General features: G+C 35.7%; 1 protein-coding gene, 1 long non-coding RNA gene and 2 pseudogenes across 4 annotated transcripts; 1 reads left to right on the forward strand and 3 right to left on the reverse strand.

Moving 5' to 3' along the window:
- The first annotated feature begins 68,557 nt into the window (after nucleotides 1–68,557).
- Nucleotides 68,558–76,322, forward strand: LOC132680312 (keratin, type II cytoskeletal 8-like; annotated as a pseudogene).
- Nucleotides 76,323–248,900: 172,578 nt separating this feature from the next.
- On the reverse strand, nucleotides 248,901–738,737 carry CDH18 (cadherin 18). 3 transcript variants are annotated; one of them, XM_060634390.3, is made up of 12 exons: nucleotides 738,461–738,737; nucleotides 584,920–585,403; nucleotides 498,295–498,589; nucleotides 475,111–475,230; nucleotides 366,575–366,742; nucleotides 339,577–339,764; nucleotides 327,942–328,195; nucleotides 311,453–311,589; nucleotides 288,597–288,718; nucleotides 278,151–278,268; nucleotides 259,532–259,783; nucleotides 248,901–251,775 (listed from the first exon to the last, which is right to left on the reverse strand). In XM_060634390.3, the coding sequence occupies exons 2-12, from the start codon at nucleotides 585,145–585,147 to the stop codon at nucleotides 251,285–251,287; spliced, it is 2,373 nt and encodes a 790-aa protein (XP_060490373.1). In that variant the 5' UTR covers nucleotides 585,148–585,403; nucleotides 738,461–738,737; the 3' UTR covers nucleotides 248,901–251,284. The 3 variants fall into 3 exon arrangements, with proteins under 3 accessions (XP_060490373.1, XP_060490377.1, XP_060490376.1); XM_060634394.3 differs by having other exon boundaries at nucleotides 251,665–251,775; nucleotides 259,532–259,674; XM_060634393.3 differs by having other exon boundaries at nucleotides 251,665–251,775; nucleotides 259,532–259,677.
- LOC132680700 (chromobox protein homolog 3-like) lies at nucleotides 464,139–464,578 on the reverse strand (annotated as a pseudogene).
- Nucleotides 738,738–749,866: 11,129 nt separating the features above from the next.
- LOC144614637 (uncharacterized) lies at nucleotides 749,867–781,367 on the reverse strand. Its single transcript, XR_013552532.2, has 3 exons — nucleotides 781,008–781,367; nucleotides 768,384–768,459; nucleotides 749,867–750,122 (listed from the first exon to the last, which is right to left on the reverse strand). It is a non-coding gene; the product is annotated as an uncharacterized LOC144614637 (long non-coding RNA).
- Nucleotides 781,368–1,153,433: the final 372,066 nt, after the last annotated feature.

Here is a 1,153,433-nt window from a genome sequence, read left to right on the forward strand (position 1 = left end):
GCCCAACGGACCCAGGCAAATAGCCTTCCCTGGCCAAGGAACCACAAGACTTGTTTGAACCAACCAAGTATAAACTGGCACATTTTCCACCTGATTCCGATGCCCAACTTCTCCACCCTGGTTAACATCTTCCTGCTCATAAAATCCTTGGCTTTTCTCCCTTCGTCATCACTCAGTGAATTCATTAATGTATGTTTCCTTGCATGACAAGCAAAGTCAGTTTCAACTTTTAATTCCTCAATGAATTTACATAATACCTTATTTGTCTTTAGCTTTAGCAGTTATTTATTTAAAGCCCACTGAACATATTTTAAAAGTAGTGCTAATAGAGGGGCACCTGGGTGACTCAGTCAGTTGAGCATCCGACTTCAGCCTAGGTCATGATCTCGCCATTGCCGAGTTTAAGCCCCGCATCAGGCTCTGTGCTGACGGTTCAGAGCCTGGAGCCTGTTTCAGATTCTCTCTCTCTCTCTCTCTCTCTGCCCTCCCCCCACTTGCACTCTGTTTCTGTCTTTCAAAAATAAACAAAAATTTTTTAGCAAGTAGTGCTAATAGAAAAAAATAAGTAATTCCAATAGGATTTCCTGATGAAATTAGATGTGGAATGAGAAAGATAGAGGGAAACAAGATTTATAGAATACCCCAAGCTACCTGAAACAAAAGCGTATTATATTGATCTTTAAAAATATCTAGGGGCGCCGGGGTGGCTCAGTCAGTTAAGCGTCCGACTTCGGCTCAGGTCATGATCTCACGGTTTGTGAGTTCGAGGCCCGAGTCAGACTCTGTGCTGCCGGCTCGGAGCCCGGAGCCTGCTAAGGATTCTGTGTCTCCTTCTCTCTCTGCCCCTCCCCCACTGGTGCTCTGTCTCTCTCTATCAAAAACAAATAAAATGTAACAAAAAATTTAAAAAATATCTATATGTTGGGGCACCTGGGTGGCTTAGTTGGTTAAATGTCAGACTCCTGATTTCGGCTCAGGTCATGATCGGTTTGTCAGGCATTGAGATGACAGTCTGCTTGGGGTTCTCTCTCGCCAGCTCTGTCTCAAAAAAACAAAAACAAAACCCAAAAACGATATGTGTCAAGAGGGCAACTAACCATAGGGGTTTAGGAATATATATTAATGAAAATTATATATAACTCTAATAAGGTAAGTAGACTTCAGATAAGTAAATATATAAATTTTTATTAAGTCCACTAATATTGCTGAAGATAACATTGTATTGCTCAGTTTATGAATATATCATTTCTTACGTATCCTTCAAAGATTTTCCATGTGGTATAATTTAGAGGCTGATATCATAGTCCCAAAAAGAGCCTTATTGCCTATGAGAGAGTGCTGGACCTGAAAAAGTCAAAAGAACGCAAACATAACCCAGATTTCTTACCAGGAGAATTAGAATAATAGTATTTATTTTCTAGGTCGTCTTCAAGATATAAACGAAGCGATACAAAAACCTCTTAACTGTTCAGCAGCTTTAATCCCTGACATTGCCAAGAAACAGCCATTGACCCACCCAGCATTGCTGACAATAAAACTAATCCAAAATATTTTAGCCCTTTTTTTTGGTTTCACAGGTAATGTATTTATTGTTACAAATTTTACTATCCATGATGCCTACAAGTTTCCCAAGGGCTTCTAGTCAAACACTGACTTCCTTGGTCCTCTGCTACATGCTGTGAGAATGACAGGTGCACTCGTACTTTATTTTCCTGGAACAGAGACCTTCCTAAGGCCTTAAGACCCTGACCTTCCATATTTAACGTCCTTTTATGCTGTGGGACTTGAAATCAGCGTGCTGCAAACCTGTGCAGCCATCAAGTCCTCCTTGCTAACGTGAAAATTGCAACTACAAGACGGATCCAAACTTGAGCCCTCTGCCCATGCCACTTCCAGAAGAGCGTGGTATCGCCTGCCTTCCATTCCTTGTGAGATGCCATGGTGCTGCTGATGGGTGCAAGTCCTCTCCTGGCCTCTTCGTTAGTCCTTTGGGATCCACGAAATGACCAGCACCACAGTCAAGCCTAGTTGAATCTACTGAAGAGCTGCTGGTTTTCATGCCTTGACCAGATCAGATGTCCCTGATAAATGATAAGAACCAATGGTGAGCACAGTTCTCCAGATTTCAGGCAGTCATCTTAGCCCCAATGCCCAGGCAAAACCCAACCCAAACCAACCAAAACAAAACAAATCCGTTTGCAAATTAATCCATTTGCAGATTTTCACATATCCCACAACCATTGCCAATGGTCTGGCTAAGTGGTCTCATGACACCAATCATTCCTTATTCAAGGTTGCCACTCGTGGGTACAAAACTCTGCAAAGTTCTCGCTTCTAGCTACTCAAAATAGGAACCCAGGTCACACAAGTCTCTATACATTCTGACACAACAGTATATGTCCTCTTCAAGATGTTACTTGTGGCTTTTAGGGTTCTAGGCATTACCGATAGCTATGAAGTCACTCATTTGATTTCTCAAATGACACAGCGCTGGGCTCTTAAATAAGGCATTTAATAGAACTTTCATCTCTCTTGCCAGCCTCAGGCTACAGGCCTCGTTGTGCACCATAATGGCTTAATTAAGCCAAGTTCAAATTCAATTAAATGAAACATGACACATTTCAGTTTTCTGTTAAATATCGGGGGTTTGTTTTAATAAATTGCCCAACTCTATTATTGATGTCTGACTATTTAAAGTTTCTAAGCCCCAAGACTCCTGCCCTCCTGCTCCACATCTGAGCAAGCAGATAAGAAAGCCTGGGTGCTTCTTTTGGTGCTGGTGGGAAGCTCCAACCACAGAAGCCATGATCCATGTAAGGGAACTCATACTCTAGTCCCACCCCCTAAAAAACATGAAACCCTAAGCCAGTCCTATCTCCCTGTTCTGTGAAGCAATTTTTGGACTGCTTGGGGACCTGCCCTGCTCTCTTCATAAAGCCTCATTATGTGAGTAATAAATCTTTCCATACCCTCTTAATGCAGCTGTGGCATCCTGAGTCTCAGTATCTGAACTAGATTTTGTGGTGATGGAGTCCCTGATTCTGCAGGGTGACCAATCCAGTCGGCTAGTGTCATGTATGAGGGAAATCTTTAAGATTATGAACCAATTTCTGTTTCTACGTTGAAATATATGGACCTTGTCAGGATGAGAATATTTGTCTGACATTATGCTCTGACAAATCCACCCAATGAGTATTGCCTTGCAGAGTAATACATAGAAAGAGAGGTGCGTTATTGAGTCTAATGGGAAAGTGCTCAGGAGGTATTTTCAGACCATTGGGGGTAGTAGCCCTGTTTTGTCCCCCCTTTATCATACCATTGATAATGAACAAAATCTATTTCTGATATTATTTATTGAAAAGAAACAGTGTCTAAAAACATCATGATGTAATTATATGCCTTATTCCTCATGATCATTGCTGCCTAGGTCATCACAAATCAAATATTTCATAATGATGATGATTCTGGAACTCTAAATACTGCTCATTATAGCCCATCCTTCCAGCCAACCAGCTTCATCTAGGAATATAATCTTAAAATAAAAACCAAAAATGGGGGAAATTTTTGGATTGTGGTTTTTTTTTAGATTTTAAATAATTTTCTTTAAGTGGAATAAATAACAGAAATTAATAGAATCTTTTATGTGCAGTGGAAACATCAAGAAAAATCAAATAACAGCAGTGACATTTTTATACTTTTATACTTTATTGTTTATAATAATAACAATAATAATGTGCAAATCTGAAACTTTTCCAACATACTGAGTTTCATTTAGAAGATGATAGAGTCACTGTGAACTTCCTACTTTTAATTTAAAAATTACCTTAATTTTAATAGAACATTAATTGAAAAACTACTTAAGTGACTTTTTAGGACATAATCAGAAAATTCAAGAAAAATAATTAAAACTATCCATCCCTAGAAGTTTCATTCTAGGTCACAAACAAGATAGTGACTAGTTTTACGATAGAATGCATGGCATTATAGTATTTTTAAAATTTGTATTTGTTGCATTTTTATCCTTCAATGAAAAATTACACTTAAAATGACTTGCTCTTTCCGTAACATTTTTGTTTAATATTTGTTCGAATCAAGAATATTTTCAGGGGCGCCCGGGTGGCTGTCAGTTAAGTGTCCGATTTCAGCTCAGGTCATGATCTCATGGTTCAGGGGTTCGAGTCCCGCATCGGGCTGTATGCTGACAGCTCAGAGACTGGAGCCTGCTTCAGATTCTGTGTCTCCCTCTCTCTTTCTGCCCCCTCCCCAGCTCATGCACTCTCTTTCTCTCAAAAATAAATAAACATTCAAAAAATTAAAAAAAAGAATATTTTTAATCATTCATATAGTAAACTACTAATATTGACCACTGCTTCATGTATATAGCTTCATATTGGGCATTGCATAAAGAGTATACTATTTGAAATAAGCTAAAACCAATAAAGAGTGTGCTAAAAAAAAAATCCCAAACTAGTCATTGGTTTTATCTCTACATAGGTTTGTTGTTTGCAATGTCCCTTTATGTACATTGGCCCAACTGGTCCTTACAACTCTCTAGGTGAGGAAGGTAGGAGATATTAATGAATAAAAAATGAGTTGCCTACATCTCACAGCTAGTATGTGGCACGTTCAGGTGTAATACCAAGTTCATATGGATCCACATACAGTACATCTTCTAGTGAACTACACTACATAGATTTACGTATCCAGAAAATTGAGATGAAATATGAGAATCTATGAGAATTTGTGTGAAGCTGTAACTATTTTTCAGCCTCTCTCACATCACAATGCCCCCAAAACATGAAGTACAAATAGAGCGGGATATCATTAAACCAATTTCAAAAACACCATAGAAAGTACAGAGATAACTTTGTTTCTATTGGAAATCAGAATTAATTCTATGATTGGAATTATGGAGACTAAAATGGTCAATAGGCAGCCATAGTGAATTTTTCCACTGTAGACATTGGAAACCATAACCGTTGATCAAAATTATGCATTTATTTATTTATTTATTTATTTATTCATTCTTGAATTTATTCATTTAATAAATATTGAATAAGAATTTCTTATATATAAGGCACTAGGAAGCTAGATAAAGATGGAAAGTATTAGAGCTTGCTCTCTAAGGAATTACAATTCATAGAAAATAAGTGAGCGAAAAAATTACCATTAAAATGTTTTACAACGTATATATTCTTCTAGAAAAATATTCATTTTAATTGTTATGAGTACTATCAATGTAGAATATATATATATATATATATATATATATATATATATATATTCCCTATTGCACATATCACAAAACCCAGGCTTTTGCAAAAGAGGTTCCAAATATAACACAGGTAACAGGAGAACTGAGAACACCAGAATAATTTTTTGACACTAGGACACTATGCCATGCAGTCTCACCTAAACAATGCTGACATCAGGATCCCAGTTGTTTGCAAAGAGATAAATTCAGCTCCTCAGTCATTAATCTACACTTTTGCAGGTTATCTATTAGACAGACAAGGCAGATTTTATAGAGAAGAAATGTTTTATAATGCTTTTACAGCTCGCGATCTTGTTTACAATTTTATATTCAATATATTAATTCCTTATTGCATTTTATTGCAATCTATAAATAAGGCCTTAAATATTTAAGTGCAACAATAGCTAGAAATGTAGTTAATATTCACCATATGGATGCCAACTCATTCCTCTTCTTGTCAGCATTGGATGAAACACAAAAGTGATCTATTATTTATAGCCTAAGGGAAAACCCCGCGCTGCTGTAACTTTTAGCAAACGTTTCTATTAACCAACGAGGTGCTCTGTGCGATGATCCTGTGTACAAACTCAGCGTTATCACATCTCCCTAAACACATTTTTTTTAAAGATAATGAGACCACATGAAAGAAAAAAAGGAAAATGTAGTTTAAGAAGCTATTTACTGTTTTTTTTTTTTCAAGAGCCTCGTGATGGCTTTCATAAATTGTGTCTGACATTAATCCAGAAAACATTTAATAAAAAGGCTTTGTGTTTCAAGGAATTTTCAGTTTTATGGTATTAATTTGCAGAAAAAAATTCCTTTTATTATTATTTATTATTTATTTTATTATTTTTATTTATTTATTATTACTTTATTATTTTTATTATTTTATTGCTTTTATTATTTTTATTACTTTTATTATTAGTAAGACTAGTAAAGACACAATTCACTTTGTTTTTTTAATTTTTTATTACTTTTGTTATTACTTCTTTATTATTATTACTTTTATTTTTACTTTTATTATTACTAAGACTAGTAAAGACGCAATTCACTTTGTTTTATTAATCTGCCCAGTTAGTACAAGAACTACAATATGATTTGGGGATAGGGAAAATCATCTCCACTAATATTCAATGGCTTTACATACTTCCAGAAATAATACAAGCATAGTAACAAAATAGGGTCTTAAAATTTGGGAGGACCAAGGCCAAGTGGAGCTTCCAGACCACCCCATGATAGTCACCCTGTGACTCTGCTCAAGAATTCTCTGAGTAGCATTGTAAACAGCTGTCAGAAGTGTTCCTAATGATTGCTGACAATGTAGCCATGCGCCAATTTGCAAAGTTCTTTCCAGGTATTTTTTTTTTTTTTCTTCCACCATTTTGTTCTTTATTCCTTACGACCGGAGATTCCCGTTTTGCCCCCATCTTTACCTTCTCTCACCCCCAGGGTTTGTTGCTGTTGTCTGCAGTCTACTTTATATAAACTGAAAATTTCACCTCTGGTACCATCCCAGATTTATTTGTATCCGTGCCACTCCTTTGATCAAAACTTGCATTTCTACAAATTTATATGTCTTATTTATGTTGTAATTGTACAGGGCTGTTTTGGGTATCTACTCCCACGTGCTAAATATTCTGCCTGTCGCCAAGGCAAAAACAGAAGTTAAAAAAATCATAGAGTCTAGGGAGCGAGAAATAGATCAGTAACTAAATAAATAGACTTGCTTATTTGCTATTTTGACGTTTCTCAGGGAGAGGTCAGGAGCTTATGAACAGAAATAAATGAATCAGGTTATTTGATTAAATTAATTCACCCAAGCTCTTTTTCTTTTTTTTTTTTTTTGTTAAACTAAGTGAATCTTTGTTTGATAGAATAGGCAATTCATTTTCCTCCCTCCTTGCCAGTGTCTGTAACATGTAGCAATTCTTGTTCAGTTATCCATTTACATATTTATCAAGTTTACCATGGGTCAGACACTGTAGTCCTGGTTACCAACACTTATTAGTGAATAAATTAGTTTTTATTATACGATAAACATGCTGCTGGTGTGAATATAGTTTTGCTCTTCTATAGGCATGTTACTTTCAAAAGATATTCATCCAAAGAGATCTATCAACATATGTATTTTGATTGTTTTGCTTTCCAACACAATCCAGACAAAAATGGAGGCAGCGGGGGAGGGGGCGGGGGGAAGCACATTTACCTCTTAGAGAAATTTTTAAAGAAATGTTAATATAATGATTAATATTTCTATTCAGCAACTATATTAAATATCTTGTCCACTGTCACTTGAACATAACTTATAATTGTTTCCTTGTCAGTATCGCATGATGACATTGAATGAAATTTCCTTCATTTGGTCTCATTTACTACATTCTATTTTTTTTTAATTTTTTAAAACATTTATTAATTTTTTGAGAGACAGAGACAGTACGAGTGGGGGAAGGACAGAAGGAGAGGGAGACACATAATCCGAAGCAGGGTCCAGGCTCTGAGCTGTCAGCACAGAGCTCAATGTGGGGCTCGAACTCACAGTGAGATCCTGACATGAGCTGAAGTCAGACGTTTAACCAACTGAGCACCCAGATGCTCCTCACATACTATTTTTTTATTTGTTTTTGAATCCACTCTATGTATAACTCTCTGCTTACAAAGCTATAACAATAATAGTAATTGAAGGTGTAAGGAAACCAGACACACTAATATAAAAGAGTTATAAGAAAATGTAAAAATGTTTTGAATTTGAAATGAATTGCAGAGGTGTTTTTGTTTTCATATGCTTTTTGGTGTTAAGATTATTTTGTGTTCTATAAACACCTTTGAATATAAAGCATTTCCTTGTGGTGGATGAAATAAAATTATTTGTTTTTCAAGTGTCTTCCAGTTAATCCTCAAGTAAATATACAATTCAGTAAATTCATTCCTGCAATGAATATATATTTGAGGACCCACTAGCATTAGAAATTGTTCTAGGCTTGGGGAATAAATATATGATTAAAACAGAAGAAAGAACTATTTGCCTGCAACATTTATTCCAAGATGGAAGAAGGACATAAAGTATTTAATTTAAATACTATCTACTATTCCATTCAGTGGTAAATGTCATAAGAACAAAATACAGGAACGGGAGACGGTAACTGGGGGAGAACTGGAAATTTTAAATCGGTTTTTCAGGGAAAGTATTATAACCAATAGGTAGGAGGTGATTGAACTAGTGGATATGGGGTGAGAATATTTCGAGGAGAGACCACCCCATGCAAAGGCACTAAAAGGAATCATTCTCTCACGTCCAAGGTAAAGCGTAGAGATCAGCCTCACTGGATTGGAGCCAGCAAATAGGAAAGTGGTAGATGAGTTTAGAGAGTTAATCCTGGGGGCACATCTTTCAAGTTTCTTGTAGGTACTTTTCAGACACTGGTTTTTACTATGAGTGATATGGAATGCTACTAGAAGGTTTGAGCAGAGGAATTACATGATGGGTTTTAGTTTTTGGTCAGAATCATTCTGGATGATATAAAGGAAGACACAGCAGGATGAAATAAATGAGTTAGAAGATTGCCACCATATTCTACCTCAGATTGGTGGTAGCCAAGGAATGGGTTGGGGGGGGGGGGTTGGTGGAGAGAGAGACAGAGAAGCCCTCAGGGTGTGTAGACAGATTGGATGGGGGGGCGGTAGGAAGGGTAGTGTGAGACAACCAGGAGACTGAGAAGTGACTCCAATCCTTTAGGTCTGACCAGTTGCAAATTTGGAATTACCATTTCGTGAAATGAGGGAATTGCAGGGGAAATAAATACGGAGCATGTGTGAGACCAGGAAATCCATGATGCACACACTGTTGAGATGCCCTAGAAATCTTAGTAGCGATTACGTTTTTCATATACTTGCAAACTCACACAAGTTCAGGCTATGATTTTTTTGCCTTAGGTTCTTTAATCCTGGGGTCAGTAGTCCAAACTGGTCAAAACTGTGGAGGAATTAACATCCTCTTGGAGGAGCCGTCAATCAGTGACTGAATGATCAGAGTGGATAAATATTCCTGTGTTTTCTTACCCCTCTGGTGGGACCACTTAGGCATATATGCTTCTCTGATTCTCATGGTTTCCCAAAGGGATTTTTAAGCTGACTTGTACCGATAACTTGCTTAATAACAAGTTTTTTTTTTGTATTTTGTTTGTTTGTTTGTTTGTTTGTTTTGCCTCCATTAGTTTCCTGACTAACTTCCTTATTTTTCTAATGTCTCCCTAACCACCAGGATTTTTTCTCAAATAAATCACTTGTACTTGAATCCTCATCTCAGGATCTCTTTTTGGGGAACCAATGCTAATAAAGGCAGAGCCCAGTGTGTGTAGAGTGTTTAACGCTGGGAGACTAGATAAAATCACTAAGCAACAAATGTAGACAACAACAACAAAAAAAGAAACAACTCAATGTCTGAATTTTGAGGACTCTGAAATTGAGTGCCTGGAAAGATGAGGAGGAACCAGCAAAAGAGAGAGAACAGTGGCCAGTGATTAAAAGAATCATGACATTGTAATACCCAAGAAGTCAAATGTAGAAAACTCTTTAAGACACATGAAATCATCAATTTAGATGAAGGCTGCTGGGTAGACAAGAAGGTTGAGACCTCCTGGTTAGGGGATTTCCCAAATGGGCATTGGTGAGCATTGTATTTGTTAGCAGAGTAGAGGCAAAATATTGCAAGTAAGAGATTTTTAGAGAAAATAGGAGAGGAGTTGGAAACAGTAAATATGAATAATTTTTTGAGGAGTCTGCATGTTAAAGGAAGCCAAAAACTGGAGTGGTGGTTGTAGAGGTAGTACAGAAAAGAGAGGCTATTTTTAAGGTAGGGCCAAAATGTCCTTTTTGGCTGATGTGAATGCGTCAGTAGAAAGGAATATACTGATAACAAAATACATCACACGTTGGCGATGCTCTTCATAAGTGCAGAGGGCATGAGATGGTGTGCAAGGAATAGGCTGGTCCTGGAGAAGAGGAGAAACAGTTTCCAGAATATCAGTAGGGAAAGTAAAATACCCAAGTATAGATGCTCAAGGATGGGTAGACATATGTTGGCCACTTGAAAAAACTATCTCTTCTGAATTTATTTATTATTTGGAGAACTCTTATTTTTTTTAGGCATAGACGATCATGTCACTTACCAATAAGTTAATTTCTGCCTTTCCAACCTGTATGTTCTTTCTTTTTTGGGGGAGAGGGTGCTTACCACCACAGGCTAAATGTTTCTAGAACTATTTTGGAAATAAATGGTGAGAGTGGACATACACGTCTTGTTTCCAATCTTAGTTGGGAGGGGCAGTATTTGGTCTTCTGACATTAAATATGATGTTAGCTACAATTTTGGCGTAGATGCTCTCCACTAATTTGAAGTAATCCCGCTCTTTTTCTAACGGGTTGAAATTTTTTTATGGTCAATGGGTGTTGAATTTTGTCCCCCAAATTTTTTTTTTTCTGCATCAACTGATATAATAGGGGATTGCATTGATTTTTCAAATGTCGAAAGGGCCTTCCACTCAAGGAATAAATCCTACTCAGTCATGGTAATGTGGCTGGAGTTAGTTAGCTATTGGTTAAGAACTTTTTATGCCTGTATCTATAAGGGGCACTAATCTCTAGGTTTCTTAATATATTTGTCTGGTTTGGGTATCAAGATAATACTGGTCACACAGAATGAGTTGGGAGATGTTTCTTCATCTTCTATATTTTGGAACAGTTTGTGAAGAATTGGTATTGATTCTTCTTTAGATACATGGCAGAATTTATCATTAAAGCTGTCTGGGCCTAGATTTTCCTCTGCGGGAAGTTTTTGGATTTTCTTTTCATCTCTAGTACTTATTGATTCATAACTACCGAATGTTATTGCTTAAACAACTTATGTTTTACGGATGTGGTTTTCCATCCTTTCTTTATACATTTCTTAAAAAATGTATTTAAATATTTATCAATAGGCTGTGGTACTTTTTAATTAAAAAAATTATCTATCAATATTGGGGCTATTTACCAAATACATTTTTTGTTAGAAGCCATATTTGAGCATGAAGATTTAATTTTTTTGTTACTTCCCATATTATGGTTGCTTGTAATAGATCCTAGTTTTAAACATTAATATAGAATTTGCATATCATAAAATTCACTCTTTTAAAGTGTTAAATTCAGTGATTTTTGTATATTTACAAGACTGTGCATTGTTTTGATATCTTAATAATACTGGTCTCATAGAATAATTTGGGAAGTCCCTCACATATATTTTTTGGAAGCAATTTGTGATGAAGTGGTATTAGTTCTTATTATGATATTTGGTAGAATTCATCATATACATTTGGGCTTTCTTTTGTAAGAATTGAAATCAATTTGTTCTCTAATGTGGAGTCTTGTTTCCATGTACCTGAACCTACTCTGAAAATAATATCTGTTAATTAAAACCAAAAAAAAATGTAGATAATACTTGATCATGTGCAGAATTCTATTTATTTCTATTTAACTATATATATATATATATATTTATATTTAAATATATATTTAAATATATATTTAACTTTGCTTTTCTATTTAATTATCTAAAACTATATATATGTGTGTGTGTGTGTGTGTGTGTGTGTGTGTGTGTATAGTCTTCAACAGACCTATCGATCTACCTCATTCTATTTAATAGTTTTCCATGAATTGATGTGGCATGACTGATTAAACCAAATTTCCTAGGAGTAACATTGATGTTTTTGGTAATTTTTGCTACTAAAATCATAAAACTTAGTATTTGGATAACCTTTGACATCAACCTTAGGTAAGACAGTTTGTTCAGTGGTTGCAGGTGTGGCCTCCAGCTGTTAGAACTTGAATCCTGCTTTTTTTTTTTCTTACCATTGAACTATGCGGTTTGATCCAGTTCCTCATTGCTTCTATGCTTCAATTTCCTTATTTTCAAGACACCACCTATCCCATAGAGAGTATACAAGGAGTCAATACCCTGGAATATAAAAAGCTTCTGGACCAATGTTAGGCGTCCATGTAGATCTGTGTATATTTTCTATTTATTTCCTTTAAAATACATGTAGACATATGACTATGTTTCCCAAAGAGTATTCATCTCTGTTTTGTTTCTGACGAATCTCAATTGATCTTAGAAGCCATCATACATGTGTGAATCTACGTGTTCTTAAAATTCTTTTTTTTCTTTCTATTTTCCTTGTTTCTTTTGTGTAATATCCTGGGGAAGAGAGGGGGAAATTGTATTTCAGTATATGTCAAACATATATACAATTCTTTTTAAGGGTAAAATATGTTGGCATCGGTGATTATTTTATCACAAATGATATAATTGTTATCTTACATAACTTAATTTAAAACACTTAAATATCTTTTGACCTATATATAGCTCATGCATATATGTGTATTCATGTATAACTCAAACAGCATTTATTAATGTGATACTCTAAGGGCTCAAAATGGAAGCTTTATCATTACCTCTCTGTTGTACAGAAAAAAGGAAAAATGTTCCTTTTTCCAACCTTTAGCATAATTTGTACAGATATATATTACTTTTTGCAAACAGAAGTTGGTAAGTAATCATAAAGTCAATAGCATTCATATTTAAATTTACTCTGAAGGCTTTTCCCATTTCCGCTTGACTGCTGCTAATACAAATAGTCTTTATTTTTCTCTTTTTCTCTCCAACTCATGCCGCTGTGGATAGTAGTAAGAAGACTACCCTTTGAAAGGAAAATACATGCCAACTCACCTCTTCACAACAGGGTACCATTTCTCAACTTAGTCTAAAATAAGCTGGCCCTTTCCTAAATGCGGGTAAGAAGCAGGAACCTAGTATTCATGTCCATGGTAGAGAAAGGTGGCAAGCTCCCAGTTTAACTATGTCCTCTCATGCTTAAAGCAAACCCTTATTTCCTTCTCAAGGTATTCAGCTGACATTGAATCTGAAAGCAAGTCCTTCAGCATGTGTATTTGTAATAGTGGCTTACATTAAATCAATTCTATTTTCTAAACCTTTTCTCCTTCTACATATATCATTGTTTCTGAGTAAAGACTGTGTTGGTTTCATAAGGAAGTGGTAGAAGATAGTCATTAAGAAGCTTAAGAACATTACAGAATCCAACATTCAAGAGGGAGGAGGTGAGTTCACTACCTTCCTACTTAACCATCTTAGACAGCCCCCTCCACTAGGTTTTTACGGAAGAAAATATACAAGACTTGTCTTAGAAATACTATAGTTTCTATTGAGTATACTATCTTCATCTGTCATCAAATTAGATAAGTTCTTGAAGCTTCTAAAGCATTCTGAAAAAAATGTCATATGACATAACCATATGATATATGGTTAATCCACATCAGCTTTTAAAAGTGATTAGAAACACATACATATTAAACATAGTTAGGAGGGAGGGGAGGGGAGGTGATGGGCATTGAAGAGGGCATCTTTTGGGATGAGCACTGGGTGTTGTATGGAAACCAATTTGACAATAAATTTCACATATTAAAAAAAAAATAAAAATAAAAAGCAATGAGCAGTAAAAAAAATAAAATAAACATACTTAGTTAATCCTTATCAATTAGGGTACTGGGATATTTAAAATGTCATATTGACTATGTTATTTCTTCAGGTATTTGAAAAATTGAATGAACATGGGTTTGCAGACAAAACATAAGCAAGTTTAATTTATCAACACTAACCTACATTAATTTAAGTTTTCACTGCATTGTGTAAAAAAAAAAGTCTTTACAACGTTTCATAGTATTTCTGCCCATGGGGCTCTTTACTGGCCCTCATTTGAATGGAACTAAGCAAAACTGAGTCAAGTAACATTAGAAACATGGGTAAATATTGCCAAATACTGATTGACACCTAAGAGGGTGTTTGACGTTCACGGACACATTTGGGAAAACAAAACAAAACAAAATAAGACAACTGTGTTTCTCCCACTCTTTCTCTCTCTTTCTCTCTCTTTACACACCCTCCCCCCACACTGCTCTAAAGTTAATTAACTGCTCTAAAGTTAAATTTCTCCTTTTGGAAAAATATTGGCAAAAAGAAGTTTATTAGCATATCACTTTTATCATTGAGGAGTTATGGAAGTGATAATTCTGATTATCATTAGAATCTAAAAAGAAAGGCAGAGAACATATGACCATATATAGTTAATGAACAACAAAATTTTGTATTTAGTTTTCTTCTGAGAAAAAAAAAAAGTATGCATTTTTTTAGACTGTATATTTATCCTAAAATGTAAGCTTTTTGAAAAGGTGAACACTGGTCTTATTCAACATTGTTTGTTCCACAAAGCCCAGCAGGATGCTTTGACAATAGTACAACTCTCTAGAAAAGAGCTGGTGAGTAAATAAAAGAACTGGTAACTATACTAAGGAAAGAAATGCAATGAGACTGAAGTTTTGCAAATATTAAGTGTTTGCATATTAATATTCTACTTAAGCCAGGTTTTCTTGAAGCTTTCCTGCCCTGTCCCTTCCCTCCACAGCCCAGAAAGAAGCTTGGACTCTTGACCTCCTTAGCAATAAAGAAGACATAATAATCAGACATTGTTGTCAAAAACAAACAAAAAAAACCCAGAATGTTTGTTTCTTCTTTTTAATGATAATTTCCGCCACCATAAGAAAAACCCCCAAAACCTGATATTTTATGCATTGTTGTATCTGAGAATTTTCTACTGGGTATGAAATAAAATCCACCATTCTTGGTGGATTATAAAGAGAAAAATAAAGAGAAAATTAAATATATCAGATGCCAAGCTCCTTGTTCCTTCTGTTCAGCGGAAGTTAGTCTTAGGATCAGAGGACACTTCAGAATCATAAGATATAAATGGTATGGAATGATTACATCATGGTTAAGGGTGTGTTTTCATGGGGTCTCTGGAAGGAGGCTGGGAAGCTTTAGCAAAACTCCCTGTGACCAGTAATAAATGATTATTATTGTAGTTTAATAGCTTTAAATAGCAGTTGGCTGTGTATTGTTATGACTGGCCTATGGTTTGAGTTCAGTGTGAAGAGAAACAAATGTTCTGATCGATGACCACAATGAGATGTTCAATTGCTGAAAGTTTCAGTGTCTAGCAAGAGGATTCAGGGTCAGAAGGAAGAGGATTTTCTGAGCAAGGACTTCAAGATAAGAGGTAAAGTGCTAAAGTCACAGAACGACAGTGATGGAAGTCTAACAAATCCAAAGATCTATGAGGAGACAATCATGATTTCCAGGCACAGCTCTAAGCCTTGAATAATTACCTATCCATCATCTGAGACCAGAATGAGCAAGAAGATACATTTGCTTCTGAAGACCCTATCTTCTGGTCACAAGATCACATAAGCTACATTCAACCTCATATGTGTACACATCATCGTGCATAGCATAATATGAATAAAGAGGAAATAAGTTAACTAAGCAAATACTTTTCAAAGCTACTATTAGTGATTTGTACTAATTCATGCTTTTTTTTTTTTTTTTATCCTGGTGGTGGTGACTATACAGGAAATTAGATCAATTATAAAGAATAGAAAACATTTTTTCCCATATCTGAATGTGGATTCAGTAAATTGTATCCAAATAATCAACTGATTATTGATTGACTAATATAAGATGTGACCTTTTTAATATAAGAATACAAGTTTACCCAAAATGCTTTGGAAATTAAAATCCTAGATAGTTGGAAAATTTTATTAATACATTATTATTCTAACCAAAGTAGTATCATATACTTACGAATAGATCTCCTGTAGGCAAATGGAAAAATTCTATTTAAGACAGTTAAGGCTAATAATTAGGGACATAAACGCACATTTGAATTTTATGATAGGATAGTTTGATCAGAGGAACAGAGAAAGAGAACCAACTAGGGTGGATTGGGCCAAAGGTCTCACTCAAAGGATAAAATTTTTCAAAGCAAAGAGAATTTTCAAAGTCCTTCTGCTTTAACCAATTTATATTTGATTTACTCCTGATTAATAGAGATTTCTTCTCCCTACATTTTGTAATTTGCAACATAAAAAGTGCTATAGTTCTAAGCTACTGGAGATATTAAAATTCAACCTCTAGGATTTATCTGATGTATGCATGATCTAGAAATTAATCTTATATATATCATTATTCTAACATAAGGAAAATACTTTAGCCAATACTTGGCTTTTAAATTATTGTTATTGCAGTTTAATGGTTTTATCTAATATATAAGGTAAGTCCACTTTGAACTATTTTTTTTACATTTATTAGGAATAGAAATTGATTTCTAGAAGTGAAATATTGGAAAAGGCTGTTTTTTTGTTTTTTTTTTCCTGTTTAAAGTCATATATGATATATATAGGGTTTGGTACAAAGCCTGGAAAAATATGTGCAGGTGATAGTTATATTTAAGGTGTCAATTTCTTTTATTAGATTTAAGTCTATGATAAGAGAGATCTGAGGTGTTTAATTCTAGAGTCACTCAGATGGCAATCATTTTAGACCAATGATTTCATTTTAGGGTCTTTTTATTGACCGGTATCTTAACTTCCTCAGGAAGCTAGGTGCTGCAATTCAGAGAGCTTGTAAAGAAAAATTGTATGATTCTGTTACTTTCACTTCACTAAACTCAGGTTGAAATCTGGGGGAAAATTGAAGAGGTAAGGTTTTGAATAGCAAATAATAACTCATTATTAAAATACCTGTCAATTATTTGAATTAAGTTTTATTTACTAGATTTTAATTTCCATATTTTATTGTCTTCTTCCAGCCTTTGAGTTAAAAAGGGAAGACTGAACACAAATACTTATTTATTCTCAGTCCCAGATAACCAACCAAAATGAAAATGAAAACAACCGCATACTTAACAAAGACGAAAAGAGAAATGAGAGGGTCCAGCGGATGGGATTTAAATAGTAATACAAATATTTATTGATTGAAAGGTACTGAAAGAGTGCATCCTCAAGATGAAGTCACAAAATAAAATATGCGGAGGGAGAGATTCACAGGATGAAAGATCAACCCTCCAGAATTCTGGAAAGAAGATCAAAACGTAACAGGTAAGGGAGAAGGTGGACTTGAGAATTTGCTATGATCACTAGATATTTAAAAGAGCCAAGATTGGGCATTGCATGGAAGTGTCGAATCACCTAATTCTACACACGAAACTACATTTACACTGTATGTTAACGAACTCGTTTTTAAATAAAACTTGGAAAGAAAATAAAAGAAAAAAATGCAGGAGCCAATACATGACACTTCCATAATATTTTATGCTGAGTTCATGTTGTTCTTGGCTTGATGTATTATTTTGAGCTCGTCTGCAGTGGGTCAAAATTGGAATTCTTCCTTGTGGAAATCTCTGTGCCTCTGCCTCTGTCTCTGTCTCTGTCACTGTGTCTGTCTCTTCCCTGGTGGGATTTTAAAGTATTTGAAAAGGTTACTTCTTTCAATACCAAGAATAAATACAGATGCCTGTATTGTTTAAATTGTTTTTAAAGAATGCTTGCCACTGCCTTTCCTCGTTATTCCATGTTAATAAAATAATTACACATGGCAAATTATATCAGAAGTAATTTCCACTGAACAAGCCTAGCATGTCATTTAGAATGAATTAACTCCTAGATTGCTTGTTTCTAGAGTACACAAAAGTTAATTGCTAGAAATCTTTCTATTTTGAAGTTATTTGCAAACGATGAAAGCTTAAAAATACAATGGATGGTTCTTACAAACACCCAGATACTTTTCTAGAAAGTAAGCTTTCTCATGCCAAAATCTTGCACATCCATAAATTGTAGAATATACAATGGCTTCAATAAATATAATTACATCCTGCGCAGCTCAAAAATTGTAAAACATATTGTTTACAATTAAAATTGTTAAAAAATGGGGGCGCCTGGGTGGCTCAGTCGGATAAGCTCAGTGAGGACAGTGCAGAACCTGCTTGGGATTGTCTCTCTGTCTCTCTGCCCCTTCCTGCTATGCTCTCTCGTCTCCGTCTCCCTCAAAATAAATAAACATTTAAAAAAAATTGTTAATAAAAGTAAAAACGTTTTAATATAATAATATGGTCTTCATAACAAGTGAATATATTTTGATGCAAATAAATGTTACCGGAAATTTTTGTTGTGGGAATTTTTCTTAGTCTATTTTTTATCGCAGCATTTTGTTTTGTTTTGCTATGTTCTATCCTCTAATATTAAATCACTTTGAAAGCAATCATTTCATCTGGCCCTAACGATAAATAAATTGCAATTTCCTTGCATAATAACATTAGCCATCCTGTATTGTGGGAGCTCAAAGAACCTGGCTGGCTACAATTTAAGTAAGGAATGTTTACAGCCTGGGAATGGGCTGGTTGAGAAACAGCAAAGCAGACCAGGCAAACCGGGTCTCCTTTGAAATGTCAAGGCTGACAAGAGCCAGACCTAGCTTGGGGATCAACACGTTTTTCCTCTCTGTAAAGGCTTAATCTAAAGTAGAGAAACAAGCCCCTTCCTATGACGTAACACTGCCCTATACACTGCCTCGGTCACTTTCCCCTGGTATGCCGCAGGTCACTACTCTGTACTGTTACCCCGGCAATTTATGAGTGTGCTTTGTTCATGCTTTACAAACTACACATTCCCTTCCATGCCTCCCTTGAAATATACCAATAAGATTATCAATAAAAACTGGAGAAGAGCTTTGCTGGGGGGCATTGCCACCAGAGTGTGTGGCCCCCTCAACCTCTCCTTTCTCTGATTCAGGAGTCTGGAGTAATCTGTCATCACCGCCCCAGGGTTTGTCCGGCACTGTATGATATAGATCCATTTGTGCCCTCTTCATAGAAAAATAAAATAAATGTTAAAATTCTCCAAAAAAAAAATCTACTCGATGTTTGCATGATATATAGAGCTAAATGAACTGGGTCAAATTTTTTAAGTTCAAACGTCTCTGCAAAGTATAGGATGCTATTCTACAGCCAATCTCTGTGTTCTTAAACCCAATTCTACACGCATTCAAACTTAATTTAGGGTTTCTGAAACCCCAAACCCTGTTGCTAGAGCATTACTGTAATATCTGCGGCAGAGCAAAATTAGGCACTTTTTCCCTCATGCATTTGTGTCAAGATATAATTGCAAGGTAAATATTTTCAGATATGCTGTGTTAAGTTTTGGTCAACTGTCTCCCTCCTTCTATGTTGTACTAAAAGGGTTATTCCTACCTATTTAAAGAAGCATCAACTGGAAAATTACGTATCTATGCCTAAAATTTCAAGAAAATTAATGAAAGATGAAATTTATATATCCCTCGCTTTTTAAATTTTTGAGAAAATCCCATTTGAAACGTCCTCATGGCGATAGTAAGGAGGATCCACAGTTTACATGTATACAATGTCATGCTACTGATTTTAACAATAATTGAATCTATTGAAATCTATTTAAGAGGCTAAAGTTTGTTCAGTAAAATATGTCTCAAGTTTTTCTCTCTCCCTCTCTTCCTCCTTCTATCCTCGCCATCTCTCTCATGTTTTAAAAATGAAAGGGGAATACTGAAAGCGATTGATATATTTACATCAATAAATGTGTATATTTTTACGACATATCTAATCACTACTTCATATTCTTGAAAAGGGTACAATTAATTAATGGTAGCATTGAGGGGAAAAAAATTGTGTGCAACTGTGAAAAAGATCATTTCATTTCCCAGTAAGTGGAATGTGCCACTTTTGGTTAATAAAACAAGTTCTATGAATTTAATTTTCCCTATTTCTATTAAAAGCACAAAAGTAGAAAAACCCAAGAGTAATTCTTAGAGTAAAAATAAATTAGCAGTTGTGCAGAGAACTTGATCCCACACCAATTAGAAGCATGAGCCTAGTTTTAAGTCACATGAATTTGAACGAGTAATGAGTAGTCATGACTGATCTATCCCCTTGCCAATGTCGCAGCTGTGAAATATGATGTCATTCTAAAGCAACTCAACTATCTTTTTTCTCGGTGTAGGATTTTTTTTTCTTTTATTATCTTCATCCATTTCTATTTTTCCTGTTTCCCATGAGTTTTGTGAAAATATTAACTGTCCTTTCCTAACTTACTGCATCCATATAGACTATATTCTCTTCTAGGAAATTTCTTTACCATAGATTCTAAAGTATACAGATTAGAGATTCAAAAACAAAAACAAAAAAAGATGTGATAATCAGAGTATGTAACCACACAGTATGAGACCTTATGTGTAATACAATAACAAACTTGGGGCGCCTGGGTGGCTCAGTTGGTTGAGCGACTGACTTCTGCTCAGGTCATGATCTCACGGTTCAAGAGTTCGAGCCCCACATCAGGCTATGTGCTGACAGCTCAGAGCCTGGAGCATGCTTCAGATTCCGTGTTCCCCTCTCTCTCTGCCCCACCCCTGCTTGTGCTCTGTCGCTCTCTGTCTTTCAAAAACGAATAAACATAAAGCAAAATTTAAAAAAATACAACAAACTTGTTCCTAGTACACTGTCTAAAAATGGGATATTATGTAAAATATAATTTACATAATAGTTCTCTTTTTTTCCTTTCCACCAATATAATTCTATATAAAGACATTTTCACAGAAGACTTAATATATTGCTTAAATTCAAGATACCAAAGAATAAGCTTCTCAACAGAAATATCTTCATACATATATATCGACACAAACATAAATTGATGGTTGTAGCAATCAGATTAATGGCAGGGAAAAAAGAAACACACCTAAAATGGTAACTTAAGACAGTTTCTAAAGGGACCACTTACAGAATTATGGGCCAGCAAGGGGGATAGTGAGATACCCTTGGATACAGACACTAGGAAACCATTAGTACAGCCAGGTCTAAAGAAACAAAGGATGCAAGAGTTTATCAGAATCTGGAAGGACCTGCAGTTCTGGAATCTCCTGCCGTGGGTGGAGATGGACAGATACAGTTACTCTGAATATAATGGCCTCATGGGAGGAGGCATGGGAGATTGATACCCTGTTTTCTCCCTTAATACCTAATACCCCATTCTCTCTCTCTCTCTCTCTCTCTCTCTCTCTCTGTTCCTCACTTTCTCTCCCTCCCTCCAACCACCTGCCATTGACTTCCTTTGGCCAAATCCAGTTGGAAGCTAGAGACAGGTATCTAGGTAATGTAGTCTTTAGAAGTCAGTCTACAGGACATTGGTCATTGATCAGAATGGACAAGAGTAGACAGAGGACATGGAAGAGGAAATAAAGATTAAATAATTATATAACACAATATTGACTCAAAATTGTACATGGAGAATACTAGCTTCTTTTTAAAGAGATTATGGGGTGCCTGGATGGCTTTGTTGGTTGAGTGTCTGACTCTTCAGCTCAGGTCATGATCTTAAGGCTCATGAATTCAAGCCCTGCACTGGACTCTCTCTGTGCTGGCAGTGTGTAGTCTGCTTGGGATTCTGTCTCCCTCTCTCTGCCTCTCCCTGACTTGTGGGCACTCTCTCTCAAAAAAAAAAAAAAATGAATAAATAAAAATTAAAAAATAAAGAGATTATGACTTCAGTCTTCCTATCAGTAACAATTGTATTACCATATATATTGGGGTTTTAAAAATGAACTACAATTTCAGAAACATTTCTGAGCATATCAGTCAAGAAATTAAACCTGATAAACAGAGTTAATTCTTATGAGATTAAAAAAAAAGTTTATTTATTTATTTTGAGAGAGAGAGGAGAGAGAGAAAAAGATAGAGAGAGAGAGAGGAGAGAGAGAGAGAGAGAGATCGATCATGCACATGCATGGGAGAAGGGCAGAGAGAGGGGGAGAGAGAGAACCCCAAGCAGGCTCTGAGCTGTCAGCACAGAATCCAATGCAAGGCTCAAACTCTCAAACCATGAGATCATGATCTGAGCCAAAATCAGGAGTCTGACACTTAACCAATAGAGCCACCCAGGTGTCCCTGTTATGATATTATTTTATGCCAAAGATATTCTGACAGAATTAGTATACCCCATGGTCCTCATAGCTATAAGGAACAAGATCAATCTGACAAGGTGAAATGTAACAGATATAAATTCTGTTGGTTGGATTGAAAACCTGTAGGCTCAAAGCACATTATGGTGCTTAGCAAGAATAAAGGTAAAACATTCTTAGGAAATTCTATCTGTGGTCAGTCAGCACCTCAGGAATCAACAGAAGATTGTGGCTGTTTGATATGGAAATCAAATCTATAGTTAGAGGTCATGACTTGGGATATAGCATTCTGCTTTATTTTGGATTCATAATGATATATTGTCAATCAATTTTCCTGGTAATTTAGCTAGTGGTAGTTTTACATGCCGACTTCTTCCAAATGTTGGTTCCATGAATCTTAAATGACATGGTGAAATAAACTTTAAAATTATAAATCACCTAATTCCATAAGGATTTATTGAACAAGTACCATAAATAAGTCACCACACTAGAGAAGAAGAATATAAAGGTAGATATTTATAACCAATGCCTCTAGGTAGAAGTGCAAAATTAATGACTAAAACACGTTGAGATTCTACTCTGAGTCAAAATGGCCTTTGGCATGTTTTGCATATTACATAACCGTTAATAAGGAAGTTGCTATGTAGGCATTCTAACATTCCCATGTCACAGATGAAGACACTGGGGTGAAGAGCAAAATGTCTTGCTTAAGATCACAGAGTTAATGGAGAGGCTAGCAATCTAGTTCCAGAACCCTTGTTCTAATCATTATGGTATACTCTCTCCACATCAGAGATATTTATATGCTAGGACAGACGGAGTCAAATTAACTTTTTGATATACGTTGGATCAGAAATGCTTCTCAGGAGGTTAAAATTCTAATATGCTTTTTGAACTAGGAGTTAGACACCTCTTTCCCTGCTTATGTCCTGAATTTTCCACAATTCCTTCCTGTACCATTTAGTCTTCTCTAAGACTCAGTCTTCCCGCTGCTTTCATTCAGTGACAGGAGGTCATTCTATATGCTCCCTGGTTGCTCTGATCCCAAATTAACCCATCAAATAGGAGTTAGAAGTCTCTTGGGGCCCCTGGGTGGCTCAGTCAGTTAAGCGGCCGACTTCAGCTCAGGTCATGATCTCGCGCTCCGTGAGTTCAAGCCCCGCGTCAGGCTCTGTGCTGACAGCTCAGAGCCTGAAGCCTGTTTCAGATTCTGTGTCTCCCTCTCCCTGACCCTCCCCTGTTCATGCTTTGTCTCTCTCTGTCTCAAAAATAAATAAACGTTAAAAAAATTAAAAAAAAAAGGAGTTAGAAGTCTCTAACCTCAACTCTGTGTTTTCTGTCCAACTTGAACGGCTGGGCTCCATAATAAGAGCCTCAGGATTCCACATTTTGATGTCCAAAAATTCTGCATTTTCTGAAATACTAGCTACTTCCTCAAACCTACTCTGAATTTATGACAACAAAAACAATTGCTAGTACCCCTACTATTAATACAACTGACACGAAGTCATACAGTAAAATTCCATTAAATCAGGATCTATGTCACGGTCATTTGTGAATTTATACAATTCAACACAGATCCTGAAATATACTCTGTACATATTCAAACATACGTACTGAATCATAAATAAAAAAATGCATGAAAGATGAAACAAAATGGATGCCCATAGTAACTGTATCTAGTGTAAACTTAATATACCTAAAATATACATTTTCACCACTCAAGTTTCCGTTTGCAAACCATAGAAATCAACTGAGTATTTTGACTCACAGCACCTGTATTTAATCCATGTTGCTTAAAATACCTAGAGTAGTTTGTGTTTTCCTTACTGGACACTGACTGGTATATTAAAAGACCAGTCAACACCTTAGGATATGTCCGGAGAAGCACTGGTACACCTCTGTCCCTGGTACCATGGTCACTTGTCCTTAAGTCCCCTCAGCTAACATTGAGATGGTTGGAGACACAGGCTGACTAACAACTACAAAATGTTGGAATTCATTAGATGTACTTAATACGTGGCTTTGTGTGTTAGCTAAAACCCAGTTCCCGATAGGCAGCTAAGGTTGCACGAATTTTTGTCTTCGGACAGTCAGTTGCTTATTATCTATCAGAGCCAAAGGGCAAACCAGAAGCAGTTTCTTATAAGAGTAGGGTGTTGTTTTTACCCAAGAAGGTATGGCTTTTCTCCAAAAACACAGGCACTTGAGCTGTGCATATTCTATCATAGCTCACCACAGACTCTCCACTGCATACCGCATGGCATTTTGCCACCTACAATTTGAGTAGAACTGGATCAAATTGGTCATAGGGGCCAAGTGAAACATTTCTTTGAATTGCACCCTAGGCCACTTAAATAAATTTATCTTGCCCTGGGTCCTATTCAAAGCCTTAAATAGGTCAGAGCTGAACAACCAAACATTGCAAACATCCCTTAAAAATCAGTGAGGCCCTCAAATAGTCGTTCTTCGTTCTTTATGGTAGGAGAGTCAGCACAAAGGGTAGAAAACGATTTTTCCATTTGGCTTGACAAAGCAGCCTCTAACTTGGTAGCAGGCCCATTTTTTTTTTTTTTTGGAAGAGAGGTATATTTCCATTTTCTATCATGCATATACCCAAGGAAGGTAGCGGGAATACCTCATTTTTTGTCTATCAGGTCCTATAAGCACAATTTCATTTATAAAGTGGATTGTGTGATGCTCTGATAAGACCATCAATATCTCTCTTTAGTAAAACATGGAGAGTGATAGCAATTGAAGTCACAGGGCAAAGGAGTACTGTGACCTATGTTTAATTGCTTCCTGTGTTCTCAAATTGCACATCAAGTATCAGGAAACTGTATTAGCTTGCTTCAGTCAAGAGATAACACCCAACAATTCTCGAAAGCAGGATTGTTGCAAGGTTTTCGGTTCTGACTTCAGTTGAGAATTGAACCACTTTGGGTTGCTATTTTTTATTTATTTATTTATTTATTTATTTATCTTAGTTGTTCATTGCTATCACACCTAGCAGTGTTTTTTATGTCCATGTGCCATATGTTCTGCATAGTGATGATTACCATTGGTTTCATATGGCTTCCCTTAATCCGAGGTTTATGTAAGGTTAACATTTTCAGTGGTCCTAGTATGAGATAGTGGCTCCAGCCAGCATAACAGCAGTAGAGAGGTAGTGAGATGGGGTTAATGCTGTTGGACTTTGAGAGATTTCTGATCATTTGCATATGAGAATCTAACTAACAGGGTACCTCTAATGGCTGACAATGCCAACAGCAAAAGTAAACTAATGATAATAAATAAAACAAATCGAAACTTTACTAAATACCTGGTATAGACACAGTGTCATGTGTATTATGCCTATGAAACATCCTCCCTAGAACTTAACAAGGTGTGTTGTTATAATTAACCAAAGAAAATCTAAGTAGATTTGCCTGAGCTCAACACAGAAGCTGGTAGATACAGAAATGGATCCTAATCTTTCAGATCCAAATAAAGCATTGTCCTGATGTGTATGTAGCTATTTGATGACATTTGTCTAAACCATTTAATCCCCAGTGTTTAATGATGACTTTCATAAACATGCAAAATAATGTTACAACTAGTATTTTTTTCCATATTCTTCCTTTTGTGGAAGACTCCAGTGAAAGGGCAAACAAAACTAATAAATGGTGTGTTGTCTTTAAATATATCGAAAAGCAACTTTTACTTTGTAGGGAGTATAATAAAATTTATAGTTTTATTATATCATTATTATACCTAAAATCAAAAAGCTAAGTGAATGAGAAATCTTTAGTATAAATATTGGGAAAGATTTCACTTTTCTGACTTTACTGAATATAATAAAATTCATCTGAAAAAAAAAGAATGATTGTGTACAACACAAAAAATCTAGATGTGTATTAGGTGCTTGGAGTGTTCTTCCCCATATACACAATGATCATACTTGGAAAACAATTATCACCTAAGTATTGGTTCTTTATAATGACATTATTAAAAATGTTTGAGTGATGAGATAAGAATCACACTTATCTCTTATATATATATATATATATATATATATATATATATCATAATATTAGTGCAACCATCATAGTAGACTGACAGAATTTTGATCCAATGTGAACACAATAATTTAGAAAATGACCAAAATCAACCAGAAATTCAAAGTGCTCTTAGAACGGTTCCCTGGAAAAGGAAATAGAGTAATAACTTAAAAATATAATGAAATGAATGACTAGTTGCTTATTTATTAAAATAAATATTTCTTGAATGCTTACTTTCTGTGAGACACTGATTTGGATGCTGGAGATAAGGTGCTAAGGTTGAGACAAAGATAGTCGTTGACCTCAGTGAGCTCACCTTCTCTAGCAAAAGATATAGAACACCCAAGTAAACAAAGAGATAAATAAGTTAACTTCACCCTGTGAGAAATTCTGGGACATAAATAAAACTGGGTTTAGGAAAGGGAGCAATGTAAGAGAGTATGTGATGAGAAGTAACCATGAGGAGACATAGGGGCAATGTGTTGCGTGCCAGAGAAATGAGGAATGTCTATGACGTGGAGGTGCAGACCTTCTTGTCCCGTTAAGTACTGAAGGATGACTAGTATGGATGGGTGTCATGAATGAGGGGGAGTGGTGGATGACAAGGCTATTGAGGAAGGAGAGACTATACCCTACGTGATTACATAGGCAGGTTATGGGAAGACATTTCAAATCCATTCTAATTTTATAGTATATGTGCTGCCGAAGCGAGCACAAATCCATTCTAATTTTAAACCTTGGCAAGCTTGGTGCAAGGAACTCCCAATTTCAGTAAGTAGATGTGGCTGCTCTGTAGAAGACTTGAAACTGGAGATGGGTAACAAGGGAGCAGTAAGGCCTGGTAGAAGGCTACTGTCATGGCCCCATTCTGACATAGTGGCTTGAGCCAACATGACAGCAATAGGGGTATTGAGATGGGGTCAGATCCTGCCAGACTTTGAGAAAAGAGATTTCTGATCATTTGTATATGAAAAGGGAGAAGGAAAGAAAAATCTGTGACTTTGACCTGAGCTAAAAAGATGGTGCTGGTATTCAAATGATGAATAATATGAGGAGAACAGGTTTTGGGGTGGAATCAAAATTTTTGGCTGAGGCTCTGATACATCCAAGTAGACATATTGTGTAGGCATTAGGACATACAAGCCAGAGAAGAGTATGTGATAGACAAAATATACATATGTATTTTTTTCTTGATTTAAGGATCGTTACCATGTATATACAGTTAAAACCATGCAACGAGATGAGAGAGATCACATTACATAATTAAAAGTTAGAAGTGTATATTATAACCTCTAATAAGCATTAGAGTAGAACACACAGTTTTGGATGAGGTAATTATAATTTAATGGTGAGTAAACAACGACACAGTGAGTTAAAAAGCATATATTGAGAATGAATATTTTTTATCTTTTTTCTCTGCAAATTCCAAGAATGCATATTTAACATATAGCTTTTAAAAATTATCCTGTATGTGTATTAATATATATGCTAATATCTATATAAAAGATTAAGCCACATTTAGATCAAGGCTAACAAATAATGCTTATAATTGTCCAGAGGAAATGCTTTGCCAATTATCACACACTGATATACTATGATTATGGATATGATAATTTAATTTTTTGAAAAAAAATATGTTATATTGAAGCATTCAGTTAAATAAACTGTGATAAATACTTATATGTGTTGTGTAAAATATAAGGCAACTAAGGTTGAAAGGGATAATTTGATATCTTGTAACATGTAAAAATCTTAATATCAACTATTTTTGGCTTATCGAATTTTGAGAAAAATTATGTCATGTTAGTTGACAAATAGTCAATGGCTGTCATACTGTGGATGTTACCTGAAAGGAAAGAACACCAATATTGGGTCAGGAGCCAGGATTCAAAGCAGAGTTTTGATTTGGGAATCAAAATTTGGGTCGGAGACCCGTCTCCACCACAGCACAGACCAGGAGCAGTGGGCACTAGCGTGAGGAGATGGCAAGGTAAAAAGAGTAAAGATGCATAAAGACTAAGTCTGCCCTGGAATTGTACAAAGAAGAGTCAAAGGGTGTAAAAATTAGACTAGGTGCACTCTGCCTGGTGTATTTCCAGTGTTCTAACTGATTTACTTTGCGTCATTCCCCTGCATTCCCCAGGGTCTTTAGTGAAATAGATCCTGTCCACAATGTCTTTTCAAGCTTCCAGATGACTCATGTAGACCTTATAGTTGTCACAGTGTCCCACTGTGAAATGGTCTGCTTACACGGCGTCATATGAAATGGTGAACCTGGGACTGGCAGACTGTTACTGAGACATTTTACTAATTTAGATTCGTAATGATGGAAAACTCCCCAAATCCTTCAAATGTCATAGTTGCCGTCACGTTTTGCTTTGCTTCGATATCACCCAAGAATCTGCAAAAGTCAATCTACTAGAGATAAATTTCAAACACTTTCGTTAACATGCAGACAAGGAATACTTAATTAACATGAAATACCAATGTATATTTCTCAGGCTTCAGTTGACATGGTCGCTGAACATGGAACGGTGCCTGAGCCTCTGAGCAAAGGCAGGTGCTCCCTGAAGTATCAGCTCTGCGGGACACCCTGCCTAGATAATGGTTCAAAACAATCCTCTATAACCAGATCAAATCCTAGATCTTTTACAAAAAGTCCTCTGTCTTCATTATGGAAAAGGGAGTATTGATTCCCACTATGGCCTCTCTGACTCACCCTTCTGTACCACATTGATGTGGGATATAAATTTCAGTCTAAGGAAATGGGGAGAGGAAAGTCGTCCGTCTCATCCACACACCATGCTACGGAATGGGTATGTTTTTTTAATTCAGAAAAGTTATTCCACTCCAAAATTACCCACCCAATAGAAAATGCATTTTTTGAGACCTTCTACATATGAACATATGAGCTCTTTCTACTTAATGTTTTAGAGCACATGATGGAAATACAAAAGCTAATTATATAAAATTGAGAATTTGATCCATTATAAACCACAGGTAATTATGAAAAGAAAAACAAAGATTTTAAAGGTCAAGGAAACGGCCATCTGCTTAACAACCTGGCCATCTGTGAAAGATAATCCAAGGCCAGTTAAAAGCTCAGAAAGCCCAAACGGCTACCCAGAAAGATGTCTCCTATGTTGTTAGCCTGTATCTGAAGTCAAAGTGTAAGGCACAGCCTGGGTGAGAATTAATATCATCCATTTTTATTTTTAAATCAATTTAAATTTGCCTTGTTAATTAGAGATAATACCCAGTGTTTCAAAATTAAATTACCGTAAAGAGGCAAAAAAAAGTGAAAAATCAAAATAAATTGCACATATATTATAATTAGAAAACAATATTCTACTGTGTCTCATATTTTTATTTTTTATTATTTTTTTTAATGTTTACTTATTTTTTAAGAGACAGAGTGTGAGTTGGGGAGGGACAGGGAGAGAGAGGGAGACAGAATCTGAAGCAGGGTCCAGGATCTGAGCTGTCAGCACAGAACCCGAAGCAGGGTTCGAACACACAGACCATGAGATCGTGACCTGAGCCGAAGTCAGAAGTTTAACCAACTGAGCCACCCCAGTGCCCCGAAAATTTTCTTAATAAGCTCCATTAATTACTATGTTTTGAAACCTGCACACTGCATTAACTATATTTAGATTTAGAAAAATTCCACAGTTTCAATTATTCTTCCTTTCAGATATACCTATATTATAGGTATATCTATACCTATAATATATATCCACATAGATATAATATATAGATATATTATAATCTATATAGACATATTTTATAGATATAATATACAATTATTATCTATTTATACATATATAGATCTACATATATCTATGATATATATATCTATTATATCTTTCAATAAAGTTTTATAATTTTATCTGACAGAAGTCTTACTGTTGGTCTTATTACCAAGTGAAATAAAATAACAAGAAACATTTAGCTCTAGAATCCACATTTTTATTATATTTTGATCAAATATTTGTTATGCTGAATTCATGGAAAGATTTGAATGTTTATATGTCACATGGGTATTTAAAGTAGGCAACTTAAATGAATTATTTTATTTGCGCCAGAAATTGCTTTTAGAAAGCCTGAGCACAAATAGAACTATGCACTGTTTTCTGGCACCTGGTTCTATATACACCAGAAAATCCAGAAATACTGATTTATAAACTCAACTGTCTTTATTTCTTTTATTATTTGTTAATTATGTAGTAATTTACTGAGAAAGGCCTGCGTATTTAACATCACCATATGCATATATGTAATACATAACAACAATAACACCTACATATTGTAATATTGGAATCTTATTTAACTTTCTTGCTCTTAAAATATATACATATTATACATCATTTAATTAAAAAAATAACTCTGGATATAATCCCATTTAAATGAATAAAAATAAGGTTAATGGTGAAATATTTGACCTCTATTTCATGGAGGACTACATAAATATATATATATATATATATATATATATACACACATACAACTATATATATATGTATGTATATATATATGACTACAATGACTATATATGAATATAAATACATACACACACATACATATGCACATACACATGTGTATACATTTAGATATACAAATATAGATATGGAGAAAATGAGGAACAAAGCAAAAACAGAGGAAAAAGTGTTAAGAAAATGAAACTGTGTTGCCAACTGAGTATGGAGAAGGAAGGATCTAGCTATTGTGGCTACTTGGGAAAAAATGAGATGCATCTGAGATGAATAGACCGGTATTTATTTATGTTTGTATTGTTACAAAAGCATTATGAGTTTGATGAACAAATATCTAGGCATATTGTAAATGATAGTCTCAGCTCTTTGGAAAAATAAGTAATCGCTGACAAAGCATGTTTGTGACCTAGAAATGACACCGCTACAGGTGATTAAGAATTACATGTTAAGACCAGCTCGTGCTTGTAATTTGAAACTTGCTTGAGCATCAGATAGATACCTTTTATGTGTGTAGAAAAGCCAGGAAAGTAATTGGTTCTACTTTTAGCAAAAGCAAGTTCAGCATTTCGAGATTTTTTTTTTTTCCCTTTCCCTAACTGGTATACATTTTCTCCCTACTCAGCGGAGACATATGAAAAAAAAGACAAAGATTTGACTCAGCATTTGTGCTTAGATTCATTAGTGTTATGAACTGAAAAGGAGGGAAATCCAAACCATTTCTCTTTTCTGCTTAAAAATTCAAATGCTATAAAATAAAAATATTTCCAAAGTATGTTAAAGTAACCAGGAATAAAAGGTAGTATTTATTAAGTTCAATCCTTCCTCGCATTAATGCAGTGGTTTATAACTAGATACCTCATGTCTCTTAAGAATTAGGCAATGTTTTGGGAAATTTTCAACCACTTAAGGAACATTTTAGAAAATGCTATTTGCAGGGCATGGACTCAGGGATCATGTTTTAATTGGTCTCTGATGAAGACTGGCATTATATTACTAAGAGAGACCAATGTATTTCTACTGCTCAGCAAAGGATGAGAACTATTATTTTAACATATCCCCCTACTGTTCTGACTTATTTGGGAAGTCATTAATTTCCTTAGGCCACTAAGACATTAGAGACAGCTGTAGATTTTCTAAACCCACATGCCTAATCTCTGATAATGAATAAGCAAAAGGTTATTTGTCTTTGGATTTTGAATTTGAGATTCATATTCAAGCAGAGACACGCTGAGGAAGCCTATATAAAAGCAATTATAGGATCAATCTAACTTCCAATCCCGATTTAACCCTACTGCCAGCCGTTTAAAACACACACTGATGACAAAGAGAGTGAGGGAGCCATAGATCTTCTGTGAAAATGTTATCAGGGATGAGCCCCATTTAGTGTACTTACTACCTGATGAGTGTTACTTTCCCTCTCATTTTGGGTAAAATGGAGCCTGGGCGGGGCGGGGGGGAGAATCACAATTTTACCTCCTAAGAAGTATAATTTCCCCTCTCTATCCTCTCTCTATTCTTCAGTTGAAGACATTTGGCCACAAAGAAAATGTCTAAAAGTCCCTTAAATTCTGGGAACTCTAGAAGTAAAAATAGTATCTACTGCATTTGCAGAGAAATGACGAAAAGAATACAATGGAAGAAAATAGATATTTTTACGTTTAAAAGATGAAAAAGGCTCAGAAAATGAAGATGAGAATATCTTCTTCTGAACATGACACAAATGATTATAGCAGCTGACACTTCTTGACTATTTCCATGCTAGTTCTTTCTGTGGGCAGGTATGATTTGTCTTCCCAGAAAGCATCCTTCATATACAAGTGCAACTCAGGGAACATGCAAGTTTGAAGGAGCTGTTTCTCCCTTGTCTCCAGTCACGTTGTTTCACCAGGGACCACTAGTCATCCTATTACAGCACAGTGGCCACAGGGGAGGGTCTAGCACCCAAACCAATGTGCTGAGAATTCTCTGGATTACCAGCGAGCAGTGAGATGCGTATGAGCGGGTATTGTCTTATTCCAGGTCTTGCCAGTTCCTAGATATGCACTCGCTTATTTTGCGAGTTTCTTGACGAGATTTAAAATCCACACCATTTGCCTGTGCCAATTTGAGCTGTTATTGTATTACTGGCTACCTGAAGTTTCCTGATCGCTCTAGTAATACAAAAGCATGGTGCCCTTTAATACTAGATTTAGGCGTGTGATACACAGTATAAGAAAAAAAAAGATCGTGGCTTTTTCACTCACTAACTGTAGGACTTTTAAGCAAGGTAATTAATTACTTGCAAGCCTGCATGTGTTCATGCCCAAAGTAGAGGCTGTATCAGCTCTTTCCTCACGGCATTATGAGAATTAGATGGGATTCCACACATAATGCTCAAGGGCTGGCACATAAAAAGATGTAAAGACTTGAGTAATTTTGCTATTCCCAGATCTTCTAGTTCAGTAACATAGTCCTGATTTCACACATGAGGAAACAAGCTCGAGAGGTTCAAGTGACTTGTCCAATGTTATAATAATGTATAAGTGGTTGGGAATTGAAAACTTACTTGGTTCCGACAAACCCCAAATCTGTACATTGAATTTGAACTACAGCATGAATGTAGACAGGCAGACATAAACACACATATAGTAACAAATCGTATGCACCGTTGTTCACACAAATAAGTACACAGTAACAATTTCCAAAGGTGGGCTAAGCGCCTTTATGTAACCTCTGTCCACATGAAGAAATAGAGCATTTGCAGTACCCCAAACAACCCTTATGGAGCCTGGCACAAATTCTTTCTTGAGATAATCACTACGCTCTATATATAATATTTGTTCAGAAATAAATAAACATTTACCAAATTAATTAATTAATCAAGTACTTAATTTGCTTATTTATGTTCATTTATTTATTTTGAGAGAGAGAGAGAGTGAGAGAGAACTTGTGTCTGGAAGGGGAAGGGGCAGAGAGAGAAAGAGAGAATCCCAAGTAGGTTCTGCACTGTCATTGAAGAGCCTGACTCAAGGTTCCATCTTCCTGAACCATGAGATCATGAGCTGAGCCAATACCAAGAGTAGGACGCTTAACCAACTGAGCCACCCAGGTGCCCCCGTACAGCAAATATTGAATAATATATATGTGTATATATATATATATATATATACACATATATATTTCTTTTTTATTTAGCTCTTATGTGTGTAAGAACTTACCAAACAAAAATGCAAACAAAGGTGCTGATTTATTCTATGTATGCACTAGTGTTGTTTAATGACAAGCATCCCCAAAGTGCAGAACTCTAATAGTTATGTAAATAGAGTGTGGATTGAGTGCATGGTTTCCCCTCAGGCATATATGAAAACATGATTCATATTCTACGAGATGCTAGCTCTAGCCTTCCTGAACGGATAATGAAGTACAGAAAACAGAAAATTATAATTTCAGTTACATTAGCAGTTAGGGAATGAGGAGAGGACTCAAATTACAGAGTTATGAGAAGAAATAAAACATTCAAATTCACTGTGCTAATTTTAGAGTAGACTAGTATTTCTCTGGTTCTAAATTCTGGTTCTAAAATTTTGGCATGATGGATTTGCACATGGTAGCCAGAATGGTCCTTCCAAATATGTAGGGCGTACTTTGCTGATGTAATTAGGTTTATGGATCTTAAAAGATAAGGGTAATTCCCCTGGATTATCCAGCTGGGCTCAGTCTAATCTCATGATCCTTAAAAGCAGAGAACTTCGACCTGCAGTGATGAGGCAGGAAAGAGTTGACTAGGACGATGAAAGAGTCCACGCACCAGGGAATGCAGATGGCTGCCAATAATTCCCGGTGGCCAGCCAGCGAAGGAACAGGACCTCAGTCTTACCTCCGCTTGGAACTCAATTCTGCCAACACCCCGCATTTTCTTGAAAGTAGACTCTTCTTCAGAGCTGCTAGATAAACTCTAGGTGAGACAATTTCTTAATTTCAATTTTGAGAGCTCCTGAGCAGAGAAACTAGTTGAGTCCACCTGGATTTGCCTGGCGTTTCTGACCATCAAGACTAAAATCATTAATTTGTGTTGTGTTAAGCCACTGAATTTGTGAGAATTGGTTACCGCAGCAGTAGAAAATGAATATAATATGCATCCAAAATCAAGTTTGATCTTTACCTAAGTAATTGTTTCAAGGCTCAAGATCTGTCTTTACATATTTCTCTCTTTCTGACTTTAATATCTTACTCTCTTGTAGTTCTTCTATTCCTTAAATCCATGAAAGCATTACGCTACCTAATTTCCATGGGTCTAAGGTGTCCAACAGGGGAGGAGATCTATTTACTGCACAAAATAATAAGAGTATAAATGAAAAGTTATACGGAGTGACTTAGAACTTATATCTCTGCCACCTCTAACTACGTCATCCAGACCAGGTTATAGTGATAGAGTACCCAGCTCTTGTCCTTAATATGAGGCACTTTTTATGGCTTTCAGGACCCAATAGGACATCTTTATACTATTCTTTAATATTTCCGGTATCTTGCTGAAATATATCAGCTTCTCACTCCTTCCTCCCCACAGTGTACTGCATAGAATCTAATACTTCTATGATATAGTATATACTTTGACCTGCTACACAGGTCTTTTATCTATTAGCTAATTCCATTATCCCATGTCCCCACTCTCCCATTAAAAAACAAAACAAAACAACAACAATAACAAAAACAACAACAAAACTCTAGCCAGAAAAATCTCCAGTGCTTGTAGAATACCCAATTGTGGAAAGAGGATAGATAGATAGACAGATAGATAGATACATAGACAGATACAGACACACAGTGTTTATATATGTACTATTTATGTACATTAACATACACAGTATAGTATTTATATATAATGTATATATAGTATGTATTTATACCATGTAGCATAACCTAGTATATTTATATTATTATGCATTCATATTATGAATTAATATTATATTATAATTTATAATAATAAATGATATGATGCAATAATAATCAATAATGTTATTTATTAATATTATATATTGATATTTATAATAATAAATAAAACAGTGCAGTGGCACAGCTTAAAATCGGTGGCATCCTAAATTTGTTGAAATCTAGTATGAGTATAAATTTGTATTTGGTAGTGAATACATGCATTAGAATATATGTATATATACACATATACATGCATATGTGTGTGTCCTTGTAAGAGAGAGTGAAGGAATATACACACATTGATAACAGATAACAAAAAGCATCTGCTCCCCAAATTTACCACCAGTGCTGGAGCACCAGTGGACTGAAATGATTAAGGTCAGGTTTCTTACGCTGCGATGGTAGTTGCATTTGCTACAGGAAGTGTTCATTGGACTTCCTCTCTCCTGAACAAGTGTTATTCATGTATGGAACATTGGAAAATATTCTGAGATGGAAGAAAAACCTAGTCTTGCAATTACTTTACAATTTTTAATCCACGGAGAGATGACTGTTTAACATTCAAGCCCAAATATAATTTCTGAGGGCAGGAGGGAATGCAGATACTAAAGAACATAAAAAAGAACTTTGAATCCTAAGGAACAGGAAGAGAAAGCCAGTCAGAAGAAGAGTTAGTTGCAAGGTTTGAAGGAGACGAAAGCTAGGTCGTTCCAGAGAATCAAAAGAAATAGGAGTTTCTAATGAGGAATGTCAATTATATGCTATATTTAACCTGACTTACCCTTAAGGTTATCTTTAATGAGAAATCCAATATCAATAATCAATATATTTAAGTTAGGCACAAGTGCGTGATCAAATCCTGGAAGTTATTCATGCAAGGAAAAAATGTACAAAATATTTAAAAAGCTATGCTTGTGGCATTGACTTCTAAACGCTGTAGATTCTGGAACTAAAATTGACAGGTTAACCAAGGAACATCAGCTCCAAGTTTCTAAAATATGTCATTTACTATGGGGAATAAAGTAACCCTAAAACACTTTAGTCAAAAATCTTTAATATAATAAAATTGTTTAAATATGTCATTTATCCATTAGACTGTCAGACAACACTTCCACACACAATGAGATGCTTGCTTTTTGACAGCTGGAGTCATGTGGGGAGAGCTCTGTACTTCAAAGGCTAAAATAAATGCCCTGAATATATTGTGCAGAAAACACTTCCAGGAGAAATAATCTGGGATTAATTTAAATAAATTCCACATCCAAAATTGTAATATATATATATATATATATATATATATATATACACTCTTAAGAAATCTGTTAGTGGAAAAGAGTAAGTCAGAATTAGATAATAATACAGTATATAATAAAGAATTGAATAAATCCATAGTATAAAATTCAAGTGAAAATAGATGAATATGTTTTGATTAATTTCCCGAAGAAGGAGTATTTGACTTAGAAACAAATACACAAGTTTTCTGATATATAGAAACACATTTTATTGATAAAATGAACGCTTTTTCTAGGAGTAATATATAATTCATTTCTGGCACAATTTTGCAAGACAGCCACGCTGAGAAACATGGTCCAGTATTAGAGAACTAATCACAGTCCCCCACCACCACTCATTCACAAGGGATATGTTCTAAGACCCCTAGTGGATGCCTGAAAATCATGCACAGTAGTGAACCCTACATATGCTATGCTTTTTCCTATACATATATGCCTATGATAAACTTTAATTCATAAAGTAGGCACAGTAAGAGAATAACAACAATAACTAATAGTAAAATGGAATAATAATAATACACTGTAATAAAATCTATGTGAACGTGATAATCCTCTTCCTCTTGCAAAATATCTTATTATTCACCTTCCTTCTATTTGTGATGACTCAAGGTGACAAAATGCTTACATAATGTGATTAAGGGAGGTGAATGACATGGACATTGTGATGCCATGTCAGGCTACTGCTGGCCTTCTGAGGATACATCAGAAACAGGATCATCTGCTTCTGGGCTACAGATGACTATGGGTAACCAAGGAAGGTGAAACTGTGGATAAGGGGGCGAAGGCTACTGTATATAAAATATTTGACCATTTCAAATTCGGCTCAAAGTAGCAGTGATAACCAAGAGCAACACCATCAGCCCCACCAGCACCACCATAAAACTACCACTTATTTAAGTTTGTAGTGGCTGGTGTCAATGATTAGCTACTTCCCATAGAAAGTTATAAATCCTGCCACAAATTTGCAAGGGTAATGGTATGACTGTCATTTAACAGATTGAAGAACTAAAACTCAAAATGTTTAAATGATCTTCCTCAGATCTCATAGTTTGAAAAAAGATGGTTATGGAGTTTTGAGACAGATACATCTCATTTCACAGTCACTTGTCTTTTTATTTAAATGTGTATATTTTTCTGTTGAATGAATTGTATGAAATAGTATAGATTTAGAGTTGAAGATTTATTTTAGGCCTGCCTATGAAATAATTTGGTGATGGTCTTAAATATTTTGCTTATTTTCTCCAAGTCTAAGCTTTTTTACCTATAAAAGTAGAGAAGTTGTTATAAATTACATCCACTTGAATATATTCTACCCTTTTCTCTAAGCTCTAAACTTGACAAAACTTCCATTTATTTAATCAATTGGTGTTTGAAATATCACGTTTTTTTTATTGTTTTTGATGCTAAGAATTCGTGGTTGAAAAGATAATCAAAAGCCCGGAGTTTTTCAGTCATTTGATTGTAAATGGTGTGAAATAAATAAATACATTACATAATAACGTTCATAATGTATAATGGTGTGTATATACACATGTGTATGATTGATTACTTTGTATGTTTATATTACATATGTGCCATAAAATAAAGTTAGGCTGTGAAGTAGACTGTGATAGATGCGGAGAATTTAAAGGTGTATTAAGATGGTTTCTCTGAGGTGATATTTAAACAGACTGTAATGAAATGCATTGATGCTCTGCAAAAGAACTAGGGAATATCTCAAATACAAGAGAACAATGAAGAAGAAAGCCCTAAGGCAAGAATGGGCTCCTTGTGTTTTAGGATCAGTATGAAAATCCAGGTGGCCAGATTGGAATAAACATCTGGAAGATGTTCTCATCTACTCTACTGAAATCACCCAAGTCTGTACTAATATTTTTTTCACTTTGATATAGAAATAACGTCCCTGAATTCTTCCTTCTTCCACTAGTGTCGGTTCTTTATGGATTAACAACAGAGGCATGTTCAAGTCAAATCATTTCTCCCATTTAAAAATTTCCAGTGGCCTATGATCATATTCAGAATAAAGTATACACTGCTTAAAATGAGCTACAGACGTCTACATGCCTACCTGTTGGAGGACTTTCTGATGAGCAAGTGATGAAGTATAAGGACAGGAAGCATCAAGGAAGGCGCCCAGATTTTGACCTAGCTAGGTAAATGATAAGGTCATTAAATGAGATGTAGAAGATCATGAGAATAAACCTTGAGGAGGGTATTAGGTATACAGAATTTTTTGTTGGACCAGTGATGTAGGAATGTCTAATTGTAATCCAAGTGTTTAGGAGAAATAAAGAGAAAAACATTAAATCAAGAGAGCAAATATTTATGAAATGAAAGAAATCCTTGGAAAGACCGTTAATTTGTGCAACAATGAGAGTATGCATATAGTCTGAAATATAGCTTTAAAGAGAGTGGGGTTTTTGAAGATGAACCATATCTAAGAAGTAGCAGTTCATTGTAAGGAATTTACCTATACCATCTCCAACCACATGGAGAAGGAAACACACATATATATATTCAGGTGCACACACACACACACACACACACACACCTAAGACTTCAAGAAAAGGGAACTGTTGTTCTTAGGACATAACTAGGTTTCAATTAAAGCACAAGTTAAAGGGGAATTTATAAAACAGATGGAGATCATTATCGGAATTGTACTCATGACAGACTCTAAGTTCCAGAAATTAGAGGGATTTGTTCGAGAAAAGAAAGGAGTGATAGGTTGGGTCAAACTGGGCTATGTAAGAGTTCTGCAGAGAAGAAAGTCTTGCATATCTGGTCAGAACTGTGGTAAATGAGCATAAATGTCCTCATAGGCTGAGAGCTCCAGGACAGAGTGGAAGGTAGACTCCTTGGAGGTTGATGTGGGGGTGGAAAGGCTGGCTCAGCAGGGGCGCTAAGAGAGGCACATGAGGCTGTAAATGCATGTCTCAACATTGTTTCTTCCAGTTGTCCCTATTTCCCTTTCGTGATAGAAAATGCAAATGTCTTCAATTATCTTTCAAGAACCAACAGTACGTGGGCTTTTAAGACAAATGAACTAGAGAATGTTAAAGATGGGAATTAATGGTGAATCCAACATGGTATTAGATTTATAAATAGAATAAATACATCTTCCAGTGTGCATTGAATGTTACATTTTGGTGCTTCTCTCTTTTACGTATTTTCTGTTACTATAGAAACTTCCTCTGTAGAGCCATATATCTATTTTAATCTCGTCAAGACTTTACTGAGTTAAAAAAAAAAAAAAAAAAACAACATTAACATTAAAAAAAAGGAAGAAAGATTCAATGGAAAAATCTTACAGAACCACAAAGGAAGATCCAACTAAGCAAGTATTCTAGCTACAGTCTTGTTTACATACCATCCTATGTATCTGAGATCTGGAAGCAACCGAACACTCCACATTTCTATGTGTGAAATGAGAATAGTGGTGTTCTTTCCTGTCTCTGAATCATTTGCAACGGGGAGTTTTCAAAAGTTCGTTTAAGCTAGTGGCTGATTTCACTTCGTGTGGGAACATACTGTATAAAGTAGGCACAGGTCTTGGAGTCAGATAACCGAGTACATTAGAATCCCACATCGTGTAGCAGTGAGGCAGAGTCTGTTAGAACCAGATCTCCAACTTACCCACCCTGGGGTCTTGCCCTGTATTTAATCTCTTTCTGACTCAATTCTAATCAGCAAAATCTAGATAGCAGGCGTAATGCCTATACCTCAGGCTTCACATGAGCATTAATAACATGAAACACTTCAAACATTGTAATAAATTATAAAAGCTCAATAACTATCTGTTATTACTGTAGATAACATCATCCTTACACAGAGTTCAGTACAATATACAACTTTAGTGATACACAGATAAATAGATAATCAGAGTTTTTATCATATGTGGTAAAAACATAAATGCATTTGGATTTCATTTTAGTCAGTTATTTACAGTTTCAGTAGGGTAAAAATCCTATATTAAAAATATAGACTAGTGCACCAAAGGCTGGAGAGAGCCAAAAAATAAATGACCTTGTGTCAGTTCTGAATGAAGAGATTAGGGGTATGCAGCAGGCCACTAATTTTTAAATGGTGAAGTGAAACTAAATGGAATATTCTTGTTAATATCCAGGAAGACACATTGTCACTATTAAGAAGGAATGTGATCAGATGAGCTTTCAGTGGCTGAATGAAATTCTGAAGCAACAACTTCAAAAATAATGCTTTTGGAAAGAAAGAAGAAAGAAAGAAAGAAAGAAAGAAAGAAAGAAAGAAAGAAAGAAAGAAAATGAGATGGAGAGAAAGCAACAACCAAGAGCTTATGCATAATAATCATATTATTGTAAACTTCAACTAGAGGCAAGGTTCTTCTTTATCCACATTTTTCAGAATTTTGCAGAATAGGTCACACATTGAATGCTAAACCGATAGCAGTTCTGTTACTTAATAAGCCTTCATGGGACTTGAACATTTTACAGTTTAGGTTTGGGGTAAAAAGATAAGAACGGGAAGGTTCTTGTGACAACAAAAAAAAAATTCTAGCAACCATGTAATTCACTGGCTGCTGTGTTGTAAGTTAGACATGTCCATATGGGAAATGTTTTCACTGAAAGGTTAGATCTTTGATTTCTTCAACTGCATCTTCTAAAACCACTTCATAAATACCAACATGCACGCAATAGCAAAACAGAAATGCTGTTTGTAATAATTTAGAAATACAAAATTAAAGGGATTTAAGAGAGGATGTGTGTTAAGTTTTAATTTTCCTATTTGAAGATGAGGATAAATAGGACGAGCTAGGCCTTCCTCTTTCGTGAAAACACAGTCTCTTAGCTCATTCTCTGTTGTCTTCTCCCTTCCCAGCACAGAAAACAATGGTGACACGTAATACAAAGTTTGGCTCAATGAAATTTTTTGAAAGAAAGGAGGAAAACGTGAAATCATAAAAAAGGTAAAAAAGAGAGACAAAAAGAAAAGGAAGGAGGCAGAAGGAGGGAGAAAATGAACAGGTCTCTCCTTTACATTAGAGCCCATCCTATTTTTCTGACTTCCCATAAAGTTTGAGCACTAGGTCTAGGGTCACAGCTTTTGAATCCAACCGGAGACCTAAGCAACATTTGCCATGCACTCCTGGACAGATTATTTAGCTTTGCTACCACCAATTTCCTCTAAAATGTATATAATATAAATACATAAATAACAATAGTTGTAGCAGACCAGTGTTTTGTGGTTTGAGATAATACCAGCAAAGAGGGAGCATACCATCAAATTGTTCGAGGAAGCGTGTTATAGAAGGTATAATTATACTAAATTCATACAGCAATTGGGGCAAAATTCCAACGATTATTAAAAAAGCTATGGGGGGGGAGGAGGGAATGATTCTTCCAGAGAACCCAGCCCAAGAGGAGTAACTGGAAATGAGCAGAGATCTTTGTGCTAGGTTCCGTGACAGTGACGGGCACGTAGATAAACAGGCTGAGTTTCCTGAGTCTCATTATCCTATAAAAGGATGCTCACCAAACCATTCAGGAAAGGCAGCATTTTCATAGAGTAATAAAGCCTGAGTGAAATTTTCATACAGGGACCTGAAACAACAAAATTGACAGTAGCTTCACAATACCGTGTCACGATGTGCATAGAGAAAATCGTCACAAGATTCTTTACGTTAAACAAAGACCATAATGCCAAAACCAGGTTCTGTGTAATTGTTATTATAGGCAGCTAGAGTATTGTCCTGATGTAACATTCCGGTAAAAAAAATTGCCAAGTGTAATGTCCCATAAATGGGTTGGGGCAGAGAGATTTTAATATTTTTCATATCAAGAACTAAAACTCCGTTGTGTTTTTACATTTTAAATTTAATAATCTTGAAAAACAGGGGTGGTACCTGTTTAATATATTTTATAATGTCTTAGGTAAAACTATAAGCTGATTATTTTTTCATTACTTTCATTGCTAGCTCATAACTTCTCTGTTTAATGATAGAGTTTGCTTTTGCAGTTGTGATAGAGAGAAGTAAAGGCATAATCAATCCAGTGTCTGTGTCATCTCCGATTTCTCATTAACATGAATATAACTGAGAGCTTTGCCTCCACAGAGATCTATATGGGAACCTGGGGACAGGAGGAGACTGGCATCCAACATTAACTAAAGGTCTGTGTCATCATGTTATTACAGCACGCTTTCTGTTTGGGGCTGACACCTGACCAAAGGTCTCCACCAGGCAGTTCAGTGGGAAGTCCGCTGAAATCTGTTGTTTGCACATAGCAAACCCCGGAAAGTTTTCATACGCAAATTTTTGTTGGTAGGCTTTGAGCCGGTGACTTTGCCTTCCTATTTGATAGGTAAAGTGGTGATAATGTGACCAATGACATACCATGTGAACAAATAACTTAATACAATTTGCAAAGGTATTTTTTTTTTTTTGCAAAGGTGTTCTTTTAATTATAAATTTCAGGTTCTTTCAGGTTCTGGTTTGCTGTGATCCTCAAGTCAATGCCACTGAGCTTATAAAATGCTATCTGTATAGTGTTTACATCTCTTAAGACACAAGTATTCATCCACCCTTTATATAGGTCCCAGAGGAAATAATGATTAAAGGAGATGTGGAATATTATGATTTGTTTTGTTTATCAAAAAGTAAATAGGATTGTGTTTGGGCAAGGCATAGGCAGATGGCAACTTTCTAAGGTTTACAGAGCTCATAGAGTACGTGAAAAAGAAAAAAAATCATTTTAATTCATAAAATAATGCCTCAATTTCCAAGTTCCCAAACAAAATATCCATATATCCCTTACAACCCCCAATATTGAGGTTTCAATGAGAAATTAATGTGAGATGGGATTAGAAGATGATTGTTTTATGGTGACAAATGACAGGTTTGTGAAAATACAGTACATTAAAACTGCATTGCTATAGTGACTTATATATCCCACCCCCCTATTATTTACTTCTGTAGAAATTTAAGTATACATATTTCTTCTTGCTAACTTCTAGGGTTTAAATATTGGGAGAAGCAAGATATTGTCACAAGAAGAAAGGACGGTAAATGATCACATAAGGTCTGGTATTTGATAGCCCAGGAGTAAAGTGATGGTTGAGTCAGCACCCATAAATCTCCCAAATCTTACTCCCAGAAGAAAAGGACATTGGCAAAATTCAAGGACTTGGCTAGCTGCGCCTACCATTATTGTTTTCTTTCTAAGCATCAGCAGCTCATTATCCGAATACATAGTGTTAATGATGCCTCCTGTCCTACCATTTTCCTCACCATTGGAATACATGCTTCCTCACGCAATACCCCAGGGTCCCTTTGTTATCAAGTAAGAGGGAGTTGTATCCTGAAAACCTAATAGAATGGTGGTGGGTAATCATACCTCCATCTGCACCTGTAATTGATGCAACAGAATTATTCTGGAGATATTCAGAACAGAGACGGTGATTGACGATACCCCCATCAGGGTTAAACATTGATTTATATACCCCATCTGTCCTGAAAGAATTCAAAGAAACTTCAAAAATTCATATACAAATTAAACAAAAAAAATATGTGCATAAAGTGGAGAGATAAGAATTGGAGCAGAAAAACAATAAGATGGAGGCAAGAAATAGAAATATGTGCAAAATGAATGAATATGTGAATGAAAAATATTCAAGAGGTAAGTCTAGAGATTACAAATGATTTCTGGCAGTGTGTGTGTGTGTGTGTGTGTGTATGTGTGTGCAGATAAACAAATTATTACTAAAATCTATAAACTTACAGTCATACATATTTATTTCTAATTAAGCCATCTGTACCTTTGCACATTTTTATACCATTTTGCCTTTTGAATAATGAGGGTTCAGACACAATAAAGCCATTGCTAAAAACGTAATCCTAATAATAAATTCATTTTTAACACATCAAGAAACAACGTCAAAGGTGTGTTTTGTTACGATGCAAAAATACAACTAGTGTGGCCTCAAAAATCCAACATGTGTGAAAAGGGTATGAGTTTTCTACTTGTTTAATTTGCAGCTCTTTTCTTGCATTTACTTTGTGAAGTATTTTGACTCCATGTTTCCTGTTTTTACAGTAACATGCTTATCTCATTGAAAGTGCTTCGTCTGAAATCAATGTTATTTTCACAATTATATAAAATAAGCCATTTGTGTATATTTCATCAAAAATAGCATTCAGCATGAGATAAGCATTTATTGATTTAAAGGAAACCACATTTGAGGGAAAATATCTAAAAATTATAGTAGAGATAGAGCTGACCATCCTGGAATATAAATCTACATTAACTTGTTTTCATTAAAAAAAAAAAAAAGGAAAAGAAAGACTATGCACTATGTATATGATGTATACTATATAATTATAGTATAATATATAATTATATAATTATATATTCTATTGTTATTTACAAAAGCTTAATTTGAAAATCTATCTAGACATTCATTCAAATAAATTATGGTCTACCTTTCTGGTAGAATTTTAGGAGTTAAGGGTGAGACATGGTTAGTGATTATGACTGAGAGTTCTCCCAAGAACTGAAATCTGGGCTTCATTACTTATTAAATACGTTAACTTGACACATTGTATATCCCCCTAAACCTCAGTCCCTTTGTCCTGAAATGATGCAGAAGAGTGAGTACTGTCACAGGTGGTAGAGGTAGTAATGGGAGTAGCAGTAGCGACGTTATAAAACATCAGGTTGTCACAGACAACCTAATGACACAAGAAAATGTTCAACACATAACGTAAAGTGAAGAAAGGAGATGATAGAACAGATTGGAACCTTGTCAAATTTCAATGACACTTCCTTTAGCTGGAATACACTTTGAATATACTCCTTTAAAGTATAATAAATGTGTGTATATAATTTAATTTAAAGCATAATAACATGATCATGATGTCAGATATCAGAAAGCAAGCCCAGCTGTAGGGTGTGTGTGTATACTATCTTTTTTTTCCCCTTTGCTGTGAAAATGTCAAGTGACATGTTGACATGATACTTTTTTGAGCCATCAGTTAATGATGGGATTTGTTCATATGTCAGGAATTCAGTGCAACAAAGCACTGCTTTTTTTATTTTTATTTTTATTTTTATTTTTTTCCCCTAACAGATTTACTAGGGACCAATAGCCACACTATTTGCTCACTAACAGGTGGCTTTGGTAAACGTGTTTTGAGACCATTTATTACCTCCGGTGAGATGTAAACAGTGAACCACAGAGCCATACAAAATCATAACTCGATTATATCACATGAAGCAAGTTCAATGGACACATCACCCTGTATTCTCCAATATAAATAGTAAATAACAAGGAAGTAGAATTTCTAGAAAAAAGCGACTTTCTACAGATATCGAATTAAACACTTCATGATATCTACTACCCTTGTTAAAATATGTGTAATCATTCCTACTGTAATTTGGATAATAGCCACAATTTTTCTTTAAAAAAAGCCGTTCTTATGCATTATAATCAATCAATCAATCATCAATCAATCAATCAACATGTGGTAAGTCTCAGGAGGCAGATCTTCAAAAAAATTTGACTGAGGCTCCACTGGGAACCTCCTAGTCTATACATGTAAACAAAGAGAAGGAAATACACTCAGGAATGTGGCATGTTTGTGAGAGATGTAAGACTGAATACTTGTCTCAGTTTGAACCTTTCATAATGCAGGGTTTATCCTAATAAAGTCAGGTTTTTCTCTATTTCAACTTAGGTGGGGGTGTCATGTGGAAACATCTAAAAATTTTTGCAACTGGTTGAGCCTGACGACCTCAAGATTAATTACATTTTAACAAAATTTTAATCTCTGGGGAATTCACATTATTTTGAATGTTTTGCCTAGAGATGTGATTGATATTTTATAATCACAAATTTACTAACGCAAATTGGCATAAGTCCATTTCTCAACCCGCACCGCATATAAACTTGACCAAAAGGGAAAACAGCAGAGTATTGACAATGATTGTATCTGGATAATAAGATTAAACATAGTTCCCATATTTTTTATATAGGTTTTTTCTTATTTGGAGGGGAGCGATATTTTCAAATTAGCTGTGTAAATTAAAACATTTTGTTAAATGTTGGCTAAATACAATATAAAACTAAATAGATTTTGAGAGTAGCCTATAGGATAACCATTATAGTATATTCCGTGAAATACATACACACACACCGAAACCAACATGTAATGAGAAATGTCAATTTGCAGTGATGAATTTTGGAAGTGTTAATCACTACATCGTTAAGATACTGAGAACCTCACTTGTCAACATTTTAATTTTTACCGCCTCTTGTCTGTTTCTGAACTATTTTTCCCTACATTACATTCCCCAACCACTGTTCAGTTTCCAAAGTAAACAAGTTATATTTAGGAATAATTTTTCTAGTGTGGATTGCAAGAGCAATTATCTGTCCTATTCTGAAAATTTCAGGACACTTGCTTTCATTATTTTCTTCGTAGTGATGGCATCTTCCTCTAGAGAGGTGTACAAATTGCTGTGTTTTTAGGTCAAAGTGTTGAAGTTGTATTTCTGCACACATACCCACCTACCCACGCAGATACACATGCTATGATGTAAAAATTCTTAGAATCTTAAGCTTTATATATTTTTTCTTGCATAAAACCAATTAGCTAATGCTGATGGTCAACACAGATTACCCTAAATGTAAGGGGACTTATGTGTGGCAACATGAGCTTTCAAGTTCTCCTCCTGTAGAGTTAGTTACTGCCCCACTTGAGGACATGTATGCAATGGGTTGCAGCTGTTTGGTTATACGAAAGGGTGAGGTTTCCTTCTGCCTCGTCCTTCTGTTAGCAGGTTACCCAGATGCGCTTCACATCCCTGCTTAACGCTTATTCAATAACGGGATTATTTTCATTCTCTTCTACCTTTGATGAGGGTTCAGGATTGGGCAGAGATTTTGTTTTGATTATATTTTTCCAACAGAAGAAAATCTTGAAGGGATTTAACTGCCATCCTTTTCTGTTGTTTATTTTACAGGGAATTCACATTCCTAAATTTTAAAAAAAAGTAATGTTTATTTTTGAGAGAGAGACAGAATGCGAGCGGGGGGTGGGGGGGGCAGAGAGAGAGAGAGGGAGACGCAGAATCTGAAGTGAGCTCCAGGTTCTGAGCTGTCAGCACAGAGCCTGAGCCCCACGGATCCAGAGATCATGACTTGAACTGAAGTGGGAGGCTTAACCCACTGAACTACTCAGCGCCCCCATGTTCCCAAACTTTAAAGTTAAGTGTGTGATGGGAGGAAGTGGATAGACTTTCAATTCCACGATCCCAGAGCTGCTTCTGTCGGGTTCAGCAATGCTCAAAAGTACAGCTCAGTGCACCATGAAAGCCCCTCTTTTCTTTCTCTCCTTTGTTTTTATCTGAGAGGGTTTTTTTTGTTTTTGTTTTTGTTTTTTACCTTTATGGTCCCTGTCCTGCTCATGTTGAACTTTATTTTCTGTCTTTTCAGCACTGAAAAGTGCACTGAGCTGACAGATTTGCTACAGTCCCCAGTTTCCTTTGCCCACATCCAGGGACTGGAGTATGCAAACACCCTCACCCTATCAGCTGCTCCTCTTAAACTGATCGCCCCCACTTGCCTGTGGGTACCCCTTAGCTTTCCTGGGGTGCATATGCGGCCTGTTTCCCAGTCACACGTGTATATGTGGCCCGATGGTGGGTCTGCTGTCTTCTTCACAGATACTGATACCACTCAGGTGTTGGCTGGTATATTCAGTCGTCTGTCAGTGAGTTAGTGTGTTAGTTATCTTCGTTCCTTTCTTTTGGGCTCACACTTCTATCATCCGTGTGGTATCCTCAAATTGCTAGTTTCATTGGGGAAACTGTTATACTTTTCTTCTGAAATTTGTAAATTTCTTCATATTTTATATCTCTCAACTTTTCTTCTACTGTCTTTTGAAGTTTTTGTTTTTTTTTTCAGTGAAAACTCAGGTCTCTGATTTTTTTTCCCCATACAAGAGATGTGATTTCTGTTTCTGAAGGCCAGAAAACTTTCTTTTTATTATTAATATTCTTTAAACATTGTTGGCCTGTTTATTTAATCCTGTTCTAAAGTTCAACAACATCTCTATTTTATAGAAATTTCTCCGCTCCAGATATCTCATTTACTCACTGTATTTAAGGTTTTTCTCCTGTTCTGCATCATTATTTTCTTAAGGTATTCTCCATGCCACTATGACTTCAGTGTTATTGATTCAATTCTGTGTACTTCTTTTTTTTTTTTATTTTATTTTTTTTATTTATTTTTGGGACAGAGAGAGACAGAGCATGAACGGGGGAGGGTCAGAGAGAGAGGGAGACACAGAATCGGAAACAGGCTCCAGGCTCCGAGCCATCAGCCCAGAGCCTGACGCGGGCCTCGAACTCACGGACCGCGAGATCGTGACCTGGGTGAAGTCGGACGCCCAACCGACTGCGCCACCCAGGTGCCCCAATTCTGTGTACTTCTAATGCAGTTTATATCACTATTGCTTTTTGATATTATTTAATTTATTCTCTATACTCTTCTAACTCATTCAGCATATCCTTCTGTGGTTTTCTCATAATAAAGATTATTTTGCAATGTCTATGTGGTCTATGATATTTGTTAAAGGTAAAGTAAAATAATTTTTATACAAGTTGGATAAATGTCAAATTTTTTATTTAACTTACTAATTAATGAAGGAACCAGGAAGATATTACAACTGGTTCAAAGGCAATTTCAACACACACACACACACACACACACACACACACACGTCATTACTGGCATTAAAATAAATTTACAAATTAATACAAAATGTGTCAGTATTCACAGGGCAATTGTCCATTGTATACCATTAGCCATGATTTGCATTTCAGACTAGAATCATTTTTATTACTATCAGTTTTCTATTCATATTTCTAAAAAAGCTTAAAGACAGTGAAAAGCAGAGATAATTCAGAAGAATGCAACAGACAGGACATTAAATAAACTTTTGCACATTTTTGAAGGATTCTACAATTTGGAAAAATGATAAAGAACTATCTGCCTTAGTATTTTTAGTTTCTCAAAACTGAAGATTTTTGTTACATTTTCTTCTTGGTGAGTATCCCCTTCCCTTTTCTTGTCTTAAATATATATAGTATGTTCCATGCAGATTGGGATAGAAAAATATTAAATCATATCATCCTCCTTCCATATTGCACATCAGTTAATTGAAATGTCTATGTTATTCTACCTGCATTTTATATTAATTTTACCTTACTAGCTGTCAGAGACACAGAGGAGGGAAAACACCATTCTACGTCTCCATATTTTAAATCAGCATTTAACTTCACAGTATAAGACAGAAGCCAATACAGGAATTTACCTTTTACCTAATATTTTTACAAAGCTCGCTTTACCAGCTCTTTAATTGTTAGCCATTGGAAAAATAATCTATTGACTATATCACTATGGCTCCTTTGTACCAGCAAATTTCTACTTTATTAGTAACAATAAAACATAAACAAAGATACTGTTAGAGTTGAGGCACTGAAACCATGCTTGATGCAGTTAATGAAGGTAAAACTACAGGAAACGTAAAGGTCATTTTTCAGACAACTGCTTCTCCCTAATGAGCTCTTGTTTCTTTTCAGGTTCCACTAACAAATATACAAGCTGTGTGTACCCCAGCCTGGACCGAAGGTCAACTGATATGGCTCTAGCCTATGAACAAGCAAGGTCCTACATTGCTTGATCCAAAGGGCCTTAGACCACAGAGTAGTCCTAGACTACCTACTGGCAGACCAAGGGCTTGCCAGCCTAAACCAGCCTAAACCAGCTTGAGCCCTGGCACCAAGCCTGCACATTTGAGTGAAGAAGTCTCTGACAGTCACCTCTGCTTCATTATGATGTGAAAGTCTCCCTCTAGGAGGAACAGAAGCTTTATTTTATGTTATTAACATAACATAGGAAGCTCCTATACGCATGTTTTCTAAATAAGTTCTACATAGCCTTATGCCCACCTTTATATGTGATGACAAAGTTCCCCTTTCCAAATACTCATCCTAAACTCTAATCAAAAGGACCTGCTCCTCCCTGCTCAGGAGCCATGGCTTTGGAAAACATTTCCCCATGATCTCCTCATTTGCTGCCAATAACGATTACTTTCTGCGATCACTCCACCTGATGTAGCCACCATAGGTAAGTCACCAAGCAGTAAACTCATGTAAGTCCCATTTGGAGTCAAAAATTGTCTTTCAGGGTTGCATTGAGAAGTAGCTTTTCATTTAAAAATAACATCGGATTCCTGAGTAGCTCAGTTGGACTCTTGATTTCAGCTCAGGTCATGATCTCACCGTTTGTATGCCCCACGTTGAGCTCTATGCTGACAGCATGGAGCTTGGTTGGGATTCTCTCTCTCTCCCTCTCTTTCTGCCCCTCCCCTACTTGTGCTCTCTCTCTCTCTCTCTCTCAAAATAAATAAAACTTTAAAATAAATAAATAAATAAAATAAATATGACAATTATCGGGGCACCTGAGTGGCTCAGTCAGTTGAGTGTTGGACTCTAGATTTTGGCTCAGGCCACGGTTCTAGGGTCATGGAATCGATCCCCATGGAATCGGTTCCATGCTGAGAATGGAGTCTGCTTGAGATTCTCTCTCTCTCTCTCTCTCTCTCCCTCTGCCCCTCTCCCCTGCTCTCTCTGTCACTCTCTCTAAAATAAAAATAAAAAAATAATAAAAATAACAATTATCTTCCTGTTTAAGTCACAGGTCTTCAGGATTGACAGCTTTGCTTACTCCTAATGAGGAAAAGTCACCCTGTGTTTTTGGAGAGGAGGGCATAATTCAATATTGAGGTAAGGCAGTACCGAATTCCTTAGCCACTGAATCAGTATTGGGAGGACAGCCTGTGGTTTTGAAGAGAACATAGAAATTAATTCAATGGACCACCCGTGTATTGTGCAAGTCTATAGAATTCTCTTCTTTTTCCCAACCCACTCCAAATTACTTTAATTTAGTTCTTGACTAGAAATGTATTTACAGGTATACACAGTCTACAGATAAAACAGATTTATTCAACTGCGATGCACATTTAGTATCTGTAGTGCCAAGGTATTTATACTCTTCCTGAGAAAAAAACACTCATAGGAGTTGTTTAAAAAGCTTTGAATCATGAAGTTGTGAAACATTTGGATTATGTGGATTAAAACAATATATAAATTCAATAAGATGAAATCCCAAAAGACATTCTCTCTACCCTAAGTAAATGTTTTCCAAGATTCATAAATAGTTTACAAGTATAATGAGGTTAATATAACTCCTCTTACTATGGCGGATCATCTGCTAAATTTTTTCAGGAAAGAAGAAAAAACTGAGGGTGATTTGAGACAATGTAGCAGCAAATGAATAACAAAATACTGCCTGTTTACAATCGAATGGGAAAATTAATTTACACACACACACATGCACACACACACACCGAAGAATGTTTGAAAAATTCCTATAAAATCCAATTTATTATTGCAGAAGATGAACAGTGAATGCAAACTTTACATGTCTTCACACCTATATTTTTCTACTGTTCTTTTATATATAAAGTGCTGGAATTCATGATCTAAAATTATGAATATGATTATTAAAATATTTCTACATTTCCATTACCTTTCACTGTGATGAGTCATCTGGACAAAATAAATCGGTGACTTTAGTAATACATCTTTGACACAGGTAAAATATTTTTTTTTTAAATTTTTTTTTTTTAACGTTTATTTATTTTTGAGACAGAGAGAGACAGAACATGAACGGGGGAGGGTCAGAGAGAGGGAGACACAGAATCTGAAACAGGCTCCAGGCTCTGAGCTCTCAGCACAGAGCCCGACGCGGGGCTCGAACTCACGGACTGCAAGATCATGACCTGAGCTGAAGTCGGACGCCCAACCGACTGAGCCACCCAGGCGCCCCGACACAGGTAAAATATTAATCATATACGAAGACACAGATATAGATCAATAAAGCACACACACACATACATGGACACACATTCACAATCACACTTATATGGTTTGCCTCCAATTCTACTGTAGGGCAGCAACACAAATTGAAAAGCGTGCCCATTATTGTAGCGAATACTTTATAGAAGCAAGCTTTTTAGAACGGCAAATGGCACTTTAATTCAAATTCACTGTAGGGTAGGAAAAGTGCTTCTCAATGGATTATGATGGAAAATAAACAGGTATTGAAGGGTGTTTAAGTACAGGAAAATACTTTTGGATAAGAAGGTATAACTAGGGGCACCTGGGTGGCGCAGTCGGTTAAGCGTCCGACTTCAGCTCAGGTCACGATCTCGCGGTCCGTGAGTTCGAGCCCCGCGTCAGGCTCTGGGCTGATGGCTCGGAGCCTGGAGCCTGTTTCCGATTCTGTGTCTCCCTCTCTCTCTGCCCCTCCCCGTTCATGCTCTCTCTCTGTCCCAAAAATAAATTAAAAAAAAAAAAAAAAAAAAGGTATAACTAAAACAAATGAGGCGCACTGAATATATTTTCCCCTTTGTGGGGGAAAATCCTAAGACAATTTTAGTTTTATCATTATACATTGAGATGCACTTCCTTCCTTTAAGTTCTGTTCTCTTACTGTCATTATTTCCATATTTTTATTTGTTTATTTATTTATTCATTTTTTTTATTTTCAGCATGCACTTCTGGTTGCTAGGGACATCGCACCTACACTCAGGAGGTGTTTATTCTGTCAGCCAATAACCAAGAGTTATGTGAATCCAATAACTTAATACATAAAACCACAGTAAGATACGGTGGTTTTGTTTTAACAATACATTTTTCTGTAATAAAAACTGCAAGTGGGGGCGCCTGGGTGGCTCAGTTGAGCCTCTGACTTCAGCTCAGGTCATGATCTCCTGGTTTGTGAGTTCGAGCCCCACGTCGGGCTCGCTGCTGTCAGCCATCAGTGTGGAGCCTGCTTTGGATCCTCTGTCCTCCTCTCTCTTCCCCTCCCCACCTTGTGCTTTCCCAAAAATCAATAAACATTTTTAAAAAGTGCAGTGAAGTTATAAGTGTATTATTTAAGTGTTCTATAATTTGATTTTTATATAGAAAATGAAGTTGGTCTCTGCCTTACCAACCTGCCAGAATTGCTATCAGCTTTACTTCAGAAAAACATCATTAAATGGATACTTTGAGTAATTATAAGTACAATACATAGGTGATGAGTTATAATAATAAATTGGCATAATGTATTCCACACCTCTCCAAATATTATCCTAAAAGTAGCCTAGGAATGCAAAATAAAGATCAATATTTTCAATCTGGTTGAGAAAAATATAATCATAATCAGTTGGGAACCAACAAAACCATATGGAAAAAGATAACTTAGGACTAAGTTTATTTATGAAATCTTTAAGTCGGCTGTATAAAAAAAAATCACCTGTTTTCCTGGTTAAAAGGTAGTTTCCTAGTCCCTACTCTAGATTTATAGAGTCAACATATCTAGCAAGATTGTTAATAGTCTTAAATACTTAGAACCACCTAGCTAAATTCTGGGATCTTCTTATTACTAATACTAATATTATTATTTATAATTGCTGGGGATTTATGACTGTTCTAATCATTAGACATCCCAAATAAAGTGTTGCACCCCTCCATAGTCCCATTTCAGAAATATATTTGAATGATTTTTTTAAATGGGTTAAAAAAAAAAAAAAAAACAACCCTCAATTCTCTGCAACCAAACTATGACTCTCTTAACTAAACTAAACTTAATCAGACTGGTTAGAATGTTATATCGTAACCTGTGATCTCACCTAGAAAAATAAGGTTAGAACATTCACTCTTCTGGTCTTCTGGTTATATATTCTCCAGGGATACATTTTTTTTCTTTTCTTTTTCTTTTTTCTTTTTTTTTTTTTTTTTTCATGATACTAGTCTTAATGGGCATCCTTGGTCAGCTGCTGAACTTTTTTCAAGTCTGTGAGAAAAGAGAGCAGTGGTTAGAATTCGGCTGATCAAGTAGGCAGTATTGAAATGTCCATCAATGCCATATTTGGTAACGTCTTCAGCTGGTTTGTCTCTTGAAGATATTTTACACAGAAGATACATATTTTCATATTAACTGCATCCGGCATTTGTGCATGTAATACTGGTTTTCAGATCGGTTGTCACTTAACTCTCTTATTGCTTGAGCTTCGGGAAGCATCAAGAAATAGTCTGTGTTTAGTTGCTGCTGACCATGGCGTTTCCAAAAATAAGGTGTCAAAGATCTATGCAGCTGTTGATTGTGGTTTTCTAACTGGCTGAGGAAGAGCTAGAGAGACACTATTATGTACAATTTAATGCAATCATCATAATTTCTGCAAACTGACCTTATCTCTATCACTGGACTTTATCCTCAGTAGTTGATGGCAAGTAGATATTTCCTCACAAAGTAGAAACTCAGCTATGTGCCAAGGCAGCCTTCCTGCCATAATCTTGGCCATGTGGAAGATACGGCAATTAAGTGAGTAATCTTTTTAAATCTAGTTTGCATTGTTTTATACATGTGATTTCGGCAAATCGAAAGAGTACCTCCTCTTTTCTCTTTTGTCCCTGGATAATACTATATTTAATTTACTGCAAAGGTTGCAACATTGTCTCATAGCAGCCATGTGGAAGATTATATATATGTGCAAATGTAATACCAGTGTCTTGATATTATTCCTTATATTTTAAAAACGTTTGCATTGAATATATTTCTAGAATATGCCAACTTGTTGTAGTCTTATAATATGCCACTTGTCTTCCGTAACGGATTCTGGAAATGTTGGTTAAACTACATACTAACGTTTTTGGAACTCTATGATTCAGTCTGTTCTAAACATTCCTGGATAAGATAAAAAAAAAAAATATTTGGATTCCATTTGATTAATGAAGGGTGTGGACAGGGGCACCTGGGTGGCTCAGTTGGGTGAGCCTCTGACTCTTGATTTCTGCTGAGGGCATGATCCCAGAGTCATGGGATCAAGCTCCACATCTGGCTCTGTGCTGAGCCTCTCTCTGCTCCTCTCCACTACTTGCACAGTCTCTCTCTAAAGAAAAATAAAAAAATAAAAAATAAGGACATAGACATTTCTTCAATGTGAAATATTTAAAGAGGTAATCACTTATGAGAAAAATACTGAAGTATTCAAAGATAAAATATCATAAATACAAGATTCAGACAATTTATGGTAATAAGGTATTTACTTATCTTTTTTTAAGTTTATTTATTTACTTTGAGAGAGAGAGAGAAAGAGAGCACATGCATGTGCGTGTGTTGGGGAGGGGCAAAGGGAGAGAGAGAGAATCCCAAGCAGGCTCTATATTGTCAGCATGGGCTCGATCCCACAAACCGTGACATCGTGACTTGAGCAGAAATCAATAGTTGGTTGCTTAACAAACTGAGCAACCCAGGCGCCCCGATAAAGTATTTGTTACCTGATTTAGAAGTAATTATTTTATTCTACAAAACTTAAAAACATAAAAAAACATTTCTAAAACAATAAAATGTTGTATAAAAATCATAAATACCTATTATTAATGTTTTTATATATTTCCAAAATGAAAGACACACAGTACATCCAGATTTTAACATAGTTTCCCCTGGAAACATATTACAGACATTTACATATGCTCCCAGATTGTGAATTTCAATTATTGTATAATATTTCATCCCTTATCTGTATCATAATTTACTTAAATTATTTAACTTGAGTCTATACATCTGTTTCTGATGTTTTCCTCCTATCATACATCAGGATGTGAGAATCACAATTATAAAATGGTTTTTATGCTCCTTAGAGTATATCCATTGGATACATTTCTGCAAGCGGAGTTATTGCAATGAAGGGTTATATGACAATTATTTTCAAAATCCTCTTCAGAGAAGAGAGCAGCATATTAGGAAATCAGAAATAGCAGAGATGCTTCCAAAATCTTAACTATATTAAAAAAAAACAGACATATTTAGACTTAGTATATTCTCTACACACTAATACTAAATAGGTATTATTTGGTAATTCAATGTATTTTATTGTATTTATTGAATTATATCTTATTTGGAGTTTCTCAGAAGGTAGAGTCTGAAGCAAACATCTTTGGTGCTGTCACCTCATGAATCATGATCTCAGAGACTATGAGAAGGAAAAAACACAGGAGGAGGGTGGCCCAATATAACAGCACTTTATCCAAATGGATGCCACTGTCAGTGAACAATCGTCCCAACCACAGGTGTGTACCACAGTAGCCCGGTAAAGTACATCTCAGGAATGCTGATCAGAAGAAAGAGAGAAGGATTCATCCATTGGGCTGTCCTTCCATTGGTAAAAGCCATATCATCTTGCCATTAACAACTCCAACCTCCCAGGTAACACATGAGTGGGTACCTAGGGGTTCCTGTAGCAGGCATCAAGAGTGAGATCTAGGAAATTAGGTGAGAATCATGCTGAACTGGCATAAGGTCAGGCGTAGTCAGGCTGTACCAGAAAGAGCTAGTTAGGTCGTAACAAGCTAATTGGGGCAGTTGGAACAAGATGGGTGAGGGAAAGGAAATGTTGAATTTGAGGAGCGCCTGGGTAGCTCAGTTGGTTAGACATCTGGCTCTTGGTTTTGGCTCATGATCTCATGGTTTGTGGGTTCGAGTTCCACACGGGGCTCCTTGCTGATAGTCCGAAGCCTGCTTGGGATTTTCTCTCTCTGTGCCTCTCCGTGACTCATGCTCTCTCTCAAAATAAATGAATAGACGTTTTAAAAATATTGTATTTGAGGGGTCTGATACAATTTAGTCCCTGTGCCACGAGAATCCACTCATTTCCTTTATTATAGTAGGCTCCCACGGTACAATATCCGGATACCATTTTAATGAGAATAAAAGGTACACGATTATTTTATAAGAGTGAAAGTAAAAGTTGAATTCACCATACTATCCTTTCCAAGGGTGGTAGCCATATGAAATAACTGAAAGACTTTAAGCAAGCTACATTCTTCATCATTACGGCTAGTGACAGGCTGTGATTCATTAATATCCCTCTTCTCCTTTCTCCTCCACCACAGGTTCTAGATTCCCCGAAATCTTGGTCAGTAATTTGCCTGGTCTGGATTACTTCCTGTTTGGGATATTTAGACCTTAATCCCTCAAAGATCACAATTCTGGGGCGCCTGGGTGGCTCAGTCGGTTAAGCGTCCGACTTCGGCTCAGGTCACGATCTCGCGGTCCGTGAGTTCGAGCCCTGCGTCGGGCTCTGGGCAGATGGCTCAGAGCCTGAAGCCTGTTTCCGATTCTGTGTCTCCCTCTCTCTCTGCCCCTCCCCCGTTCATGCTCTGTCTCTCTCTGTCTCAAAAATAAATAAACGTTAAAAAAAAAATTAAAAAAAAAAAAAGATCACAATTCTTCATTACCTTGAACTCAAATATGCTTATTTCAAATGGTCTTGATTGTTCAAGGGACACTTGGAATTTAAGAGTCTCAGGCTTGTCATCCGTAGGCCTATTTCAGGTTTGAGCCTTGTCTCTTTTCCAGTGTAGCCTGACTTTGACAAAAGAGATATGTTAAAACTTCTTTGCATGTCAACTACGCTTATATTCTGAAGCTGGGCCTGATTTTCAGCACAGACATCTCGTGGCTAGAGAAGAGGAGTATCTTTAAAAGAATAAAATCTTGCCATTTGCAACGACACGGATGGAGCTAGAGAGTATTATGCTGAGTGAAAAAAAATCAGTCAGAGAGATACAAATACTGTATGATTTTACTCATAGATGATATTTAAGAAATAAGACAAATGATCATAGGCAGAAAAAGAGAGGCAAACCAAGAAGCCGACTCTAAGCTATAGAGAACAAACTGTTGGTTACCAGAGGGGAGGTTGTGGGGGGGTCGGGATGGGTGAAATAGGTGATGGGGAGTAAGGAGTGCACTGAACACTGGGTGTTATATAGAAGGGTTGAAACACTATATTGGCAATAGTATTACACTGTCTGTTAACTAACTGGAGTTTAGTTTAGTGTTTAAAAAAAAGATCTTATGGCTCTCTCATTTAGGTGAATTTTGCTGCTTCTAGCCTATCATCTTTTTCTCCAGGACTTTCAATAAGCTAGTCAAAGCCAGCCTGCCACCCTTATATTTGTTTCTCCCATGCTGGTCAACTGCACCGTGAATGGACATCACAACGGCTCACTTTCCTCTTTGTACCATCCTAATTAAGCACAGGTAAAAGCCACACTGGCCGTGATGCCACGGAATGGCAGGGAATGCCAGAGTTTATTGCCACACACCTCCTTCACGGACACCCTCATGGACCTTCTGTTGGTTAGTAATTCAGGTACGAGCTCTCTTTCTGAGGCTTTGCTTTCCAGGGCCATTTCTGATACTGTCTTTGCATAGGTTACCCACTGACATAAAATAAATGACCTGTGTGCTATCACTTTCCTCGGATGTCTAATTCCAAGGTGTAAGGGTCAAAGACGCACTTTTCAGTGTTCACAGTGTCCCACAGTCCCAATGAAACTGCATGAAGTGCATCCCGGGACTCTCACTTGGAGAAGAGAAAGGGGAGGGATTTGTTCTCTGGGTCTCCTTTCCTATTCATCCAAGTTTCATCCCGCCTGGCAGTAAGACCTCACAGGCTCAGATTGTGCAGGTGTGGACGCGAAGCAAGTTCTCACCGCGATGCCAAAAGAAACCCTGGAACAGGATGCACGTGACGCTGAAACACAGCACAGAGTAGGGCACTTACTGCAGCGACGGCATGCAGAGCTGTGTAGGAAGAGAGGACCGGAAATGGTGCAAGTGGGGTCTCCTACAGGTGGTTTGTAAGTCGAAGAGTTCTGTATGGCACCCCCAAGAACTGAACTTGGGATATACAATGCTGAATATTATCAATGTGCACCACTTTATAAAATTCACCAATCTTGGGGCGCCTGGGTGGCTCAGTCGGTTAGGCGTCCGACTTCAGCTCAGGTCATGATCTCGTGGTCCGCGAGTTCGAGCCCCGCGTCGGGCTCTGGGCTGATGGCTCAGAGCCTGGAGTCTGCTTCCGATTCTGTGTCTCCCTCTCTCTCTGCCCCTCCCCCGTTCATGCTGTGTCTCTCTCTGTCTCAAAAATAAATAAACATTAAAAAAATAAATAAATAAATAAATAAAATTCACCAATCTCATCCTGAGGCAGTCTCTATCAGGGATGGGATGAGGTGGCCCAGTTATATCAATGTGTCATTAAAGAGCTGTCCAAGAAGTATATTACAAGTACTCGAAGTGAAGAATGATGGCTGCATTGAAGAAGTCATTTAAAAAAAAAAAGTATAGTTTCCACAAACATGAGAATGAGATCTCCTGAAGGAAGATGGGAGGTGAGAAAACAAAAGAAGGGCCATAGAAGCAAACCTTGGATAATGTTAGTAAGTTTTTAAGACTAGGGTGTATTCTCAAGCAGTGTTATGTTAAAAAAAAATAATAAATAAATAAATAAATAAATAAATAGAATTGTCCAGGGGCGCCTGGGTGGATGAGTTGGTTAAGTGTCTGACTTCAGTTCAGGTCATGATCTCACGGTTCGTGAGTTCTAGCACCGCATAGGGCTCTCTGCTGTCAGTGCACATCCTCTGTCCCACCCCCACCCCCCAGCCCTCCTCGGCTCACAATCTCTCTCTCAAAAATAAATAAACATTTAAAAAAAAGAATAGTCCATCCAAACTACTAATTACAAACCTTATTTTGTATGTGAATAATCTTAGACAAGAGTTAAATCCTCTCCAAATTCTGAAGACTAAAGACAGGAGCAGATCTTACCACTGGTGGGAGAGGACATACTTAAATTTAATCAGCATAAAGCTACAGGCAGAAGAGAAATGCCTGGGGAAGGAGCAGCCTTAGCACCTGCACCTTCCTTGATGCATTTGCTCATAAAGTAAAATAATCCACCCTGCTTTTGAGGCAAAACATTATATGATTAACTGTTAGAAGTAATCTGTTCTCTTCAAAATCCTGTTAACCATGATTTATATCTTACCATTAAAATTTCAAAAATTGTTTATTATTAAGAAGCTCTCACCAGACCTAATTTGGTCTTTTAGCACATAACTATTCTATGTAAGTCAAACAAAGGAGAGAATGTCTCTCCCTCTATCACCACTATGAGAAAAATCTGCCTCGAACTGGTTTATAATGAGGGTAGAGTGGGGACATTTATCATTCACCCCGCTTCAAACACTACATCGGTTGGAATCGGAATATTTTTCAGTGTAAGGTTTTTCTAATTAAATGTAAATTCGTGTGGTGGTATCAGAATAGTATTTTCAGTCTTTTATTCCCATTAAATACTCGTTGCTATAAAAGCAATCTAAGTATAGGCTTTTATGGCACATTGCCATGATGTTGTTTAGTCAAGTAACTTGCCCTGTCAACCTTCTAGCTAATAACCCACATACGTCTCAGCTATAATCTAAAAAACAGACTGCTTGCCACACATATGTCTGTGTGACATGTTAATACAAAGAACAAAAGCACATTCACATTAGAAGAATAAACACTTCATGTAGAGAAAGGACCGGTGAGAGTATTCATGGAGTCTCATGGAAATGGCGAGGGAAGGGAAAAAGGTGGGAAGGTAGTGCAGGTAAGAACAGAGGTAACAGTTGAAAGAGCAACCATGGCAGATTGGACAGAAAAACCTGGATCCTCTCCCCTGAGTGTTATTATCACATAGTTAAATAAAATTTGGGGGTGTGGGGGGCGCCTGGGTGGCTCAGCCTGTTGAGCATCTAACTTTGGCTCAGGTTTGATCTCACGGTTAGCGATTTTGAGCCCCGCATTGGGCACTGTGCTGACAGCTCAGAGCCTGGAACCTGATTCAGATTCTATGTCTCCCTCTCTCTCTGACCTCCCCCACTTGCACTCTTGTGTGTGTGTCTCTCTCTCTCAAACAATAAACATTAAAATATTTTTTTTTAGGGGCGCCTGGGTGGCGCAGTCGGTTAAGCGTCCGACTTCAGCCAGGTCACGATCTCGCGGTCCGCGAGTTCGAGCCCCGCGTCAGGCTCTGGGCTGACGGCTCGGAGCCTGGAGCCTGTTTCCAATTCTGTATCTCCCTCTCTCTCTGCCCCTCCCCCGTTCATGCTCTGTCTCTCTCTGTCCCAAAAATAAAATTAAAAAACGTTGAAAAAAAAAATTAAAAAAAAAAAAATATTTTTTTTTTAAAAAGTCAGATGCTTAATCGATTGAGCCACCCAAGGAGCCCCATGGCCATGTGGTGCTCCTGGATGGTTCCGGTCAGTAAAGTGTCCTGCTTCAGCTCATGTCATGATCTTGAGGTCCGTGGGTTCGAGCCCCGCATCGGGTCTGTGCTGGCAGCAAGGACACTGCTTGAGAGGTTCTTTTCTTCCCTTTTTGCCCCTCCCCCACTCATGCTGTCTTTGTCTCTCTCAAAATAAATAAACTTAAAAAAATAAAGATAAGATAAAATAAAATTTTTCCAACAACTGCAGTCCATTTCATAATTATGATGTGATTTCTTCTGTTTCTTTCTGTTTCTTCTCTCCTTCCTTCAAAGTGTTGACTGTTGGATTTCCGAACGATCTGCTCACATACAACCCATGCTTTGTCACACTGTGCATTTGAAGCCTCTTGACCACTCTTGTTCAGTCTCATTTTCCCTCTCAGGAGTGGTAGCATCGGCAGAGAAAACAGCCCACGTTTATGCCCATCTGGGCACGGCTGTGTCTGTCAGTTGGCCTCTGAGGCCCTTAACCACAGAGGACGGAGAACGCGCTTGTCATCTGGGCCAAACCTGACAATCCACACCCCCGGGTCACCCCCTCGTTTTATTGACCCTACACACAGTCCAGGCACCTTGGGAAAACGATGAGCAGCTGTCAGGGACTGCCATCCCGTGGTTTTCAAGGAGACAAGATTCCATTTCCCTTCGATGCAGATCTGAGAAGACTCTGGCTAGAAGCGTGAAAGCCGGGGGTGACGGAAATTAGGCCAGGGTCTCTTCTGTGGAGAGGGCTGGGTCTTCAGGGAAGAGAGGGCAGTTGTGAGAAAGAGAAAGTAAAGAACAGCAGAGAAGATGGTGGGGCCCCGAGCCTGTGTATTATGGGAAGGGTCCCTGCCACAGGCAGCAGGTGGCTCGATGGGTATATGCGGGGGGCTGTGTGTGACGGGTCATTCACAGGTGGCTTTAGGAAGAAAGTGTATGGCAGCCAGAGTGCAGGCCATGAGAACACAGTAAGCAGCTTAGGGACTCGCAAACTCTTTTCACACGAGGCTGTTGGGGATATGCACGCTTCCTATTTTTAATGGCTATGTCATTCCTCCCTCATTGCACGTTATTGCTGCATAAGGGATCTTGAGTTAAATATATTTCTTAGGCCTTATAGCCCATATATTAGCATAATAAGCATATATTAACATGATAAATTGTATCAGATATTTGAAAAAAGGATGTCTAAATTAAATTTAGCTTACTCCTATTAGCTATAGAAGAATTATATGGGTTAAAAATTTTTTATGAGTTGCCAGGATGATAAGTTGTTGTCGCTATAATATTTGTAATCTATTCCAGTTAACGTTTATTTTAGCCAGTGTAATCAAGTCCGAAACAATTGGCTTAAATACATCTAGTGTTCATTCAAAACCTCAAATACCTGGAAAGTAATGTGCTGCAAGGAAAACGTTATTAGGAAAACAGTGAATTTATCAAACTGTTACAACTACCTCTCTATTTTTTTTAATTGAAAGAATGATCCATATCTTAATTTTAAGTAATGTTTCACCCTTTTATGAGAAAAGTCTCTAATTGAATACATTCCTATGCTCTCCTTGAGATACATTTTGTTTCAAACTATGTGCATTAATTTTTATGTTCATAATTGTATCATAACCTATACTCCTTCTTATGCCAAAGTAGCCTTCCAAAGCATAACAGGTACACTGTTAAAAAAAAATATATTGTTAGAGGAGGTCATTGAGAGGACATGACCGCAAGTTGACTGGCTATCTGGATCTGGGAAACAGAGGCTCTTCACCCCCTCCCTGTCCTTAGAATGTGGGTTCGGCTGGCCTTCTCTGCTCCCAGAATTCCCTCCAAGGACATAGCCTTGAAATAGGGAAGTAGTGTTGAGACATATGGATGGCATATGTGCCTGAACCAGTTAAGGCCCCTCTACAAACGTTTTTAAGATTCTGGTGTGAGGGTAGTAATGTACTCATCTTTCAGCTACTCCAGACAAGCCTCCTATGTAAGTTTCCTTACTTATTCAACCTGCCACCTACCGATCTGGAGTAGCCTTTCTCTTTCTTCAGCCTCTCCCTGCCCTCTGGATACAGGGTCAGTTTCAGAGTATGCCTGGGAAGTTCCCTAGGAACTTGCAAAGCAACATGTGGCAAGCTGGCCAGGAGACCAAAGAAATGGGCTTTGGGAATGTGGCATCTGTGGGGGAGAGTCTGAGTTGGCCATTGGCCTCCTCATGGAAAGGGTGGCCCCTACATCAGATGTTTGTGGACCACGACGTGAGTATGGGAACACCCTGAAAACACCAGCTGGTCTGATGCAATTGTTGGAAGAACTACACACAGCACACTGCAGCAAAGAAGAGAAATGCATGGCTGCCACAGTGGGCTCACCTCTACAATGGGCAGGTCAACACCCACCTATGCCCAACTAGAGGCTGAAGCTTGAGTTAGAAATCTGGAAGAAAAACTGTAGTTAGAGAAGGATGTTTCCTCCATCCGTGGGGCAAATACCAAGTTGGCCATTAACTTCTATGTGGGGAGGGGTGGTCCGTATATCAGATATGTGTGGATCTCTGTGTAAGTACAAAGATGCCTGAAACACCAGCTGGTCTAATTCACTTGCTGGAAGAAGTGCACTGAGCCAGGGAATGAAAGCACATGGCCATGGGTTGGGCTGTCTTCTACAGTGGGCGGTTCGACAGGCCACCAATGCCCAAATGGAGGCTGAAGCTCATATAAGAAGTTTAAAAATGAGTTACATTTAGCAAAGAAAAAAAAAAAAAAAACAAAAACAAAAACATAAAATGTCCACAGGCCTGATGACTCTGGGGCTGAAAGACAAGGTGGGGGAGCAGGATAATAAGTTAGAGAACGTAGCATGCCATTTTGCCAAGCTAGAAGGTTCAAACTGCCACGGACTGAGACTTGGGCCCTTGTGACTAAGCCTGATTGGGATGCTAAGAAGTGGAATCCTGGGGAGAGTGATGAGAAAGAAGCAGAGGGGCTTATGGTGATTGACAGTGAAGTTGACAGAGCACCCCATGTTAACAGACCCCTGATACAAAGGAAAGCAAAAGCACAGCAAAAGCAACCCCTGCTAGCAATACATCTCCCAGTTCAGGAAACATCCAGGATGAGGGAATATACTCCCTTGAGCTTATTCACACAGCTGCCACGTCCCAGTAAAAGGCCAGGGAAATTTTAACAGTGTGATTGGTGCTGCTATGGGATATGGGAGGTGATAATATTTCTCTGACTGAGTAGGAAGCAGAGAAAATGAGCAACATCACCACACACTCTGCCCTCTGGCAGCACCTGCATGGTGCCTGGTGACTTCAAGGTCCTTATTCCTATATAGATCCGATCATTCTTTCCAGGAGGAAGCCTTGGCCCAATTAAGGGGATCACCTTGGGTAAGTTGGACCCTATAAATTCATAGAGTCAGTGTAGCAAATTCTTGGGGAGCTGGGAGTGAGAAAGACAGTCTAAGCTCCTGCCTTTGAAGGCCCTGATTGAGTCACATTCCCTGCAAGAATGAGAGCCAAGATTCTCCAGTCCACCCTCATAACCTGCTATAAGACACTGATATCCACGCTAAACTCAGTTATGGGACAAAACAACTGTGGGATGTTGGGCAATCCATTGCTGATCTGGGGGAATAGATGTGGGCTGTGGTAAAGGCTAGAGAAAAGGAGGAAGCTCAGAAATCCAAAGGACTACCCCAACTGGCTGTGAAGGGTCCAGCAAGAATAACCCAGAAGCAAATGTGGCATGATCTCATTCCTGAGGAATATTTTTGAACAGATAGTCTGAAAACCTAACACTATGTTGGTTGGCCTGTGGAAAGTCTTAATACCTGAAATATAGTCTGATCATCCTCACCTGCCCCTGTCATCCCTGAAGTCCCACCTACTCCAGCAGAAGCCCCAGGGTCATAGTCCTACTCAGATGGGTGCCTCCCACATCCAGAGTATAGAATGCAGGCCAAGATTGTCTCCAAGTGAGGGCCACTGGAGGTGATCAGAGGCCTCATGGTGAAGTCACTATTTACGGTCCTCAAGAAATAAAAAGGAATAGCAGTGGTGGAGACCGGGGCTGAATGTACTCTAATACAGAGTAACCTTCAGAAGTTTTCTGGCCCCCTCAGAGCCATCAGTGGAAAGAAGACAAAGTTATGGCTAGCAAGGTCCTTTTGACACTGAAAATTGGGCATACCTCCCTGGTAATGTGTGTGTGTGTGTTTTTTTTTAAATCTCTGCAGTAACAGAGAACACATTGGACATTGATATCCTACAAGATCAAACTCTAAAAACTTCTGTTGGTGAACTGCACCTGAGGGTTAGAGTAATGAAGCCAGTGCTGAGGGGGAGAACCAACTGGAACCCAGTAACCCTGTCAAATAATATAAAGGGCCTGGGGGACATATAAGGAGACAAGGGGAAGTGTCCAAGAACTGCAACAACCTGATCTGGATGGTTAAAAAGACCCAGGAAGCTCATGGTGGATGACAGCAGACTACCAGTAACTAAACAAGGTAATTCCACTCCCCCGCATCTATGTGGCCTCGCCTGACATTGCCACCATCTTAGCTATGTTGGTCATGGTCCCAGGAGTGAACCATGTTGTGCTGGACTCAACAAATGTCTTTTCCATTATGCACTGAGTCACAAGATCAATTTGTCTTCACATGGGAGAGCAACAGTGAGCCTTTCAGGTGTTCCCCCAAGGTTACCTGCATAGCTCCACCATATGTCACGAGGTGGCAGCCTGACACCTATCTCTGTTCTCTGTCCCCACATCAGTAAAATGTGGACCCATTACACTGACAATATAATGTTTAACATGTAAAGAGTGGCTTATGCCACAGGATACCTTTCAGGCTTTCCCGGAACATCTGAAAGGGAGAGGATGGTCAGTGAGCCCACAGAAAATTCAAGGCCCAGACACTACCAAGAACTTCTGTTTGTCCCAGAAGCTGTGACTGATAAAGTGCAAGCCAGTCCAACCCCTAAGAATGTGAAATAAGTGCAAGCCTTTGTAGGGATTTTCAAACTTGGGAGAATTGTAATGCCCACCTGGTATAGTGCCCACATCCCTATGCCACCTTGCAAAGAAAGGGCACATATAGGACGGAGGATCAGCACAGGAAACCAGCTCAGAGAAGGGAAAAATACTAATCGAATAGATTAAAGCTCTGGACACATCCTAGGCAAGGATGCCATTTGAGTTAGATGTTTCTGTGATTCCAGAAAGTATGGGTTGGGCACAGTGACAGAAACAACGAAAGGGGAGAGTGCCCCTGGGACTTTGGTCTCAGCTCCGGAAGGGAGCAGAAACCCTAGGCCCTGATAGAGCAACAGTTTCTAGCAGTGTGCACAGTACTTCTTTATGTAGAGCCTCTCATATAGCAGCCAGTGCAGCAGCCAAACGGCTGAGCTCAGAGCAGTCTGGCCGGTGATCACTCATAATGCCTGGCTGTTCACCTTATACACCGAGAGTTAGGCTGTTCTAAAAGGATTAGCCATCAGGCTTAGAAAATAGAAAGCTGAGGAGTGGATGATCATTCGTTGGGGCAAGATATGTGGAAAGACGTATGGGTCCATCTGCAAGAGACTAAGGTAGTCCTCATTGTTTTTCATGTCCCAGCTCATAAGGCACTGGACATCCCCTGTTTATTAGGAAGCTGATCCTTAGCTCAAGTATAAGCTCTGTCTACTGACCTTTAACTAGATATAGCAGATTGGACGGATAGAAAGAGTAGCCATCACAGTGCCCACATGAGATGGCATATTGCCAAAGATGTTGGATCGCCCTTGAAGTACAGTGACTTGGTTAGTGCAGTAAGAGCACGTACTGTGTATTCTAAACAATGCCCGAGGCAACTGCCAAAAAAACCTGGGGCTGTTCATCAGAGTTCCCAGCTGGTGAGGTATCGGCAAAGTGATTATATTGGTCCCTTCCCTCTGAGTGAGGTTTCTGAATAATCCTCGGCCGGTGTGGACACTACATCTGACGTACCCTGAGGTTTCCCCTGCCACTATGCAAACTACCTGCTACCATTAGGGGATTAAAGAAACTGAGTACTGTATATGGATAGCCTTCGTAAAATAAATAGTGATTAGGAATCACATTTCAAAGGTCAAGACTAGGTAAAACAGCATGACATGGAGGCGGTTCTATCTCTCGTATAACCCACAAGCAGCAGGGCCGGTAGAAAGGAAGAATGGAATATTAAAGAAGAAAATCAAATCGTTAACTGGTAAAGCCACCTTGGCCAGGTGGACAAAAGTACTGTCCTAGGCTTTACTACATTTGAATGATGAACTAGTAGGGCCTGTTTGCCCCCTGTGCCAAACTGGGGACCCTTTGAAGCACATAGCATCATAAAGGTATGGGAGACACAGGGAACAGCCACTGTCTCAATCCTCACCATGAATCCACACTGCTATGCTGCCGAGAACATCAAATCTCATCACACCTGGAAGAGGAATTGTCGACTGGCATTTGCAATGGGATGTCCCTCCTGGTTGGGTGAGTTACTCTCAACCCCTGGAGAGAGCTACTCAGTCCCCACTGGCATGTTTTTATCCTGCCGCAAGCCAGACCTGTTGAAACACACTATACTTGAAATAAAATATGCACCATCTAAAGAGAGGAGAAGGTGGGGTACTGGTCTGGCATATCCTGCCCCCAGTCCATCTCTTCATGCCTGACAGTGCTGCCTCCCGCCGGCCAACATTGTTGGTATGAACAACTGGGTCCAATTCCTAAAGCTGCAGCCAGCCACATTATCTCTAAAAATCAGGCCATGAGTGTAATTCTTATAGAAGGGGAAGAGTTTCCCATATAAGATTCAATCAAATGTGTCTTTCTGGCCTTAGACTTTGGCTGTTCCTGTGATGTCCCACCGCCTGATGGAAATACCTTTTCACAGTGGGTCCACTCATGCCCAATAAAGAGATCTATCGACCTGCTGGGTATGTGGGCAACTGTTGCTTCTCTACAGCTCCTCAGGATTGCCATGGTGGGCATCGCCTCTCTAGTTAAGGGACCGGAAGGCCCTTAAGCTGTACATTAAAGAATAAACCAGGACTAGTACTCTTAGTTCATCTGATATTACCAATAATGATCTAGAAACATAGCCTGTAGGACATAGTATTAATAATACTGGGCATGAGTGTTGTTTTTCTGCCAGACAAACTATAAAGACAGTCCACCAAACTGCTGGTCAACAAGGTGCTGGAAATACACCCTTGGAGCCGTGAGTGGCTATACTCATGTTTGGGAATGGCTGATTCCATGCCATGGATATTTGGGCACCTGGGTATTCCTATGTTGGGAACAGAAAAATCCCTCTCAACAGATTCAGCCCAATTGTACCAGAAACATGGGATGGGATACCAGGTACCACTGAAACTGTGCATCATTCTGTCACATTAAGGGAGAGCGACTGATTTGGCACTGACTGGTTACACTGCCTAGGTATTTATTAGGTAGCACTAAATGGAATCCAATTATTATGCGGCACAAAATGTGGCTTCCACCTGGGTGGCTGGTCCATCACACTCTGGTTTTTTCCTAGGCACAAAGGTGAATTTGCCCCATAGTAAGAACAGCTGCCAAACTTTCTCCTTAGAGCCAGGTAGGCACATTCTGTGTTTCACTGGTATGACATCTGGCCATCATCTTTGTTTCCTCCATTTGTTTAGAGGATGATAGAGCACAGACAGGAATCCTTACCAAATTTACTCATCAAGCCTTGAGTAATAGCCAACAAAGTCTGTCCTTGTTGAACACTGAAATGTTTCTAATGAGAAAAGCTGTCCTCCAAAACGGGATGGGCTCACAAAAAGACACCCATGCCATCATCCTAACAGAATGTTGTGTGTTTATACATGATGAGCCTGTTAATGTATAATTTTTTTAAAATCACATAAAGACACAGGTAAATGCCATGACTGATGCCACCCCCAGCCCAGGGAACTAGAATAAATCAGTGGTTCAGATGCCGGGTCTTGGTTGAAAGCGCTGTCACTACTTTTGGAAATCATTGTCTTGATCTGTGTTTTCTTTTGCGTGTGCCTGTATAACTGCTGTAGCATCTGCCTCCAATGCAGCCAGATAGCTACCTCCACACTAACGAAACCCCTTGCTGACCACTCAGGGTGCATTTTAGAAAAGGGAGCTGGTGGAATTTTAGGAGCCAGTCACAAGGGAGTGGGAAGGTGGATTGTTGAAGAAGATTAAGGGGAAATGGCAGCCATTTGACCCTGGAGCTGGCCCAGAGCAACTGGGGACCACCCACCCCTGTCCTTATCCTTGGAATGTGAGTTATGCTTGCCTTCCTTGCCCCCAGAAAAGTGCTCCACAGACATGGCCTTGAGATAGTAATGTGATAGGAAGGCCATATGGACAGCATATGTGACTGAATCCAGTTAAGACTTCTATATAAACTTTTAAGATTTGGAAGTCAGGTGCAGAAATCCACTCATCTTGCTGCCACCCAAGACAAGTCACATATGTAAGTTGCCTTGCTGGGTAAACCTGCTACCTACCCACATGTAGGAGCCTACCTCTTTCTTCAGTCTCTCCGTGCCCTCTGAATACAGTGCCTGTTTCACATTATACCTGGGAAATTTCCTAGGAGCTTTCAAACCAGCAGTGTGTTTTATGGTATTTAAAAAAAAAAAAAAAAAAAAAAAAAAAAAGAACAAACAAAAGTATGAAAACAAAGACCTCTCACTCTGATGTAGAATTATACCAATAAATTACATCAAAACGAAAATAAAATTATCCCTTCTCTTTGTAGTAGAATAGTTGCCAGGATGGGTTTGTTCAGGCTGCCCGATCATGTGCTCATCCCTGATTGATCACAGAGGAACGTGATAGCAGCCATGTTGCGGACACCTTGATTGAAAGTTTACTAGAAGAGTATCTTCCTGAATGAAGGGTAGAAGTTTTCTAACAAATCGGGAGTAATGGTATACATGCATGGATGTGAGAGGGCAACGTGTTGGACAGCCAAATGATAACGGTGGTGTTTAGACAAGTGACTTAACCTTCTTGGGTCAGAGCCAATAATCCATCTACACAGTTCTCCAAGAATGTAGACTGTCAACCACCGCCACTAATGACTGAAATAGTGGATTACCATAATGGAGAAACACTGCATTACAAATTAGGAAAAGAAACACTTCATGGAGACAAAGCACTGTTGCCTCAGATAAGCACAGTAAGTGCATATTCATGTTATGTCTATTCTCTTTAATAATAGGAAAGAACTCGAAAAGAATGCAGAGGTGGAACCAGATAGGGACAGCAGGAAGGAGCGATACCCAGAGCATGACTGGAATGGAATTAATTGTTTCAGGGAAGCTAAGATTAAGAACTCCACGACTCTATGAATGTAAATGAGTATATAGGTACATATTTTATGATAGAATAACAGCTCAATTTTAACTGTAGAAAGAATAATTTAAATAAGACAGTAAAAGCATTACATTTCCTCAGCTATTTAAAGTGCTTTCTGAGTCACCAGGCAGCACTGCACTTTGTATTTCCTGGAGGACAGAGCATATACTTGATGAAGGATCTTTCATTCACAGAGTAGTTGGCAAAGTTAATATTCTGGCTTTCAGGGAAAAAAAGAGTCCAAAGATAGTCTATCAACTAGGATAAGTAGATAGGGCCACCTACTCAATAACTCATTTGCCCCTCCTAATTATACGCATGTGTGTGTGTGAGTGTGTGTGTGTGTGTGTGTGTGTGTGTGTGTATGTACGTGAGTGTATGTATATGTACAAACATATAGTTGAGGCCGAAATATCTTCTTCCAATATCAAAAGCATATTGTGCACTAAATAATGCATTTCCATGGCTTTTAGTTTTTAAGACTGCTTTTCTTTTGTTATATTTGACTTTATATCTCATAGTCACAACATTGCCATGACTAGCAAATGGTCCTTTTTTATTGCTATAATCATTGAGGCTATACCATATGCTTTCTAACGGATGAACATGAAAAAAGTAAAACTAATCATTTAAATTAGTTTCAGGGATACTGTTCTTGGCATAGAATAGACTTCATGAATCTTTTGCAGCTATTTCAACTCATAATGTACCAGCTTCTATAGACTTAACTCTCAACCTACCCTATATTTTCTTGACCTTGAACACTTATTAACATTTTATGATTCTGGAATAGTACTTACTCTATAATGACCATACTCTTTTATGATCTATTATAATAATAGATTATACAATTATTTTACAGGATAATATATTAAAACCCTCTGAATTTTTAAAATGCTGTTGAGCAAAATGTGAATAGGTCTAACAAGGTAAAAGAAATGACCCAGTTACATTGGCTTAAACACTGGCTTAGCTCAACAAAAGGGATACCTGACTCAGCAAAATCCATCACCAAAATGGCTCTCCTCTCCAGTCCTCCTGGATAGGCTATCCTCTATCTTCAGGCTGATAAGAGAAACTCGTATCTCTATTTCTGTGAAGAAACCATTCCCTCTTATCTCTAACCTAATAATTAACACACCGCTATAACACAAACATTGAATCTGTTTTGTTTTAAATATTTCATTGCAAAACAAATACCAAAGCCTCCTAACTGTACTTAGCCATTTTATATTACATGCGGCCATGAATATTGAACTTCAGTAATCCCTATGAAATAAGCATAAATCTTAGAAATCAGATAAAAATCTTTTTGGGCTTCGTGATATGGTTTCAAGAGAGTGAAATTAAGTAGGTTTGAAGCCCTCTCTGGAGAAAACGGAGTAATAAAGCTGTTAATCATGTTTGTGGCAAGCAGAAATGCAAAACCTCTAAAATTATCAGAAGACTTACATCTAGATGAGCATAAAGATGAAATAGATAGAGGTGCATAAAATATTCCGGGGATTTTTTACTATTATGTTCATTAGAGTTCCATCTTAATGCATGCTTTATTGCCCAGAAATTCATTTCATTTGCATTTTAACTGGGTTTTAGTCAAGTTAATCCTTTTTCTTCCCTTGCTAAGAAACTATTCAGCAACTACAGCAAAATACTGAAAGAAGAGAAAGAAATTGAAACAGCCTACTTACACCAAAACTTAAATTTGTCATAGTTTACTGAAGAAAAGAGGTGTTAGGCCAAGTTCACTAGATCGCATTATTTTAACACCAAAGGGTATCTTGGGTATTATAGAGTTGGCTCTATTAGATGAGAAGCAATTATATTCATTTATGCTAAAGATTTAATATCAAGGGAAATTTGGTAAAAATCAACATCTCATTTTTACAGGAGTGAAAACGATAAAGCAATCACATATTTAGAGGCATGCAATTAATTCTCACCACAAACTCCAATATGTAATGCCATGCATCATTTAAACAGCCTTGTAAATGAAGACCAGTTTAACTTGTATTTTCAAAGGGTAAGCATTCAGCTCAGTAACAAGTTGTCCTAATAGAAAGAGAAAGCACTTTTTTTAACACACACACAAAAAAAATGTTTCCTAAATTCTAATGATTATAAGGGCCACATGGAAATAAGACAGTTTTATCCATACGACAGTATATTGAAAAACAAAATGATGAAAACCTTAGTAAAATAGACCCTTCCAGGCAACAGATATTTGGCCAATCCCAAAGAAAAAGAAGGGTAAGAATAAGGAAAGCCAATAACATGGGGACAAAGTCTTCAGACAAAAGGAAACTTTTCTCATTATTTCTTTGAAATAATTCGATAAGATAGAATACAGTATTTTGAGCAAAGCCATCTCATATATATTGAGAATCATCTCTAAATTTTCTTTTAATAACATTTTCTTTTAAGGCTTTGCTATTTCTCAAGAAAATCTCAAAATGTGTTTTCTCCCTCACTAAAATTTGAGAGCTAAAGTGCCTTGCTTGCTCTGGCTTACATATCTTGCTTACCTGCCACCATCATTTCAAGTTTGGGATGCCTTTTTGTGATGCTTATTGACAGAAGATAGTCTGTTTGGAAGGGTTGCTGCTGTTAATTACTATTTTTGAAAGGAGTTTTTTTTGAGCTGTCAATCATTTCAACTACTCAATAAATGTAGCTTGGTGGAAAACATTACATTTGTTTCAGGCTTCTCATTGCCTTAAGAAAATGGAACAAAATGATTTTGAATGATTAACTGATGCTAAACAGAAAGTCATGTTTTTCACCCTCTTTACTCCTCCTGATTTCTGCTAGTCATAAAAATAAAGAAGTTAAAAGAAAACAAAGCCAATCCCCAGAAGAGTTAAAATGATCTTCATGACCCAGTGGAATTCAAGCACATTCCTGATCATCAGGTAACACGGAGTCCTTATTCTAGCCCTAGGTCTATTCCTACTGAGAAGATGGTGGAAATATCTACTTTTACCTAAATGATAGTATCTCCAACTTAATATATGGAAAGATAAACTTCAAAGATTAATGATAGGATTTATTTAAAAATGTATTTATCTTTGCTAAAGTTTTTATGATACAGGAGTGAATTCCACATAAATGTACGTAATCATTTTAGTAAGTAAAGCTAGTTGTCAAAAAATTCTGATTTAAAGTAGCTTATAACTACATTACTCTAACTTCAAGTTTGTTACACTTAAAATTTTATTTATCTATTTATCTATCTAATCTATCATCTATTTATCTATTTACAGGATTAACAATGTATATGAGTTTTTCATCTACCTTTTATTCTCAAATTCTATTCTTTATCCCATTTTCTCACAACTTTCTACAAAATGAAAACATGTTGACTAATATTATCCTTATATATCTTTTCAACATAGGAAATTCAGGTGAATTTATAAGATAATAGTACTTTTTATGAGATAAGATACAGAGAGACAAAGAGAGAGACAGAGACAGAGAAGAACAAGTAAGTCAGAAATAAAAAAAAAAAAGAATAGAAACAAATTATGCCAGCATTTGAACATGGAGATATAACAGACACATATCTACTTAAAAAACACCTTCAGAAACACATAAAAAAGAAATTAAAAACCTGAATATGATAAGCCTATGACAATTAAAGAAATTGTAGTAGTAATCAAACACACACATACAGCTTAGATGACCTCATCACTGAGTTTTATCAATCATTTAAGGTAAAAGTAATTCCAATATTTTACAAGTCCTTCTGGATAGCTGAAAAAGAGAAATCATGCTCCTGTCATTTTATAAAGCTAGCAAAAGCGTTTATGCCGCAAACTAAAAAGACAGTTTGAAATAAGATAATTACAGTATAATAACACTCATGAACAAATATGAAAATAAACTCTAAAACTCCTGGCAACCAAATCCAACAATATATTCTAAATGCAGTACATTTTGGCGCAGGCCTATTAAATATCCATCATAACTGGTTTAATAACATCAATCTACTGTTAGAAATGGTGCAAGGTGGGGATGAACTTATTTTTTCAGCTTTGGAGAAGTTTTTTTTTTTTTTTTTCTTTCTCTTTAATATTTGCTCATTGATATTTGTGATAAATATTCTGATTCTTAAAATATTTGTATTGAAATAACCCAGCATACTGAAATATCATAAAAACAATTGCAGCTGAGGCTGAGACCATGCCCCAGGTCAAGAGTGGGGAGCTGCAGACGGTGGCTGGGACAAACGGACACGACCTTCACTGCACGAGGACAGAGATTTCCGAGATGAATGAAAATATCCGTCAACTCCAGGCTGACGTGGAAGGCCTCAAGGATCTGAGGGCTTCCCCGGAAGCAGTCATCACCGATGCGGAGCACCGTGATGGTTCAAGGATGCCAATGCCAAGCTGGCCAAATTGGAGCCCTGCATTGAGCCAAGCAGGACCTGGCCGGGCAGCCGTGCCAGTGCCAGGAGTTCATGAACATCAAGCTGGCCCTGGACATCAAGATCGTCACCTGTTGCAAGCTGCTGGCCGGTGAGGAGACCCTGCTGGAGTCTGGGAAGAACATGAGGGTTCATACTACGACCAGACTAGCGGCTACTGAGGCGGGCTGAGCTCAGCCTACCGGGGCCTCATGAGCCCTGGACTCACCTATAGACTGAGCTCCTTCCAGTCCGGCCCTGGCAGGGTCTCCAGTTCCTTCAGCTGTGTCAGCTCCTTCCAGGCTGTGGCTGTGAAGAAGATAGAGACCCACGATGGGAAGCCGGTATCCGAGTCATCTGATATTTTGTCCAGGTGAATAGTCACTGTGGTCCCTCCCATCCTCCCTGTTCCTGGACGTGCCATAGAGCTTTGGGGGGAAGGAGGTATGCAGAGGTGTGCTGGGAAAAGGAGATCCACCTGGGGCTCAGTCTCAGCCCTCAGCCTCCACTTGTGGGGAGTCTATTGCCCTGGGTACCCCCTCTTGCCAATGCCCCCAACTAAAAGCCAATTCATTCTCAAAAATAAATAAACATTTAAAAAAAATTTTTAAAAAGAAATAAAAAAAAAAGGGGCGCCTGGGTGGCTCAGTTGGTTGGACGTCCAACTTCGGCTCAGGTCACGATCTCGCAGTCCGTGAGTTCGAGCCCCACGTCGGGCTCTGTGCTGACAGCTCGGAGCCTGGAGCCTGTTTCAGATTCTGTGTCTCCCTCTCTCTCTGACCCTCCCCCATTCATGCTCTGTCTTTCTCTGTCTCAAAAATAAATAAACATTAAAAAAAATTTAAAAAAGCCAATTCAAATGTCTTTTCCCAATTAAAGTCTAAGATGCTTCTGCCAACATCAACCTCCAAATTTTCCCTCCAAGGTTACTTCCAAATGGAAGCTAGGACATGATTCAATGTGTCATAGTATGCTTTTTATAGCAAAATTTGATTATGTATCAATTTGAAAAGCAAAATTTCCTTAGATGTAGAGATATTTCTAAATCAATATTTAATGATTTTTGAAAAGTAAAGTTCTTAATCAGTTTTTAAATCATAACAATACTCTTAAACCTAAAATGTTTCATGGCGTAATTAAATAGAAAAAAAAACTCTATGTGCTTGGATTAATTACATAAATTTAACTCTAATATTATAGTCATGAAAAAGATAAGAGCAATATAAACTATAAAAATGTATATAATAGATTATTTCCCCCCCTGAAGAACCTTATGCAATGTAACCTTGAAGATTCTTTATATGGAAAACTATGAAAGTATTCAGTTTAAGAAGAATGAAAGTATATGTTTTTTGGTGATATTAAAAATGTTAAATCTCTTTCTATTTTAGGTTCAGAGAGAACTATTAGGATCGTTTCTGATCAGAAAGAATGACTGACCCGTGATGCTGATCAGGAAAGCAGAAATTTAGCTAGGAATGGAATGTAGATTTCTCAATGCAGTCCATAGTTAATTCTTGAAACTGAGAATTTCAGAATTGCTGATTTTTAGCAGGCTTTGTTTTTGTGGTAGAGGTGAGGAGAGGAAACTGTACTACAGAGAGAAATAACAGTTGCCTCAGACTGGTTTTAAATTTGGTTCATCACTGCCTCTTTATTATATACCTAATTCTGTCCCATCTCTGTGTAATATATGGGTGGGAAGTACAATGTAAAAATATGGGTTTTTTAGAAGTTAAAGAGAAGATGCCTTGACATCTAGATAGTATTTAGTATTACTGTATGTAATCTTATGATTTCTTACATAAATAACTTAATTTCTCTAAACTTTGTGACTTAGAATTTAATATATATCTCAATCAGGGAATACTTGAGTCCTTGGAAGAATTTCCTGGAGAATGTATGATAATACAAAATAAAATGTAAAATCATGATAGCCAGAATAACAATATAGAATTGATATCACATTACCAACAGGACCTCACTTAGAAAACCATCTCAGATTTCTGTTTAATAGTATCACCTATATTTCTAGCCCTCAGTTTTCTGTGCACCTGTGTGACCCACATTTCTTGGACCCTAGTAGTTAGTGAGGCACCTGCCCAGTACTTACCAATGGGCTGTAAGCAAAAGTAACCTGTGTCATTTTTAGGATGATTCACTTAAGAAAAAGTGTGAGCTCTCTAAGTTCTCTCTTAGGCTCCTGTGGTGTCCAAGAGTCCATATTTCGAGGAGGGGCAATATGACAGAAGCATCTGAATTGCGGGAGAAAAGTTACCGTAAGTTACCAAACTCAGACTATGCTTGCCAAAAGTAAAAACTACACCTCTGCTGAATTAAGCCACTGATACTTGCTTTTGCAATATTACCTGGTCTAGCTGGACTAACATATTATTTATTTCAGCCTTCCAATTTGTTTTGCGCACTCCTGGGTCCTCAAATATTTTAAGAATTAATATATCAAAGTAAGCATTAATTTTGTTACTAAGAGTATACTGTGCAAAGCATAGCTATCACAAACTCCACTCCTTATAAAGGACCATGTTTATGATGGAACACCCAGAACAAATTATTGTCATGACACAACATCGTTTTCAGGTCTGTGGCCATTCCAGTGTTTACTGCGCTATAATGTATTTAACAACCTTGAATTAAATATCCTTCTGTACTCTTATATTTATTAGGATAGTTTCTGATCATTAATTATAAAAGTTTTCCATAATAGCAGCAGACTAACATGATGATTGTAACAATCCATACTACAAAAATACCATGGAATGTTCAATACATAAACTATATAAAGGATCTGCCTGTTACAGGTTTTCTATCTATCAATCTCCTCTCCATGGTATTTGCTCTGTCTTGAAATATTGTCATCCATTACTTGTCGCACACCTGCCTTCATGGGTAAGAGTGTTTTTATTCCTAGTACTCATCGCTCAGTCTCGAAAATACAGGGTCCCTGATTTTTAGTCATTAGTGTAAAAACACACAACTCTGGCCTGACAGCAATAAGTAAGCCTCTGGCGATGCTATTTTCTCTCTGAAAAATCATTAAGTTTGGCTCAGAATTTTAAAAGTGACTAAATTGTGCAACCATTTGGTGGTGAGAGCATTTCCAAATTTCCTGTGTAATAGATACAGAGATTCTACAGAAGCAGGAGTGCCATGAACTAATGTGCATATTTTATAGAAAAGCTAAGAAGAACTTGGGCTAGATCATTGCCATTGCAGTTTTATTTTTTGAAGAAAGAGACTGATTCTCTCATTCTCTCTTTGTCCTCAAAAGTGGAAAAGAAACAAAAACAAAAAACAATGACAAATGATGATCAGGATGGGTCCTGTAACTTGATAAATTCCATGGCCCCTTAACTAGAGTTTTGAGATGAAATATCAGGCTTCCCTAAACTTGTGAATATTATTTGCCTATCTTACATGAAAACACTGTCTCTTGTTTGAAAGTAGTAATATATATGATTAGAATACATTCCATATTTGCTCATTCTCCCCATAGGGAAAAAAACAAGTTGGTGACAGTGTCATAATTCTTTGGGCTTGTGGTAACCTCAGTGGCATGGCTCAATGGGAAGGCAATGAAAATAGGCCAGGGCTGGGGCTAACAGCACTAATCTGCTTTGGGGGCAAATCTTTAAGGGCTCAATGAATATAAGACAACAACTCATTTCTGGATAGGACAAACAAAGTATTCTAAATAGGGAAACTCTTGGGATTATGCTTTGAACAAACCATCTAATGTCTGGTGGGGAGTATGGGAAACAATCTAATTTAGAGTGAATAGCCTGATGGGGTGTTTGGGTGGCTCAGTTGGTTAAGCATCCAACTTTGGCTCAGGTCATGATCTCACAGTACACGAGTTCGAGCCCTGTGTCGGGCTCTCTGCTGACAGCTCAGAGCCTAGAGCCTGCTTTGGATTCTGTGTCTCCTCTCTCTCTGCCCCTTCCCTGCTTGTATTCTGTTTGTCTCTCTTTCTCTCTCTCTCAAAAATAAACAAAACATTAAAAAAACTAAAGTAAATGGCTTGGTAAGGGTGGACAGGACACCAGGAAAGATTGGACTAAAGAGATGACTTCAATTTCCACATAAGCCGAATGAATTAGAAAATCAAGCAAAACTTTGGTAAGAAAACACATACAGAGTGCTAATATAACATTGGATATACTGATACATTTTTGAAATCATAAATTTAAATCAAAGCATGCTAAAATTATAAGCATAATCCTTTCAGTATTCCTCAGGATTTATTCAAGATTAATCCTAGTGCTGGACAAGTGAGTCTTGAGTTGTAGTGAAAATATCCTCATATGTAAAACAATCAATCAATAAATCACGATTTTTAAAATCTAGGTCATAGAAATTGATGGGTGAATTGGAAGTAGTATTTAAGTAAAACAAGTTCTAGAATGTGAAATAGCATGAAATTTCTAACTAAAACAGTAAATCAGAAGCTTGTTTATTTGTCTGTTTTTCAATAGCAAAATGGAATTCAGGTAAATTTTCTCAACTTCTAAGCTATGCCAGAAAATTAATGAGAGTTACCCACAAAGCTAGGCTTGTTTCATGACTCAATTTCATTTGTATTCATTATTTAATTATTATCTATATTTTTATATCACACTTTTAGTTAAGTCATGCCAATATATTCAAAAGTATATTTAAGGTGACTTTGAAAAGCATATCAAGATAAAATAAAATTACCTACCATAAATCTAGATGCAGAGGAAGATGAATGAACAAACAAGGATTAACACAGTTGGGGCTTAAGAGGTGATATATAAGGGTGCCTCGGTAGCTCTGTTGGGTAAGCATACAACTCTTGATTTCAGGTCATGATCTCATGGCTCCTCAGTCTGTGCCCTGCATTGAGCTCTGTGCTGACAGTTCAAAGCCTGCTTGGGATTCTCTCTCTTCCTCTCTCTCTTCCCCTCTCCCACTCACATTTTTCCTCTCTTTCTCTTTCTCAAAATAGATAGACTTAAAAAAAGTTTTTTTTAAAAAAAGAGGTGATATATAGATCTAGGTACACTCAGTAGATGAATATCTTATATCTTAGCTCTAGGCTTTCTAGCAACCATCGCATAAAATTTATAATTCATACAGTTCACCATATTCATAAGATAAAAATAAATTTATATGCCCTATAGCATTATAGTTTCTTCAACTAAGATTCAGAAGCAATTTCTCACATGAGTCTTCAAGTAGACATGAATAATGTAAGAAACAATGTGCTCAAAAAACCTGATAAAAAGTGTATTGATGAATATTACATATGAAGTGCCTTTATTCTATAGAGGACTAATATTAATCATACGGAGTGATAATATTCAGACAGAATTGGTATGACCCAAGAAGCAGAGTGCATCTGATGGGGTCCTGCCCTCCATTTTCTCCTTAGTATATGGCATTTCTCCTTAGGGATGATTAATGGGTAAAAGATGACACATTTTCCTATAACTCTTTTGAGCCCCAAATGATGGGTTTTCTCTAATTGGGATATTTTACCTTTACTGCCAGTTAAAACATAGGTAAGTGGTATATTCAAAACACAATGGCAAATTTGATGCTAAAACATTCGGTGTTGTCTAACATTATGGAATAATAAAGAATTTTGAGAGGTTCATCCAAATTTGGGGGGTTTCGGTGTCTCATAACTCTAACTAACTGACTAACTATATATATACTTTTTGTAAGTTCAAAGTATCATGATCACTCAGGACACTGGAAGGGAGGAGTTCATGAAAATGACTACTAAGTTCAAACTTCATTAGCTACAGATCTATTCCCAAGTACATTAAAAGTCCTGTTTACATTATAATCTTAAGAAATACTTTCTGCCGCCTTCTTTGTAATGAAGTTGTGGGGAATCACAGAAGAAAATGTTTTAAAAAGTTACTTTAATTTTGATGTCAAAAATTGCAGACATTAGGTAAAAAATTAAAAAAAAAAAGAAGTCCAAATAAATGATGGCCCTTAGTTAATAATAATGTATCAATATTTCTTTATTAATGGTAACAGAATTAACCATACTAACGTAAGGTATTAATAGTAGAGGAAACTGCAGGGGAAATGGGAATATATGGGAATTCTCTGTACTATATGCTCAGTTTTTCTGTAGACCTACGACTGTTCTAAAAAATAGAGCCTATTAATAAAAATATTAAAGTGTTGTGGTCAGTAACAAAAGATAAATAATCTAATTTAAAATTTCAAGTATTTTAATAGATATTTATCCAAAAATGTACAAAAGACCAGTAAGCACACGAAAAGGTACCCAACGTGAGTCGGGGGGCGCAGGGGAAACAAAACCACAGTGATATTCCTCTTCACACTCACCAGAATGGCTATAAAAATGAGACAATGTGATAGTTACTTTTATATACCTACCTCATTGAATCAGGGATACCCAGATTTTCTGGTTAAACTTTTTTTTTTTCTTGTTTGTAAAGGTGTTTCTGGGTGAGATTAGTATTTGACTCAATGGTCTCAGTAGACTGCCCCCCCCCCCCCCAGTATAAGTGGGCATAAACCAATCCATTGAAGGCTTGAATAGATTAAACAGCAGAGGAAGTTGGAATTCACCTCTTTTTTTCCTGACTCACTGTTGAGCTAAGACATCTTATCTGCCCCTGCCCTTGGACTGGGCTTGACATCATGTGCTGCCTTTGTTTCCAGATTTTGAAACTCAAGACTGAATTATACCACAGGTTACCCTGTGTCTCCAGCTTCCAGATAGCAGATCGTAGGGGGTTTCAGCTTCTATAATTGTGTAAGCAAATTCCTAATAATAAAACACCTTTTATATCCTCTTGGTTCTGTTAATGTAGAAAGCACTAACACAGACAGTAGCAAGTGTTGACATGGATGTAGAGAGATTGAAACCCACATTGATTGCAGGTGGAAAAGCAAATCCATACAGCTACTTTGGGAAACAGGTAGTTTAAAAATAGAGTTGCTATATAATACAGCAGTTCTTATCCTAAGCATATGCTCAATAGATAAGAAAACATACATCCAACACGAAAACAAGTATATAAATGCTCACAGCAGCATTATTCTTAATAGTTAAAAACTGGAAAGAGCCCAAATGTCCATTAACTGATTAACTGATAAAATGTAATATATCTACATATAGGAATATGATTATTTGGCAATAGAAAGGATGTTGCAGGCTACAGTAAGGATAAACATTATGATAAGTTAAAGAGGTTAGTCACAAAAGATGACATAGTCTGATTCTTTCTATACATGAAATATCCAAAATCTATTAGGGAAGATAGCAGACTAGTTGTTCCCTATGACTGATGAAGGCAAAGGCGTGGGGGTGTGGGGGGTGTGATGGGGAGGTGTTGCTAAATTATGATCATGGTTGCATCATTCCATAAATTTACTTAAAATCAGTGAACTGATCACCTCTGTGATCAGAGAAATCACCTCTCCAGATGAACTTTATCACATGTAAACTATATACCAGTGAAGATGCCCCCCAAAACAGTAATCGTAAATATTTCCTTTTGGATCTAAATCTGGCTGACACAAATGAATACAATATGATCAATAAATACTAACAAGCTGTTTGTTGCCTTCTCTATTTCCTCAAGAATTCATGTGGCCATAGCTTTTGCAGAAATTGGGTCTGACTTTTCTCATGCTGTTTCACAGAATTCTCTAGTATATCCGTTAACACTAGTTTAAGAGTATAAATGACTCAAGAGAGTTCAAGAAATTTACTTATTCTCCTCCTTTAGAAGGAGAGAGAAAAGGAAGAGAAGAAAGAGAAGAGAAAGAAAGAAAAATAAAATAAAAAGAAGCCCCAACAGTGACTGTTAAATATTAAGCTCAAGTAAATCATTGTCGAATCCTGTCACCCATTTTCTTTCACGTTATTGCAACAGATGGGGCATTAAAAACTTGTAAAGTTCTCTTCAGAACCCTCTGTTCAAAAACTGCCCTGTCCTTTATGTAATGTGATTGCCAGAAAACAAATGACCTGCCTTGGAAGGAGGGAATGAATCCCCTACTGGATGTCCTTACCGCTAACTGTATTTGCTCAAAGACTAAACATAAAAACATCCACTGCCTCCTACTTTAGAAAAGACATGTAGTTATGAGGAAAACATTCTGTTTCACTTTGTACACCAAGGTTGATATAGGTTCAATGGTATATAAGAGGAACCTTTTAAGAAAAACTACAAAAGTATTATGAAAGGGACTATATATTTTATATGAGGAAAGAAATCACAACACATTAAGTTTTAAGAGGATCAAAACTCAAAAGCTAGAAAAAATAGCAATTTTTTTAAAGTTTATTTATTTACATTAAAAGAGAGAAAAAAAGAGAGAGAATCCCAAGCAGGCTCTATGCTAACAGCACGGAGCCCAATGTGGAGTTCGAGGAACTGTGAGATCATGACCTGAGCAGAAATCAAGAGTCAAGTCACTCAAGTGACTGAGCCACCCAGGTGCCCCCAAAATAGCATATTTTTATTAACCAACTGCCTGACATGCCTTTATATTAGTTTTGTCTATCATATTATTGGCTACATACTATGATCATCCCTTAATATAAAAGCTTTTTATATTTTTTAAAGGAACGAGAAAAATATTTCAGCCTGTTTTTTAGTATATTTGATATATATTTTTATTATTAATATTATTGGTTATTTAGAAAAGTAGCTTTGGACCTCATAATTTTTTATAACATCATAATTTTTTTAAAGTGTTAAATTTGGGGGAATCTCTATAAACATTTTTGATTTATGAACTGTAAGATTCAAGGTATTTTAAAACTTCTTTGGTGACTAATTTTAAGTATTCACTCGTTAACTACTTTGTCTTTAGTATCTTTATGGAGATAACATTTTCTTAGTTTTATGTTACTGCCATTGGTGCTGGTATTATGTGCCAAGTGAACAATACATTTAAAATTTTGTTATATGTTCTTTTTATGTAAATGGATTAATAAAACTCATACCTTATTTATTAATAATTTTTGGAATTTATCTCTTTTTAATGAATTGCTGTACTTAATATTACCTAGTTTTGTTGGTAATTTACTTCTTAATATTGAAATATTTTCTATTTTGTCATTTATATTTATCCTTATCGCTTCACATCCCACTTGTTTTTTAACCTAAATTTTTCTCAGTTCTTCAATAAACAAATATTAATCCAACAAAAGAGATACCTTTCGTAAGTGTCCAAATCAAGCATCTGTTATTTCTCTTGTGTTTTACGAAAAGATTCCAAAATGTCTTTTAGAATGGAAGTTGAATGACATATTTGAGTTATATCAACTTTTGGAATAAACTTTAGCATCTTATTTGTGTTTGGGTCTCACTTCTTAAATTTTGAAAATATTAGAATGTTTAAAGTGGTTTTATTCCCATATTGTAAAGCCTGAACAGCTTTGTAGTGGGCAGATAATCTCATCACACTAAAAAAAAAAAATCCAAATTGGCAGCTAGATGAATTTTAAATAAAAATATATTAAAAATTGCAAGGTAGCAAGAGCCAACAAGTTTAGGTATTGTGAAAGCAGCTTTTTCTCTGATAAGATGAAGAGAATGAGTGGTATAAGCATATATTGTGCAAATCTTTGGTTTCACAACTTTATATGAGTCAGAAGTCCAGGCCATAAAAGTGTTTCTGGAAGACATTCCAACCTAAGGAAGGTTGGCAATAGCTTTAAATTATATGGAAGCTACTCTGAACATAAATACATTGGGATAAATACTAACTGTGCCCCAAATCACCTTGTGATAGCTGAATTCCCAAAATAACTACAGCTACTTCAAAATCACCTACAAGAGAGGACTGTGCAGACTAGAGGCCAAAGTTAAAGGAGACACCATTCTTAAGCAATTGTGGTTAAAATCTTTACTCTTGCATATTTTATAAAAAAACATGCTTGTGTGAATCCATTGCTAAGATCACTTAGCTTTAGAGTAAGTAAGCTTCAACAATAAAGGGTCAAAAACAATAAAACAAAGGAAAAGGGGAAAAATCTTATAAGCAGGAAACTGAAAAGAATGGTAAAATATGAATATATTTAAATAATATTTTGAGTGGAGATTAAAAGCCATTGAACTAATCCTTGAATAGCATCTGGGAGGCTACATGTTCTGAAATTCTTTCACTGCAGCATTAAAAAAATTCTGCATTGGCTCAAATCTAAAGAAGGGGATTGCACCTAACTTTAGCACCTAAGAGTATATGTATTCGAATCCTATTGCTGATCTGTATTAATTTTCTAAAGCTCCAAAACAAATTTCTAAAATTTTAGTGCCAAAAACAAAATACATTTAGTATCTCCCAGTATGTGTGGGTGAGGAATCCAGGCATAGCTTAGCTGGTCCTTGGCATACGGTCACATATGGTTGTACTTAAGTGGCCAAATGAGCTGCATTCTCATTTGGAGACTCAACTGGGAAATAATCTGTTTTCAGGTTCGCTCAGATTTGTTGGCAAAATTCATCTCCTTGTTGCTAGATATGACTGTGGCCCTCAACATCTAAAGATCAACCACAACTCCTCGCCACGGGGCCATCTTCACAAGCAGTTCACAGCCTGCTGGATTACTTCTTCCGGGTCAGCAGGAGACATTCTGTCTCTGTTCTGCTAACACTGAGTTTTACGTCGTGTAAGACTTAACCATGGGAGTAATACCCAATCACCTTGCCATATTCGACTGTTAGAAGCAGGTCACAGCTCCTGCCCACGCTCAGGAGAGGAGGATTATATAATGTGTATCATCAGGGGAGAGAGATGCAGGGAGTATTTTAGGATTCTCCCTACTATAGTAAGGAGATTACTGATTCACAGTGATTTTAGAATTTTTTTTAAATTACTTTATAATAACAAACACTGTACAGGTAGCCACTGAAGCCAGGTAGAATCTAAGTTTGAGGGGAAAAAAATCAAGTTTGTGGAACATTTGACATTCATTAGTGTAAACGGAGAATTTTTATGAGGAAAGAGTACCTGAGTAATTCACTTTGTATTTTATTTTACTTTTGACTTTAGTGTAAAACAATAGTTTATTAATTCCACTTTTATAGGACATCAGTAAGAATGCAGTGTCCTTTTTTTTAACAACTTGACCGAGACAAGTTGATATTTGAGGGGCGAAAAATTCATCAGTTCTTCCATTAAGAGAGAACCTGTGAGTAATATCAGTGCAAAGATCTGTAAATACTACACTGCTATTTTCCTTGAGGAAATCAAAATCTAATCAGAATATAGAATTGACATAAGAAATGCAAAGAATATAGTGGAAACAAAGCCAATGGAGCAAGTAATTCAACTCATATGTGGCCTGGCAGTTTTTAAAAGGAGGTTAAAATTGGGGCACCTCGGTGGCTCAGTTGGTTGGGCATCCGACTTCGGCTTTGGTCATGATCTCATGGCTTGTGAGTTCAAGCTCCACATCGGGCTCTGTGCCTGCACAGATTTGGAGCCTGCTTTGGATTCGGTGTTTCCTCTTTCTCTGTCCCTTCCCTACTCATGCTCTGTCTCTCTCTCTCTCTCTCTCTCTCAAAAAATACACATTAAAAAATTAAAAAAATATATTTAAAAAGCATAAGTGCTCAAGAAGGCTTATATAAACGGAGCTTAAAATTATTTTTTTTATTTTTTTTATTTTTTCATTTTTTTTTAAATATTCATTTATTTTTGAAAGAGAGAGAGTGAGCAGGGGAAGGGTAGAGGAAGGGAGACACAGATTCTGAAGCAGGGTCCAGGCTCTGAATTGTCAGTACAGAAGCTGATGTGGGTCTCTAACTCACAAACTAGGAGATCATGACCTGAGCCAAAGTTGTATGTTCAACCGACTGAGCCAACCAGTCGGAGGCTGGAGGTTACATTTAGACTGAACTGTCAGGGTTGGATAAGTGAAGAAAAGGGGGTGGGGTGAAAGTGAAACAGAAAAATGAATCCATTTGTGAAAGGATTGGGAGAAAATGGTTTATTTGAGGCGTATTAAAGAAGTAATCATGTTTGGTGTTTAGGAATCAATCAAGAGAAGAGTAATAGGCTTAATTGTTAAACTACATTGAGGGCAGTTCAAAGTTCAAGAAATAGCATGCATTTTGAGCTCTAGAGTAGGACTTTATACCTTAGGCAACAGGGATTTGTGGTGGCTGGGTAAATATCTATATAATAAAAAGAAAAATAATTAGCACGGGAGTGACTTTAAATGAATGGATTTGAAGACTGGGATAAAATAAAAATAAAAATAATAAAAAGTATTTATACTTTTGTCTAGAGAAAAATTATGTAAACAACAACAAAAAATTTCCATTGCCTAATGTCTAAGAACTTCCTGGATTGTATGAGAGAGGTGGTGCATAATAGTGAATAGATGAAAAGCAGACTTAAGTTATAACCAGGAAGATGGAAAAGAAAGGGGAAAAAAGGTTTCTTGTGAGAGATACCAAATCTAATCAATGTATAGTTGATCTTAGCCATGTTTAACAAATTAGGATTGGAATCTCCTTTAATTAACATTCAGAATTTTCAGGCAAGTTCATATGAATTTTTGTGTTGCATCCACATTTGGTGGCCTGAGATAATATATGATAAAGCTCAGTTCACGGACAATGAAGGATTAAATGAAAGTCCATGTGGCAGTTGGGATGATGAAGAAGAAGAAGTATAAATCATAGGTAGCAAAAAGATAATCACTTAACTCTGTGGAGTAAGAGGGAAGTATTGAACGTTAAAGAACCCTTACGTTTCTAGCTTGAGAAAATCAAGGAAGGTGATGTCATTAACAGAGATAACATACAAAAGAGGACAAGTGAATGTGGTGGGCACCTGCAGATAATAGTTTGAAAATATACATATCTAAATGATTGAAATCAAAAGAGAAAATGCTGCATTGAAGATTTGTGAAAAATGAGATGCGGTGTTACGGTTTAAAACAAATCTGTTAGAATAACAAGCTATTTTTCTTATTTATTTAACTTACCAAATTTTTTATTGCAAGGGTAAAAGCATCTTTAACCTAGAAGGTTTTAAAATTCCTATTGGGTTAGATGAGGAAAAAGTGGCAGTGATTTCATGGAAGCGGATGAGAAACTTGAGCCGGGTGTGAAAACTCAGTTTAGATAGGTGCATAGACACAATAATCCACAAGAAACATTTTAACAAGTGCATCAGTTAGAACATAAATAATCTGACGATTAGATGGTATAGTCTGTTTTGGCTAGGGATTACTGCATAGCAAACAACCTTAAAATTTAGTGGCTTAAAGCAGAGGGTGGCAAACTGTGACCCATGGGTTAACCTCTGCCTGAAGGTTCTTGATATATTACCTATAAGTAAAATTTTACATTTTTTAAAGGATGGATTGTAAAACAAACAAACAAACAAAAACAAAGATCATATGTGCCTCACATACACACCTTTCCATAAATATTTGCTAACCACTGACCTAAATTACCCACAAGCATTTGTCATGATTTTATAGTTTAGACAGGGCCCAACAGGGATGGCTCCTCACTGCTTCATTATACAAACATTCATGAAAAGATAGTCTAGAAAAAGTCAATTAGTGTCTCTGGTCACATGATATGCAGAAATGCAAGAGAACCATGAAGAATTGCCTCCCAACATACATTATGGTCCTCTTACTCTCTTAAAACATGAAACAGGTGTGTTCATGCACATAAATACAGAATACAATCATTTAATTTTCTAAAAAAAAAAAACCAAAAAACAAAAAACAGGAGGACTTGATTAATAGCAATATAGTGTAACTCATGAATCTAAAACCAACTCTAGATATCGGGCTTTTCACATTGAATTAATGCATTAGCCTCATTACCATAGAAATGTGATTTTGAAATATCTCCTTTCATCCTAGGTCACCATTATTAAAACAAACAAACAAAAATCATTCCCCTATTAGTAGAATAAAGTTAAAATTTAATGAAATTTTTGTTGTAGGTTGTGGGTTCATGAATTGGAGGTATAGTGACTCCGAATATTTGATTTGGAATCCCTTTATGGAAATTAGACTGCCAATAATAATGCAATCAATCATCATCAACCTAACTAGTCACATGACCAATTGATTTGCTGAATAATAAACAAATCGATAATTTTCTTACAGTTTGTTTCAATCTATCTATGGAATATGTGCTAGAGCAAGAGTAAAATTAATTGAGAGCTTAGAGAATGTTAACATGATTCTATGTTTTTTATAATTAGTGTGACCATATAATTTGTTATCCAAACAGGATCTTATTTAGAATATTAAAACACTCTATTAATTATTATACCCTGAAACAGACATTAATCTAGATTGTCTTAGATAGACCAGGATTGACAGCCATCTATAATTAGGTTATATCACCACCAGTAATATTTGTTTTTTCCTCTAAAGAGTCTCATTCAGACATTTACTATTAGTAAGTATTGGATTCTTATTGGCAAAGTCTGGAAGTGAAAAACATTAACTTTAAAAAAATTAATGTTTATTTAATTTTGAGATAGAGATAGAGAGAGAGAGCAAGTAGGGGAGGGGCAGAGACAGAGGGAGACACAGAATCCCAAGCAAGCTCAGGTCTCTGAGCTGTCGGCACAGAATCTGACACAGGGCTCACACTCATGAACCGTGAGATCATGACCTGACCTGAAGTTGGATGATTAACTGACTCTGAGCCACCCAGGCTCCTCTAGAAATGACAAACATTTCAAAGGAGCTGTCACTTCACCAGTATATATTAGCAGATTAGGAAGATTCAACAAGTTTACTTCAATTCTGGTTTGTCTGTTGTTTATTTATTTATTTTGAGAGAGAGAGAGAGGGAGGGAGAGAGCAAAAGAGGGAGAGAGAGAATCTTAAACAGGCTTCTCGCTGTCAGCACAGAGCCCAACATGGGGCTCGAATTCACAAACCATGAGATCATGACCTGAGCTGAAATCCAGATTTTGACCTTTAACCGACAGAGCCACCCAGGCACCGCCAGTTCTGTTTTAATATTCATAGCTTACATCATAAAGTTCTATATTTATTGTGTATTTTTCTGTTATGAGCACTCTCCTGTAAACTTCCCACTAATTACTTCATTTACTCCTCACTTTATTCTATCATAGAGGTTTCTTTAATCTCATAAAATTTTATAGGTGAAGAAACTAAGCCTAAGGAGACTAAGTGATGTATGCAAAATCACAAGGTCCATATGGGGTGGAGCCAGGACTTAGACCTATTCAGTTTGACTCCGTGTTGTTTTTTTTTTTTTTTTTTAATTTTTTTTTTTAACGTTTATTTATTTTTGAGACAGAGAGAGACAGAGCATGAACGGCGGAGGGGCAGAGAGAGAGGGAGACACAGAATCGGAAGCAGGCTCCAGGCTCTGAGCCATCAGCCCAGAGCCTGACGCGGGGCTCGAACTCACGGACCACGAGATCCTGACCTGAGCTGAAGTCGGACGCTCAACCGACTGAGCCACCCAGGCGCCCCAGACTCCGTGTTTTTAACAGCTATACTGCTTGTTATGTATATATGTTCTTAGTATCAACAGGTCAAATTTGTTACTCAACTATGGTTTTAATTTGAGATGGATAATCACCAGGGCAAAACACTAATGATTTTAGTGTACTGTCACTAGGTAGTGGGAAACTAGTTGGACATTTATATTTGTTTATTTTACAGAAAACGGGCAGAAACAAAATGACCTCAACCATGGATACTGATGAGCTAAAGTGAGCTGATTCCTTTGCTTAAACTGTACAGTTTCCCCAGATCCTGAAATATGGATCTCATTACTTAGGTTTACCAGTTGAACCATATTTTGATAGTAGACATAGAAAATTTAGCTCATGATGAATGGATCAATTCTACCCTTGGGGAAGATAAAAGTGAAACCCTCTTGAAATTACCCATCTACTTCCTACCCCCTCTATTATGCTGATTTATACCTTAATCTGCTAGATGAGACTATAAAATGAAGATGTGAACTTACAAAACTGAGTCAGCTAAAGGAGAATCTTATGTATATATCTCCCTGCTCATTAGGAAATGTCTAGAGAGTTAGTCTTTCATTCAGCCTTCAAACACTTGAGAAGAAATCACAACTATTATGTCTACAAGTCTATAATAAGAACTAATAGTCTATGATAAAAATACCAACATAGGCATCCATGGGGAAACAAAACACAAAAAGCTTTGATCTTAACGACATTCTACCAGAGAGATGAGGGGTAAAAGGAAAATTCTTCTTCTTTATAGTCTCAAATTAAGTTCTGTTCAAACTATGTCTATTAAAAACACGTTTCAGTCTTATTAAAGATACTTCTATTACTATTATCCCACAAATAAGACACACACTTTTAACATTTCCCTTAGCAGTCCATAAACCGAAGCTATCTGTACCACTCGCTTTTTCCCATGAACTTGATCAGGAATAAATATAGAACTTAAAGGTGATATAGTGTTGTCTATAATTTCAATAAAAAGCCTTATCTGAGGCAGGGATGGAGCTTGTAGATATGATGGTGATGATGACAGTCTTCATACAGAAGGATCACAGTCTTGGATGGAAAGGTCGTTCAGTAATTACAATTATGCATACTATGTGTTATTATAATGCTTTGCATTGGATTGAAGGAACAAATGTGCTAGATTTCCCATGAATCATGTTTAAGCTGAATTTTGAAGGTGGTATTGGGTTACCCAGGCAGCATTGGGGGAACTCTATCTTATGAAAAGATACTAGTCTATGTAAGATATTTATGCATGATACTAAAATGCAAAGTTTACAACCTAGGAGGGAATCTCTTATTTAATAAAGTATCTCAAGCATAGGATATTATTTGATATGAAGTAGACATCTGATTAATATTTGTTGAATGAATGACAGGATATGATGAAACTGCCTTCAGTTTGGTACTAATGCCGAAGAGATAGCTAGGGCAAGGCTGGCTCTCTGTGTTCAGGCAGCAAGGTCATCAAAGAAAGCAGGAGGTGATGGTGCATAGACAAGGCCAGGGAAGTGTCAAGGTTACCTATTACTGGTTACTCATCTCTCAACTGACAGATAATCTTAGAAGAATAAAGATAAACTGTGAAGGATAAAGATGAAAAGTTAAAGACAAAGGAAATAAGAGAAAAACTTTCTCTACTCCATGATTCCTCAGATCTGGGAACGTTTCTGGGTCCTCAGTGCCTAGGGAAGTTGTTTGAGTTCAAAAGAATCTATTAAGAACCCATGCTATATTCATAATTTTAATTCTGTTATTTATTTTGTCTGATTTATCTTTATTGGAATTACAAGGTTAAAAAATGGTGCTGTAGGGCTCTTTATTATTTAAATTTGTATTTCTTCTAATTTAAACCAAGGGTCAAATGTGTCATAGTAAGCTATGTAAACTTTATCCTTAAATAGATGGAGAGCCATAGAATGATTTTAATCAGAGGGTTGGTATCTTAAATGTTATTTTCAAGGACAGTGAATCTAACAACAGAGTAGAGGCGAAACTGAAGAGAATCACCCTAGAAGAAATCAAGAGAAGCATATTCATCCGTGTATTAGATCGTTTTTGAACAAAGGTGCATTCGGCACCAAACATATTTAGTAATTGGTGCCAGCCACAGGAATACAGGTGAGAATAAGATAAACTCAACCTCTGTCCTTGTAAGGTTTATACCCTAGAAGGGAAGAGAAATACTTAAATAGATGAAATCTGATGAATGATAAAAACAAACAGAAATAAAGAATACAATGAGAAAGAATAATCTAAAGACTGATCTAAATATATAAAATAAATAGTGAGTTATAAATTTCAGTAGAAGTTAAGTAGGTAGTGGGGAAAAAAGAGTGTCCCAAGCAAAGGGGATAGCACAAGAGAAGACCTTAAGAAAAGAATAAGTAGTAATGACTGAATTAGTAGAATATGATAGGGGAAACAGGGAGGAATGAGACTGGAGAAGGCTAGGAAGCATTTAGAATTTCTCTGAGGTCAAAGAGATACTATATAAAAAGTATATATTAAGTAATATATATATATATATATATATATATATATATAAAGATACTATATAAAAAGATGATAGATAGATGATAGATATATAGACAGATAGATAGATGTTTTAACAAACTGATTCAAGGAAATATATTCAAAAACATGATATAAAATTAAAATAAAAATAAAGTGACTAATTTCGGGGCACCTGGGTGGCTCAGTCAGTTGAGCGTCTGACTTCGGCTCAGGTCATGATCTCACAGTTCGTGGGTTCGAGCTCTGACAGCTCAGAGCCTGGAGACTGCTTTGGATTCTGTGTCTCCCTTTCTCTCTGCCCCTCCCCTACTCATGCTCTGTCTCTCTCTCTCCCTCTCAAAAATAAATAAACACTAAAAAAAATATATAAAAATAAAAATAAAGTGACTAATTAAAAAAATGGTACAAGCAAATTTTGCAGGCTGGCAAGTTTAAAATCTTCATTATGGCTAATAGGCTGGAGATTTGTGTCAGAGCTGATGTTGCAGTCTTAGTTGGAAGGCTGAAAACAGAATTTCTATGTTGCATTCTGAACATAGAATTTCTTTTTCTTTGGGAAACCTCCTTTGTTTTGGATGATGATCACCCATACTGCAGAGAGTAATCTGCTTTACTCAAAGTCAACTGGTTGTGAACTTAATTATGTCTAAAAACAAATAGACAAAAAAATCTTTACAGCAACATCTTGACTGATGTTTTACCAAAATCTTGCCTTCATAATCTAGCCAAGTTGACTCATAGAATTAACCATCACAAGAGCAAGGCATGATAGAAGAAGGAGGCAGGATATCTTGGTATATAGAGGCCAATGTGACTTTTTGGAGGACGGAGTGGCCAAAAGTGTTGAATAATCTTGAGAAGTCAAACATTCAAGTACTAAAACCATTCTTTAAATTTATTCGTGTTATTGAGCAATAATAGTAAAAGTTTAGAGAACCAAGATAGAAGTCCAATATAAGACAACAGTCATAGAAATGGATAAGTATGAAAAAGCTTATTTGGTAGTATGTATGGAAATTCAACTGACAAAGACTGGTAATGGAGGGGAAAATGTGAAGAATAGCCTTGGGTCATGGGATAATGTCATTCCTTAAGAAGCAAATGAAGGAGATAGATAGAAGTGGAAGACGGAAGTTAAATTATGTGTTCAGTTTGATATCAAACTGTACCTAACTTTGGGCCATTGAGAAGAGACCAACCAGCTTTGTGAATTAATGGGTTTTGACAGAGCTTTGTTAGAATAAAAAAAAGAGAAGAAGAAAAAAAGTATTTTCTGGGGACCACACACATTAAGGAATGGGAAAGGAAAAGATTGAGGAAGGTAGAAATGAGAAAATGATTTTTTTTCCTCTGTGCTGCCATCTTACGCTAGGATTTTTCAAGAACTTATTTTATTCAAACCCACTTTATGAGGTAGATGTAAGTCTCTATCAGTGTATAAATTGAGCCTCTGGAAAAGTAAGTTGCTTGTCCAAATTGCTTGTGAAAAGAGATTAAACGACAAATTTCTCTTTCTTAAATCTAAAGCTAGATTCTCAAGAAGTCTTAACAATTTCAAGAAATTTGTTGTGGTAGGCAAAATAATGCCCCTCTCTCAGATGTCCATACCCTAGTCCCTGGAACCTGTGAATAGGTCACTTAAAATGACAAAATTAGCTTTGCAAGTAGAATTAAGGTGACCCCCAACAACAGATGTTGGCAAGGATGTGGGGAGAGAGGATCTCGTTTGCACTGTGGGTGGGAATGCAAACTGGTGCAGCCACTCTGGATAACAATATGGAGGTTCTTCAAAAAATTAAAAATAGAACTACCCTATGACCCAGCAATTGCACTACTAGGTATTTATCCAAGGGGTACAGGTATGCTGTTTCGAAGGGGCACATGCACCCCAATGTTTATAGCAGCACTATCACCCTTAGCCAAAGTATGGGAAGAGCCCAAATGTCTATGGATGGATGAATGGATAAAGATGTGGTATATATATACAATGGAGTATTACTCGGAAATCAAAAAGAATGAAATCTTGCCATTTGCAACTACGTGGATGGAACTAGAGGGTATTATGCTAAGCAAAATTAGTCAGAGAAAGGCAAATACCACACGACTTCACTCATATGAGGACTTTAAGATACAAAACAGATGAACATAAAGGAAGGGTGGCAAAAATAATACAAAAATAGGGAAGGGGACAAAACATAAGAGACTCTTAAATATGGAGAACAAACAGGGTTACTGGAGGGGGTGTGGGAGGGGGATGGACTAAATGGGTAAGAGGCATTAAAGAATCTACTCCTGAAATCATTGTTGCACCATATACTGACTAACTTGGATGTAAATTAAACAAAATAAATAATAATAATAAAAAGAATTAAGGCGAGCTTCAGGTAGAAGGTTGTTCTGGGTTATTTGCCTAGGTTCAATGTAAGTAATCTCATGAGCTCACAGAAGTGGCAGAGAGGAACGAGTAGGTCAAAAAAATACAGAGATGGAAGTAGAGGCAGGAGAGATTTGAAGCAAGAGAAGGGTTCAACTCACTATCATGTACTTAAAGATGAAGATGGATGCCACAAGCTGAACAAGACGGTGGCTTTTAGGAGCTAAGGAGGGCCCTCATTTGACAGCCAACAAGGAAATAAGAATCTAAATACAGCCTTCCAGAAGGAATGCAGCCCTTCCATCACCAAGATTTGCGTTGCTAATCCTGTCAGAACCGTGAGGTAATAAATATACCTTGTTTTAAATAAGTTCGTGGCAATTTGTTATGGCAGCAACAGAAAACTAGTATACTTATATTTAGCTTATTTGTATGACCATGTTATGCATACATTATACTAAATGGTAGAGAGAGAAGAATATTAATTAAAATATGCATGCTGACTGAAACAAATTGGCAAACATCCTTCTTTTTTGCTTATATATGTGGGACGATGAATATCCGTGACAATAGGAAACAAGACAATCCAAATTTAACACGATTTTATAAAAGAATTGCTACTGACTAGAAGGAGCACATAATTCTGTTTGTTTTACAATTTTGAAGAACAACCAGAACTACAGTCTCGATAATCAGGATAGCACAATCGTTTATGGTGTATACTTTATCATGTCTAACAAATTCTCACTAAAATGAAATAGTACAGCCAACTCCATTTTCTAGCAGTAATAAGTTTTTGTTTTACCCCCAGGGTTCTTGGGCCACTTCACCCAAGTGTAGATTGAACTGAACTTCAGTCCCTCAGATTCTTAGACTTATGATACCAAAACCATTTCCTGTATACAATCTGTTGGCCTTTTTTCCTTTTTTTTTTCATTTTTTGTACTTTAGGTTATTTTATATCATATTTGTTCAAAATAGAGAATACTGGTTACTTTTTATTAGAGAAATAAATCATTGCTGAGAAAAAGTTGGTGTACGGATATTTAGCTCATTTTCCTCCATTTATCTGGAATTATACTGTAAAATTGAACTATGTGAAGACAGATTAGTTGAAGTCGGTCTTCACTGTAACACTAATAGGACAAGAAATGGCACCAAATGTTAATATTTAAGGCTCAGTGTGTTTCTACTGCAGGCTATGAAGTCAATATGATTTAGTTTTCACTTTATTTTTAAAACTACTGAGAACTTCACAACATTTAAAAAGAGTGTTTTCCGCTAGTTTATGGAAACAATGACCCTATTATTTCTATTCTTTACAAATTCTATTTGTAATATTTCTTTTTGATCTCATACTTTAAATGATTCATTCCTTCCAGGCAGAAAGAAAAAGCCATCAAAATAAACCCATCTTTTTTTTTTTTTCTGTTACTTTGTACAAATCAAGACATGAGAATTTAATTTACTTAAAAGGGTAAATGTGATCTGTCTCACCCACGAACACAAAGTTAAATAAAATTCTGGCTTTCCAGAACAGGCATAGAAATTTTCCTTATATTTCTGCCCATAATTTCTCAAACACTATCAAACATAATTTTATTGGATGCTTTGTTCAGAGCTCCTATACAAATAATTTAGTGAATTTTAATTGATATATTGATCTGTTTTATTTCTTGAGGTGATCATAAAGGTTGTAGGTTATGGCCTTTCCTTCAGAAATTTGCCACCAAGGTCAAATGAAAAGAGAAATACATAAAATCTTGGATAACAAATGGTCACAGACTTTAACTTCCATTTTATTAGAAAGACAATAAAATTCTCTTGTAGTTGAGAATTTATCATGGTTTTTAAAACTGGGCAAAGAAAATTAAATAAAATAGATGAAAACACCAGATTTTTTTTTTTTCAGTAAAGTTAGTGACTTGGTCAAGCTCTAAGTCAATGTTCTGATAACACCTGAGCAAACATTTACTGCAGCACATCACATAACATTAAAATGTGACTCTAGATGTGTGTCTATCCCATGTGGTTTCTGTAGATCACATTTGTATCTTTTTAAATTTTACTTTTTCTTTGGATCCCTGATATTTAACATAAAGCTAGCCTTACATTGTGTTCATGATATATATATTTTTTCAAAGCCGTATACTAACCCATGCTAGGGGTTAAGGTGGAATATGAACCACAGGTTTAACAGGATCCTGGAGGTGCTTTGTGAGCCTGGAGATCACGAGCATGTTGATGTACAATCACACACAAAGATTGGTGTATCCTTCTTGTCTGGGATCCATGGATCTCTTTAGGTCAAGTGCTCTTTGGGAATTGTGGGATTCTGATTATTTCACGAGGGATCTCTAGCCCAGTTCTACATTCACACCAAAGAAAATACACTCACCCTCTCTGTCCAAATAGTCCAATGTGGACCAATCCTTCATTTCCACCTGCTCCCAGCAGCTGCTTCACTAATTCAAGAATTCTGTGCTTGACTTATAGACAGAAGTTAGGGAGACAGGCATGAGACTGGGGAAATTATCCTTCTAGAACTGCCGCTCCCTCTTCAATGTGTCTGTTTTAATATTTTTAAAAGATATCCCACTTCTGCTTCCATCCATTTTTTTAGCAATTTGTAAATCTGACCAAATATATCTTGATCTAGAATGTATGCTACTGTTTGCCATGGACATTTCCCATCTTACATATTGTGGTGATACATTTATGAGTGATTTGACCAATGGTAACCAAAGAGGAAAGTCCAACGCCTTATATGCAAGACTCTAAGAACATCAACATTACATTCCAGATTTTCAAAGAACTTCAGAAATAAAAGAAGGAAGGGGACCATGGTCAACACCATGTTCATGCAAGAGACAATGAAGGCCTTTATGACTTCCAGAAGTGGATGCTCTCCCACCACAAATTATGAGTTCCTGAGACCCTGCATCCTACTACTAATTTTTACCTATCCCAAATCCATTTAGAAACTCTCCTTTTATCTGACCTTTTAACATAACACCAGCAGCTGCTGCGTGCCGTGTCGCCTCTGCTTTAATGTCTGTTACTAGTGAAGCTATCTTACAAGCTTCACCTGAGCCACGAGGTTGACTAGACTCATGGGTAAGAAAAGAATAAAATAAGATTAAAGAGGGCTAGCAGACAGAGAAAAATTATAAGTGGATCTTCAGGAGGTAATATTAGCTCCTGGTAAAATAGAGCCAGATAAAAAACAACAACAACAACATTAAATTTAAATTATTAGAGCTTCCTGAGAGCTTTGGAAATTCATTTCCTAAGGATTATTCTGTTTGCCCTGAACACAATTTAATTAGTGATTTTAATCAGGGGTTGGAAATGTCTCAGTAAAAATCCAAATAATAAATATTTTCACCTGAGCTGGCCATAAGGTCTGTCTCATGACTCTACAATCCTAAAGAAAAGTCTTAGGTAATACAAAAATGAATGAGCATGATTATGTTCTAATAAAACTTTATTTACACAAACAGGCAGGGAGCTAGATTTGACCTTTGTGCTGTAGATTATCAACCGCTGAACTAGATGAACAAGGAGTGAATATATCAAAGCCAGGAAATTCCTGAAGAAAAACAAAACATTAGAGTCTTAGAAACTAGAATCAGGAAACCTTAAAAAAAGTGTTCCAGAAAGTAGAACAAAGATAACTCTAATATTAGAAGACAGGTTTTCCCTCAAACATAGGCCTGCACATACAGATTGACTTTATTAATATCAATGGAAATTTGAAAACAGAACAACTTTTTTTAATTTTTTTAATGTCTATTTTTGATGTTCTATTTTTGAAAGACATAGACAAAGTACAAGGGGGGAAGGCAGAGAGACAGGGAGGCATAGAATCCGAAACAGAACATTACTTAAGATATAAGTGCTCATTGTTAAATTTCCCTAAAAAAAGTATGCCAGTTAGTTGTTTAAAAGCCTCATCTTTATATTGTTTAAGGAAATTTAAGAAACGAAATGGTAAAGAAAGAATAAAAATAAAAAAATATGACCAAGGTAGATATTAGATAACTTTAATAGGCACAATTCAAAAGAAGATATGCATAAAACTACATAGAAACCAAATGCATAAAGGGGGATAGGAGATATGCAAAATGTTAAGAGATTATAATTATAGTCAGATATTTCAAAAAACTTCTTTCAGAATTGGAACCATGGAATAATCAATACTTTCTAAAGAAAACAAAATAATCACAAAAGGCATAATTAATCAGCTACAATAAAATTGAACATGTTGCTATGCCTAAATTGAATTCCAAAGCCAAATGTACTTCTCAATAATGAAATAATCAGTATTTCTCCATTTAACTCAACTTCCCCAAAGCAAGTAGTTCCCCAAATATTAAGACTCACTCTTTAACATCAAACATATACTTAATAAAACACCATACAAAAGAAAAGATATTAAAATTCTGTAAATGGATCATGCCCATGGCACTACAGAATGACCTCTTTATGTAAAACTAGTCCTCATGAATAATTATTTTTTTTTAATTTTTTTAATGTTTTTATTTATTTTTGAAGGCGAGAGACACAGAGCATGAGCAGGGGGAGGAGCAGAGAGAGGGAGACACAGAATCTGAAGCAGGCTCCAGGCTCTAAGCCGTCAGCACAGAGCCTGATGCGGGGCTCGAACTCACAAACTGCGAGATCATGACCTGAGCCGAAGTCGGACACTTAACCTACTGAGCCACCCAGGTGCCCCATGAATAATTATTTCTATAAAAAACACGTGATGACCTCCACTAGTATTTATGATAAGCCATATACTAATACCGTATACAAGTACATAAATAAGGTATTTATGGTCTTAGGTCATTCCACTGCTATAACAGAATACTGGAGTGTGGGTGATGTATAAACAACAGAAATTTATTTTTCACATCTGAATGCTGAAAAGTCCAAGACAAGGCATTACCAGATTTGGTGCCCGGTAGGATGTCCTCACATGGAGGAAGAGGCAAGGGAGCTCGCTGAGGTCCCTTTTATAAGGCACTGATCCTTTTTATGAGGGCTCCATTCCGATGACCTAACAAGCTCTTAAAGGCCAATCTCCAAATGCCGTCACATTGGGGTTAGATTTCAACATTAGGAACACAAACATTCCATGTTTATAGATAGCAATGTAGAAACAAGTCAAGGTATGAAGCAGCATTGCTGATAGTGTCCATAAATGGTCAGAAGGACATCCACTAAGTATTAGTTTCTTAGAGCTGCTGCATAAGCTATGTCACCTCAAACAACAGAAGTTGATTCTCTCATAGTTCCAGAGGGTAGAAGTCTGAAATTAAAGTGTCTGCAGGCCCACACTCCACTGTGTCCTAAGGAAAAATCCTTCCTGGCCTCTTCCTAGCTCGTGGTGGTTGCTAGCAATCCTTGGAGTTGATTGGCTTTGTAGACCAGTCGGCTCAGTTTCTTCCTCCGTGCTCAGAGGATGCTCACCTCTGTGTCTGGAGGCCACCATAATCCCACATGACCTCATGTTGATGACATCTGCAAAGACCCTATTTCCAAATAAGGTCACCTGAGGGTGAGGACTTCAATGTATCTTTCCTGGGAATATAGTCAACTAACAACAGTTATTATAAGTGTTAATTCTGGGTCATGGTGTTTGCGGATGTTCTATATTCTTATCTGGACCTACTCACAATTTGAAAAATGTCTACAATGAATATAAATTAATGTAAGAATTAAAAAATGACTCTTTAAAAATAAATTTGAAGGGATCACATGACATGATTTAAATATGATTCTTTAATCATATATAACTGACTTGTAAAAGTTACACTGATACTTTCAATTATGAATATAGATAGAAATACACAAAAATATGCAATTAATATGAATTGTCAATTAGGTGCAGAACATCCGAGTACTCCACAAAAAAGAAAAGAAACTACAAACCCTCCTCATTTAACATGTCCTTATCTAAGTGGGGGATAATTATATGGTGTTGCTCATAAACTGATAAGCAATGGAGAGAATTTAGGGTTTATTTCCCACAGAATTTCCTTTTGTAAAAAAAAGAGAAGATATTCCCGCAAGTTGCCATTTGCTAAGGCTTCTCACATTCTTGCCAAGGGAAATCTTTTCAAACCATAAAGAATGACCAAAATTCGTAATGGTGAATTTGGAAACCAATAGTGCTGTCTTTGTGTGTACAGTGTGTGTGTGTGTGTGTGTGTGTGTGTGTGAAAATAAAGCCCATTTTTAAAGTCTCAAATACTGTTTTCCTAAAATTTAACTTTTGGGCAGGACCTGATTTTCTTGGATCGTAAGTCCGATTAGTTAGAAGCAACTGTGTAATTTCCAAGTCCAGGAGAAGCAAACTGTCTTTTTTTTTTTTTTTTATTTTTTGGTGATATGAGTTATAATTTTACTGTATTTAGAGAATTTCAGTAAAAGGGAAGTAATAAGGGGAGGTAATTTAAGGGGATTAATAATTTTCAAAATGTCAGAGGCCAAATTATAATCAAGTTTTCATACATTTAGTTAATTAACACTTTGAAACAGACTTAATTTATGTGGAATTTAGAGTACTCTTAATAGGTTAGACACATGTAATTGCTTCTAGTACCTATAATCATCTTGATGCATAATTTTCATGGATTTGGCTGAAGATAAATGATCTGGAAAAGCATTAGAATTCCAAATCTTGCTAAATGTTTATAGCAATGTTCAAGTCCCTTGAAGAGCACTCCAAACTGTTATTTCATTTTTAAGAACATTGTAACTATTTACTCATAAGATAAAGTAAACTTCTTGCTATAATAGATGCCAACATTGTATTATTTAGCAGTAACCTACTTGTTATTTTTAGAAGGCATTACATAGATAAAAATAAATCGCTTTTCAGAAAAGTTTAACAAGGTCCTATTAAGCTCAAAAAACTGTGGAAGGGATATAAAGCTCAGTCATTGCTCTTAAAAAGTATACATGTAGTTGGTAACATAAGATTTGTTCAACATAACTAAAATGTACATGAAGCCAATGAGAATGTATAGAAAACAGAGGAGCATACAGAAATGTTAAGTCTTTTATAACTTCTTGGGAGAGTTAAGTACTTTTAGTGCTTGTTCTCCTCTCTCCAGTTCTGGTATCAGAAATCTCAGCTAACATGGTAAGGTTACCCAGAGGAGATATTTTAACAGGAATTCATTCTGGAAGTTTCCATCCAAGGAAGAAACTACTCTAATATATTAAATGTAGCTTTTTCCTCACTGCAGTGAGTGAAATTCTCTTCATGTTCAGTCATGTTTCTAATTCTTCCTTCTCTTTGTCATTTTAATAAAAAACAAAAAGATTTTAAGAAATATTTATTTTTTCTATCCGTGTAAGTTTATAAATCTGGTTGGCTTTAAACACTTTTAAAAAGAATAACTTTATTTACCCTGTCTACACTTTCTAGTGGTCACCTTGAAATTGATGGAGATGTGCCTCACTTTTTGTTTCTCTTCAAAATTTATCATTTTTTCCTTTTTTTCTTTCTTCTTTTTTTTTTAAACAACTGGTCTAGAATTGAACTGATACCCATTTGGACTCTTGCTTCACTTCTCCAAATATTTGGTTGTATGATGCACTCTCTCCCTTCAACAGGAACAGAGTCTGGTGCCCCATTATGTTGTGGCAATATAAAACTCAGACTAAATGTACAGCCATGTTCTTTTTCTTTTTCTTTTTTTTCTTCCCATTTTCCCTTCCTTCCTTCCTTCTTTCCTTCCTTCCTTCCTTCACTCCTTCACTCTTTTCTTTCTTTCTTTCTTTCTTTCTTTCTTTCTTTCTTTCTTTCCTTCCTTTCCTCCCTCCTTCCTCCCTTCCTTTCTTTTTTTTTTTATTTTTATTTTCTCATATTACCTCATATCAGTAAGAAAAAAACAGAAAAACAATCAGAAAGTCCTCAGGCAGAAATCTCCACACTCTGAGCTCCTTTCTGCATAGAGAATTCTAGAAAAGATAAAGTTTGCTTTAAATGTTGAGATTGTAGTATTTATTTCTTAAGAATTTATCAGATTCTTGATATCATTTGGAGCAAGAAGAATTTCAGGAGAACATGAGGAAGGCTCCAGGCTTCTTGTCTGGCATTCTTTTTCTCCATGTTACTTCCGTTTTCTGTGGACCACTACGGCCTGTCTCTGAACCTGAACTGTAGTAAGTCCAGAAGATACTACTGTATTCTATCAGGGTCATACATTGACCCACTCTGCCTATGCTTCTCTGTTACCCTTCTTTTGCCATTAATATTTTATCTAAATTTCTGTTAAAAGAACTAATGTTCTGTTTTGTTTGTTTTTACTTGGTTAGATCAAGTTAACATAGGTACCTCGCTTTCTGTGATGGAGTCTCAGTTTGTGTCCTGTTATGATGGTCTTAACTCTGTATGATGGTCCTTATTCTGTAAGGAAGGTTTTTACAAAAAATGAAAATGGTATACAAGGAGAGCCTGAACTTGTATGGGTTCTTGAACACATGTATTTATTTCTAGTGAAAACACCTAGTCAGGAACTAAGGGCAGGTAAGAGAGGTTTCTAGGCCTCCTCTTTCCCTCCCCTCAATCACTTAAGGTCAGCTGCTATCCATGACCTCTCGGCAACAGAAATACCTCTCTGAAACTGATTACACAAAGTTTAGGTTCTTGAGGCTTTCTCAATAAAGACCAAGAATAATTAACTCAGAATGCACAGGATAGTATTTAATTATCTATTAGAAATGGGACACTTCAGTAATTGCAAATAGTAGCAGGACCATATGAAATTGTTGATTATTATAGGCCAAATAACAATAATTTCACATAATTTAAATTAATAGATCAAAAATAAAATTATTCCTTAGAGTAAGTCTAGGTGGTGAAAACTTGGGGGTTGAGGAATTGTGTTTGGAATCCCAATTTAGTAAGAAATGAATTAGATCATAAAAGAACAAAACATTATTCACAGGTCACCTAAAATATTTTGTTTACATAACTCTAAGTAGAATTATTTTTAATGTTTATTTATTTTTTTGAGAGAGAGAGCACAAGCAGGCGAGGGACAGAGAGAGGTGGGGCCAGAGGATCCAAAGCAGATTCTGAGCTGTCAGCACAGAGCCCTATGAGGGGTTCAAACTCATGAACTGTGAGGTCATGACCGGAGACAAAGTGGGATGCTTAACCTCCTGAGTCACCCAGGCATCCAAGTAGAATTTTTTTAAAGAAAACATTTTTGGATTTAATTCAAAAGCCTAAAATGGAAGCAATATTTTCAGTTTTCGCTTCCTTGACTAAAGAAGGAAAGGATTATTCTATGCATCCACATAAGACTGAATGCAAACCACAATGGGAGTCTCTAAGACCTGCAGGGAGATGTACACACAAAAAATAATCTCAGGGCTTCTGATGCCAACTGATAACCCACTTAGCAAATACTCACTATAGGATGTTTAGTGGATTTTGCTTTGTAATTGTCCTGATTTAATATTACCTTGTAGGAAGATCACTCTTCCCCATTTCTTACACGAACCCCTCTACTACCCTCACTGTCATCTCTTTCAACATGGTGGGTGGCTGCTGTCCTCTGATTCCTAGCAAACAGAAAAATCAATTATACTTTCCTTAAACCTACAGCTAATTTTCTTATCCTGAGAGTCATGCTGATGTTACAAACTGTTCCATAAACTATGAGACTCAGAAGGAGTTATAAAGTGGAAACGACAAAGACCAATTCATCCCTACTTTGTGTTAAGTACTCATTTATATTAATGCCCATACATTTAAGTGTATCTCTCTGTGATATTATATATATATATGTGTATGTATATATATATTCTTGGAAACAGTGGGAAATAATCTTAGAAAGAGCCCTTGATGGTTTGTTTGGGTCACCATGATGTTAGTTCCCTGTGTCACAAAATAGTCAACCCCACCTTCTTTTGTGCTATGAGAGAATCCCAATATAAGAGAAAAATAGTTCTCAGAAGAAAAAAATCAAACAGTTCTGAGATTTTTCTCGACCTCTGTAAACTTGTTGCCCACACTTGTTCTAAATAAAGTAGATAAAAGTATATTTATAAAAGCCAGGCATTATGACTAACTGAGTAGTTTTAGGGTTTATTTTCTTCTCACTTTACACAAGGGGCATGCAAGGAAAGGACATAGCCTTAATTTAAAATTTTACTATGTGCTATCTATTTCCACAACCAAAGCACAAGGTATAACTATGCTGTAAACTTTCATTTCTAAATTTTTATGATATAATGTTTGCTACCTAATACATTCAATTGCCGTCATTAAAGTCTCCATAAAAAAGCATATGTAAACTCAATAATTTTGCATGGTTCAGGAGGATTGTAGTACTCTGCTTTGGAATCAACTTCAAATGCTATAGAAGGCCATTTTTTCGTATTTTTATTGAGGACAAAGCTTTGCTATGAGAGTAAAATTCATTACCAAAAAGAGAGCAATTTGATATCAAATTAATTTGTTGTGTCAGGGTGATACAACTTAGCACTTAAGACACTCCCAATTTAAAAAACCTGATTTTGGGGGGTGGGGCGCCTGGGTGGCTCAGTCAGTGAAGCATGCGACTTCATCTCAGGCCCCTCCTCCACTTATGCTCTGTCTCTGTCTCTGTCTCTCTCTCTCAAAAATAAATAAATAAACGTTAAAACATGTAAATTAATAAATATAAAAAATTGGAAGAAAATAAAATAAATAAAAAACCTGGTTTTTTTTCCCCATGACTTACATACATAAATGTGGATTCTATTTTATTCTCTAACTTTATGAAACTTTATTTATGATGTCAAGGTGTTCCTGGGTTTATATATACTTTGTATGAACTTCATCCCAGGGCAGATAAAATATTGCCATTTTTCATGGACCGATATTATCCAATCCAGGTTGGGGCTGGCCATTTAATCTGTTATGTATCTCATTGCCAGTTGTGTCGTGTCTATTTGTCTCCAATTTTCATTTTGAAAATTCCTGTCAAAAGCCTCTTTCAGCTTATAATTTGATGAATTTGTATTACCGCATGTTTTCTCTTTAGTGTAGATAAAACATCATTTTCAGTATTTCATTTTGTTCTGTTAATAACTGCAAACCTAAAACACCCAAAATATCATGTCATATTGAAAATGTGTCAGCTTTTTCTGGGCTCACGGCAAGCATTCTCGTGACCTGAATGCACAGTGTCTAATTATACATGCCATTGCATCATCTATATTTTTATAATTTTTTTTTCAAGTTTTAGATTTACACAAACAGTGTAAAGACAGTAGGGAAGGTTCCCATGTACCGTGCACCCAGTTTCTTCTACTGTTAACATTTTACATTAGCATGGAACGTGTGTCACAATTAATGAATCAATATCAGCATGCTCTTATCAACTCAATACTTTGTTCATATTTTCTTACTGTTAACCTAATGTTCATTTTTTCCTACAGATCCTATCCATGACATGTCTCCTTAGACCCATTTTGGCTATGGCAGTTCTTCACTTTTTGCTTGTTTTTGATGACTTTATGTATTTTGAGACATACTAGTCAGTTTGGGTGTAGAATATCCCCCAATTGGGATTTGTCTGATTTTTTTTTCATCATTAAAATGTGGTTATGGAATTTTTTGGAGAGGAAGACCACACAGAAGAAAATGCCTTTTTTTTTTTTTTTTTGAAAGAGAGGAAAGTGTGTGAGTGAGAGAGTGAGTAGGAGAAGGGCAGAAGGAGAGAGGGATATAATTTTCAGGATGACCTGAGCCAAAATCAAGAGTCAGACACTTAACCAACTGAGCCACCCCAGGCCCCCAAAATGCCATTTTTATCACCTCATAGCAAAGGTGAATACGATCAACAGGAATTCTCATCACTGATGTTAACCATTATTGCCTTGCTGAGGTGGTGTTTGTCTGGTTTCTTCACTGTAAAGTTAGATCTTGTTCTCCCTTTCCATACTGCAATTTGGGCCACACTTCAAGAGTAGGTGGTTCTGTGTCACCTCCCTGAGGACAATGTGTCTATTTAAATTGGGAGTTTCGGCATAGGAGATTAGTGCATTCTCCCCTATTTGTTTACACATCCACTTATAACAACATAGACTTATGGATATTTATTTTATACTTTGGGTTAATCCAATATGATTTTTTATAAATTTTCATGTTCAAATTATTCCATCTTTTGCCAACTCTTTCATTTGGTACCTGTGTCTCTTTGACATGTCTCCATTAGTGTGTGTGTGTGTGTGTGTGTGTGTGCACGTGTGTGTGTTTAAGCACTTCTTTACTTATTGTCATTATAAAATATTCTTGACTTACCTTGGGCATCCTACCACCAGTCCTATAATCAGCTCTTTCTCCAAGAAACACTAGTTCCTTTTATTGAAGTATGGTATCACAAACCAAAATTTGGGCCTGCAGTGTTCTCACTGCTACATCATTTATTTTTGTAAAAGTTATTTTCATGTTTTTGAAAACAAATGAAAAATAAGTAAAATAAAATAAAATAAATCACGTGATAGTTTTAGATTAATATCATCAGATAGATATCTTATATGAAGGAAAAAGCTATTCTTCTGATTGCATATTAGGTGATGTTGTGTAATGTAACTAATTTTTAATATTTTGTTTTCCATAGTATCTAAGCAAAGAGACTTCTTTCTTTGACCCTCCATTTGTTATTTTAAAGAACAAGACATTTCCAGGATGAAAGACTGTCAATGTCTCTCCTTATCATCCCCCAATTCACTCTATGGTTATAGATATTATGTTAAAATATACATAAAACCAGAGGTATTGAAAATTCCCACAAAATAATAAAGTGATGGAGTATGTTTTCCACATTGAAATCTGGGCTATTTTGGGGACTACTAAACTCATATGTGTCATAGGGAATATTTGCTAGGGGATTACCTATCTTGTGAAATCTGGTGGCTAAAGAGACAAAATATCCAGAGGCAAGCAAGCAAACTAGAGATATGTGAACAGGAACCTTTCTTCTCATCGTGATTGGCAAGACAAAAACACTGAAGCGGCTTGTGAAGTTATTGAAAACACTCACATACATACATATATGCACATACTCTCTATCATTTTTCATTTTAAATTTCCCCACAAGTCACAATGGCCTAAAAAAATGCTATCCCTTGTTATCAAAACATTATTTTCTTCTTACAAGTATTACATATTTTTTTTAGCTGATCGTTCAGGATATTCTAGGACAGGAAGATCATCTTCAACATTCAGAAACCAATCAATGTGATACATCAATAAAAAGGATAAGAACCATATGTTCATTTCAATTGATGAAAAGAAAACATTTGACAGAGTATAACATCCATTCATGCTAAAAGCCCTCAACAAAGTAGGTTTAGAGGGAACATACCTCAACATAATAAAGGCCATATATTAAAAATCCACAGCTAATATCATCCTCAATTGGGAAGAACTGAAATATTTTCCTCTATGGTCAAAAACAACACAGGGATGTCTACTCTCACCACTATTATTTAACATAGTACAGCCCAATCCACAATAATCAGACAACACAAAGAAATAAAAAACATCCAAATCAGCAAGGAAGAAATCACTCTTTCACCAGTTGCAGATGACATGATATTCTATACAAAAAACACAAAGGACTCCATTAAAAAACTGCTAGAACTGATAATTTCAGTAAAGTCCTGAGATACAAAATCAATTACAGAAATCTGTTGCATTTCTGTACACCAATAATAAAGTAGCAGAAAGAGAAATTAAGGAACCAATCCCACTTACAATTGCACCAAAAACCATGAGATACCTAGGAATAAACCTAACCAAAGAGGTGAAAGGCCTGTTCTCTGAAAACTATACAATGCTTATGGAAGGAATTGAAGATGGCACAATGAAATGGAAAGACATTCCATGCTCATGGATTGGAGTAACAAATACTGTTAAAATGTCTATACTACCCAAAGCAATCTACATATTTAATGCAATCTGTATCAAAATTCCAACAGAAATTTTCACAGGGCTAGAACAAACAATCCTAAAATCTGTATGGAAACACACAAAAGCTCTTGAATAGCCAGACCAATCTTGAAAAAGAAAAACAAAGCTGGAAACATCACAATTCCAGACTTCAAGTTATATTACAAAGCTGTAGCAATCAAAACAATATGGTACTGGCACAAAAATAGACACATAGATCAATAGAATAGAATAGAAAACACAGAAATGAACCCACAACTATATGCTCAATTAATCTTCAACAAAGAAGGAGAGAAAATTCAATAGGAAAAAGATAGTCGTGTTGGGAAAACTGGACAGCAATATGGAGAACCACTTTCTTAAACCATACACAAGAATAAATTCAGAATGGATTAAATATTTAAATGAGAATTGACACTGGGTTTGTATGGAAGTATGGAATCACTATATAGAACACCTTAAACTAAAATCACGCTGTGTATTGACTAACTAGAATTTACATAAACATTTAAAAAAAAACAAGATATTTTTCCTCTTGTTAGCAAAAGCCATTTGTAATTAGCTCATGTCTTTTGAAAAGGTCAATTTTAACTTTAATTCAATTTTAATTTCAATATTTTCCTATACATAACCAAAGAATCATATAGCTTAATATCAGATAATCTTTCATATATGCATAGTGAAATCTATAAATTGTAAGATACTTTGAAATTCTAAGATAGGATACCTTAAAACAATTTAAAAACCCTCATAAAAGACTGAATTTTAAGAGGAAAGTGACTAGTTTTTCTGCATAAAAAATGATGCATTTTTTTCTAGCATTATCATTTTTCTAAGTTTTTAAACCACACTGTGTTTATTTCAAAATGATTTTCAGGCACTTCATACTGATGTGCAATGCTTATTAATGTCAAGATAACTAGAGTCATGTAAAAATTATAAAGAAAAAAATTTTAAGAAAAATATACAAGTTTGAGGTTTAAAATGGGCCCATCAATAAGGTGGAGACAATCATATTTCATGTGCAGATCAAATGTTTAATTATAATCTTCTAATAATCCAACCTGATGTAGAAAACACTATTAATTATATAATTAATCATGCATGCCATCTGTGTAAAGACACTATTCTTGGTAAAAAATTCAAAAAGAAATATGATCCTTGGACTTCAATATATTCTTTAAAAGATTTGACATAGTTAAGGTTATAGGACTATTCATTCACCGAGTCAAAATATTTATTAGTCATCTAGTATATGAGAGACACTGTACTGGAGGCAGATTATAACAAAGAACAAGATCGAGATCAAGAACAAGATAAGTCCTTATGCATAGAACCTGAAATCGGTTTAGCAGGCAACACTGTAAGAAAGAGTCAGTTCTAAAGACTATATTTCTTACTGAAGAAATACAGCAGACAGCACTCATGAGGGGCTCATAGATTAGCCTTGAGGAGTCAGGGAAAACTTCCCAAAGCAATCATCTCTGTATTGAAACCCAAAGCAGTCTCTATGTAAAGGAGACTTGGAGGCTTAGAGATTTTTCCTGCTTCGGGAACAGCCAGAAGCCGGAGAGGAACTGAAGTGTAGAAGAGGTGGAATTAGGTGACTGCTATCATCCCTGCAATTCCAAGACCTGCTCATGCAAATAAAATTGTTCTTGGTAGAAGAGATAATATTCTAGTAATTAAAGCAGATTGTGTTCAGAGGTGTTGTTTTCTTCTTGAGGTACCTGTTTCATGTGGAATTATCATTGTTACAGAAACAGTTGGAGTGCAGAACACCAAGGATTTGGGGGACTAGCCCAATCAGGAAACTGCATGTAGAAATAGCAGATAAGAACTGCATTTTTGAGGGGTGCCTGGGTGGCTCAGTCAGTTAAGGATCTGACTCTTGATTTCAGCTCAGGTCATGATCTCACTGTGAGTTCGAGCCCTGCATCAGGTGAGGATCCTGCTTGGGATTCTCTCTCTCTCCCTCTATCTCTGCCCCTTCCTCGAACTCACTTTCTCTCTCTCAAAATAAATAAATAAACTTAAAAGAAAGAATTGTATTTTTGAGATTGGATGTGGGAGTTGACTTGTGATAAAAATGGCAACTGTGACCCATGTTCTGGTGAAGTGAGTCTGTGTCTCTTTTCTAAGATGGTAAATGAATATTTTAAAATAAAACCGAGCTAGGTGTTATATATATATATATATATATATATATATATATATATATGGCTTCTTCCTTATCCATTCATCAGTCAATGGCACTTGGGATGTTGCCATGAATTTGTCTATTGTTGATAATACTTCTATAAACATTGCAGTACATGTATCCCTTTAAATGAGTATTTTTGTATCCTTTGGGTAAATACCTGATAGTGCAATTGCTGGATTGTAAGGTAGTTCTATTTTTAACTTGTGGGGAACCTTCATATTGTTTTCCAGAATGTCCAATTTGCATTCCCACCAACAGTGCAAAAGGGCTCCCCTTTCTCTAGGTACTCACCAACTGACCTGTTGTTTCTTGTGTTGTTAATTTTGGCCATGCTGAGAGGTATGAGATGGTATCTCAGTGTAGTTTCGATTTGCATTTTTCTTGGTGATGAGTGATGTTGAGCATCTTTTCATGTATCTATTAGCCAACTTTATGTCTTCTTTAGAGAAACTTCTATTCATGTCTTCTGACCATTTTTTAACTGTATTGTGTTTTGGGTGTTGAGGTATAAAGTTCTTTATATATTTTGGATTCTAACTCTTTATCAGATATGTAATTTGCTAGTATCTTCTCCCGTTCTGTAAGTTGCCCTTCAGTTTGAGTGTTTCCTTTGCTGTGCAGAAGCTTTTTATTTTGGTGAAGTCCCAACAGTTGATTTTTGCTTTTGTTTCCCTTGCTTTAAGAGACATATCTAGTAAAAAGTTGCTAGTGTTGGTGTTGGGAAATCTGGACAGCAACATGCAGAAGAATGAAACTGGACCACTTTCTTACACCATACACAAAAATAAATTCTAAATGGATGAAAGACCTAAATGTGAGACAGGAAACCATCAAAATCCTAGAAGAGAACACAGGCAGTAACCTCTTTGACCCTAGATGTAGCAGCCTCTTACTAGATACATCTCCTAAGGCAAGGGTAACAGAAGCAAAAATAAAGTATTGGGAGATATGTAAGTCTTTTTAAAAGCTAAATAAGCCTCTTGTCAGCTTTAGGACCCAGGAATGTCTTTGAAATGACCTGGGGGCCATTTCTTTGAAAGTCATTATCAAGGAAGGTAGTTTCCCTATTTCCCAGCTTCTGTGGGAGAGTGGGAGCCTAACTTCCGTCGGCCCTTACTCCAGATTGCAAACATATTTCCTGTCATAAAAATATGAGAAGTTTGTTTTTCCTTTGTGTAAAACCAAATAGCTAACAGTAGATCACTCCAATTAACATGTGAATTTATGATTATTTATGTGTGACAAAATTTATTTAAGGATTTAAAGATGTATTTAACGATTTACGTGCATCAAGTCCTTATAACACGTATGTAATGTGTTGTGTCTGCTTGCATAAATAATGGGTACAATTTTATTTGATCTTTGCAATCTTTTGGTAAATTGCCTCTGATACACATCATATTCCAGTATAAACATTATTCAGTAATAAAGCCATTTCTTTCTCCTATTTTCTGAGGAAGCTTTCTGGGTTTGAGAGATTTCATTTTAATTTGTATTTCCCCAATTTTATACATTTGCCCCTTGCACTGGAGAGAAGTGAGTAAATATCTTTCTCTCTGAGCCTTCATGTTTCTACTCCCCATTTAGCTTTTAACTTCAAGGCCAGAGCAAGGAACAATAGAAAGAGTGAAAAGAAAGAAAAAGCTATTGCCTGATAGGTCAGCCAGAAAGATGGCCTTAGGCTCTCTGATTTCGGCCAATAGCTCTGATTTTTTCCTTTCAACTGGAAGTTTTTAGTTACATTTGTCATGGGCCATGCCTGGGGCTATGTCTATATTCTTCTTCCAGCATTGTATCCACTTACCTTTAGCACCTACAAATTCCTCCTGGAGTTCTAGAAACAGGAAAACAACAATAAGGGAACTGACAAAACCCTGTCTTGATCAATCTAATATTTGAATTTTATAGGCTAATATGGGGTTTTAAAAGATAAACTGAGACATATTAACTTTGAGCAAAAATCCGTGTGACTAGGGTAGTACCAAACTGCAAGGGATTGGAGAGGCTCTGTTGACAGGACGTGAGGAAGACAACAGAGAAAAGATGAAAACAAAGCGAGAAAACACTTCAGTGGCCATAGCTCAAAGTCTAGTTGGTTGTTTGTGATCAGTTCCAAAGTTTTATAACCTTGATGTTCTTAGACCTACCTCAGTGTTAGAGCCTCCTTGATTGACTGATAGAATAAGGCTAAGAGAAAACAAATAATGAGAGGAGGAAAATATGTGTTAATGGGAAACATATGACAACTCCAGTTTAGGTGGTCCTATCTCCATTTCAGTCTGAGGAAGGTGGTGCTCTACTTCTTACAAGCTATAAGATTTCTTTTAATCATCCACTTTCATTTAAAGCGATTTAAATAGAATTCCAGTCTCACAGATATTTAATCACTGGAATGAAACCATATTGGTCCTATTAAGAATACTAAAGTGCATCAGAAGGGTAATACAGAAAGGAACCATATGTTTCCTCGGGTTGAGTTTCATGTTGCACTAAAGAAATTTGATTAATTAGGAAAGAAAATTAATAGATGAACATCCAGTGTTTTGCATATAGTATGAAATAATCGACATTCTGGAGGTCTTGAAAGATTATAAAGCAGGTGCCGTGTGATGGAAGTGATGGAGAAACTGAGCTGGAGGAACATAAATGTATTGTTAGAGGCTGTATATAGAAATTCGGTATTTGCCTCTCTCTTTGGCTTGCGGATGTCTGTCTTCCATCTGCATCTTCATGCAGCATGTTTTAGATTGAATTGTGTCTCTTAACCCCATTCATGTTGACAGTATGTGACAGGAATTAGAGGTAGGACCTTAATGGATATATTTGTAAGGTTAAATGAGGTCACAGGGTAGGGTTGGTGAGAAGAGGAAGGGACATGTGAGGACGCAGCACCAGGCCAGCTGACTGCAAGCCAGAAAGAGACTGAGTCTGCTGGCGCCTTGATCTGGGTCTCCCAGATTCCGGGGCAGTAACAGAACAAATTTCTGTTTTTCAAGCCATTGGTCTGTGGCATTTTGTCATGGCAATTTGAGCAGACTGAAACATGGCTCTCTCCCTTTTTGCAAGTCTGTGTTGAAATTCACTCTGCTTATCAGGATACCAGTTATATTGGATTAGGGTCCACCCTGATGATCTCATTTTAATGTTATTATTTCTTTAAGGGCCCGATCTCCATATATCATCACATTTTGAGGTACTGGGGATTAGGATTTCAACATACGAGTTTGCGGGGAAGACAATTTAACCCATAAGAAATGGTGAGGGATATTCTATTGTGCTTCACAATCATTTTTTCTCTACGTTATGCCATGTTTCCCTATAAGTAAAGTATTATTGCCAATTGACTTTAAGCACAAGACTTCACTGGCCAGCAGAATGTAGTCAGATGAAATATAAGATATTCATGCATTTACACGTTCTCTGCTATTGCCTCTTGAAAATCTGGTCTCTGCCATGTATATAACGTCTTAAATGAGGATTTCTCCTTTCAAAAAGTATTCTGGAATGAGAAGTCTGGTTAAACCACGCACTGCCAGCAGAAGCCAGCCAAGGAATATCTCATCTGCAGCAATCAGTTAATGTAAAAAATAAAAACATGTTTGTCTGTTTAAGTCCTAAAATATTAGTGTTGTTTGTTTCTAAAGCAAGAGCTGACTAAAAGAAAATGTGTACAACAGCAGCAAGCTGCCACAGCAAACACTAAAATACATGACATAAGCTTTTGTTCTAGATACCAACTCATGAGGAAAATGCTATTGAAGTTTGCAACTACATTATGCATAAGAGGAAAACTGGGTGCGACTATCACTTATAATAACTTGCAAGACAGAAAAATTGTCAAGTAGATTTGTTACTTTGGGAAATGAAGTTTTACCCAAGAGAGAATATTGGTTGCATGAATTGTTTACTATTAGCTGCATTGGATAACTACTGCAAAAAACAGATTGGCTTAGGGAAAAAAAAGACTACTTGCAATCAGAATTAAAAAAAAAAAAGAAAATGAGACAGTGTAGAATATCAGGACCCTAAGGATTTGAAGAAATGATTCCTTCTCAATCTCAGCAAAAGAATCTATAGAAGCATTTTAAAAAGTAAATTAAAGGAGCACCTGGGTGGCTATGTCAGTTAAGCATCCAACTCTTGGTTTCATCTCATGTCATAATATCAAGGTTCACAGGATCAAGCCCCACGTCAGGCTCTTCACTGTCAGCACAGAGCCTGCTTGGGATTCTCTCTCTTCCTCTCTCTCTGCCCTGTCCCCACTTGGCCTCTTTCTCAGAGAAAAAAAAAAAAAAAAAAAGAAAAGAAAAAAGAAAAAAAAACTTTAAAAATAAATTAAAAAGGATATGATGTGGTCATCATATCCTCTGTTAAAGTATATAATTAGAATAATGTACTTAGAAATTCTATTGAATTAAATGGAATGGCTCCAGGAATGACAACAAGGATACTATCCCATGGGAGCCTGAGAAACTCAAGGTATCTCCAATCAGATAGAGAGAGGAATGTATATATAAACATTTGAGTTGGCTGGAATCAATTAGTAAAATATTTTTAAAAATTGAGTGTGCTGTATGGCCTAAAATCCCATCAGCATAGACTAAGGAAATTTGTTTCTATCACATTGCTAACGTTTATGACTACATAATCACAGACAGCTTACCGGGTCCATTCAAGACCAAATCGTTTCAGTTTTAGCTGGAGACATGTTGGCATCATCTCTGGCAGGAACTGTGACATATTTTGATTCCTACGAGGTCATTTTGGTGGCCACAGCTAGCTCTAATTGTTGGTTATCTGAAGAAAGCTCAATTTCATGAACACCACTCAGCTTGTCGACTGCATTCAGTTTGGGTGCTGAGTGCACTGTGGTTTGTTGGTCTTGTGGTTTTAACCCCATAAGAGAGCTTGTCTTCCAACACGATGGTCTGTTTAACCCACTCACCCAAATTTACCTTATTTTTTTTCCCATACAACCAAATTATGTCTCCCCATCAACATTCCTCCACTGCTGGTTCCTACCCAGTCACTTTTTCTTTTTATAACAATTTATCCACTGTTCACCTTTTTGAATTTAAAATATATTTTTGTGGGCAATCATTCTTACACCAAAATTACTAATGGCTGAAATGTCTGAGACAGTGGCACATAGGACTCCCAGGTTATGATAACCAATGAACTTGGAAAAGGAAGTTTGCTCTATGAAGAATCTATGGGTTAACCTTGGTCCAGTAAAAAATGCTCCTGAACTTTCAAGAGAAATGACTGGTGAAAATTAACTTATTGTGACTAGTCTCTGGCTGAGCTGTCTACAGGTTTTCACATAGAATGAGTTACCAACTAAAAAAAAATGTGTGTGTGTGTATCTACATATATATATATATATATATATATCCCACGCACATATACACAAGCATACATACATATATATGTATATATATGTTCATATATTTATATATGATATATGTGTGTTTATATATTCATATGTATGTTTAAAGTATTTTGTCAACAATTTCTGAAATGGAGGCACAATGCCTTGAAACAGTGGCTCACTCAAGCAAGAGAGATGCATCTCTCCCTCTCTTCAGACAAAACATGTTTCACTCTAATGATGCTAATACATCAGTGGGGAGTAAAAGACTGGTCACCTTAGGGGGGCCTGGGTGGCTCAGTCGGTTAAGCGGCCGACTTCAGCTCAGGTCATGATCTCACACTCCGTTAGTTCGAGCCCCACGTCAGGCTCTGTGCTGACAGCTCAGAGCCTGGAGCCTGTTTCAGATTCTGTGTCTCCCTCTCTCTCTGACCTTCCCCCACTCATGCTCTGTCTCTATCTGTCATCTGTTTATTCTCTATCTGAATAAACGTTAAAAAAAATTAAAAGAAAAAAAAAGACTGGTCACCTTAGAGTCTGCTGTAGAGCAAAGGAGAGGTGAGTGCCTAGAAACACAGTTTAAACAGGAGCCAGTTTAGGCATAATCTTAGGTAATGGATGATCATGCATTTCAGCAAAATAATACTTTCGAATTTTCATAAAATAGTTGGAAGGTAAATTTTTCAAAGACCCCAAGATCCAGAGTCAGGAACCGGCTCTTTGAAGTGTGAGTGCTGTTCTCTGTATAAACCTAAAGGCTAATATGAACAGGGATTCATAAAGAAACCACAGAAATTCCACTCTCACCCATGAAAACTGCATGATCTGTTGTAATCTTAAATTGGGAGGCTAGCCACACCCTCACCCAACACAAGTCACAGTGAGTTTTAATAGCATTCTATTAGCCTCTTTCAAAACCCAAAGCTCTCTCTCTCACTTGCTAACTTGCTCTCACTTTCCCTCCTTTTTTTTTTCCTTTTGTTTATGGCATCCGGTTATAAAACAAAAATCAAGTACTCTTCTTGGGCAAGCTTTACAATCCCTTGGTCATTACTACTCACTTCCTTAGGTTTTGAAAACTGACTTTGTCTCCACGTGAATAACACACACTGTCTTGCATTTGTGCTTCAGTGGTTATTTGGATGATTTATCTTTTATAATCATTTCTTATTGAAGTAACAACCTCCAAACCACAGTTACAGAATCGCAATTTCTTTGTGTTTTGTTTTGTTTTGTTTCGTTTTGTTTTGTTTGCTTTGAGATTGCAGATGGGCCCTGGCTTCTCTGCAATGTTCTTTTCTCGAGAGGCCTTATGCTTGAACCCAGGCCAAGGGCTGTACACATCTGGGATATGCCATTCTCATGGTCTAGTGCAAGAACAAAATGAAACAGAACCAAATCTTACAAGTTCATTGAATGCATCTGCACAGATGTGGAAACAATTATGTCTGCCTGCATGCTATTGGTCACACAATGTGTGGTTAAGCACAAGTCAGTAAAGTGTACTCAATCTCCCAGGAAGCATGGCAAGGGTTGGGAGAGAAGAAAGAAACGAACAGTTAATACATTCTACCATAATTCTACCCCGTTGGCCAAACACATTTGCTTTCTCCTAATGAAATTAAACCTACCCTCTCTGGGAGATTCCGAGTGTTCCTCCAGTTATTCTAATCAGACTTAAAAACTGGAGGTGGTGATCTGCCTCAGGTCAGGATGCAGTTTCATTTATCCAACAACTGTGAGCTGAAAGGATAAGATACTGTGATACTGCTTCTTTACCACACACACACACACACACACACAGAATGGTGGCACAGTGATAAGACAATGACAATAAATGATCACATCTGGAAAAGAGGGAAGAGTAGACACATACAATTCACTGGTCAGCAGCAGTTCTGAAGACCAAAAGTTGTGAAGCCCCCCCCCCCCCCCCCCCCATTGAGATGTGGAATATCCCTTGAGGAAGTTCGTGTTTACCCTAGGAGGAACTCCCTGGGGCATTGTTCTCCTTGGCTCTGTTCTGTGGAAAGTTATTCCTTTCCTATCAGCTTCCTTGGATACATGTGAAAAGACGACTATTAACTTTTGGGGTCTACTTAGAATTAACCTTGTTATATATTTTTAAAAAACAGGTATTTTAACAGGAAGCTTTAAGTAAAATGTAAAGCTTTTAAACTTCTATATCTTTCAAATTAGTCATTATTTGTTTTTCTTTGTAGGGGTTGTTTTAATATTCATAAGAGAGATCCATAAAAAATATTAAACCTTGACTATTTTAGAATAAAGATGTCTAAGCAGATGACTTACTGTTATCTTTTGAAGCTAATACTAATTTTTCAATATCTTTGGTTAAAATATAAAACAATTTTACTACTCAGTACACCAAACGCCTTTAAACTTTGAAAAATATATATATTTATATATATATGTATATATATTTATTTATATATATTTATATATTTATTTATTTATTTATTTATTTATTTATATTTATATATAAACCATTGAATCCTATACTTAAAACAGGTGAAATATATTATGCAAATTACATCTCCACAGCTTTATTGAGATGTAATTTGCATAATATATTTCACCTGTTTTAAGTATAGGATTCAATGCTTTTTAGTATATTTACAGTTTTGTAGCCATTAACCCAATCTAATTTAGAAGATTTCCATTCCACCAAAAAGAAATTTCATATCTGGTGTCAGTCATTACCCTCTCCCCTCTGTAATGTCCAATCCTTAGCAACTATGTCTTTACATTTTGTTTCTATAGATTTGTCGATGTTATATAAACAAAATCTGGAAATTTCATATGAACAGAATTTTATGTCATCTTTTGTGACTGGCTCCCTTCACATAGCATAATTTTGTAGTATCATAAGTATTTCATTTCTTTTTATCGCAAATAATATTACCAGTTGATGAACATTTGAGTTGTTTCTATTTCTTGAAAGTTATGACTAATACTGCAGTGGACCATACTGTACAACTTTTATGTCGACATACATTTTTATACCTTTTAAGTAGATATCTAAGAGTGGAATTGCTGATTCATATAGTAGCTACATATGTAACATGCAAATATATTTTTATGAGCGAATTTTCTTTCCGTAAAATTATAGAAAAACAAAATCGCTCTCCAAAAAAAATCTGGAAATCATTTTTCTCCAAGAAACCTAGAGAATATTTTCAATCATCCATAGCAATCATAATTTATTTTGGAAATTAAACAAAAATTAAGGAATCACTTCAGAAACTCTGTGTTTCAACGTTTTGTTTTTTTTTTTTTTTTTTTTTTTATTTATTTTTGGGACAGAGAGAGACAGAGCATGAACGGGGGAGGGGCAGAGAGAGAGGGAGACACAGAATCGGAAACAGGCTCCAGGCTCCAGACTCCGAGCCATCAGCCCAGAGCCTGACGCGGGGCTCGAACTCACGGACCGCGAGATCATGACCTGGCTGAAGTCGGACGCTTAACCGACTGCGCCACCCAGGCGCCCCAGAAACTCTGTGTTTCAAATCTAAGATGGTGGCTTCTTCCAAAAACACATTTTTGTCAAAATAGCATTTGTACTTGCTGCAGTTTCTCTAAAAACCTAAATGGCAAAAATGATCACAAAAGGTAGTAATTTAGTAATTTTTTGGCTGAGCGGCCCTGAGTCTATTGGCATCCAACAGTGAGGAAAATTATTTATAAACAGCCACATCATACGCTAGACCAAAGTTCTGCATTGCCTCCGACTTTAAAAGTATTGCAAAAGTGTTAGTGTGGCAAAGATTTTACATTGTTGATCAATATTTACCAAACTCAGTGGAAAAGTTAACTTTTTTCCCAATAAAATCAATCTCATTATATCACATACTATTATTTTTGTACATTATTATTGGTTTATTATCTTGAAGTAGTATATAAACCAAACGAGCCTAAAGATTTGTTTTCAATATCCATTAGTTTAAAGGCATTTTAATCTTTAATCTTTTAAGATTGCCAACTTCAGGGGGCGCCTGGGTGGCTCAGTCGGTTAAGCGTCTGACTTCAGCTCAGGTCACGATCTCACGGTCCCTGAGTTCGAGCCCCGCGTCGGGCTCTGGGCTGATGGCTCAGAGCCTGGAGCCTGCTTCTGATTCTGTGTCTCCCTCTCTCTCTGCCCCTCCCCCATTCATGCTCTGTCTCTCTCTGTCTCAAAAATAAAAAATAAATGTTAAAAAAAATTAAAATAAATAAAAAAGATTGCCAACTTAAAAATTGCTTTATTTTATAAATAGTGTTTAAATGAGGAATTATAACTGCCCCTTCATCAGATTCCAAAGGAGTGACTGCGTAACCACAAGTGAAAGCAACTGGAGGGAGATACTGGTTACCTAATTCTATCCTCTCATTTTTGAGAGGTCAAATCTCCCTTTAAAGTTTTCGTTCATTTGTTTGTTTCTTTGTTTGTTTGTTTTTTAGTAGACCAAGTTTACATTAGTAATGGGAATAGAGGAAAAATAATGTTTACTTATTTTCCTTATGCACGAGGCATTATTTGTTACATTAAAATAACTTCATCCTGATTTTCAACAACCTACCATGTTCCACTCATTATTAATACAGTTTTGCAGATGAGGAAATACGTGTAAGTCGGAAGCTATCTATGTAGCAGAACTGATTCCTGATAGGGTGGAAACTTTATTCCAGTATGATCTAACACCAAAACATGGATGCTTTTTCTGCCACACCAAGATACTTCTCAATCAAATTCATTCATGTATTAAACAAATGCTTTGTCCGGTGAACGCATGGTTTTGTGCTAGGTGCTAAGGTTACACGATGGAATACTGCAGTTTCTTCTCAAGAGAAGATTAAAATCAACTAGGATAGATAGAAGGAATTATTGTGTATAATTACAATAGAAAGTTGTAAATGCTAACTGTAGGCATATATACACGGGAGAGAAGATGTGAATGACCACAATTAGGCTGTGTGGAAAGAAGGTTGAGGAGAATTCTTTTAGTTGAAAGTGATGTGTATTATGAGAGGTATGGATAGGAGACAGACAAACTCGTCTAGAGTTTGCATATGGGACAAAGAACCAGTATGATGCATACAGAATAATAATAGGAAGTCCAGAATCAGGAGGCCATGCATTGGAATGGTATGTGATGCAAAAAAAAAAAAAAAAAAAAAAATTAATCTGGAATTAATTTAAAAAAATTAATCTGGACAGCTTAAGCTACATCACAAAGTTTCTTCTAAACTCAGCTGCAAATTATTCACTTTTCCTTAAGACTAGTGAGTGGCAAGGGAGAACAGTAATCTTGTGAAAGGCTATGTATCAGAAATGGGATTTGTTTCAAGAGTTTGAAAATAAAGTAGAATTTGCCCTAATGTTCACATGTTTGTATTTAGATAAGATATATGACTTATTTTGAATTTCAAAGTTGATTGAAATAAGTCTGAGAATTATGTTTTCCAAATAGAAGAGACAAATTGAGAAGATAGAGGAGAAGGCTCAACATCCTTTCAAATTAAGAAACAAGATGAAAGGCTAAGAAGCCATTAGGAGGCAGCCAGGAAAAAAAGAAAAAAAAACCATCTAAACAGCAATAATGTGGTTTACCAGGGAGTTGGTGATGACCACCCCAAATGCAATGCAGAATCAGGCCATTATCATGGAAGCACTTTCCTACAGACGACAACAAGGGCAATGGCGAATCTTCTCATTAAATCATCAAAATACTTTTATCACAAAAAGAATGCTTATTCATCTACATCAAATATCTACAGCTTTTTGTTTTCCAATTGTAATTCAATTAAGTTGATTTGAAAATTTAAACCACACCTCAATTTTTCAGATATTGATTCTGAAAGTAATCATTATTTTTTAAAGTAAACATTTTTTATTTATTTTTAAAGAAGCAATGCCTATTGATTACTAGAGACTTTCTTCAATACTTTCTACCTTCTTTTCATTCATGGTTGATTTACCATATGTGTCTCTTGTCTCTCTTTTTAGTATTTATTTACATCACATATCTTTATTTCAACCTCCAATGTTATATTCTAACATGTCTACCCACATTTCTGATTTATCCTTAAAACTAAAGCACCAACGTTTCAATGACTTTAAATAGAAATTTTTTGCAACAATAAATGTAATGTAGTGACATTTTACAGTATATAGCAGATGCCATATATATTGGTTTTTATGAACATTTAACTTTTATGCTACACATGAATAGCTTACTATTTCCATTTTTCTCAAGATTTTTAATTAATCAAATTTCTCTACTTTTGACTTACAATCCCAATCAGAAATTTTTAATGTGTAATGCACATTAGACAATTAATGGTAATTACAGATACTGGGCTATTTTTTACTTCTCATTTTTTTTTCTTTGTCTTGTTTCCTAGCATGAACACATAAAAAAATAAATAAATAAAACCCAAACTCTAGAACAGATATTTTAACCTTAGCTACTTGAGGATGGGGGTTTGAGAATAAATGGATATCTTGAAATTATTTTCTGAATATACACTGCATTCCCTCTGGAAAAGGTTCACACCTTTCGTAATATTTCCAAAGAGGTTTGTGTCCCAGCCCTCTGAGTCTACCTTTAGAAATGTGAGCAGCCATGCTGGGTCATCTACTTATTCATTCATTTATATATTTATTTAGAAAATAATTACTCCAACTATGTTTAAATATCTTAAAATTACAAACTAGTTCACTGCAGATTTCTTTATTTTTCTTTCGGGGAAAAAAATGAAGGCTCTTACTTTAGTGAATACTAATTCTTCCAACTTGCTTTTTCTTTCTTTGCTCTCTGTTGGAATCTGGCAATTCTACTTGAACGTCATTGAGATTTCAGCAATTAGCCTTCTTTTACTGCAGAACAGATGTTCTAAGTGTTGGGTTCATTCGACATGGGTTGGGATTGAGATACAACAGCTGTTATAATTTAATTCTGGTTAGGTCAAAAGACTTCATCATTATCAGTTCAAAATACTCTTAAAGTATCATAAAATTGACATGTATTTCCAATTAAATTGATTTTCACTTAGTCATGGTACATTGTAAACTCTATAATTTCTCACCGTCATATATGGTAGCGTGGGCTCTAGTTTGACAAGTCAATATTCAATAGTCAATTTCCATGATTACAATCTGAGGGGCTTTATTTGTATATATAACAATCATTACCATGTTATTTTTATTACAATACTGAGAGGAGCTGATTGAAAACAGCAGGAAAGATATCTCTCTGCATTACTGTCTTATTTCCAGACAATAGACACTCTGAGAACCTTTCTACATAACCAAATTCTCTGAATATTTTCCTGTTAACCATAGGAAAAAAATATATAACATTTCTATAAACCTATAGTGTCTGCCTATCACTCTTGAACTTTCTAAATCAGAAAAGTCAATACTTAATTTTGAACAATACCAGATTCAATTTAAAAAGGCTGTATGATGAGCTTCCACAAATGGTTAATTTCCATTTCAAGCAAAAATCATAGCAACTGCTTTGAAATAGATCATTCCTAACCTAAATAAGTTAATGCAGTGCAATTCAGTGATTAATATTGTTAAAATAATTAAATTGACTTTGCAATTTTCTGGTTATTTCGGTCTTAACCACTGAATCAGATCTAATCTATATTGATGCAATCAATTTGTGACAGGGAGCTATTACTATAGCTAAAGGGACCAATTTGGTATCTTTTAAGAAAGGATTACTTTTACCATTCTACCCAAGTATTAGGTGCGCAGTACCAGATTAGCATACTTCTTTATATAATAGAAATATAAAATTGAAAAATGCTATGATTTTCCCCTCTAGGGGAAGATAGAAAATACAGCTGAGTCAAATATACTATTATCCCATCTGAGTGCATCATTTGAATATCGTTTATTTTGACAGTAACAATAAGGGGCGCTTTGTAAGAAAGCATTACTGCCTTCTATGAAACAGTTGACTACTAAGAATGAGATAAGCTTTCCAAGGATGAGAGGTGACGTTGTAACAAGATTATTTGGAAGCATTATAAAATGCATTGCCTCCTTTTTACCGCTCTGCTCTCCTTCCCACAGGTGATAGTTCTGTCAGGTATATTGTAACTTTGGACATTAATTGTTTTAGATGTTAAATAGCTTATAGATACCTTGTGTTCATTTTCTTTCCTAATATTACTGGGATAAGCTATGGGAGCGATTATCTCCTTCAATTTACGAAAACAAGACAAATGGTTAATTCCTGGTTCTCACCTCACTGAGAAATAAGAGGGGGCACTGGTAGGTAGATCAGTAAGTAAATGCAAAACCTTCTTCTATATATTCCCTGGAAAAGCCAGGGGTGAGCATACTTAGTTTCAGTCATAACCTGTTACTTGTACTAACTTTCACCAATATCTCCCACCTGCAACCACCATGGCCACCCACATATGTTTGGATTCATGTCTTTTGAGAGTCACTCTTCCAATATTGGGGACACCCAAAATCTTCTAGTTTCCATTGATAACATTACTTTCTCTCATTGGTTAATTTCTCAAAAAACTTTAAAGCTTTTTATACGTTCAGTCATGCTTTATCAATGTTGAAAATTAAATGTTTTTTGAAATTTTACATTTATGTCCTCTCTCACTCCCACCCCACCCCCCAACACTTTTTTTCTTTCTAATTCTGTCCTTACCATCCAGTTGTTCAATCAAGGTGTTGGTAGTTACAGGTCTGCAAGGTGATTTTGCACCCTCAGGTCAGATACCACAGAGGGTCTCTGTAATCTAAAAGCAATCTCTGCTTTTATACTTGAATTTTTCTAAGTTTCTCAAGAACTTTGCTTCTTGCTATCATCTGTATATTTACATATTTCTATATAGAGAGACATATATAGACAACAAAGTTTATCCATTTACTTGGAGGGCGGAGCATGAGTGGGGAGGGGTAAAAAGGCAAAGAGGAAATCCCAAACAGGCTCCGCTCTGTCAGAGCGGGGCTCAATCTCACCAAGCCTGAGATCGTGACCAGAGCCAGTATCAAGAGTCAGACATTTAACTGGCTGAGCCACCCAGGGACTGACTTTCTTTCTTTCTTTCTTTCTTTCTTCCTTTCTTTCTTTCCTTCCTTCTTTCTCCCTTTCTTTCTGTCTTTCTTTCTTTCTTTCTTCTTTTTTTTCATATATTAAATCAAGTTCTCCCTTCTTAATGTGTGTTGCCTGCCTCCTAGCCAAGAATATAGATTCTTCCTAGGACATTATCATTAAAATAAAAGAATAACAATAATAATTATAATTCTTCCTCTTGATTCTGAGTTGTTTTCCATCTTGCCCCTCATTTCTCTCAGCCCCTTCCTAGGCATCTTCTTGAAAGAATTGCCACCCACATTCTCTCAACTTCTGCCTTTTATTTATCTGTCCACAAATGGCTAGAGGTACTTTCTATCATATATATTTTTCAGTACTTTTTGCCAAATCAGTTGGTAGCAATTCTTCTCATCTGATCTTATCAAATGCTACCACCGTGGTTGATGTGTTCAACCACACTTTCTTCTTGCAGTAATTTCTGTTGGGTTCACTGACATGATGCTTCTCAATTTTCTGCTTACATGTGTGGTTCATCATACTTTGCCAGACCCTCTCCCCATTTCCACATCTCATCAGTTATAGCTCAGATTTTTGTTTTCCCATCTTTTTACACGCTCTCCTTGGGCAAAATAAGCATATTACTTTATTGAATATGATGTGCTGTTTTCTTTTTTTTTATTTTTTTTAACGTTCATTTATTTTTGAGACAGAGAGAGACAGAGCATGAATGGGGGAGGGTCAGAGAGAGGGAGACACAGAATCGGAAACAGGCTCCAGGCTCTGAGCTGTCAGCACAGAGCCCGACGCGGGGCTCGAACTCACGGACCGTGAGATCATGACCTGAGCCGAAGTCGGACGCTCAACCGACTGAGCCACCCAGGCACCCCTATGTGTTGTTGTCTAAGTTTACCTCTTTTTTCTAGACTTTTCCTTTGAACTTCAGTCCTATTTATCTACGGTACTATGCAGAAATCCTGACTTCTCCACCCAAGCTAGTTCCTCTTTGAACCATCATATATCAGAAAATTATGCCAGAATCCATCCAATCATTCAAGCAAGAAAAGGTAGAGCCATTTTTCACTTTTGTCTCCTGCAGCCATTATATCCAAGCCTCAGTACTTCTTAGATATCAAAAGTTTTTTTTTTTTTTTTTTTTTTATGTATAAATATGTTAACTTTTCCTTATATCCATTGTCACCATCCTGGTCATTCTTTCATACGGGTTATTGCAGTAACCTCCTAATTCATCCCCTGATGCATACTTTTACATTAGAAATCAGACAATATTATCCTCAACTTAAATGCATTCCAATGGCATTTAGAATAAAATATGAACTCTACCTTAGGCTCGTACTGTCTGCCTGATCTTGTCTCATTTATCATTTGCATCTCATCTCGACAGCACACTCTCTAATTCTATTACAACCTATCCAAACTCTCTTAAGTTACTTCTACATTCCCACGTTTTCCTCGTTATTTTACATTTTCTTCTGCCTTCCCTCTGTTTCCTCCCCACCCATTGTTTACTGTTGACCATACTCACTGGTTTTCTATATACAATCCCAGCATAATTACTGAGTCCCTCCTTTTTTCCCTCAGCAATGGCCCAGTTTGGATAAATTCTACAGTAAACATGTCTTTGCAAAGCAAACCATTCTAATTTTTCAACTCTAAAAACAAATGTCACTTTAACAGAAATGTTGCATAGCAATCTTTACGAATCATTCCTCAATTTACAGGGTTTTGTCCCTTATCCTGTTTCCTTTCAGCAGATGTATTAATTACCATGTATTTCACTATCTGACTGTAGAATTATTTTATATACTGCTAGGAAAGCAGCAACTTTTTTCAAACTTTGAAGTAATATTTTTTGTATCACTCATAATTTTCATTTTAAGTTTTCTAAAAGAATGGTTTGAAATTTATTCAATATTTATGACTCTTGTACATATAAAAAATCGTAATTATAAGCAAAATAAATTGGTGTACGTATTCCTCAGCCTTTCTTAAATTCACAGCCCAACGTTTTGGTTTCTAATTCACGGTTATTGATGGCCATGTTTTCCATAGAATGCTATTAAGAGAATTGACAAATACAAAGAAAGAAGACATCTCTTATTTTTTCCAAAAAGTACTTTATCATTGTTTGCTGGATTTCACATTAAACCACCGGGACACATTTTGCACATTTTGGTGTTGGCGATTTCTTAATTTCAGCAGAGGTGATCAATAATCAGGACTCTTACTCCTTCTTTAAATAATCCTGAATATCGGTGTATAGAAATGTCCAGAGGCATGTCTTTCAATATCCACCACCAGCAATAACAGCTAGATGTTCTCTTACATGAGCTTATTCTTTAATGGTACATACCTCTGTCTACACCAGAAAGTACTGCTTCATCATTTCCACTTCCTATGATCTCAAGCCAATTCCAGTTCTACTCTCTTCCCTGGATCCCTGCATGGATCTCTTGCCCATATTAGTAAGTTGAAGGGAAATCCCTTTTCTTTTATGTTAGTTAATTAACTTAATTACAGTAATTAATGTGAGAGGAACTGTTATGCCTGTGAATTCTTTTCCCTTAAAGACTGAGACATTTTGTCAGGCAAAACATGACTCTACTAATATAGTGACATATACACTGTCCAACCAAATGTGCCTTTAGGCAAACCATGGTAATTACTTTCTATTTCAACGACTAAAAAATGGCTTCCTGGACCATAGCAACAGAAAGGCACTATTAGACAATGGATACTAAGTTCAGAGACAAAGTTCAAAACAAAATTTTTAAAAAATGCATTTTAGGATTAGTAGAATAAAAAAGTATCTTCAGGTGACATTTTTCATTGGCTAATGAGCGTTCCTTCTGGACTGAAAGGTACATGAGGTTTTGTCTATTTTGTTCCACAACCTTGAACAGCAGCCTCCGGTAACGTCTGCTGCATATTAACTGTTACCTATACCTTTCTTGAATGAATGTGTAAATCAATTCACATAGTGGAAGACCTCTACAAATTGCTAATGTATTTTACATAGTGAGATTGTCAAAAGCTCTAAAATGAAAGCAATTCGATCTTAGGACACCTTTTTCTTAGATAAAATGTATTTTTTTTTTAGTGATAAAAATTAGCATACAAACCAAACAGTAAATGGTAAAATTATTCTCTCTTTTGTTCCATGTATTTAATTTTATAATTATATTGAATAGTCAAATATTGTCAAATAGTCAACATATTATACATGATGGTCAATTTATATATGTTGTTTTATATATATATATATATAATTATAAAATATATTTTGATCATTTAGCTATATTTGACTATAAAATGCACTTGTATAATCATACCTATATAAAATTACATACATATAATTAGATATAAAAACAGATATATAACTTTATTAAATTTCACCATATGTCATTCAGTCATAAATTTGGAAACTTAAGACCTAATCTTTGATGTTATAAAATGGTTTCACCTTACCAAACTGCCACAGAGACACCTCTAAATTTTGTTTTTTAATGTAGCTGTCTTTGCCAACCGGAGGAGTCTAGTTATATCCTACAAAGAAATAAAAAACAGTTATGAAGACAGTTTTTCTCCAGAAAAGTTTTGTGAATGTTTTGTGATTGCAGTACGTTACTTTCTATTTAAAACCCCGAGAGTTGTAGGCTTTGTTAAAAAAAATTGGAAGTTATAATTTTACAACCTATGAGAATTGGTGAATTCGCACATAAAGATGTGTCTTGTTGTGTACTTAATGATACATCTTCTCTCACCTCGCCTAAGAGAAACGGCAGGGTTTTACCCTGACAATGTCACAGCTATTTTAAATTCCCTTACTTAGACATTTCCCAGCTTTTATAGCTTCTGCAGCTGTCAGAGCAATGACTTTTTCTTTGTTAGGCGAGGAAATGTCTAAACTTATAATTAGACCTCAGTTATGAACTATGTAACTAGTTAATCATAGCTTTCATTAGGGCTTTTTGCATTCCAAAGGGATTTGAATGTAGCCAAGAATGGTGGCATATACCAAACAAAGCCAGCTTGAGCTATTTTAGAGTTTGTTTCTAATTTACATAAAAGTGTGCCTCTTTACCATCTGACCCATAATTATCATCTGAACTAATATCTGACGCATTTAAATTATCTAAAATGTTTACATCACCTATACCATCATTGTTCAAGCTTACCACCCTTTTTCAGTTAAGTCATTTTAATTACATCCTTCAGACATGTGTAAGCAAAAAAAATAGTAACAATTTTTAGCCAACTAACCATCAGAACATTGTCGTACTAATTCATTTAATTATAGTAATAAAAACAAAACTACAAAAATCATACATTTTTAATCAAAACTTAATATAATGCTTCTATTGCCTTATCAGAGATAAATCATTGTTAAATTTCAGGTTATTTTGAGTTAACGAAGCCTAGTCAATGTGTGATTTCTCAATTTTTCGCTTCTTTTCTCTAATGAAACTTCCATGAAACTTTCAACAATACAGTATGACCTCTTGCCCGTTGTATTTCACTCATTGCACAAGCTTCACTCATGAATTAAGTCTGAATAATATTTTCCCTATTAGCACTGTTATTTAAAGGTACCCATCTTAAACATGTTCTCAAAAGACACAAAAATAGTTTGGCCATATTTGGTTAAAAGACAGCTCATTAAATGATTTAAAATACATTCAAAATAAATTTTATAGTATCCTCCAAATAAAAACAAATTAAGTTAAAACACTTGTAGACAACTTGCTGGGGACTCCTAGAATTATCTGTCTGGAAGCCCCAAGCTTCTAACTTACTCACAGTGTTACCACTGTCAATTTTAAAAGTAAAATAGCCAGTTATTTTACCGGAGAAATAGGTTTACTCACGAATAGCAGAGGAATTGCAATTTAGGACATGCAAGCGATGGTAAACCATAGGTAAGCCTTGAGATCAAAGGAGTGGAACCGCTCATTTATTAAAAAAAAAAAAAAAAAACAAAAAAAAAAGAAAGACAAAAAAGGAGGAGGTTGGGCGGGGCTGCTCTGAATGAAAGTCCCTGGAGGAAAGTTAGAGTTCAGGGTCATACCTGGTTCTCACTGGCTGAGCTATGGAAATTTGTCTTGACTGGATTTCTGGCTGAGCAAGAAGAAATGCTTCCTTCTTCCTCCTGGAGTAGTGAAGGAGGATTTTTGCTGTTGGGAATGTAGTGTCTCTTCCTTTAAGGGTCTGCACTTAGTGTGGCTTGATAGGGCATGAGAGCCCCTGCTCTGGCCTCTTGGCTTCACTTTTTGGGGGGTTTCTTTGCTCCACTTTATTTTTTTTTAAGTTTACTTATTTATTTTGAGGTGTGGCAGAGAGAGAGGGAGACAGAGAATCCCAAGCAGGCTCCACCATTGTCAGTGCAGAGCCCGGTGAGGGGCTCAGTCTCATGAACTGTGAGATCATGACCTGAGCTGAAGTCAGATGTTTGACCCACTGAGCCACCCCGGAGCCCCATGGCAGGCAGAGTTTTGATCACAAATCTCAGATTGCCTTCAACACACCAAGAAATTCTATGGATAAACTCATGCTTTGAAATTACTTTTAAAAAATGTCCTCTTCTCATGGAATTACTCCTCACTAAGACAAGATCAATTGATTATTTTGTCACCTAAATTACAGATATTATAGTAACAATCAGAAAAGGCCAACCCCTTCGATCTTTATTCTACAAGTATACCAACACAGGAGCATTCTTATAGCTCAATATCTTCTACTGCTTTGTTCCTGTTACATTAAAACAATGGCTGGAAACTTTAGCCCGTGGGCCAAAAATGACCCCACTGCTTACTTTAGTAGGTAGAGCATTATTGCAGCACAGAAATGCCCAATGTTTTACCTGTTGATGTCTGCTTTCCAGATAAAAAGGAAAGCTGACTAGTTTTAACAAAGACTGTTCCTCAAAGCCTAAAATATTTAGACTTTACAAAAAAAAAAAAAAAGTTTACCAAATCTGCACTAAAAGCAAATAACAGTTCTCATCTAATGCTGAACTTGAAGATGTTACCTTTGGACTTCATCTTCTTCAGTCTTCTCAAGAACATTTTTAAATAAAAATACATTTGTTTTATTTTATATTCAGACTTTTTCTTCAGATCTTTTCCTATCCTCAAATATCCTTTTAACTCTCCTCAAATATCTCTTATTTAGAAAAGCAACAACAATCATCAAGCAACTAACCCTTACCTATATACCCCCCATACTTATCTTGATTATCTCTTCTCCTTTAAAAATTTTTTTTGATGTTTATTTATTTTTGAGAAAGAGAGAGAGAGAGAGAGAGAGAGAGCACAAGCAGGGGAGGGGGAGAGAGAGAGGGAGACACAGAATCCAAAGCAGGTTCCAGGCTCTGAGCTGTCAGCACAGAGCCCAATGAGGGACTTGAACCCATGAACCATAAGATCGTGACCTGAGCTGAAGTCAGACATTTAACTGACTGAACCACCCAGGCTCCACAATCTCCTCTCCTATTAAGCCAAAAATAGTTCAATTTTTTTTTTTTTTAAATGACAGAAAGCCATGTTATCATTACTCACTTATTCCTCTGCTCAGTTCAATTTGGGTCTGATTTCCAAATTCCATCAAAACATTTGATGTGAAGTTCATCAGTAACCTCCATCACCTATGAAATGGTTCCCAAACTTATCTAGTCATCAGAACCATGTGGAGGGCTTGGAGAAATACAGAATGCCAAATGAAGCTTACAGAAATAAATTGGTAAATGGCTGGCTGCCAAACAGAATTTTTCCATCAGGTGAGGATGTGGAACAGAGGAGTGAGGACGAGTCTTTTTACGGGGCAGAATTTATTTTGCATGTCTAGAGACAGTTATTTGCAAGTGCATCTGTTATCTAAACTTAATATAACAGCAAAGTGGCTCAAAGACAAAGAAAGCACAGAATCTTTATTGAACTAAAATCACAGTCAGACAACTCAGAGGAATGTGTTCTAAACAATGCATAGTTTATCAATGAATCACAAATGTTTCCCATTAGCTTTTATATCCAAATTTTTAAAACAGTTTTTATTTATTTTTTAATAAATATGGTATATGGTATCTTAGAATGACTATTTGATTAATGCCACTGTCTTTGATCTCCATACAATGTTAAATTTTATAAGAGCAAGAATTCGATATATTTTGCTTATCTCTCCATCCTCAGCACAGTGTTAACATAGTACCTTAACTATAATAGGTGCTCATAAATAATATTTAAATAAACAATAGCCATATTCAGAGTTAATTAAAATAGTTGAATGCAAATTCATAGATTAATAGATAACATTAATTCTATCATGCTCATGACAAACAATATAAATATAAGAATGGTAAAATAGCATTAATGTCTAAGACCATAAGTTTTAGAGTTAGACATAGGTTCAGTCTGAATCTGCCATTTATCTATACACACATACATTAAATATTTAATTATCAATTAAATGATTTTATATTTAACTATTTCAACTATATGAGCAGAAGATTAAAAAATGAAACAATATGGGGCGCCTGGGTGGCGCAGTCGGTTAAGCGGCCGACTTCAGCCAGGTCACGATCTCGCGGTCCGTGAGTTCGAGCCCCGCATCAGGCTCTGGGCTGATGGCTCGGAGCCTGGAGCCTGTTTCCGATTCTGTGTCTCCCTCTCTCTCTGCCCCTCCCCCGTTCATGCTCTGTCTCTCTCTGTCCCAAAAATAAATAAAAAATGTTGAAAAAAAAAAAAAAAATTTAAAAAAAAAAAAAAAATGAAACAATATCCTATATTCTCCAATATTTGACTTTACTGTAACGCCCAGTTTCTGGTTTCTAAATTGGAAATCTGATTTAGAGTTGCAATTTATAAACTGGAATTTCCTTTTCATGCATTTACTAATAAAACTGTCAATCAGAAAATATAACAAAATGAGTCTGAAAAAACAATAAGCTTGTATAAAATTTTAATAATTAAAACAAAATATTTGATATCAGAAATATGAAGGAAAAACAACCTCTTTGAAAACACAATAAAAATAAAACATAATTGAATCAAGATAATTAAAGAAACTATAGAAAGTTATAAGGATGAGAGTATGGTTAAAAGGACATTGGTCAGATAATAGTTTTCTGGACTTCCTCAAAATTAACTGAAATATATTCTTCTTTCTTTCTGGGCAGAGATATGCTGTGATTAGTTCTCTATGTTTCATAACAAATTACCTCAAACTTTACAGCTTCAAAGCATCCCCATTTATTTTCTCATAGTTATTATGGGTTAGAAATCCAGGCATAACTTAGCTAGGGTCTCACAAGGCTGCTCTGAATATGTTAGCCATAATGACATTTCCATTTGAAAGATCTACTGGGGAATGATTCTCTTTCCTGTTCTCATGATCGTGGGCAGCATTCAGTAGCTTGTGGTTGTAACATTTATGGCAGCTTGCTTTTTCAAAGATAGTAAGAGAAGATATAGAGAGATAGATGATAGGTAGATTAGGTAGAAGCTACCTAATCGAGGAAATTTGGTGAAAATTGGTGAAATTGTGCAAAGATATAAACTCATTTATATCTATAGCTATGTCCGAATATGTAAACTTCTTTGAAAGGGAGATTTGTTAATTTGTTCATTGTTTCTTCACTAAGCATCTGCAAACAGAACCTGAAGGGGTAATTGAGAAGAGGGGTTTTCATTAATAAACTTGCTTCCATATTTGGGAGAATCATTTGAATGTCACTGAATAAGTTTAGGACAGAGTTATGAGAAGAAAATAAGTGGCAGGGCAATGAAAGGAGACAGGGAGATGTTGAAATATTAGGCCATTACTTCAGTTAACAGTCAGTAGAAGAAAACAAAAAAAAAATATATATATATAGATATGAATATATAGAAAGGAAAAAATGAAAAGAGACATATGGCAGGAATATTGTTCAAATACTTTAAATAATAAGAGTTGTTGATGGTCAAATAACTGTTAACAAACATAATTTTCCTCTAAATGTCAACAAAGTGTTTGAGGTTTGTGCGTGTGTGTGCATGTGTGTGTGTGTGTGCGTGTGCAGAAAAAGAAAAGCAAAATTAAGCTTCAATTCTAGACCATGGCAGTGTGGGATATGGATACCACGTTTGGGATTGTTGGTGATCCATAATGGGTCAAATATATGGTCAGTACAGTGACTGTATGATTCAACTAATCTGGGATGATTTTGGTCCCAGCTAGGCTTGTTATTGCTTTTGGGTAGATTTTCTGGTAGCTGGTGGACCATGCTTATTCCTGGCTGATAACTCAACCCTTTTCTCATGTTTTGAATATCCCTCAGCTGGCTGGTCTGGACTTGCTCTCAGAGCGAAGGCATAGCAGTAGAGTAGAGAATAAAAGTGGGCAATGACCATTGAGACCTAGGCTAAGAACTGTCACAGAGTAACTTCTCCCATATTCACTTGGTCCAAGTAAGTGAATCCAAGCTGTTAAGAAATACACCCTCCTCTTCATGACAGGAACTGCAAAGTTATATTTTACTTTTTTTAATGTTTATTTATTTTTGAGAGAGGGAGAGAGAGAGAGAGACAGAACATGAGTGGGGGAGTGCCAGAAAGAGAGGGAGACACAGAATCTGAAGCAGGCTCCAGGCTCTGAGCTGTCAAAACAGAGCCCGACACAGGGCTCAAACTCATGAACCGTGAGATCATGACCCAAGCCGAAGTTGGATGCTTAACTGATTGAGCCACCCAGGCGCCCTAAAAAGTTATATTTTAAAGGGTGTGGAAATAATAGCACCACTTCAAACAACAGATACAACCTGGATTAGGTACTGCATCTGTCATTATTACCTTTACTAATAGAGAAATTTGTGTCTCCTTTTGGGTCTCCTATTGGTGGATCAACGGAGCTCACTTAGGCATTCATTGACAGAAGGTTAGTAGCTTCAAATTATTTGTGGTTAAAAGTATTAACATCAAAGAAATGTTCAAATGCTATAAATCAGGGTTTTTCTGTTTGTTTTATTTTGTTTTCTGGATATCTGATTGTTAACTATTTAACAGTAAGCTGCTGGGTCACCCCTTGCCAAACACCTAAAATACATGGAATGGTATTTGGGATATGGAAGACAAGAAAAAATGAAATTGAGTTTTGACAACTAGGAGATTCGCATTAGGAAATTAAAAAAAACGGTAACACGGAAGCATCTGAAGCCTCTGGATATTGGTGAAGTGATTTCAAAACCTGAAAATAATAGCGTGTAGTCACTATTATTGGTTATTAGATAGAGATGATTACAGGCATGAGTTGGCTAGTTTTTGTGCAAAAATTGAAGGAAATAGTTTCCAGACATGAAAGATCTTATGAGACTGGAATTAGTGCCTGTCTCGCTCCATTAAAGAGAATGAGATAAGATTGAAAAATTTTAAAGGAACAAAGATCCTGTAAAACTTTTCAATCTAAAACAGTGACTTAGCTTTGCGCCTCCTAGTTGTCATAAGAGTGAAGTCTAAGCACTTTGTCATAACGTGCAATACTTTTCGTGTTAGGTTTCTTGCTTTCTTCTCTGGGCATGTTTTTCCCTTTACCTTAACTTCAGTTATACCAGACTGCTCTGAGTGAAGTAATTATTTATCATTTCCGAAGCTTTGCACTAATAATCTTTCCCTTTAGAATGTTACCCTTCCAAGCCCCAAACTGGTAACACACAGTGATTCTGAGGTCTACGCTATCTGTCTTCTCCAAGATTATTTTCGGACCATCCATGCATGATGTTAAAAAGGAGATGACGAGCTCAAAATCAAGTCAGTTGTGCTAAGTCCCACATCAGCAAAGCGAGACTTTATGCTTAACCTAATTACAGTTTTGTCCTTTCCAGGAATCTTTAACCAGTCACCCTGGAATTACCCATTCAACACTAGGAAGTAATCCCTTGATGGATGCTTCCATTCCCCTTGGGAAAATGACCTTGCCTCGAACAATTGATTTTTTGCTAATCATTTCTTTTTCCGCTCCTTTCTGCCTTTAAAAACCTTTCCTTTCTACAGCTTTGGTACAGCTCTTTTTTATTTGCTGGGTGGAATACTGCCTGATTTATGAATCATTTAATAATGACAATTATTCTCTATAAGTAGTAGTAATTGAGTTGACACTGTGAATCTTCCACAGCTGATAACAATTCCATTGGAAATCTGATTCCATAAAGTTAAGCAATGTTGGCTATGATTTTCATATAAAATCCTTGCATTACCCAGCTGCTACTTTATTTAAATTGTATAATTTGTTTCATAATGAGGTTTTTTTTTTTTCATTTTCCACAAAATGTCAATTCTAAACTCCGTGCTCTGAGGTACCAACCACAGTGCAAATCCCATTAGCTTTCAGGCTTTTAGTTGCTACACAAAGTTCAAGTTGAAAGAAAAAGAAAAGTATGACTGCATAATAGGGTGGTGATATTCATAAAATACCTATATTTGATGTTTACTTTCTAAATGAATCTGAGGAAATTATTATCATTTGACATATTCTGGTTTAAATTAAAGCAGTTTTCAAGATAGAATATTGGTGTTATTCAGTTTATTTGGCCAAGAAATATACACCAGCCACAAAAAAAGGGAAAATAGGCGATTTGGGAATATTCCTTACAAAAGGCACTCAGAATACAAAGATTTTTTAAAGCATCTTAATCTTTACGTTTAGCACTATTTTAGCTCTCATTAAATTTATTTTTTTCTTTAATAATTTAATATGCATATCCTTCTTCTGGGATCTATTTTAAGTAATTCTAATCCGCACACACACACACACACACACACACACACACACAAACATGTACCCAGACAAACAAGTACAAGCACAGACCCACAAAGACACACAAACATACAGATACACAGATTCAAAACATGATATGAAACAAAATGGTGATGCTCTAAATGATGTGCAAATGTAAACTTTGCTTCCAAAAGTTAATGTGAATGTTAGAAATAGTACAAAAGCTACTAATTGTAGGAGAGGAGTTAAGAAGGAACGGTAGTAGAAGGACCTGATGCTCGCCTCATCCCTCAAACACAGTCAGATAATTATCAAATCACTCTGAACACCCAGGAAATTGACTGAGAACTGACAGAACAAACTGCACAACTAGAGGGAGAAAATAGGCGATGGCATGGAAGACAGGAGGTACAGTGATATGAGTCAGCAGGTGCCATTGAGCTGCCCAGTTCATTAGCATAACAGCAGAGACACCTGCTGAGGGCAGCTAACCTGGATGCTGGCTTTTTGCTACATTTTACCATAAAATCCAAGCCCCTATACAGTCCTCTGACTGCTTTTCTGGAACTAGTACTAGCCACAGCACAGTGAGACCCTCCCCCAAGGATCAGCACAAGTCCTTGCTGTCCCACACTGAGTCCTTAAATTTGGAGTTTGGAAACCCAGCCAAGTGCCTCAGATAAAACAGAGGAGCACTGTGCCACATGGTGCACAGATGGTTCAGGCACAGAGAAGTTGAAAGCAGAGATGTGACAGAAGTCTGGGACACAGGAAAGGAGATTGTTGCTCTTCTGTGAGGGCTTCCTGAACAGTGGCAGGTGAGAACTCCCTACGCCAGGGAAGAGCTCAGGCTGACACCATTTTTCACCCTTCCCATCAGCTTGGATGGGCCTCAGCAAGCAGCACAGCCCTTCTTCCAGAAGAGCGGCATGATCCTCTCCCCCACTGTATGCACCAGATCTACTGATCTTAGTGTTGCAAACTTCAGCTCTAGTGGAAATAGGACAAGATAGAGGCTTTCCTAACACACAAAAGATAGAGACCTAGACAAAATGCCAAAACAGAGGAATTCACCACAAAAGAAAGAACAGGAAGAGGTCACAGCCAGGGAACTAATAAAAATAGATATAAGTAATATTCCTGAACCAGAAGAAGGGTTACAAATCAGTCCTCAGCAAGAACAGAAAGAGTGAGCTCATATCATGCATATTTTCAGACCACAACTCTCTGAAACTTGAAGTCAACCACAAGAAAAAAATTGGAAAGACCACAAACACATGGAGGTCAAAGAACATACAACTAAAGAATGAATGGGCTAATCAGGAAATTAAATACGAAATTAAAAAAATACATGGAAGGAAATGAAAATGAAAACATGACAGTCCAGAATCTTTGGGATACAGCCAAGGCAGTCATGAGAGGAAAACGTATAGCAATACAGGCCTAACTCAAGAAGAAAGAAAAGTCTCAAATATATAACCTAACCTTACACCTAAAGGAACTACAAAAGGAACAGCAAACAAAGCCTAAAGGGAAATAATGAATATTAGAGCAGAAATTAATAATATAGAAACAAACAAACAAAAAAAAACCCAGTAAAACATATCAATGAAATTAAGCGCTGTTTCTTTGAAACAATAAATAAAATTGATAAAACTCTACCCAGACTTATCAAAAAGAAAATAAAAAGGACCCAAATAAATAAAGTCATGAATGAAAGAGGAGAGATTACAACCAACACCACTGAAATCCAAATGATTATAAGAGAATATTATGAAAAATTATATGCCAACGAAATGGGCAATCTGGAAGAAATGAATAAATTCCCAAAAACATGTAAACTATACCAAAACTGAAACAGGAAGATATAGAATATTTGAACACTCCTATAACCAGCAAAGAAAATGAATAAGTAATCAAAAATCTCCCAACAAACAAAAGTCCAAGGCCAGATGGCTTCCCAGATGATTTCTACCAAACATTTAAAGAAGAGTTGACACCTATTCTGAAACTTTTCCACAAAATAAAAAGGAAAGGACAACTTCCAAACTCATTCTCCAAGGCCAGCATTACCTTAATTCCAAAAACAGACAAAGAGCTGACTATTAAAAGGAGAATCACAGGCCAATATCCCTGATGAACATGAATGCAAAACTTCTGAACAAGATACTAGCAAATTGAATCCTACAGTACATTAAAAGAATTATTCACTACGATCAAGTGGGATTTATTCCTGGGTTGTAGGGCTGGTTCAATATTCACAAATCAATAAACATGATACACCACATTAATAAAAGAAAGGATAAAAACTATATGGTCCTCTCAATAGATGTAGAAAAAGCATTTGACAAAACGCATAATCTTTTCTTGATAAAAATTATCAAAAATGTAAGGATAGAGGGAACATACCTGTGTATCATAAAGTCCATATGTAAAAGATCCATAACTAATATCATCCTCAATGGGGGAAAATGGAGAGCTTTTCCTCTATGGTCAAGAACAAGACAGGGATGTCCACTCTCAACATTGTTATTTATCATATTATTGGAAGCCCTAGCCTCAGCAATCAGGTAACAAAAAGAAATAAAAGCCATCCAAATGGGCAAAGAAGAAGTCAAACTGTCACTATTTGCAGAAAACATGATACTCTATGTACAAAATTTAAGACTCCACCAAAAAATTGCTAGAACTGATGCACGAATTCAGAAACATTGTAAGATACAAATTCAATGTACAGAAATCTGTTGCATTTCTATACACCAATGATGAAGCAGCAGCAAAATAAATCAAGGAATCAATCCCATTTACAATTGCACCAAAACCCATAAGATATCTAGGAATAAACCTAATCAAAGAAGTAAAAGATCTGTTCTCTGAAAATTATAGAACAGTCTTGAAAGAAATTGAAGACGACACAAAGAAGTGGAAAAATATTCCATTCTCATGGATTTGAAAAACAAATATTGTTAAGATGTCTAGACTACCCAAAGCAATCTACACATTTAATGCAATCCCTATCAAAATCCCAACAGGATTTTTCACAGAACTAGAACAAAGAATCCTAAAATTTAAATGGAACCATAAATGACCCTGAATAGCCAAAGCAATCTTGGAAAAGGAAAACAAAGCTGGAGGCATCACAATTCTAGACCTCATGCTATATTACAAAGCTATAATCCTCAAGACAGTATGATACTGGCACAACAACAGGCACATAGATCAATGGAACAGAATAGAAAACCAAGAAATGGACCTACGACAATATGGTCAAGTAATCTTTGACAAAGCAGGAAACAATATCCAATGGAAAAAGTCAGTCTCTTCAACAAATGGTGTTCGGAAAACTGGACAGTGACATGCAGAAGAATGAAACCACAACACTTTCTTATACCATATACAAAAATAAATCCAAAAATGGATGAAAGACCTAAATGTGAGACAGGAAACCTGCAACATCCTAAAAGAGAACACAGGCAACAGCCTCTTTGACCTCAGCCATAGCAACTTCTTTCTAGACGAGTCTCCAGAGGCAAGGAAAACAAAAGCAAAAATGAACTATTGGGACTTAATTAAGATAAAAATCTGCACAATGAAGGAAACAATCAACAAAACTAAAAGGCAGCCTACAGAACGGGAAAGGATATTTGCAAATGAACTATATGATAAAGGATTAATATCCAAAATCTATAAAAAACTTAGCAAACTCAACACACACAAAATAAACAACCCAGTTAATAAAAGGGCTGAAGACATGAATAGACATTTCTCCAAAGAAGACATACAGGTATATAATAGTCACATGAAAAACTGCTGGATGTCACTCATCATCAGGTAAATACAAATCAGAACCGCGAGATACCACACCTGGTATCTCACACCTGTCAGATTTGCTAAAATTAACAATTCAAGAAAAAACAGATGTTGGTGAGGATGTGGAGAAAGGGGGACCCTCTTATACTGTTCGTGTAAATGCAAACTAGTGCAGTGAGACAATTTGGAGGTTCCTCGAAAGGTTAAATATAACTACTCTATGATCCAGTGATTGAATTACTAGGTATTTACCTACAGGATACAAAAATACTGATTCCAAGGGCTACATGCACCCCAGTGTTTATAGCAACAGTATCAACAAAACATACTCTGTTAAATTTGGTGTTAAATGGCCAACACCAGGGGTGCCTGGGTGGCTCAGTCGGGTGAGCGTCTGACTTTGGCTCAGGTCATGATCTCACAGCTTGTGAGTTTGAGCCCCATGTTAGGCTCTGTGTTGACAGCTCAGAGCCTGGAGCTTGCTTCGGATTCTGTGTCTCCCTCTCTCTCTGCCCCTAACCCACTTGCATTCTGTCTCTGTCTCTCTCAAAAATAAATAAATAAACATTGAAAAATAAATAAATAGCCAACAGCAAACATTAATTATAGGGAGCATGACCACCAATAACATGTTCTATGCACTTTTTTGTACATGGTCTATATCAGGGATTTTTAAAAATTATTTCTAATTCTTATTTATTTTTGAGAGACAGAGAGTAGGGTAAAGGCAGAGTGAGAGGGGAACACAGAAACCAAAGCAGAGTCCAGTCTCTGAGCTGCCAGCACGGAGCCCAACACGTGGCTAGAACTCATGAGCTGTGAGATCATCACCTGAGCCCAAGTCGGATGCTTAACTGACTGAGCTACCTGGGTGCCCCAAGATTGTTTATTTTTTAATCTTTTGCCTTTATGCTATTAGAAACACTTCATGGATATTTCTTGCAAAATATTCAAATTATTTATTAATTCATTAAGTAAATATTTGCTGAGTTGATAATATGTCTCAGGTAGAATCACACACATTGGGGTAGCAGCAATAAATAAGACAGATAAAAATCCCCGCCTCCATGAAACATACATTAATGTGTGTGTGCATGTGTGTCTATTTGTGTGTTTGTGTGTATGTGTGTGCATATGTACACAAGTGTGTGGAGATGTGCTGGAAGTGAAGATGAGAAAACAATGAAAAAAATCTTAAAAGTATGTATGTATATATACAAAATTATGTATGTATATAAAAAAGGAGTGTGTGTATGTATATATCTCTATATATAATATGTATATATACAAAGGATGTATAATTCATATATATATATATATTTCATGTATATATATGAAAAATAAGATAAAAAAGAGAGAGGGAAGCAAACCATAAGAGACTCTTAAATACAGAGAACAAACTGAGGGTTGCTAGAGGGGTACTGGGTGGGAGGATGGGTTAGATGGCTGATGGGTATTAAGGAAGGCACTTGTTGGGATGAGCACTGAGTGTTATATGTAAGTGATGCATCACTAAATTCTACTCCTGAAATCATTATTACATGATATGTTAACTAACTTGGATTTAAATTACATTTAAAAATTAAAAAAAAAAGAAGAGGTGATATACACACACACACACACACACACACACACACACACACACAATGGTATATTACTCAGCCATCCAGAAGAATGAAATCTTGCCATTTGCTATGACATGGATGAAGCTAGCAAGTGTTACACTAGGTGAAATAAGTCAGTCAGAAAAAGACAAACACCATATGATTTCATCCACATGTGGAATTGAAGAAACAACACAGATGAACGTAGGGCAAGGGATAAATAAAAGAGAGGGCAGCAAATCATAAATGACTCTTAACCACAGAGAACAAATTGGGGTTTGCTGGAGGGGAGGTGGCTGGGGGATGGGCTAGATGGGTGGTGAATATAGAGGAGGGCAGTTGTGTTGAACACTGGGTATTACATGTAAGTGATCAATCACTAAATTGCATTCCTGAAACCAACATTATACTATATGATAACTAACCAGACTGTAAAGATAAAATTTGAGAAAAAAAAGAGAGAAGAAAATAGGCTGCTAATTAAATCCTCCTTTCACTAATAGCTAATCTATTTCTTTTGTGTATGTGGCTGGTTTTTTGTTTGTTTGTTTGTTTTTTTGTTGTTTTGCTGGGTTTTTTTGTTTTGTTGTGTTGTGTTTTGAGTGAGAGTGCAAGTGGGGAGAGACAAAAAGAGAGAGAGAGAGAATCTGAAGTAGGCTTCATGCCCAGAGCAGAGCCTGACGTGGGTCATGATCTCACCGTTGTGAGATCAGGTCATGAGATCACAACTGTGAGAGCATGACCTGAGCTGGACACTTAACCAAATGAGCCATCCAGGTGCCCTAACTTCTAATATACCACCTTTAAAATATGTTAAATTTGTGAGCTACTGTCTTTATCAAACTATATTTGCTACTATGTTAAAAATAAAACTTTATTCTTTTTATTACCAAAAAAAAAAACAAAAACAAAAAAAACAAAAGTACTAATTATATGCAAAAAAAAAACATTTAGGAAAACACATTAATGTTTAAAATTCATGTCTTAAATTTTGTAGATTTGATTATAATATCGTGAAACGAATTGTGTTCTTCAAATCCCCTAAGAGCAAAAGCTATGAGCAATCACAATGTGTCTTAATCTCTAATTGTAAATGTAGCCCTTAGTTAAATTTTTATAGGTGTAAGTATAAGATATGGTTTTTGTAACACAGAGTGTGTAAAAGCATTAAAGAGACAAGTCATACTGGCCAGATTCCAATATCTGTGGGAGCTCTGATTACATAATATATGGAACTGTGGTTTTAAGTAAAATCACCATACATGTAAGATAGCCTAGCAGCCAGAGTGAAGAGGTTTCATCTGGGACAGTGTATAATGTCAGATTCCATATGACATGTTGTCCACCACAGTGCCTGAAGTAATAGGTTGTCTATTTTAATTTGAATAAAGCAATATAATATCGAGTACAGAAAATTATTTATTACATGTCAGATCAGGGTTTTAAAACATCTGATTAGGTCATGTTTAGCAACAATGGAATTGTGTGGAAATAAGTATAATGCAGGCATGGAGAGAAGATAAAAACATTCTCTATCGCAGGGGACATTGATTGTATAGAAAATTTGTGTGGGCCTAGTTAAGATTAACTACAGATGAAAATAGAAAATTCAAAACAGTAAAGAGGATGGCATTGTAGATGGTTAGTTGTTTAGAGAATACTTTTTGTCAGTCTTTTCAAATAGATTAATGAAGTGGGATTATAATAAACTTTGTACAACTTATTATATTTATGCTATGAGGATATAAAGTTGAACGATCAAGCAAACTATAAACCCACAGAGATGATTGGAAGCAATACTTTGTTATTTAATATGGAAAGGATTCAAACATAAACATATTCTATTCATCAGAACACAGTTTCAATGTTTTAGTATGATTACCTGGGATAATTCTTTATTGCGTCACATATGAATTTTAAAAATACCTTATTAGAAACCTTGGAAAATCGTGTATTAAATTAGGTTAAATTCAACTCACAATCTGGCTACATGTTGGCAAAGAAATCCTTATAGAATGTATATATAATCATAGAAGTTGTGAGTTTGATACTTTTAATACAAAATCTGCTTCTTTATTTCATCCATTTAAGAGTAGAACTTTATGGAGAGGAAACATAGCAAAAGTCTGACATGGAGGAAATTGCTCAGACTCGTACAATCTAGATTCTTAAATTATCAGTCTCCAGGAGGTTGCAGGGAACAACCAATTGAAAGCCAAAACAATCCAAACAATATGATTCTTTGACTACAGCTTCCAGAGGGACTTACGTAAATAAAGACAGGGTCTTGCTTATTAGAATCAGAACAGTTGGTACTGAAGACTGAAACCCACTACAAATGACCTGAAGTTGGGCAAAATCAATTTGATTTGGGTCATCAGAACAGCAATTTCTGCACTGGGATAATACTCCAGAAATATTATCTGAGTTTTATCTGAGTATTATCTGAGAGTATTTTATCTGAGTATTATCTGAGAGATACTTCCTCAGAAGAAACATTTTGCCTAACAAGAAAAGGAATCAGAGAAAAGAGAAATGCTTTTCTTCCCTTCTTTAATACCATCTCACAAGACCCCAGCTAAAAAGGAAGTTTGAACTGTTGGCATCATGAACTTTTTCCCCCTTTTTCTCTCTTAGAAGATTGCTTATTAATCCTTAATATCCAAAAAAATGGGTAATTATAAGAGTTACTAACTTAGCAGTGCTGTAGGTGAAAATGTTCTCTGTAAAATGAGCACAGAGACAATATCTATATTTCTTCTTTGGAGACTTAACACTAACAGTAACCATAATGGAAGTTCTCATAAAGGAATCCAATATGTAATCATTTAAGATTGTCTGTAGAAATATAGTGTATAGAATCGACTAAGGGAAGGACAGTATGAAAAACAGACTTCGTTTTCTGTAATCACTGCTTTCTAATATGCCCAATGTCTGACTCTTTCTCCAACTTGTGAATATATTTTGGGTAGATTCTGAATTTGTTTGGTCATTTATGCATTTTTAGATATAAGAATAATCGAATTTTTGTCCTGATCAATTTATCTAAAAATTCTAACCCACATCCAGTTAAAAATAATTACCATCCCTCCAAGCTTAATGGCCAGCAGAAGAATTTTGTAAATAGTGAAGAAAATTTATGGCTCTAAGTCATTATACATATATAGTTATAGTTTTATAGTTATAGTTATAGTTATAGTTATATAAGTTATCCATATATAGTTATAGTTATACTTATATATATACACATTATATGCATAGATATAAAGATGGAGACATTATACATGAATATATATATATACATACTTCATTATGACTTACCTAATGTGTCCAATATTGTTTAAACCTACTTGATAGACTTTCAAGAAAAACATTATAAGCTATTATCATTTATCGACAAAATGGTATTTAGCTAATGTGAAATTCAGTATTGTTAACCTACAGAGTAGCAACCTCTGTACTATGTTGCTATCATATGATACAGTATAAAGAACATTGATGTACATGTCTTTTGTTTTGAGCTTATTTTTTTAAGATTTTATTTTTAGGTAAATCTCTACACCCAGCATAGGGCTTGAACTGACAATCCTGAGATAAGAGTCACATGTTCTCCCTACTGAGCCAGGCAGAAACCCCTACAATTCTGAGCTTTTCTTTTACCATTTAGGAAATGGGCTAGTTGAACTTTCTTTGTAATCTTGAAAGTCCCTTAAAAATGACTGCTTTTTAAATGGCACATGTTTCCATTAAATTTTATCTTAAATAATCAGTTTTTTATCATATATATATTTTTAAAATTTTCTTATATTAATACATTTCAAAGGTTCCCCTTTATTTCACTCTGGCAGTTGGGATCACTGTGTTTAGTGTTAATGGTATCTCATTATTTTTTGCTGTTTCCTCACTTTTGAGTTAAAACGATCACTGAAACAAAATCAAATGTTTACAACCCCAAGAAGTTCTTAAAATTTCATCTACAGTTAGGAATCCTCAGGCTTCTGCCCTACTCACTGTGGTGTTGATAGAATACTCCCATGACCTGACTCCACCTCCAGGATCCTAGAAAAGGAATATTAAAGATGAAGGTTTACTTTCCTTCAAAGATGTCATTCACGATGAATGATGTCAATGTTATTGAAAATGATAATGCAGTCACTTATTTAAATGGGGAAATCAAGTGACTGACAATGATCACCCTTTAATGTTTAACATCTACTGACAAATTTGATAGGAATCAATACAGCAGGAGAACGGTTTCTTGATATAATTATCCCACTTTGCTGCAATTTTAGTGTATTTATAATCTTGCTTGTTTATATGCCATTTCTTTTGCTGTGTTTTGTTCTTAATGTCGACTTTTAAGACCTCTGCATCAACATCTGGCTCATAGTGTACAGATCTAGGAACAAGAGTTTCCGTCATATGAGAAAATATCTGAGTAGGTATAAAGTATGTACTTACAGTTACCCCCGGTAATAGATAAATTAAATAAAGCCTATTGCCAGATTCAAGTCAGCACACTATAATTTAAAACAGAAAGTGAATAATAAATGTCTATTATCAAGATGAAACTAGAGAATAAAAATCATTTTTCTTGGTTGATAGTTTTGTGCCTTTTAATTTTAATTTAATGAAATCTAAAATATGATCATACGTTTAAGAATATTTTAAATAAAAGGGGATTTGCATAACCAGTCATGACCAATGGGAAAATGACATGCATTCTTGAATATTTTTTAATTCAAACTACATAAGAATATATTGTAATTAAAAAATGCAGGATAATAGATTTTATATTATAGCTACTGCAATTAAAATAAAAGCCAAAATAAACCCAGTGGCTGCATGTCCTTAATGAACCTGCACATTAAGTCCTAATTAATAGTATGCAATAGACAAATTTTAAGTCAAAATTTGAATGCTTTCTGTGCAGTAATACAGCTAAAAGGAAGTATAAGTCTTTATCTCGTGGCTATATTAAGAGAAATTAAGTCTCATTCTTTCTTTTTATAGGATTAGAAAGAGCAGTGCCCATGATCAGACAAATTTCATTCCAAATCTCTATTCCAGCCATTCAGTTTAATTTAAATTAAAAACAATGATTAAGACAATCGAAATGGGAAGCTTGTGGCTCAGTTGCCTTTTGGCTGTCTTCTCAACCAAGGAAATTAGAATGACTTTTACTGTGAAGATAAAACTATCAAAACAAATTTAAATCTGGAATGTCAATTCACGTCTTATGTACAAGGTCTCTATTAGTGTTTCCATCAGTTTCTTTTTCCTTTGGGTTTTAATTTATTCAAATAATATTCTTCAAGTACATTTTCTTTTAAATTGGATATCTAAAGCCATATATTTTAAAATGCATTAGATTTGTAGTAATATTTTGCACTTGATAGAAACCAAAAAACTAAATATCCACAACACATGTAATTTATTTGATATACAATTATCATACTACACAAAGCATGAAGGATAATTTGCATACTTATAGTTTCAGAGTAGCAGTTCTAGAATTTTGTTTGTCAAGGTTGTTCCCCCCCTCCTCTTCTTTGGGCATATTCTTTTCTTCCTAGTATAATTTCTCACTCAGAAAACATATGTCACACCTATGCTTGTATAGTTGGGTAATTTTTCCATTTTCCTGGAGTGAGACTTGAGAAGATTTTTCCAGATTCTCTTTGCTCCCCACCACAAATCATCTTCTTCAAGATACAAGTTTGGCAGAAGAACATGAACATAAGAACTTTATTTCCCTGATTTTTTTTTTTATTTTTTTTTGAGTCATTCTTGTGTTCTAGCCCATTTGGAACAAAAATGCTGCTCTTGTGCAGAACTACTTAAATGTGATAGGCTTTAACAATGCATTTGTCTGGATATCTAGAGTCTTACTCTTTATTAGTTTTATCAATATTAAAATATTACTATGTTTTCACTGACTTGTTTCTTTTGGCCTATTTCTTAAAGTTTTTAGTTTATTCTATTGTTTCTGTCATCTGAAAATTGCCTGTCCCACGTAATTTTGTGAGTTAGTCTCTTCCACATTCGTTGCTTTGATTTGCGATGTTTAAGTTCTATAAATAATGTGTTCATTTTATAGCTAAAAGTAATTATAAACATTTTTTAGTTATTCCACTGACATAAACACATATTCTAATAGATTATAGTAATAAGATATTTTTAACAATTGGTAACTTATACGTAGTTTCTTCTGTTATAATTATTTATATAATGCTATTTTGGGATTTCTCAACTCTTTGGTTGTTCAATGTGTTTGGTTTTTAGCTTGTCCCATGTCATTTAAGTTATATTTATGTAAAATATTCCAATACATGGAAAGTCCAATCTATGTTTACTTGTATACAGTAGTATTTCCATGTGGTAAAATATTTTAACTTATTTCTCCATATAAACATAGAAATAATTGAATTCAATAATGTATTTGTTTTTCCTTATATTTTTCATCCTGCTCTTTTGTTTATTTCTTTCCTTTCTACTTTTTCTCATTTTTAAAAAATGAGATTTTAAAAAAATTGAGGTGTAAAGATACAAAGATATCTAACCCCTGCTTTAAAAAGTTGTATTTCTTTTACATTTATGTATTTATTTTGAGAGAGAGAGAGAGAGACAGAGAGAGAGAGAGAGAGAGAGAGGGAGGGAACATAAGCAGAGGAGAGGAAGAGAGAGAGGGAGAGAGAGAGAATCTCAAGCAGACTCTGCACTGTCAGCACAGAGCCGGAGACGGAGCTCAAACGCGCGAACCGTGAGATCATGACCTGAACGGAAATCAAGAGTCTGTGAGGCCACCCAGGCATCCCTTAAAAGCTTATTTTCAATTGAAAACGAAGGTCAACTGGGGTAGATTATGGAGGGTCTTGAATGCTTGAAGCTTGATTGCAGTGGAGGTCACTGAATCATTTGTGAAACGCATCAAAGCCAAGCCTATCACGTTTGAAGTCTTCGAGCATTATCAGCTTCACAGTCCACCTGAGCTGCCTCAATGACTCTTCACTTCACACGGGTACCACTCTTCAAGCCAGTTCCAGCCACCAAGTGAAACACCCTGAGGAAAACAGCCTTATCCAGAGCATAAGCAAGTGTGATCTTCGTTTGGTTTATGATCAGAACGGAAGCTATAAGAGACTATATCTAGCTGTGGTTGACCACACATCAGGCTTGCTCTGTCAGGAAACATTTTGCCTCACTAGGGCATCTAATAGAAGAGCATGGTGACCGTTATCTAGAGGAGGGTGGTGAGTCCCACAGGAAAGACATTCTAAAGATGATGGTAGGCAGGATTAGAAATCAGGCTGTTGTTGCTGAACTGCAGTTTACGCCTTTCTCTCCCTAAATATTAGCTCTGCCAAGTTGAAGTCTCTCCACAACTCTACAAGTCGGGCACTCTAAGAAGAGTGATGAGTCAGCCATGTGGGGTTTTTTTGTTCAATAATGACTTCTCTTCAGATGAAGAAACCAATTTCCTTCTCACTTCAGAAATCCCTACCTTCTCTTCTGCTCAACCTGCTCTCTGTAAATAAAGAGATAGCTAAATGGGAAAGAAAAAAACACAAAGGAAGGCATACAAGGTGTGAGACATTTAATCTTCACAATCCTATGAAGTAGGTGTAATTATCTCCCTTTAAACAATTAGACAAACTGAGGCTCCAAGATATGGAAGCTAAGAACAACTGCCTTTAGGCTCACAGCTGGTGAGGGACATAACCTGGGATGTGAACAAGACGTAAAGGGACCCAAGACTTTGCTCAAAGTCATGACATTGAAAGCCCAAACTTACTAGCTCACCAACTCCAAAATCATAGAAAGAGAAAAGAGTGCAGTAAAGATGTCATGACAATGATCAGTAGGGAGCATTCCTGAAGAAATAAGGGCTGGCCACCACCTGTCTGATTGTTGGTTGTACAAGTGTCCTGGGACTTTTCACTAAAGAGTCTGCTAAGATGTAGGGGGGTATAGGATTATAAAGTTGTTCAAGGCACTCAGAAGCACATGGCTGTGCTGTCTTCCATCCAAACCAAATTCTTTATTGTCCAACCAGTCAACAAGGGTTTGATGGGGGTTAGCACTGTAGTATGTACATTGTACTAAATGTAAATACAAAAGTATAAGACACAGTCTCTACCAGTTTTAAGTATACAGTCTAAATATTTCTCAGGAATTACTCAGTGATTAAAAGTCAAATTCAGACTTAGTAGGCAATATTGCAATGAACATTCTTTAAAGTCGATATTTTAAAGAAAAGTGTTATATCCCACATTTATCATGCTATGAAATTTCTTCTTAGTAATAACAACCTTGTTATCAATAAAAGAGTTACAATTTTGGGGTGCCTGGGTGGCTCAATCGGTTTAGTGTCTAACTCTTGGTATTCTCAGGCCATGATCTCAGGGACTCATGACTGAACCCCACATCAGATTCTGCACTGACAGTGCAGAGCCTGCTTGGGATTCTCTTGCTCCTCCCACATTTTCTCTCTCTCTATCTCTCTCTGTCTCTCTCTCAAACTAAATAAACATTAAAATATTTTTAAATGTTAAAATTTTGTTTTTAAAATTTCTATTAAAATTTTCCTTACTTTCCCCTCCTCTGTATTTTGAATAATGATTTTTTGAAAAAGGAATTTTAAAAGATTGGGAAGTGGAAGGCTTAGGCACAAATTTGGTCAACAGTTGTCTGGCCAAAAGAGCTCTAGACTGCTGAGTGAACCTAGCTACCTCCAGGCCATTTGTATTAATATTTTGAGGACAATATAAAGTACACGTCCATGTAAAACACTACTGCCATCCAGGAGAGGGAGTTAGAAACATGGAGAAGAATCTGGACTAAACATTTTCCATAGTAAAATTTAGCACCAACTCAGGCAATACCAAGGGCATAAGTGCTTCATGAGTACTCATTAAATGTGACTGGGCTCCATGGACTCACCTAATATGCCACCCTTGCTGAGCTTGCAGTGGCCCTGACTTCCATGTTCTCCTTCTGCCAAGAGGCCGTGCCTGCATTAAAAACTGACCAAAGAGAAAATTCTATCAGGAGTCAAATTTGTCTGTACCACCCAAAGCTATTGTATCTACTAAACCTGGAAATTGATAAAATGTTGGCAATGAGCATTGGTTGTTTAGCTTTTTGTGGTAAAATACTACAAAAATTATGAGTGAGCGCGCACACACACACCCACAAGAAAAAAAAAAAAAACTGGCCTATTAGCAAGAATGGATGAAAGGAAAAGTAGGGAGACCAGAAGTTACGGAATTGTAAGATTACGAAAATGAACTGATTCTTGTAATTACATGTAAAAAAATTGAAAAGTGCTATTATTTACACAGACCTGTTAAGACACAGAATAAGAACAAGACTCGGGACAAAGATGACTTCAAAAAATAAATGGTTAATATGCCCTTTGTTAAGATACTTGATTACCTTAGTGTGTCCCCCTAGTAAATATTTCAGTTGAACAAAATGGCTCAGGGCCAAAATCCCAGAGGAGGCTGATAGGCTCAATATATTTCCAACCAAGTCACTGCCCATTTGAAAGCTCATGAGTGAAAGATCAGTGTCAGTGAGACCAGCCACAGAGACTGTTAAAGCAGATACAGCTTTCTTATAGATAATTCTTACTGAGGATTTTTTTTATTTTGCTTTCATATTAGCTTGTATCTTTTTGTTTGTTTCAGTTGTAGTTCTTACCCAGATTTACAACTGTTTTATGTGTTTGACTATTTCTTATTTTAACTGTCTCAACCACTAGCCTACATGTTCAATGAAGACTGTTTGATCCTAAAGTCTAACTGTGGACCTTCTCACTGTGATCCTAAAGTCTAATGCAGTTGTGTAACAGGTACGCAAAAATATTTGTTGAACTAATACATGATTGCACAGTTCCTCTCTTACGCGGTGATATATTTCATATTTGAATATGTATTATTCATATGCACAACTCAAGCAGAAGTTAGCAGTGTATTAAAAATTCCAAGTGGATGTGTTTAAACGTTATTTCCATATATAGGGTTCAAGATCTTTAATGACAGTGACTGTGTCTCACACATCTCGTGTTATCTGTCGTCGCACACAAGTCCCAGACAACTTTTGAAAAGTTTTAAAAAAATGATTATTCTTACTCTGAAAACAAAGGTGGCTAGTCTCCCTGATACCATACGCCTGCAAATGTTTTTACAGGATTCATTTTTTTTTTTTCTGGTCATCATTCCTAGAATTTCTACGGGTATGAAAGCAACGCATGGCGGAGGAGTGATTATCAGCTGACATGAAGAAATATTACATCTATTCTCAGAAGCACTGTCTTCATTGCTTCAGTCACTTTTTAGGTCTTTATCATCCAGTGCCATTCTAAGTTGTTTGGGCTTCCAATCATTCCATTATGGAATTCTGAATACTTCTTTCACTAGGATTGCAGGCTCTGCAGAGAAACAAGCCAGTTTCTCTGCCAATAGTGGCTGATTAGTCTTTCTTATGACATCAAGCAATCATTTATGGACCACATCATATCCACATTGCAGATCAAATAAGCCTTTTTTCCCTTTTATCTATTTCAGCTAGGAGTGGAAACATATATATATATATATATACATATATATATATATATATATATATATATATATTTTTTTTTTTTCCCTGATAGGACTCAGCTAAATACTCTCAAATTTCTCAAGTTACGCTGGTCTTGTTCCTACAAGAACAGATATACATCATCTGAACAGTAAAACAGATCACCATCCCTGAAATTTTTATGTCTTTAGAGTTTCCAGCTTTGCACATATCAGTTCATGGGGTCTTTCCAACAGCTTTATTGGACAGATATGAGTAGCGCCATTTTAGAGTTAAGAAAAGCAACGGACTCCTGAATTTAAGTCAGGTTTCTAAAATCATGCCATATATATAAGCTATGACCCAAACTAGCGAATTCTATGTGAAATTCAATGGTTTTCTTATAAGTCCACTTTGTGACAGTGTTCACATTCTTTACTGTGGATAGATATTATGGAGATTATTACTACAATCTTTTCTTAATAGTGGGTAAAGAAAAAGTTTACCCTTTTAGCATTTTCTGAAATAATTTATTCAAGATAGACTATTCAGACTATTTTGTTGTAGTCAAAGCAATATGTATGTCAGTAAAATATACACCCTCTGGGCAGAAGTTTTATGAGTTAGCTCCTTGGCCACTGTGTTCTTTTACTGCTTCCTTTGAGTACTGTTTCCACTGAGTCTCATCAGCCTTGACCCTTACTGATCCAATAAGCTGAGTCTCCAGCTGACATGTGACAAGCATGTAGAAAGTGTCCTATGTACACTTTTTTTTTTAAGTCACTAAATTTGGAGATTTCTTTATTATCATAGCAAGGCTGACAGGATAGTTGTGTTTAGTTTATTAAGTTGACATAAATGTATGTAAAATTTATGACGATCAGAATAAACTCCCTAAATCTCAAATTAATGCAACTTTATAAAGCTGGGTGTGTTAAATCTGGACAAAGCCCATACTGAACAGTTCCTTTTAAGCTTGGTGTAATATGGCACAATTCTTGGCATGTACAGAATTGAAAATTAATTTGCTTTTTAATTTACTGATATTAAATATAATCAAGTGTTCTCTGTTTTAATGCCCAGTATTGTATATATTAGAACATCAAGTTTTAGGAAATGGCTATAGATTTTAAGAACTGTAAGGATAGATTAAAAATACATTGATTTATAAAAGAACCAAATCCTATCCTAAAGGTACTTCCACGTGCATGTTAAATACATTTGCATGAATGTGTTCTTTAATTTGCCGTTTATAAATTCAGGAAACATCTACATCCAAAGTTTGGTCAAATGAAAGAGTAGGAGTGCTCTCTCTCTGTAAGAATTACTCAACGAATTATAATTTGCTAAAATGCTCATATATACACAACTGTTTGACCTTTTTAAAAAAATTTTAATGTTTGTTTATTTTTGAGAGAGAGAGGGAGAGAGAGCAAGTGGGGGAGCAGCAGAGATAGAGGGAGACACAGAATCTGAAACAGGCTCTCAGCTCTGAGCTGTCAGCACAAAGCCTGATGCAGGGCTTGAACTCACAGACCACAAGATCATGACCTGAGCCAGTCAGATGCTTAACCAACTAAGGCACCCAGTCACCCCTGTGTACATATCTATTTGAAATAAAACTTATCCAAACATATAAAATGCTCTAACTTAGACTCTCAACATGTCTATTTAGATGGAAATATTATGCACTTTGGATACATAAATTAGTTTTCAAGACTTCATAATTTATTTTTAATTAAAATACATTAGTCTATTGAAAAAAACGAGAAGACTTTTCTAAGTATGACACATGCTCTATATAATATACATAGCTTCTTGAAATATATCAACATGACTTTTCCATGAAAAAAGGTAATCTTTTTTTTTTGGTAATTAATCATTTTTGTCAGGTTTTATCTTTGTAAATTTCCCCAGATGAATTTAGTCAATTGAAGAATAACGACTTATGTATTTACAGGCAACTCAATTCGGCAAAATCTGTATTGCTTTATAGTCCTCAATGAAAATAGTTGCAACAAAAATAGGAAAAGTTCTATTGCCTGTGTTGCCTCTGATCATTAACCTGTGGATGCTAGAAACAAATCAACATGATAGACATTGTCTTTTTGACAGGAGACTAGAGAATTCTAAATATACAAACATCATTATTAAATCATGCTCCAAAATGAGCATAAAAGTAAATATTAATCAGCCTTTTGTGAATAAGGAATTAATTTACTGTCAAACAGACATTACCTTCATAGGAAAAAAAAAGCAGATTTATAGCACTAAAAAGTCTACAACATAGGCAAATACTTCTAAAGTACAATTAAATTGCATTAATATTGAACACAGTAGTGTTAACTCTAGAGGGATTTTGAGCCATTGCATTAGTATTTGTGAAATAAGAAGTGTTTGCTAGTGACTGTCTTGATCTGTGTTTCTTCCAGAAAACAATGCCTAATAAGCACCGTGGACTTCTGAGTTTGCTCTTTGCTCCTTTGAGACTAATACAAACCCTTAAGTCACTCTTGCAGCATGTAATGCAGATTCTGCTTTTGTTCTTTTTTTTTTTTTCCTTTGCACCACAAAGTTTGAGTTTAATGGAAGTTTTTATAGTTTCCCCCAGATAAATGGGCATATATCTAGTCCTTTGTACAAGTACATTTAGGGGATTCCAAAAACCAATGAAATCTTTCCATGAATCATTAGAAAAATCTTGGATTTAGTGGTTTCAGCTAGATTTGAAACCTGTTTAGATACATAGTTAATCGGTGGTCTGAAGTTTGATCTCCAGACCCAGGGTGCACTGGCCATTTTGGCCTTGGGACACATTCTCAGAGGGCCACGTGAAAACCATGGTATATAAAGAAGTCTAGAATGGAGGAGTGACCTCTGAGCTGAAGTGGTCTGCACCTGCTTCAGGCGTGTCTCAATTTGATGAGAGGGGGCCAGTAGGTAGGGTAAAGTGTCTGGAAAGTAGGTTTGACGTGTTGCAGAAATCCCAATATAAGTCTTTTCCTCTGAGTCACTCTGCCTTCTTTATATTCTCTAAAGCTAACTAAACTGGTATAAGGAAGATACTCACGAAACACTAGATCATGACCTGAGTTGTAGCTAAGAGTTGGATGCTTAACCAACTGAGCCACCCAGGCACCCTGCATTTATTTTGCTGTATGTAATATTGTAATTATTTGGTTATTTGTCTATCTTTATAAATTGATGTTATGTATCTCACAGACAAGATGATCTCATTTACTTTGGTATGTGCACAGCTAATACAAGGCCTAGCAAATAGAAGATGTTTATTCAATATTTATTGAATGAATGATTTGTCTTATTTGTAAATTTACTAACACACCTTTATGTACTTTCACTTCTAGGGGATTCACTTCAAAATATAGATTTTTTTACACAAATTAAAAAAATTACATTACTATCCATAGAAAGATGTGTGTGGAGAAATCAAATGGGGAAGTAAATGCATATCAGAAAATTATTTTTATTTTCTGTCCACTAGGAAACTTTGGCAGTCATACTTAATTTCATTCTCCATAGGAGAATATATATTTTATTCTTTGTTTTTCTTCCTCCTCATAGTTCAACAAGCAATGGATTTTGTGTCAATCACTCCTTAGTTGGAGACCTTTTGAAACAGCATATAAGCAGTATTTTCATAAATAAAGTATCCTTCCAGCTTAACTACTTTCTATGTATATTTCATGTAAGAAGTCTAGAAAATGCAATCTTTTTCAGTGTGATCAGTGTTAAAAGATTTAAACTTTTCACTACCTCAAAAGTTAAAGGAAGTCAAGGAAAATAAAATCTTTTCAAGTAATGACCTAGAAACAATACCTTTTTGAAGAAGGTAGGGTTGTGTTGATTCTTACAACACCTTGTTTGTAAACATTTAGTTAAAAAGTTTATGCTCCTGGGGCACCTGGGTGGCTCAGTTGGTTGAGCATCTGACTTTGGCTCAGGTCATGATCTCTCAGTCTGTGAGTTCAAGCCCCGCATCGGGCTCTGTGCTGACAGCTCAGAGCCTGGAACCTGCTTTGATTTCTGTGTCTCCCTCTCTCTCTGCCCCTCCCCCGCTCAGGCTCTGTCTCTGTCTCTGTCTCTCTCTGTCAAAAATAAACATTAAAAAATTCATGCTCCTTTAAAATGACTAGTAATATTAATAGAAATCTAATTAGTAATACCATACTTTATTGTTATGATGACTTATGTTAATTCTATTCTATTCTATTACAGTAGCCCATCATTATTATTTCCAAGCTTAATAAACTTGATAGGACTCTGTCTCAAAAACTTAAGAAGGTTAGAACAACAAAACAAAACAAACAAGAACCACATAAACAGGTAACTAAATTGTTAAAATTCAGGACCAATCAATATTTTAAAATTAAACATAATTATATTAAAATTAGAATAGAGGGTCAAGTAGAAAGAAAATGTGTGAGAATTATCTCAGCAAGGGAGATCTGATGCCCCCATTACAAGAAAAAGTACCCTTAACTAATGTGAGGGGTGCCCAGTGGCTTTGCATTCTTAATACTTACTGTATTCTCTGTTTCTCATATTTTCTTCCCAAGAGAGAAGTCTATTTATCAGATATCATACATACATAAGTAGAGTGCTGGTAAATAATGCTGGCTTTAAGAGAGAAGCCATTATGTGTAATGTTTGCCAATTGCCCTGGTGTAAATACTCTCATTGTTAAAGGTTAAATTGTGTACTCTCCAAAAGATATGTTGAAGTCCTTACCATCAGAATGTAACCTTTTTTGGAAGTGCTTTTACCGAACTCTTTAATTACTATTAATTGGATGTTTCTCTTTTTTATGTGCTAGTAGCTTCTGGCCTTCTGTGTGATTACTTTGACTGTGGATGCCTTTCTCTGTTGACTTTTAGGGAGGGAAGGCAAATAATTCTATCTCTTCCATGTGGTGGACCCTCTTTACTTTGAAAGAAAATTCCCAATCACTTCAATTCCAGGACTCAAAATTCACAGATCCTCTTTCTTTTTTGTTTCATTTTATTTATGTGTTTTATTTATTTATTTATTTATTTATTTATTTATGTTTTAAATATTTATTTTTGAGAGAGAAAGAGAGGGGAGGGAGGCGGTAGAGGCAGAAAAAGAGGGCGACACAGAATCCAAAGCAGGCTCCAGGCTCTGAGCTGTCAGCAGAGAGCCTGACTTGAACTCACCAGCAGTGCGATCATGACCTGAGCCAAAGTCGGACGCTTCACTGACTGAGCCACCCAGGCACCCCATTTGTTTTATTTCTCTAATATCTTTTATTGTTATTATTGTTGTCCATTCGTTCAAGCTTAAGACAAACCTCAATATCTTCATGATTTTTTTTTCTGATTATGTCTCCTAGTATAAACCTCTCCTATCAAAGCATATTCAAAGTGCATGGTATCTTCTTCTATAATATACGACCTTTCATTTCTACACGTGTTTCTACTCTCAGTGTCTTACTTTCAATTTATTAAACATTCTTCCAATATTTAACATTGTATCTCAAAAGCTTCATTTTCAGTCATTTTGGTGTTGGTGGCAGTGATTTAATATGGAGGCACTACATTTTCACTTTGTCCTCTATAACATTTTGCATTACCTCCATAGGTAAACACAAAGACATTATCTCCAGCTCCATGTTGATAAAATTCCAGTTCATGGTTTACTAAATTTCTAGGGACTCTTTACAAATAATGGGAAAGCTATTTTCAATTTGGGTCAGTGCCATTCTGTGTCAAAAATTAAACTGAGGCATATTAAAAATATTACAAATTTATTTGAGCAAAAATCATTTCAACTCAGGCAGTCTCCCATCTAGCAGATAGAAAGGAGCTGTACAACGTCAAAGTCATTTATAAGCAGAAAAGGGAGTGGGGCAAAGAATTTATATTAGGCAAAAAAGCAGGTTGGTTTTTGCAAGGATATCCTCCTTTAGAGACTGACAGTGGTCTATGAGGCAGATGGCCTCAGTAGTTCAGTCTGGGTGATTCCTGACTGGTTTAATATGGTGTTTCTGGAAGAATAGAAACCATAATTAACTTGTTTTTAACTGGTGATATGGGGCTCAGCATAAGTGACTCCATTTTCAGCCTTTTGTCTTGCTTTTGACACCAGAAAACTTATATTTTTGGTGAAGGGTTGCTACAAGTAACTTTAATATCTTTTCCATCTTCTTTTTATTAAATATTTAATTCCTTACAACTATGAATTGTGAAAAATTACAAAATAAAACATAATGAACTCTAATTTTCAATGTAGAATATTTAGGAGACATTATTAAGGATAAAATGTACCTAAATATTAGGGTAACACTAAAATGGCTGGTTAAAAATGGACACCTCTTTTTTTTTTTTGCTTTTTCAATTTGTAGTTACCATGTAGTTGGACAACTAAGATTTTTTTGAAGTAGCTTTCAAAGGTATATAGATTTGCTTCTTAATCAAGATAATAGTTTCACCAATTTCACCATTTTTTAAATTTTCAACCCAATATAAAATTCTTTTAGTGTTAGCATATGTTTAATAATAATGTAAATGAGAAGTGATTGCAAAATATCTTTTAGATATTGGGAGAGACATTTTTTTTTCAGGTTAACACCCTGACTTGAAAAGTCAGAAGTGTGGGTTTAACAATGGCTTAAAACATCTTATAGTTTATATTAGTTAAAAAAATTATTTTAAAAATAATAAATAAATATAAATATTCATATTTATAAATATTTTATATTATATAAAGTACATAAATAATAAATATTTATTTAAGTAATATTAATCTCCACACCCCAAATGGGGCTCAAACCCATAACCCCGAGATCAAGAGTGACATGCTCTTCTGAATGAGCCAGTCAGGCTCCCCTGTGTTATTTATTTATTTATTTATTTATTTATTTATTTTATCTTATTGGCTTTAAATTAAGTTAAATATTAAATCAATTCACAAACAAACATGTGAACAATGTGTTGTGGGAGACCTAAACATAAAATAAACCAATCTATAGCCTACCAAAGAAACATATTAGAGAAAATTAATAATAAACACAAGTCAGGAAACTTATATCAGTTTTCCACATCATTAAGAACGTGTTAAGTGGAACAGTAGTGCTCTATCTTCCTGAGTACATGGTTGACTGACTTTCTTTTTCTTTTTTTTTAATCTCCAAGTAGATGTGTTTCTGGATTATAAATAACCTGAAGCTTTGGAAGATGTAATAACCCGACTTCCCATCAGAGTCTCACTTCATTGCACTCATTTCTTCTTGCTTGGCCTTAAGATGAGGAGCTTAGACCTAGGTAGAAAATGTTTTCATTTTCTTGTAGTTTCTCTTAGCTTTAATTTCAGGAACTGATGTAAGTTTTTCAAAGTGTCTTATATTCATCTGGTAGAGATGTTCCATTCACAACTGAAGACTTAGTTTCTCTGCCTTATAGACTTTCAACATTGTAAATCCACAGATTTCCCCACCATTATCACAGACAGAAATTCTCTTGAGTTTTATGTTTGGATTTCTTTACAGAATGTCAATTCATTCCTGAATACCTCATGAAAGGATCTCTGGTTCTATGTAATTTATTATAACTTCTCACAAATTAAAAAAGAAAAGTGTCTCTTATTATTATGGGAAGAATGGGAGAGCAACTTTGGACAAATTGAAAATGGTACCCCTTTCTTATTTAAATTTTTTTTTTTTTTTTAACGTTTATTTTTGAGACAGAGAGAGACAGAGCATGAACGGGGGAGGGTCAGAGAGAGGGAGACACAGAATCTGAAACAGGCTCCAGGCTCTGAGCTGTCAGCACAGAGCCCGACGCGGGGCTCGAACCCACGGACCGCGAGATCATGACCTGAGCCGAAGTCGGCCGCTTAACCAACTGAGCCACCCAGGCGCCCCGAAAATGGTACCCCTTTCTGACATGGCACATACAAGGGCCAAACTTAGGGTGGAATTTACCCCTAATTAATTCACCACCTTGGCCAAGCATTGAAGTGCACTGAACCACAAGAACAAGTGGTCTAATCATCTAAGTAATGATTTGGACTTAAAAAAGACAATTTTATTGTTTCAACCACTACTTAGCAGACAGCTGTTACATCTGCTAAGGTAATCATATAAAACTGCCAATCAAAATAAGACTGGCTTCTTCAGAAAATGTCTTGGAAACGTTCTTTCAACTTTGAATTATTGGTCCTTAATATATAGAATAACTGCAAAATATACTTATAATGAAATTCATTGAAAACCAATCATTTAGATCTGCCTGAGTTGTGCATTAATATCTGGTTTTTATGTGCACTATAAATAATTTCAAATTAGATATGAAATAGCAAGTGCTCAGAGGTCAACTAAAACTTTAGAATCAAAAGTCTGGCAATTAAAGTACATGTTATATCATGGATATTTGGAAGATAGCGCTTTAAAATTACATGGAAATTATAGCCAACATTCTAAATTTTATTCTAAATTCCCAAGGTACATATTGAAAATCTATTTGTCAACATCCCTCACTTTTTTTATAAATATATATTGTATTAGATTTCTAGACCCAAGCATGCAAGTAGCAAAAGTCACACTTTCTAGGGTACCTGGGTGTCTCAGTCAGTTAAGTGTTAGACTTGATTTTGGCTCAGGTCATGATCTCACAGTTGTGAGATCAAACCCTGAGTCAGGCTCTACACTGGGCATGGAGGCTGCTTACGATTCTCTCTTTCCCTCTCCCTCTGCTCCTCCCCTGCTCTCTGTCTCTCTCTCTCAAAAAAAAAAAAATAATAATAAAACAAAATAAAAAATTACACTTTCTACATTTTATAGTTTCGAGGTCTTTTTCTTTAGAAGACTCAATCTACTGAGGATGCAAATATACAAATAAGCGTTTACAATAATATCTGCACTACAATGGAGGTGAAAATCCTATGGGAACATACAATAACATTAAATGAATTAAACGTATTAAAAATAAAGTTTACAAAACAAAACTCTAATAGAGAACTCATGAACTGAAGTTCGGGTTACTTGAAATTATTGACTAATGACCTAAAATTTGCCAGATGTAATAAAAAAATGTAAATCATGCCTTACCTATAACTCGAATTAATGCAACTATAAGGTATTCCTAGATTCACACACCCAGCAAGTACTGAAAAAATTGTTTAGTAATTTACTTCTGCCTGAACAAAGTCTTAAAGGATGAACTACAATTTTGGGCAGAACAGAACAAAGATGAATCTCTATGTCATAGTGAACAACATGAGCAAAAACATAGGGGGATGGAACTATATACTGTTTTTGGAAAATTACAAGTAAAGTTAGTTTTATGAGTGCATGCATTACAAAGAGGAGAGTAATGGAAAATTAGTATCAAATGCCACCATATAGGGGATGTTCTATGTAAATTATAGCTAAATAAGTGTTACATACTTATATTACCTACGGCAAATAATTATTGGATATATTAAATCACAAAGTATGAAATATTTCCCTCTTATCTTAGTTTAGGTTTGCCCAGGAGCAGATCTTGAGACGCAGATTCAAGTGCAATTAGTTTACTTTGGAAGTCATTCTAAGAAACCTCCAAACAAAGGCAGAGGACGTGTGAAGTGGAAAGGGAGGTATATGTAGGTAGTCAATATCAATGTGGTACTAAGGCAATTACTACCATGAATATCTGGGGCTTAATCCTGCCAGAAAACCAGAATGTGTGCCTCAGAGTTTCCCTATCTAGCAGGTAAAGAAAGTAAGGATATTTTTCCACCAGTCATAGGTTGAGGCATGCTTAAATTTTTTTTTTTTTTTTCCGAGCATTTCTGACCTGTTGTATGCATTGGTAAAGCAGATTTCTGCTACCAAATAAAGCCAGCAGGCAAAGAAAGGCACATGCCAGCACTGGAAGCCAGTGCAATGACATGCTAAGGACCAATAACCAGCATCTGAGGAGTATCCCATCAGTGCTGGCCACACACACCTTTTATTGGATAAACACCCTATAACTATTTCTACACATACAACGTTTTAGAAATGGAGAAGTTAAATGCAGACAAAAAGAAAGGAGCAACACAATTAACTACATCTCCAGATTTTTGCTGTATTGGTATCTTAAAATTATCTTTAGGTGGAGTTTTTTCTTTTTTTTACAACTATTTATTTATTCCGGTAGACTTTATTAACAGTGACTAAGAAATCAAGTGTATAATGCTGAAAACATTTTGAAGTCTTTAAAATGCCATAGAGACCTTTTTATAGTATATGACAAAGTCTAGTCTTTTTTTTTATCTTTTTAATCCAAATTATTTGTCTGCTATATCTCTTTATAATAAAAGCTCCCCCCGACACTTTCTAACCTAGGTATTTTTATGTCTAATATAACTTTTTATTTGTATCATTTCCCTCTGCTTGCAGCATACTCATTCTCAAATCATTCCCATTAGTTGCTCAAACATTCAAGACAATTACATAGTTCAGTGTAAAGACTGTACAATGTAGACAGTGACAGGAAACAGAAATAATGAGTTTTAAATTAATTACTTTTTATATTCTTACGGAAATTTCCAATCATGATAGTTGAAATTTTAAAACAAATCAGTAGGTTTTTCATGTGACTGGAAGTAAAAACAAGACCAGATGATGTTTACATTTTCTATAATGAGTATGCTTTCACTCAAAATTAATTATTATTTAAATATCATTTTGTATTATTCAACATGACAGAAGAAATAGAATTTTCATATGCACTAAGTGTTCTTAATAAGTACACTGTAATTACTTAGATTGTAAGAGTTTATGAATTACAGTTTTAGTGGCAAGCAATGGAAATTTACCCTGGCTAACTTGAGTAGAAAAACAATTGTATAGAAAAATATTGGGTATTTTACAGAACCTAAGAGACTTGAGAAGCGGGATTAGCAAACGGCAACATTGGGCAGCTCAGAGTGCTATGCGTAAGAATTTACTCCACTAGGGAGCCTCCACAACTAATAAACTTCTGTTTTATTGCTTCATCATTAAATCATTTACCTCAAGATTGAAAATCCCAAGGCAATGAGTCAGATTGATCTGCTTTAACTCTCAACCCTTATTTATGTAAGGGCATTCAAACTCTACTCAAAAGGGAAAATATAATTCTCTAGCTGGGAATAAGGCAACTCTTAGAAATATGAGGAAATGGATAGATACCGGGTCATTCATTAACAGAAAACTTTCATTACATGGAAAAAGAATTTGAATCCTTTTTTGAAATTAAGAACTAAGCCAACTGAATATGTAACCCTCAACTCCTAATGTACTACTTTTCGAGAAAAGGGGCAAATTTATAAGCAGGTTCTTTTGTAGTAATTGATTGAGGTTAAAAGAGGATAATGATAAATATCCAAAACCTGTTCAAATATGAGCTGGCATGACTGAGAGACACAGTATTGATTGCATCTATAATTCTGTCATGGTACTGAGAGTTTGAATTTTAAACCTTTGACTCTTCTTTGGCTTGGAAAAATGGTCGATCCCGCATATATTATAAATTATGGGCATTGCATGGAGAAAAATGCCTAGATCCAGAAAGTCATCTACCATGAGCATAGGAAGAAGGAGTTATGGAAGCAAAGTTGGGGGAATTAACTTTTGGCTTTTGTCATCATTTCTGTGTTCATTTTTTTTCATATACCCAATGAAAAGATTAAATTTCTTTTTAAATTACCAAATTTAAAAAAATGATTCCCTTGAAACTTTTAGATCTTCATACAAATCTTATTTCTGGTTTTCAGATAAGCCATGGTCAATTCTAAAAATGGCCCCAAATTTATCATATCCTTGCAATCAAGACCTTTGTCATATAATGTTGCAGATCCTCTTTCCAAGAGTTGGAATCTAATTCCTGATCCATTGAACCTGGTCATGACTTGCTTTGGCCAATGAGATGTTAGAAAATATAAAACAAGTAGAGGGTTGAAACGAATGCACACACTGAAACGAATTCACTTTTTTTGCTGTTGGGACCTGATGCCAACATGTCAATACCTCTGGGCTACCCTGGTGGATGATAAAAGACATATAACCTAGTTGAACTTGCCACATCAGCTGACAACAAGCCAACCCTCTAGAAACAGAGCCGCTCCTTTTACCTTCAGTTGAACACAAATGCATGAAAGAACCTCGTTAATCTACCAACTGTTTCTGGACCTGATGCCAACAAATAAAATCATGGGCAAAATAAATGGTTGTTGTTTAAAGTCACTATGTTTTAGGATGTTTTGTTGTACAGCAAAACCTTACTTTACACAATCTCTAGTGGCTTTAGTTGTGTCCCATGAAATTCACATATTGAAACCCGAACTCCTAGAACCTCAGAATATTAACGTATTTGGAAATAGAACTGTTGCAGATATAATTATTCAGGTTAAGATGAAGTCATTTTGGAATAAGGTGGGTCCTCAGGCCAATGTGACTGATGTCCTTATGTGAAGGGGAAAACCCGGACACACTCATGCACACAAGGAGAGTGAAAGGTGAACATGGAACCAGCGATGAGTGATACATCTACAATGAAGGAACACAAGAGATTGCTACCAAATTCCAGAAGTTAGGGGACATTCTTGGACTGGATTCTCCTCCACAACTCTCAGAGGGAAGCAACCCTGCCAATTAGCATCCAAACCACTAAAAAACACATTTCTATTATTTAAGCCAATAATGTGTGGTGCATAACTATGGAAGTTGTAGCAAACTAACACACAAACTAAACATATTTTTCCTTAAAGCTATTTCCGTCACTATTTCCTCTACCCAGAGAAGAATTTTCTCACTTTCCCTTGCATTCAAATTCTAGCTCTGGTGTTATCTTATCAGCAATTCCTTGACCACATAATCCAAATCATCCTTCCTCCAGTTACCCTCTATCACCTCCTTTTATTTTTGCCATTGTACTGATCTCTAATGAAGCTACTTATAATCTTTGTTTACCTATTTTAAAATCCCCTTTAATAAAAAGTGAGCTCCATGGGAACAGGCTCCTTTATTGTCTTTTTATTACTGTATCCATAAGACTTAGCATATAATAGGTCATTAATAAATACTAATTACATAAAGTAATACATAGATAAGCCAGAAAGCACTTAAAACAAGTTATCTCATAATTAAAATTTTAAGTTACATAAGATCTTTTCCTTCAGATACACTCTTGAATAATTTCATCATTTGCATGGCGTCTGAATGTTTTCTGAGAAATCTGTGGAGTATTTACACATCATTTATTGGTAATACAGCTAGAAATATCAATCTTTGGGTTTTCCTGATTTCAACGTCTAATGAGAATCTTCTAACCATTGAGAGGCACAAATTTAGGGTCTGGAATAATTAAGATATTAATTATGAGGATATAAAAAGAGAGTCTATGATTGGCAAAATTGAATCTAGAGAAAGTCAAAGTCCAGAGAAGCTGGGGAAAGGGATTAGACCTTAACGATAAAGCAAGAAAGAGTAAAGGGTAAGCGAAGAATAACCCTCTTTTTGAAACTAAAGCTATACTAAGCCTTCACTAAAGCTAAATAAGAGACACCTTCACTAAGGCTAAATAGAGACACCTGCTCAGGAAAATGAAAGGTAAGGGAAATGTTGGGTCACATGGAGAAGAATGTGATGGAAGTAAGATAGCAGGTACCAGGGGATCATGTTGAAAAGAAACAGAGTCAGAACTGGCAGACTGTTATACATCATCTGAGGCTATATTCTAGTACTGGGAAATAGAAGCAACCCTCTACATCCACCTATTTTCACTTCTATGAACACCACACTCACCCACACAAACAAGCGATTCTTTTTGACATCGGCATTTCATTGCTGCCTGCTTAATTCCCATAACCTTTCAAGAAAAATCACCTTCTCTACATCTATACGGACCTCTCACAAAATATCTCTTAGAAAACACCACAGAGGAGGATTTCCCAAATGGCTCAGTCAGTTGAGCGTCCCACTCTTGATTTCGGCTCAGGTCACGATCCCAGGGTCACGGGATGGAGCCCCATGTTGGGCTCTGCGCTGACCGTGTAGAGCCCGACTGGGATTCTCTCTCTCTCCCTCCCTCTGCCCCTCCCCGCCTCTCAAGAATAAATCAATTTTTAAAAGAACAGTAATCAAATCTAACACGGCCTTTCTTATGATGAAAAACTTCTATTTGTTTCTGTCTTTAGCAAAGGCTATGAAAATTAAGGTCACACACACAACACACATGCAGAGATACAGGTATGAATATATAGATATAAATACAGATACATCATATTTTAAAAAGCATTGCTGCATATTGTGGCATTTTTGATGGACAAAACATATCAGTATCAAATGCTATAGAGGTCATAGTTTAAATCTTGAATACAGATTTATTATGGAAAATATTGTATATGACCTCCAAAATGATTTTTGTGTATCTTCCACATATAGCTTAAAAAAACTGTGACTTATCTATTGCTTAGTGGCTCACTAGGATGAACTCAACTCACAACAATTTGCAAAAACTTTCAGTCTTTTCCCATTCTTTGTAGTCCGTAACATTTATAAAATCCATCTTACCCTGTGTCCACAAGAATAACTATGTCTGTCATCCTTATAATGATAAGTAGTAGGAAAATCAGTTATGATTTATGGCCCATTCCATCCCAAACAGTTAGAGGGCCTGCCAAGACACGTTCCTGGATTGCAAGTTTATCTTGCTAATGCATGTAAACGACATGTAGATACATGAAAGCAAGTAGATATTGGAGGGAGTTATAAACAGAGGCAAAAATAGTCTATCTGTATACTATTCTAAAATTATGAAATTTAGCTAATATTTTCTCATTCAAAAAAATCCAGTGGGTCCAAATGATCTACTTTAAAATTCCAACATGAAGTGTATATATTACCTTGCCTTTGCAAATAACATCCTCACCATGACATCAGACGTGAAAGGAACTCGAATTAGATAGCGGCAATAAAGAATTAAGAAATATTTTGGTGGGGCGCCTGGGTGGCTCAGTCGGTTGAGCGTCCGACTTCGGCTCAGGTCATGATTTCATGGTCCGTGCATTTGAGCCCCGCGTCCAGCTCTGTGCTGACGGCACGGAGCCTGGAGCCTGCTTCGGATTCTGTGTCTCCCTCTCTCTCTGACCCTCCCCCCTTCATGCTCTGTCTCTTTCTGTGTCAAAAATAAATAAACATTAAAACATTTTTTTAAAAAGAAATATTTTGGTATAGAACAAGTTAAAAGATTTATGATCTTCTGTATTTAGTCACTGTTTTGCTAGATTGCAAAAGGAAAAAGAGCAGTTCGGGGAAAGTTCAAGGTTCCAGGATCTATAACTCAGGATGATAAGGCTAGGCGGCAATACACGGGTTGCACTAAGAATTGTATAATTAGGGGGAATGTGCTGCTTTCATATTTGTGCCAATGTGAGTTTGACATTTCTGTGGGACGCCTGGTTGGAAAAGAGAATCTCCATAAATAACATTAATTGACTTCTTTGTTCAGATCATTGTGTCGTGTCCTACCATGAATAATAGCATCACCACCACCACTACAGACACAGAAGCATAGGTAGAAGTGCATTTAAAAATTGAACATCTCTACAGAAAATAAATACAATGAAATTATTGAGAGATGAGCAGCGCCTTTGGGCATATCCTTTCGGCTTTTGAATACAGAAACTAATCTATCCATGTGGCCAGGGATTCAGATTCTGTCGCTAGATGTGGGCTGCAATGGAGTAACAGGACACTTACACATTAAAGCAGGCCCTGAGTGATACTCCATTCACTGAGAAGGGCCTGACCAAGGCTGAGATCCCTCCCATAGCCGCAGCTGATAAGAGCAAGGCTGCATGCTTCCTTGGGGTGGCTGGAGGTGAGCCCTTGGGAACCTAGCCAAGCAGTAGTGTGCTGGGGGGCTGAGTTTGGATGTCACTTGGGAATGGTGGGCAAGATCTCCAAACATAAAATATGGTTCAAAATGAGGTTTGTTGGAGGCAACTATAAGATAGAAAAGGAAGGACAGAAAATAAATAAAAGCAAACTGCCCATTCAAAAATGATTCCATATGACGTTTTTTAGAACAAAAGAGGAAAAGAAATATCTCCTAAAATCAACAAATAAGACAAATCCTTTGGTTGAACAAGAAGTCTAAGGTATGTTGAACAAGACTTAAGCAAGTTTATTGTAAAATATATAGAGAAATATAAAAAACGCCATCCATAAATATGAACAGGAAGTTAAGCAACACAGAGAGAGATGAATCAAGAAAAAGATATGCAAAAAATGAAAGGCTAGAAGAAATATTTTTATTGAAAAGAAATTCAACACATCGGGTACATTATCTTGCATCCAAACAAAATTCAGTTCTTTTATACATCCAATACTGATATTGAGCTACTAGAGGTTAAGTGCAATGTTCCGCATCATATAACTAGAGGGAGCTGAGCTAGGATTCTAAGTCAGGTGTCACAGAGTCCAAAACTCTCACGTTATTTCCAAAGCTTTGTTACCTTCTTGTGGCATAAAATTAGGTTGGATTTATAGGACTAGAGCTTATACATACAGTTACCCTATATTTTTGGAAAATACTGGTTAACAGAGTCTAGAAAATACATAATAATGAATCAACGAAAAGGATTATTCAGCTCTACTGTCATAGTGCCTATTCCAAACCTGGTTAAGCATGGAAAGGGAAACAGGAATCGTCCTGCATTCATTCAACCTTCAAAATGTTTTGAGCTTGTCTCTATTCCAGCCACTAGACTAAAAACCTAGAAGACAGAGTTGAACAAATGACACAGTCTTTTTAGGAGTCCACAGTCTCAGGAGGAGGGAAGATACCAATAAAAATAATTTTAAGTTGTATAGAAGATACTAATAAAACTAATTTTAAGTGTGTGGTAAGTATTGTATGAAATACAAGAGGCAACACAATGAATCAGAGCTAACTTGGATGAACGCTAGAAGGTCTTACAGTAGAAACTTGGGGCGAAAATAGTAAATTTGTGTTCATAGACTGTGTATTAGGAAGTTGAGTCAAAGTGACATTGATTGATTGTGTCCCTGGGACTTTATTAACAATGTAGGAATTTTAGGACATATCCAGCTCCCTTAGCATGATAAGTAGGGAGTATGTATACATGAAGGGCAAGAGATGATTAAACCTGTCTTGTCAGGTTAAGTTCAAAGAAGTATTGCCACTAGTTATAGCTCAAAAAGTCTATGAATAATAGACCTACTTTCTGAAACCAAGGAAAGGAATGAATGTTGAAGGAGTAAAAGTCAAGGTATTATGAAAAACATAGATGGAATTTCTTGCAAGTTAGGTCAGCATCCTGATTTTCTTAAAAGAGGTTCAAACCATAAGTTACCTGTAGGAAATAATGTTATTATCTGTGCAATGGAGTATTGCATTTATTTTAAATTGGGGCCCTATAAAAAAAGTGTTATAAGTGCAGTGGTAGTGCTTTATATTAAAACATACACACACACACACACACACACACACACACACACACAGATATATAAGCCCTTGTAATGGAAGGAGAATAGAGTAAACCCATTTGAATAGGAAAAATATGAAAGAATTCCTGTTGATTTTTTTTGAAAGAAAACACTTTTGGAAAGGAAAATTATTGGTTATAGTATGATGGCATGATAGTGTCACAGACAGGAAAGAGAAAATGCAACACAAAAGAAGGGAGCTATATAATTTCAGCACAGCCATTATCTTTAGTTAGGAATTTGCAAAGATGGCTTTTAAGTAAAAGGAAATCGGCTGTTAAAGCACAGTGTAAATGATTGCACGTCTAAACAAATCTTTCCCAAAGAAATCTCAGAGAAATTTCAAAGGAACAAATATTATCTTAAACAGAAAATTACATCGTGAAAAACTCTTTTTGTCAAATATTGTATCCTCTTTCTTCTTTGTTCTAATTTTCTCCTCTTCTTTCCCTGTATGCTGTCTCTCCCACATACCCACAAATACGCACACATATTCAAATTTCAAATGCATTGTTCTTTTTTCATAATAGTCTAAGAAAGTCTTTGTAACACTTTCTTAGTTCTACCTTTCTTTGGGCATTTTTAAAAGACTACTTCATGTTTTTTCACAAGTCACATCATGATTATAACATCTGTATTTTAAATAATATAAATACAGTGTTGGGGGGGGGGGTGCCTGGATGGCTCAGTTGGTTAATTGTCTCACTCTGGATTTCAGCTCAGGTCATGATCTCACAGCTCGTGGGATCAAGCACCACAGCAGGCTCTGCACTGACAGTGCAGAGGCACTGGGATTCTCTCTTTCTCTCTCTGCCTCTCTCTCTGTCCCTCCCCTGCTTGTGCCCACTGTCTCTCTCTGTCCGTCTCCCTCAAAAATAAATAAACATTTAAATATAGTGTTGATAAATGCATATTTTCATTAAGTGGGGTATTTGACTAATGCCTTCCAAACTAAAGTTATCGATAGACAGATAATGCCCCCTCCCCTCAAAATGCCCATGTCCTAATACACGGCACCAGTGAATATGTCAAGTTACGTGACAAATGGGAAGTAAGATGGTTGATCATCTGACTTTAAAATAGGGAGGCTGATGCTCTTGGATTTGTGGAGGCAAGGAAAGAACAGGGTGGTATAGGAGTAGAGCGTCCCTCTCTCTGCCATTTTCTCAGATTCAACAGAGTCAGAGTAGCTGGTCCCAGAATTGGCCTGGTGAGTGGAGAAACTGGAAGTGATACCCAAGATGCAGAAAAACAGCCTCAAAGGGAGTGAGGTGCCCTTCTGTAGGGTTTTGGGGAGGAGGTGAATGGTGACTATGATAACGGCCAGCACGTGCTGCTGGGGACGAAAGTATTGGCTTTGTGGTAGGACGATAGGAGCTGAGGATAGAGAGGTTGCTCATATTTTATCCGAACCCTGCACACTGAAAGAACCCCTTGTCCCAGGAGAGATAGCTGATGTGCTCCTTGTCTGGGGACTACAGAGTTCAGATGGCTCTCAAGGATGGTGAGCAGCTGGGAACTGGTTGATCTAAAGGGCTAGGGAACAAGAGCCCCAGAGTGAAAGGCAGCAGCCCAGAGCAACAGGGCTGGCAAGGGCAGGAGATTGGCTCAAGGAGGACCTCAAACAGGGGGAGAGAAAGCCTGGGCCTCTCTGGAACATGTGGAACATGGGCCTGGACTAGATGTCCTGGCTCTGCTTCTGGGTCGGAGAAAATTGCCTCACCCTGTCTGCGCTTTGGCTTTCTCTGCAGACCAGGAAGCTGGCTTTGATCCCATAGATGTTTGGATGCAACTCCTGGGTCCAAATGACCTGGATTCAACTCCTGGATCTACCTATCATTCGGTAGCCTTAACATCTTTGGGAAATTAATGAATCTCTGTCTGTGATTCTAAATGAGGGGTAATGACAATACCCACCTTATTGAGCTGTGAATTGGATAATGTATATAAAGGGGTTAGAGTGGTGTAGGCACAGTTAATGTTAGCTGTTCTTGCTCACTTCTGACCCCGTCACTCTTATGCCCCACGGCGGGCAACTCAGCCCAGGTGCAACTTGTAGGTGAGGACACCAAAGAGAAGAGAATAGGATCTGTAGGCCTTGGCTACCACAGGGAGCCAAAGCCACTCTGGACACTGCTGATGAGGAGTTCACTTTCCATTTTGTTTAGCCCACCATTTGGAAGACTCCTCCCCTGATGATGAAGGGGTTTGTCTTGAGTGCAGAGCCTTGCCAGGAATGTGCTGTCAGGCAGATATGGGGTTGGTCTGTTTCATCTGGCCAGTATATATGGTGCTATGGCCAGGGGCCAGACGTGAGACTAATATTTTCGGGGTCTTGACTGTCAGATTTTGTAGGTTTTCAGATGCAACGTCGCTTCTGCCAAAAGAGGGAGGTACATTTAGCATCTGCAATAAACTAAGGTGAGTGCTCAGCCTGTTGCAGAAAGAATATTTTACTCAATCTTTAGGATTAAATTAAGTAGCTAGAGGTGACAAGGATTAGTGGAGAAGCTGCATGAACTGTATGTTGGTGCTCACTTTTGAAAAGGACACCCCGTGAAATGGTTTAGTGCTTTGTGCCATTATGTCACATTGCCCTAATTAACTTTATTTTTGATTAAAAAATTAAATAGGGAGACTATCATGGATTATTCAGATGGGCCCAATGTAGCCACAATGGTCCTTAGTAGTGGAGAGGGAGGCAGAAAAGATGTGAAGACAGAAGCAGAAGTCACAGTGACACCATGTGAGAAGGTCTCTACCCTCCCTCATTGACTAAAGATGGAGGAAGGCCACAGGCTGGAAAAAGACCGTCTCTAACAGCTGGAACCAGTAAGGGAAAGGTTTCTTCCCTAGAACTTCTGAGAAGGAACAAAGGCCTGTTGACACTGGATTTTAGCCCAGCGAGATTTCTAACCCACAGAACTGTGAGATACCACTAAATTTGTGGTAACTTGTTAGAGCAATAATAGAAAACTAGCCATTCACCCAAAATTTACAGTCTTACAACCCTCTCTTAATCTAAAATACTCAGATATATTATGGGACACCTGGGTGGCTCAGTTTATTAAGTTTCCGACTTCAGCTCAGGTCATGATCTCAAGGTTCGTGGTTTCTAGCCCCGCATTGGACTCTGTGCTGGCAGCTCGGAGTCTGGAGCCTGCTTCAGACTCTGTGTCTCCCTCTCTCTCTCTCTGCCCCTCCCCTGCTCTCTCTTTCTCTCTCTCTCTCTCTCTCTCTCTCTCTCTCAATCTCTCTCTCTAAAAAGTAAACTTAAAAAAAAATTAAACATGCATAAATAAAAAAATACTCAGACATATTAGGAGAATCTTATATGATATCCTTCTTAGTTTTTCTATTTATTACATCCACAATTAAAAATATGGAAAAGATAGGCTAAAACACATTGAAAGGGACATATTTAGTATTCTAGACATTTATTCACAGTGGTACTTTTGTTAAAACTCATTGAGGGTAATGATCTTGTCTCCAAGTACAGCAATATTATATGACCAGTTGGGTAATCTGCCTGTAATTCTTTGCAATTATAGCAATTTTAGATAAAATTCCATGTATGTGACCTATGTGATGCTTGGACTGGAAAACTGAAAGTGCTAAAGGGTTATGGTAAAAAATAATAGTAAAACATACAAATTACCAAACTTAACATTAGCGGATGCCTGTAGCTTAGCGGTCTTATCGAAAAGTTAATCTCAGTCATTATAAGGGTTTTATTTTTATCCCAATTTTATTTAAAATGTTAGAAGTCAGGGGTGCCTGGGTGGCTCAGTCGATTAAGCATCTGACTTTGTCTCAGGTTATTATCTCATCGGAGTGAGATATTATCTGTAATAATTATCTTGTGAGTTTGAACCCCACATCTTGCTCTGTGCTGACATCTCAGAGCCTGGAGCCTGCTTCACATTCTGTCCCTTCCCTGCTCTCATTCTGTCTCTCTCTCTCAAAAATAAAACATTATTTTTTTAAAAAAATGTTAGAAGTCTGACATCGATTTTAACTGTAACAAACAACATTGTCGCTGATATGATCTTGTTCAGAGTCTCAAGGTCCACACTCTAGATCCAAGATGGATTCACATGGTCTATGGTCATGTCACTCTTTCTCCTTGTTCTTATGAGTTGGCTACACCTTTTCCATTTGTTTCATCATATATTGCATTTGACTTAATATTCCAACAAATCTTATCAAGTATATTCTTTATGCTGGAAGTACAGCACTGGGTAAACTCATCTAAATTCCTTCCCTCAACAATTTTAGTCTGTGGTCTTTCAATCAAAACTAGAAGTTACTGTCAAGCAAATTCTGCTTTGTCCTTTCACTTTTTTTTTCTGAGAATAGGGGCAGGAGGGGGTGTAGCTGGTGAGTTGCTAAAAATACCAAAATCTAAATAAATTACTGTCCCACAAGTGAAATGCTTTAAATCATATTAAGTGAATCAAATACTTTCAGTAACACAAGTATTCCTTGGCGAATATCTGATATTTGCCAAGAGTAATAGAATTCCCGCAGCCTTTGAGAGATCAGATTTGTTAAAAGACAAAGACACAATAGGAATGGTTTATGCTATAGTGTTTACTTGCCACCTATAAAACGTTGTAATCTAACAAAATTACTTAAAATATATATTTTTTTCTTTTATGATAACATCATTACAAATTTTGATCAGGTAAAGCTATAAATCACTAACTTTATTACATTTGAAAACATGTGAATAGGTCATTTATTTCAGAGATAAATTCATATCATTAAATATTTTAGAAATTGTGAAAGTCTCTACAATGACCCCCAATGGTCTCTGTAGCCTGGATCCATGTCTTTGTATAATATTCACCCCTTGAGTACAAGGAGGGATTATTTGACTAACTTTTAAATAATAGAACACCATGGAAATGATGGGTTAACATTTCTAAAATCAGGTCAAAAAAAAAAAAACAAAAAAACAAAAAGAGACTGGCTTTCATCTTGAGAACTCTCTTATTTATATGGAAAGAGAGCACACAGAATGGACAAGAGGGAATATTCAAAGACATAAATGCTGGATAACTTCCCAGATTTTAATACAGAACTGAATCTTGGGTAGGATGGGAAATATATTCATATCTAGACATATTTTAATGAAATTTAATTTAATGAATTGCAGTTTGGGGAAGATAAATAGAATGTTTAATTCTGAAAAGGAAAGTAGAACCAAAGGAAATTGGATGACTCTAAAGGAGGGAAGGAGAAAATAAACATGGGTAACAGCAAAATTAAAATATAAAATAATAGTAAACATATCCATCAACACAACACATTCAATACCTATTTGAAATGTTATACCTTAAATGTGTGTGTGTGTGTGTGTGTGTGTGTGTGTGTGTGTGTTTAATTTGCCTAATCTAGACAGAGAATCTCAGAGTGGCTTAAAGATTTACAGGAGTGCCAACTCAAAATGGTATTCTACTGAGTAATCTTCTAATACTTTAAAATCATAGTTTAGAATATTTTCAAAAAATTTCAAAATGTTTTACATACCAGCAAATCCTGATTTTAAAAGATAGCAATTAAGCAAAAAAAAAAAAGATAAATTAAAATAAAACTTTGGAATATATATTTGAAATCCTATATAAAATAGTAATCAGTTTGAAAGAACTTTCTAAAAGAATTATAACCCATATTTAAATGGCATGTTTACTGGAATGAAGCGAACATGTTTATCATACAGCTTATAAAAATTCCCCAAAATACTTATTCATGCTGAAACTTATTGAATAAAATCCAAAATCCATGTCCGGTAAACAATAAAGTGAACAAATCAATAGATTAGTAATAGATTATTAATAGAAGCTACTTCCTTAACTTCTCACAATTGCCCCAAATTCAACAACAAAGATTCCTCAGCATGGTGACCTTGCCAGCAGCATTACCTTTGAAACTGAGAATAAACCTAATTACTATCAACACTCTTAGTTGTCTTTTAAGTTCATGCAGTATAAGGATCATTACATAGAAGGAAGAAGAATGGGGAGCCTGGGTGGCTCAGCAGGTTAAGTGTCTGACTTTGGCTCAGGTCACCATCTCAAGGTTCATGGGCTCAAGCCCTGAGTTGGGATCTGTGCTGACAGCTCAGAGCCTAGAGCCTTCTTGGGGATTATGTCTCTCCCTTGCTCTCTGTCCCCCCCTGGTTTGCACTCTGTTGCTCTCTCTCAAAAATAAATAAATCTCGGGGCGCCTGGGTGGCGCAGTCGGTTAAGCGTCCGACTTCAGCCAGGTCACGATCTCGCGGTCCGTGAGTTCGAGCCCCGCGTCAGGCTCTGGGCTGATGGCTCGGAGCCTGGAGCCTGTTTCCGATTCTGTGTCTCCCTCTCTCTCTGCCCCTCCCCTGTTCATGCTCTGTCTCTCTCTGTCCCAAAAATAAATAAAAAACGTTTAAAAAAAAAATTTAAAAATAAATAAATCTCAAAAAAACTTTTAGAAGTAAGAAGGATGAACACTTACCATACAAGAAACATTAGTTTTCATGTATATCATAAAACACGCAAGACATGTTGGGTGGGAATATCCCCTTAAGAGCAGCAATTGAAAAAAAAAATCTAGATATAACCCAAATAAGAAATGTTGGGATTCTTACGAAGGCAACTACAGTTCTTCATTACAAGAGATAATTGTGTGTGTGTGTGTGTGTGTAGACTCAAAGAGAAAGCACCAACAAATGACTGAGAAAATTTAAAAAAATGTACAAAAAAGAAACATTGTGAGAGAAAGATATATAAAATGAGGGAAAATAAAAGAGAGGCAAGAGGAGAGAGATAGAGAGAGAGGGAGGGAGAGGAGAGCAAGGAGAGCAAGTGAAAGAAGGCAGGAGCTAGGGAGAGAAGGGGTAGGCAGTATTAAAGACAAACTCACGGGAAAAGTTCACGACTGGACAGACAGCAATAAGAGGAGGTTCTTCAATCGATGGGAAGACTTTTACATTTTCTTCTCATTAAGATTCTGACTTTGCCAATTTTGTGAAAAGAATGCCTCATTTTTACAATTTAAAAAATAAGTTTTAAATCAGAAAGCAAAGTTGCAAATCTTATCTAATGCATCAAAGAGTAGTTCTACAAAGTTTTAAAAAAATCTCACTAACTGCAAGACTGAGTCGTGAGATTGACAGTGCGTAAACGACAGGAAATTAGAAGACTGTAGAGAAAGCATAAGATGCGGTGTTTACTGACATAAACATTCTAGATCGCTTACAAGGTTTTACCCTCGTTACGTAGTTAACTTACCGGAGGAGGCAGAGGTGGAAATGAGTTAGCCCAGGTGGGCGTTTTCATCCAGAGCTGAAGACATTGTTAGGCAGAAGCACATGCACCCAGCTTCTCATTTGGTGCATCAGTTCGAGTTAATTTGGTTTACCGCGATGCCTGAAAGAAATGACAATCTTCAAAATAGCGATCAGATGTACTGTAAGAAGTCCTTCACGGTAATGCAATACTTTCTAGGAGGATTTGATTCCCCATTTGGCTCCTCTGCAGATTCTGTTTATCAAGATGTATGCAAGATTTTAGTAAGCAAGCAACTACCACCTCCGCGGAATGAACTTTCAAGGGGACGTTTACAGGAACATTTTGAGGTACATAAATGCTCTGACGGAGACAGCGTGGTCTCTTCTCTGTAACTTCTCAAAAACTGATCTCATGTTGATATGCATATTATTAGGGCTACTTGTCAACTTTAAGAAATAATTCTAAACTTCAAAAACTATACACATCTGAGATGCTCATTGAACAGAAGTATTCAATACTAAATTTGAGTAGGATGAATATTTATCAATTCTTACATTTCAAAACATTCAAGATACTTGATGTCCAGGAATAGCATCTGAATGAGAAACAGGAAATGAGGAAGGCCTGCCTGGGGCCATTTGGATGGGTCTGCCTCAGTCGCCTGTCTTCTTTTGTGTCCAATGTTAGGGTCTATTCAGTCTGTTCCCCACATTCTGTAAGAGTGTTAATGCTCCTGAGTAGACATAACTGTCCGCCTTGGCAAGGAACTGACGATCCTTTATGAAATACTCATAACAGCTTTTGACAAAACAAGAAAATAAAATTAGATGATACTGACCTCTGAATGAGCTTTAAAGGTAAAGGAAAGAAAGGGAAAGAGGTGAAGGAAGATGTTCAGTGGAAGTCATTTTAGAAATGTTACATTTGAAACACCCACAAGGAATCACAAGTGGAAATGTGCAAAGTCTATGGCTCAGTAGAGAAATCAGCTCAGAGCTCATGATTTAAAGCCAACACATATTTATTATTTTCCGCTTTATTTATTTGTTCCAAAATAAATTAATGCAACATGTTCTGGGGTCATTATGAGGATAATTAAGATACTTTATACTTGGTAAACCAAAGAAACTACTAATCAAAGACACTGGAAACGGACCATCGTATATTATAAAGAGATTGTTACCTTTTTAAATGCAAGACCCAAGGAAGAGGAAATTCGTGTCAAAATTCTCTACTCTGGTATTTTCTTATAATTTAGAAAAAAAAGAACCTTTCATTCCATTTAATTGGGGAGAGGCAATTAAAAAAAAAAAATTCAATTTAACTTCCTCGGATCATGTTCGGCTTCAAATCTGTGTTTTAACCTGCACCTCCGGGCTCTGAGTTCTATGGAATGCTACTCTTCTGCAAACGCCTGCACTCAAAATGAATTATCTCTTCTCTTTCATTTCAGTTCCCTTAGAGCAACTGTTAGAGGGACGAGGGAGAGAAAAAAAATCACAAGAGTACTGAATGTAAAGCCCCTTAATGAGAAGCCACCAGGGGTGTGGAGAAGGACTTAGCACTAAAACGGGGAGGGGCAGTTTGTCTGCTCCACATTGCCTCGGGCAAATCTTGCCAATTTCTCTGGTGACCAAGCAATTTGGCAATGCATTTGACACAAGGAATGCAGGTATTTTGCCATGCAACATATCTGTACCTATCTATATCTATATCTATATCTATATCTATATCTATATCTATCTATCTATCTATATCCATATCTATATCTATCTGTATCAATATCACCTATATCTATATCTATCTATATTATCTATATTATCTATATCTATATCTACATATCCCTGGTTAAAACTGATAAAGAAAAACCTGAAAACCTCTCTTTAAGAAATATTTTTTTTTGCACACATAGTCCACATGGAGACACTGAAAATAGTAAGAGTATGTGGAAACAGTAGAGTGTGTGTGAAAGTAGGCATGGGGTTGGTCTCAGGAAGGTAATAAAGCACATAATAAAATATATGATGTGATAAATACAGAGCTGACAGAAAGTGAAACTACTGAACTCTCACTTGTACCTCTATTTTTTAATCAGTAAGTTAAAAAATTATATTCTACACATAAAGGAAGAAATGCAATGTGGATGACAAAGTCCCTGGGGCAGCCTCCTGTGTGTTTTGGGGGGAGTATCTGTGTGCGGTGTGCTTCTCTCGGGATGACCGGGATAGTTGAGTGTGAGTGGTTATCAGTGAACAGGGGGCATCTGTGAATAATCTTTCTAGTTAATACGGTCATTGAACATAATCTTTGTTCACAAGTGCCCTAATCTTCCATTCGTACATCACCGTTCTAACCCCAAGGTAATTGCTATGGAAAATCCATGGACCTGAGATCTGTACTGACGATATGTGCCATAGATTCCTTTACGCCAAAGCGAGCAGAACTACTAAAGTGTGGCTATTGATAATGGTCTCCTACTCCTCTGCTCTCAGCAGGACCCTTTCTCCCTGGCATCAATAAAGGTGGAATGATTAGAATAGTGAAGAGCTAAAATAACTGTTAACTCCTAAATACTGGTTCTCAGAGCCCCGCAGGGGTTCCTCTTCAGTTCTTATTTCAAGAGGCCATTTTAGTAGTTAGTGTCAATTTACGATAGTAATGTGTCGCCATACTGTGAGGAATGATTGGTTTCACTAAGAAAGCTTGATGGCATCCTTAAAGTTAATGCTATCAAATTTTCTTCCATAAGAAAGAACTATATTTTGTGGGGCACCTGGGTGGCTCAGTCGGTTAAGCATCTGGCTCTTGATGGCTCAGGTCATGATTCACTGTTGGGGAGCTTGAGCCCGGGTAGGCTCAGAGGCCTGCTTGGGATTCTCTCTCTCCCTCACTCTTCCCCTCTCCTCTCTCTCTCTCTCTCAAAACAAATAAACATTTTTTTTTTTTTACATAGAAAAATACTATATTTTGTTTTTGCAATGAAACTATGAAATACACTTGATTCTGGTGCCTTGTATGTTGGTGAATGTCTGATTTTTGAAGGCAAGGGATTTCTTTTAGATCACAGAGTTTTCTTATTTCTAATATATTACCATACTTTCTGAGATTCAACTGAAATCCTTGCATTTTATTGTCAACTCTCTTTTTACCTCAATCATATTTTTTAAATGTTTATTTATTTTTGAGAGGGAGACAGAGAGCAAGCAGGGGAGGGGCAGAGAGAGGGGGAGACACAGAATCCAAAGCAGGTTCCAGGCTCTGAGCTGTCAGCACAGAGCCCCACGCGGGGCTCGAACTCACAAACCACGAGATTATGACCTGAGACAAAAGCAGAGCCTTAACCGACTGAGCCACCCAGGTGCCCCATAACTGGTTTTAAATAAGGTGTGCCAAGCACACTATTCCTTCCATATCTGTTCTGAGGGATCATATCTGGAGGTTTTTTGTTTTTGTTTTTGTTTATTATTTAGGAATTGACTTTTCTCAGTCTTTCATATTTATAATTTTTTTTAAAAATTATATTTTTTGCTTCTCCAAAGGATTTTGTAAATGTCCATCTTATGAACTTCAAACTGATGACACAATAGAAGTAATAACATGGTCTGAAATTCTCTTAAATTTGGGGGATTGCACCCAGTGTACCTTAAAGGGAATCAGTTATAGACTTGAAAGGTACTGCCTCTTATCTTCTTTCCTACCATCAATTTGGTCATTGTTAAAGGAAATTCAAAGATTTTCACAAAATTAAGAAAAAGTTAAGCTTTTCATCATTTGGCAAAAGACGGAAGCAATGCAGAAAAAGATCTGACTATTGTTATTGGTATGGTCGAAAGAGAACAGTAGGTTTGTGAAAAACATTGTCTGTTTTCTATTTCTTGGTGTCCTGATTTCAATTCCAATATATTCAAAGGTATCTAAGTATTGTCTGTTCCAGAAAAATAGTAGGCACTCCAAAGCCTGAGAGATATGATAGAAATTGTAAGCTGGAAGAACTAATTGATGATTTCTGAATTAACACTGAAAAAAAAAAAAAAACACACAAAATAGAGAATGGGACTCTGAGTCACAGGCATTGATGTAATGAATGACAGGAGAATAGCAAAATATTAGAATAGATTATATAATAAAAGATTTCTGAGTTCTTACAATGGATTATAATGGTGAAATTGGTTAACTTGTAATGGTTAAAAATTATATTGATCCACTCTAAGAATTGACACAAAATTAACGCAATATTTAAAGGAGAAAATGAAGGCCATAGTGTATGTGGACTTCAGTAGCCATTTAAAAATATCTTTTTTTTTTCATAGAGAAATGGAAAAAAATATTTGTTGGCTGATGGTAAAGTTGGGAGAAGCACATGCATTTTGAGTATATATCTCTTAAGTTCTTGACTCTTAAATAAAATAATTTTATGGTCTTGTGGTAAAGGATAAATGCTGAAGAATATTTTAAATTCCTGGAAAGTTAGAATGGTTAGAAAAAGAGGGTACCTGGGTGGTTCAGTCAGGTAAGAGTCCGACTCTGGATTTCGGTTCGGATTATGATCTCACCTTTTATGGGACTGAGCCCTACATTGGGTTCTGTACTTTCAGCTCAGAACCTGCCTGGGATTCTCTGTCTCCCTCTCTCTGGCCCGCCCCTGCTCACACTCTCTTTTTCAAAATAAATAAAGATTACAAAAAAGAATAGTCAGAAAAGGTTTTGTCATCAAACATTAAATCATATCTCAAAGCACTTTTAACAAAAACAATGTAATGTTTTACTAATAATAGAAAATAGTTTACAGAAACAGAATGAGGATTCCAAAATTAGATTCTAGTATGTACAGAAATTTAATATATGACAGAGTGATATATCATTTCTATGGGATATGTACTTTGCTGAAAAAATGGGCTATGCATCTGGAAACAAAATTTGTAAATTTGCCTCATACTCCAGAGAAAGATCAGTGCAAACTGCATGAAAGGTAAAATATTTAAAAATAATCAAGAGTAATGAATAAATGTTGGTAGGGTAAACGCATACACAAAGGGAGATTTAGAAATAAGAAAGCAAGAAGCAATAAAATATATAATATTGACTCTCCAAAGTTTTATACTTTTAAATTTAAAACAGTGTCATTATACAGCTTCAAAACAAAGCAATTGGCAAGTGTTTAACAGAGATAAAATTTTGATACTAACATTGTTTAAACACCTGCTACTAATTAAGAAAAAAAGATACAGAGTGATAAAAAAAAATTGGCAAAGAATTTGAATTCATGAAAGGGGATATCCAAAGAGAATCCCAAAGCTGCCAATAGACTGAAGGAAAGATACTCAATCTTAGAGGTTGTCAAAAAAATTGAATACAAATAACAATAAAAAAGATTTCTTCTCATTAGGGAAAACTGAATAAATAATAAAACCTAGCGCTTGTAGTAATATAAGAGATCCAGAATTCTCATACATTGCTGTTACAAATATGCATTAGAAAAGTAGTTTTTAAAAGCAATCTGATATAGCAATTGAAATTAAAATATACACTCTTCAGGCAGAAACTCACTTTATACAGTAAATCTATAAAGATGAAAGCATCACTATATACCATTATAGAGTTATTATTTTGGTATCTTTTATAGTAGCAGAAATCTGGGAACTTCTAGAATATCCACCAACAGGAAATGGTTAAGTAAAAAATGGTGCATTTTAATGGAGAATATTATGCAGCTCTTAAAAATGAATCACATATATGTAAATATATTTTTAATTTATATATATTAAATATATGTATAAAAATAGTGTGTATATACATGTGTATATACATATACTATATATATTTAAATTTTGTATACATGGTGTATATACACATACCAGTAGGCTTGGAGGCATTTTCATAATATTTTGTTAGGTGAGAAATATAACATGAGAGAAAATAATACAGAATGTTACCATATTTACTCCCCAATACATATATATATATATATATATATATATATATATATATATATATATACATATATATATATATACACACATATATATATATGTATATATATATATATATATATATATATATATATATATATATATATGAGAGACAGAGAGAGAAACCTTGACATCAGTTACCAAAGCTGTAATGGCTTCGGTAGAGAATATCAAAGATTAGGAAGCAAAAAGAGACCACACAATAATAGATTCCCACATCATTATGATGCTTAAATACATGTTAAACGTGCAAAAAAATTTGTGAAAACCTTGTAAATAAATAAAAATAAATGTGTGCGTGATAAAGACTAAAAATTGACATTGACAAATAAAATGGTTATCTACAAGGTGTGGATTTTCCCCAAATACTGTCAACAGCTGGATGTCTGCTCGGCGATACTCCATACCTATGAGAGAATAAATTTCTGTCCTTTTAACCCAGCAAGTTTGTGTTGACTGGTTACAGCAGCCACAAAAACCATACAGGCGATAAATTGGAAATAGCTTTGACTCAGAGATACAAACAAGCCTGAAGGAATGGGTCCCATGGAAGACAGCCAACACAAAATTATAACTAAGAGAATATCAAATTTAAGCACTGGACATAACAGTATACAAACAGGACAAATCCCATTCTGTAGCAATACTAAGATATTTTCCTGATGCTCGAATTTTGGGAAAGATGGGGACATCTTCAGTTGTGGGTGCCATTTGAAGTAACAATCTTGCCTGTGGCTAATGTTTGGGTGCAGGGACAATGGGGAAAGTGATTTGGCAAATGCTTATGAGGTACAGAATCCATTTGTCTAGACTGGAATTTAGAAGTGATTCTGCTTCCCAGGATCATAATGGTGAAAACAGAAAATCACAACATAGCCATCTTCATAAAGACATATGTATTGAGTACTGACACCAAAATTGCATGTTTTAAGGTACCAGACTGCCCAGCCAAAGAATGCCAGCTACTCATGAGTCTAAGGATATTAGTTTCTTTCCAAACTGAAGACTCCTGGACTACAACTGATAGACTTGGAGAAGGAGATGAGACTATGACACTACGATTTCTCATCTGACAAAAATCTATTAATGCAGTCAGGATACATGGGGATTTTTCAGCCCTTGTCTCACCTCGTTGAACTATCTTCAGCTGAATTTTTCACATCAACTAATATCAATCACACATCAATCACACAATGTGTGCCTCAATCACACATTGAATTTTTGATACTCCAAGGTATACAATTATATCATTACATTGATAGTCATTTTTAAAAATTAAGTCATAGCCATTTTATTGAGTAAAAAAAATGTCAAAATATAAATAGAAGAAAAAATTTAAAAAGCAGGTGATCATCAAATATTCAAGTATTTTGATTTTTTAAAGTTTATTTATTTTTGAGAGAGAGAGAGAGAGCGAGCATGAGCGGGGTAGGCGCAGAGAGAGAGGGAGACAGAATCTGAAGCAGTCTCCAGTCTCTGAGCTATCAGCACAGAGTCTGATGTGGGGCTTCAACTCACAAACCCACAAGATCATGACCTGAGGCCAAGTCAGACGCTTAACGGATTGAGCCACCAAGGTGGCCGTCAATGTATTTTAAAATGGCAGTTATTAGGTAAAACGTGAATGTGAATTTACACCCAGATTTGTAATCTTATATAATCATGAATTAAGAATTACATATTATGCCATACCTGACTTTTACCCAAAACAAATAATCAATCAAGAAATGGGCAGAAGACGTGAACAGACATTTTACCAAAGAAGACATCCAGATGGCTAACAGACACATGAAAAGATGCTCAACATCACTCATCATCAGGAAAATACCAATCAAAACCATGATGAGATATCACTTCCCACCTGTCAGAATAAAATTAACAACACAGGAAACAATAGATATTGGTAAGGATGTGGAAAAAGGGGAACACTCTTACACTGCTGGTAGGAATGCAAACTGGTGCAGCCACTGTGGAAAACAGTACAGATGTTCTTCAAAAAGTTAAAAATAGAACTACCCTATGATCCAGTAATTGCATTACTAGGTATTTACTCAAAGGATACCAATATACTGATTTTTTAAAAGTTTTTAAATGTTTATTTATCTTTGAGAGAGATGGAGAGACAGAGTGCAAACAGGGGAGAGGCAGAGAGAGACACACACACACAGAATCTCTGAGCTGTCAGCACAGAACTTGATGCAGGGCTGGAACTCACAAACCGCCAGATCATGACCTGAGCTGAAGTCTGACCCTCAACCGACTGAGCCACCCAGAAAGAAGAATATGCACCCTGATGTTGATAGCAACATGACAACAATAGCCAAATTTTGAAAACAGCCCAAATATCCATCGACATATGAATAGATAAAGAAGATGTGGTATATATATTTACATACACACACCCACACAATGGAATATTACTCAGCAATCCAAAAGAATGAAATCTTGCCATTTACGTGGATATATCTGATATTCATTTTTGCTTTTCAAATATAATTTTGGCTTTCCATCGTCCATGGGCATCATCAAATTGTACTTCACTTCGCTTTTGAAGTTTGGTGTGACCATGGGATTTGCAATGGCAAATGAAAGGTCAGCAGAGGTGACTGGCATATTTCCCAAATGGAAACTTGAGGAGCCACTGTTGAATTGCCATTAATTTAATTTTCCTGCCTAGGAAATCATGGATACATGGTGGTAGGAACCATGAGACTTGGTCCTTCGGGAAGACAGAGGTAGAGCAATGCTCCCTCCCACTCCGCAGCCCCTCCCCCAACCAGCTGCCCAATCTTATCTGATGGAAGTGTGTGAGCAAGAAAATGGGTATATGTATATATCCACTTATTTATTTTTTATTATTGAGATACAGAGAGAGACAGAGCATGAACATGGGAAGGGCAGAGAGAGGAGGAGACACACAATACAAAGCAGGCTCCAGGCTCTGAGCTGTCAGCACAGAACCCGACGCGGGGCTCGAACTCACAAACCGTGAGATCATGACCTGAGTTGAAGTCAGACACTTAACCGACTGAGCCACCCCTAGAAAATGGCACCCCTAGAAAATGGATATTTTTTAATCCAGTGAGATGCAGAGTTTATTTATCATAGTATAATAACCTCACAAATGCTTGAATAATTCAAACTTAAACATTTTCATTTGTGGTTTTAGGCTACGATTAGAGATTAATGCAAAATTTAAATTTATAATCATGTAATTATTTATTTAACATTCAGAGATAATACCGTATTTTATTCGCGCATTTGTCTGATTTCAATCACAACCTATTTAACAGTATCATGGTTTATATTGCAAAATAGGTATGCCATATGATTGTATCTTCAATATACTTTTTATAGAGTCTTCAAAAAGTAAAGGAAAAACTTTGGAAATCCCTCATGAAATCAGTAGCCTCATACATTTTAAAACAACTCATATCTATTCATTTCCTTTAATGAAAACAAAATATTAACTTCACTCCAAGTAGCTTGCTTTTAGTTGGAGACAAAGGTTTTGTAAAACTCCTTTTTACTCTATAAGTCATATCATACTAAAAGAATATCAAAGTAAATAATCTCATTTTCAAACCTTTCTCTGTCCTTCTGTCTCTGTTTTCTCTCTTCATACACACACAAAACACACACATACATAAATGGACATTCATACGTTGATACAGATCAGTTCCTATATCTGATCTCAGAATAGTGGAGTTACAGGAGAAAACCATTTCAATCTTGTTCACTATTTGAACCAATATATTGCCCAGGACCTAAAACAGGAGGGAAGGAATGTAGGAAAAGGGGGGAGGGAGAGAAAGAAGGGAAGGATGATGGGAGGCAGGAAGACCTAGTTTGAATTCAACAGGTCAGATTTCAGAAAAAAGCAGGGTCAGAAGAAGTTGGGTTCAGGGTGTTCAGGACTGCATTTAACACACACACACACACACACACACACACACACACACACACATTTTTCAAGGTATTTTACTACTTTCTTTAAGATCATTCAACTGTAGTTAGATCCGAGTTGCAAAGCCTTTTAAATGACTTTAAAGTCTCAGGACTAGCGTTTCTGGGAACGCGCTTCAGAGTGGTAAATTGGATTTTACAAACAATTTAATCCTTCTTGGTTCAGTCACATTCACACAAGTTTTGAGTGAAGTGAAATTAGCGAAAGGTCACCCTCTTGATTTTCACCCATGCATAAGTTTAAGTAATGAATGAAAAGGAAACCAAATAAAGGATGTAGGTTATATATCAAAAATCTTGCACAATTCTTGGATTCTATAATCATTTGGCTTTGTTTTTAAACTTGCTTTTTTTTAAATTTACAAATAAACTTGTTAATATTTTCTGCTTCTGGTTATAGTAGCATAAATAATATAAATAATATGCATTGGATAATTAAATAGTAACATAAGACATGTACACTAATAAATAATTACTTGAAGAAATAAGTATCTAACAATTTAATGGAATCAAATATAATTTTGCTTTAGTGCTATTTTAAAGATATTATGGAATAAATTTTCATTTTTAATACAAAAGGAAATTACGGCATAAAAACATAAATGAAATACTAACATTAAAAAAGTTACTAATGTGGAACAAAGCCTTAATGTACTAAATATACTAAACTGCCAGATGGGAACCACTGAGTAAACAATTGCTATGGTTGTACAAATAGCTAAATATTAAAGAATTTTAGCTGTTATAATAATGTATAGGGTTTTTCCAAAGAAAATGAAAAATGTTCTTTTTTTAAATACCAAAAGACAGTATTATATCTATTTGTAGAGTGAATTTCTGTTTCTCATAAAATGAAGCTCACTTCAAATTTTGTCATAGATTATATACTTAAATCATATATGTCATAGATTATGTACTTAAAATTATTTTAAGTCATGCCTAAATACAAATGAAATTATATGCATTTAAAAAAATTCTGGGTACCTGGGTGACACAGTCAGTTAAGCGGCTGACTGTTGGTTTCAGCTCAGGTCATGATCTCACAGTTTGTGAGTTCGAGCCACTGTGTTGGACTCTGTGCTGATAGCCCTGAGCCCGCTTGGGATTGTCTCTCTCCATTTCTGTCTTTGCCCCTAACCTGGCTCGTGCTCTCTCTATCTCTCTCTCTCCACAATAAGTAAATAAACATTAAAAAAATCTATTCTCATAAAAGCCAATAATCACACGTAAACCTAAATTTAATATGCTAACCTTTATGAAACAAATTTTGTATTCATCACAGAGAGCATGGTGATGAATTTACTAAATTTTACCAAAGACAGGCTGGTATTTATGCAGTTTTTCAATATGCTTTCCATGTAAACTTATATAATAGAACTGTTTCAAAAAACTTGCACAGAGGGCTTTCTTATCCTTAGAAGTTCATAGTAGTTTGTTTTTTGCATATGCTGCAAAATGTCAGTGTTACAAATCTTCTTTGGTTAGTTTATGTTTTGTGGTTATGTTTTGCATTCATCTGGCTGATATGAAAATTTTTATTCCTCCTTTTTAAAAACCTTCTTTCCAATATAATTTTATCTGTGCTTAACATATCATTGTGTATGTTTTTATTTTTTTTAATTTTCTGAATTGATTTGTTTTAGACACATCCCTTATGTAAGACACAAATTTCAGATTTGTCCTATTATTAAGTCTGAACTGAAATTTAATGGGTGAATTAAACACCTTTAAATTTATTGAGATGACAAGATGTTTCATCTTAGTTCTTTTTAAACTTTTATGCTGTCTTCTTTTTTTTAATTTTGTTTAACTTTCAGTTTGCGACATGTTTTCTAGTAATTAATTGTCTAGGTTGTCTTTATAAAATGCTTTTATTCATTAGGGTTAAGTTCTGTATATTACTCCCCTGATATGAGCGAAGAACAAATGTTTCCTCCAACTATGTATCATCATTTTTGCTTTTACAATATTTAATATTTTGAGAATTATATTACTTGATTTTCAAAAGGAGAAAATACTCTTTGATTCCAAGCTACTACAGATCCACCAATCAATGCACATTAATTTTCTACTTTCTCTCATATTTGTATTAATTGCATAGTTGATATCGATTCAATGAATACAGTGAATGTTCTATATTGCTAATTCAAGAACATAATTGTTTTAGTCTTATTTCTGAAGATAAATGTATTTAGTATTTCCACCAATATTCTTCATGAAAACAAAAATGAAAGGTATTTTGAAAAAATTATCCAATCAAATTCAATATCATATAAAATGATAATATGTCATGGGGTGCCTGGGTTGCTTAGTCGGTTAAGTGTCCGACTTCGGCTCAGGTCATGGGCTCAGGTCATGATCTCATGGCTCATGAGTTCGAGCCCCACATCTGGCTCTGGGCTGACAGCTCAGAGCCTGAAGTCTGCTTCAGAGTCTGTGTCTCCCTCTCTCTCTGCCCCTCCCCTGCTTGAGCTGTGTTTCTCTCTCTCTTATATATAAACATTAAAAAATTTTTAATGATAATATGTCATGACTGAATGCAGTTTATTATGAGAATGCAAGACTGATATAATACCTGAAAATTTAATCAGTGCAATTCACCACTTTAAACAACTTATCAAAAACCTACATGGTTACTCAATGCAAAAAGTTATTTGAGAAAAAAAAAATCCAACATTCATTCTTTATTTAAAAAAAAAATCAGGGGCACCTGGGTGGCTCAGCTGGTTAAGTATCCGACTTTGGTTCAGGTCATGATCTCATGGTCCATGAGTTTAAGCCCCAGGGTGGGCTCTATGCTGACAGCTCAGAGCCTGGAGCCTGCTTCATATTCTGTGTCTCCCTCTCTCTCTGCCCCTCCCTCACTCACGCTCTGTCTCTCTCTGTCTCTCAAAAAATGAATAAACATTAATTTTTTTTAAATCAGCAAATGAAAAATAGAAAGAGACTTCCTCAGCCTGATTACAGTTATCTAAAAAAATCTACAGATAATATCATATTTTATGGTGAAAGAGTGAAGGTTTTGTATTTTCCCCCATGCTGAGGGATAAAAGACAAGAAGGTCTTTTTTACCACTTCTAATTAACATTATACTGGATATTCTAGCCAGGGCAATAAGCCATGAAAAAGAAATAAAAGGAAACCATAATGGAAGTAAATTAGCAAAACTGTCTTTACTCACTGATAACATAAGCATTGTTTTAGGAAATCCAATAGTATTTACAAAAAAATACTGGCAGCGATAAGTAAATGTACAAGGTTGTTGGGGAAAATATCAAAGTGCAAAAATCAACTATATTATAAATACTAGCAAGAACGCATTTTAAATATTAGACAACATATTTTACAATAGGAACAACAGTTTTAAATACTTGGGAGAAATTCTGTCAAAATAAGGGGGAAAACTGTATATTGAAAATTAGACATTACTTGGCAAAGATATCAGTGATATAAAAAAAAAGGTGAAGAGATATATTGAGGAGACTTAATACTGTTAAGATGTTAATTCTCCCCTAATTAATCTTTAGATTAAACTCAATGGCATACAAAAATACCATATTTTTATCTATTTGTGTGTGTGCGTGTGTGGTGGGAGGGGGATTAAATTGACAAACTGATTCTAAAATCTGTATGGGCTATAAAGGACCTATGGTAGATGAACGATTTTGAAGGAAAAAATAAAGTTGGAGGACCAACATTCTCTGTTTTTTCAATATTTATTTATTTTTCAGAAACACACACACACACACACACACACACATACACACACACACACAGAATGTGAGTGGGTGAGGGGCCGAGAGAAAGGGAGACAACAGAATCTGAAGCAGGCTCCAGGCTTAGAGCTGTCAGCACAGAACCCCACGCAGGGCTCGAACTCACAGACTGTGAGATCTAGATCTGAGCCAAAGTTGGACGCTTAACTGACTGAGACAACCAGGTGCCCTTCTGACTCTTTAAATATTCTAGGCTTATATTTAAAATGCAGTATTGGTATAAAGATACATAGAGTAAGGAAACAGAATGGAGAACCCCAAAAGAAGTTCCCCACATATATAGACAACTGATTTTTGATAAATGTGCTAAGTCAATTCTGTGGGGAAAGGATAGTCGTTTCAACAACTAGTGATGGAACAATGATCTGTCCATATGCCATATTGAAAATTCCAATCCAGAGACTGTGCCATATAAATATTAGCTTAAAATTGGCCATAGATTTAAATGTAAAGCCTAAGATTATATATATGTACACACATATATATGAATAATATATATATGAAATATTATGTATATGGAAAAGAGTATATGTAATGTATATGGGGAAGATTATATATATAATATATAAATACATAGATAAATATATATATATAAATAAATATATTTCAATATATATATCCTTATGTGTATGTGTGTGTGGGTGTGTGTGTGTGGGTGTGTGTAGGGAAATCTTTGCAGGACTTTATCAACATTAAAAAAAAAATAAAGCCCGTAGTACCTTGGAAAAGAATACTTGTTGCCTAATGAAATGAGGGTGATGGATATGATAGTTTTCATGATGATAGTTTCAATGGTGATAATATAGCAAGTTATTGTATTTTTTTAAAAATTTTTTTTTAACGTTTATTTATTTTTGAGACAGAGAGAGATAGAGCATGAATGGGGGAGGGGCAGAGAGAGAGGGAGACACAGAATCGGAAGCAGGCTCCAGGCTCTGAGCCATCAGCCCAGAGCCCGACGCGGGGCTCGAACTCACGGACCGCGAGATCGTGACCCGGGCTGAAGTCGGATGCTCAACCGACTGAGCCACCCAGGCTCCCCGCAAGTTATTGTATTTTAAACTCTAAATATATGTATGTCAGTTATGTCTCCGTAATGGTATTTTTAAATGTGAGCATTACAGACCTCCTCAGACGAAACAAAATTTGGAAAGCCAGGATAATCCATCAGCAGGAGGCCTACTCTGAACTACAAAGAATATTATTAATAGTTCTTCAGGAAGAAGGAATATGATACCAAATGGAAATGTGAACTATGCTAAAGTTAACAGTCTTAAGAATGGTAAAAAAAGATAAACATAGAACATATATTTGCTTATCTTAAGTCTATGAAATTGACTGTCTCAGTTAAAAGAAATAATGTATTGTGGACATAAGACAGAAATAGAAATAAATATAAATAAAATTGCAAATATTAGAAAGAAGGAAATGGAAGTCTGCAATTGTAAGCTCCTTAAACTAAATAGGAGGTGTTATATTGTTTGAATTCAGCTGAGACAAATACAGGAGATCAGAATCCGCAGAAACAGGAACATTTAGAAGAAATATGACAATAGAAGAAAAAAATCAGGTGTGGTACGAAATCACCAAAGCAAAAACCATGGAGACAGAATAGTAAAAAAAAGAAGCATGTGAAATGTTGCAAAGAGTGTAATTAATATGAGAAATGCAAGTTGCATTAAGAGTAAGCAACGAAGAAGTTATTGGTGATCTAGGTTAGAATTCCTTCATGCAGCAGTGGAGATAATCTTCAGATTGGAGTGATATAAGGAAGGAACGTGGGGTGAACACCTGCTATCCTTTCAAGAAACTTGGCATTGAAGGAGAGAAGAGAAAGTGGGATCATAGTGAGATGCACTGGAATCAAGTAAAGTTTATATTGATAAGATAGAAGAAAGCCAGAATGATGGAATTCTAGGAAATAAGGGGGTGAGTCATAAGGAAATAGAGCAGATGGTGTTTCGAGAAGAAGTTGATTAGCCTAAATCCAAGATAGGACTATTTCCATAAGCCAAGAAGTAGGCAAGGCTGGATGTTGATAAAAATATAAAGTGGGGACAGGGGGTCTTGGTGATGAGAAGATCACTGTTTTTGGTAAAGTGACAGATGGAAGTAAAGGAACAGAATCCACCCCCAAGGAGAATTAAAGGTGCCAGAGTTGATAATGTGAGAATTTCATACATTCATTAGTAAGAAGTACCATGGAAGAGTGAGGGAAGTAGGTATACAGATGAGAAGAGTCATTTGAGAGCAAGGCAGATTGAATAAAACATCCTGCATAAGATGAATAAATGTATGAATCCAAAGTATTATTCAAATATAAATTATATATAATTACTTTATTCTCTCTTCAAATTATTTATCTCATTAGCCATAACCAGCCATGAGAAGCCATATAAGTAGATTTCAAGGCTGCAAATAATGTCAATTTCAATTTTAAACTCAAATTTTCCATCCTGAGCATTTTGCTTAATTTGTTACAACTAATGTTATTTTGGCATTTTGCAGTGTATAGATAAGTTCATAACTTGAAAAATGAATCATTCTCTAGGAAAAAGCAAACAAGCTAATGAACTTAAGCAATGGATACCCCACAGAATTTATACCCCACAGAACTTAAGTAACAGATACCCTTTATGGCAACAATCGCTACCTCATTTTGGTATTCTCTTATAAACTGTAAGGAAGAATTAAGGGAAGATATTGAACTCCCAGCTCTTCTAATTATTATCATTGTTATCAACAAATTATTTAAGCACTTTTCACTTTTCTAACCTATAAAATAACATCTATTTGGCAAAGCCACTGTAAAAAACTGAAAAGTGGAATAACTCATGTAGGACTCTTGGCAAAGAGTGGATCCTGAGTAAAGGTTAATCTCCATCTCATTCCTTTATAAAAATAAATTGGGTTAAATTGTTCCTTTTTTTTTCAGAAACTCTGTCTAGTTCTAATGTTTTATTAGTGAAGATAATAACATAGAAGACAGAAAGAATGGGAGGATATTAGATAATAAATGAATCCCTGATTTCCCTCTGCAATGTTTGCCCAAGTATAATTCTCTAATGCAATGTAATCAAAAAAATAAAATTAACAACTTGAAATTTTGGCAATGTTCTTTTGTACATAGAAGCTTCAGGGATAAAATCACTAAATGGAAATCGTGGTACAGATTTTTTCTTTTCTAAATAAAATAAATCAGAACCATCTCTCCGCATCCAAAAAGTTCCATTTAGGAGGTGTATATATACCATTTAAAAATACTTATTTACTGCTTACATACCACATTCTAATATCCACTTTATTGAATTGACGAGAGCGATTTCAATGGTCTACTGCTCACTAGGCCAGTGCATTTTCTTAACGTTTATCCTAGGAATCTTGCCTCGGCTTTTGCTCTTGTTCGCACTATCATAAGTGGATTTCATGCTAAGAATTCTGGCACAGAGTGTGGTAAGAAGCAGGGCTACCAACACTTGGAGAGACCCAGCATTCCAAAAATCAGCAGAATGTCTATGAATACCATGTTTCTTGCATGTGGCGGTGTAGAACATAAGAACAACTCCTACCAAAACTACTACATCCGTGTATCATTTGGGATATCCTATTTAAACCAAATGTTTTCTCAAACAAGTTTCCTCTTAGGTGTTCTTGGTTTATTCAAAGAAGAAAAAAACATTAAAAAATGACTTATTTTCTCTTACATAATTTTCCTTAATCTAACCTTATGCAATGTAGCCAACAGTACAATGTAGATATCACTTAACCCCAAGTGTCAGTTCACCTAATCATAAAATGAAAATTTGTGATGATCAATGTTGTTATAACTATTAAATATGAAAGTGTTAAATAAACCCTTATAAATTATGAGTCTATTTGTAGATATTGTCAATAGCAATGTTAAACATGAAGCAATAATGTATTTGCTAACATGAACTTCTAATAACTATGACGTCAGTTTCTAAAGCAAAATCTTGGCATTCAGTCCAGTCATGGTTGAACAATTGACAGCAAGTAATAAATCTAGTCAAAGACTTGGAATGCAAAATATATATCAAACCAAATTAGCATATACTGAACAGAGGTTAAGAGGAAGTACAAGGCATGAAGGGACAAAGTTGTTAGAACGAGGAAGCAAAGGGAGAATGTGACCAGGAACAAAACTGAAAATGTGAAGAGCTGTCCTCCTCTGATAAATGTTGAATTTCTCAATTTATCGGAAAAGGGGAGTAAAGTTAACGGTAAAAGTAGGACATAAGTGTGTTTCAGCTGTGTGAAAATAGAAAATCTGTAAAAGTAGATATTCAAAGAAATAGGTTAATATAGTGTGTTCTTAGTATTAGAAATCAATCTGTGTTTATCAAATGCTAATTTTGGTGTTCAGTTGAATAATAGGAGAGAATGACACAGGGCATCCTTATTAAGAGATGCTTGAACCTACTATTTTGGATGAACACCGGCCATGTAGTAAGGGTGTGCTCTCCTTGAGAAAGAACTCATGAACACTGATTCATCGGTTGCCAATAAAACAGAAACCACTGACAGCCGTGTATTCCTGGGTGCAGACCCTGACCACTTTGAGCAGAAATCCAGAGATTCAAAGATCAGAAGACCACGTGGCAAGCAGACACTCAAATGGCTACCAGAAACCTCCATCTCCTGATTCTCAGCTGTTCATCTTGGTTTCTCTTTCATTCTCTAACATTCTCTGTGAGATTCTCTCATTCTCTCTTCCTGGTGGAAGCCAATCGTCACGTTGCAGGATAGCCAGCCACTGTCTCGTGGAATAGCCCTGTGCAGATGTCCAGGTAACAAGAGACTAAAACTAGCCAACAGTTATGAGAGTGAGTTTAGACGCAGACAATTTCCTTCCAGTTGAGCTTTTAGATATGTCCACAGCCCCTGCCAACAGTATAACCATAAAATCCTAACAGACTTCGAGCCAGGGGGAACCCACTAAGTGCCACCTGGATTCCTGTCCCTCAGAAACCGTGGGGTAATAAATGTTTGCTGTCTTAAACCGTTAAATGGCGAGATCGCTTTTTTTTTTAATACAGCAGTAGATAACGAATGCAACCATCAACTGAAACAAATATATTTTTGATGCATCATTCCAGTGTTGGAAAGAAGAAATTCTGCTGATTTTGTTTCTTGCTGTTCTCAGTGTTTACACCCTAGCTCTCGAAAATAGCAAGTAGTGATTGTGAGGACTTGGCCAATGTAGCCTTGACCTAACATCATTATAGGACCAGGGGCTGTGCATTCAGAAAAGCAGTGAGGCAGAAATAAGCAGTCAATCAACCGCCATAGGAGAGGTGGAAGGAAGAGTTTATGCTACCAGAGGATGATGGCACAAATCACTCTCTGAAATCATACCCTGATATGCAAGAAACATTATGCACCTAGTTGCTGATCCTTACAAATATAGGCTTTAAAAAAAATTTTTTTTCAGTCCCTATTTACTTTTGAGAGAGACAGAGTGTGAGCTGGGGTGCGGGGAGGGAGAGAGAGAGAGGGAGACACAGAATCTGAAGCAGGCTCCAAGCTCTGAGCTGTTAGTATAGAGCCCAACGTGGGGCTTGAACCCACGAACCGCAAGATCATGACCTGAGCCTAAGTCAGACGCTTAACATTCGGAGCCACCCCAGTGCCCCACAAATCTAGGCTTTAAAAGTATTATTAGTCCTAAATAATATTATCCAACGAAATGTAAAACACGATGCTAAAAAATTTTACCCCCCATAAACTTAATTTTGTCTTGGTGACTTAAAAAAAAGCTGATTGCAATTTAACTATTTCTTTTAAAAAAAAAAACAAACCTCTTTTTAGTGTTTTTATTTATTTTTGAGAGACAGAGAGAGACGGAGCACGAGTGGGGGAGATGGGGGAGAGAGAGGGAGACACAGAATCCAAAACAGGCTCCAGGCTCCAAGCTGTCTTCACAGAGCCAGACACAGGGCTCCAACTCAGGAACCACGAGATCATGACTTGAGCCAAAGTCGGACGCTTAACCGACTGAGCCACCCAGCTGCCCCAGCAATGTGACTATTTAAATGTACTGTTAGTGTCATACAAGCATATCAGTCCAAGTGCAAAAAGTGAATTAAGTTAACAATCATTATTTGAACCATACTTCTGATATTAATGTCCTCTTACCATTTACCATTATCTTCAGCTTTGTTTTGAAAAATGTTGCTTTGTATTGTTCCTGTTGAAAAAATAAAAGAAAAATAGTATCAAGAAGGAAATGTTTAAAGTCTACACATCTACTGTCACAGAAATACAGAATATCAGGAAAGGAATTTCTGCAGGCCAAGAGTCATGAGATGGTGAGGAATAATTTAGCATAACGCAAATAACTCTGCTGATGGTAACTTCTCAGTAAGCAATTCATTTCATCATTATAATGCTTAGATTTCTCACCATTAGAACAATCTTTTTAATTTTTAGTTGGAAACTGCTTCTGTATAACTCCCTTATTTTTCTCAGGAGAGTCATCCACACTAAGTCTAGTCTCTTTATTCTGGGCTTCAAATACTTTAAGATAACACTTGTTTTGCATATTTTTTCTTCAAGAGAAATTGGAATCCTGGGACCTGAGAGCAATATTGTTTTCCAGATTTAGTGGCCACTGGAGCTTTATCAAAGATTATCATTTTTTTTTAATTCTCACATTATGCTCTTAATAATGATGTGTAAGTTTCAATTAGATATGCTATGTTTCTCAGTGCGTTGTTGGCTCATATTTTTCCTGTCAAGTAAATGTCCCACGTCTGTCTTATATAAATCACTACCGAGATAATTTATTGTGTTCTTGAGCAGGGCGGTTTGTTTAAAAACAAATGAACACATACCCTTAATACATAATATTTGTCACATCAAAATTAAATTATCTGAGATTATGTTAATCTGTATTCAGTTGATTCCCCATTAAATATCTTGCAAAGCTTTCAGCCACGGATACTGTCATTCACATTATGGTTTAAAATCTTGGGCCATCTATTTGTCACGGGACATTTCAGAGACTGTTAATGCAAGATGAAACCCTTTTTCTAATAATTTAAGTCTACAACTCATTCAAGTTTGGATTTGCTATCAACTTAATTTACTTTTCAATGTAGAGCCCTTGAAATTACACGAGGTCAAGCTTAGATTCGTGTCCTCAGCTGTACTCCAAAAACATATCAGAGACTCTTTCTTCAGGTAACTCTCTTTGGATCTCTTTGTTCATATGGAAACAAAACCTGAAGTCAAGCGGAATGAAAATAAATAGAGAATCACTAGATAGTGGTCTTGAAAGTGAATTTAGGAAGTTCTAACAGCATATTAAAGAAAGGAAGCCAGCTTGAGGATCAGTGGGATTACTACATAAAGAGGGTGTAAATGAAGTTCTTTTACATAAAAGGAAAATTGCAAAGAGACTAAATAGATTTCTCTCAATTGCCTTGCCTGAAGAAAATGTCAGGGAAATTCTTGCACTTGGGTAATTCCTTGAAATGGGCAATTAGCAATATTATACTGACTGGTGACAAGCCTTTGTCAGTGATTTATGTTTTAGCATGGATTAATCATTTATGTACTAAGTATGTCCAAAATGCTCTTACTAATCCGTTAACTCCTTTTTGAGAATGTGTAATTCATATTATCTGATACCAGCTATCAGATTTTACAAGCAGAAGACATTCATTTAGATTGTTTTTATTCCATCTCTGACATGAAATGCCATAGATGATGTGATCTCATTCCAAGATGAAAAGGTATTGCAGGAGAAATGGTGAATGTCATTTCATTTAGAAATTACAAATAAATGTCATCCTTTGTTATGAATCATATGATTATTCCTTGACTCTCCAGTCATGTAATTCATATCCAAGATTGTCATACTTATGAGTAAACAGAAATAAATGTCAAAATCTTATTTCCCAAAATATTCCTTATAGAATCTGTATTCATTTGTATGCTTTCTAGGAAAATTACATATAAGATTTTCAATAAGAATGATAAGTGTAATAACGGGCACCTGGGTGCCTCAGTTGGTCAAGCGTCGGACTTTCGCTCAGGTCATGATCTCGCAGTTCATGAGTTTGAGCCCCTAGTACCGCTCTATGCTGACAGCTCAGAGCCTAGAGTCTGCTTTGGATTCTGTGTCCCCCTGCCTATGTCCTTCCCCCACTTCTCTTTCTCTCTCTCTCTCTCAAAAATAAATAAACATTATTTTTTTTCTTTAAAAAAAAAGAATGATCACTGTTATTAATGAGGACAAATGTGTACTGAATACTCTTGTTGAGGGATAATTCTCAGTGGCTCTCTTGCAGTTCTAAAGATCTTGTGAAGCATCATTGACAGTCCATGTTCCAGAATATTTATTTCAAGGATGTTTGTGTAGCAAATAACTTTGGAACACAGATATATTATCTCCTTCTGGAACAAAGGGCGTATTTTTGTTTCCAGATCAGGATAATAAAAGTAATGCCTATCTCTTGGGAAATATTGGGCAGGTTTGCATATAGCCCCCTTCTAAATTGGAGTTTCCTAAACTTGGGGTTCTTTGGCCGTGACCCTGTCCCATTGTGTGGATAGCATTCAGCTAGGGTATATAACATTGCCCCAAGTGAACTGAGAGCTCAGGGAAGGGGGGGTGATCTGAACATGAAACTCATGCTTTCTGTGAGTAATCATGTTCTTTGTCCCTGACCCAGGTGTCTCTAACACTTTGAAACTGGGAAGGTAACTTGTTACCTTGCAAATAGGATAAAACCTCAAACCCTTCACAGTTTTTGACAACTGCTTCTTGTAAAGACCTGTGCTGTGTAACATTTTCTTTATGTCTCAGTTTATACTTTCTGAACCACATTGTATAATAGGAGGGTCTGGGGTTCAGTGTTCTGCTTTTCACCATGATACCAAAGCATTCAGTATTCATGACCAAACTACTGTATTTTATTAATACCTTAAGCTTTTCATTTTTCTGAAACATGTCATTTTGTTATTTTAAAACTTCATAGTACTTTATAGCTGGAGAAAAGCTTTACATAAAACATCTAATTTATTCTTTCCCCCAAACCTGAAAAATATTATCACAAAAAAGTTTTTATTTTTATTTTTTTTAACGTTTATTTATTTTTGAGACAGAGAGAGACAAAGCATGAACGGGGGAGGGTCAGAGAGAGGGAGACACAGAATCTGAAACAGGCTCCAGTCTCTGAGCTGTCAGCACAGAGCCCGACGCGGGGCTCGAACTCACGGACCGCGAGATCATGACCTGAGCCGAAGTCGGCCGCTTAACTACTGAGCCACCCAGGCGCCCCCACAAACAAGTTTTTGATAAGAAAACAATGAGACTAAAAAATGTAGAAACAACATAGGGACACAGAGTTAAAAAATGTCATTGTCTGATGCTGTATATCACTTTTTTCTTTAAGTTTATTATTGTATTTTTCCATAACACATATCAAGAAATTGGCTAATATATACCACTATAAATTGATTCATCAGCCCTCACACAACCTACAGGATATTTTGGAATTAATTAGCACTTTTATTAGAGGCACAGTGCTATTTCTGGAAATACCTGGGGAGTTATGACAGTACACAGATATTATTAAAAAATAAAGAAAATAATTTTCTTTAAACAATAAACAGAAGAAGAATATTATAGTATCATTTTGTGTATATATTTTTTTTTTACTTCTTGGCTATGGTAACTAATATGTAAATATTTTATTTTATTTATTTATTTATTTATTTTTATTTTTTTATTTTTTTATATATGAAATTTACTGTCAGATTGGTTTCCATACAACACCCAGTGCTCATCCCAAAAGGTTCCCTCCTCAATACCCATCACCCACCTTCCCCTCCCTCCCACCCCCCATCAACCCTCAGTTTGTTCTCAGTTTTTAACAGTCTCTTATGCTTTGGCTCTCTCCCACTCTAACCTCTTTTTTTTTTTTCCTTCCCCTCCCCCATGGGTTTCTGTTACCTTTCTCAGGATCCACATAAGAGTGAAACCATATGCTATCTGTCTTTCTCTGTATGGCTTATTTCACTTAGCATCACACTCTCCAGTTCCATCCATGTTGCTACAAAAGGCCATATTTCATTTTTTCTCATTGCCACGTAGTATTCCATTGTGTATATAAACCACAATTTCTTTATCCATTCATCAGTTGATGGACATTTAGGCTCTTTCCATAATTTGGCTATTGTTGAGAGTGCCGCTATAAACATTGGGGTACAGGTGCCCCTATGCATCAGTACTCCTGTATCCCTTGGATAAATTCCTAGCAGTGCTATTGCTGGGTCATAGGGTAGGTCTATTTTTAATTTTCTGAGGAACCTCCACACTGCTTTCCAGAGCGGCTGCACCAATTTGCATTCCCACCAACAGTGCAAGAGGGTTCCCGTTTCTCCACATCCTCTACAGCATCTATAGTCTCCTGATTTCTTCATTTTGGCCACTCTGACTGGCGTGAGGTGGTATCTGAGTGTGGTTTTGATTTGTATTTCCCTGATAAGGAGCGACGTTGAACATCTTTTCATGTGCCTGTTGGTCATCCGGATGTCTTCTTTAGAGACGTGTCTATTCATGTTTTCTGCCCATTTCTTCACTGGGTTATTTGTTTTTCGGGTGTGGAGTTTGATGAGCTCTTTATAGATTTTGGATACTAGCCCTTTGTCCGATGTGTCATTTGCAAATATCTTTTCCCATTCCGTTGGTTGCCTTTTAGTTTTGTTGGTTGTTTCCTTTGCTGTGCAGAAGCTTTTTATCTTCATAAGGTCCCAGTAATTCACTTTTGCTTTTAATTCCCTTGCCTTTGGGGATGTGCTGAGTAAGAGATTGCTACGGCTGAGGTCAGAGAGGTCTTTTCCTGCTTTCTCCTCTAAGGTTTTGATGGTTTCCTGTCTCACATTCAGGTCCTTTATCCATTTTGAGTTTATTTTTGTGAATGGTGTGAGAAAGTGGTCTAGTTTCAACCTTCTGCATGTTGCTGTCCAGTTCTCCCAGCACCATTTGTTAAAGAGACTGTCTGTTTTCCATTGGATGTTCTTTCCTGCTTTGTCAAAGATGAGTTGGCCATACGTTTGTGGGTCTAGTTCTGGGGTTTCTATTCTATTCCATTGGTCTATGTGTCTGTTTTTATGCCAATACCATGCTGTCTTGATGATGACAGCTTTGTAGTAGAGGCTAAAGTCTGGGATTGTGATGCCTCCTGCTTTGGTCTTCTTCTTCAAAATTACTTTGGCTATTCGGGGCCTTTTGTGGTTCCATATGAATTTTAGGATTGCTTGTTCTAGTTTCGAGAAGAATGCTGGTGCAATTTTGATTGGGATTGCATTGAATGTGTAGATAGCTTTGGGTAGTATTGACATTTTGACAATATTTATTCTTCCAATCCATGAGCAGGGAATGTCTTTCCATTTCTTTATATCTTCTTCAATTACCTGCATAAGCTTTCTATAGTTTTCAGCATACAGATCTTTTACATCTTTGGTTAGATTTATTCCTAGGTATTTTATGCTTCTTGGTGCAATTGTGAATGGGATCAGTTTCTTCATTTGTCTTTCTGTTGCTTCATTGTTAGTGTATAAGAATGCAACTGATTTCTGCACATTGATTTTGTATCCTGCAACTTTGCTGAATTCATGTATCAGTTCTAGCAGACTTTTGGTGGAGTCTATCGGATTTTCCATGTATAATATCATGTCATCTGCAAAAAGCGAAAGCTTGACTTCATCTTTGCCAATTTTGATGCCTTTGATTTCCTTTTGTTGTCTGATTGCTGATGCTAGAACTTCCAGCACTATATTAAACAACAGCTGTGAGAGTGGGCATCCCTGTCGTGTTCCTGATCTCAGGGAAAAAGCTCTCAGTTTTTCCCCGTTGAGGATGATGTTAGCTGTGGGCTTTTCATAAATGGCCTTTATGATCTTTAAGTATGTTCCTTCTATCCCGACTTTCTCAAGGGTTTTTATTAAGAAAGCATGCTGGATTTTGTCAAAGGCCTTTTCTGCATCGATTGACAAGATCATATGGTTCTTCTCTTTTTTTTTGTTAATGTGATGTATCACGTTGATCAATTTGCGAATGTTGAACCAGCCCTGCATCCCAGGAATGAATCCCAATTGATCATGGTGAAGAATTCTTTTTATATGCTGTTGAATTCGATTTGCTAGTATCTTATTGAGAATTTTTGCATCCATATTCATCAGGGATATTAGCCTGTAGTTCTCTTTTTTTAATGGGTCTCTGTCTGGTTTAGGAATCAAAGTAATACTGGCTTCATAGAATGAGTCTGGAAGTTTTCCTTCCCTTTCTATTTCTTGGAATAGCTTGAGAAGGATAGGTATTATCTCTGCTTTAAACGTCTGGTAGAACTCCCCTGGGAAGCCATCTGGTCCTGGACTCTTATTTGTTGGGAGATTTTTGATAACCGATTCAATTTCTTCGCTGGTGATGGGTCTGTTCAAGCTTTCTATTTCCTCCTGATTGAGTTTTGGAAGAGTGTGGGTGTTTAGGAATTTGTCCATTTCTTCCAGGTTGTCCAATTTGTTGGCATATAATTTTTCATAGTATCCCCTGATAATTGTTTGTATCGCTGAGGGATTGGTTGTAATCATTCCATTTTCATTCATGATTTTATCTATTTGGGCCATCTCCCTTTTCTTTTTGAGAAGCCTGGCTAGAGGTTTGTCAATTTTGTTTATTTTTTCAAAAAACCAACTCTTGGTTTCATTGATCTGCTCTACAGTTTTTTTAGATTCTATATTGTTTATTTCTGCTCTGATCTTTATTATTTCTCTTCTTCTGCTGGGTTTAGGCTGCCTTTGCTGTTCTGCTTCTATTTCCTTTAGGTGTGCTGTTAGATTTTGTATTTGGGATTTTTCTTGTTTCTTGAGATAGGCCTGGATTGCAATGTATTTTCCTCTCAGGACTGCCTTCGCTGCGTCCCAAAGCGTTTGGATTGTTGCATTTTCATTTTCGTTTGTTTCCATATATTTTTTAATTTCTTCTCTAATTGCCTGGTTGACCCACTCATTCGTTAGTAGGGTGTTCTTTAACCTCCATGCTTTTGGAGGTTTTCCAGACTTTTTCCTGTGGTTGATTTCAAGCTTCATAGCATTGTGGTCTGAAAGTATGCATGGTATAATTTCAATTCTTGTAAACTTATGAAGGGCTGTTTTGTGACCCAGTATATGATCTATCTTGGAGAATGTTCCATGTGCACTCGAGAAGAAAGTATATTCTGTTGCTTTGGGATGCAGAGTTCTAAATATATCTGTCAAGTCCATCTGATCCAATGTATCATTCAGGGCCCTTGTTTCTTTATTGACTGTGTGTCTAGATGATCTATCCATTTCTGTAAGTGGGGTGTTAAAGTCCCCTGCAATGACCACATTCTTATCAATGAGGTTGCTTATGTTTATGAGTAATTGTTTTATATATCTGGGGGCTCCGGTATTTGGCGCATAGACATTTATAATAGTTAGCTCTTCCTGATGGATAGACCCTGTGATTATTATATAATGCCCTTCTTCATCTCTTGTTACAGCCTTTAATTTAAAGTCTAGTTTGTCTGATATAAGTATGGCTACTCCAGCTTTCTTTTGGCTTCCAGTAGCATGATAAATAGTTCTCCATCCCCTCACTCTCAATCTAAAGGTGTCCTCAGATCTAAAATGAGTCTCTTGTAGACAGCAGATAGATGGGTCTTGTTTTTTTATCCATTCTGATACCCTATGTCTTTTGGTTGGCGCATTTAATCCATTTACATTCAGTGTTATTATAGAAAGATACGGGTTTAGAGGCATTGTGATGTCTGTATGTTTTATGCTTGTAGTGATGTCTCTGGTACTTTGTCTCACAGGATCCCCCTTAGGATCTCTTGTAGGGCTGGTTTCGTGGTGACAAATTCCTTCAGTTTTTGTTTGTTTGGGAAGACCTTTATCTTTCCTTCTATTCTAAATGACAGACTTGCTGGATAAAGGATTCTCGGCTGCATATTTTTTCTGTTTAGCACACTGTAGATATCGTGCCAAGCCTTTCTGGCCTGCCAAGTTTCAAAGGAGAGATCAGTCCCGAGTCTTATAGGTCTCCCTTTATATGTGAGGGCACGTTTTTCCCTTGCTGCCTTCAGAATTTTCTCTTTATCCTTGTATTTTGCCAGTTTCACTATGATATGTCGTGCAGAAGATCGATTCAAGTTACGTCTGAAGGGAGTTCTCTGTGCCTCTTGGATTTCAATGCCTTTTTCCTTCCCCAGTTCAGGGAAGTTCTCAGCTATAATTTCTTCAAGTACCCCTTCAGCACCTTTCCCTCTCTCTTCCTCCTCTGGGATACCAATTATGCGTATATTATTTCTTTTTAGTGTATCACTTAGTTCTCTAATTTTCCCCTCATACTCCTGGATTTTTTTATCTCTCTTTCTTTCAGCTTCCTCTTTCTCCATAACTTTATCTTCTAGTTCACCTATTCTCTCCTCTGCCTCTTCAATCCGAGCCGTCGTGGTTTCCATTTTGTTTTGCATTTCGTTTAAAGCGTTTTTCAGCTCCTCGTGACTGTTCCTTAGTCCCTTGATCTCTGTGGCAAGAGATTCTCTGCTGTCCTGTATACTGTTTTCAAGCCCAGCGATTAATTTTATGACTATTATTCTAAATTCACTTTCTGTTATATTATTTAAATCCTTTTTGATCAGTTCATTAGCTGTTGTTATTTCCTGGAGATTCTTCTGGGGGGAATTCTTCCGTTTGGTCATTTTGGATAGTCCCTGGAGTGGTGGGGACCTGCAGGGCACTTCCCCTGTGCTGTGGTGTATAACTGGAGTTGGTGGGCGGGGCCGCAGTCCGACCTGATGTCTGCCCCCAGCCCACCGCTGGGGCCACAGTCAGACTGGTGTGTGCCTTCTCTTCCCCTCTCCTAGGGGCGGGATTCACTGTGGGGTGGCGTGTCCCGTCTGGGCTACTTGCACACTGCCAGGCTTGTGTTGCTGGGGATCTGGCATATTAGCTGGGGTGGGTAGGCAAGGTGCACGGGGGCTGGAGGGGCAGGCTTAGCTCGCTTCTCCTTAGGTGATCCACTTCAGGAGGGGCCCTATGGCAGCGGGAGGGAGTCAGATCCGCTGCCGGAGGTTTGGCTCCGCAGAAGCACAGAGTTGGGTGTTTGCGCGGAGCGAGCAAGTTCCCTGGCAGGAACTGGTTCCCTTTGGGATTTTGGCTGGGGGATGGGCGGGGGAGATGGCGCTGGCGCCTTTGTTCCCCGCCAAGCTGAGCTCTGCCGTCCAGGGGCTCAGCAGCTCTCCCTCCCTTTGTCCTCCAGCCTTCCCGCTTTCCGAGCAGAGCTGTTCACTTATGACCTCCCAGACGCTAAGTCGCGCTTGCTGTGGGAACACAGTCAGTCCGGCCCCTCCGCTTTTGCCAGCCAGACTCGGGGGCTCTGCTTGGCCGGCGAGCCGCCCCTCCGCCCCGGCTCCCTCCCGCCAGTCCGTGGAGCGCGCACCGCCTCGCCGCCCTTCCTCCCCTCTTCCGTGGGCCTCTCGTCTGCGCTTGGCTCCGGAGACTCCGTTCTGCTAATCCTCTGGCAGTTTTCTGGGTTCTTTAGGCAGGTGTAGGTGGAATCTAAGTGATCAGCAGGATGTGCGGTGAGCCCAGAGCCCTCCTGTGCTGCCATCTTCCGGAGTTGATATCTCATTTTGTATATTTTGATATAAGTGACAGTGAAAATGCTACATCTTAAACTAGTGTGATGCAAACAAAATAGTAGATGGGAATAATTTTTCCTTAAATGTAAAATTTTAAAAGAAGAAAAGATTGAAGGTAAAAGATCCGAAAATTAAAAAAAAAAAAAATAACCCTTAGAACATAGAAAAAGTAATAAATTATTAGAGAAGAAATAAAGTAAATGGAAGAAAATAAGATAGGGAGATAAAAGAAAAAGAATAAGGAGAAGGAGGTAGAGGAAGGGAAAGAAAAAACAAGATTGACACTTTGACAGGATTAATAATATTTTTAATATCTCAAGACAAATTAAAAAATAAAGTACAGCTAAGAACGATAATTTTGAGAATATAAAATAGGCCTGCAGATTGAATAGATATTAAGTAGAAATGCCTATTGAAAATAGATAAATAGGTAATTTCCAATAATGTACACATACACAAAACTTTCTCAGTAACACATAAAACCTGAACTTCCTTATCAATACTAACCAAATTGAATCAGTAGCTTCAATAGTTGTCACTGAAAAATCCATATATTCAGTCAATTTTATGAAATGATCAAGAAAAAAGATAATTCCAAACCTACAACATTATTCTAGTGTGCAGAAAAGAGGAAAAATTTGCCAGCTCACTTTTTGATTCTGGTATGGTCCTTATCTCCTATTCTCTAGATGATTGTTAATGATTCGTAATCACGTTCAAGGTAAGAGAAAGGGGAAGAGGGAAGAACGTGAAGGGATGCCATAAATCGTGGCTATCCCCTCTGATCATAAATTCTAAGCTCTCCCTCATACTCCATAGGACACTTTACCTCAAGACACATTGTCCGGAAGAAAATCAGAATAATGCCAAAGAGCGTACCCAAGTCACTTGGGAATAGATTCTCTCCTGAAAAGATTCTCTACTTCTATTTTTCCAGGTGGAAAGCAGTGCAAGGAGTCTGGACTCACAAAATGTTGCCACAAATGGAATGTCTTAATTTATTCTCCTTCTGTATCTTAATAGGAGGAGCACAGTGGAAATTCTAAGAAGTATAGTAGAATTAGGGTTTAGTCCTTAAGTATATATTCAAATTAAAGTTCTTTCTCCCACATCCAAAATTTGGGGCCAACAATAATAGGAATGTTAGCAGGAGGATGCACACTTACTGCTGGTCATAGTGTTTTGTAAAATTAGTTTTCTTCCTGTGACTGAATACTGTATATCCATGAGTCTAATGGAAGTCAAAAAAATGAAGTACCCTTTCCTATCCACCTATAAACCATGCAATGTGCTTCTTCCTACACTTACAATTCCTGATATTCCATCCTAGAATATTTTCCATTTGCTGATTATTCCACACAGGCAACAGTGACTGAGTTTTTCTTCTTAAGCCATAACCTTCCTGTTATTTTGTTCTGAAATCTGCTGCTCTAAGGTTTCCTGTTTCTGTTTTCCACTCCCTTGGACCTTTGCAATTCTTTATATGTGTGTGTGTGTGTGTGTGTGTGTGTGTGTATACACACATATACATATGTATGTATATATACATATATATGTATATACATATATATTTGTGTATATATATATATATATATATATACTTGTATATTGGGGATTGAGTTAACACAGTACTTCTTTTAGTCTTCATATCTGATATTTTGTTTATTTTAAATATGTGTTTTCTTTAAAAGTTCAGGTTTTGCTTGACCCACTTGTATGTTGATATCACTTTTACTTTCCCACCGAATAGCTATTCTGGCTTGCTCAGATATCCAAGTGCAAGGACTTACTCCAAGCTGAAGACATACTTAGATTAGTAACTCCAACACTTTTGGGCTTAGACCGTGGTTATCAATATAATTAATTAACATAAAGAGCTCCTATTTATTAAAGAGCCACACCTTAAGACACTGAGTATTATATACAGTCCTTAATACTCTCTCTCTCACACACACACACACACACACACACACACACACACACACTGTATTAGAGCATTATTTGCCTCCCTTGTCCATAAACTGAGGCTCCAAGAAGTGAAATAATATGAACATGATAAATTACTTGTAAGTAGAGTCAATATTTGATCTCAGATCTGCTTGATTTTAAATCATATTTTTCTTATAACAATCTTCACTATTTTTTTTCTTATTTTCATCCATAAGCCATATCCAATTACACACATCTTTTATTTTTCTATTTAAAGATGACACAGTAAATTATTTTTAGATATGTTTGGGTATTTTTCAAAGTGTTTTCATATGAAAAACATCTAGTTACAGACTATTGTCCTACACAAATAGAAAATACTTTGCAAAGTATACAAAAACTCTTCTGTATGATGATTTTCATTGTCAGGAAACTACTCCTTGTTCCAAACTGTTTTGAAAGCAGTAGGAACTTTTACTCAGAATCAAGTCAAATGCATTTCTAATATCATCACTACCATACTATTTTAATTGAGGTATAGATGAGATTTAAACATGTCTATTCCACCTCAGACCACTTTATTTTTTTTTTATGACTTAATCACAGTAAAATCACATAATGTTCCTCTCATTATCTATTAATCTTCATTGATCTTGTCTCCAACAGAAATTAAGCTGTACAAATTCAGCCTAGATCCTTACGGAAGCTTCGGTAAAGAAAGCTATACATCAGGAATATCAGGAATAGTCTCAACAAATCAGAAAATTAGCTGAGAACAACTAAAACAAGGGATTTTTTTTTTCCTCCTCATTAGTCATCTTCTTATGTTGAGCAGAGTTACAGTCAAAACTTTGAGCTATCAGCACTCACCCTGATTTCAAGATCCTTTTCTGGATCATAATGGCAGATCAAATTAACTACAGATCTGCCTCAATTGAAGATGAAGTTATCCTGATAAATCCATCGTGAGTTGAAAATACCCTAAATGAAAAATGCCTTTAGTACACCTACCAAATCACATAGGTGAGCCTAGCCTAACTTAGGCATGCTCTGAATACTTACATCAGCCCACAGTTTGGCAACAATTATCTAACTCAAATCCCATTTTATATTTAAGTGTTGACTATTTCATGTAATTGACCTCATACTGTACTGAAAGTGAGAAACAGAGTGTTTTATGGGTACAGATGGTTGTAAGTGTACCAGTCACTTGCCTTCCTGATCAGGTGGCTGACTGGACGCACCACTGTCTTTTGCCGACTAGCATCACGAGAGAGGATTGGATGACAGATCACTGGCAAAAGATCCACACTCAATATTTGATGTATGATTTCTACTAAATACATTTCATTTTTGCTTCTGTACCACTGCAAAGTTGAAAAATCAATTTGTCCTACCATTGTTAAGTCAAGAACCATCTATACTCTCATTACCCCCACTATATTGCAACGGTACAATTATAAAAACTAAATGTGTGGATTTTTTTTCCTATTTTCTGCTTAGCAGTTGTGCAAAAGTCAGGTGCATTCGTACTTTTCTTTTGCAATGAGGTAACAACAGTTGATTTTACGTGTACCTCTTGAGATTTGCTAGGTTATGTATAAGTCCAATTATTTTTATAGCTTCTGGAGAGACGGACGAGTAAAAACTCTATCTAAAGGCATCTTCTAAATGATTAGACAAAGATACGTGTAGAAAATTTCCAAGCTTATGTTCCATTGTGGCTTTTATTTCTCAATATTCCTTCATACATCTGGTTTCAATGATGGATATGAAACAAATTTTGAAAACAGCATTCTGGTGTTCTCTTTAATATGGGAGTTTAGAGGCTCAGTTTAATATTTTCCCTTATGGGTCTGACGCATAACTATTTGCTGAGAAAATCTTTTGGAACTGCTGATAAGTATTCCCTTGGTCTACATCTGTGATATGGTTGAATAGCAGTCTACTTATGGAGAAGTAATGGTTAGATCCTTCAACTCTCATAAGAGGATTCAATCATTCATGCAACAAATATCTATTGAGTGTCAACCATATGCCAAACATACCATTCAGGTCTCTTGGATTATATCAACAAACAAAAAGACGAAAATACTTGCCCTAGTAAAGCATATCAGTAGGGTTGCAGAAAGATAAAACACAGGGAATTATCTTGCAACACAGAACACTCATCTCTAGGTATTTCTCAGAATTTACATCCTCAAAAACACAGCAACACGAGCTCAAAAACACAGCAACACAATATTTATCAAAAGCATGGTTGTATTATTTTCCTAGAGTTCTTGTAACAAACCACTACAAACTGGGTGACTTACACAACAGAACTGTATTGTCTCACAGCTCTGAGGGCTAGAAGGACAAGATCAAAGTGTTATCAAGATTGGTTTCTTGACTTGTAGAAACATCAACTCATCTGCCTTCATCATCACATGGTATTCTCTCTGTCTCCTCAAATTGTCTTCTCTCTATGCGTATCTGTGTCCATGTCCAAAATTCCCCTTTTCAGGATACCAGTCATATTAGATTAGGGCCCACCCACAATAATATCATTTTAACTTGACTATATCTGCAATGACCCTATTTCAAGTTCACGTTCTGAGATATTGAGTTTTAAGACTTCAACATGTGAGGTTTCAGAGACACACTGAACTCATAGTAATGTTTATAGAAGAAAAGCTAAATAAGGATGGGGTCAAACCACAGGCTGTGTACTTGAACTACACCCCATGCCAGGTTGACATCCTTCACATTCCAGCCACAAAAACATTTCCGCCATAAACACAACTTTTCCTAGAATGTGTTTTGACTCTATGGCATTATTCCTCACAGAGGGAATTTTAGACACAAATATACAAATCCTTGTCATATTTACTACAAAGAGTTTCTGGATTAGTTACTAATTACACAATGGTATCTATTGATGCAGCTCAAGACCCACCAAAGGCAAAAATTAGAGGTCTCACTGTTAAGGATATTTATGATCTTAAAATAACTGCATGATAGATTTTTTTTCTTTATTTATGGAAAATTTAATTCACATGACCAATGGTGATTTTGTACTTTATTGACTTTTGGAAAGTACAATTATATAACAGATTTGAGTCTGAGCTATTTACAGCAATATATGGGCCACTTACTAAAATTTCTCTCTGTATTTCTCTATTCTATTGATCTTTCATTGGTCTCCTTTCATTGATCCGTATTTGTCTTACTACTTTTTTGGTCTTGATCTAGTGCATGGATTTTGCATAATGCTTTCACTCTTCTGGAGAAAAAAAAAACAAGGTTTGTAAATAATATAATTATTATAAATGAAATAATTGAACCTACATTATATTAATAATAGATCATGTTTTTATTCAGTAAACATATGAACAGAAACTTATTTTCCGTTTGTAAATTAGGTCCATTTTCAAAACTTTCATAGCTCTTTGTATTCCACCATGTTTTTCTTTTCTATTTTAAGTGAGTTTTCATTCATAGCTGAAGTATTCAACTTCTGTTCCAAGATTTTTTTAAGTTTATTTACTTAGTTCAGAGAGAGAGAGAGAGGGCATGAGTGCAGGGGAGGGGCAGAGAGAAGGAGAGAACAAGAATCTCAAGCAGGTTCTGCTGCTATCAGCACAGAGCCTAACGCTGGGCTCAATCACATGAACCATGAGATGACGACCTGAGGTGAAATCAAGAGTTGGACACTTAATCAACTGAGCCACCCAGGCTCCCCTGTTTCAAGTTTTTTAATGATTTTGTTTACTATTGTTTCTGTTTAATCCAAATGGCTCTTTATTCTGGACTGTGACAGTACAATATATGTGTGCCCTTCTCAATGGAAAATATCAGAGAAGCGTTGGAAAGTACTCCAGCACAACCAAAGAATTTGTCCAACAGTTTCTACTTCATTTATATCATTTGAGACCAATGAGATTAATGCCTATATTCCTCAACGTCTTTATAGGCATCTACATGTGTAACTGACAAGTGTTTAAATATATCATAAGATTATTCCTCAAAACTAGCAAGTAACAAGAAGGGCACAATACATAAGAGTGACCTTCTACTTGTGTTGTGTATATCATTTTAAAGTATATCAAACCAAACTGAAAGGACATTGCAATTACACAATGAGCATTATCCGATCAGACCATTACCTAACAATAAATTCCAACAGTGTCACAGTCCTTAAATACCTATTATTTATTTATTTATTTATTTATTTATTTATTTATTTATTTTTGGGAGAAGGAGAAAGTGTGAGGTGTGGAGGGACAGAGAGAGAGATGGAGAGAGAATCCCAAACAGACTCCATGCTGTCAGTACGGAGCCCGACATGGGCTTGAACTCACAAACCGTGAGATCATGTCCTGAGCCAAGATCGAGAGTTGGATGCTTAACTGACTGAGCCACCCAGGTACCCCAAGATCTCTTGTTTAAATTAACTTTTTGAAATGTGAAAGTAATACACATCTGCATACTAGTTGTAGAAATAAGAATAGAGTTGTGTCTAGAGCAATAATGGTGATCCCTATCATCCGTCTTCTTCTTGTATTTCTGCAAGCAGCTTAAGATACATCAATACCACACTTTTTATTTCTTGCATTTATTTATGTATATGCCTTGGTATTTAAAAGTTGACATAAATTTATTCTGCATGAATATCTATATGTATGTATTTTTTCTATAACACCAATGGTGCAAAACTACTTATTGCCTTTTCTAGTAACAAGCTGGTGCCTGGAGATTCTTCCATTTCAAAATATTTGCCTACAGCTACCACTCTCTTTTCACCTGCTACATTGTTTCACTATCTTTCTGTTTAAGATAGATTTGTTTTATATAGCATCTAGTTTTGTTTTTTGTTGTTGTTTTTGTTTTTGAAGGTTGTGATTGTTACATAATCAAAAGCAAAACTTATTTATGGTTATGACTGGTCTATTCCCCCCAATCCCATTCCTATTTGATATTTATAGGATGTTTACTATTTACTATGCTTTCTTTATTGTTACTATTCCCTTTCCCCTATGTTACTCTTGCTCTTGCAAGCAATTTTAAAATGTCTGTGCCTTCTCCATTGCTCATATGTGGTAGTTTTATATTTTTTTTTATCAAAATGCTAAATTAAATACGAATCATGCCTGCCAAGATAAGATCTTTGGTAACTTCTACTTCCTAGTTCCCGAGTCACATTCTTTCCTGTGTTAGAATAATTAGTGGTTATATTTGTAACCTAAAACCATGTTTTTAATTTGTTTTCTTTCTTATAATTCTTAGATTTCAGCTTAAACTTCATATAATTTATTTAGGTTTAACTGCTAGTACTTCGGTTTTTGTTCACTTTTTTGGCATTCTTTCCTTCCTCTCCCTTTTAAGATCTTTCCTGATTAATTCCTGATTAATTGGTATACTGACTAGCCTCTTACTTCATCTACTCAATTACTTTCCTTCCTCAATAAGTTGTTTTCTTAGTTCTTCCATGTTTGAAGTATCTTTCTGGGTCTTTCTTATTTAAGATATAATAAAGCACCACCGACAACTTCATTATGGAAGAGCTTCTGTGCTGAATGGGCAAAATGTACAAGAGGGACTGTCTAGGGAGGGGATGAATTATGCAGGAGGAAATATGTCACCTGGGTAAGATACTAGAAGTAAAATAAACTAAGATACTATATTTAAGAAAACTGGAAAAGTCAACAAAACGTTACCCAGAAAAACATGACAGGCATAACACAACAACACAAATCCACAACAACACAAAGAGGAGTAAGAGGAGAAGAGACCTGTAGAACCACTGCTCTGTCTGTGTTTCCCACCCCTCATCCTGGGCTCCACCTGGAATTGGTGACAAGAGGCAAGAACTCAGGAGTTTTCAGGTAGCATTATCTGTGGACTCTCTACTCTTGATGACCCATCAAAGGAATATCCTCAAATGCTTACACTAATGGCAATTGACCTGTCACTCCCCTTTCCAGATGAGAAAACTGAAATTCAGAATTACTTAAAAACTATCCCTATGTCATGCGGATGAGTAGAATACCAGCTTTACGAAGCCGTGCTCACTCTTTGGAAAGGCAGCATTTGATAGAAAGATAAGCATTGACTTCCACAATGTCAGATAATATAGTTTCAAACAGTTATTAACTTTCCACTTTTCCCTGCAGAACAAAGGCAACATTTGATGGAAAATCTCTCATGGTACCCAGTGAGATCAGTAGTCTTCTGAATAGTTGGAGGTTTGGGAAAATACTGCAACTAAAGGAAAGTAGCAATGTGTGGTATAACATCAAATAAAATGTAAAAAGCTGTTTGAAACAACTCCTTGCAAAATATGAGAGGTGTGTGGAACTGTGCCTCCAGCTGGAAGAATTGCTTGAGGACAAATGCGGCAAGGAAAAAACTATGTTTTCTCCTCTTTAGTTCTCTCTTCAAGGAAGGCTCAACAAGTTCAAAACCGAAGCACAGCCTTTCTTATGAGAGGATTCAATCAGGAAACATGTCACAGGCGCTTGGATGTAGTCCCCTGTTCCCACCATTTTTTCTTCAGTAAAAGTCTTTTATGAAAGATACAGATTCAAGGCAAGGAGGCTGGGGGACACTGTATCAGAGGCTTCAAATGTCAATACACTTGCTATTAAAAATCCAAGTCTTACTAGCTACGCATACAACTTTAACAGATTGCAATAAAATCATGATCAAGAATGAATAAGTATTTTCATGTAGGCATGCGGCTATTTCTATTTATTAGTAACCATAGATACCATATATATAGATGTAAATATATATCTATATATATGCATATATAAGTATGTGTGTATGTGTATATGTATGTATATGCATATAGATATGTATGTGTGTGTATATATAAAACCATTTGGTTCACACATTACTATTTATATAATTAACTACACACACAGTTCAACCTGTAATGCAGTTTGACAAATGACTGATGTGGTTACCTATTAAAATTGTAAACTGTGTGGTATGGGATATTAGTTGGGATTTGGGGGGAGAAAGTGCTGATGTCTGAGAAGAAGCTAAGTTCTTTTCATTTTTAAATCAAGTCACATTCATCCCTGCAATGTACCTTTCTTTCCCCACCAAAGGGGGAATTAAATTATCTCACAATTCAAGTAGGCTTGAGGATACTGAAGAAAAGTAGACATTGAGGGAGAAGTTCAGGAGAAGAGAACAGAAAAAGTGATTTCCACACAAAAAAGGAATCATGCATTTTAGAGGATGTAGTTTCTTAAAGGCCAGAATGGTGTGCGTTCTAGAAAGCGTTAATAAAAATTCACTGCTTGAGCAAGTAGGAATTGAAAAATTTTGGTGGCTGAGGTCTAAAATCCTGACACTAAATTCAACTGGCCAGTCTGATGGAGATTGCTGCTGGACAAGAACATTAGACTATGCATCAGAATTTGATTAATACTGTACAAAATGACTAAAAAGGGGAATAACATACACTTTTTAAATGGTTTTTACTAACTGTACAGGGGGTTTGGCCGTTAAAAACTAAACCCACTTTATATAAAACTGGTATATAATTATATTTTCTTTCATGTAAACAACTTCTATATGATTCTGATTTTGTGCTATTATTTAAATAGTTATTCACTTGCATTACGAAGCTCTTTAATTTATCTATTATACAAATATGTATTGAATCTTTATTATCTATTCAGAAGCCAGAACTATCCTAAGTTCTGTAGCAATTATCCCCTAATTCATCATCTTTATTAAGATTCCAATATTGCTCAGAACAGGAAAAGAACCTAGCCAATGTCCTTAAGAAGGTGTTGTTTTAAAACATCTTATTTGTGTCATAGTGCATAGTATATTTATAGTATTAAGCCATTTTAAAAGGTAGTGGGAGGATTTTCTCTCAATTTAGATACTCGGGAACTTAACTAAATTCCAGAAGCATGCACATAGTAAAATCCATGAGTGACCTCTTAATACATCTTAAATTCCTAAAATAAGTGCTTGGCAAAGAATGCTGTGTAGTCATTTTAACAAGATGATTCTAATGTCTTCAACTATTTTTCGCCAGTGCTAAAATCCCAAATAGAAGCAAAACATTGCCACAAGCATATTGGGAGGAAAACACTGCCTTAACTAGCTCTGTGGTTTCAAGCTGAGGAAAAACACATTATTCTCTAACATGTAATTTGACTTATTTTCCCCACTTTGTGCAGCACTGAAAAGTAGCTGAATGCAAACATACATAGCTTTGCCTGTGCCATGCAGATCTGTTAAGAGAAAATACTACTTATTAGAAATGGAGGAGAAATTAAAAACAAGTTCTTAATGTCTAAGCCCAAATCAGTCATGCTGTGCTTAAATTAGAAAGGACACCAAATTCAGTAGAGAGAAAACCGAGGAATTATACAGTCGGAAAAGACTCCGGTAAATGGATAGAGCAGGAACAAAAGGCAAACTTACTGAAATGAAGCTCTGGGTAGTAGGGTGGTTTGGGAGTGGGGAAAGATGATAAGTAAAATGGAGAGTAGATACATTTTGTGAGAGGTGTTGGTGTAACACAGCAAATTCTTGGATCCTGTACTTTTATGGACATCCCCTTTTCTTTTTTTTTTTTTTTTTTTTTTTTTTTTTTTAATTTTTTTTTTTTTTAACGTTTTATTTATTTTTGAGACAGAGAGAGACAGAGCATGAACGGGGGAGGGGCAGAGAGAGAGGGAGACACAGAATCGGAAGCAGGCTCCAGGCTCTGAGCCATCAGGCCAGAGCCCGATGCGGGGCTCGAACTCACGGACCGCGAGATCGTGACCTGAGCTGAAGTCGGACACTCAACCGACTGAGCCACCCAGGCGCCCCGGACATCCCCTTTTCTATGTAGCTTTCTTTCTTTCTTTTTTTTTAACGTTTATTTATCTTTGAGAGAGAAAAAGAGACAGGGTGGGGGAAGGGAAGAGAGAAAGGGAGAATCTGAAGCAGGCTCCAGACTCTGAGCTGTCAGCACAGAGCCCAGCGCAGGGTTTGAACTCACGAACCTCGAGATCATGACCTGAGCCGAAGTCAGACCCTTAACCAAATGAGACACCCGGGCATCCCTATATAGTTTTTGCATATGCTCTGTAATAGGCGAAACTATGAAAGTGATTGGCCATTACTAGATATACTATCAAATGGGTCTGATAGAAGAGAAGCTATTTTACCCCAAAATAGCTTCAAACTAAAATACTTAGCAAAAATAATTTGTCATGATCCAGTCACAATCATTTATGTCTAATACACAGAAATTTGGCATGATCCTAAGTGAAAGAATACAGGTAACAAATATGTGTGAAATCTAACCTTTGATCGCCTTGGAGATACAGTTGACCCCTAACCAATGCAGGCGGTAGGGGTGCTGACCCCCTTCATAGTCAAAAATCCATGTATAACTTTTGGATCCCGCAAAACTTAATAGCCCATTTGACCAAAATCATTATTGATAACATAAACAGCTGATTAACAGATATTTGGTATGTTATATGTATTATGTACTGGATTCTTAGAATAAAGTAAGCTAGAGAAAAGGAAATACTATTAAGAAAACCACAAGAAAGGGAAAATATATTCACAGTACTGTACTGTATGCACAGAGAAAAATCCATACGTAAGTGGGCCTGCACTGTTCAAACCGATGTTGTTCAAGGCTCGGTTGTTCAATGTATTTCTTTCATTGAGGAACTACAAATCCTAATGGATTTGTTCATTTTGGAATGACAAAACCATACTGTATCTTTTGCTTTTGAATTAAGCTGCTATAATCCATGCCTGACTTGCTTTTTTATTACTTGATTAGAGAATGGAACAAATTCTGAAGCAAATGCATCCTCCAGACAGAATCTCTAGAATCCCAAATATGTCTATTGGAAAATTTAGTTAAATTCAATAGGTTGTTGGAAGAACAACTGGTTTGGAATTCAGCTTTATGAATTTGAACTATTTATATAACTGATTAAATCTTTTCACATAAAATTCATCCAGTTGAACAACATCGATTTCAAGGTATTGTAAAACTGTCTAAGCATTACTTTGAAAGTCTTGAACATGGATTCGGTTTCCTTCTAAATTTGGCTGTGCCATTTGGATGTGTTACACTTGATATTCTGTAAAATAAAATTGAAACATCTTTAACCATCTGGTAGTTTTGTGGATAATTTAGCATAAATCCACTTGTGGCAGTTTATTTCAGAGTGGTTCCCACTAAATACTGATCTTTAAGTATTGGAACTCCATTTTTAAGTACAAATGTGTTGTAATTATATATCTCCAGTTGTCCGTAGGCTTTACTATAATTGTGGTAATTACAGTCAATAAAAAGATAATTTGAGACTCTTTATCATTATGGAACTGCTGTTGCCTACATGTAGTGGGTAAAAACAATGGTTAACCAATAGATCCCCAGTTGCTGGAACCACGGGGATATCTGTGAGGAATACAAAGAGATGGTTTTTTTCAGGTTTTACTCAGTTTAAATCTGCTTTCTTACTGGAAGAAATCTTGCAGTGTTTATAAAGCCTTGTAGCCCTTTGGTAATTCTGATGGATTGTGAACTCTGAGGCTTCACCCACAGAAAGCTAGCAAGGTCATTCACAATACGTAGATAGCAAATTCATCATATGTTTACTCATATCTAGAGCAAAAACATTTAAAAGTAATGCGCAACAGAAAAACATTTGCGATAGCAACTGAGGAATTTCAAGAAACTATTGTTTTTCTTTAATATAGAGGGAAGGGTTGGAGGAAATCATTTAATTTTGAATTGCTCTAGCAGTCTAGCACATGGGAGAACAGAACATAAATACTGGACAAGAATGACTTCGAACAAGGTTGAAACAAAACACTTCAAATGACACTAGAAATGAAAGAATTCCACATTGAAACATTGAACATGGACTTGATAACACAACCACACTGCATATTACTTGTAGTACATTTCACTATTAATAAGAAGATGGAAGGCTTATTATTTTACTGTCTCCATACCTTAGACCCTGCAGGAAGCAGACGTAGCTTTCAAAAGCAGATGAATAAGAATCCAATAACCCATGTCTTTCCATTAATCTGCGTAGAATTTTGATACATATGTTTGTTTGTGGTAGTAGAGGGGGTCATGTAAATGCATAGCCATCATATTCTATCATTTCAGCCTGCATATACACAGTACTAATGCAAACAGAATAGATAGATAGATAGATAGATAGATAGATAGATGATAGATAGATGATAGATAGATATAGATAGATAGATACCTTTATAGATGCATCATACTCTATATTAAGAAATTCCATGTCGAAATTTTCTTTGCCTATGAATGGTTTGTTATTCTGAAGATTCCTTACTACCCTGGCCTGTAAAATTCTGAGTGAAAATACTTTGTATTGGATAGACAGAAAATTTATATTAAACCTGTTGTTTCTCTTTAATAGGACATTTTGAATTAAAAATAATGATGAAAATGTATTTCTTCTTTAGATACTAGTCAGCCTATGAAATTATTGCCTGATATACAATATCCTAGTTCTGAAAATAAATATTAGTAGAATAATAAAGTATTTAATGTAATAGCTATGCAAGATTATTTTTATAACAAGCTAAATATATATATATAATAATCAATATATATATATATATACATATATATATATATATATATATAATCAATATATCAGAAGCCATTTTTTATCTTGGAAATAGTAATGTGTTCAGAATTTATAAGTACAGTGATTACACTAGCACAATGGAAAATGTGTGTGTGCATGTGTCTGTTTGTGTTACAGAGGATGTAAACAGCTTAATGAGTATTACAACCTTTGTATGTTTATTCACATTAATGATGTACATCCATTAACTATGAATTTTCAAAAAAATAAAATACTACTAATATGAACTACTACTAATATGTTTTATATGAATAAAAACATAATGAGATGATCTTGTAATTGCATTAGAAATCAGACTATCTAGGATTCTTACCCCACTTGCTGATTGCCAGGAATATAAAATAAGGAGAAAAATACATATTAGATAGATAGAAAGATAGATAGATGATAGATAGATAGATAGGTATAGATAAAAATATAGATTTAGAGATTTAGAGATGAAATATATTGTTTAAAAAATCATTATCACATAAGGTAAATAACAATCATCTTCTCTTCTTCCTGTAAATTTTGTCCCATTTATAGGCTTGTTCAGATTTTGTCATGATTTCTTTTCTTGGCAAGACTCCTTCATACAACTTTGTTTCAAACAGGAGGGATATGATGGCTGGGTATATTTCTTTTGGTGAAGTTAGCAACTGTTGATGATTTATCTATTGAACTGATTCAAGGTTGCATAATTCTGACATTTTCATACCATTTTTTTTCTTCTCTTTAGGCTGAAAGATTTTGTAGAAATGTTTTTCTCATCACCTATTCTTTGGCTATTTGGTCTTTTCAGGTTGGACCTCAAGCCTAATTTATAGCTCTTTAGTAGATGTTTTACAGTTTTCTTTCCAAGAAAGGATTTCTAAGCAGCCTCATTTCCTTTTGGTGGGAAGTAGTATTTGGAGGCCACAATTTGAGTACTTGAGGCCCTCATTTGCTACTTGGTGGGTCATTTTTTGTTTCTTTTGAAAGTGAATTTTCACACAACTTATGTAAAAAGGAATTATACTGCAAGGACATCTTAAGAGATTTCAGAAGATATGAAAGTAAGTTCCCCCCCCCCACCCCCGACAACCAACTTTTTTTAACCAGGCTAAATTCAGCCAATTTGATAAGCAAGAGAAATGTCACAACTCAGACCAGCAGCCCTCTAGAAATAAGAATATCTTGGGAATGGGAAAAGCAGGGATTGGGCCAAGAGTAGGAGAGTAATTACTCATTTTATAGGAATATACCAGGCAAACCTTAACACAAAGTAAGAAATATCAGAAGAGTAAGTCACTTTTTAGGCAGGAACTTGGGTATATTATTCTTTGGGCCACACTTCAATATGCTTTAATAAAAAATCAATACAAAATAATTTTAGATGTACAGAAAAGTTGCAAAGACAATGCAGATCAGTTCTACAGACTTTTCACACATTTTTCTCTAATATCAACCATCCCCAATTTCACAACCTTTGATTTGGAACACTATTGTTTTTAAATGTTTCAATATTAAAATCTGGGATTTTTTTCCCCATAAAAATACCACTTTAAGTGATCATTGCATATGAAGATCATATCAATAGTTTAGCAGTGAAAATTGGTCATAAAGTGTCAAAAATGAACATAATTTATATGAAACCCTACTTTCATTGAATGATAATATAATGAATGTTTTATTTATTTCTATCTTAGATACCTTTCTCTGTCTCCTCTGTCTCCTTGTCTATGATGAACTTAAACACTTCATGTGGTCAGAAGTCATGTGTTGGGCAAGTCTCACATCTTTGATACATAAATTATATATAATGGTTTTATATATGTATTTATAGGTATAATATATTATTTATATTTGTATATTTATGTTTATTTTTATTTATTTTGAGAGAGAGAGTGAGTGTGGAGAGGCAGAGAAGGAGGGAGAGAGAGAATTCCAAATAGGCTCCACGCTGTCAGTGCAGAGCCCATTGTAGGGCTCAATCCCATGAACCATGCGACCTTGACCTGAGTGGAAATCCAGAGTCGGACACTTAGCTGACTGAGCCACCCTGGCACCCCAATAATTTATGTAGTTTTTAAAAACATTCACTTTCCTCCAATAATATCTGGAAAAATATACTTTTATTCCCAAAGGTCAAGTAATTATTTGGATATGATGTACTATGACATCATTGTTTCTTTATGGGCACAGCTATCGTGTCTATCATTTATTAGTTGCTACTCCCTTTATAACAGTAGGGTTCTCTGGCTTGTTTTGTAACTACAGTTGGAACAGGGCACAAAAATCTTGATTAAAGGGCCTGTAATAAAGTTTGAACAAAGGGCAAAGAACAAAGTTTCTCAAGTTAGCAGTACAAGTAGAATATCATGCTTTCAAAAGGCTGGCAGTTTTGATATATTTTCTGGAAAACCAAATAAATAAGTATAGGATAATCTTCACCAGAAAAATGACCTTTATGTACAAGTTCTTATATTTAAAATTACTGATTATTAGAGGAACAACTAAATTGTTTCCCAAGTAATTAGAGGTTAATTCATAAACACTTTGATTGTTTTTCTTTCCTTATGATGTACTTTAGCAAGCTACTGGGACATGCATGGATCTATTAATATACATACAAAGTTTGTATTTATACATAAATATTCATTTGTATATGTTTCATTATTTTAAATTTTTAACCATAAGTACATATTGCTACCTTCAAAAGGAAAATGTCACCATGGTAATGATTAGTACCTGTATGTAAGTGTAACTAAGAGAATTATGTGACCAATTGCTCCCACACTGCATACTCTGACGATTTTTTAATGACACGTTCACATTTAATTTTTAGTGCCAGTACTCTGTCTTTAGGATTTATTTTTCTTCTTCTGGATTCTATTTGATAATACTAGTACATATATTTATCCATCTTTCTGAAAACATTGAGGAACAAACGTGTACGTATTTTGCTTATGGTTAAATTTAATAATGAAGGAACATTAAAATTATCCATGTTCTAAAGGCAGGGTGCTAATTTAATAGTCAATGTGTTCAGTAATTTCCATTCCGAGGTCCATCATGGCAGTTGAAAATTTCCTCATTATAAAACATAATTACCTGCATTTTTAAAATGTCAAGTTCTGGGGATAATTTCTGTCAAATAACAGAACACATTAAAAAGTATGTGATGAAATAAATTCACTTTTCCGTTATGTTGGACAAAGGGGATATATACTAATGGTAAAAAATGTGGTCTTAATTGGGTACAGTTTTGTATTTTAATAGAATCCTAAAACCCATGCTATAATCTCTAATACACTGACTCTCATCTACATCTCATTTGAAGAAAGGTTGCCTATATTAAGAAGTATGGACTGACTTGTAGCTCATATATTGATTCCAACTTAGTAAATATTAATTGTTTGATTATTTTCTTTCTAAGAGAAATGCTAAGCATATGTAATCATAGCTTTGCAGAGTCAGAAATCCAGGTCGTAAATCTCAGTGTTTCCAAGCAAAAGCTGTAGGATTTTGGGTAAGATTTTTTACCTGTCTAAATCCCTATAAAAATATTAATACCTAACTCATCAACTCATTATGCAGATTAAGTGAAACAATCTACATCACCTAGTACTTTATGAGTTTTCAGAACACTTCATATTCCCTTCTAAGCCATATCATTTGCAACCAAATTTTGAAACCAGAGCACCCAGAGTATTGATTGTTCAGCATGAGCACTTTGCTTTATCTAAAACCCTCAAAACACATGGCTGTCTTCAGACACAAGTAGCCGATCCTAAACTCTGCCATGTCTGAAATACCATAGTTGGAATGTCATGGAGTTTGGTTCTTCATCTGGAATCAATAGACTGTGTGGCCACATTCTTAGCACGCAATGTTACCAAGTTTAAGAAATATTCCATTAATCAGGTGAGGAAAATTAATAAACTCAACACCAAAATGTTCAAGACATAAAACATACTACTTTTAGGTATAAGCCATTTAAAACCGTCACTGTCACATCTATTAGTGATATCCACCTGGAACTAAATCTAAGTGATCTAAGATACAGTCTGTAAATTTTTAAATTAAAATTTCCCCAAACTTGAGAATGAAATTCAGTTGTGGGCCACGTGTGTGAACAAAGAGCATACAATTGTGTGTCCAATAACTGACTAGCACTTAGCTACAAACTGCACAGATTTTGGTATTTATGTGAAAAACTAGAGTTTACTTCTCACAGAAAGGGACATCTGTGTGAAAAACAAGAGAAACAAACCCCAAACTGAGAAACACTAAACCCTTCGTTAGTACAACTGAGGTAAAGTCCAGGAAATATTGTGCCCAGCCTTTTTTTGGTGTTTTCCTTATTAAGATTTATGTATTCCATTTTAATAAATAGCTTTGTTTGATGTCATCATGGGAGAATTTGTCAATATTGTTAATTTTCCTCATATTCACATAGTTATTTTTTTTAGATTCTATGATTTTACTTTTAGGTACTCTCTACACCCAACAATGGGGCTTGAACTTACAACTCCAAGATCAAAGGTCATATGTTCCATCCACTGAGTCAGCTAGTCCCCCTACACACTCACTTCTTTAGGCACGTTCATTTTTGTAACATGTTCACTTGACTATCATGGAGAGTTTGTGCAAGACTTTTTGGAATTCAGTTCTGAGAAAACTGATATGTGATATTCCCACTGGTACATAAGGTTTTAGTTTCTTAATGCTCTCATAATCCATTCAAGATGCTGAATTTGAGACACTGGTAAGTATCACTTATTACTTCAAGGAATTATATGTGACATCGGATTGCACAGATGGTAATGAGTCATTAGTCATATTCTTCCTAACCTAAAAAGTAATCACAGATACTGAAGTATCACAAACCATTTATGGCAAAATGAAGCAAAAATTTCAGAATAGATTCACACATTTGAGCATACTTGCATCTGCCTATAGAGAGCAAACACTGAATTTCCAAGAACGTTTTCAGAAAAATTAAGTATCCAGATCTCTGAAAATGAGCATGTTAATGAAAGAATTAAAGTTTGTGGGTGTGCATCCTTAGGAATATCTAACCTCTTTCATGACACTGATGATTAAGTGTTTAAAATAAAATACCTTGAATTGAGTGAAGTCAGATAAGGACATTTTTAAAAAGTGTAGAATTTTTGAAACATCAACTAACGGAGATCATAAGCCTTAACTATGCTCTTTAAAGATGAGTAGACTTACACCCAGTCGTATTAACAGTGATGTTATAGCACATAGCTTGTCATCGGGGAGTTAGGACCACAGTCTTGTTCCTTGTTTACAGTGTGATATTCTTTCCATTGTATCATGACATTTTCATATCATCGTCTGATTGTTTGCCAAGATACTGTTAGCCATTAGGCATTTGGTTCTTTACATCCCATGGCTGCTATTTATATTTGAAAGCCAAGTTAAATTGAATTAACAATGAAGAGAACAGAATCCATGGTTTGAGAAAGAGAATTTTTCTCTAGTTCATCCCTGTTACATCCCTTGTGATTTTTTTTCATTCTAGATTTTCAGTTTCCTCTATAATAAAGTTTAAAAGAAAAACATTAAAAATTTTTTAAAAATGTTTTTTCTGCCTACTTTAAAAGTTATTAATCAAGGATATTTTTTATAATTTGCAAGAGGCTAGACAGATGTTATCCCTTGAGAGTAATGATTTTTGCTATAATGTTTATACGATGTTTCAGAGGACTGAATGTACTCAACCCCTTTACAAAATAATAGATAGAAGTAACTGGAGTTCAGGAAAGGCAAGTGAATCATGGAATATTGGCAACAATCTCTAATACACACACACACACACACACACACACATGCACAGGCATACATACATAAGCATCTATTTAATAAGAATTCTAATGAATTGAATTATATGAGTCCACACAGAAATTCTAAAAGACATAACATTTCTTATTGTACATTTCCACTCTCATTTACTAAAATGAAGTCCTATGTTCTTCAGAACGGCCATTTTCCAACATTTATGGATTAATTTGTTCCTCAGGGACACGTAAAATGACTTCTCTCATAAGTTTGTCTTCTTTGTGCAAAGAGCCAATTTTCTTTCTGTCGTTAAGAGCCTTGAACTCTATTCTATGAACGCTTATGCAGCATAAACTGACTATACTGGGTGACGTAGCTAAATGAAATTAGCACTGGTTGACAAGGGATTATTTTCAATCTCCTCAGCATGCTGCGGTGATTTAGTGATTTAGCGTCGTGGTTCTCTAAGTTTGGATATTAAACATTACAGGCGAGAAACTATTGATATTATTTTCCATTGGTAGTGGAGCTTCCCTTGATGTTATTCCATGCAGAATATACAATTGTTAACACTTGTAAGATTTTTACAAAACTTGTAAAACTTGTAGAAGTGTAAAATCTGACTTTCACTTCAGATCATTTTTCCGTTAACTATGCAGTTAAACGTGAGCAGACAATTTGGCATTTTGATTGTGGGAATGATTAAAAGGATTATGTATATATCAAAACTTATCAAGATGAACACTTTATTTATTTGTGGTTGTTTGTTTAGTTATTTGTTTTGAGAGAGAGAGAGTGCACATGCATGCGCACAAGTGAGGGAGGGGCAAAAGGAGAGGAAGAGAGGAAGTTAAGCAGGCTCCACGTTCAGCTCAAAGCCCAACATGGGGCTCCATCTCATGACCATGGTATCATGACCTAAGCCAAAATCAACAGTCAGATGCTTAACTGACTGAGCCACCCGGGTGCCCCCCCCCCCCCCCAAGAACGTTTTAAACGTGAACTTTATTTTATGTCAGTTATATCTCAGTAGATTTGTAAACTAATATATAGATAGATAGATATAGATCTATATCTATATCTATCTATCTATATATTAGATATCTATATATCTATCTACATCTATATCTATATCTATATCTATATCTATATCTATATCTATATACATATCTGTGGCTATTGGGAAACAAGTGAATTTAAGTTCTCATGATTGTTATTGCCCAGGGAAATTTTTTCTAAAATGTAATTTGTTTGGCTTAAATCTAGATGATTTCTCTAATTCATAGACTATTTGGAGATATAAACATAAATAAGATGAATTTGTATGACCAAAACAATATCACATGTGGCATCATATTATTTCTGCTGATTATGAAGGGAAGGAATGGGCATACACTTACCCATTTTTCCTAATTTTTTACGTTTGAAAGAGTAACCATGTCTATATCATGGGTTAAGTAGGGATTCACATAGTAGCAAGACACAAAATCTATGTATACCCCAGGTAAGGACAAATAAGTTCTGCTTTCCCAGCAAATATTTTTGTGTCCTTGAAGAGTTTCTTGGCTTATTTGTTTAGTCAACCTGTGTAAGGATACTTTGATGATACTATAGTCAAATCAATACATTTTGGGTTGGAAAGAAAATGCTTCCTTATTTTGATCTATGAAAGGTGAGATTATTTCCATAAAGATCAAAACTGGACACATTCTTTTTAATGACATTTTAAAAAGAGTAAATCCAAGTCATTTAATCATTAGTGTAATAATGATTTCAGGAATAGAATTTAGTGATTCATCACTTACATGTAACACCCAGTGCTCATCCCAACTGTGCCCTCCTTAATGTCCATCACCCATTTAGCCCATCCCCCCACCCAATACCCCTCCAGCAACCTTCAGTTTGTTCTCTGTATTGAAGAGGTTCTTATGGCTTGTCTCCCTCAATGTTTTTATCTTATTTTTGCCTTGTTTCCCCTGTGTTCATCTGTTTTATTTCTTAAATTCCACATATAAGTGAAATCATATGATTTGTGTTTCTCTGGCTGACTTATCTCCCTTAATGTAATACACTCTAGTTCCAACCATGTTGTTGCAAATGGTAAGATTTCATTCTTTTTGATCACCAAGTAATATTTCCATTGTATACATATACCGCATATCCTTTATCCATTCATCAATCGATGGGTATTTGGGGTCTTTCCATATTTCGACTATTGTTGATAGTGCTACTATAAACATTATGGTGCATGTTCCCCTTTGAAACAGCACACCTGTACCCTTTGGATAAATACCTAGTAGTGCAATTTCTGGGTCACAGCGTAGTTTTATTTTAATTTTTTGAGATACCCCCATACTGTTTTCCAGAGCGGCTGCACTAGTTTGCATTCCCACCAGCAGTGTAAGAGGGTTCCCCTATCTCTACATCCTCACCGACATCTATTGTTTCTTGTGTTGTTAATTTTATCCATTGTGACAGGTGCCAAGTGGTATCTCGTCATGGTTTTGATTTGTGTTTCCCTGATGATGAGTGATGTTGAGCATCTTTTCATGTGTCTGTTAACCACCTGGATGTCTTCTTTGCAAAAGCATCTATTCATGTCTTTTGCCCATTTATTCACCGAATAATTTGTTTTTTGGGTGTTGAGTTTGATATATTGATATATATTTGAATTGATATATATTTTTGGGTGTTGAGTTTATATATTTTGGATATTAACCCTAAATTTATCCGATATGTTATTTGCAAATATCTTCTCCAATTCTGTCAGTTGCCTTTTAGTTTTGGTGATTGTTTCCTTCCGGTGCAGAAGTTTTTTTTATCTTGACGAGGTAGGTTGCAATAGTTCATTTTTGCTTTTGTTTCCTTTGCCTCTGGGGACAGATCAAGTAAGAAGTTGCTGTGGTGGAGATCAAAGAGGTTCTCCTCTAGGATTTCGATGGCTTCCTGTCTCACATTTACGTCTTTCATCCATTTTGAGTTTATTTTTGTGTATGGTGTAAGAAAGTGGTCCAGGTTCATTCTTCTGCATGTCGCTGTCCAGTTTTCCCGGCACCACTTGCTGAAGATACTGTCCTTTTTCCATTGGATACTCTTTCCTGTTTTGTCAGCGATTAGTTGGGTACACATTTTTGGGTCCATTTCTGGATTCTCTATTCTGTTACACTGATCTATGTGTCTGTGTTTGTGCCACTACCATACTGTCTTGATAATTACAATTTTGTGATACAAAAGTCCAGACTTATGATGCCGCCAGCTTTTTCTTTTTCTCTTTTCAACATTAGTTTGGCTATTCAGAGTAAAACAAGACACAATTTAAAAGGGCATATTAATGTTTAAACGTGGAATCCACCACTAGATTATACATTTTTTGTAAAGTTTATTTTGAGAGAAAGAGAGTAGGGAGGGGCAGAGAGACAAAGAGAGAGAGAATCCCAAGCAGGCTCTGTGTTGTCGGAGTAAAGCCCAGTGAGGGGCTTGAATTCATGAATCATGAGTTGAAGTTGGACGCTTAACAGAGGAGCCACACAGGTGCCCCGTAGATGATACATTTTTTTTTCTATTGGCTGTGTTGGCCTATAGCAGTGCTATTTAATATAGGGGCCATGAGTCATGATCAAAACTATACAAATTTAAACCAATAAACTTAAATAAAATTAAAGGTTCAGTTCCTCAGTTACACAATAATTTTATATGGCTGTGGCTACCATAATGGGAAGCATAAATTACAGAAATTTCCATTATCGGTGAGTGAATATTATACTAACTAGCACTATGACAGAGTATCCAGAGATAAATTATCACAATTTTTGGTTACTCTTGATTCATTGTCAATAGAACCTCTGAGACTGCAGGGGCACCTGGCGGGCTCAGTCAGTGAAGTGTACAAGTTATGCTCAGGTCATGATCTCATGGCTTGTAGGTTCAAGCCCTGCATTGGGTTCTGTGGTGACGGCTCAGAGCCTGGAGCCTGGTTCATATTCTGTGTCTCCCTCTCTCTTTCCCCTCCCTGCTTGTGCTCTCTCAGTCTCTCAAAAGTAAATAATAAACATTTTAAAGAAAAGAACATCTGAGACTGTTGATTAGAAGGAGAAACATATTGGTTGATCCACCAAGTACAGAAGCTTAAGACACAGAATCCATCTTTCCACCAAGGCAGTGTCCAAAAATTGATAGCCAAAGCCCAATGAGAATGAGTATATTGCTAAGGGATAAAGCATTACATATATTTTGTGAAAAAACTATTTAGAAGGCACACTCAAAATTTGACAGTTGGTGATATGCTGCATTCATGCTTGCAATTTCCCCAAAGTCATCTTTCTATATATTATAATATGGAAATATCGGACCATAAACATTGAGTGCTGTAATTAGTTGCTGAAGGTGACATTTATGTAGAATCCAAATATGAATTTCAAGGGAAATGATCCAGATTTCAGGTAATAAAAACAAGCGTTGAGAATTCTTCATTTTATTTAGAATAAAAACTTCTTTCATTTGTATTGCACCTAAAAACTGTTTATTTTTATTTAAGAAGAAGTATTTATTTATCCCCCATTGACTTATGTCTAGCAATATTATTAATTTTTTAACCATTAATAAGTTGTTTCTAGGTTTTCTCAGATGTTCTACTTGGACAGTAAAATTATCTCAAATAAAGGTAGCTTTCCTCTGCAACTCTTGTCATTAAAATGATTTTCTTTTCTTTTTTCTTTCTTTCTTTCTTTCTTTCTTTCTTTCTTTCTCTCTTCTTCCTTTCTTTCTTTCCTTCTTTCTTTCTTTCAGACTTTTCATATATTGAAGAGCAGTTTTAGTGATGTGTGTCCTACTCTTTCTTCTAATAGATTTCACAACAAAATTAATCATTTCTCCTTTTATTTTCAGTAATGAGGTTTCATTAAATTTAATCTCTTCTGTTCTTGGTTTCCTAAGAGATTATCATTAAAGACTGTCAAATTTCCTCTAATTCTCTTCATATGTATATATTTTTGATATTATCATGCCTGTGTGTCTATGTGTATCTTTTCATAGCTTGGCCCCAAGGGACCTAAGATATTGGTCTTGCTTCAAAATTCCTATTGTCTCTGGCCTCACAAAAATTGAAAAGAAAGAAAGTAAATAGTTCAGCTGAGGTTTCCCTGTCCTAATCCTGTTAAAAAGCAGGAAGATGGAATTAAACTTTCTCCTTGCACTCTAGGACCCACAACTAATACAAGGAAAAAAAAAGTCAAATAGCAACACATAAAAGTGGCCAAGTACTACAATTGAATTGTCTAAAATAGTAGCCACTAGATACATATGACTATTAAGCACTTGAAATGTGACCAGCATGACGGAAGATCACACTTCATTTTAAATGATGAAACATTGATGACTGAATTGAGATGTGCTTTAGGTATAAAACATACAACCATTAAAAACATGTAACAGAAATAAAATAAAGTATCATATTAATATTTATATTGATTGCATAGTAAAATGACACTTTGATATAATTGATATCTTCTATCTATTGAGTTAAATAAAGTATGTTATCAAAATTAAATTCACCTTTGTCTTATTACTTATTTTCAATATGGAAACTAACAACATGTAAAATCATATCTTTCATGCTTAGGTAAATGTTTGGCATATTTGTATATTACTTTAACACTTTATTTCACATTATATTTCTATTAGATAGCGCTGGTATAAAGACAGATAGAGGCACTAAATATAATGTTTAAATCAAGACAGTCACTGAAGGAGAGAGACTACATTTGCATATTAATTGTGTTGGCACTATTTAAAAAGAGCCAAGAGGAATCATACAACGACCTTCTGCAGCTTCAAATCAACAGCAAAAACCTCCAAAAAACAGACAAATTGGAAGGTGGATAATCACCACCAATACCTGAATTACTGACCTCTGTTAGCAAATTGAAGAAATATCTAAACATTTAGAGTAAAAATATAAAGAGAAAAATATGAAGGAATAAGAGTTTCAATAACACATGCTAATAAAAATATTGTTATGATAAGAAACGGAGCGGACAGAAGAGAGAGATAATTAAATAATTAAAGACAATACTCACAAAATGGAGAAATGCCCAAGCCTTCAGTTTGAAAAACTAAAACAGTGGAAAAACAATGCAAATTCAAGGATTCCCAATAAACATCTTAAATTCAAGGAAATCTGACAAGTTGCCATTTAGATACAATAAATTATTTAAAAACGAAATGATTTAGTATCAGAATTCTCATATAAAATACTAAAACCTGATCTTGAACAGAACACCACGTAAGGTTGCTCATGGAAAAAGAAAAGTACTTGTTATAGTATATAACCACTGTTCTTTTTTCTTTTTTCTTTTTTGTAATTTTTTTAATGTTTATTTTTGAGAGAGAGAGAGAGAGCACAGGGGAGCATCAGAGATAGAGGGAGACACAGAATCCAAAGCAGGCTCCAGTCTCTGAGCTGTCAGCACAGAGCCCGACATGGGGCTTGAACTCAACAAACTGTGAGGTCATGACCTGAGCTGAAGTCAGATGACCAAATGACTGAGCCACCCAGGTGCCCCCAGACACTTTTCAATGTATAAAACATCACATCCATTGAACTTAAAATACATTTTGTTGTATAGCTGTGGAGTATTTAAAAGAATATTTATCAGGCCATTGGCTATAATGTTTTAAATATTCAAAAATTATGCATATATATATATTCATATATTCATGTTCTCAGATCATAATGCAATGAGTTTAGTAATATAATAATAAAAATGTAACCTAAAATATTAAATACTTAGAATTAAAAACATACATGAAAGGTAATTTTATGCATTATTTTAATGGATGATTATACTAATGAATTTATTTACGTGGTTTAGGAGGGATTTGTGATTAAAGATTGTAGGGAGTACTAATTGTGTGTGTGTGTGTGTGTGTGTGTGTGTGTGTGTGTGTATACATATATATATTCAGCACATGAAGAAACTGAGTGAATGAGTTAAGAAAGTGTTCTTCATCCTTTTTTTTGTAAAAGCATAGTTTTACATGGATTAAGGAAGGAGAATGCTCCCAAGGTAAGCATGAGCTGTGATGAGAATTTATCCTATGAAGTGACAGTAATGAAATACTATGAAAGAGAATTGCTTTATGACCCCTTCAAACCCTCACTAAAGGTTAGTTATTTGCCATATCCATCTGAAAGTTAAAAAAAAAAAAAGAAGCAAGTGACAGAAAAGAATATATTCTCAAGCTAAAAATTGTTGGATATGGTTCACCATTCCCTTTTCATTTCTTTCCTTTTAATTTGAGGTTTGATAGAATTATAACAAGCAGTTTTCTTCTGAGATACAGCTGGCATGATCAGTCACTGGCCTTTAGAGAATTGTTCTGAAATGAGGGTTTAAAAATAAGAGGGTAGAAATGCAAACTAATTCTCTTTCTAGCAACAAGGGAATATGATATCTTAAAAAAAAAAGAAAACATAAAAGCCTCTTTGTGCAAAACACTCCAAATATTTAATAAAATATGAAGACATACTTTTAAAAGGCACTGCCGAGCAGACAATTATATAAAGGAAATCCTGACAGGATCCAAACAGTGAAAAAGCTTCAATCCAGAAAGGGAAACAGCCCTCCAGCTAGAAGGGTCCCATGGGCTTCTGCCCTGCAACGATGACCTGGAAATTATATTTTAAAAGGCTACAAGGAGACGAAGAAGAAGAAGAAGAAGAAGAAGAAGAAGAAGAAGAAGAAGAAGAAGAAGAAGAAGAAGAAGAAGGAGGGGGAGGAGGAAGAGGAGGAAGAGGAGGAGGAGGAGGAGGAGGAGGAGCTTAGGTGGTCATGCAAGTTGGAAATTCAGATCTGAAACTTCCTTATAAATCTAAGACTAGGAAGAATGAAACATCAATGATCACACTGTAAAAGGGGACAGGAATGAAAATAGCCCATCCCAGCTTGGAATGTGGATCTATGATCCAGATCGACAACAACCTTCCTCTAAGAATTGAGAATTACATTAGCCATCAAACAAGGTTGGAAATGGTCCTAACATGCAAGTGTCACCAAAGATTCTTTAGTTTGAGATAGCTCTTGATTGATAGTAACTCTAGTACTATAGAGGACAAAAACAGCAAAAATCTTCTCTTAATCTACATATTCTAGTTTTTTTATTAATTCACAACAAATCACTTTAAATTTAGTGGTTCACGAAAACAATCGTTTACTTTGCTCACAAATCTGCATTTGGGTAGAATTTTGAGGAATAGCTTGTTTCTACTCCTCAGACTTCAACAGAGTCACCTCAAAGACTGGAAGACTAGGGATTCTAAAAACAAATAACAAAATAAATTAATTAAAATAGATACAATAATATATTGAAATGAGTAAAAGGGCTTATTAAATGTATAATGGAAAGTGCGTGTATTAGAAGCGACCAGTCACTTTTGGTTTCAGCTCTGGAATGTAAACATTTTGCAAGTCATTACTCCTATCCTTACAAGAAGTAAAAAAAGTCGAATAAACTAAAAATCCATAACTTTGCTTGGACCTAGCAGAGGAAGGCCTCAGGACACACTGCCACACAGGAATGTAGAGAGATATGCAAATACACAAAATGACAGCCAAGATTTGCTTGTCTGCATCAGAAACCATGTGTGCAAGTGGCTAAGGACACTCACGTGGCAATTTTGATAAATTACTAGATGTTGCTTTTAACTAGGATGAGAAACTCCTGGGGGCTTAGCCGTGGGGGTTCTACAATTTTGTGAGTTTCGCTTACAGGAACTTTATCAGGTTTTTACACCATCAGAGGGCCAATGAATCTTCCTGGCTCTGGCAAGGTGAGGGGAAAATCAACCATTGAGAAATAAGCACAGAGTATTCTTTGTAACAAAGGAAAGGGGGAAAGGAAAGGCTTATGAGAGCATTATCCCACCTAGGGGAAGAGGAGTTACCTAACTCCATTCATCTCTAGGGCTAAGGAAGGGGGTTATCGAAGAAGAATTTGTGAAAAATATCACAGCCCAAGGACACAGATGATTACAATGCATCGATTGAATCATGCGATTAGAGGACACTTCTCCTTCCCCACTTCTTACCTCCATATAAACAAGTCTACAGTTTAATAACAGTGGATTAAAACTGATAGAGCTGCAAGGCACAGGTTCTACTGAAGGAGGAGTTCAAGGGAACAGGAAAAATTATAACAAGGACACTAGAGGATTTTGAATTCTCTGCCATGTGCAGGTAGCACAAACATTCAACAGTACCCAACTCCTGGTCAGATGAATGTAAAACCTCAAAAGACCTACCTACCTGAGTTTCTGATACCCAATTAATCATATTTGGCCTTTGACCAAAAGTTACCAGACATATTGAAAGGGAAGCAAACACAATCTGAACAGACTAAGCAAGCATCAGAATCCAACCCAGATATGACAAAGGTTTGGGCATATAAGAGACTTGTGGGTAATATGTTAAGGGCACTAATGAGAAAAGTAGACAACATACGAGAAAAGAAGGGCAATATAAGCGGAGATTATCATAGGGGCATTATAAGGATAACAAAGGAATGTTATAATTAACTCTTAACAATTTGATGAAATGAAGCAATTTCTTAAAATATATAAACTGCTAAAACCAACACAAGGAGGATGATATTGTCAATAGGCACATCTATTAAAAATTTTTAATCAATAATTAATAATCTCCCAGAAAAGAAAGAACCAGAATTAATTGATTTCACTGGTGAATTCTACTGAACACGTGGGGAATCATTATAGCAATACTCAGGCATCTGTTCCAGAAAACAGAAGCAGAGGGAACACTTCAGAACTCATTTTATAAATTCTGCATTATCTAAATACCAAAACCAGATATTGCAAGAAAGGAAAACCACAGAGTAATAAATCTCATGAACATAGATGTAAAAATCTGCAACAAAGTTTTAGCAAATTGAATCCAACATGGTATATGCAATACTACAATACAACTCCTGCACTAACTGCCCAGAGTTAATCCAGACTCTACAGGTAATGGGTGCAGTCCCCAACAAGAATGCTCTCAAATTAGACACAAGCCACAAGTTCAGAGGTCCCCATTCTACTAGCACTCTGACCGAATAGCTATACGTTTTAGGATTCCCACAACTCTGTCAGGTTTTATAATTTAGTGGAACAATGTGCAGAACTTAGAAAAATATCATGTTTTCAGTTGCCATTTTATTATCAAGGATTCAGATTAGGACCAGCCAGATGAAGGGACCTACAGGAGGAATCAAGAAGGATACCAAATGAGGAGATCTCAAGTCCTTATCCCATTGAATCGGAACATATCCTCCTCCTAACTCATCAATGTGATCACCAGCCAGAATAGCTCAACTGAGTTTTGTTGTCCAGAGCTTTTACGGGGTCCTGTTATGTAGGTATGATTGAAATGCTGTCTAAGTGACTATATGTAATGTCCCATCCCCTTCCACTCCCCAGAGCTTGAGCTGATAGCACCTGGCTCAAAGATCTGATCATCTACTCATGTGATTTGTCTTATTGGTATGTCAGCTCTTATACTTTACCCATGCTGAAACTATTTGGAGGCCCATCATAGGTTACTTTATTAGTATTAACTATGGTGTGATTCTAGGGGTCCCAATGAATAACAAAGACACTCCTATCACTCATAAAATCCAAAAGCTTTAGAAGCTCTATCTTAGGAGTCCAGAACAAAGGTTACACAACATTTTTATTGTGCAACAATATACAAACATTATACACTATGACTTAGTGAAATTTATTTCTGATTGCCAAGAATTATTGTAACATTTAGAAATCAGTCAGTGGAATCCTCCATATCAACAGGCTAAAGAAAACCAAAGTCACGTACCCATATCATTTGAGGCAGGGAAAGCATTTGACAAAATCTGACACCCATCATGGTTTCTTGTGTGTATCCCTTGGAGGATGTTTCAGGTGAGATTAACATTTAAATTTGTGAACTTTGAGTAAGCAGTTTTCCCTTCATAATGTGGCAAGCCTCATCCAGTCAGCTGAAAGCCTGAATAAAATACAAAGACCAGCTCCCTCCAGCAGAGATAATTCCCCAGTGGAATGCCTTATACTTCATCTGTACCTCCTTGGTTCTCCTAAATGTCCAGCCTGCTGCCCACACTGCTGATTTTATACTAACTAGCCTCTATAATTGCTTGAGTCAATTTCTTATAATCAATCTCCTCACACACACACCCTATCAATTCTGCTTCTCTAGAGAAGGCTGAGTAATACACACATTTGTGATGATTTTTTTTAAAAAAATCCTCTCAGCAAACAAGGCATAATTGTGAACTTCCTTAATAAAGAACATTTACCAAAAAAAAAACCCTAAATCTAAACTATTTAATGGTGAGAAATTTTATATTTTCTCCCCAAAACACCATAGCAAGTTTTCAGTAAACAATGCATATAGTAAGCCTAAGAGTGCTTTCCTTACAAAGGTCTGCTTGCAATTTGACTCCTTGGATAACATCTAAGGGTTTAGACTTTGGAAGACTTCCCACTATTCCCTAACTGGTAAGCATGGTTTATAACACCTAAACTGTTTGTGAAAAAATAATATGATTTATTTTGACCGTCTCCTTTACTACCGGAAGTCTAGAATTTTGACATGTGTAGGCAGAGGATGCATACATGATCAGTCCCCAAATGAGCCATAGGCAGTGACATTTCATACCTTTTCTTGCATCTAGGTAAGTTATGGTAGCAGATCTCACCAAATAGAATATGAGTGGATCAGTCTGTCTTTTCCATGAAGGCAACTGGATACAGGACATTGGATTCCAAGTCCTAGGGGGTATCAGAAATATAAAATGGAAGGTGACTGGATGCATGGATCACAGCCTGGGGAGATCTAACTATCAATTGAGAACACAGACTTTACCAGAGCAAGATATAAACTTCTATTCTGATAAACCACCAAGATTTTCATTGTGTCTGTTATAGCAAAGAGGATTGCCCTGATAGAGATAAAACACTTGGGGAAGAGACTTGTGTCTCAGAAGACAAATATTAGAAAATAAGAAAATCTTAATTTAAATGAGTTGGGTTTTAAACTTTAAGTATCCAATAGAGATTAATTAATAAAGCCAAATAAAGCATACTAATTTAAAAAAGAATGAAGCTGAGAGCAGAAATCAGAAAATTAATATATATATATATATATATATGCTATAGATAAAATACAAAAGTTGAATATATTCAATTAAAAGTGATAAATTTGACAAAATTCTTTCAAATTAAAAAAGGGGAGAGGTTGAAAAACATTTGATGATAAAAAGGAGATAGATGTAGATGCTCTACGTATTAAAAAGATAGTAAGAGAATACAAATGCCTTCTTGCTAAAAATTTGGAACATTTTAAAAAGACAAGGGTCTACAAAAGTATTATTTTGCCCAAACTCACTAAAGAAGAATTAGAAAATCTGAATATTCCTATAAATACTAAACAATTGATCCAAGAATTAAGAATCTCACTTTTCTCCCCCCTCACCTCCCCCTGTGTGGCCCCAGATTATTGCACACATGAATTCTTCAGGGTACCTTTATTTCTTCTTCCAATTTCTGTCTGAAAATTCAACACTGGGAGCTTTCCTAAGGAGAGACCCACAGTAAGTGCTTTTTCTCATTAACAAAGATTTACTTTACACCCAGGAGCCCCCGGAAGTGTTTTTATTTAAAAATATGACTGAACAGAGTGAAATCCTTGTCTCTACGCTCCCTAATGCTGCCCACGGATGTTTAGTCGCCCCACTGGGAGATGAAAATATCTCCAGGGACAAGCACTCGAATCTCTTTCTACCTACCTCTGGCTTTAATCTTCTTGGCATGGTCCCTAGTATTTTGCAAAACAGGAAGTCTCAGGAATAAAAGGCACAGCACAAGAAATATAGTCAATGACATTGTAATAGCTAGCGTTGTGTGATGACAAATGGTGGCTAACTTGTGGTGAGCACAGCGTAACAAATAAACTTGTTGATTCACTATGTTGTACACCTGAAAGTAATGTAAACTTGTGTGTCAGCTATACTCCCAAAAGCCCCACAAAAACAAACAAAAAACCCCCACAATTCCTTGTTTACTTCCTTTGCTCTACAGTCAGGTTCTGTTCTATGGTAATAATGTCATAACTTTTATCTGGGGGGTGAAGAAATCAGTTCCCTCATTATTTAATGTGTTCTTCCAACAATTAAGCGTAACCTGGTTAGGCTGTTGGTCAGTCGTCTTTAAGAAGCCGCTGGTGAAAATCAGTGATTAAATGTGCGAGGGTGTAACCCTCTCAGAAAACCGTAGTACTTCACCAACACTTTGATTTTCCTTTTCTATGTTGCTTTAAAACAAATTCTTCAATGGTTTTCTTCGAGTAAAGGCTGAATGAAAATGTGAGAGAACAATTCTTTAACTGACAGAGAAATACGTAGCTATTGAAGGTGACTGCAGAGGGATTTTTGAAATGTCCTAGATGTCAAACTTGTTTGTTGAGACAAAATAAGATTTGGGAAAGAGAAAGAGAAACATGTGGACTTCTGTTATTTTACTTAATTAGTGACATCTACCTTTCGGTGAACAAGAAGATTAGGCCGCCATTTGACAGAGAGGGGCTGGTGTATGACTGGGATACAGAGGAAATCCAAAAGTTCCTCAAAATATGCTGTTGTTTCCAACAAGACTTGAGTTAATATTCTTAACTTGCTGTGTCCTAATGAAATGCACTGACATTAATTTCTTCAAAAGGAAGGTATCTTTTCTGAGAACAAGTGTTTCCTTTCCTACATGTAGAATATGAAGTTTTATTGTCTGACAATGAAGTAGCCTTTACAAAATCATTTTTATTTTGTTCAATGCCTCCTTAAATAGGAACATTCTTCTTTGATTGAAATTGGGGAATAGGCTCTATTCTCTACTGGAGAGACCACTATACCACAATGAATAATGCGTAACTAGCAATCAACAACCAGCTTTTCCTAGGTTGTGGATAAAATAGAGAGGAAGATAGATTTCAAAGGAGATGCAGGTTTTCCTCTATGTTAGGCATCATATCTGCTCTATTCACGAATTTGCAAGCACTGTGTGATATTGGACTATTTATTATTCTGGGTTGTTTATTAATTATTATAAAATAACATAGTGTTTTTGTACATGATAGAGTTCCTGTGATTTTTGCCAAAGACCTCCCAGAGGTCATAGAAGTGTGTTTCTTTGTTCATGCAAAATATATTCCATAGCTATGCTATGAGTTTTGTTTCCCTTGCATTTTAAGAGTTTTTTATAAACTACCAAATACCTTGGATCTAAATATTTTTATTGTTTGTACAAAAAAATCATAAAACTACCTTGCACATTTTTTAATAATTACATTACAAGAGAAACCTGTGTTTATAAAATATATTCTGAAACAGAGAAGTCAATAAATAGTATGTATGGTTCATAACGTAATTCTAATGTATTAGTCTAATCTTGTTGAGATTTTTGTGTACTAAAGGTATTGAGGGAAATCCAATACATACAGTTAAATAGAGATTATAATTTCTTTTGTCCTCTGAATGGTGAAAAGAAGGATCCAGGGGGCTAATATTGGAATGGCTCTTTTTCTTTGCCTCCTTGGATGAAGAACGTATCTCTGTGCTTAGCCTGTTTTGAGACTATGCAGAGCTTTCATTCCTGTAGTATATAACCCAAGTAATAATTTTTTGAGGCCAGGGAGGGGACCAAAAAAAAAAAATAAGAAAGAAAGAAAAAGAAAAAGAAAAAGAAAAAGAACCCATAAGATTACTCAACTTGCCAAGGAAATGTTCTCATTTCTGTGGTTTATACACAAAAAACACATCCGGTATTCCTAACAATTCTGTGAGATAAATATATTACTCTTTCCATTTGAAACTGAAGGAGAATTTAAACAATGTTTTCACTGACATTTAAACTCATGCAAGTACATACAGAGATTCCCAATATGTGTTCTGAATCCTAGATTCTTAAACCTAAGGGTTTTTTTTTCCCCCCAGTTTCAGTTTCATATTTTAACTCAAAACTTTCAAGAAAGTTGAGCTGTAAAAAAAAAAAAAAAAAAGAAAAAAAAAAAGGAAAGTTGAGCTGTGACCTGGTTATTTTCAAGACGGTTTGTCCCAATAAAGAATTTCTCTTTCCTGTATCATTGATTCTCTCAAACAGAAACTGATACAGATGAGGCAGGTGACTAATTTAAGACTGACTGAGTGAAACAAAATGGCGAATGGTAGGAGGCAGGTGAAGGAGTATATGTATTTCCAAGCCTCAGAAATCATATTCTGAGGAGAATTTAGTGAAATACAAATTAAAAGAAGATTAAGCACTGAACTATGAGGTACAATGAAAAGTACTTTTTAATGTGGTATTTTATTGATATGCTGTTTGTCGCATACTACCATTGTCAAATCATTGTGAAATGTGTGCAATCAGAAACAGAAAACATAACTTAGGTGATGGAATTTGGGAGATGTACTCTGTGTTAATTTTTCAGAAAAATAATTATCTAAGTTTTCTTTTAAATGAAGGAAAGGGTATCGACCAAATTACACTTCTGTTTTGAAAACGACAATTGTACTTTGAACATTTAAAGCATGATATTGAAAATGATTTGCAAAGAGTAAAGCTTTATTTTAATTTATAATTTCAATGGTTTAGGAAATATATTCAAAGCCTTTTGAAATATTTGAAATAAATTTCAAATGAACTAAATGACGTTCCCCTCACCCCGGGTATCTTGGAAAAAATGAAGTCAGAATGAATCCCAAGGGTCTGCAGATGCACAGGGCTGCGAGAGTGACAAAACCCAGTCCCATCATGGAATGAAACCTCAAGCTCAAAAAGTGATTTTCACAGAGTATTTTTCTGAATGCAATTTTCGTTTATTACTTTTTGGTGAGGAAGAGCATGATTAGTGACAGAGGGGGAGAAAATGCATTGAAAATCAAAACCCTGAAAATAACATGATAACTACTTTCTATTTCTGAAAAACATTTTCTTGAATTTGTTCTGAAAAATACATGAAATATAGAAATTGCTCAAACACAGCTACTCAGGGGTCGTAAAAAAAAAAAGGCAAGTAAATGTGAAGGAAGAAAAAGTGAGAAATAGAAGGTATAAAAGGTGGGCTTTCAGGCTAAGTCTACCTGTGATATTAACAAATTATTGAATCTTTCTGTTGAATGATAGCCACCTTTTAAAAATAAATCCAAATGGAAATTTTTATATTATGAAACCCTAGAGCATGTGACATCTTTTGTTAGGTATTAAAAATAATTATTAAACAATAACTGGTACTTTTAATAAGGCCTCTGCTCAGTCTTTGGTATTTGGATATTATTTTTTTTTCTTGAAATATTTTTCTACCTAAAACAATGATTATAATGATACATTTATCCAGTTAAGAACAAATTTATATGAATAAATATTGCCCTCAGAAATATTTTTTGCCCTCATTTTAATTTATTTGTATTATAATGAATAAATTGATAAGATGACTCCAACAATCAAACCTGCAATGTACATCACCTATGAATTTTTCCTAAAATAAGTAATCATCCTTTGGAAATGAGTTAAGTCGGTCTAATATTTCTTCTGCTGGTATACATAACTATAGAATCTTTCTTTAATATATCTTCACTGAATCATAGATGTTAATAAAAGACTCAGATACCTAAAAGAGAAATCTGGCCACCATCACTGTTCTGTTTGGGGGGAAAATAAACTCAATGACATTGCTTAATGGGTAGATTTCATTCAATTACCTTAAATCTAAATCCAAGTTTTCATAACATCCTGCATTATCATTATTTCCCTGAATGAATCCTCTATTCCATATAGAATAATCTACCTTTGTACATTTGCATAAGCTGTCCCCTCTATTCTACTCCCCCCTTGCCCTATATCATTTTCGTGTCCTATAGAGAGTGCTCCCAGTTTTGCACAGTACTGACACACTTTCAGAGTGATCCTGGGAACTTCCCTAGTATGGTGTTCAAGACTCTTTTACAGGGGCGCCTGGGTGGCGCAGTCGGTTAAGCGTCCGACTTCAGCCAGGTCACGATCTCGCGGTCCGTGAGTTCGAGCCCCACGTCGGGCTCTGGGCTGATGGCTCGGAGCCTGGAGCCTGTTTCCGATTCTGTGTCTCCCTCTCTCTCTGCCCCTCCCCCCCCTTCATGCTCTGTCTCTCTCTCTGTCCCAAAAAAAAAAAAAAAAAAAGACTCTTTTAGAACACTTGCCACTTTTTGCTTTATATTATATTGTCTATAGCTTTTTATATGTCAGCCTTAACTCTCAAGAGAGACTCTAATTTCATTGCTGATAAAACATACCATCAAGATATATATATATATATATATATATATATATATATATATATATATAATATACATACATATAATATACATATATATAATGTTCATGTATATTACATCTTTTTCAGTGCCTGGAATAGTATCTTACATGTACTGCATCATTAGATGAACTTACTCAATTAATAAATGTTAGATCGAGTGAATTTCTGTTTGAAACTAAGACATTTGAAAAGCACTTTGAAAATGATAGTAGATGATTTAGAGTAAGAATTTGATGCATTTGACATGTGCAAAATTGCCTTGATGAAATTATTTGGGTAACACTAACTATTATGGCCCATTTTCTTACTTCCAAAGCTAATATTGCTGAGCAATACGACTAGACCATTTGGTGAACCCACTTTAATCTATAAATGGCACATGCCTTCCTCACAGGATATAATTTTGAGAGTCCTTAAATGCCTATTTTCTCCATTCACTCTCACCTAAGACTTTAAAAATGAATCATTACTAAAATAGGTTTGCTGTCTTTGTAGTGTTGAAGGGTAAAGACCCTTCATTTTTGTAGACTCAGTAAGTAGATAAATGTAATCATGCCTTACTAGCCTAAGAGCACTTTTTTCCCCCTGTATTAATGCTTCAAAGAAGAATGTGTTGTTTCCCTCTGATCTCTTCCTTATTTAAAAAACAACAACAAAACTACATCTTTCACTGATATAAGTAAAAGTTAAGAATACATCTTTTCACATGTTAAAGAGTGCTGAATTTTCATTTAAAAATGATGTATTTGGAATCTTTGGAAAAGAGTGGCTTCTGTGGTAGTTTTATCTTCAAATGGTTGTGAGCTACTTTTGGCTCTAGGGTTTAGAAGATTTCTAAATTTACGTTGCAAAAAGATTTACCTTCTGCAGATGAGGTGGAAAATAAAAGTTGAAATGGTTTTGTTTCTTTCAGATAATATTTAATTTGCCTTTAATCCTAAAGGATAAAAGAGGGGGGGGGGAGAGAGAGAGAGAGAGAGAGAGAGAGAGAGAGAGAAACTTTGAATTTGAGTTGCATATTTCCCAAGAACTATTCTGAGATTTGTTCTGTTCTTGAAATTGAAAGCCAAGTGAGTTAATTGAATGTTATCATACCTTGAAGCTAAGTACAATTTGAGTTTGAAATATGGGACTCTTTCCTTTTTCCAGAATAATCAGCTTTAGAGTTCTAATTTCTTAAATAGCTAATCAAGCACTGTCCATACTAAAAAGCAAGGACTACTTACCCCAAAATATTGGATACATGTGTGTTCCACTATACCTATTACCCTGTTTACTTAACTGGCACTTCTTGATAGCTGTTGAAATGAATGAGTCTATCTGAATTCCAGTTTGTTTTCTCTATATATTCAACTAAGCCAAAAAGGAGACAACAAATCAAACCTACGCAGGTCTGTAAGAACAAATTTAACACTGAGTAATTGTTTTGAAGCTTTCTACACTGCTAAAAATGGTGGACTCAATATACCTTCCCCTTTCAACCCATATTTCTGACTACATGGTGGTATACAAAAGATCGCAAAGCATTTGCTAATGTGTAATGGCTGCACTGTGTCCATTAAATCATCATTTATAAAATTTTGATTTAGAACAATTTTGTCTGCTCTGTGTAAACACCCTTGTGAATCAGCCCTAATCATTGACAGAACTAAAAGGTTAGCCCAAGACTGGATACAAAATAAAGGCCAATTGTTCACATGTTGAGTACTAAAATTTTGTATACACATCACATATTTGGATCACATCAATATCCAAGTCACTACTTTGAATATTCTTTTACTCTCCAAATATTTTTCAAGAAGCCATATTGTGTGTGTGTGTGCGTGTGTGTGTGTGTGTGTGTGTGTGTGTGATTATGTGAATGCAATTTCCCTCAGAATATTTTTCTTCTTTTAACCAGGTTAAAGAAAAGTCATAAGTTAATTTTTTATAGAGCCTTATTTTAAGGGTAATTTTGTTGTCAACCTCCACCTCAAATCTGTGTTTGTACAGATTTCTTATAGAAAGAATTTCTGACACTACATCTTTAGTGATTCCTGAAAGAGCTATTAATTTTCCAGTGTTTGCACAAAGACTATCTGGAATTTAAAAATTCTCATAAAAAAACACCTTGGATAAAAAATTATTATAACTGTTTATATAATTCTCTAATTAGTAGCCACCGTTTTGTATAGGGTCTGTGTAGGAAATTATTTTATTAGAAATAAGTAAATTGATTTCAAAGCTATATTTTATTTAGATGTGTAAATAGCAACTAAGCCTTACAAAATGTGTTTTTCAAGATACGTGAGTGATTCCATAGCTGATTCTATATGGAGTCACATACGATTCATAGCTAACTGTCTGTGGCTACTAAATACTCAGAGTTCATATGCAAACTCTTTGCACACTAACGTCATTGAGAATTTTCTTCTGACACTGACAAACTGGAGTTTTTAAAGCAAGATATTGTTAAAATTAGTTAAGTCTATTTGCAGAGCATTTATATATCATTTTTTTCTTATCCCAAACTAGCAGAAAAAAAAATGAGATCTAATTCATAATGATATAATTGCCTGATTTCAGAGTTCATATAAAATATACACTTGGAATGCTTACACTAACAAAATTCTAGAATGAATCAACACAGAAATATAGTATCTCAGGGCTACAGAAGCTCTATTTTGCCTCCATATTAGATTTAATATTACATAGGAGCTCAGAAGAAATCCATTATCATTGTAATGTGCAATTAAAATTATATGGATCTGGGGCGCCTGGGTGGCTCAGTCATTTAAGCATCTGACTCTTGATTTCAGTTCATGTCATGATCTCACGTTTTGTGAGTTCAAGCCTTGCACTGGGCTCTGCACTCACAGTGCAGAGCCTGGTTGGGATTCTGTCTCTCCCTCCCTTCCTCTCTGCCCCTTCCCTGCCCATGCTCTACCTCAAAATAAATTAAAAAAAAAAAAAAAAAACAACTTTAAAAACAATGAAACAGGGGCGCCTGGGTGGCTCAGTCGGTTAAGCATCCGACTTCAGCTCAGGTCACGATCTCACGGTCCGTGAGTTCGAGCCCTGCGTCGGGCTCTGGGCTGATGGCTCAGAGCCTGGAGGCTGTTTCCGATTCTGTGTCTCCCTCTCTCTCTGCCCCTCCCCCGTTCATGCTCTGTCTCTCTCTGTCTCAAAAATAAAATAAACGTTTAAAAAAAATTAAAAAAAAAACAATGAAACAAACAAATAAATAAAATTAGATGGAACTGAGTTGCTTTTTTCCCCCCCACAAAATCTGGAAAGTATTTTAGTACCCAAAACCATGCAGAGGACCTTGGCTTTTATGTAAATGGTTAAACATACATATACATTTTCATCTTTCAAACCCCCATCTGTAAAGTTACCGGGTGAATATTGAGAAAACAAATCAAAATCAAACAAAACAAAGCAAAATAAAGGTTGTGAATACTTTATCAAAGATCTAAATCCAAAGCCTAACGTAATGCAGTTCCAAAACCTGACCTTCCAGCTTCTCTTTGCATAATGGAAAGTCCTAACACCCGAATCCATAGTAGTTCTCCAAAGGTGTACCCTACTTTCATGGTGAATGTAGTCCAATATCAGTGTAATCAGAGTATGTATCTCCAGAGCTTATTCCCCAAAGCCCCTGAGTGTTTCTTCTGATACAGTTTTATACCAGAAATCACACCATTACTATATAAAAAATGATAAAGCAGCATCTGGAAAGCTAAAATGTTGTAAAAAACTTAAATTAAATTTTATTCCTCAGGCTTAGAACACAGAATTATTCAAGTTAAACTCACTTCCCACACCTCAAAACTGAAATATGATAGCACAGGGCAGTTGCAAACAGAGGCAAAATTTAAATTTTGCACATAGGTAGAATCAGACAGAAAATGCCATGTAACGTTGAGGACGCTAGATTTTGATAAATTTCAAAGAGCAAAGGATAGATTCCTCTTTGCGATAATTCGTAATTTGTGGGTTTCAAAATTCCAATCTATCTGCAATATATAAATATGGTCATGTCTGGAGGATAGGACCATTATGCTTAGCAACAACAGCAAAATATAATCTAAACAATTTTAGAGAAAAAAAAAACCGAGAAAATTGAAGAAAATTAGTTTATTTGGGAAAATACCAAAATAATTAAACTTGCGTATTATATGTTTAGCTAGCAGTTGCTTCACTGTTGAAAGTTTTATGAAATTCTCTCACGATAATATAATATTTTATTCAAATGTATGGAACTATATATTTATAAGCTAATAGAATTAGAAAATCAGATAGCGCCTGCAAGCCTTTACACAATAGAACGCTTTGCAGTGCGCAAAGCATTTTTACAGATGCTTATTGATCCCCACACAAGCCCGGGACAGAGGCACGAAGTCTTTACCATATCTACTTTGCAGTTTGGGACCCTGAAGCTCAGAGACCTTGAGGTACGTTTCCAAGGATAGTAACTGTGAAGCTGCTATATTTTTGCCTTCAGTTTTATACATTTTGCCGTAGATCCCAAACAGGTAAGAGCTAAGCAGTCAGTGAGACAGGGACAATCTGAACGTGTGTAAGGAATAAAGGTCAGCCGATCCAAAGTCTGTAAGAATTATTCAAATTGGAGTATCATCTTTTCAGATTACATTGCTACCGTGTGAGGTGCATACAAATAAGCAAATGAAACCGACGTCTAAACCAACCAGCAAAATGTTCGACAGCTAATTTTAGGTATCGGAATGATCCAAACCGCGGAGTTCAATGTACGAAAGCAAAGGGACTGGAAAAAATAATCGAGTTTTCCAATGTTTTATGCAGGATAAGGTGTGTGACTATTTTTTTAAATTAAACCTTTCCCTGACATATCAGATTATCTGAGTATATCTTACTGAAACCATTCATTCTATCCATTAAAAACAAACAAACAAACAAACACAACAAGGGCGGGGGTTCTTTTGTGAAAATAAAGGAGGGCAGGCAGGACAGAGACAGTGGTCTCTGTCTTCAGAGCAGTGCACAAGTGGTGCACAGAAATTGCATACATTAGAGAGCAAGCAGCAAGTCCCCATGTTCCATCGATTTCGTATGGAGAAAAGAAGTGGGGAGGGCAAAGGAAAATGGTGCATACAAGTCCATGGTGGCGGGACCCGGTATACTGGATAAACCTCATGGCATTTGAACACAACACGATGCTAATAAGATCTTGCACAGTAACAGAGTGTGGGTCTCAAGAGTCCACACAGAGAAGTGGCAAACGAGGTCCCGATTACCTGCACAAGCTTCATTTCTCAGCATACCACCCCTAGTCCTAAGTGATTTGGACCCTTTGGGTTTAGTTTTGCCTTCGAAAAGAAATCACAAGATATTGAAACAAACTTCATTGTTTGGCTTCATTCAGGTATTCTTAAATTAAACAGTACCACAGACTTTATTGAGCAATTGAAAATATACACAAGGAACAATAGCTTTTTCTCTGTATGTATTTTTTTTTAATTTGACTCTTCTGATAAATTGACCCCATTTCGATCATGAAAAGGGCACTTGTTTCTACAGCTGTGGCCAGCTTGCTCAGTTCCAAGTACTGTTTCCATGTGTCTTCCTTGCCATTGCTGAGGTTATATCTCCACTTGCTCAGGAAGCAAATTCTAGAAGGTTTGCCAGAATTAGCCCCCTAAGTTGTTCTTTCAGATTCTATTTCTCCATAGAGTTCGGCTAACTTTTTAAATTCGGGTCCCCAGTCTCCAAGGTAGTGATAATCCTGGTCTGACTGTGTGGTTGCTGAATCCAGAGAGCTGATGGAACCAGCCTCCGATCTCTGACCTTCGTAGGCATAAGTCTGAAGAGAGTCATAAGGGGGGACGCTGGGGTCTAGGTCGGCTTCTGCCAGTTTTTGCTTAATAAATTCCTGAACGTCTATACTTTCTAGGGTGGACAATGTCTGGTGTCTGGGGGTGAGTTTCACTTCGGGTCGAATATCTCTCCGATACTTGAGCTCCTCGGCGGCAGAAGGATTCCTCAAGGCTGTGATGTCAAAGGCCTCGGTGTCTTCCTCCCCGCCCCCCTCGTCATCATAGGTGACCACATTCTCTCGCACGTCCTCCTCTGAAATGATCAGGGGCTCTTTTTTGCTGCGTCTCAGGGTGATAAAAAGGACTACAATTGCTGAAGAAAAATGGAAAGAGGATGAAGAGTTAGAAGAAAGGAAGGAAATTCTTGTAGACTTGACATCAGCAACGTCACCAACTACATTTCGTTTAGGCGTGCATTGTAACACAACCCTGATCTCTGCGCTCTCTGGAAAACATTTGAAGTGTTTGTTTGTTTGTTTGTTTTGTTTTTTTATCATCTCAAGGAATGTAAAAAATAAAATAAAAATATCCCTTTAAAGCATTGAGAATCACTGATCTTCTTTAGAAAAACGTAACATTCACGTTTGTTATGTATCTAGGATTCTTAGTTCACTCTGGGCTAACCATCTGGTCTTCACACTGAGGGAAACAGAGGAAGAAAGAGCAAAATGGAATTTTGGCTGGAAGAATAATGGTGTATGTTGTTCTATCTATGGATTCTTAATCCTTCTAGGTATATACACTAAAGGAAAGATTTTTCAGTTTCTGTTAAATGGGAAGAAGGAACCCCTACCTTAAACCCTTTACTTTTGATGCTTTGTAGGAAATCAAACCAGGAATATTTTACATGGTTGATCTCTCTTGTCCATCACCCTTTAGAATAATATCATCAGACATTCATAACTGCATATATCTATCAAGCTGTACAATATGTTATTTTATTTGTACCTAACTTTTATTTCACAGGAATTTTTTACATTGCCCATTTTTTTTTACATAACTTTGTAATTTAATCCTCATGGCAAACTGTGGTTTTCCTCAAGGAAACTGAGGCTCAAGAGAACGTGGATGACTAAGATCCAAGTCTAAGATCACACAAGTGACTGGTGGAAGTACCTAGACTGTAATCTGAGATTTCTCACACCAAAGGGGATGAGTTTCCATTACCATATCCCATTTTGTTTTTTAAAAAAAATACAGAACGGGGAACTGAGTGACCAGTTGGGCATATGGATTATTATCAATAATGTCACAACCATTAGATGAAATGATGTAAATGGGTCTTGGGCACTTTCCTTTGGCTGTTTCTCAGTATTTTCACATCTTTCTATTTGATGATAGGAAGCCATTACTAAATAGAAAGAATTACTTCACTTCTATTTTGTGCTATTAGGTCCAATATTCTTTACTTCAGCTCTACAGAATGTTCTTGGTCAGCTGGTATTCTATGTTTTATGATAGCAGTTACTAGGTTCATTGTTATTAACATTCTTTAAAGTATAATAATCAAAGAAGTATATTCAAATGACATGTAGGACACGTATATGTGTGTACATAATGTACATATATGTATATACATAGATAAATATATATATATATATATACACATATATATAGAAACAAAATTTGTATGTATAACATGTGACATACTTATGCTACATATTCACATACACACCGAATATATACCTACAGACATATATATATTTATTTAAAATTCATATTTATTTTTTTAGTGTTTATTTATTTATTTTGAGAGAGAGAGAGAGAGAGAGAGCACAAGCAGGAGAGGGGCAGAGAAAAAGAGAATCCCAAGCAATCTCCATGTTGTCAGCAAGATCATGACCTGAGCCAAAATCAACAGTCTGATGCTTAACTCACTAAGCCACCCAGGCACCCTGAAATTCACAATTCTATACCGTATTTTATCTGGCAGCCTTAATGATATGTATCTTGTAAAACAAACAAACACCAGGTTAGTTATCCTCTGATAAAGAACATAGCCAGTACCCCAGAAGTTGACCTTTCCCCTATACTTCTAAAAAGTTACTTCTAGTCTTACTTTATCATTACTGTTTCCTTGTTTCTCTTTATAATTTCACCCATTTTTTATGGATATCCCTAAATAATACAATAAATGAGATTTGTCTTTTTCTCAACTAGATATTGTAGTGTGCATGAGCTTTTAAGATGACAATAGAAAGAGGAAAAGAAACAGATTTTCAAGCCATAAGTGCAAAGGATAATTGTGTGAGAGAAGTTCACTATATGTGGAAAGAGATGGTTACAGTGTACTGGAGAATCTAATTTTGCAGAGAAAAGGCAAGGAATGCCTCTAGGAATGAGGGGAAAAAAAAGACAGAACGCCTATAGAAAGGGTCAGAAAATCATGTTGAGAAGTCCAGAATAAAAGGATACTGACTAAGTAATGGCAGAACACAATGGGGGGAGATTACAGCAGACATGGGGAAGTGGTGAGTGGCTGTGTTTGGAATGCAATGCTTAAAGAAAGCTGGAAATGAAAAGCTGATACTACATGTGACCCTGCTTCACAAATGTCATGCTATTTAAAAATAGTTTCCCAAATATGCTGCTTATACTTGAAAGACATTATCTAATATAGCACTTTATTTCTGGGGGAGGAAAAAAACAGACTTTTGCTGAATTCAGCGAATACGCATCTAATACTTTCCTATTTATTTTAGTGTAAATCCCGCTTAGAGATTTCTAATTCAGGGCCCCATCCTCAAGTAACTAACTTCATTCCATTCAGAGGTGTAGATTTATCATCCAATATATATATTCCGTTCATCTTTATGATTAAGTAAAGGGGGTTGTTCTAACTTAAATCATCTATTTCTACAGACTGCCTAGTTTATTATAGTAAAATGTCTTACCGTTGTTAATAAATCAAGTTACTTTTCTTTATGTTAAAATGGTTGGTTGTTGATTTCAAGGGAATTTATGTGCATGTATAACAGGGAGAATGTGATCAGCAGTCTTAGCAAATTGTGGATGTAATTCTTCACCAATATTAGTGCCATATCAGCCTAATGAAATATAGGAGATCATACTGGGTTTATTATTATACTTGGTTATATTTGCTTATTTTCCCAAATTAAAAAAATATTTGTGATACATTTTGATTCAAAATATAGATAATAATTAAGTTTGAACTTTGAGAGAGAGACAGAGAGCAGGAACAGGGCTTGGGGCAGAGAAAGAGAAGAGAACAAAGGATCCAAAGCAAGCTTTGTGCTGAGAGCAGAGAGCCTGATATTGGGCTCAAACTCATGAACTGTGAGATCATGACCTGAGCAGAAGTCAGATGCTTAACCAACTGAGCCACCCAGGTGCCTTGGAAAGGACATTATTCTAATGACTATTTTATTCTGGGCTAGTATATTTCATTTTCTTCTCTTTCAGTTTGATCAGGAATTTTAAATCCATCATATTCTTTTTATTTAAGAAAATTAAAATGAATTATTGTGTTTTACTAATTTATTTTATTTAGGGAGGAATTAAAATTTTGGGAAACATTTTTGTGTTTCCTTTCTCACATCATTCACTCATTCATTTATTCATTTATTTATATACAATCCCAAAGCACTTGGAGTTCTAAAGGGGTCTGAGTTTTCATAAGTTGAACTGTCACACAGCTTGCATTTGAATACATTCCATACTGACTCCCAACATATTCCCCCAAAATATTTTCCAGAGAAGATTTTATTACCCATAAATATCACTTCATTCTTGTTTATATGATCATATGTTGGTACTAAGTTTGGTAGAAAGGAGGTGGCCCAAGTTAGGAAGATTACTTTTATTAGTTCTTGGGCTATTAGTCATACCAGTTAGTGGCGCTTCTTTTTTTCTCTTTAAAAGTTTATTTATTTATTTTGATATAGAGAACATGTGAGGGGAAGAGAGAGAAGGAGAGAGAGAGAATCCCAAGTAGAGTTCGCAATGTCAGCGCAGAGCCCAATGTGGGGCACGAACGCATGAACGGTGAGATCATAACCTGAGCCAAAATCAAGAGCCGGAAACTCAATTGACTGAGCCAGCGAGGCGCCCCTACACTTGTCAAGGAAACTTATTTTCTTCAAACCAAGAGGAGCCCACACAGTTAAGATATCACAGGTGACAAACTGGTTGGCATTTAGCTCCTCATCACCTCCGCATTTCTCTCCTAATCCCTCACTCTCCTCACATCAAATCTACCCTGATCCTCATTTATCAGGAAATTTATATCCAAGAGTAGGAATAGTCCAGCTGCTGGACTCATCTAAGTCACTTGCTTTTATGTAATGTGTGGGCTTATAGGTTGATGCCAGAGGTCTGATTCAGAGCCTGATTGAAAGGTTTGTTGTGTCCCAAGTGTGATTGGGGTTTGCTCTACCACCTGCTCTGGCTCTGGACCCTCTCACATGTGATGGGATGAGGTTGGGAAAGAAATGTCAGATCCCTGGAAGGGAAAGAGAACTCCAGGTATCCCTTCCTGTAGAACTAAATTCTGAGTGCATCGCAAAGGCTCACTCTAAATTCTCTCCCATTCATCCTATTTAAAAATGATCTTAAACAGTAATCTTGATGGAACATAACCCAACTGAAAACTTGCACGTCTACCATTGCAAGTAGAGTTTCATTGGTTTTCAAGCACCAATTTCAGATAATTGATACACACTTAGGTGGAGTCTGACCATACTGCAAAATACTGACTCATATTTATCCTATACAAAAACATAAATTTTATAGAACTCTAAAGTTCTTTTCTAATTGATGTTTTATTATTATAGATTTGTATACAGAAACAAGAGTCTGTACAGATTACCCGAGATCATATGGTTAATCAGTGGCAAAACCAGGACTGTGTTTATACAAGTAATGTCCACAAACAGCTAATAACTAAAACATATTTCACTATTAATATATTAATTTCATCATTTGTATAGCTGTTAGTTTTTAGCATTATTTAAGAATTATAAAAAAAAAGTTCTAAAATAAAGTTTCACTACCTCCGGTATAGCTGATATTTTCCTTGAAAATTAAAAGCTCGCACATTAGCCAACATTATTTCAAAACTAAAAATGACTACATTCTAAGTCTCTTGACTAGGTATCTTCTGAATAACAATAAAAACCCTTAAAATATCATGAAAATTAAAATTACATTATAGATAATTGTTGCTTACACCAAACTTAAGAAATTATTCTGCAACCTTGGGATAAAACTGTAAAAACACTTTTGAATTTTAATAAAAAATGAAGGAGTAAACATATTAAATAACACCTTTGTTCCATTAGTCCTGAGGGAGAGCATAAAATTTAGAATGCTCTCTTATTTACCCCAGAGGAGAAACGACATTTTCATGAAGTCAATTAAAGGAAAGTATTGTTTCATGAAAAAATAAAATGTTATTCTACATAATATACCTTACATTTGCCTGTATATTAACATTTTCAATTAGCTTTTTAAGCCTTTATCTTAGCATAGAAAGATGGTTTTATGGTAATAAGTCAAAACAAAAGGCAAAGATAATGTGACTCTTCCAAATGATCTATCTTTCAAAATAAGGACTGTGGAGGAAATTATACTAAAGTTACTGGGTTCTATTCTTTGTGGTTTAGGTTAGCAACCATAGAGGAATCAATATTTGTATTTGTTTTATTTTATTTTATTTCATTTTATTTTATTTTCCATTTTGGCTTTGTGTGTTTTTGTTTCAATTATCAAATGCAAAAAAAAAAAAGCAATACATAAATGTCTTTAGAAAATAGCAGTTGTGACCAATCAATATGTAAATAAATAAAATTGAGAAAGCCTGGTTTTCCTGTTTTCCTTTTCTACCACGCATCTAGTGTAAGACTATACTGCAGTGAAACACTTCCACGGCGGTGCAATGAACCTCCATGCTCCCTGTCGCTAAGTGCGATTGGTAGACTTAGATACAAAATTTATTTAATATCTGAGCAGCTTTTGATACTGTTGGATGGTCTGTGCTTTTTGATATGTTATTTTTTCCCTTGACCTTGATGACATTATACTTTGCACTTATTCCTCCTTCTTCTCTGAACGTCCCTTCCCTCTGTACTGCTATCACATCCTTCTTGACACTGTGACCACACATGAGCTCGTCACAGCTCCGTCTAGTTTATTATCTCTCTCTCTTTATAGTCTCCTGCTGTAGTGACCTCAACAACATGCACTTCTGATCCTCAGCTCAGTGAGGCTCAGCACCCACATTCAGCAAGAGATGAAAAGTCTTCTTTGAACCTCTTCTAACTCAGACAACATCTATCTAATCTATCCAAGATCACTTTTTTGTCAGCTCTTTTATTTTTAGCCCTTGGAAACTTGTTTCAAGAAAACTACACCTGAGTGGCTCAGTCGGTTGAGCATCCGACTCTTGATTTTGGCTCAGGTCATGCTCTCACTGTGTGTGAGTTCGAGCCGCACATGGGGTTCCACAATGATGGTGGGGAGCCTGCTTGGGATATTCTCTCTCTCTCTCTTTCTCTCTCTCTCTCTCTCTGCCTCTTGCACTCTCTTTCTCAAAATAAATAAATAAACTTAAATTTAAAAAAAAATTAAAAATACACTATGTCATAAACATTAGATATTAGTTCACTGACATGAAATTCTCCATGTGGCAGTTTCGAAATGAATCTTAGGCACTTCCATTAATCATTCTGTTAAGATTTTGATAAAAAATGTTCATCCAGGGATCTGCATCATATTATCCAAGATCACTTTTGATTTCACCTAAAACATCTTGATATTATCTACTACTCTTCACCTGTGCTCTAACTATGCTAGTACAAAGGGGGCTGAGCAAGACAGCCGCACTGTTGTCCTAATTGCTTTGCCTACATGCTCTCACGCCATCATGAGACTTGTTCTCTACTTCCTTTATACTCATTGTTTCCAAATACGAATGTTATGAATGGATTCTCTTGCTTGAAACGTCTCTTGACACGCTGAGAACAAAACCCACCATCTACCATGTTCAATGGAGCCCCAAACTGTCTCACAGCTGCCTAACCATCCATTCCACTTCCCAGCCTCATTCTGCCTTGCTCTCCACTCCTTCCACACTGGTGATTTATCTTTAACCTCAAAAACAAAACAAGGAACACTCCTTGCAAAACAAAACAAAACATCTGTCTCCACAAACCATATAGTTTTGTTTTTTTAAAAATTTTGCCCCACGTGTACACAGTACTGAAAAAATGAGCAAAAGATAAAGATGCTAAGAGAAAGGAAGAAGGGAGTGGATATGCTGGGAAAATAAATATCTACCCTCTGAACAAAACAGAAGGATTCTTTATGTCTACTTCTCTTATTATAAGAATCGGATTTGTGGTCTTGTTGAAATAGCGATTCTAAAGAGGTTACAGTAATAGCTTCAAGTGTGGCTGTGATTAGACTTAGACTATTAAAATGATAATATATATATATATATATATATATATATATATATATAATTAGAGGAAGTATCTTATTTTTTATTAAAATGAAATGTAATGCAAATCTCAACTAAAAATCCTATTAAACTTAATAAAATGTAACATAGTTAACGTCAAAATGATTCAGACTTTGTACTTTAAAATTCAGCTAACATTGATGATTAAGTAATATCTTAGGCTAATAGAAGTTTCCACAAGAAATCTATTTTTATACGGCGCTTAGATTCATCTGAGAATCATGTCACTTATATTCTTTGAAATAAATTGTAAAAGCTCCTTCAATGTGGTATTTAGAATTTTTAATATCAATTATTTCCCAGATAGATCCTTTCCAAAAAGATTTCTCTCTGAACCTATCTTTCCTTCTGACATTTCAACTCTTTCACTCACATTTCAATCCAAGTCTCTCTCCATCAGCTCGGGTATTGAGAAAGTTAATTAAGAGGAAGTCTGTGCAGCTATACTTTGTGGTCCAAATTTTGGGTTCCTAATTTTTAAGTCCCGTCCAAGTGATTTTCTTTGTCTCTCCTTTCTAATGCACTGCTGGCCACCATACGGTACATTCGGAATCGCCATCATACAACATTAGGAGTTGGGTGACCTTACCTAGGAGAATGACAACACACAGCAGAATAGCGATTAAGGCTCCTGTACTCAAGCCAGCCGAGGACAGGAACGCTTCCGCATGGCAGGTCCGTACGCGCCCATCTCTCTCACATGCACAAACCCTGACGGTGAGGGTGCTGCTGCTGCTGAGAGAGGGGATTCCACCATCAGAGATCATAATGGGGAGATAATACACATCCTGAATAGTTCGACTAAATCTCCTCCGCCTTGTCAGAATGCTGGCTGTGTTATCTATGATAGACATAAGCAAAACAAAATGTACTTAGTAAAGCCGCCGGTCAAGATTCACATTTCCTTTAATGGATAAAATGGGTATGTTTTTTTTTTTTTTTTTAATTTAGTTTATGAAATGGACAAAGGAACAGGAAGGGGCGATCCTTAAAGAGTGACTAAGCTATGTTCTTAAATTGAGATACCGAGTTGGAAAATCAATTGAGCCCAAATTTAAAGAGAAGGGAAAGAGCGGAAGACAGGGGAATGAAGAAGCAATCATGTTGGACATGGACATGAAGGCAAAAAGACTTAAAAGAATACAGATTCAAGCCAATGGGTCCTAAACTTTGAAACGAGACAGTGGTCCCCACGCCAAACCCGGTGACTCAACACAGGCATTAGCAAACTATTCAGATGATGTTAATGTACAAACAAGCCCAAGGACCACTGGCATAGATAATATATTTGTGGAGAGACCAGATCAATTAATAAACTTTTTAAGATTTAGTTGTGATGTGAAGCACTCTTGTTATATAGTAGGCACACCATGGAAAGTTAATGATGAATAAAATAGTTAATTCTACTTTTTATGTGCTTTCAAAATGCTATCTATTACATTAATTGCTTGCATAGTCACTCTGGATTATAGATTATAGAGGGAAGATGTTAAGTGTCTTATATTTTAGGAAAAATCATTTTTACTGTATATAATAATCAAAAAATAGAGAAACTGAGTCCCAGAGGATAAATTGCCCAAAGTTATAGAGCTAGTAAATAATCAGGATACAACCCCAATACATTCCCAAACCACAACATCACACTGCCTTTTTACCAATTCACCTCCAATCACACTGATGTTCTCAAGTGCACATAGTATATGGTTATCTTAGTACTGTTATTCTTCAGTCCAACGAGTTTGTTGGTCTTAAGACCCTTCTGGTATACACTTAGATGTGGTGTACAGACCCCCTGCATGGAATAAGTAGCTGCCCTACTTGCACATTATCACCTGGCCCTGGGTTGCATCCTTCTGGAGCAGCATATCATCAATGACTCGTTGCTTCAAGGTTCTAAAGGTGGAGCCACTTCCATTGAATGTAGACATAGTGAAAGGCAGTTTTAGTTCCAGAGCTTTACTATTGGGCCAACTGCGAGGCATTAAATTTGCACGGAAGTTCAATTTACACGCTGCTCAACCTGCTTCCTTCCACTGACCCACAGACGCTGATCCCAACTGCGCACTGCAGTAAACAATCTGCCCTCTAAACTCCAGGTCAGAGCTTTCTTCCAGAGAATCTAACCTGCAAGTACACCTACGAGTTAATTACTAATTAATTAATTTTAGTTAATTCACTAAAAAGTAAGTGACTCATTAGACAATTACACTTAGGGATTCGTTTATCTTTTTGTTTTTTTAATTCTGGAAATTGAAATGCTATTACCTAGGAGTATGTTTAAGATAGCCATGATAAAATACCCTACAGTTATATTTTCTTGATTTTATATTGCCAAGTTAATGCAGTAGAAAGATAACACATTTTTCAAATATTCAATGTAATAAAACACATGAATTATATGGTTTTATAATCATATGCACATATGATCATTTATGTGCACACATATACATAACTGAAGGTTTGTTAAAGAGCACACATAATCCAATGACAAATTACAAAAGATTTTCTTACCCAGTGGAAAAGAAAAAAAAATTATCGATTGTCTATTTTGAAGTAAGTTGAGAATGAGAAAGAAAAAATGCAGAAATTGCATCATGTGTATTGTGTAATTACAACAGTCACAAGCCCTCGCCCAGAGACCTGAGCTTTGAAGCAGCGCGCCTCTCAGCTGTAGGACGTTGCATCATGATTAATATAAACTTGCCTACATGTGCAGCTCCCTAGTCTAAGGAAAAGGTATGAACTAAGTGTTCACAGGCACAAACATGTTTGAGAATCCCACTGCTGGCCTCCAAAGAAGAGATGGAAGGCACTGGTCCCTGATTTCAATAAACATGGTTAATAACGTGTACAATGATATAACATGCAATGGTAGTCACGGACCCCCTTTTATGGCTCTGGCCTAGTGTACACGTTAGATTCTTAATCTGGAAGCATACTCTCTTTCAGAATAATTATTGGAAATGCAGTCAGAAACACGATCGGAAACAAAGAGAAATCCAGAACATGTTTCTAGTACACCTTAAGTTCTTAAATAGAAAGCTCTCAGACACAGAGACATAAAACTATTCTTTCTTTTTTTCCAGCTGTAGGTTTGACTTTTGAAAAGAAAAGAGGATTCAGGAAGCAAAGAGCTTCCTACCTAGAAAGATTTAGCAGAGCAGAATAATGAGCTCTTCAAATGGGATATTGTGTACCTAACTGGAGCTGCAAAAAATGTACTTGGCTGAAGGCTCACTGAACTTGAACAAGAAAACTTTGAACTAAAATGAAAGAGGTAAGAAGGTATGTATGCACACACACACACACACACACACACACACACACAAATGTATTTTTATACAGATAATAAAATTTGTTTCATTGAAACTGTAAAATTAGGTTTCAAGAGCAACAACAAATCCCAAACTTGACGTATAATTAAAAAAAATAAACCAAGCAATATAGAAAATCTTCATTTCCAAGTGGATAAAAATATATGAGCTTAATAAAGATCAACCATAGCAGGATGGAACATGAAAAGTACTGATTATCAATGCTAAATAAAGGACAGTCTCTAACAATGTGTACCCAAGGTTGGTCCTTAATTCTGATTCTCAATAGTTTGAATGAAGACACAAGCTCATAGGACTCTTGGAAGCCAAGAACATATATTTGGTTAGGATTCAAGAAGATACTGGACAGCTAGCACAAAGAACTTCAACTAAAACAATGTGAATAAAGATGCATATTAGATGAGTAAAAATATCATATGAGAGATCTTGAGTAACAGCGATTATTTTGTAATATGTATCTCTGAATGCAGGAATAGGCCATAGGAAGTTCAGATAAACTAAACAGTACTGGAATCATTCAGTAAAATATGGAATATCTATGAATCTCTTTAGTGAGAAGACTGCACTGAAATACTGTGCATACTTTTGGGTTTACCACCTTAAGAGTTCTATTTTAACCCAAAGGGGGTGTATTGAGAGGACTTTGGGATGGTAAAAATTTTAGAAAAATCTGTCATATAAAGAGTCCTTGAAGCAACAGTGTGAAAATTCTACATGTTGCATATGGATTTAGGTGGTGACCAAAGGGTCTCAGAAAATGGCCAGAAAAATAGGGAGATTCTCTTAGTTATTAACGTCTTTTGGAATATATTCCTGATATTCCCAGCAAGTGTATCTACAGTGTAATTTGGAAATAGCCTTGAATGTGTTTTCAACACAGATGTCAAAGCATTCTTTATATATTATATACAAATATATGTATATATATATATATTCTATTTCTTTATTCTATAAATAATATATAATACTATAAACAATATGAAACTATATATAACTATATATAATATCTAACAAATATATATAATAAATATATAATAAAACTATAAATAATATATATTATATATATATATATATATATTTTATTTATTTATTTATTTATTTATTTATTTATTTCTTTTTTGTAAACAGCTATGGTCCATAGGAGAGGATGTAAGGAGACTGGTATACAGATATGCAATATCTGACTTCATGTAGACACTTTAAGAAAACATTGTGATGACTGGAAAAGCAATCATAGTAAGAAAAAAAATCACTTTGGAGCTACAAGAACTACAGGGATTTCATAACTGGCTGATAATTCACAATAAAATATTCACAATAAAATGTTTTGTGAATTATATGTACACTTGCAACCTCTAAGCTTCTACAGGGACAGAAGGCTACAGAGTAGGATAGTATAATGCAAGTTGCATACTGCTTCTGGAATTCAGACATAATTTTCTTGAGCTAATAGTATGTGTCCTATTATATTTTGTTCAATATTTTGAAAGACCTTGAAAGATTCTAATCTCTGTGCTACTAATATAAACTGTAATACAATTTAAGTTAAAATAAGGGATGCTTTTTAAATACTCCCTGGGGCAAAAACAGATCTTATATTAAAGTCCAAAATTGCCTTATATCTTGGTATTAAAACTATGTGTTCTTCAAAATTTAAATTATTAGACATCCATACACTCCCCACCATTTCATAGGATTCTTCGTTTGATAATACAGGTATAAAGATAGGCTTTCTCTCAAGCACAGCCAGCAGACTATTAAAATAATATTTTTAAATCCATCAGAACAGCAGATGTATTTAAGATCCCCAGATGTGGATCTCTAATTGAACTAAACTAAAAAAAAAATTTTTTTTAATGTCTGAAGAGAAAGCTAGGAACTAGAAACTTAATTTCACCAGACAGATAAATATGCATGACTTCATATTGTTTCCTTTTTTTTTTTTTTTCTGGTCTTCCGGCAGCAATAAGATATACTCATAATTTAACTGTTATCAGAGACCATGCATGAAACAATGCTCTTTTGCTTGCCTGTACAGCTCCTCTCACATAATAGGTACTTGATAAATAATGATTTGAACTACACTCAGCAGGAACTTGTCTTTTGTTACAGTTTCCTTATTATGTTGACATGTATTGAGACATTAAAAGGAAAATGAACTTACATATCCTCTAACACTTCAACAGCATTACCTCCTCAAGCTCTCTACTAAATGTTTATTGCTTCTCTCCTGCTTCCTGACTTCCCCTTCTTTTACCCTAGAATCGCCCTAATATCAATTTTCAGCCTCCTGATTATGCCTGTTCATTTAAGTTTGTAAACATCCTCCTGGCCTCCCTTGCTTTTTCTGCCAAACCACGAATGTATGATCCAATATGTCATTATGTTCTTATTTGCACCCTGGAATGTCAACCCTTTGACCATCTGCCACACTCCTTCTTGATCATCTTTAAATCCCAGATAAAGACAAGCATCCATTGTCTAAGGCTTCTGCTTTCAGAGTCGTTAAAAAAGATATATGTTGGTAAAATAGTTATAATTACCTTAATTGGCTCCACCAAGTACATAGAGAAACATAGACTATGCTCTTAAAGGAGCCTAGCCATCAATTTGTCGAAATCTATTCTTTATCAGATGCCAGGCGATAGCTATTCTGAGCTGCTTTGCCATTTTCCTTTGAGCCTTAATCTTCCATTCACAGCGGGAAAATATCTTTCCCAAAAAGAAGCTACTATCTATTATCAACATTTTAAAACCACATTTGAAACTGTTCAGTTCCTCTTTACCATCAACTTGTCCATCTCTCTATACAAGACTATGTATTAGAGACTTAAAAAATATAAATACATATGGAGAAAAAATATGAACTTTGAAGAGTATCAGCAAATCTGCTCATGAATAACACATATGAATATGCATAAGAGTGTTAATAAGAGTGGAGAAGGTGATAAAAAACAGAAACTTTTAAAATAGAAATCCAGCCCCAAATTCAAAATAATCCATAACCATACCACAATAATATAATAATTGTAGAAGGAGAGATAAGGGTTGTTTACAGAAAAAAAAGACAAGTGTATGAACTACAAGAGAAGCCCTCTACTCATTATTTATCACATACCTTTAACAAATACTATTATTTTTAGTGGGAATGGATGAATCAAAGTAGAAGATATTACATTTGGAGTCACTAAATTTGTAAACACAGAAGGAAATTGTGAGGATAAATTCTTAGCTTGAAAAAGTGAACACATAACCCTATTTATGAAGTTGTTTTAATGTTTCCCCTGCCTGAGAGCAGAGGGTAGAGGTGACTCCTGGGGCATTATGTCCTTCTGAGCCAGGAAAGAATTAAAGCAGAGAATAACCTACAGTTTCACAAAAGGAAAACAAAAAGGAAAGTGGTGTGGAATGGTAAATATTAGGTAGATTTTACTTTGTCTACTTTTATACTTGTGCTTAGAGAACAGTAGGACAGAACTGTTCTTTGCTGTCACTCTTTTGTGAATGGGAGTGAAAAAAGGTGAGAGGAGGTAGGGTCTGCCAAATACATTAGGAAAATATATATAAAAGTAAAAAAAAATCAACAGAGATTAAAATCACTAAGAAGAAAACAAAAGAATATTTTCCTATCTAGAGCAAAATGGCCATTAAAACAAATCACTGCATTTGAAGTCACGCTTTCCGATTTTAGGCTCAAGATGGCATATGAACCCTCTGCCTTCTTCCTAGTCAAGCTTTGGGTCTCTATTTTCCCTTAGAGGACATTATGATGCTAGCAGGTGTGACACCTACATGCGAGTAAGGAGGACTGAGATCTGACTGGGAGGGAAGGGGGATCCCTACTAGAACCCAAACAGCGTGTCTCAGCCTCACCAGAGACTGCAGGTAAGTGACTCAGCAGGGCCCAGCTGCTACCACATCCACTAGAGGATGTTGGAGGCATCGTCTGCAACCATATTCTCAGGACTGCGGGGTGTTGTTTTATTTAGGAATTGGGAGAAACGGCTAAATGGTCTCTCGAAGCCCTGTGGTTAAAAACGGAATTTTCAATGGTTAGACTCTGCAGAGAAATTAAGCACATTACAACACCAGCTGCGAGTTCTCATTTGAAGGACAAAAATAAACTCTGGGAATATTGACTACGAGAAACCTGATGGTGCAAAAGAAGTACAAACTATACATCAAGGCTCTTCATGGCTTCCGATGTGTTTCAAACCAATGGACTGTGAAATCCGAAAGAAAAGGCCCTAAATGACACCTCTTTAAGAGGTTTTAAACATAGTCAAATTCGATGGGCACCTGGGTGGCTCAGTGGGTTGTGTCCAACTCTTGATTTTGGCTCAGGTCATAATCTCATGGTTCGTGAGTTCAAGCTCTGTATGGGGCTCTGCACTGACAGCACAGGGCCCATGTAGGATTCTTTCACTTCCTCTCTCACTGACCCTCTGTCTCTCTCAAAATAGATAAATAAATAAATTAATTAATTAATTAAAAAAAAAACTAAAAAAAAAAAATAGTCAAATTTGAAAATGGTCCTTATCTTAAACTCAGTGTAAACTCAGATAGACTTTCACCAAACCCAAATAATCACAAGGAAAACAGTACTTTCCAGCAGTGCCTTTTAAGTATTTTGCTAAAACTCGTAAGACAAGTTACAAATGATATGACTTTCATGTTCAGAAGTATGAATTAATACTACCAAGAAACAAGTAAAGGTAATAAAAACAAGGAAAAAACAAAATCTTCAAAAGGTTGCAACAAAGAGAATAGGATAGTCTACAGAATCTTTTGTTTAATGGCATTAAAATGGTAATTTTTGGGGCAGGTCATTTATGTAAAAAAGTGGTATGGACTCATTCATTTTTAAAGAATGGGACTGTCTACCAAAGTGGAAAACGCATATCTAAAGAAGAAAACTGAGAGACAAATATGAGTAGATAGCAAATTATCAACAAAATCATGATAAGGATTTTCAAATTTGAAAGCCTTATTATATGTGATTCGGAACCCTGCAAACAGAGATACACGTATACACATAGTTATAAATTATCTCTTCCATGTGTAAAATCTGTAAGATTTACAAATGCACTTGACAATTAGAATTAAGCCTAGGAATTAGGCTGGCAAATCTCCTTGCATCAAATAAAACCTAGTCCCTCAAGAAAGCAGCATAAAGACTATGAAGCGGAACAGTCTTACCTGGTAGACTAATGATAATTTATATTGGGGGATTAGATTACACTTTTATATTACAAAATGAATAAATACAACAATCGTGTGCACAGAACCCTTGTCTAAGCTTATACTCACGGACTTGGTTACATGACCAGAGTTCATTAGCTATAGATATTTGGTTAAGAAGCTGGAATTAAACAATGTGAGTTTTTGAGCCTAAAGTGAAGTTACCTATTACAATTTCAAGAGAAGGTGATTATAGGAAAAACTACATTTTAATCAGGAAGAATTTCATGTTTTTTTTGTTCTTGTTTTAGAGTAATGTAAGTTGAAATGCTTGTGACTTAAAAATTATCTTCTGAACTCTGGTTTTTAATTTTAAATAAAATTGTATTATTAGTGCCATGTTAGTTAATGATAAATAAGGTCATTTATCAAACAAACCTATTTACAATATATATTTCGCTATATATGTTGTAAAAAGAAAAAAAATAGAAACTCTTCACTTGGTTACTTTCCAAATCAGAGTCTTCAGTATTTTAATAGGTAAGGGTCACAATTTTCCAGATAAATATTGAAGATTTTGGTTAAGTACAAAATTTTCTATTCACCACAATTTTGTACTAGGACAAATAAAGGATTAATGGCAGAATCTTTTTTTTTTTTAAGCATGGGACATAGATAGCACAGTACTTAATACTTCGTGTGTTCTGAATAGTGAATAAAATGTCTGTGTCTCTGCCTTACCACATGTCCCTGGCTAGATTCTTCTAAATGATGCTGCATTCTGTCACCATTCTGCTGTCTTGATTTCCAGTCTAATTGAAAAGTATTCTCAGATTCATTCTACCTGGTGGATCGGATTCTATCGTTTAAAGTCAAATCACGTTTCAGTACAACCTTTAGTGAACTAAGTGTCACTGCCTTCAGTTAAAAGTTACATTTCATAACATCTTCTTTTCTCCAACTAGACGGCAAGTCCCCTGAAAGCAGGAGCTTTGTGTTTTAATTCTCAACATTCTGGACAGCTTAGATCACTGCCTTATACAGCACAGACAACGCATGCCCCCTTACAGATTAGTGGTAGGAGAAAACAATGTTAATTTAAGAGCTGACTACAGATTTCTTTTAGAGAAAAAAATTCTTTGTAAGATGAGAGAGGAAGAATGGTGATGAATAGTTATACAGTGTGAGTCTCCTGTAGAATGCTGGACAGCCAGTGTAAATGTCAAGCCATGAAAAAAAGTTGTGTGTGTGTGTGTGTGTGTGTGTGTGTGTGTGTGTGTGTGTTTTCCAGGTGCTTTTCTTCAGTTTTTAATTAGATACAATGAATGAGTATATTCTTACTGAAAATACTCAAAGTCCATTTCATAAACAGTTCTTAAGCATATTTACTTTGGGGTGCCTGGATGGCTCTGTCCCTTAAGCGTCCAACTTGATTTGGTCTCAGGTCATGACTTTGTGGTTCCTGAATTCGAGCCCTGCGTTGGACTCTGCACTGACAGTGTGGAGCCTGCTTAGAATTCTCTCTCCTTTTCTCTCTGTGCTTCCCCCACACTCTCAATATCTCTCTCTCTTTCTCTCTCTCGAACACAAATACATTAACAATAAAAAAAAAGAAACATATTTTCTCGTTTGCGAGAGACAAAGAGAGAGAGGGAGAGAAAGAGCAAGAAAGAGAGAGAGTTGGGGGGCAAAGGGAAAAGGATAGAGAGAGTCTTCAGAAAGCTCCACATTCAGCATGGAGCACAATGTGACAATGTGGGGTTCGATCTCACAATCATGAGATCATGACCTGAGCTGAAATCAATAGTCAGAGGCTTAACTGACTGAGCCATCCAGGCACCCCAAGAAAGATTCTTATTTTCTACAGTATAATTATTACTCATGAATGTGATTAAACACTACACTTAGATCGCTATTTTTGTTTGATGTTTAATTATATATTGTTCATTTAATACTTTGCCTTTACCTTTTCAGACATTTATTCTTATTTTCATTTGACTGCTATAGCTCCAAATATTTTATCAATGGAACATTATTAAATTGATAGATTTTTTTAAATGTTTATTTATTTTTGAGACAGAGAGAGACAGAGAATGAGTGGGGAGGGGCAGAGAGAGAGGGAGACACAGAATCTGAAGCAGGCTCCAGGCTCTGAGCCATCAGCACAGAGCCCGACGTGGGGCTCGAACTCACAAACCACGAGATCATGACCTGAGCTGAAGTCGGACGCTTAACCGACTGAGCCACCCAGGCGCCCCTATGATTAATAGATTTTATATTTAATATTATAGTAATTATATTAAATACTGAGGCATTCAGTATTTTAAAATACATTTCCCTGATTGTCACATGAGTACTATGCTAACAGGAAGAGGATTATCTTATTGTAGTTCTTTTTTTCAAGTGTCACTAACACAAGATCCATCGACTATTAGCTCGTTATTTCGCAAATAAGTACTTCAGCACCATTTATTATTATCTTTATAATTTAATTTCATTGGAAACTGGTAAAATTATTTCCTTGTCTGTCGAGTTAGGGAATTTCTCTGAGATAGTTACATATTCTTCCCACCTAAAACTCAAATATTTCTTTACTCAGAGTAATTTATTTGGATTCTTTATATTATTTTTCCATCTATGTATTTACTTTTTAGTTACCTTCAGTGTGCCCCTTAAAACATGTAGCCCTTCGTATGTGATTTCAAATTCTTTATATTTTCATCTCTCTTAAAAATTACAAAATAGTAATGATTGTGTCCATATCTCCATTTTACAAAGGAGGAAACAGACACACCGGAAACAAGGATTTGGTGGTGGTTTCACACATAATTAGCAGAGAAATCGGGTTTCAAATAGAGCCAACCTATTTCCAGAGTCAAACCCTAAAACTTTCTTCTTTGTTTTTCCCTCTTATTTTTTTTAACAGATATTTACTTAAAGTTTCCTCTGTGTCAGTTACCGTGGTAGGAGTGAGGAATACAGCAGTTAAATAAGTCAGACAAAATTCCTTGTATGCCTGGATTTTATAGTCTAAATGGGGAGAGAGCCCACCCTGTGACAAGTGTTGTGATGAGGGAAGTACCAGTTATCATATAACCATTTGTCATTAAAAACAAAATGGATTTTTTTCTGTCTAATGACTGTTGGGTATTGGGTGTTGGGTAGCCAAAGTCCTGGCTAATTTTCTCTTAAGGACATTAAATTTTTCCAGTTATGTCTTGAGTATGGATGGAGTCAGGGTTACCAAGACTTTTGGAAAAGAGGGAAGTGACTGAAGCTTGATAGATGATAGAAATCAGGAGAGACAGCAAAATTCCATAAGACTCAAAAGAGCAGGAGGCATCCAAGGACCCTGACGTCACCTCTCAACTCCCTTGTGAGAATGAGAGGAAAGCAGTGTCCTCTTGGGCAGTGTTCCTTCTTTTTCCATCTTTCTGATTACTGATTCCGTTTTAAGCAGTGGCTATTTGAGTTTTATCACCTTACCAGAAATTTTAAATTGGCAATGTTTTCATGTGTCCACTCAAAAAGTCTTTGTCAGATATTTAAGTATGGTTTTCTCTTTCTCACATTAGGTGCATCCCAATATATGCTAACTGCCTCTCTTTCATCCTGCTTGACCCTTGCAATGTCCTGTGATCTTCTGCTGAGGGAAGTCCTTTGAGCTCCAATTCCCAGTGATTTCTCCAACACAGTAAGAAGTGGTGAGTAGATCTGGGCCAGTATTTATATATTTTCTTGTGAATCTCAATGCCTCTCTGCTTTGGAAGTGACTTTCAGGATCCATCCACAGACCAAGTTTATTTAGCTCTACATTGTTATCCTAGCAAATATTTGGAAGAATGAGCCTGAAATCTATTTTTAGTCTGCAATTTCTTTTGTCTATTATTCCTTTCAAATATCTGCTAAGCTGGGCTCCTTTTTCACCATACTCTGTTCACCCTTACTTTTGGTACTATCTTTGAGTACATGGTAATTTGGAAGAAGGGCTATAGCGGGAATGGGAGAGTAACGGAAAACAAAACTCAGAAAAACACAAAAAAGTCAGTGGAAGTGATACCTGGCACAGAATGACAATGTTACCCAGGTCAACTTACATATATATATATATATATATATATATATATATATATATATATATATATATAATTTATAATTTATCTATTTTATTCATGTGTTTGAGATGTTCTAGAGAATCTAGATAACCAGCCGGTCCCTTTCTATGTACTTTTTGTATTACCCTTTCCACAATGGTTAAAAATGCTACCTTTGCCTTCTGTCAAGGTCATATGCTTATACATAGATTTAGATATCTAATTTTATTCACTCCCCTGAATTTGTTCTCCTCCTCTCTTTATTTCTCTACTAGTACCATATTCAAAGAGTATTTCATTGTTTTATGCTAGTCTTAGCCTATCAATAACTAATATTGTGGTTGGACCAGCCTTTGTAATTCTTATTATGATTGCAAGACACTCTTCCGCAATAAGCATTAGGAAAATTTGAAAAACAAAAAAAAAACAAAAAACAAAAAATGTTTATTACTTACACATCCTGGAAATTATGTGGCATGCCTGGGGTCACACAGAGAGGTGGAGTGTAGAGAGAAAGAGAATGTGGAGGGGCCTTAAAGTTCTATTGGTATTGGGGTCAAGGGTGGGTCCTAAGGTCTGGGAGACTCACTCTTTATTGATGAATTTAAAACATAAGAGTGGGAATTTAAAGCAACGTAAGAGAGGCAGAGAGAAAAAGGCCCAAATCAACAGTTATCAAAATCAATCAAGGTCTCTAAAACAAAGAGTCTCCCGGGACAGGGGGAGGCAGCCTGGATCTTGATCTAGTCCTGTGGCTGGCATGGTGTTTGTTCCAGATAGCCCTCCTCAAAGTGGGGGCCGTGGCAATCAAAGCTTAAGTCAGGCACTTGCAAAAAAAAAAAAAAAAAAGAAAAAGAAAAAGAAAAAAAAAGAAAAGAGAAAAACCAACTGTCTGGGTTTACACTCACTGTATTCATCTTTATAATGTCTAGATATCTGTTAGGATATGTCCTCTCTTCTTCTGTTTCTGCTAATTACATACCTCCATCATCTTTTTCAATACATTTTTGCTTTTCTTAATCCTTTACTATTTATTTGCATTTTATTAACAGATGACTAATTGAGTTTATCATTAAAATTAGATTTAATTTATAGATTAATATGAAAATTTAAGTGCTCTGATTAAGTAATTTGGTAAATATATTATTTTGGGGTGTGTTTTTATATTTTCAGTAACATTGCTCTTTATATAGAATAAACTTGAAAATTATGTATTGGATTTTTTTTCCTCTAATGATTTTAGAAGGGCTTGTGCTAATTTGCTCGATTTGTTTTTGCCATTTTAAATTGTACCTGATTTACTATTTATTCATATATATTTTTTTAATTAATTAATTTATTTGAGAGAGGCAGAGACACTGTAAGAAGGGAAGGGGCAGAGAGAGGGAGAGAAAGAATCTTGGAGTAGGCTGAGTACTTCCAGAGTAGAGCTCTACGCAGGGCTCAAACGCATGAAACCTGGAGATCATGACCTGACCCGACACCAAGTGTCAATGCTTACCTGACTGAGTCACCCAGGTGCTCTTGTAGTTTTGGGTTTTTTTTTTAATATAGGAAATCGATCCATTTGGGGCATTTGCTAGTATTCAAAAATGTTGGCAAAACATCCCATTACTATGCAAGGTGTTTTTGTAGACTTTCTTACATTTTCCTATAGACAATTTCATCATCTGTTAACAAGGATAATCTTGTGTTTTGTTTCTATTTATCATGGTTACGTTTTTCTCTTTGAAGTGAGAATATTTTTATTTTTACAATGCGGATTAGTTGTAGTGACTGTAGGTGTCCTGAGACCAGAAGAGTTGCTTAGATGAACCTATCAGAAACCTACCAGAATGTGCTCTTTTGTAAACATGTGAGCTGAATAAATGTCTTATTTTAGACCCTATGGATCATGGGTTTTCTTTTTTTCAGCAATAGTTGTTTCTTTTGAAGCAATGGGTAAATATTTCCAACTTTTTATATAAAATTTCCTATCTCATTTTGAATTTGGTACACCTCGTCTAAGCAGCATATTTATATACAGCTTTGATGAAAAATGATATTTAATCCGATTATGACTACAATATATTTGAACTTATTTCTACTTTCTTCTTTCATTTTCTATGCTTTCACTTTCCATCTTTTATTCTCCTTTCTGGCCTTGTGCTTCATTGATAAAATAAGCTTTTTTATTTAACTTTCTGAAAATCCTTCCTTGCTTTGGAAATCACAGACTTTTATTCTGCTAATTTAGCATTTACTCTTCAAGCTTTAACATATGAAATAAAACATGAATTACAAGATTTTTTTCTTCTCTATTATATTCTGCAGAGATCCTGAAGGCAAAGATTAATACGATATTTGTCAAAATGTCAGTAGCGAACAGTAAAAACTTATTTTTTATACATTGGAAAAAATTCTTAACTAAGGGGTCTTCCTTGATTTTAGATAGCTTACCATTTTTAACTAAATCTAGGAAAGGTTATTGATAATAGCAAATTATTTTCCTTCAGCATTTTGAGCACGTGGTTTTTGTCAACCTCTTTCAGCTTTAAAAAAATATTAGGGGCACTTGAGTGGCTCAGTCGGCTAAGCTTCTGACTTTGACTCAAGTCATGATCTCATGGTTTATGAGTTTGAGCCCTGCATCAGGCTCTGTGCTGACAGCTCAGAGCCTGGAGCCTGCTTCCGATTCTGTGTCGCACTCTCTCTTCGCCCCTGCCCCGTTCACACTGGTCTCTCTCTTTCAAAAATAAATAAACATTAAAGAAAATTTAAAAAAAAATTAACACAGGAATCTACTTTAAATCTAATTCTCATTGTTTTTAATTATTCTGCATTTTGTCTTTGATACTGTAAAGATTTTTCTCTTTATCTTTGAGGTTTAACAGGGGTTTTTTAAATTTTTTTTTTAAATTTATTTTTGAGAAAGAGAGACAGAGAGTCTCTCTGTGGGAGGGGAGGGGCAGAGAGAGGGAGACACAGAATCAGAAGCAGGTTTGAGCTGTCAGCACAGAGCCCAAAGTGGAGCTCGAACTCGTGTACCTCAACATCGTGACCTGAGCCAAAGTAGGACACTTGACTGAACCACCAACGCACCCCTGAGATTTACCAGTTTTAAACTGTCATATCCAAGCGAAGATTTGATTTTGTGCTTGGCTTTGCTGTTTATGTTCATTGTAAGGACACATCTATTTTCAATATGAGAAACTGTCAAGTAATTTTACCTATCTATATTGTTGATTGCTATAATTTCTTCTTAATTCTTCTAGGCACGTTATACTCCATATCTGCTAAGTGTTCTTATGAATTTTTAAAGTTTTGATCTACCTGAGCTTTTTTGCTTGAATTAATGAATTTTACCTTTGACTTGTTAAACATTCTTTGTGTCCTGTCTAGAGATAATGCTGCCTAGTAATTTGCGTTGTTCTCTCTTTATATCTGTGTCTATGTGTATGTGTATACATATATGTATATTATATATGTTTATATACAGGTATATGTCTTTGTAATTACAGTATAAACTTAAGAATATAAACATATATATGTAGTTTTATACATACCTAAATATCTATAAATTTCTATATGTAGTTCTGTATACTTTTCTATATAGTCAATAACTATAGTTTTATATATTTATATATAATTACATGTATAAAACTGAATTACTGTATGTTTCTTATATGGTTCTATATACTTTTTTATATATGCAAAAACTATAGTTTTATTTTGATAAGGATTTAATTAATTCATTGATTTCATAGGGATTTTTAAATTGTTTTCATACAGACTTGTTTTCTTTCATTGTCTCATTTGACTTAATTGCTTCTTGGTCTTTTTGTAAACATGTTATTTTTTTTTTTTTAATTTTGAGAATCCTAAATATACTTTTATTAAAATATTTTCTGATCACTTATGTGTTTTGTATTATTCAGAGTAAATTCACCTTCTGACTTATTTTTTTATTTCATTGTCTACCTTTTAATGTGTTGATCTGCGGGCTTAGAGTAAACAATAATATATACACTTCTCTCTTATTTTGGAAATCTCTTTTTCTCTCTATTCAGTCTTTACCATTTAGGAGTTTGGGAGATGCTACTCAACCAAAGGCTTCCTGATCACCCATCCTGGCTCGGAGGCTAGGTCTGCCTTCCACCCTGAAGGTGTACTTTTGTGTAAGCCATGAGTGCCTGTGCACGCGCACGTGCGTGCTCGCTCACACACACACACACACACACACACACACACACACACATTTTCATTGTCTTTGTTTCTTTTAGATATATTTTGTATGTTCTGGGGGCATATAAATGCTAAGCTACCAGGATTCAGCAGGCTTAGATTGTTAATATTTATATTTACTCCTTTTATTTTTGTGCTGGTTGTTGTCCAGAGAATTATTTATGCACTTGTGAACATATATATGTATGAGTGCGTTCATTTTGGTATGGCTATTCTGTTTTTAATTTCATCTTTACATATTATTATCCATAACTGTCTTGTGTTTATAGAAAAGGCCATCTTTACATATGGTATCACTAACTCTCCCAAAGTTCCAGAGTGGGTATTTTAAAGCATAATTTAGGGATGTAAAAGCTGAGGCTCGGAAAGTTTAGGTGGCTTATCTAGCATAATCAAATCGGCTTGCCATAAGTTCATGCTTTCCGCTATGCACCTGATTTTTTTTTCTAAAAACTGCTGTTTTACCTATCCAAAAGAAAGTTTCCTGTGTTATTTATAATTTTATCAATTCCCAACATTAAAAAAATAATCTTACAAATATATTAAAACATCTTTATCCCTACACAACTGTCCATAGGCCTCACATGTTTGACAAAGCATTCGTATGTATGTTTAAAACAAACGTTAAAAAGCTTACATTTAAAATTGTTTGTATGTATGTTTAAAAATGTTAAAAAAATTACATTTAAAACAAATGTAAAAATATGTACATCAGCACCATAAATCCTTTCAAGAGTGTATATATTTGAGGGAAATGAGTTCCTACCACTGGTGAGTCAAATGATTGAATTAAGCCCTTTTGAATGTAGCCATTCATTAAATTCACAAATTCCAGATATAATATATTTGTATGCGGATTTTTAATCACAGAGTGGGTCTCAACAATATTAAAATTCTCCTGTTTTTAAAAATATTTTTGGACTTATACTTACATGGGTTAAATAACTTGAATGCCCATCTTTAAATCCAAGTCAAATTTTCATTATATCATCAAATGAAAATTACTTAAAAATGTAAAATAAAATCCTTATTGGAATGTAAAAACAAACAACTGAAATATATAGATAGATATAGATATAGATATCTAGATATGATTTTAATCTACTAAGGCAGAAAGTTGAATGCTCTCCAAATTTTGCAAGTATTTGAAATATGGGAAATAGTAATAGAGTTGTTTACATATTTAACATACTTACATTAAATATATTTGGGATTGTAGAATGGAATATTCAAATGCGAATAAATGTACAATAATCAACTAATACAATATGTCAGATACAAACATGCACAAATATTTATTCTCGTACATAGAGCTGACTATAGGGTAGTTAAAATGAGAGACAATCAAGCTTTGTATTTTCATATGAATCTTGCTATGGCCACATGTACAATTTGGTCTTCTTGTTATGATAATATAAAGAAGGAATTAGGAATGATGGAAATAATGTTTTAGTGAGTTGACATTAAGTAACAGCATTTTTTTTTTTTTTTTGGTGTTTGAAAATCCTTTTCCCTGAAGTGTATAGAGAGGAAATTAAATGTTTACTCTTAAGTGGATGCACTGTTGTTTCTTTGAAAGGATTCTGAGGCAAGTGTTAAATTCCAAAAGTAGCATATTCAGATAGACATGATCAAAAATAGTTTGGGGTAAGAAGAAAGTTGATACAAATCAGAACACTGCACATAGAGAATGACTTAGTGTTTCCTTTACATACAGAAGATTGATTTTTACAGGACCTGGAGAAATCTACCAAACAGGGAATCTAAATCATGGTGAATCTTCTCTAGGTACTAGATTATGGTGTTCTTTCTTTCCCCACATAATACAGAAGTTTAAGCAGAAGTAATTCAAAATTTACAAAATATTCTGCAATTATGCATATTTTCTACCCATAGTTTGAAAAATATTCATAATAACAAGAGGAAATATAATTTGTACACCACATTATGATAGCCTTGCTAATGCAAGATGAATTCAAACATTGCATTTCCTTTACTAACTGTCCCTAGGACATATTTTTCATTTTTCCTAATTTAAAATTTTTCTACCTCCTAGCAATTGCAAGCAGCTCTCATAAACATGTTTGTCAGCTAAGATTTCTCTTAAAATTTGCCCAAGAGCATATTACATGTACATTTCTTGTTTAAAGGAATGCTTCTGAATAAACTCAATGAAAGTTATTTGTACATATGGCTCAATTTTAAATACAAGCTATTCACAGATCATAACACATTAACATCAAACTGACTTTGAATGCGGATTTGCAAGCTGTTCATGGGTATGTAAAAATAAAACAAAACTGCTCAGGCCTATTCCATATTAAGTCAAAGCAGATCTCACATAGATTAAAAAGTATATGTAATTCGTGTTCACCTTCATTGTCCTTCAGAGTGAAGTTTGGGTTTATAGACAGGCGTTCATCAAGAAAGAAGTTAAACCTTGGTCCATTTGCAAAATCATCTTTATCAGTAGCACTGATGGTATGAATAACCTAAAGAGAGAAAGCAAATACTAAATAGTAAACTTAATTTTGCTTATTCCCTTGATTTTAATTATAACATATTTAATTGTCATCACAAAAGGATTTTAAAAGGCCCCCTTGATCCACCTTGCCTGCTTTCAAATTTAACTAATAAACGTACCAGCTAATTGGCTCTGTCTTATATGAGATTTTAGGAAACACATTACAGTACAGTACAATTTATAATCATTCACACTTTATTTTCTAGCATAGCACAGACATTTATTTATTATTATTTTTTTTTCTTTATCACCTACAGTACCTTGGGCCAATTAGTCGCAAGATTTTGTATGGATACCTGTTTGGGGAAACATGAGTATCATGTGTACAAATATAAATATCCTAGTGTTTATGTACAACAGATTTGTGGTGTTCCTGGTTCTCAGTACATGCAAACACAGTGGAGTCATACTGTTTTTATTGTTTCGGGGAACTTTTGAGAGCATGATCTAGCCCCTCTATTTTACAGATAAGGATCGGAGACCCTAAAGGATTGTGATGGGACTCCTAACTGTTAAAATAGTAGCAAAGGCAAAACCAGACCACTCAGAGTTTTATGGAATACTTCTCATATACGATGGTTGGGAGAAAGCAGTCTAAAATTTGGAGCCTGTGCATTATATAGCAGACAATGTTTGAATACATAAATAAAACATTCCAGGTGACCGAAGAACAGAACACAAATTCCAATAGCTGTAGACGTTACACTCTTAAGGAGAAAATGGCCAAACCAATAAGCAGAACAATATTCTCCTCTTTTAAAACGTTGTATCCTAATACTTAGGTATCTTTCATCTATCCCTTCCTTAGATAAATTAAGAACAAAGAGAGCAACAAGAAGCTTGTGAAAAGAGTGTGTCTTATATGGGAAATATAGTGTGTTCATTTCAAAAATTGTTACCATTTCTAAAAACATCTTACTCAATTTCATCCCATTTCCATCTTTTCTGAGTGAAAGAATACACCAGTATGTGCAACAGTTAAAACGTAAATTCCTGTCCAAGTATTGAGCCCATTAGTTGGTCTGGCAGATGAGGACGAATATAAAAGTACTAAAAAGGAATCATCAGTGGCAGTGAGACCAGAAAAGCATGTGTCCACACGCATTTCATTGCCAAAAGTGCTTCAGGCAATAGAAGTGATCCATTTCGTCCGTATATGCATGCGGCTCTCACCCTGGCATCCTTGTTCAAGATGTACTTTCTCAGAAAGAAATCCTAGGTAAAGCCTCCTCCTTCTAGCCCACATATTCCAAGAAGTCTCTATCATTCATCACTTCTTTCCTTCCCTTCACGCTATTACTTAATGAACTGAAAAATGTACGTATCTCCTTGATGTTTGCCTTCTTTTCCATCTAAAGTACAGCTGCTCTCTGGATAGATCGTTCTTCCCTTGCTATTGGCTTTTGACTTGATAGGAGAACAAACTGATGGGTAATCAGAAACAATCTGACAACTTTTCTCAAGTGCATGAAAAGCTCCATGGAGGTCAGAGAATGTGTAGTGTAATCTGAAGAACAGACCTACATTCTGTACGTATCAGGTACTTAATATAAAACTGAAATAAAACTACCAAATTTTCAAGATTGTTTTCAGGGTAACATAATGTAAATGTACATTTTTTTTTCTTTTGGAAAAGAAATGTCCTATCTCCCCCTACACTTTGTTCACTGTCATTCTCTAATTCTGAGTCCTATTATGCTGATGATACCTCAAAACCTACGGACACATATTCAAGTGCATTATTTTATGTTTCCCCTTATTACTTGTTTGGGACAATTATTTTTTTTCTCATTTGGAATTAATTTATACATTATTTTAAATTTCCTTAATGTGTTTATACTTAAGTTTATTCTATTTGTTGAGCACTGATATAATCTATATTTTATCTTTACTGTCTTACTGTTATCTTTAGCAAAATGTACTTTCCATTTTTATACCAGTAATTTCAAATCTGCATTTGCCAGGAAGCTCAGTGTAGCAAATTTATCTTCCTCAAAGATTTCTCGATCTCATGTCCGTAGCAAATGATGAGCTGATTACCACTTTTTGTTTAAGAGGGAACCATGCATCTTGAATTCCTACAGAATTGTTGCTGACGCATCTACACTTAAATATTTTTCCAAACTTCTGAAAAATGCCTCCAAAACCAAAGACTGTTGCTCTACTTTCGTCTAGAACTCTGAGATATTCTGTTGATGCGAGAAGGTATATTCAATTTTTCTGTTTACTGATTACCTTTTTTTCTTTCAGTAGTAAATAGATTTCCATTTATTGTTTCCTTGGACTTTTATTAGTAAACCCAGCTCAGAAGGTAACATGTTTGGGGCTCCTGGGTGGCTCAGTCTGTTAAGCGTCTGACTTTTGATTTCAGCTCGGGTCATGATCTCAGGGTTAGTGAGACTGAGTCCAGACTCAGGCTCTGCACTGACAGTGCGGAGCCTGCTGGGGATATTCTCTCTCTCTCTCTCTCTCTCTCTCTCTCTCTCTCCTTCCCTCTCTCTCTCTTCCTCTGTTCTTCCCCTGCTTGTGTTCATGCTCCCTCTCGCTCTCAAAATATAAATAAACTTAAAAAAAAAGAAGCCAACATATTTGTGATTTTTAAAAGATTTAAGTGTCTAGATATCTAGATAAGTGCCATGTATCTGTCATTAATATTTTCTATTCTTTTGTCAGTAATGATTTATCTACACTCTGCTACCTGTGACGTTTGCTCAATTTGTTGGTGATGTACAATCCATTAACAATTTGCTTTCTCTCACTCCTTTTAACTGAAATTACATGGTTCCTATCATATGCATATTATGTAATTAGTGCATAAATTCTTTGATTATTTTGAAAGATCTGAGAGAAGCAGTTACAGATTTATTCTACTAAAGGGAGGGGGAGTCCAAGTTGATAGTTGGTGTTTACTAAATAAATATATTCCTCTGTTTAAATGTGTTTTCCATAGTCTATTACTTCTTGAGTACTTTATTAGGGGGAAAAAAATCAAACGAGTCAGTGTCACGGATTTATACAAATAATGTAGTCTTCTTTTAGGTAAATGAGGTAATCCTAACTAAACATTTAAAGTAAAAGAATGTTCTGTGGAACACACTGTATCTTCTTTAAAGTAATCAATGAATTTGCTTTATAATATAATCTCACATGGGAGCATATATTTATTTAATAACAATACCAACCTTTGTTAGTTCAACGAGGTTGATCTTTGTCAAATCTAAGTGTAAGATGTCTGCTGATCTAGGTACATTTTTCATACAAAGTTATATTGTTAATAATTGACAGGGTGGAGGGAGGCCGGTATCAGACAATACATTTTTTTTAACAGATGTTATATTTCCTAAGTTTGCTGCTAATGAAATACACATACAAACACGGGAAAATTTGGTATAAATAAGCTAGAAATCGTCCTCATCATTTACGTTTCGGTTTTTATGCATAGGCCCATCTCATTTATTTTGAATGCACTTTACTTTGGGAACTGACTTCAAATTTCATGCATGCATGATTTTCTTCTTAGTATTTTTTTTCATGCAAGGTACTTAAAAGATTTTTTTTCAGAACAGGGAACTATATTAACTCAGAGAAATATATTGCTGTATTTCAGGTGTATTGATACCTGAATCAACCTGAACTCTGCTGTTATATGTGGTTTAAACCTCTGCTTCACAAAAGATTAATCTCTTTGCCATGGCCACATGCTGTTTTATGTAGATGCACAGCATCCATAATAAAAATGTCTGTAATTCTAAAAGCGATTGTTATAGAAAGAGGAGCCTTGTACAGCTGGGCAATACAAATGTGCTTTGGAAAACTTATTTCACAAATTATTATTTAAATAGAGTTCCCGATTCCTACTCTGCATCAAAACACACAAAGTTTCTCTAGAAAGTCTATAAACATAAGGTTAAATGAACCAAAGACTGCAAAATTAAACAATAGGAAGATTCAGACCATTTCTCTTGTAATAGGTTAATCATACAAATTGACCATACAGTTTGGCAATGTTGTTTTTTTTTTTTTTTTTAAATAAGGGTGCAATAAACAATATTTTCTTTTTTTAATTTTTTAATGTTTATTTATTTTAGACAGAGAGAGACAAAGTGTGAGCGGGGAAGGAATAGAGAGAGAAAAAGACACAGAATCTGAAGCAGGCTCCAGGCTCTGAGCTGTCAGCATAGAACACGACACAGGGTTCGAACTCACGGACTGCAAGATCGTGACCTGAGCCGACGTCAGGCACTCAACCGACTGAGCCACCCAGGTGCCCCAAAAATATTGTCAAGTGACTTTATCCCCTTAGTAAAATATTTTAATTCATTTTTGTGAAGCAAATGTTTGGAGAAAGAAATGCTCAAGCAATATAAAGAACCCAGCTATTTTAAAGTGACTTCTAAAATTATGTAATATTAAAGACAACAATGATGCTAGATCTGAAAATAGTCTTTAAAGGATAATAAATAGAATCACTTAATGAAATCACATTAGAACTTAGGGGTGCTAAGTCTAGTGATTGATTGTTCTCTGAAAATAGTAATAGTTGTATGAAGAAAAGGACAATACTATATATAGGGTTTAGACACCCAGAAAAAAGATACACTTTGTTGTAAATTTAGCCTTTTCTAAAAAATGCATCAAATAGCTTTTCATGCCAGGAGAATAAGGTAATCCACATTTAAAGGAATCTGAGAGTCATCTAGTCATAAAATCTTAGGGTTCTGACATTGTGACACTTTTCTTCATTTTAGAGATGAAGAAAGCATTTATCAATGGCACCCAAATCATTTCTTAGAAAAGCCATAGAGCTTCGGTAGTCAGTGTCAAGGGTAAAACAGAGGAGCCAGACTAGCAAAATGGCACTGACAGGAGAGCATGAACTGGAGAAAACGCCTGAATAAGCTTTCACTTCAACAAAAGGTGGGACATATGGGAAGTCAATGGAAAAAGTCAAGGTCACTGGCCAATATGAAGAGAGTTCAATCCAGGAAACTGATACTAGTGTTTCAGTTTTGGGAGTGAATGTTCACATTCTCAGGAGCTCAATCAGCTCATCCAAGAGCAAGGACTCAGTGCTATTTGCCCACGTTTTTCAATGCTTTCACCTGCAAAGGTGACTATGGACTACCAGGTATGAGTTTCTCCTACTACAACATCTCACTGTATCCTATAAATTTTGAAATTGCCTTGAAGGAAAAAAAAAAAAAAGAAATATATTACCTAAGGGAAAAAAAAATCTAAAAATGGCTCATGCCATCATTACTTTATATTTGGACTTTTAAATGTTTATGTCACAATTCAAATGATCCAATTTTGAATTCTCTGAATAACCTACAAACCAAAGAAACAAAGATTCAAGGAAGGAAATAACCTAAGTTTACTCAAGGTTGTTATTTATCGATTAGGCAATAGATACCTAAAAAAGGTAACATTTATTTCTGGGCATTTTATTTTTTAACGACATATTAAATGGCATAGTGTTTAAATTTTATTTTCTAATTGTTGGTGACATAAAGAAAAACAAGAAATACATTTATATTGACCTTATATTTAGGAAAAGTATTAATTTTATCTACAAACTGTACTAATGCATAGTAGTATCATTGTTGTTATTATTTTTATTATTAATTGGATGTTGAACTTTATCAAAAGCTTCGATTTGCAGTAATGAAATGAATTTTAATATTTTTCCTTTTCATTTGAAAACATTATTTTTTCTGGATTCTCTGAAAACATTTCTTTTATGATATTTCTATGTTCAAGAGAGAGAATATCTGTAATTCAAAATATATCCTTGTCAGATTTTAATATTAAAATTATGCAGAAATTAGATTCCCCCTTTTGGTCTTTTTTAATACAATGTTTTTTCACTATCATTCCAATTATATGTTTTTAATTTTTATTTCTTAAGTGTTTCTTAGCTTATTCAGAGATGCCCTTATTTCCAATGGATTATTTTACTAAGGAAACTTTTGAATTTGCATCTTAGGATCTAGCTTTGTTTTTTTTGTCATGCAGAAAATAATGAGGCCAATCCTTGGCAAATTATTACAACTTGCTTTGTGGCCCTGCATACAATAAATTTTTGGTCAATGTTTTCTGTAACTTTCAAAAGAATGCATGATCTGAAGTTGTTCAGTGCATTATTCTATATTTGTCATTTAATTATGTTATTAATTATGGTCTTCAATCTTCAGCATCCTTACCAAAATCTTATATAATTACTCTATCGGTTTCTTGTAAAAGCATAGTAAAGTCTCAATACAATAATGGGCTAATCTAGTTTTAAATATTTCTATCATTTTTTTCTTTGTTCATTTTGAGGCAACATTGATAAGTGTATATAAATTTAAAATTGTTATTTCTGCCTGGTGCATAAATTGTTTTCATCCCAATGAATGTACCTCTTTATATCTACCAATGTTGTTTGATGAAATGTGTGTGTGTGTGAGTGTGTGTGTAGTTGCATGAATATGTCTACAGCAAGTATGCATATTCAAGTACTTATTCGTTATGTTTTTCTATATGTTTTCTATCAAATTATTTTCCTCTATCACATTGATTTTACACCTCCTTAAACAATATTTAAATGATTTTTTCTTATCTATTTTGACAATATGCATCTTTTGAGTATTTATGTGATTTTATTTCAACATAAATACTAATGTATACTTTCAATTTACATCATTTTAATTTTCTTTCTATTTTATCCATTATTCTATATTTTTTTCTCTTATTTCTTGATTTTTTAAAATTGCAAGACCTCTACCTAGCTACTAGAATTTTGTGCACTACAACTTGTATCTTATTTTGCCTGTTTTGTGTTAAGAGACCATCTATGTATCAGCAGCAAATATGAGAACTTGTCATTCCAATTTTGAGTTTTACAAACTTCACAGGAATTTCTGGATTATGTTGGAATTACTATTGGTTACAAACATCACATTTTATTAGGATTATATTTTAGTTTTAAAATAGTCTTTCTAGGGGCACCTGTGCGGCTCAGTCAGTTCAGCATCTGACTCTTGGTTTTAGCTCAGGTAATGACGTCACACTTTGTGAGTTTGGTCCACTAGGACAGAGGAGGATGCTGCTTGGGATTCTCTGTCTCCCTCTGTCTCTACCCCTTGCTGTCACCCACTCTCAACTGTGTGCTTCTCTCTCTCAAAAATAAATAAACATGAAAAAAATAAATAGACTTCTAGAATCCTTGAAAATAGCTCCTATATGAAAATTTTATTTTCCCTATATTTTTGTACTGTAAAATATAATCCAGCAGGATAAAATCACCTGCAACAATTTGGCAAGTATACGAACTATTTGAAAGTGAACAAATATTTTCATGAACACAGTTAAGATCAAGAAATAGAAATGTAAACATTGCTGTCTTTAGTATTAAGTATCTTTATTACAATTGCCATTAGCTTGTTGGTTACATGTTCTTTTACTATTTTTATTAGTTAATCTAGAGGTTAGAGCATGCACTGTGGACATACAAAATCTGTTATAAAATCGTAGTTTATCAATTTCTCAAATTTTAAGGATCCCAAATTTAAGGAGTTTAGAATATTTTAACTTTATGTGTCTTTCTCACTTATGATCCCTTGTTGCCATGTGTATGATGCATATTTTAAACTCCAGAAAATGTTCTTTTGATTTCTTTCATTCATTGATAACTGATTTTTTATGAATATATGTACTGATTGATTTTGTCTTGGAGGTTCCTTGTGACTTAAACTTACCAATATAGTTATTTTCCTGTTTCTAGCCAATATAATTCTGAGACTGTGTCTTACAGGATGGGATTTTCACATTTTGTTGTCCTAACTATGAGTTTTTCTTGTCTTTATTTCTGAGGGATATTTTTGGTAGAAAAAAGAATTCATGCCTGTCAGTTATTATTTTGCCACTGTTGGGAATTATCTTTCCATTGTTTTCTGGGTTTTATCTTTCTTGTGGAAAAATTAGCTTTTGATATTATTCTTTTAAAGTTATCTTTTAGGGGTGCCTGGGTGGCTCAGTCAGTGTCCAACTTCGGCTCAGGACATGATCTCATGGTCCATGAGTTCAAGCCCCGCATCAGGCTCTATCCTGACAGCTTAGAGCCTGGAGCCTGCTTCATTCTGTCTTCCTCTTTCTCTCTACCCTTCTCCCACTCACACTCTGTCTCTCAAAAGTGAATACAGGTTAAAAAAATTTAAAAATATATATATCTTTTAAAATATTTTTACTTTAAATTAAATTTTCTATTTTTTTTTTGGTAGTCACATATTCATATACAGTTCTAAGAAACACAGAGAGATGCTATGTACCCAGTTTTCCCAACTAGGAACATCTTACAAAACTAGAGTACAGTATTGGGAATACAGATTCTTATTGTAGTTTTAATTCCTGCTTGCCTAATCTTCACTTCAGGTATGGCTAATCTTCTGTTACCAAGAACTGAGAGTCCACATTCAGTGGCTTTATCTTTTACAATCTAAAATTTCCACTTGAAAATTTAACATTTTTCTCATTAATTGTACTTTTATGACGAATGTTAAGAAAATAATTTTAGGATGTGTGCACCCATTTCTGACACAATGAACAGGGTTTAGTAAATAAATCATTATATATCTGTACCATAAAATTCCTTGCTGTTTTTGAAATGGTGATATAGACAAATACCTAACTATCTGAAGTGATCATCTTAAAATATTATCTATATATTATATACTATATTAATTACTGTTATAGTCTAACATAATATGATTAAAATACAATACATTATATAATCTGTAAGTACTTCAGGATATACTTTTCATCCATTTTGTTCTTATCATATTTTCCAATTTTCTTGTGGTCCATGAACATGGAAAAAAGAGTTGTTCATTTATATATACACAAATATCTTCTCAGGAGGGCATTGATAACATAAGCAATGATTACTTTAGCACAGTATTGATTGGGCCTCATAAAAAAATAGGCAATGTTTCTCAGTAGAATAATTTTAGGACAAGCTTTAAAATGATTTAAAGTAGGTCTGGACAATATAGTTAGAGTCATTCTGGTTTACCAAAGACAATAAAGGGGAACAAATGACTCAGCTGGACCTAGATCCTAGACCTTTTCTATCTGGATTCACTTGTGACGAACTTTAAGGTGTTCCTCATGGAATTCATGCCTCCATGTAATCCCTTCCCCTTGAAGTCTGGATGTGACCTGTGATTCGCCTCTGAGAAACAGATATGGCAAAAATGTTGATATATTATTCACCTGATTGTACTGTACTACATTATATTTTATAAGACTGATTGATAACAGACTTCTCAGATCTCTTCCTACTTGTTTGATGAAGTAAATGGGCTACATTAGGGAAGCCCACGGAGCAAGAACTGGGTGCAACATGTCAAGACTCCAGGTAATACTCAAGAGCTGAGGAAAATTCTGAAGCTCTGAGGTCTGTAGCTGAAAGTAATTAAATGCTTCCAATAACCAGGTGAGCTTAGAAGCAATCTCAAGCCTCAGGTAAGATCATGGTCCTGATGGATACCTTGATTCCAGTCTTGGGAAAGACCCTGCAAAGATCCAGCTAAGCCATGAACAGACATCTGACCTACAGAAACTCTGAGGTCATAAATAAGAGTTGTTTTAAGATGCTAAGTTTGTGTACTTTGCTATATAACAGAAAACAAAAAAACAAATGTATATCGCCTGCCAGACGTCTGCTTACTTTATGTGCCACAGCCACACTGGTCTCCCTTCAGAATCACAGTGCTCCTTTAGCCTGTTGCCATGCTACATCCGGACTCGCCACCCAGGTTCAAGCTCTTCTTAACTTCCCCCACTGTCCGTACTCCCTTCATACATAGATTCTCTTCATGTGGTTAAAACCTAACATCGTTTGGTACCAATATTACTCAATGGTCACACACATGTCACTCCTGCAGGCCCTCCAAAGTAGACCAACCAGTGCCTTCTCTGTAATCTAGGCTCACAGCATCAATAGGACTGGAAAGTTCACAGTTTCCTCCTAATTTAATACAGGGCTTCACCCAAAGCATCCAATATAATTCTATGATGGATATATGCACGAATGAATTCATTTTTTGAGTAACATTTGGGATCTGGAGAAAATTCATGTTCAAGGATTCTCAAAAAAAAAATCTATTGGGTACTTAAAATAAAGCTTTATAAAATTATTTCCACTGAGCCCAAAAATAACACTGAGGGATCTTGAGGATTATATATAAAAATAATAGAAAGAGAGCTGCTTGTTTTTCTTCCATCTCAATGATAGGAAGGAAACAATTAACTTACCTGGCCAGGCTTTGAATTTTCACAGACAACAATATCATATTCCCTGGCAAGTTCAGGTGGATTGTCATTGACATCCAGAACTCTAATACCCACTGTCACATGGCTCAGCAAACCAGGATTGTCTGCAAAACACACAGGGATATATTTAGTATTTCTATGCACACTTTGGAGGCTTGGGTTAAAACAAATCTCCCTACTATTGTAGCTTGTCGCCATCTCCATATGCTGCAACAGGACTTTTGGCAAAAGACAACTTTATGATGGCACTCTTTGCGAGAACTCATTAACTTACAGAAAAATGAAAAATGAACACCAAGGCATGACATGCATGCTAAAATGATATTTTGTCATATCAAGGAAATTACATGTTATTCAGGAACTGGAGTGGGAGAAAGTTGTCAGAATTCATTGTATGCTGTCAGAGTCTGAGGGATGAACAATTGGTTTCATCATTAATCTAAGAAAAGCATCGCAGTTGGTAAAAAAAAATACATAATGTTTAAAAAGTTCAGGGTTTCAAATCTAAATAAACTTGGGGAAAATAAAAAGTACAATTTCTTTACACAAATGATAATTTTCTTCTTTTGTTTAAAGTGTATTTATTTATTTGAATGAGAGACAGAAAGAGCATGAGCAGGAAAGGGGCAGAGACAGAGAGAGTATTTTAAGCAGGCTCTGTGCTTTGTGCGAAGTCCAACATGGGGCTCAATCTCATGATTCTGAGATCATGAGCCAAAATCAACAGTTGGACACTTAATCAACTGAGCCACCTGGTGCCCCAGGATAATTTTCTTCTTATAGAAAAAATGCATGCAGTGTGTGATATTAAGTCATATTTGGGGAGAAATAAAGAATAATTTAAATCAGAACTTACCATAGAATTAATATGTAACTCTGGTAGATATAAAAATATTATAGTTAATACTCTAAAATATGTCTTAAACACATATTTTTTAAAAAATCTTCCCATGGGGCGCCTGGATGGCGCAGTCGGTTAAGCGTCCGACTTCAGCCAGGTCACGATCTCGCGGTCCGTGAGTTCGAGCCCCGTGTCAGGCTCTGGGCTGATGGCTCAGAGCCTGGAGCCTGTTTCCGATTCTGTGTCTCCCTCTCTCTCTGCCCCTCCCCCGTTCATGCTCTGTCTCTCTCTGTCCCAAAAATAAATAAAAAACATTGAAAAAAAAAAAACTTTAAAAAAAAAAATCTTCCCATTTTTCAGTAAGTTTATTAATTCTGAGATGGAAGAAAAAGACAAATTTTTGGTTTTATTTACATGTTAGAGCTATTAAATGCAGGATTAATAATTGGAAAACTAAATATATATATTTTATTGCTGATATTTGTTATTACCTTTAAAAACTCCAAAATTAAAAAAAATAGACTAATACATGTAAAAAAGGACTACTAAAAAAGACAAAGTCTAGACCTATTTATAAATTATCAAAGCAGAACATGAGAAGGCAGAAACTAACTATATTGGAAAAAAGGGGATATGGATATACATATATAGAGAGAGAGATACTGAAAATAGTAAGAACATGCATGGAATAAAAAGTGCCAGAAGTAGCTTTAAAAGGAATAGAAAATTTGAGGAGGAGCACAATAACTAAATAAAATCAAATTTCACTTAAAAATAATTTTTCAGGGTACCTGTGTGGCTCAGTCAGTTAAGTATCCAACTCTTGATTTTGGCCCAGGTCATGACCTCATGGTTCCTGAGTTCAGGCCCCATGTCAGGCTCTGTGCTGACAGCAGAAAGCCTGCTTGGGATTCTCTCTCTTTCCCTTTCTCCAAGCCCTTCCCCTGCCTGTGCTCTCTCTCTCTCTCTCTCTCTCTCTCTCTCAAAATGAATAAATAAGCTTTAATATAATAATAATAACATTATTACATTATTAACATTAACATTATTAACATAATAATTAACATTACTATATAATAATAATAATAATTATTATTATTAATGATTATTTCTGGGGATCTGAGTGGCTAAGCCTATTCAGCGTCCAACTCTTGATTTTGGCTCAAGTCATGATCTCATGGTCTTGAGATCAAGTACTCTGTCAGGCTCCACACTAGGCATGGAGCCTCCTGAAGATTCTTTCTCTCCTTCTCCCTCTGCCCCTCCCTCTGCTCCTCTCCCTCTGCCTTCTCTCCCTCTCTCTCTCTCTCTCAAAATAAAAATAAATATTTTTCTAGGGGTGCCTGGGTGGTTCAGTCCATTAAAAATCTGGCTCTTGATTTCGGCTCAGGTGATGATCTCAAGATATATGAGTTGACACACGGCACTGACAGCACAGAGCCTCTCCTTATCTCAGGAGAGATTCAGATTCTCTCTCCTTCTGTCTCTGACCCTTCCCCCCTCTCAAAAATAAGCAAGTGTTAAAAAAATAATATTTTTTTCTAAAGAGAAAAACATCTAGATTATTTTACCTAAAATTAAAGAAACAGGCAATTGCAGTCTTATACATCTCTTTCCAGGAAAACAGTGGAAGAAGAAAATACCCTAAAGCTTGTTTTCCATGGCTTGTGAAATGTTGGTATCAATCCCAGACACTCTCACTGATAAGAGATTTTAGGGGTAAACAGCCTAAACAAGACACTGGTGTGTAAAAATAATATATATACATATAAACGTATATCTGGCAATTTAGTTCCATGCTTGCTTAGTTTAGCATTAAAGGAAAGAAGAAACAAAGGAAGGAAGGAAGGAAGGAAGGAAGGAAGGAAGGAAGGAAGGAGGAAAGGAAGGAAGGAAGGAAAATGCAGAGGAAGAAATGAGGAAGGACGTTTTAAAAAGCACAAAAATTACTCAAAAAGTTAACGCATTAAAAGAGGAACAAAAAAACCCATAATCTCCTCATCACATATGGAAAAACCAAGATTTAGAACACAATATCCATGTATTATAAACACAATGAAACAAAGCAAAACAAACAAATCACAACAAAAACAAAAAACAAAAACTCTCAGTGAACTAGAAACAGAAATGTGCCCTCTCCAACTGATTAAGGGTACATTAAACAAATAACAACAACAAAACAACAGCATACATTATTCTTAATGGTGAAAAACTAACTAGAATTAATTAACAAAGCTATAAGGAAACTAGAAATAAATCTAACAAAGTAAATGAAAGACCTATATGCAAACACTTTATTGAAGTGTTTTATTTAACTTATTTAGACTTCATTAAAGAACATCTAAAGAAATGAAGAGCTCTACCATGTGTGTGGTTAGGAAGACAAAAATAACACAAATAAAACCAACCTTTCCAAATTGATGTGCGTATTGGCTTGCCTGGGTGGCTCAGTTGGTTAAGTGTGGACTTTTGGTTTTAGCTCAGGTCATGATCTCAAGGTTCGTGGGATCAAGCCCCATGTCAGGCTCTGTGCTGATGGCATGGAGCCTGCTTGGGATCCTCTCTCCCTCTCTCTTGGCCCCTCCCCTGGTCTCTCTCTCAAAAGAGTATAAACTTTAACAAAAAGCAAATTGATGTGTATATTCAATGTAACCTATTGAAAATCCCAATGTTCATAGAATTAAAAGCTGATCCTAAAATTTATAATTACTAAGATTATTCAGACTTATATGGAGGAGCACAGTAAAGAATCCTTGCTCTACAATTTACGAGGCTTATTATATGATACCAGTGGCTACACTATTGTCACTATGTAAATCTCTCTCTTACTTTCTAGATGTCATATCTGATTTTTCCCTTGTATTCTTTTATTTCCCAACTAGGTACTTGTTCACCTTTTAAGAGCAGACCAAAGCAATCTGTTTTAGAAATCTGAGGCAAGAATAATTTTATTGGCTCTAGTCATTAGTATCAGCAGCCTTAATTGTCCCTGCATAAATAGTTCTCTGCTCATTTTCCAAGAAGGCAGAATTAGAAGCAAGCTTAGTGTAGTTAGGGATAAAAACAACTGTTTTGTAGGAGAGGATTCTGGAAAGACTACATCTTGAGAAAAGCCTACAACAAAAGAGTTAGGTGTCTGATTGTTTTCAGCCTTTGCCTTCTCAGTGTCCCCACTCTGTCTTGCTCACGACGTCCTCTGGACTGGAATGGCCTTGCACTCATTCCATACCAGAGTCCAGGAAACTCCACTCTTCTAGATGGAAATGGACTCTATGTTTACCAAATATTGCTTTATTAATTCAATGCATAATTACTATTCCTTTCCTTAATGGCGAAAAACATAGTGTTCAGCAGCAAATGACAGATTGTGTTCTGTGGGGAAGCTGAATGGATTCTAAGCTTAGTGTGGTTGGGACTAATGACCTGTGTGCCCTGCCCTGCCACGGCAACCACAGGAGATACTGATGAAGAGATACGAGAAACAGAACGTTGGAGTAAGCTTACTGTCATTACCGATGCAAATCGAATAACTGCTGTCTATTTACTAAATGTCGGATGATTTGTAAAAACTGTGCCTTTAATTCCATAAAATTAGAGGCTGGAAACACACGATGGTTTTGTAGCCACTTGTAGCCTACCTGTGTACATTCTGGTATTTTCTGCTCAATAATAAAATTAGCTAATTCTAAATTAGCAAACTGGCAGGTGCCTTTGGGTTCCTCTTTCTTATTTCCCATGGCCCTTGAGTTAGTATGTTACCCTTCAAATGACAATAACTGTACCTATAAAATGTGTACATGTTCAAGTGTGTTAGAAGCATTTTTCTCTGGCAAAAATTAGATAATGTTCCTGAAGTTCTTAATGCAACGTTTCTGTTATTGCTATTATTACTTTTGTCTTCATGCTTTATTTCTAGAAATTGATGTTTTTAATTGATGTATAATTGACATAGAATATTACATGAGTTTCAGGCGTACATCAAAGTGATTTGGCAATTATATATATTACAAATTGCTCACCAGGATAATTGTAGTTACCATCTGTCATCATACAAAGTTATGATAATATTAGTGGTTACATTCCTCGGGCTTGAATTTTCACTCCTGTGACTTATTTATTTTATAATTTGAAGTTTGTACTTTTTAATCCATTTCACCTGTATCGCCTACCCACCCCACCCCGTACACCTTCTTCCTCTCTGGCAACCACCAGCTCTTTCTCTGTATTTAGGAGTCTGTGTCTGTTTTTTCTTGTTTCTTCAATTTTAAGTCTTGTGATGGCAGAGTAAATATACTGAAATCAGACGAATTTAAGTATGAATCCCCTTTTCCAGCACTCTTTAGGAAAGTGAAATTTGTAAAGGTATTTATTATTTCTATACCTTGATTACTTAACGTGGTATCCGTTATTTGACTTCCCAAATTGTGTTTCTGAGAAACAATTAACAAAGTCATGTAAATTTTACAACACTGATCCTCAGAGAGCAGACCGCACATCTGAATCCTTTCTGAAGATCACAAACAAAACAGAAACAAAACTTACAGCATGCTGGCGATCCTATACATTTCCATTCCAGCAGAAACTACACTATAAAAAATCACCCATGCTTCATGTAATGCCAATATAAATGCAACTCCATGAGCAGAATGCCCTCCATGAAGATAGGGATTCAGTGAAAGTATTGGCGTAGGATATTTCAATGCAATTGCAAGCTTGATACTATGATTTTTAGAGAATTTTCCATGACTTGAGGAACAATCCATTCTATCCAGTGAGTTTATTTGAAAAGTCTGATACGTGCATGCCACTCTGATTAGTTCACTAATAGAATGGACCGTCCTTTTGCATTTTTAAGGGGGTGAGCAATGAAAGGATAATAAATTTTTCCTCATCAGATACAATCAGAATATGAAAGTGGTTCATTAATTACAGCAAATCTGTTAACATACGACAACATTAATGAAAATCATATGTATATATTTCAAATATTTGTATTAAAATATCTGAATATCTTATCATTCACTGATCTCTAAACTGTGAGGTACAGATAAGGCCTTATTTCTGAGCATAGATCTGCTGCTTGGGGTTCAACTTCACCATTCTTGAAAGAAATCCCACTCACTGCAGCATTTATGGGCTCCGAATTTATTCCAAGTGAAGGAAGCACATGAAAATATGTTCAAAGAAGTTTTAAGCACAGCAGCATTATAATGAAACTCCCTGAAATTTTATAATAGTCTTATTTTTCTCCAAAATGACAACTCTTTGTTGTTGTTGTTGTTGTTAGTTAAAATCACTTTTATCAAGTCTTAGGAAAACTTAAGCTTGAATTACACAAATCCTGATTCCATTATGCACATATCTGACATCACTTGGTATAATAATTTAAATAAATGAAATAATTACAAAGACAAGTTTATCAGGATTTGAAAAAGAAATTCAGGAAGTAAACTTTGGATTTTGGCCAGGATATAGCAAATGATACCAGACTAAACTGCTTATTTAGAGGCTATAGAACTGAAAATATAGAACTGAAAATAGACAGTGAAGAACTATGCTTCCTGAGAGAAGAGAGAGGCCTAAGCTCCCAAGATCTCCTCCAGCTTTGATATTACATTCATCATAACCACATGGGATATAGTCCAGGGAGGAAAGGCTAGTTGTTTAACATTCAAAAATCAATGAATATCATTCACCACACACACATAATTATTTCAATAGATGCAGAAAAGAGATAACAAAACATAACGCCTGTATTTGATTTCAAGAAGGAAAAAAAAAACTCAGTAGATTAAGAAGAGAAGAGGTTTCCTTAACCTGAATAATTGTATAACAAAACCTACAATTGTCGTACTTATAAGGGAAAGATTGAATCTTTTTTAATGTTTTATTTATTTTTAAGACAGAGAGAGCATGGGTGGGGAAGGGGCAGAGAGAGGGAGACACAGAATCCGAAACAGGCTCCAGGCTCTGAGCTGTCAGCACAGAGCCCCACGTGGAGCTTGAACTCACGAGCTGTGAGATTATGACCTAAGCCAAAGTCGGACGCTCAACCTACTGAGCTACCGGGACTCCCTGAAAGATGAATGTTTTAACTTAAGGATCAGAGAAAACGAAAAAAGGCAGGGATACATTCTGTAGCAATTCTCCTGAGAATCATGTGAAAGCAATTAGACAGAAAAAGAAATAAATGTTATGTCAATTGCAAAGTGAGAAACAAATCTATATTTCACAGATGAACATCTGTGTAGAAAAGACCAACTAATCTACAAAAAGCTACTGCCACTAGCTTATATTTATTTCTATGACAATTAAAATAAACAAACAAATACCAAATTTATATAATGTGAAAAAAATATAACCACATAAAATATGCTCTATATCTGCATGCTAAAACCTATAAATATTGGTTACATAAATTTAAAATACGTACAGGTGCCCGAGTGGCTCAGTCAGTTAAGCGTCTGACTCTGGTTCAGGTCATGATCTCACCGTCCGTGAGGTCAAGCCCCACATTGGGCTCTGTGCTGACAGCTCGGAGCCCGGAGGCTGCTTCAGATTCTGTGTCTCCCTCTCTCTCTGCCCCTCCCCTGCTCATGCTCATGCTCTGTCTCTCTCTCTCTCTCAAGAAATAAACATTAACAATTTTTCTTTTAAATACAAAAAAATAAAATACTTAGATAACTAGAAACATACATTATGTTCATAGATAAAAGGCTCAATAATTTTGAGATACCCATTCTCCTAAACTTGAACTACAGATTCAATGCAATATGAATAAAAATTCTAGCTTATATTGTTGAAGAATTGATAAGCTGATTCTAAAACGTACCTGAAAAAGAAAATGTCCTAAGTTAGCCCAAACAATTTTGAAAAAAGAAGAAAGATGCTGAACGTACTTTCTGATTTTAAGTGTTGCTAAACAGCCACAATAATCAAGACCATGGTATTAGCATAAGACTATATATGTGTGTGTGTGTTTTATATTACATTATATATCATATCATATTATTATCTGCTGATATGATTAATGGTACATACAAAAGAGAGTCCAGAAATTAATCAAAACATTAATGGTCAACTATTAGTGGACAAAATTAACAGATTATTTATTTTATTATTTTTTAATGTTTACTTTTGAGAGAAAGAGAGACTAAGCATGAGCAGGGGAGGAGGAGAGAGAGAGGGAGACACAGAATCTGAAGCCAGCTCCAGGCTCTGACCTGTCAGCACAGAACTCAATGTGAGGCTCAAACCCATGACCTGAGCTGAAGATCATGACCTGAGCTGAAGTCAGACGCTTAACTGCCTGAACCACACAGGCACCCTGACACAATTATTAAATAGAGAAATAAGAGCATTTATAACAAATCGTCAATCAAGTGGAAATTCATATTTGAAGTAAATTAAACTTGACCCTTACATCTTAGGCTTTTTGTTGTTGTTGTTGTTTTTATGTTTATTTATTTTTGAGAGACAGAGAGGGTGTGCGTGAGCAGGGGAGAGGCAGAGAGAGAGGGGGGAGAGAGAAAGAATCCCAAGCAGTCTCTGTGCTGCCAGTGCAGAACCCAACAGTGCAGAGTTCCAGGGGCTGGAACTCACTCACAAACTGTGAAATCATGACCTGAGCCGAAAACAAGAGTCAGACATTTAACCAACTAAGCCACTCAGGCGCCCCAACACTTATATCTTATCATGTATATAAAATACTACTCAAAGTAAACCACCGAACAAAATATAAAACCTTAAATTTAAATATATAAGAACAGATAGGTTAATATTTTGTTACCTTGTGTTTACTAAAGAATTCCCTAAAGTATGTTCAGATTCATAGAAAGATATTAAAACATCTTTTCTTAAATGTTTACAATTTCAAGTAACACACAAGCTGAGACTTTAGGACAGTTAATATAATTTTGGAACTGAATGCAAACATATTTTAGGGTGGAATTTTTCTGCATTAAACAAAATATTAAGTAAGAACTTTAACTCATATATTAAAGAAGCATAATAAATTCTGGGTCAATCATATGTATTTATTATAAACATGTTAAACATTCTCTCTTTGAAAAACATTTGAGAATACTTCGAAGAATATATTATATGCTCCTGGTATGTGCACCAATTACATATATTGAGAACATTTATATTTACAATAGGAAACATGTACAGGATATGTTATATCAGCAGTATCAATAATACATGAAGCTATAAAAACTGAAAACAATCAAAATGCATTGGACTTTTTAAGCCCAGATTAAAAAAGATTGATTTTTTCATCATAGTAAAGATAGAAAAACAAAAACAAACAAACAAACAAAAAACTTCGGCTGTATTTCTTTACCTGGATGGATCTCATAATAGCACTGATTAAAAAAAAAAAAGTTAATATAATATTAACCCATTTATAATATATAATATCCATGTACCAAAGATGTAGTTATATACATAAATATGGAAATATAAATGTCCAAAACATATTTGGTAAAACGATAAAGAAAAGAAAGGGACAAAATAATACAAAATTCAATATTGATGAGCTCTGGTTGGAATAAAGAAGGATGTAATAGTGTATTTCAAGCTTATTGCTTTGAGGTAAGGGCTCTTAAATTGGTGTTCAATTTATTATTTAAACGGATTACATACTTGATATATCAATATATTTGATATATATTGTAATTCTAATTGGAAAACATTTGGTACAATTACTTAAATTTATTCAAATATTAACAGAGATAGATGTGTGTATACATAATGTACACATGCCCCACATATGTATACACATTTTCATTCATTATATCAAGTTATGTTTTAATTTCTAACTAAGGACAATTTTCATAGTTGAGTTATCAATGTCTTCCTTATGAGTTGTGAAATTTGTGCTTTTATAAAACTTTCTCTATTTCCAAAGTCTTAGTGTGTTAACCAACATTTCAAGTTTCATTTTTGTCTTCTACATACTACAATTACTTATTTTGGTTCGTTGTGATGTAGATAAGTTTACTTTCATTTCGCGAGCCAGATTCATAATTGTGTCTTCATCCGTTTGTTCAAGTGTCCATCCATTCTCCCTACTGACTGGCACGCAACCCAGCCTTGTAGCACCTGACTGTGTGGTTCTTAGAAAATACAGCTTGTGTCAACACGGGTTTTAAGTTGCTCTGTGGTTTAGTATGTCATTAATTGTTACTATATTTTGCTCTGTGTGCTTGAAAATTATATTTGTTCTTTAAATTTACTCATTGGCAGATAATCAAATATCAAGTGCTTTTATTTTGTTCCATGAAACACTTTTATAATTACTGCCTTTTTTGGTCTAATTCATAAAACATGTCTGAGAGAGGTCTATTAACTGTTTCCTGTAAGATTATGTTTTATTTACTTTAAAGATAGTTTATTAGGCTCATAGAAGTTTCAAATTATTATATCACTTTGATGACATATACTATATGTCAGTATGGCAAGACCTTCTCATCATCACGATAGCTTTTTGTTTTAAAGTATATTTTGTTTAACACTAACAGTTCTAATACTAACAGTTTTGCCAGATTTCTTTTGCTTAGAATTATCTTTTTATTACTGTATTCTTTTATTTTAAAACTATCCACACCTCTATATTTCATATGAGCCTATTACAAGTACCATAAAGATGATTTTCTTACTTTGCTTCAGTATGTTTTCCTTTTTTTTTAAACAGGAGAGTTTATTATAATTATACCACTTTGGTTACTAATATATATTTTTACCACTTTATTGTATGCTTCAAACTTGTCCTAATATTTTGTCTTTATCCCTTCTAATATTATCTTCCAGCATATTGTTTAAGGTTTTATCCTTGTTATGTCCTCTCTGTAATTTTAAATATGTATACTAAATTTCTTTCCTTTTTTAACTCAGAAATATTAACATGCTTGGGTATCTCGGGAAAATATAAGAACAATCAACATCTTTACTCTTTTTCTAAATACTGTAATAACTTTTTAAAAAAAAAATTTTAAATGTTTATTTTTGAGACAGAGACAGAGCATGAATGGGGGAGGGGCAGAAAGCCAGAATCCAAAGCAGGCTCCAGGCTCTGAGCTGTCAGCACAGAGTCCGATGTGGGGCTTGAACCCATGGACTGTGAGATCAAGACCTGAGCTGACGTTGGACACTCAACTGACTGAGCCACTCAGGCGTCCCTGTAATAACTTTTTTTAATGTTTGTTTGTTTTGAGAGAGAGAGAGAGAGAGAGAGAGAGAGAGAGAGAGAGTGAGAGAGTGCACTTGTGTGGGGGTGGGGCCGAGAGAGAGGAGAGAGACAGAACCCCAAGCAGGCTCCACACTGACTGTGGAGCCCAACACGGGGCTCGATATCATCATCTGAGATCATGAGGTCATGACCTGAGCCAAAATAAAGAGTTGGACACTTAACCAACTGAGCCACCCAGGGAACCCCACCATTGTAATAACTTTTAAATGTTTCAATTTGGATCAAGTTTCTCACAAGTTTATACCTGTAAGTAATAATGATAATATTGAGAAGATGATGATGATACTTATGGGTTTGTTAATCTATCAAATTTGACGTTTTGTTATTACAAAGAAAGGTGTCCTCATGTGTACCATTTCCTTTGTCATCATTCCTTATTGAATCTTAAACCGTCCTTTGGAGATAATTTTATTTCTTTTTAATAAATTCTTTAATAGCAGTGTAAACTTTCTCATATTGGTTGTTTGAAATTTTTTCTGTATTACGCATTTTCTGTTTCTATTGTCACAGAGTTATTGAGGCCAAGGTGATCTAAAATGATTTGTAAGAAGTATCATATACTCAATTTTCTAATGGGTAGAACTTTCACATTTTCATCCCCCTGACCCAGAACTAAAGTGAAAACTGAAGATACACATTACCTCTATCCTGTAGTCGGCAGGGCGTGTGTGTGTGTGTGTGTGTGTGTGTGTGTGTGTGTATCTATTTTGGGTCACTCATTATGAGTGCCATGTTTTGGAACCTTACTTTATTTGGGAATATTTATCTTCCTTACAAGAGAGCTACATGGTATTATTTATTTAAAAGGGATATTCAAGTAGCTCTCTAGATAATAGATTAAAAGAGGCTAGGGTTAAGTGCAAAATATCATTCAGGAAGCTATTGGAGTATTCCAGCTGAGGGCTGATGCTTATTTGGACAGGGATGGGAAAGAGCAAAATGTGATGAAGCGGTTGACTTATGCATACTTTTTAAAGTATAGCTGATGGAAGTTTCTGGTGAGTTGGATGTATAGCATGAGAGAAAAAGAGGAGTCAAATATGACACTGAGTGATTTCATAAGCAATCTGGACTAAAGCCATCACTATTGTGATAGTTAATTCCCTGGAGGAGTGGATTTAGGGAGAAATTGGATTTTGAGCAAAATATTTACTTGGAGCTTTCTGAGTTTGAGATCTCCTAGAGGAGTTATTAAGCATCTAATATGGATTTCAAGGGAAAAGCGGATGTGTATTTCCATTTGAGAGTCATCTACATGTAGGTGTTATGCAAATCCACTAGACTGAATGATGTTACATGGGCAATAACTCCAGGTAAATCCGAAGTTTGAAAATCAGAATGCCCCACCATTCAATGAATGGAGAGATGAGGAGGAACTATGAAGCACACTGAGATAGAAGAATGAGCAAAGGAAGAAAAGCATCTGGAGAATGCTGAGTCCATAAGCCAAAGAAAGAGCCTGTGTCTTGAAACAGTTGTCAGTTGTACCAAATGTTGCCGCTTTGCTGAACAAATGGAGGAGAGAATTATACTTTATAGTTTGGAATATGGAGGACAGGTATCATTTTGGTGAAGTCAAAGAGGCAAGTCTTTGTAGAGTGGATTTGAAAGAGACTGGGAACAGAGAATTCAGGGTGTGAATATAGGCAACCCTTTCAAGGAGTTTATCAGGAAAGGGAACACTAAGGTTGTATCTGAAGAGAAACACTAGATCGAGGTAGGTTTTCAGTTTTTGTTTAAGTTTTATTTTCAGATAGAATATAAAGCCTATTTTTGAGGACAGAGGAATTATGTATCAGACAGGGGCAAATGAAGATGTGGGGAGGAAATAAATGACAGTGCATAGACTGAGGGTGAACAAGAAAGGTCAGGATTTCAGGCGTACACGGAGGGGTGGTCATAAGCCTGGAATGGAGTGTTCACTCCCAGTAACCTGAAGGGAGATAGATTTAAGGAAACTAAGGACCACAGTATTAGTTAGGTTGGTAGACACAATGGCAGGACGCTGTGGAAACCCTTTCTTGATTGTTATTATTGAATAAGAATTAGAGAAGCAAGATTATCTGAGGTATGCAAGGAACCTGGCAAAAGTTTTGGAAATTTGAGGAGCAAGGAGAACTACAAGATAAATATCTAGCACTGCTGTACAGAATTGTTTCAGTGATCCAAGTTCCTTTGGAATGAAGAAATTTGTTCTAATGCTTCTAGAATTTGATACTGATATCGGGATAGTGCAATGTCTAAGAATTCAAATGTATCAACATTTGAATAGATGCAAGATGTCAGAATAGAATAGAATATATATCATAATTTCCTCACCAAAATTCTCCCCATGGGTAGAACTCAAGAGGTTTCAATGGAATTGCCTACAAGTAAAGATCAAAAATGGGCCTGGAAGGTCCTGAGCTAATGTGAATAACCCCACACATTTTGCCATAATTCATCTCCTTATGGGCACATATTATGTGTTAAATACAATTTTTTTGAAAAAAAGTCAATGGTGATTAGTTGAAACCTAATTGGAACAATATTTTTAATGGACATCTGAAGGGATAATTTATCTCACTCTGGATGTGAATGAGGATGAGTGCAACCCAATTTAAGGTAGCATTCATCCTGTGACCATATTGAAAGTTAGCATAGTACTTGGTGCTTGTTACTATAAATTGACAGCTCTAAAGCAAAACATGAAATAAAAAGGAATGCAGAAAAGGGAAAAATATATCACGGAGAAATAAAGACAGGGACCCGATCAACATAACTCTGAAGCCTAATTTACCTGTGAAGTTTAAGGTATGTGGGCCGATACATTTCTTTTAAATCTTAGAACAAATTGAATTAATTTTACATATTTTGTAGTTCTCTGTTCCATGGCAACAGGTAACTAATACGCAGACATATACATGCATAAACATATATTTCATGGAAGTATTTTATTGTATTACTTTTGATCATTAGTTAAAGAAAACCAATTTGTTTGGTGTTCTTCCTTTTATGTGCTAAGGAAAAAGTGTCAAATAAGATCCTTTTGTGTGTTAGGTGAAATTACTAATACGAACACACTTGTGAAAGGCGAATTTCATATATCAAAATAAGCACACTGACAATAGCAAAATAATATGTAGAACCTCGAGAGACTTTAACCACCCACTCTTCAGTGATGGAATTTTGTATTGCTTCATGCTGCTGCTAACAAAATTTTATTTCAGATTAAAAAGCAACAAGGATGAATTAATAAAATCTAAATTTAACTCCCATCACCCAAAGTTACAATTGGATTAAATTTGAAATTTGTAGATCCTAATCTTTGAATATGTTTGCACAAAAATTGAAAAAAAAAAAAAACTAAAAAGATTGAATAAATACAGTAAAACATTGGACTGTGAGTTACTTGTTCTGTGAGTATTCTGCAAGATGAGTAAACATTTCTAGTAAATTTTAACTTGATAAATGAGCAATGTCTTGCAATATGAGTAGTACATGATGCTGAGTATCACATGATCACAACTGAGCCAATGGTTCTTCTCTCTCTCTCTCTCTCTCTCTCTCTCTCTCTCTCCCTCCCTCCCTCCCTCCCTCCCTGCAGGATTGTGGGTGATTGTCTCCCATGTTCAGATGCTTGTTCTCAAGCCGCAGTGTTTGACACAAATCAGTGACTTTTCAGAACGCTGGAAGGAGCCCACAACTGGCACTAGTATATTTTTTGTCACTTCAAAGCATCTATGGACAGTCCTTTGCTTTTCCATCCAAGAGTAAGCTGAGGAATGCTTTGCTTCATGCTAGGTCAGGCTGCCTGCAGATATAGACCCTTTCTTCTGCTGCCTTATTGCCATTTACATTAAATACAGTATATGACAAGAAAGAGTTTATTAATAAAGTCAACATCCATGTGAGCATATATAATGGCCTCCATGAAGAAAAAGATTCCAGTGAGTAAATAGACAGCAGTGATTCCATTAGTAATCATGAAAGTTGTCCTACACAATAACCCTCTTCTCTTGTCTCACATCAGCCACGAAGGTTTTCAAAAGTAAGTGCAGGTTAATTTACTTATGTCTCTTTATATTTTGTATTTTCTTTTTTAAAATTTGTTTTAATGTTTATTTATTTTTGAGACAGAGACAGAGTGTGAGCAGGAGAGGGACAGAGAAAGAGGGCGACACAGAATCCAAAGCAGGCTCCAGGCTCTGAGCTGTCAGCACAGAGCCCAATGTGGGGCTGAAACTCACAGACTGCTAGATCATGACCTGAGGGGAAGAGGGATGCTTAACCAATTGAAACACCCAGGCATCCCTATAGTTTGTATTTTCTTTATTATTTTGTATTATATTAGAGTATTATGATCATGTTTATATGAGTATTTTTGGGTTGTGGAATGAATCATCTGAGTTTCCCTTATTTTTTATGGGGAATTGGCTTTGATATACAAGTGCTTTGGATTACAAGCATGTTTCTGGAACAAATTATGCTCGCAAACCAAGGTCTTACTGTAAACAGCATGTAAACTTTGGTTTCTGGACTGTTATGAACATAATTTGTTTAGAGAAATCAAACAGCTGAGGTGAATACTGTAACAATGCACAAAACAAACAACGTTATTGTTTTAACTTGTGAACTCTGGTAAGAGCGGAACCTTTTGGACTCATCAGAAGTATATATTACAGTAGCACATCCCTGGATTTTGCCAACAGCTATCAGCAAGGAATGAACAATAGGGGATCCCATTTTGGTGTATTGATCAGGTGAAATAAACTCTCATATTCAGGGCACAGAATAAGGACAAATAGGATATTTAAGGCAAAATGGGAAATATATATAGTTTAGTTACCACAATGAAGTATTTGGCAATTAAAGTAGATCCAGAAATGAAGGACAAACAATATTCACGTATTTAAAACAGCTTGATGTGTCAGGAAATATTCTTAATATTTGTGAATGCTATGATAAACAAAGATAAACTAGACCTGATTCCTAGATTTGAGATGTTCACAATCTAGTAGAGGTGAAAAGTATTACAATAAAATATGATAAATGTTATACTTAAATCCAATAAGTGATAAGTGCTCTATGAAGGCAGGCACCAAGTGAGAGCATAGGAGGAACTGTAAAATCTGCCTGAGAAGTTGAGCAAAGTTTCACAGATGCTGTGACATATGAACTAGTTCTTAAAAGTAAATAGATGTTTGTAAAGCAGAACAAAAGGGGAAGAAGGCATTGGCAGAGGAACGGATTATAAAATTATTGAAAGAACATGAGGATCTGTGATTAAAAGTGCCATAGACAATTTTTCTGAGAATGAAGCTGAGAACAGACAGGGCTGAGTTTTATAAAGAAAAGCCACACATGTTCTATGCTGTGTTAGTTTCTTAGGCACGCAGGGCATGTGTGTGTACTGATGTCTTTGGGATTAGTCCTAAATGGAGCTATGACATAAGTTAAATTGTGATTGGAAGGAAGCAATGTTTCTTAAAATCAATTTACATTAGAATTGCATAAGTCATGAGGGCACCTGGGGGGCTCAGTCAGCGGTGGTTGAGCTTCTCCTCTTGATTTCAGCTCATGTCATGATCCCAGGGCCCTGGGACCGAGCCCAAGGTGAGCATGGAACCTACTTAAGATTTTCTCTCTCTCTCCCTGTGCCTCTCCCCAGTGCTCCCTCTCTCTCTTTTTAAAATAAACTTAAAAAAAAAAAGAAAAAAGAATCCCATAAACCAGTGGTTCTATAACAAGCATGGGTGAAAACTACCTAGGGAGCCTAATAAAACCCTAGATACTGGACTACGTAAGTCTCTAATTCATGGTGTGCCCAGATAATTGGTCAGACAGTATTCTGTTTGTTTCTATGAGGGTGATTTTAAATTAACATGGAAATTGGTAGACATAAGTAAAGCTGATTGTTCTTCATAATGTGAGTCAGCCAGGCCTTATCCAATCAGTTAAAGACCTTCAAAGAAGGAAAGGCTGACCCTCCCTTGAATAAGAGAAAATTCTCTTGCCTGATTGCCTTTAAACTGAGATAAAGACTATTCCTGGTTTTGGCTTTTAGACTTGACCTGGGACATTGGCTCTGAAGATTTTGGATTTCCCAGCCTCCATGACTGCCAATTCCTTATAATAAATCTCCTTATTGGTTCTGAATCCTTCTGGTCTTGAATCCTACTGGTTGTGTTCCTCTATAGAACCCTGACTGATACAGGCACAGCTGGACACAGAATGCAGGCTAACCTTTACTCATCCTTCATCTCAAAACTGAACCCATGCATTTTCCTTCTCTATGAAACCTTTGCTAATTCCCCGGGAGAGCTTAAGCTACCATGACTTTATGTTTCCTAACCCCTAAAAACCTTATGGCCACAGTGATTATCCATAATGCAATTACATATTTATCTTGTCTTCTGCGTGAGATTCTTGAATTCCTCAAAAGTGAAGTAGGGTCCTCAATGTCTTTAGTGCCTAACATATGACAAGCTTAGCAAGTATCATTTATTAATACATCTGGAGTGAGTTAATTAATACATATTTTAGGATAGAAATGATAAATTATACCATACCAAAGTACTAGAGGTCTTGCGAAGAAAGGAGAAAATTCAAGTGAAAATATGACCAAGAAAGCAGGGAGAGATCAGAAATGAACAGTATTAGCTGGATTTTGCTATTAGTGAGTTAAGACCATAATACCAGGTTCTGAAGAGTAGTGGGGACAAAAATATGCATTATCTTGAGTTTAGGCATAAACAAGTAAATGTAGGAAAACAGTAGCTATTTAGTGGAGAAAAATATATTAAGAATGATTTATTGAGGGCCCACTACTGCCACTATTCTAACAGGGAGTCACATAAGGGGAAGAGTAGGCCATGGCATGCAAGTTTGAAACAATATTTACTCTCTAGTAGAAGGAACAAGCTTTCATCTTTTTTCAGGTATTTTAGGGTCGTCATAGGCAGAATTCTAAAGATGGCAGCATGAGATTCCTGTTTCTTGGTTATTCAATCAAACATGAGTCTAGATTCGGCTGTGTAAGGGTTTTGTTGATGTTGTTCAAGTCCCAATTCAGTTAACTTTAGAATAAAGGGATTATCTGGGTGGGCCTGACCCAATCAGGTGAACTCCTTTGAAAACAGAGTCTTTCTCCAGCTGGTAGCAAAAGAGAAAGTCAAAGAGATTCAAAACATGAAAAGGACTCAATACACTGTTGCTCCTTTGAAGAAGGTAAGGACCACATGAGAAAGAATGCAGGCAGTCTGGAGAAGAAAGCTGCCCTTGCTGAGGACAGGAAGAAAATGGAAACCTCATAACTACATCCTAAGCAAGTAGACTCTGGCAACAAGAAGAATGAGATTAAAGCAGATTCTTCCCCAGCCTCTAGATAAGAACCCATCCCAGCTGACACCTGACTTCAGTCTTACTGGACCCTATACAAGGAATCTAGTGGAACCCTCCTGGACTTCTCACCTATGGAAATCATGTGATTATTTGCTACCCAAAAATAGAAATGTAATGGAAATGACTAAATAGCTATATTATGGATCATATGAATGGAAGGCATTGTTACTTGTACAGAAATATTCCACGTATTTAGTGAGAAAGTACTCTTCTCCAAGAACTGTGATATGTGATGAGAATACAACTCTTTCTATTTCTCTAATCAAAGACAGCTTACTGCATTTATCTAATTCTTAGTGTCTTCTTTAAAATCATGGAGATAATCGGGGTGCCTGTGTGGCTCAGCTGGTTGAGTGTCCAACTTCGGCTCGGGTCATGATCCTGCAGTTTGTGAGTTCAAGCCCTGCGTCGGGCTCTGTGCCTGGAGCCTGCTCCAGATTCTGTGTCCCCCTCTCTCTCTGCCCCTCCCCCGCTCTTGTTCTGTTTCTCTCTCTCTAAAATCATGGAGACAGTCTTATGTCACAGAATGCATTTTTAAAATACATAATAAAATAAACCTCAATCAGTGAAAATATCTGTCCAAAACTTGATGCAATGAACATCAGCTTCCCTAAAGGGCCATGTTAGAAAGAGCACAGCTCTCAGAACCAAACTATCTGGATTCATATTTTGTATGAGTCTCGATTTCCTTATCTATAAAGTGAAAATAATGCCTGTCCTCTCTATTTCAGAGATTTTTGTTAGGATGATGTGTCTGTGAAAGTTGACCATACAAAAGCGAGATATCTTTTAGCTATATTTAGCAGCAGTGGGGAAGGCTTTCATGGACCAGACTCATGCTTTATGCCTTTACCATGTGACTGGGCAGCTGAGTTGACCTAGAACCAAAGAAGAAAAGAGAGCAGAATCGAACACCATGTAAATAAGAGCTGCATGCCATTTGGACCCTACTTACATGTTCAGAGACCCACATGCATTTTTATGCCACCCTATACTCTCACATTGATCCCTTAGCAAGTGGCCCATTCAGCTGAAGAAAGGGATTCTTTTTAGTTTTTTATGTTTTTCTGTGCACAGACGTGGTTTGCTCTCATATACTCTTAAATCCTAAATCCTGGTGCACTGCTTCATCTGCCCAGAAGGGGCATCTTTCTCTTACTTGCACAACACTTAAGGTAGGCTAAACAAAAAACAAAAAACAAAACACACACACACACATACACACACACACACACACACATATATATATAGTACTTTAAACTATAAGCTTCTAGGGGCACCTGGGTGTATCAGTCGCTTAAGCCTCTGAATTGATTTTGGCTCAAGTCATGATCTCAAGGTCATGAGATTGAGCCTCACGTTGGCTCTGTGCTGAGCATGGGGCCTGCCTGATAGTCTCTCTCTCTTTCTCTCTCTCTCTTTCTCTCCCTCTCTCCCTCTGCTCTTCCTCCCACTCACACAACTCTCTCTCTCTCTAAAATTTAAAACAAAACAAAACAAAACTTCTAAATGTCATTCCATAGAGCACCAAGCTCTTCCAAAACTTATATTAAAAAGATGTTTAGAAACCTGATTTCATTTCTGCAAAAGACAACATCAAACAAATGAGTAAACAACAGACCACCTGGGAGAAAATATTTGTAAAATGCACATCTGATGACGATCCCTTAAAGTTTACTTATAAGAAAACAAAACCTGATTAAAAAATGGGCCAAGGACCTTAACAGACCCCTCATCAAAGAAGACATACAGAGGGCAAATGAATGTATGAAAAGATGTTCCATATATTTGTCATCAGAGAAATATAATTAAAGCAACAATGAGATACCACTACGTACCTGACAAAAACTGGCCCAAATCCAGAAACACTGACAACAGCAAATGCTGATGACGATGTAGACCAACAGCAACTCTCATTCATTGTTGGTGGGAATGCAAAATGGCGCAGCCACTTTGGAAAATAGTTTGTCAGTTTCTTACAAACCACATACACCCTTACTATATGATCCAGTAAATTCACTCCTTGGTAACTACCCAAAGAAATGGAAAACTTTTATCCATACAAAAACCTACAAATATGTGTTTATACTGTAGTGGCTTTGTTCATGATTGCAAAAACTTGGAAACAACCAAGGTGTCCTTCAGTACCTGAATTGATACACAAACTGTGGTACATCCAGACAATGGGATGCTATTATTACAAAGAAATGAGCTATCAAGCCATGAAAAGACATGGCAGATCCTTAAGTGTGCCTATATTACTGAGGGAAAAAGCCAATCTGAAAAGGCAACTTACTGTATGATTCAAACTCTATGACATTCCAGAAAAGGAAAAACTAAGGAGCAAATAAAAAGATCAGTGGTCACCAAAATCAGAGTAAGTAGAGACGGATAAGCAGTATACATGGGGTTTTAGAGCAGTGACAATACCACGTATGATACTATAATAATGAATACGCGCCATCATACCTTTGTCTAAACCCAGGGAACACCAAGAACGAAACACGTTAAACTATAGACTTTGCGTGATTATGACGTGTCAATGTAGGTTCATCAGTTGTGACAAATGTATCACACTGGCGGAGGATGCTGATGATGAAGGATGTCATACATGTGTAGATGTGGGGTCTATTTGGGAAATCTCTGTCCCTACCTCTCAATGTTGCTGTGGACCTACAACTGCTCTACCAAAAAATCAAGCCTTAAAAAAAAATCCAGTTTATAAAAAGCATCGAGTACATTTCCGAACAGAATATATTAGTAAATACTTTGGTAATGTGGCTGAATTTAATGTTACTGTTTACGAACAACCGTAAATGGAAGGGCCCCCAGTGATATTTAATAAGGCACTTATGACAAGCAACCGGTGAATGAATGTGCACTTCCTGAAACAGTCTCCAATATGGGTATGAAGTCCTCACTATTTCTCACTCCTTCTACATACCCATTCATAATTAGGATTACATTATGTTTAGTAATGCTTATTGAGGTGCCCCTAAGGCTTTTAGCCTTCTAAAATTATCATCTATAAAATGCAGGATAATACAATCTATTATACTGCTTTACTTTGTAGATAGGTATTAACCGATTTCCCATAAGAAGTACTAACAAATAGCAAAAAAAAAAAAACAAAAAAAAACACTTATTAAATATATATTTAAGATGTTACTTAAGTAAAAATGGACATTTCTTTTGGTAATGATTGCAAATAATATAATTTTCATGGTATACATATACTCATGCACATTCGTAAATTAGTTAGTTTCTACTTGATACAAATATTATTTGGACTGAGGTGAGATTTAGAAACTAAAGTATGGTTTCTGATTGAAATAATTCTGGAGTAAAACTGGAAGTTATTTTAAAGTAAGTTTCCTGTTTTTTTTTTCTTTTCTGAAAAATATCATTTTCTCCAGGGATTCTTTCCCTCCATCTTCTCTACACAGAACCTGTTCCCAAAAACCACACAATCTTTTCTGAGTCTTTTCAATGTCTTCATCACTTCTTGGATATATTAATCCATTAATTCCTTTATTTTTGCAACTGACATTGAATGAGCTCTTATCACTTGACAGTCATTTATTTGTCATTAGGTGACAAAGAACATGTAATTCCAGTCCTAGTCTGGTTATTTTGAAAATGAAAATTAACCAGAATGATCATAAATGAACCCACTCATGTATTCTTTATAACACTCATTTAAAAGTAATTAGCGAATGCTTATTTTCAAAGAGAATATTATGCTGGAGAAAATTCTCTAAATGGGAGCCACTTGAGCTAATTTTGCAGATGTAAAAACATAAAAATTCAGGCAGAATATAAAAAGCTGGGGTAGTCTAATTATTGATTGGTAACGGGGGACATTATAAAAGTGCATAAACCATAAGGAGCTATCACCCCAGGCTGGCAGTCCATCAAATAATTAAATACAGAGTTTCCATATGACTGAGCTATCTCACTTCCGGGTATATACCCCAAAGAAATAAAAATGTGTCTACAAAAAACTTTCATATGAATGTTTATAGTGGCGTCTTTGATGTTAGGCAGCCGTGCAACCCGCAGAACAAGCCTCATGACTAGGAGGCCAACCAAATACTCTGACTCAGGGATGGGGAAGGAGTGTCCTGTGATGTCAATCTTCCACCAGTACACTAGGATTAAAGTAAAAAAAAAAAAAAAAAAAAAGGTATGAGATTTATTCACCACATCTGACAACGAGTAACTGCCTCTAATACGTTCTATACGCTCTGCTAGATGCTGGCACCACAAATAGAAATGGTGAGAGCCCTGCACCCGAGAAAATCTCGGTAGAAATCGTCATGTACAAGTGACATCTTTTTTAGGACACATAAAGTAGCTTACCATTTTCTGAAGCAGCAACTGTGATGTTGTACCACGGGGTTTCTTCCCTATCAAGAACCTTTGTGGTTCTGATGGTTCCAGAATTGGCATCGATGTTGAAAACTCTGTCATCTTCGCCACTGTGGTCAATGAAGTATCTAGGGAAGGAAAGAGATAATCCTTCCTTTTACACAATGATATAATGAAGACAACAAATAAAACTAAAACAAGGGCAGTATTAAACCAGATATATTCAAATAGTAAATGCACATGTTTAGTTTCTATATTTGCCTCCTGAGATTTGCCTGGCAACTTATATTTGCATAGAGTTGACATCAATTATTTTTTTTCTGTCAGCCCTTAATTAATGTTTAGTCTAATTACGAATTCAAATTGAGAAAAACACCCTTCTGAATTTCATGAATACAATGGTAGTTACTAAAAACAGAGGGATTAATAAGGGAGAGATGAAAAACTGCCTCTAGGAAGTCGATAGTACCTTGGAAGAAAAACAACAACAACACTAAACTATGTTCTTTTTTTTTGACAGAGAGAGAGAGAGAGAGAGAGAGAACACATGCAGGGCAGAGGGGGAAAGAGAGAGAGAGAATGAGTCCCAACCAGTCTCCACACTGTCAATGCAGAGCCTGATGTGGGGCTGCATCCCATGAACCATGAGACCATGACCTGAGCAGCATTTGGGAGTCAGATGCTTAACCTACAGAGCCACCCAGGCTGACCCTAAAAACTAAACCCTTAGTTAAACTTTCATTTCTATATGTACAAAATTTTTAGGATAACAGGAGATGTCAGAGATTAGTTTATACCGGAGTTTCAATATAGTTGAGATTTGAAGAGAAATATATAATAAAAATGAAAACATTTCAGTTAACTACCATAGTATCTCCATCACCTAGCCACCTTGTTTAGTGAAAAAAAAATGAGAAAGCAACTGAATGGGAGGTAGGTCACATTATTGGCCACAAATCATCTTCTTTCTCCAATGCATAAAAGGTTGTAGAGCTCTTTCACACTAGATTTGGTGTCCAGCTTCCTTCAGCAAATTGATGAGCACTGAGTGTTGTAAGTGTTGAATCACTAAATTGCACAGCTGAAACTTATATTACACTGGATGTTGACTAACTGGAATTTAAGTAAAATTTTCAAAAAAAAAATCAAAAAGAAAGGAAAGAAAAAGAATGAGTTGAAAGTGACAGTGTCCTGTTTCGTATTTGGGGCAAGATTTCCGGAGACATGGCATATTCCTCCTTATCCTCTGCCACCAACACAAAAGGAACATGGTGGGGCTGGCTGATCCACTGATCCCAGAAGGAAGATGAGAGACACAAAGACAAGGTTGTCCCCCTTCAGCGTATGCCGCCTGCTAAAGCAGAGCTACCTAGTAAATGAGCGGATGCAGGATTGATTGCATTGGGGTTAAAAGAGCTGGCAAACACAAGCCAGGCTAGTTACCTTGATCTTCAGCTAGCTCAGACACACACACACGAGAGGGCTCTAAATATCTGCCCCTGAGTTTTGGAGTTTTACATTATCCAGCAACAGTTTATTAACATGAATATGAATTAAAAATATAGACAACAATCATATGTTCCAAACTATTTCTAGAACTATTTAAAGAAGAGTGTTTTCTCCTCTCCTTAAATTTCTAATACTTCCCCCCTCTTCCTTAACTTCAGCTTCAGTAACATTTCATCCAGACCTGCGGAATAAAAATGAACTGATTATGTACAAAGTACCAGGGGAAGAATATTTTCAATACAAGAAAGCAAAATGCAAGTATCCAAATTAAAGAAAGAACTTGATTTGGTTAAAAAACAATGTATGTCTCACTGGCTAGGCAGAAAGGATGAGAGGTATGTGGCTGGGGGTAGGATAAGCAATCCATGTACCATATGGTAGATAGTTCTTACCTTTTTAAAAAGGCAATGAGGGATAGATAAATAGATAGATAGATAGATAGATAGATAGATAGATAGATAGATAGATATAGATTGGTAGATATATATAGAAAGGTAGATATATAGATATATATTTTTTAGGTTTACTTATTAATTTTGAGAGAGAGAGTGCACACACACACATGCGCGGTGAGCAGGGGAGGGGCAGAGAGAAAGGAAGGGAGAATCCCAAGCAGGAAGCAGTCAGCAGGAACCCAATGCAGGGTGTGATCTCACAAACCCTGAGATCATGACCTGAGCCAAAACCAAGAGTCAGACTCTCAACTCCTGAGCCACCCAGGCACCCAAAAGGGGAATTGTTAAACAAAGGATATCATGTACCTATTTATGTACTGGAAAAATCATAGTGGCTACTTCGACTCTTAGATTGCAGAGAGTTAACAATTCAGAAAAGTTAATAATGTTGTCTTGGACAAGGGTGAAAAAGGGAAGAAAATGGAAAGAACTGTATAAAATAATGTTATGTATTGGGCACAGACTATAGAATTTTTATTGGAAGGGCAATGACTTACAAATGACTTGTTTTTCATGTGGAAGCGGTGGTGGTGATGGTGTGCGTGTGTTTGATCTAGCATGTAATTGATAAGCCTATTTATGGAGCTGGATAGAGGTAGGGGGGCAAATAACTCCCTTTGGGAGAAAAAGAATTTGGGAGAAATCAATTATTTAGACATGCTATGCCTTAGAAGTCAAGTAGATAAACAAGTGGAATAAAAAGCAGAGAATTGGATATGAGTGTGGAGTTCAAGTGTGTTTTCTGAATAGGACATATCCATTTGAGATATATAAGCCTAAATTTAAGCCTAATTTAATTCTGGGAACAGTATAATTTCATCTGGGAGAGAACTGTAGGAGAAAAGTTAAGTGAAGTATTGAGCACTACAGCACCCAAACTTTTGGGCTTAAGGCAGCCCAGCATCTATACATGAGCAGGTGTTAGCAAAAGGAGAGGAACAGTCTAGGGGAAGAGACTAAGTGGGAATGGGGTGGCACAGAAGCCAAGAAAGGAAGGTATTTTAAGTGAACAATTATAGTGAATTCTATTAAGAGGCCGAGTGAGGTTAGTAAGGGTTGATTGGATTTTGAAAGATAGGCATCTTTAGTTAACTTGAAAAGAATCTCTTCAATAAAATATAAAGTGTGTGTTTTTTTTTTTTTAAACAGTGGACTCAAGAGGATATTGAATGCGAATATATGAAGCCCCACAGTCACGATACTTTACTGGACACCGTCACCCAAAAATAGAGATCAGAGAAAGTGCTGCCATATATCATCAGAGAAGTGGTTCAATATTTTTTTTTTCTTTCATTGGGGATATTAAGCACTGTCTTTGCTGAAGGTAATGATCCTTTTGAAAGAGTGAAATACCTAAAATGGTAAAATTTATGAGAAGGTGAAGCAGGATTGGGTTCCAGAGAACAAATACAGGGATTTCCATTGAAAGTAACAGAGACTGGGGCGCCTGGGTGGCGCAGTCGGTTAAGCGTCCGACTTCAGCCAGGTCACGATCTCGCGGTCCGTGAGTTCGAGCCCCGCGTCAGGCTCTGGGCTGATGGCTCGGAGCCTGGAGCCTGTTTCCGATTCTGTGTCTCCCTCTCTCTCTGCCCCTCCCCCGTTCATGCTCTGTCTCTCTCTATCCCAAAAATAAATAAAAAACGTTGACAAAAAAAAAAAATTTAAAAAAAAAAAATAAAATAAAAAAAAAAAAAAAAAAAAAAAGAAAGTAACAGAGACACTTCTTCCATTTTAGCATGAGGGAAATCTCAGAAGTCTGGTAAATACATAGGATACATGATTGTGATGGTGGAAATATTTCAAAATTCACCATAGTTCCTGGACCAGAGTATAAATGTTGAAATACAACTCCATGCCTTTAATAGATGTAATGTATGTAATGTAACGTAACAGAATATGTAGAATTTAAGGCAAAGGTGTGAAACCTTGTAACAACCTGTGGATAATCCTGCTCACACATTATAGAAGATTAATAGATCATGCAAATCAAAACTGTAGACCATCCTAAGAACACTAAAAGAGCCAGAATATAACCCTTGTAAACTGTGTTATCAAAGCAAGAAATAGACCATTTTGCATTGACTGTTCTAATAATAACTACATGTTAATTGAAGAAAGTTCAACATAATGAAGGCATTTAAACATGAAGAACAGGTGTAAAGCAAAACTGATTTCAGAGAAACGGTACAAAATCCAGATGCTACAGAACAGTGGGGAAGGGCAATGTCATTGGGCTTTCCCAAAACATGAGGTCATGGTACACTGAAACTGATTTTGACTTGCATTCACATCACAAAAAATTCTCATAATATTCTTTGTCCAGAGGCCTGATGCTGAGGATGAGGGCTGGATTGCTTAGAAGTGAGAAGTCTTGTCACGGGAAAGGAATAACTTTTTTAAAAATGTAATCAGTTGGAAATCTGGGTTATTACATCATCTAAAGTTAGTTGTCATTAACCTGTCTTGAAGATACTTTCCATGTTTAGATACCCTAAAAACAGTGATTTCTGTCTTGGAAAGTCAGACCTAAAATTAAAACATATTCAATTGCAAAGTTTTCTGCAAAGCTCAGATTACATTGTTATCAACACATCCCTATGAAATATGGGAGAACATGCTCCATCTTAGAAATCTGATCACTTCAGGGGCACCTGGGTGGCTCAATCGGTTAAGCATCCAACTTGGGCTCAGGTCATGATCTCACCGTTCGTGGGCTCAAGCACCGCGTCAGGCTCTGTGCTGACAGCTCGGAGCCTGGAGCCTGTTTCAGATTCTGTGTCTCCCTCCCCATCTGCCCCTCCCCTGTCCACGCTCTGAATCTCTCTGACTTTCAATAATAAGTAAACATTAAAAAACAATTACAAAAACAAAAAAAAAAAATCTGATCACTTCAGAGCTGAGCTGTCAGTCTGGGGAAAAAAAATTGGATTTCTGTTTCTAAGCTAAATTAAGACTATGAAATGCATTGTCTCAGTATCAGGATCATCTGTTCTCTTTTAGGTACCTCACACAGAGCTTTGTAATGTAAATGCTAGCATTAGTGATTAAATACTTTCAGAATAAATATGCCCTTTAGTTGAATTAAATATATACATAAATATATTTAAATATATATACATATATATATGTATATATATTTTTATATATATTTAACTTTTATTTCAAATGGTAGGTACAATGCTAGGTATGTGTCTTCAGTCTCATGTTATTTACTTCTTAGCTTTCTATGTGTCCTGACTCTCTTGGGAAATCTACAGTATAAGGGCTAGATATTAGGGGATGCTTGGATGTAGAGTTTTGTATGTGGAGCTGCAATTGAATTTCAACTCAAGTAGAACTAAATAGTTCTGCTTTATTCTAGCCTTGGATTTCTTCCTGGCCACACAAATACAAGCTCAGGAAAAAAAAGGAAAATGTGAGAAAAAAATAAATGATTTACAACTATTTGGGGGATTAAATGTAGAATCATTCAGTGCTAATTATATAAAATAAAGAAGTCACATGGGTCCACGAAACTGTTTACCAAACAAATAAAAATAGATGAAAATATTCTCAGTAGGTAACTTTTAAAAATATTTTCATAATAACATCCACTTGTTTCCTTTTACAAACCTCTAAAAAGTCAACACGGCATCTTAATACTTTATGACCTCATATATAAATATTTAGGTGTTTTTCAATGCTAATGTTAATTTGGCATTTTCAGGGATATCTAGCAAACAGAAAATCAATTAGCCATTTGTGTAGATGATGTAAATTCTAAATTGGGATTAATGATAAAACTTGAGAAATTAAAGTTCTGAGAAGTATTTTTTTTAATATTCTAGTCCATTGGTATAATAAAGTAGCCAGTGTAAACTGAGGCAAGAGTATATGTAACTTGGCAAGATGTTTAAATATATTTTTCTTCAAATTCTACTTTCTCTCTTCATTTAAGACTATACCAAGATGATATATTTAAGACTTGAAGGAAACACACATATACGAGTTATTTACAAAAGCGATCTAAAACGAGGTAAAGAAAGGTCACATTCATGGAGCTTCCATGGTGTACCATATTGTGCTTTAAGTGTTAGTTCACTGCAAACTGAAAACAGTTTGCATGAGATGGGTACTATTAATAGCCCCTTTTTTTTTATAGAGGAAGAAACTGAGGTATGGAGTGATGAAGAATTTTATCCAACATCAAGGAGCTAGTTAGGGCAAGAGATTAAAATAGAATATAAGTGCATTAAGTAATATTTGCAAGCTCCCTTTAAAAAAGAAGTAGGCAGTATTTAAGGCTTTATTCATTCAAAAATATTTCTTTGAAGGAGTACAAGGAAGGAATGAGGGATATTCAAAGAGAGGAAATAAGAACTGGGAATTACTTAGACATGATTTACTTAAGCAAACAGACAAGAAAAGGAAAAGAAATTATTTGCAAACTAACATGATTGATGCTCAGAGTTTAAAATCAGACAGAATAGTAAAATTCTAAGCAATACGAGACTTTAGACATGGTTTTGATCAGTCTTGAAGGGTAAGCATTAGGGAGAGGTACATTATGGATCATCGAGAAGGTACAGAATTTAAAACTAAGAGAGAGAGAGACACAGTGAGATATCTTAGATCTGGTTGCAAAACTGGGTGGCACTTTTCAGACCACTATTCTTCTGGTATTGGCTACTGGCCTAGCAAGAGAAAAAGAGAAAGAGAAGATTCCTACTGTCGCTTGTAGATACTATAAAGAAAGAATGTCTTTCCTTCACCCATAGATTAGTGCTCCAATCAATATTATTGCCCTTACACATAGTGTTACACTTGAGTAATAAGAGCTTACTTTAAAATAAAATATATTTGTATTTATAGCATATTTATATGATTTAATCATATCTTCAACTAAGCTGGTGAGAAAATGGAACTGCTCTCTTTGTAGCAGAGGTGACTAGAGGTGTTTGGTGGGGACACTTCAACTCGCAGTGCATTTTTAAAGGTTAAATGCATAGATAGGCTCTTGAAGATGCACAGATAAAAAAGAAGAATGTTGTAGGGGCTTTTCCCAAGAACAAATTTCCCAATTTTCATATACCTTAGAGGCAATAACCTCTTTAGACCCCTTGAAAACATCTATATCCTTCTGCTCTGTGTACAAGCTGTAGGTCCTGGCGTTGATTTCTTCAGCATGCAAAGATGAACTCTTTGGAAATTTGTTTCTAAAATAGATCTAGCATGTGTGAAAATGGTGTTACACAGTAAGGAAATTAACACAAGTCTGGAAACCAAGTGAATGACGTTCGTCAAGCTAAACCACTTTTTAGCTCTATAACTTAATGTATCACCTGTCTGAGCTTTCTTTGTAAGCAAAATGCAGATATGACCTACATCATAATTTTATTGTGAGGATCATACAGGATAATATTTGAAATGATTTTATGTTTAAGTGTCAAATGATAGGCCTCAATAGAGAAATTTCATTTGTTTTAATGCCTTGTAGGAAGGTTTTTTCTCTTGGAAACCTTGAGAAGGTTCACAAATAGGAAGTGCTTTTTTTTTTTGTTTGTTCTTTTCTGTTTTGTTTTTTCTGGCAAAGTGATGCAAGCACAACAGGATCTGAATAAGGATTATTATTGAATGAAGAAGTTCCTCCGCATAAATAGCAATAACTACTGTTTGTTTCTAAAAGATCTATCAGAAAATTAAATTATTCATAATTCCTTACTCAGTGCACATGAGTCATTTTATTTGGAAACTATATGAGAGTAAAGCTCTTTTTTCTTTCACCCATAGTAGCATAGGTGTATGACTTTGCCTCATAAGTGAATGAATAAACTAACCAAACTAACCAATTATTCAACAATATTAAGAAGACCCTGTTAATACCTAATGTGAAATTAATTAAGGCATTCCATAGGAGTCTTTACTTCTTTTATATGCATTTGGTAGAAATAATCAGTCTAATAAGTCATCATATTTTACTTATCTAGAGCAGTATGTTTTCATATAGAGATAATATCCTTTATATATACATTTGAAATTTGTTAGAATCATTCAGGAAACAAACAACTTTTTTTTTTTATAACAATGAGGGCTTAATTTATTTTCCTCTGTGATCGAGAGATATCTAAATACTGATAAAAGGACAGATCCACTTATACTTCCACGGTATTTCAATGAACTCATAGTTCTGGATATTATCTCAAGCTGTAATATTGTGACACTCCATAGTATGTCTAGTTAATTCCTTGGACAAATATACAGACATATGTGGTCAAAGGGGTAGTAGGAGGGAGGAAATGTTGAGACAGATACAAGTTTTACTCTAATACGATGATTATGACACACCATTGTATCCCTACCACCACTAAATGCTCACTGCATCCTGAGTGAAATTATCACCAAGATAACATCTATATTCAATGTTACTTGAAATTTTATGATCAATGATCAATAAGATGCTGTCTGTGAAGAACTAGTAATCTCCTGGCTATAGACTAAATACAATTTAAGCTTATGCCAGCTCAGATTTCGCCAGTAGTCCTTAAGAACCCTCTAACTGGACCAGTTCCCTAGCCAAACTTTAACTAATTTCCCCCTGGCACGTAAATGGCATAGGCATAGGAGACAGGCATACGCATAGGCATAATGCACATTAGGCATAGGAGATTTTCTTGCAAAGTTGCCATCATCATGTACAACTCTGGGTTATAATTTTTATCCCTACAACTACCTTCTTTCCTGTCATACAACATATGCATCATTTCATATTTCTAGTAAATATGTATTAATGAAATAAGTAAAGAGAAAATGCATCTTGAAATATGACGAAAGTTCATTATTCAAATTGGAATTTACGGACCAACAAATCTGCAGACAAGTTACAGCCACAGCAAACAGTGAATCTCAGTAATGATTCCTTTTATTCAAGTATTTTTCTTAACAGAAGCAACTTTAAACAAATTACCCAGTTCGTCATCTGACACTCAATTTCCCTTTGATTATGTAGGCATAGACTCAAGATAATTATTAGTCATGTTAAAGTGCACTGGAAAGTTATTTTTCATTTCAATAATAAAATTTTGGTCCTCAGAGGCACCTATTACTTCCATTATAGTCTGTCCATTTCACTATAAGAAATTAATTTAAAACTTATGTAATGGAAATCTATTTTTACAGTGATTTACTTAGAGAAACATCAGTTGGCTTGAAGTTTAGGAGACCTCTTCCTGTTGCCATATTTTAGATACTTCTAGATACAGAATGTGAGTGGTAAAGCAAATTTATTTAAGATTTTTGCCTCCCCAACAGCAGCTTTTGTAAGTTTTACTGACTATGATCAATAGATGGGATAAAGTTTAATCAATATACACCCTGTGGAATATTATAGTGATGTGGCTTCATCTTTAATTTAACCAAAAGTCACACATCTGCAAGATAGCTTAGATTCATTAAAAGATTTAAGGTTCCCGTAGCTTACTCTGGAGATACAATTTAGTTCACAATCAACACATCCAGAAAATAATCTTTCTCAAAAAAAAATAAACACAAGTACCATTTGCAACTTCATAGTGTGTATTGTGATCAATAAAATGGGGAGCACATATAGCACACATATACTTTAGAAAGCTTTTTAACTTCCTTAACCAAAACTTTGATCCAATGAAACAAAACTATCTAAAGAATTAAAATCTCTGCACAGAGATTTTAATTCTTTAGATAGTTTTGTTTCATTGGATCAAAGTTTTGGTTAAGGACAAATATGATGCTTCCCCTCTTTTATTCATGCCTCTATGTAACTGAGATATCAGAAATTCCAATAATCCTGAGTTCTAGAATGCTATGGATCCATGATAAGCACTTATTATTTCTTTGAAAAATTTCTATTTGGGTGTTTTGTTTCCAGTCAGTAGACTAGCACAGTGTCACTAAGCCAGGGTTTAAGTTTTCATTCCAGGGCTAAATGAGTTACACAGGCCCACCCAGAAAATAAGTTCTTCTTCTGGGGTCACGACTGTGATTTGGAGCGGTTGCCACCACAAACAAAGCTGTTAGATAAATTTGGCCCCCGACTGGAAAAATCTGCAGGAGTCTTCTGTATCTTTATTGAAGCATGGTCAAAGTGACCACATTCTTATCCAGTCTCTGTGATTAGTGAGCTCTGTGAGTCATTCAACCTTCTTAGTCTACAGATATTTGCATCTATATAAGAACAGGGTCCCGTCAGTCATCTTTAGGTCCCGTTACATTCTCAAATGTCATATTCACACGACATTTAATGGTCAAGTTATTAGTGTAAATGTGCTAACTATATATAACGTGATACAATTATAAAACACAAGTCATGGACAAAGACTTCTGATTTTAAGTGGGAGCTTGCTTTCTCTATCTCTGCCCTGTTTGCATGAAATGTCCCTAATGAGTTGTCTTTGTATTAGAAGACTATAATAGTTTTGATGAGGGTGGATGAGGGCTTGCTATTAATGATCCAGGTAAGGTATTCTTGACTTATAATAAGCTAAAGTTTTATAAATAAATTTTGCCTGTATAATAAAAACCCATTGTATATCAGATGATATTTTTCACATGAATACATTTGAAACACATTTTCTGCTTATTTTTCATCTTCCTTCCATGAATATGAATCCTACATGCAAGCCTCCTTCAATATTTTTTTGACTCTACTTTTCAACTTTGCGACATGACTTTGTCATTATTTTGAAATATCTCTTATTTTTTGCTGTTATGGCATTCCAAATTAATGAAGTATTCCTAACTCCTATCTCATCACAAACTATGTGAAAATTTAGAAATGCATAGGAAAAACAAAGGCACCATTATAAGGATGCAGTAAATATACAGGAAGCATTTGTTCACTAAAGCTAGAACTAAACTCAAAAGTGACTGATCAAACACTTCAGCTATTTTAGCAAATTTTTAAAAAAACTGGCAATATTTCCAAGTCTGATCAAAATTTTCTTTTGTTTCTTATATTAGCATATAAATAGGCTATTGTTCCTAAAAAGTGTCATGCTGAGCATTTGACACAATTATGCACAATTAATATTTCCTTCTGGTTGCTTTACGGTTATTATATACAGAAAACATTAAAAATTTTAACAATAAGGTAATATATAGATAAAATCAGATTATGAATCACAGTGGAAAAGAAGGAAAGTTGGGGGGACTATACTTATTCATATAAATTTATACAAAAGCTCTTCATTCTATGAGAAATATTGAGGACTTCTGTAATTTTCTTACTGTTGCACTAGATCAAGTAGCGTATGTCTTAGACTTTACAATATGAGGAAACTCTAAAATTAAGAACAGTTTTGCTTCTGAGATGCTAAGAGTTAAAATGAGACTCGACTGTCTTCAGTATTTCTTTTCCTAGCGTGTGAAATACATCCACACAAATACAAGATGGCTAGTACTGGAATTCAATCAATGGGCTTTCTAAACGTGTAATCATCTGCTTCCTACTTTATGATATGTGACTTCTGTAAATGCAGTTTTTGTTGTTGCTGTTATTAGTGGTAAGTTGAAATATATGGGAGGCCACATACTACTGCTTTTAAAAAAACAGGGTTTTGGGCGTAAAGTAAAACTGGATCTAAATTTGGAGTCGGCCACTTTATCACTATGTGAACTTGACCAAATGACTCAACTTTCTGAGCCCTCAATTCTTCGTCTGTAGAATGGGATGAATAACATAGACACTTTAGGTTTCTTTCAAGAGCATTTAGCATGCTATTTAAAGCCCCTGGCCCACAGATAGCAAGCAAAGAACAGTCACTATTTTTAATGTGCCATTAAAAGGTCACATGATATAAGGTCACATTTCTAGAAAGCTCTCTCACTTCTCATGTCCAACATAGGATTGTTCATCTCTCAGTAGCTATTCAGGAAATTCATAAATTCCATTTGTAATACACTGGGAAATGAGTACAGTCTGTTTAAATCAAGGGTTTCTACATTGCTAGTAAATAGCCTGGTCCTGATTCTATTTTTTTAAAAGTGATGGTTATATTGCTGCAAATTGCACATTCTTGTTTTGAGTTAAAAGAGACAAAAACTAAACATGGTATGTTCTTAGAAATCTGGAGAATGTTACTAATAGTTTAGAAAATGGAAACACAAAGACTGAAGTCAGGAAGCTTTTCACCAATGCCTGTAAGACTCACACTCCCTTTCATTATCAATTCTACAAACTGGGAGTTAATTGCATTTCAGGGCTCATTGCAAGATACATCTTTTCAAAGTACTTTCCTTAATTAGTACAAACATTTGGTCCCTGAGAAAGGTGGAAGTATAGCTTGCTTTTGTGTTAATGTTTTCTGTCTTTTATTCACTGTTTACACCTAGAGGCCCATGTGAATGACACATTTTTATTAAAATAAGGAATAAATATTATGTAAATTATGCCCCCAAACAGCAGCTATGGTGTCTAATTATTTTAAGGCAGCTTAGTAAGGATTCATTTTAGTTTTCTAACCAAAACAAAGTGAAAAGAATAATGTATATGTTAATGGCTTCCTACATCTCAATATTAGCATTTGGAGACAATATACCAATCATCTTTGCATCCCAGAAACTGGGAGAATGTATCTAACATAGCAAGTGTTCAATTAAAAGCTTCTAATAACATAGTGCAATTACTGAGGCAATCAATAATATTATGGTGCAATTAAGTATATATAAATAATTTATTTTATTTAATAAAATGTATATGCTGAAACATCCACATGGCTATGCATGTATGTAAAACATACATACTGGTTTGCAGTCCTCAAATCTATCTTTTCAGAATTGCTTTCCAGGAGTATAATTGGTCCTTCATTTTTATTTATTTTTATTTTTATTTTTATTTTTAACATTTATTCATTTTGGAGAGAGAGACAGAGACAGAGACAGAGACAGGGCATGAGCCAGAGAGCGGCAGAGAGAAGGAGACACAGAATCCAAAGCAGCTCCAGGTTGTGAACTGTCAGCTCAGAGCCCCACGCAGGGCTTGAACTCTCGAACTGCGAGATCATGACCTGAGCCGAAGCCAGACACTTACCAGACAAAGCCACCCAGACACCCCTTTAGTCCTCCATTTAAAATGAAAAAAAAAAAAAAATATATATATATATATATATATATATTTTTTTTTTTTTTTTTTTGAGAGAGAGAGAAAGAGCGAGAGAGATAGAATGTGAGCAGGGTAGGGGCAGAGAGAGAGGGAGACACAGAATCTGAAGCAGGCTGCAGGCTCCAAGCTGTCAAGCGCTGAGCCCAATGTGGGGCTCAAACCCATGAACTGCAAAATCATGACCTGAGCCGAAGTCAGATGCTTAACTGACTGCGCCACCCAGGTGACTCAATTAGTCCTCCAGTTTTACCCATGCACAACCCAGTTTGGCTTATTCTGTGTCATCTTCAGAATCACTGATCGTTTGGAACAGCAACTCCTCTCTGGTGGGGACTCTCTTGTGAATTTTCGGATGTTCCAACACCAGCCCTGACCTCTACTGACAGATGATAGTATTCCTCCCCCAGCTGTGACAACCAAGCCTGTCTTGAGATATTGCCACATATCTCCTGGTGTGCGTGTGTGCGCGTTGTCCTTAGATGAGAACCACTGTTCTACATGGAATGAGTGGGTTTTTTGTGTGAACGTTGGTACATAAAGAACAACACTGAGAGAAGTTTGTCTCTGAACCTCAATTTTTTCCTCCCTTCTGTATACCTTTTTGAACATATATTTTACTCATATTGTTTTGAAATTTTGATTATTTTGTAAATATAAATTACTGAATATATCATTAATATCTAATTTTCAAAAGAAACTCTTACCAATTGTTTACCAAATATTTTCACATCAAACTAAGAACATCAGATATTTTTATTCTCATACTGTGTTGTCTTCTTTTGGTAAAGGATGGACACATTTAAAAATATCTTTTCCAATGCTCTAACTTTTTAGTGTAGTAAGAATAATTTTACTCTTTATTTAAGTGTCAAAACTGTTTTTGGAATATGGGATTTTATGGAATAATGAAGCATAGTGGTCTTTCCTCTCATTTGACAACTAAACATATAGACTTATATTTTCATCCCTTAATCAGTTATCAATTATTATTATTGGGTTAATGCATATTATTTTATATGCTTTGCCTATCCTGCAAATGCAAGCAATGCCCAACTCTTGATGTCAGTGTGACAGAGGGGTTGTCCATTGACAAGGTGTTTCTGTACTCACAGATGGAACAGGAGTGTTGAATACACACATTAGGGCACAGAGGATTGTTTCTGTCCATGCATGGGTGCTGTGAACATTTCTTTTAAAACTGAAATAATAATGCTTATGAAAAAGGAAATTGAAATCCTTTATAAACATTACATAGATATCAAGGAGAACATGTACTATAATAGCTTCTGTTCAAAAAGATAATAAATAAAGAGACTAAGAATAAAGACTTGATGGGAGAAAGTAGACTGATTTGTTAAAGATTTCAAATTTTCTAGGTTTTTAGGATTATCCAAGGTATAAATACAAGGTAACTAAAGAGTCTTGTCCATGCATCTAACCTCTTGATTTTATCAAAATTGAGATAAAAAGAAAGAAAGAGAGAGAAAGAAAGAAAGAAAGAAAGAAAAGAAAGAAAGAAAATAAAAGAAAAGAGGGGCACCTGGGTGGCTCAGTTGGTTAAGTATCCAACTTCGGCTCAGGTCATGCTCTCGCGGTTCATGAGTTGGAGCTCCGTGTAGGGCTCTGTACTGATAACTCAGAGCCTGGAGCCTGTTTCAGATTCTGTGTCTCCCTCTCTCTCTGCCCCTCCCCCACTCATGTTCTGTCTCTCTCTTTCTCTCAAAAATAAAAACATTAATTTTTTTCTAAGAAAAAGAAAACATCTTTTTGATCATGCAAGGAAAGCTTTAATGATCACTACTGCATGACATCTTACAATAAAAAAATATTTAGTGAGCACTTCCTGACTGTGTTAAGGAATTTATAATAATTTAACTTAATTCTATCAACATATTTAAACAACATTATTATTCTTTGCTCATATATTTGAGATTCAGCAAGGTTGAATGAGTAGAAGATCACACAGCTACTAAGATGTCAGAATTCCCACCCTGGTCTTCCTGTCTTTAAGAGCTAAGTACTTCTCAGGGCCCCTGGGGGGCTCAGTCAGTTGAATGTCCAACTTCAGCTCAGGTCATGATCTCACAGTTTGTAAGTTCCAGCCCTGTGTCAGGCTCTGTGCTGACAGCTCGGAGCCTAGAGACTGCTTTAGATTCTGTGTCTCCCTCTGTCTCTGCCCCTCCCCCACTCGTGTGTGTGCGCGTGTGTGTGTGTGTGTGTGTGTGTGTGTGCGCACGCGCGTGCTCTCTATCTCTCTCAAAAATAAACACTAAAAAAAAAAAGAAGTACTTCTCTAAGTAGCACTCTATGCTGCCTTAGACAAATAAGCATTTTTTGAGTGACTGTTAGGCGTAAGTGACTCTGTTTAGCATTTCATGCGCATTGCTTCACGAATTCTTACAATAATCCCAAAATATAGATGTTAATTTTGTTTTACAGATAAGGGTAGAACATTTCCTATATGCCCACAACTCTTGTGACAGAAACAGGAGTCAGAGATGAGTATTATTCCCAAATACTTGCTTTGTACCGTAGCTGTATTTCCTATCACTCAGGACACAAGATTCTCTAGTTTGTAGTTCAAGATTTCTACATAGCTTTTCCATTCAATTGTGCTCATATCTATCAAGTCAAATGGCAAATGTGATCTATGTGGTAAACAATAAACAACTGACCCTTGACAAATGCAGGATTTAGAGGTGTTGACCTCTTCCATTCATACACAATTGAGAATCCACATATAACTTTTGGCTACCCAAAAACTTAAATACTAAGCCTACTGTTGACTGAAAACCTTACCAATAACATAGTCAATCAACATATATTTCATGTTATATGTACTAGATACTGTATTCTTACAATAAAGTAACTAGGGAAAAGAATTTATTATTAAGAAAATGGTAAGGAATGGGGCACCTGAGTGGTTCAGTTCGTTAAGCAACTGACTCTTGATCTTGGCTCAGGTTATGATCTCGTAGTTCATGAGTTCAAGCCCCATGTTGGGCTCTGTGCTGTCACATGCTTAGGATTCTGTCTCTCCCTTGCTCTGCCCCTCCCCCCTCAAAATAAATAAATAAACTACAAAATAAAGAAAATCATAAGGAAGGGAAAATACATTTGTAGTACTATTATCAAAAAATAATAATAATAAATCCACGTATAAGTGGACCTCCGCGCTTCAAGGCCATGTTGTGCAAGGGTTACCTGTATTCAAGGCGGTTAGCTAAATCTGACAGAAACCCACCTGCTACACTACTCAAAAAATCAATTAATATTATAATTTAATTATACTAATCAAAACTAGCATGCAAATTAAATATTTCACATTTTCTTTTATTCATTTAAAATTACTGCAAGAGGCAATAAAGATCTTTACATGTCTAAAGATTAAAGCATACCATACCTTACTAAGCTATTAGCGCTGTCAGGATCTTGTGCCAAAACCGTGCCAACAACAGTCCCGATCTTGGCGTTTTCATAGACTTCCATGACATAAGAAGGCATGGAAAACAGTGGTGGTTCATCTACATCCCCAACGATGATCTTCAGCATGGTAGCATCTTTAAAAGGACCCAAGTGAGAAAAGCGAAAATCAAGGTGTGTATTTGCTCCTTCTATGGTGAGAGTATATGACTTCTTTTTCTCATAGTTCAGTGGCTGTTGGGAAAAATATATATAAATAAGTTTTCCACTATTATGAGTGCCATGACATTTCAAACAAGCCCTTTTTTCCCATTCTTAAAAACAAACATGGATAGATTTAAGTCAATCTATTTCCATTCGTCAACAGACTATGAAGTTCATCTTCACAATAATATCTAAAACAAAAATCATGAAAGCTCAAGTCTGAATCAACTTTAATTTTTCACAGGTATAAATATGATAATAACTAGGAACAAAAAAATATTTCCCAAAGGCAAACAATCCTTAGTCTCCAGTAACTTCTACCTTCTCTTGAATCTGCATTAGTAATCTTAAAAAATATTTGTTGCTAACTTTTTGACTTTAAAAAATAGGGTTTTGTTTTGCATTTAAATAAATTATGGTGTATTATTGATTTTTATCTATCATCATCTTACTTTCACCTTGCTGGCTTTACACTTGGTATTTTATTTTATAATCTGATAAATTTTAAGTTTCCCATTTAACAATATTTCCTTAGAATCTTCATAAAATATTTTATACAGATTTTTGAATCTTATTTTTATTGTATTAATTATATTTATTTTCTATTTTGATGCTAAACTTCATGTATTTGTTTTGTGTTCATTTTCTTTAATATATGTTGATGTTTGATCTACTTTTTAAAATTATAATCTTTTTTCTTGAGTTTATTCATTTTGAGAGAGAGAATGAGCAGGGGAGGAGCAGAGAGAGAGGGAGGGAATCCCAAGCAGTCTCTGGGAGGTCAGTGTGCATAACACAATGTGCAGCTTGAACTCACAAAACTGTGAGTCTGACACTTAGCTGAGTCATCCAGATGTCCAAAATTATAATCTTTTTCTATTTGTTTATACCATTTGCTTTTTTAGCTTTGAGTCCATATCAATACTTTCTCATAGTTTTTTTTAGGGTTTTTTGTCTTCTATTTTAAAATCATCTGGCCAATATATATATTTCTTCTATTGATAATATAGGTCAAGAGTCATGAATTTACTTATAATAATGAATTTGCTCCAAGGAATATATGGTCTTTACAGGATATAAAATGGTAAATAGACATTTATATCACTGTATATTTAATTCCATAGACATACTAGTTTTATGAACATGATAATGATACAAAATCAGATATGAGAGTACCTATAAGCAGCTATGTATCGTTTCTAAGAGGAAGTACTTTTCCACATAACTGAATGCAAAATTTTAGACTTGATGCATGTAATAGACTCTATGACCTAAAATGAGCTCAGATTTAGGTTAACAGTGTCAAAAGTTTTCAGAGTGATGTTAGTGCAAAGGATCCAGAGGTCAGCCGTTTTAAAGCCTGGTGAAGTATCCACTGATGCTGGTCTGCCTGATTAATACCTATGGGAAGAAACTGAAAAAAATTTCATCCCTATTTCTGCACTGATTTTCTACCAGGACGCTTCAGCCGTGCAGCCTTCTTTCTTGGCAGTATATAAGAACGATTGTTTCCTGTGGGGCAACTCAGATAGTCTCTTTTACCCTAAGAGCCAAGGAGAAGCTGATTAGAAAGAATGTCCTTAATGGGATTTTATAAACACAATGATCAGTCCTACTTGTGATTATTTCCCTTATCTCTTCTGAATTGCCTTGGAAAATTGGCCTTCCTAGAGACTGAAGATTGTATAGAAGGAAAAAACAATCATTTAATTTCCAAATGAGATATTAAGAACCTAGAACCTATCATACATCTCAGGGACACGGATAAGACTGGGTCACTGCAATAGTTTACAAGTTTTTATAAGACAAAGTGAAAATGTAAAAAATTATTAAAGACTCAAATGCTTAAAAGTACACCATATATCATATATACATATATATATGTGTGTGTGTGTGTATGTGTACATATATATATATATATATATATGATAAAATACTATATATTTTAGATTTCTGTATATTTTTTTATTTTTTTAAATCTTTTATTTATTTTTAAGAGAGAGAGAGAGGTAGACACAGAATTGGAAGAAGGATCCAGGCTCTGAGCAGTCAGCATGGAGCCCAACACGGGGCTTGAACCCATGAACCGTGAGATCAGGACGTGAGCCCAAGTCGGGCACTTAACCAACTGAGCCACCCAGGCACCCCAAGATATATATTTTTTAAAGAAGTGTTCATTGGTTCTGCAGTTTATGACTCCACCAATTGTGAGTCATTTCTATCTGAGGGAATTTAAATTACAAATAAATTGCCCCTTTTCCTTCCTTGATCCCTTTCTCCTTAACGTCTCCTTAACATTAGTGAATGAGAATTTGTCTTTCACTAATTCAGTACATCTCATTTGAATCTAAATGGTCTATCCTAGAAAGAGCTCACACCTACCACCTATCAGGGATTGGGTAGATGGATATGATCCCTGCTGGGCACAGAGGAGCATGGGATGTCAGAATCCAGGTAGTTGCTCATGGAAAGCAACATCCTTGGCAGGTTTTAAATATGTTTAAATCGATGAATATGTTATAGTCAACCTGCTGCATGTGGTAAACTTCAATGATTAAGGCTCCTGTCTTTGAACTTCAGTGTTTGAGACATTAAAACTAAAATTAAAACTAAAACTAAAACTAAAACAAAGCCCCTAGGATTTGTTTATTGGGGATGCTTAATATCTCTTTTCCACTATAACAGAGGATTGTAAGAGTCATCTCCATTTATTCATGTTGTAGACTTACGCATCTTTCTGACTCTCAATGAAATTTGTAGAGGTAATTCTGGCCTCCTCTACCCTATCAAATATCACTATCAAGCTGTGCATTTAATATGACAGGCATTTCTCGGTTTGTTTTTAGCAGGTCCTTTGGCAACTTAGATGTCATTTATCTTAACACTAGCCTACCTACTGCTAAGGTACAGGCTGTTTATGTGGACACATGGTTTCATGCTTATGATTCTCTAACATATATTTAACTACCTCAAGGCAGTGATAATCGTTTTGTAGGAGTTGTTTGCCACAACTGGCTGATGGGTGGATAGGGATCCATCTAGAGTCACTAAGGAATGAGAATATTATTTAAGATTGAGATAGGGTTTTAGAAGCAAATAAATTAATGTAAATGGAAACATTTTAACAACCTCATTTATATAGAAAATCTGCTAAATTGGAGATTTATTATTATGTATAAAGTATGTTAATTCTTTGTTTTGCATTAACATGACAACAGTACATAGGTATTAGATTAGGATTATAATATCCTTTTTCCTACTCCAAATACTCATCATCCACACATTTTAAACAGATCTTCCCATAATTGCCTTCTAATCATTTGTTCCTGGGAGACTATTTAAAACTCGCCAGTGGGTTGTACTTTCCATAGTTACTAGATTTTTTTTTTTTTTACTTAAAAATAGTATATCAAAAACAGTATAACAGGAATGGTGAAATCTATTATCTAAAGCCTGATTTTGATAAGAAGATACTGGAGGGAAAAATGGTCAAAAGAAAGAAAATTTGCCCAGGCTATTGAGTTACCACAGAAAGCAAAAACATGAAATGTCAGGCTCAAGTTTTTAAAACACAAAACATCCATTTTTCCTGCCTTAAACCAAAATAAAAACAGATACAGAATAACTCCATAAACATGAGGCATTGCATGAACTTGATAAGGGGTATTATATAGCCAGAGACTGTTCATGAGAATAAGAAAAGGATATTTTTTCCAGTTCTATATTAAAATGTCAACTGTCCATGTTTTTAGAGGTCTTTCTGGCTGTATTCTGAAAACGTTCATACTGAATAGTAATTAAAACACTCAAGCTAAAGAAAAAAAAATGAGGAAAGAAACCTTCCATCTAGAACTATCTGAAGACTCTTTGAAAAATAAATCTTTGATAATTTGCTCACCGATTATCTACTCCATAAATTTTGCCTCAGCAAGATATTTGGTGTGGGGGATGGAGGTTTATAATTCAAATATAGTTTATTTAATTTAACAAAATTGCAAACTTATTTCAACTTTCTATTTTTAGTAATCTGTAAGTCTGGATTATCAATTTAGTGTTTAATATGAGAAGTAGGTATGCATAAATTATACTAAAGCATTCTACTGGAGATTACTAATCTAGCACTTATGTTCAGGAAGAAATATTCTAGGAACACGATCAAATTCTTTTTTTCATTTTTATGGAATTTACCTTGGGTTTAATGCTCTGGACATGTTCGACTGGTTCAAGCTCTCTGAATTATAAACACAGTCTATCATATCAGCTCATACTTAACAAATGCAAGGATTTGTGTTGCCAAATTTTGTAAATTAAAATTATTTTTGATAGAGTATGTGTCAGTACTATAATTACCACAAATACAACATGGGTAGGTATTGACAATTCTCAACTTAAAAGAAAAATTAAATGCGCTTCAATCACATGAAACTGCAGATATCAGCAATGGATAACATACACAAAAGATAATTTTAGATGATCCGATGCAAGATACCTGTCTTTCTAACTTCTAACCACCCAAACATTCCTGGGGTAATTCTACTTGTGATGTGCTCTGTTTTACTACAATGGTACTGAGAAGGATTCCGTAGGTACTCAGAAATGCAAAATTAAATTAAATTAATCAATTTACATTCACTCTAATTCAGTCACTTGTAGGATGAGACTCCAGGTTTGGTGTTCAGAAATTTCAGCTTTGCAGCTGTGGGCCATAAAGGTGTTTTGTTGTTGTTGTTGTTGTTGTTTGTTTGTCTTTGTTTTTCTAGGAAAGATAGATTTCAGATAACTCACACCACAATTATATTGGTTAGAGGATGGATTCCCCCATATAATATCCCCTTTTTTTTAAGTTCAAAATTGTTTGCCTGTGATCTCCATGCTCAAAGGACAATGTAGTTAAATATAAAGCCACTAACTCACATTTATTTCTCTTAGTCTCTGCTACATACTGCTCTATGCATGCCTAAAAGTAATTTCCCATGCAAAGTTTTCCCTGACCCTCCTTCAGCTTTGAAAAATTGGCTCTCTTATCTGTGAGCTCATAACAATTTAAGTAAACCTATACCATTAGCATTTGACATCTTGTATTATTATAATGTTTCACATCTACTCCGTTTTCTCTAAGAGAAAGAATATTATCTAATTCATCTTCATATTTCAGGTATCTGGCATAACTCCTAGGACATGGTGGGTGATTAATAGCTCTTGCTCAGTCTCAAACATAGCTGTATTTAGAGTACAGAAAAGTGCTATTACACAGTTTACGTTTGAAAGATGAAAACTTCTGTATTCTTTCTAAAATATGAATAGCTTACTCCTATGTGTGACCTAAACAACGAACATGTATTAACTCACTTAACCATCACAACACTTCCATGAGTTATAACTGTTTCCCACTTACAAATGAGAAAAATCAAGGCACAGAAAAGTTAAACTTGCCAGGTCAACAACCCATGAGTGGTATACTTGGGATTTGATTTCAGGCAGTGGGACTCCATACGTTGCACCCTTAAGTGCTATGCTAGACGATCTGAAATCTTTAGCACATAAATAGTGAAATAGAATATTCCAATTCGGTGACTGAAGATGAACCGATTTTTGGTGGACTATAATATCCCCACAATTAGAAGATACGTTCATGCATCTTTTCGAGCATTGGTTTATAACATGAAAATGAATAACTTCATTAATTATAATTTCATTAATTCCGGCTACCAGAACTTTATAATTTCCTTAATTCACAGACACAGAGCTAAGAAACTTAAATGCTTTTCACACAAATTCCTCTATCTCTTCTGCCCATGCCAGAAGACCTTATCCTCGTGTGATTTTAATGTCCTCAGCCACTGGGGTTTTTCTTACTTCTCTTTAATTACTGCTTAATATCCTCATGCAGTTCACTGTCAATGAGTTGACTCCAATATTCATTTTAAATTTTCGTTTCCTAATTTCATCCTATTACTTCTAGTAATTACTTTTACATATCATTGCTCTAACGTATAAAATAATACTTTTCCCTCTGTAATATTAACACATTTTGCTTTACTATGGATGGTTATCATTCCCATCAATCATTTTCCGGCCAGCTCTACATACTCGAGACTTTTTAATTGTTTCTCATTAATCACTTCTACTTTTCATTAAATCACACTAGTATAGTCTTCCTCTGGACTTATATAACCATCATAGGTACAAAGATACTGAAAACAGCCTTTAGCCAAGTTGCTCTATGTATCGATTCACTTCAGAGTTCAAGAAGATCCTAAAATTCCTTTTTTTTAATTTTCTTTTTTCTTTCTTTTCTTTTTTTTTTGTAATAAGAAAAAGAGACTTATATTTAAAATATTTTTAATATTTATTTGAGAAAGAGAGAGTTACACACACAATGTGAGTTGGGGGAGGGGCAGAGAGAGAGGAGAGAATCTCAGGCAGACTCACACTGTCAGCACAGAGCTCTATGTGGGGCCCAAACTCATGAAACCATGAGATCATGACCTGAGCTGAGATCAAGAGTCCAACACTTAACCAACTGAGCCATGCAGACACCCCAAGAAGAGACTTCTTATGCTCTCACCTTGGTCCAATTTTTATATTACATTCTCATCCAGATTTTATAATGCAACAGTGGGGGATAAGAATGGAATTGACATCTGAATGCATTTTAATATATGCAAATATCACTTCAATCATACAAAAAAAGGGGGGCACCTGCGTGGCTCAGTTGGTTAAGCATCCGACTTCTGCTCAGGTCATGGTCTCACAGTTCATGAGTTCGAGCCCCACGTTGGGCTCTATGCTGACAGCTCAGAGCCTGGAGCTTGCTTTGGATTCTATGTCTCCCTCTCTCTCTGCCCTGCTATCTCTCTTGCTCTTACTTTCTCTCTCTCAAAAATAAATAAACATTATTTTTTTTTTAAAATCATGTAAAAACATGGCTAAATCCCTGAAATAGTAACTGATACTATTATTAAATTTTGCCTTATGAAAAAATGTATTTTAAATGATAATATTTTGCCCAAACCTAAGAAAAATGGCATGGATTTGAATAACATTTCTTCAGTTAGGTTTTCTTATTATGCCATGGTTTATGGTCCTTGTAAGAGATCTTTCCTGGAACGTAGACATTCTGTGGACACTAGAACACATGTACAAACTTTCCTGTTGTAAATTTCTCTGCACAGAAGAGAGTAATTCAGTGTGGATAATTTCAAAGATGTTGATACAAATAAATAATATGTTTGCTTGCTGTCACTGGAAGATGGGAAAAAAATAAATGGGAAATTTTTATTTCAAATAACAAATGCACGTATATTTTGTGATATATAAATATATATTGTATATTATGTTATTTATATTTTTATACAGCCTATATGTGTATTGTGTGTGAATTTCCATATATATGGTAACTTACCAATAGTCCATGTTATGAACAGCTTAACTCATCAGGACGTTTCAACACATTATCAATTTCCAACTGACATAGTAAATTATATTATAGAAATATACATGTAAAAAACAGCCAATTCACATCCAAAGTAGTTTCAACTATTAGCTATCACTTCATGGCCATGCCTATTTATGAATATAAGAACAAAGTTGTCCCAAAGCAGTCCTCTGTCAAAAGTCATTTCAAATATAGTGACAGATTTAACTGAATTAAAATGTGACTCCTCTCTTTAACTTCTGGTTGAACAGGAGAAGTACTTTCCAGATAGCACCTTATAAGAATAAAAATAGCAGTTTGGAAGATTTTTTGATAGTCACATCTCTAAAGAATGTTCAGACTTTGGAAATAGTTCATTAGAATTAGACATCTATTTCTTCTTTAAAAAAAAGGGCACAGATGTGTTTGCCTTTATGGGCATTTGCAATAGGTTGGGCTGTCTTCCTTGCTGCACTTTATGGCTCGGAGCCCCAACTTTTACAATCTAATGGCAAGGAACATTCTGATTCTTATTCTATCAGTCAATGCAAGGCAAAGGAATAATAAAGAAAAATTCAGTAAACATATCCCACTAAACAACCAAAAATGTGATTATTTGGCATAGACCTAGTATCGTTATAATTGAACATATTTCATACTTTTTTCTTGTATGATTAACTGAAACTTGAAAAAAAATACTTTTATAACTTTTTATGTTTACTCTATGGTCCACTTCAAATCATTTTATTAAATAAAATAATAGTAATCTTTTTTCACACTGAACACTATGAAGATAGTACAGACGGTTTTTGCTGAAAGTCAGAACAAATAGGGTTGGATCCTTGAATTAAAAAAAAAAAAGGATCAAGTACCATACAGAGTGCAAATTGATATGAAACCACAAGAAGAGAATCTGAGAAAAAGGCTGCTAAGAACACACATCCCTAGCTACAGAGGTTTATGGCGGAGGAAAGAGTGCATCAACTTGCATTCATCCTTATCTTTTTTTTCCCCTTTCCACCCAGTCAAGCTCCATTAAACAATGAATGAAAGTTATCAAAGTGTATTTACAATGTACCACACCATGGACCTGTGAATTCAACTTGGCAATTTTCTGATAAAGGGATGATATGGACAGGAATGAGCAGATGCCCTGCAAACTGATTTAGAAAGCAGCCCTGATTTTGATCTTTGGGAAGATTAGCTGTTCTGCCTTGCTGGCTAAGGTGAGCTGCCTTACAGATTAAATAAGAAACCTGTTTTAAAGGACTGTTTTATCCATTTCCTGCCACCTGAATGAGTACCTCTTAAAGGTTAAAAACAACTGAGTTACATAGGTTATTTTTCAAATTGCAGTTGTTTCTAACATGCAGTATGTAGCAATAAAATAACTCAGATTAATAATCTTAATCTGGGGCACCTTGGTGGCTCAGTCGGTTGAGCATCAGACTTTAGGTCAGGTGATGATCTCACTGTTCCTGAGTTTGAACCCTGCATCAGGCTCTGTGCTGACAGCTCACACCCTACAGCCTTCTTCGGATCCTGTGTCTCCCTCTCTCTCTGCCCCTCCCCCACTCACACTCTGTCTCTCTCCCTCTCTCTCAAAAATAAACATGAAAAAGGGACGCCTGGGTGGCTCAGTCCGTTGGGCTTCAGACTTCCGCGCGGGTCATGATCTCGCAGTTGGTGGGTTCGAGCTCTGCATTGGGCTCTGTGCTGACAGCTCAGAGCCTGAAGCCTGCTTCAAATTCTGTGTCACCTCCTCTCTCTGCCCCTCCCATGTTCATGCTCTGTCTCGCTCTGTCTCTCAATAAATACAGCATTAAAAAAAATAAATAAGATAAAATAAACATTAAAAATAATAAACAAAATCATAATCTGAAGGATCAAATAATTAGATAAATGCAAACATTAATACTTCTTGAAGGAAGTGTAGACTACATCAAAAAATTAATTCATGGAAGAAAGTGAAAGATTATTTTGAATATATCATCATTACCAGTACCATTTGTACAATTGAAACAATTCTTATCTTGAAAAATACCTGTTGTGTGTGCGCACAATATTGAATAAAGAATGTTATTTAAATATATGTGCACACATATGTACATAAACTATTTTGAATTTGTTTTTCACGAACATCATCAAATTAATTGAGGCCATACGGGGTGGTAAAATCCCTAGTGTTCTTAATTGCATAATATATAGTTGTATTTCAGATCCTGCATATATTCAAAACATCCATCAACCTCATTTTTTGCAAATATGCTGTAACTTCCTACTTTACAAAGACCTAGTGCTCAAAAAGCAAGCACTGCTCTCCTCCCCCAGCTCCCCCACACCAGCTGGATCATTGCAAACTTTGCAACCATTTACTTCAAATCCTGCTTGATTTTCTCAGGGACGGAGGCATACCATCACGGGTTGTTTCTTTCTACCCTTGATCAAGATCCTACACAGGGTCATCTCTGCCCCAGCCATCTTTTTAAATCCAATATCCTCTCTTTAGTATCCTAAGTTTCTTGTCTCTATTGACCTTTTACACACCTGCATAGAAAACACACATTCAGTCTCTCAACTTGCAATTGAAATCCTCATTTTATCATGTACTCATTTATATGCTTTATAACATTCCTGGTTACAAATTCAGGAAAGAAAGATTAAAATGATAAAACATTTTAGGTGAAGACATCAATATTTTACATAGTCTAGTGATGAATACTGTTCTGTAAGTATTTATACGCTCTAAATTGCAGTTTGCTGGGGTGCCTCTGTGGCCCAGTTGGTTAAGCATCTGATTCTTGATCTTGGCTCAGGTCATGATCTCACAGTTCATGAGATCAAGCCCTGTGTTGGGCTCTGGACTGATAGCATGGAGCCTGCTTGGGATTCTCTCTCCCTCTCTTTCTCTGCCCCTTATTCACTCTCCCTCTCTCCCTCTCTCTTTCTCTCAAAAATAAATAAAATGAAAAAAAAATTCTACTTTGTGGCCCCCTTTGTAGCATCTAAAAAATAAGTTAATCCTTAATTTTAATCAATATAAGATTATATGTATTGGGAGAATTAATAAAATTTATATAGTTCAAATAGAAAAGTATATACAAAACACAAATAATTATGCAGATAGATGACAAAAAGATAGATAGATGATAGACAGACAGACAGACAGACATAGATTAATTCACTTCAGTATCTACAGTAGCATGCCAGGATAAAATTTGTCAACCTATGTTATAAATATATTCTACGGTAGAATCATCTGGAGTACTTGCTAAAAAGGCCAATTCCTTATCCGCACTCCAGTCTTTCTGAATCAAAATATATGAAGGCAAAGCCCAGGGATCTGAATGTTACTAGGTTTCCAAGCTGAAATCATTCAATATTTAAAGACTAAGACATTCTGCATTAGGAGTCATATTTAAATCTTTCTTTGCTAATATCTGTGTTCCATTTCATTTTTACAATGAGATAAACATAATGTACTCTTAAAAGCGAAAAGCAATAGATAGATTTAGTCCAATGACAAATTCTTTACAATAAAAAAGAGTCAGGGAGAAGGTTAAGGGTTCCACTAGAGCTGTCTTGATGAATCCATGACTGTCAAACAAAACCCTGTATCCTAGTGAGTGTTAGCGAACATGGTGAAGATTTTTACATTAGCTAGAAAAATCTCTTAATGTTACTTAAGTTAGTACAACATAAAATAATTAATATTGTATGCATTAATAGAGCATTAATAGAACTGGAATTCACGATAAGCCTGTTATCATGGTACATTCTACATCAGATCTTCCATATATATGTCATATATATTTTTTTTCTAAGAGAGGATCCAAAAAGTCAGACAGAGCCATAATTAAAATGTAATTACATCTTAAAGAGGAAATATTTTAGCATATTAATGACTTGACAATATGGATTATTCATACCTTTATGGATAATTCATGGAAAAATGGATGAATTGCTTAAATCAGACAAGGTATGCTCTTTTTACCTTCTTTAAAGAAAGGATCCCTTCTCTGGTCTCTTTGTCAGTGGAGATGGAGAATATCCCAATACCATCACCATTAATGATGGAGTAGGTCATGTCAGCATTTGAACCAGTGTCTGCATCATTTGCCTTTATTTTCCCAACAGCTGACCCAACTTGAGCTGACTCAGGAACATACAGCTGATAGTGCTCTGAAAAATATTTCAAATTAAAATTTTCTGATGGTAATGGGTTCACAAAAATGTAGTTTCAAAAGAAAAAAGACATTAAAATGGTTAGACTACATATTCAAACAAACATTGTATTAAGTAATATAGAAAATGGATGTGTTTTCAGATTTTAAATATCAATAAACTGCTTAGTAGTGAAATACTAGATTACATAAACTTTAAAGTATATGTAAAATAACCTATATAAAAATAATTTGTAGGGATCTTAATATAAAATATTTTATTAACTCTACATTCATAGGCAACCGATAAAAGATAATGAAGGTCAGATTTGCATTCTTATGTTGAGCAAAAACTAAATTAGTCAAGTAGTAACGAAATCCCCAAAGCATTTCTCCTTCCATGTAGCATGCAAAATTAAAATATAAGAGTTGGAAAACCTGAAATTCAAAGTGAAAGCAGAGAAAACAATATAATGTACCTGCAAGTATGATTATTATTCTGATCAACAAACTTAGGTTTAATGAAATGTATAAGCCATGACAGAGAGACAGTAAATGTATTTATGCACTTAATTACCCTGTATTCTTGATCAGTTTCTAAAAAGAATTTAAAGTGGTTTTACAATAAAGTCTTGAATAAAATAAAGTCATCAAAATGAAAATAATGACTAACTTACAGAATGAGAAAGATAAATATAATGACTACATAGGATGATGTTTTGTGATTGAATTAATTTTTACATATATATCCCATAGCCAAAAAACATTAAAACACTATTGACTCTATAAATCTCATGATCCCATATGCAGACATATCTTTTTCAGTATGCCCTGATACTAAATATTTACACTGAGAAACTTTTTTAAATGTCAAAGTTTGCCCTGATACTAAATTCCTTCAGGGAGAGCTCCTAGAACTCTCTTTATAGAAACTCATAAAATAGGTACTAAGAAACATAATGGCCACATCAGTACCATTGTTTCACTGACCGGTTAGAAACAGATCTATTAAAACAATGTATTACTTATAGCAAATCTCAAATAACAATATAAATAATGGAAACCTTGAATTAAAATATAATTGTATAAAAGACTTTCAACCAAGACTAAATTAATGGTGATTTAACATTAGGCATGGATTTAATTAGACTATACAGATAAGTGAATGTGGAGCCTATATGAAAGTAATTTCCCTAAGCCAATGTTTTGTTAGTTATGGTATGATAATATTTTTTTAAGTTAACATATCTGGTAAATGTGTGGAGTGATCTAATCTGTTTCTAAAGATACAATTGTTTGTATTAAAGTTCTATTTGATTTATGTGTCTGTTTATTCAAAATTCAACAAAGATTTTTTCCCAGTTCTCTTCTATAAACATTTGAGATGCTACCTGACATTATTTTTTAGTTCAATAGTCCTCACCAACTTAACATTTCCTGGATAGACCACCGTCCTCTATGAAACACATGATCCTCTGACCTTAATCATGTGGTTTTATCAGGATCTGTCATATTGCAGAACACTCTATCCCTCCTGACATATTTAATTGACCTGCAAAGAGCATGAGGCTCAAATTCTTACAGGACTTCACACCTTTCTGCTTGCAGTTGATTTGTGAAAGGTTGGCAGCTGAGTCACAATGATTCAAATAGGGAACATTCCATAAAATGTGAGAACTGGAATGAGGAGAGACCTTTAGTTTCTTTTTGGTGGCAAAGGTATGAAATGTTGGAAGGGGTTCCTGACAATAGTCATGTTTCCAAAATTCATGTTGAAGTACCTAATCTCAGGGTAAAATTCAGTATCAGAAAGAAGCTATAATAATTTTCAGAATCTCTGTAAACACCATAATGTTCCTAGGCAGTTACATAAAATAGAGCACTATTCTATTAAAAAATTAGATAAAAAAAAGTCAAACATATCTCCTACATTTTCTTTCTATGGTAGAAAGGCTAGGAAGTCAAGTTCCTGGTTGCTAAGGTCTCTAAATAATGGCTTAACCTACCACAATTCTGTAAGCCTCCCAAAGGACTCTCACCCAATTAAAACTGGGATAAAAACTTACAAACAAAAGAAGTCTTAGTTCACAGAAATAAATAAACCAATCATAAAATTATTATGCTAGTGTTATTGCAAAGCAGGTTGTTTTTACAAAGAAAGTTACAAAAAATTGTATAAATTAGTCATAAAAGACTCACATTCCAGGAAACATTTAGGCTGTGTCTTATAAGGGGAAGGATATCCCTGGAAGAAGATAATCATGTTCAGAGGAAGGCCTGATATTTGTTGATACATTCTAAGCATTGCAAGCATCGTACCTCTTCCCCATTCGCGATGCTCCATTAGGCAAAATAGAGTGTATTAAGATTAATATTTCAATATTTATTTTTTCATATAGTTGAGAGTTTGTGAATTGTAAATAGTATTCAAATTGTCTCCTAATAACTAGAAAATAGCTCACAGGTAAGATTTATTCAGAAGTCAGAAGATGTTTAGAATATTTTTTAGAACTTCTAAGGACTGTATAAATAGCCAGGTACATAAAAAATACTATAAAATTCCAGGACGATAATTATGGCGAGGCTCTTGAAAGAAAAATTCAACAACACAGCTTCATTGAGGTACAGTTGGTATACAAAGACCTGAACATATTTAATATGTAGTTTCATGGGTATAAATACACAAAACACTGGCAGTAGCATCACCAAAATCAAGTTATTAATTTTCTTGTGTTTTTTGCTTCTGTTTTATTTTGCTTTTGTGGTAAAAAGGCTGAACATGAGATCTACCCTATTAACCTATTTTGAAGTGCACAACACTGTATTGTAAAGTATAGTTACTCTGTGGTATGGAAGATCTCTACAATTTATTCATCCAGCATAACTGAAATTTTATGCCCATCGAAAAACAACTTCTCATTTCCTTCAGTCCTCTGCCCTTGACAATCACAATACAATTCTATGATTCCATGAGTTTGACTATTTTAGATACCTTGTATAAGTGGAATCATGTAGTTTTTGTCCTTCTGTGACTTATTTTAGATAATGTTCTGTAGATTCACCCATGCCATACATGCTGGACTCTCTTCTTTAAAAAAAGTATGTTTATTTATTTTGGAGAGAGACAGAGACAGAGACAGAGAGAGCGAGCGAGCGAGCATGGGCAGAGGAGGGGCAGAGAGAAAGGGAGACACAGAATCTGAAGCAGCTCCAGGCTCTGAGCTGTCAGCACAGATCCTGATGCGGGGCTTGAACTCACGAACCGTGAGATCATGACCTGAGCCGAACTTGGATACTTAACTGACTGAGCCATCCAGGTACCCCTATTCTTTTCCAAAAGTCTGCGTGATATTCCACTACACACACATATGGGTGTGTGTGTGTGTGTGTGTATGTGTGTGTGTGTGTGTGTGTGTGTATCTAGAATGATAGAATGATAGAATGATGGTACCTCAGTTTAATAAAGGTCATAATGATAAGCCCATAGCTAACATCATACTTGAAAAATCTACTTAAAGCAATCTGCAGGTCATGCTATGCCATTTCAATCACAATTCTATTAGCATTTTTTTTCACAGAAATAGAACAAATCTCTTAGACTAGGGAACTACAAATGACACAGAATTGATGAAGCAATTGAGAAAAAAACAAAGCAAGGAGCGTCAAACTTCCTGATTCCAAAATATATTATATGGCTACGGTAATTGAAACAGTATGGTATCAGCATAAAATAGACATATAGACCAATGAAACAGAATAGGGAGCCCAGAATTAAACCTATGCATATAAGGTCAGCTGACCTGTGATAAGGGTGCCAAGAGTAAACAGTTTCTTTACCAAATGGTATTAGGAAAACTAGATAGATGCATCCAAAATAAATTAATAAATAAATTGGACCTCTACATTATAGTATACACAAAAATCAACTCAAAATGAGTCAACAATGTAAATGTAAGTCTCAAGAATGTAAAATTCCTTAAAGAAATAAAGGTGAATACAGAAAATCTTGACATCAGCTTAGCAATTACTTCTTGGATATGACATCAAAAGCACAAGCATCAAATGGGTGGGGCTACATCAAACCTAAAATCTTCTGCACAGCATAGCAGACAATGAACAGAATGAAAAGGTAACCTACAGAATGGGGGGGGGAAACACTTCCAAACCATAGATCTAATAAAAGGTTAATTTCCAAAATATATAAGAAACTTCTACAAGTCAATAGGAAAAAAAAAGGGAATTAAAAAACTAGCAAACCATTTAAGCAGAAATTTCTCCAGAGAAGACATATAAATAGCCAACAATTACATAAAAGATGCTCAACATCATTAGTTATCAGGGAAATGGGGAAATGCAATTCAAACCTATATTTATTTATTTATTTAGTTAGTTAGTTAGTCAGTCGGTCAGTTAGTTAGAGAGAAAGAGTCCAAGTGCGGTAAGGACAGAGAGAAAGAGGCAGAGAGAATCTAAAGATCAGCTCAGAGCCTGATGAGGGACTTGATCTCACAAACCATGAGATCATAACCTGACCCAAAATCAAGAGTCTGATGCTTAAGCCACTGAGCCACCCAGGTGCCCTCAAAACTACATTTAGACGTCACCTCACACCTAGTAGAATGACTATTATCAAAACACAAAAGATAAATGGTGTTGGTATAGTTCTGGAGAAACTGGAACCCATGTACACTCTTGGTAGAAACTTAAAATGGTGCAGCAGCTATGGAAAATAGTATGGAGTTTCCTCAAAAAAAAAAAAAAAAAAAAAAAAAAAAAAAAGTAGAACCACTATATGACCCAGCAATTCTACTTCTAGGTACACATCCCAAAGAATTGAAATTAGAATCTCAAAGAGATGCCTATATTAATATGTTCACTGTAGCCATTAATCACAATGACCAAGATATGGAAACAACTCAAGTATCCATCAATAGGCGAATCGAAAAAGAGAATGAATAATGATCATCTCTATAAGATAAGAAATATCAGCAAATTGGAAAATAAAACCTCTGAGTGTGTGTCTGTGTATCTAAGGTGATATTCTAGTGAGAGAATTATAGGATTAATAGAAGTAATTGGAAACATATATGCACATATATACATGTATATATATAATGATAAATGGAGATTAACTCAATGACTTGGATGGGCATGATAATAAAGATCATAAAGAATATAAAAAATAGACTTGCCATGAATTAAATAATTTCAAAGAATCTAAGATCTCTGGGACCAGGCTCCTTCTAAAGAGCCTTGTGTGTATTTAAAGCTTACGCACTTTATTAATATTTGTGCTTAACATAAACATAACATTCATATGCACATTTGTAACTTTAATCCAATATAGTATCTTTATGTGTGACATTTTTAGTATAGTGTGATTAGCCATGGGAGGAAATATATTGAATTATTCTAAAATAAGAAAAGATATAAGACAAAACTTACTCTAAATATTAATTCTAACAAAAATGCAAATACCACTCATAAAGACATAAACATATAAAATTACCTTTAAGAATCCTAAAAACTGAGAGCCTATAGTCCATAAATAATTATATATTATCATCTCTGTATAATAATTGCATATGAACCTTCATTTACCTGTTATTTATGAAAGCTGCCATTCCTTATAGGCTTGAAGAACATTTGGGAGAAACTTTAAAGGGTATGATTCATAATGTAAATATCTGACTAACAGCCTGAAGCTATACCATTGTTATACATGATATGGCTCAATTGATAGAGTCAGTATACTATTTAGGAAAAAAAATCACTTTTATCTACGTAAGATTAATAAAGGTCATAACTCCTAGAATCTTGGAATACATGGTGAATGACCTTTTGCCTTTCATATTATTTTTACTCTGTAATTACTCCCTCTGGGAAGAAAAAAATACCCATCTTGGATAATTTATAGTACAGTCTAATCAGCACTTCTGTGGTTGCCAAAATATCCCTCAGAGTGCTCGGCAAGTTCTCCAAAAGGTTATATACTGTGTAACATTATACATTTCCAAGGGGATGGAAAAGGATTAAAAAACCCCACCGAGATTGTACTTTCACACATGCATATAAGCCCACACATAGTGTGTATGTGCATACAAACATGTTATATGTATGCATATCTGCATTTCATTTATGTATTAGTGTGTGTGTGAGAGAGAGATCATGCATTCAATTCTTAGAAATAAATTTCATAATTGGATTTGTAAGGACATACACAAATTTAAAACAAGAGACTTAATTCTTAATTATCTCTATTGAAATTAAGGGTAGAGTTTTACCAGCCCCCTCCTTTTTCTTCAAACATTTACTAAAGAAAATTTGTCATATATACATAAACATATATATATATATATATATATATATATATGTATGTGTGTGTGTATACACACATATATATACACATATATATATACACATATATATGACATACGACGTATATAATATGTATACACACTATATATATACACACACATTTATAATGTACTTACACATTTAAAGTAAATTATGCATTAAAAACCCAAGTCATGCAATATATGGAATTTTTTGATTTTTTAAGGTTAGTTATTTTGAGAGAGAGAGAGAGAGAGAGAGAGAGAGAAAGCTCCATGGAAGGGCAGGGAGAAAGGGAGAGAGAGAATCCCAAGCCAAGTAGGCTCCGTGCCATCAGCCCAGATCCCAATGTGGGGCTTTATCTCACAAACCATGATATTATGACTGGAGACAAAATCAAGAAGTGGACATTTAACTGACTGAGCCACCCAGGCACACTTCAATAAATATTTTTAATATTTACTTTTGAGAGAGAGAGACAGAGTACAAGTGGTGGAGGGGCAGAGAGAGAGGGAGACAGAATCTGAAGCAGGCTCCAGGCTCTGAGCTGTCAGCACTGAGTCGATGGGGGGCTCAAAGCCACAAATTGCGAGATCATGACCTGAGCCAAAGTTGGACACTCAACTGACTGAACCACCCAGGCACCCCCCTCAACACGTTTTTAAAATGCAGGAGTTTATTTTTCAAATTCTTTAGTAAATAAAGAAGTCATTGGGGCACTTGGGTGGCTTAGTCAGTTAAGTGTCTGAATCAAGTCTTCAGCTCAGGTCATGATCTCACTGTTCAAGGGATAGTGCCTCACCTAGGGCTCGACACTATCAGCTTGGAGCCTGCTTGGGATTCTCTCTCTCCCTCTCTCTCTGCTTCTTCCCCACTCACACACATGCATGCTCTCTCTCTCAAAATAAATAAAATTAAAAAAAAAGAGTAAAGCAATCATTCTATTGTTTTACATGTAGCTCTGCTTTTATAAAATATAATTACATCTAATAATTGTGCAGTCCCAGCACACTAATAGTAAAAATCTTGGTTATATTTACATGAGCTATGACCAAACAGCCTCAGTTGTTTTAATGGTCATCAACTATGGAAGGATATTCTATCTGAATTCTGTAGCAGAAAATAACTTTTGAAAAAGAAAAATCCTTCATGGTTATACTAATTTTTGTTTTGTTGAGGGCTGACGTAGCTAATGACTTGATGCACAATGGGGGGATACAAAAATATCCCCCAAACCAACCACTGTATCCACATTCACACCATGATATACTGTGACGAGATGGGTGTATAGATCAGTAGAAGAGAAAACTAGTCACTGATCTAATGCTGTTCGGTGAGCTCTTTTCTTTCACTCCCAACTTATTAATTATTGTCATCTTCATAATAAATATTGCCAAGATGGGTTTAGTTTTGGATGTTGTTCTAATATTAAAACCTGTTGACATGTTTTAATCTGAATCCTCTGTTTTTCAAATCATAAAAGTTTTCTTTCAAGACACTTATTTCTTGTGTTTAATTTATTATTTTTTTTTAATTTTAGAGAGAGTGAAAGAGAGCACTCGTACCATTGGGGGAGAGGGGCAGAAGGAGAGAGAGAAAAAAGGATCCCAAGCAGACTTCATGCTAAGCAGAAAGTCCAACACAGGGTTTCATCCCACAATGTGAGATCATGACCTGAGCCAAAATCAAGAGTCAGATGCTCAACTGTCTGAACCACATAGGCACCCCTATTTTTTGTTGGTTTTCAAGAGATATTTACACATAATAGTTTCACTCCCTGTCCTTCCTACATCTCTCTCTCCTTGTGTGCTGTGAAAAGATTTTTCTCTTTTCCTTACTTTCATTATTTTTATATCAGTTTTTAATATTATTGACTCTTTTGATATTTATTGCTTCCAAGACTGATTTTAATTAAGCATTTTCAGTTTTGTAGAACTCTTAGGTGATTTCTTATAGCTCCTTTTACACATTATCATGGTGTCTCTTTTTGTTTTTAATTATTTCAACAAAAATATATTTACATCCAAAACTTCAAGCATTCGTTTTCTACTATATTGAAGTTATTTCTGTTTCTATTCTATTAAAAATTCTCACTGGTTCTAAAAAGAAAATTGAGCATTTATAGTTGGTATATCCCCAGATTTCTGTAAAGATGATCTTTTCTTTCATTGCAATAATTTCATATGCTCCTAACATTCTTCATTTGGATACAAAAGTTTTTTGTAACCTCTAATCTATTTTATGCATAATTATTATTGTAAATGTTTTTAGAATACCAGATAACCTGTAATTTCCCTATGTTTATATCTTTTGCTTAAAATAATTTAATGTTTATCTAGTAACATTGATCATTTTATATTTAGTGTATTTGCTTTTTGAATCTTTCCTTCTTCTAATGCCATGAGACAATCATATTTCCCTTTAAAGCATAAAGAAGATATAAATCTTAGTCCAATTGTAAAGCTTCAGGATGCCGGTTTATCTACTTTCACAATGATGGTCAACGTTGATGGTCAACGACACCAGTGCCTTTGTTTTCTAATGTACGATACACATATACCCAGTCCCAGGGTACACATGGGTGTGCTTCCTAAGTGCTCTGTGAAATTCACTACATCTATTTGTCAAACCAAATGGATATTGATACCTGTTTTTTCTGCCCGATTCCAATTTTTTTCTTTAAAAGTTCTTCATTATTTATGAAATTGTACTTGCCCCTACGAAATTTTGGGTCAGCCAAGGTTTGTCAGCTTGTTCAGTAAATGTCACTTACCTCATGCTGGTGTAATTTCAGGTACTGCAAATATGGTAAACAAAACAGAAGCAAACAAAAACAGACAAAACATCCGTATAAAGTGTACATTCTTATGAGGGACAGAGAAAATGGGGAAAATATATGATAAAAAATATATACTATATTACACAGTGAGAATTCTAAAAAATAACAGATGTAGTATGTTTATAAGTCAGCTATTTATGTATTGATTAATCACCAAAATATCTCAGTAATTCAAAACAGCAAATATTTAATTCTATCTTGCATTATATGAAAACTATAAGTATATAAAGAAACCACCCCCCCCCAAAACAGTTTGTGTGCTTTGTCTTCATCAGGTCTTGGATAATCCGTAATCCTATTTAGGCACTGGTTTTAAAAACTGAAGGTTTTAACAAACTTCACCAATATTTGAATTGTAAACGAAGTCTCTTTGACTAATTAGACTTGTTTATTTGGTATGTTATGTTCTGGTATAAGGTCATCACTCAATATTCAGACTTTTGAAGTATTATATGTCACAGAAATAACTGAATTTCCTTGTCAATTGCATTATAATGAATTCTCAGATCTTTAACCATTCAATTTTTGAGTATTTTGTCATTTACAATTACTGTTCTGATGCTCTTGAGAAATGTATTCATCTTCAAGGTGATTCATGAAAAGGCTTTTCAACAAATACAGGTTTTTGATATCTTTAAAATCCTAAAACTAGAATGGGTAAGAATTTCCAGAACTGACTAAAAGGCTACATTAAACCTGATTAAGAATTAGTAACATGGGACTAAATGAATAGAGGAAAATGATTCTAGTTTTAGTGACTCTTATTGGTTCTCTAAGGTTTGCTCTTCCAGATTTAGGAAACTTTCTCTTAAGATATCTATGATACACAAATTGTGATAAAGTATTCAATTTTGAACAAACTGAAGCATTTAACTTTTCTCACTGCCTGAGACCTCTGAAATTCAAAAAGTCTCAGTGAGTATGCTTTCTTTCATGACAATCCTATTTCCTAAGTTTAATAAGAATCCATTCTCCTTGTAACAGGACACCACTGGAAACTCTGGTTATTTTACCAAGGCTTTGACTTGAATGTCATATTTGAGAGAGATATGCATAGACTCAGATATGACTAGTTAGCTTTAAGGGCCTAAGGTTAACTTTATGAAACATGGAGCTATAAAGACCATTGGAAGTGTTGGCCTCATACCTTGCTTATAGAGTTCCCAGCAGCCTTACCAGCTGAGTAAAGGATGTCACTTCCTGGCAGGTGCAGGAACCTCAGAATATTTTGGGGATCTTGAGAAGAGGAATTCACCCAAATCTATAGGTAGTGTAGGTATGTCTGAGGGTAAGTATTTGGATTGACTTCTGGTCTAGAGAGGCTACTAAAAGTTCAATGTAAAGATTCCTTATAAAAAATTCCAGCAAAACAAAATTTTAAAGATCTATATTGCTGAGCTTATGCAAATAATTAGGCCATGTTGAAACTGAACCTGTTTTATAAACAAAATAGTCTTGATTTGACTATCTCTGGAATTGATGATAATTCTAGAGAGAAAAATTAGACTTCAGTAACACACCTTTGTGGATGTTCAATTCTAGTTCTGATTGTCTTTGAATATTGTTTGCCTTAGCTAGACAACTTGAGGTAAACTTGAGAGAAATTGCCACAATAGCTCATGTATAGAGAATCTTCATGCTTTTTATTCTGTGGGGATAATAAAAGGACCCATGGGCATATGATTATTTGAATAGCTGGACATGGGATGGATTCCCCAACAATTGCATAACTCAACTATCACTTTGACCAATTCTGTATGTCTGGAATGACAAAATCACTCCTTAAAAGCTGAAGCATACCCCACTCCATAGAATTAACTATGGACTTATGGCCCCATTTTCCTTATAATTGGATTGGATGACGCACTTGGGGATGCCCATATACCCAGATAAGTCGTCTCCCACTTGCCAGTGATTCCTTGTGATTAGGATATTGTTAAGTTTAGACATAAAAGAAAGATGGCTTCTTGATGGTTTTATCCCTTAGCCATTTTTTTTTGTCTCAGGAGCTATCTCTATTGATATAAAATTGCCAATAGAGCCTTTAGCCAAATACACCATGTCCACCTTTAAGCTCAACATGCAGTCACCCACAAATTCAAAAGGTACTCTTCTACAACCCAATGGCCCTTAATATCCTGACTGCAGCTCAAGGAGGAACCTATGCTTTATTAAAAGAGTGTAATGTATATACTCCAGATTACCACAGAAATGTGACAGGGTTACTAGAAGGCATGAATACTCAAATTGGCACTTTAAACAATCCCACTATCCTTTAATGATTGGTTAAACTCCTGGACTGGAGGAGGATTTTGGTCAACTATCATAGGATTCTTATTTGAGTGAAGTTTTCCTTATGTTATTCTAATTATGTTTTGCTCTTTTCTCCCATGTCTCTCCATCTGGTCATGAGACTCCTTTACTGACATAACTTCAGTCCAACAGATGATCTTTTCTATTCGGGATATCCAAATATACTGTCTACCTTGGATTCAGCTGCCTTTGCCTTTCATAATTCTTATATATTAGTCCCCAACTGAGCAGCGTTGACCCACAGGTAGGGACATTTCGACATCCCTATTCAGCAGGAAGAAGTTACAGAAGATAAGACCTTCCACTCTCAGCAACCTTAAAGATTTAAGGGTCAAAATTGTTTAGGGGGAAATGATGTAGAGAACAAAAGAAAAAAATTAGAAAAAATTAAATCTCCTTATAACTTGCAAACTATTGACAAATACTTGAGAAAGGTAGAGTGACTTTCCTCTAGGAACTCACCTGCTTTCATGTTAATACTTTGCTAGATGCAAAAGGTAACCTTGGCTTGACATTAGCCCAATCTCCAGGATCCTATAAGTCAGTCTCCTTTAACAAATCAAAATCCCTCTGGAAATTTTCTTTATCTCTGCCCCATAAGATTTATGGTAGTGATTTATCTTCCAAACATATGGTTTACTGATACATATCTTAGGGTCTCATGACATGCTTTACTAGACAGTAGTAAATGACCTAATCTTTTTTAAAAAAAATGACGCTTGTTTATTTTGAGAGAGAGAGAGACAGCTCGAGTGGGGAAGGAGCAGAGAGAGAGGGAGACACAGAATCTGAAGCAGGCTCCAGCCTCTGAGCTGTCAGTACCTCATGGTCCTGGAACCATTGCTTCCAAATTCCTTAAAGACTTACCTAAGCCCCACTAACTCAAAAGTATATAATCAATTGTTCCTCACAATCCCAGTGCAGCTCGTTCTGCCCAGGTGCCCTGTCCCATGCTTTAATAAAAACCACCTTCCTTTTTTACTAGAAAAATAAATAAAGAAGGAAGGAAGGAAGGAAGGAAGGAAGGAAGGAAGGAAGGAAGGAGATGGGAGGAGGCAAGATCATGAACACAGAATTAAACCACTAAATTGAAGTTAAAGCTTCTCTTCAAGCATGGTATCTTCTGTTGGCCAAAGTCATTGGCAAAGTACAGAATTAAAACACCAGGGACATATTTGCCATCTACAGCAAAACATAATGAGAGACGGAAAAGAATTAACCATTGTGAACAAATAATACAATCTATTCATATTCCATCCTCCAGTCACAAATATCTGTGTGCCTCTTATGGATAAAAATCCTTTCATCTGCTTCCTGATACTCCCAAATCTCTTTAAACCATGGACCCAGGCTTCAATTTCAAAATCATGTGAAACAGTCATACCAGAGCAGGTGTCTTCTTGATCTAGAGACCACTGAATTAGAAAGACATATTATTTGCCCACCACCATTCAATATACAATTAAGGATATATAAGGACAAAATAATAAAAAAAATAAATGCCCTATTTTAAAGGAAAAGAATGCCAACCATTCATGGCAATTCAGTAATTATTCTGTGCAATCATTACAAGAATTCCTGCCCCTAAAGTTCTGAGGCTAACTTATTTGTTGAATCCTTTGCATTTTCAACCCTCAAAGTCATGAAATTTTTGGTTTCTTCCATCTTTTTCATGTTTACTAGAAAATAGGCCAATATTTTTTTTTCTGTACTCATCTCTTTCTTGTAGTATCTAATCAAATGCAGCTTATAGCAATCAACTCACATTACAGACTTGCTTTCATAAAACCTCTTCTGAAGCCATGAATTCTTTAGGTACATTTTCTACCTTATAAATTATCTCATTAAAATGTTACCAAAGCAGAACACAGTCATTTTCAAGCATCCTATAAGCTTCACTCCATACGCTTTTCTTCTTCAAACACAATTTCACATAATTTGCTGTAGTAGTGGTGGCAGGGGTGGTAATGGCAGTGGTGGTGTTTTTGACAGAAACTTGCTTCTAGAGAGATACAATGTAGTATGCATACTCACTTTGTTTATTAGTCACTTTCTATCGCTAATGAATTCTATCTCAATAATTTATAATCACAAACATTATTTCTTCTCACTTTATATATTAACTCTGGCTTGGTACAATTCTGCTGGGCTCTGCTGTACTCAACTGTATTAAGCTCCAGTGTTTTCTCATAAGACTGAAGGAGTAGTTTCTTTCTAAATGATGTTCTTATCAGAGTGGAGCCAAGCACAAGAGAATTAAGCTAAACCACAAGCTTATTAAGGTTTATGCTCAGATGTGGTTCAAACCACAATCTTTCACATGCCATTGATCAAGGCAAATTAATTAGCCAACCCAAATTCAATGGGAAAATATCTTCTACTTATAGGAAAGCATGTCAAAGGTGGGGACAGAATGCAGAATTGTGAACATATAATTAAATATACAAGTGCAGGTAAGAAAGATATCAAGTACTTGAAAATGAAAGGTCAGTAAAATTCTATTCCAAACAGAATTTTTTTAAGGAAATAAGACAAGTGAGAATGAATGTTGTGAATGATTGCAATACAAGACATACATCTTACGTAGTTTTCCAGTGAGGTTCTCTGAACAGTGAACTCATTCTTTTTGTTTTAACATATATTTTTATCTCTTCCTCATTTTTAATGCAATTTAATAGGTTAAAGATTTCTAGAGTAATAATTATATTTCATCTACTCATCAATTTTGAGAACAATTTTCTACTGTCATATGTATTCTATTATTGTTGATGAGAAGCCCATGGTGTGTCAAATTCCTTTCTTTTTGTTTTTCAAACTCTACATTTCACCATAACACACCTATGAGATAAAATTTTTCCAACACACTTGAGATTTCTTATGATTATTTGTTTAAGGTTTAATATCTATACTTATTCTTGAAAACAGTCTAGTTTATTGTTTTTTTTATACTGTCTCATCATTCTCTTTGCTGTCTTCCTCTGAAAATCCTATTATTTTACATTAGAAATTTGTTTTCCTTTGCTATGTATTTTAATCCCTCTTTTTTGTTTGTTTGTATGTTTATCTTTAGCCTTTCTTATGCATTCTGTCTAGTTTCCTCAGACCTGTCTTCCAATTTATGTATTCTGCATTCAATTGTATCTAATCTCCTATTTGCCCAATTTTTTAAAGTTCTCAATGCCAATTTTTAATGTCAATGTCTATACTCTGGCTTCTGTTGACTGGCAAGTAGTTTTTCCATTTTCCATTTCAGAGCAAACTCTGGTTTCATGCCAGATATGTTATTCTAGTAACATCCTAATAAATTCTTGTAACTGTACACTTCCTCCATTTTCTAGGGCTACAAAGCTAAAATGCCAGCTGCTGGAGCCTGCATGCTGCCTTATTCTCCCTCTAGACTTCCATAACATCAGCTAACTAATTTGCCACTGTTTCAAGTGCACTTACACTACTATAATCACATGGAAATATAAAGTCTACTGGGAGAAAATTTACAATTATAACAGTAGCAGAATACATGTAATTCCTTAAACTCTCATTATTCTAGAGTATGGCACTCACGCTGGACAGAACTCTACAACAGAGGTCCAGGAGAAAGGATTCCTGATTCTCAAAATGTTCTCTATATTTTCAGCATCAGGGAGTCAGAGAGCACAGAAGCACCTACACAAATATGCAAGTGAAAGCTCCCTGGATGAAGAGGAGGCCATATTAGAAAGAAGGAGATTCAGGAGGACCTAAGTGGCTCAGTCGGTTAAGTGTCTGACTCTTGATTTCGGCTCAGGTCATGATCTCACAGTTTCATGAGTTTGAGCACCATGTGCTAACAGTACAGAGCCCTCTCTCTCTGCCCCTCTCCCATTTTCACTCTCTGTCTCTCTGAAAATAAAAAAATAAACTTAAAGAAAAAGGAGACTCTGAAGTTCTGTAGATGTTGCCAGTTTAGACTCTAGTGCTAAGTCATATGTACTGAGCCAACCATTTTCTACAATACAGAAATCAGTGTTCAGATCCACCAAAATTTGTCTCTCCTCATCGTTTAAATGTAAGGTCATTTTTCCCATTAGAAGCTAATTGCTATCAGACCAAAATGTTGATAATTTATACACCTAAATTTATTTTCTTATGATTATCATGAAGACTGGATCATTCTTAGTGACTGTTAGATAACTTTCACAGAAAAAATTGAAAGTGTGTGGAGAGAGGTGGTTTTTTTTCCCCCCTAAATGAAATGTTTGTTATATCAATTCTACTACAGAATGTATAGCATTTTGATGCCTGGGATTATTTTAAGGTAGGATTTTTGTCTTATCTGGAAAAGTTAAATACATAGAAACAATTATGATTTAAGTGCCTGGATGGGAAGCTTGGGCTTGCTGAGATCTGAGGTGGTACAATATGTGTTACTGAAGTTTATGCACCAAGTTACTTGTAATATATCAATAAAGGATTTTTTTTCTTAGCTTTAATAAATGTAATTTCTAAATTATAGTCTACCTCATTAGCAAGTTTCAAATATATCTTTAAATCGTGCTATAATTATCCATTTTGGTTTTAAGACTATGTAATTTTATATGGCAGAGAGATACAGATGTCATTATTTCATATTTCTGTTTCTGAATGTGCTATAATTTCCTATGCCATATGTGATCCTTTTCACATTATTTCTTAGACTGTATCATGAAATGCTAATGATTAGATGAAGTACATTTAAGAAAGCAAGACTTGGTGTGAATAATAAAAGGGCATTTGATTCATTGAAGCTTGACCCTTCAAATACACTTTTTCTTCCCCCAGGATAATACTGATTTAATTGCTTTTAAAAAGACCTTGTTTCTTTCCTTCAGTAACTTTGCCAGATGAGTAAATAAGTCATTCTCTAAAATTAACCCTGGGTCCCAGCCTACAAAAGCTGTAATCAATCTGATAATTATAATTATTATGACTAATTAATATTTTTTCTTACATTAATAGCATTTACTTGGGAATGTGACAACTTACATAAGATAAATATTTATTTATAGTTGATTCTGAGGGAAAACTGATTGACTTGTAAGTCTTAGGCTGCGATATCTGACTTATCCCGGAAGTCTGACATTATAGATAAGATTAACCAGAAAGTTTCTAAGTCTCTGCTTTAAATTGCTTTACACAGCAGATGCAGTTTACATTGGAAATTTAAACTCTCAAATTTAAAAAGACATACCAAGAATCTGGGAATTTCTTGCATCTGAAAAACTTGTATGGAATCTAGATCGTTAAGCATTACCTTAAGCTCTGGTGGCATTGTTTTTACTATATGAATAAAGAATGACTACAGCATGCACGTTACAATGCCACACATTAAAAGAACAATTGTCTGATAATAGAATTCCACTGAACTCTGGAAGAGTATCTTTGTTTTTTTTAATATATGAAATTTATTGTCAAATTGGTTTCCATACAACACCCAGTGCTCATCCCAAAAGCGGAAGAGTATCTTTAAAGTTAGTTGACCTAAAAAAAAAATAGGTAAATAAACTAAATAAAACTGGTTATCCTAACATATTTGGTGTCACCATGTGTAAACGTGCACTACTACAAAGCAGATTCTCCTGTAAGAAATTTTTCTTTCAAAGGACTGGTGAAGTGGGCCACTTCTCTTTTTTAGCATTCTCTCACTTTTATTCAGAAACGTGACTCATGAAATGCTGAAAAAATTGTAAACTTGTAAATTCTTTTTATTTTTTTAACGTTTACTCGTTTTTGGGAGACAGAGACAGAGCGTGAGTTGGGGAGGGACAGAGAGAGAGGGAGACACAGAATCTCAAGTAGGGTCCAGGCTCTGAGTTGTCAGCACAGAGCCTGACATGGGGCTCGAACCCACGAACCGTGAGATCATGACCAGAGCTAAAGCTGGACACTTAACCGACTGAGCCCCCCAGGCACCCCAAAACTTATAAATTCTAATTGCAGATCATTCCTACTATTTTTCAGCATTCTGTGAATAGTTTAAAAGATGATTTGTAAAGACTAATTAGTAACAATCACATAATTTCTCAGTAATATATGCTTATTACCCTAAGCATGCATATCCATGCTAAATAGGGTAAGCAAAGGAAAAGGAATCTATAACTTTGCCACAGCATACAGCCAAAGAGATTAAATATAAATCATAAAATTATTGATGTTATAACTGGTAAGTTTTTAAATAGACAATCTTAAATTATTTCAAAATACTCAACTTTAAAATTGGAATAATGCCACATCCTTATTTATTTATAGCTACTACCTTATATGAAAGAATATGCTCCATAAGTATTTGTACCTTTTTTATTAGAATAAATATATAATTATTTTCAATTATTCTTATTTTATACACAAAATCTCATAATATTAAATAAACACACTTTGTATCTACAGAGCTGAATAAAAAACTATAATAGACCAATAACTTGCAGGTTTTACAGTTAATTTGAGAATTTCAGCCTTCTTTTGAATTCATAATTTCAATTTAGCCATATTTGATGAGGGAGCCTGGGGCAAGCTAAGGGCAAAATACAGGCTAACAGGCGCCCCCCCTCCCCCACACACGGTGGGATGTGTGTGACATTCCTTAGATATTCTTGGCTACCCAACAACAAAGGAGAGGGTTTAGGTGCTTGCCCTTGTGATGTGGGAAACCACAGCAAATGAAAAAATTACATCCCCTTACTGCCTACAGCCCATTGACAAGTTCTTGAAACTGGCAGAGTGACTTCCCTTTAGGAGCTCAGCTGCCTGGATGATGACACTTTGCTAGGGGCAAAAGGGAAGTTTGGCTTAACATTATCCCATCCTGGAGGATCCTGTCATCTACTTCCTTTATCTCAACTGCCCCAAGATATATGCTGGCAATCATACTCTAAGCTTATAGCCCCCCAATATACATCTCAAGGGTCTCATGACTGAGGTTTTATTAAATAGTAATAAGTGATGTTTCCCTAGCAACAGCTAGCCCCCCTAAAGGTCCTGGAAATTTGCCTCCAAAATTCATTAGAGAGTTACTCTATCCCTGACCTCTCCCACCTGAGGGTACATGATGAGTTACCCATCATGACCCCAGTGCAGCTCTTCCTGACCACAGGTTCTGTCTTCATACTTTAATAAAATCACCTTTTTGCACCAACAACATCCTCAAGAATTCTTTCTTGGCTGTCGGCTTCAGACCACTCCACCATCACCCCAAAACTTCATCAATATTGAATATCAAATTGATATGCTATTCATGTATCATCCATGTTCTTTCAATTTAAACGTCAGTGGGTTGATCTTTCCAATCAAGATGGTGAAGTGATATGCATCTGATGCACTCTCCCATTGAATACAGCTTTAGAAACTGCACAATATACACACAATGACTGTTTCAAGCCATTGGAGAGTATTCAATGTAAAAAGGCCTGAAAGAGATGTGATCTTTGGGAAAAAGGAAGAACAACAATATGAATTTTTATACTGACAATGACTCAGGGCATTTTTTAAAAAAATATGTAGTGCTAGGGGAAAGAATCCAAGCAGCAATTATATAGTTTCTGGAAGACAGAGGTTGGGATTCAGGGCTGGCATAGTAGCTTAAATAAGAACAAAGGCACAGAAAGGAGAAACCTCAGAGAAATGGTCCCAGAAATGTGAAAGCAATACTTCTGCGATAATTGCAGATACGTATGCCACATGTGCACATGTGGAGACTCCAAGAGACCAAGAAAAAACAAAGCTGGAAGGCGCCAGAGCTAATAGAGATTTCAGCAGCCGATAGACAGTAGGACTCAGAATTGGTAAATGCTTCGGTTGATACTAGAGAAAAATGTGTGTTTAGGAATAAAAACTTCCCAGGAATAAGGGGAAAATGATATAAAGCAGTTCTAAGATAATGTAAGTAATTTAGGTTAGCAAATAACTCTCTTTGGAGGAAGATGACATAATCAGTCACTGTTATAACTCTTTATACATAATGTTCAGTCAATAATTCCAAAGCATGCTTAAAACTGGAAAACTACCAACACAAAAAAGGGAAAAAAATCAATAAAAATACCCAGATTGGATGCTAACATTAAAGTTATTAGAAAAGAGTTTTGAAATGATTATGATTAATGTTTAAAAACACATGGAAAAAAAGTAGATAAGTGGAACAAAGTAGATAATATTAGCAGATACCTATAATGTATATTTAATAAGTCGAATGAAAATTATGGAACTAAAATATTTCAGTGCTAACATATGTACTTAATAGCTTTAGGAGACAAGTTATTAGAAAATAAAGGGGAAAATACTGTACTAGAATGTAGGGCAATATAAAATATCCAGGTTAAAGAAGACAGAGATCAAAATAAGAAGAAATACACAGAAAATAATAGATTTATGGTGCAAAGCTAAAAGACCTAATGATGAGGGACCATAAAATAAGCTAAGGCAAGCCACAAGTTAGCACACACTGTTCCCCATCCCCACACCCACCCCTTCCAGGTAGGATGTGTGTGATATTCCTCAGGCACCTCTGGCTGCCCAAGAACAAAGGAAAGGAAAGAAAACAAATAGTAAACTGATAAAGATCACAGTCCTTCAGGACAGGAGTCTCCTTCAGTTTACAAACATCTTAGTAAATTAAAAGAAAAAGATGACTTTATCAATAGCCTAATCTCCAGAAATTTACAGATTCAATTTCCCGGAGCCCCTAATATCACCCTTTCCTCCATAGTGAAGTGAGGAACAAAGGCAAGAAGGAAATGGCAGATAAAATTAAATTTCCGTATAACCTGCAGCCTATTGGCAAATACTTGAGGCAAAAACAGAGTAAAACTTTTCTCCAGGAACCTCCTTTGTCATACCTTTTGCACCAAAGATGTCTTCAAGAATTCTTTTTTGGCCATCAGCTCTGAACCCCACCGTCACCCCAAAACCGAGGAAGCGACAAAACAGAAAATTATATATATATATATATATATATATATAATATATATATATATATATATTTTTTTTAATAAATACTGATCAAGAGTTTCCAGAACAAAAGATAGATTAAAAATTCCTTATAACCCAAAAGTAGATTTTTTTAGAGTACCTCTTAAGTAAACCAGAGTTAAACTCTTGAATATCAAATACAAAACAATATTTAAAATAAAAAGGATCCATTAAAGTGGAAAAAAATAATCTACAATAAAGCAGTTAGACTGATAGCTGATTTTCACCAGACAACATTATTCAGCAGACAATTACATTGCATCATTTATTACATTTTAAAATAAGGAAAATTCTTCACATTAGAGTTCTACTCCCAGTGAAATACACTCTAAAAAAAGTATCAAAAATTGTAAGTTAAGAAAAAAATATGAAGAATTCATTGACAGTAGATCAGTACAAAAAGGAATAGCAGAAAGATTTTTATACAAAATGTAGAATTTCCTTTCGAAAGAGAGCAATCCAGGAAGAGCAAACACAACCAGAAAGGATGAATTATTATTGACTTAAAAAATATTATTTACTATTTAACAAAACAAACATAATGACAATTTTTTGTATTGCTTCGTATATAAAATGTCAAAATAGCAAAAAAAGAAAAAAAGTCTATGTAATGGGGACGATTTGTTGTTCCATTTGTTTCAGGTGATAAAATTATAATTTAATTTGGAAAAAATTGTAATTATCTAGAGCAAATATTAAAGAAAAATTGAAGTAAATTGTTAACTAAGGGGACAATGAAGGGAGTGGAATATATTAACTATTCAAAACTAGAAGAAGAAAAAAGAGAAAAATTAAAAAAAAACAAATAGCAAGATGGCAGACTTACACAAAAATATATCAGTAATTAAATTTATTGTAAGTACATTAAATCAAAATAAACAAATAATGTGAAACCAGATGAAAATAAAGCAAACAATAGCAGTTTAGTGGCTCATATGAAACTTTTAAAAATCAAAAAAATATAACTTGAAAGGAAAAGGATGGAAAACATTATGCTATCTAACCATTAGCCAAAATTGTAAAAAATCTGATATAGTTATATTAATATCAGATAAAATGGACTTTATATTATAAATGATTATTATAGAGAGATGTTCCACAATGAAACATTTTCAATGTAAGAGGAAGATATTTTGCACCCAGTATCATGAACTATATCTAAAAAAACCCAAAACAGAAAATAAAAGAATAGAAAAATGCAGTGAAATCGTGGGAAACATTAACATACATGTCTCATTAGCTGACAAACAAAAATTAAAGGCACAACAAATAAACTTGAACTAATTTACATACGTAGAAAACAAAGCATGAAGTTACAGAATTTACCTTCTTCCAAAGTGCATAGGGATACTATCTCAATGAAATACACACTGACATTTAGAAAAACCCTTGGCAAGTTTCAGAATATATACCTGTAACCGTACTAAAATGCTATCACCTCATGCCTGTCAGAATGGCTAAAATTAACAATACAGGAAAAAACAGACGCTGGCAAGGATGCAGAGAAAGGGAAACTCTCTTACACCGTTGGTGGGAATGCAAACTGGTACAACCACGCTGGTGAAAACAGTATGGAGGTTCTTCCAAAAATGAAAAATAAAGCTACCCTATGATCCAGCAATTGCACTACTAAGTATTTACCCAAAGGACACAAAAATACTGATTTGAAGGAATACATGCACCTGATGTCTATAGCAGCATTATCAACAATAGCCAAACCATGGAAAGAGCCCAAATGTCCATCAACTGATGAATGGATAAAGAAGATGTCATATATATATATATATATATATATATATATATATATACACATATGTATATATGTATACGTATGTATGTATATATATACACATGTGTGTGTGTGTGTGTGTATATATATATATATATATATATATGTATATTACCATTTGCAATGAAGTAGATCACCTAGAGAGTATTATGCTGAGCGAAATAAGTCAGAGAAAGAAAAGTACCATATGATTTTACTCAGATGTGAAATATAAGAAATAAAAGAGATGAAAATAGGGGCTGCAGGGGGAGAGAGAGGAAACCATAAAGCAGACGTTAACTATGGAGGGCATTTGTGGTGAGAACTGGGTGTTGTGTGTTAAGTGATGAATAACTGAATTCTACACCTGAAACTAATATCATACTGTATGTTAACTAACTGGAATATAAATAAAAACTGGAAAAAGAAAAAAAGTGAACTAGATAGCATTTTTAAAATACACTAGAGAAACACCAAGTTGCTGATAATTAAAACATACACTTCATAATTTGATTGATCAAAGGAGAAGCTTTCTTGTTTTGTTTCTTTCATTTTCTGTTTCAAATAAAATATTAATGCTGAATGTATTATATGTCATTTAGATTGATTTTCATGAAAATTAAAATAGTAAATTGAAGACAACTTTCCTCTAAAATATTTTGCTATCAACAAAAGCATTAACATCTATTGAGCTCTTAGGCGTTGATCCTCCAAATATTCCATGGCACTATAGCAATTCTGGTCACAAGTAGCTAACGTTGTGGGATGGTGTACAAGTTTGCATTCATTTCAAGTTCTTCAGGGAAGTTTTGTTAAATAATTAAGTTTCGGGGAGCCTGGGTGGCTCAGTCAGTTAAGCGTTTGACTTTAGTTCAGGTCATGATCTCGCGGTTTGTGAATTCGAGCCAACATCGGGCTCTGTGCTGACAGCTCAGAGCCTGGAACCTGCTTTGAACTCTGTGTCTCAGTCTCTCTCTGCTTCTGCCCCACTTGTGCCCTGTCTCTCCCTGTCTCCCAAAAATAAATAAATGTAAAAAAATGTTTTTAAATAAAAAAAAAAAGTTTCTACCATTTTACTGTGATTATTTGAAATATATGGGTTTTTTTTCTTCTTTCCCCAAATATGTTATTCATTCTTATGTACTCAAAGGCAATTGTCAAAATACAGATCCCTTAATTTAGGATACAGAACGTTTGCTTTATGAATTTTCATGTAAGTTATCGATTTTTATATGCATATTATTTATACAGAAAAATGGAGGTCAGGAACTTTTTACCTACCTAAGAATAAATTAAGCAATAACTGTAATAAAACTGTAACATAGTTAAAGCCAAAACAGGGCATGGCAAGAATCTTACAACGTGCAATATATTCCTTTCAACAGAAGGACTAATATGGAGGAATTTCATACCCCAAAAGTTTTCTGTGAAGGAGAACTGGGCATCCCTCATCCTCTTTGAGTAAAGATTCAAGCCATAGAAGGCCTGATTTGTTCTTTCCCTGGGAGACTTGCAAGTGGCTCCCTCCTTAACATTTTCCTGGCCACATGCAGGCATCACCTATAATTGAGCAGTGGCTGTCCTCTCAGATGGGCAAGTACCAACTGGTGTCTATTCTGCCCTCTGCCTCCCTGACCCTGACGGGCAGCCTGCTTTCGTCTGGATCTTTATTTGCCTTGCATCCTAGGCCGCTTGGTTTGCAACTCCCTAGTGTAGAGACTTTGTAAAGCAACTTATCAGTCTAGTTCGTTCCTGAGTTTTCAAAGTTATTCAGAGCCAATTTACTTTAAGTTAAAATACAACGATAACCTTAAATTCAGCTATAACAAACTGATATACAAGACATAACAAACTGATTCACTTTCTCGGGGCGTGGTAGGTTAACCGAAGAAAGAAAAAAGGGAAAAATGCTTTGAAGGAATATTTTTGCAAAGTTTTGTGTGCAGGTGTTTATACCACAGTGGATCGCAGTACTGATGTAAGAACAATGGCTCCTTGAGACAGGCGATGTGAGGAAGAAATCAGAAGGAGACCTGTGAAAATGTTACACATCTGAAGAGATACAAATTACTGGATCCATTTGATGGCTGGATATAATCTTTACATAAGTTGAATTGTATAAAGATCTGTGCTTCATAAACACAAGTCCTCATAACATATCACATTTTCCTCTAAGCATTTACAGAGTTTCCCATTACATGGGTAGCCATTTGATGACTTATGATGATTACAGGTAAATTAAACAATAATTTACTGCAAGCTACTCTTGTTATGGTGACACTAAAATTTTGAAAGTAGCATTGTGCTTAGTGCGATGGGATTACAGATTAAACAATCTCTTCAGCAAGTCAGAGTGTGAGGTTCTGGGTATATAGCATCTCTGTTTCTAAACTCTAAGTGCATCTCACAGCGTGACAGGGTTGAGACCTGTTACTGCCTGAAGAAAGGGAGATCCCCATAGATACACTGAGTTCACTCAGAGAGTATACATGTATTCTGTTTCTTTGTCAGATCAAATACTTGTTTTCATCATAAACTGATATTTCAACAATAACCTTGTTATTAATCAAAATAAGGGGTGCCTGGGTGGTTCAGTCAGTTGAGTTGCTGACTTCGACTCAGGTCATGATCTCACAGTTCATGAGTTCAAGCCCCACACTGGGCTCGTTGCTGTCAGCACAGAGCCCGCTTGGATCCTCTGTCCATCTCTCTCTCTGCCCCCACCCCCCAAAAAAATAAACTTTAAAAAATAAAATTATGTATCATTATGCTATATTTATCACAATTACAATTTTCTGTTTATTTTGAAAATCAATTTTAATGGGCTTGTAAATTTAAAAATTAGTTTATGGAGAGAAGGAGGGAGAGGAGGAGGCAGAGAAAGCGTGAGAGATGCTATTTGTATCATGACCAAGCATTTATTGAATTCTGATAGTGTATCACTCAAGTCTCATTCTTTTAGGAACTATGATATTAACATATATCTTTAAAATAGTCATGGTGGGATCTACCTGAAATAGATGAGTTGTTGTTGTAAACTATAATAAAGTTTATGTTTGACTGAGTTTAGCATTATTGTTCATTACATTACAAATTCTTTGAACCTCAGTGTCCTTATCCTATAAAAGAATAGCAGTTGTCTTAGAGTGCTGTACATATATATGAACATTGTATGGACCAAGTGATAAAATAAATACAAAAATACAATGTAATTTGTAAAATGATTTAAAATTTAATTTTGTGGTTTAATGCCAGGTGGACTTATCAATGATTTTTAATTTTCTTCTAAACCTACTTTCTTCATAGAGCAAAGGACACACGAATGAATCAGGTCACACAGTCTATCTCTAGAACCAATATTTTAAAATCGATTCTACCTATGTACTTGACTTGGATATCTTTTTACAGTGGTAGTTTGACAAAATATTAAAATTCAACTCATTCACTCATTGATCTAATAACCATCTATCAAGAGCTGGGCACTGATCTGAACACTTAAATTTACATAGACAATTCAAGCATCATTCTTACTTAGACTCATAGTACCTATGGAAATAAATAAAACATTAAAGTGCCATGTAACAGAAAACAAGGATTTATTAACTGTTAATTCTGCAACAGACTTCAGAGAAAATTTTAAAAGAGCTTATAAACAGAGAAATGTGAGTGTGGAAAATTCTGCGTTGAATCAAGAATGTGCAAGATGTTTTGGGAACAGGCAGTACTCAACTGTGGCTAGCCCAGAGTGTTCAGAGAGAAATAGTAAGAGGAACAGCGAGGGAAGGCATTTCACACATACTCGTGAAGAGCCTGTGTTGACATACCATCGTATCTACTTTATTATAGTTTTTAAACATCATGGATCAGAAGGGCATAGCACCCCTACAGGATTTTTAGGATAATTACAGATTATTGTATAAAATGTCATCCGCAGTTTCTACCACATTAGAAAGAGTAAAAAATATTTCTTTCCCACTATGAGGAAGTCATAAACACCATTTCTTTTCACACTCACGGAACTGACATCTTCTCCCCCTGAATTGTCTGAAAGTTTGTGCCCTCCATTCATAAAGTTCATCTTCTACTCTGAGAGCCCCCCTTATGGAATTAGCCGCACCTTGCTTCAGGGTGCTGTGTGTGTGTGTGTGTGTGTGTGTGTGTGTGTGTGTAGCACATTCATGTATAACATGAAGATTTTTTTTTCAATTTCTGTCACAGAAAGCACATATGCAATTTTATTTTGCAAGGGTAGAATGTTCACCTCAGAATGTATTTTGGATATCTCCCTATATGCCTTAGTAATACATAACTGCTTTAGCAAATGCAAGATATCATTTCTCAGGACCACTGTATCACTTTTAATATTTAATTGTAATGCCAGCTGAAACAATATTTTTTAAACACAGTGACAATTAACCACCAGGTTCAGAAGACAATAAGTGATTTCCTTACTCTTGTTTAGACAAGGGAAATCAGCACAAAAACAAAATATTCCCATTCAAGCGAACAGTGACATGATATTACATATGTAAGTATTTAATTTTGGTTTACGTGCATGAAGAGTGATAAATGTAAATCATAAGAAACAAGTACATACTTTGAGGAAACCGTGGGGGGTTGTCATTGACATCAGTCAGGGTGATGTTGACCGTTGTCGATCCTGAGAGTCCTCCAACTTGCCCAGCCATGTCTTTGGCTTGAATGACCACTGAATAGTGTTCTCTGGCTTCTCTGTCCATATTATGTAAGGCAGTTCTAATAACTCCTGTAACATATTTTAAACAAAACAGTACAGATTATATATTAAATGAGAAGTAGCACAGATGTATCGTTTTTCCCCCATAGTTTCATTGAGCCACAGAGCCAGCTTTTTTTCTGCATATTTTCAGAAGTGCATTTTTAAATGAAATACTTTTGTGAGAAAGCCACTTCTGAGACAAACAGTACCTTAAACATGTTACGAAAACCACCTCATTTGACTCCTTCATTGGCAACCACGTGTCTCAAAGCATTCTATTCGTGGTAAATTAAGATGCCCATTCTTTTGCGTTGCTTGGGGTGCCTTGCAGAACAGCCCCGTGGCCCAAGCTTGTACTTGGGCTGGAATACTAAATATTTCACAAGTTGTGCTCCTCAAAAACGTCAGTTAAGATGATTTGAGAAGAGGTTAATTTTCCTCTTTAGAGAAAAATTTACATAGCTTCCTGTCAGGGCTGTCAAAGTTGGATGGTGGAAAACATGGAAGAATTGTGGATACTTGAACAAAGATTATAGACAAGAGTCATTTTAACATTTATCAAGATGAAGAAACTCACTATTTTTATCAGGAAATGACAGCTACAACAAGAACTAGATGTAAGTACCTAAGCAAAATAAAGTAATGAAATTGATTCCAAAAATCACAGGTAAAAGTCACAGGCTTTTTTTCACAGTGCCAAAAGAGACATTAAAGGTAGTCTTTTATGAAGTATTACTTGGATTCAATAAAGAGATAAAAAATGTTATGTGTTATATCTCCATTTGTATGACACATAAGTACATGTGCACACACACAAATTAGATAGCTTTGTCGATAGAGCCTTAAATTTAAAATGGAAACACATTTTCCAGAGGGCCAAGGACTATAAACTATATGATAAAAAAAGTCCTCATGTAGATGAGCTATATTATAAATAAGTATATTTGTATATAGATAGATATGTATTTACATTTATATTATATATGCATGTAAAAATATAAACATATTTGCTACTCCATACATAGGACAACATTTAACAACCACCTTTTTACTTTTACTAAAAATGTTTGGATCATATTCTTTTTGAGAAGGGACCAATAGCTTTGACCAATCACACCAATGATTAGTTAGCAGTATAATTCATAGGACAGTGGCAATTATAAAAACTGCTCACTGTAGAGCTGAACACAGTTTTACAGACAATATGTTGATGTAATTAAAGAACACAGGGTTGTATGTATATTCAAACTAAAAGTAGTCTTTCAAAGGTGGAAAGGATCAGTCAATCAGTTGTTCAGAACATACAACACTGCAGCAGGTTTTTTTGTTGTTTTACTGAATTGATTATATGTGTAATGACTTTGAGAGGAGAGCCTCAGGAACCAGGAAAAGCGATCCCACAACTTTCAATATTTGTGAATTTTTAATTGAGGGAGTTCAGGAAAATTTTCCTGAAGCTAAATAGAAATGAAAATTATTCTTATCAAAAGAAATTATAATAATATGGTAATAAATGATTCATCTAATTCATGCATATGAAAAAGCCTCAAGCATCCTTAATACAAAGAACAATGTTTTATCACGTATGATAATTATATAAGAAGGAATTGAATCGATGCAGAAATGAACAAGCTGAGAATTTATGAAAATATTTTATGAAAGAAACATATACTTTCTAATATTTGAAAAAAATAAAGATGTTGTTCTGAAAAGAATATGTTATAAATGGGACATGCCTCTGGTGTGTAGAAGTTTGAGAAGGATAATTTTTTACAATGGAATCTTTAAGTGTCATTTGCTGGAAATAAAAATATAATAGCAAAATCAATCATTACAAAGTGAAAGATATAGGGGCGCCTGGGTGGCTCAGTCGGTTAAGCGTCAGACTTCAGCTCAGGTCATGATCTCGCGGTCCGTGGGTTGGAGCTCTGCATCGGGCTCTGTGCTGACAGCTCAGAGCGTGAATCCTGTTTCAGATTCTGTGTCTCCATCTTTCTCTGACCCTCCCCTGTTCAAGCTCTCTCTCTGTCTCAAAAATAAATAAATGTTAAAAAAAAATTAAAAGAAAAACAAAGTGAAAGATAGATATATTTACACAATTTGAGAGAGAGAGAGAGAGAGAGAGAGAGAGAGAGAGAATCCCAAGCAGGCTCCACACTGTCAGTGCAGAGTCCAACATGGGGCTTTGACCCATGAACCCTGAGACTCATGACCTGAGCCGCAATCAAAGGTCAGATGCTTAACCAACAGAGCCCACCCAGGCACCCCGATACATTTACACAATTTGAATGTTATTCATTTAAGAGAATCAGAGAAGACAAATCAGCCCAACCCCTGTTTTAGAGTACACATTTCAGTAATTTTATTCCATTCCCATTATATCCCTTCTTCTATAATATAGGTGTGTCTGACAGAAAATGAGAAGAAGCTTGCCAGCCACATTTGCTTGTAGAAAGAAAACAGTGTATCCAGAATTGACACATACTTCCCAGAAATGACTGTCTACAAACCCTCTGAAACTCAGAGTTCTCTTGAGGGTGCTCCAGTGGATGTGCTTAGCTATGACCTACCCCAAGGGCACATAGGTAAATGGAGAATGCTTGTCAAATTGCTGTAGAATACAGTAATCTTTTTCTAACACATTGCCCAGATGCGTGTAAGTGGGGCAGCCTAGAACACCGCCAATGCACAGTAACTTTTGTCCTTCCAAATAGACTTTTTTAGAGCAGATTTAGGTCCACAGCAAAATTGAGAAGAAAGTACAGTTACCGTCTACCCTCTCCTTATTCCTCCCTTGCCACATGAACACACATTTTCTCCCACTACCAACATCCTGAATTAGAACGGTGCATTTGCTATAATTGATTAACCAACACTGACACATCATTATCGCCCAAAGTCCTCAGTTATAGTTTTACTGCCTTGTAATCTTTTCTGATCTACCTATTCATCTCTCCCTCCTTCAATGCCTCGCAGTCATTGATCTTTTTACTTTTTCTGTAATTTTGCCCTTACTATCCCTGTAATTTTGCCTTCTCCAGAAAGTTGATTGTATGTGGTCTTTTCAGATTGTCTTCTTCACTTGGTAATAGACATTTAAGGATTCTCCATGTCTTTTCATGGCTTGAGAGCTCATTTTGTTTTAGTGCTAAATAATACTGCACTCTTCGGGTATGCAGTTGTTTATACGTTCACCTGCTAACAGACATCTTGGTGGTTTCTGAGTTTTGGTGATTATGAGTGAAACTGCTATAAACACCTGTCTACTGGTTTTTGTTTGGAAATAAGTTTTTAACTCCTTGAGTAAATATCAAGGAGCATAATTACTGGATCACATGGTAAAAGTCTGTTTAGTTTTGTAAGACAATGTCAAACTGTCAAAGTGGCTATACTATTTTGCATTCCTAACAACAGTAAATGAGAGTTCCTGTGGCTTCATATCTTGACCAACATTTGTTGGTCAATGTTCCAAATTTCGGTCATTGTATTAGGCGTATAGTAGTGTCTTGTTTTCATATTTATTTCCCTGGCAGATGATGTCGGACCATTTTTCAAATTCTTACTCCCATAAGTAGGTCTTATTTGGTGAGATGTCTGTTAGGTTTTTTGTCCATTTTGTAAGCTGAGTTGTTTTATTATTGTTGAATTTTAAGAGTTTGTTGTATATTTTATATAACAGTCCTTTATGAGATTTGTCTTTTGTAAATACTTTCTGCCGGGACATGATTTATCTCCTCATTCTCTTCACGGTATCTTTCACAGTGTAGAATGAAAACAATTTTTTTTTTGGAGTCCAGATTATTATTTCTGTCACAATTCATTATTTTGGTATTGTTTATAAAAAGTCATTGCCACACCCAAGGTCACCTAGTTTTCATCTATGTTACCAGGTAGGAATTGTACTTATCTATTTATCTATCTATCTATCTATCTATCTATCTATCTATCTATCTATCTATCAATCATCTATTTAGAGAGAGAGAGACAGAAAGAGCACAAGCAGGGGAGAAAGGCAAAGGGAGAGAGAGAGGATCTTAAATAGGTTCCATGCCCAGTTCAGAGCCCGACATGGGGCTCAATCCTGAGACCCTGAATCATGATCTGATCTGAAATCAAGAGTCAGGCACTCAACCGAGTCCCTGAGGCATCCTCCAACTTGCAGGAATTTTGAAGTTTTGTGTTTCATATTTAGGTCTCTGATACATCATGAGTTACTTTTTCTAAGGATGTAATGTCTATGTCATTTTATTGTTTCTGCATATGATATCAATTCATCTCAAACCATTTACTGAAAAGATGATTTTCTTCCATTGTATTATCTTTGCTCCTTTGTCAGAGATCAGTTGCCTATATGTACAAGGGTCTATCTCTGGAATTTCTATCCTTAAAATATTTTTAAACATTTTTATTTATTTTTGAGAGACAAAGAGAGACAGAGTGTGAGCAGGGGAGTTGTAGAGAGAGAGAGGAAGACACAGAATCCGAAGCAGGCTTCAGGCTCTGAGCTGTTGGCATAGAGCCTGACATGGGGCTTGAACCCACCAATGGTGAGATCATGACCTGAGCTGGTCAGATGCCCAACCGACTAAGCCACCCAGGTGCCCCTCTGTAATTTCTATTCTGATCTATTTATATGTTTGTCTATTTTTTCATCAACACCACACTCTCTTGATTACTATAGTTTGTAGTAAATCCTAAAGTCAGATAGTATCAGTCTTTCAACTTTGTTTTTCTTTTTAAATATTATCTTGACTATTCTGGGTCTTTGCCTCTACACATTAACTTTAGAATCAGTTTGTCAATATCCACGAAATAACTTGCTGAGATTTGGATTGGCATTCCATCACAGCTATAGATATCACTGGGAAGAATTGACATCTTCACAATATTGAGTCTTCAATTAAGGAACATGAAATATCTGTCCATTTATTTAGTTCTTTGTTTCTTTCATCCTAATTTTGTAGTTTTACTCATAACAGTTTTGTATCTACTTTGTTAGATTTATTACTAAGTATTTCTTTTGGAAGGAAGCTAACCTAAATGGCATTATGTTTTAAAATCATTTTCCACTTTTTCGTTGTTGGTATATAAGAAAATCGTTTTTATATAACCCTGTATCCTGAAATCTTGCTATAATGCTTATTGGTTCCAGGACGTTTTGTTGTTGTTGTTGATTCCTTAGGATTTTCTACATATACAATTATGTCATCTGTGAACTGAGATCAATTTTTTCTTCTTCACTAATCTGCATAGCTTTTATTTAAGCTAAGTGATAAGATTGTGCATTTTTCAGTAGTAAAATGATAAATGGTATCACTGAATGAAATATTTATTTTTAAAAAAATTTTAAATGTTTATTTTTGAGAGAGAGAGAGGCAGAACGTGAGCAGGGGAGGGGCAGAGAGAGGGAGGCACAGAATCCGAAGTGGGTTCCAGGCTCTGAGCCGCAAGCACAGAGCCTGATGCAGGGTCTGAACTCACAGATGGTGAGATTGTGACCTGCCGAAGCCAGATGCTTAACCAATTGAGCTACCCAGGCGACCCTGAATGAATTATTTCTTAAGCAAATGTCACAAATTGTTCCAGAAGAATCGATTAAGTTTAAACAATATAAAACACATTCTAATTTTATAGTTTAAAATACTAGCATATTACCTGATTACTTGCAGATGGATAATATTGGTTCAAAAAAGTTTTAACATCCCTTATCCAAGATTACAAGATCTTGTAACAAAATCTGAATGTTCCTTCCTGCTCCTTGATCCCTCTCACCCTGCAGAAGACTTCTGTACACACTCCAAGTAGCCAGAATTATCATGAACTCTTCTTGTTCTGTCCATCTATTAAGAGATTAATTCTACCATCATGGATGAACAATCTTTTGTCCATGTTGGTAAACATTTGCATAGATATTTAATCAGTATTAAATTGTTTTTATAAATATTGAGATTTGATAAATTTACTAGAAAATATAAACAATGTTGAAAGAAGATAGGAAAAAATGGCAAACATACTTTCCCAACAATTTGGGAAAGAAATGAAAAGAAAAAGAAAAACAAGTTAAAAAGTAATCATAAGTTACTTCCCATCCTCAATGCTTAGCACAATAGCCAGCTTTTTTACAGAATTAAATATATATTTTGAATAAGAACACACACACACATACACGCACACATACATGTACTTACACTCATATACACACATGTACACACACATGTACACACACATACACATATACATATTGATTTTGCTCCACTTTTCTCAGGATGCTACATTTTAAAATAGTGAAAACATTAAGCAAAATTACTTTATGAGTTAAATGTGAAGCTATCTACTCAAAGGGATTTTATGTGCTGGTTTTCCCAAGTCATTTTCAGAATATCCCTGTCTTTGCTTAACTATTAAAGCACTCCCTTTCATTCTAAACAGTGTACCAGTGTGGGTGATCATTTATTCAGTTAGCTTCATTTTTACAATATTGTTAGTGGCTTTCAAACTTGACTTTGATTCAATACTCCCTTGAGATTGCCTTGGACCCAGGCCCTAGGGTCTATGATTTCGTGATTTGGAGTGGGTCTGGCCTACTTACAGCTCTAATTGACTACTGCATTCGTGTGCTTAGGCTGCCCTGAAAAGATACCATAGACTCACTTGCTTAAGCCATAGAGACTTATTTCACATACTTTTTAGGGACTGGGAAGATCAAGGTGTCAGGTTCCTGGTGAGAGCTCTCTTCCTGGCTTGCAGGCAGCTGCCTTCTCACTATGTTTTCCTATGGCTTTCCCCCAGTTTGTGCACAGGGAGAAAGAAAAACAGAAAGATTGCTCTCTTCGACTTCTTATAAATCCACTAATCCTGTCTTGAGGGCCCCACTCTCATGACCTAATCTAAAACTAATTACCTTAAAATTTTTTTAATGTTTATTTTTGAGAGAGAGAGAGAGAGAGAGAGAGAGAGAGAGAGAGAGAAGGGGAGGGGCAGAGAGAGAGGGAAACACAGAATTCTAAGCAGGCTCCAGGCTCTGAGCTGTCAGCAGAGAGCCCAACGTGGGGCTGGAATCCATAAACTGTGAGATCATGACCTGAGCCAAAGTTTGATGCTCAACTGACTAAGCCACCCAGGGGCCCCTACTGGGAGCTAGAATTTCAACATAATGAATTGGGGTGGGGGGAAGTACACAAACATTCATTCCACCAATGATTTAAGAAATTGGGCCTCAAACAGGGAGACCAAAGAAAGAGGCAGACCATTCCAAATAGGTAGGTGGCAGATATTTTTGTTTTTGTTTATTTTTTAATGCTCATTTATTTTAATGGGGGGGGGGTCACACAAATTAGTTGAGGGGAGGGGTAAAGAGAAAGGAGAGAGAGAATCCCAAGCAGGCTCTACGTTGTCAGCATGGAGCCCAATGTGGGTTCAATCCCATGAACCATGAGGTCATGATGTGAGCAGAAAACGAGTCCACAGTCAACCAACTGAGCCACCCAGGCATCCCAGAAGGTGGCATTTTTAATAAGCAAAGGAACTTACACATGAGACTCATCTGGGCAAACTGTAGGATGAATGTATCTCCATACCCACCCACCAGCAATTTTTCTAAAAGTTTATATAGAGGCCTTAGCTGGGTTCAGTCACATATATGGTCTAGATAGTCTCAACAACATATTACTCTCTCAAAGCTGCTTTCTTAAAAACTGTTTCCACTCTGGGAATGGTGGGTGGAAAGCCTATTCCAAGGACAAGACAGAGAGTGAGGAGCCTCTGATTGCCTGGGTTCAGCTTGTGGGTCAACATCCTCTCACTGACCATGCCCAACAGCCATAACAAGCCCCACAGGTGAGTCCAATGCATGTGGGTCCAGGCCACTTTGAAAAGACAAAACTCAAAAGATGAAGTGCTACCATTATGTATTTACACATTTCTTTACTTTTTATCTCCATCTTGCATTGCCAATAAATGAATATACATATGGGAATACATACATGCACACAGATGACAAATAATATGCAATGGTAATGTTTATTTTTCAAAACTGTGCAGGTTACACTCTTATGCAAGGCTTGGATAAACTATATTTACACAGTCCAAGTAAGAAATCATATTTGTTTGTTTGTTTGTTTGGCTTTTTCTGTGATGTATCCATCTACCTGGCGATTGTACTGTAACTTACTTTTGCCTTCCACATAAACTTAATATGGACATACTTATCTACAACATGGACTTTAAGTAAATTTTTAAAGAAAAAATACAGAGCAGCTACATTACCTACAATTATTTCGTTGTTTGATTATTTTAAAGTAAACTCTGTCCTTTCAATGCATGCTAGGCAACTGGCAATGGCATATTCTGAATGTTTGTTGGATAAGCTTCACTAGCAATGTTTACTTCAAAAATTTTAACTGGAAATGTTGCCTCTTATTCTCTTGTGATGCTGGGTTGAATCGACAGGATGTGATTACCCTTGTATCATTTTGTTTTGTTTCTTATTAGCTTCCTGGTAAACGATTGCAGGTGCCCCACTGCCTGCAAATTACCTTCTGACTACTGCTTCCCAATCACCATGATATGTAGGGGTCTGTAACTGGGAATACAGTTCTGCTGAATACAAGTTCATAACATTGAAAACTCATCTGTGGTTATAAGCATTACGTGTTGAACCCGACTCACTGGCCTACCATATGTTTTTGTTCCCTGACTGAGGATATTCCTATATAACAATATATTCTCCAAAATGTTTTCTTGCATTTTTATCCACTATAAAGAACTTAAGATGGAAATGTACAAATCTAGTTTTTAGATAATACTACACAAGACTGCAAAATAAAATTCCTACAAGTTAGAACAAATAAACCAGCATGCACATTCTAATCCATACAGAAACACCTAAGGTATGTATTTGCACTTATAAGAGAAACAAGTAAGTTTTCTTCCATGTCTAAACTACCTTATGCACTTTGACTCAAAAGTATGTTTTCTTAATTTGTTCAATTGATGGCTCATTATTTTGAAGTCTATTATATCATTACTTAATGTATATTAAAATATACTGGAGTCCCACTGTTTCCTGAATGTGGTACAAGTGCACTTAGTAACAGAATTACATGGAATACCAATTATCATGCAACTTTAAGGAAGCCACCTTTGATCTACTGAATCAGAATCCTGGGGAGTGGGCCCAAAGATCAGTATTTGTGGCAAGTTCCTTCTGTGATTCTCATGAATGATCAAATTTGAGATATTCACTTAGAGTTCAGAAGATAAGATATCTGTCCTCAAGATGCTCATCATTTCATTGGAATATCTGTTTCTTTAAAAAAAATGAACAACTGAGAGATTCAGAAATGTTTAGAAGTTTAATTAGTCATCTTTTACATGATGACACTTAAAATCTTGGTAGTAATAATTCATCTTTCCAACTTCCTTACTGTAGTGTTCTAGGTATCTGGAAGATTCTTTATGTTAGCTATTTGCTGTTTGTTTCAATATTTAAGTATATCATGTACTGCTACGTATTCTGTATTTCCCCTTCTGACTTTGTAAGGATAATGTGGCTTCCATAATTTCTTGTCTTCATTGACATTGAATCTATATGTATCCATTAACAACACAGTTCCAGCAATCTATTTTCTTCACTCATCACCAATTCAATATATGCTGAATACGTTTCTGCTCTGTTTAAAATGTGGGATCCAGACACATATAAGACAGAGCTTATGATATTAGAATGTTATGATTAGGGTATTTACTGGTAGGGAAATAGGTATCCAAATCTGTAAAGTTAAGTAATACAGAAAATGTATTTCATTAAGTGAGAAACAAAATCCAGATTTCAGAGGTCATAGTTATCAAAATGGATGAGTATGGACCAAAGAGTACTTTATGGCAGAATGGAATGTTTGTAGGTTATGGAAGGGTAAATGTAGAAGTAGGATCGCCTTGTAAAGAAGGTGTGTTCATCTTACATGGTCATCTGACATGAACAAAGGATTTTGAATGTATATAGCTATAGGGATTGGATTCATTGGAAAATGATCATAAGAGAATGGTAGGGATTAGGTTCTCAGTGATTCAAATACTCTGTTTCTCTCTTTTGTTCCTCATGGGATTGGTGGTTTGAATAGCTTTGTTGCTGTCCCTGTAAAGTCAAGACTGACTAAGCTTCACTGCTTGTCAGATGTTATTACTACTAGCTGTGGCTGAGCAGATGCAAGGTTATCTCTAAAGCTACATTTCCCACATTTGAGACTCTAAAGTGTCAGTGGGTAACAGATTAACTTCAGATATTTATTTCCATTTTTGTTATATAACTGATTTCATTTTTAAAGAAAAAAATATGTATTATATTAAACACTGGCATCCTAGAATTAAAACAAAAACAAAACCCCTCGACATATTTAGCCTCCAGCTATGACTCATGGAATTAACAACCATAAATTCATGAAGGAAGACATTTTTATGCTTTAGTAGGAAGATTCAATTTTCCTCCTCTATATTTTTTCTCTTCCTACCATGAAAATTGATGGTGAAGCATTTTATTTCTCCTGAGGATAAAAGGAGGAAGAATTCACAAGTTTTGAGTACGGACTTAGGTTCTCCTTTCAGGTATATATATCTCATATATTTTCCCCATACACTTCATGAGAGAAAAAGCTCAAAGCTTAAAAAAAATTCTCCCTAGACCAGAAACTTACAAAACTTTAAATATAACCCAGGACTTCCTGACATTAAAATCCTAACACTACAGTGACATTATTTCAAGGAATTAACCTGTGGCGTCTACAAGAGAGACTTGACCTGTTTTGAAAGAGTGACAAAAGAGAGGGTGGGAGGAGGGAGAGGGAGAAAGGCAGAGAGAAAAGAGAGAGGAACATCATACAAAAGTAAGTGTTACCATCTCTGTGGATTTAGAGTCATAAATCAGACAGATTTAAGGAGAATATAGTTATATTGATCTATCATCAAAGATACTTCTCATTTTGAATGATTTTGACTTTTTTTTCCTATTTTATTTATTTTTATATCTGTTATTGGTGTTTCAATGTGATCTATAACTTCAAAAGATCAGTCTTGCTAGTTAATATATTTAATAACCATACTAATAAAATCACAGGGCTGCCAGGGCATTTGTGAAAGCCAAATAGTTTATATATTTTCAGGCTTTCAGCATGACTACCCCATTCATCAAAAATATAATGAGACAGCACTATATGGAGAAAATAAACTATGGATTTAAAAAAAAAAACCTATCTGGGAATAAATTTCAATGGTGATGATGACAATAATGATGGAACTACGGGCAGTTATTAAGTATTTATCAAGCATTATGAATAATGCTTTATGTTGATCATCACACTAGATTCTCACATCAAATGCCTATGGAAGTTATTCATATTATCCCATTAAAAAAAGGATTATAAGAGTAGAAAGGATAAGAAAACTGCCCAAGGACAGGCAGGTTTGAGATAGCCAATATTCAGTCCGGACAATTAGAATTCAGAGTCTGCTGTCACAATCACTTCCCTATGATTATCTGATTTCTTTTGAGTAAATCAGAGAAAATGCTGCAAAGAGGCTGAAATGGATTTTGGGAATATGTCTGCATCTTGCCAATGTGTTTCAGAAACAATGTCTGGTTGCCTTGCCCTGGCCGGATTCTGATAGCATTGGAATCCAAGTTCTGAATAACAGCAAGAAGATATCAGACAAATAGTGGGTAATTTTGGGTAACTGAAAGATGTGACTCCAAAAGCTAAGGATTGAGTCTTTTGGACAATAGAAGAAAGAGTGGTCAACTTAGAAAGGAAAGATTCATCTTGCTCCAAGAGGCCATTACCTGCTTATGTTCTTTTTGCAGGGAATCAAATACCAATATTGCTAATCAGGGCTGAACTATGATTGATTTGATGAATGCAGTACAATGGAAGTCACATTATTGCATTTTATGCCCTGGACTTAAAAGTACTGAAAACTTCTCCCTTGGTCTTTGAGAGCCATATGCTGTCATGTAAGTAGTCTAGCGACGCAGCCTGAGAGAGCACATAGAGAAGCCCTGAGATAGAAAGGGCAATGGATCCATCTGAGCTCCTCCAGCTTTTCCCACTGAGGCACTAGGCATATGAGTAGACACATCTTTACGCATCCGTACAAGTCCAGGTATCGACTGAATGCCACCAAGTAATGGGACCAATGCCACATGGATCAAATAATTACTCAGATAAGCCCTGCTAAACTTCCTGATTTCCAAAATCACTGTTGTTTTGAAAACTCCGGGTTTGGGGGTAATTTGCTACACAGCAATGGCATTCAAATTTGGAATACACACACACGCACGTGCACACACACACACACACACACACACACAAATATATATGCACACACATGCACACACATACACATGCACACACATATAATACATGCACAAACATTTATTACTCATAGTTGGCATTCTAGATCTACCCCAACATTATTAAATCAAGACTATATATTTCCTCAATATTATTTTTTCTTCCGTTCTTTTCTCTCTCTCCCACCTACCCACCCAAACGTTCTCTCCAGAGTTGGAGTGCATATAAACATACACATACATAAACACACACATTTCAAATATTTCTGCTACAGTGCATATAGATATATTCTATTGGTCCAGGTAAAAATTGTATTTGAAAGATAAAAAGAAACTGACCTCCATATAATTGATATGTACTGAACACATGACATATGATTTCTATAAATAATGAAGTTTTAAGATTCTTATCATCTGGAGATGTGCATGCTATGGAGAATAATATTATTTATGATATTTATGAGACTTTATGTATTATTTTTATTATTTTATTTTATTTGAGAGAGAGGGCATGAGTGTGAGTGGGGGAGAGGGGCAGAGGGAGAAAGAGAATTTTAAGCAGACTTCATGCTCCGTGTGGAGTCCCAAGAGGGGCGCAGTCCCACAAGCCTGGGATCATGACCTGAGACATAATCAAGAGTCGAACGACTCAACTGACTGAGCCATTCAGGTATCCCTTTTAAGAGATTTTTTAATCAAGAGAATTGGAAACATAATTTCAAAGTCCTAAAATATTAGATAAAAATATTTTATTACTCAATATTGAATGTTTGTAGAAATACTCTACCTTAAATAGAAATGCATTTTTGGGGAAAACAATAATGAAATAATAATTAAAAAGAAATCCAGAAGTACTTAAGTATGATTATTCCAAAATACTTGTTTGCATAATTTATAAAAAATTGATGGCCTCAAAATGCATATACAAATAAGAAATATTAAGTTTATCACATAGATATATTACGCCTATTGAAACGTTGGCATAGTTTTTTTTTTTTCTGCTTCTTACTTTCTCCATAATTTATCTATTTTTTCTTTAGTTTTTATTTATGATGCTTAAAACTCATTTAAAAATATAAGAGTCTTTATATAGGATTTTTTTTGGTTGTAGTTACCATTTAAGAAAGAATATTTAATATTACTATATTGAAAAATTTGAAATATTTGCTAACTATATGTAAAACCATTAATTAAGAAAAACAGTAAAACATTGCTTTATAAATATAAACATATATACCAATGTCTAGTTCTATTAGTAAGGGTATAGTTGAGAACATAGATCCATAAGTAACTCAAAATTGATGATTTCTCTATAGTACCAATTTAAATATTACACTATCTGCTTTCTTGATTTTTAAAAGAAAGTTTTATTTTCTTTTTAGAGTATGGTTTTATTTTATGATTCACTATATCATACTCTAATAATTTAAGAAGGCATTGTTGGGGTGCCTGGGAGTCTCAGTAGGTTGAGCGTCTGACTTTGGCTCAGGTCATGATCTCTTGGTTGGTGGGTTCAAGCCCCGCATCAGGCTCTTTGCTGACAGCTCAGAGCCTGGAGCTTGCTTCGGATTCTGTGTCTCCCCCTCTCTCTGCCTCTCCCCTGCTTGAGCTCTCTCTCTCTCTCTCTCTCTGTCGCAAAAAAATAAACATTAAAAAATAAAATAAAAAACACAAAGGCATTGTCATTTTCAATAAGGTGTTTATCACATTATGCATTCCATATGTATGAATATGTATGTATGCACATATATTATAAACACATTTTATATAAGTCACATATAACACATATGCAATATGGAAGCAAATTCATATACCCAATCACTAAAATTACTTTAAGATTTCAAGGGTATACATATTTATATGTTTATTTCTTTTGGCACATAATCTAACACTGAATCGTTAAGGCAATGGTGGACAATTCAAGTGACTGAAGTTTTGAGAATAAAAGTTAAAGAATGTTGTCAGAAGATTAAAGTATATTCAAGAAGCAACACAAGAAAACTGCAAATGTAATTTTAGAATATAGTAAACTAATCCCTTGGCCTGCAAACATGGCCATGAATTCTCATTGCTTTTGATCTTTTAAATATAAGTCTAATGTAAAAATATAACAAATTAATCATGCAACCATGCCACTGCCTATATTTTTCTGCAAATTTAAGAATGGTAAGAGGGTAACATGTTTGACAGTATTTGGAGGAAGATATTAGAAGGATTGTGTAAACTTGACTAGGAATTCAATTGTATATGGCTAATTTTCATTAATTTATAGATAAATTTACTATTAATTAGTAATCGATGGGTACCCATTGTGGCTCCAGTATCACTGAGAGGCAATATGGTAGGATCATGTGAACTGGGAAACAAGTTATGAATATCCCTTACAAGCACAGAGGTGAGTCACATAAAGTAATAGGAACATTAAGTAACTCAAAGAATAAGAATCTTATTCCTGGGAAAGAAGTTTCCTCATGTGTGAAAGCCTCATCTGTCCACATTCTTGAATGGTTTAAGTGAGCAATTATAGTAGCCAGGGTGTACTCTTACCATCTACTAGATGTAAGTGAAGTAGAAAGATAATAATCTGGTAACATGTTTCACTAGAAGCTAAAGGATAGTAACACAATGTACGACATAGCAGGATGGGTACTACACTCTAATTTAAATGGTAGTCACAAAATACTTGAGTGCTTGAATTATGTAAATGCAAAATGCTGTTGTTTTTACTGTGTGATAGAAAAATGACATAGGATTTATTACTTTTTTGATTACTAGAGGCATGGAAGCTGAATCCATCAGTATGTGAACAGATATTTGGTCTTTTGATAAAGAGAGTAAACAGAAAGTCCTGAACACATGAAAGATGAGGCTGGAAAGATATTTCTTATAGGATTTGTAGAGTGGGGCTTTTAGCCAGTATGTGAATATTTTTCTAGGAAGGGATTCCTAGGCAAGAAAATGTAGCTAAGCAGCAAACATTAAACATTCGTTTTATTCTCTCTGGCTATACAATTTTACTGTGTTTTCCTAATATTTGGATTCATGGAGTAATATGTTGTTGATGGGTGAAACTGCAACCATGGAAAAGGAAGCAATGATTAAAAAGTGATAAATATGTCATGCTGTTGATTGCTGAGAATACTAGATAATTTGACATGTTGCTCAAATGAGGAACTTGGGTTAATAAGATTTATTGAGAGTCTGCTCAACAGTAGGAACAAAACAACAACAACAATTAAAAGATAGTATCCTGGATATGTTGGGTACAGGTATGAACAACCAAATAGTTAACTCAGCTAAAATAGAAAGTTTCCACCAAATGTTAACTTTTATTCTATTTCTCCAGTGAGCATAAGATCATAAACTGGTAGATTAGTGAAAGCTAACAGGTATTGGAATTCTTAGAGCTCTCTATATTTGTTCTGTGAAAGGTGTAAACACCTCTTTCTTTAATCTTTGCATAACACATGCTATATAATGACTGTCATCTAAAAAAAAAGTATACAGAACCTGAATTTATGCAAGTTCTTGTAGCCAAATCTGTGAAAAGAGTTATCTATATATAATAGAAAATAGTGACTGAGTGAGGATTTGGGCACAGGGTATTTATTAGGGATCAACGGTGAAGGATGGAGAGGGAACACAAAAGGACAGAGGAAGATATTAGTCTGGGATGCACATCCAACAACATTTAGGCTAATGCAGCAGGGATGTATTGCCTGAGTGTCCGGTCTTTATACATCCAGCCTTTATACAACCCATCTCACTCAGTCACTAGATGAGGGTTGTCCTGGAAAGACATAGCTTCAGCAAGGTGTCTATCAGCACTTGAGATAGATCTTGAAGGAGCTGACAGCTGGCAGTAGGGTGTGGATCACACTCCCCAGCCTGGCTGCAAGTCCTTCCTCAAAGGAGACTCAGCATCACGCATCTGTTTCTACCAAACAGTAACCTTACTTTGCTTCCCCTAATTTCTAGTGGAAACTCTCCACGTCTTTATAGAAGCTGTACACTACACTGAAAATGCTCATGTGATCTTACTTTTAAGAGTTAGTTCCCTTGTTGCCAAATCCACTGAATAACATCCACTCTCATCTTTCCATCAGCAAACTGGCCACAGAGTACTATCCCTATGTTTTCCGAAGACTTCATTTGTCCTGTCTTCCTCAATTTTACTCACCTCTGTTTTGTATTGCCATTGCTCTCATTTACTTATTGTTATACTAACTTACTTATTAATTTTGACAACAATTTGTCCTTTTCCACTAGAATAAAAGCTCCACAGGGCGAGGATTTTTATTTGTTGTGTTTTCGTTGCTGTGCCCTCATTGCTTAAAACAACCCCCAACCCATAGCTGTCCTTAATGAATATTAGCTGAATGAGTAGAGTGCTTTAAAACCCACGGAAATGCATCAGAGCATCAAGTTTTGAATTTAGAATAATACTAGACAAGATATAAAACAAATAAACCTACTAAATTTAATTTACCTCCTTTGAATATTAAATGTATAAATTTTCCAGGGCTGCTGCAACAAGGTGCCACAAGCTGGGAAGCTTAAAAACAAAAATTTACTGGGGCACCTGGGTGATTCAGTCAGTTAAGAGTCCAACTCTTGATTTTGGCTCAGGTCGTGACCTCACAGTTGGTGAGACTGAGCCCTACATAGGGCTCCACAAGCCTGCTTGGGATTCTCTCTCTCTCTCCCTCTCTGTCTCCCCCTCTCCTACTCACTCTTGCTTTCTCTCAAAAATAAACAAATAAACAAATAACTGCTTCACAGTTACAGAAGCTAAAAGTCTGAAATCAAGGTATTGATAGAGTCAGTTCCTTCTGATGTCTGTGAATGCTAGATCTGTTCTAGGCCTTTCTCTTTAGCTTGTAAGTGGCCATTTTCATCCTCACATGGCATTGTTCCTGCATGGTCACATCCTGTTTCCTGTGAGAGTATCTCTATGTCCAAATTTTCCCTTTTCATAAGAATATTACTAATACTGTATCACGGACCATCCTAAGACCTCAATTTAACTTGACTACTTCTGTAAAGACCCTATCTATTTCCAAATAAGGCCACATGCTGAGGGTTAGGAATCCAACATATAAATTTGGGAGTGTGGCAATTCAACCTATGACCCTAAGCAAAACAAAAAAAAAACAAACAAAAAACAAAAAACAAAAAACGGATCATGCCAAGAAAAAATAAATATATATGGAATATGTAAGCCTGTTCTTTGAGTCTATACTAGTGAAATTCTTTAAGCAAAACCATAAGAGATAGTTTGACCCAAAAGGGATTGGTGAAGACACCCTAAGATAAGAACACAAGATATGAAAATATATGTAAAAGAGTCCAATGTCCAAGTAAGATGGAGATAGAGAAGGACCTTTTTGATGGCAGCCTGAGGGATCTGATGTTAGAGATTATACAAGCATATGAGCATGAAGAGTGGCTTTGGACTGATTCTTTTATCCCTTTATCTATAGAGCCAGTCCTTCCCCCAACTAGTAGTTAAACAGTGCCCACTGGAATACAGCCCTGTATTAGAGACAGACAAAATCACTGCCTTCATGAAGCTTACATTCTAGAGAAGGCAGATTAGTGAAAAAAAATTTTTAAGCAAAATAATTACCTACATTATATGTAGAAGATTAGGTTGTATTGATTGCTGGGAGGGTGGGGGGTGTGTGAAGCATCTAGTTTGGGCTTGCCGTTTTAATGAGGACTGTAATAGCAGTGTGTTGGAGTTAGCTAGGACTGGATCACAGGAGATTGTTAAAATTTCAAGAATTTGAGAAGCTGGTTAGTAAATATAGCCGTTATTAAAATTAAGTAGTAAATTTACAATTCAACATCGTATTTAAAAAAATAATAAATACTGAAAACTCATCACTTTCTAATTGAATTACTATATTTTACTATTATTTGTGCTCTTGGTGTCATTTATGTCTATTTTATCTATACTGTCGAAATTTTATAGAATGGTGTTATACTTTTGATCCTTTCCCAACTCCATATTCTGTGGTGTCATCTTAGTAATTTGAAAATCATTGGCAGTGTAAGTATTTTCACAAGGGAATTCAGCAAATGCGACTAAATCAAGGTTCAATTTACTGATTCAGTGATTGCCTAGACCTGAGAAAGTAAAGCATTATTAAACTCACATGTGTAACAATTACATTTTGAATATATGAAAAGTTGATAAAATATTTTAAGGAAAACTTAGAAAAAATATTCATGTAATTGATTAAAAAGTGAAGTGCATACAGACATCTTTTAACTACACATTAATATAAACAAAAAATATTAACCAGCACCCAAACTTATTTGTCAATGACCTGAGCAACTTCTTTGCTGAATTAGCATTATTTATTTTAAGATTCTGGCAATATTCGTTGAGTTACAACAATAGGTGGTGAATGGATGCAAAGGTTTGACAAAAAAAATCAACACAAGCATTCTGTTAGAATCAATAGGCTATGTGGAATTTACAATAAAGTGTAATGCATGTTTTATAACTGTAAATTGGGTGTTTCATGTCTTTCATACCAGTAAAATGGCAATAAACATATGTAATTATATAAATGCATATATATCTCTGGTTGTTAAATATTTACTAGCACACCGCTGACTGCTAGGGACAAATAGACTTGAAAGAGGTGACAGAAAAGAGTTACAGGCAAAAGGAGTAACATGTACAAAGGCTTTAATGTGGGTGCTCTCTCTAGCTTATTGGGGGTAATTTGCAAAGCCAGCATCTCTAAATCAAAAAGAACAAGAAGAGATGAGATCAGAATATCATGATGGGTCAGATTACTTACAGACAGGCACATTATTGCAAGGCCTTCAACTCTGGCCATAAATGAGATGGGAAGCCACTGGAGGCTTTGAACAAAAGCATGACACGATCTGATCTATTTTAATGTGACTGTTTTAGCTGCTGTGTTGGGAAAAGACTGTGTGGAAGAAGGGTGGAATTAAGAAGGTAGGTTAGGAGATATTTACAATAAAGTTAGTTAAAATATACGTGAAGAGATATGGTTGGAAATGGGGTATATCTTGAAGGTGGGGTTTGCTGATGGATAGATTTGTTATAGGAAAGCAAAACAGTAATGGAGTATAACCCAAGATTTTTGGACTAAATAAAAAAAGCTGTGAGAGCAGTGTGTGGGGAGTAGTTGGAGTTCAGGAATTTGACTTTGGACTTTCTCTGCGATATGGGTCCAAGACATGGGGCAGAGATGTTCATTAGGCACACATAATGTTCGTGTTCAGAGGAACAGTCCAGACTAGCCTTATAAATGTGGTCAGCATAAAGATAGTACTTGAAGCCATTAAACATGATGATATTAGCAAAGGAATGAGTGCCCAGAAGACATTCAAATAGGCCAGGGAGTTTGGGAGAAAATATGGAAGTAAAACATAACCAGTAATCATTGAGAAAAGAAACCAAGAGAATGTGACATCCTAGAAAAGTATTTCAAGGAACAGAAACTAATCCAACGTGACAAATGCTGTTGCTAAGTCAAGTCTGATGTGATCTGAGCAGTGTAGGAAATGAATGGAAATCAGGGACATCATAATGGGAAACATGGCAGTCAGATCTAAACTTAACCATAGGTATGAAATGAAGAAAAGAATATGTGAGACAATTTGGAGTAAATTTTTAAGGACAAGACAACTGATTGGATGTAGGGTAGAAGGGAAGGGGAATGATTCAAATGTCTCTTGATTAGTTGGCTTAAGGAGTGGGGTCAGTGACAAATCTCTCTACAAGATTAGAAGTAGAATATAAAGATCAGTGAAGAGAGTGTTAATTCATGGCTGTATTGACTTTTATGTGCTTAAAAGCTATCTTTGTGAAAAAGACTGATGAGTAGTTGAATGCATTCAGTAGAAAGGTCTGGGTTGGCAAGTCAGGATAATAATGATAGTTATAAAGAAATGAAAAGATATAAACTCACTCTTGCCCAACATAATGAAGAGAGTGCCACTTAATACAATTGATGGCCTAAATTGCTCTCTATTGAGTCTTCATTCCTTCATTGTATACTAAAATTTTAATAATCAGGACAGAAAATAAAATATTTTATGAAAAAACAGGCAAGTGAGATAAAAAATCAGTGCATCTAATTTTAATGTATATAAAACAATAAAAGACTTTTAACTGAATATAATATTGTTCTGTTTCTTCTATAAATATGACTATTGGATGGACAGAATTAGCAGAGTTACTCCTTTATGTTAGCAAGATATGAATCTGGTTGGTTTAAACAAAAGTATGAAAACAGCTGGACTACACTGAATTTTCCTCAACCATATTTGGAGGATTTTTGCACAATATAGGGATCATTTAGAGACTCTTAGAAATTAGACAACATGTCCCAAAAGTGGAAGAAAAAAATTACAGTAAAAAAGCTAATTTAAGAAGGAGGGGAGTAGATTATTTTTTTATTATTTTTTAAAATTCCTGATGTAAACAATCCATCTACAATCCCACCGTTGCCATTCATGTATTAGTTATCAAAGTGGCTCTTCCTTTGTCAAGCTATATCCTACATGAAACCTGCCAACTAGAATTAATATATATAGACTCTGCCCTATTGTAGCTTTCTGTATTCCATTAAATAGCATACACGGTTAGGAGGAATCCATTGTTTTATTGTTGTTGTTGTTTGTTTGCTTGGTTGGTTTGTTTGGTTTTTGGCTTGTGCATGTTTATGTGTTTTGTTTTGTGTTTGCAGCTAAGAATGCTTCCAGGGTGTAAAGTGGACCAGGATCCTACAGTTTGGAGTAGCCACTTTCTATTTATCATCTCAAGATCTTTCTTCAACCAATAACTTGCCATTCACCAGCTTTTCATTTTGTTTCTTAGTAGGGGGACAAGGTGGGGGAAAAAAAAAAGAACTAAGAACCTAAGGCAGCCTAGGAAGAAAGTAGAAAATACAGCATTAATCAGTATAATGTACTCTAGACTGAATACAAAGATCTGGTTCCCTGAAAATATTTGGGAATTCTCTGTACAGAATTATTTAACATTTGAAGAATGAGTTATATTAGAGAGCAAGATATAATCAGAAAAGGATATGGAACAAGGATTGAACTAGGGAGGCAATTAACATGGCAAATGATGGCTGAGGAAGAAATACTAAATGGGGCATTGATTTAGTTATTCAGAGACTTTTTCTATTAAAACAAACCCAGAAATTATATCACTTTTGTTGATTTAGCACCTTTTGCTGCTTATTTTAATACTGTTCACTCTTAGGGTTCCAGAGAACCTATAAATGTCTTTCCACTGATTCAAGTACCATTCATCAAAGTTACAGCATGAGCTCACTAGGCAAGAGTTTACACATCTTGCTTTGATTTCCCTTCCAGAAATAATTCTAAAAGGAATTAACTAAAGAGAGAGCACCAAATGTGAGCACAGGTAAGCCTGAGATACTTAATGTGTATAGATAATTGAGACAGTATATCTAGTTGGGATTTTCAGGTATTCTCAGTTAATTTAGAAGAAACAGAGTAATACACATGAGCATAACTCTTTTATTTTACTCCTTCTTTATGTTACTTGAGGTCCAAAATGATTATATATTGTTAATGTTTGTGTTGATTTATAATAGAAATTTGTTTACTCAAGCCTTGTATGTGTGTGTGTGTGTGTATGTATATATATATATATATATATATATATATATATATATATATATATATATAATAACTTCTTAATATCTCCTTTATGGGAACTTTAGCAAGGTCACTGAACCAACCAGTCATTTCTCAAACTCTGAGGCTATTTTCAGATTATAGGCTGGGTCAAGACACTTTACAATATACCAGAACAACATTCAGAGCTTTGTTGAAGGACTTATAAAGTATCTAAGGAACTTACATTTTACTCATAAAAAATGAAGACAAGATAATATTGTTTTTTTGAAGTACTGAAGAAATACAGATAGCAATCATCCAATAACATATTTAAAATCACTCAGAGAATGATGCCTGGGTGGCTCAGTAGGTTAAGTGTCTGACTTTGGCTCAAGTCATGAGCTCACGGTTTGTGAGTTAGAGCCCAGCATCAGCCTCTGTGCTGACAGTGGGGAGCCTGGAGCTCACGCAGAGTTCCATGTCTCCCTCTCTGCTGCCCCTCCCCCACCCCTGCTCGCGCGCGCGCGCGCGCCCTCTCTCTCTCTAAGATAAACATTTAAAAAATAAATAAAAACATAAAATCACTCAGAGATAGTAAGTGCCGCATGTTGTTACTGTCATTAAAATTTACATTTGTAATGAACTATTTGAAAAATATTTTGTATTCAGCCACAATAAAAGCATGAAATCTTGCCATTTGCAGCCACATGGGGGGACCTTAAGAGCATCACGATAAGTGACATAAGTCAGAGAAAGACAAATACTGAATGTTCTCATATATTTGTAGAACCTAAAATCAAAAAACAAAAACAAAAACCTCACAGATACAGAAAACAGATTGTTGGTTTCTAGAGACAAGCAGGGAGTAGGTAAAATGGGAGAAGGAGGTTGAAAAGTAAAAACTTATTTATAAAATAAATAAGTCACGGAGGTGTAATGTACAGCATGGTGACTATAGTTAGTAATACTGTGTTGAATATTTGAAAGTTGCTAAGGGTAGATCATAAAAGTTCTCATCACAAGAAAAAAAAAATTTAACGATGTAAGGTGACAGACGTCAACTAGACTTATGACAATAAGTCATCATTTCACAACATGTGTACTGTTGGATTATTATGTTGTACATCTAAAAATAATGTCAATTATGCCTCAATAAAAATAACATTTCTTATTCCATTTAATATTTTGAAAAATTTACTGTTTTTTTTTTTTCTATTTTAAACTCCACTTTTTGATCACCAATTGCATGCTTTAGTCATTGGGCTTTTCTCTTAACTATATTTGTAAAAATGACATACTTAACTTTGGTAATATAGTGTGGTTGATGGTCTAGGGTTTAAAATCAATTGCCTACGTTCAAACCTTGGTTCCACCATTCCCTTGCCTAGCTTTCCTCAGCTGTAACATGGAAACAATACTAAATATTTTATTTGATTAATGTGAAATTATATTAGTTAATTCATGAAAACATTTAGAATAATGCATATTACATAGCATATCCTCAATACAGTTATCATCTGCCTTTTTTTTTAAAGAAAAGGCATTTCTGTTTTTCAGTTTTGTTAAAAAAAATGGGCATATATATATATTTTTTTCCAAAGCAAAAATGCAAGTCAGAAACTTCACAGTGCAAGAAGTGTTCTCTGATTTGCATTTTCCCCCAGAGAATTTAGAACCCTGAGCTATTTGTTTCCATCGCCCCAGCACTGGCAGCATCTCAATCCATAGCTCCAGAGGTTTGCATTTTTTATATTTGCAATTCCTGTTACAATTGTATCTCTTAACCATGTTTTCTACAGGTTTTTATCCAAAAGTCCACTTATTTCCCCATCATTCTTTCTGATTTTCTTTTCAGTGAATGTAAAGCTTTTATGCTACTTCCAAACCCAGGGTTCTTTCCTTTAAAGACTTTTTCCTTTAATCTGAACTATATCGGCAGGCCTTTATTATACACGGTCATGAGTCATTTATCTCCAGGTACGTGCGTATATACATAATCATGAATACCATCCATGTGCTGAGTATAATGTTAAAGATAATTTTTGCAGCCATTTCACTTGTCACCTTACTGACTTACTTTGGTCCTTGCTTACCAAAATATAGGTTTATGGAACACTTAAAAATCTACTATTTCCCATCTTTTCTTTTGAATTTGGTCACCACCACTTAGGTGAAGAAGAAGAACTTTATGTGTCCCACCCTCCCTGTGTCTCAGATGTGTGCCTTCCATGGAAGCGTCGCCCCCATGCCTTCGTGCACGTTCTCCAGATGACTGCTGTCTGATTCACAGCAGCCCGCAAAGATTGCTCTGATTGCTGGAAGCCTCGAGGTAGAGAACACAGTGATGTCCCAAGTAGTGGTCAATGCAGTGTATTCATTTATACTGTATTAATTGGTCTCCAGTCTGCATACCTAGCTCCTTGTCCTAAAAAAAAATATAAAATTCTTATATGTTCTGGTCTCTGTGATGTGTCTTTACCCTATAGTAGATTATATATTGCCCTCAGATTTTACATTACAGTTCTGACAAACAGAATTAATAATGAAGCAAAGATATCAGCTAAATCTCTGTCAACAGATATTAAATGTGGCCTATTTCCTCCGATTGCATTTTGCATGTTAATACAACCAAATTCTAACAAATTACAAATCACCAAAATCATTCAGTTAATGCCTTCAATGAAGCAATCAATTCAGGGAGCATTGATTGCATTATCACTTGCTAAATACTTAGAACAAATAGGGATACAGAGCACAGTCCCAAAGCAGGTACGTACACAGATTAACTAGCATGACTTTTTTTTAACATTAGATAACATGAGTTCAACCTGGATTACTTCAAACACTGTTTTAAAAATGGATTTAGAGAATGAGATGTGGAAGGGTTGGATAGCTCCTAATTAATATTTAAATTATTTTCTGGCTGCTGAAACATGTAGGCTCTCACTGAAATGACGGGGAAGACCGTGGATATAATTATACTGTTCGATTAACTTCCTACTTGTACCTTGGAAATGTTGTTCACATTCAAGCCAAGCTCTTTTTCCCTGAGGTATTCTTGTAATGGCACGTAGGAATTTAAGATAAAGGAAAGGATTTCTCTCATCTAATATCATATCAACGCTATTTCTGCAGAACTATTTATACTGTGTGAAAGAAAAAGCTTATAAAGAACTATATTTTGATACATAACCATAGCATTACCTCGTAGAGCAAGATGATGTGTTTTTTTCTTTTTTTTTCTCCTTTTCCACACTAGACATTGAGGCAGTGCTGAAAACAATGTATTGATTAAAAGCATGGGCTCCGAAGACAGACTACATAGAGTCCAAATCCTATTCTCACTGATTAACCATGTGACTTTAAGGAAATTCATTCTCCATGACTCAGTTTCCTCCTTTAGAAAATGTGGGTTATGACTGTTTATCTTGAGAGACGGCTGTTGTAATGATTAAATAAAAGAGCATGTGCGAAGCACTTAGAAAGCTGCCTAGAAAAGCATAAGTGAAATCATAGACAAAAATTAGTATTGTCCTGTTTTTATTATACTACATGTGTCAGGATGACCAGATAATATAGTAAGTTTCTGGGAAATATTCTCTCATAGAAGATGCTTGGATGAACATTGCTCTCACAAATTTTTTAGTATTTTGAAGTTTACCAAGCTTTGTAACATGATGTAATTTTTAACTGAAAATGGACCTATGAGGTGAGAGATTATGATATTTATGCATTACTCCCAGTTTGTTGATGATGACAAAGGCACAAAATATCAAATAAGTCATCTATGGCCTAACTCATCTAGGCCTATGTAACCAGAAATGCCTACCAGAGTGTTTTATATTTTACTATAGTCAACTGTTTTTTTTTTTTTTTTTCAATATTACTTATTATTTTTGAGAGAGAGAGAGGGAAGGAGGGAGGGAGAGAGAGACAGAGAGAGAGAGAACGTGAGCTGGGGAGCTAGGGAGGGACAGAGAGCAAGGGAGACACAGAATCCAAAGCAGGCTCCAGGCTCTGAGCTGTCAGAACAGAGCTCAACGTGGGGCTGGAACTCATAAACCCTGAGATCATGACCAGAGCTGGAATCAGATGTTTAATCAACTGAGTCTCCCAGATACCCCATAGGCAACTGTTTTGACATATGAATATAAGATCTCTATGTTGATGTTTAGTCTTTAGGTGATTCTTCTTAGATTATGTAAAAATAAAATTTACATATGCCAATGCATGTGGGAACTCTAGAAATTGTCTTCCAGGTTTAATTTTCATGTCAAAGAGGTGATATTGTGCCTCATGTCAAAGAGGCACAATTGCTATTGTGCTTTTTATTATTATTATTATTATTATTATTATTATTATTATTATTCTCTTTGAGAAACCACTCCTGGAAGACCACAAGAAACTAGAGATGAGAGTTTGTCAAACTCTTGATAATACAGTCCTTTATTATTGGATGTTGTATTTGATGGTTGGAAATATATGTGGCAACTGGAGGTTAAATCTAATGAATAAGTGATTTAGGTAGATGATTATTTTTTATCATTTTTAAATTTTTTAAAAGTTTATTTATTTTTGAAAGACAGAGACGGAGTGCAAGGTGGGGGGGGGGGGCAGAGAGAGAGGGAGACACAGAATCCAAAGCAGGCTTCAGGCTCTGAGCTGTCAGCACAGAGCCCAACATGGGGCTCAAACTCACGAACTGTGAGATCACCACCTGGCCAAAGTTGGATGCTCAACCGACTGAGCCACCTAGGTGCGACAGAGATCTAGGTAGATGATTATGATGTGTTTGAGCCAAAAAATAAATAAATAAATAAAGGGAAAGAGTATAAATTCTTATGAAGCAGGCTTTGTGTGTATGTGTGTGTGTGTGTGTGTGTGTGTGTGTGTGTATCAATCTACCCATCTTTTGAATTATTTTACCTTTTTGTTTTGTATTACAAATTATCTCTGAGTTTGATTTTGAAAGAGGCCTTCAAAGATATGTTTAAAAACCTTAACATGGTTTTACAGAATATAATTCTCCAAAGTAATTGCCTTGAAGAGTTACAATCATTTTTATGTGTTTTGGCAGAGGAAAAATAGACATTCCCATTAATTTTTAGTCAAAATGTATATTTATTACAGGTGATGGCAGCAAGGGAAAATTTCCTCAAAGTAAAGAGGAATTTTTCTCTTACTAAAGTGCCAATTAATTGTGAAAAATTACCCATAAAACCACTATTTGCTGAAATAGACCTGGCTCAATCGATGATTTTCAATTACCAAGTTAAAAAGCCCTCCCCTGATTTTTATATAGTCTGATTCGCTTAGAGCAATAAACACTACAAAAAAGGATTATAAGCTGCAGATTTTACAACTAGGTCTGGAGCTTAATTAATAAACATTAATCACTCTTCACGGTTCAAAAACCATGTACAAACATTTTTCCAACCAAAAATGATACTTTTTTATTTGTTTTGGTGAAAGTGTTTTACTTTATTTTTTATGTTTTGTAAATGTTCAGTCAACATAATGTACCTTGAGAGTATAAAGAAATGTGTTGGTAATTTAAATTTTAATTATTTACCTGTAAAATTTTTGATTAGCAATTTTCACATACACTCCCATCTCTAAGCTCCAAAATGTGTTATCAATACACATTAAATTCAAGCTATTTTCATCTGTAGAGACAAAATGACTTACATAAATTTGTGGAATTACCATAGTCGCTAAAAGAAGAACAAGAAGAATAAAATGCAAAAATCATGATGATGTATATTCTTTGATGAATCTCTACTCCTATTGGCAATTTGCAAGCATGAAGTTTTTTTGTTTTTGTTTTGTTTTTTTACCTTTTTTACATAACTATGGATTTACCTTTTATAAGCAATGCGATTCTTCTTTCAGCCAGAAATGACAGAATAAATACCATCTTCTCTCAAGCAAAACTGAAAGAAAAAGACTGAATCAAAACCATCTGTGCCTCTTTTCTTAATGGCGTTTTGCTCCTCTGGGGAAAATTAAAGTAGAGCTTTTGGAAATCTGCAAATTGTAGGTAGGGTTTTTTGTTGTTGTTGTTGTTGTTGTTGTTGTTTGTTTTTGTTTTTGTTTTTTTTTTCCGGAGAGATTCTTTTTATTCCTGCTAAATTGGGAATACTATAAATGCCGATAATAACCCTGAGCCTTTACTTAATACCAAACTTTGTTTCGTCCTTGACTCCACACTCCTGATCCTTATGTCTTGCTCTAATTGCTTTTCTTATTCCATCACAGTCACGACCTTCTAGCAAGATGTGTAATGTTATCTTTATTATGCTTTTATTGTTTGTTTTCTGTCTTCCCTTCACCACCCCCAACAACTAGAACGCAAGCCAGGTGGTCATGGATAAGGATCTGTTTTGTTTGCAGGCATGCACCAAACACATGAGTAGATGCTTGACAAGTAACAAGTTGTCAGTACATCCCTGTTAAATGAAATGATAACTTAATACATGACAAGATGATCATTAACGTGGCCTGCAGCATACCAGGCACCATAGCTTTTTGCAAAATTCTTAGACATTTTATAGTCAAAGTGTGGTGCTTGGAGTGAGTGACAGCATCAGACTCCAGCACTTGCTGGAAATGCAAACCCAGACCTGCCAATTCTGAATCTGCACTTTTATTTTTCATAAAACCCTGTACCTCACCCTTTGTAATATCATTAACAAAACAAAACAGAACAAAGCAAAACCTTTGGGGAGCCTGGGTGGCTCAGTTGGTGAAGTGTCCAACTTTGACTCAGGTCATGATCTCACGATTCGTGAGTTCGAGTCCCTCATTGGACTCTGTGCTGACAGCTCAGAGACTGGACCCTGCTTAGGATTTTGGGTCTCCTTCTCTGCGGGGGATAAGCTTAGAAATCTCCCAGGCTTACACCAATGGGTTAACAATGCATAAGGAAATAAAAGGCCATAGGATGTTCACACCTGAGTTTGGGTAAACAAGACAAGGCAACCAAGAATACGGAGGTGCAAAGGCAGCCCAGAATAGAGAAGAAGTACAGAACCCCCAGAATACAGAGGGAGAGGCAAAGGCCCAAAAGTAAGGTATATTTTTGTGCCCAATACATAGGTATATGAAATAAACAAGGTTAGATATTCAGGGCAGAATTGTTCCCCAATTTAGTACTGTAGCAAAACCTGTTTTCACAGGAGGAAGGACCAAGTTAGGTAAATAGGTGAATTGGGCTATAGACCGCTGCACTGCAGGTGAAGCAGCCCAGAGTAGAGATGATTAACAAAAGAAAATGTGCCTTGTTAACTCTGAGGTTATTTCCCCTATCTGTCTAATCCCCTAGGCTAGCTAAGAAAACAGAGGTGCTGTCGCATGTCCGCTCTAAACAACCTTCTGCCCGACTGCCCGGCTCTTGGAATTTGTTTTATATTAACCTAAATCCCTAACGCCGAATATCATCAAGACCCCCTTTCCCTCATGTCCACAAGTTAATGTTCACAGATTCATTGTGTCTTTGTGCACATCCATCACCATGTTTGTAAACCTTCTGATCCTAATAAAGACGAGGCAAGGACCCTTACTCGGGGCTCTTGTCTTTTCCTGGACATTAAGCCATCTCTTGCTTTTCATCCTGCGTTCCGCTCTCTTGCTAGACAAGAGAGAACCTTAGACACTTAGGACTTTAGAGAGTCTACGACACTTCTCTCACTGTCCTTCCCCTGCTTGTGCTCTGTCTCTCTCTCTTTCAAAAAAAAAACATTAAAAATAATAAACAATTTAAAAAAAAAACTTCCATTATGCAAGTCATCTGGGTCATTTGTTAATTTCTTCCTCTTTTGCCTGTTTTATAGGAAGAAATTCCTCTCTGTTCTCTGTTCCGTCAATATTACAGTAAGTTGGGACCTGCATTTCTTGAGCACATTTAAGTAATTACTGGATATTTTGCATGAACTGTGTACGTTCAAGCATTGTCTTCCTTTCTAACGTGACTGACAAGAGATAATTCACCCAGTTATACACAGTTTCTTGATTTAGGTCCAAATTTTATTTTGAACAAGTGATTACTGGCTGTGGCTTTTGGAAAAGAGGGCAACTTGAGGAAACCACTCACTTAGGTTCTAACTGAATTGACCAAAGAAATGTTCTCATAGGGGAAAATCTACTCAACATGGTAAAAGTGCCATCCGAGCAACATAAGCTTTTAGGGATTAATCTTTAATGCAGTTTGAAAACCAAATGAGAGGCAAATTCTTAGGGATAAAGTGTACATTTTTCCTAATCCTCTGGCATGTGTCACAGGAAACACATAAACAGCGTCTTAGTTTTACTTCACCAACAAACTCTAATGAGTAGGTGCTAGAAGACAGATGAAAGCAATATGTTCAAGACCAGTGTTTTGTGCTGTGTTGCTAAATCATTCTGAATCACCTGTGTCCAGAAGCCTAGCACTAGCAAAACAACAATAAACAGAAAGCAGATAACTCATTAGAACTGCAGTTCTTTCTTCCCTTGAAGAAGAGTTCAAGGTTCTTCTCTGACATTGTGGGTCACAACTAGGAAGACGTTAGGCTGAAATTATCCCATAGAAGTTGGAAAAATCCAGATGATGAAATGCTGTTTTTTTCTATATATGGATGTTTCAAAAGTAAATAGATAAATTAAATAAACCAAAAACAAAACAAAACAAAAAAGAAAAGCAAAAAAAAAAAAAAAACAAACAAAAAACAAAAACAAAAAACAAAACAAAAAAAACACACAGGAAAAAAAATAACAGGACTTTTCCTACTATGATATTTTTTTTTCCCTCTGTTCCAGTTTGTCTGGTCCCAGTAGCATGTTCGCTGCTGCTGTACCTCTGAAATAGTAATGCCATGTTCTTGCAAACCAGCTCTCAACTTCTGATCCCGGCTAGGAATTTCAACAGCTTTTGGATTAATAGTGTGCAGCCCCAAAGAGAAGTCACTCATACACTGGAGATAATTTCAGGATGGCTTCTTCGCATGCTAGCTAAGACTCAGTCTTCTAAAATGAGAATGTCCAAGTTTGCATTAGGTCTTTTACTGAAGTTGTGAACTTGGTTAAATTATTAATCTCTTTGAAAAAATAAGTTACTTGATCTCTCTGAATTTAATTATCTGCTATGTGAAATCAGATAATAGCAGTACCCGGTTCATCGTACCGTTGATAGGATAAAATGAGGTGAAACATAGGAAATACCTAAAACAGTGCTTGCATGTGATAGCTACTTAATACATGTTATCTAATGAGACTGTCATTTCAAAATGTAAGCAGTAGGCTATATGAAGATAACTTATTTCATCTTAAGAAATTGCCACAACCACCCAAACTTTTAGCAACTATCACCATGGTCAGCCAGCACTCATCAACTTCCAGTCAAGACCTTCCACCAACAAAAAGATGATAACTCCTTGAAAGCTTGGAAGATGATTAGCATTTTCTAGCAATGAAGTATTTTTTTTAAATAAATGTTTATTCACTTTTTAGAGAGTGTGAGCAGGGAAGGGGCAGAGACAGACGGAGACAGAGGATTCAAAGAAGGCTGGGCTCTGACTGCAGAAAGCCTGATGCACGGCTTGAACCCACAAACCATGAGATAGTGACAGGAGCTGAATGTGACCCTCAACTGACTGAGCCGCCCAGGCGCCCCACAGTCAAGTATTTTTAAGTATTTTAAAATGCATGTCTGTTGTATTTTTTAGACATAATGTTATTGCACATATAACACACTGCAGTATAACACGCACTAGGAAACCAAAACATTCATCAGCTTGCTTTATTGTGGTGCCCATTAACTCAACCCACAATATCTCCAAGGTAAGCCTGTAATAGAAAGAGATTAAATGAAGTAATTGGATAGAGGATATATAATGAAGGTATAATGAATTGGCTGCAAGGTGTGGGAGAAGTGAAAAATCAGAATGGCTTCTTGTTTGTTTTCCGTTTTTTGTTTTTGTTTTTGTTTTTTCTGTTTATGTGTATTTGTTTTTGGCCTGAAGAACCAGAAGAATGGGCTTGTCATTTACTGAGATGAAGAAGACTGGAATACAAATTAAAATATGGCCTACATTAAGAAAAACGCATTTCAAAAAACGCAAAATTAATTATTGAATCTAAATTAAAAATCTAGAAGCAATAAGCTAACAGTATTAATACCAAAACATTCCAATTAAATACATGATGTTAAAAACATATTGAAATTGTCCTTTAGAGAAGAGTTTTAAGAAGCACATAATAAGAGAGAAAAGTTGATATGGAGAAATTTTTCAGTATCTTGTAAGTGAAAATGAAATCATTAAAGTTGATAAAATATAGCACAGGCCATGTTCAAAGATAGAAGGGGAAGAGCAAAGGATGGATGAGGATCAGGTACAGGAGAAAACTTTTTGACTGGAAGATAATGGATTTTCAGGTCAAAAATGCTTAGTTACTAAGTGTTGGTGAGGATGTGGTGGGAACGCAAACTGGTGCAGCCACTGTGGAAAACAGTATGGAGGTGCCCCAAAAAGTTAAAAATAGAACTACCTGCACTACTGGGTGTTTACCCAAAGAATACAAAACACTAATTCAAGAGGATGCACGCAATCCTTTGTTTATAGCAGCATTGTCTACAATAGCCAAGATATGGAAGCAGCCCAAGTGTCCATGGATAGATTAATGGAGAGTGTAGTATGTTTATATTTGTATATAAAGTGTATATATAAGTGTATATACATATATTTATATGTATATAATATACATATTATGTATGTGTATACATGTATACATACATATATATACATATATGTATGTATACATGTATATACATGCATATATGTATGTGTATACATGTATATAGATGTATATACATATATATGTATATAAGTGCATACATATATATGTGTACTTGAGTATATATTCCATTATATTGTATAAAATATATAGAAATATAATGGAATATATATATTGGAATATATATAATGGAATTTTATATATAACGTAAAAATAATAAACACAAATATATAGTATATAGCATATAATATATAAATATATATATATACATATTTATAATATAATGGGGAAATATATATAGGAGTATATAATGGAATACTACTTAGCCATAAAAAAGAATGAAATCTTGGATTTCACCATGAATGGAGTTAGATAGTATAATCAAAGTGAAATAAGTCAATCAGAGAAAGACAAATACCATATGATATCATTCATATGTGGAATTTGAGAAACAAAACAAATGAGCGAAGGGGGAAAAAGAGAGATAGGCAAACCAAGAAACAGACTCTTAACTATAGAGAACAAACTAATGGTTACCAGAGGGGAGGTGGGTGGGGGCATGGTTTAAATAGTTGGTGGGGATTAAGGAGTGTGTTTGTCATGATAAGCACTAGGTGATATGTAGTATATGTTGAATTGCTGCCTTGTACATCTGAAATTAATTTAACACTGCACGTTAACCAACTGGAATTAAAACAAAAACTTATCAAAATTTCAAATTAAGTAAATTAAGCTGAAAATTAAATAAGAAATTTAAAAATGTTCTTAGTTGAGAGCAAGAATATGATAAAAGGGAATGTCATTGAAAAAAAACTGATGCAGTTTTTTTTTTCTCTTTTTAATTTCAAACTTAATTGCAGATTTTGGTATATTTACAAGCCCACCTCCCCAGGAAAGAAATGTGGTCTCACAAGATAAAGTTAGAGGAGTTATGGTTCTTACTGACATTCCTAACATAAGGGCAAGAAATGCAAAATTTTGAATCCCTTAGGCAATTAGAGAAAGATGCGATTTAAGGAGGGCTTTGTAGTGGGTCCCAAAGGCCAGACCCAAGCAGGCAGAGGCAATTTAGAAGCAGCAATCTCCTTTCTGCAGCAGCATTTGCTCAGGGAACAGGTCCAGTGAATTGGAAGGTCAGTGCCTGAAGACCTAGGCCAATTCAGCCGCAGATTGATCACGCACCACTTGCTCTGCTCCTGCATTTTCTTTTACTAGTTTTGCACTGATGATGCTATATCATGCAGGAGGTTGGGGGGTCCATCCCACATGTCTGAAAACCCTAATTTCTCTTATCAGTATAAGAAAATTGAGAAAATCAGTAAACTATTCCTGTTAGATGAAAACATAGCTGTGCAGGCAGAAAAGATGACATGATGGGCTTTAAAGTAACTTGCTGAAAAACTTTCAATCTATATATTTGAAAGAGTCTTGGATTCAAGAACTATAGTGAAACATATCTCAGCTAAATGCCATGTTCATTTAATGCCTTAATTATAGAGAGACAAAGTCAGATTAGACATTCTGGAGTGTCTCTTCAGTAACTAAATACTACCAATTAATGCTCACATTTTGTTGTTTCTTTTCAGATTCAACTTTTAAACCAAATACCAGTCTCTAATTAAATCTTCATCTTTCCTCTTTTGGAAAATCTTCATCTTTCGATCTTTTTCCATTGGTGCAGGAAATCTCTTTATCTTTGATGATAAATTATTTTATTATTAGGTGTTAATTTTTTTCATCATTTTGAAAATTCATTAAAGAAAAAGAACTTATGTGGTTTTTTGTTTGTTTGTTTTGTTTTTGTTTTGTTTTGTTTTTTGGTGCAAAGGGGTGTTTTTATGAAAGCAGGGGACAGGACCTGTGGGCAGACAGAGCTGCCCCGTGAGGAATGAATGTTTACGTATTTTTAAGTTGGGGTGGGTATAGATAAGGAAAGTCTCTAAAAGGATTTTTATATGTTAAAGAAGACTTACAAGATCCTAAAGAAAAAAAATCTTGATTTTTGAACCAATAACACTTCTGCCTAAATGACTTCAAATATTCTCCTTCTCTCTTAAACTTCACAATAAATCACATTTTCTACATGGAAGATTTCTTTCTCACTTTAAGTGAGAAAAAATATATATCTATTTAACATTGTTTTTAATGTTTATTTATTTTTGAGAGACAGGAAGAGGCAGAGTGCAAGCAAAGGAGGGGCAGAGAGACAGAGGCAGACACAGAATCCGAAGCAGGCTCCAGGTTCTGTGCTGTCAGCACAGAGCCCGACGTGGGCCCAAACTGAGGAACCACGGGATCATGATCTGAGCCAAAGTCTGACGCTTAACCCACTGAGCCACCCAGCTGGCCCATATATGTCTTTAAATGAAATGAAAAGATTTGCCTTGTTTTGTGAGGCTAGTTATGTATTCTTCTTTTTTATTATTTTTTCCCCAATGTTTATTTATTTTTGAAAGACAAAAAGAGACAGAGTGCAAGCAAGGGAGGGGCAGAGAGTGAGAGGGAGACAAAGAATCCCAAGCAGGCTCCAGGCTCTGAGCTGTCAGCACAGGGCCGGACACGGGGCTAGGGGCTTGAACTCACGAACTGTGAGATCATGACCTGAGCCAAAATCAGTTGCTTAACCTACTGAGCCACCCAGGTGTCCCAGGTAGGTATGTATTCTTGGTGCATCTGCATATTTTACTTACTTTTTCAGCAAGATAGCATTATGGCAGAAGCTAAATCAAGAATTCACAATGCTTTACTTTTCACCTCCAGATATTTCCTTAACGTACAAGTTCCCTCAAGAGTTTTCAATTATGGCAGGAAGAAATGCATACGACAAGCAAATCTATAAACCGCTTGTTCTGACCTACACATTAAAAATATTCACATAATGTATACTAATACCAAAGCAGCTTCTTAGAACTTAGAACTACATAGAAAAGCCTTTGCTTTGCAATGTTTGTTGACGTAAAACAAAAAGACCCTGGCAACCAAGATTAACTAAAAATTAACACTAACAACTCTGTAAGCCCTCTTTTACTTCATCCTTGTATTATATGCTTTCTAAATCAATGTGGGAAGAATGAGGAAATGAATATTTACCAATATTTTCCAGAAAATGTTGTAGGAATAAAGTTGCCAGAGAATATCTCAGGATTAAAAAACAAAAGTATTTCAACAGAATTTCTTGTCAAAGATATTTTCCCATAGCTAGCTGTATATCTAGTTTTAAAAAAGATCATTAAAAATATCAACACATAAAGTAGAGAAAACCTGGCCCTCTGTGCCAGCATCATAACTGTTTTGGGGTCAGAATACCCCATCCATAGTAGGTGCACAAAATCTCAAGTTCTTTCAGAAAAAGTGTTGAGGGAGAATAAGAACACTTAAACCAGAGACAGAATTTCACCTAAAAATCTCCCCAAAATGGAAATTCTGTGTGAGTCCCATCCAAATTATTAGGCCTGCTTCTGTAATCTATCTGTGATGAGCAACCCACGAGCATATTTAGGAACTAAGCTAAAGGCATCAATCTGCATTTCTGTTTTTATTTGAGGGGATAAAATTCTGTAATAAGAAGATATAATAAAGACACGAACTGTGAGTGACAAGGATTATTTTGTAAAACCTAGAAGTTAACAGCAAGAATTTCAGAATCAGACAGAAATAGGGATAGCACTCTGTCTTGCTCTTTTTATTAGCTCTGTGAATTCATTTCACCCCTCAGAACAGCAGTTTCCTCATTTAGAGAATGAAAAAAAGAGCTTTTTTTTTTTTGAAGTTCGATAATTCATATAAAGTTCTTTGTAAGGTTATAAAACTTATCTGGGATTTAAGAAAGCAAGTCATAAATCACAGCTATCAATGCTATTCATGCTACTATTAAAATTGTATATAATTTTTCATACAAGAAAAGTTACTAGCCATTTGTTTGGTAGTTAAGATTTACCATTAACTTTAATTCATCTTTTTAAATTATATTCGCATGTTGGTGAAGGAAACTGATTAAAATACAATTTTCTTCGGAAGTTTTATTTTACTGGCAATTTTCATGGTATTATCAGTGAGTATTTATTACTTCTTTATGACAGACCGAGTGCTCTGACAGAAATGGGCAAGAGGTTAACACAGCTGTGCAGGGAGACGTAGCTCAGAGTGATGGCTGAATCAAGTGAGGGAGGGTTTTCAAGGAAGTCACCAGTTAGCAGTGCCTCTGAGACCAATTTTGATGGAAAAGCAGACATTAGCCAGGTAAAGAAAACGGTGGAAGAAGTCATCCAAGAGTAGCATCATTTTACAAACAGATGTGAAGGCATATTTTGGAGGAACTATTGGAGGAAACAGTTTATTTAGTGATGTGACACATCATTCTCAAAAGGTAAATGAGAAACAGATCACCAAGGGCCTACTATGTGCTGTAAAGAAGTATAGTTTTCTTCTGAAGGTTCTAGAGGGGAGGGAGAGGTGAAGATTGGAGTTTATGAAACAAAAATGAAATGACTGGGTTCTGATTTTTTCAAGTACTGGTCTGGGGAAAGTCTGGAACACAGACTGCAAGTTCTGACACCACAGGTAACACAACCTTTCAGAGGGACCATGGAGGTGTGATGGCATATGAGCTAAGGAGGTATCAGGAGTAGCAAAGAAGGGCGAAATTACATCCATAACTAAGATTAGAATTTTATATAATATAGAAAAATATATTTTATATAAGTTTGGATAGGAGGATGCATTTCTTCACAAGGTCAGTTGCTAGATATTGAAATGGCTTCATACCTTTGGGCACTGGATCTTTGAATGATCTAGATTTGGCTTGCAACCAGAAACCGAACTACTTTTACTCCCTCCAGCCCTTTATATCTGCATTGTGGCCTAATCCTTTTTTGTGCTCTTAACTAAAACCTCAGACAACCCCATAGCTTTTCAGGTACTCCATACAGTATATATTTTAAATGGTTCCTTGCCTGGGCATAAAAATTCCAGACCAGCATTAATTAGATAACAATAATCTGTTCCAAAATAGCAGACCCCAAGCCTGGATCCACTCAAGGCCTGAAAGCCTCCACTGGGACATGCACTAGTCAGTATCTTCTTGCTTAATCATTTTTTTTCCCTACTCCCTAGTTAACTGTTATTTTAAGCCTTTCCAGAATCTGACCCCCCAAAAGGGGGAGGATCGCTAAAAGCAACACAATCATACGTGGAAGAGTTAGCTGTAATCTTGAGTTGGTGCCCTCTCATCGTTGATGTATCCTTGCTGGATCTTTCTTTGGCATCATTGGTGTGAACCTGCAAGAGCAGTCACCTTGACACTGATAATGTCCAAAGCTGCTCCCGCACCTCACTCTTTCATCCTTTAGGTCAAGGGTACCTAACACTTTTCTCATGGAGGATTATTTTAATCTTTTAGTCAGTACTCATGAGCAAGATTCCCAAGGTTGTGTATTCCTCTTGCTATAAGTAAAGGTTTGGTCTTTTCTCTCAGCCATCTTGGCCTATGCTCGGAGAGCTTCTTCTACTGGTCTTCAGGGCCTTCAAGCTCCAGTGAGCCCAGGACATACTCTGGCTGTGAATACCTTGGACCTTCCTTTATTTGGCTTCAGGCGAAGGGAAACATTCCATGCCTTTGTCCAAGATGGAATGGGAAGAAGTGCTTGATTGGCAGGATGCTGCCTATTTTCTGTAATAAGGGCCTCTTTTCCAAATTTTCAACTATCACCTCTCCTAGGGGATGCAGCTGTGAGGCAAACTGATGCTCCCCAAATGACACTTGCGTCATCTCTTTTGGATGTATAGACATCTCCAGCTTGTAATTAGGGCGTGATGCAACAGGGCACTATTGTTTTTCCGTCAGCCTTTATTTAGTGGCCTCTATGAAAACTTTGAGACAATGAGATGAGGCTCACTTACAATCTATTACAGAGGCCTTTAAAAATAAAATGTCTGTATTTTTATCCTGTTTGATTCCTGTGAATTTTGTGTTTTTCTGTTCCTTTGGTTTTTTTGGGTCTTTCGTGGGACGGTATAAAGGTGAGGAGGAAAAGACGTGACAACATATCTATAATATTCTGTTCCTTCTCTTATATAATGTAGCTAAAATAATTCCTTCCTACATCATAGGTTCTTGACAGCACTTTTCAGTATGTACATTATATGTGTATATATGAGATTAATTATATGTATATGTGCATGTATAAATTTATGTGAGTGTATATGTTTATATATGTAGGTTTCAACATATAATAATACAACATGATACACATACATGTATGTGTGTATGTATGTATATACCATACTGTGTATATATGTATATATGGATATGCACATACATCTGTACACATAATTCCATGAAAGTGACAAGAGATACATATTGTTTGCTCAAGAAAAATTCCACTAAGTCTTCTAAAATCAATCACTGCATTTGATAATTAAATTCATTTCATATTATAAATATTAAAATTGATGTAAAAGGAATATAATATAATTTTATAAGGGTAGTTTTTCTAAATTATATTTTTTCTTAAAATTGATCTTAATATTTGTAGGATACATTATTTTGCCCTTTCATATATTTGCTAATGTTTAAATACTATTGATATGTTGAAGTCAACTTTTTCTTTTTTATATATGTAGTCAACTAGCGCTCTGTATATTATCTAAACACAGGCAATGGCAGTTGGAAACATCATGCTAATCAAGTACCAGAGTAGATTTCAGATGGCCCGCCCCTCTCCCATGTTTGATATAAAACTTCCAAATGGCAGGGAGAAGCGACAACAAACCCCAGAGTGATGCTATGTGATTGAGAGAATCAGTTATCCTCGTGTCACCAGAAGCAAAATCAATTCATGTGTTCTGTCATCCTTAGAAAGTACTCTCTAACATGCTGTCAGCAATAAATTTTACAGGATTTCCCCAAAGTCAATTGCTCCTTCTATTTGGGATTAAGATGAAAGCAAATTGATTCTTCCCATACATAGAAGAAGCATGAGAGAAGAGATACTTGTCTCTACTCACTTTTTTTTTTTTTTTTTTAACTGACAGATTTCTCCTGGCTCACTCATCTAAGGTCCTTAGTAATTGAAATTCTGGCTGGGACGTATATTCAGGCATAATCAACATGAATGCAATTTCCCTTAGAGTTACCTTCCATGCAAGTAGGCAGAACATTTATTTCTGAGTAACTTTTTTTTTCTGAGCACATTATAAAAAAGACAAAACTTTCTTATATATTAACTGGAATTACTGTCAGGATATCATATCATCTTGAATTTTATTTCACTCCCCAAACCTAGTGATAATCACATTTTTGTCTTTTTCTTTAATTGAACACATTCAGAATCAGCATTTCAAATCTTTTAATAAACTTTGTCCTAAAATATAAACTCTTTATAGAGAAGACATTTTAAAATCAATCTAAGGCCGTTTGCATTCAACCAAACAACCATAGGTGGATTGTGCTGCCATTTAAACAAGTTCTACTGAGGTTGACTATCAGGGAAGTGTGGATATAGGAAAACATTTTCTTTTTCCTTTTGAGTAGCATACATATGTAGACGAATTTAAGAGATTATTATAACTGAATTAGATTTTGCTAAAAACATATAAATATATACAATGTTAGGTGGGAGTGACCAAAGGTTACCAAAAGCAAAAAGAAACAAGCATTCAAAGATAGAAACTGATGAAATATTATAGAAGATACTAAATGTCTGCTGACAAATCTATGCATTTATGCTGCCCAGTCCTTTGACATTTATATAAAGAATAACAAATGGAATTAACTTTTGTTAAGTATTATAGAGTGTCTAGTGCTAGATTTGGTTCCAAGTAAAACACTAATGTCTAAACTAAAGATAGAAGCTGGAGTGATAATAGCAACATGGCCTAATACGGCGTCTCTTGCTGTGCCCACTCCCCCAACAGTAACAGTTGGGTTTCCATCCATGGACAAAGGCATCTCTGTGGGAGCTGTGGGATTTAGAACCATACACCAAGGGGCCTAAGAGGAGTCATGGCCACCCATACATTGGGTAATTGGCTTGCAGACCTCAGTCACAACTGTAAACCCTGCATTAGCCCGCGAGTTGGCTTTAGCCCCTGTCAGCCACTATCTGGAAGTCCCTGGAGAATACTGTCTTAGACAGTTACTCACAGATGAGAGAGTCTTTGTGGAAGTCCAGGTTTCCAGCAGAGAAGTTCCAATACAATTGGAGGGGAAAAAAAACCCAAACAAAACAGAACAAAACAAAACGATGAGTTTGGACACATTGAAGAGGGTAAGAACAACTGCATTTCTCCCAAGTCACCCTTCCTCCAAGGCGGTATGACTCAATTCCAAAAGACTTCTTCTCAGCCTGTGATTTTCCCATGAGGGAAAGGGAGCTAGTGAGTGAGTGCCCGGCTTCCTTGCCGGTGATAAGAGGGTAGGAAAAGTCTGGGAGAGCAGCAAATGAGACTATAGAAGAGCATTACGGGGAGGCAGATCTTACTAAATGCATCACAGACTCCATCAAGAAGCTGGCTTATGAGATGCTGGGGATGCATTACCTGTTGATTCCCTCAGATAATGCACAGGCAGCTCTATCCCTACACAGGCCTCACTCTAATACTCCCCGACACTGTGTCCAGCTCTATGTGTGCTCACAAAGTTGGGAAGGCAGAGAGCTGGTAAGAACATCCATAAAATCAGCCTAATCTGTGGGCCACAAAGAAACCACAAACTTGAATTTTAGCTTTCTCTTGGGAAAGCAAAGGGAGGCTGTTGGCATTTGGCCTGTTATGTTGCAGGATCAAGAGAAGGCATACAATTCAAGAAGTCTACCACAAAAGGGACCAAAATCCATGAAGCAGGCATATCCACAGAAGGGCCAAGAAAGTCTCAGAATCTCTAGTATGGCTAATTATCTCCTAAGGTCCTTCAGTCAAGACTGGAAGAGGTAATTATACTGCCAATGCAAAGATAGCATCCAAGACTTCAAGAGATATGAAAAATCAAGGAACCTTTACAGCACCAAAGGATCACAATAGTCTTCCAATAGCCAGCCCCAAAGACTTGGAGAGCTGCAATTTACCCCCCAAAAGAACTCAAAATAGTTGTGTTTTTTTTTAATTTTTTTTAACGTTTTATTTATTTTTGAGACCGAGACAGAGCATGAACGGGGGAGGGGCAGAGAGAGAGGGAGACACAGAATCGGAAGCAGGCTCCAGGCTCTGAGCCATCAGCCCAGAGCCCGACGCGGGGCTCGAACTCATGGACCGCGAGATCGTGACCTGAGCTGAAGTCGGCCGCTTAACCGACTGAGCCACCCAGGTGCCCCTCAAAATAGTTGTTTTAAACAAGTTAAATTAACTACAAGAGATTACAGAAAAACTATATAATGAATTCAGGAAAACAATACATGAACAAAACAAGAAATTTACAAAGAAATAGAAATCATGAAAATGCACACAATCTGGAGTGGAAGAATACAATAAATGAAACGAAAATCTCGGGACACCTAGGTGGCTCAGTCGGTTAAGCATCCGACCCGACTCTTGATTTTAGCTCAGGCCATAATCTCATCATTCATGAGTTCAAGCCCTACATCAGACTCTGCACTGACAGCACAGAACCTGATTGGGATTCTCTGTCTCCCTCTCTCTCTGTCCCTCCCCTGCTCGTGCTCTCTCTCTTAAAAATAAATAAATGAAGAGTTAAAAAAAAAAATAAATAGAAATCAATAGCAAAATGTGTCAAGAATAAAAAAAAATCTATGAATTAGAGTCAGCAATTTTGAAATTATCCAGTCAAAAGAACAAAGAAAAAGGAATAAAAGTGTGAAAAAGCCCGTGTGATGTATGGGATAACATCAAAAGAAACAATCATCAAATACTGCAGTAGAAAGAGGGAGAAGAAGACAGCAAACTTATTTAAATATGGCTGAGAACTTCTTGAATCTATAGAGAGATTTGGATATCCAAGTTCATAATGGTCATAGGTCATGAAACAAATGTGAATTAGAGAATTCTTCGAAGACAGATTATAATAAAAATGTTAAAAATTAAAGATAGAGAGGTCGTCTTTTTTAGGCTATCAGAAGATTTCTCAGCATATCTTTACAGTCCAGGAAAGAGTGAGGTGAAATATGCAAAGTGCAGATAGAAACAAACTGCTAACCAAAAATATTCTCTCTGGCAAAACTATACTTAAGAAACGAAGGGAGGATAAAGACTTAACCAGAAAAACAAAACAAAACAAAACACACAAGCAATCAAAAAACTGAGGAATTTCATCATCACCAGACCTGCATTACAAGAAATGATGAGAGAAATACTTCAAGCTGAACTAAAAGGACAGACATTACTGCCGTGAAAACATACAAAAATATACAACATATTGATAAAGAGAAGTATACAGTTGGCTTCAGAACACTCACATACTGTGATATGGTGGTGTTAAAGACTTCATTCTAGTGTCAAGGTTAAAGGCAAAGATCTTATGTTTTTTTTTTTTCTTTAACGTTTATTTATTTTTGAGAGAGAGACAGAGTGCAAGCAGGGAGGGGCAGAGAGAGAGGGAGACACAGAATCTGAAACAGGCTCCAGGCTCTGAGCTGTCAGCACAGAGTCTGACGTGGGGCTTGAACTCACCGTCAATGAGATCATGACCCGAGCTGGAGTAGGATGCTTAACTGACTGAGCCACCCAGGCGCCCCAAAGACAAAGATCTTAAAAATAACTATAGCTACAACAATTTGTGCACAAATGAATTCACGATACAGAAACAGACAAATTGTGACATCCAAACATAAAAGAGGGAGCAAAATGTAGTGATTTTGCATGTGATCAAAGTTGTCATCAGCATTCTGTCTATAGATATTTTATGTAAGCCTTATAGTAACACAAAGCCACAACCTCCAGTAGATACACGTGAGTTAAAGGAAAGGGAGGCAGAGCATAGCACTGGAAAATCATCATTTTGCAAAGGAAGGCAAAGAGGGAGAAATGAAAAAGGTTAATAACAAAATATCCCCCAAATAATAAGATGGCATTAATAAGTTCTTACTATTAATAATAATTTTTAAAGTAAAGGGATTAAATTATCCAATTAAAGGTATAGAGTGGCTAGGTGGGATTGGGGGAGGGCAGTGGAGACCCAGCTATATGTTGCCTACAAGAGACTCACTCCAGCTTTAAGGACATATATTGGCTCAAAGTGAAAAGATCAAAATAGATATTTCATGCAAATCGAAACCAAAGGAGAGCGGGGGTAGCTATACTTATATCAGAAAAAGTAGACTGTAAGCCAAAAATGGTAAAGAAGAAACAAAGAAAGTCATTATATAATTATAAAGGTGCCAATTCATCCAGAGGATATAACAATCATAAATATGCACCCAACATTTGAGCACCTAAATATACTAGAGAACACTAACAGATCAAAGGGAATAACAGACAATACGATCATAGTCGCAGACTTCAAGACCCCACTTTCAACAATAGATAAATCATCCAGACAGGAAATCAATAAGGAAATATTGGACTTGAACTATACTGTAGATCAAATGGATCTAACAGACATATAAAAACATTCTATCCAACAGCAGCAGAATACATATTATTCTCAAGCACACATAGAACATTCTCTATGATGAATCATATGATAGGTCACAAATTTGCAAATTTGAGAGGATTAAAATCAAACTAAGTATCTTTCCCTATAACAATGGTATAAAATTAGCAATCAATAACAAGAGGGTAAAAGGAAAATTCACAAATATGTAGAAAGCAAATAATACATTCCTGAACAACTGATGGGTCAAATAAGAAATAAAAAGAGAAATTAAAAAAAAATATATATCATGAAGCAAACAAAACTGACCACACCAAAATTTATGGGATGTATTTAAAATCATTCCAGGGGCGCCTGGGTGGCGCAGTCGGTTAAGCGTCCGACTTCAGCCAGGTCACGATCTCGCGGTCCGTGAGTTCGAGCCCCGCGTCAGGCTCTGGGCCGATGGCTCGGAGCCTGGAGCCTGTTTCCAATTCTGTGTCTCCCTCTCTCTCTGCCCCTCCCCCGTTCATGCTCTGTCTCTCTCTGTCCCAAAAATAAATAAAAAACGTTGAAAAAAAAAAATTTAAAATCATTCCAAAAGGGAAGTTTATAGGGATAAACATCTCCTTTAAGAAAATACATTACAAATTAACAACCTTACTCTGTACCTCAAAGGACTAGGACCAGAAGAACAAACTAAGTCCAAAGTTAGCTGTAAGGAAATAATAAATATCATAACAGAAAGTAATGAAATTGAGACCAGAAAACAATAGAAAAGATCAGTTAAGTCAGGGTTGTTTATTTGAAAAGTAAATGACATTGACAAAATTTTAGCTAACAAGACTAAGGAAAAAAGACAGAAGTCTAAGACAAAATAAAAAATAAAGTAGAGATATTATATCTTATATTACAGGGGGGAAAAGATTATCAGAGATTACAATGAAGAATTCTACAGCAACAAATTGTAAAACCTGGAAGGAATAGATAAATGCCTAGGAACATAGAAGTTCCTGAGATTGAATTATGAAGAAACAGAAAATCTAAATAGACCGATACAAGTAAGGAAACTGAATCAGTAATCAAAAATCTCCAAATAAAGAAAAGTCCAGGTCCAGACTGTTTCCCTGGTGAATTCTACCAAATATTTAAAGAAGAATTAATCTCAATCATTCTCAAACTCTTCCAAAAAGTTGGAGAGAACACTCCCAAACTCATGCTACAAGACCGGTATTACTCTGATACAAAAGCCAGACAAGGACCCTACAGGAAAAAAATAAATAAATAAAAAAAACAAAAAAAAACAAACAAACAAACAAACAAAAAAAAAAAAAACTACAGGTCAACACCCCTGATGAATGTATATGCAAAAGAATTTTAACAAAATATTAGGAAACCAAATCTCACAGCACATTAGAAGGATCATAGACTCTGACCAAGTGGGATTTATTTATGTGATACAAGAATGTTCAACAAACACAAATCAATACACGTGACATACTGCATTAATAGGGAGTTAAAAATGATATGGTAATCTTGGTAATGAAGAAAAAGCATCTTATAAAATATAGCATCCTTTCATGTTAAAAACCCTTAACACATTGAGTAGAGGAGGAACTTAAATAATAAAAGGCATATACGATAATCCCATAACACATACTCAGTGGTTAAAGAGCAAATGCTTTTCCTCTCAGATCAGAAACAAGGTGAAGATACCCAATTTCCCCACTTTTATTCAACATAGTACTGGAGCCATCAGGCAAGAAAAATAAACAAAACTCACCCAGCTTCACTAGGAAGAAGTAAGCTTGCGTTTATAGATGATATGATCTAATATGTGGAAAATCCTGAAGACTTCACTAAAAGACTATTAGAAACAACCAAAAATTCAGTAAAGTTGCAGGCTACAAAACTAACATACAGAAATTAGTCACATTGCTATACACTAAAAACAAAATATCGCAAAAGGACATGAAGAAAAGGATCCCATTCGCAATAGCATCAAAAACAATGAAGTAATTGGAAGCTTAACCAAGGTGGTGAAAGATCTGTAAACTGAAAAACTGTGATAACAGAAATTGAAGAGGACACAAATGGAAAGATATTCTGTGTTTATGAACTTGAAGAATTAATATTGTTTAAATGTCCATATTACTCCAAGTTATCTATAGATTCAATGCAATCCTTATCAGATTTCCAATGTCTGTTTCACAGAAATAGGAAAAACAATAATAAAATTTATATGGAACCCCCCAAAAAACTAATAACTAAAGTAATCTTGAGAAAGAACAAAGTTGGAGACATCACACTGCCTCATGAAACTATATTAAAGAGCTATTGCAATAAAAACAGTATTATTGGCATAAAAATAAACACATAGACCAATGGATCAGAATCAATATTCCAGAAAAAAAAAAAAAAAACTTTTGCATGAAAGGTCAATTAATATTTCACAAGGGAGCCAAGAATGCTGACTGGGAAAAGGATAGTCTTTCAGATACTGGGGATACTGTATAATCATATGCAGAATAACAAAATAGTAATATCTTATATCATTCACAAAAATTAATTTTAAATGGGTTAAAATTTAAACATAAGACTTGAAACCATCAAAATCCTAGAAGAAAATATTTTTTGATATATCAAAAACAAGTACAAGTAACAAACACAAAAATCAGTAAGTGGGATTTACATAAAAATAAAAAGTTTTCATGCAGGGAAAGAAATAGTCAACCAAATGAAAAGGCAATGTATAGAATAAGAGAACATAGTTGTATATCATATATCTGATAAGGGGTTATTCAAAATACTAAGAAACTTATACAGTAGCTAAAAAAAAAAAAAAAAACCCTCAAAAACAGAAGCAATTATATTCAAAAATGTCTAGAGGAACTGAAGAGACATTATTTTTTTCCCCAAAGACAACATAAAGATGATCATCCGGTACGTGAAAAGATGCTCAACGTCATTAATCATCAAAAATGCAAAGCAATGGGGCACCTGGTTGGCTTTAGTTGGTCTCACAACTGACTCTTAATTTCAGCTCAGGTGATGATCTCACAGTTGTGAGACTGAGCCTAGCATGGGACCCTGTGCTGGGTGTGGAGTGTGCTTAAGATTCTCTCTCTCAGGGCACCTGGGTGGCTTAGTAGGTTAAGTGTCCGACATTGGCTCAAGTCATGATCGTGGGTTTGTGAGTGTGAATCAGTATTGGGCTCTGTGCTGACAGCTCAGAGCTTGGATCCTGCTTCAGATTCTGTGTCTCCCTCTCTCTCTGCCCCTCCCTCACTTGCACTCTCTCACTCTCTCAAATATAAACATTAAAAAATTTACTCTCTCTCTCTATCCCTCTTTACCCCTTCCTTGCTCATGTATGTGCTTCCTCTCTCGCTAATAAATTAGATACATCCATTTGCATACATACAAATCAAAACACAAAAATTACCACTTCGTACCTATTAGACTGGCTATCACCAAAAGACAAGAAGATATCAAGTATGGGTGTGGATGTGGAGAAAAGAAAATCCTTGTGCACTGTTGGTACAATGGAGAGTCTTTATGGAAAGCAGTACGGAAATTCCTCCGAAAGTTAACAACAGAACTACCATATAATTCAGTAATTTTACTTATGGGTATAAATCCAAAATTAATGAAATTGGGATCTCAAAGTGATGTCTGTACCCCCACGTTCACTGCAGGATTATTCCCAATAGCCAAGACATGGAAACAACCTAAAGTGTCCATCTACAGATGAATAAAGAAGATGTGGTTTATATACACAATGGAGTATTATTCAGCCACGAGAAACAAGAAAATCCTGACATTTGTAACAACATGGATGAATCTTGAGGACGTTACCCTAAGTGAAATAACTCAGATAAAGACAAATACTCTATATCAGTTATATGTGAAACCCAAAGAGGCAAACTCATAGAAACAGAGAATAGAATCATGGTTTCCAGAAGATGGGAGGGAGAGAAATGGGGAGATGCTGGTCAAAGAGTACAAACTTTAGTCATGTGATTAATAAGAATGCGGGCCTGGGGGCACTTGGGTGGCTCAGTCAGTGAAGCATCGACTTCTGCTCAGGTCGTGTTCTCACAGCTCTTGAGTTCCAGCCCTGTGTCAGGTTCCGTGCCTACAGCTCAGAGCCAGGAGCCTGCTTCGGATTCTGTCTCCCTTTCTCTCTGCCTCTCTCCTGCTCATGCATTCTCTCTCTCTCTCTCTCTCTCTCTCTCTCTCTCAAATAAACAAAAAATAATAATGCAAACCTATTATATAGCATGATGACTATAGTTAATAATACAGTATTATCCCATATTTAAGTGCTGCTAAGAGAGTAGATCTTGTATGTTCTCACCACAAAAGAGAATTGGTTTATGTGAGATAATAGAGGTATTAACTAACCCAGCAGTGGTAATTATTTCTCAATATATATGTGTGTCAAATCCTCACACTGTGTATCTTAAACTTTACACAATGTTATATGTCAATGATGTCTCAATAAAGCTGGGAAAAAAGATACATGCTAATAAAACCTGTGTGTGTGTGTGTGTGTGTGTGTGTGTGTGTGTGTGTATGGAGTGTGTTAGCAGAGAATAACTATTTGTTCATACAACTACCTAACAGCAAATAGGGCTAAAATGATTCTGATACCAGAATACAAACAGTATGGTATGAGGATGAACAGGCAGGGCAACTAAATATATTTTGAGGTTTGGAGAAATTGTTATTGGTCTTGGGACTTGAAGAATATGTAACGTATTAAAAGCCAAGGTTAGGACAGCAATAACCATTTTTTGGGGGGAAAGTATAAAAACTAGGTGACAATTTAGTTAATTAAAGCTGGACTTTGTTGTGCCATCAATATACAGTTTACTACCTAACTAGATAAAAATCTCAATGTATATCTATGAGATTTTTACTTGGGAGAGAATATATTGAACAAAAAAAAAGTAATAACTGGCAATTGTAAATAATCATTTAAAATCACAAATTTAAAAATAATCTGTAGGTAAGTGATGAATCACAAAATTCTACTCGTGAAACCAATAGTACACTGTATGTTAACTAGAATTTAAATAAAAATTTGAAAAAAAAATTAATCTGTATTATGAGTAGAAGAAAAAAAGAAGGTGCCAGTGTTCCAGTAACATTATCTCTCCAAATAAAATTTTGAAACATGAAACCCACAATCGAGATATGGTATTGCTAATGCTATCATATAAAAGCCTTATAAGATACTCATATACTCTTAAAAATAATATTTTTATGACATTATTTTAAATAGTGTTGGAATTTATAAAGTGAGTTAAAATACAGTTAGTTTTTAATACATGTGTTTAGCTATTTGATGCTAATTGTAATCCATTGTCTCTGAAGAAATTTAAAGTTTTCCCTTTAAGTATTATAAAGTTGCAAACAATGGATTTGAAAGATAGTTTTGCTGAGTCAGCTTTAAATGCATTTCAAACTGAGAGACTATCGTTCATCTCAATAAAACATCCTATGTTAAAGAGAATTATTCTTTGAAACCACCTGAAAATCATTAACTCCTCTTACTCTGGGAAGCTGCTGTTTCTTGGGTGGGGTGAGGTGAGGGATAGCAATTACCCCTGCAGGAGTTTGTCCTTTCTAATTCTTTTTTTTTTTCCTTTAAATGTTCATTTATTTTTGAGAGAGAGACAGAGAGACAGAGGGAGAGAGAGTGTGGGTGGGCACATAAGTAGGGGAGGGGCAGACAGAAAGAGAGAGGGAGGCACAGAATCTAAAGATTTAAAGCAGGCTCCAGGCTCAGAGCTGTTAGCACAGGGCTTGAACCCAGGAACGGTGAGATCATGTCCTGGGCGAAAGTCTGACACCAACTGAGCCACTCACGTGCCCCTGTCATTACTAATTCTTAACAGAAATGTTTGCAGTTTGCTTGAGGGACTACACGTGGCCAGCTGAGATCTGGAGCAAGGGGGTCTCTTAACAATGTACAGCTCTTATCACTAGCATAAAAGTCCTAGCCAGGGACAAATGGCAGAAGAGGGAATTGAGGATGCTTTGTATCTAGGATTAGTTTACCTGATTACTAGAATATTTCCTTCATTCAAAATTGAAGCTACTCTTGCAAATATACCTAAACTCATACATGCCTATTCTCCTGCAGCAGTTATTTCTTTGCTTTGCTTTATTCAATTTTCTTATACTGCAACTTAGCATCCACATTTGTTTTGTTTATATGTTTTTTAATTACTTTTTTTTAAGTTTATTTAATTTTGAGAGAGAGAGAGTGTGTGTGTGTGTGTGTGTGTGTGTGTGTGTGTGTGTGTGTGTGTGAGGGGCAGAGAGAAAGGGACAGAGAGAGAGAGAAAGAGAGAGAGAAAATCCCAAGCAGGCTCCAAAGTGTCAATGCCAAGCCAGATGTGGGGCTTGAACTCCCGAACCATGAGATCATGACCTCAGCCAAACCATGAGTTGGACGCTTAACTGACTGAGCCATGCAGGTGCCCCATTATGATGTCTGATGTTTTTTATATGTGGCATAGGAGCTTAAAAGACTATTCTTGCAATCAAGCGATGCCTGCATGTGAAGTCATGTGGACACAGGTGAATGTTTTGTATGACACCTCATGGTCTGTCCAAGAGGTGACTTCCTACGACATTGGCTCTTGAGGAAAACAGGTTAAAAACTGTGTCTCTGGGCAATTTTCTTAACAAGACCTAGTTTGCCAAACCCTAAAAGGGGAATGACAGCACAGATGACCAAAGAACAACTCAAGGATTAGGAGAACCGATTCCCTACACAGTAGAAATTCATGTATAACTTTTGACTGCCTGAAACTTAATAGCTTCTGTTGATGAGCGCCTTAATGATAACATAAACAATCAGTTAACATATATTTTGTATGTCATATGCATTATATATTATATTCTTACAATAAAGTAAGCTAGATTAAAGAAAGTGTTATTAAAATCACAAGGAAGAAAAAAATACATGTACAGTGCTGGAATAAATACATATATTTACTGGAAAAGAAATCTTCATATAAGTGAACCCATGCCGCTCATATCAGCATTGTTCAAGGGCCACCCCTATTTACTTCCTTAGCCTTCAGTACTATTTACTTATATAAAGTAGACAAACTGCCTGTGAAGCTGTTTGGAACAGAGGACGCATCCCTGATGGTAGTTATTAACACTGATAACAAACTACCAATTGTTTTAATAAACAGTTAATTGCCAATTGCTGATACAATTGCTAATGATAAACAGTACCAAGTATAAGGAAACTTCTTTTGTCTGGCACATTTATTTGATAATCATAAAATTCTAAAATATTTAAAAAAATATTTTCGCCATCTGTCTTTTAGAAAATCACGTTAATATTGTAAAGTCACATTAAACTGTTATTTGAGGCACCTGGGTGGCTCAGTCAGTTAAGTGCCTGACTCCTGATTTCAGCTCAGGTCATGATCTCACGGTTTGTGAGATCAAGTCCCACGTCCATCTCTGCACTGACAGTGAGGAGCCTACTTGGAATTCTCTCCCTCCCTCCCTCCCTCTCTCTCTCTCTCTCTCTCTCTGCCCGTCCCTCTCTCTGAAAACTAAATAAACGTGAAAAAAATTAAACTATCTTTCTAAATTCTATAGTTAAATAACAAGAGTGACTGTCAACATCATTAGAAGTATTTGGGGGGAACAGAAACAGGAGTGCCTGTGTCAGCTCCTGGTTAAATTACCTTATGGTAGACTCTTTGTAGATTTTTAGGACATGAGTGTGAGTTAAAAGTTCTTTGAAACAAATAACAAAACAGTTAAATTACTGTGCATGGGTCTCATATTAAACAGTGAGGGAGAAAAATTGAAAACACTTGGCAGTTTGGTCAGTAGGAGCTGAACTGTATCCGCAGCACCATTTCCAAATGTTTTAAACACCGTTAACAAGTATGGCAATCCAGTACCATCCAGGCACTTGTTTCCTATCAAATTTCTTCTTAAGCTGTTGATGATGTCAACATCATGTCAGAAACAGTTGAGAATCTTAAGACAAAGTGGCAAACTAAGATGTTATTCTTTTTCTTCTTTTAATATGGGAGAATTTAATTTCTTAATTTTGGCAGTTCGAACTTCCTACTCTTCTTATGGTTGTATTGAAAAGACTGTTTAATCACTGTAAAATACTACTAAATATTCACTGGATTCATTGTGGTGATTTTGCAATATACACAAATATGGAATCATTAGGTTGTACACTTGCAACCAACACGGATAGAGATAAACATTAGTTTTCAAATTTCTAGGTGGTTTCATGTCACGTTTTCCACAAGAATTTGAATGGAATATTTATTTATGTATTTATTAATCTTTTAGTTCTTATAAATAGTTTTAATATATATACATACAGACATACACTTCATTATGAGTATTTCTCACTTTTCACAGCGATATACTGACCGTGGCTCAGTAAGAATTCCAAAAGTGGCACCTGTGCAAACCTACCAAAGAACAGAAGGCAGCACTGATAAGTGATTTCCATTTTTTCTCTAAAAATGGGATTGAGTTTTCCGGCTACCACTTAGAATACAGGAAGTTAAAACAAGAAAAAATATAAGGGAAAGAAAGAAAACGAAAGAAAGAAAGAAAGGAACAACATTGCCATCGCCAAAACAACAACAGTAACAATAAAGAATGGCTAATCAAAAATATAATAATAATTTCTTTTTGATCACTTCAGAGACCTGAGGCTGCATAGGAAACTGCGAGTTTGAAATTGAAGATGGGAGCTAAATGTCAGTGAGGATTTAGAAGGTCCAAACAATTCTATTAACCAGCTTGGGCTCCTTTATATTTATAAAACACTCTACCCAGTAACAGAAAATACACATTCTTATCAAGAGCACACAGAACAGTCAATGAGGCAGACTGTAGAGCAAGGCTATAAAACAAATCTTAATACATTTACAAGAAGTGAAATACTACACACAGAGTATGATCTCAAACTAACAACGTTAAATTATAAATCAATAATAGATAACTAAATATTCAAAAGTATTTGGAAATTGAACAATACATTTCTAAGTAATCCAGGAATCGAAGAAGTAACCACAAGAGAAATTAGAATGGGTAAATTGAGTTAAAATCAAAAGACAATATTTAGTTTGGGCAATGCAACTATAGCATTGCATAGAGAGAAAGTTATAGCAGTAAATAATTACATTAGAAAGAAAAGAACAGTTCAAATCGACAAATCTAAGATTCCCCTTAAGATAAGGAGTATCAGAACAAATAAGGCCTAAAATAAGCAGAAGGAAATTAATAATAAAGACAAAATCAATAAAATTAAAAATAAATACATTCATGCAGAAAAAAAGGTAATATTTTTGAAAAAAAATGATAAAAATCAATAAACTTCTAGAAAAACTGGCCAGGCAAAGGAGAGAAAACAACATATAAATAGATGATATCACACCAGATTCTACAAACATAAAAGGAATAATAAAGGACTATGTGAGCAACTTTATTATAAACATTTCAAAAACTTAGATAAAACAGAAATGTTTCTTGAATGGTACAAACTCCCAAAGCTCATGCTAGACAAAACTTGAAAATTTGTATCTATCATATTTGTACCAAACAGAACAGTTTCACTGTGTTAAAAACTTGAAATGCCTAATTCTGTCAAATCAGCTGCATATGTAGTTAGTTGGTCTTTCAACAAAGGAACACCAAGGCCAAACACCTGCTCTGACAAATTCTGTCAAAATTTTAAGACATACAATATATTAAGTCTACACTAACTCTTCCAGACAATAATGTGAGAAATTATGGCCAATTTATTTTATTAAGTACAATTAAAGTGACATCAAATGAAATACAAATAGTACAAGAAAAGAAGAAAGCAATACTCCATATAAGCATAAACACAAATGTCCTCTAAAATATGACCAAGCCATAGACAAAAATATATTATGAAAAGAATAACACATCATGACCAAATGGAGTTTTAACTGGGAAGGCAAGATTGATTCAACATTTTAAAATTAGCCAAAGTGAATCACCTTGTCAATCGACTAAGCAAAGAAAATCAATGTTGCCCTCTCAATATATACAGAAGTGGAATTTGATAATATTCGAAATCAACTAATCATAAAAGTCTCTTACCAAACTAGGAATAGAAGGAAGTCATTAGGCCATAAGCTTATAGTGAAAGCCTAAAGCCATAAAACTTCAATAGAATTCACAGAAAAAAATATTTTTTCACTTCAGTTAGGAAACATTTTCTTAGATATAGCATCAAATATATAACTCAGACAAGAAAAGTTAATAAGATGTACATCAAAATGAAAAATGTCTGCTCTTTGAAAGACATGGTTAAGTTAATGAAAAAAAATTAGTTATATGGTAAAGGAATTTGATAGAGAATTTTTGAAAGTTAGTAAAATATAACAACTCATGTGGTTTTCTTTTTATTTTTTTTAACATTTATTTACTTTTGAGAGACAGAGAGAGAGCATGAGCAGGGGAGGGGCAGAGAGAGAGGGAGACACAGAATCCGAAGCAGGCTCTAGGCTCTGAGCTGTCAGCACAGAGCCTGACGCGGCACTCGAACTCACGAGTGGGGAGATCATGACCTAGCTGAAGCTGGAGGCTTAACCAACTCAGCCTCCCAGGCACTGTGGTAACACCAGTGTCTTACAAAGATACAAAGCAGCTGAAATCCTTATATGTTGATGGTGGGGCGACAAAATATTGCAGCCGTTTTGGAAGACCAGTGGTATTTTCTTATAAAATTAAACATATACCTAGTATACAACTCGGCAATTCCACCTGTAGGTACTTACAGAAGAAAAATAAAAATATGTTCATTCAAAACCTGTACTTGAGTGATTATAGTAGTTTTATTAATAACTGCCAAAACCCTAACAATTCTTTTTTATTTATTTTATTTTAGAGAGAGAGAGAGTGAGTGAGCACAGGAGAGGGAAAGAGACAATCTTAAGCAGGTTCCATGCACAGCATGGAGCCCAAAGTGAGGCTCTATTCCACAAGGCTGTGATCATGACCTGAGCTGAAAACAAGAGTAGGGTCAACCCACAGAGCTTCCCAAGCACTCCAGCAACTGTTCTTGAACTTGTAAACAATCTACCCTACAATGGAATACCATACAGAGATAAAAAGAAAAGCGTTACTGATACTTTTACTGTGGATGATTCTCAAATACTTTATGCTAAATGAAAGAACTCAAACTCATGAGACTAAATAATGTATAATTTTATTTACACGATACTTGGAAAAATAAAGATAAAGCTATAGAGATAGAACATAAGTCAAAGGTTACTAGGTCCTGGGGATTAAATGATTAATTATTTAGGAAGAGGTGTGAACTTTAAAAGGACATGATATTCATGTTTTCTGCCCATTTCTTCACTGGATTATTTGTTTTGCAGGTGAGGAGTTTGGTGAGGTCTTCATAGATTTTGGATACTAGCCCTTTGTCCGGTATGTCATTTGCAAATATCTTTTCCCACTCCGTTGGTTGCCCTTTAGTTTTGTTGATTGTTTCCTTTGCAGTGCAGAAGCTTTTTATCTTCATGAGGTCCCAATAGTTCATTTTTGCTTTTAATTCCCTTGCCTTCGGGGATGTGTCAAGTAAGAAATTGCTACGGCTGAGGTCAGAGAGGTCTTTTCCTGCTTTCTCCTCTAGGGTTTTGACGGTTTCCTGTCTCACATTCAGGTCCTTTATCCATTTTGAGTTTATTTTTGTGAATGGTGTAAGAAAGTGGTCTAGTGAAATAAGTCATACAGAGAAAGACAGATACCATATGTTTTCACTCCTATGTGGATCCTGAGAAACTTAACAGAAGGCCATGGGGGAGGGGAAGGAAAAAAAAAAAGGTTAGAGAGGGAGGGAGCCAAAACATAAGAGACTCTTAAAAACTGAGAACAAACTGAGGGTTGATTGAGAGTGGGAAGGAGGGGAGGGTGGGTGAAGGGTATTGAGGAGAGCACCGCTTGGGAGGAGCACTGGGGGTTGCATGCAAACCAATTTGACAATAAATTTCATATAAATAAATAAATAAATGGAGATGATACCGCTCTATTTGCTGATTATATTAGTGGATACATGAATGCATGTATTGTCAGAACTTGTAGAAATGCTCATCAGAAATATGAAAGAAATCTAATGTATGGAAATTTTCTTCAATAAAAAAAGAATTCAACCATAGTTTTAGTACTTCATATTAAACCACATGTTACTTATTTTGTCTTAAACTATTCAAGTTATGAAAAATAAAATTTTGCAAAACATCCCATTTTACTGTATTTTTTTTTTGTATTATGATTTTTTTTTACTTTATTTACTTATTTTTTCAGTAAGCTCTATGTGCAACATGGGGCTTGACCTCACAACCCTGAGATCAAAAGTCATATGCTATACCGATGAGCCAGCCAGATACCCCTTTTAATTAGTTTTTAGTAGACTACCTTTTAGAGTAGTTTTAGGTTCACAGCAAAATTGAGTGGAAGATACCGAGATTTCCCACATATCCCTGCCCTCACTCATGAATAGCCTCCTTCAGCGTCAACATCACCCACTATTGTGGTGTATTTGTTACAGTTGATGAACCTACAATGACATATCTCATTATCACTAAAAGTCCATTAGTTTACATAAGGATTCAGTCTTAATGCTGTACATTCTCTTGGTTTGGGCAAATGTATAATGACATGTAACCACTATATTAGTATCAGACAGAATAGTTTCTTTGCCCTAAAGTTTTTTTTTTGTTTGTTTTTGTTTTTGTTTTTTTTTTTTTTGTGCTCGATCTTGTTCATCTCCCTACCCCAAACCCCTGGAAACCACTGTTTGTGTTTGCTTGTTTGAATTGTATCCATAGTTTGCCTTGTCCATAATATCATGTAATTGGAATCATCTCATACGTTGCCTTCTCAGATTGGTTTCTTTCACTGAGTAATACACATTTTAGTTTCTTCAAGGTCTTTTCATGGATTGATAGCTTATTTTCTGTTAGCACTGGCTACTATTCCACTGTATGGAAGTATCACAGTTTATTTATTTATCCATTCAGCTACGGAAGGACATATTAGTTGCTCCCAAGTTTTTTCAGTGTGAGGAAAGCCACCATAAACATCAATGTGTAGATTTTTGTGTGGACATAAATTTTCAACTCCGTCGGGTAACTATCAGGAAGCACCACTGTGGATCAAATGATAAGATGTTCAGTGTTGTTAGAAACTGTCAAACATCTTCCACTGGAGCTATGCCAGTTTTCATGGTCGTCATCAGTGAAACAGGCTTCCTGTTACTCCATTCTCACCCGCATTTGATGTCAGTGTTCTAGATTTTGTCCATTCTACTCGTGTGCCATGGTATTTCATTATTTTAATTTGCATTTCTCTGACGACATATGGTGTGGATTATAATATGTATTTATTTTGAATAAAGTATAGACATTAAACAATGCTGCATAAATATTGTTAGAACAATTCGCTTAATAAGTAAGTTGAAACAATATATAATTGGTGGACTAATATTTTATACAAAAAAACTCACTGTTTCTGGATCCTACTTGAAAATTCTGTAAGTTCACTTTATCCTTTAAGCTATTCACAAACGCTCCAAAAAATTATCAGTTATGGAACTCAGTTTAACGTAGTTCAACTGTATAAAATATATTTCACCACCAGAAACTGTGTGCCTTCATATTTTGAAAATAAAAATTAATATTTATTTTTGAGAGAGAGAGCGAGTGAGCAGGGGAGGGGCAGAGAGAGAGGGAAACACAGAATCTGAAGCAGGCTCCAGGCTCTGAGCTGTCAGCACAGAGCCAGAAGCAGGACTCAATCCCACGAACCTGCAAGATCATGACCTTAGCCGAAGTTGGACACTTAGCCATCCAGGCGCCCCCTAGTTTTTAACAGACATTAAATACGAAATGATTGATTTTTTAAGAAAGAAAAGCACATATTTTATGATTCTGTAACTTGACTGCTTGTTAATTAAACTCTAAAAATATTTCCTTAATTACTCTAAATGTTATAATGAACAAAAATGCAAACGTTATCCATTTAAAAATCTTGAAGTCATAATATTTTAAATATTTGTAGAATTAACACATTGTGATGGGTACCTGGGTAGCTCAGTCAGTTGAGCGCCAGACTTCGGCTAAGGTCATGATCTCACGGTTCATGGGTTCAAGCCCCACGACCCTCTCTGTGCTGAGAGCAGGGAGCCTGGAGCCTCTTTTGGATTCTGTGTCTCCCTCTGTCTCTGCCCCTCCCCTGCTCACGCTCTGTCTCTTTCTCTGTCAAAAGTAAACATTAAAAATTTAAAAAAAAAAAGGGAGAAGAATGAACACATTTTGAGATACATACACATCCTGCTTATTTTTGAGAATGTGAGTCCACAAAATATAGTTCCTCCATAGATACTGTTTTCTTGAAGTACATTAGATATGTATATATCACACATATTTGCATTAGATGAGAAAGGAACAGGTCAGAGACAAAAAGTACAAGTGTTTCAAGTTTTGGACTTGGAAAATGATTGACTTTCTAAGATGATCAACATGTGGCCCTGGTGTTATTCTTGTGATTATGTCATTTTATGCTGTAAAGAGATTTCTTAGGTGTAATTAATGTTAATAAACCTTTGACCTTCTGATCGGAAGATTATCCAGGTAGGCCTACCAAATCACACCAGCCCTTTGCAAGCAGAGAGATTTATTTGCTTGTTCTTTGTGTAAGTCTTTTTTGTTTTGTTTTGTTTTTGTCTGGTAGTGATAGCTATAATCCAAACAGAGAGTTCTGAAGTTGCAAAGATCTGACAAATAGAGGTAATTTTTTGCTGGATTGCAAGAGCGAGGGGACATCTTCAGATAGAAGGAACCTGAGAGGGGACGCTTGGGTGGCTCAGTTGGTTAAGCTTCTGAATCTTGATTTGGGCTCAGGTGGTGATCTCAGGGTCATGAGATAGTGCCCCTAGTCTGGCTCTTTGCTGGGCGTGTAGCCTGCTTAAGATTATATCCTTCCCTCTTCATTTGCCCCTCCCTTGCTTGCTGATGGGTTCCCTTTCTCTCTCTCTCTCTTAGAAGAAAAAAAACAAAAACAAAAACAAAAAGGAATCTGAGAGCAGCCTCTCAGACCTGAGTGTCCCCTGGATGACGGCCTCAGTTTCTCTAATAAGATGATGCCAACAATCTGGAAGAGGTCTTGGGCAGAGTCCCACAGCCTCAGGATAAGAGCTCAGTCAGCTAATACCTTGATTTCAGCTTTGTGAGACAAAGCAGATAACCCAGGGTAGCCTACCTGGAATTGTGACCTGCAGAACTGTAAGATAATACGATGTTATTTTTCTGGTCTGTTAGCTCCTGGTAATTTGCTAGACAATAGAAAACTCGCACTCATAATAGTAACGATGAAAAAAAAAAAATTAAACAAAAAACGAACAGTACAAATTAGGACAAAGATATTAACTATATAATTATCCCTTAGGCTTCAAAAGAAAAGTTACTATTACATCTAGGTATCTAATGTAAGTTGAACACTGCCTGTTTTTTATCCTGTTAATTTCCTTTTACATTTTAGTTTTCCAATTAAATACCACTTATCATAAGACCATAAAAGGACTGGAAGTTGTTGGACAAGTTCTATTGCTTAAGACACTTTTATAAGAAAGACAAAATACGAATGATAGCATATAACATCTCTTAGTCTACATGAAAATCAAAAGAAATATATTACACTTATAAAATGTAGTTCATAGACCAGAACCAGAAGATATTTCTTTGAAGATGAAATACTTAAGTCTCTGCCACTTTTTCCTTTCCTCATTTCCCTTTCAAAAAACTATAGAAGCGATTTTCAGAAGTTAATTGATTTAGTAAAGTGAAGTTCAAATACTAAGCCTTACAAGTTGGTAGTTACATTTTTGAAACTACATTGAAAAATGAAATAAAAATACAATAAAATGTGTAGAATGACTTGTAGAATGAGGTTTGGAAGAAAAAGAAAATGGAATGCCATAGTTTGGAGATGAGGATTTTCAAGGAGAAATGAGACTTTCTAAGAGCCTGACTCACACACATTCAAACTCAGAAGGACAGTGAGTGGAGGTTCCTCTCCATTATCAGTCCCTGCATTTAGGTATCACTCAATGTTCGACACTGCGGCCCCCTTTGCTGAAGGGCTCGACTGTGGGTTTATGAGAAGCCCAAACGCAGCAGGGATGATATAACAAGTCGGTGTTTTCATTCACTTCACATCAGGAGAAGAAGAAAAAATTCTCAATAAGCATGTCTCAGCACAAATTCATGTTTGAGAATCCCGGGCCTATTGGGTGACTGAAATATATGGGTTCTAACAAAATGCAGTCACCACTTTGGCTTACTTTTTTCACTGATTTTTTTTTACAGTTTTTGACATCCTGACTTTTATTACGCACCGCATATTGACAGATTTTTAAAAATTATTTACAGACGTTTTAAATCTCATCCTACAAGGAAGTTTTCTCTCTCTAAAAAAAAAAAAAAAGCCATTCTTTACACACGAAAATATAAGCACTTACTCAGAATGTTCAAGACGCTATTATGTCTTTAGAATTTATCTTGATATGCTGGCATTTACTTCAAGCTAGCATAGGCTACCTATATGAACAGCAGTGCTGATGAAATGCCACATAGATATTTTGAGAGAGAGAAAGAAAAGAACAAATGGGTCATCTAGTCTCCAGGTGTGCTGTTTCTTACTGTGTTTAATGGAGGTAAATACCACCATACAAGGATTTTTGCTGTAACTTTATGCTTCAATGCCACAGAGATATAGTTTATCACCTGAAAAGGACCCAAGAGCACAGCTTGCATTATCTCTATGTTTTAGTTCTAGAAGCTTGCCCCCCCCATCCTGTTTGATGAAATACTTAAAATATCTTTCCAATCAACTATTTCTCTACCTTTCCTATACAATTCTTATTGTTTTTAACTTTTATTCATTTTTTGGGGGGGGGGGAGAGAAAGAGAGAGAGAGAGAGAGAGCGAGCAGGTGGGCACGTGCACAAGTTGGGGAGGAGCAGAAAGAGAGGGAGACACCGAACCCGAAACAGCTCCAGGTTCTGAGCTGTCAGCACATAGCCCAGTGGGGGGCTTGAACTCACGAACTTCGAGATCATGACCTGAGCCAAAGTCTGTTGGTTAAACAACAAAGCCACCCAGGTGCCCTTTCCTTCCCTGTACAATTTGTAATGGTGTGAAGAGTCATAGCCACATAGCACTGGATTGGTCATTTTTCTCTATCTATGCATTAATGATAAGCTTTTGCTTTATCCATGATATATACAGTGCGTGAAATTAATGCAAAATATGCACATTAAAAAACATACAGCTGTATTTAAATTATAGCATACCACACCTATGCTTTCTTTCCCATAACAAATAAAATACTATATATGTGAGAATAATAAGTAAGTAGGCTTATATCGCCGGTATAATTTTAGGAACAACGCAAAAAGAACAGGGACGACTTGGGGAAATTGATTTAAAAAACTAGAGGAATGAATGTATCAACTTCAATTTCCTATTTTGTTGTAACATTGATGAGAAAAGGTCATCTAAAACTCTGAGAAGCTGAAAACTACACTAAAATATTCATCCAGCAGTGTGGCAGTTTTTTTTTTTTTTTTTCAGATATTTAAATATTACAATAATGCAACCATGCATCAAAACCAACAAAATTAATGCTTTCAAAAACTGTTTTCCTCTATATTGTTAATGGGCATTTGGACATTTTTGAAACACAAATGACAGAATTTTATCAGAGGAAAATGCCTTAATGAAGAAATAAGATGGTCCCATGCCCCTACAAAATCATAATTTACAAGTTTAATTTTTGTAATACTTCACAATCTACAGAATAGCTATGGATATTAATTTTTACAAATAAGAATGAACTTGGTCATATCCTCTAACTTCAAGTTTTATAATGATCAAATTCTTTTGACCATTATGATTTGAGCCATTTGATTTTGAGCATACAACTCCATCCTAAATTCTTAACCTGCTAGTGTGGGCTTGGGAGCAATTTTAAGCTAAGGCTCTCCTAAGCCAGAATTTTCCAAGTGAATTTGGGAGAAAACCAAACTTGAGAGATCATCTCTGAAGTAAAGAAAATGAGACTACTGCTTAATGATTACTGCTCAATGAGTAAGCAAACGGAAGCTACTGTACCTCTCTCTTGACTATTTCACTTGATTTCACATGCTAAACACATTGTTAAATCTTGCACTGAATAAGTCTATTTAATCTGGTCTAACTCTGATTCTTAATTTATTTGACCAGTAAAAACTTTTTTTTTCTTTTTATTAATTTCCAATAAGCTACTTAATATTCCATATGAAATATTTTGAAAATTAACATTCTGTATCACTGAATGGGATGTTTTCTCAGGAAGATTGTTATTAGCCTTGAATAAGAGGAACTTTAAAAACTGGGGGAAAATGTTAGATACTCCATTACTTTAACACATGCAAATAGTTCATGAAATTTTGAGGGGGGAAAATGTAACTTAAAATTTTTAAATAATCTTTATAATCGTCTTTTGACAAGTTTATGGATGTCAAACATGACAATACAAGGAAATACATTATTGAAGAAAGAGGGCTCAAGAATTTTGAAGAAATACATTAAAGCCTGTGTAGTAACTAGCATTCAGCAGCAAGTCATGGCATGTTACTTAAATATCTCATGGAATCTGAAAAATATATGGGGAACTTGGTTTTAATAATGTATTTGACATGATTACCCCACTAGTCATTTAAACAATAGATAAGTCTGTTCCAGAGAAAATTATATTTAGAGACACTTAAAATACCCTAAATCAATCTCCCATGATCAAATTTTCTTATGGGAAAATTAGTATGAAACCCAAGATAAATTTCTAGTAGCATTTAAAAAGACTTTTGAGGATTAACCAGCTGTGTGATGTTTATTATTATAGTTGTGGTTAATGTGCTGACATAGGTAGAAAACTGGTAAAATGTTTATAGTATGCAAGATTGAGAGAAATTCCAGGTTCATTAAATCAAAATCTAATCTGGGTAGAAAAACGGACTGCGTCTGAAAGGGTGAAAAATAATGTGGGATTTCAAAACCAGGTATAAAGATATCAACTGCATATGTTTCAAAATGGCCCCAATGTATACACAAAGACATTTAGAATATTTAATAATATATATGTTCAAAGTGAGTCTCTTCTATGATGTGGTCATCAAAAATACTGATGCCGTTATAGGGTGCACTGAAATAAACTAACATTTATTGAATATCTCCTATGCATGAAACACAATGCTATACTCTTCAATGCATCAAATCAATTAATTCTCAAAACAAACCTAAGGTTGGTACCATTATCTCTAATTTGGAACTCTGGAAACGAAGACATGGATAATTTCTATACTTTTTTCTTGAGGGCAAAGAACATCCTAGTCTTATTTTTTCATTCCTATATCTATATGTAGAAGAATAAGTAACAAGGAGTTGTGCATTCACAAGTATGTTTGAAGAAATAAATGACTTAAGGAGATCTAGACATGATCAAGAAGACTTGCACAGGATAGACAACAATCATATCGTCAACAATTGGTAGAACACTTCCATAAAAGAATTCCCAACATAATTTTAAAGGTAAATATTAAAAAAGAAGAATAAAACTTAGAACTATATTATCACCTAACAGAAATATTGTAGAAAGAATTTATATATTTTTATTATAATAGATGCTACCCACTTCATATTATGAAGTGTGAAATAATTTAATTATAAAGTTTTGTAAACTGTCTCATAAAATGGAAAAAAAAATTCTAAACTCCGTCTAACTTTGGTTTTCTGGAATAAAAAAAAATATTTTCTAAATAAGTGATAAGCTGGGGAATTAATTATCAAATAACCAAAATATATTTATACTCTATTGCCTAAAAAGTTTTAATTTAATTTTATTTACTTATTTTTTTAATTTTTTTAAGGTTTATACATTTTTTGATAGAGACAGAGCGTTAGCGGGGGAGGGGCAGAGAGAGAGGGAGACACAGAATCTGAAGCAGGTTCCAGGCTCTGAGCTGTCGGCACAGACCCTGACATGGGGCTCAAACTCACGGACAGTGAGATCATGAGCTGAGCTGAGTCGGACGCCTAACCAACTGAGCCACCCAGGTGCCCCAAAACTTTTAATTTTAAAATGGTCTTTTAGGGGGTGCCTGAGTGGCTCAGTTGGTTAAGCATTCGACTTTGGCTCAGATCATGATCTCACGGTTCGTGGGTTTGAGCCCCACATCAGGCTCCGTGATGACAGCTCAGAGCCTGGAGCCTGTTTGGAGTCTGTGTCTCCCTCACTCTCTCTCTCTCTGCCCCTCCTCTGCTCATGGTCTGTCTCTCTCTGCCTCTCAAAAATGAATAAACATTAAAAAAATGATCTATTAATATTCATATAGTTGCTATGTGCTCAGTGTTATTCTTTCAGGATGGAAAACGGAAAGACACCTGGTAGTTTAATAAAAGCTTTCTTCTTATCAGCACCTTTCAATTATTTGGTTAGGCAACAGAGGAATATATGAGGAGAATTCTGTTACTCATTCCATCATTATAGGTTTTCATTTAAAAAGTTAACTGTTTTGATCTTCAAATTTTCAAAGCTTAGGAAATATGTAGGTGATGAGCAGAAAGGGAGAACAGATTAGGATATTAACATAAAGACAGGTACTTCCGAAAATAGAAATCATTCACACACGGAGTGCAGTATTGAATAAGGAAACAGTGAGGAAGTTAACCTAAGGAAAATAACGTAATTATACGATGAAAATAATTATTATTATGGTGGTGAGAACTTAAGAAATGTCTTGAAAATATAGAACTTTCAATCAAAAAAAGAACTTCAGATTTTATTTTTGTTTATTTATTTTTGAGAGGGAGAGACAGAGCACAAGCAGGGGAGGGGCAGAAAGAGAGAGAGAGAGAGAGAGAGAGAGAGAGGGAGGGAGACACAGAATCTGAAGCAGGCTCCAGGCTCTGAGCTGTCAGCACAGAGCCTGACATGGGGGGGTTGAACCCATGAACCCAGAGATCATGACCTGAGCCGAAGTCAGACCCTTAACTGACTGAGCCACCCAGGTGCCCCAAGAAGTTTAGATTGTAAATAACAGCAATAAGATATTGTGAACAGAATATGTGATCCATAAAGCAGTGATTTAGTATGAAAAGCATTTATTGTTAGGCAGGATGGATTGAGAAAAATGAGCCTAAATGCAAGTGGAGCTTATTTAGACTATTGATAAGAGCTAAGAAAAATGTAATAATGACATTGAAGAGAATTAAAAGAAAAAGTATCCATCACATGTTTTACAGGAAAAATGAGAAGTTTTGATGATCTATTCTGGATGAGGAATGGAAGGGAATAATCAAATATATCTCCCAATGTCTGCTCTGGGAGAATAGATGAAATATTACAATATCAGCCAATGAAAAACATGTGACTAAATGATTATTTTAAGGGGAAGTTATGGTTGTTGTACTTGAATAAGTTAAACTTGTAATACCAATAAAAAATTTAAGAGAGTTGTTTTGTAAGCAGATAGAAATAGCTTTAGGTCAATTTTCCAAAAATGAATTTGATTCAAACCAATCTCCCCAAAACAAATTGCTTCTTTGGCAAATTCTCCATCCAAAGAACAAGAATATTTCAATGTCACAAAACCTGTCATTGGGATTGGGGAAGATATACAGGAAGTAGGGACACCCAACTAGGAAAGTGAGAGGAGATTAGAAGCTCATGTAGACCATTATATTTATTTAATGAAGTGTTATTTATGCCCTTGTCTAAGTTTATGTTGAAGGATAGGGGAAGATATGCAAAGAGAGGGAGAAGTGTATCAAAGAAAATTAATTCAGTTACAAATTTTTAACTTTAATATTATAGTAAGAATTAACACTCAAATATGTTTTCCTAAATGCCAAACTCACCAATTTCAATAAAGTTTTAGATTAAATCCTAATGTCTTTTTTTAATGTTTATTTATTTACCTTTGAGAAAGAGAGAAAGTGGATGCAAGTGGGGAGAGTAAGAGAAAAAGGAGAGAGAGAGAGAGAGAGAGAGAATCCCAAGCAGGCTCTGCGCTGTCAGTGCAGAGCCCAACGTGGGGCTCGAACTCACAAACCATGAGATTACAACCTGAGCTGAAATCAAGAGTCAGGGGCTCAGCCAACTGAGCCACCCAGGCGCCCCTTAAATCCTAATTTCTTAATCTGTTGTGTTTAAATTAGTGATGGAAGGTTTTGCTGAGAAAACTATTTTCACCCCAAACTAAATTGACAAGTGAGAGAAATAAGCAAATACTATGATAAACAGATCAAGTTATAAGGTTAAAATTAACAAGAATATATATTAATGCTGAATCAAGTATTCTGTACGTTATCTGTGCAAAACAGATCAAACTCTATCTTACCCTATAACACTTTAATGAATTAAACATTTAAGACTTTATTGTCAATATTATTTGCAAATGAATGCATTTAATACTTATTAGTTATTAAAACAGATTATGTATCATTCTCATCCTAACCATAAGAGTGTACTTCAGAATTCTAAAATCTATTTCATGAGACTTTTAGCTATAGTGTTTGTTGATGAGGTGATAGATAGTGTGTAACACACACATAAACTGGTTTGCTAAACTTGAGTGAACAAACACAGGAATAATGTTCAAAGTACTTAAACTATTTAAATATTACTTTAATATTTAAATACATTAGATATATTATTTATATATTTTATATAAATCATTTATATATAAATATATATAATTATATTTATATGTAATATTTAAATATATTATAAATATATTAATATATAAATAAATATTTAATGTATTAAGATAAAACATATTATTTGCTAGTTTAAAATAACAGAAAAATACATACATATACTAATTTTACTCAATATTTTTAGTCAAATATCTTGCTGTATAAAGTTTTATGTATTTGAATGTCCTTATATTGATGAATTATTTTTACTGTATATTAAAATCCAATTGGCAATTATTCTCACCTTGATGTGGTGGATATATACCTAATAGGCACCCTTATAAATGCCATTTATAAGAGGAATTTACTTTCTGTGCCAGAGCACTATTTTAGTTGCATTTATTACTCACTAATTAGCCATGTGACATGTATAAAAATAAAAAAAAATAAGTTAAAACATAATTTGAATATTCAGTTTTACCAATAATAATAAAGCTAATCAAAAGTTATAAAACACTTTCATTTTCTTTAAAAGTTAAGGTTGGTCTGTTGATTTCTTTGGGATGCTGACAAAGACTTTGTCAGTGTAAAAATACAAATTAAAATAGTTAAAATGGGACAAATTATCTAAAATCACTGCCTGGGTAGTTACAAATTAAAAATTTTATATGCAATTATATGTTATTTTCACTATGTTCTTTGAATGAGACAATACTAGGATATTCTCTGAGAGTGTGTGGTCTTTGAATACACTTGTGGAAGCATTTAAATATATATTGTTATAATATTTCACCCAGACTTTTAAAATGACATAAAATGCTCATTAATATTCTATTAGTTTCTACAATTCTCATTAGCACTGAAAAAACAAATAAGATGATAATGACCTTCTGCTGATTTTAAAAGTTTTCCTATTCTTCCAGGACATTAGACCACTATCATCCAAAGACCTGTTACAGTAATTTAAAATGTAAATGCTACCCATTTAATTAATAAGAGATAACTGTCTAACGAGAATGGCTGCAGAGAATTATAGTCAGTATTAAGTAAAATAATAAAAGACTTATCAGCTTAGCTCAGTTTTGAATAAAATAAATGAAAGTCAAAGAGCTCAGTGTGGTTTAAAAGATGTATGAATGAAAGGGATTTTTCAAAAATAATTGAACATAATCTTGTAATGAATGAGGTTTCTTAATTAATTGTCAAAAATAAGAAATGAAGGTGACTGCAAGGTACATTATCAGTAAGCACCCTGACTGGAAGATATCTCAGCCAACGAGCATTTATACCATTACAAACTCACTTTCTTGTATTAACACTGCATCTATAAAACAGATATTTTAGTAATATTACTTGGTTTCAAGCTAATTTATTTTGCTGAATCAAACCATAATTTTTGATGCCATATTTTAATAGGGAATAAAATACCCACAACAATGAGTCCTTTCCCACATAGCCAGTTTTTCATGATGCCTTGAATGCAACACACACCCTGTGTTTATGTAGAAATTCATACAGTAAAAGAACAATTCTCAGAGGAAAAAAATATCAGGATTGGATGTGCAATCTTTATAGTGATCACTTTGCCTGAGAAAAGGAGAATAAAATATGTATTACTGAAAATTCAGTCTACCTCAATTATATATGTGCACGTATATACATGTTTCGACAATGCACATACACACACACACACACACACACACACACACACACACACACACACGGCAATGAGGTTATAACAAGAAGGGGAAAACAAGAGCCAGGCTACTGAGTGCCTACTGTATGCCAGGCCTGTACAAATAGAGCAAATATAATGGTTAAAAACAATTAAAATGAAAGCCACAAAACAAAAGCAATCAATTTCTATCTTCTGGATCCTGGTGTCGAGCTATACATATCTGAGTTCCGAGTAGGACTTGAGGATTTATATGTCTCAGAAGTTCTCAGGCGCTGCTGATTCTTCTGGTCCAGGGTCCAGTACTTTGCAAAGTAACGAAATGGGAACTTGAGCACATCAGGAAGTCACATTTGAAAAGAGGTCCCAAAAGACTCCCCTATAAGTCTAGGAAAACAATACTCACAGAGAGGATTCTGTACAAGGGACTAGCAGGGAAGGACAAAAAGAAGCTCGTGTTGATAAACTCTACGAAGATAATGATTCTCATTAAAATTTGCTAATTTTTCCAAATAAATTGTGTAATTTAATGGTTTAAGGTAATTAAAGAAACTGTACAAATGAGTTATGCTTTCAATAAAGAAAGTTTAAGTTAATAGCAAATTCTATTAGCGTCAAGGGGAAAGTACATTGTATGATGAGGATATCTGCATCGATTTTAAGGAACATAAGCACTTGTTACAAGGGAGAGCAAAGAATGGAAGCCGTAAGTTTGTGTTACTGCATTAAAGGATGCTTGGATGTGTGGCTAGAGACTGAATCAAACATCTGGACACAAAGGGGTTTCTATGACATTTAGGACAAACTCAACTTTTATCTTTAAGGATTGAGAAATTTTGAAGAATTGTAAGTAGGCACATAACCTGATAAGCTATACACTTAAAAGGTCATTCTAGCTCTGTGTGAATATGCAGAAGTCTATGATTGGAGGTAGAAACAGCAATATTTACAAAAAGTTTCAAGAGATTCATATACTTTTTCAAGCCCATTCCAGGGATTCTGCTCAAGAGATAGGAGAGAATTCAGCGAAGCCAATCTGATAAACAGGAGGCCAACTGGGGGACTTTCAAGTAAAATGAAAATGGCAATTAATATATTACTATTGGGAATAAAGAAGAGTTGACAGAATCAAAATACATTGCAGAGAATGGATCAAAATTCCATGAAGATAGCTTAGCTACAAAGAGATGAAATAGAAGAAAAAGTTTAGGAGCATGTCTCGTTACTGTCTAAGTCAGGGAATGAGTGATGAGAAAAGAAAAGAAAATGGAATACTATGAGTGTCCTTATTTCTCAATTGAGTTTAGTTCATGTCATAGTTTGTGGTCCTGGTGGATATTTGGGTAGACCTATCTGGCTAGCACTTAGGTGGTCTAGTTTGCAATTCATTGTAGGTTCATGGGCAAGGGATAAGGTTTTTATTTTTAAAAAGAAAGAGCCAAGTATGCTCGTCAAGAAGGGTAAAGTTCAGGGACTAAACAGTCACTCAAAGAGAAAATTGATGAGAATTGATGAACTCTCAATTCGCAGGCTTCTGTGCTTCAGTTTCATCAAATTTAAGAGTAATTGAATAAAATTAGTCAGGTTTGAGTAGAAAATAGTTAAGAAAATTTAACACAGAAAAGTGTAATGGCTAAAAGTATTGCTTATAAAACATTTCAAGTACACCATTGACAGTTACTTTACTGAGCACATCCTTTTTAACTTCCTAAAATTTTCTTAGAATATCTAAGGTTGACATTGTTTATTTGCACTTTCCACCCCTGACTCCTCTGTGGTCCCATTCTGAGCTATGAAAGTGGACAAATTTGCCTAAAGAAAAACTGCTGTATCTTATATTCTTAGTGCCAAATACAAGTTTCAACAAGTAAGCATTTTAAATTTAAGTAACTCTCTCTCTAGATTTGTCTTGGTGTTATAATAGAAGGTATAATATAGACAAACCAGATCATGAAAATGAAGAATAAACATCAACTATAGAAGAGAGTAAAAACAGAACTATGTGTACAAGAGAGAAACCTAATTTAGAAATTAAATGCACATAAATGGAACCAGATGTGTCTAGCTCAATTCTGAAGGCAGGACAAGAGCACGACTGGAATAAACCATAATGCACTATATATGATGATTTCTTTCTATCACAGGATAGTCACCACCAGTGATAGAGAAAGGAACTCTGGCATATAGCAACAATTTCTGGACATTCTGCAATGAAATACATTAAGATATTTATTATTATTATTATTGCATAGTATAGTCCTAGCTTTCCTCCCCTCAAAAAGTTAAACAATGTGTTGTCTTTGGGAAGATTGAGAAGCATAGAATTCTTGTTAATATCTCAGTCATTGGAGCAGTGATCACAAATCTGCTGTAGAAGAGGACAGCTGAATCTAGATACAGGAAGAACAAAGACTGATAGAACAGCAACATCACCTAGTGTTAAAGGGCAGATGTGCAGATTTTGAACCTCTATCCACTACTACTTACCTAACGTGACCCTGGGTTAGTATTTTCACTTGCTTGTATTACAATTTACTCATCAATAAAATCCATATAATAATCTTGTAACATTCATAGGACTGCTGTGAGCATTAAATTAAAACACTTGGAAGAGTGTCTAGCCAACAAATACATGATAACTCCTTTACACATGGGGTGGGACCATGTCTCTTGGTGTTACCCTGCTGATGTATTTGAAATTGAGATGGTTCATTGAGAAAACTAAGACACAACTCTTCACTTTCTCCTAAGTAAACTGACCTGTGTTCACAATTTTTTTTCTGTATTATCTCCATAAGCATTTTATTTTATTATTTTTTAAATGTTTATTTATTTTGAGAGAGAGAGAGAGAGAGAGAGAGAGAGACTGGGGGTGAGGGGGATAGAAATCCAAGCAAACTTCACTGTCAGCACAGAGCCCAAATGAGGCTTGAATCATGAGATCATGACCTGAGCAGAAATCAAGAGTAGGATACTTAACCAACTGAGCCATCCAGCTGCCCCCCACCCCCACTCCCACCCCACTAAGCAAGTTAATGCTCAAAAATGTTAATGAAGGACCAGGTAATTTACTTCAAACTTCTTTACTTAACACTTATGGTAGTGTTAATGCCCTTAAGGTTCTTTTTAAATTCAGGAGAGTTTAGGAAAGACTAACTCTACAACATTAGTGATGTGTTTGAAAAAAAGCAGAATGATAATAGCATATTTTCTTTGATAGAAAAATAAGAAGCTGTAAGAAATATTTTATTAATACCTGTATTAAAAAAGTATAACTTTATTGGGAATGAGGATATTGTCAGTGTTATATTTGAAGGTGGTATTTGCTTCTAATTTACTGGTCAGGGGTATTTTATATGCCCAAATTTTTAGATATTTGGCGATTCAAACTCTATATTTGTAGACCATCATAAAATAAAGAGCTCTCAATAGTTATTTTCAGAAATAATGTTTAAGACACATACAGTTTAAGAAATAACTTTTAAGACACAATTAAATGAGAAATATCTTTAGGTTACAGCCATCTCCATTCAGCCAAGAACAAGTAATTTATTTCATTTTACAGCAAACAATATTATGCTACATTAATGAATTATTTGTCTTTTTTTTTCCAGTTTGAGATGCTAAGGAAATGACAGCTTTTCCCTATGTGTTATTCTCTGCTCTTTGGCCTCTTATACTGCTGGGAATTACTAAGAACTGTCAGGTTAAATATCATTAGGTTACCTATCATCAGAAACAAAATTATTAACCAAGGAGTAATAGCATACAGCTTTATGAAATACTTAAAAAGCCAACAGTTATGTATGCTTTTTAGCTATATATTTCAGCAATTAAAGCTATATATATTTTAAAGATTTTATGTTTTTTAAGTAATCTTTACTCTCAACGGGGGGCTTGAACCTACAACACAGAGATCAAGAGTCACATGCTCCCCTGACTGAGTCAGCCAGGCTCCCCAATTAAAGGGAGATAAGGCCAGATGATCATAATTGAGAAATGGTGTATTTCTGGTTTATATCTGAAATGTTGGTGATTTTAAATCTTTCTTAACCCATATATAAATTAAGGTAAGCCACAATTTTAAAAAGACATGTAAATTACCAGATATTTCTAGTGGTTGCTTCTCTGGATAAGAAATCCAGATAGATCTATAAAATGTTTACTGAAATACTCATTTTGATTAACTCCAATAACTTCAACCAGCTTTCTGCATTCCAGTTTTTCACTGTTTCAATTTCACTAGTATATCTTACTCTTGTGATCAGACTAATGTTTAAAACACTATGATAATTTAATATGCAATGAACTCTTCACAACTATGGACACGTGTACTTGTCACAATAAAGCACAACAAAGTTGTGCAAGACCTACTCTTGCGTGCTCCATTTTACAGACAAAATGGATCCATCAGCAGGATAGATTACTTGCCCAAGTTGACAGGGCCAAAAGCCTATTTGGCTAGCACTTAGGTGGCCTAGTTTGTAATTCATTCTAGGTTCATGGGCAAAGGGATAAGCTTTCTTTAAAAAATAAAGAGTAAATGATGTTCCTCAAGTAATTTTTCAGCATAAGGAAGGGTTGAAGTTCAGGGACTAAACAGACCCAGGTCCAAGTAGCATGTTACAAAAAATAACACTTTTAACAAATAAACTCATGGACACAAATCAAATTTCATACCATCTCTACAAACTAAATAGAAAAGGAAGAGGGAAAAGGAAGAATTTTCTAGATGATTGCTTAATAGATTTTTTTTTCCTGAGGTGGCAGCAAAAGAGACAATACTAGTAACTTTACATGACAGTGACTTTGCTCAGGAACAGAGGATCCAACTCAATGGGCAGAAGATAATAAATGTTCTTCACAAGGATTTGCAAATATAAGATTTCACTACATTTAAAAGTTGACTTTGCATAATAAATTATATGAAAACTGATTTTCATTTAAAATTTTAATGACAAAAATCCAAACATTGTTACCAAATAAAATCCAAAGAAAGGGAATAAAAAAATAAAGAAAATCAGTAGTGCTCACCCATCATTTGTCTAAAAGTCTGTTTTCTATAACAAAAGGTTTTACTTCGATTTACCTGTTTTTTTAATAGGGTTTAGGATTTTTTTCTCCAAAAATTTTTCTTCAGATGGAGGTTTGTGTCATTTGTACCTGCATGTCTTAACTTTAACTACAATAACTATATTAACTATTGATTGTCTTGTGGTCACCAGACAATTATCATCATCAACCTTATATATATAACATGAGGGTAAAAAGATTTTAGATGTATCAAATACGAACATGAGTTAAATATAGCCATATGCTTTGATTATTCAGTTTGCAAACATCCATGTTAGTAAAACTTCATTACCTTGGAAAGTTTAGAAAGCATCTAAAATAGTAATATTTAATAGTTTGTTGGACAGCAGATTTTAAATTTGGAAAGAACTTAGACAAACCTTTTTACCTACTTCCTTTTCTTATGTGCAATCCCTCTTAAGTGTCACATAAGACTTGAGTTCAATAGTTACACCACCAAAAAGCTGCTCTTAAGCTAGTATGTATTGTAATCATTAGAAACTACTTCCTTATATTATGCAGTAGCTCAAAAATAGCAAAAAGTAGCTGTATCTGTGGGACTTCAGCATTTTTTTTACCTGAGAGCTGAAACACAATTCAGAAAAATTGCTTCATAAATAGCTAAGTAATAAGATAAAAGAATATGATGCTGTAAATGACCACATGAAGTTGAGTTGCCCTGTCAACTCAAAATAAACTGGGCTATTATCTGAGAGGGAAGTAATCTATTTTAGCCAGTCAACTACATTTTCACTCCCTATACCACAGCATGCTAACTTTACCTTAATCTAGAATATTTATCTCTTCTTTAAACATTTTTGTGGCATAAAAATTCTTCGCTCTCATTTTGAATGACCATAGTATTCTATCCTACGAAATTGTGATCAATTATTTTCTACTCCAATATTCTTAAAGATTTCATTTGTTTTCAGATATTTCATCTGATACACAAGACCTCAGAAAACATCTTTCTTCACATGTTTTTTTTCAAGTTTTTAATTATTTTTTTTAAGAATGAGACCTAGAAGCAGAGTATAAAGGATTTCAGATACTTGATACATATGGCAGATTGTATGTTATTGTTTCTTAGCTCCAAATTTCTATTTATACCTTTATTTACACTTCGATTCCAGATGCTAAGGCCAAGACTCTGCAAACCACCGTTCAGCTCTCACAGCTACTGCCTCTTAGATTCTGTCAATAGGGACACAAGAGGGAGACAGGAAGCCAGGAGGAGGCAAAAGGATGAGGTCCTTCCTGTTTTGTGCTCCTGTTAGCCTGTCCTCAGACACCTGCCTTCACCACTTTGTTCCCATCCCCCTTTCTGATATTGTTTTTATGGTCTGGCACTTCCAGAACTAGATCATTGTATCCCTCAAAGGCATCATCAGCCCTGATAAGCCCAGATCGCTGCTTAGAGGTCCTTCCTACCTCTTTGAGTTCCCTTTTCCAAGCTTCTGACATATCAACAGCAGCTGGAGTGCCCTTTCCTGACACCCTGTTTCCCCATTGGAGGGCACCACGGTTAGCAGAGTGCTCTTCCCTTATTTTTTTATATTTCCTTACTCCAATGCCTCCTCTTTGTTGTCCTGCCAGTGTCGGTGGGGAAGGGCAGATGGTAATTGTTTCCTGCATTTACGCTGGGTTACTGAATTTTTTTTTTTCATCTTTACAGTTCTCTATCACATGCTTGACAGATTCCTTATCTCACTTTCTCTCTGGTAATTTTTGTTTTCTTTTCCTCACAGGACATTAGTTGAAACTACCAACTTCATATAGGCAGGACGTGAGGTGGTTTCATCAAGCCCTCTTGAGCTGCATCATATTAAATCAGTGGACAGATGAAAAAATCATTTTGTAGGTGAGGAAAAGGCAGTCACTATTGCCATTTGTTACTACTGAGGTTACTTATTGCTTATATGTTTGTTATTAGCCATATCCTCCAATGCTTTACTCCTTAGCAAACTCTTTCCCTTTTAGCTATTTGAATACTCACATATTTTCTTCCATTTTATAAGGTTCTTTTTCATCTACATTTGGGTCTTAAATCCTTCTGGAATTCGTATTGTGCTGTTGATCAGAAATCCATGTTTGCTAATAGGGAACAAAGCCTTATCTGATATTGCTGCTTTAAGAAATCTCTCATATCTTCTTACCAATTATGCCTTATATTTTATATAATCAGAAATTGTACTGTAGGATTTTACTAAATTTTATCACATAACTATTTTCTTAGTATATGGTGGGTCCTTTAGATATGTGGTTATTATTTTCATAAATGTGGCCACTTCTGCAACTCCCTAAGTTGTTAGTAAACCTGTATAGTTTAGTCCTTATGATGTAGTTTTGGTTTTTTTCCCTCTTTTATTACGTATTTGTGATTGCAATGTGGCTAAAGCAGGGATGGGAGAAAAGAGGGTATTTTTTACTGGTTAACAGCATGGACATTTGAAGATCAAAGACTATTTTGGAATGATTTTCAGTCTTACAAAATTTATTACCTTAAAGGGGCCATTTAACCCTCTAACTCATGCCTTAATAATAATCTGATAATTATCATTATCTCACAGGGTTTAATAAATATTAAATGAAATTAAGTGTTTAGCCACAAAGGGGGCATAAATTAAGAACACAACAGGTGGCAGCTATTAAAATTATTTGTCATTTTTGGAACTCATTCAGCTTCATCTTCCACGACCTTCAACTTTTTACTTGAAGTATCATCTGTAAAAAGAGTTTCCTAATATGCATTCATTAAAAATTTACTTGGGCAAATTTTCCAAACTTCCTCCACGAGAGTTCAAATTTTCTCTCTCTATGCATTACCTGAACTCTGTTCACTGTGTGACTATTGCTCAAACCACCATGCATTTCATTTTTGCAATGTTTGCATGCCCAGGATGCAGGAAGTTCCTAGAGAACTCAGAAGTAGCAAATGGGAAGTGAATGAGAAATAAATATCCAGTTTCTCTGATCTAGAGAATTGTTGTAGAACTTTATCATCATTTCCTTTTCTATCAACTTTTCTGTGCCATGATTTTATTTGGTTTTCTTTTTTATAATATTTTAATTGTTTCTTCAGATCGTGTTCTTTTCCTATTGAGAAACACTTCCAATCTTCCCTACAAAATTATAGACCCATTGATCTATTACTTCTGCCTTATCAGGACAAATTAGGTAAATAAAACTGTCTACATTTTACACAAATATCAGTTTATAATTTTCCAATTATTATAAAATATATGATTTTATTTGTTAGCAAATTAATTTATTAAATATAAGTCTCTACCCAGGAAATAGAGAGGGATGAAAAATTTATTTAAATATATATTGGTAAGGTATTATTTAAAGGACTAAAGTATGGAGGGAACCACCATCTCCATTACTAGAATAAATATTTTAATATAATAAAATATAAGTATATTCAGTCATAGATCGATTTTATTAGATGTATAAAATATACTTAAATATATGCATAGGAATAATAAAAGATTGGATAAAATATGTAAATTACAGTTTTGTTCAGATGGGAAGATAATAAAATTATAATTTAATATATGTAGATTTTTCTATATTTCCAGATTTTCTAAAATAAACCTATATATTTATAAAAATATTAAGTTAGCATACACTGTAGACTAACTAACTTGAATTTAAATTAAAAAAAAAAAAAGAAGAAGAGAAAAAGAAGTCACAGAAGCAAACTGTAAGAACTCCCATGGGCCAAAGCTGAGCAGTATGGAAGTATAACCCACAGTATAAAGAAAATATTCAGGAGTCCATACAGATATAATTACTGAATAAACAGCAGAGAAGAGACAAATCTGGAAGAATCCTAAATAATTTACATAGTTACTCATCCCACAAGGGGATGGAGCATCAATCCCGACTCTTTAAGTACGGACGGTACCTAGTGGCTCCCTTCCAAAACGTACACTGTGGAAAAGTAGGAAAAAGAGTAACTTTACAGTTGTGAAACCTGACAAACAGAGCCTCAGCCAAGTGGTCAAGGTGGGCATCAACAGTGATAATCCTGTTGATGGTGGGTACTCTTCCTGTGATGTGATTAAAATGGCACTGACTTCTGTGGTCTTCCTCCCCAGAACCCAAAACCCAAAACCCAAAACCCCAGCCTGGTCATGTGAAAAACATCACATCCTAACAGAGGGACATTCAACAGAATAACTGACCTGTGCTCCTCAAAATGATCATTAAAAACAAAGAAAGTCTGCGAAACTGATATAGTCAAGAGGAGTGCAAGCCGACAAGACAGTAAATGGAATAATGTGTCCCAGATGGTATTCTAGGGCAGAAACAGGACATTAGGTTAACAATAAAGAAGCATAACTGAATTGTGGGCTATATTAATAATAATATCAATACTGCTTCCTTAACTGTAACAAATGTTCCCTGCTAATGGGAAGCAATCTGGAAAACTCAGGGCAGGGATATATGGGAACACTTTGTACTGTCTTTCCAATTCTTCTCTCAATCTAAAACTGGCCCACAAAAATAAAGTTTATTTAGAAATGGAAAGTAACTACTATACTATAGATCCATATAAATGAAAAGATAAGTTAAAAGTCAAAAAATTAAAAAATCAAATACCTATAATTTTGAATTTCAAGTATTTTATGTAGTAAGAAAGAAATAAGGAATGAATGAAGGAGACAAAAATATATTCCCTTTATTCTTTAAGGCAGCATATTGATTTCCCACAATTTTCAAGTCCAGAAGTGGATGCTTTTTGATCCCAAAGCTTAAGGATATCACTGGGGATCTAACTACTTTCCAACTTTCTTTTCTTTATTACAGCTTTATTATAAGGGAACATGACTGTCAGGAGTTTCCAGGGTTACATGCTGTTTCATTCATGATCAAATGAAAAGAATCTCTTAAGGACAAATTAAATATTCTGGTTAGACTTGCTTGCATGGCATGCCCTGCTCTGAAATAGCTAATTGAATTAGTTAAGGTCATGCAACCCATAACTGTATCTAGGGGTTTAATCTGCTTCCCCAGACCCAGAGAGAAACCAGGTCTCTCTCAGGAGATAAGGAAGCAAGCACACATGTCCACTACAGAAAATGAAAATCCTTACAATAGCTTCAGCTGAACCATAAATGAAATAAATGTTAAAACTTCAATGACTTAACAAGTCCAAGGTTTATTTAATACAGTACAGTCTGGTATTAGTCAGGTGACTGCTGAATAGCTCTCCCCAAAGCAGGGCCCTAAGAACCTCCATTTTATAACGATGCAATCAATCCAGGACTCATTGGCTCAAGGGTCCTCCTTTGTAGGTCATTTTTCTGTTTGCTTTCAGAGCCAGTTAGAGCTCTTCTCTTCCTTGCTTTGTATCTCAGGCAACTGCTTTTGAGATTTTCCTGCCCTTTGCTTCTGGAAGGTAGTGTTAAAAGACCCGTGCATGGGAACATATTTGCCAAGATTTTGCTTCCAACTTCTCTCTGCTTTAGGTGGTTGCCTAAGGAATGGCACCTCTCTTCCAGGGATATAGATTTGTCTAGGCTGGCATACCTTGGTGCCAATTTCCAATCCAAAAACATCATCTTCTACTCCACTTTCTCTAGGCCTTTTCTTTTCTTTCTTTCTTTCTTTCTTTCTTTCTTTCTTTCTTTCTTTCTTTCATCACCATCCCATCCTTTGTTTGGCTTCTCTGCTGTTAGACCACATATATAACCAACTTCTTGCATTAAGCTCCCTCTATTTGAAGGAAAATATTTTCAGACTGGACACTGACACATCACAAAGGAAGCAGAAGAGATGGTGAGAGGACCTTACAGGATATTTTTAAGTACCAAGCTTGGAAGTGACATATATAATTTTTTCCACACTCCAATTGTAACAGCCCCGAAGTTACTGTGAGAGAGGATGGGATGTTTTAATATGTGTTCAGAAAGAAAAGAGTACAAGCAGCCTAACACACGGTGCGTCATGTCTAATAAATCCCCCAGAAGTACATTCAACTGACAGAACACTTGCATATGGATTGATTCATTAATGCTAACATGGATTTAATACTATTAAAGTTGCTCTGCTATAACACAACATGCATACACACTCCTGAAAATCACCAGGCAATGAAACATCGCACAATAGAAACCACAGGGTTTACGGAAAAAGTTAGGGGCATGATACTACGATACTCAAAAATTTTGTTAGTGACCTAATAAATAAAAAGTTAGGAAGCGAATGAAAACCATCAACACCTGCTAAATGGTTAAGGAATACACTAATGCCACCATGCATATCACACTTTACTTTCAAAAAGACCTAAAGTGTGCTTGTCAAAGTGGGTTGGGAGAGTTATAGCTGAATTACAGGTAGGTAATGGAAGGAGGCTTCTCAGAAATTAAATGGGAAAGTGGTAATGGCTGAAGGGGATAGGAATGGCTCATTACACATGTGGTGAGGTAGCTAGTCAATGTTTAAAAGATATGCTTGTACGTGTGCACATTTTTATTTTATTTTATTTGTGTGTGTGTGTGTGTGTGCACATTTTTAAAACTCAGTTGGATGAAGTTGTCTGTGTTCACCCAGTGTTCCTCATGGATGAAATTTCGTACATAAACACACACAAAATTGGCATTATGCAAAAACTGTTCCTTAATATATCAATCATGTTGGAACACATTTGTATTTACAAAAACAAGCTTTATAGCAAAACTCCTTGTATTTCAAATTAATGAAATCACTACTTTTTATACTGTCACAGAGACACAGGCAACTTGTGATTATGACTAGAGATACCACAAATGTCCTTTCCACCACAAACAGCCAATCGAGGATGCCCTCAAGCTAGTGATGAGAAATTGTAAAGGCAAATGTGTGGGTGGTTAGAAATTGTATAACATAGGATGAAGGAAAATGAACTGTATAGTTTAACTATCCAGAAAATTATGCAATTTTAATGAAGACTGTATGGTGTATACATATATACATACCTCAAATAAAGTGGCAATAACTATGTAATTATTTGAATTTATTTAAAAAAAAGAAAGTCTTGCCCATTTAAATTAATCAAAATCACCTACGTGATTCAGTATTCACAGGAATGACTATAAAAAATTCTTTAAATAGGAGCACCTGGGTGGCTCAGTCGGTTAAGCGTCCGACTTCGGCTCAGGTGGTGATCTTGTGGTTTGTGAGTTTGAGCCCCACGTCGGGCTCCGTGCTGACAGGTCGGAGCCTGGAGCCTACTTCGGATTCTGTTTCTCCCTCTCTTTCTGCCCCTCCCCCACTTGTGCTCTGTCTCTCTGCATCTCAAAAATAAGTAAATGTTAAAAATAAATAAATAAATTATTTAAATATAATTTGGATACGGGAAGAGATTATACCTACAATACTGAAGGGGAGCTGATTATGTGATCCCAAGTGTTATAAACTCTAAGTTTATATCTGAGCTATAGAGAGATTTAGATCTAGATCTAGATCTATATATATTTATAGAGAGAGATTTCTGAGCTATAGAGAGCTCTACTCAGCATTTATATGATTTTGTTCAAAAATACAAAGAACACTAAGGAAAAAAAAAGGGCAACATGAAATAATGTTTGACTCATCTTTGAAGTTTACAATATTTATAGTTGACACTTTTAAAAATTAAGATTCAATACGTATAATTATTTTGACAGCAATCCTCTTATTGTTTGTTCAATTTGTACAACCTCAAAATCGACTTCTAGAATTAGTACAAGATAAGTCACAGTTTTCAATTTCAAGCAACATATATTCCTAGAATTTGTGTGAAAGAACTGAAACCAGCTTAATGTTTTCAAAAGTTAAAAAATAAATTAAAACTTTTATTTAAATATTTTTAAACTTTATTTTTTATTTCTTCTGAGAGAGAGAGAGAGAGAGCAAGTGTGACAGGGGCAGGGAGACAGGGAGGCAGAATCCCAAGCAGGCTCTGTGCTATCAGCTTAAACTCACAAAAAGTGAGATCGTGACCTGAGCGGAACTCAAGAGTGGATGCTTAACCGACTGAGCCACCCAAGTGCCCCAAATTAAAACTCTAGAACTATCTAAAATAATGAAATTGCATCTTTCTTGGGAGTTATGGTTGGGAAATATTTTATGATTTCTGTATAATTAGTGATCTGTACCTCCCTACACATCCATTCCTTAAAATTCATGGTATCTCACTCTGGCATCTTATTTTAATCTTTTCCAGATGTAATTGGATGATGGCACTAGAAAATATTACCAGGAAAGTTGAGCTGAGCAATCTGAATCAAGTTCCCAAACTTCAACTAATCCATCTCAAAACAAGGCCAATTTTCCATTTTCCTATTCTGCACACTTCATCCCCTAGGATGTGCTTGCACATATGTATCCAAAAACTGACACACAAACCCAGCCTCCACAACGGAGAAGAAATTTCCACCACATCAGTAGGTCCAGTCTCCTTAATACTTAACACGAGGGCATATTTAAAAATTTTTTTAACGTTTATTTATTTTTGAGACAGAGAGAGACAGAGCATGAACAAGGGAGGGGCAGAGAGAGAGGGAGACACAGAATCAGAAGCAGGCTCCAGGCTCTGAGCCATCAGCCCAGAGCCCGACGCGGGGCTCGAACTCACGGACCGCGAGATCGTGACCTGGGCTGAAGTCGGACGTCTAACCGACTGAGCCACCCAGGCGCCCCTCGAGGGCATATTTAATTCAGCAGGCTATTTTCTCAAGCTGCACGTTCTTTCCACAATTCTCTACTATTTAGGAGATTGTTCTGAGAAATGGTGATGGAAAAATACGGAGGTGGTAACCAAAACCCTACTTACTTTGAAAGGAGTGTCATAAAGTCTGGTATCTAAGTAGTTTCCTCCATAAACCTGTATGTTTTGGATTTATAAATTATCTGACAAGAAAATAAAAAGAAAATCATCGGACATATTTTAAAGCACACTTAGTCTTCAAAAAACCAAAATATAACCTTGTTTTTGAGTTCATATACGTTTAACTTGATACAGTGCCCAGTATATAGTGTCTCAAGTTTAGTCATAATTAGGCTGTGTGTGTCTCTATGGAAGTAGGGAGGGGATAATTTTCCTCTTTTACCTCTTTTGCCTGTTGCAGTCTTTGGTACTTTGTGGAAGATTAATGTTAGTGAAGGTTTATTGAATGTAAGTAATTATTTGTTGAATGAATGAACGACAAGGGCAACTACATATGATGGATTACATAACATAATGAGGCAAGAAGGCTCTCAGGTGACATTTCAAAAAGGACACCTAGAAGAGAAGATACGGCAACAGGAAAGAAAATCTTTCTCCATCTCAGGAACAGAGCCTGGAAGCAGCTAGGACAGTGCCTGAAGCAGAGTGAGGCTCAGGTAATTAGTGTCGAATGAACTCAGTCCTTTTATTTCATTCCATTGCCTGTGAGATAACACGATGCCTATTTTCTGGTGCATGACTGTGTGCACATGTTTGTGCCTGCATGTGTCAAAAGCATGGGGGACAGAATTATAGCTCCAAGTCTGTGTGGATGCACAGAAAACAATGCATCAATTTGCTGGAAGGATACACTCATAATTATTATTTTTTTTTTCTGCATTGACCTTCTGTCTCCAAACTAATGATTTGTTTATTGAACAAGTACAAATTAGGGGCATAAGTGGTGATTATGTTGTATCTTTGCTACAAAGGGTAACTTTTAAAATATCACTGCCGTGTTAAATCTAAGGATGCAGGGCTCTTGAATATTAAATAGCATCTTGCTACTCAGTAAGAGACAAAACGAATGATTAGTGATCTGCTTATACAACAGAAACAGCTAGTCTACTCCATGGAAAATTTAGAACACATGAAAAGCCTAAAAATGTATGCAATCACTTATAAAAATAGTCACAAAATCGCAATTATTGTCCCGAAGATCACTGACAATGATGCATGAACTTGTCCTTTACACGGGTTTCCACATTGCAATCAGCATCCTGGGTGCTGCCATGAGGGATAGGATAGTACCCTCTGAGTTGACACTTCAGATAACTTCAACTCTTAGAGTTCAAGTCAGAATTTATTCAGAGCACTGAGTACCACAACCTTTGACTGCAACTATGACCAAAGGTGAATTCCCTATGCACATAAGGAGGCTAGATAACTTCCAGAAGTGAGTTCATTTCCAACACCACCAATCAAGGGTTGGAATATAACCTCAAACATAAAAGTCAAAATCCAGTTGATTGCACTGCTCTCTTTACCTACTGCCAGATAAAATTATATATTTTAGCACTATTTACTTATAATATGTGTGGCTGCATACATGTGTTGCAATTAGATTTTGTTACAATAATAATTCCTTGATGCGTACAGAGCTTTTTTTTTTTTTTTTTTTTTTTTTCTTTCTCCAAGGTAATATAAACAAATGGAATGAAGTTCCATGCTCATGGCTTGGAAGAAAAATTATGGTTAAAATGTCCATGCTGCTCAAAGCAATCTACAGATTCAATGTAATCCCTATCAAAATACCAACAGGACTTTTCACAGAACTAGCACAAAAGATCCTAAAATTTTAATGGAACCGCAAAAGACCCTGAATAGCCAAAGCAATGTTGAGGTATCACAATTCCAACTTTTAAGAAATACCACAAAACTGTAGTAATCAAAACAGTATGGTACTGGCACAAGAAATAGGCACATAGATCAACAGAACAGAATAGAGATCCAAGAAATAAATCTGCAATGACATGGTCAATTAATCTGTGGAGGAGGGAGAAGTTATATACAATAGGGCAAAGACGCCTCTTCAATAGATGATACCTGGAGAACTGGATAGTTACAGACAAAAGAATGAAACTGGACCACTTTCTTACACCATACACAAAAATAAATGGATTAAGGATCTAAATGTGTGATCTAAAATCATAAAACTCCTCGAAGAGAACACAAGAGAATTTCTCTGACATCAGCCAGAGCACCATTTCTCCAGATATGTATCCTCAAGCAAGAAAAACAAAAGGAAAAATAAACTACTGTAACTACACTAGAATAAAAAGCTCTTGCACAGTGAAGAAACTATCAACAAAACAAAAAGAAAACCTACTGAATGGGAGAAGATAATTGCAAACAATCTATCTGGTAAGAGACTAATATCAAAATATATAAAGAATTTATACAACTAAATACCAAATAAAAAAAAATCCAGTTTAAAACTGGGCAGAGGACTTGAATAGACATTTTTCCAAAGATATACAGAGCTGTATATGCATGTGCCTTTGATATTATGTAAGTTTTTAAAATATCCATAGCTTTCTTAACAGGTAACAGGGGGAGGCATTTTTATTTTCATTTAATAGGGAAAACACATGACGCTCAAAGTCATGAATGGACTTAATCGGGTCACAAGGGGAGTACACAGTAGAGAAGAAATGTACCTGTAGCATTTGAATCTGTGTCTGGTGCTCTGTCTTCTATAAACTTTTGCCCCCAGAGCTCACCAGTAATTTTTTTTTAACAGATTAGAGCTTGACTTTGAAAAAAAAAAAAAAAAAAAAGGAAGTGTAATATCACATATTTTTCAAGTAACTGTCTCTTTAAATTGAACTTCTAAAATCAAATTTGAGCTTGGAATCTTTACTGGAATTTGAAGGAATTTTGCTAACATAATTTTATGCATCTTTTATGGAAAAGACTATTTAATCCATAAAAGTAAATCAATTATTTTATTTCATAAAACAATTTTTAAAAATTTTAAAACTTAGGTAACTAAAGATCAATTCTGAGTGTTTTAGTTAATCATAATAGACGACTGATTCTTGGGGTAACCACATTCCTTGTACCATATAAATATCTTATAGGACACAGAGTAAATCTCATTGCTGTATTCTGTGATGGTCTAAAAATGTTTTAAAAGGCTCTGGTAGTCCTGATTCCCTGGAACTCCATTAATTTTTAATAAAGACCATTAGCTTCAGTATAGACTTGTGTCGTATCTCTGATACTTTCATGTAAATACATTCTCCCCAAAAACTAGATTTAAAATGTATATCTTGATTTGGAGGTTAAAAATGTATTCATGATAAACCTATTAGGTTTTGTGAAAGTGTCAGTATGCTTTATTGGCAAAGACATGCTACCAAGAGCATGGGGTATTGTGTAATCAATGTCAGCTTTAGTGACAGAGAAGGCTGACTTTGTCTAAATGCTGTCAACACTAACAATATTATTCAGTAGAATCCTCTTGTAAACATGACTCATCATCTATAAAAGAGATCACCAGAGCCACCCAGTTGTTCTCAGTAAGACTGAACATATTCACAATTTCTAAATGTGGCTTCAAATAAAATTGAACATATTTGTCTAATTGTAACTGGAAGAATGTGATGAACATTGTTGAGGTGAATATCTGAGAGGGACAGTTTCTGTTTCCTGGTAATTTTTTTTTTTAATCTGAGAAGGGAGATACAGGAAGGAGTAAGTGATTTAGGCCCTGATTTTATTCCATTAACCAAACAAAACTTAATATTTCACAGAGTCCTGCACATACAGGGCAAGCAACAAATACTGACTGAATGAATGAATCCATTGAAATGAATCTTATGAGTAATTTTGCTTTATATAAGTTATAAAAATAAATGGCAGCTCCAGTTGAAACATAATTACATAAGGTAATGCCTGTTAAAACAAAAAAAGAAAAAAGAAAAAAAAAGGAAATGGCCAAAGTAGAAAATTTGACTTGTTTTATACTCTAAAAATATAAGCCCCACCCACATATATCTCAATATTCAGTGGTTACTGTAGTTGATTCTGACTTTCCAAATACAAAGGAAATTAAATCTCATTGTTTATTTGGAAGAAAATAATTAGCTATAGATCAATCTCAGCTTATTTCATATTCTTTATGTTAACAGAAGTACATACAACTGATACCTTATTTAAATTGTATTTTTAAATGAAAAATTGCATATTTAATGTCTTCCTTTTGGTTGTAGACATACTAGTTATCATAAGTGGCTTATATTCTAAATATATGATTTAGAGAATTCCATTTTACCATACAGGGTAATAGAAAACTTTAAAGCATGAATCATTTTATGCAAGTTTTATTCTTAAATCTTATCTTCTCACAATACTATAGAAAGTCATCAGAAGTAAATTTGACACAGTGCTATGCTTGAATACTCCTTTGAAAGGCCCTAGCTTTTGAACAAAGGAAGAAAATATAAGAAGAAAGTTCAATATTTCTAGAATAAGAGAATATATTTTTTTGAGGTCACATGGAGAAAAATTGAAAGCCTTTAACTTTAATGGGCTCATGATGGGCATAGTAATAAAAAGGCTTTATCAAGATTAAAAAAAAAGTGATGTGGACAGCCTTGAGTGTATCCCGTGAGTTTCCAGAGAGAGAAAGTAGAGTCAATCCATCTAAGTCTTTATGGTGCCTGCTCAGTGATCTGCCTCCATCTTCCTCAGATGAACATGGGCCCTGGTTAGGGAAGCAGTTCCTAATCTTCCCTTCTCCAGATCTCTTAGGGATACCTTAAAGAAATCCACTTGGAATCTTCCTTCTGCCCCTGGCAAGAACATTTTTAAAAACCTGCAAATGCAGCACTATTCCATCTGAGATAAATTATATCTATGCCTGTTTATATACGCCTGGCTTACCAAACCCAGCCTGTTTTATCAGTGCTGCAAAGAGCTATATTCATTTGGGAACCACACACTCTAGCCTATATTCCAGAACAGGTCACATTAATGATTATGAGATCATTTTGGTGAAATGATTTATGTAGACCCACAATATTAAACTATAGAAGTCTTCTGAAAATGAATTTTGTTTCATCTATTTTTCTAAAAAGAGTGTTACCATTTGTAACTGTGCACATTGGGATGAAAGGCTTGCTATTATTTTGTTGATAGTCCATTGTGTTACCATTTCATCAATATATCAAATCATAAAATTGATATAGTAGTCCTTGGAATCCAAAGGTCAGGAAAGAAGTGGTTTTCTAAATTGAATATGGATCTTGACTATATCAAAAGCTCATTTGACTCTAAAACATTTCCCCCCAAATTGATAATGATCTTTAAAACAGCTATATGTTCGAATGAATTATGACATACAAGTTAAAAATCACTACAAATTCATAGTCATGGGATGAGTACAATGTTGTAAAATAGCATATAATAAAAATTTTAAATAGGCATGATCTCCAGCCATCCAAAAGTTGAATACTTTAGATACGTGTGTGAAATAAAATAATAGATCTATGTAAATGATACTAAAAAAAAGATTGATGTTGGAGATAATGAGAAAGTGAAAGACTGAGCTCAAAATCTATGTATTTCAAAGTTTCTGTGCTTTGAAGAGATCATGATAGGGGATCATACCCTTTGGACTTGAGAGGGATGATTATTATTTAAGGTTTGACTTGAAGGTGAATTAATGGCATATGAATAGCAACTCTATGCTCTCAGTAGAGGTTATGATGGCAGTTTCCTTCACAACTCTTCCTTAGGATAGTCATTTCAGTATGTTTTTCTTCTCTACACACTCCCACTTCTTTACATGACCCCAAACATAAATGAGGTCTCCTTCTTTCTGACCATAGCAGAGAAGAACACTGGCTGGACCCTAATCTGAATTCCCTCTGTCCTGAAACATTGCATGAGTTATATTCTAACATAATACTTTTTTTCTAATATAGAAATATTTCAATGAGCAGAGTTTATTTAGTAAGTTAGTTCAGCATTTATTCAATACAGATGCATATACAGGCATAGTCACTGATTATATGCACATCCTTAATCTTTTAGCACACTAATTTTGCATTGGGATAAAAATGTTCATCCTAGCCGTCTTATTAAATGTTCCCAAATACCCTGCAATGTATCCGTGGGAAGGCTAAATAGTGTTTCCCAACTACATCTCCTATATAGGATCCAGACCAGAGTGTAAAGTCTTCAAATTGAGTGTTCTTTCCACTATAAATATAGTCCATATTCTGAACATACCTTTTTATACCTAAAGTGTTCTTTATGTTAAATTCATTCTAGAAATCACTTAATGTTCTCTTACAACATTTTCTCTGGAAATAACCTTATCCTGTCTTACCTTCTATAAAAGATAGGTTTAATTATTTCCTAAAGTAGTCATTATTATATGACCTATCAAATGTTTTTAGCTTCTTAGTGACTAAGATTCTGTACAACTTATCCTATGAATCAGAACTGTGAATCTGACATCAAATATTTGCTAAGAATACTCATGCTACTTTGCATGGAACAAACAATGCCAATGTTATTCAATGGCACATCTCTAAAAATTGAAGAATTATATCAAAGGCAAGAAAAGGTTTTTGTTAAGTTTTTATTTAAATTCTAGTTAGTTGACATACAGCATAATATTAGTTTTCAGTGTACAATATAGTGATTTGACACTTTCATACCACACCTGGTGCTCATTACTACAAGTGCACTCCTTAATCCCTATCGCCTATTTAACCCAACTCCCCACTCACCTCCCCTCTGGAACCATCAGTTTATTCTCTGTAGTTAAGAGTCTGTTTCTTGGCTTGCCTCTCTTTTTCCCTATGTTTGGTATTTACCCAAAGAATACAAAATACTAATTCAAAATGATACACGCACTCCAGTGTTTATAGCAGCATTACCTACAATAGCCAAACTATGGAAACAGCTCAAGTTTCCACGGACTGATGAATGGATACAGAAGATGTGGTATATACATACAATGGAATATTACCCATAAAAAGAACGAAATCTTACCATTTACAACACTGTAGACAGCGCTTGTATTATCCTAAATGAAATAAGTCCATCACAGAAATACAAATACCATATGATTTCCCTCATATGTGGAATTTAAGAAATACATATATAAAGAAACAAATACATATATATATGTATGTATATATATACATACATATATACATTCATACACACACACACACACACACACACACACACACACACAATTAATGACCATCAAGCAAATGTTAGAAACTATCCTGGTATCTTAAATATATCAGCTCTAGCCTACAAACTAATCATATAAGGTACTCATTGGTTTTTCCATTTTTCAGATAATGAAGTAGAGACTGAGAATAAATTACTTTTCTGAAATCACAACCATTAACTCCTTCTACTAAGCCATGCTCATTTTCTTACATATAGTTATTGAAAATCATGAATTTGGTTGAGGTAGTCCATAAATAATGTCCCAGAATAGCTCATTGAGAAAGAGAGATAATGAAAGAGATTGAAAAAAAAATCATATCTTTAGACTCCACATTTCAATAAATTATTGCATTCTTGACTATTATATTCTCCTGTCCTACTCAAATATTTTCTGTTTTGCACATTGAGAATCATCTTTTTTTTATTATTCCTGAAAAGGATGTGTTACAAATGTGAATAATAAAAAATAGTGAGACAGCATGAAGACAGAGAGCTACAGCCATATATATATATGTAGTTCAACTTCTCTGTGTCTTAAATTAAACTTGGAAAAGCCCAATGTGTTAATTTTATTGACCATATTTACATAGAGCCGTCAGGTGCCTTAAACAAAAGACTGTTCCTTTGTGTCGCCACTCCCATCGATCAGTTAATCAAGCAGACCAGGAGAGAGCAGCTCACCAATGTTTGGCAGCACTGGGGGGATGTAGACAACAATAAACTATTGTGACAGGCATAAAAATGATGCTTGATTTGTTTGCAAGTGACGATATTAGAGGAAACGGAGCATCGTGAGTGTGTAGAAGCTATGCCAGTAACACTGTAAGTAAAATCATAAATGCTCAGTCAACAGAAAATGTCATATATAAGACATCAGGTATTTTTTCACAGAATGAATGAATGATGCTTCAAGAATATGAAATAAGTGTCAGTTGTGGGCCCTACTATATATGACACATATTTTAAAAATTACATGTATACGATGAATATAATTTAATAACATATATATTTTTTTTCTAAAAGCTGTTTATATGACATGTTTGCATTTACTTTCATTTTCTGAAGTTCGCCTGTACAACTTCTGCACAAAAAGGATTGAGACCATAAAGCCCTCATCTCTTAATACTTATGCTACTTCTTGGATGAACGCTTCACAAACTAAGAAAGACAGTCTCCTGTGAGTCTTTTGCAAGCATGGATGTGCCAATGGCAAAGCCCTTCTGTCAGTACATTTTGGTGGACTCATAGGTCTGTGCATGTATTTGTGTACCTGAATATCCCCACTAGGAAGGGCTTTTATTTTTTTCTCACAAGACTATCACATGGGTCTTGTTGCCGCATAACTATTTTTTTTAAATAATTCTCACTCTGGGAAACTCCTTAGTTATCAGATTCAAAGGAAAAATTAGGAAATATGTTAATTTTAGAAAAACATAAGACAGATGACTAAGGTGGGGAAATGCGGTGAGAAAAATAAAAAAGTTGAAGAAACATAAGGGTCAAGAAATACAAAGAGAAGAAACAGTGACTGTTGTAAGTTATTATAAGTAATAAAATAATTGGTATTAAATACATAAAAATGACTAAAAATGGCTAAAATATTAAGCTGTGTACATTTTGGGAAATAGCAAAGTTGGAAATATTTCAAAAGATGCGTGAGGTTGGCCAGGTGGCTGGTGATTGGAAAGACAATTCCTCTTCAGGAAAAAGTCCCTACACCATGTATCTCTAGAAGGTTGAAACCTGCTTGTATATGTCAGATGAACAAACATGAGGCAAAAGAACGTCCTTATTTCTCTACATATTAACAACAAGTTTCTGTGGAATATTCTGAAAGATATTGAAAAGATGGAAGCAAGAAAAACATTGCCTGAAGAGTGAGAAAAATGAGACACCTCTGGAATAAAAACAGTAGTTTAAATCTCCTATGGCACAGTTTTTAACGAAGAATTTGTAATATTTAATTTTGAGTTTCAAGTTAATTCTTTTTCGCATGGATCATAATTATCTTTCACATACCCTCAACCTTCAGAAAATATCTGGACCACCCCGAATTCCTGCATTAGTAGCATTTGGGGCAACAAAGGAATGAGGACTCTTTTTCCCTGCAGAGCTAAAATTAGGAGTTAGGACCTGGTAAGCAGGAGGGAAGCTTCCACCCCCCCCTTTTTCTTTTCTTTTCTTTTTTTTCTTTTCTTCTTTTCTTTTCCTTTTTTCTTCTTTTCTTTTCTTTTCTTTTCCTTTTTTCTTTCTTTTCTTTTCTTTCCTCTTCTCTTCTTTTCTTTTCTTCATCTCAGGAAAATTCAGAATACTGAGGAGAATACTTTTCTTCCCACACTACTCTGAGATAGGAGTTTGAGCCATTTATTTGTATTTTAAAGGAAGGATTTATGCCATAAAGTTAAAAGAGTTAGACACTTACAGCAAAAGAAAAAGAAAAAAAATGAGAGAAAAATAGAACAAAAATATTCTTAAAATCACAATTTCATTATTCTTTTCTGATTCAGATATACGACCTGTCTAAGTTCAATATATGAAAGACAGGGAATATTCTGAAACATGAAATAATTATGGTAATAAATAAAATTAAAGTACTTACTAGAAACTGGTGTTATTTTGGAAACCACCTTCAAATCATATTGCATTCCTATAAAAGTAGTTCTTTCTTCTAGAGATCACACAGTTCACTAATCATTATAGAAGACACAAACATGAGTAATGGGAGTTCTCAAAGAGTTTGCATTCCAAGAATTTGTTTCTCAATTATATACATAGAAAACTTTTTTCTTCCTTTCTTGGTGATAGTTTCTTGGTGACCCTGCAACTTTCTAATGATTTTTTTCTTTATTTTGATGCCCAAAACGCTTAGTTTTCTCAGAGAAGTTACATTTTATGTCCATCATTTGAGAAAATCCTAAATTAGAATGCTACACAAATGACAGAAATGGAAAAATTAAAAAAAAAAGATGTCTATAGAAGACCAGAGATGAGAAAATTCTACACAACATAATAAAAAATAATACTAATGTTAAAAATTCAAAATTTGCAACAAGAGTAATACAAGAAATGTTAAAGGTGTTAAAAGGACTTCTTTAAGCTGCAAAGAAAGGGCACTTATTAGCAAAACAAAACAAACAAACAAAATACATATTTATATATGAAAGACCAAATCTCATTGGAGAGGTGAATATGTAGTAAAGGTAGTGGATTAATCATTTATAAAGCTACTATTAGGGTTAAAAGACAAAAGTAGTAAAAATAATTATAACTACAAATATTACTTAAGGGATACACAAGATAAAAAGATATAAAATGTGACATCAAAAACAAGCTGGCAGTGTGGAGGAGTTAAAAGCAGAGTTTGGGAATCCAATGACACTTAAGTCATTCTCTATTTAAAATAGACTGTTATAGGCCTAAGCTGTTATATGTAAACCGGATTGTAACCACAAAACAAAATCCTATAGAAGCTACACAAAGATAAATAGGAATTAAATCATACTACGAAAGAAAGCCAACAAATCAAAGATGGTTGCAAGAATAGAAAGGAACTATGACATAACCCGAAAACAATTAACTGAATAGGTAAAAGTATACATCGATCAATAATTACTTTAGATATAAATTGACTAAATTCTCCAATCAAAAGACACAATGTGGCTGAGTGGATAAACACAGATGCAGGCACACACACGCGCACACACACACACACACACACACACACACCAAGACCCATGTATACCCTAGCTACAAGAGATGTAAGGACACAAACTGAAAGTGGAGGAGTAGAAAAAGATAGTCCATGCAAATGGAAACCAAAAGGAAGCTGGGGTAACTATATTCACATAAGAGAAAATAGATTTTAAAACACAAACTGCAATTAGAAACAATGAAGGACATTATGTAATGATAAAAGGGTCAATCCAACAAGGGAAGGTGACATTTGTAAATATTTGTGCACCCAACATATAAGAGAACATATGGAGAACCAACAAATATAAAGCAAATACTAACAGACCTAAAGGGAGAAATAGATAACAATACAATAATAGTAGAGGACCTTAACACCCCATTTACATCAATGGATGGATCATCTAGACAGAAAATCAGTAAGGAAACATTGGCCTTAAATAACCCATTAGTCAAGATGGATGTAACGGATATACACAGAACATTTCATCCAACAGAATATATATTTTTCTCACGTGCACATGTAACATTCTCCAGGATAGATATATTAGACCAGAAAACAAGTCGAAAGAAATTTAAGAGGATGAAATTCTTATTAAGTATATTTCCAACTACAATGATATGAAACTAGTAACCAATTATAAGAAAACTGAAAAAAAAGCACAGATCTGTGGAGATTAAATAACATAATATTCAGTATTCAGTACAAAATCAAAGCAGAGATTTAAAAATACCTTGAGAACAACAAAATGGAAATACAAAATACCGAAATTTATGGTATACAGCAAAAGAAGTTTTAAAAAGAAGCTCATAAAGATAAATGCTTACTTCAATAAAAAGATAAACTTCAGACAAACAAACAAACAAAAAACACCTAACTTTATACCTCAAGGAACTAGAACAAGAACAAAGCCCAAAGATAGGAGAAAGAAGAAAATAATAACGGTCAGAAGAGAAAAAAAATAGACACTAAAAATAGAAAAAAAAATCAGTGAAACTAAGAGCTGGATGAGAAATGAAAAAAGGAGGTGTTACAACTTGATGACACAGAAATACTAATGATCATGAAGACTACTATAAAAATTATATGCCAAAAAATTGACAACCTAGATGAATAAATTTGTAGAAACATACAATCTACCCAGCCTGGATCATGAAGAAATAGAAAATGTGAACAGGTCAATTTCTACTAAAAAGGCTGAATGAGTAATCAAAAACCTCTAACAAAAGTCCAGTACCAGACGTCCTCACTGAAAAGTCCACCAAAAATTCAAAGAAGATTTAATACCAATCTTTCTCAAACTCTTCTCCAAAAACTAAAGAGAGAATGCTTCCAAACTCATTTTACACCCGCATTATCCTTGGACAAGGACCTCATTAGAAAAGAAAATTATAGGCCAATATCCCTAAAGAATATAGATGCAAAAAACCTCATGAAAATATTAGCAAACCAAATTTAGCCATACATTAAAAAAGAATCACACACCATGATCGGTGGGATTTATTTCAGGAACGTCAGGATGGTTCAACATCTACAAATCAATTAGATCCACTACATTAACAAAATGAAAAATAAAAATCATATGACCCTCTTAATAGATGCAGAAATAGCATTTGACAAAATTCCACTTTGATTTATGGTTAAAAACTCAAAAAGCAGACATGGAGGGAACATACCTCAACATAAAAAATGCCACATATGACAAAACCACAGCTAACACCACATTTGTTACAAGGTGGAAGAGGGTCAGTAATCTATCTTCCAGATTGAGAAGCCACTTTGTTATAAAAAACAAACAAACAAACAAACAAAAAAAAAAAAAAAAAAAAAAAAAAAACCAAGCAAGCCACTCCATACCATTTACAGAGTTTTATTCAAGGTGACTTGCTGATGGGCAATTAAGTGAGCCGACAGATAATTCAGAGCGCTACCCAGCCATTTTCAGTTCCTATCTGGATCTTAATCCCCAGCCTTTATGGAATGAGGGGCATGGTGATGAGATCACAGGGCAGTTCACTAAAGCTGCACCATCTGTGTGCGAGAGGGTAGCTCTACCAGTAACCTCATGGGGCAGCATCTGTGGGCCAGAGTGGAGAAAAGGACACAGGGTCTAAGATAGAGTCTGTGTGGTCAGGACTCCTACACTCCACCCCCAACATCTTTACGGCCACAATTGATTTCTCATTTTGTCATTGCCACAAGCCCCAGCCAAACCTACATCCAATTCACATCTCACATCTATTATTAATACCCTCAGGACCTGTACTTTTTTTCCTTGCCTTTGAGAAAGCCTCTTGTTGGTTAGCATGCCAATTCTATCAGCTTCCCATCTTTTTGTTGTTGTTTAGTTTTATTTTAAAGACATATAAGACTATTGACCACGGTCTACCGGTATTTACAATAAAGTAAATAGTATACAGCTGGATAATATTCTGACTACAAACTTACTGTTTTTCCTGGTTTCTGCTGAACGAGTAACTCAAATACTGAGAAGATTAAGCTGACAATAAGGTATGTATTGGGGTAAAGAAAAAACATGAAGGCCAAGAGTTTAGATCACAGAGGTCTGTCCCCCCATTTATTTTTTAATTTATTTAAAAAAAAAATTTAATGTTTATTTATTTTTGGGAGAGAGACAGAGACAGAGAGTGAGTGAGGGAAGGGCAGAGGGAGAGGGAGACACAGAATCCGAAACAGACTCCAGGCTCTAAACTGTCAGCACAGAGCCCAATGCGGGGCTTGAACCCACAAGCAGTGAAATCATGACCTGAGCTGAAGTTGGATGCTTAACCCACTGAGCCATCCAGGTGCTCTTTGTCCCCCCCCCCCCCCATTTATTCCAGCAGGTGCTAAATTGCCAGCATCTCTCTCTGACCAACTGATTATGATCAGGTTTCCATGAACAAGTCTTCGACATTCCATGCATCATGACCTTCTTTTAGTCAATGCAGCACAGGGATTTCAACTTCTTGAAAAGGAATGGTTGACTAGAAAGAACCTTTAAATGTCCATTTAACTAAGTTTTGCTTACCTACTTAAAACACACCAGGACTTGTCTAGTTTTCTCATTTAGGTGGGGAGATTGTTGGTAGTGATAAAATTTTCCTTTCGGGGATCTTGCCAACAAACTTGCATTTGTGTGACTGTAGACATGATTTCCGATATGGTGCTTTCAAATTGTCCAATTTTAATTGCTTACATCATATTTAAATTGCCCAATTAATTGCAAAATTTGAAAGGTTAAGGCTTCAGGAAAAATTTCAGTGTAAGTGATATATTTCTTAGGTTGCTGAAAATGATGGCGTCCCAGAAACATGGGATTATCCATGGTTATAAAATGCTGTTTTTATTTTGGGGAATGTTAAAAGAAAAGAAAAAAAGAAAGCCATTTATGTATGTATTTTAAGTATACACACAAAAACCCCCCAAATAAACAAAAACCCAAAATGGTCCTCAGGCATATAGGAGTTAAAGACAAATTCTGATTGAGTAACAACTATGAAGGTTTGTTCAATTTTTAGAAAAATATTTAGAAAAGGTGTTCTCTAAAGCAGGGGGAAAATACCTGGTCTCAAATATTATTTTCTGATAAAGGAAGCAACTACAGAAAGCTTTTATTTGTTCAAAGTAACCAGTGCTATAGATGCAAAAACCCCCAACAACTCCCCCAATACTATTTCAAAACAAACATATGTAACTTGATTTTTCATTTGAATGCTATCTATTCACACTAATAAATAAAAAAAAAAACAATACCCAGATTACCTATATAATATATACATATATATATATGTATATATACTGAACTTCATCCTCTGGACAAGAATGCCAAGTTAGTCTCTCTTCACAAAAAAGCAATTACAATCGGAGGACACTTCGTATTTGCCTCTTTTGCCACCACCGTCTGCCTCATCTGAATCTTTCCACTTCATGAGAAACATTAACTCTCCACTGCTGTCTGTGCACCAATTATTCGTTCAGGATCAAGACCTCTGGCAGAGCCTCTTGGTTTATCAGTAGCATCCCTTTTCTTCTTGGATTTGCTATCATCAGATTCACTGTCAGATAACGATTTTCTTTTTGCACCATCTTTTTCTTCACCAGCTTTTTGAGAATTAAGAAATGCTTCAATTAACTCTGAACAATCTAAATTTTCTTCAGGTTCCCAAGTACTGTCAGCATCTGTAAATCCCTTCCACTTCAGGAAATACCCCACCTTTCCATTCACTACACGTCAGTCCAGTACTTTTTTCACCACGAATTCATCAGGCTCTACATTTTCTACTTTTTTTACTCTTTCCATTCTGCTTCTTCCCCATTTTTTTTTTTGCAATGTAGTTTTATTGGAGGCCATTTTTTTATTGCAGAGTTGAAGAGCTATTATTCACCGCCTCCAAGCTGCTTCAGGTCCCAGGTCTCAGCTTCCCATCTCAACCGAGGAATATGAGGGTCTTAATATCTTGTCTGATGGGCAATATAAGGTCTCCCACAATCCTATTAAACCAAAAAAGTCTGTAATTCCTTTACCATTTTAGGGACTGGGAAGGCTTGTATTTCAATCCATGACAGCCTTAGGCATCACTTTTGTACCATCTGATCAGATAATGCCCAGAAACTTTACTGATTGGCCTGGACCATGGAACTTGTTGGTATTTACCTCCCAACAATGTGACTTTAAGTCACGTTACAGTCACTCCTGTAATGGCACAGCTGCTGAGACAGAAAGGATGAATCATCCCAAGTTATGCAACCTGAATTCATTTGCCATTGTAGTTTAGAGCGAGATCCTTCAGAACATCTACACCCGGAATATACTAAGGAATGGGAGAAATATGCACTAGAAAACAGTGGGGAGGAAGCCTGGTGATCTGTAGGTAGAGACTAGTTCCTCAGACCTTAATAATTTGTCCGCTGCCACCATGAATAGACTTTATTTCTCCCTATGCACACACAGATAGCTGTGCATTCAGCTCTAGTTGTCTAGTAGGGCTACTTCCGTCTGTTAGTGCAAGACTAATAAATGGTTAATTCCACATGGGACCTCTGGTTGCCCCCAACTGCACGCACTAGAGGACAACATTGGGCCTAATCCCTATTCTCTAGGGGTCTGGGGTATCTACCCTTGAAATTCCTCCATTAGTGGAAGAGTAATTTGGTGACACATCTGGGTTTTTTGAGCCTTCCTTCAAGGGAGTAAACTGCTTTCCTTTGGGCAACTCCTTCCATAGGTTTAGAAAGACCAGACTGGGTTGTCTGCTTATATTTTCTTTTGAGGTCCAAGACAGCATTAGATCTTGCCACCACGGTTTACAAGAGACCTTGATGGGCCCCATCATCACCATTTTATCATCAGTAAAGTCATTTGTTTTTCAATTATTTCCCTCATTATGGATTCTCTCCATTTCAGTGAAGTTAGTCACCATAGTTCCCACTGTAACAATGGGTCCATTAACCATAGAGGCAAGATACTGAAGTCCTGTACCATGCCCCTGGGGCTCACTTTAAGATAGAGTCTTCCATACTAGAGGAAAACAATTCTTTATCTAGGCTTCTAGAATTCGGAGTGCAAATGGCATGTTTCATTGCCATTTGTTTGTGTTTTTTTTATGTTTATTTATTTTTGAGCCAGACACAGAGCACGAGCTAGACACAGAGGAACAGATAGAGAGGGAGATACAGAATCCAAAGCAGGCTACAGGTTCTGAGCTGTCAGCATAGAGCCCGACCCAGGGCTCAAACTCACAGACTGCGAGATCATGACCTGAGCCGAAGTCGGGCGCTCAACTGTCTGAGCCACCCAGACGCCCCTCGTTCCTGTTGAAAGTATAATTTCTTTTAGTTCTTCCATAGAATTCCAGCTATACAGAGGGGAGAACACAGCCCCTTCACTAGGCCAGGTTATCTTGATGCTAGCATTTACCTAATCGATCAGATTAGCTAAGCACCTGCTATTCTCACCCATGCCTGGGGTATATAGTTTTTGTCACAAGGGAGGTCCAGCAGTGGCTGAGGCCGTTGTTAACATCTGAAATGCATTTAACATAATACCGTCTCCTGCAGTATCCAAGAGTGGTAACACACAAGCAGCCACCTCTTCTCTGCCCTTTTGCTTAAAGTGCCTGTTAGCTCCACCAATTCAGCTACAGAATGTTCCCTCATTGTTTTCTGACTAATAGGAATTTCTTCTCAGTTATTCCCAGGCTCATGAGTGGGCTGGGTCTTTGTTTGAATCAAAATTCCTTCCCGGAAATCATTTTCTTCCTCTTGATAGGGAAAAAATCTGTTATAAGGTGGCCGACAGGACTCCTAGGTGAATTCCAGCCCCTGCCTGGACTCCCCTTCCGGGTTCTTCTTCCCACCCTGCTTGCCTCTGGGGCCAAATTGCTACTAATGAGGAATGTAGAAGTAACAGACTATAAGTTGTCCCCTCTGCTATGCTCTGGGCTCAGACCTTTGGAGAATGATCTCCTCTGAGCCCACAGGTGTAAAATAAACCTCCTGCCTTCCAAGATCTCTGAGTGCAGCTTGGTTCTGCTGGGTGATCCAGAACAGTTTCTGTAACACTCTATGATAATATCCTCATCAGAGGTGTCATTACCCCAGGGATCTCATGATTTCCGGTCCCAGTTCTCCTGAGATATAACAGTTCTCTCTCTAGTGTGTGGTAACCTGTGCCCATACACCTTACATGCCATAATTTCTAACCGTTCCTCCTGCTTTTGAATTCTTTTGGACATGAGGTCTGTATTAGAGGAACATGCAGCTTGTATGTCCTTTCCAGAGCCAATGCTTCTTGGATCTGTTCCAATGCTCTCCTTACTCATAATTCCTTTTTTGTGGTGAATCTTAAGGCATGGGGCAATGGCCAAGCTGTGGTTGCAATAGCTTGATCACTTTCCCTTCTCTACTGCCTTTTCCCTACTATTTTGAATAGAGAATCTAACAATCCCTTAGGTGTTTGGGGGGTGCCATACTGGTCCTAAATGCCCAGAAATCCTGACCAAGATTCCCCACATGGAGGTGGCTGGCCAACCTGGTTTTTCCCCTACATGTAAAGGGCTCCCAGACGTCCCCCCCCGCCCCGCCACTTGCTCACCCTGGGCATGACGAGGAGCTTTAGCCTGGCCTGGTCTTTTTACACATGCTTGTTTTTTTTTCCAGTATCTTGCTAAGTATGTAAATTATTACAAGTTGGAGGAGGGCCAGACTGAGAAGATAGTTTGATACCAAAAAACCAAGCAAGCCATTCCATAATACTATGCAGAGTTATATTCAGGGTAACTTACTGATGGGGAAATCAGGAAGTTAGATGACCCACAGCAGCTACTCTCAGCCCCTATTCTCTGTTGCTACCTGGGCCTTAACCTCCAGTCCTTAAGGAATTATGGCCATGGTAGTGAGGTCACAGGGTAGTTACGTGAGTCTGTGCCATCTGTGGGTCAGAGGATCTCCATTACTTATCTAAAATGGCATCATCCATGTACCAGAAGGAGAAAACAAGATGGAAGGCCAAAGGTGAACTCAGTGTTGTTGGCACTTCTACAATACTCAACAGGAAAAAGCTACAACCTTTACCTCTCATACTAGGAGCAAGACAGGGGTACCCGCTCTCACCATTTTTATTCAGCATGGTACTAGAAGTCCTAACCAGGGCAATTATGCAAGAAGTAAAAGGCATCCAAATTGGAAAGGAAGAAGTAAAACTGTTACTATTTGCAGATGAAAAGCTGTTATACATAGGAAACCCTAAAGACTCCAACAAAATGGTTAGAACTAATAAAAGAATTCAGTAACGTTGCAGGATAGAAAATCAATATGCAAAAATCTGTTGCATCTCTATACTGTAATGACAAAGTCAGAAAGAAAAATTAGTAAAACAAACTCTTATAATTGCATCAAAAAAGAAGAAAATACTTAGGAATAAATTCAACCAAGCAGGTAGAAGATCCATACACTAAAAACTGTAAGTAATTAGTGAAAAACATAGAAGAAACAAATGAATGGAAATACATTTCATGATACAGCTTAGAAGAATCAATATGTTAAATTGTCCATCCTATCCAAAGGATGAATCTATAGATTCAGTGCAATCCCTACCAAAATTCCAGTGGCATTTTTCATAGAAATAGAACAGACAATTCTAAAGTTCATAAGACCCCAAATAACCAAAGCAATCTTTTAAAAAATGTTTTCAAGTTTATTTATTTTTGAAAGAGAGAGAGAGAGAGAGAGAGAGAGAGAGATTGATTAAAAACACAAGGTGGGAACTCAGAGAGAGAGGGAGACACAGAATCCTAACCAGTCAGCACAGAGCCCAATATGGGGCTCAAATCCATGAGCCATGAGATAATGACCTGTGCCAAACTACATTATAAAGCTATAGTAACCAAAACAATATTGTAATGACATAAAAACAGACATATAGATTTGTGGAACAGAATAGGGAGCCTACAAATAAATTCACACATATATGGTCATTAATACATATATGTATTAATTATACATAACAAACGAGCAAAAAATATGCAATGGGGAAAGGACAGTCTCTTCAATAAATGGTGTTTGGAAAACTGGACAGCCACATGCAAAAGAATGAAATTGGACTGCTTTCTTACAGGATACACAAAAATTAACTCAAAATGAATTTAAAAGATGAACATAAGACCTGAAACTACAAAACTTCTAGAAAAAAACATAGGCAGTATCTTTCTTGACATAGGTCTTGGCAATTATTTTTTTTTTTTGACTCTGACACAAAGATAAAAGCAACAAATGCAAAAATAAACAAGTGAGACTACATCAAACTATAAAGCAACTGCACAGCAAAGGAAACCATGACAAAATGAAAAGGTAACCTATGGAATGGGAGAAAATATTTTCAAGTCCTATGTCTGATAAGGAGTTAATATTCAAAATACATGAAAAACTCATACAACTCAATAGCAAAGAAAAAGCCAAACAATCCAATTAAAAAATGGGCAGAGCACATTTAAAAGTTGCCAGGAGAGTCCATCTTGAAAATTCTCATCACACACACACAAAACAGCTGCAACTTATTATGGTGATGGATGGTGACTAGACTTAATAGTGGTCATCATTTCACAGTGGACACAAGTGTCAAATCATTATACTGTACACCTAAAACTAATATAATGTGTTTTAGTGATACTAATTTTTAAGTGGGCAGAAAACCTGAATATTTTTCCAAATATGATATACAGGTGGCCAATATACAGGTGGCCAAGATGTACAACATCACTAATCATCAGGGAAATACCAATCAAAACCACAATGGGCTATCACCTCACACCTCTTAGAATGAATGTTATCAAAAAGACCAGAAATAAGTTTTGGTGAGAATGTAAACAAAAGGAACCCCTTTATGCTGTTGGTGTGAATGTAAAATTGGTACAGCTTCTATGTAAAACAGGATAAAGTTTCCTCTAAAAGCTAAAATTAAATCTATCAGATGATCCAGCAATTCTACTTCTGGATATTTATCAAAAAAAAAAAAACAAAAAAAAAAAAAACACCAAAAACATTCATTTGAAAATATATATGTATATTTGAAAAAAAATATATATATATATATATTCACTGCAACATTATTGACAAAGGCCAAGATACGGTAACATCTTAAGTATCTATCAACGGATGAATGGATAAAGAAAATGTAATGTATATATATGCAATAAAATAATATACTGAGATATTAGGCATGAAAAAAGAATGAACATTTGCCATTTGTAACATATATATATGTATATATGTATATATGTGTTTATATATATGTGTGTGTGCATATATATATTTATATGTGTATATATGTACATATATATGCACACACATACAATAATACAATATACTTAAATATTTGTCGGTCATGAAAAAAGAATGGACTCTTGCCATTTGTAACATATATGTGTGTGTGTGTGTGTGTGTGTACACACACATACAATAATACAATATACTGAAATATTTTTCAGTCTTGAAAAAAGAATGAAATCTTGCCATTTGTAACAGCACAGATGGACCTAGGCGGTAGTAGGAGAGTTATCTGACGTCTATACTGTATATAGTTTACTTACTACATCTTGATGGCAGTTAAAATTATTTTTCACATATGCATATTCAATGGCGTGTCAGAGAAAATTATCTTTGGTTCTATTCTCTGATTCCCCCCAAATATCCACAATTAATGTACCTTTTGATATTCAAGTCAGTGTGAACAATCTCCTTTTCCAGCTTAGTATTGGCAGTGGAACTGAAAATGACTCCTTAAATACAGAAAGCACTGCGCTTTCTCTCTCTGGACCATGTATCCTGGGTTGAGAGGAATAAAAATAGGAGCTCCATGTCTATGCCTGTGTGGGAAGTGCACAGTGCCGGGAAGGGGATTTACCGGTCTGCAAAGCTCGTTTCACAAAGTCCAGGTATCAGCACTGCATGTGTTTGCACATAAAAAAATTACTCAGAGTGACTTCACTGCCAGGCTTTTGCTCACCCGTTTTTCCCATGCGACTTTCATCTTGGGTGCTCATTGTCCCACGATTACAAGATAGTTGCTGTACCCCCAGGGATTATGCATATGTGTAAATCCAGAAGGTGGGAAACCAAAACGACGAAGCATTGGCACCTACATAGAGATATCAAAAAGCCTCTAGTGGTGTTTCTTTTATAGCTCACTGGCTAGAAGTGTGCCACAACAGCAACAGGGAGGCTGGGAAATCTAGCTTCTTAAGTGAGTATGTGGCTAAAATGAGCAAAGTTAGAATTCTAATAGGACCAACAAAGCGGGAAATTGTTATTGAGTGAACAACCACTGGTGTCTATTTCTTAAATGCCATCTAAAATGGACTTCTTGTGTTAAACCCCATACACTCTTACACTTTCAGGAACTTCTTAGAATTCTTCTCTAAAAAAAATAAAGTGATACATAATTTCTTTCGGTAATTAGGAAACATGACACAGTTCTGAATTAATGCATTAGTTTTTCTCCAAAAGAAACAAATTCTTCAGCACTAGGCTCACTATTTTTGTCTATGTGCAGCTAATTGTAGGAAATTATTTAAAAATGTATCTACAACTATTTGTGCAATTATTATTGTTGTTCTATCAATTAGAGAGGGCTATTGGATGAGACAAATTGACAAAATATATTCTGCTATGGACAAATTGTTTCCTTTTGCAGATTTTGTGGACCATAAATTAAATATTTTAACTGCTTGGCTATCAATAAGCAAAATATTGCTTTTGGGAAAATAAAGTCATTCTCAAGTAGAGTTTCATATGGAATTATGCAAAATTAACATTGAAATTCATAAAACTTTTGGGGTGCCTGGGTGGCTCCGTCGGTTAAGCGGCCGACTTCGGCTCAGGTCATGATCTCGCGGCCCATGAGTTCGAGCCCCACATCAGACTCTGTGCTGACAGCTCAGAGCCCGGAGCCTGCTTCAGATTCTGTGTCTCCCTCTCTCTGACCCTCCCCCGTTCATGCTCTGTCTCTCTCTGTCTCAAAAAAAAATAAATGTTAAAAAAATTTAAAAAAAAATAAATAAAAAAAAGAAATTCATAAAACTTTTAAAGATGCTTTACATCTTTTATCCAAATATATAGTGATCTTCCACAAGCAATTCTTTGTTCATTGTTAAAATAAAATAAAATTGAAAAGGTTAAATAGGAACAAAGTTGCTGATGACTTTAATTACATCATGCACACTGGAGAAACTATGTTGAAAGCCTTGTTCAATTACATCCTAAGAAACTCACTGAGGCCTTCCCCTGAGTGCATTTTTATAGCTGATTGATTTCTGCTACAAGATGTTAAGGAAAGGTCTTTTTAGAGAATCAGAGCTATTGTGGGTCAGGACTTATGCATTAATGACAATTGTTTCCTGGACAGCATGTCACTGTGTCTCATTTAGAGACACTATTTTCAGCTGGGACAGTCATTTCTAAGGATAAAATGTTGGTTATTTTCACATCTAACTTACTTCCTTTTATTTATTTTTTTTAACTTACTTTCTTTTAAGTTGTCATCCCACATTTTCTAAAAGTATATTTTTCTTAATAAGAATACTTAAAAAACTTTCTTTAAATGCCTAAAAAATGTAATTTGCGATATATAATATGTAGAATTCACATTTTGTATAGTTAATGTGGACTAAAAATTCTTTCAAACAATATTTTTTTTCTGTTTCAGTTAAGACTATTTCAAACCCTTGTGATGGCACACTATGCAATTTTGGAAATTCTTTTTAATCTTAAAAAAAAAAAGTGGGGACATGGGGAACCTGGGTGGCTCAGTTGGTTAAGTGTCTGACTTCAGCTCAGGTCATGATCTTACAGTTTGTGAGTTCAAGCCCTGCATCAGGCTCTGTGCCAACAGCTCAGAGCCTGGAGCCTGCTTTGGATTCTGTGTCTCCCTGTCTCTCTGACCCTCCCGCCACTCGCACTCTGTCTCTCTCTCAAAAATAAATAAACATTTTTTTTAAAAGGGGAGGGACACAGGAAATTGACTACCTACCTATATCTTTCCAAGGACTGGGCTAAGAACATTGCATGAAGTTTCTTATTGGATTTAGTTGTTATTCTAAATTTCTATGCAAGTACACAGGGGCATATAATTTAAGTCACTTGACCAATTGATTATGATATTACGTAACATCCTAGGATTTGATCATGAAGTATCCTTAAATCATTCTGGAATAAACCTTAGTATTTTAGAAAAAAACCAGTTAAGAATTACTGCACTATACTATATTAATTACAGTATAACATCACTGTCCTCTTACCTGTGGAATGTCTGTTATCAGTGCAGAAGTGTTTGAGAAAGATTTCAAGTGCAATGTCTACCCTTTGTTTAGCAACATGTAGCAGAAACCCTTTGATATCTAAAATGCTGTAAAAGTGTTCAAAAGAAAAGAATATCTAGTATGCTCCTTGTATATAATTAAAAGGTAGACTTTTTTAGTCTCATTTTTTATGTACCTGCAAATTAAACATAGAATTTAACAATAGAAATGTTCTGAAATGTTATATTTTTCTTTGAAATATTCATTATTTATTGGGTAAAAATATATGAAGGCTGTGTGAAAATTGACTCAACTCGAAATATAAGTACATTTATATTAAACCAGATAACTCTTCTAATAGTCTTTGTTAGGAGTGGTAAAAACTCATATGAGAATCATTCATACATAGATGCCATTCTTGACTATTGCTGATTTTTTATTTTAAAAAATAAAATATTTTTATTTATATTTTTAAGCTTCTTTATTTGTATTGAGAGAGAGAAAGAGAGATCATGAATGGAGGAGGGACAGAGAGAATGGGAGAGAGAGAATCCCAAGCAGTCTCCATGCTGACAGCCCAGAGCCCAGTGCAGGGCTCGAACCTATGAACCATGAGCTTATAACCTGAGCCAAAAGCAAGAGTCGGATGCCTACCTGACTGGGTCCCCCAGACCTCTCAAGAACTTGCTTATCTGATACTTATTTTAGTTCACATTGTATTATTTTTTATCATCTCCTGATTTTTAGTTTTTACCTCATTTTATTATATATTTATTTTATAATTATAATGCATATAATACAAGGATCTACTTGTATGTATGTATTCTGCATTTACCTAGCTCTGAACATATTCTTCATTATTTTCTTCATAAATTATAATAACTAAGGGGTTAACAGTATGCCCGAGATCCATTATTGTCCCATATACTTATGGGTTGGAGCACACCGGGGGAAGAAAGAAGACAAGTAACCTGGTGGAATTCTCTTGAAAACATGATCATGACAATACTCTTAGCATTCAAATGGTATTAGTTACTGGGAATGTGCTAGCATCTTTTCTGTTGGATGTACCTCATCTAAGATAGTGGTAAACAAACCTGAGATGCATAAACTTATGAAGCAGGGTCCCTTAAAAACTGTTTTGAATGCCATGTAATTATGTGAGTATCAGGGGATATTACAACCAAACATAGCTTTCTTCTGTGTTAGTTATGTGGCTGTGTCCATTACTTCTTGATAATCCCACATGTTACTCTGATTCAGAATGAATCTAATGTAACTAGAAAGGATTTAGGAACCTCTGGAATATCCTGGATCTCTGTCTTCATCTGTGCCTCATGACGATCTTTAAACTATGAGTAAAATGTGAAACTCATTTCTTACTGGACATTTGGCTACATTCAAAATCAATGTATGTTTAGTCACATTTTTATTAACAAATTATTTATCATTGGGGCCATGAGCTTTTATGTGGTTTTTAGATTATGCTGCTGTAACATGATCCTATAATGCATTCCCATTTTGACATCACATAACACGATATCATTGTTTAGGACAGAAAAAGGAGAGGAAAGAGAGCAGAATACCTATTTTTCCTGAAAAAAAAACATTTTATATGTTTTTGTCTTCACTCTCAGTTAATTTCTCTAACATAAGACAATATTTGAAGAGTGAAGAAATTTCCAACTACGAAAAAATGTCAGTTCTAGACACAGTAGTTCCCCCAATGTAATATATGACAACTTACGTGACAATCAAATTCAAATAAAATATGGAAACATCCAATGAATATTTACCCTTTTTGGCAAAGACTTAAAACTAATATGTAATTAATTTAAAAAATACACTTGAAAATCTCATTTGATGTAATACTCCACATTTGTTTTAAGCAGAGAGTAATTGTTGCAGGGATATGCAAAGATAAACTTTTTACTGGTATGGGTATAAATGATGGATAATCAAAATATTAAGGAAAACAGTTATTTTATCTTCAATGATTCAGTTACCTCATTTTAGAAAAAGTGAGGACACTTTAAAATGTGCTAAAATAACAATTCCGATGTACGAGAGTACACAGGGATAAAAATATTGGTTTCTTTTTTATTTTAGCACACATCTGCACATAAATTGCACATAGATGCACTAACCTGTTTTAGGGTCTACGGAGAAGTAGGGCTGTCCCTGGAGAATACTATAAACCACCCGCGCACTGTTTCCATAGGTAGGGTCATCTGCATCAGTAGCTGTCACCTGTAGAACAGAGGTACCTGTGAATTCAGGAAAACAAATTTTAGTGTGTGGTAACATTTAGCACATGCTCTGTACACAGAAAAAGGTTATTCTTCAATACCTATGGAATGCTATAATAGACGTATCCTACTAAATTTAATTCTTGGATTTATCTATCAAACCTGTCCCTTGCTTTTTTCCCATGACCACAACTGGACCAAATGAGAGGCCAACATAGAATATTTGGTCTCCAATATTTTAATATAGTTCTTTCTGTGCTGTCAACACTGTGGAGAGCTTCCTCTGACACTCACATAATCGGGGTTGGGTTGGGTTGATGATCAAGGATCAAGCGGGTACTCAATGATGGGGTAAAGTTAAAGGTATGGTGAGGACATATGTTGCATGTTACATGATGATTCAGGAAATGGGAGGTGGGATGGTTTGTGATTAGGTTGGAATGTGGGTGAGTTGACATTAAATTATCAATGGCATCAAAACAGCACGTTCAAACCATTTCATTCATTTATGCCCTTTTCATTTCTTACACAGACTATTAATGAGTCTCCTGACTGGTCTCCAAGCCTCAGTTTTCATTCCTTTAGATTCTTATAAACAGTACCAACATAATCATCTTTCTACAATGAGTATCAAAATATGCCTATTTTGCTGTTTTTTTTTAAATTAAAGTGTACTTTAAAGTGTACTTTAAAGTGTAACTTTAAAATACTGTATTTTGAGGTAGTAAAATTAGTGGATGAATTATGCTGGTTTCTTTTATGTTTATTAAAATACTGTTTGCATAATTAGATACATTTATATCATATTTCAGTTATTCCCAAATGAAAACTGATCTAGGAATAACAAGACAACCATCTATTAAGGGCTATGTAACATCACTGTAAAATTAGTGGGTGAAGAGCTCTCATTTATTCATAAAATGTACTTGATGAATCATCTAATAGTGCATACTTGATATTTTATTCTGCCTAACTGGAAAAGATTCCACTAAAAATTCATGTTATGTAGCAAACAAAATATTTCCACAATCAAGTAAGCCTGTGTGCAATCCTGCATTCATTTTGGTCCTTGACTATGGAGGCACTGACAATTTTCAGTCTTTAATTTTAGTAATGACTTCAATTATTTAGGTATGGCACTTACTAAGGGTCAAATATCTGTTTAACGACAAAGATTTTACTTCCAAGTGGAAATGCAGATGCAACTTTAAGCAAAGCTTGTTCTTTAAGGGATACTAGAAAACTTAATAGAATTAGTCTGCCGTGTTCACCTGAGAATCCTTATTAGCAGATTATAAATGTATACGGACTTTTAACAATATGTTAAGATTCTGGCCTCTAAGTAGCAGTTTTACATTGAGATTATAAGTGGAAATATGGTAAATAGCTACGCATACTCAGAAGAGGAGGACTGTGCGATGTCTAAAAGTAATCTCTAAGAATGAAAACACGCAGTGGTGACGCTAAATGCGGCAAGAACACTCAGAAACTAGGTCACTTGTACACCGCAGGTGGAAGTGTACATTTAGCAGATTTCTATAAAATCAAACACACATTTACCATACAACCCAGCAAATTGTACTCTTGGGCATTGATGCTAAAGTAATGAAAATGTATGTTCACCTAAAACCGTGTTTGCAAATATTCATATATATTCACAGCAACATTATTTGTAGTAGTCACAAACTGGAAACATCCCAGATGAACTCTACTGGGAAAAACAGCTAAAGAATTACTGTGCATTCATAGTATGGAATACTACTCAGCAATAAAAATAAACACCCTGTTGATATATGCAACAAGTTGGATGAATCTTTAGGGGATTATACCTGGTGGGGGGAAAAAAAACAATCCCAAAAGGTGACATATTGTAAGATTCTGTTCATTTCACATTCTTGAGTTGATGAAATTTTAGAAACTGATAACGGATTAGTAGTTGCCAGTTTCAAGGAGAAGAGATGGAAGTAAGTGAGATTGGCGTATAAAACAGCAACAGGAGGGATCCTCATAATGTTGGAACTGTTCAGTATTTTGATGATGGTGTGGCTACATAAACATACACAGGTGATAAATTACATAGAACTAAACATTCATCCAAGTAAAACTGGGGGAAATCTAAATAAGATTTGAAGATCAAATAATTTCGACTACCTGGATATGATATTTTGTATAGTTTTTCAAGATGATAATTTTGTATGTTATATCACTGAAAAAAACTGAGTTAAGTATACAAAGGATCTGTCCATATCGTGTCTTTTTGTTTTTAATTTTTTAATGTTTATTTATTTTTGAGAGAGAGAGAGAGAGAGACAGAGAGAGACAGGAGGGGCAGAGAGAGACGGAGACACAGAAATAGAAGCAGGCTCCAGGCTCCGAGCTGTCAGCACAGAGCCCAATGCGGAGCTCTAACCAATGAACCATGAGATCTTGACCTGAGCCGAAGTTGGACCCTCAAGCGACTGAGCCCCCAGGAGCCCCTGTCCATATCATTTCTAATGGCTGCATGTGAATCCATAATCTCACAATTAAAAGTTCAAATGAAAGACAAAACCATTCCCTTGCTTCAATGGTATTCCACTCTTAGAAAGCCTTGTTTAGGCTTGTGTGGGCACCATGATTTTCCTCATTGCAGCACTGCACGTCCTAGCTCCATTACACTTAGAGGAGTGAGTTTGTTCACTGCCTCTTTCACTCCTAGTTCTAATTATTAGTATGATGTTTATAGAGTGTTAATGAGTTTTTCTGTGATGTCACAAAATTCGTTGAATACTTCATATTTATCTCTCCAACCTGTTCAGAGAATATCAATCTCCAAATAAATAAGTCTACAAATAAAAGTAGGTTTAGGAGCCATTTTTGTTGGAGCCACACTGAAAAAAAAAAATTGAAATACGTAGTAAGTGCCTAGACAAGCTCTGTAAAAAGCCCACAATGTGGCCAATGTGTTATAAAATTATATCAGTCAAATCTTTGATCTGATAGGAAAAATGCTGATCGCACCTGGCAGAAAGGGGTTACTGAGATTCAGATAGGAGAGAAGAGTATAGATAGAAAGTATTAGAATAATAGTCATCTTTGGGGCACCTGGGTGGTTCAGTTGTTTAAGCGTCCAATTTTGGCTCAGGTCATGATCTCTGCAGTTGGTGGGTTCGAGCCCCACATCGGGCTCCGTGCAAACAGCTCAGGGCCTGAAGCCTGCTTCGGATTCTGTGTCTTACTCTCTCTCTGCCCTTCCCCAGCTCGTGCTCTGTCTCGCTCTCTCTGTCTTTCAAAAATAAATAAACATTAAAAGAATTAAAAAAAATAGTCATCTTTTAAGCAGCCACACTTATAAAATCCTCAGATTTTAAAATTTGCTCTGGCCTTGCAATAGTTATTCAGGTTTTAAACAGTTTTTACTGTCTTAAAAACAGTCCCCAGTCAACCATTCCACAGAGAAATCTGATAAAGACAAATTGTGCAAGATCACAGCTCATTTGTGGTAATAGGCTGGGTCACCACATGACAAAAAAAAAAAAAAAAAAAAAATTCTTCTGCTTGGCTTAAAGTGTCTATAAAAGTTCAGTCTTGTTACATGAAAGCTGAAAGGCATGAATGGAGTGACAAGTGAAATAAAGAACAATAAGAAAAGGAGAAAGAAAAGAAAGAAAGGTAGCCTGCTGGTATTATGTAAGTGATGGTTTAAAGTAGCACCAAGAAATGAGCAGAGAAGGGATCCTGGGAAGAAAAAGCAAATATAATAACCTTATATCCTGGTCAAAATGTATGGTCATTAACAGTTATACACATCTCTACAGAGTAGGTCTCATAGGTGTTGGGCAATTCTAACGTGCCTGAAGCAAGGGAGAGGAAATTACCTGTATCACTCTACTTTGGTGGCATCTGAAGGTATGAGGGCACCACTCTTCATACACAGATTGGTGGCTGAAGGGAACACACATATATGTACAGCATATAGCCCAACCAAAAATCAGCCTGCCCCTGATGCAGTAAGGGTCAAAATAAATAGCAAGGATGGAAAATAAGTCCCTTGCCCAATTGCTCAAGGATTTCTTACAAGGAGAATTGATAGGGAAGTTTCAGGCCTGAAGAAAAATATATACATATCTTACTTTCTTACGTATCTGAAACCTAGATGGCGACATTTTAAGAACCATTAAGTGCTTTTGGGAGTTCTTTTACATTAAGAAAAAAAACACTTTTTTTTTTCATTAAAAAATAGATAACCTAAAAAATAGAACCCTTCAGGGTGTCTGTTATGAGTTGAATTGGTTCCCTTGAACGTTCATGTGTTGAAGTTCTAGACTCCAGGACGTCATGGCCATCTTATTTGGAAATAGGGTCACTGTAGGCATAATTAATTAAGATAAAGTCCTACTACTCTAATACGACTGGTGTCCTTATAAAAATGGGGAATGTGGAAACACACACACGCACGCACACAGAGTACTTTACATGAAGATGAAGACAGATAGTGGGGTGATTCTTAAACAAGCACTGAAAGGAAAAATTTCCAGCAAAGCACTAGAAGCTGAAGGGGAGGCTTGGGACAAATCTCTTTCCAGTACTTTAGGAGGAAACATGACCCTGCTAACACTTTAGTCCTCAGACTTCTAGTTTTGAGAACCAGGGAAACAAAATTTGTTTTGTTGTTTAAGTCGCTTGGCTTGCCAGTACTTTCTTACAGGAGCCTTAGCAAACTAATAAAATGTTACAGTGGCAGTGGGAAGAAATTACATTTATTCTCAGGATTTACAGGTGTTCTTTAACTGAATCTGTCAAAGAATCTAAAGTTACAAGTCACAGATGTGCGCACACACACACACACACACACACACACAAAGATGGTAATTCCCTATGCTATGTGATACCAGCTATATCATAAATGAGATACAATAAAAGTTATTCTCACAAGTTGATAAAATTAGGTAGAAATTAATGGTGTCTGATTTTTTTAAAACATTAGGCACTACTAGTGATATACTTTTTGGCATTTTTTAAGTAAATTAATGAGATATATTGGTTATGTTAATGAAGAGTTTTTCTTCCTGGTTAAAAAGAGAAAACAAATCAGTATTTATTCTAAGAAGGGTATCCCACATTGGACAATTCAATTCCTTTATTCATACTATGTCCTCCAATTATATGCATAGTGGAAAAATATTATTCTTTACAATGCTGTATTTCCAAATGAAAATATATGAAGTGATGACAAAAATTCCATTATTCTACAATATTAAAATAATCTATTTTTTCTAGAAATTATTATATATTGGTCAATATATATTCAACGGGTAGCCCCTTCTGTTTATAACTGGCTTCTAATCAAAGAAAACTTTAAAAGTGCTTTATAAGCTTTAATTTTACAACTATTTCCTATTTAAAAAAACCACAAAAGCTTTTTAAAGCTTCACTGGCTATTTAGTGCACAAAATTTTCATCTTAAATATTTCCTGTGGCACATACTTAACTGTTCCCATGCTAGGGATTAGTACCTTTCAGCTGATGTTTTATACAAATTTGAAAAAAAAATAGATTAAAGTACATAAAAAAGCTTTCAAGATATCTTTTCTGCAATAAAAATTAAGCCTTGTTTCCTTTGGGAATTGCTCTGTGTCACTCTTTTCATTTGGTTTCTTTTTTGTACTACAGCTTTATAAATAGCACACATTTTAGAAAGTTACATATCAAGCAGAAAGAGTGGACTTTTTGAAAGTCTCTAAAGACCAATCTGAAATATTTAATAAGGCATTTTAATACAAGCAAATATTCTCTGAGATTGCAAATCGTTATGCATGATTCGTCAGGGTTCACAGCTCTGTTAAAATATCAAGTGAATCAATGTTGAGCAAGAACTCTGAGTAAAAATAAGCTAAGGATTTATGTAGGCAGAGAATCTCTCTGAAGGAATCTCTTAGGGCTTAATTCTCAGAAGATTTTTCCAGGGAGTGTGGAAAAGCAATAGTCATCAAGATACAACTAAAATTTCATTCTACACAGGAGGACTGTAATTTCACCAACAGAGCAATAACACAGGATTCCAGCCATTGTGTAATTTGATAAAGCTTTGAGTATTCACCCAGGAGTCATTGGATTTTTAAAAAATCCTTCTGCAAGAACACTTCTGAAACATCTGGTACCAAAACAAAAATCACTATTGTAACTGTGTATTATTTTTTTTTATTTTTAAAAAGTTTATGTATTTATTTTTGAGAGAGAGAGGGGGAGAGAAGGAAGAGGAGTGTGAGTACGGGAGGGGCAGAGAGAGCGGGGGAGACAGAATCTGAAGCAGGCTCTGTGCTGTCAGCCCAAAGCCTGACACAGGGCTCAAATCCAAAACAGTGAGATCATGACCTGAGCTGAAATCAAGAGTTAGATGTTTAATAGACTGAGCTACACAGGTATCCCTGTAACTGTGTATTTTAAATCATGGCCATCATAAGTTCTGTGTACTTTCAATTAGATCCCTTTTATGGAACTGCATAATGTGAAATTGCACATTATTCAAGTAAATTTTATTGTATATTCCTTAAAAAGAAAAAGAATAATAATTCAGGAAATAACATGAATTTAGTACCAATTATATGAAAAACACTCTGCTCTATGACATTTAATTTTTTTAGGTTTCTTTATTTCTGAGAGAGAGACAGAGTGTGAGCAGGGGAGGGGCAGAGAGAGAGGTAGACACAGAATCTGAAGCAGGCTCCAGACTCTGAATTGTTAGCACAGAGCCCGATGCGGGGCTCAAACCCACAAACTGTGAGATCATGATCTGAGCTGAAGTCAGACGCTTGACCCACTGAGCCACCCAGGTATCCCTCTGTCATTTAATTGAATAATTAGATCAATCTACTGAGAAAATTACATTTAATGCCATTTTACAGATGAGGGCATTGAGGTCCAAAAAGGTTGTGTAGCTGACATTTAGAAAAGGCAGAATTCAAGCCTGGTCTTATCTGTGTTGATATGTGACATTCTTTCCTCTACCATCTATTTCTCCAACCATTCATGATGGAGTTTAATAGTTCCATTCAGTTCATTAGTTACAGAGTCTTCACCTTTGTGTGTGTGTGTGTGTGTGTGTGTGTGTGTGTGTGTGTGTGTGTGTGTGATTGCGTGTTTCCTTGATGGTATGTAATGGCCATCCAACTTCATCTATTTGGGGGAGAGGTAGCATTAAATTTCTACCCTCTGCCTACATGGTGAAAGGCCAATTCAATAAAGACATCTTGTAACATAAAGATGTGTCTGGACTACTTAGCAGAAGTAATCTCCAGGTACTGACAAGACTGCTGTGCCCTTCTAGAATCTTCCTTACCACCTAAACAAAGGTGGGGACTAGAGGAAAACTGCAATGCAGAAGGAAAGGTGTGCCTATTTCCGTTCTGTCTACCTCCCCGCCACCCTCCCTCCCTCTTTCTGCTTAGGGTGGTATCTCTGGCAGTGTGTGCTTCTGCAATGGTTTCAGCCCCTTCTGAGCTCCCTTCTTCCCCGGATCCATGCAACAAAGCCCAGCTCCTAGGGTCAGGTAACACTACCCTTCTAGCCCTAGGGATACAGGACTCCTTCGCTGGTTGCCTCATGACCTGCAACTTGGTTGGTTTTTTACCTCTTTCATTTTTGTAACTTATTCCACATATGTGATTCCTGCTCTTGATCTAATTAACAGTGGATTTTGTTTTCCTGCTTAAACTCTGTGTGATACATTCGGTATTAACGGGTCTCTCCCCAGCTACCTTGCATTGCTTTTCTGAGTAACGACTATACTTGACCAGATACAAAGGTTAGGTTCTGTACTCAATTCTAATACAGTGAGTACTTTTAAATGAAAATCTGTGTTCTTTGCATTCAAACGTTAAATTAGTCAACATATGGGAATCTGACAAATACGTACTTCAGAGAGTTGTTCATTCTATGCAAAATAAAATTATGAGATTTTGAGAGAAAATTGTTTTTTGAAGTGGAGAAAATGTTCATATATGCATGAAAATTTAATATATATATACACACATAATTAAAAACTTCAATATTTCTCAAAGAGTTCACCAGTCGTTTCTTTAATTTAGCAGATGTGCTAATTAAGCTCATTGCACTGCTGTGGATTTAATATCAGTTTCTTATCAAACATTAGAAATTATATCTATAAATTGCTTTAATTTTCAGTAGAGAAAATACTATTTGAAAAATAAAAATTTTTACTAAATTCAGCATTGTTCTGAATAGTGCAATATTATTTCAGGTGAATTTTCATTATATTAAATCTTCATATATGCAAATGTATATATATATTTAATTTTATTTATTTATTTATTTTTAACGTTTATTTATTTTTGAGACAGAGAGAGACAGAGCATGAACGGGGGAGGGTCAGAGAGAGAGGGAGACACAGAATCTGAAACAGGCTCCAGGCTCTGAGCTGTCAGCACAGAGCCCGACGCAGGGCTCGAACTCACAGACCGTGAGATCATGACCTGAGCCGAAGTCGGCCGCCCAACCAACTGAGCCACCCAAGCGCCCCTATAGTTTTAATTTTAGAGAGAGAGCACAAGCAGGGAAAGTGGACAGAGGGAAAGAGAGAGAACCTTAAAGTAGGCTCCACTCTCAGGGCAGAGCCCAATGTGGGGATTGATCCCATGACCCTGGGATCAAGACCTGAGCCTAAATCAAGAGTCAGATGCTCATCTGACTGAGCCACCAAGGTGCCCCTAATCTGTATATTTTTAAAGTAGTCCCCCCCCCAAAATAAACTAGAAAAAATGTGCATATATACAATTAGAAGCCTCTTTACTTCTTAGTTTCTATGCTCACTCTCACCAGATCCACTGTTTGGGTATACCAACTCTTTGTCCTACTGCTTGTTCTTTCATTATAATTTAAAATTTTCTGATTGTATCACAACTGAAAATTATTCATTGCTATACCATAATTAAACATGAAGGATTCATTGCATCACAATTACCTCCTAACACCTCTTGCATCATGCAATTTAATTACATTATTAATTTTATTTATTTATTTACTTTTTGTTTATTCATTTATTTTTGAGAGAGAGAGAGAGAGAGAGAGAGAGAGAGAGAGAGAGAGAACGAACACAAGTGGGGGATGGTCAGAGAGAAAGGGAGACAGAATCTGAACCAGGCTCTAGGCTCCCAGTTGTCAGCACAGAGCCTGATGTGGTGCTCAAACTCACAAACTGTGAGATCATAACCTGAGCTGAAGTCAGATGGTTAACCAACTGAGCTATCCAGGCACCCTTTACATTATTAGTTTCAATTAATAATTAAAATTAAGTAATGCTATATTTTACTTCAATAATTTTAGGTAGCAAATAGTATGCTCCTAATGATTTTGGAGAAAATATGTATAATTTATCACCTTTTCACTCATAATTTTTGTCAGTTACATGATTTAAGTCTATGTGGTATATAGTATATCATGACTTATGATTTTCTATGGCTTTCTTTGATGGTATACATTATATTACATCTTTTATGCTTTTTCTAAGGTTTTATTTGAGAGACTGTATATAAATGGGCAACGTTGAGACCATAAATTAAAACAGAACTCTGACTCACAGTTTGTAGCAAACAGCCCAAGAAAACAACCCATTATCTACAATAACCAGCCCAGGAACCAGGCTACTTATTCTCCGTAAGTCATATGTCTAGGAAGTTAAATGATTCACCTTACCAACAATCCAGGAAGTCAAATAATAACATCCAGCCCCAAATGGCCAGGACTTAATCAATAACTTGCAATTTCTCTACACCTTTCTCCCCTTCCAATCATATACAATGCTCTGCTTCTAGGTCACCCACCTACAGTTTCTCTATGGCAACCCCTCCAATCATGGCATACTCAAAACTTTCTCTTTGGTTCACTATAAACCTTTCCAACTCTTCGGCCTGCTTTGGAGTCTCTGCAAAAATGCAAGTGAGTGATTGTGGTTAATGGTCTTGTTATAGCAAACTCTGAGTAAATAGCCTTTGCTCATTCTCATTTTGTTGGTCTTACCTTATGTCCATAAATTATTTTCAAAAGTCAAGAGTAAGCACTATTTGATGACACAAAAATTATTCTCTGCAAAACCCATTAATGTGACTTGAATAATGTGAAATGAAAATGTCTAGATTTCTAAGCTTTTACCACAAAAATGAGAATGTTAACAGAATCAAGATCAAATGATTTTTCACAGTTCTTAAGTCATATGGCATATTTTCTACTCATTTTCTAAATCCAAATATCCTTCTTTCTAGAAATACTGTGTAGTTTAGTAATTTGCTAAAGTTCTTAATAATAAATACTTCTAGTATATTCATGCTTTGGCAGTAGATATGGTTGTTGATTTCTCCTAGTCTTTCCATGTCTGAAATTTTCTAAGTATTTTCATATCAGAAAAATTATTTTCTCTAATATTTTATTGATAATCATGATGCTGCAATGAAAGAATTTTTATACAGTTTTCCATTGTCTTTTTCATTTGTATCTTTGCTCATGAAAACTGTAATTCAGAGAAATATTTGTCCTTAAACACTTCTCTCTCTCTGGTTTTTTTTTGTTTTTTTTTTTTTTTTTTTTTTTTTTTTTGAGAGAGCACGAGTTGGGGAGGGGCAGAGACAAGGGGGACAGAGGATCTGAAGCCAGGTCTGCACTGACAGCAGTAAGTCCATGTGGGGCACCAACTCATGAACCACAAGGTCATGCCCTGAGCTGAAGTCAGATGCTCAACCAACTGAGCCACCCAGGTACCCCAAAACTTATCTCTTTTTTACATTACATTTTAAAATTTCATTATCCAAGGAAATTTGAATGTGGGTTCTCAAATTAGTTAATTAATTAGTTTTCCTGCTTGGTGCTTATTTACATTTTTTCAAGTTGAAAACTCAGGTTTTCTTTTGTTCAATATATTCTTTATGTGTGCGGGGGTAGGGGCACCTGGGTGGCTCAGGAGATTCCACTTTGTCTTGTTTGCACTACACAAAGTAAGATGTCCCTGGCTTTATTTGCTAGATCACCAACTTAATCTTCAGCTTTGACCATCACATCATTCAGGCCACTGATTATTATTTGTTTTAATTTTGGCATCTTACTCTATTTATTATTTTCTTATTAAATTTGTTTTTAGTTTATTTATTTTTTGAGTGAGAGAGAAAGAGAGAACAGGGAGGGGCAGAGAGAGAGGGGGAGAGAGAATCTCAAGAGGCTCCATGCTGTCAGCACAGAGCCTGATAAGAGGCTTGAACTCACAAACTACAAGATCATGAGCCAAGCTGAAATCAAGACTTGGATGCTTAATCGACTAAGCCACCCCAGGCACCCCTGATTTTAGAAATCGATTTTTTTTGTTCCTTGAAAACGTTACTCTTCATTTCAGTCTACTCCTGTTTAATGAATGCAGTAAAATCTCAGATTTCAGTGTCAGCAAATTAGATTTTTAATTTAAATTATTCTATTTTATCTGAATTATCTTTGTTTCTCTGTAATGGATAATTATTCAATTTTTTTTTTATTTTAACTCCTGTCTTTTGTGTTTAAAAATGAGTTGAATTAATATTTTTTGAATGTCCCCAACACCCAAAGTGATGCACAGATTCAATAAAATCCTTATCAAAACCTCTAAATTCATATGGAAACACAAAAGACCCTTAATAGTCAAAACAAATAAGCAAAAAGAACGAAACTGGGGGCATCACACTTTGATTTCATAATATATTACAAAGCCACAATAATCAAAATAGTATAAAAACAGATATATATATATATATATATATATAGAGAGAGAGAGAGAGAGAGAGAGAGAGAGAGAGAGAATAAAGAAACAGGAGAAATGTAGGAGAAAACATAGAGATAACTGCTTGAAATTGGTCTTGGCAATGATTTTCTGGATATGGCACCAAAACACAGAAAACAAAATAAAAATAGACAAATGGAACTGCATCAAGGTAAAAAGCTTCTGCACAGCATAGAAAACAGTCAACAGTAAAAAGACAACCCTGGAAATAGGAGAAAATGTTTGCAAACTTTATTTTTAATAAGGACTTAATATCCAAAATCTAAAAGAAACTCATACATCTCAATAGCAAAACAAGCAAACAAAAAACAAACAAACAAAAATCAAGTAATCCAATCTTTAAAAAATGCAAAGGATCTAAATAGATGTTTTTCAAAAGAAATACAAATGGCTAATGGGTACACTGCTGTTCGATGTCACTAATCATCAAGGAAACGTAAATGAAAAGCTTAATGAGATATGACTTCACATCTGTTAGAATGACTATTATAAGAAAGATAAAAGATAAGTGTTGGCAGGGGTGGGAAGAAAATGGACCACTGGACACTGTTGGTGGAAATGTAAATTGGTATAGCCATTATATTAAAAAAAAAAAAACACAGTGTAAAGTTTCCTCAACAATTTACAAGAACTATCATATGATCCAGTTATCCCACTTCTGAGTATGTAAATAAATCCAAAGTGAATGAAATCACTATATGTGAAAGAGATATTTTCACTCTCCTGTCACTGCAGCATTAATTACAACAGGCAAGATATAGAAACAACTTCAATGTCTAAATGTCCATCAAAAAACAAATGACTAAAGAAAATGTGAAACAAGCAAAAATATATGGAATATATATTGGAAGATTATTCACCCTTAAGGAAGAAGGAAATCCTGCCATTTACAACAACGTAGGTAAAACTGGAGGTGATTATGTTAAGGGAAATAAGCCAGGCACACAACGCCAGATATATTATCTTACTTAAATGTGGAATCTGAAATACTCAAACTCACAAAGCAGATAGTAGAATGATAGTTTCCAGGGGCTATGGAGTGAGGGGAAATGGGGAGATGGTGGTCACATGGTATAAAATATCAGTTATTCAAGATGAATAGTTTCTGTAGATTTAGAAAACAGCATGGTGACTATATAGTTAACAATACTATATTGTATATTTGAAATTTTCTAACAACATGGATCTTGCATTCTCATCACAGGAAGGAGGGAAGGAAGGAAGGAAGGAAGGAAGGAAGGAAGGAAGGAAGAAGGAAGGAAGAAGGAAGGGAGGGAGGAAGGAGGAAGAGAGGGATGGAGGGAGGGAGGGATGGAGGGATGGAGGGATGGAGGGAGGGAGGGGGAGAGGGAGGGAGGGGGAGAAGGAGGGAGGGAAGAAGGCAGGCAATGTTGACTGAGATGATGAATATGTTAATCAGCTTGATCATGGTGATCTTGTCATAGTGAACACATACATCAAAAATATGAAGTTGCACACCTTAAATAAATAAAATTCCTTTGGTCAACTATAACTCAATAAAGCTGAAAAATTTTAAAGTTAAAACAGAAATTGAGTTGATGCTTACCCTTTAAAATAGGAATGCTACCTCTAAATAAGTGTGGCTGGATGGGTGCCCAGTGGGTCAAGGACTTTTGTGTCCCCCAAAGGAGAAGAATGACTTCCATCAGAAGGGACTGTAACATTTGCCCCCTGGTAAATCTCTTTTACTCTTTTTTTATTGTTGTTCCTCCCTGATAGGGAATTTTCGTTCTCTGAAAGCTATTTTCTGCTTCATTCCCATGTTCCAATACCCCTAAGTATTTAGGGGGAAATCAGCAATGGCTTTACAATAGAATAGAAACACATTTTCTTTGTATGCACAGATGAGATTGAAAAAAGTCTTTCTTGTTATAAAAGCTTTAATTTATTAAGTTGCCTGTGTGACTTCCCCAGGTCGTTCTGTGTTTTTGAATCTCCTAGGGCTTTCATGGGTAGAACAATTTTCACCTTTAATCCTCAGGGTTATAAATCTGACCTCTTTTCCCCTATTCAATTTTCAATGTTTTCAACGCTCCAGGAATTTTCAGCATCTCTTACTCATTTTTGTTACTCTATCTTGTTGTTATGGTTTCTTTTTGAAATATTTATGGTTTCTTTTTTGAATATCCTATTTGACATGCCAAAGGGAGATATATCAGACAGAACAGTTTAAATTATGCCTCGGTGATAAACTGAGTATTTTAAATCAGAGAAGTACAGCATGATCTTAGTAAGAAAAATAAATACAAATGCGGTGTCATTTCCCTTTAGAAAAGCAATCTTAATAGCGTATTGTATGTCTTTCCATAGTTTTATCTTGGTGTATTCAAATGTCTATCATGTAATTATGTATATACTAAAGAGAACACCTTGCAGCTTCTTTTGCACCTAATAATACGTCATGAATATTTCCATGCCAACTAAACAAATATAATTTCGATAACCACGTGACATTCTACATTGCTCTTTCATGCAAATTTAGACTTTTCTACTTGGTTGTATTTTTTATCGCTACATAACAAATGGCCACACACAGCTGAATAAAACAGAAGCCATCAAATCTGCTTATGTTTGTGTGTGTGCTTATTTCTTGCTATGTACTTGCGATGCTGTGATCAGCTTTCAGACTAGTGCCCTCTTCTGCAGAAGAGGCGCTTCGAGGCGACACGGCAGCAGAAGATTTAAAGAGGCCACTTGGCTTGTGCAGGCAAAAAAGGGACTAGCCTGAACTTCTGAGTTCTCTCCTTACCGGTAGAAGGGAGCAAGAATAATATTCCCCATTTACTAAGGAGGGAAATGAAATGTATCCAAGAGAAACCCAGTTGATCTCAAGAGGACTTACAAATGAGACAGCAGGGAGCCCTGCCAATCAAGGACTGACTGATCACTGAAAACTAGTGGGTACAAAGATATCTGACAGATGGCAGCAGGAATCGATACTGGCACAAACATTCTTCTTCCTCACTGTGACCTCTCTACCTGATCACTCTGCCTTCTGTCTATGCCTCATTACTCTGCCTCCTAGTTATATCTGATTGCAGTGTTTTTACCCAATTCCTGATCACTTCCTTCTACATATAGTTGATTGCTATGCATTTATTCTGTACCTAGGAGCAGGGCCTACCAAACCTCAGGCTGACACTTCTCTCTACACCTGAACACTGAACATTCATACCTGATTGCTCTGTCTTTACTCTATCCTGGGTCACTGTTCCTTCACTCTGTATATGATTCCTAAAAAATGAATCACCCAAAATGGTGTGATTCTCAAAAAAGAAATATGAAATTCATAATAGAATTAGGAGTCAAGTTCAGTTAAACCTGAGGCTGCATTTTTTGCACATGTACGATTTGAGAAAGAGATTTCAAGAGCATATGCCCTGATACATTGATTTCACACACAAATCTTTTTTTTTTTAATTTATAAAATTTTATAATGATTTCAAATCACGTGCTTTTGTTAAAATATAGGGGTAAGGGCATACATTAATTAAGATTATCAGTGATAATTAACTAATGGAAAGTATTTAGTATGAGATTTTTGGTTAGGTCTATTCTTCCAGTAAGAAGGAAGGAAGGAAGGAAGGAAGGAAGGAAGGAAGGAAGGGAGGAAGAAAGGGAGGGAGGGAGGAAGAGAGGAGGAAACAAAACAATTGGTCATTTTTAGGATGAATTTATGTAAAATACTAGTGAACTTCTGTGAAAAATAAGAATGATTTTAATTGGAAACTATATTCATGAATAAATGATAACAATACAGGGAAAATATCATATGGAATAATAACTCCCCACCTCTATAAAATATATATATATATAGCTTGTTTTTATTTTATATATAGTTTCTTTACTGCCCATTATGTTTGTAATGCTTTATGACAAAGAAATTAAAGAAATAATATGTTAAAGAACCAAGAGGCCAGTAAAATAGCATACAAGTTTAAAGTCATTTATAAGGCAAGGTGGTAAGTGACAAAATAATAAGTCTAGGATGCTCTAAGATTACTTTTAGTAAGAAATTTAAGTTGTGCTGATTTATTTTTTTAAAGCATCATCTCCACCAAGAGACATGTTAAGCTCCAAGGTCAATTTATATAACAATTTCCATTGGCCACTATGGAAATTACACTTATTATACTTTTTACCATTACATGCACACAAGTTGCATCTAGAATTGTCAAAATTCTAATTGGTTTGCTTTGTATTTCACTTTCCTACACTGAGGGGTATACACAAGAAAATCACTCTTTAAATATATTTTTAAAAACATGATGTGAAGATTTAAGTTTCATGACTTGAGTCCAATTTATGGTGAAAAAATTATTCCAGCAAAGTATTTTCTATTATAAACTGATCAATTTTAAGAGGGGAATTCCAAGTCTAGTCTATTTTCATAAAGAGTAAATGGAGAAATTTACCCATTATATATTCTTGGTTCCTTTGTCAATAATTGGCCATATTTACATGAATATTTCTCAGCTCTCTTCCTATTCCATTGATCTAAGTGTCTGCTTTTATGCCAATACTATACTGTTTTGATTACTATAGCTTTGTAATATGGCTTGCAATCAGGAAGTGTGATGCCTCTAGCTTTGTTCTTCTTTTCCAAGATTGCTTTGGCTATCAGGGAATCTTTTTAGGTTCCATAAAAATATTAGTATTGTTTATTCTATTTTTGTGAAAACTGCCACTGACATTTTGCTAGGGATTGCATTGAATCTGTAGATCACTTTAGACAGAACGGACACTTAAACAATATTAATTCTTCTGATCCATGAACATGGGATACCTTTTCATTTATTTGTGTCCTCTCCAATTTATTTTACTAATATTTTACAGATTTTAGTATACAAATTTTTCACCTTCTTAAATACATTCCTTAGTATTTTAGTCTTTTTATGCTATAGTAAATGGGATTGTTTTCTTAATTGATATCCTTCTCATAGTTCACTGTTAAATGGATGCTGTTTTGAGCCACTAAGTTGTGGGTTTATTTGTTACCAAACACAAGCTAACTGACACAAGGGAAAAGTTATGAGGGGAAAAAAGTTATGAAACTTAGAATTTTCTTCCCAATTTCCACTTCATTAGTTGTTTAATGTGACTCCTCATATGCACTTTTAATTTAGCATGTAGAACAGCAGTGCCAGCCTCATTTCACTGAAATTATCTCATTCTGAAGTTAAGCCCCAGGGTAATGATTTTAAAATGGCTACTAGAATCCTGGAAGATATCCAGAGTGAAGCTCCCAAGATGTTTGGCCAGAACTAAATCAGTCCCCCAACAAGCAGTGCAATAAAGTAAGCACAGCTGGTGTCTCTTCGTGTTGCCCTGCAACAAAGAACACAGCTGCAAATGGAAATAGGCCTGGGAGTTAGAGATTGTAGAGGAACAAAGACATGAAAAAGATTAGGATGTTTTAGTACATCTCCAAGGACATGGCCTTGTGGAGTTTAAGGGTCATGCAGTAAATTTCATATCTTTTCTCTATGTGCCAAACTAAGAATCAGTGCTCCATTGAGGTTAAGGTTTATAAATTACATACTTATAATCTGAATAAAATATGAAACATTGTGTTCTATCTTCCAGAAATTAAAATGTATTATTTCTATAATGTGTTACAATATATTACATATTATTAGGTGATTTTTACTTATAGGTATCTTTTCATCAGTACACAGAAGAATGTAGAGGGAAAGATTTATACAATTTTTGTGGGAAAAAAAAAGATGTGAAATTTACTTTCAGGAAAATTGCGTTGTGATATAGTATGGTTTTCCTTGAAAATTTTCTACATAGAGAGTAATTACTTTTGAAAATTTAGAGTGACTGCAAAACAATCAAAATTTGTACTAAAACCTACTTCTCAGTGAAAGGAAAATTATAATTGCATAAATTTGGGTATGTATCTATAAAAATAGAAAAGATGAAATTATTGTTTTCAATTATTATTTTAAAATTATAGTTTTAATTATTTCTTTAAAGAGATTTATCAAGTTATATAATCAAAACACCTTTACCAGCTTTTTAATAACAATATGCTATTTTAGCCTCACTAAATGTCTTAAGACCCTTATCGTGGCCTTTCTGAGAATGGCAATGATGTTTCCAAGCACAATCCTATTTATCCTACTTCCATTTCTAAAATGCACACACTGCTGATTCCAAAGGCAGGTATAATTTCATCTCATAGTGAGTGTCCTTTTTGCGCCACAACAATCAGTATTAACTTTTTGATTTCATCCTCTTAGGTCTCAGTTCTGAAGAATGTAGGCATTTAATAAAGTTACAGAAAATCTAAATTAAAGAAATGCTTCTTTAAAGTTGTTTAAAGGACAAAGAAGACAATTATTCTATAGAATAATTGCTAGAAGGTAGTAAAATAATCATCACTGGCATGATAATGTGCAGCACATTAGAGAAAAAAGTGAAGTAATTGTTCATTTACATTGATAAAGTGCGTGCGAGTGTCTTCATGGGCCCGTTTGAGTTACATTTTACCCTCTAGAATATTTTGTTATTCTGTCCACCCGTGTTCACTTTGTTCACTTTGTCACATTTTTCGGTAAGTAAAAAAAAAAAAAAAAAATTGCAATATGATAGCCAGTAGCTTACAAGGAATTCATCACAACGCAAATGGTCCTTTTCTAAATCAATGCTGTAACACAACAAGTAGATTTTCTTTTAAAAATGACAGTCATAATGACTCTCAAGGAGCCACACTGTTATACTTCTTTTCTATAAGCACAAACGACCTAACTTTATTCAGTGGTATACCTCATTATTTTCACAATATAGTGCATTTGAATATGGCAATTAATATTAAACATGAAAATTGCTGGGGCTCCAGGGTGGCTCAGTCTGTTAAGCCTCTGACTCTTGATTTCGGCTCAGGTCCTGATCTCAGGGTTCGTGAGTTTGAGCCCCTCATCAGGCTCTCTGCTGTCAGCACAGAGCCTGCTTGGGATTTTCTCTCCTTCTCTCTGCCCCTCCCTGGCTTGTGTGTGTTTTGGGTTTTTTTTTTTTTTGTTTTTTTTTTTTCTCTCTCGCTCTCTCCTTCTCTCTCTCTCTCTCAAAATAAATAAACATTTAAGGAAAAAAACATGAAAATTGTTGACCTAAGCAGATAGAATCATTTTTGGTCATAAAATATATGATCTGAACATTGTAACCATATGAGATTCTCTTTGGAAGTGACTATAAATTTAACAAATATCATATTCTCCAATTCATGTTTCTATTTTGAAATGCTTTAAAAAAGTACCCCCCCAGAGGGGGGATTTGAGAGCATTTGGCAATGTCTAAAGACACTGTGATATGGTGGTAACAGAAGGGAGGGTACTAAGCATATAAAGTTTGGAAGCCAGGGATGCCACTGAATATCCTATAATACACAGAACAGCAAAGAATCATCCAGTCTCATACATCAATTAGTGGCAAGGTTGAAAAACTCTGATGTAGAGAGAGGTGATTCCCTATGTAATAGCTGAAACTCAACGATATAAACCAAAGAGGTAAAGAAAAACATTACATTGAAAAACATGCAGTGACAACCACTCTAGTTTGTTTTATATATTTCTTTATGAAACCACTCAGAATGCCGCAGACTTTGTCTGCTGATTATTACCCACTGACAAGAATCATACAACCACATTGTGCTTTGCTCAGTGGTCACATAGCACACAGCATAGTCAGAGGGCTCCCTGATCATCCCTTAGTACTATAGATGTACAAGAAACAGTAATCTGATAAATACTTGCACACTCAGGACATCTCGTGTGCTGCCTTCTCTGTATTCTCATAGCATAGTCTGCTGCGCTGTGAAAGGAATTCATCATTTGTACGACAATCCTGTTAATTTCCCCCTTAACAACATACACACACACTCACGCCCGTGCACATACAACCCTAAGTAGACCACAAACCCATAGGGAAGATAAGAGTAAAGAGTATTTTTCATTATTGTGTCTTCTATGTGTAATGCCCTTTTAATTTTTCCCTTGTCTATTTACAAACCCATGCACACTATGTTAAATTATTTGAGGACGTCTTCTCTAAGTTTGCAAGCTGGACTTTCCACTTTATGGTTCCCTTATATTTTTGCTAATCACACACTATGTTTAAATTTTCCGTTTATATGTCTGTAGCCTGTTCAAATTTAAGGACATGTTTCTCCTTCTTTCCTTCCTTCCTTCCTTCCTTCCTTCCATTTTTTTAACATTTTATTACTAGCCACTATCAGTTCTTAGCACATAAAATGCCTTTATTTCCTCTCTCTCTCTCTCTCAAGAATTAAAGAGATACAAAACAGATTTTTTTTTCTTATGACAGGATGATCCACAAATTAAGTAATGAGTATATGATAAAAACAATGATTTTATCAGGCACCATAAATGTTTTTTAAACATAAATGTTTTTATCACAAGCCTGCATTTCAGTTTTTATTATCACTCTATAAATAACATCTATATGTATATGTAGTTTCTAATAAAGAAGAATGCATTACTCTCACAGCAAATAAAGCCCACAACCCGTTTTTAGAAGTAATCACCCTTACCACTATGTGGGTTTCTTTCAGATATGCCCTATGTGCCCATATACTGCACAACACATCCTTATTTTCTAGAATAAACTGTAGCTTATTCCACATGCCTTTCTGAAAACTTTTTTTCTCACTAAAACAATATAGATCTTCAGCATGTATATACATGCAAATTCATTCATTTTAAGGCTACATAAGAAATCTGTATATGTTTGAAGAGTCATTGATTTGAAAACTTCCTTATTAGTGGACCTTAAGTGTATTATTATGAATAATACCATAATGGGCATCCTTTCACATATATCTTTGTATAACCATCTGAACACATCCATAAAATAGTTCTCTATAATAGAGATTGTCCAACAAACGGATATGTTATCCTTAAAATGTTGAAAGATATTGTTAAATTGCCATCCAAAACAAAACAACAGAAAACAAACTATGGGAATTCACCTTTCTGCTAACCGTCCTGCAACTTTAACAACTTTGTGAATTATCAGGCTTGCATACTTTGGTAGGTGAACACTGGTTTCTCCTCCTCCTTTGTGGTTTCTTAAATTACTAGTGAAATTTGAGTTTTTTCTGTGGATAATTAACACGTGTTTCTTTTTCTTGTGACTCTCCTGCTAATGGGATTTCCCCATTTTCTTATTTGGTTCTAATGAATTTTTGTTATTAAAAAAAATATTCTTATGTAATACAAAATAGTCCTCTGTCCGCCATGAAGGTTTTTAAGTATTTGAGTTCATTTTTCTTTTGATTCAGATTAGTTTTATTATTTGATGGCTATGTTTTCAAATGCTTATTCATTTAAATTCATGTCTTCTTGATTATTGGTTATTGCATTCTTATCTTACGTTGAAAAGTCCTTCGTCTACTTCTTTATTTTATTTTATTTTTTTTTAGTTCTTGTGTTTTCATTAGCAGATTCAAAGTTTTAGGTTTTTTAGAGTTTAATCATTGATTTATTTCCCATTTACCTTGTCCTCAAGTGTGGAGAAAATCACACTATTTCAATTGTGTCAGCATCACGAGTACATCTGGTCCTCCACCTGAGCCCCACTCTTTAGCTCAGTTAATGGGGTTACTTTCCATTTCTTGACACTTTCATTTGCTTCACTCTCCAGCCATCTGTGTCACAAAGATTTTTCAACTTTTGGCACACATATCTACCTGGAAACTGTCCGTTGTCTTTATTCACACTATATGTATCTAATGTACATATTTTGGAGGTGTTAGGGAATTTTTTTTCAAAAGCATATTCTCGTTGGACTCCCTAAAGATTAGATTACTAGCATAAATAAATGTCTATTCCCTTACTCAGGCAATTTAGGATGAATTTTCTTCCTTATGGTATGTAGCCATCCCTGAACCCAATCCTTTAAACAAAAACAAAATAACATCAAATCTATCCCCATATGGCAAGAAGGAGACCCCCACCCCTGGCTCAAAAAGCTGTACAGATTCTGGAACATCCACTATTTTTCTTATAATTATTCCATAAATAGCTTAAACCAGGTTTTAAATTTGTAACTATATTAAAAAATTGGGAACTTAAGAGCTGAACCTCTGTCTGGCTTAGAAATCTTTTCTAGGTTCACTTCTTACTAACCATGTGATCTTGGGCAAATTATTTAATTCTATGTATCAATTTCATCCTCTGTAAAAGGAGAACCACAATGTCGCCCTTGTCCATGATGATACAAGCATGAAATTATTACACATGGCATGCAATGCCTGACGTATAGTAAGTGCTCAATAAATACTCCTTGATGCTGTTTCAGTGATCATTACCACAACTGCTTTGACGACTTGTAGTCTCCAGTCCTGGCGAAGCTAACTGGTTGTTTTGGGCTGATCGATTTTAGATTTTCTGCAGAACTCACAGTCAACATTCAAAATATCCAATTTCCTCTTCGCCCCTGATCAAAACTTCTATGGATTCAACTGAGTCTACACTTGATGGCAACTAAGATTTAAGTGTCTGACATCAACTGTTAGCTACATCAGAGGCAAAAAGGAAAAAATCCTTTAAGGGTTGTTTTACGTTTTAAGATAAATAAGCTTTGTAAATGCTTATGACTATCTAAAAAATTTTATTGAATAATGTAGCTATTATTTACATTTTTAATGCTGTTATAATTGGGTCATAAACTGCAATCTCTTTTTATATTTCCTTTTTTTTTCAATATATGAAGTTTATTGTCAAATTGGTTTCCATACAGCACCCAGTGCTCATTCCAAAAGGTGCCCTCCTCAATACCCATCACCCACCCTGCCCTCCCTCCCACCCCCCCAAAAACCGCAATCTTAAAAGACATGTAGTAAAATATCTCAAACATTACGGTGTCTATTTTTATTTATGCAAACTGTCACCTTGAGTATGTTGATATCTCTGCAGCAATATAAATAAAGAATTTACATGACTAAAAAACCCTGTCAATTAAGCAAGAATTGCCGATGTCTCCCCATTAATGATGTTTTCTTGATACCTAAGCATTACCTCTACTTTAGCATTCAGAAATCAATTTTAATAAATAACACACCATCTAGACCCAATATCCTTTAATATTTTAGGCCACGTGTAAATATTAAGATGTTTCGAAATTTCTTCGGATTTCTCCACGCACACACACACCCACACACAAAGTTAAAAACTGGTTTTCAAAAGATGATCATTTGGATTCTCAAAACTATATTAACTGCTAAAGTGAATAATGCTTTTTCTTACCCATATCTGACATTTCAGGCACAGTAACGATGTATGGTCCATCTGTGAACTTTGGAGCATTGTCATTGATGTCTTGTACTTTGATTATGAACTCGGACTCGGGCTCAAGAGGCTTGTTTGTTCGTCGGTCGATAGCCTGGGCGTGAAGCACATAGTGGGTCTTCTGCTCTCTGTCTAGGCTTTTCGTTGAGTGGATGTCACCGGTGGTGTCATCGATGATAAATATAGTTCCGGCACCTTCTCCAGTAAGGATGTACTTGACAGACCCATCGCCTTTGTCAGAATTGGAGTGCAACTGTCACATAAAAATGAAATACTTTAGTGTGAAATTATATTCCAGCTTCACGTCGTGTTATCTGAAAATTATCCATAATTTTGAACTTAGTTTGGTTATAACTTTTCTTACCTTCACAGTCTACCATATGGTGCTATAATCATTTCCTTTTCTGCAGTTTTTCTCTAATTGGTATTGATATAGATATCTTTTATCATGATCTATCTAAGAAATCCAATAATTTAAGAGAAATTAATAAGCAATAGTCATTAAATAAAAAACAATAACCCTTGATGCCATCTAGTAAATCACCACTGCATTAACTACACAGAATGGAATTGGATAAAGAAATTACCAGGAAATCACTGTTGCCCGCAATACTTCCAGGAATAATGACTTTTTATATTAATTGTTTGGCATTTTATTTCAAACTTAAAATTTAAAAAAAAGAAAAAAGAATATATGGCAGGATGAGATTCAAATTATTAAAAACTTCCACAAAAGAGGCACTTATTTGTTATAGAGAAATTAATATTATAATGTGAAAAAATAAAAAAATATATATATTCCAGATTAATTGTTCAGATTTAGAATGAAAGAAAACACAGAATAATTTTTTTTTATTATTATTATTATAAAACTTTAACTCAAAATTTAAATAGGAGTGCTTGATTTAATCAATACATGGTCCTAATTTGTAACTAATAGAAATACACTAATGAATTCTCATTTATTAAAATAAAAGTGGAATATTATACTAATAGATATTACAAAAGGAACATTTCACTAGAGAAGAAGTATTTAATAAGAAAGGTAAATACATATTAAGATAATTATAAACCATTTTTTTGTCATTTAAGCATCAGGATATGCTTTTAACCTGCATGTGATTCATACTTCTTAATCTATTGTAACTTCTGCCATCTTTGCATAAGTGCCATTGTTATATTTCTAGCTAGAAATAACCACAATTTTTCTTAAATCTCACACATCTATTTGAAGAATTGTTTCTCTTGAGAGATCTGAAGTTATCCTTCATATGACATCTTTCTGGTAACCTAACCTCAACTACTCACCTTTTGCTCAATTGTGACACTTGGAAACATTGAAAAAATATAACCTTGTTCGCCTAAGTTTTGGATTTCTTACCATAATAAAGAGAAAGTTTTCAAGGATTATTTTAAAGTCTCTGAACCCTTAGAAGACATTTTCAAAAAGAGAAAATATAGAAAAATATAATAAACTATGACAAAAGGACTATTCCATGGTAAAATGAAGGCAACTGAATATAAATTGTAGCATATCCCAAATAATCTTATATCTTTCTTGAAAACACATAAGGCGTAAACAGGGACAAATTCTGATGGGAATCACCTAGCAAGATTCCATAAATCATTATCTTTTCAAAACTGATTTTTTGGAGCTTTTATAAAGATGAATAAAAATGCATTAGCAATGTATGAAAAACACAGCTTTCAAAGATTCACACTTCATTAGTAAATTAACAACTAAAAGAAGAATGCAGCATGAGTTGTGTGGAGACAATTGCATGCATGGATGGAAATGTATTTAGTCATTTCTTTTGGTTTCTTGCCATATCTTTTTAGCATCTAGAAGAAAATTTTATCATTTCTGAAGCAGATACACCTGCAAAATATCAACAGAGTGGCCTGTTTCAGTCTCCAACTTTGCTTTAATCCGTGACCCAAACAGAGCAACAAATTCATTTAAACAAATGGTTTTAACACCTTTTCTCAAAATCTCTTGTTATGAAGTGAAACATTAGACAGTCTTATTAGCTATTGTTATACTATACATTAATTATAAGTCTATATAATGAAATTAAAACCCTTTTGGGGAAATGTCTTGTAGTTCTACCATCTAATTTCAGAAAGACAGCGATGGTGATGATTGACTTTTATCATCAGGATATATTTTTATATTCTTCTATGTTCTTAGGTTATTTTGATATTATTTCATTTTGTGTTAAAAGTTTGTATTACAAAAGTTGGTCATATTTATTTTTTTTCTTTTTTTTTTTTTTTTTTTTAAATTTTTTTTTTTTTTTTTTTTTTCAACATTTATTTATTTTTGGGACAGAGAGAGACAGAGCATGAACGGGGGAGGGACAGAGAGAGAGGGAGACACAGAATCGGAAACAGGCTCCAGGCTCTGAGCCATCAGCCCAGAGCCTGACGCGGGGCTCGAACTCACGGACCGTGAGATCGTGACCTGGCTGAAGTCGGACGCTTAACCGACTGCGCCACCCAGGCGCCCCAAAAGTTGGTCATATTTAAAGAATGGCCTTATATATGTAGACTTGCAATGAAAGTATATAAAAGAAACAGTAAAGTTGTCAACTTAAAGCACTATGAAAAATATAACACACTCTATGCTTTATGTAGGTTGTGGTAAGCAATTCAGGTAAGAGAGAAAATGTCAGTAATTTTATGTCTTTAGATTTTAAGACTTGAATCTGGTTCCACATAAAGTGTTTATATTTAACAAACAACTTAGCCTAAATATTTCAGAAATTATGTCTGACTTGAAAATAGACGTGCAATAAAATCAGTGAATGGTAATTTAGCAGTATTTATAATATTTGATAACATAGTAGAAGTTACATTAAAATGTTGCAAACATGTATTTGAATTTTATAAGGTGTTGACAATGCTTATCTTGAGTGTTTCTTTTTTTTTTTTTTTTTTTTTTTTACTTATTTTTGGGACAGAGAGAGACAGAGCATGAACGGGGGAGGGGCAGAGAGAGAGGGAGACACAGAATGAGAAACAGGCTCCAGGCTCCGAGCCATCAGCCCAGAGCCTGACGCGGGGCTCGAACTCACGGACCGCGAGATCGTGACCTGGCTGAAGTCGGACGCTTAACCGACTGCGCCACCCAGGCGCCCCTTGAGTGTTTCAATAATGCAGATAATCATTTCAATAATGGAGTATTTAAATATCTCAGCGGGCCTAGCTGACTCTTGGAATGACTAGTTTTTATGTTAACACTGATGGGAAGCTACTACAATAGCATTTAGGCAAATTAATAGCTCATATGATTAGGATGATCAACATTTGTGAAACAACAAAGTAACCCACTCTCAGGATGACCCCTCATCTATCGTACACCCATTTCCAAATGTTCAGTTTGGTCTGGAATACATCCTTTGTAACAGAGATGGAGCCTTAGAGAAAAACCAGCTATAGAGAAAAATCAGCTTAATAAGTGAGCTTTAATATCTGGAAGAGCATGTTTTATATTCGTTTTTTTTAAGGCAACAGATGATGCATCAGTGAGTGAATGAATGAATGAAATGGCTGAGCAGGAATGGTGGTAGTAGTGGGGGTAATCTTAAAATAGGGACAGGAAGCTCTTTGATGCAGACAATCAAGTAATATGGATAACCAAGAGAGAAATGTGTTGTCTCTGAGTGTGGGCAACAATAAAACATCAAAGGAAAGAAGCGGAAGTAGGGCACATGCAGTAGAAATACTCTGGATATAGACACGGAGCTGACTTAGCAACAGCAAAATATGATGTTGTAAGATGAGCTAGCTCTTATGCTATTTAAGAGAGATTTTCATCATATTGTACATTGACATGTAAAAATATTTGGGAGACAAAGTTGATGTTAGTCATCAGTATTGAACTCTTTTTGGCAGACAGTTTGGAAATAACAGAGAGAAAACAGTGGCAGGGTTTTATAACACACAGTGGTAGCAGTATACTTTCCGAGTCATGAGATTTTGCAAAGTGAGTGATATTTTTTATGCTGAAGGACAGATGTTACAATATTGTCCTAAAGCAAGAAGGAACAATGCTCGCGTATGTGATCACATAATAAAGTAGGGTTAATGAACTACTCTTTAGAAAACAGAAAAGGGGAGGAGAATGAAGAAAGAAAATGAAACCACCCAAGTAAAGCAAAATGACCACTTCTCTGGCATGATTTTAATAAATTGTCTCTTTCTTATGTTAAGTAGTAACCTATGGCACTTGGAAAGCTAATATGACTCACATGAGTTCCCCCTGGAAAACTATTTATTCACCCTGGACCACATTCGGATCAGGACCTAAAAATTTATAGCTTTCACTCCAACTACAGAGTTCTTCACTAAGATAATATTCTATCCCTTAGGGAAGAATAACTTCAAAAGGTTAAGAAGATGATGGCAGAGCAATTAATTTCAAAAGTTGCTTTTAGTGAAAACTTCAAGCCATGTTAAAAAGATAGGTCACTGACTTAAAACGATAATATTTTGAACTACATATTTTATATATATATTTTTTGAGTAGGAAACTTATTTTTACAGCATTCCAGGGGAAGCCAGCAGTAAACATTGTATAGTAATCCCACTATGATTATTTTTCCAACACATAAAATGATGCAATATAAGGATCACATGAAATACATATTATTAAAATTTATTATGCACCCTTTATTCCACAACGTGTTATATTTCAAACAATAAGTAGATGAAACAAAATTCAATTGAACTGTTAATAAGTAATTGACGTAAAGGGGAAAAAACATTTCAAATCATAGTAGTCTCTTGGTAACTAACATATCTATCTTGTGCAAGAAAAATACAGAACCATCAGTTTTAATTATGCATCAATTAATATGCAACAAAGTTGCATGAGAAATAGTGATGAAGTACTCTGTTCAACCACATACCTAATGTCAATTAATTAAAAGGTTAAGAAATTAGGTGAGAGTAAGGAAATAGGTGTGGTTGTTGAACCAGAAACATCAGAGCTCTTTGCCAACATGCAAAAGCCTCCTGTTGAATTTCAGTTTTTCACTTTTAACTTCTTAATCAGTATTCTCAGAGAAGGAAGCTAATGAACGAGGAGGAAGAGGGAAAAGAACAGGAGGCAGCACGTGTTTATTATATCCCCTGAACCCCAGATTAAGGGTATTAACGTACAAGATAAAAAAAAAAAAAAAAAAAAAACCTATATCTCTGAAGTCTGAGTGGTATAATTCCATATCCTTCAGATATCCTCTAGAGAGCCCCATCTGGGTGTGCCAAATATTGGGGCACTGCAGGAGGTAAGTCAGTGGTTGAGAATTTCACTTTTAAGTGTTGGAAACCCTCAAAAACGACCAATCGATTAAAGTTGGAATGAGATATATAAGGCACAGGAGGACCTATTCTCTGATATCAGAGTTAATCTCTGTTCTTTCATCTGCCAATTAGGGTCTAGCTGAGAAAGAGATGGCCCTGGAAGCTGGTTTTAAAGAAAAAAAAAAATCTCAGAGTGTACTAACATTAGTACAATTCCGGCCCCAAATACTGGTCCAAACCACTATCCACATATTCACAGGGGTTGTCACTTCATCCCCATTAAAACTCTGTCATTACTGTTCATTTTAGCCCTTTGTTCAAATCAGAAAGCAGTAGATGCATAGAGACAGGGGAGGGAAGGAAAATTGAAATGGAAATGGCTTCAAACATTTAGAAAATGTATCTGACAATAAAATGTAAGCTTATAATTTAATCTAGCAATCACTATTAGAAGCGTATATCCAACAAATGTTTTTGGAGCATCTGCTATGTTCCAGTCCTGGTACTCAGTAGTTAAATACATCACTAACGTGGAGATTCATACCCTGGGAAAGCTTACTTTAATACCAGTGGGAAGAAATACACAGTAAGCAGAAAACATTATATATATATTATATATATTATATATATAATATATATATAATATATATATCACTTTCTAACACTTTCTAGAAAGTGTCACTTTCTAACACTATATATATAATATATATATTATATATAATAAATTAATATAATATAATATATATATTATATATAGTGTTATATATATGATATATATAACACTATATATAATATATATAATATATATATAACATAATATATATATAGTGTTAGAAAGTTACAAGATCCCCACTTAAAAAGGAGAGAGAGAAAGAAATACCAGAGGTGATCGGGAAGGTGTAGAGAGATTGCAATATTAAATAAGGGAGTATGTTAGGCAGGACATTGGCCCCTCAAAGATGTCTATGTCTTTATTCTAGAAGCCTGTGAATATGTTACTTTACATGGTAAGAAGAACTTCACATATGTGATTGAGGTCAAGGTCCTTAAGACAGGGAGATTACCTTGGTCTCTCTAGCTGGGACAATTCTGATCACATGAGTCCTTACAAGGGAAGACCTGATCCCAGCTGGTTGAGAGAGAGAGAGAAAATGGAAGTGTGAGAAGGAGTGAGCACCTCATTGCTGGTTCTAAAATGTAAAAATCATCATGCAAGACCTAAGAGAGGCCTCTTGAAGCTGGGAAAAGCAAGGAATGGACTGTTCCCTAGAGGAAATGAAGCTCTCCTCACACCCTGATTTTAGACCAGTGAGAACTATGTTGAACTTCTGACCTATAAAACTGGTGGAAAATAAATTTGTGTTGTTTTAAGGCACTGATTTTGCAGTAATTTGTGATAGCAACAATAAAGTCTAATAAAGGAATCAGAGAAGGCATATTAAAAAGATGACATTTTAATAAATTTTTGAAGGAGGTAAGGTAAGTGAGCCAAGTTCGTATTATAGGAAAAAGCATTATAGTCAGGGAAAACAGAAAAAGCAAGAGGGTCAAGTTAGGAACATGAATAGCAATTCCAGAAAGAGTGAGGAAGCCAGTGTCACCAGAGTTGCATGGACAGAGGAGAGTTGCAGAAGACATCAGAGAAATACAGTAGTCTCCCCTTCTCTGTGGCTTCCCTTTCCCTGGTTTGAGTTGCCCACTGTCAGTTGTGGTCCAGAAGCAGATGGTCCTCCTTCTGATGTATCATCACTAGACCAAGAGTAGCCTAATGATGCATCACAACGGCCACGTCGTTCACCTCAGTTCATCTCCTCACGCAGTCATTTCATCCTCCCACATCACAATAAGAAGTGTGAGTAGAGTACAAGATATTTTTTTGAGAGACCATATCCACATTCACGCAACTTGTATTACAGCATATTTGTTATTATTGTTCTATTAGTTATTGTGATTAATCCCTTGTGCCTAATTTATAAGCTTTATTACAGGTACGTATGTATAAAAAATCACATAGTATATATAGGGTTCGGTACTCTCCGAGATATCTACTGGGGGTATTGGAACGTATCCTCTATGGATGTAGGGGTACTATAACTGGAAGGAAGATCATGGAGGACCACTGCACAAGAAAAAAGAGAAACTGGATAGTGTTGAGGAGCATCATAAGTGATTTACATCTCAAAAGGATCACGTCCATTTCATTACTGAGAACAGAAAGTAGAGGAACAAAAATGAAAGCAGGGAGAACTGATAGACTTCTGCTTTGGTAACACGCTGACTGAGGATGACAGCACGGACCAGGCGCTGGTGAAAGTGACAAGAAATGGAGTATTCGTGAATATATTTTGGGACAAATGCAACACCAAATGCAAAAACAAGCCAGAGGATCTATATCACAATAAAAGGCCTTTGCATAGCAAATAAAACCATCAACAAAATGGAAAGGCAACCTAGGGAATAGGACAAAATCTTTGCAAATTATATGTCTGATAAGGTGTTAATATCCAAAACATATCAAAAATTCACACAACCAATAACAAAACCAAATCTGTCAGACATTTTTATCCAGAGAAGATATATAAATGGCTAACAGTACATGAAAAGGTGTTCAACATCATTAACCGTCAGGGAAATGCAAAGCAAAACCACCCTGAGATATCACCTCACACCTGTTAGAATGGATATTATTAAAAACAAGAAAGAGGTAACAGTTATTGGGGAGGATGTGGAGGAAAGAGAACCCTTGTGCATTCTTGGTGGGAATGAAAATCGGTGCAGCCACTATGGAAAACAGTATGAAGTTTCCTCAAAAACGTGAAAAAATACAACTACTAAAAGATCTAGCAATTTCAGGGTATATAATCCAAGGGAAATGAAATCATTATCTCAAAGATCTATCTTCAGCTCCATGTTCATTGCTGAATTACTCCCAATAGCCAGGAAATGAAAACAAATTGAGTGTCCATTAACAGATGAATGGATAAAGGAAATACATATACACCCACTGCACTTCCCCCACCCCTACAAGAATAGTATTCGGCCATGAGAAAGAAGGACATTCCACTATTTGCAATAACACAGATGGATACTGAGGGCATTATATTCAGTGAAATAAGTCAGGCAGAGAAAGACAAATATTGTATGATGTCACTTTTTTTTCTGGAATTTTGAAAAGTCAAACTCTTAGAACACAGAGTAGAATGAATGGTATTCCCAGGACCGAGGAGTGCAGAAGAAGGGAAGGTGATGGTCAGAGTACAAACTCCCAGGTATGAGTAAGTTCTGGGGATCTAATGCACAGCAGAACGATTATAGTTAACAATGCTGTATTGTGTATGAGAAAGATGCTAGGAGAGCAGACCTTCAATGTTCTCACCACAGAAAAGACATGGTAGGGGCACCTGGGTGGCTCAGTCGGGTAAGTATCTGACTTCCGCTCAGTTCATGATCTCGCGGTTAGTGAGTTCGAGCCCCGTGTCAGGCTTCGTGCTCACAGCTCAGAGCCTGGAGCCTGCTTTGGAGTCTGTCTCCCTCTCTCTCTGCCCTTCCACCATTCACACTCTGTCTCTCTCTCAAAATAAATAAACGTTAAATGTTTTTTTTTTAAAAAAGACATGGTAATTATGTGACATGGTTTTAACTAATGCTATAATGCTAAACATTTTGCAATATATGTGTATCAAATCAACACATTGTATACTTAACCTTATACAATACTATATGTCAATTCTATCCCAGTGATGCTGGACACACATTTTAAAAAGAAAGAGCACACAAAGTTTCCCTAAAGGAGTAGTATAGGATTTATGAAAAAGGAGAATTCAAGCACAGATATTAGGTGCTTGGCTATAGTTATGAAGAGTTCAGAATTTAATCAAATGGGATGTGGACGGATACAGGTACACGAAATAGAAAGGGGAAGGTCAGGAATTGAATTTTGACATGCTAATCTTGGTATTTCTATTGGCGATCTCAGTAGAGATGTAGAGGCCATTTTTTATATGCAGTCTCTAGTTCAAAGACAAATATGGTTGGCTTATAAATTTGGGAGACAGCCAGCACAAAGGTGGTATTTAGAGCTATGAAACAGGATGAGATTACCAATGAAATAAACATAGGTGTAAAGGGAAGAACTGAGGACTGAAACCTGTAGTGCTTCAAAATTAAAAAGCCAGAGGGGGACATCTGGGTGGCTCAGTCCTACCTCGGCTCAGGTCATGATCTCGTGGTTCTTGAGTTCAAGCCCCACATCCGGCTCGCTGCTGTCAGTGCAGAGCCTGCTTCTTGATCCTCTGTCCCCCCTCTCTCTGCCCCTCCCCCACTTGCACTCTCTCAAAAATAAATAAAACATTAAAAAAAAAAAAAGCCAGAGGGACGAGAAAGATAAAGAGCCCCTAGTCAGGTAGAAGGAAAACCAAGCACACCAGTGTCTTGTTTTAACAAGAGAAATTAAAACATCTGTGGATAAGGGTATTTTATATAGGAATAATAATGATTATTTCAGAGGCAAAAAAAAAAAAAATCTAAAAGTCCATCTGGAGGGGGATTATTTTATAAATAATGAATTACCATTAAAATAATAATATGAATATGCTAGCTCTGAAGAACTATCTATAATTTGTTGTGGATGGGAAAGCCATGCTGTGTAATAATATAGAAGCTGAGATCTTACTTAAAGTATAAATAACAAAAATTACATGTACAGTATATTCATATTTATTAACATGGATGTATGGAGTAGGATACATTATAATCTAAGCCACTGAGGCTTGAGGGAGGGCAGAAAAAAGCATACACCGCAGTGAGCCAGTCAATTTCCTTTTATGTCTTTCAGTTTAACTGACTGAATAAATATCTATTACTTTTTAAGTATATATATCCCCGTTGTTACTGAAGAACACTTCTGGGTTTTATCTGGGCCAATAATGGAGAAAAGACACAATATGTGGCAACCCATTCTCAAAGCCACAAGAATCTTTAGAAAATTTCAGGCAGCATCTCATTTCCATGCATAGGGTCTAACCTTTGCTTGATTCTCACTCTGAGATGTTTACGAATTTATCTATCTATCTGCCTGCCTATCTATCTATCTATCTATCTATCTATCTATCTATCTATCTATCTTATTTGCCATGCCTCAGGTTGCTACATTCTATCTTGAATGTAGGTACAACTCCCAGGCTATTGCATTAAGTTGCCCAGGCACTGGTAGGTGATGCTTCCTGGAATGGTTGTCTTGTTTTCCTGAAGTGTGTCTTGAAATTTTTTGATATCCCTGCCTACCTCCTGTGTCCCTCATGTAAGCCCCCTACATCTCTATTCAGTTATTCTTTTGGTCTCTATCAACATGGTCCATGTGTTTATTTCTAGGCTTAAAACCAAGGCACTGTAACAGGATGGAAGAAAAAACTGCATCCCTACTATGTATCAAACAATGTGTTGATATAAATCAGACAGGGTCCCTTGCCTTCAAGAAGTTTTTAGTGCAGTGAGCAAGAAAGAGCAACAGATCCAGAGTAGGGACAGTTCTGATAGAAGCATGAGGTGAAAGTAATTTTTCCTTGCTTGGAAGTTTTCCCAGAGGAAAGGACTCAAAGTCTCCATCTGTATTCCTGTTTTCCCATTTCTATCAAAGGATAAAAGTTGTACATTAAAAAAAATAATAATTCTCATCAAACATTTTCCTTATTCATCTGTTGTGGATTTAATCCTATCACATAATATAAATTGTTCTAAGGTTACCCAAAACCACCCAGTTATTAAACAACTTTTTTTTTTTTTTTTGAGGAGAAGGCTAATTTAAAAACATGATAAAGCTAACTCAACACAAGGGAGCAGAATGCAGAACTCTCAAATATTGGTTCCTAACTTTGGAAATTCAAGACATGGAAATACGGAAGCTTTTTTAATGGAGAGAAACTGTGGACTGAGACACAATAGGGCTACAGTCCAAAGTGTCTTGCTAAGTTTTTCTGTGACATAAGGGACTACTCAACCCTGAGCTGCATACATATAACTCTGCATGTTGAAATAGAAATTCTGTAGTCTGTTATTGTATACAATTCTCCTCTCAGTTAAGCTTTTCAGAATGGAATGCTATTGAAATGTTTGAATCATAAAGTCCAATTTACTCAGCTGTAGCTCGGACCTCATTCTTGACTTTCTCTCTTCTTCTCAGATTGAATAACCAGAGCTATAACCCTCTCAGACACTCGACATGGCCTTGTATGCACTAATGATGATTTTTATTTTTCCACTTCTCCTCACCGAAAACTTTCTAAATTCTTGTGAATCTGTTTCTTTAAAAATCCCCTCACCCCCACCCCTTCTCTCCAACAGTTACCAGAGTTCATCCAAGCTCTCCTACTTTCTGAGATTATTGCAGTTTCCCCTGAGTGGTCTCATTACCTCTCTTCCTGTTTCTGTTCCACGCACATTGCATTTACACTAGAGTCCGGTGTGTTATTTCTAAAATGTGATTTTATCCTTTCTTAAATAAAACACGAGAATGTACCACAGCCTTCAGATGGCAGACATCCTCACTGGGCGCTTGTCTACGTGTGTGATTTAATCTTCAGGCACTTCACTACTCACATCGAATTTTAGTCAAACTAACGTGGATAATCTGGCCTCTAATGTGCCTACTCTCCACACGTGATTTCCTCAAACTACATATTTTCTATTTACTTGACCAGAAGTAAGTCATTTCCTATCTTCTGTGAAGTTGTCCCTCAATTTTTCACCCAAATACGCTGCCTTTCCTTTGTGATGTAAAAGAATCCCTAGCTTACCTATCATTCAGCAGTTACCATTTTATGGTTCATTTCCAGTGAAATGCCCCACATCTCCCAATTCACTTGATTCTCATTGAGGACAGCAGCCACGTTTCACTCGCTCCTACGTCCCCAACACCCAACGCATCCTTTTTTTCAATAAATGTTATTAAAGAATGAAATAGGATGAGAGGAATTTTCATAAAGAATTCATGATACATTGAAAGATGTCAGGGACACCTGGGTGGCTCAGTTGGTTAAGTGTCCGACTTCACCTCAGGTCATGATTTCACAGTTTGTGAGTTTAAGCCCTGCGTTGGGCTCTGTGCTGACAGCTCAGAGTCTGGAGCCTGCTTTGGATTTTGTGTCTCCCTCTGTCTCTCTGCCCCTCCCCCACTCATGCTCTGTCTCTCTCTCTCAAAAACAAATAAACATTAAAAAAATTAAATGATATCAAATAAAAAATAAATATTTAAAAAGAGGTAAGACATTCAAATAATACAGGAGGAAACTTGGCTCAGAGACTGGCGGGGATGAGATCTAAAAGTGGTCAGTGAAGAGGTAAATATTTTAAAGACTATGAGTTAAAATTTTCAGTGTAAACATACAACTGATTATTTAAAGCAAAATTAACAGCATTGTAAGATGAGTTTTATTAGGTGATTTGACTAAAAGATATGACAGAGGGAGAAAAAAATGAAGTGGGAAGAAAGCACACTGTCTTACTGGAACTCCAATTGTGAAGGGGAATATTTGAATGGCAAAGTGGAAGTTGGAAAGTAGAAGTATCCAATGTGAGGTGGGCAGAGGGATCAGTGGCAAATGAGAAGTGCCACATGTGAAGTGGTCCAATATGGATTCCAAAACAGACTTTGCTATGCTATTTATGCGTATTGTTTAGGACTAGTGGCAAACACTACACATTAATAAAGTGATGAATAACTGAAAAAAAAAAAGTCTACAGAGAGTTTAAAAGAATTATTTTTAAAAATGTGAGTAAACTAAGATAAGGTAGGAAGAAACATTAACGTACAAAAAACCAGACAATCCAAGAACAAAAACAGTATGGATGTCTACCAGCCTTGTCAATAATTACATTAAATATAAATGTACTGGAGACTTCAGCAAAAAAAAAAGGTGGACTAAGGATTTCTAGAACTTTCTCCATAAAAGCACTGAGATTACTGGCAATTCTTAGAATTCTAAGAATCAACTTTTCAGATCTCTGGAAAGTAACCAAAGACTTGTACCATTCCAGGGAGAATGTAAGCAAGAAAAAAAGCTGAATCTTGGTGTGAACAGTAATCTCCATGCTATTTTAATGTGCCTTAATTCCATCTCCCTCCCTCCCCCAAAGTTATACAGTAGTCTTGAAAAGCAACATCCTAAAATGACAATTAAAAACTCAGGAAGAAAAGTCCAGGAAGAGATAGCTTCACTGGTGATTTGCATCCAACAGTGAAATAATTATCATCATTCCTTCTTAAACTTTTCCAAAAGACAGAATAAGAGATGTAGATTACAGTTCATTATATGAGGCCATCATAATACTGACACCAAAACCTGATGAAAATATCACAAAAGAGGAGGGCGCCTGGGTAGCTCAGACGGTTAAGCATTGGACTTTGGCTCAGTTCATGATCTCATGGTTAGTGAGTTTGAGCCCCGTTGGGGGGCTCTGTGCTGAGAGCTCAGAGCCTGGAGCCTGCTTCAGACTCTGTGACTCCCTCTCTCTCTGCCCCTCCCTTGCTCTCACTTTGTCTCTCTATCTCTCAAATATAAATAAACATTAAAACAATAAAAAATAAAAAATAATCTATGGACAAATTTACCTTATACGTACAACAATCCTCAACAAAACATCTGCAAATCAAATCCAGAAACATATATGTTTTGTATATTTAAAAATACACACATGATAAAGTATGATTTAGCCAAGAATGCAAGGTTGCAGAAAACATACCAGACTCAATCAATACGATACAATATAAGCATTGTAAAGAAAACTTACATGATTATCTCATAGAGTCAGAAAAAAAAAACATCTGGCAAAATCTAACATTATTTTATGATAGTCAACCAACTAGAAATAAAAGAGAATGTCCTCAACCTGATTAAGTGCATCTGTAATAGAACAGCAGTTAATACCATATTTAATGGTGAAAGAGTGAAGTTTTTCTCTGGGGATCATAAGCACTCCAAATATCCACTCTTGGCATTTCTATTCAACTGTGTACTGAAAGTTGTAGTGAGGGTAATTAGGTAAGGAAAAAAAAAAAAAAGATTTGGAAGAGAAGAAAACAAGCATCTCTATTTGTACATGGCATGGCTTTTTATATACAAAATACCAAGCAGTGTGCCAAAAATTAATAGTGCTAAAGAAAAGTTCAGCAAGGTTTCAGGATACAAGATGAATATAAAAATATAAATTTTACTTCTATAAACTAGCAGTAAAGAACCCGAAATTTAAGAAATTTAAAATAGTATCCAAAACAATGAAATGTTTAGGAATAAATTTAACAAAAGCAGAGCAAACTTATACACTCAAAACTATAAACTCTTCCTAAAAAGTAAACAACAAATGAAAGGCATTTCCTAAGTAAATTTCCTAAATCAAAAACACCACTGGTTCATTGGCTGAAAAATTAGAATATTAAAATTTCACTATTTAGTTATTGGAATATCTACCAAAATCCCACATTTTTTTTGTAGAAATTGACGAGCTATTCAAATATTAATATGGAAAAGGAAAGTAACCTAAATAGTGTAAAAAAAGTATTGAAAAAGAATGAGGTTGGAAGGCTAGCTATTATAGATATAAAAGCTTACTACAAAGCTATAGTGACCAAAACCATATGGTTCTGGGACAGAATAAATGTACAAATCAGTGGAATAGGAATGAGAGTTCAAAAATAAACCTATACCTTTAAGGTCAACTGATTTTCAATATATATTCCAGGACAATTTAACAGAAGAAGGATATTCTTTCAACACATTTTGAAAGGCAGGTGGGGAGGGGAAGTGCGGGGGAGACAGAGGATCCCAAGCAACCTCTGTGCTGTCAGCATAGAGCCTGGTGGGGCTCAGTCCCAGAACCATGAGATCATGACCTGAGCCGAAACCAAGAGTCAGGCACTTAATTGACTGAGCCACCCAGGTGCCCCTACAATAATGTGCTTTAAATGAAAATGCATAAGGCTGAAGGCTGAAAAATGATATACAAGCAAGCTATAAACTTGGAAAAGCAAGTTTATGAATATCAGACAAAGTATATACATCAATGCATAGTATATTACAAGAGTTAAAAGAGAGAATTTTGTGATTCATTTAGAGCATGAAAAATCCTAAATACACATAGACCTAATTATAGAACACAAAAATTCATGAATCAAAAATTGGAATAAGAGAAATATGGAAATACACAGTCAGAGGTGGTAAATTTAACACCTCACTATCAGTAACTGAGAAAATACACAAACTTGTAAAAAGAGAAACACTTGCGGTATCCATCAATCTGACCCAGCTGACTTCACAAACCACAAAGCCTGACAACTGCATATAACACATTCTTGTTAAGTACACAGGAAAAGTTCACCAAGAGAACATATACTTGATAATACAAGTCTCAATAAATTTAAAATGAACAAAAACTTACAGTGTATGATATTAATCCAGGGAAATAGGTACCTTTTAGAGAAATGCAGGGCATATTTTTTTTAAATGATATATTAGCAAATAGGATCCAGAATCATATAAAATGAATAGCATACCATGAGCAAGTGAGTCTACCATATTAATGAAAAGTTTTACATTCAAAAATCAAACAATAACCAAATTTAAATCACGTTTAAAAATCAAATCAAATTTAACCACGTTATGACAATTAAGAAAAATAATTACATGGTTATCTCAATAGATGCATAAGAGGTATTTAACAGAAGTCAGTGTACATTTATGATACAACATTCAGCACATTAGGGATAAAAGAAAAATAAAATTAAGGTATTAAGCAATATCATTTATGACGGCATCGAAAAGCCTAAAAAAATAGGAATAAATTTAAATAAAGATGTGTGAAGAACTCTTTACTGAAAATCACAAACCATTGCTTACAAAAATAAGAGAAGCAATCTCAAGAATTGGAAGTACCCATAAAATTAGCGTTTTCCCTAAAAGTGATCCATAGAGTATATGAAATTCCATCAATAGTAGAAATTAACAAGCAGATTCTAAAAATTATATGAAAATTGCCATTGACTTAAAATAAATAGCCAAAATAATTTTAGACAAAAAAGAGGGGCACCTGGGTGGCTCAGTAGGTTAAGCGCCCAAATTTGGCTCAGGTCATGATCTTGTGGTTTGTGGGTTTGAGCCTCACATCAGGCTCTGTGTGGACAGCTCAGAGCCTGGAGCCTGCTTTGGATTCTGTCTCTCTCTCTCTCTCTCTCTCTCTCTGCCTCTCCCCCACTCGCACTCTTACTCTCTGTCTCTCAAAAATAAATAAACATTAAAAATTTTTAAAAAGAGAAAAAAAGAGCATAATTGGCGTATTTGAACTATTTGATTTCAGGTCTAACAAGAAAACAACACTGGTGTTAATAGAGGCGAGCAGATTAAAGGGACAGAATAGACAACCCAAAAATAGACCCCGCACACAGATTAATGGCAACTTGAATTAACAAATGTTCTAATGTAGTTTGATAATTTAATTAAATGATGCGATGTAACAGGGACATTTCTTCAAAAATTTTGGAAGAGACTGATCTCCAAAATTTAACAGTGGGATACCAGCCAAGAAAACCACTCAGAGGTGCACATATCCTAACTTTTATAGAAAATATGGAAGAATAACACAGCCTACAGAGAAAATGAATCCAGAAGGTGGATTCATGAAAATTATTCCTACATCCTAAGAACTAATTAAGGAACCTCTAGTATTTGCTCAATTGGATTTCAAAGTCCCATGGCGCAGTGAATCCTTTGTGTCTCCAACCTCATCCTTTTTGAATAGTGTTTTGTTTTCTTTTGTTTTGTTGTTTTTAGCGCCTGTCCCATCATTATGTGTGTGGTGGGAAAATAAAATGTTTTATACTTGCACAGAACCACAGACCAAGAAGAACTTATTTAAAGATGTGAACGTAAGGACTTATACCCCAAAAGTCCTCATCTACAGCTGAACTTGGATGAGAGAATGAGATCCTGTATTTTGAATTAACCCATAATGGGATGATACTTGTGCAGACCTTGGGTGAAGATGAGTGTATTTGGTAGGAAGAATATGAATCACTGGGGTGTCAGAGAGCAGCCTGTAATGGACAGAGACTGGAATGACCCATAATGATTGCCGTCTCCAGCTATATAAACATGTATGTCATTTCCTCTCCTTATGTGTGTAGGACATAGTTAACTCTTAATTAGGTAAAAGTGATGGGTTGTCATGTTGAAAAATAGATTACTAAAAGGTACTTGCTTCTGTAACACTTGCCCACTCTTGTCATTTATAACTCTATTGCTCTCACTCTCTTTCTTGGTGCTTCTAGAGAGGCAAGCTGTCTGCAAGGGAATCCCTGTATAGCTTGAATGGCAAGAAACTGGTGTCTCCATGGGGTGCCTGGGTGGCTCTGTTGGTTGAGTGACTGACTTCGGCTTAGGTCATGATCTCACGGTTTGTGAGCTCCAGCCCCGCGTCAGGCTGTGTGCTGACGGCTCAGAGCCTGGAGCCTGCTTCTGATTCTGTCTCCCTCTCTCTCTGCCCCTCCCCCACTCATGCTCTGTCTCTCTCTCTCTGTCTCAGAAATAAACATTAAAAAAAAATTAAAAAAAAAAAACAAAACTGGTGTCTCCAGCCCATACCAGCATGAACCTGAAGCCTAGTAACAGACATGAGAGTGAACTTGAATGTGGATTTTTTGAATAATTTATCCTTGAGATGACTGCATCCCAGTGGACAACTTGATCACAGCCTTATGAAAGATTCCGAATCAGAGACACCCAAAAAGCCATGGATTCCTGACTCATAGAAACTGAGATAATAGTTGTTTTAAGCAACTGAATTTTTGAGAAATAATTAATCCACTAGTGATGCATGGGGGTGTATCTTAAAACAGAATGATGAATGAAATCAGCCAAAATATAAAAAATTACATATACTGATTCCGTTTATAAAATGTACAGAATGTAAATGTATAAAATGTAAAATGTAAGCTATAGTTAGAGTAATCAAATCAGTGGTTGTCAGGATTAGAGTCACAAGCTATTGACTACAATGTTTGCATTATCTTGATTGAGATGGTTTATAAAGATTTTAAACGTCTTCAAGTATGCATTTGTTATATGCCCATTATATGTCATCATATAAAATGCACCTCTTTTATTGTTAATAATTATAAAAATGTGTGAAGCACCAAGACTATCCTGCAATGGTTGCTATATAAAAACTTAATCATCGATATAGTACCCCTGCCACTGAGCTTACGCTAAAACATGCAATACAAGAAAATGTAAGCTCACCTCAAAATTTACTTAACTTGTAAATGGCTATTTTAGTAAATGAATGAGGCAAAATGACCTATTGTTTCGGGTATAATGTTAACAAGGCTTTGAACATGATCTAAAGAATGTTTTACTTGTAGCCAGACATTTCCCCCAATTATATTAGGTTTGGTAAGAAAAAGAGCTTTTGTAAGTTTGGTAAGAACAATGAATTATTTCATATTGCTTTGTAGGACTTTAAATTTGAAAATAGACTACCTTCAAAAGTAAAGGTTTTTTTTTTTTTTAATTTTTCTATAGCTTGCTAGATTAAAAAAAATTCAAATTCTATTCTATTCTGTATTTTTTCATGTGATCTATTTAGATAATTTTTAAACTCCTTATAAAACTAGGGCCCGGGGCGCCTGGGTGGCTTGGTCGGTTAAGCATCCGACTTCAGCTCAGGTCATGATCTCACGGTTCGTGAGTTCGAGCCCCGCGTCGGGCTCTGTGCTGACAGCTCAGAGCCTGGAGCCTGTTTCAGATTCTGTGTCTCCCTCTCTCTCTGCCCCTCCCCTGTTCATGCTCTGTCTCTCTCTGTCTCAAAAATAAATAAACATTAAAAAAAAATTAAAACTAGGGTCCTACAATTAATTCCTTAGTATCTGGGGCAAATTTTTGAGTAGTAGATCCTGATTGTCACTCTTTTCCCTACCAAAAAAATAAGTAAATAAACAAACTATTTATTTTGCATTTACTGCACCCCTCCAAATGTCCATCCTCTATTACGTTATTTTACTTAGAAAAAATGAACTTTGCTAAGTGAATAAATTAAGGGGAACTCCTCTTGGTGTGGTCAATGTAACGTGTGTTTTGGTAAGACACAGAGGGAGAATCAGATAAAAGATATGAAGACAGAAACAGATATGTCAGTGGAAGAGACAGAGGTATCTGAAGATGCTATTCTCCTTAGCTTAGAGATTTTATTTATTTAAAAAAAATTAATGTTTATTTATTTTTTAGAGTGAGAGAAAGCATGAGGGGGGGAGGAGTAGAGAGAGTGGGAAACACAGAATCGGAAGCAAGTTCCAGGCTCTGAGCTGTCAGCACAGAGCCCACCACAGGGCTCAAACTCATGGACCGCGAGATCATGACCTGAGCCAAAGTCAGATGCTTAACCGACTGAGCCACCCCAGGCATCACAGCTTAGAGATTTTAGAATGGGTTAGAAACTAAGGAAAACAGGCAGCTTCTTAGAATCTTGACAAGAAACAGATTTTCCCCTAGAGAATCCCCAGATTCTCCAAAGTGAATGCAACCATGTTGATAACCTGAAGTTTAGAACTTGTGACCTCTGGAACTGCAAGATAATAAATTTGTTATTTAAGCCGCTAAATTGAGGATAATTTGTTATAGCAGTAAGAAGAAAATGATAGAGTTTTATGTGTCATGTATAAAATATTGATATTTTCATAAGTAACTTCTTGAGGTGGCTATTATATTATCCCCATATTGTTTAAATTAACAAGTTGAATCTTATTGTTAATTTGTCCAAGTTTACAAAGCTATTAAGAGAATTTAGATTTGAATACTTTAACTTCAGAACCCAGAGTCTTATACTTTAGTCAAATGGCAATACTGTACGCACACATGCATAATTTTTTGTTGTTGTTTTTGTTTTTTAATGTTTATTTATTTTTGAAAGAGGGAGACAGACAGACACATCGCACGAGCAGGGAAGGGGCAGAGAGAAAGGGGAACACAGAATCTGAAGCAGGTTCCAGGCTCTGAGCTGTCACCTCAGAGCCCACTGCAGGGCTCAAGCCACAAATCACGAGATCAAGACCTGAGCTGAAGTCGGACACTTAACCGACTGAGCTACCCAGGTGCCCCCACATGCATCATTATTGCAAAGACAAAATGCATAAAACTATAGATATATCTTCATATCTTCTATAATGGTCATATATTAAAACCTAGATTTAGGATTAAACATTAAGGATATGTCTGCTTTTAAATAAATGTCAACATTTGAAATCTGATAAATTATTGTCCAATGTTTCTATATTTTTCTTCTCATATTCCTAACATATGTTGTATAATTTATAGAGATTTCATCTATATACATGGCTCTAGGGTCACAGGAGTAATCCTTAGGTCTGCCTCATATTTCAGCAGCTGTATACACTAAACACTAGCCACAAACTAACTTTTTTTTTTAAGTTTACCAATTTATTTTGAAAGAGAGGGAGAGAGAGAGAGAGCGCGCGTGAGAGAGCACGCAAATGGGGGAGGGGCAGAGAGAGAGGGAGACAGAGAATCCCAAGCAGGCTCCTCACTGTCAGTGCAGAGCCCTATATGGGGCTTGAACTCACGAAGCATGAGATCATGAAGTGAGCAGAAATCAAGAGTCGGTCACTTAATCAAATGAGACAGCCAGGGGCCCCAAACACAAAGTAACTTAACAACTATTAAGGACCAGGCAATGTAACAGTAAGTGTAAATTCAAGAGCAAAAACAAACAAATGAACACACACACAAGAAAAAAAAAAAAAAAAAAAAAAGAAAAGAAAACAAAAAACAAAAACAAAAACGGCATGTATGCTTAAGTTCCAGAGCCCACAGGACAAGATCAGATCAGGAGAAGTCTGAAGAAGTGGGTAGGGCTCAAGTCCTTGAATGGCACGTTCAACAGTTTAAAAGTTTTTCCTGAAAAAAAAAGAAAAATCTGTGCAAGTGTGTTGAACATAAAAGGGAGGTGTAGAGAGAAGGAGAGCATGCCCAATGATAGAAGCAGAATTGAATTCTGGAGAGATAAAATAATGCAAAATTTGAGTTAAAGGGGGAAAAGCTGTAGAAAACCTGCCAGGTTAAGAGGGTGTGTTAAAAAAAAAAAATAGCGGAAGGGGAAGTATTCAAGATGAAAAATGGAGACACATTATAAAGACAGTAAATAGGCATTATATTAAAGGTGTAGAAATGGGTTGATTTTTTAACATAGGACAAAGGAAGAAGCAGAGTCAAGCAGGGTGGCAATTTGTTTACCATCTTAGGAATTAGGGAGATAATTGTGCCTTTTACATTTTAAGAATAATATGGGAGATACTGAAAGGTAGGAGAGGATTTTAATATAGAAGATGATATGATAGGGATAACTGAGATCTGAGCTATCTATAAACTCATAAGTGGATCTGGACAGATAAATGGGAGATCAAAAATAAAAGATAGTTGTAAATCTAAAGGCTTTTAATTATTATTATCATTAATATTATTTTCATTTTTCAGAGAGAGTAAACAGGGGAGAGGGGCAGAGGGGGAGAGAGAGAGAGAGAGAGAGAGAGAGAGAGAGAGAGAGAGAGAGAGAGAGAGATTCCAAGTAGGCTCTACACTCAGCGCAGAGCCCAACACAGGGCTTGATTCCACGACCCTGGGATCCTGAGCAGAAATCAAGAGTTGGACATTCAACAAATGAGCCACCCAAATGCCCTAAATCTAAAGGCTTTTATAGATGGTAATTAAACCCAGAAAACAGGTGGAGAACCAAGAACACTTCTAAAAACTTGGGAACCACCAATACTTCTGGAAAAATCAGATAAACACACACAAATTAAAAAATTAAGGGAGAAAAACAGAGAAATTTCTGGAGAGTTTTGTGAAACCCTTTCTTTATTCAACTAAATCCAGGGTAGCTCTTGGAGATACCGCTGGCCTTCGGGAATCCCTCCAAAACAATATAGTTTGGGATAGTGGGGAGGTGATGAGACGTGAAAGCAGAAAAGTGCCTGGATCTCAGAGCTCAACAGCTAAGGCTCAAAACTCTTGGAGCCTGGGCAGGGATATGTGGGCATCGGGTGGGCCCCCTGAGCCAAGGTAGTAGATTCTGGGAAGAAAGGCAGGAGCAGGAGTGGATCAGAAAAGCCGGTAGCCAGAAGGGTCAAGCAGTCAGACTACAACAATAGGCAGTGAAGGTGAAGATGCTTGGAACGTTTACTACCCTTGCTCTCTGCCAAAATTATAGGGAGAGGGTTGCGTCGAAGGAGTCCAGGGACAGGGGCATGTCCCAATTACCAGCTGAGATAGATGCATATGTTCCACAGAAGAGAGTTTCACCAAGTGGGGCCCACAGGAATCGTATCTATGAAAACTATGTCTTTACACCAACAAATGAAACACATGAAAAGGAAAGCCAACACAAGTGGGAGCTGAAGTTGAGAAACAACTGGTTTTTCATGATCAAAAGCTGCAGAGGTAACATAGGACTGCAGAAAAATTACACTGCGCACAAAATGATTAGAGAAATACAGGATGCAAGGACAAAAATGCTCGCACGACAAGAAACCCTCAGGAACGAGCAGCCATTTGAAATATACCATCTGGAAGTGAGAAATAACACAAGAATCAAAATTTTAGCAGATGAATGAAACAGTGGATTTGACACAGAAAAGAAAAGAAGAGTGCACTGGAAGGTAAGGGCATAATGAGTAGAATCAAAGGGAAGCATAAGCAAGTTTTCTTTTCTACCTGCCAAACGTATCCTTACTGCTGGCAAACACACAGTATTATATATCAGATTTTAAGAAGCTCATCGCTTATGCAGTGGAGGAGGAATCATTGCCTAGCCCAGGGTATGAACAGATAGGTGCAAAGCATCAGTAAGGACTTATTTGTTATTAATTTACATGGTGTCTTCAAAGGTACTCAATACTGAAGAAAAAAAAAAAGGAAAAAATATAGGAAGGGAAAGAAAGAGGGAAGGATGGAAGGATGGAAGGATGGAAGGAAGGAGAGAGAGAGAAAAGGGCGAGAGAGAGGAAAAATTCATGCAGGGATCAGCGATAATACTACCATCAAATTAAAATGGAGGGCAAAAAATGGAGCAATTAACATGTCCTATATTGTCAGTGGCTATTTCACAAAAATGAGTTGTCAAAGAATAGTTGGTTATATATACATCAAAGAAATATAAAATAGACTGTTTTCTCAACAACTACAGCAACAACAAGCTGTTGTTTTCTTTGATACTATATCCATGTATGACTATAGAGTGGGTGCTTTGGAGTATATCTTTGTAGTACAGAATAATGGAAATATATGGAGGAAAGAGTCAAATGTGTTGTCATGGGCCTCGGTCTGCTTATCTAGAGCATCCGAAAGCATACAGGATGTAGAATCAGGTGTTGTGTATCAAAGACATCATCACCTAAGTTGTTGATGTTAAGAAAGGTGAGTAAGAATAAAATAACACTGAGATGAAAGTTCTGTTCCTCCTTGATCAAAGTAAGAATGGTTGGAGAATCACCAAGTAAATATAGCTCTTAAGTCATCATGAATACCGACTAATCTTTAGTTTTTTTCTAATATTTCCAAAGTAAAGTAGGTTTTATAGTTGACGTTCTTCAAAACAATAGGGCTCTATTATATAGGATGTTTAAAAAAATAATTAAAATTTATAAAATTAATAGAATTTTAGCCAGACTGATGAGGAAAAGGAGAAGGCAACATTTTCAATATTAGGAATAAGAGAACAACATTTAAGTTTTACAAATAGTAAAAGAATAAATAAATAAGAGAATAATATGAACAGCTTTATTCCAATAAATTTGGAAATGCAAATGAAATGAATAAATTCCTTGAAGATACAAATTACCATGTCTCACTCAAGAAGATACATAATATAAATAGCCTTGATCCTATTAAAAGAAATTGAATTAGTAATTTGAATGTTCTCAAAAGACAATCCATTAATCAAACATACAAAAACACCTTCAGACTCAGATGGCTTCACTGGTAAATTCAACCAAATATTCATAAATAAAAACAATTCTACCCAAACTCTTTCAGAAAATTGAAAAGGGTGAACTACAATACTTTCCAATTTGTTTTGTAATTCCATCATCATTCTGATACTAAAATAAGACCTATATTACCATAGAAGTATAAGTAAATATCACTCATGGACACAGATTAATTCTAATTAATATATTGGCAAATCAAATCCAGCAATATATTAAAAAGATAATACCTCATGACCAAGTTGAGAGTACCTCAAGAATGCAATGTAAATTTAACGTTTGAAAATCAAATGTAATTCTCCATAACAAAGAAAGAAAAAAGTACAAATATTTCTACAAATATACATAAAGGATTTATCACAATCCAACATCCATTTCTGATAAAAAAACAACAAACTAGAAACAGAAGGAAGCATATTCAACCTAACGAAGGTGATCTATAAAATATTTCATCTAACCTCGTGATTAATTATGAAAGACAGAATGCTTTCCCCCTAAGATCAGGAACATAACAATGATATATAATATCACAGCTTGTATTTAATATTTTACAAAATGTTTTAGGCAGGAAATAAAGCAGAAAATACAAATATGGGGTCTCTGTATTTGAAAATAAGAAGTAAACCTTTGTGAATTCACCGATGATAGTATTATCTATGTAAAAAAATGACTGAATCTAAAACATGGTATTAGAAATTATAAGTCATTTTAGTCAGATGGAAGAATATGAACTCAAGATACAAAAATCCTTTTTATCTCTGTATGCAAGGAACCAGTAAGCAAAAATTGAAATCAAAATATTTTTTAAATAGTATCATCAGAGTATTATGTAATTAGAAACAAATGTTGAAAAGATATGAAAGACGGGTTCATGGCTAAGAGAAATTAAACATAACTGAAAAAAATAAAGAAAATCTTGATATAGGGAGAAATAAGTGAGCAATGGCTCAGAACACTCAATATTTTAAGGTCTCTATTCTTCCAAATTGATCCATAGGCTTAACATCATTCCACTCAAACTACCAGTAAGATTTTTCCTACAGGTCAACAGCTTGATTCTAAATTGCAAATTAAATTATTAATGCAAAAAAACAAAAAAAAAAAACAAAAAACAAAAAACAAAAAAACAAAAAAAAAAAAAAAACAAGGACAGCCAAAATAATATTGAAGAAAAAAATCTGGAGAAGACTACCTAACTTAAAGACTAATTATAAAGGCAATCAAGACAGTGTGGTATTGCAGAAAGACAGACAGATACACTAATGAAAAAATAGTGTGTCCTTAAATAAATCCATACATATATGGCTAACTGATTTTGAACAAAAGTACAAAGGAAATGCAGGGCAGAACTGATAATATTTTTAGAAGTAACTATTGATATACGTGTGTAATTAAGTAAACTTCTAGCCATAACTAGAACTAGTTATTGCTAATGAAGCGGTAACTATTGATATACATGTGTAATTAAGTAAACTTCTAGCCATAACTCAGATATATAAACAAATTAAGTCAAACAAACCAAAGAGCTAACAGTGAAACTAAAATTGTAAGACTTTAGAAAAAAATATAAGAAAACATTTGGGATCTTGGGTTATGTAAAAATTTTTGCTACAACACCAAAACCATGATCTGTGCTTACATATTCAATTTATTGATAAATTAGACTTTATCAAAGTTGCAAAAATATGTTGTTTGGGTGATGCTGTTAAGAAAATGGAAAGACTAAATAATAATATACTGGGTGAAATTATATACAAATTATATATACCCTGAGGAGCTGTCTCCAGAATATATAAGAAACAAAAACAATATTAAGAAAATAATCTAATACATGGATAAACTATTATGACCAAACAATTTACGAGAGAAGATAAAATACAAGTACCAGAAAAACAAAAACAAAAACAAAAACAAAAAACAAACAAAAAAACACACACACACACACACAAAAAAACAAAGCAAAAAACTCAGTATTATTGGTCTTAGGAAAATTCAATTAAAATAACCATTAGCTATCACTAAAAACTTTTAAAATGATTTTAATGAATGACTATATCAAATATTGGCAAGCATGTGAAAGAATACTGGATTCACAGATTCTATTGGTGGTGGGGGGGTGGGATGTAAAATGGTACAGTTTGCCCATTTCTCAGAATATACAGCTACCATATATCCAACATTGACACTCCTATGTCTTTTTCAAGAGAAAAGAAAGAATGTGTCCAAAAGATGTGTCTAAAATGTTAATACCAATTTATTTACGTTAGTCAAACACATGAAACGGCTCAAGTCTCTCTCCATTGATAGGTGGAGAAACACATTGTGGTATATGCATACTGTAGAATACTGCTGAGCAAAAGACAATAACACGACTATTTATATGTGCTACAGCATTAATAAATCTCAAAATAATTATTCTGATTAAAAGAACCTAGATAAAACAGAGTACTTACTGAATGATGCGATTTATACCAAAATGGTGCCATTTATAGTTGCCTGGGGATGGAGGGTAGAAAAGTAGGTGAGATAGATTCCCAAGAGGTATGAGGAGACTTTGTAAAAAATAATACTAGTTTATTCTTTTTTAAAAGCTTATTTAGGGGCGCCTGGGTGGCTCAGTCAGTTAAGCAACCAACTTCAGCTCAGGTCATGATGTCTCAGTCCCTGAGTTCGAGCCCCGCGTTGGGCTCTGTGCTGACAGCTCAGAGCCTGGAGCCTGTTTTCAGATTCTGTGTCTCCCTCTCTCTGACCCTCCCTGTTCATGCTCTGTCTCTCTCTGTCTCTAAAATAAATCAAACCTTAAAAAAAATTAAAAGCTTATTTATTTTGAGAGAGAGAGAGAGAGAGAGAGCATGAGGAGGGGAGAGGCAGAGAGAAAGAGGGACAGAGAGAGAATCCCAAGCAGGACCCATGCTGTCAGGGCAGAGTTCAGCACAGGGCTCGAACCCATGAACCGTAAGATCATGACCTGAGCCCAAACCAAGCCACCCAGAGCCACCCTGGCACCCCGTATTTGGAAACTTTGGGGATGGTGGATATCTTCAAGTTCTTGATTGCATATATATGGGCAATCATATAAAATCTCGTGCTGTAATTATGTGAATTTATGTCAATTACACCTTGAGAAAAAGCAAAAGCCACAACCAAAGTGAATGAGGTTATATGCTCTTCACACATACTTTATACCTTGATAAACATTTATTCATCCATTTGCTCAGCTGTCATTGCTCATTATTTTATTTATGTAATTGATATTTAATAATTTACTGATTTGTACTTATTTATTATTCATTTATTTACTCATTCAAAAATATTACTGAGTGGCTATGGTTACCTAAGTTCTGAGCATATGTCATAGAGCACAGAGATAAAATGTAGGTTCACATAAAATATTCATATTTAAAGATAAATATTAGTGCCTACCTAGCAGGTATTTTTGGTAACTGCTATTCCAGATCTGGCGATAAGTAGTATTTAGTCATTATTATTGGTAGTTGCACCATATGAAATGGTCTGTTTATGGATAACCTCTGCTTTTCTCCTGTGCTAGTCTTATGGCTGGACTCAGGAAGTACTCTATAAAAAATCACCTTCCATTAGCACACAAAATCAAACTTACAAGTTACTTTGAGTGGAGACCCAAAAGGCACAGTAAACACCACAAAACACAAAAACAAAATAAAAAATTCCCTATTCTTCATATGATCTTCACGGACTCTATATTGAACAAGGACCCATCTTCCGTTACTGGCATCTCCTCCCTGGCCACAGAGGTGTGACCACCTGGTTCCTCTTTCGTTTTCTACTTGAATTCTGCAAAGATCCCTCTTCTTCCATTGGACTGGAGGCTGTCTTCCACCACCTAGGACACATGCTCAAAAATTTCGTCTCTGCATGCACAAAAGATATTCTCACTTGTGGCTAGGAATAAAATAAAACGTACATATCTCACAGTAAGCTTAATAATATATGCGGGCATATTCTAATTTTATCTTTCTATGAATTTGATTGGTTAGGTGATATACTATTTAATAAAGAAGAAACTGAATCTATGGAGAGTCATCTGACCCAGGTAGGACATCAAATTAATAGCTAAGGTAGACTCACAGAAAGGACTTTACACCCAAATCTATAGTCTTAAATTTTATAGGCTAATATCACTAAATGTAAGTTGAATAATGCCTTAGGTTATTTAATTATCAAAACACCACTGTAAATCTGGTGTTATATTCTAATTTTATAATGAGAGAACTTAATATCAGAGAGATTAAGTAACTTGCCTAAGGCCATTGTTTTAAGTAGAAAATAAATTACTGTAGCAAATAGAGGTAAAAATACAACATATGCTTAATCCTTTCCCTCAGTAAGTACAGATATAAACAATCTATTGCTAGTAAGGCATTTCTGCCACCTTCAACGGCTTCTATCTCCAAGTCTAAGATTTTCATTCTTGCTTTTGTCGTGTCTGAGCCAAAGGGAAAAGACAGAGTAATAGAAACTGGAAATTTTGCATATAGTTTCCTTTCTAAGGCCTGTATGAAAGCGAGACGCATCACTCACACTAACATCCAAATTGCCAGCTTTTAACCATGGTGACACATGGCGAATGAATGCTGGATAAGGTATTCCACAGCTAGCAGACATGCAAGGGGGTGTTTATATCACTAATATCTACAGTAGGTGAACAGACTTTGGGGTAAACTAGCAATCTGTCCCTCATCATTCAGGAAATCCAAGGTTCATAGAATTGAATGCTTTGTCTGATTTCAAAACCTGGGGATTTTTTCCCCTTATATGACATAGACTAAAAAGTTTAGTCCATTTCTCTCCACATGACAAATCAATGTATAGAGGCTTCCATATAAGAGTGGAAATTTATGTATTATATATAGTGTAAGACCCCAGGCATTCTTGGTAAAGATACAGGAGAAAACTATTGATGCTTTTTCTCATACAACTTATTTACTTAACACATCCTTTAACATAACCTTCTTAGCTACTTTACAAACTTAAGGGGTGGTAATTGAATAGTATCTGTTTAGTCCCATATAATGGCCTCCCTCTATAAAGGAACTTTGGGACTGGACTTTTAGTGTTTGAAAGTAAAATCAAGATGGTAAGATTCTATGTCCCCATCTCTGCCCTAACCAGATTACCTGAGATTCCTTTCAAATCCTCTGTTCCCAGGAACAGGGAAACTTTGTCCCTATATAACAGAAATGTGAATCATCAGAAATTAGCTGAAGTGACTGCTATAATTACTGAGCTAGGACACGAATGAATTGAGAAGGGGAAGAGACTGAAGATTCTGCTGTGGTTCAATAAATAATAGTAATAGTAATAATCTGTCACCTAATCGTTAATACATAACGTCGTTTTTGTATTTGTTTTTTAACCATCAATCAAGCTGCCCACGTCTTCATGTTCCACTTCCACTTTCAAAAACATAGAAGGTATTTGTCATTTAACTGAATATGGTTACAGATACCAACGCTCATCGGCTTGTGTCCTAAAATCTACTTGTATAAAACTAACATCTGTATGTTTCCTAAGCAGAAAGAATGAATCCTTATGATGCCAGTATTTTTCATGACACAATTTTCCCATTCCTTTTAAAACAATGGTGTCTCATTTTCATGAGTTATTTTTATTATGATTAAGTTGTGTTGTTAGTATCTTCTACATTATTTTCCCATTATATTTAAATATAAGTTTAAGGAATAAAAAACAAAAGAAAAATTTTACTGTGAAAATCCTTTACAGTGATTCTAGACACTTTTTTTTTTCTTGCTTATCTAATCTACCAAATAGCAGACCAGCCTGGTTCTTGTTGACTATTTTTTTCATTTCTTCTTCAATAACTTCCCTGAGGAGTGAAATGATTTTTCATCACAAGCTGCAAATTCACTCAAGACAAAATTTACCTTTATTTTTTTTCCTTAGCATTATTGTAATCTCTTCTTTTGATGTTTTCTATATGGCCACAATTTCTACATTGTTCAAAATGACTTTTAAATTAAAATATGGGTTATAGTTCCTTTCAAGTCACGTTTTATTCTGGCTTTGAGCAAAGGCTTGATCATGGGAACTGTCATGGCATAACTGGAGGAGGTAACTGGAGGAGGTTATACTTATTGGAGAATAACACGACCAGTGGTCAAATCATCAAATCCTGCTGAGGAGTTTTCTTATTGAATGATATAAAATTAAATTGAGTAAATCAAAGCGTTAAAATGCTTTGGGGCACTTGAGTGGCTCAGTCGGCTAAGCATATCTTGATTTCAGCTCAGGTCATGATCTCACTGTTTGTGAGTTCGAGCCCCATGTCAGGCTCTGCACTAACAGCACAGGGCCTGCTTGGGATTCTTTCTCTCCTTTCTCTGCCCCGCTCACACTTGTGCTCTCTCGCCCTCAAAAATAAATAAACATTAAAAAAAAAAAAAGATTTAAAATGCCTTTAGAAGAAAAACACAAACTCTCACAAATAAATGTGTTATTCCAAGTCACATCAGAAAAATTATTTAAAATTTATATGACAGTCAAAATAAGTACTGTGAACCCTATAGAAGATATTAGAAAATACAAACATATGTATGACATAGAACCTTCTTAAAGAATTATGATCATAAAAAATTAACAAAAACACAGACAGTTTAGGCAGTACCGAAATTGTCTAAAACCGCACTATGTAAGTGCCCAAAGGGATGTATTAAATGTTTTAATTAAACTAATTATTTTGTATATTTGTATTTTATTCTCATAAGATTGAGTTTTACTATAACTTCTTTAAGTTATGTTGACTTGCAGAGTACAGAATGATTGAATGATTTTCTACCTTCACATGTGTTTTTTTTTTTTTTTTCAGTATTAAAGTTTCTAGCATACAAATTAAACACTCAAAACAGATGAAGTCCAGAGAGAGTAGCAGGCGCAAATGGAAAACACAATGGGAGCAGAGGAGGAAAAGAATGGTGGCAATCTCCCATTTTAAATGAAAAGCGAGAAGCAACGTTGTATTTTTCACATCTGCAATTTTTTGGTACTTTCCATATTTCTCTGCTACAAAGACACATCTCTACCATCTAGTCAACATGCTTCCATGCATATAATGAGCTCAATTACTTTTCTGCAAAGAAAATGTATATTCTATCCTAAAGATTTCTTTTAAATTTAAGTACTGGACTAGTTTGGTGCATATTCATGCAAACGTAAAAGCAAACCTTTCTGTGCAGGTAAGCGAAGAAAAAAAATGGACATTTATATATGTCATCTAGCTTAGTGGGGCTGTGACGTAAAGAGAAGCAAATCCAAACTTATGCAATAAAAGTTACGTCCTATGGATGTATTACACTATGGCAGAGGCAATATAGCAGAATGACCATCGGGAGCCTACTTCCAGTGGCAGAATTTCTGAATTGTCATGAGGCTACTTACACTTACTTGCCCTGTAATCTGGAATAAGTTAGTTAACCTCTGTGACTCAGTTCCCCCCCAAACCCCCGTAAAATGAGGATGATAGCAATTCTCCCTAACTCCTGGGTGTGCTGGGGCAAACTTCATTCCTAATGACATAAATTATTTCCTCCTAGTCCTGATACAATCTCTGCATCGAGAAGAAAACCTAAGTCTTCCTACGACTTTGGCCTTACTCAGTCTACCAGGAAAGGTTATAAGGACAAGCTTTTACTTTATGTTGGCTACAAATATAGATCATATATCAACATTTGATGATACACAACACTGAATTTCACTAAATGCTATCTTGGGAGTCATTCAGTATTTTGTGTCGTCTGAGACTTTCGAATATGACACCAGGTTCAGAAATGCAAAATGAGTTTGAATGGAAAGTTCTTTGTTGCTCTAAGCTGCATTTACTTTGTTTTTGCCTCATAAATAGGGACACAACTTGATTGAAACTTTATGAAAGGTTTCTCTGGTTTATGCATCAGAATCATAAATTAATCTGCTGCACTCCTAAATGTAACAAAAAGGCAGGATGCAGTAATGGAAATAATGTGAAATTGAAAGTCTGACAGGCATTTGCCCACATCCTGATTCTACTATTTCATAATAAGGCACATTTAGATAAGAAACCTCTTAACTTCTATGAAATGGGTTCCATAGCAAGTTACAGGCATGCTAAGAATGGATCATACAGAATCATAACAGGCGTGAATTAACATTTATAAAACACATATACCTACATATTATTATATCAGGTGTTTACAACTTGCAAAGCAGCGGAAGTGGGGGAAAAAGGACTAGATACTAAATAACAATTCACAGTAAATCCATATATGTTGGCTGTTGCTTTTACATTCCAACCTTAATACCATTTCAATGAGAAATTCCTCAGTGGCAAGCCACATAGGTCTTCTGTTAAGGAAAGCTCATTTACCTCGGGACATTAATATAACGTCACTAACAATGAATACAATTGAATCCTGCTTGAATTCAGAAGACAAGGAAGGATTTACTAGAGGAATTTGAAAATGATAGGAGTTTTATATGAATAATGGGCCTTTCAAGAATTTTATTTATACACTAACATTAAAAAATATCCTGTATTATTTATCAAGTGCCTACATTTTGCAAAATACAATCCTGTGTCCTTTATATATAGAATAATACTGATATCTATTACTTTATTCATTTTATAGATGAGTAAAAATTTCTTTCCAGGTTTTGTCCTCAGAAAGTTCATTCATGTGTCCTTCAATATTCATTAATAAATTTTAATTATGTGACATGTGTAATATTGTGCAAGTTTTCTGGCAAATTTATGTTTTTAAAAAAGTCATAGCCTGTGTTTTCTAAAGATTACAATGATTACATAGAGAAAATATATACACAAAAACAAATTTAAGAATGTAAAATTTGGGCATCTAGGTGGCTCAGTCAGTTAAGCATCTAACTCTTGATTTTGGCTCAGGTCGTGATCTCAGGGTTTCGGAGTTCAAGCCCCATGTGGGGCTCTGAGCTGACAGTGCAAATCTGCAGCACTCTTTGCCTCTCGCCCAGCCCGTGCATGTGAATGCAAGCATTCTTTCTCTTTCTCAAAATAAACAAAAACTTAAAAAAAGAAGAAAGAAATGAGTGTAAAATTCAATAAAGTATAAGAACATTTCCAATATTTATAGTACAGGAAAGAACTAGAAACACTTAAAAAAATATTGATGGCCATCTGGATGTCTCCTTTGGGAAAATGTCTATTCATGTGTCCTGCCCATTTCTCAACGTTACTCGTCATCAAGGAAATACACATCAAAACCACACTGACATACCACCTCACATCGGTCAGAGTTGCTAAAATGAACAACTCAGGAAACAACAGATGCTGGTGAGTATGTGGAGAAACAGGTACCCTCTTGGACTATTGCAAGGAATGCAAACTGGCACAGCTGCTCTGGAGAACAGTGTGGAGGTTCCTCAAAAAGTAAAAAATAGAACTACTCTATGACCCAGCAATAGCACTACTAGGAATTTACCCAAGGGATACAGGAGTGCTGATGCATACAGGCATATTTGCCCCAATGTTTATAACAGCATTTTCAACAATAGCCGAATTATGGAAAGAGCTTAAATGTCCATCAACTGATGAATGGATAAAGACAATATGGTTTATATATACAATGGGATACTACTTGGCAATGAGAAAGAATGAAATCTGGCCATTTGCAGCAATGTGGATTGAACTGGAAAGTATGGTGCTCAGTGAAATAAGTCAGTCAGAGAACAGATATCATATGTTTTCACTCACATGTGGATCTTGAGAAACTTAGCAAAAGACCATGGAGGAAGGGAGGGGGAAAAGAGATACAAATGGAGAGGGAGAGAAACAAATCACAAGAGACCCTTAAATACAGAGAACAAACTGAAGGTGGACGGCACGGTGGGAAGATGGCAAATGGATAATGGACATTGAGGAAGGGACTTGTTGGGATGAGCACTGGGTGTTGTATGTAAGCCAATTTGACAATAAATTATATTAAATAAGAAATTAAAAAAATATTGATTTCCATTATTTATAAGCCAATAATTATTTTATTTTATTTTATTTATTTATGTTTGAGAGAAAGAGAGAGAGAGAGAGAGAGAGAGAGAGAGCAAACATGAGCTTGAGAGAGGAAAGGGGCAGATAGATACAGAGAGATTCCCCAACAGGCTCCACACTGTCAGCACAGAGTTCCACGCATGAGATCATGACCTGAGCAGAAATCAAGAGTTGGATGCTTAATTGAGCCACCCAGGTGCCCCAAGCTAAAAATTAATTTTACAATGCCTAACAACAGAACTCATACATATGCAAGGAGAATTAAATATTTAGGTAACCAAATGGACTATAATTGATAGATATTATAGATTTAATTTTTAATTAAGCACCACAAATACTGCCAACTTAAATTATATATTGCAGCATTTTACACGTGTTTATTATTTAACTGAGGCTAAAGGAGGATGAAATTAGGATTAAACTTTTTTTGGATAGGAGTTAAAGAACAATTGTCATTTGATCAATAAGTTTAGGGAAAATGGGTTATATAGAAAGTTAACAAGTGTTAAACAGCTAAATATCTGGTATATAGCATGCGATGATGATATATTTCTAATGTTTATTTATTTGTGAGACAGAGAGAGACAGAGCATGAACGGGGAGGGTCAGAGAGAGGGAGACACAGAATCTGAAACAGGCTCCAGGCTCTGAGCTGTCAGCACAGAGCCCGACACGGGGCTCGAACTCACAGATCACGATATGTGACCTGAGCCGAAGTCAGCCGCTTAACCGACTGAGCCACCCAGGCACCCAGGCACCCTGATATATTTCTAAATAAATGATAGTTTTCATCTTGGATGACACAGTGTTTCATTCTTGACATATTTGACAAGAGAGAAGACATAAAATAATTTTTTCATGTTTTTGGGAAACAAAGAGGATAAAATACAATGTGATACCTCTCTCACTTATTTGTAGACATAATCCTCCTCCTAAAAGCATGTAGCATGTCACACAACTAGTATTTGTCAAAACATATTTTGTGATATTTTGAGCTATTTAAGATATTTTGGAAGTTGCCTGTATGCATCCTTAATGACCAAATCTCTGTCTTCAACTTGCATTGTTTTTTTCTGCAATTCAGGGAGAAACTATTAATTGCAACATTCTATATATGTGCATATAAAATTAACTGTATATGTATACACAATATATAATGCATGTTATATATACTTATGTAAATATATATCATAGTCACTATGTATAATATATATAATCAGTTTACATTTAAACTCATTTCATTTATTCAAAAGGTATTCAGACATATGACTTTAATTTTTTTTTTTTTTTGATGTTTGTATATTTTTGAGAGAGAGAGACAGAGCATAAGCATGAGAGGAGGCTCCAAGCTGTCAAGCACTGAGCCCATTGCGGGGCTAGAACCCAAGAACATGAGGTCATGACCTAAGCCAAAGTTTGACGCCCAAGTGACTGAGCCACCCAGGTGCCCCAAGACATATTAATTTAATATAAATATTTACATACATTATATAGAACGTGTTTGTTTAAACATTATATATTCTATACAATGTGCTTAGTTAAAACCATGTTTTTATGTTAATTTTATGTTATTAAATACTATAGATATATAGAAAGGTACAGACAACAATCATCACCTTTGAAACTACTGCCCCATCTTGACAAATAGAATGTATTATTATATGCCTTTCTTTAAGAAAAAACAAAACAGAGAGGAGAGGTAGGAAGATGGCGACGTAGGAGGACGCTGGGCTCACCGCGCGTCCTGCTGATCACTTAGATTCCACCCACACCTGCCTAAATAACCCAGAAAACCGCCAGAAGACTAGCAGGACGGAGTCTCCGGAGCCAAGCGCAGATGAGAGGCCCACGGAAGTGGGTAGGAAGGGCAGAGAGGCGGTGCACACTGCACGGACTGGCGGGAGGGAGCTGGGGCAGAGGGGCGGCCTGCTGGCCAAGAAGAGCCCCCGAGTCTGGCTTGCAAAAGCTAAGGGGCCAGACGGAATGTGTTCCTACAGCAAGCAGGACTTGACATCTGGAAGGTGATAAGCTAACAGCTCTGCACTGAGAATGGGAGGGCTGGAGGACAAAGGGAGGGAGAGTTGTTGAGCCCCCGACGACAGAGCTCAGCCTGGCGGGGAACAAAGGTGCTTGCCAGCACAATCTCCCTCACCCATTCCCCAGCCAAAATCCCAAAGGGAACTGGTTCCTGCCAGGGAACTTGCTTGCACCACACAAACACCGAACGCTGTGCTTCTGCGGATCCATCAGCGGGTCTGACCCCCTCCTGCTGCCTCAGGGCCCCTCCCAAAGCTGATCACCTAAGGATAAGCAAGATGAGCCTGCCCCGCCCGTCCCTGTGCACCTTGCCAATCCACCCCAGCTAAAAACCTAGATCCCCAGCACCACAAGCCTGGCAGTGTGCAAGTAGCCTAGATGGGCCATGCTAACCCACAGTGAATCCCGCCCCTAGGAGAGGGAAAGAGAAGGCACACACAAGTCTGACTGTGGCCCCAGTGGTGGGCTGGGGGCAGACATCAGGTCTGACTGCAGCCCCGCCCACCAACACAAGTTATTCAAGACAGCACAGGGGAAGTGCCCCGCAGTCCTGCACCACTCCAGGGACTATCCAAAATGACAAAACGGAAGAATCCCCCTCAAAAGAATCTCCAGAAAATAATGACAGCTAACAAACTGATCAAAAAGGATTTAAACAATATAACAGAAAGTGAATTTAGAATAATAGTCATAAAATTAATCGCTGGGCTTGAAAACACTATAGAGGACAGCAGAGAATCTATTGCTACAGAGATCAAGGGACTAAGAAACAGTCAGGAGGAGCTAAAAAATGCTATAAACGAGCTGCAAAATAAAATGGAAACGACCACGGCTCGGACTGAAGAGGTAGAGGAGAGAATAGGTGAATTAGAAGATAAAATTATGGAAAAAGAGGAAGCTGAAAAAAAGAGAGATAAAAAAAAAAATCCAGGAGTATGAGGGGAGAATTAGAGAACTAAGTGATGCACTCAAATGGAACAATATCCTTATCATAGGAATTCCAGAAGAAGAAGACAGAGAGAAAGGGGCTGAAGGTGTACTTGAAGAAATCATAGCTGAGAACTTCCCGGATCTGGGGAAGGAAAAAGGCATTGAAATCCAAGAGGCACAGACAATTCCCTTCAGACGTAACTTGAATCGATCTTCTGCATGACATATCATAGTGAAACTGGCAACATACAAGGATAAAGAGAAAAATCTGAAAGCAGCTAGGGACAAACATGCTCTAACATATAAAGGGAGACCTATAAGACTCGTGACTGATCTCTCTACTGAAACTTGGCAGGCAAGAAAGGAATGGCAGGAGATCTTCCATATGATGAACAGAAAAAATATGCAGCCGGGAATCCTCTATCCAGCAAGTCTGTCATTTAGAATAGAAGGAGAGATAAAGGTCTTCCCAAACAAACAAAAACTGAAGGAATTCATCACCACTAAACCAGCCCTACAAGAGATCCTAAGGGGGATCCTGTGACACAAAGTACCAGAGACATCGCTACAAGCATGAAACCTACGGACATCACAATGCCTCTAAACCCATATCTTTCTATAATAACACTGAATGTAAATGGACTAAATGTGCCAACCAAAAGACATAGGGTATCAGAATGGATAAAAAAACAAGACCCATCTATTTGCTGTCTACAAGAGACTCATTTTAGACCTGAGGACACCTTCAAATTGAAAGTGAGGGGATGGAGAACTATTTATCATGCTACTGGAAGTCAAAAGAAAGCTGGAATAGCCATACTTATATTAGGCAAACTAGACTTTAAGTTAAAGGCTGTAACAAGAGATGAAGAAGGGCATTATATAATAATTACAGGGTCTATCCATCGGGAAGAGCTAACAGTTATAAATGTCTATGTGCCGAATATGGGAGCCCCCAAATATATAAAACAATTACTCATAAACATAAGCAACCTTATTGATAAGAATGTGGTCATTGCAGGGGACTTTAACACTCCACTTACAGAAATGGATAGATCATCTAGACACACAGTCAATAAAGAAACAAGGGCCCTGAATGATACATTGGATCAGATGGACTTGACAGATATATTTAGAACTCTGCATCCCAAAGCAACAGAATATACTTTCTTCTCGAGTGCACATGGAACATTCTCCAAGATAGATCACATAGTGGGTCACAGAATAGCCCTTCATAAGTATACAATAATTGAAATCATACCAGGCATACTTTCAGACCACAATGCTATGAAGCTTGAAATCGACCACAGGAAAAAGTCTGGAAAACCTCCAAAAGCATGGAGGTTAAAGAACACCCTACTAAAGAATGAGTGGGTCAACCAGGCAATTAGAGAAGAAATTAAAAAATATATGGAAACAAACGAAAATGAAAATACAACAATCCAAACGCTTTGGGATGCAGCAAAGGCAGTCCTGAGAGGAAAATACATTGCAATCCAGGCCTATCTCAAGAAATAAGAAAAATCCTGAATACAAAACCTAACAGCACACCTAAAGGTAATAGAAGCAGAACAACAAAGACAGCCTAGACCCAGCAGAAGAAGAGAAATAATAAAGATCAGAGCAGAAATAAACAATATGGAATCTAAAAAAACTGTAGAGCAGATCAACGAAACCAAGAATTGGTTTTTTGAAAAAATGAACAAAATTGATAAACCTCTAGCCAGGCTTCTCAAAAAGAAAAGGGATATCATCCAAAGAGATAAAATCATGAATGAAAATGGAATTAATACAACCAATCCCTCAGAAATACAAGGGAAATGCAATTATCAGGGAATACTATGAAAAATTGTATGCCAACAAACTGGACAACCTGGAAGAAATGGACAAATTCCTAAACACCCACATGCTTCCGAACTCAATCAGGAAGAAATAGAAAGCTTGAACAGACCCGTAACCCGCGAAGAAATTGAATCAGTCATCAAAAATCTCCCAACAAATAAGAGTCCAGGACCAGATGGCTTCCCAGGGGAGTTCTACCAGACGTTTAAAGCAGAGATAATACCTATCCTTCTCAAGCTATTCCAAAAAATAGAAAGGGAAGGAAAATTTCCAGACTCATTCTATGAAGCCAGTATTACTTTGATTGTTAAACCAGACAGAGACCCAGTAAAAAAAGAGAACTACAGGCCAATATCCCTGATGCATATGGATGCAAAAATTCTCAATAAGATACTAGAAAATCGAATTCAACAGCATATAAAAAGAATTATTCACCATGATCAAGTGGGATTCATTCCTGGGATGCAGGGCTGGTTCAACATTCGCAAATCAATCAACATGATACATCACATTAATAAAAGAAAAGATAAGAACCATATGATCCTGTCAATCAATACAGAAAAGGCGTTTGACAAATTTCAGCAACGTTTCTTAATAAAAACCCTCGAGAAAGTTGGGATAGAAGGAACATACTTAAAGATCATAAAAGCCATTTATGAAAAGCCCACAGCTAACATCATCCTCAATGGGGAAAAACTGAGAGCTTTTTCCCTGAGATCAGGAACACGACAGGGATGTCCACTCTCACTGCTGTTGTTTAACATAGTGTTGGAAGTTCTAGCATCAGCAATCAGACAACAAAAGGAAATCAAAGGCATAAAAATCGGCAAAGATGAAGTTAAGCTTTCACTTTTTGCAGACGACATGATATTATACATGGAAAATCCGACAGACTCCACCAAAAGTCTGCTAGAACTGATACATGAATTCAGCAAAGTCGCAGGATACAAAATCAATGTACAGAAATCAGTTGTATTCTTATACACTAATAATGAAGCAACAGAAAAACAAAGAAACTGATCCCATTCACAATTGCACCAAGAAGCATAAAATACCTAGGGACAAATCTAACCAAAGATGTAAAAGATCTGAATGGTGAAAACTATAGAAAGCTTATGAAGGAAATTGAAGACGATATAAAGAAATAAAAAAACATTCCGTGCTCATGGATTGGAAGAATAAATATTGTCAAAATGTCAATACTACCCAAAGCTATCTACACATTCAATGCAATCCCAATCAAAATTGCACCAGCATTCTTCTCGAAACTAGAACAAGCAATCCTAAAATTCATATGGAACCACAAAAGGCCCCCAATAGCCAAAGTAATTTTGAAGAAGAAGACCAAAGCGGGAGGCACCACAATCCCAGACTTTAGCCTCTACTACAAAGCTGTAATCATCAAGACAGCATGGTATTGACACAAAACAGACACATAGACCAATGGAATAGAATAGAAACCCTAGAACTAGACCCACAAACGTATGGCCAACTAATCTTTGACAAAGCAGGAAAGAACATCCAAAGGAAAAAAGACAGTCTCTTTAACAAATGGTGCTGGGAGAACTGGACAGCAACATGCAGAATGTTGAAACTAGACCACTTTCTCATACCATTCACAAAAATAAACTCAAAATGGATAAAGGACCTGAATGTGAGACAGGAAACCATCAAAACCCTAGAGGAGAAAGCAGGAAAAGACCTCTCTGACCTCAGTCGTAGCAGTTTCTTACTTGACACATCCTCAAAGGCAAGGGAATTAAAAGCAATAATGAACTACTGGGACCTTATGAAGATAAAAAGCTTCTGCACAGCAAAGGAAACAACCAACAAAACTAAAAGGCAACTAACGGAATGGGAAAAGATATTTGCAAATGACACATCGGACAAAGGGCTAATATCCAAAATCTATAAAGAGCTCACCAAACTTCACACCTGAAAAACAAATAACCCAGTGAAGAAATGGGCAGAAAACATGAATAGACACTTCTCTAAAGAAGACATCCGGATGGCCAACAGGCACATGAAAAGATGCTCAACGTCGCTCCTCATCAGGGAAATACAAATCAAAACCACACTCAGATATCACCACATGCCAGTCAGAGTGGCCAAAATGAACAAATCAGGAGACTATAGATGCTGGAGAGGATGTGGAGAAACGGGAACCCTCTTGAACTGTTGGTGGGAATGTAAATTGGTGCAGCCACTCTGGTAAACAGTGTGGAGGTTCCTCAAAAAATTAAAAATAAACCTACCCTATGACCCAGCAATGGCACTCTAGGAATTTACCCAAGGGATACAGGAGTACTGATGCATAGGGGCACTTGTACCCCAAAGTTAATAGCAGCACTCTCAACAATAGCCAAATTATGGAAAGAGCCTAAGTGTCCATCAACTGATGAATGGATAAAGAAATTGTGGTTTATATACACAATGGAGTACTACATGGCAATGAGAAAGAATGAAATATGGCCCTTTGTAGCAACGTGGATGGAACTGGAGAGTGTGATGCTAAGTGAAATAAGCCATACAGAGAAAGACAGATACCATACGTTTTCACTCTTATGTGGTTCCTGAGAAACTTGTCAGAATCCCATGGGGGAGGGGAAGGGAAAAAAAAAGGAGGTTAGAGAGGGAGAGAGCCAAAGCATAAGAGACTCTTAAAAACTGAGAACAAACTGAGGGTTGATGGGGAGTGAGAGGGAGGGGAGGGTGGGTGATGGGTATTGAGGAGGGCACCTTTTGGGATGAACACTGGGTGTTGTATGGAAACCAATTTGACAATAAATTTCACATATTGAAAAAAAAAATAAAGTCTCAAAACAAAACAAAGAAAAAACAAAACATTATGATGTAGTTTAATCTCCAAATTTATGTCTCTAATATAACCATTCTCAACATTCTTATGAATGTTTTATACTTTTTCTATATAAACATATAGCTATAAGCAGAATATAGAACTTTTTTCCTTGTGCTTGAATGTTTTTATTAAGAAGACATTATTCTCTATGTACCTTCCTTTAGTTAGTAATTTCCAATCAACAATTTCCTTCTGACAATTGATCATATCGAGACATGTAAGTCATATTCTTCTATATTAACTTTGATATGAGATGACTGTTACGTAGCATTTCATCATACAAGATGGCCATGTTTTGCCTTTTCTCTTTTGCCTTAGATTGTTTCAATTTTTGACTATTAAAACAATGATCAAACCTATTTGTACTTTTAATCTTTGCAAATGCCAGTATTCCTTTTAAGTATGTTGTTGAATACAACCTTTAAATTCATGAACAACTGTAAAATTGCTCACCAATGTGATTTCTCAATGTATATTCTTTATAACCTGGCAAAATATAATTCTATTTTTCAGACCTTTGTCAATATTGACTATTTATTGTATAATTCCATGATAAGTATGAAAAAGAATGTCAAGAACTTCAGAGACATTCTGACTTTATAATCATTTCTCTCCTGTGGCCACCAACCATGTAGTAAAAATGGCTCCTCTTCGTTAGTTTGCATTTAAGAGTTTGTGATCATTGTTCCCCTGTAGTATCTTTTTCTTCTTTAGATATCTTCCCCCTCCCCCACCAACCACTGGAAATTTGTGAACCGCTATATACTATGTAAAGCTATGAAATTGACAGGTTGAAAACTGAAAGCTCACAGCTAAATTACAGAGTCCAGGTAGCTGTGGCTTCTTTCTATAAACTTCCAACATGGCCTCATGATCTAATTCTGCACAGTCTCTCTAACCTAATTTTCTAACAGCTCATACTTCCCCATCCAGAAACCTGCCTTAGGGCTCTGATCCATAAACCTGCAATCCTCTTGCACTACATATATGCATGGCTCCTTCTCTCATTCTCAGGTATTTGTGCAAAGGTAATTTATTAGTGAAATCTTGCATGTAATGTCCTGTACAAGTGTGATGCTGTCCTGCTATCTTTATTCATGACTCTCTCTCTCTCACCCTCAGGTCCTTATGCAAAGGTCACTTATTAGTGAATTCTTCCTCGACCATCCTAATAAAAGATGGAATCCCTAGCCCCAGACTCCCATTCTCTCTCGCTGACTCTTGTTTGTTTCCTCTATTCAATTACTATTATATGTCACACTATATGTTGCTTTTTAGCTTCTTGCCTGTCTTCTGACTGGAATGTATGTTTCATAAAGGCATCATGTAGTTTGTTTACTGCTATAGCCACAGCAGCAAGAATATTGCCCTGTCACAGAATATATGATGAATCAGTATTTGTCAAGTGAATTAATATCTCTAGCTTTCATGAATGAGTGATCACATATGGTATTTTTCAAGTTGAGGAACATGAAGCTTACTGCACAATTAGCATACTGCCATGTTTAATAAATGACCATAAAAAGCACAAGTTTTTGGAATAATAGGAGTTTATATCAGAACAGATTGACTGAGAGCACTTCAAAAAAGGAAAGCAAAGATATTCAGAGGACTAAAAGAAGTACAAATAAAAAATTAAGAGAATCCTATATTGCTGTTAAGAAATTACCCTGGGCTGCGCGCCTGGGTGGCTCAGTCGGTTAAGTGTCCGACTTCGGCTCAGGTCATGATCTCGCTGTCCGTGAGTTCAAGCCCCGCGACGGGCTCTGTGCTGACAGCTCGGAGCCTGAAGCCTGCTTCGGATTCTGTGTCTCCCTCTCTCTCTGTTCCTCCCCCCGCTCGGACTGTCTCTCTCTTGCTCTCTCAAAAATAAATAAAGCTTTAAAAAAAACCTGGGCTATAAATATTCATATTACGGGAAAGACTGCTTAGTTTACCCCCTGCCCTCCAAGTATGTTTTCTTACTTCTTCCAATTAGTGTTATGTCCTCTGGGTTTTAGCTAGGCACATGATTTTCGAGCCAAAGTCTGCAGGTAGAAGTTTCCCAAAACACTGGTGTCAGATAGTCAGACTTCTTCAATGGTCCCTGGCTTGCCCCAGGGTGAGCATACCACAGCACAACAATTAAATAAAACTCCATGATTTCTATTGACCTGGCCTCCAAAGTCACACAGCATCACCCTCACTGTTTTCCATTAGACATAAGTAAGTCACTGAGGCCAGCTTAGAATCAAGACTGCCTGAGTCACCAAAGTGAGCATAAGGAGAAGAATGTCAAAGTGTTTTCAGACATACATGAAAACTCCCACAGTCACCCTCTGTATTTGTGTGTACACCCATCCTCACACTCACATACATGTATGTATGTGTGTGTTTGTGTATTTTTGCTGTTTTGCCTATTTACTGTCTGACTCCTTTAACTCAGAATATTTCTTTCTTGCTGTCATATGTCCAGCATTGATTAGAATGTATACAAACAAAAAACACTCGCCATCCCATAGAGACTTTATGCATAAATGGAACAAAAATATTTCAACTTGACTTCTTGCATCTGTAAAATACAGATTAAAATACAGATATCAGTGTTATCATGACAATTAAATGAGCTGATATATGTAACCAAAGGAATGACATACACACACACACACACACACACACACACACACACACACACATTTACTAAGCAGTAGTTATTGCCAAACTTTTGAAACCCTGAAACTGTTTTGATACGGTAAGTGCTCAAAATAATTTGTTGAATTGCAGCATGAATAGACATAAGGAAATGAGGCCAAATATGATCTATGAAGCAGCAGTAGGAATGCTCTTCTGGAAACATAAAGAAGTGGCCATTGTGTCTGAAGTTGAGAATTCATGGAGGGAGTAGTAAGAAAGAAAACATTACCTGGACTTTCCCAGTATAATTAAACTATTGTTATGATGGAGAATGACCTGAAATGTCAAAAATGAGGAATGTAATATACTCTACACGCCAGCCACCTTTCTTTGATTTGCATCATTTACATCTGCCCTAAGTCACTGCAGCTAAGTGAATAAGGCAGACATACAAAAAACAAAGTCTAAGTGGTTCCGGTTAGATGAGAAATCTGTAATTGTCAAATTCATAGAAGTAGGGAGTAGAATGGTAGTTACCAGGAACTGGGGGGAAGAGAGTGGAGGGAGGTGTTGTTCAGAAAGTACAAGGATTCAGGTGTACATCATGAATAAGTCCTTGACATCTCCTATATAGCATTGTATCTCGAGGTAACAATACTGTATTGTACACTTAAAAATCTGCTAAGAAGATAGATCTTATGTTAAATGTTCTTATCACACACACACACACACACACACACACACACACACACACAGACACAAGTAAGTAACAAGTTCTGAAGGAAGCTTCTGGAGCTAGTGGATGGATTTATGGCATTAATTGTGGTGATGGTTTCACAGGTGTAAACTTATCTCTAAATTCTGTAAGTTGTATTAATTAAATATGTACAGGTTTTTTTTTTTTGTATTTCAACTGTACCTCAATAAAGTGGTTTTAAAAAGGTAATAAAGGTATAAATTGGAGATTTTCATGCCAATACTCATGAAATGAAAATATGAAAAAAATATATCAACCCTGCTTCCAGAAGAAACAGAAATATATCTAAAAACCCATTTGTATTCAAAACCCTTACCACAAATGTAAATACCAGACCCAAAGATTTTCATTGGTGAGTTCCTTCATGCATTTAAATGAAGACTTAATATTATCATGTACAACTTCAAAAAAAATCATTACTTTGATCTCAAAATTTGACAAATATATTATAGGCAAATATTTCCTATGAATATTCTCAACAAGAATTTAGCATTAAATGGGGAAAAAAAACACATAATGACTAGGTAGGTTTATCCCAGGAATGGTATGTTAAGTTTTTGAAATTCAATAGATACAGATCATCTCATTACACGCATAAATAATAAAAATCATATGACTAATCCATAGATGCAGAAAACATTTGGAAAAAATCAATATGCACTTATAATAAAACTGTCAAAACTAAAAAGAAATGGAATATCTTTTTTTCACAATGAGTTTCTGCTAGAAACATAGCAAAGAGTATACTAAATGATAGAAGGCTGAATGCTTTCTCCTTAAGAAAAAAGGCAAGATGTTAATTCCAGTTCTTTCTAATCAAAACTGCACCAGAGGACATGAGAGTCCATTTGGAAAGTTCTAAAGATCTACAAAAATTACCAAAATTAAGTTCATTTAGTAAAGAAACAAAATAATAATTAATATTTTAAAAAATGCATTTCTATCTGTCAGCAAAACATTATAAAACTGTATTGTACAAAACAATACCAGTTACAATAGTATCAAGAATGCAGTGTAATTAGAAATAAACCTAATGAAATATGTGCAAGACTTCTACAGTGCGAACTGCAAAATATTACTGAGATAAATTTATTATAGAAGATCCACATAAATTAAGCATTATGTCATGTTAAGGGATTTGAGGACTCAACATTGGTAAAATGTCCCTTCTCTCCAAATATATATATATACACACACACATGCATATATATATATATATATATTATATATATGCATATATATATGATATATATATATGATATAATGAGCTATGTATATGATATAATGAACTATATGGTTTTATATATATATATATATATATATATAGAGAGAGAGAGAGAGAGAGAGAGAGAGAGTTCATATATATGGTTATATATATATATATATAAAACCAAATTGAAATGCATAATTTCCATATGAAAAAGACAGATTAGCCAAAACTTTTTGGGAAAAATAGAGGAACAAATTTGGGGGACTTTGGTATCAGGATCGCCTGACTTTAAGACTCAAAACACAGTATCAAATATGTGTCAATGAACAGTTCAGAGACAGACACACATATGTATGGTCATTTAATTTAGACAAAGTAAATAGAAAGCATATTCCTTTGTAAATGAGAGTGGACAAACTAGATATATGCATAGCAAAAAAATAAATAAATAAACAAAACCTGATACAAATATCAACTCAAGATGGATCATAGACTTAAACACAAAAGCTAAAATATGAATCATTCAGAAGAAAATATGCAGTAAAATTTTGAGGATCACATATATGGTCATGTAATTCTAAGAAAGGATCAAGGAAAAAAAACACTACATAAAAAGTATATACTGGATTTTATCAAACCTAGAAACTTCTATTCAGGTGCCATCAAGAAGATGAAAATGCTACCCACATCCTGGGAGAAAATATTTTTAACACATACAACTTACAGAGATCTTCTCTTCAGAATATATAAAGGATTCTTGTAATGCAATAGTAAGACAAACCTCTCAATAAAAAATATGCAAAATATGTGAACATACACTTCATAAAAATATATATATATATAGACAATATGTACCTGACATAATGTCAGAAGTAAAATTTAAACCACAATGATATACCTCCTCACACACCCGAAAAGTAGCAAACATGAAAGATGTACAAATCCAAGTGTGGATGCCCACAACAGGAACTGTCACATATTCAGTGGGAAACTGAAATGTACAACACTTTTAGAAAATAGTTTGGCAGTGTGTTAGAAAGTTACACATATGCTTACTGTTTGACCTAGAAATTTCACTTTACCCAAAGGAAATAAAAGACTGTAAAGACTTGAATATGTACCACCTTGACATCTTTATTCATCAGAGCTCAAAACTGCAATCAAACCAAATGCTAATCAGCAAATGAAGTCATAAACAAAGGCAATATGTTTGTAAGTGGATATAAATAGTAACATTATAAATGCCTAGTACTACAATTTTGGGGTCATAGGGTAGTTCTATTTTTAATGTTTTGAGGAATCTCCATACTGTTCTCCAGAGCGGCTGCACCAGTTTGCATTCCCACCAATAGTGCCAAAGTATTCCCCTTTCTCTGAATCCTCACCAATATCTATTGTTGCTTGAGTTGTTCATTTTAGCCATTCTGACAGGTGTGAAGTCTGGCACATAACTGTGGTTTTGATCTGTATTTCTCTGATGATGAATGATGTTGAACATTTTTTCATGTGTCTGTTGGCCATCTGGATGTCTTCTTCGGAGAAGTGTCTATGCACATCCTCTGTCCAATTCTTCATGGATTATTTGTTTTTGGGTATTGCGTTTGATAAGTTTTTTATAGGTTTTGGATACCAACCCTTTATCCGATATGTCATTAGAAAATACCTTATCTCATTCTCTGGGTTGTCTTCTGGTTTTGTTGATTGTTTCCTTCACTATGCGGGAGCTTTTCATCTTGATGAGGCTCCAATAGGTCATTTTGGATTTTGTTTCCCTTGCCTCCAGAGACACGTCTAGTAAGAGGTTGCCACAGCCAAGGTCAAAGAGGTTGCTGCCTGTTTTCTCCAATAGGATTTAGATAGTTTCCTGTCTCACATTTAGGTCTTTCATCCATTTTGAGTTTACTTTTGTGAATGGTGTAAGAAAGTGGTCCAGTTTCATTCTTCTGCATGTTACCATCCAGTATTCCAAGCACTGTTTGCTGAAAAGACTGTCTTTTTTCCATTGGAAATTCTTTCCTGCTTTGTCGCAGATTAGTGAGCCATGTATTTGTGGCTCCATTTCTGGGTTCTCTATTCTGTTCAAGTGATCTATGTGCCTGTTTTTGTGCCAGGGCCATACTATCTTGATTATCGCAGCTTTGTAATGCAGCTTGAAGTCCAGGTTTGCGATGCCTCCAGCTTTGGTTTTCTTTTTCAACAATACTTTGGGTATTCCATGTCTTTTCTGGGTCCATACAAATTTTAGAATTGTTTGTTCTAGCTCTGTGAAGAATGCTGGAGCTATTTTGATAGAGAATGCATTGAATGTGTAGATTGCTTTGGGCAGTATAGACATTTTAACAATATTTATCTAAAGGATAGAAACATGACGATTCGAAGTGGCATGTGCACCCTAATGTTTATAGCAGCACTATCAACAATAACCAAATTATGGAAAGAGCCCAAATGTCCATCGATGGATGAGTGAAGAAGTGGTGTTGTGTGTGTGTATACACACACAGACATAGACACACACACACACACACACACACACCCACAAATGGAGTATTTCTCAGAGATAAATAAAATAAAATCTTGCCATTTGCAACAACACGGATCGAACTTGAGCATATTACACTAAGCAAATAAGGCAGAGAAGGACAAATATCAAATGATTTCCTCATATGTGGAATTTAAGAAACACAACAGATGAACATAGGAGAAGGGATGGAAAAATAAGATAAAAAGAGAGAGGGAAGCAAATGGTAAGAGACTTAAATTCAGAGAACAAACTGCGGGTTGCTGGAGGAGAGGTTCATGGGAGGATGGGCTATATGGGTGATGGGCATTAAGGAGGGCACTTGTTGGGATGAGTACTGGGTTTTACATGTAAGTAATAAATCACTAAATTCTATTCTTGAAACCAATACTACACTAATGTTAACTAGCTTGAATTTAAATTTTACAAAAAGAACTTAACCATTAAAAAATAGCAACAGGAATAAAAACCAAAGATAAACTGAGCAAAAAATCTGAACACAAAAAGTACAGACAGCATGATTTCATGTACATGAAATTCTAGAATAGGCGGAAAAAAATCTATAGGGATAGATAATATCTGGGGAGGTAAAAAATAATCTCTATCAATGCTGGCCAACTGAAATATAATGCAGGCCATGTACGCAAATTAAATTTTTCTATGGGGCACCTGGGTAGTTCAGTAGGTTAAGCATCCGACTCTTGATTTCCCCTCAAGTTATGCATGATCTCATGGTTCCTGAAACTGAGCCCTGTGTCAATCCTGTTGGCACAGAGCCTGCTTGGGATTTTCTCTGTCTGTCTGTCTCTCTCTCTCTCTCTCTCTCTCTCTCTGTCCCTCCCTTCACGTACTCTCTTTCTAAATTTTTTTCTATCAGCTACATTAAAAAGTGTAAAAAAGAAGCTAGTGAACTTTTAATAATACCTTCATTTAACTCATTATATCTGAAATATTATCAACTCTTTCTATAAACAAAATTTTAAAAATCAATGGCATGTTACATTTTTGACACTAACGTTTCAAAATGTGATATACATTTTATACTGCAGAACGTCCCAGTTTGAATTAGCAATACTTTATCTGTTCACTAGATACTTTGATATAGTTAGAACAATGCAGCTCTATGCCTTTATTGAGGGAGTGGTCACTGCTGTCTCCAAAACATTAGCAACTAGAATAAACTCAGAAGAGAACATTTTACAGCATCCACACATTGTAAAACGAATGGACTTTTTTTTTTGTTTTGTTTTGTTTTGTTTTTGGGTAACAACAATGACAAAAATGCTAAGAAAAAAATTGTTAACCCACAGCTTTCTCTCCATGGTACACTTTTAAGAATATATTAGACTGAACTAATCAATTAAAGAAATCAAAAATCAATAAAGAATACTTAAAATAATGTAAACAGCCCTCAGTGATTTCTAAATTAATTTTGGCCCTGCTGTGTCAATACCGATGGAAAAACGTCAACATTACAGACTTCTAGTGTGTTTGTTTGCAGTCGCCCTGTTGCCATATAAGACATTAGCTTACTTTGTGTTTGATTTTAGAGAAATATAAAAGCAAATCTATTAAAATGAAAGTCAGATCTTCAGATTTGCTAATAAGGTTTAGGTTTGCTATCCAAATGCTACCATTCAGTCCTAAGATATTGACCTGTTATCAGTCCCCTTAAATATACACTCTAACCCTAAAAAAATGAAAATAAAGTGGGGGTAAGTAGCGTATCTAGGTTCCTAGCAGTTCTAAAACACCTCCCTCAATGCTCCTTGAACTCTGAATTTTCCATGACCTCAGTGCACTCCACACAGACACTCCCAATGCCATGTAACCATGCCTTGCACACTGGATATATTAGTTAAGGTACAGCTACAGCTAACTTTAGAATATCAGTGGATTACCGTGAGAGAGGTATACTCCAGCTCAGTTAAAGTCCAGACTCTGTGTGGCTGGAAGGGGCTGGGGAGTGGATTCTATTCCAGTAACTGATAGAATGTATTGTTCTTCAAATACCTTATTATTATTATTTTTAGAAGATTTGATCAAATCTTTTTTTTTTTTTTAAATTAATGCTTATTTATTTTTGAGAGACAGAGAGAGACAGAGCATGAGAAGGCAAGGGGCAGAGAGAGAGGGAGAGACAGAATCCTAAGCAGGCTCCAGGTTCCGAGCTGTCAGCCCAGAGTCCGACGTGGGGCTCGAATTCACACATGGAGATCATGACCTGAGCCAAAGTCAGACGCTTAACCAACCGAGCCACCCAGGTGCCCCTCAAACACTTTAATCTAAAAATATGCGCCGGGGATACTTGCACATTTTCATTTAACTGTGAAATTGATGTTATTAATTTACCATAACTTATAGACATGCAAATTTACACTTAGCATCTCAACTTAAGAGATCCATTTTACCTGTTGCTTTGGCTTTAAAATAGTGAGCTTCTTATCGGATTGTAAATTAGTGCTTTGTCACTGACAAGGTTGGCGTCCAGTACTCAAGTGATGTAAGACAGACAGATTTGTACAATCAAAATATCAATGACATTCACTGGGGTAAATGGAGAATTCTACACTCCACCGCAGTAATGACTGTGACTTCCACTATATTTTGGTCATGATCTGAAATAGTGACTTGTGGTTACTAGAGAAATTTGAACTCTTTGAATTGATTTTAAAAGTACATTTATATTTCAGCATTCACCATGGCCTTTCCCTCCCGATTCCCTGACCTGGGGTTTTAATGGCCTTTTTGCTGCTTAGCAAATGATTAGGAGGAGTTGGGAGAATGTTGGTAAATTCACATTCAAGGGTAAAAAACTTGCTTTGTGGGGAAGGGCTACCTGTGTCTGCTCCATGTCTGTCAGTGCCCCCACCTCCTTGTGTTCTGAGTGAGTGCAAGGTTCTAAGGGAGCAGTCTAGACCGCTCTGAAATGCAAATACTTCTTCTCCTCTAACTGATAGGCAATTGGCTTTACAAGTATTAATCTCTCAGGGTTCTGAGGCCGGACCATGCCTGCAAATGCTGACTATTGCATAATCTTGTACAAGTTACTTAACCTCACTGGGTTTTGGTTATTGTATCTGTAAAGTGAAAATAGTACTATCTCCCTCAAAGTGCAAAATGAGGTGATTGGAGTTGATGCACATAAAGTATTTAAAATAGTGCCTAGCATTAATAATTGCTTAATAGATACCAGATCTTACGTTGATGATTATTAATAATAGTACATTTATAATTCTAGTTAATTTTGTTACTTAGTAGTCAATTAAGAAATCACTCACAGTGTTCAACTCATCATTCAGTTAGAAGGCAAAAATACAGGGGTGCCTGGGTGGCTCATTCAGTTAGGCATCAACTCTTGATTTCAGCTCAGGTCATGATCTCACAGTTTGTGAGTTTGAGCTGCGTGTCAGGCTGTGTTCTGACAGCATGGAGCCTGCTTGGGATTCTCTCTCTCCTTCTCTGTCTGCCTCTCCCTTTCCCTCTCTCTCCCCCAAGTAAATAAATAAATTTAAACAAAAAATTAAGAAGGCAAGAACACAAGGGATGGTAGAAAAAATTCAAAACAACCTTGCTACATCTTATGTGCAAAATAAAATAAAGTTGTTCGTGTATCTTTTAAAAACATTTTTGTGAAAAAAAATTGATTAAAACAGCATGAGAACCAAGAAAAGCTATCAGAAGGAGAGAGAGAGGATGTACTTGGGTTGCACTGTGCCTCTCTTACAATCTGTGAGAAGTGTTTAAAAATATTTAAAGAAATCTTATTTGTGTGTGTGTGTGTATGTATACCTACATACATGTGTATATAGATGCAAATACTAAATATACATACGAATGCTATTAATACATATCATATAATGCATATATTATACACTCTTTATATATATATGTATATATATACACACACACACATACACATACATATAAAATTATATAATACATCTCTACACAGATGCATATATTATGGTTACATACATATATAACTGCCATTATCACTTATTATTTTTACTAACATTACTACTTCGCAACCATAGAATTATGAAACTTGTACAACTGGCCAACACTGATTCTAGTAAGTTGAGCAGTTGAAGGAATGGAAAAGGCCAGCTAGTTCATGCTTTTTTGGAAAGTTCCCCATATGTTTATTTGGTAGAGAAGTTCACATTTTCCTCTTCTCTTTCCTATTTATCAATTTTCAGATGTTTTTAATGCTTATTTATTTTGAGAGAAAGAGAGAGTAAGCATCCATGGAGGAGGGGCAGAGAGAGAGAGGGAGAGAAAGAATCCCACGTGGACAGTCTCCATTCTGTCAGTGCAAAGCCTGACTCGGGGCTCAATCTCAGGAACTGTGAGATCATGACCTGAGCTGAAATCAAGAGCCAGACGCTTAGCAGACTGAGCCACCCAGGTGTCCCAATTTTCATATTCTTAATAGTTGCTCTCATATTTTTTTTACTATTATAAATAGGGCGTTACTCATGGTGTATGATCCTTCCAATGTGATATTGAATTCAATTGCTAATATTTTATTAAGGATTTTTACATCCATGTTTATTAGTGATATCCGTCTATAAATTTCTTTTCCTGTATTGTCTGTCTTGTATTGGTATCAGTTGATGCTGGTTTCATAAAAAATTGGGGGGATGCAAAGATGGTTAAACATATGCAAATGAATCAATATGTTTCACTGAATTAACGGAATGAAACTAAAACCATGATAATTTAAATACATGCAAAGCATTTGATACATTTATATCTAATTATGATTACTATTACACGCCTATTTTATGTAATATATACATATATATCATAAATGTCAACATCATCAGACACACTGTACTGGTCTGTCGTTTTAACTGCCTTCCAAATGTTGCATGGGCTTAGTATGGGATCAGGATACATTGCTTTCCCTTGAGTCTCTTTATTCTTGTTCCTAAACATCCTTAAGTTTTCAAAAGTCTAGCCTTAAACTTTTCTAATCAGTGTACTATAAATGATGAAACCAGAAACAGTAGAAACCAGGAGGCCCATGTTTCAATCCTGGTTCTTTGTTTTGCTATGTGTGCAAATTCTGAAATTCTACTTCCTCAGCGACCCTTTCATCAATGATTATGGGCTATCTAGTAAGTCCAGTGCTGGGCTATCTGCTGACCATTCAGAGGTAAGCAGCGAACCAAACGTATATCATACCTGCACTTCAAGAGTTTAAGATCTAGCGATGAATCCAGCTGTTAATACGTAAATAAAGAAAACATTCTAATTTTGTAAGTTCTATAAAGACACACTAGATGCTGCTATGAGGGGAGAGAAAAAACAAGTCAAGCAGCAATATACAAGGCTGGGAATGCATCCAGAGGCCAGACCATGCCGTTCAGTCTGTGCTGTGGATTTGGAATTTAATCTAAATGCACTTGGAAGCCACAGGATTGGATACCCTAGAATGACGGGACCAGATTTCTTTTTATAAAGGATCAGTCTGGCTGCCAGATACGGAAGCATTTAGATGGCGCAAGAGAAGAAGCGGGATATCATATAGGAAGCTATAGCAGTATTTGAAATAAGAGATGATGGCAAAATAAATCAGAGTGGAGACCGCTGCAATGATGGGCCCCGGACTGATGGGAGGTGCCTGTTTAGATGAGGCACTGATAAGGACTCACTACCGACTGGGTTGAGGGACAGGTGAGTGCAAAAGATCATCAGGAATGATCCTCAGGTATGTCGGATGAACACCTGAGTGGATGGAGGTGAAATTACTCAAAGGAGTCAGCAGGGGAACCAGGTAGGGGCGGGCTGATGCCGGGAGAGAGACTTAGGGTTCAGTTCTGTATATGCTAATTTTGAGGTGACAGAAAAGGCCTCAAACATATATATTTCAGTTATATTACATCTAGGAGAGTGATGCTCAGAAGGAGGTTTCGGTTAGAAACATAAATCTCTAAATCATTGCTATAAAAACAGTACATTGAATAAAAAGTCAGTTTCAGGGTGCTCGGGTGGCTCAGCTGGTTAAGCATCCAACTCTTGGTTTCGGCTCAGGTCACGATCCCACAGATTGTGAGTTCAAGCCCCACGTTGGGCTCCTCTCTCTCTGCACGCCACCCCCCCCCCTTCTCTCAAAAATAAATAAACTAAAAAAAGAGTCAGTTTCCTCACTGAAAATGAGGGTGGCATATCGTGTGGTAGTAAACATTTATGTATTTACACCTACACACACACACAGACACAGACACACACATAACTGTTCAACCTGTATTTAGGAGGAACAGACGGAAAAGTATTTCTCCTAAAAGTTGTATGCTTTGTTCTTTATATTCAACACAAGAAATGTATTGCATATATAATACTTATATCATGTGAAAATACGTCACCTTTCTGGAATTCTCTTTCCTTTCACAGCTGCCCCGTTACTTATAACTGGATAAGCTAGACCCTCATGCTAAGTAGAAAGTGAACCTCCTTCCCTATCAGTCAATCCCGTAGCTGCACATGACAGAACTTCTGTTTCACAGGAACAAAAACACAGTTCCAATCCCAATTGGCTTTCAGTGACAGAATTTTGAAAGTAATTATCTGACACAGCAGAAGCCAAACAGTGCTCTATTTTTATTTTCCATTTCAAACTCCGAATGTGAATCAGATTCTCACAAGAAATGTGACAGAAACAGGAGGCAAAGAAATAGATTTCCTTACTCATTCATTTACACTCGCTGAAGCACAGTCAATACTCTGAGAAATTCAGCGAGATGTTTCCCGCTGACCCACAACCCTTGTTGCCTCTTCACTGCATGCTGTGGTGTCCCGCCACAGACTGCTTTTGGATGAATATTAAGGAACTTTAAATTTGTGCACACGCATGCACACACATGCACCCGCCCACACACACACGCACATTTTGACCACATATGACAGGTAAACAGTTGTATGTCAGGCATAGTTGGGTTTCTGAGTTTCAGTTAACTGAAACCAAGTAAGTTTTCTGTGGCAGGTTTTTTAAAAGTATTGTCTGCACTTAAGGCGAACTGGATCACCAGTGCACGATAAAGTACAATTTTGTTAGATATCTACAAGAAAGATGACAACAGAAATTAGAACAGACTTGCCAGGTAGTATATGAAAAAAAAAAAAACCAAAACAAAAACAAAAACAAAAACAAAACAAGACAAAAAAAAAAAAACAAAAAACCCTGTACCTAATGTGAACAAATTATTTTGTTCCATGGGTATGAATCTACAATAAAAACTTCTACTTCAACGGCAGAAACGTCATTTAGAAATCTATCTATAGTCACTTGTGAATATCAGATTACAAGCTTTATATGTTCCATTTATTTCACGATATTTAGAACAAGAGATCATTTGCCCCCCCCCCCAAAATCTGACTCTGGGTAACCAATAAGTGATAATTACCATACTTCTACAACAATTACAACTGTTCCATTTACTATGAAGAAAATTATATGATTTCATAATCCTTCACCTGCCTTCCTACTCGCATTTTGCTCTTTTCTTCTAGAGACAAAGCATGCGCCTTGGAGAAAGTAGTCAGTGCTCAGATAGTAATCTGGGTTGTTATTTGTGGTAAAATGATACCATTTGTTACCTACCTTAAGCCTGGGATCAAAGTAGTTACTGATTATTAACACTTTACTAACTTTAATTTTTTTAAGTTTTTATTTATTTTGAAAGAGAGGCAGAGAGACAGAGACAGAGGACAGAGAGAGCGGGAGAAGAACAGAGAGAGAGAGAGACAGAGACAGAGACAGAGAGAGAAACTCACACCAGCTCCACACTGTCAGCGCAAAGCCCGATGAGGGGCTTGAATTCAAGAACCCAACCATGAGATCATGACCTGAGCCCAAATCATGAATTGCATGCTTCACTGACTGAGCCATCCAAGCATCTCAACACTTTACTGACTTTAAGTAGTAGAAGTGAGCTACTAAACGAATTTAACGTAACTGGTTGTAATCTGTTAAAGGGCATTTCAAGTCATTTTACCAATATTCTTGGGACTGTATCAAGAGCAAGTATTTACTGCCCCAGAGTTAGGTTGACCTTAAAATGCATCATCAAGTGTACACTCTCTTTTGTTTTAAACCAGGCCCATCAGGTTTACAAAACAGAAGTATGGTTGACTTAGAAGAATTCTAGAATAAAATCATTTTGGCTGTCTGTTATCCCATTGCTTTTACTGTTGATTTTGTTGGTGTTAGAAAGTGGGTATTAAAAACTTTTTAAGAGAAATTTAAGTCTAGAAGGATAAGAGAACACACATAATTTGTCTGCAATGTAGCCTCAGAAAAGAGAACAAAACAAATAAAAAACAAGTTCTTGGTAGTTCATTCTTGAGAGTCAGGAGGGAGCCTGAGAGTGAGGGAGGGATGGGTTGGATATCGTCTGGAAGAATATGAAGGTCCACTGCCATATATTTTGGAGAGAAGAACCAGTGAACCTTCTGCACACATGCAAAGCAAGCACTTAAACAGGAAATAATTTGGTATTAAAATATCCCCTATTTTAAATAAGTTACAGGATGTTAAAACTGGAAAAGTAGCCCAGGTTAAAATATTTATCTTCTTGGAAAATCATTTGAATATTTATCTATAAAGAAACCAAGTATTGTCTCTCAAAATTCAAATGGAATTATCAAGAGTAAGTCACAACCCAATGAACTAGATTTCATCTAAAATAGTGCTATGAGTAGTATTGCAACATGCAATGGGATTAATTCTAACTAAACTAGATTTAACAACACATATTAATGACATTTTTCCCTTAAAATAGGCATGCAGGAGATATAGTGTTAGAATCCCGACCCCCCACCACAAGATAGATTGATAAATAAAGTGTTTGCAATGGTAAATAAGATATATAAATGAATTAATATCTGAAATATATGCTAGACTTCTTTTTTTGAATTTTTATTTATTTATTTTTGAGAGAGGGAGAGAGTGAGCACAGGAAGGACCGAGAGAGAGAAAAGGAGAAAGAGAATCTCAAGCAGGCTCCACACTGTCAGCACAGAGCCTGATGCAGGTCTCGATCTCACAAACTGTGAGGTCATGACCTGAGCCAAAATGAAGATTGGGATGCTTAACAAACTGAGCCACTCAGGTGCCCCCGTGCGAGGCTTCTAATACAAAGATGATGGTACAGACCCAATTTTCCCTATTCCTGGCTCATAAGCTAAATTATAAATACTGGAAAGGGCAAAGGGGCGATCATCAGTGAATACTAAAACATGGTAAGAAGAGTGAGACTTCTGTCATACTGGGTTTGAAGGAATAGGACAGTGGCAGGGTGTCTTACATCCTTCAACCCAACAGAAGAATGCTACTCAGAACTGTTTTTTTTCCCCTGACTCTTCAACCTGATAACAAAAGGACCTGAGTAGGCTGATTTCTCCCCTGGATCAAATGGAAGTCCCTCTGATATTATCAGATGAGCAGCTAACTCTGAAAAGGGAGGTTTTGGGGAGCCCCACCAAGCAGCTAATGGATGCACTCTGCTTCCTCACAGAATGTAAGGCTCTCCTTTTCCACTAAGAGCTACTGACACAGGAGAGCAGAGATGCTGGAGAGACCCAACAACCTCTGGTCAACTCCAAGAAGTTTCTTTACTTAATGGTCTTTAGATGCTTCATTCCAGTCCAAGGACATTAGGGAAGCCAATGGCCACCAGTAAGGGCATTCTGCCATACCATTCCACCACCAAGAGACCCTTAGCAGAGGGGCCTGGGGAAGACCCACTTTGCCTTCATAGGTAGCATCACCTGAGATGAATGGGGACCCTGGGGACTCCATATAAACTAAGCAGACGAAAAGAATACCACAAAGTCACTGAACATTTACTGCCACTAGAGCCATGGGCCATAAAAGTAGGCAAAAACCCATTTGCTAAACCTAAACTGGGTAGTGGTCTGTTGAGAAAAAAAAGAAAAGAACATTTAAGTAGGATTCAGAGCCTGCAATAATAATAAGAAAAAAAAATATCTGGAAAATAATATAAACTAACCCACTACACAAAGAACCAAGAATATCACAACTTGAATGATAAATGACAATCAGCTGATACCAACATCAATATGAACAGATAGTTGGAAGTATCTGACAAGGATTTTAAAGTAGCTTTTGTGAGAATGCTTCAGTAATAAATTACAAATTATCTTGAAACAAATGATAATATCAGTGAAGCATTTATTAAAAAGTAGCCAAAAGAAAATCAGAGAATCATAAAATACAATACTAGAAAAAAATACTAGATTGGCATGAGAATAGAGTGGAAAAGACAGAAGATAGAATCAGTGAACTTGCGGGCAAGATAATAAAACTCATCCAATGCAATTCACCATATCAATAAGTTAAAGAAAGGAAAAAGAAGAGTCATAAAATATCTGGGAAGCTCCAATGTCTATTCATGATAAAAACTCAAAACGTTAGAAATAGATAGGAATTAACTAACTTTGATAAAGACCGTATGTGATAAATCTGAAAGTGTCATTATATCTAATAGTGAAGAGCTGAATTCTTTTCCTGTAAGATTAGAAACATGGCAAAATGTCATCTCTCGCCACCCTTACTCAACCTAGTACTGTAAGTCCTAGCCAGTGCAGCAAGAAAGCAAAGGAAATAAAAATGTGTACAGATTAAAGGGCAGAGTTAAAATCCTCCCTATTTTTAGGAAACATCATTATCAAGGCAGAAAACCTTCACAACCAATCAAAATATTAAAAGCTCCTAGAACTAGTAAAGGAGTTCAGCAAGTTTTCAGGACAGAGGACCAACAAACACCAATCAACACTAGCAATGAGCATGCAGAAATTAAAATTAAAACATAACACCTTTTACAACCACGCTAAAGAAAGTCATAAACTTAAAACTGGCACAGTAAACAAACATGCACAGGATGTTTTATGCAATGTATGTTGAAAACTGCAAAATGCTGATGCAAGAAATCAAAGAGTAAATAAAGGTATCATGTTCATGAGTTGGAAGATTCAACACAGGAAAATGTCAGTCCTTCCAAAATTCATCAGTTTAATGCAATGCCTTTATCATAATTCCAGTAATATATTTTATAAATATAAACATGCTTATTCCAAAATTTTATAGGAAGATAGAGGCCCTTCGTTAAAATAATCTTGACAAGGAAGAAACATCTTATCTTTGACATTAATGCTGCTTATATAGCTACCGCAACCAAGAAGGTGTGGTATTGTTTGAGAGAGACATATAGATCAATGGAATAGAATTGATGACCCAGAAATAGACCTACACAAATACGCTCAACTGAATTTTAACAATGGCACAAAACCAGTGCAAAAGAGGAAGGACAGCCTTTTCAAGCAATTGTATACAAAAGTTATCTCAAAATCGCCCTGTAGACATAAATGGGAAATCTAGAAGTATACAATTTACGGTGGGGCCAGGGAAGGGGGGAAGAAAATCTTGGTTACCTGATATTGGGAAAGGATTTTTTTGATTTGGCACCAAAAGCATGATACAGAAAGGGAAAATTTAATTAGTTGGGTCTTACTGAATTTAAAAGGTTTTTCTCCATGAGAAGCCTATGTGAAGAGACTCAAAAGGTAATATAATTACTCCCTAGAGACTGGGAGCATTTGCCGACTACATATCCAACAATGTGTCTAGCATATATAAAGAACTCTCAAATCTTAACAGTAAAAAAAAAAAAATAGAAAATGAGCAAAAGCCCTGGACGGTCATTTTACCAAAGAAACAGGCTGTCAATAAGGACACATAAAGTTGTCAAATATCGTTAGCCGTTAGGCAAAAGGAAATTTAAACTACATTTTAAACTACATGAGATCAGAAAGGCTAAAAAAATAAAAAAATAAAAAAATAAAAAATAAATAAAAAAAAACCCAGCAGCACTAAATATTGGGGAAGAAGTGAAGAACCGAGTCACTCATAGATAGCTGGAGAGGATGTGAAAAATCACAACCACTCTAAAAAACAGTCCAGTGGTTCCTTAATAAAAGGCAAATGTGTTACTACCATGTAACACATCAACTGCACACTCTGGAAAGTATCCCAAAGAAACGAGAACTCATGTTCACACATGCACCTACAAATGAATGTTCAGAGAAGCTTTATTGGTGATAGCTCCAAACTGGAATCAGGCCCAGTGTCCCTGGGCAGATGAATGGTTAACCAGCATGTGGCACACGCATGTAGGGGAGGCCTATGTGGCAATAAGAAGGAACAAACTAGTGACACATGCACCAACTTGAGTAAGTTGGTAAGTAATCTCCAAAGCCTTGTGCCTAATGCACAACAGTCGATCCCGAAAGGTTGTATGCTGTATACTCTCGTTTCTATGACATTTCTGAAATTATAGAAAGGAAGAGGAGATTCATGTTTGCCAGGGGTTAGAGATGGTAGGAGGGAAGGGGGATAAGGTGATGACTGGAGGAAAAGGACTATTGTTACAGAAGGGCGATGTGATGGACCCTTGTAGGGTCGAGTTTGTTCAGTAGGGTAAATGTGGCAGCGGGGACACATGCACCTGCATCGATGATAATGTCTTTATAGAACTTAATGAACAGACATGCAAATAAATAATTACAAGGAAGTTTTGGGCAATCTGGTGGATTATATCAGGGTCCACATCCTGGTTGTGATAATACACTATAGCTTTCCAACTAATTACCATCAGGAGGTAGTGGGCAGACTTTGTGAGCTATCTTTCTGTATTATTTCTTACAACTATGTGGGAAGCTAAAATTATCTCATTAAAATGTTTAATTTAAAAAGCATACTTAGTTGGACAAAAACAATGATGCGCTCTCAGAACTTTAAAAATACTCATAGCAGATAAGAATCTGTTGTTGTTCACTGGGATGGGGTCGGGGGGGGGGCGGGGGAAGAATGTGAACGATATGAGCGTGTTTTCTAACATGGATAAATGACATTTATTTCTTCTTCAAAAATCATATCTTAAAGCAAGTGAAGAGATAGCTAGCGATCATATTTGTCTCCACGTTTTTACCAGAATTGAGTATAAACTATGTTAGATATTAATTTCCGCTTAGTTCAAAGTTAACAGACATATCTTAGTGTCTTAGTGATACAGACCTATCAGATCTGTGCTTAGTGTCTTTTAAACGTATACTTTTCTTCTAATCTTTAGTTATAGATGTTGACTAAATTTTATAATTTGAATGTTTATTTTTTTAAATTTTTTTAACGTTTATTTATTTTTGAGACAGAGAGAGACAGAGCATGAACGGGGGAGGGGCAGAGAGAGAGGGAGACACAGAATCTGAAACAGGGTCCAGGCTCTGAGCGGTCAGCACAGAGCCCGACGTGGGGCTGGAACTCACGGACCATGAGATCATGACCTGAGCCGAAGTCGGATGCTCAACCAACTGAGCCACCCAGGCGCCCCTATAATTTGAATGTTTAAATACGTTACAAAGTATATATGATATGATAAAACATCTTAAGGAATTATGGAAAAAGAGTAGAACATAGAATCTTTACATAGTGTATGAAAATGTATGAAAATACCATCATTGCTGCACCACCACGCCAAGAGATTTTTTTTTTCCTATTGTCTAAGAACTAACACATGGAAGACAATGAATTCAACATGTTAGTTAAAACTGGTGACTATGCAGTTGGCTCTGATAAAAATGTTACTGCCATACAGTATCTTTCCCATGTTTATATAGCTTCAATATTTAGCACATGTAAAGTTTGCAGACTGTAATTTGCGAGAAACATTGTAACACAATTCGCATTGTCCTTTATGTGAGGTTCCCTGAGCCTTTCTGCTCAAGATGGCAGTTTGAGCACAAACTTTTTTTTTCTTCTCCTTGAAGACTCATTAAACTATAAAAATTATTTAAAAGACTTAAGCACTATGGGAAGTACGGTTTGTAAGGTTTTCTCCAAACACAAGACATTTCAGTAGGTTCTTAACATAAATTTCAAATGAAATAATGATGATTGATATATAAGGACAAAGGAAACTATATTCTTAAAAATGTGAGGAGGGAATCTGCTCTACCTGTCTTGTATATTTCCTGAAAAGCATAGGAGAAAGCAACACCAATTAAAACGGAGGACGGGGGTGAAATGTTCTAAATCATAAATGTTATGGAACAATTACAGAAAAAGTACTTGATATCGCCATGCAAAATACTCCACAGCCACTCATAAACCTCTTCCAACAATAGTGCATATTCCTGGAAAACAGCAAGCAAAAATTTTTAAGAAAAACATAAATTGAGATATCTTAGAGAAAGAACTCTGCCAGCTAGTGATAAAAGTAGTCCAAACTCTGCCATCTATTTCAATGCCTTCCAAAGCCAATGGTAGGGTTTCTATAAACTAATCCTAAAAAAAGAAAAAGAAAAAGAAAAAGAAAAAAAAATTGGAAGTAATGGTAGCCTTTCTATAGTTGATAAAGGAAGAAATAAAAATGTCAGTTTTTATGTATGTGAAAAAGATGACCAAAGGAAAAAATTTAAGAACTAATGATAAGACAATGTGTGGAGATAGAGATAGGATTATAAACCAGTAGATCTTCACATAACACAGTGGGAAATTAAAGTAAGTGCAGTAATGTTAACACAAAGGAGCTAAAATATTAGATCGATTTTGATCTGTAAAGGAAGGCTATGAGAAGGGACTGGTAAGGAAGAAGGAAATAATAATTTTGTTAAAACCGTTTTTGCACAATTTGACATTTCTCCCCTATGTACATGTATTATATAAAAAAATGAAAATCAACATAACAAAACAATAAAGGCGATGTAGAACATGTAGAGAAAAAATACTCAGTCTCATTTAATCATATGTTTTTAAAAGAGGAAGAATAATTTCACTTACAAGTTTTAGCATTATTCAAGTGTATTCAAGACCGTGAGTGCATTAAGATGGTCGTTATTTTACAGATGTCAGTTACTAAATCAAAGGAACAATTTCCAACACTATTAAAGATTTTTGTCATTTTGCTCAAGGTATCTTTATATACTATCAGCAAACTGAGCCTAAAAAACAGTGGTTCTAAATGATACTAAGTTAGGATTATTTTGGTAACTTTAAAATATACTGATATCAGGGTACTATTTTTCAGATTTTCTGACTTAATCTGATGTGCAGTCTGGGCTTGACTATTTTTTTTAAATTTTTTTTTTAACGTTTTATTTATTTTTGAGACAGAGAGAGACAGAGCATGAACGGGGGAGGGGCAGAGAGAGAGGGAGACACAGAATCGGAAGCAGACTCCAGGCTCCGAGCCGTCAGCACAGAGCCTGACGCAGGGCTCGAACTCACGCTCCGCGAGATCGTGACCTGAGCTGAAGTCGGCCGCTTAACCGACTGAGCCACCCAGGCGCCCCTTGACTATTTTTTTAAAACTTTCTACCTGATTCTAATATCCAAACAAAGTTGAAAACTATAGCTATGTGCCTTATCAGTATGTGTGCCTAGTAATATACACCAGATCAAGGCTTTGTTTGCAACACATAACCTAAATGTAGCGTATATTTATCTCCTTGTTATTTTTTTTTTTTTAATGTTTATTTATTTTTGAGACAGTGAGAGTGAGAGAGACAGCGTGAGAGAAGCAGAGAGAGAGGGAGACACAAAATCCGAAGCAGGCTCCAGGCTCTGAACTGTCGGCACAGACCCTGATGTGGGGCTCAGCTCACAAACTGTGAGATCATGACCTGAGCCAAAGTCAGACGCTCAACCGACTGAGCCACCCAGGCCCCCACTCCTTGTTATTTTCAACATTTCTTACAGACATTAAGAAAAATGCAGCTGCAAAACACAGAATAGAAATAACTTAGATGCAAATTAAAAGCTCTTCAAAAGGAGGCTTTGGTCTCCTATAGCTGTATTGACACTCCTCCTCCAGAAACATAAATATTTGTTTGATGTTGTTTGTTCAGATAATTGATATGTAATTAAATATTATTTTACTATTCTCCATCTCAATGTTTATAAAAATAGTAATAAAACTGGAATCTCCTTACAGTCAATTTAATTCAATGGAATAACAGGGTTCAAAGAACAAGAGTAACAATAGCAATCCTAGAAGGAGGAAAAAAACAGCACAAAGTCTTAACGTAAGTCGTAGAGAAGAAAGGAGTGTAATTCCAAGTAAAATACATACAGGTCTCTCTTAGAACATTTCCTTTCTGCTTACTGTCCTCTTATTTTAATTAAAAGTAGTTTATATTACCTTGAATACTATAGACGTGTTTAATACTTCCCATAATTTTGATATAACAACACAAAGAACCCATGCATGCAAAGCAGCTAATGAACTGAACAAGCAATTACCAAGCAGACAAGATGTTCCAGAACAAGTTTATGAATCATTACTTTTAGTTTACACACACACACACACACACACACACACACACACACACACACACTTCAAACTAAGTCAGTGCACATTGCTGAAATGAGTTCAAAAAAAGAAAGTGATCTCTATTCTGAGGGTTTTTTTTTTAAATAGAATGAATATCTATCTTGGAGACACAATGCATAAAATAATGAAGTAAAACAAAAGTCAAATATATTAAACTTTCCTATACAGTTGAGGATTATATTAACCTAAATGCTGGGTATGTGTGTATGTGTGTGAGTGTGCAAGTGTGTGTTTTGTGGACCCCTCTCTTATTTTTGAAGAACTGAATCCCCCATTGTGAGATTTTTGGTGGAAGAGTGAATGCTTTTCAATTATGGAAACTTCCGGAGCCAGACTGCATCTCCTCCTTGGGGCAGCCAGACTCCCAGCACATGACTGAGACTGAGCCAACATATGCTCTTACCTGGAGTTTTAAAACTTCCCCAAGTGACAAAAAGACCAAGGGGAAGATCAAATGTTATTTGTCATCGCATTATCAAGAACACAGAAGACAGCAGCAATGCAAACCCAGGGGTAGAAATATAAGTGGCAATGTTCTGACTTCACTGTCTCTGGGCATCAACTTGGCTGCATTTGCAGCCGCTAAGCCCCCTGGTTCCTGCTTTCCTTCAACACTGACTCACTAGCCTTTCTGACAATTCTTGTGATCTATCCACTATCCATCTGGAAAGTTTTATCTTTAAATTACTCACAGTGAGATTCTGTTGCAGTCAAGGAGGTGATTCACTAAATCATGCCTCTGAGTACAAGCACCCACCCACACCCCCATAGATAGAAGTAAATTGAACAATAACAACGTATGCTACTTGAGATCAAGGAAAAGATAATCAGGTTTGGGGCGATGGTTTGTGGGGTTGAGCCCCGTGTCAGGCTCTGTGCTGACAGCTCAGAGCCTGGAGCCTGCTTCAGATTCTGGGTCTCTCTCTCTCTCTCTCTCTCTCTCTCTGCCCCTCCCCCATTCACACTTTGTCTCTTTCAAAAATAAATAAACATTATGAAATGTTTTTTTAAAAAAAGAAAAGATAATCAGGTTTCATCCTACCAGTCTTCATATGTTTTTTTTACATTACTAAAGTCACTAGACCCACAGTGTTTAATTTCAATCTTGATGTCTATATTGTTGTGACTTTTACAGAATCATACTTTTGTATATTATTTGTATATGGTTTTTCCTTTCTGATTAGTCTAAACCTGTACTGTTTAATACTGTAGCCAATTGCGACAAGTAACTATTTAAATTTAAATTAATAAAATATAAACATTCAGTCTCTTAATGGCACTAGCCACATTTAAAATGTTCAATAGTCACATGTGGCTAGCAGCTACCATAAGGAATAGTGCAGATATAAAATATGGTCAAAACTGCAGAAAGTTCTGTTGGACAGCATGTGTCTAAACCCATTATGATAGTTTGACACTTTTCTTGGTTAAATCAGAAATTCAGACTTAAGTTAATTGGCAAAGGTTGACTGTCATTAGTCCAGTGTGGTGTTTGAACAACAGCCCAATAAAGCTCAAAGAATGGGTGTATATATTTTCCATTAAATGGATTGTTCTTATTTTATATTTTTATGTTTTGCTTTGTTTCTGTTTGTCAGGTAAACAGTGTAGATTGTCTTCAACCACAGGACTCTGATTGATAGAGAAATTCACACCTCCAAATGGGAGGTTTTAAAAGACAGATCCTAACAGGTAGAATTGAAAAAAAATATTTGGGCACTTAAAATCATTGTATCGAGCTGCAAGGAAGGGGATCCTTTTCATTACAGAGCAGACACTGAACTGTTGGCTGCATATCTTAGGCCTTGAACTTGACAGACTTTACAAGCTTGCAGCTTTGGGGAACTGGTTAGAATCCTAATCACATCATTTGTATTTCTGATTCTGCCTCTGCCCTGAGCCTGTTCTGTTCTTCAGATATGCAAACTAGTAAATTATTTCCCATTGTTAAATGAGTTTTTACACGTTTTCCTTCAACAGCCAGCAGGAAATTACTAACCAATACAAACATTGTGTCAATCACCAAAGGAGATGAGAAGACTTCAGGGTGAGTAGCAGGCTGAGGAATATGTAAAGTTTTACAGGTTGTGGACAATTAATGGCTAAGGGTCAACTGATAAAAGCCCTGAAGAATTTGGATAGGTCTTCCACAAGTAAAGTAAGTAAATAATCCATAGATCACATTTATTTATAACCTTCTTCCTCATCAACAACTCAGTCTGCTTGAATACAGGTCCACCCTCTAGACACAACTAAAGTTGTTTGGGAGAAAAGAACCTCATATGTTAAAAAACAAACAAACAAAACACACACAAACACACACAAAACAAAATGAAAAATACAACTACTTTTTCTTTCAATTAAAAATGTGTTATGGTTATCTGTTTTTTTAACATTTTAATGTGGTATAATTGACATACAAAAGATGTACATATTTAAATATACAACTTGATGAGTCTGGAGATAAGTATACATCTGTGAAAGCATCACCACAACCTATGACATAAAAGTTTCCTCCTCCCCTCTTTAGTAGCAGTAATTGTGGCGGGTGTGGCGCTGAGAACACTTCACGTGAAATCTATCTTCTTAATACATTTTTAAGCAATCAACATAGCGTTCTCGTCTCCTCACTCAAACATCAGAGCTCATTGTCCATTTCCTCCCCCTTGAGACTGTCTCCTTCCTTATCTACGATGATTCCATTTCTGTTCTGTCGTCTCTGCTCTCTCTTTCAAATTCCATTTTCAAACCGTTTATACAGACCTAGACTTTTCTTTCCTCTTAAAAATTCATGTTCCCCAGAATTCCATTCTGAGCCTACAGTCCATAGAATTATCCCTAAATCTCTATGCCTGGCTTCAGTCACCATTTAGATTCCAGGGTCTCCCATTCCTACATTTAGCCTACACCCTTGAGTGTATTTCTCTATACCTGCTTATGTGTGTGCCCACAAAGCACCCTGGACATAGCCGGTTCAGGTTATCCTTGCTCCCAGACAAGATCCACTTTTACTCTTCAGCCCCTAAGTATGAGAACCTTGCCAACTATCTTCAAACAGTTTTACATCGCATCTCTCACTCTCACTCAATGATATCTGTCAATGCCGCATCCGAAAAAATTGTTTGGTTGGGGCACCTGGGTGGCTCCGTCAGTTAAACATGATTTCAGTTATTCTTGATTTTGGCTCAGGTCAGGATCTCATGGTTTTAGGGTTTCAGCCCCGCACTGGGCTCTGGGATAACAGTGCAGAGCCTGCTTGAGATTCTCTCTGTCTCCCCTTCTCTCCATCCCTCTCCTGCTTGTGTTCTTTCTCTTTCTCTCTCTCAAAATAAATGAATAAATGTAAAAAAAAAAATGATGTTTGGTTGATTTCCTATTCTGAAATTCTTCTGTGATTACCAAATTCAAGTTTAGATTGAATAATGGTAAAGCATCTTCTCTGTCTCCAAACTTGGTCTAACTATCTCATATCACTTCCCACTTGAAAATCCTTCAATTCATTCCCAAACTTCTGGACAATCTCCTTGGACTCTCCTGCCAGGACAGGTGTCTATGGCCCATCATGCTCTCCAGCTTCATCCCTGCTCCTTCTTTTCAACCTGCACTCCGCTCCAGCTACTGTTCTTACATGATTTTGAATGCTACATCTTCACTTCAGATATGTTGTTACTGAAATTCCATTGTTGGTCTTTGAACCTATATATTCTACCAGTCTCATTTGTTATTAGTAGCAACATATTAGTTCATGTTCTTTCTCTTCTGAGGATCTAAGTCAAGAATTTTACTTCTCTTCTTGTACCACCACCCCTTGTGCTTAGCACTGTTACTGCACCTTTAGCAATGTGATCCAATCATTTCTTCTTGAATTTACTTCCTCTTCATGAATTTCACGAATTACTGGGAATGCATCTTTCATTGGTATACTCTCCAGATCTTGCAGAGTGTATGGCATGCTGTAGTTTTTTTTTTTTTTTAAACCATCAAATTCATGCTGAAGCAGTGACTTTTGAAGTGAAATATGATTCTGACAATCATTTCATTCATCTGCCTTATTAATGTGAATAATAAACTCTGTTTGGAAGTTTGGATTTACAAAGGTTAAACAATTACGTAGTAGGAAAATCAAGGCTACCTGTCCAAGGTGAGTCCCACCACTGTCACTTATATATGTGTTACAAGTATGTCTCAAGTCCTCTCCTGATTCCATAACACATTATACAGTACATGAACACATTTTCCCTTCAATCATTATGGGAAAGTAAGTAAGCAAACTACACTCTATTACTTTCTGTTTCTATATTAACTCTTTTACAGAAAATAAGCTACTTTTGATGTTCCTGGACTTCTTCCCTGCAATTCAGTTGATCATAGGGCAAAGTGATCGCTTAAAAACAAACAAACAAAATAACACCATGCAATTTTCTTCTCAAAAGTCAACAATGCCTTCCTATTTCTCTAAATATGAATTACAGGCACCTGGGTCTTTCTTTGAATCTCAAATCCAAAATGTCTTTCCATGACTGGATCTATACATGTGTTATTCCTACACCATAGACATGCTTCCATTCCCAATAGTCATAAACACGCATACCACCAATTTGGACTGATTAGCTCCTATTCATTTTGAGATATCGCCTGACTATTCTTTCCTCAGAGAGTTCTTCTATCATCATCAATCTCAGTGTTACACTACACACGAGCACATTTTATTCCATAATCCTCAATCATGATTTATAGTTGGATATGTATTTGTGTGAATGCCAGTTTAATATCGATGTCCTCCATTATATCTGTTTTGTTCATAACCATATAATCCATGCTTAGAATACTGTGCAGAACTAAGGACTCAAGAAATTTTGAATGAATGAATATATCCTAAATAGTATTCAATTTTCATTAAAATAAACTCAACTGCAATCAAACTATAGTTCTAAATGATGCAAATCAAAGAGAAAGCTATGAGTTTAGTACAGTTTATTTTTTTAATTTATATTTTGTATTATTTTTAGTGTAGAAAATTACTTCTTAGTATATATTTTTTAATTGCTGTGAATAAAGTGACAAATCATACAAATGAAAAGAAATATCCTAGAAGAAAGGAATTGATTATATTTCATTTTAATTCTTATAACGAATGCTTGATATTTTCTTGATGAATCTCAAAAACAAAAATAAAATCCTAAATGTATCTGAAGACCCTGAAGGCTCAAATTTCAAATTAAATAACTTTTCTATGTGAGATCCAGTGCAATTTAATGTTAAAAATCCATTGAATAAAAATCAATAAAATAATGGAACAGATATCCTGAGAATAATCTAATACCTATGTTGAAAAAAACTCGTTTTCTTAGGGAAAATTCATGTTGAAATAAATGAGACTATAATTAGTTAAGAAGTGCTATCAGATTTTTAGAATGCATATTTCTACTCTTTCATATTTTGGGAACATTTAGATTAATATCTACTTCTGCATGAGAATATTGAAGCATGGTAAAACTAATAATATTATTTACATCCAGAAGAGATATTGAGAAAATTGCCTAATTCAAATATTTTTTTATATAAAGAAAAACCTGAGGCAAGATATGACCAAAAAATGGCAGACAAAGCTAATAAAGACATGTATCTTAATATAAATGATAAAAAGAATGTAAAAAAAAAAAAAATAAAAGTTAAAGTATTATATGAGTGAGCTAGAAAAAGTGAAAGATAGTTTACTGGGGAAAAGGAAAGGATAGAGAACTTAGTACCACAGAGATCATATCCAACTAGCAGCCAGCTGATCCTTCTGGAGGGAAATTAAACTGGATAAAAGTTCTGGGGACCTAGAACTTACTTTTTACATCTCCTAAATATTAGAAGTCAGGACTTTTAGTCTCCTAAGGTATAGAATTAGAATGAAGATATCTAAAGAAAGTAAGACTACAGGGGCGCCTGGGTGGCTCAGTCGGTTAAGCGTCCGACTTCAGCTCGGGTCACCATCTCGCGGTCCATGAGTTCGAGCCCTGCGTCAGGGTCTAGGCTGATGGCTCAGAGCCTGGAGCCTGCTTTGGATTCTGTGTCTCCCTCTCTCTCTGCCCCTCCCCCGTTCATGCTCTTTCTCTGTCTCAAAAATAAATAAACGTTAAAATAAATTAAAAAAAAAAAAAAAAGCAAGACTACAAACAAACAACAAAAACCCTCCATGAAATGAAAATTAGACTACTTACCCACCAGTTTAAGAAAGTACAGGGAGGTTAATGTTCTATGAGGAGTTCATGGTTCTATTAGGAGTTCTGCAATAAACTGAAACCAAATCCTACAGCCCAGATGAAAGGTGTAAGTTTTATATTTTTAGTGTTATTTGCATTCTTTTTGTTGCCATTTTCATTGAATGTATAGACAAGAAACTGTACTTAAAAATTAATATTCATTCCGATTTATGAAATCAACTGGTTTCCAGCAGACAAAAAGATACATGGCTTTTCACTGATGTTTCTCAAGCCAAAATCCCCACTCCTACTTATGCACTCTATTAAGGACAAATGAATTTAAAATTTTAAAAGGCATACTTGGATCAGAGCTCCATGACGGAAGGTAAATAGACAAAAGAAATATGCAAATTAATCAAGCAGAAAAATAAATGAGAAAATCTGAACCAGGTTGCTAAATGAGTAGATTGTGACAATTAAAATACTAAGAGAAGAAACAGGGGCCAAAATGAAAATATAGGTCATTATATATAAAAAGTAAAAATGGAACCACACACAACTAGAAATTTAAAAATGTATTCAATTCATGTGTAAGTCAAAGAACATATTCAGCTTAGTTGGAGAGAGGATTAGTATGCTAGAAATAAATTTCACAGAAATTATATCTAATAGAGATTTCAGAATGAAACAAAAAATGAGAAAATCAAAAATGCAAAGAAATAACATACAATAATTCTGTAATTACATATAAAAACCTCCATAAACATACAACTACTGATTCTACATGACTGTGGGTTGAATTTTGTGCCAGCAAACTTCATATGTTGAAGATTTAACTGTCAATACTCGATTTAGAGAGAGGGTCTTTACAGAGGTAATTAAGTTAAAATGAGGTCATTAAGTGGACTCTAATCTGACTGAAGTCCCCATGAAAAGGGGAAATTTGGACACAGAGATGCATGTGTGAGAAGAAAACCATGTAAACCTAAAGGTAAGTAGCTAAGCTAAGGAGAGTAGCCTACAAAAAGTCGTCCCTCAGAAACCACAAGAGGAATCACCCCCGCCGACATCTTGATTTCATACTGCTTGCCTTCAGGACAGTAAGACCACGCATTTCTGTGGTTTAAACTACTTGGTTTATAGTACTTTGTCATGGCAGCCCTTGCTAATTAATATATAGACTGAGAAAAATAGAAAGCCAAATAAAGAAAAGTAATCAAAGCTTGAATCTACAGTGAATCTACAGACCACAAAGAAAACAGTATAATCCTGAAATCAATGCAAGCAAAAGAAATTAAAATGATGGGGCACTTGGGTGGCCCAGTCAGTTAAGCATCCAAGTCTTGGTTTCGGCTCAGGTCATGATACTGCGTTTTTCTGAATTCCAGCCCCACATTAGGCTCTGTGCTGACAGTGTGCAGCCAGCTTGGGAATTTTTTCTCTCTCCCTTTCTTTCTGCCTCTTTCCCACTCTCGCTGTCTCTGTCTCAAAATAAATAAAGAGACTTTTAAAAATCTTAAAAATGAAATTACAACAGATTTCTCATAAAAAAATAGAGTTCATCATACAATATATCCATAATAAATCAATAATGGAAAAACTCACTACAGATTCCTATATACACAAAACAACGATTCAGTTAAACAAATTTGAACAACAAAAAAACCAAAAAGAAAAAAAACAAAAAAAATTCACTACTCCCACGCTAAACAGAAAAACAAATAAAAGAAAGATTATATTTATGGACGATAATAAAATCAAACCAGAGAGGTGCCTTGGTGGCTCAGTAAGTTAAGTGTCCGACTATGGCTCAGGTCATGATCTCACAGTTCATGAGTTTGAGCCCCGCGTGGGGCTCTGTGCTGACAGCTCAGAGCCTGGAACTTGGTTCAGATTCTGTGTCTCCCTCTCTCTGCCCCTCCTCTGCTTTCACTCCTTCTGTCTCTCTCATAAACATTGAAAAAAAATTTAAAAAAAAATCAAACCAGAAGGAAGAAGGTGGAAGCAGTAGAGAACATAGGTATTGGTAAACCTGAATTAATCCAAGCAAAATCTGATGTTTGAATAATTGTAATCAAGAAAAACCTAGAACGTACTTTTTTAATGAGGAAAAAGATATTAAACAATTGTAATATCAAAAGTGAAGAGCAAAGAGTGTTTAAACATCCTAAGTTCTTTGTATTGCTCAGGACTGCTGTAAAGGTATCCATGTTAAACTTTATGAACTGTATCAGTTCACCACAAAACTCCTAGGAGAGAGCAGGCAGTAATGCCTCTGAAGCCTTCATTGGCAACACTCAGCATCACTCATCACCAGGAACATGCAAATCCAAACTACAATGAGATATCACCTTACACCTTTCAGAATGGCTACAATTAAAAACATAAGAAACAACAAGGGTTGGTGAGGATGTGGAGAAAAAGGGACCCTCTTACACTATTGGTGGGAATACAAACTGGTGCAGCCACTGTGGAAAACAATATGCAAGTGCCTCAAAAAGCTAAAAATAGAACAATGCTACAATCTGGTAATCTCACTATGGATATTTACTTAAAGAATACAAAACAATCTTTCAAAGCGATATGTGCACATTAATGTTTATATCATCATTATTTATGATAGCCAAATTAATGAAGAAGTCCAGGTGTCCATCAATAGATGAATGGATAAAGAAGTTTTACATATATATATATATATATATATATATATGTGTGTGTGTGTGTGTGTGTGTATACATATACACATATATATATACACACTTATTTATATAGTATATAAGTATAGTATAATATTGATAGTATATTATAGTATTGTATAGTATATATAGTATATATAGTAGAGTATATAGAGTATTATACTATACTTAGAGGATATTATAGTATTTATATAGTATATAAGTGTATATATACACACACACATATATATATGTGTGTATATATATATATATATATATATATATACACACACTCACTAATTTCACTTAGCATTATACTCTCTAGATCCATACATGTCATTGCAAATGGCAAGATTTCATTCTTTTTTTATGGCTGAGTAATAATATATAATATATATGTAATAATATATATTATACATATGTAATTGCACATATATGTATATGTATTATACATATGTAAAATATATATTATTAATAGACAATATATAGCATATATATTATATATTACTAATATGTAATATATTACTAATATATTAGTAGTTAGTAATATATTACTAATATAATAGTAATTACTAATATTACTAATATATGACATATATTATATATTAATAATATATACAACATATATGTTGAAATGGCAAGATTTCATTATTTTTTATGGCTGAGTAATAATATATATTTAATATATATACATAATATATAATAGTATAATACTTGTATTGTATATTAATATTGTATATTAATAATATACAATATATAGCATATATATTACTAATATGTCATATATTACTAATTAATATATTAATAAATATTAGTAATATATATTACTAATATATATTAGTAAAATATTAGTAATATTAGTAATATAATATAAATTAGTAATATATTGCTAATTAGTAATAATAATTAGTAATATACTAATAATTAGCAATAATAGTAATTAGTAATATACTAATAATTAGTAATAATAGTATAGTAATATAGTAGTAATATAAATAAAATAGTAGTAAAAATAGTAATAACAGTAATAATAGTAATAATAATTAGTAATAATAATTAGTGATTATAATTAGTAATAATAATTAGTAATAATAATTAGTAATAATAGTAATAATTATTGCTAATTATATAATTATATAATTATAATTGTATAATTATAATTATATAATTAGTATAATTATATAATAATTACTATTAGTAATTATAATTATAATTGGTAATATTACTAATTAGTAATAATTAGTAATATTTTGCTATTATATAATATATTATATTATTATAGTAATATTATAGTAATATTTTGCTATTATATTTTGCTATTATATAATATTAGTAATATATTCCTAATTAGTAATATATTAGTAATAATACAGTAATATATGTGCTATATATTGTACATTATTAATATGCGATATATTATACTATTATATATGTATATGTAATATATATATTATTACTCAGCCATAAAAAAAGAATGAAATCTTGCCATTTGCAAAGACATGTATGGAGCTAGAGAGTATAATGCTAAGTGAAATAAGTAAGTCAGAGAAAGACAAATATATGATTTAATTCATATTTTGAATTTAAGAAACAAAACAAATGAGCAATGAAAAAATAGGAGAGAGAACAATTGAGAGACAAAACAAGAAACAGACTCTTAACCATAGGGAACAAACTGATAGTTACCCGGGAAGAGGTGGGTAGGGGAATGGATGAAATGTAGGGGCTCAGGAGTGTACTTATCATGATGAACACCAGGTGATGTATGGGTTTGTTGAATCACTATATTGAAACTAATATAAAACTGTATGTTAACTACAGTGAAATTAAAATGTTCAAAATAAAGTTTATCAATGAAAAAGAAAATGGGACACAATCATATTGCAGAAAGTAGTCACTGAACTCAAGAAGAAAAGTTTGATATATAAGGAAAGGGGAGTAAAGACCTGTTACATATATTAGATATATAAATAAATATATACTTTAAACGTTAATACTCACAGAAAGAATAATGAGTGATTTGGTGCCTTAAAAACAACTTGGCACAGTAGGTATATAAAAAGTAGAAAACACAGTAACATCACCCAAATTTGACCATCCCATGTCTTGTTGTTAGGAGGTAAGTAAAAATATTAAGTTTTGACATACAAAGTCAAGAGCACATGCAAACAACTAAGAGCAAGCACAAATATCAAAAACATACAACATTGGGGCGCCTGGGTGGCTCAGTCGGTTGAGCGTCCAACTTCAGCTCAGGTCACGATCTTGCGGTCTGTGAGTTCGAGCCCCGCATCAGACTCTGGGATGGCCCAGAGCCTGGAGCCTGCTTCCGATTCTGTGTCTCCCTCTCTCTCTCTGCCCCTCCCCCGTTCATGCTCTGTCTCTCTCTGTCTCAAAGATAAATAAATGTTAAAAAAAAAAAGAATTTAAAAACATACAACATAAAAACTTCTAAACCAGTAGAGAGAAATGCCAGAAGACATTATAGTAGAACAGGGAACATAAAATACAAAATAAATTGCAAGTAGTAAGTCCAAGTGTATTAGAAATCACAATACATGTAATGGAATCAACTCATTACTTAGAAAACTAACTTGTCAGATTGCATAAACAAATCAAAAGTTTACACCCATCTCTACGTGGATGACAAAAGTCACATATAGAATAGCATTATAGTGAGGTAACAGTACGGAAAAATATTTGAAAACATTTTGACCGAGAGAAATGTGACACAAGAACGTTAATATAAGATCAATGCTGGCAGCATTGCTGTGGTGTGCTGGAAAATTCTTTGTCGTTAATGGGGACCGGGCATTCTGCCTGTTACAAAATGTATAGCGGCATCTCTGGTCTCTAATAACGAACTGCTCGTGGTAGCACCACATCCCTGCTGGTCACAACCCCGAATCAGGTCCACGTTAAAACTTCCACAGGTGGTTGACCGTTTTTCCTTTGTGGGCTGCTTTTTCAACTAAAATGATAAATTCTAGGGGCGCCTGGGTGGCTCAGTCGGTCAAGCGGCCGACTTCGGCTCAGGTCATGATCTCCCGGTCCGTGTGTTCGAGCCCCGCGTTGGGCTCTGTGCTGACAGCTCAGAGTCTGGAGCCCATTTCAGATTCTGTGTCTCCCTCTCTCTGACCCTCCCCCGTTCATGCTCTGTCTATACCTGTCTCAAAAATAAATTTGAAAAAAGTTAAAAAAAATTTAAAAAATTCTATTTATAATTGTGTTGACATAAAGATTAGTATAATACCAACTGAATAATATTTATTTTCGTATTTTATTCTGACTTGAAAATGCATTAAAACATTTTCTAGGGCTTTTAAGTATCATGAACCCAACTATATAGACGATTTAGGTCTGGCAAAAATTGTCTCTTGACATTACCAAAAGCTCTCAAAGATGAAAATCAGCTCACAACACTGACACACACAGACACGCACACACGCAGACACACACACACACACACACACACACACGGAGGTGGGTGTGTTTTTATACTGTTTTAAAGTTCACAATGTGAATAAATATATATGCTCTGGTCATAGCAAATGGATTAGGACCCTTAAAACTGTCAGTGCAACATTAAGAAATGCCTTAATTACCTTAAACATTTTAAAATTATATTTAAACAAAATACCACATATTTTCTAAAATGTAATTAACCTTAATGAGATCAGATTTCTTAAAAAAAAATTCTGAATTTCCAAAACCTAAATGAAACATATGCCAAATCAAAATCCTCTTTTATGCATCCCATTTCTTATAGAATGGACCTAAATAGTTAAATTTCCATGATGATTATTGGAAAAGTTCCATATCCGTATAAAACCGCATACCATAATTAATTTCACACGACATCATGCCATCACATTGTCATCTGTATAAAATTCAAATGTCATATTTTGATACATGAAGTTTTCCATTTCAAGGAAGTTATGATAAAAACGTTCATAAAATTATCATCTTGACAATATTAGATGACAATTGGGACCTTTCCCTGCTGCACACTTAATATTTAATTCAGAGCTCATAATGACATTAAAGATATCATATATTCTTTCTCTGAAAAGCTTGAACCTTCCCTATCATTTTTACATGATTTATTCTCTCTTTAACCTCAAAATCATTTATTTAATTTGAAACTACAGCACTTCATATTAAAAGGTTTTAAGGTTCTCTATTCAAAAAGAAAAAAAAATTTAGAATAATGCCAGTAATAGTGACGATGAGAGAAGAATTTCCTGCACTATATATTAGAAATTGATTTTCATTAAAGAATCAGATATCTTATAATTCCTTATTTGCCACTGCCATAGCTAATACCCTGAACAAGAAGAGGTCACTTAACCATGTTGAGCATCGTTGCTCTCTATTACTTGCAAAATTTGGCAAGATGGTTTCTTAGCTCCTTTATTTTCCTCGAATTCCTTCCTTATCTTTGATGTGTGTGTTGTTTTTAATAAAGCAATTTGAGAATAATTGTCTATAGTCTATACCCATCATTCAAGAGAGGATGCAGATAGGGAGGAGAGGGAGCGTGGCAGAATTTTAGTAACTAAATCCTTAACAGATGTAAGCAATAGCTTCTCTGTGTTATGGTTATTATCTAGAAAAAATTATAATAGTTATAAGCAGATACACCAAAAATGTAGGAAATGTAAGATGGAGAACATAATTTGTTTGATTATTCTGAAAAAAATTAAGTTTTTAACTTTTACTATCAAAATATCTTTAATGTCAGTAGAGCCATAAACCTAAACATAAAATTGTGAATAGATTAAGTATCTTAGCCTATAATGCACTGCTAGGTAAAAACATACAGTTCGGTCTCTTACTTTTTGTTTATGAGTTTTATTCCACTCCCTTTTATTATCAAGCAATGCAATGTAAAAAAAAAAAATCCACTTACAGATATCCCGGGAAATTAGAACTTCCTTTGTTTTCATACAAAGATGCTTGGCTAAAGAAATAAACTTCTATACTATTATTCAAGTGAAAATAAAATGTATATATGCAGCAGAACAATAGCTAAGCACAAGCAGTTACCATTGGAAATACATGAAGTGTATTGTGAGCAGCTGTGGATTAAGACATTATTTGCAGTGGATATTTTTAATTAAATTCTACCTATTACATACACTAAATGTTCCTAATATATATTAGTGAGAGTCAATATACTTTGCAATTATAACCTTGCATATCTAAGGATATAATCTATAGGGAAATATGAGAGGTAGACGTAAAACAACCAATTTCAAGTGGCTAAGGAAACAGAAATTCAAATATATTCAGAATTATAATTTCTGGTCTCTACCATAAGCATTTCTACTTTGACACCATTTTTTATTCAATAAGTAATATTTTCTAATATGTGTGATAAACTATAGATGTTAAGGCCTAAAGAATATATTTTTTATCTACTGTCACAAATTCTGAACACCATATCCTCAAATTTCAGAAGACTCTAAGTCTAAAAATACAGCTTTAGTCAAAAACATGCTAGGAATCTCTTGTTGTTCTGATTCTAGCCATTCTGACAGGTGTAATGAGATAATGCCTTAGATGTGGCAGAGTGGCTGGAATCAAAAAGACAAGAAATGGGAAGTTTTGGCAAGGATTTGGAGAAAAGGGAACTCTCCTGCAGTGTTGGTGGGAATGTAAATTGGTGAAGCCACTGTGGAAAACAGTATGGAGGTTCCTAAAAATTAAAAATAGAATACCGGGGAGACTGGGTGGCTCAGTCACTTAAGCCTCAGACTCTTGATTTCGACTCAGGTCATGATCTCACAGTTTGTGAGACCGAGCCCTGTGTCGGGCTCTGTGCTGCCAGCTTGGGATTCCCTCTCCCTCCCCTTCTCTCCCCTTCTCTCTGCCTCTCTCTCTTTCAAAATAAAACTAAATTAATACTAATAAAAATTAAAATAGAATTACCATATGATCCCATAATTGCACTACTGGGTATTTACCCAAAGGAAACAAAACACTAATTCAAAAAGATATATGCACCCATATGTTTTTCAGCATTATTTATAATAGCCAGGATATGGAAGCAATTCAAGTGTCCACTGATATGATAAATGGATAAAAAAGATATGGTATGCACACACATCCCCACATACACACACACACACACACACACACACACACACACACACACACACAGAAAAGTCAAGAAAAGAATGAGATCTTGCCATGAGATCTTGCAACTACATGAGTGGACCTAGAAGTTATAATGCTAAGTCAAACAAAAAGAGAAATACATCATATGATTTTACTCATATGTGAAGTTAAAAAGAAAAAAAAAAAAAGAAAAAAAGAGACCAACAAGCAAATGATAAAGTGACTCTTAGATACAGAGAAAACTGGCAGTTGCCAGAGGAGAGGTAGGTGGAGAGATGTGTAAAATAAAAGAGATAAAGAGTACTCTTGTCAGGCTGGGGACTGAGTAATGCACAGAACCACTGAATCATTATACTGTATCCCTGAAACTAATATAAGTATTTAATTGTACTTCAACAAAGAAAATATTGGGGAAAGAACAAAAAATGCCAGAAATCACTGCATTAAAATAATAAATTTTTATAAAGCAGTAATTATAAACAAAGTCCCAAGACAAATGGTAAGTTTGAAAAAAAAAAAAACAACTATACATAACATATAATTGGCAAGAAATTATTGCACCTATTATGTAAAGAACTATTAGTATTGATAAGTTAAAGAGTCCAACAAAACAATATAAGATTAAGAGACATGAACAGTCAGTAAAAAAAAAAAATGTATAAATGTGTATCCTTCAAATAGGAAAAGATGATCAATTTAACTCATAATAAGACACATGTACATAAAAAGCACACAGAGATGCTATTTTTCACCTATTATAATTGCAAAATTCCAAGTTTTACAATCCCATCTTATTGGCATTGCTATAGAGAAATTGTCACTTTTCTACATCATGGAGATAAATGCAGAATATACTACAATACCTATGGACAGGGATCTAGTAATACCTACCCAAATTCAAGATTTATCTTTTGTTTTACTTTTTATTTATTTATTTCTGAGAGAGAGAGAGAGACAGAGGGAGAGAGAGAGAGAGAAGGAGGGAGGGAGGGAGGGAGGGGACAAGTGGGGGAAGGGCAGAGACAAAGGGACAAGAGGGGGAGGGGCAGTGACAAAGGGGGGCAGAGCATCCCAAGTGGGCTCCATGCAGACAGCAGAGAGACTGATGTGGGCCTCGAACCAGTGAACCGTGAGACCATGACTTGAGCCGAAGGCAGCCACTTAGCCGACTGAGCCACTCAGGTGCCCCTAAACATTTATCTTTGAATCAGAATCTCACGTTTGGAAATTTCTTCCATGGATATATGTATATTAAATGTGTGTAGAAAAACATTCATTATATTATTGCACGCAACAGCAACACAACAGCAACAATAAAAATGAAACCAGAGTTAATAAACATTCATTAAAATATCTACGGAGGAGTGGTCCCCAGTGAAAATGGTGAAATGAAACTTTCAAAATTCTCTCTTTCATAAAAGCAATGAGTAATGGGAAAGATTTCTGTTTCAATAATTTGAAATAATTATCACAACCATTAACATGGATATACAAGTTTATGGTTTATAGAGTACTTTCTGTGAATCACCATTTGATCATTACAATAGGCACGAAGATAGATACGTATGTACAAAGATGAAATAGTCCCACGACCTCCTTCTAAAGTATTCACACTATGCTAGGTGCAGCAGGCATCTTAATAGGAATCCACAAACATTACCTGAAAATGCCACTAGTAAATATTTTAGATTTTGTGAGCCATACTTTCTCTGGCCACCTCTTAATACTACCACTTTTGGTTGAAAACAGCCATATAGATACATATATGCATAAGCGTAGCTGCATTAAACACACACACACACACACACACACACACACACATTAGGGGCACCGGGGTGACTCAGTTGGTTAAGAGTCAGACTCTTGATCTCGACTCAGGTCATGATCTCAAAGTTCGTGGGTTCAAGCCCCACATGGAACTCTGTGCTGATGGTGTGTGGAGCCTGCATGGGATTCTGACTCCTTCTCTCTGCCCCTCTCCCATTTGTGCTTTCACTCTCTCTGTCTCTCTCTGTCTCTCTCTGTCTCTCTCTCTCAAAATAAATTAATAAACTTAAAAATAAAACACATTAGTCATGGAAACTGAAATTTGAATTTCATATAATTTCCATATCACAAAAATCATTTCTTATTTGTTTGTTTATTCAAAAGTGAGGAGAGAGAGAGAGAGAGAGAGAGAGAGAGAGAGAGCTAGAGGGGCAGAGGGAGAGAGAGAGAGAAAGAGAGAGAGAGAGGGAGAGAATCTTAAGCAGGCTTCATGATCAGCACAGAGTCTGATGTGGTGCTCAACCTCACAACCCTGAGATCATGACCTGAGCTGAAATCAAATCTAACTCTGGACCAACTAAGCCACCCAGGCATACCTCACAGACATTATTTAAATTTTTTTTCCCAAAATTTAAAAATCAAAACTAACAGAAACCCAAACTTGCTTACTATGTATGTAATACCAAACTGTGCACAGACTCAATCTGGCACACAGACTGTAGTCTAACTTACCCATGATCTAAACCATAAATAAAACTTTATAGTTGAATTAGTAACAGAACTACCAAACAATATTTCTCAGCTTCACCTTTAAGGAAATAGAAACACAGGGAATTAAAGAGACTTGCCAATCATAATACAGATAATAAGCAAAGAAGCTGTAACTCAAATCTTTGTACTCACTAATTATTGATATCTCATGAAGACATTGAATCTACTCCAATGACAGGTATTTATGGATGGCATAAATTTTAGAATTTGTGTGGTATCTTATATAAAATTATAGTCTCACTCATAATGGGGTTCAATCTGCATTTTTCATGTAAACATCAAGTTTTTATATGATTTTTGGAAAGAAAAAACACTATTGTTTTAAAATTATATAGACATTACTATATAATTTGTTCCAGGAGAAAAGGACTTACTTTCTAACCAGTGTGCTATAATATTTTTCTTACTCTAATCCTTCAATTATTTTTAAAATCTTTACATCTATGAGATATATAAAGGTATTTAACAATTCCTAGAGATCCAATACATGAGATATATTCATGCTAGTTATGGTATCTGATCTTTCATGGCCATTACCATCAGAAAAAATATGTATTATTAATTATCAATTATACATATATGTATATATAATTATATGCATGTATAATGATGTGTATATATTATACATGTGTATATATGTATGTATATATATTATACACATGTATGTATATATATGTATGTATATATACACATATATATGTATGTGTATATATGTATATATATATATATACACATACATATATATATATATACACACACACATAGTTATACTATTTACCATTAGAAATAGTCCTTTAATCATGGTCACAGCCACATATAAGCATCTTAGTAGTGAGCAATATATATTGACTACTGTCAACAAAATAAATACCTTCATATTAACTCAAACATTGATTAAAAATATTAAGAAAAGTATCATAAAAATATATAAGAAGTTGGTATATAAAAACACTTAGGAGCTTAACCCTAATCAAATGTCTAATAAAGCTGTTTTATAATGTGAAATATAACTGTAGTTATATACGATTATATTCAAGAGCTCAAGGATAATTTAAAATAAACTTACATAATGCATCTATAAAAATACTATTTTAATACAAAAACTCCACTGCATGAATACTAATTATTTCTAATGACAAAACTGCTGACATTTCTGTGTCAGAGAAGGTCTAAGTTCATAATTTTCAGTTCTTTGGAGGAATTCCTTTTCCTACTCATAGTAATTGTAATGATTCTATTTTTTATTCCTAAGTGCTATGAAAATACATAGCTGTTTCCATATGAATGTATTTGTAAATGCGAGACATAAATTCACTTCTTGAACAAATTAAAGTAATGGGACAACAAGTACTATTCTAAGCACATATGGATCGTTGAACTTTGCAGTCTTAAAAATCAGTTATATTTGTATTTTTATAAGGATATATGTATGTACATGGAGACAGGTGACTGGAAGAAATCTGTACAATTAAGTTAGAATTTCTCATAAAGGAAGAAGAGAAGAGAAGAGAAGAGAAGAGAAGAGAAGAGAAGAGAAGAGAAGAGAAAAAAGAAAAAGAAAAAGAAAAAGAAAAAGAAAAAGAAAAAGAAAAAGAAAAGAAAAGAAAAGAAAAGAAAAGAAAAGAAAAGAAAAAAGAGAAAAGGAAAAGACAAGACAAGACAAGACAAAGTGAGAGGGTCAGGTCAGATAGGGAATAAGAGAACCACATCCTTGGGTATAACAATTTATATTTGTCCACCAATACTAGAAACAGTAGAACAGATACCAATTTCCACAGAACCTCTACCAGCTTGAATAGCTTCACAGACTTCTACCGCCTCCTGATGGGTAACAAGCTCTCAACCATATGCTCATTGGCACCCAGGCCCAGAAAGAATGTCTGAAATTGATCAACCTAATAAGGCTTCATCTTTTACTAGATGAGGTGACCCAAGAGGAAATGAAAGTCGTCCGATCTTTTCCTTTCCAGCAAATTTTGTTTTTTGTTTTTAACATGGATTGATATGACAAGAAATATCCATAACAAAATATTTATAGTAATAAAATACATTTTCCTTTTCGGGTACTCCTAAAGGGGGGAGGGCATTTTTTCTGTTTTTTTTTAATTTTTCTTTTTCTCAAAGATAATAAAGAATTACAGAAAAGTATTCTGAAGTTCATAATAAAAAACACGAGTTTCAAGTAATTCAATATGTGTGTGTGTGTGTGTGTGTGTGTGTGTGTATACACACACACATAATTTTAGCACATTTGTTTACATCTACTTTGTGGAATACTTTGTAGAAATAAATAAATGATGAAGATGAGTTGTTTCATCTCATTTTAATATGCATATAAGAAAAAGACAGAACTGTTTCAGATCTTTTCTTATGTACCACATTCTGACTCCTCAGCTCCTGCTGGCTATGGAAATACAGCTGCAACCCAGTCCCTGTTGGATCAGGGGCGAAGCAGATGGTTTGTGATCCTGTACTGCCTACACATTAGGGAAGCACTATGGCTTGGATCTTGGATGCAGTAGTATTTTTTTTTTTTTTTTTTTTTTTTAGTACTAACAGTGTTAAAGTGAAAATAAATAGTCAAGCAGGGAGATGAAATTCACTGAGCCTGCAGTCATGGAGATTCTACTGCTGTGCTTACTGTTTCTCCCAGAGGTACTGAGTAAACCAAGTGGCTGCTTCCAAGGATCGGTAATTCATCAGAAGGTCTCTCCACCTCCTGCTCTATTCTCTACCCTGGAGCCTGCATGACACATGGTGAAGCTGTCCCCAATTAGTGAACACACAATCTCCTGATTGGTTTGGTAAACCATTAAACTGTCTTGTATTTTCAAGAGAAAGGGAAGGTGGTCTAAAGTTATGACTATTTTACCAACTTCACTCTTTCGGAATTTTAACAAAACCTATACATCCTGTGGACATTTAATCTATATTTAAAATATATCAGCATTTTTATGGAAATTAATATGGGGAATTGAAAAAACATCCATGTGCTTTTAAAAGATGGCTTAGATTCAAATACAATCGCTGTGACAATTAACAAAAATATATTAGATGCCATGAAATATAATAGATGCACATTGTTTCATGTGCATTAGCCATAGATTGAAACATATAAATACCAATGCACCAGTAAATGGCTTTGTGAATTATAAGATACCTTCATGATAATAAAGACAAAATCACTCAATTATGTGTTCAATTCAGTGTTGCTACTTTACACAAAAGAATGCAAAGAGTCATACGGTGGTGAAGAACATTGAGTTCAACATGTATGGACCAATGTTTAGGGAGATGTGACATGACTGGCACACTTTATATTTTTCAATCATGATTTTGAACCATCCTTTATAAGTAATACCATTCTATAGCATATTTCCCTCTACTTTCTATGTCTTTTCAAATCCAACTCAACTCTACCCTCATCTTACCTCATAATTTCTTAGAATAGGAAAAAACAAACAAACAAACACTTACTTTTCCGACATATTGTGGATCGGGTCCCATATGTTCTTCTAAAACAAAGAACTGATTCCAAACCCATCCCCTTTTGGGACGATGGTGGACTTCGGTTTCACCTTCAATGTGTTTGGTCTGGTTTCTGGTCACCTTGATGGAGCTGTGGTGAGCAGTTCCATAACACCTCTGCACAAAACAGAGACACACGAGGACTGGACAGATACAAGATGTGCTCGTAATTTTCATTGTAAGATAGCTTTCCAGTTCACCGTCTTCTTTCTTTTCCTTGTCAGTTATAAATGCTTAGTGCGCATTCAAGAGAGAATCCAGAGCATCTTTTGGAAGGACAGTCCAAAGTAAATTGTTTAGCGTGTCCATGATTTAACTGCCCATCAGGGAAAGCTCAGACTACATTTACATCCTGAAACACTTGGAGAATCAAATCTGTACTTGTCTGATTCCAAATCTTCACAGTAAGTGAACACAGGCAACCATTTTCTACCTAATGGATAGAGAGAAAATTATATACATTACAAAACATGGTAGCTTTAAGTATTTTCTCTGAATGCAAATTATACTATTTTGTAGGCTGATGCTGATGTGTAAAGAATACATACAAATTCTTTTTGCAATTCACACAAACATGCATACACACAGTCATGCATAAGCTTTATCCTGCATACATTTTTACAAGGATCTTCTTATCTTTACTGTTAATTCTCAATACTTAAAAACAAATTAATATATATTTATATTTATGTATTTCTTTGTAAATATATATATACTACTTTTAAAAGAATGTATATATTTGAATATTTGTGCATATATATATGCATATTTTTATATTTATATATTTATGTGTGTATCAAATCCTTGGAAACAACAGAAATGCAGTCCTAGGGACTGCAGAAATGCTCAGAAACTGACCATGAGTATGTGCACATTTGCGATATGATCTCTTCTAATATATGATCCATTAGGCACTCCTTACTACATGAAAATTTTCGGTTTTGTGTTTATTTTATTTTTGTTAAATGTGATGCAAAATCACAACACATACATGGATTACCTGCTCCATGTGACTCACTGAACTTCACCAAAATACTCAAAATACTTTAGGGTTGAAAAACTGTCACAGATCATTAAAGCAATCAAGTAGGTAGGTACTTGAATTGCTTAGTAAGCACAAGAGACAAAAATAAAGCAGAGCAGATAGAAAGATGGCTGAAAAAAAAAAGTATGCAACTTAAACTCAGTCCATAGATGGGGATCAGATTGGCATGGCTGAGTATGAGTGAGAGAGCTTCAATTGGCTGAAGCATAGTTTGCTTGGATTTTTGTTAGTCCTACAGATAATACTCTAGGGTGTGGTCTTCACATACAGGCAAGACAGATTGTAAGCTTGGGGATGACATTACCCACAATTCTAGCAGCTATGTAAAGAAAGGTACAAGGAACAAAAGAATGGTAGCAAAAAGATCAGGGGAAAATGCTTGGATTCTCAAATAAGAAATGTTGAAGACTCGGTCTCAGATTTTAGTACAATTGGGACAATCAAGCAAAACCTACGAAATATTTCTAGAAGAAAACAGGCAGGATTTGGGAGGGGGAAAAAAAAAGATGACCCTGAAATTAGTACTTTACAAAAACATGAAATGGTGTAGCAAGTTTTGCTGTATTTTTATATGTATGTTTCCATAGGTATTTGGAAGGAAACGTGGATTCAAGGTTATAGCTGTTCTATCTAGAAAAATATTAGATGCATAACTCTCATTTCATAAAGCTCACCCCTGTATACCAACACAAACTGAAATGTAAAGCTGAATCAATTATAAAGTAGCTGACTTATCAATATAAAGACTTAAAAAATTGAATGTAAACAATTAGCCATAGCATAATTCCTTCACACAACTGAAAAAAGTTTCTATCAAGTAGGGAATGTAAAACATCTCACATGAGACTCAGAATACGGTACTCTTCTCTATTAATACGTCTTCCCATACATTTGGGTAATGATAATGCTCATTTACCAGTTGTTCAAGGATTGTATAGGATTGGAACTAGGATTTCATTTTCATTATCTAGTGAATATAACTTGAAGTTGGTAATATTCTCTCAAAGCAAAGATGTATTTTTCACTGATTTAAATTAAAATGACTCAAAAACTCTAACAAGGTTTTTTTTTTTTTTAAATACCATTATAGCTCCAGCATGATGAGAGCACTGGAAAGAAAGTAAAAAAAAAATAAATAGATAAAATAAAAAAACAGATTTACTTTTTTTTCCAACAATGTACTTATAGTACAAACATGAGTCATCTAAGTTTTTCAAGTCTTACTTTGCTCATTTAACTAAAATTTGTGGCTTTGAATCATTGATTTTAATATTCTTTCCAGTCTAATAAATTATTAAAGACTCTTAATTTTCAAGTCACAGACTTCAGAAAAGAAACTTTAGTCTTTCTTCTTAGAAGGCAAATTGATGAATATATAGAAGGTGTTATCTTAATAATTTCACACCATTTGGTGTGATTTCTAAATGAAATTAACATCTTTGCCCTTTATGCTAAGTTGTTTAACAAAGCATAATTCATGAGTGAAAGTGAAGAAAGTGGCTTTTGTAATGCATTATAGATATGTAGAATGAGTGTGTTCTTTAAAATAATGATCTAGTCTGGCATTCCAAAAATATATAGATGTATTTTAATCTATATATGTATCTTTAGAATCTTCACTGTGATAATTACAAAGTGATAAATAAGGCTCTGTGGAGTGAAAGAACAAATGTAAACATTACTACTGTACTTTTGCAAGTAATCTCATTTACTGTGAGAAGACAGAACTCCAGATATAAAAATCTTGTGCTATACTTCAAGAAATCCATCCCTGCATAGACTAGAAAGAATTAAAACACAAATAATAAAAAAAACATTGATTGAAACTGACACTGTAGAAATATGTTGCAGACATCTGCCATTTTTTAAGTGACATTCAAACAAACACCTTACCTACCCTCATGGAAGACTCCAAAATATGAGTTCTGATAAGCAGAGCCTTTTCACCTCTGAAAACTTAGGGACCTGACACTTTCTTCTTACAGCCTTTTAGTTAGAATTTATACCAATGGCACAGCCATGTTAATTATATGTTCCAATACCCTGGAACAAATGATGGATGAATGCAGAGACAGCTGAGAAATTTTTCACAGTGTTAGTGAGGTTCTCAAGGTCCAAATGTGGTGGATGTGAGTCCAGCAGCCTTGTGGAGGAGTCCAGGGGCAGGTGCATGAATTTAAGAGTCATTCTAGCTTTACTGTTTCAATATGAGTACTTGACATTATTTCTTACTGTCTAACTTCCTTTGCTTCCCACTTCCCAAACCAGATTCTTCAACCCTCACCAGTTTTGATGGTTGAAAATACTTTCTCCAATAAATTTATTTGCTGCTTTCCATGGCCAAAGCTGCCACGTGTTACTTGAAAACAAGAACCTTCTCTGACATAAAGCATTACTGTCATTCCAATAAAGACATAATTTCCAAATAATGCATTAAATGCAATAATGTTTAATGTAGACCTCTCTCCATTGTTCTGTTACTTAAGCTAAGTGAAACAACACTGCTTCCGGAGAGTGGCCCCTTGCTTTTGTAAATACTCCCTCTTCCAAAGTGGAGTTAATAACAGTGTACTATATGAGTCAAGAGACATGACCTCAAATGTTCATCTTGTAGAACACTGTCATATTTTGTAAGCAGTTTTTCTCTGAGCCTCACAGTTTTCATTTATGAATAAAGATTCTTAATGAATTCTCTTTGAGCATGTTCAGCTATCTAATTATTTGAATTTATGATTTAATAATTATGTATTATTTACGACTTTTCTTACTGTCACTGACTTACATCACTGAAGATTAAATAGCCATTTACAGCTCTTCAATGCCTTCCTTCATTCCTGAAGGAAGGCATTCCTTCAGAGAGCTCTGAGGAAACAACATTCTCAGAGAAATGGATTCTCACATTTATCCCAAATGTTAATGCTTGTAACTTGTGTCTTCGACTGGATATTTTTACCAATTCATTCTTAACTTATAAACCTTGAATTCTAAAGAGGTCTAGAGAATGGCTTTTGTTTCTTTTCTTTTTTTTTTTTTTAAGAAAAGCTTTCTTTGTCCTTTTTTATTTTGAAAATGTCTTTATAAAAACCTACTCTGCTGACATTATTTCATGAATTTATCTTTCTAGTCTCCGTATGTGAGGAGTGACATGAGATATTTCATGTATTCAAAAAATCTAGAATTATAATTGCCACCAGGATCTGAACTCTAGCATTATAGGATACATGTTAGGAATTTATCTGACATTGCATAGAGCACAACTAGCTTAAAAAGAAACTGTCAAAGAAGATAAAGTACGATAGAAAGTCCATATTTTTTGGAATTACTTTCACTGAGTTATATAAAGACATCTTGCCTGAAGAAGTAAGTACATAGCGATGGGAACATAATGCTCAATACACAGAAGGGGGGCTTTCCAACTATCAAAACTGTAAATCCATCAGATGAGAAAATTTTTCTTTGTGTCATCTTGGAAACAATGCAACTTAATATTTCAAGAGAGAGAGAGAGAGACAGAGAGAACCAGCCCAGTGGTGCAGGGCCCATGGGAGAGGGAAAGAGAATCCCAAGCAGGCTGTGCACTGTCAGCATGGGAGCCCAACATTGGACTGCATTTCACAAACCCTGAGAACATGACCTGAGCCAAAATCAAGAGTCTGAAGCTTAACCCACTGAGATACTCAGGAGCCCCAAGATTCATCATTTAAAGCTATAATACTGTCAGGCAGATTTAAATGTAAGAAACTTTATATTATGTTCGAATTCTGGAGTTGCTTATATTAGGCGAAAGTTACAAACACTGAACAAGAGTCATTTTTAAGAGTAATAAATATTTACTTAATACTTACCAATCTTTGTATCTGTGTGTGTGTCTCTGAGTGAGTATTTACCTTCAGGATGGTCTAAAATCTCAAAATTATCTTGTGGGTTGGTGATAACAGGGATAACTCCCATTGCTGGCAAGATGCATTCTCAGGTACATGTCTGATGCTGCAGCTATGGTTTCCATCATTTTTGGATCCAATGATCAAAAATATCAGTATCCTTCTCTCATTCTCTGTCTAGCTCTTGATCAATTTCTGATGACACTGACTTCTGAGGTTTTGATTTACCTTCCTGCCTTTCACTCTCCATTGTTTCAATTCTCTATCAGTTTTTGCTTTTGTTTTTGTTTCCTCTCTCTCTCCCTCTCTCTCACTTAGTAATTCATCTGTTTAGGAGAATTACTCTTCTCAGTCTTTGTCAAATAGAGCTCTTGCTTACAGTCAAAATGCAAATTCTCATAAACCACAGAGATTTGTTCAGGGCTTCACCTAAATTTGTTTCAAGTTTTGTCTCTACGTTGATTGCCAAATCAGTATTTTCAATCTCAATCTGACCTTTTCAGGACTCAAGGTTTTGATATAATAAACTGCATTTGCTTAAAGTATATATTTAAATATATATAAATATATTTAAAATTATATATTTGTATACAAATGTGTATACAAAATTATATATATGTATTTAAAATTATCTCAAAATATGACTCATGCTAAAATATAGTATATACATAAATCAGAATGCATTAACTTTTACATACTATGCTTTCCTGTTAGAATTATTAATATTGTAAATATTAATAATGATTATTAAGTTTCGTGTAGAAAGTTATGAAAATAGGTTTGCACACAGGCTTTACTCCCTCGCATGGCTCATTCCTCTCTCTTTGCCTTAAGAGTCTTACTCTCCAAATTTTATTCAGTAATACCTACCCTCTGAGGTCTAGACTGAAGGGTGTTTCTCCACAAAGACTTCTAGTTTTGGAAAACAATTCTCTTTGGGTCTCTTATGTTTCTGCACATTGTTTGAGTGAGTGGCATTGACAGCTTGCCTGCTGTCATTTTTTTTTTTTTTTCCACAGATACATGTATAGCAAACAGTCTTGGAAGAAAGATAGAACATCCGCCTCCCTTTGGGGCACAAAGCCTGACTGGATTACGTCTTCGTTTAGGACAAAGATTGAAGAGGTCAGCTAGCAGACCTAATATATGACTGAGGATTCCAGAATTTAGAGTTCCTTAGTCATAACCCATAGATAATATGCGTATGGCATATACCTGGGCTGCTTCATGTTACCCCATGGTTTGTGAGGAACAAGGGGAAGTCATACCACCAATTGTGATATGGGTAATAAAGTCTTTTGTCTCTGATCCTGAGTCTCATATCTTCTGTCAGCATCTATGAAACTGTGGCAGCCTAACATATTAGATTGATAGTCGGGTAAAATCTCAAACCAATCACTTGCAAGTCTGGATACCATAGTTCAATAGAACTGTGTGCTCCTCTAAATTACCAGAGCATTATACCATCCTGTCTTACTATGACAGAAACCAGCATTCTAATTATTAATATAGGCGTCATTTCAGTTTTCCTTTGTGTCAGTTCTTTGTTGTTTTTTGTTTTTGTTTTTGTTTTTGTTTTTAGTTCTCACACCATGTCTATGTATTGCCATCTCCTGTGAGGTACCTCTCATAGTGTAGCTAATAAGTAAACATTTCTTGAGTGAAGAAATAAATGACAAATAGACGAATTAATTCAGGGTTTGTGCTCCAAGAGTAGTATTAATATATCGAATTTCAAGTTAGAATATTTAACCGTAAATTTTTTTTACAGAAAAACTTTTTAAAAGCATGCTTTGATTTGGTTAACATTATACTTTGTTTTTCACTTCAAAGACCGTCACAACCAAAGACACAAATACTGGACAAGAAAATTATACTGTATCAATAAAATCCTGCTTTTTCGCTTAGCTCCTTTTGCACAGGAAATTAAGAAAGCTATCCAAATACTGAGCCATGTATGTATTAGTAAACTTTGCAATGTCATATACTATGTCATTATAAGTAATATTTTATTTATAGTTCAAAATACATGTATGAACATTCCTACTATGTTGACCTAGAATAAATAAAGGAAATAAAGCAGAGACTACTATTCATGTTATAACTATTTTTTCTGTTTCAAGACAAATTATTATTGTTAGATTCAAACATATTTATATGAAATTGTTAAAAATTTTTAAATTTATTTTGAGAGAGACAGAGACATCATGAGTGGGGGAGGGTCAGAGAGAGAGGGAATCCCAAGGAGGCTCTGCACTATCAGCACAGAGCCCTGTGTCGGGCGCGAACTCACAAACTGTGACATCATGACCCGAGCTGAAATTCAGAGTTGGATACTCAACCTACTGAGCCACCCGGGTGCCCCTATATGAAGTTTTATTTTTATATTTTATGTATTCCTGAAATCACACACATCGGAGGAAAGATAATGTCCTGAAGATATATAAGAATGTAAGATGATATTCACAATACTGATCTATTTGACTACAATAGGTAATATCATGAAATTACTTCCAATTTTCATGTGGCTGATTCTACCCTTCATATGTCTGGCTAAAATTACTCCAAAAATTAGAAAATGAATATAGAAGAAAATGGTGGTACCAAATGCAACCTTTCCTTACTTATCTGCTTATGTCAGAGTAACAAATAGATATTTTGAATTTCTCCATGTCTTCTCAAATTATTTCTACCTATCACACTATTTTTTAATCTTTTTTAATGTTTATTTATTTTTGAGACAGAGATAGAGAGACAGAGCTCGAAGAGGGGAAGGGCCAGAGAGAGAGGGAGACACAGAATCGAAAGCAGGCTCCAGGCTCCGAGCTGTCAGCACAGAGCCCCATGTGGGACTTGAACTCACGAACTGTGAGATCGTGACCTGAGCCGAAGTCAGACGCTTAACCGACTGAACCACCCAGGTGCCTCCCTATCACACAATTTTTATGTTTAGCTTATATTCTTGTTACGCACACACACACAACACTACGTATGCACATACACACAGCTAAAATGTTAGGGATTAATGAAATAACTTTCTAAAATGGTTATTCAGTTTGGTTTAAAATATCAAAAAGCACCACTGGTGCAGACTCCTAGATGTCTAAATCACTATCTGGTTTCTATCCCCGAGCACCCTATACATGTTGCTAAGCATTAAGTCCCTGCTCTCCACTTACCCAGAATAAACACTATTATTTCCTACCCTCTCTTGTGGCTTGATATCACCTCAGCACTAAGTTCTAGCCAATGGCATATAAGCATAGTTTTATCTTTCGACTTCCTGGGAAATGTCCTTAGATTCTTGACATGGGTTTTATCTATTCTTTCCCCTTCAGCCTGCCACTTGAATCCTAAATGTGATGGTTACACCTCCTTTTTGGACCAAGAGAATGAGTGCCATAGCCTGGAGATAAGAGAAGCCATGCAACTTTATCCCAGAGAACATTGTAGAGTGGAGCCTCCATATAAGCCCCAAGCTGCCTTCCTCTGAGCTCAGTTAATAGAGAAAATGTCAGACTTTTTTTTAATGCTACACCTCTTTTGTGTTTGTTACTCACAGCTGAATTTAGCCCTAATATAACGATCATTGAACTGCAGTAGTATATTCTCCAGCCTTTGGATTTCAGGGCAGGGGCTGGGATATAGGGAATAAAGTACAGAGGAAAGAGAAAACAGGAAAGGAAAATCAGGGGAGGGGGCAATGGCAAGATGATGGATGACACTCTATTCTAACTTCCAGAGGACTTATTTTTGGTGAGGGTTTTTTCTGCATCTTTTATCACAAATATTAAAATCGTGCTTTTCTCTTTTTCCTCTAAAGCAAGAAACTGTATCTCATGCTGTATCTGCATCATTCTTGCACACAGCACTAGGCAATGCAAATGGAAGGACTGATCCTTGTCCAAGGTCTCCTTCAACACCTCTGCCTTTGAAGTCTGTCCTCTATCTGTATATAATCTCAACTCTCTGCTTGAAACTGCTTCATCCCTTTGCATCACCTCTAGGATAGAATCAAAACACTTTCAGGTGAAATTCATGGCTTTTCAATATTTGGTACCTTCCCACTTACCCCCTCACCCTCAGTGTCTGCCCAGAAAACACCTACTCGCATTCGATCATGCTGTCTCCTGACAATGCTGTGTTCTTACTAGTCTTTGTGCCTTTGTGCAAGCTGTTTCTTCTCAGTGAAAAGCCCATTCCTCTGTTTCAATGATCTGCGAATCACCAGTCCCCCAAGTCAGTCTTCAGAGCCTATCCACTCAGTTCTAAAGGTCCCCTGTTCTATTGTCATGAGGGAGTTCAGAATAAGCCACCTCAAAATATGCCACTCTAGCATAGATTATTTCAAGTTAAAGTCACTTGAAAAGCACCAGATGCAAAAGGGCACTCTGAGCTTCCCCAAAGCAGGAGATAATATCCCCATGTGAAAGAAGCCCTCCCTATAGCAGAAGGAAGCAAACATTTCTCAGCACCAAGGATGGGAAGTTGAGGTCAAGACACATCTGTAAAAACAAGCCTTGCTAAACTAACTCTTATCTTTCTAGACACATCCCTCTACCCAATTAACTAAATAGCCCAAGGCCCTTTGCCTTGTTACATTTTCACAATTTACTACTCTTGGTCCAGCCCATCAAATAAGGGTCTGGTTCTAACAGGTTTTTGTTTTTGTTTTTTTTTTTCTTTCATTTTTTTATTTCCTTATATAGGCTCCTGTGTCACATAAAATTTATATTAAATGAATTTATATGTTTTCCTCTTGTTAATGTGTGTGTTTTTTTGTGTGTGTTTTTTTTTTTTTTGGTTTTTTTTGGTTTTTTTTTTTTTTTTTTTTTTGAGAGAGAGAGAGAGTTAAATAGAAAGTTTGAGGGGCAGAATAGGAGGGAAAGAGAATCCCAAGCAGGCTCCTACTGTCAGCAAGAAGTCCGACATGGGGCTCAAACTCACGAACCATGAGATCATGACCTGGGCCGAAATCAAGAGTCAGATGGCCTGACTGAGCCACCCAGGCGCTCTTTTTTTTTTTTTTTTGAGTAATCATTTCTCAAGTAAAATGTCTTACCTTCCCTATAAAAAGCAGGCATATGATTCTCCCTCTTTTGGGGTATTGCAGTTTCCTTAATTTACATGGAAGTTTGTTGGCTTAATTAAAATGGAACATGGAACATCATTATTCTTATTTGGATGAAAACTAAGTGTTAATTTTTTTTATGCCATATAGGTACCAAAGTTTTATGTAAACTATTGAGTCAAACCATCCTTGAATTTAAAACTGTGTTAGAGATTTCCTTAGAAAATATAAATCTATAAGGAGCCATAGCATTGTTTATCGCTAAGCAATATACTTGTGAATTTTAATGAGAAATTTTGATAAAATGTCCTAAACAGAAAAAGACGTGTAGCGTTTTTATACATACACTTAAAATACTATGTTCAAATTGTCTGACGTTTGACAGAACTTTGAATTTCTATTCAGGGTCACATTCACCCTTTACCGTTACAAGCATGCTCTTACCAATACAGCCGACTCTCTCACATCCCATTGTAAGCTTGTTAGATCTACGTGGCCACACATTCATGCTAAGGATATTCCATTACACGCTATCTGCAGGATGAAGACAGATACGTGCATGGTGTCGACACTGCTTCACGATCCACAACCTGGAATGGTTCTCAGTGTTTTTTGTTTTGTTTTGTTTTGTTTCTGTTTTTGTTTTATCCAATTGCATCACATAAACCGTGTTGTCGGTACAGTTTTTCTAGTTATAGTAAATCTGTCAAATGTTCATAAACTATTCCTAACATGACCAAGAAGACATTTTATCATAAGCCACATACTCATAAAACTCTATGCACTTTATGCACGATAATGATACTAGTTGAATACACAGTGCCTGTCACACAGCCCTGAATGCTCTGTGTCTCCTGAGATGTCTTTCACGGCTTTGGCCCTTGAAAATTGTATACTCGTCTCTCAAACACTAGTGACATTCCTTCCTTGCAATCGCCACCACTCTACATGGGTTAGGCACTTCTCTGCACCCACAGCGCCCTGTAAACAGAGTTTTATTTTGCCCTGTAAACTTTTATCATGTATTGTGTTTTCTCAAACAGGATTAGGTCACTTAGCATAATGTCTTCAAGATTCATCCATGTTGTAGCATATAAAAAATTTTCTTTCTTTCTTATGGATGAATGATATTCCAGTGTGTGTGTGTGTGTGTGTGTGTGTGTGTGTGTGTGTCCCCTACATCATCTTTATCCATACATCTATCAATGGACTTTTAAGTTTGTTGCACCTCTTGGCTGCTATACATAATGCTGTAATGAACATCAAGTGCAGATATCCCTTCAAGGTCCTGTTTCCATTTCCTTTGAAAATATTCCAAGATGTCAGATTGCTGAATCACATGGTAGTTCTATTTTAATTTTTTGGAACTTTCATACTCTTCTCCATAGTGGCTCTACCCTCTTACATTCCCACCAATGGTACATAAAAGATTTCTTTTTCCATGTCCTTGCCAACACTTGCTATTTCTTGTCTTTTTAATAACAGCCATTCTGGAGCACCTGGGTGGTGTTAAGCGTCCAACTTCAGCTCAGGTCATGAGCTTGCAGTCCATGAGTTCAAGCCCTGTATCAGGCTGTGTGCTGACAGCTCAGAGCCTGGAGCTGCTTCCAATTCTGTGTCTTCGTCTCTTTCTGCCCCTCCCCTGCTTATGCTCTCTCTTTCAAAAATAAACAGTAATTTAAAAAAAAAATAATAGCCATTTTAACAGGTAAGAGGTAATATCTCATTGTGGTTTTGACTTGCATTTCCCCGATTAGTGCTGTTGAGCACATTTTCATGTACTTGTTGGCCATCTGTATGTCTTTTTTAGAAATATATCTATTAACTATTCAGATCCTCTGCCCATGTTCAATCTGTTTCTTTGCTTTGCTAGACTTAATTGAGTTGTTTATACATTTTGGATATTAATTCCTTACTAGATATATGATTTGCAAATATTTTTTTTACCATTCTTTTTGTGTCTTTTCATTTTGTTGAAGGTTTCCTTTGCTGTGCTGAAATATTTTAGTTTGATGTAACCCTACTTCTTTTTGCTTGTATTGTCTTTACTTTTGGTGTCAAAGCCAATAAATTATTATCAAGATCAATGTCAAGGAGCTTATTACCTCTGTTTTCTTTTTGGAATTTTGCAGTTTGGGGTCTTACATTTAAGTATTTAATACATTTTGAGCTAACTTTTGTGTATGGTGTAAGACAAAGTTCTAACATTATTCATTTGCATGTGGATATCAATTTTCCCAGGTAAATGCACTGAAGAAAGATCTTTTCACCATTGTGTATTCTTGGCACTCGTGATTATCTGTTGAGTTTATTTATGGGCTCTTGATTCTTTTCCATTAATTTGTGTGTCTGTTTTTATCCAAGTAATGTGCTATTTTGATTAGTATTGTTTTGTAATATGTTTTGAAATCAGGAAATGTGATGCCTTTAGCTTTGTTCTTTCTCAAGATTGTTTGATTTTTAAGGTGTTTTCTTTTCTTTCTTTCTTTTTGGTTCCATATTGATTTTAGGATTTTTTGTCTTCATGTAAAATGTCATTGCGACTTTGCTGAGGGTTGCTTGCAATAAGTCTGCAGATGACTTTGGGTGGTATGGGCATTTTAGTAATATTCAGTCTCCAATGAATGAGCATGGAATGTATCTCTAATTTGTGGTTTCAATTTCTTCCACCAGTATTTTGTAGTTTTCAGTGTACAAATTTTATCTCCTTGATTAAGTTTATTCCTGCAGTATTATTTTTGATGCTATTGTAAATGGATTTGATTGTTTTCTTAATTTCCTTTCTGGATTGTTGACAGTTCATGAGAATGCAACTAATTTTTTATGTTGGTTTTATATCTTGCAGCTTTGTTGAATTTGTTCAGTAGTTCTAAGTGCTTGTGTATGGGGGGATCTGTAGGTTTTTCTATATATAAGATCACGTAAGTTGTGATTAGATATAATTTTATCTTTCCTTTATAATTTGGGTGACTTTTATATCTTTTTCTTGCCTAGTTGCTCTGAGTAGGACTTCTATTGGTATGTTAAAGAGAAGTGGAAAGAGTGGGCATTATTGCTGGGCCCTGACAGCATTCTGAAACAGAAGAGTCACAGTCCCAGCACCTGGGAATTGCCCTAAAAATTACGAGAATGTTGGACATATTGCCCAGTCGTTTCTTTCTCAGGGAGATGCTGGAAGCTTAGAGTTTCCTCCCAATTGCATGGTACTGTTCCAGGGGTAGGGATTATGGCCAGAAGGTACCACAAGTATTCCTACTACTTTTGATGTACTTGCTTTCACACTTGCCTGAGGTCCAGAAGCATCATAACTGGATTCTAGATTTCTCATAATAGGAATTTGCCTATGTATGCTTGTTGAATGAGTGTCTTCATGTGAGGAAGTAGGGTCTGGAACTTCCTATCCTGCCATCTTACTGACATCACTCAGGACATTTAACTTTATATGAAATGAGTAGACACTGGAGAGTTTCGTGGAGTGTATAACATAAACTGAATTAAAAGAACACTCTAATATCCATGGAAAGAATGGGACATGAGGGACCAATTGAACTAAATGAAGAACAGGTTTCAACAGTATTTTAGAAGTGCAAGTGAGAGATAATGGTAGCTAAATATAAAGCCCTACCATAGGAAGGAGAAAGAGTTATTTTATATATATATATATGGCTACACACGCGCGCACACACACACAAAGACTATGTGTTATACTTCATGATGTTTGGATTGCAAGGCAGAACATTCAGAAAGAATCATAAGAGGTAAAGATTAACAGGGGAAGAATGTAGAGTTCTATTTTTGGTTAGTAAATGTGTGCTACCTCTAAGGCATCTGAAAGGAAATGTTGAGTGAGCAGTCACCTAAACTAGAGCTCAGTGGAGAAGTCAGGAAAAAATGGCATTAGCATGAGAGCAAAATACTGAAGTCACTTAAAGCCATTGGCTAATAAGATCACGTTGGAAGAAACTGAAGTTGGAAAGAGTGTAGGGCATAGGGCTCAGTATTGGGCATTCAGTATTTAGAACTAAAAGTAAAGGATTAGGAGCCTGTAAAAGAAATAGAAGAAAGGTGTGATTTGGTGGCAGTGGTACACATAGGTGGCAGGTGAGGTATCATGGAAGCCTACTGCACAAATATTTTAGAGGGGAGAGGATTGCACAAGCACTTAAATCACTGTATTTATTGATAAAAGACCCAGATACCATTAACCTACTTCTTACACTGAATTTGTGTTTGTAAATATTTAGAGTACAGAAATGAACTGTTTTTTTTTTTTTTTTTTAAGAAATGAACATTTTAAACATACATGCTACATGATATACAATGGACTGTGTCTTTAAAGCCATTATCTTATTTAATTTTATGATCTTTTTCTACTTGAAGATACTAAGACTCAAAGCATTGAAATAGCTTGCCTAAAAGTTGAGATATGAAGACAGTTCTATTTGAGTTCAGTGTCTTTCTCCAACAGTAGCTTTAAATAGACATGAGTTTGAGTCATTACGCCTCTCTCTCCTTGTTATTGGTCCTTGAGATGTGAGATATTTAACATCTGAAAACTTTTAGTTCCGTATGTTGGATGATATGATAGTGGGAGCTATAACCCATAAATTTTAGTTAGTATTAGAAGAGCCAAAAGAAGATAAAGTACTCTTTCTGCTTCATAATAAGCCCTTGAAATATGGAGTAATATTTTGTTATATGGATATCTCACTTTAGAATTTAATTCGTATTTATTTTTATTACATGTTACATTTTTTTCTATACCCACAATTTAAAGATAAAGATAGGGAAGACAATTCATTTATTATATCTAGTGAACTATTATAAAATTTAAAAAGCAAATGGATGCACTATGATAATCAATTATATACAATGTTTAGGATAAATGTGATTTTTCTCACACATTAAAATTATCTATCTTTCCAACTCAGCTTAGAAAAAACCAGAGTCATACATATTCAGATGTATTCTAATAGCTTCAATGAGATAAGGAACTTACAGTATAAATGAGTCTGATTCTCTTCTCCTGGCAAACTAGGTTAAACTCTAGGAACAACTTCTACATACTTAAGGGTTTTTAAATGAAAGGATAATTTTCTTTTGTGATGTTGACTTATGATAAATAAAAAGGACATGTGGAAATTATAGAGCATCTTCTCCATCTATTTTGCTATCAGTCTCTCAGATCTAAAAAAAAGAAAGTTAATTCTAATATTTTTAAGATATTAGAACTTTTTGAGATATTAATAAAATGAGACATTAAATATCTAATGTTTTAGGGAGCTTAGGAAGTAAAGGGTTTTACTTTTAATATCCTAAAACTCATTGAATTTTTATTTGCAATTTGCTGTATATATTTCCAGTTATTGCATTATCCTGTTTGTGCTTTTATAGCTTTTAGCAATTAGAGAATAAAGTAGGTAATATGTTTGCATAATATAATCATTCAAAAGACCGAATATAAAATAGGGTCTCCCGGTGGTAATAAAGTCCCTGTGGACATCCCAGTTAACTCTTACAGGCTACTAAAGTATAACTTTGTTGAATCGTGTGGAAACAAAACAACAAAAAGTTGTAATGTCCTCCAGAGTATTATTAGATAACATGTTGCTATGTTTACATAGGGAATTTGCCACATTGTTAATATAATAGCTACTTTGTGGTCCTACAGAGGTTTTTAGCTGATATATCTTTATTGGGAATATTCAAAGGTGTTTATATCCAGTTTCCAAATAATTAAAAGTATATTCATAGGTCTAGATTTTTATCCTGAGGACATTTATTATTATGATGACTTTATATTATATGCTTTTATTATAAAAGGGCTTACCTACTCATGGTAAGAAAACAAATAAATAAAAAACAATACAATTGGACATAAAGTGAAAAGCAAAAATAATAATAATTTTCTTCCTCTAACACTGAGTTCTACTTTCCATATATGCACAGTGCTGAAGATATGCATACATAGTATTGAAGATAAACTATAAAAAATAATAGCTATATCAACAAACAGAAGATAAATGGAGAATGCTTAATTAATACATTTTTTACACTAACGAAGTCATATTGTGTTAGTATTTTGGAATTGCTTCTTGCCATAATAATAAGTGCACTTTATGTTTACTATAGACCCAACTTGTTATTTTTAACTACTGCACATCACACAATTGCAAGAGTGTACACAATTTCAATATTCAAAAAATCCTATTAATGACCATATGGACATGATATGCTTGAAAAGCAGGAACTCAAATTAGTAGACAGCAATCCTCTTTTGTTTCAAAAAGACTGATTTAAAATCTGCGAGTTTAAGTCAAAAAGAAAACCACACTTTTGGTTTATTGGCTGACAGAATGTTCTATGAAACCTGATTTGTGGGAAAAAAAAAGGCAGCCTAAAGTAATAGGTCTTTATTATATTGGTTTTGTACATGTAGATAATTAAGCCCACTTAAGATGTAGTTAAATAGGAAAAAATAATGTTCACAATATTTCACCCACATCATGTTAAATTTGTAAATGATCAAAATAGAGAACAAGGTATTCGTTACGCACCTTGTCTTTCCTAGAGAAACTATATCGATTAGCCAGATGGTAGACTTGAAAATCAAGGCTTTGGAATCAGGCTGATCTAAGTTTGAGTCTGGCTCTGTCCCTCGGCACTGGTAAAGTGGGTTATCTGAGCAAGCTAACTTCTGCTACACTGAGTTTGAAACAAGCGTAACAACACTCTTCAGTATAATGCAAAAATTATTGTATGAGAAAATATCTCTGAGAGCCTGGCCTACATAGATCTCTCAAATGTAATTACTAATATCATTATTACCAGTAAAACAGTGAGCATTCTATTATTTCCTTTGGGGAGGACAACCCAACAGTTTTAAGACATCTGCCTACAGGGATTGGACCGTGGATTCACACGTGAACACGTACATCCAAACACAACAGCCGTGAGGTCCTAAAGTTCTTTGGTTTCATGTCTGCTCTAATACCTATACTGAAACCCATGTAGTCTGTATCTCTATGTCCCATTATCCGTCCTAGGATTCAACCTTTTGTATTTATCACAGACAGCACAAGCCATGATAGACCACTATAATGCTGCTTTGGTGGTGTATCAGAGAGGTCAGAGATATCCTTTTTTTTTCCCATTGAAAATACTGACTTGTTGGGGCGCCTGGGTGGCTCAGTCGGTTAAGCGTCAGACTTCGGCTCAGGTCACGATCTCGCGGTCTGCGGGTTCGAGCCCCGCGTTGGGCTCTGGGCTGATGGCTCAGAGCCTGGAGCCTGCTTCCGATTCTGTGTCTCCCTCTCTCTCTGCCCCTCCCCCGTTCATGCTGTGTCTCTCTCTGTCTCAAAAATAAATAAACGTTAAAAAAAAAAATTAAAAAAAAAAAAGAAAATACTGACTTGCCTTGTACATTTGTGAAAACTGACACCCTGTCCCTCATACAATAGCTAATTTAAAAAGTGAGAATTTTAATAATGGTTCCCATAGAGGCATTTGGGCCAACCCGGATACCTGTGTTCTTGTCCAATAATCAATGGCAACTGGCCTTGAAGACCATCAATAACTCAACTTTTAAACAGAATCACCACAGAATTATCTGATATAAAACTCAACGTGCACATAAACATTGCTTTCATACCGTACTGACTTTCGCTGAAAAGCAGGAAGTACAAAAACACGATTGAGGAAAGACGACAAACCAACAAACAAAATTACCGATGTCTTTTCCCATAAAACTATGAGAGGCAAATGTGTGAATCTGCTGGGGCTATTATAACCAAATACCATAGGCTCGGTGGCTTAACCAACAGAAGTCCAAGACCAAGAATCTAGCTGATTCAGTTTCTGGTACAGGCTCTCTTCCTAGTCTGTAGTCTGCTGCCTTCTCCATATGCCTCACATCCCCTTTCCCGGTTTTGTGCACACAAGGAGAGAGTGAGAGAGAACAGCTTTCTGGTATCTTTTTTTTCATATAAGTACAGTAAACGTATAAGGTCAGGCTCCTATACTTATGGCCTCATTTAACCTTCATTAGTTCCTTAGATGCCCACCCCCAAATACAGACACACTGGGGATTAAGGCTTCATCATATGAATTTGAGGAAACACATTTAGTCTCTAACAACAAATAATCCCTAGAATCTATATGTAAGAGCTTCCAAAACCTATAGAGATGAGCTAAAGTAAATTCCATATGCTATCTGGGAAGGACTGGAGGCAAAGAACATTGAAAGAGATGTCAAAAGCATGTGGATTCATTAACAGTAAATGTCAGCGAAAATAAACTATGTGAGAATGAGTATACGTGCCCAGGTGAAAAACCTTATCTGCAGTGGATTATTGGGTGGAAGGAAGGTGTCAGGTTGGCTGGAAAACCTCCCTGGACTCAGTATAATTTAGAAAAATCAGAGAAGGCAAGACTGCACCTAGTCTCACTCACACACACACACACACACACACACACACACACACAAACACACACAACCAGATTTCCTAAAATCCATCTGTGTCTGGAAAGAGATGAAGATTCTTGCATTTCATAAGCAACCAATCTGGATAACTATAGTAGTAGCTACAGAAAAGTACTAGGCTGCAATATGGGAGACTTTTTTTCCACTCATGAAATCATAAAAGACAAGACTGGTAAAAGCCAATTCATAAAAACTGAAAATGTCTACGTGGCATAATCATGGTAAGCAAAGCAAGCAAACTGTTCAATAATCTTATTCCCTCACCCCCAGTTGGGCAAAGTACATAATGAACAATTCATGGAGAACATACCAAGGCTTTTAAATGTATTAGGACAATCATCAATCTCATCATAAGAAACATAGAGTTTAAAACTACTTGACATTGGAGAGCCTGGTTGACTCAATCAGTTGAGCATCCAACTTCGGCTCAGGTCATAATCTCAGTTTGTGAGTTTGAGCCCCATATCAGGCTGTCTGCTGTCAGGTCAGAGACTGCTTCAGATCCTCTACCCATCTCTCTCTCTCTGCCCCTCCCCTGCTCACTCACTCTCTCTCTCTCTCTCTCTCTCTCTCTCTCTCAAAAATAAATGAACATTAAAAAAAGCACTGCATTGATATCTAATTCTCACGCAATAGACTGTAAAAACTCCAAAGGTTTGCTAACTCATTTGCAAGACTGTGGGAGGAGGTATGCAGTTTTAAATATAGCTTATGGCTATGTAAAATAGGTCAGTCCCCTTGAGGACAATTTGTCAATTGCTACAAAAATCGCAAAACTTATATTGTTCGATTAATAAATTCTACTTTAGTGAGCTGTCCTACAGATTGCTAAGATATTTCATTTAAAATTGAAAACAAAAATAAAAGGCAGTCAGCCTACTCTTTTCCTGTCCTGTGAGGATCTTTTTCCTATAGGAATTACATACACAGGAAACGATCTATGTACAATTCATACAGTGTATAAATTTCACATGACAAATTACAGTATCTCCCATTTGAGGAAGATTGGAAACCAGGAAGAACACACTGGAAGGAAAGGAGGCATTCACCTGCATATATTTCATTTTCCATTTTTTTTAATTATCTAAAAATTTGACACATTTTGAAATAAGAAGAATGGTTGGTGCCTCCCTACACTTCTGCTCACACATCCACGTGTGTAAATAATTCTAGACAAATGCCAAGGAATTGGAACATCTGGTGCTTGAGGTAGTGTGCGGCCCCCAGGTGTGCTTGAGCCTCAAAACACAATATGTTTTTTGGTAAAATGTATTAATAATTACTATCCTTTTTATCTACAACAGATAAAATTGCATGTTGATTTAATGCCCCTAAAATAAGTAGGAGCTTATCACGATTATGTAGATTAAGAAGTTACTACATTTGAGAAGCCAGAGTGTAAAAAAGAAAAAAAAAAAACTTTCAAACCAGTAATTCAACTTAAGATATTTTCAAGGTGGTTTTTAGCGAAGAATTTGGGGATAATGGTGGAAAAGGAGAAGTTATTCTTTTGGGTATTGAGAGGAATGTGTTTGCTTAAAACCAAAAGAATGTTCACAGCAAAGGGCTTTTCCTAATGATTGTCTCAAGCTTTCACTTTGTTTGAACAAATCTGCTAAATGAATTCATGACATTTCTCTGGGTGAAAATAAAAAATTACTTGAGTCAGTGTGCCCATCTTAGTATTTTGCCATTTAAACTGTTCTATTCTCAGGCCCTTCTCCAGACCTAGTAACTCTGCAGATGGGGCCACATCTCTATTTCAAAAATGATACTCATTAATGTTTAAGAAATACTGCCCCAAAATACAATACACATAAAATGACAGTGTATCCTATCTCTGATGTTGAAATCTTCCAATAAAAAGAAATACAAGGCTGGGCACATGTGTAAATATGCACTATCATCTCTAATTATGATAGAGTGCACATCGTCTTAATACTAGGTACCTTTGAATTAGAGTGAGTTCAAAGTTGGGGTTATAGAATCATAGGTTGTTAAAAGCGCACTGTTAGAGGTGGAATTTTGCCCCACCCTCAATTTCATATGTTAAAGTCTCAACAAACAGTACATCAGAATGTAACTTTGCGGGGCACCTATGTGGCTCACTCGGTTAATTGTATGACTTCGGCTCAAGTCATGATCTCACGGTTCGTGGTTTCAAGCCCCACATCAGGCTCTGTGCTGATGGCTCAGGCCTGGAGCCTGCTTTAGATTCTGTGTTTCCCTCTTTCTTGGCCCTTCCCCTGCTCATGCTCTCTGTCTCAAAAAAATAAATAAACATCAAAAAATTTTTTAAAGAAGAATATAACTTTGGGAATAAGCTTTTTTAAAGAGAAGATTATGGGGGCACCTTGGTGGCTCAGTTGATTAAGCATCTTTGACTTTGACTATGGCTTTGGCTCAGGTCATAATCTCATGGCTCCTGGATTTGAGCCCTGCATAAGGCTCTCTGTTGTCAGTGTGCAGCCCACTTCAAATCCTCTGTCCCCTTCTCTCTTTCTTTGACCCTCCCCAACATGAATACTCTCTCTCGAAAATAAACATTAAAAAAGAGAGAGAGAGAGAGAGAGAGAGATTAAACTAAAAGGGGGTTAGAGTGGGCTCTAATACAATATGAGTAGTGTCTTTTTAAGAAGTTTCTTTTTAGGGAGAACCGGGGTGGCTGAGTAGGTTAAGCATCTGACTTCAGCTCTGGTCATGATCTCACAGTGCATGGGTTCGAGCCCCACATCAGGCTCTGTACTTACAGCTCAAAGCTTGGAGCCTGCTTTGAATTCTGTCTCCCTCTCTTTCTGCTCTTCCTCCTGCTCATACTCTGTCTCTCTTTGTCTCTCAAAAATGCATTAAAAAAAAACAAAAAAACAAACAAACAAACAAAAAAAACATTAAAAGACATTCTTCCTGTGAAGAAGCAGTGAAAGGGGTAGCCACATGCCAGGCATGGAAAGAGGCCTCAGGAGACAGAAAACTAACAGAACCTTGACTTGAACTTCCAGCCCCCAGAAATGTGACCCAGTAGACTTCTGTTGTTCAAGCTACCCAAGTCATGGTATGTTGTTACAGCAGCCCTAGAAAACTAATACAACCACAAACTACAACGTACCCTTCTGAACAGAGCAAAAAAAAAAAAAAAAAAAAAGAAAACAAAAAACAAAAAACAAAAAACAAAAAAAACAAAAAAACAAAAACCAAAAACAAAAACAAAAACAAAAACAAAAACACTTAGCCCTGGATCGCAAAGTTGAGGCAACTCTGCGACTATTCTTGACTGACAGTATAAATAACATTTAAAATTAAACCATGTGGTTTAAGATTATGATTACTGAAGCTGGCCTACCACTTAGGACTGGTGGGAATTTTATCTAGTAATCTGACTTCTCTGACTTTGAATTTCTTCAGTGTGAAATGAGGAGACACAGCTGACGTAAATGGCTTTAAGGCACATGGTGTGGTGTTTGGGACATGCGAGCACTCAAAAATACTCATAGATTTGTTTGCCTGGTAGGAGCATTATGGCAAATATAAGTCAAGATACTAAAGAAAAAAAAAACATTCAGGATCAAGATTTTATTTTTAAGTTAATTTATGTATTTTGAGAGAAAAGCCTGAGTGTACAAGTGGGGGAGGGGCAGAGAGCCAGGGAGAAAGAGAGAATCCCAAGCTGGCTTCACCCAGTGTGGGGCTCGAACTCACCAACCATGAGATCACGACCTGAGCCAAAAGGAAGAGTTGGACACTTAACCGACTGAGCCACCCAAGTGCCCCAGGATCAAGATTTTTAAATGACACTACGCTGCAAATCATGACTTTCTTAATGATAAACGACAGGAATAAACTAAATATGTGAGGAGCTTAACTAAAGTATCTGACCAAGAATAGAATCTTTGCTAATAAGGAAATTTCCAAAAATACCTTTAAATATCCCTTGAGAAACCTTAAGTAACTCAGACTCCATGACAAGTTTTATACCTTAGTTAGATTAGGGAGAAAAATTCTACTGGGGAGGATTTTTATTTTCTCATTATAAGGGACTTAATTTCAGGTCTGAAATCACTTTTAAGTTGGAATAACTTAGTGAGAGATCAGAAATATACAAATGTTTAAAAACCTAAAATTTAGCGAAATTATATTTATGTTAGTATGAGTATCATGTGATTTCCTTGTTAATGAGATTTCCAAACCTACAGCAAGTTAACTAGTCTTTATATAATTCTCCAGGATCTTATATTTCCAATGTATAATAATATTCACTCATATAGAAAGAACTGACTTTTTAAATCTATTTACTCATATATAAAGAACTGACTTTTTGTTATAAATTCTTCTAGGAATTCTTCTTGGTTCTGATAAATCAAGAAATAAGCCTAGTGGTGGCTAGATACTCAACACCACTACTTATCTGAGCATATAACAAAGTCACAGAATGTTATTTTTGTTCTTATATTTTTTCTCATGGTTGTATTGGAACCATGTTGTCAGAAACAAAGAGATTAATGCAAATTTTAAAATCTATGCTGCAAGAAAATGGAGCTAAAGTTTGATAAGCTATTCAAAATTAATTGTCATTTTTAAATGATATAAAATCAAACCATTATTGTTACCAAACTGGAAAGCCCAGCAACCAACTTCTCATTTTGCTTGACTAGAATCAAATGACTAAGGACAAACAATGCAAAAGTTAAAACAAATTAAAAGCTATTTAATCTCATATGTAATAAATTATATTAAAAAGTGAGATCTTGATATAACAAAATGTCATCTTTAGAAATATGACCTCAAATCAAATTCGAACTTAAGACTCTAAACTGGCTACAAGCAAAAGATTCTTGCAATATCATGGAATGAAACAAAAGCAGCAACAACAAAAAATTATCAGTTGGTAGAAACGGTTTAGGATAAATGTGCTCAGTTAGGTGTCTCTCACATTTTACTCCTTACTGGAACTTTCCCATAATTTGTTTGTCATCATCCTTTCAATAATTTGGCAATTTAAAATTTCCTGCCTAAATTAATAAACCTCTGAAATATGATGTGACAGAGAATACCTTAATTTTCTAATATTTTCCAAGCAGACTCTTTCCATTGGTCAGTCCATCACATCCAGTGTTGGTAAGGTGAACTTTGACCACCTCAAGTATCACATACTTGTTCATGCGTTATCCTCATTTTCCGTTCATTCTCCATAACCAAATCCTCAAAGAGTATCCCTAAGTCCCATCATCTTACATTGCCGTCCTTGACTATTACTCGTTGGCTTCTTTGTCTTTTAACTGTTATCACACTTGCAGGCCATTTTGATATATTTGCAGATAATTTTATTCTAATTTGGATGATTTGCTTTAAAAAAAATGTATCATTTTTATATTGGCCTGCCCTGCCCCTCCAATTATACACCATGCTTTTTAAAATATTTTTAAGTTTATTTATTTTTTTTGAAAGACAGAGACAGCGTGTCAGTGGGGGAGGGGCAGAGAGAGCTGGAGACACAGAATCAGAAGCAGGTGCAAAGCTTTGAGCTGTCGGCACAGAGCCCCACAAGGGGCTCAAACTCGCAAACCGTGAGATCATGACCTGAGAGGAAGTCAGAAGTTCAACCTACTGAGCCACATAGTTGTCGCGAACTACACATCATGTTTTAAGGCATGTAGTATATTTTATGTTTCAAGGCTCTGTTCCTCAGTTCTGAGGAGGAAAAGTTTTCAAAGACTTAGACACATAAACTTCTTCGAGTATTAGTGTACTAGGAAGGAAAAAGATGATCTAAATTTTCAGACAATCTTATTAAAAAAAAAAAAAAAAAAAAAAAAAAAACACCAGGATTTACGTCTGTGTAACAACCATAGCCTTGTTGACTGTGTTTTTGCCCAATAACTTCTGATTACTAGCTCCACTTTCCCCTAACGTTTTTTTGTCTTTAGTTGAAGATGGTATTTAAGGTGATGGCTTGAGCCACTGTGGGGAGTCAGTTTTCCTGGGTATCTCCTACCTATACAAGAGGTAAACATTGTGAAAATATAGGAAATCTTACTAAAAAGGGGTGCTGGGAAGCCCGGAAGGGGGAGCTTTCACACATTACCACTCAGCTCTCACATTAGCACCAAACAGGAGAAAGTTTCCTTTATATACCCCAGCGAGAAGAACCGATTTCTCTTTTCCCAGAAACAGCCCAACCGATGACCAGCTGTCACACTCAGTCAATGAAAAGCCGTCACCACCTTGAACTCTTTTAAGCAGCCCTTTCCAACTTCCTTCTTACCTCCACAAAAGCAAACCCTTCTCTTCTGTTCTCCAGACTTGCCTATGGTTCGCCATAGTTGGCTTGTCCTAACTTGCAATTACTAAACTAATCCCAAGCAAACTCATTTTATTGGCAAAATAGATTTTTTTTAAAGGTCACCAATATGTTCTTAAACTTTATTTTTCTTCTGTTTATTACAGGAAGTATCTCAGCCAAGAACCTCAGAGGGTAGAGGAAGAATATTTTTTTCCTCCCCTACACTCCCAAGAGCCGTGGTGTAAGTCATATCAAGGAGGGGTCTTCTGTTAGTACATACATATGATTCAACAATATATTGATAAATACAATGTACTGTATTATTTCAGTGGATGCAGAGGGTAAAGGTACTTTTTACTAAAAGTCACTTACGAGGTAGGAGGAAATTGGCCTAATGGTAGATAGTTTGTTCTTTCCTAGTTTGTTCTTTCCATTTAACCCTTTGGAATCTGCTTTAGGCGTATGTGTTCTTTATTTTAACACCATTTACCAACTTCACTCCCTCAACCCGCATTATATAACTGCCTCGTGGATGAATGTGCTTAGTGCAGGCAGAATGGTTTCAGCAGAAGAAAACTCCAAAGAAAACAGAACTGGACTAGAATCTGAGCCCTGCCACTTAATACGTATGACTTAAGCAAGGGACATAAACCCATCCATATTAACATTCATGGACTGCAGTTTGCTACATAATTGCAGGGAACAGGATAAAATGAAAATGCAGCAAAGCCTCAGCAAGTGGATATTTTAAAATGTATTTGGGAATTGTGTTTGTATTCAGGTATGGTGAGGCCAACAGGTAAGGAAATCACTGTCATTAAGAAGATAGTTTATTGTTCACAATTCTAAACAGTCCAGTGGCTGGCGGGTGGGGGGTGGGGTGGGGGGCATGCTGCACCATGGAGAGAAACATGAGAGAGCACTGAGGTTGGCTGTTGAGAGAGAAAAAGGCAGAGAGATTTCAAGAGAAACTGCTAGAAAGCTTTTCTTGTGGTTTTCTAGGAAAATGGGCAAGGCAGGGTGAATAGGCTAAACAGATTTAGTACTGGCTAGCTTAAAAGATTTCAGTGGGTCCCTAGTTTGGGGACCCAGGATAATCTGGGCTGAAGAACACCACTTTATGGTGTAAAGCTAGATAAAGCAGATGGGGAAGGGTGGAGCGGAGTCTGCACTGTTTTTTTTTTTTGCAAATGAAAACCAGAGTCTCCTTTACTAACTCTAGGAAGACACTAAAAATGCACTTGGAATGGTCATCCCCTCCTTAGTCATCAAGTACCCAGATATCAAAACATGAGATACACATCATCAGATACAGAAACTAGAAAGCACGGTTAATACAGTGGGGAAGTCAGTCTTTCTTTCCACAGCCCCAAAGCACCACAAACAGGTGAATCTTGTGTGACTGCTACCTCAAACGACCTGAGATGTACTTAGTACCTGGATTGAGGGTGTTCAGGAGACCTCACTGAGTCTCCTACCAAATGTCCTATCCATGGCATTGCCACCAGCAAGAAGATGGCTACTGCCTTGTCCTCCTCCCCAAAACATACAGAGGTGGCCTGATGTGGAGCCTCTCTGTGCCCATGAGCAGACACCCACTGGGACAGGGGGCCATGACAGGACAGAATTCTCCCTCATCCACCCACCAATGCGATTTGTTTATTGCCCCAGTCAGAAAGTAGGGAGAGCCTTGGAACGAGAAAGAGGGGGAGCATAAAGCCTCACGGGGCTCAGGGCACAGAGGGAAGGGAGTGGGCAGCCACAACCAGGCAGCCAAAGTCATGGGCCCTCTGTGGGAGGCGGGGTCGAGTGACAGCTGATACTCCAAGTCCCAGGGTGTGCTACATCATCCCGTCCAATCTCACTTATAAAACATAAATTCAAAGATTGCATTCATAGGAATTTCACAGAGTATTAATTCTCAGGTTCAAGGTCCTTCTAAGCACAGAACCCACGTTCATGCAACCAGCTCTGGATCCACAGTATAACTTGAGCATCATATCTTTTATCTTCTAGATCAAACTTTATTCTGGCTCTTGTGGCAGCCAGCTGTGCTCAGATGTAAATTGAGCTGTGTCTTGCCTTAGATGCTCAGCATATGTCTTATATTCTATCCCAGGATTTTCTGCCACTCCTGCATGTGGACACTATGGAAACGAGCTCAGCCATTCTGACACCAACTTAGAAGCATGAGGAAGAATACAACCAATGAGGAAATGCCACGTGATGGACAACACAGCATTCCCGTCCTTGGGCCTTGGACAAATGAGCCTGAAGTACCTTCTCCACAATTCCTCAGGAATCCCAGCTGGATCAAACTGAAGCTTCCCACAATGCCAGCTCCATAAGACACCCTTGGCTTTTCTTCTTGCCCTGGCTCATTCTTTCTACTGTCTACATATGCTCTTTAGGACCATATGACAAAATAAACCATCTGTTTGCAAGCCCTTGGATCAAGTCACGCTTTTTGTGGGAATTCTGAATAAGGTTAAACATGAGTTCTTTGGAAGAACAAATGAGATAATGTATGTAAAACGCCAAACACGGGACCTGGCAAATTATAGCTATGTGGTGTCTTTGAGTTTTTAATCCTTTCTCTCTCAGTGTGACAAGCTGCTCGATGTATAACCTATAGCCAAATTTACAGAAAATACATCTGTATGTGTATATGTATCTTTTGTTTTAAAAATATCAATTTCAATACCGATTTTAGTCAAATCCTGGTAAATTCTGTCTGTGCAGATTAAAATAGTGTTTTATGGATTCTACCTTTCTTTTTTTTCTTTTTATGTATTTTTATATTTTAGTTAGTTAACATCCAGTGTGATAATGGTTTCAGAAGTAGAATTCAGTGACTCATCGCTTACATACAATATCCAGTGCTCACCACAAGTGCCCTCCTTAATACCCATCCCCCATCTAGCCATATCCTACCCACCTTCCCTCCACAACCCTCAGTTTGTTCTCTATCATGAAGAGTCTCTTGTGGTTTGTTTCCCTTTACCCACCCCCCATATGTTAATCTGCTTTATTTTTTTAATTCCACATATGAGTGCAATCATATGATATCTGTCTTTCTCTGATTGACTTATATTGCTTAGCATAATATATGGCGAGATTTCATTCTTTTTTGATGACTGAGTAATATCCCATTGTATATATACACCATTTCTTCTTTTTCCATTCATCAGTTGATGGAAATTTGGGCTCTCTCCATACTTTGCCTATTGCTGTTAATACTGCTATAAACACCGGGGTGCATGTACCTCTTCAAATCTGTATTTTGGGTAAATACCTAAAGTGCAGTTGCTGAATCATAGGGTAGTTCTATTTTTAGTTTTTTCCGGAACCTCCATACTGTTTTCCAGAGTGGCTGCACCAGTTTGCACTCCCACCAGCAGTGCAAGAGGGTTCCACTTTCTCTGGCTTCTACCCTTTTCAAGGTGACAGATGGGGACAGCAGAAGAGGACTTGGTGTCAGGAACTCAGGGAGTCATCTCTTTCCCAGGCTGAGGCAAATACCGTGACTTGTTTGCATGGAGAATTCCACATCCCCAGGGTATCTCTGGATGGGTCTCCTTGTAGGAGTCCTGGTATCCTCAACGTCTCTCAAAGTTCATCGGTATCTCTGGGCTATGACTGTGCTCCTTTTGGAGGTGTGGGAAATTTGGCTCATCTCTGACAGCTCTCATGGGCTGCAGGAGAATGAAGAAATAGATATTGACTGCAACCTCTGCTCTCTGTGCACTGTGGATTTGGCATGTTGGTATTTAATGGACAAAATTTGTTGTTTCTCCAGGATCTGGCTAGGAAACAGGTTAATTCCCCTCTGCCAGTGAATCATCAAATGTTTCTACCTCTTACGGTTTTATTTCCTAGACCATGTTCCGGGATAACAGCAATCATTTTATTAAAGAGACCCCAACCACAAGTTTCTAACTTCATGTTTCCTCTTTTGTTCTTTTCCCCTCCGTAGCCGGCGGCATCTTTGCCAGATCTAGGTACCCGGGGGAAGCAAAACTACAAACAAAAACCTTCTCACTATGTAAGGCATACACTTGTGGATTAGAGTTCTCCACAACTGCTCTTGAAAACAAAAATCAAGTCTCTTAAAACACATAAAGCATTTTCTCTCTGTAAGACTAACTATGCCTTGAGGCGTTGCTATAATAAAGCTCCAAGAGCAATCAGTTTGGAATGGGGATTGTGCATGGAGAACACACAATCAGTATAATCAAATTATTATCGAAGTCACGAAGGAAATGTGTCCTTACAAAACCGAGCACCTGGGAAAAACCAGCAGGCATTTAGGGGCTGCTCAATTCAGGCTGAGTTCAGAAGACAGTCTTGCACTGGAGGACACCAATAAGGGTTCTAAAGAAGAAAGGCATTTAACTAAGTTGTGTCCAATACTGACGGACAGGAGAACGTTACAGGGACAAAGACAAGACGGATAAAGCACACAGGTCCAGAGAGCCTACTTGGTGCCAGGTAAGCAGGATAGCATTTAAGGTACCAGGGGAAAAAGCAAGAGATAATCCCCTATTTTTAATGGTGCAGGATTCCTCAGTAGAGTACTAAGATCCCGATTTGCCCTGGACAGTCTCATTTTATCCCTGGCATCTCAACAGTATTAATATATTTTCCGTCTATAAATAGAAGTGTCTGGATTTGAGCCTTTTTCACAGAACTAAAATAAATAGTCTTAAAATCTGTATGGAACCACAAAAGACCCAAAGAGCCAAATCAATCTTAAAAAAGAAAAGCAAAGCTGGAGGCATCACCATTCCAGGCTTCAAGTTATATTACAAAGCTGTAGTGATTAAGACTGGCACAAAAACAGACACATAGATCAATGGGACAGAATAGAAAACTCACAAATGAATCCACGACTATATGGCCGACTGATCTTCAGCAAAGCAGGAAAGAATACCCACAGGAAAAAAGGACAGTCTCTTCAACAAACTATGCTGGGAAAACTGGACAGCAATCTGCAAAAGAATGAAACTGGACCCCTTTTTTACACCACACACAAAAATAAATTCAAAATGGATGACAGAACTAAATATGAGACAGGAAACCATCAAAATCTTAGAGGAAGACACAGGCAATAATCTCTTTGACATTAACCGTAGCAACTTCTTACTAGGTATGTCTCTATCTAGCTAGAGAGGCAGAGGAAACAAAAGCAAAACTAAACTATTGGGACTTCATCAAGTTAAAATCTGTACAGCAAAGGAAACAATCAACAAAACCAAAAGGCAATCTTCGGAGTGAGAAAGGATATTTGAGAAAGGATATATGAGAAATGACATACCAAATAAAGGGTTAGCATCGAAAGTATATAAAGAACTTAACAAACTCAATACCCAAAAAACAAATGACCCAGTTAAAAAATGGTCAGAAGATATGAAAAGACATTTTTCGAAAGAAGACATCCAGATGGCTAACAGACACATGAAAATATGCTCAATATCACTCACCATCAGGGAAATACAAATCAAAACTACAATGAGATAGAACCTGACAAGTGTCTGAATGGCTAAAATAACAACACAGGAAATGGCAGATGTTGGCAAGAATGCTGAGAAATGGGAAGCTTTTTGCACTATTGGTGGGAATGTGAACAAATACAGCCACTCCAGAAAAGAGTACAGAGTTTCCTCAGAAAGATAAAAAAATAGAAGTACCTTTTACAACCCAGCAATCGCACTACTAGGTATTTACTGAAAGAATACAAACATATCGATTCAAAGAGAAACATGCACCCCAATGTTTAGAGCAGCATTATGAATGACAGCCACATTATGGAAAGAGCCCAAATGTCCACTGGCTGATGAATGCATAAAGAAAAAGTGATACGTATACACAATGGAATACTACTCGGCCATAAAAAGGAGTGAAATCTTGCCATTTGCTATGACATGGACGGAGCTACAGTGTATGACGCTAAGCAAAGTAAGTCAGGGAATGACAAATACCATGATTTCACTCATAATTGTTATTTAAGGAACAAAACGCATAAACAAAGGGGTTGGGGAGAGAGAGGCAAACCAGGTAACAGACTCTTAACTACAAAGAACAAAATAAAGGCTCTTGGAGGGGAGGTGGCCAGGGGGGATGGGTTAAATGTAAGGAGGGCACTTGTTATGATGAGTGCTGGTGTTGTATGTAAGTGATAAACCACTAAATTTTATACCTGTAAATAATATCGCATTGTATGCTAACTAACTTGAATTTAAATAAAAACTTGCAAAAAAAAAAAAAAAAGTGCCTGGGTTTGGGCAATAAATCACAGAGCTCTTCTCCTTAATAGACAATCCAAGCAAGTACACAGCATATAAAAAATGCACTTAGCCACCACCCCTCCACCCATTCAGAGGAAACATTTCCATGGTATGATTTGATACTTAATTCTAAAAGAGTATCGAAATTATGGGGCGCCTGGGTGGCTCAGTCGGTTGAGCGACTGACTTCAGGTCGTGGTCTCATGGTCTGTGAGTTCGAGCCCCACGTTGGGCTCTGGACAGCTCAGAGTCTAGAGCCTGCTTTGGATTCTGTGTCTCCCTCTCTCTGCCCCTCCCCCATTTATGCTCTGTCTCTCTGTCAAAAATAAATAAACATTAAAAAAAAATTTAAAGAGTATTGAAATCAATATCATAGAAAAAATCAGATTTTACTTCCTGTTACTAACACTGCTAAGAAAATATCTCACAAAAAGTTTCATGAATTGAATAGAACTCAATGTACAAATATACTTAGAAAGTAAAGGAACACATGATAAAATGAGGGGGAAAAAAAAGATCCAATATCTACATAAAGATCTACCCATCTTTGTACATTTATAGAAGTCTTATCGAATATGTGGCTTTTGGTTTTTCTTTTTAAATTAATGTTTAATTATTTTGAGAGAGAGCAAGAGAGAGAGCGAGAACCAGAGCAATAGAGAGAGAGAGAGAGAGAGAGAGAGAGAGAGAGACAGAGGTGGAGGGGAGGGGCAGAGTAAAGGGGGGGGGGCAGTAAAGGGGGGACAGAATCCCAAGGGGCTCCACTCTGTCAGAGCAAATCCCAATGAGGGGCTCAATCTCTTGAACGTTGAGATCATGACCTGAGCTGAAATCAAGAGTTGGACACTAAAACAAATGAGCCACCCAGCCAACAAATGAGCCACTTTTCTAATGTACCTCAAATGTTTTGTATAAAACAAAAGCTTGGAATACAACCTATTCCAAGATGGTTTACTTGCTGAGTTTATGAAAGGCATATTGTCCTATTAATGTGATTTAATCAAAAAGTGTCTTATCTTAAAATATCAGATATTAAATATAATATACATGTAAGTGACATAGCCAACACCTATTTACTGATGGCAAATTATCAGTTTACCAAAATACATATTTAGAGTTTACCATATCATTTTAATTATTTTACCAATATACATGATTATATTTCAAGTGAAATGCAATAATATTAGTACATAGTACTGGGACAAAAATTAATTATGTATGATTTCCCACTAATTTCCTTCTATCCCTTTCGCCAAATTCACCACCAGCTCCTCCTGTCTCTGTATAGGTCCAACTCTTTGGTTTCATTTATGGTGACCTGGGGACTGGCCCAAGTAGAGAAAACTAGAGAAGCCAAAAGGATTAATATGTTAAAAAGCAGAGAATCATCATCCAAAGATACATTATAAAAATCTGTCACCATTCAGGTCCTCAGAGAAGTGCGCACTAGATTACACATAGGCACATACACCTTCAACTTGATTTTACTGTATTACATTCTGGGGTTACATCATATACTTAGAGTACATTGATTTAAAAACAAATGGGATGTGATGTCAGGCAGAAACTCATTGCCCAAAACCATAAATGCCATAATAACAGAGACCATCATATCCTTAGGGTGTTTTGATGGAAACAGACTAAACCCAAGCAAAGTTAGTAATATCCTCCAACATAAATGTGTGTCTATGTCAATGGCTATTCTTTCCTAATACCCAATCCTGGAGGCTACAGAGTCAAAAAAGAAAACAAAGAAAAATTGAAGAGCATAGTATATACCACTCAGTCAGAGAACGTGAGCTCCAGTTCATGTCTGCACAGTAGGCATGGAGAATGTGGGAAGGGTAGAGAAAAAAATGGGAGGAGAAAGGGTCGGATAAAGACAGAAATAGATTACATTTGATTTTGAGTTAACAATTTTCACTGACCTTAAAAAAAAAAAAAAAAAGATTTTATAATTAAAAGTGGCCTGGGCACCTGGGTGCTTCAGTTGATTAAATGTCTGACTCTTGCTCTCGGCTTACGATTTCGTGGGTTCAAGCCCCATGTCGGGCTCTGTGCTGTTAGCAGAGCCTGCTTGGGATTCTCTGTCTCCCTCTCTCTCTGCCTACCCCCCCACTTGTGCTATCTCTGTGTCTCTCAAAATAAATAAATAAACTTAAAAAGGTGGGGGGGGGGCTAGAAAAATTGCGAAGTATGACTAAAGCATCATTAAGAACCAAGAAAGTTAGAAGTGACAAAGCAGCTGTGAAGGCAATAGATGAGGAAAATAAAAGTTAAAAAAATGATTTGTGTTCATTTTATTTATTCATTTTATTGTTCACTATGCCACATACACTCCACTGGTATGCATTTTAAGTGCTTTTTGAAAATAAGCAGAGAAGTATTAATTAACTTAGTCCAGACATTAAAAGTTAGTGTCTTTCTACATTTAAGGATTTAGTGGATTATCCATCGTATACATTTTGAAAAAGTAATCTGAGTTATTGGAATAATAAAATGTGTCTTAGGCATTTTTCTCTTTCATTAATATATTACCAAAATCCCAGACTACTTTGTGTTAATTTCACCCAACACACCCAGAAGAATCCGTGGTTACTTATAAGCATCTTATAATTTCTCCTATTAGATGATCCATCCAAACAAGTATCATAGGCATCTTTTGATTGTAAGTACAATGTGCAACAATTTGAGTTTTTCTCTTCTCTACCAAGAAAGTAACAATTTTACTTTGTAACCTGTACATTTGCTCTGATCTTAGTGATAATAACTCTACCCAAAGTTGCTACAATAGAAATATCCATCTCATTTTATGACTTGCTATTCCTTAGAAGCAGCAGTGAGGATGATATAGGATAGTTCATTTCATAAACTAGGAAAGTAATTTGCATCCAAATATACACCATTAGTAAATTTACTTAATCTATTATTAGGCAATACTATACTTGACATTATCCAGACTAAGGGGTCTGGATTTACTAGTGGGCAATTCCATTTAAATTCACATTTCTAGATAATTTTTCCTACCACCTCCCCAACTTTTAATGAGAAAATCTGTGGTCACTTTTCCTACCAGTTGGCATGGTTCCTTCCGGGAAGACTTGCTAGAACAAGTAATGTATCAATATCGCAACTTCAGAATTATAATTGTTGAACTTAATATTTACTTCCAATTTTTCACATGGCAACTCATTCTTCAGATTTTGAGCGGCATACGAAATGTTTTAACATTAAACTCCAGTATTCTGAATAAAGTTTATACTTTATATAGGCCATTTGATAAGTCAAGTGGACATGTTTATATTAGCAACATAAAAATATCTTATTTGTGGATGCATATGAAATCTTAAGTGGGCAAGAGAAATGAATGAGTTCTTTTTGTTAACTGATACACGCCATGCCATAACTTTGAGTTGATTTCATGACTGTGAGAAATATCAACATCATTTTAGTTCCTCAGAGATCATATAGTTCTTGTTTTAAAAGCCAGCGGATTTTCACTGTCCAAATAGATTTTATTAGTTGTCGATGGGGGATATACTTTGGTGCTCTAAAATTGGTTTATTTTGTGCTAGCCCAATACAATTCGGGGATGAAAGATTGTTTTTTTCTAGATATTCCAAAATCAGAGGTTGATTTGTTGTTATTGTTATAGTTCTTCCATAATATATTTTAATGAGTGTTTTACTCTTGCCCTTTGATAATACAAGATTTTTGGATTTTGACTTTATTATGTGATATTCTGTTAGCTCAGCTATAGAGTAATTCCAATGTTATGAGACTCTGACTCAAATATTTGCATAGAATAACATTCCTTCAACTGGAGCCATGTATTCCCCTGGGCAATTTATGTTTTTATTGTGCTATAAGTCTATGCACGAGGAAAAACCATTAATCACTTATATTCTTAAGGTAGTGGTTCAAAATGCTTAAATGTCCAGATAGAGTAAAATCGCTTAGCAATGCAAATGTGAACTCTGGAAAACTAGATGTTGCATCATCAACGGGTTCAGCCCATTTTAAACATCATAGACATGGAAATAATGTTAGCTCAACATATAAATCCATGGGCCAGATTTACCCCTACATATAAGTTTAACAACATTACACATTTTAGTCACTTTTCCTTTGTTTGCTCCTTTCACACAGCACTAAATTTTATATTTAGAGTTCATTACTGCTATTATTCTTGTAATTACCATCAATAGTGTTATTTTCTTTAGTTGACATCGATTACTATATTATACTCAGGACACTAAACACTTGCCCCAAGTTATTTCTTCTTATCTGTATAATAATCACATGAGATGAGTAACAATATATCATCCACAGATGTAGCAAGGTGAAATAACATCACAGCTCTGAAATTTGTGAGTGGAACAATCATTCTATTCCAGTATCACATGGCTTCAAAAGTCAAAATCCAATTTCCCAAACTACATTTTTCTTTGTTTTGATTTTTTTTCTTTTTAATTCATTATGGGTGAGCAAGGCATCATCTGTGTATTCACATAACCTAAAGCACTGCCTGGCATAAAACCAGCACTCGCTCAATAATAAAGGAGCAAATCAAGAGCTGGTCCCATGCCTATTTTAGTATAACAATTCTGTAGTTCAATTGATATAATACACTAAAATCTTTTTTTATCTGTTCATAAAGTTCTCACATCATTATTTTTTATGTCTATAAACCTCTCTTCGTGACCTCTTCAGTTTTTGGTTTGTTGTTGTTTTTTTTTTTTTCCACCACAAGCACAGTATCACAAGGGGAGGAAATAGAGCATAACATTTGAAAATAGAAGAGAGTTTCCAGAGAAGAGAAACTTGTATTCCAAACTTCTAGGACATATTATCTACCTAAATATGGGCATGTTTTCTACCTCTTTACATTTACTAATATGAGAAGCTACTTTGCTGGGTTTTGTAAAAGTAAAAGGAGATGGGGCATGTGTTAGAAGAATCTTGCCTCTCACTGAGGAGTGGAGACCCAAGTCCTTTCAGTTGATAGACATTAAAAATGGTTTTATGCAATTTGTTTGGAGTTTATATTTGGCCAATTCTTTATTTAATTCCAACTGTATAACATAATGTATTTAAATATCCCACTCAAACACAAATAATACAATCTACTATAGATGGGTAGGATTGTACCACTATGAGTCTATTGACAGTCAAGCCTGGCAACGTGATTTCAGCCTTGTAAGATCTGAGCAGACATCCAGTTAAGTGGTCCCTGACTTCTAACACATGAAAACTAAGAGATAATAAATGGATTTGGCTCAAGTGCGTGAAAGTGTGCTAATCCAACACAACAGAAAGATAAAAGGAATGCATGCCCCAACCCTCAAGCACTCAGTCCCAGAATAACTTTCTGGAGATAAGAATCTAAATCGCTGTATTTCAGCTTCCCTCTACCAGATGAAGGAAAATCCAAAGATATGAGGGCAAATCTGGATGAGTGGATGGATGCGATTGAAGAAAAATTTCATAAAAGGACAAAGGTTCTAGTAACAACTCAAAACATAAAAGGGGGGCATCTGGCTTGGAAAGTTAAGGTATGTACCAGTTTTTTTGTTTCTGAAAAAAAAAATCATTCTTGTTATTGGTCATGGCTGATTTTGATGATTAAGACAGACTCCATGGTACTCTATGGCAATTTTAGGTAAAAGCTCCTGTATACTGATGCAGAGAACTTTAACTTTGGAAGTCAGCTGTTACCATGTGGAAAAACAAAACAAAACAAAACAAAACAAAACGCCTGACTAAGCATGACTCAGAAGGAAAACCGCTCCTCTTACCTTGATGTTCCATCATTGCCCTGATCTATATGTCCCATTGAAAGTGCACACTGGGTCTGTGTAAGTGACAGCTCATCAGTGGTGACAGCAGCAAAGAAAATTATGGCATCATAGTTTGCAGGCATAGTCAGTGACAGGAGGATTCCTTCGGGAACACTAAGAATTTCCACAGAACTCTCAGGGACACAAGATACCTTGGCATGACTGGAATATGTTGTGACATCACCTGTAGCAATCAGATGCACATGCTCTGGGTAATACTGTCTTACAGACGCCGCTCTCTAGCAGGTGGCATTTTGGAACATGGGCTGATGATCCAGACCACTGATGGCATAGCAAATAATCTCAGAAATATCCTTTTGTTTAAGTTTGTTTGTTTGTTTTTTGAGAGAGAGAGAGAGAGAGAGACCCAGCAGGAGAGGGGCAGAGAGAGAGAGAGAGAGAGAGAGAGAGAGAGAGACAGAAAATCCCAAGCAGACTCCACACTGTCAGCTCAGAGCCCAATGTGGGGCTTGAAATCAAGAACCGTGAGATCATGACCTGAGCTGAAACTAAGAGTTGTATGCTTAACTGACTGAACCGCCCCTAAATTTCAGAAATATCTTATGAGTGCACTCCCTCCAGAGTCTAAACCCCCTCTTCAAAATACGGATGTAACCTCTGTGATTGGTACTATAATCACTGTGATATAAATGTGATTGCACATGTACTTAACAATCCAAGAGGCTACAGGGATATTCGAGTTGACATACCATGAGATACAATAAAATGAAAATGCAGTGACCAGAGAAAGGAGGCATAAAAAGACAAGTTGAAAATGGAAGCTTATTAAATGTAAATGTAAATGTAAATGTAAATGTAAATGTAAATGTAAATGTAAATGTAAATGTAAATGTAACCCTAAATGGCCTATATATTTCCTAGTAGTGGACCCAAAAATTTGAATGGAAAGACTTGAAAGCTTTGGGCATCCAGATTAAAAAGGATGCAGTGTCATTTTTCCGTATTTTATAGTGTCAAAATATAAACAAGTTGTTTTACCCGATGATACCAAACTCAGAAATAATCTTCTTTTCAATTTGCAGAAATAATAGGACACAATACAGAATTTGTATACTAGTGGGTAGTCTAGGGTATATTCTCAATCAGAAGAATGCCACTTCTTCAACATAATACTACAAAACATACTTTATTTAAAAATATTAAAACTTTTAGAAATTTTATTTAAAAATACACATTTCTAACTTCTCTCAAAAAAACTGGAGATATGGTGAGATTTGGCCTGTCTCCAGTTTGGCAATGATCTCTGTGAGCTGAGAAGTACATGCTTACTTGACAATGGCCTATCATCCTGAGGTTAGCACTATATTCTCCATGTTTTATTCCATCCAGCCTAATTTCTTATTTTAGTTATCTGCCTGCCTCCTCTAGGCTAAGGAGTTTGGAATCTCTTAATGTGTTTAATAATATCTCCCACAACATCTCTATGAACATACAACAAAGCATTTCATATGTTTCTATAGTAACAATCTCAATGTAACTAATCATGCTTTCCTTTTAATCTTAGCTCAAAGAAAGATAAGAATAAAATCTAATTCTCAATCATATAATCTATATTTACCATCACAGTGAACAGACTTGCTTACTTCCTTTTATGGTCTTGATCTTTACTTTTGATTTGTTCCCCATTAACTATATAATTTACAGGCTTTCTGGGGGGAAACAAGCAGATTTAAAATAAAGTAAAAAACACCTTTGTTGAACTGAACATTTTTACATGATTTTACTTTAGGCATCTCCTTACTAAATACTCACAAGCAATTTTCTGCTGTAATTTATCCAAGGGAATGGTTATCTTTATAATGTGTATGGGACATAAAGCATGTAAAGGAAACAAAAAAGTACTCAAGCTCAGTTCTTACTTTCACTGTTTACCGTTGTGGTTGAGACAGATGCTCAGGGTGAGGTAAGGGTGGGAAGGAAGCATATTCTCTCAAGCATCCTGACTGTCCCTAAAGGATCTCACAAGACCAGTTATACTTAACCACTGACTTGCATCAGAATCACCTAGAAGGCTTGTTAAAAATAGACTGCTGGGGCACTTGGGTGGCTCAGTCAGTTGACTGTCCAACTTTAGCTCAGGTCATGATCTCAGAGCCTGTAAATTCAAGCCCTGCATGGAGCCAGCTGCAGTCAGTGCATAGCCCTCTTCAAATCTTCTGTCCCTGCCTCTCTCTGCCCCTCGCCACTTACACACACACACACACTCTCGCTCAAAAATAAATCAATCTTAAAAAAACAAAACAAAACAAAACAGATTGCTGGTGGAGCCTGAGACTGCTTATCTAATGAGCTCACAGGTGATGCTGATTCTGCCCATCTTAGAAATACCACCAGATAACCATGAACCCACCTATAATCCTCTTAGGGGTAGAGGAGTCTTATTAATTCTTAAATTCCCATTAAATTACACTTTCTCACATATGGGAGATGCTTAGTACATAACTATGGGAGGAATTAAAGGTTTGACAGTGTGACATAATAATATTTGGCTAAAAGGGTTTGGTGAGGCCTTAACAGGAAGTTCAGCTACTGAAAGAGAAGGACCTCATTCCATCTGTCAATTCTGCCTTTTTCCAGTGTACTGGGGAATTACAGCTGTGTATTTGAAAATACATTATGCTTTTTCTTCCATGAGCGATGTATATATAATCAGGATTTCCCTCTTTTTAAATGCAAGTACTCAAAATAGAATTGGATCCCTTGAATTGTGAAATCTAGGAGGAAGACTATATTTACTTTTAATTTCTATCAGTATGCTATACATAAATATATTTAAACATCTTGTGCTTAAAATATTTTACAAATGACAATTTAACTACTTTTATTTTAAAAAAGAATTCATGGGTACTTTTTCATATTTTTATTTTATTTTTCTGTAAATGAAAAAAAAAAAAAAAACTGTGTCTTTATCTTTCTTTACCCTCAGACTATATCCCAAGTTCAACAGGTAGCTAAAATTAACTGAAAGTTAATCCTTAAAGTGTTTATTTTGTCCTAGCAGTTAAGATAGCTATCTCTTTCCTCCAGGACATAGCTGTGTTACATTTCCTTCCCTTTCTTGCAGGTTTGGCTACGATCACTAAGTTTTTGTGGAAGCAATATGGCTGAACGTGGTGAAAACTACATGGAGGGCTGTCCCATGAAAGACTCCAGTGGGATCCTGTATCCTTAAAATAGGGAAAGGTACCCAAGATTGAAGGAGCCTGGTCTCTGAAAGACATTATGGAACAGCCTTTATCTGAACTGGAAACAAACTTCTATTAAACCATTAAGATCATGAGGCTTGTCTGTTAGAGCTTCTGGTATTCCTTCAATTTAACATCGAAATTAGTACCTTGCACTTGGGTCTGTCATCATGTCACGGAGTAGCAAATTTTGGTAACATTATTCGCAGCAGTAACCTACAAGGTAAACAACACGCTAACAAAATTCAGTGGGCAGTGATGGCTATTGATGGCTGCATCACAAAAGTATTGAGAATGAAATTAGCAAGGTCAGGACCTCCTTGTATTTAAGTAGGAGAACAAAAAGAATAGAGACAATCCAGAGCTTTAAAAGTTTGTGAACGCTTTGGGTGCAATATAGACCTCAACAACTGAACATCAGGTTTGAAAGTATCTTTGAGATTAAAAAAGAAAAAGAAAAAAAAAAAAAAAAAAAAAAAAAAAAGAAAAAAGAAAAAGCTTGTTTGGATGTGTCAGTTGAAAAAATTGACTGCTTTACATAAATGATCAGATTAAGAGTTTCACCTCCACACTTAGATCACCTCAAGGTCGCCTGCAGTAATTTGAGAGAGGAAGGGACACTGAGGTGAGATGTAAGGAAAGAAAGGAGAGCTGACATTTTGTCTAAGTAATACTTTATGTTTATTGCCAAATGGAAATGATTAGAAACAAATCAATCAGAAGCCTGTCAGTTTTTCAGGAAATCTCACTGCCAAAGAAACAAGGAGCTTGGACTAAAAGCGTGCTGGCACTTTGAAAATCAACTGAACTTACGGATTCTGAGGCCTGCACATACAGGTAGCAGGTAGGAGGGATTCCTCAGGGTAAGAAAAGGGCTCGCCAGTGCCTACTTTAGAGGTGGCCATGGAAGTAGAATGGGAAGGTAATATCACATTTAAGGTACATCTAGGTGCCTTATATAGAATAACGAATCAGAGAGTTCGTGTCATTTGGTAGATTCCACATCTCCCCCCCCACCCAGGAATATTTCAAAATTAATACAAAGAGTGAACTACTGCATGTCTCTCATTTTTTTTCCCCAGGGCATTTTTTTTTTTTTTTGTCACGTTAGTCCTGTCCTGGTTCTGCCCTTGACTTTGGATGGGTGTATGGGGTGGGTGGGTAGAACTATATTTTAGACCTTGATCTTTGGAAAAGACTCCTGTCCAGAGATCTTGGATACTTTTCATCTAGGATACGTATTGTCACCAGTGGGAAGACACAGATGTGTTGTATGTGGAAGATGAAGACTGAAACAGGTGTTTGGAAAACTATGGTAGGGATGGGCTCATTGTTTACTAAACTTACGTTCTACTTTCCCTGGGTACACAGCTAGACTAAGTTCCGAGTCCCCATTGAAGTTAAAACTGACCTTATGCCAACATCTTAGGAAAGAGTCAACAGAACTAAAAGGCAACATACTGGTTGGGAGAAAATATTTGCAAATGACCTATCTGATGGTATCCAAAATATATAAAGAACTTCTAAAACTCGACACCAAAAAATTTAAAAAAATGCATGTAGAAAAATGGGCAGAATAGATGAAAAGACAATTCTCTAAAGAAGACAAACAGATGACCAACAGACACAAGAAAAGATGCTCAACGTCACTCATCATCAGGGAAATGCAAATCAAAACTACAATGAGACATCACCTCCCACCTGTCAAAATAGCTAAAATCAAAAACATAAGGAACAACAAGTTTGGGCAAGGATGTGGAAAATAAGGAACGCTTTTGCACTGTTGGTGGTAAAATGGTGCAGCCAGTGTGGAAAACAGTATGGAGTGTCCTCGAAAATTTAAAAATAGAACTACCCTACAATCTAGCATTTGCATTAGGTATTTACCTAAAGGTTATCAAGACACTTATGTGAAGGGACACATGCACCCCAATGTTTATAGCAGCATTATCAACAATAGCCAAATTATGGAAAGAGCCCAAATGTCCGCTGACTGATGAATGGATAAAGAAGTGGTATGTATGGGTACACACATATATACATATATACCACACACACATACACACACACAGGGAACGTTATTCATCCATAAAAGGGAATGAAATCTTGCCATTTGCAATATGTGGATGGAGTATGAGTGTATTACGCTAAGTGAAGTCAGTCAGAGAAAGACAAATACCATATGATTTCACTCATATGTGGAATTTAAGAAACAACACTGATGATCATGGGAGAGGTGGGGGGTGGCAAGAGAGGCAAACCAAGAAACAGACTCTTAACTGTAAAGAACAAACTAACGGTCACCAGAGGGAGGTGGGCAGGGGGATGGGTGAAATAATTGATGGGGATTAAGGAGGCCACTTGTCATGATGAACACTGGATGATGTATGGAATTGTTGAATCACTATATTGTACACCTAAAACTAATGGAACACTGTATGTTAACTATAATGGAGTTACAATTTTAAAAAAATGAACTTATGACTCAATTTGGGCTAAGGGAATCCAGGTGGAAATGATTAACTCACTTCTAGGCATGCTTATGCCTTGTGATTAATTCTCCGTTTGTTCAACCTATCTGCTGGATGGACAGAGAAAACATTGAAGTCCTAGAAGAAGGCTGAGCCACACCATGGAAAGAACTAATCTCTGAATGACTATGGGAATAGAGGCCCTCACTGCTCTTAAAGACTTCTAGTAAGTAGGAAAATCAACTGTGGTAAGCTCCGGAAATTTGGAATTTACTAGTACAAAGCAAGCGTACTACAATTTTGGTAGGATTAAATTTTAGCTAGTAACTATAACTTAAATGTAACAAAACACATCACATGTAGTTAAAAGTGAGGGAAATAGTACCACTCTGAAAGCAATAGTGGAAAAGTCTTTTTAAGTAATAGTACTAGACAGACAGTATGCTTCAACATTTTAAATGGGTGTATGCTTTCAACAATTATAGAAATTTCTCCACAGAAGATTTTGAACAATTCTGCAACAATTTAAACACAAAGATATTCATAGTAGTGGAGATTAAAAGACCAAATGTGTAAATCAAAAGTGACCAGCTAAATCCTTCATAGCATGTGCACGCAAAGAATTACAATGAAGCTACTAAAAAGTATTGTGTATTTTTTATTGACTTGTGCCTAGCTGCCTATATACAAGGCACACCTGTTTGTAGTAACATACAATGAAAAATAGATATTGTCTTCTAGAGGGTATAGTGCTAAGAGAAATAAGAGAGAGAAAGATAAATACCATATGACATCACTCATATTGGGAAGAAAGAACAAATGAAGAAAGAAAACAAATGAACAAAGAAAAAAAAAGAGACAAACAAAAGAACAGATTCAAATACAGAGAACAAAATGGATGTTGCCAGAGGGGAGGTGGGTGGATGGATGGGTGAAATAAACATTAAGAATACACTTATCTTGAGGGGTGCTGAGTAATGTATAGAATTGTTGAATCACTTTATTATACACCTGAAACTAATATAACACTGTATTTAATTTTATTTCAATAAAAAATAAAAATCCAAAAAAGAAAAAAAATATTTTCTCTTTCCTTTAGGAACACTACAGTTTGGATATACAAGAACTAGAACAAGTAAATAGAATTATGTCGATTACAGTCATGGAATTTTAGTGTTCTATGAAGTCAACAAAGTCAGAAATTATGAGCATGTTCTTTGCTCCTAAGAGGTAAGCCTTTGAGGACAGGCTCTGATATCTACTTCACATGAAATCTTGGACAAGATGCTTTACTGGATATTAAAACAATAGCTATTCTCAAAATAATTTTTGATTGGTATATATCATAATATACAGCAAGTGTTTTATACAATATCTGACATACATTAGAGGCTCAGAAAGACTACTATTCAGATCGTTATTACAACAACGAATTACCATTTTCATTATTGACATGGAAATCACTATATACTAATTGATTATGTGTAAAAAGACAGTTATAGAGAATCATATGAAGAATGTACCCATCTTTGAAAACTTAGGTGGATAAAATGTATAAAAAGAAAATTTTCCCAAATATTCTTCCCTTTAGGTATGCGTATTTAGGGGCATTTAAACTTGTTCTTTATCATTTTTCTAAGTTCTTTTCTGTTCTTTTTTTAATTTTAATTGTTTTAATTTTTAACAAATGCATCTTAGAGGAAAATAAACAGAAAGCCAACTGTTCTCATATTCCTTTTAAATTGCTAACTTTTTATAAAACTCCATATGCTTAAAATACATGAAATGACTATGCTTTAACCAAAATTCTGAAATAATCTAATTAAAGGTACTCATATAAGGAACTCATATCGTGCTCTGTTAAAATGATACAACATAAACAAGGGCATGTAAAATATTGCCCAAACCCAGGAAACATAACTTTTCATGCTGCCTGTACAATGGTTCCATCTATAGAAGAAAGAGATATGAATATTGTCATTCTTCCCAAGTTATTTCTATAGCTGATGGCATGGAAAAAGTTCCTACTAGGAACTGAGTTCCTACTAGGTGCTGGGCACTGCGCTAGACAATCTCTATCCATTCTCTTACATAGCTTTCCGATTGTTCAAAGTGGAAGGTATAGCAAATACTAATTTCATCCATGAAGAAAATCAAAGCTCAAAAACATTAAAAACCTTAACAATTATGCCTCTGTTAAGTGGCACCAGCAATGCTTATTTTTTAAGGATCTACGATAAATGTTATGTCAGATCTAGAAGGAATTTTAGGAAAATCATTTCTTGTGGCACAAAATAATAATTTACATTTTGATCAAAAACCCTAATTCTCACTTAAACTTTTCAAGTTTTCCAAATTCTGAAACAATAAGTAGCACACCAAAAAAATCCAGTAAAAAGGAAAATGTGTGTCTCTAGTTGACTACTGTGAATTACTTTGTTCATACATTCAAATGCGCACCATTATACATATTCTCATTTTGGTAAACTAAAGAGATATGAACATGGATGTGATATTAATGTTCCTTTTGAGCCCACTGAATGATATTCTAATCTAATCTTTTAACTAAAATTAGCTTAACTGGCTCAATACATTTAGTGGTTTAATCTAAGCACAGTCAAATGGGGATAAAAAAGAAAAAGTGTAATGTTGTAAAGAGAGATTTTTATAGGGTGGTAAGAATGTCCTAAGTGAAGTGAAAATCTTTGTGAATTCTTAAAATGAATAAGAAGATGTAACTCCTTAAAAAACAGTTTTTGCCAACTAACTTATTTTTCTTAACCCCAGTGTAAGGCGGTAAGGATTGATTATGTCAAACACTGACCTTACAATAATGTCCGTGTTTGTAAAGAAAATGATGAAACAGAATAAAATGTGGGCCTAAAAGTTCCAGGTTACCATTTAAAGCTCAGTTCTCCCATTTATTACCTGTGTGATATTGGATAAATTTCTTGAAGTACCTTCCTTATTTCCTTGGTTGTGATATAAATATAGATCTAAAACATGGCATTGTTGTGACTCATCAGAACAGCAGATACATAGTATTTACTGTAATTACTAGAGCCATGATGTGGCTATAGCAAATATTTGGTAAATATTAGAAGTCTTTAGATATTAAACTATTGATATTAAACCAGAATATTAAACTTTTATAAGGAAATGGAATACTTATGTGTGTCAGATAAAGATCACAGATATTTAAGTAATCTATTTGATTTGTCTGCTTAGTTGTTTCCTTTTTTGAATTCCTTGTTTGGGTCCAACTTATTTGAATTTTTCTAAAGTGGGTTCTCAGTGTTTCATGTGACTTCATGTCTATTTACAACTTAAATAAATACTTAAAAGCACTAATATCTTTTAAAGTTGACTTCATAAATCATTTGGTAGGAACCTCATTATATCCTACCAGGTGAGTTAAAGAACATAATTTACACAAGGTCAAACCCTAACACATTGCTTTTGGAAGTGACGTAAGCCAAGCTCCTATTTTGGAGAAAAAGATCAATGCAGTCATCATGTTCACATTCACCTTTATGTGTATTTCTATCTCTTCCACTCTTTAACTGCCCCATGAATCAAACATTTAATCCCCATTCAGTGGAAACAAGAGATGAAATAATTTAGAACCAAAAAAAAAAAAAAAAAAAAAAAAAAAAGCCCATCCATTAGAAGCAGAGCCTTATCCCTATTAGGCACTTAAATACATTAAGTTCGGTTTTATTTAAATGAGGCTTCCAACCAACAAATACCATCCCGTCATACTGAGGTAAATGCAAACTGAGCAGTTTTAAAAAAGAAGCATTTTTAGAAGCCCTAAAATGAAGAGTAATTACACTCATTTAGGTAACCATCATATCTATAGAATTTAGCTTTCAAGTGCATTAAGCATTGAAGGATAGATTTATTTGACAGTTGCTGAAAAGCTCCTCTGAATTCCAATATTTTTGGTTGATGTGCATGTGTACAAGACCAACTACTTTGAAAATGAAGAGCTGAGGGAAAATGTCAAGAGATCAATTTGGTGCAATCATCTCTCTGGACTTAAGCACTGTGGAATGATGTACAGTCAATTATTGAAGTGTCTCATTTTGAAGGGCCCGTTAAATAGCATTTAATTATATCTGTTCAAAACATGAAGGAATTTTTAATGCAACATCCAAAACATCTAAAATTAGAATGAAAAATCTGTTTGAAACATTTGTATGCTCACAGAGAAACGCTAAGAATGTCAGAACTTTCCAAATAAAGATTCCATTAACTCTCAAAAGGAATACTTCCCATTTAGTGGCTTATCTATTGCTAATCTCACCTCTGAATTCGTATTGACTATGTCTGCTCTAATTGTTGACATTGCAAACAATTTCTATTTACTCTTATTTAGCAAGATGGCTATAGCCCTGCAGGGGTCCCCTTTGAATTCACACACTTAATTACTTGCTTCTTTCCAGGGAAGGGTTATTCCTGAGAAAGGAGAGGGGAGAGAGTTTATTAAGTGGTGTTATAAACTAGACAGTAATATTATAGAAGGGACGTGTATAAAAGGAAAGGCCAGAAGAAATACTGTTAAGAAAAAATTATCCCAAAATTGGAAATAAAACAAAGGAAAGACAACATATCCTTTAAATGCCACATTTTAATAGAGTGGTCAAAAATCATCCAAATATCTAGAATGGTCCTTTGCTTTTTGTACTATTTACTCCTCATTAAAGATAGATATTCTGTAAAGTTACGTGATAACTTGTAGATTTTTTTTGTCAGGTCAAATGCAAATGGCTTTATTAGAAAAGATACCATCAAAGGTTATGTTTGTTTTTTTTTTCTTTTTTTTTTTTGTCCTGAAGGACAACACTCAGTTTCATATCTAACCAAGAAATCTTATTTTAGTCCAACATTCAATTCTAATTGCTGATAAATACTCAGATCTTCAAGTGCTCTTTGAATCACATTTATTATTCTGCTATATTCCTTACTCATGAGTTTAATCCAATTTTATACATACTCATTCCATATTTTTGGGTAGTCAAGATGGCCTATACCCTGGCAAGTAGATGAAAGTGACTATTTTTTTTTTAATATTTTTTAACCTAAACTTCATAGTGAAACTAAGCTTTACTATTTTCTATATCTGAATTCAGGTAGTGCCATATACTAATGTGTGAATATTAAAATTTTCAATAATACACCATGATTATCCATGTTTGATCTCTCCTTAGTATGATCAAAATCATTTGTGCACCTCAGATTTGGTAAGTCTTATTTTATTCATCTTTAAGAAGATAATTGCATACTCAAAAACCATGTTCACACTTTTTTTTTCTTTTTTGCTTCGCTTTTAAATGTTTTATTATTTCATTACTTTAAATCTGTTATATTACTTGAAATACAAGAATAGGAAAAAAAGAAAAGAAAATATAAGTACAGGGATATTCTATAAATTATATCCTCCATTGTTTATAACATTAAGATAAATGTACATTTAGCAATATATACATATAGTATATACCAACTTCTTGTTTGGATGTTTTATTTCAAAAGTTACATCAAAAAGTTTAATTTTCTGAGGATAATTAAAAGTAAATTATGTAAGGGGCACTTGGGTGGCTTGGTGCGTTAAACATCTGACTTCACCTTAGGTCATGATCTCACGGATCCTGGGTTCAAGCCCTGCATCTGGCTCTGAGCTGACAGCCCAGAACGTGGAGCCTACTTTGGATTCGGTCTCCCTCGCTCTCTGCCCATCCCCCACTTGTGCGCGCATGCACACGCTTTCTCTCTCTCTCAAAAATAAACATTTAAAAAACTCTAAATTATGTAAGACAAAACAATCCATATACATATTTTAAAACTGTAGATATTCTGAATACTTTGTGAACTAGCACAGGTTGGATTATTGTTATACATGGTTTTAGGTAGACATTATATTTTAAAATACAAAACACAAAGATTCATTTCCTGGGTTCATTTTGGTTGCAAAATAGTTTTGTTTTTAAACTCTCTGAGACCCTCTTGACAGCATGGCATCAATATATACTCATTGTGATATGAGTGAAGATTTTAAAACTTAGAAAGAAGCAATAGAATTTTTTTCATTAATATGTGATCTCTGCCAGCTTAGAAATAATGCCCTAGGACAGTACTGGGACAGAAGATGCCTATGCAAGACTGAGTAACAGATTTCTACTATGTATCAGCCCTCCCTAGAAAAGGAAAGAGAGACATGTGAAATTTATCAGTTATGAAGATGTTTGGGGATGCATTTTATTACCTTCATAAATATACAATTATACTTATATGCCCTGAGTGCTTTCGAAATATAATAGGAGTAACATGCTATTGAATGCATTAATCCTATAAAAGAAAATGTGTGCTTGGGCTTTTCAACGCAGTTTAGCCTGTGAATACCAAAATGGGATCTATAAACATACCCTACTGGCCACATGCTCCCAATGGCCCAAAAGGCAGACTGTAGAACCCCAACCAAGACTTACAGAATTGTAGTCTGAAAACTACATAAAAGAAGCTCTTAAGATGAGTCCTATGAATGTTTGGAAGTTAATGTCTGGAGGCTAAAGTTTGGAGTCACTGGTTTTAAGGAATGCTAAAAACAATTACTGTTTGAAACTATTTTATTTGAAATTATTATTATTTGAAACTATTATTGAGATCAGGTTGTAGAAGATTCCACTAAACCATTACAGAAAAGTGTTCAAGGAACTTTTAAAAAAAAAAGCAGTTTATACTTTAAAACCAAGTTATGGGGGCGCCTGGGTGGCTTGGTCGGTTAAGCGTCCGACTTCGGCTCAGGTCATGATCTCACGGTCCGTGAGTTCGAGCCCCGCGTCGGGCTCTGTGCTGACAGCTCAGAGCCTGGAGCCTGTTTCAGATTCTGTGTCTCCCTCTCTCTGCCCCTCCCCCGTTCATGCTCTGTCTCTCTCTGTCTCAAAAATAAATAAACGTTAAAAAAAAATTAAAAAAAAAATAAATAAAAATAAAACCAAGTTATGGGCCCTGAGGATCCCACACAATAATTACCCATTGATCATTTATCTCATTGATTTTATATTATTTGTCCTCTTAGGCACTTGTGATTTATTTGACTTCTAAACAGGAGTTTTGCTCTTACGTTAGTTATTATTTAGAAAGTCATGATTGTTTTGCCCAGTATATTTTCAAAGCTATTTGTCTCTTCTTTCAGAATCACAGGGATCACACATCTAATGAGAGGCATAGTTTATATATATGATATATATGTGCGTATATATATATATATATATATATATACATATATATATACGCACATAGATATATACGTATATGTCATGACAAAGTATGTGTGTGTATATAAACATACACATATATATCTAATACCTTGTATATATATAAAAAATCTATATACACACATTAATACATCTAATGAGAGGCATATTTCATATACACTATATATATGTGTGTGCATATATATGTATAAATATATACACATACATATGCATCTATATATATGTATACATACACAACATAACATATAGTATGCGTGTGTGTATATATATATATATATATATATACACATACACAGTATATACCTAATATATTACACACACGTGTATATACACACATATATGCATCTAATATTCTGTATATATACGAAATGTGTGTAACACACATTAATACATCTAATGAGAGGCATAGCTTTTATATATATATATACACACACACATATATCTAGGTTATCATTTTATTCAAATTACTGTTTTGGAATTGGTCATTTTTATTTCACAATTTTATATCATTTTTAAAAAGTATTTTTTATAAATCCAATGTCATATGTACATATAAATACTATATTTTAAATTATTAACTAGGATTTGAAAATACCACATGAACTGGAATCTGAAAATCAGAGGGTTTTAATGTAAGGCCACACATAACGTAGTTGAGTTTTTACTTCTAAATGCCAAAAAATAAGTCTCCACTTTTAAATACACAAGAATAGAGTTTACAGAAGAAATGGACTTACTGTTTAAAATATTAAAATAATACTATTGCTTAGTATGTGCTATGTCATTATAATATATAATATTAAGCTATTCTTCATGTCATTTTTGTTTAAATTTCATTTTACTTTCTAAAATATGACTTAAGGAATAATTTGTTCTGTGTGTTTTATAGTCCATAAAGTGTTTATTTCTTTTCAATGTGTGATTATTTTTATGTACAGTAAAGCATGGGTTGTCAGTTGAATATGTTGAAACGTATAATCTTTAAACATTTTATGGAGAATTCTACAAATAGTCTATCTTTTTCTGTATATTTTCAACTGACAGTCAATGGGAAGTTAAAACGATAGCTACAGTTGGAGCCTACATTCTACTAAAAAGTCTGAAAATAAATTCTGCAGCAAGGTTGTCTGCTTCAGATCGTCCTTTGCTATAAATGACTGTTAACAAAATTGTTTTTCCCTAAACCATTGATGATGTTGGCAGTGAAACCTCCAAGGTAAACTCAAGACCTATTAATGGAACAGACTGAGCACAATGAAGGAAGAAAACAGTCCTGAAAGAAAGTAAAAATCTAGAAAACTTATTAAATACTGCCTAACAGAGCAACTACTCTTTCCCTTGAGGTTAGTTCCTATTTTAACTTGAAATGTATTATTTTGTTCCTTACCAATAGGAATTCCTATGCAAAATATTAAATCATAAAAAATAAACATAATATCCAAACAGGAATATGTATATGGCATATATTTATCCTTATATATGTATAACAGATACATAAAACTTGTAAAAAATGGTAAAGGAGGGGCGCCTGTGGCTCAGTCGGTTGAACGTCCGACTTCGGCTCAGGTCATGATCTCGCAGTTCTTGAGTTCAAGACCCGCGTCGGGCTCTGTGCTGACAGCTCAGAGCCTGGAGTTTGCTTCCAATTTTGTGTCTCCCTCTCTCTCTGTCCCTTCCCGGCTCACACTCTGTCTCTGTCTCTCAAAAATGAATAAATGTTAAAAATTTTTTTAAATGGTAAAGGAATAACAAATACTCTAAACAATTCTACATAATTTTGGATATACCTATAATAACTTGTATCCATGTGAGTAATTATCAATGTTCGTTTGTTATTTCATTGGCATTTGAAAGGAAATGATTTTTTCAAGCAACTTCCAGTAAAAAGATTAACTTTCTTTTAATTAAAAACACATTTTTCTCTATTTATTTTTGAGAGAGAAGGAAAGAGACAGAGTGTGAGTAGGGGTTGGGAGGAGCAGAGGGAGAGGGAGACACAGAACCCAAAGCAGGCTCCAGGCTCTGAGCTGTCAGCACAGAGCCCAATGAGGGGCTCGAACCCATGGACCACTAGATCATGACCTGAGCTGGAGTCGGAGGCTTAACCAACTGAGCCACCTGGGTGTCCTAGGTTTCACTTTTTTTTTTTTTTTCTTTTTTGAACAGTCCAGGCAATCTACCCTCCCTTCTTCTCTCCCCTTCCTTGCTCTGGATTCATTTATTATTGTTATTATTATTATTATTATTATATTATTGATATTGATATTGTTATCATTAGCACTAATGCAGCTCAATTTAACCAATATAGGACAACAATGCCATTAAATCACATCATCTACAGACAACTGACCATCGAAAGCAAAGTGGGAATGGGACAGCTTCCCACAGTTGCTGCCACATATTATCAAGATGACACATTTTTTTTTTTTTTTTTTTTGCTGTGTCATTTTGAGATGTGGTAGCAGTTCAATTAAATAATAAAGTATCACTAAAGAGCTATAAATTTATACTACATTTTTTGCCCTACTTCCTACAATATTACAGGTAAACAGAGAAGATTTAGTGATTATAATTCAAGTGGCAACGTGAATGAACTCTGGTGCTAGGATACCTCAGCTCAAATTCTAGTTCTATCCCTGGGAGATGCCAAAGTGGCTTAATTTCCAATCCCTTCATCTTCGCTTGTAAAAGTTTATAAAAATAGCACGTTCTTCAGAAGGTTGTTGCGAACATGAAATCTGTATGGCATCCAGTTCATTTTATTTTATTTTTTTTATTTTTTAAATATTTTTTAATGTTTTTATTCATTTTTGAGACAGAGAGAGAGAGAGAGAGCAAGCGAGCGAGCGAGCTGAGGAGAGGCAGAGGGAGAGGGAGACACAGAATCCAAAGCAGGCTCCAAACTCCGAGCTGTCAGCAGAGAGCCTGATGCGGGGTTTGAACCCACGAACTGCGAGATCATGACCTGAGCCAAAGTCGGACACTTAACCAACTGAGCCACCCAGGTGCCCCAACATGCAGTTCATTTGAAACCCTGTTGAAGTATTAGTATTGTATCAAGCAAAGTAGAGCTGCATATGCCATGTTGCTTAAAAAGGGGCAGTAAATCTGTAATGTGCTTTCACATGAGTCCAAGAAGGATAGAAAATTGGGATTATTATTGATCTTAACTAGATTAAATAAAAAAATAAATATAACATATTAGGTTATATTAGAGGAAAACGTGTCAGTTAAGAAACTGCACTAAACATTCGTCGTTTATGTCTTAATTGCCAAAGAGCATACAAAGAACCAGAGTTCTGGCATTCGAATGCCTGAATCCTATCTTTTACTGACTAGCTGTGATATCTTAGTTAATATTTTTGCATCAGCTCTGTATATGTACCTACAAAATGGAACTCGAGCTGAAATTTTATTCACAGACGTACTGGGAGTTAATCCATGTCAAACAAATCTAGCAAAGCCTGAGGTGCAGTGAAGGGTCCACAAAAGAGGAACTCTATGACCAGTGTCATTATTAGTAGGAATAAATAATTTCATGTTATTTTATGTCATCTTCAAAAGCGTTTCCCACTAATTCTGGAAGGTACTAAAAGCACCATGTGGCAGGTGAGGAAAATAGGTACCAGAGAGACAAAACCATAACTGATTCAACTGGAATTTGAACTTCAGTGTATCCTCCATCCAGTACATGAGTAGATCTCAGTGGTGTTCAGGAAATCACGGGGGTGCTGGAGATTCCATCAAGGGATCTAGGGGACCAAAACTATTTTCTTAACACTGCTAAGTTGTTATGTTCCTTTTTCCCTTCATTCCCTCTGTAGCGCACAGTGGAGTCTTCCAGAGACTCTAAGACAGGTGCTACTGCAACAAACCGAAAGCATAAAAACAAGTGTGCAATGATTGCCCTCAACTAAGTCAGACATTAAAGAGAGCTGCAAAAATGTACAACGATGCTATTTTTCTATTTTTTTTGTTTTTGAAAATACAGTTTTTCATAAAATTCGGCATGCAAATATGCAATGAGTTGTTATTTTAGGGAAATAGATACTTCTTAATTCTTACTTTTAGTTTCTTATATGGACAATATTCATACATACAATCCATATAAACAAAAGCTCTGGAGGTATCAATAAATTTAAGATTGGGTGAGAACAAAACTCTTGAGAGTCACTGTTAACTGTTCACTCTATTCAATCACCCACAGAAGTAGCAAGCACAACACATATCTCAACTCATTCTTCTCAATCCTATGTCTCTTCCTGGAATAAAACAAACAGACACCTGGGTGGCTCAGTCAGTCGAGCGTGGGACTCTTGATTTTGTCTCAGGTCACGGTCCCAAGGTCTTGAGATTGAGCCCTGCCTTGGACTCCACACTGGGCATAGAGCCTGCTTGAGACTCTCTCCCTCCCACCCTCTTTCTTTCCCCTCTCAAAAAACCATAAAACGATTAAATAAAACAAATACACCAAAACTGTTTAACTCACATGCCTTAGTTGAAGCATCTTTAATTATCAAACTACTCAATCCTCATTACTTAAGACTGGACCCAAAACAGGAACCTGGATCAAATTAGCTAATTTTATTCTCTCCTAAAAATTTAGAATTTAGATTCTGACTGATAAAGTATATTAGATGACTACAGGCACATAGCATGAAAATTCACCTAGGACATGATTTAGCATGCATGGTATGGTCAACTAAAGCCACACAAAAACACTAAACTCTTTTTTTTAATTTTTTAATGTTTGTTTATTTTCGAGAGACAGAGAGATGGAGCGTATGTAGGGGAGGGGCAGAGGGAGAGGGGGACACAGACACTGAAGCAGGCTCCAGGCTCCAAGCTGTCAGCACAGAGCTTGATGCAAGGCTCGAACTCATGGACCAGGAGATCATGACCTGAGCCCAAGTCAGACGCTCAACCGACTGAGCCACCCAGGCGCCCCATGAACACTAAATTCTTATGCAGAAGTGGAGATAACATGAGTAAGCAAAGAAAGCTAGTGGTCAAAAGAATCAAGATCATGGAGACGAAATGGAGAGAGAGAGACTGATGTAAGAGGCAATACTTCCAGCTGCTATACAGGAAGCAGCAATTTTAATTACTAAGTCAAATTTTTATTACTAAATCAAGTCATCAGTCACCTCCCATATAAAGCCTATATTTTAACTTTTATTTTGATAGATCACCTCGGCTGTACACAAACTTGAAATAATTAAATGATCTGAGATGTTATCTTTTGTGCGTAGCTTTTTTGGCTATATATATATTTATATATATATAAATATATATATGACATATATATTATATACATGAGATATATATTATACATATGAGATATATATTATATATGTGGGATATATATATATTATATATGTATATATATGAGATTTATTTATGCCAATAATGCATACCACTAGTTTGACTTTTTCAATGCTATATGGTATTGCCTTGTAGAATGTACCAACAATATGTGCTTATGCATATTACTGTTGATGCAAATTTCATTGTGCATAGTTGGTGACTATGATAAAGAGTAGGTTAGAAGGAAACATACCTCAACATAATGAAGGCCATATTTGAAAAACCCAGGACTAATACCATTATCATCTTCAATGGGGAAAAACTGAGGGCTTTTTCTTTTTTTTTTTTTTAACATTTTATTTATTTTTGAGACAGGGAGAGACAGAGCATGAACAGGGGAGGGGCAGAGAGAGAGGGAGACACAGACTGAAACAGGCTCCAGGCTCTGAGCTGTCAGCACAGAGCCCGACGCGGGGCTTGAACTCACGGACTGTGAGATCATGACCTGAGCCGAAGTCGGCCGCTTAACCGACTGAGCCACCCAGGCGCCCCAGCTTTTTCTATAAAGTCAGGAACAAGACAGGACTGTCCACTCTCACCATTTAATATAGTACTATAAATCCTAGCCACAGCAATCAGACAATAAAAAGAAATAAAAGGCATCCAAATCAGCAAGGAAGGAGTCAAATTTACACTGTTCACAGGCAACATGATACTCTATACACTAGTAATGAAGCAGCAAAGACATTGAAAGGCATCAATCCCATTTACAATTGCATCAGAAACCATAAGATACCTAGGAATAAACCTACCCAAAAAGATCAAAGACCTGTATTCTGAAAACTATAAAACACTGATGGTTGGAAGAACAAATATTGTTACAATATCTATACTACCCAAAGCAATCTACACATTTAATGCAATCCTTTTCAAAACACCAACCGCATTTTTCACAGAACTAGAACAAATAATCCTAAAATTTGTATGGAACCACAAAAGGCCCCAAAGAGCCAAAGTAACCTTGAAAAAGAAAAGTGAATCTGGAGACATCACAATTCTGTACTTCAGTTTATATTATAAAGCTATAGTGATCAAAACTGTATAGTACTAACACAGAAATAGACACACAGATCAATTGAACAGAAAATCCAAAAAGTAACCCATGACTATTTGGTCAATTAATCTTCAACAAAGCAGAAAATAATGTCCAGTGAGAGAAAGACTGTCTCTTCAACCAACGGTGTTGAGAAAACTGGACAGCAACATGCAAAAGAATGAAATCAGACAACTTTCTTACACCATACACAAAAATAAATTTAAAATGGGTTAAAGACATAAATGTGACACTTAAAACCATAAAAATTCTAGAGGAAAAACACAGGCAGTAACCTCTTTGACATTGGCCAGAGCAACTTCTTTCTAGATATGCCTCTGGATGCAAAGGAAACAAACTTAGATATAAACTACTGAGACTTCATCAACATGAAAAGCTTTTGCCCATTGAAGGAAACAATCAACAAAACTAAAAGGCAACCTACAGAATGGGAGAAGATATTTATAAATGACACATCTGATAAAGGATTAATATCCAAAATATATAAAGAACTTACCAAACTCAACACACCCCCCCCCAAAAAAAATAAATAAATAACCCGATCAGAAAATGGAAAGAAGACACGAACAGGCATTTCTCCAAAGACAGATAGATGGCAAAAAGATACATGAAAAGATGCTCAACATCATTCATCATCAGGGAAATACAAATCAAAATTACAATGAGATACCACCTCACACCTCTCAGAATGGCTAAAATCAAAAACACGAACAACAGTTGTTGGCATGGATGTGGAGAAAGGGGAAATTTCTTGTACTGTTATTGAGAATCCAAATTGGTGCAGCCTCTCCGGCAGACAGTATGGAAATTCCTCAGAAAGTTAAAAATACAGCTACCCTAGATCCAGCAATTGAATTGCTAGATATTTACTCAAAGAATATAAAAGTACTAATTCAAAGTGGTGCATGCACCCAGATGTTTATACCAGCATTATTTACAGTAGTCAAGTTATGAAAAAAGCCTAACTGTCCAATATAATATAATATTATATATGATATAATTATATACTGATATTGTATATATGTGTATAACTTAGTCATAAAAAAGAATACAATCTTTGCCATTTACAAAAATGTGGATGGAGCTACAATATTATGCTAAGCAAAATAAGTTAGTCAGAGAAAGGCAAATGCCACATGATTTCACTCATATGTAGAATTTAAGAAACAAAACAAACTAGCAAAGGGGAAAAAGAAGAGAGAACTGATAGTCGCCAGAGGGGAAATTGGTGGGGGATGGGTTAAATAAGTCATCAGGATTACGGAGTGCACATGCTGTGATGGGCACTGGGGGTTGTATGGACATGTTGAATCATTATATTGTACTGCTGAAACTAACATAACACTTTATGTTAACTAACTGGAGTTTAAATAAAAACTTTAAAAAAAAGTGCTAAGAAATAAAAGCAGATTTACCTGTCAAAAAAAATAGTACCATAATGAATCAAACAGCATATAAAAATAGCAAAATTGAGTTGGTTTAAGTTTGAAACTCAAGACATTTCAAAATGTTTATAGAATATAGGAGAAAATTTTCATGTGTCTCAATAGATAAGAAAAAATATTAGATAAAATTTATCAACTAAGAAAATTCTTAGAAAACTATATAAGAACATTTACTTTACTAGATAGTTTAAAGCAAACAAATACTTATTGGTACAATAATAAAATCATTTCTATATTTGTCAGAATCCCCCAGAAAAATAGAACCAACAGGATAGATGGATGGGTGGACACAAAGACAGACAGACATATAGGTAGATAGGTAGATGCCAAAGAGATAGAGAGATAGATAATAGATAGATGATAGATAAATAGATGGGTAGATGGAAAGATAGATAATAGATGATAGATAGATAGAAAGATAGATGATATAGATAGACAGACAGACAGACTTATGGGAATTGGCTCACACAAATATGGAGGATGAGATTTACAATAATTTGCTCTTTGCAACTGGAGAACCAGGATAGTTATTGGTATAATTAATTCAGTGTAAGTCCAAAGACCTGATAATCAAGAAAGATACCAGTGTAAGTTCTGGAGTCCAAAGGCTGGAAAACTAGGATTTCCAATGTTAGGACAGGAGAATGTCCCAGTTCAAAAGAAGCGAAAGCAAATTCACAGGTCTTTCACTTTTTTAATCCTATTCCGGCTCGCAAATGATTAGATGTTGTTCACCTATATTGGTGAGGGCAGATCTTCTTTATTCAATCTATCAAATCAAATGCTAATATCTTTCAGAAACAACCCCACAGCCACACTCAGAATTATTTTACCAGTCTATCTGACACACAGAATTAAATATTATAAGTCTTTGAGAAATCAAGAGCAAGTCAAGCATGTCTTACCAGCATTTCTATTTAATGTTGTACAAGAAGTTCCTGCCAGAGAAAATGCAAAGTGAGTGTCAGGAATGGCGGGAAAAAAAATGTCACTGAAGGGAGGATGACTACATACATAAGCGATTCAGAAAAATCTACGGATAATTAAAATGATTAATTTTAACATATTTGCTGGTACTCTACCAAAATATAAACACTGACTTTCTTTGCACACAACAGTTAAAAGTTAAAAATTTTAAATTAAAGAAATACTACTTATATGTTCGTCAGAGACCTTAAATACTTAAGAGTATACCTAATATAAGGTATGTAAGGCTTCTAAACACCACGTCTAAACACACTGCTGAAAGAAAACAAAGATATAAATAAGAGATACCATGCTCAAGGATCACAAGGTTGTGAATATGACAATTCTTTCAAAATAGATCTGTAGGTTCAGTGGAATGCTCATTAAAGAAAAAAAAATACGGCAGTGTGTGTGCATATATGTTTGTTTAAATTGACAAACTGAATATAAATTTTATCCAAAAAATGTAAACATCCAAAGTCAGGCAGCCAAAGTAATGTTGAAAAAGAAAACCAAACCCAGAGGTATCACAATGCTGGACTTCAAACTGTATTATAAAGCTATAATCATCAAAACACCGTGATACTGGCACAAAAACAGACAGATAGATCAATGGAACAGAATAAAGAACCCAGAAATGGACTCACAGATATATGATCAACTAAGCTTCAACAGTGGGAAAGAATATCCCACAACAAAGAAAAAGACAGTCTCTTCAGCAAATGGTGCTGGGAAACCTGGACAGCAACATGCAGAAAAATGAACCTGGACCACTTTCTTATACCATACACAAAAATAAACTCAAAATGGATGAAAGACCTAAATGTAAGACAGTTTTCTCTCCTAGAGGAGAAAACAGGCAACGACCTCTTTGACTTTGCCTGCAGCAACTTCTTACTAGACGGGTCTCTGGAGGCAAGGGAAACAAAAGCAAAAATGAACTATTGGGACCTCATCCACATAAAATGCTTCTGTGTAGCAATGGAAACAATCAGCAAAACTAAAAGACAAGCAAGCAAAGGAATTGGAGAAGATGTTTGCAAATGACATACTGGGTAAAGGGTTAGTATCCAAATCTATAAAAAATTTAACACACTCAACACCCAAAATACAAATAATCCAGTGCAGAAATGGGGAAAAGACATGAACACTTTTCCAAAGAAGACATCTCAGATGGCTATCAGACATATGAAAAGATGCTCAAAACCACTCATCATCAGAGAAATACAAATCAAAACCACCATGAGATACCTCCCCACATCTACCAGAATGGCTAAAATGAACAACTCAGGAAAGAGCAGATGTCAGCAAGGATGCAGAAACAAGCGGAGCACATTTGCACTGTTGGTGGGAATGTAAACTGGTTCAGCCACTCTGGAGAACAGTATGTAGGTTCTCCCCAAAATTAAAAATAGAGCTACCCTATGACCCGGCAATTGCATTGCTAGGCATTTATCCAAAGAATACAAAAGTGCTGATTCAAAGGGGCACATGTACCCTAATGGTTAGCAGCCCTATCAACAATAGCTAAACTATGAAAAGGGCCCAAATATCCAATTACTGATGAATGGGTAAGGAAGTGGCATACACATGCATACACACACACACACACACACACACACACACACACACACACACACACTGGAATATTACTTGGTGATCAAAAAGAATGAAATTTTGCCATGTGCAACAACGTGGATGGAATTAGAATGTGCTATGCTAAAAAAGTCAGAGAAAGACAAGTATCATATGATTTCACTTTATGTGGAATTCAAGAAACAAACAGAAGAACATAGGGGAATGGAAAAATAAGATAAAACACAGAAGGAGCCAAACAAGAGACTCTTAAATACAGAAAACAAACTGAGGGTTGCTGGAGAGATGTTGGGGGGGGGGCGCTAAATGGGTGATTGGCATTAAGGAGGGCACTTGTTGGGATTAGCACTGGGTGTTATGTGTAAGTAATGAAACACTAAAATCTACCCCTGAAACCATTATTACACTATATGTTAACTAACTTGGATTTAAATAAAATTTAAAAAATCCAAAAATAGCAAAGATAATCATAAAGAAAATGTGGTTTGAGGACCAGTACTATTTTATATAAAGATAATTATACGATAATTTTATATAAAGATAATTATTAATTAGTAATTAATTACTATTTACATAGTAAAACAATGAATTTTGTGACATGGATTCAAGAATAAATAGCACAATGGAACAGAACTGAGACCAGAATCATTTCACAAATATACTACCATCTGACTTATGACAGAGGTGGTATCCATGCCATGTACTGATGTAAGCCTGATCATTTACTAAATGGTTCTCAACTAAAAATACATTTCACAAAAAAGTAAACCTTGACTCTCATCTCATATATTATAAAAAATATGTAAGTTCTTTCTGAATGAATTGTAGATATAAATGTGCATGTTAAATCAATACATTGGGGAGTATCAACATGATTTGTTCTTGAATAGACACAGAGGAAACTGATAAGGAAAATATTAGATATCTATAGATAATATATATAATATCTATTTATAATATATATAATATCTATAGATATCATATATGTATGATATCATATCTATATGTAGATATGATAGATATAATATCTATCATATACATCATATATATAGATATGATATACAGATATATATCATATATATGATGATCGTATCAGAATATATAAAGAAATGTTAAATCTGATAGAAAGATACCCACGTTGCAGAAGTGGAAGTATTTTCAACCATTTAACTCCTAGCTATATAGGTATGTATCACAGAAATAATTTGTATATGTATATGCATCCAAAGACAAGTACATATGTGTTTATTTACTTATTTAAATTCCAGTTAGTTAACATAGAAGGCAATATTGGTTTCAGCAGTACAATATAGTATTTCAACACTTCCATACAATCCCCAATGCTCATCACAGCACACACACTCCTTAATCCTGATCACCTATTTAACCCACCCCCCTACCAACTTCCCCTCTGGTAACCATCAATTTGTTGTCTAAAGTTAAGAGTCTGGTTCTTGGTTTGCCTCTCTTTCTTTTCTATGCTCACTCACATCTTAATTCCACATATGAGTGAAATCATATAGTATTTGTCTTTCTTTGACTAACTTACTTCACTTAGCATGAGCCAAATTTTCATAATCTGACTATTGGAGATAAAGCAGCTATAAATATCAGGGTGCATGTATCCTTTTGAATTTCTGTATTTCTGTATTCTTTAATTACTCAGTAGTGCAATTGCTTGATCTTAGGGTAATTCTATTTTTAACTTTCTTTTTTTTTTAATTTTTTAATGTTTATTTATTTTTGAGCGTGAGACACAGAGCATGAACAGGGAAGGGGCAGAGAGAGGGAGACACAGATCCAAAGCAGGCTCCAGGCTCTGAGCTGTCAGCACAGAGCCCCACAAGGGGCTTGAACTCATGAACTATGAGATCATGTTCTGAGCCAAAGTCTGATGCTTAACCAATTGAGCCAACCAGGCGCCCCTATTTTTTACTTTCTGAGACAGTTCCATTCTCTCCTCCAGAGTGACTGCACCGATTTACATTCCCACCAACAGGGCAAGAAAGTTCCCTTTTTTCCACATCCTCACCAGCACCTGTTTCTTGTATTGTTGATTTTAGTCATTCTGAGTGCTGTGTGGTGATATCTCATTATAGTTTTGATTTGTATTTTCCTAATGATGAGTGATGTTGAGCATCTTTTCATGTGTCTATTGGCATCATAAATGTCTTCTTTGGAGAAATGTCCATTCATGTCTTCTGTCCATTTCTAATTGGATTATTTGATTTTTAAGTGTTAACTGTATATGTTCTTTATCTATTTTGGATACTAACCCTTTACCAGATATTTCATTTGCAAATATCTTCTCCCATTCTGTAGATTGCCTTTTAGTCTTGTTGACTGTTTCCTTCGCTGGGAAGAAGCTCTTAATTTTGATAAAGTCTCAATAGTTTGCTTCCCTTGCCTCCAGAGGCATATCTAGAAAGAAGTTGCTATGGCTGGTATCTCAGAGGTTACTACCTGTGTTCTCCTCTTGGATTTTTATGGTTTCAAGTTCAAGTGCTTTTTAGTACCACATTTAGGCATTGTGGTACTATTTTTATGATTTTTGCATTTATGTTTAGAGACTGGACTTTGGTTTCCTTCTGTTGTAGTATTACATGCTATCAATAAGCTGTTCTTATTTTCCCCCTTTCTAGGAAAATTTATCTAAAATGCTGTTATTTCCGATTTAAATATTTGGAAAAATTCATAACTGATACAAGCAGACCTGAAGTTTCTGTTTGTTAGTTTTGTTTTCTTTTGTTTTGTCTATGGGTTTTTTTGGTGGAGGGGGAGAGTAAGTTTCATGATACCTGACTCTTCAAGTAAAACAGTATCTGGGAACAAAGAGATAAAGCCTTATAAAAATCAATAGAAATTGCTGTAACAGATCATGTGGTCACATGTTACTGTGATTTTAAAGTGTACATATAAGCCACAGAATCTAATAAAAAGCAATGTGAGAGGTCAGACTGTGTGTGTGTTTGTATCAGAATATTATATGTATTATTAGATATATGTAGACATTTAGAATACAAAACCAAAAAAAAAAACATTTGCAATACAAGATAGTTATTAACAACAAAAAAGAGATTTCAAAATATGAATCACAGTATTAGTTTCCAGTTACTGCTGTAACAAATTACCACAAGCTTGGTGGTTTAGGACAACACAAATTCATTATTTTACAGTTTTGTTGGAGTTCACCAGTTCAAAATTCGTCTTAAAAACTAAAATCTATTGGCCATGTTGTGTTCCTTCTATATTCTGAGGTAAATCTGTTTCCTTGTTATTTCCAGATTCTAGAGGCTGCCTGCATCCTTTGGCCTGTGACCTCTCCTCCATCTCAATCTTTCTTTGTACCGTCACATGTTTCTTCTTTCCAGCTCTGACCCTTCCACTTCCCTTTTACATGTACACTTGTAATTACATTAGGGAATCTGGATAATCCAGGATATTCTCCCCATCTTAAAATCCTGAAACGCACCTCTAACGTCCTTTTTACTTTTTAAAATAATGTATTTACACATTCTGAAAGTTAGAATTGGAAACCACTGGGGAGAAATCATTCAGCCTACTTCAATGAGTTTGCTGAACATATAAAATGTTCAGTGGCTTAAATTTCAGTCCCAAGAGCATTTACTTGGGAGAAATAACATAACTTTGACACTACACAGAAAATATGGCCATCTCATTAATCAAACTCAGGATAGTATTAGTCCAGAACAGTAATTTATGTGCTTGCAATAATTTATCCTAAGTAACTACTAAACTCCCGTGTTATAGATGGACCTACATAGGAAACAAATTTAATCATAGTTTCTGTATGAGTATGGAATCAGAAAAGATTTCATTATATAACAGAAAGTTTACTACTAAAGGGAAAATATATAGTGAACCATCCATTTCTACAACAGTAAATAACATTTCTATGACTACAATATCTAGGGTTCATTACCAAAGATTCTTACTTGCTTGTGAATTTTTAATATGGGCATTGACAACTTCTGGCTTTGGTGTTTGCTGTATGATTCCATTTTACCAATCCCTTTTTAAATAATAGACTAGTAGAAACAACATATTGAAGGCTAAGAACCCTTCTATATTCCTAAAGTGATAGTACATCTCTGCTCTAAAATGTGCTGATTTTATAGTTTAACTTTCTAATGGCAATAAAATTTCATTCATTTTAGAATTCTCAGTTGGAGTTGCAGAGGAATGAGGGTAGGTCTGAGGTGGAGTGGGAAACTTTACTGAACCCCAAGTTCATGACCATGATCATGATCATGATCCTGACTTAATAAAAACAGTTGGGAGAAAGAGATATTAAATGTGGATTAGTGTTGGTTCTGAGATAATATTGTGCATCTAAATGAAAAATTCTCACACTTAAAGAATGTAATTTTTGACTCAGTATAAGGAAGAACTCAGGAAGCAACTATTCTAGCCCAAATTGAGCAACTTTCCCTCAGAGATAATTAAGTACCCTGTAATTAACAGCCCTCCAACATTAAGTGGGTTATATCTGGCATAAGGATAAGAGAGAAGATTCTAGCATCCAAATGGTACAAGGTCTCTATAACCTTTGAATTTATCCCAAAGAAGAGATTCTCTATTTTAATAATAGAAGCATCATCTTTAGAAAAGATACAGACTCTAGCCTGGGCAGATCTGATCTCCCTGTTACATTTAAACTTGCTTTCTAACTGACTCACACATTCACCAAGAGAATGGAATGAAATTACTTATTTCATTTTTAAAAGTGTTTCCTAGGAGCAAAGGAGGAGAGAGGGACTCTTAGTAAAATGAGAGACAAAGTGAAGACTTACCACAGATAAAATGCCTTCAAGGACATTGTCCAGCCAACGTTTTATTTGGTTGTATTTCTAGCTAACTTCTCTTTTCTCTTAGTCCTAGCACTTTGTGAGAAATGAAGATGAGTTGCTGGTGCATGACTGGGTGGTTATCAGAAAGGATAAGGTAAAATAAAAACTAGATTTAATTTGCACACTTGATAGGATAATCAATGCTATAAATAACATGGAATTAATACTATGCAAAACAAGTTAGAAGACACTGCCTGATTAGCTAAAATAGTCATAAAGCTACAATTCTTCTTGCGTAGGTATACAAATGATGAGAGTACCTTTAAAATCTTATGGTTAATATTAGTTTAACTTAGTAGGAAAATTAATACTGTAATATATAGTACCCCCTACTTTCTGACATATTAAAATAATAAGTAATAAAATATAATTTTAGTTTTTCCTGATGAGAAGAATTTGGAAACAAGCATTGTGTAGGGCAAGTCTTTGTTGTTACCCTTATATAATGATCAATTATACTGTCTAAAATTCTTAAAATTAGGATTGGGCATTTGAGCTAAGATATAGTCACTGTTGATCTGTGACCCCCATGAGTCTTGCCTCTTAATATTGATGTTCCTGTTTAGTCCCCTCTGACACTGAGTAAAAGCCAAGCTTTATAACCTATGAGGATATTGTAGAAATCATGGAGTTTGACTTTCAAGAAGGCTTCTGCCTTATGTTCTTTTGGATTGTTCCTTCTTGGAGAAGCCAGCTACCAAATCATATGGACACTTATGCCCATATAGGAAGAAACTGAGGGCTTTCAACCACCAGGTAAGTGGTTTCAGATACAGACAAGATTTCAGAAGACAGAAGCCAATGTCCCCATTCTTTGAAGGCAACTTCATAAGGGAACCTGAGCAAAAACATCCAATTTAGCTACTGATTTCTTGACACATAAAAATTATGTGAAATATTAAATATTTATTTTTTAAGCTGTTGAGTTTTGGAGTTATTTGTTATGCACCGATAAGTAACTAACACAATATTATAAAATATATTTGTATAAACATGCAAATATTTATATAAATCATGTTAATCAGCACACTGAATCAGTATCATAGTGAAAAATTCTTCAGCTTTGGCAAGTATCCACACTATTCCTAGACATAGCACATTACTAACTCTCACGGGGGAACTTTAAAAAGAAAGGACCAAACTATATATTCATGTCCACACAGACTGACATAATAATGACTTTAAAAAGTATCCTTAGTTTATAGAGGCACCTGGGTATCTCAGTCGGTTAAGCATCTGACTTCCACTCAGGTCATGATCTTGTGGTCCGTGGGTTTGAGCCCCGTGTCAGGTTCTGTGCTGACATCTCAGAGCCTGGAGCCTGCTTCAGATTCTGTGCCTCCCTCTTTCTCTGCCCCTCCCCTGTTCATGCTCTGTCTCTCTCTGTCTCTCATAAAAATGAATGTTAAAAAAAAATTGTAACAAAAGGATACCTAGTTTATAAGTAAAGGCCATTCATACATAGCTACAGATATATACATGTGGTAATTTAAGCTTCACATTACAGCAAGCTCAAGGGAAAATGAACAAGGGGACAACTGTAAAGAGACATCAGTCTTGGCTATTCCATCTAGAGAAGAGTGGAGAGTATTAAGGGTGATGCTATTAAAATTAATGTGAGCTTTCAACATATAATGTGTTTTTTGTTGTTTTATTTTTCCTTGGCTAAATTCTCCTTTAGGGAGTTGTTACTATTGAAATTTGGTAGGGGATGACTTCTAGTGAAAACACATATTTAACTTCTTTGTATTAATTCATTATTTCCTACTTAAAATTGCTGTGTTAGGGGTCAAAGATGGGGAAAATGCTCTCTTATTTTATAGCAGTAACTTGTGTCATGAACCTTTTCAGGTTTGCTTTGTATAAGTCATCATTTTGCATTTCTTGTTTTTAAAAAATAGACTATATGGTAAAGTAAGTAGAGTAAGATATTTCACCTACATTTTTTTAATAAAAGGAGAGATGCAAGTCTTCTCTGAATTCTGATCATCCTAAAACACGTTAGTATAAGAATAAGGAATCACTAGAAGAAAATTCACTGAAATTTTCAAATTGGATCTACTTCATTTTTATTAACCTCCTCTTTTCAATTTTTTTTTTAAAGTTTATTTATGTAGAAAGAAAGAGAGAACAGGGAGGGGTAGAGAGAGGGAGAGAGAATCTGAAGTAGGCTCTGTAGAGCCAGCACAGAGCCCAACGTGGGGCTCAAACTCATGAACTATGAGATCATGACCTAAGCAAAAATTAAAAGTCAGATGCTTAACCGACTGAGTTACCCAGGCACCCCTATTAGCATCCTCTTTAAAGTGAAAGACTAATGGATCTCAATGTTTGCACACAGAAAAATAAATTAGTAATGACTTGAATATTTCAATTCAAATGAAACTGACATTTTTTATGAATATAGGTTTTCAGATGGCTGTGTAGACTCTAATTACTTACTTAAGATGAAAAATAGATATATTAAGCAACATATTAAAAGTAACAAAACATTAGATCTTTAGAATTAAGTAGACAGTGGCCACATCCGAAATACCAAGAAGAAGAATTTCAAAATTTATAACTTGACTTTTTCAATTATTAAAACACACATGTTTAAATTCCTTTTATAGTAACTTTTTCTTTACATTTCCTATGGAGATATTTTCAATTATTAGAGAAAATTAACAAAGTATATATGCATTGTCAGTTGTAGAAAAATTGAAAAATTTTTTGCATTGTCTTCCAACTTTTTCCAAATGAATTCCCTTTTATCTTCACAACTCTTTGTACAAACACTTGGGGGCTATAAAGTCACGTAACATTTGACCTCAGAACATTTCTATCTTCTCTCAGGCTCATCCAATATTAGAGAACACCAAAAAGTAATTTATCACTGTGTCACACTTGCCTGAAGAATTTCTTAGGGGACTAGGAAGACCGATGAAGTTAATCATTAAGCCCAGAAAATCCCTAAAGGTGATTTTTTTCTCTTTGATGTACACAGATAATTCTGTCTTTGTTGAAGACTGCTTATGGATCTTTGTTCTTATTGCCAACCTTTAGGTTTTAGGTAACCTATTAAGTATCCTTGTATTAATTGAACCTTGAGTCAAAATGCTCACTCACAAATCATTCTAGGTAGTAGATAGTTCAGCCTCAGTCTTGACTATGCTCACTGTTGGAATAGTGCATGTCAGCTTTTGGGGGGAATACAGAGAAGTGTTAATGGGAGAACAGAATTGAGATTCTCCTTGAAAAGGAATTTTAGTTTCAATGGATAGGTTTTTCATAATATATCTTGCACACGCATATGGCCCTCAATAAAATTCTGTTTCCAAGGATCCTGAGAAGACTTCTTAAAGAAAAGCCCATAGGTGTACCTGGCTGGCTCAGTTGGTAGAGCATATGACTCTTGATCTCAGGGTCATGAGTTCAAGCCCCATGTTGGGTGTGGAATCTTAAAAAAATAAAAAATAATAAACAAAAAGTAAGTCCTAAATGCTGAGCTTAACCTTGTAAAGGTCATAATTTTGATAAAGGAGTTTATCTGAAGAAAACCATTAGACATACTTGAATTTGTCTCTGCTCTAAATTCCTCAGTGTCAAAGAGCAAAGGATACAAGACTTAAAATTGATGGAGTTCTAAACCTCCAGCAGCTCCAAATCATCCAGCAATTACACTCCTGGGCACTGATCCCAGAAAAGTGACTATTTTTGAACAAATACCTGTAAACACATATTGATAGCAGCATTATTTGTTATAGTCTACAACTGGAAACAACTCAAATGTCTCTCAACAGGTTAAGAGTTGCACAAACTGTCATACATCTATACCGTGGAAAACTACTCAGAGTGAAGAAGGATGGACCATTGATAAAGACAACACATGGGAATAATTGGGATAAAGACAACTCCAGGGAATTCTGCTAAGTGAAAAAAAAAAAAAAAAAAAAGCCAATCTCAAAAATTTACATATGATTCCGCTTACACAACATGACCAAAATGACAAAAATCTAGAGATGGAGAGCTGACTCACGGTTGCCATAAACTAGGAAGAGAGGTAAAGATGGGTGAGAAGAAGGTAGGTATTGTTACAAAATAACGACAAGAGCAACCCATGTGGTAATGGAGATGTTCTCTATTTGATTGCTGGTGGTAGACACACACCTACCTGTGGAAGAATGAAAAATGGACTGTAAGAGGTATCCATGCTCCAATCCCTGAAAGCCGTAAATGTTACCTTACTTGGAAATGGGTAATAGTAAATTAATCCTCAATTCTTTAAACAGACCCTAAGTACCATCATAATTGTTGTTATTTAAAAAAAAAAGGCAGGGGGAGATTACACACACAGATGAGGCCACATGACCATGGATGCAGAGATAAGACAAATATGACCACAGGTGAAGGAACAAAGTCAGACATCAGAGCTGGCTTGACTTGGCTTTTAAGCCTTGGGAAATTTAATTCTTTGATACTTAATTTACTCTTCTATAAAATTTGTAAAATAATCACATAAGATTTGATGGTCTTGCCTTAAATTACAGTCTATATTATTACTTTGTCATAATTATTAATATACTAGAGAAGACTTTGGGAGTCATGTTTTGATATGTTGATGACTACCTTCTATAAACATAAACCCACAGTTATCTAAAAGTAAATCTGTTACTTTTATCTTATGTAATTACTTTTTAAAATGTCTATTATTCAAGAAAGAAGTTTCTTTCTTGGTTTCAATCATCTTATAAATTTAGTAGAAGAAAACACAATCATGCATCTTCATTTTTGTTACTGGATCTTTTCTGTTTCACTTTTTCCAGGAAATCTTTCTTCATTTCAAAATGAGACAAACTAATTATCCCTCAATTTATCTACTTACATTTAAATCCCTTACATTAATTGCAGTGGAAGCAAAACGAGCCTTTGAGAATAAGTCTTAAATCTCATTTGGACATTTCCAATTTTCAGAAGGTCTGGGCTTCTCACTTAGTTTGGAACAAATAAGTACTTAAGTATGATATGGTATGTCTCTGAAATATATTTAATATTAAAGTTCACTTAAAAAGCATTAAAATATCTATGACACATAAAATCAGAATATATTTCCTGGTAGAATTTGAAATATCGGATAAAGATACTCTATAAACAAAATGTTAGACTCAAAAATAAACCCTGTGTTGATCTTTTCTCTACTTAATATTATGGCATCTTGTGAAATAAATGTAACTGCCATTATCACATATTCCATTATTGGATAAGTATTTTTTCACGTGATGTTTAAAGCAAAAAAAAAAATATTGCGGTATAGCTCCCAGTGTTTCAATCAAAAAACCAAATAAAAAACATGTATATTACTTTATTTTTATATACTTAAAAATTGTTTAATGCTCATTTATTTTTGAAAGACAGACAGAGTGTAAGCAGGGGAGGGGCAGAGAGAGAGGGAGTCACAGAATTGGAAGCAGGCTCCAGGCTCCGAGCTGTCAGCACAGAGCCGGATGCAGGGTTTGAACTCACAAACTGGCAGATCATGACCTGAGCCGAAGTCGGAGGCTTAACCAACTGAACCACCCAGGCGCCCCATACATTAATTTAATACAAGAAAATAATTAGTTCCTCTGTCTCAGAATAATCCCATGATATGACCTGTATTCATCCTGAACCCATATATTTAAGACATCATAGTGTAAATTCACTTCTATTTTGTATAAAAATATTAGGCAATACTGACTTCAAGTTAAATGTGTTCATAATCCTCAGAGGAAAAAAACATCATAGTAGTTTACACATGACAAAACACATATGGAAGAAGTCTGTAACGGTAGTGTGGAAGTCTTAAAAATATAGCCGCAAATGTTCTAATCCTGTCCTAACAAGAGAGTGGAGAATCATTTCTGACTCTTTGATTGTATGATAGACTTAGTGGCTGATTCTAAAACCAGAATATGCCAGAAATGATGGCAGATCACTTGCGGGATTGTTACTAGAAGGCTGTTTTCATCTTGAGTTCTCTGTCTTCCTCCATTCCAGCCTCCCTCTTGGATCACTCATTCTCAGGGAAATCAGCCACCATTTTCTGAGCTGCTTTACAGAGAAGCCCAGGAGGTAAAGAGCTGGGGGGACCCCAGTCCAGCAGCCAGCAAGGAAATGAAGCCTGCCAACAACCAGGCAAGTGAGCTTTGAAGTGGATTCTCTGGTCCTAATAGAGCCTTCAGATGAGAGCGGGCCAAGCCAACTGTACTCTTGTGAGAGACGCTGAGCAAGAACCACCCAGATGCCGACTCCCAGACTCCAAGCCCTCAGAATCTGTGAGATAATAAACGTTGTTTTAACCTGTCACCTTGAGGAAAACGAATATAGACACAAAGAGCACAGAGCGTGGGGACATAATGTGTTGCTTTATCTCTCAGAACTTTATCTTCCCATTCTTAAAACCAGGTCTTACTTAACTATATTTTATTTATTTATTTTTTTAATGTTTATTTATTTTTGAGACAGAGAGAGACAGAGCATGAACGGGGAGGGTCAGAGAGAGGGAGACACAGAATCTGAAACAGGCTCCAAACTGTCAGCACAGAGCCTGACGTGGGGCTCGAACTCACGGACCGCGAGATCATGACCTGAGCCGAAGTCGGCCGCTTAACCGACTGAGCCACCCAGGCACCCCTTAACTATATTTTAGAGAGAAGTGCAAAATATAGAAAAATAATGTTTAACTCTATCAAGTACGTGGTACTATACCAAACGTATAGGGTCATATAGGATACATGGCACATATTATAATTTTACCATTTTCATTTTGAGTACTATTTCAAATATGTCTTTTATGTTAAACTCTTTAAAAGAAAAGAAATAAAAAATTAAAATAACTCCTCTATATCTCTACACAACAGCTTTCCCCAACCAGGGTTTAACTTGGATAATTTTAATAGATCTTTCCAACCTGTATAAAACTCAGATAAGCCAAGAAAGAGCTATTAATCTAGTCACAGAATGTAACACATCTCCATACCATAATAAAGCATGAGACATTTTAAGTCTAAAATTGAAAGGGAAAGTGTTAAGTCCTAATATTTTTAGCCTCAGAATTTCTAATACCAGGGTTAGCATTTTTATTGTGTAGGTGATTAATCTGACCAGGAACAGTACCCTCTTCTCCCTTTCTTCCCAAGTAATGCTGAGAGCGACCTTTGTTATCTGCTAGATTCTAACTGATTTTGAACAGGTAAGTGGGGAAAAAAAATTATGTGTTTTATTATGAACAAAGCAACCTAACCCTATTTTGGTAGTGAAAACTCAAAATAATGACATATTAGGAACATTTTTAAAGCTGTAATGGCGAGCTTAAGCCCTCATGCTAGTATTTTCAGCAATGGAAACAGAGGGTTTTTGTTTTGGATTCCTCCTGAAAACGTGGACCTTTAAGCAATCTGAACAGAATTTTGCAATGTGCATTCAGAACTCACTCAAACATCTGAAGAAGATTCTGCTTGATTCTAAGAGAGAAAAAAACTGCCCCCACCTCCCTCCCATTACCTCCGAGCACATGGTGAGTTCCGTTCAAAGTGCACACCAACAAAATGGACTTTTGTTCAGAAAGTACAATCTTCCTATGTATATTTTTTTGTCACTGGCTGAATAAGATCATTGAAATACATACTTGGATTCCTTTTGTGCGATATATTTTTTAATCTTTTTAATGTTTATTTATTTTTGAGAGACAGAGTGCAAGCAGTGGAGGGGGAGAGAGAGAGAGAGAGAGAGAGAGAGAGAGAGAGAGAGAGAGAGAGAATATCCAGGCTGTCAGCTCACAGACCAACGTGGGACTTGAACCCACAAGCCTAAAGATCATGACGTGAGCCGAAGGTGGACGCTTAACCAACTGAGCCCCCCAGGCGCTCTTGTGCTATACAATTAAGTTGCCCCATTTTATAAGAGTCTTTATCCGATAAACGACACAATTTAATAGTAGATAGGAAAGCACTGAGATTAATATGTGTGACCTCAATTGTCAAAACTTGTTAGGATCAAGAACGTGGGGAGGCAATTAAGGGTATAAGATACAAGTATATGCAACTACCTTAGGAAAATGTTATCAGTGGCAAAAAAGAAAAAGAAAGAAAAAACAAAAAAGAAAACAAATCTTTTTTATACATATGTATTCAGGTAACGTGAAACAATACCATTGCTCTGTGTTTAGTTTTGTAAACTAGCTAAACGCATAAGCTAGGCTAAATGGGTACTGCTTTTGGCTTTTGCTTTTCTCATCTGAAAAAAACAAATGTTAGATCTATAATCTTGAAGTATACTCTTACAATCACTCCCATTATATATTGACACCCACAGAGTTAATTTGCTTATGAGCTAACTGTAATATGGTTTACTTTCCCGTATTTACAAAACCATACCTTTGTTTTGTTGGGAAAGACGGTCTTTAATTCCTCTTGAGAATATGATGACAATTGTAGATGCGCTTTCTAGAAAAATCACGCATACCAAGATGACCACAATACAGAATAGAGTCTTAAAGCCAAGTGCCAGAGATACCATAGTTTTTATAAAGATCTCATAACCGCAAATGGTTTCTGGCCAAGAGATCTTTCTCCACACTGATAAAGGACCTCCATTTATATTATTGAAGTGGGAGCTTCTGAAAGGTGGGGCTGGAGAAAGGCAGGGAGGATTCTGCGAATACTTGGAGATATGGAGAAGAAAGGTGAAGTTCAAGTATTCCAATGTCCAAGTTAGAAACCGGGAACTGTTTCCCAAAGAAGCAGCTGGATAAATCACGGCCAGGTTCCGGAATAATACTGGTGCTACATTTTAATTACATTTTGATTTAGGTAGAATCTTGCAGGTTGGCTTTGTGTCCTAACCACATTCATCACACAGGTTTTATGGAGAAATATGTTCCAAACTCTAACAGTGGCTTACAAATGAACTTGTAGAGCACAACCTGTTTGCCATTTGGGGACGATTGCAATTCATTATTTTTATGAATAGTTCATTAAAAATACTGGCAATGGGACAAGGAATGAGTTATAATACATTTAGAACCAGAGCACTTTTATTATACATTTAGGTGATTTCTATGTATATGTATAATTTGCAATTTAGTATGAAAGCCACTTTCCAAAAATTGTTCTGATCTTTCATCAAAAAGCAGTAGTCAACACTAGCTATAGGTAAGCAAAAAAAACTAATGGCTTACTTCTTTGCTTCTATACACATTTTTAATATCTTAAAAAAGGCAATGTGAACGGGCACCTGGGTGGCTCAGCTGGGTAAGCATCCCGACTTTGGCTCAGGTCATGATCTCACGGTTTGTGAGTCTGAGCCCTACGTTGAGCTCTGTGCTGACAGCTCAGAGCCTGGAGCCTGCTACAGGTTCTGTGACTCTCTCTATCTCTGCCTCTCCCCCTTTGAAAAAATAAATAAATGCCAAAAAAAAAAGTTTTTTCAAAAGGCAATGTGAAGTGTCAATACAGACCAGTTGAATCTTAGGTCACAAATCAACTATATTCAAATCGACCAGGGCTTGTAACTTATTAAAAATGACTGGTAGCAGAAAATCCAGAGAAAAACTAACAAACACCAATTAGACTTACATAGCATTTACTGCAACTGGTATTATTAAAATGCTTTTTCAAGTTGGGAAATCCTAGATGTAAGCAACAAGGCTCAGTATCCTTAATAATACCACTTGTATTTTTTTTGTAAATAACTACATTCAGAAGCTAGTACACTTATCTGTAAACATGAATGAAATATTTCCTTCCTCTAGCCATTAACATACTCCTCAACAATGTATGTTTTCAGAAATTAATAGTCAATGTAATAGTCCCTAGAGATAGCAGAAGAAAGAATCCATTAATTAATGAAGAGCTAATCGTCTGAAAAATGAAAACCAGATGTCAATAGTTCTCATATATTTAGTGATATCAGATGTAAAAATAATTAATAGCACTTGGTACAAATTCTATGAGAGCAGGGATTTCATAGGACTGGAAAATGTAATCTGTGGGCTTTATATCATTCTCATACTGTCATTAAAAAACAAAGCAAGCAAACAAACACTGTTAAATAAACAATCTACCCCTTGATCCTTCTGGTTTAATATTAAGTTTAAATGTGCAATATACGTTAAAAAGTTTAAAGTTTCACGCACAGTACCTACTGAAATTTTGTTCTTTTCTAAATTGAACATATCTACATCTAGACAATGTATAAAATAGTTTGTCCTTATTAGAGATATTTTTCATTAACCTAAACAACATTATTACCACTGAGATGTTCTATTACTTGGCAGCATACTGATTTGCAAGCCCTTATCCTAGGCTTCTTTTAATTGCAAATATTATCAAAGTGAACCACTGACAGTATCCAATATTCCAAGACTTTACACAGGATCGTGATGAAGTACTATTCGAACTTGTGAATTTCCGAGAAGCATATTCAGAAAAGTGTACCAACTCACCTATTCAAAATAGCATGGATACAATGTAAATGGCAAATGTGGTCAAAGATGCATCAGTCTAAGATCATTTATCTATTTTTTTTTTATTTTATATACTTATTTTGAGAGAGAGAAAGTGTGTGTGGAAGGAGCAGAGAGAGAGAGAACCCCAAGGCAGATTCCAATTCAGAGCTCAAACTCATGAACCGTAAGATCATGTCCTGAGCCAAAACCAAGAGTTGGAAGCTTAACCGATTGAGCCATCCAGGCACCCCTAAGATCAATTATCAAATACAGAATGTTTGAGAATATAAATATATCCATGATTGGACCAACGTAATGACAAAACCAACAAGAAATCAAAATACAACAATCATCTGTCCAAGTCTGTCTGTTTCCCTAAGCTTTCATATAAACCAACTGTCAGTAGTTGGTAACCAAATTATCACTTTATAAATAAATAAAGATCAGTGAGTAAAGGAAATTTCCAATGTTTAATAATTAATGATAAATAACAGTGTTTGGTCTACCATAAGATGCCTGAAATTTAAACACAAAATGGTGATTGCTCAAAATTGTCTACTAACTCAAAATAAAAAAAATAAAGAAAATGTATTATTTTATGTTTGTCTTTGTGGCCACCTTCCCTTCAGTATCTTAAAAATACAAGTCCATCCAGTTATCTCCATTAAAATTCTACTGTTATATATATTTATTTGACAAATGCTATCTACTAAACCCGTTTCTGTAAATTAACAAATACTATATTCTGTACTGGTTAGAAATATAGTATTATAATTTAACTTTATAAAGCTAAAGAAATTATGATGATATATTTTTACTGTTCTTTTTCACTTCCACAGTTTCTGATAATATTCTTTATTTCTTGACCACAACTAATCGATCTTAAAAAATTAGAAAAATAATATTAAAAAAATAAACTGGTATAAAATTATATCATTGTACTTAGCCTGGGCTTTTTACTTAGGAAATTTACTAAGTTCAGAGATTATTACACTTTCTTGAAATTCATAAATACCAAAATTTTCAACTACTACTCATTCAGTACTTTAGGAGCAATCCTTATATTTGACTTAAAATGAGATAATATCTTATAATTATAGTGACTTGATATGCATGCTGTATAGTCTTTGTAGATAAGGAAGAGTTCATCAGAAGTGTCTAATATATAATTTACTTTTATTATTTTTCAACAAGGTATCCTAGCAACAATGAAAGACTAGCCATTGCCTTGCCTTCTTCTCTTCTTGGGTAAGGAAACAAAAATCTTGTTTCATGGCTTATTTACTATCACTATAAAAACTGTCAGAAGTACCTGATCACTCATTACTTTTTTTTGAATGGGAAAAAAGCCAATAGAATACTACTAAATGTTCAATGAGAAATGAAATTCAAATACTCATACAACTCAAAGCAAGATTGTTTCGATGAGTTCTAATATTGACAATGAAAATGTTTCTTAAACAACATAAAAACTTTAATTAAAAATGTTTTCTGTAGTAAGAACATCTTTTATAACCTTAACCTAGCGTTATGTATGTACAGGGAGAAATCAGGAGAAAATTCTATATTATTTTTATATAGTGAGAAAAAAGTAGTCACGAAGAACATTAATATTGTCTACAGTAAAATCTTATTATTGTAACAAGGACTCGTGTAATTTTAGGAGCTCTGCCTTGTGGCAGTTGAAGGATATGGAAATGTTTAAAGAGAAACCTTGAATTTATTCACGTCTTTGCAGGTTATTGACAGCTCTTCCTGATAGAGCACACTGTCTGTGCATGCCAAAGACAGCAGTAACCAGCGGCCAGTCGTGTGACCTAGTTTCATTGGAGCTGAGATTTCCAGTTCTTCCAAGTAAGTAGTAGTATAAGGACAATTATTTACAGTGGTAAATTTAATTATATTTTCTCAGCCCTGAATACTAATGAAAAATCTAATATTGAAATCTCCTGGCTAGAGTAGTTTCCCTAAATCTATAGTACAATAAAAATCTTAATGTTCGGTTATTAGGTTGAATATTTATGCTAAGAGGGAGAGGAACAAGTGTGGTGGGTAAGAGTGGAGACATAGGCGTCAGCTGGTCACACGCGGGTTCATATTAGCCCATGCTGCTATGTTGGACATATCTCTTCACCTCAGAAACATTAGCTTTGTTAACTACAAAATGAGAATTATAATCGTGCACAGAAGAGAAATTTGTGGTTTCTACTTTCTGTCTCAGTGACCTAGAACCTAAATGAGTCAGCAGCAGCTCCACCATCTTTTTTAAAGTAGCTCAGCTGCCTAAATAGTAAATCTATAGAGTGGTTGTAAGGGTACATGAAACAAGGCAAGAGCTTTCTGCATTTTTGTTAAACCAAAACTCTTTGGTAAATGTTACTCTTTTATTTTATTTTACTTCATTTTATGTATTGTATTTCAGTGTTTATTTATTTTTGAGAGAGAGAGAGAGAGAGAGAGAGAGAGAGCAAGTGAGAGCCGAAAAGGGGCAGAGAGAGAGGGAGACAGAGGATCCGAAGCAGGCTCCAAGGTGAGAGTGCAGAACCTGTTGTGGGGCTCCAATTCCTGAACTGTGAGATCATGACCTAGGCCAAAGTCAGACGCTTAACCAACTGAGTCGCCCAGGTGCCTCAATGTTACATTTTATCATTATTGCATTAGAAATCTTATGCCAAAGATATCCAACACATCAAAGAGCAAAAAAAAAATAAAATAATATCCAAATAAATAATAAAAAACACACAAGTGTTGATGTCTGTTGGTGCAGTTATTCTCTTGCATTATCATTTACTCCAGGTTTGCAAAAAAGGATACTAATCAGAAACAAACGTAAACCTATTTGGTGCCTATTTTAAATTTGCCTTCACTGAAATGGTCATCGTAACAGCAAGAATATCATTTCCAACTATCATCTATCTTTACAAACTGATAGCAGATGCATATATCCTCCCACCCAATATTATGTGACAATAAATACACAATAGATTCAATAACCCAAAAAAATATGCATGGTGTGAGGATGCCTTGTACCCTCTTCTGTTTTTCTTTCACAGGCAATTACTATATTATAGAACTTAAAATATGTGCCATTTCATATGTGCCAAAATCATATGCCATTTGCCTTTTCTCTTGTATACATGACCAGTGACTTCCGTGCAGTCTGTGAGTTCTTTTTTGCTGTGGTCAACCACCTTTAGGGGTCCATGAAATAGATTTTTCTCTTCTGCTAATGTATCAGTTGACCTTCAGAACGTGGATGGTTTATTTCTTCTCAGGAAATAAATCAGTCCCTCTGTTGCTCAATAACTGCGGTCAAAATGGGATGTGATAAGGGGGAAATATAAAAAGTACTGCTTGCAAATTGGTGTTATTTACATTTATTGAGGAAATACAATATACTATGAAATACATCCTAGTGAACCGGAACCCAAATTAGTTAGCAACACCACAATCATTCTTTTTAAAGTGTCTCAGCTACCTGAATAAAAATGACTCTATCCAGGTTTAGATTACCCCAAAGTGAAAACAAACACATTTTCCTTAAGGAAGCAGCAACAGTGGCCTGTGCTCCATTAAGCTCTGTATTATGAACTGATGTTGTGGGAATTTATTTGCTTTTTCTATCTTCAGAATTCGACTATCACAGCTGCACCGTCGTATGTAAGTTCACTTATTATGGATACACAAATGGATATGGTCAGAGATATTTCTAGGCAATCAATACTCTTTACTTACGTTAATAATTAATAAGCTTTATAGACATGATGGCAAAGAAACTCCGAGTCAACATAAGCACTCTAAGAATATATTGTACTACAAAAGTCAAATAAGGATGTAAACATGTCTGAAGGCAGCACATGATATAATGATCTATTCAAAAGTATTTGAGTAAGTTACATGGTGGGTTCTAGACTTGGAGACTGAACATGTGCCAAGACCCTGCTCTTTTGGATCTGATAGTCTGGGCAGTGGGGTATAGACCGATATCAACCCAATAATCATCAAATTGTTGTCTAAAATATTCTAAATTCCGGAGGAAAAATGTACAGTGGAAATACAGGAAGGACGATTTACTCTGGTCTGGGGACAGCATTCATTCAGATGTGACATCTCAGCTGATGTGATAAAAACAAGTAGATACCTGCCAGGTAAACAGACTGGAAACAGAACATGCCAGGTAGAGGTAGAACATTATCAAACTCCTGTAAGCGTTAAGCAACTGGAGGAAAGCTATTGTGGCTGACTCTTGAAAGAGCAAGAGGTGGGGGAGGGGAAGTCAGCCAGGGACAGGAGCTGGAGCCCTACTGGGTGCCAGCTCCACCCCATCTTTTAGATTATCTTCTTAGCCCCAAACAGTGACAATTCTCAGTGACAATTCTATGCATATTCTTATTAAAAATTTCTTCATTCTCTTAGTGTAACAAGAAATGGGGAGGGGGGTATGAGTCCAAAATAAAAAAGATGGTGCTTTGAAAGAGCGTACTGCTGGAAGATACAGAGAAGAAAACAGATTCCAGAGATCATTAGGAGATAACACCTGTTAGGGACTGAATGTACCTTCAAAATCCATAGGTTAAAGACCTCACCCCTAATATAATAATGTTTGGGAGAAGGACTTTGGGGAGGTAATGAGGTTTAGGTGAGATCATGAGGATGGGGCCACCATGATGAGACTGTTGTCCTTTATGAGAGAAGAAGACACCAGGGTTCACTTTTTCCATGCCACCTGAGGACAGCAAGGAGGCAGCTGTCGCAAGCCAGAAAGAGGTCTCTCAACAGAAGTAAATCTGCTGGCACCTCCATGAACTTCCCAGTGTCCAGGACCTTGAGAAGTAAACGTTCTGTATGCTACTTGGTCTATAGTAGTTTGTTGTAGTGATCCAAGCAAAAACAACACCCATAGAGGAGATGAACCAAATGTAAGAGGAGGGAGTGAATTGCCAAGCGTTTATTTTTAGAGCACTTGCCAGAGTAATAGATGTATTAGACAAAAGGAACCACGGAAGAGCCTATATATTTAGGCTGGTGGGCGCTGGGGGGGAACCACATTCCAGATGTGGTGGAACTTGAGCTGCCTTTGAGATTCTAAGTAGTGGGGTCAGCCTGAGCTGCTAGATTTAAGGCTCTGCAATCCAGAGAAGGGGACTGGGTTAGACATATGCTTTAGGACTCATCGATTCTAGGTCATGATTAAAGGCATGTGTGAGACTTTTCAGGAAGAGAGCAGGGAGTAAGAAAACAAGAGACCCAGGATCCTCTGGTTGTTAAGGATCCACAACATTTAAAAGCTCTCTGAGAGCAAAGCTGATTGAAACGGAGCAGCCACAGAGGAAGGTGCAAAGGAGTGGGCACGTTCGTTGACTTCACATGAAGTTTTCTGGAAGAAGGCAGACAGATACACCAGTGTGTGAGACTCTAACAGATTAAGGGGGCTGCAAACTGAAAAATACCATGGATTTAGTCACCTGGAGGACATGGTCACCTTAAACAGAGTCACGGCAGTGTAGGGATGAGGCCAGATGCTAGACTGGAGTGGGCTGGGAATAGCATCAAACTTAGAGAATAAACTCAAAGTATTTTCTGACTGAAACAAATTTTAGAGATCGTCTCACAGTTTCTCTATTTTCAGCTCTCCCCTTCACCCCTGGAAATATTATGCCATTTGTAAGGGAAGAAAGAAGAGGTGAATTATCTTGCTAATGCTTCTTCTGTGTTCTGAATTTACAGACAGCAGATGCTATGGGAAAGATAACGAAGCACCAAAGAATGACGAAAAACTGCATACAAGAGATGTGTCTGAGCTCAGTCTGTAGAATTAATGGGATCACGTGAAATGCAGTAGGCAAGAAGGAAGGCTGAAAGTGCTCAGTGTTATGAGAGCAGAAGTGAGAAGACAGTGGGCCATGAGGATACTTTAAGGGGAAGATTGGACCCTGAGCCTGAGGAATTAGCTGGGTCTGATGCCTTTCACAGAGCTTGAATGCCAGCCAAAGGATTTCAAACATTTCTTAGATATAGTGAAGAGCCTTTGAAGCATTTGGTCAGGAAAGTGGCAGGAAGAATATGAGTAATTTAAAGAAAATCAATCCCTTTTGCCCATCACAGTGGAAAGAAAGAAGGAATCAAGAAAAATGACAGAAAAGAGGTACTGATTTTTTAAAAGCAGAAATTGATGTATTGTGTGTATGCACAAGATCCTTTTGTATTTTGTACAAGAATTACATTCTCGTTATATTAGTCACTATTACAAGGATATTTTAAAATATGAATAATTTAAGTGAAAAGATAAAGAAACTATAATGGCTGTCCCAAGTTTCTTATGAAATTTCTGATTTTAGAAGGAGTAAAAATACAAATAAATGTATCTGCTGAAATAGTTATTATGTTCTTGAGAAGCAAGAGGGAGAGATTTGATTTGCAATAGAAAAGAATTACAAAGAGATTTTTATTGGCCAGTGTTAACAAGTTCCCAGGATTCTGGATCTTCAGTGACCTTGACTTTTCCTAGACTTTCTATCATGGTCACAAGCTGAAAATTAGAGAATCAGAATGAGAGGTCTGAAATTAGAGAATCAGAATCAGTGAATGGCAATGCAAAAAGATAAAGATAACAAGAAAGTTAGGAGTGCGTGCCTGTATACTTAGTAAGTGACCCCTACACTCCTTGTAGGAAAATGCAATTAGCATGACATTAATAGGTGAGGTAATGTAATGTTTACATATTTTCATATTTGGGTACATCCATCCATCCAAATATATGCACACACTACTAAATACTTTGTGCGTGTGTGTGTGTGTGTGTGTGTGTGTGTGTGTTTTCGTTGTTGGCAAAAGTAGATAAAAATACAAATGGATAGCTAGTGAGATAGAGAAGAATGTCAGAAATAATAAAAGCAATTTAAAAATTATGCTTATTTGGGGCGCCTGGGTGGCGCAGTCGGTTAAGCGTCCGACTTCAGCCAGGTCACGATCTCGCGGTCCGTGAGTTCGAGCCCCGCGTCAGGCTCTGGGCTGATGGCTCAGAGCCTGGAGCCTGTTTCCGATTCTGTGTCTCCCTCTCTCTCTGCCCCTCCCCCATTCATCCTCTGTCTCTCTCTGTCCCAAAAATAAATAAACGTTGAAAAAAAAATAAAAAAAAAATTATGCTTATTTGAGGACAGGGTTCAAGAATCACATTTTGCTACAAGAAACAAAACACAACTTCAAGTCAATGTTTCCTAATAACGAGAATCAATACATCTGGAAAGAAATACACAAAAACAACCACATTTTCTGTCAAATATGAATATTATAGGAGTAGATGGTCACTCAATTTTTTTCATGGTCATACTGTTGAAATTGGTTCCCACCTACTACTCTCTTACTTCTTTTTTCCTACCTGCAGGGACTAATGAAAATTACTTCTATGACCTATGTCACAGAAGCCCATAAGAAAAGAACCATCTGTGTTAGAAAGGGCAGTAAACACCCTCTTAGAAAATCAGTGGTAAGGGCAACTTTGATGTTGCATTATTACATATTGCTTGCTTTTAAGAAAAAAATAAAAATTAGTATTTTTGCCTGAGGCTGCTTTTGATTTCCTAGTCCCTTTAGAGTCTCCTTTATTAATTTTCTTTTAAAAAGTACTGTATCTTCCATGGTCTTCCCCAGTTCATTTCTCAGTGGTGTCATTTTCCTGGACCTTCCTCCTTAATTAGCATTTTAAATTCTTCCCCTTACCAGGTGTGAGCCCTCAGACCACTCCGCTCTCACGTGTCTGCACCCACAACCTGCTTCAGCTGCCCTCTTCTCTTTCTATCAATTAAATTTGACCTTTTCTGAAGTTCCAACTGCCCAAAATATTGTCTTCATTTCCTTTTTTTGTTCCTTTTTTTGTTCGCCAAACTTTGTTCTTAGAACTCTCAAATGGTAAATCCTGCAATTTTCAAAGGGGGTTCCAATTTTCACAACTGGAGTTGGAAATGTTTGGCCTTTTTGTAATCCGTGGGTTGTTTCCTGGGAAAACGGGCGAAGAGAATGCTCGCACGTCATGATGCAGTGAAATGCATGATGAGAGTGTGGAGGGTCTCAGCCTTTGACCTCAGCAGATGTTAAGTGGTGTCATTGGTGGCAGGGGAATCAAGACCGGTCTGTGAGGGCCGCACATAATTAAACTTTGAGAAAGACTGACCATGATTATTTTCCAAATTCCTACAGTCGTAGAAGATGCAAATCACTGAATACCAGCGAGGGAAGCAACCTCAAAAACTAGTACTAATTCTCAAATTATCCTCTGTGTAACATACCTGAGAGGGATGTTTAAGATTTGATGGTCACTTCAAATTTTCACTGTTTCCCAAAGCAGCCTGGGACCTTCCTCTTGGGACTGCACTATTCATATATGTCTCATATCTGCTTTTTGTACAATTCTTCACTTGAGAAAATATATTACTGTTTTAAAGAAACTGAAATATTAACATTTCAACTGTATTAAGACAGCCTGACTACTACATGAACCATTTAATATTTATATTTACATATATATGAATATATACATATGTGTCTGTATTTGTGTATGTTTGTGTGTGTATCAGTTTTCAGATATCTTTCAGTTTTCTTTAAAGAATTTTCTCTTAACTTCTTCATTGGATATATTTTTTTCAGAGGAGATATTTACTATTTATTAAGTGCTTGGTCCCATGTCCAGATTTTAGGTAGGATTCCATAAATAATCTATCCTCTCTTACATCCATTAACAGAACTTTTGTTTTTGACTTTCATGAAACTTACAAGTCATACCACTGCTTGATTTTACTCCACAAATTACTCACTTCCTTATTTTAAACTTCTCAATGACTGTGGATGCATTCACGTTAAATGCTTCAGGCCAAAATTATTGGAGGGAGCCTCACCTCTGATCTCTCATTCACACCCCACAGTGGCTTCCTAAGGAATTTTCCTGCTTCTGTTGTGTCCCCTTCTGCTATCTAATCTTAACACAGCAGTAACAGGGGCCCTTTTTAACCATCAGTCAGATTATATCATTCCTCAGTGGAAAGCCATCAAAAGCCAAAAGTCCTTTATGCAGGTCCACAGGGCTCTCCAGGAGCTGACCTCCTGTCTTACTATGATCCCCCTCATGTACTCCACACCCATCATACATGCCTCCTTCCACGTGCTGAAATGTACCAGCCTTGCATCCCTTCCCTTAGCCTAGCTCTAGCTATCCCTCTGCTGGAAAATATTCCCTTCGGATATCTGCATAGGTTATTCCTTCCTCTCATTCCAGTTCTTGCTCAATTCTTACCTTTTCATGAGACACCTCTTGCCCCAGGTACTTAATACTGCAGCTCACAGCTCCATAGTCTCTCAGGCCAATTCCCATCCCCTTGTTCTTTATTAAATTTTCCCTATGTACATACCTATCACCTTGAAAATACTATATGCTATACCTATTATTTACTGTGTGTCCCAAGTAGACTGTAAGATCCATGACTCTTTAATGCAAGGATAGCTGTCACTATATGTCACTGATGTAGTCCAAGTCCTTGTAGTAGTGCCTGAAACTTAGAAGACACCCAATATTTTTTAAATCAGGATTTCACATTTATTCTTATGCAATTTTATTTTTGTTAACTTACTGCAATCATTCCAGTCTGTGAAGGGCATTTAAATTTTTTTATCTTGTCATCCAAAATATAAGATAAACCTAGCAACTTTTGTTAACTTGGATATTTTATATACATGGTTTCAACAGAATTCTCTGCTAAGAATTCTGTTTTTCACAGCCAATGCCAAGTATAGAGCTGTGCAACATGCACATGTTAATCAAAATGGCACTGTTCCTATAAGCAGTCTTCTACAAAAATTCTATTAAAGTAGTATAAATTAATGATTAGTGCAATCCGTTCTTTCTTAGATTGTCCCCAAATTATTTGGAGAAAATCTATCAACTTCTTTACTAAAATAAACATATATCATGTCTACATTTCAAGTTCATTTTATTAGTTCCATGATACAGTTTGATACAACCGATTTTTTTTTTCCAGTTTGATACAACCGATTCGTGGTGATTTCTAAAAATTACTTCCTTTTAAGAGTTCACAAATTTTGGATTAAAAAAATTTTATATACAGTGTTTGGAATCCACTTTTCTATAAACTTTAATGATCACTCTTTTGTGTCAAATATATTCTGGGCTTTTTTCCTCCCATTTTCCTGTACTCCTCTCCCTTCCCTCCCCCTCTCTCTCCCTCTCCCTCCCTCCCTCCCCCTTTCTTTTTTTTCCTGGCTTGGAGGACTTAAAAATCATATTTTCATCTTCTTCTAGAATCATGATCCTGAAGATTTAAACTACGTTAAGCAACTGGAGAGCTCAGCATCCAAACTGAAACAGTCTAGAAGAATAGAAGCGACTTTAGGGTGAGATTTTAAAAGGTTGCTTTCACATTCTTGAGTCCCCACTTAATGGGCCCAAGACTTGGAAAATGTTGTTTCAGCTCTCTGAGGTGCAACTTCTCCATAAAGGCAGCAAGTGATATTCATTCAGTTTATCTCTCATGGGTCAATAAGAGTTAATGGATGCAGATGTGCATTAATAGACACCATATTCAGGCAAGAATTTATTGCAAGGTCTTTAAAGGAAGAACACACTACATTATTTATGGTCACATTTCCTCAATGCCTAAAAAAGTATACAAGTTGATAGTCTAAAAACACATGCTAAACGATAAAGCATTATATAATGTGGCCCCAAATTCCATTTTTAATATTTAGCGCCTTGATATAACTCAAAATAACATTGAATTAAGCCTCTACAGTGGGCAAGTACTAATAGCTATTAATTCTTGGGCAGCTGAAGGAAAGAAGTGAGATATGGAAGAAAGAGAAATCCTGTCCTCAGGAGCTCATAATTCTATAGGAAAGTAGTATTATATGTCTCTAAAATGATGTTTGAATTAACATTCTAGCAGCATCCATCAAATGCAGAGAATTTTATACACTGAGGAAAACTTTCATGTGTACAAGGATGCAAATATACAGCCAATATATGTCAGTGTCACTCTTGATTTCTGATGTTTAAATGGAACAACTTCAGAAAATGAGTAACTTTTAATATGACAATTCAACTATTGAAAGTCGATACACTCTCAGATAGCTGAATCCACGTTTATCTTTAAACAATGACTTAGCGTTTGCTGATTAGATTTTATTACACTATGTTATCACAGTTCATTATTTCCTATAGGAGAAACAAGGTTTTAAATCTCCGTTATCTTACACAGAATCTTGGGGAAAATTCAGGCAACATAGGGCACAGTAATTTATCTGTGCATTAGTAAACATAATCCATCATGATGTGTGCTTTGGGTCTTGCCCCAATGTATCAAGACTCAGAGACACAGATGAATGGAGAGGTTGCATTTGTATGTTCAGGAGTGCATTAATAGCTGTGCTTTCTATGTCCTGAAAAACTAAACAAAGCACAAAACAAAACCACTACAAAAAATAGAGTAAATATCTAATTTAAAAATTATATAATTAAATAAATGAGGCGAGACATTTATTTTTTTTAGAATTGCCTAATCAAAATTAGACCATTTCTTGAGAAAGTAGAAAGAGATCTCAAAAGCACCATGTAAATAAAGTTTTTGGTCTATCGTGGCGGACCTGTTATTCTATTTAAATTTTTACAGATGTCAAATGGTTTGATGTAAGAGGGGATTCTCCTTTCTACTTTGAATACGTGATGGGAGTGCTGATCCAAAATGAGCCAAAAAATGGTGGTAAGAATATAAAGAAAGGAGACAACTGTACAAAGTATAGACTTGCAATGTGCTTTCTGGGTTATGTTTTCCTATGGACAAATGGAAACAAATGGCGAATGAAGAAATAAACCTCTAAAAACACCAAACATATTAAAGTGTCTCTATCCGTGTTACCTCTCTTCCCTTTTCAGTTACACAGAAAATAGTGATTTCTATAGGATAAATGAACAATGAAGCCTAGTAAATGGCAGATTCTGCATTTGTAGATCACTTCATAGGTATATTTTACCTCTCAAAACCCATTTTGAAGTAACTGCACAGACAGCATTAGAAAATAGTTTTCTATACTATAACGTATGGCATAATAGAACTCACTACTTAAAGTCCTATTATGTTTGAAACTTCTGAGGTATAAATCATGATATCCTATAGAAAATTCGAATTCACCTCTGATTTTCATTAGATAATTCAGAGGTAAAGCATTTGCAAGCAAACTAATCATGTGAGTTATCTTGAAGAAGCACTAAGAAAAAGAAAGGACGACTGGTTAGGTACATTGTGGTGAACAAGTATGACTTGTAGAAAGGATGTTAAGAAGCAGGAATTTGGGTCCCAGATGCACAGTTAACATTGTTTCTGTCACTACCACCATCTTCTCTAAAATCACCATCCACCCAAAGTGTATTCACATTAACTGCTCTTTACCAAATAATACATATTAGATAAAACATATAATGTTAGTTTTCTCACCTGTGAAATTAAGAGGCAGAGAACAAAGTGAGCTCATGCACACACCTATACACACACGAGGGGATTTAGTGCAAAGTAAAAGTACCATTCCAAAGCGACAAGAAAAAGCTAAAGCATTCAAAAATTGTATTGTGACAATTTTTGGTCATCTAGAAAAAAATGTAATGAGATTACTACCTCAAACATGATACAAAAGTAAATTTTGGAAAGCACAAACATTTAGATATACACAATCCCCTTGAAAAAAAAAAAAACAAAACAGGAGGGTCTTTCATGATTTTAAGTCAGAAAGAACATTGCAATTAAAAACTAGAAAACACAAATGAAAATAGTGGCAAGCCAATTTTGTAAATTAAAAAATACACATAAATAACAACAACATAAAGTCTAAATCAAAGACAAACTATAGAAACTTTGCAACTCATCTCAGTGACAAATTACCTTGAAACATAAAATTCCTGAAAGGAAAAATGCAAAAGTCAATATACAGTTGTGCAAAGAATATAAAGATTTCACCACAAAAGAAATGCAAACTCTTATGAAAAGACATGCAACCTCCGTCATAAGACAATGAAATCTACATGATGTTTTTCACTTACAATGGCAAAGAAAAAAAAATAAAAACTATGCAGGTAATAAAGTATGAGGAGAGAAATTCTCATAAAAAATTTGTTTTATTTTTTGATATGGTAAACACCAACAAATAAAGCCCATACAAGGTAAGGCTGTTTAGAGCTTTCGAGAATGTTTAATAGAACTATTTAAAAAAAAAAAAAAAAAAAAAGGTCCGGAGACCAAGGTGTTTGAAAACCACTGGCTTGAGTAAAGGTCCCTCACATTTCTCTCGCGTATGCTAAGGAAGAAGGACAATACTAACATCAGAATTGGAAGATGGGAAGTATTACTGAATGAACAGTTTCACAGGTAAACTTTTCCTCTCTCAGTGAATTGTCGCAACTAATCTCAGTTTGCAAGGAGAGTAGTTTTCATTGCGAGTAACTAATCCCACCCCTTTAAGATGAACTTCTGATGAAATAGTTTAATAGAGGAATATAAATGAAATGATTTCTTGTTCCCTTCATGTTTCATATATATTCTGCTTTTGCTCGGTGAACTGGAACAGTATTAACACTTCTCCATCAGGTTGTGATATGGCTAAATGAGCTTGAAATTGCTACAAAATGGTGCTTTTAAAAAATGATCAAAATGTTCACAAATGCTAAATATAGAAACAAACTTTTTTTAGTTAAAAATTCTGTGGATATTACAGTAGATAAAGCCTGTCAGGTAAGCATCAAATGCTATCATGCAGCTTAATATTATATATTTGAGCCTGTCAGATGTATGTTTTTGATTTAAAAAGCCCCCTAAAAGTCCTCTCTGTTATTAACAAGATCCTGGTCAACTTGTAACAGAAAAGAAATGTAAAATCACTGAGATGCCAAATACTTCGGTGGGTTTGAGTCTTATTTCTCTACCTGGAAATTGTTCTTTCATCCTTGGAAATTTGTATATACTCTCTGTGTTTAATTTTACTAGCTTTTGAAACATTTATTTTACTATTATTCACATGAAGAATACATGAGCAATTATTAAGGAATCAAAAATCTGAGCCAAAAAAAGCATTATATGTCCTCTTGGTATCATTAAAATGCTTAAGATGTTCCTTCATTGTGAGGTATTTACAGACAAAAGGAAAATATTGACTTACCTCCAAATTAGCTAGATATTGCTATATATTATATAGATTGCTATATTTTTAAGTCGTTAGTAAGATAACCCTTTTTATCTTAAAGCTAGATTTGGTAACAGCTTTCACATGAATTCTGTTATCAGTCCTGCCATAAGGTTAAGTGGATTCTCTGTATTGTCCACTTGGACCTGGGCAGATTTGTGTTGGTTTTGAGCAACAGCGTACACAGAAGCAATACTGTGACTTGGAAAACTGGGTCCCGCAAGGCTATGCAACTTTCTGCTCATTGAGACTTGAGCCACCATGTAAATCCATGAACTGTCTTCTTGTAACAAAGCCCAAGTCACATGGAGAGAGGACGTATGGCATGTACTGACAGGGGTCCGGCTGAGTGCAGCCTTCTAGATGTATGAACCTCAACTCAGATACAGGAGTCTTCAGATAATTTCAGTAACCAGTTAGGAAACCTCAAGCATTTCATATCTTCCCTTACGCAGCTCCAGAAACATGAAGCAGAGACAAGCCATGCCCTCTGGGTCCTCCTGTCTGATTCCTCATCCATAGAAACTGTGAACATAATAAAGGTTGTTGCCTTATACCAATAAGTATGGATTGTTTGTTATACATCAATAGATCTGGAAGAGATTATCTCTCTTAAGTATCGTTGTCACTTGTGTATGGTTGAATTTGCTTTCTTTTTGTCACTACACCTCCAACTTCCCACATATAGCAGAAAAATGAAGCATCTATGATTCTAGACTGGACTCTAATGAAAATAAAAGAGCACATCCTCAAACAGTAGTCATGGGAAAGCTGGAGAGTCTGTCCTCCCTATGCTTTTTATCACAATATCTCCAACTCAGGCCAAATAACTAACTGGATAATATATAAAGGGACAAAGCAGTTATTTTTAAAGCCCTGAATGTCATAGTCAAAACTCTTTAAATATCTGAGACCATGCTTTAAGGATTTCCTATTATATCATACTATACTCTTCTCAAAAGGATAACTTGCGAAAGATTCAGATTTAGACTGCAGAAATCCTGACAACTGCCTGGAGCGGTTGTTCACCTCTTGTGGGAAAGTGGCTGCAGATGAAGTGCCATACCAACCCCCCAGGGAGACGCAGCAGTTACGGGACTTGTGTTATGGGCTGAACAAGCAAGAAGACTGTGTTCTACGGCAAAACTATAACATAATTATTTCCGTGGGGGTAGTGCCATTTAGTTGGTTCAGTTGGTTAACTTTTGATCCGACGGAATGTAACTTTCATACAATGAGCAGAGCTATAAATGTAATGGTCATCAATCATGAATCCGTAACAAACACTTATTAACAGGCAAAACATAAGTTATGTTTAGTTGATGAGAGAAACAATCGGGGGGGAGGGGAGATGCTTCCAGCGGTATGCTCTTCTGATACTGGATATTTTTCCCTAAATCAACTCCCCAGGATATATTCTGCCCCTCCTCCCTCTACTCAGCTCTACTCCCTAGTGTTGTTGGGTTTTTTTTAGTATCTTTTTATATGGTTTTCTATTTTCTTTTCCTTTTACCCCATTACAGCATTTTAAATTTTGATAAGACATTAGGAATCCTCTAACACAAGTTTAAAATTAGCTACATACAGGAAGCAAAGAAGCAGTGTCGATGAGGCAGCTGAGTGAGCCTAAGAGTAGAGTTACGACCCAAGAGAACTGGGAACCCAGCAGAATCTGAAACTATGCAGCTCCAGCACCCCAAAAGGGAACACAACTCGAATACTTCCCGCACACTTGAAGTGGCACAGATTTTCAAATATATTCTGCTGACACTTGGGGCTTTGGAGAATCAGTAAATTTTACCCTTCATTTCATTTAGAAGATATCTTAAATACTTTTAAAACCATAGGAAAAATAAAATAGCAACCATGTTTTATACCAAGTAATTCAAGGGCAATCATTAATTCACTCTATTATCCAGTTAAGTACCGTAGAGACCTCAGGATAAAGCTGCTTAAACTATTCCTAATTAACTGAAGAATGTCCCGAGTTTGCTAAGTGTGGTCTTTAAACACTTATTACAGGTTATTACTTATATTTTGGTACTCAAAGTATTTTTCTTTTCAATTTCTTAAAAATAAAACAAGGCAAAATGATACTTTGGAGACTGAAGTTAATATAAGATTAACATTTCTGGGGTGCCTGGGTGGTTCAGTTGGTTGAGCATCTGACTTCGGCTCAGGTCATGATCTCACAGTTCGTTGAGTTTGAGCCCCGCGTCAGGCTCTGTGCTGACAGCTCAGGGCCTGGAGCCTGCTTCGGATTCTGTGTCTCCCTCTCTCTCTGCTTCTCCCCTGCTCGCACTCTGTCTCTCTCTCAAAAATGAAGATTAAAACAAAATTTTAAAAGATTCACATTTCTTACTTATAAGCCCTAGTTTTCAACTTTTCTATCAATCAAAACAGCCTTGCTTTTCTAATTCAATGGCTTGAATGGGTCTAAGCAAATTCTAGTAATAAAATGGACTCTCACATATAATTATATTGCTTTGGCATATTTTCTATGTAGAGTCTAAAAAAGATTTGATATGGCAAGAAGTTTCATTTTGCTACTAATATGAAAATCAGTGATCCAATTTCCAAAAGTTTATAAACCATTTTTTTCCATTTTCTTTTGAATAAATTACGCCTAGGGAGTTTAGAAGGTAGTGGCCAGCCACCATATTAATTCTTTTAAACACACATAACTTCATTTTCAACATAGAAATCATCTATGTAAATAAATCCATATTTAGGGGCGCCTGGGTGGCTTTGTCGGTTAAGCGTCCGACTTCGGCTCAGGTCATGATCTCACAGCCCATGAGTTCGAGCCCCGCGTCGGGCTCTGTGCTAACAGCTCAGAGCCTGGAGCCTGCTTTGGATTCTGTGTCTCCCTCTCTCTCTGCCCCTCCCCTGTTCATGCTCTGTCTCTCTTTGTCTCAAAAATAAATAAACGTTTAAAAAAAATAAAAAAATAAATAAATCCATATTTAGATGAAGGATCCAAATAGCTAGACCATAGTCTGACTAACCTAAGCCCTGTGTAGGGGAGCCTGGGTGGCTCAGTTGGTTAAGTGTCTGACTTTGGCTCAGGTTATGATCTCACGGTTTGTGGGTTTGAGCCCCGCATCAGGCTCTGTGCTGACAGCTCAGAGCCTGGAGCCTGCTTCAGATTCTGTGTCTCCTTCTCTCTCTGCCCCTCCCCAACTTGTGCTCTATGTCTCTCAAAAAATAAACATTAAAAAATATTTTAACCTAAGCCCTGTCTCATTCATAAAAAAAATAAAGCAAATATTAAATGGATTGCTATAGAGTTATTTTTGCCAATTGGATTTCTATTGGTTTTGACAGTGTTGCGATTTTTACAATGACTTTTTTTTTTTAATTTTTTAATGTTTATTTATTTTTGAGAGAGACAGACCGTGGGCAGGGGAGGGGCAGAGAGAGAGGGAAACAGAATCTGAAGCAGGCTCCAGGCTCTGAGCTGTCAGCACAGAGCCTGACTCAGGGCTCAAACCCAGAAACCATGACATCATGACCAGAGCTGAAGTCAGACGCTCAACCAACTGAGCCACCCAGGAGTCCCTACAATGACTTCTTTAAGTAAATAATACTAACAGTAGCAAATATTTATTGATTGTGAATTATGTAATCAAGTAACTATGAAGGATTTAAGCTCTTACCCTTCTTGTAAGCCAAGTTCACCTGCTCATGAGGTTTTTATAAATGATAGCATAAAACATGGGGTTCCTAATTCAGAGACAAAAGACATCACTACTCAGGATACATCAGGCAGCATGAGTTTCATGTTCCCATTAGTAACCCTTGCCCCACAAGTGTCATGGGGACCATGTGAAATAGCTTGTGGGTACGCTGGACAGCCATACATATACTGAGTAATCCCAAACTTAGAAAACTCTCTGTTTTAAAGCTAGCTCCTAGCAGACATGCTGGATCTTTCCCCAGGGTGGAGACATTATCTTTATTAAGTGCTAAACAAAAATAAATAAATGTTCCCTGTTTCAGGAAGGGGAATTTCGATCTCTATGATCCATGGTTCAACGTATCTCTATCTATCCTATCTCTGACCTATGGTTTAGACAGGCATGTCAATACCTCTTGCTCAGAAGACGTGTAGACACATGAGACAGTGATACAGAACAGCCTCCCCAAATGTGTTCTAGGTGGCATGCAAAATTGTTTACATGTAATAACCCAGTTCATCCTCACAAAATTCTATGAGGTAGTTTTGAGTCTTTTTTTTTTTAATATTTATTTTTGGGAGACAGAGAGACAGAGTGCAAAACAGGGGAGGGGCAGAGGGAGAAGGAGACACAGAATCCAAAGCAGGCTCCAGGCTCTGAGCCGTCAGCACAGAGCCTAACGTGGGGCTCGAACCCAGGAAGCGTGGGAACTTCATAACCTGGGCTGAAGTCAGACACTTAACTGACTGAGCCACCTAGGTGCCCCCACTTTTGATTCTTGATTTCCCTTTATAGAGGACGTTATATAATGTGTCAATGTCAAAAGACTACACAGTGGTGGAGACTTGAACTGAACTTGAAAAGTCCCTAACTCTAGAAACTAAACTCTTAATCACTATAATATATTAACTCTTAAAACGCATAAGTGCAGCCAACATCATAGCAGTAGTAATAAAATATTTCTTTTAATATTAAAGATACAAGATCTGAAACTCAGTATGAAAAGACAGATGTAAGAAATTTTTGTGATATGTTATTTTAATAAAATCATATTTTGATGAGAGCCACCGCAGGTTAACTGCTTTCTAATGCAGGAAAGCAATTTTGCCACCACTACATACAAAAAAAAAAAAAAAAAAAAAAACTTCAGAGAAACAAAAATATGCCTCTGATGTAAATTAAGAAATGCTTGTCAAATTGAGTCTCAATTTATCTTTAGAAAACTGAACAATTTATGATGTACACATCTATTTGTAAATAAATAGCAAGTGTTGGCTCTCTGACCCAGTAGATGGCATGCCTTCTATTCTCCTTTCTATTGTGATTCTGAGCCTTTACACAGAATTTGGCCACTGAGCCTACAAGAGATTTCATGTCTATTAAATCCATTCTATTTTATTGTGTTTATTTGAGATAAATCTATTTATTTACACAACTTGCTCTTTGATCATGCAGAGCTCCTAACAACACAGCATGCCAGGCCCTATGCTGCATGATTTATTGCCATGGAGAAGCTCAAGCAATACCCAAACCCTGTGAAAAGGGACAAAAGCTTCTCTAGATTACCTGCAAAGAAACCCCATGGCTTTCAATGGCTGCAGTCCAAATACACTCAAATTGAATTAAATTGTACCCAAATACTGAAATATTAAAAAGAGATTCGACCACATATGCTGTTCACCAATGAATTATGTTTTTCCAGTACTAGAAACCACTAATATAAATGTATGAATGCTTGCAAATACTTTAAAAAGGTCTGGCATGGAAAGCTTTATGTAAAAACTACATAAAAGTTTCTTAAAAGTATAAAAGATAAGTACACTCAATATGGTCAAGTCTATTTCCTTTTGCATTTGATTTATAAATGGCCAAGTATTATATAAATTTCACATGGAAAAGTATGACCAGATACACAATATCTGCATGCAAGAAACAAAGTATTTTTAAAGAAAGAAATACATATATGCATATGTATATATACACACATATATATATGTTAGTTTATATAGGTAGATAGATATAAAGATATATTTGTATAGAATTTACATACAAAATTGAAATAAAGAGAGAGAGAGAGAGAGAAAGAAAGAAGGAAGGAAGGAAGGAAGGAAAGGCCAAGAATACTAAGAAAAAAGAAAAAAGAAAGAAAGGAAAAAAGTAAACACTGGAAGAAGCACAGGGCTGAGCCTGGGAAGATAAGAGCCTAAAGCTGGTATTGCCATGAATCATTTGGTCAGCTGAATGTAACCTTGAACCTCAGGATCTGTTAATAAACTTACTGACTGCTCAGAGAGTCAAGCTCTACTAATTTCTTTAAAACATGACCTTGTTTAATCCTCACCACACACTTGGACACAGGGACTAATATTATCATGCCATTTTATGGCTGATGAAACTTAGAGGCAATTCCAGAAACTAGGTTGAAAGAGGACTATAGCATATTCCATTGTTTTTTGAGATTTCAGCCTCGTAGAGTGGTTTCTATTCTTGATTATATAATGGCAGTAAACTTCCTTAAAATACTTTGGGAGTTACTTTAAGACTATAAGATATGTTTTCTACCTTTTATAATCAATGGGAATCTCTACACCTGCCAAGTACACATACGTTCATATTTTCTAAAATCAATGGAAAAGACACAGGCCCTGACCAATCTTTGTGACAAATCTTCTGACAGGCATGTGTCACCAATTCTTCCCATCATCAGTACTAGATGACTCAAAATATGGGTCTTTGAGTCAAATTATTTAATCGTGTAGGTTTAATTTGGCATCAGGCATAGCTACTGATGACAACTAAAGGCTCCATAGGAACAAAACAGTACTAACTATACACACAGACACAACAGGCATCAGGGGAAAGGCTGACTCACTAGATAGGCTCAAACATTTTCTGTGGGAAATGGAAGCAAGCCATAAAAGGAAGGAACAGTAGCATAAAGGACCCTAGGGTGACCAGTAAATGACATGTTGGGAATAAAGATGGATATTTAGGTGCAGAAAACTAGTGCATACAGAAATCATTATGAACATGGCATTTTCATTTGTTTATAATTTGCCTTGTCAAACAACTTTTAACTTTGGTGCATATGTGTTAAGTCTCCATAAGTATGCAAAAACACCTTGATTGTACAAATATGAACTCCTAACTCAAGAGTACACATGCACTACTTAATGAAAAAATGGATGACTGATTGAATGAATGAACAAATCAATCACTCAATCAATCAATCAATCAATCAGTGAATTCCTTAACTTGTTCTCAGCATTATTCTCCTCAGATTCTGAAACCCAGAAATCAGGAATCATCTGCATGGTATTTAATGCATTATTTACAAGGACTTTAACACAAAGGCCCCGATTAATCAAGGCCTTACACTGCGGGGTGCTAATGTGATTACCTTAAGCTGAGTTTTGTAGTCTAGGCACTACCTTTTATTTTCACTTTTAATAGTAACTGGACTCAGCTAAGTTTATTTACCTATGTTGAATCCTCATATTATACCCATAACTATTTCAGGATTCCCATATTTCCAATGATTTACTAAAATATAAAGCACAACGGCTTACTATGGCAGGGACAATGCTGGTTAGACTCAATCACAATGAGAAGTAGCGGTCCAAGTAGAAACTTAGATGGCAGAAATAGTTTAAAATGCATAATGAGACTGACAGAGTTAGAGGCAAGAATGGTAACTGACATCCACCAAGAAGAGTTTTAGTATATGGCAGGCAATATTCAAAGCACTTTGCAATATTATATTAGCTCACCCTTTGCAATATTATATTAGCTCATTTAGTCGCAAAAGGTTGTGAGGGGGGGCGCCTGGGTGGCTCGGTCGGTTAAGCGTCCCACTTCGGCTCAGGTCATGATCTCATGGTCCGTGAGTTCGAGCCCCGCGTCGGGCTCTGTGCTGACTGCTCAGAGCCTGGAGCCTGTTTCAGATTCTGTGTCTCCCTCTCTCTGCCCCTCCCCTGTTCACGCTCTGTCTCTCTCTGTCTCAAAAATAAACGTTAAAAAAATTAAAAAAAAAAAAAAGGTCGTGAGGGGTCACCGTATCATCCCCAGTATACAGATGCCGAAATGGAACACAGCTAGGCTAAGTGACTTACTAATGATCTTATACACACATCCCTGATAATTAATAATGCTGGGATTCCAACTCATGGGACATGGTGTCAGAGTGTGCATTTGTAATTACTATCAAATATTGTCCATGGCATGTGTTAAAAAGCTAAATGTAGAGTAAGAAAGGAGACACACACAATATACACACGCTGAAGACGCAGAGTTATAGCACAGGAGGAAAGGAGAAAAAGAAAAAAAGAAAAAAAATCCAAATACTAAAAATAAAAAAAAAAAATCCCATCATCCCATGAAGATGATAGAGAAGGGCTTCCTACATTTTCCACAGTGGCATTTCATGTTCTAGAATCTTATCAATCAAGGATGAAATATTGATTAGGTGGTTACCGCTTGAGAGGCTCCATAAAGCTCCAAGGGACACTTGTGTGTGAGAAGAGAAATAAAACTGTAAGGTAGCAAGTGCAAGGAGTTCAGAGGGTCTTGATTACAAGAGCCAAGCATGCTGCTAAGAGAACAAGTAGCCTGAGCGCCAACCAAAACTCTACTGCTAAGCTGGTAAAACAGGCCTTAGTTATATTATATAAAAGCCACAATATAGCTAAAGAAGATCATGGCCAGCATCGTTTACAAAGTAAAACAATTCAAAAACAAATACTCAAATCCATATCGAAGACGTTTCTGTAGTTTACTAACCCAGGTCAAAACACATAAGAAAAAAAGTGTCAGAAAATAATCTGAGATTGGAAAATAAATCAAAACCTGGAAAATCTGAGAAGGAAAGGTGATCAGGCCTTGCCATGTGCTGCATCTTGATGGATATCATTGAAATAGATGCTGCAGTCATGGGGTGGTTCGCTATGTACTCAAATACTGAAATATTCATGTAGGCAAATAGTATTAGACGTACCATGCCAGTGAACTCACAGGAGGTACACCATTTAGATAAATTACATTACAAATTTTGTCACATTTAAGAATTATTTAAGAGTATCATAATCCTTCACATATTTGATTAATAAAATGATTCCTGTTAGTTCAAACACAGGATTTGTCAACGAAAATTTTATGGCTTCCCAATTCTAATCTCAGTTGTGATTTCATCTGCCAAGATAACTTCAACTTAGTTCAAATGCTAACACAGATCTACAGATTTTTTCTCAGTTTTATAGATCTTACAAAGGAAAAAAAATACATACATATATATACATATATACATACATATATACATGCATATACATATATACATTAATACATACATATATACATACATATACATAGATATACATACACACACATACATATATACATATATATACATATATACATACATATATACATGCATATACATATATACATTAATACATACACATGCATATACATATATACATACACACATACATATATACATACATATATATACATATATACATACATATATACATATACATATATACATATATACATACATACATATACATATATATATATATAAAACTGACTTCAAGATGAAATTTTATTTTCTTTTGAAATCAACATGGCCTTTTAAAATTGTGATTGATATTTTTCCCCACAAATGTGATTTAAATTGAGACCTGGATATTAGGGCTATTGATATGACTCCCTAATGAAAATCTTTTCTGCTTTAAATACAGCACTGGCTCCTTCAAGCTCTCAGACACAGGGCGTTTTAAGGTAGAAAGTCTAAAATCTGTTGCTGGTGTCTGACTGCAAATCAGATACAAAAGTTGTCTCATTAATATTTGTATATGGGGCAGGTGCCTGAGAATCGGTAAGCTTTTCAGGTCTAGAGATGGAAAAATGTCACATGACTAATACTTTTTGTTTCATGCTGAGTGTTAATGCGAGAATTTTGTTCAAAATATCTCTTTCAAGTCTTTCATATACCTCTCTGCTATCGTATTAACTCTTGTATCCAACATCCCTTTCTTGGCCTGTGTACCTCCCTAATTGGCTTCTTGAGTGTTTACCACTCTACTTATATATCTATACTTTCTTCTCTTTTAATTTTCATTTTCTCCTTTTTCTCTCAGTCTACCTCTTTCCTATGCCATCCCTCTTTCCCTTTAAATAAAGATAATGCCAACTTCCTCATTCTGACCTCTTTACCCAGTCTGCCTTTCATTCAATTAAAGTGTATAATTTTTTGTTGGGATTTGAGGTTATGGATTAAAATTCATGGCTAAAGCATATCACTCTGCAAGCCAATAAGGATGCACTGCACATCCTATATTTGGGATTCATGGTTCTCTAATAACCTAACAGGCATTTGGAGGATGAGAAAGCAGTAAACACATAAGTTCCAGACTGCTAGGAATACATTGAGAATTTCACAGTCAAAAACACTGACACGGGAAAGGCTCTGTTTCCTAGCCACATGAAGACATATTTAGCATACAATTTATATTTATGAAAGAATGTGTATTATTTAGCCTCCCCCATCCCCACTTTTTCAAATCGTGAATCACTCATTCTCTGCAAAAATTCCATCTAAATCCACATAGCTGGACCTCCTGATGCTCTCAGCTTCTCAATTTCTTGATTTCCTTTACTCCAATGATACTGATCTGCCCCATAACTCAACTCCTCTCTACAACAGCCATTCACTAGACTTTCTCTTAATAATAAATTCCACTGTTTCAATTTGTAGTCGTCAGTGCTTCCCCACCATCTCCAATATTTTCAGTTGGTTCACTTTATCATCCCAACTTTAGCAATTCTTTATCCATCCCTGAATATACGGTCCAGTGATTCTACCATTTTTAATAGCACTTACACCCACCATGCCCTCACTTTCCTGTTTACCCCTTGCATACATACTCAATTCATTTACATCCCTCTTCTTCAAATACTTAAATGCATCATTTGACCAAATTGTAACACCAGTAAAGTTGAACTCTTTGTCTCCTCTATACCTGTGTCCACGCTCACTGGTTTCTCATGAAATCTATGATTATTACTCCCAATACTATGGAAACTATACAACCTTGATCCATTCAATACCCTTCACTACCAGATGATCCATTCATACTTTCTTAAACCTCTACTATTTTATCCCCCATCTTTAACTCTCAAGTGATGATTGTACTTCTTTTTCCACCAGGAACGACCAGAAGAAATGTAACATTTAACTGTCTACATACATCCTTTCCCATACTATCTGCTTTCTCTCTATTTTTAATATCAATAAATATATTTGTGATACCATGAAATCCCAAATAATCTACATGAGCATTAGACTTCTTACATTTTTAAGATAAGCATTCCATCAATCATTCCCTCTTGATCTTCCATCCATTATTTTTCTTACTTCCTTTAGATATTTCCACCAGTATATGAATATACACACAATATTGGCTCCAATCCCCTATCTATTCCACCATTTCTCCACTTTCTTGAAAGCAACATTTTGGGAAAAAGCTGCCTATACCCACTATCTACATGTTTCTTCTTTTTTCATCTTTGCACCAATTATAGTCAGCATTTGGCTATCATCACTCCATTCAAACTGCTCTTAAGACATCCAGTGACCTCCATAGTGTTCAATCCAGCAGTTGGTTCTGGATGTCATTCTTCTTGACCAAACAGGGGTATTTAAACAGTTGATTACTCTTTCTCACTTCAAATTCCTCCCTCTTTTGTTTCCAATATATTAGAGTCTCCTGGATTTTTTCCTACCTACTGGTACCTCTTCTTATCCTCATTTTCTGAGGCTTCTCCTGACCTTTAAGGTTTTGAAGAGGACCAGTTTTGGATGTCTTTACTTGTACGTCATCTAGGGAAGAGATCGTATGTATTCTCATGGTTTTAGATAATAAACATATATTATTGCCTTGCCAATTTTTACCTCTAGTGTGGTTTATCTGCTGAAATAGACTAAAATGTTCAATTTCCAACATGTTGTATCTACTTCCATCTCTAATAGCTTCTTAAATGTTGATATTCCTCACTGCATTTCCCAACCCAATTTCTCCTGAATTCTTCCCCATCTAAGTAATATGTTTCAAGCATTTAATTTAATGCATATATATATATATATATATATATATATTTCATGAGAGGAGAAGATATTTCCCTTGCTGTTCAGTAAAGGAATAAATAAGTTAATAAATGGACAATTTCAGGGACATTAGATTTGAAGGATTTTAATGAACTGGACTATTTTTGCATCCTTCAGGGCAGTAGAATGAAGTAAAACTGAGTCTATATATGTGTGTGTGTGTGTGTGTGTGTATAACACTCTGCTGCAAGTCAGGTTCTGAGAACTAAACATTTCTCTTTTAGGGATGAAGAGAATCCAGTGGATTCCTCTTCCATCTTTCCTAAATGTTTTGATATTTTACGCACCAGTCTTCACTTTCTAACAGGTATGCGAAGGCCATTTGCAAATGAACAGTTCCCTAAAGAATTCTTACTACACGGTGAAGCCTGAAGCATGCCAGAAGAATTTTTTTTTTTTTAAATGCCCATTTTGCTTTCACTTGATAATAAAAAAGAACCTTCACATGCACAGAAAGTATGTACTGGAGGGACTTTATCAGAAAAAAAAATGTAGCTTAGAGGTGTGGATACAGGGGAGTCTAAGGTGGCACCTTCAACAATGATATGCGGCACACAAAGGATTGCTTTCATTTACATAGGCATCGCTTTTTCTATTTTTTGCAAGTGCTTAAACTATGGCTTTTATGTGATTAATATATTTTTAAACTTGCATAGGAAATCGATAGGCTCCAAAGCTCTAGATCCATCAAAATGGGTAAGTTTGGGCCTTTCCTGTCATTTTATATTAAAACCTGGGTTACTCAGTTAATATAATCCAAGAAAAAACGTGGGAAGAAAATAATAGGCTCCATAATATCATGAATTTATTTCGTATTTCCTACGCATAAGATTTCCAAAACACAGTTTGGAGTGGGGAAACAAATTAAGTTGTTTTTTCCAAGGAGTGGTCTTTTGCTGTTTGTATTTTTCTTGTACTTCTAAAGGGAAGGCCCTTCCAAAATTTCTTAAGGGCTCTCATAGTTCATTAGCAATACACTGGTGAATTACCAGCTTATTGAATCTTGAGAGCAACGTTTCATCTACTTGTCCCAACCTGGAAAGAAGAGTATTAACAGACTTTGGATGCACTGTTTTTAAATGCTTCACTGTATTTTCTATGAGCATCCTTAAGGAGGTTAAGCAATTTGAACTACTTAAACCATTTTTTGCTAAAGAAAAGGAAGAATCTTAATACATCTGTCATTCATAAAAGCTGAGCTAGATTTTAGGAGCAGTAGGGATCTCTCCATCCCTCTCTGTCTCTCTCTTCTGAATGTCTTCTCCATGTTTGTTTCTACTAATTATTTTTTCTCCTCATTAGTCTCCTTTAATCTGTTAGCATTGTTGCTCTAAATGGTGTAACTGAAATGGCTGTTATTTTCCAGTTTCTGTAGATCATATATAAGATATACTACATAATAATGGTGACACCAACTAGTGTTTAGACGACCCATATGCATACAGTGTGATAACACAGAGCATGCTAACATTGTGACATTTTCCGTTCTAATTCTGTTATTGTAAGAAACCCAAAATGTTGCTTTAATTCTCAGCATCAAGGCAGTTGATTCAAATGTAGATTTACAGGTTTTTGTTGTTTTGTTTTGTTGAGTCATTTGTTGCCTTGCTAGGTTTAATCATTTCCCCTTAGGCATGAAAAGAGCAACAGATCCTTTTTGTCTTAGCTTTGTTTTTCAACAAGAAATACATACAAGTGAGTTAAAGAGCATTTCTTTTATATTTAAAAGAATTAATTATAAACAATAGTTGTTTCTCTGGCTAAAAATGTGTACAAAATGTTTAAGAAAACAATGGGAATGTTGGCACAAAGAGTTCTTTAACCTAAACTGTTCTGAATCTTGTTTTCAAATAGTGTATACTTTTATTTAAAAAATTGAAAGCGATACAAAAAGGATTATGAACAACGTGCTATATACTTCTGTAAAAAGAGGGGTCAAATAGCTACTATCATACTTACAATATAATGAAATTGATAGACACTGCAACTATGCCCCAATTTTGTTTCTTGGATATCTTAAAACAAAACAAAGGAAAACAAAACAAAAACTTGATGGTCTGGAATAATATAAATGTTTGCATTTTGGAAAACACTGTGGGATTCATAAGGTATCCCTTGAAATAAAATACCACTAGGGGAGCCTCAGTGGCTCAGTCAGTTAAGCTTGGGACCAGCTCAGGTCATGATCTCACAATTTGTGAGTTCGAGCCCCACATCAGGCTCTGTGCTGACAGCTCAAAGCCTGGAGCCTGCTTCGGATTCTGTCTCCCTCTCTGCTCCTCCCCTGCTCACACACACACACACACACACACACACACACACACACTCTCTCTCTCTCTCTCTCTCTCTCTCTCTCTCTCAAAAAAAAAAAAAAAGATCTTAAAAATTGAAAAAAAAAAATAGCACTAGAGCTAATTTTATTTACTTAGCATATGAATACAAAATTCCTTTTTTTGGGAAAAGATTTAAAAATAAAATGTAGAAGCTGTCAAATATGTCAGTTAAAATAGGTCCCTAATGAATACAGAAGTAATGATAATTGTATATTGCTTGTGATTAATGTGGTCTCAACTTCAAATACACTTTTCATAGGGTAATAATATCATTGCAATGATTGGTATGACTACGTTTGCTATTTTCAAGTAATTAAACATACTGATATTGTTATAAATGAATGATTAAAAGAACTTTTTAAAAAATAAGATTTTTAATCACTTTTGATTATCTACTTAGTTTAAACATCATCGATGTTTAAAAACTACCAACATCAAGATTCTAAGTTTCCATGGTTAGACTTTTGAGGGGCAGAAATTTAAGAACTAAAGTAGGAAGGGTCTATTATAGTAGTTTATTTGTGGTTACAGAAAAGGGCCAGTTCTGGATACTTATCATTCATGTTTTCAGTTAGGTAGTTTTTCATTCTGTATAATAATCTCTCTTGAGCACTTGCTATGTAATAGAAACTGACATTCTTAACAGGAAATCAGCATGGAGGCATTAAGTGGGGTAGTGAAACAGTGATTTAACTACCGGCCTAATGTGGTGAGGCACAATGGCCCAATATGGTTAAGCTGAGTGCCAATATTGGAAAGAGAGAACCTGAAAAATATAGGTAGAATATAAATACAGACTAGAATAATGCTTTTCAATTATTTGGGGTTGCAAATGTCGTATATAGCAAGTCAGTACCATAAACATACAACAAAATACACATGTGTACAGATTCACACACACACACACACTCACACACACACACACACACACACACACACACACGCACACACACACACACACCTTCAAGAAAAGTATAATCAAACAGTATCCTCACTATGGACACTACACATTTTTTAAAAGTACTCTTTCAATTTAATAATAATGAGACAAACAATCCAATTAAAACATAGTAGGCAAACATTTGGACAGTTCAGAAAAGACAATCTATATTCATAGATCAATAAGCATGTGGAGTTGAGAAGAATGAGACTTTCTATTTGAAATACCATGGTCTTGAAGAACAAAAAAAGTTCCAGTGGTTTTTCTTATTTAAACAATGGATACTTGGACCCATCTTTTGTTATTCATTGTTTAAAAACAACTCAGTTTAACAGTATATACCATGAAGCCATGAAACATTCAGGAAACACGGGACATCCCAAAACCATGACAAAAGGAAAGGAGAAGTTTGACGGACTGAGGACTCAGTGATTCAAAGGTAAGGAAAACTTAACCCTGTTGTCATGGTTTCCTTTTTTCATATCCCTGGGTTTATAGCCTTCCTGACTGAAAATCAAAGTTATTATATTTTTTTTTTTTTCTTCAACGTTTTTTATTTATTTTTGGGACAGAGAGAGACAGAGCATGAACAGGGGAGGGGCAGAGAGAGAGGGAGACACAGAATCGGAAACAGGCTCCAGGCTCCGAGCCATCAGCCCAGAGCCTGACGCGGGGCTCGAACTCACAGACCGCGAGATCGTGACCTGGCTGAAGTCGGACGCTTAAACGACTGCGCCACCCAGGCGCCCCAAAGTTATTATATTTTTAATGATGATGATGATGATGATGATGATGATGATTGCATCAGATATCTTTGATCAAAGATTTAATAGAGATGCCAACTTTCAGCAGTCAGATGCATTATCATATAATGTACTTCATATCTCAATAAGAGACATTATTTTATAATTCCATCTTATAACCAGAAAAAAATGTAATCAAAATAAATTGTAAAAATTATTGAAAATTTCAAGAACATGCCCATCTATTATTCTTGTAGTACATACTTTCCAGTTACTGTGATCAATGTCTTAAGCTACCTGATTTTGCCTGTAATAGTTTGCTTCTGAAATAATAATTCTCAGGACATAGAGTATATATGTAGGTACTTTTAAGTAGTATTGACCAAACATTTTAGAAAAAATAAATGTCCTTGCCTAAAATATGTCTCCAAAAGTTATGAATGTATTCTATTCAAGGCCATGTTTTCAGTTAAAAAAAAACTAATTTAATGCAATTTTTAATGTACTTAAACAAGTTTTGAGTATGTCTTTATAATTTTTTGAGTTGGAGTTAGGATTAGTGGGATGGCTATTTCTTACACACCAAGAAAACCAATAGTTTTTACTAATAATTTCAGAAAAAGTAAATTCATCAGATAACTGATCTTTCATAATTCAACCTTTTTTTCCAAAAAAGATCAAAATACTTGCCAGCAAAATTCATTTAAAACAAATTCTGCAACAAAAAACCAAACTTAAGTTTTTCTCTTCCCTACTTCAGATATACCAGTAGTATATATCAAAGTTTATTATTATTATTTTTAATCCAGTGGCATGTTAAATGTAATTTATGAAGTAATAAACATCTCTATTTATGAAATTCAGTAAAAAAAAAAGCTACCTTTCTTAAAATTACAAGCAGCCAATAACACCTGTCTAGCATTTTATTACATTCTTAGTAATTTAATTTGTATAAATATGTCCATTTTCTCACATTAGAACCCAGATTGATTTTGCTTCATAGCTGATTTTACCACTGCATCGCCGATGAAAAAGTGAACAATTCTTTTTTTAATTATCACTAAGGATACTGAAATTAGAGACTTTTCTGATATAATTTTCTGTCCTAATTATATTTCTAACTCTGTGTGCACTAATTATGAGTTAAAACATAATGCTAGAAAAGTACTTTGTCTCTTAAAGAGTAATTATGCCTAAAACACTTTCTTTCCATCCTTGGGATGGAATGCAATTTATATATACTGAGGAGCAAAGCTTTCACCTCAATTTGTGGGATGGTATATTGTTAGTGATCATTTTGAATTATTAAGATGTGGAAAAAAAAAACATGCGATTGCACTGAGTTTCCATTACTATGTGGCCTGAAAAAAATCCTATCTAGTTAAAGGGCGTGTTTACTTAACTTCAACTTCTTAAATTGTGGTTTCATGAGACTGTAAATAAAAATCAATAGACTTATTAGCTTTAGTTACTCTTTCTTCTATTCACATCATTTACTCCAGTGGTACAGGCAAAAGAACATGGCTCCTAAATCTTTGACAAGTGTTGGGTGATTGTATAAGAAATGCTGAAAGTTACCAATGTTTGCAAGTAACCTGACAGTCTTTTCTTATTTATAGAGAGACTAGTACTTTTAATAACCTAATATTGAAAAAAAAAAGAAAAGAAAGAAGAAAAAAGAAAAAGAAAGCCCTCTAACAGATGGATTTTATTATTAGTTATTTTATTAACTTTGTAAAGATAAAATCTATTTGATATCCAATCAACATTAAACATGGAGAATTTGTAGGAATAATAATAAGTAAGTATATTTCAACAAGTCATATATATTGTAAATATTGTGAAAATATAGCCTAGGTATGTCCCCTGTCCTCTGCCATCTTCCTGGCCTACACCAGAGTCATCCCTGTGTTAAGTCACTGCACTATTCTCCTCGCTACAGATCTTTAATCTTCAGATGTTTGCTCCCTTCTACTCATTTTCTGGCACATCAACCAGACCACTATTTTTAAAATGTGTATCAGATGGTGTCAAAACCCTTTTGGATCTGCACTTAGAAAACCTCCTAATTCATTATTTGGCTTTCATAGCTTTGCATAAACTGATTGCTATATAAATCTCTAAATATATCCCCAAATCTCTTGTTAGTTATGCCTCACTCCTGAAGGCTTTTTGGTCCCCCGTTTGCTCCAACTGATCAAGATGTCATGCTGAAATTTGCACTCACTGGTTCTGTGGATCCAGAGAATGCTTTCCCTAGTTCTTTTTCAGTTTTCATACTATGCTTCAACAGCATTGCCTCAGAGAGGGGTTCTCCAACTATGCTACTTAAAACGAGACCCTTCTCCTCACACTTTTTTTCCAAAAATCTGTTCATTTCCTTCATAACATTTGCCAGCAACAACAATAAAGCCGTCCCATGAGCCTGTATTGTTTGTTCACTTATTTTTCCTCAAGTAGAACACAAGAGCTACATATTTCTTATTTACTTCTGTATTCCAAAGCCTATTATAGGATTCAATATATTTTCCATTTCTTATCCCCTTAATAAAAAGTGTATATAAAACAATTTTTAGAGAGAATAAACAATTTGGCAAAAGACACAGAATAAACATGTGGTTGAGACAGGATTGAACATAGGTTGTGTGACTTCACCGCCCAAGATCCAGACATCTGCTCCAGACTGCTCCTAATTGTTATCATTGTTTTAAGTTCATTTATTTTGTTGAATGAGAGAGATAGAAAGAGAGGATGAGAAGAGAAGGGGCAGAGAGAGGGAGAGACAGAATCTCAAGCAAGGTCTGTACTATCAGAGTCTGATGTGGGGCTTGAACTCACAAACCATGAGATCATGACCTGAACAGAGATCGAGAGTCAGTCACTTAACTGACTGAGCCATCCAGGCACTCTTGTCCCTTAATTATTTATTTAAAACACTATTTTTATTTATTTTTGAGAGAGAGAGAGAGCGAGCACATGAGTGGGCGGGGATGGGCAGAGAGAGAGGGAGACACGGAATCTGAAGCAGGCTCCAGGTTCTAAGCTGTCAGCAGAGCCCAATCGAGGGCTTGAACCTACGAACTGCATGATCATGACCTGAGCTTAAGTCGAATGCTTAACCGACGAGCCACCCAGGCTCCCCATGTCCCATTATTTTTAAGAACTATCTCAATTATCTTGTCTTTCTCCTTTTTTTTTTATTGGAAAAGAAAGAGGATGCATCATTCACATTTGTACTTAAGAATATATATGAAGCTACATGAGAAACTATGACTGATACAAATGCCTTACCTTCCAAATCACAATATTTCATCATACTACACTGTTTTCCCTTCAACCCAAACTCCTGGAGCTTCATGTAAGCCTAGAAATGGCAGTGTGTTTAGGTCAAGGACATGAAGACATGATCAGGAAAATGGATTACAAAGGGAAACTGGACATACTAGACAGTTAAATAATGGCTCAGCATCAAAGAATGTATTAAGCCAGGGATCAAAATCACTGAGATCCATGCCATTGGCAAAGGTCCTATGCCAAAACATCACTGAAATTTCAAGAGGATACAGACTCCTCTTTTAAAGAAGAATATAAAAAATTCAGTGAGGCTATTTCTTCTAAATTCAGTCAGATATGATTTCCCTTCAACAGATTCTCATCTTTACCTGGTACAACCTAAATCATCCTCATACTTAAAGCCTTGGCCCTTGAAATTAAATGCAATACACTTTTCGTCACCCAATCACTAACAGATGAAAAAAGAACTCTGCCATTGAGAAGTGACTCCCCGGATCCAGATGTATGTACAAATAAAATATATTTATTTATCAAGGGTGCTATATTTATACAAATATTCAAATTTGTCACAGAAAATATGTCCATTCTAAAATTCTCTAGAAGATAATTTTGATCCTTGACTACTGGCTTTCAATATGCCATTCTACTGATATTCTCCTGAAACAAGTCAACCCACAGGCTGAATCCTTCCAAAAGGATTCCACAAGGCTGACAGACATCACCTTTCTTAGCCTTCCCCGCTTTGAAGCCTGCTGGAGATGAGGTGAGGAATGTGACTTTAGCTTGACATCAGATCAAAAGCCAGGGCAAACCTTGAGCAGAAAACAGAAACATGTCAAATAGGTCAAAGCAGAGACATGAGGTGAACCTCAAGTGGACAGCCAATGTCAAGAAATCCCCTGAACCTCAGGGAAAGGCAGTCAAAGCCATGGTTGGATGGGACTCCAGCCCCCTATAGGGACTGATGCCTAGCACACACCAAATTCAGGATCTGGAGACGGGACCAAGGGAACCACGTCACAAATGGGATGTCTGCCCTATGACAAACTCTCTGCTAGGTGGTAGCATGATGCCTCTTTAAGATTAATCTCAGCTAACAGAGTTTGTTGTACAGAAACCCTGATAATGATACAATAATTATAAAGTGCTTTTACATCCTCTCATCTTACCTTGAATCATGATTTCACAAGACCATGAGCTACACAGGACACAAATGCTTGCAATCCTGTGTTCCAGTAAGGAATGTAAGAATCAGAAAAGTTAAAAACTTCACAAGCATACACAGTTGCTTTATGGTGAAGTTCAAATTCATACACTGTGTCTTGAATCCAAATGCCATTTTCATTCCACTATACCGTATCAATCTAAGTAATTCAGTTCTCAAAGTGAATTGGAAGGAAACATGAAGCTAAATGTAATATTTCAGGGAGATATAGAATGAATCCAAACATATGAATCCTGAGATTGAACTCGGATTGTAAATAACCAATCTTGTCAAGATATAAAAACCATTGCAAGCTATAAACTGAGATGTGATTTAAATACCATATTTGAATAACAGTCCTCTGATCCATCATCTGCCATACATTTTATGATCTAATTTTAGAGAAAATAAAAACAAACAAGTTAACCCTTTTTTGTTCATGCCAACATATAAAAGTTGCATAATATCCTATGAATCTTTGAGTATCAGGACCTAAAGTTTGCAGCGAATACTTTTAAAACCATTTTTAATTCCTGATCCCTGATCTTTAGAACATTATAATTTTCTGTGTGTAATTAAATATTGACATGAAAAACTAGCAAAACTATTTATTTATTTATTTATTTATTTATTTATTTATTTAGAAAGAGAGAAAGGGAAAGGCAGACAGGAAGGGGGAGAGAAAATCTCAAGCAGGCTCCACACTGACAGCACAGAACTCATGAACCGTGAGATCATGACCTGAGCCAAAATCAAGAGTCAGACGCTTAACCAACCGAGCCACCCAGTGCCCCTAGCAAAACAAATATTTAAAACTTTCCTATAAAGAAAAAAAATCCATTGATATTCTAATTGGGGAAATCTTATTAGTCATTGATTTATAGAGAAGAAATTCTATAAGAAATTAGATTCAGGAAGGCTTTTTGTTGTTGTTGTTTATTTGTTTTTCCAATAGTTACTCTGTACGACTAAAAGGCGGTAGTTACACATACCCATTCTGACTTCAACCATTCTAGGTACCACTATCATAAAAACCAGGTTAACTAATTCAGCCAATAAAATAAATTGATATCCATTTATAAAGATCTATTTGAGTTGAAGAAGTGGGGATGGAAGCACCTTGACATCGTTTACCTTTTTCCTTTTTTATTTTAATGTGTTTCTTATAACCTCCAGATGATTGTTCTAGTCTAACATTCAATCTCCTAATAAGTACTAGAATTTCCAATTACACATGCTGCCAAGCTTTTGTTTTGTTTTCATCTAAATATCTAAGTGCCCTTGTCTATTAATATAATTATATTTGACTGCAAAGAGAAAAAAACAAAGTCCACCTATTCAAACTTGATTTAGCATTGGGGAAACAATAACGACTCTGTACTTAATAAATAAAGTATAAAAATCAGAAAATCCTAATCTCTACACTCTGTATACAATAAAGGTACTAGAGTCACCACTGCTAATACTAAGATTTTATTTTTAGTGGCAACTGCTGAGACTGGTTTAGACGACAGAAATGTATGAATCCCCGTCCCCTTTCAACATTGCCCATACTTAGAGAATTCCTTACACCCATGGTGGTACCTTCTGTTTCTAGAGCTCATTTTTATCATGTGCCCATTTCACTCAATGCTTTTGTTTAAAAAAAATACACATGTAATTAGTCCCTATACATTAAGTTAGTGTGTTTATTCATCTGGATACACCCATGCTACATTCATTTCCTCAATATGTAGGGCACATGCCCAAATTAGATGATATAGATTTACTTTTCCCTACACCCCCCCTTCTTTTTTTTTTAATTTTTTTTTAACGTTTATTTATTTTTGAGACAGAGAGAGACAGAGCATGAACAGGGGAGGGGAAGAGAGAGAGGGAGACACAGAATCTGAAACAGGCTCCAGGCTCTGAGCTGTCAGCACAGAGCCCGACGCGGGGCTCGAACTCGTGGACTGTGAGATCATGACCTGAGCTGAAGTCGGACGCTTAACCAACCAAGCCACCCAGGCGCCCCTACACCCCCCCTTCTAAATACAACTAAATACTCTAGAAATAATCAAATACAACTATAAAAGGCTCTGAAAGTAAGAAAGTCAAAGTGTGCCTGAATACGGACTCTAGGACTAACGAAATGACATGACAATAGATTGCCTGGGTTTTTTTAATTTACCATTCATCTTAGCTTGGCTTCCAGAGAAGCATACGACCTGGAACCATCAATAAGAAACAAGAGGAACCTGTCTCTCCTGCCAAATCACCCAGAAAGGAGAAACCAAGCAAACACCAAGTGGGCAGGACCCACCCCTATTCCACACCCAGGGTTGTAGTGGGGCAGAATCTTTCACTGTGGCAGGAAACCCTGGTGTCTCTGGACCTCTACCTAGAGGCATGAGGGGACCGAGACCCAGCAACTGCCAGCTCTTCAGCAGTGACAGAGAGTGAGTCAAGCTTGGTGACATTTACTCACATGCTTTTCCCCACTTGCAGAAGGTGGAACAAGAAAACACTATGTGATCCTACAGGCAGAACGTCAGGGACCGAGCCAGAAACCCAGAATCCCCAGGGACAGAAAGAAAGCAAGAAAGCAAGAAAGCAAGCAAGCAAGCAAGAAAGCAAGCAAGAGAGCAAGTAAGCAAGAAAACAAGAAAGCAAGAAAGAAAGAAAGCAGATAAGAATATATTACAAGGGACTTGAAAATTAAATTGAACCCATAGTCCACAAAGGAAGGCCAGAACATATACAAAACATTAAAAAGGCAACAGCTGACATAATCGATTTAAATAGGATTGAGTCTCCTAAGTATAACCAAAAGGTCCAGGACAAAATTCCAATTATCTCATCATACCAAGAATGAAGACATTCATGATTTGGTGAGAAAAGACAATCCGCTAACACGAATACCAAAATGAATCTGATCTTGGAATTATCTAATCTTGGAATTCTTTTGGAGAATTTTAAAACAGTCATTAAAAAATGTTTCAACAATCAGTTATGAATTATCTTGAAACACAGGAAACGGTAGAAAATCTCAGAAGGTAACTAACCTTTATAACAAAGCACCAAGTGTAGGGGGGTAGCAAGTCACCTGGGTAAGTGTCCAACTTTGGCTGAGGTCATGATCTCATGGTTTGTGAGTTTGAGCCCTGCATCGGGCTCTGTGCTGACAGATCAAAGCCTGGAGCCCACTTTGGATTCTGTGTCTCTCTTTCTGTCTGCTCTTCCCCTTGTCACACTCTGTCTCTCTCAGCTTCAAAAATAAATATTCAAAAAAAATTAAAACATAAAAAAAATATATAGAAATATAGAATTGAAAAGCACAAGAAGAAAAACAGTACTACAAACTGGATGGGAGCAACCACAGAGGTAAATGACAGAAGACAGGATCAATGAACTTTAATACAGATCAAAATAATTTACTGCATCCTGTCAACACAAAGAAAACAGATGAAAAATCAGCAGAGCCTAAGCAGAGCCTCGGGGATCTTACATAAAGATATAGTATTGATGTTATTGCAGCTGCAAAAAGAGAAAGAGTGTGGAACTGAAAAATTACTCATACAAATACACTGAAAACTCTCCAAATATGTAATGCATAAACCTACAGATTCAAGAACCTGAGTGAATCCCACAGAGGATAAACCCAAAGAGATACATACCAAGATATCAGAATTAAGCAACTAAAAAATAGTATCAGAGAAAAGAGTCTTAAGAGCAACCAAAGAAAAAGGACTCATTATATATAGAGAAGAGCAATTTGAATGACAGCAAATGTCTTATCTGAAAACAGAGGTCTGAAGAAAGTAGCACAGCATTTTTCAAGTACTAAAAGTAACGTCAACGATGAATTCAATATTCGGTGATTCTCCTTTTAGAATGGAGGGGGAAGAAACACATTTTCTGAGAAGTAAATGTGATTTTTTTGGTCATCAGTGAACCTCTCCCTTAATCACGGCTAAAGGAAATCTCTCTAAACAAAAATAAAATATTACCCGAAGGAAAGAAAAGAAATGGAATGGAAAAAAAAAAAGGGTATATGCAATATACTACCCTCCTTATTAGAATTTTAAACTGTATTTATTTGGTGAATCAAAATAACTACACCATAGGATGTGGTGCTCAATGCATGTAAAGGAAGTACATAAGACAATTATATCTCAAAAATGGGGAGAAGAATCTAACTGAATGCAGATGGAATACTAAATAGTCCAATAATCAGTAAGGAAATTAAGTAATTAACTTACTCTCATAAAAGAAATTCTCAAGCCATAACAATTTCACTAGGGTATTTACCAAACGTTTAAAGGAGAATTAACACTGATTTTACACGCATCTCTTCTTGAAAGCAGAAGAGGAGGGAACACTTCCCAACCTATTTTATAAGACTGGTATTCCTGATACCAAAACCAAAGATAGTACAACAAGAAAATCACAGAACAATAGCTCTTATGAATGTAGATGTAAAAATCTGTAACAAAACACTAAGAAAAAATTCAATCCAGCAAAGCATTAAAAAATTACATACGATAGCCAAGTGGGATTTATTCAAGACATTTAAAGCTGGTGAAATATTCAGAAATCCAACATAATAACCACCAGATGAACAGGATAGAGAAAAAAATCATGATCATATCAGAAAAAAGCATTTGACGATGTTGAAAACCCATTCATTACAAAGCACTTAGAAATCTATGATTTGAGGATACGTCTATGATAGATAAAGCACATCAACAACAAAAAAATTATAACTAATATATTTGATGTTGCAAGACTGAATGCGTTTTCCCTGAGATCAGGAACAGGGCAAGAGTGTTTGCTCTCCCCACTCATATTCATCATACTACTGGATGTCCTAGCCAGGGCAATAAGAGGAGAAAATCAATGAAGATATACATATTGAAAATACCTTAAACTTCCTACCTTATATAAAACAAGAGACAAAAACTCATAATGAATAAAAGGCTTAAGTGTAACTATAAAACCATAAACTTATAGAAAAACTATTTTGAAAAAAAATATACAGGAGATTCATATATATATATATGTATTCTCATCCTTTTATATATCTGATATAATATGCTTGTAACATATATTACATATCTTATCGCTCTATATGTCTATATTTATAAAGAATTCTACAACTTAACCCCAAAAGCACATCAACAGCAGATAAAAAAAATTGATAAATTTGACCTCATGGAAATTAAGAACTATTGCTCTTCACATTTTTAGCAGGCTGAAAAGACAAAATACAACTGTGAGGAAATATTTGCAAGCCACACATCTGACAAAGGGCTTGTGTCTAAAATATATAAAGAACTCTCAAGTCTCAACAGTAAACAAAAAAGCAATCCAATTAGAAAATGGGCAAAAGAAATGAACAGACATTTCACTGAAGAAATCTTTTGATAAGAAATACAGATAACATATAAGCCCTTGAAAAGATGTTCAACATTGTTAAGCCATTAAGGAGATGTAAATTAGAACCACAATGCATGATCACTAAACATCTGGTAAAATGTGTGAAACAAAATATGCTGACATGGTGTGGGGAATAGGCTTGGGAATTCTCTGAGCTTGCATGGATGGGTTCGTAAGGCATAAAGAATTAGAAAGCCACTGAATGAAAACATCAAAGATTAGGTACATAAGATTAGGAAAAAGGGGCAAAGGCCCTCACTATAGGACAAAGATATAGGAATAGGGAATCTCAGGATGAAAACATCCAAGATGAGCTAAAGAAGATCAGGTATTCAGGGCAGAAATGCCCCCAACTTAGTATAATAGCAGGAAAGAAGGACCAAATTAAGTAAACAGGAAAACAGTACTTTAGAACCCAGCAGGGTGAAGTTGCCCAGAGTGGAGCTGATTAGCAAAAGAAAGGTGCCTTGTCAACCTTGGGGTAGCAAGCTCTTTCTTGTCTCCTAGACCAGTTCAGGTAAACAGAGGTGGCTCCTCCTGTTTGCTGTAAACAACCTTCCACCCAGCACCAGAATCTTGTTTTGTATTGACCCAAATGCCTAACACTGCATATCCCAGAACCCCTTTTTCCCCAAGTCCGTGAGTTAATATTCATGGTTTCATTGTCTCTTTGCGCACGCCCATCATGCTTGTAAGACTTCTGATTTTAATAAAAATGGAGCAAGGACCCTTATTCAGGGCTCTTGTAGCCTCCAGGACATTAGCCTCTCTTGCATTTTTAATAATGCCTCCTGCTCTCTTTCTGGACAAGAGCCAGAGTCTATGACAACAAGGATGTGGAGAAATTGAATCACTCATTCACTGTTGGTGTGAAAGTACAATGGTACAGCCACTCTTGAAAATAGATTGGCAGGGGTCCCTGGGTGGCTCAGTCAGTTAAGCATCGGACTCTTGATATCAGCTCAGTTCATGTTCTTACGGTTTGTTAGTTTGAGTCCCACAGCAGGCTTTCTGCTGGCAGTATAGAGCCTGCTTGGGATTCTCTCTCTCCCTCTCTCTCTGCACCTCCAACATCTCCCCCCCCCCCAAAAATAAACTTGAAAAAAAGAATATTTTTTTTAAAAAAGAAAGAAAATAGATAGGCAGTTTCTTTTAAACTGTAAATATGTTTACCATCCAAAGCAGCAAATGTACTCATGAGCATTTATCCTTGAGTACTGAAAACTTTTGCTCATGCAAAAATCTGTACATCAATGTTCATAGCAACTTTATTCATGATAATCAAAAAGTGAAAACAACCCAAATACCCTTTGATGTGTGAATGGTAAACAAACTGTGAGTTATGGAATACTGCTCAGCAATAAAAAGGAATGAAACATTAACACATTCAACAATGTGGATGGACCTCAAGGGAATTACATAACATCTTGGAAATAAAGTAATTATAGGGATAGAAACATATTAATGGTTACCACTTGAATGGTTTTGCATTTGGGTAATAGTACTAGGGAGTCTGGGTGATAGAGCTATTCTGCATCTTGATTGTTGTTACATATACCAAAGAACTATACACATACACATGCACAAATGAGTGCATATATAAAAGGCCCTGAATATGTTTTATGGATTGTACAAATGGGAATGTCATGGTGTACTCCATCTATGCAGCATGTTAATGTTGGAAGAGAAGAAGTGAAAAGTGAACTGGACCTCCCTCTAATATTTCCAACTTTCTGATAATCTGTAATGACTCTAAAATAAATGTACAAAGGATGGGGGGCGCCTGGGGGGTTCAGTCGGTTGAGCGCCCGACTTCGGCTCAGGTCATGATCTCACCGTTCCCGAGTTCGAGCCCCGTGTCGGGCTCTGTGCTGACAGCTCAGAGCCTGGAGCCTGTTTCAGATTCTCTGTCTCCCCCTCTGTCTCTGCTTCTCCCCCACTTATGTTCTCTCTCTCTCTCTCTCTCAAAAATAAACATTAAAAAAATTAAAATAGGGGCGCCTGGGTGGCTCAGTCGGTTGAGCGTCCAACTTCAGCTCAGGTCACGATCTCACGGTTTGTGAGTTCGAGCCCCGCGTCAGGCTCTGGGCTGATGGCTCAGAGCCTGGAGCCTGCTTCTGATTCTGTGTCTCCCTCTCTCTCTGCCCCTCCCCCATTCATGCTCTGTCTCTCTCTGTCTCAAAAATAAACAAACATTAAAAAAAAATAAAAAAAAATTAAAATAAAAGTACAAAAGAAACATATTCCACTTGCCCAAAGTTTGCTCAAGAACTCAAGTTAAAAACAAGTGCATGCACACTCACGCACACACACACACAAAAACAAAAAAAACAACTCAAGCAAGTGTATTAAAGTGGTCAAGACTGTTCTTCCCCATAATACTTATGTCTAAGCAAGGGATCAGTTAAAGCTTTCCAAGATTGAACAGTTGACCTACTTCATAATCATAAGAAAGTTATGTTTAACAAACAAAAGCAAAGCAGCTCCACATGGGGAATCAAATATTAAATTAGCCATACCAAAATTATATGCTCTCAGGATGTTTCTTCCCTGGGCCTAAAAGGAGTAACACTAAATCTATTCTTAATATCTCCCAAGAGATTCTACTTTAAAATGAATTTTCCTGGGTCTTATACTTAGACCCTGGTCTTCTGTTTAGAAAAAGGAAAACAAGTTTTGAAGTATGTGCATTTTTCCTCCTTTCAAAGCTTGATAACAGAAACTCATCTTAGTATTTGACACAGAGGTTACAGCTACTTCCTGGCTTCCTGACAGAAACTTTGACAAAAAGGCATCTATGTGTGACATCTTACTTCTATTTTAAAGTGTTTTAGGGGCGCCTGGGTGGCTCAGTAGGTTGAGTGTCCGACTTCAGCTCAGGTCATGATCTCACAGCTTCTGAGTTCAAGCCCCGTGTCAGGCTCTGTGCTGACAGTTCAGAGCCTGGAGCCTGCTTTGGATTCTTTGTCTCCCTCTCTCTCTGCCCCTATCCCACTTGCATTCTGTCTCTGTCTCTCTCAAAAATAAATAAACATTTAAAAAAAATAAAGTGTTCCACTCTATAAGCTAGATACGCATTCTCACAGCTCAGTCTTGTCCATTTGCAAATTATGTGTAAGTTTTTTATTTAAATAATATTCCCTCTAAATTTGAAAGAGAAGATAAGCAGGTCAGCATACTGCTCTTTTCAGAATTCAGGCTGGGAAAAATGTTTAAAATAAGTACATTATTCTGTTTTAAATTCATTTCCTTTGCTTTAATTTTGCTGTAAAGTAGGTAAATTACTCTACTTTTTGGCTAAATCAGAATATGTCAGCTTTGCTTAATAGATAAAATATGGTTACAAATCATTTTGTCAATTTTGGTCTAACAACTGCCTCCAGATACAAAAGGGAAAAAAAGCCTAGTTTTAGAATATTTATTAAATAGTAACTATCAAGATAATTCTACCATGACATGTGGAAGACGTTAACTGTAATTGTGAAAATTTTCTGTCACCAAAATTTTTCTCCATACCAACTGTGTCTGCTAATTGTTGTGAAATTTAAGTTATCAGATAAACCATACAATGTTAATATAGAAACAACTGAGTGCATTCAATCATAAAATTAGGAACCTTACTGCAAATAGCTACTGAAAACATATATATTTGCTATTTACTGTGTTATTTTATATTGCATATGGATACTAACAAATGGAAAACAAACATTACCTTTACTATAAGGCTTAAAATTATTTATCAAAAGTTTGTCAGCTGGCAAATATTTTTAAACCCACAACTTTTTAACTAAAATCTTTTCACCACGAACTAAATAAAATGATCAGGATCCTTTTTGCCTCACTTGGATTGGGTTATTCATTGCTTGGGTTCAGTGATAGTGACTGGCTATTTTAAGAATGAAATGTTTATCTCATGCTTTTGTGCACCAATTATATTCGATTACATCTGGGGTGAATAGGTTTCAAGTTCAGTGTCTGCTCCTTTCAACTGGCTGCAGCAGACTTGAGCACAATTTTGAGGAGAAATCCAAGGCTCAGTGAGAAAGAGAAGAGCTGTCTTTCAAGTGCATGCACCCCAGAGTGTCATGGCACACCAGCAAAGTATTTTCCATCCTGGGTGAAAGCTCAAAATTCTGTAAATATCAACGAGGTTTATATTTATATTTGTGGCATCATAAACCTCGATTTACTTAAAAGTAGAAATAATACAAATGGAACAAGTGCATCTTTAAAAGGATTGTTATGCCGCAGTCTTTGTATTTTCTCTAGAAGAATTCATTTTTTTCCTTTAAAGATAACTATTCATTGACAACACATTTATTTATATTTTATGTTTTTATTTTGAGAGAGAGAGAGAGAGAGAGAGAGATAGAGACAGAATCTGAAGCAGGCTCCAGGCTCTGAGCTGTCAGTGCAGAGCCCGACATGGAGCTTGAACCCACAGACTGCAAGCAAGATCATGACCTGAGCCCAAGTCAGACACCCAACCGACTGAGCCACCCAGGTGCCCCAATTGACAACTCATTTAAAATGAACATTTTACTTTTATTCTTATCCTCAAGAATTTAGTATTGGGATGTAGCCTGTTTAATTTGGAGTCCACTGATGTTGTGACTGAGAAGCCTAAACAGAGTTAATCAGGGATCTGATATCATAAAACTAAACTATCAAAAAACAAAACAGACTCAACTACAGAGAACAGATTGATCGATACCAGAGAGGAGGAGGGTGGGGGTGGGTGGGTAAAACAGATGAAGGGGATTAAGAGTAGACTTATCTTGATGATCACTATGTAGTGTATAGAATTGTCAAATCACTACGTTATATACCTGAAACTAATATAACACTGTTAACTCTACTGGAATTCAAATTTAAAAAAAAAAAAAAAAACTGGGTTAATTATAGTTACTCTATTTTGTAGTGTCCAGAACTCTGGATTAATATATTTCTGAAAGGAGTGCTAAAATGATTGTATTGTAAAGGCATTTTGCAGAAGAATAACATTTACATTTTAAGAATAACATTTACTCTTCAATCATGCAGTAGAAGTGGTGGTGGGGCAGGGGGAGTGAGAGGAAAAGTTCTAGCTTTTGGCTATCATTTTTCTGCTTTGCTTTTGACTTCTCACCATTCAGAGGTATCCATCCAGACGGTTATAAATATTTAGAAATCTGAGGCATTTCAAAGTCATGAAATCTGTTAACATGCTAAACACAAAAGCGACTAATTCTCTACTCACTTAATGTGAAAATCTAGAATTAAAATACAAATATATATTATATGTAAATATAAATATATGCCTTCGTCCTTTTCCTGTGTGATCATCCAGAATAATCAACAGTGGCTGAACGATAACCTAATGACTTTTCTTCCCAGATTATTGTTTGAAGACATCTCCTGGCTTGCTGATCCCTTTGTGTCTCCATAACCTTGCTGTTGCTGTGAAGTCAAAATACATAGGAGGATGCACACATACATCATGCTAGTACATTATGTAGCTCTACCTGTAAGACTCTTCATTAATGAGTAGCTCAATCTCTCTGCTTTCATAGAATAGACAAAAAAAAAAAAGTTTCTGAAGTAACTTAATGCAATTGTATTTCACTGCATGTTTTAATTGTCAGCATTTTTCCAACAAATTGAACTGGCTGCTATATAGCAAAGTTAGCAATTCCAGACCTCTAAATATTCCACATATATTCAAACTCCATATATTTACTCATATGGGAAAAATCTAGAGGAAAAATTCTGACAGAAATGAAGATCCATCTCAACGGTGAAATGATTAGAGTTTAAAAATAATTACAGACAACATCATAACTAATGTTTTAGAGCACCTAGAAGCTCTAAAACGAAAAGAATCTATGGAAACTTTACCCCCTGAATTGTCACAAAGATCTATTTCATCCGTTTTTACTTATTGAACAGGGATATGACTGGTGAACACATAGTTTCTATATTACTAAATAAAGCAATTACTTGGGTTATATTTCAAAAGACTAATCTTCTAGGAAAGAATTTCATGTAAGCAGCTGTGTTCAAAATATCCGTCACAGGGTTCCAGGACAGAAAGGGATGCATGCTACTCACAGACTACTTGGAAAGAACATAAAATCTCAGTTATATCTTAAATATGCAGAATATATACGATTAAAACATATTCATCATATCTCATAAATTATTTACAAAGAGTATAGTTAAATATAACGAAAATACAGGAAGTCCGGGCACAGAATTAATAATGAATATGTTAAAACCCAAGGACTAAATGTGTTCTTAGTACCTACAAAAGAAATACTCATTAATTAATTAATTAGAGTGCTGTTTATGGTCTTGTTCTTGGTTTACAATATTTTGGCTTCAGCACAATAGATAGTAACAATAAGCAATCTTTAGAATTTCTCTGGTTTGGTAATTATCCTCAATAGCATTATTGGTAGGCAGGAAAATGCCATTCAAATAAAATATGCAATGATTAGAGTTAAAAAACAATTACAGACAACACCATAACTAATGAATATCACGCATATTCTTCTCTGCCAGAAAAATGAATCCACTTTGCTGTTCATCTTTAGTCTGACACAGTGATACATAGCTTGTTTCCCGAGGTAGATTTAATAGTGTAGATTATTTTGCAGACTAGAAAACAGCACGGAAAATCTGTACGTTGCTTTCTGTCATCCTGACATAGCTTTATGTCTTGCCACCAGAGCACAACTGGAGCATTAGAGTCTAGTGAAAATATGGGCATGTTTGATTGCTATGATTTTTGTCTGCATGTTATGAGTATTTAGGGGCGGTGGAGTGGGAGTGGGGAGTTAAATGTAAAAACGTTATTTAATCAATCGAGTTATAGGACTTATAATTGTTTCTAGAAAAGGGGAAATCTTTTAAACAAAAGAGCCAAAGAGGATTAATATCTATAGCTACAAAAATCTAAATCTATAGATGAAAACTATTCAAATCACAGCTATCATTTCAAAGTATTGAAAGGCTATAATGAATGAACTCATAGAAGTTAATTCTACCATAACTTTGCATTTCATTTCAGGCCCTATCACATTACCTGTACTTAGTAAATACTCTAAATATACCACCTAAATCTAGCTTTTGTATCATTTAGGATTCCAAACTGGCATATATTCACAATATATGTTGCTTTTCAAAAAGCTACAGCATGCTATCACTTAGTAACTCTGGGTTGATTTCTGTTAACATAATAAACTTATTTTAGGAAACGAAAAGGTGAAAAGGCTGGAATCAGTTAAACTGATCTTTCTGTTTCGTTTTATAGAAATGCATGAGTGCTGTGAAGAGAAGGAACACAATTTGAGTCCTAAAAAAGTATATTCAACGTGAAAATCGAAAAAAAGGATAGAAATATCAATCCATATTTGGAAGATTACAAAGTTCTCATTGGATATGGTGAAAAATATGCTAAATTGGGTTCTCGTATTTGGGAAATGGCCCAGGACAACTCTAGATAAAACCCTACAGAGAATTATATTGAATATGTCCTTAATTCATAAATAAGTTGGAAGACCAAAAATCAGTAGACATTTAAAGAAAATGCCTCAGGTGGAATCCATCAGAGCAGAAAGAAGAAACCAAGGTAATCTGAACAGATTTCTAGAATGCAGATAGTACATTCTAAATACATATAGATTATTCTAAATACATATTCTAAATATTCCAAATATATATGCATTTCCCAATTTTTTTTATTTTGTCAAACATGCTGCACATTTGAAAATTACATCAACCAACATAAGAAGCATCTACCAAGAAAAATAGTAATCTCAGGGGCGCCTGGGTGGTTGAGTCGTTTGAGCGTCCAACTCTTGATTTCAGCTCAGGTCATGAACTCATGTTTTGTGGGTTGAAGCTTCCACTCTCCCACAGCCTGCTTGGGACTCTTTCACTCCCTATGTCTGCCCCTCCCCTGCTTGCTCTCTCTCAAAATAAGTAACTAAACATTAAAATGATAAAGAAAAGTAGTAACCTCAGAAAAAGGGGTTCTTGGAAATTAAGGACATTACTGTAAAATGTGGAGGTTTCAGGGAACAGTGAAAAATAGTGCTCATCATTTCATGATAGTGTCAAGATGACACAGAGAGAGAAGTTTCAAAACTGTAGCATTATGGAAATATGTAACAATAAAAGAACAAAATGCAAAAAAAAATTGTGCCTTTTTTAATAATTTTACTAATTTTATCAATTACGGCAAAAGTGAGTTATTAATTTAAATTTGATCCTTACCTCTGCACAAAACATTTCTTATAACCCGTGCTTAAACTGATTTTATACTATTTTTAAAAAATGTTTTAAAGAGGATGATGGTTAAGAGATAGTACTGCTCTTAATTTTAAATATAATAGAGTGGCCAGGCAAGCCTGAGGACAAAGAAAGCTGTAACACTTAAATTTTATAGCACTTAATGAGTATTACCAGCTGTTAAAGAATTTAATGGAATGTATAGATAGCAGAATCAGAGTGGAAAAAATTAGAACAGAATGAGAGAGAATTTAAGAATGAACAGGGGGGCGCTTGGGTGGCTCAGTCAGTTAAGCGACTGACTCTGATTTCAGCTCAGTCAGGATCTCACAGTTCATTAGATTGAGCCTGGCATTGGGCTCTCACTGACAGTGCAAAGCTTGCTTGGGACTCTGTCTTCCTCTCTCTCTGACCCTCCCTCTCACTCTCTCTCCCTCTCTCTCTTTCAAAAGAAAATACACAATTTTTTTTTGAAGAAGGAACAGGAAAAATCACAAGCCACAAGTGGCTACAAGTTCATGACTAATAGCTATACAGCCTAAGGGTGTATACACAACTTTATGGATCTATCCACCTATCAAACAAGCTTGCTCACCAAGAGAAATATGCCTACTGTAAATAACACATTTTTGTGAAATATTTCATCACAAAAAACAAATTTACATATAAAATTTCAGATATGCCAGCAAAATATACTGCTTTACTTTTTCTCCAAATACCAAATTCTGAACATCATAAGGGGTATTTTTACAATTAAAAAAAATGTCCACTTCAGAGCAGCATGCTGGTTCCATCATAATTAGTTGAAAACTGGCTATATCTTATTTACATTGCTGTGGCATTCTTATAAGGGAAAATAAACTTCCATAAACTAAGTTTTATTGAAATCAAGGGAAAAATCAGAAGACATTAGAAATTCAGGTTTTCTTTTCTCAGTGGAAAGCCATACTATGTATAATTTAGATATCAGATTGAAGTGAACCTTAGCTAACTCTTTTCACACTCTTTTATGAATAAAATGTATTTATACACATAAGGAAACAAACATATGCTCATTTTCATTTTACATCTGTCCACTCTCTACATAGTACTAAGGAATTCTAAAGGTAACGCTCATTACATTTCTTAGGCCTCAAAAAGTAGCTTATAATAATTTTTAGTCAACAGTGGTTAGTATTAAACTGGTATTAACTTAGTATTACTACTACTAATAATAAATGGAGTGTTTAATTCCATGGTGAGCCTCCCTATCAATTACTGCACAGGATCTCTAGTAAAAGTGACCTAAAATATTTCATGATAGTTTATATTCAATACAGGTTGAGTTTCAAATTATAGATACTAAGAAAGCATTTGGTATTAAACCATTGCCCTTTCACTCTATGAAATAGCTAAAAACATATAAAGTATATATTAGTAATGGAATATTTGCGATATTAAAAATATGTATATATGTATCTATATTTTATATGTGTATATATACACACATACATATTTCCTCCTCATAACCAACGTATTGAACAACTGCCAACAATAGCTTCAGAATAGCAGGAAGACCAGATGCAGACATTGTCAGGTTAAACAAGGGTAAAGTATTTCTTGGTACAGGTGGAAGTCTTAGCAGGCAGGACATAGGGCAGATGGGTCAGCAACTTCTTCAAGGGCACTGTTACAAGTGACTTGACAAAATGATGCTATATCACACTGTTTTAGAGTTTAAACATTATCCATAAAAATACACAGCATATGTTGCAAAATAGAACAGCACACATGAGTTCATATCTTATTTTTAATCCTAACTTCTCCGAACTTCTAACTGGCTCAATAAACTCCTTTAGACCTGCAACCTGGGATGCCTCGGGACCTGCTAACAGGCTCTCAGTATGATATAGGGAGCATTTTACACAGTCTTTTCCTCTTCCATTTTTTTGCCATTTTATGTATTGTTTCAGCAAATATGGCTTTTTGCTTATCAAGTTTCTAGCATGTGCTAGGTACTAAGAGTAACAGGGTAAGAATAAAGACCTAACCCCTGGCCTCAGGTAGTTTACAGTCTGTCTTTGAAACTTCTGGTGGCAGGCTGTGGATCCCTTGTATTTCACTTCCAGTGGAATAGAGACTAGCACTGACAAGACACCAGGGCCTTTTCCCATATACTTGCTATATTTTGAAGTGAAGCACATTTGTCATTAAATATCATAGAGTTTCATAACTTCAACAAATATGATAAATATTGATGTAGAGTAGAGAATCTTATGCAGCTTTATCCTTAGACTATTCATGGGTGTTAATCCTTCTCAGAGATTTTCACACTTCAACTCTTCTTGTTTTCAGTTGTCATACATAATTCATATAAGAATCTCAAAAGCAGAAAACTGTGAACTAAGAATACCTTAGTAAAATCTCAAGTAGTCAAGGTGGATATAAATCTGACTTATTTATAAAATAAATCTATATATCTATCTCGATATTGATATAGATATATAGACCCTTTTATTAGAGTTTATTTCTACTCTGGTAAGCATCTAGGAGAAAAATGAAATCTTTTATCTAGTTTGATAAATTGTTGAGCATTCCCATTTTGTGTTTCTCATACTATAGAAATTAAATATCTCTCCCAATTTTATTGACTATTTTAAGGAGGTATCACCATTAGGGAATCTGCATTTGATTTGACCAACAATGAACAAGTAAAAACACTGAGAATCATTTCTGTACTTTCATAGTGATTTAAGAGCTCTGGAAACAAGTGTATATACATATATAAAACGTACCTGTGTGTGTGTGTGTGTATGTGTGTGCGCACACACGTTTGGAAACATGTGTCTGGAAATAGGAAACACAGAAAATATATACATGAAAGTGTCTAACCAAGCAGGGGATAATTTATCTATTGGTTGTATATGTTATGTACATATAAAGGTTTATTTTTAAATATCTACATAATATTTGGATACCTTGTTTTAAGACATGCATTGCAGCAGTTATGAGCAAAGTATTTCTAGTTAGATATATGGAGCTGTTTCCGTTATCACTTGTTACATGGATATAAAAAACTACCTGTATACAGAAAGAACTGTCAACAAAATTCCAATAATCTAGTATTGGACTTTTAGGTGAAAACATGCCTGCAATTTATTTAAGAGGTGACATTGGTATTACCCTTTGTGCATATAAGGATTTTCATGCATTTTCTTTCTTTACTTCCATCATCTATTATATTTATGAACTTACACAAAGAGAAGATGATTTGTTTCCAGAGTTAAAGGACTCATCTGAGAAAATCAAACCTGCATATTTATTGAGAAGAAGAAATTTTCTATTAAAATGTGATATTTGGATAATGGAAAAATGGAAACACTTTACCAACAGTCATGATGCTTAAAGCATTTAATTGATGAGTCCATTTTAAAATGAAATATAGGGGTGCCTGGGTGGCTCAGTCAGTAGAGCATCTGACTTCAGCTCAGGTCATGATCTCATCGTCCTGTGAGTTCGAGCCCTGCGTCGGGCTCTGTGCTGACAGCTCAGAGCCTGGAGCCTGTTTCGGATTCCACGTCTCCCTCTCTCTCTGACCCTCCCCCATTCATGCTCTGTCTCTCTCTGTCTCAAAAATAAACAAACATTAAGAAAATTAAAAAATAAAAATGAAACTAAATATTGTAGACACATAAGTGTTTATGAAAGAAGTCTTTTTTTTTTTTCTTTTTCTTTCTGGGCTCACAAAAATTACTTTTTTTTAGGAATGGCCATTTGATGACTGGCTAGCCCATTAAGTTTTCCATCTATGATTCTGTTTCATCGTCTGATCGATAGTGACCTACCATGAGAACAAAGCCATGCACTGATAATGGCAGAACTTCAGGCGCCCTAAATCCCTAAATGATGTGAGTAGATCCCCTCAACTACTGACCTGGAACCATGCTGGCTGTTCAACAAAGACCCTAAACTTACACCTAGAACTTAATGACCTGGTGTTGGTAAGTTTCAAAGCTAGACTGTAAGCTACCTGAAGCCACAGGTTAGCTCTTTAATTTAATCCTGTGCCCTTAGTGTCTACCATGTGCCAGGAAATTGATAGGCTGCAAGCAATACTGGAATATCGGAAAAATGATTTCTGTGGCATATATTTTTTACCATTAATTACATGCAAGAAGGGAATTGGTAGCATACATTCTTTGTCTACTGCCTAATATCTTCTATGATTCTTTTGTTTTTTATGTTTCTATGCATTATTTACATAATAGTTTATAATCATGATTACATTCAAGAGGTTTTCCAAGTTTTTATTATTATAACATAATAAAATTGTTGGCCTTTCATTGAGATTGCAGTAAATATTTTATTAGCCCCATTTATTTTTTTAATATTATTATTCCAGAGGGCTCTGACTTTTTTTTTTCAACCCTATTTTCTTCTGCAATATTTTTTTTCTAAAATTTGCAAGATTATATTAACCTTTCCTCCAACAGGTATCATAAATATTCATTATAATTCCTTCTGAATTACTAAGATCTTAATTTTTATAATTCATTTTCAGTGCATTAGTATCGTGTTTGAAAATATTTTAGTTGATTTCTCCAATATTGCCATAACTTTCTATCAGATATCTTCTTTAACCTTGAGTGTGAAGTTTTCTTGATTACATGATGAACACTTATGTGTAAAATTATTTACTTGTGGACTATCCTCTTACCATGATTTGTCTCTCTCTCTCTCTCTCTCTCTCTCTCTCCCCCTTTCTCTCTTTTTTATCTCTCTTGCCTTACATCAGTCTCAGATTCTAGTTTTTAAAGAAAGACATATTTACGAGCCATATCTATTATTTACAAACGTTTAATAAGTAGAAAAGATAATACGGACCCAGTGTTAAATCAATATTTAATGGATGTATTATCCATAAGTAATAAATGATGACTCCATAAGTTAGAAAAAGCAAAAAAACAAGGTCAGCCTGTTAGACTCCATAAGTTAGAAACAGCAAAAAACAATAGGTCGGCTATCAAACTCTATGTCAGATAATATTATGTTTTCTAGGAAAAGCTTAAAGAGATTCAGTGTACTGCCTAAGCCTCAGAAAATAATATTTAACATATTCATTACACATGATTCATTGAAAATGATATGATGTCCCATCTAATTCATCAAGGCAGGAAAGATTAATGAGATTATCACTTCTCTTTTGTGACTCACTGACACTATGTAATGACAAAGGAACCCTTTGTATTTCCTTGGATATTAGATTTTTCTTAATTTTATTTTTTGATCTCGAGTTTAAAATTGACCCAGACCTGGGGTGCCTGGGTGGCTCAGTCGGTTAAGCATCCGTCTTCGTCTCAGGTCATGATCTCGCAGTTTGTGAGTTTGAGCCCACGTTGGGCTCTGTGCTGTCAGCTCAGGGCCTGGAGCCCTGAGCTGCTTCAGATTCTGTGTCTCCTTGCTCTCTGCCCCTCCCCCACTCATGCTCTGCCTCTCTTTGAGTCTCAAAAATGAATAAACGTTAAAAAAAGAAAGTAAAACTTTAAAAAAATAAATAAATAAAATTGACCCAGAATTATTGCTATTAAGAGATCTGAAAGAAAAACAACATAAACAGCAACAATGAGCCATCATAAGCATAACCCTCATGGAGAGGCCAATATCTATACCCTGTTTACACATTTAGATTACAGAATTTTTCGCAAAATCATCAATTTACACTATTTATGAGGTCTTTTAAAACAAACAGGTTTATTTCTTGAGCTCTCAAATTATGTTGGCATACATTATTTTATTAACTTTCCAATGATACTCAAGAGGATGACAATTATTAAGTTACTTTCATTCCAATCTAACATCACTTAAAGGTATAAAACAAAAACGCTGTCAGAAAGTGAGAATAGTATGAAATAGAAAAAAACAAACAAACATAATACCCAGAATTTTCAAATGTTTTTATTAATTTTTTAATGTTTATTTATTTATTTTTAGAGAGAGAGAGAGAGAGAGAGAGAGCAGAGAAGGGGAAGAGAGAGAGAAGAGACAGAATCCCAAGCAGGCTCTGTCTTGTCAGCCCAAGCCTGATGCAGAGCTTGAACTCATGAACTGTGAGCTCATGACCTGAGCCAAAATCAAGAGCTGGACGCTTAACCGACAGAGCCACCCAGAAGCCCCTCCAGATGTATTTCACGGCTACGATTTGATTGAAACTTTTTAGAACTAGATCATGACAGAAAACACCTACCTTCCATATGTTGTATCAGAAAATGCACTCAGCCAGCTGAGTAGTCAATGAAGGCACACAAAATGGGTTAGTCATGCAGATAGGTTGAAGAGAACTTGAGTAAAGTTTTGAAGTGTAACATGAAACTATACATTTAGAATTAAAAAAATGCATTTTGGGTAGCTCCATTATAGGAACTAAGCTAAGAAGACAATCAGAAATTCAAAATGTATGAACAAAATTGACCATATCAATGATGGCAGCAGCAGCAGTCATAAACCAAAGAGACACACACAGTAGCCTGGATATCATTTCTATACATCCATGCAAATTTATATTGAAATATTTAAGGCTACGAGAACATCCGATGCTGTATCATTTGCTGCCAAAGTATTTTAGACCCAGGATATATGCAACATGTAACATAAGAAAGTGATTCCATGTATATATTCTCTGAAGAATATTTAATGTTTACAGAGATTATTTTTGAGTGGTAGGATTATAGGTGCTCTTAATTTTGTACTTGATGCATTTTCTACATGTACATAAAAAATAAATAAATTGGGGGGTGGGGGGGGGCCTAGGTGGCTCTCTCTCGGCCCTTCTTCCATGCACACTTTCAAAATTTAAGTAAACAGACATTGAAAAAAATAAATCAGTATTACTTTACGTGGATTTTGGATTTAAATAAAAATGAACAATGCAAGCATAGCAATCCTATAAGCTATTCTTTTTTTAAAAGAAAATGTTTATGTTTATTTATTTTTGAGACAGAGAGACAGAGCATGAATGGGGGAGGGTCAGAGAGAGAGGGAGACACAGAATCTGAAACAGGCTCCAGGCTCTGAGATGTCAGCACAGAGCCCGACGCGGGACTCGAACCCACGGACCGTGAGATCATGACCTGAGCTGAAGTCGGACGCCCAACCAACTGAGCCACTCAGGCACCCCCCTATAAGCTATTCTTAAAAAAATTGGGGTGCCTGGCTTAGTGGGTTAAGTGTCCAACTTCGGCTCAGGCCATGATCTCACTGTTCGTGAGTTCAAACGCCATACTGGACTCTGTGCTGACGGCTCAGACCCTGGAGCCTGCTTTGGATTCTTTGTCTCCCTCTTTGTAGCTCTCTGCCCCTCTCCTGCTCGCACTCTGTCTCTCCCTTTCTCTGTCAAAAATAAACAACCACTGAATTTTTTTTAATAAAAACTTCAATGCTCTTGAAATTTACAGTAAGTATAAATTCTATTTGAATATAAGTTAACAATATCTATGTGAGAATAACAGGAAGAACCAATGTAATAGATTTCTGACGAGAGAGAAATCTTCATACAGAAATTAGAAAGATCTCAAACAACCTAATTTTACACATCAAGGAACTAGAAAAAGAATAAATTGAGCCTGAAATTAGCAGAAGGAAGGAAATACTAAAATCAGAGTAGACATAAACGAAATAAAGACCAGAAAAACAAGAGAAGATCAACAAAACTACGAGATGGTTTTTCAAGAAGAAAAACCAAACCGAGAAACCTTTAGGTAGACTGAGAAAAAAAGAAGATTCAAATAAAATTAAAAATAAAAGGAGACATTACGATTTATTTTAAAGAAATGCATAGGATCGTAAGAGACTACTGTGTCAATAAATTACAAAACATGAAAGAAAAGGATAAATTCCTGGAAATATACAACCTTTCAAGACTGAATCAGGGAGAAATAGAAAATATGTACTGACCCATAGTGAGTAAAGGGAATGAATCAGTAACCAAAAACCTCTCAGTAAACTCTGGGACCAGATGGCTTCACTGGTACATCCTGCCAAATATTTGGGAAACTAAATATGAATGTATATATAATGTATATACAATGTATACACTATGTGTTTAGATGGCTTGATGCATTAAGACATTATTTCTATTTCTATCTTTAGTGTATTTTAAAACTCTTATAAAATTTTTTTTCTGATATAAACACAATGAAAATAATCTTAATAGCATTATATATTAATAAAGTACCTACTTAAATTGAAATGATGAACTAGAATTATGGGATCGACGTTTTGGATATTTTTTTTCACTTGGCTGATCAGCAGAGGTAGTACAAAAACTGTCCAGGAGATCACTATCCTGTGGCCTAGACGCCCCTGTGCGGTTAGGTTTAAGGAAGGAACAAGGAAAAGAGAAGAGGCATAGAAAAATCTAGGGTTGTTAACACTGTTCTCGGGAAGAGTGTTAGCAGAGAACAGAATTTCTTAATGTACGGCCCTGCCAAGTCAATCAATGGCTAAATCCCATCCAGTGAAGAAATTTGCAAGACTGAGGAGGTAGGTGTGCAGTACAATGGAACAAAACGTTTGGTTTCCTTCTTCTACAATCTCAATACCTGCAGTAAATACTGAACAGATGGTACGTAGCTATCATTAAAAAAAAATGAGTTTTCGGGAAGACAACAATATTTTTATTTTGTGCTTGAACTGACTACAACCTGATTTGATTTATATATGAAAAGAAAGATGATAGATCACTTCTAACCACATAAGTGGAGGATACTGGTTAGTAAGGCATAGTATATGCTATTTCTGTGCAGCCATTCTGTTCAGATTATTTAATTCAATTATGATGAGATATAAATAATATTTCCAATAATGTTCTTCTTCAGAAAGAAAAATATGGCATAACTTTTATGGATATTAGTTGGGCTTCTAATCTTTAATAACTAGGAATATGGAAGCCTGGGAAAAGATTAAGAGCTCATAAATCTGGATGAGAAAGGGAAAAGTTTATCTCATTTTAATATCACATGAGCTATACATACAATTTTATGTTCCAATTGGATGGTATACCTTCTTTTATTTTCTCTATATCTAACGTATGGAAAATGATACATTAATCAAAAAGTCTAAAACAGTAGCAAAATTGCCACATCATTCAGTACGGAAAACAACTTTTTCTCTTTTTTAAAATTTTTTTGAATGTTTTTATTTATTTTTGAGACAGAGAGAGACAGAGCATGAGCAGGGCAGGGGCAGAGAGAGAGGGAAACACAGAATCCGAAGCAGGCTCCAGGCTCTGAGCTGTCAGCACAGAGCCCGACGCGGGGCTCGAACTCACAGACCGCGAGATCATGACCTGAGCCGAAGTCAGACGCTTAACTGACGGAGCCACCCAGGCACCCCAACTTTTTCTTTTTCTTTTTAATAAACAGATTCTAGTTGTTGAATATTCTACTCATTGAAATGAGTTTAAAAAAATGGCATTTTGGGATAAACTTTCCTTCTCATTAGCAAACTGCAAGCCATTATTCTCAAGAGCCATGTACATGCTTATTCATGTAGTCAACAATAAATAAAGGCGATGCATTTAATTAATGGTTCTGGTGAGCTGCTTTAAAATCATTTCAGAATATTCTCACATTTGGATAGGGCTGATTTTTAAAATAAAGTAAAATATACCTAGGTAATGAAAAAGTATAATCATATTGAGTAGGCATCAGATCTAAATGTCAAAATGCAATTTTCTATGTTACTTCCAAACCAACCAATTAAAATATATATCATTCACATAACATACCACCATGCTAGTATGACATATAAGATTAATGAGTGATGTGATGTTTGCCCTCAAGCAGTTTGTAGAACTCCTAGGCCATAAAAGAAAAAAAAAAAGTGGAAGAATGATAATTAACGGAAAAGAGAAGAATTGCAATCAGAACCACCATAAACCAAATAAACCAGATTAAGGATAATGCCCAGTGCTAGTCACTGGAATACAGAAAATCTGACTATTAGACACGTTCATGATGAAATGATAGAATGGGAATCAGACTGGAGAAGGAATATCCAACCATTACTTTCGGCTTTCTGACTTTGATGGAATCATAGTGCTGTCAATGATATAAATAGAAAAATCCGAAGATTAACTGCTAGAACACAAATGGTGAAGACCCATGTTCTACCGAGGGGCTTCTCTACACTTGAGACTGTGCTGTGCTAGAAACATAACATTTTAATCCTCTCAGTTAGTGCTGTGCAGTTTTATAAATAGAAAATTAAATAATGTGCCTGTGGTGCTACAAATATTAATGTAATCAAGCTTCAAAACAATTTCTGACTCATTCGAAATCTCACACTCTTTCTACTACATCCTGTTGGTCTCAGAGAAGCAAAAGAAGGCATAATACGTATTGTTTTTATTATAGGAAAAATCAATACTGTTAGATCCACGAAGAGGGGTCCTAAATCGTTTATAAATTAGGATCTTGTTATAGTAACGTAAGTCAAGATCTAGTATTGTAAATCTAATAGTGTTATATACCTAATAAGTTTGAAGGAAAGAACAGGATAACATGGCAGAAGTCTGTTCATTATTGGAAATAAAAGATCAGATCAGAAGTTAAGGGTCAGTGCTAAGATACATGGAGTCATAAAATTATGAGTGAGGACCATGAAAGTCGATGAGCTGAACAAGGGAGTAAGAATACATAGAAGCAAATGGCCATTAAAAGAACATTGGGGATGCCTACAGATGCAAAGTGGCAAGAAGAAAAGTGAGACAGAAAAGCAAGTCAATAAATAAACAATAAAAATATATAGTAGAAATTATAAAAAAAATATTTCCCTAAAACCTACAGACATTGTCATGTCCAGTAGTTTTTAAATTTAGAATAAATATAAATTTGGATATTTGAAGTTTATCAATTAAATAGAATGTCCTTTTGTTCCAAGGCATATGTTAAGTATATTATACTTTCGCATAGCATTTTTAAAATTTTAAAATCACATAGGAAAAGGTGATTAAAACATTAAAATATAATCAGGTTAATTGGTATATAGTACAATAAACCCTCTAACTATCTCAAGTATTTGAAACTAATACCATACTACTTTGTATTTTAAAAGTCTATCTGGTTTTGTGGATAAATGATGCCAACTGCAAAAGATCTAACTGAATAAAAATGGAAATGCTAAGCTCATTAGGCTCATGGGATGCAGTTCATAACAGTATTTTTAAAAAATTCTTAGCAGGGAAAATAATTTTAATGTATTTATTTACACTTTAAAAATCACGTTTAAGCTGGAGACATGTATTAGCACTTGAAAAAGATTATTTGCTCATCCATGCAAGATCAATTTGGTATTTTAAATAATAATGAAAACAATCCAATTAGAATTTCTAGTGAAGATAACATTGATATATAGAGTTAAAACAGGCTTTTTGAAAAAAATATCAAATAATTAAGAATATTGAAACTGAATGACTGTTTTGCAGGAAAATAAAATAGCTTATTAAAATTTGTGGAATGATCTCATCATATTCCGTTTCTAACTGCCAGAGCATGTCTTCCTTACTTTTAGATTTTATTCTAAAAAACACATTTTACTATTTTTATTATGATTTTAATATTATGATTTTAAGATGAATCAAATTAGAACAAAACATGTTTATTGATTAAATGCGACTCTCTCAGAACAAAAGGAAGTAAAATTTCTGACTCTGAGAATATATAATACAACAAATATCCAAAATGTTTGTTTGTAAGTAAATATTTTAAAAACAACCTTTTCCTAATATAATAATAACCACTAAGTCAGTATTTCACAACAATGATTTGTAGTTTCTCATCCATCCAGAGCTGGTATAAGATTTTAATGATATACATTTCTTATACATCTAATTAAAGAAAGATTAAAAATCCAATGTCCCTGGGGTGCCTGGGTGGCTCAGTCTGCTAAGTGTCTGACTTCGGCTCAGGTCATGATCTCATGGCCCCTGAGTTTGAGCCCTTCGTCCTCCAGCTCTGTGTTGACAGCTGGGAGCCTGGAGCCTGCTTTGGATTCTGTGTCTCTTCCTCTGTCTCTCTGCCCCTCCCCCGCTCATGCTCTCTCTCTCTCTCTCTCTCTCTCTCTCTGTCTCAAAAATAAATAAAGGTTATTTTTTTTTTAATCCAATGTCCCTAAAAAAGATTTTGTGGAAAAAGATATGAAATATATCATCGGAGCTTCCTTGCAAAGACAAGCATGGTGCAACTCTAAGGCTGTCCCCATTATGCCAATAAGCATTACAAAAATGAGAGAAGTGTTTAAGTTATTAAAACAAAATGCAAACATTTGCTTCCCATCATTGAAACTGCCATTCTTTCTTTGTCAATAACTATCTTTGTAGTAATTAATGAAAGATAGAAACAAAAGGTGATATTCTTCTTCTGTCCCAATGGTGGTGTTATCTACCAATGACATTTGAAGCCTGATTCATGTTTTAAATATGATAAACAAAATGGATAAGCTCATTTATTTTTCCCATGGCCTTTTTTTTCCTCATTCATAGATTATCCTCACAAGTTACAAAGCATAATTTGTTTCTCTAGCATCTGAAATAAGTATACTTACTACATTGTATTTATTTTGCATTTTACCGTTTTACTTGAAGAACTGTGAAAGTAAATAAAAAATATGTTCAGAGAATTTCAAAATTGCCAAATCTACACACTCAGAAAGGCTTTCAATTTTCAATCACTAAAAACCTGCACCTAATGCCTAAAATTTGTTTTCAAATGGCCATAAAAATAAAGATAGCTAGTTACCAATAATCAAATGAAAAATAAAAACAACTGATGAATTCAGTTGTAGAACATGAATACTAATGCATTATTTTTTACTGTAGTTTTAAATATTTAAAAAAAAACATAGTTTAGGGAAGCACACAATGAAATATGTCTACATACCTGCCTGGTAGATTAAAATTAATAAGATTAAAAATAACAAGAATAACTTTCACACAATGATGTGGGAGTGTAAATTAGTACAGCCACTTTGGAAAACCATTAGGCTCTCTCTTTTAATGTTGAACATAAGCTCACCCTACAACACAGCATTTCATTCCTAGTATACACCCGGTAAAAAGGCCACATATGTCCTCCAGATTTCAAACACAAGAATGCTCTTAGCTGTATTATTTTTAATGGTAACTGGAACCAGCCAAATGCCCTTCAGCAGAATGGTGACTTACAGTATATTCATACAATGGAATAATCTACAGTAATAAAATGAAAGAAAAAAAAAAACTAATAAAACCTACTGATTTAATCAACAAACTGATGATCTATACACAAGTAATGTTGAGAAGCTGAGTACAATCGAACCAAACTGTATGATTCACATTATATAAAGTGCACAGACAAAATTCTTCAATGTTATAAGATGTCAGGAGGAAAAAAGGTTACATCTGGGGAAGAGAGAGGGACTGTGAAGGTATACAAGGAAGGTTTCTGGAAAGCAGGCAATACTCTTTTTTTTTTTTTTTTTTTTTTTTGCTATGTTCAACTTGCAGTAATTTATCTGTAGGTGCATGACTTACACAGTATTTCCATGTGTACTTCAATTATTGTTTTTTTTTTTAAGTTTACTTCTGACGTTTCAATTACAGTCAATGAATATATTTGTCTTATATTTTATGGAATATATTCTGGGTTATGTGCCAGGCAATATTTTAAACACTGGGGATCCAAAGGTGAATGAAAAACAAGATCTTGGTTCAAGTAGGGTTTACATTTTAGATGGAGGTGAAAAAAAGGGATTAAATTTATTTAAAAAAAATAGTAGTTTTTGGGACGCCTGGGTGACTCAGTCGGTTAAGCATCCGACTTCGGCTTCGGATGCTGACAGTATGGCTTCGGCATCTGACTTCGGCTCAGGTCATGATCTTGCAGTTTGTGAGTTCGAGCCCCGCATCAGGCTCTGTGCTGATAGCTCAGAGCCTGGAGCCTGCTTTGGATTCTGTGTCTCCTCCTCTCTCTGCCCCTCCCATGTTCGTGCTCTTGTCCCTCTCTGTCTCTCAATAATAAATAAACGTTTAAAAAATTAAAAAAAAATAGTTTTGAAGAGCATGAGAAAAAGGCTATTATAACAGATAACTACTTTAGGGAAAAGGGCATTATTTTTAATAGGATGAGATTAAATATGAAGGATAAAAGGACAGCCATAGAAAAATTGGAGAGAAGGACATATCAGACAAAAGGAATAACATGTTCAAACGCTTCAAGAAAGTTTTGACATATATGAAGATGGGAAGCATGATAGTATATAATTTGTCAGGAATAAGTGAGGATCAAGTTGGAGAGGGAGGTTGTATGAGGTCATATAGGACTTTAGAGGCCTTGACAAGAGCTTAAATAGTCTCAGTAAAATTGAGATTCATTGAAGGGTTTTGAAAGAGGACAACACCTATTGATTTATATTTTTAAGAAGTTACTGCTAGCTGGTATATGGTAGAGAATTGAAGGACAGCATTTGCTGATGAAAGCAAATGAGCGGAAACCATCGCAGAAGAGGTCGTTGTGAATTAAATTAGTGTGATGCCAGCATATATGAAATACACCTATATAAAATATGTGTGAAATATATTTTAGGGGTACAATATATAGAGCTGGGTATACTGAATATATAGAATTTGATCTGTTAGGAAGGGATGATACGAGGATGCAACCAGTTAAGAGGAGGAGTCAGAGTAGGTTGGGGGGAGGCGGGACCCTGAGAACTGGGTATGGAGAATAGCAGGAATGTCCTTTCACTATAATTTGAGCAGAGAAAAGGAATTAGAATTTAGGTACCGGGTCATGTGTAGATTTGGTGGAGGTGACATGAGGTAGTAACTGTCCCATGATTTTAGAAAGTTTATAATTGTTACAGGAGTCATGGTCATCAGCGTGAGATCTGGGGTCAAGGAGGTATGACGTGTAGGTGGTGATGAAGTATAAAGCAGGGAAGAGGACAGGGCACGCTCCATTGTGATTCACCTACTACGAAGTGTGACCCGTTGGGCAAGTCTGTGAACTTGTAGGACTTGACTGTACGCAAATGAAGCTAATAATATCTTCCCAACATCCAGAAGTCCTAGAAAAGACTTCCAGTTAGCATGGCTAACTACACACATACAAACAAATCATAAGTGGTAATTTATATAACGATAAATGTAAATAAATCAATAAGCTAATTAAAATCTGAGTTTGAAGTACACATTAGTTTCTCCAACGTTTTCAGTATATCAAGTCTATATTCAATAAAAGAATTCTGCTAAACTCATTTTTTCCTCCAATGAAAAATATTTTGCCAAAATGTGCTATATTTGTATTTTGTAAAAATTGTTATTTTCTTAGGCAGTAATTTTTTTTAATGTTTATTTTTGAGAGAGAGAGAGAGACAGAGTGTGAGCGGGGGAGGGGCAGAGAGAGAGGGAGACACAAAATCCTAAGCAAGTTCCAGGCTCTGAGCTGTCAGCACAGAGCCCAACGCAGGGCTTGAACTCACAAACTGTGAGATCATGACCTGAGCTGAAGTCAGACACTTAACCAACTGAGCCATCCGGGCACCCCATCTTAGGCAGTAATTTTTTAATGAAAGGCAATAAGTGGGAGAAAAGGTACAGGTATTCAGAGAAAAATTAATATGCAGAAAAATAAATTATGGAATGTCCAGGAGAAATGTGCACTTTGATAAACATCTGAAACATAAGCTCTCCATTAGTATTTACATAGAGCAGAAAGACCGATCACAATTGAACATGATGTGAAGGAATTGTTATTTTAAATATTTCATGTCTTTTAGAAAATCCAACCTTTATATATAAAGAATACTTTTTTAGTTGGTATAGTTAGAGACATAAGTATTAGCTAACAATAAACTACTCTTGTAGAGTTTATTGATTAGAACCACCTTACCTTTTCATTGAGTTAATCTGTTGCTTTTTCATGTTAAATGTTTGGCATTTCCTTTAGTAGAGAATGGGTATCCTTTCCAGGATGCTGACAGAGTGTCCCAGTTTACTTCTTTCTGAAAGCCACAATTTTACACTCGGAAGAGTCAGCAATTCCATGATGCTAATACCAAATTTGGGTTAAAAATACCTTTTTGCATACACATGAAATCCTCCTTAGCACTGGACTGGAAATAGAGTGAGATGCTTTCTCAGAAAAACAAGCTATTCTCAACTGCTACCCATCTCCAGAATCACACAAGAGCGGCCTTCAAAGTTGGTGAGAACATTTCATCTGAAAGGGTGATTCATGCCTTGACTATTTCAAACCAGTGAGATATGTACTACCGATTGTCATTTCCTGAGTTCTTTTTATTATTCAAGTGAATAATAAATGGATGCAAGTACATTTTGCCTAATGAAACTTCCAGAACTCTGTTTTAAAAACTCTGAGACAAATAATTTTAAATTTCATTTTACATCATGCATTTAATACATCCAGGGGAAAAAAGTCTTTAGATATCATTGGCAATACAAAATGTCACGGATTTGGGCACCCTACGTAATTATAGGAAAAAGAGTTGAGAAAAAGATAATACATGGGGTGCCTGGGTGGCTCAGTCAGTTGAGTGTCTGTCTCTAGATTTCAGCTCATGTCACGGTCTCCTCTAGGAGTTTCGGGGGTAATGGACCAAGCCCATGTGCTGCGTGGGGCTGTGTTAGGTGCGATGTCTACTTAAGGGTCTCTCCCTCTAGCCCTATGTATCACACCACTGACACTCTCTGTAAAATGATAATAATAATAATAATAATAATAATAATAATAATAATAATATATTCTGTGCATGCACATAAGTATCCTATACCATATATTATTCTCTGTATATTTACATACATTTACATTCAGATAGCATGTGTGTGTGTGTGTGTGTGTGTGTGTGTGTGCGCGCGCACATGTATACACACACACACACAATCTGGAAAAATGACATAACTGATGACTGTCACCTGAAACATTTAAGGGAAGGCGTGTAGACTTAGTTTCTAGTATTTTGAAGGGTTTCAGAACAACAAAGGGCTATAACATCAGAGGCATTTTTAAAGTCACAAAAGGTGACTGGAGAAAGAGGTGCATGAGGACTGGAACACATTGAGGAGATTGGAATGATCAGAAGAATAAAGAATGGCAGAAGGAAGAAATAGGGTGTTTAGAAATAACAATAATACTAATAAAATAATTTTAAAAAGAGTTGAAAATAGGAAAACAGAAGAAGGAACTGTTGCTGTGGACTGACCTGTGTACCTCCAAATTTCCTACGTGGAAACCCTAACCCCCAGAGTGATGGTATTTGGAGAAGGGCCTTTGAGTAGGAAATTCGATTTAGATAAAGTCGTGACGGTGGGCACTCATATGAGAATAGTTGACCTTATAAGAACAGACACCTGAGAGCTTGCTCTCTGCCATATGAGGACACGGCGAATGACCATCTGTAAGCAGGAAGAGAAAGGAGAGCACTTGCCAGATAACTGAATTGGTCAGCACTTTGATCTTGGACTTACCAGCCTCTAGAACTATGAGCAAAAAATTCCTATTGTTTAAGCCCCACAGTCCATGGAATTTTGTTGTGTCTGCCCAAGTTAACTAACACAGGAGCAAATAAAAATTTGGAGGGATAAGACTGAATGATGAAGGACAAAAGAGAAAAGATATGCAGTGTGGCAGGACATAAAGACAGAAGCAGGACTGAAAACAAATTAATCTTGAGACAATAAAGACAAGGAAGATTCAGACTGCTGTTATTGATTTATAGAGAGCTTAGTGATCTAATTTTATGTAAAAAATGTGTTGTACAGTAAAATCACATACTACATTTACATTAAGTAAGAAAGGTCTATGTCTGTATTATATCTCTATGCACATATATGTTCATGCATGATTTATAGATGTATACAAAAAGACTGATGGATAAAAGTTCTAATTTCGGGATACTTCAGCTGAGTAGGGGAGGAAGAGGGGGAAAGGTTGGTAATCTTACCAGTCTACTTGTTATACTGAGCACCTACCATTTAAAGAATTAATAGAAAGAATATAAATCAGAAAAGCAAACATTTAAGAGGAAAATGAAATGTCACTTGATTAGGTGCCAGGGACGGACACGTGATCCAGAGTAGGTTCTGCCCCTGGGTGGCCAGCCAGGGACTTTGAGAGCAAATCACAGAACTCAGATCACGAATGTGGAAGCTCAGATAAACAATTTTTTTCCAGTGCTTGCAATATTACCAGACAGCTAGATTAGGGGAGACTGGTGTGTGTTACTCATTTGTCTTCTCTTCCTGCTCTGTAAAGATTCATGTGCAGGTGGGCAGGTCAGTCGTCACTATTAGAACCACAGGCTGAATAGGGTAACCAGGTAAGAGTAAATGATATGTCTGGGACATTTCAAAGACTGAACAAAAATTGTAATTAGCCACTTACTAGAAGATATGCTTCACTCCATTCTTTTCGTTTTTATACATTTGAAATATGCTCAACATTTTTCTGTGAACATTCTCACGAATGTTATGCTTTAAACATGAGGAAGAGCCATTCAGAATGGGAGGCTAAGTAACTTTTTCCCTACTTAAGAGTCATCTCATTCACTTATTTAAAAAATAGATCAGTAAAGAAACACAGATTTCCATATTCTCATTCGAAATCAATCTTTGTTAGTCATACCAGGTTATATCTTTATACCCTCTAAGCTATGAAATGGCCTATCATGGTGAAGTTTGCCTTTTATAAAATGGTATTGCTCAAAAGTTGAATGTTTCCTACTATGAAAGTAAAAAAAGCGGGGGGCAGGGGGAGGTGGTTTACTTTGCTACACATTCCATTTTTTTTTACTTAATTTGTAAGTGGCTGTTTGTATTGTTACATAAATGAGTAAACTACCTAAAAGAGCTGTACAAAAAATTTGACACTCTTTAAATCATATTTGGACACAGGAACGAAAAGTCCAGTAGGCTCCTATTAATAGAAGTACAATGTACTTGTTGGGGACAATAAAGTACACATTAGGTAAGATACATTGTTTTCTTCAATTAGGGGTAATTATACTTTACATTCTGCTTTAAAAAACATTCTTCAGGTTTGATATGATTTTTTGCAACAATTTATAGTGTTGAGCAATATAACAATCTCAGGTTAATGGTATCATTATTATATACTCAACAATATTCTATGCCTTTATTCTCAGAAAAATTCAAATGATTTATTTATAAAAGGCAAAACTTAACACACCTCCTTAGGCTTGCTATATCAGTTTCCCATTGCTTCTGCAACAAAGTACCATGATTTTAGTGGCTTCCAACATTACAAAGTTATTATCTTATAATTCTATAGGTCAGAAGTCTGAAATGAGTCATAACTGCCCTAAAATAAAAGTGTCAGTGTGGCTACATTCCTTTCTAAAGGCTCTAGGTGAGAACCCTTGCCTTCTTCCACATTCTAGCAGCTTCCCATATTGCACTTAGTGCTCTGCCTTCTTCCTGTGTATCCCTAGCCAGCAATTGGAATTCTTCGCAAATGTCATCATCTGTTCTCCCTTATGCCTCCCTTTTCTACTTCCTTTTATTGTTATTATTATTGGGGGGGGGGAGGGGCAAAGAGAAGGGAGAGAGAGAATCCTAAGCAGGCTCCATGCCTAGTGTGGAGCCCAATGTGGGGCTCCATTTCATGACCGTGAGATCATGACTTGAGCCCAAATCAAGAATGGGATGCCTCTAATTGACTGAGCCACCCAGGTGCCCCCTTTTCCACTTGTAGTACCCTGTGACTACAGTGGGCCTCCCTGGATAATCTAGGATCATCTCCCCATTTTAGATTAGCTGATTAACACATTCAATTCCATCTACATCCTTTTTTTTTTTTTATGTTTATTTATTTATTTTGAGAGAGCACTGCACGCAAATGGGAGTGAGGCAGAGAGAGAGAGAGAGAGAGGGAGAGAATCCCAAGCAGGCTCCGCACTGCTTGGAAGTGCCTGGCCTGGGGCTGGAATTCACAAACCATGAGATCATGATCTGAGCCAAAATCAAGGGTCAGAGGCTTAGCCCACTGAGCCACCCAGGTGCCTCCCCATCTACATTCTTAATCTTCCTCTGTCATCTAACATATTCACAGGATCCAGGAATTAGGACTGAGTATCTTTGGGAACTGTTATTCTGCCCACCACATTAGCCTTCCACGTGGCCACACACAACACTTATACAAATTTTTATATTGTTCAAGGTATTATTGTAATTTCCCTCATAAAACTGACTTTTCAAAGTTAAGCACTTCATTTATCTGAGATTATAAACATTTTAAGTGAAGCTTTGTTGATAAAGTGCTAGTTAATCAAGCTGATTATCTGTTAGATTAAGAAAAAGAAGTGGCTCCCCTGGGTGGCTCAGTTGGTTAAGCATCCGAATTTGACTCTGGTCATGATCTCCTGAGTTCGAGCCCCGCCCCCCCCTCCACCCTTGGGCTGTGCTGACAGATTCTGTGTCTCCCTCTTTTCGCCCCTTCCCTGCTCATTTTACATATCTCTCTCTCTCAGTCTCAAAAATAAATAAACATTAAAAAATATTAATAAAAAAAGGGGCAACTGGGCGGCTCATTCGGTTAGGCATCTGACTCTTGGTTTCAGCTCAGGTCATGATCTCAAGGTTCATGGGTTCGAGCCCTGCTTCAGGCTCTCTGCTGATAGTATGGAACTTGATAGGGATTCTGTCTCCCTCTCTCTCTGCTCTCCCCCTGCTTGCTCTCCACCTCTCTCTCCCTCTCTCTCTCTCTCTCTCTCTCTCTCTCTCTCTCTCTCAAAAATAAACAAGCATTAAATTTTTTAAAAAATAAAAGAAACAGAATGTTATTTGTTGTATGTGTATGCACATGTGTTCACATGCATGAATCTTAGAATAGTTGATGAAAAAAAGCTTTAATTGTTGTGAGCATAATTGATAAAAATATACTAATATAATAATCTTGTATATTTGCTCCAAGATAAGTTTCATTATTTGATAGTCACGTTAAACTTGCAGCTACAACTGTAGATTCATATCTGGGTTCTTTATACAGCTCACCTGCATTTCAAAGGCTGGACATAAATCACAAGCAGGATAGCAATGTAAAAACATACAGTTCCTTAATTGGAATATTGGCTATAGGAAATTTCATCTACTTTTTAAAATACTTACAGAATAAAAAATATAGAATAATTTGTAGAATTATTTGTAGAATAATTTTGGGTTGGAAAAAAGCAAAAGATTCAGTCATTAGTAAATTATATATATTTATATTACATATTTGTCAGATCTAAAAGGCAATAATTGTAGGGGCACCTTGGTAGGTCAGTCGGGTAAGTGAGCAGCTTCAGCTCAGGTCATGATCTCACGGTATGTGGGTTCAAGCCCTGCACCAGGCTCTGCGCTGACCGCTCAGAGCCTGGAGCCTGCTTTGACTTCTGTGTCTCCCTGACTCTCTGCCCTTTTCCTGCTGCCACCCTGTCTCTCTCAAAAATAAATAAATATTTAAAAAAATTTTAAAAAGCAACTATAATGAATAAAGTCCTTCAAAGATGGACATTTTTAATTAAGGAAATTACTTCTTAAAACTTATAATTAAAATGTCCAAAATGCATATGTTTATATGTTTTTGGGAGTTTCCATTTCCATAATATAAGAGGTTCTTCAAGACGGTCTCTTCCTTGAAATCATCACTCGTGGAGTGGAGTTTCTTCCTCCCTCTTCAGCTTCTGCTTCTCAACCTGGTGTTCTGGTGTTTCTTCATTTCCCATCCTATCTGTGTCAGGTTGCCTCAGGTTCTGGCCTTGTGATTTACCTCTTTTCATTCATATCCACTCCCTTCATTTTAAATGCAGTCTGTGGAGGGTGGCTCCTGATTTCCTACTGGCAGCCTATGGATCGCTCTCCCCTGAACCCCACATTTGTGTATTCAGCAGACTCCACACCCTACTTAGACATTTCTATCAAAAAATATACATAGTTCTTCATATCTAACTGCCTGTCCCCCTTCCCCTGCCAAACTTTGTGCAGCTCAATTCTTTCCCTTCTTAGAGATAGGAACTACATTCTCCTTTTTTTTTTTTTTTTTTGTTATGCTTATTTAAATAATCTCTATTATTCAAAGCCCCGTGGGGCTTGAACTCATGAACCTGAGATCAAGAGTCACAAGCTCTTCCAACTGAACCAGTCAGGTGCCCCAGCAACTACATCCTTGTAATTGTGCAAAATGCAGCAAACAAAAGTTATCCTTTACCCTCACTGTCCCCCACTTCCCCTAATATCCTATACAATGTCAAGTCCTGGTAGCTTTAATTTCAAGATACACCTGTTTTCCCCACCTCCATTGCTTTCTCTCTCCTACAAGTCACCATCTTTTCTCCTACAAATTATTGAAATAATTCTACAACTGGCCTCTGTTTCTGTCTAGTTGCAACCATGTGGCCGGAGTTCTTTGTTGAAATATAGCAGATTAGTCACCTTAATCCCATCTGTATTCTTCATCTTCCTTTACCACCTAACATAACAGATATCAAATTAAGTCATTTCTCTGATCAGAAATATCTAAGACTACCCCAAATGTCCTAGGAAAAAATACAAAGTCTATGTACTAATCTACACAATCTATACACAATCTGGTTTCCATGATCTCTTTTTTTATTTTTTAATGTTTCTTTATTTTTGAGAGAGAGAGAGAGAGACAGAATGTGAGCTGGGGAGGGGCAGAGAGAGAAGGAGACACAGGATTCGAAGCTGCTCCAGGCTCTGAGCTGTCAGCACAGAGACTGATGTGGAACTCAAACCAGGAACCAAGAGATCATGACCTGAGCCAAAGTCGGACACTTAACCGACTGAGCCACCCAGGCGCCCCATGGTGATCTCTTAATGGTATCTCCTTCTATGCTCCATTTCTGTTACTTCATGCCAGCTCTTCTAGCCTTCTTGTTATTCTTCTCTGGGCCCTGAATGTTTCTCCCCACTTCTGTACTTGCTTTCCCCCCGCCCCTGGGGGGTTATCAGATATCAATACTGTCCATAACCATAATTCCCCCAAGGCTTTATTCAAAGTCATCTTCTTAGTGAGGGCTTATAAGCCATAAAAGCCAAAATATAAACTGCCATTTATTTCTCCAAAACTTTTATTCCACATCCCACTTTTATTTCCCCCCCTTAATAATGGTATTTTCTACAATATATTATTTCCCTTGTAAAACATCCCTCTTCTAAAATAGAATGCAACCTCCATAAATGAATTTAACATTTAATACAGTAAAATATAATCTAGTATTTAACATGGCTATTTTTACTTTAAAAATATGATAAATCATCTTAAAAGTAGAATTTCAATTATCAGAATTGAAAATCTTATTGAATAATCTTTTGGATTATAGAACCAATCAGCCAATAAGCAGGTTCTCTATAAAAGCAACAAAATTGCATGAAGCTGAAATAATCTGTTTATATTTTCATGGCTCATTTAATGATATCACATGAAGGCTAAAGATACTAATTACACATGTTTAAATATATCAATAGTACAGAAAAATTGGAAGATACACATTTTGTCTCAATACATTATCCAACTCAGTGGCTGTAGGTTAAGTGTCTGACTCTTGATTTTGGCTCAGGTCATGTTGTCACGGTTCATGAGATAGAGCCCCAGTGGGAGGCCGAACTGTCACTCTCTATCGCTCAAAATAAATAAACTTTAAAAAAATCAAGATATAAATAAATTATAAAATTTTGTATTGAGTTGAATATTCAGGTTCCATCAATTTGTCATTTTGGGATTGATCTGAATTCTTAAGCTTAACTTCTTGAATGATTTCTTAATTTTTTAATACTTTGTATTGTTTCCTATTGGTTTATTCCCACAATTGGCATGTAAGGAAGTCTGCCTTTTCCCGCCACTGGCCATGGACTGAAAGTTGCTTTTCAAAGTTGGTATATTAATTTTCACTTCCACAAGGGAAAACTATAAATAAGAGTTTTATCACACCTTTGCATCTTGGTTTCAAGATGGTTGGTTTCAAAAATTATTTGTATTATGATGATCCAATAGGTTAAAATGGCATTGAGCCTTCATTTAAATCCCACTGATGACTGTGAGGTTAACGCAGCAGATATTTTTATTTAAAATACTTGTGGTATCAGGTAGACTGAAAATAACTGGGTCAAGTGAAATTGCCAGTCACACCAGATTGTGCATAGTTATATAGAAATCATATATATTGTCCCAAGGGCATAAATATAATGACAATGAAAATCTATTTGAAGATCCTTATGATCACAGAAACAGAAGTAAAATGGAAAGGATAGTTGAATTCCTTTTTTGTCAGTGGAGGTACCTGCAAAGTCCAAATTCATTTTACTGGCAATTCATCTATTACATCCCATTCACTGTGAGTGAAATATTAGATAAGGCATAATCTAAGGGAGCTCAGTTAAGTGAAATACTTGCTTTATTCAATATTTCACTCAAATACGTGTAGGGATTGAGCTCTGTTCATTTTATTCTCAGATTACCAAGAAGTTTCCTAAATTGATGTAGCCACAGTGTAGAAGTGTACATATCAGAATTTTCTGGAATCTACAGAAGCAACATCCAGACATATCAGGATACACTACAGTGAATATTCTTAAACCTGCTCTTACATTTCCCTGAAGCCCATTTCTTTTCCTGAAAATCTCTTCCAGGAACATATGCCACACTTAAAAGTCAAAACACTAACAGCAATGATAGAGATACTGAATTATTTACTTTGTTTTGACCTTCTCTTTACTATTAAAAAAACATTATAATAGAGGATTACTTAAATGAATGATAATAATCCATACAATCATATGCGATAGTCAAAATGTATATTCTCACTATGGCAGGGACGTCAACCAATGTGAAATCACCCTGATCTAATAAGAAGAGAAAGCTGTACACAAATGTGTGTCCCTAACATTGAACTAGAGTTAAATGCCAGATCTGTACATAATGGTCTACTGGATTCTTGCTAAATATTCATGAATTCTCTATAAACGCACATGAAACAGTGAACACACTATAAAATTAGTTGGGTATAATATTGAGCTGTGTTTATTGTATCTGTATGCATATGCTTATATGAATGCATACATCTGTGAGTAAATGCATCCTTAAATTTAAATCTCTATTTTAGAATTATATGTAGATATCCACATGAATCCATTCATTAAAAATCACTTTGAAAATACATACCAAATTGGTAGTAACTGTTAAATGGATTTTATTGAAGAGTAAAGTTCAAGATGCATTCTAGATTTCACATTTCTGTATTTTTAAGCAAATTATAAATGTAGATAATATGGGCAAGGATGGAAATGAGAAAATAAGGAGGTTTGTCTATAACTTAAATCACATTTCAAAATGAAGATGTTTTATTTAATCCATAAAAAAATAAGAATACTGACATTTGTACAAATGAGCAAAGGGGGGGGGGCGGAGAGGGAGAGAGAGAGAGAGAGAGAGAGAGAGAGAGAAGCCAAGAAACAGACTGTTAATTATAGAGAACAGACTGATGGTTACCAGAGGGGCAGAGGTGGGGGGATCGGTTAAATAGGTGATGGTGATTAAGGAGTGCCCTAGTAATGAGCACCGGGCGTTGAATCAACACTATATTGTACTATATTGTACACCTGAAACTAATATTACACTGTATGTTAACTAACTGGAATTGAAATAACAAAACAAAAATACTGCCATTTCTTACAGATAATCTTTAACCACAATAGCTGGAAGATTTAGCATGATGAGTCAATTCTCGTCAAACAAATCATCAAAGACATTGAACCTATGATAATTTACTAAGGTTGGTACAGATCTTTATAGACTGCAACCCATTTTAACACCTTGTATTATTTGATTCTCATGCCTATTCCTATCTCCTTTTGCAGACGAGGAAAAAATGGCCTATATACAAGGGACATTAACACAAGTAATCAAGGTCAGGATCAAGTTCTCCTATGTCTCCAAATCATTAAGCTCAATATTTTTTTATCGTGCCACACATCACCACCTATTAAGAACTATGCTTTTAAAATCAAAATGTTTTCCTTTTACTTCTGGACACTTCTAACATTATAAACTACTCCAAGCACATGGAATTACTAGACTGAATACCCACTCCTGACATTCCAAACATATACATACTCCAAAAAATAATAATAATAATAAGCAAAAGCTATTATAGAAGAGAATCAGTATCTTGAATTTACTTATAATTTATACTAAAGGCTCATATGAAACAAAAATTAAGTGAAATATGCCTTCAACCTCCACATGTACATTTGCTTTTTCTCATTTTGTATTTTCTTTTGTTCCTACAAATGATAGCATATGATAACACAGCCCAATCTTTCAGTTCATAGAAAAAGTAATACTGCTAACACAAACTTCCACAGTTCATGTTAGGGACTTAATGAAACACCTAAAATTTGAAATCCATCCCAAGCAAGAGAAGAGGAATCATCACAGAGCATCCAAAATGAACTATACATGGGCGGTTGCCCACTCAAACCATATATTGGATGACCCTTTTCTGCACACAGTCTTTAGGTTTTTCTACAGCAGTGGTTTTCAACGAGACAGGGGTGCAAGTCGCCCCCCCCCCAAGGAAATAGTTAACAATGCCTGCAGATATTTTTGGTTGTCACGATCTGGAGATGCTGCTACTGGCATTGTGTGGGTAGAAAACAGGGATGCTGCTTGGCATCCTACAAAACACAGGACAGCCTCCCGAACCCATAAGAATTATACAGCCTACCATATCAACAACACCAAGGTTCAGAACCCCTTCCCTAGCGACTCTTGGGTGGCTCAGTTGGTTAAGCTTCCGACTTGGGCTCAGGTCATGATCTTGTGGCTCACAAGTTCGAGCCCTGGGTCAGGCTCTGTGCTGACAACTCAGATCGTGGAGCCTGCTTAGGATCCTGTGTCTCCCTCTCTCTCTGCCCCTCCCCTACTCGTGTTCTCTCAAAAATAAACATTTAAAAAAATTCATAGAGGACTTTACCTAAAATATAGTTCTGTAGGCATGTATACTGCAACAATATGAACGGCAGATATTATGCAAATTAAAAAGTTTGAAATCCTCCACTTATTAAAATAAAAAAATGCAAAACAGCATCTCACATACTTGCAGTCTTTAATCTCTCAATTTTTCTTCTAACTTTTCACTCGACTACACTGTATCGAATACAGGGATTTGAGATCAGTAAACCTTTTTTAGGTCAATAAGTTCAATATGTTTTATCCTAAATCTATTGAAAAGTATATGCACGTCCAGATTCTAAAGGATGATTATATCAGGTTGCAAATATCTCAGGTTTACTTCAAATTTATAATCATCAACAAGACAAATACAGGACATGTGTGAGATACACGCTGTGGAAGTGTAGTTTGTATTCATCAGACCACAAAAATCAACACGAAGCACAATAAGGATATTTATATAGGTCAATAAAAAGCACCATATATTTACTATATATAGCACCCTTCGTCTAAAGAATTTATGAAGTTGGGCTGACTCATTCATTCTCATGATTCCATTTTATCCATCTGAAATAGAGCATCAGGAGGAATAATTTCCAATTGCCCAACGTACAGATTTTATTCAAGCACCGGTTGGTATTGACCACGTTTGCAACTGTGATAGCCAATTATATTCAACATGCACTAGACAGAGTTATAGCTAGAGTTTCCCAGCTCTTACCTTCTTTCTACTATCATACTTTCCTTTACTATTGGGTAATCTTCAGTTGGACATTTCTGTGGCATCTAAAAGAGTGAATCCTCATTTTCTACCTCTCACTCTTGGCAGGAAATCAGACTTCACCGTTGGCATCATTTTTGTTTTTTTTTTTTTTTGTTTTTTTTTTTTTTGTCTTTTCCCTTCTTACGTTAGCTATGTCTGTGAAAATCATCAGTATTATGGTTTATAAAATACATATCCAACAAGGCATTAAATGAATGTGTTATTAAGAGAATGAGTGGGCTGACCTACACTAGGTTAATTAATTATCAAGAAACCCAGAATTAACTACCTAACAGGAGGCTGGAAAGAAACCAGCATCATGATTGGTGCTTGGACCGGCGTGTTAGAGCACAGAACTAATTCTCTACCAGGATCGTATCCCGCGTTCCCCTCCCACATCGAGCCAGATACACCAGAGATCTAATCTGGACTTCAAACTCTTGATTTAGAATATTTTCTGCAGTAAGACAAGTCCACTAAAATAAAAGAGAACCATTACTGCATAAGGGAAGCCCCCTGCTTTCAGAAATCTGTGGGTGATCTCAGAGTGGAAAATAAAGGTTCCAAAACATTGTCAGAGCTTAAGGTTATTTTATTTATGTGTTTGTTTATTTATTTATTTTACTTTTTTTTTTTGGCTACACAATAAAATCTTTCTCTGATCTATCTCTCTCAGCTCAAAGCAGTGATGCCATCACCTGAACGAACAGAAGATCATAATAATTTTAGCTAAGAATTTTATTTCAGGATTTCTTGATATCTAGCAGGGAAATAGCAAGGAGCATGTACTCTTGATTAATCTGAAAGTTCATTAAGTACCACAGGATTGATATAAGGAAATACTGTAACAACCAGCCAATAAAATTGTATATTTTCACCTGTTACATGACAGGTTTGCTCAGTTCCACATCCGCACGTACAACACACACACACACACACACACACACAGACACACACACAGCCATATAAACATGCATAAGGCACAACTTTACCTTGATTTTTAGACGCAAACATTAATAGATATCAGTGTTATTCCCACAGGTTCAAGAAGTTAAGAAAGGTAAATGAATCAGAGTTAGCAACCAGAAGGGCACATACTAAATAAAGTGTGCTGCTAATCACAGGAGCCTACCTAATTCCTTTTTATGCATCATTTATAGTGCCCTTTAAAAGAAGTAAAAGTTTCACCTTAAGCGTTAACAAGCACTTACGGAAGAAATTCAGGGGAAAATAAAGAAGAATGAAAGAGAGAAAAAAGAAAATGAGCGTTGCTCTCCTGCAGCTTCAGACCTCAGCTCTCACGAAATTTTAGAGGATATTGGCAAGGCAATAATTAAAAAGCACTACCAAAATTCCAGTTGCGACGTCCCTGTTTCTATTCTGACAATGCTCCCCCTCACTTTCACAGTTAGACATACGTGACGGCTCAATTTGAGGCCATCACTACTCAAAGGTGCCTTGCGGACTCCTTCCAACTTCTTCGGGGGGCAGGGCGGACCACAGCACCATCCACCGAGAAACATAAACAGACACCCAGCGGGCTTCTTAAGACTCACATTCCATAGGCTCTAGGGCAACATTCCTGGGTAAGAAAATTTCAAAAAAAAAAAAAAAAAAAAAAAAAAAATGTATCCCAGCCCCAAGGTTTCCGACGCATCAGCCCCAACTTTCCCGCTCGCCCTAGATCCTGCGAAGCCAATCCGGGAGGAGGATCTCACCAAACACTGGTTTTGACTCAGAACCGGGTAAGCAGCCCCACTGCCCCCCAAAATAAATAAATAAATAAAATGCAATAGATAGTAACGTCGCTACAGAGTAAAGTGTCGTCTACGGAAGCCTTACCTTGGCTGACTTGCCCCGACTGGCGGAAAGGAACTTAATTTACGAGCAGCAAAGAGGGGACTCCCCCCCCGCGCTCAGGGCACAGCCACCTCGTCCTCGGAGAGCCCCAGCCTCGGCTCAGCGCTCCTGGAGCCCCGGGCTCCGCGGCTCCGGCTGCTGCAGCTCCCGAGCGCGCCTCTGATTGGCTGGCGGAGCCCGTCCGCCTGATGCTCTCCTCTGCCCGTCTCTCCTCCTTCCTCTCCTCCCCGCTCTCCGGCCGCTGCCTTTCCCTTCTGCTTCTGTCTCCTTCCCGCCCCCCTCCGCCCCCCCACATCGTGCAGCTTTGGGGCCGCGCAAATGGACACCCTTTAGAGCCCTCCCTGCAAGGTCAGGTGGAAAGCAATGCCCTTAAGAAAAAAAAAAAAAAAAAATTAAACCCCTAGACCAACAGCAGCATCATTAGCATCACTGCTCTTGGGGGGGAAAACACACACACAGGATTCCAAGACGGTGTAGACCCTCCGTTCTCTGCGGGGAGGGGAAACCGGGGGACGGGGCGGGGGGGGGGGGGGGCGACAAGGGGTTTGACTATATCAGATGGCGTGGGAGTAGACGTTGGGAGGGACCCGGAGGAAAAGCAGCCAGGACAGGCACTGCTGTGGCAGGCGGGTAATAAATTTTCCTATTTCCGTGCAAAGTCGTCACAGCCTGCTAAACATTCAACTGCTGGCTCATTCATCAGTGATCCATAGTCCGGCGGTAGCCGTGAGATTTAGCTTGAGTGATGCCCTTTAATGCCTTACCCCAAAGTACTCGAGGCATGGACGGTTTATATGAGATAGAGCGTTCCCTTGGAGGTCAGCATTCTATTTGGAAAGATAAATAGGAACTCCAGTGCCTCGCCTACCCCCTTTTGCCCGCACCAGGGAAACGCTCTCTCACACTTAAACTTCTCAACTCTTATCACTCCGGAGTAAATTAAAACACTTTGTAAGGTACATAGATTTTGATAACAAGGATTCGGGCCCTGACTGGCGGTATTCAAAATTAATGTGAAATAGCTTCGGCACTTTCCCCCAGCGCAAAGTCACCCACATCCACTCCTTAAGAACATGGGGCATCCTTAAAGGAGTGTAGCAAGGGACTGTAGGAGTTTATCTCAACTGAATGGTTATTCCGAGGGTCACTTTGCAGGTGTATCAAGAATTCCACAAGACCCTCAGACACTGCCTCCAGGAAGACAGCAGCATTACTTGCTCCCATCCTATAAATGCTCAGGTTCAGAGACTCAAAGGAACAAAGACATAAACTCAAGAGACGCGGTAGGATGGGGAAAGAGACCCTGTAAAGTCCAGGAGACGTGGATTCAAATCCTGATTCGGACTTTTTTCTATACCCAATGCGTATATGGCGTTTCACTGCTGAGAGGATGCTTCTCTTTAAAATCCAGAAGGCGATCTTGACTTCAGAGGGTCTTTGCAAAGATTAAATGAAAATCTCTGCCATTGTGCTTAATCCACGAGAAACTTTTAATAAACTTGAGTTCATGTCTAATCATCTCCTTCTTTTGTTCCGCTTCCAGAGAGGTCAAAGAGGTTGAGAAGCAGGTGGTATTTCCAGGAAACGTCTAGTGCCTAAGCTGAGATGTTTTGAGTCAACGAGTTATATTTTACTACCATTATTTAGCTTGAGTGATGTGAAAAGTGAAGGGACTTAATTTGGTTTGGGTGTTTGAAGCGATTAAACAAACTAACAGAAACAATGCAAAAAGCATTTGCATTGGACAGTCTCTGGTTGTGAAGGGACTGTGCATTTAAGTGAAAAGTTACTCCTAAGAAAGACATTAGAAGTCATTTGGCATTTGAAAATTACCAAAAACTCAACTCAGGGAAAAGTAGAACTGAAACGATAGCATCAGAATAATGAGCCAATGTTGTTTTATGTTTTGTATATCTTCTCTCATGCAGCTTCTGATTTAAATGAGATTTTCCTTGCATAGTAGCCAAACATAAGTTCTTGTTTGTGTTTATTGAAGCAAGTATTGAAAAATTATCCACTTCAAGGTTTTCAGTTTACGAACTCATGGCAGGCAGCACGAGGAAAGGGATTGTTGTGAAAAATAATAGGGGATATAAAGAGGAGTTTGGGGTCTGTAAGAGGTCATGTAATTTAATTTTAAAATTTCACATTATGACATCCTCTAGAGAAGCCGGTTTGTTTAACTGCCTCTAGTTGAGGGAAATAAAATGTTTGCCAGCTTGCTAGTGAAGCTTTTGCTGAGACACCGGCAATGAGCATCCTAGGGATACCCTTGAAAATAAGCTGTGTTTTCACTAGTCTTCCTTGGTGGTTTTCCCTGGATAAGACCCTAATAAGCACATCTAGTGGCCAGTCATAATGGAAGTCAACAGGCACTTGCTCCTGAGTGGGATGGCATACGGAGGGATTTGTCAGCATCAACAAACAATACAACCCATTTCTAGAAAAAGAATCGATACACCAGGGGAGGATTTGTATCTCTGAGACTGCATCCAGATTAAGGGCTCTAGATTCTCCACAAATCCAATGATGTAATGTACGCTTGGTTTCAATGGTTTCCAAAATTTCATACCTGAAACTATGCCAACCTTCTCTCGCCATAGAAAGGTGAACCTGTCAGCCGCTAACTGATTCTCTTATATTTTCAGCTTAAAAAGAATAAAGTGAGTAAACCAATGTGGAACACGCTGCCAGGTGTTGGGCAGGTGTTTATTTTCTCCTTATGTCAAAGATTACTTCAAAAAACTGAACAATGCATCAGTCAGCAGAATTTATTACAGAGTTAATCTTTAAACTGAAACCATGGACATTTCTTTTTTTTTTTTTTTTTTTTTTTTATTTTATTTTATTTTTTTTTTAATATATGAAATTTACTGTCAAATTGGTTTCCATACAACACCCAGTGCTCATCCCAAAAGGTGCCCTCCTCAATACCCATCACCCACCCTGCCCTCCCTCCCACCCCCCATCAACCCTCAGTTTGTTCTCAGTTTTTAACAGTCTCTAATGCTTTGGCTCTCTCCCACTCTAACCTCTTTTTTTTTTTTTTTTTTTTTTTTAAACCATGGACATTTCTGATCCCAGTCCCCACTGCCGTTACCTTGGGAGAGTTATAAGAATCATTTTCACCAGTGACAGAGAAGCATCAGACACACAATTGATGCTGGTCAGACTATAGAAACTGGAAAGAAAAAATTGTAATGCTAAACTGCGATCATTCTCTGAGAGACAGACTCAGGAAATTGTCTCTTTAGATGTTATCTCATGCTCGATTTTACCTGGAAATTCAGAAGGCTATGCAATATTTTCAAATCTAAAGAAAGAAGGAATAAAAGGAAATGCAAGGATTGCCCTTGTTATAATTCAGCATGTAGAATGGTCAACTGTACAAACTTGTTACTGTGGTTGTTTCTTTTATTATTATTTTTAAATTTATTTATTTAAATTGAAAGTAGTTAATGTACAGTGTAGTATTGGTTTCAGGAGTAGAACTCAGGGATTCATCACTTACATGTAACACCCAGTGCTCATCCCAAGTGCCATCCTTCATGCCCATCAGCCATTTAGCCCATCTCCCCACCTACCTCCCCTCCAGAAACCCTCAGTTTGTTCTATGTATTTAAGAGTCTCTTATAGTTATGTGGATCATATGTAACTGAAATTACTGAAAGTATACTAACATTTAAAAATGATCTGAGTTTTATGTAAACAGAAACAGCTGCTGAAAACATGAATCAATACGCAATTTCCTTTACAGCTATTTTCTTTTATGTGTTTAGGTAACGGGTAGCACAGATTGTGCATACCTTTTTAAAAGAAAGAAAACAGATTAATAAAAATATTGTCTCTAATTGTATGATTAAAGATGACCTAATAAAGTTAGCCTTTACTCGTGCTATTATCACATTTCAAATTAGGAATTAAAAAGTACTGGGAAAATATTGATATACGACAATGAAGAAGAGTGATCTATCAAAAATATTTCAGACTACATGTATAATTACTTTTAAAAATTAGCACCTCCCTTACTCATAATGATAGTTAGAAAATGAATTCACTTTTTAAGAAAAAATTCTTCTGGGGTGCCTGGGTGGCTCAGTTGGGTGAGCAGCCGACTTCCTCTCAGGTCATGATCTCACAGCTCAAAGGCTTGTGAGTTCAAGCCCTGCATCAGGCTCTGTACTGACAGCTCAGAGCCTAGAGCCTACTTCCAATTATGTGTCTCCCTCTCTCTCTGTCCCTACCCTGATCTCTCTTTCTCTCTCTCTCAAAAATAAACATTAAAAAAATTTAAAAAAAAACCCAAGAATTTCTTCAGTCCATGTAAAATATCAACAACCAATAAGCTTGTTTAGATCTAACAGAACAGAATTGTTAATTGACAAGAAAAAATAAAACTCCTCAATTTCTTTTTTTATTTTATTTTTATTTATTTTGGGAGAGAGAGAGAGAGAGAGCGATGGAGAGAGAGAGAGAGGGAGAGAATCCCAAGCAGGCTCTGCATTACCAGCAAGGAGCCCCATGCGGGGCTCTAACTCACTAAATGGGAGATGACGACCTGAACAGAAATAAAGTGCCAGACATTCAACTGACTGAGCTACCCAGGGGTCCCGAACCCCTGAATTTCTATGTATATAGTTTGATTTATATAGATAACTATTGCACTGTAAATGACAGAATGAGGAGACTGGTTCCCAGATAAGTGAAAATTTACTAATGGACCCTAGTTTCCCAAGATTAATTTTTGGACAAAAATTACACAAAGTACATAACAGAATTTCTAATTTTTAATGTTTTTATTTTTGGGGGGCAGGGGGAAAGAGAGAGAGCATGATTAGGGGAGGGGCACAGAGAGTGGGAGAGGGAGAAACCCAAGCAGGCTCCCGGCTGCCATCACAGAGCCCAACGTGGGGCCCAATCCCACAAACTGTGAGATCATGACCTGAGCTGAAACCAGGAGTCAGACGCTTAACTGACTGAGCCACCCAGGTGCCCTCATACCAGAATTAAAAAAAAAAAAAAAAAAAAAAAGAATCTGAAATAATCTCAGTAAACTTTGCAGGTTTGATGAGAATAAAACAGTACACTAAGACTACAGATGAACATTTCCCAACTTTTGCAACTTGATTAAATATAGAGTCTATAAATTAGAAATCATTGAACTAAAGGTGGAATCTGGCAAAGATAGAAGGCGATTTATTAAAGAGATTAGCAAATCAGTAAGGGAAAAAAATAGCGGGATCACTTTAGTCGGTATAACATTCATATAAAAGTCACATCAGCATAACCCCACTGCTTCCTGTGACAGACACAGCAGACTATAATTAGGGGAGATGTATATGACATGATCTTTCTATCTGCCATCATTATATCTTGCACGATTTCATTACAGCCCACATGGAGACGTTTTGATACAATTATTTGGTGTAGCAATTGGTTAGGCATCTGTCTCACGTGTTTAGAAGTGTAGTGGTGCTTGGCTGGAAGAGGGTCTCTAGTGGTAAGCTGCAAAGCTCTGACACGAATCTCTTCTAATTACTACTTCTATCAACTCTATGGAAACCAACGCCATCCAGAGAAATTTCATACATTACAAAAAGCCAGTATATTTGGATAGAGAACGTGCAATACCTTTTTAGGGTCTTGAGAAAGTTAACTCACATTTCACAAAGAATACATACTACAGCTGGGAACAAAAGTATGAGTAGTAAATACATGGCAGCGAAGATAAGGCTTTGGACCAAAACTTGTAAATAAGGCTGAGAGGCTTCTACTGACAATAGTTTCTGTATAACTCGGTTATGTGATATAGACATCAACAATGTAAACAGGCATGCTGAATAAAAGTATCGAAGCATCGAAATATGGACGGCAGTGATTTCACGCCTCTAAAATATTGAGAATGTACCTGGAATATTGAATTTTCAGAGGGCTATAGCTAATTCTGTTTCTTTTCAATTGATGTCTATTTTTGTTAGCCACATCAGGATATATTTATTAAGTTAACAGTGCTAATATCATTTCTAACTCCACGTCTGTCTCCCTCACCCTTGGGATGATCACCATCCTTTCTTTCCCTGTAGCCCCATGCCTTATCTACCCTTCAGGGGTCAGAACAAAGATCATCTCTTCTGAGAAAGCACCTTGCCTCAACAGTTCGTACATTTTTTCAGGCCATAAAATGCAGCCCCTGATATTTTTTTTTACGCCATAAAATACTTTTAAACCTCTGATAATATCTTGCTTTAACAAATTGTGTTATAGTCAGACGCAACATGGCACAGTAGTTAAAAACACAGATTCTGGAAAGTTGGAAAGTTATATAATTGGAACTTGGAAAGTTATATAATTATATGTGCTTTGTTTCTTCTTCAGAAAACTGTGCGTATAATATTACCTATCTCTTTGCTTACTAGGAGGATTAAGTATGTCGAAATAGATAACATGCTTAGAAAACTATTAGGCACACAGTTACTTGTATACAAACCTGCTTCCTTTGTCATTTTTTTTTCTTATCAGTCTCCCAATTGAATTCAAGCTAATAAACACCAGGAACACTGTTTGTCTAAAAGCAGTTTGGTATAATGTAAACAAGCCTACCTAGGGTCAAGCTCTATGTCCACCATTCATATTTAAATAAAAGTTGCTTAACAAGGTTGTTTTACTCCCTGTGTATGGTGCCTGACTTGTAATGTGGGCAAACACACTCATGTTACAAAGCTCTCTTGGTCCCTGAAGAGTTTTACACACACAAAAGTGTCTAGAGCAGTCCTTGGCATATAAAAGGCTTTGAATAAAGGTTAGTTGAATCCAAATTTCAAGCGCTCAGTAAGCACTCATTAAATAAATTATATTTGCTACCTGTGCTCCATTTTATAGCAGAAAAAGGCAAATCACAAACTCTTACCTGGAAGCTTTTTATTAATATTGAAAATATAGCTTCCTTGACATGTTGTGAGGATAGCACTCACTCAGTGCATATCTGTCTCTATTTACCGATATCTATATCTATCTCTATATCTACCTCTATTTACCTATATCTATATCTATCTCTATATCTACCTCTATTTACCTTTTTTGCTACTACTTAAGAAAAATTTACATTTTGATTACCCTGAAACATTCTAAGATTCTTAACCATGAAATAAATATTATATTGCACACCTGAGAGAAATAAAAGTCTAAAATGTCTCTAAACCTCAGTTTATAGAAACAAGGGTTATTTAATTCATGTTCAATTAATCAACTCTAAGTTGATGAAATCATTTTGAGAACTATATTCAATTTGCTAATGTACATTTGTGACCATCCCAGAGGGAATAGTAGTATAACAGTGACTTTTAAACTTCCTGTTATTAATGCTTTCCCTAGGAATACCTTACAAGACACTTTGAAAACTGATACATATATCACCTTAAATTTTAATATAAGATATTCTCTGTAATTCAAAGCACTTATCTAACATTTTCAAAAAATAATCCTAGCATATATGCAAATACTTTAACCTTTTTCCTATCATTGAACGTTAAGGTTGTTTTTAACTTTTTGATATTATAAATAATGCTTCTATGAACATCTCTTTTTCTAAATCCGTATTTCTAAACCCGTATTTCTGACTACTGGATACAGGATACAATCCTGATAGTGCAACTACTAAGCAAAATATGTGACCATTTCTTAAAACACATAAATTATCTTTTTTACTCCTCAACACCTTTAGAGGAGAGCAAAATATTAATTGGTCCCTCACTACTCCTGAAAAAGAACATTTCAGGGCACCTGGTTGGCTCAGTTGGTTAAGTGTCTGACTCTTGATTTTGACTCAGGTCGTGATCTCAAAGTTCATGGATTCAAGCCCCACATCAAGCCATGTGTGGACAGTGGATTCTATCTATCTTTCTGTCTTGGCCCCGTCCCCATCTGCTCGCTTTCTGTCTGTCTCTCTCTCTCTCTCTCTCTCTCTCTCAAAAAAAAAAACAAAAAAACAAAAAAACAAAAAAAACAAAAAAAAAGCAAAAAAACAAGACAAAAAACAAACAGAAACAACAACAAAAAAACAAAAACAAACTTGAAAAAAAAATTTCTTTTTCCATTTGCTTATTCGGTAGCTAAGAAATTATCTCATCATTTTAATTTCTCTTCATGTGAATACTAGAATGTGTATTGATGGTTTCCTTGTTTTTTTTCTCTCATACTTTTCTGTCCATATCCATTCTTCTAGTGTGCTATTGCAAATAGGGAGTTATAATATAAATTGTTCTAATGCTCAATCAGAAGATGTTTTGGAAATGGAGTTCAACAGAAGTTCCTATTCTTCTTTCTTATATTTAGTAAAAAAATGTGTGTGTGTTATATAAGCTTATAACCTTATGTACGTTTAAAACCTTATATACAGTCATTATATGTATATATAATACATTTACATATACATATAAATAAATATACATGGATGCACATGTATAAGTATACAGGTATACAGGAACAGATTTTTTACAGAAAATGTACAAAAATTACCATATAGAAAGCACACTTCTAACTTCCATTGAGAGATATAAAGAAAAAGTAGGGGAGATACTCTGTGGCTTTAAACTAAAATAACAACCACCACAAAACTAGAAAGAAATCACTAAAATTCACTGCAACACCATAAATTCTGTAAGTTATATAAGGACAGTGTTTCTCACATATTAAGAAATTGATGGGGTGCCTGAGTGACTTAGCTGGTTGAGCGTCCAACTCTTGATTTCGGCTCAGGTCGTGATCCCGGGGTCGTGGGAGTGAGCCTCGTGTCAGGCTCTGGGCTGAGCATGGAGACTGCTTACAATTCTCTCTTTCCCTCTGTCCCGCTCCCTGACTTAAGTGTTAAACAAATAAACAAACAAACAAACAAATTTTAAAAATGAAATGGATAAATTACTTCCAATAGCACTTCATCTGAGATGAGGAGGGAGAATGGAGTTGATAAAGTGTGTACACACACACACGCACGCACACGCACGCACACACTGGTCTGAACAAAATGATGGCATTAGCCTTGATATCTTTCTTGTCTTCGCCACCAGGACAAGCTCATAATTGGATGAAGGGTGAAAAATAAAAGTATGGGGACTCTTGCTCAAAAATTAAGGATAAGCTTAATTGAATTGATGGCACCAATTTAAGCATGGGACCTTTCTGAATATGGGGCCTTGTGCAGACTCATGAAGAGTGCTACTCACTACTATCACCAATCCAATAAATTAGGTTCAACTCCCCTTGAGGGATAATCCTCATGTCATCCATTGAGCTCTATCTCGAGTTCTTCTATCTTCATATAGTGTACCATATTTTATCATCAATTATTGCCAGAGTTTTTGCTAATCATGTAGGTGAAATGACTTGTCAGTTAACATGAGTGCTTAACTCTCATGTCACTGTGATCTACCAAACTATACAGCGAAGGAGTAAAAGGAGGAGGAATTTTAGTAGTTTTTGCATTTTAGGTGTAGGAGCAGAGGCATCAGAAATGGAGCCCAGCATGAGGAAGGACTTTCTGCATGCTGACTTGCAGAGTGAAAAAACTGTGGCAAATTTAATAGTTAAAATCTAGACAGTTATAATAAATGCCTTTAACTTGGCATGAGAATAGAAAAATAAAGGTACACATATTTGGCGATATTTAGAGAAATAATTAGATTTATCATAACAAAATGCAGGTAAGAATGAATCAGAGTTGCCAAGTATTATTTTGGGGGAAAAATGGCACCATCAAAGGGAAGAAAATAGTAATATCTGGTTGGGAAATATATTTAAGTTGGAGTATGCCCATGTTGAGGTGTTAACCAGACATTATGAGGAGATCTACAAGAGTCACCTGGTAATATGAGACTGCAGCTTGGGATAGGGTTTTGAAGTGGGAAGCACAATTTTATGAGTCATCTCCACAAGAATACTAATGATATAAGCCCCTAAAGGACCAGAGAAAAGTTTCTACAGGATCAATGATGAGGACATACTAGGTAATGCAACAGAGAGAGGGGAAGGGATGGGAAAGGAGGGGAGAGGGAAGTCAGAAAAGCTAATCAGGAAACACTATTAAATCTTAAGCTGATATGATTCAAAAGGGGTGGTGTTTTAGTCAATTGAACTTTATATTACAGGTTCATAAACAAAACTTTTCTAATATTTGCAAAGACAGTGTAAAAATGTAGAAACTCGAAGATAAGTTTGGTTACTATAAAAAAAAAAGTCTGAACATGGATAAAATGAACTCTTAGTAGAGATTTACTTATTCTACAGCATGCAAAAATCATCAAATGAGATCTCATACTTTCTAGGTTAACGCATGAAAAGCCTGATCTTCATTTGAAGATATGTGATTAGCTATATTTTACCGTTTCCTTGCTTATTCACAATTTCTTTACAGAAGGATTTCCAGGTTAGTAAACATGTGTAATTATTTATAATGGAAATTAAAGACTGTCTTGAAAGCAAGAATTTGAAATGTGAACTCCATCACCTTCCCTTACGCTGAATGTGTTTGAGCATACAACGTAAGGGTAGCTACTGTATATTAAAGGTTATTTATGTTGCTACCTTGAAAGAAAACTTGGGTCATCACATAAAACCTGATTATTTTTAACTCAGAAAAATTTATAGAGGCCATCAATCCCTCTAAAGAACAGAACAAGCTACAAAGAGAACAGTGTCTCTAAAGTATTGTCTAGAAAGTGAGTCTAAAATAAATTTCATATTGCCAGTGTTAATTTGGGACTCTACGAAGATTGGTTAGATGAAAAGGAATTTAATTTACCCATATCTCAGGATGCTTTATATTCTTATTCATTTTTATTTTTATTTTTAAGTGCAAGTCGATTGTGATGTGCCAAAAGAGTTTCCCTAAAGCACTTTCCCATTATAAGCCCAGCCCTTTTTGGCTGTCACAGACTCTGGGGATTACACAACAGGGCAGGAAAGCAGAGAAAAAAAAAAATCAGTCTTTATATTTATTGCCCTGCTCTGCGTCTGGCCCTTAGAGTGGCAAGATTAAACTGTAGGTAGGGTTAAGTTATTATCAGAATACTGCAGTCCGACTGAAACATAAATGTAGGCCTCAAGTCATTGCCACAAAGGAACTGCCATTGTCCTTTGCCTCTCTAAAGATTCCTCCAACTGGCAATATTCATATATTATAGTTGGCATTTTACACATAGTACCCCTAACCATATGTTCTGACCATCACCGCTAAACAGTCATCATTGACATTGATGATTTTCTCAACACATTCTTCAGTCTAGAATTTCTCCTTTCTAAACACCCTTAAATCTTTCTAGTACCTGTCTACAATATTTTGAATTTTACTCTGCACATAAAGGAAATCCAATGATACAATTTCTGTGTTAAAACGGCCTTGATCCCATTTAATCAACCATTTTCTGAATTTCCCTTAGAACTTCAGTGAATGCATTATGTATTTGAGTTCTTTACTGCAAAATCCTTGTGCCATTATTTTTTTTTTTCCCTCAAGGGACTTGAACACAAAAGCTTAGATTTTAGATAGAGACCAACTTGGGTCAAATTCTGGCATGGACACTTATTCAGTATGTTGACATTGATGGACACTGGCTCTCAGTTTTCTCATCTTTTGATGGTATAATAGCATCTTCTGGAAGAAAAGTTACAGTGATTACATACATTGGAGATAATTTATATAATTCACCTATTACAGGATCTGGAATGCAATGTATACCCAGTAGATAAAAGTTATAAACATAGACACAACCTCTCAGTTACTGTTATGATTTTACCAAAATATATGCATATAAATGGCATTCTTCCTAAATGTTACAAAGTTAGAAGTGACTGCAAAACAGAAGAGAATGCATTGCAAAGGAAAATCAGGGTCTGATATCAGCTGATAGCAACAGGGTTCATTTGTTGACATTCAGTGCTGTTGAGATCACCTACTCCTCTGAAAGGTGAAAAGCAGGACAAAAGTAGGGAATCTACTGCTATCCACAATCTGTTCAGGGAAGATACAGACTTTCTCTATTTTAGAGTTCCAGAGAACAAAATCAGAACCCAAAGATAAACGCGATTGGTTTGCCAATCACAGAGCCTATAGAGCACAACAATGAGTGAAACAGAGTGAAAATCATAAAAGGAACCCATGCAAAAGGAAGCAATTCACTTGTTGGGTGTGTTTCCTGGGAAGCCATCACAATTTGCATTGGAATTCATTATCATGAGGTTACTCAATTATTTTAGGGCATGATCAGTACTGCCTTTCCCAAATTTTGACTGATTTTGTCTGATTGAAATCAGTTAGAACAACCGTACATTAGGATGTGGAAAGAAAGATGAGTGTGTGTTAACACCTTTTTTTTTTTAAAGTCAAACAATTTTTTTTTTTGTTTAGAAAGTTGAAAATCTACCACAAGACTGTAAAAGTCATGTGAACCTGCAAATTTTTGTGAAAATTACAACATATATAAATAACAGTATGTGGCTGTGCATTGGAGGGTCATGGGTGGAGCATTAAAATAAGGATTTTCTATTACAGTTTTAAATTGCTAGAGAAATACCATACTATTCTATAAATTATTCTGTCTTTAAAACAGACTTCAAATGGACAATGGCTTTTCCTAGTAACTGTATTGGGCTTCCCAACTCTATTTTTTTTTTTTTAATTTTCTGAGGTGACCAGTTCTACACTTGTCTCTTTTCTTCTCTACAGTTTTTTTTTTTTCTTTCAGTGAGTGACCTCATAAGAAATCCGTTTACAAAATAAAAATAACCATAAAATAACTATTTTGTCCTCATCAGACAACAAGTATCTTCCTCACACGGGGCAGAATCCTAAAATTAACAACTCAGGCCATGGCAGATGGTGGTGAGGAGAAAGAGGAACCCTTTTGCACTGCTGGTGGGAATGCAAACAAACAAAAAATTAAAGAAAATTGGAAAAGGGAAGGTGCAATATTCGGTTAACAATAGAAGGTCAACTGACTAACCATTTGTAATAAAAAATACATACTGATTCTAATCTGATACATATTGAAAATGCATACCATAAATATTTAAGATCAGAGTGTTAATTTAGACAAGTTTCCATAAAAACATAGTAATAAGCTGATCTATGTACGACCTATTTAAGTAAATGATGTTATGAAATATTAGCACTTAAAATGCTGAGTAAAGTTTACAGTAAAATGTTTCTAAAAATTTTTGAATGCGGGAGAAATTTTTAGGCGTGTCTCAAAATGTGGAAATGATCAAGTGAGTGTTCATGGGAGAGGAAAACAAACAAAAAGCAAAATGGATAGACCAGAATGCACAATGCAGAGGAGAGGAGAAGGTGAAATCAAGAGGTTTAACGAATAGTGTGAAGTGAAACACCTTACTGTAAATAGTGGTGTGTGTGTGTGTGTGTGTATGTATGTAAGTACATGCATTTGCATGTGTGTAGACCAAAGAGTGAAGGACAAATTATGCCAATTTTTGTATGAAATGTGAGCCTAGAATTTTTTGTTTTTGTTTTTGACATTTTTAAGGGGTTATTGTTTAATGAAATGTGATTACATGGAATTCAAATTTCTGTGTCCATAAATAAAGATTTACTGGAACATAGGCATACCCACTTGATTACATTCTATGGCTGCCTTCATGCTATAGCAATACAGTAGTTTGACAAGAGACCATATGGCTGAGAAAGCCAAAAACATTTACTATGTGGTACTTTACAAACAAACAAAAAAAAGCTGACCCCTACTGTAGATACATCTTTTGTGAGTTTCTCAATACATAACACATTCCATCAATATGATCATCAAAACTTGGGCCAATTTTCATATATGTAATATTATTCTACACATCCTATTTATTCTGGATATACTTTTTTGTGATGACAAAGCACAGTTTGCTTTGCAGATTATGCAATATACAAGTATAATTGTATGTGAGCATTATAAAAATATATACAAGTAGAAAATCAGCATACACTCTTTTGAGATACATAATCACTCATGTTTGCTATTTTTGGGGGCTGTGTGGATTTCTGAGAACAAGGCTTTATTTTCCATTTTAATTAAACTAAACATTTAATTACATTTCCAGTATTCTGTCAGCAGAAACAAATCTATAAATGTGGAGTGAAAAATTATGAGAGCTGGTCTTTAATATCCCATCACAAACAGAGCATGTTATGGGCAATCTGTTCTTTGAGGGTATATAACAACCATGCTTCACATGAATGTTAATTCCACTAAAGAATCCAACTACAGCACAGAACTTTTTCATTTTTAGCTAATATCTACCCATTAAAGCCCAAGATTTTGAAAGTCTATCATATTTACAACAATATCCTGCTCCTCAGGGTTTTAATTTCCAGCACAAGAGAATTCAGTAACTTAATGGATAATGCCTACTAAATACAAAGTTGGCTGCCAAGCAAATAACACCCTGCCTATGCCCAAATTCATATCAATAAAATTATACAAACACTTAAATTTTTTATTTTATTTTCAGTAGTCAATATGTCTACAGCAATTTGCTAGGTGCTCTAGAAAATAAATGCTATCTGTCCACAAAGTACTTAAAATGATACATGAGTTGCAGACTTGGAAATGTGAAAATGGAAATAAAGGACACCTCATATCCGATAAGGGATGTTAAATGTAGAGGACTCTATGTCATAGTTTCTTCCCATCTGCTCTCCTGGAGGGCTACACCTCCATTTACTAGCTGGGTTCTGGAATCAGTTCTTACATCTATGTATTTAGAAATCTGATTCCATTATCAACTAAGAACAGGCCCATTTCTCAAGACAAAATTGCCATTAACCAAGATCACAAGAATGATATATGAAATCAGAATAGAGATGGGTTAATGTATATAGAAAACCCCAAGTACTATGGAGACCAAAATTGCAAGTTCACACAAGAATCTATTCTTACTCAGTTGAAGCAGAGTAAGAAGTCAAATTGTTATGAAAAGATAGCTTTATAAGAACAAAAAGGGGGCACGAGTAGTTAATATCATTCACATTTTTAATTGCATCAAACTAAGATAATTCATGTTTCTCCAAAATATAGTAACACCTGGCCAAGACAACTCCTTTATGGATGGACAATGCTAATAACTGACTCTCTCTCTCTCTCTCTCTCTCTCACAGTTTCCATGGTTGATAATACCCCATTTTCAAAGATAAAGTATTTACAAATTTAATAAATTTGGGATGGCTGCAACTTTATTTTTCTGGATTAGAACTATTCTATCTCTTTATGTTTGTTTTTTTACACTATTGGTCCATCATATTAATAAAGAATTTTAACTAACAAAGTATAAACTTATTTTTTCCTCTTCTTGGCAGATGTATCAACTGACCCCCAAAGAACTTGCATGGATAATGATAGAATATTCTCTATCCTCCATTTACCACACATTTTGAAAAGTCGTATATTATTTTTCTTAACCTTTCTACCATCTCCTTAGATCAATTTTATCTGGCTTCTCTTGCCCTCATTCCACCATACTAATTCCTCACAAAGAGTACTAGATCATTCCAAAGGACATATTTTAATCCTCATCTGAATTTTCAGTAGTGCCAACTAGGCTTTCACACAACCATTATTTTCTTACTTTTCAAGACAAAGTGCTTTTCTATTTTTACTCCCATCTCTCTGATTGCACCTTCTCAAACTCCTTTGCAAGCTTGCTCTTCCCCATGTTTGAGTGTTGCAATTACTCATGACTATTTCCTTTGTTTCTTGGTTGGTACTCAAACCTAGGCAATCTTGTCAGAGACCGGGCTTCACCCAATTTCTTTCCAGGGATGACTCTCCCATACATATCTCTAGCCAATGCCTCTGCTTTGACCTGTATATACAACTGCTGTTTGAACATTTCATTGGATTTTTAAGATGCCACGAAGTTAGCATTCTAGAATGCTAGCATTCTAGAAAGTTAGCATTCTAGTTAGCATTATGTAGAATGAGATAATGATCTCATCCCCCAACTCTGGCCTTCTCCCTACAATTTCCTATTTCAATGAGAGGTTCTATTATTGAGGCAATCACACATTTCATGAACTCAATGGATCACCTTTTATTACCAACTCATCTCATCCTCCCTTACCACACATACATCTAGTGTGCTATCACATACCATCATTTTGGCCTACAAATAGCATTCCAATTCCTTTCACTGCCTTCTATCTCAGCCAACATGCTTCTTGTCCAATTTAACATCATCTCTTCCCAAAATTACAGAAATAATTTCTTAACTGGTCTCTGCACATTGACCGTTATTCCTATACAAACTATTCTACTCACTACATTAGAGTGATTTCAAATATAAACCTGATGTTTATTGATTACCTTATTAACCCCCTTTGATTCATTCAACTGCTTTAAAATAAAGAGGGAAGTCCTTGCTTTGACATTCAAGACTAAGCATGGTTATTTAATGATTGTTTAATCTGAAATGGTATAAGGACACTGAGAGTTAAGAAGATATTTATAATAGTTTATGTGTTCTAAAAAGGAATATGTCTACCTATACTGACAGAGTGTTTAGTTCTTAATAATGGAATCTAAAATGATTTCAAAGAAAGTGGGGATAGAAAGGATAAGGAGAATTTTTTTTTATGAAAAGAAGTTGGAGAGGTCATTTTAGTCTAGAAAGGAGAACATAAGCAAAAGTACAGTAAGCATCATAAAATGTCTTGTTTGGACTAGGAGAGATCAAAATTGGGCGTGATACCAGAAGAGTCAAATTTGTAGGGTTCTTATATAACCATTTCCATGCTTGTCACTAAAGCACTCTCCCTGAAGCAAATTCCTTTTGCTGCTTTGTAATGATATCACAAAACTCCTCTGTAGTCATCGATTTAGATCCCAGAAGAACAGGCAAAATAAAATGAGACTTTGTTTCATTCTCTTACTTGGAGGACACATCAAGAAGCTTCCCAGGGAGACTAAAATGACTTCTGAACTTCCCATTCATGTACTGTCATATAATAATATCTATAATTAATTTTCTATTACTTATTAAAGATACTTGAGTAAACACTTTATTAAGACAATGTCAACATGATAAATATTTCTGTGCATTGTAGGAAATGTCCTCTAGTCTAATAAGTGTGTCCTATGTAACTATACTCTAGATTTCTTGTCTATGTCAGTGAAGCAATGCCTTAAAAGAAAAATAATTGCGAATCACTGTGATGTTTGACTGTATGTTTGAGACATTCATATATATGTGATGATATTCCAATGTTTAAAACACATTCCACACTTGAAGAAAAAACTAGCTTGAAAGAGACTTCCAGCATTATTCAAATTCTGCTTTTTATTGTTAGAAGTTAAGACTTGTCTTCCCTAAACAGATACAGTGAAGGTTAGAACTCATTTTAAATTACTGAAAAGTCTGGAGATCATGCAAATTTAAAATAAAGTCACTGGAACCAATGTCATTTAAAAATAGGAACCCATGAGCAAACTCATCAAAAATATAATGTTTGTTGTACCTTCTCCAATTTTATTCTTTGGAAGTGCTTTGGAGTTGAGGTTTACTATTCTGTGGAAACAATAAATACTGAAGAATCAACATAGATCACCGCCTCTACCTCAGTCAATGCCTAGGTGAGGGTTGTTTTTTTTTTTCATTCCCCAAAATGACCACCAATTCTCAGTGCCCTTAGTAGTTTTCCAATAAAGATTCCTTGTGAATAGAATCATTTGGGAATGATACTAGAACTTTATAAGTATTTGCTGCTAATAAGTTATTATTTTTATAAGTGTATCTAAAAAGGAAAAACAATTTGTCAACTTTTACATATCAATCTTTACATATGATCCTGTGGTTATACACATATGAACTTGCTTACAATGTGTGAAGTAATGCTACTGCTTCCTACTGCAAAGGCCATCAAGCAGTTGATAGTTCAAATGCTGTAGAATATGGTCACTAGGGTCCATGTTCCACACGAGGAATGTTGTCACTGGGTTCCCATCCCACTGGGCTGTCACTGGTATTCTAAGGAAATGGGCTGATGGTTGTGACCCTGATAAGTTCTCCATCATAGCTCAAAAATAAGACTTATTCAGGGCACTTGAGTGGCTCAGTTGCTTAAGCCTCCAACTTCTGCTCAGGTCATGATCTCATGGTTCGTGGGTTCAAGCCCTATGTCGGGCGCTGTGCTGACAGCTCAGAGCCCGGAGCCTGTTTAGGATGTTTTGGATTCTGTATCTCCCTCTCTCTCTGCCTCTCTCGTGCTCTCTCACTCTCTCTCTCTCTCTCAAAATGAAATAAACCTTTAAAACAAAATAGGACTTATTCGATTGACGACTAACCAATTTAGAAAGTCTGTGAACCTTTTATTGTCCAAGATGTTAAGGAAGAAAAAGATTATATTCAAGGCCTCTTGATATCTGATTCTGTTTATTTATATTTATTGGCTAATATCATGATGAATTTTATTTGGAGATACCAGCCATATAAAATAGTGAAGGCTTCTGTTTCATCATTTCCTCAATTTAGAGTTACACAATTCAACATAGACGTTGCAAACAAGCCTCAGGATACAACATGCACATTTAAATTTACACCTATCAAACTATTTTTAAAACCAAACCTTTGGGGAACCCAAAATTTCCTTTGTAACTACTTTTATATCTGTATTTTGAGAACTAAAATTAGACTGTCACTTTGTTTTATGCAGCCAACTGTATTTTTGATGTGCTTTTCCCCAAATGCTGTGAAGAGTTAGAAAAGTTGTTTATGGTGAGATCCAAAATATTTTTAGATTACTTATTTAAGTCAACAGATACCCTGCTGCTTAATGTGTCATTTTAGAGAATATGGTGGTATGAAAATGCCAAGGACAGAATATTCACAGCATTTCTCTGATACTTAGAGAAGATCAGAGTAGGGGTTCTCCAAATATGCCAGGGAAGCATAGGACTACCATACTTTCAAATTCAATGAGGGCAGTCAAGTCCAACAGTTAATATTCAACTGCATTTCAAAATGTTTATAAGTGAAGGCTCTGTGCTAAGTCCTGCCTATGATTTTAGAAGGAAGAAAAATCCACAGCCTCTGCTCACAAGCCATCTTATGGTCTACTGGAGAAGAGAGAAACAGAAGGTAGAGGTTTAATGCTGTCAATGTGATAAGTTTTGCTATGATCTGATGAAGTCAGGATAAGAACTCTTCCAGAAAAGGCATCTAATCCAGTCTGAGAGGAATGGAAAAATCTCCCCAGAGAAGATGTACTGTGTTGATACCTGAAGGGTGGACAAGAGATAATCACGTAATGGAGGCATGAGACAGCCAAAACTTTCCAAAGCAAACAACTAGATCTAAGTTTTGGCTGTGTAGGAAGAAAGCAAAAGATACAGTTACTTACTTGCACATGAAGTTAAAAAGTCAAAGCTTAAAAAAAAAAAAAAAAAAAAAAGCCAAAGGCTAAGCATAAGAAATTAAGAAACAGTCATGAATCTTTAGCAAGACGATCTTATTACAGTCATTTTTTTTTTTCTCTAACACTAGACAGGATTAACAATCCTGTGGATTGTGGATAGGGAAGTGGAGTACACGTGTGAATCCACAAAGTGGGAGCCTCAGTTTCAGAAAGTACTATTCCCAGATTAGCACCGATGAGGCAGGTGGAGGGAGGCAAGTGTGCATTGTATTTGTTTTCTTGACAACAAGAAAAGTATCTGATGATAGTGACTTGTTAAACTGCTGACCATTTGGTTAGGAGAGAGATTTGTCCAAGCTCTGACATTCTCTTTTCAGGTAGAGATTATCCCTCAGCAACCCAGGCACACACATTCTTCTAGAGTGGACAGTGGAGCAATGGACTTCTACAGAGTCAGAGATAAAATGAAAGGAAAAGAAATGTACGGGAACAGAAGAATCAACAGGAGGAAGCATGCTGGGGACGTTAGTAGGATGAACCTGGGCTTATGATAGTATCTCCTAGAATCTTCGTGAATTATAGATTTGCAGTTCATGTTGATTACAAACTCTGGCTCAGAATTGGAGATAGGCCATCTTTAGCTGTGACACAATAGGCTGGCTTCCCTAAGTTTCTCATAGGTCCCAAAATGACAAAAAAAGTGTGACCCAATATTTACTCTGTACCCTGAACTGGATATGAGAGAAATCAAGCTCTCTCAGATGTTACAGTGATTGGACATAGACCACCCATCAGAAGGACATGGGAGTAAAAACAGCATGTACTAAGGATCAGGAGCATAGTTATATCTCAGAGATACAGACAGTCATGTATTAGAATCGCAGCAAAAGCCTGGTCAACTATCAGACTGTTGGATCTAGGGAAAGAGAAAAAGATCAATTCCATGTTTATACACATGGAAAAGAAAAGTGAGCATATTTAAATTAATATATCACTTTAAAATGGTAACTAGTATGTGAATGTTCATTGTTGTGCACCTACTGAGTTGTATCTGAGAATATTTACATATCAGTTACCACTCTCTTACAGAGAACAGGAGAACTGAATTATGATGTAACAGCTGAATAGGGAAATCATGAAAGGTTGCCAGGGATTATTGAGTTTTCCCAGTATGCATTGGAGATAATGAGTCTGTGTTCCACCAGCAGAATGGTAAATACTTTGACTAATCAACATGTAGGTATCTGGACTGCATGATGTGGTAAAAAGACAAGGGTGTAAAGTTGGTATTCATAAGATTGAATGAAATTATAGACAAATGAGGTCTTCTGTCCTTAGGAAGTGCAGCTAAGAGAGGACAGAATTAAATCAAGGGATTGTGGGTCTTGACAGAAATGTGGAAGGACAATCAGCAGTAAAAGTAGAAAGAGAAGGTACTGAACTTTACTTGTTCATCTGAGATCCTCAAAAAAAAAATCTTTGCATCAACAAAACTCAACACTATGTATTTACAGTCTGAGTGCTGGTTTTAACAGACATGCAAAGAGATGTAGACAGATTTTCATGGTCCAATTTTAAGTGAATGGTATATTATCTAGACTCTGTACCAGGAGGAATGTAAGAGATTAATTTTGTGTCTGACTTTTTCTAAATTTCTGGGCATGGGTTGGTTGCAGGCTTCTACTTTAATTCATGAGTTCTACTTGTGTATGAATATAGGCTTGTCTCTATATGCCATGGCCCAGGGACCAGTTTATAATTTCCAAGTCACATTCAAATTGCCTACAAGAGAAAACATCAATAATTATGATTATAAATGTACATTTTTAAATAGTAATGTCTTTCATTTGATTTTTTTTTTTCCTTTTCATGTCTCATGTTCCCTTTTTAAGTAACTGGCAATGTCAAAAGATAACCATCCACCTTGTCAAGAATTTCAAAACACATTTTCAAAATTCCTTGGAGAAACAATTGAAGATTTTTTCTCCTAATTAAAAGCATCACTTAAAATATCAACTAATATTCCAAACAATGTATTTCTGAAGGACTAAATATGCACTGAAAAAACTCAAATACTTAAGGAAGTTATTTTCCTTGAAAAACTGGCTTTGGCTAATCAAGAGTAACCTTTCTTTTTTTCCTTTTCTTTTCCTTTCTTTCTTTTAAATTCAAGCCTTTACATTGCCAACCTGGGAAAGAAATACAAGTCCTCTCTAAATTCTCTTTATAAGGACATTGTCATTTCTAGGGGAACAAAACACAAAAATTCAAAATTGCTATTTTTGGTTATATATCCCATTTCCCTTTATTTTGCCACTGAGGAAAGAAATGCAATTTTAATGAATAATATTAGACTAACGTTTCAACAAAGCAATTTCAAAACCATTAAAAGGTATTAAAAGATGAATTTTCATTTGTAAAAAGAAAAAAAATGTTACAAAAACATAATATTTGCAAAACCCACATAATATAAAATTAAAATTTCCTTTACACTTAAATAAATTACTAAACTTCCGATAACACATACATGTTTGAATGGCTGCATTAGTCGTCTGGCAACTCTAAAGAGAATATTGTGGTGTCACATTAACGGTCACCAACGGAGGCGGCATATAAGGATGAGTTCTTTCCATAGAAACAGATTAGGAAAGACACCATATTTAAGAGAATTAGTTTGGAAAAGTGGATAAGCAAAAAAAAAAAAAAAAAGTCTTAGTTCTTGGGTCTGAAAGCAAGAAGTGGACATCTCTAGGTAGGTCTTATAGTGAAAATAAGAAAAACAGAGCAGGGGGCTCCTGGGTGGCTCAGTCAGTTAAGTGCCCTACTCTTGATTTGGGCTCAGGTCATGATCTCATGGTTCTTGAGATGGAGACCTGCATCGGGTTCTGCACGGAGAGCATGGAGCCTGCTTGGCTCTTTCTCCCTTTCTCACTGCCCCTCCCCTGCTCACCCTCTCTCTCAAAATAAATAAAGTATAAAAAAATAAGAAAGGAAAAACAGAGCAGAATAGGAAAGCAAGTAGATAGAAATTCTTCTCTTAAGTACGCTCTGTTAAGATTTATCACTCCCCTTAGTGAACCAGAACTAGACCCCATGCCTTATCCTTAAGGGCTGGTTATTTAGGAATACCTATGGTAAACGAGTGCATAGGTCTCTATAGATCCTATTATTTCAACATTCTCAACAAGATTTTAAAACAAGGCTGTAATCTAAGGTGAGGGGTGCCTGGGTGGCTCAATGGATTAAGCCTCCGGCTTCCACTCAGGTCATGATCTCACTTCTTGTGAGTTTGAGCCCCACGTTGGACTCTGTGCTGACAGCTCAGAGCCTGGAGCCTGCTTTGGATTCTGTGTCTTCCTCTCTCTCTCACTCTCTGCCCCTCCCCAGCTTGCTCTCTCTCTTTCTCTCTCTCTCTCAAAAATAAACATTGAAAAAATTAGAGAAAAAGAAAATCTAAGGTGAGAGAGAATGATTTAGGGTAGGGGAAGAGAGCGTGCATAGAAAATACATATATTGATCTTTCCACTTCCCTGGTTTCTGGCACAGAGTTCCTAAACCCTTGTAATTTCCTAAGTGATAAGAACACTAGGAGCACCTATTGTAGTATTTGTCTTTGACCCCGTCCCTGACACAGGGCTCCTAAAATCCTTATAAATCCCTAACTGACAAGACTGCTGGGGGAACAACTTCTGTTTTATTGAGGTGGCTAAGCAGACTCCTGAATGGGGCTGGCCACTGGAAAAACCAAGCCAAGATTAGGAGCTTGGGATTTTCAGCGCCACTCCTCATCACCGAGAAAGGTGAGAGAGGCTAGACTTGGATTTAGTTGCTGATCATGCCTGCAGGAGGAAGCCTCCATAAAAATCCCAGTAATATGGGACTCAGAGCTTCCAAGTTTGTTAGCACATCTACGTATCCAGAAGGTGATAGACTCCAATTCCATGGGGACCGAAGCTTCTGCACTTGGGCCCCTCCCAGACATTGCCCTATGTATCTCTTTAGCTGGCTGTTCACCTGTATCCTTCTTCGTATCTTTTAATAAACTGATAAAGGTAAGTTAAATGTTTCTCTGGGTTTTGTGAGCCACTCCTGCAAATTAATCAAACCTGAGGGGAGAACCTCCAATGTGTAGCCAAACTGAAAAGAAGTTGTGGGTAACGTGGGACCTTACTACTTGTGTTTGGCATCGGGAGGGGGAAGTCTTATGGGACTGGGGCGTAGCCCAGACAATCTGACACTAGCTGTGGGTAGAATTCAGTTGTAGGACACCCAGGTGATGTTGCAGACAATTGTTTTCTATGGGAAAATAACCGCCACACATTTGGTAACCAAGAGTGTCAGTAGTGAAGTGTTTTTGCAAGTAGTGAAGGAGATACTCAGGTGAAAGAAAGACACAGTAGGAAAGAAGTGGGTTTTTCTCAACACGGCAGGTGGAAAACCAAGTTTTTCAATTACACAGAGACTTAAGAGTTGCTTAAGAGAGACTTATGGGGGCTTAGTATTTGTCAGAATATTAGTAAACACTTTAGAGTATTTACCATTTGAATCTAATAACAAGATGAGGAAGGTATTCTTGTTACCCTTTTGTTCATGGCTGGTCCTAACTGCTGGGAGGTTAACTTGCCAATGTCACCCAGAGGGGGGCCCAAAGGGCCAATTCAGGGGTTCTAGATACAGAGCCTGTGCACTTAACTCCTCTCCTGTTGGGCACATATTATACAGATGTGGACTCAGATAGATCCAGGAAAAGTCTAGAGACGCAAGGATAATTTTAAGTGAAGTGAGGCCTAATATACAATATAAATAGATAGCTTTTAGGCTCCATGGTATTACTTCTTGACATAAGATTCTGCTGCCCAGAATAGAATGAACATGAAAAGCATTGCCACTTAGATATTTTTTTTTTTTTGCCTATTGAGCTTTGCTTATGAGTAGATATGATAAAAAGTTCATGTACGTGAAGTGAGACATTCTGTATCATAAAGAATTTCTAACATTTGGGTGTGAAGGAGCTTAAGAAAATAAAAGTGATGAGATATTTATGGTACATTAGTTATTTTTATATGGGTTTCCTAAAGCAATATTTTAAGGTTATAGGTACAATTAATAAAACAATGAAAGTGAGAAGAAGAGTTTCCTCCCATGGAAGGAAAATGAGCAACTGAACCATTTAGATCAGGCAAAAATAAAGCGTCTGGATGTTAGATAGAAGACCGCTAAGTGAGTTATCTGAAAGCAGGACGTTGCTAATAAACTTGCAAAGTTAAACAATGCCTTGGTATTTTCGTGGCTATAAGCACCAAGAAAACATCACTAAACAAGGAATGAATATTGTGCTGATTTGTGTCTAGACAACAAAATAAGAATGATAATGTCATTTGGAGCACAAAACAGAGTAGCTAAAGTTAAGGCATGTTTGTTTAAAATTGACAGAGGGCTCACTTCTGAATGAATAGTTTACATATAGTAATACAGAATGCGTGCGCTCTTTTATGGCTGTAAGTATTTTCACTGAATGAGAACAGTGGAGAATTACAAACTATTACTCACAGGAATTTGGCAACAGATACACATTTTTTTTTTCTCCAATACGCTGAAGTCATACACGCAACAGTTGATAAATACTTGCTTAATAAAAACAGTGTGGCTAAGGGGATTTTATCCCCAGAAAATAATCACTTTAGGGATATCACAAGGCAATTCACTTCTTATGTTTGCAAAGGAGTAATCACAAGGCAACTATTAATCTCTTCTTATTATTCACATCTTCCTCCACTGCCCGCTGGTAATCTGTGTTTCACTGAAAACCTTTTTTTTATGACTTAAACACTATGAAACACCCTGGATATCAACTACTCCATTCAATTCATAGTTAGCAAAGACCTGTTGTTTCTCTGTTGCTACATCACGTTTTCAAGTGCTCATTTTAGTGAAATGATTCAATGAAAATAGTTTTATAATAAGAAAATAGCAGGTGAGACCTGGGAGCGAATTTTCCAACATAAGGATTATGAAATATATTGATTCTGTAAAATCTAATAAAACTGAATCTGTTTTTACTCCAATGTTTAGATGAATTACATTGCCATCTGATCTTGAGGGGACCCTAAAAATAATATAAAAGAGTCATCAAGGCTTAAATAAACATACAATATTTGGTAACAAGCATAGGACAGATACAAAAAGACTTTATTTGCCACATATTTTAACAAGATCCACACCTTTAACCTTAAGGGTCAAGTAGGTAGCCCTCGAAATATTTTCCTTAAAATGATTTTACAGTTTAAAAATAAATTTTCACTTAGGAAAGAGTTATACAATTTACACAAATCCTGAAAGGAAAAAAAAAAATAAAGAATGAAAATTAGGGATAAAAATCAAAGGATTCCAAAGGTTTCATATATTTTGTATAGTTTATGGATGTAAGAGCATTCTATGCAAGGCTGTTATGAAAGTAGAAAGGCAAAAATGTCATGCATATATAATTGACTTGATTTTTCAATGTCTGTATTTCTACTCAAGTGTATAAAATCATTACCTTCCAGCATCTTTCACAGACCTTGTAATATTTGGTGTTGATAAGTTTACATCAGGTAGGAAAAGGATCCATTTTAACCCTTGTAGAAATATCAGTTTTTTTCCACAGAATCTACGTTGAATAATGGCTACACTTTTTTTTTTTTACTTTAAAATATACTAAAGCTTCGCCCCAAATACCTGCTCCCTCTTGAAATTCCTTTCTATGTCGATGACATCATTCTGCTCTGCCATCTTCTTTGACATCCTCCTTCCACGGTCAATCAGTTTTTAGTCATATCTTTATTTCAAAGACGACTTCAATGGATTCCCACAGTCTAATATTCATAGTCCTCAGCTTTGCGCTGCACGGCCCCCACCATATCTCAACGGTAAATAACGGTACTTGTTGGACCCTTTGTCTTCTGCTGTTACTTGTTTACATTTTTCATTGGCTGATGTTCTCAGTTATAAAAAATAAATAAATAAATCCATTCTACCTAAGGAAGAAAGGGATTTTGTAAGTGGTACAGATAGCTCCCAGAATCTTCAATGGTGCTTTAAAGTCTGAGCTTCCATGAAGATCTCCAAAACTACACCACCAAACTGGGTCACCAAAGGAGCAGGATCAGCTCTGATCAGGACAGCAAAGCACTGCACGATCATACTGTCTGTGATCTAAGTCAACGAAATGCTCGGTCCCTCTAACGAACACAAGTCTGTGCATCTTGCTATTGGCGCACTGACAAGATCAACTTAACTTCCCTCTGGATCTCTTGATGCAACCAAATCTGGGAAATGCAGTTTTTGCTTTTCAGAGGAAGGCGATACAAGAAGAGGAATTAGTCGGGGTGAATGTTGAACATACAGGTTCACGACATCCATCACATACCGTAAACAAAATTATATTTTAAAACTCCGATCTCATAGGGAAACTATGATTTCTTTGCCAAAATATCTTAAATTAACCATTGTATAAAGACTGATATCCAAGCTTTCTTATTAATCTTTCTTTATATACCATTTATTTGCTTTAAAACCTTCCTTTGGAATTCAATTTTGCTTAGTATTCTTCTAGGCTTATTTTAAGAAATAATATATACCTTCTGGCTATCAAAGCATTTAAACTAAATGCTCTGTAAAGTAACTAATAGGAAAAGTGAGCTGCGATGATATAATGATGTTCTGTAAAATGTCCCTGGAAACCTGAAAGGGGTAACATGAGGTTAACAAAGGAAGAGGTGAGGAAACTCTTCAAAAGATCAAATGGTATTTCAGCAAGGTTCTGAATCATGAGAATGCGTTGTCCTGGTCACCATGTAACCCCATTGTAGAGAAAGAACGAAAGAAAGAAAGAAAGAAAGAAAGAAAGAAAGAAAGAAAGAACGAACGAACAAAAGAAAGACAGAACAAAAGAAAGAAAGAAAGAAAGAAAGAAAGAAAGAAAGAAAGAACTTACAGACTTTTGTAAAGATATGAGAATATGTAATACATACGAGAACGAAAAAGTTGGAGAATGGTAAGTCATTAGGAACGACTAAAAAGTTGGCTTTATATGTGCACATAATGAGGTGATAAGCAGCTGAAGAAGATTCCCATCAGCTTTACTAAAGGTTTAAATTGTGTTGTACATGTGGTTTAAGTCATTGAAGGAGCTTGAACAGTGATGGATATATTATTTCTATGAGTAGGAAGGGACATAGAGTGAAAAGTGGTGGGACTCAAGCCATGTAGAACACCTAGAAGCGATTACTCTAGGTTCACGTCCAGATTCAGGCAGTGGTTTTGAGTATTAGAGGGAGCCAATGTCTTGAAAACAAATGAGGATATAGCAACACCCCGACCCAACTTGGATGGTCTTCGAAATTGTTGTTTATTTACTAACAATTTCCCTGATCTCACTCCAGTAGTTCTGAACTAATCACCTGTCTGGACCATTTTTTTGTTTGTTTCGTGCCTTTGTACATTTCTTTCCCTCTGCCCAGAGTAGCCTGTCACTCTTTTCTGCTCAGTTTTCTACTTAAGATCTAGCTCAAAAGAGCTTTACTTTGTAAATCTTCCTTCCCTCCAAGGCAGTGATGGACATTCCCTTTACACTGCATTGAAGAAATCTGCCTTCTTTCCTAAATGAAAGCACAGACCTACAACACCATAAGTATTTGTTTGTGGGCTATATTCCCACTTGGCTATAAGCTAAGGGACGGAAGCTATGTCTTGTCTTATTTTATCTTGTCTTGTGGAATGTTGCAGGTTTCTGAGAGATGTAGAAAATTCATATAAATTAATGTAAAGTATACAGATGTTTTCTAGGATCCATAGGAAAACCTAAGAATAGTACATATGTTGAAATATTTCCAACTTCTCTGTTCTATTTTTATACTTAACTGGTCATGTTTGCATTCAGGGAATGTGGATATAAACACGTAAGATGGATTCAGATACTTTCAAACTAGTAGGCGTGAAAATGGCCACATTTCAGTCATTTAGTTAATTAGCAAAAGCGAATCAGCATTTTACTTTTGTCTTTGGCCAAACCTCACCAGTCTGTGTTTTCCAAATAGGACTTTTATTTCCTTTCAACAGAATAATGGGTGGTGAAGGCTCAGGTCATTTTTAACTACTATTCTTTTCTCTTAATCAGTCTTCGTGTCCTAAGCTTCATTTTCCTTCTGTCATTTCAGCCGTTTTCTGTTGTTAGGAGCAATTCAAAATTATAATGTTCAATTCTGTTTTCTAAGGCAGCTACTCAACAAATTCCTTTTTTTTTTTTTATGTCATATCCGTGTTTTACACACTCCTTTTCTTTACATACTCCTTCCATGACTATGCATTTAGCACTTGGTCCCTTTTCCAAAGTGATAAATTCCGCTTTAAAAGATGTCCTATTAAGTATCCACCAACTACCAAGTTTGATAAAACTCATTTGAGGTTACTCGGGTGGCTCAGTCAGTTAAGTGTCTGACTTTGGCTTAGTTCATGATCTTGCAGTCTGTGAGTTCAAGCCTTGCGTCTGAGTCTGTTGCAACAGCTCAGACCCTGGAGCCTGCTTCAGATTCTGTGTCTCCCTCTCTCTCCGCCCCTCCAGTGCTCACTCGCTTGCTCTCTCTCTCTCAAAATAATAAGCATTAAAAATTAAAAAAAAAACCAAAAACAAAAACTTATTTTGAACCATCTCTCTCATAAAAGGGTGTTAGAGACTAAAATAGTCTGAAACATTACTGGTTTTCCTTGGGGGCCTGGGTGGCTCAGTCGGTTGAGTGACCAACTTTGGCTCAGGTCATGATCTCATGGTTTGTGAGTTTGAACCCTGTGTTGGGCTCTGTGCTGACAGCTCAAAGCCTGGAGACTTCTTCTGATTCTGTGTCTCCCTCTCTCTCTGCCCCTTCCCCACTCATGCTCGCTCGCTCTCTCTCTCTCTCTCTCTGTCTCAGAAATAAACATTAAAAAAATTTTAAAAAAATACTGGGTTTCCTATTCTATCTCTTACAAAAATTAAATATACTTGTATACCATTCCTTCTTAGCTAATTTAGTTTTGCTTCATGTTGGTAAACTGACCCGGATTATTCTTAGAACAGGTTGCCTTTCTCTACCAGGAGAACATATTGAAGCAGCTTGTTGTATGGGAGTTTGGGAGGGAGTTTGTGGACAGGCAGATATGACCTTTGGTCAAGTGATGACTTTACAGATTAGTTGCTATGTGACCCTTGGTGAATTATTTAGTCTTTAGTTTCCTCAAATATAAACCAACCAAACAAAATCGATAATATCTTTCTCACAGGATTTTTGTGAAGTTTCTAAGTAATGTATATACCAAGCCTATAAGCTGTAGTTAGAAAATATTTATTTAATATAAAACCTATCTAAATAATATATATTACTTGCCTCTACATGTATTTAAGCCTAGCAATTCCAGTTTCTCAACAGGTAGCAAAATATAAATGCCTCATTGTCTAGCTTGGAACCCTTCTTAGAAAGCCATAGTTACGTTAAACTGTGCTGTGCTGAACACGACTTCGCAGCTGTGAATGGCAGGTCAACATTAGGAAGAAGGTCAACACTGTCTATTGAAAATACAAAAGAAAGTTCTAGCTAACAGCTTTACATAACAGAAGTTGGACCTTAATATTAGGATCACCAAAAAAGATTGTTTATAAAATAATACCAGTTATCTCAAGTTGCTTTTATACAGAAATGACTACGTATGCTTTTTATATATCACTGGATTATACGTTCAAATACATAGATTAACTCCCTAGCATCCACATAACATGCACAGAAGACTTTTAGTTTGGTTAATATGATACCGAATGAGGAAAACGTCTGAATAAAATATAATATGCACAGAATCTTATTTTTCTCAGTGTTAGTAATGGTTGTTTGTTTAAAACATGTGGTCAGGAAAAAGAAAGTTCGGTGGGAAAGGATTTAACATTTATTAAGAACTTCTTACGCATCACTTCCACTGCTGGATGCCATTACCTACATTGATTAATTGGATCTCCGAGCACTACTGAGGGAGAGAGTGTTTCCTCCAGTTTACACAGGAGTGAAGGGAGTTCTGTGGAGAGTTTCCCCCCCGGCAATAAGGGGCAGTAAGTGCTGAGGTTGAAACAGTATTGGCTGCTGGGCTATGCTACACAATTCAAATTCCCTCTCATGGGGGAGTTTGGTTTAACATTTATGGCTTAAAATATTGCTTCTGGTTTTCATATTGTTGTCTTGAAAGAAAAGTCACTGGACCAGTTGGACTTAAAAGAGGGTTGTAAGCATCAGGCCATAATGCAGTTGAACTTGTTTTCTCTCTTTGGGGAAGGATGGATTAATATCAGCCATCTTCCCTGTTAGCATAAAATGTACACCAAATGTTGTCAAATATTTGCATAATTAACATTCATCTATTTCTCATTAATGATTAGTTAACATTAGTCTACCTAGAAGTGTTTTGAGATGCTCTAAGAAATAGTTTCATTTCTTCAGTGTTTTAGTTTTATACATATAAATAGAGCATACACACACACATACAATCTGTGAACTCTTCAGTAAACGTAATGCAAATTTTCTAAATTATCATAAAATTACCATTTTAATATTAATCATTATTACCAATAAATTACAAGGGTACTATATATGTGTCTTACTTCTGGAGAATAGACCTTTCAAGTCTATCAGAAGACTAACTTATTTAACTTATACCCCAGAATGTTACATAGATGAAAGAAAATTAAAAATAACAAAGGTAACAGAAGTTTCTTGTATCCTTTCCATTGTTTCCTCCTTTGTTATAATAGAATCTGTGTATGTAACTCAGATGGTGGTTTTACTATTGACTGAGTGAGGCATATAACTACAACTTCCTGAGTGATTTCAAACAGTATTGTAAATGTTCAGTCAAGAGCAAATGAGACTTTGCTGATAGCTGAGAGTTCTAATCCCTTAAAACTACTAAACAAGGGCTCCTTTTGGCCATTCCATGATGGAATAAATTTATCAGTTTAAATTAAACTGCAGAAGCTCCTACTTTCCTATTGCCACCTTCCCAAAAATCATCTCGTGGACACCAAATACGTTGCTTTTATTCACACATCATAGTTTATATATTATATATTGAAACTTCAAGCCCCTTATCAGTAATCTTTAAACACCTCAATTATCACTAATGGAATAGGTTGTCCTAGGGAAGAAGAAGAAGAGAAAAAAAGAACTCTGTGATATAAAAAAATGTGCTCGTGCATATTAGCACCATATACGGGAGGTGATTTTTGCAAAGCTCAAAGAGAATAAGCATCTTCATGGTCAGAATAAGGTAAATGCCTACAGTAAAGTCTGCCTTTGAGGAAGGAGGGTCAGAAATGTTATACTGTTCTTATTATAAATAGAATAACTACCCACTTTTTAGAATCCCACTGACGAACCTCTTTCCTTCGTAACATTGTCATGAGAACGTATAAAAGGTTGGCCATTCTCCCAGAAAAATTCCTACACTTGCAGGGCTTCTTTTTCAATTAATGTTATGTTCAAATTTCAAAATTTACAGCAAAATTATTGAAGTTGTTTTGCTGCTTACTTAAAACAAGAATGTTTCCATGCGGCGGTGAGATTCAGTGCTATTTATTAAAAAATGATGAAAGACTCATTTTCAAAATCACTTTCTATGAACCAAAATAGTGAATTTTAAAGTTTCTTATTTGGAAAGTTCAAAAAAGGTATGCTTTCTAATTGTATTATTTCTAAAACACGAAAGAACACAACTCAGTTTCTATCGCTATGTAACAAGAAACCACAAACTCAAGGCTGTAAAATAACACAATGCTGGAGGTAAGAAGCCAATTCGTGGCACAATTGAGTTCTTTGCTCTGTGGGATCACAGGCTGAAATTAAGGTGTCTGCGAGTCTAAGTTCTCATCTGGAGGCTGTGCTGGGGAAATCCATTCCCTACTTCTTTCTGGTTGTTATTATTATTTAGTCCCCGTAGTCATAGAATTGAGGTCTTTTTCTTTGACTGTGGTCAACAGGGAGATACTCTCAGCTCCAGAAAGTGGCCTACAGTTTCTGCCACGTGGCTCTCTCCAGCTTTAAGCCAGCCGTGGTGCCATGAATCCCTCCCTTGCTTCAAATCCGTGACTTCCTCGTTTCCCCCACTGAAGACAATTATCTACTTTTAAAGGGCTCATGTAATTAGGTCAGGGCTTCCCGGATCACTTCCCCATCTTAAGGTCAACTGTGCCTTATAACAGAGCAGGAGTAAAATCTATCATTTGACACTCCCAGGCATCATGTGGCACCAGTACCACAGAAGCATGCAAATATTAGAGGGCATCTTTGAATGCTCCCTCTCAGGGTGAATCATAGGGCTTCTAGAACCTCTCAAACTCTACAGCTCCTCCAAAGTGATGCTTTATAACGCCAATTTAAATACAACACACGAGAGTGAATCATTCATAACGTGCATCAGCTATGGAAATCTTCCAAAATTCTAAAAGGGGACAATACGTATATATTCTACTTATACCTTTATGTGAGCTTTTAATTACTGCACAAAAGAAGCATATAACAAGAAGAAACACTAAAGTACACATTTGTTTTCATTCTGGTAGATTTTTTCCCCTTAAGAAACATGTTATTCTATCAATAAAGATATAAAGATATAAGGATACTATTTGCACTCTTTTTTTAGATGATTGTGTCCCTCTAAGAATTGCATTTATTTCCCAACCTAAAGTGCCCTTACTCTGGAGAGGGCCATAATGAATCTAGGTGTCAAAGTTTTTTTTTTTTTCCAGCCCGACAGGTAGCTCCAGAAAAAGATAGGCCATTAAAGAAGTCCTGGACTGGGTAGAGGGGCGCCTGGGTGGCTCAAGTCAGTTAAGCATCTGACTTCAGCTCAGGTCACGATCTGACAGTTCATGGGTTCAAGCCCCGCATTGGGCTCTGTGCCAACAGCTCAGAGCCTGGAGCCTGTGTCAGATTCTGTGTCTCCCTCTCTGTCCCTCCCCTGCTCACGCTCTGTCTTGGTCTCTCGAAAATGAATAAATGATTTTAAAAAAATGAAGTCCTGTATTGGGTAGAAACATCTAGGCCCTTGTATCACCGCCTTGCTCTGTTATTGGCTGAGGGACACGTGGGAAGGGCATGTCGTCAGCTTAACAGATAAAATGGACTCTTTAGTTGTTAATGGCTGGCAGCTGGCAGGTAACCCCACTCCCTGACAACAGTTCTGAGAGAACACCTCAGGGTGTACCATACTTACAAAGCAAATAATCTAACTTTCATTGTATTGTATTTACCCTGAAGCTACCTTCATAGAAGCACATGAACAAGAATGTTATGACATGGCTGTCAAAACAGTGACATGATAATAAGATATACACATGTGATTGATACAGTTCTTCCAGTAGGCACCAATAAATATGTGCTTCAGCATCAACCAAAACTCATTCTTGTCATTCACGAAGCATAAGTTGCAATGATTGGCCATGTTGCATTGTGAGGAAAGTAGGAAGTAGTCGTGAATTTAAAAAAAAAAAAAAAAAGTTGAGTTATGCTGTACAAATGTGTACTTTACGCATATCAATTAAGGACATAAGGAGGAATTCAGACCTACTGAGATGTGATTGGCCAAGAAGAAGAGAGATGGAGAAAATTGTTCATTATCCCAACGAATCTGGCATAGTTCTAGAAATTAGGAGGACGAAAACAGATGTGGCTTTACGGGCCAGCTACACCTTCATAGACACATGGAAAAGGAGAGCTATAAGAAAGTTGTGCAAGTATTGTAAAATGATGGGGTTGTCCTAATATAATCATGTTTGCCCTGTTAGAAGGAACAGTGAGAAGAACTATCTAAATAGAAAATTTCAAAACTGACACTCAGCCCATCCATTTCTATAATGCAGAGGACATGAGTGTCTGTATACGTTTCCTTTACTTTCTCTCAAATTCACAGAAGCCCAAGAGAGTCAGGAAGGGACCTCAGCAATATCATTATTGCTACCTGTGCATGAACTGCCTGGGTTTGTTCAAAGGAGATTTATATATGAAATAGTTCTGGAATCCTGTAAGCTGCTCTGATCTTTATTCATTCTGGTTTCTGTTGGGCTAAATTTTATCTGTAAAAGAAGGTTGTCACAGGTGAATTACTAGGATGATAATGACTGGAAAGAATGAGGATTCCCGTAACTTACAATAGGAAGAAAAGAAGGACAGGAAAACTTATTGGTTTAAAGCATTTGTGTATTAATGAGCTTTAGAAGAGGCTGATGTTGTCACAGGTTCCTGGGTACAGTATTAGGAATAACAAATTGGCATCTCTAAAATGGCAGGTAACAAAGCCATAAAAAGTCCCCGGTGACCTCATGCAATTTCTGAGATCATTAGGGAGTTGCCTAACTACCTCACTTACATCTCATCAAGTGAGACCTCAGTTTCACCCCTGCTGATCTCTCTGCTCCGGTTTCTATTTTCTTTAATTGGAAAGTCAGGTAGTGACACTGGTTTTGGAAGGAATCCAAGATACTCATGCATGAACTACTGTGTGTTTCCAAAAACCAAAACAAAAACCTAGAGCAATGACTCTTGAGAATCTTTAACCTTTACTTGATATTTGTAAAGAAATAACATTAAGATAATTAGTACAGAATAAATACCTCCAATTTGACAATACACAAACATCCTTGAATGGGATCAATTGACACTTGGAGATGAGTTGTGGAAGAAAATTTTTAGAGAAAGGAAGTGAATTCACTCTCCACCAATTACCAGACAGGTAGCGCTCCTATACTGCAAATCAAATAGAGTGTCCAGCATCTGTGATGAGGAAATAGGGCATCTGTAAAGGATGGGTAACTGATGTTGAGAAAGACAGGGCAAGGCCCACCTATCAGTCCACACAATGTAAGCCATTTTCCTAAGTGTTTATTTGTTTTGTTTTGTTTTGTTTTGTTTAAGATTGTGGCCACTTCTGGATTTGTAAGATGAAGACTTGTGAATGCATTACCTAATAATACCTCATAAGTCAATATAGGTTTAGATATACACAATAAAAGCAAAGTTTGGAGGAAAAGGAGAACTCAGTAAAGGACCCAGACAATAGAATATATTAGAACTCTTAAGAGAGCAAGATATTTTTCAACAAGAATGGACAAGCTATGTTTTACAGAGAAGGTGGGGTAACATTAGCCTTAAAGAGAGGATAAGAAATTCTAACAAACCAAGATTAAAAAAAAAATGGTTAGTATGGTGAGCAGAATGATGTCTTTTCAAAGGTGCCTATACCTTATGCTCATGACCATGTAGATGTCCTAATCTCCTAGTTAATAAATCTAGTGTTTATGTTGAGAACATGGTACCATTACATTTGGTTACATAGGTAATGGCTTACTTCCACACTAGCCCAGATGGGTAGTAATATTAGATTAGGAGTCAAGGTTTGGAGAGTTTATTTTCCGCAAAATTCCAAAAGTCAGTATTTGAAACTAGATGTGCATGTTTCTCATCACTTTGCTGCCTTACTGCCTTTAATTGGATGTGCCAGACCCTGTATCATACATTTGAATGATCTGGATTGTTTGGGGTTATGCAATTTCCAGCAACATAGGATTCATCTGCCATTGGAGACGAAGTGTAGCCTTTGAGCGAATTACACTCTTAAATTTGAGAATCTAATTTGATCCACAAGGCTTGGGCAACGTTCCTTTCTCTGAAAAATGTTTCTCCCATGTCACCAGAATCTTAAAAGTTTTCCATGTTTCAAAAGTTAAAGAACAAACAGAATAAAACACCTTACCCTTTATCAGTTGAGAAGAAAGCTAGATTAATTTGTCTAGGGACAAATAACTCATTAGTAGTAAGTTTGTAAAGGAGGCAGAGTTCCCTAAATCATCCTTTGGTTGTCTCTGAATTTTGTATTATTCGGAGGCTGAAATCTACCAAATAAAGTTAGGTCCTTGGAATACACCAAGTTAGGAGGGAAAGGGAACACAAATGACATTTCCCTTGATATTTTCCTTGCATAAGACCTTAGAACAAGCCGTCACCTTTCCAGGCTCTAAAGAAACCTTTATTTTACATGCAATGCATGCTCAGCAAGGGGTTCAGAGGGAGGAAGCGATTAATGATACTTGTGTTAGTGACAAGAAGCAGCATCTGTCTCTTTTAAAAAATGTGTCTTCTTCTACAAAGTGACGAGGTTAAATGAGGTAATCCCTAAAACATGTTTTCAACGGAAAGGTCTTCATACTGCAGACCAAAACTATCAGAAAATATTGAAATATCTGAAGGACAGGTGTGTCTCAGATCAGACAGATTGGTGCATAAACACTGCATTGAGCTGTACCAAAAGCTCGAGGCTGTTGCAAAACAGACTTGGGAAAAATCACAAAAAATGGAATGAATGGCTTCCCAGGAAGAAAACAGACTGTGTGACATCCAGAGTCCCCCATGTTTCGCCCTTCAGAATGAAACAACTTCAACTTTTAGATTCTAGAGTTGTTTTTGCCTAAGTGGCTATAATGCTTACATTTCCTGTCCAATTTGAAAAATTGAATTCCTTATTTTGGAATTATTCCTTATTTGATATTTGGAATATTTGATATTTATTCAAATATCAAGTCAGAAAGAAAATTTTTTTTTGCAATGCATCATTTGCCACTGACAATTAGATTCTTTACGTTTCGCCCATGCCAATGGCAAACCAGGTATATGAATATTTTAGTTCCCATAAAGACCAATCTATTCCATTAATGTTAGTAATGCTTGCATAATTGAAATGTAGTTATGTGGGTGGTCTTTCGTTTACAGACATTACTTTCTTTGAATGAACATTAATTATTGGCTATGTATTACAAAACTCCTTGTGGTGATGTTATTCTAGTGATAATATAAACATGAGCACAGCATACAATTTGTACATACTTATTTAAAAGTACTCTGATCATGCAGTGTCACCATATAAAAGAGGAACCTCATACAAGAATGACACAATGCTCAGAAATTACATAAAAATTAAAAGAAGTTCTTACAATAAAACAGATGGCTCCAGAAGCAGCTGTGTTGTTTCATTTCTGAAGCGTGTTAGACACATATGTGGATGGGAATGTGGAGTGTGTAGGGGGAAAGAACTGCGACTGTACATGGAAATAAGAAATTGATGGAGTTTTGGCTTTTTTACTATAAGATTAACACATGAGGGCCAGGGATTCAGCTACCTTGAAGTACTTGGCTAACCATAAAATGAAGGAGAGAATGCTACCCTTACATAAACTTTACTTTAAAAATGCACTGTGTGGGGCACCTGGGTGACTCAATTGGTTAAGTGTCCAACTTTGGCTCAGGTCATGACCTCATGGTTCATGAGTTTGGGCCCCACATCAGGTTCTGTGCTGACAGCGTGGAACCTGGAGCCTGCTTCAGATTGTGTCTCCCTCTCTCTCTCTGCTCCTCCCCCATCCGTGCTGTCTCCCTCTCTCAAAAATAAGCAAACATTAAAAATAATAAAAAAATAAAAATGCACAATCTTTCCATTTTTTATTTCAAATCATTGTATTTTATGTTTTTTTTTTTTTTTTGGTTTCTGTTTTTGTTTTTTGCAAACCCCCCATATGTATTCCAAACTTACAGTGCTTTGGAGACACTTATAATGGTTAATGGCATATGTCAACTTAACTGGGCCACAGGGTGCCCAGATGATGGCTTAAACATTATTTCTGGATGGATCTATGAAGATGTTTCTGGATGAGATTGACATCTGAATTGGTAGACTGAATTAAACAGATTGCTCTCCCCATAGTGAGTGGGCCTCACCCCATCTGTTGAAGGCCTGAATAGAATAAAAGACTGAGTAAGAAGGAATTATTTGTCTTCGTCTAATTATCTTCAAGCTTTAACCCCGTCTCTTATCTTTGGACTTGGACTGGACTATACCATTGGCGTTCCTGGATTTGGACTTCTCCACCTCTACACTCATGTGAGCCAATTTCTTATAACGAATCTCTTTCTATACACACGTAACGCATACACATACAGGCACGCCCTATTGGCTCTGTTTCTCTGGAGAGCTCTAATATATGGATCAACATTTACTCTTTACTGCTCCTTTCAGGAACCTTGTAGTAAAACCTATAAGCCATATAGAATGTATTTCATGGCCAATGAATGCAAGTCCCCTAATTGCTCCCATGTGGAAACCTTAAGATCCATCATAGAATTGAACATAGACCCTCCCTCCCCCTTTTCTTTTTAACTCCTTCTCAATTAGATGATCGTGTCAGAAGACTGTCTGTCATCATCAGTTCTTCAGTAATTACAATGAGTGAAATTCCCCGCCAAGTCACAGTAGACACACAGCATTAGTCAGACATAAATTGTATACTATGAGCCCTTGAATTTATGGGATTGTTAACCATCGCATGGGGTAGCCTATGCTGGCTGCTGTGTTCCTAGCATTCTCATGTGACCTATTATATGCTGGATTTTATTATAGTTTATTTTCTTAACAATTCCAGGCATTGTGAGAAACTTTGCAGATATTAGAACACAAAGGTTGTTGTTTTTTTTTTCCTAAGATAATCAGTCTCAGAAATATTAACTTACTGAAACTTACTGATAGTGATAGAATTGGTCACCAAACTCAAGTAGGCCCTGATGCCCTTTCTAATCTTCCCTAATAACCTTTGATTTTTTGGATTGTTCCTGATTTCACTTTATAACTGGATAAAGTTTTGTGGTTGAGTACTTTTTTCCTCTGGTTTGCTCTGTGTTGTAACTGAAGTTATTTTTGGTTGAGATTTGAGAGATGAAGGGTATTTTTTAGTATTTTGACCTTCAAGACAGTATGTTAGAAAGTCATTAAGGGGCACCTGGGTGGCTCAGTCCATTAAGCATACGACTCTTGATTTTGGATCAGGTCATGATCTTGGGGTTCATGAGTTTGAGCCTCATGTCAGGCTCTGTGCTGACGGCTCAGAGCCTGGAGCCTGCTTCAGATTCTGTGTCTCCTGTCTCTCTGCCCCTTTCCTGCTCACTCTCTGTGTCTCAAAAATAAACAAACATTAATTTTGTTTAAATCTTTAAAAAAATAAAAAATAGAATTGTAATCAATATCAGAAAGAAGTACAGGTCTCAAAAAGTGCAATAAATTAAGGGCACGACTGTTTTCAAAGGGTATGCCCCAAAGTTACTGGCCCCTGACTTCCACCTGGTGAAGTGCATAAGCTACGGACAACCTCTCTATCAGCCTCTTTGCATAACAGAAAACTAATGACTTCGTCTTTGGTTGTAAAGATTAAATAGGATGACAAAGGTAAATTATTCAGCCTAGCAGATAATACAACGTCAATAAATTTTAAATGATAGCTTAAAAAGAAGAAATGAAGGAGAAAGAGAACCAGATGGAGAGGGAGGAGGAGGAGGAACCAGGTTCCAGTCTTTGGGGCTGCCTCACTCAAAGCTTTTAGAGGACAGAACCCTGAAGGTTTTCCGTGTTGTTTTGGACAACTCACTAATATGCCATTGTATAATTTCTTAAAACATTTCTCTAGATATCCCAGTTAATAAGGGCCAGAAGGGGCGTGTGGCTAAAAAATTTAACGAAAACAAGAATAGATGCAGGCAGAAAACATTGAAGAGCTCAAGATAGGGAAATAAAAGACACTTACATGGGGCTTATAACAGAACAAATGAAAAGCTGTGTCTACTAAAACGTGTTGTGTATGAAGAGGGCTTTGAATCTGAAAGTAAGCAGGCCTATAGCATTCTGAAATTTGTCAGGAAGGACATAAAGATGTTTTATTTCAAAATAAAGAAAAGCATCAGGATGGGTATGCTTATACTCTTCCAATTTATGAAAGGAATCCTGAAGAAAAAGTTCTTTTTTTAGCTTCAATGAACAATTTAGGAAACGGTGCTTAATGTTCATTCAAAGGGGACATTCTTAAATGTTAGAGTTAATGGGATCCCAGGAAGGCAGTCCTTATGAAATAGGTTGCCTCCTAGCATGGCGAACTCCTTATTAAAGACAGGATCAGCAGTTGCTCTTCTGCCTTCTGGGGAGATCAAAAAGAGAGATCAGTAGCCACTGGGAGACTGGGGCAGTGGATATTTAAATATCCTTTACACGATGAAATCACATGTCTACTATTGCACATACTTCTGTTAAACGTTACTCCCAGATTCATCAAGCATTCATTAAGCATGTGCTATGAGTAAGGCACTATGAGCTGATGTTACTCATTCATCATCTCATTTCACCTTTGGAGAAGGTAACATCTTTTTAGGAAAGTGAGGGATAGAGACGTTGAATAGTGTGTGCGTGATCACAAGCCACTATACCAATTTTCCCATTGAGGAGCCCTAGCAACAGGATCCTAAAATGTGGGTTTTTCACGTCTTTCTTTCTAAACTGTGAACAGTCTATAAACATTTCAATGTTCCTCATGATGTCTTGCCTGGTTTGTAGAAGCATGATACAATGATACTGCACTAGGTTTCTGAGTCATCTTTACAAGATACAGCATTGGGGCCTAAACAGACATCTTTGATTCACAGTGGTTTAGTTCTTACTGGTGTATTACCATCCTTTTCATCTTGATGAAAATTAAATATGAAAACTTGATTTAAAAATCAAAGCTAGGGTTTAGAAGTCTTTAATGTGAATATTATTTGAGTGACTTGTGTCCCTCAGATAGCTAACATCGCATACATTTCTTTTCTCTAATTCAATGACTTGAAAATATAAAATTTGTTTTTTGAAATGACTGAACAGCTCAGGATGTGGTTTTCTTTCCCTTTTCTGAGAAAAAGAAAATCAAGCTGCTTGGCCTATGTGATAAAACAATGTAGATAATGTTCACGTGAAAAGGTGCAAGATGAAAATGTGAGAATGATCGGAGATGCCGGCACTGTCCCACTATCTAAACGTACTTTTAAACATTTTGAGGAACTCATTATTTTGTTTTAAACAGAAAATCTATCTTAACTGCTGGCATAATACTGTCATATCCTTTCAGATGAGTCAGCAGTCACAAAGCCAGCACGTTAAACAACATTTTGCAGATGAGAAGAGACAGAATAATAATTCTGTTGAAGATAACCAAGCAAGCAATAGAATACATGGTTAGAGATCATTGGTATTATTCGAAGCAGAATTCTAGCTGCAATACCATATACATTTGCTATTTAAATAGCAAGAAGCATTCTATGCTTTATGGCAACACAAGTTGAGATGTTTAGACATATCTGAGGTACACATTTATGGATGTATCACCAGCACTGATTCAGGAGTGAAGTTGTGAACAGAGTCAGCCAGAGTTCAAGGCTCATGAGTACTCATCCATTCTGATTCTAATGCAAAAGTATGCTTTCTTTGGCCAATATTTCCTTTTTTTGTTTTGTTTTGTTTTTGTTTTGTTATTTTGCTTCATGATCCAGGATGAGGAGTATCCCTCTTACTATGGATAAATAAAACATAATAAAAACTGAGTTAAAATTCTTTGTTACATAATTATTATTCTACCATTTATTGTATTTCTATAACTGGGACTAAAAAAAAATCTCTGGACAGCATCCTGTGACTTCCTTATCTGGAACTTCTGAAATTCAGTCAAGAGTTTCATGTATGTATGTATGTATGTATGTATGTATGTATGTATGTATGTGTGTGTGTATGTGTGTGTGTGTGTGTGTATGTATAAGAAAATTGTCACAAGATTAGATTTCTTATTTATAAAGCAATCTGAGAAAATGGCATACTTCAAATCAGATAAAACTTGCTACTTTTTGAGAAAGAAAAAGCTTAGAACCAGGAGACTTTTTTCTTTCACATAAACACAACATGACAGCTTACTTAACAGCATGAAATAATGACTACAACAAGAAAATATTTAATTTTCAGGAAAAACACATCAGAAGAAATTTGATTTTAGAGATGATCTCCCTTTGACAGACTTTCATTCCTTCTTAATATTTCATACTCTTTAAAAAATAAAAAATAAAATAGTGAATGTGTTCATCTAGGGTATCATCAGACTATTAGCATTTCAGTGTGGCTCATTCTTTGATGTGGGAAGCTTCCCTGTACATTCTGGAATGTTTAGCAGCACATTTGGCTTTTACTTACCAGATGCCAGTGGCAACCCCTCAGTTATGACAATTAGTAATGTCTGCCAACATTGCCATATGTCCCCTGGGGGGGCTGAAATCTTCCCCTGGTTGAGAACCACTCATTTAGGGCCACCATAGTTGACCTGCTTTTCCCCATGAGAGCTGAGATCATCTTCTTGCTTTCTTTTCTGTTTCTTCTGTCTCCATTATAATTTAACAATCTCATATCTCTACCTTTATGGGAATTAGCGAAAACATCTATTTGAAGGTATTACACAAGAACATTTCTTCCTCTTCCTACTGTGGACACACATCGGGACACTGAACCTAAGAGAGAATGGAGACTAGATTCCCACTGTCATTCACCCATTGGACAAGGCATAACTGTGTAGAGCAGTAACGGTCCAAACTTCCCTGGTGCTCTCTTTCTATTATTATGACATCACATTTGTAAATGAATTGTGTAGAACTTAGAAATCAATGTCTCCATACTGACAGCATAATAAAGGGGAGCTGTGTCTTTAGGCCAGTCTCCAAAAGTCAATTTACTTATAAAGCAGTTGAAATCTCTGAAAGCTGATCTCTTTAATTTTAAGACCTGATAACAGGAATCCAGGCAGTACGGTTTGAAATAAGTAGATGAAACAGTGGATTTTCCCTCCTCTGAGCCAATGTGATAAAACACACTAAAAATCAAATTGTCCTTGCTTTGATATCTATGCCATTTATTCAACTCCCTAAAATTAAATTTTATGGAAGTTCCCTCTAGTTACTCTATGCTTATTCTCCACGTATGAAAACATTTCTTCTCTTAGTTGATGCCATATTTGGAGAAATGTCAGCCAGTGAAGGGAATCACATATAGATTCTAAATCCCTATACAGATTAGTTAAATTTATTAATAAGTATGCTTGTTGACTGCATATGTTCACAGTCACATGTATTTAAAAAAAAAAAAAAAGATGTTTTTTAAACCCCAAATCCTTTCTCATTGTCTTTTTTTGAAAAGCGGAGTAACATTAAATGCCTATTTACTTGGAATTCAATATACCTAGCGTGATGGTGACCACAAAGGTGGTTAACACACGATTCATGTCTTTAGGAATGTTGAAAGTTAGAGAAAGATTGATAGAAATAACTATAGGAATAAAATAAGGTTGGTAGGAGAAGGTTCTTTATTATGATGTGCCCTGGGAATGATTGTAATACACATGAATAGTTATGCACATCTGTTTCACCTCCTATACATTCTAAGTGTGACTGGCCTAATTATGTGCTGTTCACCCACATATTTAGCTCCCATATACTAATTTTGCAAAAGCAGAATTAAGGTCAATTTAACCAAAGAGAAAATGAGGCAGCTAAGCCTTATATTCACTCGGTAACTCTTTCTAAAAATACAAAAAGTCCTCTTGGAGTTACACTGTGGTGAAGATGTTATGTTACCTCTGCCTTGAAAACTCTCAATTGAATAAGGAAAAAACCTTGGATTGGAGTTAGGTCTCCATCCCTGTAAGTCAGTACTACGTAAGTCAGTATTGCAGAAATTATAATTATGATTTTATTTTTTTATATTTAAAATGTTAGGAAATTTGCTGAACTCACCAAAACCTGGCACTTCTTTTAATATTAAGGAAATTAATTTGCTCTTATTTTCTTATAAGAAATTAGGATATATGGTTGAGATTGCCAGACTGTCTATTGTCTCCCTATAGTCACTAAGCCATTGCATGTATATATATATATATATATATATATATATATATATATATATATAATTTTTTTTTTTTTGGTTAAGCACATGGCACCTAAGAATACAGATTATATTTTCCATCCTCTCTTAAAGCTACGTATAGACATGTGAACATTTCTGGAAAAAGATTAGGTTTAAATAGTGTATATAACATGCAGCAGTGGTTGTTAATGAGAGGGTGTGGTGTCTCTCCTTAAACCTTTCTCTTCAGCTTGTGGGAAGTGATGGATGGAAGGCTACTGGTGGCCTAGAACTTCTAAACTCCTAGGGCCAGGTTAAGAGCAATGTCCTGGGAATGAGAACCTGAATTAGGACACCCTTGGAGCTTCATACCAGATTCGGACTAATTCTGTGCCACTTTTACTTGACAGAAAGATTCTCTTTACAACATTGCTTTTTGTGCTATTTCAAGTGGTGTGTAATCATAACACAGGCAATTTGGCTTGTTATGAAAAAAGGAAGAATCTTGGAAAGAGCCCTTTCAAATGCCAGGAATTTTCTTTGGGTTTATGCTATATTTCTTTCCCTAGAGTGGGAGAAGCACACAGGTCATGGAGCAGGCTCTTTTTTTTTTTTCCTAAGTTTATTTATTCTTTTGAGAGAGAGAGAGAGAGAGAGAGAGAGAGAGAACACGAGAGAGAGAGAGAGAGAGAACGAGTGAGCATGTGCAGGAGTGAGCAGGAGAGGGGGAAAAAAAAGAAAGGGAGAGAAAGAATCCCATGCAGGCTTCCTGCTGTCAGCACAGATCCCTATGTGGGGCTCCATCCCATGAATGGAACCATGAGATCATGACCTGAGGAAATCAAGAGTCTGAAGTGTAACCCACTGAGCCATGCAGGTGCCCCATGGAGCAAGCTTTTAATGCCCTGTGTATACCTTTCCTCATGACTCAGGTGATCGGTCTGAAAGTGCTAATATAACACTTGTGAACACAATAGTTTCACAAAGCCTAATATTAATAGTCAATGTTAACTGTCAAACTTTTGTTTCAGGCAAGACAGTTCTAGTGCCCTGAAATTCTTCAGCAGGGATAAAATAATACTCCTTGTAGGCATAAAGCAAATGAAAAGGCTTTGAGTAAGCTGACAAATAATGATAAGGAAAACACCTTAAGTTCACTGCGTCCTCCTTAAATTCTTGTCTCTGTACTAGCCAACACCAATGACATTCCTTACATCCCTCATGCTTTAGACCATTTACCCACATAGCAGCCACTTAGGAAGAGGAAATATTATAATACCCGGTAACCAAAAGGGAAATTGTGTTTCAGGGAAGGTGACTCACTTAGCTAGATTCATAACGGCAGCGAAGATGGAGAGCCAGAATTCAAGTTAGATCATCTGATTCAACACCCCATCTTACCTTGCTCCCTTCCGGGTCACTTCCCTTCACCTCCTTCTCTTTATTTCTCACTCTGCCCTCCCTGGATCTGACAGTTCAAAGCACCATTTCCAGCTGTTGATGGAGCAATTGTTTTTAGTTCTGGGGGCTTTTCAGAGGTCTCATCATGCCACATCAACACCTGCCACTGCGCCACACAGTGCTTTCACCAGAAGCAGCAAACGTGAGAAAAGTAACAGCAGAGAATTCCCCAGGCGGATGATGAATTGGCCTTCATGACTTTATAAATTCCAATTTTAAGTATATAATAGTCATATGGCACGACTGTATCGTAGGTCAAGAGACGGTCCCTGTGCCCAATTTATAATCACTTCATCTTTGAAAGGAATTAAGGTCATGTAGAAATGAGAAACACAAAGCATTTAGAACTGCAGATTATTTAAGATCCAGACTTCACTATACTTATACTCATCTGGATGACTGATTTATTTTGAATTACGCACTTCTTAAATTAGCCATTTAATAACACCAGCAGATCTTGTTCGTAAAATCATATCTTTAGAAGGGACATTAAATTACATTCTGTCTAATCAGGCCTGGAGATATGTTTAGAAATAATGTCACATATAGTCCAAGAATCTTCCTCAACACTAAAAATACTTCGTAGTATTGGCAATTACCAAACAGCCCATGTGACCCTATATGATGCATACAATTCAATTCTCCCTTTTTCTAATTTCTCTCTAGAAGCAATCACTACTAAAAATTACTACTTTTTAATCAATTAACATAATTAGTGAGGTAGTCTCTAATACCAGAAATCTCACTTTTTAGTGTGGGGAGACATATATTTCACGTGCTATGAAGAAACATAATACCATCATTATTCTGAAGAAAATAAAGAAATAAGGAGGTAGTGGGAGGGCTAGCTGAGGTTGATGCTTTTTAGATAATGTTGTCAAGACAATCTCACCTAGGGGAAAACATTTGGACAGAGACCTGTAAAAAGAGAAGCTAATCATATAGGAAAGAATAAATAAGCCAGAGTGAACAGAGAACATGAGGCCCTAGGGTAGAGACATCCTTAATATCTTCAAGAAAAAGTCCAGAGTGACTGGAGGAAGATATTCTGTGCAATGAGAGTATAAGACAGAAGGTAGGTTGTGGGCCATTGCAGACCTTTTAAAGACATTGGATTTGATATAGTACAATTTGGTATGTGAAGGGTTTTGCTGATATTGAACAAGGATATGATTATAATTAAATTTCAAAAACATCACCCTAGTTCTTGTGTGAAAAATAGACCATTTAGCAGAGAGAGTAGAGGTCAAAAGGCTAGGATGCTATTTCAAGGGTCCAAGGTAGAAATTAGAGTAACTTAAATGTAGTGGATTTCTGGGGCAATAGTAAGCAGCAGTAACAATCTGAATATATTTTCAAGAAAGAGCCCATGGAATTTATTGACAGATTAATGTGGGGGTTGAAAGAAACACAAGAGTTCATGATGACATCTTGTTTTCTGCCTTTAGTAACTGGAAGAATGGAATTTTCTCTATCAGAATTACCCCCACTTGCTGCTATAAATGTTTCTTAACATCATACTTTGATATTTTTCCAAATCTATATTGTTATAAATCTACTACATCTATTGAGATGGGAAAACCTTTGGGAAAAGGGGGTCAATCATGGGTGCAAGAAATGATTAAGTTTTAGATGTAATAGTTTTGACATCCCAGTGGAGATATCTAAGATGATTGGAGCATGACCTGTAACTTAGGGGGGGTTGTCAGAATCAGAGATAAATATCACTATGTATTTGGAAACAAAACATTTATAAGACTGGATTTCAAAGAAGATATATAAAGGAGACAGAGAATTAGCAGTGAGGTGGGAAAATAATATGCCGGGGTCCAAGCAAAAGCAAGTCAAAGATGAGGAATCAACACAAACCAAATGTCATGAACAGGTTCAAGAAGACAGTGAGAAAGAATGAACTGTTGGATTTCAGTGCTTTTAGCCAGAAGCTTCGTCAGATTCCTGGGAAAGAAAGCTTATTGGTGTTTGTTCAGAAAGGAATGGAAGAGGATATAGATAACAATGAAAAATGTTTTGCTATAAGGAAGAGTAGGAGGAAAATGGAATCGATAAAGCAGGATATGGAAACAAGGAAAAAGGGAAATGTCTATGTTTAGCATCTTGATATGTTGATGAGAATAATGTAGTAGCTAGGTAATGTTAAAAAGCAAGAGGGACCAATGTAGCAAGACCTTGGAATTAGAAAGGATTGTATTCAACCAATAAAACAAATGGCGGAGGGACCATAAATAGGAATGCATGTACGATGCTATATTTTGTGGTAAAAATGATCTGAAGAGAATCTACAAATCCTTAAGAGAAAATGATTCACCAGAAATATGTGTTTTATAAAGAAAAGAACAAATAGCCACTGGATAATACATGTGAAATTATTTTTTGAATTTTAAAGCATCCTAGCACTATGTTCATTATGAAATATAAGAATAGAAATTACTATATAAAGAGATAGGGAAATCCTTGAAAGAGGTGGGAGAAATATGTTTTTAAATTGCACAGCTAACTGGAACACATATCGGAAACAAAGGTTTGCAGTCTTGTTAACCTAAATTCAAAGTAATTTAAACGAGAACTGTAGCTCTCAAGTGAGCAAATGTTTGCTTTCAAATGGTCTATTGTTAAAGTTTGAAAAGCACAATTTCTTCAAACTGATTTTGAGTTTGCTACTCAATAGAGGAAAGCAATTAGGAAGCAGAGTATTAGCAACTATCACTCACAAAATATATATTTACTGTCAACCTTACAGAAGTGAAAAGTCCCGTTTCCACAGATAGTCCTAATTGGATTTCAACGGCTTCCTAAGTATTTCATTAAATCTTTGATACTCTTTTAACAAATTGTAGTGCCGTATTATTTTCTTAAGCTTTAAAAATCATCAAATCTAGCTTAGGGCATTAATTACCTAAAACCAAGAGTGTCTATTGGGACTTTGTCCCAGGGTCTCTCTTAGTATTAAGTTATTTCAAAGTACAATTTATGAAAAGTTTTTCAACACCATGGCCAATCAGAGCTTACATGATAGTTTTTGTTACCATTAAAATGAATTCCAAGTATTTTTAATGTTTTCTAGCCACTGAAAAATTCTCACCTGAATATTTATTAAAACTTTAATCTTTGGGGGCACCTGGGTGGCTCAGTCAGCTAAGTGACTGACTTGATTTTGGTTCAGGACATGATCTCAAGTTCCTATGATTGAGCCCCAGGTCTGGCTCTGCGCCGACAGAGTGGAGCCTGCTTGGGATTCTCTCTCCCTTCCCCACTCTTGCTCTCTCTCAATAAATAAATAAACTAGGCGTGCCTGGGTGGCTCAGTTGGTTAAGTGGCCGACTTCGACTCAGGTCACGATCTCGCGGTCCGTGAGTTTGAGCCCCACATCAGGCTCTGTGCTGACAGCTCGGAGCCTGGAGCCTGTTTCAGATTCTGTGTCTCCTTCTCTCTGGCCCTCCCCCCATTCATGCTCTGTCTCTGTCTCAAAAATAAATAAACGTTTAAAAAAAAATAAAAATAAATAAACTTAAAAAAAATTGAGCTTTTTCTTAAAAAGATTAATTTCTGAAATTAGTGGATGTGAGAAAAATAAACAATAGGGTATAAGTCTATATTCTTTTTAGCATTATGAATTGTGCTACATTTTAAGTACATCAGTTGCCAAAGGAGAAACAAGTCAAGTGAATTAATACTTGGTGTTGGGGGCGCCTGGGTGGCGCAGTCGGTTAAGCGTCCGACTTCAGCCAGGTCACGATCTCGCGGTCCGTGAGTTCGAGCCCCGCGTCGGGCTCTGGGCTGATGGCTCAGAGCCTGGAGCCTGTTTCCGATTCTGTGTCTCCCTCTCTCTGCCCCTCCCCCGTTCATGCTCTGTCTGTCTCTCTCTGTCCCAAAAATAAATAAAAAACGTTGAAAAAAAAAATTAAAAAAAAAAAAAAAATACTTGGTGTTGTACTCAAAGTGCTTGCACATGATTTTGTGTATCATAAAACCAGGTTGAGGAATGCAGCCTCATAAATGCATAGGTTTTGAAAAAAAAATTGGTGTGATAATAGTCGCTACCCTCTTTAAGTAATAATGTTGAATATAAATATTGAGTTCATACTATGAGATCATTTATAATATTTATTACATTGGATTTCAGTATAAGCTAAAAGCATAGGTATTATTACATCCATTTTTCTGATGTGGGCCTGGGGGTCTCAGAGTTTAAGAAAACGGGCAAGAAGTAACAGCAGTAATTCAATGACTAAGCAAGATTTTGAATTTCAGTTGGCTCTTTATTCTACAAATATTCCCCTGGTTACTAATAGGTGATTAGTTGATAAGGAATATCCAGAAGGCACACATTTCTGGTCCGCAGTGTCGCTCTGATCTATAGAAGTTAAGTAAATCTTCTGATTTAGTATCAAAATACTTAGCAACTTCTTCTACATGAATGTTGACATGCTTGTACTTTTCAGTAACACAACTGAAAAGTTTTGTTGTTGTTTTGTTTTTAACAGTTGTATATTATTTGTTTTCTTTTTCACCAGCTCCCTTTAAATACAACAGGGATATGAGTAGGATAAAAATTCAAAGCAGAATTGATTTGCAAATAAAATATACCCTACAATGTCTGCATTTTTCAATGCAAACTATTTATATTGGTATAAAGAGAATATAAATCAGTTTATTTGCTAAAAAAGTGTGATGTACTCAAGGAATCTTTTCATATAATATTTCTTCTATCATTGTAGCTGTACTGTAAGCTGATAGGAAATATACGTAGGAATGATTAAGTGGCAATTTTACAAGGCAAAAACACTGATAATGTAAAATAAAATCATAGATGTATAAGTAAAAGTCAGTCACGAAATACAATGGAGTGGGGAGTTCTCAAAGAGTATGCTAGAACTTAGGGTATCAGAGCTATCACGGCTGTAAAAGTTGACCTAGAGTTTCATGAAGACAGTAAAGTCATAAGATCTACAAGAACCACCAAAAAGCCTTACAAAAAATTAATGATTTGGGGGTGCCTGGGTGGTTCAGTTGGTTAAGTGACTGTCTTTGGCTCAGGTCATGTTCTCACGGTTTGTGAGTTCGAGCTCTGTGTTGGGCTCTGAGTTGACAGCTCAGAGCCTGGAGCCTGCTTCAGATTCTGTGTCTCCCTCTCTCTCTCTGCCACTCCCACTCACACTCTGTCTCTGTCTCTCAAAACTGAATAAATGTTAAAAAATAAATAAATAAATAAATAAATAAATAAATAAATATCTCAAATACAAGAAATGCTAAAATATAACAAACTTTAGAATACATTGTGAAACCAATACACAAACAAACAAACCACATATTGTATGTTGCCCGGAGAGGAATCTCCTTTGAACAGCCCCTGTCTACAATGGCTCCATGGTAATATTTGTGTATTTGTGTAGTTGTACTACACATCTTGGTCGATTTTTACTACACACCTAAAGCCACGCGTGAAACTTAATTCAGTAAAGATTGGAAATGTTACTAACGTTTTCATTCTTATTGGAAGCCTTTTGGTTTGCAAGTCTACTAAAAGCTGGGAAGAGATCAGAACTGGACACAAAGTCAGGAGCACAGACATACTCAACTTACACGAGGTCAAGAGAAGAGATACTGTTAAAACATTAGAAATAAGAAAAACAAATTTAACTACATAAAGTTGAAAATATAACTAAGAGAAAATAGTGACAATGATTAAAACCATGGAAGGGAAGAAAAATGAGTGTGGAATAGGAGTGGAGTCTTCCGTCAAGATAAGAAGTGAATAAATAATAAAGTTGATTCATGAAAAAATAGTGGTACATAGCCTCTTATTTATGGACTTGAGTGTAACCCACCTTTAAGATAGAGAAAATATTAGAAGTTGGCCTCTGGGTGAATTGAAGCTTGGGGATTTTTTTCCTTATATGGCTTTCTATTGCTCTTTTCTTTAATATTTATTATTTTTTATTTTTTAAGTGCTAAATGGTGATCCTGTTGTACAGTTTTCTTTGGTTTCATCATGCTGTGACTCTTAGGGCCCTTGCAACTTGAAAAACATGGATGTACAACAAAAATTCAGAGTATTAGTGATAGTTTCTCCTAACTATATACATGCTCTGAATTTCTGAACAGATCAGTATAATCATGTGTTAGGTGAGGATAAGAACTCAGTGGTTTACAAATGTTTTAATTCACATTTTTATTTCTGAAATGTAAATGGGGACATTTAGTGCTTTATATACATCATTAAGTACACATTTATATACTTTTATGAGCTAAATATCTTATAATCCAAAATATTGCTTCTTTCGGACAGGTTTTTTTTTTTTTTTTGGACAGATATATTAAGATACTGCATGATGCTTCAGATTACATTTTTGTCTTAAGGTCAGTAAGAAGGTTAATGCTTAGCCATAGTCAGTTCAAGTAGAGTATGGGTGAAATGCCAGTTAAGCAGAATAATGACAGTCCCTTACCAACCAAAATAACACAAAATAATTACAGATTCTAACCAAGGCAGTCTTATTTTTAACCTATGACTGTCAGGACGTAGTCTGGCATTTAGTTCTTTGGAAACCATGCCTTAATTTTCCTTTTTTGGTTGAAGTATCATGGGCAATGCGTTCATTCCCTATAGTCACCTATATTTTATGAAAGGAGCTTAAGTCAGAAAAAGGCAACAGAGTTTTGTAATAAAAATGCACTTTGACTTTACCACACTTGCTTATGATCTAGGAAAAGCCAAAGACATGATCAAAATACATTACATATATTTTCTTAATTGTGGCAAGTGTGATTACGATTGGAAGCAAGAGAAAGGTTTTTTTTCTCATATAATAGGGAATACAATTCTTTTCCTACTTTGTGGCTTATGCCCAAGGCACGATTTAGTCTTTTAATAATAAAGGTTGTATGGAATGCTAAAAATTACAAATCTGAAATCCATTCTTACTAATTTTTCTCCAATAATGTTAAATAGCCCACTGTTATGAAGATATGTTTCAATGTAATTGTGATGAGAGTAAATTCAGTTTATGCGATATTTCTTCTATAAAATTTCTAGCATTAGGGGCGCCTGGGTGGCTCAGTCGGTTAAGCTCTGACTTCGGCTCAGGTCATAATCTCACAGTTTGTGAGTTCGAGCCCCGCATCAGGCTCTGTGCTGACAGCTCAGAGCCTGGAGCCTGCTTCCGATTCTGTGTCTCCTTCTCTCGCTTCCCCTCCCCCACTTGGGCTCTGTCTCTATGAAAAATAAATGTAAAAAAAATTAACAAAAAAAAATAAAAATACTCTAGCATTGTAATGTTTCTATATAATTATATATTTCTTAAGTTATGATTTTTGTACATTAACACAAAGGTAATATTTTTCACAAGTTTGTGGCTCAACTGATTGTTGAGCTCTACAAGGGATCCAAATATTTACAGACCAGTTATGGGGAGATTAGGAATGAAAAATGATGAGATATGCAGATAGAGGCATATTCAAAAACACATGGAGGGGTTCCTGGGTGGCTCAGTTGGTTAAGCTTCTGACTCTTGGTTTTAATTTTTTTTAATGTTTTTATTTTGAGAGCAAGAGTGCACACGAGCAGGGGAGGGGCAGAGAGAGAGGGAGCGAGAGAGTCCAAAGCAGGCTCCACTCTGTCAGCACAGAGCCCCACGTGGGGCTTGATCTCATGAACCGCGAGATCATGACCTGAGCCGAAGTCAAGAGTCGGTTGCTTAACCGACTGAGCCACCCAGGCGCCCCCTGACTCTTGGTTTTAGCTCAGATCGTGATCTCATGGTCCGTGGGTTCGAGCCCCACATGGGGCTCGGTGTTGCCAGTGCAGAGTCTGCTTGGGAGTTCTCTCTCCGTCTCTCTCTGGCCCTTCCATGCTTGTTTTCTCTCTCTATCTCTCTCAAAATAAATAAACTAAAAAAAACAAAAAAAAAAAAAACAAAAAAAAAAAAAAACCCAAAAACTAAGAAAAAGAAAAAGAACACATGGAACTGAAAAATAATTAGGACTGTAGAAACAGATTCAGTGGTAATCAACAGATTTGGAAATAATTCCTTTATCCCAAGAATGGAAATTGTGGACACGATTGACATTTCTGGGAGGGAACCTATAAAGTGGGAAATATCACCTCAGTGCAAGTAAATGGGTTGGCAAGAGATTCTAAATATCGTTATTTGGGCTCATACAGGATGGTCTGAATCAGCTCTTACTCCCAGATTTTCAGTTAGACAAGACATTAACAATGGAAATGTTTCTTTCTAGTTTACAGATAAATATGAGTTCCACAGGTCAAGATGGATTAAATTTTGAAGGAATTTTCTCCAGAACACAATGGCCAATTCTGAGAAAGGTGGAAAGTCAGAGAAGCTAAATGGCTTGCATTTAGCCCATGTATAGTAGTGACAGAGTTCTACAGGATTACAAAATGAAGATGTAATTATCCGACTACAGAGACTTCAAAGATTCGCCTGGAATGCTAGAAAACTGGTATCTCAAGACTGTAGAACAAGATGAGACATGACATACTTATCATGAGGTAAATGATGTTATTGCTAAAATTCAGTTTTTTTAAACATACAGTGTTTTATTAGTTTTAGGTGTACAATATAGTAATTCAACAACTCCATACATCACCTGGTGCTTATCACAAGTGCACTCCTTAACCTCCATCACCTATTTAACCCATCCCTCACCCACTCCCCTCTGGTAATCATCAGTTTGCTCTCTATAATTTTTTTTGAAGTTTATTTTATTTTGAAGGAGAAAGAGTGAGAATACACAAGAGAGTGAGGGACAGGCAGAGAGAGAGATAGAGACAGAGAGAGAGAGAGACAGAGACAGAGAGAGAATCTCAAGCAGGTTCCATGTTGCCAGCACAAAACCCAATGCAAGGCTTGAACCCATGAACTATGAGATCTTGACCTGAACCAAAACCAAGAGTCCAATGCTTAACTGACTGAGACCCCCAGGCTAACCTGTACTCTATAATTAAGAGCCTGTTTCTTGTTGCTCTCTCCCTTTTTCTCCTTCCCTCATTTGTCTTCTCTTCTTAAATTCGACATGAGTGAAATCACATGGCATTTGTCTTTCTCTAAGTGACTTATTTTGCTTAGCATAGATTTTCTAGCTCCATCTATATCTTTGCAAACAACACAATTTCCTTCTTTTTTTATTGCCAGATTTAGATATAGAGATGGAGAAACAGATAGACAGATAGATATAAATAACTAGATCACAACTTCCTTCTCCATTCATCAATTGATGGATACAATGGACACTTGATTTTCTTCCATATCTTGACTATTGTAAATGCTGCCATAAACATAGGAGTGCATGTGACCCTTTGAATTAGTGCTTTTGTATTTTGGGGGTAAATACCAAGGAATGCAATTGCTGGATCATAGGGTAACTGTATTTTTAACTCTTTGGGGAACCTCCATACTGTTTTCTAAAGTGGCTGCACCATATTGCAGGTCTACCAAAAGTACAAGAGGGCTCCTTTTTCTCTACAGCCTTGCCAACACCTGTTGTTTCTTGTGTTGTTGATTTTAGCCATTCTGATAGGTGTGAAGTGATATCTTGTAGTTTTGATTTGCTTTTCCCTGATGATGATTATGAGCATCTTTTCAAGTATCTATTGGCTATTTGTATTTTCTTTGAAGAAGTTTCTATTCATGTTTTCTGCCCATTTTTAATTGGGTTGTTGTTTTTTTTTTTTTTGAGGAGTGTTGAGTTTTATAAGTTCTTTTAATATTTTGGACACTCGCCTTTTATTAGACATGTCATTTGCATATATATTCTCCCATTAAGTAGGATGTTTTCTAGTTGTGTTGATTGTTTTCTTCGTTGTGCAGGAGCTTCTGATTTTGATGTAATCCCAATAGTTTATTTTTGCTTTTGTTTCCCTTGCCTCCACAGACATATCTGGAAAGAAGTTGCTAAGGCCAATGTCAAAGAGGTTACTGCCTGTATTCTCTTCTAGAATTTTTTATGGTTTCAGCTCTCACATTTAGGTTTTTAATTCATTTTGAATTTATTTCTATTTGTGGTATAATAAAGTGGTCCAGTTTCATTCTTTTGCATGTAGCTGCCCAGCTTTCCCGACACCATTTGTTGATGAGACTGTCTTTTTCCCACTGGATATTCTCTCCTGCTTTGTCAAGGACTAATAGACCATATAGTTGTGGGTTCATTTCTGGGTTTTCTGTCTGTTCTATTGATCTATGTGTCTATTTGTGTACCAGTATAATATTTTGATTACTACAGCTTTGTAATATAACTTGAAATCTCGAACTGTGACGCCTTCAGCTTTGCTTTTCTTTTTCAAGATTGCTTTGGCTATTTGAGGTCTTCTGTGGTTCCATACAAATTTTAGGATTTTTCTAGTTCTGTGAAAAATGCTGTTGATATTTTTATGGGGATTGCATTTAATGTGTAAATTGCTCTGTGTAGTATAGATATTTTAACAAGATTTGTCCTTCTGATACATGAGCATAGAATGTTATTCCATTTTTTTTTTGTCATCTTCAAATTCTTTCATCAGTGTTTTATAGTTTTCAGAATATACGTTTTCCACCTCTTTGGTTAGGCTTATTTTTAGGTATCTTACTATTTTTTTTTTCAATATATGAAGTTTATTGTCAAATTGGTTTCCATACAACACCCAGTGCTCATCCCAAAAGGTGCCCTCCTCAATACCCATCACCCACCCTCCCCTCCCTCCCACCCCCCATCAGTATCTTACTATTATTGGATGAATTGTGAATGGAATGGATTCCTTAATTTCTATTCCTCCACTTTATTATCAGTATATAGAAATGCAACAGATTTCTATAAACTGATTTTGTATCCTGCAACTTGACTGAATTTGTTTATCAGTTCTAGCAGTTTTTTGGTGGAGTTTTTCAGGTTTTCTATATAGAGTATCATGTCATCTACAAAGAGTGAAAGTTTTCATCTTCCTTGACAATATGGATGCTTTTTATTTTTTGTTGTCTGATGTCTATAACAAGGGCTTCCAATACTATGGTGAATAAAAGTGCTGAGAGTAGATACCCTTGTTTTGTTCCTCACCTTACGGGGAAAACCTTCAGTTTTTCCCCACTGAGTATGACGGTTGCTGTGGGTTTTTCTTGCATGGCCCTTATTATGCTGAAGTATGTTCCTTCTAAACCTACTTTGTTGAGAGCTTTTATCATGAATGGATGTTGCACTTTGTCAAATGCTTTTTATGAGTCTTTTGAAATGATCATGCAATTTTTATTCTTTTTTTTAATTTTTTTTAACGTTTATTTATTTTTGAGAGAGAGAGACAGCATGAACGGGGGAGGGGCAGAGAGAGAAGGAGACACAGAATCGGAAGCATGCTCCAGGCTCTGAGCCATAAGCCCAGAGCCCGATGCTGGGCTCGAACTCACGGACCGTGAGATCGTGACCTGAGCTGAAGTCGGACGCTTAACCGACTGAGCCACCCAGGCGCCCCTACTTTCTTTATTGATGTGATGTATCATACGTAGACTGATTTGCCAAGATTCATTCTTCCTCCCCAAAGGCAGCCCACACGCTATGGTTGATCATGAACAGAGGAAGATACAAGCTTAAACACTTGCTTTAAGATGGAATAATGTTCAAGAGTCATTCCAACTTCAAAGCTTATGGAAAACCCTATGGTATGCCTATGTTGCCATTCACGTCCTTTCTTTGCATAATCTTTGTTCCTTCCCCCCCCATGGATGTTGACACAGAGAGACACCTACATAAACATTCTGCAGATGATTTTCTGCACTAAAGGCTATTCCCCAGAGAACTGAATCTAAGATATATATTATATAATTTGCATTTAATATGTTATTGTTTATTGTGTATCATTCTCTCCTAAATATCTTCTCCCTAAAGATGGGATATTTCATCCCCAAATATCAGACATATGGTAGATATCAATAAATGGCCGTAACATAAGAGAGCTCTCACTCAGGTATATTCATAGGTTGGCTTGTTCATCATCTGTCATGACCTATCTCTGCCCATGTACATCCTCTATGACACAGCATTGAGTACAATAACTAGATTGTCGTTACCTGATTGTCTCTAAATTTCTCAATTACTCCGACTCCTAGGAAAAAAAGTGTATTAATTTTTAGCTTTTTCATATTTTATCATTGAATGAATTAAATGCTTGAGTCATTTACTCAGCTGAATGCAATCACCTGTGGCCATCTGAAACACAGTCAGGTGGTACAGACCTGACTGTGTAAGTCTGTGCCCTGATGTCAGAACCCAGGAAAAGATAGGGTCTCTGTGAAGGGTTTGCAGGTATAGCAGCCTGAGCAATGGCTATGTAGGATAATATCTTGGTCTCAGACGACCCCGAAATGCAACTCCTTTATGTATACTTCTGTGAACGACCAGTAGCATAAGAAAATCTGTTTTATTGTTCCCTTTAATCTAATAAATCATGGTTTTATTTTATATAACCAACTATTATAAAATGTATAAGGAAATTGTGTTAAGCACATGCAACACCCATTTCTGACTTATTATCAATGGGAAATATAAAATCCCTTTTGATAATGTTCAAGGCTATTGGCACATAAACTCAAGCCCAAGATACTCCTCACTTGTGAAATATCCTCATGTTCAGGTTTGGCAGCCATACAAACTAAGGTCTAAATTCTCAAATCCAGATGCCAAAACACCTATTCTTTTAGTTGGGTTCCATGATGGGTGGGGGAGAAGGAAGAAAGAGAGACAGATTGAGAGGTGGAAAGGGAGAGAGAGATCAGTTTACGATTATAAATCATAGAGAGCCCGTCTAGAAAGGATTTTTGTCAACAGGCAAGTGAGATACATTGTGTGAAGATGCTTGGAAACAGCAGGAAACCATATGTTATATTTTACTTCCTCTAACTATTGGTACTCTGCACCCTTGCTAAGAGAATCAGGCTAGGTGTGCAGTTATAAAATAAGTAAATATACTAGCCCAACCATTGGCTTTCAGGAAAGCTAGCTTTATTTCAGCTATTGGTGTTTCAGAAATATAGCCTCAAGACTGGAAGAAATGAATAAAGTGGACTTGGAGAACTTTGTGGAGTCATCCCACACTGAGTTGACATACAGGTTCTGTTTTGAAGGAATCTGGCAGTATTAGAGTCAACATTTAGACTTTCATTTTTATCACCTGACCTAAAATAGAAGGTCCTTTGTAATAGTGACAGGAATGCATAAGCACCTGTTTATAAGATCATTCTAAGCAATAGCCACTGCTGTCTGGGGAAGAAAGGAATTGGCTGTTTGCCAACATTAAATGGGCCTGGCACACTGAGGACTTCAGCTTATTACTAAATTCAGAAGACAAAACATGTCTGCATGTATCTTCTAAATTTACAAACATGCACTTGAATATGCAGGAATTGATGAGATGCTTTTTAAGAAGTAAATCTTCTTTGACCTGGATACACGTTTTCAATTTTATTATTTTGTTCTGCTAAGTTTTTGGGGGGAGTGGCGGTTATTTGTTGATTTCAGCTCATTTGAAGGAAAAGTGGTCTCGGGTTCTAAGTGCATATGTCAAGTGTCTTTATTTCTCTTTTGAAGAAAGCAAAGAAAAGCATATCCTTTACCCAAAAGTGCTGAGAAAAGTTAGGAAAATAAACAGAGTAGCTGATTTTCATACTAGCAATCAACAAAGTAGTAGCTACAGTTGACTTGTTTCTTTGTGTAGACTTGAGATGTCATCCTTAAGTAAATGGCAGCCAATGGATTAAAATTTCCACTTCATGAGGAGAAAGACCACTTGTCTTGTTAATTGCAGTATTTCCAGTGTTCAGCATAGTGCCCATTAGACAGTAAAAACAACAAAAATATTCGTTCAGCATGTGAATTAGATAACTTATGACTAGATCCTTTATAAATTTCTATCATGACAACCTGGTCCACATAAAATCTGAAGAACTCAGAAGAGGAAGATTATGAATTTATTCTAACTATTGTAAAGATTCTAAGTATTTTTCTTCTGTATACTTTTAAATTATCCATAAGGAATAACTTATTTAAAAATACTATTCTATACACAGATTTTATTCTATGGCACTAAAATCAATACATATATATATATATATATATATATATATATATATATATACATATATATATATATAATATACACCTTTATTAACTTATTAATTCACTATTAATTTACGTAACAAATATCTTTGGTCTTTCAGATATGTTCTAGACACTGGGCCAGATACAAATCTAAGCACTGAGGTTACAAAGCCTTGAATAAAGACTGCTTTCATGAAATTTGGCATGTATTACCTATTAGTTTATTGGCATGTATTACCTATTAGTTTGTTGATTTTTTAAAGTTTGTTTATTTATTTTTGAGAGATAGGAGAGAGAAGGGGCAGAGGGAGAGGGGGAGAGAGAGAATCTCAAGCAGGCTCTGCATTGCCCTACATGGGACTCAATCTCACGAACTGTGAGACCATGACCTGAGCAGAAAGCAAGAGTTGGATGCTTAACTGACCGAGCCACCCAGGTGCCCCTTCACTATCATTTTAAAAAGGGAATTTGTCACATTTTTCTATAATGTGGCTGACTACTATGTGTGGATGACATCTTTGGTCTATGTAAACACAAAGTCAACATTACTCCTGTATTATTTGAGAATATAGAACTCAACTCTAGGTCTCTGATAAGGCTCAGCAATTCTGGGAAGAGAATATTCTGTTCTCACCTTCTTTAAATGATAAATGAAGACTTGATATGTGTTTAGATGTGATGTGCTGAAACCACATTTACTTACGCAAAATATATATGAAATATTTTCAGCATTCTTAAGCATTTTTATTTAATTAATATTAGATTATCTTCAGTTGCTAAAGATCCTCCTAACATTGTGTAAAAATGAAATGATCTCTGGATGTCTGGGCTCCTGACTTGTGCTCTCCCGTGATTGTGCTCTTTCCCCCTCTCTCTAATTAAATAAATACATAAAATGAATTGATCTCATCAATAGGAAGAAATCCTTTCTCAAATCCGTATACTGTTCAAGTGAACAATGAATTTAAAAAAGGAAGTTTTTAAAATACGCTTATGACAATCATCGTAGCATAGTAATATGAAAGAAATGCTTACAGGAGTATATGTTTAAAAAATATATACCAACATGGGCACCTGTGTGGCTCAGTTGGCTAAGTGTCCAACTTGGGTACAGGTCATGCATGATCTCACGGTTTATGAGTTCGATCTCCGTGTTGGGCTCTGTGCTGACAGTTTGGAGGCTGTAGCCTGCTTCAGATTCTGTGTCTCCCTCTCTCTCTGCCCCTTCCCTGCTCATGTTCTGTCCGTCTCTCTCAAAAATAAATAGACATTAAAAAACAGATACACACACACACACACACACACACACGCATGCACCAGGAAAATATATTTAAAACAAATAAAATTTAGTGGTTTATACAACACCAGTTATAGAGACTAGCTTTTTCTTCAAATAAATAGCATCTTTGAAGGTCATGCATGAGAAAAATATTGAGAAACTATTACACCTCTGGACTATACTTTATTCAGATAAGAAATATGTATCTTTAACAAAACCTTACCTAAATCAAAAAACTGTTAACCAAAATGGTAATTTCTCTTAAATTATAACATGCCTGCCTTAGCAGAGATTGATATTGATATTGACATTGGTCTGTCCCAAATGAATACAGACACTGAACATTATTCCAGATTGTATTAGAACTACTTTTTCATAAACAAGGAAGTGAACAAACACATATACCAAAAAAAAAAAAATCACAGTTGTGTTTCCACTATTCTTAAAAGGCATATCTTATAACTATTATATATTTGTTTTTCCTAAGTTTACAGTTAAGAACAGTTAACCTTCAGCATTAAGTGGTGTAAAGTTACTTTATGAGCACCATTGTGGAAAAAAGAAAAAAAAACTCTTTAAATTTTAGATCTACATTAGGGCCCCATAATGAAGCAAAACTATTTATTTTCTTCTCAGGAAGAGTTAATGAAACTTACTTGACGTAACTGATGACACAGACTCCATCTATGAAAAGCAGAGATTAAATATTTTCCCCTATTGTAATAACCTTTTATAGTAGTACATTGAAGTTTCCTACCCTAAGCAAGGATCACAGTACAAAACCAAATATCCTCATAAAAATCAAATCAAAATACACTATAGAGAACAGATTATAAGAGCATGGAAAGCAGATCTTAGAAAAACAAATTCTCTACTCAGGATCTGAATCTATCTTGCAAGTGTCTGAGTGTACCAACATTACAGATATAAAATGAAAAAATACAGCACATCAATCTCTGGTTTCTAAGACCAACTAAGACACTCCCAAAATGCTGTTGCAGTTTTAACTATTATTAGGCTGGCCATGTTGAAACTTAGTAAGTTTTTATGACTCCTATCAGCAACGTGAAAATGACAATTAAAATAGCATCAATAGGGGCACCTGGGTGGCTCAGTCAGTTAAGCATTGGACTTCAGCTCAGGTCAGGATCTCACAGTTCATGGGTTTGAGCCCCACGTTGGGCTTTGTGCTGACCGCTCAAAGCCTGGAGCCTGTCTCGGATTCTGTGTCTCCCTCTCTCTCTGCTCCTCCCCAACTCGTGTTCTGTGTCTGTCACTCTCTCTCTCAAAAATCAATAAATTAAAAAATAAAAAAATAATAACATGAATAAAGACAGAAGTTAGCATGTTTAACTAAAAAATACCTACACATATCGACCAGCTTATGCTATAAAATTCTGCTTATTAACTGAAATATTGAAAAAGTGTAAAATGCACATGATAGATATATGAACTCAGTGTAGGCAACCATGTATTATTTAGTAAAATGCATTAGTTTTAAAACATGGAATGTTACTATTGCAATTACTATATTCTTAAAAATGTTATTTATTTATTTTGACGTGGGGCAGATAGGGGAGGGGGGAGAGAATTCCAAGCAGGCTCCACACTGTCAGTGCAGAACTTGACCTGTGGGTCCATCCCACAAACAGTGAGATCATGACCTGAGCCTAAATCAAGAAGCCAACACTTAGCCAACTGACACACCCACGTGTTTACTATACTTTTTCAAAATATGCTTTTTAATTTTTTTTAATGTTTATTTATTTTTTAGACAGAGAGACAGACAGACAGATACAGAGCACGAGCGGGGGAGGGGCAGAGAGAGAGGGAGTCACAGAATCCAAAGCAGGCTCCAGGCTCTGAGATGTCAGCACAGAGCCCGATGAGGGGCTTAAACTCAGACTGCAATATCATGACCTGAGCCAAAGTCAGATGCCCAACCAATAGAGCCACCCAGGCGCCCCTAAATATACTTTTTAATATAAAGTAAAAGACTATAGTAATCTACTTAAATTATATTTATATCATTTAATAAGGAATTAGGTTCTACTCTTTGTGCTAAATTTTACAAGTCAAGGCAACTTAATACCACGCTATTTAAAATATATAATGGCTCTGAAAGAAAATATAAAAATACATTAAAGGACTATGTTTTATAATATGATTGGAAGAAATAATTTTCCCCTAAGATTAATTTTGTTCTAGTAATACAGCATAGGACAAAAAAAAAGGATATTTCAACATAGAAATTTAACTCAAATTTTTCATAGATTCAATAGTTATGAAAGATATATTAGGCTTCTGTACACATTCTCAGAGTTATTGGAAACATAATATATCTCATCAGTTGAATTTAGTATTACACTGTTTTCATTAAATATGGTGGATCATTTACTATTAGAACTTTCAGGAAAGATACACCTGTAAGTCTCCTTCAATATCCTGCCTCAAGTAGCATTGAAGTAGTCTTATAATGAGCCACTAAACCACTAAAAAACCTAGAATATTTCAAGAAGAGGCATAATATCAAAATTTGATAAAAAAAAAGAACAAATAGTACCTAACTTTGGAGCACTTAAATATATAAAGCAAATATTAGCAGAACAGACGGAGAAATACATGACATTTCAATTAAAGTAGGGGACTTCAATACCACATTTTCCACAATGGATATATCATCCAAACAGAAAACTGGAAGGAAACATTGGACTTAAATGGTATCTTAGACCAAATAGACTGAACAGAAACTTGCAGAACATTCCATCCAACCACAACAGAATGTACACTCTTCTTAAGTACACATGGACCATCCTCAAAGTCTGGTCATATGTTAGGCCACAAAATATGTCTTAATTTTGAGAAGATTTAAATCATGTCCAGTATCTTTTATGACCACAAATGAATGAATTAGAAATCAGTTATAAGAAGAAAACTCAAGAATTCACAAATACATAAATATTAATCAATACAAATAAATGACCAGTGGGTCAAAGAAGAAATCAAATGAGAAAAATATCTTTAGACAAATGAAAACAGAAAGAAAACATACCAAAAGTTATGGGATGGAGCAAAAGCAGTTCTAAAAATGAAGTTTATAGTGATAAATACCTACATTAAGAAAAAAGGAAAGATATAGAACAACTTCGCTTACAACTCAAAGAACCAGAAAAATAAGAACAAATCAAGGTCACAGTTAGGAGAAGGAAGGAAATAAGAATCTGAATGAAAATAAATGAAATATAGACTAAAAAGATAATAGGCAAGGTAAATAAATCTCCGATCTGTGTTTCTGAAAAGATAAACATTTGACTAAATTACACCAGGAAAAAAAAGAATATTCAAAGAAGTAAAATTATAAATGAAAGATTAAACATTACAACTGATACCACACAAATTCAAAGGATCAAAATAGAGTACAATGAATAATTATGCACTAAAAAATGGAACAAATAAGAAATGGAGAAATACCTAGAAACACACAACTTACCAAGACTGAAATATGAAGAACTGGAAAAATCTGAACAGACTGATTACTAGTAAAGAAATTGAATCAGCAATCAAAAACTTCCCAAGCAAAAACCCAGGACTAAATGGCCTCACTGGTGAATTTTATCAAATACCTAAAGAATACTAATCTTTTTCAAACACCCTGACACCAAAGCTAGACAAACACATCATAGAAAAAGGAAATTACAGGCTAATAATATCCCTGATGCAAATAAATGAAAAAATCCTCAACAAAATATTAGCAAACTGATTTCAATATATTAATATGATCATACACCATAATCAAATGGAATTCATTACAGGGATGCAAGGTTCGTTCAACATTTGGCAATAAGTCAATGTGAAATACCATATTAACAAATGATGGATAAAAATCATGTGATCATATTGATACATGCAGAAAAAGCATTTGACAAAATTCAACTTCCTTTCACGACAAAAAGTTTCAACAAACGGAGTATGAAGGGTATATTTCTCAACATAATAAAAGCCATACAGAACAAGCCCATAGCTAACATCAAACTCAAGATTAGTAAAAAGACAAGAGCGCCTGCTCTTGACATTAAAAAAAAATTTTTTTTTAACATTTATTCATCTTTGAGAGACAGAGAAAGGGCATGAGTGGGGGAGGAGAAGGGGAGGAGGGAGACACAGAATCTGAAGCAGGCTCCAGGCTCTAAGCTGTCAGCACAGAGCCTGATGCGGGGCTTGAACTAACTGACTGCAAGATCATGACCTGAGCCGAAGTTGGATGCTCAACCGACTGAGCCACCCAGGTGCCCCATGACATTTTTATTCAACATCATGCTGGAAGTCGTAGCCAGAACCATTAGGCATGCATGCATAAATAAATGGCATCCAAATCAGAAAGGAAAAAGTACAATGTCTATATTTGCAGATGATATAATATTATATATTGAAAACCCTAAAGATTCCATAAATATGTTAAACAAATTCAGCAAAGTTGCAGGGTATAAAACATATAAAATAAGCTGTGTTTCTATACACTAATATCAGAAAAATTTGTTTTTTTTAATTTAATTTTATTTTAATTTACATCAAAACTAGTTAGCATATAGTGCAACATTGATTTCAGGAGATTCCTTAATGATCCTTACCCATTTAGCCCATCCCCCCTCCCACAACCAGTAACCACAACCCCCTCCCTCCAATAATCCTGTTTGTTCTCCATATCAGAAAAATATGTGTTTAATTCCATTTACAAAATAATAAAATGCTTACGAACAAATTTAACCAAGGAAGTAAAAGATCTGTACGCTAAAAACTAGGATTTATTGATAATAGAAATGGAAGACGAATAAATGGGAAGATATTCCATGTTCATAGATTTGAAGAATAATGTGAATATAAATACTACCCAAAGCCATTTTCAGATCCAATGTAATCCCTGTCAAAATTCAAATGGAATTTTTCACAGAAATAGAAGAAACATTCTATACATTTATGTGGAACCACAAAACCCCCAAATACTCAAAGCAGTGGAGAAAGAACAAAACTGGTGGCATCACACTCCCTGATTTAAAACTATATTACAAAGCTACAATAAACAAAACAGTATGATATTGGCACAAAAATTAACATAGATCAGTGGAATAGAGTAGAAACCCTTGGCGGGGGGACATGCCTGTATGGTCAATACTTTACAGCAAAGGAGACAAGAATATACAATGTAGAAACAATAGTCTCTTCAATAAATGGTATTGAATAAACTAAACTGCCACAGGGAAATGAATGACTGGACTCCTATCTTATGCCATACATAGAACTAAACTGAAAATGGATTAAAGGCTTGAATGTAAGTCCTAAACCATAAAAGTTCTGGACAAAAGCAGGGAGTACACTCCTTGACATAGGCCTTGGTAACGATACTTTGGGTTGGACACCAAAAACAAAGGCAATCAAAGTAAAACTAAACTAGTGGGACCACATCAAATTTAAAAGCCTCCACACAGCAAAGGCAACCATCAACAAAAATGAAAATGCAACTCAGAGAAAATATTTTCAGATCACATATTTGATAAAAGGTTAATATCCAGGGGCCCCTGGGTGGCTCAGTCAGTTGAGCATTCAACTTTGGCTCAGGTCATGATCTTGCAGTCTGTGTGTTGGAGCCCTGTGTTGGGTTTTGTGCTGACAGTCAGAGCCTGGAGCCTGCTTTGGATTCTGTGTATCCCTCTCTCTCTGCCCCTTCCTCACTCACACACTCTCTCTCTCTCTCTCAAAAATAAATAAATGCTTAAAGAAAAAAAAAAGTTAATATATACTGTACTTCTACAAAGCAATGGAAAACAAATATTTTGATAAAATAGGCAAAGGACCTGAATAGAGATGTTTTCAAAGACAACATACAAATGGCCATCAGATACATGAAAAGATACTCAACATCACTGATCATCAGGGAAATGGAAATCAAAGCCACAATGACATATGACTTCACACCTGTTAGAATGGCGATCATGAAGAAGATTTAAGTGTTGGTGATGATGTAGGAAAAAAAGGAACCATTGGATACTACTGGTGGCCGTGTAAATCAGTGCAACCACTACTGAAAACAGTACAGAGGTTCTTCAGAATACTAGAAATAAAACTGTAATATAGTTAAGCAATCCTACTTCTGGATATATATCCAAAGTAAATAACATGAGCTGGAATAGGTATCTGCACTCCGATATTTACTCCAGTGTTATTCAGAATAGGCAAGATGTGGAAACAACCTAAGCCTTTGCCAACAGGTAAAGGGATAGAGAAGGTGTGTGTATGTGTGTGTACTTGCGTGCATGTGCACATAACACAATTCTGTTCAGCTATGAGAAAAGACATCCTTCCATTTGTAGAAGTATAAATGAACCTTGAGGATTTGTCCTAAGTGAAATATGTTGGAAAGAAAAATACTCTATGATATAACTTCTCTGTGGAAGCTATTAAGCCAAACCTCTAGAAACAGAGGTAGAATGATGGTTACCTGGAACTATCAGGTGGGGTAAAAGCAGATATGTTGATCAAAGATCACAAACTTCCAAGTGTAAGACGAATCATTTCTGGATATCTAACGTCTAGAATGGTGATTACATTTATTAAGACTGCATTATATACTTGAAAATTACTAAAAGAGAAAATCTTAAATATTCTCACCACACCACACACACACACACACACACACACACACACACACACACACACACACTTTGTATTTATGGAACATGCTGATGTCAGCTAAGGCTATGGTGGTAATCATTTTGCAACATATAAGTGTATCATATATGTTTTGCAACATATAAGGGGCGCCTGGCTGCCTCAGTTCGTTGAGCATCCGACTCATAATTTTGGCTCAGGTCATGATCCCAGGGTTGTGGGATCAAGCCCTGCTTTGGGGTGGTTCAGTTAGAACCTGATTAGGATATTCTCATTCATTCTCTCTCTCTCCCTCTCTCTCTCTCCCTCTCTCTCTCTCTCCCTCTCTCTCTCTCTCCCTCCCTCCCTCCTTCCGTCTGCCCCTCCCCCTGCTCTTGCTCTCTAAAATAAAAAATAACTGTATCAAATTAACATATTGTACACCTTTAACTTACACAATGTTATGTCAATTAGAGCTGGATAAAGCTGAAAGAGCCCATATAATGAAAATATCAAAAGCTTTTTGAAAAAAACATCTAAAAACAATAGGATTACTTTCAACTTATACAATGTTCATTGAATAGATATTGACAAAACTAAGCATCAGAGTAACTTGACTTGCCATCTAAAACTAGTTTGGTGACAATATGATTATTTTAATTTTATATTTATGGACAATTATATTTCATAACAAATACCAATTAACGTATATTATATTTAAGTTATTAACTATAATTAAATATAAGTTGGCCTATCTTAAATGAATGCATGTATAGATTTGGATGTACATACAAAATATTTTGAAATATATTTGCCAATTATTACCAGTCTTCATACTTGGTGAGTGGGAATGGTAGAATTATTTGGTTCTGCATTATTTAAAATTGTTAAAGAGTATGTAGAAAATTGTATTTAAAACTAAATAATGAGGACAATAGTAAAACTATCAGCATGCAATTACAACGGTGAAATGATTTTTTTACATCCATTTAATAAAAATGGTAAATTAGCATTGCTTTAGTAAATCCTCATTTGGCTGCTAAACAAAATATTCCCTTAAAATTAATATGCCATTTACTCTAATTTTAGTTTGATGTATACTATAGAAAAATCTGCATCTGAGAGGTTATTTCATGATTTAGATCTTTAAGTGGTCAGGAAACTACAGTTAATCATCACTCCCCTGGCAATCAACATGCCAAACACTCCCAAATCTGTTACATTCAAAGATTGAATCCACACAAAACCCAACAATGAAGGTAGCGTTACCTTCCTTTCTACACATGGAACAACAGATACAGAGGGACTAGGCAAACTCCACATCATGCAACTGGAAAGAGGTGGAATCAACATCTGAACTCAGAAATGAGATTTGAAAGCAGTTCTGAATTATAAGCCAACATAAATAAAGCAGCAGCCTACATGTTGCCTTATAAGACATCAAATGTGATGGCACACTATTAATCGTCAACATTATGAACAGAGTGGTTATGAAGGTATTTTATTATGTGTATACAAGACAATATCTTCAGCTTCCTGGTTTGTAACCTGATGGAGACAGCATTGATTTGTTTCTAGATGTAACCGAACTAGGCTTTATTGACATGGGAGCAATTACCAAAAGGGAGACAGACAGAAAGTTAACAGTGTTTTTTTGTTGGTTTTTTTTTTCACTAATTTATCACAGAGAAATGAAGGTGACAGGCACATGTCTGATTAAAGCTATAAATTTGGGAGAGTGATGGGGAAGGAATGGCTGTGTAGGAGGATCCTGAGCTTATCTTCCATGGAGACACCAATGCAAACAGTACATATGAAGATGTTACTCTAAACACACCTGAAGAGTGACAAAAAGGATCTTTCACTGAAAGAAGGCCACATCAGGGAAAGTAGCAAGGGCAGAGGCGTGGTTAGGAATTAAACTCCCAGTTGGGTAACCTGCAAGCAGGAGGTGTTCCATACACATGGAAGAGTAAGGGGATCAAGCCATACGCAAGGCACCCCTAGACCTGGGGACCTGTAATGAAAGCACAACACCCCATAACATCTTGCTTTGAAAACTGGTGAGACTTCATTCCAGAGGCTTTGAAAATCAGTAGGGTTTAACTCCAGGGGAGCTGAAGGGCTACAGAAAACCAAGTCTTCACTCATAAAGGGCCAGGAAACTCTATCAGTTGGCCTGAGACCCCAAACAGATGTTTATTTATATTTTTGAAGGGGTGTGGGGTGTAAGCAGTGGAAGGCTGGATAATGAAGGAGACAGAGGATCTGAAGTGGGCTGCATGCTGACAGTAGAGAACCCTGTGTGGGGCTTGAACTCATGAACTGTGAGATTATCAACTGAGCTGAAGTTCAATGCTTAACCAACTGAGTCATCCAGGCTCCCCAGAAGTAGCAGTTTAAAAAGGACCTGGGGTAAACATGAAGGAGATTTATTGAATAATTTTGGGACATGTGCCAGAGGGTAAGAATTGCATGAACTTTTCCTGGGATCAGAAGTACTGATGGGTGCCATTTCACTTGCCCTACTTCAGTCTAGCTGGCAGGTCACTTGAAGGAGTCATTTTGACACATTCCATCGACCTTGCTAGCACCACTTGCCTTGCCCACCTGTTTCCCTACAGACCTGCCCTACACAACTCACTTGCCCTGGCAGGTATACCTCCAAATTAGCTCTTGCTCTGCCACACTCAGTGGCGTGCTGAGTCTAGATGTATGTCATCCCAGTGAGACTGTCATCTAATCAGACCCAGAAACTGGCCCCAGCTGGGACTAACACTGCTCCAGACTGAATCCTGCCGCCAGGGAGGTAAGGAGCCTCATCCATCAGCAAGCCTGAAATATCTACAGCTGGGCTTCTCACTCTGATGCAACAGAAGATGGCCACAGCCATGAGTATATCCATAGTACCTATAGTCATGCCTCTCAGCCATCCCCAAAAAGGGCAAGCCTTGCCCACCAGTATACCCACGATCATCACTGCCAGTCATTGCTGATAGCTGGGCTGAGGCACAGCCCTGTGCATCAGCACATCCACAGCCATTGTAGCTCAGTTGCAACAAGAGAGCTCACACAGCCTACACACAAAAACACCATGGAGAACCTCTTTTTGGTGACCCTAGGGGCTTATACTACTGGGCACCACAGATGTCTTCTACATAAAGCCACTACTTTCGAGATGCAAAGATGTAGCTGACCAACCTAAAACATACTAACAAACATAGAGAGCCAGACAAAATTAGAAGACAGAGAAATATGATCCAAATGAAAGAATAAGAGAAAACCCAAGAGAAAGAGAGAGAGAGAGAGAGAGAGAGAGAGAGAGAGAGAAAGAAAGAAAGAGAGAGAGACAACGCTAAATGAAACAGAGGTAAGCAATCTATCTGATAAAGAGTTCAAAGTAACGGTCATCAAGTTATTCATTGGACATGTGAGAAGCGTAGCTGAATACTCAGAACTGTGATGGAGAGATAGAAAACAAAAAATAACCAGTCAGAGCTGATGAATTCAATAACTAAAAAGGAAAAATACACCAGAGGAGGCCAATAGCAGATCGGAGCATAAAAAAGGATGGACCAGCAATCTGGAAGACAGCATAGTGGAAGCAACCAAGAACAACAAAAAGAAAAAATAAATACATAAAAATTAGGATAGCATAAAGGGATCTCTGTGACAACATCAAGCATAATAACATTATAGCGATCCCAGAAATAAAAGGGAAAGAGTAGGGGCAGAAAATTAACTGAAGAAATAATAGCTGAAAACTTCCCTAACCTGGGAAAGGAAAACCTATCCAGATCCAGGCAGGAGAGAGTCCTAAATAAGATAACCCAAGGTGGTCCACACAATGACACATGCTAATTAGAATGATAAAAATTAAAAATATAAGGGCACCTGGATGGTATAGTTCGTTAAGCCTCCGACTCTTAATTTTGGTTCAGGTCATGATCTCATGGTTCCTGGGATCGAGCCCACATCGGGGTCCTCCTTCATCCCTGCTCACTCTCTTGTTCTGTCTCAAAATAAACTTTAAAGACATTTTAAAAATATAATATTAAGAGGAACAAGAGGAAAACAAACCATTATGTACCAAGGAAACCCATAAGGCTTTGAGCCTATTTTTCAGTAGTAACTTTGAATATATGATGCTACTTCTTTCTGGCCTGCAAAGTGCAGAAAGGGGAAAAAAAAATACAACCAAGACTATTTTATTCTCAAGGTTATCATCCAGAGTTTAAGGAGAGATAAATATTTCCCCAAACAAAAGCTAAAGGAGTTCATCACCACTGTACTGGCATTAAAAGAAATGTTAAAAAAAAAAAACTTTCTCCAGGGAAAAGAAAAGACAATTAAAAAAAGAAAGAAAACCTAGGGTGACTTAGTGGATTAAAAGAAAAAAGACCTATGTTTATGGTGCCTACAAAATGCTCACTTCAGACCAAAGACACCACGTAAAAGTGAAATGATGGAAAAAATATCACATGCCAATGAAAGTGAGGGGAAAAAACTGGGGCTGCAATACTTATATCACACAAAATAGATTAAAAAAAAAAAAACAACTGTAACATCAGAAGCAAAATACAGATGTCCATTCTTGCCACTTTTACTGAACATAGTATTGGAAGTCCTAGCCATAGTAATCAGACAGGAAAAAGAAAAAAAAAAAAAGATCCAACTTGGTAAGGGAGAAGTAGAACGATCACTATTTTCAGATGGCATGATATACATATAGAAAACCCTAAAGACACCACCAAAAACTATTAGAATAAATGAATTCATCACAGTTGCAGAACACAGAGTCAGCATATAGAGATCTGTTGCATTTCTACATGCTAATAACCAGTAGAAAGAGATATTAAGAAAACAATCCCAATTATAACTGTAACAGAAAGAACAAAACATCTAAGAATAAATTTAACCAAAGAGGTGAAACACCTGTACTCTGAAAATTATGACATTAATGAAAGAAGTTGAAAACAAATGGAAAGATATAATATGCCCGTGGATTGAAAGAATATTTTTAAATGTCCACACTACCCAAAGAAATCTACAAAGTGATCGCTGTTTAAACAATACCAATAGCATTTTTATCATAACTAGAATAAAAAAAAAAATCCTAAAATTCTATGGAACCACAAAATACCCCAGATAGCCAAAACACTCCTTGAGAAAGAACAGAGTTGGAGGCATCACAATTCCAGACTTTAAACTATACTACAAAGCCATAAGTAATCAAAATATACACAAAAATAGACACATAGGTCAATAGAACAGGATAGAGAGCCAAGAAATAAACCAACACTTATATGGTCAATTACCACACAGGAATCAAGAATACACAGTGAGGAAAATACAGTCTCTTCAATAAATGGTTTTGGCAAAACTGGACAGCTTAATATGCAAAGGAATGAAACTGGACCACCTTAATACACCACATGCAAAAATAAACTCAACATGAATTAAAGGGCGCCTGTGTTGCTCAGTCAGTTAAGCATCGGATTCTTGATTTTGGCTCAGGTCATGATCTCATGAACCTTGAGATCAAGCCGTATGCTCTCAGTGCAGATCCTCCTTGCGATTCTCTCTCCCTCCCTCTCTGCACACCTCCCCCCAAAACAAACAAACAAACAAACAAAAACCAAAAAAAAAAAAAAAAACAAACCAAAAAAAAAAAAAAAAACCACTTTAAAGCAATGAATTAAAGACCCAAATCCAAGACCTGGATCCATTAAGTCTCCAAAAGAAATCATGGGCAGTTATTTTCTGGACATTAACCTCAGCAGTATTATTCTGAACATGTCTTCCTGGGCAAGGGAAACAAAATCAGAAATAAAAAATTGATAATACGTTAAACTCCAATGCTTTTGCACAGTGATGGAAACCATCCACAAAAAGGCCACCTACTTAATGAGAGAAGATATCTGCAGATGATATATCTGATAAGGGTTTAATATCCAAAATATACCAATAACTCCTATAACTCAACAACACAAAAATAAATACTCTGATTAAAAGATGGGCAGAAAACCTGAACAGAAATGTTTCCAAAGAAGGCGTACAGATGGCCAACAGATATGTGAAAAATGTTCCACATTACGAATCAACAGGGAAATGCAAATCAAAACCACAAAGAGATGTTACCTCATACCAGTCAGAATAGCTAATATCAGAAAGACAAGAAATAAGGGTTGGCAAAAATATGGAGGGAAGACTCTCTCTCTGCCTCTCCCCCGTTCATGCTCTGTCTCTCTCTGTCTCAAAAATAAATAAACATTAAAAAAATTAAAAAAAAATATGGAGGGAAGATAACCCTCTTGCTCCATTAATACGAATGTAAATTGGTACAAACACTATAGAAAACAATATGGGGTTTCATCAAAAAATTAAAAATAGAAATACCATGCAAGCCACCCATTTCACTCCTAGGTATTTGCCTGAAGAAAGCAAAAACATTAATTGGAAAAGATATATGCACCCGTATCTTTATTATCTGTACTATTTACAGTAGCTAAGATATGAAAGAAACTTACATGTCCATAAATAGATGAATGGACAAGAAAACATGTGTATATACAAAATGGAATATTACTCAGCTGTAACAAAAGAATGAAATCCTGGCCATTTGTGACAATATGAATACATCTGGAGGGTATAACGGTAAGTGAGATAAGTCAGAGGAAAATACAATGAGTTCACCTATATGCGGAATCTAAAAGACAAAAGTGAATAAAACAAAACACCTACAAAACACATGTCCAAAATCAGAGAACAAACTGGTGTTTGGCAGAACAGAGGGAGATGAGGAATGAGGTGGGATAAGTGAAGGAGAGTAAGAGGTAAAAACTTCTAGTTATACAATAAGTCAGGGGGAGAAAATGTACAGCATAGAAAATACAGTTAATACGATTGTTGTATGGTGACGGATGTAGCTACATGCGTCATGGTGAGCCTTTCATACCGTATGCGATTTTCAAACCACTACATTGTACAACTGAAAATAATGTAATTTTACATAAACTATACTTCAACTAAAAATAGAAATCGAAGTTTAAAAAAAATTATCATAGAAAAAATATATATGACCCTCGAACATGTGTTTGAACTTCATGCGTTCATTTATACTCAAATTTTTTCAATACAATATGGTAACGTAAATGCATTTTCTCTTAAGAGTTTCCTAATAACATATGCTTTCTCTAGCTTACGTTATGGTAAGAATACAGTATATGAGAAAGATAACATACAAAGTATTAACTGTTTAGGTCATTAGTAAGGCTACTACTGGTCAAGCAGAGGTTATTAGTAGTTAAGTTCTGGAAAAGTCATACATCGTTTTTGACTGTGCAGTGGGTTGATACCTCTCACTTCATGTTGTTCAAGGGTCCATTGTATCTTACACATCCATGTATTCAAAATGCCTTCAAATAGATTAAAGTCAGCTCAGAATACTCAGGTCAAACTGTCCAAATAATAAAATAATATCCAAGCACATTTTGTGGGATGCACAATTGATCAATGTTCTCAGTTTATTGTTCTAAATTATTCTTCATTTAAATCTTATGTTTACATTTATGTATTGTAATGCACAAATAAGTTTTACCTAATATGCTTTTCAGAGAAATAAAAATGTGTTTTTTAAAAAAAATAATGTTAATTTATTTTTGAAGGAAAGAGAGACAGAGCATCAGTGGGGGAGGTGCAGAGAGAGAGGGAGACACAGAATCTGAAATGGGCTCCACGGGGCTCCACACGGGGCTCAAACTCACAAACCACAAGATCATGACCTGAGCTGAAGTAGGTGCCCCAATTTGCCTTTGATCAAAAAGTTTTCAACCTTCGAATGTTTTGTTTCTTTCATTAACACTTAATAAAAATAGTTCTGAGAAAAATTCATGTATGAATTTTTTACTAGTGCATTATTGAATCAGCTTATCAATACTGTGGATCAATTTTTCATAAAATGTTTATTTAATTATACCAAAAGAAATATTATTCTTAGTGCCATGACACTAATAAAAATAAAACCAGAAGCCATCATACTTTATTGCTTTATAATGTCATTCACATTTTTACATGATTCAAAAAATACCTTGTTTTATCAATAATCAACTTTATATGCTTCACATCTCAAGAATTAGTTACAATCCTGACAAATTGTAGCTGGATTTCATGGAGTAAGCATTAATTCTCTTCATCTTCATTTACTTATTATAATATAAAATTAAAGTAATTCCAAAGAACCAAAATTGTAACAGTAGCCACAAAGGACAATTTTTGATTGAGGCACAGTAGGCTTTGACGAGTGTCTCCTTTTGCTAGTGAGGAATCTAATCTCAGAAATTTCACAGCTAGTCTAATGTAATACCTAGCTGGAAAGTCATTAGGACATTGTTTTAGACATCTTTCAAATAAAGGGATTGCATGAGTTAATTCTGAGTACAAGACACTGTGCTGGGGTCACACACTACACAAGATACTCAATCTCCCTTTCCAGAGATTTAGACACTACACCTAGACATTCTATCTCCTAAATATCTTTAATTATAAAAGTACCACATATTGTCTCCCTATGTATCCAACTACCAGCATGGAGCTTGCCCTGAGTCACCACTGAAGAAACAAATGTTGTCTGGACATTTGTCTGCCTCCCCAAATAGACTTTGTGCTCCTCCTGGTTAGGACTATAATTTAGCATAAAGTTCAGCGTCCAGCACGCAGATACAAAGTAAAGAAGTATTTACAGTGAACTAAAAACACATTTTAAGCATGCATGTAATTTGCTTGGGCTGGTTCTTATGTTGTATTATAAAGTATTATATTTTATACAACATAAGAATAATCCTGAATAATATATTTACAATTCACGCGTTGCTTTAATGGGTTATTGTGAAAACAAACACCGTTTGCATTCCGTTAAAACTTTCTCTGTAGTTTCAGAAACCACACTGCACAAAGGTGGCAGTGACAAATAATCTGTGGACTTCACAAATTGAAAACACCGTGGTTGAAAGTCAGCTATTTGATCTGGAATGCAACACAAAAGCCTGATGACATTTTTTTTCCCATCTCATATATAGACACACTGAAGAGTACAAGATGAATTGACTTTATCAGGAAAAATTGGCAAATAAAATGGCTCATCCCTGCGATTTATCTTGGTTCTGGTGTCTTTGGCTCTTAATCGGGAGCTGTTATTTTGGAAACCGAGATTTTGCTTTACAAAATGACGCGTGTCGACACAATTTCGTGATGCGTGATTCAGTCATAAGTCTGATCTTATTAATTTCTCTGTGATTTTCTGTTTACAGACACTTTCCTGTATGTGCGGATGTATGTTTGTTCATTTATTTTTTTATTTTTATTTGTATGAACTTAGTTCTTTTGTTGGCTTTTCAGATCCATGTACGCAAAAGCACTTCACTGAAGACCTTCATTCTTTTGCTGACCAGAAGACCCGCAGGCATTTGACAATAACTAAATTAAACTCTTTACCTCAGTGTTGAGCAGCAACTCTGTAGAATAAAGACGTTGGATGTGCTCAGTTGAATACCCTGGGCTGCTGTGAGGACCAACTGGGATAATTCACAAAGACCCTTTCATAGGAATTACCTTCTACACATATATGGTGCAGTAATATATAATATCTTATATAATATCTTCTATTTCAAATATGTAAAACATTTGTATGTTTTTATAACTGGTTTTTGAGATTCATTAACTTTATGACTGAGAATGATGTTCTCATGTAATGGTTGTGTATTTGTTGGTCCTTCTGATGAAATTTTACTCAACAACCTTGAAATACAGGCTCCATGATTAATTTTGAAACCTCCCTGCGGGTTGAATCCATACCCCTGCATGGTGATAATGTCAAAATCACAATGCCTTGCTTCAGCACCCTTACATTATCAAGAAAATAACTGATAACGATACAATGATAAAAATGATTTAAAGTAGTTACTTGTCCTAACTACATCTGTGGCGCTCTCTTCCTACAGACTTAGGATTTCCAAGTTTTTGTCAGAATACTGGAGAAACTTATCCTAATTTTTGTGTTGATTTCACATTAGTTTTTCTATTAATTTTTAAGAAGTTTAAAAACATTTTCTTCAGTGTCTTTGCTCATTAAAAAAATAAAGTAATAATGATATCATATGTGAGGTCTCTCATTCCAAGGGTTTATGTCAATTAGATACAATTGATTGGACCTAGAAATTTAAATACACAATTAAAGATAATATTATAAATAATTTAATTCTAATTGAAAAATTGTTGCCTGGTAATTTCTTAAAATAAACACAGTAAGCAAAATACATACACATAATGTTTATAATGATTAATGTTATATTGTTTGCCATCCAAAAGGAAAAAAAAATGGAAGGGAAAAAAGTGTTGGCCCCTTAAGTCCCCTGGAAGTCACTTCAACCAAAAGGAGCCCCACTTGCAACAGTGGGAGACTGGTAGAACGACAATAGCTTCCTGTCCGTTTTTGCATATGAGATCTCAAGCAGTATAATGTTATTAGAACATCCATTCCCAATCTATGAAGGGAAGGGTCCTTTTTATCCACTTTGTGCCCAAATAGCTGAGTACAAGCTGCTCTAGGAACATGTTCACAGCTGTCTGCCATGGACTAAGATGAGGAGATGGGTCGGTGCTAGGGTGCCAAGAGCTGAAATTGAGCTAAATTAACTGTAATTTACAGTTCAAGCCTTCCTTTGGAATTTGCAAGCTCTCAACAGACTCTAGAATCCCAAAATATCTACATCATATAGATTCTACCAGTACAATTATTATCTAGTTGGAACAACAGATTCCCAGTGCTTCCTACTTTGCCATCTTTTTCTAAAGCACTGTTTTTTTATTTAAAAGAATGTTACTTTTTAAGGCATCATTCTTTATAGCAAACTTTCAAAAAAGTTTTAAGTCTACTTTATGGGACATATACAATGGAGTACAGATTTTTCAAATGGCAGGGAATTACGGACTATGGAAAAAGGCAAAGACCAAGAAACAAACAGCAAAAACAATAGCATATAGTGTTTGGAGATACAAGATATGTGGTAAAAGTATAAAAGTATGTCCAGGAGGGGCGCTGGGTGGCTCAGTCAGTTAAGCAACTGACTTCCGCTCAGGTCATAATCTCGCAGTTCATGAATTCAAGCCTTGCTTCGGGCTCTGTGCTGACAGCTCAGAGCCTGGAGCCTGCTTCAGATTCTGTGTCTCCCTCTCTCTGTCTCTTCCCTTCTCTGTCTCTGTCTGTCTCTCAAAAATAAATACACATTTTTTTTAAAAGTATGTCCAGGAATAAGAAAGACACAACTTCTGAATAATGCTGACTTCTTAAGAGGAAAATGATAGACAAGAAGAAAAGGAGTAGGGGTGATTGGGTGGCTCAGTTGGTTGAGCATCCAACTCTTGATTTTGGCTTGGGTCCTGATCCCAGGTTGTGGGATCAAGCCCTGACTGTGATATATTCTCATTCCCTCCCTCCCTTCCTCCCTCCCTCCCTCTCTCTCTCTCTCTCTCTCTTTCTCTCTCTCTCTCTCTCTCTCTCTCTCTCTCTCCCCCTGCTGCCCTTCTGCCCTCTCCCTTACTCGTGTTCTCTCTCTCTCTCTAAAATAATAAAAAAAAAATAAAAATAAATAAAAGCAAAGGACTAGGATTTGGTTTTGTATTATTTTTTCAAACAAAAAGTCCAAAGGACATCTGCAAAATTAATATCTCCTCTTTCTGAGAAGTGATAATTTGTGGTTATCTATTTTTGTAACTTTACATATGCTTATAATGTTAACAAATTAAAGTATAAAGAATACTAAAATATTTCAAATAAAAATTATCAAAAGTAAGATAGTGTTAGGGAATTCATTTAATCAAATTGTTGATTAGAAAATTATCTTCAAGTCTCAAAATTTTTGATTGAGTACATAATTAAAACCAAACATACAGGCCACAAATGGATTATATCTGTCATGTAATAACTAAAAACTAGCAATTCATGGATTTGATTGATAGCTTTGGTGCTAAAACATGGTATGAAATAAAACCAAATTCACTAAAATAATTTCATCAGTCTGATTAACTTGGACTCAAAAAGTGTTATGAATAGTCATTTACCACACAACTTCTCCTGAGCTGGTACACTGAGCTAATGGGGAACAAAAGCGGATTTTGTTTTCTTGTTCTAGTCAAAGTATTGCTCATCATTGTTTTAAAATTTTATTGATGCAATGGTTTATAAAACAATCATTTCTTAATTAGTTATTCAAAAACAGGTTATGAGACACATGATTTCCATTATCCAAACATGCCAAGATTGACTCCACTCCAGGACCTTGATATGTGCTATACTACCTGAGAGGCTTTTTTGGAGACTGACTGGATTGCTCCTGCTAATACTTGAATTTTAAGTGTCACTTCTTCAGAAAGTTCTCTTGTTCATGCGAAGTTCTCCCCTTTCCTACTCATATCTATCACAGTACCTTGTTTCATTATCTTCCTAGCATTTATTTGAAATTACTCTGATATTTACATATCTGTTCTCCCTTTTATCACTCTCATGATAAAATGAAATGAGAAGTTTATTTTCTGTTTCCTACTGTATTTCAATAATATAGAACTATGAATGATACGTATGATACATATATGTGGAACACACATAGCAGTGGCTCAAAGAAAGTTCTCTTCCATGATGTGAATGTTAACTCCAAATGAAGTATTGTTTTTAGAATAGAAGGGGCATAGCAAAAAAAACAAAACAAAACAAAAAAAAACATCTTGATGAAATAAGTTAGGAAACCTGTGTGTGTGTGTGTGTGTGTGTGTGTGTGTGTGTGTGTGTGTGTGTGTCTTTCTTTCTCATAATGCTTGGGTATGCAGTATCATTCACCAGAATAGCAGATAATTGATGCAGACAAGCTTTGGAGAAGTAACTGAGTACCATTTCTATCTGGATTTGAGATCAGGGCAATAAATAGAGAATTTATAAAAGGTTTATTTACAATGATTGTTTAGCAATTCTGGAATTAAGGGCGGGGATAAAAACATTTGAAGTCTTCAAATAGAGAATGTAGTGCAAGTCATTGGAGTAAATGAGATCATTCAGGGAGAATATGGCTAAGAAGAAAAGATGGTTAAGGACAGAGCTTTGTGATATATGAGAAAAGAGAGGACAACAAACCGAGGAGTAGAGAAGTGAGAAGTTGGCATTCGGGTAGTCAAAGTTAAAAACTTTTAAGGATGTGCCTTGGTCATTTTGGAGAAAAATTAACAACAGGCTGTTGGATTAGGGAATTAGATGGTCATGGGTGACCGAATGAAAATTGAATGACTCTTAACTAGATTTACATCACTGAGTGTAAAACTGAAACAGAAAATGATAAAGATATGAGCAAAGATTTGTCAGGATATTATCTCTGATTTGATAAAAAGGAGAAGTAAAAGTTGCACCGAGATTTTGGTGAAGAATGATCAAGTCCTTATTCCACCATATGTGCATCAAATTCAGAAGTTTGAATAGTTTGCAGAGTATAAATGTAAATACTCAATAATAAACTAGAGATTTTTAATTATATTTACTTCCAGTTAAACCTCTTTAAAGTTCCATAATTTAATACCATAATCTAATACCTAAAACAAGAGTATAAAAAACATAACAATTGTAACACAAATAGAAAATAATTATTTTTCCAATTTTTGTCTAGTACTTAATACTTACTATTTTTAATATTAATTTCTAATAAAGCAACATTGCTCATGCGATGCTAATGAAGAGATTCTTTCTCCCATTTTCCTAAAATCTTAGGTGAGCCGGTTTTATGGGCTCATTCATCCCGGTTTGTCTAGAGAATAATTTTTTTTTAATTTATATATATATATATTATATATATATATATATATATATTTTATATATATATATTATATATATATATATATATATATATAATATATATATATTTGTTTATATTCGATTTGTTAAAATATATATATATATATATATATTTTAACGTTTATTTATTTTTGAGACAGAGACAGAGCATGAATGGGGGAGGGTGAGAGAGAGAGCGAGAGCGAGAGCGAGAGAGAGCGAGAGAGAGAGAAAGAGAGAGAAAGACACAGAATCCGAAACAGGCTCCAGGCTCCGAGCTGTCAGCACAGAGCCCGACGCGGGGCTCGAACTCACGAACCGCGAGATCATGACCCGAGCTGAAGTTGGAGGCTTAACCGACTGAGCCACCCAGGCGCCCCGAGAATAACAATTTCTTAAAGCTATGTAAACACATACAAAAGGAAAAGAAGATTTGAAACTAAAGTGCAATCCCTCATGGCTGTCATTAGACTTGCTCAGATTCTGAGATTTGCTCTTTGAGAAAGAATGGTGAGCGGTAGACTAATCAGAACTTCAGATCTAGAAAATGTTCTTAAACTTCATGTGGTAGTATTGTTTCTTCCTTTCTGTTGCTACAGAAATGAAAATGCCCATAAAGATTTAGAAGCTAAAGATTTAATCCCAAGAAACATGATGCTATATCCTTCCTTAGGGTGGTTGAGAGCACTGCAGTTCTCCCCAAATTAGCAAGAGAAGTGTTAAAATGGCATAAGCTACAGAAAGGACACCAAGACAAGAGCCTGTCACTCAGTTCTTCTAATTGTAACTCCCCAAAATGATGGCATCTGCCTCCTTTTAATCAGCCTGTTGTTTAAGGTTTGCTGATGCAGCAGTAGGAGACACAAATAAACCACCTAAATTACGTATTTGGAACTTAGAATGCTTTAAATCTGAAGCAATACCTGTATGATTGAATTATTATTTTCCTTCATTCACACACACACATGGAAATATAACCAAATAAAATGTATTGGCCTTTCCTAATATTAATATTAAATTAGAAATCTGAGAGCCTGTGGCTTTTCTACAGTGCATCAACCAGAAGAGAATACAAATATGTCAACCCTTTCCTGTAAGTTTTATTCATTATTTGGAAAATAGAACTGTTTAAACTGACTTTGGAATCTGCGCACTAGTCCCATACATTTCTTGGAAATGTTTTCTCCCAGACACAATGACATTTTAGAATATTACATATTGTCTTGTACAACATACTTCTAAATAATCCACGTCTGCATTCCACTTGCTCTCAGAATTTAGGTGTGGTTCTCCCTATGATAAACTAGAGAAGTCATTTGCCTACTTGCAGGCAGACACCTGAGCTGAGAGTGTCCTTAGAAAGTAAAGGGCCAGTTGAGTCGGTCTCCTTATTAAACTGGTATTTTAACAAAAATAAACAAAGGATACCCAACTTAAGAAGTAACAGATTCCAAAATTCTCACAATTTTCAGAACAGTTGTCGCTATCATTTTTCTGTCTCAAGTACATCTCATCTTAGATCTTAATTTGTACCAGGGGAACAATGAAACAACAGTAAGATCTTTGAGAAACACTACACAGTAACTGAAAACGGAGGGAGGCATGGATATTAGGGAAACACTTGTAATGAAAAGAAGCCCTGGACACATTAAGAGATCTGCTCCATGAATTTCTCTTTCAGGATTTTTTGCTTGTGTGTGTGTGTGTGTGTGTGTGTGTGTGTGTGTGTGTGTGTGTTTTAATTTTTGCCCAATTAAAAGGGGGTTATTCCTCCACTGTGTATTTGGAATTAAAATTGCTTGATAGTTTCAGTTACACTGAGGGCACTGTGGGAGGAAATTGCATGAAACCTTCCATGCAGTGGAAGATTAAATATTCACACCTTTGAAATATTCCTTGTGACCCTACTCTAATTGTAGTGACAACTGAAGTGGACTTTGCAAGACACACGGGTCTCAGAAATGTCCAGAGAAGGAGAGACAATGGGATAGAGACATGACACTTTAATACAAATCAATGATCTTTAACCAAAAAGAAACATTCCCCATGAATTTCACCCTAACGGTAGAGCACACATTCTACGTTAACAGTCATAATGGTTTTGAAAAGATCTGCAACTTTAGAGAAATCAAAATACTTTTTTTTAAAACCTTTGAACAGTAGCATCTGTTCTGGTAAATGAGAAAATTTGACAAGTTCATCTATGATTATTAGAAATTAACTCCATATTCTATTTTGACTGCTATACATATTTCTATGAAATATTGGCAGAAAGATTTAACATATTTTCAGATATCTGTAGACTGTTATGGCTGAAAGGACATCAGAGATCATCTAGCTGCTTGTTTTACACATGATGAATCAGGAAACGATGTTTATATTTTGTTAATAGGAGGGTGACAAGAATTAATCATTAGCTCTTCATATTTTTTTCAGTGCTTATCCCACTGAGTAGTAAGAAAAATATACACCAAAAGCTTTGGAAATCATTAGCACTTCAGGGTACTCTAAAACGTTAAAAACTTTTATATTAAGCATTATAGACGACAAAGATCCAAAAGCTAGTGTTCACCAATCCGTAATCCGTGTAATGCTTCCTCTGTGGTTTCTGACACTACAGAATGCATATAATTCCATTTCAATTCATTTCATTTTCACTGGACAATTTTCACATGTCTACCTTTCGAAAGGCCAGTTGATTTTTTTCTTAACTGTATTCTGACATCAAATGTACACTCAGTCTTCTGAAATTGGAGGGAAATATTCCTAAGTGAAAGTAACATTTTAAAATTTGCGAATTGCAGGCCAGCTGGCTGGCTCAGTTGGAAGAGCATGCGACTCTTAACCTCTAGGTCATGAGTTCGAGCCCCATGTTAGCTACAGAGATAGAAAATCAAAGAATAAAATAAAATAAAATTTGCTAATTGCAAAATGCACATTGTTGCCTGACCAAATATTTCTTTTTCATTCCCCAAAATATATTTTTCTTTTTCATTCTCACCCCTTTTATTTTTCTGGTGGGGGCTGGGACTACATTATCCCACCCTATTATACATACCAAAAATGTTCTGTTTTACTTTGTATGCATTTCCGCTGGAGAACAATTCAAAGAATTCCTTACACAATATGTCACTACATTTCGAACCATTTTTTGAATAAAGAGAATTTGATTATGGTACTGCTAGACCAGAGGAATCATGTTTAGTTGTAAGAAAAATCAGAGGCACCTGGGTTAAAAGACCGACTCTTGGTTTTGGTTCAGGTCATGATTTCATAGTTCGTGAGCTCTAGCCCCACATTGAGGCTCTGTGGGATTCTCTCTCTCTCTCTGTTCCCCTACCCTGTTGTTGTTGTTGTTTCTTCTTCTTCCTTCTTCTTCCTTCTTCTTCCTCCTTCTTCCTCCTTCTTCCTCCTTCTCCTCCTCCTTCTCCTCCTCCTTCTCCTCCTCCTTCTCCTCCTCCTTCTCCTCCTCCTTCTCCTCCTCCTTCTCCTCCTCCTTCTTCTCCTCCTCCTTCTTCTCCTCCTCCTTCTTCTCCTCCTCCTTCTCCTCCTCCTCCTTCTCCTTCTCCTCCTCCTCCTTCTCCTTCTCCTTCTCCTTCTCCTCCTCCTCCTCCTCCTCCTCCTCCTTCTCCTCCTTCTCCTTCGCCTCCTTCGCCTCCTTCTCCTTCTCCTCCTTCTCCTTCTCCTCCTTCTCCTTCTCCTCCTTCTCCTCCTTCTCCTCCTTCTCCTTCTCCTCCTTCTCCTCCTTCTCCTCCTCCTCCTCCTCCTCCTTCTCCTCCTCCTCCTTCTCCTCCTCCTCCTTCTCTCTCTCCCTCTCTCTCCCCCCACCCCTCTTTTTCAAAAGAAAGAAATAAACTTTTAAAAAAAGAAAAATAAATAAAAATAACATAAACATTCTATAAGATTGAGAAATGTCCAGAATAGGGAAGATAAGTCAGTATATGCTAGTATAGCTAGCTTATATTTAACAAGATAATACAAAGATTGTAACAAAGTAGCCGTGATGCTAAAAATATAGCATTTTTTGCAAACAGAAAAATGAGGAGAAAATAAAGAGCATCAAAAAAAAGGGAAAAGTGAAAAAATGAAGGGGGAAAAAGATGGGAAAGAAATGATAGCATTAAGTAGTTTATATCATTTTCAGGATCATCTTTAAGTTTACCAAAATGTTATTTCTTCTGAGACTCAGTGGATGCCTGGGTGACCCTACCATTTAAATTGCAAAAGTAGCACCGGGTGTAAAACCCATTTATCTCTCAGAATATCATTGTAAAGCATTTTTTCAGAACGACCACTAATGTTAGGCTGAATTTACCTTTAAGAAATCAGAAATAACCTTACATGTAATCCCTGCCTCAAACACAAGAGCCTTTTTAGGTGTGAGCAAAATGCATTCAAGATACTCAAATTATGTTAATTGTCTATGGTCTTACCAAGCCCTCTTCTCCAGTAAGGAATGAAAGGATAGTAATAGCAGTTATTCACGTATATATAGATCGACTGCTCACTTATGGATCACCTATTTGGATGGGGTTCTTTCCACAATATCTAAGTTCTTATAGGTGCATATTTATTATATGTCCTATGTCATGTTTCAGTGCTTTGATTTTTATTTTTTCCTTAAAGCTCAGGATGGCACTTAGACACAATATAGTTTTCAAACTGTTCGTTGACCCACTATTTAGGACTACTCTTTGAAAATATCTTGTGGACAGATTTGTGAATAACTGTTTTGGGCTTCTGAGACAAAATAGTGAAATAAAACGTCTAAGTACTACTGAAAATAAATCAATCAAATAATGAAGTAACGACCCAGTTAACAGTTACAAAATAATGTCTCTGCGTTTAAAATAAACTTTAAGTGACAGGAGAGCCTTGCAGAATAAGTGCCAATAAAACACATTGTCTCATTTATCTTTGGACAACACACAGTTGTATTTGTGCTTTCAAATCAGGTAGAATTATGCAAGACCCTATAATGAGGATAGGCAGTACAGAACTCCACATGAGAATGTTTAAATAGGTTATAATGCAATGGTTTTTGCATCTATGAAATTAACAGCTTTTAGGCAAATTTCTACAATTTAGGTAAAATACTGTGAAGGCTGTTGTCACTTGAACATTAAGATAGACATATCTGTTATACATGTACATTTTTTGGAAAATTATTTTAATACATATTAACTGTGCTCATCATTTGCCTTTACAGGAAAATAAGAGAAAATATCCAAATTGATTAAAATGATTTTCATTATTGGTGAAGCAGCACTATGATATTGATTTCTCCTTACACAGAGGTTCCTGAACTTTTGCAGATTTGTATCCCCCAGGATGGGGAATCCGATGGTGAGACAGAGGCTAAAGATGTCAGTAACTTGTGATAATCCACAGAGAGTGCATAACTACTGATTCTTTTGCTTCTACAGGCTTGTCTTCATCATGACTTAGGACTGCGTGGGCCAAGGCAAGAAAGCATAGATATGACCAGTTTCCCCTTGGCTCCTTGGAACAGACATTAAACCTTGACATAGTGCCAAAGAGACAGAACGTAGCATGACATAGGACCTAAGCATTTTAGGTCGAGAGAGAAAACTAAAAACTGAAAGAAACTTAGAATGTAAATCTTTAAATCTTTCATTATTCACAAGAGAAGGCTAAGTGTTTTCTACAAAATTTAAGATGAGACAGTCAACATAAAAACCCTGCTCTGTTACTGCATCCAAAGTCTGAGATCTCCAATGCCAAAGTGTCCCGTGTTGGTAACAATTTGGGTGAAAGTACAATGGAAAAATCCTTTTATTTTGTGTTAGAATATTATTAACCTATTTTATACTGTGCTATTTTCAGAGACACAAATAATATTTTTTTTTAAAAATCTGACACTTTCTCAACTTGGAATCAAAACCATTCTGTTCTAGAAGGCTCAAACTAGCAATATACTTTAGGATTTTTCCATTATATAAGAATATTCTTTAACACCTACCTCTGTAACATATTTGTCAGTACATATTATATATCATATAACACGTCACATATATCATTATACGTAGTATTAAATTTTGCACTTGTGTATCAGGACTTATAAAAATATTGTTGTCTGTGTTTGTGTGTGTGTGTGTGTGGAGGGGGGGGTTAGTTGTAGATAATTGACCTTGCCTCTATTGAGATGTTTCAAAAGATACAAAAAGCAAACAACTCTAGATTGTCTTTTTTGTCTGTTTTCACCTTCATCAATTGAGAAGGTTATAAAAACAAAAGTTAATGCAAACATCAAAATGAACAAAAGATCTCTTTAATAATTTCTTTAAAAATAAAATACATTAGTGTAAATTAAAACTAATTAATGACTTTAGGGGTACGTTGGTAGCTCGGTCCGTTAAGTGTCCGACTCTTGATTTTGGTTCAAGTCATGACCTCACAGTTTGTGGGTTCGAACACCACATTGGGCTCCATGCTGATGGTGTGGAGCCTGTTTGGGATTATGTTTCCCTCTCTCTCTGCCTCTCCCCTGCTTGCTTTCTATCGGTCTCTCTCAAAATAAATAAATAAACATTAAAGAAAACTAATTAATGACTTTAGAATCCAAAAAAAAAAAAAAAAATAGGAACAGACCAATTAGTCAAAGCAAGTACCATAAGTATTATGATTAATTAAAGATAGAAAATATTTATGGATACGACACATGGCTTCAGGCTACTTCGACTACATGCCTCAGTATTTGATTTTTTTTAGTATATTCTTACAAACCTCTGAAGTTTACATTTCTTTCTTCCAGATATATTCTGCAAGGAATATACATTAAGAAGATGTTTTTTAATATTTACATATCAAAAGTTGAGGGTGGGGGTACTAAATAAGGCTTTATCAACTTTATAGTATCTACTTGTGATAAAGAACAAAAGGTATAGGCTAAAAGTAGGGTTTCCTTCAGAAGTTATGAAAAATGGGTTATATGTCTTTGTAAAAATCATTTGTGATGGTTAGCAAAAAATGCCAAATATATTAAATTCCCAATGTTTTGAATTGTGGTAGGTCTTTATCACTAAGAATAATCGAACTATGTTCCTGTGCCCTTGACACTGAGGTTGATATTAACTCTCCTTTGCATTCACTACTCCATTAAAATAGTATTGCAGAAACTTATAAAAATAAATTAGGTGGGCAACCACTGTGGTTCAGGGTGCATCTCTAAAACTTGGAGTGTATAAACTTAGATTTTAAAATTTCTTTCTAAAATAGAGCTAGAGGACTCCTTTAGAAAACAATTTTGAGCTTAAGGTTTGTTTTATACTTGTATAAACCTTGGCATGTTGCACTTGTCAGAAAAACTTCATAACCTAACAATAACCTTTTGCTATGGTTTATGTAGTGTTGTCCAGACAAATTGTCATGCTGTTCAGCTGAACAAGATTGATGACACAGCAAACTGCCAATGCAGAGCTTAGGAGAATACACCCCTTCAGTGAACCTCAGGCCACTCCAAATCACTTCCCTGGGCTGGGATGGCAGCGGTCCCACAAGGATTTTGATTTACCGGCTGTGAAACGCCGAAGATACAAGTCCAAACATGAAAGAGTGCGTCTAAAAAATAAACCTTTCTTTCGAATATAGTTTATGTGACTGTTTGTTCGTGGGAAGGGAGAGTTATACTTTTTTTAATTTGGAAAAAATAATTAGAAATATGGCAGCCATTTCGATGAATGACAAATAAAAGTTTTGTTTACCAAAGGTCTTACTAAATAGAAACATATGATGAATTGGCATTTAATCAGTGATGTTACATTGTATCACTATACTCATGATTTTAGTAATTTTTTAAATTAATGGGCTTCAATATTTGGATATCTTATTTAGAACCCCTCTCAAAACTAAAACCAAAACCAATTCTATTATGATGTTATCTTACAATTACATATTATTGAGGAATTATTATTCATTTTTAAGTGGGATGTCAACTGCTTCGATAGCCCAAAATAAGTATGCTCATTATGCTGAAATTTTATCCTCTATCATTAAAAGTTGACCAGTGCATGGAGAAAGAGGACATTCTATATATTTGTGCATAGTTGTTGTTTTTAAGTTTTATCAGGGACATAGTTAAAAACCTTCCAGTTCTATGTATTTTGTGAAACTTTTGAAATACTGGGAAGACTGACCTAATCTCTTACTACTTCTGCTCAGTCAGCTTCACTAGCTCCCATGGGGGGGGGGGGGGCGGTAAGGCAGCAGGTGAGGAGGGAAGGATTCAAGAGAGCAGCTGGATTGACATGTGCATTTACAGTTTAGTGTCCTAGTGGTGTAATGCTGCCTAATGTGCAGTCAAGATGTCTACATACAAAGAGCTTAGATGTGAAAGGAGCTTATCAGTTGGAGGAGAAACCAACAGACTAGAAAATGTTTAAGTCTGACCTTTTGTAATGTCTTTGTACAATAAGCAGCCAAGGGTATGTGTATCTCCAGAAAAAAAAGATTCAAAAAATACACACACACACACACACACACACACACACACACACACACACACGCGAGAATCATACACAGCCTTCAAACCTCCCCCAGCCTCATGGCTTTTATTTCTTTTCTTTCTATAGATCATTACTAATATTTGGCCTTCAGGCCGCTTATGCTCTCTTTATTACCTTGAACGTCCTTAAAATAGCAAAGTTGAAAATGCATTTAAAATATTGTTTCGCTGAATAATCAAAGCACCCTGTCATTAAATGTGAAGTAAAATGATTTAGTAGTAGTGTGCAGAATCCCATGAAGACAACTCATTAGGAACAGAATGCTAGCAGAACTCGGGAGGATACACAAATACCATCTACTGAGTTACATGACTGGGATACCAACATGGGCTCAAGTGCTGTAAAGGAACTCTTCAAAGCCAGGAAGAGTGCAGTGATCCCACTGAAATTTCACCTAGTTCAGGTGATCAGTACAGTATTCAAAATTTTTAAAAGTAATATGTCTTAAGCATATTAAATATACATTTTGGACTAAAATAAAAAGCTAATACACTGTTCAAGTCAGGGCTATAAACTGAATGGAGATTTCACAGAAAACAAAAAGAAAAAGAAGAGGGGAGAAAATGGAGGGGAGGGTAAAAGAGGAATCAAAAAATAAAGAAAAATGCTACTATTTCTACATAAATTACATGCAAATTAACAAAGACAATAATTCATACTTAATACCCAGAGTTGTTCAACCTTCCCTAAGTCAGTTCAGGCAAACCAGATTGCTTCTCTTTGCTAGGACTCAAATACATCCATTTCCTTAATATTACATTGATCACACAGATAGTGTGTACACTGTATTTAAAATATATTTATGTTCTTATTTCATGCCAGAATTTCTTAAGAGGAATTTTCTATTACTAGTATTAAAACTGCATTTGCTGTAGAATAGGTGGCAGTAAATATTTACTAATTAAATCCAATTGTCTAATAAATCAGGGGTGCCTGGGTGGCTCAGTGGGTTAAGCGTCCAACTTCAGCTCAGGTTCATGGTCTCACGGTTACGGAGTTCGAGCCCTGCGTCGGGCTCTGTGCTGACACCTCAGAGCCTGAAGCCTGCTTTGGATTCTGTGTCCTTCTCTGTTTCTTCCCTGTTCACACACAGACTGTCTGTCTGTCTCTCTCTCTCTCTCTCTCTTAAAAATAAAGATTATTTTTTTTAATTATCTAATAAATCACTCGTTTCATGTCTTGGCATAGATTAGTGATTTTTATCTTAACCTACATTTGGTTATAGTTTTCCTAAGATATGTAATTTGAAGTAGGGTCAGTATTTTTCAAGTCATTTAGTGCTATTAAAGGCTTCTTATTGGATATTTTGTTGTTGTTCGTTTGTTTTGTTTACAAAGATAGATGAAGGCTTGCCATTCAGACTTCACTTGTTCTAGCTCTGGCACATGAATCAAAAAGCATTCTGGGAAACACATAATTGAAGTCAATCAACTGGTGGACCATCTACACACAATATATTTTGCCAAGATAACAAATAGCATATAAATCACATTGCACTGTGAACACAATAATTTTGGAAAATGGCTTCCTGTTATTCACAAATTCAACAAAACACAAAATAACTGATCATGGGGCACTTGGATGGCTCAGTTGTTAAGCATCAGACTTAGGTTCAAGTCATGATCTCATGGTTTCATGGTTTGTGAGTTTGAGCCAAGCTCTCTGTTGTCAGGGCAGATCCCTCTTCATACCTTCTGTCTCCCTCTCTCTCTGTGCCTGTCCCATGCTCGCTCCCTCTCTCTCTCTCTCTCTCTCTCTCTCTCTCTCTCGCATAAAAAAAAAATTAAAAAAATAACTGCTCTAGGGGTGCCTGGGTGTCTCAGTCGGTTAAGCAACCAACCCTTGATTTCAGCTCAGGTCATGATCTTACCATCATGGGATCAAGCCCCGCATGGCGCTCAGTGCTGGTATGGAGCCTGCTTGGGATTCTTCTTCTCCCTCTCTCTGCCCCTCTCTTGTCCATGATCACTCATTTTCTATCCCTAAGATAAATACTTAAAAAAATAACTGATCTAAATCCTTCATATAAAAATGGTTTTGTTTTCAAATTATTAAATGCTCCATAATTTATATGAAAAACATATTTGAAATAGGTATTACAAATATTTTGACCATGATTTTTCAAGGATAGAGTTTAACTTGAAGAAGAAATATATTCAGCAGCTTCTAAAACCCTTTTCCCCTCAAATTTAATGCTAGTTCTTTATATGTTGCTACCTATTTCTGCAAGTTGCACAAGCCTTTGCTATGAAATAGTATACTACAAGATTATTTCAGTTTTTTTTTTTTGGTCCTTGATTTGAATATTTCCCCCAGTGGGAATTGAATTGTATCCCTCAAAAAGGATATAATTGAGAACAGAAAAGGAAACAATAAACAAAACTAAAAGATGATCTACTGAATGGAAGAAGATATTTACAGATGGCATATCTAATAAGGAGTTAGTGCCCAAAATCTATAAAGAACTTATATAACTCAATGGAATAAATATCTAATTAAAAGCTGGGCAGAGGACCTCAATAGACATTTCTCCAAAGAAGGAATCCAGATGGCCAACAGACACATGACAAGATGCTCACCATCACTAATCATCAAGTAAATGCAAGTCAAAAACAATATGAGTGAGCACAGGCAAGAGAGGCGCAGAGAGAGAGAGATATCTCACACCTGTCAGAATGGCTAAAATCAAAAACACAGGAAACAAGCGTTGGTGAGGCTGTGAAGAAAAAGGAACCTTCGTGTACTGTTGGTGGGAATGAAAACTGGTGTAGACACTGTGGAAAACGGTATGTAGTTCTCAAAACATTGAAAATAGAACTATCCTATGATCCAGTAATACCATCATGGGTATTTACCCAAAGAATATGAAAACGCTAATTCAAAAACATGTTTGCACCCCTATATTTACTGCAGTATTTTTTAATAGCCAAATTATAGAAGTGGCCCAGTTTCAAATGTCCACTGATAGATGACAGGATAAAGAAATGTGATGTGTGTGTGTGTGTGTGTGTGCATACCTATATATACATATATACACATACATGCATATATACTTATAATGGAATATTACTCGGCCACCAAAAAGAATGAAATCTTGCTATTTGCATGGACACGGACAGAGCTAGAGAGTATAATACTAAGTAAAATAAGTCAGAGAAAGATGAAAAAATGATTTCATTCATATATCGAATTTAAAAAAGAAAACAAATGGACGAAGAAAGGAACAAATCAAGAAACCTATTCTTATCTACAGAGAACAAACTGAAGGTTACTAGAGGGTGGATAGAGGGGAGGGTGAAACAGATGAAGAGAATGAAGAGTATACGTATGGTGATGAGCATTCAGTTATTTATAGAATTGTTGAAGCAGTATATTGTACACCTGAACCTAATATACTGGAATTAAAATTTACCAAAAACGTATCTGGGGGGAAGGAGGAACAAATAGGCAGAGCACAGATGCTTTTGAAATGAAAGCGAGGTATTGACAGAGTTGGTTCATGAAAATGAAATGTTGTATATGATACTATAATGGTAGAAACATGTCATTACAACTTTGTCCACACCCATAAAAAGTACACCAACAGTAAACTCTAATATAAACTGTGAGTTTTGAGTGATACTGATACGTCCATATAGGTTCATCCATTGTAACAAATGGGCCATGCTGGCTGGGGATATTATGCAAGTGGGAGGGGCAGGGGTATCTGAGAAATCTCTATACTTTCTGTTCATTTTTGCTGGGAACCTAAACTTACTCTTAAAGAAAAGGTATTAGAGAGAGAGAGAGAGAGAGAGAGAGAGAGAGATTCAAGTCTAACTTCCAGTATCTCAGAATTTGATATTACTAAGAATTAAGATTTTTAGACAGGCATTTGAGTTATAATTAGGTCATTAAAGTGGGCCTTAATCGAATTGACTAGTGGTCTTATTTAAAAAAAAAGTTTGGAGGGGGAAGGATTTGGAGACAAGGCGGTACATAACAGAAAACAGACTAAGTGAAGACACAGGAAGACCGCCATCTCTGAGGCAAAGAATGCCTGATGCTACCAGAAGCTAAAAGAAAGGCATGGAACAGATTCTCCTCACGGCCCTCAGAAGGAACCAACCCCAAGGATACCTTGCTTTCAGATGGAGAGCCTCTAGAAATGTAAGACAATAGATGTCTGTTGTTTTAAGCCACACACTTTTGGTGCTTTGTTGCAGTACTTTGAAGAAACTAATAAACCTCCCTTCTCAGTATTCAGTAAAAAAGTTGAATTGATTATGTAAAAATACCTCATAGATTTCCTATATGTAAAGTACAGTTAGCTATAAAGCAATTAATGAAGAAAAGGCTATGGCATGCATTAAGTAAACAAAGATTTACAGTGGGTGCTTAAATAGGCACTTGGAGACAGAATGGCCCAGTTAGAGGCTGCTACAGTTTTGGGTGGTGACTTACAGGAACAAACAGATTTGCTGAAAAGAAATCACGACTAGATGTAAGAGTCCATTAAGCTGCAACTAGAAAGTGAAGTCCTGGGGCGCCTGGGTGGCTCAGTCGGTTGAGCGTTCGGCTTCCGCTCAGGTCATGATCTCAAGGTTTGTGAGCTCGAGCCCTGCGTCGGGCTCTGTGCTGACAGCTCAGAGCCTGGAGCCTGCTTCGAATTCTGTGTCTCCCTCTCTCTCTGCTCCTCCCCCGCTCATGCTCTGTCTCTCTCTCCTTCAAAAATAAATAAAAACACTAAAAAAAAAATTAAAAGAAAAAGAAAGTGAAGTCCTTAGGGACGATTAATACCTTGGAATGAAGAACAGATTCCTCCACCTGGGATGGTAGTCTTTTTCACTAAAATCCCTAGAGTCAAAGTGTCCTAATTCTATACACATATTCTTTCCTCCTCATAATCTGCCACAGTAACTCTGTGAAGTCTGCACTTGACCAAGTTATAGATATCACCAGATTGTCCTAGCGTAGAGTCAAGGAAGGAAATAAGACTAAAAGAGAGTAGAGAGTTGACAGTAATCCAGCAATTAGAAAATTGGAGTACTGGAGAGACACCATCACCACTATTATTCTCATTCCTAGTAACATTCAATGTGTTGAGCTCCTATTTTATGGCAGGTGCTACACACGATAATTTACAAATGCTATTTCACTTAACATAATTCTGAGAGATAAATCAAATTATGTATATACACACACATATTTTATGTATATAATAAACTTAATAAAAGTTATATATATTATATATATATTTAAAAATATATATTTTATATAAGTTATATATATTATATATATATATATATTTTAAAATATATATACATATTAAACATTTGACTCCCTAATAGCCATTTGAAGCTGACAAAGAAAAATAAGTGATGGATGGAATGTTATGCTATTCCTTTCCGATAATTGGTTCCGGAATGGTCATAGGACCCACTTCTGGTCAATAACATCCAAGGACACTTTTACTAAAAATTTCTTGGAATATTTTCTCAACCTTAACGAGAACACCATAGGAATACAGATTATTTCTTTCCTGCTCGATGTTACTAAAGGAGCATTTGGTCTTAGATGTTTCTGGCAGGCAACTTCTGTCCATGAAGAAACCCAGCCTTCATGGACACTGCCAACATATGGAAGAACGTGCAGACAAGACAATAGGGGAAAAACAGGGCCAGAATGCAGATTGGCTCAGGCCAGGAGTCTGAAGCATCCCCAAAATCTTTCTTTTGTAAGTAAATGAAGTTCCTTATTATTAAGGCCTTTATTATTTGGCTTTTCTAGAACTTGTAGTTGAAAGCATGCTAACAAATAGAATTATTCCAATTTTATACATGAGTAAAGCAAATTCAAATGGTGAGTTAATTTGCTCATGATCACAAAGCTAGTAGCTGTTATTGTCTTTAATCTCAGTCTTGCATGACTCACTACTCTTCATCCCTTACTCAGAAGATCTAAAAAGAGTCTTGAATCCAACACTGAGAAATTTAGCATATGATTCAGCACGCTTCTTAGCTTTTGAACAAAAAATGCTTCACAAATTACCCAGTTTAAATTGCTATTTTTTTCGAGTAGCCCTGAAAAATAAGAATACGGTGACAGGGGGAAACTGAACTTATATTTTAAGAATATATATTTCTGAAGAGTATAAAGATGTTATGAAATACAAGTTTTGACCCATTATGCTTATTTTTTTATCTTAAATTTTGCAGCTATTGTTTAATGGACACAGAATAATCATTTAATTCTGAATATGTCAGCTAAAACCAAATCAACATTAAATTTTTGTGTGTTTTCATTCCGGTGTAAAATACAACATAGTGGCCTGTAAAATAGAACCTTTGAATTTTCTTTCTAGACTTTCCTGAATCTCTTTTTTTCAAGCTATATCTTAATCACATGGTCTAATGGCAAATAGCAAGATTCTGTAGTGTAATTATAATGGGAAGATTTAGAAAATCATTTCACACATTTTCTTCCAAATTTGGTTCTTATCCTAATAATTGAATAACTATAAATATTTCTTTTTTATAATCTTATGGTCTTGATGCTTTGCAAGATCAACATAGCAGATGACCAGAAAATTAATGCGCTGAGTTTGTAACTGTTGTATTCTGATTTAAATATTTTATATTAGTCTTGGGATAAGTACTATTTGCATAGAAAATATTAGAAATTAAAACCCCAGGTTTCTCATTTCCATATGGTTATTTTTAAAGTTATCAGGATTTTGGCACAAGTTTACAAAGAAGTATATCTTTGTCTTCTATTATATTATGACACTTTTATTGTTATTATAAAACTTCCTTAGACCAGAGAAGTGTCCAAATATCTTTAGCTGTATCATAAGTGTTCAGGCTAATAAAACTTTGCTGCCTATGAAATACTTTGTTTTCATTTAAAAAATTAGTTCAGTTTTGCCACATTACTTGTTATTCGTTTCATCATGGCTTGGAGCAGTTAATCATCAAGAGATTGTATTTCCAAAGTTCTCATTTATATTTCCATAAAGTAACCTTGATAGTGCCAAAGGTTCTGTATCTGGTGATTAAAAATGCTTTGAAATATATAAAGTATTTGATGTGTCAATAGATTGAATACAGTTCTTAGGTACAACAACTATACATGTTGGTGACACTGTGACAACTTGAAAGGTGCATACATAAAAAACAGGAAATAACAGAACATGAAAAATGATTTGCGATAAAAAGAGAAGAAAGTGGACTTCATTTAAATCTCGAAAAACTATTTGTGTTTATTAACTTACTTGTCTTTGGAGAGTATGCAAAACTCTTGGTGCTTTATAAAATATAATACTGTCCGTGTATTGATACACATGAATATCTGAAATTGTTTAAGGGAAGCAATTTCAAAAAGACACACAGAAAGTAAAAATGGATGAGCTTCTCATGAATCTGTTATGGAAACAGTTGTAAAATAGAAAACTGAAAGATATTTATGATCTTCAATAACTCAGGAATCATTATCTGAATACAAATGTGATGTGAAAACCAACAATTTTTTTTAAGTTATATTGTATATGTACAAAGCACTTTAAGTAAGGGCTTAAGTTTGACTATTTAAAATCATCACAGCTTAGGTAATGGTCTGCTTTTTTTTCTTAATTCTGGGTCTCCATATTTAGCATATAATCGTTAACTTACTTGTGCTATCAGACTAATGATAGTTTATTCATTTATTAAAATCACGTAGTTCTCTGTTGTGTTCGTTTCATCTTTTAAAAATTGTCTTGTAAGTCAATAATAATCCCTCCTTTTGTATTTTTTAAGATTTGTACATTGCTTTTGCTTTAAGTGAAGAGAATTGGCAATACTTAAAAAATAAACTTTTCAGTAGCAATAACATTCACATATCACAGTATCTTAGTAAAAATTAAGCAAAAGACCCCTAGATTAAGAATAGCCAGGGGCACAGTTAACAGTGATCAGTGGAAAGGATATAGTCAACTGAAAAGTCTGTGTTTTGCTGCCTCGTCATGTAATTTTGGATCCATAGAAAAAGGAGATTATTGATTCTTTCTGCTGACCACTCTTAACTAAAATAGTCAAGGGATTTCATTAAGGTGACCACATTTTTCTTCCAAAATAAGGTATTGCATCAGTGTAAAACACCAGAGGATGATTTCAATGGGGGCACCACAGAGTATCTGGTACCTTTCAGGTAAGTGAAAAACATATGGCCCACCTGCCCTTGGATCATAGAATCTTATCATACAGAAGACTGCTATTGTGGAATAGAAAATGCTTCCCTTGAAATGGACTTAAAAACTGGTTCCCACATTATTTTACAGATTTTGGAATTTTTATTTTCCTGAACCAGAGTAATGGACTACACAGCATTATTCTTGACCAATAAATGAGGAAAGTCTTACAGTATTTTGGCTAAAATTATGAGATAACAAAACGTCCTAAGAGAAAAAAAAATTTGTGTTTAATAATATATCTGTAAATACATATTTTTATTGCTTATTTTTGAGAAAGAGAGTGCATGTGAGCACTCATGAGTGGTAGAGGGGCAGAGAGAGGGAAACACAGATATCGAAGCAGGCTCCAGGCTCTGTAATTTCAGCACAGAGCCCAACGTGGGGCTTGAACTCACAAACTGCAAGATCATGAACTGAGCTGAAGTCAGACGTTCAATTGACTGAGCCACCCAGGTGCCCCTGTAAATATGTGTTGAAATGTTTGAGCACTTAATAAAATGGTTCACATTTTAATATGCTATTAAATAAAACTGTTCTGAATCATATTAAAATTTTGTATTATTGTGTAAATACTTATGTATATTTTTCAGGGCCTATCTCACCCAAGACCTCCTTCAGGGATTCCTTACCTCAAGCATTTATAATAGGTTCTTTTTATTTTTATTTTTCTTACCACATTTTGGCAAATAAGGTATAGTTTGTTTTTATGGCCCTCTGCAATGCATAGTACAGCATTTTAAAAATATTTTAGAGTCCAAATGAGTAAATACAGTGAATGAAGATATAGCACACTGAAGGGGAAAAAAGAACTTAATAGGTTTACAGGTATTAAAGAATTCATGTGGTTGACATTACATTAACTGTGGGAGAACCCATAAATAAAATTCACTATATTTTTTTAAAAAATCATTTTAAATCTAATTTATTGACTTTTGATTTAAATCTGCACTTTTGGGGGCAAAAATATAGAATATAAAAATGGTTAAAATGGTAAGCTTTAGTATGGAAATCAGTGACATAAGGACACTCACAATGCTGTGTAATCAACACCACTATGCATCTTCTGAACGTTTTCTTCCTGCATTATGTGGAAAAGAACCGAGCATGGGATTCACTGGTTTAGAAGTCACATTAATCATATTGGCATTATGTTAACCTATACAGTTTTGTGATACTGCATTAAACTCAAATTCTTTACATAAAATGCAGACAAGTAAACACTAGTATTTTATACCTTGCTAATTTTCTTATACAAATTACAACAAGAGGTGAGGAACTTAAAGAAAATAGAAACACACACACACACACACACACACACACACACACACACACACACAGGAATCTGATTGAAAGTATCTGAGAGTTGGCTGGGTAATCAACATTCCAGGGATTTGTTTGTGAGCCAGGATACAGTAAACTGCTTTGTCCCCCTCAGGGCACTTACCGACTCTTGGTGTGGATCATGAGATTAGGAAACCTAGAGTAGGGAAGGAGCAAGGAAGCTAGTGAAGTCTCAAAGGTTTTCAGGGCAAGGGAGTTTATCTCTCTCTCTCTCTCTCTCTCTCTCTCTCTCTCTCTCTCACACACACACACACACACACACACACACACACACACGCACATGCACACGCACTAAATTCCTGGGGCAGAGGGTTCATTTAGAGCAGTGAAAACATCTAGGATTAAAGAGGCCATCCTTTAGGAGAGCGGGTGGCTCAGTCGGTTAAGCATCTGGTTTTGAATTACAGCTCAGGTCATGATCTCACAAACTGTGAGATGGAGCCCTGCATCTGACTCTTGGGCCTTTTCTCTACCCTCCCCTCCCCAACCCTGCCCCCACCACCCCACTCCCAATACAAATATATAAGCTTAAAAAATAAAAAAATAAAAACATATGTCAAGAGGCCAATGTTTAAACAGATAGAAAACTAATGCCCTAGTGACATTTACCCAAGTGTCCCACTGTGCAGGATAGCCTAAGAGGCAAAAAAGAGAGCACAGAAAGGACAGTGTTCTTAGCATTACACCCTGTGCCAAGGAAACAAATTCAGGACTTTCTAAGTAGGAAGGGACCTAGTAAATATTCTGCACTCTCACTTGAGACTCGGAGGTCTGCAGCTTAGAAACTAGCAAAATAAGATATAAATTATTAGAAGATGAGGACCCAGGCTGGAATCAGCTCAGTTCATACCTGACTGCATCACAGTTGAGGTCTGCAGTCCAGTGGCCAATTAAAGGGTAGGGTGAGAAATCTTCACTAGAAATATTAATGACTTCTAGGACTTCTAGATTTCTCCCCCAAAAGTTCCAAGAAAATAAAGAGGCGGTAGAAACACATCTGTATAGAACTCTGATAAATTGAAGTTAACAGTAACAGATTTTAATCAGCTGAATAATGGGCTTAAACATGGTGGAAAGGAGGGATGCCTGGATGTCTCAGTCAGTTAAGTGACTGACTCCTGGTTTTTTGGCTCAGGTCATGAGCTCACTGTTGGTGGGATTCAGTCTCCTGTTGGGCACCTTGCTGACGGTGAGGGCAGAGCCTTCTTGGGATTCTCTCTCTCTCCCTGCCCCTCCCCTGCTCATGCTCATGCTCTCTCTCTCAAAATAAACTTTTAAAAATAAATTAGAAATTAAAAATTAAAACGGCCAAAAGGATGTAGAATTTGACCAGAAAACTATCATCTATATAAAATAACTGCACGGAAATTCTAGAACAAAAAAACTAATCTAAATAAACAACTGGATTATTTAATGACAGATTGGAAATGAGAGTAATAGTGAACTGGAAAAAACAGATCAACAGAAAACAAATAGCCCGAAAAACAAAAGCAAAAAGAGTAAAAATTTTTAAAAGAGTGATTTCAGAAGGGGATCTTATTTTTTTTTGGAATCCAAGAGGCAAGGAGAATGGGAAACAATTATTGAAGAGAAAAACGGCTAAAAATCCCCCCAAATTTGAAAGCCATCAAGTTATACCTGTGCTACACAGTCGAAAACCTTAGCATAAGTATTCATGTAAAGAAAACTTCCTGTAGGCCTATCTTTATTTATATTCACCTTGATTTATGTAAATACACATAATCTATTTTATATACATGTACAAATATATATAAAATATTCAGAAATGTCCTGTTTCTTCAAAAGGAACAATAAGTTATTAAAAAAAAAAAACCTAAAATGACAGACCAAAAATATTCTTAAAATGCTCAAAGAAAATAGACTGTCAACCTAGGTTTTTATTCCCATCACAAATATTAATTGTGAAATGAAGTAGAGATGTTTTTTTCAGAAGAAAATTAGCCATATGTTAATGTAAACTATGTAAACTAGAAGGGGACTTCTTTAGCCCAAGAAAAAGTATACCATAAGAAAACAGAGCTATACAGACATAAAAACAATACATTCAAAAATATAAGTGGATTTTAATTGTATAAAGTTATAATAATGCCTATGGGTTTAACATGTAGAGAGTATTAAAAAGCATGGAAGACATTGAATACAGGTAGTTTTAAGAGGTCATCATTTTTGTACAAATGATTATTCATATTAATCCTAAAGATTCAGTTACTCATTTTAGAATCTCCAGTTTAGCCACCAGGAAAAAGAAAAAAAAAAGTTACCTTTTACTAAAAAGGATCTAAACTAAAAGGCTAAAGGGAAATAGATTTCAAATGGAGGCAATAAGAGACAAAAATGTTACAGAAAACAAGGAGACAAATGGGACACAGTACGATAAAACATACGACATCAAACGTCAGTGATTATTTTGCAGGTTAATGGTGCATGTCTGTTAGTTCAAGTCAAAACACATCATAACAGATAAAATTTAAAAAAATCACCTATATGCTCCTCACAAAAATCTTTTTTTTAATTTTTTAACGTGTATTTATTTTTGAGACAGAGAGAGAGAGAGAGAGAGAGAAGAGAGAGAGAGAGACAGCATGAGCAGGGAAGGGGCAGAGAGAGAGAGGCAGACACAGAATCTGAAACAGACTGCAGGCTCTGAGCTGCCAGCACAGAGCCAAATGTGGGGCTTGAACTCACCAACTGTGAGATCATGACCTGAGCCCAAGACAGACACTTAAACGACTGAGCCACCCAGGCGCCCCAAAACGCTCTTTAAATATAAGAAGTATTCTTGTGTGGTGTAGATAGCAGTCCTTTGTTATTCTCATGTCCTAGGTCATCAAATGTAATGTTGATTTTAATAGTATATTTGGTCATACAGATAATTTTAATGTTCACACAGGTCTACTATTTCTTGAGGAGATCCTGTTTCCTCAGTGTTTCGTTTTTCAAGATTTATCCACTTGTTGATTGTACTCAAACTGTTTCTCTTAGATTTTCTTGCAACTTTTAATTTTTGTTTGTAAGTCTTCAAACTTCTTTGTCAGTAGTTGATTTCCCAGCTCACATACAGTCCATCATTTTCTCACTGTCCAAAAAATGGTGATTATATACGCCATACGATTACATACACTGTAATCCATTTGTGCGTGTTCTATTGATTCACTGCTTTGTGTTCTTTTTCTTGCCAATTTAGTACGATTTTAAGATGAAAGTTATATGTTCCAGGACTACTAAACCAATACTCCTGATAGTCACTACTTTTTGAAGTTTTCTTGGTTGTTTTTAAATACCTATTCTTTAACATATATTTAAGATTTTACCTAGAGACAAATATTACTGTCAATTTGTTGAAAATGTATTTAGTTTATTAATTTTGGATAAATAGGCTTCTATGATAGTAAAACTTGTATTTCTTGGTATTTTAAAGTCACTTTTCCCTTTTGCTGACCTAGTTTTATATCTTTTCCATTACATCACATAAGTGGGTTCTATGCCGACTTGTTAACTAGTAATCCTATTTATTTCTGCATTAAAGGGAATGGGATCTATTTTCCAATTTCATTTATACTTAGAGATAAAAATTGGTTTATATCACTAATTCATCTGATTTTTCTACAGTTCCAAAAGTATTTTATTAGATATCAATGTTAAATCTTCAGCCAAAAAAAATGTATTTTCAAATTTTAACATTATTCTATTATTGCAATCAGTAGAACTTTAAAGATTGTCCTACATAGTAATAAGACTAACATGTAGTTTCTTGTACATGTTCTAATTTTTACCTTCATGATTTTAGCTTTTTTTAAGGTTTACTTGTTTATTTTGAGAGAGAGAAAGAGACAGTGAGTGAGGGGCCAAGGCAGACAGACAATGCCAAGTAGGCTCTGCAAGGCCAGAATGGAGCCTGATGCAGGGCTTGAATTCACAAACCATGAGATCACTACCTGAGCTGAAGTCAGACATTTAACTGACTGAGCCACCCAAGTGCCCCTTGTGATTTTAGCTCTTACGGTTGTTTCACTGAAGGGAGAAGAAAGGAAAAGAGAAAAGAAAAGAAAAAGGGCATTTACTGTTCAAGAAAGAGGTTCTTGTCATACTTGGATCCAAAAGCCAACACAGGATTTACAAAAGTACTTAAGATTGTCAGCCACAAATATTAAGCTTGGCTAACATTTTTATCTCTTTCAATTCTAAAATTCCATCATATATTCACTCATCTGTATCCAAATCAGATAGTATCCTAACTTTGGAATGCTAGAGAAATGACCTCAGAGATAGCAGGCAACAGTATATATTTTGTAGATAAAACTAAGTTTCATCAAATATTTAGAGTGAAACATCAAAATGCAATCAATATTTAGATACTTGGAAAGATGCTAATATTTTGCTAAAATTTTCAGTCTTTATCCAGATGTCTGGCACACATAAGGAAAACAAGACGCTCTGTGAATAAACATAATCTCAATTACTCCAAAATGCCGTTTTTCCACCGATTTCCAATTTTCTTTTTTAACAGAGAACATAATCACATGTTGGGTGATTGTAGAGATTAACAATCCTGGCTTCTAAGGACAGACTATTCTAGTACATTCACTAATCATTCCAACGCCTACACCATTTAAGCAAATGCTGAATTAGGAGACAGCGCAAGCTTCAGCAGTTTTCTGCTTGTTGCTGTTGTCATTTTGATGTGACCCAAAATACAGAAAAGATGTACTGAGGGCTTCATGACTCCTGATAGGGAAGTATTCTTTAAAACTTTAATTTTAATTCATTTTCCAGAAAAAAATTACCATCATCTGTTTTTAGTTTTCTATTGACATCATTTACATATCTACTTGAAAGTATTATTGGCCTTACTTTAACAAGTTCTTTTCTAATGTCATGGAAAATTATGGCCTATAGAATAACATCTAGCTTTGTTCTTTAGTTTATAATGGAAGCAGTTGTTACGACATATCAAACAACAAAAAATCTTCATAAAAATATTAGAAGGGAGTACTTTGTATCTGTTGGACTGCTTTTTCTTAATTTTTTGATAAACATGTCCACCGACAAGTTCTCATTTTTTATATTGGAAGAAATAAAGTGTTTTTTTTTGTTTGTTTTGTAATTTCAAGTTGTTATTTAAATTCCAGTTAGTGAACATATAGTGTAATATTAGTTTCAGGCGTAGAATTAGTGATTCGTCACTTACACAGAACCCCCAGTGCTCATAGATCTGTTTCTTAAAAAAATCCACCCTCCCTTCTCTCAAAAAGAGAATTGTATTAAATATCTGATGCGAATGTGGAGAATAGAAAATACTCCTAGGGTAGAGCAAGTGGGATATAATTTTGGAATTTCTGTTAATTGTAACGGGGGGAAACAGCAGGTCCGACTCCGTAGTGTTTCTTTTCCCCTTGCTGCCATAACCTAAGGCATCCATACTTCTTAGCCCTGCAAGAAGTCATGTTAATCACTGAAGGGATTTTTTGCTCACGGCTAAGTGTTGTAAAAACAGCTCTTCACTCCAAACCTACTCCATCCGAACAGATATGTACCTATGGAAAGAACACCGCTATGTTTAAGATTTACCAGAACGATAGGACCAGATTTTTGTACACAGAGATCAACCAACCACGGATGTGTCACAACCTTCCTCGGATCCTTGCAGGCACCTGAATATCTACAGACATCAGTCATCTCCTGCCTCCAATTTCCTCCTGAGTCGTGCTCTTCCTCAGGTAAGAGAAGCTCAAGTTTTATGCTGAGTTAAGATGGTCCTTTAGGGGGCGCCTGGGTGGCTCAGTCGGTTAAGCATCCGACTTCAGCTCAGGTCACGATCTCACCGTCCATGAGTTCGAGCCCCACGTCCGGCTCTGGGCTGATGGCCCAGAGCCTGGAGCCTGCTTCCGGTTCTGTGTCTCCCTCTCTCTCTGCCCCTCCCCCGTTCATGTTCTGTCTCTCTCTGTCTCAAAAATAAATAAAAAACGTTAAAAAAATATTTTAAAAAAAAAGATGGTCCTTTAGGACAGGAGGCTGCCATCTCCTCCGTTTGTGGGCTTCCCCAAATCAAGGTGCTTTCCTGAAAACCTCCCTTCTTATTGGCTTGTCCCATTGTGGGAAGAACAAACTTACACTCACATTGTATTCTTCTGTTTAGTATGCTAAGTTTTCATCTTAAGAATCGCTGTTTCCCCTGAGATGGTGTTTCAGAGTTTGGGGTCAGAGAGAAACATACATTGAGTTCCAATTATTTTAAAACTGTTGTTTAAGACTCTAAGTTCAATTAGGGCCAGCTGTATATCTTTCTTAATTTCCTTTTCTAACACCTGCATCCCTTATGTTTACAAAAGATTTTACCTTTGGGAGTTTATGATTTGTCCTCACTGTATATACCAATGTGGATAAAAAAAAACATTTCCTCATGTTGTACAGTGAATTGTGCTTAGGCGTTTATGTCTGAATGTACTTTCAAAGCATCTAAAATTAACCCTGGGTTCTGTACATCCAGGCCGTATTTTCTGATCTTTTCTCCACAGCTGCTATTTACTCCCTGGCTTTCAAAGGTACTTAACATCCTACTGTACTTCAGGACCTGCTACCCCTCTCATACCACCACTGATAAGAAAAAAAATGTGGTTATTTGTTATTCACCTGTTAGTATGGATTTCACTTTATACTTTAATACATTTGGAAACAATTATAATTCTGAGTAAATATATATTATATTCATGTAATTGTGAGTTATTATATAAATCTGAGAATTTATCTGCCTGGGATACGATTGGTGTCATTAGAGAGTGAACTTCCAGACTGCTGTAACCGATAGAATTGTTGCCCGGGTGATGCAGGAAGGACTCATAGACAATTATTTTGTATAATGTAAAAGACACTCTCATTTGGTAAACTTGGTGGTGGTTTATAAGTCTCCCACAGCGCCAACACATTAACACTTTAAAAAGGAATGACTTTACCAGTACCTTCAGATATATGCCACAGGCCAGCTTAAAAAGAGCACAAGAAATACTGCTAATTTCCACAGAGCATCAAACTAGAAACATCATTAACGGAAACCATGGTAATACAGGTGATCATGACTGCTGAAAGTGTGGAATTTAATCATTGAAAACAAGACTCAGGCGTTTCCAGTTTGCATACCAGTGGCCAAACAGACTATCAACTATGAGCTAGCCCCAGTTAAAAACACAAAATGATTGATGAGGATAGACAATGAGCCAATATCACAGAAGAGCCGGATTACCAACAAAACCGCTGAACCTCCATCTTGCATTGCTGAGATTTCACATCAGTTTCATGAATGTAAACAATTCGAAGTTACTAAAATCAAAAACAGACGCCAGACTTGCAAGTTCCCTGAGCAGACACAAGCAATTTAATCACACATGCAAAACTTAACTTAGCTTATTTTGCAAGACTTACTTGGCCTGGGTCATTTCTTGCTTATACCTCTGGAAATTAAAAGCGTTTCGAAACTTAAACGGGATCCAAAAATTGACGTGAAGTAAACACTGACCAATTTTATATCACATAAGACGTTTCTAAGAATAAACAGCCCCTGCTTTCTCACTGTATACACTGCTTTATAACAAGATAGAGCCTCATTCCACGTTTTGGTTTGGTGAGGGATGATTTTGGTGTGTGCACAACAAACTTTTACCAATGACTACTCTGGTGATTCATTGGTTTTACACCTAGTATTTCTAAAATTTTGATAAAGTAAACATAAGAACTGCATTGAGATTGTATTCAGGCATTATCTGTCATGGGTACAGCGTTCAGGTTGAGCTGGATGTGAGGCGTCTACTTGTGTCAGTAACGTAAGACACTGAGTATGTGTTCTGTTTCCCCTCAAAGTCCCCAGACTGTGGTTCCCACCGCCTTACCTTCTTCCCAGTGTTGAAGAGGCTTCCCAACAAAAACCGATGGATGTGTTCAGCCGAGATTATGGCACCATCACCCACTGGAGCTGAGCAGAAGGAAGTGTAGCGTCTGCCATGGGTTGAGTAAAGAGCTGATGAACTGAGGGCCTGGGGACCAGAAGTTCCAGAAGTTAAAACTTATGTCAGACTCACGCAGAAACAGAACTATCTGAGATTTGGCTTAGCAGCAACTGCCCACCCCTGGATCTAATTGAGTTTAAGCCCGCCTCTCCCACGCCTCTTGATCAACCACGTAAGTGTATTCACCTTTGCCTCTGCAGACACCCATTTGTGGAGGTTCAGAAACTAGTTAAAACAGGGACACCTGGGTTTCTCAGTCGGTTAAGCTTCTAACTCTTGATCTCTGCTCAGGCTATGATCTCAAGATTGGTGAGATCTAGCCCCGCGTGGGGGCTCTGAGCTAACAGCGCGTGCCTACTTAGGATTTTCTCTCTGTTCCTCCCCTACTCTCGCCTGTGCGCTCTCTCAAATAAGTGAACTTAAAAACAAAATAAATAAGTGAACTTAAACACAAAAAAGTAAAACCAGAAGAAGAATGAAGAAGGACAGAATGAGGGCCCCATGGGCAGGCAGGGAAAATGGGGAAGGGGTTGTGAACAATCACAGGGATCAAAAATCTTTAACTGGAAGAAAAGATTGTGAACCATCTGTGACTAGACTAATAAGGAGAAAGCTTAAGTATTTGTCTTTACAAAGGGCATTAGTTCACTGGCTCCTAATAAGTGGGTTAATAACTAATAACTTAAAGTGTTTGGAATAACACAAATAACACACAAAAGTATAAAATCCTGAATGTGTCTGAAAACCGTCTCAACCAGACTGTTACCAAGTAGTATTTTCAGCCCAAATCCTAATGCCCAGATCAAGCATTCCAGGATCTCAATGTCTTTTGAAGAAATCCCACACCTATTTTGTCGTGTCGTGTGTGTGCGTCCATTCAGTACGGACAAGAGTTCGCTGTAACAGCCCTTGTCAAATCGTTGGCTTTTAAACAATGTACTGAAATATGTCTATCTTTATAGTCTTCTGTTTTTGCAATAGTTGATTGCTGTGCTCTTCAAAATGGACAGTTTGAGTGAAAGGCTTTCAAATATCCTCTCGAAAAGTAATTCAGACTCACATATCATTGGCCTAAAGGATTTATAAAAGCAACACTTGTGATTGCATTTTGAAAGAACACACACAAATAGGAAGTAAATGAATGATAGCACCTTCAAGGAGATATTTATGAAAAATTGTTTCCTATCCTTTAATATAGAACTTATTGCAGTAACTATGTACATATGAGACAAAAGAAAGAAATCTTAGAAAAATAAATGTTAAGATAATTAAATGTACTTTGGAGCCTGGAAATTATGCTGTATGAAGTTACTCCTCTCTTGGTCCCAAAGCCTCAGTCTGTGTGTATACATGCCAGGACCTTACCTCTCTCTCTATTCCCCCTGCCCCCCAGAGTATTTATCAACCCTGGTACCAAATCAGAATCGCCTGGCTCCTTAAAATAACCTAAACCCTTAGATTCCACTCTCAGATACTAAAATTTAATTGGTTTCAGCTGAGACCTAGGTAATCGGGATTTTTAGATGCAGTTCATAAATGTAAGTCTATAAGTATAACAAACACACATATGCATATATACCAATATGGTATTAATTAATATATTATATTAAATATATCTCCCAACATTGTCTACATACATATTTAAACTTTATGTAAACTATATGCATATTTAAACTTTATATAAATATATACATATGCATATATATACATATAAAAGGACACACATGCCTATGTGTGTTTTATATATATGTGTGTGTATATATATATATATATATACACACACCCATATACACACAAGTACAATCAAATATGTGTTTGAAAAGATAGATTGAGAGATAAAAATAGATGTAGATTAATATGAATTACATGTAGAGATATATTTAAAATCATGCTTCCTCTGAATTTCACAAGGCAAGTTAAATTGCACTGACTTCTTGAAATAGTGATAATTAATTAAAAATCATCTCTGTTGAACAACTGCTATGCACAAATTCCTCTGAGTGATGTAATGAAGAAGAATAGTGTTATGGGATATAATGGGTAAGCAAAAGTCAGGAAAAAAAGGTACTAATTCCCACTCTATTGAGGAGACTCTAATTGCCAGGATCTATCTAAGAATCAACCTGTGATCATGTCCTATCAGTGACCTCCTGCATCAACTGAAGAAAGTTTATCCCGGGCATTAGAACAGCCCTTGTAATGGATCTGGAAATAAAATAGGACTATGCATGTGGAGTTAAAAGGGAAAGGCTTTGAGAAACATAACAGGAACCTAGGTCTCAAGGGACCTTTAGGACATTCAAAACACATTTGTTTTTGTTTTGTTTTGGCTCTAAGAGTGATGGGAAGTTATTGGAGTCTTTGAGCACACTCATATTTGAAGAGAAAGCAATTGGAAACCCAGTGATATACTCTCTTTCCCTCACCTTATAAATGTTTGCTTCATGGCTCAGAAATGCTAATACTATGTGTCCCTACAAACCTGATAACAGAGCAGAGATTAGCACTCATGTTTTTTGTACCAGGAAGAGAAGGGTGATTAAATCATGAGAAATCCATCAGTGGAGAAGGCATTGACTTAAATATGTGTAACAATGCAACCTTGTTTATTGTGCTTTGTTTGATAATATCCTCTAACTGCCTCCCACCAATATCTTTGTCTTTCGCTGGAGATGGTATTTAAGGTAGTGACTTGGGTAATCTCTGGCAGTTATTCAGTTTTCTTGGTTATCTCCCATGTAGCCAGGAGTTATATATATTTTTGAACTTGTTTGTTTTTCTCCTGCTGATCTTTCATCACAAGGGGGTCTCAGCCAAAAACCTTGAAAGGTGAAGTAAAATTATTTCTCCTCCTTTACATCTCTTAATATTATTATATCCTGTAGATCCCACTAAGTTGGAATCACCATTAAGAGAGAGAGAGGAGAGGGAGAGAGAGTGACCAGACTTACACATGTTATCTCTCAATCCCAGACTTTCTGCTTCTGGGTTTGTCATGTAGATGCCTACAGAAAACATAAAGAAAATTATGTTGCTTCCCAGCACTGAAGCTGAGAACTACCAGACCCTCTCCCCCGAGGAACCCACATTTGAACACTTGTCTACTAGAGTTTATAATGTACAAAAATCAATGCTTGTTTTTTTTTTTCTTGTTAACCTTGGATGACCTATAGATATATAGTTGCTAGACAGAACCTCCAATTTGTAAAATCTACCAAATGATAGAAATGTATGCCTTCAGCCATTCAGTTTATACTTTGATAACTATACAATTTTACCTATATTTTTAATGACACTAAATATTTTTCAAGTATTACGTCCATGACTCTTAGCAATTTTGGTTCAGAATGTGAAATACAAGACCAATTATTGTATCTAGTATTTAGACCAACTTCACACCCAGTGTAGTGACAGAATGAAAAAGAATTGAGATTCTGAAATATTGAAAATGCATTTGTACTTCTCCCTAATGAAATCTATTTATTCACAGGAAAGCAAAAGGTTTTAAGAAAATTATCTCCCTTATAATAAAAGCCTAAATTGCACACAGATTTGTCTTCCATTTTTTCTAATACGTTTCTGTCTCATAATTAAGAATAAAAGATTCACATTTTTATTAATTATCAATTAAAAATTGGGCTAGGTTGGTAATCTATTTATTTATATATTTATTTTTTTGGTCATTGCTTTCAACTACTCAAATGCTAGGAAAATAGTTAATTTTCAAGACAATTTCTATATAGTTATAGTTTATATAACAGTGATATGTTTCTTCTTTAACTCCATTTATTCCCTGTATTAATTCATACATGCAATCTTCCTGTCTTGAGCAAGGAAGGGAATCAGCAAAGTAGAGCTAATTTTTTTTTTTACCTCAGTACATAAGATTTTCATTTCTCCTCTTAAGTGTTCTTTCTGTTTTATGTCAAAGTTTCAGAGGAAATCCTAGCTAACATATTCATTTTATATGGAAACAGACTCAGTAGGGAGATTTAACCTAACATTTTTTTCCTTTTATTTAGATGGAACTAGGTAGATTTTAACAGTCTAGTTTCCTTTCTTCAAGAGCATAGGGACATAACATTTGCAAGGTCCCTTTGTAGTTAGGGCGGGTCTATGTCACTATTATAGACAAAGCAATGTGGATAGAAGTGATAGATCTTCTGGGGCTCTTGGGTGGCTCAGTAGATTCAGCATCTGACTTCAGCTCAGGTCATGATCTCATGGTTTGTGAGCTCGACCCCACATCAGTCAGTGTGGAGCCTACCTGGGATTTTCTCTCTCCTATCTTTCTCTCTGACTCTCTCTCTCTCTCTCTCTCTCTCTCTCTCTCTGCCCCTTCCATGCGCTCTCTCTCTGAAAAATAATTAAAAAAATAATTTTCAAATTCCAACCCTTGGAATCATTTTGTACACCTTGAGTCTATACACATACTGAAAGCAAAGGGGTCCAACATTGAGAAACTACCCAATGGAAGAAGCCCAGATGCCTGGGCTTCCCACCCCTTGGAGGAGAGCTGTCCCAGAAGGCAGGTTTCAAGTTGAACAAGAAATTCAATTTAAATGCGCTGTGTTATGGATGTAATAGGGGACTATTCTTCAATAGCTAGTGAGAATTTCTCTAGCTAATAAAGCATCCACTATGTGACCAGCCCCTTTTCTAGGAGTTTTACATTTACACATGGCAAAGAGCAATCTAGTATTTGAGTCTGAAATCTATACTGTCTCTTGCTAAAAATATGAAAGCAGTGTAAATAATTAGTAGATTCATAAGATGGGATTTTGTTTCTTTCTATATGATTATTATTAGTAGAGATCACAGTTAGTATTTTACAGTATAAAATAAGAGATGGTTACTTGTAGTCACATGAAAAATTACTAATACCGAGTTCTGGCTCTGATGAGCAAAGACTTCAAAAGTACATTAGGGTCACGGATATCATCACAGTTAAAGAAATGTACTTTCCATTAAATGTATACTTGAAATTTTAATAGGTGTACAGATTTTAGTCTCTTTTATGTTTGTTGTAATTTTGACCTCTGTTTTTGTCTTAAGGCATGATGCTATTTATTGACATGGTAGTTTATTGTCAAATACTATCATATGATTAGTCAAATATATGAAGAATTCATACTGCTTTACTAACGAGTATAGATAAATTGGTAAAAATAAGTAAAACTTAATTAAGTTCTTTTTTAAAATTTTTTAATGTTTTTTTAAATTTATTTTTGAGACAGAGAGAGACAGAGCATGAGCAGGAGAGGGGCGGAGAGAGAGGGAGACATAGAAGTTGAAGCAGGCTCCAGGCTCGGAGCTGTCAGCACAGAGCCCAATGCGGGGCTCGAACTCCCTGAGTGTGAGATCATGACCTGAGCTGAAGTCGGACGGTTAACTGACTGAGCCACCCAGACATGCCAAAACTTAATTAAGTTCTTAACAGTTAATATTCAAAACAATAATATTATTCTTCATAATGCAAATTATCCATATTGTCTCTCCCAACACACACATAGACATGTATATGCCCTTTGTATTGACTGAAATTTTCATGAGAAAAGATTGTACTAGCGAGAGAATTTCAAACTGAATTGTGGAGAAGGTAGTGAAATATTATTTTTAACATTTTTCCATGAAACTGAGAACCCGATATGATTAGTATCTTTCTATTGATCTTTAAATAAATATTGGCATGAAAAGCAAGCTATTTGGGTTTAAATAAGACCCAATACAATCATTGACTTGTTGTTTTTTTTTTTTCTCTGTTCTTGGAGAATACATTCTTTTGTTCTTTTTTTTTTTAATTTTTTTTTTCAACGTTTTTTTATTTATTTTTGGGACAGAGAGAGACAGAGCATGAATGCGGGAGGGGCAGAGAGAGAGGGAGACACAGAATCGGAAACAGGCTCCAGGCTCCGAGCCATCAGCCCAGAGCCTGACGCGGGGCTCGAACTCACGGACCGCGAGATCGTGACCTGGCTGAAGTCGGACGCTTAACCGACTGCGCCACCCAGGCGCCCCTACATTCTTTCGTTCTAACAGCGAAGGTGAACACAGATGTTCCTCATATGCTTATAACATATTAACAAATTCACTATTTGTGTAAATAGTAATATTTTTAAAGATTCCTTCTGGGAACTACTGAGTCAAAATTCACCATATTGGAGCTTTCAGAAGGTAAACGGCTGACATATTCAGTGGTAGAATGTCACAGTATTCCCTTTTATTGAAAGATGAATTACATTCTACCTGAAGCCAAACCCTCTTATATTCAGCCAACTTATTAGTCCTCATCTTTTTCTTCTTATTCTCTATCTAGAGTAAACTGTGCTTGCAACTTGCAACTTTATTTAAATAATTTTGTATTCAAAACATGCACTATTTCGGTCCCCACCCCATAACAAAAACAACAAACCACTTCTCACTCCTGTCTATGGCAGACTGATTGCATTCTGATGCCAAGAGTCTGATTTCAGAATTTAGCCGTGATACACAAGGCATGACAATAACATAATGAAAATGGCTTCCATAGGCAGCTCTTGATTAAAGTGTTTCAACAAAAGGCATTTCAAACATGTTATTAGCAATGATAAGTTTATGGGTTAGCTAAAAATTAGTAAGGGCAATTCTAAAGTTTTACTGAAGGCTTCTTATCAAAACATTAAGTAAAGACTTAAGTAAAAAGGACAATACTCATAACATTAAACTATCAGAAGAATATTGAGGATGGAGTAGACGTTAGAGCAGCCAGTGCAGAGAGAAGCTGAGCACATGTGGAAAAAGAAGAGATACAGGGAGGCAGGTAGATGATAATGGAAAATGGGCTTAACTTTAAAGTAAAAAAGAGATTCTTCATAATGAGGGTTTTCAGAAATTCTTCCCACATGTTTTATGATGTATTATCTTTTTTTTTTTTAATTTTTTTTTTAACATTTATTTATTTTTGAGACAGAGAGAGACAGAGCATGAACGGGGGAGGGTCAGAGAGAGAGGGAGACACAGAATCTGAAACGGGCTCCAGGCTCTGAGCAGTCAGCACAGAGCCCGACGCGGGGCTCGAACTCACGGACCGCGAGATCGTGACCTGAGCCGAAGTCGGACGCTTAACCGACTGAGCCACCCAGGCGCCCCTATGATGTATTATCTTTATTCTTCTCCCTAAGAGTCTTTGGTTAAAATCTACATTATTGCTGATGGTTGCTTGGAATTATGTTGTCTTATTTTGGTTTGTTGTTGCTGTTCAATTTTTGTTATTTTTTTAATAAACTTTATTTCTTTTATTTTTAACGTGTGTATGTATATATGTATGTATGTATGTTTGGGACAGAGAGAGAGAGAGAGCGAGAGAGAGAGCGCACATGAGTTATTGAGGGGCAGAGAGAAAGGAGAGAGAGTCTCCGAAGCAGGCTCTGTGCTGTCAGTGCAGAAACCGATGTGGGGCTTGAACCCACAAACCATGAGATCATGCCCTGAGCTGAAACCAACAGTCAGATACTTAACTGACCGAGACACCCAGGCACCCCTCAATATTTGTTATTTTTAATAGTGTTGGAGCTATATGTGGTTTGTACTTGTCTCTACATGGAGGGCTTTTGGCTCAAGATGGTCCAGCCATATTCACTATAGTCAACTAAATTATTTAAATCAAGGGGAGTAAAAGTTGCAGCAGCCATCTGACAAATAACTTATAACTAAAAAGTAACCTGGAAGTACTTTTGGAAGTAAGGAATATTATCCTGAGTCGCACCTGCGGCCCAACAATTTACTAGTCCTATCATGGGATCAACCAATTCTCCCTGCTCTCACTCTACTCCACTATCAAAATAGAATTTGATGAACAAAGAGAAATCACTAGACACTCATTGTAAAATCCTTGTGCAGTTAGAGGTTCAGAAAAAGATAAAGCCAGAGGAATTTTCCACTAAAGACGAGGGTCTTTTTAATGAAAAAAAAATCATCCTGGTATCATTTACATTTAAGATTAAGAATAAAGATGTTTGTTGAGCAGCAGAAGCTGCCTTAGGTGCTTAGATTTGGCAGAGATCAAAACAAACGAAGTTTTGCTGTCGTGACTGTTTTCTTCCAATTAGAGGATTATACACAATAAACAAATGTATAAATTAATAGCTTATAAGTTGGATGATGTGGGTATAAAGAAGCAAGATACTGGGCAAACAGTGTCAATAGTGTTAGTGGTGACATTCACAGAAACCAGAAGAAATAAGAAAGGGAGCCATGCAGGCATGTGGAGAACAGCCATTGCAAGCAAAAGTAACTGCAAGACACTAGCATATGATGAGAACGTCAAGGAGGACAGGGTCACCAGATTGTAGAGGACAGTGCGAGGCTGATGCAAGGTGAGGAAAGAGGCAGATCATACGCTCCAGACTCAGGGCTTTCATACTTACTGACCAACAAGGTTGTAAAGAGAAAAGCAAGGTGAACGGGGCTGAGACTTAGAAGGACTGTTCTGACTCCAACAGCCTGGAAGATCTTGGGCAGCTGGAAGCAGGGGATGAGTAGGAGCTATTGCAAGGGTCAAGTTGAGACATGATGGTGGCCTTGACTAGTTAGTTATTGAGATGGTATATGTTTTGCTTTTTGGTTTTTTTTCAATGTTTATTTATTTTTGAGAGACAGAGAGAGCCAGAGTGTGAGTGGGGAAAGGGCAAGAGAGAGAGAGAGGGAGACACAGAATCTGAAGCAGGCTCCAGGCTCTAAGCTGTGCTTAGAATTCGATGCGGTGCTCAAACCCATGAACCATGAGATCATGACCTGAACCGAAGTCAGATAGATCATGACCTGAGCTGAGTTAAATCATGACCATGGGCCTAGATCATGACCTTAACCGACTGAGCCACCTAGGCGCCCTGGGTATATGTTTTGCTTTTAGGACCTACAGCATTTGTGGATGGAATGGCCAAGAGAGTGTGAGAGAAAGTGATCACTCAACCATAACACCTGGCTTTTCAGAAAGCATCGTCGCTTGCTGAGAAGGACAAGACTAAAGGAGAAGCAAATTCCATGAGATTAGAGTGGTGTGTGTGTGTGTGTGTGTGTGTGTGTGCGCGCGCTCATACACTCGCGCGTGCAGGGAAGTCAGTCACTTGAGATTCCTACTACATACCATATTAGAGAATTTGGGTCAGATGTTACAAAAGAATCCAGTTTTACAGAGAGGATCGGACACTTACAGCTTAAAGAAGGTATATAACTATTTCATAAGTCTATATGAAATCACCCCAAAAAATGATAGATCAAGACACATTCTGAATCCTTAACCCAGAAACACCATAATGTTCACATTTGAGAAAATGAGGAAAGAATAAGCACACATGATTGAGAAAGAATGACAGAGAGAGGAGACAAAGAGGGAATTGTGTTCTGGAAGCATGGGAAGGTCTGGAAAAAAGTAGCAAGTCACTACCTGCCTTTTTTTTCCTTTTTCAGAAAGAAAAGTATTAAAAGCCTAAGCGGTTTGAGTGAACACTTTTTAGGAGTAGGACAAAATAATCATGTTAACAGGTGACATATGATTTCTCATGTGAATGCAGATTGCAAATTCTTGAAAAGCAAATTCACATCCCACCATGGCAGGCTGTGTCAGCCCTTAGGGATCTCAGGAGGACACAGCAGTCCTCACTGGGAAGGAGAAATGGGATCCGACTGGCTTCCCAGCCCCCTTCTCTTCCTCCTCCTCATACGAAGCACCAAGATCCTCCCCTCACCTTAGAACCTGCAACGACCTAAAAGTATGAAAAATCCATTAGGTTTACTAAGGGACAGATTTGTAGCATGGCAGCAGGGGCAGTGGTATGTTTCATATTGGGAGAGACATGGGATCCCTACAATAAGAAAGTTACAGAGTCTGAGATTGAAAGGAAATAAGGAATATTATAGAGTCAGCGTCAAGGAATCCTTCAGGTGTCACCTAGTGTTTAAACATGTTAAATTATGAGACTTTGTACTCTTATCAACCTCCGTTGATACTTATGTTGATCTAGGGAAGAGAAAATCGATGCTCCTGAATTAAGTGGTTGAATCCTATTTAAACCATGGCCATGCGTTGCCTATTTCCTTACAGTTTCTTTTGTGAAAGATTAGTGGTGGGATCTCAAAGCCTAAAAGTCTAGGGGAAAATTTCCTCCATTCTTCTCATCCTCTCCCAGTACTGACTCTGGTAAGTAGTATTCTATCTTCACTACAAGAGAAAATAATGGTGTCTCTCTCAAAGATTACTACTGATTCATTTTCATAAATTCTTTGCCTCAGTGAAGATATCCAGCATTTTCAACTTGCTCACTCAATTCTTCCAGAAATTTCAGGATGTATTCTTTGCCCTGGTGGGTAGTCTGGGAGTCCTTGTCGCCTACCATTTCTGCATCACAGTTAAACTGTTAATTTTAAATAGGATTATAATACATGAGAAAATGGGAAGAGACTTTACATGTTGCTAATAACAATACATGTAACCAATTTCACCTTTCTAAACACTCTTCTAATATCTCATGAAATTAATGATGGCCTGAAACTTAGCAGAAAAATGGCAAAAACAAAACAAAACTGTACATTCATCATGATGTGACAAATGAAAGAAGCAAATGATGTCTGCACCTATAAATATAGAGAACAGATTGATGGGTGCCAGAGAGAAGAGGGGTGGATGATGGACAAAACAGGTGAAGGAGAGCATGAGATACAAGCTTCCAATTATGGACTGAATAAATCATAAGAATAAAAGGCACAGAACAGGGAATATAGTCAATGATATTGTTATAGTGTCCTATGGTGATGGGTCATAGCTCCCCTTATGATGAACGTATCATAACATAGAGATGTTGAATCACTATGTTATACACCAGACACTGATATAACACTGTGTGTCAACTATACTCAAATATAAAAAATTAATTTTAGAAAGTAAAACATAATAAAATAAAATAGAATAAAATAAAATAAAATAAAATAAAATAAAATAAAATAAAATAAAATAAAATAAAATAAAATAAAAATAAAATAGGGGTGCCTGGGTGGTGTAGTAAGTTAAGCATCCAAACTTTGATCTCGGCTCTGATCATGATCTCGCAGTTCATGGGTTGGAACTTTGCATTGCGTTCTGTGCTGATGATGCAGAACCTGCTTGGGATTCTGTGTCTTCATTCTGCCCCTCCCCTGCTTGTGCTTGCTCTCTCTCTTTCTTTCTCTCTCTCAAAATAAATAAACTGAAAAAATAAGTAAATAAAATAAATAAAATAAAATAAAATATAAAATAAAATAACGTTTGCAGTTCAGTTCAAACCACAGTTGGAAACTGGAATTTAATAGAAGGAATAAGTGTTTTTTTTGCTATAGATCTTACATCAAAACAAAACAAAACCAAACAAAAGACATAAGTGGCGGTGAAATTAGTAACTTTTGCAGAAGGAAAGTTATAAAGTTATATCTGTGGATCTGTTTATAAAAGTAGAAAAATTAAAAATCTATATGTTAACCATTCTTAAATAGTGCCTAAAAAACACTTTTTAAGCATATCTAAATTTTACCAGGGTTATGTTTTCAGAGAAAAAAATAAAAATAAAAATAATGACTGATTTGTTAAATCGGTACATTTGACGGTATTTTATTTGGTTTATTTTCAACGTTATCATTTAATCAATGGGCTTTATATTTAAGTTTATATCCCTAATATTTAAGCATCACCAACAATTATTTTATACTCCTCTCTACCTCTAGAGCTATCAGTTCATACTTCTTCCAAATAAGCTTGTTAATTAAAAGCACAAAAATATTTACAACTGCTATACATCAAGGAAAAACTGTAATTTGATTTGACCTCACTTTAAACAAATTATTTTGCATCGATAAACAAGTTATACTGAGAAAAATGAAATGTGATTAATTTCCTTTCAATTATTTCTGAAAAGCAACTTCACTCAAAAGCTGAAGGTAGAAAATGTGCTTCCTCTTAGTGGGATTTTATGAAGATGAGTTGTTTACTTTGACAGTCAAATCTGACCTTTATAATGCAGTATTTGTTTAGATCTAGTGGAGATAAATTGAGTGCACCAATTCTAAATTGAAGATCTATTAAGTAATAAGTAGGATGTAGTTTTATAATCACCTTCACGTTATAAACAAAATCTACCACAAGATCAAAACACGTTGACTTAGAAAAAGTGAATGCAAATTAAATGGAAGAGATTTTAGAAATGTAGTGAACAGAATTATAAGATGGGATGCTACTAAGGATTTTTAAATATTTCCAATTTCTTTTGGTTAACTGGCGATTGTGCTGTGGAATACACATCCAACAACAGTTTGAAGGCATCTCATGAAATACATGAAAGTATTTCTGCCCTAATAGAGAACAATATTTAGAACATAGGTATTTCAATTTCTTTAAAGAACAACTGGGGCAGTCACCATTTTTCCCTGCTGCTTTTGGTTTTTAATTTGCTATTATAAGTGAATGAAAATAAATGTTCCTCCTCTGATGTCAAGAATGAGGCCACAGGAGGGTGTGGGGGGGGGGTTGGGGGGAGTATGTTAATACACTGCTCTAATTCCTCTGTAATCCTACTTCATTATTTTATGCAAATAATTCCCAGAAAGGATCAACTTATTAAGAAGAATTAGAATAAATGAATGTCATCGGTATTGGGTATTATGTCAGCAAGTTGAAAAAGTACACTACATTAAATATTGAATCATAGGAAACTTCTGCAAGTTGTTTTTCAATTATATATTTATTTTGAAAAACAATGATTTTCAAACGTTCAATGTTGAGAGGCTAAAACATTTATGTGGTGGTATTCAGATTTCTGTCCAAGATACAACTTTTTCAAAATACGAAGAGAAAAGTTCACATGAAATGCTACAGAAATGTCTATTAATAACTATTCTTCAAATGTAATTTCTTACAAATTATAAAGAGAAACTGTGATTACAGGTAGATTATTTTTAAACACTGAAATCTCACTTTTAAATGTAGTTTTTGTGAAATAGTTACTAAATGTACCTGTCGTAATTATATAATTTTAACCATACTTGGAAACCTCAACTAATGCCATGTCAATTTTAGGATATAATCCAAAAAATTTAGTATGTCATTCAAGGCCTCTATGTAACTCTCAAAATGCATCTTCTACAATTTGCAAGCAGTGCCATCATATTGATTAAGATACAGTTTAAAAATCCCTCTCTCTCTGTCCCACCCTGTGCTTACACTCTGTCTCCCTCTCTCAAAAATAAACGTTAAAAAAAAAATTTAAAAAAAAAGGCGCCTGGGTGGATCAGTCAGTTAAGTGTCTGACTTCCGCTCAGGTCACGATCTCACGGCTCAGCGAGTTCAAGCCCCACATCAGGCTCTGTGCTGACTGCTCGGATTCTGTGTCTCCCTCTCTCTCTGCCCCACCCCCTACTTACACTCTGTCTCCCTCTCTCAAAAATAAATAAGCGTTAAAAAATTTTTAAAAAAGATATGGTTTAAAAATATAAGTAAATATAGAAAGCGTAAAATAGAAAGCTTCTCTCTCTGTACACATGTGTTTCTCCCTGGCAGAAATGACCTTTCCTCTGTTCCCATTTGTCCAATATCTCAGACAGTGTCTAACAGTTTACATGTGTTGTAATAATAATTTTCCCCTTTTACATCCTAAACCTGTAACTTATATTTATTGAATGAACAAATCAATCAATAAATGATCAGTGCAGGACTTTAACATATTGCCTACGAGTATTTCTCACAGCCGTGCTCTGTATAATGAGCTCATAATGTTTCAGTTTGAAATTAGAGATGATCAGATTTGTCCTGTCTCCTTCTTAGGCATCATTGTACATAGCCTCTCATTTCTGATGTTGTAAACTTTTCTGTCAGAGTACTGGAAGACATGTAACACTAGCGTATGTTGGACAGATCTGTTTATTAGGAAGAAGTTTCCTTGGCTGAAATCACTTCACTTTTACCTCTATTTCCCTCTGGAACAAAACTTAAGACAAGCTTTGTATCCTGTACCACTGCTTCCTTTGACAGATAGATATCTCTTTTCCATAAACCCAGGCCCTTCTGAAACACATCTTAAACACTTCGGTGACAGGTTTTCATACACATTGACTGTTTGCTCAGTAACTGAATTTAAGACTTCATTAATTTACTCAAAATGTTTTTAACTCTAACCACAATATAAGTATCTGATTATGTGTCTCATCTGTCTTACATTGTTTGGGCTCTTACAAAGCTCCAGAGATATACTCCATAAATCTGATAAACCTACCTATGTATCTATCTATCTATCATCTACCTGTCATCTATCATGTATAAATATTTCTCGAAAGAACCAATGAATGAATGAATGAGTGGGCACAAAACCAGAGAGAAAATGTACAGTACTTTTAAGGTGTAAAACATACACTGACATTTAGAGGGAGAAGTACATGTAAACTTAGGTTAATTTACAATAAGCCAAAGCATACTCTTTAAATACACATTCATTCTTTCCCAAATATGTATTTCACAACTACCATTATGCCAAGCACTGAGCTAGATGCTGCAGATGAAGCCGAGCAAGAAGTCCGTGTAATGTGGAAACATACAGTTATTGATCATGGAATCACAAAGTGGTAAGTAGCTGGTATTTTTGTTTGTTTGTTTCATTACTATAGCATAATTGCATCTAGTGTTAGTATTACCAATGCAATATACTCAGGTCTTCCTGGGCATGATGTGTGTGTGTGTGTGTGTGTGTGTGTGTGTGTGTGTGTGTGTTTTCTGATTATTTCACATTAGAGAGAATAGACTGATTAGTATTAATACCATTAATATGGTATTAATGGAAAATGGATCAGCTCTAGCCAATTATAAACAATAGAGATTTCAACTGAAGAGAGCATATTTTATTCTACACCTTTGCAATAATTACTTCTTGGTTTTCCTTGGATTGCACCATTCAATATTGAAACAATCATTATTTACCTCCTATATTGACTGTCTTCCTCAATGCCATTGATACAGCAAATTTGGATTTTCATATAAAATATGAAAAAAATACTTCAAACTCATGTTGGGTGTCACTGCCCATCAAACAATAGGTAGTTGATATATAATCACAAGAGTTTTCTGAACAGCATCATTGTGCATTCATGAATGGAACTCTGGAAATACTCTCCCACAACCTCCACAACCGAATCTAACATGTAAAGTCAATTGGGAATTTTTAATGTTTTATATGTGCAAAGCACACTGTACTTACAAGAAGGGGACATCATTTATTTGTGTGATTCTGTGTTATTCTCCCAGGTGTTTCTATAATACTTCCAAAAGCACTTATTTGCAAGAAAATTAACTACAACTTGATTTTATTTGTAAATTATTTCGAAATCTTTCTCAAGAGTTTCCAATTCGTTGACGCGTTAGGAAGAGATTAAACAAAATAAACTCACAGAAATTCTGCATATGTGTTTGCTAGTTAAAGTGTAAATTCATGACTTCAGCTGCTTTTTAATTAAAGCTTGTTTTGTTGGAAACTAAGCCCACAATGTTTGTTACTATTTGTATTAGTACAGTAGATATTAACCATTCTTTAGGAAATAGCAAAATGTTTCCTCCTCAAACAGAAAGATGAAAATGGGGGAGTAAAGCAGGTGCAAGGCACAACCAGATGGAAATTATCACCCATTAGCTTGCAATCAGCATCCTAGAAGAAAAGACTTTAAAAACACGAAAAGCTACAGTTTTCTCTTCCTGCAACATGAAGCTAATATTGCACTCCTGCACTTAAATACACATCTCAGCAGGTCTCTGGCTAAGAGAGGAAAATTCTGATGATCATACAGAAAACAGAATCATTGAAAAGTTCATGCTGAATAGCAAGGCTAGATTTCTCCTGCTACTAAGCTGATGTAAAATGTTCTGGAAAGTGAAATTAGCTTAAAAATTCAAAATAAAACAACAGAACTGAAGGTTCAAAAGTGTTTTGCTACCATTGGTTCTATCATGGCGTATACTATACTTCTTATAAACCCTAAATCCAAGTTGAAAAGAGGTCCATCACCATTACTGTAACTTCACTGTCAGCAGAAAGCTTAGAAATATCATTGTTTATTCCCCACCCCTCCCACAATAAAGCTTGGAGAGAAAAAAAAAAAGATTTTACAAAAAAGCACAAATGGAAAGAGCAAAATAATTTTTCGTATTCTTCTCCACACTGTAAAATAATCTCTACGCAATTCTGCTCAACATGTTCCTGGTTTCATAGCTTCAGGGAACACTATCCATAAATATGCAGCTTGGTCACCAGCAAACATAACACCCACACTCTGCTGGTTTAAACAGAGTCATTAGATGTATGCCTTCGAAAGCTTAAGAAATCACTTTTCTTTAGCCTGCCTTGCTGTTTCTCTGTGGCTCTTTGTGAAGAATTTGAAAAATTCAAATGCTATTCATGGACTGATACAGATTCCTTAGTAATGGTCTGCAAAATGTCGTATTTCATTGAATACCATCAAGTAGTCAATAAAAAAGGGAACAGATACTTCACCTAAATATTGAGAAACTATGAATTCCTAAAATCAAGACAATTTTTGAGTCCCAGAAATGTGTTTATTTGATAGCCACAGTTTCTTTATGTGGCTGCTTAATATTGAATTGCCACTTGCTTAATAATAAATGATCATTTAAATGCCTTGATTTATATTGAGGTTCACTAAATTAATCCCCCATAAAGGATTTGTCTTTATTACCACTGTTTTAGGTTGTTCTATTGACCATATGAAATGGTATCACATACAAATTATACACTGAATGCAAACATTAGACAATTTTAAAAGCATCTTATGTCTTGTAAGACTATTAACACATTTCTCTAATCCTACATGAATAGAAGGTATTTATTCCCTACAATATGTCTGAAAGGTATTTAGTCTTACAAAAGTATTTAAAGTATTTAAATGTGGGAATTATTACATATAGTACTCTCTAGTCATTATAGAGCATTTTATATAGTCTTTCATATTATAAAGTTATAAGCTATTGAAGTTTCATGGTAGTAATAACACCTATATCTGTGCTTACATATTCAAATATACAAACTATATTTTGCATTCATATTTATTTTCATATGTTTAAATAATTTGAAATACAAAGCAATAGTGATAAAGAGAAAAATGTCATCTTTAATATTATATTTGTGATAACTATTAGAAGAAACATAAATTTGCATATCATTAACAACATCCATTCATTTAAATATAAATGTGTACTTAAACATTATTTTATGCAGAAATACAAAATATAATGAATATACTCTTTCTGAGAGGGCAAACCAGTGTTGTTGGGAAGAAATGTCCAGAGAACCAACAGTTCTACTGAAGGGATAGATAGGTATTTGAGGGTGAGGAGGAAAGAAAGACCCAATTATGATAAAGAAGAAGACTATCTGTTTGCTGAGAAGGTCCATTTGTATTTTTGTGACTTGATCAATAGGAAATGTGTAAGATAGAGTATTTTAAATTGACATAAAAAAGTAGAGCACAAGCACAGCAGGTCTCTCCATTTACTCCTGGGTGGCTCAGTTGGCTGAGCGTCCGACTTTGGCTCAGGTCATGATCTCGCGGTTCTGAGTTTGAGCCCTGAGTTGGGCTCTGTGCTGACAGCTTGGAGCCTGGAGCCTGCTTTGGATTCTGTGTCTTCCTCTCTGTCTGCTCCTCCCCCACTCATGCTCTGTCTCTCTCAAAAATGAATAAACATTAAAAAAATTTAAAAAGTAAAAAAGCCAAATTTAAAGAAAAAAGGGGCTCTAACTCAGTGACATCTAATATAACCTGTGTAAAATCACCTTGAATACCAATCTCCTTAGTGAAAAATTCATTTTCTGTGAGGATTAGAAGAGATCATATTCAGAAAAATTCCTAAATCCTTCTCCTCTCTTACAGCTCAGATGTACCTATATATTTAACTCTTTGCTAAGCTATACTTCTATTCTTCTATTCTATACTTCTAATTCTACAAAAAGATGCATTTAAATTACGTTTATATGGCAGCAAAAAAAAAGTGAAAACTCAAGTTGTATTTTGGTGAAAAAGTATAGAATTCAGGTTCCGTGGAGGCAGGGTTTTCTGTCAGTTTGGTTTACTGATATATCCCAAGTCCCAAGGTTTGCTTGCCGCAGAGGTGGTGCTCAATGAACACATATCGGAACAACAGAAAACCAAGGAGATGTCCTTGAAGCAGAACATTTGGTTGATTCCTACTCCTTACCTCACAATATCTGGCACACGACATAAGGAAAAGGTTTTATGATATCTGAAATATTAGAGACAGAATTCTGTGTGTAATGATCTCTGTATTAATGCCAAGTGGCTAATATACGTATTTGGGAGTTTGGGGGCAGTTTTCAGCAAACACACTGGGGCTACAAACTGCGTTTACAAAGAGGAATATGGTTTGTAATCTATTATCTATTATCTATATTCTATTTAGGGGGAATGTTATGAATTCTGTGTCGGCAAGTATAAAAATAAAGGCTATAGATAAAATAAATGAGAGACCTCCTGTGTATACAACACAGGAATGTGTTAGGTTGTTTTTGAAAAGTTGGTTTGCCATGAAGAGGAAAATTTGTGGTTCAGAAAGAGCACAAAGAGTAAATGTAACTAAAAGTGAAATATTTGACTCAACTATATAATTCTGTGTGTATAACAGTACATATATATAGTATACATACATATATATGTCTATTATATACATTATAGATACACACACATATATAGTTGTTTTCTTAAAATTATGTTGAAAAACTTATAAAAAATTTTTAATATTTATTTATTTTTGAGAGTGATAGAGAGACAGAGTGTGAGCCAGGGAAGGGTAAAGAGAGAGGGAGACATAGAATCCAAAGCAGGCTCCAGGCTCTGAGCTGTCAGCATAGAGCCCAATGCAGGGCTCAAACCTGTGCATGGTGAGATTGTGACCTGAGCTGAAGTCAGACACTTAACTGACTGAGCCACGCAGGCACCCCTGTGTTGAAAAACTTTTAAGCTTTTTAGGCAATTTCCTATTTTCGACGTCATATTTTCTTTGGAATAAAAAGTTTCATACACCATAGTATATTCATATTATATGTAAAATATATGTTTAAATGGGTTTTGGGTGGCTTTCTTTCACAATTTGATTTTTACACCTTCATAATTTATTTGAGAGAAACAAATATAAAAGTATGTTTTCGGGGCACCTGGGTGGCTCAGTCAGTAAAGCATCGACTCTGAATTTCAGCACATGTCATAATCTCACAGTTTGTGGGGTTGAGCCCAACATCGGGCTCTGCACTGACATTGCAGAACCTGCTTGGGATTCTCTCTCTCTCCCTCTCTCTCTGTTCCTACCCCACTTGTGCAAGCTCTCTCTCTCTGTCTGTATCTCAAAATAAATATGTAAATGTTTTTAAAAACGTTTTCATACTTTACATTGGTCTTATTCTATAATTACAGTGTTTTCATTAAAATTTCAATAGAGACCATTCTTTGAATGAGAAAGATTGCCGCATGAACACATATACCAGGCATGTATGTATATATATATGTTTTTGTGTGTGTCTGCATGTGTGTGTGTGTGTGTGTGTGTGTGTGTATTTTTTAGTCTACAGGATCAATCATCACTTCTGATGTTGGGACAGAAACTTCTCCTTGAACGCTGTACTGGATTCACTACTCTAAGATCACTCTAGTTGATCCCCTTAATTTTCTTACATCCCTGAGGACTTCTGCTGCTACTCGGCCTTGGTATCACAACCCCTTTGTAAGACACCCTCTTTCTACACTTTCCCATTGGCTGTGGCCCAAATCAAAGGTGACGTCACCACTCTGCCCTAAAAGTGGTTTATGGATTTTCATTCTCTTCCATGGGAAGAGGGACTGTCCTCACCTCCCCTAAATGACCAGTCTCCAAGAGTCTGCCTCCAAATCAGTTTCAATTCACTATATTCTTTCCAACAGGCGTTCCTAGAAGGGCATTTCGGTATTACTCTATTTACCCCAGTAAAAGTTTTCAAGTAAAGTCACTTCTAGGTCTGTCTCTAATAGCCTTTTAATTTTTTCTGAGCTCTGATGATAATAACTCTTATCTACTATATTGATAATAATCCAACTATTCATCTCACAAGGATGTTGTGAAAACTAAAAAAAAAAATAAAAGATAATATGACAGAAGGTTTTTTGAAGACAGTATAAAAAAATGCAGTGCTATTATTTTTAAGAAAACTTGGCTAAAATGTCTCTAAACTACAAAGGAATTCTTCTATCAGAAGAGAGATATATATGGTGAAAGTTTAAAATAGAGTTTCTCTGTGATATGTAAAATACTTCAGGCTTAAACTGTCCAAGTGTGGGCTACCACTGAGCTTATTTTTACAGTACTGCAGTGTTCTGACATGTTTCTTTGGTATGAATCAATATATAGACCATCATATATTGATGAATCATGTCTTTTGAAACAACTAAAGGGCAAAATTCATTGTCCATGAACTTCTCTTCCTGACACAAATCAAAATACTTTACTTACAGGAAGAGAACTCTGCTTACAGTCAGCTTATCACCTTAGTGACTTTGAAAAACAAAATGCAGGTTTGCCAGTCGTGATATAACAGAAATAGTATTACTAACTTTCTTAGTGATTGCTCTAACATTAATGTATTGACTTAAAGAGAAGTTAAGAAAAAGTGTAAAATCTCATAAAATAAACCTTAAAGCTTTTTAAAAGATTGATTAGACACAGTACTATATTTTTCCCTGGACCACCATATTCAATGCAAATGTAGTAGATACTTTTCATGATGCTTATCCAACATATGACCATTAATTCTATTTTCAAAATTGATCTTGTGTAAAGGAAGAGGCCTAGCAGTCATGTTTGAAGACAATCACCTGGTCATAGTTGATTGGACAAGAATGGACTTGGGAAATGTTGAAACAAGACCCTCAATAATAAAAATCTGAATATTTGAATTTGGGATTCAGAAACAGTACCTCAATGTGTCTTGAAGTGTATGTGATACGAAAATGAACTGCTGTTATACAGTCTTGCTTCAATATGTGGATAAAGAACTAGAAGATGTCGGTACACACACACACACACACACACACACACACACGGTAAGAGACAGAAGCATAGGTCAACCAAACAAGAAACTTGCATCAGCAGGGTTTTTTTTTTCTTTTGTTTAGCTCATATTATATCTCCTTGAGACATCTATGGCTCTCCTCATCTGGGATCAAAGAGGTGCTGTACCTGTCTGGTATATTCTGGCCTTGCTGAAGATGGAAGTAGAAAGATTCCAACCATGTGATACTTACAAGCTTCTGCTCGTAAAAGACACATGTCACATCCACTCACATTTTTTTGACCAAAGAAATTTATATGACCCAACTTCTATTAAACCTTATCCAACATTCCTTGTATATAATGTATAGTTTCCTTATTAATTTACTCAAATTGGATTCATGTAGTATATTAATAAGACTTGCGTCAGTTGTTAGTAACAGACTATAACTTTAGATAAAAAGTATGATGTGTGCAATTGTTGTATTGTGGGAGGAAGCATAGAACCCAAGAACAGAAATTAGGCAGACCCCAGAAAGACTGGAAAGAGTAAAATGAATGTCACTGGTGTATTAGTTTGTTATGGTGGCTGCAAAAAATTTCCATTAACATGGTGGCTTCAAATAACAGAAATTCATTCTCTTTAAGTCTGGAGGTCAGAATTCTGAAATTGTTATCACTGGTCCGAAGCTGAGGTGTTGGCAGGGTCATACTCCCTCTGGAAGATCTAGAAGGAAATCTGTCCCTTGTCTCTTCTGACTTCTGATGGCTGCCAGAATTCCTTGACTTATGATAGCCCAATCTTCAAGCCAACTTCTTCAAGTCTCCATTCTCAGCTCCTTCTCATCTGTGTGTGTACAATCTCATTTCTCTTCCTTTTCTATAGTTATATATGATTGCATTTAGGACCCAACTTTATTATCCAGAATAATCTATCCATCCCAATATCTTTAACTTAATCAGACGTGCAAAGATTCCCCCTTGCCTGTTTCTTTTTTCCATATGAAACAGCATTCTCAATTTCTAGAGGTAATGATGAGAATATATTTTGGGAGGTGTTTTTTCAGCTTCCTTGGAAATTTTTGCAAAATATCTAAAGTTTAATGATAGAAAGATAGTTAAATTATTAATAATACCTTACAGAATATACAATGCTTTAAAAATTATGATGGACCGTATAATTGTATACTAGGTAAACAATACATTTTTGGGTGAATTCCAACGGATCAGGGAAAATTATATATATTTTTTATGATTTTATTTTTAAGTAATCTCTATACACAATGTGGGGCTCAATTTCATGACCCCAGGATCAAGTGTCACGTGCTCTTCCAGATCACCAGACAGGCATCCCATGGGTAAATTATATTTCAGATAGGTCTTGAGAAATTACAAGAATATAGAGAGCTAGTCATGGTGGAAAGCACATTGGGAAATTGATTCAGTGGAAACGACCTTCTTGTTATTGAGTGTGTATGGGAAATTCAAATAACACATTTTGGCAAAATCTGAGGCATCTACATGAAAATACTTGGACATAATCCATGAAAGGTACTTATCTACACAAACAGAACTAGTGGTGTGTGTCTATGTGTGTGTGTGCGCATGGAGAGAGACGGGGGGGGGGGTGGAGAGAGAGAGAGAATGGGAAAGAGAGAATTTTTTTAAAGGATTGGATCGTGCAATTTTGGGGGCTGAAAGTGTGAAATCTATGGGACAGGATGACAAGATGCAGATCTAGGGAAGGGTTCAAAGGCAGCCTACAAGTAGAATGAATTTTCTCTTCTTCAGGGGACCTCAGTTTTAGGTATTGTTGTTTTGTTTTTGTTTATGTTTCTCTTAAGTTTCTTTTAAGATTAGAATTGTCCCACCAATATTATGGAAGTCAATCTGCTTTACTCAAAGTCCACTGATTTAAATATCTTATCTAAAAGATACTTCATGGTGGCCACTAAATGAAATACCTAGACACCATAGCCTAGCCCACTGACCCATGAAATTTAACATTCCATGTAGGTTGTGCTGTACTACTACTCAATGTAATAGCTGAGAACCATTGAACATTTTTGAGTGGGCAGGTCAACGATCAGAGATTTAGGAAAAATAGCTAATTGGTGAGCATCAAGAAATTTCCAGTAAAAAGTCTCAGTTATCTTCTTTTACCTCTCTGTCTTCTTTCTTAGCCAGTCTAACCTCAGTGTAAATTATATTTTATATCCTTCTTAGACTCTTATATTTGCAATATTTTCTTATTATGATGATAATGATTATTATGTAATATACCATAATCTACTATTCTTAATATTCTCTTGGCCTGTGGATTACCGTTTGTCTTTAGTTCTTTATCAGTCATTAAAAAATGTATAATATACATTGTAATTAACTAAGTCCACTTTCAAATAGCACTGTATTTTCAAGGGCCCTGCAGTCAGCTGATACCAGAGTATTTCCACTTTCTCCCTCGCATGCGTTGTGATATTGCTCATTTCACTCATTTATGTGCTAAAATTGGTTACTATTATTGCTTTAACAAGACCATTATCTTTATATAAAGAATGAAAAAAAAAATTCCTCCATTTATTCCTTTGATAAAGATCTCCTTTTGTATAGATCCAGTTTTCTTATCTACATACTTTTCCTTCTGTCTGGGAATCTTTTAATATTTCCTGTAGGGCAGGTTTTCTGACAATGAGTGCCTTCTTATTGTATTTGTCTGAGGAAGTCCTTCTTTCTCATTCACCTTTGAAGGGTGATCTCATTAGCTTTGGAAACTAGGATTTAGGTTCCTGGTTTTTGTTTTCTGTTTTTTTGCACCATGTTAAATACTTCCTTCCTCTTCCTGTCAACCATTAATTTTGGAAAGTTCTAGGTCATTACTACCTCCCAAATTTCACCTATTCTTTCTTACTTTTCCTTCTGGTCTTCTAATTAAACATATGTTACACCTTTTATTATTGTCTCACATTTCTTGAATGTTCTTTTCTTTTTTCCCCCATTCTTTTTTTCTCTTTACTTTTCAGTTTGGAGTTTCTACTGACGTACATCAAGATCCCTGATTACTTCCATTCTACTGATCAGGTGGTCTTCATTTCTGTTACAGTGTTTTTAATTTCCAGCATTTCCTTTTGCTTTTATTCTTAGAATTTCCATCTCTATTATATTATTCATCTACTGTTACATCTTTTCTGATTTTTCCATTAGAACCTTTGAACATATTAATCACCGTTATTTTTAAATAATTGATTTGTTGATACTAACTGATGCCTTCTTTTTGAGTCTTTGATGACATCTTTGTCTAGTCAGACTGTTTTTCTTTCCTTTTGTCATGAGTTATGATTTTGTTGTTGAAATGTTTGTTTATACATGCACAAAGTTTAAATTGTTTTTAGTCTTCTTATTTTTTGTCTCCTCTTAATGTGGGCTTTCCTAAGCATTCTTCCACAGAGATTGTGTCTCACAGGTCTTTCAGCTATAATCTATGGTTATTACAGCAGAACCACGTTGGTGTGCAGGTAAGGTGTGAGGGAAGAGAGAGAGAGTGTTCTATAATATTCCAATAAAATCTCATTAGTTTATTGGACCTGTGTTTTGTGCTGTGTCCTTTACCAAGGTTCCTTCAATGGGTTTTTTTTCTTCCATTATTTCCTACTCCATTCACTGGCTACAGCATTTCCCATCTATTTCTTTGGTATAACCAACACACTTGTTGACTATGTTTTTTTTTTTTTTTTTTTCTTTTTTGGGAGAAATAGGAAGGTGAGATGGGGCTGGAGTGAAAAAAAAAAAAAAAACAAAACTTCTTACCTCTGTAAGGATAGAGTTCTGGTAAAATATCTTACCCCACAGACTATATATTTGTCCTGGCAAAAGCCACAAGTGTTATTTCAAAATGATTACTCACCTTTCCCCCGATCAGACACACTAGAGTCTCATTGTCTCATCTTCATCATGAAAGCGTGTTGGGGTTCTTTGGTGTAAATTTCATGAAAGTGCAAGTTTTCCTAAATATGGAGCTCCAAGTTGTTTCTCACAGATTGTCCAGATTCAGCCTCCGAAAAATCAAACACATTACTATTTAAGTACTCCAAATAGTTTCTGTCTTCAACAAGTTCTGTTTCAGATAAGTAGATCTCGGCTGTGTCCCCCTGAATGTAGCTAGCTCTGCAGATATGGGAGTAATGGAGATCTGTAATGTCAGTTCTCTGATGAGTCCAACAAGTTATTAATTTTCGGTTTCTTCAGCTTTTTCTTGTAAGAGTGAGACTGACAAATTTCAACCTCTTCACCTGTTACGACTGACATCGGAAGTCCCCTTTTGGAGTGCATTAAATTAATTTTGTTACCTTCAGCCTCACTCTACTCCTCTCCTTGCACTATAACATACATTTCCATCAAACTTTTAGATAACTTAGAGTATTTTCCAATTCAGGCTCTGCTTACTTTCTCTCATTGACAACCACCTGCTTCTCGTTAAAGTTCCACATATTCAGATGCGACAATGCACTTGCACTTGACGTTTCTAGTATTTGGAATGTGCTTATCAGCCAGCAGAACTCCCACTCACCTTCCATTTCCACCTCCATCATGTAATTTACCCTGAATCCCCAAGAAGAAATTCTGAATTGCCTGCATTCATAATCTAAGTATGCATGTTTCTATTTCAGCACTTATAATTAGTATTACCTTTAAATTTATGCAGCTGTCACCCAACTAGAATATGTTTCTTGAAAACAGAAAATTAGATCTAGGCATCTAATAGACATCTTGAAATCTCAGCCCATGAAATTTGATTACATTAATTTGATGGTGCTGCTAGGAAAGAGTGAGGTGGAGTGACATCACAGAAAGGAAGAAAAAGGAGGAGAATATTACAATATACTAAGTAAGAGGCACCTAGAGTAGCACTTTATTAATGGATGTGGAAATGAAGTTGCGTTTCAAGATGCTACATGAAGAATCTATTACTTGCGATGGCATGTAAGTGATGGTGTAAGATAGATGGATGAGTCTCCATGACTCTAAGGTTGAGCCAGGTGACATCGATAGTGAAAGTGAGGTCAGGAAGAAGAATGGTTATGCGCAAGTTCAGTTTGTGGCAGATGATAGATTTGAGGTCATCCTGTGACAAAGATCCAGCCAGCTTTTTGAATTATTGAAGCCTGGAGATTGGAATATAGATTGAGGTTTAGAAGGCAATTTCACAGAAGGGTTTATTGGGCACAAATTATATCGGGACATGACATAGTGGAAAAGGAAATAATAAAAGTTAAAAAGAGACAACATCTGGAAATGTACAGAGGGAATTGAAAAGAGAGGCTTTAGAAAAAAGATAAAGATAGTTCATTTTCATTACAGCCACTGAAGGGGAGTATTATAAAAAAGAATATTATGATTAAAAATGTAATTTCCAAAAAAAATATTCATTTCAGCAAAATGGGAAAATGTTTTTTAGATGTTAATTGGGCAATTTGAAATTTTACATGGAAGTATCATATCACAATAAATAAGTAAAACCCATAGGATAAATAAGTATATCTAGTAAAAGTAGAATTCCCTTTCAAGATGAGTTTCTATTCAGACAGAGTAAGAGAAATCTAATGGTTAGGGGTCTGAACATAAACAGTAAGGATAACTCTGTTAGTTACGGAGGATTATTTAACCATTATAATACGTAATGCTACAGAAATAACAAGAAAATCTTTCACGGAAAAACTTTATCTCCTTTAAAATTTAGTCATCTCCTTTAATCTCATGGATGTGACTGAATTGTCCAATTAAAATGAGGTAACTCAATCAAAATGAGTTAATTATGTTGGACTTTTGTATGGTATGACTAATATCCTCACAAAATGGGAAATTTTAAGTATATTTATTTATTTTGAGAGAGAGAGAGAGAGAGAGAGAGAGAGAGAGAGAGAGAGGGAGAATACAAGCTGGGGAGGGGCAGAGAGAAGGAGAGATAGAATCCTAAGGAGCCTCTGTGCCATCATTGCAGAGCCTCATGCGGGGCTTGAACTCACATACAGTGAAATCATGACCTGAGCTGAGATCAAGAGTCAGATGCTTACCCCACTGCACTACCCAGGCACCCCCAAAAGGGAAATTTTATACACAGACATGCACAGAGGGGGAATGTCATGTGGTGAGGAAGGCAGACATTGGGGTTGATGTTCTACAAGCCACGGAATGCTAAGATTGACAGCAAACCATTGGGAGCAAGGCAAGAGGCATGAAAGAGATTCTTCCACACTGCTCTTAGAACCAACCCGGCTGACGTCTTGATCTTGGACCTCTAGCCTCCAGAACTAGGAGACAATATATTACTATTGCTTATGTCAACCGTCTGCAGTACTTTGTTAACTTAGCCCTTGCAAACTCATACAGATTTTGGTACCAAGAGTAGATACCCATCATAACAAAATGTGAAACTGGAAAAGTGAGGCTAGAAGACTTTTGAGATGTGTGATGTGAAAAGGTCTAGATTGCCTTGAACCAACTTTTGGTGGAAATATGGATGTTAAGAGTGATTCCGGTTAAAGCTCAAAAAAAAAAAAAAAAAAGAGGAAAGCTATAAAGAAAGCTTCTATTATCTTAGAGAATACATGTATCATCATGAACAGAATATTTTTAGGAATATGAATATTAAACATGATCTGGTAGCTCTCAGAAGGAAATGATTAACGTTATGGGAAACTGGAGAAAAGACAAACTTTGGATATAAAATGACAAAGGACTTATTTGAATTGGGTTTTGTCAAATGGAAGGTAAAACTGGCAAGGGATGAACTTGGATATTTAGCAGAGGAGGTTTCTAAATAAAATGCTGAAAGTGTGGAGCGGCTCCTCCTGGCTGCTTATAGTAAAATGCAAGAGGAGAAAAATAAATTAAAGAAGGAAATCCTCGGCCAAAAGAAATGGCACTTGGTGAAGTGGAAGATTTCAGCTTCTTCAGATAGTGTGTTCTTGAAATAGAGTCAAGGGTGTAGCCAGAGGATAGTTAGCTAAAGATACTTCTTGTGTAATGGTTAATCCAATCAACGATGTCGGCAGAATCCAGGAATACAGATAGAATTATTCAAGAAAAATCGTGGAGGTTCCTTTTGTCTTGGACTTCAGTGAATCTCATGTGAGGCCTCAAGAGTTTTGAGAATCTTATAAAAGCCAACACCCTGCCAACTTGGACAGGAGGAGAGAATGATTTTGAGGACAGAGCCATTGAAGGAAAAATCACTGAGGGTAGGGCCATGGATCCAGAGAATAGAGTCATCTCCTTGGGGTTTCAGAAGACTATCATCTATGACAGAAGGAGCAGGACCACTGCTCAAGAAGGGGGAGTGGCAGTTCTGCTTCTAGAAGACTGGGCTGCTTTACTAGGGAATCCAGGAAGCAGGGCATCACAAAGCCAAAGAGGATAATTCTCAAGCTTAAAATCTAATGGAATTTCCCCTGCCAGGTTTTGAGAACTGCAAGTATTTTTTTTTCTTTTTTTTTTCTTTTCCCCTTCCAATTATTCTCTTATGAAATAAGACTGTCTATCCTATGCCTGAAACATCACTGTGTTTTTAAACAAAAGAACTTGTTTTTTGATATTACAGGTCAACATATGAATAGGAACTTTGCTTCAGGATGAATCACACCTCAAGATTCACGCATACCTTACTTAGATGATGCTTGGAAGAGATTTTAAACTTAAAGTTGATACTAGAATGAGTTAAGAAACTTGGGGGTGTACGGATGGAGTGAACATATTTTGCACATAAGAAGGACATGTATTTTGGGAGGCTAGAAGGCAGGTTGTTATGGGTTGAATTGTGTCTCCACAAACAAGTTCATATGTTGAAGTCCTAACCTGGGTACCACCTCAGGATATGACCTTGTTTGGATCAGGTTCTTTATAGAGGAAATCCAGTTAAACTGAAGTCATTAGGGTGACCTCTAATAGAATAGGACTGATGTTCTTATAAAAGGTAGAAATTTAGACACAGATATCAATAAACGGATAATACCATGTGAATATGAAAAGAGAGATCAAGATGATGGTCTAAAAGGCATGGGACATCAAAGATGCTAGCAAACCATCAGAAACTAGGGGAGCCATGTGGAACCATCATTCTACACAGTCCATGGAAGGAACCAATTCTGTAAACACCTTGATCTTGGACTTCCTCCCTCCAGAACCATGAGACAATATATTTTTTCTGTTGTTTAAACCCGTCAGTTTATTGGAAATTTGTTATAGCCACCCTATCAAACTAATACAATGTCATATAAAAAAACAAGAAACATCTTCTTTTGCTTCAATAATTAAATACTGAAATGTATACATCTACATTTAATAATTATATTTGATTTGGGGGCATCTGGGTGGCTCAGTGGGTTGAGCGTCTGATTCTTGATTTCTGCCCAGGTCATGATCTCACAATTGGTGAAATCAAGCCCCACGCCAGGCTCCTGGGGCTCTGCACAGTCAGCTTGGGATTCTTTCCCTCCCTCTCTCTCTCTGCCCCTCCCCTGCTGGTGTTCACACACTTTTTCTCTCAAAACTAAGTAAATGTAAAAAAAATAATAATAATTAAATTTGATTCTTATATTTAATTTATTTTGAGATATATGAGATGGGCATAAGTTCATGAAGTTTTCTAATGAAATCTTATTAGCATATCACTTTTAAATATAGGTGTTTCTTTATGAGTGAAGATTGAATGTTTCATAGCTATAGGTTAAAAATGAATTATTAACACCAGTGTGTTAAATATTTTGTATATTCACCTGAGAAATTTTCTCAATTGTCGATAGTAAGTACTATTGCTAATATATTTTAATCTTTGTAGAAATTTTGCAATTTTTTAATTTTTTAATTTTTTTTAATTTTTTTTAACGTTTATTTATTTTTGAGACAGAGAGAGACAGAGCATGAATGGGGGAGGGTCAGGGAGAGAAGGAGACACAGAATCCGAAACAGGCTCCAGGCTCTGAGCTGTCAGCACAGAGCCCTATGAGGGGCTCGAACTCACGGACCACGAGATCATGACTTGAGCCAAAGTCAGCTGCTTAACCGACTGAGCCACCCAGGTGCCGCACAATTTTTTTTTTAATATGAAGAGTATTACATCTTAAGAGCACTGATGTTGTAAATTTTTTATTTTGTTTTGCTTGTTTTCCATGTTTATGATTTGCTCTGAGAGAGGAAGCAGGAGGGAGAGGCAGAGATAGAGGGAGAGAGAGAATCCCAAGCAGGCTCTGCGCTGTCAGCACAGAGCCCAATGCAGGGCTCCATCCCATGATCCTGAGATCATGACCCGAGCCAATATCAACAGTTAGACACCCCACCGACAGAGCCACCCAGGTGCCCCTGTTTTTCTTTTTCTTTTTCTTTTTTTCTTTTTCTTTTTTTTTCTTTTTCTTTTATCTATCCATCTATCTATCTATCTTTTCATTCTCAGTACTAAAGATAGTTTTGAGTTTTTTTGAAAACTGGTTTTCTCCCATTAGACCATTAGCACTAATTATAATTAAGTTTCCCACCCAAAGCTTTGAAATATATCAATATAAAACATTTTAAGTAAAGTGTTCACTGAGTTGACTTGACACACTTATATACTGCAAACTGATTATCACCATAGTGTGAGCTAATACTCCCATCCAGCCACATAATTACCATCTTTTCTTGTGCTGAAAACAACTAATTTTGTGCTATCATAATGTGGTTTATAGAGGTGAAGTTGGCTCTCATATCTATTGATTTGATTTAATTTCATTTCAGTAGTCAACATTCTTAAGAATTTGTTTATATCTTAGTTTGTGGTATTTTCAATATTAAAATCTATTCAAAATGGATATTTTCATTCCTGAAACAACAGTCTGACATTATTGCAATGGCAACAGAGGAGTTGTAAATCACCTTTCTACCCTCTGCCCCAGATTTTCATATGGTTATCTAAATATTACTTTAGTTTTATTGAGTTCCTTATTGCCTACTTAAATTGATTTACTACATTATTATGGAATGGTTCCTAATGCCCATTGACACCCTATATAATTTGATATACTTAAGAGAACAGGACGTTAAACCAGTTGTAATCTATAGAAACTGTAAGAAAAGTAAATTCTGCAAACTTATACCCTTTTTATAAAAGGAAACAAAGCAAAATTACATTAATAAAACGTGGTAAAATAAAAGACCCTATAATTCTTCAGTCTACTTTCTTTACTTAATTTTATAGGAAGAAAAGACAAAAAAAAGTAAACTTAGTCACTGCTAGACATGTTTATTTTAGCAGTCACATAAACATTAAAAATTCCAAGTTAAAATCTAGTGTAAGAGGTTCAACAGAATTTTAAAAGATTCTCAATTTACTTTTAACCATTGATGTGAACATTAGCAAAGGATGACTCTTGTCACCATCTCTGTTCTCAAGCCATTCTTTTTTATATTAGCCTATTTCTACTTTTTTAAAAATTTTTTTAAATGTTTTTATTTATTTTTGAGACAGAGAGAGGCAGAGCATGAGCAGGGAGGGACAGAGAGAGAGGGAGACACAGAATCTGAAGCAGGCTCCAGGCTCTGCGTGGTCAGCACAGAGCCCGATGCAGGGCTCGAACCCACACCGCAAGATCATGACCTGAGCCGAAGGCGGACGCCCAACCGACTGAGCCACGCAGGCGCCCCAGCCTATTTCTACTTGAGGCTTTGTCCTGGTCTACTGTGAAAACTGTCCTCTCAAGAACACCAATGACCTCTCTCTGCCACCTCCACTAGAAGTGATACTTCTTCTGTCCTTTTCTTCTTGTATTGTTTCTTACAGTTTCGACACTTTACCCAGTGTCCTTCGCTCGTTCCATCTTTCTGAACGAGGACTCAGTTCTAGGCTCTCCGTCAACTCTTTCCAGGTGATCTTGTCTAGGTCCCTGGCTTTAAATAGCACGCACACCGTGATGAGTATGGGGATCTATCTCAGGCCTGATTCATTCTTGTTGCACTTCAGGTGAATATCTGACCACAAATGAAGATGGGACTCCAACAGGCCCAAAAGCGAAAACTTGATCTCTCCTCAATATAAAGCAATTCCACTCCGCTTTCTGGACCAGGTAACAGCATCAGTACTCATTGTGTTGTTCAGAGCTCAAACATAAAACACATCCTTGATTTTCCTCACTCACAGCCCACATACATCCCATCAACTCTATGCATAGCAATAACCTATGTATTAATCAGGAAAAACAGAACCAATGGGATGGAGATATACACACAGGAATTTTAGGTAATTTTAGGCTCATGCAATTGTGGGGGTACCATGGTTGGTAGCCACTGGGAAGGGTAACATCTGTAAATTGTAGCCAGAGTTGATGGTGCAGTTCTTAGTCTGAAGGCACTCTGGAAGCAAAATTCCTTCCTCTTCCTTCTAACCCTTCCTTCAATCTTTTCTCGTAAGTCCTTCAACTGATTGAAAGAGGCACACCAACATCTTGGAGAGTAATTTTGTTTACTCAAAGCCTGTTGCTATAAGTGCTATTCATAGCTAAACAATACTTTCACAACAACTTCTGGTGTTTCACTCAACAACTGGGCATCATAGCCTGAGCAAGTTGACACATTATATTAATCATGATAACCTACAATTTACTAAAACTCCTCATATATCATCTCGTACAAACGATCACTGTCTTTCATTCGGACCATTCCACAACCTTCAAACTCATCACCATATTTTCAGTTTTGCCTGACCCTCCCCATAGACTCATTTTCCACATATCACCTAGAGTGAATTTGTAAGCTTTAGCTCTAAGTACAGTTATGACATGCTCATATTTCAAACCTGGGCTTCTCTTCACCTAAAAACAAAATCTCAAAACCTCACACTGGGTTATCAGGACATAAAGGATTCTTCTCCATAATCTTCTGACCATATTCTGCCTCACTGTCTATCCTCAAAACACACTTACTTTCTGTCATTTCCTCATTCTCAAACTTATTTCCATCTTAGGGCATTTAGTCAACAGATCTCTCTCCCTGGAACAGTCTTCCCACAGATCTTCATACAACTGGCTCTTTTCCCTCATGTAGGATTCTGTTTGCATTTTGCCAAGTGAAAAGCTTTCCTTGATTTCCTTCTTAAAATAGTAACTCCATCCTTTCAACTCAGTCACTCTTGATCTACTTGCCTACCTTGAATTTATTATATTGTGTTATATTCATTATTTCTCACCTGTTTATTCATTGTTATATTTACCAGTAGGAGTTAAGTCCATGAAGACAAAACCTTCTTCAAACATAATCCTTTCTGTCTCCAACACTTTAAATAGAGCTTGGAATGTCGTAAGTACTTAATGAAAATTTTGCTGAACAAATGAATGAATCTCTAACCAAAAAAAAAAGTATGACTTTTATTACAGGCAAATAAAAATTGTTTTATTTACCACAGGTTATTTAGTGAAGCTAAAATTTAAGTGCTGTGTGTAAAGTTTTAGTAAATGGTTGAAAAAACAAGTAAGCTACCAAACTTCAGCTACGTAAAAATGTGAATTTTTAAAAACTAAAAAATATCATAATCTGAAAGTAATTTGCTTGTTAACAATTTGTTTCACAGAAGTGATAGTGTTCCTTTTAAAAATAATGTAGTCAAGAGCTGGGGCGCCTGGGTGGCTCAGTCAGTTGAACGTCTGACTTCGGCTCAGGTCATGATCTCTTAGTTTGTGAGTTCAAGCCCCGCATCAGGCTCTGTGCTAACAAACAGCTCAGAGCCTGGAGCCTGCTTCGGATTCTGTGTCTCTCTCTCTGTCTCTCTCTCTCCCCCTCCCCTGCTCATGCTCTGTCTCTCAAAAATAAATAAATGTTAAAAATTTTTTTTAAAAATAATGTAGTCAAGAGCAATGATTTTTCATAGTTTTGATATAGATACTTTTATTTCTATATTGTAGGCATTTTTTATTTATTTTATTTTATTTTATTTTATTTTATTTTATTTTATTTTATTATTTTATTTATTTATTTATTTAGAGCGTGTGCAGGGGAGGAGCAGAGAGAGGGAGAGAGAGAGAGAATCCCAAACAGGCTCCCCACTGTCAGTGCAGAGCCCAATGTGGGGCTCGACCTCACAAACCCTGAGATCATGACCTGAGCTGAAGCCAGGAGTCTGAGGCTTAACCAACTGAGATACCCAGGAGCCCCAGGCTTTTAAGTATTAACTACTTAATGAATAGTAAGAATTCATTACTACTGTTCTTGACCTCTTTGAGGAAAAGGTGAAAAATAAAAGCTATTGTTTTGTTCATTCATCCACTCATACATTTATTTCTAAAAGTATGTACAGAGTTATGGGCCCTACTTCTAAAAGGTTCTCTTGATGCAGTTTGTCACAGTTTAAAGCATTTCAAGTCAAAGAAACTCGTGACTTTGGAAACACTGCTGAAGAGAAAATTCTTCCACTTCATTTTCAATTTTAAGAGACATAAATGATTACATTATATTTACAAATTCTTATTGTTTGGATTTAATTTGCATATGTTGTATATTTAATAAGGTTGATTCAAAGAAAGAGTACTTAGGGACTTGGTATTACAAAGATTGCTTATTTTCTGCTTGGAATTTTTAACATAAGTATACAAACAAACATAAGCAATGTTTACACCAAGGCATTGCAAGAGTTATTAAGCAAAAATAAATTGATTGCATTTTTATACCCTCCAGCTCAGCCAGAAGTATCATTAGATTTCAGTTTAAGATGAGATAAATTGATTCATTTACAAAGAAAAGAAGACTACATTGAAGAAGAGAATTTAAAAATTGCAAACTGTTTGATCTCTGTAAATAGTTTTTTTTTTGTTCCCAGTCTCTATTATAATAGCCTAAAGTTGGAAATATTCCAGATATAACAACAATGTATAAATTACTATACATCTGACATTTTAATAAATTTTAGAAATATGTTTCAGAGCCCTATGTTTTGAAAATTTTTGCTGTTGTTTATCTTTATTCTCATTTTCCCTTCCTTTATGTAAATTTTTCCTGCATTTAATACTAAAGTAGAAACTATTTTGTAATTTACTTTTAGAACTTTTCCCCTCCATTTGAAACAAGGTCCAGAGGGATTTTCCAAACGATAGATGCAAAATAATATTAAAATGGGGAAACTACATTTGTTTTTGCTGTTGTCACAAAAGTTTGAAAACAAATGGGAGGAAAAACTCCTACTTGGCAATATGACTTGCTTGACTGTCTACATGGGCCTTGTAAAGGAGGTTTTATGGCCCTTAGACCCACAACCAACTGTAAGAGTTAAAACATTTCAGCTAAAGAAGCCAAAAAATAAAAGTATATTTGAGTAGTTGGTGTTTATGTGTGTGTATACACACCTACATTGCTTAAAACTTTGTGTGTGTGTGCTTTCTTTTTTATTTTTTCTACTTTGTCTTGCTTTAAGCAGATGTTTGTGTCTAATTTGTATCAAAAATAACATTATTATTACACAGAATAGAGGGAGTAAAATGTGTTTTACTTTCAAATTGTAAACAATTCAATTTAAAATATGTAATGACTTACCATTGTGGGGACCAACCGCATCCACGGGTAAAAGAGCTCAGAATCTGTCCTTGTATTTACGAGGTTGTGTATACTCAGATCACACAAACTATAGCCAAAAGCACTGTCTTCATCCACTAAGCTTAAAGAAATTGAGTTTATGATTTTATCTATCTCCACTTTGACTAGTCAACACAGATAGCATTAGACCAACACCTAGGCAAAGTTGCCATTATAGAAGCTAACTACTTTGATATATGTACTATTTTTTCTTCCCTGGTCCTCCTCACCTCCCGAAAACCCAAACCAATCTGCTTCCTCATCTGGGATCAACTCTATTAAAATCAACCAACCAGCCAACCGATCTATTTCACAAAGAAATACACAACAAAGCTCCCTGTATCACTTCTGATAAAGTTAGCTGTGGTAGCAAAATTAACTCTAAATCTTGTAATAGCAACAATACAATTAATCTGATTTGTTGCCAATACAATAGTCTAAAGTAAACAAACTAGTGTTTTTGATGAGGTGATTCAAAGACCCAGTCTGACAAAAGCTCTGTCCTGTTCACTATGTGAATTCTAAGGTCTTCTTAGCTGGTATCTTCACTCCAGTGAGATTACCAGAAAATGAAAACATGGACAAATAACCATAGAGGATGTCATCAGCCAAGACTGGAAAGACATTACCTCACTCCCATTTCTCATGCCAGAACTATGATTCAGTGCAATCCTTTATTGCAAATGTACCTAGTAAATCTGGTCCTTAAGTGGACAACTGATTCCCTGCAATAAATTGACATAGGAAAATTGATAGATAAGCACATTCTCAGAGGTATCCCCCCATTTCCTTCACTTTAAGTGAATTCTGACTTACCAGTGAAGACACCATTTCATTTTGACCCTTTCTAGGGATAGAGTGTGAGTTTTGTCAATTCTTTTACTACAGAATCAAGAGGTGAGTCTTTATCTTCATTGTTCATTGGTTCCTTAAGGCAATTACTATTCTACAGGGTTTTATTTTAATATATGTAAAACAATAGCCAACAGAAACATAAAAAGATGTTCAACATCACTAATCATCAGGGAAATTAAAACTAAAACCACAATGAGATATGACTTTACACCTGTCAGAATGTCTAAAGTCAAAAACACAAGTAATAACAAGAGTTGGAAAGGATGGGAAGCTGGCTAAAAATGGTTGATGGCCATATGCTACCTAAGAGTTTTTATTGAGTGGATTTGGAATAAGGTCGAAGAATAGATATATTAAACCAGTTCTGTGGGTGATTTTTGTGAAAATGTTTTGGGAACTGGGTACATGGGGTTTTTGTTCTGTTTTTGTTTGCTTTTGGTTTGGTCTGGTTTTAGAACTGGGTGTGTTTAACTTGCAGAAGATTATTGGAACATTGCGATACCTTCTCAATTACTTGAAAGTCTGTGTTATGAGAAAAATGATGGCCTAATCATGTATTTCCAGGATATTGTAGCAAATCTTAGTAGTAATGAAAAGATATGTTTTGAGATTATTATAAGAAAGAGACTTCTAAGATCAGAGATATAAACTACTGAAACTGGGTGCTTTAAAAAGTAGAGATTATTTTGGGGTGCCTGGGTGGCTCAGTCGGTTAAGCGTCCATCTCTTGATCGTGGCCCAGGTCATAATCTTATGGTTCCTGAGAGGGAGCCCTGCATCGGGCTCTATGCAGACAGTGCAAAGCCTGCTTGGGATACTCTCCCTCTCTCTCTGCCCCTACCTCACTTGTGTACACTCTTTCAAAACAAATCAATAAACTTAAAAAAAAATGAAAATAGAGATATATTTAAAATCTAATACATTGGGATAGACATAAAAAAAAAAAACATACAAAAGTGATTATGGTCAAAATGGTGTTTGCATTTGAAGAGAGGAAAGGGACTGTCATTAGGATGGAACATGTGACTCAGTGTCTGTCATAGATTTATTTTTTCATCTAGGTAGTGGTTTCAGGAATCGTTGCTTTTTCTCTATAATAATCCCTTAAGTTTTATATTTGTTTTATATGGTTGCATGCATATTAAGTATATTTGTATTAAGACTGAATAATTGAGCATTGCTAACAGCTATAGTAGAGAGATCCACGACATATATCTAAGGAATCTTCTCATATCTTGTAATCCTGATAATTAAAATGCATGGTTAAAATTTTGATGCTCAATAGTTTTTCTAAACTGTAATGTACTTTGAAAGAAATGTATTGACTAATGACAGAAGCCCCCCCAACACACACACAAATTCTTATTCTGTTGTGCTTCTGGTTACAGTTAGGGTGGGATTTCATACATTTTATTTTCTCACATACAGATTTTTGTTTTTTGATGACACTATTATGTCTTCAAAGTCAACGGGTTCTATTCAAGGATTTAAAAAGGATTTAAAACGTTTCTTAATATTTTCAATAATTCATATGAATGAAAACATACTACTTTAAGTCATTAACATGTATAAGAGAATAAAGAAAATGGTCTAAGGAGAACCATCACTGGAAGTATAAGTTATCACATGAATTCAACATTGGTAATGAGAAATCTTGTATAAATGCCAGCAATTAGCAACTTTATTAATAGCCATTGACTTTGGGAAACATATTCAGACTATTAATTAAATTGTATTTATTCTTACAAAATTATTCAAGAAAGTTACTGTGTGTGTGGAAATAACAGTTAAATAAACGATTAGAATCAAAGAGATCTTAATGCTGAGGACCCTTTCGAGTAATTGAGAATCTTTGTATATTGGTTCAAGAGCAAATTAAGATACTATGAACAGATAAATTCCTTTAATACAGTCTATTCCCAATTTTGGTATTCCTTGAGCTTCATGATTGTGTTTATTATATTGCACATTAGCCTAATATTAGAAATAAAGTAAATTGCATTGAATTCTGATGCACTTTCCTTGTACACTTAAAGATTAAGTTTCTCTCATATGGCTGCAGAATGAGTATTGAATCTTCAGCTGGTTAATCCTTATAATCTATTGCCCAATCTCAATTCCCACAAAAAAATAAAAAGCTTGTTAAAACAAGATGAGAAGTTTTCACCTCACTGAGGACTAATTCTTGGATTCTGAAAAAAATCATACGCTAGTGAAATTTTCACGTAAATTAAATTAAAGGTAAAAAATGCACTTAATAAATAGAAGATAGTTCTAAGGAGATTAGTACTGAATTGAGATCAACACTATGCCCCAGTTAACTCAGTTGGAGAATGTCATTTATGAGGCCAAGTTCACATACAGTTGTAGCACCCCATGGGCTAATTAATTTTGCTTAGAGAAAAGTTGTTTCTTCTTAACTGACTTCAGTAGAGCCAACAATTGCACAGACATGAACCATTTATTGCAAAAAGGGGTAAAATAGTTTTAATAGATTTCTATATATAAGTGATCTTTAAGTATTTTGGGGTTAAAGAGGTCAAAATATAATCTGACAAATGTGGTTTTGTGCCTAGAAAATCAAATTACACTAAATAATGCAGACAATTTCCTATAATCCACAGAACGCTGGAGTCCCATCCATAGGCTGCCTGCTGTTTAAGGTTCAGAGGAAAAATAGGCTGAAAAAAAATCCACACAATAGAGGAAAATATATATAAAAACAAAATTAGAACATCTATTAAGTTTAGAGTAGTTTTATTTTCATGTATAGAAAAGGGCATATTAATCCATATTATTTATTTTAAAAATACCACAAGGCCATTGAAGAGTTACAACACTTTCTTGAAGATCAATTGAAAAACTACCCAAGGTGGCAATTTATTCATTTTGATTTATTTAATTCAACAATTTCCCTTAGGCTTTAACACTTGAACAGATTTTAATAAGACAACTTTTTTTGAAATTAAACAGAATGACACTAAAACAGTGATACGAATTCCCCATGTAACCTCACAAAAAAGCAGTATCCTGACCTATATGTTGCTTACCTCATGAGAATATTTAATACAAAAATAAGGAGCATTATTACTAGCAAATCTGTCAGCAATTTGTTCTCTGTTGTTCTCACAGCACCTTTGCTCTGGTCATCTACCAAACATTTCTATCAGAAAATTAGCTCTTAATCAGGAGTGCTTTTTATTTCATAATTAATACTTCATTTCCCTAATGAGTAGGTAGGTATGGGAGAATAGCACACCAAAGTCTATTTCAACTCCCAAATGTACCCTCATGGACTACAAAGGCTAGAAATCCATAAATGGTATTATCAGACCTTCTTGCACCTGGGGTTAGATGATCTCCTTGCAACTCGGCTTCTGGATGCTGTTTGACCATCAAAACAATTTACATGAACCCTGAATTCAGAACTTAATTAAACTATTTTAAATCTAGGCCTCCACAAGGGAAACACAAGCAAAAATGAACTATTGGGCCTTTATCAATATAAAAAGTTTCTGCACAGTGAAGGAAACAATTAACAAATCTTAGAGGCGGCCTACAGAACGGAAGAAGATATTTGCAAACGACATACTGGATAAAGGGTTAGTATCCAAAATCTATAACGGACTTATCAAACTCAACGCCTCCCCAAAAAACAAATAATCTAGTTAAGAAATGGGCAGAAGACGTGAATAGACATTTTTCCAAAGAAGACATCCAGGTGTCTAATAGCCACAAGAAAAGATTCTCAACATCACTAATCATCAGGGAAATACAAATCAAAACCACAATGAGACCACCTCACATCTGTCAGAATGGCTAAAATTAACAACACAGGAAACAACAGATGCTGGCAAGGATGTGGAGAATGGGGAACCCTCTTGCACCATTCGTGGGAATGCAAACTGGTGCAGCCAGTCTGGAAAACAGTATAGAGGTTCCTCAAAAAGATAAAAATAGAACTACCCTATGATCCAGCAAATGTACTACTAGGTATTTATAGAAAGGATACAAAAATACAGATTTGAAGGGGTACACACACTTTGATGTTTATAGCAGCATGTTTATAGAACCTAAATGCCCATCAACTGATGAATGAATGAAGAAGTTGTGGCATATATGTACAAAGGATTATTACTCAGCCATTAAAAAGAATGAAATCTTAAAAAAAAAAAAAAGAATCTATGGGCACCGTGGGCACCTGGGTGTCTCAGTCAGTTAAGCATCGACTTCAGCTTGGGCCATGATCTCATGTTTTGTGGGTTCAAGCCTCACATTGGGCTCTGTGTGGATAGCTCTGAACCTGGACCCTGCTTTGGATTCTGTGTCTCTCTCTCACTCTGCCCCTCCCCTGCTTGCACTCTGTCTCTCTCTTTAAAAAGTGAATAAACATTAAAAAATATGTGTAAAATATTTTAAAAGGAATGAAATCTTGTCATTTCCAACAATGTTGATGGTGCTAGGGTGTGTTATGCTAAGCAAAGTCAGTCAATGAAAGATAAATACCATATGATTTCACTCATATGTGGAATTTAAGAAACGAAACAGATGAGCATATGGGAAAGGGTAAAAAAGAGAGACAGAGAAAGAGAAAAAAAACATTAAGAGACTCTTAGAGAACAAACTGAGGGTTGGCAGAGGGGAGTGGGTGAGGTCTAGTCTAGATGGGTGCTGGGTGTTAAGGAGGGCATTTATAATGAGGGGCACTGGGTGTTTCATGTAAGTGGTGAATCACCCAATTCAACTCCTGAAACCAATATTGCACTATAAATAACTAACTAGAATTTAAATAAAAATTTGAAAAGAAAAAAAAAATAAATCTAGGCCTCCAGATTGTTAATAAGAATCATAGGCGCTCCAGCATAGTTTTGGAGCTAACAGAATTCAACCAGAAGCCTGGTATTTCCTGAATCTAGGTTCTCATAGATTACAGATAGCCAAGGGAGAGCAACCTTGGAGCCAGCATCCATGATAGCTCTTGTACATCAGTGATTTCCAGATTCTTTGGTGTCTAAATGGCTCAAAAATAGCAGCTCCCTTGGCAGAACAAGTCTATGTGCTGTTCAAAAAGTATCTATACATTCCAGCCTGGAGTCTGTCTTCTCTGACCATTCCAATATTTATGTAGATGCCTACATCCCTGCATTAGCTTCATGTCCACTAAATTTACCAGTTCATATTCTCTTATGTGCATCAAACATCGATTGATACACATGACCTAGAAGCAAAAGAAAATAAATTAGTGATAATGTAATACAGAATGTTAACATTGTATACTTGTCTTCTCAGGCTGACATAAGAGAATACCAGGGACTGTGTGACTTAGACATCATTTTATTTTTTCATAGTTTTCAAAGTTGGAAGTCCAAGATCAAGAAGCTTGTAGGTTTGGTTTCTAGTTATACATCTTTTCCTGGCTTGCAAAAGACTATTTTCTCTGTATTCTCAAATTTTCTTTGTGCATGTGCAGAGAGAGAGAGAGATTTATGATGTCTCTTCCTCTTCTCATAAGGACATCAATATTTTCAGATTAGGGCCCCGTCCTTATGAGTGTATTTAATCTTATTTACCAACATAAAGGCCTTATTTCAAATATAGTTGCATTTGAGGTTAAGGCTTCGATATAGGAATTTGGGGAGAGGGGCACAATTCAACCAACAGTTTATTTTCATATTGTATACCATATGATGCTTTCAAATGTGCGCGCACACACACACACACACACACACACACACACACACACACCCTCTCAACCTGAAATATACAAAAATAGAGACCGCTACCCTCTTTCATGAATGACGATCATTGTTACAGTAATATATAGTACCCTTGACACTGGAGAAAGTGAATTTTCTTTCTGTGGTCGATGGCTATAATCTGTGATGCCTAGAAGTGCACCTGGTATTTAATATATGCTTAACAATATCTGTTAATATTGGTTGCCAAATTCTCATCTTCCTATCTAAATTATTTTCCTTCTATAGCCTTCAAGAACTTTCTTGTCTCTTCATTTTAATAATCTGTCAACGCTGTAGCACCAACATAGTTAAAAATAAAGCAATCATATTACACTCACTGTTATCATAGCCACCTGTAGGATAAATATCAAGACTTAACATAGCCTTTTTTTTAAATGTAAGAACCTGACAGTCTGCTCACAAATATATCTCATTCCTCCTTTTCAGTTGCTGTTGGAGCCAGAACTCAACAAAAGCTTTAGTATCAGTCCATCTGACAATTTTGTTGACTCTGCTTTGAAAATATTTGTGATTTATCATTTCTAACTACCTATCTCCACCACCCTGTTTAAACCCCTCTACCTTCTCTTGGATCAACGCAACAATCTCCAAAAAAGTTCTCCTTGTTTCAGCTCATCTTCTAATTTTCAAGAATAGTCCCATTAAAATTAAGTCCAAACATGGTTAACTCCTTTCCAAAAATGCCATATTAGTTACCTTTCTCACTCATATTAAAAGCTAAAATACTTATGGGGCTCTCGAAGGCCTTCCACTACGTGGCCCTGTTAATACACTGACTCCAGCCTGATTTGCTGCCTGTACCCTCATTGCACCCAGGCATCACCGTCTCCTTGCCCTCCGCAAACAATTCACAGATACTGTGTCTGTTCATGTACCTGCTTGAATAGCAACTTTATGTTCTTGAGGTTTTGTTTGAAAGTCATCAACCATTAATAGTCTTTGTCCATGTAAGTCTTCATATCTAGAAGGAAAATTTTGCTTACTTCCTGTTTATTATTTATATTATTTGAATGCTATTTAAGATGGTCCAACTACATTTATGTCTCCATTTGCTTTATGTAAAATTTTAAATATCTAAAATGATAATTTTAATGTTCATTTTCTTCTATATTTGTGCAAAATGTGTTATGTTTCTATAGTAAAAGTTATGCAAAGAACCCAGTACTTACTTTCTATTTATCTTCTAGAGATAACTTTTTGCTCAGCTAACATAAATGTATTAACTTTAGATTTGGTTTTTTGGTGAAAGTCTCTATATTTTATTTTGAAGTACAATTAGGCCTACTTTATATTTTCGTCTATTTCTCATCATGGGTGACGTAAAACATGTTAATCCAAATATAACCCATTAAAATGATCAATAAAACAAGTCTCGGATGGAGCATGTGCAAAAACTTAACTACAGAAACTGAATATGCCAATAAGTGCAACTTACATATAATATGTATGTAATGCATATTTATTTTTAGATAAAAGCATGTAGAGAATGGAATCTTTATCTTAAAGAATTTAGACAAAATTTCCCTGTCACTAAAATGTCCAGTGGAATATGAGAGACTTATGGAGGATCCAGTAATAGTGAATGTCTCTTAAATGTTTGTATCTGTTGAATATAGCTATTTTATATATCAAATCGTTTGGTTAATGTTGAATATGTGGTGTGTTTAAAACGAGTTAAATAATATTCAGCATCTTAAATAAGGATATCTATGTGGAAGTTGATTTCTTAAAGGACAATTTTCTTACTTGTCTTTTATCATTTGTATGTTTTGAATGGTATGTAAGATTGTGTAATTAATAATAGCTATGATTACCTTGGGTTTTGCAAAATTTTAGAATTATGCAATGTAGAAGAGAAGAGGATTAGAGTGTATAAAATAGAATGTTGATAAAAATACTTGTATTAATATTTGGCAATCAACATTTTAGCAAAGAGTCTGGGTAGGAAAAGAATAAAATAATTTTGATCATTTTATAATAGTAACAACAACTAAAAATTAAAGTTACTATTAGGTGAATTTTTTTTTCATTCAGGTTTATATCTTATGGAAGTAATGCCATAGTGTTTGTTGAAAATGGTTTGGCATTTTAATGCATTTTGAAAATCTGATATGCTAATTTTCCTATGTAAGTTATGCATTTTTGATTGGCCAGATAACTTTGCATCCTGCAGTAAAAGAACATATTACATTAGTTGGATTATTATTTTTGATTTTTTCCCTACTCCAACACATAACACTTATATAGCACGTGCTTCCCTCATCTAGGGCCCAGAGTTGAAAAAAGATAGTTAACAATGGGGAATATACCTATTACATGTGATACAATACATATTACATAATACATATTACAAATACTACATAATATATATGTATTATGTACACATATGCACAATACATATTACATATATATGTATGCATATATATGTATGTATGCATATGTATGTATATATATGTATGTATATATGTATTTATGCATATATATGTATATATGCATGCATATGTATATATGTATGTATATATGTATGCACATATATGCATGTATTTATGTATATATGTATATTCATATATGTATGCACATATATATGTATGCACATATATGTGTGTGTATGTGTATGTGTGCATACACACTTTATTTATTTATTTATTTATTTATTTATTTATTTTGCCCGTTTTCCACTGATTTACTCCTGGTTTGGAATGTGAACCTGGATACAATATAATAACTGATAATACACACTAAAGACTAAAGAAATCAGCTAACAGTAACTGCCAGTAATTTTATTATCTCATCCTTTTGTGTTATAACCTAAGGGTGATTATCATGAAACAAAGTGCCCCATCAATCAAGGTAAAATCCCTCAGGAGTGTTTCTTCTGACATCCACAGTAGTGGAGGAAGTTAATCCTACCAAAAGAGATTGAAGAACACTGGGTAATAGAGACAGGTTTAATGGACTTTGAGCACAAATCCTATTATTTAACTGGCAAGCTGTTTTGTTATATTCTGATGAATCTGACTTTCCTTTGCCTTTAATTCCCAAAGCTTGGTTATGGTCACGACTAACTACTTATGACTCCAAATCACTTCCTCTGCCTACGATCTATAGGATGGCTACATTACAATTTAATTCTGACCTCCCAACAAGAATCTTACTTCAATGTGAGAGTCACACAATGCATAGCTATTTCACTCACCATTTGTGTGGAAGCATAATCAGTCACTGTTATAGACAACTAGAATTATTTATGCTACTCCCATGAAATGTCTACCTTAAAAACATATATAGAAACAATAAATGCATGCTTTGGTGACATAACCCTAAATCTATATTTAACAGAAAACCTAAAAATAGCATTGTAGAGAAGTTTGACACTTTTACACCCTTTTAAACTTGCTACCAAGACTTCATGTTACAACTGATTAAGGAGAAAAGAGAAAAAAAGATTTCTTTTCAACTAAAGTATTCTGCTTAACAGTTTATACTAAGAAGTCACATTGAAACTCAAGAAAAACCTTTAAGAAAAGCTCTGGAGATAATCCTTAAACTGTACCTATTGTATTAACAGATAAAAGTAACTCAAAATAAAGTCTCTTCCTCTTCAGTAAGGGTTGCATAGGAATGTGGAGCCCACTATAGGTGAGATACCAGAAAATAAAAATTGTTAGTTCTGCTATTAACGATCTGAAAGACATGATAGAAAAAGTCTTTCTCAACCAACCAATCCCAGATATCTTACAAAGAAAAACTGGTATCGCAAAACCAGAAGAACACCCTCATATAGATACTAAAATATGGACTATGTAGTTTAAATACAAACATTTTATTCCTTTTTAGTGACTTTTGAATACTTGGTTATTTCTACAAAAATGAACTGTTCGACTCTTAAGATCAGAATATGATGGGTGCATTTTTATGGTTACACCAAGAAAATGGAACAGTCATCTACATGGTTACACTCAGCTAGTGCTTGGCTGGTGCTAGAACATTCATGATGGCCTCTCAATCTCTCTGGCACCAAGTTTTCACTCTTAATTCAGTAGGAAATCCTAAAATATTTTTGTAGCACAAAGGTTGATTTCTAAAAGGAAATATTCCTAGAGAACACACGACAATGTGAAGATGCTTATCCTATATCTGCCTATTTATGCTTTCTAATTTCCCAACGACCAAAGCAGGGAAAATTGCCAAACTCAGAGTCAATGTGGCAAACGACTAAAGAAAGGCAGAATACTGGGAGTTATGGTACATTGGCCCAAGCAATGTAAGTAGTTAATTGCAATGTATTTATGTTTCAATTGCTTTCCGTTACTTGTAAATCGTTAACATACTTAATTCATATTCAATTTTAAAAATTCAATTTCAGGATTCTTTTTTGAGTGTGATTCAGTGTTCTCTTGTTTCTACTATCTCTCACCTGATCTTGTTTTCTTACGCGTTTTATGATTTTTAACTGTGAGCTTATTTTCCATGGAACTTTATCCGTGGAAATTCTTTTGAGCATGCAGACTTCCTTCAAATGACTTGTATTTACTCTGGATCTTATTATTATTTTTTCAACCAACCAGGTTATCTGAATTTAGCATGAAGAACTATTACATATAGCTTATCATTATTAATTCTCAGGGAAATTTTTTTCTTCATACCAAGCTCTTCATTTTGAGAAAGACATACTTTTTTTTCTTGTTTGTTTGTTTGTTTTTTGATCTAGCTTTGGGTGTGAGAAAGTGACCTTATGTTTACTGCATGCTTAGCCTGTAGTTATAATTTGAAGTCTCAACTGTATTTATAAATTCCACTAAAAGGCTTACCATCCTGAGCCAGTGCCAGAAATACATAAAAAATAAATCTCAATTTCCTTAGGTTTTATTTTACAATGCCCTTAGGGCAAGTAGCTTGTTCTAGTAAAATGCCATTTATCTTTCTTCTTCCTTTCTTTAAATTATTTTTTGGTCTCAGGATTCCCTATTTCCTTGCTAGTTCCTTAATGCAATTACAGAATTGGTTCACATTTATTTATTTATTTATTTATTATTTTTTTATTTATTATTAATTTAAAAGTTTTTATATGGTGTTTTTAATCCTTTTCAGCAGAAGGATGGTCATGTATAGATTATAGCCTTATGTGGGAAATAGAGGATAAGATTACTTCTTTTAAAAATGTTTCTAAACTGGGGCACTTGGGTGGCTCAGTCGGTTAAGCATCCAAATTTGGCTTAGGTCATGATCTTGTCGTTCCTGAGTTTGCTGAAAGCTGACAGCTCAGAGCCTGGAACCTCCTTTGGATTTTGTGTTTCCCTCTCTCTCTGCCCCTCCCCCAGTCATAGTATCTCTCTCTCTCTCTCTCTCTCTCTCAAAAATAAATAAGCATTAAACAGTTTCAAAATTATTTTTAGATTAAACATATATAAAAGAAGAAAGAATAATTTTTGTCGAGTCTTACTGAGATTCAACCATTATAAAGATTTTATAACATTGCTTCATCTATTCACATTTTCCAAAGTATTATAATTTAATTTTAATTTTATTTTCAGAGATAGTGGGAGAGCGCATGCATGAATGGAGGAGGGGCAGAGGGAGAAGGAGAGAGAGAGTCTCAAGCAGGTTCCAAGCACAGTAAGGGGCCTGAGATGGGGTTTGATCTCATGACTGTGAGATCATGACCTGAGCTGAAATCAAGAGTCAGAGTGGCACCTGGGTAGCTCAGTCAGTTAAGCGTCTGACTCCAGTTCAGGTCATAATCTTGTGGGTTTGAGCCCCGTGTGGGGCTCTGTGCTGACAGCTCAGAGCCTGGAGCCTGCTTTGGATCCTGGGTCTCCCTCTCTCTCTGCCACTCCCCCACTGGCTCTCTCTCTCTTTCTCTCTCTCTCAAAAATAAATAAACATTAAAAAATGTTAAAAAGAAAAAAAAAAGAGCTGTATACTCAACCAACTGAGCCACCCAGGTGCCCCCAAAATATTTAAAGAAAATCTCTACCTGTATATCACTTTACCCTGTATACTTGTACAAGCATCTTGTTAATATGTCTTTCCTTGCATCATAACAGAGTCCTTTCTGTAAGGAACAATATTGAAATTAAATACTTTGTATCATCTAATATCATGTTCATTTTCAAATGCCCCCCTTACCTCAAAAAATGACTTCTTGTAGCTTATTCAAAACAGAATCAGTGTTCACATTATATGCATTATAGCTTTTAGGTGTTTTAATCTAAAACTCTCTCCATCCTCTGCATTTTCCCCCTTTGTCTTGTTGAAGATGATAGTTCTATAAAAAAATACTATTTTTGTTCATGCACTTTGTAAGCAACTTTAATTCTGCTTTTGTGTTTCTCCATATCTGTTCATATAGAAATTGCCGTGGAACACATTTTGCCAACCGATGGAGGTTTCTACATCCCCATCTGGCCTGACCTCTCAATAGTGAATGCACATCTAGGGAGAGACTGATCAGTAATCACCCCAGCAGAGGAAGTGGATATTGAGTGAGAAGCATGAGGTGAGCATGAAGATCAGAAATTACAAAGCAGAAAGTATATTGAAAACAAAGAATACAATTTTCTCAGCTAATGATAACGCTATACAGATGCTAATGTTATATAAATATAAACATACGACCCCCCATGAAACCAACTCAAAATGCATATTGTATGTAAAAATCTGATCTTCTATGAAAATCACCATTTTAAGTATGGAGTTTTGTGTTAATCTGTGTGAAATATACCATATTACACGCATGTGAGACATTGGTAGAGGTTAATTCATTTGAACTATTTATAAAGAGCTTATTATGTACACAATACTCAGTATTGATGATAATAGAAGCCATCATTTATTGAACACTACTAATAGATTCACTCACATTGACGAATAATCTAACAGTGTAATAACTATTTCCTCCTTTCTGAGGTCCAAAATGTTAATGAATATATAGATGGTTGCATGGGCACTGAGTGGAGGACGTAGCATTTAAACCCTGGCTGGATTGCAGTATGTCTTTACTACTTTTTGGGGATCTTGTTCTTTACCTTACAAAGACACTCTCAATAGAAGAAAATACCAGTAATTCCTTGCAGTATAGAACAGATTTTTTTTCTTTTATGAAAAGCAATTTCCAAAATATCTTTCTTTTTTTATTTTTTTCAATTAAAATTTTTTTTCATGTTTATTTTTTTTAAATTTTTTTTCAACGTTTTTTTATTTATTTTTGGGACAGAGAGAGACAGAGCATGAACGCGGGAGGGGCAGAGAGAGAGGGAGACACAGAATCGGAAGCAGGCTCCAGGCTCCAAGCCATCAGCCCAGAGCCTGACGCGGGGCTCGAACTCACGGACCGCGAGATCGTGACCTGGCTGAAGTCGGACGCTTAACCGACTGCGCCACCCAGGCGCCCCTCATGTTTATTTTTTATAGGAGGGAGAGAGACGGACAGACAGACAGAGCAGGAGCAGGAGAGGTTGTAGAGAGACAGAGACAGAATCCGAAGCAGGATCCAGGCTGTCAGCACAGAGCCCAACGCGGGGCTTGAATTCATGAGCAGTGAGATCATGACCTGAGCTCAAGTTGGACGCTTAACCGATTGAGCCACCCAGGCACCCCCAAAATATCTTTCTAATTTATCCAGTGTTTCTTACATAGTTACGGTAGAGAAAACTTTTCATTTTCTGGTATCAGTTCTGCAACCTGGCAGATAAAATCAACTAGCTAGATTTGAGTAAATTAGCTTGGGAACAGCATCGTTCTTAAAGAGGGTAGAGATAATGCACACGAATTTTTGTTTAAATGTGATACTTCAATAACATTAAATTTAATTATCACGAAAAGTAAATGAGTCCGAATCATCTATTTCCAGATAAAGTTTTCCTCTAAATTGAGCTAAGAGATAAGAATCCTGTTCTTCATATACTCTCTTTTTTTTGTTGATGACTTGGTGAACACAATGTAAGCCTTCTGTGCTCCATTCTTTCAACTGCACCTGCCTTTCTTCCTCCTGATCTCTTCCCCAATGAAAGGAACATGTAATACAACAATGAACTTGTTCAAACTTTAACCGCCTTTGCTTCCTTTGAGACAAAAGAGGTTTGAGGAATAAAGAGTTTTTGACATAAAATTTAAACCCATCGTAGATAAGTGCATTGACTAGGGAGAAATTGTTTTAGGAAAAAAAAAAATCAAGGTCAAGGAAAATGGGAAGAACGTTAGAAATATTTGAAAGGAACATTCCCCATTATTTGTCCTTATAAATGTGACTTGTTAAATGCATTTCTTACACTGTTTAAAATAGAAATATATTTTATTCGAAATAAAAATGCTTTCACAGCACACCCGGTCACTTGGAAACAAACTCTCTTGACTGTTTTACTGAGCAAAAACAATGGTGAAGCACAAACATCCTTCCTTTTTTGACATGTACTTGGAGATTGGTAGGAAGAAACTATCTGGTTTTTTAAAACCTGACCTTCCCTTAAGGCCTGGTCATAGAAGCGTAAACAATGTAAATGAATCCAGCATTACCAGTTGTCAGATCCTAACGATGTCACCTCTGTATTCTGAGATCACACATACACCTGCCAATATACCTGGGCAGGGTTGCTATCCCTGTTACATTTGAGTTCTTGGCAGGCAGGACTGAGGAAGAGTAATTTGGAACAAGTTTTACATCCTATTTAGAGGAAATCACTAGTATTCCCATAAATGACAGGTTGCAATAGGAAGATATCGCCTGGAATGTATCATTTTCTCTTTGGTTCAGTTTTAGTTTTTGTTTGTGATTTACATAACTTTGATTCATTTGCTTGTAGCACAATACAACACAAAGTATCAAAGCACAAGATACCTATTATTCCTTCAACAGCTGCATTTTTCAAAGTTTATACTCTACTACATCCCTAGTATGTCAGCAGTTCTTCAGTAATAGAAAATAGTAATAAGTGGGCAAAACTCTTCTAAAAATGCAGATGTCCATAACTATAATGGTACTAGGTGGGAAAGGGACAATGAGGGAAGAGAAGAAGCAAACCTGTTCATGCGTAGGGAATGTGGTTCAGTCTTTGGATTTAAAAGAACTGGGGCGCCTGGGTGGCTCAGTTGGTTAAGTGTCCGACTTCAGCTCAGGTCCTGATCTCATCGTTCCTGAGTTCGAACCCCATGTGGGGCTCTGTGCTGACAGCTCAGAGCCTGGAGTCTGCTTCGGATTCTGTGTCTCACTCTCTCTCTGCCCCTCCCCTGCCTGCACTCTGTGTCTTTCTCTCTCTCTTTCTCTCTCAAAAATAAACATAAAAAAATATTGAAAACAATTCCACAAGGGCACCTGGTGGCTCTGTGGGTTAATCATCAGTCTTTGGTTCAGGTCATGATCTCATGGTTCCTGAATTGGAGCCCACATCTGTCTCTGCTGTCAGCACAGAGCCTAATTATATAATCTAATTATAGATATTTCACTAAATATCTATTACATGCCCCAGGAAGTACTCCATTCTAAGGACAGAGAAAAGACTAAAGGGCAGTCTCTTGCATGGCAGAATTTGTTTCAGTTCAAAGAAATTTTAGGAGAATCTGGGTGGCTCAGTCAGTTAAGCATCCTATCCTTGGTTTCAACTCAGGTCATGATCTCATAGTTTGGAAGGTCAAGCCCCACATCGGGCTCCACACTGACAGCACAGAGTCTGCTTGGGATTCTCTCTCTCCCTCTTCTCTGCCTCTCTCATGTTCATTCTCTGTCTCTCTCTCAAAATTAATTATTTAATTAATTAATTAATTTTAAAAAAGATATTTTACTGACAATGATGATATAGCAAAAGGCTTCTTGAATGTTTACTAAGTGCTTGAATGACTTAAGGATAATTGAAAAAAATATTCAGTTGAATATTACAGTTTGCAGTGAAGATTTATTTCTGTAACAGGTTTCAGAAGGATGAGATATATGCTTCAAAAATAATAGTGATTTTTTTCTTTAATATTTTTCTTTTTTTAAAATTTTTTTAACATTTATTTATTTTTGAGAGACAGAGAGAGACAGAACATGAGCAGGGGAGGGGCAGAGAGAGAGGGAGACACAGAATCTGAAGCAGGCTTCAGGCTCTGAGCTGTCTGAACAGAGCCTGATGCAAGTCTCGAACTCACAAACCATGAGTTCATGACCTGAGCTGAAGTGGGACGCTCAACCGACTGAGCCACTCAGCTGCCCCTTTAATTTTTTTTTCTTAATGTTTATTTATGTTTGAGATAGAGAGACAGAGACAGAGCATGAGCTGGGGAGGGGCAGAGAGAGAGGGAGACACAAAATCCAAAGCAGGCTCCAGGCTCTGAGCTATTAGCACAGAACCTGAAGCTGGGCTTGAACCCATGAACCACAACATCAAAGTCAGAGCGTAGGTCAGAGGCTTAACCAACTGAGCCACACAGGCACCCCTTGATTTTATTTGCTCCAATAGTTTTTATAAAACATCTATCAGTTATTATATTTGCATTCAGTTACTCACCATTCTCATTCTCTTAACTATATATAATTTTACTCATTATCCTGAAATCTATAGAATATATTTCCTGCCTGTATTTGAAAGATTGTGTGTGAGTGTGCGTGTGTTTGGGGGGGGGGTGGGTGGTGAGAGAGAGAGAGAGGGAGAGAGAGAGTGGGAGACAGAGAGAAACAGAGAGATGGGTTGGGGGGGGAGAGGGAAGTTGATTGTCTGATTAATTTTATATATTTGATAATTCTATCTAGAAGGAGGGGGAAAACCTATAAAGAGCCCTTGAATAACAAAGGTAACATTTAGCGCAAAGCAAGCCCCAGTAAGAACTCCTTAGGGAAGATAAACATCTTAGAAGATACTATTTTCAGACAAACTTCAATTAAATGGCACAACCATTTCAAAGAAAAAGGCATAGCATCTCCTATATCATGAATGGATTGAAAATGAATCTAAAATCCAAAAGTCTTGATGATGCTAGTTCAAGTTACGGCAAAGAGGAAAAAAATAAAAATAACACTTAAGGCTTGTAATATATTGCATATTTTTATTGTCCTAATCTTCTACACTTAGAATATTTTTATACTATGTTGCTCTAATATTTTATATTCCTGAACTCTAATCCAAGGTTCAGAAAATATTATGATTTATCTCATAGGATTATGATAAAATGATAAATATCATGTATTGTTAGAGTCCATTTCAAGAATTAGAATCAATATGTTATCTTTAAACTTATGTTTTTAAATTGAATGAATAAGGAATATTTTTGAAAATAGCAAAACTGTGAATTTTTATATCTAAAGTTTTAAATATTTTAAGTCATTTAATGTTTAAATGCTTTTAATATTTATTAAGCCACAAAGTATTCTGTAATTGCCTTTAAAATATTATGTAATAATATTTTTCCAAAATGAGATGGAACCATAGCTGCTTCCACTACTCTTGAAGAATGCCTTTTTTTTTTTGTATTATTGTAATTATAAACCACACACATAAAGACAAAAATATCTTTTTAACAACCCCCATTGGTGATTCACATTATTTGATTATTAGAAAATTATCATTATAATGAGTAAATTTCAGGAATACACTGCTAGTCAAAAACATCTGAACAATTTTTAATGAGGAAAGATACTCTGCATTTCATTACTGAGTTTGTACACAAAAGACGTGCTCTGTTCTCACATGGAAAAGAGAATACTATCACAAAATATGTTCTCGCATTTTAAATTCACAACTACTTGGATCTTCTTGTGATTCTGCTTTCACAGATTGGGATTTTGAATCTTTGAGATGACTGGTGTGGGAAGAGGGCAGAAGTTGAGACTTTAGAGCTAATTTTACTTAAACATGCAAGAAAAGAAATTGGGAGGTCTCCATTCCACTTACAATTTAGAATAAATGAGTGAACGGATGGATAAATAATAAATGCATATGGAATAAATAAATAAACGAATAAAAGAGAACTGTCTTAACATTAGCAAGAACCACACCAGGTGCCTAGCAGACAAGAGGTTTCCTTTGGCCACAGCAGGAAACGGACGGGGCCCCCAAAGTTGGGAACATCCAAGCAGAATGTATTGACAAAAGACTTCACAAAGAGTCTTGGGTGTGCAATAAATAAGCTGCCGCAACTCTTAGACCCAAAGGAACAGTGTAGAGAAACATCACACAAAGAAGCCCCCTTTGAGGGATACATCAGTCAAGGACAGAGCCACAGAGAGGCAACCTTGGGCAGTACTGGGTAGAAGCACTCTGATCTCCGCTTTCTCCCTGGTATCTCTACCAGGGCACCACTCAACAACCCAACAGAAGCAGAGCGAGGGTGGAGTTCATAGAGGTCGGCGTTATGGTCCAGGAAGCTGAGTTTACAAATTGGGGTGTGGATCCGGAAGGGCCAGCAACAGACACTTAGCCCAGAATATGCAAGTATATTTTGAATGGATGAATAAGTGATTGATAATAAATGACAGGTTCTCATTGTTTGTAGAGGGTTTGTTGGAAATACTGTGGGGAAACTAGCCACTTATCTCTCAGAGTAAATAAGTGCCTTAGATGTCTTATTTCTGTATAGGAAATCAGCATGATAAATATTTAGTTTAGTGGAATTTTAACACTATTAACATTGAAGCATTTTTAGGATTATAAATAAATGTTATGGTTATAGCCTTAGGGTTTTGGATATATCATTTATTAAAGTTTCTAACCTAATTTCATTTTTTTAAATATTTCTTTTGACTAACCGGTGAGATCCTTTGCCTGTTGTTTTAAGATAACAACACTAAAATTGCTTCACAAAGCAAACAACTTTATCATAGCAGTGCTAATTAGAAATAATGTTTTTAAATATGTCAAACGAGGAACAATGTGACTTCCCAAATTAAAAATCAATGAGGTATTTTGCACATATATACAGTTTGTAGCAATTTGTTTTCGCTGAGTCTGTCAATATGGGTCCAACCTGCCAAACTATGGCACACTTTAATATGCAGTTAAATATAATCACAACAAAGCTAAAAGTAAACCAATCAAGAAAATAAATGTGTACTCTAAATTAATGGGAAGAGGAAAAAGTAATTATTATTGAAAATGATACAAACTTCTCAAATCTATGTAATTATGTCTTCAGATATTTGTGAGAGGCAGATATCACTGGACGAAATAAATGTGCATGATAAAACATCAATACAAGATTTTCAGATACGGGATCTAATTTGAAGTGTTAGACTATATAAAATAAAAGATATTATAAAATATAGTAGTCACACTGGTATATGTCTGGTATATGATATATGTCACATTTTGCTTTCAAGAAGCTTATTCTGGTCTCTTTTTAAACTAGCATAAGTATTAAATAATATGGAAAATTACACTGTACTTTCTCACTTCTTTTGATAGAGGTAGGATTTTTTTTTTTAATTTCTACAAGAGATTCTCAAACCAAGGAGAGAATATTAATTTGAGTTACATTCTGTGCAGTGCATCAAAAATTTTCAATAAAGTAAGTTCCATTCAAAGTCAAGGAAGTAGTTTCTTGAGAGCAGTGATAATACTATTTCTCAGCTCTTACCATAGGGGTCAATTCTTTCAATTGTAAAGGGAGAAAGGTTTTGTGTCAGTCTGAATTACTCAGAATATTTTGAGGTAATTTAGCCCCAATGCTTTTCAAAGTTTGCTTAACCTCATGCATTTTACCCATTCCAAAAGTAATCCTCTCTGTTATTAAATATTATACAAGTCATTTAGATAACAAATTCAGTAATATGTTGGCAAAATATCTAATTCCAAATTTATTAACTTTCTAATTGAAGAAGAAAAATATGTAATGAATGAAATGAGACTGGCCAGTATTTTCTACACCCAGAAGAACTGGAAAGTGTATTTCTTTAAACTCTGATGCTCTATATCCAACAGTTGGATAATTTAAGTATTGAACAATGACCATTTTTTGTAAATAAATTTTTTAGTGTTGTATTTCAGTCAAATTTTGCCTATATATTTCTCTTTATAATCAACTATATCTTGGTCAAACTAAACTATTAGAGTAATTTTCTAAGTATAAAAAAGTTAATTACTATCAATGCACAAAATTGTAGGTTTTCTTTAATGTGTATTTATTTTTTTAATTTTTTAACATTTTTATTTATTTTTGAGGGAGAGAGAGAGAGAGCAAAAGCAGGGGAGGGGCAGAGAGGGAGGGAGACACAGAATCTGAAGCTGAGCTGCCAGCACAGAGCCCAACATGGGGCTAGAACTCACGAACCATGAGATCAAGACCTGAGCCCATGTCCAACACTCAACCCACTGAGCCACCCAGGTGCCCCAATGTTTCTTTATTTGAGGAAGACAGTGCAGTGCATTCATGCACACTCTCACAGGTACGGGGGAGGGGCAGAAAGAAAGGGGAACAGAGGATCCAAAGCAGGCTCTGTGCTGACAGCAGCCAGACACAGGACTCAAACCCACAAAATGTGAGATCGTGACCAGAGCGGACGTCAGATGCTGAACCAACTGGACCACCGAGGTGCTCCCCAAACTGTATTTTAATAACACATTAACAGTTTGATGGAAAATATCGTCAGACGCGCAGTTAAAATGGCTTGACTTGATGAAGAAACAAATACAGAAACTTTCATAATTATGTGAACATTTTGATTCGATTTTCATCTTTACATAGGAGAACTGGAATATTTAGTAACAATTGCCTGTTACCACACCATGACCATTAGATTTATCACATGTGCTTTCACCTAAGGCTAATTAAATTTGCTGAGAATTTTTATATCAATTGCATTGTGTAAATCTCTCCTCTCTAAGCGTAGACACTAAGCCTTTTAAGATTTTTCCTGGTGGCAGGAAAAGCTGTATTAACAGTACACACATCTTAACGCTTGGTTTTTTTTTTTTTTTTTCCTATTCCATTATCATTGTTCTACTATTCTTGTTTGTTTCCACTTGTGATTTTACATTACTCCTTTGAAAAATCAATTGTGGACTCCACAGGTTGCAATTTTGACATGTCTTTGAGATTATGTTTCTAGACAGTCCTGGGATCCATTTAGTTTAAGTGACAGAATTTTACGTATGACTGACATGAGATCACGGTGCTTTTCTTGTGCACTCGCTCATTCAGTAAGTTCTGCTTAACTGGCTACTACTTCGTAAAACAAATGTGGGGGAGGTAGAGAGTGGGAAGGAATACCTGAATGCAATATTTTTAAACAGAATATAGAGCAGGAGCATCAGGGTTTTTTTTTTCTTTCAGAAATGTTCCTTATCTGATGGAAGTACCAACCACAAAAGCCTGGAATACTCAGAAATTCTTCGGTCAACAAATCTACAAGTGCCTAGGATGGATATTGTCCTAGAGAGTGGGAAGCTATTAAGGATAATAGTTTCCTGGACTGCTGCCTTCATGGAGTTTGTCACCTAGAGCAAGTGACGGACATTTGTAAATAGTAACTAGACAAATACACAGAAAATAACACGATGTGATCATCGTTCTAAACCCAAATCACAGGATGTTATGAGCGTATACATCAAGGAAACTACCAAGTAAATTTCAGAAGTAAGTTTCCAGGGAAGTGATATCGGCACTAGGTTCTGATAAACGTGTACGAATGAAGTAAATGAAGGCTGCAGGAAACAGTCCAGGCAGAAGATCCAGGCTGCAAAGAAGGTAGATGAACACAGATTAAAGGATGGGGAAGAGGAAGCTGAAGAGGTCTGAGGGGGGAGAGAATGTAGATGAAGAACCTCTGTCTCTTCATAGCAGAAAATTAGAAAGCCCTAAGAGAGTTTCCAGCAAGAAGGTGACATAATCAGATTTGCATTTTGAATACCACTGATTAGAGTATGTGGCTCAGATTTCTGAGGACAAAAGAAAAAAAAAAGCCTATAGTTTGAACAAAGATGGTAGATTATTATAAAAATACGCTAATTACAGTTTGGGAATCTAGATAAATTATTTCTGGGTTTCTAATTTAAAAAAAAATACACATTTTCCCCACTGAGAGGAATGGGATTATATATGCAGACCTATTTTAAAAATATTTTTATCCATTCTGAATAGTTTGAATATACAGAAAATAATAATGTGTTTAAGGAGATTAATTTAGGTAGTAGTGGTTAAAACCTTTGAGAAACAGAACCGAAATGGAGAATTATGACTAAGAACATGATTCAGTGTATAAAAGTAATCCAAGATGTGAAGAAATACAATTTAATATATGAAGAAGACTAAATCAAAATATGGCATATGGGACAACCATTTTAAAGTAGCCAAGAAAGGCAAGCCATTTTTGAAAAACACCTTTGGGTATGGAATATTTCAAACTATATGCAAGAAGAACAAAGAATGTAATGAACTCCCACGGACGTACCACTCAGCCTCAACAATATTCAACACATGACCAATGTTGTATCTGTACACCTGGGCAAGTTTGAGGCAACTTCTGGGCAAAGTTTGAGGCAAATGACAGCAGCATATTAATTTATGTGTGACTATTTCAATGTGTCTCTAAAACACAAGAATCCCCCTATTCCAATGGCTAGCATTGGAAATTTACTCCCCATCTCCAAAATAGGAATCCCTTTTTTTTAAAAATGTATTTATTGGGGCGCCTGGGTGGCTCAGTCGGTTGAGCATCCGACTTCGGCTTAGGTCACGATCTCGCGGTCCGAGAGTTTGAGCCCCGCGTTGGGCTCTGTGCTGACGGCTCAGAGCCTGGAGCCTGTTTCACATTCTGTGTCTCCCTCTCTCTCTGCCCCTCCCCCGTTCATGCTCTGTCTCTCTGTCTCAAAAATAAATAAACATTAAAAAAAATTAAAAAAAAATTAAAAAATGTATTTATTTTTGTTGTTGTTGTTGATTTCATTTATTTATTTATTCTACTTTTAACCTTGTTTTTTAATTATATCATAGGCACTTCACATACATTTAATTTCACAAACACCTTATAAGTAAAAATAGGAAACCCATATTACAGATGTGGAAACAGAGGTTTAGAGATGTCTCATGAACTTCCCAGGGTCTTCTGGTTCCACCCGGGCAGTCTGATTCCAGAGACCTTCTGCTTATGCATCACTCTGTTACCTGCTCTGGGTTTAACATCCACAAACTGTACTATCAACCAATAGGGACAGTCTTTTTTTTTTTTTAATATAATTTATTGTTTAAGTCAGCTAATGTACAGTGTATACAATGTGCTCTTGGCTTCAGGAGCAGATTCCGAGGAATTTTTTTTTTTTTTTTTTTAATATTACATGTCCAGTCATGTTATTTCTCTAACTGAAACATAAAAGTTCCTTTTTTGTGTTAGTCTCTCTCTCAGTCTGAATTGTAGCCCCAAAACTTCCATACACTATTCTAGATGCTTCCAGGGACATTTTCTTTTACTTCAAGTTTAAATATTTTTACTTGAATATGCCTTAATGTTGGAAATACTCGCTTACTTTCCCAAGGAACTCACAGTGCTGTCATTATGTAGTTTCATATCTCTTTTCTTTGTTTATTTTGGGAAATTTTCTTAGATTATACATTTTAGTATTTGTCCTCTTCCATTGATTTTGTTTTCCTCTTCAGAGAGTTCCATTATATGTATTTAATTTTATCTGCTATTTCTTAACTATTTCTGTTTTCCTATTTTTCTTTTTTCCAATCACTCGTTTTTGGTCCTTTATACTTCTGATTTATGTTGTTGGCTCATAACTCATGCCATTTCCTTTATTTTCTTAGCTCATTTTAACTGTTTATTAAGTTTATTTATTTATTTTGAGAGCAAGGGGGAGAGAGAGACAAAGAGAGAGAGAGAGAGAGAGAGAGAGAGCGAGCAAGCGAGCACGAGTTGGGGGAGGGGTAGAGAGAGAGTCCAAAGCACTTGGGAACCCTGAGATGATGACCTGAGCTGAAATCAAGAGGCTCCACTTAACCAGCAGAGCCACACAGGCGCCCCTCTCTTAGCTCATTTCAAAATATTAGGTTCTAAAGTCTTCCTTCTTTTTTTCTGTAACTTTTATTTATTTATTTTTTAAGTTTTATTTATTTACATAATCTCTGCACCCTACGTGGGGCTCTGACTCACATATGCTTCTTCAACTGAGCCCGCCAGGCACTCGTTTTCCCTGTATCTTTAAACAAACAGCGCCACAATCTTTTAATGTGGTTCAGTTCGAAGTGAAATGCATGTTTATGCACTTCAAGTTGAAAGGAATGGACCAATATCACTTCTCTAGTTTCACTACCCTAAGGTTCCCTTTCTTCTCCCTTCACGCAGGTTAAAACACAAGGATTCAACTTCTGGAGGTCTCCATATTTTTATCTGAACTATTCTAATTCTATCCTACCCAGCTCTTTGGGAATACTCCACTCCTCGGCTTTGACTCGGGACAGCACCGTGCTTTGTTGGTCTCCAGGGTTCATGCTCCCAGACACCAGTACTCCCTGAGCACTAGCGACCTTCCTTCATCTCTCTGCACTCATTGGGATTGGAAGCCTCAAATGCCAGCAACATCCACAACCACCAGTCTCAGATGCTCTGTTAGACTGCCCCGAGTCTTCCAGTGAGGGAGCCATTGGATGGACCCATGATGATGATCTTCATTGCTCTGCCTCTCAGAGCCACTGCATGATCTTCCAAATGATTTATAACAATTGGGTCTTGTAGTTATTGGTGTTTATTCCAAACCATTTGTATTTGGAGGCTCACGAGAACGAAAACATGTCATCTAGTTTTGCCATAGGAGTTTTCCTCCTTGATTTTGCTATTCTACTTGCTGTTTTCTTTTTATGAGTGAAATTCTAATAGATTAACAAAGTATAACACTATCAGTGCTGTCTTCTATTAAAATAGTATTTTAATTTTAAATTAAAATTAAAATTTTAACTTAATTAAAATAGCATTTTAATTTTAAATTGAGTGCAATGCAATAGCTCATTGAAGTATGGATCTGCAGGTGGATTTAGAGTAAAAAGCTGTAAACAAGTCCTTCTATTCTCATCCCTGGTTAGATATTTGTAAAACCAATAGCCTTTAATTTAGTGTGATATGTATTATTGAGCAACTACTATACTGCCAAACTCCTTTTGGGCAGAATGAATGTTAACACGATCAAACATGCTTATTTAAAGACTTCAGAGGAAAGAAACGCTACACAACCGGTTCAAAAATATAGATTAACATTCATTAACCTAGAAATATGTCAATTCTATATTTCTAAGGAAGAACAGAATCTATACAAAACACTCTATAAAAATTATCTCATTTTAACAAAACAACTAATATATGGATGAAAATATAGATGAGTGTTTGGCCAAGATAGTAAACAGTAATAATCTCTGAATGATGCGATTGGAAATTTTTTATACTTCTATCATGATTTTGTAATATTTTGCTATGTTTTGTTGACTAGTTTTTGCAATGAGCAAGCATCACATTTAAAATTAAAATTAGGCGCTTTCTATTTTTATAGACTATGAAACATTGGAAAATCAGTGAAAAATCCTCTTGCATATCTAACAAACTAAGATGAATTTGTGACCAAGATAGTATAGACAGTCTGTTCACGATATACAAGAATAGATTATTTGCCTATGGATACATTTCAGTCCTATTGTGAATAAGAAGGAGGAGAAGGAAGAAGAGGTAAAGAAGGAGGAAACAAGAAGACAACCTAAGTCATGTACTCAAGTTCAAGTCCTATCATCGCAAATGCATCGGTCTGCACTAGAAGTTAAGATCCTATGAACCCAACCATCTTGCTGTCTCCTGCTGTTCCTGATACAGTTAAGTGTCAATTACAGTTTTTATTTTGGCTGATATCATTACTTTTCCTTTTAGTTAAGATCATCATCAAAGGGTCCATTGATTCTATTGTTAAACTTGAATGTGCATTTCTTTCAAACTCTCTTATTAATGTTGCCAAGATGGGCTACTGGCTCCCCAGTCCTTTCCTGGGCTTACAGTTATAATCTATTCCTCAACTCTCCTGGCATCCTTATAGGGCTCTGTGACAATTTCTCACTATTGGAATGTGAGTAGAAATCATCACTTCCATTAGGGGGCAGTTTAAGAGAGGATGTGTCTTCATCCCTCTCTCTCTATCTCTCCCTCTCCCACTTCTCCCTGGTTGGCCACCTAGAAGATGCAGGACTGACTTGGAAGGCTCCTGATGAACACAGAAGAGTCACAGTATAGGTGCAACATAACATACATTCCTGAATGACTCTATAAAGTCAATCCTACGTCCCAACTTCACTTGGCTAAGCTAGGCTATAACGACTTTCACTGAGTTGGGGGGATTGATCTGCTCACATTAAGAGTACTATTTTCAGGGACACCTGGGTGGGTAGTCAGTTAAAGCAACTGACTCTTGATTTCTTTTCAGGCCATGATCTCATGGCTTGTGGGTTCAAGCCCCACATTGCTGACATAGAGGGGCCTGCTTGACATTTTCTCTCTCTCTCCCTCTCTCTGCCCCTCCTCAGTTCTCTCTCTCTCGATCTCAAAAATAAACTTCAAAAAATGCTACTTTCAAAATCATTTTTTGGATACTTGGCTGCATTTTTCTTGTATTTAATAACAATTCATTTAGCAGCATAAGATGTGAATCAACCATTGCTTTCTGTTTTTCATTGATTGAGCTAATTATTGTACCTTAATAAGCCTTCATTCTAAGAAGTGCATATTTTAAGGAAAATGGAAATAACATATGTTTAGTTTCTGTAGCATTCTCACGGATTACGTAATTTTCTTAATGAGACTTTTTTATTCTCCCATAGGGTTACCATATAACTGTGAATTTGCACCTTTGAGTTTTCAGTAAATTCTGCACAAATTCCTCACCTTTAACATAATGGGACTGGTGTCAAATACTGAGTTAAAGGTGCTGGGAGATATTCAAATACAGTTTATGCTTTATATAAATTTAGAAGATAGATGTGGCCTGTCTTGCTCCATGTGGTTATTTTAATTTAGAGATTAAAATGGTTTGAAAAGTTCTTTAGTTTACATAAACCTTAAATCTGCTAGCTAAAATTTACCCTATTTTATTCTTTTGGAAACAAATTAACTTGTCAGCCTGAGAGCTTAAAAGTTTTAAAACTACATTTGTATCAGTTTCAGGATTCTGTTCATATCAACACAGTTTTCCTACAGAGGGCAGCAATGATGGAAATCCAGTGGCTATATTAATAGGTCAAAGAAAAACTTAATATAACACATCTGTTATGACCAAGGCACTGTGATCACAGTATCCTAGGAACAGGAAGGCTGGGAAAGACAGGAGAAGCAGGAAACTTTGTATCTTGAAGCCATTATCCAATTTCTTCCTATACAAATTCAAATCAGAACAAATTGTTCACTTGAAACTATAAGCACTTAACATTCCATGTAGACAACTGTCAATTTCTATAGCTAGTTTTTTTTTTTCTTTTTCTTCTCATCAATTCTGATGATTAATTTTATATTTCAGATATTTCATCAAACATTTCTCTAGGTATGTCTGTGAATGTGTTTTTGGACGAGGTTAACATCTGAACAGGTAGTAGAGCAGATTGGCTTTCCCAAATGGGTGGCTTTCATCCAGTCAATTGAAACTTGAATAGAAAAAAATGGCCAGCTTTTCCTCCAAATAGAGGGAAACTTCTTCTGCCTGACTGCTAAGCTGTGACATTGCTTTTTTTTTTTTTCTTTTTTTAATACTTTTTATTAAATTCATTTTTAAAGTTCATTTATTGAGAGGGAGAGAGAGAGAGAATCCCCAGCAGGTTCTACACTGTCAATGTAGAGCCCCACACAGGGCTCAATCTCACAAACCACGAGATAATGACCTGAGCCAAAATCAAGAGTCAGACACTCAACTGACTGAGCTACCCAGACACTCCTAAGACCTTTTTTTTTAACAGTAGTTTTAGTTTCAGAGCAAAATTCAGAAGAATGTAGTGCAAATTCCTATATAACTCTGTGCCCACACAGATTCCCACATTTCAGTATCTCCAACTGGTACATTTGTTACAACTGATGAACCTACATAGACACATCATGATCACCCAAAGGTTATAGTTTACATTAAATTTACTCTTGGTGTTGTACTTCAATGGGTTTGGACAAACGTATAATGATATATAATCATCATTACGGTTTCATACAGAGTGTTCTCACTGTCCTCAAGATCTTATATGTTCCACCTCATTATCCCCACTTTCCTGCTTGCAACCCCTGGCAAGCACTGAACTATTTACGGCCTCCATATCTTTGCCTTATTCAGAATATCAGATAGTGGGAACCATGCAGAATGTCACATTTTGGGCTGACTTCTTTCACTTAGTAATATGCATTTAAGATTCCTCCATATCTGGGAAAGACTTAATAGTTCTATTTCAGTGTTCATTAGCAATTGTGGGTCTTTTGGCTTTTCAAATAAACTTTAGGATCAGTTTGTTGATATCCACAAAGTAGCTTGCTGGGATAGGAGGTCGAATTGCATTTAATTTTTCAATTAAGTTGAGAAGAACTGTCATTTCCACAATATTGAGTTTTCCTATCTATGAACATGGAATACCTCTTTATTTATTTCTTCTTTATTTTGTTCATCAGTTTGAAGTTTTCATCATACAGATCTTGCACATTTTTTTTTAAGATTTATACTTAAGCATTTCACTTTTGGGGGATGCTGACATAAGGTTTTGTTTGTTGTGGTTGTTGTTTTATTTCCAGTCTACTTGGTCATTGTTGGTTTATATAGGAAAGCAATTGACTATAAATATAAACCTTGAATCCTGTTATCTTGCTATAGTTACATGCTAGTTCTAGGACTTTTTTTGCCAATTATTTTGCATTTTCTACATGGATGATGTCATCTGTGAACAAAGACAGATTTGGTTCTTCTTCCCCAATCTACATGCCTTTTATTTCTCTTTCTTGTCTCATTGCATTATCTCAAGCTTACAGAACAATGTTAAAAAGGAGTGATGAGAGGAGAAATACCTGTTTCTCATCAAGTGCAGTATTAGCTGCAGGGTTTCTGTAGATATTCCTTATCAAGTTGAGGTAGTTGCCTTTGATTTCTAGTTTATGGAGAGTTTCCATCATGAATGGGTGTTGGATTGTCTCAAAAACTTTTTTTTTTTTTTTTTGGCATCTATTATATGACCATGTGTTTTTATTTTTTTAGCCTGTTGATGTAATGGATAATATTAATTGATTTTCAAATGTTGAATCAGCCTGGGATAAATCCCACATGGTCATGATATGTAATTCTTTGTATACATTACTAAATATGAATTGTTAATATTTTGTTTACAAGTTTTATGTGTATGTTAATGAGAGATATTGATCTGTAGTTTTCTTGTAGTGTCTTTGTCTGATGCTGGCCTCTTCAAATGAGTTAAAAAGTTCCCTCTGTTTCTAACTTCCAAAAGAGATTGTAGAGAGTTGGTATAATTTATTCGTTAAATATTTGGTAGAATTTATCAATGAGGCCTCTGGAACTGGTGCTTTCTGTTTTGAAAGGTTAATTATTGATCCCATTTCTTAAATAGATAAAGGCCTATTCAGATTGCTTATTTCTTCTTGTGTGAATTTTGACAGATTGTATCTTTCAAATAATTGGTTGATTTCATCTAGGTTATAAAATTTGGTAATAAATATTTTTGATCTGGTTTGTCCAATAAGTCTTTTTTTTCCTCCTTCGCTTTTGAAGGAAAGCTTTATAGCATACAGAATTCTAATTGGTTAGAATTTGTTTTGTTTTGTTTTGTTTTTGTTTTGTTTTGTTTTCTATCAGCACTTTATATACTCCACCCCATTGACTTTTTACTTGCATTGTTTCTGAGAAATCAGATCTAATTGTGATCTTTGTTCCTCTCTGGGTAACGTGTATTTTTCCCTAGGCTTTTTTCAGAATTTTTTTATCTTTGATTTTCTATAATTTGAAAATAATGTGTCCTGGTTTAACTTTTTGGGATTTATCCTGGTTGATATTCTCTGAGTTTCTTTAATCTACAGTTTGGTGTCTGACATTAATGGAGAAGTTTGTAGTAATTATTATTTCAAATATTCCTCTGTTCCTTCACTCTTGCTTTTCCTTCTGGTCATTCCCACTGTTTGTATGGTATACATTTTATAGTTGTCTCACACTCCTTGGATATTCAGTTCTCTTGTTTTGTTTTGTTTTTTGTTTTATTTTTTGTGTGTTTGTTTGTTTCCCTTCAGTCTTTGTTCTCTTGGCTCTTTGGCTTGTGAAGATCCTATTATGTTCTGCACTTCAGAGTCTTTCCTCAGCCATCTATAGTCTGCAAATAAGCCTATCAAACACATTCTTCATTAACATCCCTTTGGTGATTTCTTCAGATTTCCACGTCTCTGCCAGCCTCCATCCATTTGTTGCTGCATATTGTCTATTTTATTCATTAGAGCCCTTAGGATGTTAATCATGATTGTTTTCAATTTTTGGCTTGATAATTCGAACATCCCTAACTTATGGTTCTTACTCTCATTCTGAGTCTTCAATTTAGTTTTAGTTTTTGCTGTTCTGTATGTCCTGTCATTTTTTTCTTGATGGCAGGGAATGATGTACCTGGAAAAATGTTCTGATTGCAAATATGCCTTTAGTAATGGGGTGCTGAAGTAGGAGGAAAGTTTTCTAAAGTCCTATGATTAAGTCTTAATTTGTTAGTTAAAATTGGCCTCTGCCCTGCAAACGTCATACATATTTTTTTTTTTTTTCATTTTTTTTCCCTCTCCTCTTATGTGGGAAGGGATGAGTAGAGCCAGCAGGAACTGGGTATTTTCTTCCCCAGGTCAGTTAGGCTCTGAAAATACCGCAGCAAATTAGGCCCTTGTTAATTAGTTTCCCTGAGGGCAAGCCTGATATAAAGAAATGCAGAGTGCTCTGGTATATTTCAAAACTGTTTCTTTTCCACTCCCCCTACTGGAAGCTTGAGAGAATTTTTCTCCAGTACTGTGAACGTTGTAACTTTCACAATATTGTGTGGGCTTCTTCAGGAGTGAGTTCCTCTGCAGTTTTTAACTCTCAAAACTTGTTTTCATTGAGCCTCCAGCAATGTGTCAAGTCTTTACTACTCTGGCACTGGTTCCCATGGCATTTTACATGTGTGAGTCTCTGATGAAGGAAACTGGGACTCCCTGTATTCACTTGCCCGTCTCTCCTATTTTGGTAGCAGTGACTTACCTTGTGTACTCCCCTTTCTTAACAATCCAAGAAGAGTTGATTTTCTGTCTGTTCATTTTTTTTACCTGTTGTTAGCAGGGAATGGTTACTTCCAAGTTCCTTACATGTAGAAACCGGAAGTGTGGAATGATTTTTTTCCTGCCTTCAGAGTTAACCTGAAAAACGGGCTCTTCTTGGGTCACAAGCCTGTGGACTTTCAGACTAGAAATTATGTCATCAGCTTTTCTGGCTCTCTACCTTTGAACTTAGACTGAGCGTTACCATCCTCCTCTCTTGGGGCTCCCTCCAGCTTCCCTACTGCAAACCTTGAGACTTCTTAGCTTCCGTTATTACATGAGCCAACCCTCTATAATAAATCTCTTTAGAGATTATCTCTAAAGGCATATATACATCCCCCATTGTTTCTGTTTCTTTGGAATACCCTAATACAATAGTCTTTCCTGTTTTCCTTCCCTCCGATAGCTAATTGAAGATAAATGAAGTAACTTCTTTTACATTCTAATGAAGAAAAGAAATCTTGAAATACCTATAGCAGATGTTAGAACAAACCTTTCTTCAATAATTTGTGCAAATAGAGTCTCTCTCTCTCTCTCTGTTATTCTAAAAAAAAAAAAAATGTGTCTCTTTTCTCACACACGAGGTGGCAAAATAGTGAGTGGAAAATATGTAAGAATAGCGGGGGTGTAGAGACAATAATAGTAATACCTTCCCCTGCATTGTAATTTCCCAAAGCATTTCCACACAGACTTGAGTCACACAAAATAACAAGAGGGAGGAGAGAGTAAATATTTTCATTCTTCACAGATGAGAAAACGGAGGCATTGCAGAGAAAAAGTAAGTGGCAGGACTAAATTTTCAACCTGGATCTTCTGACAGTAAATCAAGAGTTCTTACAACTGAATGACTCTGCTTATAGACAGAGCTGAATTAATTATATCATTCAAGAAGGAGTTGACAGTCACTCAAAAGAGAAAGGACAAGTGAGACTAGTGGATTTCTGCTCCAAAGGCAAGAGTGATGATTTAAACTCAGAGAAACTAATAGCTATGTAAAAAAAAAAAAAAAAAAAAAATGTATGGCAGGGTGAGTTATAGGTCAGTGCAAATAGGTACTCACATATATTTTAAATAAAAAGGAGTTTAAACAAGTATATCAATGCAAAAGCTTACATTTTCTGCACACATGTTGAATTTGAAGACTCTTCCAGGAATTTTTGGTAGTTCTAAAAATAATTTAGCAAGAAAAAAGCGATTCCTTCATTTTAACATAGCTGTTAAAACTGAGTCTGAAGGATTAAATAAACTCTTAAAAGTTGTGACATCAAAATACAGTATACCAAAAATGAAGAAGTATTCCTAAAATGAAAGGAAAACAACCGGCAAAACTTTTTAAAAAGTCTGGAATTATTAAACAAATGGCAAATTACTTGCTCTCTTTTTTCACTTATTAAAAATGGAGTATTCAGAGCTTACACACTGAAAATCAGAAACTAAATTATGTGCTACCATCACGAGTTGTCTTAGATTTTATTCTCCAGACCTTGAAATAAGGATTCATGTAAAAGTTTATTCATGAGGAAGAATTTCAAGGGGATTAAAATTGGTCAGGGAGATGAAGAAGTAGAATTAGGAAGTGAAGAAACCAAGGAAGTCTGCAGGGTCACCAAGGGTAAGTTTGACTCAATTTGATAGAGGAGAGTTGGAGAAAATGTCATATCTCAACATTCTTCAATCAGAGAATATATTTATTCCCCTGTGAACCTCATTCACTGGTTAAAAGCAAGGAAGAGGGTGATCCTGTTCTCCTAGACTGAAGACCAAGAAAGTTGGGAAAACTTGAGGGTAACTATCTGAAAAACAGATGCAGGTGCTAGTGACTGGAGGAAAAAGTCACCAGAAGTCAGTTACTGATGTGCATGGACATGGAAAAGTTAACCATGAAGATAGAGCAGAACACTGGCAAGCCTTAGTCAAGTGAGTATTCACTAATGCTTTTATATGAAGTGTGTGAGCTAATCCATAGACATTTCTTGGCCTCCTTCACTTACGCTGAACCTCTACTTCTCCATTCATGTATCACTGATCGCGAGGCCAGTTATCAGAGATGAAGATGGGGATTTCTCCTGGTGTATTTTAAATTCCACAATGGTGTAGATCTAAGGTAAATGTAGGAGTTCCAGAGAATTTCTCCAGCCTACATGGCTCAAACCATATAAAATCAATATCCAGAAGTCTACCAGGCTGTTCCATTGATGGAACCCCAATTAAACACTTTGGGTTATGCCTTTCCACATTTTCTATGGGCTAAGCTACATGATTTGCTTTAGTCAATGGATATCAGCAAGCAAATGCACAAGAGATACTTGATAGGCATTTTCGTATTGGGGCCCATCTCTTTAAAAGAATTCCTCTTGGTATCCAGCTGCCAAAATAATGAGAACTCTCAGAATATCTTGTGGGAGGTGGTTCATGCAGGTTGAGAGGCCTTGGGGGATGAAATACTACATAGAATGAGAGATCTCAAGAAGGAGAAACAATGTCTCCCAGGTGATTTCCCAACTGAATACAATCATATGGGCAACTCCAACTAATAACAGAAGTAGCATTGCTCAGACAATCTACAGATTCACAAAATACCACAAATCATCCTTGCTTCAAGCTACTCAGGGTGTTTTACTAGACAGGAACATACAATTGATGCAGTTTTAATCTATGGGAATGGCAACTTCATATGATTCAAACTAACAACACCAAAATAATAATAGTCATAGAGCTTCCTTTGGATAGTGCTACCAGTTACCCGGGTCCTACTTTGTTGAGTGTGCCATTATTGTCATTCTGAGTTGCACCGCCAGATTACCTATTACTGCCTTGTCCCAGAGCTGAGGAAATTGAGTCTCATTGAGGTTAAGCAGCCTAAGGCCACAGAGTAATTTTCAGACTCATAATCTGAATCCATGTCTGCCTGGCTTCAAAGTCTATTTTTTCCCCTAATTCTCTGCCACAAATTGTACAAGGATCCTTGAACATGGCAGCATATGTTGCCACTAGGTCTGTCAATTTGTAAGAGCAAATTAATGCATATGAGTTCTCTCCTCGTAAGATTCTGAGAAAATTCTTTACATCCAGAAAAGGAAAGGAAAGAAATGAAAAGAAAAGAAACTAGAGGAAAAAAAAAAATACAAGACAAGAAAAGACAATTTTCTACATCTGAGAAGGACAAGAATAAACTGGTGAAAATGACCATCAATTCTTTTAAAACGAAAATGCTCTCCTGGTGACTGGGTGGTTCAGTAGGTTCTTGATTTCAGCTCACGTCTTGATCTCATGGTTCATGGGATTGAGCCCTGCATCAGGCTCTGTGCTGATAGCCCCATGGACCCTGCTTGGGATTCTCTCTCTCCCACTGTCCCTACCCAAATAAATAAAATTAAAAAAAAAATGTTCTGATCTTAGGGTTTAAGAGTGAAACCCAAACCAAACAAACAAACAAGAAACACTCACTTGTAATGATGATAAAATAAAAATGTATAACTTCCTGTAGTATAATGGCAATAACATAGTCGTTGAAGAATACAGGCTGTGGAGCCAGAGTGCCTGAAGTAAATCCTAGTTCTTTCTCGTTCAAGTTCTGTGCCCCTAGGCAAGTTATTTAAACTCTGTGTGTCCTCAGTTTCTTCATCTGTAAAATAATGGTAATAATACTATCTACCTCATTAACTTCATTAGTTGTGGGAATTAAAACAATTACTACATGCCGAATGCTAAGAATGGTGCCTAGCATAACACATTATTTGTGCAAGCTGTTATTACTACTATTACTGTTATTGTCATCATCATTGATTTCCTTTTAGAATTCAAAATAACCTTGCGTTCAGAGGTACAGAACCTTACTTTCATAGATACAAAAACACTCTTAAAATTTTTGTCCGAAATTTAGTTTCCAAACAACGATTTTGTATAGTAAGCATAACAGTTGTAGTACAATAAGGGGCTATTTTATATGAAAAGAGTCATTTTAATAAAAATTTAATATTAATAATAAATTTATTAAACTGAAAGTCACATTTGTCTTTTATTTTCTATGTTCATCCTAGTCCAGGGCACAATGGGAAAAAATATTTTCCAAATAGTGGAGAAATAAAAACTAAGACAAAAAGAAGAAAAAAGGAAACACAGTAACAACAGAAAGAAAAAGACGGGAGCTTTGATGACTTTGGGCCATCCTCCACCATACCTGGCCATTTCCTTATCTGTGTTTTCCCAGGCCCTTTGCTTTCCTTTAATATACCACTCACTGCATTCTACCCAGATTCATTTGCATGCGGTGGTCTTTTTAACTCGACTAGTTGTTCTTTGAATCCAGACATTGCTTGTTCAATACTGTTACTTTTATAGATGCCTGTTTGGCATTGAGTGTCAGTTCAGTAACTATTTGCTGAATGAATGAACAAGTAAACTATAAAGGGTAGGATTCATTCCTGCTTAGCTATATGATTCTTTCAGTTACTATTGGTTTAATCTAATGAATCTTCCACAAAATTTACAATGCTAGTGATTGTAAGAGGAGGTAATAAAAGATTGACATACACACACACACACACACACACACACACACACACACACACACCCCAAATTCTAAGGATTCTCTTTCTTTGAGTGGCTTTTGGAAGTTTTCCTTAATTCCTTGGGAACAAATGATGATGCAAATCCAGGGCACTGTCATGATGGAATGGTCTCAGAGCTATTGTCTTTCTAACATAGTTTTTAATTTGAAGGAAGACTCATCTAGAACATGAGTTGTCAAAAATCATATGGACGACATTTTCCCCATCATATGTGACAGCGTTAATAAAGGCAGTTTAGACACTGAGACTCAGGTAAAACAAAGAAAGTAATTGCCATGATTTGATTATTAATTTATATCCAGATCATCAGGAGTACTATTCTTAGAGTCTTTTTTTTTAAATAATGTTTATTTATTGTTAAGAGAGAGAGAGAGACAGAGGAGAGACAGAGCATGAGCTGGGGAAAAAAAAATCTCTTTAACCTAAACTTAAGGCACCTACCACTGTCATTCTGCTTTGGCATATCAGAGATAATACCCTCTGTGAAAATAATGAAAATGCATGTAAGTATATGTCTGGCTTTCCTGTAATTCTCTGAGTAACTCATACCTCAGAGTGATGTTTTAGGACTGAATTGAGGTTAAATATATAGCAAATATCTTGACTTTGTCTTAGTAATTACTTGGTCTAAAGACGATGTTTTAAAAGTTTCCTTTCCCATTATTGGAGGAAATCAGTAAAATAATTTCTCTTTAGAAGTCACAAGATCAGAAAAATCAATGTAACTTAAATTAGCAAAAGGGAATGACAGGGGTGTCTGGGTGGCTCATTCCCTTAAGCATCCTACTCATGATTTTGGCCTCCGGTCATGATCTCAAGACTAATGAGTTGGGCTCTATGCTGACAACGGGTAACCTACTTGGGATACTCTCTCTCTTCCTCTCTGTCTGGTCATCCCCCACTCCGTGCAAGCTCTGCCTCTGTCAAAACTAAATAAATGAACTTAAAACAAAGAAAACGAATAAAAGGAGACAGACTCTGTGTTCTAGTGGAGTAGACACTGTCTCAGACCAATAGTTTTTCTTGTTTTGTTTTGTTTTTCTTTGTTTTGGTTTGTTTTGAAATTCTCCACTAGGTATGTGACTTTACACAACTTAAGCATTTTGGTCCTCTGTGTCCTTACTAATATATACCTTCCTTGCCTAAGAGCAAAGAACTATACCTTAAAAATACAAGTTCACCTCCAGATTCAAATTATATTAATTTGAAGTACATCAATAACGTTAGTTACAATAAAAACTACTCATAATTTACTCCATCCTTGATGTATTTATTATATTCCTCCCTTAGCTTAATTTCCCAAAAGATACTCAAAAATTCTCAATAAAGAGTAACTCTAGGGGGCACCTTGATGGCTCAGTCAGTTATGTGTCTGACTCTTGATTTTGGCTCAGGTCACAGTCTCATGGTTCATGGGTTCAGTTGACGCCCCTGTCAAGCCTCCCATCAAGCCCGATGTTGGGCTCTGCACTGACAGTGTGGATCCTGCTTGGGATTCTTTCTGTCTCTCTCTCTCTCAATCTCTCTCTCTCTACCCTCCTGCCCCTGACTCTCTTTCTCCCTCTCTCTCTCAAAATAAATATATAAACTTATAGAAATGAAATAACTCTGTTCATCAATTTCTCCATCTCAAAATCTTGGAGTTACTCTTGATTATCCTCTTTATCTCCCACTCCATATCCAATTCAATAGAAAAATTTGTCAACACTGTCTTCAAAATAGCTAAGATCTTCTCTTACCACCTATGCCAACTATCCATCCACATTCAACCATATTGGTATGCAGTATTTTGGTGTCAGTTTAAATGGCCAATTTATACCCACTCTTGTTCCCTCCCAGTACATTCACAGCGTGGCAATTACAATGGTTCTTTGAAAAACAACTTCTTATTATGCCACTTCTCTGCTCAATGCACAGAACAATACAAGTGTAACTCACAATGGAAGTCAAAATCCATGCTATGACTACTAAGCATTTCATGTTATTGCATTCTCTAGATTTCTGACTTTATTCCCTAGCACTCTCCTTGTGTTCACCTCACGTCAGCCATGTCCTCAAAGAGTCATATTCTTGTCTGGGGACCTTTACGCTTACAGTTGCTTCTGTGGATACCTCCAGAGTTCACTCTTCACTTCTTTAAGGGCTGTCCTCAAATGTTACTTATTCTGACAAGGCCTCTCTTGCCATTCCAGGTAAAAATAAAGCAATGCCCACCATTTGTTAATATGGTACACATTTTTTTTCATGGATCATTACACACACTTAATATTACACACACTTACATAAACTCACACACAAATTTGTTTTCTGTCACCATCTCTCTCTTCCACTAGATTCTAAGTTCCATACCAGCAGCAAATTTACCTGTATTGCTCTACTTTATATCCAGTGACTGAAATAGTGTTTGTTGTGCAGTTGGCATGCATGCAATATATATTTTGCTGAAGGAAAAAAAACGAATGGAAGTAACAAGAAGAGAGAAAAAGGAAAATGAGAGGGAAACAAAAATGGAAACAGAAAGCAAACAGAAACAGGTTAAGTAAGACACATCTATTAGAAACCTGTACTAACAGATGGTATTGGAAAGTGAGATATTCATTTGTTAAAAAAATAAATAAACTTGAGCTCTTTTCCTATGCCATATAAAAATTAACTAAAATATTTTCAAAGATTAAAAATAAGAGTAAAAACTATAAAAATTTTAGAAAAATGGGGGTAAAAAGTTTATGACTTGGATTGGACAATGATTTCTTGGATATGACACCAAGAATAAGCATTATAAGAGAAAATAGACAAGTTGGATGTCATTAAAATTAAAAGCTTTTGTACATTTTTTTTAAGTACACCATCAACAGAACAAAAAGGCAGCTAACAGAATGGGATAAAATATTTCTCTAATCCATTATATCTAATAAGGAATTCTTACCCAGAGCATATAAAAATGTCTATAATTCAACAATAACAACAAAGAAAAAGACAAAATTCAATTTAAAAATGACAAAAGGACTAGAAGGTTATTTTTCAGAAAAAGATATAAAAATGTCCAAAGAACACATGAAAAGATACTCAATGCCACCAATCATTAGGAAAGAACAAATCAAAAAACCACAAAGGGATACCACATTGTACCCATTAGAATGACCATTATTAAGTATTATTATATTTAAAGAAATACATTTAAAGAAATTAACAAGTGTTGGAAATGATATAGACAAATTGGAACCCTTGTGTATTACTGGTGGGAATATAAATGGTGGAGCCACTATAGGAAACTATAAGACAATTCCTTAAAAAAAATTAAACATAGAATTACCTAATGATCCAGGATGTTCTCTTCTAGATACATATTCAAAAGAAACTAAATGGACTCAAGCAAATAGGTGTACACTCATTTTCAGTGACATTTTTTTACAATAGTCAAAAGGTAAAAGCAATCCAAGTATCTTATCATTGGAAAGATGGATAAACAAAATGTGGTAAATGTATAAAATGGAATCTACTGCAGCTCTAAAAAAGAAGGGAATTCTGACACCCACTACAACACAGATGAACCCTGAAGACAAGGATAAGAAAAATAGGACTAAGATGCAATTTTCCCAGGTTACACATATGTTATGAAAGGTTGGTTCCAACCTAGATGTACCTTGGCTCCAAATTTCATGATTATTATTCTGTTCCTTGTCAGAAATGAGCAAGAAAGTAAAGACATAAAAAAAAAGACAGCCAGATATTTTTCTACCTAATATAGGCCAGCTGTCTTGCGATTTTTAAGTAATACAAGAAACACTACTTTTTTCTTCAATTTTGAGTGGTTCTTCAAAAATGCTATGTAATTTATTGCAACAAATTAATTAATTGAATAATTAATTAATTGATTAATTAAATAATCAAAGTATATATAGTATACAGAGTACTATATATAGTATATACTATATACATACATACAGTATATATATAGTACATACTATATATAGTATACACATACAGTGTATATATATACACATATACTATATATAGTATATACAGATAGTATATATATATATATATATATATATATATATATATATATGTACACTGTGTGTGTGTGTGTGTGTGTGTGTATATATATATATATATATATATATATATATATATATATATATGTATCTTTTTTGTTCATGTAGTTATCTTTAGCCAAACAATATTCTTGAATTCTGGAGTGGTAATAAATTAAGAAACCCCTGTTCAAAGCCATAGTGACCCAATGTGGTTTAGAAGACTTGAAACATCAGACTTAAATTCAACCAGCCTAGTAAATGTTACAGGATGATTCACTTATTAAACATTTCTTCATTCCATGGATCACTCCCAATTCTTCCTGCTAACCACTCTCACTCCAGAGGTACATTTTCCTTATCCACACTGGCCCCATGGTTGATCATTTCAATTTCTTAGTCATCACTTTTTTCATTATCATCATTACCACCATCATCATCATCATCATTTTCAAAATGAACCACTTCAAATGTGTCAAGAACTGTACTAAATGTTTTATATAATCTGATCAGAAGGAAATTATTGTTCCTTTTTGCTCTTGCAGAGAGCTTAAACAGCTTGTTTCAAGTTAGGCAGATGGTAAATAGTGGGGCTGACATTTTAAAAAACAGTTCTCATTGACTTATTACAATGTCCTCCTCAGATACTTCCATTCACTCATTTCCTTGCTTATGGGTGTGACCTAATTACAAAATCAATTTACTGCTGAGGCTATTGCATCAATTTTATTTCTCTGCTTTTCGTTTTATTTTGGAAAAAAAAAGGGCGGGGGCTCAATTTCATTCCCTCCTATGCTAAACACAACTCACTGTCTGTGAAGGATATGTACTTCCAACTTCAGAAAGCTAATCTCTCGAAGTGAGTTATTAGTCACCTGCTTTCCATCCCCTTCGAGTCATTTCCCCCATTGACTTCTTTCCTGTGTCTTCTGCTGCTTGTTTCCACTGATGTCTTTCTTGGTTCCAGAGGATGGAGAGTTTCCTGACTAGTATATCTCTGCTGGCATTTCTTATTCAGCCTGTTGCAAAGACTTTTCTCTAAAATCCACCTAAATAGCTTTAGAAAAATATCACAAATATATTCCTAATTGTCAAGTCACTTGGCCTGTTTTTTGATTGTCATCTCTGGTATTTCTATATGTCTTCATTATTCTTGATCACTGGAGATTAATGATTATCTTTCTCCTCTTAAAGAATAATTATTTGCTTTCATTCATATAATTACCTTTAGGTGTTCTGTTTTTGTTTGTGTGTGTGTGTGTTTTTAAATAATACATATTTTAACATCAACAGTTTAAATATTGGTGGACAATGTGGATGTCTACTAATTATTAATACGCCCTCCATGGACCTATCATCCATTCTCATGAACTTTAAAATCCTATATAATGGAAGATTTTCAAATGATAACAAAGTTATCTCTCCTATAGCATTTAACGTGAGACAGGTACTATTATCTCCATGTTATAAATGAGAAGTCTGAGGCATAGAGATCATACATATTGACATCAAGTCCAACACTAGTAGGAGGTAGAGTCAGAGAGGTTTATAAACAAAATAAAACAAATGAAAGAACACAGATTGCCTTGTTCTAAACCCAATTTCTGCCATATTCCTTCATGTTAAATCAGCCATTCCAAGACTGAAATTTTCATATTTACTTCAGTTCTTTTCTTTACCATGAAATGCCAAGATCAATTACCAACTATGACCCATTACTTATTCCTTGTCTCTTAGCTGCACATCCACCCTTGGTATACTGTTCTTTGTTGCTGGGGCTGAGTCTCTGAAGACTGGATCCCCCACACTCCTTCATCCCCTGACTGCTATTGGATCTGGCCAAATGGAAGCCATAGGAGATGGGTGAAATATGTCAAATGGGGAGGAGATTCCTCTTTCAGAGTCCCCGTTGGCTCAGCAGACAATAGACTCAGCCCCTACCTTCTGTGAATACTCTCTGCATTAGATTTGCTGAATCCCCTTGGATGGATCAGTAACAACAAGGGAAGGCCCTCCTCAGAGGCCCAAGTGCAACTAGCACTGTCTGCCCTAAAAGAATGAACGCCACCCTGTGGGGCTTGTCATCAAAATCCTTGCTTCTGATTATTCTAGTCTTTAATCATTGAAGTGAAATCTGCTTCTTGCAGTTATTAATTCCTGAGATTCTGCAGTATATTCTTTTTACTTTTATAGCCTACCAATCTCTAGTAACCAATGGCAACTCTTAATTTCTTTGGGCCTGAAGTATTTAGTATGCTTTCTGTTTTCCTGACTGAACCCTGACTGACACCTTAACAGTGGCATGACCTCAGAATCATTCTCATTGCTGCTGCTCACGCACAATATCAAAGTCCCACCAACTATGCCTGGATGGTATTTCTTCAGTCTTCCCCACTCCCTAACTTCTTCAGTCAGTGCCTTAGTTTATATCATTTGTGGCCAATCCTCTAGATTGTTATCAGTCCTCTCACTGGATATTTCCCAACCATTATCCTCATATCACTAAAGAATATGCTTCATACTTCCTTCCATATTGCAAATAAAAGGAAAAAATGATAAAGCCATAATTACCATTGACTTCTCCTTATCCTCAGCATCAATTTAAATCTTAATAGGGAATGTGAGGTCTTTCCCCACCAGCTGCTGCTGATATCTATCGCTTCTGCTGTATGTGCCAACCATACTAGGATTCTCTCTAAAATACCCTCTATTTTTGGCTAGCATCTATACTAATCCTTTGAAATCTAACAGAAATGTCCCATCAAAAGAGTAAGTTTGAAGATTCTCTCTGCTTCCACAGAGCCATATGTCTACCTTTGCACTTATCACTTTTGTATTTTTCAATCCATATTTCACTCCTGTCTATGACAAGGATAACTCACATGTTGTTCCAACTCTGTAAGCCTGAGACTTCACAGCATATTGTAAGTACTCAAAAATGTTCAGGATATAAGTTAATGACTTTTAGTGGTTGTTTGATTCACTAAGCATGGATAAATAAATAAAGAATGAGTGAGGAAAACTGTGATCACTTGGCTTGGTTTATATACTCCAACAATCATCTATTCCTGCCAATAAACACATTCTCAATAATGAGTAACCACTGGTACCTGGAAAATGTCAAAATCTTACCTGATCTAGTATTTTCCATTAGGTGGCTCTGCTTCCCTTTCAGCTTCCACTTTTAGCCACACAAATTGCGAGACCTTGACAGCAAGACAATTTCTTGCTCTCACTACATTCCTGTCATCTTTATATCTTTCCAGTGACTATTATCTCTGTCTTGAATTGTAGATTCTGTTAGGTTAGCTAATGGTTAAAATGAACAGAATGACACTCTAAGCATGAAAATACCATAGACGAATTAAGTCTATAAAAAAGGAGAAGAATTTACATATACACGCAAATCTAAAGCTACTGATGGATTAGTTAAAGACACAGAGACTCTGAACCGATAGTGAGCATAACATAAAGAATAACTGTTAGTGAGCGGAGAACCAGAAGAGTGAGTGACCAACGAGTACAAATGGAACTCATTACATATCGTATTTTGTCAGATTTTCCATTTTTACTCTGTACCATTAGGAAACTTGGAAGCAAAGTTAAACAAGAAAAAGGGTGGTTTGCCTCTTGACCATTTAGATGTAAGGGCAAATTTTCTGCAACACTTAACAGCTCCCTGAATATTAGAGTCGATCCAACTGATGAGGGTTTCTCAAAGGGAATTTTCTTCTTCCCTCATCACCATTACCTGGATTTATTCTCCTAAGAGACCAAAAGGCAATTTCAGATTTGCATTGCATCCCCATAACTCTAAGTCTGATTTAATATTTTCTCCCTCTAGGTTTGTTTTCCTGAGTTAAAAGTGTCAGATTCCATTGTAACTTTTTACTTTGGTCAGGCTGCTTTCAAAGTCTGCAATTGGTCTGGTTAATAAATCAAATAGTTGTGATTTTTCAACTACTATATTGTAATGGCAACTAGATACAAAAGTAGAACTGCAATGCTAAAAATCTAAATTGAGTAGCACACAGAAGCCTACAGATGCCTATATCTTACACACAAGCACCCGGTTTTATGTGTATACAATTACCATTAGATCCTGAATTGCATCTCATGCGCAGCCTACTATATAATTATAATTCAGTTACTTGAAATAATTCATTGTTTACTGTTATTAGAAGAAAGACATTTTAGTATTTTGACTCCATAAATGTATTCAGTTATTTGAATGCATTTAAATGTTCCACATTTATTTACATTATATCCCTATGATGTATGTACTCAGCTAATAAAAATACTATTTTTCTTCTTCTCAATGATGAATTTCATTGTAGGCTAATTAGTTGCAGTATATTGTAACCTTTTGTTAACTATAAAGACCTCAGAATATTATCTGTAAGGTTACACATTATATCCATGGAAGCAGAATTTATTAAATGTATCAGTGCAAGCAAAATAATTATATCAAGTGATGAATGATGGCAAAAATGTCTGACTGTATAAATAGAATCTTTCGAACATCTATATTTGAGTATACTAACATACCCCAGTATATTTTAATCAATCAATAAATATTTTATCTTTAGGATAATTTTTTCTCCAAAATTTCAGAAGGACACATGGTATATACATTAAAATTCTGATAAAGGAAGATTTTAAATTACACACATATATATTTACATATATATATATTTGCATATATATGCATATATATGTATATGTATATATATACACACATATATATTCTGAATTTAATTATTTGACAAGTTCAAGAAGACATATACTCATGGAGTTCATATGTAGGTTATGTCTTTGATATTTAATTTATAATTTATCACGGGGTCTTTGTAAATATTGAATCACTCTCTTAACCACTTAAAGGGAGAGTTGCAGTTTCCTGAAACTGAAAAATTTAGGAGGTTCCAAATTTCCAATTAATTTAACAAAATCAAAAGCCAGTGGAAACCAGATGATTTCAAATGTGCTAAAGCAATATATAATACGTGCTTGACTGTTATAGGACCACAGGAAAATTTAGCTTCCTTCTCGAAAAATCATGGTTACAGTGCTTCATAATTTTTCAGACAATATTCTGAATTTTTTACATATATTAACTTCTTTAATAATTGCAAGTAACTATTAGACAGCAACTGTCCTTATGCTTATTTTACAAACAAGAAACTGACGCACCGAGATGTTAAGTTATTGTCTAAGATCACACAGCTAATATGCTTAGGAGGGGGGTGGGGTGGTCTAGAAATTAAGTGCAGATAATCTGATTCTGGGATCTTTGTTATCAGACATCATGCTGCTCTCACAATGAATATTAACTTTGCAGTCCTGGAAAAAATATATCAATTGTTTCTACCCAAAGAAAAATAATTTCAACTGGAATCAGAGTTTTATACACTTAAAAACAGTAAAATACCAATAAATGGGCCTCAACATTATATTTTATACATTTCACTTCATATTAAATAGAAGTTGAACAAAAGGGAATATTTCTACAAGAAAATTACCAGTTGGAATATGCGTTGAGCACGCGATGAAAATGCAAATATAGGTTTGATTCTCACATTCTTTCAGGATCTAAAGCATGGTTACTGGTTTACTCTCCCCCCAGGTACCTCATCCACAAAATCCTTGAATTGCAGCACTTTTAAAGTCATCTGAAGTTTTGCCAAATTTAACTTGAGAAAACCACAGAAGTGTTCTGCAACACCACACTTTGTGTTGTTAAGTGAGCAGTGTTTGTGTTTGGAAATGATGGTTTTAGGAAACAAAGTGAAAATGCTAAGCAAGATCCACTTACCCTTCCTCACCTCCTTTTCATGACATAGCCTTTTTACATCTAGAATTTACAGTAAACGAATAAAACTTTCTAGATAATAAGTCAAAATATCTGAAGGAAGGATGTATCCAAGTAGAAAATGATGGAATTTTCCACTTGTTTAAATTGTAAGTGTCATACAAATACTGATAAGAAACTCGACCTTCTCAAACACCCTTGACATGAAAATTAAGACTCCAAAAGTTATAGTTGGAAGAAACAGAATGTCTCTTTGCACAAATACCACTCACAGTGGCCATGATCATGATTTTGTCCTAAGGCATCTAGCCAATCTTGCTATTTGCTTCTGCTGAGTCCTGGAATTTTGGCATGACATTTAGTTCTGGCAACTGTTAGAGCCAGAAAACTGTATGAATGTTCAGAGAGAAAAATGTATCACATGTAGGATAAATGTACAGAGGGGATATCTAAACGCAAGATTAGAAAAGCAGTATCAGAATTCTAGGACCAGATGATTTATTAGTAAGACATAAAATAATACCTAACTTTTTTCATACGATGATACCAAACATTTCATTACACTAAAAAAAAACCAAAAACAAAAAAAAAAAAACCAAAAAACTTCAGACACGTAAGGGGTGCCTGGGTAGCTAGGTTGGTTAACCACCCGTCTATTGATTTCCCCTCAGGATCCCACTGACTGTGTCCAGCCTGCTTGGGATTATCTCTTTTACTCACTCTCTCTCCCTCCCTCCCTCCCTCCCTCCCTCCCTCCCTCCCTCCCTCTCATATGCATGTTCATGCACTTTCTCACTCTGTCTCAAAATAAATAAACATTAAAACTTTCTTCAGACATGAAGACCTTCTGGACCGTTTTTATATAAATACACCATCCTTCGTCCTGTTTGTAGTTAATGATAAGAATCAAGAAAATGGCATCTATGCTTTAAAAACATGAGATTTGGAGGCATAGTGACTTGAACTTGGTGGTTGGAATCAGCCATCAGAATACAATCGCCATCTCTTTTGCTTACAAACTATGGATTTCAGAAAGACTAAGAGCCTTGAATATACATGCCAGTGACTGGATATCAAAATTTTCCCAGCACTCTGTTCACATTCCAAAAGGATAGAATACTTGCTTTATGTGGCATGTTATGTAATATTCAGCATTTCGGGAAATATTGTAATTGCAAGTGCTTTGTAAACTAGTAAGCACAATACAGATGCAGGTGATTATGATTACTCACTTGTGGTATTTTATATTAAAATGAAATTATACATATGTATAAGGTCCACTTTAAACTATAAAAGCGCTGTTTCTCTCATGATTTGCAATGGATTGCATTTATTATCCTCATTTACCTCTATATAATTGTATTAGATTGTCAGGCTGCTGTAACAAAATACCACAAACCGAAGGGCGTAAAAACAGAAATTGCTTGTCTCACAATTCTGGAGGCTAAGAATCTAAAACCAAGGGGTGGGTAGATCCATACTCTCTCTGAAACCTGCAGGAGCAGATGCTTTCTTGCTTCTAATAGCTTCTGATATTTGTTAGCAATCCGTGGCTCTCCTTGTGTAGACACATCACCCCAGAGTCTGCCTCTGCCCTCACATGGCCCTGTATGTTTCTGCCTCCGCATTGTGTTTTCCTCGTATTTATTGTAAGGATATCATAAGGCTTAGGGACCATTCTAATGACCTCATCTTCATTTGATTACGTCTGTAAGAATCTTATTTTTAAGTAAGGTCAGATCCTCAGACACGGGGGTTAAAACTTCAATATACCTTTTGGAAGATATTTAAAACTAAGCATTGGAAATACATTCAGGCAGGTTAAGGGTAATCCAGTGAAATGGGAAAAAGCTTGAACTTGATTCCAAAAGTACTTGGGGAGTAATTACAGATAATGCTATAGGACAGTAGTCTGATGCAAAAATATTTTTGAGGGCACTGGATATAAATGTGGATTAGGAGTGAAAGCTCAGACACAGAAAGTGCAACAAGGAGGCTATTAAGCTACCGATACAATGTACCTGCGAACTGCGTGCTGCCGTTTCCTGGAGCACTATGGTGAATTCGCAGAGGGGAGCACTCCAGGATATTTCAAATATCAAGAGAAACACAGGGACATCTGTAAGAAATCCAACAAATTACTAGGCCTAAAATGTATAGACCCATTTTTTGAACAGAGCTATCATGTTTTGGCTTAGGACAGCTGTAAAAAAAATTACTTAAACACTTGGAGAGTGATAGTTTAGAAATCTATAGCATATTAATTAATTTTTAAAAACATGTAGTTTTACTTCTTGATCTGTATCTAAGTATAATTTTATATACTCTTCGATATATTCCTTATCTTCTCTATATAGATTATTCTTAATTGTAAGTCCACTTCATTCTATGCTATACTGGTATAAAACGAGGCATCTTTCTTTTTTTTTTTTTGTCTTCAGGTGTTTTTCACGATGAAGACTACAAAAATAACATTTTGCCCAAATATATTCATTTCTATGTTTTATGAATTGCATGAATTTTATTTCACTACCATCACGTCTTTTTGGCATTTTGCAAAGATGTCAACAGTTCCAATAGTATCATTGTTGCTTTTATATTTTAAGTTTTCCCATTAGCTGTCAATTTTCTAATTTAATATACATATTGCATATTACCATCAGATCTACTTAATTTCTGGATCAACTCTAACACATACCCATGTTAGTAGTGAACATGTGTATTATAAATAGAAGTTTGCTTATAATCTATACCTCTTTACAACAAATCTAATGGATTAAATACATATAAGCTAAAAAATTACTGATTCCAAGAGCAATAGGAGACTGTCTAAGTAAGTCAACATAAATAAAAGTAGGGAGGTGTGGATAAATAGTCACCCTTTCAAAACCCAGGATGGATTAAAAAATATTCCTTGTTCATTATAATATATAGAAATATGTCTCCATCATTTCCCTTGTTTTCCCTTAAGACAACTGACCAAATGTAGGTTCTCACAATGACAGTCCATAACATTTGTAAACATTTTCCTCTTTGAGCTTCCTGTTTCTCCTTATCAATATTTGCAACGCTTGCCTGTAGATACCTTTCGCCTCTGCCATCAGAAAAGTCACAGTAATAGCGGAATCAACAGTGATAAAAAACAAAACAACAACAAACATCAATAGTTGTATTTTACAGTCTTGCACCAACATACCTAGTAGCATTTGTTCCATATATTTGCATACAGTTCTAGTATATATGGAGCTCTAACTAAAATCCAGTTGAAGTACCTGTCCTTCCGGATGTTTTCCAGCCACAGTTGTTCGGTTCTACTTCCATTTACACTGTTTGCTATTTTTGGTTTGCTGCACTTATATCCATCAATGCTCAGTCAAAACCCTCTTCACCAGGACCATCCTTACACCTGGGCAAGAGAAGTTTTGCTCTGGATCCCCTGAATTCAGAGGGACCAGCTCTGGTCGTCTGCCAGGAAAGCACTTCGCATGATAGGTAGGGAAGTCCACGAAGCTAATAAGGTAAATTCAGCATGTCTCTACCATAAATCCAGACTGCATAGATCCTAACAGGACAGTAAGGATGAAGATATACCCCAGGCCAAGAATTTGCTAAAGAGAAGGTCCCTGAACTCTGTTTAAGCAAAAATCCTAGTTATGCTTCAGAGAGAAAAGATATTAGATAACAAATATCTTTATAAAGTCTACATAAACTCATTTAGTCCTCACATCTCTGTGCTATAGGTGTACGTGCTGTCCTCATTGTGCAGAAGAAAATGGAAAGCAACATTTTATAAAACTTGCCAAAGCCACTTGGATTTTCATTCAGCAAGTATGGCTCTCTAGCAAGAACGAAGTAACATGGTCTCTAGAAATAATACATAGAAAAAAAGAAATGTAGATCTCTGTTTCTTAGTTTGGCTGGAGCATAAAGTAGCAGGAAAAGAAACATAAGGAAACAACACATAAGAAACAAGATCACTATAGGGAATAAGTACAAATTATTAAAGTTTCTAATACTGAGATTAATTTACCTATCTTGGTTTCCAGGAATTATATAGCAGTCTGTGTTTTTCAATAGTGTTTGTCAACTATATAATTAAGAGTATGATTTGGGGGGGGGGGGGAAACAAAGACTTAGCCTCCAGGTATATTCCTCTAAGAAAGTGCCCCACAAGTAACTAGAATTGTGCATTGTTCTGAGACCTCTTTCAGCAGTCTGATTTCCTTTGAGTCATTTGTTCCTGAGTTTGATTTTTTTTAATCTCACAAATAAAATAAAAAATCCAAAAGTAACTATAATTTTGAAGCTTTCCACTGTTGTCAAAATAATAATAATTATGATAATAATATTATTATTAATGATAATATATATAATTTATTATTATTATCATTATTATTTCCCCTGGATATATTTTGGTGGTTTAAGTAATTTATCTGAAAAACAAAACTTTTAATCCTTTGATGACCATTTAATCAAAGCTATATATTACATAATACTAGAAATCTTTCTGTTGTGATTTCTAGATGAGAAAGTTATAGGGTTAACCAAATTGTATTTGAATGATGAAAATCATTATTCCACAGAAGGATTCGCTTCTCCTTTTATATTTCATTTTTATTAAATAATGAATATTTTCTGTATCTCCTTTTGTTTCAAAATTGTATAAGCTCCACTGTCACAGGAGATAAATTAAAGTGTCTTTTAACCAGGCCCTTATGACTTCCAGATTCTCTAAAATCTGGTTCTGATTTTGAACATATAAAATTACTCTGGCAGATAGTTCTGTCACTCTTGTTTCTAGAAATATAGGTCAAGTATTTAATCATCAAACAACCACAGGTATTTAACAGCCTCATATTTTTCTGATAATAGAAAATCCTAGAGTTTTTTTTTTGTAGTAGAACAGGTTATATCATTACTATTTCAAGTAATTGTAGAATGCTATGGTATTCAGAATATTTGAATTTTTGTCGGAGAGGGGACCTTTATGTCTAACCACTGATAAATCCTTTTATATTGCTTTGTATTTTTTGTTCGGTTTTTTTTGTTTGTTTGTTTAAAATTTATCTTAAATTTTAAGAGAGAGAGAGAGAGAGAGAGCACAGAAGTACAAGCTGGGGAGGGTCAGAGAGAGAGGGAGAAAGAGAATCCCAAGCAGGCTCTGTGCTGTCAGCGCAGAGCCCAATGTGGGGTTTGAACTCACAAATCATGAGACCATGACCTGAACTGAAATCAAGACTCAGATGCTTAACCGACTGACCCACCCAAGTGCCTCTTTATATTTTTTATATTTTAAACCAAATTCATAACATGAGTATGTTGCTAATGGATATAGGAGCATGCAACACCAAATTGGATTTTGGCTAGGCAGAATTCTGGATTTCTCCCCCCCCCCCCTTTTTTTTTATTTCAAGTTTTAATTTATGACAAAATCAATTTGTACTGGATAAGCTATCATTAATATTGGTTTACTATTTTCTGCTAAACATATTCTATTCACATGTCTTTTGGTTAAAACTTTGCTGAAATAATGCAATGCATTCTTTTAAATTAAAGAACAAATAGTGCTTTCTCTTTTTTGATGAATGCTTCAAATTATGATATAAAAGCTTGCCAAATCTTTCCATTGTAAGTTAATTTTGTCTAATTTGCAAGAGTTTGTTTTGTAATGATTATATAAAACATTTACTGGGAAAATGACAATGTTTCTGAATATTCTGTTGTGTTACAAACACTCATTCTAATATGTAAACATGCATTCATACATGATACACTGTCTCCTCTGATTGCACTCCTCACTCTCCTCCTTGCTTCCTGCCTTCAGCCCCACATTGTCCTTCCAGCTACTTTACAAACATATGAAGTAAAGCCTTTGCATTAACACAAAACTTTCTTTATACTCATAAGAAATTCTTCTCTATTTGGATGGCTCCTTTTCCATTTATTTTACGTCATTGTTCAAATGTCACCTCATCAATGATCTCTTCTCTGACAATACTATTATAATATATATCCAAGAATTCATTGTCTACCTTCCTACCTTATGTTACTTTTCCTTCACGACTTTTATCACCTCCTCTGACAAACCATTTTTCACAACTAGAAGATAATCTCCTCTGAAAGAGAAAAATACTGACTTTGTTCTGTTCACTGTTGTATTCTCATGCTTAGGAAGATGTAAGGAATATGGACAAATATTTGTTGAATAAAAGGATACGGGGTGAATAATCTGCTTTCTCTGTCAGGAAAATAGTAGATAAAAGAGATAAGATGTATGTAATATCTCAGCTGTAATCATTAATATCACCTCCACAACCACCAGCACCACTATACCTTATCCGAAATACATTGAATGCTTGCTGACCTGTAGAAACTCATAAGATCACTACAGTCCCTAGTGGTGGAGAATTCAAGATGTTAAAAATGCATGTTTTTCCATAAAGCATGGTAAGCAGACAACAACTTGGAGTTGAGCACTTTCTCCTCTCGTGATGAATTATGAAAGCAGTAGGGGTTTGTTGGAGTTATCTGTGATATTAAATGGCAGAGAAATAGTAGCTGTAAGTCAGCATGCATTTGGTATGGAAAGAAGGAGTGAAGTTCCCATGGACAAAATGGATGCCCACAGAAGGTGGCATGGACTGAACCATCTTGAATGAAATTTACTCCACATGGCAAGGATGTCTGAATTAGATGCAAAGTGGAAGGTTTTAAGTTGGAATTTAGCAAGCTTGAAAATACCTGAAAGTAAGTTGTTATTACCATAAAGAAATAGTCTAATTGTAAATAATTAGAAGAACATGGGATCTGTCCATGGTCCTGTCTGGGGGAAGGTCATATGCCAGAACATGTTTGCAGGAAGTGATGGTAGAAAAATATAGACATCGAGATCTTCTGGATTGAAGAAATTCAATAAGTACTTTTTATATGCATGTTACATACCTTGCATCAAAAAGCATTTGAGTCTGAAATATGTCTTTGAAAAGGTAAGTAATAGCAAATATTAAAGAAAACAGCAAAATCTGCTGATACATATGCACAAACACACTGGCCTTTGGAAATCTAAAATCTGATACTCAAAAAAAAATTTTTTTAATACACACTACTAAATCAACTATTTTAAGTGAAAATTTGTAAAACAGTAGTTGGAATTTATCTGTCACTGTCATGAATAAGAACCAAAATTATATTTGACAATTCATGTTTCAGCTGCATAGTGATCTTGGGTGATTATTATAATCAAAAGCAAATGAACAATATGTTAACTTTACTAATATAATGTTTGTTCAAATGAATCACTTCTCAATTGATGTGACTTATGCCACACATACAATACAATTAGAATATTTAGCTCTTGATAGAGTTGATGGAAGATTTTTCTTTTTTTTTTTTTTTAATTTTTTTTTCAACGTTTTTTATTTATTTTTGGGACAGAGAGAGACAGAGCATGAACGGGGGAGGGGCAGAGAGAGAGGGAGACACAGAATCGGAAACAGGCTCCAGGCTCCGAGCCATCAGCCCAGAGCCTGACGCGGGGCTCGAAATCACAGACCGCGAGATCGTGACCTGGCTGAAGTCGGACGCTTAACCGACTGCGCCACCCAGGCGCCCCGATGGAAGATTTTTCAAAAGTGAAGTAGTTATCATTTTAAAGGAAATTCTCAGTTTAAAAGCAAAATAAATAAATAAATAAAACTCTAAAAACAGATCTTCTAAAATCACCCCTAAAAAATAGATCTTTTCTTATTGCTTAAATTAGACTCTTCAGCAAACTAAGAAATCAAAATCACATTACCATTTGTAGCTCTTAAATAATTATAACAAATCGTATATTGTTATAAAGTGGCAGAATTATTTATTATCATAACCTAACAATACATTCAAGATACTGAAAATATCTAGGTTATTATGGTAGTCCCAACAGAGGAGACAAATATTGGATATAACTTTTATTGAACTAAAATTATGGAGTTGGAACATTATTTTTTTTTAGAATACATTAAGAATATTGGTTGAAATACATTTAGTAAATTTAGTTATTAGAAAATTATTTCTGGGGAGCCTACATGGCTCAATATTTTGATTGTCCAATTTCAGCTCAGGTCATATCTCACGATTCATGAGTTCAAGCGCCGCGTCAGGCTTTGAGCTGACAGTGCAGAGCTTGGTTCGCATTCCCAGTCTCTGTCTCTCTCTGCCTCTCCTCAACTCGTGTGTGTGCTCTCTCTCTCTCAAAATAAAATAAAATAAAATAAAAACTTAAAAAAAAGAAAATTATTTTTATGGCTATATATCCCTACCTATATTTTATTTTTTATCCATTTCATAATGATTTGTTAGTAGATTCTACTTCTACAGATGGAAATGAAAAGTAGAATCATCACATATCTTATGCTAAATTTATTAGTCCTCAGGCAATTATTTAAATAAGAAACCAACATAATGAACTCTATATTTTTTTCATTTTTTAAACCAATCATTTAATTTCCATTGTCAATGTACACAAAGTTAAATTTCGCAAGCAAATATGCATGTTTAATGTTTATTTTTTGATAATAAATGCATCTAGGAAGTATTTTTAAAACATGTAATATGTAAAGATCCTGGAGTATATATTTTGGATATTATCAAAATGTCAATTCATTCTTATATGCTTCCCCAATAAATTTATGATATTATTAGACAGACAAGTTATTCATATACCTATTAAAAATACAATACACATGAATGCCATATGGAAATATGGTAAGTCCCGAAAAGTAAGGTAGTGAACACATTATAAGAAGAGATAATGCAAATATTTCTAATATGCTCAAATACTGCTTTTCTCTTCAGACACTCTTGGAGGATTATCTTTTTTAAATGCCTTCTCCCCCCCCCCACCCCCAAGATGCTACTGGTTGCCATTCTTTACTAGGTTGATTTCTAACCATTTATACCATGTATCTTAAATATTCAAACTTCCTCATTGTTAATAATTTGATGGCTTCCCTGGACCCTGAGAGTTTCTATGCCAAAAGTGAACATATAAAATGAATCTTTCCTTCATTCTGCACCTTCTGTAGCCATCTATCTTGTCTTGTCTTTTCAGAGTATTTTACTTTTATATGTAACTCAGACTTCCCACTTACTGTTTAACTGCTGTGGCTCTAGTCTTCAGAACTCACTGAAACTACTCTATATAAATTTGCTACCTCTCATTTTATTACTTTTTAATTAAAAAAAAGTTCATTTATTTATTTAGAGAGAAGGGGAAGGGTAGAGAGAGAATCCCAAGCTCCAACTCACTATGAGACCATGACCTGAGCCAAAATCAAGAGTCGGAAGTGACTGAGCCACCCAGGAATACCACCAACCATTCACTTTAAAACTCAATGCCTCCATATTTCCTCCCTCCCTGTTCCACTGCTCTTCAGTGTTCTCTGATGCATCGACTCTTAGTCACTTTCTTGATTTTAACAGCCACCACATTTCTACACACACACACACACACACACACACACACACACACACACACACACACAAGTACACTATCTTCATTAACCTCCTCTGATGTCTTTAAGCCATTGTATTCAAATCATAGTCCAGATGTAAGCAATTGCCATGGTCTCCGTCACTCTGATCCTCCCAGTGCTACTTTTCTCTTATTCATTTCCTACTCTCTTGACCCAACTACTTTCTCCATATACACCAGCTCTTTCCATGTTCTCCATTTTCATCCAAACCAACCCATAATTGGTAAGATCCAACCACACTCTTCACAATACTGTCACTGTATTGGTTTTATTTTGTCCTCCTCCTCCTTTGTATGACCTTTGATGTACTCAATATTCTATTTATGTGACTCCTTACATCTACGTTTTCTACACAATTTTAAAAACCAAAGTCAGAGAGTCTATTTGCAAAGTTCTGTTTCCCAGCATGAAGGTGGCTAATAAAATTGTGCTGAAGTCTTTTGTTTTTCCAGACAGCTTTCTAGCCAATTCATTTGTTCCTAGTGTTTATTTCAGCTTGTACTTTCCACAGTGTCTTAATCCAACATGTACTCACACATGACCAGCATAAGACTGAGCTCCTATTTCATAATGACATTAGATGTCATTCGGTTGCAAGAATCAATTCTCACCCAACTCACACAAACTTAGCAATGTTCTAACCTGGTTTTCTCCACTCCATAGCTTCCAGTGTGGTCCTTCTACTGTATTTTGAATCCTTTTCATTTACATCTCAGAAATGTGAAAGGGCAGTTATTTTCTTCCTTTCCTACATGTCAACCCTTGTTCCACAATCCTCTTCCTCTGAGTTTTGAAATATATTCAGATTTCTTTCATTTAACTAAGCAAGAAAACACAAAATATTTTAGTCCTATTTTTCTCTGCAGTCTTTTTTTTTCTTTGCCATGGGCACTGCTCCTTCAATAGTTCCAGATCATTCTTCAACCGACCGCAGTCTGGGTAATAGCCTCACCATTCAGTTGACATTGCTTTTCTAAGATCAACAAGTAATGTCTTTATGCCAACTGTGGAGTATCAAGACATGTCTTTTTTGACCTCCTACAATATTTGACAGTATTGACCCGATCTTGTTATTGGAAATTATCTGTCCTTGGCTTCAATAACAAAACTTGTGTTTTGTTTGGTCTTCCTTCTACCTTTTGGTTATTTCTTATTCATCTCTTTAATTCATCTTTTTGTTAATCCTGTCTCCAGCCCTACAATGTCACACTCCCTGCCCATTTCCCCCAAAACATTTCCTATTGGCTAGAAATTTTTGTCTTCAAAATAGAAGAAAAGTACTGTGAGGGCAGTGGTCAGTTTAATGGCTTTGGGTTCTTTCACAACCCTTTTCTTCACAGTCGCAGACACTCTTCTTTCTCATCAGCTGTGTAGCCTCATTTCTAATGAAAGACGTATTTAAGGTAGCTTATGTTAGCTTAATTCACATTCATGTATGATTCCAAGCATGGCCTGGTAAATTTTCTGATTGATAATTGAGCAATAGTCTTTTCTTCCCCAAATATGGATGCCCTGTTGCCCTGTTGTTTCTTCTTTTCTTTTTTTTTTTTTTTTTTTTTTTTTTTTTTTGCCATAAGAGGATGTCAGTGGGAATGGTAGAGAATAGAACTGGGACATATTAAAAAGGCTGTCAAGACCCCAAGCTTTAATTTTATGTATAAGTGTATAAGACCATATTGCTGCTTAAAATTTAACCCAGAATTTAGAATCATATGTTGTTTGCTGAAGACAGAAAAATGTTCTTATTATTGCAACTCATTGCAGCTTTACATAAACCTCATCTAGGCAATTTAAAGTTCTGTCTCCTTAAATATCCTCACACACACACACACACACACACACACACACACACACACACAAATACACACACAAATATTCTCAGCCACCACTAAGATCCACAACCCTAAACATATACACTAATTGTAATTAGCATATTGAAAAGATCTGCTCCCTAAGCTCTTCCATCTGAGCATCTGAGACCATGGGTTATTTCACCTAGAAGACAAGGGCAGGAGCTAAACAATGTTTGCTCTATTAATGATGCTTTCTGGTATCCTAAAAGTATCTTTATTTTGGTCAGTGAATAGATTTTTTTGGAATTATTCCTTATTAGTAAAATAGTTATTCTTCTATTTTAGTCACCCTATCTTATTCCCTTCCGGTAATATTCAAAGTTGTTAATAAATCTGATGGGATCATCATATTTACCAACGGTTACAATTACAGCATTTTCATTTTTAATTCAGTAATTTTTTTTTCTTTCTTTATTTTCTCTCCAACTATTTTTTCTTTTGACTAGAATGTTGTTTTTTTTTCTCCCATAGTTATGTATATTTTTGGTGGTTGTATTTCTGGGCAAGGTGCCCAGGTCGCTATAATTTTTGTTTGTTCCTCACATAGTGTCCCAGATTCTGTTTTGAGAGGAGCATTATAAATTAATAATATGATTAGAGTGTTATTTCCATTATTTATTTTCTGTAGAATCCAGCACATTAAGGTATATTATTCACAGTATTTAGCTCTGTATAAGGATACAGTTTGTTTAGTTTCTAGGCATTGCACTTATAATTTTTTTCTTTAGTACAGCAATCATACCGATTATGTCCTTTAGGAAAGTGAAACAGAACTGGTGAGTGTTTCTAAATTCAGTAGTCACTAAAGTTCTTTATGATCTACGTCATAAAATGTTCCTTCATTAGGAATAATACTTTCCATTTATAAAATAATAATTGTGGGTGCTAAATAATTGTGGGTGCCTAACATGAAGCCCTTTGTGGATCAGTGTGGGACACGGAGAGACGTAGTCCACTAGAAATCTGGGCATCTGAGACATAGTTCTGCATCGTCCGTCGAGGTACTGAAGGCCTTAGAGAAATTAATGATGACTATGGGCCTAGAAAATACTGGTAACACTTCAAAACATGTTCTCAAAATCCAATGTTCTCTATTCATTTGACATTCAACCCAAAATTATCTGCTATCTCTATTTCAGGGACTATAGAAGCTGGGCTTCCTAATATAGGAATTTATTACTGCCTGAACCCTCTTGTTTACACACAAAAATAAATTCTAGTTTTTCATTAATGACCAATAAGCATCTTGTTTCACCTAGTAATCTGCTTAGCAATGACTGGATTGTTTTTTGTTTTTTGTTTTTTTTTTTTTTTATTTTGTCACATGTCCTATACGTGCCTTCATTTAGTATACATCTGGATTACCTATGATTATGATTATTATTAAGATTATGTTTCAGTTGTGTTCTACCTGATCCTTCAGGTTTATTCCATTTAACAGAGTTTAATCATTCCAAGTCTTCCGGGGATCAGTTGCTTTATTTTGTATTTCACACCGTGCACTGGAACCCAAAGGTTTCCAAAATTTCCCAAATTTGTCTCCTTTCTCTCAACAGAAAAGAGAAATACTCTTAGCAGCCTGAAGCTTTGTTGAGAAATTATCCTAATGATACATATGTGATGAAAATGTACAGAGAAGAAAAAGGAGGTGAAAAAAGTATGGGTGCTAAAACTCTTATCATTCACGTGAAATGATTGTTCAATGCACATAGCAAGAGATCCATAACACAGGGCAGAACTATTTGGATTCTTTTCCAGTTGGTTCCTAGCAGGGGTAAGCCTGATAGTGAGTTCCATTCATCCATCGTCGCTACACTCTTTTATTTAAACCTCTTTTATATACAAAATGTCACCTGTATACAAAACTCACAATCAAAATTACATCCTAAGTGAAGCATTTTAAAAGTGAATCACTTAAAAAATGTCACTAATTGAACTTTAGGGGGTTTAGTTCCCCCTAGTGGTGACTAAATAATCAGAATTCAGTGAAATTCATAAAGGTTTCAAAGAGCAGGTTCAAGTCATGTTAGAAATAACTTAACAATACCATCAATTTACCAATTACGAAACAAGGCACCATAGTCTGTAAAGATTAAAAAGTTTGAAAATAGCAGAAAGAATTATTGTCAGACACTGCTTTTGAAGAATAAATAGAATTATTTTAGCTTATTTGCTTCATTCAAGTTAAGACAATAAAAGATGTTTTAATATCACAATTTTAATATATTTGTTACTATATTATAAACTTGAAAATTATAGTAATAATAATTTTTAAATCACAGCAATAGATTCCTATTGTTAAAAAAGAATGGGTACTAGATTGTCAAAAGTAAAATAATAGTATGTCAGTTTAATAAAAATAAACACTAGAACCTTTCTAAGACTTTGTTTTTCCAAACATGAACATAAAAATTTCACTGTCCTTAAGACTAAATGGCAAAATAATCAAAGAAATTCTAAAATGATTTTATAAAAATATTTGAGATCTTCAACTCTCATTTCTTCTTATTTTTCTGTTTTTATAAAAACGTCTATTGGTACCATTTGGGGTAGATAGAGACTAGGAGAAGAAGGCAATTTGAAAATTGCATTTGATGATTTTCCTTACTGTCACAAATGATCTATAGGTTTCATTATCACTTTATGAACTTAAATCCTCAGGCAATGGATTCTTGAAGACAGTATAGCTTAAACCTAAATATTTGAAATAAACATAACTATGTTATTTTACATAACTGTGATACATTGAAGAAAAGGAGACAAAATCAGTACTGATTAACTAAGTATAGTTATTGAGTTTTGTGCGAATATCATTAAAGTTATTTTTTATTTAGATTAGCATGTGCACCCAAAATTATTTTGAAGTTGTCTATACTTTGAGGAATTTCAACACTTCTGCTTGCATCACTGTTTTCACCATCAAGACTCCACTCTTTTCTCCTTTGCCCGAATGGGATGTATTTTCTTTTGACTGGTCTGTACATGCTATATTGAGACCAAGACATGTTACATTGATATATTTTATAGAGATATAAAGGTAAAAAAATTAAGAGGAAAAAAATAAGAAACATAAAACCTTTATTTAAAAAAATAATAATGCTTATTTATTTATTTTGAGAGAGAGAGAGAGCAAGGTAGGAGGAAAGAGAGAGGGAGAGGGAAAATCCCAAGCAGGCTCCACATTGTCAACACAGAGCCCAACGCGGGGCTCAATCTCATGAACTGTGAGATCATGACCTGAGCAAAAATGAAGAGTTGGATGCTTAACGGAATGAGGGACCAAGTGCCCTGTTTTAAAATGTGTTGTTTTATGTATGTAATGGTTGAAAAGTGGTGTTCAGCTATATATGCTACATTAGTTAAAAGATTTACTCTGAGGAAAACAAAAGACTTTGATTAGGAAGTGTAAGACTATTTTTATTTAATATTTATTTATTTTTGAGAGGGAGAGACAGAAGCAGAGCGGGAGAGGGGCCTGGAGAGAGGGAGACACAGAATCTGAAGTAGGCTCCAGGCTCTGAACTACCAACACAGAGCCCGTTGCTGGGTTAGAACTCAGGAACTGTGAGATCATGACCTGAGCTGAAGTCAGATGCTTGACCAACTGAGCCACCTAGGCACCCCAGGACTATTATATTTGTAATTTTGATTGTGGTAAAGAGTATGTATTTTAGGAAGAGTACCTTAATACTTTAGTACTCTTATTTATTAATACTCTTATTATTTTAGTTTAGGAAGGCCATATTTTATGAGTAATCAAATAACCAACCAGATTTTTCAGTAGAAATTTATATCTGATACATACAGGTAATTAATAAATTTTAAAAAAAGAAATCAAATTAATCAACTAGATTTTAAGAATCCTGAAATTAAATATTTACACCACTAAGAAAATTAGAGCATTTACCTCAAATAATCCCTATAAGTAGCTATGTTCTAAGTTGCATTTTCCCAGTGTGATGGTATTTGAACATAGGTCTTTGCAATATAGGTTTTGCTAAGGTTATGAGCCTGGTGCCTTCCTGATGAGATTAGTACCTTTATAAGAAGGTACACCTGAGAGTTTGCTCTCTCTCTTTCTTCCTGCTAATATGAGAACACAGTAAGAAGATGCCATCTCAAAAGCCAGGAAGAGAATCTTTACTAGAAACTAACCATGCTGGCACCTTTGATTTTGACTTCTAGCCTCCAGAACTGTGAGAAAATAAATGTCAGTTGTTTAAAACACCCAGCCTATGGTATTTTGTTATGGCAGCACAAGCTGACTGAGACACTAATCCTTCATACCATCATTACATAACATTTAATTCTGTCTTGTTTCCTCAACTGGGTATATGTGGGTATATGTATATATTTGAAATCCAGGAAAAAATGGAGAAAAGGGGATTCCATTTTCCTTCCATTTGAAAAGAATCAAAAAATAGGCAAAACTTATGAAACAATACTTTTTAAAACATTAGATATCGCCAATGAACAACAACAACCCCTAAAGTACAGAAAATAAGGTAAGCACAAAAATCATCTTGAAAAAGTCTCTGACTCTTTCAAGAGGAAAGAAGAAAGAGGAATATAGAGAAGAAGGCTGGCAGACTCCCTGACTTGAGAAGACAGAACTGAGAATTCAGGGAGAGCAAAATGACTACAGATTGCACACCAGAGTACCAGTATGGAGAGAATTCCACTAAGACAGAACTCCAGAAAGCTGCGGCAGACAATCTGGAAAATTTAATTGAGTATTAATAAGCATAGGCATGTAAGAAAACTAGCAGAGGGCAGGGATAGAGGAACAGTGATGATTAGAAGTGATAGTGATTGACCTTCACAACAAGCACAGTGCCATTTTCTATTAGCCACACCGAGAATCCCCATTATTCAAGGGCATTGAGCCAAAAACGTAGAAAGAATCTACCTCAGTGGTGGGAAATAACAGTTTTACACTAAATGCTGTTATGGGCCCACATAACAAAACTTGAAAACCAGGCAAAAAATAATCAAACAATTTTCATGTAATTGAACTCCATCACAAAAAATAGCTCAAGAATATTTATAAGAATATGAAAATATGAAACACACAAAAAGTAGAATTTCTAAAAAAAAAAAAAAAGTAGAATTTCTAATCTCAGGAATCTACTCAAAGATTACTTAAAATGCAAGAGGCATTTCTAAAATCCATAAATAAACTGACTCATAAATCTTGCAACTATTAGAATTAGCAGAAAAATGAAATATTTTAAAATACAATAAAATATAATTTAAGTTCCATATGTTCAAAATTAAGGTAGCAAATATGAATGAATATATATTATGAAAGGATGTATTTCAGAAGGAAAGATTTGTGAGCTTCATGATATAGTGATAAAAACTTTACCCTAAACAAATATAGAAAGAAAACGAATTTGTTAAAGACTAATGTAAAACAGCCTTAAGCAATTTCGTTACAAGTAAATGCTGTTTCCATAAAATAATGAAGGGAGCAAAGAAAATAATACTTGAAGGAAAAAAAGGCAGAAATCTTTCTCATTTAATGAACACTATGACACCACAAAATCTCAATATATACCAAGTACAAGAAACATGAAGAAAATTACAACTTAGAATTTCTTGTCCATAATGCACTGCAAGGAGGACCAATACAGGATAAACCTAGTAGACCTATATTTTCAAACCGCAAAAAAACATGATAAAGTGAACATATTAAAAGCAGTTAAACAAGTTAGGTACAGAAAAACAAAGATGTAAAAGACAACAGATTTTAATCACAAAATTTTCCAGTTATAAAACAGAAAAACAACTTTTTATTCATTTATTTATTTATTTACTTATTTATTATTTAATTTATATTTGAGAGAGCATGAGGGGGGATGAGGGGCAGGGGGAACAGAGAGAGAGCGAGAGAAAGAGAGAGAGAGAATCCCAAGCAGGCTCCACACTCAGCATGGAGGCCCACATGGGGCTCAATTCCAGGGCCCTGGGATCATGACCTGATCTGAAATCTAGAGTTGGATGCCCAACCAACTGAACCATCCAGGCAGCCCAGAACAACTCCTTTAAATTGCTGATAGTTAACCAAACAAGTCAACTAAGAATTATATACCCAGACAAATTATTTTTCAAAGTATGAAGCCAAAACTAAGACTTTCTTTATAAATACACTTATACTGATAAAGGGAGAGAGACAGTCACAAGTTGCCAATTTCATGAATAATACCACTAACATTTTTAAAAGGATAATAAAGATATATTACAAATAATTTTATGCCAGTGAAATCTACAACTTAGATTAAACTAACAAATTCCTGGAAAAATATAAACCACCAAAGGGCACTCAAAAAGAAAAATCTAAGAAATTTAATAGACTGATATTTATTAAAGAAATTGAATTAGTATATTAAAAATGTCAAAAGGAAATCTAGACTATGATGTCTTCACTAGTAAAGTCTTCCAAATTTTGAAAAAGAAACCAAACAATTTACATACAAACTCTTCCCTGAGGTTCTTTCCAGTGAAATAAAGGAAGGAAATGAATAAAGGACAAGCAAATTGGAAAAAAAAAAAGAAGCCTCAAGTATTTCTTCACAAAGAAATTGTCATCTATGTAGAGAATCTAATTGAAACTGTAAAGAGTTACTGTACTTAATACCTTAGTTTAAGAAGATCGCAAGTTATAAAAACAAATATAGTCAATTTGTATACTAACAACGAAAAATCAGAAAATTAAAACACTAGCATTTATGACAAGCAAAAAATTGAAGCTTTAGGGGCGTCTGGGCGGCTCAGTGGGCTAATTGGCTGACTTCCGCTCAGGTGATGATCTCAGGGTTCCTGAGTTCCAGCCCCGCGTTGGGCTCTGTGCCACAGCTCAGACCCTAGATCCTGCTTTGGATTCTGTGTCTCCCTCTCTTTCTGCCCCTCCCCTGCTCATGCTCGCTCTCTCTCTCTCTCCCTCTCTCTCTCTCAAAAAATAAATTAAAAAAAGAAAACATTTAAAAAAATAAGAAGCTTTAAGGGTAAATCTGACCGAATATATCAAATATCTGCACAACAAAAGCTGTAAAACAAAGGTGAGAATAATTAAAGAAGATCAACATAAAATGAGAGAACTATTCTGTTCATGGGTCACAAGATATAATATGGTTAAAATGTCTATCCTCTACGAATTCCTCTATAGGAGCAACATAATTCCAACGGAAACCTCAGTAAGCTTTTGCATTCAACTGACAAAGTAGGGGCGCCTGGGTGGCTCGGTCAGTTAAGTGCCGGACTCTTGATTTTGGCTCAGGTCATGATCTCATGGTTTGTGAGTTCGAGCCCTGCATCAGGCTCTGTGCTGATGGTGAGGAGCCTGTATAGAATTCTGTCTCCCTCTGTCTCTGTCCCTTCCCCTGCGACCTCTCTCTCAAAATAAATAAAATTAAAGAGAAAACTGACAAACTAAAATTAAAATGGAAATGCAAAGAACCTAGAGTAACCTGATCAATAATAAAAAAAAAAAAAAGGACAAATTAAGAAAACTAACAGTCTGATTATAAGACATTAAAAACCCACAATAAATAAGGTAATGTAATGTTGGCATGAAGATAAACAAATTGGTTAATGGCACATAATGGAGAGCCTAGAAATAGGTCTAATTATATATGTGCAGCTGATTTTTGACAAATGAGCCAAGACAAGTATTAGAAAAAGACTATTTGCAATAAGGAGTACTAGAAAAAGAAATTGGGTTTACACCTTGCACCAAATACCAAAATCAGCTTAGAGTAGATCATAGACTTAAATAGAAAACCTATACCATAAACCACCTAGAATAAAACAAAGACAAAATGTGATCTTGAGTAAAGCAGATATGCATAAGATATGACATCAAAAGTATATACTGATATCTATCTTTATCTATTTACCTATCTATATAAGACATATGATAAAAGAATGAAAAGACAATTGATAAACTAGATAAGTTATTTTCAAACCATATTTCTCAAAAATAGTTTGTTTTCAGAATACATATAAAAACCTCAGGCTCCGTAATAAGAAAACAGTCCAATTAATACTGGGGAATCATTTAAATAGACATTTCACCAAAAAAGGTATGTGGAACCATATAATACTTGAAAATATGCTCAGCAACATTAGTCATTAGGGAAATATGAAAAAAACCCACAACTAGATACTTTTTTACTCCCATTAAAATGGCAAAAATAAAAAAGACCAATCATACCAAGTGTTGACATGGATATAAAGGAACTTGAACTCTTATAGCTTGCTGGTGGGAATGTGTAATTGGAATCACTTTGCAAAACAGTTAAACATACATTTACCATATGATGCAACCATTCTACTCCTTGACATTTAACCAAGAGAATAGAAAGCATAAGTTTGTACAAAGACTCAATGAACGTTCATAGCAACTTTATTTGTCATAGCCAAATTCTGGAGACATAGAGACATAAATGTCTCTCAACAGACACAAGGTTTATAACCTCCCTGCCCCCCTCCCCGGCAACTGTGGCATATTCATACAATGCAATAATACTTGGCAATAAAAAAGAATAAATAAACTGTTGGTACATGCTCTGATATGGATAAACTGAAAGATAATTATGCTAAATGAAAATAGCTAGATAAAAAAAAGGCACATGTTATATACTATTCTATTTGTAAAATTTCTAGGCATACAAAGTAATCTATAATATCAGACCTCAGATAAAGACATGGAAGGCAGAGAGGCCTGTTGAGGAGGGATTACAAAATAGAAAGAGGGACTTTTCCAGATAGTGGTAATGTCAACTAATTGATTTTTCTGATGAATTCATACCATATGCTTCTTTCAAAGCATATTATGTATTTTTTTTTTACTCTAAACAGTCATAGATTTTATATGTCAATTCTGCCTGAATAATAGAGTTAAAATTATTTACACTTAAGCAAAAATATATTTGATAACCTTTAAATCTTTTTTCTTCTATTGTTTCACATTATTCTTACTTGTAATATTGTTTAATTAAGATCTCTTAGATCTCAGTCTTAAGAAACCAGTATCTGGCTAACAATGATACACACATGTCACTAGTTAAAGATGTATTAAATTTAAAAAAATGCAAAAAATGTGGACTTCCAGAAAAAAGTTATTTGTGATGTCAATTATCCTAAATTGAAGTGACAAAATATATGTACTAGAAGAGCAAACATCATTTGGGGTCTTTAAATATTAATTTGAACATAAAAAAAGGGAAAAAAACACAAAAATATGATTGCTAATATCAAAGAAAAACTAATAATACTTTGTAATTGCATCCAAGTGTAGATTTGATTTGTTAGGTTTTCAAGACAATGATTTATGCTTTTCTCCTACAATAAAAGCTAAAAAAAAAGAGAAAATTGCACTTTTTAATCAAACTATGTGCACTAATCAATTCAAGCAATGCATATGGAAGTTCTTTTTATGCTGAAAATAAGTGTGCACAGAAGTTTATTTTCTGAATTACTTTTAAGAGTGCTTCACACATAGGTGTTTACTTTAAAAACAGTTATTGACTGGATTTGATAGATTACTAACTCTACACATGAATCCACAAGATTTGATAACATCGTCTACATTTTAAGTTGATTGCTTTAAGATTTTCTAATTATGTATCAATCTTTGAATTTAGTTTACAGGTTCAGGTGAAATTTAAAATGTGATGAATGGTGAAGCAAAATACTAACTAATCTCTAATTATACTCTTCTTTACTTGGATCCATTTTAACATCTGTAAAGCTTCATTAAATCTATGCTGTCATCTGTTCCTGGAGGCCCGACCATTGAGGGCTGACGATGTATAATTTATTAAAGGTTCAGTTAAGAACCTTTGATTCCCAAGTTCTGGCTTCTATTTTGTGCTAATTTTTGGGAAAAGAAGGAGCTATTGCTTACTACATTAAGAATAGAAAAGTATCTTGAAAAATTTAATGACAGAAAAAACACAAAGTTGAGAAAGTGGAATTATAGACAGATATACATATTTAATCAAACAATAAAACTAACAATCATTATATATTTTCCCTGTATGTAAATTAATTTCAAAACAAATTGGAACAATTTCCAAAAATTTTATATTTTTTTAGTAAATCTTTATAGAATGGTTATTATATTTATTTATTTTTTTTTACTTTTGAGATATTGGTGATAACAAAAAATGTTATAAATAAAGGTATCTTGGCGTGAATGGCTGGCTCAGCCAGTTGAGTGTAGGACTTTTGACTTTGGCTCAGGTCATGATCTTCCAGTTTGCGAGTTTGAGCCCCACATCGGGCTCTGCACTGACAGTGTGGAGCCTGCTTGGCTCTTTCTCTGCCCCTCTCCAACTCGTGGTGTGTGTGCATGTGTGTGCATGCTCTCTCTCTCAAAAATAAATAAAAATTAAAAAAAAATAAACAGACATCTTAACTGTGATGTTTATATGGGTCAGGTGTTGCATTATTAATTTATTAACTTCTCAACAAACCATGTTGTTGATATTCTTGTTTGGTTTTTTGTTTCTTTTTGTAGATAACATTAAACTGTAATTATCTTAATGTTAATAGCTAATAAGTGCTAAGAACTGAGATTTGACTCAGGTCTCTGACACCAGAGACCATGTTTAGGCATATATTATCTGTCCCCAAATAGGGAAAAATTGTCTTGTCCCAAATTGTCTGCCCTGGCAGGCATTGTGTCTGTCCCAAAACCTAAAGAGAAGCTTTGATGGAGTGCCTGAACATGAAATGAGTGTGAGTGATATGTGTTTATTAATGTCCTGGCTGAGAGGGATTTAGAGATGAAGACTTATTTGATGGCAGAAATGAGTTCCTATCTCCACAGAAATCATCATTCTTAGCACCACAGAGACAAGTTTATGTATTTCAAAAAAATAAATCATGTTTATTCTGAGGCAATGCTTAAACTCTCAGTAAATATTTGTTACCTACATCTGATTTGTGAAAAATTAGTCAGCGAGAAGGTGAAGCAATGAAAGCAACAGATTTATTCAAGGATCTACTTAGGACCCACAGGGTACATTCCATATGTTAGAACTGTCTCAAGTGTAAGCCCTAACTGTAAAGGCACCTAGTAAATCTACACCCTGTTTGGGTCAATTCCCAGCATTATAACTATACTAAGGAATACCAGTGGAAAATTCCATTCTACTTATAATCTCAATTTAAGTTATGACCGTTTTGGTATATGTGTTTTATCTACAAATTTTAGTTAACTTTTGTTTCAAATACCATATATAAAGAAAATTTCTTGTAAACAATTTAGCATAAATTTCTAAAAAATAACGATATTTTCTTACATAATGACAAATAGATATCATTTGTAATTAATAAAATTATTATTTATTATCATGTAAAACTTTGTCTAAATAGAAATAGCTCTGTCTCCAAATATATGTGTACCGTTTTGTTGTTCAAAGAGAATCCTAACAGAGTCCAAAATTGAACTTGACTGAGATGGTCTCTTAAACTTTTAAGAAAATACAATTTAACATAAGTAAATAACTGAATAAATAAGCAATCTTAAATGAAATAAATAGATCATGACACAAACTCAGTAATTATGTTTAACATTATAATCTGAAACTTCATATCAGAAAAGTTTCAGTTCCAGGAGGATTTTGGAAACATCCCCTCCACCCCCACCTCTAACTATCAGATCAAGAGCCTGAGGCCCAGAAAAGGTATGTTAATTACTCAAGATGATCCACCTAATAGGGGTCAAACTACCAGTAAAGCTTAGCCCTGTGGACCCTCATTGAAGATTTCTGACACTATTCAGCTGAAATTTTATCACCCGTGATTGAAGTATGGGGCACTAGATAGTATTAAGATATTTTGCTCAGAACATAAATATTCCATTTAAGACAATTTCAACATATGATTGAGAAAATAACTAAATATAATCTACCATAAATGACTGGCAACATACTATCTAATAACAGCTTCTATTGAGGGGTGCTGAATTTTATTTTTGAAATTTTATTTTTCATGATTTAATTTAAAGTAAAAGAAGACTTTTCAGAATCAGGCCATCAATCAAATCTTTGTTGTTGTTGTTGTTGCTGTTGTTGTTGTTGTTAAAAAGGATCTCTGATATGGTTATGAGATACTCAATTGTCTCAATGAGACAATCCACTTCAGACTAGCTTCATCATTTACATAGTGGAAAAGAACAGTCAGAAGATAATCAAATAAATTGCCTACTTCTACAATGATCAGAAAATCTCAATATTGATAGTTTTAAGAAAAATTGGTAGGATATTATGTGTTGGACCAGGCGAACATGAAAATAATAAAGTTATGACAAATACATACAAATGTTGTTTCTTGACACTTTATTATTTTCAAAACTTCTGCAATAAGAAAAAATGATTGAATGTATTTGAATTGTAATGACTTTACATAATGTACTATGTTATTTATCAAATAAACTTTGTCTTTGTCACTTGTAAGGCAGTTTTATCTCCACCCAACATTTAAAATCATACATCAGTGGAATGAATGAAGAACCTGGTTAATTTCCCACATCAACGCCAAAAAAAAAAAAAAAGAGAGAGAGAGAGAGATAACTCAGCTTTTTTTTTTTTTTTAATTTACTTAGTCTTTAAACAGCAGATTTAATGTCTGAGTGTGACTGCATTAAGCAACAGTTTGACAGGAAGCCTCAAAACTTAAAGATCTTATGTTTTGGCTTGGTATTGCATCAGTGGATTTACTGGTGCCCAGGAGTTACATTAAATCAGAACTAAATGGCCATTTGTTAGTAGATATGTCTTCAGCTTGGCACAATGGCTTTTCTTGTCCTTGTAGAACAGGCTTAATAAATAAAACCTACACTCATGCTAAAATCGGTCCCAAACTTTATTTTACCTTCTTATAAAACAATCTGGAAACACCATTTTTGCAATAATATTGAAATAGATGGCATTCTTCTGTAGTATATTCTAGCTTAAAACAAGTGAAGCTATATCAAAAGAGGTTCTAAAACATTTTTATATGCCCATATATATTCCTGGATTTGAATCCCAAAACAAATGTGCCCAGAAACAATTTATTTTTCTGAGCTAAAATAGAAACCACAGCAATGGGGAAGGTAAAAAGAATAGATGCTCAACAGGCCAGTCATGATAAAAGAGAAAGTTCCAAAATTATATCCAGAAAACCAAAGTGTGAATGTCCACCTGATCCAGACTGAGTTGTTTAATATACCACCTTAAGAAAAAGGGGATATTAATACTTATCTTAGAACATTGAAAACACTCAGCAAGATGACAAATGTACCTGATATTGTAATTATGCAAAAAAACAAAAACAAACAAACAAACAAAAAAACCTCATGACATTGAATAGCATGATTTGAGATAGATCACAAGCCCCTATTTAAACATTCCCCACAACACATAAAAACACATCACAGGGGCTCCTGGGTAGCTAGCTCCATTTGTTAAGCGTCTGACTCTTGATTTCTGCTCAGGTCATGATCTCATGATTTGTGGGATCTAGCCCCACTTGGGGCTCTGCATGTCAGTGTGGAGCCTCTTTGAGATTCTCTTCCTCCCTTTTTCTCTGCCCCTCCCCCACGCGTAGGGGCTCTTGCTCCCTCAAAAATAAATAAACATTAAAAAAAAATCACATATAAAGCACATTGAAAACCTGATGGCCCTATTGTAGAACGGACATTCTCAGTATTTGAGTTATCACTTGATTCTGCATCTTAATTGCAATATGAAATCAAAGTTCAGAAGGGAGTAATAGGTCATTCATAAATCAACCACAAATGGTATCATCATTTCTGGTTAACAGATGACAAGAGCTTAAGAAAAGAAGCACATGGTCAAGTTTAGATGTTGTGGTGATTGTGATTGTCCTGTAGCCAGAGAATGACTACCAACATTTAAGAAAGGTGAAACAGCAGTATATGGAATTATGAACAATGTCCATAGGTTGACAGCAGTGGTGCTAAATATAAAAGGTGGTAGGTAGGGCCAAAGGACAGGTGCTTACTACATAGATTGGCCTTGAGTTAATTCTATAAAATATCAACTTAGAGACATAGCAGTTAAGTTAGGAGATGTGTATAGAGGCCATATTGTGCGTTTATAAATCTGCCTTATAAAAATTCCCTCTCATATTTCACAAACTTTATTCAGGTGACTATTCATTATTTGTGCATACCAATTATCACATACTGTAATTAGGAAACCACTTGCAAACACAGCTGTGCTTTCCAAACGATCCACTTTTCAGTATGATTTTCTTCCTATCCCTTTGTTGTTCTTATTTCTTTAAAACCCCTTTTAGTCACAGATCTATTAAGAATTTGATGAAAGGTGTGTAAACTCTAGACAGAAAACAATGTATAAAGAAACAAAAGATTGTGCACATGCTTTTGAAATAGAATTCTAGTCTTTTGCTTGAAGGTAAGCAGAAGTAACAATGTGAAGCAGATAATCATGAATCCAGAATTAGAAAGAAACCAATAATTCAAAATACCAGACGACCTCAACCATGGCACATCTGTGTGAACAAAACTCTATGCAGAATACCCCTATATTCCTGATGGTCAAGAGCAAAGGGCTGGTGTTAGAAGGACCCAAAACCAACCTAGGTTTAACTTCCTCATCAATAAAATGGAGATAATAAAATTATATTTTTCTAAATATTAAATGCAATTATGTATTCCAATCCCTTAGTAACTGGCTTAGAGAGGGCATATAGTCATTTACATGCATAAAGTGAAAATATCCAGCATTTGGGAATTTTTCTTGAATTAAGGAAATACCACACGGTGGGTCAACCAAACTAACTCTATACCTGGAAGCTCAGCTCTTTTTCTTGAGCTCACTTCAGCCCCTGACATCTTTCCTGCTTTCTCCTTATTTCCTCGTCCAGTGGAGCCCTGCCCGTCACAGCCCATGCCTTCACCTCGGTGCCTTCCCAAACATCCAGCCTAACAATTTATTCACATAACATACTAGTTCATGCTAATGAGTTGACTCAAGATGTTCCTTCCTCACCTCTCACCAAACCTCTGTTCTGATGCTTCTTTGTGTGTTTTAGGAGACACAGTCTATTAAACTCATGCTTCTCCAGTTTTATTCAATTCAGTTAATGTTTACTAATCTGTCCTATGCCAAGTAATGTGCAAATGTTTACCCGCAGGGAGGCAGCAAGGTGGAATATAAATTCAAAAAGTTAAGGGTACTCTCTTCAATACAGTCAAAGACAGTTGTGAAGATAGCAGATTCTGTAAGAAGGAACTGGCATACTGTCAGAGGTGGGTCAAAGATACATTTTTTGGGAAAAGGAAAATTCTAGTAGTTGAAGTCACAGTATGTAGGCTTTATGACTTCACAATAATAGCTAGAGGCTGGTAGATAACTAGTAAAAGGAACAAATAATTTTGATTAAAATCAAAAGTAAAATATTTAGAAACAAAATGAGAAAATTTGCAATGAACTCAAACAGATATTTCAAAAGATTCATTTATTTTTATTGACTAGATAATTATTTCACTTTATCTTCTGAAAAAATATAATTATTTATCTATAAACATATACCAAATACTTTCTCTTTGGTTTAAGTAAATTAAACTATAAAAATGCACGATCACTGGGGCTCCTGAGTGGCTCAGTCAGTTGAGCGTCCAACTTCAGCTCAGGTCATGATCTCATAGTTCATGGGTTCAAGCCCATGTCAGGCTCTGTGCTGCCAGCTCAGAGCCTGGAGCCTGCTTCAGATTTCTGTGTCTCCCTCTCTCTCTGTCCTTCCACTGCTCGTTCTCTCTCTCTCTCTCAAAAATAAAATAAAAATATTTAAATGTGTGGTCACTGAATGATAAAATGTATATGAGGTTATTTTTTTTTCAAGTTAAAACTTTTGGTAAGATTTTAAATATTGAACTGATAGATTCCATTCTGACTGTATGAAGGTTATTTCTTCAATGAGACATGTTTCAAATAGATGACACCATTAAGTAAGAAAAAGGGGTAAGTAGTTGACTGTAAGTAACATAAATAATGTCATTCATCAACAAATGTGCAAGAAACATGGAAGTACACAATCGTGTTCTTCCTTATAAACTGCCAGCCTGATTCTACCCCCAGAAGATAGAAGATGCTTATAAATCTACTGGTTACATGACGAAAGAACAGCGTTCATCTGAGAGATTTGAGCACAAACTCTCTTTGCCATGAACTCTAACGTCCAAAGAAGTGGCAGCAGAAGCGATGAAAATGTTGAGAGCCACTTTTCGAGCACTGTAGTCCCTGATGTTCTTTTTTAGAATTGCTTCTTTTTGAAACATGAAACACACATCTCAACATTGGCAACTACAAATCTGAGTTTTTATCTGTGCAAACTAAACACACGTGAGCATCAATCCCAGTGACCTTTTGCAGGTAGAGACCCCGGGCCAATTGTTTGGCCTCTTATGATGATATTTTACTCCTCTGTGCTTAAGAATGTAAGTGGAAGCAAATGTTGACCTTCATATAATCACATGGTATCTTTGTTTTAGCTACCATTTTATTTTATTTTTAAATAGCAATGTGTTTTAATTCAGAGTAACAGATGAAGAGGTATGTCACTATTTACAATTGAACATTATTTCCTGTTTCTGTGTATAACTGTTAAAGTGCTCTTATAAAGTATTCAGAATCTCCATTAGAAATGAAATTATAGAGCAGTTATAACATTCAGGCAGTTGAACTAATTATCAAAAGAGAAAGAAAAAAAGGTCTCATAAAGTAAGGGTACTAACTAATCTAAATTGGATTCTCAGTTTTACATCACAGAAGCTGCGTTTTGAATGTAGGTAAGTGAATCATGTTAGCCAAACTTCTAAAACATTGATTTATACACCAGAATGTTTTGTTTTATAACTGTGAATACGGGGTGTATATTTCTAGTTACCAAAATGAGTCAATTTGTTTTCTATAACACTATCATCTCAAATCTGAGATATCAAAAAACAAACAAACAGACTTAGAATTATAAGTAGTTATGTATGTGTGAAGTCAGGACAAAGATAGTTTAACAGTTTTACCTGCTATTTGAGCCCATCTATGGTAAAGCTAGAAGTTTTAAGGGTAATGCTAATCAGAAACAGCAGCTGAATAAATACTTAAAAGATTTTTTTTTTTAATTTTTAAATGTGTATTTACTTTTGAAAAGGATAGAAAGAGTGCATGCATGAGCAGGTGAGGGGCAGAGGGAGGGAGACACAGTATCTGAAACAGTCTCCAGGCTCTGAGCTGTCAGCAAAGAGCCCGACGCGGGACTGGTCCTCAAGAACTGCAAGATCATGACCTGAGCCAAAATTGAACGCTTAACCGACTGAGCCACCCAGACATCCCAATACTTAAAAGATCTTACAACCCACTTCCAATATGTGTTATTACTCAACAAAATCTTCTATTATTAGAACACTTCCATATAACAAACATGTTTTCATTACAGACTAAATTTTTATTATTTACACCACAATTGTTGCTGCTTTTCCCTAAAGGTATACGTTAAATCTCTCAGAAGACTGAAGAAGAAACTTAAGTGTAATCACAAATGTGAATCACTTTATGTTTGTTTTTTCTTTTTTTTTTTTTTTTATGCTTCAGAAGCTTTTCATAAGTGGTTAATCTTACCTACTCTATGTTAAATGCTTTTATTTTTAGTTTCTGATATAATTTTTTTGTTGTCTTAAGTTTTGTTTTTTTTAATGTTTATTTGTTTATTTTGAGAGAAAGAGAGAGGAGAGCAGGTCAGGGACACAGAGGGAGTTAGAGAATCCCAAGCAGCCTCTGCACTGTCATCTCAGAGCCAGACACAGGACTCAATCTCATGAACCATGAGATCTTGACCTGAGCCTAAACCAATAGGAGGATGCTTTCCTGACAGCCACCCAGGCATCCCTTTAGGTTTATTTAAATTCGAATTAGTTAACCTATAGTGTCTGTCTAGAGTCGTATAAAAATCATGCCAGTTTGATTTTATCCACAGTTCTTCTGGAAAGTAATAATCATATGTATATCATAAGGTAATTTTGAGGAGTAGATAAGTTTACAAACACCAATAACTTACTGAGTGCACTCAATATTAGCCATATGTAATATGTAGTCATATTAATGAGCAAAGACTTCTGTAGTCTATTATATGCTGCCATGTAGAAATTTATACAATTTATTTGATTTCTTTATATAATCATATGAAGAATCCTTATTAGACTAAGAAAGATTGATAGAAACAAATGAACAAAATCTAGTATTGGGAAAGTACAGCAGAGGCGTCATAGTTTTATCTCATATAAATTATGTGAAATAGCATTTATTGAAATTTATAGGATAGAAATATATTAGTATTCACATTTCGAGAAAAGGGAAGGGTAAATATTAAATATTTTCATCCAGTAAACATGTATTACGCGACTTTCACACAATTATGAAAAATAACCATAACCTTGAAAATCATATGAGGTAGATTTTGAGTATCAATATGTATAAATTATGTACTCACATTCATTTCATCTAAAAACAGAGAAAATGTTTGATTGTTTATCCAAGTGAATAATTTCTCAAAATTATGAAACATCTATTAACTATTTTATAACTTACAGTGCAGAGTTTGTGGTTCTACTCCATTACACATTCAGCAGGCAGAGTTTGAATCTTACTCCACAGACAATTCAAACATTAATTTAAAATGGACATAAGCCAGGACACCTGGGTGGCTCTGTCACATAGCGTTCAATTTGGCTCAAGTCATGGTCTCATGGTTGATGAGCTTGAGCCCCGAGACAGGCGCTGTGCTGACAGCTCAGAGCCTGGAGCCTACTTTGGATTGTGTGTCTCCCTCTCCCTCTGCTTCTCCCCCACTCAGGCTCGGTCTCTCTCTTTCTTGCAAAAATAAATAAATATTAAATAATAATAATAATCTAAAAATAAATAATAAATAAAATGGACATGTGCCTTGCTGAAAATCATGTTTCTCAAAAAATTTTGATGAGAGATGTCCTGGTATAAGTTATAGAAGGCAAGTGGAATATGAACTTTCTTCCAAAATGTAAGCTCTTTATGAAGGACCCTTGCTGGTTGGAAACGAGAGATGGAAAAGAAAGAAAGAAAGAAAGAAAGAAAGAAAGAAAGAAAGAAAGAAAAAAAAAAGGATGTAGATGAAGAAGAAAATTATAAATATATCCAATGTGTGGAAAATTTTTCCTTTTTAAAGGATATTAACCTCTATATTAAAGTCTATCTTGATTCATTAAATTCAAATATTATCTTGATATTTAAATGCTTAAATGTTATATTTTATAATATATTTTCCAGAATAACTTGTAAGACTCAAAATGTAACTGAGATTTAACATAGAATCAATGTAAAGATATAATTAGAGTTTAATTGGCAAAGAAAGTCAGTGTAAAATCTCTTCTTCCAGCTCTCTTTTCTCCTTTTTGTTTTTTTTTTCTTTTTAATATAAGTTGCAATAATGTGTAAATCTGAAAAATAGACTTAGATGAAATTCACTTGATGAACATAATCATATTCCCCTACTTTACACTGGATAGATCTATGTTTGACCTAAAGTCATGGAAATTTGGACTAATACTAAAAGTCTAATTAAGCACATGGGGCCCCTGGGTGACTCAATTGGTTAAGCCTCTGAATCTTGACTTTGGCCTGGGTCATGACCTCATGGTTCGTGGGTTTGAGCCCTATTTTGGGCTCTGTGCTGAAGGTGTGGAACCTGCTTTGATTCCCTCTCCCTCCCTCTCTCTTTGCCTGTCCCCTGCTTGCTCTCTCTCTCTCTCTCTCTCAAAATAAATAAATAAACTTCAGAGAAAAAAAAAAAGCACTATCTTATAAGATGATAAAATTTGAGAGATCCTACTGGCTGTCACATAAGGCTTCCCTAAAGTATGCTAGGGATTTTAGCTGTCACGTGCAACACAAATGATTCAGTGATTCACAAGTACCTACAATTTTTTTTTAATTTTTTAATGTTTATTTATTTTTGAGAGACAGAGAGAGACAGAGCATGAGTGGGGAAGGAACAGAGAGAAAGGGAAACACAGAATCTGAAGCAGGTTCCAGGCTCTGAGCTGTCAGTACAGAGCTCGATTTAGGGCTCAAACTCACGGGCCCTGTGATCATGACCTGAGCCCAAGTTGGCATTTAACCGAAGGAGCCACCCAGGCGCCCTGCAAGTACCTACAATTTTAAGGATGGTACTGTAAAATATAAACACAATAACCAATTTAATAATAAATTATGTATTCATATTTCAATTTTCAAAGGTATTTATGTTTAATTACATCCTGGGGAATGAAAATTGATGTAAACTTTTGCACACAAACACACCCACTCACACTAACCCACTGTTTTTCCTGAAATGATGAATATGCTCATGATGATAAGTAGTCTTATTTAGTTAGAATAAAGTAACTTATTTATTATTAAATTAATTAAGCTGTGTATGCCACAAAGCCTTTCAAATATTGTTTCTATATCTTGCTTGTGTGTGTGTGTGTGTGTGTGTGTGTGTGTGTGTGGTTTGTTTCAGTCCCACATGGTTTTGCATCCAAAAAGACATTTTCAAGAACAAAGTTGCATGCAATACAAATAAATTCCGAATCTACGTGATAGGAAATCTCACCCTTGGCAAGAGTTTCCAACATGATCAAGGGTTTAGGGTCCTTAAAGGGTATTCAGGGCACATCAGGAGGTGGGGATGAGGCAGTAGATATCTAACACTTGAAAACCGTGTTGCCCTATGTCCTCGTTTGATTTGAGTGGAACACAATCTGCTCTCGATTTTGTTTGTTTTTGTTTTCTATATATTAACACAAGATTAGATCTGTATTTAGAGTTCTCTTTCTAAAATAGCAAGTACGTCACATAAAACAATAGAATATGATTGAAAGCATTGAGTGTTCTAATAGATCAGCATTTTTAAACCTTTCTATTAATATAAAAGAGCAGGATTGAAACAGACATGCACACTTACCAAAGAAGCCAGGCAGTTGTACAGAATGTGTGTGATGAACTGTAATTTATGCAAAATAAACTAATATACTACTTTTGATTTCATAGCTTGTATCCTAACATTTCATCTTTTCATAAGAAATTTAACTATTCAAGAAGGAGTTCGTCATAATGCAAGGCAGTTTTATTTTTTTTTTTTTAAGTTTTTTTTTTTAACGTTTATTTATTTTTGAGACAGGGGGAGACAGAGCATGAACGGGGGAGGGTCAGAGAGAGAGGGAGACACAGAATCTGAAACAGGCTCCAGGCTCTGGGCTGTCAGCATAGAGCCAACGCGGGGCTCGAAATCACAGACCGCGAGATCGTGACCTGAGCCGAAGTCGGCCGCTTAACCGACTGAGCCACCCAGGCGCCCCAATGCAAGGCAGTTTTAGATTAGATGCCATTCATTAGTCAGTCACCAAAATTGTAGAAGGTGTAGTTTTATCTACTATTTATGAAATTTTCCAGTATCTATACCTGTTACTTATTATTCGAATAGAGTTATCATTGTAAACCTTATCTATCAAACACAGATAAATGATGGAATAGCCAGAAACAGTTAAATCTCAAGACTCTGACATTTAAAGATGTCATAAAACACAATTTCAGAGTTCACTGGGAAAGAGATCTGCATCTGGTGACAAGCCCAAACAATTAATGAAACAATCTGACTTCTCTACGTGTATATATTTCAAGCACACCCATATACAAAATTACATTATTAAAAAAAATTTTTCTGTTTATTTATTATTGAGAGACAGAGAGAGATAGAGCATGAGCAGGGGAGGGGCAGAGAGAGGAGGAGACACAGAATCCGAAGCAGGCTCCAGGCTCCAAGCTGTCCGCACTGAGCCCGATGTGGGGCTTGAACTCACAAACTGTGAGATGATGACCTGAGACGAAGTCAGACGCTCAACTGACTGAGCCACCCAGGTGCCCCCCAAATTATAGTTAAAAATAGGTTTTTAAATAGTTTCTTAAAATATGGAAACCTAGCCATATATTCATTGAGAACTCTTTTCTGAGCTTTCACCTTCTTAAAAGAAAATTTAGAAAAACACTTAACAAAAGCCAGCCAAATGTCAATGCACCTTTGCTGGTTCTATGACATTTGAAATGTGTGCCTATGAGAAAGAGTTCCAAAATTCCTTAGAGAAAATAGGAGATAGACAATAGTTTGTTTTAAAGAGAGATTTTTAAAACAAAGAAGAGAATTGCTAAGTCAACCCTCTAAATACATCAGGATAGTTATAAAGTTTTTTAAGAGAAACAGTATGACAACAATTTTGACATTTCTATAACATTTTTATATAACGAAATAATACAAAAAAATTTACCTTATAAGTCACTTCATGACTGTTTGGTGATATATTTTCTTATATACTACTGTGATTGTGTCCTGAAAGAAAAAAAATGAAAAACTATTGAATATTCATATCCTATAAGTCATGCATAGTTATAAGTAATACAAAGCATAATTATTACACATTTTTCCATACCAATCAAGAATCCAACTCATGAAAACATCATGGGGAAAGATGTACTTTTTGAAAAGGTAAAATATTGAGGGGCTTAAATTGCCAGATTTTTTTAAATTTTTAATTAATTAATTAATTAATTAATTTACTCTTTCAGGGCATAGCCTTTTGAGACAGAGATCCCTATTAGAATCTCAACTCTGTAAAATATTTTTTTTTTAATTTTTTAAGGTTTATTTATTTTTGAGAGAGAGAGAGTCAGAGCATGAGGGTGGGATGGGCAGAAAGAGAAAGAGAGAGAGAGAGAGAGAGAGGCCCAGAATCTGAAGCAGTCTCAGGCTTTGAGCTGTCAGCACAGAGTCCAATGCCGTGGTCAAACTCATGAACTATGAGATCATGATCTGAGCCGAAGTCGGACACTTAACTGGATGAGCCAACCAGGGGTCCCTCAACTCTCTAAAACATTTTTTGTTTTAATTTAAAAAGTAGGACACTGGGTGGCTGAGTTGATTAAGCCTCCTCCTTCGGCTCAGGTCATAATCTCAAGGGTCATGAGTGCAAGCCCCCCATCTGGCTCTGTGCTGACAGTGTAGAGCCCACTTCAGATGCTCTGTCCCCTTCTCTCTCTGCCTGTCCCCTGCTTGCTCTCTCTCTCTCTCTCTCTCTCTCAAAAAATAAACAAATAAACATTTTTTTTTCTTATAGTTAGCTAAAATTGCCTTAACAAAGTAGGTAAGTGACAATGTGGTTTGCTGTGATCTCTACTTTCTAAAATTGATCAAAATGACATTTAGAAAATCAAACAGAATCCTCAAATACTTTAGGAATAAGTTTACAGGAATAGATTATTCATTCACCAGTGATTTACTGACTACCTATTAGGTACCAAACTTTATTATTCATATTGGGGAGACAGCAGGGAACCAAGGAGCCAGTCATCTGCCCTCATGGAGAGTAAAATATATGCAGAACTAAGTAAATATGTATTGTAAGTTAGATCATCAAAAGTGGTAAAAAAGAAAAGTAGACTGGAAGGGATTATGAATTATTTGTATCAAGATCTATGGATCTATCGAAGCAAAAAGTCCCAAAGTCCTTTAGAGTATGTACTGCTCAGAGGCTTCATTCTCCCTAGGCGACCTACTCGAACATTCTCATGATTATACTTTGGAACTCCGATCTTTTCAATATGGCTTCTCTTAAAATTAGAGTAAGTGGAACGCAATGAGATTGATTTCTAAGTTTGGTTTTAGGAACTAGTTATGATACAATGTTCAGGTGCCTTGTTACCAGGGACTAGAATCACTCATTAACAGTGCAGGATGTATGGAGACACTGTAACTCATGCGTGCATGATTTGTGTTCAGGATCAACAAGAATTTCCAAGGAATAGTTTTTAAGAATTGCATTAAGGTATTCTACTAGAGGGAAACTCATATGTGGGCACAAAGGGACCTATTTATGTCGAACTTACATGTTTTGCTAAAGTTAACATAGCCCTATTGGAAATGAGGCCCAAAGCATATGACTGATCAGTTACTCTCAGCTCCATTGCTAGCATAGAAAAAGCAGCTCTCTCTTTCATGTGTATGGCCTAATGCAAATACTGGCTCTAATTGTCACACTGCCCCCAGCCCCCCCCCAATTTAACTGCTTAAACTCTGGAAAAAGTATGAATTTATAAATGTTTTTAGCATATTGCAAACTACTGCATCAACCAGGAGATTTCACCAATGAATAAAACCCCATCTTCTGTGCCACATACATTTATTCACATTTAAGGGAAAAAGTCATTTAAATACCTTTTGGAAAGGAGTTATTATATTTTCCCCCTATTAAAAAATATTTCACTTTCTAATTAAATCATACTGTCTTGTCTCTGTTTCAGCTATTTCTACGATACCTAATATATTAAATGCAACAGTTCTTTTAAGTGACAATTTCAGTAAGGATTCATTTGCATTTCTTAGCTCTCCCTACTCCTTTGATACAATTTTGTCAAATTCTATTGTTTTAGAGCAGTTTAGGGTTCACAGCAACACCAAAGGGAAGGTGGAGATTTCCCATATATCACGTATCCACACACATTCATAGCCCCGTTATCAACATCTCCCACCAAAGTGGTACATTTGTTGAAATTTATGAACCTACATTGGCACATTACAATCACCCAAAGCCCATAATTTACATAGAGCTCACCCTTGGCATTGTATATTCTATGGGTTTGGACTAATGTTTGACATGCATCCATCATGACTGTACCATAGCCCCAACTAATTCATTTTCCTTCTTATGAAAGCCAGCTAACCCAGACCTGGACCCCTGATTTAGAGAAACTATGAGATAACAAATAGATGTTTTAACACACTTTGTTCGTGGTAATTTGCTCATAGCAATAGAAAACTGATAAAACTACCCTCAAAGTGATATTAGGGATCAGTACATTTCTAATTCAGCTTTTTGACTTATATTGTTAAATGTAAATGCATTTATTTCAACAACTCCAAAAGATTTTACCCCATCTGGATTATCCTTTTGAGGATGTTAATAATTAACAATAGAACATTGTTTTCAATTTAAGATATTTTTAAATGTGTTTTTCACATTTAAAATAGGAAAAACATTTTTTTTTTCAGAAAAACAAAATGAGTTGAACAAATAGAGCATTCTCTATATAAAAATAAGGGCAATTTACTCAGAAATGCCTTTATAGTCCATATGCATTGATCATTATAATTCATCCTTTACTTTAATGTAGAAATGAACTATATTCCATAAATAGAGTTTTCTAAAGAAAAACAGTCATATTCTGTGCTCTTGGGTTTGTACCTCCCAACATGACAATGATAAAATACAACATTTTGAACGAATCACATTGGAAAGTCATCAGCAATCTGAATCCACTATATAATATAATTAGGAGTGCAATGTATAAATAATCCTTTGCTCCTTGATACAAGGTGCTCCTCGTTCATTAGTATAAGGGTCATTTGTAAGACAGTTTTGTTACTACCCTGAAACGATATTGTTGTTAAATTGTGATAAAGGGGAAACCATAAATTGGAAAAGAATTTTAATGGTCATTATCTTCATTAGCTAATGAGATGTGCTAATTATGTTCTTAAATGACAATGATTTAGTAACCCTGGCAAAGAGGGCTCACAGAGCAATAACTAAATCAGTCCCCTTCAATGTGTTTTCACAATGTTGGAAGGAACATAATAACTAAGAGCCATAATTATGTTATGTATAATATTATTCATTAAAATGTCTATCTAAGTTATGTTAGATTTTATGTTGTTTTTCCCTATGATATATTTGCATAATATCTAGGGTACTAAAAATGTGACAGAAAAAATTGCACTAAAGCTGTACTTCTGAAAGTGTGGTTCTTAGACCCCTGGTGATCCCTGAGACCCCATCAGATGTGCGAGGTTTAAACTATTTCCATAGTAATTAAATGTTATATATACAGATTTTACTGTGCTGACAGATGGGAAAAAATTATAGGTAAAAATGCTGGATCCTAAACATAAATCAAGAAAATGCCTCTCAACTGTACTAAAACTTGTGATATTCTTTAACTCTATGTAGTTGCATGAAAAACAGAAAAAAAATTAGAAGAGAAAAAGAAGAAGGAAAAAAGAGGGCAAATGGGAGGTAGAGAAGGAAAAAAAATGTTTAGTTTCTCTTTAAAAAAGAAAACATATATATATATATATATATATATATATATATATATATATATATATATATATAAATGTGTGCCCTTGTGTGTGTGTGTGTGTGTGTGTGTGTGTGTGTATGTATATATATATACACATATAATTTTTATATTCTATGTGAAGAAATAGGAAACACACATGAAATACTTGTGCTGTGGTTTGAAGTATAATGATCATCCATAGGAAAGTGTAAGTGTGGTTGCTTGAGTTTTTAGTTGTGAGCTAAACTAGGTGTTTTTAGTTTGTTTTCTGTTTTTGTTTGTTTGTTTGTTTTTTCATGGAATACCATTTTTACTTGACATAGTAACAGCCAAATGTAGCTACTTAGATTTGGTCATTTCTAGACATTTCCTTGAATGTAAACAAAGGGAGCTTCCACCTCAAAGAAAAGAAGTAATAATGTTTTTGGCCAGGATTCATTATTTTAAGCAACAATGAAAATTTTGGAAAGCTTGTGTGTATGTCCATGATTTTGACACGATGCCAAATCTTAAAGACTTCTCTGATAAGATTATTCATAATATTGGCAAATTTGCATTTTTTAATAATGAAATTTGTCAATATTTTAAAGTTCTGTATATCTCAGCAAACCAATATTTCTCAAATGGCCAAAGCGTAATGTTACAAAACCATCCACAGGTGAAGTATTTTTGAATTGTTGAGTTTTGGTGTAGTATCAAAAAAGTCACAATTACCTGAAACAAAACAAAACAAAACAAAACATTAAAATGCTGCCTTTCTCAACCACATATCTAAGTGAGGTCAAGTTTTTCTTTTGTTTGCCTTGTTTTTGTTTTGTTTTGTTTTATCCTACACTTCAACTAAGCAGCATATCATAATAGATTGAGTGAGGAAGCAGATAAAATAATCCATTTGCCTTGTATTGAGCTAAACATTAAATTTAAAAAGAAGTAAAATAATGCTAGATTTATCGTTAATTAAAAAAAAACATTTTTTAAAAATACCTCAGTTTTTTTATTTCTAAAATATCAAATATTGACTTATATAAGTCATATAAAAAAATTGGGACTTCAATTTTAAGACTTTAAGGGGTATTGCCTCGTGGTAATTGACAGTGAGTAGATATGTTTATCACTTGATGAAAAAAGTATGAAAGAGGAAAATAACATAGTTACGAATGTGATTTTAATCTACCTGAACATTAAATTAAATGAGTTCAATTGTGAAAGGCATCAGTCATTAGAAGTACAGTACATATTTAACAATATGAAAGAAACTGCATTTGCCTCTCTGCTGGAAATGGATATCACTTGGATAGTACAAACAAGATTTTGATTTCATACGTCCCTTCAAAGTTAACTGCAAAAGTCCTGCTTCAATGGCAGGATTAGCCCAACCTACAATATTTTAAATTAAATTGAAATAGTTTAAGGTAAATAAAGGAAAAAAAAAAACAATAGTTTAAAATTAATGCTTAAAATCATTACAAAAACTTTTAAATAAATTGAATAAGAGGACAATATTAATTACATTACATAAGCTATTTCATCCAAACAATACTGTTGTTAGTACTCCATAAGCAATATCAGTGATCTTATTTGTGAGATCTAGAAACATATATGTAATTGTTTCTAAAACTAGGAAAATATTTTCACCAAATTTCTTATGTTAATATTTAATGTTGAATGAAATGCAAGTAAGTAGGAAAAGTAGTGAGAAAAAGGTTTTGTCCTCAAGTATTCTTCAAGTATTTGATTTTTAATGTAATTCAACTGGGAATTAATTTTTATGTTTTACCACAAAAGTTACAATGGCTGCTCTGTTGGCGATATGTGCTAAGCATAATTGCATACAGAAATAGAATTCTTATTCCAAAATGTGGCCAGCTAGATTCCCACACAAAGTAATTCAAATGCTGGGGAGAATATTAGCATAAAATAGAAAATGAACCCATGAGCTGATACCAAGTTATGATATTCTCAGACTAGAGGGTGAACCACATAGGAATCCAGGAGGCATTTGCTGATCCCAGTATAACAGCACATTAATATGTGTGAACACATGCAGATTAAGTCTCATGAGGAGAAACCCAATAAGAAACAAATAGATAACAAAACAATAACATAAATCATACACACACACACACACACACACACACACACATCAGAAAACCTGAGATATAAAGGTTGTAATTTCAGAATAATGTTGAATTAGAAATATGATGACTCTGGGGCACCTGGGTGGCTCAGTCAGTTAAGCAGCTGACTTCAGCTCAGGTCATGATCTCATGGTTTGTGGGTTTGAGCCCCCCCCCCCCCCCCCATCAGGCTCTATGCTGACAGCTCAGAGCCTGGAGCCTGCTTCAGATTCTGTGTCTCCCTCTCCCTCTGCCCCTCCCCTGTTGATGCTCTGTCTCTCTCTGTCTCTCAAAAATAAATAAAAATGTTAAAAAAAAAAAAAAAAGAAATCTAATGACTCCTGGGGAACCTGGGTGGCTCAGTGGGTTAAGCATCTGACTCTTGATTTCAGCTCAAGTTATGATCTCATGATTCGTGAGGAGGTGGGGCTCTGCACTGAAAGTGAGGAGCCTGCTTGGGATTCTCTCTCTCCCTCTCTCTGTGCCCCTCCCCCACACGCATGAACTCTCTCTGTCTTAAAATAAATAAAACTTAAAAAAAAAAAGAAGAAATATAAGAACTCCTGCTCCTAAAACACTGCCAGGAAATAGAGGAAAAAAAGACAATTTCTAATGAAAATTTATAATAAATATGTCCAAATTCACAATACTAGCTGTGATTTTTTGTCAAATCCAATATCAAATATTGTACATAATTTATCATCAAATAAGTAGAAGTAATTATTTGGCTAAATTTCAAAAATTATCATATAGGATTTAAAAAGTTACTTGAAAACTGTTTAGAAGAATCACCTAGGGGCGCCTGGGTGGCTCAGTCTTTTAAGCATCCAACTTTGTCTCAGGTCATGATTTTGGGGGTCATGGGTTCAAGCCCTTCATCAAGCTGTCTACTGTCAGCACAGAGCCTGCTTGAAATTTTCTGTCTCCCTCTCTCTCTCTCTCTGCCTCTCTCCTGCTCATGCATGTGGGCGTATGCACTCACACTTTCTTTCTTTCAAAAATAAGCAAACATTAAAAAAAAAGAAGAGTCACTTAAGACTGAGAAAAGATCAAACATAAAGCAAATATTGACCAAAAATAAGCTGATGTGTTGCTATATTTATACCACAGAGAGTTTTTAGGACAAAAGAAGAAAGGTTTTCTTGATGTTAACCAAATTTAGCCATGATGTTTCCAGTAACAAGAAAGAAAACTGACAGGATTAAATCTGTACTTCCCTATATATAAGGTTTTCTATCTCCCCATCCTTGAAAAAGAAAAGATTGAGTTTTGTAAAGATATCTCTCCCTAAAATTCAGCAATAGCGTCAACAAAATCCAAAATCACTTCAGCAATTTGACAAGCCACTTTTGAAATGTGTACGGGTATGCAAGGATTGAAATATAGTCAAAACACTTCTCAACAAGAGTGTTAAGTAGGTCAAATTTCTTCTAGACAACAAAGATAATTTTAACATTACAATAGTTATTTCAACGCAGCACTGACATCAAGAAAGACAAGTAGACTAACAAAACAGGGAACCAAGAACAAAAATGAAGCATATCTGAATACCTGATGACAGGAATAATATTAGCAAAACAAGATGAACTTGTCAATAAATATTGTTTGGCTAATTGGTTAAACATACAAGAAAAAAAATAAACGTATACTTGTATAATACAGCAGAAAGTCTGTAATTCTAGGTGGATGAAATCATGTACTCTTAAAGGACAACTGTGGAAAACAAAACAGGTGAATATATTAATGATTTTTGAAATAGTAGCAAACAGGTGCAGACACTGGGTAGGCACACAGTATGAAGCTTCCTCAAAAAATTAAAAATAGAATTACTATATGGTCTAGTAATTTCACTACTGGGTATTTACCCAGAGAAAATGAAAACACTAGATCAAAAAGATATGCCTATAATCTTTGCAGTGTTATTTATAGCCAAGATATGGAGGCAACCTAAGTTTCCATATACAGACAACTGGATAAAAGAATATGGAGGAATATTATCCAGCCATGAAAAGAGTGAGATCTTGTCATTTGCAACATCATGGATTGGCATAGAGGGCATTGATGCAAAGTGAAATATGTCAATCAGAGAAAGACAAAGGACATGAAATTTTACTCATAGGTAGAATTTTAAAAAAGAAAACAAATTAGCAAAGAAAATGAGACAAGCACATACACAAAACGATTCTTAAATACGGAGAACCAACTGGTGGTTGCTAAATGGGAAATGGGTGGGGAGAGGTGAAACAGATAAGGTTTCAAGAGTACAGTTATCTTGAGTAGTGAGAAGGGAATAGAATTCTTGAATCATTATATTGTACACCTGAAACTAATATAACATTGGGCGTTAATTATATTATTTTAAAATTAAAATAAATAAGAAAACTTGGTAAAAACAAATTATAGGAATATATTTATGCTTTCAAAATAGGTAAAATTTTCATGTATATTACAACTTCCCCCAAATGTAAAGAAATTCATAGATTTTTAAAAATGTTTGTTTGCTACTTTATGTATGTATGTATGTATGTATGTATGTATGTATTTATTGAGAGAGAGAGAGCACAAGACGGAGAGGGACAGAGAGAGAGACACACACACGCACAGAATCCATAGCAGGCTTCAGGCTCTGAGCTGTCAGCTGAGTCCCATGTGGGGCTCAAACCCATGACGTGGGAGATCATGACTTGAGTCAAAGTCAGAGGCTTAACTGACTGAGCCATCCAAGCACCCCAGCATAGATAAAGTTTAATATAAAGTTAAAAATTTGCTTAGCAAAATATGTTATTAAGTATGTGAACATAAATTATATATCAGAGATGGTATTTCCAACACAAATAGCTTATAATGGGTAAAGTTAAATTCAAGAAAAAGACCAAGATTTTAAATCATTATCAAAATCCAACAATCTGATTTTTTAAATGACAGAATTATTCATCAGGCACCTCATAGGAGAGGAAGTCACTATTTCTTATTGACAAAAAAAAATTCAGCATAGTGATTACTCAGAGGAAGAGTAAGGGAAATGAAATCAGAGAGGAATCTAGAGGGGTTCAGCTGGCCAGTGAATTATTACACTTTGAAAAGCATTCATTTGTAGATACTAAATATTTTTATTTAAAAGTTAATAAAGGGAGTGAATGGATTATCTAGTTTAATTGTGGATATGTGTGTTCTGCATGAATAATGTTTAATGTGATACATTGTCAGTTCTCTTGTTATGTTATAAGATGCCACAGAAATGGTAACAAGGCATCGTGGAGTGTAATGATCCACGGTTACTTCATCTCCAGAATTACATGTTCCTTCCTTAACAGAGAACACTGCATTGATTCCATTTTCTTCTTGGGAGAAGAGCACAACCAGTCACTTGCTTCACCTTTTTTATTTATTTTTTCTCAGTTTCTATAATCTATAACAGCAAAATTCCATCTACTACTGAGCAGAAATGAAGCCATGCATTAAAATTGCACCATTCAAAGAGGATGGTGTAGGTACACAAAATCAGTTCCACATGTTCTCCATGGAAATTTCCCCAGTTCTTGAAACTTATTATAATTCTAAAATATTTCGGTCAAAGTGACTCTCAGTTTTCAGCGGAGAGATAAGGTAATTGAGATAATGAACTTCAAGGCTGGTAAAATAAGACAAATCTTATGCTATTATGTAGAGAAATACACTAGAAATGTTTGCAGCACTCACTTTTTAATCCGATTTTCCATTCTTGTGTGAGGCTAACAGAAGGACATGGAAAGGCAATATAGCCATTTTTCACTAAATTTCTCCTCTATGTCACATTTAAGCAATATTCACATTTTTTCCCTGACTATTCAAAGACAATAGAACATTATATATGAAAACTCTGTTACTGAGAAAAGAAAAAAAGTGACCTCAAAGAAGAGAATGCATCCATCTATTTGTTTTCCTGTTCTATGAATTGCATAATATAAAGACTTGATCTTTATGATAAAAACATTTAATTATCTAGAATTTTTTTCCCAAATAAATATTTTTAAGAGTTACAAGCACCCCTTATTCCCTTAGTTACATCCTCTAATTCTCTCAGTTATTTTGCAAATATACCAGTTGGATTTGAAATTAATCCCTGTTTTACTGTGAAGGTTAACATTTTTTCCCGGATATTTTTCATGTCTCTATTGGGATCAAAAACTATCCATCTGCCTGTCCATATGCTGGAGAACTGGACTTTATAATTTTCACTGGATGTGAGTTCTGTCATTGTTCTACTACTGCCTGAGGAAACAAACATATAACATTATGTTGAACAATTGTATATTAATTCTACTGACTCAAAAGTAAGTCAGTAAAATATATTTCTTTCTTAATCTAAATATTCATTTTAAAAAAGAATTAATAGCAATGCAAAAAATACTTAAAATGCAAACAATTAAAATAACGCTTTATAAAAGTCTCAATGTTATTTTAATTTGATAGTTTGCCTGGACTGTTTACAAGACTTAATCCTAATTACAGATACAATCAATCCCGAAGCTTAAATGCCACAACTAAACCATCAATATTCAATGAAATAGTGGATATTGCCAATAATGATATTGATATTCTTGAGCAATTTACTAGGATGCTTATTGAATCATCAGAGGTTCTTTTTTTTTTTTTAAGTTTATTTATTTATTTTGAGAGAGATTGTGGGGAAAAGGCAGGGAGACAGAGGAAGAGAGAAAATCCAAACAAGCTCTGAACTTTCAGCCCAGAGCCAGACGTGGGGCTCGAACTCAAGAAGCTTGAGATCCAACCTGAGCAGAAATCAAGAGTCTGATGCTTATCCTACTGAGCCACACAGGTACCCTGAGTCCTCAGAAGTTCTTAATCAAAAAGTGCTTTAAAATTGTTTTCAGGCTGAAAAATTATAAATGTTAACATAACAATATATGATCATTTCAGCAAATAATTTTTTTAGTTGTGAATGATGCCTTCAAAGAGAAAGGCAGATATGAGTTAAGTATGAAAATGCTTAATTTAAAAATGCATGTATCAGTGTAATATAAAAATTCTTGCTATCCTTTATTATGCTAACTCGAGAAGGAAGATTTTGATCTTGCTTGGATGCTGTAAAGTTGTCAAATGGCAATATGCCTATTTTAATTATCTATATAACATATCAAAAAAGAGACATGAAAAGAAATACTATAAAATAGGGAGTTGTTGTTAGCTATCTCAAGTTTTCTGAATGACTCAATTCAGTATTTAATAATTAACTATTCTTAAAAAAACTCATGCATAATAGCCTGAGCCCTACATTTTTAAATTTCAAAATATTTGGTATTAAAAAAGGGTGGTTTTACAGTGACACACAAGGAGTGCTTCTTTGACAGACAGGGGGGGATTTGTATGCTCAGCAGGGAAAGGAACTTAGATATTCATCAGGCAGAGGCTAAATTCTCCATTTCGATGGCTGACAAATCTATTGGGATGTCTAGTTCTCCCAAGAATGATTTGCTAGCAAGAAGAAGAAAGATTTGAAGAAAAGAAGATTGATATCAGGATATATTTGGAGAGTGGCAAAAGAGAAACCTGTTGTGCCTTGAAAACAGGATCTAAATAAACCCAGTTCAATCTGAACAAATGTTGTCATTACCCAAAATTTACCTTGAAAAAACACAATATCAGTCATTTACATTTGATGATAAACAGGCAACTTTGAAATTACATTTATTTTATAATGCCCCCTTAATTCTTATGCCTTTTTCTCTAACCATGTCCCTAATAGAGCTGATATTTCTAAACAAAGGCATTTTTTTCTTTTTTTTTGTTTCATTTATTTGTTTCTTTTTGTTGTTGTTGTTGTTAATATATAGAAAGAAAAGTTCTTCATTAATAGAATGGTACTCTTAAAACCCAAGAGAAAAAAATATCCAAGAAAAGTAGATGAAGTTATATTTTTCTCTATGAATACTAATTATGTTCGTTGATTTTTTTTTTCTTTTTCTTTCTTTCATTCTTTTTCTTTTTTTTCTTTTTTTTCTTTTTTTTGGAAAGAAAACCAAACAGCCTAGAAAAACTTCTTAAGAACAGATGTTCAGTTTTGCAGTTGGCCAAACGTAGATTATTTCTCTTTGACAGAAGAAGCATTAAGAATGAAAATACCAGTTTATTTCAGATTGCCCAGGGAAATCAGGTGCAGAAGAGATGCACTAGATTATATGAAACAAAATATATGGAATTAATATGGAGCTGGAGTGGATGTCTTGGGAGGAGGAGGAGGAGGAGGAGGAGGAGGAGGAGGAGGGAAATGGTTTCAATGAATTAGATAGAAAGGAGGGAAGATATCTTTGAGCCATATTTAGGGGTACAATATGTAAGATTAAGTAAACATACTTAGCTGGAAGACTTCTATGACTATCTTTCAAACTTTTGTCTTATATAATTAAGAGAATTTTATTAATGAAAGATGACAGAAGAAATGAGTCACATGGTTAGAGCTGGAAAGAAATCATAATATACTCACATAGAAGTCACCAGGCTGTGGTATATTTCAGCATGATAAATTGGCCAAGACAAAATGATGGTACTGAGAAGTCGAGGTGCCACTGCAACGAATACGAGCAGACCTGGTTTTATTGTGCTTTGCAGATATTGCATTTTTTTTAAAGTTTATTTATTTTGAGCAAGAGAGAATGTGTGAGTGGGGGAAGGGCAGAGAGAGTGGGTGAGAGAGAATCCCAAGCAGGCTCTGCACCACCAGTGTGGTGCACCACACAGGGCTCAAACCCAGGAACCATGAGATCATAACCTGAGCGAGTCAGATGCTAAACCAACTGAGCCACCCGGGTGTCCCTTGTTTGTTGTTGTTGTAACAAATTGAGGTTTGTGGCAACCCTGTGTTGAGCACATGTCTCAGCATCACTTTTCCAAAACATTTGCTTACTTTGTGTCTCTGTGTCACATTTTGATAGTTCTTGCAGTCTTTCAAACTTTTTCATTATTTTTGAATTTGTTACAGTGATCGGTGATCTGTGATTACAACGCACTGAAGGCTCACGTGAGAGTTAGCATATTTTAGTAATATTCTTCAGTTAACATATATACATTGTATTTTTAGGCATAATGTTATTGCATATTTAATAGAGTAGACTATAGTGTAAATATAACTTGTATATGTACTGGGAAAACAAAACGTTCATTTGACTCACTTTATTATTCTATTCCCTTTGTTTTGGTGATCTGGAACCCAATCAACAGTATCTTCAAGGTACACCTGTACCTTAAAATGTGGAAACAACTTTGGAACTGAGTAATGGGCAGAGGCTAGAAGAGTTTGTGGAGGTATGTGCAACAAAATGTTTACATTGCCATGAAAGGATTTTAAGGCAATATTGATGAGAATTTTTGAGAAGAAAAAGAGGAGAACTGGGGAGAAAGCCTTAGTCTTGTCAGAGAATACCTATGTGATCTTGAACTGAACATTGGTAGAAATATGTATGGGAAAGTTCATTCCGGTGAGGTCTCAGATGGAAAGGAAGACATGTTATTTGACAGTGAAGGAAGCACACCCTTGTTACAAAGTGGCAACAATTTGGCTCATTTGGGTCTATGTCCTAGTGTTTTGTGGAAGGTAGAAATTCTAGCGATTAAATTGGGATATGTGCCTGAAGAAGTATCTAAGCAAAGTGTTGAAGGTGTGGGTTGGCTTCTCATGAAAAGTTCTAGTAAAAATGCAAGAAGAAAGAAATGACCTAAAGATAGAATTATTAACCAAAAGATAGGCAGAACTTAAAATATTTAAATATTCTCAGCCTATCTATATTGGAAAAAAATGGACAAGCATGTTAGAAAGAAAAGAGTAAGGTGACTAAGTGGCCATTTGATAAGGATATTAGTTTGGATGTGAACCAGGGACTTAATCAACCACTTCAACATGAAAACAGCTCTTTAGAACTGAAAGGGGAGGGACAGGAAGATTGTCTGACTTAGATTTTTCAGGATGGGTTTATAGAGCTTTTCCACTCTAAATGTGTGTTATTCAAGTCTAGGGAAGAAGAATCCCAAAAGTGATTCAGATATTATAAGGGCTGCCTCCTCAGTTTCAAAGTTTCTTCATAGCAAAATAAATAATGAACAAAATTGAAAAGTAATCTATATGATGGAAGAAAATATTTGCAAATAGTATTTCTGATAAAGGGTTAATATAAAAAATATATAATAACCTCATATAACTCAATGACAATAACAAAAACCAAATATTTCAATTTAAAAATGGGTAGATCAGGGGTGCCTGGGTGGCTCAGTCGGTTTAGCGGCCGACTTCGGCTCAGGTCATGATCTCGCAGTCCGTGAGTTCGAGCCCCGCGTCGGCTCTGTGCTGACAGCTCAGAGCCTGGAGCCTGTTTCAGATTCTGTGTCTCCCTCTCTCTGACCCTCCCCTGCTCATGCTGTCTCTCCCTGTCTCAAAAATAAATAAAACATTTAAAAAAATTTAAAAATAATAAAAAAAAATAAAAATGGGCAGATCAGGCACCTGGGTGGTTCAGTTGGTTAAGTGTCCAACCCTTGAATTTGGCTCCAGTCATGATCTTGTGCTCATGAGATCGAGCCCCACATTAGGCTGACAGCACAGATCCTGCTTGTGATTCTTTCTCTCCCTCTCTTTCTGCTCCATCCCGGCTCAATCTCTCTCCCTCTCCCTCTGTCTCTCTCTGTCTCTGTCTCTCTCTCTCTCTCTCTTTCTTTCTCTCAAAATAAATAAATAAACTTTAAAAAAGTGGGCAGAAAACTGAATAGGCATTTTTCCAAAGAACACATAAAATAGCCAGCAGTTTCATTAAAAGGTGCTCAATGCTAATAATTCATCAGGGAAATGCAAATAAAAACCACAATGCGATATCACCTCACACCTGTGAGAAGAGAATGGCTATGCCCAAAAAGACAAAATATAAAAAAGTGTTGGCCAAATTTAGGAGAAGTCGAACCCCTGCCCACTATTGGTGGAAATGCAAATTGGTTCAGTCACCATGGAAACAGTACAGTGATTTCCCACAGATTAAAAATAGAACTACCATACAATCCAACAATTCTGTGGGTATATATCCCCCTAAAAATTTTTTAAAGAAGATCTCAAAGAGGTACCTACACCACCAGGATCCTCTCATGTTGCAGTATTATTCACAATATTCAAGATATGGAAACAACCTCAATGTTCATCAACAGGTGAATAGATAAAGAAGATGTGGTACACACACGCGCACACACACACACACACACACTATTATTCAGCCATCGAGAAAGAAAGAAACACTGCCATTTTCAACAGCATGAGTAAATGTTGAGGGCATTATGCTAAGTGAAATAAGTCAGACAAAAAAAAAACAAATATCGTATGATACCATGTATGTATATGTGAAATATCAAACAACCAAACTCATAGAAACAGAGAGTACAATGATGATTTCCAAGGGCTAGGGGTTGGGAGAAATGGGGCAATTTGGTCAAAAGGTATCAACTTCCAATTATAGGATAAATAAATTTGGGAGGATCTAATGTACAGCAGAGTGATTATCATTAATATTATACTTCATACCTTAAATTTCCTAAGAGTAAATCTAAAATGTTCTTAGTGCGTGCACGCGCATATACACACACACACACACACGCACACACAACTGGCAGTTGTATGAACTGTTGAAGGCGTTAAGTAACACTAAGGGAATCATTTTGCAATATAAATCATATCAACACATTGTATACTTTAAACTTATGCAACGTTTTATGTCAATGATATTGGAGAAAAGAAGGAATGTCATCTGCATTTCAACAATCAAGACAACTCCCAAGGCCTTGGGGATCTGACCTTTGCCCAGCAGACCCTTGAGTGAGCAGCTACCTCCACATAGTCTTCTAAAGATGGAGACCCTGAGAGCCACAGACATTAAACCCAGGCAAAAGGCTGTCTTGAGGTCACTGTACAGAGCTCCCAGTAGGACAATGTCCAGTAGAGCTGTGGGAGTGGGGTTATCTCATTGACCCCAGAGCAGCAGAACCACTAGTGTTCAATTCTACCAACTGGAGAATTGAAGGCGTGAAACTCCAACCTGGCAGAGCTATCGTCAGCAAAGCTATGGGAGTAGCCTCTCCCCAGTGTGTCCAGAAGTAGGGACTTCCACCCCAGTGGCCTTAGGATTTTGAGTTGATGCTAGAACAAGTTAAGATTTTGGGGACTATTAAGACAGAACATATGCATTTTGCATGCGAGAAGGACACAAATTTGTGGGGGCAGGGGACGGGTAGAATGCTGTGATCTGATCATTTGTGTCTCCCTCAAATCCATGTGTTGAAAACCTAATGCTCAAGATGATAGTGTTATGAGTTGGGGCCTTCAGAAAGTGATTAGGTAAGAGAGAGGAGCCCTCAGGAATGGGATTAGTGTCTTTATGCAAAGGACCCTGGAGAGATCCTTTGATCCTGTCACAAGAGTTGACAAGAAGTCTGTATTCTGGATGAGGGCCCTTACTCAACTGTGTGGACACTCTCATCTTGGAATTCCAAACTGCAGAACTTGAGAAATAAATTTCTGTTGTTTATAAGCCATCCAGTCTGTATGGTATTTTGTTATTATTAGCCCAAATAGAGTCAGACAATGACTACAATTTTTAGTTGTTTGCTTTTTTTCAAATGGGATGACTTTGAATGAAGGAAAGGCTTTTACATAGTATCTCAATGAAGGGGACCGATTTTGCTTTTCAATTTCTTAGGTGAGAGGAAATAACATTCTATATGCTTTAAGTAGTCAGTATAGAACATTGGAATAGAACAATGGAATGCAAACAGAGAAAAAGAGAAAATCATTAGGGCAATAAGATCCTATTGATTGGGGCAGGGTCAAATGGAATACTACAATAATAATAGAAAACATATAATATTATTTTCCTTATAGAAATGACAAAACTGAAGCAGAAATGTAAAATAATTCTAAAAAGATAGCACGCTAGCAAATAACAGTAGATCTGTCTGATATGAAAGCCTCATTTTTTCACCACATCTTTCTACCTTGGCATATATTCTGTACCCCATTTAAAACCACCAAAATGTGTACAGTAAGTAAACAAAAGTTAAAGTACATATAGTAATTCTTCTAATGTAAAAACTGCAAGGATTTCCAAGAAATTATGAATGGCCACTATTACACTGTGCCACAAATATTTTTGTGCAGAGTACCTGACGTCAACTTTTTTCACCGTGGTAATTAAATTCTATGAAAATGAAATGAAGTGAATGTAACTAAACAAACACTAAGAATAAGCTAATGAATAGATTTAAGCATTTGTACTCAAACAATTATGATATACCGATAACCATCGAGGGTTGTGCAAAAGTGCATTTTAGTTTGAAAAGCAAATATTGAAATAGAATGTAAGTCAGCATGTCTACTGTTGTATTTGTGACTGTTCTCATCTAGATAGAGCTTGTTAGTTATGTGATTAATATATGAGACGCCACCACTTAATGCTTTATTTATGAACAGATAAACACATATCCACTCAGCACATAGTAGACCCCATGAGAGATACTATGTTGTCTATAATGATTAATATAACATAAACTTCCTGATTAAGTGACTTGTGTTCTTGTGGATTTATTATACCAGTTTTTTGAAGTCGTTCTGTTGTTCAAATAGCTCATGGGGTTAGTGGAGTCTAGAGTAAAGAATATCTACTTATGAGATAGGAGAAGATAATATAGGAAAATGAAGTAGATTTAGTCTAAGAAGCAGTATGAATGAGTAAGAAAAATAGTAAATTGGTGACCAGATTATAGACTGAATGGCCCAGTCATTACTGCTTTAAATGAATTGATCGATGATGCAATGAGGTAATGAAGAACACTGTTGCCCAGTCACTGATATTTCAAGTTTAACATGACATCTAGTTTTTATGTGAAATTTCAAAATCTCAAATCATGAGAAGAAAAAGTTAGAACTTAAGTCATAGTGGAAGTCAAACATAATGCATATATTATAATTGTTATGAATACAGTGCTAGTATCTGTTGGCTTATCCAACAGCTTAGGGTATCAGCTGTCTATCATTAATGCGGTCAGTAAATAGGAGACTACCACAATGGACACCTAAACATGGAAATAATGTGAACTTCAAATGACACTAGGATATTACATATAAAGTGGATTAAATTAAACATCTGTAGAAGTCAGCTGTTTTACGTTGAACTATGTTAAAGATGCTGAAGTCCTAACACCCAGTTAAAATGCAGTTATTGGGTTGGGCTCTATTCCAATATGGCTGGTGTCTTTATAACAAAACAGAGACAGAGATGGAGACAACATCAATAGTGCCATGTGACTAAGGAGGCAGACATGTGCAGTGATGTGTCTATAAGCCGAGTAACCCCAAGAGTTCTAGCAACCCCAGAAAGTAAGAGAAAATCATGAAACCAATTGTTCCCTAGAGTTCTCAGAGAAATAATAGCCCTGCTGACATCCTGGTTTTGAACTTGTAGTTCTTAGAACTGTGAGAAAGTAAAGTCCTGTTAAGTTACCTCGTGTGTGGTACTTTATCATGGCAGAGTTAGAAAATTAATACTTCTGGGGCGCCTGGGTGGCTGAGTCGGTTGAGCGTCCGACTTCGGCTCAGGTCATGATCTCGCGGTCCGTGAGTTCGAGCCCCGCATCGGGCTCTGTGCTGACCGCTCAGAGCCTGGAGCCTGCTTCCGATTCTGTGTCTCCCTCTCTCTGACCCTCCCCCGTTCATGCTCTGTCTCTCTCCGTCTCAAAAATAACTAAACGTTAAAAAAAAATTAAAAAAAAAAAAGAAAATTAATACTTCTATCTCTAATCCAGAACACTGCATGTGTGCATTTGGGATAAGAGGAATAAAGAAGAATACCTACAACCTATTATGGTGAAAGGCTGAATACCTTCCTATTAAAATCGCAGGTAAGGCATGGATGCCTGCATTCACTGCTTTTATTCAAAATTGCCCTATAGATTCGAGTTAGTAAAATAAGGCAAGAGAAATAAACAAATCACCCACATTGGAAAGAAAGAAATAGAATTGTGTTTATTTGTAAATGGTGTGATTTTCTTTGTAGAAAAAAATGATATAGAGTGCTACAGAAACTAGTCAGCAAGTTTAGCAACTTTGTAAAACATAAGATTAACCTGTAAATATGAATCATATTATACATTCTAGTTATGCACAGTTGAAACTGAAAATGAAAAAAAAGTTGAAATACCATTGACTATAGCATCAAAATTTTGAAATACTTTGGGAAAATTACGATGATGTGAATGGCTTTTACAATAAAAGCTACGAACATTGCTGTGAAAAGTTGAAATCTTAAGTAAATGGAGAGATATACTGTGATTATTTGTAAAAAGACTCAGTATTTGTAAGATATCAACTTTTTCAGATTTATCTATAGATTTGTAGCAGTCAAAACTCTAGTAGGTTTCTTTTTTTGTAGAAATTGACAAAATGATTCGAAAGATTACATGGAAATACAAAATTATTTGAATATACAAAAACATCTGAATATTCATTTAAAAAGGGATGTCATTCCACACCATGAACTGTATACAAAAATTAATTCAAAATGCACTTATAAAATACAGGTAAATGCTAAATGTGTAACATTTCCAGAAGAAAAAAAAAATCATGGAAAACTATTATGACCTTTGGTTATAAATGCATGTATGTATGCATCTTAGGTACAGAGCTAACAAAACAATCTATAAAATAATAAATTTAGGGGCGCCTGAGTAGCTCAGTCATTTAAGCATCTGATATTGGCTCAGGTCACGATCTCATTGTTCCTGAGTTTGAGCCCCACGTGGGGCTGTTTGCTATCAGCACAGAGCCTGCTTTCGATCTTCTGTCCCCCTCTCTCTGCCTCTCCCCTGTTTGAGCTCTCTCTCTCACTCAAAAATAAACGTTGAAAAATAATATACTTTACTTTAAAAAAAGAATAAATTACAACTTTGATTTCATCAAAATTAAAAAAAAATTAATTTAAAAAATTTAAAAAAAATGTCTCTTCAGAAGACGTTCTTAATATAATGGAAAAATAAACCATAGATTTGGAGAAAATATTTGCAAAGCATAACCCTAAAAAAGGATTTGTACACAAATATGCAAAGAACTTAAAAAAGGTAATAAGAGAGCAACAACAAAAAAGCAATTCATGTCCTCCCAATGACCACAAGGTTTGAATAGACACTTTCCAAATGTAGATATGCAGATGGAAAAAAAAGTCACATGCAAAGATCAGCATCCACATCAATCTCTAAGGAAGTGTGAGGATTTTTTAAGTCAGCTTTTCTATGACACTTGCAAGGAGAAATGGTAGTTTGGATCTGGAAATATGTATTCCTTTTGGCAGTCACATCAGGCACGCACTCCTTTATAGCATCTTCCATTAAGATTATTCAGTTAATGTCCTTGTTCTGAGTCCATTAAGAATCATTAAAATTATAATTTGGTCTTATCATAATAGATTTTCTAAGAGACGGAAAACATGCTGATCAATCAACATGTTGAGCTATTTTTTTCCCACTCAATCTGGAAGGATTGCCATGTGCGTTAAGCCTTATTCTTCTTGTGAGATACGTCAATCACTCCTCTAAAACTAATCAATTTATGGTCTGAGAAAATGCTGAATTTTGTCCTGCACCTACAACCCTTAGTATCAGACCCACAAACAGACTTGACCTCCCCAGCTAACGACTTTCTCTGAGGCCCTGCTGATTTAGCCAGGGAATTCTCTATTTTTAACTAACATTTTTAACGAACACCTAAAGGAATCCAATTATCAGAGACTAATTATTATAGAATCTCACATAACAGTGTATGAATTAGAAGTCAAGTCACATTTGGGGTCAGTGAACTGCATTCTGTTCCATAGCCATAGTGCATCAAATTAATTCCCAGGGATAGCACATAGATTGTAACCTACTTGTAGCGTAGCCCTGACATTTGTTTCTTTTCTTCTGTGTATTGGAAATTCTTGACTCAAGTTTGGGTTGCTAAGGCATCCATTTCAAAGAAGCATCCACTTCAAAGAAGCCTCTGTCAAATGAACACACTGCTGGTCACAGGCCTGTAGATAAAGAGCCAGGCCACTTGCCCACACTAAGGTTCCTTTTCTGTAGACCCTTGATTGATTTACCTAACTGGCCATGGGGCCACTTGAACTTTTCTCTTCCCTGTTTTTAATTCCCACGGTTTTGTTTTAAATTTACCAATACAGAGTAAGCCCCGGAAACCCTAGGCCCCCACCCTTGACCCCAATAAAAGCAGAACCCCAGGCATATGTGCTCCCTCTCTCTCTACCTGCAACCTCACTGTGTGGCCTCATATGCACTGTGTACTTTCCAGGCTCTGCAAGTAATAAACCTTATTTATTTATTTATTTATTTATTTATTTATTTATTTATTTATGTGTTTTTCAAAGTTTCCTGATAGTTGTCACTGAAGGGCGCCTTGCAATTGTAGGAACTACCGGGTCAGGTCCAACCACAACATTGGTTATTGATAGGCTGAGGCCAGCAAACAACATACTACAACTCATTTATATGGGTTATTTGAAAAACTCTTCAAAGGAATAACAGGCAAGAATACTGGTATGTTTTATTTTATGTTCAAGAGCTAATTCATCGTAGAAGTTCTTAATTTTTTAATGTTTTCTTTTATTTTGTTTTATTTTTTATTATGAGAGATAGAGTATGAGCAGGGGAGGGGCAGAGACAGAGGCAGAGAGAGAACCCCAAGCAAGAGCCTTACCATCAGCACAGAGCCTGAAGCGGGGCTCAAACTCATGAACCATGAGCCAAAATCAAAAGTCAGAAACTTAAACAACTGAGCCACCCAGGTGCCCTCATAGAAGTTTTTCTTTCCAGAGAAACGTGTTTCTGCATATTGCCCAGTTACATTGTAGCCATTCCTTCTCATAAAAAGACAGCACTTCTTGGGGCGCCTGGGTGGCTCCCTCATTTAAGTCTCCGGCTTCTGCTCAGGTCATGATCTCACAGTTCGTGAGTTTGAGGCCAGCATTGGGCTCTGTGCTGACAGCTCAGAACCTGGAGCCTGCTTCAGATTCTGTGTCTCCCTTTCTGACCCCCCCTTACTTGTGCTCTGTCTCTCTCTCTCTCCCCAAAATAAATAAATAAAATTTAAAAAAATAAAAAAGACAGCACTTTTGCATTGATTTTGATTTCTAGTGCTAGTTACCACAAAAATAATTTTTTTCCTTGCAGATTCCATCATAATTACATGCACCAATCCTAATGATAACCTAAAACCTCAATTATATGCTTTATCTAGAGAATAAATTTCTTAAACACTAAACTTGGTTATTAAAATGAAGAAAATTTACCTGGTCTTTAAATTCTCAACTTAATGATATTATTTTTAATAACATATAAAATTAAATCAATATAATTATTTTATTTTCTCTTGTATATTTGTTTGCTATTTTTGACATATATTTATTTTTTATTATTTATCATATGCTACATATTATATATAATGTTATAAATACAGATATTAAATATATATTATCTGTGGACTGAGCCCAAAGTCTGATGAAAGAAAGAGATATATAAACAAGCAGTTATAAGCAAGCATATTATAAGCCCTGTAACAAAAATATAAATATGGTGTTTGAAGTGGTATCTCTAAAATGTCATTGTTTACATTGCCACAATTATCACTAAAGCAATTAGTTTATAAATCAAAATCTTGATATTAGTAGAGAATGACAAATTCAACATTTACTGAATTTATTATACATAGTAGTATTATTTAATAAGATGTACATATTATTTAACTGCCATTTATAATACCAATTATATTTGTTATTTATGATAAATAGAAAACAATAATTTCTACTGTGAGGAAAACAGTGCAATGATACCAGTATTTTGAATTACCAACATGATTTTTTCAATTTCAAAAAGCACATGTGGGATTTAAATGATTAAAAAAAAAAAAAAAAAAAGATACATAACCCGTAAACCTTGCTATTTGGGTGTACTTCGTGTTAGAAAGGTTATACTTATTTTGGGGGGGATGTTATACTTATTTTGGGGGAATTCTTGTTTGAGATAATATTTAAAACCACGGGGTGCATTAACCCATTCTTAACGTACCCTATGTTAACATAGTTGTCTACATGTATGGCATTTTCATCTAAACATCGGTGACTATCCTGGTATCCTAGAGCATGAAATGACACAACAGACAATCTTGCACAATATTTCTTTATTTCATGTTTTCATCTCTGGTTACGGAGTTCATAATCCAGCTCACTGAAACTGCTAAGGGGATAGTTCACAGTCCCCAAACACATCCCGCAGGTTCTATGCACTGAGATGCTGATTCTCAGAAAGAGAAACTGAAGGACTCCATAAAAATCCGCTTTTTGCTCCTTTATTGTTTTCACTTTTATTCTTGCCAGGACCTGCACCCCCATTTCACACATGTCTTGTAACACAAATAACATATGTTCTCCTTATAAAGGTCAAGCACTGAGTGATTTCTCTAGAATAGATAACATCGAAAGAAGGACCAGGTGAGAATGGCCCAACAGAGCGATCACATGCATACCCCGGAAAACTGGAGCTAAACATCTCCACTCCAAGACCCCTCGACTCCAAGGATTCATACTTGGGTCTTCACCTTTGTTTTAACTGGCTCCTGGATGACTGAGGGGACACCGACACCAGACCACCATCCTCAATAAAAAGCCTGCAGACTTTTTACAAAGACAAGGCTCCGGCTTCTTTCCTTTCCAAGTCTCCCAGGTCCTCCTTCTGCACCTGCTGTCTGTCTCTACCTTCAATAAACTCTGCTCTCACTTCTTGCTGATTCACATTTGATTTCCATTGCGAGGCCAAAGACAATCTTGGCGGGTCCTGCATTACCTGCTATGGGTCCCTGGGTCCTGCCTGCCAGCATCAATTGGACAAAATAAAAATCATTTACCTGCATCACAGTGCTGTCACAAACTTGCAAGGTGCATTAATTTTTCTATACTTTCTACATCCTAGACAATACTTGCTTTGAAGACATTTTTTTTCCCCACCACCTAGTTGTACATGTTTCTTTCAAAATTAAATGAGCAAAATCTCATCCTGATATTTCGTTGCTTATATGGACTATATTTTCACCCAATTTTCTTTTTGGAAAAATTCTCTTGGAGTGATAGTACCTGAACAGTGATTCTGTGCCTAAGTGAATTACATGTAATGGGGACAATAGTGCAATTAGGGATGTCATTTGTAAAATTGATGTACAATTTCACAAACTTTACTCTGAAATAATTCTTAAAAATAAAGTTAACTTTGCTTATAATTTATCATCACCAGAGCCGAATTGATCTGTCTCTGAGTCACATACCTTAGAATATGGGACATATATAAGGATCTAAAAAATATTATGCAAATTTGAATTGAAGGATAAAATTGTGCCTCATTCTCCACAGGTGCCTCTGGTTGTAAATATTTGATTACTCTTGTTTGTTATAAGTTTCAAAAACAAACTAAAACTTTTCTATTTGATTCCTAAATGTTTTCTCAATTACAGTATTGCAAATATCCCAAACATACATGAATATTAAAAACTCACAGCCTCAGAATTTTGATGAGGTTCACAATGTTTAGATACTTGGATTTTCAACTCAAATCATATATTATCTCACACATCTACTCACACATAGACACACACGCACATACTGAATTACGATGAGTGGATAACAATAATAGAAACAATATTCTATGAAAACGATTCGAAATATTAGCTAATTTGATGGCTTGAATAACTTTTTTAACCCTATAAACCAAGAAGCGTTGACATGAAACAAATCAGCATTATGATGGTGATGCTTCATCACGTTTAAAATGTAATAAAGTAGGGGTGCCTGGGTGGCTCAGTTGGTTGAGTGACTGACTCGGCTCAGGTCATGATCTCGGGGTTCACAAGTTCAAGTCCCACGTGGGCTCTGTGCTGATGGCTCAGAGCCTGGAGTCTGCTTCAGATTCTGTGTGTGTGTCTCTCTCTGCCCCTCTCCTGCTCACTCTTTCTCTCTCTCTCAAAAATAAATAAATAAATAAATAAATAAATAAATAAATAAATAAAATTTAAATGTAATAAAATATGTCAAACATTTCTCATGCCATGGGATAATGGGAGAAAAATGGCATTGGTGAAACTGACCTGAACAACTTTTATTTTCATGAAATGTATTCTTGTGCAAGTGGCTGATGCCCTAGTAGCAGTTTGTGTATTTGATGTAAAAGGCATTGCATCTGCTAGGAAGCATTTCGCAAGGTCAGAAACTAAACACATCTGAACCTGCTGTTAACATTCAGCAAAATATACTGCAGATATTCTGGAATCTTTTTTTTTTCTGTCACTGTGGATCAGATGCCGTGCAGGCTACATAGACAATGATGGCATACATTCCGTTTCTATAAAAATATGCTTTTCAATAGAGAAAGAATGAACTCTTACCAGTTCAGATGCAAAATCTCACTGCACTGCATCTTCCCTGACTACTGAAATCTTTAACTCTCACAGAAACCATTTATAAGGATTTGAGCATGTCTGTGAAAGTGATGTACAAGTTAAAAACATGGTAAAGAAGATTCCTTCGGAATCAAACTCCTTCATAAAAGACAAGTACTTCCTTTCTAAATTCAAAGTAAGAAAATGTGACCAGTGATTCAAACTAATGGGCACTCAGCCATTTCTTTCCTCCTGGTCAAACCTTTTTTTTTTTTTTTTTTTTTTTTATCCTTATGCTAAGTGTAGCATAACTGTACTCTAATTTCATGGTACATAAGTTGGTACATCACAACATCTCAATAATTAGCCTATCAAGACAGAGAGATCTGGGGTGCCTGGGTGGCTCAGTCGGTTGAGTGTCCAACTTCAGCTCAGGTCATGATCTCACAGTTTGTGAGTTCGAGCCCCGCATTGGGCTCTGTAGACAGTTCAGAGTCTGGAGCCTGCTTCAGATTCTGTGTCTCCCTCTTTTTCTACTCTTCCCCTGCTCATGCTCTATTTCTCTCTCCTTCAAAAATAAATAAGCATTAAAAAATAAAAAAAATAAAGAGAGACCTAAACAAATACAAAACAATGGCTACTGAGAGGGAAAATGTTTAATTATATCTTAAATAGATCATTTATTGTGACAGTAAATTAAGCACACACACACACACACACACACACACACACCACACACACGCGCGCGCTCGCGCGCGCGTGCGCATGCATGCACACACATACCTGCATACTGCAAATGGCATATCCCTGTAATATTTACAAAACAAATAATATGGATTATACTTCAGAATAATGGAAATTTGTGAAACTTTTATATTTTAAAATCATTACACTTGGATATACTTTAATAGAATGATTCTTCACGTTTCTTAAGCCCAATTCAACCATTCCAGAAATTTACCATTTTTTTCAAGTTTTTTAAATTATATTACTTCTAGCGATGTCTTAAAAATTCTGTTGGCTATTTTGTTATGATACCTGTATCATGTCAAGTTTCCCCAACATTCTCTCTCATCAGTGGCATCAGATCATAGCCGCAATTAATTGGCATTCTTTTACTCAAAATTGCCCATTTTTGGTTAATGTCTCTTCTGCACTAGAGCCATAGTCTGGGCTCCAATATGTGTATAGTAACTAATTTAATATTCACAACTCCTTTTTTCTATCTTACAAATGATAATTTTAAGATGATAATCATGAGCTCATTATGAGATGTTAATGCATGCTCCCAATGACATAGTTAGCAGTTAATTGTTGAGCTAAAACCTGAGTTAGAGAAATCTAGCTATAAAAGCTCTGTTCTTCACAACTACAGACATTGTCACGAACGATGACAGTGTCAGCATTCTTGTGGCCACTTTGATCTACATAAATGTTCATGAACAGCCATTATGTCTGATGAGTCGTGCATTCAAAAGCCCACTATATGCCAGGTGACACTCTACTAACTTAGTACTAACTTTGGGACTTTCCAACTATAGGAACATGGCCAACATTTTTGTCTCTATGGATTTCTATTTCCTTATTTTAAAATGAGCATAACTCTATCTAACTCATTAAACCTAGTAGTTTATAGTGACATCAAATGAGATGTAGAAGAAAAAAATATTTTTAAACACAGATTTTAAAATTATAGGTACAGTAGTAATACACTCAAAGAAGACACTATAAACCAAATAAACATTAAACTGCAGATTCAGTAACAGTCTAACAATAAGTAGAGAAAGCAGATGGGAAAAATTGCAACGCATTTAAAATAGGCAAATGGAAGCCTACAGAAAGTAATAAGTAGGTAGCTGTTTCTATTTCCATATCCTCATCACCTAAGCCTGTCGGTAATATCACTACTATAGCCATAATTCTTTTGGAATAAAGAAATCTAACTGTCCGAATTTAAAGGTGATAAAAAGTAATATAGTTGCACAAAGGAGTTCAGGTGTCCTGCTTGATTGTTCACCAAAGGCCGGGGGAAATAACCTTTTCCTTCCCTCTCAACTGTATTGTATACCATTGTTCTTAGAGTTATCCTGGTTACTAGAAGCAGAGGCATCTGTGAGCATGTTAGGGCTCTCTTGGCTCTACCTTGACCTACTGAATCAAAATCTCTAAGGATGAGTCCCAGTTAACATTAACAAGCTCCCAGGATGATTCTTATACATACTAGTGATTGAGAATCACTGCTGGACACACAGACCCAACATCAAAGAAATCAAATTTGCTGTGCAGTAGAATGAGAAATATGTCAATAATGCTTATGTAACTCTCCAGCCAGATATGTCCAAAGATATGAACAGAGAAGAGCAGAGATGGACATATTTATTCAGTGAACATTTAAATACCTGCTCTAGACTTGGACCTGAGTTGAAATGCTGAGGTTAAAACAGGTGAATAAAGCATAGTCCTGCCTTTACGTAACTCAAGTAATTAACTGTAATAATTATTGGAAGTTTCCAAATCAAGACACCTCATCAAACCTAGAGGGATTAAAATAATTACAAAGAAGGTGATATTTGAGCAGCGTCTTGACAATCATGTCGGTTTTAAGAAATAATCTACGGATCAAAGCTTGATTGGAAAGCCAGAGATAACATGTCCAAAGTCATGACAACATGAGGAAGAGTGGCTAATTTGGAAAACTGACAATTGTAATCTGATAGCCAACAACTGAAAATCATATGCAAAAGTTGAAAAGAAAGAGAGAAGTCAAGAGAAAGAAAGAAAGAAAGAAAGAAAGAAAGGAAAGGAAGTTGTGAGATAGGAATTGGAGATGTAGACTCAGTTCAGAACAATGTTGCTCTGTGTCATCCTATGAAATGAAACTAGACGTGATTCTATGTTGCTTAGAAGACTCACTGAAAATCACAAGAAGGGTGGCGATGTATTGAGACTCTAGTTTTAGGAGATGGATGGATTAGAGGGCAAGAATGGATGCAAAAGGGCCCAGTAAAGAAGATACTGAAGTTGACAAGAGACTTAAAAACACATCCTAAATTACGAGTGGAGGCAAGGATGAAGAAGGAGGTGTGGTTTCCAGAGATGTTGGTGCATGTTGGGAATAAAATATAAGATATATAAGATAATCTAATACACCTAATATAAGATATATAAGATATATAAGATAATCTAATACACCTAATATAAGATAAGGTGTATTATTGAGAGGCGACATCTTTAGTTTGGAGCATGACAGTTTGAAGTCACTGGAGGAAATGGTGAATCAAAGAGTTTTTAATGGAGGAAAATTCTGGGTTAGAAATACTAATTTCAGAGCCATTATCGTGCAGGTGATAGCTGATCCCAGAGAAATTGACGAGAGTTCTCAAAGAGACTGACAGTCAGAAAAGAAGATGAAGCGAATCAGACAGGGGAATAAGAAAGGAAGGGAGAGCATTAAAGTAAATGAAGGATTGTCTTGAGGGTAATAACGGGTAGCTAAGCATTGAAAGATTATGCAAAGATTAAAAAAATAAGAACCCAAACTATGTTGAATATGACAATGTAGAGACCTTTGAACTATCAGAAGAAAACCAGGTCAGTAGAGCAGAGGAACTTTGACAAATATTTTAAAATTTTGAGGACTAAAAGGAAACCATGTGGCTGTATAGAAAGGCACAATTTAGAAAGGACATGGAACTGTTTAGTTTTAATTTTATTTCTTTTGAGGAAATAGTTTTTAAAATTAAAAAAAAAATATTTTTAAAGATGGGAGGATTTTAAATAGATATACTCCATGTCAAAAGGACCTAGCAGAATGGAAACAATGTTTTCTTTCCAGAAAGAGGACATAATTAAAGATATAAGGCAAACCATCAAAGCATCCAGCTTTGATTTTCCGTGATATTAGGTCCCCAAAGCAAAACAGTCCAAAGCAATTTGTCAAGGCACCCACCGATTTCAAGCAGCCGTTATTTTATTTATTTTACCACAGGCAATTTTTTTTTTTTTTTTAAGTTCAGAACATCTCCTCTGGCTCTACTGACTTTCTAGTCTTTTTGCTTACTCTGATTCACCTCAGTGAGCTGATCCCCATTCTTCAGTCATTTCTTTCATGGCTTTCTCTCTGTAATGTCATCATATACAATTTGAGAACTTTCTGATTCAGTAACTCCCTGAAGACCTCAAGTATTCTCCTCAGTTGAAGCATAGTGAGGTCATTCCTGTCTCACAGTTCTGGAGGATAGAAGTCTGAAATCAACATGTCAGAGGTCGATACTCTCTCTGAAGTGTTGGGGGGAGTCTGTCCCATGCCTTTCTTTTAGCCTTGGCATTGCTGGCAATTTTTGCAACTCCTTATCTTGTAGAAGTATCTCTCTATACTTTTCTTGCATCATCACATGGCATTCTCCCTGTATGTCTTCACATTATCTGTGAAACATCACTTTGTATGTGTCTGTCTTTAAGTCTCTTCTTCTCTACTTAGAAGGACACTAGCTATACTGGATTAGTGCCCCATCCATGACCTCATCTTAAGTTGATTACATCTCGAAGACCCCATTTCCAAATAAGGTCATGGTCACAGGTCCTAGGGTTTAGAACTTCAACATATCTTTCCAGAGAGAACAACTAATCCTATAGCATTTGTAATGACTGAACTGAAATGATGTAGGATGGCAGCAGGAAGGGTGTGGGGAAAAAACATAGAAAAAAGACAGTGTACAAAAATCGTCCTAAGAAACATATCAATGGGCTGATGAGGAAGAGACATGTGCTGAACAAAGAAGAAGAAAGGAAACTAATAGAGTGTTAATAGGTAAGACAGAAAAGAATTACCCAATTTAGAAAATAAGTTGTGTAACTAAAAATCAGGATAATTATGCTTCCCATGGGGTATTTGAAATTTAAATACCCATGACAAAAGGAATTTTCATTTTTTTCTTCAATAAGAAACATACAGAGTAATAAGTAAAATTTAAGATAAATTCACTTGCAACAAATTTTAGAAATGAATTTGAAATATTTTAATAAATGAATGAAAATGGTAATATAATATTGTTTTTAGCATAATCAAAATTTTTGAACAATTAAATATATAAACCACTTACTTTGATGGATTATATATTATGTAAATATTATATTATAAATCTCAATGTGTAAAAACACAGGAAATATCAAAACCTAAAATAACTGGGGCACCTGGGTGTCTCAGTCGGTTAGGAATCCAACTCTTTATTTTGTCTCAGGTCTTGATCCCAGGGTAGTGGGACTGAGCCCCTGCTCTCATTCTCTCTCTCTCTCTCTCTCCCCCTGTCCCTCTCCACTACTCTCTTTCTCTCTCTCTCTCTAAAATAAAAAAAAAAAGTTAAAAACTAGAATGATTATAAATAAAAATTACTGTTGGTTGGTTAATGGTGTCTCAGAATAAAGTCAAATTCATTAATGTACATGCATATTCACTTTGAATCTTCTCTGTTGACTTTCTCCTAATTAAGTGGCATGTAGTAAAGTAATCTCAGTAAATATGATTATTCAGTGCATATTAATTGTTAAATAATAGCACAGGCAACTTACATATACTTCGAGTCAAAGTTTATGGTCAAAGTCAAGTTTACGGTAAATTTTGGTTAGACAATATAGGTAAGAAAGCACTTCAATGCCCATTGTTGATCCTCTTATATACCCCAAATAGCTATTCTGTCTAATAAGTAAGCAACTTAACAACAGACCATAACAATTATCATTTTTTTCACTTTTGTTGTACATGCTTAAGACTTAAAAGTGAATTAATGTATCCTGTTAGCTCATGAAAGAAAGCAATAATGCATATCCACCAAGCACTGTGTACCAGAAATACATATTGCTTGTTTTTTAATGTGATTTGTAAGTTTTGGTATGGTTTTCCCTTAAATGAGAGGTGATAAGAAGGGATATCAAGGAATAGTCAGTCTCCTTAACTTACAGCTAGTTCTAATAGTAAACATTTATTTATATGTGATGACAGAGTCTCAGTAACAAAGAGAGTAGATTATCAATCACAACAAAATTTATATTATTAAATTTTATTAAATACTTATATTATTTCAATATAATAATTTTATATTATTAAATTTTTAAATTTATTTATATTATTAAGTCACTTAATTTCAGGTGGCAGCAACATTAAAAACTATCTTTCACCTGACTTTATCTTATTTTACCTTTTCTTGGTTTCCATGTCTCTTAATCCTGTTTTAAAATTTTCAAATATATATATATACATATATATATATACACACACACACATATATATATGACTAAATTACATCATTTTGAAGAGAATGGTTTACAAATTAAAGAAAAATGTCAAAGTGATTTAGCTTAAATATATGTAAATCAGATGGATTAACTATTAGATTTTACCTATCTTTTATCTATCATTTATCATCTCCCTCCCTATATCTATATATCTAAACTTTTTTAATGTTTATGTTTTAATATTTAGTTTTGAGAGAGAGAGAGAGAGAGAGAGAGAGAGTGAGCGCAAGCCAGATAGGTGCAGAGAAAGAAGGAGACCAAGGATCTGATATGTGGGCTCTGCTCTGAGAGTAGAGAGCCTGATGCAGGGCTCTATGCCATGAACTGTGAGAGCATGACCTGAGCCAAAGCCATACACTTAACTGACTGAGCCACCCAGGCACCCCTAAAAAAATACAAAAAAAAACCCCAAAAAACCATTAATTGGAAATATCAAGTAAGTATACTAACTTAATGGCTATTATTTCAGACTGGGTATTACACATAATTAAAGTGTGAAATATGCAACATGAATTTTGAACTCTGTGTATATAATTTCACTTGATATAATTTTGGAAGAAAAATTATAATATTTTAGATGTGTACTAATTAAAGTTGTTACAGGTCAAATTTTCTCCACTGTTAGGATTGAAAAAAAACATGCATACTATGAAATGTACTTGGGCACTGTATATAATTAACTTAGAACAACAAGAATAACATCAATGAAGACAAGGTGTTTCATAATTTTATATGATTTTGCATCACTTTGTATACTGAATTCTAGTATCATGGATTCTTAGGTTCTGAGAAGGAGTTATAACATCTGCTTGTATATCCATGACAAGACAACAGGAAAGATTTTGGTTGAAAGGAAGGCAGTGGACACTTAATGGAAAATAGGAAAAAAAATCCTGGGGCACCTGGGTGGCTCAGTCAGTTAAGCATCCAACTCTTGATTTCGGCTCTGGTCATGATCTCATGTTAGCACAGAGCCTGCTTGGTATTCTCTCTCTCCCTCTCTCTCTGCCCTGCCCCCACTCACACACATGCATGCCCTTGTGTGCACTCTGTCTCTCTCTCAAAATGAATCAATAAACATCAAAAAAAAGAAAAAAAATAAATTTCAAACAATTTTAAGACTATTACCAATTGTTTAAAGATTATAAAGTAAAGTAAGTTTTAGAAAAGCCCTAAACACCTCAGATTATACACACACGTATATAATTCACAGTGAATTATATTCTCCATATTTATAATCACACTTTGACAGGAGTATATCAATCTGCTTACATAGTTCTATAATAGATTGTTACTAAATTCACAGCACTCCTGCTAAATTTTTATAATATATTATAATGTTACTAAATTATCTTAAAATCAAAGCAGTTGCTATGACACTACTTCAGTACCACATGCGACAGTCAACTAATGTGTAATTTGTAATATATATAATGTACTTTTGTGTAATGGTACTGCAGTATCTTAAATTCACTTAAACTTGTACATATTATAAACATTTTGATCACAGGATAGGATTATAGAAAGCATTGTCATTCTCTCCTGATTTTAAAAAAGAATCATCTTACTCTGCTATTTATACATTCACCATTTTGCTTAAAGTGAGTTCAAGGAGCAAAGAAACTCTTCAATTTATTAATACAACCACATAAATGTATGCAAATCCAGACTGCATTACTTGAATAAGAATTTAATGGTTATGAATTAAAAATTGTTCTCAATCTAACTACTTTAACTATTTTTATGTGTTCTATTATTTAAGTATATCGGGATACATAGATGATGAATAGATGGAAAGAGCCATTTGTGTCTACTCCATTATGTCCATTTGTCTATCTCTCATCTTACCAGAATGAATTGAATGTAGTCTATTAAAAACAAAGGACTTAGTACATACATAAATATATAAAAAAAACTTAGGATAGGAAATTATTTTATTTTATTTACTTTTTAACAAAATTATTTGAAAAGTAAATGAAGGCAACAGGGCAAAGTGGAAATAGAATGGTGATATTTATTGAAATAAAAGATGTTAGTACACAAAACTCACGATAATGACCCCATAGGTATTTTCCTTCTCACTTCGATTTTATGGATTATGATTTTAAACATTTTCAAGAACTGCCGTATATAATCATGACAAGTTCCCTCTGAGAGAAGAGATATGCTCACATAGCATGAGGAAGCTGACACATAGAAAGGATGAGTCACTAGCTAAGGTCAGGTTGCTGGCAGGTGGCTGCTTTTACATTTAGCAAGTCTAACTCCAAAGCATGATCTCAAGCAATACAGAGGGCTTCAGACTCTTTCCTAGAGGATGACAATGATCTTGGCTTTAATTTTTATTGCAACGAAAGAAACCAAATCCCTTTAATGAGCCATAGTATCCATAATATAAAATATAAAAACAGGCCAATCGCATAAATTGTGGGTCTCCATAACCTGGGCACCATATAAGGTAAAGAGTCACAAAAGCATTGCCACGGTGAATATATCCAGCAGCCCATCCCTTTTTTGTTATAAACATTTTTCAGTGTGAACAATAACAAATCAGTTCTAAGACAGGACAACTTGGGAGGTGCTTGAGTTAGGTGGTAGATATGGGTTTGTGCAATCCAAATAAATACCTCCCTGGAGCTCTTGTGGAAGTCTTGTGGTTAATTTGACAGGACAAAATATAGAATAAAATGATTCCTTACAGACTGGCTTCTGAATCAGACACTGGAAAATAATTGTGTAGCAGTGAGTTTGAGATTAATTTCTTTGACAATATCTATTTTATTCTGGTAAGTAAGTAGAAGGCATCTATCTTGCCCAATTACTGTAGTCTCCATTATTCTATAGACATCTAAGCTAATCAGCTGTAGTTGTTTTTGGTTTTTTGTTTTCACATAGTAAAATAGAAAAGAATGGAACTTGCCTGGTTAGAAAACTAGCTGACCTCTACAGTGAGTGTATTGTGGGCAGGACTGAGACTCATTTAAGTTTTCAAGTTACCATGTAAATAAACAGTTATGTTCAAAAAAGCCATAATTCAGTTGCATGGTGAGAAAAAGCAAGCTATCTATCTCTCTTATAAGACCTCCCAGTTACCTATACTTAAAAAAAAAAAAAAAAAAAAAACTATTAAAGATTTAATTTAGGAAATATACTTTTGTTTTTTTTTTTTCCACAGAAAACATTAGATACAATAACTAAATGGAATATATTCACTTACGTAACTGATATATTACAAAGAATGATAAAAGAAAACTCAAGGTAATTTTTAGTACCTGCTATAAAAATGGAAGATTCAAGGGGAGTCTGAGATAAGTTTAAATGAAATGCCATGACTTCTGGAACATTCTAAGAGAGCAGTAGAGAAAGTATGAAGGCCCATTAAGAAGGTAAGGCCGTTCTATAAGTGAGAGATAATGATGGCTCAACTCCAAATAGAAACGCTGATGCAGACAAGTTGTCAGATTCTGGAAAAATTGAATGTAGTTTAGCATCAAAGTGGAAGTTACTAGGATGATTACAAGCCATTTGGCCAAAGCGGCTGGAGGAGAGGATACGATTTCCTCAAGTTAAAGTTCCAGAAATGCCAAATAAGCTACACATCCAACAATAATAACAACCAAACAAAAAGACATACGTTATTTCTAGCAGATTTCTTTTCAAGAAGGTGTAAAACATAAAAATGTTCAGAGAACACCTGTGCCCATGGCTCAACATTTATTCGTACACTGTTATATAAAACAATAACCTGGAAACCTTAGGTTTTCAAAGAATCAAGAAATAATGTATTTTAGATGAAATACCACACAGATTAAATCCTCTTAATATATATGGAGTAAAAAAAAATGCATTTTTCTGAAACTAATATTTAGGCAGATTGGGCTATCCCATGTGAATTCACAAAATCAAGTAACTCTCAGGATTTGAAATTCAATATGGTGAAGGAACGTTCTTGGAATATTTGCATTTGATTTTTTTTTTTTTTTGATTTTTTTTTTTTATTTTGTTTTTGTTTTGGATTTGTTTTTGGTTTTGTTTTTCAAGTCTGCAACAGAAGGCTGAAACTCTTCTGGATCTTTCCTGTTAGGGTAACTGAGTCTCAGATTCTGGAGCAGGAAAGTGTAAGCTCCATAGTGGTCCATAGAACTAGGATTCTCCCAAACTCATTCATTCACACATTTTTTTCCCTTAGAAATCTGGAAATATCATAGAATCTAAGCCATACAGACATCTCCGTGTAGTTTAAATTATATGTGTATATATTTCCCTGAAGGCAATAAAATATTTGAATATCCATCTTTTCCCATCTTTCCCTGCTACCTATCTCCACATTAATATATTATATATTTATAATATATTTATATATAATTAATATATAATATATATTATATAATATATATAATTAATATATATAATAATATATATTATATATATTATATATAATTAATATATTATATATAATTATATATATTATACATTATATATTATATATAATTAATATATTAATTACATTATATATTATATATTATATATTATATATTATATATCAATATATATTATATATATTATAATATATATATTATAATATATATTATATATATATAATGTTTATTTATTTTTAAGAGAGAGAGAGAGAGACAGAGGGTGAACAGGGAGGGGCCGAGAGACAGGGAGACACAGAATCCGAAGCAGGTCCCAGACTCTAAGCTGTCAGCACAGAGCCTGACACCAGGTTTGAACTCGTGAACCATGAGATCATGACCTGAGTTGAAGTCAGACACTTAATTGACTGAGCCACCCAGGCACCCCCAAGACAGCATATATTTTTTCCACCTAGAAGCTATTGCCACACTAGTCTTTGGGAAGACAATTTTTAACATAATTTTAGGGCAGGTTGGGGCTAAGCTTGTTTCAAGTTACCGCCATTGACAAGAAATGAGAGAAAGGGCATTTTCATGTAACCCTTAGATGATGAGATTTCACATATCCCCAAGAATAAATGGTTCAGCCATCAAAAGAATATAAAATCTCCACAGACTGTCTTCACTTTCACAATAGGCTAGCCTCCCTAACTAATAGAACAACAATAGGTCTAACAAAAATACTGTACATATAATCCATGAGATGACTGTGCTTTTGAACTATACTGGGTCCTAATATTTTACTTTGTCCTCAATTTATGTTATGTATTACCATTCAACAAGACTCTTCTTCATTAAAATAAATTATTTTAAACAAGCAAGTTTATTTTAAAACACATTTTTATCCCCAACTCAGACATACAGCCACAACAGAATTAACGCTTCCATAGAATACAGAATATGCAGAACAAATGAAAGTTAAAATCGCTACTATATTAATCTGAACACACATCATTCACCTTAATAAAGAAAACCAAGGGAGACAGATACTCGAGGACTGTTTAGGAGCCTGACAAAGAAAGGTAGAAAACACAGAAGTGGCTTATTGTATATAGGTTGATGTGGTTCCTTTAGCCTGATTGGGGACTTCCAATTCTACCATGCGTCCTTGCATGGGCATCTTTGAGAAGCATGATACTTGCTTTTTCTCAAAGGTAAGAGCGGAGTCATTGGACAGGCCAGTCTCTGAATTGGGTTGGGCACAACACAGGAATTTTCCACTATGTGCAGGGAAACATATTAAAACTTCAACTTCTATTCATTTAATTTCATCATTTTAACATTTCTACTTTGGTCTATGCTGTTTGATTTGTGTAATATGTCCATATACAGTGTGTGTGTGTGTGTGTGTGTGTGTGTGTGTGTGTGTGGATATATGTAAGTATGTAAGTATATGTAAGTATACAGTATATATCTAATTTATCATTACAAATATACATGTATTGGGGAGCTTGTTAAATCTCTTGCTGATTAAATAAGATTGAGTGCAATCAATTTTTGGAGACCGCTACGTGGAACCTTAGTTTTTGAAAGTCTATCCGGACAGATGCTACTTCTGATTGCAGTTTTCTCTGGTCTGTGGGAATCAAGTAGAGGAAAGCAGGTGAAACATGTTTCAATTAACTAAGAACTCTCTTTTAATCTAAGTTTTTGACGTCTGACGCTTGGGTGTTAAATATTTGTATTTATAAAATCATGGCCATAGTTTATGGCAATTTTATTTTTTTCACATTTAAAAAAATTAATGTTTATTTGTTTTTGAGAGAGAGATAGACTGCAAGTGGGGGAGGGGCAGAGAGAGCAGGAGAACAGAATCCGAAGCAGGTCCAGGCTCTGAGCTGTTAGCACGAGCCTCATGCAGGGGTCGAACTCACGAATTGTGAGATCATGACCTGAGCTGAAATCGGATGCTTAACAGACTGAACCACCCATCTTTTTCATATCTTTAATTCCTTCTCTACCAAAATAATAGTTGATAATGTTATTGTTACTAATGGTAGGAGTAGCAGTTATAGTTGGCAGGGGAGGTGATGTATTGTCAAGAATGTTCCTTAGAAGTTACTTGGCGTGTAAAATCTCAAAAGCAAACAATCTTTGGCACACAGGTATCTTTTTTAGTTCAATTCTCCTAATCTGCCATCCTTCCCTACACTGTTGGCTTTTGATTCTCTGCTGCTATGATTTGCCTCATCTAATTGCTATATGTGTTAAAGACCGTGCACTTTAATTCAACACTAAATTAGTTTGAGACGTGAATGATTTGAAATGTCAAGAAGCTGTATCACTCCAGTAAATCAAATACACTGTCTGTATTAAGAGAATTCTAATTGAGGAGGCAGTTAAACCATGAATCTCGCCAATTTTCTGGTATGGAGAATTTTCTACTGCCAAGCTCAAGAGGACCGAGGGTGAGCCACAGAGGTGTGTTTAGAGAGTAGGAATGAAGAATTTCTTAAACATCCTTTGCTCAGTGTGTTTATTCTTCCCTGTAGGTTGCGCATGAAGTTCAGTGTGTGATGTGTTACTGTTTATATTTCAAAGCACCTACCTAGATTTGATATAATTGATTTTTTAAATAACTCCAAAATGAGAATTACTTGAGAATCAGCATGATTCACAACTCAGACTTATTTACATATGATTTTCTACACAAACAACAAGGCAAACTTTATATGCAAGGTGAAGGGAAGAAGTGGAGAGGGTCCTTGGTTCTTTGTTATTAAGCGAAAAACATGAAGGTGTACCAGTATTCTAAGGTCTAAGTAGCTCACGTGTCTAGAGAAGTCTTCAATTGTGAGCTTGCTCACAATTAAAGTGTGTTAGTCAAAGAGAGGTTATAAAAGCATTTAGTGGGGGACAGTAGAGGAAAAACATTTTTTATGATAGTTACTTCCAACTTCTCCTGCTTCCTTGAGTCTATTAAAGGTCTCAAGGCATCAGGAAGGACTGCAGATACCAAACATGCAGATAACTTATTCCAGAAGAAGCCACGTGGCTTTGGCCCTTGTCTCTTCTCAGACATCTCATTGTAGAACAGGAATTGAGCTGCTCAAGCACACGATAATAACTCCATTTTTTTCTATGACATCAACTGTGTTCACGCCTATAAAGGTTCCAAGTGCAGGCAAAGCAGAGGAGACAATCATTTAAAAGAAATGCAATGTGACAGTGCAATTACATTTCAGTAATGAACTCTGGGGTTGTCATATTATCATGTGTCTGAAATATACTTATTATAGATTTGTACAAAAGACAATTATTAAATCACACTGCAAATGTAATTTATGGCTGAATATGATGAATTATCTAGTTTGTATATTATTGTTTAATATTATTACTTATGTTCCAAATGCCCTCCCTATCAATGCTTATTTGAGGCTTTCTCTAACACATCATAAGTTTTATAATATTATATAATAAACCTTTCCTAAAAGTCTAAGCATGTGCTAACTTTCTCCATTGCTTTGGGAATCACTTAGATCTTTGAAAAGGCTATACAAAAATAGTGGTAATATATGAGAAAAAAATCATAAAATATGCATTTTTGAAAAATAAAAAAAGTTGGAAATGTTCAAGCCCCAAGTTAGAAATGTTCCAGATTTTCTTCACAAATCTGTATAGAAACATAGGATCATAAGGTTTAATGTTATGCACTTATGTAAGATTCATTATTAAGAAAGATTCCTTACTGTTTTCCATCAATTTTATTGGCATTGGGAACAAAAGGTAAGCAAAACAACAACAAAACAAAACAAAACAAAAAAAACAAGGTCATTGCCTTCATTGAGCTTACAGTCTAGTTGCAGCAAAAGAATGACTCAAATTATCATCTGGTTAAATATACATTTTCCAACTCTAATTGTTATAAGGAAAATACAAGATGTATTGGGAACATGTAACACAGAGCTCAATTCTAGTCTCGGGGGTCAGGGATGAATTTCCTGAAAAATTACATTAAGCTATATAATAGAATAAATCATTTAGCAGGAGATGCATGGCAACTTAAAAGAATGCAAAAGAAGGAATCCAGTGTGGCTAAAGGGCAAATTCAAGGAGAGTATGGAATGACACGGAGCCTTGTATCCTAAGAACAATGGAGAATCCATTGAGGTGACTAGGGCAGGAGCGTTACATGAATGAGTTTATGTTTTAAAATATCGTTTGGGCTTTAGTGTCGAGAATAGAACTCAGGGGACAGAGAAGGTATGAAGAGATCTGTTAGCAGCCTACTGGCGTAGCTCAGGGAAGATATGATAATAGCTTGTCTCATATAATTTATGAATGAGAGACATCCACCATGCAATATGATGTTTGTAAATTTTGTTTTCACATCAAAGAAAACAAAACCCTAAACAGTCATACAAATTCAACTTAGAACCACACTAGAGATAACATAATCTAATTCACACATGTTAAGGATAAGAAAGAAGTAATGCCTTAAAAGATTAAAATGAGCTACTTGCATTGTATTTCATGTACGTAAATTGACTACAAATTGGAAGGTAAAAGTTATTTGTAAAATGGGAGCCAAAAAAGGAACTAAACAATATTTCTTTTCTCTTGATATTTACTTTTTTTCACATTAAGCAACAGGTACTTCAAGCCATAACCAAAAGATAGGATACAGTATGATCATTGTTCAAGAACTCTCCCTAATACTCACAAAATGTTCCTCACCAGGACAGTCTCCATGGACACAATCTGGTCTCTCTTTTACTTTTTCAAAACGATGAGGTCAGTTTGACATTAACTTTCAACATTCACATTCTCATGTATATAAACATCAGTGAATGTTGGATCTATTTAATCTGGAATTAAAAACACTTATTTTTATGGCCTTTAGCTAAATTGAGGTTTTTAGTCGAAAAATGCACATTAAGATGAAAGTTGTTTGTTTCTTTCTTTCTTTCAAAGTGTATACATCACAAATGCCTGGAGTTGTTTATTTGCGTCTTTGAAGTCTGCTGCTTTTGTGGACCAATTTTCAAACACCATTTCACAGAAAGCTGTTTATAGAGTTTAAATCTGTTAAGTTCATATGGTTGGAAAGTCAAAAAGAGGTTTTCTGTTGTATTTCGAAAGTATTTTTTGTGTGTGTGTGTTTGTATAGAAATGAAAACAGGGAGGGGAAATGATCACACTCATTTAACAAGCTTTGAAAACACCAAGAATAACTAAAATATGATGAAAACAAGTACTTAAGCGTTAGAAAGCAACAATGAAGTTACCAGGAAAAGTCCTATTTTTTCATGTTTATATATATATATATATATATATATATATATATATATATATATATAAAATCATAAAGGTCTGAGAATACGGTGTACTAAATCACTTTCCCTTGAGTAGTGACAAAGCAGTTGTACCTCAGCCATAAAATTCCACAGGCAAATGTAGCCCCAAAGAGATAATTACATGCCTTTCTCTCCATGATGTAGATGATTTCTTTGTTGTACATGAAAGTCTATGATCACAGTGATCACAGATATCTTATAAACCACACAAAGTTGGGACTATCACACGTAGGAGCAATACAAAAGGGGACTGATTTAGCTATGACACATTGGTTAGAAGGTTGACTCTAATCTAAAATGTTAAATGAAGTGCCATAGAATGTGGAGCATTTATAAGAAACCTAAACACTCATGTACACACACACACACACACACACACACACACACACACACACAGTAACTGCTCAGGGCCAAACTTCTTAAGGTAAATATTATAACAAGTTGACTTGCTTGATGATGTTCTATCTCGTATAACTTGTAAAGGGAATTGTCTTGTTTAAGTATTGAAAGAAGAAAGAGAAAAGGGCATATGGAATCCTGCATTGGGCAAATAGATGTATTTCCTCTTTTCCTTCATTTCTGCCTCTCCAACTTACCACCTTACACCAGCCTAGGTCAGAGGACTAACTGTGTAAAAATACAAGAAACATCCATGCCCTAGTTTCTATAGTATGTTGTCAAACAAAATAATATCTGCAAAAATCCAAAAATTAAATTGATGTTCTTGATACTAACAATAACAACAAAAAGAATTTTTAAAATCTTAAAGAAAAAAATTACATAAAATCAAAATCCACATCTCACATGATGATTGAATTGTGAATATGATTCCTAGAAAGATTTTTTTTTCCTATTGGACAATAACTGAAAACAGTAAAACTGATGCCTAAATTGTAGAAAAGAAATATAAGAAATGTACTTATCACCACATATGGGACATGTGACAGACTGAAGCACAGCAGAAATGTCTCCCATCACTTCATTTTTTAAATTTTTTACATTTTTTTTTAAATTTTTGAGATAGAGAAAGAAAAAGACAGAGTGTGAGTGGGGGAGGGGTAGAGAGAGGGAGACAGAATCCGAAGCAGGTTCCAGGCTCTGAACTGTCAGCACAAAGCCTGACGTGGGAACTCGAACTCACTAGCCATGAGATCATGACCTGACCCAAAGTTGGACTAAGTCACCCAGGTGCTCCTCTCCTGTCACCTGTTGATAGTTATTTTACTCAACTCACATGAGGTTTCCTGGCATACTTTGAGAAACCATAGCCAGGTAGCAAAAGTTTTGAAACATCTATTCCATGTTTGTTAAATCACTGCTGCTGATTCAGCTTGCATCCTTATACAACCAGTGCCATTTCAGCAAATCATTAGTCCCATAGGCTTGGTATCTTTTCCTTCAGTTTCTGGGAAAAAAAAATGAAAATTTTCCTTTCATTGCATTGGATTCTAGTGTTTCTATCTACTTTCTCTTTTATCCATCTTTATGCACATACATGTATTCACTCTGCTTAGTTATTTTTGGTTTGTTTTTCAATCTGGGTCATCTACTGTGACATAGTAAAAGCAACATGGGCACTGAATCCAAAGGAATCTAAATGTGCATTATGATGCTGTCTTGTAATATTGTGCAAATTAAGGAAATTGCTTCACTTTTCAGTGAATTGAATAAGGAAATATGTTAAATGCTTAATGAAATACATTATAAATGGTGAAAGTAATACAAAGCTGAATTCACTTTTCCCACTTCTTTTTGGTTATTTGTATTTAGGTGGCTACTCTTCTAAAAAAAAAAAAAACAGGTCAAACACCTCAACCTTTTATTGCCATGTAGTTTATTCAATAATATAAAATCTGTGCCCCGCCATCCTTAAACTCTTCAAGCACGTAATGTACTTGTGGTTTCCGTGCCTCATTGGCCATTATGAGCAGTTTGCAATCCGATTTTATTCCTCTGTTTTATTTGGAGAAAAATATACCTCAGAGCTTAAGCTTTTAGGATTAATGATAATCCTATGACAGCGCTCTTTTTACAAATTTAGGAAACCACATCGTTAATTCTTGTCTAAATTGATATTTTTATTAACACTCAGCTCTCTGAATATACTAAGTTGTATTCTACAAATTAATATATAGTAGCATACAGCAGTGTCTATAAGTTATTGTTAAAATCTAATAACTCTAAAATCTAATAATTCCCAGATGAACTTGCAGAAAAATGTTCAGAAATCTATTGAAGAAAAAAAACAAACCTGAGGGATACCTGGGTGGCTCCGTTGTGAAAGCATGTGACTTCGGCTCAGGTATGATCTCACTGTTCGTGGGTTTGAGCCCTGCATTGGGCTCTGTGATGACAGCTCAGAGCCTGGAGCCTGCTTCGGATTCTGTGTCTCCCTCTCTCTCTGCCGCTGCCCCGCTCATGTTCTGTCTGTCTGTCTGTCTGTCTCTCTCTCTCTCTCTCTCAAAAATAAATAAACATTAAACAAAAATTTAAAAAACAAATTGAAAAGGTATTTCACAAGTTTATTCTTCATGAATAATGGCTATTGCCTTCCCAAACTAACATGAAACAGAATAATAGGTACCTACAACAATAGCCACTTTGTTAATGTAAGCAATGGGTGCTTATCTGACACAAAAATATCATTATACTCATATACAATTATTTGAATATATTCAGGAAAAAACATTTGCAAAAAGTCTTGATTTCTGCTTTACTCTCGTCCTTTATTTTCACTTGCACACCTAGCCCCACCCAACTCTATTAAAAACACCACAATGTACCAAGTGTCTCAAGGCAAACTCCCAGGAGGAGGGCACCGTTCTCTTCCGCTGTCCCTGTCCCGGTATCTGCTGGCTTCACTCCCAAGCTCTGTCTCCTTCTGACATCCTGTACCACACCTGACAACATTTTATTTCTCCAAAACGACATCTCCTTCCCACCTTGTGGATTCTGCACGTGAAATTCCCCGTGCTTGTGACCCTCACCCCCCCAGATCCTCACTGAGACTCTGCTACTGTCCAGCTCCCTCGTGTGAGCCTGTCTTCTTGGGTGTGCGCTCCTTGGCGTGCGCTGGGGACTGGCCACGCTAAACACTGTCTCTTTTTTTTGGTCTGTTTACTATCTCTGCTTCTGAAGAGAATGTAATCTCCTTACATGCACAACTTTTTTTGTTTTTTTGTTTGTTTTCTTCCTTCCTTCCTTCCTTCCTTCCTTTCTTTCTTTTTCTTTCTTTCTTTTCTTCCTTTCTTCCTCTTTCTTTCTTTCTTTCTCTTCCTTCCTTTCTTTCTTTTCTTTCTTTCTTTCTTTCTTTCTTCCTTTCTTTCTTTCCTTCTTTCTTTTTTCCTTTTCTTTCTTTCTTTCCTTCTTTCTTTCTTTCTTCCTTTCTTTCTTTCCTTCTTTCTTTTTTCCTTTTCTTTCTTTCTTTCCTTCTTTCTTTTCTTTCTTTCTTTCTTTCTTTCTTTCTTTCTTTCTTTCTTTCCTTCCTTTTTGTCCTTGTTGTTTGTTTGTTGGTAACAATTCTATCCCCAAAGATAAGATTATCAATGGACATGTATTAGCCTCAGCAGACATTTGCTGAATGAATAAGTAACAGGTAGATAAGCGTGGCACAACTAAAACAAACTTTAGAATGGAAAGGCAATCAACCCTGACTCTTGTAACTGGCAGTGTAAAATTTGAGAAGACTCCTCAACCCAAAAGGAATTTAGTTTTGTTTTTAATAAAACAGGGTGGTTGAGTGAGACATTTTTAAGTTTTAATACATTTTCCATATATGATATGGCCTTTTTTCTTTGTGAAAATTATGTATTCCTTTAGTTTCAACCTTATTCAATTTTTATTTGATTGGGAATTTGTGAGTCTATGCAAACAACATCAATGAGGTGAATTTATGCAAATGATCTAAAAAGGCAAGAAAATGATGATGTTAAGAAATAGTCGAAAGTAGCAATTTGGGTTCTCTTACCACACTATAGCCAAGTGATTATGACATTACAGTTGTAAATAAATATTATAATATCACATTATTCAGATTATTCCAACAGCGGCTACTGTTGTTTCATTAAAAAAAAAACACAAATTTTATTTTGCAGAATACACATGATTACTCAAATTTAGTGAAGAACATGGTGCTAATTTGAAGCAGTTCTTTCCCTTAATAGAAGCTTGTCAAGTTTATTAAATTTGAATTAATTGAAAATTCCCTGGTTTTGTAATGAGATAAGGCATTAATTAGAGCCCTACATTTAACTTGGAAATGTATATGCATTTTGACCTTGGAGAAGAGAGCAGAAAAAGGAGATGATGGAAAAATAATATGATAGCAAATAGAGGCAGAGAGAGTGAGAGGAAAAAAAAATAGAGGAATGGAGAGAGAGAGAGAGAGAGAGAGAGAGAGAGAGAGAGAGAGAGAGAGAGGAGAGAAAAGCACCGATAGTGTTCTTTGTTTTTTCAATTTTTTAATGATTTGTAGCATTTTATTTTGACTGTGTACTTGTGCTTTGCTTGAAGAGAACATTTAAACAAGGTTTACACTGTCCTATGTTTCCATTGCTGCATATTGTCTGTTTTTTTCCTATTAAAAGATTTGGTGAACACATTTCTTTTATGAATGGTAGAATTTTTATAAAGGCAAAAATACCTTATGGGAGACATCAGCAGGCAGCCACATATTTAATAAAGAGGAATGAAACCAATGTTTAGACAGCAAAATTAACTTTCTATTAATGGTAGAAAATATAATAAATTATTAACTAACTATTTTTCTGAGATATACTGTCCTAAATCAATTAAACTTTTGTTTTTACTTTTGGAATTTCACTATCTTTTTCCGAGAAGCCTGTAATCATATAATAAATGTCCAGGAACATCTTTAAATTTCAGCAAATGTCAGAGCAGAATAAATTCTAAGTGAAGTGTGAGTCCTTCCTGACAGCTGTGTAAAGAGGCACTTATTTAAATGCAATTTCATATTCCTTGACTTGGAAGTGGAGTTGAGATTAATCAACAATGAAGACACCTCCACTTAAAATTTTATATTAGAGGGTAAATCTTTTTATTGTTTATTTTAAAAAAAGTATTTTATCTATGTTTTGGCTAAGTAAAAGAACAGGATGATACATTCAGGGGGCTCCTGGGTGGCTCAGTCAGTTAAGTGTCTCACTCTTGACTCCCGCTCAGGTCATGATCTCACAGTTCATGATTTTGAGGCCCACATCAGTCTCTCTCTCTCTCATGCAGATCCCACTTTGGATCCTCTGTCTCCCTCTCTCTCCACCCCTCCTCTGCTCACCCTCTCTCAAAAATAAGATGATACAGCCAGTATTTAATGTTAAATCCTATACTTTTGCTATACATCTTATTATACAGCTTACTATACATGTATGAGTGCCAAGTGATCTTTATTGTCTTATATAAATAATTGCCAAGAGAATGTAGTTGATCGAGACAGACATGTGCCTCCAGTAAGAAGCCTAACTGAACGTAAATTAAGTTCAATATTTTTATGCATACATCAAAATGATAATCTTAGATGACAACCACATATTTTGTTTACGATAAAATATTACATAGGTGGGTTGATCATTGTGACATATGTTGAAATTTGTAGTTGATAATTACATAGCTATGCACAAATATATTTTTGTATAATGATGTTGGGAATGCCAGCAAATCTCCAATGTAATATTTCAAATTTTTTTCTGAGAATTTCTAGCCCGATGCAATGTTCTACTTAAAAACAAAACGAAATTACACTTGTGCTAAAATAGTTTGGCAAATGCTGTGTGGTATGTTCTCTGCTTGAACCTCAAAATACAAAGTAGTTAATGGAATCTAGTTAGTTACTAATCCACAATTATCACAACTTTATTGACCAAGGAGTTGCTCTCACTGTGGTAATTATTGTTTTTTTCTTGTTTTCAAATTTTGTTTTATTTTGTAACGCCTATTAGCACCTGGTGGAATAGTAGAAGACCTCTGGGGTATGCTGGTCTAACTGTAAATGAGAAAATGGATAATTCAAGGTTACCGAGAACAACAGAGGGCAACATAGGAAAGGGACGTTGCAGAGTCTTTATTTTTTTATCTTTTCTTTTTTACTCCACTGAAATGGAAGTTTATTTACATAGCCCCCATAAAAATCACTGGTGCTTTTCCTACAAATCTGAATAAACATGACTATCATCCAAGGGTCCCGGGGAAAAGTACAAAGAAGAAAAACGCATCTACAGTGTCTTTCTGCAATCAGACTTCCTGCCTATTTCCCCCAGTGTTTCCTCTCTACCCACTGTCTAGGGACCCTTGGGAAGCTGTCATCCTGCTTGAAGCAGCTCTGTTCGGAATAGCACCACACATTCTAGACCCCTCTCTACTTGTTCATCTCTTGAAAACTCATCCGCTCAATTTTGCCGCTTCCTCATGTGCTTGCTCTGTTTTTTTCTGATTTCTAACTGTCTTGTTTACTTCGTCCTTTTTTAAGGCACATATTACTTCTTCTGTCATTCCTTGGCTAGAACCGCTCCCACCTTTCCTTTTTTTCACCAGAAGAAGCGAACATACCTTAACCTGAAACTTGTATTCTCCATGTTTTACAGATGCTGTACAATTCGATTTTGGGTTATCTATAATCAAGTTAAAACGAAAGCACAACTCTTCTTACTATACGTGTGTGTTTTCTTTTCTCTGTTCTTTGTTGATTTGATTTCAAACCCATGTTCATTTCATCAATCACAACCCACACTCCAAGGCTCAGTATGAATATTGGCTCTTCTGCAAGGTTCCCTGTATTCACTACTTCTTTCCAAAACTGTGTCATATTTTCTTTTGTGTGTGTGTGTTCACCCATGAATCATTAACATCAATACCTTGCTTGTTTTAGGCATAACTGCTATTTTAGGGGATTTGACTGAGATAAAATAAATTGAAAGATAAAATACCTTACTTTTATTGATACAGTCACCAAAGAAGAGTGGGGTTCAAATTTGAGGGCTATGTGACTTCTTAGCATCTTTCAGATTGCCCACCCAAATTTGGCTATATGCATGACTTTCTCAAAAATGGTCTACAAAATTGCACATCCATCTTTGTAATATAGAAACTGTATACGGTGCTGGGAACAAAACAAAGCAAAACAAAACATGATATAGGAGCAACGTTAGAGAACTAAGTCAGAAAACTAATTACTGTGGGTATAGTCAGTGTGTATACCCCTCTCTCTTTCCCCTGGTTTGATGTTCTAATCACTTATCTCATCCTATATTTAATCATACATTTTAATTAACCTTGATAAAGACATGACAAACTTGGACTTTTGATATATATGGGTATGATTGTTACATCTTCTCTAATTCCAAAGTCTCTTACTAGTAATTCATTGCATTAAATATATGAGGACACCACGGAGACAGTACCACTGTGTTATTGTGAATTTCTGTCCTATTAACATGACGCCTTTCTGCTGTTGTATTTCCATGGCCTGTCTGTGTTACTTTGCTCTCACATAAAGATTTGAATGTGCTTGTTCATAGCGAGTGTTAAACGAGAAAGGTATATTTGGGAATCATAAAATAAAATCAAGAGCCAGGCCGACTTTAAAATTCTTTAGTCCTCTTTTACCTACAATTACTTTCATCTAGCTAGACCTTGGTTTTCTCTTACTATAAGTCAAAGCATATGATCATTTTGCATTCTCACACAGAATGTTCTAGGGCGTGCATTGCTGAGGTGAGCCAAAAAGAAGTGATTTTGTATAAATGTAAGAGAGCTGATGTGCACAGTCAGAAACCTAAAGTGTAAAACCTAAACGTCTGTTTCCTTAATGGGATCTAATCTTCTTTTCAAAGCCCTGTTTCCGTCTTGTAGAGGAAAACTTCATGTTGCTATTTTATGATATTCCAGCCACTCTCATTTTGAAATAGTTTCAGACAGGTAAATAGTCCTCCAATTTCAAGTATCTTTATCACACCCACTGACCAAAATTTCCTCTGAGATTCTATCTCTCCAAGGTCCTTCTCTAGCTAATATGTGTGCTGGAGAGCAAAGGGGCAGGCATGCCTGGTCACGTCTCTCAAGTTGCCCACTGTGTCTCCCCTGCAGACATCTGTCACCTCTCATCCTCTGAAGCTGGCTTTCCTACCTCCTTTCTGCAGTCTCTGTTGCAGATAGCATTAGTGGCTAGTGTTTCACAAGCCATAGAGGGAAATTTCTTTGTCTCCTGACAAGCATCTTGGAGCTATTTGGGGTACAGCATGGGAAGCCAATTGTGGCTTATTTCAAACCATGGAAACTCACTGATACTTGGTATAGATTTCAGAGAAGTCCAGGCTGTTGGTTTTTGTTTTTGTTATTCCATTGCCACCTGCTCCCCAAACCCCCTTGGCTTGTCTTTTGCCCTGGAAATGTCAAACAGGTTCTATAGGTTAACATACTCAACCAGTGGGGGTGTAAAAGTAAGATTTTACCTGAAGCATTCTCCACCCTGGGAGCTGGAAGAAGAGGGAATTTTGACTAGGATTATCAACAGCCTTCTCAAACACAATTCCCCAAACTTCCTTCTTCTCCAAACTCAAAATCCCCTTGATCCCTTGCCATTGCCTACCTTCTTTGCTATCCTGAATGGAATTAGCTTCTCGGACAGAAGGGACAAGTTGACTCAAGATTTGGTGTCTGTGTTCTCAGTTGTAACCTACCTCCAGCTAACCACTCCCTTTTATCTCAGGATTTATGAAAAGAAAAGCCAAGCAGAAACTCTGTGAGAAGAAAAATGTCCCCTCAGATGGAAATGTCATCACACTTTAATAAAAGGCCTTCATTGTTATATGAAAAAGTACACCCCTCTCTTAAATCCTCTCTCCTATGTGTTTCTGTGATTATTAATGCAATTTTCAAGGTTCATTCCTCCTATAAAACTATGCTGTTCCTTTTTTTCCCTTCCCACTCCTTCCCTCTTTACCTCTACTCTCCTCTCCTTAACTACTTTTCTTTGCTTTCTATCTTTTCCTTTATATATGTTATTGAGAGAATCATAGCTATGATTTCCTATACATCTAGAGGAAGAAAAGACAGGAGATAGCTGCACTCAAAATCACTAATAAAAATTAATAAAGACCCAAAGGTTATTTACTTATAATCAAGCAACACCAATTCTCAACCCTCTTCCTATCTCCCCAAGATGGCTAAAATAAATCACTGTTTTCATATATTTACCCAAAGCCTATTTTTTATGCAATTATCTTTCATGACTTACCTAATATATATTCCAAATTTATTTTACCCCGGCATAACACTGCTAGGACTTATGAGGAAATATCCATGGTTATGGGCTCTAACTGAGAAAAACATGCACAAAGGATCCTGTGGCTGAACAGCATTTTATGCAGGAAAGAAACAACACGGTTGGAAGGTAAATTGTATCTTCCTACTGCATACACAGAAGAATCTGAGAATATAATGCTATATCTTTCACCATTAAATAGAAATTCCACTGATCAGTAAGTCCATAGGAATAGACTGGATAATGCAAATACAACTCAAATAACCTATTACTCATAATATTAATGACTTTTATAACTATTGCCACCTACAAGAGAAAACTACAACTCAAGTTGCCTAGAAAACAGATGTAAATTGCTCTTATACTGTTGTATATCACTTAATACATAGAAATCCATGCTTTGTTGTTCAAACAGGTAGGAGAGGAGTCTCAGCTCTGCAACTTCAAAATTGTAGGACTTCAGGAAATGCCCTTAAGTCTTGAGGTTTCAGTGTCTTTCTCCTCAGTACACATGTTAACACTGTCTCAGAGTTGCATGGTCAGGATTACATAGAATTGTGTATATAAAGTGTTAAGCCATGCCCTGCACAAACATGCTCAATAAATTTCAACTATTTCAAGCAAGACTCCTTTGCAAAATTACAGTTACGAAATTAATTAGAGATTCCAAACTGAGAGCAAGGCAAACAATAATTCTTCAAAGAACACAATGAATTGACAAAAAGTAGCTTGACACAGTAATTCTAACTGTTCTGTTTTGGTTTTTATAGTGACCCTTTGAAATTATAATCTTCATAAAAAATGTGTTTTGCTAACTATCTAAAGTAAATAGAAGAATTGAGACAATTTGCAAGACATTTGCCCATGACTGATTCCTTTTGTAACATCGCATGTCAAAACATTAAAAGTAAGCTTTTATTTTAATTAATATAAAAATCCAGATAGAACAGCCTTTGGTGCAAAAAGGAGAATGTTATTAATGGAATAGGTCAAACAGAAAAGCAGGCTGAAATGATCCAACACAGATGATCTTTGTCATATGGTCTGTGTTCAGTCTCAGATGCGAATAAGTACTTAAAAGTAATTCATGTGGTGAATGAAAAGGATCAAGCACATGAAACAAGCCAAGCACGGGAGAAATTAACATACTTTAAAACCAGCTACGATCACTGAGATGACATATCTTAAATCCTGTGTTTGTTCAGCGGAATATAACTTTGCGGCACAGACTGTAGTTCACTATATTGGGCAGGCCCCTGGTCTGTAGACCTAAGAATTTTGTGAAAGGTGCTATTTGTGAGTGCAATGTCAAGATTTATTGTTTCCTCAGTCCTTAACGTGGGTCCTTCATTTATAATTCACACGAATGGCACAGTATTTGCCTATAAGAAACAATATTATACGTTTTTAAAACCCAGCGATTCCATTCTGTTCACAAGAATGCACTTGGCATTAAACGGTGTACAGGTTGCTTTTTCAGGAATTGTGTCTTGTTGATTTTATATGTTTGAAATTCAGTACAGTACACAGATAAGATATGTTTTCCAACGAAGTTTAAATTAAAAAAAAAAAACAAAAAACAAAAAAGGACCTCACTGACCACATTCTCACCCTTTGGCTTTTTGGTATGCATTGTATCCAGAGAGAAATCCATTTTCTCAAAATCCAAAAAATATGGCAATAGACTAACTTAGTTCTTTTGCATTTATGGATTTGAGATTTTTTTCTCTAATACCTATACAATGCAACTGCTATTCTAAATATTTTTTGTAATTATTTTCAAGCACTGAGGACTATAAAAATATATAACACAGTTATAAGAATTCATTTTTCTTTCACAATATCTACAATCCTGCTGCTCAATATCTTAAATCACTTGAACATTTCTAGTATAAAGTTTTATGGAAATGCTTATATAGCTGAATTTATGGAAGGTAAATCAATTAGTGCCATTAGAATAACATACCATTAAAATAAGTTGGCAACATCTATTCTAATTTAGGCTTATTTGTTTTGCAATGCCCAAAGTTCTCTGGCTAAAAGATTGGACATTAAAAACCAACTAGCTACTCTCCAAATATACATCATTCATTTAAAAAAATTTTTTTTTCAACGTTTATTTACTTTTGACAGAGAGAGAGGGAGGAGAGTGTGTGAGTAGAGAAGTGGCAGAGAGAGGGACAGGGAGAGAAAGAGGGAGAGAGAGAGAGGGAGGGAGGGAGGGAGGGAGAGAGGGAGAGAGAGAGAGAGAGAGAGAGAGAGAGAGAATCCAAAGCAGGCTCCAGGCTCTGAGCTGTCAGCGCAGAGCCTGATGTGGGGCTCGAACCCACAAGAACCGTGAGATTATGACCTGAGCCCAAGCTGGACACTTAACCGACTGTGCCACCCAGGTGCCTCATCATTTAAAAAAAGAAATCAAATCTATCACCCTTCAAAGCATAAGAGAGTGGATCAGATCAAATCTAAGTATAAGTAGATTTTAAAATTTTAGGAGACCCGTTCAAATCCTCTCTGAAGCCTGAACAATTCACTTATAGGGAAACAAAACAACAACAACAACAACAAAAAAAAAACTATGGGCTTCTAAATAAACCAAAATATTATTGAAAGTCTCCAGTGCAGAACTCATCATTGCCTAGCACAGTCTGCCCATGGTCTAATTCTGCCTGACACAGGTATAAATTGTATGCTTTTCAAAGTCCAAAGATATACAAATTCTATCTGAAGAGGGACAGTCAATATTCCATCAAAAAAGTCAATTTTTCAAAAACAAAGCTAACAACACAAATTAGCATCTATAAATACATTTATTGCAGTGTTCTTTATTTATGTTTGTGCATATAAAATTTTGAATTCTTTTTGAACCAGTTTTTACATCTTACCAGATCCCTCGTTATAAAAGTGCAGTAAATCATCAATTTCCAAATATTATATTAAAGATTTTAAAGATTTTAAAAACTATGTCCTTGAATAATTACTTTCTCTGAGCTCAAGCTTCCTCTATCTGTATCTTGGAAATAATAATATACACACTTCATGGCATTCAAGGAGCTGAGTGGTTTTTTTAGTTTTATTAAGTTCCTCGTTCCCTGCTGGCAGTGACTGAACACTAAAAAAATTGTTGGTAATATATTTGTTTTCTCTGATGAATGTCCTTATTCTATTTTTTCTCCATTAATTCTGTCTTTAAGACTTTTCTCCTGGGTGGCCATTCTGGGCACCTGCTAGAACTGAATCCTTCCATCCTCTTGGTTTCTTTTATAACCCTTACCATATCACAGTCATTTGTTCAAGTATACGTCATTTCATCATATTATATCCCACTAGAGGACTGACATGTGACAATGTCTCATTTTTTTGTTTGTTTGTTTCTTAGTTTATCCACAATCTGTCATATATTAGATGTTCAATGAATGGAACACTAAAATGGCAATAAACAATGATCACATCAAAGTAAGTATTTCTCTACCTTCACCTTTACCCACCATAACCACATGCACCCTACTTTCTTAGGAATAGTTGCACAACGGTGTTTACCTTCCCTCTCCTTTATCCATTACATCTATTAGATCACTGAATTCAATATTTAACTGTGCTTGTCTTTTCTATCTTAAAAAAACAAAAATCACTTTCCTTTTTAATTTTTTTTATTTTTAAAATTTATTCGTTTATTTTTATTTATATTTTGAAAGAGATGGGGTGCCTGGGTGGCTCAGTCTGTTAAGCGTCCGACTTCGGCTCAGGTCATGATCTCATGGCTTGTCAGTTCGAGCCACACGTCTGAGCTCTGAGCTGAGCCTGGAGCCTGCTTCGGATTCTGTGTCTCCCTCTCTCTCTCTCTGTCCCTCCCCTGATCATGGCTCTGTCTGTCTCTGTCTCTCAAAAATAAATAAACATTAAAAAAAAAAAAAAAAGAAAGAGAGATAGACAGCAAGCAGTGGAGAGGCAGAGAGAGAGAGAGAGAGACAGAAACCCAAGCAGGGTCCGTGCTGTCAGCACAGAGCCTGATATGGGGTTTGAACCCACAAACTGTGAAAACATGACCTGAGTTGAAGCCAAGAGTTGGATGATTAACCAACTGTGCCACCCAGGGTTTCAAGACTTCTTTCTTGAAAAAAAAAATATCTATATCTATATCTATATCTATATCTATATCTATGTAAATTTTTATATTAACTTTGAGAGAGAAAGAAAGAGAGAGAATCCCAAGCAGGCTCTGTGTTGTCAGTGTAGAGCCTCACGTGGGGCTTGATCTTTGTGAGATTGAGAACTCAAGAGTTGGATGCTTAACCAACTGAGCCACACAAGCAACCCCCAAAATCACCCTTCTTAAGAATCAAATCCACTTCCTTAGCTGACTACAATTTGTCTCCTTCCTCCTCTTTACCAACAACCTTCTCCACTGTCCACGCTTGCTGTTCATCTCTTTTTACATCTTTTGCATTCTGGTTTTTCCTCCCAACAATACAGCTATCTCAGACAATCTATCAGTTGCATGTTGGCCTTGGTTTTAATGGAGTTCTCAGAAACTTTTAACACTGCTGGAAATGCAAAACACTTTTCTCTCTTGGTTCCAGAATGTTATTCTCAAGGATTTCCTCCTACCTCAACAGGAATCTCTTCTTAGTTGTTAGAACTTGCTCATTCACCTTCACCCATCCTTAATCACATTCCAAAGATCCTCTCCACTTTCTACTCTAGATCTGTATCTGAAGGGATCTCACTCTGAGTAGTAGTTTCATATTCCATGTACAATCTCATCCATGTCATTGGTTTTCAAATTTATCTACACATTAGAAACATTTGGGATGTTTGTTTTTTATATCATACTTATGCATGGATCCCTTCAAGGCCAATTACATCATGAATCTATTACATAGATTACATAGGCTATCCCTATATTTATAAAGTACCCCCCAAATGATTCTAATGTACAAACAAATTTGAAAATTCCTAGGATAGCTGATCAACTACTTTGAAAGCCTGAGTTACCATTTCTATATTAGAGACTAACTTGTCATTTCTAAATAAAACTATCCCTAATAGTCTTTAAATTTACTGTTAGATACCACACTCAACTCTCCAAACTGCAGTTTAGCTTAAGCAGCAACAAATGTAGTAGCACTATGGATATAAGAAAATCTGAATGAATCAAACCATCTCATTATGCAAACAAAAAACATGCAGAAAAAAAAACCACATTTGCATTATTTGGTTTTGAAACTGAACATGAAAGTATGCTGTTGTTAAAAAAAAAAAAAAACAAAAAAAACAAAAAACAAAAAACCCAATTGCATGATCAAGTTAACTATTACTCCCTGTGCATATAGGATGATAAATGAGGTAATATATTATGACCCAAATGGATATATTGTGTTATGTGGATTGTACACTTAATTATATGTATGAATGGCATTGTATTTGTAGTTGAGTAGTGACAGTCACATTTAAAATTAAAATCTAGAGGGGCGCCTGGGTGGCTCAGTCGGTTGAACGTCCGACTTCGGCTCAGGTCATAATCTCACGGTCCGTGAGTTCAAGCCCCACGTCAGGCTCTGTGCTGACAGCGCAGAGCCTGGAGCCTGCTTCCGATTCTGTGTCTCCCTCTCTCTCTGCCCCTCCCCTGCTCATGCTCTGCCTCTCTCTGTCTCAAAAATAAATAAAAACATTAAAAAAATTTAAAATTAAAATCTAGAGAGCTATGAATATGCATGATGTACTTATATTTGTGTTAAAAATAGGTCATATTAAACAAATATCAGAGTTATGAAAAAAATCAACATTAGCTATTCCCTCTAGCCTCTAAGTCATGTATATACATATAAACAAAAACTGCTTTAATAACCACTACTCCACCCAAAAAAGGAGCTATTAATCAAAAAAAAAAACATTTCTGAAGATTATACTGAGGATTTGAAAATGCATTGGGCTTTGAATAACACATATCAGAGAGACAGTGAATGCAGGAACACAGTGGATGAACAAAGCACACGAATAACAGATCATTATTGAGCTATTTCTTTTGAAGTCATATTGAATTTTAGGTAGTTCCTATATCTGCATTTTAAAACTTTCAACCTATGAAAGTGTCTGTTTGATCAAACTACATATGTGTCTGAAATATGCAGAGAACATTAAAGGGAAGAAAATTGTTCTTGAATTAAACGCATAGTGTCTTAAAAATTCTGCAAAATAATCTATAGGAAAAAATACTGATGAAGAGTAAGCCTTGAAGTTTAGTCTGCTTGTATATTATAATATTTTCAGAGAAGTCATTAGTAATACTTCATAAGCCTAATCTGTATATGTTTTAGATACCACACACCATTGAAGCTATAGTAGATTCTAGATATTTTAGTGCAGGAATATCTGCTAAGATCAATATAATCTCTGATAAATAGGAAAGTTACAACTAAAATTCTGTGACAAATAATAAAAAATAGCTTTATCTTAGCAAACCCCAAATCAAGCAGAATTTAAAATAAAGTGATAAGTAGATCTTTTTTTCATACAAGAAATATGTGTTTTTCCCACACTGTATCATCATTTTATTACCTCTATGTAAATGAAATGATTGTTTCTAATGGTTGCTTACATTAGTTATCAACCTTTTCCGATGGATACCCATTGTTGAAGTAACTGTCTTGGGTAGTACAATTAAATAATCAAAAAGTAAATTTTTGAGAACTGTCAGTACATTATTGCAGTGGAAATGGGCAATCGGTTCACAAGCGAAAGATTCATTTTCTACAGATTTTTCCACAAGATATTTCAAGAGAAAGTATTATTAATATTGGCATATCATAAAGTTCACGTTATACAAAGTACACTTTGGAAATTCTGGCCCAGTGTTACAAATGTTTGTGCCAAGGCTAGAAATTAGGAGTTGAAATAAGGTAAAGATCAAAGATAGAAAGAATTTCTTTTTTCTTTTTTACTTTTTCTCTTTTTTTCTTTTTCTTCTTTTTTTTTTTTTTTTTACCACTTGTCTACCCTTTGGGAAATTAAGATATAGCAGAAAGAAGATCTGGATCTTTGTAATTTGAATAATCCTCATGTTTATCTGTCCTTCTATGTATAATAAAACAGAGTATTACACGGTGAGTGTAGAGGAGAAAAATATTTTTTCCTCTACCCTTGTAGATTCTTGCTAGAAACCCCACCCCGCCCCGTAATAAAAAACAGATTAACAGGAGAAAAATAAACAGAAGTTTAATAATATGTATGCCTCTTGCATACATGGTAAAATCCAGGGAAAATGGAGTAAGTACCCCAAATGGCCTTCTTTCCTGCTAGAGGAGGTATAATTGAGCCCAACTTTCCCCAGTCTTAAGGTCCTATGCTTCACATATTTTTAGTGACACAGCTAAAAAACTTAATACCCAAATTCAGGCTATTTGGTGCCTAAATACAAGTTGTTTCTATCTTGCTTCTGAGAACACTCTCAAACTTGTCCTATAAAAATAAAAATGGGAAATATCTCTGCTGGAAGAGAAGCCTGCAGAGAGTCCAGCCCTCAATGTCCCCAGTTATGCTTCAGATCAAGTGTGCACCTCCACGGGGGCTCTAGAGAATGAGGATCACAGTCATTTGCAAGCCCTTCTGCCCACGAGTTCCGGTCTGCAATGGATAAAGATTGCTTTTGTTCAGTCAAGCTCTTTACGTGGCATTCTTATCCTCTGAGTTTATTTCCACGATGACTATTTGACTTTTCTCCGTTGGATTTGATCTCAATTATTCCTAGAACCATATTATATTGAGGTTAGAATGTTTAACTTGGATTCTTATTCAAATGTTATTCGCTTCTTCAAATTTGGTCCTAATAACAAAATTTCAGGACATTTAATATTTTTTGCTCTCAGCATTAACACAGCCTGCTTCCATCTTCCCCAAGTACACCAACTACATTATCTACTTTGTCTTTTCACCATCCTTAAGTGGGTTTATTGATTTTTACTCCTTTTAGACTAAGTCTTTAGTGATAAGAATAGACACTTAAAATAATTCGTGCAATAAAAGGTCATTCCTGGGAAACACTTAAGTACATGCTTCCCTTTGACCATGAAACCTATTACCTAAAGAAAATAAGCCACGAACAAAATTGGTTATGACTCTATAAATAGGTATGAGAATTTGTCTCCAGACATGTAACCACAACAACACTGATAGGAAATTTATTTTTATACGGATACACATCTAAACGTATGGGATTAAAATATTGTTCCTGCTTTTAAAGGTAATCATTTTCTTGTTGATATTACAAAACAATTTCATTCCTCCAATTTAAAGGAGGCAAGTGAGATTAAGAGACAAATGGATTCAATATTTTAAGAATGTAAGTGTGATCAGTTGCACTGGTATAATTGTGGTGGCCTTACAGGGACTTATCTGTTACAGTGTCATGCAGCAATCTGTATCCCTTCACCGTAAAAGGGTCCATCTCTACCTGGAAGGATTATCTTTTGTACACAAGTAAGATCTTCTCTGAAGGAATCACTTTGGAAGGAAGGACACAATTTAAGACTTATAATTAGACAGGGGCGCCTGGGTGGCTCAGTTGGTTAAGCGGCGACTTCAGCTCAGGTCATGATCTCGCGGTCCGTGGGTTCGAGCCCCGCGTCCGGCTCTGGGCTGATGGCTCAGAGCCTGGAGCCTGCTTCCGATTCTGTGTCTCCCTCTCTCTCTGCCCCTCCCCCGTTCATGCTCTGCCTCTCTCTGTCTCAAAAATAAATAAAACGTTAAAAAAAAATAAAATTCAATTAAAAAAAAAAAAGACTTATAATTAGACATAAATAGTAAAAAAGAAACTTAAAAATTAGAGTTGGAGTACAGATCAATTCTTCCCCGTTGGTGGTGGATGTTGAGAATATCTTTAATGAGAGCGGATTAGAGTTATCTTGACAAAAAAGGATTTGGTCAAATGAATGTGGGTTGAAGGGTATGGAGGAAGATAGCCATTATTATCATAATAGACAATTTAATTTATGGAATTGTCATTTGTTATGAGCAATGAGGTCAAAAGAATTTCAAACAGGAAAGTTTGGGGTCAGATTTTGGAATATTTTAAATACTAGGATGGGAAATGGGTGGGAGGGGGGAGGGGAGTGTTTGAACTTTTTGGGTACGGATAGTGATGTAATAACTACTGCATTTCAAAAGTATTATTCCGACTCTAGTGCTTAAGAGGTTTTGGATAGAGTAATGGTGAGCAGCAGAAGATGATTCAGAGACGGTTTTAATCACTCAGGCAAGGATTAAAGAGTAATGTCAGTCAATGAAACTAGAAAGAAGACGTGTATTCCAGAGAGATGATACATGTAGAATCACAAGAAAAGCTGACAAAGAAGTGTTCTTGGGGTGAAGGAAGGTGGTGGTCAAAATATCGAATTTGATTTAATAATTAAAATAAACTCATCCTTAGAAGAAACACTGTCAATCCCCCCCAACCCCAACACACACACATATCACCATCATCATGCACACACACGGCTCCTCCTACATCACAATAAAAGACAAATCTAGACTTCCATCTTTCCAGACGTGGTGTCTTCTAGATATTTCAAGCTCCTGTCACCAACACCAAATCCACCAGTACATATTGTGACCTCCATCTTAAGAACACCTTGAAAATTTGCCGTTCTCTCAACTGCCATGTGATTAATGTCATCATCCTGATAGAGTAGGCAGTTAGCTAGATATTAGCAGGGAACAAGTGCTTGAAAGATTAAGGGCAGAATCCAAGCTCCAAACAGCTGAGACAGACTCCAGAGGATACACATGCATGCTTTCCTATGACCATTCCCTTATCTATGAACCTATAGCTTCATGATAATACATTTACATTTGGATTTTAACCCTCTCCCCCAATGCAGAGAAAGGCCGCCATAACAGTTCTGACAAGGAACAAATAGGGCAAAAAACTTCCCTCCTAATCAGTAGGAGGAGTCCCTTAGGTGACTGACTGCAACTTACAAAGATAATGCCCTAACTATGACCCAAAACCTATCCAAACATTAAAAAAAATACAACCCTGACCCCCGATGGAGCTCCCACCTCTGGGCCTGCTCACTCTCCCATCTCCAGAGTGTATTTCAGCGTAAACTGCTGTGGAACCCTTGCTTTCCTAAGAGTTTAACTCTGAATTCTTTCTTGACCAAACTTGAGAGCTGAGGCCCAGGAATGGGACTCCCCATTGACAACCTCTTTTCACCTCGCCAATGGGTGATAGCTTCCTATCTGATTTTCCTGATCCCTCTGTTCCTCTTTGGTTTACTTATCTTACAACTGGCAGAGTGAACCTTGTTCAAACCTTCCAGGGCTTCCCGTCATATAGCAGAGAGAGTCACAGCCCAAATACCACTAAGCCCCTACATTACACCCTCTTATTACACCTCTGGTGCCCCACTACTCTTCCCTTTAGCCTCAGTGGCCTTCTTATTGTTCTTCAAAGATGCCAAGTACCATATTGCCCCAGTATATTTGCATTTGCTGTTTCATTTTACAGGTATAATTTATCTCAGATCGTTATCGTTATAACCCTTATTTCAGACATTTACTTTGAGGCCATTTTCCCATTGAGAACTTCTTTGACCTTCTTATTAAAAATCGAAATTTGCTGCCTCATCACTCTCCAAGCCTCAGAACCACTTTCTTTTTCTTTCTCTTATCATCATTTGATATATGCATGCTTCAACTTATTTCTTCAATTATTCTTCTGAGTCTTACCACTAAAAGAAATAGGATTTCTTGTATGTGTTTTCATTACTATATTCCCAGCACGTAGGAGAGTCTAGAACATTGTAAAATATCAGTAAATATTTGCTCAGCAAACTTATGAGAATTAGAGTGCATAACCAAGCAACTAAAATATGTAAGGAAAACATTAAGGAAGATTTGCAGAAAAATATATTAGCAGTGATTTTCATTCATATATTACTTTACGTTATGAAATAATGTTTTAAAAAGTGATTACATTTACTTTTAACAAACTCCCATCTTAGACAGGAGATAGGTGAGGTACACTGTTTATAAGACCTGTATTAGACAGGGAAAGTTTTTAGAGAAGAAAAATTAGACATGATTTCAAAGTAATGTTGAGCATAATGAATAAACTTGTGTATTATCATCTGTTTCCTTGAACAAAAACCCACTGCTGGTAAATGACAGAAAAAGGACCCCTCCCCCCATTTAGTGTAGATCCTCTAATAAATGTGTGACTACGAGCAAATTATATAATCTTACCTTCATCTAACCTCCCTCTCACACATGTTTGGATATGAAATAAGATCACATAGTATGGAGGAACTCATTAACAACAACAGACATCCATTAATTGCTTAATTGTGATGTTCAGAGACAAACATGTAGGCAGCCTTTGCCTTGGACACAATTACAATGTAAGAAAAAATACTGATGCAGAACATAGGTCGCAGGAAGACATCAGAATGAAATCATCAAACTAATTAATGAAAGACGAGTGAGGTCTTAGTGTCTATGAGCAATAAAGCAAGACATTTCCCTTTTCCTCATCAGTTTATGCTGATTATTAGGAATGAGACTGCTTGGCACATGCCTGGGGGAGGCCATTTATTGCTGTTACAATGAGGGGAAAAACCCTGATGTCAAATGAGTCCAAGAGCAGAACATTGAACAGGTGACTGGAGTATAGTGATAGAACTGAGGGCATTTGTATCATACTGAGAAAACAGCTTTGAAAAAGTAAGAATTCACAATGGAGGATAAGAAAATGGAACATGGGTGGAAAAGATGAGACACTGTTAGCCTCCAGACTGTTAAAAAACAACATTTAATTGAGTAATCTTTAAAGATCTAATTGGCTTTATTAATCAATTCATGAATTGGGCAGTATTCCATCCAGCATGTAGAGGGAGGATCTGAGAAGTTGGAAAGATTTGGAAAGAGTTGGAAAATGGAAGATTTTTATAGGAAGGATAGTGGGTCAAGAAAGCTAGTAACCAAAGGAAAAAAATTGTTAAGGCAAGATCCTCTTCTTTTAGGGGTAAGAGTGCACAGTCTTATTGTGAAGATTACCTCATTTTCTTTTGGGGGATGGAGAGGGCCCATGTGACAGATGATCTCACTGGTGCTGATTAGAAAATTCCAGACTGAGGAGCTGAAAATACAAGTGGATTGGGTATTAAGTTCCAGGTTTGTGGGTTTCCTGGGTGGCTTGGTCTATTGAGCACCCAACTCCTGAGTTTGGCTCAGGTCATGATCTCAGAGTTCGTGGGATTGAGCCCCATGTCGGGCTGCACACTGACAGTGCAAACCTGCTTAGGATTCTCTCTCTCCCTCTCTCTCTGCTCCTACCCCATTCTCTGTCTCTCAAAATAAATAAATAAACATAAATAAGTACATACATACATACTGAAGCAACTAAATAAACAAACAAACCCCGATTTTGGGAACTTGCCCTAAGTGATGCCATTTTTGGTCTCTGGTTTTCTGTTTTTAACAAGACTTAAACACATTTTTAGGAAAAAATTAAATCTGACTTACTTTTTCAGGTCATCTTTTCTCTGGAAGGGAGAATGAAAATCTTTCTTCCTGGCCCTTGATCCAAAACACACACACACATACACACACAAAACACAAAAACTCATTTCTTATACATACCCTGAAGCTTTTACTTTTTCTGCTACAAGGTATACACACTATATTTATTTTCCATTAAATTAGTTGAGTCATTTCTCAGAAGATATTTGATCTCCACTAATGTTAGATTCTGTCTTGGAGATTTGTATTAACATTTTAATTAAAAAGTGTTAATGTTTATTTAGTTTTGAGAGATAGAGGGAGAGAGAGAGGGGGAGAGAGAGAGGGAGAGAGAGAGGGGGAGAGAGAGAGAGAGAGAGAGAGAGAGAGAGAGAGAGAGAACATGAGTAAGGAAGGGGCAGAGAGGGAGGGAGACACAGAATCTGAAGCAGGCTTCAGGCTCTGAGCTGTCTGCACAGTAACCTACAGCTGCAATGACCAGGTCACGTGCACGCTGATAGTTTCCTATCCCAATACCATTTTTTTCTCAGTCCATTTGCCTTAAAGCCTTCTCTAGTACTTAAGAAGTTTCCTCAGCTTATCTTCAGCACAGTCTGACATCAAGTGACAAGAGTTGAGCCACTCCATGCAAACCTTAACCAAAGAGACACGGGGCTCAAACCCATGAACCGTGAGATCATGATCTGAGCCAAAGTCGCGTGCTTAACCGACTGAGCCACCCAGGCACCCCTGTATTAATGTTTTAAAATAAATAATATTCACTGAAATTAGCTATCATGTAATTGTAGCCGGCATGCAGAGACACAAGAGCACCCGGGGCCCCAGATTGACCAGGTTCAGTCACTCAACCCTGACAAAATCCAAAGGCAGAGAAACGAATGCTAGTGAAATAAGAAAGTAATTTATTTCAGTGAGGCCAACACCAGAAGATGGCAGACTAGCATCTGAAAGATTGCTTCTCAAGTGCTGAAAATAAATCCAGGTTTATATAAGGAGAGTGTGTGGGGGGCAAAGGTGGCTAGGTGCATACAGGTGGGCAGTGAAGGTCAAATCGATGTCTTAGAGTCCATCAAGTGGGAGGAGGTCTTTCTGGCCTAGAAGAGTCCTTATTGCTTTGAGGGGGACGAGAGGATGCTTTGCCATCAGTGTCCTCCTACTCAGCCAAGAGACAAGATGAAAAGAAGAACCCAACGAGAAATTTTGAGGTCAAGATGAAGGCAACAGAAGTTCTCTTTCAAAATGATCAGAAGATTGTACTCAGAATGTACAAATGAAGAGTAGTCAGAATGTACAAATAAAGAGTACTCAGAAGTTAATATTTTCACAGACTATGAGTTCGTACCTTGTGCCACAAATAATGGAATAGAAGTAATGGTTTCCTAGTGTCATAAAAACCAAAAATAACTTCTAAAGGTCATTTTGAATTTCTTTCACTCTCATACCGTCAACACACTTTTAGACATCTACACCAATCAGCACTACTTCGGGGATAAGATGTGTTTTACGTGCTATTCTGCCTTTGTCAAGACAAAAGGTCTTGAGAAATTTTAGTGTAATGGATTCAAGCTCATGCGTAATATACATACCTGATAAATATGCAAAAGTCATTGAATACACTGGGATCTCTGCCATTTTTGCTTTAATCTTCAAAATATACTGGTTTATTTTTTTTTAATTGAGAATAATACATGGAAAATCTTTTCATCTTATTGATGAAAGAAAGTGTTTGATCCAGCAGGCATTGGAGTTCAAATGCACAGATAAAAGATAAAACAGCAGATTACTGAAGAGAAGTTTTTGGGCTATGTATTCATAATAAGTAAAGACATGAAAAGGATGTAATATCAGTATATCAAGCATCGAGAATACACAAAGATTACAAGATACAATGTTTTTGCTGCTCATCTATAAATTTAATGGATGTTATTCTTTCATATGTAACACTCCATTGCCGATGTCCAATTTTCAAAAGATATGTCAGAATACATTTTCTCAAAGCTAGGAAGAAATCATTTTGGATAACTATTAGCATAGAACAAATAGTAGGGCATATTTTCAACTCAATTTCTGATCCTTTAAGGAGAAATGAGCTAGAGCCAATATAATAAACCTTCAAATCGTGGTGTGTAAAAATACATTCTCACATTTTTAGATATAGCATCAGGCACAAGAGTTCTCATGGTTTTAAAGGGAGTGCCACAGTTGGCCAAGGTCAAACAAGCAAGTTTGACATATCCTTCCAATGCAGATCATGTAGCTGGGGAAAAGAAATAGTCTGGCTCCAAAGAAAAAATGACTTCCTATGTAAAGTTTTTATATTTAGATAAGTGACTTTCAAAGGGCAAGACAAGGACCCACTAAGGGTCTCTTTGACTGGTGATGCCTTCTGATGTGGAGTCCCTCTATTAGAAAATAATTTCTTTTTCTTTTTTCTTTTTCCAAATGTTTATCATTTATATTTGAGAGTGAGAAGACAGAGGACAAGTAGGGAAGGGATAGAGAGAGAGGGAGACACAGCATTCGAAGCAGGATCCAGGCTCTGAGCTGTGAGCACAGAGTACGATGCAGGGCTTGAACCCACGAACCGTGAGATCATGACCTGAGTCAAAGTCGGACACCTAACCCACTGAGCCACCCAGGCACCCTAAAAACAATTTCTTTTTCAGTTGAAAGTTCCATCCACTAGTAATAGTCCCTCTTGGTTCAAGGCAGAACCTGACATTTCACTCTGGCGTTGCAATGCAAAACAACAACAAAAATCAAACCACGCCAAATCAGTGATTTTCAGTACATGCATTTTCTGATAGGTTTTATTTAATCTAATCCAGAGAAATCAAAGTCCCAGAGATTTTTATTCCCAAAACTATTGTTGACAGTAAATTGTAAAAATAGACAAAAATTCAATTTTCCTATGTAAAATGTATTTTATTTTCTGGCCATCAAGCCCCCCCAAAAAATAATTACCTCTAATATCACTTTGTACAGGTACTTATATTTTGTTAAAATATCATCCCCAGCTTTCCGAAATATATATATAGAACCAATCATGAATTAAGTATCTTATGCAGGTTTTCATGTCATGGGTATTCTTTGTGCATTGAAGAGTTGGCATTACCAAATTTCATGACTTCCATGGGTTTACCTATATAAAAAGATTACTTTAAGAATCTCTATGATTATTCATGGGCCCTCTGGAGACAGACATTTCAAAACTCTGACAGAAGAATAATATGTAAGGATATGGTTTAAAATTTTGATAAAAGGAAAATAAGAAAAAGAAGAGGGAGAATGAACAGTTTTTAAAACTAGACTATCTGCCTGAACCATTCAGGATATTATTAGGCTCAGAAGTACACTCTGAACCTAAAATTTGCAAAATTTTAGCATCTTGTAATGAAAGAGGATAAAAGAACAGTAAAAAAGAATTAGACTATCTCAATGGACTTCTAAATTTTTTTCATTTAGGGAAAGTAAAAAAAAAAAAAAAAAAGGAGAGTTTTTAAGATCATCTCTATCAAGATCATTCCATCTTTGCTCCAAAAGATCTTCTTTTTTAATTTTTTTTAACGTTTATTCATTTTTGAGAGAGAGAGAGAGCAAGCAGGGAAGAATCAGAGAGAGAGGGCGACACAGAATCTGAAGCAGGCTCCAGGCTCTGAGCCGTCAGCACAGAGCCCAACACAGGGATCAAACTCATGAACTGAGAGACCGTGACCCAAGCTGGAGTTGGATGCTTAACCGACTAAGCCACTCACCCGCCCCTCCAATGACAGCTTCTTAATGAGACTTGCTCTCATCATTGCATTTAAAGACTGCAACTCCCAACACAAATTTTACTTTGACTTGACTACCTCTTTAATTTCTGATATTTATATTGTATGAATTCTTTGTGTGTGTGTGTGTGTGTGTGTGTGTGTGTGATTGCATTTGTGCTATTTTCTGTGTCCCTCCACTGGAATGTGAATTCCATGAGGGCAGAGATGTTGTCTGTTATAGTCATGGATGTGTCAGGTACTTAGATCTGTGGCTATCACATAGGCCATATCCAGTAAACAGCCCACTGAATAAATTAACACAAGCTTTGAAAAATTCTTTCCTAGCAAATACTTTATTTTTAGTATTAGGAACATCAATATCAGCCTATTGTTTACTTAAGGGTTAAAGTGATGTTACAAAGACTCTTCGAACAAATTTTTCTGTCCTCTTCTTCTAGCTGTCTGTATAACTAACATAACATCTGGCTTTTGGGAAACCTGATTGCTGCTCGAAGTCCAGAAGATATGGAGGGCACAAACCACCTATGTGAGCCTGAAGCTTGGGCTTTTTAAGCACACCTGATTATTTCTTCACATCCTTTTTGTTTTCAATATTGAAACTTGATGAGATCTATGCTGTCTGGATGATATCCCTAGGAAATAGCTCAACCTATTATTTTTGACCAGCTGATACATAAAAACACTATTTTGGCAAATGAAAGATAAGACTTAGTAATGTGAACATATTAGGGTCATGATCTCAAAGCCCATTGTGAAAATGTAGGACTCAGTAGCTGTGGCCTGCCCTCTAGTTTTGCTGCTAGCAGATGGCTATCCGTGAGATAAGATCTTTATTTGGGGGGGGGTGTTGTTTTGTTATGAAATTTCTATTTTTAGAAAGCACTGCAAAGGGTGGGATCCAGCAAGTCCACTGAAGCAAACTTCCCTACAGACGCTAAACTGGCAGTGATAGAAGAAGAAACCAGAATTCTTCACTGCTTTCATAAAGCTGAAGGTCAGCAGCTTAAGTTAAGTAGACTAACTCAAAAATCAGCTTACAGAGTAGCATGTAATCTTATTTAGCCATTTAGAGGAAAAAAAAAAAATATCCGGTACTTATTACATGGCTGTCCATATTTTCAAAAATTGGCCAGAGTTTTCCCCCAAGTTTTACAGTAATGGTCTCATTATCCCCATCGCATAGAAGGCCAAGTAGAAACTTAGATTAAAAAAAAGAACAGAGAATTGTGAAAAGAACCAGATTAAGAATAAATGGTAGATAGAGGACTGCACTCCACATCCGTGTTACTTCAATAACCATGCTCTTTCTATAGCAACCCGGCACACTCAGTTACCAAAAATACACAATAAAAATCTGCAGTAATTACTCATTCAAGTGGGTAGATGCACGTACTTATCTTGACTTCGTTTTATAATTTTTCTAAATACAAATGGGAAACTAACGTTCTTTATGTTGATGCTACTGATGCAATTTATACTTTTGTATTGTTCAGACCTTTTTCTTGTAATACATCTTCCTATAACAAGCTGGAATTGGCAAGTTGGATGACACTAAGAAAATCACCCCTGTTATGAACACTAATGGGAAGGAATCTACTTATGTAAGCATTCATAGGTTCCTTTCTTCTGTAAATATACCACAAACTGTAATGAGATTATTTTACCCTTTGATACTTTCCACACCCAACCTCCAATCACTGGAAGAAGGTCACATACACATATCCAATAATGTGATTTATCCTGGCCTTGTATGTTTCCAGGAGAATACATTCATCTACATGAATTACGAAGAGTCTCTGCATTGCTTCTCTATTCAAAAATTTTTATTTGGTTTTCCTCTTTTTCTTTTGGAAACTCCCTTCTAAGTACCCAGATATATGTGTTCAAGATCCCAGTTTGCAAATATGTGTCAGTTTCTTTTTTTTTTTAATTTTTTTTTAGCATTTATTCAATTTTAAAAGACGAAGAGAGATAGAGCATGAGGGGTGGGGCAGAGAGAGAGGGAGACATAGGATCTGAAGCAGGCTCCAGACCCTGATCTGTTGGCACAGAGCCCGACGCGGGGCTCGAACTCACAGACCAAGAGATCATGACCTGAGCTGAAGTCGGACGCTTAACCAACCGACTGAGCCACCCAGGTGCCCCCATGTGTCAGTTTCTTAGAGATTGCTTTTCGGAAGACAGATATGTGACCCTATCATATTTTAAGTTATTAATAGGGTATTATTCGCCATTTCTTTTGTTTTAATTAAAATATATTAATGAATTAAGTGAAGTCAAAATTAATATGAGATTATAGTTCCCCCTAGAACAAGCTTAATAAGGAAATAACAATACATATACAGCACATTAATTTTCAGTCCTATTTACCTTACCACCCTAGTCTACACAGAATCTTTTATTAGAATGTTCTCTTTTGATTCACCTGAAATCCAGGCTGTCAGTTAGACATTCTTCCTGAAGCTTTGTTCTCAACCTTCAGGCTCTTGGCAACAAAGTCTCTCTGGAATTGCTTATCCCGCAGCAATCAGCCATTACCACCTTAGCAAAGGTGATTCATTTCTGTGACTATTTCCCAACTCTTCAAAGCTATAATTTGTCTTTTCTGGCACTCAAGATCAGCTGAGCCCCAAGAGTTCCTGCATCCTTTCATATGTTCTCCCACAGGGCTGAAGAATGGGAGCTGAAAGAGACAGGCTTCCCTATACTGTGAGCTTAAAGAGTCCCCTGTCCATCATGATTAGAACTCCCAGTTCTTTAGGATTTCTTTGTCAATTTGATTTTTTTTAATTCCTTTTTTTTTTTTTTTTTTTTTTTTTTGGCAGAAGCGCTTTTAGTTTCTGCTTCCGTCAGCTCTAAAGCTTAGTTCTTATTTTTTTTTTTTAAGTGTAACTACATAATTTTTATCAGAACTTAAAACAGTTCATCTACTTTGGACATACGATTTCCAGAAGTGTTTTGAGATAGTTTAAATCCTCAATAAAGAACAAAAATTGTAACACATTAAAAAGAAGCATTTTAAAACAAAACACGTAAGTGGTTAGTATTACTTTGCTATCCAATTATACAAGGAGCTTTCACTTTTAAATTTCACATTAACTGATTTAAATTCAGGGGATTCTCCTTAGTTGAGGAATTTTTTTGTACACATCTATGTCAAATTTATCCAAACTATATATTATACTATTCACCCTGTGGATGCACTTTAATCACATAAGATCAAATTTTCATTCTCTCACTTGACTCCTGAGCTTTTTAATGTACCCTTTGGTAAAGAATCAGAAATGCTGTACAGAAGAGACTTCCTGTTGGCATCCTTGTTGCAAGGACAAACATAGGAAGTAAGATGATTTGGTTCCCATGAAAACACACCTATCCCACTGCTGACATAACTGACCAGTGGCCTCAGTTACTATGAGATGCAGACTCCATTTGCATAGGAGTTAAACTTCCCACAGCACCGAGGCAATGACTGAGCATGACAGGTGCACCAAGATGGACCATTCCTGGGAAAAAAATCCTGTAAGTGGCAACAATGATTCAAGGATTGCCTGATAGCCTCACTAGAATTTTCTTAATACCATGTGGCACTTCCTTCCTTTCCTCTCTTCTTTAAAGGATCAAACTTCCATCATGATCCAAAGGCTCTCCCAGACATCTCCAATTCCTCTCCCCTTTTCCTGAATAAATGTCCTCCTCATGTAATTCCTCCCTGATGCCTGCACCTTATACGATCCAGCTAATATAAATGAAACTGTCCTCTGTGTCGAAAATAACTGAGTGCAGTTTGTCTCTCCCCACAACACTCTGGCAACTTTACTGGCACCCTTATGAAAGCAACTATAAACCCTTGATCATTTTGGTGTTGTTGTTGTTGTTGTTGTTGTTATTCTCTGGGCTTTTCCAAACCTTCCATATCTTCTCTGAAATGTTCCATACATATCCAAGCAGCATTTCACGTATGAATTCAACACAGCCTATATGAATGAAAGATCATTTTCTCTTTCAATTACAATGCACTTGGTTGAAAAGTATGGGTTGGCCATACAGATATTACACCTGTTTGGTTCAACATTAAATTATTCTGTAAGATCCTTTACTCTGCGACAGATATAGAAGGCTTTGGAAAATGTATCTCTCTCATTGACTATGATTAGAATTACTTTTACTGGGTGAAAAAAAAATCTGCCCTGTGATACATTTTCTTATTGGCAATCAAATTCTTCAGGGAAAATTATTTTTAAATATTTGTATCCAACTGTTTATGCATCTGAAATTTTACCAAAATTTACCAAAATACAGTAACCCTAATATTTATATATGACTTGCCGCTAATGTGTCTTTAATTATTATTATTATTATTATTATTATTATTATTATTTTAACATTTATCCACGTTTTGAGAGACAGAGTATGAACAGGGCAGGGGCAGAGACAGAGGAAGACACAGAATCCGAAGCAGGGTCCAGGCTCTGAGCTGACAGCACAGAACCCAACGCGGGCCTCAAACTCACAAACCATGAGATCATGACATGAGCCAAAGTCAGAGGCTCAACTGACTGAGCACCCAGGCGCCCCAATATGTCTTTAATTATAAGGTAGTACTCACATGGGGACTAATAAAAGCACAAGAGCAATGTTGGCCACATATCATTTTACATCTTTCATCGCTCCAATCGTGAAACTTGGGCAATGCTACAGGTTAACTAGCAGGACAGGTATGCAGTTAACCTCCTACCCTAAATAGAAAACATACTTTCTTTGCAAAACGTGTCCTTATACTGATTTAAAATAAGAACATCAACATATCAATTTTCTAATCAAAGCCTTAAAATTTGTTTAAAAAATGAGTAGGGGATTAAAAACACTCTCTCCAAAATAAATCTCAAATGCATACAGAAGAAAAAGCAGTTAGGATGACATATTAATGGTAAATAAGGAGTACAATTCATTTAAAATGAATATTGATTATTTTCACAGCATGTCGCTGAAATCAAGATAAACAGAATTTTTCTTCATCAGATATTGAAACACATCAATTGAGTTAAAAACCACATGGTGTTGAGAGTAAAATAGTCATGTGAACAGAACTGAGCAAGAACTAGAGAAATGGATCCAAACATACCTACATATGTAAAACCATATGATAAATATATAAATCGGGCGCCTGGGTGGCTCAGTCGGTTAAGCGGCCGACTTTGGCTCAGGTCATGATCTCGCGGTCCGTGAGTTCAAGCCCCGCGTCGGGCTCTGTGCTGACAGCTCAGAGCCTGGAGCCTGTTTCAGATTCTGTGTCTCCCTCTCTCTGACCCTCCCCCGTCCATGCTCTGTCTCTCTCTGTCTCAAAAATAAATAAACATTAAAAAAAAATTAAAAAAAATATATAAATCAATTTCAGGAAAAAATGAGCTAATTCACAGGTTAGAACAAAAGGTTAAGAATTAAGAGAAAATGCAACCATTTACCTAAACCAGTCTGAGAATTAAAAAATTCTAGGAAGAATTAAATATGTATATTCACATGAAAACACAGTAGGGTGATGAGCGTAAGGAAAGGTGATAAGCCTAAGGAAAATGACAGATTTTTAAGCCTGACTCCAAAGGTGGGAAGGAGTTGATTAAGTTATTTAACAGTGTATATTTTAAAAAATAAATTAGAAACAAAAGGAAGGAGCAGGAAAAATGCTATACACACATTTCAGGTAATTGAAAAAAAATATTATTGTATTTCTATGGCAAAAAAAGGTCTAGTAACTTTACAATACACACACACACACACACACACACACACACACACACACACACAGCAACACACACATATGTCAAATACCCTGAAAGAAAATTATAGAAAGAACAGAAATAACAATCCCTAAGTTGTCAATTTACATACAACAGCTGAATTTAAGTGCCTCCTATGTCACAGAAATCGTTCTCGGTACTGGGATAAAAATAGAACAAAACAAAATAAACGTCTACCATTGGAGCTTACATTCAAATAGGGAATTCACATAATATAAATCTGTTCAATGGAATCCAGGCCAAATAGTTCAAAGTCATTTATAACCAGAGGAAACACGATTTCACATGACATTTGACTTATTTGTTATCAAATGGTAAATGATGAAAAATTCTAATTAAAGCTAGTATTTTTGTTTGTTTGTTTGTTTAGTAGGGAACTCACCCTCCTGAGTTGCTGGTAGGAGTTTTTACTAGAGTTAGCTTTCTGGAGGACAATTCAAAATGCTTAGAAAAATGTGTAACATCTGGTCAAGCAATACAACTTATAGGGCCAGAACCTGAGAAATCATTCAGCTGTGCCCCAAGCTATATATTAAGGAAGTTAATAGTGTTTTTCTTTTAAGGTGCAAAATTGCAAACAACCTAAATGTCCTAAAATATACTGTTAATTTGAAACGGATGCAGTAAGTGCATTTATATATATATATATTTTTTAATTACTAGATGGTCACAATATATTTTAAGTGAAAAAAACAAGCACATTTCAATATGTTTAGTGAGATTTTATTTTAATGCCTACACACATACACAAATAATTCCAAAATATTTGCATTTTCAAGCCTGCTGGTAGATTTGGTGATTTGGTGATTTATTAGCCATTTTTTTGGTGAACATTTATACCGTCTAACACATCTATAATTAGCATGCTTTACTTATTTAATAAAATCATAAAAGCTTTCTTAAAAACTGTACTTTATGTTGAGACAATCTAGTAATACAACCTAGAGATTCGAATTTGGCTTTCATACGGAATGTAAAGCATTTAGAAGCTTTATTTTTAGAGCGTTTGTGCCTTTGGTGAGTTCATGTTGTTCTCACTCTGGAAATCACTAAAAGAAAGATCTTCCCCATAGTACTTCCTATTATACATTTTCCTTGTAAACTGTGGCCTTTTAAATACTTAGCATTCTCTGAACTTTGTGCCCCTGTCATTTGCTAAATTATGTGACAAGAATAACAATGTCTAAGTGTTTTATCTACTTTTATGAGTCAGACTCAGTCTCAGCAGGTTTTATTAAACATCCATTAAACTTCAACTAGGGTTACGAATTAGTCCATTTTAGTAAACACAGTAATACTTTTTCCAATAGTTTTCTCTGAAGCATTTCATACATATATATATATATATTTTTTTTTTTTTTTTTTGAGAGAGAGAGAGAGAGTGAGAATGAGAATAGGGAAGAGGAGCAGAGAGAGAGAGAGAGAGAATCTTAATTCTCGCAGGGCTTATTTCACAACTGTGAAATCATCACCAGAGCCAAAATCAAGAGACTGATGCCCAACCGACTGAGCCACCCAGGTGCCCCCCAACCCCAGTTACATATTTTTAAAAAGCAACCTCAAATCTTTTAAGAACCATAACACTCAGCCTCTCAATAAAATATCTGCAACTTGGGGTGCCTGGGTAGCTCAGTTGGTTAAGCGACCAGCTTCAGCTCAGGTCATGATCTCATAGTTTGTGAGTTCGAGACCTGCATCTGTCCTGTCAGTGCAGAGCCTTCTTTGGATCCTCTGTCTCCCTCTATATCTGCCCCTCCTCCCTCTCTTTCTATCCCTCTCTCTCTCTCAAAAATAAATAAACATTAAAAATATCTGTAACTTATTTTTTCACACTTTGTCGTCAAAGTCATCTGTGATTAGAATGACCAAAAAATATTCATTTTTTTCTATCTTGTAAAGTTCAGGTATACATTATTATTTATAGCCTTATTTACAGCTTTGGGTGAATATTGTTAGACTATTGAGGAAATCAGTAATTATCTCCTTTAAAAATCCATCCTTGTCATTCTATGAATTTATCATTAATCAACGATAGTTTACAATGAATGAACACAATCAATACAAAAATTTTGAATTAATGGCATCTAAATTATTGGAACCACAATAAACTACTAGGTAAACAATAGAATAGAGATTGAGCAATGAAATTGTATAAATTCCAAACTACCAATTCTCTCTTCAGCTTAAAAAGATAACAGACCTATGTGGCTAAGTTGCATCTCTAAAAATAAATTCAAGGTTAATCCTTGCTCTAGATGGATTAAAGACAGGGCAACCTCTTCGCATTGGCACGGTTTTCTGAACATGTTTGAAGATTTATGACTGGGAATCCTGCCCTAAGTAAACACATTTGATATGTGAACACGGACTTTGGCTATGACACCTTCTGCTCATCTGTTAGGTTGGCAACATTCCTGCTTACAATTTGGTTGGAATTCTGCCTCAGGGTTTAGATGCCAAATGGCAAGATTTTAAATAAGACAGTGCGTATAATGCCTCCCTGTTGTGGGCGGAATATCCCTTATAACAGGATTCAAGCAACAGCATAAAGTCTGGTTTGATTCTTTATCACAACAGTTGGGCAAGGGTTCCAGATAACACACTTAGAATAAATATGCTAACATTATATTTCTATCTCTGAATAAAGTTTGTCTTTTTTATAGATCATTTCTCTGAAGGTGGCATTATTATCATTATTGTTCCAATTGCCATTGTTATTATTTTACATTTTATAAAGCTAAAGCTTCTTTGTAGACCTGTAAAGGGCTATTTTTTTTTTAATACGGAAATCAGCAACAGAAACTACAAGGATTTCACACACAAGAATTTTATAGCTAACATACATATTCAAAGACAGAATTCTTTTAAATTGTAATAAAGTAACCACAAATGAATTTATTTTAATATACCCACACACAATAAAATACTATAAGACTTTAAAGTGTACATACTGGTAGAATATGTATTTAAAGAAGAACTAAAAGTAAATATTAATAGAAAAAAATAGAAAAATCACTTCAAACTTTAGGTCTGTAATTCTTTTCATCAGTATAACTTAGTTCTATAAAGTGTTCATTTATTCATTTTTTATTTCTTAAAACAGTGTGTCTGAGTTTTTGATGTTATTGTCTCAAAAGAAAAACTTTAGCAAAGAAATTGAATGTTTATTAGTGTTTGGAAAGAAACTCTAGGAATGTTTGTATTAGTATAGCATAGAAAGCATCATTTTATATGTCGAATTTAGAACTGAAAAACCAATACAATAATTAATTACTAAAGATCAATTTATAAGCTGTACATCATTTTAAACAAATAAAAAGTCAATCAATGCCATCTTTCATTAAGTATGATATTGTCATATTTAATGTCTTCAACTAGATGACTGTTACAACTGCTTTATAAAATATTCAAATAATTATAGATACATATACATGCTCATCAGAACCATGAAAACCATAAATGAATATGTTGAGGGTGCCTATCCTTGCTAAGACTGTGATTTAATTTGGAACTATTTTTGCCATCTGTGTACTGATAAAAGATAGCTAAAAAAACTTGCTTTTATATTAGCTTAATAAAACTGGCTGATTGGGAAAGCAAATCTATTGAAAACAAAGACCTAAGTTGGTATATTTTGGCTTTTAATACTGGATCTTTATTACTATTTACTAGTTCATTATTCAGATTCCCAGTATATAGTTTTGTTGTTTTTATTTTTCAACTAATCAAGCCTTTTTAAATTAATTGAAAGTGCATTATTTTAGGTTATTTACATGTGATCAAGCTAGTTATAAGAAAATTTTTAAACATGGAATATAGTATATGATCAATAAACTTTATGAGAATGAATAAATCAGAATACAAAAAAATACCAGCCAAACATTTACCTGATGCAACTATACCTGAAAGACTATTTTAACAGACTATAAACCAATATGAGGAAAATAAATTACTATTTACATTCATGCCAAAGCTAATCATGCACATTTGATAATCTAAAACTGAGGGAAATATACTAAAGTGTTATTCCCCTAAAGTAAATTAGCATTGGCAAATAAATATCAAAGAATGTAATTAAGTTAGATTAAAATCATAAACATTTGCATTACGTTGAATTTTTTTGTTTGGTCTATAGACGTGATTCCTTTTAGAGGAATATACATATGACTCAGAATATTATGACAAACAAAAACATAAATAAACACAGAATGTACAGCACACTGAGGCAAAATTTCTCACGTTAGATGGGATTGAGGACCAATGGAAATGAACTTTTAGATGAGAAATTAATAGGAGGGAAGGCTATTCAAAGATACTACTGATACAGAGCTAGGGACGTATTTGAGGCAAATACTCAGCTACAAAATTATTCTCCTCTCTTTCCCTCTTGCTCAAGCTTTCCCAAGTAGCAGATCTGAGTCACTTCCTTTTCTCTGGCCCTATATCAATAAGTGGCATCAAACTGCATGTGGAAGTTATGCACTGAAGGTGATTTCATTGCTTTCAACTTACGTTAGGTGGATGAATGCATCATTAACAACGGATAAACAAGGTAAATTATGTATTAGGAGAAAAGATAATTAGTTCCTTTTTAGTCACATTGAGTTTAACATGTCTGTGGGACAATCAATAGTGATCCCTGGCTAGAAATTAGAGATACAGATCTGAAGAAGAAATACAAATCTGAAGAAGGAATTTTTTTTTCTCTTCTAATCAAATGCCAACTCTACATGGAATATTATACATTTGTAGCTTTAGCCCCAAATGTTCCCTTGAACCCAGATGTTCCTTTTTATTCTGCATTCTCTATACAGGATCGGGAAAAAATATTGCTGGGTTGCATTCAGATCGGACTTTAGTAAAATATACAAGGTAAAAAGGAAGACGATGGGAAGGAAGCTTGGAATACAATGTGAAAGTAATCACAGTCTTAGACTATGTGGTTTTTGGTGGAAATGTGATCAAGGAAGAACGTTGTATTCTATGTTCCAACTATACCAACCTGTGTCACCTTATATGTATTCCCAATATTATCCCCATGGTTATCACCCTCTCTAGTCTAGATTATTATTTCAGTTGCCTTCTTATTCCAACACTTCCAATTGATCTTAGAGCCCCTGTGAAAATAAATACAAATGCATTTAGATTATGCCGCTGCGTTGCTTAAAAATCTGCATTGTGTTTCTTCCCCAACAGATCAAGGTTAAAATTTAACCTTTCCTTGTATACCCCTGGCCCTCTCTCACAGTGCATCTGTTTCCTAGCCTTTCACACTTGTGTATACAATGGTGCCTAAAGGGCACTCCATCCTTTGTTTATCTGCAAAACTCTTGACCGATTCAAGACAGATCCTTATTTATCCTAGCCAGATACAAATGTTTTGTTTTCTTTCAACTGTCTTAAGACTTGGTTGAGTATCTGCATTATCACAGTCATCATTCCATGTGGCCATAATTTGTAATAAGATAGGCAACAGGACTCAGTTACTGCTTTCTACCAACTGTTGTGCCAGATGCTTGAAAAATAATATTAAGGGGCGCCTGGGTGGTTCAGTCAGTTAAACGTCCAACTTTGCTCAGGTCATGATCTCAAGGTTTGTGAGTTCGAGACCCGCATCGGGCTCTGTGCTGACAACTTAGAGCCTAGAGCCTGCTTCATTCTGTGTCTCCCTCTCTCTGACCCTTCCCCCCTCATGCTCTGTGTCTGTCTCTCAAAAGTAAATAAACATTTTTTTTAATTTAAAAAAAATTAAAAAATAAAAATAATCTTGAGTTATGCATTACCATTTCCATTTTGCAAATTAGAACACTAAGATCCAAAAAAGTAAGTGATTTTACAAAGGTGATACAGCACCTATTTGACAGTACTGAGGGCAGGACCCAAGTTTCCCAAAGCCTTTGAAGATGCCATTCTCTTGTCCTAGTCTCCAAACATAAAGAGGTTGAGCCTATTAAAGTCAGGAGATATTTTGGGTATTCATTTAATATTTCTTATAACAAACAGAATCATCTATTTGGAGCCTCAGTGAATAATTGCTGATCTAACCAGCTGATCTAATCATCCCCTACACCCAATGAAATAAGAAATACTAATTAGACCTAGATCATCTGGTTCAACCATTTGCCTTTCAAGATAATTAAAAATGGAATAAACACAAATATAAGGATACATGACTAATGTATGGGGATACATAATTTAAAGAATGGTGGAGCCCCTTGTGGATTTTGTGAAGGAACAGAAAATACAGAAGAGAGAATGATTTTCCCTTAGGGATTTAGAGCTGGTCGAGACATCAGAACATGTGTTTTCACATTCTCAATTTAATGTCTTTTAAATACCAAATCTTAGACAATGATTATGTATAGACATCCTATAACCATCCTATGCCATATCCATATCCATTTATCTAGATCTACAGTGATTAACATGTACTATGTAACTATTTCTAACAAGAATTTCTTAATAGTTTTAACAATACGAATGCACAAGTAGAATGTTATTTGGGGAGACCCACTGTTCATGAAACCCGAATATTAAATTTTTGACAAAAAATAAATTGGTAGCTTTTTCATGTCTTTAAGGTTCAGGGGAAATGTTTTCTGATGATAGACCAGGCAGATGTTTTGCTAAGTGTCTTTCTAAAACAGAACAAGTGTATAAAATTTATTCAAGGATATCTACAGCGGCCCTATTAATTTTAGTTGGTAGCTAAGATAATTATGCCTGCTCTCCTGTGGAAAGGCCTGTATAATCCAACATTACTTCAAAATATTTAATGAAGTTTTCCTTTTCCCAATCTTAGTTTTAGATATATTAAAATTGTCAGGTCATAGATACATGTTTAGCTGCCAAAGTTTGTTTTCCCATGCTTCTTGTTATACTTACTTAATCATCAATAGTAACTGATTCTCTTTGATAAAAGAAGTAAAACTACAGGGTTCCTGGTGATTAAGTCAAAATTTATCTTCCTGAACACCCTTGCTTACAAAATTCACAGTCACTTCAGAATTGTTTTCTAAAACATCCTGACTGTATATCGCGTAGGTATCTTTGAATTCTGTATTGCTATCTAGCCAAAATCCTGGCAACTAACCAGCTTTTTTTCCATTTTATTTTTCAATTCTCTGTACTATTGAAAATAAACCTTGTATTTCTTCCATATCAGTTACACATGATATTCCTTCATTTAGGCATCATTTTCCCACTTCTGTGCAACAGCTTCTCAGTATGAAGTGTGGGTTGCCCTTCCATTGTCTGGGTTCCCAATGACAAGTCGCATTGGATGCTCTCTGAACACCTTTCCTCAGTTTCCCTTTGTCTTTAAATTATTTGTCTCTCACAGATTCACTGAATACCCAGTTCAAAACTCCAGCAAAAGCACCTTCTTTACTCATGATCATCACAGGAAATGTAAATAATACATATACTAATGTATTTGATTATTTCAATGGAAATATTATAGTCTTTGTCAAATTTATCATGGCTAAAACTAAATTTGTGATCCTCCAGACACACACCCCCTATCTCCTGTGCTCCTTATCTCATTTCACAAGATAGAAAGCCTAGAATAGTGATTGATAGGTCTTTCTTGCTTACCCATTTCAATCAATCACCAACTCCTGCTGATTCAGTCACCTAAATATCCCTTAAGTCTACCCACTTTTTTTTCCCTATCCCATTGACATATACTCATATAGGTCACATTAACTATTACAATAACAGCCTAACTAGTTTCCCCACTGTTATTAATGGTCCTCAACCGTTCATTTTCCACAAAATGTAGTTCAGTCATGCCTGTGACAAGCAGTGGTGAAGAGTCTGTATCCATACTGCATAATTTGGAATCAAACTCAATCACTTACTTGTCTTATAGTCTTTAGCTAATGACTCAACCTCAGGGCTTAATCCTGTTCTCTAAAAATGAGATAATCATAACTCTTTCACGGGGTTGTTGTGGAGAATAAAAAATAAAGAATTAAGTAAAAACACTTGGAATGGTTCTGGACTCATATTAAGTGCTCAATAGATATTGGACAACATTATTTCATTGAGTCCATGCATTTTGATTTAATGCCTAATATGTAGAAGTTATTGGACTAGTACCATAGGTGCTAGTAGGTAGCGTAGAATGGTTCCTCCTTCCTCGAGGTGACTTGGGATCCTTGGAATTGTCAGGACACTTGGGGCATGGCTGGAGGTAATGATTTACCTAGACAGCCATCCTTGTTATACTTTCTTTCTAGACTAGACAGTTCACGTCCATAGGCTTTTCTTAAAAATTACCCTTCTTTATCAGTCTCAGGTATGTATGGTTTGCACTATCATTGTGATGTTGAGCCATTTCCAAGCAGCTTCTAGTGTCTCTTGGGATGATGATGATTAGCTTAATAGCTCTTATGTTCTAAATAATATGGGTTGCTAACACAATGGGTATGAGCTGTCCATTAAATGTGAGGAGTTGCCTGAGTGATGGTAAGTAGTAGCTTATTCAAGATTGATCTCCCACTGGTTAGCCTCCCAGGAAAATATTTGGCCTCTGATAAAGACCTAGGGCAAAATAGGCAATGCCTCTGGGTTTAATGAAATCAATCTTGGCCAAGGCCCCAAAATCCTGGTCCCTATAAGAGCAGATGAGGGCCTTGGGCATCTGCTCATAATGAATGATATAGCCAACACTACCATTTAGCTTTCCAGATCACATAATTGTGATCACAAGGATTGGACCCCAGTGTTTGATCATACCAAAGAAAGGGTTAATATTATACCCAACTTCCAATGCTAAGTTACAGGGTAGGGTTAGAGTCAAGCTTCTACCATGTCATATTTCTCTGTGCCATAGCCCTGATCATACCAGAGAATAAGCCTCACCCCTTATTTGTGTAGCTTAACTGTCTACAGCTCCAGAGCAGGCCCTCCCAGAGTCAGAAATGACTATTTGATCTCTGTGTGCTGTCCTAGAAAGGGCAATGGAGACACACACACCTGCTATTTCTTTAAGTTTCCCCTATGAATGTTTCTCTAGCAGACCTCAAGTGAATGCTATTTCCCATTGCCCCTTTTTGCACAACATGGAATAAGGGAATTTTACAGTCCATTGTGAGTAGTAAACTGTGTACAGAGCTTATAAGACAAGAATCACATTTGTGCATTCTCTTTCCACATACAAGCAACTCCTATACTCTTATATTCTTTATATGGTAATATTCATATAAAAATATGCATAAAGGAAACGCAAAATACAGTAAAAACAAAATCTGGTGATACTTTATAGCATCTGTAGTTCTCATCTTGCTAAAAATTGGCAAGTAAGTAGAAAGGGGATGCGTATTCTTTTCTTTTAGGATCACTGATTTAGGATTATTCTTAACTTGGCTGTATTTCCTCAATACAGCCTTCTTTTGCTTCCATAAAGACATAGAATATTCCTTAACATAAAAGATGTTTTCAACTCTGACTGTACATTAGAATCAACTGGGGAGCTTGAAAAAGCATTGACGTTTAATCCCTACTTTTAGAGATTCTGATTTAATTGGTCTGGGGTGCAGCTAGGGCAAAGGTATTTTTATATGAATCCTTAGATGATTCTAGATAGAAAAAAGATGAGAACTGCTGACATAGAATTTAGGGCTTCAGGACTGCAATATGCAAGCACTTACCAAACATATCTTGTTGCAGAGAATATTGGAAGTTTCTATGGCCTTTCATATTATGAGCATGATGTATCCAGAAAAGGATGTGTAAGAGGTTCAGTATTACAGAGTAAGAAGAATACTGTGCCCCTAGAATGAAATGGAATAGTGATCTGAGGCTTACAGTGGAACTCAATTTTTTTAATTAGCTGGAGACTATTTCATTAAATGTGGTCATTTTACTTTCTTTGGAAGAATTATTATTTGTGTTTAAGCAGTTCTTAAGATCGAGAAATATGACTAGTGTCCAGGACAGAGAAAAGAAATATAATCTAAATCTAACAGCCAGAAAAAAAATGGCATAAGACCATACCATCCAATGAAAAACAGAAGGAGAGAGAAAAAGCTTTCTAGCATCATTTAGATGAGCTCATTGACAAGGAAATATTTCATATCTGAATTATTTGAGGATAGTGAATTTATTTTAATGCAGCAGTTCTACTTTTAAATTGAAGTAAAAAAATGTACCTTTTTATACCATTATCATTTGGCTTTGGAGAGGCAGTGCTAAAACTTGATAAATTTTAGCTTTCCAATCTGAGCATCTAACTTTGGCACAAAAAGCAGAGTGTGAGCATTCAGCACTGGCATTAAAGCAAACAAAACCCCAATTCTAGTGCCAATACCAAGTGCACATTTCAAGCCCTATCCTGGGAGCTGGCATATAATTCCATAAATTCATTGCCCTCCATCTGTGTATTGTCACTCAGCTCCCTAGTCAAGCAATAGACAGAGCTTCAAAGATGATGCCCAATGTTCTGTTATAATTTATTACTCTTTGAATTTTCCGAACAAAGGTCATATTCACTATGGACCTATAGGAGTTTGCTTTCTTTTACTTTCCCTTTTTCTCATTATGCTCGGCTTCTTCTTTCACCTTGGGACTCAGCTTTCACTGAAGTTGGAAATAAATCTTTTTTTTTTCTTTCCCTCCTTCTTAGCTTGCCCTTCCTTGACTGCTATGGAAACCAAAAAAAAAAAAAAAGAAAAAAGAAAAAGAAAAGAGCTATAGAAATCCCATAACACTGATTCCCGCCCCCACTCCTTGAAAGGAGGCTGGAAGAGTTATTGAAGGTCTCTTAAACCCTAACATAGGCTTAAATGGCAAAATAATAATAATACTAATAACTAAATAAAAATAAAAGAAGGAAATGTAGTTTCACTTGAATTGGATCCAAATTATGTTGGCTGTTATCCACCTGCAGGGTGGGAGAGAGAGAAGTTGACAACATTTGTCTCTCATATATATGTCAGTATATATATCTTATGCTAATTGCAACCAGCAAAAAGAAGGAAAATTTAGAAAGAGAAAAGACGTTATCTCAATAAAAAAAAAAAAAAAGGACCATGCACTTGGCATCAGAAATGCTAGCTTTCAAAGTCAGACATCACTGGCTTCTTTCTTCATTTGTTTTACTTACTATGAAATTCTATGTGACTAAGCCACCTTTTCTGATGGTTAAGCCCCTTTTCCACTGTAGAAAGGAGTGCAGTGCAGAGGAATTATTGGAGGATATGGATAATAAAACACACAAACAAACAAACAAACACTTTTTTTGAGCATATTCCCGGAGTCCAGTGCTCCATTTCACAAGGCTCTGCCATGTGTGACTAGCCAAGACCTTCTTGTATTGCTTGTTTGTCCGGTTGTTCATGAATAATATGGGCATCGCTGATTTGGAAATCATTTGGTGTTAGAAGCAAGAAGCAAATGAATGCAATAGAGTAATTTACAAAAAAAATATATTCTTTTAATAGTGAAATTCTAGTTTTTATTAATGCCTTATATTTCTAGAGATGTATAGCCTTCAAAATTCCTCCCAATAAGGATTTAATACTGTCTCTTTTTAAAGCAACATGGATAAAAGTTGCATATTTGGATAAATTAGTTGATCACTATCATTATCACCATCATCATATATAATAAGCATGCCTCTAATGGATTTGTGTCTATTTAATTACTTTATAAACCTTTGCCATAGTTACTAGTATTTCTTTAGAGATTAGGAAACTGAAGTCCAGGAAATTGAACCAATCAGTAGGCACAAGAGCTAGAATCTATATCTAGCATTGTAGAACCATCACACATAGTCTTACTTTTTATGTTGATGGTAGAATAATTGAGATTATTAATCTCACTTGCTCATAAATTATCTATTTGTACTAGATGCTATAGCAAGTGTTGAGTACAAAATGTTGAAAAGACACACATGAAGATTATGTAAATCATTGTTACGACAGACATAAGCGGATGATATATTCAAATGCATATTTTCAGAAGATCGCTCTTCCCACTTTGTGGGAAATGTTTTGGGAGTTCGATGAGAGTAGTGGGTGTTACATATCAGAAGAACATGTAATTAGTCCACAACAGATCCTCCAGGTATAGAAGAAGGTGGGAGGAGTAGTGATGGGAGGGGTTTGTGCTCTGGGGGGTAAACAGGGGAAGGGAACTTTCTGAAAGATGTAGAGGTGGTTGAATGAGTTGGGGACATGGTGAAGAAAATAGAATCAATAATAATGACAGAGATCTTACAGGAACAGCTGTGTGGTGGGTAGAGCAATTTATAAGTTAGCAGATAGAGGTAGATTGTGGATCGATAGTTCTGTTTTGCAGAAAGTTGGCATTCTGAAACATCTCTCCAAGTAGAGAAGTCAATTAAACAGCTTTTAAGTGAGTGTGAACATCAGATAAATGGTAAGGTGGAGATACCTATTTGCTAGTCTCAAAAACAGAATGTAGCAATGGGAGGCAATCTTTCAATTTGGCAAAATGGAAAATTACAAAAGCATGTTTTGATGCATGGTGGATGAAGAAGCCTGGATGGAGTGGCACAATGTGTAACTGCAATTCAAGAGCAAAAGGGACACTCTACTAACATTTCTTTCTAGAAATGAGTTTGTGATGGGGAACAAAAAAATAAGAACATAACTAGAGAATGTCAAGCGTATATCCTGGATGTTATAAGATAGAAGACAATAAGCACGCTCACGTGCTAATAAGAGATTTGGTAGAGTGGGAGAGAGTGCAGAAAACGGAAGATTCCTAATGGTGTGGAGCTTTTGAAATCTAGAACGGTGATGGGGTTCCAACAACTAGTTCACACAAGGCATTTGACAGAAGGAAATCTCTTCTAGGGTAAGAGAAGAGCAATGGGTGAAGAGGCTAGAATGAGGGTAAGTTTGAAGCTTTGGTGATAGAATCATCAGAACGGCTTTTATTTGGATCTCAGCAGTCACACTATCACCGAAGGAAAAATTCGAATCCTACTTTTGAATATTTTACATTAAAAGCAAGATCTGTATGACTTAGTAATCTCTGCCTCCATTGCCACACCCAGACTGCCTCAACTCAGGCTCACTTCTTCAGACATCTACAGAAGAGACAAAGCCAAGTCAACGCTGAGTGAGATGAATCAGAGGTGGCTTTGGAAGGAGGGAAATACCTATTGAGTAAATATCTATTACAGAATTCAGTGAGACTGAAAGTTATTGATTGGGATCTCTCACTATCTGAGGTAATTAGAAATAATTCCCTGTATTTCACAAAGAACCACAATGGTTAAGATTTCTCCCTTATTTTACAGAGCAATCACTGAAGATACTCCTGAGTTTTCTAGCTCTTTAGAACATTCTTTAGACCAATTTGGTATAGGCCAGGCTTTTCAGAACCAAGAATCATCAATGCAGACGATAAACTGAACAAAACTCCAGGGAAAGAAGAGACTATATGAAAAATTAACTTGGGAATACTCCTTAAGAAATAACAGTAATAATCATAGTAATAGCCATGACAATTAGTATAAAAATCTATTCAAAGCAAAACTGATGAGAATGTGTTAATCCGAAATAAGAATCAAATTAATTTTACAGATTGTGTTATTTTGTTAAATATCCTAAAATAGGGCGAATTTAGTAAGTAGCATTGGTCTTGAGGTGAATTTCTTAGACTCACCATAATTTGGAATTGCTTTTCTTGCTTTTCAAATGCTTACAGTGTCAGGAGAGAGGTGCTTGGGTGGCTCAGTCGGCTAAGCGTCTTACTCTTGTTTTCAGCACAAGTCATGATCTCGTGATGGTGGGATTGAGTCTGATGTCTGGCTCTACACCAACAGCATAAAGCTTGCTTGGGATTCTCTCTCTCCCTCTCTCCTCCCCCTCCCCTGCTTGTGCATGCTCTCTTTCTTTCTCTCTCAAAATAAATAAACATTTAAAAAATAATATCTTATAAGAAATACTTACAATATGACTGAGGAACTTCGTTTTTAATTTTGCTTAATGAAATCAATGTTAATTTAAGTTGCTGTTTGAGACCCATGGCCACCATATTGGACAGTGTAGGCCAAGGTTGTGCTTTGCAGTATCATCAGTTAGGTAGAATGATTCATACCCTGATCCTCTATCTTAGCTTTCATGAATTTCATTTGACTTGGTTAGTCTGACTCTATAACCCACTCCAACTCTCTTTATGTCTGCTTTACGAACCTTATTTAACCTTTCCCTTTTGCAGCTCCTGAACCCATGCATTGGGGACAATCATGCTTATTGTCAGACCTGCACTCATTTATCTCCTGGGGACTGTCAGGATTAACCTTGTGTTGTTTAGCAAGCAGGGTTGGTATGAGACATGCAATAAAACTGAACTGATCACAGTAAGCTAAAGGATTCCCACACTGCCATTACCCTCCAAGTCTGTATTCCTTAGAAAATGAAATAAAAAATTGTTCACAATGCATTAGAGACCACCAAAAAATAGCAATAATTTATCAAAGGGCTTCCTCATGCTTTGATCTATGTATATACATGAACATTTTTTTATAAGCAGAATCACCTTGGCCTCCACTAGAGACTGTGTCCTTCATGTCAGTTTCCTGACGCAAAAAATTTGTTTGTTAGCTATTTGGTCCATAGACCATAATTTTCTCCCTACTAGATATAAATTCAGATAATTATTCTTAAAATTTTATTTCTTTCTTTTTCTTTCTTTCTTTCTTTCTTTCTTTCTTTCTTTCTTTCTTTCTTTCCCTTCCTCTTCCTTCCTTCCTTCCTTCCTTCCTTCCTTCCTTCCTCCTTTCCTTCTTCCTTGCTTGCTTGGTTGCTTTCGAGCCAGTCTAGATATTTTAAGATTTCAGTGGAGACATACCCCATGAGAAAGTATTCTACAGTGAGCTGGAAGGTACTCAACTTGTGAAGAGAAGAGAGGGTGCTTTGTTGGCTTTAGTGCAATATGGAAATAGGTATCAACATGAACATTAATAATTGCATTACCAAATGCCTTATAAAATTCATATTTTTAAAAATTTTGACAATATTATCTTATTTTTTAATTTTTTTTAACGTTTATTTATTTTTGAGACAGAGAGAGACAGAGCATGAACGGGGGAGGGTCAGAGAGAGGGAGACACAGAATCTGAAACAGGCTCCAGGCTCTGAGCTGTCAGCACAGAGCCCGACGTGGGGCTCAAACTCACGGACCGCGAGATCATGACCTGAGCTGAAGTCGGCCGCTCAACCGACAGAGCCACCCAGGCGCCCCGACAATATTATCTAAATTTCCACTGTGATTCAGTAATGTGGTAGGTTTTAAATATAAAATCATGAATAAAACAGACAAGAACTTACCACCTAATCTAATGAACCATATAGTAAATAATTAAAAAAAAAATTCACACAGAAAAATTATTTTGAAAAGATTTCTCTCTCTCCCTCCCATCTCTTCCCTTTCTTCTTTCTTTTGTTATTATTTTAAGGTTTTTATGATTTCCTTTCTTACTTTTTTCCTTTCAACTGAGGTGTCTTCAATGTTCTGTTTAAAAACCTCTGTATAGAGGGGGTCCGGAAGATGGCGGCGTAGGAGGACGCTGGGCTCACCGCGCGTCCTGCTGATCACTTAGATTCCACCTACACCTGTCTAAAGAACCCAGAAAACCGCCAGAGGATTAGCAGAACGAGTCTCTGGAGCCAAGCACAGACGAGAGGCCCACGGAAGAGGGTAGGAAGGGCGGCGAGGCGGTGCGCGCTCCACGGACTGGCGGGAGGGAGCCCGGGCAGAGGGGCGGCTCACTGGCCAAGCGGAGCCCCCGAGTCTGGCTGGCAAAAGCAGAGGGGCCGGACGGACTGTGTTCCGACAGCAAGCGCGACTTAGCGTCTGGGAGGTCATAAGTAAACAGCTCCGCTCGGAAAGCGGGAAGGCTGGAGGACAAAGGGAGGGAGAGCTGCTGAGCCCCGGACTGCAGAGCTCAGCTTGGCGGGGAACAAAGGCGCTCGCCAGCGCCATCTCCCCCGCCCATCCCCCAGCCAAAATCCCAAAGGGAACCAGTTCCTGCCAGGGAACTTCCTCGCGCAGCGCAAACACCCAACTCTGTGCTTCTGCAGAGCCAAACCTCCGGCAGCGGATCTGACTCCCTCCCGCTGCCACAGGGCTCCTCCTGAAGTGGATCACCTAAGGAGAAGGGAGCTAAGCCTGCCCCTCCAGCCCCCGTGCACCTTGCCTACCCACCCCAGCTAATACGCCAGATCCCCAGCAACACAAGCCTGGCAGTGTGCAAGTAGCCCAGACGGGACACGCCACCCCACAGTGAATCCCGCCCCTAGGAGAGGGGAAGAGAAGGCACACACCAGTCTGACTGTGGCCCCAGCGGTGGGCTGGGGGCAGACATCAGGTCGGACTGCGGCCCCGCCCACCAACTCCAGTTATACACCACAGCACAGGGGAAGTGCCCTGCAGGTCCTCACCACTCCAGGGACTATCCAAAATGACCAAACGGAAGAATTCCCCTCAGAAGAATCTCCAGGAAATAACAACAGCTAATGAACTGATCAAAAAGGATTTAAATAATATAACAGAAAGTGAATTTAGAATAATAGTCATAAAGTTAATTGCTGGGCTTGAAAACAGTATACAGGACAGCAGAGAATCTCTTGCCACAGAGATCAAGGGACTAAGGACCAGTCACGAGGAGCTGAAAAACGCTTTAAACGAAATGCAAAACAAAATGGAAACCACGACGGCTCGGCTTGAAGAGGCAGAGGAGAGAATAGGTGAACTAGAAGATAAAGTTATGGAGAAAGAGGAAGCTGAAAGAAAGAGAGATAAAAAAATCCAGGAGTATGAGGGGAAAATTAGAGAACTAAGTGATACACTAAAAGAAATAATATACGCATAATTGGTATCCCAGAGGAGGAAGAGAGAGGGAAAGGTGCTGAAGGGGTACTTGAAGAAATTATAGCTGAGAACTTCCCTGAACTGGGGAAGGAAAAAGGCATTGAAATCCAAGAGGCACAGAGAACTCCCTTCAGACGTAACTTGAATCGATCTTCTGCACGACATATCATAGTGAAACTGGCAAAATACAAGGATAAAGAGAAAATTCTGAAAGCAGCAAGGGATAAACGTGCCCTCACATATAAAGGGAGACCTATAAGACTCGTGATCGATCTCTCTTCTGAAACTTGGCAGGCCAGAAAGGAATGGCAGGATATCTTCAATGTGATGAACAGAAAAAATATGCAGCCGAGAATCCTTTATCCAGCAAGTCTGTCATTTAGAATAGAAGGAGAGATAAAGGTCTTCCCAAACAAACAAAAACTGAAGGAATTTGTCACCACGAAACCAGCCCTACAAGAGATCCTAAGGGGGATCCTGTGAGACAAAGTACCAGAGACATCACTACAAGCATAAAACATACAGACATCACAATGACTCTAAACCCGTATCTTTCTATAATAACACTGAATGTAAATGGATTAAATGCGCCAACTAAAAGACATAGGGTATCAGAATGGATAAAAAAACAAGACCCATCTATTTGCTGTCTACAAGAGACTCATTTTAGATCTGAGGACACCTTTAGATTGAGAGTGAGGGGATGGAGAACTATTTATCATGCTACTGGAAGCCAAAAGAAAGCTGGAGTAGCCATACTTCTATCAGACAAACTGGACTTTAAATTAAAGGCTGTAACAAGAGATGAAGAAGGGCATTATATAATAATCACAGGGTCTATCCATCAGGAAGAGCTAACTATTATAAATGTCTATGCGCCAAATACCTGAGCCCCCAGATATATAAAACAATTACTCATAAACATAAGCAACCTTATTGATAAGAATGTGGTCACTGCAGGGGACTTTAACACCCCACTTACAGAAATGGATAGATCATCTAGACACACAGTCAATAAAGAAACAAGGGCCCTGAATGATACATTGGATCAGATGGGCTTGACAGATATATTTAGAACTCTGCATCCCAAAGCAACAGAATACACTTTCTTCTCGAGTGCACATGGAACATTCTCCAAGATAGATCATATACTGGGTCACAAAACAGCCCTTCATAAGTTTACAAGAATTGAAATTAGACCATGCATACTTTCAGACCACAATGCTATGAAGCTTGAAATCAACCACAGGAAAAAGTCTGGAAAACCTCCAAAAGCATGGAGGTTAAAGAACACCCTACTAACGAATGAGTGGGTCAACCAGGCAATTAGAGAAGAAATTAAAAAATATATGGAAACAAACGAAAATGAAAATACAACAATCCAAACACTTTGGGACGCAGCGAAGGCAGTCCTGAGAGGAAAATACATTGCAATCCAGGCCTATCTCAAGAAACAAGAAAAATCCCAAATACAAAATCTAACAGCACACTTAAAGGAAATAGAAGCAGAACAGCAAAGGCAGCCTAAACCCAGCAGAAGAAGAGAAATAATAAAGATCAGAGCAGAAATAAACAATATAGAATCTAAAAAAACTGTAGAGCAGATCAACGAAACCAAGAGTTGGTTTTTTGAAAAAATAAACAAAATTGACAAGCCTCTAGCCAGGCTTCTCAAAAAGAAAAGGGAGATGACCCAAATAGATAAAATCATGAATGAAAATGGAATTATTACAACCAATCCCTCAGAGATACAAACAATTATCAGGGAATACTATGAAAAATTATATGCCAACAAATTGGACAACCTGGAAGAAATGGACAAATTCCTAAACACCCACACTCTTCCAAAACTCAATCAGGAGGAAATAGAAAGCTTGAACAGACCCATAACCAGCGAAGAAATTGAATCGGTTATCAAAAATCTCCCAACAAATAAGAGTCCAGGACCAGATGGCTTCCCAGGGGAGTTCTACCAGACGTTTAAAGCAGAGATAATACCTATCCTTCTCAAGCTATTCCAAGAAATAGAAAGGGAAGGAAAACTTCCAGACTCATTCTATGAAGCCAGTATTACTTTGATTCCTAAACCAGACAGAGACCCAGTAAAAGAAGAGAACTACAGGCCAATATCTCTGATGAATATGGATGCAAAAATTCTCAATAAGATACTAGCAAATCGAATTCAACAGCATATAAAAAGAATTATTCACCATGACCAAGTGGGATTCATTCCTGGGATGCAGGGCTGGTTCAACATTCGCAAATCGATCAACGTGATACATCACATTAACAAAAAAAAAGAGAAGAACCATATGATCCTGTCAATCGATGCAGAAAAGGCCTTTGACAAAATCCAGCACCCTTTCTTAATAAAAACCCTTGAGAAAGTCGGGATAGAAGGAACATACTTAAAGATCATAAAGGCCATTTATGAAAAGCCCACAGCTAACATCATCCTCAATGGGGAAAAACTGAGAGCTTTTTCCCTGAGATCAGGAACACGACAGGGATGCCCACTCTCACCCCTGTTGTTTAATATAGTGCTGGAAGTTCTAGCATCAGCAATCAGACAACAAAAGGAAATCAAAGGCATCAAAATTGGCAAAGATGAAGTCAAGCTTTCGCTTTTTGCAGATGACATGATATTGTACATGGAAAATCCGATAGACTCCACCAAAAGTCTGCTAGAACTGATACATGAATTCAGCAAAGTTGAAGGATACAAAATCAATGTGCAGAAATCAGTTGCATTCTTATACACTAACAATGAAGCAACAGAAAGACAAATGAAGAAACTGATCCCATTCACAATTGCACCAAGAAGCATAAAATACCTAGGAATAAATCTAACCAAAGATGTAAAAGATCTGTATGCTGAAAACTATAGAAAGCTTATGCAGGTAATTGAAGAAGATATAAAGAAATGGAAAGACATTCCCTGCTCATGGATTGGAAGAATAAATATTGTCAAAATGTCAATACTACCCAAAGCTATCTACACATTCAATGCAATCCCAATCAAAATTGCACCAGCATTCTTCTCGAAACTAGAACAAGCAATCCTAAAATTCATATGGAACCACAAAAGGCCCCGAATAGCCAAAGTAATTTTGAAGAAGAAGACCAAAGCAGGAGGCATCACAATCCCAGACTTTAGCCTCTACTACAAAGCTGTCATCATCAAGACAGCATGGTATTGGCATAAAACAGACACATAGACCAATGGAATAGAATAGAAACCCCAGAACTAGACTCACAAAAGTAATGTCAACTCATCTTTGACAAAGCAGGAAAGAACATCCAATGGAAAAAAGACAGTCTCTTTAACAAATGGTGCTGGGAGAACTGGACAGCAACATGCAGAAGGTTGAAACTAGACCACTTTCTCACACCATTCACAAAAATAAACTCAAAATGGATAAAGGACCTGAATGTGAGACAGGAAACCATCAAAACCTTAGAGGAGAAAGCAGGAAAAGACCTCTCTGACCTCAGCCGTAGCAATCTCTTACTCGGCACATCCCCAAAGGCAAGGGAATTAAAAGCAAAAGTGAATTACTGGGACCTTATGAAGATAAAAAGCTTCTGCACAGCAAAGGAAACAACCAACAAAACTAAAAGGCAACCAACGGAATGGGAAAAGATATTTGCAAATGACACATCGGACAAAGGGCTAGTATCCAAAATCTATAAAGAGCTCATCAAACTCCACACCTGAAAAACAAATAACCCAGTGAAGAAATGGGCAGAAAACATGAATAGACACTTCTCTAAAGAAGACATCCGGATGGCCAACAGGCACATGAAAAGATGTTCAACGTCGCTCCTTATCAGGGAAATACAAATCAAAACCACACTCAGATACCACCTCACGCCAGTCAGAGTGGCCAAAATGAAGAAATCAGGAGACTATAGATGCTGGAGAGGATGTGGAGAAACAGGAACCCTCTTGCACTGTTGGTGGGAATGCAAATTGGTGCAGCCGCTCTGGAAAGCAGTGTGGAGGTGCCTCAGAAAATTAAAAATAGATCTACCCTATGACCCAGCAATAGCACTGCTAGGAATTTATCCAAGGGATACAGGAGTACTGATGCATAGGGGCACTTGTACCCCAATGTTTATAGCAGCACTCTCAACAATAGCCAAATTATGGAAAGAGCCTAAATGTCCATCAACTGATGAATGGATAAAGAAATTGTGGTTTATATACACAATGGAATACTACGTGGCAATGAGAAAAAATGAAATATGGCCTTTTGTAGCAACATGGATGGAACTGGAGAGTGTGATGCTAAGTGAAATAAGCCATACAGAGAAAGACAGATACCATATGGTTTCACTCTTATGTGGATCCTGAGAAACGTAACAGAAACCCATGGGGGAGGGGAAGGAAAAAAAAAAAAAAAAAGAGGTTAGAGTGGGAGAGAGCCAAAGCATATAAGACTGTTAAAAACTGAGAACAAACTGAAGGTTGATGGGGGGTGGGAGGGAGGGCAGGGTGGGTGATGGGTATTGAGGAGGGCACCTTTTGGGATGAGCACTCGGTGTTGTATGGAAACCAATTTGACAGTAAATTTCATATATTAATAAATAAATAAATAAATAAATAAATAAGAAAAAAAAATAAAAACCTCTGTATATATATATACTTCTTATTCTTTAAACCTTAAAACAGTGAATGGGATAAATGTGTCTGAGATCAGACATTTTTCATACTCTTGCAGAAAATGAATGCACTCATCAGTTAACTTCATTAACAAATAGTTGCCCTTTGTTTGAAGACAGGCACAGCCTCTAGAGAGGAGGCTTGAGTAGCCTTATAAGGTGCAAGCACTAACTTAGGTAGACATTATGCTATTTAACATACATTCTTTCACTTTTTACAGCAATTTCATCAGTTTTGCATCCTTATGTCAATTTTATAGACAAGAAAGTAATTGTGTACAATGTCCAATTAATGTTTGCAAAGCCATAAAAATACTGGTAGTTAAATCCAAGTGTGTAATTGTAAAAACTCTCTGACATAATTGACACCCATACCCATATGCTATAGAGTCTGATGTGAAGATCTTCACTGCAGTTGAACTGAACTGAAATGCTACAACAATCATGGAGAGTTATATCTCGGCACAAGAGAGATCTCCAAATGGATACCACTCTGCCCTCTGTACCTGACTGTCTTATTTAGCCTGAGGCTGTCCTAGTCTAAATTCAATACATAAGGGGATGAGATAACCTTATAAAACACATAAAAACAATAGAAAGCTTTTCCCAGCTTAATTTCCTTATATTTTCCAGAAATATTAACCTATGAAGAACTTTCCCAACAAGACTCTGAATACTCAACAGGGCTGTGTGTCAACAATGTTTATTTAAGCAACTGAATATGCAGTTATATACCATAGTCTAGTTTTTGGACATTCTATTTAAATTGGCTATTATTAAATGCTGTTAACTCTGGGGGCATGCCTCGTAATTTTGTCTGAAAATTTCAATGTCTGGGTCCCTGTTTGGCTCAGTCAGTAGAGTCAGTCTTGATCTTGGGGTCCTAAGTTCCAGCCCCAAGTTGTATGTAGAAATTACTTAAAAATAAAATCTTAAAAAAAATCTCAGCGTTGATTTCTTGAAGAAAAACTATAGAACTGTAAAATATAAATCATCTCTCAAACATAGGATAGTAGTAACAACTGGGCTAGATTTCTTATACTCCTAGCTTTTTAAAAAAAATATATTATCATGTATGGATTTTTTAAATATCACTAGATCTCACAAATATAAATAATGCCTGATTTATTCTGTGATAGAAAATATATTACAGAGCCATACTGTTGTAATTTTACGTGGAGCAATTTCTAATAATGACAAAGGTCAACCTCAATTTCTCCTGAGCAGCTACTATAGTATCAATACCTCTCTCTCTCTCTCTCATCTATGTTTATTATCTATCTATCTAGCATCTACCTTTATCATCTATCTATCATCCATCATCAACTATCTATCATCATCTATAATCTACCTTTATCTATCTATCTATCTATCTATCTATCTATCTATCTATCTTCTATCATCTTTATCTACCTACCAACTTATTATCTATCTCTATCATCTATCTCTCTCCCTCTCTATCATCTATCTACCTACCTACTTATCTCTACTATCTATCTATCTATCTATCTATCTATCTATCTATCTATCTATCTATTTATCATCTATTATCTATCGACCTATCTATCTTCTATCTTCTATCTATGTATCTATGTATCTATGTATCTATGTATCTATGTATCTATCTATCTATCTATCTACCTACCTACCTACCAACTTATTGTTTACCTCTATCATCTCTCTCTCTATCATCTATCTACCTATCTCTACTATCTATCTATCTATCTATCTATCTATCATCTATTGATCTACCAATCATCAATCTATGTATCTATCACCACAACAGAGTATTATGAACATCCCCCAAAGCTATAAAACCTTTCTCTCCTATTTCAAGTAATGCTATATACAGCTAGCATTAGGTACTATAACAGGTACACATACCAAAGATATACTCAGCAAAAATAAGGGTATTCATTGAATATTTAATTGGATTCAAACATGATGAATTGTATGCATAAATATGTATTTGAAGAGATTATTTTAATGATTATGTATTTGAAGAGACTATTTTAATGTATCTTTAAACTTACTTTCACGCCTGCATTTAGGATTTTATTTTAAAGACAAGAGTCAGCAGCATATAGCTGTTAAAACTTAGTGAATAAAAATGTTAAACTTGGATGATTAATGGCATTTATAAATGACACATAAGGAAAATCAGCACTAAATTATCCCTGACTATTGAAAAATCAGTATGAGAAAAGTACAGAGTAAAAAGAGGTCGGGGGGGGAACCTGCCAGCCCTGGGTGGTGACCCCAATCACTGAAGCAAAATTGGCCACCTAAATGGATACTGAAGAAAACAAGGTAATATGATGGCACAATTGCAAAATGTTCCAACATCTGAATTCCATAAAGTGTCTCAAGTGTTTTATTGTTTCCTTTCTGTGAAAGATGGACTATGGCTTCTAATGATTGATGGCTAAAGGCACAAAATGGCTATCTTTGCAAAAGGAGGGAAGAAATAACACAAAGGGAATAGCTGGATGTAAAATGTAGCATCTCTTAAACATTATTTGTCAATTTAATAGCATTTTGAAGGATGAGTTGAAGTTGTGTTAGAGATTAATCTTTAAACTCATTTTTGCACCACATTTAAGTATCGAGGCTCTGGAGTAAGGCAAATCTGGGTTCAAATTCATTTCCAAGAATCTAAAGTTACAAGACTTTGGGGAGGTACTTAAACATCCTAAACTCTACTTCCTTCTTTAAACTGGAATAAAAATATAGATCCCAGTGGGCTATTTGTTAGATAAATAACACATTTATTTAAAAATAATCCTCATGGTTATTGATGTTAAAATATTTACATATATATTATTAGTTCACTATCTGGCACACAGTAAAACCTTAATGCATGCCTATCCATATTCTCTTTTTTTTTTTTTTTTTTTAACATTTATTTACTGTTGAGAGAGCATGAGTGGGAGGAGGGGCAGAGAGAAAGGGAGACACAGAATCTGAAGCAGGCTCCAGGCTCTCAGCTGTCAGCACAGAGCCCCACACAGGGCTCGAACCCACAGACCGCAAGATCATGACCAGAGCTGAAGTCGGACGCTTAACCCACTGACCCACCTAAGTTTCCCTTCATGTTCTTAATTACAATGTTTAGCACCTAATTTTATCTAATATCGTGGTAGCCTCCCTCATCTTTACCCAAAGCATGAAAACAACTTTCAAGACAGAAACTGGTGAGTTAATTTTACTCACTCAATCAATAATCACTATTAGTTGAAAGGCTGAAATATTGAGTTTTGTTTGTTTGTTTGTTTGTTGTTGTTGTTGTTGTTGTTTTAATCTTACTATTTTTCTTTTGTTTGGATGATATCAGTTTTAGTCCTCCACCCAATTTCTGATGCTGGGCACAAATTCATCCACTTTCTAAGATAACAGAAATAAAACATTTTTAACAAAACTCAAAATGGGATTAAAAAACCATAATATTTCAGCTCAAAAAGGCAGAGGGATTATACTAATTTTCATGTAAATAATGAACTCTGGACAATTAGTCTACATTAGTCAAGATAAATTCTCTATGACTGCATGCCAAAGACACCTGTTATGGGTTAAACTGTATTCTTTCAAAATTCATATGTTAAATCCCTAACCACCAGTACCTCAAATATTGATTATATTTGGAGATAGGGCCTTTAAAGAAGCGATTAAGTTAAAGTGAGAGCATTAGGACAGCGCCTAAAACACTGTGAATAATGTCCTTATAAGAAGGGAAAATTTAGACACAGAAAGGGACAGTAGGGTTATGCATACATAGAGGAAAATCCTTGTGAGAAAATGGGAGCGTGTCCATTTACAAACCAAAGAGAGGCCTCAGAAGACAAACCTGCTGTCACCTTGACTTTGGATTTCCAGCCTCCAAAAATGGGAGAAAATAAATTTCTGTTGTTTAAACCACTCAGCCTGTGATATTTTCTTATAGAAACCTGAGCAAACTGAAACAAAACCCATTCAAATAATTACAGCGGATAAGAAGAGAGAGATGGGACGTGGTAGGGCACAAGCTGGTGTGTTAGAAAGAACATGAACGTGTTGCCATGTAGGAGGTGGGAATAGAGGCTCTAAAGAGGCTCACTGAATCAACCCATTTAAATTGTATCACTTCTGTCTGTGTGGTGCTCTGAATCCTCCTCTCTGTGTTATATCTTTTCCATATAATTGGCCACCTTCCAATTTATAATCAATTTATTTTCATCTTCATTGTTTTCCCAATCCCAGTAATAGGGAGAGTCTGGATCATAGTTTGCTTTTTTGTCTAATTTCCTTTTCTAGGATATGTGCTCAGCCCCCAGAAGAGTGCCTGGCACTTAATAGAAGATAAAAAAAAATGAATAAATGAGTGGGTCCAGAAAGAAAGGACCACTACATGGGTGGTCATGATAGGCAGAAATAAAAGAGTGGGCTGTATAATTTGAAAGAGACTTTTGCCCTTCAACCAAGATAGAATTAATTAATATCAAATGTAACAAAGAGTGGCTTGTCCTGAAGTAAATGATTATTCTGAAGATTATTTGTACTGATTAATTAGCCGAAAGAAATTTTCTCTTACTCTTTCTGATGTTAAGGATTTATATGGGAGTTTGTATTAGGATAAGAAAGAGATAAAATAGAAAGTGATACCAAAACGTATCAGTTGAATATGATTATCTTAATGTTTTGCAAGTCTATTCATTTTGATACTGAAAACTTAAGTTCTGCTAAGATGAAATAAAGTCTTATGCATGCTCACTCATTTTCAAAATGTATTTGAGGGACAAAACTATATAGGAGAGAACAGACATGGGGTATATATAGCAAGTTGATAGTAGGTTTTTGTTTTTGTTTTTACTGGAGAATAGTGGTATGAAATGCTGGATGGTAACTGGTCACGTCAAGAAAGACATTGGCTTTCACAGTAAAGAGCAGGAATCATAGTAGAGTTTTATTTTAAGGATGCCAATCGTGGTAATTCCTTACAGGAAGATCAGTACAATATATTGTATAACCAATAGGAAGAGTTGGTAAGTAAGGAAATATATAAGAAAAGAAATCATCCTCACTTATGGGGAGGTGAATGGGAGGAGCAGGGCTTAATGGGTGAGATCAGGAGTAGCTAGTGAGAAAGACAGTAAGAGCAACATCCTTGAGTATCATCAAGATCAAGCAATGAAAACAAACCACTTCAAACAGCATTGCTTTTGCCCTCTTTTTAAAATCACATGCCAGTCATGTGCGCATGTCCTTATTGTGAGCTGTATTATAAATACAGTCCCTACTGTTCTTTTTCCGACTATCAACACACTAGCAAATAGTTTTCTTTCACTTCCCGTTCCACTACAAGTGGACCATTTAATTGAGAGTGACCATTTAATTTGCCATCCAAACAGGAAAACTGTTATTAATAATTACACGGAGCCAGCAGATAAACTGAATTATCTCATCTAAAGTCAGAAGTATATTTATTCTACCTCTCATTCTAGACATAAGCTGCCACTTGCCTCCCTGGAAAAACCCCTCGTTAATCACAGAGATGGTTAATTCAATGATATTTCCTTTTGGAAATATTTGGTTGCATCAATCCTTCCTTATATTATAACCAATATTCTCAAGCGGACTTGGGTTTTAAAAGGTGTTTTATGATAGGAAAATATTTTATACCTGAGATATTTTTATCCCTGGATGTTCTGAGTTAGCACTTCTGAGTCCATTTAGAGGATAAAATGTTCAAAGCAAAATTGTATCCAAACATCAGCCATCGAAGCACTTTAAAGATTAAAACTTAACCATTATTTGTAACTACCTTTATGTTTAGAAACATCCTGAGTATACATCAAAGAAACAGTTTTCCCAGCAATGTTTTGCAGAGATTTCAAAGGCTGACAGACTCTGCTTCACCTGGAAATCGCTGAAGAGATGCTATGGAACTACTGAAATATGGAATATATGGCACTTGTGTGTTTTGTTTTTGTTGCTTTGTCTCAGCTTTCCAGATGCCTTCAGTATCTGCATGAATGGAGAATAGTTCTAGCTGATCAACGGACATAAAATGCTTTGATTAATATATTACTGCATTCCAGTAGTCTTTTGGATGTATTTTACATCTGCCGTTGTACTGAAATGCTCTTTTGGATCTATTTTTTTTAGAGAACAATGAGAAGTGACAAATTATTGAAAACAGGTTGGTAAGCCACATAATTACAGAATGTAATTTGTAATAACAAACACACTTGCAAGCAGGGTAAATAATATGAAAATTTTAACTACTATGTAGAAATGGTAATGACTTTTCATGATTAGATAGAAAAGGAATAATAATAATAATATCATTATCAACAGGATTATGTTACTGAAATCAATCTGTTAAGTGATAGTATCATCATCTGGCAAGAGTGGCCCATGAGATACAGACCTCAAATTTAAATGGAAGTTAATTGAAAATTTAAATAACAATGATATGGAGAGAAAATGGTTTTATTTAAAATGTTTAGTTTCTCAGGATCCACGGTATCTGTCTTTCTCTGTATGACTTATTTCACTTAGCATAACACTCTCCAGTTCCATCCACGTTGTTACAAAAGGCCATATTTCATTGTTTCTCATTGCCAACTAGTATTCCATTGTGTATATAAACCACAATTTCTTTATCCATTCATCAGTTTTCACTGTTATGTGAATCCTGAGAAACTTAACAGAAGACCATGGGGGACAGGAAGGGGAAAAAAACAAAAAGGTAGAGACGGAGGGAGACAAACCACAAGAGACTCTTAAAAACTGCGAATAAACTGAGGGTTGATGGGAGGTGGGAGGGAGGAGAAAGTGTGTGATGGGCATTTAGGAGGGCACCTGTGGGGATGAGCACTGGGTGTTGTATGGAAACCAATTTGACAATAAATTTCATATTAAAAAAATAAATAAACAAATAAATAAAATGTTTAGCAATCCTGGGGCTCCTGAGTGGTTCAATCAGTTGATCATCCCACTTAAGTTCAGGTCATGATCTCATGATTGGTGAGTTCGAGCCCAACATGGGGCTCTGTGCTGACAGTGCAGAGCCTGCCTGAGATTCTCTCTCCTTCTCCCTCTCTATCTCTCCTTCCCCCACTTGCACACACACACACACACACACACACACACACACACACACTCTCTCTTTCTCAAATATGAATAAATAAACTTAAAAAATAAGATGTTTAGCAAATGATTTTTTCATTTTATTTTTTAAAGTTTAGGTATTTATTTTGAGAGATAGAGAGACAGAGAGAGACAGAGAGAGGGAGAGAGAGAGAATCCCAAGCAGGTTCTGCACTGTCAGTGTGGAGCCCCATGCAGGACTCAAACTCATGAACTGCGAGATCATAACCTGAGCCAAAATCGAGTAGAAGGTTTAACTGACTGAGTCACCCAGGTGCCCCAAAGTCTTGGCATGAATTTTAAATGCTTTAAGAGTTTTGGGGTTTTTGTTGTTGTTGTGAAACCCTACTATTATGAAATGAGCTGACAGAATTTGCATATATTTTTATATTGCTTACTTGACCATGTTAAACGGTGTTATGCTTGACTATATCTAACTTAGTATATACTCTATTTATGTAATTTTTGGATCGCACATAATCGAGAAACCCAGAAAACACAAAGGGTCTTATATATTATATGCTACTGACATGTATAAACCAGAGAATTTCCTTAGATCAGAGTATTATGGACCAACCTGACAGAGGGAAAGTATGCACAGACCCTTGTGAAAAATCTAAGAGACTATCCTTGATCGTTGTGAATAATCCCAATCTAAGAGTTCTGAGCTCCTGTATCCACCTCTCTCTCCCAAAAGACTGTGGTTGAATAATTTCCAAAACTGTCATAACAAGCCCTGTGTCAGCATAAGGATCTTGGGGCTTCTTTAGGCTAAGCTGGTGGGCTTTCAAGGATCCAGATGCTAAGTAGGATCCTGGGCTTTGCAGAATAAGCAACGAAATAATTTGTGTTTTCACTCTCTCTGCTAATACAAGAAGGGAAAATTCTATCACTCACCAGGTTTGGCAAACTTTGACTTGCAATCACCTTATCAAACTAATGACAACTCAAAGATGAAGAATGGGCTGTTTTAGATAAATGTGGAAAGGAATCCTTTTAATTTTCTCTCTGGTGTGTGTGTGTGTGTGTGTGTGTGTGTGTGTGTGTGTGTGTGTATGTGTGTGTGTTATTTCCCATAGTATAAAATAAAGATGTTACATAAATTTTGTAAAAATATAACTATAATTATAGCAATGCAACAGAAACTATAACTATATGCATATCTCATATACATCCGATCTGTGCAATATACTTTTCCAAAGTAGAAATTGTGCTTTGATTTTAACTGTAAAAATAACACATTCTCATCATTTAAAAATACATAAAAATAATAAAGGAAAAATACAAGTCTCACTTCAATATTGTTTTTATACATAATTAGAAAACATTTTGCAAATATGTTTGTCTGTTTCTGAATCTATCATGTTCCCTTCATAAGAAGAGAGTTCCATTTGTATAATATTCTGGGACTTTCTTTACTTTTTGGCCATCCACTCCCCAAGCGAGGACATATATTTTGATTTGATTATTGACTTGGAATTAAAAAAAATGCGGGGCGCCTGGGTGGCTCAGTCGGTTGAGCCTCCGACTTCGGTGCAGGTCATGATCTCGCAGTTGACGAGTTCGAGCCCCACGTTGGGCTCTGTGCTGATGGTTCACAGCCTGGAGCCTGCTTCAGATTCTGTGTCTCCCTATCTCTCTGCCCCTCCCCTGCTCACGCTCTGTCTCTCTCTCTCTCAAAAATAAACATTAAAATTTAAAAAAAAATGCGAAGTATGTTGGTCTAAACCTCTCTTCTCCTTCTTGGAGTTAGCCGGTCTGCAGTGAGCATATTTTTATTCTCAGCAGTCAGACTGCCAAGTTTAAGAGTGAATGAGCTGTTTCCAGGTGGGAAAGTATTGATATTCACCACATAATTTATGTCTTTCTAAATCGGAAACTCAATATTCACAAGTTAACTTGACTATGGAAAAAGCCACATTAAAAAAAAACAACAAATAAAAAAATAAGTAGAAACTATTAGTATTTTCATTTTTTTAATGAAATTTATTGTCAGGTTGGTTTCCATACAACACCCAGTGCTCATCCCAACAGGTGCCCTCCTCCATGCCCATCACCCACTTTCCCCTCCCTCCCACCCTTCATCAACCCTCGGATTATTCTCAGTTTTTAAGAGTCTCTTATGGTTTGCCTCCCTCCCTCTCTAACTTTTTTCTTCCCCTTCCCCTCCCCCCATGGTCTTCTGTTAAGTTTCTGCCTCCCTCCCAGTGCTGCAGGGCCCCCCCGCCCCCCCGCAGGGGACCATAGATGGCAAAGTGAGCTAAGCCTGCCCTTCCCTCCCCTGTGTACTTTGTGGATCCACCAATGTCTAATATGCCCTTGGTCAGATCCCATCGAAGCAGCACCACAAGCCTGGCAGTGTGCAAGCAGCCCAGACAGGGACCACACCAATCCACAGTGAGTCCTGCCCCTGGGAGAGGAGAAGATAAGGTACACACCCGTCTGACTGTGGTCCCAGAGGTGGGCTGGGGGCAGACATTGGGTCTGACTGGGACCCCGCCCACCAACACAAGTTTCTCTGGACAGCACAGGGGAAAGGCCTTGCAGTTTGGAGCTACCACAGGGACTACCTAAAATGACAAAATGGAGGAATTCTCCTTAAAAGAAACTCCAGGAAGTAGCGACAGCTAATAGATTGATCAAAACTGATTTAAGCAATATAAAATAATTTAGAATAATAGTCATAAAATTAATCACTGGGCTTGAAAAAAACATAGAGGACAGCAGAGAATCTATGGCCACAGAGATCAAGGGACTAAAAAATAGTCATAAGGAACTAAAAAATGCTATAAATGAGGTGCAAAATAAAATGGAGGTGGCCATAGCATGGATTGAAGAGGCAGAGGAAAGAATAGGTGAATTAGAAGATACAATTATGGAAAAAGAGGAAGCTGAGAAAAAGAGAGATAAAAAAATCCAGCAGTGTGAGGGGAGAATTAGAGAACTAAGTGATGCAATCAAAAGGAACAATATCCGTATCACAGGAAATCCAGAAGAAGAGAGAGAGAAAGGGGCTGAAGGTATACTTGAACAAATCATAGCTGAGAACGTCCCTGATCTGGGGAAGGAAACAGACATTGAAATCCAAGAGGCACAGAGAACTCCCTTCAGACATAACTTGAATCAGTCTTCTGCACGACATATCATAGTGAAACTGGCAAAATGCAAAGATAAAGAGAGAATTCGCAAAGCATCTAGGGATAAAGAGGCCCTAGCTTACAAAGGGAGACACATAAGGGTAGTAGCAGACCTATTTGCAGGCTTTTAGATAAAACCAAGAGATAAATGCAGACACTTGGGCTCCAAAGTTCACCTAACTACCACACCATGATTTAGAATCTGCTTGCAACGGGGGAGTCACGTTTCTGCAATGTCACTTTTAGCAGAGATGAATAGGATAATTTGGCATCAGTTTGCTTTGCATGTATGTGGCAATTGGTTTACATTCTAAGGGGGAATGAGAAGTATTATTTTTGGATCACAAAAGCCATGTCATGAAGTAACTACTATATCGACCCGCCTCTCTTTACACATGAACAAATGAGGCACAGAGGCTTATATACCCAAGGACAAACAGGTAATAAGTGGAAGAAATTGTATTCAATTTTTTCAATTTTATTGGACACAACCTACTTCATGTAACCAATTTCTTTTTTTACAATACTCATTTTTCCACAATTTGATAATATTCAAATGTATATACTATCCTAGCTGAAGATAGTTACTTAAGCCTTCCTGATGTACGCTTTGACATTTTATGTATTATTGAAAACTACAGTTGTCCCAATAGTTTTCCTTACTTATAGAGAAAACCAACATTCTAAATTGTAGAGTTTCTAGCACTTGCCTACTACTATCATTCTGCCAGTAAAATTCTACTATCATTCTATTACTATCATTCATTATATATGTGTGTGTGTGTGTGTGTGTGTGTGTGTGTGTGTGTGTATAAACCTTACTCATGCATTGCACATTTTGACATGTCAGAGGTTTTGTGTCTCTTCTGCCGCAGTTACATGCTTAATTGCTCTTTGAGTCCTCCAGTTGAGGAACCAACAAACTTTTTCTGTAAAGGACAAGATGGTAAATACCATTGGCTTTGTGGGGAACGGTCTTAGTTGTAGCCATCATAGGTCTCCACAGCCATTAACGAATGGATGTGAGAATTTGGCCCACTGGACATAGTTTGCCCACCGTGCCATAAGCATGAATATGATTCAATCTCATGTAGATCAAGAGACTGACACATTGCAGGCAGATCCTAAATCGTGGTGTGGTAGTTGGGTGAATAGACTTTGGAGCCCGATTGCGTTTATCCCTTGGCTTTATCTAAAAGCATGGCAATATTAATAGTTTCTACATTATAAAGTTGTTGTGAGCATAAAATGCACCAGTATATATGAAATACTTATAGTAGTTTAGACATATAACAGAGCTATGTGAGTGCTTACACATATAAATATTGTTGTAATCAATCATTATTTCTATTTCATGAGAAACATTCTATTAATATCAAGCATAATGAGCTGTTGAACTTCCACTAACAAATTTTATAGATTTAATCCTATTGTATCAATTCACAGAGCTTTGCATTGTCTAAATTTGGTTTACATTGTAGGAGGACAAGCACATTTAAATCCATCATGGCTAATAATTGCACAGTTTGCTCTGTTACACTGAGGAGTAAAACCCAGGGGTTCTCTGTGAGCTTCCCTCTCCTTATTCACTGTAGGAACAAACATGGTTTTATAAACTTCCCATCACTGAGCCATTTTTTATCACCAATATCCCTTGAAGGTGAAGCAGTTTCATTTATAATGCCTATCATTTTAAAGCTCTGCAATGATGTGCTATCACATCAATTTCCACGGACAGACAGTAACAAAAACTATTAATTATTTCCACAGTAATGAACAGTCAAATATCCAACATATATGGTTCTAAATAAAAATGCCACTATTCTATAAAATTGAAACCAAGTCTTAATCCATTTATTTTTTCAAAACTATATTAATAAAATTTATTGTAGAGAATTATTGATACTTGTATTTGCCAAAACATTTTTACAGAAAAAAAAGAAGATTCTCCTGAGAGTGGAAAACAACACCATAATATACATAAATTGTGCTCTTTATTCATTGCCTCCTTTTGTACACTTCATTCAATACAACCCAGAGATCATAAAGGTGGTATTAGATGAATACCTGTTGATTTATTAATTAGAAAAGTTAAAAAGAAAGTTAAAGAAAAAGGACAGAAAAGGTAACTATGACTTTTCAGGATAAGCAATTGTAGCATTTTAACAATGTTAAACAGGCAGAATTTTATGAGAAAAATAATATTTATTTTTCATATTGAAATAATTATTTAGGATTTTACAATATAGCTTGTCTATCACTTAAATACTAAGAACTTTTATTTCCTTTGTATTTTATATTTCTGGGAACTCTTTTCATGTATATTTATATTCTACAGGTAGAATTTCCTCAGATCTCAGTATTCTCTGCATATAAATGAAGAGATAGTAGAGGCAGTGTATATATATATATATATATATATATATATATACATATATATATATGTATATATATATATTCTTTTTATAGGTAGAAATGGTAAAATCTAGACTAATTAAGTAACATGCTCATGCTCAAGGGGAACATGTGTCTGCAAAGGCAGGACTTGAAATAGGTGTTTGATTCTAATGCACTTGCTTTCACTGACTACACTGCATTTATTCTTAGAGAAAAATAACGATAGCTTACGTTATTTCAAAGGAAAAAAATTCATGGCGATAACATATTGACTTATAAATCTGAGTAAGAGCAAATCACTGTAAATGTAAGCCAGTGACTGTACTCAATTTTGGTTCAGGACCTTTCTTATTTATGACTATCTTTTTTTATAGATTTTATTTTTAAGTAATCTCTATAGCCAATATGGGGCTCAAAGTCACAACCCCAAGATCAAGAGTCGCATGGTCTGATTGAGCCAGCCAGGCACCCCAATTTCTGATTATTTTTGATTTCACATTTAATTTCCAACAAAATTTACCACAGCGTTCTAGAAGAAATTACATTCTTACATTCTAGCAACCTATACCCAGTGTTTGATCTATTCTTCTCCGACAAATTCACCTATAGAGGTAACACATTTACTATTTCAATCACAATATCCATGAAGACTGACATTCATGTAGTCATGGCACTGAAAATTTTAACACACATACATATACCCACACAAACATATATTTCTACCTATTAGATCGAAGGGGCATATGAGATGATGGGGTGCTTCACCATTTTCTGCTAACATAATTAAGAAACTGAATAGATATAATTTATGGGTGACATGGAAGAAAGGTAATTAGGCAAGGTAGTTGTTTGGTGACTCATAATCTATAAACTTCTAAAGACAAATGCTTTTTTCTGTGGGTAAAATTGAAAAGCCACCCATCTTTGATCTATTCAATGATTCATTTATAAAACTAAGCAATGCATTTTTGAAGAACGTACATACATTAAAAAAAAAAAAAGGGTGCATTGCAGCATACTGTATGCTAGTGAAAGGTCTTCAGAGCTGAAGGGTGGCTAGCCATGGGTGTAGACGAGCCCTCGTGTCTTCCCTCTTCTCAGCTCATTGGGATTCACTAATTTACTGATACAGTTACTGAACTGATTTATTGTCGCAGGTAGTAACGGAGTTGCCAATCCTACAAATCTAACAAAGCTGTCAAGTCTAGTCATCTCATTCCATGTAAAAATTAAATATCATTGGTTACATCAAAGTTACGAATTCATCCATTCGAAATTTGGGTTTGAAATATGCTGAACAAATCATTAAGTGTTCCTTGTTTTAAGGTGAAATGACATGTATGGTCATGTCCATAGAGCCAAAAAAAAATTGTTTCCCGCATGTGATTGGCACGATGATAATTATTTAATGAAGTGACGACTGACAAAAAGAAACCATAATAAATTATGATTAAGGTAAAGATATTAGTCTACAAATGCTATTGTCGCACTGAAAATCTGTAGAAAAGGCAAGAAAATCAGGCATATTCACTGTTTTATCCACAAGCATATTGAAGTGGATACGACTAATCAATTGCTTTAACCTTCCGTATTCATTAAATATCATTGAGCTACACTGAAATTTCTTTAAAAATTGATATAAAGCCATAATAATCTATTTGAAAATAATTTCAAACTTGAATATAACTTTTCTTTATTTCCATTTACAGCAATACCATATTATAATTTTTTGCTTAATTTGGATAAAGGTATGTTGTGAAACAATTAAGCATGTTTTTTTCTGACACTTCGGTGACTATATGCATGCGATTATTTTCCTTACTAATTTTTATTTTTAAATGTTTATCTATTTTTGAGAGAGAGAGAGAGAGAGAGAGAGAGTACATGCATGTGCTCATGCATGTGGGAGAGGGGCAGAGAATGGGGCGGGCCTGGACAGAGGATCTGAAGCGGGCTCTAGGCTGCCAGAACAGAGCCTGAGGCAGGGCTGGAACTCAACAATGGTGAGATCCTGTCCTGAGCTAAAGTCAGACACTTAACTGACTGAGCCACCCAGGCGTCCCTTTTATTACTAATTTTAAAAAGTTCATTCATTACTCAAATTAAAAGTTATCCAACCTTTATATCCACTGCGTGCCCGTGTTTCTAAAGGCACAGGCCAGCTGGTAATGAAGGGTCGTTAGTCCATGTTCGCCATATTGTTCAAGCAAACAGAGGGAAGGACTCAACCCACATGACAAAGTAGACATTTATTAGTTTGTACATTTTTTTTGACTACAGGGTTTTGAATTTTTTAGTAAATTACTAGCAGATAAAGGGGCCAAAAGATAATTTTCAGATACTACTTTTTTTTTTTCATATAAACATATAGCCTTAAGGAATCCAACTGGGGCAAGTGGGGGAATGACTTATCAATGTTGTCTTTATATCAATGATATCTGTCAGATACAAAGATAGTACAAACGATACTTACAGTTTTAAACTTTCTAGCAGCCACACTATAAAAATATAGCAGGTAAAATTAATCATGATAATACATCTTACTTTAATACCTCTATCCAAAACATTATCATTTCAACATACAGTCAATAAAAAATATTCTTAATGAGAGTTTTCATTCTGTTTTTCATACTAGGAATTGAAAATCCATGTATATTTTAATTTACAGAACATTTCAATTTGAACATTAACTTTTCAACAGAGTGAAATATAGTTCTAGCAAAACAATTGTCTTTAATTTAAAATATTATATTATTTCAGCATATATAAATATTTAATAATAAATTATTAATTAATAATTAATATTACATTAATTCAAATGAACTAAAGTTAAAAATTCTGTTAGTTGTGCTAGCCACATTTTAAATATTCAATAGACACATATGCCTATTATGTTATATGCTATCTTACTGGGCAGTCTAAACAGGTAACAAATCAGAAAGCTAAGCCTATTTCTTGAATACTTTATCATTTCTGATACAATACAGCCATAAGTATAGTGTTTTATGTTTATGAAATATATAATATTTCTATAGTTAGTCTCTAAAAGTGCATTAATATTTGCTATATATCGGAATGATAATCCTGTGTTAAGCACATACACTTTCATTCTTTCTTAAAATATATAGATAGATACATAATTGCCATTTTCTCTATTTCTGTTTACAATTATTTATATATTTTGAGAAAGAGAGAGAATGTGGTAAGAAGCAGAGAGAAAGGAGAGAGAACCCAAGCAGGCCCAGTGCTGTCAGCACAGAATGCAATGAGGGTCTCAATCTCAGGACCCTGAGATCATGACCTGAGTTGAAATCAAGAGTTGGATGCTTAACCGACTGAGCCACACAGGCGCCCTCATAATTGCCATTTTTGAAGTGACTGACTTAGTTAGCTCTGAAAGAAGTTAGTTTGTATTTAGACATTCAATATATGAAATGGTCACATTTAATGAACAAGACAGTACAATTTCAATACTATTATGTGACAGAAGCAGGGAATATAACCAAGAGCCTTGCTTTGTATAACAGGAAGATTAGGAGATTCTCAGAAGGGAAAAGCATGGCAGCTAGCATGAAAAGCAATTAAACAAACCACACAAAACTCACTGATCACAGCATCTCTGTTCCACCCAAACAATACAGCCATCTCATAAGAACTCTGCACTTGAAGGAACAATGAATTCAAAGTTCAATCACTTGGTTTTGCATTTTCCACTCTTATGGTGGGAGGGAGCAAGGGGAAGGTGGTTGTGATAGGACTTTGGATGCCAGTCAGCACCACTTACAATAAGATCATTTGCATAAAAATTGCATTATTTAGAACTAGGTGCTGAAAGAAACATGAAATGCGGAGTATTCCTAGATATCAGGTGAACTTCCATGAAAGGCTACCCTAAGATTTATATATTTTATTAAAAGTTTAAAAATTTTAAAGAAATATTAAAAATTATTATCATTTTTAGTGATTAGATACTTTAAAAAAGATTGAAAGATTTTCGGATATTCTAATAAAAAAACTTTCAGAATCATGTGTTACCACAAGAGTCTCACAGATAAATATATTGGTTCAAAATAAACATGAAATATGCATGTATTTCATTAAACCAACTGAAGTGCAAATATTGGAATAAAGTGAAATAATGAAATAGGGCAAATACAACAAAACAGAGTATAAGTGCATATATATATATATATATATGCATATATCTATATATATATATAGATATAAACCTAAATATATGTTATATATTTATATGTTTGAATATATAATATACTAAATAAGTACATAATATAGAACATATATATTCTTATATGTATTCACCAAACACAACAAAAGCACAATAATGATACTATTTGAGGCTATCTGCTTTAAACCCATACCCATATTGTTAAAAACTTCTTTTATCTGATTTCTATGAACAAAAATTATCTAGCCCCCTTTTTATTGACAAATTCAGCATGGAGACATCCTCATAGAAATGATATATCACTCTGATAGTTGTAAAAGATATTTTAATTTCTAAACGTGTATAGTATTAAAATTCTAGGAAAAATTTGAACTTACGTCTTTGTTGTACAAAAAAAGAATATGTTTTCCCAAATGTATGTACCAGTTCCAGTCATAGCCAAATTGATTGAAAAAATAGCCCATTAATTAAGTTGTTCATGATATAAGTAGGGAGAGGAAGAATTTGGTTTATTATGCCCAAGTATTCAGACACACAGATCCTTTACTTTCTCAGGAATTTTTAAAATATGTACATAATCATGATATATGATAAAATAATTATTCCAAATTAAATGTGCTTTTAAGATATGCTCAGGCACCTGGGTGCCTTATTGGTTTATACATCTGAGTCTTGATTTCGGCTCAAGTCACGATCTCACAGTTCATGGCTTCAAGCCCCACATCGGGCTCTGCACTGACAGCATGGAACCTGCTTGGGATTCTGTCTCCCTCTCTCTCTCTCTCCATTCCCCTGCTCGCTCTCTATCTCATTCTCAAAATAAATAAACAAACATTAAAAATATGCTTAAAATTGGCTTTTAAAACTTGTTATAGATTATTTAATAATATTAATCTTTTCAGCCACATATAGCTTTATAATCATTTAAGTGACACATGGGTTGGCTAATGTATATTAAATTAACAACTTTAGAAAGTGCATTTTTATATAAATAAATATTTAAATTACATATGAAGTTTAGCTTTGCAACTGAAGTCATATTACATTTTACCTGCAGTCAGTCTTTACATGAGAATTAAATCATTGTGTCCTTTTCTTTCCATTTTCTCCAAAACACATAAAACAGAAAAAGACTGACTTCATTTTTAATGAAAACAAGAGACATTCATAATCCCAATCACAACATATAATGCCTGAGAGCCCCAATCACCAGATGTAATGCCTGAGAACAGGTGGGGAAATGAAAAGTATATAAGCAAATGGAGCAAAGTTAACCATAAGTTATCACATATACAAAATAAAAATAATAACCTATAAAAGCAGGACCTGAAATTGTCCTAGAATTAAAAGAAAATCATAACAGAAAGGCAAAAATTGGTAAACATATTGGAAGAAAATATTAAAGTCTTCAGAAATTAGAATAGAAAACATGAAGATTACAATAGGCGATAGATTTGAAGATCAATCCAGGAGGACTTTAAAATGGACTACTAGTAAGAGTTGTATTAAGAGAAAAAAGATGAAACATTGTTTTTGAACAAAAATACAGTTTTTTTCAGGCTTGAAGATAAACATCCTTTGCCAAGCTTATTACTCAGAAATTTCAGAACTTTATAGATGAAACGAAGATTCTGAGAAAAAGATATTAGTTCTCGTTCAAAGGATCTGGAATAGGAAAGCCGTGTGCTTCTCCATCACTCACTATGATATAATGTGGAAGAAAGAACAAGGATATTTCAGAGCTACAGAGTTCCAAACGATCTCTTTATTCCATTTCTAAGAAAACTATTATAAGCTCTGCTATATCAAAATGAGGAAGTAAATCAAGATGGAGGAAAACGTGAGTTCAGATGGGGGTTGGGAGGGGAAACAATAGCAGAAGAGCAGAGGGAATTGTTAGCAAATCGATATTCCAGGGCTATACCGTGCGGTGTCCCAGATGAAGCAAGAGGTGTAAAACCACCGGGAAGGGTGTCCCATGACACACAGACTTGAGAACTGGATAAACCAGATCATCTCACAAAGTTCACTCTCTAGAAAATCCTATTGCCACTTCACTTAGACACTGGAGAGTATGAAAGAGTTAACCCAAGGTTAAAACAAACAAACAGTATTTTCAAACAAACAATATGAAGCAAAAATTAACTCCGGGAAAACAGGAAAAAAAAAAAAAAGCTATGGGAAAAAATGATGATGCATGCTACAAGTCTCAGCGTGAAAAATATTTATATAGTATGTAAATTAAAAACCTGAATATAGATTTAACCAGGAATTCATGAGGAAGGTATGGCAGCTGGGGATTTAGGGACTAAGATAGCTAGTATCTCCATTTGCAAGAAGAGGTTGGTAAGTAAAATGGACACATCGATAGATAAATTAGTTAAAAGTATTTATAAATAAAGTTTTTAGTGTTCAGCATTCTGGAAGTGGGGCAAAAACTGATTTTTGCTTTTCTTATCGTACTTCTTAACTCTTAGATGTTGCGTTTTAAATCATATATTCTTATACTGATTTGAAAAAAAATTGATGCAGTCTCTCAAATTTAGCTTAAATCTAGTGTCTACCAATGTTTTCAACTCTGGTATATTAACCTTTAAAGAAATAGCTGCTTTAGTTTTATATTTGTTTTGTTTTTAAATAGATAATGCAAATGGTTTTAGGCTGATATTTACAACCATTCTCCTCTAAATAACACATTTTGTTTTAGACAGACTATATGCCAAATAGATGAAAATCCAGATTATGCTAACCCTCTTTTTTGTCTTAATTGTTAATTTTTTTCAACGTTTCTTTCTTTCTTTCCTTTTTTTTTTTTTTTTTTTTTTTTTTTTTTTTTTTTTTTTTGAGGGCGAGACAGAGACAGAGCATGAATCGGGGAGGGGCAGAGAGAGAGGGAGACAACATCTGTGAAGCAGGCTCCAGGCTGTGAGCTGTCAGCACAGAGCCAGATGCGGTATTTGAACTCATGAACCATTAGATCATGACCTGAACTGAAGTCAGTCACTTAACTGACTGAGCCACTCAGGTGTCCCTTATCTTAATTTTTTTAAAAAGGAACTGATGTGGTACATACAGATTTTAATCAAATGTTAGACAGTATATGATAGTGGCTATGAGCTTTGCTCTAAACTCAGACTACATTGGTTCAGACCCCAGCTCTCTCATTTTCTGTGTGACCTTGGTCAAGTTACATGGCCCCTTTGTGCCTCACTTCTCTGATATTTAATAACACAAAATTAATAAAACAGAATCATAGTTTTGTGGTAATTAGATAATTCACAGTAATAAATTATCACTGCACTTAGCAGTAGGAAGAACTTTGTAATTATTAGTCATGTTATCACCATTCTCAGGACAAAGTGTTTTATGAGTTTGATAAAGAGAAACTTCAGAGAATTGGAAAAATTATTACACTTTTTATCTTTTTCACTTTCTTTTTTATATTATATCATTACCTTTTTATTTTATTCTTCAATTCATTTATAAATATGGATTTTTACTTTTGTTAACAAAATAAGAGAAATTTATTTATTTAATTTATTTTTATTTTTTTAAATAATTTTTTAATGTTTTTATTTATTTTTGAGACAGAGCGTGAGCAGGGGAAGGTCAGAGAGAGGGAGACACAGAATCTGAAACAGGCTCCAGGCTCTGAGCTGTCAGCACAGAGCCCGAGGCGGGGCTCGAACTCACGGACTGCGAGATCCTGACCTGAGCTGAAGTCGGACCCTTAACCGACTGAGCCACCCAGGCACCCCTATTTATTTATTTTTTAAAATGTTTATTCATTTTTGAAAGAGAGTATGTGAGCGGGGGAGGGACAGAGAAGAGGACAGAAGATCCTATGTGGGCTCTGCGCTGACAGCAGTGAGCCCGATGCTCAACTTGAACCCATGAACCATGAGATCATGACCTGAGCCAAGTCCAATCCGATGCTCAACTGACCGAGCCACCCACACGCCTCAAAATAAAACCATACTAAAAATGAAACCGTTTTCTTGAGCTTTCAGTCTCTTAATCAACTCTATCACAATGTACTCATTATACACACTCACACACAATTACATATATAAGTTTTGTAGTAACTGAAAATCATAAAAGTCAAAACTATTCTGACTGCAAATCACTGTGAAGAATTACGTAGCCAATTAAATGAGTCCTGAGCACAAATGAGGAAGATCCAACTGTTATCCATGGTCCTCCTCTTACTCCTGGTAGGATCTCTATCATGTCTGTTTTAAAGTGATATATAGAATTTTTAAACATTAGAGTTCATTTTATTTATTTTTTTTTTTTTATTTTTATTTTTTTTAACATTTATTTATTTTTGAGACAGAGAGAGACAGAGCATGAACGGGGGAGGGGCAGAGAGAGAGGGAGACACAGAATCGGAAGCAGGCTCCAGGCTCTGAGCCATCAGCCCAGAGCCTGATGCGGGGCTCGAACTCACGGACCGCGAGATCGTGACCTGGCTGAAGTCGGACGCTTAACCGACTGCGCCACCCAGGCGCCCCTAGAGTTCATTTTAAAAAAGGGCCGTGGGGGAGCACCTGGGTGGCTCAGTGGGTTAAGCGTCCAACTTCGGTTCAGGTCATGATCTCAGGGTTGGTGGGTTCCAGCCCCATGTCAGGCTCTGTGTGACAGCTCAGAGCCTGGAGCCTGCTTCAGATTTCGTGTCTCCCCCTCTCTGCCCCTGCCTGCTTGTGCTCTCTCTGTCTCTGAAAACTGAATAAACATTAAAAAAATATTTTTAAATAAAAAAATGATAAAGTGATGTATAGAAGTTTTATTTTATTTTATTTTAACATTTTCAAACGTTGCTAAATACCACCCCCCATAATGACTTTTAATGTTATTGATTCCCCACGTCGTACAGGAGGGTTAGATGAGAACATTTTACATAACTTTTAAGAGTGTGAGGTCTCATGGGAAATCTCCTTGCCAGTGATCTCATCACATTATTCCACTCCTTCAAACCTCATCTTCCTGATCTGGGCAACTGAGATTATCATAGACTTCATCTCATTGTATTGGTGAAGCAATTGAGTGAAACAGTGCTTGACATGCTTAACATAGTGCTGAGACAATGACAAACACTTATCAGAGGGAATAAAGTATAGCAACCATAAAACTACATCAGTGAAAACCCTGGATAAGCTTTTCACTATTTTCATTTGATATTCAAGTTTATATTCAGTCAGAAAAGGAAGCTACAGATTATTTCAAATATTTTGGTACAATCACTAAAAATGTTCCTGAATTTGTTCTGTTTATACTGCGTTCAAGAGATTTACTCAAGGATTTAGGATAATTACATAGTAGAAGGAAAAAGCGCCTTAGAAAAAAATTAATTTCCTCATTTTACAAAGAGGAAAAGTCTCTGAAGACAACCAAAGCAAACAGAAGAAACACGGCATAACATTTTGCAAGGTCTATCGTGCTTTAAGAAATATTTGGGAAATGGACAGGAAATGTATTTCTTGTTGGATCATGTATGATGCATTATATTAAACTTGAAATTCAATAAAATCCTCAAATATGAGTAAGAATTCTAACACTTTCTGTTTTAAGCAGTGTTAACACGTATTTTTTCTGTGATTAACAATACATGTGATTTTTTCTTAGAAGTACTGACATGAGTGGTTAGTAAAATTTGTTACCCAACAGGAATAGAATGCCATTGTTCTAAATTCCAATTCCGTCAACTTTCTCCAAAGGAGAATTTTCACTTCATTCTTTTTCCTGAGTCCTTATGCGTAAGCGAGTATCACATAGACCCATTTTTTAGGCAAGTGTACCTGTGAACAGGACAAGACTTGAACAGAGTCCTTGTGGGTTGTTACTATAAATTCAGATAATATGAGAAAAGGAACAGAGCTCAAGAATTGATTTTAAAAATCAAGTCATTAAAACTAATCTATATCACCAACTAGGGAAGTTGGCATTGGGTGAAAAAGCCAACACATTAAGAACCACCATCTAGGCTTAGAGTATGGTTCGAGCAAGTCTATGATAGAGAATTCTCAGTGACATCTTTAAATTAAATGAAGACAAATCATCACAATAAATGTTATTGTATACTTATATTCTGATGCATAGTGTCATCTGCCTTGTTTGGGCACATTTATAAATATAGAGCTAACAATATAATACAAGGCATTTTGTGGTAATTGCCTAAAATTAAGTATAAATAATGCACAAAGGAAAATGGAGGAACTAAAGGTGAATTCTGACTACTTTGGTGGGAATGTTATCTAGAGAAGAAATTAAATTAGCACGAGGCTTGACGTACTCATATGTTTCAATCTAGAATTAAGATAGGGAAAGATACCTTAACCAAAAATAAAGATGTAGTCATTAGATAAATATAAGGCAAATTCCAGAGAGTGTAAATAGTCCTATGCTTCTGAGTATATATACTTCTCCTATAATATAGGTATTATATTGAAAGGTAGTTTATGACAGTGGATATTAAACATTTATAGTGAAATATGGAGGGTTTTGAGTGAATGACATTAATTTTTGTAATAAAACTTTTAATTCCACATTTTAATTGTGACAGAAGAAATCTACCGTGAGGATTACATTTCAGTATAAATGACCATGTTCACTCACTGTATGTATCAGCTCAATCAATCTTAGAAATTTACCAGCTGACATTGTCCTGATGATTTCTTTTTGTGTACAGAAAAAAAATATGGAGGGAAGTAGAAATGTATCACAGAAACATGGCTTTAGGGAGCCCTATATATTTTTTTTAATGTTTATTTATTTTTGAGACAGAGAGAGACAGAGCATGAACGGGGAAGGGTCAGAGAGAGAGGGAGACACAGAATCTTTAACAGGCTCCAGGCTCTGAGCCGTCAGCACAGAGCCCGACACGGGGCTCAAACTCACGGACCGTGAGATCATGACCTGAGCCGAAGTCGGACGCTTAACCGACTGAGCCACCCAGGAGCCCCGAGGGAGCCTTATATTTTTAATTGTGAATTTCTCTTTAATTTTCTACAGAAATTCAGCAAGAAATTGTCTTTAAAAATAACATCACAGCATATCACTTGGAAAAACTAGCCCTCAGGTGCGTATTTCTTCACCACCATTTTCCTTTGACGTTCTCAAGTTGTGTAAGTTAAAAGAAAAGTGTACTAGAATCAAAGCTTCAAAAAATTCTTCCGTTTTGTTCTACACATTTTAATCCTTATATTTGAACCTCTACATAATGAAAGACAAGCAAAAATTTCAAAGGGTAATGTTAATTAAAAGCTTAAATATATTTATTAAAATTAAACAGTTATGTGTTCTAATATTCTTTATATCTTTCTCTATTTTTAAAATGTCTCAAGTAAGCCCCCTCTAACTTTAAAATCATAAAACTTTGGCCATGTTCCACTACAAATGGCAGACAATACAAGTTCCAAGGTTTATTTTGTACATATCTTATACCACTGTAAAATCCTTACATGTTTCCTTTTGGCGATCAGCATTTTAGGAAAAAAACCAACACACAACATTTCTTGTACATTTGAATTCATCATATTATCTTCCTTCCCTCTCACGTTTACTTAAAGTAAAATATCCTTTTCGCGAGGTACATATACTTTAAGCAGGTATGGGGAGTCAGGGTATGACAAAATTAGAGAACAACTTGAGGCTGAGATTTTCTTTTATTTCATAAAATAAACATTTGGGGCTTCTGAAATAAATAATTCATCCCATCAGGTTATAATATTAGATTGCCAAATGATGATATTATTCAATATTATTTTAATTAGTAAATCCATGACCTGGCCACTTGCCAATTAGCTCTATTTTTCTCCTTTTGTTTCTTGTACTACAGATCCTCTCACACTTAATGTTACTGCCCCATTCCTTTTAGAAAGTGAACACATAATTTGTGTTAATTTTTAAGAAACGGTTAGTATTATTCTGCACTTGGGTGGCTCAGTGGGTTAAGTGTCTGACTTCGGCTCAGGTCATGATCTCATGGTTTGTGAGTTTGAGCCCCGTGTCGGGCTCTTTGCCGATAGTTTGGAGCCTGTCTGGGATTCTCCTCTCTCCCTCCCTTTTTGCCCCTCTCTCTCTCTCTCTCAATAAAATAAAATAAAATAAAATAAAATAAAATAAAATAGTAACTAAATAAATGAAATAAATGGTTAGTGTTGGCTATACCAAGTTATGACTCAAATCTATTGGACACTGTTTAATCAGTCTTAATGTTCCAGGAATAAAAAAGTCTGTATGCAGCAATGTAACATGTAGTATGACTCTGGAGTTGCAAATTCATTAGTTGAAATTTTCCACTTTTCTAATTAGAAAACTGTCATTTTTCTTCCGCCCAGTGTGCTTTAATATAGAACATATATAACCATAATGGATCACAAATAATATGTATTGTTTCGTACTTCTTTTCCTCCCTTACCTTTGCACTTTTTTTCCCCTTCAGATACAGGGAAAAATAAAACAAGGGAAAGTAATAAGAAAATATTTCCTTGAAAAGTGCAAGCGTTAGTAATTTCCCCACCTATCTAGATGGTAACAGGCAATCCTTCAAAGGGAGCTATATGCATTTTTACTTAGTGGAGATAGAATCTTCTATCAGTTCCCAAGGGAGAAGCCCGTAAAATATTGATGTTCTGGAGGGGAGTGTAAAATAACACAAATGTTCTTCCTTCCCTTCCCGATAACTCGGCTTCCTTTTTTTGGGTGAGTTCTCTCATGCAACCTCTCTCCTCAAGGGAGACTATAACGTTCTCCTTCACAGTCTCAGCCTTACCCCCATTTTCATTCAAAATTCCGGTGGAGTTTGTCTGTCTGCTGCCTCCCAGCATGTCTTCTACCCAGAGAGATTCAGCTTATGGAGAAGGGGAGATGGGAGACGGAATAAGTTACCATGCTCTGTAAATTATTATTTATGAAAAGAAGAGAAAAGAGAAAGAGGAAAGAAAGTGTTTCGTCATCTTAGAGGTACAAACCCATTGCATATTTTGGCCAATTAATTATATAATCCAATGAAGGAAACCTCTAATATAAATGACAAGTAATAATTATTTACAGCCAGGTCCAAGTCAAATGACACCAGTTGTCTGTTTACCCTCTTTCTTCCCCGGTTTTGAAATTTCTCTAAAAATTATAAATATGAATAGGACACAAAAGGAATATATCGCTTTTATGTTTTTTACCAGTGTGGTGTGTTGAAGAGAGGAAGCCTGACATACTTCTGAGCAAATAGAAACTGCATTTGCTAAACTTTAACATAATAGGATGTTTGCAGTAACTGTGATATTTATCCAAAAATTAAAGTGAAAGGCTATGGTATATTAGATAACCTTCAGAGTAAGTATCATTGTATAACAAATGTTTTACTATAATTTTAAATAAAGGCAAATATCTGAAATGATTATGCCAACAGCAGTCTGTATTTATTCAGCAAAGTTATTGGGTAGTGGTTAAAGCTCATTCCAAACGAATCCCTATTTTATAAATATTGTTTGAGACAAATTGTTTTTTTTCATAAAAAACTCAATATTTGTGTCATTTATTTATTCTCCCCAGAATTCTCTTGGAGAAATTATTTCTTCAAATGCATATAATCCTTACATACGTGGGAGACCTAGGGGGACAAATTGTTGCAAGACATTTTACAAATATTTTTGGTTTGTTTTAGTAAAAAAAGGAAGCACAAATGCATGCAATAAATTAGTTGTAAAATCAGAAGATCAGGTTGTTGTTTTTTTTTTTTAATTTAAAATTTGGTCAAAAATTAAACAAAACAATCGTGCTCTATGAAGAAAAATAGTACCAAACACCCGCCACATTGTAGAAGACACAGTCTACTGGGCACCTCTCATGTGGCAAATGGAACACTTTGAATGTACTGACTTAAAAAATTTTCATAGCACGAGGTGTGTGATATGGCCATTACAGATGGGGAAACTGAAGTTCGTAGTTAACATGGTCATGCAGCTCTAGAGTCTTTGATTCTAGATTCTAACACATGGCGGCCATCTCCAAACGATGTTTTTCAACGCGGAGAGCATCATGCTAAGACTGTGAGGCTGTGGTGAGATTATTCATGTGTCTTGGCAAGTTTGCCCGTGGACCCATTCTATGACTTTGTGCAAGTGACTACCATCCACGTACTTTTGACCCCCCCATGTGTAAAAGTAACTTCCTAGAGCCCAGATTGAATACATATCACATACCTGTGAAGAAGCAAGACACTAATTAATTCTTAACATAATTAAAATAAATAGTCTTTGTTCTTTTGTTTTTTTTGTTTATTTAATCATTCAGGGTATTGAAACAACCAAAGCTAAACAGAAAGCCAGAAGTACATATAAAATTAAAAAATAGAATTAACACCCAAAATATAAATGGAGATCTATTAGGGATTAAATTCCACTTAGGCTGTAATGTTGAGATTTATTTTTCCCTCTCTTGGGCTCTAACTATATATATATATATATATATATATATATATATATATATATATATGTAGTATATCTAACTGTATATATATACATATATATATATATATATATGTAGTATATCTAACTGTATATATATACATATATATATATTAATTTCTATTTTGTAATAACAGAGACCTTTCATTTAAAAAAAGTTAAGTCTCCAAAAGATGGCGGCACAGGAGGGCGCTGGGCTCACTGCACGTCCTGCTGATCACGTAGATTCCACCTATACCTGCCTAAAGAATCCAGAAAACTGCCAGAGGATTAGCAGAACGGAGTCTCCGGAGCCAAGCACAGACGAGAGGCCCACGGAAGAGGGTAGGAAGGGCGGCGAAGCGGTGCATGCTCCACGGACTGGCGGGAGGGAGCCGGGGTGGAGGGGCGGCCCACCAGCCAAGCAGAGCCCTCAAGTCTGGCTCGCAAAAGCCGGGGGCCGGATGGAGTATGTTCCCACAGCAAGCGGGACTTGACATCTAGAAGGTTATAAGCTAACAGCTCTGCTCAGAAAGCGGGAAGGCTGGAGAACAAAGGGAGGGAGAGTTGCTAAGCCCCTGGACTACAGAGCTCAGCTTGGCTGGGAACAAAGGCGTTCGCCAGCGCCATCTCCCTCGCCCATCCCCCAGCCAAAATCCCAAAGGGAACCAGTTCCTAACAGGGAACTTGCTTGCACCACGCAAACACCCAAAGCTGTGCTTCTGCGGAGCCACCCCTCCGGTGGCTCTGACTCCCTCCCGCTGCCACATGGCCCCTCCTGAAGTGGATCACCTAAGGAGAAGCAAGCTAAGCCTGCCCCTCCTGCTCCCGTGCACCTTGCCTACCCACCCCAGCTAATACGCCAGATCCCCAGCACCACAAGCCTGGCAGTGTACAAGTAGCCCAGATGGGCCACGCCACCCCACAGTGAATCCTGCCCCTAGGAGAGGGGAAGAGAAGGCACACAACAGTCAGACTGTGGCCTCAGCAGCGGGCTGGGGGCAGACATCAGGTCTGACTGCGGCCCCGCCCACCAACTCCAGTTATACACCACAGCACAGGGGAAGTGCCCTGCAGGTCCTCACCACTCCAGGGACTATCCAAAATGATGAAATGGAAGAATTCCCCTCAAAAGAATCTCCAGGAAATAAAGACAGCTAACAAACTGATCAAAAAGGATTTAAATAATATCACAGAGTGAATTTAGAATAATACTCAAAAAATTAATCGCTGGGCTTGAATACAGTATAGAGGACAGCAGAGGAACTATTGCTACAGAGATCAAGGGACTAAGGAATTCAGGAGGAGCTGAAAAACGCTATAAACGAGAGGCAAAATAAAATGGAAAGGACCACGGCTTGGATTGAAGAGGCGGTGGAGAGAATAGGTGAACTAGAAGATAAAATTATGGAAAAAGAGGAAGCTGAGGAAAAGAGAGATAAAAAAGATCCAGGAGTATGAGGGGAAAATTAGAGAACTAAGTGATGCACTAAAAAGAAATAATGTATGCATAATTGGCATTCCAGAGGAGGAAGAAAGAGGGAAAGGTGCTGAAGGTGTACTTGAACAAATCATAGCTGAGAACTTCCCGGATCTGGGGAAGGAAAAAGGCATTGAAATCCAAGAGGCACAGAGAACTCCCTTCAGACGTAACTTGAATCGATCTTCTGCACGACATATCATAGTAAAACTGGCAAAATACAAGGATAAAGAGAAAATTCTGAAAGCAGCGACTGATAAACGTGTCCTAACATATAAAGGGAGACCTATAAGACTCGTGACTGATCTGTCTTCTGAAACTTGGCAGGCCAGAAAGAATTGGCAGGAGATCTTCAATGTGATGAACAGAAAAAATATGCAGCCAAGAATCCTTTAACCAGCAAGTCTGTCATTTAGAATAGAAGGAGAGATAAAGGTCTTCCCAAACAAACAAAAACTGAAGGAATTCATCACCACTAAACCAGCCCTACAAGAGATCCTAAGGGGGATCCTGTGACACAAAGTACCAGAGACATCGCTACAAGCATGAAACCTACGGATGTCACAATGACTCTAAACCCATATTTTTCTATAATAACACAATGGAAATGGACTAAATGTGCCAAACAAAAGACATAGGGTATCAGAATGGATAAAAAAACAAGACCCATCTATTTGCTGTCTACAAGAGACTCATTTTAGACCTGAGGACACCATCAGATTGAGAGTGAGGGGATGGAGAACTATTTATCATGCCACTGGAAGTCAGAAGAAAGCTGGAGTAGCCATACTTATATCAGACAAACTAGACTTTCAATTAAAGGCTGTAACAAGAGATGAAGAAGGGCATTATATGATAATTACAGGGTCTATCCATCAGGAAGAGCTAACAGTTATAAATGTCTATGCGCCGAATACCGGAGCCCCCAAATATATAAAACAATTACTCATAAACATAAGCAACCTTATTGATAAGAATGTGGTCATTGCAGGGGACTTTAACACTCCACTTACAGAAATGGATAGATCATCTAGACACACAGTCAATAAAGAAACAAGGGCCCTGAATGATACATTGGATCAGATGCACTTGACAGATAAATTTAGAACTCTGCATCCCAAAGCAACAGAATACACTTTCTTCTCGAGTGCACATGGAACATTCTCCAAGATAGATCATATACTGGGTCACAAAACAGCCCTTCATAAGTATACAAGAATTGAAATCATATCATGCATACTTTCAGACACAATGCTATGAAGCTTGAAATCGACCACAGGAAAAAGTCTGGAAAACCTCCAAAAGCATGGAGGTTAAAGAACACCCTACTAAAGAATGAGTGGGTCAACCAGGCAATTAGAGAAGAAATTAAAAAATATATGGAAACAAACGAAAATGAAAATACAACAATCCAAACGCTTTGGGACACAGTGAAGGCAGTCCTGAGAGGAAAATACATAGCAATCCAGGCCTATCTCAAGAAACAAGAAAAATCCCAAATACAAAATCTAACAGCACACCTAAAGGAAACAGAAGCGGAACAGCAAAGAGAGCCTAAACCCAGCAGAAGAAGAGAAATAATAAAGATCAGAGCAGAAATAAACAATATAGAATCTAAAAAAACTGTAGAGCAGATCAACAAAACCAAGAGTTGGTTTTTTGAAAAAATAAACAAAATTGACAAACCTCTAGCCAGGCTTCTCAAAAAGAAAAGGGAGATGACCCAAATAGATAAAATCATGAATGAAAATGGAATTATTACAACCAATCCCTCAGAGATACAGGCAATTATCAGGGAATACTATGAAAAATTATATGCCCACAAACTGGACAACCTGGAAGAAATGGACAAATTCCTAAACACCCACACGCTTCCAAAACTCAATCAGGAGGAAATAGAAAGCTTGCACAGACCCATAACCAGCGAAGATATTGAATCGGTTATCAAAAATCTCCCAAAAAATAAGAGTCCAGGACCAGATGGCTTCCCAGGGGAGTTCTACCAGACATTTAAAGCAGAGATAATACCTATCCTTCTCAAGCTATTCCAAGAAAGAGAAAGGGAAGGAAAAATTCCAGACTCATTCTATGAAGCCAGTATTACTTTGATTCCTAAACCAGACAGAGACCCAGTAAAAGAAGAGAACTACAGGCCAATATCTCTGATGAATATGGATGCAAAAATTTTCAATAAGATACTAGCAAATCGAATTCAACAGCATATAAAAGAACTATTCACCATGATCAAGTGGGAATCATTCCTGGGATGCAGGGCTGGTTCAACATTCACAAATCAATCAACATGATACAAGACATTAATAAAAGAAAAGATAAGAACCATATGATTCTGTCAATCGATGCAGAAAAGGCCTTTGACAAAATCCAGCACCCTTTCTTAATAAAAACCCTTGAGAAAGTCGGGATAGAAGGAACATACTTAAACATCATAAAAGCCATTTTTGAAAAGCCCACAGCTAACATCATCCTCAAAGGGAAAAAACTGAGAGCTTTTTCCCTGAGATCAGGAACATGACAGGGATGCCCACTCTCACCGCTGTTGTTTAACATAGTGTTGGAAGTTCTAGCATGAACAATCAGACAACAAAAGGAAATCAAAGGCATCAAAATTGGCAAAGATGAAGTCAAGCTTTCATTTTTTGCAGATGACATGAAATTATACATGGAAAATCCGATAGACTCCACCAAAAGTCTGCTAGAACTGATACATGAGTTCAGCAAAGTTGCAGGATACATAATCAATGTACAGAAATCAGTTGCATTCTTATACACTAATAATGAAGCAACAGAAAGACAAATAAAGAAACTGATCCCATTCACAATTGCACCAGGAAGCATAAAATACCTAGGAATAAATCTAACCAAAGATGTAAAAGATCTGTATGCTGAAAACTATAGAAAGCTTATGAAGATAATTGAAGAAGATATAAAGAAATGGGAAGACATTCCCTGCTCATGGATTGGGAGAATAAATATTGTCAAAATGTCAATACTACCCAAAGCTATCTACACATTCAATGCAATCCCAATCAAAATTGCACCAGCATTCTTCTCGAAACTAGAACAATCCTAAAATTCATATGGAACCACAAAAGGCCCCGAATAGCCCAAGTAATTTTGAAGAAGACCAAAGCAGGAGGCATCACAATCCCAGACTTTAGCCTCTACTACAAAGCTGTCATCATCAAGACAGCATGGTATTGGCACAGAAACAGACACATAGACCAATGGAATAGAATAGAAACCCCAGAACTAGACTCACAAGTAATGTCAACTAATCTTTGACAAAGCAGGAAAGAACATCCAATGGAAAAAAGACAGTCTCTTTAACAAATGGTGCTGGGAGAACTGGACAGCAACATGCAGAATGTTGAAACTAGACCACTTTCTCACACCATTCACAAAAATAAACTCAAAATGGATAAAGGACCTGAATGTGAGACCGGAAACCATCAAAACCCTAGGGGAGAAAGCAGGAAAAGACCTCTCTGACCTCAGCCGTAGCAATCTCTTACTCGGCACATCCCCAAAGGCAAGGGAATTAAAAGCAACAATGAATTACTGGGACCTTATGAAGATAAAAAGCTTCTGCACAGCAAAGGAAACAACCAACAAAACTAAAAGGCAACCAACAGAATGGGAAAAGATATTTGCAAATGACATATCGGACAAAGGGCTAGTATCCAAAATCTATAAAGAGCTCACCAAGCTCCACACCCGAAAAACAAATAACCCAGTGAAGAAATGGGCAGAAAACATGAATAGACACTTCTCTAAAGAAGACATCCAGATGGCCGACAGGCACATGAAAAGATGCTCAACATCGCTTCTCATCAGGGAAATACAAATCAAAACCACACTCAGATATCATCTCACGCCAGTCAGAGTGGCCAAAATGAACAAATCAGGAGACTATAGATGCTGGCGAGGATGTGGAGAAACGGGAACCCTCTTGCACTGTTGGTGGGAATGCAAATTGGTGCAGCCGCTCTGGAAAACAGTGTGGAGGTTCCTCAGAAATTAAAAATAGACCTATCCTATGACCCAGCAATAGCACTGCTAGGAATTTACCCAAGGGATACAGGAGTACTGATGCATAGGGGCACTTGTACCCCAATGTTTATAGCAGCACTCTCAACAATAGCCAAATTATGGAAAGAGCCTAAATGTCCATCCACTGATGAATGGATAAAGAAATTGTGGTTTATATACACAATGGAGTTCTACATGGCAATGAGAAAGAATGAAATATGGCCCTTTGAAGCAACGTGTATGGAACTGGAGAGTGTGATGCTGAATGAAATAAGCCATACAGAGAAAGACAGATACCATATGGCTTCACTCTTATGTGGATCCTGAGAAACTTCACAGAAACCCATGGCGGGGAGAGGGAAAGAAAAAGAGGTTAGAGTGGGAGAGAGCTAAAGCATAAGAGACTCTTAAAAACTGAGAACAAACTGAGGGTTGATGGGGGGTGGGAGGGAGGGGAGGGTAGGTGATGGGTATTGAGGAGGGCACCTTTTGGGATGAGCAGTGGGTGTTGTATGGAAACCAATTTGACAATAAATTTCATATACTGAACAAAAAAAAAAAAGTTAAGTCTCAAGGTGCCTGGGTGGCTCAGTCACTTAAGCGTCTGACTTCGGCTCAGGTCATGATCTCACGGGTTGTGAGTTTGAGCCCGCATCAGGCTCTGTGCTGACAGCTCAGAGCCTGGATCCTTCTTTGGATTCTGTGTCTCTCTCTCTCTCTCTGCCCTTCTCTTTCTCACACTCTGTCTCTCTCTCTCTCAAAAAATAAAAATTACAATTTTTTTTAATTTAAAAAAGTTAAGTCTCTATAAATATGCTAAATGCTGACAAATTAAATGGCAACAAATTTCCATTTCTATTTCTCTTGACATGTTTATAGTAATGAAGAAAACCTATGTGAAAGAAAGATATATCATTCAATGATGTCTACATTTGATAGGCACTTTTTCCCTTCCATATTACAGGGAAAACTATTTCTAGCAATTCTTATTGAATAATATTTAAAACCAGTTTAGTACAATTTAGTATGGAAAGGGTATCTACAGAAAAACATCACATACACCAGGCACTGTGTTAGAAAATTCCAATGACTTGTTTTATTTAATTCTAATAAGAGCCCTGTAAATTAATAATTGTCCTATTTTTTGAAAAACAAATGGATGCTCCCAAAGGTTAACTAAATTGTTCACACACCTGTAACCATAACATGACAGGCTACCTCTAAACTTGAGGCACTAGCTCAAAAATCTCTGTGACACCACACTGTTTTGGAACATCCTGATTTCATTGTGCATTCACGATTGCTGGTGTGTTTACTGAACCATATTGAAAAAAGAAACAGATGGAGCTTCATAGAAGTAATTAGTTAAGGTATTAGTCCCTTAATTACTAACACTCAATTTTCCTAAACTACTAATTATTCTTCCCTAGTGTTCAATCTCATTCAGAGTCTAATACCATTTGACATTGGGACAGAGACAGAATTTGGTAATCCGACAGGGAAGTTAGGATTGTTGATGATGGCCATGGGTAGGAGCAGAGTAAAAGGTAGTTAGTACAGACTGGACTGAGGTTAAATTGAACACTTGCAATAAATATTTACTGAAGTGTCACTGCATTGGTTTACTAGGGTTGCCATCACAATTACCCCAGACTGGGTGGCTTAAATAACAGAAATGTATTTTCTCACACTTGGAGGTGGGAACCCAGTTGCCAAGGTGTCTGCAAATTTCATTTTGAGGCATCTTTCCTTGACATGCAGATGTACACTGTCTCCCTTTGTCTTCATGTGATGTCTCCTCTGTCTGTGTTGTTGACCTTTATCCACTCTTCTTACAAGGACACTAGTCCTATTGGATTAAGGCCCACTCTAAGGACTCTATTTTAACCTAATTACTTCTTTAAAGGCCTCATCTCCAAATACATTCACATTCTTAGGTGCTGTGGATTAGGGCTTCAACATATCAACTTTGGGAGGACACATTCAGCTCATAGAAATCACTATGCTGAATTCCATATTGAATCCAAAAGATGAAATGAATCAAGATTTGCCTTTAGGAAGTTTCCAATCTGGTAGAAGAATCATTGTCTTGAACAAGAGTCCTACTTCCAAAGCAGGTTATCCTATAAATGCTACAGAACTTTATTTGTGTAACACAAGTGATTGACGCTCTTTCTCACTTACATATCTTTAATGTATTGCTATCAGAGTCTAAGTTCACACTTCTCAACAAAATAATTAAACCCCCGGTTCACTAATTCCATCCTCTCTCACAATAGTTCAATTATCCCACATGGTACCTTCTCAGTCCCTGAAACTCTCTCAATCAGCAGCTACCAATTAATACTTTAACAGCACTGACCGTGTTCTTGTTTTCTTCCTATGCTTCCTTCTGTTTCCATTCACACATAATTTTCTCTACCTTGAAATTCCTTTCTCCATTTCTGTTGTGGGACATGTAGCTAGCTGTTCTTCACGATAGTAATTTTTTTTTCTTAAGATTATATTTCCCAGATTTTCTTGAAATCAATGTAGACACACAGATTCTAATCAAGAATTGGAAATATAATTGATATTGGTCATTTCTTACTCAAGACATTTTGGTAGAATGCTTTCTCCTCTTCTGTCAGTCAGAATCAGGTACCACGGACCTGAGGGATGGGCCTGGGCTTTTGAATTACCCAGAGAGAAGTGTCAGATATTGAACTGGAATAGCCCATGACAATTATAGCACAAGTGAGAAAAATATTTCCATAGTGTTCAAGCCATTACATATATCTAAGTCTCTATGTTATTTCATTCTAGTCTACCCACACAACATACCCAACTACTGAATTCTTATTTATTAAAACAAAGCAAAATAGCCAAAAATAAAAATAAAAAAACAACCTAGCTCAATTCAAGATCATTATCCATGTAAAGTTTTCTCCTATGTTTTCCCCTTCTGGAACACACACCTTGTAGATTTAGAAAGGAGTAGAAAATGTAAGACACTGTGAAAAAATCAATAGGATTTAATGATAAGTTAGAAGGTCTGAGGGGATGAAAAGTGGATGGTGATGGAATGGAAAAGAATTCTAACATATTTCTAACTTTAAAGTATAAGAAAGATATTTGAGGGACAGAGCTGATAAGTTCAAGTTTGACCTGTTAAGTTCCACATGGATATGCAATTAAACATACCTAACCACTATTTATAAATGTCAAAATGGGTGGGACTAAATATAGATTTATGATTTATCCTCTAAAAAATTATTGGGAAGTCTGTATGAGAAGGTGAAACATACAAGGGAGAAATGTGGAGGAAGAGGGAATATGGTGAGAATAGGATATTAAGGATTTTGCATGTTGGAAAGACCAATTAAGAAGTCCCAAGATATCATTGTAATATTAAAGCAGAACAAAGAAAACTGAGAAAGTCTGATAAGAAAAAAGTGGTAAAAGTGGTAAATCACAGACGCTTATTTAAAACCATTGTATTGTACAATCATTTTGTGAGAGTGTAAGCTCTCTGAGAGCAGGGATGTTTGCTTTTCGAGTTGCCATATTCCTAGAACCTAGAATAGTGCATGACACACACAAAAAAGGTAAGCAGATAAAGTTAAATCAGTGATTGAAACCTGTGGAGAGGACAGTCTCATTGAATTATTGAAAACAAACATTAGATTACGGGGTATTCAAAGAAAAATTCAGATCAAGGCAATTCAAGTGTGTTTGCAATATGGGCGTTTCAGCAGCTGTGAAGAGCGCAGTTTTGAAAAAAAAAGTGGAGAACATCTTGAAAGTGGATTCCTCCTAAGGGCCCTTAATAATTAGGAAGTGAAATGATGACCAAATGGACTCCAATAGCAAATTGAATACAATTTTTTATGATATAACTTATGAGTATCTTGTGATGTAGAAGGTCTGCTTGGTGATAAAGCCAGCACTTCATAGATTACCTGGAACTTAGAAGAGATTGAGTAAATAATTGCTGATTTAATGTCATAAGCCAATCAGTGGAGTGCTAGAAGTGTCAATACAAATGGAAACAGGTTTTATAGTCAATAACTTAAATCTTCTCTTGTTACTTGGAATAAGCAAATTACTTAATTCCTCCTAATCATACCCATTGGGTTGAGACCTTTATTCAGAGAAGAGCCATATGAATAAGGAGAATTTTCATGAAATAAATACACAAGGGAGAGTGTCAGTGTGCCAGAGCAGGCACAAGTAGGTAGGGGAAGCAGGAATAAGTCTCTACAGAACATCTGTGGGTCCCTCTCTACTGAAAACTGCTGGGGTGTGGCTGGAAGCAACTGAATCACATAGAAGCCCTCCAGTGGGAGCCATTCCATTTCTCCTACTAATAGCCATGCACTAGTTTTCTGGCCCTCCTGGGAATTCTTCAAGCAAACTAAGGCACTCACAAGGAGTCATTTGTTGTTGTTGTTGTTTGTTGAAACCAGCCAGAATGAAGTCTGTTGTATGTAACTAGGAGTACATCAACAATTCAAATAAAAATATCACTTCTGCCTATTATATGGACATTCAAAGAGGCTAAAGGTGATCATTTGTTGAGACGTCAGTGTCCATTTCACTTAACTGCTCTGGGAGATCAAGGATTAACTCTATTTTGTTTTCCTTTGTATCCCGGAGCACAGAAGAGTGTGTATGTGATACATAAAGCAGCTAGTAAATATATGCTGCCTGAATAAAGGAGTTAATAAATGAATACTTCCAAAATTAAGGACATTCTGGCAGATATAGCTTAATGATGGTGCGTTACCATCACCTATACCTTCAACCTCAGGACTGCAAACTGATAGTCACCCTGCAAGAACCAGAAAGCTCAAGTATGGCTAAGACATATCCTATATCTGATATTGTTACAAAGACTGACGAGTTCAAACCACTCCCTTGAATAGGCCAGCCACTTGGATGTTCTAGCTCAGAGAATTGTGAGACAACACTATGGTATAACCACTCTCCACAGAGTCCCCTGATGCAGTTACTAGAAGAAGGTAGATGCAGTCAGCCACCCCACTCCCTAATAAGTCAAATTAAATATCAAGAGTGCAAGTGCAGAGAAGAAAAAGTAAGGATAGTTTCCAAAGTATCCAAGTGTCACAAACATGTACAAGTTTTATAAGTAGTAAAATATCAGTCACATGTCAGATCAAATAGTATATTTATTTGGGAATCCCCAAAGTGATAATTTTTGTGAAATAATTTTATCATCATTATTATTATTACCCCTGTTAATACCGACTTTTTGTTAGGGTTAGCCGTAAATAACTCTATGTTATCCAAGATTTTATATTAATATATAGATCTATAAAAAATCTGAGATTTTAATCTTATAAATATTTGATTATATATATTCACGATGCTTAAATCGTTCTTCTCTATCTTTGATAAATTACCGTATACTATTTAATAAATAGATATAACTTCAGGCCAGAGGAAGAAAAATAATGATCCATTTCATTCCTCTTCCAGAAAATGAAGCAACATTTCAAATTGCCAGAAACAGTTGTTAATTGCTTCCATTGATTATTCCTTGTTGTGGGAATCCAGCTCGCCTTCCCATCTCCTCTGACTGTAAAGTGAGGTATTATTTGATTCATGAATTCTTAAATTGAAACTGAAACCAAACTCCCCACTCTATGTCCTTGTGTATACCCAACAGCTTGCCTCCTCTTAGTCTGACTTTATTTAACTTCCCATCTCTGTTCCAATGCAAATAAATGTGTCCATTATCTGTAAACATAGCTGGTTGGTAAAAGTGACACAACACACTGTAGATCCTTCACTGCATTCTCACTGATTGTGAAAACAGGTGGCCAGTAAGAGAAATTGATATTTAATACAGGTATTCAATTAAAAATATATATGTAGAGGGGCGCCTGGGTGGCTCAGTCGTTAAGCGTCCGACTTCGGCTCAGGTCACGATCTCGCGGTATGTGAGTTCGAGCCCCTCGTCGGGCTCTGTGCTGACAGCTCAGAGCCTGGAGCCTGTTTCGGATTCTGTGTCTCCCTCTCTCTCTGACCCTCCCCCGTTCATGCTCTGTCTCTCTCTGTCTCAAAAATAAATAAACGTTAAAAATATATATATATATATATATGTAGATATGTGTGGAAGAAACACGCACAAACACATACACACAGCGTGCATAGATGCATTTTTATATACTTTTTTTTGGATGCAAACTTACTTGGATTTTTGTTCTTGTAATTTTCTTATGGCCTTAAAGTGTCACCAGATTTTTCCTTGTTCATTTCTAAGGATCTGAGGATCAAAGGAGTAGGGGACCAAACTCTCAAAAAATATGTCTCTAAGTTAGGTGGTTGTACTCCTACAGTTATTCATCATAAATTATTATTCATAAGGCATATCTAATTTTGAATTGAAAATAATTTTACTGAATTATAATACAATGATGATGATTTCAACAGAAAACAAGCCTAAATACAAAATAGATCAAAAATGCACAAAGATGATTAAGTATTTTCAGATGATACATAATCTATCTTTAATCCATTGCTAACAAATTGGTAGATAAACAGAAAGGGTTACAGGTTTAGATGCGTGCTACATCTAGACACCCTAGTAGTAAAACACTTAAGAAAAATAAAAGACCCAAGATTAAATAGCCAAGCTAAAGGTGACCTATGACCAATGAAGATGTTTTTATCTAAGACTACATTGTTCTGCAGTAGATACCTTTTTGTAATTCCCATAGCTTACAGCCTGAAAGAATTAGTTTTTATTACTCTATGTGACTTAATAGAAGCAAGTAATATTTCTTCTTAAAAAATGTGTCACATAATTTAGTAATGTTAATAATAAAATTCCTTTTGTACTACAGAGAAATTATTTCATCTTCTAAGAGGGAAAGTTTACGAATAAATAATTCATGACTAGAGTAATTAATGTTTCTGTGTATGGGTAGTGTGACTCTGTACTTCAGAGTAGATGGAATAATAGAGTTTCTTCTTTGTATTTGTTATGAGTGGTCCCTTGGTTACAATGGAAACTGATATTGTCAATTTCATAAAGATTAAACTGACTTTAAACTGTAGTCATTTGAATCCAATGTCCTGTAAGTGAATCAGCTTAAAATAAATGAATGTTTTGCTGAAAGTAATGCAATTCAAAGCTACTGTGGATGTTTTTTATGTACGTAAAAATAACTTTACTAATTTGTTATTTTGAATAAAGATGAGCTTTATTCACGCTCCATAAAAAGGGGTAGAGCAAATGATCGTGTTACAGAAAAACATATCAATTACTTGAAGACAAAACTGACATATAGTTGAAAAATTCCTGTGTACATAATAAATAAATTCACACAATTAAACGTTCTCATTCTGTTACTGTGTCAATTTGTTTAAAGGTATTATAATATTTAAAAAAATGTAAAAGATGCTAGGATGAGAGGCAAATATAAATATCACTTGAAATATAAGTAGACTTAAAAGACATTTCTTGACATTATAAAATAAATATGAACATGTATTTACAGTGATATATTTAAAATCACTGCTAATTCTTTTCTCGTGGTATTGACATATTAAGTCAAACAGGCTAAGTTCACAGTTTAGTATATAATGATTATGCATGAATTAAGAACTTTCATTTTCACATGGATTGAGGAATACATTTTGTTAAATGTCAGATTTTTGTGGGCTGAAAAAGTATCCCTGGGTGCTTCTATTTGTGGAACATGAGGCACTCTTTGAAAATAGAAGAGATGAGTATCAGACACAGACAGGAAATGATCTGTCAGGTGCCTACATGTCCATGAGAAACTTTGGAGATTGCTACCAACATCCTTCTAAAGTAGGGCTAGTTTTTTTTCAGTTGTCAAACTGGAATAAATTGCATGATTCACTCATGAAGTCAACAAGGCTTCCCCTTAAACCTTCTTTTGGACCTGGGCAAGATGATAATGAATAAATTCATACTTAGGTAAATGTGTTGTAAACCCGCAAGGAGGGGTTCAGGAAGCCAAGGAACTAGAAGAGAGTCATAGAGTTGAAGTTAGGGGGTCAACACAAGATGTTCACAATAGATGAGAGGGGAACAGCTCAAATACCGTTCTTTTAATAATTGTCTGGAATTCTGGTTAGAGACACTGAGATGAGGACAAGGCTGTTACACATATCTTCTAGTTCTCTAGACTGATCCTCCTCACTGTTTTTTATCCCAGACTATTTCTGGTCCTGCTGCTATTTTTCTAGAGAAATCTGCATTTCTTTAACCAGATTTTCTGAACCGTTTTGAAAAACAAGATATACAAAATCATTTGTAAAATGAAAATAGTGAAATACATTTCAATCCCATTTCACTTTTTAAAATATCCCATATTTTGAATATTGACTGTGTTCAACCAATGGTAACTAATCATCAAAACTTTTGGCTGTGGGGAGTCTGGGTGGCTCAGTCAATTGGGTGTCTGACTTCAGCTCAGGTCATGATCTCACAGTTCGTGAGTTCGAACCCCACTTCAGGCTCTGTGCTGACCGCTCAGAGCCTGGACCCTGCTTCAGATTATGTCTCCCTCTCTCTCTCTGCCCCACTCCTGCTTGCTCTCTGTCTCTCAAAAATGAATAAACATTAAAAAAAATTGAAAAAAAATTTTGGCTGTGTATATTTTTAAGTGGTTTTTCCATATAATGAACCAAAAGTCTCAATCTCTATAGTAGTTGTCTTCTAATTTAGCAATCTATACATACTTGATCACAAACACGATTTAAGAGAGATATTGCTGGATCAATATACTCTATCAGGATTATCACAACAAGCTGAATACCTGCACTCTTTGTGGGGAAGGCAACAGCTATACATTAGCAAATCTCACCTTGACAATACATAGGAAAGCAAAGGCATGCTGTAGGAAAAAGGGTGCTAAGGCACATTTTGCAAACTATTCAATAACAATGTGGTCTTCACAAATTGTAGATTCCTGTTTTAAATGGAATTTTGGAAACACTCTGAATCAAGAGTCTTCAGACTTGCTTAATCAGAAAGAAACAGTAAATTTTGCATAGATAAGATACACACAACCCCTCATAACAAAATCTCACAATGTAATGTGCAATGCCCTGCCATTTTCAGTTTACCTCTTATCTTTTTTTAGTGGATTAAAAGTATATTAAACACAACGTCATTAACTTGATTTCATAACTTTAATCAATTGCAACCAAGATCTGAAAATACCGTAATCGATTGAACTCCATTTTATGCTTTGTTTAGCTCTGCATGGCACAATTGTATTGCTGAAGCATCATATGAGTGAAAACGTATACTCTTTTCATAAGTGATTCCTAACCTAATCCATCTACATTTCTTACCTCTTTACTCTGAATATTTGCAATGTGTTCAATATTCAAAACAATATCTCCAGCCTTACATATAATTTAAAATAACTTGGGGGCATCTGGGTGGCTCACTCAGTTAAGGGTCTGACTCTTTTTTTTATTTTTATTTTTTTTACTTTTATTTATTTTTGAGAGAGAGAGAGAGAGAGAGAGAGAGAGAGAGAGAGAGAGGAAGAGGGAGAAAGAGCACAAGTGGGGGAGGGGCAGAGAGAGAATGAGACATAGAATCTGAAGCAGGCTACAAGCTCTGAGCTGTCAGCACAGAGCCCAACATGGGGCTCAAACTCAGGAACCACGAAATCATGACCTGAGCCCAAGTCAGAAGCTTAACCAACTGAGCCACCCAGGCACCCAAATGTCCAACTCTTGATTTCACATCAGGTCATGATCTCAGAGTCCTGAGACCCAGCCCTACATCAGGCTCCATGCTGGCATAGAGTCTCCTTAAGATTCTCTCTCCCTCTACCACTCACACTTTCACTCTCTCTTTCTCAAGAAAGAAAGAAAGAAAAAGAGAAGGAAGGAAGGAAGGAAGGAAGGAAAGAAAGAAAGAAAGAAAGAAAGAAAGAAAGAAAGAAAGAAAAATGTAAAGAAATAATAAATACATAAATAAATAAAATAAATTGTAAATTTATACTTGAAAAGTAATATATGCCTAATGAAATACTTCCAAAAATAAGGTATTATCTACTGATAGGGAAAAGAGAAGGTTCTATCAACATTTTCAAAGCTGTTATATATATTAAGTATAACTATTATATCACTATAAATACATATAACCTTTTGTTTCTCTATTTAAGATTTCTCATTAATCATATGCAATTAGTAAAAATAATAAATTTATAAACATGTAATATAAATTATCCATATTTAAATTCTGGAATTCAGTTATCCACTCATTAAATGAACTATAGATAATAATTGAACAAATGTCTTTATACAATACAGTACAGAGTTAAAACACAACATTCAATCTTAGGGGATAGTAAGATTGATGTGACATAATCTAACACCAAGAGCTTTAAATTTAGGGAAAGGCGGGGCAGGGGGTACATTGTTATAATGTAATATAACAAAGAGTTCATTGGAGCATGTACAAGGTATAACAGGTAAGATAGTAACTATAACCGTAGTGAAAGGTAAGTGCTATATATTAACTGATTAATGTATTTGGGGTCATGCCTTATGGGACTGAGTTAGAACATTTACCTCTAAGGAACAGGGTACTTTTCTAAGGTTTGGCCTCAAATATACACAGTATCTCCTCCCTTTGAGAAGATATAAGAAGGAAAAAGAAAAAGTGAATATAATGAGAACGTAATCAGGCAGACTTTCTACATGATCTGTCTCTGGATTAGCAGAACTGAGGAATGAATTTTCGGGGTGGGGGGAGTCAATACAGAGCAAAGCTCAAACTTTCTAAACCTGTGATTGAGAACTATTGCTTTCTAATAATACCCTATATTTTCCATTTTACTGGCCTCCAAAATTTGTGAGAAGCAGGCAGATTATTTTCTATAAATTAGGTATTTCCTATTTACTGATTTCAGGAGAACTTGGTTAGTGAAACTTCATTGAGGAGACATCAGGGCAGACAGGCATCCTTATACGTGCAGATAAAATAATTCCCAAGTCGTGGGGCTTGGGGAAACCATGCAGAAGACAGTAGATAGCAGCTAAAATGAAATTAAGTCCAGAGGAATGTAATCTAGGCAGGGAGTACAGTTATATAAGAACACAGAAAGAATTTGCTCTGAAAGAATTTGCAAATCTGAGAGATTTTGGAGTATCACTATGCATGGAATGAAGAGAGAGGAATATTGGAAAATTAGGCAGAGTCTATCACAAAATATCACAAATGCCACGCTACTGAGTCAGAACACTGGGGATCCCCTAAGGGACAAAAATAGGGACCTCAGAAAACTAGACATTTTGTTTGTTTGTTTCAAGTTTTTATTTAAATTCTAGTTACTTAGCATATAGTATAACATTGGTTTCAGGAGTAGAATTTAGTGGTTCATCGCTTACATATAACATCTCATGTTCATCCCAACAAGTGCCCTGCTTAATACCCATCACCCATCTAGCCCATCCCCCGCCCAACTCCCCTCCAGCAGCCCTCAGTTTGTTCTCTATAGTTGAGAATCTCTTATGGTCTGCCTCTGTCTGTCTGTCTGTCTCTCTCTTTTTCTTCCTTCCCATAAGTTCATCTTTTTTGTTTCTTAAATGCCACATGTGAGTAAAATCATATGGTATTTTTCTTTCTCTGACTTATTTTGCTTAACATAAGCAGACCTTCTTTAAACAAAGTTTATTCTCTGATCTATTAATAAAAATAATGAATTTACAGATCAAATAAACATATACAGACCAAAATGTACCATTCTCTCAATTTATAAAACCAAAGGATGGGGTGCCTGGGTGGCTCAGTCAGTTGAGCATCTGACTTAGGCTCAGGTCATGACCTCACAGTTTGTGAATTGGAGCCCAGAATCAGCTCTGTGCTGACACCCCAGAGCCTGGAGCCTGCTTTGGATTCTGTGTCTCCCTCTCCCTCTGCCTCTCTCCCACTCATTCTCTCTCTCTCTCTCTCTCTCTCTCTCTCTCAAGAATAAACAAACATTAAAAAATGCAAAAAACAAAACAAAACAAAAAAAAAACACCCATACAGGATACCTTTGGCAATTTTAAAAGAAGGTATACTTATTTGTGTGGGAAACAGTAGATAAATGAAGGCAAAACCACAATAAATTCATTTTATATTTGTCCTGCCTTAAGTAGCACCAGGATTGGTATTTATTTTTTTTTAACGTTTATTTATTTTTGAGACAGAGAGAGACAGAGCATGAACGGGGGAGGGTCAGAGAGAGGGAGACACAGAATCTGAAACAGGCTCCAGGCTCTGAGCTGTCAGCACAGAGCCCGACGTGGGGATTGAACTCACGGACCGCGAGATCATGACCTGAGCCGAAGTCGGCGGCTTAACCAACTGAGCCACCCAGGCGCCCCCAGGATTGGTATTTAAAGTGCAGTGTCTCTAGCACTGCATCTGGGTGCTATGTGTTTTTATGTGTTGTGCAAAATGGTACAGAGATGGGATGTGTGGACATCGTGTGTTTGTGTTTAATTCCAAACAACGCATTGAAATTACGCGGAGCAAGCAATTAAAGTAAACGATTTCATCTTGATTTAAAAGAACACACCATACTTTTCATGTGAAAAAGGGATAAACTGTTAGAGCCAAAAGTGTGATCACAAAGTCATAACTTGTGTGCAATAGACTCCAGATAATTCTCTAAGAATACCGAATTCTCTTCACCTTCTTCATTTGCAAAATATCAAGGATGATTTTTTTTCCTCCTCACTATTGTGGTTTCAGGAAATCACAAATTAAAATGAGAAACTGAAGATTAAAGAATTACATAGAACAATAGCAAACCCAGAACTTCAAGGATCTAGTATGTCAAGCTAAATTTATGAATGCTATTCAATGAAGTCACCTTTATTTGGTGTTTACTATGTACCTGACATGAATAAAAGTGATGGCTAAAAGAGACATCTCAGGTGTAATAAGTGAAGTTCCCACATTCAGAGGAATAGAAACAGTCAGTACAAAATCTTAGCACAGCGGAATACAAGTTCCACAAATGCAGAAATTTTATCTATCTTGTTAATTGCTATGTTGCCAACACCTAGAACAGTTACTCATTAAAGGGCTCCATGGTACTTACTGAGTGAAAGAATGAACACAGTTGCCCCGGTAACATGGTTGGTTCATGGCTGCAAAGCACAGATATTGGCATCCTGGAAATCAACACCACGGATACAAGGAGAAGAGCCTTGCCTACATTGCTTGACTATTAGCATCAGTCATTTTTGTGCTACAGAATTAAAACTTTTAAACACAGAGTCAGATAAGATATACATCTTGACTTATAATAATAGAAACTATAAGAATATATACTAATAAGACCTTGCCTTCTAATACCTCATATAATACAAGAGTCGTGGAAATTATATTCTCTCAGATGGAAGATGCTGGAAATCTGCATGTCAACTGCAGAATTATTTGTGAGCATGAGTTAATTTTGCATCCAAATCCACATTATATGGCATAATCTGATGGCAGATGGTCCTAGGAGGCTCAATTATGCAGAAAGGCAAGTTATGTCATAAAAATAAAGGTGCCTCCTCTGAAAGTGCCATCGCTCATAAAATATTGAATAGGAGAAAAACCAAACAAAACTAAGCAAAAAGCACTTGCTGCCTACTAAGATTCAATTGGTCTTGCTGTTATTGACTGTTGCTGGAAAGAAGTCTCACAGGAAATGCTTGTCGTACCTCTGATAATGCAAGTCATAGGAGAAATAATAATTATATCAAATAAAAGCACCAGCAATTGATGAACTGGCTGATGAATGTAGACAAATATTCAGATTCAATGGATCAAATACGCAGTCACCGCCAAAAAGTAACTGAGGAAATCTTTCACAACTTGTGGTCAAAATGGGTGCTAATACAAAAATCTATCTTTTGCAAACCTGACTGTCTAAGAAACTAAGGGGAAAGGAGCCGGTTGAAAATATTGTGGGACCTTGCTTTAAGAGGAAACACTGGGCACCTCCGTGGTTTAGTCAGTTAAGCTACCAACTTCAGCTCAGGTCATGGTTTCATGGTTTGTGAGTTCAAGCCCTGTGTCAGGCTCTGTACTGACAGCTAGGAGCCTGAAGCCTGCTTCAGATTCTGTGTCTCCCTCTCTTCGCGTCCCCTGCCCCTGCTCTGTCTCTCTCTTTCTCATAAAAATAAATAAACATTAAAAAAAAAATTAAGAGGAGGGGCGGCTGGGTGGCTCAGTCGGTTGACCATCTGACTTCGGCTCAGGTCATGATCTCGCGGCTCATGAGTTCGAGACCCACATCGGGCTCTGTGCTGACAGCTCAGAGTCTGGAGCCTGCTTCAGATTCTGTGTCCTCTTCTCTCTCTGCCCCAACCCTGCTTGTGCTCTGTCTCTGTCTTTCAAAAAATGAATAAACAAAAAAAAAAAAAAAATTAAGAGGAACCACCATCACAAATGATAGAAGTATATTTTTGGTATCCCCAAATTACATGTAACAGTGCACAATGACAATTTAAAATACCAATGATGATTAGCCATGACATATCCCATGGTCACAGATTGTATGAAGGCTCTACCTGACTTCACTATTGCATGTCTCAGGGCCACTTCAGCATAACTTTTTAAATGGCCCCAAGGGCATTTAATTGAGAATGATGACAAAATAGCCATTAAGTGTTTTCCTTGACAAGACGATTGGTGTCGATAGTTGTATATTCATGCATTAGGCTATTTTTTAGGGGCCATTAATAGCAGAAATTTAGGATAATTCATCCATAATTATGTGTCTCTTTTTTGTTCTTAAATATTACCCCCTCCATATCACCCTATGCTTTTGTAGTGTTTGTATAGTTCTCTTATATTTTAGTTAATTGTGTATTCATTTCTCTATATAATTATTATTATTTTTTTAAATCAAGGAATGATATTGTTGATCGTGTGGTCTTCAGTGGTTCTCAGCAAAGCTGGACACTATCAATTCTTGTTTCTCTCTCTTGAAGAAATTTGCAAGTAACAATAAACACATTTTATGTACTGTGCTGACAGGTTTGAATACAGATGAATGACTGAAGCAGAAGAAGAAACGTGTATTTAGTATTGAACTTAATCCATATGAGTATTAATCTAATTAAGTATACACGAAGCAGTGTCTTATATTTTTATTTTTATTAAGTTCCTATTTTCAAATGGAAAACATGCAAAATCAAAAATGGAAATATACATTTGAGAACTTTAATTCTTCAAGAATAAAATAGGATATTATTATTATTTAAAAAAAAAATTTTTTTTAACGTTTATTTATTTTTGAGACAGAGAGAGACAGAGCATGAACAGGGGAGGGGCAGAGAGAGAGGGAGACACAGAATCTGAAACAGACTCCAGGCTCTGAGCTGTCAGCACAGAGCCTGACGCGGGGCTCGAACTCACGGACCGTGAGATCATGACCTGAGCCGAAGTCGGACGCTTAACCGACTGAGCCACCCAGGTGCCCCTAAAATAGGATATTATTGAATAAACCCATTTACCTACCCTTCATTTACTAATAATTGGAAACTAATAAGTAAGTTGAGCTCTTTTTTAGTAGACTGAAGTGCTATCGTTCACCTTATTCACTCCTGCCTAGTGGCTAGCACTTACCAGGCATTTATAAATGTTTCTGAGTCAGTGAATTGAGGGACGCAAGTTCATTCTTTGATCAGAGTATTCAGGAAACAGTGGAGCTGAGATGAAATGCCAACCTATTTCTGTGCACACATCCATACCTTCTAACAGGATTCCCTCTTATATCTACCTGACCGCCTTATCCTGAGACACACCGTGAGATTCCAAGATCATCGGCGGTTGGCAGTGAAGAAGAGACAGAATCCACTGGGAAATTTTTCCTCATGGACAACAGTTAAAGTCTATGATTAGTTCACCTGGATCAGAGAGTCTTAAACTTTCTTTTGGGCCATGGCTCTTCAGTAAGAATTCATATGACATGAAGGAAAGAATCTCACAGCCGAAATGCAGCCAGTCTGACAGGTACAACCCAAAGGATTCCATGCATTTGTTGACAGATAGATCAGGAAACATCAAGAGTTGGTTGTAAGAAATGTACTATTAATTTGTACCTCATGGTCATTTACACATAGAGTCACAAGTGTTAAGCTTCATTGAGCATCTAAAGCTTTTTCTTCCAGGCAAATCATATTTGTATAATCCTGGTGCTTTTATATACTGCTTTCAATATAGTAACATTTTCTTCACTCACAGTGTTTTCTGTCACTCTGGCCTTTTAAATAGTCTCAAATTAAAAGTAATGGAGAACATGACTTTGGAGTTACAGAAATAGCTGTTACAAAGACTAAACATTAGAACATCGTTTAGAGTTTATCTCATTACTTTACACACAATGCTAACAACTTTGATTTTCTGAAATCTCAAACACCGCAGATTTAAAAAAAAACAACAAAACTAAAAGGAAGAACAAGAAACACACAGACCCAGTTCTTAGGACTGGAACTAGCTCTCCAGAGCAACAGTGTATGTGACAGATAAAAATTGACATCAGAATGCATGCATCACACTCAGTAATAGTTGGTCTTCAGAATGATACGATGTACAAAAGGAAAAAAAAATATTCTTTAATTTGTTAAAAATGGCAAGGAAGACTTTAGTCAAGACTCTGTCAGTAGGAGTAAAGACCATTGAAACAGGGAGGAAGATTGATCTCAAATACAAATATAACAAGGACCGGTGGGGATTTATAGCCAAGGGGCAGTGGAAGAGAGTGGATGAAAAATTACTAACAGCAACTTGGTTAGATAGGAAGGATGGGAAAGAGGAGTTTGAATACATATTAGAGATGGGAGGACTATCCATAAATTGGTTTAACAGGATTCTTTGCCCAAAGTAAACAAGGTCAGGAGTTCAACGGAAAAGAGGGGGAGCAAGAATGAAGTTTAATAGAAAATAAGTCTCAGAGAAGCCTAACAACACTTGGGCCAAGGAGAGTTTCTGTCTGTGGTTGAGAATTGATCCATGTAGGCTTTGTACTTTAAAGACGTTACACACTCACGTGCAACATTTCAGAAAACTGTTTATTAAAAAAAAATCCCTGGGGCACCTGGGTGGCTCTGTCGGTTAAGCGGCTGGCCTACTTCGGCTCAGGTCACGATCTCGCGGTCCGTGAGTTCGAGCCCTGAGTCGGGCTCTGTGCTGACAGCTCAGAGCCCGGAGCCTGTTTCAGATTCTGTGTCTCCCTCTCTCTGGCCCTCCCCTGTTCATGCTCTGTCTCTCCCTGTCTCAAAAATAAATAAAACGTTAAAATTTTTTTTTAAATAAAAAAATCCCTATTTTCCTCCGATTATGCTAATTCAATGGCAGTGTCCCACTCTGTGGAAAATGGACTAAGCCAGAGCACTTTACTTCCTATTGATGCTTATGATAATTTCACACATTAAATCATATTTAACTTTTCCCAAATTCAAAAAGGCACATCAAAGAAGCATCAACATTTCTGAATGAACTGTGTGATGTCCATCATATGCCCTTCCTTGAACAAGGTCACAAATAGCTTGTGATGGTTTAAATGTGGTTTGCAATAAATTAAAAGGAGGTAAATTAACATTTGTGTGGGATATAGTCTCGCTTGTGTACATCACTTTAGGAAAACAGAAGGAAACTGTTTATAAAAAACATCCTGCTTGTAGGTGACCAGTTTTTGAAGTTGTATATCTTGTTTTATGGAGATGACTTAATCTCCTAGTTGAAAATAAATTGATGGAATAAAATTTGGATAATCCTTCTAGACTTAACTTTGTTATCCTTCCTTTCTTTGATTTTTTTCTTTCCATTTTCTTTTTATTAATATTTTTCCATCCTCTTTAATTTCTTCCTCCTCCCTCCTTTCTTTCCTTCTTTTTGTATGAATGTCTTCTTTCTTTTTTGCCTCCGTCTTACATATAAATATTTTAATGGTCATTCTCTCTGCTGCAACCCAACCTTCTCATCCCTTATGGCTTTCCTTGAACTTATATGACCAATGCCTTTCAATTTTGGGTACAAATATTATTTAAAAGCTACATTAAGTTTCTTTTAAGCTATCTTACTCACATTTAAAGTAACCCATCTGGGGTGCCTGGGTGGCTCAGTAGGTTGAATGTTAGACTCCTGAATTGAGCTCAGGTCATGATCCCAGGATTGTGGAATCAAGTCTGTGTCAGGCTCCATGCCCTCTCTCCCTCTCCCTCTGTTCCCTTCCCTCCCAAATAAAGCAATAAATAAATAGAACCATCTATTACCCATTTTAAAATGATGTAGTTGGAATTCTGAAAACCATATTTGCCTTTTTTTTCATAAGGTGTCCTATTAAGTCCCACCAATGTGGGTATGTACATTGAAACAAGCAGGCAGGAAAAGCAAGGAAAAATTTGCTGCTCTGCCCAGGAAGCTCACTCCAGCTTTGCTCCAGCAATGGCCCCCCAGTCTCCAGTAATTTGGGTCCTTCAGAAACAAATATCACAAGGTCCCTTAAGAGGTATTAGTACTTACTAAGAGATGGTCTATTCTCATATCTAGACCCAAACTGTGTGGTGTCCAGCCTGTGATCTCCACAGAATTGCCAAACAATGCCCCCTTTCCAGAGTTTGGAGCTTAGCTCCTCAAAGTCCCTTCTCTAAATTCCTATGCTATTAGCTGCAGCTGCATGAAACCCTCTTCTGAAAGATCTCAGTTTCAGTCCTCCTGGCACCTTCTCCAAGTTTCCAGATTCTGAAATCTCCAAATGCTACCCTTTGTGTCCCAAGTCTTTAAGGTGTAACTCTGAGCTACCTTTGTGCTTTATCTTGATTTTGCCATTTTCTACCACTTCTTTATCTAACGTGTCTTAAATTCTTTCTGGTGTCATATTTCGTATGATTTCTCTGTTCCTAACTAGACCCTCTAGTCCGATACTATATTGGTAGCAAAAATAATTCCAGGAGACAAAACCTCATAAATGAGATTCATGGGTTGATTTAGTTGTATCCTTGTCCTCGAACAATATGTTGAGCTCCTCCACATAGGAAGTAAGAATTCATAGCTTGGCATGCTGTGCATCATGATTAAATCGATACCTGTGGTTGGGGCGCCTGGGTGGCTCAGTCGGTTAAGTGTCCGACTTCAGCTCAGGTCATGATCTCGCGGTTCATAAGTTCGAGCCCCACATTTGGCTCTGTGCTGACAGCTCAGAGCATGGAGCCTGCTTCTGATTCTCTGTCTCCCTCTCGCTCTGCCCCTCCCCTGCTCATGCTCTGTCTCTCTCTGTCTCTCAAAAATAAATAGTTAAAAAAAAATTGATACCCGTGGTTGACTGTGAACCATGGTCTTCTTACTGTGAACCATTTATATCTTCTTACCATACTGGAGAGTATGAAGAAAGCAAATGACGAGCTCAAGGTTTCAACCTTTAGCTCTATTGACAGGTAAAGAACAAGACATCATCTTCTATATCCATAAAAGAATTTATTTCACTCAAAATCAAAATTCAATTTTGTGAATTAAAAATTAAGTAAATTCATAGACGCCCAGAGCTTGACAACCCAAGACTTGAAGAAAAAGAAAAGTGTTACAGTATGTGTGTTGAATATAGTTCTTATCTAATTTTTAAAATTTATTTATGGTCTTTGCTGGCATCGGCTCACTGACCCAGAGGAATAGGGCCTGGTATTCATTGTTTATCAATGTCCTTCTCTTTCACTTTTTCTTTATTCCACAGAGTTATCAACACCACTCTTCCTCATTAACACCTTTAGCACTGTCATTCCATTTGTTCCATTTTGGTTTTATCAAGTTCATTTCTCAGAAGAAACAGGAGTTTGTTTTATTAATCATTTATTTGAAGAGCAAAATGTATCATACCATTCGAAAATGTTTTCTTTCTATTCATTCACACATGAGTTATTTTGAAAGATAAATGTCTTGATAATTTTTAAATCTAAATTAACCTTTATCTTTGAAATATCCTGCTTAAAAATAAGCTAAAAAAACCCTAACTCAAGTATATTCCAAGGAAAATGTACCAAACCTAAATTTGTACATATAATTTAACTGTCCTTGAAATGATCTCTAACCTTCTTCAGGCATGACAAAGTGACTTTCTTTGATTTAGGCTAAATTTGAAACACTAATTTTCTCTAATTTTATAAAAATTTATTAGCCAAGGAAATCAGTGTCACTTTAAGAATGAAATCCAGCTTTACCTACAGAATATGCATCTCATATCATTTAAAAAAAAAAAAAAAGCAGTAGTCCTCTTGGGACCTTGCCTGAGAGTTTTCAGACACTGTAAATACCGAACATTTTCTCATGGTCTCCTTCACTGATGCTGGGAAGACAAATACATTTCTTATTTTCATAGGCCTCTTTATAGCCAGAAATGGCATGTGATTCATTTCTAGAGAGTAGAAACAGATGTTAGCAGGGGAAGGGAGGGAGACAGGTACAAGGAGAGATTTTTGCTTTTCTTATTAATCAAAACAGCAATTACAATAATGAAAATGAGGCAGGTAAAAAAATGGCAAAGCTCTTCCTTCTAGTCCCTATTTACTGACTCAAACTTAAATAGGATATTTGGAACTGTAGCAGTTCTCTTTGAAGATTTATAATAAGCATGTGGGAAAGGCCACCTAGAGTTTCCTATTACCTGGAGCTAGAAGAATTCCTAACCTTTTGAGAGAGAAATCATGAATGATTTTCAGGTCACTACTTCATATGCTCATGTAGTTTGGAGTAAATTTATGATACCATGAATTATTTTACACATATATTAAAATCTTGATCAAACATGTCTTCTCTTATTAGCTTGATATACCAATTCGGTTGCTAATTTTTACTATTCATGCCCTACTAGACTTGTGCCCAGCTTCCATCTCCTCCCACAATAAAAAATTAATTTCTATTATACATAACATATTGTCACTCTCTAGAGTATCTGCATTTTTTTTTGCTGGGAAGCAGATTGTTGAATATTAGGTAGTATTTTTTTTCTTGGAAAAGTTAGTAAAGGTTCTGGAGTTTTAAGGGTATTTTGTGAATTCTGAATAATAAGGAAGTTAATATTAACTCCGTGTTTAATATCTTGTTCATGAATTTATAAAAATATAACTAGACAGATATACCAAGGACTGAAATAGACTATTCAGAAATTTAGGAAAAATAATAAATATTTAAAATTAAAACTGGGTTCAATATAATAACACCTTTCTCAATGTGGACTGGTAGTGTTATAATTGGTCTAGATCTTGTTTTTAAACACAATACCTCTTTATTGTGCCATTAATACTTGATATTCAAAATATCTTTCCAAAGGTAGAAACAAATGTATGTACATGTATGTATATGCTTATACATATCAGCATTCAGGGACACTTATGATGTACAGCTAACTCTTAGAGATTTCATTAGAATAAAAATAATAAAATTCATATCTTTATAGGTAACTCAAAATACTCCCACAAAGACTACAGCAAAAATAAGCAAAGCCCATTAAATATCTTTCAAATTTATATACAAGGAACAAAAAGGTTAAGATAGGCATTCAATTACCTATGGCAAAGTGTTGATAATATAACACAAACTTCTGAAACAATGCCAGGAGTATTCGCTTTACTTGCTATATTTTTGTTCCTATGTTTCCTCATTCAAGTTTGAAAATCAACCCAATGGTACACATTAGATGTTTTTTAACTTGCTGCAACTTGAATATATATTTCAAAGTATATTATTCTAACAAAGGCCTTACGTTATATGATTTCATAGGGGATTATATTTTATTACAAGTATTAGCCACATTCTCCCACAAAATGCAACTCCATACATTAATCAATTATAAAAGAAAAAGACATGTACATAACATTTGCCACCAATGCAACACTAAAACCAACAAAATAATTCATACCAAAAGAAAATTAACAGTTTCATGCATGTGCACGCACACACACACACACACACACACACACACATTCTGAATCATCCTCCATCTGCAACGGATCATCACCTGACATTTCCATCATTCCATCATTATGCACTGACACAGAAAACACAGGTCAGACACTTGTCAATTGCTGTGCCCTCCCCTAGTGCTCAAGAAATTTATGTGACAAAACTCATTATTTTTTTTACTGAAATTACTTAATAACATTTATATTTCTCTTTACTGTGTAAATTACCTGAGAGCAGGGCTTGGGCATGTTTAGATCAATGTCCTAGTTTCAGTACATAGCATGGTACATGGCACATAGTAGGTGATCAATAGTATTTGTTGAGTTAATAAGGATTATGGGTCTTTTCAGATATTACCAAGAAGTTCTGATTTAGAAGACGCATGAATTCTGGAGATTTAATGGATGACATGGTGATTGTAATTAATAGTAATGTGGTATATACTTTAAAGTTGCTAGAAGAATAGATTTTAAAAGTTCTCACCACACAAAAAACGTTTGATATATTATGTGATTGATATATTAACTAACTTTATTTTCTTAGCTATTGCACTATATATACACGTACCAAATCATCACGTTGTACAACTTAAACTTAATGTCATATGTCAATTACATCTCAATAAATCTGGAAAAAAATCAAAATTAAGGTGTACTGTACTTTAAAATATATGTTAAAAAAATAAATGAATAGGGGTTCCTGGGTGTCTCAGTCGGTTAGGCATCCGACTTTGGCTCAGGTCATGATCTCACAACTTGTGAATTCAAGCCCTGCATCAGGTTATGTGCTGACAGCTCAGAGCCTGGAGCCTGCTTTGGATTCTGTGTCTCTTTCTTTCTCTGCCCCTCCCTCTCTGTCTCTCCTTCTCTCTCTCTCTCTCTCTAAAAAAAAAAAAAAAAAAAAAAAAAAACAAAAACAAAAACAAAACAAAACAAAAAAAACCAAAACATAAATATTAAGAAAAGAAAAGAAAAAAAAGAAAAGAATAAAAAATACACAAATTCAGGGGTGACTGAGTGGCTCAGTCCATTAAGCAACCAGCCCTTGATTTCAGCTCAGGTCATGGTCTCATAGTTCTTGAGTTTGAGCCCCATGTCAGGCTCTGTGCTGACAGCATGGAACCTGCTTGGAATTCTTTTTCTCTCCCTCTCTTTGTCCCTCCCCCGCTTGCATCCCCACCCTGAAAATAAATAAATAATCTTTAAAAAAAATACATGAATTCAAGTTTAAAAGTAATGTTTTATTTTCAATTAATTATGAGTTAAACATCTTCATTATAATATAATGGGTCAAAGAAGATCAAAATTTTATAACACACAGAATAAAGTATAGTCTGTTTAGTACAGAAGAAAAAAAAAGTAGTATTTGTCTTACTTGTAATAAGTTTTTCAGTGAGAGAATCCCTTTTTTGCTTGTTTCTGGTTTTGTTTCTTGTTTGGTTATTGTTTGTTTCTTTTCAGTATAAGAAGAAAAGAGATATTGAGTGGTTACTAATTCTGATCCTGGTCTGCTTGCCTGTGTTCAAGTCCCAGCTCTGTCGTTACCAGGTTCTGTCTCCTTGGACAAAATAATAATCTCTTCAAAATTCCATTTCCTCATTTAAAAATTAGAGGTAACAGCTGATTCTACTACCATAGCAAGTGTAAAGGTTTAATGAGAAATGTTTGTAAAATGCTTAGAAAGAAGCTTGATACATGGAAGTATCCTATGACAGTTGCTACCAAAGGGAGAAAAATAATTTTTAAATATGCAAATAATTCAAAGTACTATTATAGAGAATGTCATGCTTTGGAAAGTGGAATAAACATGATAAATAATAAAACAATAAACATTTCCAGGCAGTTGGCTGGATCTGGATCAAATGAATCTGTCTATTGTATTCTGAAACTGTAGCTCTTATATGTGCTTAGGTCAAGGGCAATTTAACTTCATATTAGAACTTGTTGTTTTGATTTGTCTTCAGAAAGATGATAGCCAACAAAAAAATAATTTATTGTCACCACTAAACCAGCCCTACAAGAGATCCTAAGGGGGATCCTGTGAGACAAAGTACCAGAGACATCACTACAAGAATAAAACATACAGACATCACAATGACTCTAAACCCATATCTTTCTATAATAACACTGAAGGTAAATGGATTAAATGCGCCAACCAAAAGACATAGGCTATCAAAAGGATAAAAAAAACAAGACCCATCTATCTGCTGTCTACAAGAGACTCATTTTAGATCTGAGGACACCTTTAGATTGAGAGTGAGGGGATGGAGAACTATTTATCATGCTACTGGAAGTCAAAAGAAAGCTGGAGTAGCCATACTTATATCAGACAAACTAGACTTTAAATTAAAGGCTGTAACAAGAGATGAAGAAGGGCATTATGTAATAATTACAGGGTCTATCCATCAGGAAGAGCTAACAGTTATAAAGGTCTATGTGCCGAATACCGGAGCCCCAAATATATAAAACAATTACTCATAAACATAAGCAACCTTATTGATAAGAATGTGGTAATTGCAGGGGACTTTAACACTCCACTTACAGAAATGGATAGATCATCTAGACACACGGTCAATAAAGAAACAAGGGCCCTGAATGATACATTGGATCAGATGGACTTGACAGATGTATTTAGAACTCTGCATCCCAAAGCAACAGAATATACTTTCTTCTCGAGTGCACATGGAACATTCTCCAAGATAGATCATATACTGGGTCACAAAACAGCCCTTCATAAGTTTACAAGAATTGAAATTAGACCATGCATACTTTCAGACCACAATGCTATGAAGCTTGAAATCAACCACAGGAAAAAGTCTGGAAAACCTCCAAAAGCATGGAGGTGAAAGAACACCCTACTAAAGAATGAGTGGGTCAACCAGGCAATTAGAGAAGAAATTAAAAAATATATGGAAACAAACGAAAATGAAAATACAACAATCCAACGCTTTGGATGCAGCGAAGGCATTCCTGAGAGGAAAATACATCGCAATCCAGGCCTATCTCAAGAAACAAGAAAAATCCCAAATACAAAATCTAACAGCACACCTAAAGGAAATAGAAGCAGAACAGCAAAGGCAGCCTAAACCCAGCAGAAGAAGAGAAACAATAAAGAACAGAGCAGAAATAAACAATATAGAATCTAAAAAAACTGTAGAGCAGATCAACAAAACCAAGAGTTGGTTTTTTGAAAAAATAAACAAAATTGACAAACCTCTAGCCAGGCTTCTCAAAAAGAAAAGGGAGATGACCCAAATAGATAAAATCATGAATGAAAATGGAATTATTACAACCAATCCCTCAGAGATACAAACAATTATCAGGGAATACTATGAAAAATTATATGCTAACAAATTGGACAACATGGGAGAAATGGACAAATTCCTAAACACCCACACGCTTCCAAAACTCAATCAGAAGGAAATAGAAAGCTTGAACAGACCCATCACCAGCGAAGAAATTGAATTGGTTATCAACAATTCCCCAACAAATAGGAGTCCAGGACCAGATGGCTTCCCAGGGGAGTTCTACCAGACATTTAAAGCAGAGATAATACCTATCCTTCTCAAGCTATTCCAAGAAAGAGAAAGGGAAGGAAAACTTCCAGACTCATTCTATGAAGCCAGTATTACTTTGATTCCCAAACCAGACAGAGACCCAGTAAAAGAAGAGAACTACAGGCCAATATCCCTGATGAATATGGATGCAAAAATTCTCAATAAGATACTAGCAAATCGAATTCAACAACATATAAAAAGAATTATTCACCATGATCAGGTGGGATTCATTCCTGGGATGCAGGGCTGGTTCAACATTCACAAATCAATCAACGTGATACATCACATTAATAAAAAAAAAAGAGAAGAACCATATGATCCTGTCAAACGATGCAGAAAAGGCCTTTGACAAAATCCAGCACCCTTTCTTAATAAAAACCCTTGAGAAAGTCGGGATAGAAGGAACATACTTAAAGATCATAAAAGCCATTTATGAAAAGCCCACAGCTAACATCATCCTCAATGGGGAAAAACTGAGAGCTTTTTCCCTGAGATCAGGAACACGACAGGGATGCCCACTCTCACCGCTGTTGTTTAACATAGTGTTGGAAGTTCTAGCATCAGCAATAAGACAACAAAAGGAAATCAAAGGCATCAAAATTGGCAAAGATGAAGCCAAGCTTTCGCTTTTTGCAGATGACATGATATTGTACATGGAAAATCCGATAGACTCCACCAAAAGTCTGCTAGAACTGATACATGAATTTAGCAAAGTTGCAGGATACAAAATCAATGTGCAGAAATCAGTTGCATTCTTATACACTAACAATGAAGCAACAGAAAGACAAATAAAGAAACTGATCCCATTCACAATTGCACCAGGAAGCATAAAATACCTAGGAATAAATCTAACCAAAGATGTAAAAGATCTGTATGCTGAAAACTATAGAAAGCTTATGAAGATAATTGAAGAAGATATAAAGAAATGGAAAGACATTCCCTGCTCATGGATTGGAAGAATAAATATCAATACTACCCAAAGCTATCTACACATTCAATGCAATCCCAATGAAAATTGCACCAGCATTCTTCTCGAAACTAGAACAAGCAATCCTAAAATTCATATGGAACCACAAAAGGCCCCGAATAGCCCAAGTACTTTTGAAGAAGACCAAAGCAGGAGGCATCACAATCCCAGACTTTAGCCTCTACTACAAAGCTGTCATCATCAAGACAGCATGGTATTGGCATAAAACAGACACATAGACCAATGGAATAGAATAGAAACCCCAGAACTAGACTCACAAAAGTAATGTCAACTAATCTTTGACAAAGCAGGAAAGAACATCCAACGGAAAAAAGACAGTCTCTTTAACAAATGGTGCTGGGAGAACTGGACAGCTACATGCAGAAGGTTGAAACTAGACCACTTTCTCACACCATTCACAAAAATAAATTCAAAATGGATAAAGGACCTGAATGTGAGACAGGAAACCATCAAAACCCTAGGGGAGAAAGCAGGAAAAGACCTCTCTGACCTCAGCCGTAGCAATCTCTTACTCGACACATCCTCAAAGGCAAGGGAATTAAAAGCAACAATGAATTACTGGGACCTTATGAAGATAAAAAGCTTCTGCACAGCAAAGGAAACAACCAACAAAACTAAAAGGCAACCAACGGAATGGGAAAAGATATTTGCAAATGACATATCGGACAAAGGGCTAGTATCCAAAATCTATAAAGAGCTCACCAAACTCCACACCCAAAAAACAAATAACCTAGTGAAGAAATGGGCAGAAAACATGAATAGACACTTCTCTAAAGAAGACATCCGGGCGCCTGGGTGGCTCAGTCGGTTAAGCGTCTGACTTCAGCTCAGGTCACGATCTCGCAGTATGTGAGTTCGAGCCCCGCGTCAGGCTCTGTGCTGACTGCTCAGAGCCTGGAGCCTGTTTCAGATGCTGTGTCTCCCTCTCTCTCTAACCCTCCCCCGTTCTTGCTCTCTCTCTGTCTCAAAAATAAATAAAACATTAAAAAAAAAAATTTAAAAAAAAAAAAAAAAAAAAGAAGACATCCGGATGGCCAACAGGCACATGAAAAGATGTTCAATGTCGCTCCTTATCAGGGAAATACAAATCAAAACCACACTCAGATATCACCTCACGCCAGTCAGAATGGCCAAAATGAACAAATCAGGAGACTATAGATGCTGGAGAGGATGTGGAGAAACGGGAACCCTCTTGTACTGTTGGTGGGAATGCAAATTGGTGCAGCCGCTCTGGAAAACAGTGTGGAGGTTCCTCAGAAAATTAAAAATAGATCTACCCTATGACCCAGCAATAGCGCTGCTAGGAATTTACCCAAGGGATACAGGAGTACTGATGCATAGGGGCACTTGTACCCCAATGTTTATAGCAGCACTCTCAACAATAGCCAAATTATGGAAAGAGCCTAAATGTCCATCAACTGATGAATGGATAAAGAAATTGTGGTTTATATACACAATGGAATACTACGTGGCAATGAGAAAGAATGAAATATGGCCTTTTGTAGCAACGTGGATGGAACTGGAGAGTGTGATGCTAAGTGAAATAAGCCATACAGAGAAAGACAGATACCATATGGTTTCACTCTTATGTGGATCCTGAGAAACTTAACAGAAACCCATGGGGGAGGGGAAGGAAAAAAAATAAATAAAAGTGGTTAGAGTGGGAGAGAGCCAAAGCATAAGAGACTGTTAAAAACTGAGAACAAACTGAGGGTTGATGGGGGGTGGGAGGGAGGGGAGGGTGAGGATGGGGTTGTGGAGGGGACCTTTTGGGATGAGCAGTGGGTGTTGTATGGAAACCAATTTGACAATAAACTTCATATATTGAAAAAAAATTATTTTACTTTGTTCTTCTTCTTCTTCTTCTTCTTCTTCATCTTTTTTTTTTAATTTACTTATTTATTTTGAGAGAGACAGTGTGAGTGGGGAAGAGGCAGAGGGAGAGAGAGAGAGACAGAGAGACAGAGAGAGACAGAGAGAGAATCCCAAGTAGACTCTGGCTCTGTGCTGCCAGCACAGAGCCCAATGGGGGGTTGAACTCATGAAACCATGAGACCATGACCCAAGCCAAAAGCAAGAGTTGGAAGCTCAGACGACTAAGCCACACAGGTGCCCCTCTTTTATTTTTTTTCCTTATAAATAGGTTTAACTCTGTTTTAAATTAGTAGTTTACATTTTATTTATTTATTTAGTTAGTTAGTTAGTTATTTTTGTCTTTCCTACAGAGGTACAACTGGGTTATATATGCTTTGTTTATTTTTTAGAAGGAAAAATAAATAAATTTATATAAACTAAGGACTGCAAAAGTCATTTAGTATCTTACAGGTAACAGTCATATTCTTAAAGATTGTTTTAAAAAAAATAGTTTAGAAGCAGATATCAAAAATGACTTAGGTGGTCTAATAAATTTCAGAGAGAATATCAAGTTGTATATTGTTCTTTGCAATTGTAGGAAGGACATAAGAATAGAGACAACTCCCAAAGAATATGCAGGGCCTGGGACTTTTCCCCCACTTGCTTAAGAAGCCAGCTTGCTCATTTCACAGATGCTGGTAGAAGATGTAGACTTCTAGATCAGAGAATATATACTTTATTAAACATGGAAGAAAGAATAGCCGCGCTTCATGTTCCTATGTGCTGTTTCCCCATTGGAGTAATGCAGGGTCTAGGACAGAGGACTCTTACCTTAGTTTCAGCTGCTACTAAAAAAAAAAAAATGCCATTAGACTCGTAGCTTAAGCAGGATTTTTTTTTTTTTTTTCTCCTCTTACGGTTCTGCAGGCTCAGAAGTTCAAGATCAAGGTGCCAACAGACTTGTTTCTTGGTGAAGTCTCTCTTCCTGGCTTGTAGACAGCCACCACCTCAAACTATGCCCAGATCCCTTGGTGTCCCCTCCTCTTCTTATAAAGGCACTAATCCCATCACGGGGGCTCCACTCTCAGGACCTTATATAACCTAACTACCTCCCAAAAGCTCCACCTCCAAATCCCATCACCCTGCATTAGAAATTCAACATATGGGAATACCTTGTTGTATCGTGCCTCAGTTGACTGTGCTTTGCAAGTGCTGCGTTTTTCAGATAGAAGATATGGGGCCACCCTGTGTCAAGCCACTCTAGCAGAGCCATCTTTCCAGCACCATTTGCTCACTTTGTGTCTCCGTGCCATGTTCTCGTAATTCTCAATAGTTTATACTTTTGCATTATCATATCTATGATTGCGACCTACGTCTTGATGTTACGATCGTGATGGTTTGGGGTGCTACATACCACACTCTACATGACGATGGACTTAATAAATGTTTTGTGTGTTGTGACTGTTCTACCCCGTGGCTCTTCCTCCATCTCTCTCCTTCTCCTCTGGCTTCCCTAGTCCCTGAAACACAATGATACTAAAATTAACCTCACGAATATCCCTACAATGGTCTCTAAGTGTTCAAGTGAAAGTCAATCAATGAGGCAAAAGTCATTCTTGTCTTACTTTACAAAACAGCCACCGTCACCCTAACCTTCAGCAAGAACCGCCCTGATCAGTCAACAGCCATCAACACTGAGGAAAGACTCTCCACCAGCAAAGACTCTCCACAACTTGCTAAAAGCTCAGATGATGGTTAGCACTTTGAAACTAAGGTACGTGCTTTTATTTTCCAGACTGATGCTATCGCACACTTAATGGACTATAGTATACTACATAACTTCTATATGCACTGAAAAATTAAAAATTCCTTTGACTCTTTATTGCAATATTCTTTTCATCACGGTGGTCTGGAACTGAACCCACAACATCACCGAGGTATGCTTGTATAAATTTTGGTGGGACACAATCATTCAGTCCATGGCAACTGTGTTTCCACTGGATTGTGTTACTGTTTACCGTTTTCATAGCAAGCAGAAACAAGATTACATTTTGTTCAGGGGAAGAAGTTAACATCATCCCTCATGTTTGCTTGCAGCAAACATAGCGGGGTAACTACCCCAGGTAAACAGCGATCAGAGCAAGGGATTGTTGTTACACTATAACCAGAAAGAACAAACAGGGACACTGATGGCCCTTTGTAGGCTACAGCTCCTCACATTAGTAAAAGTGTAGAACTTGAATAAAACTGAAAGCGGAAAAAAAATCTCCATAATTCTCTACTTTCAACATCAAGAAAAGTGACTGGCACTTAGTAGGCCCAATGAATCTTGATTATCGTAACTGAATAAATGAGGGAAAGCCAGTGGAGTAAGCACTTAGAGTAGCAGAAGGGAGTTACATATGACAACCTACACCCTATTAGAGAGTTTGGACTTAGGTGAAAAGTCACTGAAGGTTAGTAACCAGGAAGAGGCACGGTCGGATTTACATTTTACAACAATCACTTTGACATCTGTGTGATGATAGAGTCAAGGGAGCAAAACAAAGGCAGGGAGACAAGAAACTTTTGCCATAGAAGGAAGAGATGTTGAATAAGGTGTAAACCAGGGAATTCTTCTACAGGACAACACGGAGAGACATTTGAGCCACATTTAGAGAACAATCAGCAAGACAATGTGTGACAGAACGAGAAGAGAGGGATAGAGATAGAGGAGGGTGCACAGTATCCTCACGGGAGACTGGGTAGACATGCCTTAAAATGAGTCAGGAATTCAGAAGGCATAGTGGAACTTTCGTTTTTAATGTTATATACTTACTTTTGAGAGAGAGAGACAAAGAAAAAGATAGAGAGCTGGGGAGGGGCAGAGAGAGAGAGGGAGAAAAGGAATCCCAAGCAGGCTCCAAGCTGTCAACAAAGAGCCCAACGCGGGGCTCAAACCCACAAACTGTGAGATCATGACCTGAGCTGAAGTCAGATGCTTAGCCGATTGAGCCACCCAGGCGCCCGGAATTAGATCCATTTAAATGAATCTGTCTGTTTTATAAGACAAATTCTATTTTTGTTTCTAATAGATTTCATATATATGAAATCTATGACATATATATGTCATTTTTTTCACATCTTACAAATATAAACATTAAACTTTTAAATATTATTATTGTAAATGTCTTTCCATATAGCAATAATTTTCTTTCTTCAGCCATCAAAATACATAGTTATACATTAATTCTCTATTCTAAACAGATTCTTCCCTTTCTCCTCTGCTTCACTCCCTACACAGATTATGTCTGTGATTATATAGGTAAGAAAAGTGTTCAGCTATATGACTTACCCTTTAAAGGCTAAGCAATTTATTCTTTGGTGATTATGTGACTGGTAACTTTGGCTTTGCTAAATTATTTTTGGGATTATATTTCTAAAGCCAGCAACTTCCTTATTTTTGGTTACAAAGACAGAGTGAATCCTTTTTTTTTTTTTTTTTTTTTTTTAATGTTTATTTATATTTGAGAAAGAGAGGGGCGCCTGGGTGGCTCAGTCGGCTCAAAGCGACCAACTTTGGCTCAGGTCACGATCTCACGATTTGTGAGCTCGAGCCCCGTATCCGGCTCTGTGCTGACAGCTCAGAGCCTGGAGCCTGCTTCCGATTCTGTGTCTCCCTCTCTCTCTGCCCCTCCCCCACTATGCTCTGTCTCTCTCTGTCTCAGAAATAAATAAACATTAAAAAAAAAAGATTATATTTGAGAAAGAGAGAGAGAGAGAAAGAGCTGCTGAGGGGCCGAGAGAGGGAGGGAGACAATCTAAAGCAGACTCCAAGTTGTCAGTACAGAGCCCAACACAGGGCTCAAACTCACGAACTGTGAGATCATGACCTGAGCCAAAATCAAGAGCTGGACGGTTAACCAAGTGAGCCAACCAGGCACCCCAGTAGAAATGATTTTTATTTATTTATTTATTTTTTTGAAAGAGAGAGAGAGAGAGAAAGAGAGAGAGAGAGAGAGAGAGAGAGAGAGAGGGAGGGAGGGAGAAGGAGAGAGAATGGATAGGGCATGGGCAGAGAGAGGGAGACACAGGTTCTGAAACAGGCTCCAGGCTCTGAGCTGACAACACAGAGCCGTATGTGGGGCTCAAACCTGTGAACTGTGAGATCATGAACTGATCGACAGTCAGACACTCAATTGACTAAGCTACCCAGGTGCTCCAGGAGAAGTGAATTTTAGCCATACTTAAATTTTAATGAATTTTGTTAAGTGAAGAATAGTGGATAAACATAATCTCAAAATTATAATTATTGATTTAATGCAGTTCTTTGGCTCTATGTCAACATGTAACCTGATTTGTTTTGAACTGATGGTATGAGTTGAGTCATACAAGTCAATCAAGCTGCTTTATGCATAAAGACAAATCAAGGGTATTCATAGAAATCCAAATTCTTATCCTTTTAAAAATTTTTTTTAATGTTTATTTATTTTTAAGAGATGGAGAGACAGAGTGTGAGTGGGGAAGAGGCAGAGAGAGAGAGAGAGAGAGGAAGATAGGGAATCCAAAGCAGGCTCCAGGCTCTGAGCTGTCAGCACAGAGCCTGATGAGGGGCTTGAACCCACCAGGCGTGAGATCATGACCTGAGCCAAAGTTGGACACTTGACCGACTGAGACACCCAGGCGCCCCCCAAATTCTTATCCTTAATACAAACAGAACCACTTAGACTCATCACTTAATGGCTTTAGATAATAGCTTATATTTTGTGGTATAAAACCTAAAAGCCAAGTGTTTCCACTTATAGCACTAGAAAGACCTGAAATGACCTTCAGTCACACTGCTTCATATCCACATTACCAGGAATTTACCATTCAACATGACCTTGCTAGGCCTGATAGTTCTTGTCCTGGATGAGCAAGAAAACGATTTTTAAAATATGTTCTTAACAATGCTGTTTTCTAAGAAGAAATCTCTTTAAATGAAGTGAGTTTTCTTTGTATATAAATATTATACACCTGCTGCAAGGTAGCTGGAAAATATACAATGACTTCAAGAAAAGCATAAAAACTACCAAGTAAGTCATATGGAATTGCCAACATTTTGCTTAACTTCCTATATTATCTGCATAAAAATATTTACTAAGATGCACTTTCTATTTAATCTGCTTAGAACTTCTATAAAGGACTTAATCTTATTTTGCCCTGAGCTACACACCCACTTCATTAAAAAAAAAAGTAGAAAAATAGACATGTGTCACAAATCCATACTATATATATAGTACATTCCCAGAGTAAAAAAACAAACAAACAAACAAAAAAACCCAAAGCATTTCATCTGAGTGTGGGTTGAAGAGTGGGGGATAGCATTTCTTTTGCTGAATACACTTTAGGAATCCCTGTTCTTCTAGAGAAAATCAACGCATGTGAAACCAAATCCAGGTACCTATATCTGTCAATGGTTCCCAGCCTTCTCTGTATGTTACGGTCATCAGAATAGATGTTGATGACTGAATTCCATTCTCATAAATTCCGGTTTAATTGATCTTGGGAGTGACTAGCCTATTGGAATTTTAAAAGCTTTTTAGGTAATTCTAATGGGAGTGAAAGTTGAGTACCACTCATCTATACTCTGTTGTAAATTGCCTCTTTCCATTAAAAAAAAAAAAGTGCATTTGAGATGTTGCCACATTTTCATTTTTCTGTTTTTTTAACTGATTTAACAAACTGTGACTGACATAAAAAAAGGCTGTGACAAGGTCACGATCTCGCGGTCCGTGAGTTCGAGCCCCGCGTCGGGCTCTGGGCTGATGGCTCGGAGCCTGGAGCCTGTTTCCGATTCTGTGTCTCCCTCTCTCTCTGCCCCTCCCCCGTTCATGCTCTGTCTCTCTCTGTCCCAAAAATAAATACAAAACGTTGAAAAAAAAAATTTAAAAAAAAAAAAGGCTGTGACATATTTAATGTATACAACCAGGAGTTTAGAATAAGTACACACTCACAAAACTGAGACAGGGCAACGGAAGGGACTCCCACTTTTACAAAGGTTCCATCTCTGCTGTTTTTCTGCTGGGTCCCACATACTCATATTCTATATTTTGCAACTGAATAAATGAAAGCAGCTATGTTCCCACTCCAAGGGGGAAGCAAGAAAGTTAATCATTCTTTGAGTTTCTCCTAGGTCCCCAGACACCTGATAACATCTATGAAAAGCTGGATCCCAAACGTGTTCCAGGACATTAGCTACAAACAAACCTTGTCAGATGTTGGCATCAATACTCCCTACTTTCAATTGTTTATGGAATAACATCGGCTGTTCGCCTGACACTTGTCTTTGATTGGACCCTACCCCAGATTCCTGAAGGAACATGCACGCTGGACTCCTTTCTGATATAAACCCCTAACCCGAAGCAACAATGAGACTCATGGTCTTTTCCTTTGCAAGTTGCCCAGACACTCTGCGATACTCTATCACTTAACCCTATTCACTAATAGCGCTATTCCTCCTGGCTCACAATTGATTTCTATCTGGCACAAAGCCAAGGACCTTCCTTGGCTGTTCCTGCGAAACCCCACTCTGGATTCTTGAACCCAGTCTGCCTGCATCAAAACCATCACTAAAATCAATACCGTAAACATATATACCACCTCCAAAATTTCCTCCTAACTTCTTTTATTATTTCTTTATGAATTATGTGGTGTTAAGAACACTTAACATAAGATCTACCCTCTTAGCAAAATTTGAAGTGTACAATACAGCTCTGTTAACTAGAGGAACTACGCTGTAAAACGGATGTCTAAGACTTATTCATCTTGTTCTACTGAAACTTTGTACCCTTTAATCGACACTTTCCTGTTTTCAACTCTCTACAGGCCCTGATAACTACTATTATATTTTCTGCTTCTATGAATTTGACTACTTTAGATTCTTTGATTAAGTGAGATCATGTAGTATTTGTTAATCTGTGTCTTGACATAATGTCCTCCAAGTTCATCTATATTGTCAAAAATAGTAGAATGTCATTCTTTTTAAGGCTGAATAGTATTCCATTGCATGTAAATAGCTGATGTTCTTTATCCACTCATTCATCCATGAACATTTTAGTTTACCCCTCTCTTGACTATGATAATGCTGCCATAATCATGGGAACACAAATAACCTTTTGACATCCTGATTTTGATTCTTTGGATATAACCCAGAAGACATTGCTAGATCATATCATAGTTCTATATTTTTTTGAGGAACCTCTATAACATTTTTCACATTAGCTGCGCTAATTTACATCCCTACCAACAGTGCACAAATGTTCCCTTTTCTCCAAGTCTTTGTCAATGCTTATCTTTTTTTTCTATATAAATGACATCTATTTTCAAAAGATAATACACAATTCTCTACTCTTTGAAGGTACCATGATTTGTTCAACCATTGTCTTAGATTAGGGTATTTATTTTGTTTTTAGGGCTTTTTTAAAATTTCACAATGCTGCTATGGAATATATTCTTTAATATATCTAGATGATGCATACTTAGAAGTATAATATCTGGATCAACTTGGATGAAAATTTATGGATTCTGTGAATATTTTGAAATTACCTTTTAAAATTGGCCTGGCCACCCACATTATAGAAGAATGACTGATTTGTCAAAATCTGCCAGTGCTTCTTAGTCTCTGATTCATCCACATGAATCTTCTGGGGACCTTTTCCAAACGCAGATTATGTAGGTTCAGAATAGTGTCTGGATTATGCATTTCAACGTGTCTTCATTTTATGGCTTCTTAAGGTGACATACTGGGATGTTTATTTGAGATTTTTCTACTTACCATAGGCATTTACATCTGTAAATTTTCCCCTAGGACCTGTTCTAGCTTGCCTCCTAAGTTGTGCCTTTTCTTCATCGATTTTGAAATATTTGCTAGTTCTCTTGTGCTTTTTTCTATGACCATCGGTTATTTAAGTACTAATTTGTGAATTTCCCAAATTTCCTTACATTATTGATTTCTGATTTTTAGTACAAGTGTAACTGAAACAATATTTGGGACATACATATCCTTAAAAAAAGTTGTCATCTGAAATTCAAGAGTAACGGGGCCCCCTTTATTTTATCTGGCATCCTCCAGTGCAACAATACCTCACACCACCACCAAATTATATTAGCTGTAATCCTTCCAAAACCTGAGTCATTCCTCTACTGCTATGATATGAATGGCCAAGTTTAGAGTTACACTTTAATATTTTCATTGCACTTTAATTCATAAAGGTATACCCTTGGAACATTTAATTTAAAGGGATGGCTTTCTCTAATGCATTTTTAAATATTAAATGTCTTATATAATTAATACATTACACTGGTTAAGTTTTTATAAAGTCACATGCCATCATCAAAATTGCTAGGCTATGCCAGTGAGCATCACGATCACTTAGATTAATATTTTCAGTTACTTATTACGCACTGAGCCCTACTGTGCTTCATGTACTGTGCAAGACCTTCAGATGCAAGATAAAGAGTACACAGTCCTGATTTTTTTTTTTTTTTTTTTTTTTTTAGATCTGGAAACAGTATACTGTTGTGTCCTAATGATGGAGAGCAAAAGACAAGTTGAAGGCAAAACATGAACTGACATCCTGCAACCCCCTTACCTCTTAAGGTAGGATATGTGTGTGGATACACATTATATATATGTATATACACACTATATATATATATATATACACACACATATAACATATATATATATAAAACATTCCTCATGTATAATTCCTATTCCATTATATATATGTCTGTGTGTGTGTGTATACACACTATATATATGTATATGTATATACACACTATATATACACACACACATATATAACATATATATATATATATATATATATATATATAAACCATTCCTCATATACAATTCCTATTCCATATATATATATATATGTGTGTGTGTGTGTGTGTGTGTGTATACCTTCACCTTCACATTTTCATCTTCATAGGATAGAAAACCTTACATAATCCGTCACTGCTCACAATCACAATTCAGCTCTTTCTGCCCACGGATCCTGTCCCCATGCTATAATAAAGCACCTTTCTGCACTGTAAAAAGTCTTGAGAATTCTTTCTTGACCATGGTACAGGATGATCCCACATCAATACCAGAGACCTATCAATCTGCAATTGTAATACACGTTTCTCTCATTAAATGTCAGCAAAGACCATTAGGTCCCTTCTCAATAGCCAGATAAATTTAATTGTTTTTGGAAGATATGTATGTACAATTATTGCCAAGCAAAACATAAATATGTCTATGATTCTACTACATTTTTCTTCAAATAAGGTCAATGTGATTTTGGACTATTTCCAGGCTTTTGGCTCTCAAAGATCCTCCAAAATAGTAAGTTTAAAGAGGTATGAAATTGCAATTTGATATACCATTCAAAATACGGAAGAATTTTAGAAGTCTTTAGATCTTTCACGCAACACAGCAGTATTGTGATATTTGCAAATGAGCATTTCTATTCTAGTCCAAAATGTCATAAAACAGACTTACAAATGCACAATATTCACAATGTTTGTCCAGTAAGTAATAAGACTCATCATTTGTTAAGGCTTGAAATACAATCTCAAGAACAAATGAATCTCCAATTATAAAAATTCAACAATAGTCCTCATATTATAATTAGCATAAATGATACTTCTACTGAACTATTAAAATATTGGCCACAGGTTATATATGAGAAGTAACCAGCTCATTCATTAAAGGTGCATTAGTAAGAGTCCTGTCAGGAAAAATCAGATAGCATACTTAAATTAGGAGAACATGAGAAAATTTTAATAAAAAAAACTATTTACAAATGTGTGGGAAGGGGTAGCATAATACCCTGAAACTAACAATAGGTGAATTTTCACCTTCTTACTCCACAGAAGGAGGGGAAATGGTTACTGGAGTCCAGAAAAGAGATTTGTTCTAAGAACAGTGTCTGCCTGTGATGGGACAGTTAGATGCTGTGACCTGCATGAGAGAGAGAGCTCAGGTAACAGATATGTCAGCCTCATTCTCTCCCTCTTTCTGATCTTTTAGAACTATCATTTGACCAAACCCAAATTCAAACAAAAGTGCCAGGGGTCCTATCGATGTCATCAATATGGAACCGGCTCTCAGGGCAGAGAGCAGAGACGTCTGGTAGATGGTGGACCTAAAAAGGCAAATGGAAAATGTACACACTAGAAGTACCAGAGAAAAGCAGCCATTCAAACTCTATTGTTTTCTTTTACTTCACTACTTCATCCATGTGAATATAATTAAAGTTTCCCCTTTCTGATACCAGGAGACTGTAAGTCACCATAGAGATAGTCACCCTCAGAGGAGCCCAATTTCAGGAATAGTGAGGACTTCATGTGACTGCTGTTTAGGGCACTATTTCCAATCACAGAAGACATCATGGGCCAAAAAGTCAACAAGCAAGCAACCAACAAAGAGTGTCTTAAATTTAAGTACCAAAGTATAACTTCCCAGAATAAACACCCCATGGCAGACTCTGACAAATATATGTCAATAAAAATGGAGTGTGCTCTTACAGCTTGACCAAACTATTTTGTTATAGGCTTATTATAGTTTATGTGAACACAAATACAAAGTCTCGGAGAAATACAATTAGTAGAAAAACATGAAATTCAATCATTCTTCCAAGAGGAAAAATGGTATATTGGAGGCTTAATAATCATAGATCTATCATTTCTGGAATTATTTAAGAGACTGAGAACATATCAATATTTAAGGAGATCTTTTAATCATATACAAAATGGCATAAATACCATATTATTTTACCATTATAATACATATATTTGCAGACAGTGTTCCTGCAATACAAAATTGAATGTCTAATGAAGAATGCAGCTGCTAAAATATTCTCTGGTAGAGAAGGCAATAAAGGGAAATGTCGTAAATTTTATTATGAATTAGAGGAGGATCCTTCATGAGAGAACCGAGTTTTCACGAATGTCAGGTTGACATTTGCAAAATTGATATGTCTTGACATTTAGAAGAGCTGTACAGAATTATGTGTACATGTTCTAATGTTACACAAACTGAAATACATTTGTAATGTTTAAAGCATTTAGAATAATATTACTGTTATAAGAGACTGAGAACTAGCCCACATTCAAGTACAAGCAAATTTCAGATTTAGAAAGTGAAACAATGACATCTGGTTCTAAAGTTGGATCTTAAAACAAAACAGATCAAAAAGTCATGCCATTGAAATGATGCTACATGTTCTTATTTTATTAAAGTTTTGACATGCAGGGTAGAAGGAAGGCAATGCACCATGTTAAAAAGAAGGTAGAAACATTTCAACTTAAGCCATATAAAATCGCTGATATTTAACAAATTTGACTTGCAAAGGAGACAATTTCAAGTGACATAAAATGAGAGATGGTATTTATGGAGTCTTTTTCCATGTGCCGAGCACAATTCTCAGACCTTTACAGGTTTCCACACATTAAATACTCCCCAAACACGACGAGGTTAGTACTGATAGTATCTTCTTTTACAGATGAGAAAATAAACACACAGAAACGAAACAAGTCACCCAGGGCTAGGCAATAACAAGGTTGTACCTGAAGTCAGCCAGTGTAGATACACAGCTATGTTTTTAACTACTGTGCCACTCTGTTTCAAATGGAGTATGGACTGAATGTGGACGGGTTAAAACCACTGGGGTTATAGAGTACACTGCTTTCAAAGGCCGTGCTTGCCCTATTATTCAAGGGGTATGCAAGTCTAAGAGTGTGGTAGCAAGCCGGTAGGTCACCAGTGTAATCTAAGAAATGCCTTGAGATCATACATTGAGAGGCAGTTTGAATACAAGAGGGAACAAAAGAATGGGACGGAATTTTTAGGATGTTTTAGGCAAAGTAGACCTTACTTAACATGGTGGACGGTGGAGATGGGAAATGGGAAGAGAACACATAAATGAAACATTGTAAAAGGAATATATGGCTTCTGATGGGATAGAACAAGGAATGAAAGAAAGAAAATAATACTCATATTCCCATCCTGGTTAACTGCAAATTATTTTAAAATTGTTAGACATGGAAAATAAGTATCTTGAGATGGAAGTTATAAGGAAAAATATTAATGTTGTATATGCTAACATATCTTATAATTGTTTTTAAGTTTGTTTAAAGAAATGAAATAATTATGCATAGTAAGTGCTTAATAAATTGTGGTTTCTATTATTATTTTATAAAAGGTTATAAATTCATTTCAGAAGCTGAATGAATATTTGAAATCTGAATGAGAGGCATGACTATTATTTTACATCCAACTAAGCTTCTATTTCAAGGATAATATATTTTTGGAAATGTTTAATCTTGATTTGTACAAAAAAAATTCTTTGTGATATTTTGGAGAAGAAAAAATTAAATACTCATAGCTTGCTTTCAGGATTATTAAAAAACATTATACTGTACTTCTCCCCAAAATATTAATATAAGTAATGTTCTCTATTATGTATGATATTTACAAAAAAAAGGTAAACTGTGGTGATTTTTTTTTTACTTTGAGAATGATGTCTATAATCACATAAATGTGTGTTCATGTTTGTGGGGGGGAGGGGGCATAACATTTGGAGGACTCTCCTTAATTCCTTACCATTGATTTATTTCAGAAAATTCAATTTCCTAAAAATAAGTGTGTACATTTGAGCATACACCTGCAATGATACTCAAACAAATAAAGCACTTGATAACAGGGACCTTGCGACATTAGTACATGTTTTTCAAGGCCAGCCACAATTACTGGAAGGTGATTGACAAATGCTTCTGAAAAAAAAATAATAAGGAATCTAGTTGATCCATGGGATAAATTTGCTCAAGCCAGGGATTTCCCCTCTTTTGAGCAGTCGTTCTGTACTACAGGCTTTTCAGTAGCTACAACTTTGGTTTAATTTTTATTGTTACTTGGGGGAGGAAGAACACAAAATCTGACTACCTTTCTCAGTGGACAGAGTTATCCATTCCTCGACCATGACATGGCCTCATCTTTTCCTTTATTTAATACAGGGACTGAACTGATGCCTTGTCTTAAGCTTTCTGCCTTTATGCATTGATCATACATGTATGGATGAGTTCTGAGCATGCATCTATAGAGAGGATGGACATTATCTCATTTACTCTTGGTGTCAAGAGTTTGGTCATGGAGGAGGTTGACATGACAGCCCTGAAATAGACACAAGCCATATGCCATTCAGAGGTGATTGATGGGAAACATGTAGGGACTAGTAGAAACTAGTTCCAAGACATATTATTGAACTGAGCTCTGAGAATTATCAACATCAGTGATTGTCGGGTACTTTTGAGTCATTAAATATTTTGAGACTTTTAGTTAAGTATCTTTTGATTGTATTCTCTCCTTCACTTAATGTCTCAGAAGGGAGGATGAAACAACCTCAATATTCTTCCATTGTCCAGGTCCCTAGTCCTTTAAAATGAGCCACTGTGTTCATTGCCAGAATACTGACCTTGACTGCATGTGGACCAAAACATAAAACTAAAGCTAAGACATAATGAGGCACCTTGCTAACTTTGTAATCAGATTTCTTTCTAAAATACAAAGACACTCTATGTTTGATACGTTAAACATCGGTGACTGAAAGTCTTATTAGGCACGGAAAAGAGAGATAGGATTGTGGTAGGCTATTAAGTATAATACATAATTATTCATTCCATGCATACCTTTATGCTCACTTAGTCCTTTAAATTTCATTCTCAAGATTTGAATGCAAGCTTTTGCAATTCCAAAGAAAGTCTTTTTTTTTTTTTTTTTGTTTCTCTCAATGCAATTGAACATTTGCAAACCAAGTAACCCTGGCTTTTAGAGTATTTCCCAAGAATGAATATAATCACCACCACCATCATCATATCATCACCATTTTTGTGAATGCTTACTATGTGTCACTGTGCAAGAGTTTTGTTTGCATTAATTAATCATCAAAATAACCCTATGCAAAATTCTAATGCACTGTATGTATAACTTTATTTCTTACCTCATAGAATCTGCAGTGAATATGAGAAAATGTTAGTGCACATGTATTGCATATGGTGGTAGATTTTTTAAAACAATGTAATATAAAACTAATACAATCACACATTAAATCCCAAACAGGTTTACCAAAGTTTGGTGTTTCACTTTCTTTTTGTTTATGTTAAAGAACTTAACTGAATACACAAATTCCTACTGCCACTGAGAGTGAGTGTAAAATGTATCTCTTTAAGCTGTCAATCATAGCCAATGCAAAACAAAATTTTAGGAGTCTGTATTCCCATTTTCTCTGGGATGAAATGCATGCCTTGGGAATTTCAGTATTCCTAAAGGACTCTAGGAGATCAGCATGACCACCAACTGCTCTCCCTGGTTCCTGCTGAATCTTGCTGTCAGGGTCAGTTTGGGGTGTCTGACAGCCATGTCCTTGTCATGTATCTACTCATAACGTGTGACATGTCTTGCTACAGAATCCCGTTGTGAGATTCATGAATGCTATATTCTTATCACACCGTTTATGGCCCAGTCAGCCTTCTGTACATTATCTTGGTTATCTGGAAATCCCTTACTTCTTGTCGTCAAGCTAAGATTTGCTTACATCTTCAAAGTTCTCCATATCTATCCCAGATACCTTCTTCAGCTACAGATATCCTAAAATCAAATTCCCATGAAAGTTCAGTAGTATATTGGGTGGCGAGGACCTCTGGGAAGCTCTAATCTTCTGAGGCTATGCCCCAGGAGCAAAGTACAAGTATGCTCTAGGATTCCCCAGACCTGTTTATAGCTATCGCTCTTATGGTTTGTCTTTGAAAAGGAATAAGGTAAAAACTTATTTTCATGCTTCTTCTCTTACCCTTACATTTTCCTCATGCTTTACAAACCTCTCCTTCCTGCTTACTGGATAAAATCTTGTTTCTTTTCAGCCAAGAGGAAGAACTATTAACCACAGTGTATAATTATTCCTTTCTACGTATATTTTTTTTTTGGCCCAGTCTTCCAAATTTCATTTTCAAGATTTAAATCCTGACTTTTGCAATTCAAAGAAAAGTCTTTTCTCAGTAAAATTCAGCATTTGCAAAACAATTAATTATGGCTTTTAGAGTATTTCTCCAGAGTGGATACAATCACTATCATCATCATCATCATAGTTTTTGTGAATGTTCACTACGTGTGAACAGAGTAAGGGTTTTGTTTGCATTAGTTAATCACTAAAATAACCCTATGCAGTATATACTATTATAATCCCATGTTGCACAGATGTGGAAACTGAGACAGAAGTAGGGAAACAACTTGTCCAAATAAAAGTCAAGATTTGAACTACATATTCTGATTCAATATCAATTGTGTTTTAATTTTTTGTTATGTTTATTTTTAAGAGAGAGAGAGAGAGAGGGAGGAAGAGAGAGAGAGACATAGGGGCAGAGAGAGAGAGGGAGATACAGAATCCGAAGCAGGCTCTAGGCTCTGAGCTGTCAGCACAGAGTCCAACACGGGGCTCAAACTCATGGACCATTAGATCATAACCTGAGCTGAAGTCCGATGCTTAACTGACTGAACCACCCAAGCGCCCCCATATCAATTGTTTCTAAGACTACTACTTCATGGTTTCCACCCAAAACTCTATTTTGAAACCTAAAGATGTTCTATTTTGCATTTCTAAGATCGTCTTACCATAGAGTCACAACCTCCAAAGCAAAACTACTGGGGTGAGTACAGTGTTTTAAATATAACACAGTTAAAAATGCCCTGGTGTAACATGTTTAAATATTTTCTACAGTATTGGCTTTTTTCCAGAAAATGTGCCCATGATTGAATTGCATCCTGATCTGGTCTTGTACTTTAGTGAACACAAAGAAATGGCTCCTTTCCAGGGCACGATATTATACTATAGAAAACACTGTATAGCAAAATAAAACAAAAGTTTAATCTAATTACTTGAGATTTTTCAATTACAAAATTCGATTTTTCCATTACAAAACATATTAAAAATAGCCAGGAATTTAAAGATTGAAGAAGGTTCATTCACATCTTGGACACTGTTTTCTCTGTTGTTGGCAATATTCATTTAATGTTATTTTTCTTTGTTTGCTTTTGTTATATGATTCTATATGAACTTAGACTTTCTGGATATCAGACTGGGATTAGTAAAATAATGAGAGTATAAAGAAAGAGTCAAACTGACAAGGCCCAGAAGACATAACCAAAGATATAAGATTTGAACTTTGAAAGTCAGTTAGAACAGTAATAGTGAGGAATGTTATCTATTTGATCACATCAGACATCAGATTTGATTGGTTTTTCTATGATAGAAGTTCTCTCTCTTCAGGTTAGTTTGACTAAATGTAGAGCCCTGAGACGGTCACTATTATCCAGTTACATAATGAGATCCATTCAAAGGGCACACTAACAAGTGGAGAACAAAAACGAGTGAAATAGACCATGTCCTTTTCCTGAGGATTTTGGATGCATGAAAATCAGTAACTTCTCTGACCTGTTTAATACAGTTCAAGTTATGTTTTGCCTTAATTTACATAGAGGCATCTTAACTAATGACCCTGGAAGAGAAGAACCTCAAGTTTATAAGGAAAAACACTCAGGAGTAGACCAAGAAGATACTGACAAACCAAAGGCAAAAGGAACAGAGCCACATTTGCACGTGAGTATAAATGAGTTGGCCATAGTGAGTCCATTTTAGGAGTACACGTTAAATGTATTTGCAAACATGTGGTCGTTGTGTGCAAATAAGGAAATGAATGTGATTGGGTACAGTATATGTTAGTGCAAGTGAGCACAACACAATAGAACTAGATGATCATGTTCCTTTGAAATAGTGAGGCTCTGTACCTTGAGGATTTATACCAAACTATCCTTCTCTGTCTTCTTGCTTTATGTTTTTAGAGTGATCGTCAAGGATGTAAAGGAGCTAATTGTAAATAAATGTAAAGGTAAATGCATGGAACCACAAATAAATATAAACACAAATAGAACGGAAAAGCAAAACAGATGAAAAAGACATAATGTAAACTCAGTCATTCAAAAAGCAGACGTGTATGAGGATGATGACAATAAGGATATCTTGCAGTGGAAGGTGTGACACATCCACGTACCAAATTCTGATAGACAGCAACGAGATTGTTCTTTCCCAGGCGAGAGGAGACATACCTGAAGAATGTCAACATCGGTGTGATGATGAAATGGGATGAGTGACTGAGAATGACAATGGAGAGTAAGAAGACGGAGATAGGAAGAGTGCTGAAAAGAAAACCTTGGAAAATCATGATCTTGAATTGTAGGATAAACAAGTAAACCCTGTAAGGAGAATGAAGACAAAAGAGAGACAAAGAGTTAAAGTTGGTAAAACTCAGAGACAAAAAGCCAGGCGTCAAATACTACAGAGAGTATGAGTAAGATAAGAAGGGGTGAGAAGACACTAAATTTGCCAGTTAGTTGGGTATTGGTGAACTTTTGGGAGCAGTGCCAGGGGAGGGGTACAGAACAGGGCAGTCCTGGATGTGCACATGGCGATGAGAGAATAGTCCAGAAGGAGGAGAGGCACTGAGCGTGACTACGTTTTCCAAAGTGTGTGAATGCTATGATGGTGTAAGCTAGCCCAGGCAACGTGTATGTGGTACCGCATTTTACAGGAATGAGTCGAGGATGCTTTGGGGTATAAAGGGGAGAATCAGCGCAGGGAAGACTGAAGATAAAACAAAGAACGGGCGATTAGTACATTTTGGAGATGGGACACGATTGCAGTAAGAATTCAGTAGGAAGTCGTAACAGCTGCTGATCCTATAACAGGATCATCAACATCAAGAATGTCATTTGCAAACCACCACTACCAAAAAGTAAGTCTTTTGTTCCTTTTTCTTTTCTTTGTAGAAAGCTGCAAGTATGGGTAATAACACAAATATATTTTATTCCAGAATATTGTATCATCACAGACCTCTGTTGTTAAATTGAAATTTTAAAAAGCAAATGATATTTTCCAAGTTATAGTTTTAAAATTTTATGTTTATACCTGTCTTAAATATGTATAAAGCAATAAATAATATTTATTGAGTATGATTTTTAGAAATAGTTTTATAAACTCTTATAGTTGAATGAGATGTTGTGAAAGCCTCTTTCTTTAAACTTATTTTAATAAAATGTCAATTTGTCCTTCTGGCCAACATGCCAAATTATGGATATTGTTCTGTTTATGCAGTCTGAGTAAACATACATTGGTATTCTAATTGTAATTATTTTTCTGAGAAACTATGTTAAGATTTTTAATGTCTCCAATCATATTTTAATTCGAACTTTGCATTAACGTAATTTCAAATACAGTCTTCACTACTCTCCACAATCAATAAAACGCAGAATACAATGTACTCGAGGAATTAAAGCATGAAAGAGTAATTTAAAATATCAATTGTTAATTAAGGTGACAAACTATGCAGATCGGTAGATTTATGATTTTATTATGCACTTCTAATTTTAAATCTGTAATTGAGGTTCCACATCTGCTAATAAAGACATAGGAAAGCAGTGGTTCATTCACATTTGCAGGGGTATTAAATCATTGCCCTTGAGAAGTCCGACTTTCTGGTTTCTAATATGTGTCTGTATTGATCGTCTGGAAGGGGAAGCAGGTTTCCCAATTTCTAATCATGCTTAGAAATCTATAAGCATTTAAATACTTTCCAAATTAGACGCTATTGGTTTCTCTGCCATTTTCATTTCCACTGACTAATGAACGTCAGGGCTAGGGAGATCATTTCCAGGTAATTACTGAAAGTAAACTGATTTATCAGGCTATGACTTATAACACAAGAATACAGTGTTCAGTGCATGATTTTGTTATATGAGATTGGGACGTTCTTTATCAGAAAATCAATAAAATCTTGCAGACTTGCTGTGCTATTTGAATTTGAGTTCTCTGTTGCTATATAAATTATGTATCAGCTATCATAAGTTTACATTTCAGATAATGTTTATAGCCAACACATAAATTTTACCTAGTTTAAATAAATACAGAATAAGGATTAATAATTACAGTACATTTCAGAATTTCATTGTCCCTCCAGTCACCGAAATTATTTTTTGCATTAAGCTCTCAGTGGAGAATATGAGTAACAGCCACATTTTACCTTTTCCTAGTCCTAGCTATGCACAGGCAATCTGGTTGTTACAAGTTGTCTTTTCACTACAAGAAGAAATGCGTCATAAGTGACTCTAATCTCAATAGGATTGTTTTCCTTATGTGGGACATGGACTTCTAGTCTTTTAGGGAAAGGCACATCTTTGCTTGGCTCTTTCATCATGCCTGTCCTCATAGATCACAAAACAGGCTTGTTATCTTAGCAGATCTAACATCTTAACAGTAAATTGGGCAGAGGAATGTGTTCTACTTTCCTAGCTCTCGTAAAATGATCAGTAAATATCTTAATAAATATTCTGAAATTATGGTTGGTGAATAAAGGTAATTTTGTCTTTGTGCAAGAAAAAGAGAAGGAGAGTATGAAATGGATGATGGCAGAATTAAAGATAGCCTGGCAAAGTCCTATGACTCAAAAGTCTTAAAAAGCATGGGTGTTGTTCATCAAAATACATACAAATGAAATTATTTGAACTAAAGATTATTTGATTCAGTGGCTACGTAAGTCAATTCGGCTACTGTGCACAATTTACTGGTAACCAACCTTTTCTATCTCCGATTCCAGAGCCAACTTTCATTCAACATATCAGTATTTATAATCTACTATGATTCTTAAAGGTCAAAAATAGCAAAAATAGGGGGCACCTGGGTGGTTTGGTTTGTTAAGGATCCCACTCTTGCTTTTCAGTTCAGGTCATGGTCTTACGTTTTCATGAGTTTGAGCCCCATGTTGGGTTCCGGGCTGGCAGCACAGAGCCTGCTTGGGATTCTCTCTCTCCCTCTCCTTCTACCCCACCCCCACTCATGCTGTCTCTGTCTCTCTCAAAATAAATAAATAAACTTATAAATAATAGCATAAATGGGGGCACCTGAGTGGGTCAGGCAGTTGAGTGTCTGACTTCAGCTCAAGTCATGATCTCACTGTCCGTGAGTTTGAGCCCTGTGTTGGGCTCTGTACCGACAGCTCAGAGCCTGGAGCCTGCTTCTCTCTCTCTGCACTCCCTCTCTCTCTCTCTCTGCACTCCCCCACCTGTGTGTCCCTCTCTCTCTGCACTCCCCCACCTGTGCTCTGTCTCTTTCTCAAAAATTAAAAAAAAAATAGACATTAAAAAATAGCAAAAATGGCTACCTCTACTTAAAAAATAAAATGGTAATCATAAAAATTAGGTCTATGTATGATAAAAACTGTACTTTTTCCATACAAGTTTGAGAAGACTCCTCTTCTCAAAGGAGGGAAATGTAATAGCTCACCTAGATTTTAGAAGTTCTGGAAGCTAAACTAAGGATTTAGAAATTAAACATTTAGGATCTGGCTATAAAAAGGAAAGTGGCAAGAGTTGTAGGCCAACCAGCTACCAAGGGATTATGACAGTTGCTCGGCTGAGAAAACTCAGTGGCTTGGCTGTGGCATCAGGATAGAAAGAGGTGGAAAGGCTGTAGAAATGTCTAGGAGATAAAACTGGCATTTAGTTGCATGCAAGGTCTTTTTCACCACTATACCAAGAACATTGGCTAGCATACTTGCTTACTTACTTACTTAATGAATGCATACATAAATAAATCAATGATTATATAATAAGGTGCTAGAATGGATGTAAATGACAAGGGAAGAGAAAGAAGGAGGAAAAATTTCTGGCTTGAGTAATTATCTATAGTTAGTATGATTTACTAAGACAGAGAACAACAGAAGTTTGCCATGAGGTGAGGGTGATGTCTAAATGTTCTAGTATTACCCTTCCTTATTTAATGTCCTATCCTTTGGCTGTTAATATTCCCATTTTAACTTTAGATTATTATTTTAATTTTAATTTTCACATTTTAATTTTAATTATTTAACACAAGTAAGATCAAAGCACATTGCTATTGTTGACATGAAAAGATGCAAATACATTAAACTCAAAAACTTCTGCACAGCAAAGGAAACAATTCAAATAAAAACACAAGCTACAGAATGGGAGAAAAGTTTCATAAACCATATATGGGATAAGGGATTAATACCCAAATATCTATCTAAATCTCTCAGACAACTCAATAACAAAAAATAATAATAATTCCATTAAAACATGGGCAGAGGAACCAAATAGACATTTTCCCGAAGAAGACATCCAAATGGCCAATAGGTATGTGAAAAGATGATCAATATTACTAATCATTAAAAAAATGCAAATCAAAACCAAAATGAAAAAGCACCTCACACCTGTTAGAATGGTTCTGATCAGGAAGAAAAGAGGTAACGGGTACCGGTGAGGATGTGGATAAAAAAGGAAACACTGTACATAGTTGGTGGAAGGTCAATTGGTTCAATTACTATGGAAAACTATTTGGAGTTTTCTCAAAAGGTTAAAAATAGATCTACCATAGAATTCAGCAATTCCACTTCCACATACATACCCAAAGGAAATGAAAACAGGATATCAAAGAGAGATCCTATGATCCTATGTTTATTGTAGCATTATTCACAATGGCCAAGATAAGGAAACAACCTAAGTGCCCATCAGTAGATAAATGCATAAAGAAGATCTATCTATCTATCTATCTATCTATCTATCCATCCATCTAATGGAATATTATTTCGCCATGAGACAGAAAAAGATCCTGCCATTTGACAATACAGATGGACCTTGGGTACATCACTCTAAGTGAGATAAATCAGAAAAAGAAAGACAAGTACTGTATGATATGTGGAATCTAAAAAAGCCCAATTCATAAAAACAGAGAGTAAACCAGGGGATGGAAGTTGAGGGACAAAACAGACCCTAAAGTTACAAACTTGCAATGAACAATAAAAGCCTTAGTGATCTAATGCACAGTGGAGTATAGGATATAGACAAGTGTATTACAATAATTAAACTTGTGAAGAGGCTACAATTCAACTATTCCAACTACTAAAAAGAAAGGATAATTATGTAACATGGTAGAGGTGATAATTATCACTACAAAGACAGTCATATTACAATATATAAATTAATCAAATTGACAGTATATGCCTTAAATTTATACAATGCCATAGGTGAAATATATTTCAATTTTAGAAACAAATATATACAAACAAAGAAAAAAAAGATGCCAATAACCCGGCATCCGTTGGCACCCCCTTTTGATGTTTAACTATCTTCTACTCTTTTAGAGTCATTTCCATATAATAAACATCTACATATTTTCATTGTCTCCCTATTTTCTCTAAAGAGCTCTTGCTCTGTTGCCCAGTAACAACTGGTCAATTTTCTTTCCTGTAAAATATTTTAACAACCTTCATGAATATAATTACAAACCTTTGTCACATTACGATTTCATGAGATAACGGTTCTTTAAACTGATTGACTGTGTCAGAGGTAGATGAGTGACACACTCCAGAGACCACTGAATTTACTATCCCTATATACCAAAGATGTTGTTGAATGGCTGTGTTACATGGGGCTCATAGCAAAATACACTAAAACTGGTAAAAAGATACATGTCAAGGGGATAAAATCAAAGAAGTAAATGTAAAACATGCTAATCAAGACGCATTAAAACTTGTACGGAAATACTAGACCAAGAACTTTCTAGTGTTAGAAATCAATCCAAAGAAGACATTATCATTCCCCAATGCCTATTTCTTTGCAAAAGCCAGCCCAGCACTACCGTTTTCCAACCTCTTTACAACACAGAGTGTATCGGCACCAGTGGCAACAGAACGGCAGCAGGAAGCGGACAATAATGATTTTTTCCCACCAAATGAAAAGGAAAAGATGATAAAAGCGTGATGAGAAAGATTCAAGGGGCCTTGCAGGATACCAAGGTTGAATTGTACGTTGTGACTAGTCCACATTATCATAGATCACAGGCATCGTTACTCTGCTCAGGTTTTCTGAGAAAGCTCACTTACTCTATTCATTTTTGTGTGTACAATACATTTTTTAAAACATTAAAACTAAAAGGGTTATTTCAGAAATAAAACACTTAATTGAAGGAGATATTAGAACTCTCATGTACACTTCATCTTTTCTCAATTCCCTAGAGGTTGCTCAAGTGAGCTACGCCTTTACGAAGTAAAACTCCCTCTCTCTTCCACCTTCCCACTGAAAGCGTTCTTTACAAATTTGTTCTAACGAATGCTTGGGTCTCTCTTGAGGACACTGTTGAACTGCCCCCATAGGGTTCCCAAGTGGTAGAGAATTTTTGTTCTTTTGTAATTCTCTTACAACCCTGCGAGTAAGGTGGGGCTTGTATGTTACTTGTCCCCCCATTGCTTTTTCTAGTCTATTCTCCACCTTACAGAGACAATTTGATCCCATGTTATATTATCCTTCTGGATCTCTCATTAATGTATCATCTACTGAGACCCCGGTCTCCCCCAATTCTTGATGGCCTTAGCTCCCACGTCAATATCACTCTGCCCATTAGAATTTTTGATGAGCTCAATTCTCAGAATGGACAGAAATCCTATCCAGACTTTGGCTTCTCAGTTCCTCAAAGTCCTGTAAACTTGTCTTGCATACTCCCAAGCCACTCCGTTCCAGTCGTGACCCAGACCTCGTCATTACCTGTAATAACACCTCCTCCGTGATCTCAATTTCATGCATCACACTCTGTCAGTTCGACTTCCTGACTTCTTGCTTGTACTCACTGCCTCCGGCGAACCCACTCTGATAAGCCATCATGCCAGGGGGATGTATATTTATTGATCCTACAATATTTTCACCTTCCCTCATCAACCTTCTATTTTCCTCTTACATCAGAACCAAGCTGAAATCCCACGGTCAGTTGTTTTAATGACTCCCTTGTATATACCCTCAACTATATCATCTTTCTTTATTTTGTCATACAACTTGCTTCTTCCCTAACCCTAGTTAAGTAACTCTTTACTAATCCAGTCCTGAATCTGAGCACTGGCATAACTGGAGAAAAACACATGACCATGATGCCTGATCTTATTTTACATTTTCTGTCTATATTCTCTCAACAGTAAGGAACTTTATTCTTCTTTTCCTTTCTCTCCCCCTCTCTTAAGTGAGTCTTCTGTACCTTTTTCAGGGTCTTCAAATACCCATCTCTCCCTTCATACTCACATTTAGCTGACAACCTTGCCTGTGAATTCTCCAAGAAATGAAGTCCAATCACCTGTCCTTACATCAACGTACCTGTTAACATGTATAAAACTATACTGCATACTCTGCCTTCACGCCTGCTAGTAGGTCAAAGGGCAATTCCTCCACTCCACTTGGTTATTGTTGCCAAAGCCCTCTTGCCAGGGTCTTGATCTCTAGAAAATATTTTTGGCAAAAAAAAAAAAAAAAAAAAAAAAAAAAAAAAAAAAAAAAAAAAAAAAGCTTTTCTTCTGAAGGACTCAGCCCTTTGCTAGGATCCAAATGCTGGTAAGCTTGAGCTAGACTACCACTCCCATTTGTCCCCAGATTCAGTACGTCTATGCACTATGCATAACACGATTCTAAGCAGGGGACCTGTCTCTTACTGCTCAAAAACATCACTCTAGCAATTCTGTACTCTATCTCTGGTGCCATCAATTTCTTGTCCCTACTGCATCATTTTTATCATGCTGTTATTTATTCAATCCTAAAAAAAATAATCTCTTTTGGCCCACCTCTTTCTTCCAGCTTATAATTTTCTGATTACACCTAAAATTATTCTAAGAGTACTTTATATCTTTGCAACTCTGCTTTTCCCCATCTCTCTACAATGCACTCCCAGTGCCCATTCTCTTCCTCTACTCCACTGAAACTATATTTGGTGAAGCCATCAGTGTTCTCTACTGAGAAAGGCAAAGACGTTCTCAGACGTGTGTATTTTGACACTGTTGATCATCCTCTCTTCCTGTAAACTCAGCTTCACAAATACTACTCTGTTTGATCCAATCCCTCCTCACTTCTTTTCATGGCCATTATCCCACAGCGGTCCAAACCACGATCAAACCTAACTTGAATTATGGCAATAGCTGCTTACCTGGTCTCCCCGTTCCCATCAAGGCCACACTTCAAGGGTACTCATCAAAAATCATGTTAATGCTTTTAATTTACACATTGACTAGGTTACTCTTCTATTCAACCCTAACTGTTTTCCCATTTCATTCAGAGTAAAAGCGGTTTTTACCTACAATTGTCAAAAGGAATCGGTAGCTCCATGACCTCTCGATCTAAGTTTCTTTCTCTCAGACTTGTTAACTCTGAACTCCTATCACAGGTTAATAATATTCTGTTCTCTACCTTGGCTTCTGTTACCCAAGATATTTCCAAAATTTATCCCTCACCTCCTTCAAGTCTTCACTCAAATCTCACCTTCATTGTTTTTAAAACATATCAATGGTCAGCATTATTTTGCACCAATTACATAATGTGGGATGTTTTTTGATACACAAATTTATCTGCACCATCTTTTGAAGTTTATTTTTAAGTAATGTATATATTACATTAGTGATATCAAGTGTTAAACACTTGCTGTATTATAAGCATTGTAATCAGCATATTATTTCATCAAATCCACAGAATAATTCACCCAAAACATAAGAGTAGGCATAAATATTATAATTTTACAGTAAAATAAAAACATTAAAGCATCAAGTGACTCTCTCAAGGTTCTCTTTATGATGAGTTGGAAAAATGAAATTCAAACATATGACTATCGAATGCCATAGGATCTTCATACTCTTAAATTTTTGTGATGCTTTTTAATACAACTGTATTGAAGGTATTTATTGAAAAACAAAGAAATAAAGAAAATAACAGGAAATAAAAGTCACTGATGCTCAATAGGTCAATATATATATATATATATATATATATATATATATATATATATAAAATCTCATTCCATTGTATGGATGTGTGACAGCTTCACTAATCCCCTATTTTGGCATTGTTCCCTGTTTTAATATTATAAATAATGTTGTGATAATTATCTTTCCTTGTACTCATAAATTTGTTCACTTCACTTGCATTTATCATGTTTTTAGAATTAAATTATACTGTTAACATTGTATAGTTTCTACGGATTTCTAAATAAATTCCTATGTCTCTTAAAGTACATCAATTACAAGTTTCAACAACAGCACATTTCTTAGTTGTTATAATTGTTCAAAACCAGAAATTATTATTATATTTTTATTGGAGTTGTTTTTGTTTATGCTTGATAATATTGATACTAACATCTCAGTATCTGATAAACCTACTTGTTTCAGATTAACAGTAAGAAGAAACATTGTTTATAATATATGTCATCTATTGGGGTGCCCGGGCTGGCTCAGCCAGTTAAGCATCTGACTCTTGGCTTCGCCTCAGATCATGATCTCACAGTTGGTGAGATCAAGTTCCATGCCAGGTTCTATACATACAGTGTAGAACCTGCTTGGGATTCTCTCTCTTCCTCTCTCTCTGCCCCTCCCTCCCTCACGCCCCCTCTCTTTCAAAATAAATAAGATTAAAAAAATACATGTCATCCATGTTCTTTTGTGCCTTTTTAATGTGCTATTCATGTTTTCCCTTCATCTGCCTCAAACTTCGCCTTATTGATTTGGCAGTGCAGTCTAATAGTATGAACACTGTCTTTGTGTGTGCCACATAATTTGTGAATCTTTTTTTTTTCCCTAAAAGTTTATGAAAGCATCACTGTGCTTTCATTATCAGTTATGTTGTTTTATGAAATAGAGAACACAATTTTTAGGTAGCCATATCTCCTTGGTGTCTTATTTTAGTGTTTAGAAAGATCTTGTTAATTCTAAGATTGAAATAATCATATTTTTCTAGCCTCCTTTTAGCTTTACTTCTTTAATCCAACTGATGTTTATTCACCCTTGAAGTATTAGACCAGAAGCTCATACTTTCTTTCTAAGTGGATTTAAGTAATTCTTTCAGCTCCAGTCATTAATAATTTTTGCTCTTTATTGTAGATTTTAGTACACTAAGAATTCCAATCACTTTTTGTAAGTTGGCGCTCTCTCTTGATTACTTAATTCTCAGAGATGTAGTTGTCTTTGATCGATGAGAGGGAAGTGCACATGGGGCCCAGTACTGGGCATATGTCAATCAGTTCTCACTGTTAAAACGTTGGAACTGGCTCTTAGAGACTGTAGCCAACATATTTAGTGTTGGCTACCATAGAGAAAACCAGGTAAAAAACACAGAGCTTGAGAAACCACCTTCCACATGAAAACTTTGACCTACAGGGAGAGAAATTAAATAATAAAATAAATGTCTAAAATAAGTTGTGATAGATCTCAAGGAGAAAAAGTAAATCAGGGAAGGTAGCTGCTATGGCCCCTGGTAGATTTCCAGTATATTTATTGAGAGGAGGGTAGGCAGTGTTTGCTGAGAGGTATAATTTTGTCATTCCAACAAACTCCACTTTTTCACTTACGTTGACAATGTAGATTATTTTCTTTGCAACCAAATAACTTCGGATTAAAATTCAATCATTTGTACAAAAGTGTATTTCTTGAATTTGTTTCTCATTTCTTGTACTCTTGATTATTCTTACAGAAGAACCTCATTGGTTTAAGTAGCATAAGTCCCTCATACATTTGAATAACAGGCAGGATAAGTTATCACATTTTTCCATTTTTATGAATATATATTCATGCATATAATATATATCTTTTTAGTTTTCCCCTCTTCTAGTGGACACCTCTTAAATTTGTCTATTAGTCAGTAAGACCTTGAATATTAATCCATCTTGTTGCCAGATTAAAACATCTATTAAAATTCTGATTATATTTGAATTCAATGTGTAAAATAATTCAGTAGTATTGCATTTTTTTACAATATTTAATTTTGTATACAAAAGAAACACATGTTTCTGTACAAGATTTTAGTTTTTCATTGTGTAAGGATCCATGCTTGTTTCATCAATAATTCAACAAACATTTACTGAATTCTTGTGATGCTCCAGACCTTGGCTGGATAGAGTCATGAACAGGATCGACATCGTTCTAGACCCAGAGAGTTGCTATCTGGGAGGGAGTGAAAATACTGGACAAAGAAATAGCTCACTTGGAGAAAAAGATAGAAAATACATTATTCCATCCATCGTAGGTCAAATTAAGTATTTCAGTGTTAATGACAAGAATGATGAGTCATTCATAGGCTTTAAGTCCAGAAGTAACATGATCAACTTTGCATAAGGTATATTCATGGACATTTATATTATGGTAGCTTTGTTTTGGTATTAGGATTTCAGCTGGTTGATTTTGAAAGGTATGTGTGTCATTTATTTGTAGTAATCACAACTTCTAAAAGTTTTTCAGTTGGATAGTCTGGGTGGATAACAATGTATATAGATATAAATGTACATAATAACATTATATATATATATATATATATATATATATATATATATATATATATATATATAACACATGGTATCTCTTATTTTTGCCCATTACGTTAGTCAGGTCATCATTTGTTCAGTCAGGAATAAAGATTATGGAAATGGGTATTTCAAGGAAAAAGATCTTTAATAGAAGTATTAGGAGCTGATATTACCATTGGAACTGCTGAAGATTGACCATTAAGAATTTAGATGTGCCCTGAGTCATGAAAGTTGTCACAATGATTCCAGTTGTCTGCAAAACTAAATTACATGTTTCTCAAGAGAACCCCTTAGAAGAATACCATGAAAAGTACCAACTATTTATCTCATCTGCCTTCTGGTAACAGAATTCTAAATTTGCCTTGGGAAGTAATTCTTGACTTACTTTAAATCCATGAAATTTAAATATACTCCAAACCTCAAGTCCTGTTTCTAGAAATAAGGATGTTGTTATCCATGACTAGCCTTAAAAAGTTCTGCATTCTGCTGGCTACAGTGATTGGTTGAGATTGCATCATATTACTAGGTCAGGCCAGTTATTCCCTATCCTATAGAATTTATTGAGATGTACTATGTTCACTGGAGTGATTCACTTAACAGAAAATAATTCTCAGACTGATATCAGCCATCATTGTCACCACATGGGGGAAAAAAAAAGCCTGAATAGAAAACCAACATAAAGCAAACAGAACAAAAAGCTGGCAAAAGGCAGATTTTAAAGGCATTTTTGAACACTTTGCTTTCAGAAATAGAACTAAGTTTAGAGCTCAATTTCTCAATTATTATCCAATTTTGCTTAAGCCAGTTGACTTGGGTTTGTTCATTTCCACTGAAATAATCCCATTATACCTATTAAATGCCTTTTTATATTATGTTTTTAAAAAACACTTGACTTTCTATTATTTTAATTAGGATTTCTGCAAGAATACTTCTTAGTCCCTTTTTCAAGTTTCACATGATGTTAAAACAATAATGGAGCATAAATTATAAAGTTCTTTAACTCTTCTCTGTTTAAAATCTTCTATTGATTAGGATTTTTTAAATTAAAATAACTTTAACTTAATCCTATTACCAGAGAACTGTTTGCAGGGAGATTCTTCAGAAATTTTAAATTATATTACAGGGTTATCATTTTGTTCAAATTTTCTATTTATTACAGAATTTATTTTTGAAATTCATACTGTTCTACTGATAGAGGTTTTCAGATATATTAGCTTACTGAACACTCTTTGGGTTTCTTTGGCTGAGTTTTTAATTTTTTTGGATTAGGGGATCTTAGGGATGTTATAATAGTTTTTCCTTTATGATGTCTAGTGGATTATTTTATAGAAGGAGATTAGTTAGAATGTGTAGGGAATGATATTCAATGAGAATGGTAAGGAAAACCTGTTTACTCTTTCTTCCTTAGCTATTTCCCTTATTAGGAAACAATGGGGAAATTTACATCTTTGAAACGATCACATGATAGACAGATGTCAAATAGGAGACTGTTGCTAAGGTGTGATTCTGTCACATGGCAACAATCTACTGGAAGCTAAGCGGGTGGCTGGAAGGAAATGAGTCCTTTCACTCCCTTATTAGCAGTATCTGGTCTGTCTCATTCTCTCCTTTATTTCAAGCCTCAGGCACTTTGTGACTCTAGCTGTTAATTTTTCATTCTGTTATTTTCTCTCTCCTGACATGTCTCTTCTCATTCTGTCACTATTACTATACCGGTGTTTTAAGGTTGACTGGTGGCTTGAGTTGGTGAAAACTTTTCATTCTGTGGAGTCTCCATTCAAGATGATGTGTGTGTAATGATTGCTGGTTATCCAAAGAATTAACTCATTTCCAACAAAAAAGACAAAAGGCCAGTTATCTTTCCTGAATATGACAACGCGTGTGGCTTAAACCCCAAAATGGACAGGAATATAGGTTTGATATTGTGTGGAACCAAGAATAAAGGCCAATATGGCGCACCATAGACATCGGGTGTCAAATCAAAGACATTGATAGTGAATCAAAGACATTGGGTGTCAAAGAATGCTGATGTTAAACATTAAAAAATTGCATATTTTCATATTCAAATGCATTTAAATGAAAAACCAAGTCAGTGATATTGATTATTTATATTTAATTAAAAATATATTGGCTAGGGCGCCTGGGTGGCTCAGTCGGTTAAGCATCCGACTTCAGCTCAGGTCACGATCTCCCAGTCCGTGAGTTCAAGCCCCGCATCGGGCTCTGGGCTGATGGCTCAGAGCCTGGAGCCTGCTTCCGATTCTGTGTCTCCCTCTCTCTCTGCCCCTCCCCCGTTCATGCTCTGTCTCTCTCTGTCTCAAAAATAAATAAACGTTAAAAAAAAATTAAAAAAAAATATATTGGCTCTTGATTTTTATCTATTTGAGGATTTACTTGATCTTCCCCTAAAAAAAGGAATTTCAGTTACGTACCTTACTGAGAGACTCAATAGCTAGGTATATATAATTGCCCCAATTATGTCCCAAATGTCTTTCTAATTTTCCACTTTTCACTAATAAATCATAGCTACTTCTGGAATAAAATGCAGAAGTTCACAATTTCAGTGTGAAAGTCACCAAATCAAATTATGGCTAAGAACAACCTAGCTAATTGATAAAATGTATATATCACATATTTGTGCCATACAACCCAATTTATAATTTTAGTATTCCCAACATATAGGAAATAATTATGGGTTTTGAAAAACTATATCCAGTCTTTGTCATATCTCAGAGCCAATTATCTCCACATAAGTTATTAGGAAATTCCAACAGCTGTCTGGCATCACGGCTTCCAAAGTATTATAATGGGATATTAGTACTTTTAGATTTTAAAAGAAGTTTTAAAAATTAAAGTACAAGCATCATTGCTTATTATCAGAAAATCTTTTAAAGTATAGCAAATTCAAAAATATGGGTACTGTAAATTTTTTTTTCACTGGAATGTCCATGGTTTTATTTTCTTTATATCCTTCTAACTCACACACAAGCACATTCCTAGTACATGCTCAGCATATGTAGTTTTGAAATCTGTTCTCGAGAATTTTGAGAGAATAATTATATCATTGAAAAAGCTGTTCTTGCTAATGTACTTGCTTATTTCTTCCTCTTAACATTCTGTAAATTATCTCATCGAATGTATTACATCATAAATGTACATTATGACTTTGGGTACACATGGCTAATATTTTTGAAAGATGCGAATGTTTCATGTTAGTCTAATTTCTTTATTGCTCAATTTGAGATAATATAAATTAAAAGGTTTAATCATATTTTAAGTCTTCAATTTTTTGTTAGTACCTAATGCTTGTATTTTCTTATTCTATTGTAATCATAGTCAAAAGAAACAACTAACTTTTCCTTCAAACTTACATATATAATCACAAACACCACTCATATATGACCTGAAATTTATTACTCTAATGATTAATACTGACAATTTGTGGAATGGGTATTCAAACATTATAGATTATAATTTGTATTTTAAGTGTTGGTTAGTACGCTAAATGCCAATAAATAGGCATCTACCCATATTATATATTTAAGTTAACTGTTTAAATAATGCATCTTAAATTTACTGTAGCGGTAAATACAAGTACAATGAATTATTTGAAATAACGTAATACAAAGTAACATGACATAAATAATGTAACTTACCATGTTTATAAAAATATGATATGTGAACATCCAAATTCTTTTATAGGATTGTGAAAAGTTGCATATGTTAATTGGTGTATGTGTGTATACTTCCTGTGCATTACAAATATATGCATCTATATGCAAGTATGTCATTATAAACAAAATAACATGTAGCCAATTCATTGCCTTCTACTTCAAATCAATTCAACTTCTCATATTTTTTCTTCATATATCTCTTCTCTCATTTCTTTCATCAATATCTATGTACAGAACTAATGTGATACCATACTTCATTTATCCTGATTTTTGAGCTGGAAAATTTGGGTTTGCTTCCTCTTTCAACACACCTCTTTATGTTTTCAAAGATTAATTTGAAGATAAATAGTGGAAACAAAAATGGAATATCTTGTAGGAAAGTGATGTCATTGTTAATATAGGAAATGAAGTAATTTCATAGCATACGTTGAATGTGTAGAATTATAATATTTAAACTACTGTATCTTTTTAAATGTTTTTAATGTTTATTAATGAGAGACAGAGAGAGACAGAGCATGAGCAGGGGAGGGGCAGAAAGAGAGGGAGACACAGAACCTGAAGCAGGCTCCAGGCTCTGAGCGGTCAGCACAGAGCCCGATGCAGGGCTCAAACCCACCAACTGTGAGATCATGACCTGAGCCAAAGTCAGACCCTTAACCGACTGAGCCACTCTGGCGCCCCTTTAAATTACCGTATCTTATGTTTTATTGGAAACACATATTAGAGAGCTTAAACAAAAGAAATGATGTCATGGGCTCCCATGGGTGATTTGGGAATCTTCTTGCCATTGAATGAATCAAAAAGGGGTTTGTCTTTTTCACTGACTGATTGATACTGATTATGAAGGTGAAAGTATGTTGCTATACCAATATGATACGGAAAGGTGAAGTAATAAGTCTAGTCTTATAAACATGGCTAAGTTAAAGATAATTGAATAGTATATGCTACATTTATTACGTAAACATTTCATATTAAATAATATATTCTGTCTGTATACTTATATTTGTATTATATAAATTTTACTCTATCTCATATGACTCAATTTCCTAAACATTTCATTGATGATGTTCATCTTTATGATTTAATGTGCAGGGTTCTGGATATGGAAATAGAAATGTGATCAAATTAAATTGAGAATGGATATTACCAAGAGAAAGAAACAGAACCGACCGGGGCACCTGGGTGGCTCAGTTGTTTGGGGTTCTGACTCTTGATTTTAGCTCAGGGTTATGATCCCAGGGTCTGGCTCCGAGCTGAGTATGGAGCCTGATTAAGACTCTCTTTCTTCCTCTGACCCTCTGCCCCCCACCACCCATACACACATGTGTACACATGCTCTCTCAAAAAAGAAAAGAAAAGAAAAGGAACAGAACTGATGGGTTTTGGATCTCCTTTTTTTTTTGACAAAGAGCTAGCATGTTTCAGGAACATGAAGGAGTCTTCACGGCATTAGACGGGAGCATGTGGTTTTTCCTTCTGCTGTTTTCACATTTAAATATACGTAAAAGTGGTGTGAATTAATGTTCAGGAGTGAAGAGATGAATTTTACTAGATGTTGTCTACCAGATTTTGGCAACATTTTTCATACCTTCTCTGCTAACTTCAGAATCTCAGAAGCTGGAAGCAGGATCCTGTTACTCATATTCTAGACAAGATATGGTTTTGTCGATGAGATGGATTGACAGGAAATTTGCAACGATGGCCGGGACATAGAGGAACAAGAGACAGGAGAGTTTGTAGGACAAGAACCTTGTCTGAATGGGCAACAGTTTGTGAGTGGCAGGCAGCTAGGAGAGGGGTGCCACTGGCTTCAATGACTGCAATTTTCTAGACCTCGGAATCATCACAATGGAAGCAGGGCCTTGAGACAAAATGCCCTGTCCGTGTTCTTGAGTTGTCCCCTCTAATCCTTCAAGGGTGTTGATGTACCTAATTTCTTGTGTATTCGATCTTAAAACCCAGAGTTTTCTCCTTCCTATACTGAATTCTGATTCATATAAATATTTTTAACCGTTTACCAATAGGATTCAGGATTCTTTATTTCTCAAGGAAAAGTATTGGTTTCATAGGACTAGATCAATAGCATTTTAGTATTTATTGTTTTATAAGTGATAAGAAATGTACTTGTTTTTAATATCTATCTGTATAATATACAGATATATAAATTATGTACATATATATTTTATTGTTATGTTTTTAATCTACATATATATAGATTGTATATAATATAAATATATATAATCTATATGTGTAGTACATGTATACATGGTTGCCATTTAATGAATATTTGCTTTTTTTAATTTTTTTTAACATTTTATTTATTTTTGAGACAGAGAGAGAGAGAGCATAAACAGGGGAGGGTCAGAGAAAGAGGGAGACACAGAATCCAAAACAGGCTCCAGGCTCGAGCTGTCAGCACAGAGCCCGACGCGGGGCTCGAACCCACAGACCGCGAGATCGTGACCTGAGCCGAAGTCGGACGCTCAACTGACTGAGCCACCCAGGCGCCCCTAATAAATATTTTCTATGAGAAAGTATGTCTTCAGGCAACTCCCTCTTTCCCTAATGTCTTAGATTTACATAAATATGACTTTCAATTAGAAATTAAAAAACAGTTAATTTTATTATTTCCACTTCAAGTAATTTTAACTTTTATTAAAGTTTTTAAAAATGTTTACTTATTTATTTCTGAGAGAGAGAGAGACAGAGAGAGAGAGAGAACGAGAACACAAGTATGGGAGGAGCAGAGACAGAGAGGGAGACAGAGAATTCAAAGCAGGCTCCAGGCTCTGAGCTGTCAGCACAGAGCCCTACATGGGGCTTGAACTCATGAACCGCGAGATCATGACCTGAGGTGAAGTCAGATGCTTAACCAACTGAGCCACTCAGGTGCCCCTGTTATTAAATTTTAAGGTCAACTAACGACATGTTCATAAAACAACAGATTTCAGAATTTGTAAGTTCACTACACCATAGTATCCCTATATAGCTACAGTATTTCCAAAAGCTAATGTTGCTTCAAAGTATGGGAATATATATCCTAAGGGAAATTTCTCAATGTTTTCATTATTTAACTTCCTCATTTATGTGTTAGGTATTTACGAACATAAAATTGTTTATTCACATATGTACTATTTTATTAAATATTACAGAACACTTGAAATCACATGACAGTGTTCTAGACAACACCACAATATTTTAGCTTTTAATAGCATGAAGATTAAAAACATGTTTAGTTTTCTTAAGATGTCTTCTAACCCCATTCAAGATTCTAATGTCAAACCTGAGCATGAGATACTATAAAAGCCTACTCAAGCTGTTCAGTGCATTTGGAGTTGCCTTCAACAATGGCATATCTCTCGTGGGTTGATTGGCTGTCCTACCTGTCATTTCCACGGATGCCATTTCTTTTTTATACCTTGCACTTCTGAAAATGTCATGCATCTCGTTTCAGTGAAAAAGGATATTTTGATCCTTTTCAAATTTCAACACGCTAGTGTAATTTCAAAAGATCTATCCCAGAGCTATAAAATGTGAGAATGGAATTCTAAATGTTTGATAGTCATTGGAGATACTTTTGTCCATATTTTTAAATACTTAGGTATCACAATGTTGCAGTCTCTAATAGCATTTCAACTTGGTCTGTACATACACATACATAACAGTACATTCATGTTAAAAATGCTTTGGTTCAAGAAGGAGATCTGGAAGCATTTTCATGTATCCTTCTAAGACATTTCTTCTGACAGACTAGGTGAGCCAGTCTTTCACCGTGTTCAGCGTGCTGTGACATGCAGGGAATTTGAATCCCTTGAATCTTACTTCATAAACGGAGCTTTCAATATTTAGAGCAAGTGATGATTTTAAAAACCAGAAGAGAGCTTTTGGATGGCTTTTCATCTTTTTAAATGATGTCTTTACAAAAGTACTCAAAACAAACCACATGTCTACTGTATTTAGAACTTAAGTAATAAAATTTTTGTTGCTCTTTTGGTGTACAAGATAT

Source organism: Panthera onca, chromosome A1, assembly GCF_046562875.1.
Source record: "Panthera onca isolate mPanOnc1 chromosome A1, mPanOnc1 haplotype 2, whole genome shotgun sequence".
NCBI classification, from domain to species: Eukaryota; Metazoa; Chordata; class Mammalia; order Carnivora; family Felidae; genus Panthera; species Panthera onca.

Coding starts and splice junctions, on each gene's coding strand:
- CDH18 (XM_060634390.3), bottom strand. CDS start 585,147: ATGAAAATTACGAGCACATCTTGTATCTGTCCAGTCCTCGTGTGTCTC. Junction 475,231..498,294: donor GCCTGAAATGTCAGATATGG/GTAAGAAAAAGC, acceptor CTGAATTCACAG/GTACCTCTGTTCTACAGGTG. Junction 366,743..475,110: donor CTCCGTAGACCCTAAAACAG/GTTAGTGCATCT, acceptor AATATGTTACAG/GAGTTATTAGAACTGCCTTA.